The sequence below is a fragment of the Rhinatrema bivittatum genome, chromosome 6, assembly GCF_901001135.1.
Source record: "Rhinatrema bivittatum chromosome 6, aRhiBiv1.1, whole genome shotgun sequence".
Classification (NCBI taxonomy): Eukaryota; Metazoa; Chordata; class Amphibia; order Gymnophiona; family Rhinatrematidae; genus Rhinatrema; species Rhinatrema bivittatum.
Genome location: NC_042620.1, coordinates 276,060,152 through 276,916,010, shown reverse-complemented (window position 1 = coordinate 276,916,010; position 855,859 = coordinate 276,060,152). Strand labels below are relative to the sequence as shown.

General features: G+C 45.0%; 3 protein-coding genes across 5 annotated transcripts; 2 read left to right on the top strand and 1 right to left on the bottom strand.

Moving 5' to 3' along the window:
* Positions 1-34,825: 34,825 nt before the first annotated feature.
* Positions 34,826-55,862, bottom strand: PDZD11 (PDZ domain containing 11). The gene is made up of 7 exons (XM_029607253.1): positions 55,670-55,862; positions 53,995-54,168; positions 37,508-37,591; positions 37,329-37,385; positions 36,454-36,552; positions 36,305-36,365; positions 34,826-36,223 (listed from the first exon to the last, which is right to left on the bottom strand). The coding sequence occupies exons 2-7, from the start codon at positions 54,097-54,099 to the stop codon at positions 36,189-36,191; spliced, it is 441 nt and encodes a 146-aa protein (XP_029463113.1). The 5' UTR covers positions 54,100-54,168; positions 55,670-55,862; the 3' UTR covers positions 34,826-36,188.
* A 30,673-nt stretch (positions 55,863-86,535) lies between these two features.
* GDPD2 (glycerophosphodiester phosphodiesterase domain containing 2) lies at positions 86,536-271,660 on the top strand. Its single transcript, XM_029607252.1, has 16 exons — positions 86,536-86,594; positions 140,190-140,340; positions 153,543-153,649; positions 156,149-156,242; positions 167,189-167,248; positions 167,772-167,870; positions 187,919-188,012; positions 207,043-207,188; positions 208,171-208,253; positions 233,234-233,384; positions 235,150-235,371; positions 241,545-241,696; positions 247,716-247,860; positions 250,275-250,357; positions 263,714-263,742; positions 269,183-271,660. Exons 2-16 carry the CDS (start codon positions 140,242-140,244, stop codon positions 269,230-269,232), a joined length of 1,614 nt encoding a protein of 537 aa, XP_029463112.1. The 5' UTR covers positions 86,536-86,594; positions 140,190-140,241; the 3' UTR covers positions 269,233-271,660.
* Positions 271,661-343,255: 71,595 nt separating this feature from the next.
* On the top strand, positions 343,256-850,487 carry DLG3 (discs large MAGUK scaffold protein 3). Of its 3 annotated transcripts, none has more exons than XM_029607251.1 (20): positions 343,256-343,300; positions 360,523-360,573; positions 366,436-366,560; positions 421,376-421,545; positions 428,015-428,151; positions 431,424-431,568; positions 463,168-463,324; positions 512,495-512,651; positions 516,980-517,082; positions 583,427-583,541; positions 615,175-615,351; positions 629,689-629,764; positions 690,131-690,176; positions 719,335-719,376; positions 731,206-731,256; positions 744,269-744,370; positions 758,038-758,210; positions 825,261-825,370; positions 826,568-826,659; positions 848,810-850,487. In XM_029607251.1, the coding sequence occupies exons 1-20, from the start codon at positions 343,268-343,270 to the stop codon at positions 848,914-848,916; spliced, it is 2,169 nt and encodes a 722-aa protein (XP_029463111.1). In that variant the 5' UTR covers positions 343,256-343,267; the 3' UTR covers positions 848,917-850,487. The 3 variants fall into 3 exon arrangements, with proteins under 3 accessions (XP_029463111.1, XP_029463109.1, XP_029463110.1); XM_029607249.1 differs by lacking the exon at positions 690,131-690,176 and adding an exon at positions 630,476-630,575; XM_029607250.1 differs by lacking the exons at positions 343,256-343,300; positions 360,523-360,573; positions 366,436-366,560; ... (5 more) ...; positions 516,980-517,082; positions 690,131-690,176 and adding exons at positions 536,972-537,267; positions 630,476-630,575.
* The last annotated feature ends 5,372 nt before the right edge of the window (positions 850,488-855,859 follow it).

The window sequence follows — 855,859 nt, the reverse complement described above, 5'->3', positions numbered from 1 at the left end:
CTTGGAGGTCTAGGCCTTGGTCCGGTGGCCGAATCGTGGCAGGGATCTAGCCCCCGAGCGAGAAGGGCTCGGGCCTGGCTGAGAGGCGCCTCGGTCCCGGCGTGGACTTAGCCCCGAGCGAGACGAGTTCGGCGGCTTAGAGGCAGCGGGTGCACCTCCTCGAGCGTGGCGGTGAAGGTATTTCCCCTCTCCCCCCGCAGCCGGAGACCGCCCGGGTTACAGCCGGGAAGCGCCGAGGATCAGGTAAGGCGTACATCTCTTACTTTTGGTCTCCGAGGTACGAGGATCGGCGGCGTTGCCGGTAGGCGACACACCGTGGAGGTCGCCATTTTGTCTGCCTTGTTAAGGTATTGAGCGAGGCGCCTGTGGATAGGCGCACAACGCAGCATATACATTACTAAGCGTATGTTATTGAGCGCATATTGTATATTCTTGAGCGCATACTGTATATTATAGAGCGTATAGTGCTGAACGCATATTCTTGAGTGCATATTGTATATTTGAGCGCATATTGTATATTGAGCGCAAAGTGCTGAATGCATATTCTGGAGCGCATATTGTATATTATTGAGCGCATATTGCTGAACGCATATTCTTGAGCGCATATTGTATATTTGAGCGCATATTGTGTATTATTGAGCGCATATTGCTGAATGCAAATTCTTGAGCGCATATTATATATTTGAGCGCATATTGTACTTATTGAGCGCATATTGCTGAACGCATATTAAGCGCATATTGGCATATCGTATAAGCCGGCGCCCTGCATTCGCAAGACGCAGGGCGTCTTGCGAATGCAGGGCTTGAACGCCCCGGCGTTTCCAGAGGCGGCACCTCCTGACTCCGGCATGAAAGCTCTTGGCCTGTGCTCAGCGTGCCAGCTTAGAGTCACACAGAGCGAGGAGCCAGACTCCCTTTGTGCCCAATGAGAGGAGGCCGTGGGAGCCTCGGGCCAGGACCAGTCTCAATCGAGGTTTACCGACAGTTCTCCTGGGGCCACCCCGGATTTAGCGGGGTGTCCTGAACAGCCAGGAATTCCGGGGGACTTGGTACCCCGACGGCTAGAGACCGCTTCCATTTCCTGGGTGGACTTATTTAAGGGGATTCACGCCTTTGTACAGATGCAGTCGGCTTCCTGTCCAGGCCCTGTTGCCCGGCTGACCCTGTCCCCGGACCCTCTCGCCTTTACCGCGGGCACCCGCTTCCGGGCAGTCCGGCTCCTGCGGACCCTGATGTCTCGGAGGACGAGTCCGAACCCCCCGAGGAGGGGGAACTTCCCTCGGGGATAGAGCCATATCGAACTATGAGGCGGTTCTTTCCCAAGGAGGATCTCTCCGACCTGGTCTCTCAGTGCCTGACTGAGTTGGCTATTTCAGGCCCCAGCACCATGGAGGCATCTACGCAGAACCCCCTGCTGGAGGGTCTTCGTCCCACAGCCCGCCATTTCCCCTTCCTGCATGCGGCACAACAGCTGATCGATTTGGAGTGGAATGCGCCAGAGGCCTCATTCAAAGGGGGTCAGGCCCTGTCCGGCATGTACCCCCTGGACCCGGCAATCAAGGATATGCTGGCGTGCCCTAAGGTGGACGCCTTGGTTAGCGCTGTGGTCAAGCGCACTACCATTCCAGTGGAGGGGGAGGGGGGGCGGTCCTCAAGGAGGCTCATGATCGACGCTTGGACGCCATCCTGAAACAAACTTTTGAGGTGGCAGCTCTGTCTCTGCGAATCGCAACCTGCTGCACAGTAGTAACGCATTCCTGTTTGTCACAGGTCAGGAACAATGCTCCGGCAGCAGACATGGAGTCAGCTCTATCGTTCCTTGCGGATGCCGCCTCCGACCTAGTCTGTACGACACCCAAGGGGGTCTCATCCTCAGTAGCAGCCAGGAGGCAGCTCTGGATACGGAACTGGTCAGCCGACGCTCCTTCTAAGACACGTCTCACTAGAATGCCGTTCAAGGGTTCTCTTCTGTTCGGCAGCGACCTAGATAAACTGGCCAGCACATGGGGTGCCTCTCCAGTACCTCGACTGCCGGAAGACAGGTCCAAGAGGAACCAGCGCACCTTTCCGAGGCCCTCCAGAGGTAGAAGCTCCCAAAGCTTCACTCCCTATAGGAGTCGCTACCAGGCACCTCGTCCTCAGGCCAGGAACCAGTCCTTTCGGACCAAGCAGCACAAGAGGGGAGCCAGCTCTGATCCCGGCCGCACCCCACAATGAGAATCAGCCGATCCATCCGGGGGACGGAGCCACACCTCCCCTTTTTCTGTCCTCTTTGTCCTTTCTTAATAAGTTATATCCTGGTATGGTAGTATCCCAATCATGTGAATCCGTGAACCACATCTCTGTGACAGCAACAATGTCCAAGTCCGCCTCCACCATTAGGGCTTGCAGGCCTGGGATTTTATTGCCCAAACTCCAAGCATTTGTGCACATAGCTTTCCAGCTGTTCTGGTACAGGTTAATGCTTTTCTTGGATTCTCTGTGTGACTTATTTAGCCGACTTTTGTTATCCACTTTGCCTTTTTTTATTGCATTTGTATTTGGGGGGTGACATTTTAATGTCCTACTGTCACTGACTGTTTGAATAGCATTTCTGCTGGCCGATGATCCTGGGAGGCTTTTAACTGTAGTATTTCCCTTGCTGAGAATTCCCAGATTAGTGCCTCTGACAGTCACCCAGAATAATGAGCTTTTTCTTTTGGTTATTGATTGTATTATGGAATGTCTGTATGAATTGGGTGGTTTCTTTCTTTTCAGATAACACTTCAATATCTTTCTCAAGAACTTCTTCGGTATTTAATACAGAGAAGGCGTTTTGTACTTGTGTCACTTGATACAGTGTGTGTCTCCGCATCACAGGTATAATTCTACCGGAGCCCACTATAATCCTGTTGTTTTTTGAGTTCCTTAATGCCCTGTGTGATTGGGGGGGGGGGGGTAGACTTGTGGGCTGCACTGCTGTCAACGGGTATCTGTGGGTCACAGGTCTTATCCTACCTGAACCCACTGTAAATCCATTTTTCCTTGACTTTTGGTTTTTCTGTGGTAATGGGGAATTAATTCCTGAATAATGTAAAGTGGGTTCTACCGCCTGGATGTCCAGGCCCGGGAGGACACAACCTTTGCAAGGGCAGTACTAAGTAGGTCACGGGCAGCCTCCCACCTTGTTCAGGAGTAGCTTTTGTACATCCCATTGGTCCTGAGTCCATCTGCTACATGCTAGCAAATGGAGAAATTACTTACCTGACAATTTTGTTTTCCTTACTGTAGACAGATGGACTCAGCAATCCCGCCCATGACTGTCCTAAAATCCAGAAATCTCAGGCGACATACCCCTATTTCAAGACACTCATAGTTGCAGGGTGTCGGCGTTTTTCGGTTGAGTGCACTGGTGGTCTCCAATTTGGAAACAGTTTAACCAGTCCTAGTTAATTAATTTAACCAAGTTAATCAAATTATTAAAACACACATATATCCACAATTACTTTTCCAGGAGAATACTGAAGAGCTAAGCTTCCTGCATGGGTATATGTAAGCTGACGTCAGCTTGAAATCTGACTATCAGGAGTACACTATACCCATTGGTCCTGAGTCCATCTGTCTACACCAGTTGTCCCCAAACCTGTCCTGGAGGGCCACCAGCCAGTCGGGTTTTTGGGATATCCTCAATGAATATGCATGAGAGAAAATTTACATGCATGTAAATTTTCTCTCATGCATATTCATTGAGGATATCCCAAAAACCCGACTGGCTGGTGGCCCTCCAGGACAGGTTTGGGGACCACTGCTCTACACTAAGGAAAATGAAATTATCAGGTAAGTAATTTCTCCATTTTTTTACAGCTACATTCTCTGTCCTCAGTGGGGCCATCAAACATAAGAACATGCCATACTGGGTCAGACCAAGGGTCCATCAAGCCCAGCATCCTGTTCCAAACAGTGGCCAATCCAGACCATAAAAACCTGGCAAGTACCCAAAAACTAAGTCTATTCCATGTTACCGTTGCTAGTAATAGCAGTGGCTATTTTATAAGTCAACTTAATAGCAGGTAATGGACGCCTCCTTTAAGAACTTATCCAATCCTTTTTTAAACACAGCTATACTAACTGCACTAACCACATCCTCTGGCAACAAATTCCAGAGTTTAATTGTGCGTTGAGTAAAAAACAACTTTCTCCGATTAGTTTTAAATGTGCCACACGCTAACTTCATGGAGTGCCCTCTAGTCTTTCTATTATCCGAAAGAGTAAATAACTGATTCACATCTACCCGTTCTAGACCTCTCATGATTTTAAACACCTCTATCATATCCCCCCTCAGCTGTCTCTTCTCCAAGCTGAAAAGTCCTAACCTCTTTAGTCTTTCCTCATAGGGGAGCTGTTCCATTCCTCTTATCATTTTGGTAGCCCTTCTCTGTACCTTCTCCATCGCAATTATATCTTTTTTGAGATGCGGCGACCAGAATTGTACACAGTATTCAAGGTGCGGTCTCACCATGGAGTGATACAGAGGCATTATGACATTTTCCGTTTTATTCACCATTCCCTTTCTAATAATTCCCAACATTGTTTGCTTTTTTGACTGCCGCAGCACACTGAACCGACGATTTCAATGTGTTATCCACTATGACGCCTAGATCTTTCTTGGGTTGCAGCACCTAATATGGAACCTAACATTGTGTAACTATAGCATGGGTTATTTTTCCCTATATGCATCACCTTGCATTTATCCACATTAAATTTCATCTGCCATTTTGATGCCCAATTTTCCAGTCTTACAAGGTCTTCCTGCAATTTATCTCAATCTTCTTGTGATTTAACTACTCTGAACAATTTTGTATCATCTGCAAATTTGATTCTCACTTGTCGTATTTCTTTCCAGATCATTTATAAATATATTGAAAAGTAAGGGTCCCAATACAGATCCCTGAGGCACTCCACTGCCCACTCCCTTCCACTGAGAAAATTGTCCATTTAATCCTACTCTCTGTTTCCTGTCTTTTAGCCAGTTTGTAATCCATGAAAGGACATCACCACCTATCCCATGACTTTTTACTTTTCCTAGAAGCCTCTCATGAGGAACTTTGTCAAACGCCTTCTGAAAATCCAAGTATACTATATCTACCGGTTCACCTTTATCCACATGTTTAACTCCTTCAAAAAAGTGAAGCAGATTTGTGAGACAAGACTTGCCTTGGGCAAAGCCATGCTGACTTTGTTCCATTAAACCATGTCTTTCTATATGTTCTGTGATTTTGATGTTTAGAACACTTTCCACTATTTTTCTTGGCACTGAAGTCAGGCTAACCGGTCTGTAGTTTCCCGGATCACCCCTGGAGCCCTTTTTAAATATTGGGGTTACATTTGCTATCCTCCAGTCTTTAGGTACAATGGATGATTTTAATGATAGGTTACAAATTTTTACTAATAGATCTGAAATTTCATTTTTTAGTTCCTTCAGAACTCTGGGGTGTATACCATCCGGTCCAGGTGATTTACTACTCTTCAGTTTGTCAATCAGGTCTACCACATCTTCTAGGTTCACCGTGATTTGATTCAGTCCATCCGAATCATTGCCCATGAAAACCTTCTCCAGTACGGGTACCTCCCCAACATCTTCAGTAAATACCGAAGCAAAGAAATCATTTAATCTTTCCGCGATGGTCTTATCTTCTCTAAGTACCCCTTTAACCCCTCGATCATCTAACAGTCCAACTGTCTCCCTCACAGGCTTTCTGCTTCGGATATATTTTTTAAAGTGTTTACTGTGAGTTTTTGCCTCTGCGGCCAACTTCTTTTCAAATTCTCTCTTAGCCTGTCTTATCAATGTCTTACATTTAACTTGCCAATGTTTATGTATTATCCTATTTTCTTCTGTTGGATCCTTCTTCCAATTTTTGAATGAAGATCTTTTGGCTAAAATAGCTTCTTTCACCTCCCCTTTTAACCATGATCATTTTGCCTTCTTTCCATCTTTCTTAATGTGTGGAATACATCTGGACTGTGCTTCTAGAATGGTATTTTTTAACAATGACCACGCCTCTTGGACATTTTTTACTTTTGTAGCTGCTCCTTTCAGTTTTTTTCTAACAATTTTTCTCATTTTATCAAAGTTTCCCTTTTGAAAGTTTAGCACAAGAGCCATGGATTTGCATACTGTTCCTCTTCCAGTCATTAATTCAAATTTGACCATATGCTCACTTTCAGGCCCAGCAGGGGAAGATGGAATCAGTTATTAGCCTAGAAGAAGAAGGGCTTACTGGGCTCTGGCAGGACTGGAGGACAAGAGCTATATACTACTGGGCCCAGTGGGCAAAAGTCTGCCTTGTGACCCATACAGCCTTACATACCCTCCCCTCTCAACACAATTAAAAATTATGCATTTATAATAGATTGTATATGAAAAATTATGTTAAAAGTAGAAACTGAGGTAAAAAAAAAATCACATGCATGTTATATTTACATGCACTGGTAGTGCTTACCAGAAAACTCTACAGCATTAGACCATGTTCCGTGTGGGCTTAGCACTCAGTCACGAGTAAAAGAATTCTAACAATATAGTAAAACCTCTATACTAAAACACTAACTACCAGGAAGCAAACAGTAACAATACTACTTATGAAAAGGTAGACATGCTAATATTACATCAAGCCCTAAAATACCAATACACTTCATATTAGGAAAATAGAACAAACCAGGCTGCTATAGTTCCCTACACAAAAACATAGTTAAAAAAACATATAAAAACATATACTAAATCAGTTAGCAAACATTGGAATTACAGGCACGGCTCTGTCCTGGTTCAAATCATTCCTGGGGAACAGAGGCTACAAGGTCAAAATACACAACAAAGAATCTCAACATTATCCCTCCTTTCTGGGAGTTCCGCGGGGCTCTTCCCTCTCACCCACGCTCTTTAACATTTACCTGCTCCCCCTCTGCCAACTGTTAACCAATCTGAACCTTAAACACTTTCTATATGCGGATGATGTCCAGATCGTCATCCCCCTCAAAGAATCTTGCACAAAAACTCTAGAATTCTGGGAAAATTGCTTTCGAGAAATCGACGGCCTCCTCTCCAACCTAAACCTAATACTAAATTCTTCAAAATGCGAACTCCTAATTTCCCCTGAAAACAGTAACATCTACACAAATCCACCAGCCAACTTACAAACTTCACAAGTAAGAGACCTAGGAGCTAAACAGGCTAAACCTAAAATCATTCATAAATCAAACTACCAAGGACTGCTTTCATAAACTCAATGTCTTAAAAAGAATAAAACCTCTTTTCCATACTCACAACTACAGAACAGTGCTGCAATCAATAAACTTCGCTAAATTAGATTATTGCAACTCTATTCTATTAGGTCTACCGTCATCTCACACTAAACCCCTTCAGATGGTTCAAAACTCGGCAGCCAGAATATTAACAAACACTAGGAGAAGAGACCACATTTCTCCAATCCTCAAAGACCTACATTGGCTGCCAATTCACTACAGAATCATATATAAGGCCATAACCACCATCTACAAAGCCATCCATCAATACTCTCTGCTTAACCTTCAAATCCCATTCAGAAAATATACCTTCTCCAGACCCATCAGAGAGTCCTACAGAGAATCCCTACAGGGTACCACACACCAAAACCACTCGACATATAACCTCTAGAGACAGGGCTTTCTCCACCGCAGGACCCCCATTATGGAACTCCATCCCACCGGATCTGCGACAGGAACCCTGCCTTCCTACATTTAGGAAAAGACTCAAAACGTGGTTATTTATGAAAGCCTTTCCAGACCCCATTTGAACCTTAATTCACCACTAACTGACGCTCAGAATTTTTCTTAAGAGAGTAATAACTGTATCTCAACATGGTAATTCAATAACTCTGCAAACTCCATTACTTTGTTCACACCATTAATTGGTAAATTTGTTCTCCCTGGTAAATTCCTATCTCCTTTTCACTGCTCCAAGTTGTGTAATTCCCTTGTTTTATTGTAACTGCAATCTTTTTTGAGCACCTGTTAATGTTTCTTATTAATTATCTTCCTTCACCTCTTGTTAATTGTAAACCGGCATGATGCGATTCTCATCGCGAATGCCGGTATAGAAAAACTCTAAATAAATAAATAAAATAAATATTCGCTGGCAGTATACCTCACCTCGGTCATACATGCAGAATACACAGACCCTCACCAAATACAGAAAGAGGCGTAGAGAGAGAGTCTCTGACGCCCAAGGGCCAATACATTTGTGTTCTCTCTCATGTGCTGCCCCTTTATCCCCTGCCATCACATCACTGCATGACACAACTCCGTGGGATCTCTTCATTGGGGAAGGGTGGAAACCCAGTCAGCACGTCACTACATGGTGCTGTCATGCAGGGTCAGTGCTATTTTTTTGCAGCCCTGTGTGAACAATTATATTGCTGACCTTTTCTCATTCTGAGTGGGGTGGGGTTTTTTACATTTTATCTGTATTTTTTCCAGTCAGGGTTCCTACAAGGGTATTAGGCATCTTAAGTGAATCTTACAGCTTTATGCCCAGACTTCCCCCAACCATGGCCCTCTACACACACAATTTCAAATTATGCATTTATAATAAAAGATTTTACATGAAAAAGGACACGCAAAGTACAGCCTTTTGAAATAAAAAATATCACAACAGCATTCTCCAAGGACAAGCAGGATGGTAGTCCTCACATGTGGGTGACATGATCCAATGGAGCCCAGCATGGAAAACGTTTGTCAAAGTTTCTAGAAGCTTTCACTAGCAGACTGAACATGCCCACCCTGCTATTATCCGCTCGTCCACGCAAGATTCCAATTCAGTGTCGTCTTTTCCACAATGCAGTCACCTTGAGGTTGGTGGAGATCTTCGATTTTCTTGTTTTCTTGATAGTTTCGAATGTTTTTCCCGAATAGGTCATTTCTGCCATTTTTTCCAACTTGCGATCAATTCCCAACTCCTCGCCTCGCAGTGACTGCTGGTCATCGACCGCACACCGGGTGTTTTTTATGGCATTGACCGGTTTTTGTCGGTGCCCCCAGTACCCATGGACCATGTCATCACGGATCCGTATGAGGTCTGCATCCCCTGCCTGGGGGCCTTGCACGACATCCGCGCCAAAGGGCATCAGGCGCACCTCGACAAGATAGAGAAACTTTTCAGGGCTCCGAAATCTAATCCCTCTACACCTGCATCGGTTCCATCGACACAGAGAGATCGCGGGGAACAGTCTGACTCGCTTCCCCTAGCGGTCCCTCTTGCCAGTACTTCAAAGGATCAGGGGGGATAGGGACAGATCTCTTTCCACTCTCCAGGACATTGTGATTGTCAGCTTCCTCGGCGCCAAGGAAAGACTGGACCAAGCACCGAAGAAGATCCCGGAAGCATAGACACCGGTCACCTTTTCACGGTTCTGGAGCAGCATTGGTGGCTGTCGAGTTGCCATCGGTGGCTTCATCCTCCAATGCCCCCAGTAGCCCTAGGCGTTCCCCACTGACACCAGTGCAGAGTACAATGCCACCTCAGAGGCCTGAGGAAGAGCCAGTGATGCCTCTTCCCCCTCATCAGTCCTGGCCACTCTGGACTTTCAGGAGGAGTTGGACCGCAAAGTGCAGTCCGTGATGCTCAAAGTGCTCCAAAGTGTTGAGCTGCCAGTGCCACTGGCCCCCATACCGGTGCCCTCGCCTCTGCCATCGATGCTAGCACCACTGCTGGTGCATCTGGGCGTCCTTCCAACACAGCTGGTGCCAGAGGGGCCTTTGGCTCCCCATCAGCCATCGATGCCCTCCACCGCAGTGATCCCGATTCTCAGGTCCTCAGAGGAGGAAGATACGGCTGGTACTGTGTTCCCTCGTCCACGGTTCCCCCAAGCCTTTGCTGGATCCCTCCGGCCCACCACGGTCTCTGGTCCTCTCGATGCCAGGTGAACCAGTGATGTCCTTGAGGCATCTGAAGCCCAGAGCCCAGGGTTGATAATCCTCATGATCTCGCCCACGATATGCCTGGTCCCAGTGAGGAGAAGGGGCCTTACAACCCCTGGGGTGACAACTCCACGGACTCATCCTTTGACTATTCGGCGACCCTCTTTTAGAGCCTTCCCCACCAGAGGAATGGCGCCAGTCGCCGCCCAAAGACTTGTCCTTCACAGTGTTTGCCAGGGCTATGGCTGAGGCCATTCCCTTTCAGCTCCTTACGGAGGAGGACCTAAGATGATGGAAGTACTCCAGTTCATTGACACTACTAAGGGAATCATGGCAGTTCCTATCCACAATATTTTTAAGGACCTCCTTCCTCTGCATGTGGGAGCACACCTTTTCTCTCTCCCCCTTTAACAAGAAGGCTGACGCTACCTACTTGGTGCAGCAGGCCATGGGGTTTGATAAGAGGTAGCTCCCCCACCAGTCGGTGGTCATGGAGTCTGCTCTAAAAAAAGAAAAAAAGGCCGGCGCTCCCATACCCATGCCTCAGCTTCTTCGAGAAGCGAGCACAGGGAGCTGGATGCCCTGGGAAGAAAAATCTTCCAAGGCACCATCCTAGTGCCTGCATCGATGCCTATCAACTTTACATGACCCAGTACAACTGCAATCTTTGGAAACGAGACCAGGATTTTGCGGAGGGCCTTCCCCAGCAACAGCAAGAGGCCCTCTCCACCATCACCCTGTTGGGTCTTGATGTGGGGAAACACAAGGTGCTTTCCTCCTACGATATTTTTGAGATAACGGCCCACTTAGCTGCCATGGGCATTGGCGCCAGAAGAAACGCATGCTCCAGGCATCTGATCTCCGGCCGGAGGTCTAAGACAGGCTTGCCGACATCCCCTACACAGGTGAAAACCTTTTCGGGGATAAGGTTTGGGATGCGGTGGTACAATTGAAGGACCATCATGATACCCTTCAGTAGCTGTCCACTAGTGCCTCAGAAGGCCCGTCCTCTGTCAGAAAATCCTCCAGGCAGAGCTCTCAGAAGCCCTTTTATCAGCAGAGGAAGTATCTTCCGGCCGCCTAGGCTCTTCCATCACGCACTGGTACCAGGGGCCATCCTCATCAATGGCGAGCACCCAGACATCAGCCGGCGCCCCAGCAAACCCCAGCCACAGGCTTTTGCAGCGGATCCCTCAGTCGGAGGCAAACTCATGAACTTTGCCCATCACTGGGAAGAGAACATTGGACTGCTGGGTCCTCTCTGTCGTTTTCCAAGGGTACCGTCTACATTTCAGCCGGCTCCTAGAGACCTCTCCCCCCATGTCCATCGTGGGGTTCATCCACCCTCCTGGTCCTTCTTCAGGCATAACTCTTTGCCCTTCTTACAGCAGGTGCGGTAGAACCGGTCCCTCCCCTTCAGCGGGGCTGAGGGTTTTACTTGAGGTATTTCCTCATTCCAAAGAGGAATGGTGGATTAGACCCCATTCTTGACCTCTGGGCGTTGAACAAGTTTCTTGTAAGAGAACCGTTCAAGATGGTCTCTCTGGGCCCGCTGATCCTGCTCCTCAGAAGAGGAGACTGGCTCTGCTCCCTCAATCTCAAGAAAGCTTATGCACACATTGCGATTATCTCCAGCCTCCAGAAGTACATCCACTTCGTGGTGGGGAAAGCACATTACCAGTACAAAGTGCTGCCCTTCGGGCTGGCATCGGCCCCCCCACATTTTCACCAAATGCTTTGGCGGTGGTGTCCGCCTACCTCAGGCCTCGCTCCGTTCATGTGTTCCCCGACCTAGATGACTGATTAGTGAGGAGCGATTCTCGCTTCAGAGCCTTACATGCTCTGGCCTTGACTGTGCAAACCCTGCAGGCTGTGGGGTTTGTTGTAAGCTTCCCCAAGTCACTTCTCTATCCGTCCCTTCAGCTGGTCTTCATAGGCACCAGACTGGACACGGCACAAGCGAAAGCTTTTATGCCCAGGGATCGGGCGATTGCCCTTGCCTTGCTGGCTACCCTAGTCTGCGACAGTTAGAGGGTACCAGCTCGCCTTCTGTTCCACCTGCTGGGCCACATGGTGGCCTCTGTTCATGTGACTCTGGCTCGCTTCTGCATGAGGTGTGCCCAGTGGACCTTGTGGTCCCAGTGGCAGCAGGCATCTCAGGATCTCGAGGTTCCAGTCACAATTATGGACCCTCTAAGAGCATCTCTGTCCTGGTGGGAAGATCTTTCCAACCTGGAAAAAGGACTTCCCTTCCAGCCCACTCCCCTCCAGGTGACCCTTACCACCAATGCTTCCCCCCAAGCTGGGGAACCCATGTGAATGGTCTCCACACGCAGGGCTTCTGGACCACCACTGAAGCGCGCTGTCAGATAAACTTTCTGGAGCTTCGGGCAATCCATTACGCCTTATGGGCATTCCAGGACCAGTTGTCATCCAAGGACCTTATTATCTGGACAGACAACCAGGTCACAATGTGGTACATCAACAAACAGGGAGGCACGGCCTCGTCCCTCCTCTGCCACGAAGCGGTGCAAGTGTGGACCTGGGCCCTGTCTCGGGATGTCTCTATGGGCTACCTACCTGCCAGGTCATCTCAACGTGCTGGCGGACCGCCTAAGCCGGTCCTTCCTTCCACACGAGTGGTCTCTCAACCTGGAGGTATTGGCTGAGCTTTTCCACCAGTGGGGTATGCCGGATGTGGATCTCTTCGCCTTCCCTCACAACCACAAGGTGAGCAGGTTCTGCTCCCTGGTAGTCGGTAATGGCCATCCAGCCTGCGATGTCTTTTCCCTTCACTGGGGGAAGGGCCTGCTGTATGCATACCCCCCCCCCCCCCCCAGCTCCTCTCGAAGACGCTGCTGAAGCTGCAGCAGGACAAAGGAACTATTAGCCTCAACAGGTCTGGTTCCCACTTCTGCAGGACCTGTCGGTGTGGGCGCCCATCCAGCTGGGGACAGCACCCGATCTCATCTCACAGAATCGGAGCACCTTGCTCATCCAAACGGCCGGGCACTGGCCCTCACAGCTTGGATATTGAGCAAGTAGTCCTCCAGCCTTTGCAGCTCTTGGACTGTTTCCCAAGTCCTGGTAGAAATTGGAAACTGTTTTCCACCTGATGTGTGGGGCAGGATTTAGATCCTTTCTCATGCCCCTTTCCCTGGCTATTGGACTACCTGTGGCATCTGTCCAAGTCTGAGCTTCAGACCTGCTCAGTTAGGGTACACCTCAGCATGTACTATCAAGGTGTCGCTGGCACACCTGTTTCGGTCCAGCCTTTAGTGCTCCAGCTGAAACTCCCTCTTTGGCTTTCGGTTGCATCCTGGGACCTCAGCGTAGTCCTGGTGCGGCTCATGCGCCCTTCCTTTCAACCGCTGCAGTCCTATGGACTGAAAGTCATTTTCCTGGTGGCAATCACTTCAGCTCGTAGGATCGGGTGGTCTTACATATGCATCCTAAGTTTCTATCCAAGGTCATGACTGATTTCTGCCTTAACCAGTCCATCGTTTTGCCCACCTTTTTTCCAATGCCTCATTCCCACCCAGGGGAATGGGCACTTCATATCTTGGACTGTAAAAGGGTCTTGGCTTTCTACCTGGATCACACTGCAGGCCACAGACAGTCCACCCAGCTCTTCGTGTCTTTTGACAGCAACAGATTAGGAGGGGTGGTGGGAAAGCAGACCTTATCGAACTGGCTGGCGAATTGCATTGCCTTCTGCTACGCACAGGCAGGCCTTCAGCTAGCCAGCAGAGTTAAGGCTCACTCTGTGCGGGCTATGACAAAATTGGTGGCTCATTTGTGTGCAGTCCCTTTCATCAAAATTTGCCAGGCCGCAACCTGGAGACCTCTTCACACGTTTGCGGCTCATTACTTCCTGAATAGGGATGGACATCAGGACAGTCCCTTTGTTCAGTCCTTTCTGCTAATCTGTTCCAGACCTGAATCCAACTCTTCCTGCTTCTTGTGGGACCCAGACCACCCCCTGTTTATCTACAGTGCCACAGTTGTGTTGTGCCTGTTGGCACCTTGTTCGGCCGCTGTTGGTCTCTCCAGTTGTATGGGGCAGTCGAACTTGGTATTCACCCACATGTGAGGATTAACATCCTGCTGTCCTAGGAGAACAGGTAAGCAACTGTGCTTTATATTTACATGCACAGCTATGGTGTCAACCAGAAAACCCTGTATAAAAGCCAAAAAGACCTTTAGAACACATATATTAGGACTATTGTAAATGCATGTTGGGTGTAGGCTTGGTCCTCAAAGCCATGAGGAAACTAAGTTACAATTACAATATAATAAACCTCCCATTCCAAAACAGCACTAACTGCCAGCACTCAGTTACCACCCTATGAAAAGATGACACTGCAAACATTACACCAGGCCCTAAAACACCAATATACCAACAAATCAAGCTTCTATAGATCCCTACATAGAAATGACACATTAGCAGAATACTTAACCTCAATTACAAATGCAGAACACAGACAAACCCAAGCCAAATATAGAATAAAGTGCCCATAAAGTATAAAAGGAAAAGTACAGACATAAACTGAACTGGAAACCGCAACAAGTCAGACTCAGAATGTAGTGAACGTATGGAAAAATTAAAGCATCATCCTTCCTCAGAAAACATTAAACAATAAAATAAAAAAAATAATAAAGCAATCATAGTGAAACCATAGTATTAGATTATTTCAAAACAGCAGATGAACGGAATAACATCCAATTAAAAACTTTTATTTTTTTAAATTTCCCAAACACCAATACACTATTTCAAAATTGCACACACATCAAATAACACCCTATTAATTAAAATCAATAAGGATTTTTTTAAAAATCACTTTCCATACCTGGGAACTTTTGACCTCCGCTCAATCTGAGATTGTCTGAGTAGTAGGATGGAGAAGGTATAGAGAAGGGCGACCAAAATGATAAAAGGAATGGAACAGCTCCCCTATGAGGAAAGACTAAAGAGGTTAGGACTTTTCAGCTTGGAGAAGAGACAGCTGAGGGGGGATATGATAGAGGTGTTTAAAATCATGAGAGGTATAGAATGGGTAGATGTGAATCAGTTATTTACTCTTTCGGTTAATAGAAAGACTAGGGGGCACTCCATGAAGTTAGCATGTGGCACATTTAAAACTAATCGGAGAAAGTTCTTTTTCACTCAACACACAATTAAACTCTGGAATTTGTTGCCAGAAGATGTGGTTAGTGCAGTTAGTATAGCTGTGTTTAAAAAAGGATTGGATAAGTTCTTAGAGGAGAAGTCCATTACCTGCTATTAATTAAGTTGACTTAGATAATAACCACCGCTATTACTAGCAAGGGTAGCATGGAATAGACTTAGTTTTTGGGTACTTGCCAGGTTCTTATGGCCTGGATTGGCCACTGTTGGAAACAGGATGCTGGGCTTGATGGACCCTTGGTCTGACCCAGTATGGCATGTTCTTATTCATCCTCATGCTCAAACTGACCCACAAATACTCTTTCAAAACTCAGACATACAAGCTGGCTGGCTCCTTCCATCTCAGGCTTAGACACATGCACGCTGGCTCTATCCCTTTCCTTTATTCACACACCCACACTCGCTGGCTCCACTCCCTTTCTATTACACACGCTGGCTCAACTCCCTCTCTTTCACACACACATCTACACACGTTGGCTCCACTCCCTTTCCATAACACGCACACCTACACACGCTGGCTCTACTCCCTCTCTTTCACACACGCTCCTTCTGGGGCCGGGCGGGATGGACTCCCCCGGCAGCCATGAGCCTCATCCACTTCTGCCGCTGGACGGCATTGGTGGCTGTAGAGCCTATTCTTTGCACCGCATGGGATCCCGTGCCCCCCTACAGCCTGGGGGCTTTGCCCCCCCCCCCCTTGCTACACTACTGAATACAGAATAAAAATCATACTGTAAGTATGAATAGAAATATACAGACAAAAACTGAACTGGAAACCATATCAATACGATGTAAAAACAAATTACCATTTCTCCTAAAAAACCAAATATGAAATCAATAGTAAAATCATACTAATAAAAGAAAATGCATATTTTATAACAGCTGAAGAACAGAATAACATCCAATTAAGTCATAAAAATGATCCAAACACCACTAAAACATTTCAAAACAGCAGACACAAACATCCATTCCTGTTCATACCCCAGATCACTCCAGACATGTGGGTTTTGTATCCCTACCCTCAGATGGAGATAGAGAATAAAAACCTTTCAGGTACTGCTACTTAACCAAGAGTGCCACTTGCAGTCCTTCACAATTTGTCTCCAGCAGATGGTAGAAGTGCAAACCTGCAGTCCTGAAGTTTTGTTTAAAAAAAAAAAAGAGAAAAGGAAAGGAGGAAATAAATGAATGTTGGTACTCCCTGAGTTGTTCCTTCATGGTCTATTCTATTCCTCGGGTTGAGCAGGGCGGGGGGAGGTAGGTAATCCTTCACCAAACTCAACTCTTGATTTCCATGGGGAGGGAAAACTAAGGGTCTTGGTTCCCTTGCTCCCCTCAAGGCCTTCTCACCTTCCTGCCACTTGGAGTATCCAGAAGCCAGAAAGTATATCTTCCTTTTTTTCTCCCTGGGCTGCTCGTTGGCTGTCACTTTAAAAAAAAAAAAAAAAAAATTTTTTTTTTTTAATATAGCATTTTTGTAGGGTTTCAGAAGGCTGTGTTGGTGTAGTAAGCTTCCTTTGGGGGTGAAAAGGGGGTGTATGTGTGTGGTTTGGCTGCAGCACCTGGGGTCGGGACAGCACTTGAAGCAGCGTCGCTCATGTTCAGTGATTTTTGCTGTGGGCTGCGACAGAATCATGGTGCCTCCTGAGGAGCGCAAGAAAGTTTGGGCCTATGGTGTGAGGCAATTGCACCTCAATGGGATCTCAAGCATCTGCTGTGCCTCTAGGGGGAAGAGGCCTCAGTGGAAAGCTCAGTCAGGTGGGCACTGCACGCATTCATCAGGGCCCTGTCCAGGAGGGCCTGTGGGGGGTCTGAGGAGATGGCCATGTTGCCTCCACGTGGCAGGAGGCCTGCAGTTGTTAGGGAGTTCAGAAACCCCCCTCCCTCACTATCTCCACTGCAACAAGGGCCTGTAGAGGACAGAGAAGGTGCAGGGGAGTTAGGAGAGGATGCGGTAAAGAAGGAAGCCAGTGGGTCTGACTACTTTTACACTGATTTTGTCTTCCTGCTTCACGAGGCCTATCTCGCTAAGAGGGAAGCAGCAAGTAAACAGTCAGCCACCTAGAAGTCCCAGTACTCGGCCAAGAGGCCTAGAGCAGAGGCATAGCCCAGGTAGGGGGCATTCTTCAGCTATTGCGCCTGGGATGCCTGTCAGGAGTGGAGGAAGACTCTGAGTTGGAAGCTGCACAGGAGGACCTGACAGCTGACGTGGGAGCTGATCCTGCAAGTGCTCTGGCAGGTAGTGACCCTGCTGCAGAGGAGGTTCCTACCACGGAAGGGGGATGACCCTTACACACAAATTATGAGATTGTTCTGTAAGGAGGAGTTGCGGCATCTCATTCCCCAGGTATTGGAAGAACTGGGGATCAAGGTCATGCAGGAGAACTCTGACAATGAGGGTGTGCACCCAGTATTAGATGGGCTGTGTGGACTGCCAAAGGCTTTCCCTTTGCCGAAGATGGTGAAGCTTATTGACCGGGAGTGGGATTTCCCTGAGCTAGGTCTGAAAGTGGCCAAATCTATGGCCAGGTTATATCCCTTGCCAGAGGAAACTTTGGAGGTTTGGAAGCTCCCAAAGGTAGTTGCAGCAGTGACTACTATAACCAAGAAGACAACCATTCTCATGACAAGGTCGGCGGCACTAAAGGATGTCCAAGATCGAAAACTAGAGTTCTCCCAGGACAAGCAGATGGTAGTTCTTACATATGAGTGACGGCACTAGATGGAGCCCTATCACGGAAAACGTTTCTGTCAAAGTTTCTAGAAAGCTTTGACTGGCACACTGAGTGCGCAGAGCATGCCCAGCATGCCATGATCCCTGTCTCCACAGGGGTCTCCTTTCAGTCTTTTTTTCCGGGCTGCAGTTTGCCTTGCGTTCAGGAGCTCTGTGAGAGATTTATCACAACTTTTCCTCACAGAAACACGTGAAGTTTTACTTCACAAATAATTTCATTGATGCTCGGTGAGTACTATGCCCTGTTTTTTGGTCGGTTCCTGTCACCTCACAAACTGTTTCCCCAGCTTACCAACTGAATTGCGGCCTTATTTCTCCCTATGTTTATCATCCTCTGTCAGCCCCATGCTGCTTGCGAGTGTCCTTCCTGCAATCCTCCTCCGGGTTATTGGGGCTAGAGGGATAGGGACGTCCATGGTTACCATTGCCGCAAGGGCCGCCATCAATGCTCTCATCAATCCCATCCATGCCTCCATCGATTCCCTTGGTGCCCTCATCCATGCCATTGATGCCTCCTTCGATGCTGTTGATGCTCATGACTATGCCCTCGACGATTTTGTCGATGCCATCAGTGCTTCTGTTGATGGCATGGGCGGAGCACTGATGACATCGATTCTACCTTCAATGCCGCCATCAATACCGTCGATACTACTTGAGCACCTAAACTCAATGTCCTTGACTCAACAAAACGCTCCATACTTCAGGTTCTTAACCAAAGCCCTGTGTAATCCTTAGGCGCTAAACAGTGCCAGGAGCAGTGAAAACACGGTGACAGTCTGTCACCAATCGCCAACCGCGACAGCGAGGGCATCTAGCTCGGCGCTGGGGAATGACCGGGCTGAGCACCATGGGAAACCGTCACTGGTACGGTGACCGTTTGCCACTGACGCCATCCAGGACATCGGTGGCATCTTACCCTATGCTGGAGAATGACTGGGCCAAGTGCTGAGGGAAACATCACTACTGCCACCGACACTGTTCCAGACATCGGTGGCAATTCCTCGGTGCTGGAGAATGACTGGGCTGAGCGCCGAGGAATACAGCCAGCACTGACGTGGTTCCATGTTCAGTGCCGGCACTTATTCCGCACTGGCATCAATGTCCATTGAGTCAGTTGCGAAGCAGGCCTGAGTACACGAGTCCTGTGCTCCAAGGCACTGAGGTGTTCCCCCCCCCCCCCCCCCCCCCCACCAACAATGGTGCCGGGTACTAAGCCACCATACCAGCTTACAGAGTGGAGCCGGCCATTTAAGTCCCTCATGCTGTTCCCAATGCCTCCCGAAATCTACTAATACCGGAGCCATCAATATTCGCACCACTGTGGCACCGCCTCATTGAGATACCTACCAACTACAGCCTAAGTCATCGCCGACTTGTCCTTCTGCGCTCCACCACGAAGGACGGTAAGTACTCTAATCCCGCTTCAGCAACAATCCCATTGAGACCTGGTCACTAAAACGGACCAGATGGTTTCAGAGGGATCTAGGTCGTGTTATCTTCCACGAACCATATTAGTGTCACATATTGCTATTATCAGCTATTTTTGACACAATGCCAAGGGAACATCTCTGCCAGCAATGGGACGCCATACTTGATAATATGGATCCTATTTATGGCCCGAAGTCCCAGATACGGATCTGCTAGACACAAGATCCAGCAGACACTGCCTCAATTGCAAGCCCACCTCGAGACCTGGCGATCTCTCTGTTTTCTTGCACAGCAGAGAGAAATGTGGGAAGGACTTTTACCGCATATTGTTTAGCAACAGTGAAATCTGTTTTCAACAAGAAGCACCGTCTTTAAAGAATTTTCCGCTTCAATAGCAGTGAAAAATCACTAAGCTACAAGACTATTTTCAAACTGGTGAATTATCTAAGTGAGATACTGGCAAACGTTCAGCCTGAGAGGGCTTTTTCTCTCTCAGATGCTCAGTCTCATAGACACACACATACTGGCTGTCTCACTTGCTCAGTCTCACAGGCACATGTACTCACACTATCTCACTCTCTCATGCTCAGTCTAACAGAGACTGTCTCTCTTTTGCTCCATCTCACACAGGCTCTCACTCATATACTCAGCCTCACACAGGCAAATACTCCCACAAGCTGTCTCTCATGATCACATGCTTAGTCTCACAGGCTGTATTTTACTTCCATGCTCTCACCCAGGCACACACAGGCTGTCTCACACTCACAGGCTGTCTCACTCAGGCATACACTCAGGCTGCCTTTCACTCATGTGCTGTCTCAGGCACACACACAGGTTGCTTTTCACTCTCATGCTCCATCACACAAATACACAGAGTCTTTCACTCATTTTATTTTTCATAATCTACTTGAGAGACCTCACGTGGATAGTGGCATGCTGGGCATATTCAGTGTGCCAGTCAAAGTTTCTAGAAAATTTGACAAAGTTTTCCAGGCCGGGCTCCATCAGATGATGTCACCCACATCTGAGGATTAACATCCTGCTATCCTAGAACACCTCTGTTACAAGTAAGCAACTTTGCTTTCCTGAGTGTCCCCCAGATCAGTCCCGATGCATGGGTTTTTGTCCCCCTACCAGCAGATGGCGACAGAAGAAAACCTTTACTGAGACCATGTTAATTCAGTGTGCCACCTGCAGACCTTCAGTGTTTCCAGTGGAGGACAGAGGTGCAAAACCTTCAGGCTGGAGATTTCCAAAAAAAAACCCCTGCTTCCTGGGGTGCTTGGTGCTATGTAGGGCCATCTTACTTGTGGAGCACAGTGAGCACGGAGATTGGTGACCCTCTTTTGACTCTGCCCATGGTTGGAGAGGAGATTGATAGCCAGTGATCTGGTTCCCTTTTTCCACACAGAGATCACATTCCCCCTCTTAGCCAATGGAGGATCAGGGAAGTATTCCCATTTTAAAAATTTCTTGTTTTTAAATGCTTTGGTCATTAAAAAGAAAAAAAACACAAATTGGCTGGAAGGATGACTTTGCTCAGCAAAGCCAAAGGTAGATGTGTGTGAGAGCTTTTTTGGCTGTGGGGCAGGCCAGGATATAGTTCCTTGCTACTGCGAGCGGTTTTGGGAGAAGCCCATGTAGTGCATGCAAATTAGACATACAAACTGGGGTCTGGCTCATCAATGTGGGGGAATCCTTCTCAGCCGATGTAGAATGTGCATCTTTAAAACAATACAGGAGACAGTCTATAAGAGCCAGAAAGCAAGTAAAAGATGTAGACCAGTCATTTTTAGTTTCAAAAATGTATTAGGGAGATATGGATGAAACAATAATATAAATATTATAAATTCCAACATAGGTCATATTGCGCATGGAGGGGAAGGCAGCCCCAAGTCTACCGGGACAACTGTCATGGACAGGAGATCAGCAGAAGCAGTTCTTTCCAGCATTGTGGGAATGGCAACCATTTTAGAACCGGCTCCCACATTGCAGGACAGGTCAGGGGAGGGGATTTTTTGGCCTCTGCCATTATCTCCTGCCGTGAAGAGTCTTGAAGGTGCTTCATCAGAGTTGGGGGATTCTTGTGGTCCAGATTCTGACTCTGGGGAGGCTTTTTGACTGAGTCTGTTTTTAATACACAACGCCTATTTGGCCAGGAAAGGGATGGGGAAACCACCCCCACTCTACTAGTCTCCCATGCCCAAATAAGGCACAAGTTATGCCCTCAGGAATGGGGGGGGGGGGGGGGGGGGCGGCAAAAGATCTTTCAAACCACTAGCCAAAAGAGCAGGACTGCAGATCAGAGGGCTCAAGCGGGATGGTGAGGCAGATCACTTGCCAGAGCCTCTGCTGGATAATGAATAGGACTATGATCCCTCAGGAAAGGGAGAGATCCCAGTAGTGGAGGGAAATGACCCCAGGGTGGTTCGTCTTTTTCGGAAGGGGGAGTTATTTTGTCTGATTCCCTAGATGTTAACGTTTCTGGGTATTAAGGAGGTCCAGGAAGTGTCTGAGCATGAGGGAGTTGATCCATGATGGATGGGCTCCAGTGAAGGCCTTTTCCTTTCATTGGACCATGAAGCTACTGGTTAGGGAGTGGGATACTCCTGAAGCTGGGCTGAAAGTGAGTAGAGTGATAGCAAAGCTTTATCCACTGCCAGAGGACGCATTGGAGCACTTGAAGCTGCCTAAAGTAGATATATCTGTCTCGACAGTCACTAAGATTATCATTTTGAAGCGAGAGTTAGCAGTACTGAAGGATGCTCAAGGCCGAAAGATGGAGATACATCTTAAGAAGATGTTCGAAGTTTTGGCAGTGGTCATATGTGCAATAGCTTTGTGGCACAGTCTTGCTTGTACTAGGTTCAACAAATTCAGGTAAAGGGGTCAGGGACCTACCTCCCGGCCAAGCAGGTGGAGTAGTTGGAGGCTGGGGTAGCCTATACTGTGCATTCACTTTGTATTGCTTGCTGCGCACGTCTGCCTGGAATATGTCACCAGCTGTCACTCAGATGAGGCTCCTGTGGTAGTGCCATTGGTTAGCCAATGCCTGGTCCAAGCCGCAGTTGGGAAATCTTCCTTTTAAAGGCAAGCTCTTGTTTGGCAAGGACCTGAAGCAGTTGGTGAAGCACATGGGACTGCTAAAGGGACAGAAGTTGCCTGAGGATATTCCCAAAGGGAATAAGAAAAACTTCCCAAGCAGGCAAAGGTACAGAGGCGTGAGGCAATACTGCTGCAGTAGGGAAGCCTAGTCACAGAGGGGATAGGCAGAATGAAGTCCTTTTGAGGAGTGCGTCAACCCGCCAGGGAGAACACCAGCCAAGGAGCTGGGGGAGGTAATGTTGTACAATGAAGTGTGGCTAGTCCACTTCTCCCAGGGGAAGGCAGATGGCTCGTTTACAAGGAGTGGACCAGCATTACAATGGACTAGTGCAGGGGTGGGCAATTCCAGTCCTTGAGGGCCACACACCTGTCGAGGTTTTAGGATATCCTAATGAATATGCATGACAGATTTGCATACAACTGAGGCAGAGTGCATGCAAATCTCTCTCATGCATATTCATTAGGGATATCCTGAAAACCAGACTGGTTTGTGGCCCTCGAGGACTGGAACTGCCCACCCCTGGACTAGTGGGTCCTAAGAGAGGGCTATGCCTTAGAATTTTCTCATCTGATGCACAAAGCCTACATGGTCTCTCCTCAAACGAGGAGTCCAGTCCGCAGTGGAACAGTTTTGAAAGCTGGAAGCAATAATCTTGGTTCCCCAAGGAGAGCAGGGTTGTGGGCACTAGTCTATCTGCTTTGTGGTTCCAAAGAAAGCAGGAACCTATTGTCCCATTCTAGACCTAAAGTAGATGTATTGTGGTTCTCTGAAAATAGATGCTTAGAACAAAAACTTTAGAGAACCATCTTTTATTAAAATGCTACAAAATACCGGGGGAAAGCAAGATGGCTGACTAGTGGACGCTACTGACCACTGCTCCAAATCTGTGTTGCTTAAGAAACTTTTTTCCCCTTGGAATACACGAATGCTGCACAAAAGGAAAGGCAAAATTAGGGTCTTCCCTCCCGCCCCTAATAGCCTTTCGGAACAGCGATTGATATCGTAGTATGCAGTCCCAACCTCCGGATTCGCGGCATCTAGCCTCACAGGCGCGTCAGAGAAGGGAGCTCTGTTCTCGCCAGGGGAAACATCTTTAAGCCCGCCAGAACCCAGATTACCTCAGAGTTTCTCCCCTGTTCTAGCCCAGCAGAGCTGCGTTTCTGGCAGAGGAAACTCTGGAACAAAGCCAGCGGGAAGGATTTGCTGAGACTGAGATGGCAGGGTTCTCTACATTGGTGCAGTCAGTACAGTTGGGAGCCCCAGACGAAGGAGGTCAGAGTGGAGTTCCCAGGACCCCAAGAACATCGGGGGAAGGGACACTGCCATTGCCGGTAGAAGAGAGGCGAGACAACTTGGAACCCCAGGAGATTAAAAAAACAGAGATAATAACTCTCGAGTCTTTATGGGACTTGATGGCAAGCATGGCTCAGACTTTTGGAAAACAGGCCAGACGTCTGGGAGAGGTTGAAAATAAGATGGCTAAAGTTGAAGAGGAGTTTATACCCATGCTGCAGGATCATTCAAAACAATTGCAAGAAATCTCTATGGATATAAAAGAGCTAAAGGACTCCAATAGAAATATTGTGAGTGAAAGAATGTCTTCATTAAGAAGACTTGAATCTGAGGGAGGAAGTGACGTCACCTCAGCGGATGGCAGCTTAAAACTGGGACTCCTTCGACAGCAATAATAATCTCTGAATATCATAATCATCCGAGGTCAAATTTTTCTGTCAGCATTTTATTTGTCAACAATAAGAATACCTGATGGCAACAAGATGGAAATCTATAGACTTTAGGAAGTTTTCATACCAAAAACTGGGCACAGAAGTAGAACCTCCTAACACTGAAATGGCAGAGCCTGAAATGGACACAGATGACACGGCCGATACTGAAGTGGGCACACTCTCAGAAGACACTGATCTCCCGACCCGAGCGGAGATGAAGGTCTGGTTCGCAGATCTTAAAAAAGAAATATTAAATAATTCACAGGAGATTATGAGTTCGATTGAAAAGCTCAAGGGCGACATCGCAAAAAATGGCCGACGCATATACGAAGTTGAAACGAGAGCTGAAGCTAATAGTGAGGACATCAAAACGAGCCAAGAAAGCCATGCTTCATTACCAAACAGAGGTTGAGTGGCTCAACAAAAAGGTAGAGGATTTGGAGAACTGCTCTCATCGGCAAAATTAACAATTCCGAGGAGTACCCGAGACTCCTGAATATCAGGACTGTGCGGCGGTACTGGCTCAGATCAGTGCCATGTTGCTAGCAGATGGCGAAGCCTCACCAACATCAGACCAAATCCTGGCAGTAAAAATAGATCATGCACACCGGGTTTTGGGGCCGGGATTAAACAATAAGCCAAAGGATATCGTCACCTGCTATCATGAGTTTGCACTAAAAGATAAAATCGCAGCGACAGCCAGAAAAGGAAAATTAGTTTCTTACCTGATAATTTTCGTTCCTGTAGTACCAAGGATCAGTCCAGGACACCTGGGTTGTGACTCCGCACCAGTAGATGGAGACAGACTAAAACTTGTGGGCGGAGCATATATGCCCCTGTGCCAGTCACAGCCCCTCAGTCATACGTAATGTCAAAGTAGACAAAAGCCAAAAGGCAACCATAGCTAACCATACAACTTGGTAGGGAAAAGAAAACCAACACCCCTACAGGAACCAGACTCCCCAACCGGGAGAGCGAATGGATCAGCGTACTGAAAAACACAATAATGAGCGGACTCTCCGTTACTATAACGCAACACTGCGGGCGGGATCCTGGACTGATCCTTGGTACTACAGGAACGAAAATTATCAGGTAAGAAACTAATTTTCCTTTCCCTGTACGTACCAGGATCAGTCCAGGACACCTGGGATGTACCAGAGCTAACTTACCGAGGGTGGGAAGCAGAGAGTCCCGCTCGGAGTACCCTCTCTCCAAAACCCCCAGCTTCAGTAGCCTGAACATCCAACCGGCAATGTTTAATGAAGGTATGCAACGACTTCCAGGTATCCGCCCTGCAAAGCGTGTCGAATGAGCCCGAAGACCCACCGGCGGCGATTTTCCGCGCAGAATGTACGCAGAACCAATGGCTTCCTTGAGCCAACGGGCAATTGTCGTGCGGGACGCCGCAGCACCTTTCTTTGGACCCGAAGTTAACACAAACAGATGATCCGTCACCCGAAACGGATTAGTAACCTCCAGATAGCGAAGCCGGGACCTCCGCACATCTAGTTTTCTCAAGTCTTTTGTTTTCGGGTCCGAAGACTCCGCAACCGAGAAAGCGGGAAGTTCAATTGATTGATTCAAATGGAACGACGACACGACCTTAGGAAGGAAGGAGGTAACCGTCCGCAAGGAGACCACCGAATCGGAGATGCGCAAGAAGGTCTCCCTACAGGACAACGCCTGTAATTCTGAAAACACGACGGGCCGATGCAATCGCCAGTAGGAATACGGTCTTCAAGGTGAAATCCTTGAGCGTAGAACGTTTCAGGGGCTCAAAACGGCACTGAGCATAAGGCTGAGAGTACCCAGTTGAGGTTCCAAGACGGGCAAGGGGGCCGCAACGGAGGACGGAGGTGCTTAGCCCCCCTAAGAAAGCGGGAGATATCCGGGTGGAGAGCCAGAGAGATCCCCCGGACCTTACCACGCAAACAGCCAAGCGCCGCCACTTGAACCCGAAGGGAATTACACGCTAAACCTTCGGCGAGCCCCGCCTGGAAAAAAAGCCAGAATATCGGGAATAGAAGCGGAAGTGGGGTCTAGGCCCCACTCCATGCACCATTCCTCAAAAACTACCCAGACCCGAACATAAGCTAGGGACGTAGACTGTTTTCTGGATCTCAGCAACGTAGCAATGACCGCATCCGAATAGCCTTTTCTCTTCAACCGATACCTCTCAAAAACCATGCTGCGAGACAAAAGTGAGCCACATCCTCCAAACAGACGGGGCCCTGACAAAGGAACCCCGGGAATCCCTGTAGACGAAGGGGTGCGGCCACTGACAGCTGGACCAGGTCCGCAAACCACGGACGGCGTGGCCACTCCGGCGCCACCATGATCACATTGGATGGATGCAATTCTATGCGCCGTAGGATCTTTCCGATCATGGGCCACGGTGGGAACACATAGAGAAGCACATCCACCGGCCAGGGAAGCACCAACGCGTCGACTCCTTCTGCTCCCCTTTCGCGACGTCGACTGTAAAATCGCGGAGCCTTCGCGTCGTGCCAGGTGGCCATCAGATCCATGTGGGGCATTCCCCAAGTCCGGCGAATGAAGAGAAACGCCTCGTCCGCCAACTCCCACTCTCCGGGATCCAAGCGGTGACGACTGAGAAAATCCGCCTGGACGTTGTCGATTCCCACTATGTGGGAAGCCACGAGATGGCTGAGATGCCGTTCTGCCCAGAGCATCAAGAGCCGCGCCTCCTCCGCCACTAGAGGACTTCTTGTCCCTCCCTGGCGATTGATGTAAGCCACGGTGGTAGCGTTGTCCGACCATACCCGGACCGCCTGTCCGCGCACGAGGGGTAGAAAAGCTTGCAGCGCCAGACGGACCGCTCTGGTCTCCAGCCGGATGATAGACCACCGGGTCTGCGACTCTGACCACAGACCCTGAACCGACTTCCAGCTCAGGCTGAATCGCGCCTGCCCCTCGAGAGGTAGAGGTAGATAGAAATCCTCGGAAACCGGTTTCCAGCGGGAAAGCAATGAGGACTGCAGCGGCCATAGATGAGCGAACGCCCAAGGGACTAACGCCAGCTTGGATGCCATAGACCCCAGAACCGTCAGGTAATCGCAGACCCGTGGCCGGTGTAGCAACAAAAAACGTAGCACCTGAGACTGCAGTTTGCATATCCGGTCCTGCGAGAGAATCACACTGCCTCGCTACGTGTCGAACAGGGCTCCAAGATATTCCAAGGACTGAGAGGGTTCGAGATAACTCTTGTTGAAGTTGACCACCCAGCCCAGGGACTGCAAGAGCTGTAACACCCTGGCCACCGCCTGCCGACACAGACTCTGATACTTCGCCCGGCTCAGCCAATCGTTGAGGTAAGGGTGAACCAGCAGGCCTTCCCGCCGCAACTGCGCCGCCACGACCACCATCACTTTCGTGAATGTCCGAGGCGCTGTCGCCAGGCCGAACGGAAGCGCCCGGAACTGGAAGTGCCTGCCCAGAATGCCAAACCTCAGAAACCGCTGAAACGCTGGTTGAATTTCCACATGAAGGTATGCTTCTGTGAGATCTAGGGACGCCAGGAATTCGCCGGGACGCACTGACGCGATCACTGACCGAATGGTCTCCATTTTGAAGTGAGGGACTCGAAGGCATCTGTTGACTCCTTACAGATCCAGAATTGGGCGGAAAGTGCCGTCTCTCTTGGGGACTAAGAAGTAAATGGAGTACCGGCCCTTGCCGTACTGAGCGGTCGGAACCGGTGAGATGGCTCCCAGTCTTTCTAGTCTTTGGATGGTATCTAGCACCGCCGCCTTCTTCTTGGGATCCTTGCAGGGTGAGACCAGGAATTTGTCCGTTGGGATGCGAGCCAAATCTAACTCGTAGCCATGTTTTATCACGTCGAGGACCCATTGATCCGATGTCACGCTGGCCCAGTCCTCGAGGAATAAGGATAGACGCGTCCCCACGTTTGGAACAGCGTGCCGAGGACGCGACGAGGGATGGGCCGGCCGAACTTCATTGCGAAGGCTTGGACCCCGCACCCGACGGGGCCCCTCCTTGCCGGCCAAAACGTTTGCCCCGAAAGGACTGCTGCCACTGGGTGTACCGAGAGGAAGACGGCCTAGGGTCCAGAGGATCTTTGTGGCCTAGACTTCCTGGGCCCCCTGAACCGGGCTCTGCCTGAAAAGGAAAATCTCGACCGGGTCCTATCCTCCGGCAGCTTAAACGCTCGGTTCTCCCCCAGGTAAACCATCAAATCGTCCAACTCCTTGCCGAACAGCAATGTCCCCTTAAAAGGCAAAGCCCCGAGGTGAGCCTTGGAAGAGCCATCCGCTGCCCAATTGCGCAGCCAAAGGAGACGACGTGCCGACACCGCTGCCACCATGGACCTAGCTGAGGTGCGCAAAAGATCATGGAATGCATCCGCGCCTTTTTTTTTTTTTTTTTTAAATAAGAAAAAAAACGCTGTCCCAGGTGCTGAAAAGCCCTATGTCCTGCAGGGGTGAGTGAACCGGGCTCCCCGGTGTCACCCCTGACGCTGCTACTAGTCCAGCCGGGTCCTCAACCCTAGCAGCGGCCTCAACCTGGGGAGGGTAGTCCCCTCAGGACCTCTCAACTCCCCAGGGAGGCAGGGCAACTGGGACTAGAATTAAACAAGATTAAATAAAACCCAATTTGAAGAAAAAAAACCAAGTTAGGCCTAATAAAATCAACCACAAAAGCGAACCTGACTAACCACACAGAATCAGGCCCGACAGGGCTGTGACCAGACCTGCACCACCTACTGGAGACAGAGTAAGACTGAGGGGCTGTGACTGGCACAGGGGCATATATGCTCCGCCCACAAGTTTTAGTCTGTCTCCATCTACTGGTGCGGAGTCACAACCCAGGTGTCCTGGACTGATCCTGGTACGTACAGGGAAACAAGGGTTCGACATAATGATATTCGCAGATCTCTCTCCTGTCACCATAAGGAAAAGGCAGGAGTTGAAAACGGTTACAGTTACACTTCACAAAGACAATATACGCTATCGCTGGCTCTTACCCTTCGGGCTGAGCTTCTCCCTGAAGGGAGAAAATTATCACATCAAAACACTACTGGCAGCCTCTCAAGTACTAAAGGCTGCAGGCTACCCAGTTCTGAAGAGTTGTAGATGCCAGTAAAACCCAACAGCCGCTGGCAGAGGGTGACTAAAGGAGACAAAAGGTTGCGACACAATTCTGATAATAGTCATACTGGACGGGACCCTACCTGAGAACTTTGGCAAAGACACATTTTCTCTGATACCAAAGAGGACATGGGACTGTTTTGATAAGTATCTGGAGAGCTTAATACTGTCAGGTTGTCGGTAACCTTATTGCTGATTTCTGGTAAACAGTGTACTGGTTTTTTAGGTTGCATTATACCTTCGGGATGGTTAAATTGAGACTTCATCGGTTAACTTGTTTAAAAAGGAGATTGCATGACATATCCTTATACAGTTTGTTTTAATTGCTGCTGAGATGAATAATTCCTCTTATAAAAAGGCAGCATTGCCCCTTGACGGGGTTCATGCTGTGCTGGGTAAGGGAAAGCGGGGGGGAATCCAGGGGTTAAGAAGACACAAAGCCATAACGGGAGGGTGGAACTCATTTCTGGAATATACCAGCAACTTCTAGTAGGCAAAATGAAGGAACACAAACAGCGGGGAGAGATGGATAGGGATGACTACTACGGTCTATATACCATGGCTATAGTGCACAGGATCCTTATTATGCTTACTCATGACAACACTGAACTTCCTTTCCCTTAATGTTAAGGGATTGAATTCCCCTTTTAAGCGTCATTGTCTTTATTCTGAGCTGTCCAGACATCAAACCACCATAGCTTTTATCCAGGAAACACACCTTAAAAGGAGGTATGAATGGTTACTTAAGCATAATTCATACCCTGCTCAATTCTGGGCAGCAAGACCTATGGCTCAAATATTTGGGAGTAGGAATCCTGATAAATAAAGACTTGATCTTTGAGGAGGTAGCTTGTTACCCAGACCCAGTGGGTCTACTTATCATTGCTATAGGAGGAGAGAAATATACTCTTCTAAATATTTATGCACCAAATACCGCCCAGGGTACATTTCTAGAGAAAATATCCCAGCTTATAGACCAATGCGCAGATGCCCATCTAATCCTCGGGGGAGACTTTAACCTTACAATTAATCCAAGTTTAGATAACTGCCAGGGACATGTGCAAGCTGCAGGGAAGGACCGCATGCTTTTAAAAACATTCTTTATAGACAGGGCCTCCTGGCCACTTGGAGAGTTTGGCACCCCAAATCTAGACATTTTACTTTCTATTCTAGAGCTCACCAGTCCTACTCTAGGATAGATTTCTTCCTTGTAGCAGAGTTGTGTTAATCAGATAAAGCGCCCTACTATTGAACCGATTACCTGGTCTGACCACGCTGCAATTAGATATATCCTCCTTTGATGAGGGTCAACAATTCTGGAAGCTCAATGATAGCTTATTCGAGGATATTGAATTTTTGCACGCAGATTCAGGCTGACATTAACGAATATTTACAGCTAAATGACAAGGACAGGGTATCTCCCATGCTATTATGGGATTGTCTCAAAGCGGTCATTTGGGGTAAATTAATAGCCCGAGGGTCGTATCTGAAAAAGCAGCATAATAAAGATTAGATGGAGACTATACTTCAACTCCAACGTTTGGGACATATTGATGCCGCTACGGGGGATAATACTATCTTAGCTCAAATGGACACGCTCAGGTTATATTTGGAAGAGCTGGAGGCAGCATAGATAGCTCACAAACTAGAGCTTAGCAAGCAAACATACTATGAAGGAGGGAACAAGGCTGGCAGGCTGCTGGCATGTAAATTGAAAGTAAGGCACACACAAAATAATATTGTAAAGTTGAAGGATGAAGCTGGTACAATGTTGACCACCAACTCTGAAATTAGACAATGGTTTCTCCGCTTTTACTCTGACCTGTATGCAGCTGCCCCTGACATAAGTCAGGTGGAGATAGATAATTACTTAATGCATGCAATGCACCCTTACCACAGCTACAACCAGGAGATAAAGAAGTCCTTGATAGAGACATCACAGGTGCAGAAGTAATCTGGGCGATAAAAACTTTGAAACCAGGAAAATCCCCGTGCCTAGATGGGTACGCAGCCTCCTTTTATAAAACGTTTGCTGACATCATTTCACCTATATTGGTCAATCTCTTTAACTCCTTACAAGGCCAGATGTCTCTCTCACGAACCGCTAGCCTAGCAGGGGTGACTCTCTCATTGAAAAGCCCGGATGGGACCCCATGGTGTGTGGTTCTTACCGGCCAATCTCGTTAATAAATTTAGACATGAAACTCCTAGCCAAAATATTGGCCAACTGACTAAAAATCTTATTCCCGGAGCTGATACACCCAGACCAATCTGGTTTTATACCCGGAAGGATGGCCTCCGACAATGTCCGAAAAACAGTTGATTCTATGAGGTGGACCCAGACCCAGGACGTACCCATGCTGCTCTTGGCGGTGGATGCTGAAAAGGCTTTTGATTATGTTCATTGACCTTTTCTTTTCCAGACCATGCGAGCTTCCTAATTTGGGGAGAAATTCATTAGGTGGCTCCAAAAGCTTTATGAAGCACCATCTGCTTGTTTAAAAATTAATGGGGGATACTCTCAGCCTTTCACAGTGGGCTGTGGGACAAGGCAAAAATGTCCACTATCCCCTTTACTTTTTGCCATTTTCTTAGAGCCATTCAGTTACCGAATTTGGAACAACAGAATTAAAGGTGTCCAGGCTGGTAACTTTTCCTCCAAATTATCCTTATTTGCAGTTAACATTTTATTTACAATTACTGATCCCACTCAATTGTTGGTAGCAATCTCAGAGGAGATAACGGATTTTAGCTCCATTTCAGGATTTAAAATTAATTGGGAGAAATCTGAACTCTTAAATGTATCGGTCCCACAAGATTTGGTGGATCGACTTATGAAATCTCACCCTTTTAAATGGGCCAAAACTAAAATAAAATACCTCTGAATATATATAGGTTATAAGAATGACTTATTTCAACTTACCGGTAATTATCCTCCATTATTGACCAGACTTTACAAAGATATGGATGAGTGGGATCGCTATCATATCTTCTGGTTAGGATGCTTGGCAGTCATAAAAATGAATATAATGCCATGGATCCTATATCTTTTACAAACTGATTAGACTGATTAAATTCCTATGGAAGGGAAAATGACTCCACATTGCAAAAAAGACGCTATTTTTACCTAAGACCCAGGGAGGAATGGGGATGCTGTGTCTACATTATCAAGGGGCAGCCCAACTCAAGGCAGCAGTGGCATGGCATAAAACTAAAAGACAGAAGCCATGGGTGCTCTTAGAACAGGCGCTGTTAGGCTCTCTTCCTATAACTGTGCTACTATGGCAAAAACAAGCCACCTGGAGACCAGTAGTGCACCTTCCTGACTCTGTGCAGGCTACTGTAATGGTTTGGGAGAAATGGTAGAAGCTGCTTGTAGGACGCAGAACCTTCTTCTTAAGTACACATCTCTTTCACCATCTCTCTTTTAGTCCAGTGGCTAGCCCGCAGGCCTTTAAAAGCTGGATAACAAAAGATATTACACACTTCACCCATGTCTGGGAACCAGGGATGATATCTTTTCACACCCGCAGTGATAGATTCCAACTAGACCAGTCTGACATATTCAAAGACTTACAAATAAGACATTTTCTAATACAACACAAAGTGGCAAGGGATCTTGCAGGGGGTATATCCCCTTTTGAACTCGTGTAGACATGCTGATAAAATGTGCAAACAAATATCCAAATTATATGTATTACTTATTTATTTATTTAGGATTTTTATATACCGACCTTCTTAATACAAGTATCAAATCAGGTCGGTTTCCAAAGAACAAAACTGTCGCGGTTAAGGCGTTACAATAAACAGAGTTTCTGAACATAGGAACATCAATAAATATTACATAGGCAACAGTAACTCGACAAAGTAACGTGGATAAATATGGGTACTAGCTAAATAGGGGTAGTGTAACTTGGGATATACATTTAATAGAAAAATGTGTAGATGGGCGCAAACATGAGTAGTGCAAGAGCTCGACGAACTAATGCATCAACAGAAGAGTGTATTCAATACAGGTGGACTGTCCAAATCGTGGGTGGTCAAGGAGCTTGAGGAGGACTATTTTGTTCTTTGACCGGTGTCAGAATGTTCTTGTGATTCTGGATAGGCTTGCAGAAAGAGCCATGTTTTTAGGTTTTTCTTAAAAGTTAGATGGCAAGTCTCTTGGCGTAGATCCGGCGGTAATGAGTTCCAGAGGGTGGGTCCGGCTGTGGAGAGTGCTCGTTTTGTAAGTGAGGTTTTCATCGGGGGAGCATATAAAGAACCTTTGTAGTTGTATCTGATGGGTCTTTGTGATGTATGAGGGCGGAGTTGCGTGTTTAGATTTAGATGTGCGATGCCCATAATATCCTTGTGAATCATTGATAGTGTCTTGAAGGTGATTCTGGCTTTTATAGGAAGCCAGTGAAGGCTGTGAAGAATAGGTGTGATGTGGGCTCTTTTGTTTGTGTTGGTGAGTAGCCTTGCTGCAGCGTTCTGCACCATCTGTAAGGGTTTTGTAGATAAGAGCGGGAGACCTAGCAGTAAAGAGTTGCAATAGTCTAACTTAGACAGAATTATAGATTGGAGTACTAGACGGAAGTCACTGAAGTGGAGGAGTGGTTTCAGATTTTTTAGCACTTGCAATTTGAAATTACTTGCTGGTAGCTTTACGGTACAAGCGTCCCACATCACAGTTTGGGAGCGTGATCTCCAGTGTGGATGGACGGCAGAAGATTGTTAACAGATATTCCAGCAATTAAAGAAGGGACTGATTTCAATGCTTCATATTGAAAATAATTACAAATTGAGGCGGATTTTAAATGCCCTGCGCGCGTAAATCTGGCCGGCTTTACGCGCGCAGGGCCCTCATGCGCTGGCGCGCCTATTGTGCATAGGCCGCTGGCACGCGCAGAGCCCCGGGACGTGTGTAAGTCCCGGGGCTTCGTAAAAGGGGCGGGGAGGGGGCGTGTCAGGGGCGTTCCTGAAATGACGTGGCGTTTCGGGGGTGGGCCCGGGGGCGTGGTTGAGGCCTCCGGACCAGCCCCCGGGTCGGGTGATGGCGCGCCAGCAGCCCGCTGGCGCGCACAGATTTAAGTCTGCTTTTAGCAGGCGAAAATCTGCCAACAAAGGTAAGGGGGGGGTTTAGATAGGGCCGGGGGGGTGGGTTAGGTAAGGTAAGGGAGGGCGAGGGAACAGGCAGCGCGCGCTGGGCTCGGCGCGCACAGGTTGCACAAATGTGCACCCCCTTGCGCGCGCCGACCCCGGATTTTATAAGATACGCGCGTATCTTATAAAATCCAGCGTACTTTTGTTCGAGCCTGATGTGCGAACAAAAGTACTCGATCACGCAAATTTTTAAAATCTACCCCATTGTTTTTTAGGTGGTACATGACACCCCACCAACTATGCCACATTTTTCCTGGAACTTCCGGACTGTGTTGGAAGCTATGTCAAGAATGGGGCAATTTCTTTCACCTATGGTGCTCATGTTCTAAAATCCAATATTTATGGCAAGAGGTATCGAATTGGCTGACCATAGTTCTAGGAGCTACAGTATCTCTTACCCCTCCTCAAGCTTTATTAAACAAAGAACTTCCAGATTGGTCAAAATGTCACAATTATTTTATTAAATATGTAGTAGCAGCGACTAAATGCTCCATAGCACAATTATGGAAAGACCCTGCGGTTCCTACAATACAAGAGGTTCAGAAGCATGTCCTGAACATGCACACTTTAGGGAAAATTACAGCTTATAAACAGAAGACTACTTCCAAATTTTAAAAAATGTAGTCGTGCTACAAGACCTGGCTGTCACCCATCCCTTCATAACCTGGACTGTTCTGTATCCACCCAGCTGCTTACCTATAGGTGTTCCCGATCCATACATACTGTTTGGGAATGATTGATCCTGGTATTTCACCCATGTGGCCTTAATATTATGTACTGCCATGTTATGTGCTACTTTATATTATGTGTTCTAATATGTGTTGTAATGTCAATTTCATAATGGGGGTGGGGAGGAGGGGTGGGTTGGGAGTAAGCCTCAATATATGAAACTGTGGCAATGTTAAATTTAGTTACTATAACTGGCTTGGCAGAGAGTATAACAGATTTCTTTGTATTGTTGGCTGTGGATCTGTATTGATTTGTAGATGACTATTGCCAATAAAAATTTACAAATTTAAAAAAAAAAAAAAAAAGACTTGAATCAATAGAGAACTATTTAAGTCACTTGAATTTGAGACTTTTAAGTTTCCCTAAAGTTCTAGGAAAGTTACCATTAATTATGTTTAAAAAATATATAAAAGAGGTACTTAAAATTCCAGAGGAATCTATCCGTGTTAAAAAAAACAATGTTTCTTCCAAATAAAAGGTCTGCAGTAGAAACAGCTAATAATGCAGGGCTTGATTTGGCAAATCTTACAGATTACCTTGAGAATTCAAGCATAGTTGTGAGTTTATTAATGAAAAATTAATTATTTTAAGAATTTAAATGTCTCTTTTTTGGGTGCCCAAATTCGTATGTATGTATCCTGATCTATCAAGATCTATGCAACTTAGACGTAAACAATTTCTTGTATTAAGATCAGAAGTTGTGGCACTTGGCTGTGTTCTGTCTTCTAGCAAAGAAATCCAACCCTAAATACAGCAGTGGTGTCCCAAGGGAAAGAAAGAGTACCTTTCAATAGGCCATGTTAGGGCCTCTTTTCCTACTTATCTTCTGCATGGACCAATCACAGCCAGTGGCTGGAAATGGCGTCCAACTGTCAGTAAAAAGCTGCATCAAACCCTCCAATTTAGGCTACAAAAAGCACTAATTGCCTTTGCCCTTCATGAATGTGAAAATAAAAGATAAAGGAGAACATTGCCACCACCACTGCAGAAAAGGCCATTTTGTTAAATCAGCACACAGTAGCAGTAATTCCCTCCTAGAATCAGTACAGAGCACGACTGGTGCCACCAACTCCTAATGAACTGTTCTCTCCTTCTGCCGCTGGTAATCTAAAGGGAAGAGACAACAACATCTGATTACAGAATGGTAGAATAAGCAGCAGCAGAAGAGGAGGTAGAAATCTTACTTACTGTATGGGAAATACCGCACACGCATTAAAATCTCTCGAGCTGTTTTCAGGATCTCCACAGCCTAGAAGTAAAGGAATACTGGGTTATAGACCAGAGCCTGGTAGAAGTCTATGAGGAAAGTGAGCAAGTATCACTGCTGGGCCTCTCACCTTACTGTGCTCAATGTCTTGAAAATCCACATCATTCACAGCCAACACCTGGTCCCCCTCCTGTAGGCCAGCCCGGTGTGCATCTGATTCTGGGATCACCTACGGGCAGGAGGTGCAGGTTACACACACTAACCCAGACACAAGAATTGGGTGGGGAGAGTCAGGGATCACTTACGGTTAGGAGGAGCAAGTTACATGCACTGACCCAGAGAAAAGCACCGGGTGGGATCACCTATGGGTAGGAAGTGCAGGTTACATGCACCAAACCCAGACACGAGAATCGGGTTGGATCACCTACAAGCAGGACGTGCATTGGGTAGGGAGAGGCCGGGGACACCTACCAACAGAAATAAACAGATTACAGGCATAGAGCAGGGAGGCTAGGTGAAAAGCCTCCATCATACTGCTTTCACAGGTTGTCTCTCCTGTATACTACCCATAAGCCCCTTCCTGTCTTTTGCAGGCCTCAGTGTACTAACTGGGTCAACCTACACCTTCCACTTTTAACAGAAAAGGAGAAGCTGTGGGTGGATTCTTTTTGCCCTATTTTAAAATTGTGAAGTTACGTTTGTACTTTCTCAAGGATTGCAGCAAATTGTGCATTAATGGAGTGTGCAATGTTCACGACCCAGACTGCATGGGCGCTTCCTAAAGAGAACGCTAGAATGAAGTGCTGCTGACAGCGTGGCTACATGCGAGAGTCTTGCACATAGTGAGATCTTTCTAAGGTTAGACAGCTAATTATCTTTTTATTAAAAATATTTATCTTCTGTCTATATCTAACAAATTATGCTAGGCTTGTCTGCAGCTGCTCACAATATCAACAAAAAAAAAAAGACTACTCATGGGGAAGGGAAGGGAGGAGAAGAGCAGACCTTAGAAATGAAAATGCCAAGCTGTGAAGCCTTTCCTCCTCGGATGTTAAATCCCAGCTGCAGAAACATACAAAGAAAGAGATTACCACTGTCCATCCTTGCCTTAAGAAATGCTCCTAATAACGGGCAACTCCCAGCCCACACAGCCACTTGCCCTGACAATAGAGAATACGTCACACCTGCGCGCCTGGGGGCTTCTTCAGCAGGATTGTCCGAGGCAGGAATTGTGTCAGTTCGTTGTTGTAGTCTGTGTGATGAACTCTCTACAAGATACAAAGAGTTGTAGGGTCAGTTACTAAGTTGTATGGTAAGGACTATTCAGCTCATCACTGTGAGACAGCAGTGAAATAACTCATCACACTGATGCAGGAATCAATGTGCAATGGGAGCACTGAGAGGAGAGGATCACCTTGTTGGTATTTGAAGAGAATTGGTAAGTATTGCTTAGGGAAATTTTAGAACTTAATTTTGGGAAGAGGTAAACTATTGGGTATACTGTTTACTGTGCATATGTGCTTGTTATACAAATCTAGCCAAAAAGGTACAAAAAAAAAGCTTAGTTTGTGTTTTTGTCTTTCCCTTCTTCCCACCCTTAGTTCATACTTTGATTTACAGGCAAGAGACACTTTAAAATTAAAAATCAAACAGCCTTTTATCTATAACACAGGATTGCCCCAGGCTTTATCAAAAGTTTATCCCATTGCAGGTACCTACCAGATTAATAGTGAATATACTAATAAATTTAAAAGACTCTAATTGTCTGCATTCCTAACCCCCAGAGCAACCTAAACTTAAGTAGGAGCTCAACAATAATTAAATGAAAGCAGCAGTCCAACAGCAAAAGGGGAAGGGGTGCTCTTCCAATCTTTTGCATCGAGTGTCACATGCATGATTTTTTATCCACCGATGAGAGGTTGTATGTGTGCACCCGGTGCAAAGGGCTCCTGGCTCTCAGAAAATGAGTCTAATCTCTAGAGGCTAGAATGGCAGACCTGGAAGAGCTGAGGCAGATAGAGAGGTATATAGATGAGACTTTCAGTGAAATAGTAGCCAAGTCCTAACTCCAGCCTGGCAGTCCTGGTGCTGCCTTGGGGGAGGAAGGTCTCCTAGTTGGAAAGCATCAACCTGGTGCAGCAGGAAGTGATCCTGTAGCAAGGACTTGCTCTCCAGGTGATGAATTCTCATCTTGCAGAGGATGTATTTCCCAGGGCTACTGCCCAGTAGGGAAGGGTGAGGTCGATCATCATAATTAGTGATTTATTAGGAATATAGAAATAGTTGTGTGGCTGGTGGATGTGAGTATCACCTGGTAACATGCCTGCCTCGTGAAAAGGTGGCAGACCTTGCACATCACCTAGATAAGATTTTAGACAGTGCTGGGGAGGAGCCGGCTGTTGTGGTACATGTGGGCACCAACAACATAGGAAAATGTGGAAGGGTGGTTCTGAAAACCAGAACCTCCAGGGTAGCATTTTCTGAAATGCTCCACGTTCCATGTGCAGGTCTCCAGAGGCAGGCAGAGCTCCGCAGTCTCAATGCAAGGATGAGACAATGGGGAAAGGAAGAGGGATTCAGTTTTGTAAGGAACTGGGGAACCTTTTGGGGAAAGGGAAGTCTTTTCCAAAGGGACAGACTCCACCTTAACCAGGATGGAACCAGGCTGCCAGAGCTAACCTTAACAAAGGAGACAGCAGCTTTTAAACTAGAACAAAAGGGAAAGCAGTTGCTCAGCAGTGCGTGGTTCAAAAGGAGTTATATTTAAAGGATACTAATGAAGCAGGAGAGTTAGGGCATCCCAACAGAGAAGTTCCAATAATAGCAAAAAGTAGTCCATGTGCCTATAAATAATCACCTGAGCTAAAAGATTCCGATTTATCCCTGTCAATTGAAATGCAGACTGTTAATACAAACAAAAAACATACTTTGAAATGTCTGTGTGCCAATGCCAGAAGACTAAGAAGTAAGATGGGAGAGTTAGAAAGTGTATAGCAGTGGATGAGATAGACTTAATTGGCATATCAGAGACATGGTGGAAGGAGAATAACCAATGGGATAGTGCCATACCAGGGTATAAACTATACTGCAATGATAGGGAGGAGCAACTTGATGGGGGAGTGGCGCTTTATGTCCAGGAGTCCATCAGGATAAAGATCCTGCATGAGACTAAATGCACAATAGAAACTTTATGGGTGGAAATCCCATGTGTGTTGGAGAAGAGTATAGCTTTAGGAGTATATAACATCCACCTGTCCAAAATGATGAGACGAATGATGAAATACTAAGAGAAATTAGAGAAGCTAACCAAATTGGTAGTGCAGTAATAATGGGAGATTTCAATTACCTCAGTATTGATTGGGTAATTGTAACATCAAGACGTTCTAGAGAGATAAAGTTCCTGGATAAACTTCCTTCAATATAATGCTAAACCTCTAGTAGAGGGGTTAGTGTGTGTTTTGAAATATACGAATGTGACAGATAAAATTAAGAAGATTATCCAGCGTAATTGGCATGTTTTAAGTACACATAACATTTTCTCACACCACTGATGTTTGCTTATTCCAGAGGACCCAATATAAGACAGCGTATCATTCAGCTGGCTATAGTTGAAGATCCTCAAAGTATGGTCTTGTATCCTTGCCATACCCTTGATGAGACTGCGATTTTTGTGATTTAACAATATCATACACACAATGGAGCGAACCTAATACTGGCTGTATAATTAAGCTCAGATACAATACTGACTGTATACTAGTCATGTGATTTATAGTTTATTCTGTCCCTGTCAGAAGCTTTTCATTGGATGGACATCGCACACAATCAGGAAACGTCTCATAGAACATCGTGGTCGGATTTCTACAAAAGATGAAAAAACTCCGATAGTTTTCTCACTGTGTTTTAAAGGGTCATTATTTGAGACTTCCTGTTGGATGATCTTATTTATTTATTTATGAACTTTTAATATACCGACATTCGTAGAACACATCACGCCGGTTTACAATTAACTCAAGGAAAGGAAAGTGACATTGAACAAGGAGCGGGGAGAGTGGAGCAGGTAAGAACAGGGGAAGGAGATATGGGCCGGGAGCTAAGAATGGGAGGGAAGGAAAAATGGGTCAAAAGTAAGAGGGAAGATCGGATAGTAACCAAAGTAACTATAGGAAAGAAGAAATAGCGGATAGTAACCAAAAATAACTAAATACGCTAACTAATAACACAACATGGGAGGAGCACATAAAATAGCTGGAGGTACAACTATATAGTGCACGGAGAGTTCTGTGAGGGCAAAGGGGCACTGTCTAGGTCTGGTAGGCTTCCGGGTAGGCATGGCACTGTCTAGGTTTGGTTAGCATAACATATTCCCCCAACTCCTCAAGGGGGTGATCACAGATCCAGATTGAATTTGAGAAACCTTTTGGATTTATACTTTGAATTTAGATGAACCATTTGGGTTAAATGAGAAAATGAATTTGTACACTATCTTATGATTTTGGACAGTAAAACGATGTTCCCTGTATGTACCCGGATCAGTCCAGACTGTAGGTTGGGCCTCCTGTCCAGCAGATGGAGACAGAGCCTACCTTGCAGCCCTTCAGTATTTGTTTGTCTCCAGCAGATGCTGGCAGCTCACCCTGCGGTTCCCTTTCCTTCTTAGCTTGCCTTCCTTCGCTTTCTTTCTTTCTTGTGGGGCAACCTCAAGCAAGTATTCGATTTATATTAACTTACAGTACCAAAAAAAAAAAGGGAATTTAGTTCCTCTGTGTTTAGTGAGACAGTTCTGTCTTCCTTGCTCTTGGGGGGCCTAGGGGGGCTTGCCCCTTGAATTATTTCAGCCTAGGTTCTCTACCCGGTGACCGTTATAGCTTGGGGCAATACTGGTGATCCAGTCACTCCCCCTGACTACACTGCCTTGCCCCGAGATGCCTAATTCCTTGGGGCACTGACAGGGATGTTTTACTCCCCTGCTTAAACAAAAAAAAAAAAGAAGAAGAATTTTGTCAGCGAGTTAAATTTCATACTTTTGGAAGGCAGTTGTGTTGGTTTGAAGTCTTGTCCTGCCAGTATCGGGAGAGTGCAGGGCTCGATTGCCTGCACTTTCTCCCCGGGAGATCTCAGCTCAGCTGATTTCTGACTCGCGGTGGCTCCTTCTGTCTCCTGATGCCGCGTTCTAACCTTTGTTTGGCTTACGGAGAGCCGGCCTCCTGGCTCTCCCGCAATGGACTGTGTTCCAGCTGCTTGCTGGGTGGGGAGGGCCCCTCCTCGGCAGTGCCGAAGACTATGACCTGGGGGCACGTTCCCCGCCGCATGGCCAGGCCGTTCCCAACTCGGCAAACCGCGAGAACGGCGGCCATCTTGGGGATTAGTGCAGCTGCCGATTCAGAGCTGCAGGAGGTAGAAGAGGCTGATTTATAGGTATCTCCCCCCGATTTGAGTCCGATGCGTTCTCAGGGGGATGTCCCTGACCCCCCCCTCTCCTCCTCTTATCCCTCCCCCCCAGGAAAATCTTCTCAGCCACGTTTTTCATCAGATTTTGTGCTTTTAATGCACAAATCTTATTTGGCCAGTCTGCAGGAGGAGGATGACCCCCCCCCCCACCAGGCCCTCCTCCCTCAAAGGTTCCTCGGATGCCCGCTCCGCTACCTCCCGCTGTGCCAGATGTGCAAGGCTCCGTTCGGGTTCGCGTGGTGCCGGGGGCCCCCTTCCCCCTCGGATCCACTGAAACCTCCCGTGTATCCAGCACAGGACCTGGATGCGGATTTCTCTTTACTGGCCCCTCCCCTCGCGGGAGATGACCCCAGAGTGCTTCGCTTGTTCCAACGGGAAGAGATGGAACCGCTCATTCCCTTCATCCTTCAGGAGCTGGAGATCGATGTCCCTCCGGAGCATACGGTGACAGCCGCGATGCCGGCCAATGCGGACCCGGTCTTGGCGGGGCTCAGGGCACTTCTGTGCATGTTCCCTTTCCATCCCATGCACAAGCTACTAATCTTATGGGAATGGGAAGTTCCCAAGACGGGTCTACAAGTAGGCAGAGCTATGGACAAGCTCTATCCACTCCCCGAGGATTATCTGGAAATGCTAAAGATTTCCAAAGTGGATTCTTCAGTATCTGCGGTTACCAAGCATACCACGATTCCAGTGGTGGAAGCCACGGCTTTGACGGATGTCCAGGACCGCAAACTAGAATTTTATCTCAAGCGGATCTTCGAGGTCTTGGCCTTGGGGGTCCGGGCGACAATCTGCAGCAGTCTCATGCAGCGGGCAAGTCTTAGGTGGGTCCAACAATTGCTCAGCACCCAGGATCTCCCGTCTGCAGAGGCGGAGCAGGCTGAGCGTTTAGAGGGCGCCATTGCGTATGGAGCGGATGCCATCTATGATTTGCTCCGCGTGCAGGCCAAGGCAATGGTCTCCGCAGTTTCAGCCAGACGTCTCCTCTGGCTGCGCAATTGGTCCGTGGACTCTTCTTCCAAGGCTCAGCTAGGCACACTTCCTTTCAAGGGTAAATTGCTTTTTGGAGGGGACCTAGAACAGTTTATTAAATCCTTGGGTGAAAACAAGGTCCATGAGCTGCCAGAGGACCTTTCGCCCTAAACAGTCTAATTCTTTTTTCCAACATGTACCCGCTTCCGGAGTCAACGCCGGTACAACAACAGGGCGCGAGGTTCTTTCCTGAGGGGAGCCACTTCCAGGTCACAGTCCTGGTCTCATTCCTTTCGGGGCCATCGTGCCTTCCGAGATGGTAATCCACAACATTCGGCCACCAAGTCCACTCCCTAATGAGATCCGACCGGTCCATTCCTCCGTACCAAACTTAGGTGGACGTCTCTCTCTGTTTTGTGAGGAATGGGCCAAAATTACGTCAGATCAGTGGGTTCTCAGCGGGACCTACCGGATCTCTATCTAGTGTCTCCCTGCAGATGCATCAAGCGGCCCGCTGTCTGCCAGACTCTCGCCAGACTCCAGGAGCTTGGAGCCATAGTCCCGGTGCCAGTGGAGGAGCAAGGCGCCGGCCAGTATTCCATCTACTTCGTCGTGTCCAAGAAGGACAATTCTTTCCATCCAATTCTGGATCTCAAGAGGGTCAACCGAGCCCTCAGGGTACCCCATTTCCAGATGGAGACCCTGAGGGCGGTGATAGCGGCGGTTCGCCCAGGTGAATATCTGGCCTCCCTCAACTTGACAGAGGCTTATCTCCACATACCGATTTGACGCGAGCATCAGAAGTATCTCTGCTTCAGCATCCTGGGCCAACACTTTCAGTTCCAAGCTCTACCCTTCGGTCTCGCCACCGCTCCCTGCACTTTTACCAAGGTCATGGTGGTAGTGGCGGCAGCTCTTTGCCGAGAAGGAATCTTAGTCCATCCTTACCTGGACAATTGGCTCATGCGGGCAAAGTCGCTGACTCTCTGCAACTTTGCAGTTGACCAGGTCCTTGCTCTCCTCACCTCACTCGGGTGGATAGTCAACTTCCCCAAGAGCAACCTCCAGCCCTTCCAGGTCCTGGAATTTCTGGGAGCTCACTTCGATACCAGAGTCGGAAAAGTATTTCTCCCGGACGCTCGAGCGCTCAAACTCATCGATCAAGTGTGCAGCCTTCTTTCCCTTCCGCTTCCCACGGTGTGGGACTACCTGCAGGTTCTGGGGATCATGGCCTCCACTATCGACCTGGTTCCCTGGGCTTTTGCACATATGTGACCATTACAGAAAGCATTGTTATCCCGCTGGAAGCCAGTGTCCGAGCAGTTTCCGATGACTCTACCACTCTCTGACTCTACCATTGCAGATGTACAATGGTGGCTGTCGCTAGCGCATCGCTTGAAGGGAATGCCTTTATTGACTCCTCAGTGGGTCATAGTCACGACGGATGCCAGCCTCTCCGGGTGGGGAGCAGTCTGTCAATCCCAGACAATGCAGGGACACTGGTCCCCAGTCCAGTCCCGTTGGCACATCAATCGACTGGAAGCACATGCGGTGCGCCTGGCTCTCAAGGCCTTTCTTCCGCTGATCCACCGCAAAGCGGTGCGCGTCCTCTCGGACAATTCCACCACAGTAGCCTATATCAATCGACAGGGGGGCACCCGGAGCCATCTGGTGGCTCTAGAAGCCAGCAAGCTCTTCACCTGGGCAGAACGACACCTGGATAGCCTGGCGGCCTCCCACATACCAGGCAAGGAGAATGTGCAAGCCGATTTTCTCAGCTGTCAACATTTCGATCCTGGCGAGTGGCAGTTATCAGATGGAGCGATTGATCTGATCATCAGCAGGTGGGGTCTGCCTCATCTGGACCTGATGGCGACCCTGAGCAATGCCAAAGCTCCCAGGTTCTTCAGCCGCTGGAGGGAGCACTGTTCGGAAGGAGTGGATGCTCAAGTCCTTCCCTGGCCCCACAACATCCTTCTATACGTGTTTCCTCCTTGGCCTCTGGTGGGAAAGGTCCTACGAATAATAGAACTTCACAGGGGACCGGTCAATCCGCAGACCGTGGTTCACGGATCTGGTAAACCTGGCGACGGCCGGTCCTCTTCGCTTCGGTCATTTTCCTCGCCTGCTCCTACAGGGTCCCATATTTTTCGACCAGGTGGATCGCTTCTGTCTAGAGGCCTGGCTTTTGAACAGCGAAGGTTAAGAAAGAAGGGATATAAAGAGGAAGTTATATCCACTCTGCTTTGAGCCCGTAAGCCTTCTACTTCTCTGGCCTATGTCTGCGTTTGGAAAGTTTTTGAAAATGTCTGCGCGGAATCGGGTGTCTCGGCTCGTTCACCTCCGGTTTCTATGATTCTTTCCTTCCTCCAGAAGGGCCTCTCCAAGGGTCTTTCCTTCAGCTCGTTGCGCGTCCAAGTGTCTGCTCTCTGCTTCTTTTCCTCAAGGGCACCAAGCATTCGAAGCTGTCCGTCCGGGGCTCTTGTCCTTCGTGGAGTCCAAGAGGTGTGGTCATTGTTAAAAAAATACCATTCTAGAAGCACAGTCTAGATGTATTCCACACATTAAGAAAGGTGGAAAGAAGGCAAAACGATTACAGGCATGGTTAAAAGGGAAGGTGAAAGAAGCTATTTTAGCCAAAAGATCTTCATTCAAAAATTGGAAGAAGGATCCAACAGAAGAAAATAGGATAAAGCATAAACGTTGGCAAGTTAAATGTAAGACATTGATAAGACAGGCTAAGAGAGAATTTGAAAAGAAGTTGGCTGTAGAGGCAAAACCTCACAGTAAAAACTTTTAAAAATATATCCGAAGCAGAAAGCCTGTGAGGGAGTCAGTTGGACCATTAGATGATCGAGGGGTTAAAGGGGCACTTAGAGAAGATAAGGCCATCGCGGAAAGATTAAATGATTTCTTTGCTTCGGTGTTTACTGAAGAGGATGTTGGGAAGGTACCCGTAATGGAGAAGTTTTCATGGGTAATGATTCAGATGGACTGAATCAAATCACGGTGAACCTAGAAGATGTGGTAGGCCTGATTAACAAACTGAAGAGTAGTAAATCACCTGGACCAGATGGTATACACCCCAGAGTTCTGAAGGAACTAAAAAATGAAATTTCAGACCTATTATCATTAAAATCATTAAAATCATCCATTGTACCTGAAGACTGGAGGATAGCAAATGTAACCCCAATATTTAAAAAGGGCTCCAGGGGCGATCCGGGAAACCACAGACCGGTTAGCCTGACTTCAGTGCCAGGACAAATAGTGGAAAGTGTTCTAAACATCAAAATCACAGAACATATAGAAAGACATGGTTTAATGGAACAAAGTCAGCATGGCTTTACCCAAGGCAAGTCTTGCCTCAAATCTGCTTCACTTTTTTGAAGGAGTTAATAAACATGTGGATAAAGGTGAACCGGTAGATATAGTATACTTGGATTTTCAGAAGGCGTTTGACAAAGCTCCTCATGAGAGGCTTCTAGGAAAAGTAAAAAGTCATGGGATAGGTGGCGATGTCCTTTCATGGATTGCAAACTGGCTAAAAGACAGGAAACAGAGAGTAGGATTAAATGGGCAATTTTCTCAGTGGAAGGGAGTGGACAGTGGAGTGCCTCAGGGATCTGTATTGGGACCCTTACTTTTCAATATATTTATAAATGATCTGGAAAGAAATAAGACAAGTGAGATAATAAAATTTGCAGATGACACAAAATTGTTCAGAGTAGTTAAATCACAAGCAGATTGTGATAAATTGCAGGAAGACCTTGTGAGACTGGAAAATTGGGCATCCAAATGGCAGATGAAATTTAATGTGGATAAGTGCAAGGTGATGCATATAGGGAAAAATAACCCATGCTATAATTACACAATGTTGGGTTCCATATTAGGTGCTACAACCCAAGAAAGAGATCTAGGTGTCATAGTGGATAACACATTGAAATCGTCGGTGCAGTGTGCTGCGGCAGTCAAAAAAGCAAACAGAATGTTGGGAATTATTAGAAAAGGAATGGTGAATAAAACGGAAAATGTCATAATGCCTCTGTATCGCTCCATGGTGAGACCGCACCTTGAATACTGTGTACAATTTTGGTCGCCGCATCTCAAAAAAGATATAATTGCGATGGAGAAGGTACAGAGAAGGGCTACCAAAATGATAAGGGGAATGGAACAACTCCCCTATGAGGAAAGACTAAAGAGGTTAGGACTTTTCAGCTTGGAGAAGAGACGACTGAGGGGGGATATGATAGAGGTGTTTAAAATCATGAGAGGTCTAGAACGGGTAGATGTGAATCGGTTATTTACTCTTTCGGATAGTAGAAAGACTAGGGGGCACTCCATGAAGTTAGCATGGGGCACATTTAAAACTAATCGGAGAAAGTTCTTTTTTTACTCAACGCACAATTAAACTCTGGAATTTGTTGCCAGAGAATGTGATTAGTGCAGTTAGTATAGCTGTGTTTAAAAAAGGATTGGATAAGTTCTTGGAGGAGAAGTCCATTACCTGCTATTAAGTTCACTTAGAGAATAGCCACTGCCATTAGCAATGGTAACATGGAATAGACTTAGTTTTTGGGTACTTGCCAGGTTCTTATGGCCTGGATTGGCCACTGTTGGAAACAGGATGCTGGGCTTGATGGACCCTTGGTCTGACCCAGTATGGCATTTTCTTATGTTCTTATCTTCTTAGTCCTTCAGGCTCTTTGTGAACCACCTTTCGAACCTCTCCGTTGGGCTACTCTCATGGATTTGACGCTCAAGAGCGTCTTCCTGGTTTCTATCTGCTCCGCCAGGAGGGTGTCGGAGATTCAAGCGTTGTCCTGTCGGGAGCCCTTTCTGCGGTTTTTGGATTCGGGAGTTTCTCTTAAGACCATACCTTCTTTCTTGCCGAAGGTTGTTTCTTTCTTTCATGTCAATCAGTCAGTGGAGCTTCCCGCTTTCTCTCCTGAGCATATAGCGGGTCCAGTTGGGAATGATCTTCGCAGCCTTGATATAAAACGCGTTTTACTGCGTTACCCTCAGATTACCAATGACTTCCGGATCTCAGATCATCTTTTTGTTCTGTGGAGTGGTCCAAATAGGGGCAACCAAGCATCTAAGACTACGATCGCTCGGTGGTTGAAGGAGGCGATTTCCTCGGCCTATATCTGTCAAGGCCGGGTGGTTCCAGAGGGCCTAAAGGCTCATTCCTTGCGTTTCAGGCTACTTCTTGAGCGGAGAGTCAATCGGTCTCTCCACAGGAAATGTGCAGGGCTGCTAAGTGGAAATCCCTGCATACCTTTGCTCAACATTACCGCCTTGACATACAGGCGCCAGTGTTTGGTTCCTTCAGTCAGCAGGTGCTTCGAGCAAGACTGTCTCGGTCCCACCCTTTGTAGGGAAGCTTTGGTATATCCCACAGTCTGGACTGATCCGGGTACATACAGGGAAAGGAAAATTAGTTCTTACCTGTTAATTTTCATTCCTGTAGTACCAGGGAGCAGTCCAGACACTCTCCCATGTTTTTTCGGTCTGTCCGCTCAAAGTCTTTTCTTTTTCTCCTTATCACAGGAGTGTCTCTACATGGCTCTCATAGATTCTCATTGAAGGCACCGAAAGCATCTCTTACGATGATCTGGGGTAGTCATGCAAGAGCGATTAGTTACACAGTTTATTCAATTGTTCTATTGTTAGATTGTTCAACAACTTTAATAGTTATCTTGTTACTTGCTTGACCTTTTGCTGCTTTGACAATGGTAATACTGAAGGGCTGCAGGGTAGGCTCTGTCCTGATATAGAATACCCTTTCAGTTTTGGTCTGTCTCCATCTACTGGACAGAAGGCTCAAACCACAGTCTGGACTAATCTGTGGTACTACAGGAACGAAAATTAACAGGTAAGAACTAATTTTCCTTTTCATAATTTGTATTTGATATTTGCATTATAAATATAATTCTGTGTGGATCTTTCATTTTTGTTTTAATGATGTAGTCAACGGTCATTATACAGGCAGTTTTTCCACCATTTATGATTTATATAAGGTAACCATTGAGCCTCTTGTTCCTTTAAATAACTTTTTTGGTTCTATTTCCCTTCCACCCCCGCCATCGTAGATAGCAGTGCTGAAGCTGCATCTAAGTGAAGTATCCAGCTAATTGGTTGGGGGTAGTAACCGCCATAATAAGCAAGCTACTCCCACGCTTGTTTACCCAGCCTGTGCAACTCAGTCCTTGTTGGTTGTTTGAATACAAATCTTTTCTTCATATCCCCTGCCGTTGAAGCAGTGAGCTGCGCTGTATATGTATTCTAAGTGAAGTATCAGGCTTGATTCGGGGTAGTAACCACCATAATAAGCAAGCTACACCCACGCTTATTTGTTTTACCCAGACTATGTAATTCAGACCTTGTTGGTAGTTGTCTGAATATAAAGCATCTTTTCTTCATTCGCTTTCCGAGGTTCTCCTTCTCTGGGGCAGCCGTGGGCGGGATGATGAGTCCATCTGTCTACACTAAGGAAAACAAAATTATCACGTAAGTAATTTCTCCATTTCCTAGTGTGTAGCCAGATGGACTCCGGACCAGTGGGATGTACAAAAGCTACTCCAGGACAGGGTGGGAGGCTGCCCGTGGCCCACTTAGTACTGCCCTTACGAAGGCTGATTCTTCTCGGGCCTGAACATCCAGGCAGTAGAACCTGGAGAAGGTGTGTATGGAGGACCACGTTGCCCGTGTTCACGACCCATCCGAGTTCCTGCAGTGGGCTCTTGACTCTACTGATCACCTGCCAGCTTTCTTCCGAAGACTTTGCCCTGATCAGCCAGTCATCCAGGTAAGGGTGTACTAAGATCCCTTCCTTCCTCAGTGTTGCCGCCACGACTACCATAATTTTGGAGAATGTTTTGGGGGCGGTTGCTAGGCCGAAAGGTAGCGCTCGGAACTGGCAATGGTGACCCAATATCGCAAAGTGTAGAAAACACTGGTGATCCTGATGGACTGGAATGTGAAGGTAGGCTTCAGAGAGGTCCATCTCGACCCATCTTTTGGTAGAAGAGGGCAAGTCGACCCCCTATCTCCTCTTCCTGTGGATGGGTCGGCCCATTCTCATTGTGGAGCACGGCTGGAGCCTGCCCCTGGGCCTGCTCCTCTCTTTGTCTGTCGGTTCTGAAAGGGCTAGAACCTTCCGGATGGATGAGGTGCCTGGAACTGTGAGTTCCTGTAGGATCTAAAGCGTTGCGAGCCTCTGCCCTTGGTTCTTCTGAAGGAGGGACGCTGAGATCTTTTACTCCTATCTTCCGGTAGCCAAGGCACTGAGGATTCGCCCCATTTGCTTGCTAACTTCTCCAATTCACTTCTGAACAAGAGAGATCCTTTAAAGGGTATTCTTGTGAGATTCGCTTTAGATGTCACGTCAGCAGACCAATTCCGTAGCCATAGTTGTCTTCTGGCTGCCACTACTGAGGCTACGCCTCTGGCTGAGGTACGCACCAGGTCTGAGCTTGCGTCCATCAGGAAGGCTGCTGCAGATTCCATCATCTCACCGGTATACGTTCCGGAGTTATTTGCCTCTATCAAGAGGAGCAAGCAGGAACGTGCCACCAGTGCGCAGCAGGAAGCAATCTGCAGTGTCATTGCTGTTGCGTTGAAGGCCTGCTTGAGGATGGATTCCAATCGTCTATCCCAGTATCCTTCAATGCAGCCCCTCCCTCAACTGGAATCGTTGTTTGCTTTGGGATGGCACAGACCATAGCATCCACTTTCAGGAAACGCAGGCATTCCTTGGTCGCTGGCTCTAGAGGGTATAGGGCTTCCAAGGCCCAGCCCCCTCTCAAGCTGGCCTCCAGGGCATCCCACTCCAGGTCAATCAGTTCCTGGATGGCTTCCATTGTTGGAAAGTAGCATGAGGTTTTACGAAGGGACACCAGGATGGGGTTCTTCTTTAGTTCTGTGCCTGGAATACCCAGCGTCTTCAGAGTCTGGGAAACAAGGGCCGGTAATTCATCCTTGTAGAAGAAACGAAGCATGGTTCTGTATGGTTCCATTTTTGGAGGGATTTCTCTTTCTTCCAGAGAATCACCATCATCATCTGAGGTATCTGGGCCCCTGTCAGGGAAGTTCTTGGTTAGGCGAGGCATGTCTCGAGGCATCCTAGCACGGCTGGAAGGATCTTGTGCTTCTGGCAGGGGTTGAGCCCGGGCTGACTGCGCCTGAATGAAGGCTTGCAGCCCTTGGAAAACGTCTAACCAGGAGAAGGTCCCTGGGTCCATGTTAATCCCAGGGGAGTAGGGGCCCCAGAGGTGCCCTCTTGTGGAGAAGCCATCTCGGAGATGCATAGATCCAGGGAACTATTGTTGATAGTAGTTCCAGACCCATCCCCCCGACAGTAAGGGGCCAGGTTTGGTTCCCTCTGGGCTTCTTTGCAATGCTGACACAGTTCAGGCTGATCAAAGTGTTATATTATGGTATGTTTATAGACCCTGGATCGAGGTGAGAGCTGACTCCACTCACAGGGAGGAGCCCTATGGGGACTCACCACGATAGGCATGGCCTTAGCTGAGACGGACACAACAGCAATAGACTTTATTATACTGGAAATGTAGAAGATCCCACCAAGTGGGATAGGTAGGCACAGTCCAGAGGTATGGGTGGCTCATAGCAAAGCCAAGTCAGAGAAGAGTGCCAGAATTCCAGGTATCTCAAGAAAAAATCAGTATGCAGTCTCTAATAAAGGCAGTCTTATAACAACCAGCATGCTCAAGTTGTCTACTCTGATGTAGGAATTGAGTTCCTAAATGCTGCAGTATCGGCTTATGACACTAGAGCATTTTTGAAGTCCTTGGAGAAGAAATACAAGAGGAAGTAGCCCCTGAGGCAACTCCTGTGTGAGTTAAACTCGGCCAGAGTCGGGCAAGTTCTAATAAAAGTCCTTTGATACACTGATCTTCTTTGTTTTTTTCGCTATACAGCAGTATTGGATTGGCTTCCGCTTTGTTTTTTGGGACCTTTGCTGAAACGGACACAACAGCAATAAACTTTATTGTGCTGGAAATGTAGAGGATCCCACCAAGTGGGATAGGTAGGCACAGTCCAGAGGTATGGGTGGCTCGTAGATGATATCCCTGGTAGTGGTCCGCGGAGCGGGGTACGCCAGGGCATTCCTCCTTCACTGGAACTTACTGTATTGATCCGGTAGTGGCCTGCAGCATGGGGTACGCCGAGGATCAGGAATATGTTAAAAGTAGAGCAGGAAGTCAGCGGAGCTGAAGAGCAGATGGTGCTCACTCTGAAGTGTGCAAGGAAGGTTGCTGAGGGGATCACGGTAGTGGGCCAAGGCACGGGGGTACACCGGAGGTTCCGTCAGCAGAGGGTAGCGAAGTCACAAGGCTGAACCAGGCTAGCCCGGAATAGGAGTAGAGAGATTCCAGGCAGGAGGGCCCTCTGAGGAGCGGATAGCCAGAACGCGACAAGGCCCCCGAGGAGCGGGTACCTAAAGCGTTCGAGTCTCTGGTCAGGAATGAGTTCAGCGTAGCAAAACAAGCATCACCGAAGGAGTGGAATTCAGCAGGAAGGAAGTCCTTGTTAACTCGTAGGTAGCTCAGACCAGCTGGCTCAAATACACGCAGGCAGATGACGTCATGCGGAGGGGACGCCCCCGAGGTTCCCGCCATGATGTGTATAAGATGGGGCCTGATGAGCGTGCCTTGGGTAATGCCCGATTCAAGATGGTGGACAGGATTGCCCACGCTGTCCCAGGAACGCTGAGGAGAGCGGCATGGAGAGGCAGAGGTCGCCAATTGTCCAAGAATTACTGGTGCAGGCAAAAAGGAGGTGAGCAACAGAGGTCGCAGCCGTCTGCAACCGATGGGCACAACACAAAGAGAGTGCCTTTTGGCCTTCTTGGGCGCCGGTGCATTTGTCTCTATGTGTATGCGTACGTGTAGTTATGCGCACGTACCGCTGGTTGAGAAGGGACGATGGCGCCGACGACCCCCGCGCGTAAGATGGTGCCCGCCGCCCCCCCCCCTCCCCCCCGAGGGTCTCCACGTGTGTGGACCCTTGCACCAGATCGGGGCCTAGCCCAACCAAGGCTGCTCAACCCAATCAGTGCTCCCTTTTTCTAACCTCGCCGGAAGAAGGAATCGGTACGGCAATCCGAGCTCTGGAGACCGGCGACCTGAATTTAAAGATTTCTGCTTACCTGGTCTCGGCGCTTACCAATCGTGTGTTGGACGGTCTCCAGCTGCGGGGGGAGAGGGAATTACCTTCACACCGCGCTCTGTTCTGCACCCGCTACCTTTCAGTCACTCTGGGGGCTAAGACCACGCCGGGAACCGGCTACCGGACCAAGGCACACCTCTGAGGGATATCGGAGATCACCTCAGGAATACTTGACTCGGGGAGGGACCCTTAGGTATCACCGCAGGAGAGCGGGGCTTGATCTTCTTTAAGGGAATTTTGTCTTCTTGCTGTAATTTTCCTAACACTGTGTAGTGTGTGGGATAGTGTCCGCATCTGCTAGGAGACGGAGAGATACTGGAGCTGAGGTTACTGCAGGGGTATATCTAGAGTGACGTCAGCTTTGAAATCTGACTCCATCTCCCATCTGCTAGCTGAAGAGCACAATACCCATTGGTCGTGAGTCATCTGGCTACACGCTAGGAAACTGCCTTTTTAAAAAGATTCATCCATGGTGGCGTATAGCTAGTTAGAATTGGAAATAAGCAAAAATCCATTTTAACAGTAATATAATAACAACCACAATGGTATAATGCTCATAATAACCATTAATTATCCATTAAGACAGCATCAATCAAAGAAGCAGAACATACAAACATAAATGTATAGGACATATAATAAATCATATACAAATGACTGGATAAGTTACTTTGGTTTTCTGATTGAAGTTAGTCCACTGCATCACCCACAGGGCCTGGCAGAACAGCTAGATTTTCAACTGCTTCCTGCTCTAAAAAGTTGGTTTTAACAAACTTATGGATCAAAGAATACAGTTTAGCTGCAGGAAAGATAATGAAGTTCCAGGATTTACACTTCTCAGGGACCACCCAATCAGTTTAGCTTTCAGGATGTTCACGAATTGACCTGAGAAATTTGCATGCAAACATTTCATGTCTACCTCCTGTGGATATCCTGAAAAGCAGATCATCTAGATGGTCCCTGAGGAACAGGCTAAGAACCACTGCTCTAAAGCACAGCCCGCAGCAGATGTCATGCTAGGTGGGCACACACATTTTTCCAAATCTGTGGTACCCACCTCTTGAGGGGGAATCCAGGTAGGTGGGTTTTCATAGGCAGGGAGGAAAACAACAGGGTATGGATAGTCCTCGTAGGGGATTCTGTTGTCCATCCTAGAATCCATTGTCCCCTCCCAAAGAATGCCAAATGCCCAAGTATCTCAGAGTAATGTAAGCACAAAGCAGGCGGGTACCTGTTGAGCCAGAAAGCAAAGAATAGGGAAAATATTTAAAGCACATTTTATTAATGGCATCATTCTGTAATTCATTAAACTGTCTTTCTATAAAACTATCCTATTCCTCCTGCATATTATCGGTACATCTAATTAATCTGTATCGGCTCTGATGTCATGAGTCATCACACAGCAAGATGAGTGAGCTAATCTACGACTCCTGCCAACTTGGCTACTCCTGGAGAAACAAAGCAGCAGAACACATTTTTACTTTTAAAACTACACCCTTTGTTTGAAAAATGTCCTTCCTGAGTCACTTTTTCTGTTGCTTTCCGTGTATCAGTATGATTTCTGCATGCATTTCTAACTCTGCATACCATCCTCCAGTGTATCTGAGACAGCATTCGAGTAAGCTTTGAACGGTAAGAGGGGATCTTATTAACTGGCAACAAACTAACTCAAATCACTTTTTGCTAGTATTTTTACACTTTGTAGGTCAGCACGCCAGCGAGCCATGTGTAGCTAGCTCACTATATTCTTTGCATTCTGTGTGGATTGTTCCCGTTTGTAATTGCATTTGTATGTCTATTTGTCTTTACTTGCCTGTAGAGGAAGGCATAGGAACTTCCTAACCCTACTTGACGACTGGTTAGACTGTTTGGGTCTTTGTTTTAGCGTAATAAGGGATTGCTAAAAAATGATTTGTCTTGTTTGTGTATCTCAGATTGTAAGTTCCATGGAGCAGGGTATTTCTCTTTTATGTTTCTGTACAGCATTACATACACTGAGTAGCACTATAAAAATGTTGTGTTTATTTTGTAGCTATTTTAGGGTTCTATGTAAATACATAAATATTAGTGTATTGCATTTAGTAGATTGAAATATATCATTATGGTCACTTCCTTCTACTCTTTCCCTTTTCAGTGGTAATTAGATAAACGCTCAAATTTTTGTATGAGGGGAGGGTTTAATCGGTTTAAACCAAAAAAACAGAAGTCTTAGGTTCTTAAACTTGGGTGAATGATCCTATAACCAGTAAGGTTTTCAGGATAGTAATAATGAAGGCTTGATAGTAAAACAGGGGAGGGGGATCGGGTACTGTACTAAATATATGGGAGCTGTAGAACCAAAGAGAAAGATGACAAGGTACAAAATAGGTGTACAAAAGGAGGTGAGGGTGCCTACCACTCTAACAGAATTTAACTAAGCTTGGAACAGATAAAGGACAGTGCAATTGTAACAGGTACAAGACATGGAGTGGAGGAGCAGCAGAGAACCAGGGAAGCCAGCGTTTACTTCACCCTCCATTGCCTTGTTTCAAATCGAGATTGTGAGCCCTCTTAGGGAGAGGGAATAGGGGTGATGGGGTTGGTATTGGTTTAAGTATAGGAATTTATATATTAATCTAGTCACAGGTAAGACACCCGGGCAACTAGACTGGGCGAGCCAATTGCTCATTATCTGCTGTCATCTACTATTTTACTGTATTAGCATGCATGACAGAAGAGACCGAATAACTCACCTCCCACTCACGCGCCGTGTCTCATCCCCAGCTCCCCCGCTCCAGCTTCATCTTGCCCTCACCAGCTCCATTGCCTCCGTTTTGGATCAGGCCCCTACTTCCAGCAGATCAGATAGCTTTCGTCACATGACCGGTGAGCGAAGTTTTCCTGAAGATCACGTGCCGGAGGAGCAAGCGCGTCACCAGATGAAAATCTACTGCCCTTCCCTCCGTCGGCGCCTGCTTGGTGGCGCAGGGAATGCTGCGCGCATGCACGCTCCCGGTGCAAGTCGGCGTTTCATTGGCTGGTTTAAAGCTGACGGCGCATTTAAAAGGTGGCTATGGCGGGCAGGGCTCTTATAGCGGGTCTGAGAAGTGGGGAACGAGCGATCGGTGGGGGTGAGCGGGGTGAGAGTGTGGTGTCTTTGCTAGGGGTACCACAAATCCTAAAGAGGTGTAGCAGTAGAAGTCGGCTCCCGAGCACCTGGCCACATCTCTTGTGTAGACACTAATTAGCAAGCAGGTCCGGTCCCTCGCGCCCTCTTGTAGAGGGCGAGGTGGCTTAGAGCCTTTGTTACCCGCCGCAGCCTGGAACTGGGAGGAAGGGGAACTTATGCTCTAATATTGGTCAATGATAGCATGTAAAAAGCAAAATGGCCCATCCAGTCCACCCAGTAAGGTTTTTAGGAGTAGTACTGCCCCCTCTGTGCAGGTTACCCTGCGGAGATGGGGCCCCATCCCAGCCGTAAGAGCACGTGATGGTTAATCACCCACCTCCCCCCAGCTTTTATTCAGCCTTTCTTGCTGTGCACAGAGGGTCTTCCCTGGCCCAAGGAGCACACGAGTAGACTGCCCATGCTACACCACCATCATGAGTTTGCTGTAACTTCATGGTCTATAGCAGGGGTTCTCATACTTTTTTCTGTCCGGCCACATGTGAGACACACTAAACACACGACAGTCACAGGGCTAACCCCACCCTGATCCTCAGTAATGGGTATAAAGCAGAACTAGAACATTCCAGGTATAACTCCCCTTACAAAAATATATTCTGGTGTTATCTCAATAACAGCAACACAAACTCCCTCTACTACCAGGTGCAATAGCCCTACTTATAAAAAGACAGTAGTTCACCACCAATGCATGTCCAATTGAGAAAACAAATTAACAGCTCGATACTGTAAGGCCGCGGTAGAAACAGTGCGGCAGTGTCAGGCGCACCCTTCCTCCCCGCATGCACAGTTCTCTTCACTTAGCGCCCGATACTCTCTTCTAATTGCATGCAAATGCATGCCGCGGCTGCGAAGCCTTAGGCAAGCGTTAGGCCCGCGCAACCCATTTTACTGTATAGAGCACCTATACAGTATCCTGTGTTCGCGGGCCTAACACTTCACGGCCGCGCTGGTATCTGTTATTTCAAATGTCATTTCAAATGACATTTGAAATGACAGGTACCAGATGTTCCCCGATGCTCAGCAAACTTTCCCCCAGCCCCCGCTTACCTGCCCTGGCCCCGTCCGGTCTCCCGTCCAGCCCGTCCGGTCTCCGGTGCAGCCCGTCCGGTCTCCTGCAGCCCCGTCCAGTCCCCTCCTCCCGAAGCAAAAAAAAAACCGAAAAAGTAGCAAGGCTCGGGCCTGCTACGGTAGTCCCTTCTCCTCTCCGTGCGATTCTCCTCCGTGCGATCCTCCCCTCCCCTCCTCTCCGTGTGATTCTCCCCTCCGTCCCTTCTCCCCTCTCCTCTCCGTGCGATTTCAGCGCTCAAGGCAGTCACATGCCGTGACTGCCTTGAGCGCTGAAATCGCACGGCCATTCATCCAGGCAGAGGGAGCCGGCCTGCCTGGATGAATGCACGGCAGTGAAGGAATGGCCGTGCGATTTCAGCGCTCAAGGCAGTGAGCGCTGAAATCGCACGGCCATTCATCCAGGCAGAGGGAGCCTCTGCCTGGTTGAATGCACGGCCCCCGCCGGAATGGATGCCCGTGCGATTTCGGTAGTCACGTGACGGGCATCCATTCCGGCGGGGGCCGTGCATTCAACCAGGCAGAGGCTCCCTCTGCCTGGATGAATGGCCGTGCGATTTCAGCGCTCAAGGCAGTCACGGCATGTGACTGCCTTGAGCGCTGAAATCGCACGGCCATTCCTTCACTGCCGTGCATTCATCCAGGCAGAGGGAGCCGGAGGCCGTTTTCGCCGCTGGCTCCCTCTGCCCGGATCCCGCCGCCCGTCTGAGACTATCGCGCGTCCACCCGCCCCTGCCGCCGCCGCCGCTTGGAACAGGCGCCCACCCGCCTGCGGCCTAGATTTTACACGCGACCACTCGCTCCCCGGCTCCCGCCGCCGCCCGCCTGGACCCACACGGCCCTCCGACAGGTATTTAAAAATTTTTATTTTTTTTTCTGACAGGTTTTTATGTGTCCCACAGCATTACATTTTCTCGATCATCTCTGTATCGCTTTTTTTTTTGTGTTTCAGTATTTTAAGTGGTGTCGATGGGTTTGCTACAAGACTCACAGTCCTAACACCTACTAGGGGGAGGCGGTAAACTAACACGTTAAGGCCGCGGCAAAACAGCGGGTTACTAAGGAGATAATATCAGCGCCCGTTACAGTATCGGAGGGGAATAGCTAATTCCTTCATTATACAGCTAATTCGTTCATTTACACATCATCTACATGCTGGGTGCGGAAAGGGTTATGTGTCTATTTTAGGAAGCGCTAAGGACGCGTGAAACTGGAGACTGTATCGCTGGATGGCCTTACTCGTCTGTATTGTGCGCTCCCAGCACGTTACAGACGGGAAATCTTCAACCGCACGTTACTGTATCGACCTGTAAATGAGGTATTTTATTACCTACATGCTAGTTAAATATCTCAACTCAGTCATACAAGATTGACCTTCAAGTACAGAAAGACCACAAATTACAAATGTGGAGACAAACTGTAATGAAACCCCCAAAAAGCCACTCTGCATGCAGAGCAAACCTGGAGAAATGGAAACAGAAATATAGCACCTAACAAAGACCCAGGATCTGCAATAATGCACACAAACTAATCTGCATGTAGTATGGCATGCACTCAAATGGAACAACCCTACCTATAAAAAGGCAACACTACAAATATTAAACCAGGCCCTAAACACCAATACACCTCCCTCCTTTTGCCGCTGACGCCAGGACCTGAGCTCTGCGCTTTTCGGCGCTGACCCGCCGGGGTCACTGAGCTTACCGCGACTCGTGTAGGCCCCCCCGGTTCCATCTCCGCTGCTCTCCCCTAGCCGAAGGCACCGCCCCGATGACATCACCAGCGGCACCGGGAGGATTTTAAAAGCAGCGTGGGCAGCAGGCACCGCGTGCCAAAGGAGCGGGGCCTGCCCCTTAGTGCACCCCTTCGTGCGTCCACTTTGGGCTTCACTCCTAACTTTCAGGCGGCTGCTTTCCACCAACATCAACTCAAGCTAAGACTCTGGTTCCTACCCAGGGTCTCCCACAAGGAGGTGAGCCGTGCAGAGTGAGGCGCTAACGGGAGGAGAAAAAAGAAGAGAGAGAGAGAAGGAAATAACAATAAAGGGAAACAAAGGACACCATGCGGTGAGTTAGCCGCACCCCCTATAGGCACCAGGCCTATCAGAGGGCGGCTAGAAACCCTTTAAATTATCGCACTTCCCAGCGGCGTTGCGCATCCGAAGGAGCACTAGGACCTAGGACCGCAGCCTCTCCCATCCGTTGGCAACCTCACCCCAGCGCTGCTACAAGCATTCCAATACCAGCATTCATCCAGCCTCCTCCACCACTCGTCCAACCTCTTCCAGCATTCATCCAATCTCTTCCACCACCCGTCTAGCCTCCTCCAGCATTCATCCAACCTCTTCCACCACCCGTCTAGCCTCCTCCCACATTCATCCAACCTCTTCCAGCATTCATCCAGCCTCTTCCAGCATTCAACCCCATCCTCTCCTTCACAACAAGATCATGATGCCTCCGGGTCTCCCAATCCCTATTCATCACAGTTTCCTCACCCCAGGAAAAGCAACAATGCAATCTCAACCTCGCTCCACCAAGACTCTCATCCCAATCATGATTTCACCTCTTACTCAACTCTTAGGCCTCGCTCTATTCTCACTTACACTATTCAATGCACAATCCCTCACTAAGAAATCACTGATCCTCAACGACTATCTCCTAGACTCAAAACCGGATATCTGCGCCATAACAGAAACCAACAGATATAGCACTAATAAATCAACTCCCCACGCAACTTTACGATTTCTTTTCCCTCCCCCAACAAAAGAAAAAAGGCGGGGGCATTCTTCTAGCAGCCAAAAAAGAGCTGAGATTCTCCCAACTCCCAGCAAAATCTGATTCAAAATTAGAAATAGGTCTCTTCAAAACAGACCAACTCCAAATCCTCCTCGTTTACGCCCCGCCAGGACTTCTTGAATCAGATGCCTCCTTCATCGTAGAAATTATTGCAAAACACATAAATCTGAACTCCCCTGCTATGATCCTAGGAGATTTCAACTTCCATGTCGACAACACCACACTCACAACCAACTGTGAGGCTTTTCTCACCACCCTCTCAGCTATGGGCTTCAAGCAGATCATCAATAAGCCCACCCACAAAGCTGGCCACACTCTGGACCTTATTTTCATAAACTCTGACATTACACACTCATCCCCCCTGTATGCACGCAGGTCCCCTGGTCAGATCACTTATTAATCTCCGCCACCTTCACAATGACAGAAACCCGTAACACTCACCCCATTCAATCTTCGTTTCTCTACAGAAGATCCTGCTCCTCCGAAGACCTCAGCAACCTTTTGGCTAAAGAACTTCTGCACATTGACCTTTCAGATCCCAACTCAGCCGTACTATCCTGGAGCAACATCACAGAGTCAGTAGCAAATAAATTATGTCCACTATCAACAAAAAAACTCAACCCCAACTCCCCAAAAAGACAATCGTGGTTCACCAATGATCTCCGAAAACTCAAACAAAATCTCAGACAGAAAGAAAGCAAATGGCGCAAAGCCCCTTGCCCCAGCACACTATCTGCATACAAATTTGCTCTCCACCACTAGAGGAACTCTACCCTAAGGTCTAAAAGGAATTTCTACGCTCACAAGATCCACAACCTTATCTTCGACTCTAAAGCATTATTTTCTTATGTATCCGAATTAACACAAACTAACGCCCCAACGATCCCTAATGACCAAGCACAATCCAAAGCTGACGAACTGGCACTTTTCTTCCAAAACAAAATCTCCAACCTCTTAACTCTTCTGCCCACTAGCCCCTCCTCTACTACTAGTTCCTACCATCTCCTAAACAAAAAAATCTCTCTTGAATCATTTGAACCCACCACTGCTTCAGAGATCCAATTTCTGTTAAAGAAAATGAAACCTTCCTCCCATCCTTTCAACCAAATCCCTACAAAACTACTCCTGCTAGTACCGGACACCATTTCCAAACCCTTGGCTGATATCATAAACTGTTCGTTATCTCGGGGGATCTTCCCAGATGCCCTAAAACTGGCATCTCTTAAACCTCTCCTAAAGAAACCGAATTTGGATCCAAAGGATCCCAACAACTTCCGCCCTATTTCCAACCTTCCTTTTGTAGCCAAGATAATGGAAAAATTAGTCAACTCACAACTTTCCGATTACCTAGAAGATCATAAAATACTGCACCCTACCCAATACGGGTTCCGTAAGGCATTAAGTACCGAAACCCTTCTCATATCTCTGACAGACCACCTCATCATGAGCCTGGACAAAGGACAATCCTTTTTACTAATTCTCCTTGACCTGTCTGTGGCTTTCGACACCGTCAACCATTCCATCCTCCTTAACTGACTGTCGGACATCGGAATAACAGGAACGGCATTTACATGGTTCAAAACTTTCCTCAGTAACAGAGGTTATAAGGTTAGAATCAACAATAAAGAATCCCCTCGCTGCAATTCCTCACTAGGAGTTCCTCAAGGTTCCTCCCTTTCCCCCACTCTCTTCAACATATACATACTTCCACTATGCCAGCTGTTAACTAACCTTAAACTAAAACACTTCCTTTATGCCGACAACGTGCAAATATTGATCCCCATTAAAGAATCCATTACTAAAACACTCGAGCACTGGGAAAGCTGCCGACAAGAGATTAACCTTGTCCTCTCTAGTTTAAACCTGATACAAAATTCAGCGAAGACCGAACTCCTCCTCATCTCCCCAGAAAAAAATAATACCACATAAAGTGCACCATCTAACATCTTTGTCACCCAAGCAAGAGACCTAGGAGTTTTAATTGACAATCGCTTGAATTTAAAAACATTCATCAACCGCACTACCAAGGACGGCTTCTATAAAAAGAATTAAACCACTCCTTCACTTTCAAGACTTCAGAACGGTCCTCCAAGCCGTAATATTCTCCAAGATAGACTAGTGCAACTCTATCTTGCTAGGTCTCCCTTCCTCCTCCATTAAACCTCTTCAGATGCTCCAAAACGCGGCAGCCAGAATTCTGACAAACACCAGAAGAAGAGACCACATCTCTCCCATTCTCAAAAATTTACACTGGCTACCAATACATTTCAGAATTCTTCACAAGTCCATTACCATCATCCATAAAACCATCCATTCCCAAGCCCCTCTTAGTCTTCAAATCCCACTCAGACTACACTCTTCATCCAGACCCATCAGAGAAGCCTACAGAGGATCACTACATGTCCCCCAAACCAAAGGTACACACCATCTATCCTTCAGAGAACGGGACTTCTCCACAGCGGGACCATCTATATGGAATGCCATTCCCCCTGACCTCAGACAGGAACCATGCTTATTAACATTTAGAAAAAGGCTTAAGACATGGTTGTTAAGACAAGCCTTTCCCGAACCTAACTGACCCACCTAACTGACCCAACAGACTGACCGCAACAACCATTAAGATACCTTTCAGCACTATGTAAATAATTATTCTTCTTAATGTTAAATTACTCCTGCTTCTCTTCTTCTTCCCCCAGTTCCAGCTTCCCCTGCTTTATTGTAACTTTTTTGCTTTTCTCCACTAGTTAAATGTTCAAGGTTATCACACCCCCTGTTACCTGTAAACCAGCATGATGTGATTGTATCATGAATGCCGGTATAGAAAAGCTTTAAATAATTAAATAAATTAGGAAAACAGAAAAAGCCAAGCTGCTATAGATCCCCCACATAGTTTTACAGCTGTAAAACTATATGAATAAATGTTTCAAGAGAGCTGATGAACAGAACTACTAACAAATTAAAAACTCCTAAAAATTATTTAAAATTCTTCAAACGCCAATAAAATATTTCAAAAAGGCAGACATATCACATAATACCCAATAATTAAAATGGCAGTCAATCAAGAAAAATGAACTTAAAAAGCCACCTTTAATTACCCTCCTGAGCAGTTCTCCTACTCCTTTCCCTTGCAGGCCACACCAGAAGCAGCAATAGCTGCTGAAGCTGTCCTTATGTTCCTCTTCCTTAGGGACCACAACTAGTCTCTTCTCTCTCTCACACACACACACCTGTCATACTCACAGGACCAGTTTCTGTCTCACACACCAATCATTTATTTATTTTATTATTTTTATATACTGACATTTGATCTCAATTGAGATATCACACTGGTTTACATTCAGGTACTGTAGGTATTTTCCTATCCCCAGAGGGCTTACAATCTAAGTTTGTACTTGAGGCAATGGAGGGTAAAGTGACTTGCCCAAGGTCACAAGGAGTGACAACAGGACTTGAACCCTGGTCTCCTGGTTCATAGTCCACTGCTCTAACCACTAGGCTATTCCTCCTCCCTATCATCTCCCCAACCAGTCTTTCGCTCACACCCGCACACACATACCAGTCATCTCCCTGATCAGTCTTTCTCACACATACACACGTCACCTCTCTGACCAGTCTCTCAATCACGCAATGCTCTTGCTCTCTTACTTATACACAGGCTTTCAATCACATGTATGTTCTCTCTATCTCATTTACAAAAGGCTCAATCACACACATGCCCCCTCTCTCACAGCCAGCCAACAACATTGCCTCTCTCCCACACACACTTTTGACACACAGGCACCCTCCCTGTCTCATATACACACCACACACACAAGCACCCTCCCTGTCTCACATACACATCACACAGACACAGAAGCACTCTCCCTGTCTCACATACACACACAGAAGCATCCTCCCTGTCTGATACACACCAGACACACACAAAGAAGCACCATTCCTTTCTCACATACCACACACACAGAAGCACCCTGTCTGCCTCACATACACACCACACACACACAGAAGCAGCCTGTCTGCCTCACATATACACCACACACAGAAGCACCCTGTCTGCCTCACATACACGCCACACACACATAGAAGCAACCTGTCTGCCTCACATACACACCACACACTCACACACACACACACAGAAGCACCCAGTCTGCCTCACATATACACCACACACACACAGAACCCTGTCTGCCTCACATACACAGAATCACCCTCTCTGCCTCACATACACACCACACACAGAAGCACCCTCTCTGCTTCACATACACACACACACACAGAAGCACCCTCTCTGCTTCACATACACACCACACACACACACACACAGAAGCACCCTCTCTGCCCCACATACACACCACACACGCACAGAAGCACACTCTCTGCCTTACATACACACCACACACACACACACAGAAGCACCCTCTCTGCCTCACATACACACCACACACACACACACACAGAAGCACCCTCTCTGCTTCACATATACACCACACACACACACACACAGAAGCACCCTCTTTGCCTCACATGCACACCCCCCCCCACACACACACACAGAAGCACCCTCTCTGCCTCACATACATACCACACAGACACACACACAGAAGCACCCTCTCTGCCTCACATACACACCACACACACACAGAAGCATACTCTCTGCCTCACATACCCCACATACAAACACAGAAGCACCCTCTCTGCCTCATACACATAACACACACGCAGAAGCACCCTCTCTGCCTCACATACACACTACACACACACACACACAGAAGCACCCTCTCTGCCTCACATACACACCACACACACACACACACACACACAGAAGCACCCTCTCTGCCTCACATACACACCCCCACACACAGAAGCACCCTCTCTGCCTCACATACACATCCCACACACACACACGCACAGAAGCACCCTCTCTGCCTTACATACACACCACACACACACACACAGAAGCACCCTCTCTGCCTCACATACACACCACACACACACACACAGAAGCACCCTCTCTGCTTCACATATACACCACACACACACACAGAAGCACCCTCTCTGCCTCAGATACATACCACACAGACACACACACAGAAGCACCCTCTCTGCCTCACATACACACCACACACACACAGAAGCATACTCTCTGCCTCATACACATAACACACACGCAGAAGCACCCTCTCTGCCTCACATACACACTACACACACACACACACACACACAGAAGCACCCTCTCTGCCTCACATACACACTACACACACACACACACACACAGAAGCACCCTCTCTGCCTCACATACACACCCCCACACACAGAAGCACCCTCTCTGCCTCACATACACATCCCACACACACACACACAGAAGCACCCTCTCTGCCTCACATACACACCACACACACACATACACAGAAGCACCCTCTCTGCTTCACATAACACAACACACACACAGAAGCACCCTCTCTGCCTCACATACACACCACACACACACACACACACAGAAGCACCTTCTCTGCCTCACATACACACCACACACACACACAGAAGCACCCTCTCTGCCTCACATACACCCCCCACACACACACAAGCACCCTCTGCTTCACATACACACACCACCCACACACACACACACAGAAGTACCCTCTCTGCCTCATACACACCACACACACACACAGAAGCACCCTCTCTGCCTCACATACACACCACACACACACAGAAGCACCCTCTCTGATTCACATACACACCACACACACACACAGAAGCACCCTCTCTGCCTCACATACACACCACACACACACACACACACACACACAGAAGCACCCTCTCTGCCTCACATTCACGACACACACACACACACACACACAGAGAAGCACCCTCTCTGCCTCACATACACATCACACACACACACAGAAGCACCCTCTGTGCCTCACATACACACCACACACACACACACACACACAGAAGCACCCTCTCTGCCTCACATTCACGACACACACACACACACAGAAGCACCCTCTCTGCCTCACATTCACACCCCCACACACACACACACACAGAAGCACCCTCTCTGCCTCACATACACACACAGAAGCACCCTCTGTGCCTCACATACACACCACACACATACACACACACAGAAGCACCCTCTCTGCAAAAGTTCTGTGATTCTTCAGCCACAGAAGAGATCCAAAGTTATTGGCGGGTTGATGCGCTGGTGCAGGAGTGGCCAGAAGACAAGTTGCTGTATGCTTTTCCCTCAGAAGGTGCATGGCCTGGACTAGGGGGTTTCCAATTTGGGCTAGTGGCTAGTCTTATTCCCCCCTCCTCTCGTTTCTCCTATTCCCTTTACTTACAAGATACATAAGTAAAGGGGCAGAAGAGCAGCTGGCTGTACAATTAGTTTGACAAAAGGAAAAGCACAACAAAAACCAGAGAGACTGGGTTGTGGTGATTTGTCCTGTTCTCCCTCCTTTCCCCTGACCACGTTGGTGTAGCATGGTGAGACGAGATGGCAGCAGCTGCAGAGTGCTCTACATTGCCTGTGGGATGCATCAGCTGTCAGCAGGAGAATTGAGGTTTACTGTTTGGAGAAGGGCCATTGAGCAGCAAATGAGAACTCCCAGACCACTTAATCAGTGGGACTGATGGGGCAGCCAGTTCCTGCCAGGGAAGTCAGCAACAGGGCTGGCAGCCATTATGGGAGTGTGGCTCTTTGAAGTAGAGCTAGAGCCTCAATTTTTCACTTGGTGAAATAGGAGGCTAGCATAGCAGTGTCCTTGGTAGCTGATCAAGGCGGCTGTTCCTGATTCTTCCTTAGCATGGTCCTCCATGTCTAAGGTGTTTGAACTGTAACAAGGCTGTATCCATTTGCTGACAGGAGGTAAAACCTTAACCTGTTTCATAAGGAGGAGCTTCTGGACTTGATTACTTAAGCATTGATACTCTGCATATCAGAAGAGAGAAGAGGATGCTTCCATATCTGCTTAGGACCCTATTATAGTCCATATAAGGAAATCCTCTTAAACGTCACTTGCATAAGGTGGTTTTGGATTGGGTTTACCTAGAAGCAGATTTTAAAGGGGTAAACTTATCAAAACTACATCTCTTGCATTCAGGAGCAGGAAACATTTAGATTTCCTAAGGTGAGTTCCCCTGGTATGTGGAATCACCAAGAGGACCATCATTCCAGTGGAAGGGATGTAGCCTTGAAGGAGGTGCAGGATAGAAATATTGAATCTGCATTGAAGCAGGCATTTGAGGCTGCTAGTATAGCACTGCAGATAGTATCTTGCAGCTGCATTATAGCTCAATCTGATCTTCGTTTAACATAGTGGATTTAGGAAGTGATATTGAGCTTTGAAGTTATGGAGGACATTTCTTCCTTGGAGCCTGGGGTGGATTATCGAGCTGCTGCTTCCTTTGAATCTGTAAATACTACTGCAATGTATATGGCCTCAATAGTGGTTGGCAGGAAGCTGCTGTTTGTGTAACTGGTCAGCAGATTCTATTTCTAACCAAATTGACAAAACACCCATTTAAAAGGGAGCTGTCTGGAGAGGACCTTGAAAAAATGGCCAAGATTTGGGGTAATGCCAAAGTTCCAAAACTTCCATTGGATAGGCCACTTTGCAAGGCTTGTAATCTGTTTCAGGACTCTTGTGGATGTAAGTAGAGCAGGAATAGCTTGGTGCAAATGTAGCCAGCCCCTGTCTTGTGCTGCAGACACTATTCAGGGTTGCCATGGGTCCAGGTCAGAGTCCAGATGGGAGGAATAAGTAAATCTCCAGGGCCTCTGGCACAGTCTCCAAAATAAAGCAAGGAGACCAAAAGTGGTCAAAATAGTATTTGCTTAATTCAAACAAAAGTATCCAAACCAACATTCCAAAAATGATTGACATTAAATCACAGCAATGAAAAATGTGGTATCCTTGTCCATCTCTTGCACCATTATCTGCAAGGCAAACACTCCCATGCTTGGAAGGTTGAATGACTGGAATGGGTCCCAGCACTTTGCTAGCAGAAACATAAAACAAAAACCTCCAATGTGGGTCAAAAACTTTCAATTTGTAATCCAAATCCAAATGTCTCCAATACAAGAGTCCAAACTCACACTCCCGTAACTGAATATAGTCAATGTGGTAGCGATTAGAAGAACTCATGGGCTTTGTCAGAATTTGCAAGTAGCCCAGACTGACTAAAAGAACTGGTATGATTGTAAAGCACAAAGCAGAGGGTTTTGAGAGTCTGCAGGTACTCGTCTTATTTCCAATATGTCAGAATAAACTTCATATCCACTGGGTGGGACCTTACAAGGTTATAATATCTGAATGACACCAACTGTTATATCTATGAACTCTCAAGATAGAAAGTAGTGTAGCTTTCATGTAAATATGATAAAGGCTTATGCTGATTGCACAGCAATGGAGCTGGCTATATGTAGCCCAACCAGAGGAATGTCAGGGTAGTGAGTCCTTACCTGATCTCCTAGAAGAGGCACTAACTGAAGGATCTATACTACAAGTGTTGGGAGAACATTTAACTCCTACACAGAAACAGCTGAAAGTAGTATGGCAGACATATTTTCTACTAAACCAGGACTTACTTTACTATTCATAATGTAGATACTGGTAGCCATGAACTACTGAAGAAGAGTGCTTATTGAGTATCTGCTGAAGTTGAGAAGCACATGTGGTAGAAGACTAAGGTGCTAGCTTGAGGTGTTATAAAGAAATCCCATTGTCCCTGGGCTTCTGTAGTTATTCAAAGAAGGTACAGCCAGCTTCTGTGTGGATTACAGGAAACTTAATAAATGTACTACATCTGCATATCCAATACCCCAGATGGATGAATTGCTAGACCACTTAGTTGGGGCACAGTAACTAAACCACTATGGACCTTAGCCATGGGTATTGGGAGATTCCTGTAACTGCTGCTCAGGAACGGTCTGCATTAACTACACCATTTGGCTTCTGAATTCACTGTAATGCCTTTTGGAATTTAAAAATGCCCCTAATATGTATCAGCACTTGATAAACCGAGTATAGACAGGCCATAGCATGTTCCTGGAGTCCATCTTGATGACATTGCTGTGTACAGTCAGACATGGGATGACAATTCAACCCATTTAACTGGTGTATTAGATCGGATCTGGGAAGCCAGCCTGACCATTAAGTCCAGCAAGTGTAAGGTGGGAATGGCAGATGTTCAGTACTTAGGACAGAATAGGAGGCCATTAAGGAACTTAAAAAGTATTACAGTGGGCTCTGGTAGAATAAGACCTGTGTTCCGGAGACACACACTGTATCAAGTGCAACAAGTACAAAATGCCTTCTCTGTATTAAATTCTGAAGAAGTCCTTGAGAAAAAGATTGAAGTATTATCGGAAAAGAGAGAAAAAGCCCAATGCATACAGAAATTCCAGATCAGAAACCAAAGAAAAAAGCTCACGGTGTTGGATGACTCTGTCATCAGAGGCACTAATCTCTTCCCTTGCACAAATACAAAGAGAAAAGTGGATAACAAAACTCAACTAAATAGGTCACAAAAGGAGTCCAGGAACAGCAGTAACCTGAACGAAGAAAGCTGGAAAGCTATGAGCACAAATGCTCGTAGTTTGGGTAATAAAATCCCAGATCTGCAAGCCCTAATGGTGGAGGCGGACTTGGACATTGTTGCTGTCACGGAAACGTGGTTTACGGAATCTCATGACTGGGATACGGCAATACCAGGCTATAACTTGTTAAGGAAGGACAGAGAGGATAGGAAAGGGGGAGGAGTGGCTCTTTATGTCAGAAACAATATCCAAGCATCTGAGCTGCAAGGAAGATGGGGCAATGAAGAAGCACTATGGGCCGACTTAAAAAAAGATGGGGCATCCATTTTTATTGGAGTGGTTTACAGGCCTCCAAACCAAAAGGAAGAGCTGGACAGAGATCTGGTTGAAGATATCCAAAGGATAGGAAAGAAAGGAGAAGTGGTGATCGTTGGAGACTTTAATATGCCAGATGTAGACTGGAGAATCCCATCTGCAGAATCTAATAATAGTAGAGAAATAGTAGATGCCCTGCAAGTAGCTTTGTTCAAACAAATGGTAATGGAACCCACGAGAGAAGGAGCTATACTCGACTTAGTGCTCACTAATGGAGATAATGTCTCAGACGTCCAGGTGGGTGCCCACCTCAGCACCAGTGATCATCAAATGGTATGGTTTAATATCACAAAAAGGACACGGAAAAGAAGCACAAAAACCCAAGTTTTGCTGTTCAAAAACACAGACTTTGATGAAATAGGGAAGTACCTGGAGGAAGAACTAAAAGGCTGGGAGAAAGAGAGAGATGTGGATCAACATCTCTGCTTCAACGGCAGGGGAGAAGAAAAAAGGATTCGCACTCACAAAGCGGGGAGTAGCTGGCTTGTTACGGCGGTTACTACCCCAAACCAAATAAGCCTGATACTTCACTTTCAATGCATATCCTGCTTCAACCGCAAGGGAGAAGAAAAACTGATACTTCACGCATATCCAGCATAGCTCTCTGCTTCAACGGCAGGGGAGAAGAAAAACTGATACTACACGCATATCCAGCATAGCTCCCTGCTTCAACGGCAGGGGAGAAGAAAAACAACCAATAAGGGCTGAATAACACAGTCTGGGTAAAACAAATAAACATGGGTGTAGCTTGCTTATTGCGGCGGTTACTACCCCTACTACCCCTAACTAATCAAGCTTGATATTTCACTTGGTTGCAGCTCCATCACTGCTCTCTACATTCATGGTGGGGGTGGAAGAGAAATAGAACCAAAGAGCTAAGAGAAACAGATAAGTATGAGAAAAAAATGTGAAGCTTGCTGGGCAGACTGGATGGGCCGTTTGGTCTTCTTCTGCCGTCATTTCTATGTTTCTATGTTTCTATGTTTCTATGTAACAGTGGACCAATCTAAAAGGAGCAATTACCAAGGCAACTAATCTATATGTTAGAAAAGTAAAGAAAAGCAAAAGAAAAATGAAACCTATCTGGTTCTCAAAGGAGGTGGCTGACAAAATAAAGGCTAAAAGAACAGCGTTCAAGAAATATAAAAGATCCCAAAAGGAGGAGCACAAAGAAGAATATCTGGTAGAACTGAGGGAGACAAAGAAATTAATCAAGATGGCAAAAAGTCAAGCAGAAGAGAGGATTGCCAAGGAGGTAAAGAGTGGTAACAAAACATTTTTCAGATCATCAGTGAAAAGAGAAAAGTTCAAAGTGGTATATTGAAATTGAAAGGTGGAGAGGATCAATGTGTGGAGGGAGACGAAGAAATGGCAGAAATATTAAATGAATACTTCAGTTCTGTGTTCACTAAAGAGACCCTGGAGAAGGACCGTCACTAGTTAACAAGAAACTGGAGGGGAATGGAGTAGATGTAACTCCATTTACAGTAGAAAATGTATGGGAAGAGCTGGTGAAACTGAAAGTGGACAAAGCCATGGGGCCTGATGAAGTTCATCCCAGAATACTGAGGGAGCTCAGAGATGTGCTGGCAGGTCCGCTGTGTGACCTGTTCAATAGATCCCTAGAAACGGGAGTGGTGCCGAGTGATTGGAGGAGAGCGGTGGTGGTCCCGCTTCACAAGAGTGGGAACAGAGAAGAGGCTAGTAACTACAGACCGGTTAGCCTCACTTCGGTGGTGGGAAAAGTAATGGAGTCACTGTTGAAAGAGAGAATAGTGAACTATCTACAGACGGGAGAATTGCTGGACCAGAGGCAGCATGGATTCACCATTGGAAGATTCTGTCAGACAAATCTGATTGACTTTTTTTACTGGGTAACCAAGGAATTGGATCAAGGAAGAGCACTCGATGTCATCTACTTGGATTTCAGCAAAGCTTTTGACACTGTCCCGCACAGGAGACTGGTGAATAAAATGAGAAGCTTAGGAGTGAGTGCCGAGGTGGTGGCCTGGATTGCAAACTGGTTGATGGACAGAAGACAATGTGTGATGGTAAATGGAACTCTCTCTGAAGAGAGAGCGGTTTCAAGCGGTGTACCGCAGGGATCGGTGTTGGGACCGGTCCTTTTCAATATCTTTGTGAGCGACATGGCGGAAGGGATAGAAGGTAAGGTATGTCTTTTTGTGGATGACACTAAGATCTGCAACAGAGTGGACATGCCGGAAGGAGTGGAGAGAATGAGATGGGATTTAAGGAAGCTGGAAGAGTGGTCGAAGATATGGCAGCTGTGATTCAATGCCAAGAAGTGCAGAGTCATGCATATGGGGAGTGGAAATCCGAATGAACTGTATTCGATGGGGGGAGAAAGGCTGATGTGCACGGAGCAGGAGAGAGACCTTGGGGTGATGGTGTCTAATGATCTGAAGTCGGCAAAACAATGTGACAAGGCGATAGCTAAAGCCAGAAGAATGCTAGGCTGCATAGAGAGAGGAATATCGAGTAAGAAAAGGGAAGTGATTATCCCCTTGTACAGGTCCTTGGTGAGACCTCACCTGGAGTATTGTGTTCAGTTCTGGAGACCGTATCTCCAAAGAGACAGAGACAAGATGGAGGCGGTCCAGAGAAGGGCGACCAAAAAGGTGGAAGGTCTTCATCAAATGACTTATGAGGAGAGATTGAAGAATCTAAATATGTACACCTGGAAGAAAGGAGGTGCAGAGGTGATATGATACAGACTTTCAGATACTTGAAAGGTTTTAATGATCCAAAGACAACAACAAACCTTTTCCGTAGGAAAAAAATCAGCAGAACCAGGGGTCATGATTTGAAGCTCCAGGGAGGAAGATTCAGAACCAATGTCAGGAAGTATTTCTTCACGGAGAGGGTGGTAGATGCCTGGAATGCCCTTCCGGAGGAAGTAGTGAAGACCAGAACTGTGAAGGACTTCAAAGGGGCGGGGATCCATAAAGTCAAGAGGCCGTCAATGAAGAGTGGGTGGCTCGCCAGAATGACGGCTACTGCCTGGAGATAATACCCTTATTCAAAAAACATACACATGGTTACTGTGACTCCAACATCGCTCTAAGCTTCAACAGCAAGAGGAAATGTGGAAAAAAGGATTTGCACTCACAAAGCGGGGAGTAGCTGGCTTGTTACGGTGGTTACTACCCCAAACCAAATAAGCCTGATACTTCACTTTCAATGCATATCCAGCATAGCTCTCTGCTTCAACGGCAGGGGAGAAGAAAAACTGATACTTCACGCATATCCAGCATAGCTCTCTGCTTCAACGGCAGGGGAGAAGAAAAACTGATACTTCACGCATATCCAGCATAGCTCTCTGCTTCAACGGCAGGGGAGAAGAAAAACTGCTACTTCACGCATATCCAGCATAGCTCTCTGCTTCAATGGCAGGGGAGAAGAAAAACTGATACTTCACGCATATCCAGCATAGCTCTCTGCTTCAACGGCAGGGGAGAAGTAAAACTGATACTTCACGCATATCCAGCATAGCTCTCTGCATCAACGGCAGGGGAGAAGAAAAACTGATACTTCACGCATATCCAGCATAGCTCTCTGCTTCAACGGCAGGGGAGAAGAAAAACAACCAATAAGGGCTGAATAACATAGTCTGGGTAAAACAAATAAGCATGGGTGTAGCTTGCTTATTGCGGCGGTTACTACCCCTACTACCCCTAACTAATCAAGCTTGATATTTCACTTGGATGCAGCTCCATCACTGCTCTCTACATTAATGGTGGGGGTGGAAGGGAAATAGAACCAAAGAGCTAAGAGAATCAGATAAGTATGAGAAAAAAATGTGTGAAGCTTGCTGGGCAGACTGGATGGGCCGTTTGGTCTTCTTCTGCCGTCATTTCTATGTTTCTATGTTTCTATGAGGCAGGGAGAGCAGGCCCTCAAGGAGCGAGTACCTGTTTCCGTGTAAGGCACCTGAAAGAAAGCAGAGGGCCCCCGAGGAGTGGGTACCCAGGTTAGCGGTTTCCCCGAAGGGCAGAGAGAGAGCTTCCTGCGACAGCACGGAAGCGGCAAAGTAGCGTAGACAAGAACAGATTCGAGTCCTTGCTAACTGAACGAGCTAGCAAATTATTGAAGGTAATATACCCAGATAGTGTGATGTCAGCATGAGGGAACGCCCTCGAAGTTTGCGCCAAGGGTGGTACAAAGATGTGGGTTGGCATGCGAGCACCCTAGTAGGTACCTGGGAGGAGCAATGGCGGGAGGCTGCACCATAGCCGTTCTGGGGACACCGGAGAGGTCGGCTTGTAGACACGGTGGTAGCCATCTTTCCCAGGTAAGCGGGAGGAGCCGTGAATAAGGTGAGGCAAATGGGGCAAAGCCATCTAGGACCAAGGACGCAACACTTCCCTCACGTGTGAACTTGAGGTTAATGTTGTAAAACTTTCTATTTTTGAGGTTTCTCTCAATTTCTTTAATTTTTAAACTGTATTTCCTTTATAACTTAATATTCTTGTTGTATAATGCTCTGATTCTGTAAAACTTCTAAAAATATAAAAAGTAATCTATTCCTCAGTCAAGAAATATAAATCAAACATAACAATGAGGAAACCATACTAATAAGCATATATGAAAACAGATGACAAATAGAACACAACCTAATTAAGAATAAGGATACAAAAACTTTAAAACATTTCCTCAGTCATTCAAATATTTCAGAACAGTTTTTAAAACAATTATTAAAACTAAGGATGATAAAAAAAATAAATTCCCCCCTCTCCTCTACTTTAGATTGTAGAGAATTAGTAGGGGGAAGGAGAGGAGGATACACTCTCTTCTCTCATATACACACATTCATTCACACACTCATGCACCCTTCCCGCTTCTCACTCTTTTACTTCTTCCTTCCCTCCCCCTCCCTTTTCACTTTCCTCTTACCTTCAGACATTCACCCTCCTTACCTCTTTCTCAACTCCCTTACTTCTACTCACCCCTTTCCCTTGCTTCATTACTCTGTCACTGACCTCATTCCCTCTCTCTCCTCAATCACACCCTCCCATCCACTGCCTTCATTTCCCTCCCCTTCCCTCTTAGTCACTTACTCACTCCCATTCTCTCTTCTGTCACTCACCCTCCCACTGAATCCTCACCCCTTTCCCACTCAGTCACTTGCTCCTCTCACCCACCCACCCCTGTCTCCCCCCTACCCACTACTAATCTCTTTTTAAAACCACTCACTGCGGCAGAGCAAAGACAGGTTGCTCTCCTCTTCAGCTGAAGTGCAATCCTTCCTTTACCCACATCCACCTCCAACCCACAGGATCCCACTTGCCGCCACTGCTGCTGGCTCGGTAGCTCTCCGCCCTAGGGCTGGGCTCTGTTCCTGCAGTCCCAGCAGGTATGACGGGGAGTGCTGGGTGTTGCCGCTTCCCTGGAATACAGTAAGAGCAACAGACTAAGGATGGCACATGTCTGAGTTTCACTTACTCTCCTGTCCAAAACCCTGCTGGGTCTCTGCTACCCTGCACCAAAAGCTGCACGTTTATTTTGCAGTGCTCCCCACCTTTAAGCAAAGCTGCTTGGTGCTAGTGGCATCTGGGTGGGAGGAGAGGCAGGTGCTGTCGCAACTTGGCAGCAAAGGGCCAAATCATATCTGAGTCATTTATACTGATTTTCATTCTTTTTAAACATTTTTAAAATTGCGTTAGATGCAAGGCTTCACCATATCTAGTAGCTTGCAAAACTGAAATAGTATTGCAGTATCCCCTGCCAGCGCTGACGAATGGGGTTTCTCGCCACTGGCAGGGGCAAGAACCTTGCCAGTGCTGATGCGCCAATCTGCCTGCTCAAGCATCAAGCTTCAAAGGTGATAACTTAGCCTTTGACGGCAGATTGCGACATTGGCAGGCTGCACTTAATGGAGTGTCTCAGAGGTAGGCAGGCTGGACTAAATGTTTACAGCCCGCAGGCCAAATCCAGCCCTTAGTTTGCTCACCATTGGTGTAATAGATGTTACCTGATTAAGAAATGTAGGATGTCTGTTCTATTTCTTGTTTTCTGTTTGTTCTCCATTGGAAACCCACTGGCCTTTTCATAGCGGCTGAAGGAAAAGCTTAGTATATCATTTTCCCATCGATAGCAGGGCTAAATTAGCCATGCTGTCATGGGAATGTCCTCTGGATAGTGTGAGGCAGTGCTTCTAGTAGCTGTTAAAGAGCTTAGCTCTGTGTGGCTGTGCATGTCTTCCTGCATGGTAGAGCGCCCTCTCCCTCAGTCTGTTTGTTCCGTGAGCCAGGACACACGGGGAGCGACTTGTCTCTCTTTCAGAACGAAAAAACACCAGAAAGGCTAAGACTCAAACCAAAAGAACAAGCAAACAGCAAGTATGCCCAGGCCATTGGGCTTCAAACCCTGTGCCTTCAGAAAGATTATGACTGTTACGGATGGCCATGCTACCTGCTATATCTGCCTGGGCCCAAATCACGACCAAGCAGCCTGCAAGCACTGCAGCTTTATGTCACCCTGGGCCCAACGCCAGAGAACCCAAAAAATTGAGAGGCTGTGTCAGGCTAACCAGGGATCCTATTCCCCCCCCCCCCCAGGCTTACTCCTCACTGGGCCTGGCCCCCAAATATCCACTGAAGGAGAAAAGGGTATTGTCCCTGGGACCATCGAGGCTCAAGAAAGGGAAATCCACGGCGTTGTATCCCAAACATGGGCACCATGACCAGTCCTGAACCAAAGAGCGCACTCTAGCGCCGAAGCATCAGCCACCTGACACATCCGCCTTGGCGTCAAAATCATCAGTGTCCAAACAGACTGCCACCCAACCGCGTGCATCATCGATGCATGCCCAGGTGCCCTTGTTGCCAACGCATCCACCGATACATGCATCTCCAGAGCATGCGTTGGGAGACCAACGCATCGACCGACGCAAGGAGGAGACCAAATACTGAAGCACCTGTGTGTCTGCGTCCGGTTGGAGCTGGAAGGATAACAATCATGCAAAGAAGGCGGCAGCACCGGCAGAAAAGGAACCAGTGCAACTCCCTTGTGCCCATACAGTTCAACGCCAGTACACAGTGGGCTGGGAGTCAAGTAAGGACAGCTTGGATTCTCCATGGGTTTTCTCCACATCAGAGATGCAGGGCATGGATTTTGTGGATGTCCCCTCACATTCGGATGTCCAAGACTCGGACTCTTCCTCTTCATCTTTGTCCCTACAGGTCTTCTCTGACCTTTCGTCCGTCTCAAAAAGGAAATTAGATTCCTCACACTTGCAAGAACCTCTGCACCAGAAAAGGACATCTAGTGATGAAGGTCCTCAGACTCAATGGCCAAAGGGCCCTGACTCTGACATTTTACAGGCGGCAGTGGGCAGAAAGTCGCAAACATGGTCAGCCACCTTCCACGCCTGCCCGCATGCCAGACATTGCAGAAAAGGCTATCTCCCAAATCTCTGCCACCCTCACTGGCCTATTTACTTCCTTGCAGTCAGTGAACCCCCATTCGCTTCCGGGCCCACGCTCACCATGGATGCCTTTATTGGAAGCACCACCTCCATCACCACATTCCCCACGTCTGTCCCTAAGAGGAGAGCTGCCTCCACCTGCGGACACCCCAGCGGAAGGCGAGACGTCCCCCTCGCTACAATTCTCACCTCAGTTGTTGCAGATGCATGACACACTGCCCTTGTCCTCTGTTGTCCACTGGCATTCCCTCCTACCCACCAGACAACCCCCCGGAGCCTTACTCCCCTCTAGAGGATCTAGTCTACACAAAATTCAATGAGAAAGTCGGGGCTGTGCTGAATGTTGAAACCCACAAACTTCAAGACCCAAGGGCAGAGACACTAGCATCCTGAAGATTTTCGAAATGCCTGCGGAGCCTACAGCTCTCCCGCCACACCGGGTGTTGGACTCAGTTTTGGAGAAGTCCTGGGAAACACCCTTCGCATTAACACTGGCCTCAAGGAAGATTGATCTAAAATTTCGGATGTGGCAGTCACCTTACTACACTCCACCGCAACTGCTGCACGCGTCCATAATGGTGGAATCAGCCATGAAGCAAGCTAAGAAGACGCATCTTCAGTCCAACACTCTGCCTTGTCCGGCAAGGATAACCAATATCTTGACAAGGATAACCAATATCCGGCAAGGATAAGCAATATCTTGACAAGTTTGCAAAAAGATCCTTTCAATCGGCAATGTTGGGTGCGAGGATCCACCAACACCAGTTCTACATAACTCAATATCTGAGTCCCTATAGACCTTAAAGGGCCTACTTCCAGACACTCATACTTCCATGGGCTCCCCACAGCCCATCCAGGACATGGAGGAAGGTCTGTGCCACCTCTTGAGGACAATCTATGAGGCCTTTGAAACGTCATCTCTGGCATCAGCATTCACAATAGCAGCAAGACATTTGGCCTGGCTATGGGCCAGTGCAATATGGGAGGACGTCCATGAAAACCTGGTGAACCTTCCCTGTAAAGGGGACAACCTATTTGATAATTGCTTACAGGAGACTCTCACAATTAAAAGAACAGAGTGTTGTACTCCAATCTCTAACTTCCCTGTCTGAGCCATCTGCATTTAATCGCCGCTTCTGGCAGGACTATCAATGGAGACCATACCGCCTGTACCCTCAGTCCAGGCCTCCCTTCCTCCTGTTGTGTCTGTCGGTCTCAGACGGCTTCGCCTGACACGCCTCACTTCTATTTCAGCCTTCTCCACCAGCCTCCGGAGAATGGCGTCTGTAGCGTCTCCTTGCCACACCCTCCGGCGTCCCCGGAGTGGCTTTGGCACGACGTCCCGCCATGTTGACCTGAGGCCTCCTAATAATTCGTAGCATTCTGTTTTCTTTTTTGGCTGCTGCAGCACACTGAGCCGACGATTTTAAAGTATTATCCACTATGATGCCTAGATCATCAGGAGGTAAGAGCCTCTCGGCCCTCTGCCGTAAGCCCAGCTCGTGCTACCAGTCCCCAGTTAAAGGGGACACCTCATGTCTCACGTCTCACGTGCACGCCTCACGTCTTGTAGCAGTATTGGCGCGAACCTCGGGGGTGTCCCCCTCAAGTGATTCACTGCTTCTGACTACAAAAGGTGCTTCAGTATTTGGTCTCCTCCTTGCATCGGTCGATGCGTTGGTCTCCCAACGCATGCTCTGGAGATGCGTGTATCGGTGGATGCATTGGCGACAAGGGTGCCTGGGCATGCGTCGATGACGCACGTGGTTGGGTGGCAGTCTGGACACTGATGGTTTTGACGCCGAGGCTGATGTGTCAGGTGGCTGATGCTTCGGCGCTGGAGTGCACTCTTTGGTTCGGGACTGGTCATGGCGCCCATGTTTGGGATACAACGCCGTGGATTTCCCTTTCTTGGGCCTCGATGGTCCCAGAGACAATACCCTTTTCTCCTTTTCTGCCTCTCACCGAGTTAGCAACGGATTGGATTTATTCCGGTCTGAAGCTGCTCTGCTGCTGCTGGAAGCTATCTTCACCCTCCGGGGTTCTATTAACTTGGGTACCCGCTCCTCGGTGGCCCTTTGCTTATTTCCAAGTGCCTATCCTGAATCCAGGTACTCGCTTCTTGAGGGCCTGTGTGTCTATCCTGGTGCCTGCTACCAATTCTTCTACCTGCTGGAACACCACCTATCAGCTACAGAGAGTGAGTACTACTTCTTCCAGTCTGTTCATCTACAGCTCCTCGTCTACCTGCATCGGGCCCTACACCACCATTGTGGAATGGGATTCCTTTGTAGAGGATCACAGACTGTTGCTACCTATCCTCTCTCTACTGCTTATTGGGAACTCTACTCAGCTATAAGGGAGTGTTTAATAACATCTGCCAGTCTGTCTCTCCTACAGCGTCTCACTGGATATCTGCATCGGGGGCCTTATACCACCATTGTGGGACGGGTCTCCTCCACCGAGGATCACAGACTGTTGTTATCTAATCCACTCTCTACTGCTACCTCTGGTGAACCATACAAGCTGCATAATAGATATGTTCTCTGTGTTTGTGCATCTGAGTCTAGCCTGGTGCTACAGTTCCCTACGAGGCTCCTCCCCGTGGGAGACACTATCACTGTTGCCCCTAAGAATCCACCAAACACCTCGATATCATAACACCTCCCTCCCACAGCTAAGACAACAATCACAACAGCAGTGGGGCAGGCCCTGAACCCAATGCCAGCAAAGACAGCAGCCTCCAACCAACCCCAAGGCCCCACAGAGTTTTTGAACATTGCAGGGCTTCCACCACCATGCACCATTGGGGGCAGGATATCATTTTTCTACCAATCTTTGTCCAAGATCACAACAGATCGATGGGTATTACAAATTGTCCGGAACAGTTATTAGTTAAAGTTCAAGTCCCTACCACCTCTTCCTATGCGCCCAGCCACTCGGATAGCCCAGGACGACCTCCTGCAGCTGGATGCTGAAATCTTAGCTCTACAGGCTCAGGGAGCTGTTCAGAAAGTGGACAAAACCAGCTGGAATACGGGGTTCTATTCCCCCTAATTCCCAAGAAGTTGGGAGGACTGCGTCCTATTCTAGATCTTCGGGAACTGAACAAATTCCTCATGAAAGAGAAATTCAAGATGGTTTCTCTCAAAACAATCCTTCCCTTCCCACAACTCAATGATTGGATGTGCTTCCTGGACCTCAAGGATGCCTAGTCTCACATCCCAATGTATTGTATATCATGGCGATACCTCTGCTTCCAAGCCAATGGGAAGCACTACCAGTACAATGTGCTCCCCTTCTGCCTGTCTGCGGCCCCCAGAGTATTCACAAAGTGCTTGGCGGTGGTGGTGGCCCACCTCAGGAAAAAAGGAATCCAACTATTCCCCTAGCTGGACGACTGGCTAATAGTGGCCTCGGATGCGCAAACCCTCTGGGACCACCTCTCCATGACGATTACCTGCCTCCAAGACCTCAGTCTGGTCATAAATTACAAAAAGTCAGGCTCCAGCCATCATGAACTGTTCAATTCATTGGTGCATGCCTTATTACCTTGAAAGGGAGGGCCTTCTTACCCAAGGAATGGACGCTAGAGTTCCACAGGCTTGCAACCGAACTTTGGCGCACCCAGCCTCCCTTGGCCCGTCAGGTCTTGATTGTGCTGGGCCACATGGCAGCAGCGATACACACTGTGACTCACACCTGGCAGTTCCATCACCCCTTGGCGCGAACTGTTTCATTCACGAGAGATATGAGAAGGGATCTAGCATGGTGGCTGAAACCACAAACCCTAAGCAAGAATGCTTTATTCCGCCCATTACCCGACAACACAATTCTCACTATGGATGCCTCCCACAAAGGATAGGGGGCGCACTTGGGCCACCACCAAACACAGGACAAATGGTCACTGCTGGATCAGTCCTACCAAATCAACCTGCTAGAACTGCGAGTGATACGGAATGCCCTCCAGACCTTTGCCCAACATTTCACAGGCAAAAGAGTCATGGTACTCACAGACAACCAAGTAACGATGTTCTATATAAACAGGGAAACGGTGCTCATTCTGGAATGGGCGAACCTCCATTCTGTCATGCTACAGGCTACTTACCTACTGGGAGTGGAGAACACACGGGCGGACAGACTGAGCTGAGTGTTCCTCCCATATGAATGGTCATTCAACCAACTTAGTGGCCAACAACATCTTCGCCCAGTGGGGAACTCCGATCATGGATCTTTTTGCCACAGAGCAGAACAGAAAGTTCCCAAATTCTGTTCAGTATTTCCGAGCGCAGTAAGAAAGGTGCAGGATGCCTTTCTAGTCCCCTGGTCAACCTGACTACTGTATGCATATCCTCCAGTTCCACTATTCACACGGACCATACAGAAATGCATACAAGACTTAGCCAACTTAATACTTACTGCCCCGGCCTGGCCCAGACAGCCCTGGTATGCTTACCTACTCCGCCTGTCACTCAGACCACACCCATTCCTCTGGGTCAGCAGGTGGACCTGCCTGGTTGCCTCCAGGAAGCCTTCCACCAGACTATCTCTTTAAGTGGAAGAAGTACTGAACCTAGTGTACAGAATGTCACCTAGACCCATTCGCTTGCCCATCAGAAAGTCTGCTTGACTATTTGCATACGCTTTACCGGGCAAGTCTAGTGACAGCCTCAGGTCAAGTTCACATTAGTGCCATAGCGGCCTATTGCAGGCCACACCAAGGACATCCCATCTCGAGCCACCCATTAGTCACTTGCTTCATCAGTGGTCTGTGGCATCTCTGGCCCTCAACGTCGAAACCACCAGTAGCATGGGATCTTAATTTAGTTTGGAACAACTCATATTACCTTCATTTGAACCAATGGATTCCTTGCACATAAAATACCTAACTTGGAAAGTGGTTTTTGCAGTGGCTATCACGTCCATTAGACGAGTCAGTGAACTTCAGGTGTTAGAATTGCAGGTATGGAGCATAATGCACTGACACCACAAAGTGTCCTTAAGAACTCACCCATCCTTAATGCCAAAGGTGATATCGGCTTTCCATATCAATCAGTCTATTGACTTGCCAATATTTTTTTCAAAGCCTCACCTGTTATGAAGTCTCAGTTTAGTGGACCCTTGGGCCGACCTGCAAGAGACTGGGAAAGGATTTCAAAAAGTCTCTAGTGCACCACAGGCTGGGAAGCAGATGTTCAGGCTGGACATAGAGGTGCTCTTCACCCTGGAAGCTGGTGCTCCCCCGGGAGAAGCCTGTAGGAGCCCAGCCACTGGGACTTAGGCAGGTTGATGATCTTGAGACTGAAGCTGGCAGGCTGATGAGCAGGACTGGGAACTGGAACCATACTAGAACAGTAGACAGGAACTGTAGCAAGACACGGGTACTGGAACCAGGCAGGAACTGTAGCAGGCAAGCAGGAACTAAGCAAGTACTGTAGCAGGTAAGCAGGAACCGAGCGAGTTCCAAAGGCAGCTCACTCCGGGGCCCGAAGCAACAGGGATCCGGTAGGTAAGCCCATTGCAAGGCAAAGACTGAGTGTCCGCGGCTGGCTTATCAAGGCCGAGGCGTCTGACATCCGGAATTGGGCAGAGTCACCATTGGTGGGAAACGGTCTAGAAAAGTGCCCAAGCAGCACGCACATGTGCGCCTAGGGGCAAGGCGTCCATGGGAGGCTTCCCATGGACGCCTCCCATGGACGCGTCCATGGGAGGCGTCCATGGGAAGCCTCCCATGGACGCCTTGCCCCTAGGCGCGCATGTGCGTGCCTAGGGGCAAGGCGTCCATGGGAGGCTTGCCCCTAGGCAAGCCTCCCATGGAGGCTTAGCCCTCGCGGCTGCGCCTCCATGGGAGGCGCAGCCTCGTGGGCGAGTGCTTCTGTAGCCATGGCAACCCTAGCACCACAGGGTGGACAGCCTTATCCAACACTAGGAAGGCTATCTCCTCCGAATGGATCGCCCCAGTGCGGACAGTAATGGGTGCCGTGGACATCACGATAGGTCCTGGAAGGAGCGTCCCCTGGATGGAGGTAATTCGTAACGGGACCTCCCGTCTATGCGTAGGAATTCGCAACTGGGAGACTAAGTCCTGCAGGATGAAATTACCCCCAGCTCCAGAATCCAGGAACACGTTCGTCTCAACGGAACCTCCAGGGTATTCCAGGGTAACAAGCATGGTACATTGAGGAGCTGAAGCACAGCCTAGGAGGAGCTCCTCCTGACCTCCTAGGCTTTGGCGTTTTCCGCACGCTCCTGGCAGCGAGCCAAGAAATGGCCCTTCTGGCCACAATACAAGCACAATTTCAACGAACGGCAACCTTGCCTCTCTTCAGCAGAGAGCGGGGCCCATCCCAGCTGCACGGGTTCACAGGTGGGAGCGTCTGGACGAGAAGTCTTAGGAGAAGACGTGGATCTCGCCGACCCCGAAGCAGGACTGTGGCGGGAGGAGTGCTGCTCTTTGGCCCGTTGTTGTAGGCGGCGGTCAATGTGGGCAGCCATCTCTATCAAGGCATTGAGGTCCTCCGGCAGATCTCGGGCTGCAATCTTATCCTTTATGCGTCCAGAAAGGCCCTCCAAGAAATGGCCTTAAGACTACCATCCTGCCAACCTACTTCTTGGGCTAACGTCCGAAAGTCCATAGCATAATCTGCCAAGGAGCGAGCCCCCTGACGGAGCTGTAGCAGTTCAGATGTAGCCGTAGCTACTTGGGCTGGCTCATCAAAAGCCTGTTGGAAGTTCGAGATGAACTGGTGTAAGACCATTAGCGAGGGATCATTGTGTTCCCAAAGGGGAGAGGCCCATATCAGGGCTTTCCCATCAAGCAGGGACAGGATATAAGCTACTTTCACCGCATCCAAGGAGAACTGCTGAGGCAACAGGGAGAACCGTATGAAACACTGGTTCAGAAAGCCGTGGCAGGTCCTTAAATCTCCAGCGTAACGAGAGGGTGCCGGTAGCTAGGTCACAGAAGAACTGTGTCCCTCGGGGACCACTCCAGCATGAGGCAAGGACTCCAGGCGAGAGGACAGCCGTTCCACCGTAGCTGCCAGGGTATCGATGCAGCTCTGGTGCTGTAGCATCTGCTGGGCCATCCCAGGCAGGTCCGAGGGACCAGGCGTATCCGCCGAGTCCATGGCCTTGCAATCTATTATGAAGTCTCAGTTTAGTGGACACTTGGGCTGACCTGCAGGAGACTGGGAAAGGAATTCAAAAAGTCTCTAGTGCACCACAGGCCGGGAGGCAGATGTTAGGCAGGACGTAGAGATGCTCTTCACCCTGGAAGCTGGTGCTCCCCCGGGAGAAGCCCGTAGGAGCCCAGCTGCTGGGACTTAGGTGAGGCTTCACCCTTGAAAGCCGAAGCTCCCCCGGGAGGAGCCCGTAGGAGCCCGGCCGCTGGGACTTAGGCAGGTTGATGATCTTGAGACTGAAGCTGGCAGGCTGATGAGCAGGACTGGGAACTGGAACCAGACTAGAACAGTAGACAGGAACTGTAGCAAGACTCGGGTACTGGAACCAGGCAGGAACTGTAGCAAGACTCGGGTACTGGAACCAGGCAGGAACTGTAGCAAGGCTCGGGTACTGGAACCAGGCAGGAACTGTAGCAGGCAAGCAGGAACCAAGCAAGTACTGTAGCAGGCAAGCAGGAAAGGAGCGAGTTCCAAAGGCAGCTCACTCCGGGGCACGAAGCAACAGGGATCCGGTAGGTAAGCCCGTTGCAAGGCAAAGACTGAGTGTCCGCGGCCGGCTTATCAGGGCCGCGGCGTCTGACGTCAGGAATTGGGTGGAATCACCACTGGCGGGAAACGGCCTAGAAAAGCGCCCAAGCGGCGCGCGCATGTGCCTAGGGGCAGAGCATCCATGGGAGGTTTTCTGGCGGCGCCAGCAGTCAGTCAATGAGTGCTTCCCCGGGACAGGGCCATTAGGTCCTGTCCCGGTTGGCCCCCTCCCCACCCTCCGGCCCGCCCCTTTTCGATCTGCCGGCACTTCTGTGTGTACCGGCAGATTTGTGCATGGCCGGGCCGTTTCTACAATGCGCTCGGCGCACGCATGGCCCGGCCACGCGCGTATCTGCCGGATTTTACGCTCACACTTGTTTTAAAATTCAGCTGTTAGATTGTGAGCCCTCTGAGAACAGGAAATACCTCCAGTACCTGAATGTAATCTGCTTTGAAAGTACCTGAAAAAGCAGAATATAAAATCGATAAAAATACATAAGTTTAAAAAATTCAGACTTCCATAGCAAACCTCCACAATTTGAAGAAACCCATCAATAATGACCTATCCTCCTTCTCCCCAACAGCAAAAATTCCCAGGTTCCCCATTACACCCGTTCTCCCCAACAACCAGCTTTGTGATTCTGGACAGTAGCCTGTGCCTGGCCCAGAATATACATAGACAAAAGAAAAACAATGCAAAAAATACAAGAGTCTCCTTTCAGTTCTGCTACTTATTTGCACCTTTTTAAAGCAGGTTGGGCTGAATGCAAAATAGCAGAACATTACATTTCATGCTTTTAATTTTTAATGACTTTTTAAATGAAGAAATCTGGCATGGGAAAAGAAATTAAAGGATTTTATGAAAACTTAAGGGAAAATTTGAAATGGACATTGTTGGGGCTGTGGAGTTAGTCATGGAGTAGGTATTTTTGGATTCCAGGAAGAGTAAATGCGGGGTATTGACCCTTGCAGACAGAGTTGAGGGTGACACTGGCTGATTAATACATTTTTTCAAGCCATTGCTAAACATTTATTTCCCATCTGAATATTTATATTATATTATTACCAGTGATATTTGGCAAAATCCAAATATCTGCTATAATATGGATTTGAGTGGCTATTAGTGTGGGTGGGTTTAAAAAAGGTTTAGATAAGTTCCTGGAAGAAAAGTCCATAAACCATTAATAAAATGGACTTGGGGAAATCCACTGCTTAACCCTAGGATAAGCAGCAAGGACACTCTACTTTTTGGGATCCTGCCAGGTACTTGACCACTGTTGGAAAAGAATATTGGACTTTATATTCCTTTGGCCTAACCCAATACGACAAATCTTATGTTCTTAATATTGAGAGTGCTCAAACAATCACTGCATCCACAGAGCTGGCACCTATGGTTGGGGGTTTCTGCTGCCAGGACATTTCCACCTCACTGCAGTGCCAGCTGCTGTCCTGTAGATGGCATCTGGAGGCTCGCATGGTCCCTACCAGGAAGCGAGTGCCAGAGCCACAGAGAGACGTTCAGCGCTGGACGGAGGAAAAAAAGTTGCAAGGTACTGAGACGGCTTCTGTGTGTGTTCAGGGAGGCAGGAGCTCACTTACATGCAGGTCCTGCTCTTAATCACCTGAATGATTAGCTGCACCTAGTGCTTTATATATCTTGCACATTTAAAACGCTATAATGCTGCAACTGGAGTCAGCTGAAGGCTCGTTTCGTGGGACAGGCTGAGGTGGGAGAAGCTCCCAGCACACCAACCACCTGCCGTAACAGTAATCGCTCCCTGTGCAAGTGATTGCTGGGCGGGGGGACGCAAACTGTAAAAGGGTTAAATGTCACCCCCCCAACCTGTGCTGTATTCGTGTCGTTTTTAGTTGTATCGGTGGGGTGAAGATCTGCTTTTTGGCTATCTGTGCTGTATCCATACTTTGTGTATCAGTGTGACACATGCATGGGGCTCTAATGAAGATCTCGTCAGCTCTCTGCTGTATTCATGCTGTACGTGTCTCAGTTTGATATCACGACCTTCTCTCAAGTACCACTTAGCCTGAGCAGCAGCAGCAGCAGCAGCGTTCCATCAGACCCACTCCTTCAAAAGGGGGTGGGGGCAAGGCTAGTAGCGTACAAGCCCCTGTGCCTTTGAGAGGGTGAGTCTGACAGGAACTGCAGCTCCAGGGATGGAGGAAAAGGGTGTTCCTTTCATCACCTACTCCACCTAGTTACAAATCCAGGGCTGCCTGTCTGACAGGTTTTTCTAATCTGTTGTTCTGACTGGTTTACTTGTCCAGGGCCATGCCAGCATCCTGCTGTGTTAGCATTTACTGATTTCAATAGCTAAGTAAATAATTTGTATACTTGAGGAAAAAAAAAAAAAAAAGAAATGTGTATGTGTCAATAACTGGGTATAATTTTTAATCTGTTCAGTTCTGGAAGAGCCTGAATCTCTAAAATCTCTCTCCAGAGTCTCTGAACTGTCCACAAGCTGCATCCTTGGCTCTGTTGATCTTGGAGGTCTTACTTTCAGGTTCTAATTGATTTTGTTTGATTTTTTTCACAAATTTTCATAGCAATAGGCCATGTTTTGTCTTTAAGCGTCTCCTTGCCCAAGTCTTCCCTTCTGTTGTCCATGCTGAATTCAAGTTTTACATGTAACATACATGTTAATGTGATATCTGCATGGAGCTGTGCTGATGAACAGAACAGCAGCATCTGATTTACTGAGTTTCATAATGATGCTAGTGACTTAAGCAGGAGTGGCTTTCAAAACCTGCAAACCCCAATATGTAAATCAGTATCTCCTAGAGAAGAGGGAGGGGACAGAGATACTCAAATACTGCAGAGGTATAGATTTAAGACAAGATTGAAAGTGGATAAGGTCAAATGTCTCCCGAGATCCTTAGCTGGGATACAAAATGCATTCTTTTTGTGGTTGGAGTAGGAAGAGAAAGCAAAGCTGATGTCACAGTCCGCTTGGGGATAAATGACTTAGCTGGAAACCAAGTCAGTGCAGTACAGGGGTAGTTCAGTAAATTGGGAAAAGTTCTTAGGAAACTGTGAGGGATAATGACACTTTCTGAGGTATTACCTGCCTATGAGGGGCGGGGGAGGGGGGCAGATAGGTTGCATCGGACCAGGACCTCTTATGCATGACTGAATAGCTGGGGGTAAAGAAAATTTTGGATTTCCATGAAAGGACCTAGACTTTAGACAGCCTACACATCAGTTTGAGAAGGGATCTGAGGTCCTAAATGGAGGTGGTGGAGAGAAAGACAGTATCTGGACTCAAGACAGCATGGGGTAAACCCAGAGGGGGATCTCTGAGGCAGCAATGAGAATTGTAAAATTCAATTACTTGGCTGGATGGGCCTTACGGTCTCTTGCTGCTGTCATGTTTCTATGAACAATTCACATCATTTCTGGCCAAGATTTTAAACTAGATGTGGGTGTGACAGAGACAATCTGACTGAATTTGGGATATTGCCAAAGGAGATAAGTGGAGAAATGCACAGAGGCAACTGTCTCCCAACGCTTACCTGTGAACAGAGGGCTGGAGGAATAACTGCCATGCTGGCTAATAAAACCCCAGACTTGCTCTGAGAAACGCTTAGGAGTCCCATGGATTGACCACTGTTAGAAACAGGATGCTGGGCTTGATGGACCCTTGGTCTGACCCAGTATGGCAATGTCTTATGTTCTTATGCATTTGATATAATCAGTTCATGAAGGACAAAGTCAGAGAGAAGGGGGGAGGAGTAGCACTTTGGAGGCAATTTTGTAACTTCCTGTCCAGATTTTAAGGGAATTATCTGCAGACTTTGCACCAGTGATCAAAGGGAAAATCTGTTTGTAAACCTTTATCATTGAAAATGATTTCACCAAATCGCACTTACACCTGCCGGTGTCTGCAGTCACGTGCAAACCATGCCCCCAGGAATGCCTCTGCTCGCTGCAGGTGAATTTATGCATTTACAGAGCATAAGCAATAGGCTAAGTCAGACCAAGGTCCATGGAGGCTGGCATCCTGTCTCTGACAGTGGCTAGTCTGACAGTTGATCTATTTCTTGTATCTCACTCCCAGGGATAAGCACTGGGTTTCCCAAGTCTATCTGGATAATAACTGTTTATGGACTTTTCCTTCAGGAACTTGTCCAAGCCTCTTTTAAACCCCCACTATGCTACTCACCTTGATCACATCCTCTGGCAACAGATTCCACAGCTTGATAACTGCAATGAGTGAAAAAGTACTTTCTACTGTTTCACATCTGCTGGTTGTTTGATGGCATGTCCCTTTCTTGTAGTAGTACTTGAAAGGATAAATAACTATATCTGGACTTTTAAAATTTCCAGTCACCCTGAGATTGTCCAGGTGGGGACAGTAGGAGCGTGCAAACAAACTTTCTCACACAACTCGCATATTCATTCACACACACACATATATACATCCTTAATCTCACACACATGCTCACTCTCACTTTTGCCCTCCTACATACACATACATACTCGCTTCTCTTCCTCTTCCACATACATACATACACATGCACTCTCACATCTCTCCCTCTTTCACACACACACAAACGCATGCACCTAATCCTAACCTCGATCCTCCTCAGCCACAGCAGCATCCAAGTTTCCTGGGTCTGTAGGACCTCCTCCTGCAGCATCAGGCCCCAATGCTGCCCTTGTTTCATTTTCTCTGTGTGGGCCCCAGCCTGGTCTTTCAGAGGGGCTGATAGTAGCTGTTTCTTCCTCCTGTGGTATGCAAAGGCAATGCTGCTTCTTCTCTTCCTTCTGCTGTGGGGGCCACCGCTCTTCCTTGTTCTCCTCTTACTGTGCGGGGCCTCTGCTGCTCCACCTGCTGTGTCTTCTTCGCTTTCTCCAGCATTAGGGCACCCGGAGTTTTCAGGTGTTGACTCAGAGAACCAGCAATTAGAGATGTGCATTCGTTTTTGCCGAATTGGAAAATTGCAACGAAATTGTCCAATTCGGCATGTTTCAGGGAGCCCGAAAAAAATCAGGATTTTCCCATTTTTTCTCAAAAATTCGTTTTTCTGATTAGTGCGCACTAACGGGAGTCAGTGCGCGCTAACTCCCCGTTAGTGCGTGCTAACTCCCGTTAGCGCGCACTAACAAAAACTAATAAAAGTAACAAAAAGTAACAAAATCTAACGGGGAGTTAGCGCGCACTAATGGGGAGTTAGTGCGCACTAACTAAAAATCGATTTTTCGCGAAAAAAAAGACCCGAACCGAAAAAAAATGACATTTTCCATGGCGGCCAAAAAACGAAGAACGACACAAACACAAAAAACGATGCACATCTCTACGCAATTCATTCAAAATTCCACTATCTCCGGGCCAAATTGGGAGAGTTCCCAGGTATATAAATAACCGTCCTTTATTTATCCATTCCATCCCACTCAAGATTTTATAAATTTCTATCACGTCCCCTCTCAGCTGTCTCTTTTCCAAGCTGAAGAGCCCGAGCTGCGTAGCCTCTCATCATAGGAGAGATGTCCCATCCCCTTTATCATTTGTGTCGCTCTCCTCTGCAGCTTTTCCAGTTCTGCTGGGTCTTTCTTGAGATGGGGTGACCAGAACTGCACAGTACTTAAGATGCAGTCGCACCATGGCTCGATACAGAGGCAATATATTTTCTGTTTTACTCTCCATTCCTTTTCAGATCATTCCTAACATCTAAGCATTTGCATTTCTGACCACTGCCATGCACTGAGTCGAGGATTTCAATGTATTGTCCACAAGGACTCCAAGGTCCTTTTCCTGGGTGGTGACTCCCAATCCAGAACTCAGCATCGTGTACCTGCAGTTGGGATGATTTTTCCCTCTGTGCAGCACTTTGCACTTTTCCATATTAAATGTCATCTGCCATTAAGTTGCCCAGTTTACCTCTCATAAGGTCCTTCTGCAGTTCCTTGCATTCTGCTGCTGTTTTAACAAATTTTATTTTTTTTAATAAATTTTAAAATTTTTTAAAATTTGTATTCCGCTGTTTCTCAATAATTGTTGTCCAACATGGATTACATTAAAAATTAACAATACATTACCACACAATCATTAAAAATAAACCACAAATAAAACATTGAATGCACCCTTCTTCATCTTTAAACACCTGCCCTTCATATCATATCTCCAATATCCCACCACTGTCTCCCAGTATAGGCTCCTTAAACAACATTGTTGTCAGTCCCTTATGGAATTTTAATAAATCTTTCTCAAGCTTGAGTTTAGTCGGTAATTTATTCCAAAGCTTTGGTCCAATGACTGAAAAGGCCCTAACCACTGTAGCTGACAACTTTTCACTGAAGGTACCATTAAAAGCACTTGATTCTGTAATCGCAATGACCAACAGGGTATGTATGGAACAACTAACTCCCGTAAGTATCCCGGAGCAGTTTCCTGGCGTGCTTCATTAAATATTTAAATTTCATTTTAATGGCAAGCATTGTAATCTCATCAGGACAGATGTACTATGTGCCTTCAATGATACTCCCATTTGTGCAACGTACAGCATTCTTAAGTACTTCTTTGCAGCCCAGTGCAGATAAACAACCATCAACAAGACCAATCCTTGAGCTACTATCCAAAAGTCAGTTTGGCACAGCAAGAACCTTGGCTATCTTATCCTTAATTTGAAAAATGCAGGTTTTAAAACTTTTCTTATCTGAGGCTTAAACAACAATTTTCTATCAGAATCCTGAGGTCCCTAACTTCTAATTGCAAAGGAGATGTCTTTCCCTCGATTTGAAATGCAGGCACACTTTCTGCAAATTTGATCATCTCCCTTATTACATTTTCTAGGTCATTTCTAATATATATTTGCATTTGTAACCCTTGGGTGCCTTACCAAAAGGAGTGAACCACATTTCTAGAGATTAAGCAGCAAAGATTTGGGTGTTGTTTCCCATATGGAAGAAATAGATGGTGTGCTCAGAGCCTTTATAAACCTCTGCCACTATCTCAGGAGCTTGGATGCTTTTAAGTTAACCTTCCTAAGGACAGCATGAGTTAGGCCTCTGGAGGCTCTCTAAACATAGATTTGGGGGAAAGGAGACAGAATACCTCATCCCTGTAGTGTCTGTTCATGTTTTGGTAACATTTTTAGTTGCCAAGGTAGGAAGTTCTTTCTCCACCCTGCCTGCTTCTTGTTTGCTTGATTTTTGGGGTTCAGGGCCATCGAACACCAGAAGACGACTGAAGAATGGCTGCTGCAGATCCCCTCATTGTGGCAGCTGGAGGAGAGGGCCTGCTACAGCAAGGCCATCACAGATCCCATTGATGCAGCAACAGAGTGGAGGGCCTAGTGCAGCAAGGCCGCTGCAGGATCCTGCAGTGGAGGGCCTGCTTCAGCAAGGCCACCGCAGATCCCATCCTGCAGTGGCAGAAGAAGAGCCCTGTATGTGTGAGAACAGGAGCCTGGGTGGAGATGTGTTGGAGGGAGAAAATGTGTGTGTGTGTGGGAGAACATGTGAGAGTAAGAGCCTGTGCGTGTGTATGAGAACACGTGAGAGTGAGAGCTTGTGTATATGGGAGAACATGTGAGAGTGAGAGCCTGTGTGAGTGTGTATGGGAACACGTGAGAGTGAGAGCTTGTGTGTATGGGAGAACATGTGAGAGTGAGAGCTTGTGTGTGTGGGAGAGCATGTGAAAGTGAGAGCTTGTATTTGTAAGGGAGTCTGTGGGAGAAAGAATGAGCCTGTGTGTGTGAGGGAGGAAGGGAAGAAGATAGGAGAGAAGATAAACTCTGAAAAAGGAATTAAGAAAAGACAAAGTAGAAAAGAGAGACTGGGACTAACAAATTAGAAATATAAAAAGATCGGACAACAAAGATTTAAAAAAAAAATATATTTTTTTAGCTTTTAGTGATTGGAATATGCCATCTTTGGGTATATACATTTCTTCTATTTTTGTGTTTTGCTCTTTCTTCAGTATTCCACTGTTCAGAGTCTGGTTTCTTGAGCTTTCTGTTTCTAATTTTTTGGCTCTTATTCTGAATTAAGTAAGGCTCATTCTATGTTCCGCATGTGTAAATTAGGGGGCAGTATTTGTTAGCATCCATTTTCTCTATAAGGATTTTTAGCAGTCTGGCTTGTTCAGTTACCCCAGGAAGTGGTGTATTAGTGTTCTAGGGTCTGGTATAGTATTTGCATTGCAAATTGTTTCATAAATAAGGTTGTTGCTGTTTGAGTCATGAAAGTCAGTGCTGTGAAGGTATGGTATGGATGGTTCTAGGTATCTTTTTTTCTTTTTTGCAGGGTTTTGTGTTACTTCACAAATTGTTTAGCAGTGTAGGGATTTTGTTTTGCCAAGGTAACACCAGAATTTGAATATATAGATTTTTTTGCATATTGGTTTTTAATGTGAACTCTCTTAGTTCTGTTTTAAGAATTATTGATGATTAATATTTTATTGTAGTTATGATCTCTGCCTTTCTGGAAAGAAGACTAATGAAAGAATGTTTATTTATTGCATAATTGATTGGATCTGTTTGTGTTCTTTGCTTTTTACATGATATTTATAAACAGATTACAGATTAATAAGGCATTTTTAATGTTAATGCTTGAAATGATTAAGTTAAAATATTTCACTCATGAATCATGATGGCCTTTGTAGACTACTTAGAAACCCATTGTAGGATGAATGCTAAGGCATATTTATTGATGAGTGCAACTAGTAGAGCTCAGACATGTAAGCCTAAGTTCCAGCCATGTTAACTTGGGCCCACCCAAAAACTTCAGTTCTGGCTACACCAGTGTTCAGGGCTTCCAAAATTGTGGGTCATGACCCCAAATGGGGTCTCCCAACCTCTAACTGGGGTCATAAATGCCTCAAAGGAAAGTGCTCTTCATATACTACCAGCAGCAATAGTAGTGGAAGTCAACATGGGGCCTGTGAACCAGCACACACTCACAGGTCTTTACAGTGGTCCCGTCCTTGCACAAGTTTCCAAGGTAATAGGAAGCCCTGCACAAGGAGGGACTGGGGCCTTCTCAGGGCCTGTGAGCTTGCACTGACTCATAGATCCTATGCTGACTTTCATTGCTTATGCTGTTGCCACTTGCAGATCACCATTGGATTTTGGACCAGCCATGAGGGGAAGGGTGGGCTGTGTACTCAGACCAGTGGAGATTGTCACTGCTCCTCCATCCTCACCCACCACTGAACCTACCTAAGAGAAAAATGTTGCCCCGTCATCAACCTACCCCCTCTTGCTGCTGACTCTGGCTAAGGGGATGTTTGGAGGAGGGGCTGTTTGGAGGGAGATATTTAGATGCAAGAAGGATTTGAGGGTTGGATCAGCAGGAAAGGAACTGACTGTGAAAAGTAACGGGGGAGTGATGGAAGATCCTAGGGGATACAAAAAAGGAAGTAGGGTGAAAGGGTATCAATTGGAAAGGTGTGAGAGGGGATGTCAGAAAATCAATTGGGTGTTGTAAAAATGGCTTGGAGGTTAGAGAGGTTCAGCAGGGAGGATGTGAAAAGGACTGGAGCGGGTAAGAGAGAGGATTGGCTAGGAAGGTGAGAGGAGCTGGAGGATATAAGAGGGGATCAGCTGGGGAGGGTTGGAGGTTGAGAGAGGTGGTCTTCTGGAGAGGAGTGAAGGTTGAGATAAAGGATCATACTGGAGAGGGGGAGGGGTTGAGATAAGGGGGGGACAAGTTGGAGTGTGAGGAGGGTGAGAGTGGAGTGATTGTTGGAGGTGAACCCACACCCCCACTAATTTAGTTTGGTCATCTTCTGGGGTCATGTGAATTTCCAAGTGCTAAAATGGGGTCAAATTGGCTAAATGTTTGGGAAGCCTTAACTTTGAAAGGACTAGGAGACGAAGAGTTGTCATCAAGGAAGAATTAACTCATCCATTTTCAAGGAAAAGTTTAGGTATTGTGTAAGAATTTTGTATGGGCTCCAGCAGGGGCGGATTGAGGGAAAATAGTGGCCCGGGGGATTTTTCTCCATACTGGCCCATGGGTACCCAATTACATATACAAAATAATTTACATATATAATTTACATATTTAATTTACATATATATGTACACACCCCTATATTTCAGCATGGTCCTCCCGTATCAACACAGTACTATTTGCCAAAACTCAAAGAATAACAACCCCCACCTATGAAAAAGAATACTACAAATATTATACCAGAATCTAAAATATCAATACACCTCCTATCAGGAAAACAGAACAGGCCAAGCTACTACAGATCCCTACAGAGAAACCACATGCTAAAAGAATGCTTCCTCTCAGTCTTTGCATGCAGAACACAAACTCTCAACAAATACAGAATAAAGCCACATAAAGTATAAATAGAAATGTGCAGACAAAAACTAAACTGTAAAACGTATCATGCCAGACTCTATACAGTGCAACAATGAAAAACAAAAATGTCACCATTCCTCATGAAACAATCAATAAAATCAAGATATATAAATCATGAATCATAATTATAAAATCATACTAATAAAATAATTTCAGAACAGCTGATGAACAGAATATCCAATAATTAAAGACTCAAGGAAATTTTGAAACCTTTACCAAACACCAATAAAATATTTCAAACAGCAGTTCCCTGTACGTACCTGGATCAGTCCAGACAGTGGGTTATGTCCCCAATCCAGCAGATGGAGTCAGCACAAGCTTTGAGGGGGCGTATCCATATATACTACTACCCCCTCTGCAGGAGTTCAGTATCTTCTGACTCCAGCAGATGCGAGTAGGGGAATCAGGCTTCCCCTCCTTTTTCTTCACTTTCTTGCTTGATTATGGCTTGTTGTTGTCTTTTTCTGTGGATCAAGTTTGTATCAATTTTGTATTAAGTTTAAAAAAAAAAAAAAAAAAGTAAGGCAGAGTTCTTTCAACTTCTGGGGAGTGGCTTATCTTCCTTGTCTCTTCTCTGCGGCCTTGCTGTTTATTTCTCGTTGCAGCCAGGGGTAAGTTTGTTTTTCCTTTGCAGTTTTTCCCTTCACAGCTCAGCCCCCGGTGCCCGCGAAAGCCGGTGGAGCCAGCCTCTTCGCTCTTTACTCCCTCACCCCGCGGCCATTTTACAGCTCCTCATGGGCTGCTGAGCCATTTAGGGAAAGATGTCTGGGGCGGGTCGTGTGGCCGGGAAGGCCCCCCCGCGGCACCCTCCTCTATTTTCGGACAGCGGGCAGTGCGGGCCGACCGGGCCCCCCCGCAGCGGCGCTTTTGTGCGCATGGCCCCCCCCCCCCCCCCCCCCCGTGGCTTTTTCTTTTCTCCTACAGCGATCCCGATGCTGCGGCCGTCCCGCTGTGCGGCCTGCGGAGACCCGGGGTCCCGGATTTCCCGGGAGGGCATCTGTGCACGATGCCTTCCCGGAGGGAAAAGGTACCTCACAGTCCCTGACTGATTTCTCTTTTTTGCCCGGGCGGCGCGGGCCGGCCACTCCGCCATTTTTGGCGGGAACGGCAGCCATTTTACATTCTGAGCGCCCTGAGGCGCAGGCCACGAGAGGGAACGGATCCCTGGAGGCCACGAGGGAGAACGGATCCCTGGAGGACTCTACCAGCGGGGGTGTTCCCCCGATTTTGGTGCAGGAACCAAGCACCCAGAGCCAGGGAGCAGGAACCACGCCGCCCCCGAAGCGCATCCAAGCAGGCCGGGGTTCTCTCCGGAGTTTATCCTGCTCATGCATACCACTTATCTGCAGGGGCTGGAAGCACCTGTGGGACCCCCCCTCCTAAGATCCCTCGGATGTCGCCCTCGACGCCGGCCCCCCCCGACCTTCCGGGAGTGGGGGCCTCCTGCCTTCCTACCCGGGTCCGATCCACGCCCGCGGCAGTGGGGGCGGTGCCAGACCCAGCGGGACATGGACTTGACCTCCCGGACGGGGGACAAGGGGACGGCACGCAGGAGGGGGATGGTCCGCGTACCCTACGCCTCTTCCAGAGGGAAGAGCTGGACGACCTCATCCCGCAGATCATCCAAGCATTAGATTTGGACCCGCCTGCCCCAGTAGCTCCCGCTGTCGTCACTTCTTCAAGGAAGGGAGATCCTGTCCTGGCGGCACTCCGGCCGAGGGCTCGGGCTTTTCCTATTCATGACTCGTTTTTACAACTTCTCACCAGGGAATGGGACACCCCGGAGGCCTCCCTGAAGAGCAGCCGGGCTATGGAAAAGCTGTACCCGCTCCCCAAAGATTTTCTGGACCTCATCAAGGTCCCAAAGGTGGACTCCGCAGTGCGGCGGTCACGAAGAGGACGACTATCCCGGTGACGGGAGGTGCGGCGTTGCGGGACACACAGGATCGTAAGTTGGAAGTTTTCCTTAAGCGGGTTTTTCGAGGTCTCCGCTCTGGGTATGCAGGCGGTGATGTGCAGTTCGCTTGCCCAGCGGGCTAGTCTCTTTTGGGTGCAACAACTCCTCACGTCTCAGAACCTGCCGTCCGATGAGGCTGCCCAGGCAGATCGGCTAGAAGCCGCAGTGGCGTATGGGGCGGACGCCTCGTACGACCTTTTTCGGGTCCTCACAAGATCCATGGTTTCGGTAGTGGCAGCACGACGACTACTGTGGCTACGCAATTGGGCGGCTGATACGTCCTCTAAGTCGAGTCTGGGCTCTCTTCCCTTCAGGGGCAAGTTCCTCTTCGGGGAGGATTTGGACCAGATCATCAAGTCCCTGGGGGAGAACGCTGTTCATCGGCTGCCGGAGGATAGTTTTCGACCATCCAGAGCATTTTTCTTCTTCTCGGACCAGAGCCAGAGCGCAACGGCGCTACAGGGGATACAGACAGGCGGGCTCCCGGTCATCCGCCCCCAGGTCTCAGCCCTGGTCGCGCTCCTTTCGCGGGCGTCGGCCCGCACGCACTACTCCCGGAACCGGGAACCCCTATACCAAGTCTTCACAATGATGCCAGTCTCGCCCACTCCCCTGTCCCCAGGATTGGGGACCGACTAACTTATTTCTATGTGGAGTGGGCACGGATCACCTCGGACCAGTGGGTCCTGGATATCATAAAACACGGCTACGCATTGGAATTTGTCCGCCCCCCGCAGGGAAGGTTCATCTTTTCCCCCTGTGGCTCGGACCTCAAGAGAGGAGCGGTGCAGCTGACTCTGGACAGACTCCGGGAGATAGGCGCTATTGCGCCCGTGCCCTTTGGAGAGGTGGGCTCGGGCCACTATTCCATCTATTTCGTCGTACCAAAGAAGGACGGTTCCTTCCGGCCTATCCTAGATCTCAAGGAAGTCAACAAATCCCTTCGAGTCGTTCGGTTCCGCATGGAAACGCTCCGATCAGTGATTGCGGCGGTGCATCGGGGGGAGTTCCTCGCCTCCCTGGACTTAACGGAGGCCTACCTGCACATTCCCATCCGCCCGGACCACCACCATTTCCTTCGTTTCAAAATTCTGGACCAGCATTTTCAGGTCACGGCTCTCCCGTTCGGATTGGCGACGGCGCCGCGCACCTTCACCAAGATCATGGTAGTCGTGGCGGCAGCTCTCCGGAAGGAGGGCATCCTGGTTCATCCTTATCTGGACGATTGGCTCTCCGGGCGAGGTCATTCGATCATGGACGGTCAGCGGTGACTCGAGTAGTACGGTTTCTACATTGCCTGGGATGGGTAGTGAACTTCTCCAAGAGCTCCCTCATGCCCTCGCAACGCTTGGGTTTTTTTTGGGGGCGACCTTCGACACCCTACTGGGCAAAGTTTTTCTGCGCCAGGACAAAGCTCAATCCTTGCGGGATCACACACGACGGTTCTCTGCGTTACCAGAGCCCACCTCCTGGGACTACCTGCAACTCCTGGGAGTGATGGGGTCCACCATCGACCTTGTACCTTGGGCTTTCGCGCACCTCAGGACCTTACAGTGGGCGCTCCTCTCCCATTGGAAACCAGTATCGCAGGACTACCAGATGATTCTCCCGCTCCCGCAGAATGCCAGGGACAGTCTGGGCTGGTGGTTGGATCCGCCGAACCTGGCCCGTGGCGTGTCCCTCGATCTGCCAAATTGGGTGGTGGTGACCACCGATGCCAGTCTAGCAGGCTGGGGTGCAGTCTGTGATCGAAGCGCCACGCAGGGGACATGGTCCACGGTGGAGGCGAAGTGGTCAATCAACCGTCTGGAAACCAGAGCGGTCCGGCTAGCTCTGCGACATTTCCTCCCGCTTCTTCGGAACCGGGAAGTCAGAATCCTATCGGACAACGCTACCACCGTGGCCTACATCAACCGACAAGGAGGCACGCGCAGCCCGCAGGTCGCGCTCGAGGCGGCGCTGCTGATGCAATGGGCGGAGCATCATCTCGTCCGGCTAGCGGCCTCGCACATCGCCGGTGTGGACAACGTCCAGGCGGACTTCCTCAGTCGTCAACTGCTGGACCCCGGAGAGTGGTCTCTCTCCGACAAAGCGATGCAACGTCCATCGGTGGGGGGGCCCCCCACTTGGATCTGATGGCGTCCGCTCTCAACGCCAAGGCTCCACGCTTCTTCAGTCGCCGGAGAGAGCGCGGCGCGGAGGGAGTGGATGCCCTGGTCCTCCCGTGGCTGCCACATCTTCTGCTCTACGCTTTTCCACCATGGCCCCTGGTGGGCAGGATGCTCCGCAGAATAGAAAGCCATCAGGGGACCGTGGTTTTCGTCGCCCCAGAATGGCCCCGGCGACCCTGGTTTGCGGACCTGCTACTGCTGGTGATCGACGGGCCAATCAGGCTGGGGCACCTCCCCCAGCTCCTACATCAGGGCCCGGTATATTTCGAGCAGGCAGAACTCTTCTGTCTTGCGGCCTGGCTTTTGAGAGGCGCCGCCTCCGGCGTCGGGGCTACCCGGAGTCGGTAGTATCCACGCTATTGCAGGCACGAAAGACATCGACGTCGGCGGCCTATGTTCGAGTCTGGAAGGTGTTCGAGCTGTGGTGTACCAGCCAGGCCACGAGACACGCTAAGGCTTCTCTACCTCAGATCCTTCAGTTTCTACAGGCGGGGGTGGAAAAAGGGCTTGCCTATAATTCACTACGGCTTCAGGTGGCCGCCCTTGGTTCGCTGTTGAGCGATGGGGGCTCTCTTCTACAGCATCCTGACATTGCTCGTTTTCTCAAGGGTGTCAAGCATATGCGTCCTCCGTTACGGGACCCTTGTCCCTCCTGGAGTCTTAACCTTGTGCTTCGCTCCCTGTCGGGACCACCGTTCGAGCCGCTGCGCAGCGCAACGATAAAGGATCTCACTCTCAAGACTGTATTTCTTGTGGCCATCTGTTCCGCTCGACGCATCTCGGAGCTGCAGGCTCTGTCGTGTAGAGAGCCCTATCTCCGTTTCTCCGACTCTGGAGTTTCGCTTCGCACCGTTCCCTCCTTCCTTCCGAAGGTGGTTTCTGCATTCCATGTGGACCAGACGGTGGAGCTGCCATCCTTCTCTTCCTCAGAGCCGAAGTCTCTCCGTCTCTTGAATGTCAAGCGCACTCTGCGCCTCTATCTGGAGGCTACAAATGAGTTCCGGCCTCTGACCATCTCTTCGTACTCTGGGCCGGTCCTAAGAAGGGGTCTCAGGCCTCGAAGACTACCATTGCCAGATGGCTGAAGGCCGGCATTGCTGCTTCCTACATTGGGGTGGGTCGGACTCCCCCACCCGGAATCGTAGCGCATTCTACACGTTCTCAGGCGGCTTCCTGGGCGGAGGTTCGCTCGGTATCCTCGCAGGAAATTTGTAGAGCAGCCACCTGGAAATCGTTACACACGTTCTCGAGGCACTATCGTCTACACCTCGCCTCTTCGGTCTCTGGACACTTTGGCGAGCAGGTTCTCCGAGCAGGCCTCGCAGGACCCCACCCGATTTAGGGAAGCTTGGGTACATCCCACTGTCTGGACTGATCCAGGTACGTACAGGGAAAAGAAAATTATTACTTACCTGCTAATTTTCGTTCCTGTAGTACCATGGATCAGTCCAGACGCCCACCGCGTTTGGGTTCTTGATCCTGCTCAGCTCTGCACTACTTCTTGCTCGCAGTGTTCTGTGTCTTCACAGTCGTTTCTTTTCGCTGTTTTTCACAGCTTCCTACAAGTTGGTAGGATGTTTGCAGTTACTTGTTGCGGTTACAATTGTTTTCATTATCTGTTTCCACAAACTTGATCCTTCGGGGGTTTCTACTCTGGCTTTGATATACTCGATACTGAACTCCTGCAGAGGGGGTAGTAGTATATATGGATACGCCCCCTCAAAGCTTGTGCTGACTCCATCTGCTGGATTGGGGACATAACCCACTGTCTGGACTGATCCATGGTACTACAGGAACGAAAATTAGCAGGTAAGTAATAATTTTCTTACACATCACATACTACCCAATAATTAAAATGGTAATCAAGAAAAATGAACTTAAAAAGCCACCTTTACTTACCCTCTCCAGTTCTCCTACTCCTTTCCCTTGCAGGCGACGCCAGAAGCAGCAGTAGCTGCTGAAGCTGTCCTCATAGTCCTCTTCCTTAGGGACCACAACCAATCTCTTCTCTCTCTCTCACACACACACCAGTCATACCCTCAAGACCAGTTTCTGTCTCTCACACACCAATCATCTCCCCAACCAGTCTCTCTCACTCACACTCACACACACACACACACACAAGCACACACATACCAGTCATCTCCCTGATCAGTCTCACACATACACATGTCACCTCTCTGGCTAGTCTCTCTCAATCACACAATGCTCTGCTCTCTCTTACTTACACAAAGGCTTTCAATCACACACATGCTCTCTCTATTTCACTTACACACAAGCTCTCAATTACACACATGTTCTTCTCACAGCCACAAGCCAGCCAAAAACATGCTCCATCTCTCTTGCACACACACACAGAAGCACCCTCCCTGTTTCACATACACATTACACTCACAGAAGCACCTTGCTTTCAGACTTGCAGCATTTTTCACTTTTACTAAAAGTGAAAGTGATGATCCCAACCATTAAATAAGAAAACCACATTCCTATCAGAAGGCAAAATGACACCCTTCCTTCAGGTTCTGTCCTCCCAAGGGACAGCCACCCACACCGTACAGCTTCTCTTGTTTTAAGCTTCCAGGCAATAAAGCAAGTGTCTTTCTTCATACTATCAGTCGTATGATTATTCATGTGGGAGATATGGAACCGAAAGACATCCTTAGTCAACTTCCCTTTTAAATGGGAAGATTCCAGTCTTAGTCATTTAAAAATATACATTTTCTAACTTTAATCTTTCATCCAACTTTTCAAAAGTTGCACTACCAGCACAAAAGTTTTTTTTAAAACTGGCAGATTCCTCTCTCACATACATACCGTATACACACACACAGAAGCCCCATTCCTTTCTCACATACACATACACACCGTTCCTTTCTCACATATACAAAGAAGCACCCTTCCGATCCAAGGTTGAACAGCTGGTCTCCGGCGGTTAGCAGTACCGGTGTTCACTTCTTCGGCCCCCGCCAGCCTCGATTTTAATTTCTTTGGCCTCCGCCGGAGACAGCCGGCCCCCGAAGGTCGGCGGGGGCCGAAGAAATTAAAATCGAGGCCGGCGGGGGCCGAAGAAAAGAAGATAGGCGCTGCCCAGCCAGCCCTCGCTTGAGGCTGGCTGGGAGGCGCCCATCTTCTTTTCTTTGGCCTCCACCGCCGCCACCGGCCTCGATTTTAATTTATTCAGCCCCTGCCGGCCTCGATTTTAATTTCTTTGCCCCCCGCCGACCTTCGGGGGCCGGCTGTCTCCGGCGGAGGCCGAAGAAAGTAAAATCAAAGCCGGCGGAGGCCGAAGAAAAGAAGATGGGCACCGCACAGTCAGCCCCCACTTGAGGCTGGCTGGGAGGCGCCCATCTTCTTTTCTTCGGCTGTTGCCGGCCTCGATTTTAATTTCTCCGGCGGGTGCCTGGCTGGGAGGTTCCCATCTTCATTTCTTCGGCCCCCGCCGGCCTCGATTTGTATTTCTTCGGCCCCTGCCGGCTTGGCCTCCGGCAAGGGCTGGCTGAAAGGCGCTGAGGCTGGGCTGAAGAAGAGCCACGCGGTCGAGACCACGTGACCAGGTAGACCGGCCCACCGGGGGATGCCCGATCCCCCAATAGGTCAATCCGCCCCTGGTGTTTATACTAGTCTAAGTGTATGTGTGCCCACATGTGTATGTGACAGGGCTTTGCAGACAGAGCATATTGTCTTTGCACAGTTCACCTTCCACTGTTCACGGTGCCACCTGGGGCCACAGATAGACACAACAGTGTGACCGCAGCAAGCCTTTGTGTGAGAATGCAGTATGTGAGTGTGAGCCCCTATGGTGCGATGCAACTGACACAAACCTGGACCTGGCCTTTGTCCATGCCACTGGTGGGTGAGCATATCCAGGCATGGGCTAGGCTGAAGATAAAGACTGGAGACTTGGGACAGATTGAAGGCTCAAACGGAGCTTGGAACAGGAACACTTGAAGGCTTGGAACAGGAACAGACAAACCAGGAACTAGGAAACCTCGGATGAGAACCAGCAACCCATGCGGGTCCCTAGGGTAGCCCTCTGGCCACTCCAAAAGCCCTTTCAGACTATCATTTATAAATGGCTTGAGCATAGGACAGATGAAGGCTGAGGACTTTAGACACTCATGACAAGACAAAGGCTGAAGACTCTGGATTCATGACAAGGCGAAGGCTCTGAAGACTTGGAACAGGCTGAAGGCTGGAACAAGAATTCTGGAGACCAGGAACAGGACTCAGAAACTTGGAACTCACACTCAGGAACTTGGACTCTAAAACCAAGGAAGAGACTGAAGACTTGAACCAGCAGTGAATACTCGGACAGGACTTGGATAGGACTCTGGAGCCAAGACTCAGAAGACTCAGGAACATGGAGGACTACAAGAAACAGGAGACCTTGAAGGACCTTGTGAAGGCAATGTGGAAGCAGAGAAATGGCCTTTTAAAGGCCCAAGGCAATGACGTCATCAGGAGGGGCCAGGGCTTTTTCCACTGTGTTCCCTTTATATTCCAGACAGAGGTGCGCCGCGTCAGAGATTGCTGGCGGTGTTGCAGGGCCACAAAGAACAGGTGGCTTCTCTCCTGCCACAGGAAGCGGCAGCAAGGGTCAGGTGGTGACTGGGGTCGGCGGTGCGGAGGTGGCATCCGCTGGCAACTGGTGTCAGTGGCGTGCGAAAGGCCGATTGCGGCACCCTCCCGCGAGCGGTATCACAACAGCCTTTCATATGTATGTATATATATTTTAGGTGAACACAAAAGGAATAGATGCCGTTATCTTTTCCAAATACTTTATTGATGCAGAGACGTTCCAGATAAATTGCCCGACTCTGGCCGAGTTTCGCGGCCTTCTAGCCGCTGCCTCAGGGGCTCCAAAATTCAAATCATTAATAATGTTTGATCCACTCAAATCAGATAATGTGCCAACGATGATAAAACAACTTCACAACGATGGGTCCAAACACAGATTTGTGTGTAAACCGCAGTCTCTGCTATGCGGAAACTCGGCCAGAGTCGGGCAATTTATCTGGAACGTCTCTGCATCAATAAAGTATTTGGAAAAGATAACGGCATCTATTCCTTTTGTGTTCACCTGACGGTATCATAGATCGCCTACCTCTTTGTATATATATTTTATACATATATCTATATCTATAGATAGATATATCTATATATCTACATCTATATTATATATATGTATATATAGAGAGAGATATATATCTAATCTATAGATAGATAATATAAATGTAGATATAAAATCACCTTCCCTGCCCTAATTTTCAAAGTGAACTTGCGTGTGTTAGTCTGTTTTGAAATTTTACTGGACCACACATACCTTTGCACATCAAAAGCACACATTTACATCTGCGAGAGAACTGGGGTAAATGTCCATGTGAACATTTATGCACTCTTATTTTCAAAAATTAAAAGCATGTGCATGAATGATTTCCCTGTCCCAACTCTGCTCCGGGAATACCTCTTTGCAGAACATGCAAAATCGCTTCCATGCATACTTTTATGCATAAATCTCTCAGGTTGTTTTCGACAGCAAAATCCCCATTGATGTGCCCTCGAATGCCGGTATAAAATTAATAAATAAAATAAAACGTATAATTGCATCTTATAAATCCTTTTGAAAATTACCCCATACCGTGTGTGAGAGAAAAAGTTTAATATTTAAAAGTATGATGCCTAATTGTATGTTTACAAGATTGTTCTGGGTGGGATGATCCTGACAGATTGAATGTATGGTTAAACAATTTTTATTGGTTTTACAAAATAACTACAAACATCTAGGAGTCAGTGGTTTCTGCGACCTCTCCCAGCCAATACAGAAAAGAACAAACAAACAAACAAGACCTCACCCACCAACCCTCCCCACCCCACCCTCCCCCTCCCTCCTCTGAGTCCCCATTAATAATGCACATTCCATTCCTCCATAACATAAGCAGTCCAGGTGGTTGACGGTTATGTCGTCAACACAGGAAAGTCAAGCATTCAGTATTCTGCTCTGTGCCTTGTGCGGAAGTGATTGGATGTATGGTTCCCATACCGCAAGAAACTGTGTCTGCCTCTGAGGAGATCCTTGAGAGGAAAGAGACTCCATACGCATTAGGGAATAAAAGAGATTTCTCCACACCCAAAAGGAGGGTGGATCCACCTCTCGCCAGCCTATTAATATGACTCTTTTCCCAACTAAACACGCTTTTTGAATGAATAGGCGGGTGCCAGGATCTCGAAACCGCACGGAGGGAATATAGCCAAACAATAACCAGGAATTGGTTATTGTTTGGCTATATTGGCAATTGGTATGGATATCCCTAAGATACTGGCCAAATATTTTGCAATGTGGGTCCAAAACCCCCGGATAGTGGGACATGACCAAAAAGCATGGGCCAAAGTGCCCAAGGTTCCCGGGCACTGAATACAAAATGCGGAAGTAGCAAACCGTTGCCGAAATGCCATCTGTGGGGAGATGTAGGCCCGTCCCAAAAATTTATATTGTAATTCTCGATAATAGCTGTTACACGAGATCCTGGCCACACCCCCATAGCATATACAAATCATTGATTCCGTCACTACAAAGTCGCCATCCCCGGTCCAACGATCAGCCAGTATTTCAAAGATCTCCATTCGCCGCTCTGCTCGTAGGTGTCTATAATAATAGGATAAAGACGGTACCGTGTTACCTGACAGGCGCAGAGCCTCTTCTAGTTTCTGGAATGTACGACATTGCAAAAAGGCTGGTGGAATGGATTTCAAATAATGAGCAACTTGGAGATAAGGAAAAGTGGCGGCATTGCCCAATTGATATGTCTCGCACAATTCCGCAAAGGGAAGCGGATGGCAATCTTGATTTAATAAATGTCCCAAGTGAGTAATGCCCAGGGTCTGCTAAGTCCGAAAAGCTTGATAGTGAGATCCCGGGGAGAACTCAGGATTGCCTACCACTGGCAATAAAGAAGCACACACTCGGGGGATTTGCAATCTCTTAGTAAGAAAGATCCAGGCCTGCCCTATCGGGCGAATATTGACAGATTGGGCACAAAAGGTCGGCAGTTTTGTCTGTTCCACCTGCATTGCATAGGTAAGTGAAATCGGGGCAGAAAGGGCCTGGTCAGCTTCCAAATTGGTGTACGCAGCTTTGCCCAATATCCAGTCTCTAATGATACGCATACTGCTGGCCAAATTATACAACCGCAAATTAGGCACTCCTAGACCACCCACACTCCACTGCTCCTGCAGCCAATCTAAGGGTAGACGCGCTTTCCCTCCCTTCCAAAGAAATTGGCGCACAAGACGATCTAGCACCAACATATCCTGATGCTTAAGCTGAAGCGGTAAATTCTGAATGAGGAAGAGCCACTTCGGTAGCACCACCATTTTATATAAGTGTACCCTACTGCTCAGGGTTAAAGGGAGTGGTTGCCATCGATGTAGCATATACTGGGTCTGTCGTAAAAGCTGGGGTACATTCAATTGGTATACCTGAGTGGGATCTGCTGAAAGATTGACCCCTAAGTAACGAATCGCATTGTCCGTCCACTGCAATGGAAAGGAGTCGTCCCATCTCTCTCGCAGGGCATCAGAGAAAGCCAACGCCGCTGATTTACCCCTATTCAGCCGAAAACCTGAAAAGCTTCCGAAATTGTCTATTAGCTCCAATAGGGGAAAAAAAGATGCATATGGGTTTGTGAGAAAAACTAATAGATCTGCAAAAGCAGCGCATTTAAATATCATATTTTGAAAACGGATTCCCCGAATGCCAGGTTCCCTCTGTATTGCCAAAAGTAGAGGTTCTAACTGTAAAAGAAAAAGTAACGGAGAAAGGGGACAGCCTTGACGCGTGCCCTGCAAAATGGAAAAGGGAGCAGACTGCTCTCCATTTACAATAATCGTGGCCTGGGGATATGTGTAGAGCAGTTGCACTGCCTCGAAAAAGAACCCGTCGAATCCCATAATCCGTAATATATAAAATAAATAGGGCCATTCCACCCTATCAAACGCTTTTTCTGCATCGAAACTGATAGTAAGATAGGGGGTTTGAGTATACCGACACATTTCCATGGCAGCGAGCACCCGCCTAATATTGGAAAGAACATATCGTTTGCGCACGAAGCCTACTTGATGCTGGCCCACCAATGACGGCAGAACCAGCACCAGGCGATCTGCTAATATTTTAGCCAATAATTTATGATCATAGTTTAGCAAGGAGATCAGTCAATACGAATCTGGGGTCTGTGAGTCCTTTCCTTGCTTTGGGATAAGAGTGATATGGGCGTGATTCTTCCGTGGCAGGAAGCTGCCGGTCTTAATAAGATCCAAGAATAAGGCCCCCAGCGGTTCGCACACTTTATCTAACACACAATGATAGAATTCCGCTGAGAACCCATCTGAGCCTGGTGCTTTTAATCGTTTAGAAAGAGAAATGCTTAATTTAATTTCAGCAGCTGAAATGGGGGCATTAAGGGCCTGCTGTTGTTCCGACGTGAGAGAAAGTATGGCTAAAGGATTGCAAAACTGGGCACATTGTTCCTCCGACCAACTCTCTGCCCTGTAGAGTCCCATATAATATTCCCGAAAGAGTCTCAAGATAGTTCTTGTGTGAGTTTCAACCTGCCCCGTTGCATTCCTCAGGCCATTCACATATCGGGCTCCCCGAGAGGATCGAATCAGTTGGGACATCAATTTCCCTGCTTTATTACTATACTGATGTAATTTAAATTGATAGTAAAGTATGCTTTTTTTTTTGCTCGATTATGTAGTACCGTATTGAGTGTACACTGTATGGAGTGATATTGATCCCACAAAGGCCCAGTATTATGGTGAAGAAGGCGGAACTTCACCCTGCGCAGTTGATCAGCAAGCTGAAGAACTTGATTATTTAAGACTTTACGACGATGCGCTACGTAAGGGATGATATCCCCCCTTAGTACTGCCTTCGCCATGTACCAATACAAAGTGGGATTATCTTTATGTTCCTTGTTTAGGGCCTCATAATTGGACCACCGTTCCAACAAATATTTCTGAAATGCCTGATCTTCTGCCAGATAGTAGGGAAATCGCCATATCCTTTCACCTGTGCCAGGGAGTGTGAGTTGTAAATCAAGCCACACAGGTGCATGATCAGAGATGAAAATATTTTCAATGCCAGCCTCACTCACCCTATGGAAAACATGGCCACTAATAAGGAAATAATCCAGGCGGGCGTAGGTAGCATGAGCCCGGGAAAGGTGAGTAAACTCCCTCTCCCCTGGATGAAGCATGTGCCAGGCATCAACTAAGTGTAATGTGTTTTCCAGGAAAGTGGGCCCCTTTCCCATCCCGGGTACTCGATGCCTGGACTGCGATGCATCAACTTGAGGGTCGCAGATGGTATTGAAGTCGCCCCCGACTATGATGGTATCTGCTAAATATGGGAGTAAATGTTGGTAAAGCACCTGGAAGTACTGTGTGTTAAAAGTATTTGGGGCATAGAGATTGCAAAAGACCACCATCTTATGGTACAACTCAGTAACTACAATAATAAAGCGACCATCCGGGTCCTTGATTTCCATACGCACTTGAATCGGCAGATTTTTATGAAACAAAATCGCCACTCCCACCGAGCGCATATTTGCCGAAGCGTATGAGACATTGCCTACCCAATACTTGCATAATTTAGAATGTTCACGGTCAGAAAGATGCGTTTCTTGTAAAAAGTCAACAACTGCACCTTTCCATTTTAAATGAGTTAGAATTTTTTTACATTTTACAGGTGAATGAATGCCACATACATTCCAAGAAACTATGCGCGTGGTATTACTAGAGGCATCCACGAGACCAAAACATGCAAAGCTGATCTTTCACCAGTATTCGGGTCTGAGCCCTCCCAGCCGGGGTCCAGCTCGAAATTGAGAATGTCTGTAATAAAGAGGACGATACTGAACCATCACGGAGGAAATGAAAAGCATAAAGATCCACATATTGGGGACTCCTTTACCCCCCAAACCCCCCCCCCCCGAAGTTGAAGATAAGAGGAGATCACGAGGCCCCCACCCACACAACTAGTAGGTGTAACCCTCCCCACCCACCCTCTCTCCCACCCAGCCCCAACCCCTGAATGTTGGTGATAAAACATTTTAAACATGTAAATAGAAAACTTCTCCGCAATACAATATAGTAAGAGAACCACATATAATATAGCCATGCAAACTGTTGGTGTAGTCTCAGAGCAAATTAGCAAAAGAGCAACATAAAACAACAACAAAGAGAATCAGTCTCTGCAGGTTATTCGATCGTCCCATCCCCTCTCCCCCCCATCTCCAACGATCACCCCTGCAGACATCCATTCACGGTTATTATGCAGGTCTAGCTAGTCATGGAGGTTCGACATGTTTGCGAGAGCCAGTAACAAAGTTAGACGTGAGCTGATAAAAAATGGTGGTATATGTTAAAAAAAACTGCGATAAACCAGAGTCCTCCTGCTGAGTCCCACGACTATCCAATCAGAATAGTGGCCGGCTAGTGCATGATCGAGGACACCAGGGCCAAAAGTGAAAGTGAGCTGGTATGTTGAAATCCAAAGTATAGGACAAGGTCCGTAGCCATCCCCAAGACTACCGGTATCTCGGCCAGCAGGGGTCCGCCGCACAAGGGGCAGCACAGCAGGCACCATAGTCGGGAGGAGATGAATCACCGGGTCCCCCGGCTCTGAGACTGAGGAGTCACGAAGGCTATTCATAGCCAATTACTCGAAGCAATCAGGCGGCCTGAGGCAAGAGCAGCAGCAGACAAAGATAGTCTCGCAACAGGCAGTCAGAAAACGAAAGGACAAAACAAAAAAAATAGACCCCAAGAGGGTCCCTTCAAAGCTCCAGAGATGTACCGCTGGAGGCGACTATGACCTCCCACGTGTGCGAATTGGCAGAGAATTCGTTGGGATGAAATTGACAGACAATGAGACGATCAGAGAATTATCAGGCCATATGAAAGTGTATCCAATATAAAGATTTCCTCCCGATCTGTGTGAGAGAAAGCAGGGATTTAGGAGGTGCCAGATCCCCGGGTCTTATAGTCCGCAATGAAGGATTGAGCGGTTTCCGGGGTATCTAGCCATTTCACCCCCTCGGGGGTTGCCACTCGCAACCGGGCCGGATAGATGAGTGTTGTCCGGAGGCCCAGATTTATCAGTTGCGAACAGTGAGGAGCCATCGCACGGCGCTGCGCAGATACTCCCGCCGAGAAATCTTGGAACAGTAAGACTTTCTATCCATCATAGCTTAAAGTGCATCCTCCCCGAAGCGCCCTGAGTATGTCTATTTTATGGGCATAATTCAGTAGTTTAGCTATAACGGGCCTCAGTCTAGTTGTGTTAGACTTCCTCTGACCTAATCGATGAGCCCGTTCCACCCGCAATGGCCCATTGCTAGTCGGGAGATTTAATTGTTCTGATAACCATTTTTCTAACAGTGCCAGCAACTCCGGGTCCCGAATATTCTCTGGCAATCCAATCAAGCAAATATTTGAGCGGCAGGAACGATTCTCCAGGTCCTTGACCCACCGTGTTGTGCCATCGAGGCCTGGAGAGTCACGATATCCCGCCGCGCTGCCACGAGGTCATCCTGTACCTCCGACACTCGGGTTTCTACCTCAACAAACCTGGATTCATAGCCACTAAGGGTCTGCTTGAGTTCAGCAAGTTGCTCAGCGATGGCTTTTAATTCCGGCCCTATCGTGGTGGCCACCGCCATTTTAATATGTTCTAAGTTGGACCCCGCAGGAGCTGCCCCTGTCGGCAGTGCATCAGGAGAAGATGGAGGGTCCTGGCCTCGGGTTTTTTTTGCGCTCCTTCTTCTTAACTTTCTGGATCATGCGTGTTGCCATAATTTTATGGTTAGGGATTCTTGTGTTGCGGCAATAGTTCTACGATTGATGAAATTTAGAAATGGGCGAGATTGTGTGGAGGATGAGGCTGGATAGGAGAGTGAGGCCCGGAGCTAAGGCACCCACATCCGCCTCCCCTGCCGGCTCATGTGATCTCTCCTACAGATTGAATTTAATTATCAAAATCTCAGGTGGGTCTTAAAGGTAATTGGGAGATGGAGAAATAGAGGACTGGTGATGGTTCACTGAAGGTGTCTTATACCCTTGCACAGGCCCTGTGTGGCCATCCATGAAGTAGAAATTTCTCTGTTTTGGGGTCATCTGCTTTCCTGCCCTGTCATTGTGCTGCTGGACCTGAAGTCCTTAGGGGGTGGTGTGGGAATTAAAACCCAAGCAGTGAGAGAGATGATCCCTATTGCTAGAGAGGCCAGATAATGGCAGAATCTTAGTAAATGCTGTGGAAATGGTTAGACCTTAGTATATCAGTCTGAGCTTTGATGTGTAATGCAAGCAGCACTGCTTTTTCACCTTATCTGGGAACTCGGTTGTAACTCATCTAATACACTGCTATCAAAGTTGTGAGCAGGAAGAGATGGGACAGAACTACATATTTTCTACATCAGTAGCATGGGATAGACTTCGTTTTTGGGTACTTGCCAGGTGCTTGTAGCTTGGATTAGTCACTGTTGGAAACAGGATGCTGGTCTTAATGGACCCTTGGTCTGACCAGGGCCGGCGCGTCCATTAGGTGAACTTCAGCGGTTGCCTAGGGCGCCGAGCCGTAGGGGTCGCCGAAGAGCAGCCACGTGGTGCCGCAAGTGGGGCCTATCCCGTTTGCGGCCCTGAGAAGCACACAGTGTCGCGTCCCCCCCCCCCCCCCACCTGCTTGCGGCCCTGAGAAGCACACAGTCTCTATTTCTCTTTGCCGCGAGCAGGATAGGCCCCGCTTGCGGCACCACGTGGCTGCTCTTCGGCGACCCCTACGGCTCGGCGCGCTGAGAAGCACACAGTCTGCGCCAAAACAGGTAGGGGGGTGTGATGGGGGGGGGGGGGGGGCGGCGGCAGTGCAATGGTCGCCTAGGGCGCCCAATACCCTTGCACCGGCCCTGGTTCTGACCCGGTATGGCATGTTCTTATATTCTTATGTACCCATTAAATTGCATGTTCATTTCAAAATCCTTACTATTAGTTTTAGGGTTTAAGTGGCTGCCTGGTTATGTAGCATGCTGTGTGCCTCAATATTTTCCCTCCCATCCCCTATGCTCTAGTCAGCAATGTCGGCTGGCTCTGTCCAATAATGTAAACTTGTTAGTTCAAGGTTAAGCACCAGAGCTGTGCAATACTCTGCCAACTGACCTGAGATTAGAAATTAACTACCTTTATTTTCAAAAGACTCTTCAGATCTGGTTATTCAGTAACTTTTTGAAACCTAGGTTAACTGATCCTGCAGAAATAAGATGTATTTATTTATTTCTTTAAGCATTTTATATACTATAATTCCAAAAGATCACGATGGTTTACAAAAGCAACACTCTTAATATAGGTTAACATGATACTTAAAACATATTAACTCAAGGGTTTATAAAGTAATTTGTGCTACACAATTTCCTTATCAGAAGTCTTCATGCATTAGTCAGAGAGTTGTATTAGGACACTGTATATCACATATTCCTTGTAGTTAATTCTTCAAGCATTGTGTAGTGATATATTATGTTAGATCTATGCATTTCTGAAGAGTCATGTTTTCAGCTCACATTTAAACCTATTTCTTTCTGTTAACTCTGGTAGCGAATTCCATAGTTTGGGACCTGCTATGGAAAACATTCTGTCTCTTATTTGCATTAGATGTGTATTTTGCATTTTGTATTTTTTTTTTCATCTGGAGGTCATAGCTAATAGCCTCATCCACATGAATTTACATGTGATGAACGATATTACTTCGCAGGGTGTGTGTGTCTGGACGTGCGTTTTGGACACGCTAATTCCCTTATAGCATAAGGGGATGTGGATATGCATCCAACCACAGGTTAACCAGTGCGCTCGGCTAAGCGCACTGTATTGCATCGGCCCGTTTGTGTCATGAACATATTTGATCACCTCACTCATTGTTTCCCTTTCCAGATCATTTATAAATATATTAAAAAGCAGTGGTCCAAGCACAGATCGCTGAAGCACTCCACTGTTTACCTCTCTTCACTGACAAAACACCATTTAGTCCTGCTCTGTTTCCTGTCTTTTAACCAGTTTGCAATCCACAAAAGGTCATTGCCAGTACCAACCCACATTCCCCGCAGGTTGAGCCTTTGGGTGCCGGGGCCAGCTGGAATTAGGTGGGCCTTTGCATGGCTGGTCCCGGAGATATGGCCAGGAGAACCAGGGAGGTCCAGTCAGAGATCGAGGGCAGGTGGCAAGAAGCAAAGGTCAAGTCCAGTCCGAGGTCGTGGTGCCCTCGAGGAGAGAGTGAAGCAGGCACTGAGGAGTGGGAATGCTGCAGTAGTCCCCAGGGTGCTAGAGTGCTGAAGTAGTCTCCGTGGAGAAGGAGCGCAGTAGCAGGATCCCGTGATGTAGAAGCGTTGTGGCAGGCCCCGTGGGGCAGGAGCGCAGTAGCAGGATCCAGAGATGTATAAACGCTGAGGCAGGCCCTGAGTAGCAGGAGCATGGTAGCAGGATCCCCTTGGAGTAGGAGCACAGTAGAAGGATTCCCTTGAGTGGAAAGCTGAAGCAGAAACCTGTAGAGCTGGAACAGCAGATCAGGAACACTAAGGCAAAACCACTGAAGCAGGAACCAGGGAACTCGTTGCCAAGTCAGTTAGTGAAGGAGGGAAGCCGTCCTTAAATATCCCGGGGGTCCGATGTCATCAGCTGGGGATGGCCCTGAGGTTCCCGCCATTGGCCCTTTAAAAGGAGGGCTGGTGGTGCGCATGCGCGCCTAGGGAGGGCCCAAGTTGGAGCGCCAGTCGGCATCCTGGACGCCACGTGGAGTCCCGGAGGCGTGTCGGGGGCACGTCGGCAGTGGCTGACTGCAGCCGCGAGAGCACCAGGAGCAAGGAACAAAGCAAGGCACGGGGTGGGTTGTGCTGGCCGTGGATTGCTGCGGCCGGTGGATGTAACAGCCTATGGTAATGCATGTTAAGTTTAGGCTTGGCCCTCAGAAAACCATGAGTAAACTGAATTACAATCAAAGTTTAACTTCTGGAGGAACTTGTTGGAACACAGTTCCAGCACTTCTTTTCAGTTTTAAGAGGCAGATTAATAGGTATGTTGTGCTCTAGCCCTTCCTCTCCAAGTAGCCTGTAGGGAAGAGAAAAGAAGGGGTATAGCCTGAAGCACACAGCCCCTTCTCACCATTTCTCCTGTAGTGCAGGAAACTGAAGGAGAAGGGGTAATACTGAAGAAGACACTGCAGAGCAAAGAACAAACACAAAACAAGCTTTGAATTAGCACAAGTTTGAAGTTGGTGAGCAGTAATGCCAATTGTTAAGCCTTCAACCCTGGTCTTGATGAATAGCACTACTACTCACAAGTTTCAAACTTAAACTAATTCATCCCCTTTTTGTCTCTATTAATTTTTGGCAGAACGGTGTTCTGCCACCTTTTGACTGAGACCTGAGAAAGTGGTGCAGGTCTGGGACCTGAGAAAGTGGTTCAGAGTTGGCATTATATATCAGCTCTGACTTCCCTCTAAATCTAAAGTTTCAAAAGGGTAACTTTGATAAAATGAGTAAGAAAGAAAAAAACTGAAAGGTGCAGCTGCAAAGGTTAAAAGTATACAAAAGGCATGGACATTGTTTAAAAATAAAATCTTAAATGCGCAGTCCAGATGTATTCCATGCATTAAAAAAGGTGGGAGGAAGGCAAAACGATTACCGGCATGGATAAAAGATGAAGTGAAAGAGGCTATTTTAGCAAAAAAAAAAAATCCTTCAAAAATTGGAAGAAGGATCTATCTGAAGAAAATAGGAAAAAGAAGCATTGTCAAGTTATGTAAAACACTGAAAAGAGAGGCTAAAAAAATTTGAAATGAAGTTGGCTGTAGAGGAAAAACTCATAAAACCTTTTAAAAATATATCTGAATCAAGAAACCCGTGAGGGGGTTAGTTGGACCATTGAATGACCTAGGGGTAAAGGGGCTGTTAGGGAAGAAAAGGCCATTGCAGAAAGACTAAATTAATTCCTTGCTTCTGTGTTTACTAATGGGGATTTTCGGAAGTTACCGGTTCCAGAGATGGTTTTCAAGGGTCAGAAGTCATATGAACTGAACCAAATCACTGTGATCTTGGAAAATGTGGTAGGCCAGATTGACAAATTAAAGAGTAGCAAATCACCTGGACTGGATGGTATGCACCCCAGGATTCTGAATGAATTAAAAAATTAAATTTCAGATCTAGTAGTTAAAATTTGTAACCTATTGTTAAAATCATTCATTGTACCTGAAGACTGGATGGTGGCCAATGTAACCCCAATATTTAAAATGGTCTCTAGGGGCGATCCAGGAAAATATAGACCAATGAGCCTGACTTCAGTGCAGGAATAAATAGTGGAAACTATTCTAAAGATCAAAATCACAGAGCAAATAGAAAGACATGGCTTATTGGAACACAGTCAGCATGGATTTCCCAAGGCAAGTTTTGTCTCACAAATCTGCTTCATTTTTTTTGAAGGGGTTAAACATGTGGATAAAGGTGAACCAGTAGAGGTAGTGTATTTGGATTTTCAGAAGGCGTTTGACAGTCCCTCATGAGAGGGCTTCTAAGAAAACTAAAAAGTCATGGGATAGGAGGCAGTGTCCTTTCATGGTTTACAAACTGGTTAAAAGACAGAGTAGGATTAAATGGTCAATTTTCTCAGTGGAAAAGGGTAAACAGTGGAGTGCCTCAGGGATCTGTACTTGGATTGGTGCTTTTCAATATATTTATAAATGGTCTGGAAAGGAATATAATCAGCAAGGTAATCAAATTTGCATATTATACAAAATTATTCAGAGAATTTAAATCACAAGCAGAATGTGATAAATTGCAGGAGGACCTGGCGAAACTGGAAGATTGGGCATCCAAATGGCAGATAAAATTTTAATATGGACATGTGCAAGGTGATGCATATAGGGAAAAATAATCCATGCTGTATTTACATGGTATTAGGTTCCATATTAGGAGCAACCACCTAGGAAAAAGATCTAGGCATCATAGTAGATAATCCATTGAAATCATCAGCTCAGTGTGCTGCAGCAGTCAAAAAAAGCAAATAGAATGTTAGGAATTATTAGGAAGGGAATGGTGACTAAAACGGATAATGTCATAATGCCTCTGTATTGCTCCATGGTGAGGCCGCACCTTGAGTACCGTGTACAATTCTGGCCGCCGCATCTCAAAAAAGATGTAGTTGCGATGGAAAAGATACAGAGAAGAGTGACCAAAATGATAAAAGGGATGGAACAGCTCCCCTATGAGGAAAGGCTGAAAAGGTTAGGACTGTTCAGCCTGGAGAAGAGACGGCTGAGGGGGGATATGATAGAGGTCTTTAAAATCATGAGATGTCTAGAACGGGTAAATGTGAATCAGTTATTTACTATTTTGGATAATAGAAGGACTAGGGGGCACTCCATGAAGTTAGCAAGTAGAACATTTAAAACTAATTTTTAAATTAGTTCACTCAATCACTAAACAGACAATTAAGCTCTGGAATTTGTTGCCAGAGGATGTGGTTAGTGCAGTTAGTGTAGCTGGGTTTAAAAAAGGTTTGGATATGTTCTTGGAGGAGAGGTCCATTGACTGCTATTAATCAAGTTGTCTTAGAGAATAGCCACTGCTATTACTGGCATCACTAGCATGGGATCTACTTAGTGTTTGGCTAAACAGCATGCTGGGCATGAATGACCCTTGGTCTGATTCAGTATGGCAATTTATTATGTTCCCCGAGGAAACAGAGCAGAGTTAGTAGTTGTGTGCGACATTCATTGCCCCCTGGCCCTTGGAGGAAGTAGAGAATCGAGAGTGTTGGTGCTGCTTACCCTGAAGCAAGAACACCCACATGACTTTGATCCAGATATGATTCCAGAGCTTAATTGTGCATTAAGTGAAAAAGAACTTTCTCTATTTAGTTTTAATTGTGTTAATTGCTAACTTCATGGAGTGCCCCCCTAGTTCTTCTATTATCGAAAGAGTAAATAACCGATTCACATCTATTTAAAATGTACAGTATATTCTGCACATTACCATAATAGTTCAAGGCAGATTACAGTGGAGATACATACACAATTAATGACAAATCAAGAACACTCTAAAACAATATAAAATTACTCATTTTTGCTCATAGTCTGCTTTATGAGGTGTTAAAGGCCAATGAGAATAGATAAGTCTTCAAATCATTTTGGAAAGATTTTAAAGTTGGCGTGGGATGGAGTTCCATAGACATGGTCTGGCAATTGATATGGCTGTATTCCTGGTAATGTCCAGTCTTGCAACTTTAACAGCTGGAACTTCTGGTAAGCGTTTATTTGCTGATTGCACATGTCTGGCAGGCTTGTATAGATGAAGGTTTGCAGTAAGCCAAGCAGATGCGTCCTTTTCAATGATATGGCAAATAAGGATTAGCACTTTACCAATTCTACAGTGGATTCAATAGAGTCAGAGTAACATTGATAATATGGCTGAAATAGGGTCTCTAAGCCCTGAGACAGTTAATATACATGCAGCAGAATTTTGTACAATTTGTAATGGACAGATGGTATTTGTGGGAAGGCTGAGGTATAAGAGTTGCAGTAATGAAGAGAGTTTAGTATGAGAGATTGTAATACATACTTGAAATCATGAGGTTCTAAAAATGGTTTTAAATGTTATAACAAGTGTAATTTGTAAAAGTGATTTAACTACAGCTGAAATATGGCTTTTCATTGAGAGTGGAGCCATGATAATACCCAGGTTTTTGGCTGTTTTACCAATAATCAATGGCTGATTCATAAAGGTTAAGGTGTTTGTAATGGGAAAAGATGGAGATGCAATTGCAGATAAAATAATTTCAGTTTTTGTAATGTTTAATTGTAACTGTGGTGTTCAAGTCAAAATTCTACTGAGTTTATTATGCATAGCGTAACCAGATCAAAAGTAGAAGACCAAGAATGTGTATATAGAACATAGAATTGGATGTCATCTGCATAAATAAGAGTTGATGCCTAAACAGGCAAGAATTTTGCATAGTGGGCTAAGTACAAATTGAATAGAATAGCAAATAACGCTGATCCTTGGGGGGACACTTGAGGTGATATTAAACCATTCTGAGCTTACTGATCCAATTTTTATGTTGTGTACGATTTTCCAGGTAGGAAGTGAACCATAATAAAACAGTACCAGAAATGTCAATGGATTAAAGCTTGGATAATATGGAATAAATAGTATTGAGCGCGCTGCAGATATGTGTAATAAGATCATAACATAATCAGTGTTAACTGAAGCTTCGAAGAATTGTGATAGGATGAAAGCAGAAGTGTTTCTGTACTAAATCCTTTACAGAAACTGTGTTAGTGAGAGTCTAAAATATTGTAATCAATGAAATCGGTAAGTTGCTTTAGGACTACAGATTCAAGGATTTTGGTTAAATTTGTATTGTCAGTGGGAGCAAAATTGGATTATTCAGTGTTGGCGTCATAAAATATACCTTGTTTCTCTCTCGGCCCCTGCTTGCTATTACCAGGTTTCACTTCTGATCCGCCCAGCATCTGCGCTGCAGCTTCTAAAGAGATAAGGCATTCTTGTTTTGCATGTTTCTCAAATGAATACTACTAAACTGTTTATTTTGGAACTTAAGTGACGTGCGTATTCTTTCTGCAGGACTGCATTGAACACAAAGGTTGAGGCACAGCCTCCAGCACTCCCTGACAGAGGGTGAGCTGCTGCTGGAATTGTTGGAAATGGTTCTGGTTACAGGGAATGTGTCCCTGGCTCTTGCCAAATTACATTGGTTACCTGGCTCAGATCGTGCACCTGACATGTACGGTCTTTTGGGGCCGGAGTACAGCTTCTTTACAAAAGCCAGCTTGCATTTTATACTCCTCCACGTTTAGTTTGTTCACCATAGAGGAGCCCTCTTTTAAAAAGTCCAGCTGCAATGGACCAGGAAATGTGCTTTTTCTTGTACTGTTCCTCCTGGCCATTTGCCTCTTGAAGCACATCTGGCCACCAATTATTTGCTCTTTAGGAAACTGCTTATGGCATTCTTTTTTTTCTGAGCCCTTTCTGTAGATTTGGCTTGTTTCTGCTTGTTTTATCACTGTGAGTTAGTTCTTTATAATAGATTTAATTATTTCTTTTCTTCATTGTTGTTATTGTTGTCACATATTGCTGATGTTACTTTGTACCTCACCCAGGGTGTCTTCGTCCAAACTTGCTGTGTGCTAATTGAAATAAATACATCAATCATTTCAGTAGCTTTGAGCCTCCTGTACACTGCTGTACTGTGATTTTAGGATCTAGGAGATCTGCTGTTAGTTACCTCCCTGATTGGCCGCATTGCATAAAGTTTATTCTCATAATTAACCAATTTCCTGCGATGGTCTATTATTTTGTTACAGATCTCTATAAGACACCTGGTACATAAAATGGCCATTCTGTTAATCACTGTATAAGACACCTGGGACAAGCTTTGGACTGACAAAGGAGTTAAAGTATGTATGGGGATGAGAGGCTCCTTCTTCCTCCCTTAACATCCATCACTTCAGGAAACAAACGCATTGAAAAATGTGTAACTGACTGTTGTAGCTGAGTGGTTCCCCTGGCTACTCCACAGGACCGTGTCCCAGAAAGGCCATGCAAAACAAACAGCACAGAGGATGTCAGCAAAGAAAGACCAACTGACCCATCCAGTTTGCCAAATTATTCCTGTTATGGCAAAAAAGGTTGAGGCTGGCTTTGACCTGAGAGAGGGGAGGGCTGCACTGTTTGGGGCTGGTGTGATGGCTGAGGGGCGATATGATAGAGGTCTTTAAAATCATGAGAGGTCTAGAACAGGTAAATATGAATCCCTTATTTACTATAGAGCAACCGGCACAGTGTCACGTATCAGTAGCCAAGCAGTTAAGAAAGTTCTCCCATATAACAAAATATTGAAACAACTCTTATGCCAGTTGTCTTCATGAACGAGAATAAGAAATTGTCATAAGACAAATCTATAATTGACTCACAATTTATTTCCAAAGTGACTAAATGTATAAGAGAAGTTAGAGAGATATTTATAACAACAATGTTCAATTGTTCCAATTGAAAACAGGGAAGAGGGATTCAGTTTTGTAAGGAACTGGGGAAACTTTTGGGGAAGAGGGAGACTTTTCCGAAAGGATGGGCTCCACCTTAACCAGAGTGGAACCAGACTGCTGGCACTAACTTTCAAAAAGGAGATAGAGCAGCTTTTAAACTAGAACAAGGGGGAAAGCCGACAGTCACTCAGCAGTGCATGGTTCAGAAAAATGTATCCTTGAAGGCTACTAATGAAACAGGAGAGTTAGGGCATCCCAACAGAGAGGTTCCAATAAAAGCAAACGTAGTCCATGTGCCTATATGTAAAAAATCACCGAAGCTAATGATTTCTGAATTATCCCTAACAACTGAAAAGCAGGTTGTTAATACAAACAAAAAACACACTTTGAAATGTCTGTATGCCAATGCCAGAAGTCTAAGAAGTAAGATGGGAGAGTTAGAGTGTATAGCAGCAAATGATGAGATTGACATAATTGGAATCACAGAGACTTGGTGGAAAGAGGATAACCAATGGGACAGTGCTATATCAGGGTACAAATTATATCGCAATGATAGGGAGGATCAACTTGGTGGGGGTGTGGCACTTTATGTCCGGGAAGGTATAGAGTCCAACAGGATAAAGATCATACAAGAGACTAAATGCTCAGTAGTATCTATATGGGTAGAAATCCCATGTGTGTTGAGTAAGAGTATAGTGATAGGAGTATACTACCGTCCACCTGGACAAAACAGTCAGACAAATGATGAAATGCTAAGAGAAATCAGGGAAGCTAACAAATTTGGCAGTGCAATAAGAATGGGAGATTTCAATTACCCCAATATTGACTGGGTAAATGTAATATCAGAACTTGCTAGAGACATAAAGTACCTGGATGTAATAAATGACTGCTTAATGGAGCAATTGGTTCAGGAACCAACAAGAGAGGAAGCTATTTTAGATTTAATTCTTAGTGGAACGCAGGATTTGGTGAAAGTGGTAATGGTGGTGAGGCCATTGGCAACAGTGATCATAACATGATCAAATTTAAACTAATAACTGGAAGGGTGACAATAGGTAAATCTACAGCTCTAACACTAAACTTTCAAAAGGGAAACTTTGATAAAATGAGGAAAATAGAAAAAAACTGAAAGGTGCAGCTGCAAAGGTTAAAAGTGTTCAACAGGCATGGACATTGTTTAAAAATACAATCCTAGAGGTACAGTCCATATGTATTCCACACATTAAAAAAGGTGGAAGGAAGGCAAAATGATTACTGTCATGGTTAAAAGGTGAGGTGAAAGAGGCTATTTTAGCCAAAAAAACATCCTTCAAAAATTGGAAGAAGGATCCATCTGAAGAAAATAGGATAAAACATAAGCATTGTCAAGTTAAGTGTAAAACATTGATAAGACAGGCGAAGAGAGAATTTGAAATGAAGTTGGCCATAGAGGCAAAAACTCATAATAAAAACTTTTAAAAATATATCCAAAGCAAGAAACCTGTGAGGGAGTTGGTTGGACCATTAGATGACCGAGGGGTTAAAGGGGCTCTTAGGGAAGAAGGCCATTGCAGAAAGACTAAATTAATTCTTTGCTTCCGTGTTTACTAATGAGGATGTTGGGGAGATACCAGTTCTGAAGATGGTTTTCATGGGTGATGAGTCAGATGAACTGAACAAAATCACTGTGAACCTGGAAGATGTAATAGGCCAGATTGACAAACTAAAGAGTAGCAAATCACCTGGACCAGATGATATGTATCCTAGGGTACTGAAGGAACTCAAAAATGAAATTTCTGATCTATTAGTTAAAATTTGTAACCTACCATTAAAATCATCCATATTACCTGAAGACTGGAGAGTGGCCAATGTAACCCCAATATTTACAATAAGGCTCCAGGGGTGATCTGGGTAGCTACTTAGAGATGTGAATCGTTTTTTGTGTTCGTGTCATTCTTCATTTTTCGCCTGCCGCTGGAAATGTCGTTTTTTTGCAGTTCGGGAGGTTTTTTCGCGGAAAATCATTTTTTGGGTTAGTGCGCACTACTCCTAAAAACAAATTTTCGCAAGAAAATGGGAAAATTCCGATCGTTTTTCGGGCTCCCTGAAACATGCTGAATTGGACAATTTCATTGAAACTTTCCAATTCGGCAAAAACGAATGCACATCTCTAGTAACTATAGACCAGTGAGCCTGACTTCAGTGCCGGGAAAAATAGTGGAAACTATTCTCAAGATCAAAATCGTAGAGCATATAGAAAGACATGGTTTAATGGAACACAGTCAACATGGATTTACCCAAGGGAAGTCTTACCTAACAAATCTGCTTCATTTTTTTGAAGGGGTTAATAATCATGTGGATAAAGGTGAATCAGTAGATGTAGTGTATTTGGATTTTCAGAAGGCATTTGACAAAGTCCCTCATGAGAGGATTCTAAGAAAACTAAAAAGTCATGGGACAGGAAGTGAAGTCCTTTTGTGGATTACAAACTAGTTAAAAGACAGGAAACAGAGAGTAGGATTAAATGGTCAATTTTCTCAGTGGAAAAGGGTAAACAGTGGAGTGTGCCTCAGGGATCTGTACTTGGACCGGTGCTTTTCAATATATATATATATATATATATATATATATATATATAAATGATCTGGAAAGGAATACGATGAGTGAGGTTATCAAATTTGCGGATGATACAAAATGATTCAGAGTAGTTAAATCACAAGAGGATTGTGATACATTACAGGAGTACCTTGCAAGACGGGAAGATTGGGCGTCCAAATGGCAGATGAAATTTAATGTGAACAAGTGCAAGGTGTTGCATATAGGGAAAAATAAACCTTGCTGTGGTTACACAATGTTAGGTTCCATATTAGGAGCTACCACCCAGGAAAAAGATCTAGGCATCATAGTGGATAATACTTTAAAATCGTCGGCTCAGTGTGCTGCAGCAGCCAATAAAGCAAACAGAATGTTAGGAATTATTAGGAAGGGAATGGTTAATAAAACAGAAAATGTCATAATGCCTCTATATCGCTCCATGGTGAGACCGCACCTTAAATTCTGTTTACAATTCTGGTCGCCACATATAAAAAAGTATATAGTTGCGATGGAGAAGGTACAGAGAAGGGCAACCAAAATGATAAAGGGAATGGAATCTCCTATGAGGAAAGGGTGAAGAGATTAGGGCTGTTCAGGTTGGAGAAGAGAAGGCTGAGGGGGGATATGATAGAGGTCTTTAAGATCATGAGAGGTCTTGTATGAGTAGATGTGAATCGGTTATTTACACTTTTGAATAATAGAAGGACTAGGGGGCATTGCATGAAGTTAGCAAGTAGCACATTTAAGACTAATTGGAGAAAATTCTTTTTCACTCAACGCACAATAAAGCTCTGGAATTTGTTGCCAGAAGATGTGGTTAGCGTAGTTAGTGTAGCTGGGTTCAAAAAAGGTTTGGATAAGTTTTTGGAGGAGAAATCCATTAATGGCTATTAATCAAGTTTACTATAGGCCAGATTTTTAAACATACGCGAGCGGGGCACATTTGTGCACGCTACCTGGCGCGCAAAATGTACGCCCGATTTTATAACATGTGCGCGCAGCCGCACATGTTATAAAATCCGGGGTCGGCGCACGCAAGGGGGTGCACGCTAGTGCACCTTGCGCGCGCCGAGCCCTAGAGAAGCCCCGATAGCTTTCCATGTTCCCTCTGAGGCCGCTCCGAAATCGGAGCAGCCTTGTAGGGAACTTTCCTTCGGCCCCCCCCCCACACCTTCCCCTATCTAACCCACCCCCAGCCCTACCTAAATCCCTCCACTACCTTTATTTTGTAAGTTACGCCTGCCAGCCAGCTGCTGGCGCGCGATCCCCCAGCACATCCGCTGTGCTGGAGGCCTTGGTCCCGCCCCGGACCGCCCCACCCCTTTCAAAAAGCCCCGGGACATATTCGTGTCCCGGGGCTTTGCGCGCGTTGCCGGGCCTATGCAAAATAGGCTCGGCGCTCACAGGAGCGGTTACGCATGTAAATTCTGAGGATTTATGCGCGTAACCTTTTTAAAATTCGCCCCTTAGAGAATAGCCACTTGGTCTGACTCAGCATGGCAATTTCTTATGTTCTTAAGTGACAATAAAATTTTCTTTCAGGAATTATCGAGCAATATTTATACACATTTATTCATCCTAACTTTAACTCTTGACTCATATACTGGAATACACTAAGCATGAACATAGATTAACATGACATATATTTCATAAGAACATAAGAAATTTCCATGCTGGGTCAGATCAAGCCCAGCATCCTGTTTGCAACAGAGCCAAACCAGGCCACAAGAACCTGGCAAGTACCCAAACACTAAGAAGATCCCATGCTACTGATGCCAGTAATAGCATAGGCCATTCCCTAACTCACCAATGGTAAAATATAATACATACCTGGTATCTAGGTATTCTATATCTCAAATAGAAATATATATATTATTAACAGACTATTATAATTGAACTAGTATGTAGTTTGGTACCAAACTTGCATTAAGCTTGCAAGCGTACTGATGTAATATCTTATGTCTCATTATAGTGAAGCTTTAATCTTCAGTGGATGTTTGAGTTCGATGCTTGTTACCGCAGCAGGCTAGCATGGATTAACCTTTTATCATAGGCTGATGGGGAGCTTTAGATGCTCATGACAAGATGCTGGCTTGCGATGCTACCTAGCGCAGGCTGGAACTCTCTACCCATACGATTTTTAACTCTGGTACTCCTTTTTGGTCTAGCACCTCTTGAGCTCATAGTCTCTTTTACATACTATCCTTGCTTATTAAACCAATAAAGGAAAACCTAACTCCCTATTTCAGTTCTTCTTTTCCGATTACTAAAGTCTTGCTACATTTATGCAAATCAGGAACCTTAGTGTACTGGAAATCTATTTATTGCAAAATAAAAATAAACATTTTCCTCGCTCTCAGTGACTTAACCTATCTATCTTAGGCCTGGATTCATCATTCATCGCAGAATGATGAATCCAGTGAAAATGGGGGGGGGGGGCGGGCCTGCAAAAGCCCACAGCCTTCGCACCACTGCGGTGTCTTCGCTGCCGGCTTTCGCACCGAATAGCGCCACTGTGAAAGGTGGTGCTATTCGGCGTGCTACTGCTGACGATAACGTTGGTAACGTTATCGCCAGCAGCGAAGACCCCGCCAACTCCGCCCCGACTCGAATTTGCATGCTATTGCAAGCGGAAAGGGCAATACGCGATACGGCCTTTTCACATACGATAAGCCTTTAGAAAATAACCCAGTTAGTGTGTTTTTGTTGATTGAAGATCTTTTTCTTTCTCAGGAATCAATAGTATCAGAGCTGCCAGGAACCCACTCACTCAAACACACATACCAAGAAATCCATTATATAACTATTCAGGGTATCAGATATTTACCATTACTCTTGGGCAAAAGTTTTAAAATAATTTTCAGTGACAACTAGTAAAGGTACGAATTTATGTACTTTAGGTTTATCCTTTTTGTGACAATTGAGGAAACTGGTTTATCTACACCAGATATATTTCTCAATATTATAATAAAATGATTAAGAACTGGTTTATCTATACCAGATTCATCTCTCAAATAAATGTTACCACACATTCTCATAAACATTCCATGTGTTTGCCTAACTAGCTTCAATTATAATGTTTTTCTACTAGGCCTCAAAGAATCAGTAGCCACGACACAGGTCTCTCTCTCGTGACTGTCAGCTCAGGAATCTCCTCAATCTTCTAAACTGTAACTACTATTAGCTTTAAGAGATTATTACTCTAGATGAGATCACTAAACAAAATAGTTGCTTGCTTCTTCATTTAAGATAAATAAGGACATGTATGTAATAATTCCATTAGTAAACAATGATGTCGAAGAAATTTTCAGTATTTTACTTTTATTTATCATCACAAATAAAAATATTTTAAAAGTGCTTTGTCTTTAAAATAGTAACATTACTCTGCATTTTCACTTCAAGGATTTTTGATAAGAGTCTGTTGTCAAGGAAATTCCATAGCAACAGCTTCCTCTGCCACAGCTGTTCTGAGATTTGAACTAATGGAACTCAACCCCTTCAAGTGACAAAGACTAAACTTTTAAACAAAATTAAAATCTATAGTTTCTAAATAAAATGTCATCTTTCCCAAAATACAAAATAAACACATCAAATCCACTCTCTCATCATTCACAACATTACCACAGCACCCATATACTCAAAATCCCATGAAAAACCCCCTTTCAATTCAATATCTGAATTTAAAACTCTTCAGAACTACTTCAAAAGCAGCTAAAAGCCTTTTCGTAACACTTCTTAGATATCTATCAATACGGAGCAAATTTTTCTCATGAATCTGTATTTTATCTGGACTCCAGAACTATTTACTGTATAAATATACCTTTTTAAATAAACTTTTCCAAAGTCTCATTTTCACATGAATTTTTTAATCATTGAAGTGCTGTTGCAGTATATGGAGAGGAGTGGTTTGTTTATCGCATTGAAATTTACATGCATACGTCAGTGTGTAATAAATGATTTATGGAAGGTTTGGACGTATTAGGTACGGATGGTAGCAGACTTTTTAAGTTTGAATGCTGGTTTTTGAAAGTAGAACTGTTTTATATGGTAATAATTGACTTTTTTGTGACTTTTTCCTGAAGTTGGTGGTGATTAAGGTTCTGAGCTAACATCATAAGATAGCAATTTTTTGGCCATCGTGAAGAGAATAAAGATATGTGTTATCTATCAATGAGAGAGGTTTGGCTGGGTGTAGCCATTGGTATCAGGTAAGAAAACAGTATTGTTTTATTAAAGACTGTATTAGATATAAAGAGAGATTTGTAGAGATAACAGACTGTGGAGGTTTATATGGGATGGAAATTTGTAATAGTAAAAAATTAAAGTGTAAGAAATTCAATTTTTTGTTGGTTTAATATGATATAAATAACTTCTGTTTATTTTGTACAATATTCAATATTTATGTATATGTGGTAATGTCGTGTTTTCGGTGATTGTTTTTCAGATATTATGTAAAAGTCTTATGTTTCATGCACATGTGAGAGTGTGGTTTTAATTGGATGTCCCCTGAAGAAGACGAGTGGGCTCGTCGAAACTAGGTCCTAGTTAGGGTAGATAGGATATTTTTTAAGGTTGTGACTGATGTATAGTGGTGTGATATTTCATGTTATGTGATGTATATTGTAATAAAATAATTAATATTGTAAACACCATTTTTTAAAGTTGTATCTTAGTATTGATTCGTGAATGGTATAATATTTTGTTGCCCCTTGGTCAGTGCCAGTAATTGAAATCACCCATTATTACTGTGCTGCTGATTTTGTTAGCTTCCCTAGTTTCTGCTGGCGTTTCATCATCTGCCTGATCATTCTACCTTTAGGAGCATGCTACGAATGCTGATAAGTCACTGCTTATTACAAGCATCAGTAGCATGGGATCTGTTTACTGTTTGGGATCCTGCCAGGTACTTGTGACTTGGATTTGGCCACTGTTGGAAGCAGGATACTGGGCTTGATGGACCCTCAGTCTGACCCAGTATGGCAAGTCTTATGTTCTTATGAGGTCCATATTTAAAGAGCTGGTGAGCAGGTAAGTTATCCAGATCACTTTTTCTGGATATTCAGTTGGATTTATCAAGATACGTCTGCTGCTAAATATATCAGAATAAAGTTATCTGATAATTTTAGGACAACCTTTCTCCCAACCAGCTTTACCAGGTAAAGTCTAACCATGCCACAGGAATGCCTTCAGCACCACCTCTTCTTATGCAGGTACATTTTGTGTAGGCAACGGTTTGGCCGGACAAAATTTACCTGTCAATGGGGCAGTGGCATACTAAGTGGGGGTGCGGTCCGCCCCGGGTGACAGCCGGGAATCGGCCGCCATGAGCAGAGACTATCCCGCTCAAGCTAGAAGAAGAGGGAGGCCTCCGGGCTGCGAGCGATGGGAGTACTGGGTGGTCACCTAGGGTGCCACGGGTCTGGAGCCAGCAACTGCATAGCCTTTTCTTCTTCCAACCCCCCCGTGGCCCAGAAGAGGAAGTAGTGGGTCCACGTGGGCTGGAAAAAGGAAAGGTCATGTAGTCGCGGCCCGAAGCAGGAGGAAGAGGAACAGCACTGCCCTCCACCCTTCCCACCGCAGATGCAGGAAGTAGAGCTGCACCAGTCCCCGTGCTGCTTCAAGAAAAATGAAGAGTCCCCGTCTGTCGGGGGGGGGGGGGGGGCAGAAGGAGGAAACTGCTGCTGTGCTTCTGATGGGGAGCAGGGTAGGAAGTGAGGAGAGAGTGTTTGTGTCTATGTGTGTTAGAGTATGTGTGTGTGTGTGAGTGTATGGGCGTGAGGCGGCAAGTTTGTGTGTGAGAGAGAGCTGTGTGAATGGGGGTGTGTATGTATGAGAGAGAAATGGAGGGAGCCTGTGTTGCAGGGGTGTTTGAAAGTGTGTGCAAGAGAGAGAGGGAGCCTGTGTGAGGGAGAGGGAAACCGGAGATCACTGGTGGGGGGAGGGGAGGAGGGACAGAGAAGTGAATCTGGGGGTGGGGGTTGGGAACCAAAGGAAGTATCCACCCCGGGTACCAAATACTTTAGGTATGCCACTGCAATGGGGGCTGGAGGGATTTGTCCAACTGATTCCCAAAGTTAGCTGCACAAATCTTTTGAATTTGACTTTCTGCGTTTTGTGTTCAATCCATCTGTCTGGGGGCGATTTCCTGAGGTTCACGTGTTAACTTGCAGGGAAGTTTCTCTACCCTGGAACCACTTCTACAACTGATGCTGGCCTTAAGGCTTTTTCCTTTGTAATATCTTTCTTCCTCTGGTTTTTTTATCTTTCTTATCCTGAATTATGAATTTTTCTTTGGTCCTGGCAGTCTCCTCCTTTTTCTTCCAGCCCAGTCTGAAGCAGGGCTGGGACCTAGTGCCCTGGAGGTTTCCTCATATTTTCTCAGCTCATCCTTTAATTTATAGGCAGGTGCCACTTTCACACTAAAAAAAACCAAAAAAACAAATCAGCCTTTTAACTTCACGAATTCCCCACACCTTATTGAGAGTTTGAGCATTCCCCTGTAGGTCACTACTCCTACTTAACTAGGAACAGTCAAATTTGAGACTAAGGCAGCAGTCCAGCAGCAAGGGGGGGGGGGGGGGGGCGCTCCCTGTCTTTTGCATCGAGTGTCTCATGTATTATTTTTTACCCACTGGTGAGAAGTTGTATGTGTGCACTCAGTGCAAAGAGCTCCTGTGTCTCAGAGAACGAATCTGATCTCTGGAGGCTAAAGTGGCAGACCTGGAGGAGCTGAGGCAGACAGAGAGGTATATAGATGAGACTTTCAGGGACATAGTAGCCAAGTCCCAACTTCAGACTGGCAGCCCTGGTGCTGCCTTGGAGGAAGAAGGTCTCAAGATCAGAGAGCATCAACCTGGTGCAGCAGGAAAGGATCCTGTAGCAAAGACCTGCACTCCAGGTGGTGCATTGTCCTTTTGCACCAAGGATGTGTCTCCAAGGACTACTGCCCAGGAGGAAAGGGTTAGGTCGGCCATCATAGCTGGTGATTCGATTATTAGGGATATAGACAGCTGGGTGGCTGGTGATGTGAGGATCGCCTGGTAACCTGCCTATCTGATGCGAAGGTAGTGGACCTCACCCGTCACCTATATAGGATTTTAGACAGTGCTGGGGAGGAGCCGGCTGTCGTGGTACATGTGGGCACCAACAACATAGGAAAATGTGGGAGGGAGGTTCTGGAAGCCAAATTTAGGCTCTTAGGTAGAAAGCTTAAATCCAGAACCTCCAGGGTAGCATTCTCTGAAATGCTCCCTGTTCCACGCACAGGTCCTCAGAGGCAGGCAGAGCTCTGGAGTCTCAATACCTGGATGAGACGATGGTGCAAGGAAGAGGGATTCAGTTTTGTAAGCAACTGGGGAACCTTTTGGGGATGGAGGAGCCTCTTCCAAAGGGATGGGCTCCACCTTAACCAGGGTGAAACCAGACTGCTGGCGCTAACCTTTAAAAAGGAGATAGAGCAGCTTTTAAACGAAAACAAAGGGGAAAGCCGACAGTCACTCAGCAGCGCATGGTTCGGAGGGAGGTATCTTCAAAGGATACTAATGATGCATTAGAATTAGGGCATCCCAACAGTGAGGTTCCAATAATAAGAAAAGTAGTCCAAGTGCCTGTACCTCAAAACTCACCTGAGCTAAAAAAAAATTCTAACTTATCACTATCAATTAAAAAGCAGAATGAAAATACAAACAAAAAACACACTTTGAAATGTTTGTATGCTAATGCCAGAAGTCTAAGAAGTAAGATGGAAGAATTAGAATGTATAGCAGTAAATAACGACATAGACTTAATTGGCATCTCAGAGACATGGTGAAAGGATGATAACCAATGGGACAGTGCTATACCGAGGTACAAATTATATCGCAATGACAGAGAGAATCATCCAGGAGGCAGTGTGGCACTTTATGTCCGGGATGGCATAGAGTCCAACAGGATAAACATTCTGCATGAGACTAAATGCTCAATCGAATCTTTATGGGTAGAATCCCTTTTGTGTTGGGGAAGAGTATAGTGATAGGAGTATACTAACATCTACCTGGCCAAGATGGTGAAATAGTGAAATGCTATGAGAAATTATGGAAGGTAACCAAATTGGTAGTGCAGTAATAATGGGAGATTTCAATTACCCCAGTATTGACTGGGTAAATGTATCATCAGGACATGCTAGAGAGATAAAGTTCCTGGATGGAATAAATGACTGTTTTATGGAGCAATTGGTTCAGCAACCGATGAGAGAGGAATCAATTTTAGATTTAATTCTTAGTGGAACGCAGGATTTGGTGAGAGAGGTAATGGTGGTGGGGCCATTGGCAACAGTGATCATAATATGATCAAATTTGAATTAATGACTGGAAGGGGGACAGTAAGCAAATCCACGGTTCTAGTGCTAAACTTTCAAAAGGGAAACTTTGATAAAATGAGAAAAATAGTTAGAAAAAAACTGAAAGGAGCAGCTACAAAGGTAAAAAGTGTGCAAGAAGCGTGGATATTGTTAAAAAAAATGCCATCCTAGAAGGAAGACTAAACGATTATTGGCATGGTTAAAAGGTGAGGGTGAGGTGAAACATCTTCATTCAAAAATTGGAAGAAGGATCCATCAGAAGAAAATAGGATAAAGCATAAGCGTTGGCAAGTTAAATGTTAGACATTGATAAGACAGGCTAAGACAGAATTTGAAAAGAAGTTGGTCGTAGAGGCGAAAACTCACACACTCGAACTAAGGCTGCAGAGTAATTTCAAAATATTCAAAACCAATCTGAAAACCTGGCTTTTTAAACAAGCTTTTTATAAAGATAAAGAGAAGGAAAAAAACAGTTGACTGATAAGGACGCACCAAACTAAAAGTAGTTACTTGTAAGCTACAAATGCACATTAATGTTAAATTCAAACTGCCTAATATGATCCCAACAGACAAGCCTAATTTACACACATTTTTTTTTTAAATGAATTGTTACCGCACTATGATGGCACATGATTAATTTGTAATCTATACCACTCACATTTTCATTAGCGTGCCTTGCTGTAAACCGTTGTGATGGTTATCTAACTTAACGACGGTATAGAAAAGTTTTAAAATAAATAAATAAAACAGTAAAAACTTTTTAAAATATATCTGAAGCAGAAAGCCTGTGAGGGAGTCAGTTGGACCTTTAGATGATCGAGGGGAAAAGGAGCACTTAGGGGTAGATTTACAAAAAATGCGCGTTCGCGTACTTTTGTTGGCCCACCAGTCGCAAACAAAAGTACGCTGGATTTTAGTAGATACGCGCGTATCTGCTAAAATCCAGGATCGGCGCGCGCAAGGCTGCCGATTTTGTGCAGCCGGCGCGCGCCAAGCCGCGCAGCCTGCCTCCGTTCCCTCCAAGGCCGCTCCGAAATCGGAGCGGCCTCGGAGGGAACTCGCTTTCGCCCTCTCCTCACCTTCCCCTCCCTTCCTCTATCTAACCCACCCCCCCGGCCCTATCTAAACACCCCCCCTACCTTTGTCCGGGGATTTACGCCTCCTGGAGGGAGAAGTAAATCCCCGCGCGCCAGCAGGCCGCTAGTGCGCCGAGACGCAACCTGGGGGCGGTTCTGGAGGGTGCAGCCATGCCCCTGGACTGCCCCAGGCTGAAACCACGCCCCCGGGCCTGCCCCCGAAATGCCGCGTCCCGCCCCCGAAATGCCGCGCCGATCGGCTCCGCCCCTGACACGCCCCCGACACGCCCCCCTCGAAAAACCCCAGGACTTACGCGAGTCCCGGGGCTCTGCGCGCGCCAGCAGGCCTATGGAAAATAGGCGCGCCGGTGCGCAAGGCCCTGCTCGCGTAAATCCGGGCGGATTTACGCGAGCAGGGCTCTTAAAATCCGCCCCTTAGAGAAGATAAGGCCATCACGGAAAGATTAAGTGATTTCTTTGCTTCGGTGTTTACTAAAGAAGATGTTGGGGAGATATCCATTCCAGAGAAGGTTTTCATGGGTAATGATTCAGATGGACTGAACCAAATCATGGTGAACCTAGTTCCTTCAGAACCCCAGGGTTCTGAAGGAATTAAAAAAATGATAAAGGGGATGCAACAGCTCCCCTATGAGGAAAGACTAAAGGGATTAGAACTGTTCAGCTTGGAGAAGAGATGGCTGAGGGGGGATATGATAGAGATGTTTAAAATTGTGAGAGGTCTAGAACAGGTAAATGTGAATCGGTTATTTACTCTTTCAGATAATAGAAGGACTAGGGGGCACTCCATGATGTTAGCATGTGGCACATTTGAAACTAATCGGAGAAAGTTCTTTTTCACTCAACGCACAATTAAACTCTGGAATTTGTTGCCAAGGGATGTGGTTAGTGCAGTTAGTGTTTAGTGTAGTTGGGTTTAAAATATGATTGGATAAGTTCTTGGAGGAGAAGTTGATTAGCTGCTACTAATTAAGTTGACTTAGAAAATAGCCACTTGCTACTAGCAACTGTAACATGGGATAGACTTAGGTTTGGGGTATTTGCCAGGTTCTTATGGCCTGGATTGGCCACTGTTGGAAACAGGATGCTGGGCTTAATGGACTCTTGATCTGACCCAGTATGGCATGTTCTTATGTTCTTATCTCCACCCCCCATATATCTAGCCTGGTCATTGCAGTGACATTTCTGGGTTGGGGTCATGCACCGAGGCTCCCTCCAGAACCTTGCAATCATGGACCCTGAATCCAGCCAGTAGGATTTACCAATTATTAAGTCTTCCATGGCAAAGGCCCTTACCACCCTCACCCGAAATGGTCCCCTGAAATCATAGAGGCATTCAGAGAACTTAAGGATGCCTTCTTGAAGAAGTCTTGTCTCTGTTTTCCAGATCCCTTGCGTCCCTTCATCCTTGAAGTAGACACTTCTACACTGGGATGTAGGCACAGTTCTAAGCCAACACTCTCCAAAAGGTGTTCTCCATCCCTATTAGTTCTTTTCAAAGAAATTTTCTCCCATGGAACATAACTGTCATTGGCGACAGAGAACTCTTAGCCATTAAATTAGCTCTTTAAGAGTGGCATCATCTACTCAAAGGAGCCCAACACCATATCACTATATATGGATCGCAAAACTTTTGAACATCTGCACCATGCTCAGTAATCGAATGCAAGATAAGCTCATTGGTCCCTGTTCTTTTCTTGCTTTAACTTTGGATTGCGGTATCGTCCAGCTCTTAAAAACCTATGGGCATGCTCCTTTCAAATCAAGGATGTTCATGAGCCTCCTGGGCACATCAGTCACCCTGCTAAGGTTCTATTGGCCACCTCCATTATAGTCCCTCCAGGGAAGACGGGCATACCTTTCTGACTACATGAAAAGGTATTGAAATGGGCCCATGACTCCTATGTCACAGGTCACCCTGGACGGGCTCAAATCCTTGCACTGCTTCAGCAATACTACTGGTGGCTCCAAATGAAGGAAGATGTCAAGGCCTATGTTGACTCATGCCCTACCTGTGCACAGAAATAAATGCTGCATGGCTGACCCTGGGGATTGTTACAGCTGTTGCCATCCCCTAGGGAAACCTGGTCCAACTTGTCTATAGATTTCATTGTGGACCTCTCCATCTTAGACTGTGCCACCATGATCTGGGTTGTTGTAGATAGTTTCTCAAAGATGCTCACTTTGTCTACTTCTGGGTAGTCCTTCTGTCCCAGAATTAGTGTGGCTCTTTACAATCCATGTATTTTATCTACATGGATTTCCAAAGCACATCCTGTCAGAACGAGGAGTACAATTCATCACAAAACACTGGCATTTCCTCTGTACAAAATTTGACATCATGCTGGATTTCACTACAGCATATCACCCCCATGAAAATGGGCAGACAGAATGCACAAATGCACATTCAAAACCTTCTCTATACCTATGTCAACGAGCGCCAGGACAATTGAGCCGCTCTCCTACCTTGGGTCGAATTCTCACATAATACCCACTTCAGTGCCACCATCGAGTCTTCCTCATTTCAACTAGTCTATGGCAGACAGCCATTAGCATCTCTGCTGCTCCCCGTAGCAGTATTTTCAACAGCAACCCAACTGTCTGCCCGGGAACCAGAAGAGCTTTGGATATCAACAAACACCTTCACTCAGAAAGCTGCTGATAAGACCAAAAAGGCTATTGATGTCTATAGAAGGCCAGGTTCTCAATTTAATGTGGGTTGGAAGGTGTGGCTGAGCACACAACATATATGCCTGAGAGTGTCTTCCATGTGCTTGTCCCCCCCGCTATATTGGTCCCTTTTCTATACTTCAGCAAGTGAGACTCGTGACATATCAGCTGAGGCTGTCACCAGCATTGAAGATACATGGGTCTCTACTTAAATCCCTGATATTCACCTGTCCCCCTAGGGCACCCCCAGAGCTGCAAGAAGTGGCCAGCGACGATAACACGATTTATGAGGTTGAAGAGGTCTTAAAATCACATTGGAGGGGTAAAAAGGTTGTGTAACTCCTTTCTTGGAAGGGATATGGCCTGGAGGAGAACATTTGGTAGCCAGCCTCCAACATTCTAGACCATGATCTTTTGAAGGATTTCCACTTAGGCTACCTGGGGAAACCTTGAGCCTCAGGAAGGGGCTCCTCCCACAGACCGCTACACTCACCACAGGGTCCAGGCCTCTTCAGGACACAGCCAGCTCTTCCCTTCTCCTGTCCTCATGGTGAGATGCTGTCACCTTCCTGTCAGGCTTCTCAAGGTGCCATTCCATTCCACCTTTTCTTAGATGTATACTTGCCTCAGCTTGCCTATTGGACCTTCCTTGAATGCCTCTTGCCACTGACCACTGCTTGACTACTGGACCTTCCTTGAAAACCACCTGCCACTGACCACTGCTTGCCTACTGGACTTTTCTTGTACACTTCCTGCCTATGACCCAAGCTTGCCTTCATCTCTACTTGCATGCCCTTGTCTCTTTTACAGATCTTCTGACCATCAACAGAGGTCCCCACCTAAGACCTGCCAGCCCCAGCACCCAAAGGCTCAACCTGAGGAGAACGTGGGCTGGTATAGGTGAAACTCCACTTGAGCCTCTGCCTTATCTGACTCCACTAGCTGATGGTGGGGACCTGCAGGGCTCAACCCTGCAGGATGTGTCAACTCCACCTCTGTCCAAGGTTCCATGCCCACAATGAAATCAGGGCTGCATTTCATTCAGTGCTCAGTTTCAAGGAGTTTCTCTAAATGCTTCTTACTGGATCAGCCTTAACAAACAGCCTTCTAGGCATCTTAATTCACTTCAGAAAAGAGCCTGTTGCTGTAATTGTTCACATCCAGCAGATGTTCTATTTTGTGGTCCGAGAAAATAATAGGAATTACTTAAGATTCCTATGGTACAGTGACAATAACATCAGCAGTGACATCATCTAGTACCATATGAGAGTGCATGTCTTTGGCAGCAGACCATCACCAGCCATGGGCACTTATGGACTCCAAAGAACAGCACAAGAAGGAGAAATGGAGTATGGTACAGATGCCAGATTGTTTGTAGAAATTGACTTTTATGTGGATGATGGAGTCAAGTCTCTGCCTTCAGAGTACGAGAGCTTTAACCTGCTAAAAAGGACATAACATATGTTAGCCATTGCTAACCTGAGACTGCATAAAACAGCTTCCAACAGAGCAAAAGCAATGGAGGTGCTCTCATCGAAGGACCATGCAAAGGATCTAAAAGATCAACCTAAGAGTCAACACCATCAATTCAGTGCAGCCTTGGTCTCAGCTGGGATCTCAAGAAAGAGACATTCACCTTTCAGAACATAAGACATGTCATACTGAATCAGACCAAGGGTCCATCAAGCCCAGTATCCTGTTTCCTAGCAAGTACCCAAACATTAAATAGATCCCTTGCTACGAATGCTGGCAACAAGCAGCGGCTATTCCCTATTGACTAATGGCAGTTTATGGACTTCTGTAAAGCTGAAATATAGACTGCCAGGCAAGGGACTGTAAAGAACTTTTAGACCCATCATTGAAACAGTGCTTCTCTTGGCTCGTGGAGAAGCATGAGTGCTTTGGACTCCTTACATTAATTAGAATTTAATAAAAAAAAATTAATATTGAAATCTTATTTCAGACAGGAAGTATTCTGTATCCTCAGATGTTTTCCTGTTTGTTCACTGTTGATAAATTGCAGGAAGACCTTGTGAGACTGGAAAATTGGGCATCCAAATGGCAGATGAAATTTAATGTGGATAAGTGCAAGGTGATGCATATAGGGAAAAATAACCAATGCTATAATTACACAATGTTGGGTTCCATATTAGGTGCTACAACCCAAGAAAGAGATCTAGGTGTCATAGTGGATAACACATTGAAATCGTCGGTTCAGTGTGCTGCGGCAGTCAAAAAAGCAAACAGAATGTTGGGAATTATTAGAAAGGGAATGGTGAATAAAACGGAAAATGTCATAATGCCTCTGTATCGCTCCATGGTGAGACCGCACCTTGAATACTGTGTACAATTCTGGTCGCCGCATCTCAAAAAAGATATAATTGCGATGGAGAAGGTACAGAGAAGGGCTACCAAAATAAGGGGAATGGAACAACTCCCCTATGAGGAAAGACTAAAGAGGTTAGGACTTTTCAGCTTGGAGAAGAGACGACTGAGGGCGGATATGATAGAGGTGTTTAAAATCATGAGAGGTCTAGAACGGGTAGATGTGAATCGGTTATTTACTCTTTCGGATAGTAGAAAGACTAGGGGACACTCCATGAAGTTAGCATGGGGCACATTTAAAACTAATCGGAGAAAGTTCTTTTTTTACTCAACGCACAATTAAACTCTGGAATTTGCAGCCAGAGGATGTGGTTAGTGCAGTTAGTATAGCTGTGTTTAAAAAAGGATTGGATAAGTTCTTGGAGGAGAAGTCCATTACCTGCTATTAAGTTCACCTAGAGAATAGCCACTGCCATTAGCAATGGTAACATGGAATAGATTTAGTTTTTGGGTACTTGGCAGGTTCTTGTGGCCTGGATTGGCCACTGTTGGAAGCAGGATGCTGGGCTTGATGGACCCTTGGTCTGACCCAGTATGGCATTTTCTTATGTTCTTATGTCCTGTTTTCACAGTGTCCTGCTTCCACAGCAGTTTTTCTATTTCTGTTTCTAATGCTGCTGCGTTCATGCTTTACTTTGCATAATTTCTTTGGTTGCTATTATACTGCGTCTGATGGTCAGCATGCACCTTCATAGCTTCTGCTGTATTCAGTGCACTGGCTCTAAATGATTAACCTCTGACTGAAAGCCGAAGTGCCAGGGAGTTTTCTTGCCTCATGTTTTGGCAGTTTTCTTTGATCATTACTGGTTAGGTTTATGTGAATCAGCAGTTAACCTGGCCAATCCTGCACAATTATTTTTATTTTACTTGTCTTTATTTCAGTGTCCCAGACTATGCTGGTTGCTGCAATCAGTTTATGCACAGTAAGACTCTGTTAATTGTTTTACCTGTTAATAAAGATGGAGTTGAAGAAGCAGCCGCCTCTGCCTTCGAGTAAGGACAGAGTCAAGCTATCTGTTAAAGCTCTGCATAGGAAACGCAGAGAGGAGATGCAATGATCTTTAAAGAGGAAAACATTTATTTAATATTTTGTTGCAAGTAAAAATTGTCCAGATACTACTCCAAAACTTATAATGTACCATGGGATCTATTTAATGTTTGGGTACTTATAGCCTGGATTGGCCACTGTTGGAAACAGGATGCTGGACTTGATGGACCCTCGGTCTGACTCAGTATGGCAAATTCTTATAGTCTTATTATAGAATCCAAACTGCTCAGGATAATAGGGATACAAGATAAGATATGTAGCAGAAGTGCAGCGGTCTTTAGGTGAAGATGCAGTCTGTCTTCAGAATAAAGCTGCTTTAGTGGCCAGAAATGAATCGAGCAATGCCAAGTTCCAGCAACACAGGAATGAAGCCCCTATACACCAATGGTGTTTCTGCACATAGCAGATGCCTATTACAGGGGTCCAAATCTTTTCATTTACCTGCCAAGAAGTTAAAAACAAAATTTCACCACACTACATAAAGAATAACATTACATGAAAAATGAAAAATGTTATTCTAATAATGATATCCATGATACACTCATTCTTCTCCATTGCAAAGGAATAGAGGTTGTGCACTTTTTACAACACCTCTAGATAAGACTTGGGACCAAACACCAGAATTTAAACGAATGCGGTCTCTCATTGTGAACAGCCAACATGATATTGAAAAATGAACGAACTCTAAGCCACCTCCGCCATTCACCTGTGACGCAATGTTTAGAAAAGCAAGTAATAATAACAGATGAGAAAAAGGGGGCCTCCTCTGAAATATTGGGATAAGATATTACCCAGTGAGAGCATGCTGACCAAAATATGACTCTAAAACAGTGCACTGAAAGCCAACAGATTTTAACACCAACCAATGTAGCTTAAGAAAATGATGACCGACTGATTTCTTTATTCAAACTGAGCAGTACCGAAGTATTTAGTGTAAAAATCTAGTTTTGCTCACACTGTCCCACCATTAAGGGGGACTTTGTCTCTCGTGTTTTGCCATCATAGCACTATTTTATCATTCCTTTTCTATGTCTATGGTAACGAATCATTGTCGTCCTCCCGAGTCTGGCATGGTTGTCTTTGCAGCCTTCTCATTCTTTTGGTAACAAGGTAGAAGCTCAAGGGTCAGGATCACTCCTCCTGAGGAAGCGTTACCTGCTGATTCCCCATACAGAACGGCGAGTCGAGACTTTACACAGGTGGTTTTGTAACTGCTGTACATGAAAGTGAAAATAAAAGGACGGCAGTTATTGTGTTCCCCCATCCCACTCTGATACGGTGACAGAGTCCTGGAAAGCTGCCCACGGATCACTCGCACTGACCTTTGGACTGCACGCCCCCAGCATCAGGACTAAGCTTTTCCACACGTGGCTCTTTCCACTCTGTGATTGGCTTCACTTTCATACAGGAAGGAGAGCTACACACTGCCGAGGTGCCTCAGCTACTCAGCTCTTACTCTCTCCCCTCTTCTCTCGTTCTAGGTCTCGAGCATCTGAGCTCAGCACAGCCGCAGGGTCCCACCTACTGCTTGCGATGGAGGATGGTTGTGATTGTGGCCAGTTCTGTGTCGGCTGCCTGATGGGATCCCACAGCTGCAACTGGAGAGACAGAAAGAAACAAAGAGGAAGCAAGGTATGAAACTAAACGGGGTCACAGCACAGGCAGCCCGCACACCCCCTCAGCACACCCAGGCACTGACGCAATAAGTCGTTTGGAAAAACATGTGTCCAAACTGGGTGCCTATTTTTTTAAATGCGCGTACAGCCACGTCTCCTGGGCGCCTGATGCAGTATGGTAATGAGGTGCTGCGCTCCAAAGGATGCGCTAGGGATCAATTGTGTGTCCCTAGCACGCCCTTGGCACCGGGCGCCAGGTTAGGAAAACGGACGCTGGTAAATTGAGCATCCGTTTCCCTAAGCTGGTCGCCATCAAGACTTTTTTTTTTTTCCATGTTGCTGCTTTCTGTGGTTCCTCCTATTTAGTAGCACAGTGATACTAAAAGTAGGAAGAGCCACAGAAAGCAGGATTTTTTCTTTTTAGTGAAGCCTTGATGCGTGGCAACACTTAACGCCAGTTCCGGGGTTGGCGTTAAATTTGCCGTGTTAAAAGGTGCGCGTTGGGTGCACAGCAATGTTTTGCATCGGGAGCTAATAGCCTGATCTACATGGCATTTACATGTGATGAGCGCTGTTAGCTACATGCGAGTTTACACACGCGCGTTGTGGGCACACTAACCCCCTTTTTGCATCAAGTGTAAGGCTAGCACGTACCAAAACGCACATCCAGTTCTTGGTTATGCTGTGTGCTAGCCTGAGCGCATGATACTGCATCAGCCCCCGGCCTGCTAATGCAGGCAGGCTGTACAAATCCTTAGCAGCTCCATCATCAGGGCTGGATTTAAGATTATGGTGCCCGTAGGCAGAGGACCGGGTTGGGAGATTTTGCCCCCAGAAATCAGACAGCAGTAGAGGGAGTCCCAGTTCATGGGTGCTTTCAAATTGTGGTACCCAAGGGCATATGCCTATATTGGTTTTGCCTAAATCAGGCCCTGTCCTTCCTACAGATGGGCAGATTTAATCCCTCTCTCGCCTATCCTTATAAATTTGAACATCAGACGATCCCCACCCACAAAGTCATAGCCAGGATGGGGTAAAGGAAGAGCAGCCATCTCTACATAGGGCTGCCAACGTTTTGAAAGGAAAAAAACATCACCTGCCCACTCCTGGCCTTCCCTCACCATAACCCCCTGCCCCTCCCCCTTTATAACTGTAACACCTGGGCTAATTAGTCCCAGATAGAGGTTGCAGAGAGCACATTTCAAATGTGGTAAATTTCCCTTAATGTTAAATTACATTAATCTCCAGAATTCCCTGAGCAGGGGAAACAAGTCATCTAGGCCCTTTTTGCAATTGTAGTGAAATAAATCCCATCTAGTAATTGTATACAGCAGTGAGGAGTGCTCAGTTCATTAAACAGTAAAGAGCACATTGGAAGCTGTGAAATGATGAAATGTTTATTATGATGTCTTCAGCTGAGAAGTTACAATCAGGGTTTTGGAATAAATTTGTGACATCAATTCTTTATTCATGGATGTCAAGCTAATTATCCCGGTACTTTAAAATGTATCTTTTCCCTCCTTTCCTATGGTAAGGGGCAGATGTAGATCCCCCCGTGCAGATAGTGAATAGAATGTTATACAAAGTCTCGTCTCCTACTTCTCCGATTCTGAACTCCTGTTCCCTTTAACGCGCCAGACTGATATTCTCCCGTAATCTTCATGGGCCTTTGTGTCGTCCATCCAACTCCTTGCTCCCCTCTCTCCTTCCCTCCTATGGATGCAGATGATCCCAGGTTCCTTCTCAGGGAAGAGACCCTTTCCCTTGGTGATGTTATAACAAAGGACTGACCTCCTAATTAAGGGGAAGCCAGAAAAAGTGAAATAAAAGGCCTTTTAAGAAAAGTTGGGAACTCATGAGTCAAGGCTGGAAAATCTCCCAGCTCACTGAAAGGAAGTGCTCTTAAAATGAATAAGTAAATGAGGAGTCAGACAGCCTTCTTTTGTCTATTCAGGGGGATGGTGCCCTCCAGAAGGGTAATTAAACTTTCCTGAAAGTAGAATGCTGGTCTGAGTATTTATGTCAGAGGAACTCGCCATGTGCTCTCCTACATGGGGGTGCTGTTTCCTTTCCACCCAAAAAAATGGGTTTAATCCTGACCCGGTAGAGAAGCAAGGGGTTTCTATACAACCAATATCTCTTCCTCCCCCAAACATCTGATTCCTGTTTCCCAGAGCCCCCCCCCAACACAGTAGTGAGAGAAGAGGTGTCAGCAGGGGATTGGGGACTGGGGTCTAAGGTTTCCAGCTCCAGTGGCTCACATTGGGAGTGGGGGGGGGGGGGAGGAGGGGGGAGACAGGTGATTGCACTCTTCAGCCCCCTCCTCAGAGCTCCCAATACAAATGATCTCATTACACATGAAGTATCCCCCAGACCTGCCCATGCATAAGATCCCACAAATGCAGAACTTTTCAGTACAGCGCACGCACACACCCACACTCACCCGCACACACCCACCCCCTGCAGCCTGCACAGAAGCACCATTCTCAGCCCCCCCCCCTCCCCCCCGCCCCCAGGCTTGCCAACTCACCCAAACAGGCTGATGCAATTCTAGGTTTGCTACTTTGGAGTCATGAATTTTTAGCTCTGATTATCTAAGAGAAATCAATGGAACAATTAAGACTAGAAATCCTCATGGGATGGGGAAAAGCACCCCATTCAATCCCAGGTGCTCACCAATTCTCACTCCCCCCAATAGATAATTAGAAGTAAGTTGTATTTTCTTCCAGCAATTCTTCTCCTAGATTCCCCGGCACTATTTCCAGCCTGCTGAGGTAGGGTCAGGGGGTGAATTAATGGAGGCTTCCTCACTTCAGCAGCCTACTATTCTTGGGGGTGATTGAGGGAGCCTGAATCAACACTGGCAGTCTAGCCTGCTGGCTCTCCTCCTGAGAGTCTTCACTGGCCTGTGTTGTGCTTCCCTGGGAGTAGGAAACTCATCCTACCCTGCACTCCTTCTCTGACCAGGGCTGGTGGGGCAAATTGTTCTCTCCTGTGGCTGGAGGGAGCAGGGGATGGTCAGCCTGAATTGGCCTGTGTGGCTGTTCTCTCCTGTGACTTTCTCCTTTTCTGATGGTGGTGGATGAATCGACCTGTTCCAGATTCTCCTGCAGTACCTGGTTTAGATCAGCCTGTTGTTCCCTGCACTCCTTTGTTCTCAGTGGGCCAGTCTAAATTGGCCTTCGGAATTACCATCTCCTGTTGCCCTGGGCTGGGGGGAATCAGTTTGCTTTTGACCTGTCTGGCAGTGACAAGGTGCACATTTCTGAGAGAGTGGCTGCAGCAGGATCAGCTTCTGAAGATGAGGGGACAGAACAGGATCAGCTTGCAGGCCCTGCCTCCTACCAAGAGGTGATGGAGCATGAGGATAATGCCCTGATTCTGTCCCATCCCAATATGCCTTCAGAAATGGGTTCTCCTGTGGGATGCTACCTCTACTGCCACAATCAGACACAGAATGACCCTGGATTAAAATAAAGTCTGCCAAACAGAACAGATGGAGCAGAGGAGTCCCGGCCACTTTGAAGGCTGGCAGTCAACAGAAAACTAGCACTTAGAATGGCTGGTTTCCTTGCTGGCATCCGCCAGCCTCCCTTTAAGAAAACAAGCCAGAGTTAGTCAAAATTCTGGCCAGTTGGCATCCCTTTCTCTATGGAATGATGCACCCGCTGGACTGTATGTAACCCTTTCAACGGTTGCAGGCTACACACCAATGGGGTTAGAGGAAAGTTTCATACATAATGTAGGTATGTATGTACCTACATTATGTATGAAACTTTCCTCTAACTCCTTTAACATTTTATCAAACATAACATAGTTTATATTAAATAAGTACGTTCCACATTATGTAGGTGCAATAAGTATATTTTATTTACTATAAAAAAATCTCATCAGCATCCGAAAAAATGTCATTAATATCAGCGATAGAGGTCTTTGCCTATGATTTTTTGTATTGTTGTTTAGATCGCTGAAATAGTGGTGTATCACATTGATATATCTTGGTTTGTTACACACCAATGGGGCCATAAAAGAATTTCTCAGAGGACAAGCAGGATGGCAGTCCTCACACATGGGTGACATCTGATAGCCCAGCACAGAAAACTTATGTTAAAGTTTCTAGAACTTTTGATTGAGCCTCATTGAACATGCTCATGCATGCCGTATACCATGCATTCACACGGCGTCCTCTCAGTCTCTTCTGCAAAACCGTGCATCTCGCGGTTGGGTGAGTCTCACTTTCTGCGCAAGTTTCTTGTACTTTTCAAATACTGCTTCTCTTTCAAAGTATTCCTTGCACGTTTGACATGGGGTCCATTAAGTTCTTCAGTTAGTGTCTTAGTTAGATTCTTCGTTTTTCAGTGTTTCTTTTCATTGTCAATACCCCTAAGGCACCACTGCACTCAGTGCCCACTGATCATCAAAGGCCACCACCATCAATTTCGTTCTCAAGTCCCTTTTGTTTTTCAACATGTCTACTTCGGGTTTCAAGCAGTGCCCCAGGTATATGAGGATCATGACTATCATGGACCCCCATGACAGATGTGTCCTTTGCCTTGGGGCACTGCACGACATCCTGGGTTGTAGCAAGTATATCAGGATGACACCAAAGGGACGTTGGATATGACTTGACAAGATAGAGTGCCTCTTTGGGCCAGAAATGACATTCTATTGACATCGGAGGCATTTGCACCTAGGGACCTCAGAGCTGCATTGATGGACACTAAGCCATCAACATGGGCATGGCCACCGGTTCCGTTGAGGGTATCAGCTGAGAGGAATGTGGAGACCGACCTTTGTCAAGCTCCTCCAGGTCGAGGATGTCTGGTTCGTAATCCTTGACCTCTGCACTGAGGAATGACCATTCCGAGCATTGAGGGAAGCTGAGGAAGCATCGGCATTGGCCCCCATCGATGGACAGTGCCAGGCACGGGGATATATCATTTCTGAGTTCATTGTAAACCGGCATGATGTGCTTCACGAATATCGGTAAATAAAAGTTAACAAATAAATAAATAAATAAATAAATATCAGATTCTGCTGTGATGCTTCTGAAGTGATCTCGTGGCAAGGAAAGCCAGTCCTCCATTGAGGCCAGGGTTGCACCACTGTCTCTGTCCCAATGCCAGCCACCAATCCTTCTCTTTGGTTAAACTTCCTGCATCCTAGCCTGTTCTGGAACTGGCAATGTTCAAGGAAGAATTAGAGAAGCATGTGCTGTTGGCTCAGGAGAAGACAATGCATGGCCTCAGTGTCTGAGCATTGACTGCACTGACACCAGCACTATGGCTCCTTGAGCCACTGCTGGAATTCCTGCACACACTTATCATCATGTTACCAACAAAGCTGGTGTCGGTTCCCGGATGGATTTCATGCCTGGTGGTGCACTATCACCGCCACTAGCTGATCCGGTTGTCGTTCCCATTTCCTCAGAGGAGGAAGCTACTCCCTCCCCCAATAGCAGAGACTGCAACGCTACCTGGGCCAAAATGGCCAGCTCCATTGGGTGGAGGCTGAGCACCAAGGTCTCCTTTACCAGCTGATGATAGCAGAGACGAGGGCACCTATGACCCCTGGGGGGATGATTCCTGTGGCTTCTGATATCGCTTTGGATGGTCTTCCTTTGGAACCATCTCTTCCGATGATTGAAGGAAGTCCCTGCTGGAGGATCTCTCCTTCACAGGCTTTGTTTGGGTGATGGCATAGGCCATCCCAATTCAGTTGATGACTGAAGAGGATACAGGCACAAAATGCTAGATACCCCTCCAGTATATGAAAGCTCCCAAGGAGATTGTGAAAGTCCCAGTGCATGAGATCCTTGTGGAGTTACTGATGAGGATGTGGGAACACCCCATCACAGTGCTTCCCAAGAATAGGAAGGTGGATGAGATTTAGCTTATCCAAAAGGGTCTTGAATTTACTAATTGGTGGCCGCCTAATCTGCTCTCAAGAAGGCCAAGCACACTCAGACCCATTCCTTGGCACCCTTGTGAAAGGATAAGAGTTATGGATGCTCTTGGGAGGTGTTAAGAACATAAGAAATGCCATACTGGGTCAGACCAAGGGTCCATCAAGCCCAGCATCCTGTTTTCCAGCAGTGGCCAATCCAGGTCACAAATACCTGGCAAGTACCTAAACATTAAATAGATCCCAAGCAACTATTGCTTATTAATTAATAGCAGTTTATGGATTTTTCCTCTAGGAACTTATTCAAACCTTTTTTAAACCCAGTTACCCTAACTTCTGTAACCACATCCTCTGCCAATGATTTTCAGAGCTTAACTATGCGCTGAGTGTTTACCCTTTTGATCCCAGACTTTTCCTAACAGGCATATTTTTTGGCAATTTCATTGAACCATCTCTGCCATTGATGATGCATAGCTACCTAATGCATGGTAGATTTCATAAGTGCACACAGAGCTTAATGTGTAGACTAAAAGAAAGTGGAAGGTGCTGGGGCCAGGAGTGAGCTCTCTCCTGCATGCACGCACTCCCTCTCTCTCACGTATACACATGATCGCACCCTGCAACAGCACTAGCAATAGGGCTGACAGACATTCAGCTCCTGATTCTTCTCCCTTTCCCATGGCCAGGAAATTATGCAAAAATCAAGGCTATATGGCTGCTCTCATCTCAGCCTAAGTAGCTCCAACACTCACCTCTGCTTTATTTGTGGCCTGGAGAGGGCCACAATGTCTTCCCCATGAAACTGATTTACACCATCAGCTCTGCTCTGTTCTGTGATTTACCACCAACTCTAGTCTTCTTTTTGGGTCCTGGAAAAAAGGAGATAGAACATTGTTTGTGGTTGTTCCCCCAGTAATTAAGTGACACACAAAGGGGTTGATGTAGCACAAGTTTGAAACTTCTGAGCTGTAGTGTTTATAAAGGCCAGCATTGAAGCCTTCATGAATGGCATTGCACAGAAATTGAAAACTTGTTAATTCAGTCCCCTTTTTGTGTCTGCTCTTTGCTCTATAGCAGATGCTTCAGTATCATCCCTTCCCCTCCTCTTCTTTGCTTACTGCTTGCATAATGGCCTACTAGCTCTACATGAGCTAGTATATGCGGGACATCCTGAAGCAGGTGCAAGAAGTTGACAAACTGCCTCAACAGCAAAACATCCTACAGTTGCAGGTGCATAAAGACATGGAGTGTGAGAAACACAGGTCCATGCGACCTACAGTGTTTTTGAAATGGCATCTAATGTCTCTGAAGTGAGAATTGGCACCTGCAGGCTTGCATGGATGCGGGCCTCAGATCTCAGACTGGAGGTGCAGGAGTGACTCACTGTACCTACAACATCTCTCCATTGGCACCTACCCTCCTCAGCTAGGAGGTCATTGAAATTTGGGCCTAGGAAGTCTTCCTTCCACCCGAAAAGGTACTACCCTCTGCCCCCTTGTTTCCATCAGCAACATCAAGGCTCTTGTGGCTGTCCCAGGCAGCAGAGAGCCCCAAAGTCCCAGATGGCGCCTCAGTCAACTCCTGGGATAGGGTTTTGACTGAATCACAAGGGACATAGCAAGTCACTTGTACCTTGGACAGTGGTCCTGCCAGTTGGGGGAAGGTTTCAGTTGTTTGCAAACTGGTGGCCCAGTGTAATCTCAGACCAGTGGGTGATTTCCATTGTTCGTGAGAGGTACAAATTTAACTTATTGGGTACCCTGCCAAAGGGAGGGGCTGTACCGCATGGTGCCTCCCCTAAACTCCAACCTACACTGTCTCTAGCTAAAGGAATAGACTAAGAGCACAATTAGTAATGAACCCCAGTGAGTCATTGCATGTACTTCTGGCACCAGAGCAGCCACCATTGCTACGCCCTGGCAGTTGCCTACTGAAGTCCGCTCATGGGCACGCTAACAAAAACAGGCTGTACCATGCCCCCTCTCCCTCTGCCCCAGCAGATATACGGACCGATACAGTAAGGGGTGATAGAAAGAGGTGCGGTAGTGCCCGGTGCACCCGCGTTTGCCACACGCACAGTTCGGATCACCTACCGCTCGATACTGTATTTAAATGGCATGCAAATGCAAGCCGCGTCCAATGCGCGTCCATGAAGCGCAATCCATTTTACTGTATAGGTGCTATACAGCGCCTATACAGTATCCTGGGTGCGCTGGTACCTGTCATTTCAAACATCATTTCAAATGACGTTTGAAATGACAGGTACCAGGAAGTGGATGGCTCTCCTACAGTCCCAAACCAACCCAATCCAAGCCCCAGCAGAGAGAGACGACATTTAGCCGCCCAGTCCCAAACCAACCCAATCCACAGAAAAAAAATGCTTCTCGCACTTAGCCGTCCAGTCCCAAACCAACCCAATCCACAGAAAAAAAATGCTTCTCGCACTTAGCTGCCAAGTCCCAAACCAAACCAACCCAATCCAAGCCCCAGCAGAGAGAGACGAAATTTCACAGTCCCAAACTTTCCCCCAGCCCCCGCTCACCTGCCCTGGCTGCGGCCACGCAAGCCCCCAGCAGCAGCAGTAGAAGTAGAAGGGCGGCAAGAGAGAGCGGCTTCAGCAGCCCCGCCAGCAAAGATGAATACGTGCACGCCTGTAGGTCCAATATGGACGCTCAAGGCAGTGAAGGCGCATGCGCACACGCTGTGATCGGCTGGACGTCGGAGGTCACGGCGTGTGTGCATGCGCCTTTGCTGCCTTGAGCGCCTATATTGGATCTACAGGCGTGCACGTATTCATCTTCGCCGGCGGGGCTGCTGAAGCCGCTCTCTCTCGCCGCCCTTCTACTTCTACTGCTGCTGCTGGGGGCTTGCGTGGCGGCGACCAGGGCAGGTGAGCGGGAGCTGGGAAAGTTTGGGACTGTGAAATTTCATCTCTCTCTGCTTAGGCTTGGATTGGATTGGGTTGGTTTGGTTTGGGACTGGGCGGCTAAGTGCGAGAAGTATTTTTTTTTCTGTGGATTGGGTTGATTTGGGACTGGGCGGCTAAGTGCGAGAAGCATTTTTTTTCTGTGGATTGGGTTGGTTTGGGACTGGGCGGTTAAGTGCAAGAAGCATTTTTTTTTCTGTGGATTGGGTTGGTTTGGGACTGGGCGGTTAAGTGCGAGAAGCATTTTTTTTTCTGTGGATTGGGTTGGTTTGGGACTGGGCGGCTAAGTGCGAGAAGCATTTTTTTTTCTGTGGATTGGGTTGGTTTGGGACTGGGCGGCTAAGTGCGAGAAGCATTTTTTTCTGTGGATTGGGTTGGTTTGGGACTGGGCGGCTTTTGGTGGTAGAATCAGATAATTACATTCTTGTGAATACAGTGCAATGGAATGTATGGGATCATGCTGAGCCTTAAATACCAAGGTTAAAGCTTTAAATTGAATATGCTGAGCAACCAGTGAACCACACTAACGCAAGGGTCAGGGTAGGCGGTAAATTAGTAGGTTAAAGACGCGGCAAGATAGCAGGTTAAAAAGGCGATAGTCGGGGCGCAATTTACTGTATGGGAGGGAATAGCTAATCGGATCGTTTACATACATATACATGCCGCGGGCGGAAAGGGATACGCGTCGAGTTAAAGAAGCGGTAAGGATCGGTAAAAACAGATAGTGAATCGCGGGTTAGACTTACGTGGCGAAATTGTGAATACACAGTGGGTTAGAAACGGGGTAACTGCGGCTGCGCTTTACTGTATCGGCCTGTTTATTTTTATTTTATTTAACTTCTTTTACTATACCGATACTCAAGACCAGGTCTTATCGTACCGTTTACAATAGAACAGGGGGAAACCAATTAATATCTAGGTAGAAGGTAAAGTTACATTAAACAGGGAGCATAAAAACATGGGAGATGGAAGACAGGACAGATTTTAAACTATAACAACTGGAGAGTGATAAATATAATCAACAAAAAAACAATAAACAATATGATTAGTGATACATAAACAGAGATTTATCCTAGGTGATTATTAACATGGTATTTCCAGTGGGAGGAGGAGAGGAGGGGAGGTGAGTAGGGGGGAAGAGGGAAATGGGGAGGGGGGAGGGATTAGGGAGAGGTCGAAGGGTGAGAGTCAGTGTTGGTTGAAAGAGGTTCCTTCAATGGTAGGCTTGTGTGAACAGCCAGGTTTTCAGTTTCTTTCTGAATGTTAGATGGCATTGTTCCTGGCATAAGTCTTGGGGAAGCGAATTCCAATGTAGCGGAACTGCTGTCGAAAGTGCTCGCTTGTGAATAGAGTTGTGGACCGAGGATTTGTTGGGGGGGGGCCTTGAGCGAACCTTTGTAGGCAGTTCTGATCGGCCTTGCGGAAGTATGTAATTTGAGAGGGAAGGTGTGTTGGAGTGTGGATTGCTGGTAGACGGATTTGTGGATGATGGTGAGAGCCTTGAAAAGTATTCTATATTGGATGGGAAGCCAGTGTAAGATTTTTAGGATTGGTGTGATATGGTCCTTGCGACGTGTGTTTGTAAGGATCCTGGCCGCTGCGTTTTGCAGCATCTGTAGAGGTTTGGTAGAAGAAGTGGGGAGACCGAGTAGTAGAGCATTACAATAGTCAATCTTTGAAAACAGTATGGCTTGAAGCACTGAACGGAAATCCTGGAAGTGTAAGAGCGGTCTTAGTTGCTTCAGGACCTGTAGCTTGAAGAAGCATTCTTTGGTTGTAGCGTTAATGAATTTTTTGAAATTCATTCTAGAGTCAAGGGTGGCCCCAAGGTCTCTGACCTGGCTTGCTAGTGGGATAAATGCATTATTGGCGAAGGGGTTGTTATCGCTAGGGGAGATTACCAGGAGTTCCGTTTTGGACGTATTTAGGACCAGGTTGAGACTCGAGAGAAGAAGGTTGATGGCGTGTAAGCAGTTGTTCCAAAAATTTAGAGTAGAGGAGATGGGGTCCGAGATGGGGATTATGATTTGCACATCGTCCGCGTATAGAAAATGGGTGCGGTTGAGGCTATTGAGTAGCTGGCATAAAGGGAGTAGATATATATTGAACAGGGTAGGGGAAAATGAAGAACCCTGAGGTACTCCTTGGTTTGACGGAATGGGGTGGGATTCTTTGTCATTTATTTTAAATTTGTAGTGCCTGTTGTTCAGAAAGGATTTGAACCAGAGCAGTGCAGAGCCAGATATGCCTATTTCCATTAAACGGTTGATGAGGATAGAATGGTTTACCGTGTCGAACGCCGCAGAAATGTCGAGTAGGGCTAGAAGGTATGATTGCCCCTTGTCAAGGCCCATCAGGATGTTGTCTGTTAGAGAAAGAAGGAGGGATTCTGTGTTTAGGCATTTCCTGAATCCTAATTGAGAAGGATAGAGAATATTGTAGGAGTCAAGGTAGTCTGAGAGTCAGATGTTGACAAGCTTTTCCATTAGATTGGCTATAAAAGGTAGGTTTGCAATGGGGCGGAAATTTACAGGGTTGGCTGGATCCAAGTTGGGTTTTTTTAGTAAGGGTTTCAGCGAAGCAATTTTTAAGGAGTCAGGGACAGATCCTTGATTGAGGGAGCAATTTATGATGTCTGCCAGGGGTTTAGCAATGGTGTTAGGGATGGTGAGAAGGAGTTTGGTCGGTATTTGGTCCAATGGATGTGACGAAGGTTTCATTTTCTTGATTATCGATTCTATTTCCAGGGAAGATGTCGGTTCTTATCCTTTTCCTAGGAAAAGGATAAGAACCGACATCTTATCCTTTCTAGGAAAAGGATACTGTTTATTTGTTGTGTTTTCTCAATTGGACATGCATTGGTAGTAAACTGCTGTGTTTTTATAAGTAGGGCCCTTGTGTTAGTGTTGTTCACTGTTTGCTCAGCATATTCAATTTAAAGCTTTAACCTTGGTATTTAAGGCTCAACATGATCCCATACATTCCATTGCACTGTATTCACAAGAATGTAATTATCTGATTCTACCACCAAAAGCTGCCCAGTCCCAAACCAACCCAATCCACAGAAAAAAAAATGCTTCTCGCACTTAGCCGCCCAGTCCCAAACCAACCCTATCCACAGAAAAAAAAATGCTTCTCGCACTTAGCCGCCGAGTCCCAAACCAATCCAATCCACAGAAAAAAAAAATGCTTCTCGCACTTAGCCGCCCAGATACTTTTATTTAGGAGCCTTCCTGGACACCTGGGCCTGACTTGCACGTAGGGATTAGGGAACCTTGCGTGTGAACCACCCAGGGATAGGGAAGATACACCCCTGAAGTGGTGGTGACCTGCAGTGAGGAGGGGTCACCGCTGTTAGTTTCTATTCCTTTTTGAAGAAAGAATCAGTTTTGTTAGAAGATCCAGGAGGAAAGTTTTGGCTGCCCCTTCCTTCCTGCTAGAAGAAAGAGAACTGCTTGTTTCAAAGACGGTCTCATTCATCAAGCATCGGAGGGAGAGAGTACTAAAGAGACTGCGTAAGATTAAGGAGGTCCTGAAGATCTGCTAACCGTGAATAAAGGAAAAAAATCACTGGGGTCACCCATCCAGTGTTCACCACCCTGGAGAGAGAGAGAGAGAGAATTTACTCCCTGTGCCACAGAATTTATTTTTGGGGGTTTGACCCAGCTCATCTGGGAGCTCCACTTCATTTTAAACCAAGAAGAGTGGGTGTCTCCCTTGCCCTGATATAAGTGAATACTGCACAGATATAGGGAAGAGGCTGTAAAGGAACTGAAGAGGGATTTCTGTAGTGCTGCATTCACCATCAGTATTTAACAGTAAAGCCTTTTATTTTGGACACTAACCAAGTGGCTCCAGAGTATTTATTTCTGCACTCGCTGCATTCACAACAGAGACCACATCCTCCCCAGGGGAAACACAAGGGAATGTGTAAGAAAACCACCCCGTCACATCAGGACCTGAGAGGACTCCTTTCTTCCCCCAGTCCAATGAATCCACGCCTTGGGAAGTAAAGGAGGTGCAAAAGCTAGTCAAGGTCCCTGCCCTGAAGAGTATAAATAACTTTAAAGTTTCACCTGTGCAAGACCGGCACACCGGGGTGGGGTTACACATGTAATCAGCTTGTTCCATGTTGTGAAAATGTGTATTCTTTTCCTGTGTAACTAGTTTGCTCTCATGATGTATATGCTGGTGTGTCCCCACACTCTCCTGGGTCAGTGTCCCTGAGCGAGAATGTCCTGTAGCTGTAATGTGAACTTTAAGTCCTTAGTTCTTTGGTGCCCCTGCGGGAAGTTGTGACTGCTCCCATGCCCATGCCCACAACTTGCAGGATGCTTTCTAGGTTTCCTCTGAAAGGACAAAACTGCTCATTCTTTCTTCTCTTACAGTGTTGTGACAGCATCTGGTTCATCCTTACTCTCTGCACCTTCCTTTTCACCCTCGTCTGGTTTTACGTCCTGCTCATCGCACTGAATGACTTCCACAACTTCAATGAGTGAGTAAACCCACCCATCCCGGTCCTGCTTTGACCCACCCTCTCCCTTTTCCTTCTATCTCTTTCCCTCTCCGCTCTTCTCCTCCATGCACACCCTACACTTCTCCAAGCCCCATCCTGACCTCCTTACCCTTTTCCTCACCTCTCCTCCTCTTTCTGTCTTTCTTGACTTTTATAACCACCATACCTATCCACTCCCCTTTGCCCTGATCCACCTTACCTTTTCCTCCTCTCTGTCTTTCTCTTCCCCAACCACTCTATTTCCCCCTTTCTCTGACCCTCCTTACTCTTCTCCTCCTCCAACCCACTTCTCTCTTCTGCATACCCACCCCCTACCCTTCACTTACTCTCTTCTCCCCTATCCACCCTGTCATGTTATAGATGGTTCGGATTTAGATAACTTTAATGGCATAACAATTTTACATGTTGCCAAAGTAATACATAAAGTTTTAAAATAAAAAGTGAAAAACTTTACAAAACAGTAATAATAGTAAAAATAAAATTACAGGGTACCGAAAGGACAATTCTTAGTTTATGGTGTTGGTCCATAATGTCTCAGTTTACTTTTCTGGCCTGGTGACAGACTTTCATGGATTTTGCTGCTATATCTGCTGTTTCTCCTTTTTCCTCAGGATTATAAAGAAATTTGTATGCTTATTCCTTTGTGGGAAGGCTTTGATTTTCACGGTCAGTTTTATGGAAATGTGCCTCTCTTTATTCTTTACATTTTGCACAGTTCAGTAAGAAAAATCATTTCTCTTTCTCTGGTGTTACATTCTGTTGCGGGTGTGGACGCTTAGTCCGAGGTGGAATTGGTGTAACCTGCAGGGAGAAGCCCTGTAGGTCCCCACTGTTGGCAGGTGGAGCTGGCTGATGCAGAGGTCCAAAAGAAGTTTCACCAATACCAGCTCTCGTTCCCCTTAGGTTGAGCCCTCAGGCGCCGGGGCCAGCTGGACTTAGGCATGGGCCTCTGCGGAGGTGAAGATCCATCAATTTCAAGATATTGCAGGCTAGCACTAAGAAGAGAAGCAAAGTCTGAATCTAGCAGCGGTCAGGGCAGGCGTTCAAGCTCAAGTTCAGGCTGTGGTCAGAGACAGCGGAGTTCAGTCTGAAATGGTAAACAAGCAGTGGTCAATAGCAGGCAGAGGTCAAGCAGAGTCAATGTCCAGTACGAAGTCAAAGCCAGAAATTCATCCGAAGAGACGAGTATAGCTATGGTTGCCAATTGTACCAAAAACTCATTTGGAACTCTGTTCTTTGAGCCTCTTTGTTGCAACGTACCCTATAATATCTTTAAAGCTTGTGCTGGGGCAATAAGGTTGTAAGCTCTTGGCACATAAGTTGAAAAAATATATCTCCTAAAAACCAAATTACTAAGATTAAAACTGTGGATGGTTCCATATTGACCTCTACTGCTGATATTTGCAGTAGATTCTTACAATTTTATGGGAAACTTTATGACAGGGACTCTTCCATTATTGAGAGTCAGATAGATGATTACTTATAGTCTATTGAACTTTCGAGCATCACTGAAGAGGAGAAGCAATTTTTTGATAGAGATAACATCTTTTGAAATTATGTAGGTTATAAAGGAGCTCAAATTAAAGTGCTGGGGCTGGATGGTTTCATAGCTAGATTTTACAAAAGTTTCTCCTCCGAGTTGATGAAAAAGTGAAAGTATCTGAATAATTTCTGAAGGCCTTGTGAGCCACAGCAATTCTTGCACTGAATCTTCTCTGACCTACATGCCCCTCTTCCCCTTCTTACCCAAATGTTTTCCGTTTCCTCATCTGCTCACCTTGCTCCACTCTTTTCCTCATGCTCTCCTCCTCTCTCCTTTTCCCACTTCACCCATTCTCACTTTCTCCTCTCCTCCCAACCCTGACCTTCTCCCATCCCACTTTTTCTTCCCCACTCCACCCTCCCCTGCCTCCCTCCAACATGCTTCCTTTCTTCTCCCAACCCTGCCATTCTTCTCCCCAGCACATTTCCCTCTGCTCTTCTTCTTGCACTGCCCTTTACCTATCCTTCCTTTCTCCTCTCCTCTCTTCCACCCTTCTCCTCCTCAATCTGCCTTCTCCTCTCCTCTTCACAATGACCTTTGCTCTTCCTACTGCTATACTATCCTTGTCATTTTCTTCCTTCCTTTTTCTTAGTCTTTTCCAATCCCCCCTCTTCCCACTCTACTCCTCTCCTCATGTTATGCCCAGCCTTTTCCTCTTTTCCTGTCCCATCTGTCCTCTTCTCCTTTTGCTCCATCCTGCCTTTCTTCTCTTGTCTCCCTACATGATCTTTTCCTATCTATTCATCTCGCTTCTTCTCCCTTCTCTTCCTTAACCATCTCTTTTCTACTCTGACTTGCCCTTCCCCTGTCCTCAAATTGGTCTGTGACGTGTGTTTCTCCATATATCCAACCTTTTGCCTCAGGCTATTTCCTCCCCCCCCCCCCCCCCCCCCCCGAAGCATGGCTCCATTTTGACTGACTTTTTGTACAAATAGGGAAATATTTAGGAACCAAGGAGTGTGGATGGACTGGTCTGTTATCTTTCTCATATTGACTTCCATACTGGTGACCTACTCATCTCTGCTCCTGGTAAGTATGCCTCAAGAGTGCTTCATTCCTCTCTTTCAACAGAGCTATAAACACATTGTACCCACAAGATGCTAATGTGTAGGTATTCCTTACACGTGTAGCCTCCCTTCTTAAATTCTCTATCGGAAGAAGGGAATTAGGGGGCTTTTCTTGTCTGGGATGTGGGCATGGGAAGAGAGATACTTCAGGGCCCTACTGGTGTGGGTAATACATTTTTAAATAAATTTGGATTTCAGTAAGGCCTTTAACATAGTTCCGCATAGGCAACTTATAAATAAATTGAGTTCCCTTGGTATGGATCCTAAAGTGAGTGACTGAGTTAGAAACTGGCTGGTAACAAAGGATAGTGGCAAATGGCATTTACTCTGAGATGGCGGAAGGAGGGGGAGGGGTGCTGCTGCAGGGATTGGTCCTTGGACAGGTTCTTTTAAACATTTTTTATGAGTGACATTGTGGAAGGATTGTTAGGAAAGATTTGTCTTTTTGCTAATACCAAAATCTGCAATAAGGTAGAGAACCAGGAAGATATGGAAAACATGAGGAGGGATGGTCTAGGATCTAGAAGCTAAGATTTAATGCTAAAAAAAAAATATGCAGTGTTATGCATTTAGTATGCAAAAACCCAAGGGAGAGGTAGAGTATAAGGAATGAAATTCTAAGCATAAAAGAAGAGTGGGATCTGGGGATGATTGTATCTGATGACCTTAAAGTAGTCTAATAGCTGGATAAGGCAATGGCAAAAGCCAGAAGGATACTTGGGTTCATAGGGAGAGGAATGGTCAATAGAAAAAGGGAGGTGATATTGCTTCTGTGAGACCTCACTTGGAATACTGTGTACAATTCTGCAGACTGCACCTTCAAAAGAATATAAAAGGATGGAGTTGGTCCAGAAAGCTTCTAAAATAGTTAGTGGTCTTTGTTCTAAAGCATATGGGGATAGACTTAAAGATCTAAACACGTATACCCTAGAGCAGTGGTTCTCAACCCTGTCCTGGGGACCCCCCCAGCCAGTCGGGTTTTCAGGATATCCACAATGAATATGCATGAGAGAAAATTTGCATGTTATGGAGGCAGTGTATGCAAATTTTCTCTCATGCATATTCATTGTGGATATCCTGAAAACCCGACTGGCTGGGGGGGTCCCCAGGACAGGGTTGAGAACCACTGCCCTAGAGGAAAGGTGAGATAGGGGAGATATGATAGAGACTGATAAATACCTCTAAGGTTTCCATGCAGAGCAGGCAGGCTTTATTCAAAGGAAAAGATGCTCTAGAACGAGGTCATGGGATGAGGGTGAAGGGAGACTCAGGAGTAATTTATGGAAATATTTCTTTGCAGGGAGTGTAATGGATAGAACCATCCCATAGAGATGGTAGAATAAGGACAATATCTGAATTCAAGAAACACAGGAAAAACTCTGAGAGGGTGGTAGGAACCATAAAACTGAGTAGCTGTTGTTGATGGGCAGACTGGATAGGACATAATCAAACTCACCCGTGGTGGCCCCCAAGGCTCCTCCCTTTCATCCACACTATTCAACATTTACATGTTGCCCCTCTGCCGTCTCCTATCCGACCTTGGTCTCACCCATTTCATTTATGCGGACAAAATCCAAATTCTCATTCCTATCACCGAATCCATCCCCAAATCCCTCCAAACCTGGCAATTCTGCCTCTCATCTATTAGTCATCTCCTATCAAACTTAATCCTTGCTCTCAACACCTCAAAAACTGAACTACTCATCTCTCATAACCAACCCTCCAGTCCTCCGTTCCCATCCCATCTCCCCACATACTAACTCATGTAAGAGACCTTGGCATCACCCTAGACTGCAACCTCAACTTCACTACATGTCCTCAAAAAACTACAACCGCTCCTTCACCTTAACGATTTCCGCACTGCCCTCCAAGCAGTAATCTTCTCCAAACTCGATTACTGTAACTCTCTTCTACTTGGCCTCCTCACTGTTTCCCTCAAACCCCTTCAAATGCTCCAAAATGCCACCACCCATATTCTCACAAACTTTCGCAAATGCGATCACATTACCCCTATCCTAAAAGACCTCCATTGGCTCCCCATCTCCTTCAGAATACTATTTAAAACCCTCACTATAATTCACAAAACCCTCTACAATCCAAACATGCACTGGCTAAACAACTCTCTATACTTCCATACCCCACCAGACTCACCAGATCAGCTAACACTGGCACCTTATTCATTCCCCCTGCTAAACTCATTCACTTCATCTCCACCAAAGAGCACTGTCCATTACTGGCCCCTCCCTCTGAAACGCAATGCCCACCGACATACGACTTGAGCTCTGCACTCAAACATTCAAAAAGAAACTAAAGACCTGGCTCTTTAAACAGGCCTTCTCTTAACCCCGCACCACACCCCTTGCCAACATGTGTCCCCTGTTTCCTGCATTCTTCCTAACATGTCTATCCAAATCTCCTGTAAATACTCCCTCTCAGAGTTTATTATTATCATGTTGATCAAGTAACTATGTTACTATTGTTCTACCTCTTCTCTGCCTATCCTTCCTACACTATCCTCTTAACCTTCTATTATTATAACCTTTCTATTATTACTGCCTTCCATTGTTCAACTAGTTATTTTGTTTAATGTAACTTCTCTTCCATTTCCTCTTCTCTATCCGTTCCTTGTAAACCGATGCGATGTACATACGAACTTCTGTATATAAAAGTGTTAAATAAATAAATAATAAATGAATAATGGTCTTTCTGCCATCATGTTTCCCCCAATGTTCCTGCCATCATTCACCCCCAATGTTCCCCCAGGCCAGTTATCAGGATGACATTGTTCTGATAAAAATGCTAAAAGCAAAAGCAACTTAGTAGATAACATAGAAGCACTGACCATTGCAGGATTTTGGTCTGGCTAAGTGCCAAACTTAGCCAGACAAACTGGCTGAATATGGACCTCAGTAATATATAAAATATTAAAATATATATATATAAAATATGTTTTTGAACAGTATTCCTGAAGGATATAAAGGCAGATGATTGAGATATTATGTGCCTTTTGATGTATGTGAATGGTCACCTATAGATAAGGCTGAACATTCCTACTCTGATTCCCCTGTTCCTCCATTCAGAGTCCTTGTATTATTTCCTCAAGAATTTTTAAATGATTTTTAAATATGTACTTGAAACCTTTAATAGATGTTGTTAAAAATTGTGGTCTGCACTTCCATATTGATAGTATGTTAAATGTAGCTGGTTAGGTTTAATGTTATCCAGGTACTGTTATGAGTATATTCAGCTGGAGACTTGTCCCACTGAATATTTGACTTAAAGTTATCCACGTAACATTACTCTGATAGCTTTTCTGCTCACCAGCCTACTGAATATGGACTTTGATGAGTCTAGTGAATTAAGATATGGAGGAAATTCACAAATGATCAGGAACAAACGTCTGTTAAATCCCACCAAAACTGAAGATTCCACTACAGAAAAGATATTTCTGTATCTTTAGGTGGTGTGATATTGCTGGTTCGGAGTCTTGGGGTGATTCTAGATTCCAGACTAAACCCTGAGGAGCATATTTGAAATGTGGCCAGGACCACATTTTTCCATCTTTGATCCATTTGCCAATTGCATCCTTTATTCAAATAATGCAGAATGAGCTATACCAATCAAGGCTTTTATTGCCTCCCAGCAGCCTCTAAAAACTATATGTAGGCTGCAACCAATTAAAACATTGGCTGCTGAAGTTCTATCCAGTTGCAGACTTAGCAACCAAAGAAATCCTGTTTTGGAGGGTTTACATTAATTGTCAATGCTGAACAGTGTTCACTTTAAAGTTTCAGAATTGTCCTGCTTACCTGCTATGCATTTCCCATCTTGCCTGCTTTAATCAGCCCATTGAGGCTTTCCTCTACATCCCTTCAATAAAAGTGGCGATGCTCTCTAGAAGCCACCAAAGAGCCTTCTCTTGCTCTATTCCCCCCTCTGTGCAATTCCCTCCCTAAGGAAACCTGGCCTACATTGGATGTCCTACTTTTAAATGAATGGAAAAAATGGCTTTTTTCACCAGACATTGGTGTTATATTTCATCTTCTAATGATTCTGTTGATGAGATTTTATTTTGGATGTTCACGGAGGGTATGCATTTATAGGCATTTGTCATTCCGCCTTTTACCAAGAATGACCTCAAGGCAGATTAGAATCCAATTTAGGAACAGATACAATTACAGTTCAGCCACTTTACAGCAGTGGTCAAATTTACAATTGGAAAAGCATTTGGAGTGCAGGGTATACGACTTCCAGTCCTTAACTGGAGCAAGGAGTTAGATCAGGGGGAATGGGATATCAGCAGGGAAGACCTGGCTGAGGAGTCACGCCTTGGCTTTTTTTTTTTTCCCTGAAAGTGAGGTAGCAAGGCTCTGTTACCTTGTCCCAAATTTTTGGTGCATAACAGCGGAAAGCACAAAATCTAGTGCAGGACAATCTGGCAGGGGTCAGAGAAAGAAAGGAAAAAAGAGCCATTTGGGGAAGACCAGAGAACTCCTGAAGGGCGTGTAGGAGGAGAGGTACTCAAGGGCTTGCTTATTCACTCACTTGTAAACAAAGCAGAGAATTTTGAATAGTATCCTGCTTTCAACTGGGCGCCAGTGCAATTGATGGGAGTATAGGTTTTAAATGGTCGACTGATCTGATTCCTACCAGAATTCTGGCGGCAGTATTTTGAAGGAGCTGGAGACGCTTCATACTGTATTAAAGAGGGAGTTGCAGTAGTCAATTTGGCTGGTAATTACTGCACGGATTACCGTAGCGAGAGTGTGTTTATCGAGGTAGCAGTGCAGTTGGCAGATCTGACGCAGGGTACATAAAGGAAGTCCTTACCATTTTCCTGATGTGAGATTCCATTGTAAGGTTTTGGTTGAGCTGGGCCCCCTAGGCTATGTGTACTGCTTCCCTTATCTGTAGCAAGATATCTGACTGGGAAGGCAATGATCCTAGGGATGAGCTTCTCAGCTGAGCCAGAGGAGTTCCAGTTTGGGAGGGGGTTTAGCTTGAGTTTGTGGTCACTAAGCCGTTGGGCTGCTGCTATAAGACAATCATTGAAGTTTGCATTTCATGCCGTTTTTGTTCTGACCCATGATTCTGATGCATAGTTGGATGCCAACAGCAAATTCGTGACATTCAACATTGCAAAACTGAATCGGGTCACAAATAGGACCGATGTAAATATGGAAAAAGATTGGGGGAAAGGACCGAGCCCTGAGAGAGTATTATAGCTTTTGGTGGTATTTTATTTTTTTGTTTTTATCTGTTGTATATGTAACCCCTCCATACACAGAAACCTATGGGAGGGGCCACATAAATACTTCACCTCTTAGCTGTGTAATTTAAAATGGGCACGTGCAACTCTCCCACACAACTAAAGTTCTCCCAGGGATGGGAGGAGAGCCTGGAGCTGAAAGTAAAATAAACAATAATACTTTTGCAAGTAATGGCCTGGATCCATCATTCATCGCTGAATCCAGAGAAAACAGGGGGCGGGACTGTGAAAGGCCACAGTCTTCGCTGCCGGCTTTCGCACCGAATAGCGCCACCGTGAAAAGTGGTGATATTCAGCGCGCTACTGCCGATGATAGTGTTGGTAACCTTATCGCCGGCAGCGAAGACACTGCCGACTCCTCCCTCCCCCCACCCGACTCCTCCCCTCCCCCTAATTAGATGATATTGCATGTGAAAAGGCGCTTTTCGCATACGATATGGTCTTATCGCGAGCATTAGGGCCCTAATGCACACAATAAAGCTTTAGTGAATGACTCCCAATGTAAGCAAAATCAGCACATTTATACAAATCATTTAGATTCTTATAGAAAACAAAAGCACATAGCATTATGAGAAAGGAAGAATTTATTAGCATTTGGAAAATTAAGAACATTAACTTTTGTAATTTAATAGAAAACCACCAACCCTGCCTTACATCTCAGTTCAAGCAAATTTAAAAAATGAATTTTCAAAATGCCCATCTAAATTCTGGCCAGAGTATTAGTGTATTTCAGTTTATGTGATTGCTGTATACTTTAGAAAAACTCCTCTGACGTCCCGATGACTAATGAATGCAGTTGAGATGTTTGGGGAATATTTCCAACACTCAAATGCGAATCTGGGGATCTTCTTCAAAATAAAAATTCCCTCTTTATTCTGAATAAACTCACGGCAAATCTTCTGAAAATTCCTTCAATGAAGTTATGCATGTAAAAGTAGCAAATATCTGGGCAATTTTCAAAAGTCCATTTAGGTTCATAAAATATATGTATGTAAAACTGAAAATTCAGCCGTATGGAGTGAATTTTCAAAGGAGTAATGCACATAAAAGTAGCAATTTTCAAAAGACCATTTATATATGTGACACCCAGTTTTAAATGTGCAGCACCCTCATACGTACCTTCTACCTCATAGAGGAACAGCCAGAACACTGGTGATTAACTGCTCCAGGTTTTGTCAACATGGGTGCTTTAATGTGTCATTGCAACATTTTACTGCAGCAGGCCTCAGAGAACCTGACTCTGAGCCAGTGGAGGAAGGGAAAAATTTTCAAACAGCCTGGCTTGCTGGGCCGAAGTCAGTTGGCGAGAGGGACTGAAAGACAGCAGACTCAGGTTTTGCAGCTGAGTTTTGTTTCCTAGAGTCCCCTTGCTTGGATAAGTAGCTGAAGATGGCAAGCAGTTGAACCAGGCTGCCTTTATCTGCGCTGGGAGATATCTGCTCCACTCTACAAGGAATCTTGATAGTGGGTTTCCTGCCCAAGTTGAGCAGGTAAACAAAAGGGAAGCAGACAGACAGCTGTGGGTCAGCTGAAAAAGAATAGCTGCATTCCTGAGAGCTGTCTTTGTTAAATCTCCCATCAGAAGGAGCTGAATAAAGCTTCCAGGATTCTAGTAAATGGGATGTGTGAGTTCTGATTCAGATACAAGGGAAAAGACTATCACAGGGCCCTGGACTACTGTCTGGCCAGGGACGAATTTAGGATTTTACTGCTTCTAGAAACCTTTGGTGCTTTCACTTCCCCTACCTCCTATAAGGGTCTGTTACAGGGTACGGAGGACTGTTCTCTGCCAAATGAGATTTATCAGCGCTGGAAGGCAGCAAATCTTACACAGCATGTAGCCCATAAATGTTTGCTGCCCTAGGCACAAAAAAAAAAAAGGGTGCCGATTGAGAAGTCCAGGGCTGTTTCTGAGTTCTGCCTTTCCTATTGTAACTTTTCTCCTTAAGTAAAAGAAAGCTAAATGTCTGCAGCACCTATAAACTGTTGGATTACAGCAAATGCAAGTCTGAGTTATTTAACTGTTAACTTTTTATTCCCTGGCCCCATCACCGTACCTCGGAGTGAAGGGACACTTCCTTTCTCCACATCCCATTTGTAGCAGCATTATGTTACAATATTGCCTGCCGCTCCCAGAAGTCAAGGACCCTTGACATGGCTGCTAACTCCTGATGTCAAGGAACATTACATATATTGGCATAGTAATATACTCCCAGGAGGGATATAGCGAGCTTGCTGTTAATTCGAAAGTATGCCAGGCCTGGGTACTAGTAAGCATAAAGATGTACAAAGTCCATGGTTAATTATTTGAAGTGAAGAATATTTCTCTCATACTGTATTGTTTATGGTAGCTCGTGTTTATATCTGTGGTATAACCTTTTTCTTATTTATGCAGTTTTTTTTAAGTTCTTTATTTTACATTTTTTACGTAGAACTTACACAGTTGACAACGATTACTACTGAACAAATTTACACAGGTTACAAACCCCTGGTGTGAATTTATGCCGCTTTTAATGCTATTTGTTCCTGCAATAATAAAAACAGAATTACTTATTTCACTATTTGCTGGTACACAGGGACAATCTATTCACAGAGGGGGAATCCAGTATTACACAAGCCACTCCTTTGGGTGGGCTATACATTTATAAATCCTTTTGAATATATAGCCCATTGTGTGCAGGTACAATTCTTAATACTGTTGATCTAGCTTGAAATAAAACAAAATCAGGAAATATCTAAAAATTCTTACTTGCCCTTGCTACAAAATAACTATATGTCTCAGTACTACTGGATAAGTAGTGTTCAGGGTAATACATAAAAGAAAACTCACAGCTACTTCAAACTTTTTTTCTTTGTTAGCTATAGGAAGCTACAATTAGTTTCACTTCATGATTACATCCCTGTATCTTTCCCTTTCTCTGTCTGAAGACAAAACCTATACTTTTATACATAATTAGTTGTCTTATTAGTATTTCATTCTTTGCTCCTTATTGGCTACTAGAATAATATGTAATGCATCACTTATTTAAGCACTGATGCAAAGGTATATCATTTGTCAGTTCAAATATAACTAGTATTTTTTAAACTAACAGTTAATTATAATAAATTGTAGTATCCCTCTTTTCTAGTATACCATATTTGGGTCTAGTTAACTAAGATATGTAAAAAGGGGCATCAGGAAATAATTCCTTCAATGATAATTCCTTCAATAATTCCTTCAATGAGCAGGTTAATGGCAGGTTAATGGCCTTTTCTTGGTATTCCTGACCTCAAAAACTATTGCAAATAAAACTTTGTTAAATGTCCATTTGTGCTTTAAAGACAGCTTTTCTGAGCAAAGGAAGCAACAATTTGGATTTTTGAATGCTTCTAAAATGTAAATTAAATAAGGAATTTTTAAAAATGTTTTTATAATGTGTAATGCATAAGTGCAGGAAAATGTACATAATGCATGGAACTTCCAAGTTCTGTGTTTCCAGCCCCAAAAGTCAGGTGCAGCATGGGTATGGAAAAACATACAAAGTAGCTTATTTCAGTGGCAATGAGTAGCACACTCTGTGAAAGATCTTTACATGCTGTGCTACTCCTGAAAAATTAGCTACATTCATCTCCCCCTCCCTCATTAAATAACTATTACTCATTATCATTATCACAAAGAAATATGACAGCAGAAAAAGACCGTATGACCCTTCTAGTCTGTCCATCTGCCATTCAATTTAGCATTCCTATCACTTTCTTAGAGATCCCCTTTATTTATCCAATGCTTACTTGAATCCAGATACTGTTTTTGTCTCTACCACCTTCATTGGGAAGCTGTTCCATGTAACTATCACCCTCTTTGTAAAAAAAAATATTTCCTAATATTACTCCTGAGTCTACCATCTTTCAGCCTCATTGCATGACCTCTCGACCTGGATCCTCCTTTCCATTAAAAGAGGCTCACATCCTGTGCATGGAAACCATTGAGAAATTTGAATGTCTCTATCATATCTCCCCATCTCGCCTTTCCTCTAGGATGCACTTGTTTGGATCTTTACGATTATCTCCATAAGCTTTAGAACAAAGACCACTGACCATTTTAGTAGCCATCAACTGGACTGACTCCATCCTGTTTATATCCTTTGAAAGATGCTGTCTTCATGACTGTTCACAGTATTTCAAATGACATTCTCACTTTTATTCTTGAAAATTTTTGTTCCTTAGGTGACTACCTAGTTTGCCTAAAGGATGAACTGGCCTTGGCTCCCCTAGGAGGTGCTTGCCTTTTAACTGGCTATCAGCCCACAATAGGATACTGTTGCGCCAGAGGTGGACCCTTGGCCTGAGGTGGGGTTGATGCTACCTGCAGGGAAAGCCCTAAGGGTCTCCATCGGTAGGCGGAGCTGGCTGATTGACGGAGGCCAACTGAAGCTTCGCCAATACCAGCCCTCATTCCCCAAAGGTTGAGCCCTTGGTACTGGGGCCGGCTGGTCTTAGGTGGGCCTCCATCCGAGGTTTTCCTGGATGTGGTGAAGGCCAGCAGCAGTAGCTTGGATAGGTTGATGCTCTCTGACCAGAACTTCCTCCTCTAAGACAGCACCAGGGCTGCCAGTCTGGAGTTGGGACTTGGCTACTATGTCCCTGAAGGTCTCATCTATAAATCTCTGTCTGCCTCAGCTACTCCGGGTCTGCCATTCCATTTCCCCCTCTTCTCCCTTAGATTCACAGTTTTGTAGGGCACAGAGAGCAAGTGAGATGGACATGGACTGGCCTTGTATACAAAGTTATGGGGCGGATTTTCATACTCCGCGAATAGGCCTACTTTTGTTTGCGCTCCAGGCGCAAACAAAAGTACACTGGATTTTAGTAGATACGCGCGGAGCCGCGCGTATCTGCTAAAAACCTGGATCGGCGCGCGCAAGGCTATCGATTTTGTATAGCCGGCGCGCGCCGAGCCGCGCAGCCTACCCTCGTTCCCTCCGAGGCCGCTCCGAAATCGGAGCGGCCTCGGAGGGAACTTCCTTTTGCCCTCCCCTCACCTTCCCCTCCCTTCCCCTACCTAACCCACCCACCAGGCCCTGTCTAAGCCCCCCCCTTACCTTTGTCGGGGGATTTACGCCTCCCAGAGGCGTAAATCCCCGCGCGTCAGCGGGCCTCCTGCGCGACCTGGGGGCGGGTCCGGAGGGCGCGGCCACGCCCCCGGGCCGTAGCCACGCCCCCGGGCCCGCCCCCGGAACGCTCCCGACACGCCCCGAAAACGCCGCGCGGTTCGGGCCCGCCCCCCCGACACGCCCCCTCCGAAAACGCCGGGACTTACGCGAGTCTAATCTGCAGATATTTCTGAGGATAGAAATTGCTCTGTCCCTCCCCATTACCCATGCTACTGATATTCCTGAAGGTGGAAGTTTTCCTGTCCCACCCACATCCCCAAGCTTCTGATATTCCTGGGGGTGAAAGTTTTCATTTCCTCCCTGATACCCCACTATATAGATAGATATACCACCATATATATATGAGTTGTATATATATATACACACACACACACACCCTGGGGATGAAAGTTTTCATTTCCTCCCTGACACACCCACACCCACACCCACCCACACACAACACACTCACCCCTATTTGGCCACTGATGTCTTCTCTCCTTCCTTTCACAGCTTCTCTCTCTTGCACTGATATGCTGCGGAAAGCCCCTGGACTTACATTGGTTCCACAAGGTAAAACTGAACATTCACTTCATCATCTGGCTAGACTCTGCTCATAGATGCTGTATCCATTAACATAACATAAACATACTTAAACTAACCATAGAATGTACACTGCACCAGCATACATGCACACACACTACACATACATGTATAAACCTAGAGATACACCAGCAACTGTACATGTAAACAAACAAGGAGGATATACTATATATGTATATACAATCTGCACATATGTAATATTCACATAACTGAACATATACACATCTTTCCTTTCTTGAATATTCTCGCACATTCCTCTCTTCTCTCTCATACATATGCACACACATTCACTTCTCCCTGAACTCTCTCATACACCTCCCTTCTGATACTCACCCACACCTACACATATGCATACATTTTTCCTTGCTTGTATACACACAGCTCTATCTATGTCTGCAGACATTTACCTCCTAGATATACACAGACTGATTCCAGGACATCTTCTTGTATGCACTTAGAGATTTCCTCATGCGAGACCTATGTTTCTCCCCAGATTCTCTTGGTGTTTACGGTTCTGATTGTAGTTGCCTGCATCGTGGGTTTGGATTTGAAGTGGAAGGAAGAGTGGGCAGCAGCCTACATCTCTCTTCAGGTAAGTCTGAATTCGCTCAGGTTTATCCCACACACCTGTGGCCTCTATATTCACAGCTTTGCCCCTCACCTCAATTGCCTCAGTGTCTGTGCCTCCAACCACCCTGCAGGACCACTGGGCGCCCCTCAACATTTTTGGCCCCGACAGTGGGAGTAATTTTTTCTTGTGATCCACCAGTTACCTCCTCCATCTGGGAGCAGTAGCCCCACCCACCCCTCCATCCTGGTGATGTCACCTGCATGGAGGGGGGGAGGGGGGTCAAGCGCCGGAAGTAGACACTGGAGGCGCCATGTGTCATGGTAATATGGGCTCCATCGCATACATGAAGGTGCACAACAAAAGAGCTACTTTGGTGCACTGAGTGGAGCCAAGGGCCAATTCTTTCACCGGTTTTTCCTGGCCATGCTCTTCATCTGTGACCCTTGATGAAATGCTTCATTCAATCCCAATGAGGTCCAAAAGAGGCAGGTTTGGTGAATTTGCTACTGTAACTAGATTTAAATGGTTATTGTTTGTCAGTCAGCAAGTTGTGCACAATTTCCTCAAAACTAAAGATCATGTTAATGGCCAAACTATTAAGATAAAGATACCACTTCTATTTGACCACCTATGTTCGCAGAAACCTGATTTCCTATGTGTGACTGAGACTTGGCTGCTGGACTCTGACATTCTGAAAATCAGATTTGTCCAGCAGACTATTTTGTAGTTTCTCAACCCAGAAAAAAAGCGAGATGGCAGCCTGTTGATAATTTATAATTTATATAGCGGAAATAGTGCCCGAGATTTAAAAAAAAAAAAAAAAAAAGGCGTGGTTAGGCTAATTTCCTATCTACCGCATAGACAAGTAACACCATGTGTTGCATTATCGCGTTCCATGTTGTGTCAGCGTGTGCTGAATTGCATCAGCGTGTACTGTCTTGTGTCAGCGCGTCGTGCATCATTTTACGTGGCTAGCATTGATTAGTGCATGGCGCATTATTTTTCCAGTTTATATTTCCTGGCTTCTGCAGCTGCCTCTTTGAGGGTGTGTCAGGTGTGGGAGAAAAGAGAGAGGAGGTGAGTTCTTGGATAGTGGTTGGATTAGGAATTTAGCTAGTGATTTGAGTGCTGTGTCCTTTATTTTGTGTTTTTCATCTTTTTCCCTGATCCTTTGTCTTTTGCCTTTTTCTGTGTGTGAAAGTGTTTGTTAGTTTGTCACATTTGTCAGTCTTTTTTTGTGGAGGAGTGACGAGGTCTGGTGGTTGTGGTGAGGAGGAGTGAGGAGGATGGAGCATGAGAGGTGTGGGGAGAGAGGAGAGGCATGAGGAGAAGAGGAGGAGGAGGAGGGAGAAGAAGTGAGAGGACAAGGGCAGGAGTGGTAGGAAGAGGAGCAGGGGCAGGGACTGGAGTAGAGATGATCGGAGGGAAGGGATAGCAGGAGGCGGGAGGGAAAAGGGAATAGGCAGGCAAGGACAGAGGGAGGAGTACAGCAGGCCAGGGATAGAGAGACAGAAAAGAAGGGAAAGGAGTTTGGAGGGCGAGGGGAGGGGGCGGAGGAAGTGAGACGGAGAGGGGAGAGGGAAGTGGGAGGGAGAGTGAGGAAAGAGAGGACACCTCTCTGGAAGTGGCATCCCCTTCCGGCAACCAGGCAGCAGGGCACTCTCATCTCAGGGATCTCAAGTTCAGTGCACAGGACAATGAGACAGTGATTTTGCAGGAGTCCTGGAGCAGTACCAGGATATCAAGGAGCAGGTACGGGGATATCAAGGAGCAGTTGAAGGCAAAGGTGGCGAGCCAAAATAAATTCATATGCCAGACCGGAGGAGGAGCCCCTTGTCCCAACATCCTCACCCCCATGGAGAAGCTCCTCGTGCAATGGCTGGGACCGGATGTGTTTGAGGGCATGGCTGAGTAGCTGGACACCAGGCAAGCCGCAGTCAGTAAGTTCACCTCAGCTGTAAATGGCCAGGCTGCAACAGTTGTACACATCGTTCGGCATAAGATGCTCACAATGCTTTAGATGCAAAGTGCGCCTCTGTGATGCCAAATGAAAAATGGATTCTTCCTGCCATTGGTACTTATGTCTTATTCTTTGTTTCCACAAAGCTGATGGTCCTAGCCATCAAGCCCCAGGAACCAGCAGTTCAGCCCTTTTGCAGAGGGGTTTGCTTTTGGATGCCCAGACCCAGGTGAGTGAGGAGGAGGAGCAGCAACAATAGCCTCAGGAGGCTTGCAGATTCTTGAACCCTTGGGCTCATCTTGCCCACTGAATGTGTCCCTGAACTTCTCCGGCTTCATGGAGGAACCCAGCTTGGACTGGAAGTCAGTTGATGCAACACAATCTCAAGCCAGCACACCACGGTGCCAGCTTGAAGCACCAGGCACTTGGGAGGAGAAACCCAGCAGTCCCCTCATGCCACATTTAGAGGCCCAAATTTCATCACGCCACACCACCAGCACAGCACTGCCGGCAGCCCCAGCACCAACATCATCCCTGCCAACAACAGAGGAGTCAACGCAAGAGCAGCTGGAAAGGAGTCATGGGGTACATCTCTGCCAAATATGTGCTGAGCTAGTGCGCCTCAGGAGGGCTGTGAACAGGCAGAGCCGGGCCTTGCGAGATCAGACTGCTGCACACACACAAGATGTAACAATGCTAGCCACTTCAATCAACAGTATGACCAATGCCCTCACACAAATCCTTCAAAGGATGCCTGAGCCTCCACCCATGTCTTCCCCAGCATTACAGGACTCCACGCTCCACAGCAGTCCCCGGCCTGATAGATGCCCAAGGATAGGCCCCCAAAAGACATGCCTCCCCCCCCAAGTGGCAAACCATGCCATGCCAAGGGGCCATGAGGCAGCAGAGGTGGTGGCATCAATTGCCAAATAAGAGCTGTACCAACAAGCCTGGCCAGATCTTTACAGAGTTCCTGTGCCAGCTAGATGGAAGAAGCCTACTGGGCCCATCCTCATTACAGAGTTCCTGTGCTGGCTAGCAGAAGGTATGGTCTACTGTTTGCCACTCTGGTCCTGCTGCCTAGCTCTAAAGCCCTCTTTGAATTTCTGCCGATATTCCAGCCTTCTTGATGTGGCCTCCAGTCACAGTCCAGCTGCTGCCTCTTCTCATCATGTCTCACCTCCTGCTACTGATGCTGGTGTCTCATCTCACCTCAGCTCATGCTGCTGCTGCCTCCATGCTACTGTTTTTCATTTCAGCTCAGCTCCTGTTTCTGCTTCCATGCTGCTGTTTCTAATCTCAGCTCCTGCTGCTGCTGCTGCTGTTGCCTCCATTTTGCTGTTTCTCATCTCATCTCTGCTCATGCCACTGCTACCTCCAAGCTGCTGTATCTTCTCCTGGGGCACCTGCCTCCTTGCTGCTGTGTTTTTGCCTGATCCTTGGCCTCCATGCTGCGCACTCCAGTTCTGGTCCTACAACTTAAACTCTGCTGCCTTGGCCCTTAGCCTGTCCCCCCTTTCTTGCCATCATCATAGTAAGGCAGTTATCAGCTCTAACATTAGAGCTGTACTGTAGCTATTGGGGGTGCCACTTCTGCTTTCTGTGTTCTTTGCTGTAATCAGAATTGTGCCAAAAGGATAAGATGCTAAGCCTGTATAAATAATGATGCCATTTCAAACTCAGAATGTGCTGTTCAGTTCATTTACAATGGTATGTGCTATTTTCTATCTTGTCCTTGCAGAATATGATTAGCAAAGATGTTGATTTTATTTGAAACAGTTGACTACATTTGTTCACTAATAAAGTGGTCACTGGCTTGAAAAATACACTTTCTGGTTGGCTCATTTCATTGTGTGGTTTTTGTCTTAACGGTTCACTAGATACAAGGTGTGCCCTCCACATGACCTTGCATGCTAGAATGCCTTTTCACATTCCAACTGGCCACTTATCTAGCAGGCAAGACCATATTGGCTAGGCCATACAACTGAACGCAGAGTGTATGCTCCTAATGAAGACAGCAAGAGTGAAACAAGAAATTCCTCGCTGTGAAGTTTCAGTATTGGCTCCTTTTGCCTTCTTCACAAGGCATACTGTTAGCTAACTCTTGGTTACATGGGCCTGAATGTGAGATGGACACTAGCTAGCTAATGTTCAGCTCCATATGCTGTCCAGTACAATAGGTGTGGAAATGCTTGGCTCTTGGTGCAGTAGCTATATCTTCACTCTGTGGGGGCCCAGTTGGATGTACAGCTATGCACCAGTCAAAGTGGTGTGATAACCCATTAGCCTTCTTCCATAGTGAAGATATATCACCTCTGACCATCCAATGGCCCTTCTCTCTGCCTATGGCACCAAATGCTCTCATTACATCACTCTTTTGCCAGAGAGCTACTTGAAAAGTGACTCAGGACCATCTGTAGGGAGCTGAAATGTGCAGCTGCAGGTGCCTAACCCACAGAGTACATTGTATACATGTAGAGCATGTGTGGTATTAAGAGGAAGTTACAGTCATCACAACACAAGACTTTACCTTGGGCCCCCTTACTTATGTCATTATTCCACTTCAAAGACTATCTGTACCCAACCTTTTTAGGTTTCACACTAAACAAAATGTCATTTACTTGCTGACTGCTGGAATAGGGTGTCAGCTGCTGTGTGACAAACGAGGAAGAGGAGGAGGAGTGTGGGAGTAATGTCATGTACAGAATGCTTACATGCCAAGAGCAGAGGGCCTAGAAGGCTGCTGCTACTGCTTGGGACCAGGCAGACTTCCACAGACTGGCTTTCACACCTTTGGTGGCCTGGCTTGGGGATCTGAATAATATGTGTAATGATCTTACAGGTAGTATCCATATCCCGAAGGCAGGCCACTACAGGAGTGGGACATCTGTCAGAGGCATATATGAAACATACTTTGTCTGAGGTACTGATATGGGTCCCTCAAGGCCTCAGGTGGCACTAAATGTGTGTCTTGCAAGAGACCAACACAGAAAAGACCATAAGCCATCATGCAAACCACATGAGACCTCTGGGAGCAGAAGGCCTATACATTCAGCACTGTGGCTGGTTTACTATGGAGGCTGCTTGTAGGCTCCTGAGCTGACATCTTCTCTAGCCTTTATGCTACACACAGAGCTGATTGGTGAGTCTATCAGCACATCTGCCCTGCTCACCACTAACTGTAAAAGTCACAAACCCCACAAGAGACAACCTATAGGACAGCTACTCTTCCAGCTTGCCCACAAGTCCTGCCAGCCTTGTGGTTTAGCAAGGGCCTTCAACCATAAAACCACAGAAATGTGGGGAGTGACCTTGGAAATGGACCAATCTTTAAGTTGTCTGCCCCAGGAGTGCTCAGTCTATGTGCTTTAAGCGTGGCCACAGATAGCATTAGGACTGAACTGATACTAGCTATTGCTACAATAGAACTACTCTGCAAATTTTCTGGGTACGTACATATATACCTACATACATACAGTAGCAGTACATGACTATTCATGAGCTACAACGGCCAAGGGCCTTGCAGCACTATGACATCTCCATATATGACTAAGGCTACCGGTGATGGGTCAGTCGACACAAAGAGCTTCTGACACAACTTAGCATTGGGTTCTATGACTTGAACCTTTTCTTAAGAGAGATATGGGAGCTTTTAGAGTCATTACAAACTATACTGTGATGGTGACGTTTCAGAGGTGATTGGAAAGAACAAGTGAAGGCAGGACACCATCTGATTCCCAATCCTGCTTTCAGAGAGTTGGATCTGTTTCCTGGTGTAGCCTCCCCAAGAAGCTAACCAAACCAAAATGACATCCCAGCAGCCAAGGCCCTCACCTTCTGCACATGATAATTGACAAAAAGCTTAGGTAGGTGTAGCAGATTGATTTGGGTGTGCTAGCTTGGAAGGACCTGTGGACATTGTGGGAATGGCACTATGTAGCACAGGCACTTTACCCAAGGCTGTAAGTGAAGGCCTGCTAAATCAGCACTCTGATGTCAGTAATAGGGTTGCCAACTGCCTCCCACTTTTCAGGACAGGTTGATCCAGTCCTGATTTTAACCCATTACATGCTGGGACTTGTTCTGATTTCCCTAGTGCATTTCCTAGGAAATGCAAGACAATAAATACCTGCATGCAGGAGAGTAAAACCAGGACTCGATCAACATGTCCTGTAAATCTGGAGCCAGTTGGTAACCCTAGTTAGCAGTGGCTCTGAAACTGTAGAGGCAAAAGTGCTGTCAGTGGTGTCTTTGCATGCCCATGTGACACCAAGCATCCCCAGTATAGGTGTATAACTTCACATGCACACATTTCTCAGCTATGGGATGAGGCTGTAAAAAGAGAACTCTGTCATTGATTCCTTAAACTGTCTACCTGTACCTTTAGGCTGTGCTTTAAGCTTCAGAGCTAATTGTGATTTATAGCATTTCTAGAGCAGTTGCTCTCCAAGCTTGAGGGCCAGCTGGAGTCCCATCCCACCTATGGTACTAACTCATCCACATGTGAGGGCTAGGACAGGGTCCAATGGGGAGGCCCTCCAAGCCAAACACCGCTAGCTAGGCCAAACTATGTACACTGTGTTGGCATTCGTACACAAACTCTCTTGGGGCACATGCTTCTCTTAGTCTCACTATCATGCAGAAAACATAATGCCAGCCACATGAATTTGATATTATCTTTACTTGGGCTATGGTTTTTCAAGTACAGTCTACTGCTCCATTTTCAAGAGGAATCCTAAGTAGGCATAATGTTTTCTGTTACACACTGACCCAGACAGAGGAGCAGTGAGTGAAAGAAAGATGATAGCGAGGAGAGCAGCAGCAAACACTCTATTGGCCTCTCTTCCCTAGAAGGGGATGGGGTAGGTGAGGCCTAACAGGCAAAAAGTAGCATTGTATAAGGTTTTGACGAAGCTGGCTGTCACTCAGCATGGTGTCCTCTGCTTGCGCGGGTACACTTGGGGGATCCGAGGGTAGATCCAGAAGTATCTCCATTGGTATGCCGTGGTGTGGAACGAGATTATGGAAGACACAGCACAGCAGCACTATATCTCCTACTTTGGGTGGGGAATACCTTAAAGCTCCACCCGTTTTGTCCAGTGAAATCTACTATTGAGAACTCCAAAGGTGCATTTGAGAACACAGCAGGTAGAAGATAAGGCCTTGTAGTACTTTGTCTCCGCCGGCATATTGGGAATGGCAATGGGGGTGAGAAGCCAGGTCCTGCAACCGTACCCAGAATCTCCTGCAGAAAAGACAGATTTAGGGCATAAATCGCAGCACAGTCACTTGCAGCTCTGGCTGGCAAACCACAGCATGCTATATGACAGTAGAAGTTAGCCTGTAGCTTAGCCTTAGCCTTATCAGCCTATTTCCCTACCCTAAGGGTATGCCACATTGTTCTGGGACAGTATATGTCCGGGATAGCAGTAGCCGAATCCAGCACAGATCTTCCAGACTACTCAATTGCATCTGAGCATGCCAGGCCTTCACATCCAAGCTAAGCTACTCGTTCGTAGCAGTCATCCAACCATGAAGCAATACATAAGAGCTGCCACACCTGTCCTAGCAGAAAAACCGCTACCTCATGGTCTGATTAGGCAAGTCCCTGCCTGCTCTGCAGTATGTCCTCCAGAGATACCAATTTATGAGCCCTGACAAGGGGATATGCCTGGCCCCCAAAATGCACAGGCCACTGCTTCTGGTTTAGCTGTGAAATGGTTAAGACAAACTGTGCCCGGCATAGAAATATAGAAATGATGGCAGAAAAGGACCAAACGGCCCATCCAGTCTGCCCAGCAGGCTCCCATACTTATCAGTCTCCCAGACTGCCAAGGTCAGGGCTCTTGTTTGTTACTGTTTGAGTCCAATTTTCGCTCCATCCACTGTCGCTGAAGCAGAGAGCAATGTTGGAGTTGCATCAGAAGTGTAGTAACCACTGTATCAAGCAAGTTACCCCCATGCTTATTTGTTATCACAGTGGATGAACCAAAACTGGAAGCTGGGCACCAAGGGTAAGTGGGCCTGGATGCGGGCCTGCTGCGGACGGGACACCCAACATCAAGCCCAGCATCCTGTTTCCAACAGAGGCCAAACCAGGCCACAAGAACCTGGCAAGTACCCAAACATTAAGAATAGTAATAGTCAGTAATAGCAGAGGCCGTTCCCTAACTCAGCTTGTTTAATAGCATTTAATGGACTTCTCCTCCAATAACTTATCCAAACCTTTTTTAAACCCAGCTACACTAACTGCACTAACCACATCCTCAGGCAACAAATTCCAGAGCTTAATTGTGCATTTTATCATGTGCCTGACCATTTTGTCCAGGTGGACGGTAGTATACTCCTATCACTTTACTCTTACCCAACACACATGGGATTTCTACCCATATAGATTCTTCTGAGCATTTAGTCTCTTGTATGATCTTTATCCTGTTGGACTCTATACCCTCCCGGACATAAAGTGCCACACCCCCAAGTTGATCCTCCCTATCATTGCGATATAATTTGTACCCTGATTTAGCACTGTCCCCTTGGTTATCCTCCTTCCACCAGGTCTCTGTGATGATAATTATGTCAATCTCATCATTTGCTGCTATACACTAACTCTCCCATCTTACAATATTCTTTCAATTTAGAGAGCTCTAAATTAGAGGGGACGAAAAGAAGAAGGCCAAAATTGAGTGGGTTCAGTCCTGCAGATTCTAACCTGCAGAGTTAGAAACACACTTGAACTGCAGGGAGGAGCAGCACTTTGAAATATTAAAGAGCCCACTACTAGAGGACACACAGGGAGGGGCAGGGTGGCAGTGCATAGCCAGTCCCTCTTCACTGAAATTTTAAATTAGAACAGAGAGCTCGTTGAGATTTTGGTTTAATTACAATCAGGTCGATCCAGTAAAGTGTGCTCCGTCGGAGCGCACTGTCACCCTGCTCTGGACGCGTGTTTTCCCTTACCCCTTATTCAGTAAGGGGAGGAAAACACGCGGCCCACCCGCGGCACCTAATGGCGCCCTCAACATGCAAATGCATGTTGATGGCCCTATTAGGTATTCCCGAGCGATCCAGTAAGTAAAATGTGCAGCCAAGCCGCACATTTTACTCTAAGAAATTAGCGCCGCCCAAAGGTCGGCGCTAATTTCTTCCGGCGCCAGGGAAGTGCACAGAAAAGCAGTAAAAACTGCTTTTCTGTGCACCCTCCGACTTAATATCATAGCGATATTAAGTCGGAGGTCCCCAAAAGTAAAAAAAAAAGGAAAAAAAAAAAAAAAAAAAAAATTTTGAATTCGGCCCGCGGCTGTCGGGCCGAAAACCGGACGCTCAATTTGCCGGCGTCCGGTTTCCGAGCCCGTGGCTGTCAGCGGGCTCGAGAACCGACGCCGGCAAAATTGAGCGTCGGCTGTCAAACCCGCTGACAGCCGCCGCTCCAGGCCAAAAGGAGGCGCTAGGGACGCGCTAGTGTCCCTAGCGCCTCCTTTTCCTCGTTTGCACCGCGTCGCCTAATTTAAATACTGGATTGCGCGCACCGGCGAGGGGCCGGTGCGCGCGCCGGGAGAGCGGGCGTTAGTCCGCTCTCCCACGGACTTTACTGGATCGGGCTGTTAATGTAAGTTACATCAATATTTTTGCTTTAAATCCAGGACCAGGGTAACACAGAGGAGCAGATTGCAGGAAAGTATCTGTCAGGGAGATTTTTTCAAAACCACTGTCTGCCTCCCTTGTGTGCTTTACCTGCAACATATGCTTCAACAGTTCCCAAACAAGCCAAACTGACCCTTGAGAAGTACATTATGTGATCTGGAGTCTTTACCCCCTGTCGTTGAAGCAGAGAGCAAAGATGGAGTTTCATCATCAGTATGAAGGTTTATTGGTTAAGGGTAGTAACCGCCACACTAGCAAGCCACTCCCATGCCATTTACTTCATTTCCCTCCTCCAGCCTTTAGGGATCCACAGTGTTTATCCCATGCCCTTTTGAAATCTTTAACCATTTTTGTCTTCACCACTTCCTCTGGAAGGGCATTCCAGGCATCCACCACCCTCTCCATGAAGAAATATTTCCTGACATTGATTCTGAGTCCTCCTTCCTGGAGTTTCATCTTATGGACCCTAGTTCTACTGAGCTCCTTCCTATGGAAAAGGTTTGTTGTTGATTGTGCATCATTAAAACCCTTCAAGTATCTGAAAGTCTGTATCATATCTGCCCTGCTCCTCCTCTCCTCCAGTGTATACATATTTAGGTCCTTCAATTTCTCCTCATAAATTATTTGATGGAGACCTCCTACCATTTTGGTCGCCCTTTACTGGACCACCTCAATCCTGTCTCTGTCCCTTTTGAGATACGGTCTCCAGAACTGAACACAGTTCTCCAGGTGAGGCCCCACCAAGAACCTGTACAATGGGATTATCACTTCCTTTGTCTTACTAGATGTTTATTTATTTATTTATTTATTTAATATTTATTTAATAGCTTTTATATACCGAAGTATAGCTCGCTGCCTTCACTCTGGTTTACAGGATAACAACTTATTACATTTAATAACAGTAGAACCATGTAACATATTAGAACTGATCACTTTAAAACAGTTTGTTAAACAATAGTACTGAGCAAGGTATTACACTGGACAATCAGGTAGTGATTAACATGTCGTATAAAAACTTGTGAACTTCATCGATTGCTGGGAGAGTTTAAATTTTTCTTACTTGGGTACTTCATCAATCACTGGGAGAGTTTAAATTTCTCTTACTTGGGTAAAGTTGGAATTGAATGGAAGAATCTTATCACGGAGAGTGGTGAGATGCAAAACAATTGATTAAATAAGAGTAACTAATTTAGGAGTCTGTGGATAGGCATGTAGTGTCACGAGAAGTGTTCTCTCTAGAGGTTTAGTATGTGCATAACGGAGAGTGTTTATGTGTAAGAGCAGTTGCGAGCAAATTAACCATCGCCATCTTTGAATGTTTGATTGAATATCCATGTTTTGAGTTCCTTTTTGAAAGATTTGATGTCGCTGAGTGAGCTTAGGTAATCTGGTAAGGAGTTCCATAATTTCGGTCCCGCAATGGAGAAGGCTCTGTTCCTAGTGTTGGAAAGCTTTGCTAAAGGAAGAGATGGTATGACTAGATGCAGTTTACTGGCGGATCTTGTCGTGCGTTGTGATTTGTGTTTCTGGATCATGTTATTTAGGGCGGTGTTGTCTGCTTTGTATATTGCATTGTGTAAGATTGTTAAAGATTTGAATTTGATTCTTTTTTTGACCGGCAGCCAGTGAAGACTTCTCAGAACGGGGGTGATATGGTCTGATTTGCCGGTTAGTACTCTCGCTGCGACATTCTGTAGTAATTGTAGTGGTTTTAAGGCAGTTTTTGGGAGGCCAATCAAGAGTGAGTTGCAGTAGTCGAGGCTGGTGAAGATAAGGGATTGTAGGACGGTTCTGAATTCTTGTTGGTGTAGAAGCGGTTTTAGATGTTTGAGTATGTGAAGTTTATGAAAGCCTTTTGTTTTCATTGCAATGTTCTTTTTGTAGTTTAGTTCGTTGTCGATCCAAATGCCGAGGTCTTTACATTGTTCTTTAGTTGGATGCTAATGTTGTCAATTTGTAAGGAAGGCATGAGGGTTATTTGACCTGCGTTTTTTCTTTCTATGAGGATGCATTCTGTTTGTTCATGTTGAGGCATAACTTTAGGTGGTTCAGCATGTTTCTAATTGAGACAAGGTGGTTGGCTGTTAGTCTCAGTGCATCTTCGATAGTGGGGGTTATTGGAATGAGGAGTTTAATATCGTCGGCGTACATATAATATGTTACGCCTAGACTTGAGATGAGTTGGCAGAGTGGGAGTAGGTAGATATTAAAGAGGGTGGCCGAGAGGGCGGACCCTTGAGGTACCCCAGTTTCAAGGGGGATGGCATTGGAGGAGTTGTTGTTGAGGGTGACTTTGAAGTATCTGTCTTTTAGGAATGAAGAGAACCAGTCTAAGGTTTTGCCTGACAGGCCTATGTCGAATGCAGCAGAGAGGTCGAGTAGGATGAGTAAGTGGCTTAGTTTGTTGTCGAGGCCTCTTAATATGTTGTTTGATAAGTTGAGTAGCAGGGTTTCTGTGCTTCGGTTTTTCCTGAAACCATGCTGGGTGGGATGTAGTATTTTGTTGTTTTCTAGGTGTTCATTAAGCTGTATCAGTGCCGCTTTCTCTGTCAGCTTGGCAAGTAGGGGAAGGTTTGAGATAGGATGGTAATTATTCAGATCATCTGGATCTAGGTTCTTCTTCTTCAATATTGGTTTGAATGTTGCAGTTTTTAATTTTATTGGTAGCTCACCTTCTTCGAGTGATTTGTTTATAATTGCTGCTATGGTTGGGGCAATTATGTGTGCCATTTACTTTAGCTCTTGTGTTGGGATTATGTCTAGATCATGTCGAGCTGGGTTAATTTTTCTTAGCATTTTTTCGGTTTCAGTGTTTGATATTGGTTCGAAATTCAACTGTGGTGTTATAGTTGTTGTGGATATTTTGTCTTCTGTGATCGATGATTTGTTGATGGTGCCAGTTATTTTGCTTATTTTGTTCTTAAAGAACATGGCCAGGACTTGGCTTAAATTTTTTGTCTCGGTTATGGCGGTGTTGTTATTATTTTCGACTATGAGGTTTATTACGATGTTGAATAGGGAATTGGAGTTATTTGTGGAGTTTTTTATCTTCTGATTGTAGTAGTCACGTTTGGTGTTCAGAATCATTTTTTTATAGGCGGCGAGATGCGTTCGGTATCTTTGCAGGGTTACAGGGCATTTGGATTTTTGCCATTCCTTTTCCATTTTCTTAAGGTTGGATTTCAATGTTCTAAGTTGAGAGTTGAACCATGGGTTGTTTTTTTTCTCTGTTTTTTTTAATCTGTTTCGATTTCTCGGGGTTTATGTTATTAGCAGTTAGTTCTGTGAGATGAAACCAAGATTGAATAGTGTTATTTATATTGGAGAGGTCTAGATTTGCTAGTTGTTTTCCGAGCTCTTGTTTGAGAAGGTTGGGTTGGAATGGAGGTCGGTATTAGAATGATAGTAGTTCATTTGTATTTGTCATGTTGTTGGTTTTTACTTGTATCCTGCATTGTAAGAGGTAGTGATCAGACCAAGGGACTGGACTGGATGATAATGATGTGTCTGAGAAATAGTGATTAGTGAAGATCAGGTCCAGTGTGTGACCCGCTTTATGAGTGGGGTTGTTTACTTGTTGGTTCAGGTTTAGGCTGGATAGCATGTCAAGCATGGTTTGGCAGTTTTGTGATCTGGGGTTGGCATCTGTGTGAAGATTGAAGTTGCCGAGTATGATCGTAGGTTTTTCATACTGATGTTTGTTATTAGGAATTCTAGGAGTGGGGAAATATCGTTATCTAGAAGTTTGGGAGGGCAGTAAATTAGGCATAATTGTAGGTTTTCTGAGTCGAATAGGGCAATTTCATATTTCTTTGGGAGGCTGTGAAGGGTCAGTTTCATTGAGAGATGCTTTTTTATAATCAGGAGTAGACCTCCTCCTCTGCGAGTCTTGCATGGGATTGAAAATATGTCGTAAGCATTGTTGGTTAGATGGTTCATTAGTACTTGATCTGTATTTTTAAACCAGGTTTCGGTTATGGCGATGAAGTTGGGGTTCTTTTCTTGGATTATGTCTGCAATGAAAATGGAGCTGACTCATCTGAGAGAGGAATTGTCCAGGTTTCAGTTAACATCCCCTTCCTTGAACCATCCAGTATCTCTCACTCATCTCCCACAGACGTTTCAGAAAACCAGGAAAAAGTGGTTTACAGTGGGCTCTGGTAGAACAAGACACGTGAGAAAGACATCCAATTTCCCCAACTTTGCAGCATCCTGTGCATCAATGCCCACTCCCACAGATATATCAGACATCCAGGATTCAGAAACCCAGGAATAACTAGGTAACAGTTGGCTCTGGCAGAATAAGGCCTGTGATGAATAAGCACCCACTCTTCCCACTGATAGGCTTACATAATTCCTTTTCTGCATTCAAGAATGAAGAAACCCCAGCAACAGAATTTAAAGTGATGTCTGAAAGACACCCAATGCACTCAGAAGCCTTTCAAGAGGATCAAATGTCATAAAAGAAAGTCATCAGAGGAACCAATTTGGAAGTGCATTTTGATGATGACACAAATAGTTAAATGACTTCCAGGATCCTCAGCTAGTAGAAATGCAAACCAGATAGTCAAACTCATTGTAGAAAAAAGTAGGAATTTTGACATCAATGTTATCATCCATCTGGGAACCAATGATCTCAATAGAAATTGTAACCATGACATACAGAAAAATTTCCAAATTCTAGGGAAGAAGATAAAATACATGGCAAAGACTGCTGCTTTTTCAGAAGTATTACCTTTTCATGGAAAGGGAAAAGAGAAGCAATGCCATATAGTTAATTTTAATTCCTGGCTCAAAACCTGGTGTACAGAAAGCAGTTTTGTATACATTGGAGGCTGGGGTCATGTATGGAGCAGTAAAAGGCTATATGGTAAGGATGACCTACATTTTCCTGTAGCAGGAAGGAGGATGCTAAGTGAGAAATTCAGATCATATATTATCAGACATTTAAACTAAAAAATTGGAGTGGCAGGAGATGGCCAATGAAATTTGCATGTCACTCCTAAGCAATACAGGAAGTGGGAGGAGAAAATAAAACCAATTAGCTAAAAAAAAGCAGAAAATGTGACTAGAAAGTGCAGTAAATCAAGGGAGAAAAATTGGAAAGCTGTGATCACAAATGCTTGTAGTTTGTGCAATAAAATCCCAGACCTGCAGGCCCAAATGGTGGAGATAGACTTGAACATTGTTGCTGTTATGGAGACATGGTTCACGGATCCTCATGATTGGGATACAGCCATACCAAGCTATCACTTGTTAAGGAAGGATAGAGAGGACAGAAAAGGAGGAGGAGTAGCTCTTTATGTCAAAAACAATATCCAATCAACTGAACTGCAAGGAATGTAGGGTAGAGAAGAAGCATTATGGGCCATTCTAAAAAAAAAAAATGTTGCATTCATTTTTACAGGAGTGGTTTACAGGCCTCCAACTCAAATGGAAGAACTAGACAGAGATCTGATTGAAGACATTCAAAAATTGGGAAAGAAGGGAGAGATGTTTGCTTGCTGGAGATTTTAATCTGCTGGAAGTAGACTGGAGAATCCCTTCTGCAGAATATACCAGAAGTAGAAAGATAGTGGATGCCTTGCTAGGGGTTCTGTTCAAACAAATGGTAATGGAATCCACAAGGGAGGGATGTTTACTCGATCTAGTGCTTACTAACGGGGATAATGTCTCTAATGCCTATCTGAGCACCAGTGATCATCAGATGGTGTGGTTCAATTTTGCAAATAGGATACAGAGAAGTCACATGAAGACCCGAGTTTAATGAATTTAAAAAATATGGACTTTGTCAAAATGGGGCCATACCTAGAGGAAGAACTGGAAGAAAATGGGTGAGGTGGAACCAACAGTGGGCAAAGTTAAAAGGAGCTATTACAAAAGCAACAAATCTATATGTTAGAAAAGTAAACAAGAGTAAGAGGAAAGCAAAAGGTCAAGCGGATGAAAAGATGGCCAAAGAGGTAAAGAGAAGAAACAATACATTTTTCAGATATATCAGTGAAAGGAGGGAGGTCAGAAGTGGTGTAGTGAAATTCAAAGGTGATGAGGAGCAATGTTTAGAGAGTACCAAAAAAATGGTAGAAATATTAAATACTTCAGTTCGGTATTCACTAAAGAAGACCCTGGAGAAGGACCATTGCTGGTTAACAAAACCATAGATGGGGATGAAGTAGACGAAACTCTGTTTACAGAAGAGAATGTATGGGAGAAGCTAGGCAAACTGAAAGCAGACAAGGCCATGGGGCTGGATAAGATACACCCCAGGATACTGAGAAAGCTCAGAGATGTGCTAGCAAGTCCGCTAAAAGACCTGTTCAATAGTTCCTGGAAATGGGTGTGGTGCCGTGGGATTGGAGAAGAGCATGGGTGTTCCCACTTCACAAGAGTGGTAGCAGAGAGGAGGCCAGAAACTATAAGCCAGTTAACCTCACCTCAGTGCTTGAATTATTAATGGAGACTCTGCAGAAAGAAAGAATAGTGAACTATCTGCAATCCTGTGGGTTGCTGGACTCAGGGCAGCATGGAATCACCAGAGGAAGAGCCAATCAGACAAATCTGATTGATTTTTTTGATTGGGTGACTAGAGAATTGGATTGAGGAAGAGCGCTCAATGTGATCTACTTGGAATTAAGCAAAGTTTTTGATACTATCCCGCCAAATATTATCAGCATTAAATGTTCAATTTAAAGTTTACACAGACGATATACAGATTTTCATTCCGTACAAATCCTCATGGACTGATACCCTCTCTTTGATCCAGATTTACACCAAAACTATAGAACAATGGCGTGCTCATAGCAGGTTAAAACTAAACACAAAAACACCTGAAATCTTATTTCTAAATGTTATTGAAAATCCAACCAACAGTCCGCCATCTCACATTACAATAGGAAATGAGAAGATTCTAATTAAAAAAGTGGCTCGTAACTTAGGAATCCTATTGGACACAAATATATCACTAACTCAGCATATCTCCAAAACCGTTAAAAACTCATTCTTTAAGTTACATGTGCTGAAACGGCTGCGGCCATTACTATTTTTGTCTGACTTCCAAACAGTGCTCCAATCCCTAATTTTCTCTGGTTTAGACTACTGTAATGGTCTATATTTAGGTCTACCTAAACAACTCCACGATTAAACCTCTACAACTGATTCAGAATGCAGCAGCCCATGTACTAACTGGTACACCAATGAAGCAACATTACTTAGGGAATAGCCACTGCTATTAATTGCATCAGTAGCATGGGATCTTCTTAGTGTTTGGGTAATTGCCAGGTTCTTCTGGCCTGGTTTGGCCTCTGTTGGAAACAGGATGCTGGGCTTGATGGACCCTTGGTCTGACCCAGCATGGCAATTTCTTATGTTCTTATAATTCTTATATCACCCCTATATTATACAAATTACACTGGTTACCAATCAAATATAGAATTAAGTATAAAATGTTCTCCTAAATAACCAGGATTCCATATGGTTGTGTACCTCCTTGCACCTCTACAAACCAACGAGAAACCTTAGATCCTTCAGTAAGAACCTGCTTGAAGTTCCCACAATACGACTAGCCAGATTGAACATAACAAGAGAAAGGGCTTTTTCTATAGCAGGTCCCATATTATGGAACTCTCTTCCAAATGCCTTGAGACAAATTTCCAATAGCAAAGAATTCAAAAAGTCATTAAAAACACATCTCTTCAAAGAAGCATTTGCAATTACAGACCATTAAAAAATACTGCCAACTAGTGAAGGTTTATAAGTTTGTAATCCTTCTTTTAGGTTTTCCTGTTCTTCGTTTTCTCTCTGTTCTTGATTTCTGTAAAGCATAGTAGGGAGTTCATAGTTCTATGATATATCAAGTTGCTAGAGAAGTATAGGGATTTAACAAGTAAATTGTATTTTTCTCTAACTTTTATTATGTTTATTTCTTTTGATTTTTAGACATTTATTTTATGTTTAGGCAGAGATTTAAACTGTGAAATCTATGCAATTTTTATTTTATTTTACTATATTTTATTATTATTTCTAATTACTTTTGTAAACCATTTTGGTCAATTACATATTGCTAAGACGGTATAGAAATATTTTAAATAAATAAATAAATAGGAGGCTTGTGAATAAAATGAGAAGCTTTGGGAGTGAGTGCCAAGGTGCTGGCATGGGTTACAAACTGTTTGACTGAAAGGAGACAGAGTGTAATGGTAAATGGAACCTACTCCGAAGAGAAAACTATGTTAAGTGGAGTACCACAGGGTTCAGTATTGTGGCCAGTTCTGTTCAATATCTTTGTGAGTGACATTGCAGAAGGGACAGAAGGTAAAATTTGTCTATTTGCAAATGATACTAAAATCCGCAATAGTGGACACACCTGAAGGAGTAGAGAGAATAAGAATTGATTTAAGAAAGCTTGAAGAATGGTCGAAGACTTGTCAGCCAAGATTCAATGCCAAGAAGTGCACAGTCATGCACCTGGGGTGCGGTAATCCAAAGGAGCTGTATGTGATGGGGAAGTAAAGACTGATGTGCATGGACCAAAAAAGGGATCTTGGGGTAATAGTTTCTGGAGATCTGAAGATGGTGAAGCAATGTGACAAGTCGATAGTAACAGCCAGAAGAATGCTGGGCTGCATAGAGAGAAAGGAGGTGATAATGCCCTTGTACAGGTCCTTGGGGAGGCCTCACTTGGAGTACTGTATTCAGTTCTGGAGCCCATATCTCAAAAGGGACAAAGACAGGATAGAGGCGGTCTAGAGAAGAGCAACCAAAATGGTGTGAGGTCTGTATAAGAAGACCTATCAGGAGAGGCTGAAGGATCTGAATATGTATACACTTGAAGAGAGGAGGTGCAGGGGAGATATGATACAGACCTTCAGATACCTGAAAGGTTTTAATGATGTACAAATGTCAAGCCTTTTCCGTTGGAAAGAAATCAGTAGAACTAGGGGTCATGAAATGAAACTCCAGGGAGGAAGACTCAGAACCAATGTCAGGAAATATTTCTTCAGGGAGAGGGTGGTGGATGCCTGGAATGCCTTTCTGGAAGAGGTCGTGAAGACAAAAACAATGAAAGATTTCAAAGGGGCATGGGATAAACAGTGTGGATCCCTAAAGACTACGGGATGGAAATGAAGAAATCAGAGTATGGGCATGGAGGTAATTTGCTGGTGTGGCACTTACTACCCTTAAACAATAAGGGGTACATTTTAAAACAAAGCGCGTGCGCCTACTTTTGTTTGCACACCAGGTGCGAACAAAAGTACGCCAGATTTTATAAGATTTGCACGTAGCCACGCATATCTTATAAAATCCGGGGTCGGTGCGCACAAGGGGGTGCACATTTGTGCAACTTGCGCACGCCGAGCCCTGCGCGCGCTACCCATTCCCTCTGAGGCCGCTCCGAAATCGAAATCGGAGCAGCCTCGGAGGGAACTTTCCTTCTGCCTCCCCCCACCTTCCCCTCCCTTCCCCTACCTAACCCATCCCCCCGGCCCTATCTAAATCCCCCCCTACCTTTGTCGCAGAAGTTACGCCTGCTCGAAGCAGGCGTAACTTTGCGCGCACCGAGCTGGCTGCCGCGCACCATGTTCCAGTCCGGGGGCTGGTCTGGAGGCCGCGGCCACACCCCTGGGCCGAAACCACGCCCACGGCACCGCCCCTGGATGATGCGCCGACCGCGTCACGCCCCCCGATACGCCTACCCCAAGAATGCTCCGGGACTTACGCGCATCCCGGGGCTTTGCACGCGCTGGAAGCGTTTTAAAAGAGTTACGAGTGTACCTTATGCGCGTAACCCTTTTAAAATCCGGCCCTAAGCCTTCATACTGTTGATGCAACTCCATTATTGCTCTCTTCTTCTATGGCAGGGGAAAAGGGGAATTGGATTTAGTCAGTAACCAACGAGGGCTCAGACTTCTGGTAAAACAAATAAGCATGGGGGTAATTTGCTAGTGCGGCAGTTACTATCCTTAACCAATAAGCCTGATATTTTTGATGCAACTCAACATTGCCCTCTGTTTCAACGCCAAGGGGTAATGGGGAATTGGATTCAAACAGAAACTAATGAGGGCCCGGCTTTTGCAGTTTGGGAATGTGTTAAGCATGGAGATAACCTGCACAGCGTAACGGAAACTACTATAAGCTTGCTGGGCAGACTGGATGGATAGGTCCTTTTCTGCCATCATTTCTATGTTTCAGGTTCAAGTGGCTGTGAGTAATTTATACCAGTATTAAAAGCAGGTGCAAATGACACAGTTTTGCTCTTTAACCATTATTGGGGTGGTTCTGTGGACATGGAATGTCTGTTTGCAGACCTAGAGGTGCAGGGTTTCTATTGGGGCTCTATCCTATTTATATAGTTTTAGGTCATTCTCACATCACAAAAGCATCTTTTCCTTGCAGCCTTATGATTCTGAACCTCTCTTTTTCTCTCTCATTGTTTCCTGATGCTTTATGACCCTTTTCCTTCTGTTCCCAGGCGACTGCTCCTTTCCTGCATATTGGTGCGGTAGCTGGCGTGACGTTTCTTGCCTGGGTTATTTCTGGATTCTTCTACCACACCAAGCAAAAAGGTATTGATGAAGGACAGAATGAGTCTCCTGGAGGTTTGTTGTGGACTGCACTTGGTGCTGCAGCCAAATGTACGCTGACCATTTCTCTGTCTCTTTTTAGCTAATATCCAAGCACAGGGTCTGAGCCAGGAGATGAAGACTGTCCCTTTGTGGCCTTTTCATAGAGACTGTGAATCGTACAGTATTTGGGGGGGGAGAGTAGAGTAAGTTCCTGACACCGGATCCCACGGGGGACATTATTATTATTTATTTAATTTCTTTTACTATACCGATGCTCAAGACTAGGTCTTATCGTACCGGTTTACAATGTAACTGAGGGGAAACCAATTAACATCAAGGTAGAAAGTAAAGTTACATTAAACAGGGAGCGTAAAACCTGGGCAATGGAAGACAGTACAGAATTTAAACTAAGAAACAATTAGAGAGAGATAAATATATATATATAATCAACAAAAACTATAAGATACGTAAACATAGATTTATCCTAGGCAGTTATTAGCTTGGTATGTCCAGTGGGAGAAGGAAAGGGTGAGGTTGGGTGGGGGGGGAAGGGGAGAGGGAAAAGAGGGGGGGGGGGGTAGGGATTAAGGAGGGGTGGGAGAATGAGAGACAGTGATGGTTGAGGAGATCCTTCAGCGGTAGGCTTCTGCGAACAGCCAGGTTTTCAATTTCTTTCTGAATGTTGAATGGCATTGTTCTTGGCGTAAGTCTTGGGGAAGTGAATTCCAATGTAGTGGACCTGCTGTTGAAAGAGCACGCTTGTGAATAGAGTTGTGGACAGATGATTTGTTGGGGGGGGGCCTTGAGCGAACCTTTGTAGGCAGTTCTGATCGGTCTTGCTGAAGTATGTAATTCGAGTGGGAAGGTGAGTTGGAGAGTGGATTGCTGGTAGACGGATTTGTGGATGATGGTGAGAGCCTTGAAAAGTATTCTATATTGGATGGGCAGCCAGTGTAGGATTTTAGGATTGGTGTGATATGGTCCTTGCGACGAGTGTTTGTAAGGATCCTAGCCGCTGCGTTTTGCAGCATCTGAAGAGGTTTGGTGGACGAAGCGGGGAGACCAAGTAATAGAGCGTTACAATAGTCGATCTTTGAAAACAGTATGGCTTGAAGCACCGAACGGAAATCCTTGAAGTGTAAGAGCGGTCTAAGTTGCTTCAGGACCTGTAGCTTGAAGAAGCATTCTTTGGTTGTGGCGTTAATGAATTTTTTGAAATTCATTCTAGAGTCAAGGGTGGCCCCAAGATCTCTGACCTGGTTTGCTAATGGGGTGCTAGCATTATTTGCGAGGGGGTTGTTGTCACTAGGGGAGATAACCAGTAGTTCCGTTTTGGAAGTATTTAGGACCAGGTTGAGACTAGAGAGCAGAAGGTTGATGGCTTGTAAGCAGTTGTTCCAGAAATTTAGAGTAGAGATGGGGTCCGAGATGGGGATTATGATTTGAACATCGTCCGCGTATATAAAGTAGGTGAGATTGAGACTATTGAGTAGCTGGCATAAAGGGAGTAGATATATATTGAACAGGGTAGGGGAAAGTGACGAACCCTGAGGTACGCCTTGGTTTGATGGAATGGAGTGAGATTCTTTGTCATTTATTTTGACCTTTGTAGTGTCTGTTGTTCAGAAAGGATGTGAACCAGAGCAGTGCAGAGCCGGATATGCCTATTTCCATTAAACGGTTTAAGAGGATAGTGTGGTTTACCGTGTCGAACGCGGCAGAGATGTCGAGAAGGGCTAGCAGGTAAGATTGTCCCTTGTCAAGGCCCATCAGGATGTTGTCCGTTAGAGAAAGAAGGAGGGATTCTGTGTTTAGGCGTTTCCTGAATCCGAATTGAGAGGGGTAGAGAATATTGTGGGAGTCAAGGTAGTCTGTGAGTCGGATGTTGACAAGCTTTTCCATTAGCTTGGCTATAAAAGGTAGGTTTGCAATGGGGCGGAAGTTTGCAGGGTTGGCTGGGTCCAGGTTGGGTTTTTTAAGTAAGGGTTTAAGTGAAGCAATTTTTAAGGAGTCCGGGACCGATCCTTGATTGAGGGAGCAATTTATGATGTCTGCCAGCGGTTTAGCAATGGTGTTAGGGATGGTGAGAAGTAGTTTGGTTGGTATTTGGTCCAATGGATGAGTGGAAGGTTTCATTTTCTTGATTATTGATTCAATTTCCAGGGAGGATGTCTGTTCAAGAATTTCTAGTGACGGTCTGTAGATAGTTGGTGGAGGGTTATTGGTTGCGAGGCTTAATGGTTGCGAAGGGTTTGGGGAAGTGTTAGTTGATGCCAGGGGGGCAAGTAGGTTTTTGATTTTGTTATCAAAAAAGATAGCCAACTCTGTGGATTTGTTCTGGGCTTCTTCTTCTGGGATGGTGAGGGGCATAGGTGTGGTAAGGGCAGCTACATATGAGAACAGAGTTTTTGGGTCATATAAGAAGCCGTGTATTTTTTTGGCGTAGAAATCTCGTTTGGTGCGGGTAATGGATGTCCTATAGTAGCTCATTGCAGTTTTGTATGAAGCAAGTGAGGAAGGGGAGGAATCTTTCCGCCAGCGTTGTTCTTTGTGTTGTAGATCCTGTTTGAGTTTCCTTAGTTCGGTTGAGAACCAGGGTTTCTTGTTCGTGCGGGCTGGGTTGATAACTTTTGTTGTTACAGGGCAAATTCTGTTAGCTACTGAGTGTGTAATAGTTTGCCAGGAGTTCATAGCGGTATCCGCATCTGAGAAGTCCAGTTTAATTAGTTCTTCGGCCAGGCTGTTGTTGAGAGTGTCCATGGGACAGGGTTTCCTGAACTGGATCGAGGATTTAGTAACAATAGGGGTCAATTTTTGTTTTATAGATAATTTTGTAGTTATCATCGAGTGATCTGACCAGGGGATGGGGGTGCAGGAAGGAGGGGTGATGGGCGAGATGGTTTCGTTAGTGAATATTAGGTCAAGCGTGTGGCCTGCCTTGTGTGTGGGATTGTTTATAATTTGTTTGAATCCCATAGCCTGGAGAGAAGAGAGAAGGGCTTCGCAGTTAGAAGATAGGGTAGGGGAGTCAACATGGATGTTGAAATCTCCTAAAATAATTGCTGGTGAGTTAGTGTTGATGTGTTTGGCTATGGTTTCGATGAGTGGAGAAGGGTCGGATTCTAGGAGCCCCGGGGGGGCGTAAATAAGGCAGACTTGAAGCTGGGAGGATTTGAATAGTCCGATTTCTAATTTGGTCGTCGATTTGAAGGCTTGCTGGGACAGTCTCAGTTCTTTTTTTGCTATTAACATTATTCCACCCCCTCTTTTTTTAGGTCTGGGGATACAGAAGATGTCATATTGTTGTGTTGGCAATTGGTTAATTATGGCGGTGTCTGTGTTTTTTAGCCATGTTTCGGTAATGGCACAGATGTCCGGTTGGGTGTCCAGGAGGTGGTCGTTGAGCAAATGAGATTTTTTTGAGAGCGACTGCGAGTTGAAAAGGGTTAAGGTGATTAGAGATAATCCTAGGAATTGTGTTAGAGGGGAGATCATGATTGGAATCAGGGATCTCTTTGATCGTAGATTGAGCACGGGGGTATTCGCTCTGTTGGAGAGTAGGTGAGGGATGATCTGAATGGGGAAAGTTTGTAGCATGCTGTCTTTTAAGAAGAAATTGCTGGTGGAGAAGATTGTTGGATGACTACTGGGTGTTGGAGTGGCTTGATGAGTGCTAGATGCTGGAGTGCCTGGACGAATGCTGGATGCTGGAGTGCCTGGACGAATGCTGGATGCTGGAGTGACTGGACGAGTGCTGGTTGCTGGAGTGACTGGACGAATGCTGGATGCTGGAGTGACTGGACGAGTGCTGGTTGCTGGAGTGACTGGACGAATGCTGGATGCTGGAGTGCCTGGACGAATGCTGGATGCTGGAGTGCCTGGACGAATGCTGGATGCTGGAGTGACTGGACGAATGCTGGTTGCTGGAGTGCCTGGACGAATGCTGGATGCTGGAGTGCCTGGACGAATGCTGGATGCTGGAGTGCCTGGACGAATGCTGGATGTTGGAGTGACTGGACGAATGCTGGATGTTGGAGTGAGTGGACGAATGCTGGTTGCTGGAGTGACTGGACGAATGCTGGATGCTGGAGTGACTAGAAGATTGCTAGAAGAATGCTGGATGTTGGAGTGAGTGGAAGCATACTGGATGCTGGAGTGGATGCTTGATTGACTGTACGAATGCTGGAGTATTGTTGAGTGTGGGAGTGGGTGGACGACTGCTAGGGGAGAGCTAAGGTGGATCGCTTGGGAGTAAGAACGGTTGGAGTAATAGAGGGAGGTAGCGAGTGTATCGTCTGGTATAGTCTGGAACCGTGTGCTGAAGCGCACGAAGGAGCGCACAAAGGGGCAGGCCCCTTTGTCGCGCTCCTTAGGCGCTCGACGCCAGGCGCGCGATGCCTCGAGCCGTTTCAGCCCTTTAAAGGGCTCTGGGGAGGCGTCAGGGCTTCCGGGGAGGGCTTACCGGTGGCTGCTTCCTTCTGCCGTCGATTTTGACGCCGCTGGGTTTTTTAAATTTTTTTAAATTTTGTGTTGCCTCGAGGCCTCGCGAGAGGCTTGTCTCCGGTCCACCTCCCCTGGCCCCGATAGGCCGACGCCGACCGCGTGGGGAGAGCCGACCGAGCCGAGGGGAAGAGCGGGTTTTTTTAATTTTTTAAATTGTGTTGCCTCGAGGCCTCGCGAGAGGCTTGTCTCCGGTCCACCTCCCCTGGCCCCGATAGGCCGACGCCGACCGCGTGGGGAGGGCCGACCGAGCCGAGGGGAAGAGTGGCGAAGCAGCAGGTAAAAGGGTGCGCCTCGAGCCGTTTCAGCCCTTTAAAGGGCTCTGGGGAGGCGTCAGGGCTTCCGGGGAGGGCTTACCGGTGGCTGCTTCCTTCTGCCGTCGATTTTGACGCCGCTGGGTTTTTTAAATTTTTTTAAATTTTGTGTTGCCTCGAGGCCTCGCGAGAGGCTTGTCTCCGGTCCACCTCCCCTGGCCCCGATAGGCCGACGCCGACCGCGTGGGGAGGGCCGACCGAGCCGAGGGGAAGTTCCTGACACCGGATCCCACGGGGGGACATGATGACATAAGCCCCCTGCTTCGGATATTGTAGCATAAAATAGTGAATACTCAGTTCCAGGTCTAATTCTCAGTTCACAGTCCCCAGTCCTTTCTACCCCAGGACGTGGATTCTCCACAAGGGGGGGAGGCTTAACCTCCAGGCTGCCTCTTCTCTCTTGGGTGTACTCAGTTTGATTTGCGCTATCCACCCATTGTCTACACCACTACCAAAAGACTCAAAGGACACTCAAGTATTCCCAAACAAAACTTTACTGTAACCAATCTTCATAATCAATCCCAGGAATCTTCTCAATTGACCTTCAAACCCGAATCCACGTTTATGGCAGGGTGTCTCATCCCTCCACGTAAGTGTCCCTTAAGTTGTTAGACATGTAGAGAACCCCCTTCCTTCAAGATATTGATTTTGTACTTTGCACTTTCATGTATATAGTTATAGTTATATTCCATAGCATCTACCCATTGATGCCTGTTATATGTAAGGGCTCCTCCCAAAAATTTATTTATATGTTGCCTAGTTCATCATATTATATTATGTTATCTGTTATATGTTATATGTACGGGCACTGCCCAATGGTTTTTTGTTCACTGTGAACCGATACGATGTGCGAACGGATATCGGTATAAAAGAAATGTTAAATAAATAAATAAATAAATAAGATATGAAAACCAGGCTCCTAGCAGGGGTACTGGGTCTCGTGTCTATCCTCTGGTGGAAAGGCCCACCAGCAGCAAAACTGCTCTTCAGTTCAATCGCCCGGGCAGGAATGGTGGTTTAACATTCTCCCAAACAAAAAGGAACAAAATCTCCTTCAAAATCAGCAAGCTCCTTTGATAACAATACACTGCTGTGTTGTAGGCAGGGAAGCATAACTCTTTCCCTGACCTCCTCCAGGTAGGAGGAAATAAATTTAACAGAGTTAGCAGAGATTCTCCACAAAAAAAAAAAATAATTCTCCACTGACATAAACCCTTCCGACGGTTGGGTACTGGATAGGAATGTGCTACTTCCCAACTCTGCTCTGCCTCCCTGACTTAACCCCACCCTTGCAAACTCTGAGCTGTGCACCTGCTGATGTAGTTTTTACATATTGATAATTGTCTTCTCTATTAGAAAAACAGAAAACATCGGAGAATATAATTAATAAATTAAATAGTTTAAAATGACTTCCAAATTGCTGCATTATAGAGGTAATTTATATATAGCCAGCCTCCTGCAAATTATGTGGGTGCTTTGAATGTACAAACTTTATTCACATTGTCAAAGAGAAGTTACCGCAGGGTTTGTCATTGAAAATCAGCAGGTACAAAGTGCATTGAACCTGCCTGCATGCTCTGCTCTTGCTCATGGGGGAAGGAGGGGTGAAAGAACAGTAAAGCTGCCTGCATGTTCTGCATCTGTTCGTGGGGGGGGGGGGGGAGGAAGGGGTGAAAGTGCATTAAAGCTGCCTGCATGTTCTGCATCTGTTCGTGGGGGAGGGGGGGAGGAAGGGGTGAAAGTGCATTAAAGCTGCCTGCATGCTTTGTTCCTGCTTGTGGGGTGGTGGAGGAGAGCAAAATAGTGCACCTGCTTTGGCAAATCTAATGTCCGTGCACAGTGTTCCTCCTCTGACCTAAAGACGCCCTCGGAACGCCTCTGTTAGTGGCTGAACGGAGCAGCCCCAACTTTCTGCCGCAGGTCACTTCTCTAATTATTTAACCCAGACTGAGTATGCAGCAACAGTGCTTAATGTCAAACACATTTATACTCTGAACACTGAATTTAATTCTCATGGCTAAGAATACTTTCAAAAACAACAAGTGTCCTGGTACACATTGGTGTGTACTGGAATACACCGTTGGTGTGTGTGGGTTTTTTTGGTGTGATTGATAAGAATACTTTCAAACATTTCCAGTCCAGTTATTCTCCCACATTATCAGCAGGAGGTGACGTACTGGAGTCTTCTCCTCCTACCTCTCATTATAGGGTACATTAAAGCATTTCAAATAAACTCAAGAAAAACCATTAAAACAATGCCAAAAGCAATGAACAATCTTTCTTTGGGAACAGAAAGAACATTTATCTGTAGCCTCTGCACTGGTTGGATTTACAAAACAATTAAACAGCAAAAGCCCCAAGCTGTAATCTGCACTTATATCAGTCCCTGTTAAGGAACAGATTTGTATACAGTTCTCCTTTTGGGTCCAGCTTTTTATGCACCTTGCCCATAGGTCATTTATTTTATTTATTTAGTTAGATTTAGTTAGATTTTTATATTCCGCTTTTCAGCACTTCGAAGTGTACATTCAAGTGGATTACGTTCAGTTGTTCCTGATGATATCACTTCTTGAGCATGGCCATACATTTCTTCCACCCAATTCAAGATATTGCTGACACATCAGAACAATTTTGCATGTCTGAACAGGAGTCATGAACCTTATACATATTTAAGTCAGGCAGATAATGCATTCAGCCCTAAGGAGAGGGGCATGTCTCTTCTCTTTCTCCCCCTCCTCTGTCCACCAGAGTCCCCACTTTGGCACCGGTGCCCGTCTTTAGCAGGTGGGGACCCTATTACCCTAAAGTCTTGCTGTTTATGCTCCTTGTTGTTTGGCTGGTAGGGCCCAAGATCCCCCTCCAGCTATGCCATCTTCACCTCAGGTTGCTCTGCACTCCTTCCTGTTTGACTGGTGGGTTCTTGGCTTGCTTCCAGCTATGCAGCTGATTGCTACTGTGTGTGTTGTGGACGCTACAGGCAGGCTGCACATATGTAGTCCCACCTACTGCCAACAGACACCAAGCACACAAACAATTGCCTATTGTAGTCCACCTCTGTGTTAGCTCCTGAGGAACCTTGTTAGAAGATATTCACCCGATCCAGATAGCCTCAGCTCTCCCTCCTTGCTGTCCTCTAAATAGGTGAATGGATTCCCCTTCAAACATTTCAAATGTAATTTCTAATAAGCTGCCTAGTACTAAAGTAAATTGCCTGCAGATTGTTAAGGCCAGGTACTGTAAATCCACAAGGAACTCGGTAGCTGGATGGTTGGGTTGTGGCCTCAACAGATTTGGTAACTGTGGTAACCAGCTTGTTTTTGTTATGTTTGGAGGGTGGACCCCTTGCCCAAGATGGAGTTGGCGCTACCTGTGGGGGAAACCCCCACAGGTCCCCACTGCTGGTAGGCGAGGCCGGGATGGTGCAGAGACCCTGCAGGAGCTTCACCACTACCAGCCCGTGTTCCCCTCAGGTTGAGCCTTTGGGTATGAGGGCCGGCTGGACTTACATAGGGTCTCTGAAAGAAGAGGAGATGAAACCGGGTGGAGCCTTGAGTCGGGTCGGGTCCGGGAGCAGGCATGAGGACACAAGAGTAGAGTCGTAGGTGAGAGTCAGGACAGGCAGCCGTGCTCGTAGTCGAGGTCCCAGATGTAGGTCATGGCAGGCGGAAATACTCGTGGTCGTGGTTCCAGGCGTAGGTCGGGTCAAGCAGCAATAGTCGTAGTCTGGGTTCCAAGCGAGGGTCGAATACCAGAAGAACGTCAACAGACCAGGAACGCAGGAGAGATCCTCCTTGGAAGGAGCAGAACCTAGAAAGCCAGAAGCCAAGGCAAGGTCTGCGAGCCAGGCCTTGCCTTAAATAGGAAAAGGAAAGGAGGAGCCGACAGGAGGGGGCCGCAGCAATTTCCTATCGTTGTCCCTTTAAATCCAAAGAGGACATGCGCATGTGCACCTAGAGGGACCCAGCGGGGGAGGGGCCTGCACTGGGAATGGCCCGCACGTCAGGGAGGCCCTGGTCGCAGCAGCAGCAGAGGAGACCGCAGGGAAGAGCCCCGGAAGTGGCTGGCCGCTGCAACCAGTGTGCCCAGGCCTGAAGCAGCAATGAAGAGGCGGTGAGTGGCGGTCACCAGTAGCGGGATGCTGCGGCCGGCAGATACAACAGTTTTACTTATGTTTGCTTGTAAGCAATAGTCTCTGTAAGGGACTGCTGGAGTCCAGACTAATTTCTCCTCCAGCAAAATTACAAATGCTTGTGTTGTGCCACATTATGTTGTCTGCGCTAAGTGACTGCACAAGCATGAACCCAAATCTCCAAAGAAGAAAAAGAGAGAGTATTTTTTTCACTTTTTGGAAACCCGTTTGCTCTAAAACAGTTGCACAGAGCAGAAACTAGTGTTACAGGAAATTCTGAGCTATATAGCAGCACAGAACAGATCCTCAAGTCGAAAAAAGAAGAAAACGGAATTTCTCTGAGTTGAGAGAATCTGGGCCTAAGTAGGATACAGACCAACTCTCCTGGAAGGACAGAGGCAACCTCAAGAGAGCTTTGTAAGGAGCTAGATATCATGGCTTTATGCCTGGAAAGAGCTGGAAGTAGAGTTTGCACTTGTAACTGCCAGCATGCCAAATGAAAGGCCAGGGAAGATCTTACAGCACCTGCAAGCAGAGGAAGCACAGCAGCAGCCCTATGTCTCACCTGACTGATGGCCTACTGTCCAGAGGGATGAAAACTCAGAGATACAAGAGGAGAATAATAACACGAATGCTCAACATTAGAGCTCTGAGATTGGGAAAGGTCTGAACTGAGCCAAGGCCAATGGTGATTGTCCCAGAGAAAGGAGTATAGAAAGCCCTGCAGAAGGTCCTAGTGAAGAGCCAAAAGAGCTGGTGAATGCACCACTGGAGCAGACAGTGGAAGTAAATCCAGAGTTGTAAGAACAGGCAAGACTGAGTGCAGAAAAAGAGAATTGGAGCTATGTAAACGATCCTACTGTAAACGCAGCTCGTTTTCAAGGAAGCCTGAGGTGGGGCCTGTTTTCTCTCGCTTCTCCCACTGCTGAACCTACCCAAGAGAAAAATAGTGCCCCTTTCATCAGCCTACCTTCTCTTCCCACCTTTGGCCCAAGTGGGTTGCTGGGGATTGTAAAAGAAGGGTTGAAATGGAAAAGGTGAGGCTGGAAGGTGAGAGAGAGAGGGGATCAGTTGTTGGGATTCAAAAATGGCTGGAGGGGATGAGTTAGGGAGGTCGGAGGAACTGGGGATATATAAGAGGGGGGGGGAGGGTCCTCTGAAGGGGAGCAGGTTAAGAGAGGAGGTCCTCTAGAGGGGATAGAGGTTGAGAGAGGGAATCGGCTGGATTGCAGGGATGGTGAGAGTGGAGATTGTTGGAGGGGAACCACACCCCTGCTAATTTGGTTTGGTTGTTCTCTGGGGATATGTGAATTTTCAAGTGCTAAAAGTTTGGGAAGCCCAGCTTTATATATTACTTTGCCAACGCAGGTACAAATTGTCCTACTAGTAAAACATCCTGAATCTGAGAGACAAACAAATACATAGGCGGAAAGAAGGGAATACAGTGAATGCTATACATGACTTTCCATAAAACTGCATCCCCAAATGACTTGTAGAGATTAAAAGGGGGGAGATAGAAGTGGAGGAGGAGGGATTAAGGATTGTGATGGATATGAATATTAAAGGACATCTCGAACGTTATATACTGAGTGTGCAGCTCAGACTTGGCCTTCCCTGTCTGGTCCTGGGGGAATCACTGGCAGTACTTAGGAAAGGAATTTCAGATGCTGATCACTATGGTGGGGGGTGTCAGGCTGTAATCACTGTCAGTGCTGAGCTGGGGGCTGTCAGGCACTGATCTGATTCAGATAACTTTATTGGCATGACAACTGTTCATGTGTTGACAAAGTAATATAATGATTAAATTACAGAGAAAGATAAAACATTACTACAAAATGAATGGAGTAGAATTACAGATTACAGAAAGTACAACAGGGACAAAACTCTGATTTTGGTGCTGGTCCCTATTGTCCCTGGTCAGCTTTAATTTCTAGCTTTGTGACAGGATATGTGTTTAGTGTTCACAAAAGAAAACCCTAGAGGAGGCCCATTACTGGTTGACAAGAATATAGATGGGAGTGGGATACATACATTGCCATTTACAGAGGAGTGTTCTGAACGTGGACAAGGCCATGGGTCTGGATGAGATACATCCCAGGTTATTAACGGAGCTAAGAGAGGTGTTAGCAGGTCTGCTGAAGGACCTACTCAACAGATCCTTGAAGACAAGCATAGTGCCGCAAGATTGGAGAAGGGAGGTTGTGGTTCCGCTTCACGAAAGTAGGAGCAGAGAAGAGGCTAGAAACTACAGGCTCGTTAGCCTTACCTTGGTGGCAGGAAAATTAAGAACATGCCATGCTGAATCAGACCATCCATCGAGCCCAGCATCCTGTCTCTAACAGGTTGCAAGTATCTGGCAGATCCCATAAAGTAGATCTAGTTCCTTATTCCTAGGGATAGTAATAGCCTTCCCAAGTCTACCTGGCTAATGTGTTATGGATTTTTCTTCCAAGAACTTGTCCAAACCTCTTTTAAACCCTCAATCTGTCACCTTGATCACATCCTCTGACAACAGATTCCAAATCTTGATAGTGCAATGAGTGACAAAGTACTTTCTATAATTTGTTATGAATCTGTTGGTTGTTAGTTTCATGGAGTTTCAGTATTATTTGAAAGGGTAAATAACTGTTCTTTATGTACCCATTCTATCCCATTCATGATATATAAACTTCTATCATGTCCCCTCTCAGCCATCTCTTTTCCAAGTTGTAGAGTCCTTACCTGTGTAGTTTCTCATCATATTAGAGATATTCCATATCATTTATCATTTTTGTTACCCTCCTCTGCACCATTTCAAGTTCCGCTGTGTCTTCCTCAAGATGGGGCGACCTAAACCACGCATTTGTACTCAAGATGTAGTCACAATTTGATATATTTTTTTAAGATTTTAAATTTTTATTGAGTTTTAACAGTAAGAATTATATAATTGTCATTTTAATTTACAATCACAGTTTAACAAAGTACTTCTTCTGTTATATTATTCAAGATGTTGTATCAATCTTTCTTCTGTCTTATAATAATCCTCATATTAAATTTTTAAAGACAAACGCTATGCATTATGGTACCAGGTATACTTCAAGACAGGGCCAGTCAAAGATACATATTAAACTGTATCTGTAAATAAAGTAATTATTAGCTGAAATCCTTGCCAAGTATGCATTTCTGTAAGAAACTGATCTACCTTAAGAATAAAAAGTTCCCAGATTTTTGGAACATTAGAATAAAAATCCCATAGTTGGAAAATAATTGATTCCATAATGTATATCCTCCAAAGTAGCCGTATCCACTCTTCCATGGTGGGAGCAGAAGGAGATCACCAGAAAAAAATTACCATGTGGCAATTCTAAAAGAATCACAAGAGGATCTAAGGGTAATTGAATGTTTGTGAATTTGAACATCCAGAAAAGGACTTCCATTCAGTATACCTGAATTTTGTGGCAGTTCCCCCAAATGTGAAAGAAGGTGCCAATTCCACCATAGTCCAGCCAACAAGTGTCATATTCCACCAGTCCCAACTTTTTCAACCTTTGGAGGGTATAGTACCAGTAATACAAAATGTTATAGCCAGCACAAATGGAACTATCTTTTGATATTCGACAAAAAATATGTTCCCATTATTCATCCCACTTTAATTTAATCCTCTGCAGTGCATCACTCTTTTCAGATATCAATAAATTATGTATCTTAGAGACTAGACCTTGGTCTGGATGAGGAGCAGCAACCAGCTGCTCAAACGCAGTCAATTTTTGACCACAGAGGCTTTTAATTGCTGGACGGGTCAATAAGCCTTTTATCTGTAAGTACTGGAAAATGGAAAGAGCATCTCCTCCCCCAGGACCCTCCAGTTGACCTATAGTCTTGATCTCCCCATTATCAAAAAATTTGCCTACCATATTGATTTGTAAATTAATCCATTTGGAGAAATGTGTCAAGTTAAAGTGGTTTGGGAAATCTGGAATATTCCAAAAGGGTGCTACACGTGATGGAGATGATGAAATATCAGTAGTGGCTAACGTTTTATACCAATAATTCAAAATAGGCCCAATAATAGGATGGGACTCTCAGTTATGTGACAAAACCTTATTGGATATCTAAGATGACAACTTCCAGCCCTACACTTTAACCCAAGCTATTTCTATTGATACTCATTGTTTATCTAATTGATTTAAGTGCCATAACAAAATATGTTTTAGCTGTATTGCACTTTGATAAGATTTAAAATCCAGTAAACTCAGGCCCCCTGTGATTCTTTGGTACAAACAATATATTATGAAATACTCTTGGGGGTAGATTTTTAAAAAAAGCGCGTTCGCGTACTTTTGTTTGCGCACCAGGCGCAAACAAAAGTACGCTGGATTTTATAAGATACGAGCGTAGCCGTGCGTATCTTCTAAAATCCTGGATCGGTGCGCACAAGGCTGCCGATTTTGGGCAGCCGGCGCGCGCCGAGCCGCGCAGCCTGTCACCGTTCCCTCCGAGGCCGCTCCGAAATCGGAGCGGCCTCGGAGGGAACTCTCTTTCGCCCTCCCCTCACCTTCCCCTCCCTTCCTCTACCTAACCCACCCCCCGGCCCTATCTAAACCCCCCCCCCTTACCTTTGTCCGTAGATTTACGCCTGCGAGAAGCAGACGTAAATCTACGCGCGCCAGTGGACTGCTGGCGTGCCGTGCTCCGACCCGGGGGCTGGTCCGAAGGCCTGGACCACGCCCCCGGGCCGACGCCATGCTCCCGGGCCCGCCCCCGAAACGCCCCGCCCCCGAAACGCCGCGTCATCGGGTCCCACCCCCGACACGCCCCCTTCCAAAAACCCCGGGACCTATGCGCGTCCCGGGGCTCTGCGCGCGCCGACAGCCTATGGAAAATAGGCGCGCGAGGCCCTGCTCGCGTAAATCCGCCCGGATTTACGCGAGCAGGGCTTTTAAAATCCGCCCGTATGCCTCTTCCCCTTCCAAATAAAGTTTGATAGCATACCATTTAGGGGAAAAAAGTATTTGGAATTTTGATAGGCAGCATCTCTAATAAGAATAGAACTCTGGGCAAGACATTCATTTTGATTGAAGCTATCCGACCCAGCCAAGAAATGGAGCATAAGGACCACCTGGTTAGATTTTGTCTGAGCTTTTTCAAAAAAAGGGTCAAAATTAAGATTAAACAAATTTTCTGAATTCCTAGAAATATTAATACCTAATTGCTTCAGTTGTCCATCGGAAAGGATAGCTTTGCATTTAAGATTTCTTGGCTTCACTCTGAACATTTACTTCATTGTTTGATAGGTTAAGTTTATATCCTTAAATTTTACTAAAATAATTAATAGATTGTAAAAAAACTAGAAGGAAGTACAATTTTGTGCTCTCTCCCTTCTAAAGAAGAAAAACCTTTAATAACTATATCGGTCCTAATTTTAGCAGCTAAGATTTCTAAATCTAATGCAAAATGGAGTGTAGAAAGTGGGCAACCTCGTCTAGTGCCCTTTTCTTAAAAAAAAAAAGTGGTAGAAACACACCCGTTGATTCTAACTTGCTCCTCTGGATAAAAATATAAACTTTTAACCCAGGTTATAAAGTGATCCCCAAAACCAAACTTAGAGAAAACATAAAATAGGTAGCCCCATTCAACAAGATCAAAAGCTTTTTCTGCATCTAGGGTCAGAAGAATGGAATCCCCAGATATTCTCTTACTCAAATGAATTAAATTAAGTGTCCTCTGTACATTATCCACTCCTTGTCTGTTAGATATAAAATCTGTTTGATTAGGATGAATCACCACAGGCATAATATCTTTAAGTCTACGGGCCACAATTTTTGCCAAAATCTGTAGATTGATCTGTAAGAAGAACAGAGTTGAGGATCCTTCCCTTCCTTAGGTGTCACCATAATATTGGCCAACCACACAGAGCTGGTACTTAATTGCTCACAATAACTCTTGAGTAGAGATTTGGGGATCCAATCATATCTTATTACGCTCAGATAGAACTCTCATCAGAACCCCAGGCAAAACATTATCCACCATTTCTGGTTGATACAAAACCTTAGTGTTACGAATCTGCTAGTGGACCCAAAAGTAGAGGGTTGATCTGGATACAGGAGGATGTGCACCCAGGGCCAGTCCAGACAATCCAAATCAAGGGGCCAGCAGAGAGTAAGTAAATCCAAGTCACAATCCGGGTCGGGGCAGGCAGCAAGCAAACAAGTCCAAAAGGCAGTCCCAGTCAGGGCAGGCAGCAGACAAAGGTTCCAGACAAGAAGATCCTCCAAAGTTCCAGCACAAGCAAGCCTGTAGCCGAGGCAGTGCTGTGCTGGAAAGATCTCTTTAAATAATAGTTTTTCCCACGCTATCGTGAGAACTTCCGGCTGGGCTGCTGACGACATAGGGGGTGAGTCATGCCACGCGTCGCGTGGTGCTGCACCGAGCCGAGCAATGCAGTGGAGCTGCAACACCGCGGGAGTCTGCTGGAGCTTGCTGAACGATAACACTTAGAAGTATAAAGGGACTTATAGAAATCTGAAAATAACCACATATTTCCGCATTATCAGTTGCTGTTTTTGCAGAGTTCTTGAGGAATTTCACCTGCTGCTGCACAACCATCTTTAATCTGCATGCTAAGAGCTTATTAGCCTTATTACCAGAGGCATAATACCTTTGTTTTGTATGTAATAAGCTATAAGCTATTTTTCCCTCTAAATAATGCTGCGATTGCTCCCAAGCTTGAAAAGGTCTAGCCCTACTGAGCCTCGATGGCCTATTTTTGTCTAGATCCTTTCTCTCTCTTTTAACTTTTTCCTCAAATCAGTTTCTTTCACTAGGTTTGCTCTCTTGCGAGCACACTTAAGGGAAATACAAATATCCCTAATAAAAGCCTTCATGGTGTTCCATGAGTTTCATTAGTTGTAAAAAAAAATCCCATTAAGTCCTATTGCATAGTGTTAGCCAATGTTGCGCTCCTCGACTTCAGGGCCCATGGTCGAGGGCGCTTTCTCACTTCTGTGGCGGTCTGATTGTGCCGAGACAAGGAGGGACGGTGTGCTCACTTCCCTGGAGGCCTGTCACGAGGCCGAGAGACCTTCTTTCATGGCAGGAATGCTGCCGAAGCCTCGCCCCTTGACGTCAGCTAGACGCGCGCGGAGATGTCGTCCCTTTCTTTAAAGGGACCAGCGCGGGAATACCCGGGCCAGCCCCGAAAGTTAAACACCCCTGTAGGGGTATTTAAGCTGCAAATTTTCTTCCTTCAGCGAGTTAGCAAGGATTGGAACCTTCCGGTCTAAGCTACTTTGCTGCTTCTTGATTCTTCTTGAAGCTCTTTCTGCCCTTCAGGGTATTTTCTCTAACCTGGGTACCCGCTCCTTGGGGGCCCTTTGCTTTCTTACAGGTGCCTATTTGGGATCAGATATTTGCTCCTCGCTGAAGCAATAGCAAAGGTTAAAGTACACCAAAAAGTCCAGATTTGGTTAAAAATAAATAAATAAAAGATTCCTTTAGAATAATCTGATTCTGTCTCAGCTCCAGAGATGGCTGCAAATCCATTGGATCCAGTTATTAAGGGGGACTTAGCAGCCCTGATACATGAATTCCAACTTCTACACACAGAAATTTCTGGATCTAATACTACTTTGCAAAGTGAAGCCTAGGTCATCAAGGAAAAAACGGAAATTAAGGAGATCCATCTTGGTGAACAGATTAACCATTCAGTGCACACACGTGTGCACCTTAAATCTTTGGGGAATATGATATTTTCCATTTTATTCTCCATTCCTTTTCAGATCATTCCTAACATTCTATTTGCTTTTTTGACCACTGTCATGCACTGAGCCAAGGATTTCAAAGCATCGAGGACTCCAAGGTACAGAGCCCAACATTGTGCATCACTTTGCACTTTTCTATATTACATTTCATCTGCCATTCACTTGCACAATCTCCTAGTCTAACAATGTCCTGCAGTACCTCACAATCCACTACTGTTTTAATAAATTTCAATAATTTTGTGTCTTCTGCAAAATGGATCACCTCCGTCATCATTCCCTTGTCCAGATAATTTGAATATGTTAAACAGCAAGGTCCCAGTACTGATCCCTGTGGTACTCTACTACTGACCTTTTTCAATTTTGAAAACTAACCATTTAGTCCTACCCTCTGTTTCCAGCCTTTTAACCAGTTCTCAATCCATAATAGAGCACTGCCTCCTATCTTATGACTCTATAATTTCCTGAGGAATCTCTGTTTTCTGAAAATTCAAATACACTATATCAAAAGGCTCCTCTTTATCTACATGTTTGTTTACACCTTCAAAAATATCTAAAAGATTGATAAGACCAGATTTCTCCTTGCTAAAACCATGTTGACTCTTCCCCATTAAGCCATGTCTATCCATATGGCCAGTGATATTGTTTTAAGAATGGCTTCTAACATTTTGCCTGGCATCAACATCAGGCTCACCAGTCTATAGGTTTTTGGATCACCCAGGAGCCCTTTTTTAAAAATCAATATCACTTTTATCACCTTCAAGTCTTCAGGAATCGTGGCTGTTTTAAATGATAGGGTACAGATAACCAAGCACGTGTTAGCAGTTTCATGTTTTAGTTCTTTTAAAACTCTGGAGTGGATACCATCCAGTTCCAGTGATTTGTTATTCTTCAGTTTGTCAATCTGATCTAATATATTCTCCATATTTTAGTTGCTCAGAATCTCTACCATTAAAGAATGGAGACTGCTAAATAAAAGGATGATGAACTATCTACAATCTGGTGTGTTGCAAGATCCAGAATAACATGGTTTTATGAGAAGGAATTGTCAAATGAATCTGATTGGGTGACTATAGAATTAGGTCAAGGAAGAGCTCTCAGTGTGGTTTATTTGGATTTCAACAAGGCTTTTGATTCGGTTCCACATAGGAAGTTCTGAAATAAAATGAAAAGCCAGGGAGTGGGTTCCAAGTTGGTGGAATGGATTACAGATTGGTTGAGTTACAGATAACAGCAAGTAGTTGTAAATGGAACCTACTCTGAAGAGAGAAGAGTGATTAGTGTAGTTCCTCAAGGATCAGTTCTCTCGCTATTTCTGTTCAATATATTTCTGAGCAATATTGTGGATGGATTAGAGGGTAAAGTTTATTTTGTGGATGATACTACGATCTGCAACACACCAGAAGGAGCAGAGAAAATGACAAGTGATCTAAGAAAGTTCAAGAATTGGTCAAAGGTTTGGCAGCTGGGATTCAATGTCACAAAGTGCAGGGTCATGCATTTGGGATATGGCAAGCCAAAGGAGCTGCAAGTGATGGGGTGGGGGGTGAGAGATTGATGTGCACAGCCTGAGAGACTTTGGGGTGATAGTATTTGGTGGCTATGGCCAGAGGGATTCTGGGCTGCATAGAGAGGCATAATAAATCAGCAGAAAAAATAATAACCCTGTGCAGGTCCTTGGTGAGGCCTCACCTGGAGTACTGTGTTCACTTCTGGAGACCTTATCTCAAAAATAAGGACAGTATGGATGTGGTTCAGAGAGAGGTAACCAAAATGATGTGAAGTCTACCCTGTGAAAGACTTATGAGATGAGACTGGAGGACCTAAATATGTATACCCTGAAGGAGAGGGAGAGACAGGGGGAGATATGATATAGACTTTCAAATACCTGAAAGGAATTAATGATGCACAAAAATCAAACCTTTTCCAATGGAAAAAACTTTGTGACATGATATGAAACTCCAAGGAGGTAGACTTAAGAACAATGTTAGGAAATATTTCTTCATGGAAAGGGTGGGAGATGATTGGCATGCCATCCCGGAAGAGGTGGTAAAGACAAGCTAGTAACAGAATTCAAAAGGGAGTGGAACAAACATGGAGGATCTCTAATGACCAGAGAATGTAAATGAAACTTCGGTGGTAGGGGGGTCCTCAGATGTTGATAACTGTCTATACTGTAGTGGAGTGGTCTTTGGTTCTGAATTTATTACCTCACCAGGTCCTAGGGGAATATTGGGGTGTTGTATATTGCTTTGAGTGAGGGGCTTGGGGAAAGGCTGACAATGTCTATCTGTCTGTGTGTTAGCCTGCAGTGTTCTTGTGCCTGATAATGTCTTTCTCTCTGTCTGCAGCACTGAGAGTGTCTGTTCTGCTCCTCTACCTATGTGTGGTTATAACTTTGTATCTGTTGCCTCTGCTTATCCGCTCCCCCTGCATCATGGAGCCAATCCTCCTGCCCCCGAAGCCTCACCTCATGGGACACCGTGGAGCCCCTATGGTGAGTACCCAGGGGTAGTACACAGGCAGAAGAGGCAGTTACACATGGCTCCCTATTGGCGCTTTTCAGACAAGAAATGTCCAGCCAGCAATCTTACCACCTCTGACCAGACATAAACAAGTAGATATTATCCTGTGCAGAACCTGCAGTCCACAGGCCCACTCTCAAACTCACCATGTACTGGGATTGCTCACTCGAGGGTCCTGGGGATTCACTTCTGGGACACTTGACTGATGCCACCAAGCATCGGACTGTCTCAAGGTCCTGTAGTGTCCCAGTCAGAATTCCTCACTCCCACTCCTAATGTGGGAACTAGAATGAGACAGGACTTCAGATTAGAGAAGGCCATATAGAGACAGGCTAGGGATTACTACAAGGATCCAAACAAGTCCAGGTCTGGCTGTTTATTAAATCTGTACAACATGGAACAGCTTCACTTCTCATTGCCTTTAGGAAATGTCACTCTCTCTCCTGGACCTCTGAGTGCAGCAACACCTCCCCACAACCCCTCTCCAGACACATGCTGTCTGCCCTCCACCTTCACCTCCACCACATGTTGCACCAGAGCACAGAGAGAAACTCCTATGTACCTCTCAGCATAGCGAGACCCCCTGTGCAGTTTCCAGTATAGTGAGACGCCCCACCATATTGTTTCTAAATACAGTGAGATCTCCTATATCCCCTCCACCACATGCTGCTCCTCAACATGGCAAGCCCCCCCCCCCCACATGCTGCTACTGAGTACAGCAAGAGCTTCTCCTAAGCTGCCCCTGAGCACAGAGACCCCTGTGCTATCTATAGCACTTTTGATTTCTAGAGGTCTCTTTATTTTGCAGATTTTTGCCTTTGTTACAGCTCCTCCAGAATTTTTTTTGCTTGCCTTACATTGATCTACAGCAGGACCCTGTGCTGAGCTGCGACACAGGATACAGCTGTTCCAAGAATGTAGATAATGTTAACTCTGCATTCCTTTCTTATGCAGGTGGCACCGGAGAACACCATGATGTCATTTAAAAGGACAGTAGCTTGTGATGCATACGCATTTGAAAGTGATGTCACAGTGAGGTAAGGACACACATTTTTTATAAGGTTCCTAAATACAAAGATGCATGGGTATTCTTAAGCTCTCACAAAACAAGCTGATTTTCAAACACAAGGTTCCTAGCATACATCGTGTTTGAATATCAGCTTGTTATGCAGCTAAAAGCCTCTGTGAAAATTTATGTAGCATTAAATGATGACATAAAGTCAGCATGTACCCTTATACAGTATTAAACTATGGTATAAAGGCTATGGTATCCTTACGCAGTGTTAAGCAATCGCATAATGTATGCACATACACATATAAAGTGTTAAATGAAGGTGTAAAGTCCACATATTCCCTTACATGATGTTAAACAATAGCTTAAAGTCCATGTATACCATTTCACATTGAGTGTTCTGCCTCCACAGTATATATATGTTTTTTTATTATGCTGCCACCTAGTATCTTTTGATATTGCACAGCTTAGATTTTCTGTAGGTTTTAAGTTCCCTGCCCTGACTGGTTATTGTTTATTACTGAATTTCCTTTTGAATCTGTTCCTGTTTACTCTATCTGCCCTTCTATACCTTTCTCATCTTCCTATTGGTCTCTTCAGTGGGATAGTTTATTTACAGCAGAAACTTTGTTGAAAGAAGGCTCTTGGCAGACTGACATCTTGTTCTCATCCAATTTTGGGCTCTGAGGGGCATCATCTTTTCACCTCTTATTTACTATTAACCCTCAGCTACTGTCAGCTTTCAGAGAAACCTATTATGTATATATTGGTCTCATCAACCTGTTCAGCTGTTCTTGGGACCTTCTCACCTACTGTGAGTGTTGAACTGTTCTTCATTCAAATAAACGTTTTTGTTAACCAAGAAACCTATTATATATATATTGGTCTCATCAACCTGTTCAGCTGCTCTTGGGACCTTCTCACCTACTGTGAGTGTTGAACTGTTCTTCATTTAAATAAATGTTTTTGTTAACCAAGAACTCTGCTTCAACGGCAGGGGAGCTCTCTGCTTCAACGGCAGGGGAGAAGAAAAACTGATACTTCACGCATATCCAGCATAGCTCTCTGCTTCAACGGCAGGGGAGAAGAAAAAAGGATTCACGCCGTTGAAGCTCTCTGCTTCAACGGCAGGGGAGAAGAAAAACTGATACTTCACACATATCCAGCATAGCTCCCTGCTTCAACGGCAGGGGAGAAGAAAAACTGATACTTCACGCATATCCAGCATAGCTCCCTGCTTCAACGGCAGGGGAGAAGAAAAACTGATACTTCACGCATATCCAGCATAGCTCTCTGCTTCAACGGCAGGGGAGAAGAAAAAAGGATTCGCACTCACAAAGCGGGGAGTAGCTGGCTTGTTACGGCGGTTACTACCCCAAACCAAATAAGCCTGATACTTCACTTTCAATGCATATCCAGCATAGCTCTCTGCTTCAACGGCAGGGGAGAAGAAAAACTGATACTTCACGCATATCCAGCATAGCTCCCTGCTTCAACGGCAGGGGAGAAGAAAAACAACCAATAAGGGCTGAATAACATAGTCTGGGTAAAACAAATAAGCATGGGTGTAGCTTGCTTATTGCGGCGGTTACTTCCCCTACTACCCCTAACTAACCAAGCTTGATATTTCACTTGGATGCAGCTCCATCACTGCTCTCTACATTAATGGTGGGGGTGGAAGGGAAATAGCTCTTTGGTTCTAAGAGAAACAGATAAGTATGAGAAAAAAATGTGTGAAGCTTGCTGGGCAGACTGGATGGGCCGTTTGGTCTTCTTCTGCCGTCGTTTCTATGTTTCTATAACTAAGTTTATCTGATATTTGCAGCTGGGGTGGAGGTTTAACTGACTGCCTAGGGCAGGGATGGCTAACTCTGATCCACAGGAGCCACAAATAGACCAGGTTTTCAACATATCATTAATTAATATGCATGAAATAGATTTGCATGCACTGCCTTCATTGTATGCAGATCAATTTCATGCATATTAATTGTGAGTATCCTGAAATCCTGGCCTGTTTGTGGCTCTTGAGGACTGGAGTTGGCCATCCCTGGTCTAGGGATTCAAGCTAGACATCAAACACTATAAGCAGTACAGTGAAAAAATATGGAAAATTTAAAGTAACTCACTCAGAGGTCTAGCTGTAATGACATTTCAGAAAAGCAAATTTAGAGGATTCCTCTGTCAATTTGGGCATGGACTGTGGTTTCTACTTCCATCTCTCCAATAACTTTCAGCTCTACAAATCTTTTATTCAGCCAGGGAGCAAAATTTCAGATCCTAGCTCCCCCTCCCAACAGTGATTACAACAGTAGCTTGAGATCAGTGCTTGGTTATTCAAAGCTGTAATTTGATCTGTCTGTACTTACTACTGTCACAGTAGCAGAAGATGTTCCTTCTGTAAACATGGTGCTCAGTGAACAAGCAAATGAGGCTTCACTCTCAGCCACAACTGCTGCTTGTTAGCGAAAGCACATTTTAACAACCAAAACCTCAGAGAATTATGAATCTAAAAAGGCTGGTTACCTAAAGAAGATTAATAGAAAGTAGGAAGAGTCAGAATCTCATAGACATAAGCTTGCCAGCACTACAGGTATAGAAGAAATTCAGCAAGCCATGAGGAAATTCTTTTATAGCTATAAATTATATTGATATGGATCAATGAATAAATGCTTAGAGCCAACAGCTGTGGAGAAAAACATTTTTTATTAAATGCTACAAATAATATAATATAATACATAACTTATGGAGAAAGACAGAGTGCTATGCAAAGTGCCAGTATAAAACTCTCTCTCAAATGATTTTACTGATAAGACATTATATAGGATTCACATTTGTTAATTTTCATCCCCCAAACTAGGTTATACAATAGTCAAAATTTCTATGATTGGTGTTTTACTATAAACAATTAACCTGAATGGCTATATGTTAATTTGCTTTCACTCTGCATGTAAATTAATCCTCACTTTGTATGCAAATATTATATATGGACCTACAACTAGCTACAGTGCTAGCATGACCTTGGTAGGTTTCTAAACATAAATTCTTTAATACTGTTGCCCAGTACTTTTCAGCTAATACAGCATTTTCCCTTTCTGTGGCATCAGCCTGTCTAAGAAAAACAAAGCACAAAACTGAAGCAAAGATGTTATAGAATACTTGTTAATAATTATAAAGCTACTTAGTACCAAAAATAAAAAAGTACTTTGTAGAACATGAATAATGACTTTTTGTATGACATATCAAAAAGTATTTCACTGCCTCTTTACCGCTCTTTATCAGAAGTCATGCCTGCAATAGGTAAGCACCCACAACAGTATCAACTCCAGATAGATACCTCACATTCTTAAACAGAATCAGTATACAGGGAAGATTTGAGAACAGAGATCTGCACAAGGACATTGATTGAGAACATGACAATATGTGCAAGGCCCTACTATACAAGCACAGCAAAGAATTGAAAGTTTAAAAGATATTGTCTCCTAGTACTCCAGTCTTTCCAGATGCTTCCCAAGGTCTTCAAGGTCACTGATATCAGTCTGTTCAAACCTTTCTTCAGCAGTGCAGTTGCCACCAGGTTATGTGCAGAATCTGCATGAACATAAACTTCCTTCAGTAAACAAGAAGCTGCTATAAAGCTAGCCAGAGCTAGAATTAAGGCGAAAGAATGCACCAGAGTTGCTGCTGCAGCTGCATACAAGAAAGCTGAGTTAGAGGCAGAAGAATAGAAAGCTGTCATGGTTGCCTCAGCAGCAGCCACACACAGGAAGGCCAAGTTAAATGCTAAGCTAGAAATATGACATCAAGCAAGGGAGGCCACAGCTGTGGAAGCCCAGGCTAAGAACCACAAAGCCACTGTGGATCAGGATTGTGGGAGGTCCAGATTGATCAGGTTCTTTCAGAGGATTCTGTTCAGTGTACAAAAAACTATGTCCTGGTGATTGCCTCTGAGCCTGGTGGCTCACTCTTACACCCTCAGCCAGGAGAGATAACAGATGCTAAGAGAAACCAGCCTGTCCATGAGGTCGACTCTATATCTTACAGAGATTAACTCAATGCACGCTCTACTATGGATGCTAATTGCCACCACAGCAATCCATATGCTCATTCACTTACAGATGCATTACAACCAGCCTCCTTGCTACTATCCCACCTCCCCCTACAGCCTGTTGGATAACTGTGGAATATCTGACCAATGGGCGGTTTCCCAGCTACTGCTCCCAACTCCATCTGTAGCCTATTGACTGGCTGTGGAATGTCTGATCAATAGCAGATAGCAGCAGTGTAGGACAGACAGGCTCTTCTCAAGGTGCACAGGAGGTGAGAGTAGCTACTGATAGAGGGACTGAGACCACTGCTAGGAAGATGACATGAGAGGGAAGATTTGTTGTAAGTAGCAGGAGGGGGTGAGACTAGGAGGTGGTGAGAAGATAATGAGCTATGGAGAGACAGCCAGGGATAGGAAGAGATGTGCACATGGATAAAATAACAAATAATAAAGAAATGAGAGGAATACCAAAAATAAGCTTTAAAAGAAAAAGGAATGAGACAGAGAGGAAGAACAAGCCAAATGCAAGCAGAGACAGAGGATGAATGGAAAATTGTTTATTCAAAGTTTGCAGATTTCTGTGCAAGCTGGGAATGGTCAAGTTGGGGGCAGATGGTATCTGCCTTTTTCTTGTATTTCTGCAACCACCAGGATAAATGAGTTATTTTACTGGAAATATGGGGAAGAGATTGTGGTGGTAGTGACATCATAGACTCAAAATCTCTATCTTAAAAATTAACATTTTCAATATTGAGAGGGGCTGTGGTCAGGGCTTGAGTTGAAGGGGAATTGAGGTGAGCATTGTTCCCCTCATTCACAAAAGTAAATAAAGCATTTCCCTATTCTGTCCCACAGGAGACCGCAAATATCTCTAGGGTTTCCAGATCGAGGTCAGGAAGCACTGCATACAGCTGTGGCCAGGGGCTGGGGATATACTGACTGCCAAGCTGCCAAGGCTTAGGACATGCAGTGGTGCCATAGAGAATCTTATATGGATTCTGAAAACATGGGACTGGCTCTGGCCTGGAATCTGTGAGAGCCAGGAGAAGTGCTAGTGGGAGGCAAGACCAGTTCTAGAAAAAAATGTCTGGGCTTAGGGAGTACACAGCAGGGAAGTGATCCAAGCTTATGGAGGAGGAGAATAACAAATGTATTTATTTAAAATTATTTATATACTATCTAACAATAAAGTATTGATCAAAATGGTGTACAATTTACATAAACAAACAAAAATAAAAGCAGAAAAAAGATGCAATCATTAAATGATATTAAAATTATAAAAACAAATATTTTAAAATAAAGAAGTATCTAACTTTAAAAAACAAGAGATAGGAAAAGAAAGACAATTTAAATTGGATATGGAGTACATGATGAAAAATGCTGTATATAATGTAGTTATGAAATATTTGTATCTGGGGTGACAAATGCTTTTGTGAAAAGATAGGTTTTTAGTGATTTCTTAAATTCTTTTGGATTTGAGATTTGATGAAGGGGAGTAGGTAATGAGTTCCATATTTGCAGACCAGGTACTGAGAATTCTCTTTTTCTAGTAATGTTTAGATGTGCTAAGCATACCGATGGAATGTCTAGTAAGTTTTTGTTCAAAGATCTTAGGTGTCTAGATGGTTTGTAGATTCGAAGAATAGTGCAAAGCCAGATTGTGGATGGATTATGTAGTAGTGAATGTACAATGGACAAGATATTATACTGTATTCTGAATTTAATTGGCAGCCAATACAGAGTAAATAATGTGAGGGAGATGTGATTTTTGATAGATGAACCGGTTAGGATACAGGCAGCTGAGTTTTGAATCAGTTGTAAAGGTTTGATTGCCGATTTGGGAAGTCCCAGATAAAGGCCATTACAATAGTCTAGTCCTAAGGATTGAAGTACAGAACAGAAATCCCGGTAGAATAGAAGTGGACGTAAGCGTTTAAGAGATGTAATTTATAAAAGGAGTTTTTAACTGTTAGAGAAATGTGCTGAGATAGTGACAAGTTGGTGTTTAGTAAAATTCCTAAACTACGGGCTTTGGTAAGTATTGGTATAGAAATACCGTTTAATAGGAAGTGTGAAGGGGGACCATTGGAGGGGTTAGTAATTAAGCTGAGGAATAGAATTTCAGTTTTGTTGGAATTTAGTTTTAAGTGGCTGAGAGATAACCACAGTGAGCTGACCCTACTAATGAAGGGAAAGACTAAATGCTGATGAGGTGTGGGAGTCAGTGGACAGGTGAACCAAGCCTGAAGAGGAGAGAAGCTGACTAAGGACGGGTGAGGAGGAACTTTCTGGGGAGTTAAGGGATGGGGAGGAGAACAGAGGAGGACAAGTCAGTGGGAATTGGGGAGCAGAGCAGGCTAAGGAGATGTAGGGACTGGAGCAGGAAGAGGGGTATTAAACCCTTTCCCCCTAAATATAAAATTCAAAAGTATGTCCATGCAGAGGGACTAAGGAAGAGAGGGGGAAAAGAGGAGAAGAGGAGGAAGAGAGAACATTAGGAGAATGAATGAAACAAAGGGGAGGGGGTTTCAGAGAGAATGATTGTGATGGGGAAGCTGGGGAAAGTGGATAGGCTGTTGCAGGAGAATGGAGCAACAGAGAGGAGAGTGATGGAGATGAGCTTGGGTTGGGGAGAAGAATGGCTGGTGGGACATTGGGTGCTTTCTTGGCTTTTGGTCTGGACACTTTTCCCAATGGCCACATTACCTGCCCCTCTCTGGACATTTAAATACAGGCTGCCCGGTCACACTCATGACCCACTGGGGTAGATTTTCACAAAGCGCGCCTTAGCGTACTTTTGTTGGCGCATCAGGCGCAAACAAAAGTACGCTGGATTTTAGTAGATACGCGCGTAGCCGCTAAAATCCTGGATCGGCGCGTGCAAGGCTGCCGATTTCGTGTAGCCGGCGTGCGCTGAGCCGCGCAGCCTGCTGCCGTTCCCTCCGAGGCCGCTCCAAAATCGGAGCGGCCTCGGAGGGAACTTGCTTTCGCCCTCCCCTCACCTTCCCCTCCCTTCCTCTATCTAAGCCACCCCCCGGCCCTATCTAGACTCCCCCTTACCTTTGTCGGGAGATTTACACCTCCCGGAGGGAGAAGTAAATCCCCGCGCGCCAGCGGGCCTCCAGCGCGCCGAGATGAGACCTGGGGGCAGTTTCGGAAGGCGCGGCCACGCCCCCGGACCGCCCCAGCCCGAAACCATGCCCCTGGGCCCGCCCCCAAAATGCCGCCTCCCGCCCCGAAAACGCCGCACCGATCGGCCCCGCCCTCGACACGCCCCCCTCGAAAAAACCCGGGACTTACGCGAGTCCCGGGGCTCTGTGCGCGCCGGTAGGCCTATGTAAAATAGGCGCACCGGCGCGCAAGGCCCTGCTCGCGTAAATCCGGGCGGATTTACGCGAGCAGGGCTCTTAAAATCCGCCCCACTGTGTTTTCTTTTATCTTTTTTGGCTGGGGGTGCTGTTCGGCACCCCTAATCATTTTCAAAGGTAGGCTCCTATGGCTACCATTGGCATCTGTCCACGAAGAAATGCACAGTTAATGAACGCTCTCATTTAGAGAGAGTCATCCTGTGTTGTGTGCAGCAAGAGGCTTAAGTTAAAGCAATCAAGACAACAAAACAGGAATCAGTGAAGATGTTTATTGGACCAGTCACTGAGTCAGTGTTCCTTATGTCTCTTGAAAAGACTTGAACGTTATGGACCATTGCATCTTTTTGACAATTCTTTGATTGCATAATATTTAAAATAGTGATATCTGTGTTACTTACGGGCAGATTTTTTAAACAGTGCGCGCAGGGTACATTAGTGCGCGCTACCCAGTGCGCACAAATGTACACCCGATTTTATAACATGTGCGCGCTGCCACAAGCATGTTATAAAATCCGGGGTCGGCGCGCACAAGGGGGTGCACACTTGTGCACCTTGCGCATGCCGAGCACTAGGGGAGCCCCGATGGTTTTCCCCGTTCCCTCCAAGGCCGCTCCGTAACTTGCGTGCACTGGCCCGCTGCCGGTGCGCCATCTTCCTGGCACGGCCGCTGTGCCAGAGGACTCGAGACCGCCCCTGGACCGCCGTCCCGCCCCCTTTCCATCACTTTTTCAAAGCCCCGGGACATATGTGCGTCCAGGGACTTGTGTGCGCCGCCGAGCCTATGCAAAATAGGCTCGGCGCGTGCAGGGGCAGGTTTTCAAGGTTACGTGTGTAAGTTACGCGCATAACCCTTTGAAAATCTACCCCTAAGTGAGAAGTATTCTGCCTTCGCAGTGTATGTATGTTTCTTTATTATGCTATTACCTGGTGTCTTTATTTTTATTTATTGGTATTTATAAACCACCTAAAGCAAGAAAACTAGGCAATGTACAGGTAGTACAATCATAAAATAATAAGGACCAACATATCACATAATATAGGGCACAACTTGATATTGCACAACTTAGATTTTCTGCAAACATTCGGTTTGAATGTTCCTGAACTTCATTTTTGATCTGTTCCTGTTTGCTTTCTCCCTATCTCTCTCTCTCTGCCTTTCTCCTCTTCCTATTGGTTACTTCACCCAAGAAATGACTGGCACAGTTTATTTCCTGCAGAGACTTCCAGTTGAAAGAAGGCTCTTGGCAGGCTAAAAGCTTGCTCTCATCCTCCTTCAGGCTCTGAGGGGCATCATCTTTTCACCTCTTATTTCCTATTAACCCACAGCTACTCTCAGCTTTCAGAGAAACCTATTACTGCTGTATTAGTCTCATCAACCTGTTCAGCTACTCTTGGGACCTTCTTATCTACTGTGAGTGTGAATTGTTCTTTGTTCAAATAAATGTTTTTGTTAACCAAGAACTAAGTTTATCTGATATCTGCAGCTGGGGAAAAGGTTTAACTGACTGTCTAGGGTTCAAGCTAGTTATCGAATGCTGTGGGCAGTACATTGAAGGATGGTGTAAAGTCCACGCACACCCTTACGCATTGTTGAATAATGGTATAAAGTCCGCATATGTCCTTACACATTGTTAAATGATGCTATAAGGTCTGCATGTATTCACACACATTGTTGAACGATGGCGTAAAATTCACGCACACCCATACGCATTGTTGAATGACAGCGAAAAGTCTAAACGTGTCCTTAGACAGTGATAAACAATGGCATAAAGTCCAAGCATACCCTTATAATAGATTGATATGTAGCTAAAACTGTGTGAACATTTACACAGTGTTATATGATGATGTAAAGTACATGTCATATTAATGTACACTTTGTAAATAGCCCGCTACAAAACCTGTTGTGTTACCTGTTCGAATTTCTCTTTGTTACCTTTATTATTAACCTTCACTTTGTTACTTGTTCACTGTAAAGCTTGTTGCTATTTTTAGTTATCTGTGAACTGAGATGATGTTCCCAACGTATCCCGGTATACAAAACCACTCAAATAAATAAATAAATAAAATAAATGTCTTAATGGCATGACTAAAAAGCACCCATTTTCCAAATGCTTCTCCTCCCCTCATTCCCTCATGTAACGGCTCTTTTCTATGAGACTGAAAGTTCATGCATTATGGAAATGCACATGTACTCTCTGAAGGATAAAAATCCAATTACTTGGACACGGTTTCCTTAGGCAGGTTAACTCACAATTTGGCCTTTAGGAAGGGCTGTAAACTTGATTTATTAAGGGAGGTTAAGGTTGATTACAAAGGACAGAATAGTTACTGTGTTGTTGGGATTATAGGTGGAAGGGGATGATTTTAAGGCTATTTAGTATATTGAGGATCTATTTTATTTTATTGTTGTTGTATGGGGAGAGTTAATTATTGGAGTATTAAATTGTGTAGTATTAAGAACATAAGATCATGCCATATTGGGTCAGACAAAGGGTCCATCAAGCCCAGTATCCTATTTACAACAGTGGCCAATCCAGGCTATAAGTACCTGGCAAGTACCCAAAAGCTAAGTCTATCCTATGCTACTGATGCTAGTAATAGCAGTGGCTATTAGTAGGGATGTGAATCGTTTTTTGACGATTTAAAATATCGTCTGATATATTTTAAATCGTCAAAAATCGTTAAAGGCGATATATAATAGGAATTCCCCCGATTTATCGTCAAAAATCGTAAATCGGGGGAAGGGGGAGGGGAAGGGGGAGGGCGGGAAAACCGGCACACTAAAACAACCCTAAAACCCACCCCGACCCTTTAAAATAAATCCCCCACCCTCCCGAACCCCCCCCAAATGTCTTAAATTACCTGGGGTCCAGCGGGGGGGTCCCGGTGTGATGTTCCACTCTCGGGCCACGGGTTGATAGAAATGGCGCCGGCGCCATTTTGTTCCTGTCCCCCGACGTCACGAGCGTAGGAGATCGCTCCCGGACCCTCGCTGGACCCCCAGGGACTTTTGGCCAGCTTGGGGGGGCCTCCTGACCCCCACAAGACTTGCCAAAAGTCCAGAAGGGGTCTGGGAATGACCTTCTGCACTCGAATCGTGTTGCCGTAATGCAAAATGGCGCCGGCCGTATGGCCATATTGCCGTACTGCAAAATGGCGCCGGCCATATGGCAACACGATTCGACTGCAGGAGGTCGTTCCGGACCCCCGCTGGACTTTTGGCAAGTCTTGTGGGGGTCAGGAGGCCCCCCAAGCTGGCCAAAAGTCCCTGGGGGTCCAGCGGGGGTCCGGGAGCGATCTCCTACGCTCCTGACGTCGGGGGACAAAAAAACAAAATGGCGCCGGCGCTACCTTTGACCTGTCAGGTCAAAGGTAGCGCCGGCGCCATTTCTACAATGCACGGAGGACCGAGAGTAAAAGATCACACCGGGACCCTTCCTCTGGACCCCAGGTAATTTAAGGCATTTTGGGGGGGTTTGGGAGGGTGGGGGATTTATTTTAAAGGGTTGGGGTGGGTTTTAGGGTTGTTTTAGTGTGCCGGTTTTCCCGCCCTCCCCCCCACTGGACCCCAGGTAATTTATGGCATTTTGGGGGGGTTCGGGAGGGTGGGAGATTTATTTTAAAGGGTCGGGGTGGGTTTTAGGGATGTTTTAGTGTGCCGGTTTTCGATTTACATGATTTACACGATATTTAAAAAACCCAAACTGCGACGATCTGATTCCCTCCCCCTCCCAGCCGAAATCGATCGTTAAGACGATCGATCACTCAATTCACATCTCTAGCAGTGGGTAGTTAAACAGACTGAACTTTATTATTGGGACGGTCTGTGCAGTGAAATCCCCAGCCTGCCTCTTTTGTGCTTACAAGCAAGCTGCATGTGTGCACACGCCACACACGTTACATTAGTGCACAGCAAGGCACCGTGACAGTGGGCGGTGGGTAGTTTAACAGACTGAACTTATTATTGGGACGGTCTGTGCAGTGAAATCCCCAGTCTGCCTCTTTTGTGCTTACAAGCAAGCTGCATGTGTGGGCACACCACACATGTTACATTAGTGCATAACAAGGCACCGTGACAGTGGGCAGCCGGTAGGCACTAGGCAGTGACATTAAATCCTTAATGTCAGGGAAAGCTAGATGTAGTCAAGTGACTGGGACTGGCAGAGGAGGCACTTCAAAAGACACTAGTGCCACTCCCCCATTAAAGTTAAAAAGGCACTTGTCGCAATCTAAACTCTTTTTAGAGGCAGGCAGTTCCATCCAGAAAAAAATGAAATCTGACCATGATGCATCGCCATCGCCACCACCTGTTTCTGGTCCTGTAGTTTTGGAGGTGGGGGAAGGGGAGGCTAAGTCATGCCAGACAAAATGTCGACACCCAAAAGCAGCAAGGGGACAGAAGTCTCGACTAACACTTAACGTTGACAATGTAGCGCAGTCACTGTTTGCTTCTGATTCAGATGAAGAATCATCTTGTGTGGGATTCTCATCTGAAACGGAAGAAGTAATAGCTGACGAAGCTTTGGGAGAATCAGTTAGTCCTGTCTTAGCCTCCACTTCAGTGCAGCAGAGGAGAGATGAAACTGATGAGGAGGAAGAGCAGCTAGCGCAGGCACAGAGGGTGACTGAGGCCCCTGGCATTGCTTCTCAGGGTGCACCCACTACTTCAGCTCCAGTGCCAGCATCCACCCCCAAGGCTTTAGAGAAGGGAGGATCACGAAAGACATCTGCGATCTGGAGCCACTTTAAAGTGACGGATGACCTGTGTTTTGCTCGGTGTAATTACTGTGCCAGGGATATTAGCAGAGGAAAGCAAATGGGACATCTATCTAATTTTGGCATGACGCATCATATGAAGAGGCAACACCCAACAAGATTCTGCCATCTGGGGATGGTGGCAGTACCAGTCAGGGAACCCCTTCCAAGCAACATAAAGTGGTTCAAAAGCAGCAGAGTCAGCCCATGCCCTCATCCCCTTCTAGCAGTCAGGTGGCAGGCCAGCAACCCCCTGACATGTGGCAGAAGCGACAACCCACCATGGAGGAAATGGGGTGGAGTGCGGTAACGCTATCCTGGGGTAGGAGGCAGGCAGCCTCAAAAGTTGTAACAAGGAGCATTGGGGAAATGATTGCCCTTGATGACCAGCCCTTGCGGTTAGTGGAGAATGTGGGTTTCAAGCGTTTTCTGAAGGTCGTAGTTCCATATTACAAAGTCCCCTCCAGAACCACATTTAGCAGAAAGGTCATTCCCAGCCTGTATAAGCAGTATCGCAGTCGCATGCAAGCGCTGCTAGCTAAGGCAGAGGGGAGAGTTCATTTCACCTGTGATATATGGACCGCCATGAATGCTGCACACTCTTACCTCTCCCTGACAGCACACTGGTGGGACCTGGCTGAGGCAGGGGCAGCCAGCAGCTCTATTACTGAACAAGTATCAGGGTGGAGGTGGGCTTTACTGCACACCCACCTGACTGACCAGGCCCATACTGCAGCCAATATTCTAGCATGCATCAGACAGTTGCTGGAGGGCTGGCAACTATACCAGTGAGACAGGAATCCTCAGGCAGGGTTCTTTGTCACAGACAATGGGTGCAAACATGGTTAAGGCAATACATGAAGGGCGCTATAAGAACATCCGATGTTTTGCACACACTCTGCACCTGGTAGTAAAGTCAGCTCTGGGGTTGGATTCCAATGACAAAGAGAATGAATACCTGCATAGGTTAACACAGAAGTGCAGGAACATAGCAGCGCACTTCCACAAAAGTGTGAAGGCGGGGCAGGTTCTCCGACAAAAGCAGACTGATTTGGAGATGCCTCACAAGCGTCTCATTCAAGACATTGCCACCCGGTAGAATTCCACCTTTATGATGCTGGAGAGGTTAGTGGAGCTGCAGACACCCCTTCATTAACTTTCTGGTACAATGGACATAGGTGTGCAGAATCCCCTAGGGCATCATGATTGCGTAGTCATGAGTCAGCTAGTAAAAATCCTGCAGCCCTTCAAGGATGTCACGGAGGAGCTGAGTTCAGGAAGTGCCAGCTTGGCTGACATCATCCCTATAGTTAATCTCCTGGATGAACATTTGGAGGCCTTTAAACAGGAAGAGGGAATGACAGTTGAGGTGCTGCATTGTCTGGACGTTTTGCAGCAGCAGGTGAAAGAGAGATTAAGGCCTTTAACAGAAGGCCTAGAGTACAATTGTCTCTTATTGGTGAAGGACCTGCTGTTAGCAAAAGTCCATGAACAGGAGCGCCATAGGCAGAGACAGATTAGGCGTGAAGCAGAGGTGGAAACAGTGGGCACTTCAGAGAGTTGTGCTGCTAGCCCAAGCAGGAGCAGCACTGTGTCAGTGATAGTACCTCCTCCTCCACTTCAGAACACCAAAGGCATGTTACCCATAAAGATTCATCTGTTGTGCAACAGGCGAGAAAGCAGCTGGCATGAGTGACTCTCAGCCCGCCCAAGCAAAGGAGACACCAGCACAGCTGTCAGTGACACGGTATCTCTCAGAGCTGATAGAGAACATGCAGACAGATCCGCTGGCATATTGGGCACACAAGTCCACTGTCTGGCCACACCTAGCCAAAGTGGCTCAGCGATATCTGTCATGTCCACCAACCAGTGTGCCCAGTGAACATGTCTTTTCAATGACAGGGGATATCATGAGCCCTCACCGCTCAAGGCTGGCACCAGAGTTGATGGAAAAGCTAGTGTTTTTGAAAGTAAACCTGCCTTTGCTTGGGTTTCCAAATTTTCCCTGTGAATGGCAAGATGAATAAAAGCAATTGAAAGCCTTGCAGCAGCTCCAACTGCCTCCTATGCTCCAGATAATATAAGCACTGCAACACATGTACCTGACCTGAAACGCTGTGCCTGACCGTCCACTGTCCAGGCCGTATGTCCCTACAAGGGCCTGCCCTCAAATGCTGTGCCTGTCTATTCACTGTCCAGGCCATATGTCCCTACAATGGCCTGCCCTCTAACGCTGTGCCTGCCCGTCCACATTTGGAATGTAAGAACATAAAAAGCTGACTTAAGATGTTTGGACCTTGCATATTTCATATGCTCAATATTTTTCATGACCTTGCCAGCAGTAATGTTTCAAGTACTATTGAACACTGGTGGTAGTTGCACTCTGGTTCATCCTCTGTGTTCCCATTGTTTACAGAGGCACTGTGTAAACCACAAAGTCAACATAGGTTGATATTGTAGATTTTGACTTGAGTAGCTGTTTTCTTATTTCTGAGAGCTCTTCATGTTCCTTTGTCATCAGCTGAAGTGCATATTTAAGTACAGTTCATAGCTTCTGGGTATTCAAAAATAAACTCCAGCTCAGTTTTTGCTTCACAAATGGCAGTCTCCATTGCTCTAAAAGCATCCTCTTTGAATTATCTTTCAGAAATGAAAAAGATGAAATTTTCTTCTGGCAGTGAACCAGTTCAGGAAGAAGTGACAGGTCAAACCACAATATACCTGCACAAAGGAAATTCTCTATTGCTGTGCCTGTTTGTCCAGGCCTTATGTCCCTAGATGGGATACACCTCTGTCCTCAAATGCTGTGCCTGTCTGTCCAGGCCTTATGTTCCTACAAGTGTTTGACCTTGATTGCTTTGCCTGTTTGTCCAGGCTTTATGTCCCTATGTGGGATTGACTCTGTCCTCAACTGCTGTGCCTGTCCATCCAGGCCTTATGTCCCTAGGTGGGATTGACTCTGTCCCGGATTGCTTTGCCTGTTTGTCCAGGCCTTATGTTTCTACAAGTGTTTGACCTCGATTGCTTTGCCTGTTCGTCCAGGCCTTATGTTCCTACAAGGGTTTGACCTCAATTTCTTTGCCTGTTTGCCTAGACCTTATGTCCCTACAAGGGTTTGACCTCGATTGCTTTGCCTGTTCGTCCAGGCCTTATGTCCCTACGTGGGATTGACTCTGTCCTCGATTGCTGTGCATGTCAGTCTAGGCCTTATGTCCCTATATGGGATTGACTCTGTCCTCGATTGCTGTGCCCTTGATGACCAGCCCTTGCAGTTAGTGGAGAATGTGGGTGTCAAGCGTTTTCTGAAGGTTGTAGTTCCAAATTACAAAGTCCCCTCCAGAAACACATTTAGCAGAAAGGTCATCCGCAGCCTGCACAAGCAGTGTCGCAATCGCATGCAAGGGCTGCTAGCTAAGGCAGAGGTGAGAGTGTATTTCACCTGCGATATCTGGACCGCCATGAATGCTGCACACTCTTACCTCTCCCTGAGAGCACACTGGTGGGACCTGGCTGAGGCAGGGGCAGCCAGCAGCTCTATTACTGAACATGTATCAGGGTGGAGGTGGGATTTACTGCACACCCACCTGAAGGACCACGCCCATACCACAGCCAATATTCTAGCATGCATCAGACAGATGCTGGAGGGCTGGCAACTACTTATGTCCCTACGTGGGATTGACTCTGTCCTCGATTGCTGTGCCTGTTCGTCCTGGCCTTATGTCCCTAGGTGGGATTCACCTCTGTCCTCGAATGCTGTGCCTGTCTGTCCAGGCCTTATGTTCCTACAAGGGTTTGACCTCGATTGAGGTGCCTGTCAGTCCAGACCTTATGTCCCTACGTGGGCTTGACTCTGTCCTGTATTGCTGTGTCTGTCCGTCCAGGCCTTATGTCCCTACGTGGGATTGATCTCTGTCCTCGACTGCTTTGCCTGTTCGTCCAGGCCTTATGTCCCTACAAGAGTTTGACCTCGATTGCTGTGCCTGTCTGTCCAGGCCTTATGTTCCTACAAGTGTTTAACCTCGATTGCTGTGCCTGTCAGTCCAGACCTTATGTCCCTATGTGGGCTTGACTCTGTCCTGTATTGCTGTGTCTGTCCGTTCAGACCTTATGTCCCTACGTGGGATTGATCTCTGTTCTCGACTGCTTTGTCTGTTCGTCCAGGCCTTATGTCCCTACAAGAGTTTGACCTCGATTGCTGTGCCTGTCTGTCCAGGCCTTATGTTCCTACAAGTGTTTAACCTCGATTGCTGTGCCTGTCAGTCCACGCCTTATGTCCCTATGTGGGCTTGACTCTGTCCTGTATTGCTGTGCTTGTTGGCCAGGCCTTATGTCCCTACAAGGGTTTGACCTTGATTGCTGTGCCTGTCTATCCAGGCCTTATGTTCCTACAAGTGTTTGACCTCAATTGCTGTGCCTGTCTGTCCAGGCCTTATGTTCCTACAAGTGTTTGACCTAAATTACTGTACCTGTCAGTCCAGGCCTTATGTCCTTACTTGGGATTGACCTCTGTCCTCGACTGCTTTGCCTGCTTGTCCAAGCCTTATGTCCCTACAAGTGTTTGACCTCGAATGCTGTGCCTGTCTGTCTAGGCCTTATGTTTCTACAAGGGTTTGACCTCGATTGCTGTGCCTGTCTGTCCAGGCCTTATGTTCCTACAAGTGTTTGACCTCAATTACTGTACCTTTCAGTCCAGGCCTTATGTCCTTACTTGGGATTGACCTCTGTCCTCGACTGCTTTGCCTGCTTGTCCAGGCCTTATGTCCCTACAAGTGTTTGACCTTGATTGCTGTGCCTGTCAGTCCAGGCCTTATGTCCCTACATGGGATTGACCTCGATTGCTGTGCCTGTCTGTCCAAGCCTTCTGTTCCTACAAGTGTTTGACCTCAATTGCTGTGCCTGTCAGTCCAGGCCTTATGTCCTTATGTGGGCTTGACTCTGTCCTGTATTGCTGTGCCTGTTTGTCCAGGCCTTATGTCCCTACAAGGATTTGACCTTGATTGCTGTGCCTGTCTGTCCAGGCCTTATGTTCCTACAAGTGTTTAACCTCGATTGCTGTGCCTGTCAGTCCAGACCTTATGTCCCTATGTGGGCTTGACTCTGTCCTGTATTGCTGTGTCTGTCCGTTCAGACCTTATGTCCCTACGTGGGATTGATCTCTGTTCTCGACTGCTTTGTCTGTTCGTCCAGGCCTTATGTCCCTACAAGAGTTTGACCTCGATTGCTGTGCCTGTCTGTCCAGGCCTTATGTTCCTACAAGTGTTTAACCTCGATTGCTGTGCCTGTCAGTCCACGCCTTATGTCCCTATGTGGGCTTGACTCTGTCCTGTATTGCTGTGCTTGTTGGCCAGGCCTTATGTCCCTACAAGGGTTTGACCTTGATTGCTGTGCCTGTCTATCCAGGCCTTATGTTCCTACAAGTGTTTGACCTCAATTGCTGTGCCTGTCTGTCCAGGCCTTATGTTCCTACAAGTGTTTGACCTAAATTACTGTACCTGTCAGTCCAGGCCTTATGTCCTTACTTGGGATTGACCTCTGTCCTCGACTGCTTTGCCTGCTTGTCCAAGCCTTATGTCCCTACAAGTGTTTGACCTCGAATGCTGTGCCTGTCTGTCTAGGCCTTATGTTTCTACAAGGGTTTGACCTCGATTGCTGTGCCTGTCTGTCCAGGCCTTATGTTCCTACAAGTGTTTGACCTCAATTACTGTACCTTTCAGTCCAGGCCTTATGTCCTTACTTGGGATTGACCTCTGTCCTCGACTGCTTTGCCTGCTTGTCCAGGCCTTATGTCCCTACAAGTGTTTGACCTTGATTGCTGTGCCTGTCAGTCCAGGCCTTATGTCCCTACATGGGATTGACCTCGATTGCTGTGCCTGTCTGTCCAAGCCTTCTGTTCCTACAAGTGTTTGACCTCAATTGCTGTGCCTGTCAGTCCAGGCCTTATGTCCTTATGTGGGCTTGACTCTGTCCTGTATTGCTGTGCCTGTTTGTCCAGGCCTTATGTCCCTACAAGGATTTGACCTTGATTGCTGTGCCTGTCTGTCCAGGCCTTATGTTCCTACAAGTGTTTGACCTCAATTACTGTACCTGTCAGTCCAGGCCTTATGTCCTTACTTGGGATTGACCTCTGTCCTCGACTGCTTTGCCTGCTTGTCCAGGCCTTATGTCCCTACAAGTGTTTGACCTTGATTGCTGTGCCTGTTTGTCCAGGCCTTATGTCCCTACAAGGATTTGACCTCGATTGCTGTGCCTGTCAGTCCAGGCCTTATGTCCCTACGTGGGCTTGACCTCTGTCCTCGACTGCTTTGCCTGTTCATCCAGGCCTTATGTTCCTACAAGGGTTTGACCTTGATTGCTGTGCCTATCTGTCCAGGCCTTATGTTCCTACAAGTGTTTGACCTCAATTGCTGTGCCTGTCCGTCCAGGGCTTATGTCCCTACATGGGCTTGACTCTGTCCTGTATTGCTGTGCCTGTTTGTCCAGGCCTTATGTCCCTACAAATGTTTGACCTCGATTGCTGTGCCTGTCAGTCCAGGCCTTATGTCCCTATGTGGGCTTGACCTCTGCCTCGACTGCTTCGCCTGTTCATCCAGGCCTTATGTCCCTACAAGGATTTGACCTCGATTGCTGTGCCTGTCAGTCCAGGCCTTATGTCCCTACATGGGCTTGACTCTGTCCTGTATTGCTGTGCCTGTTTGTCCAGGCCTTATGTCCTTACAAGTGTTTGACCTTGATTGCTGTGCCTGTCCATCCAGGCCTTATGTCCCTACATGGGATTAACTCTGTCCTCAACTGCTGTGCCTGTCCGTCCAGGCCTTATGTCCCTAGGTAGGATTGACTCTGTCCTGTATTGCTGTGCCTGTCCGTCCAAGCCTTATGTCCCTACATGGGCTTGACCTCTGTCCTTGACTGCTGTGCCTCTTTGTCCATGCCTTATGTCCAGTCCTAATGGCTGAATCCTCATTGCAAAGGGAAACCTCAGTCTCTGGCAATTCAAACTAGTAATCCTTCACAGCATGGATCCTTAAGTAAAACAAACAGTTTTCTTTAGTTTCAGGGCAGAGAAGAGAACTTCCTCCGGGTTGCTTATGAAGTCATGATCTGTTTGCAAATGCTTAAATCCTAATAATTTGTACCATTATACACTTTATGGGCCAACCCATTCCAGGGAGCCTTTTCCTGCTCAAAAGAACGGGAAGTCTCCCCATTGTTGCAACCTATCTCTTACAGAGGCGGATTGGCCTATCGGGGGATCGGGCTTCCCCCAGTGGGCCGGTCTAGCTGGTCACGTGGTCTTGACCGCGTGGCTCTTCCTCAGCCCAGCCTCACGCCTCCCAGCCAGCCCCCGCCGGAGACCAAGCCAGCGGGGGCTGAAGAAATTAAAATCAAGGCCAGTGGAGGCCGAAGAAAAGAAGATGGGCGCCGCCCAGGCAGCCCCCACTTGAGGCTGGCTGGGAGACACCGATCTTCTTTTCTTCGGCCTTTAATTTATTCGGCCCCCGCCAGCCTTCTTTTCTTCTGCCTCTGCCGGCCTCGATTTTTATCTCTTCGGCCCCTGCCAGCTGTCACCGTCTCTGGCGGGGGCTGGCTGGGAGGCTCCCATCTTCATTTCTTCGGCCCCCGCCAGCTTGGTCTCCCATGGGGGCTGGCTGATCTTCTTTTCTTCGGCCCCCGCCAGCTGTCACTGTCTCCGGCGGGGACAGAAGAAATTAAAATCAAGGCCAGTGGAGGCCGAAGAAAAGAGGATGGGTGCCGCCCAGCCATCCCCCACTTGAAGCTGGCTGGGAGGTGCCCATCTTCTTTTCTTCGGCCGCCGCCACCGCCGCCGGCCTTGATTTTAATTTATTCGGCCCCCGCCGGATCAAGGCCGGCGGGGGCCTGTTCAGCTGGGGGCCTTAGATCGGAAGGGTGCTTCTGTGTGTATGTGAGAAAGGAACAGTGCTTCTGTGTGTGTTGTGTGTGTGTGTGTGTGTGTGTGTGTGATGTGTGAGAAAGGAATGGTGCTTCTGTGTGTGTGTGTGTGTTATGTATGTGAGAAAGGAAGCTGCTAGTTTAAAAAAAAATGAAGTGTGATCATACATATACCTCAACTTTTGTGCTGGTAGCACAACTTTTGAAAAGTTGGATGAAAGATGAAATTACTGAATTTTAAGCATCCCTCTTCTGGAAAATAAAATTTAGCAAAGTGGGTAGAGACAAATACTAAAGCAAAAAAAATTATATATATATATATTTAAAATGTTCATCTCAGCAAAATCACAAATTTAGGATACTGATGCCAGGTGGGGTTTGTTTGGTTTTTTTTAAAGCATAATTTAAGCATGAAGACTAGAATAGTTCCAATCTGAAATGGTTTTGCTATTTTTTTAAGCCTTTAGAAAATGTATATTTTTAAATGACTAAGACTGGAATCTTCCTATTTAAAAGGGAAGTTGACTAAGGATGTCTTTTGGTTCCATATCTCCCACATGAATAATCATGACTGATAATTTGAAGAAAGACACTTGCTTTATTGCCTGAAAGCGTAAAACAAGAGAAGCTGTACGGTGTGGGTGGCTGTCCCTTGGGGGATCATCACTTTCACTTTTAGTAAAAGTGAAAAATGCTGCAAGTCTGAAAGCAAGGTGCTTCTGTGAGAGTGTAATGTGTATGAGACAGGGAGGGTGCTTCTGTATGTGTGTGTGGTGTATATGTGAGTTAGGGAGGGTGCTTGTGTGTCAATGTGTGTGTGCAAGAGAGATGGAGCATGTTTTTGGCTGGCTTGTGGCTGTGAGAGAGGGCATGTCTGTGATTGAGAGCTTGTGTGTAAGTGAAATAGAGTATGTGTGTGATTGAAATCCTGTGTGTAAGAGGGAGCGAGAGCATTGTGTGATTGAGAGAGACTAGCCAGAGAGGTGACGTGTGTATGTGTGAGACTGATCAGGGAGATGATTGGTGTGTGTGTGTGAGAGAGAGACTGGTTGGGAAGATGATTGGTGTGTGAGAGACAGAAACTGGTCTTGAGGGTATGTGTGTGAGAGAGAGAGAGAAGAGACTGGTTGTGATCCCTAAGGAAGAGGTCTGTGAGGACAGCTTCAGCAGCTACTGCTGCTTCTGGTGTGTGCTATTGGCCTACAAGGGAAAGGAGTAGGAGAGTTACTGGAGAGGGTAAGTAAAGGTGGCTTTTTAAATGTATCTTTCTTGATTGACTGCCATTTTAATTATTAGGTTTTATGTGATGTGTCTACTGTTAGAAATATTTTATTGGTGTTTGGAGAATTTATAATAATTTTGAAAATTTTTAATAATGGGATGTTATTCCATTTATCAGTTGTTTTGAAACATTTATTATATTCTAGTTTTAGAATTATTTTATATTTTTCGAGGAATGTATAAATAGAAATGTGGAGACAAAAACTGAACTGGAAACAGCAAGAAGCCAAACTGTATTCAGTGCAACAACGCAAAAACAAAAACATTAGCTTTATGGTCATTTTGTTCTGTTTTTGGTGAGAGTCTGTCTGTGTTCTGTGTGTGTGACCCAGCTAAGGGTGTTCTGCAAGCTTGTAGTTTCTTGGTAGGGATCTATAACAGTTTGGCTTGCTCTGTTTTCCTAATAGGAGGTGTATTGGTGTTTAGGGCCTGGTGTAATTTTTGCAGTGCTGCCTTTTCATAGGTAGGGTTGTTACTGTTTGAGTTCCATAATGCAGGTGTAACTTTGTGCACATTAGTTTGTGTACATTATTGCAAATCCTGGAAATCTGTTAGGTGCTATATTTCTGTTTTATACAGAATGCAGAGTGGCTTTTTTGGGTTTCCATTCCAGTTTCTGTTTCCATATTTGTAATTTGTGGTCTTTCTGTACTTGGTGAAGGTCGATTCTAGGTGTGTGACCGAGGGGAAGTATTTTACTAGCATGTAGGCATTTGTACCTATCTTATTTATTGTGTTTTCTCAATAGAACATGCAGTGGTGGTAAATTACTGTCTTTTCATAAGGAGGGCTATTGCGCCTGGTAGGAGAGAGTGTTTATGTTGCTGTTACTGAGATGACACCAGAAATATCTTTTTTGTATGGTAATTTGAATGGGGAATGTCCTAGTTCTGTTCTGCACCCATTGTTGGGGGGTTGGGGCAGTTCCTGTAGATACAGAGTATATGTTTACATTTAGCCCCGTGATGATCATGTGTTCAGTGTGTCACACATGTGAGAACCATCTGTCAGGTATGTCCTGACAGATAAAAGGTTGAGAACCACTGCCTTAGACCATTCCTCGAGCTTTGCTATATTCCTCCTCATGTTTTCCATTCCATCCTGGCTGCCACCCTGATTATCATCTCGAAAAATAGAAACCTATACAGACAACCCTTCTGTTATGTCGCTCACAAAAATGTTGAAAAGAACTAGTCCAAGGACTGATCCATAGGCCACACTGCTAGTAACAATCCCTTCCTCAGAGAAAACTCAATTTACCATTACCTTTTGTCGCCTCCCATCAGCCAGTTTCTAACCCAGTCAGTCAGTCTAGGATCCACACCAAGGGTCATCTCCTCCTACTGGTCTCCAGATATCTGGATCCATTGTTCTTATTCCCCAACTGTAGCATCCTTTCTCACTCTATCATCTCCCTCCATCCCCAAACCGACTCTCAAACAATCCCACTTCAAGATCTCCTATGCCCATCTTTTTATCTCTCTCTCTCCTTGTCATTTCTCCACATCGTTGGTTTTGCAGGTTTCCTCGCCTCTACCCCACCTCTCTATATATTATCCCATTGTCCTTCCCAGTCCTCACAATCTTCCTATTTTCATCCCTCACCTACTTACCAGTATTCTATCTTCCAATGTCACACTCCTCCTTAGCTCTCCTTCCCTTCTTTCTCCCACCATTTCCATTCCTCATTCTCATTCCTTCCTCAATCTCTTGTTTCACCCTCTGTCTTTCACACACTCCGTAGTCCCTTCACACACTCCCTATTTACACCCTCTGCACTCACCTCATCTCCATCCCTTATGTCCTTTTTTATGCTTATAATTCCTTCGCCAACTCAAATTCCTTCCCTATTGTTATCACTCTCCCATGGCTCCAGTCTCTTTCTTCTGACATCTGCCATCTCTCGCCCTCCTCATTGACCCCCTCTCCAGCTCCCTCTGATCCCATGTCCTTGCGTTTCTCTTTGCCCCCTTTCCTCTCCAGAATTGGTCTGCCCTACCACCAATCCCCTGTATACTTTGTCACCCCTCCACCCAAATGTGGTTCTCTCTCCCTCTGTATTACATCAGTCCCAGTCCCTCTGACTGCGATCCTCTCTCTTTCCCTCTTCCTCCCCCATCCTAGGTCCAATTTCTCTATCGAGGATCCTTTTTCCTACATCATGCCCCCATCCTTGAGTCCATCCTCCCCTCTCCCTCATCCTGCCCCATGCACAATTTCCATCTCCATCCTATTATCCCATAAGATGTAGGTCTTCTGCTCTCTACTCTCAGTTTCTGGTTCTCTCCCCTTCCCCTAACCTCCCCCCTGAATCAGCAGTTCTTTGGGTTACTCACATCCATCAGGAGTGACAGTTATTAGCACATCAGTTTCCTCTGCTGCTTGGTGTTCATTTCACAGTTTGTGTTGTGAGATCCTATAATCTTATGGCACATATTGTGCAGCATTATTCTGCCAGCTGTGCTTATAGCAGGAGGTAATACTCACTGAGGGCTACTAACTATACAAGTTCTCCGTAACTACTAAACGACAACCAAACTAGAGAACATAATATATTATATCATATCACCCAACAAACTTGTGCAAACAATTTTATTGAAACCAATTTTTTAAGATACCTATCTAAACAATAAATACTAACACATCCACTCAATCACATCCATACCATTCATTCAATAAAAAAATGCACAAATGTTTTTTTTCAGACGATAACGCAGCGGCCAATGTTACATCGCCAATATGGTTAATCTTGTGTTCATCACATAATGACATTATGCATACAATGATTTAACATAAAATTTCATTAAACAAGCATTCATTATTCATATTTTCAGCAGTTCTTATACAGATTATATTGCAGCGTGCCGTGTCAACGCACGCTGGGCCAAAGCAATCCAATAGCTTTTACTCTTGAATACCCGCTGTATTTAAATTATGTTATAGCGTGCCGTGTCAACGCATGCTGGGCCAAAGCAATCTAATAGCCTTTACTCTTGAAAACCTGCTGTGTTTAAATATGTAGAATCGACACCGTCCAATGGACTCTTCCAACAAAAGATCCTTGTTTCACCCCGAAAAACCGGGCTTCATCAGGGATTAATTTTCGCCGAAATTCTACTCGCCAGCAACAAACAAACAATCCAAGTTTAACTTCCACTTAAAACATCATTAACATACAAATCCTATTATATCTCAAAAAATATCTTAAAAAATTGGTTTCAATAAAATTGTTTGCACAAGTTAGTTGTGTGATATGATATAATATATTATGTTCTCTAGTTTGGTTTTCTTTAGCAGGAGGGGCATTGAGAGAGACCTGGTCCACAGGCTTTGGTGAAGCTTTGCTGCCTCAAATCTCATCTTTTGCTGGGTATCTATGATCACCACTGCTGCCTGGCCCATCAGCTGACAGCACCTGAGGTACTCCTCATCTCACAGTGCCCCAGGCAATCGCTCATCTCATCCTGCTCAAAGGCTGGCCCTATGCATGCTGATGGTAAATTACATATCAGGACCAGCAGAGGAATGATATTTATTCATGAGTTGTTTGCTGGCCTGAAGCTCTAGGGCTATGAAGTGAATCCACACCAGATGGTGTCTTGTTGAATATGAAGCGTATTACCTGTAATCACATTCCTCTGCCTCCAGCTTGGATGGGGTTCCATTCCTTATGCATGACAAGACATTGGACCGGACCACTGATGTGGCCACAGTGTTTCCTGGTCGAGAGCGGGAGGAGAGCTGCTGGTTCACCTGGACAGAGCTCCAGCAGCTTGATGCTGGCAGCTGGTTTTTGCAGGTAAAAGACTATAACCCAGTACTGACCACTCTAAGCTCTGTGAAGCAGATGGGTTTTCTTCCCACTCGGTACTGGGAAAGGAGGCTGCTCTGAAAGGGGTGTTAGTGGAATGATGGATTCTAGTGAGTGTGGAGGAAGACAATGATGGCTTTCAGTGTGTATGTGTGGTGGAGTGATGAATTATGGTGTTGGGAAGTGATGGCTTCTGGTGTGTGTATGGGAAGTGTGGCAGTGGATTCTAATGTTGGGGGGTGATGGATTCTAGGGTGTGTGTTGGTTTTGAGGTTTAATAGATCCTGGTGTGTGTTGAGAGTGATGGATACTGATGGGGTGATAGATTCTAGTGTATTTGTGTTTGGTGAGGTAGATGGATTCTGGTGTGTGTAGTTGGAGGGCGATGTATTCTGGTGTGCGTTGGGGGTCTGACATATTCTGATGTTGAGGGGTGATGGATTCTAGGGATGTGAATCGTGTCCTCGATCGTCTTAACGATCGATTTCGGCTGGGAGGGGGAGGGAATCGTATTGTTGCCGTTTGGGGGGGTAAAATATCGTGAAAAATCGTTAAAAATCGTTAAAAATCGAAAAATCGAAAAACCGGCACATTAAAACCCCCTAAAACCCACCCCCGACCCTTTAAATTAAATCCCCCACCCTCCCGAACCCCCCCCCAAATAACTTAAATAACCTGCGGGTCCAGCGGCGGTCCGGAACGGGCTCCTGCTCCTGAATCTTGTCGTCTTCAGCCGGCGCCATTTTCCAAAATGGCGCCGAAAAATGGCGGCGGCCATAGACGAAAAAGATTGGACGGCAGGAGGTCCTTCCGGACCCCCGCTGGACTTTTGGCAAGTCTCGTGGGGGTCAGGAGGCCCCCCACAAGCTGGCCAAAAGTTCCTGGAGGTCCAGCGGGGGTCAGGGAGCGATTTCCCGCCGCGAATCGTTTTCGTACGGAAAATGGCGCCGGCCATACGCGTATGGCCGGCGCCATTTTCCATACGGAAAATGGCGCCGGCAGGAGATCGACTGCAGGAGGTCGTTCAGCGAGGCGCCGGAACCCTCGCTGAACGACCTCCTGCAGTCGATCTCCTGCCGGCGCCATTTTCCGTACGAAAACGATTCGCGGCGGGAAATCGCTCCCTGACCCCCGCTGGACCTCCAGGAACTTTTGGCCAGCTTGTGGGGGGCCTCCTGACCCCCACAAGACTTGCCAAAAGTCCAGCGGGGGTCCGGAAGGACCTCCTGCCGTCCAATCTTTTTCGTCTATGGCCGCCGCCATTTTTCGGCGCCATTTTGGAAAATGGCGCCGGCTGAAGACGACAAGATTCAGGAGCAGGAGCCCGTTCCGGACCGCTGCCGTTCCGGACCGCTGCTGGACCCGCAGGTTATTTAAGTTATTGGGTGGGGGATTTAATTTAAAGGGTCGGGGGTGGGTTTTAGGGGGTTTTAGTGTGCCGGCTCACGATTCTAACGATTTATAACGATAAATCGTTAGAATCTGTATTGTATTGTGTTCCATAACGGTTTAAGACGATATTAAAATTATCGGACGATAATTTTAATCGTCCTAAAACGATTCACATCCCTAATGGATTCTGGTGTGTGTATGTTGGAAGGTGACGGATTCTGGTATGTGTTGGGGGGCTGATGGATTCTGATGTGTGTATGTTGAGGGGTGATGGATTCTGCCCTTGGATAGGTTATGACTTCTGTTTCAAGTGGGGAGGGTTTGTACTAGTTCTCTGTTTTTTCTTTGCTCTCATTACCAGAAGCATCCATTCCCTGCAGCGAGGACCCTCTCAAGGGAAGATGAGGAAGAAGTGAAGAAGCAGAAGATTCCTGCCCTGCAGGAGCTACTGGAAATTGCTGGGACTCATAACATGTCTGTCATCTTTGACCTTCGTCCCCCACCAAACAATCATACCTACAATAAAAGCTTTGTCAATGTAACTGTGGAGACTATTCTCAAGACCAACATCAGCCAGGAACTGGTGAGTTGCGGTTATCGCTATGTCTGAAATAATTACAACTCCCCAGCAAGCTCTGTGGATTACAGCACAGCACAGTGACAAAACCCACTCATCTCCCATGACATAACCTCAACTCAACTCGTATAGTCCAAGGGGTGGAAACAATTACACAATAAAAAAACAATACTCCCTTTCAACTCAGACTCCCAGGCTTAACTATAATCCTACACATAGGTTTGTAATCTTAGGGTGTCACACAGCTCTATATTATTGTCACACAAATTTATAAATGATATGGAAAGGGATACGATGAATGAGGTGATCAAATTTGCAGATGATGCAAACTTATTCAGTAGTTAAATCACATGGAGATTGTGATAAATCACAGGAGGGACAAGTACAAGGTGATGCATATAGGGAAATATAACCCATGCTGTAGTTACATGATGTTAAATTCACGAATCCACATTAGGAGTTACCACCGAGGAAAAAGATCTAGGTGACATAGTAGATAATACATTGAAATTGTTGGTTCAGTGTGCTGCGACAGTCAAAGAAGCAAACAGAATGTTAAGAATTATTAGGAAGGAAATAGTGAGTTAAATGGAGAATGTCATAATGCCTCTGTATCGCTCCATGGTGAGACCGCACCTTGAAAACTGTGTGCAATTCTGGTTGCCGCATCTCAAAACAGATGTAGTATCACTGGAGAAGGTACAGAGAAGGGCAACCAAAATGATAACGGGGCTGGAACAGCTCTCTTATGAGGAAAGGCTAAAAAGGTTAGAGCTGTTCTCAAAAATGGCTCACTTCGTACCACTTTCTGAACTTCCCTCTGCCCCCAGACTGGCGCGTCCTTTCTTTCAACATATTTTTCGATCACAACTTGCTGGAATATGTATTCTCCAATCGTGGGGTGCAAATAAATTTTGACAGAACCTTTGCCGAAAATTCAAGGTTTCTTTGAACTTTTCAATTTACCACCCATAAACTAAGGAATAAACCAATCAAATTCTCAAGAGTTTCCTAAGAGCCTTTGTGAATGATTTGCAGGATGACTGGGCTTCTCTTCTACCGTGAGCAGAATTATGCCACAACAATCACACTGGGGAAGCCATGAGTTCTTCACGTTTTAAAATAGTCTATAGCAGACACCCATGGACTTCTCTCCGTGTACTCTAGCAGTCCTGTGCCCCACAGCTAAGGCTATGGCTCAAAGCCTTGACGATCATTGGCAAAGGACTCATCAATTCATTATTTTGGCTGCAGAAAAATACAGAGAAAGGCAAATAAGAAATACTGTCTAGCACCTCAGTTCAAGCTGGTGAATATAGTGTGGTTAAACATCTGCAATCTTCGCTTAAAGATGTCCTCCATGATGTTTGTGCCATGATTTATCGGGCCGTGTTCCCCATTGTCTGCCAGATAAGATCAGTCTGTTACCAACTCATACTAACTCCCACACTCAAAGTATGAGGTATAGGACATCCTGAACTAACATTATCAAGGGCAAGTTGTTACTTCATATCTTAGAAGGGATTTGATACCAAGGAGAACACGTGGGAACCAGCCAAGAATGTCCATGCCCCTCAATTAATCAGGAGGTCCCACAGCCTCTTTTCTCATAAGCCTAAGCCCAAAGGGCTTAGGGAAGGGACTTAGAAGGGGGGGTGCTGTCACATTTGACCAACTGCAAGGCCATTCCATAGCCAGCCTCACTCACCCCAGATGCCACCATGCTTCCTCCTTTTCCCAGACACTCCACAGATGTGCTGAATCTTAAAGGGCCCACGCTGGGAAATGCTCCGTTGAACCCTTCAATGACATCACATCCTGGCACCTCTTAAGCACCACTGAGACAGCAGCTCTTTCTTGCCGCAATACATTGCTTGTCCTGCCTTCAATGCAGCCTGCCTTGCCTCATTCCTCCTTTGTCTCATTCTAGCCTTGCCTCCTGCCTGCCTTCTTCCTCCTTGGACTGAATTCTTGTATTCTGACCTTTGCCTAGACCTGACACCACTTGATTTCCACCTGCCCTAACCACTGCTTGGATCTAACATCCCTTGATTTCTGCCTGTCCTGACCACTGCTTGTACCTGACACTGCTTAGACCGGACTCCACTTGATCTCCACATGCCCAGACCACTGTCTGGACTCTTATTTCTTCTTGCCTGCTGCCTTCCCTGAACATAACCTGTTTTATGACCCTGTCTGCTCGCAAAACCCAAGGGTTCAATCTGCAGGGGGCTGGTACAGGTGAAGTCCAGATTTGGTCACCATCTGAGCAACTCCACCTTCTGTCAGTGAGAACCCGGCTGCATCACCAGTTGGGCATAGCCAATCTCACCGCAGCACAGGGGCTCACACACCATGACAAAAAGGGCTCTCAATTTATAGGTTGACTGTGTGGAACTGTGACAAATACCTTACTGAAATCTAAGAACACTACATCTAGCACTCTTCCTTGATTCAACACTCTGGTCACCCAATCAAAGAAACTGATCAGATTCTTCTGACAAGATTTACCTCTGGTAAAACTATGCTGCCTCGGATCTTGCAGTCCATTGGATTCCAAAAATTACACTATCCTGTTTTAGCAGTGATTCCAATAATTTGCTCACCATAGAGGTCAAACTAATTGGCCTCCTCCTTACTTCCACCTTATGAATAAAAACCACACCCACCTGTCTCCAATCTCTGGGAACTACTCCAGAGACTTAAGAAGCATTGAAAAGGTCAGCCAGCATTGTTTCCAGGACATCTCTAAGTTGCCTTAATAGCTTCGGATATATGCCATCCGTCCCCATCACTTTGATATAGTAACATAGCATAGTAACTTAGTAATGATGGCAGAAAAGGACCAAATGGTCCATTCAATCTGCCCAACAAGTTCCTATGGTAACATCTCTCATGCCACGTTAAGTCACCCCTAGGTTTCTCTTAAGGGTAGTCTGTGCAGTTACCCCCAATCCTTATGACAAGGATAGTAACATTTACAATCGGAAGCCAAGCAACTGTCAAACCCATAAAAAAAAAAAAAATCACTGTTAGCAACATTTTTACAGGGTGAGGAGCCTTCCTGAAAATTTCCAGCAATGCTGACTTACTTTGCTTTTGGGATGTGGCTGTGGAAGCAGTCTTGTGCTTTTTCCCTTATGTCTGCATAGCAGTACCCCCAGACCGTAAAATCTGGGGCTGGGCTGGTTGAATCCAATTCCCCTTTCTTTCGGCCACCCCCCCCCCCCCCCCCCCCCCCCCCCCCCCCCCCCCCCGCTGTCAAAGTGGAGCGTGTTATCCAGGCATTATTGGTTGAGGGTAGTAATCCCTGTGCTTCTGCTAAGGGCAGTAACTGTCGCACCGAGTGGGTTACCCCCACACATTCTTTTCTTCATTTCCGTCCTCTAGCCTTTAGGGACCCACGGTGTTTATCCCATTCCCCTGTGAATTCTTTGACTGTTTTCGTCTTCATTACCACTGGAAAGGCATTCCAGGCATCCACCACCCTCTATGTGAAGAAATACCTAATTTTAGATTTGCTATTTGCTCATGAACACAATCTTCTGAAACTGATTGTCTACCTCTCTTCCATTTATAGTTGTGGCAGTTTTCTGTGGTGCTATTCCAATCCCTTCCTTTGTGAATCCTGAACAGTCTTGTTTGTTAAGTGATTCAGCTTCTGCTTGTCAGCTCCTACATATTTCATAACGTGCCCTCTGAGTTTTACAATATTTTGTCACTAACATCTGCCCCTTTGCCACTACAAGGCCAGTTTAATTGCTTTTCCTAGTCTGAGTGCAACTTTAGCCCACGTTTTGCACAATTTTGTGTGTGTAAATTTACTCATCGTTTAATAAGGATTTTAGAATACCAAAAAATGTGTGCATAAACATGAGTAAAAATTAGCACATCTCCATGCAAATCCCATGTTAAAGAAGGCATTAGCTCTTACTCCTGATGCAAGGAGCTGTGTTAAAGCCCTGAAGGCTTAACTTATGTTTTTTTTATAATACTGGAAATTTTACTCCTGCATCAGAGGTGGAATGAAGTTAAATCTCAGTGTCAGTCTAGAATGCTGTTCCTCAATGTGATCCTGGACCTTGAAGTTTCTGGGTCTAGGGTTCAATCTCTGATCCAGGAGTTAAATGTACAACCCTAAAAAAATGGACTAAGCATTGGGGTACATAAGTGCTTGCTGTCACTCATGCTTCTCTCCATTTTACATAAGACCTGGCAGAACAGCTGGCAGCAGGACTGTTGGCTTGGTAGGAGCTGCATGACAGCAGCGTGACGGAAGGATGATGGGTCTCCTGCAGGAAACTGGAGAAACATGAGGCAACGGCGATACTTGTATATAAAATGAGTGCTGTATGATGGTGACAACTGTGTGACTAAAGGTGCCTACCCAAAAGGGCTTACCTAACGATAAACAGTTGCATACAATGCAGTTCTGCTGCAAAATGTGCCTTCCCCAGAGAGCTTGCATCAATTCTGAGCGCCAGTTGCTAAGTACCTACCCAGAATGAAGCATTTTTCTCACTTTATGTCTGTCTAGTGTGCCTTTTCAGTTTCATGCACACAGCTCATGTGTTTGTGACCATTTTATGTTAGTAAACTTACTGGAATGCTGCATTAGTGTACTGCATCAGGAATGAATTGTTTTTTCAGCTCTCTCAGGCTGCTGCAATACCAACTTGCTAAAAACGTGCACAGCCACGAGTTAGGAAAATAGACACTCATAAATTGAGCGTCCTTTTTCCTAACCTGACCACCGGCAAGACTTTTTTTTAATGTTTTTTCACATTGCTGCTTTCTGTGGTTCCTCAGACTTAATTTTGCCATGATATTAAGTTGGAGAAACCATAGAAAAGCAGTATTTTCTGCTTTACTGTAAACTTTTGGGGCTCCTCAAGACTTAACACCAGCTCTGGGACTGATGTTCTTTTTACTCTCAAACATTTGCATGTCAGAAGCACATTTATTTTTTACATAAGGGGATACTAGCTAATAGCCTCATCAAAATGGTATTTACATGTGATGAGCACTATTAGCTATGCACTGGTTTACATGTGCATTTTGGATGCATTGATCCTTTTATTGCATGAGGGGTTATGGACACGCATCCAACCGTGGGTTAACCTGTGCGCTAGCCTGAGCGCACAGTAAGGCATCGGCCTGTCTGTGTGCTATGTCTCTATGAGAGTCAGCCTCTTCCAGTACTGCCTCTAGATCTGAAACTTTGCTACCCAATGTGTATTGCAATGGACTACAAAAAAATCCAATAAACAAACTACAGGCTCTCCATAATGCCAGTGCCAGAGCAATCCTGGGAACATGCTTCCCACCTCATAGTCACTCTACAATGGCTCCACATTTCACTGCGTATCAAGATCCTGTTACTTGAATTGAAGCAGTGAAAAACACTGCCCCCCCCTCCCCCATCTCTGACCAAAAAGATGAAAGGATATTCCCCAACAAGAAACCTGTGCTAAAGTTGAGAAAAGCAGCTAACCACACACCCCTGAAAACAGTCTGACAGAAAAAAATCTAGATCCAGAACCTTCAGAGGTGCCACACCAGTAGAAGATACTTACCCTCTACCTGGTGCCAACTAGAAATGGACTGATGCCCTCCATAACTTACCCCCTCCCCCCCCCCCCAATGCTGCAAACTGTGATACTCAAAAACTACGCAGAGAGACTTGGAAAAACTGACCTATGATATCACTGTAAGCAAATTTGCTAGTAATGTCATGCATTCACCTTGTATAATACCTTTTACATATTATACCCTAACTCTTCACCTAATCTACCTCACTATAATGTAACCTCTAACCTTCCACACTGTAACCCACCTTGAAACCTTGTAAACCTAGTGTACCACACTATAATCCACAGCGGCAGCTGACCAGCTGCAGGAGGTGAAATAGATTAAAAAAAACACAAAACAAAGCATTCTAGATAGTGACCTCTTTTTCCACGTCTCTTACCTTCCCTGAGTGTTTTGTCCACTGATTGCTGAGGATCCTAGTTTAAAGCTCTTCTTGAGACATTGTGACAGCACACACCTGTCAGGGGTGTTACACAGCTGTGTTTGTGGAGTGTCACATAAGTGTGTATTCTGAGAGTATCATACACATATGTATATCTAACAGGAGTATATTCTCCGGGTGTCAAGCAGTTGTGTTTTCTCTGCAGATTCTTTGGTTACCTGATGACTTCAGAGAAGAAGTCATACGCCAGGCTCCAGGATTTCAGCAGATTTATGGCCGTAAGCGAAGCATCAGCGACACTGAGCCTCTGAAGAAGGTGAATTTGTCCTTCAAAAACCTGAGTACAGAAGAAATTCGGTAAGATCATAAGCAGCAGGGAGTGGAGGGAATGGGGGCATGGCAAAGGCATTCAGACCCCTCAGTGGCAGGGCTGCAACCTGAGAGATCCCCGCCGCACCTGTGTACCTGTGCTTTCAATTATTCTAGGAGAGGTAAATGCAGTGGGGCCAGACCCAACCTGGGGGGGGGGGGGGGGGTTTGGCCCCAAGCCAGAGGTGACGTGGTTGAAATGGCTCAGACTGGATTGGAAACTGGTTGAGTGATGGGTAACAGAGGCTAATGAGAAGTGGAATCCACTCTGAGGCGAGAAAGGTGATCAGTGGAGTGCCTCGGGGATGGATCCTGGGGCTGATCCTGCTCAATATCGCGGAGGGATTAGAAGGAAAAGGTTGCCTCTTTCCGGGTGGTACTAGCTCTGCAATAGGCTGGGGACCCCTAAGGGCACTGACAGAATGAGAAGTGATCTAAGAAAACTAGAGGAGTGGTCAAATGTTTGGCAGTAAACATATATCGCAACACAGTACATGTTGGTAGAAAAAGATCAGCTTGGCACATCCAGTTTGCCCAACGGAGATTCTTCCACTTTGAGTAAATGAGCATTCAGATTCCTAAGCTCAACCCAACATCAGCCTCCCCTGCTACCCATCTTGTTTCTAATCTGACATCTCAACTCCTTTCCTACCACTGTGCTCCATGTTTGAGTCAAGCACACCCAAAATGTGTCAGAAGTGCTGGTCAGCCATTTCAGGTCTTTTCGGGACCGGTGCTAGCATTTTTGCTGCCTTGTGTGAAAACTTGCTGTGCTTTTTCCCCATTCTGTTTTTTCTTAACACAAAAGTTTTGTTGTTTTCCTCAATAACCAACACACAATGCATCTGACGAAGTGGACTATCCTCGAAAGCTCATGCTTTAATAAATTGATTAGTCTATAAGGCGCCATCCGACTCCTGTCATTTCAGCACACAATAGAAACTGTCAGTCTTATGCTCTGTCCCAATCCCCCTTCCACTGCCAAAAGAAAGTCCTGCTTCCTCTGGCAATCAAAACAATGAAAATTAACACACTCCCCCAAACCTATTTTACCCCATCCACAGGTCCAAAATTTCTAAATTGTGAAGGAATGATCCCCAGGTGCTCCTTCCCCCATCTACCGGTGCATAAAACTGATGCTGGCTGGGCCCTGTAGCCAGCACCAGTTTATTGTATAGAAAAACATGCACTGCTGTGGTGCCAATGAGAAAACCTTGCAAAAAATGACACTTTGAACCCATATAGTACTAAGCCTATTGTGATGTATCATAGGTGTGGGTTGGGCCCTTGGACAGCCAACAATATAGAAAAAAATCCCATACCAAACAGTACTAACTGCAAGCACTCAAACAGGAACAACCGTATCTGTGAAAAGGCAAATATTACACCAGGCCCTAACACCTCCTATTAAGAAAGCAGAACAAACTAATGTGCTAAATTCCTACACAGGAACTATACATACTAGCAAAATACCTCATCTCAGTTACACATGCAGAGCACAGGCAAAACCTGACCAAACAGAGAATAAAGAGACCATAAAATATAAACAGAAATGTGTAAACAGAAACTGAACTGGAAACTCCAACATTACGAAGCAATGGGAAAACAGAAATCACCAATCCTCATAAATCAAACAATAAAATCAAGAAATATAAATCAATCATAATAAGCCATACTAATAAAAAAATACTGCCAAAAAGATGACAAATAGAATGACATCCAATAATTAAGAACTCATGTATAAACTTTTAAAAATTTCTAAACAGCAATTAAATATTTCAGAATAGCAAACACATCAAACACCTAATAATTAAAACAAGAAGGGAAAAATACCTCACTTCCCATACCTGAAACTGGATTTTCAATCACCCTGAGCTTGTCGTGGATTAGTGGGGGTGGCAAAAAATGTTCACCCCCCCTCCCGAGGCAGGCTCCCATTCACACAAAAACACACCCATCCCCCCCAGGCAGACATTCACATCCACCTATCTAAGAAAGGCTCCCATTCAGATCCAACCACCCTCTCACCTCAGGCAGACTCCCATTCACTCATCCATCCCAGGCAGTCTCCCATTCACAACCACTCATTCCAGGCAGGTTCCCATTCTCATACATATACACCCATCCCCTCAGGCAGGCTTCAGTCTCACACACATACAAACCCATCCTCCACCCAGGCAGGATTCATTCACAAACATACACACCCATCTCCCCCCCTGCAGGCAAGCTTCATTCTCGTACATATACACACCCATTCCCCCCTCCAAGCAGGCTTCATTCAAACCCATACACACTCATCTCCCCCTCCAGGCAGACTTGAGAAGCACAGAGGATCCTTGGCTGTGGGGGAGTGAGGGATAAGCACAGAGGAACCTTAGCTGAGTGGAAGTGAGGGGTAAAGCCTGGGATAAGCACAGAGGATCCTTAGCTGTGGGGGAGTGAGGGGGTAAAGCATGGGATAAGCACAGAGGATCCTTAGCTGTGGGGGGAGTGAGGGGTAATCCCTGGGATAAGAACAGAGGATCCTTAACTGGGGGGTGGGGGAGTGAGGGGTAAAGCCTGAGATAAGCACAGAGGATCCTTAGCTGTGGGGGAGTGAGGGGTAAAGCCTGGGATAAGCACAGAGGATCCTTAACTAGGGGGTGGGGGAGTGAGGGGTAAAGCCTGAGATAAGCACAGAGGATCCTTAGCTGTGGGGGAGTGAGGGGTAAAGCCTGGGATAAGTACAGAGGATCCTTAGCTGTGGGGGAGTGAGGGGTAAAGTCTGGGATAAGTACAGAGGATCCTTAGCTGTGGGGGAGTGAGGGGTAAAGCCTGGGATAAGCACAGAGAATCCTTAGCTGTGGGGGAGTGAGGGGTAAAGCCTGGGATAAGCACAGAGGATCCTTAGCTGTGAGGGGTAAAGCCTGGGATAAGCACAGAGAATCCTTAGCTGTGGGGGAGTGAGGGGTAAAGTCTGGGATAAGTACAGAGGATCCTTAGCTGTGGGGGAGTGAGGGGGTAAAGCCTGGGATAAGCACAGAGGATCCTTAGCTGTGGGGGAGTGAGGGGGTAAAGCCTGGGATAAGCACAGAGGATCCTTAGCTGTGGGGGAGTGAGGGGTAAAGCCTGGGATAAGCACAGAGGATCCTTAGCTGTGGGGGAATGAGGGGGTAAAGCCTGGGATAAGCACAGAGGATCCTTAGCTGTGGGGGAGTGAGGGGTAAAGCCTGGGATAAGCACAGAGGATCCTTAGCTGTGGGGGAATGAGGGGGTAAAGCCTGGGATAAGCACAGAGGATCCTTAGCTGTGGGGGAGTGAGGGGGTAAAGCCTGGGATAAGCACAGAGGATCCTTAGCTGTGGGGGAGTGAGGGGGTAAAGCCTGGGATAAGCACAGAGGATCCTTAGCTGTGGGGGAGTGAGGGGTAAAGCCTGGGATAAGCACAGAAGATCCTTAGCTGTGGGGGAGTGAGGGGGTAAAGCTTGAGATAAGCACAGAGGATCCTTAGCTGTGGGGGAGTGAGGGGTAAAGCCTGGGATAAGCACAGAGGATCCTTAGCTGTGGGGGAGTGAGGGGTAAAGCCTGGGATAAGCACAGAGTATCCTTAGCTGTGAGGGGTAAAGCCTGGGATAAGCACAGAGAATCCTTAGCTGTGGGGGAGTGAGGGGTAAAGTCTGGGATAAGTACAGAGGATCCTTAGCTGTGGGGGAGTGAGGGGGTAAAGCCTGGGATAAGCACAGAGGATCCTTAGCTGTGGGGGAGTGAGGGGGTAAAGCCTGGGATAAGCACAGAGGATCCTTAGCTGTGGGGGAGTGAGGGGGTAAAGCCTGGGATAAGCACAGAGGATCCTTAGCTGTGGGGGAGTGAGGGGTAAAGCCTGGGATAAGCACAGAAGATCCTTAGCTGTGGGGGAGTGAGGGGGTAAAGCTTGAGATAAGCACAGAGGATCCTTAGCTGTGGGGGAGTGAGGGGGTAAAGCCTGGGATAAGCACAGAGGATCCTTAGCTGTGGGGGAGTGAGGGGTAAAGCCTGGGATAAGCACAGAAGATCCTTAGCTGTGGGGGAGTGAGGGGGTAAAGCTTGAGATAAGCACAGAGTATTCTTAGCTGTGGGGGAGTGAGGGTAAAGCCTGGGATAAGCAGAGAGAAACTCTAGTTTTTGGGATAGCAGGGGGTAAAGCTAGACACAGGGTAGAATCTGTAGTATTCAGGCAGGAAGAAAGTGACAGGATGGACTTGGAGGTCTTTACCTGCCCTCAGGTTGTTTCTCTGTGATCTTTGCCTTGGGCAGTAGGAAGGACAATGACCTCCACAATGAGCTGAGTGATGGCTGCTTCCTCGCTCTCTCTTTATCCTGGTGGGAGTGTGATGGGTTCTGAAACATAGGATTGCGTGGGTGTGAGGGTAGGGCTGAAGATGGAAAGATCATAACCTAATGCAAGGGCCTTATTCTAAGTCAGGAGTTGGGACTGAAAGGCTATTGATGTGACAATTGTTCTCTTTGGATGTTTTATATCATTCTCGCACCCTCTAATAGGGATGTGAATCGTTTTTTGACGATTTAAAATATCGTCCGATATATTTTAAATCGTCAAAAAATCGTTAGGGCCACGATACAATACCAATTCCCCCGATTTATCTTTAAAAAATCGTAAATCGGGGGAAGGGGGAGGGCAGGAAAACCGGCACACTAAAACCCCCTAAAACCCACCCCGACCCTTTAAATTAAATCCCCCACCCTCCCGAACCCCCCCCCCCCCCAATGCTTTAAATTACCTGGGGATCCGGCGGTGGTCCAGAATGGTGGCGGTCCGGAACGGCCCCCTCAATAGAATCGTGTTGTCTTCAGCCGGCGCCATTTTTCAAAATGGCCGCCGCAAAATGGCGGCGGCCATAGACAAAAACGATTCGACGGAGGAGGTCGTTCCGGACCCCCGCTGGACTTTTGGCAAGTCTTGTGGGGGTCAGGAGGCCCCCCCAAGCTGGCCAAAAGTTTCCTGGGAGTCCAGCGGGTTCCGGGAGCGATTTCTTGCCGCGAATCGTTTTCGTACGGAAAATGGCGCCGGCAGGAGATCGACTGCAGGAGGTCGTTCAGCGGGGGTTCCGGACCGCCGCTGAACGACCTCCTGCACTCGATCTCCTGCCGGCGCCATTTTCCATACGAAAACGATTTGCGGCAAGAAATCGCTCCCGGAACCCCGCTGGACTCCCAGGAAACTTTTGGCCAGCTTGGGGGGGCCTCCTGACCCCCACAAGACTTGCCAAAAGTCCAGCGGGGGTCCGGAACGACCTCCTCCGTCGAATCGTTTTTGTCTATGGCTGCCGCCATTTTGCGGCGGCCATTTTGAAAAATGGCGCCGGCTGAAGACAACACGATTCTATTGAGGGGACCGTTCCGGACCGCCGCCGTTCTGGACCACCGCCGGATCCCCAGGTAATTTAAAGCATTTGGGGGGGTTCGGGAGGGTGGGGGATTTAATTTAAAGGGTCGGGGTGGGTTTTAGGGGGGTTTAGTGTGCCGGCTCACGATTTTAACGATTTTTCACGATAGTTTACACACCCAAACGGCAACAATACGATTCCCTCCCCCTCCCAGCCGAAATCGATCGTTAAGACGATCGAGGACACGATTCACATCTCTACCCTCTAATTCTATGACACCCTCAAACCCAAAGGCCAGTTTAGACAGATTGGGAGTGAAGCATCTAGTAAGAGTTTCTAATCTTCTGCTCTTCTGTCCAGTTTGCACTCATCTTTTCAATCTTCATCCTCACCGCCAGTTGTCATTCTCTCCTCTTCTTTTCCCCCCTCTATCTCTCTTCCCTCTCTATGATATCTCATGTCTCTGTCCTCCCTCTCCTGCCCTTTCCTTTCCTTCCTTGCAACCACTTGTGTTGTCTTCCTCTCCTCCTCTACACCCTCATGGGTCCCCCCCTCCTTTCTCTTTTGTTGTGCCCTGCAACCCTCTCCCCCGTTGCATCTTGTGTTTTCCTCCTCCTCTACCACTTCTCTCTGCTCTCTCCGCAGGGCTTATCAAAAGGACGGCCAGGTGAATCTGTATGTGGTGGACAAGCCATGGCTCTTCTCCGTGCTCTGGTGTGCAGGTGTCAGCTCCGTCACCACCAACGCCTGCCACGTTCTCCAGCATTTGAAGCAGCCCAGCTGGCTCATAGTAAGAAGCAGCCCGCCGTCTGGGATCAGGGATCAGCGTCCAAAAGATTTATGCTGTTAAAATGGGCTTTTAGCTGCACCGGTTAAAAATCTCCCCAGCGGTCTGCACAGATTAAGCCAGACTGAAAAGGTGACAGACTGGGGCATGCCAGGGCAGGGTTTCCAGTTTTAGCTGCCTAGTGTGATATTTAGCACTAACCGGCTAGGGGGGCCGATGCAATAATTTTCGTGGAAAGCGGGCGCTGACTTTTCAGCGCCCGCTTTCTTAGCACAGGCATGGCGCCCGCAAGGGGGGTGCCATGCAATATGTAAATTAGGGGGTCGCACTAGGAAGGAGGCGCTAGGGTTGCTTGCGCGACCTTAGCGCCTCCTTGCTAACGCGACCTGCCGCGGCTGCCGGTTAAACTCGGCGGCCGTTTTCATTACTGGCAGACAGGCAGGTTATGAAAACCGACACCGAGTTTACCGGCGTCGGTCTTCATAACTCGGCGGTCTGCCAAGTTATCTTTTTTTTTTTAAATTTTAAAAAAGAAGTACAGAAAAGCAGGAGTCTCCTTGCGTACTGTGCCGTCTTTTTTACCAAAGGTGGTCTCGTCCTTTCACGTCAATCAGACGGTGGAGTTGCCATCATTTGGTCAGGTGCAGTCTTCGGATCCCTTGGCTAGGGACCTGCGGAAGCTGGATGTTTGGCGCGCCTTGTTGCACTATTTGGAGATCACTAATGTGTTCAGAGTCTCCGATCATCTGTTCGTCCTCTATGGTGGTCCCAGGCGAGGTAAAGCGGCCTCCAAGACTACAATTGCTCGTTGGTTGAAGGAAACCATTCGCTCTGCATATTTGTTGGCGGGGAGACCATTACCGGTGGGGCTGAAAGCCCACTCTACTCGCGCCCAGGCTGCATCCTGGGCGGAATGCCAACATATCCCTACGGAGGAGATCTGTAGGGCGGCCACTTGGAAGTCAGTCCATACTTTTGCCCGGCACTATCGTTTGGATGTGAAGGCGCCAGGGTCGTCGGGGTTTGGAGAAGGGGTGCTTAGAGCAGGCCTCTCCGGCTCCCACCCTCAGTAAGGTAAGCTCTGGTACATCCCAGGAGTCTGGACTGATCCTGGTACGTACAGGGAAAAGAAAATTAGGTTCTTACCTTTTGCTAATTTTCGTTCCTGTAGTACCGAGGATCAGTCCAGAGTCCCACCCAGTATTGCGGTTGCGGTTGTATGCCGGAAGAGGATGTGTGGGCTGTGTGTGCTGTTTCTGGAATATGTTTTTTGTTTGTTGGTTGCCTCGAGTTCGGTACCCAGTTGGGTGGAGTTAAGCTTCAGTTTGGCTTAGTTTGGAGGTAATCTTCAGTGTTCTTTGGGTTATTTGTTGCGGGTTATCCTGCTACTTTGACATTCAGTAATACTGCCAGACTGTAGGTGGCACCAGCCTATATGTAGGCGGAGTTTTTTGTTTATAAACTTCTGTCTCCATCTGCTAGAGGGGGGGCAAAACCCAGGAGTCTGGACTGATCCTCGGTACTACAGGAACGAAAATTAGCAAAAGGTAAGAACCTAATTTTCTTTTTTTTCTGCTTTTCTGTACTTCTTTTACCTGTGCTCAGCTGTTAACGCCTGCTCCAGATGCACTCTCATTCATATGCATTTGCATGTGATGAGCGCTAACTCATTCACTCCGCGTCAGACGCGCGTTAAATAGGCGCTAATCCCCCTTTTGCATTAAGGGGTGGATTAGCGCCTATTTAACCCGCGTCCGACAGCGGGTTAAACAGTGCGCTCAGCTGAGCTCACTGTATTGCATCAGCCCCACAGTGCGCTCGGCTGAGCGCACTGTATTGCATCGGTCCCTGTGTTTGCCTCCCTGAGTGCGTCTGTCCTAAATCTAACCACATATTTATGTGTTTTGATTTAAGCAGATAGCAGGTTAGTTGCAGCCAAATATCTGGTCCAGGTTAACTGGTTAAAATGAAGTAAAGTGATTTCACTGCTCAGTAGCTCTTTGAATATCTGGCCCAAACGTTCATTTGCAGTGAGACAGCACATTTCATTTGAATAGCACCCCAAAGTCTCTATGCAAGCAATTTATACTGCTCCTCTATAGATATAGAAAACCTTGCATGGATAATGGAACTTCTGATTGGTTCAGGGAGATCATGAGATGAAAAAGAACAGTGTCTGACAGCATGGTGACATCATCCCGGTAATGGCACCTGCAGTTTGACTGGATAAAACAGGGTGTAGCATGGCAGAGAGCTCAGCATTGGGGTCGGGGGGGGGGGCCTTCTGCTGTTCACCTGCACATTCCCCCAGAAACCTCCTCATTCTCTCTATACAATGCCATAGACATTGTTCCATGCTGGGAGGGGCTGGGGCAGATTCTCTCCCTAACCCAAGCTTTTCTGTTCGCTCCTTGCAGCCCCCCGACACATACCAGATGATCTGGATCGTCACAGACTGTGTCTCCTTCGTACTCATCCTCTGGGCCTTCATTCTGCAGCGGTAGGTTCTGTTTTTCAGGGTAAAGAGTTGGAAGGGGGCTGTGCACCCAAGCCAGGGTACCGAATCTTTACAGGAAATGGTTAATAAGCACCAGGTCCAGAGAGTATTCAGTACAGAAGGGGGAACAGCATACAGAATTTTCACCCCAGAAAAACTGTGTGTATATTATGATGTGAGAGCTGATATCATAAATTTCTTTTGCCAGCAACATTTATTTATTTATTTATTTAACATTTTTTTTATATACCGAGGTTCTGGTAACAATGTTACCAATCACTTTGGTTTACATATAACATTAGGATGACTAAACATATGAGTCTTACATAGAACAGGAGATTGAACTTGGAAAAAATTGAATTAAAATAAAGGCATAATAATACAACAAATAAGGCATAATAATACAACAAATACATAACAACAATCTTTTTATAGGCAGGCATTTAGAATGAATCAATCGAGTATCTAGTATTTGTAACTTGTCTAGATGGATAAGCCATTGGCTATAGTATTATTGAACCTTGAACAACACCACAGGCATAGTAAGATAGTATTGTTGAATATTAAACAACACCACAGCTGCTGGCTATTGTATTATTGAATCATGTGGTATGAAATGAAATTGACCCGGAAAAGGGGGAATTGAGAAGATCAGCTCAGGCGTATGCTTGAGTGAAAAGCCAAGTTTTAAGTCTTTTTTTGAAAGTGATGGGGCATTGTTCAAGTCTAAGATCTGATGGTAGAGAGTTCCAGTGGACAGGGCCCGCTGTAGATAGGGCTCTTTTGTTAGACGAGATTTTGAGTGGAGGGGTTTTTAGAGAGCCTTTCTGCGCTGATCTCAATGGACGAGAAGACGAATGTAGCTGGAATGGGATCTTGAGGTCGAGGTGTGAGACTTTGTAAATGGATTTATGGATGGATGAGATGGTTTTGTAGAGGATCCTATATTTTATAGGGAGCCAGTGAAGATTCTTCAAGATTGGAGTTATGTGGTCCCTTTTTTTTGCTTTAGTTAAGATCCTGGCAGTGGCATTTTGGAGCATTTGCAGGGGTTTTAGGGAGATAGCTGGGAGCCCAAGTAACAGAGAGTTGCAGTAATCAATTTTGGAGAATATGATTGCTTGCAAGACAGATCTGAAATCCTGGGAGTGTAATAAAGGTCTGATTCTTTTTAAAACCTGGAGTTTGAAGAAGCATTCTTTTACTGTATTACTGATAAAGCCTTTGAAATTCAGATGGTTATCCATAGTGACTCCTAGGTTTCTGACCTGGGTAGATAGAGTAAGTGATGCCAAAGGATGAGTGTTAGCGAGTTGGTAGTTTCCTTCTTGGGTGATTAGGAGGAATTCAGTTTTGTTGGTATTGAGAATTAGGCAGAGATCAGCAAGGAGATTTGAAATGGAGAGGAAGCATGAATTCTGTCAATAATTTCTGGACTCAAAGCCAGGGCAACAAGAACACTTCAAATCAGTGCCGTTTCATGGGTATTATTATATTGTGCAGAAGAGCCGGTGACTATCTTTACTGATTCGCATTATATATTTTCATCTGTTAATGAACATTTGAGAAAATGGAATAGGAGAGGATTTATTTCAGCTTCTGGAGAACCTCTTTCACATGTGCAGTTATGGGAATTAATTTTATCACGTTTACAGGAAAGGGGAGAGAAAGGATTATTAACAGCTATTTGTTGGGTGAAAGCTCACCATGCTGTTGATACGTGGATTTATAGAGGAAATGAATTGGCAGATTATGCAGCACAAGAGGTTGCACAGACAGCTTGTCAGCCAGCAGTGAAGGAATTAGTGCAGACAAGAGCACAAAAAGATACAGGTTTAAGAACAGTCCAGCAATTACAGGAGTCAGCAACTAGTGATGAGAGAGCAAAATGGTAAGCGGCTGGTTGTATAGTCATTAAAAATTTAGGTTGGATTCATCCAGCAGGAACTTTGTGTTGTGCTTTGAATGTCTTAAATCTGATGTTACATGAAGCTCATTGGCCGCTACATAATAGTTCTAATACAATGTATTTGAATTTGTCTCAAACCTCTTACTGATTTGAAGTGTTCTTGTTGCCCTGGCTTTGAGTCCAGAAATTATTAACAATTCCAAAAGTGAAGAGTTTCTTGCAAGGATTTGGTGATGGGGATGAGAATTTGGACATCGTCGGCGTAAAGGTAATGGATTAGGTTTAGCTTAGAAAGTAGGTTACAGAGAGGGAGCAAATAAATGTTAAATAAGGTCGGAGACCATGAGGATCCTTGAGGGATGCCAAGGTCCGAAATGATTGGTTGAGATTCATAGTTGTTGATCTTAACTTTATAGGACCTGTCTTGTAAGAAGGATTTAAACCAATTGAATGCGGTGTTTTTGATTCCAATCTCTGCTAGTCGGTCTAAGAGGATCTTGTGGTTTACAGTATCAAATGCCTTTGATAGATCAAGGAGGATCAAAAGGCAAGGTTGTTTTTTCTCTAGGTTGAAAAGAATGTTGTCGGTTAGCGAAATGAGAAGGGATTCAGTGCTTCGGGATTTACGGAAGCCAAATTGTCCTGTGGCGAGAATGTTGTTATCATCTAAGAATTCGCAGAGTTGATGGTTGACTAATCTTTCAAGGATTTTAGCTATAAAAGAGAGGTTGGCTATTGGCCGAAAGTTGGCTGGATTTGACATGAGTTGACATGGCATCAAGATCTAAAGATCTAAAGCAGTCCTTGATGTTGGGTTGATAGATTTTACAGGCATTAGGGCACCAAGCCTCAAGTGACCCAATATAATTTTTTAAGCATTCTTGAAGAAAAGTAAAGATGGTTTCATGTTGCACAGATGAATGTGACATCAGGACACACGATTGAAACTCTCACTCTGATGATGTTGAGCATGTTCCACAGCTTCTTTTCACCTGCAGTCTTTTTACCAATTTTCAAAGAGAGATTGTGCATGTATGCAGGTACAAAGTATCCACGAAGGTTTGCAAATGCGTTCTCCGCAGGTGAATTTTCTATGAAAAATAATGCATGTACTATAAGACTGAAAATACAGTCTATGCATATGATTTTTCTGGCTATTGTAAATGTGGTTAAAAGCATGCACATTGTTAGACTTTAGACACATGGAGAGAGGGAAGTTTCCAGACAGCCAGTTTACGTGACTAAATTGCTATTTACTTACATAAATGGTTTTAGAAATCTGTCCTCCCATACAGAATGGAAAACTTATTTTATAAGGTAGAAAGGGTAATTTTATGACTCTGTGGATAGGGCTAAATTCTGCCTATAATTTGTACATACAGATTCGAGCAAACATTTTTAAAGCTAACTTATGCACATAAATTCACTTTGAAAATGCTAAGATAATTGACCCAGTCCTGTACAGATTAATTTGCTCAAAGTTACACCACCTTTTTGGAGGGCATAACTTATTACATGCATATTATTTAAAATCAAAAAGTATGTATACAAGTTCCAACTTCACCCTAACTCTGTGAACCTGGACAGAAAAGGGAGAGAAGTAGCTCTTTATGTCAAAAACAATATTCAAGCAACTGAAATCAAGGGGAATGGGGCAGGGAAGAAGTGTTATGGGCTGTCTTAAAAAAAAAAAAAAAGAAGATGGTGCTTCCATTTACGCTGGAATGGTCTACAGGCCCCCAACTCAAACACAAGAACTGGATAGAGATCTGGTCAAAAGTGAGAATGAAAGAAGAAGTATTGCTGTTGGCAATTTCAATCTGCTAGATGTGGATTGGAGTTCCTGTACTACAGAGTCTGCAAGAAGTAGAAAAAGAGAGTGGATGCCCTTCAAGGAGTCTACTCCGACAAATTGTGATGGAAACCATGAGGGAGAAAATGATACTTGACATGGTACTCACAAATGGGGATATGTCTCTATCCGAGCAGGTGCTCACCTGAGCACTAGTGATCATCAGAATGATTGGTTCAATATAGCAGCTGGGATGGAGAGAAATCACATGAAGAAATTTTGGATTTCAAAAATATGGACTTTGGTAAAAAGGGGACTACCTTGAGGAAGAACTAGAAGACTGAGAGAAGATGGGTAAGGTAGAATAACAATGGGCCAAATTAAAAGGGACTCTAATAAAGGCAACAAAACTTTATTTAAAAAAAGTAAGCAAAAGTAAGTGGAAAAAAAATGATCTGATTCTCAAAGGAGGTAATTAAAAAAAATAAAGGCAAAACGAACAGCGTTCAAGAAGTACAAAGCTTCCCTAAAACCAGAACATAGGGAACATAGGGAAGAATATATGGTGTAACTCAAGGAAACAAGGAATAAAATCAGGAAAACAATAGGTCAAGCAGATGAAAGGCTCAATAAAAAGGTCAAGCAAGATGACAAAACATTTTTCAGATCTATGTGTGTAGAAAGATGAGGAAAAACCAGAAATTTTAAATAAATACTCAGTTCAGTTAAATAAATAAGACCCTCGAAGAGTACTGATGCTAGTTGAAAAGAGCATGGATGGCAATGAGGCAGTTAGAAACAAAACAGAAAGATGCAGCTACAAAAGTTAAGAGTTTACATCAGGCATGGTCATTGTTTAAAAATACCATTTGGAAGCCCAGTGCAGATGTATTCCACACATTAAAAAAAAGTGAAAGGAAGGCCAAATCACTGTCAAAATGGTTCAAAGGTGAGGTGAAAAAGGCTATTTTAGTCAAAAGAACTTCTTTCAAAAATTGAAAAAAGAATCCATTTGAAGAAAATAGAAAAAAAATAAGCATTGGCACATTAATTGTAAAAGATTGATAACGCGGGCTAAAAGAGAATTTGAAAAGAAGCTGGACGTAGATGCAAGAACTCATAATAAAAACTTTATAAAATAAATCTGAAGCAGGAATGATGTGAGGGAGTCAGTTGAACCATTAGATGATCAAGGGATTAAAGGGGCACTTAGAAAAGATAAGGCCATCACGGAAAGACTAAATGAATTTCTTGCTTCGGAATTTATTGAAGAGGATGTTGGGGAGATATCCATCAAACGAAAAAAACAAAGGTGGTTCCTTTTTTTCCTTGACTTTGATAATCAGGATTTATTCAGGGCTCTGTTTGTTGGGGAGATATCCATGCCAGAAACTGTATTCAGTGGTGGTGATTCAGAAGTACTGAAATGGTGAAGCTGGATAATGGTGTACTGGTGGAAGTAGTGTATGGTTTTTCAGAAGGCATTTGACAAAGTGCTGCATGAGACTCCTGAGAAAATTAAAAAGTTATAGAATAGGAGGCAATGTCCTTTTTTGGATTGCAAACTGGTTAAAAGAGAGTAGGACTAAATGGTCATTTTTCTCAGAGGAGAAAGGCAAACAGTGGAGCACCTCAGTGATTTGTACTGGAACTGGTGCTTTTTAATATATTTATAAATGATGTCGAAAAGGGAACAAGTGAAGTGATCAAATTTGCAGTTGACATAAAATCTTTCCGAGTTGTTAAATCACAAATGGATTATGAAAATTTGTAGGAAGACCTAGCAAGATTGAAAGACTGCTGGATGAAATTTAATGTAGACAAGTGTAAAGTGATGCACATAGGGAAAGTAACAAACACTGTAGTTACATGAGGTTAGGTTCCATATTAGGAATTATTATCCAGGAAAAGGATCTGAGCATCATAGTGGACAGTACTTTGAAATCCTCGGTCTCAGTTTGTGGTAGCAGTCAAAAAAGCAAACAGCGTTAGGAATTATTAGGAAAGGAATGGAGAATAAAATCGCAAATGTCATAATGCCTCTGTATCACGCCACGGTGAGGCTGCACCTTAATATTGTGTGCAGTTCTGATCACCGCATCTCAAAAAAGATAGTTGCAGTGGAAAAGGTATAGAGAAGGGCGACCAAAATGATAAATTGGATGGAACGGCTCCCCTGTGAGGAAAGGCTAAAGAGATTTGGGCTGCTCAGCCTGGAGAACAGACCGCTGAGATCTATAAGATCATGACTGGACTAAAACAGTTAAATATGAATCGGATATTTATTCTTTCAAATAATACAAAAACTAGGGAACACTATTAAATTAGTAATTAGCACATTTAAAACAAATCAGAGAAAATTCTTTTTCACTCAAGGCACAATTAAGCTCTAAAATTAATTGCTGGAGGATGTGGTAAAGGCAGCTTAGCTGGGTTTAAAAATGGTTTGGACAAGTTCTCGGAGAAGTCTATAAACTGTTATTAACCAGATAGAATTAGGAAAAGCCACTACTTATCCCTGGGTATTAGCAGCTTGGGATCTATCTATTGTTTGGGATCCTACAAGGTACTTGTGGCCTGGATTGGCCACTGTTAGAAACAGGACATTGGGCTTGATAGACCCTCTGTCTGACCCAGTATGGCAATTCTTATGTACAGAACAGAATATATGGGAAGAGCTAGGAGCCGGATGAGGTTCATCCCAGGATACTGAGGGAACTCAGAGATGTGCTGGCAGGTCTGCTGAAAGACCTGTTCAAAAGATCAATGGAAACGGCAGTGGTGCTGCAAAACTGGAGAAAAGCGGTTTTGGTCCCACTTCACAAAGATGGCAGCAGAGAGGAAACTGGAAACTACAGGCTGGTTAGCCTAACCTTGGTGGGGGAAATTTAATGGAGACTTTGCTAAAGAAAAGGATAGAAAACTAGCTGCAATCTGGTGGGTTGCTGGCAGGGCCGGTGCAAGGGTATTAGGTGCCTTAGGTGAACCTTCTGCCTTGTGCCCCACTCCCACCCCCAAGACCAAGCCCCGGCCCAAACACACAAGAAAAACGTATGCAACAATAAAATGAAGAAATATAAAACATCAATAATAGTAAAACCATACTAGTAAAAGGAATATTTCAAAATAGCAGACAAAAAGTGTCATCCAATAATTAAAAACTAAAAAAAAAAAAAAAGTTCCAGCTCCAAAACAAACATTGAAAAACAGCACACACACATCAAATATTAACATCCAATGATTAAAACTAATAAAACTACCTGGGAACTTTTGATTTCCAGATGCCCTGAGATTGTCATGGATTAGCTGATGGGCTGGGGAGCGGGGAATTTTGTGCACAAACTTTCTCCTTTCGCTCATATACAAACATATAATTATACACGTTTGTTCTTTCTCACACACAAATGCACACAGGCTCTCCCACACATGTACACTCTACTAGATACTTACACACACATGCTCTCTTGCTCTCACACCCGTTCTCCTTCATATACACATGCCCTTATTCACTCAGACAGGCCCCTTCTTTCACACACATACACACACTTAGGTTCCTTTTTTCATTCACACAAATACTCTTACATAGGCTCCCTCCCTCTCACTAATACCATCACTCTCTCATACACATACAATCCCTCTCACCCACACACACACCTCATCCAAGCTCCCTCTTTCTCTTTCTCTCTCACACTCACATACGCATTCCTTCATCAAAGCTCCCTCTCTCTCTCTCTCTCTCACATACTCTCTTACACACACACACACACACACACACACACACCTTCCCTTTGTCTCTCTCTCATACATCCCCTCATACAGATACTCTCTGTCTCTTGCATCCCCCTTCACACAGGGTCCTTCTCTCTCTGGTACACATACCCTTACACAGGATCCCTTTCTCACTCTCACACACACACACACACACACACACATTTTCACTTTCTCACAAAGACCCTCTCTCTATCTCATACAAACAAGAGGCCCACTGAGCCTGCTTCTCTCGGCCGTGAGCAGGATGGGTGCTACTTGCAGTTGCCAAGCCTTCTCTCGGCCACAAACAGGATGGTCTCTGTTCACAGCCCGCCAAGTCTGCTTCTCTCGGCTGTGAGTGGGAAGGACTGTTATTATTTAGGAGAGTTGTGGGTGGATCCTTGGGCCGGTGGCAGATGACCACGCCCCCGGGGAAAGATCCCGAGAGGGACCATTGGTCTGGCTCAGAGTTAGGAGACAGACACACACTAGTTCTTTTATTAAACAGTATACTGAACCACCAGAGGTGGCAGTAGTGAGCTGGAATGCTCAGCTGGGCTGTAGTCCCTCAGATACTGGAACAGCGATCCCTGGAGGCTGAGCTGTAGAGAAACTGAAATATAGTGAGTAGGCAGGGTATGCAGAGTTCATGGACAGAACCTGATGCTAACACTCACACAATGTCTCATAGAAGCCCAGGAGCTGGAATGAAGTAGGCGCTCGAGGAGCAAGTACCTGATTCCAGGGAAAGCTCTGAGAGAGCGATGGTAACTCACAGATGTAGTAGGCAGCGATGACTTCCAGGCAGAAGTGAATTCCGAAGAAGTCCAGGAACGAGGGCCCTCAAGGAGCGAATACCGGTTCCAGACTGCAACCTACAAATTAAGTGAGAACGAGGCCCCCGAGGAGCGGGTACCCCTGGTTAGTCCGAGGAGGCAGAGTAGCATAGATAGAACGAATCCTTATCCTTGCTAACTCGAGTTGTTAGCAGTTCAGAGACCTTTAAATATCTGAAGTGGATGACGTCATCTCAGGGGGACGCCCCTGAGGTTCGCGCCACTTCTGGTACTTGAGGTCAACATGGTGGATTGTAGCATCGGGCCGGTCCGGGGACGCCAGACGAGGACGGCCGAAAGACGCCGCGGCAGCCAGCCTTTCATCAACCCCAGAGGGAGTCGCCAATGCGTCCTTGTTGCGACTGTCAGGCAGCGACAGTCGCAACAAGGACTCTGCTCTCCCAGCCCCATATGGCTGCTCTTTGCCATGTCCTACTGTTTGGCACCCTAGGCGACCGCCTAGTTCACCTAGTGGATGGAGAACCCTGCTTGCTGGAACCAAGGCAACTTGATTTCACCAGTGAAAGGTCCTGTCAGACAAATGTGATAGATTTTTTTGATTGGGTGACTAGAGAATTGGATTAAGGAAGAGCTCTCAATGTGATTAACCTGGATTTCAGCAAAGCTTTTGATAAGGTCTCACACAAGAGGCTCTGTCTCTCTCTCTCTCTCTCTCTCATACACCCCTTCATACAGACACTCTCTGTCTCTTGCATTCCCCCCCCCCCCCCGGGAGTGGGTGCCAAGATGGTGGAATAGATTGCAAATTGGTTAACTGACTGGAGACAGTGTGTAATGGTAAATGGAATCTACTCTGTAGAGAGAAGTGTTAAGTGGAGTGCCACAAGAATCAGTTTTAGGACTGATTCTGTTCAATATCTGGTGACATTGAAAAGGGGATAGAAGAAAAAAATTGTATTTTTGCAGATACTGAGACCTGCAACAGAATGGACACCCCCCGAAGGAGTAAAGAAAATGAAAAGTGATTTAAAGAAACTTGAAGAGTGGTTGAAGGTTTGACAGTTGGGTTTCAATACCAAGAAGTGTAGAGTCATACACCTAGGGTGCAGTAATTCAAAAGAGCTGTATGTGATGGGGGGGGGGGGGGGGAAAGACTAATGTGCATGGACCAGAAGAGGGACCTTAGGTCGAAGTAAGATGGGAGAATTAGAATGTATAGCAGTAAATGATGACATAGACTTAATTGGCATCTCAGAGACATGGTGGAAAGAGGATAACCAATGGGACAGTGCTATACCGGGGTACAAATTATATCGCAATGACAGAGAGGAGCAGTCGGGAGGAGGTGTGGCGCTTTATGTCCGGGATGGCATAGAGTCCAACAGGATAAACATCCTGCATGAGACTAAATACAAAATTGAATCTTTATGGGTAGAAATCCCTTGTGTATCAGGGAAGACTACAGTGATAGGGGTATACTACCATCCACCTGGTCAAGATGGTGAGATGGACAGTGAAATGCTAAGAGAAATTAGGGAAGCTAACCAAATTGGTAGTGCAGTAATAATGGGAGACTTCAATTACCCCAATATAGACTGGGTAAATGTATCATCGGGTCACGCTAGAGAGATAACGTTCCTGGATGGAATAAATGATAGCTTTATGGAGCAATTGGTTCAGGAACCGACGAGAGAGGGAGCAATTTTAGATCTAATTCTCAGTGGAGCACAGGACTTGGTGAGAGAGGTAACGGTGGTGGGGCCGCTTGGTAATAGTGATCATAATATGATCAAATTTGATTTAATGACTGGAAAAGGAACAGTGTGCAAATCCAAGGCTCTCGTGCTAAACTTTCAAAAGGGAAACTTTGATAAAATGAGAAAAATTGTTAGAAAAAAACTGAAAGGAGCGGCTACAAAAGTAAAAAATGTCCAAGAGGCGTGGTCATTGTTAAAAAATACCATTCTAGAAGCACAGTCCAGATGTATTCCACACATTAAGAAAGGTGGAAAGAAGGCAAAATGATTACCGGCATGGTTAAAAGGGGAGGTGAAAGAAGCTATTTTAGCCAAAAGATCTTCATTCAAAAATTGGAAGAAGGATCCAACAGAAGAAAATAGGATAAAGCATAAACATTGGCAAGTTAAATGTAAGACATTGATAAGACAGGCTAAGAGAGAATTTGAAAAGAAGTTGGCTGTAGAGGCAAAAACTCACAGTAAAAACTTTTTTAAATATATCCGAAGCAGAAAGCCTGTGAGGGAGTCAGTTGGACCGTTAGATGATCGAGGGGTTAAAGGGGCACTTAGAGAAGATAAGGCCATTGCGGAAAGATTAAATGATTTCTTTGCATCGGTGTTTACTGAAGAGGATATTGGGGAGGTACCCATAATGGAAAAGGTTTTCATGGGTAATGATTCAGATGGACTGAATCAAATCACGGTGAACCTAGAAGATGTGGTAGGCCTGATTGACAAACTGAAGAGTAGTAAATCACCTGGACCGGATGGTATACACCCCAGAGTTCTGAAGGAACTAAAAAATGAAATTTCAGACCTATTAGTAAAAATTTGTAACTTATCATTAAAATCATCCATTGTACCTGAAGACTGGAGGATAGCAAATGTAACCCCAATATTTAAAAAGGGCTCCAGGGGCGATCTGGGAAACTACAGACCGGTTAGCCTGACTTCAGTGCCAGGAAAAATAGTGGAAAGTGTTCTAAACATCAAAATCACAGAACATATAGAAAGACATGGTTTAATGGAACAAAGTCAGCATGGCTTTACCCAGGGCAAGTCTTGCTTCACAAATCTGCTTCACTTTTTTGAAGGACTTAATAAACATGTGGATAAAGGTGAACCGGTAGATATAGTATACTTGGATTTTCAGAAGGCGTTTGACAAAGTTCCTCATGAGAGGCTTCTAGGAAAAGTAAAAAGTCATGGGATAGGTGGTGATGTCCTTTCGTGGATTGCAAACTGGCTAAAAGACAGGAAACAGAGAGTAGGATTAAATGGGCAATTTTCTCAGTGGAAGGGAGTGGACAGTGGAGTGCCTCAGGGATCTGTATTGGGACCCTTACTGTTCAATATATTTATAAATGATCTGGAAAGAAATACGACGAGTGAGATAATCAAATTTGCAGATGACACAAAATTGTTCAGAGTAGTTAAATCACAAGCAGATTGTGATAAATTGCAGGAAGACCTTGTGAGACTGGAAAATTGGGCATCCAAATGGCAGATGAAATTTAATGTGGATAAGTGCAAGGTGATGCATATAAGGAAAAATAACCCATGCTATAATTACACGATGTTGGGTTCCATATTAGGTGCTACAACCCAAGAAAGAGATCTAGGTGTCATAGTGGATAACACATTGAAAACGTCGGTTCAGTGTGCTGCGGCAGTCAAAAAAGCAAACAGAATGTTGGGAATTATTAGAAAAGGAATGATGAATAAAACGGAAAATGTCATAATGCCTCTGTATCGCTCCATGGTGAGACCGCACCTTGAATACTGTGTACAATTCTGGTCGCCGCATCTCAAAAAAGATATAATTGCGATGGAGAAGGTACAGAGAAGGGCTACCAAAATGATAAGGGGAATGGAACAACTCCCCTATGAGGAAAGACTAAAGAGGTTAGGACTTTTCAGCTTGGAGAAGAGACGACTGAGGGGGGATATGATAGAAGTGTTTAAAATCATGAGAGGTCTAGAACGGGTAGATGTGAATCGGTTATTTACTCTTTCGGATAGTAGAAAGACTAGGGGGCACTCCATGAAGTTAGCATGGGGCACATTTAAAACTAATCGGAGAAAGTTCTTTTTTACTCAACGCACAATTAAACTCTGGAATTTGTTGCCAGAGAATGTGGTTCGTGCAGTTAGTATAGCTGTGTTTAAAAAAGGATTGGATAAGTTCTTGGAGGAGAAGTCCATTACCTGCTATTAAGTTCACTTAGAGAATAGCCACTGCCATTAGCAATGGTTACATGGAATAGACTTAGTTTTTGGGTACTTGCCAGGTTCTTATGGCCTGGATTGGCCACTGTTGGAAACAGAATGCTGGGCTTGATGGACCCTTGGTCTGACCCAGTATGGCATTTTCTTATGTTCTTATGTTCTTATGATTATGTCTGATGATATGAAGGCAGTGAAGAACTGCAACAAGGTGGTCATACCAGAAAGATACTGGGATGTATAGAAAGAGGAATAACCAGCAGGAAGAAGGAGGTGAGGCCTCACCTGGAGTACTGTGTCCAGTTCTGGAGACCATATCTCAAAAAGGATAAGGACAGGATGGAAGCAGTCCAGAGAAAGTTGACCAAAATGATGTGGGGACTGCATCAAAAGCCATATGAGATGAGACTGAAGGACTTAAATATGTATACCCTGGAAGAGAGGAGGTGCAAGGGAGATGTGATACAGACCTTCAGATATCTGAAAGGTTTTAAAGATCCATAAACATCAATTCTTTTACACTGGAAATGAAACTGCAGAACTAGGGGTCATGATATGAAACTTCAAGGGGGATGACTCAGAACCAACATCAGGAAATATTTCTTCACAGAGAGGGTGGTGGATACATGGAATGTGGTGAAGATGAGAATGGTAATGGATTTCAAAATGGCCTAGGATAAATACTGTGGATCTCTACAGGCTAGAGGATGGAAATGAAAAATAGTATAACCTATGTTAACTTTAGGTGTAAAATGTCTTCATAGAGGCAACTTGCATGGAGTGGCAGTTCATACCCAAAACAGAAGGCGTGGGAGTAACCTGCACCATAAGCAACTGGCTGGACAGACTGGATGAACATTTGGTCTTTATCTGCCATCATTTATTATACTACGAGATATCTCTTATAAATTGACAGAAAATGACTCCTATATATGGACAATGCATAACTCCGATTTAGAGATAGTGATTAACTCCTATGTACAGACAATAAAATAAATCCTGTGTAGACACGGTGAATAACTCCTATATACAGTAATAAATAAATCCTATATATAGACAGTGAATTCTATATAGGGACAGTGAATAACTCCTATATGTAGACAATCTGATCAGATGTGCTGATTCCACTTAATGTTTTCATTGCAGAAAATGTACCAGGAAAAGAGACATTTCAGGTAAGCTAAGATGAAGCTGTTATAATCTCCACCTCTCTCTCTCTCTCTCTCTCTCCTCCAAGGCCCTATTGCCTTTCTCTCTTTCCTCCCAGCTCCTATTCCCTGTTTCTTTCACCTCCCAGATCCTGTTGCTCTCCCTCTCTCCTCCCAGAACCCATCACTCACTCTCTCTCTTCCTGGAACCTAGTGCCTTTAGCTCTTACCTCCTAGGCTCTAGTGAATTCCCTGTAGCCTGCTGGCTCTATTGCCTCTACCTCTCTCCTTTTGGGCCTTAGTATCTCTTCCTCTGTCTTCCTGAACCCTCGTGCTTTTCCGTCTTGCCTCCCAGGCTGTAGAACTGGGCTTTCCAAACTGTGGGTCAGGACCCCAAAAAGGGGTCACAAACCTTCAGCTGGGGGTCACATGTTCCTCAAATGGCACACTCTGCAGGCACCAGCGGCAGCATTAGTAGTGGAACTGTGAGCCAGCTTGCACTCACAGGTCATGCAGTTTCTGTGGTAACAGGAAGCCCTGTATGAGGAAGAAAAGGGACCATTGCAGGGCCTGTGAGCTTGCACTGGTTCTGAGGCTTCACACTGACTTTCAATACCAATGCTGCTACCTCTTGCAGATCTGCCATGAGGGGACAGGTGGGGAGGGCTCAGAATGTGTGAGCTAGTGGAAATTGCACTGCTTCTCTCCCCTCACCCACCACTGAACATATCCTAAAGAAAAATGTGACTGCTATCAGCCTATTTTTTCTTCCCACCAGTTGTCATCCACTTTTGACCCAGGACCAAAGGGAAAATGGTACCACTGCCAAAGAGATTTTTTTGTAGGGGCTGCTTGAAGGGAAGGATCAGATGTAGAAGGAGTTTGAGTGTTGGATCAGGTGGAAAGAGATTGGCTGTGAATGGTGAAAGAGGGGGAATGTAAGAGAGGAGCTAGGGGTGAGAGGGGATCAGCTAGTAGGATGTGAAAGAAGAGGTGGAGGGAAAGAAATGAGACTGGGAAGTGAGGGAGAGGGAATGGAGATGAGGGAATGGGGGATAGGGTGAGGTAGATGGGCTGACAAAGGATCAGTTGGGGATTATAGGGAGAGCTTGGGGGTGAGAGAGGATCAGCTGCGGGATGCGAAAAGGGCTGGAGGAGGGTAGAATAAGGGATAGGTCGGAGAGGTGACAGCAGCTGTGGGAATGAGGGGGGCCACTGGAAGAGAGAAGGTTTAGTGAAGAGGGTCTCTGGAGGGGATGGAGGTTGAGAGAGGATTGGCTGCAGATGATAGAGACTGAAAGAAGCAATAAGCTGGAGAACAGGGAGAGGCAGAACGAAGTGATTGTTGTTTTGGTCATCTGGGATCATGTGAATTTGCAAGTGCTAACATGGGGTCACATTGGCTAAAAGTTCAGGATGCTCTGCTTTAGCATGCTCCCAGGCCCTAGCAATATCCCTTTCTCCTCCCAGGACCTGGTGCCTCACTCCTTTTCCTCCTGAGCCTTAGTGTCTGTCCCTCTTGTCTCTCAGGCTCTAGCACTCATCCTCTCTCCTCCTGTGATCTAGTGCCTCTCCCTATCTCTTCCCTGGCACAAGTGCCTTTCTCTGTGCCTCCCAAGCTATAGCACTGTCCCTTTCTGCTGAGGGGTATCTTAACACCAGGAGAGCTCCCTATGCCAGCCCTGTGGAGTGAAGGATGTCTCTGCCAGATCTGCAAAGTGAGGAATTTCTCTGCTTGGGGATTGTCCTTTCTGCCATGTGTTAAAAGCTGAGGTGTAGCCCAGGTGGATTTAAATATAGAACAGACAAATATGAATGGGGCTAATATTCAATTACTGGCTGTCTTGCAAGGTTTACTGGATATACTTATCCAGCTAAGAACATGCCATAGTGGGTCAGACCAAGGGTCCAATCCAGGCCATAAGATCCTGGCAAAGGTTTTTCACCACATTTATTTTTGCCAGAAGGAAAGGTAATTTGCCTTTAGTAATCCCTGAGTGGGAACTGAACCCTGGCTTCCCTGGTTCAGGGCCCATTGCTCTGACCACTAGGCTGCTACTCCACTCCAGAACCTAACCTTGACTCCTATCAGCCTTCCTCATAAGCTTCACACATACAACTGTAAGGGCTTGTCTGGGAGTTGAACCCTGCTGGCTCTATTGCCTCTACCTCTCTCCTTTTGGGCCTTAGTATCTCTTCCTCTGTCTTCCTGAACCCTAGTGCTTTTCCGTCTTGCCTCCCAGGCAAGGCCCGAAGCGAGAATCATACCTCTAGACCAACGAGCCAATGAACTTTGCTTGGATATTCAGCAGAACAGCTGCATCACTGACTATTTCAAACTATCTTAAAGTTAGCTGGATTAATTTGTCTTGCTAACTTTAGGATTACTCTATGGCATGACCAGAATTAGTCAGATAAGTTGTCCAGCTAAATGTGAATATGTGAGGTAACCAGATAACTTAGCCAGCTAACTTAATTCTGCCCCAGATCACCCCTTTGTAATTCAGCTAAATTTGAGCTGGATGAGTTATCCGGCTAAACTTTAGCCAGATTCGTGGGGAAAATATCCAAAAGTCAGCATTTAGCTGGATAACTTGCAAGGAGTATAGTAGTGTGTAGCGGGTAAGTGAGCCCTTTGTACCGCGTCTTAGTTGACGCAGCCTCAAGGATGAACCCGTGAAGCCTACATCGGCAGTTGGCAAACATGCCTTGTAGCAGGATAGTCTGGAGCTTCACCTATACTACCTGCCTCCCCCGCAAGTTGAGCCCTTGAGTTCTGGCGGCTGGCAGGACTTAGGTGGGTCCATAGGCCAGTGAAGAGAACTAGTGTCCAAAGGCACACCGGGATCAGAGCAGGCAGCAGACTAATGGGGTCAGAAACAGGCTAAGGTCAGGGTAGGTGGCTAGCAAGAGTGGTCAGATCCAGGCGGCAGGCAACTGTGGTCAGGTCCAAGCAAGAGGTCAAGATCTGGAGAGTCAGGCCAACACAGAAGACACGGACAAGATGGACAGTATGAGGCGAGATGGTGGGCTGGACGAGGAGAGATGGACAAGGCAAGGCTGGAAGGCAAGACTGGATTCAGGAATGCAAGAGAACAGGAACCAGGGACACACAAGGAACACGTACTGCAAGGCAGGAGACCCATTGCTGAGGTGAGACAATGCTGCGAGGTCCTTGTTTAAATAGGCTAATTGGCCTGACATCATTGGAGGATGCCGCTCAGCATTTCCTGCCAAAGGGGCCCATATAATGTGTACATATGCATGCATGCATGCATGCGCGCCTAAGGAGGTTCTGGGACAGGAGCAGCACAGCGGCATTTGAGGTCACGCTCGGCAGTGTCCTAGCCACAGAAGCATGTTAAAACAGCATCCTAGACTGCTCTTGGCAACGTAGGGGTGAGTACAGCAGCTTGAGGGCCATCCCACAAGCCATGTTCCTAACAAAACGTGTGAGATTACTGTTGTCCACCTGACCAGAATGGTGAAACAGACTGTGAAATGCTAACAGAGGTTAGACAGGCTACCAAGAATGGAAACACAGTAATAAAGGGAGATTTCAATTTACCCAGTATCAAAAGGGGGAATGTCTCCTCAGGGCAAGTCAGGGAGGTTAAGCTCCTAGACACCATAAATGATTGCTTCTTGGAGCAATCATGTCAAACGTATCAGTACTTCATGATCGATCATGTCAAATGCGCTTTTCTGGTATTTATTTGTAATCCCTAGATACACTCCTGTAATACTGTTCTTGTAAACCTGTGAGCGCGGCTTGTGCGGTGGAGTTTTTTTTTTTTTTTTTAATGTTTAAGCTATTTATATTTGTTATTGCCTGTTTCTTGTCCTTCTCTGTTGTTGTTTCTGTTTATAGATTGGTCCCTCCCGACACAGTCTACGAAACACGGTCCGTGTCGGGGGACCATGTCTGTGATTAGAAAAGCCGAATACCTGGCTCTTTACAGTCCTTACTAAATGCTTGTTATTGGAAAACTCATAACTATTTGGACAATAAAGTCTTTACCAAATCTTTCACTGCTGATCCATTATTGACTTGGTGATTTGGTTTTCCACCCTTATCGTATGTTAATGGGGAAGAGCTGGAATGGATTTAGAAAAGGGAAGTTCTGTTTGGAATTCTTTGAAGGTGTTAAGAAACAGTGCAGTGTATTTGGATTTTCAGAAGGCATTTGATAAACTCTCTCATGAGACTCCTCAGGAAATTAAGTCAAGAGATTGGAGGCAGTCTTGATAACTGTTAAAAGAAAGGAAACACAGCTGGACTAGTTTTCTGGCTGGAGAGAGGTGAATAGGGTGTGGTTCCTCGGATTCATACAGGGACCAGGGGTGTTTAACTAATCCATTAATGATCCGGAAAAGGGAACAACCGGTGAATTGATAGAATTTGCAGAAGACACAAAATTATTCCAAGATGTTAATACAACAGAGGATTGTGAGATACTGCAGAGGGACCTTGCAAAACTGGGCAACTGAATGGCTGCTGAAATTTAAGGTGGACAAGTGCAAAGTGATGCGCACAGGTAAAAAATATTCCAAATTTCACATACACAATGCTGGGTTCTTACTTAGGACTCAGACCACCAGGAAAAGAATCTTGTCATTGTGGACAATATGTTGAAATATTTGTCTCAGTATCTGGCAGGCTGAAAAAGCTAAATAGTATGTTAGGAATTATTCGGAAAGGAATAGAGAATATCATTTTACCTCTGGTATCAAGCCTACTATGACTGCACCTTGAGTATTATTTGCAGTTCTGGTTGCCCCCCTCTCACAAAAGTCATAGCAGAACTAGAAAAAGTACAGCGAAGGGCAACAAAAATGATAAAGGGGATAGAGCAGGGACTCTTGTGTATTTTTCTTTGTACAGTGCTGTGTACATTGAGTAGCGTGATAGAACTGTTAAGTAGTATTAGTCAGGCTGCTCAGATTAGTCTTCTAGCTTGTGAAAGAGATGGCTGGGAGGGGACATGATAGTTATAAAATCATGAGAGAGTGGAACAGGTTAATCCAGAATACTAAGACTAGGGGACCCTCCATGAAACTAACTGATAGCAGATTTAAAACAAAATTGAGGAAGTTATTTTTTTTTGTAATAAATGAACAATTAAGCTATAGAATTTGTTGCTGTAGGATATACCGTAGTCAAAGTTAATAGCATAGCTAGGTTTAAAAAATGGTTTGGGCATCTCCATTAACAACTATTAGCCAGACAGGGATGGGGATCGTCACCTCCTATATCTAGGACTTAGAAACAAAGAGGTGATCGAGGTTCTTCCGGGACACCCAGACTGGCCACTGTCGGATACAGTATACGGGGTTTGACAGACCTTGGTCTGACCTGGCATGGCATTTCTTATGTTCTTAAGCCAGCCGTTGAGAGTGAGAGACGTTTAGTACCAGGCGAGCAGTCTAACAGATAATTGTGTGATTTCTTTGCGTTTCTTTCCAGATGCAGAGACAGCTGTCCTCCTAACACAGATCCAGAGTATTCTGGAGTAAGTCTCCTTCGGGCATCAGGGAGGCTCCTGCACAGACCTCGGCAGTGGCAGGGTGCCTGGAACAGCGATACCTACATTAAAACATCACTGCTGTGCCCTCTGCTGAGACACGAAGGCATTACCCATTGTGATACTGATTTCCACATAGGGTTTTCTGAATCACTAATACCAGATACCATCTGGATTCTCAGCCATACACCCTGAGCACCCACACTGTCAGTGCTGAACGAAGGTAACCCCGAGCCCCGTCACACCCAATGGTGAATGCGTCTGAGAGAGTGGGGGCTTCAGGGTTACCGACATTCAGCCCTGAAAGTGTGGGGGTGCGGGGTTCTCAACGTTTAGCGCTGAGAGTGTGGGGGCTCAGGGTTACCCTTGTTCGGTGCTATTTTGGCCTTTCTTCCCCCATGTTTTTACCCTAATTTTGAATGGGATACCACCTGTCTTGTTTCTCTGGAAATTAGCATAAAGTGTGCTTGTTATTTCACAATCACCCCCCAGAATTTTGTAACTTTGGAAATCCGAGATGTCTTGATGATGATTCTTTCTCTACAGTTATTTTCTAGGTCTCCCTCCCCCCCACACACACTTTTATTCATGTAGATTTAATTACCAAAGTGGAAAAAGTCCTCAGTGCTTATAAAAATCCATCCAATATCTCACCCACTTCTGACAAATTCAATGTAATACCGTGCCATGTTGTATATATCCTGTGCTAGGAGAACCCTGAGACAGCCAGAATATGAATACAGCACGGACATCTGAAGAGAGACTTCAGGAGAAGAGACAGTGCCCTGGGCTACATGCAGTACAAATACAGCATAGACAGCTGAAAAGAAACCTTACAGGAGCAGACAGCAGTGTCCTAGGACACTCCAGAGTATGAATACAGCACAGATAGCTGAAGAGAGACTTTGGAGGAGGAGATAACACCCTGGGAGAGCCACAGTATGAATGCAGCACAGACAGCTGAAGAGAGATCTTGGAGGAGGGCACAGCAGCACCCTGGATAGCCAGAGTATGAATACAGCATGGACAGCTGAAGAAGACCTCGAGAGGAGACAGCACTGCCATGAGAAATGCAGAGTATGAATACAGCACAAATAGCTGAAGAGACTCCTCAGCGAGAGGAGACAGCAGCACCCTGGGATGCCCAGCATGTGAATACAGTATGGATAGCTAAAGAGAGACCTCAGAGGAGTAGACAGGAGTGCCTTGGGACCTTCAGAGTATGAAGTATGCCTATAAGCATAAGAAATGTACATTCACTTCCAAAAATGTTAAAATGCTGCACAAGAAAATGATTTTGGAGAGAGAAAAAGAAAAGCAGGAATAAGAGGCAGAGGGGACTGATCAAAGCTAGGTTTGGGGCAAACTGATAGCACTGGCTCCAGAAGTTCTGTGCTGATGGGTTGGTTGATCAATCTGATTTTGTATCAGAGACAAATATCCCTTCATCCATTCACAATTTGCGTTCTGTAAAGGACATAATATGGAATCAGTTTTGCAGGCTGATGATAGTAAGGACGCACTTTTGATTCTTTTAGATATGAGTGTGGCTTGTAACACTATCAGCCATGAACTACTGCTCAGCCTCCTGCAGGGAACTGGGATTTCTGATGTCCCGGTAACCTGGTTCCAATCTTACCTGCAGGACTGCTCCTTCCTGGTGGAATGGAGCCAGCATCAATCAACTCCAAGCTCGCTCCCTGTAGGTGTTCCACGAGGTTCTACCTTCTCTCCCCCTTCTCTTTAACATCTGTCTGTCTCCATTAACTATGCTGATTCAGAGCTGCGGATTTATGCCTCTTTTAGGTGTTGGTGATCTCATACAGCTAGTACATGCTTTTGTCATCTCAGGATTCGATTACTGTAGTTCTCTTCTCATGGGCTTACCACATTATCAGTTAAAACGTTTGCAGCTGCAATGATCATTTATGGCCTAAAGAAGTCAGATCATGTAACTCCAATACTTCGGTCCCTTCGTTGGCTTCCTATTTAGTGTCGGAGTAAGTTCAAAGTTCTTTGGTTGGCATTCCGCTCGTTACATTCTAGCTACCCGCTTTATCTGTCAAAACTTTCGGTCCTATACTGTCCTGTAAGAACTTTGCGGTCTTCTCAAAAGGGTCTCCATCATCTCCCCCCGTCATTAGAGTGGAAGCCACAAGAGAAAGCACTTTTTCTTATCAAGGATCACTACTTTGGAATGCTTTACCAATGGACATAAAAGCAGAATCTAATTTGAAATTTCGGAAAGTGATAAAATCCTGGCTATTTTCACAGGCTTTTGATGGTCAACGCTTGCAGATGAACCTTTAAGAATATGGAGTTAGCTCTTACACCACTGCTAACTAGTCAGCAATGTACAGTCTGTATTTTACCATTGTATATTATGCAAATTATTAATGATTTGATGTTTTAACTTTATGCTGCAAAACAAAAACAGAACGTTACAACTTGAGGTACTGCAAAATAGCAGATGTGTCCTTCTATTGCTTTTAATGTGTAATTAAAAAGACTTACCAGAGAGAGTGGTATCAGAAAGGTGTCAGTGTGTTCGCAGTCTCATGAGCTCTTGCCCTTACAGGGCTACAGCCCCTCTCTTGACTTCACCACTTATTAATCACGTCATTTACCTACTCTCTTCAGGTTTGTCAATTAATGTTATATTTTTATAAAGTGCAAATATGCCTCCCTTAAAATCCCTAAAACCACCCGTATTTAACCATCTAACATGCCACAACTAGTCATTAGAACATTATGTGTTTCGATTTATGCTTATCTCTCAACAGTGTTTCTACTATATTTCTTCGCCGTATTTCTTCACTGCTTCAGATAAATGAGACTGCGAACACACTGACACCTTTCTGATACCACTCTCTCTGGTAAGTCTTTTTAATTACACATTAAAAGCAATAGAAGGACACATCTGCTATTTTGCAGTACCTCAAGTTGTAACGTTCTGTTTTTGTTTTGTAGTTATACATTTGAGGTTTTTTGAGCCAGTGTATATCATTAACTTTATGCTGAACATTTTAAATCTGCCACTTTTTTTTTTTTGTATTTGACTATTATGTATGTTTTATTTTGTAAACTGGCTGGGTAACTTGCTTAACAAGTGGTATGTAAAATGCAATAAATGAAATGAATGGTTGGGGAGGCATGCTGGTGGGGTTGCTTTACAGGTATCATGGCGTGCTGGGCTGTGAGGTGCAGAAATGCAAGGCTGGACAAAGGCCAGCCTTTTGCCTAGCCAGCCCCTCCCCCTGCAGGTTGAGCCCTTGTGTTCTGAGGGCCAGAAGGGCTTGTTTGTGACAGTACATCATGGCTGGAAGCTGGGCTGGCTGGATGAGGTTGGGCAAGACTGGACCTGTGGACAAGATACTAGGGTAGGAGATAATGAGCAAGGGCTGAGGCTGGTACAGACATGGCAGGACACAGAGCAGGACCTGGGACTAGATAGACTGGGGCAAGACAAGGCAAAGGCAGGGCAGGGAGTGGGTAATAGGGATTGGGATGGGCAAAGCAGGACAGGACTAGACAAGGATAGGACCGGACAAGGACAACACAGAACAGAGAACATTGAGGTCTGAAGGCAGCAATACAGAAGGCCCACCGTCCACTAGGTGAGGAGAGGCCACAGAGCAAGGTGAAAGGTAAGAGCAGGCCAAGAGGCTACAAGGCAAGGTCTGAGTAGGCCACATAGCAAGGTGCAAGGAAAGAGCAGGCCCGGAGGCCACAAGACAAGATCTAAATAGGCTACATAGCATGATGTAAGGTAAAAACAGGCCTGGAGGCCATAAGGCAAGGTAAGACCTGAGAGGCCGCAGAGAAAGGAACAACGTAACAGAAGGCCTGGAGGTTAGGTCAGAGAGCCAAGAGTGAATCCATGAAGAAGCATTGAAGTTCTGGCAAGGCAGGGTTAAATGGGACTGGAGTTTGGGTGTGATGTGAGCAGTGTGGAGGAGCTTGCAAGGCTGGAGGTAAGGCTCACTGAGGACCCCTGGTAGAAGGAAGGCTGCACAACAGGCTGAACCTGTGAAACAGGCAAAACCATGACAATAGGAAAAAAACAAAAAACAGGCCAGTGACCACAAGAACCAATAATAATTAAAAAAACAAACAAACGAACAGTGGTGTACCACAAGTAGTAGAGGGGTAAACAAGAACAGAAACTGAACAATACTAAAAAAAAAATCTAACTTAGGTCATCACAAACAGATACTATCAGATAAGTACAACAGTAAAGTAGAACACAATTATGGTTAAAAACATCATATTTAAACATAGAAATATTAATCAATATTAATGAAGTTGATGTAGGGAATAGCCACTGCTATTAATTGCATCAGTAGCATGGGATCTTCTTAGTGTTTGAGTAATTGCCAGGTTCTTGTGGCCTGGTTTGGCCTCTGTTGGAAACAGGATGCTGGACTTGATGGGCCCTTGGTCTGACCCAGCATGGCAATTTCTTATGTTCTTATGATGGCAGAAAAAAACCAAACGGTCCATCCAATCTGCGCAGCAAGTATCTTAAGGTAGTAAGTGCACCTCTTTGCAGGTTACTCCAATGTTTCTCCTAAGGGTAGTAACTGCCACTCTGTGCAGTTATCCCCAGGTCTTATGATAACACACAAAAATTGCAGCTAGCAACATTTTTTATTGGGTGATGAGCTTTCTTGAAAATTCAGACAGTGCTGCTTGACATGCTTTGCTAATGGACTTGGCCATCGAAGGAGTCCTGTGCTTTTCCCCTTATGTCTGTGTATCAGTAACCCAGACCATAGAAGTCTGGGCCCTCTTGGTCTGAATTCAATTCCCCTGCCGACTCAGTTGCATTAAAAGCATCAGGGCTTATTGGTTAAGGTCAGTAATCTCCATGCCTTCTGCTAGGGGTAGTAACTGCTGCACCAGCAAGTTATCCACACACACACATTTTTCATTTCCTTTAGGACTTGGCCATAGAAGCAGGCCTGTGCTTTTTCCCTTATGTCTGGGTATCAGTATCCAGGGCCCTCTGTCATCTAGATTCAGACAACCGAGGGCCCTGACTTCTATGGTCTAGGATAAGCAGCAAAATATAAAAACAATAATCAAATAAAAGCTCAACATGATCATGTTTCAGCAATTGCACGCTTCAGGGGATACATGATTTTAAAATCAGAAACAGTAGTGATAAGCTGGAAGTTGCCTAAAAAGATATAAAAGTATGCATTATCCAGTAACATAAAGTGCTAAGAAAAAAGAAATACTAGTCCAAAGTAGAACATTTTCTGGCCACAGAGTGTAAGTAAGGTTTGAGAAGGGTGCAAATCAGGCATCTTTTTGCCCTGCCCTCTGAGCTGTCAGTCTACCTTGGCATTAAAAAGTTCATAGAACCAGTTCATCTCAGCACAGTGTGCTATTCCTTTATGAACTGGGCAGCTCTCCATCCAGTAAAGTGAGGATGGAGATGAGGCTTGCATAGCTTTGTAAAGACTACAGCACATCTCCAGGCACTGATGGGAATATTGGTCCAGTAATAAGAATTTTCTTTACATGGGGATAATGTCTCCACAATGACAAGAGTGAACTTCACTTTGTATTTTTTTTTTTTTTTGCCACATTGCTTGGCCTTGGATTGCATTTCTTGATACTTATGGATCTTCTTTCTCTCCATTATGTTCCACAAAATAGTTTCTTGGTACTAATTAATGCTTATTAGTAATGGTATTCTTGTGTTTTTCTCCTTTATTTTCCATCAAGCTTTTTATTGGTTGGAATAGAAATGTCTCAGGTGATCAGAACGTCTTCATTCTCCACAATTCCGTTAGGGTCATGATCCCAGTGCTTTTCTGGTTCAGCGATGTTAGAGTGTTTACACAGCTTCCAGTGGATGAACCGAGCCACCTTATTATCCCTTTCTGTATACAGGCCTTCTGACAGCATGTCTCACCCAGTGCTACAAATGTGTAACTATTGCCAGCTCTGTTTTACAGAATCTACATTTATCTATTTTACTATTTTTTCCTAACCAGCTTGTCCTGTGCTGCAGTTATCAATCGTTCAGCTTTAAATCCAAGTTCACTTCTCCTTATCCATTCCTGTGTCAGATTTTGATCCATATGTAGTTTCTGAAGTAACTCTGTATTTTTCACACTCAGGGCTGGTAGAAGCACTAGGTGGACATGGCGGCCGTCTAAGACACCACCAGTCTGGGGGTGGCAAAGGCATGACTTCTCCTTCCCACCCACATGGCCCGGAAGAGGAAGTGGTGGGTCTGTGTAGGTGGGAAGAAGAGGCTATGCAGGAGAAAGAACAGCGCACCCCCCCCATGCAGTTGCAGGAAGAGGCAGCATTGGCCCCAGGTTCACGTGGCATTCGAGCACAGGAGGAGCAGCAGCAGCAACAGCTCCCCCTACCTCCATGCAGGAGCATTGCCCGGACTGTTGCAGGAAGAGGCATCATTGGCCCCAGGTTCAAGTGCAGGAGAAACAGTAGCATTCCCTCTCCCCGCAAGAAATAGAGCAACATCAGCCCCTGCAGCCTCAAGAAAAATGAAGAGTCCATCTGCCATGGGTGCCGAAAGAGGAGGCTGCCGCGGTACTTGTTCTTCTATTGGAGAGGGGAGGAGAAAGTGAATGCGTGAGAGCATGTGTCTGTGTGTATGTCTGTGAGAGCATCCGTGTGTCTGTGACTGTGAGAGCATGTCTGAGTGTATCTGTGAGGGCATTTGAGTGGGTAAGAGAAGCATGTCTGTGTGTGTGTGTATAAATGTATCTGTGAGAGTATGTCTGCGTGTCTGAGAGCATGTCTGTGTGTGTGTGTATAAATGTATCTGTGAGAGTATGTCTGCGTGTCTGAGAGCATGTCTGTGTGTGTGTGTGTATAAATGTATCTGTGAGAGTATGTCTGCGTGTCTGAGAGCATGTCTGTGTGTGTGTGTGTATAAATGTATCTGTGAGAGTATGTCTGCGTGTCTGAGAGCATGTCTGTGTGTGTGTGTGTATAAATGTATCTGTGAGAGTATGTCTGCGTGTCTGAGAGCATGTCTGTGTATGACAGCATGTTCTATGACTGAACATGTGTGATATATGAGAGAGAAAAATTGTGAGGAACAACCCCTCAACTCTTCCCTGCTAATCCACGTCAGTCTAAGGGCATCTGGAAATCAAAGACCCCAAGTATGAACGGTCGGGGATTTTTTATCCTTTTTAAGTTTTAAGTATTGGATGATGTTTGAAATATTTTATTGGTCTTTAGAAAATGTATGTTTTTCTATTTGTCAGCTGTTTCTAAATATTCTTTTTATTAGTATGGTTTTACTTCTATTGATGATTTATATTTCCTGATTTTAGTGTTTGATGTTTTCTGAGGAATTGTAAATATTTCTGTTTTTCCATTGTTGCATTGCATAATAGTCTGACCTGTTGAGGTTAACAGTTCAGTTTTTGCCTGTATGTTTTTAATAATACATTATGGTTACTTTATTCTGCATTTTTTGAGGGTCTGTTTGTATTTTGCATGTGTGACTGAGTTGACATATTCTGATAGTGTGCAGGTTCTATGTAAGGATCTGTTAGCAGCTTTGCTTTTTCTGTTTTCCTAATAGTAGGTGTATTGGCTTTTTAGGGTCTGGTGTAATAATCATAGTGTTGCCTTTTCATAAGTAGGGTTGTTAATGTTTGAGTGTTGTCATTTATTGCAGTTTTGATATGGGAGACTTACTATATTGAAATTGTAATTCAGTTTACTTGTGGCTTTCTGAGGGCAAAGCCCATACCCAACACACATTAAAATAGACCAAGAGTCTTTTTTACTTTTTTGTAGGGTTTTACAGCACTGCATATAAATATAATATATATATTGTAAGTGATATTTGTATCTCAGAAGACTAATTAAATGTGCTTGTTCATGTGAAATCTATTATAAATTATAATCTATTATAAATGCATAATGTTTAATTGTGTGTGGAGAGGGTGCTTTGACGCGTGCATGTTATAAAATACGTTTCCCATGCACACATGCGTGTAGATTTTAAGATCAGCGCGCTCATGTGTGAGCAGGTCGCAACGCGCGGGGGAGGGGGAATTTTAAAAATCAATGCGAGGCGACATGAGTAGGCCTACCCAATTTCCCTCCAAGTCTGCTCCAATTAAGGATTTCCCTATTACCCCTACCTACCCTTCCTCCCTTTTCCCCTCTTCTCCCTGACCCCTAAACTAGCCTTATCTATCCTAGAATTTTTTGTTTTAAAACTTTCCTGCTTCCTCGAGCAGGTGTAAGTTTTACGTGCTGGCTTCCACAGGACAAGACCTAATGGCCACTGCACCGGCCTGCCTCCGTCCTGGCCCACTCCTTTCATCGAGTCCAGCACATCTGTATGTATCGGGAGATATGGGCGTGGCCAGGCCATTTTTAAAATGTGCTCGGTGCGCGCAAAGACGAGCCATGCATATCCCCCAGTTTTAGCTCACACAGCACTTTGAAATGTTGGGCGGCTGTATTTATGCTTCTGCCAGCTGTTTTTTTTCCTTGTTAACTGGTTGGATTCTTTAACACGGGGTTTTCCAAACTTGTCCTTGGGACCCAGCAGCCAGTTGGGTTTTCAGGATATCCATAATGAATATGCATGAGATAAGTTTGTATATCATGAAGACTCAGTATATGCAAATTTATCTCGTGCATATCCCGCAAACCCAACTGTCTGTGGGACAGTTTTGAGAAGCTCTGCTTTAAATAGTATTTTTCTCTTGTTTTGCAATTCTGTTGCTTCTTTCCCCTGGTAGGATCATACCCATTCCTTCTACTTGCCAAATGCTTGTCCATGCTTCAACATGGAGACTGATTTTGAGTGTTCATTTTCGTACTTCAGTACATTTTGAGTATTGGGATCTGTCAATGCTGTTAGACATGCTTGAAGTCCTGTAATAAAAGTGCTATGTATAATCTATTTCTATAAAGCCCAAACAGCTTTCAGCTCTTGGAATGTAGTCTTGATATGTATTTTATTACATATTATTCAATGTCTATTGCCTTTGTTGAGATATACAGTATATTGCTTTGAAAGGTTTATTAAAATCTGTAGGGTGATTCATAAATACTCTTAAATAAATATCAAGCTTACACTGATTATTATAAATTACTTGATGTTCTTACATCCAACTATTTGAAAACTTTGAGGCCAGTCGACTATTCCAAAAGAGTGTAAGGATTTCAAGTTGATTGATAGCTTGTGTAATCCCCTCCTTAAGAAGGGGTTCATACTTTCAGTCCCTACTGAGTACTGGCTCACTCATTGCACAATTAGGGACATGGATTCTCTGACTAAGAGAGGATGTACCTTTAGGGCCCTAAGAGGATCACAGTCAAAATAAACAGTCCACCATCAAGGTGATGTGTTCCAAACATAAAGCTTACTGATCAAATCAGTGTTCAGCAGATACAAAACTAGGCACAGTCCAAGCAACCAAAATCCAAGGCAAAAACAGTTCTTCACAGTCAAGATGGTGTCCTAAACTGACACGTGAACTTTGAGCTCCAGCGTCCTTCCCCTTTACCGATTTCCTTTCTCCTCTTTGGCATTATGGGGAAGAGGAAAGGGGTTGTAAGATCTTATCTCACTGCTGGAACCACGAGGCAGACTACCTTGCCCAAATTCGCTGCCTCCTCTTCACCCTCGTTGCCGACCATTGACATGGCTGGTGGGGCAGCCGGCCTGTCACTTGCAAAGGTTTCCCTCAGTCTGGTCGCCCTATCATCGCCGAGTCCTCCTGATTTCACTGTTCGTGCAGGGCAGGAGCACTTCCTTTTTTCTGGCGCTCCTTCCGCTTCTTTCAGTGGCGTTTGTGCTCCTGCTACAGCCGAGAGATTGCAGCAGTCTGTCTCAGAGCAGCTTTCACCATCTCAGGAGGTTAGTGGTTTGTTTGATGGAGTAGCCTAGGGTGCTTTGCCAGTAGGTTCACAGAAGATCCAAGATGCCTTCAACAACCTTAGGTCAGAATTGCTTTAGTTAAACCTCCTCAAGTGAATTTGGATAGTCTTTGGGGTGTTTTGGCTTCAGTCGAGAAGTCTGTGTCATCTTTGGTCACCTTAACATGTATACATCCGTTGCTCTTTATACAAATATTTAGAACGGATGTATACATGTGAAGGCTCCATTTCCACCCTCTAAACCTCTGTTTCTGAGATTAAAGAACTTCAAGCCTCACAAATAGTGGAATCTACAGATATCACGTAAACTGGAAAATTTGGAGAATGTTTCGAAAAATTTAAATTTGCATATTCTGAACTTTCCCCATTACCGTCTCCACTTGAAATGTTTAAGCTTTACCTTAAAGAAGTTTTGCAAATTCTAGAATCAGCTTATCCACCTATTCAAAAAGTTTTCTATTTACCATCTAATAAGAAAATTCTGGATATAACATAATTAGAGACTTCTTTAAATTTAACTCAATTTCTTGAGACCTCTGTTTTGCCTTCTCATAACAGAGCCACCCTATTAGTTTCTTTTGTGTTTTTGCATGCTAGAGATAACATTCTCCATTTATTTTTTCGTAATCATGAATTACTATTCAAGGGGGAGAAGATTTGGATCTATCCTCATTTAGCTAGGTCTACCCAGGACCAGAGGTATTAGCTCTTGGGGCCTCTTGTACTCTTAAATATCCATGTAAATGTATAGTGGTTATGAATGCTCAAAGAGTTGCCTTTTTTGATCCTGTTAAACTGAGGGCCTTTATTCAGTCTAGAAGTACTGCTCCTCCTCATTCTATTTAAGATGAAGTCTTTTGACTGGATGAAGTTCTTTTAGAACGTCGTCTTTCCTTTCTTTTTTTGTTGTTGTAACTGGTCCAATTGCTCAATAAAAATAAAGTTGAAAAAAAAACAGTTCTTCACATTCCACAGATGTTAAAATGTATTAGCACAAATCATTATGTTGCTTAGGTACTGTTCCCCGACAATAGGACCCTGGAACTTCCCAAAGAGACCTTTATTTTTTCAGCCTTGGAAGAAAAAAACTGAATTATTCACTAGTGGCAGGTTTGTTAAATTCTGCCCAATTTCTGGGTTAGATTCCTCTTCCTTTCCATCTTTCACTACTCATTCAGAAGAGACCCTCTCCTGTGGATCCAATAGACCCCAGAGCAGAGCCCAGCCCTTGGCTGCTCTCCCTGGAACCCTTCAACATGTCGCCCAATCTTCAGCTCTCTTAGCAACTCCTGAAATCACTATACTCCCATCCTGTTGACTCACCCTTTGGGGAGATGGACCTCCCTGTCACTCCTAAGTAACCAATATTCCCCTTCATCTTCCCATTGCAAAAACGTTCCAAGACATAGTGAAGCCTCTCTGGCGTTATACTTGTATCTTATTCTATGTGTTAAAGCACTTTTCAGTCTCCATTTCAGTCTTTTATACTTTTCTTTGCTGATCTTTTCTCTCATTAACTTATGCTAGATTGTTTCATTTTTATCTACTCCTAGATGTTTATAAACACCTTCTTGCTGATATTCTTGTGTTACATTCTTCAGTCAGAGAGTTGTTTTCAGTCTTAATTTTCCTTTAAGGAAGGTTGCTTTAGCATGTTTGTTCAGGCCGAATGTCATCCTGATGTCATCTGAGAAGCTCTTCATTTCTTGGAGTTGTTCACAGAACATAAGACATGTCAGAGGCCAGTCTCGGTCACAAATACCCAGAAGATCTTAAATAGCTGATCTACAGTAGAGGTGGGCAAGTTATGGCCTATGGGCCAAATCCGGCCCATCACCATCTTTCCTCTGGCCTGCCTAGCTCTCCTAAAATATTATGTGTGGCCTGCACAACTAATATCATGTAGGCAAGAAGGTCATAGTCTGCATCAGCGATGCTATTCAATGATACTCTGGCAAGAAGAAGGCCAGGACCATGACGGAACAAGTGACGTGCTGGTGGGAGGTCTGAACCCCGCCAGCAAGAAGAAGACCAGGACCGTTGCACAACAAATGAGGTGCTGGCGGGGGGTCCCATTTCCCAGGCAGCAAGATGAGATCCTGCACAGCGGTGCGCCTGAAATTGACCCAGCTGGCAGGAAGAAGATGACATGAAGCTGGCAGGAAGGGTGAGCCATTAAATGGTAGGTTGGGAAGAGGAGCGGTATACATCAGGCAAGGAAACTGGATGAGGGGATTAGCGACTAAGAGGGGAGGGGAGGAGGAGTGTGTGTGACATAGGGAAGGGGGGTGGGAAAGTGACTAAAAGGGAAGAGTGAGTAGGAAGAAAGGGGCAAGTGAGAGAGGGAAGGGAGTGAGTGACAAGGAGGGGTTGAGTGAATGGGAAGAAGGGATTCAGGGAGTGAGTGAGGGGGTGAGTAACAGAGGGAAGAGAGTGCGTGGGAAGAAAGGGTGAGTGACACAAAGGAAAGAGAGTGTGTGGGAGTGAGGGAGTGAGTGACAGAGGGAAGAGGTCTGAGTGGGAGGTGAATGACTGAGGTGGTGTAAAAGACTGAGATGTGAGTGGAAGAGAGGGGTAAATGAAAGGTTAATGAGTGGGAAGGGGAGGGAATGGACGAGGGGAATTAGAAGAGAAGGTAGAAGTATTTGTGAGTGTGGCAGCGTGCTTGTAAGCATGCCTGCGAAAGAGAGAGATTGGGAGCCTGCTTGTGGGTGTGCCTGTGAAAGAGAGAATCTACAATCTCAGGTTAGAAGGGTGTTGTGGAGCGCTAGGAGAGCGATCCCACTCCTGGGTGATGTGTGTCCTTGGGCCACGGCTCGACCCCAGAGGGCTCTGAAGAGGTGCCGCGGGAGGCGTGGCATGCCCGAGCATGGGCTGGACGGGAGCAGGGCTGGAGTGAAGACAGGCTGACAGGCCCTCCTCTGGACCTGCGCGCTTCGGAAGACCCAACAACGCAATGTTGGTCTTGTGAACAGTCCTCCGACCGTTCCCAGCCCTTTCGGACCTGCCGCAGGGTACGGCACGAAGCGGCAGGCCAGATGGAGGCCAGGGCAGCGAAGACTGGAACATGGATTCAGACGAGACTCAGGAACGACGTAGACTCAGGCATAGACGTGGACTCAGGAATGAGGTGCAGGATCCATAGACATGGACTCAGGACGAGGTGCTGGATGCATAGACGTGGACAGGCACAGGCAAGGACTCAGGACTGGATGCACAGAGGTAGAATCAGGAACGAGGGCTGAAGGTAAACATGGGCACTGACCCTCAGGGCGCCCTACTCAGGCCACCCGCGGGACTGAGTCGCGGACCACCCTGTCCCATGCGCGCCCTACACAGCCCTGGAAGGCTGGTCACGGACCACGCTGAGAGCGGGAGAATGCAGGAGAGATCCAGGCGAAGCAAACTCCGATGCTGGGATACTGACATCCGAAGTGCCATCGGCTGGCAGGAACGGAAGCTCCAGAGCACAGGGACGAATCCCACCTGTTGGCCACTCCAGGGCCCAACAGGCCAGAAGGCTCAGGAGTCAGACGAGACGAAGGGCAGAACATATGGACTGGATTAGGAACAGGGTCTGGCACCGACATCTAGGTAACAGGAAAGAAGCTGGTTGCTGCACACCGGCAGCCAAAGCAGGATTCGCTGCACTCCTGGCAGCTCAAGGCAGGTAGAAGCATCAGGATCAGGAACAAGGATATCTGGAACAGCAGGAACATCAGGACTGGAACACATATACTGGAATAGGAGACACACCTCTGGGCTGGAACATGGACATCAGGAACGGATCAAGAGACAGACCTTGGGACTGGAACGGCAGGCAGACATCAGGACTGGAACACTGAAGACATCAGGACTGGAACAAGTTGACAAGAAGCTTCAACAGGAAACATGGAACACAGGACCTTGCAGAAGGCTGGAATACAAGGCAACTCCTGGAACGAGGATCTCGGAGTGACCAACTCCTTGCAAAGGCCAAGACACAGTGAAAGCTGAGCCCTTTAGTAGAGCTGAGGTGGACAACGCCCAGGGAGGGGTCAGCAGGGGGCCACACCTGGCTGGCCCTTGAAGAGAAGCAAAGAGGCGCGCGCTCGCGCCCTAGGAGGCTGGAGAGAAGAGCTGGAAGCTGGTGGCATCCTCAGCCACGTGGAGGGCCCAAGGAGGCCGCGGAGCAGCCCTGGACTGGAGCTGGGTGAATGCAGGTTGCTGGAGCGGCTCCCAGCCACCAGGACTGAAGCAGAGAGAGAGAAGTGCTGGCTGCATGACGAGCAGGGAGCTGTAGCAGGCTGCAGGCAGAGAAGTAAGACTGCTGCAGAGGAAGCGGGGGAAGGGCTGAATGCAGGAACGGCTCCATGCCGTGCAGACAGCCCCAGAAGCAGAGGTAAGAGTGCAGGCACTGGCAGGGACGGCCTCCCAGCCAGGCAAGGACCCGGGCTGAAGCAGGCACTGAGAGAGACGGTCTCGCTGCTGGCTGGAGGTGTCGGGGGAAGGCAGGAACAGTAGCAGAGAAGCAGACCACATGGCAGCAGCTGTGGGAACGGCCCCAGCTGATTCAGGGAGAAAGAAGCAGCCCGGCTGGCTGTGGCTGTAACAAGGTAAGAGTCTGCACACGCTTCTTGTGGGCAGGAGCATAACAAAGGGTGGGGGGAAAAGTAAATGAAAAACTGATGAAGGAACAATGCTACTGAGGGATCTCTTGTTCTGCATTTGTATTGTTGAGGTTGTTCTATCTAGTGGATGACTGTTACTTTTCTGATTTACTTCTGATCCCTGAGTATGTAAGTCATTCTCTTTGCAATAAAAATTATTTTGAAAAAAAATTAAATCCTTTAAATTTATGTGGTGTATTTAATGTTAATTTGTAAGGGCTGATTTCTCCCTTGTTTTAGATAAATCCCTGGTTGATTTTTGATGTGAAATTGTCTCTTGCCCTCTTTTATGGGATAAGAGCCTATAAATCAAAGAATGAGCCTAGGGAAGGTTGGAAGGAAACAAAAGACACTAAATATTTTTATTTCCTTGTCCTAAATGTTGCTTTTTTCCCCAAGGCATATGCACTAAAGATTAATTCACCCCACAATTTCCCCTCTCCCCCAAACTTTTGTCCCAAAATTACCTAGCAAGCAATACTGACCAATTCTCTTCAGCCACCAGCAAAATCTTCTCTATGATACTGCTTTGTATTGTTTATTTTGACTTTTCAGTTTTTCAACTGGCATTTTAGTGCATTTTATTCAATAAAAAAAAAAGGCCACACTGCAATTCCAGTCACCCTGAGATTGTCATGGATTAGTGGGAGGAGAAGAAGAAGGCAAACTTTCATGTACACAGACTCTCTAATGCACATTCATTCATTCTTTCACATGCATACTGGCTTCTCATCCTGTTCCTCTGGCTGCTGGTGGAAAGGGCTCCATCCGTAACTCCCATGGGCCTCTCACATGTTTTTTGGGCTGGTGGTAGACAGGGGCTCATGCTAGGAATTTTGACACCCCGCTTTCAGTGGCAAAATGCATGAGAGGAGGGGCTCACAGCATGAGAGCATGAGACTACTTCCTGTTGCATAAGACTTGGCATGTCTGCCTGGGAGCCCCTTTATTTCATAGCACTCTGGGTGACCAGCTAGCTTGTATACTCAAAGGCTGGAACTAAATTAACAACTCCTAGGGGAATTCTGTGCAAAAAAATTTAAAATTCCTTACAAAAAACTTAAAATTCTGCAAAAATCTGCATTCTTTATATTGGTCTTTAAGTAATTGATTTAAAATATAATAAGAAAAAATGTATGCAGAGTTTTAAATATTTTGAGCAGAATTTCCCTAGAAGTTCATTGTAAGAGTGTCTTTTCCATCCTCTCTCCCTACTCCCCTAGCCTGTCTCCTTTCACGTTGCCCTCTCAGGCTCCAACTCCTTCACCTGCCACTATCTCTCCCCTCCATCTCTAGGCTCAACCCATTCCACTCTCTCCCAAAGTTTGACCACTCTCTTAGTACTGCTCCTCACACAGGCTCCCTCTGTCCATATCTCTCACATACACACACACACACACACACACACACACGATCCTTCTCTCTAATGCACAGCCCCCATACATGCTCCCTCTCTCTCTTTTACACACACACATTCCTTCAGACAGGCTCTCTCTCTCTCTTGCACACACACATACCCCCACATACAGGTTCCCTCTCTCTCTTGCACACACACCCACACAGGGTCCCTTTTCCTCTCACGCATACATGCTCACACAGGCTACCTATGTCTCTCATACACCCTTGCACATTGGCTCCCTCTCTCTCACACACACACACACACACACACATTCCTTCACACAGGCACTTTTTCACACACACACACACATATCCCTTTACACAGACTCTCTTTCTTACACACACACACACACCCTCCACAGGCTCCTTCTCTCACAATCAAGCATCCTCACATACACACAATCCCTTTTTCACACACACCAGCTCCCAATCTCTCACACACATACACACTCCTTCACAATCTCCTCACATAGGTTCCTTCTCCCTGGCACCCTCATCCACGCATTCTCACACATGTTCTCTCTCTCACCCTCCAGGCTCGCAGTCTTATACTCACACCGGGATGGCCTCCACTAGCAGCACACCTGGTCCTGCTTCATCTTCACCGTGAGCGGGACTAGCTCCACTTGTGGCATGCTGGGGTCTGCTTTATTCTTGCCAAAATCTGCACAGAAAATGCAATTTCTGCACTGCTGCGCAGGAGGGGATTTCTGCGCAAATTCTGCGCTTCTCCCAGGACTATAAATGTAAGGGGCTCACTCATTGAGGTGTCTGGAAAAAGCATTGATTCATGCTGTAGATAGCAAGATTCACCTGTGGAGTCCAGGGGTTTACCAGAAACAAAAGCAGTCCACACAAGTTTCGTATTCCAAACAAAAGTAATTTACTAAAGACAAAAAATAATTATAGCAAGACCAAAGTTAGAAAAAAAATCAGTTTTTCTCAAACCATTAGATAGCACAATAAATCAGATACTGTTCTTAGACACTCATTGAAGCTATGCCATGAGCTTCACAGGCGTACTCTGTCAACTGGTAATCGGGGATGGGTGAAGAAAAATCCATATTGGAGACCCCTTCAGAGGAAAAGGAGATCACCAAGGCAACTAGAGCCTGAACAGGACTGGATGCTCAGATTATATTTTTCCATTGGGAGAAATTATTTCTAGATCAGAGGATATGAATTTACCCTGACGTCTGCAAATCACTTCTTGCAAATGTCTCAGGAAGTTTTGGACCTTGTGGCTTGCTCCTTTCTATGTGAGTACCTTGTCAGATGTAATTTTTTTCACCCTGGTCAACTAAATTTATTTTTGAGTGAAAAGGTAGTGCTGACCAAGGGGCCAGTGCTGCTTTGTTTAAGTTCTGGGTTTTTTTCGAGGGAGGGTTGACGTATTTGCTAGAATATGACCGTTGAAATGTACCGTTGCTGTATAATTTTGTTAGAAGATCGCTTTAAAAGTGGCTTTAGGAAATGAAAAAAATATTCCAGACATGCTCAGGTATTGTCATTTGATGAGAACCCTATATTGAACTGTAAAACAACTCCACTGCAGCAGTCAACAGAAAGCAAATTACAGAGCAGCATCCTGAAGCCTTATTTAGAATTTGAAGGAAAAAAAGGCTCAGAGATGGTTACTAAGCAATAGCAGTGACAGAGCTGCAAGTTCAAGGCTCTCAGTGTCAGCCGCATGCCGAGGCCTACACCCAGTGAAAACAGCATAGCGCCAGGCCTCCTAGTATTCACATGAGAAGAGCCCCAGGCCATGCAGGGCAAGCAGCAGCATCATAGGTGTTGCTATGGTTTGGCAAGTGCCAACCAAAAAAGAGGTTTGTCACCCCCAGTTGTAGGCATTGGATAACTTAAATCTCTGCTCGATCCAATGTGGTACGCTGACACTCTGAACCTCCCCTCCCCCTTCCCCATTTGATCTGGCAGCAAGAGCAATGTTTGCATGAACGTAATCTGCGGCTGCCGCCGTGGGGTCAGTTTTGCAATAGAATAGGTGCAATCTCACAGCTCCCACCACATGACTGGCCCTGCAGCAGCAAGAGATGGCATAACTGAAATGCTGCTCCTAGTGCTGGCTTGCATGGGGAGGAGGGTGAATCCAGAGTGCCTTTGCCTTCCAATATCACTCCGCTGCAGCCCTCAACCAACAAGTTGCATGAACAAATGGACCTTTACCAGCAATGCTGTCTTTAAACCCCCTAGAATCGATCCAGATCATTGAGAGTGGGCCATGGTCTGGGATGAGGCCATCTCAGTTTATCACTCTATTGCCTCCCCAGCAGGACATTAGCCCTTCACCAAGCAGACCATGACTCAAGGCTGCCAAATGCATTTTTTGACCTGAAACAGGTTGAGCAGCAGTACAGCACTGGGCCTCCCAAGGTGAGCAGCCGCAAAGCACCGGGCCTCCCAAGGTGAGCAGCAGCACAGCACCGGGCCTCCCAAAGTGAGCAGCCGCAAAGCACTGGGCCTCCCAAGGTGAGCAGCCACAAAGCACCGGGCATCCCAAGGTGAGCAGCCACAAAGCACCGGGCCTCCCAAGGTGAGCAGCCACAAAGCACCGGGCATCCTAAGGTGAGCAGCCACAAAGCACCGGGCATCCCAAGGTGAGCAGCCACAAAGCACCGGGCATCCCAAAGTGAGCAGCTGCACAGCACCGGGCCTCCCAAGGTGAGCAGCCACAAAGCACCGGGCATCCCAAAGTGAGCAGCTGCACAGCACCGGGCCTCCCAAGGTGAGCAGCCGCAAAACACCGGATCTCCCAAGGCGGGCACTGCACAGCACCAGGCCTCCCAAAGTGAGCAGCCGCAAAGCACCGGGCATCCCAAGGTGGGCAGCTGCACAGCACCAGGCCTCCCAAAGTGAGCAGCCGCAAAGCACCGGGCATCCCAAGGTGGGCAGCTGCACAGCACCGGGCCTCCCAAGGTGAGCAGCTGCACAGCACCGGGCCTCCCAAGGTGAGCAGCTGCACAGCACCGGGCATCCTAAGGTGAGCAGCTGCACAGCACCGGGCATCCCAAGGTGGGCAGCTGCACAGCACCGGGCCTCCCAAGGTGAGCAGCTGCACAGCACCGGGCATCCTAAGGTGAGCAGCTGCACAGCACCGGGCATCCCAAGGTGAGCAGCTGCACAGCACCGGGCATCCCAAGGTGAGCAGCTGCACAGCACCGGGCATCCCAAGGCGGGCAGCTGCACAGCACTGGGCCTCCCAATTTGAGCAGCTGCACAGCACCGGGCATCCCAAGGTGAGCATCTGCACAGCACCGGGCCTCCCAAGGTGAGCAGCTGCACAGCACTGGGCCTCCCAATTTGAGCAGCTGCACAGCACCGGGCATCCCAAGGCGGGCAGCTGCACAGCACTGGGCCTCCCAATTTGAGCAGCTGCACAGCACCGGGCCTCCCAAGGTGGGCATCTGCAAAGCACTGGGCCTCCCAAGGTGGGCATCTGCAAAGCACTGGGCATCCCAAGGTGAGCAGCCGCAAAGCACTGGGCCTCCCAATTTGAGCAGCTGCACAGCACCGGGCCTCCCAAGGTGGGCATCTGCAAAGCACTGGGCCTCCCAAGGTGGGCATCTGCAAAGCACTGGGCATCCCAAGGTGGGCATCTGCACAGCACCGGGCATCCCAAGGTGAGCAGCCGCAAAGCACCGGGCATCCCAAGGTGAGCATCTGCAAAGCACCGGGCATCCCAAGGTGAGCAGCCGCAAAGCACTGGGCATCCCAAGGTGAGCTGCATTACACCCTAGCACAGGCAGCCCAAGTTTGCATCACTGAGTTCAGGGAGATGAGAATATTGTGGGTACATTCCCATTACTCCTGTTTGTAAAAATGAAACAGAACAGCACATTGCAGGCATAAGGTCCTGGATACGATATGCAGAACAGAAGGATAAATCAGATGTCAAGACTTACACTTAGGGTACTAATTTTATAAAAGCCCATATTGGGCTAAGGTCTGCATGTAGAATATACACACAGACTTTAGCAGGTGTGAATGTCTGCATAAAGATTTATGCTCATACTTTAAAAAATCAAAAAATGTGTGCATAAAAGGTTTCTCTCAAGCTGACTTAGGGAATAACTGCTGCTTATTACTGGCATCAGTAACATGGGATCTATTTATGTTTGAGTACTTGCCAGGTACTTGTGACTTGGATTGGTCACCGTTGGAAACAGGATACTGGGCTTGATGGACCTTTGGTCTAACTCCAGTATAGCATATTTTATGTTCGTAAAACCCTCAATTCTAAACCCTTAAAATAAATTTAATATAGACTAGAACAGTTTCATATCTCCAAAAGTCACACATTCTAGTGTATACACTGAAATTAAAATGTTATTTTTTTTCCAGCTCAATTGTTGGGAGTTTTTCCCCTCTTAGTGATTTTATCTTTTAGCAATTCAATATCATATATTATAGCAATTTTCAAAGGCCTTTGGAAATTGCAACAAAATGTGCTATTGAATTGTCAATATGTTTTTCTGCATTAAGTGCACAACACAGGAAATTGGTTTTTTGAAAATTGCTATGATAATATGTTTCATTTTCATTTCCTTTTGAAAATTACTTCCAAAAGTTTTATTACAAATGTTGGACTTTGAAGAGCAGTCACATTTTATAAAGTCTTAAAGGCACCGCTTTGATCAGGATTCACAGGTTTGTACAGCAGGACAAGACGAGCAGACAACCACAAAACTTTATCTTCAACCCTTTGTCCTAATTTTCTCCCCTTCCCTTTTCTTCAGTAACATGTTTCTTTTTGGATTTAGCTCCAACCTTCTCGTTGGTACTTCAATGCAAGTTACATTCAAGCACTGCAGGTATTTCTTTTTCCCAGAGGGTTTATAATATGTTTGTTTATTAAAGGTTTCCTCCCATTTTGTGGGCTATGCTTTGTAAATAGGGTCCTAAATTTGTACCTGAAGCAATGGAGAATGAAATGACTTGGCCAAGGTGACAAGAAGGGAGCAGCACTGGGATCTGAACTGTGACTTCCCTGCTTCTCAGCCTTCTGCTGCTGCTCTAACCACTGGGGCACTCCTCCATTCACTTTCCGCCCACACTGCTCATTAAGCATAATCACTTCATTACCTATCTCTTAGGTGCAGCATAGAAACAACATCACTAAAACAAGGGGGAAAGCTGACAGTGGCTCAGCAGCGCATGGTTTGCAGGCAGGTAACTCCAAAGGATACTAATGAAACAGGAGAGTTAGGGCATCCCGACAGAGAGGTTCCAATAAGTAAAGAACCACCTGAGCTAAAAGATTCCAACAAGTTTTGCTCTGTCTCCACCTGCTGGTGCGGAGTCACAACCCAGGTGTCTGGACTGATCCGGGTACGTACAGGGAATGGGAAATTTAAGGGGTAGATTTTAAAAAGGTGTGCATGGATGTACATGTGCGCGCACTACCCGACGCACGCACATGTACACCCGATTTTATAACTTGCGTGCGCAGGCGCGCGCAAGTTATCAAATCAGGGGTCGGCGCGCACAAGGGGGTTCACAATTGTGCAGCTTGCACGCGCCGAGCCGCGCTGCCTTCCCCCGTTCCCTTCCCCCTAACCTGACCTTCCCACCCCTTCTCCTAACCTTTCCTCCTCCTAGCCCTACTCTAACCCCCCCAAAAAGTTTTTGTTTTACCTTTTGCGCCTGCCTCCGGACAGGTGCAAGTTGCACGCGCCGGCAGCCTGCTGGCACGCGATCCTTCGACACAGCGGCAACGGTCGCTGTGTCGGAGTCCCCTGGCCCTACCCACCCACGGACTGCCCCTTTAGTAAAGCCGCGGGACTTACAAGCGTCCCGGGGCTTTATGTGCGTCGCTGGATCTTTTTAAAATAGGCCCAGCGAGTGTAACCCCCCCTACGCGCATAAAACCTCCTGATTTACGCACGTAGGGCTTTTAAAATCTGGCCCTAAGAGTGTATATAGCCCTGAATGAAGAGGTAGATGTAATTTGCATCTGGTGGAAGGATGTTAAACAATGGGACACTGTGATACCAGGGTACAAATTATATTGCAATGATAGCAAGGATCAATTTGGGAGGCACTTTAACCTCTGGATGGCACAGAGTCCAACAGGTTAAAGATATTGCAAGAGACGGTCCAGAGAAGGGCGACAAAAAATAGTGGGATCCTCCATCAAATGACTTATGAGAAGAGGTTGAAGGACCTAAATATATATACTCTGGAGGAGAGGAGGCGCAGGGGGGATATGATACAGGCCTTCAGATACCTGAAAGTTTTTGAATGATGCGCAATCAATGACAAACCTTTTCCGCTGGAAAGAAATCAGTAGAACTAGGGGTCAAGAAATGGAACTCCAAGGAGGATGACTCTGAACCATCAGGAAATATTTCTTCATGGTGTGTGTGTGTGTGTGTGTGTGTGTGTCTGTATGTATGAGAGCCTGTGTGCATATGTGTGTCTGTGTGGGAGCCTGTGTGCGTAACAGCCTGTTTGAATGTTTGTTTGCCTGAGAAAGCTTATGCGTCACATATAGGCTCTCATAGGCACATACACACACACACAATGTGTCTGTGTGAAAGAGTGTGTAAGAGAATGAATGTGGTATTGTGTGTGGTGAGAGATAGAGAAGATAGTTTGTCCAGCCCTACCTCTTATAATCCATGACAATCTCAGGGTGACTGGAAATCAAAAGATCCCAAGTATGGAGAGCAGGAGATTTGTAAATCTTTATTTTTTCAATTATTTATTTATTTATCTATTTATCGAGTTTATATACCGTCATTCGGTAATGCCATCACAATAGGTATAATTTGATGTTGCTGCTGTTTCGAAATATTTTATTGGTGTTTGGGAAATATTAGAACACATTTATGCAAGTATTTTTAAATTATTGGACGTTTGGCTATTTTGATATTTATTCTTTTTATTAGTATGGCTTTAATATTATGAATGATGTTTTATCTCTGTTGATTTTCTTGCCTGATGCATAATTTGTGTGTGTCTGTGTGTTTGTGCATAGCTATAAGGTTTGTCTAAGGTACCTAATACCCTTCCCTTCACTATGGGTTCGTGGGTAGGAGGGTGTAATTTAAAAAAAATATAGATTGCTAGAGCGAGCTGGGGGGAGGGGTTTCTGACTTGCCGGGGACAGAGTCTATATGAATCAAGGCAGGGCCGGTACATGGGCAGCACAGTAATTGCTCACACAGGGCAGCAAAAAAGCTAGCATTGGCCCTAGTCACATCCTCATCAGGCATCTAATGGCACTTTGGCTATAAACCCTGCCCTTCCAATTGTCTATTGCTGCCTGCCCTTTCTGCAAATAGGTGTGCCGAGTGTAAATGATTACAGTTCCATCTATGTGAATGCATACCCGGCACATAATCTCAACCATTTAACTACTGCTGAAGCACAGCCAGGAGACCTGCATAAAGGCAGCCTAGTGTGGAAAAGGCCATTGGAAGACTCTAGTAGAGAAATCTGGCACCCGGTATTTGTCAGCTCATCCACTTTGTAAATGGAGGGTACAGCTGTGCTGATCATCATCAGCACCCTGCGACATGTAAAGTTAAGATGCAGCATGCACAGTTGAAGAGTGAAACCACAGAAGGAGATTTCTAAAACAGGATCATATGAGCCACAGAAGAACTTGCAGACATTTTGTTTTTTTTATGAGGCAATTTCCTCCTGCTCTTTTGGGCTCCCAGTTCAATCGAACTCAGCCATTTTCTTTTCTTCTCCTGTTATTTTAATCATTACATATATTACTTTAGCAACATGTAAAATTGTCACACCAATAAAATAATCTGACTCTGTGTGCTGAGAGGCAGGAATGAGGTGTATTGGCAGAGCTGTGTATGGGTCTGGTGAGGTCTCAGTATTAGAAGAGCAAGGGGTGCTGTAGGGCAGGAATGAGGTGTACTGGGAGAGCTGTGTGTGTGTGTGTGTGTGTGTGGGAGGGGGGTCTCAGTACTTGAATAAGAGGAGGTGCTGCAGGGCAAGAATGAGGTGTACTGGCAGAGCTCTGTGGGAGGATCTCAGTATTGTGATAACTGTCCTTACTGGAGAAGGGAGGTCTTAGCAATACTTGGCATTATTAGGACCAGAATGCGTTTGAATGGATGTTTTGATGACAGATTGAGTTCAACTGACAGTTGACACTCCCCCTCCCCCCTCCCCCCCCCCCCCCCCCTCCACACACACACACACACACTCTGCCTTCTTGAGCTCTTGACCCTGAGCGCTGTGCTACAGCAGGGGAGGTGGGGGACCTTCCCTAGGCAATGAACTGAACGATGTGTCTCTGTCTCTTTAAGAGCAGAGAGCCCACCTGCTCAGTGCTGCTGCTGCTGCTGCTGCTGCTGCTGAGGCTGCTACCACTGCTGTGCTGTGATTGGCTGGGGCTGGGAGTGCAGTGATGCAGGAGAGAGCAGGGATGCTTGGGCTTTCTTTCGGCTCATCACAGGGACTGGAAGCAGCAGAAGCCTGGAGCCCCTCTGGCTCTCCCCCACACTGAAGAAAAGCGCCTCAGCCCCTGCCCAGCAAGATCGAGAAACAACGGCAGACGGGGAGAGAGAATCCTGCAACCTGGCCAGGGCTGACGGAGAAAAGAAAAGAGACACAATCCAGGATTTTTTTACATTTTTTTCATACCCTTTGGAATTAATTGTTGATTAAAAAAAAAAATCTATACCTAGAGCTATAGTTTTTGTATAGCAAAGCCTGGACCATATTGGCAATAAAGGGAAAGAGAAGTGAATAGAGGAGGGGGGAGCGTCCACAGTGTGGGGAAGGGTGTCTGCTGTTTCTCTGGGGGCTGGGGGACTCTGAACAGGAATATGCACAAACACCACCATTGCTGCAAGTGTCCTGAGTGCTATGAAGTGTCGAGGCTGAACGCGCTGCGACGCATGGAGCCCCCAACCTACGCGGAGTGGCAGCAGGAGCCGTATGGAGTGGGCTATGGAGGCTACAGCTCGCAGACCCTGCCATCTCAGGCCGCGGCAGCATCCACCCCTAGGAGTAAAACCAAAATCATTCCCGCGGCCCGGGAAAGTGGGCCCACCCCATCCAAGACTCCTGCCAAGTGTGGCACCCCCAAAATGAATGGAAACAGCACAAACTGGTGGCCTGAATGCACGTGCTCAAACCGTGACTGGTATGAACAGGTATGGGACTCCTATGATTCCCCTGAACCTCCAGCTGCCCATACTTGATTGAAACCGCTTTCAAGCCTTTTCCCGAAGCTTCTCTTGCCTTCCTACCCTCTCCTAAATCCCCCCCTCTGTCCTTTTTCTGAACCCCTTCCAGCTCTCTCCCACAGCCTCCCTTGCACTCTCCCCATCTCCTGAGCCTCTTCCTGCCCTCTGCGCACCTGAGCAAGCTATGGATAGGCACCTTGCATGTACGTTTTGCAGAAATTCTAGTGAAACACTGGTGTCGATCAGAATGTCAAAGCATAGAGAGAAGGAAGGTGCATACAGGTTCTCTGTATCTCTGCATCTGTGAGAATAGAAGCATAGACACATGCGTACAGCCACAGAGCGGACACCCAAATGTGTTCAGCATTTACTGTTCTAAACTGCTTTCAGCTTTTCATGAACTAGTACAAAATGGAAGTAAATACAGCCCTTCATTCAGATGTACATACATGTATGGGCACATGTATAATATATACATGCATATATACATTTATTTTTTAGACATACCCACACAAATACTGTGTTTTGTAATATTCAAAAAAGTATATGCAGTGGTTTGGTGCATAGATTGAATTATATCCAGCCTGGCATTGTGCTGGTTCCAGAGATGATGGAGGAGCAGAGAGAAGGAGAGATGGACAGACAGATTGACTGCATGGGTGGCAGTGCACAGATGCTGCATGGCAATAGACGGATAGATGGATAGACAGAAATGCATAGATGGCGGAAGACGGAGGGATTGACACAGAAATGCATGGATGATAAGGCGATGAAGGGATAGGCAGATCGAGGAATGCATAGACGGCAGCAGATAGATGGCCAGACAGAAAAGGCCAAAGAACGGCTGCTTCAGTGACTCATGGCAGTACTGCCCGGTTTTCATGCAGGAGCTCTAGCCTAGGCTGGGGTCCTGGATGCTATAAACTGAGTATTCCCAGGCCCTGGGGGGAGATGTCCCTGGTACTGAACTATGCTGACATCTAGTGGTCAGACTCACTTTACACGTTTACTAGGTTGTTGAGGGAATTGTCTGCGGTCTCTGGTTGAGAACTCACTGTGTTGGCTGGGTTAGACAGGAGAGGGGCATAAAAATGGGTGCCCCCCCCCTCACCTGGGGAGTTGAAATGAAGGATCATGTGCCACAGCCCCAGTAGAGGTTGGATACATTAGAACTGGAAACTCAAAGGCACAGAAGATTTCAAGGCCAAAAATGTAGAAAGCATGGAGGCAGGGTATGATGGACAGACAGATGGAGTAATGCATGATTGCAGCGGATAGATGGATGGTAGTCAATGCAGAAATAGACAAATACATGGAAGAATCTATGGATCTCAGCAAACTCTTCTGGTTTGACTTGCTCTGCTTTGTGTTGTACTAGAAAGTCTTAGCAGGGCACTGCTGATAGGGTGTGCATTGATGTGAGGGCACTGGTGTGTTGGGGTGTGAGGGTGATGATGATATGACTGTGCAGTGATGTGCGAGGACACGAGTCTGATGGTGTGGGAGGGTGGTGCTGTGACTGTGCATTTGTGAGAGGGCACTGCTGTGTTGGTGTGTGAGGATGATGCTGTAACAGTGTGTGCTGATATGTGAGGGTGCTAATGTGATGCTGTGGGAGGGCGATGCTGTGACAGTGTGTGTGCTGATGTGCGAGGACACTAGTGTGATGTGTGCGAGGGTGGTGCTGTGACAGTGTGCGTTGGTGTGAGGGCACTGCTGTGTTGGCTTGTGAGAGTGATGCTGTGACAGTGTGTGCTGATATGCAAGGGCGCTAGCGTGAGGGTGTAGGAGGGCGATGCTATGACAGTCACTGAGGGCAATTTGTTGATCTGGTGTATTTTCTGCAACCTGGTACACTAGCATGACTACTAAAAAAAAAAATTGCAAGTTGATTTCACTATATATTTAAGAACTGGCATATATAAGGGGTGGATAGCTTCATTCAATGTGTTGAAAGTCCACCTTTGATGCCATCCATTTAAATATTTGCATTGATTAGAGTGTGCTTAGCCAAATAAAATAGATATAAAATATATGCCCACTTTATTTGCTATTATGAGGGCACTAGAGTGACTGTGTGCAAGGACAACAGTGTGACGGTGTGGTAGGATGATATTGGTACAATATCATGGGTCACTGGTGTGAATGTGTGGTTGGGTGGTGCTGTGACAGTGTGTGAGAATACCGGTGTGGTAGGGTGAATCTGTGACATGAGAGGACACCAGTGTGACGGTGTGGTAGGATGAATCTGTGACAATGCGTGAAGTATCCAGTGTAAAGGTGTGGTAGGGTGGTGCTGTGACAGTAGGTGAGGACACCAGTTTGACTGTGTGATAGGATGATATTGTGACAGTGTGTGAAAACACTAGTGTGATGGTGTGGAAGGGTGAATCTGTGACAGTGTGCGAGGACACCAGTGTGATGGTGTAGTAGGGTGGTGCTGTGACAATGTGTGAGGACACCAGTGTGACGGTATGGTAGGGTGAATCTGTGACAGTGTGTAAGACAGTGCTGCGACACACTGTTCCTTCTGCTATAAGGATAAGGTATCACCGATTTTACACTGCCTGATTTCTTCCAGCTCTTAGTTTTGTGCATAGCATAAGAGGAGTGAACCTCTGAGATGTGCTGGCAGTGCTTCGGCCTTAGAAAATGGATGAGCCTGGCTGTTTACAAAGCCATAAAATGGAGGCTGGCTGACTGCAGTTAGGAATGCTCTCTCTCTCTCTCTCTCTCCGTTGCAGAGCGAGAGATTCTCCCTCCCTTTCCTCCCTTCAGCAGATCTGCACAGCTCTTCATCACAGGTGTACATGTGATTTCTTGAATGATAGGATCCCTATGATCTCTGAGCAAGCCTGCACACGAATGCAGAAATCCAGAACGTGCTTCTGCTGCTGCTCCACCTTGCCTCTGCTCAGATTTCTGTTCTTGGCCTGGTCACTGATCCTCTGTGTGTGTTTCCCTCGCCCTCCCCTTTTTTTTCAAGCATCCATCGTCTTACCCCCGGTAAGTGCTTAGGTCCTGGCTCTAATCTCTCACTGAATGCGTTGTGCTTGGTTGGGAGCCGGTGGCTCAGGGATGCATCATCCCCCCCCCCAAGGCCAGGGCAGAGAGGAGAGGGGTGGTGCTTGGTGCATCCACTCCTTCTGTTCCCTGGCAGCTCGGCTCTTAGCCGGGTCATGTTCAGAACAGCCTGCATCAGAGCTAACACAAAATGGATGCCAGCAGAAGGAGCAGCAGCAGCCTCCCTCTCATTGCTTAATATCAGGGTGTCCTTAACATAGGGGGAAGCAGGCAAGGCTGAGCCAGGTGCATGAACACACAGTCCTGGAGGAAACGGAGTGGTAGCAGGAGGGGTCAGGCTCTCCCTCTGAAGAGGCCATGTGGATAATTCCTGTCTGAGCCTGATGTAAGGTAGTGCAGGCTTTCATATAGACAAAACATCCATCCGGACTAAGGTTCATGTGCGTTGTAAAGGCTGAGCACCAGGGAGAAATATTCAGCTATACCAGTGCTTGTCCATATTTGTAGGTCTTCAGTGTATTTTTATGTTCTATGTGGTGTCCTGCACTTTGCAGGATACACATTTTGTTTCTTTTAATAATTTACTCCTTTTAATGGTTGTCAGCACAGAAAAGCATTTACTGTCTGCCTGGCCTCTGAGTGGAGCAGCCAAGGCCAGATTTGGGACAGTGGCCCTCCAGGGGCCTGGCCTGCGGGGGTTCTACTTAACCTCCTCCTCCTCTGCTCCTCTTCTGTTTCAGCGCTTCCCTCCTGCTCGTCTCCCTTTCCACCTCTGTTGGGCAATAGCACCCCAAGCTCAGCTTTTTTTGGGGGGGAGGGGGGAGGAGACTTCCCCTATTTTGTTATCTCCCCTCCCAACACAGGCTGCCCTAGGGCAGTCAGACAGCCCTCTGCCACAGACTCTGACTCCCTCAGCAACCTGGCCTCTGAATGCAGCCTCTACGTGTCACCCTCCAGAGGCTCTAAGCACTACTTCCACAGCATCCCCAGCTGAACATGGAGCCTAGGACCCTGGTCCCTTTGCATAACCGCGCACAGCTCCCTCTCATTTCCCATTTTGAAGAGAGAATTCCTAACATTTGGAATGAGTTTTATCATCCACTTTTCTCCCTGTCCAGAAATAGTTGCAATTTTTCTGAGGCCAGTGTGGAGATTCCAGTGCTTGCTGGCAGATTGGCACAGGGTTGGGAAAACTGCTACGAGGTACTGGAACTGCTACAGCCTCCTGAGACCCTGTACCCACAGACCTGTACAAGCAGCAGGAACGGGGTCTTTATCCTTTTATGTTCGATATCGTTAATGCCAGCCTATTTTTCATCTTCTTTAAAGTAGGCAAGGGTTTATGCCATCCTGAACAACGAGGGACTTAATGCCATAAATCTGAACATTTATAGACTGATTTCAATTCTCTCATTTATTTCAAAAGTGATTGAGGGAAACAGTCTATTTCCAGATTCAAGGTTTCCTTAGGAAGACTAATGTCTTCCATGCCAGACGGTCTGCTTTTCAGTGAGATCATAGCACAAAACCTGTCTAATGAAATCAGACTTGGAGTTGATGGTGGAAGGGATGGCTTGTTCTTTTGATTTGATGGACCATACAATGCTTATTCATCAACCCCATGAGTTGCTATTTGACGGTATAGTGTTAAAATGCTCTTATTTATTTCTTGATGGGTGTACTTTTCAAGTATGCTGGAACTCTGTCCTTTCTGCTTCAAAAGCTTTGACCTGTAATGTGCCCGATTCACTTGAATGTGTACATTAACCCCCCCCCCCCCTCCCTTGGGGTATGTTTTTCTGATGATACACAACTTGTTGCCTTTGTTGATTTGTTATGATCTATTGATTTGAGTAATCTGAATAGGTTTCTAGATGCCATTTCTTTATGACTTGAGTCACACAAACTCAGGCTGAATCCTCTTCAATCTGAGGCATTATGGATCAGAAGGTTGAATTGGCAGCTGAGGTTTCCTTCTTCCATTGCATGTCTTGGATAGGCTTATGACTCGAGTCTGACATAGACCCTTTACAAACATAGCGAAAGTCGTTAGATAAAGACCAAAATGGTCCATCCAGTCTGTCCAGCAAGCTTTACTAAGGGTAATAGCAACTGCCACTCCATGCAGGCTACCCCAAGCAAAAATGTAAACTTTGGGTGTAATAGAAAAGTTACCCAGTTTGTTCATTTCTGTTCTCTAGCCAGCAGGGATTCTCTGTGTTTAAACCATGCTCGTTTGAATTCCATTACTATTTGACTTCACCACCTCTTCCGGGAAGGCATTCCGTGCATCTACCATCTTCATGAAGAAATATTTCCTGATGATGTTCCTGAGTCTTTCCTCTTGGAGTTTCATATCGTGACCTCTAGTTTACAGCTTCCTTTCCATCAGGAAAAAATTAGATTTTTGCACATCATTAATTCCTTTCTGGTATTTGAAGGTCTGTATCATAGCTCCCCTGTCTCTCCTCTCTTCCAGGGTATACATATTAAGCTTCTTCAATCTCATATCATATGGCTTTCCATATAGACCCCAAATAATTTTGGTTGCCTTTCTCTGGACCACTTCCATTCTGTTGACATCCTTTGTGAGAAGAAGTCTCCAGAAAAGAACACAGTACTCTAGGTGAGGCCTCTCCAAGGATCTGTACAGTGGCGTCATCAGCATATTTTTCTTGATGGTTATGCCTCTTTCAATGCAGCCCAGCATTCATTTGGCCTTAGCCACCTTCAGATCATCAGATCTATCTTTTAGTTTGCGCACATCAGTCTTTCACCACCAATGCATACAATTCATTTGGATTGCTGTATCCCAAATGCATGACTACATCTTGGAGCGTAATTCCAGCTGCCAAACCTTCAGCTACTTCTCAAGATTTCCTAGGTGACTTCTCATTCTCTCTACTTCTTCAGGTGTGTTTATTTTGATGCAGATCTTTGTGTCATCCACAAAAAGACAAACTTTTTCTTCCAACCCTTCTGCAATATCACTCACAAAGATATTAAACAGTACCAATCCCAAAATCAATCCATGAGGACCTCCACTTATCACTCTTCTTTCTTCAGAATAGCTCCATTTACCACTACTCTGACATCTGTCAGTCAGCCAATTTGTAGTCCATTCCACCACCTTGGGACCCATGCCCAGGCTTCTCATTTTATTTATGAGCCTCCTATACAGGACCATATCAAAAGCCTTGCTGAAATCCAAGCAAACCACATTGAGCGTTCTTCCCTGATTCTATTCTCTAGTTACCCAAATCAAAAAAATCATTAAGGTTTATATGACAAAACCTTCCTCTAGTAAAACCATGTTGTCTTGGATTCTGTAATACATTAGATTGCAGATAGTTATTCTTTCCTCTAGCAATTTCTCCATTAATTTTCCCATAAGTGAGGTAAGGCTAACCAGCCTGTAGTTTTCAACCTCCTCCCTACTACCAATCTTGTGAAGCGGGACCACAACCTCCCTTCTCCAGTCCTGTGGCACTGTTCCCATCTCCAAGGATCTATTGAACAGGTCCTTCAGCAGACACACCAGTACTTCTCTGAGTTCCCTCAGTACCTCATCCAGCCCCATGGCTTTGTCCACTTTCAGGATTCCTATTTCCACCAAAACACTCTCCTCTGTAAATGGAGATGTATCTATCCCACTATCAACCGTACTCTTTTTAGCTAATAGTCTTCCTCCAATGCCTTCTTTCGTGAAAACTGAAATATTTGTTTAATATTTCATCTATTCCGTCTTCTTTCTCTACACCTTGCTCCTTGTCTCCTCTCAATTTTACAATGCCACTTCTGGTCCTCCTCCTTTCTTTGCTATATCTGAAAAATGTTTTGTCGCCTCGCTTCACCTCTTTGGCAATGTTTTCTTCTACTTGAGCTTTTGCCGTTCTGATTTCTTTTCTTGACTATTTCAGCTTCACCACATATTCTTCCCTCTGCTTTTGCCTTTATTTTCTTAGCCACTACCTTGGAGAACCAGATTGGTTTCCTTTTTTCCTTACTTTTATTTCCTTTTTTTGTATACAGTTTGTCACCTTTGTTATAGCTCCTTTTAATTTGGTCCATTGTTGTTTGACTTCACCCATCTCTTCAAGGTACATTGCCGTTTTGCCAACGTCTGGTGTTTTTGGAATCTAGGATCTTGATCTTCATATGATTTCCCTCTTTCTTGGCTAAGCCCAGAAACAAAATGGCAATAAGATTTTTGAGAGCATGAAGCTGTTAAACCTAGTACTGCTCAGCTTCACACTGCTTTCTAATTCAATACATAAATAATTTACATTGCAAATGTCGTGTTCGGGTGGATTTTAGTGTGCCCTTGGGCCTCAGCCCGGGCCCAGACCTTCCAGGCTGAGCCGAGGGTTGACGGTGGCTCCGCATGGCTGACGGGCTGACCCTCTGCCAGGCCTGCAAGCTCCCAAGGCCAACATCCAAGGCTGTTGGAAGTTGAATGGTCCTCCGACCATTCCGAGCCCTTTCAGACCTGCTGAGAGCAGCATGGAGCAGCAGGCCTGGCCTGAGGTTGAGGGCAGATGGGAGGCCTTGATACAAAGACAGGACTATGGTCGATGCGAGGGCATCGCTGACAAGACACTTGGATGATGTGACGACATCCTGACGAAGACACTGGGTTGATGCGACGGCATCCATAACGAAGACACTTGGCTGATGCGACGGCATCACCGACAAAACACTTAGTTGATGCGACGGCATCCATGACGGAGACACTTGGCTGATGCGACGGCATCACGGGCATGACGAAGAACTTGACATCCAAATAGGCAAAACACGAGGCATGGACATTGGCACTGTCTCTCAGGGCGCCCTACTCGGGCCACCCGCGGGATTGAGTCGCGGACCACCCTGTCCCACTGCTCGCCCTACACAGCCCATACAGGCTGGTCACGGACCACGAGGAGAATGGGACAACACAGGGAAGACCCAGGCAAAGAGGGACTCCAATGACGAAGCCGGTGTCACCCGAAGCTCCCTCTAAGGCTGGCGGGAACGGAGGCTCCGGAGCGCAGGGACACTTCCCACCTGCAAGCCACCTCATTCTCGGGCATACACCATCCGAGAGCACCGGCTTACAGGAACAGAAGGCTCAGGAGCACCAGACGAAGACACAGGGAAGAACATCCTGACAGGAAGACACATCAGGACGTGGAGGAAGACGATCATGACGAGACATCAAACATGGACTGGGACCTCAGGCGGAACACCAAGACATGAAGATGTGGAAGAAGGCAGACGAGACGAGGAGCTCCAAGAAGAACAGAAGATCTTACAAGCTCTGGCAGGCAGGAGCCTCCAGAGGGAAGTCACGATGATGCAAGGTGAAGAACAGACTGATGAAGCAGCCCTTTATAGGGCTAGAGCAGGAAGTCCACTTGAAGGTGGGGCCAGCACACTTCCTGTGCCTGGCCCTTTAAATCTGGCAGAGAGGCGAGGGCCGGCGCCTAAGGAACAGGAAACAGGAGCTGTGCAGGACCATGGCCAGCAGCCTGCACAGTGTCTGTGTGTCAGACGCATGCAGGACCTGAGGAGCAGGCCCTGACGTCGGCAGCGGCTCCAGCCGCTGTGGGGAGCCCCGGGGGCGACTCCAGCCACCGGATGGCACCGGGGCTTGTGGCCTAGCACCGCGAAGATGGAAGAAGCGTCGGGGGCGGTCCCAGCCCCGTAGGAAGGCCGCGGCTCCGGCTGTGGAGCAGAGGACATTCCAGGGCGGCCGCGAGGCACAAGCGAGATCGCGGCTCCAGCTGCGCCGAAGGCCCGACGAAGGCGTCCTGCCGCGTTGGGTGAAGAAGCAGCGTGGAGAGGTAAGTCTGCTCGCGGGGAAACCCGCGGGCAGCGCGGTTCATGACAGTAGACTCTTCTGGTATATCTTGATATGGAAAATATCACATTTCTTGACATAAGAAGAGAAAGGCAAAACGTACGTTTTAGATTTATAAGAACATAACATAAGACTTGCCATGCTGGGTAAGACCAAGGGTCCATCAAGCTCAGTATCCTGTTTCCAACAGTGACCAAGCCAGGTCACAAGTACCTGGCAGGATCCCAAGGGGTAGTTAGATTCCAAGCTGCTTATCCCAATAATAAACAGTGAATTTATGCAACTCTACCTTAATGGTTAATGGACTTTTCCTTCAGGAAATTGTCCAAACCTTTTATAAACACAGCTACACATAGCTTTCACCACATCCTCTGGCAATGAAATCCAGAGCTTAATTATGCTTTGAGTATAAAAATATTTTCTCTTATTAGTTTTATGCTTCAAACTTTTTATTGAGTTTTCTTTTTCAACCATAGTAACATAGTAGCTGACACTGGTGAGTTCTGCACAGAGTAAACTATAGAATAGCAGGTACAATATCTCAAACATGATAACACTTGAAACCCCCCCCAACCACCCCCCTAAGCACTCCCCCCCTTACGACTCCCCTCCCCTGCATTCACTAGAAATCGCAGATAACAAAGGCCTCTCCTGCTTAGATATACAAAAATCATTCAGTATCTGACTTCTTATCCTTGGTGGAAGGGACTACATATAGTTATCCCAGGTCAACAAATAGGTTCTACGTCTTTCAGCAGGTCCAGAGTTTCCATATATTTTTCATTAATGCATTCTCTTATTAGTTTTAAATGTATTACCTAGTAACTTCATTGTATGTCCCCTGGTCTTTGCATTTTTTGAAAGAGTAAACAACTCATTAACGTTTACTCGTTCTATTCCACTCATCAGTTTATATACCTCTATCATATCTCCTCTCAGTCGTCTCTTCTCCAAGCTGAAGAGTCCTAACCTCTTTAGCCTTTCTTCATAGGAGAATTGTTCCATCACTTTATCATTTTGGTTGCCCTTCTCTGTACCTTTTCTAATTCTGCTACATCTTTTTTGAGATATTGTGACCAGAACGGCACACAATATTCAAGATGAGGTCGCTCCATAGAGTTACAAAGGCATTATGATATTCTCCATTCCTTTCCTAATAATCCCTAGCATTCTATTTGCTTTTTAGGATGCTGCTGCACATTGAACAGATTTCAACATATTTTCGATGATGACACCTAGATCCTTTTCCTGAGTGGTGATTCCTATTAATTAATTAATTCATTTAAAATATTTATATACCGTTTTACCAAGCAAAATTGATCAAAGCGGTTTACAATAGTGAAACATTAAAAATTGAAAATAAAATACTGACTAACAGTAATGAAATAAAAATACTAATAAAAAATAAACACAGAAGAAAAATACAATCCAGATCATGATCAATATAAAATAATAGAATTTAAAACTATATCATAAATAAGAATACTATAAATTAATTACCATTATTTTAACAAAAACTAGGACAGTTGGGAAATCCTAACAATCGAGGTAATAAAGATAATCCTGACATTTAAGAATACCCTCATTTATAAATTAATAACTACTGTGAGAGACCATTGTTTCTGAACCTTGCATTATGTAGTTATAATTTGGGTTACTCTTCCCTAAGTGCATCACTTTGTACTTGTCCACATTTAATTTCAATTGCCATTTGCATGCCCAGTCTCCCAGTTTTGCAATGTCCTCTTGCAATTTCTCACAATCCTCATGAGATTTAACAACTTTGAATAATTTTGTGTCAATTGGCAAAGTTGCTTACCTCACTTGTTGTTCCCATTTCCAGGTCATTTATAAATATATTAAAATGCAGTGGTCCTAGAACAGATCCCTGGGGCGCTCCACTATTCACCGTTTTCCACTGGGAAAATTTACCATTTAGCCCTACTCTCTGTTTTCTATCTTTTAACCAGTTGGCAATCCACAATAGGACACTGTCCCCTATCCCATGGCTTTTTAATTTCCTAAGATATAGTGTATCTGGAAATCCAGATACACAATATCATCTGGCTCACCTTTATCCACATGTTTATTTATGCCTCCAAGAAATGTATCAAATTTGTGAGGCAAGATTTCCCTTAGCTAAATCCATGTTGGCTTTGTCCCATTAAACTATGCTATCCATTTGTTCAGCAATTTTGTTCTTTATGATAGTCTCTACCATTTTGCCTAACACAGACATCAGACCTGCTGGTCTGTAGTTTCCCGGATCACCTATTGATCCCTTTTTAAAAATTGGCGTTACATTGGCAACCCTCCAGTCTTCAGGCACCATAGATGTTAATGAGAGTTTACAAATTTCCAATAGCAGTTCCACAATTTAATTTCTCAGTTCTTTCAGCACTCTGGGATGTATACCATCTGGTCCATGTGATTTGCTACTCTTTAGTTGTCAGTTTGCCTTAATACATCTTCCAGGTTGACTGAGATTTGTTTCAGCTCTTCTAAATCGACACCTTTGAATATCTTGTCTAGCTTGGGTGTATCACTTACATCTTCCTCAGGGAATACCGAACCAAAGAATTCATTTAGTCTCTCTGCTATGTCTTTGTCATCCCTAAGTGCCCCTTTTACCCCTTGAACATCTAATGGTCCAACTGACTCCCTCACAGACTTTTTACCTCCAATGTACCTGAAAATTGTTTATTATGAGTTTTTGCTTCTATGGCAAGCTCTTTTCAAATTCTGTCTTTGCCTTCCTTATCAATGCTTTGCATCTGACTTGCCAGTGCTTATGCCGTTTCATGTTTTCTTCATTTGGATCCCTTTTACATTTCTTGAAAGATGTTCTTTTAGATATTATAGCCTCTCTCACCTCACCTTTCAACCATGCCAGTAGTCATTTAGCCTTCCTTCTACCTTTTCTAATGCATGGAATACATCTGTTCTTTGCTTCCAAGATGGTATTTTTAAACAACATCCATACCTGAGCTAAACTCTTAACCTTTGCAGTTGCTCCTTTTACTTTTCCCTAACCATTTTCCTCATTTCAGCATAGTCACCTTTTTGAAAGTTAAATGCTCTGTAAAGCAGTCTCAGCCTTGTAAATGCAGCCGATACTGCTTTACAGAGAAAGGGCTGGGAGGTCTCAGCACTACAGGTTCCAGCAATTAGGTTTCTTCTTAAGGAATATTTTAATTGACATTGGTTAGAAAAGGCTTTAAAGCTACATTGATTGAGAACTAAGTAGACAAAATAGTCACAGTTTCCCACACTCACCCTCAGATTGATAGTGACCCGTATGGGAGGCACATTTAAAATGCAGGCTAGCACTTTAATTCCAGATATAGCTCTACTGCTCCCACATGGTGTAAGGCTGGCTTTCCAGGGTCCCTCTCCACATAGCCATAGATGCCATGGCTTGGAACATGCAGGCTTCAGTAACCCTGCTCAACCTGCAGATCAGCTGGCGAAGCACAACAGTTACAAGAAGTGAAGTAGCAGAAGGATGAATAGAGTTAATCTGTCTTTCCACTAGGACCAGCTTCTGTGGCCCTTCAGTATCCCAGCTGTTCCCAGGCATTCTGGCAGGGTGACCCTTAATCCTCCTGACACTAGAGAGGAACTCTTCTTCCCTCTAGTGCTTCACCTGTTCCCTCTCCCCACGTAGGCACTAATCCCAGGGAACAGAAGGATAGCCAAATCCACTCTATGCCCAGGGGATCAGTAGGGAGCTTCATTTTCAGGGTTTTAGTGTATTTTTTCCTGAAATGTATCCATGTTTAGTACACTGACCAAACGTGGGAGAAGCTATATAGAACATAAGACTTGACATATTGGGTCAGACCAAAGGTCCATCAAGCCCAGTATCCTGTTTCCAATAGTGGCCAATCCAGGTAAGGAAGAAATGAACCTTTTTCTCCTGTGTTTGTTTGTCATTCTAAATAATAATAATAAAACAAAACCTAAAAACAAAGATCCCTAGGGATAAAGTACATCCTATCAAGGTGCTTTGTAAGGATTTATGATGGATAGCGGAAGTGTAAATGTACTCATTAAACACACACCAGTAAGGTGCAGTATGGTGTATGATATTAACGATTGTCACTGATGATGATCCTCTGCATCTGATCCCCAGGTCTGTCATACTGTATGATGATGATGACTGTCACTGATGATCCTCTACACCTGTTCCCCAGGTCCATCAGAGTATGATAATGACTATCCCTGATGAGGATCCTCTGCACCTGTTCCCCAGGTGCATCACAATGTATGACAATGACAACTGTCACTGATGACGATCCTCTGTGCCTGATCCCCAAGTCCATCGCAGTGTGTGATAATGACGACTGTCATTGCTGACAATCCTTTGAGCCTGTTCCCCAGAAGCAGTGTATGATAATGACTGTCACTGACAGTCCTCTGCACCTATTCCCCAAATTTAGTGTATGATAATGACTGTTACTGATGACTATCTCTGCACCTGTTCCCCAGGTGCAGCACAGTATATGATAATGACTCTATATGCCTGTTTCCCAGGAGTAATGTATGATAATAACGGTAATGACGTCACTGACGATGATCCTCTGCTCCTATTCCCAAGGTGTAGCACAGTGTATGATGACTGTCACTGATGACAATACTCTCTCCCTGTTCCCTGGGTTTAGCTCAGTGTATGATAATAACAACTGTCGCTGATGTGCCTGTTCCCCCAGAAGCAGTGTATGATGATGACTGTCAGTGATGATGACTCTATTTAGTAGTTCAACATGACGTCTGTCACGGATAATGATCCTCTGCGCTTATTCCCTAGGTTTAGCACAGTGTATAATGATGACTGTCACTGATGATGACTCTTCCTGTTCCCCAGAAGCAGTGAATGATGATGACTGTTACTGATGATGACTCTGCCTGTTCCCCAGAAGCAGTGTATTATGATGATGACTGTCACTGATGATGACTCTGTTCGTCATGTTCCCCATGACGAATGTCACAGATGATGATCCTCTGTGCTTATTCCCCAGGTTTAGCACAGTGTATAATGATGACTGTCACTGATGATGACTCTTCCTGTTCCCCAGAAGCAGTGAATGATGATGACTGTTACTGATGATGACTCTGCCTGTTCCCCAGAAGCAGTGTATTATGATGATGACTGTCACTGATGATGACTCTGTTCGTCATGTTCCCCATGACGACTGTCACAGATGATGATCCTCTGTGCTTATTCCCCAGGTTTAGCACAGTGTATAATGATGACTGTCACTGATGATGACAACTCTTCCTGTTCCCCAGAAGCAGTGAATGATGATGACTGTTACTGATGATGACTCTGCCTGTTCCCCAGAAGTAGTGTATTATGATGATGACTGTCACTGATGATGACTCTGTTCGTCATGTTCCCCATGACGACTGTCATAGATGATGATCCTCTGTGCTTATTCCCCAGGTTTAGCACAGTGTATAATGATGACTGTCACTGATGATGACTCTGTTCGTCATGTTCCCCATGACGACTGTCATAGATGATGATCTTCTGTGCTTATTCCCCAGGTTTAGCACAGTATATGATGATAACTGTCACTGATGACAATCCTCTGTTCCTATTCCTCAGGTATAGCATAATGTTGATAATGACTGTCACTGATGACTATTCTCTACACCTGTTCCCTACGTTTAGCACAGTGTATGATAATGACGACTGTCACTGATTAAGACTCTATGGGGTAGATTTTAAAAGGTTGTGCGCGAGCATACATGTGCGCGTGGCCCGGCGCGCACACTTGTACACCCAATTTTATAACTTGTGAGCGCAATTGTGCACCCCCTTGCGCGTGCTGAGCCGTGCAGCCTTCCCCGTTCCCCCCCCCCCCCCCCCCCAAATTTTTGTTTTATCTTTATCACCTGCCGGCCAACTGCCGGCATGCAATCCCCGGCACAGCGGCAAATGGCCGCTGTGTCTGGAGCCGCTGACCCTGCCCCGGACCGCCCCCACCCTGCCCCCTTTTGCAAGCCCCAGGACTTACGCGCATCCCAGGGCTTTACGCACGCCACCGGGCCTTTTCAAAATCCGGCCCTATGTGCCTGTTTCCCAGAAGCAGTGTATTATGATGATGGCTGTCACCGATGATGACTCTGTTTGGCTGTTCCCCATGACGACTGTCACAGATGACGATCCTCTGCGCTTCTGCCCCAGGTTTAGCACAGTGTATGATGATGACTGTCACTTATGACAATCCTCTGCACCTGTTTCCCGGGTGCAGCACAGTGTATGATAATGAGGGCCAGGGCATCACTGATGACGATCCTATACACCTGCTCCCCGAGTGCTTCACAGTATATGATAATGAGACTATATGCCTGGTCCCCAGGAGGAGTATATGATGACAACTGTCACAGATTATGATCTTAGTGCCTGTTCCCCAGGTATAGCACAGTGTATGATAATGATGACTGTCATGTCACTTCAGCTCTGAGATGTACCATCCTTCCTCTCTCTCTCTTAGGCGGGCTACACGCTAGTGCTTTTATGCTGTTTAAATTACAGATTCCTTTCAGCTGTCCAAGCTTGCCAGGCTGACACACCAGAACACTCATCATCCTCTTCCCTGGGGTCTGCCCCAAAGGAACATAATACACAAATGCTCTCTTGCCAGTATATTCAGACATGAACTGCTCCTTGGGCCTTTTCATTAATAACTTGTGCAGGGTCCATGCTGCCGGTCGCAGATTCAGAATCAAAATATTTCTTGGAAAGACACTTTGTATGTGTTACCAAATCAATGCTTAAGATACACGTTTTAATGGCCTGCACAGGCCTAAAAAATCTACAGATACTTTTTACCCGCAGATTTTATGTGCCTAAATCCATTTTGAAAATTCATGCATATGAGCAGACCCAGTGCCAACATACACAGCTACACCTGCTTGAAAATCAAAAGTATGTGCATAAAATTATAAAATTATAAAACAAGAAAATTGGCTAAGCCCCTCTATAAAACTGCATACCCCAAACAGAAATCTTATTTCGGCAAATAAGGGACTTCTAAAAACACCACCTACGCGTTCCAATCAACTCACCTCAACCCAAAAGAGAGCAATCTCCCTAGGTAGCCCAAAACTCTGGAACTCACTCCCAACTGAACTCAGAACTCAAGAAAACCTAAAAACCTTCAAAAAAGATCTAAAAACATGGATGTTCAACAAAGCATACCAACTCACCCAATGAACAACACAACAACATCACCCTCCACTCCAACCTGAAGAATAAATGAAACTTAGCACAACTATGTATTATAACTAAGAAGTGAAATGTAAAACTGAACAGTAACTAACTTGCATATGATACCCCTATGTTTAACAACAGTTTGAACCTTTTTGAAACCCTGTTTATCCCCCTTAACCTTGTAACCTTGAATTTTTGTAAACCGTTATGATGGCGTTATGACGAAACCGAATGACGGTATATAAAACTCGATAAATAAATAATAAATAAATAAAATGTATCCCCACTCCAACCTGGGGTTTATGCATGTACACCCTTTTGAAAATTCCCCTCAAATGAGGGCAATTATCAAAGGTATTTACCCAGGTAATATGTCCTAACTGGAAATCATCTTGAAATATAGCTGACCGGGTTTCATAGTTCCATTAAAAAGACGTTCCTGGGACATTTAGGTCAAGGGAATAAGACAGCACACATACCCTCCCCCCACTCCGCACAGATACCAGGTGCAAAGTATGCGTACGGTTTTAGTGTAGGTTCTGTGTAAGGATTATAGGGATCAGTCACACTTCAGATTGCTGTATTTTTCCATTTATATATCTCCCATCAGGAGGCATATTGGTCTTTTAGGTTCTGATGCAATATTTGCAGTCATTTCATCGATAGGTTGTTGCTGTTTCTATACTGGCAGTTAATGCTGTTTTGATATGGGAGGTTTTCTACATAGGTGCTGAGTGTGTTTTTTGTAGCGCTTTATTTCTTAGACAGGAGCAGAGAATAAGATACAGAGATTCATATACCCCTAAAGGCACAACTAATGCACGGGAAGAAAACATTTTTTCAATATAACACAGTAGATGATGGCTGAAAAAGACCAGCTGACCCATCCAGTCTGCCCAGTTATTCCTGCTCACACTGTAAGGATATGTACTAGCTACCAGGCATAGCGTGTGTCTACTTCTCAGTGAATTCTCCTTATGGAAGATAGTTTTTGTAGTCTCTCATTTGTACTGCACTGTCTTGGGTAAATGGGGATACAAGATCCCTTTTTATAGAAACATAGAACATGAGGAGAAATAAAGACTATATGGTCCATCCAGTCTTCTCATCTTCATCTATAGTTCATCTTAGTTCAGTCCCTTCTTCTCCCTCAGAGAGCCTCTGTTTGTCCCATGCTTTCTTGAATTCGGATACTGGCTTTGTCTCCACCACCTCCACTGGGAGGCTGTTCCATGCATCCACTCTCCTCTCTGTAAAGAAATATTTCCTTAGATTACTCCTGAGTCTACCCCCTTCACCCTCATCCCATGACCCCTTTGTTCCAGTATTTTCTTTCTGTTAAAAGGCCCGCACTTTGGGACAGATTTTATAACCTGCGCGCGCGGCCTACATTTGTGCGCGCTACCCGGCGATCACAAATGTACGCCCGATTTTATAACATGCGTGCGCAGCCAGGATCAGCGCGCGCAAGGGGGTGCACACTTGTGCACCTTGCGTGCGCCGAGCACTAGGGGAGCCCTGATGGCTTTCCCCATTCCCTCCGAGGCCGCTTCGAAATCGGAGTGGCCTCGGAGGGAACTTTCCTTCTGCTTCCCCTCCCTTCCCCATCTAACCCACCCCCCAGCCCTACCTAAATCCCCCCTACCTTTATTTCAGGAGTTACACCTGCCTCTGGCACGGCCACTGTGCCGGAGGACTCTGTACCGCCCCCGGCCCCGCCCCTTTTTCAAAGCCCCGGGACATACGCGCATCCCGGGGCTTGCGCACGTTGCCGAGCCTATGCAAAATAGGCTTGGTGCGCACAGGAGCAGGTTTTCAGGGTTACGTGCTGCTGCCATCTCTCTTCACTCCAGTCCTGCCAACGTCTCTGTCGCGGGAGACAGGAAGCAGACTGCCCGCTGCTTCCTATCAACCAGCTGAAGGTCTATCCTTAATCTTTGCCGCCTGCCAGCCTCACTTTATGTTGGGACCGTGAAAAAATTATAACCCTTCCCCTGCCACTCCTGCGTCAGGGCCTTCCTGACCACATCTTCCAACACTAGTAGATATCCCTGTCTGGATTCCCCTGACCACCAATATAATTACAAATATTTTTTAATATATTCAGAGGAAGCAGGGGAAAAGTGTGAGTGAGAATGGGAGTATGTCAGTGAGAGTGTGAGAGCCATATGCTCAAGGAAGCATGCATATTTCAGTGTGTCAGCATGTGCGAGGGAGTGTGCGTGTATGTGTGTGTGCCAGCAAGAGTGCATAGGAGCAGGTATGTGTGTAAGCAGGCATGTATGTGGGAACATGCAAGCATGTGTGTGTTTGTCAGGGAGTGAGTGTGTGTCAGAGACCATGAAGGAACATATGTGTTCAGAGAGTGTATGTGTGTTAGAGACCTTGAGGGAGTTTGTGTGGGTGTATGTCAGGGAGCATGAGAATTTGGTTGTCAAAGAATGTATGTAAGAGGAGAAAATGTGTGCATCCCACCATGACTAATCCACAACAATCTCTGGATGACTAGTAGAAATTAAAAGTTCCCAAGTTTAAAAAGTAGCGGATTTATTAATTCTTATTGGTTTTAATTATTGGGTGTTATCTGATGTATCTGCTGTTTTAAAATATTTATTGGTGTTTGAGAAATTTAAAAAAATGTTTAAATGAGTTTTTAATTATTGGATGCTCTGTCTTCAGCTGTTTTGAAGTATTTATTCTTTTCATTAGTATGGCTTTTCTATTACTGATGTATATTTCTTGATTTCATTGTTTGATATTTTATGAGGAATGGTGATATTTCTATTTTTCCCTTGTTCCACTGCATACAGAGTGGCTTCCTGTGGTTTCCAGTTCAGATTTTGTCTGCACATTTCTATTTATACTTTATGGTCTCATTAATCTGTATTTGTTGAGGGTCTGTCTATGTATTGCATGTGTCTCCAAGTTGCAGTATTCTGCCAGCATGTAGATTTTTGTGTGGGGATTTGTAATAGCCTGGTTTGTTCTGTTTCCTAATAGAAGGTGTATTGGTGTTTTAGGGTATGGTGTAATATTTGCAGTGTTGCTTTTATATAAGTAGGCTTATCATTGTTTGAGTGCTGGCATTTAGTGCTGTTTTGGTATGGGAGGTTTACTATTTAGTAATTATAACTCAGTTTACCCAAGGCTTTCTAGAGCCGAGCCCACAGTCAACGTGTGTTAGAACAGGCCAAATGCAATATGGGATCCAAGTGTCTTTTTACTTTTTTTTTGCAGAGTTTTCTGGTTAGCATTATACCAGTGCATGAAAAGTATAATGTACTTGTTGATATTTTTTACCACAAAAGACTGTACTTACAGTATGTCCTTTTGATGTAAACGTTGTTGTCATAAATGGGGAGGGAGGGACTAGGAAGTACAAGGCTGTAAGGTTCACCTATGGCACCCAATACCCTTGCACCAGCCCTGTGTGCACTGGCACCACATGGGAAACCAGAATTGTGGAGCTGTGCTGCTTTGGGTCCTGTGACTCTCCCCAGTCTTGGTCAGGACTTAATTTGTCTTTTTATAAGGCCTGGAGGAACAACATAGAAGGACTAGAGGGCATTCCATGAAGTCAGGAGGTAGCTCATTTAAAACAAATCAAAGAATTCTTTTTCACTCAGCACATAGTTAAGCTCTGGAATTCATTGCCAGAGGATGTGGTTATGGCAGCTAATGTAACTGGGTTTAAAAAAGGTTTGGATAAGTTCTTAGAGGAAAAATCCATAAACTGCTGTTTAATCACCAAGGAATAGTAGTTTGAGATCTATTTAATATTTGGGTACATGCCAGGTATTTGTGACTTGGATTGGCCACTGTTGGAAACAGGATGCTGGGCTTGATGGACCCTTGGTCTGACCCAGTATGGCATATCTTATGTTCTTATGTTCACTTCTTGTCGTCCCCCCCCCCCCCCCCAAGAGTAAGGAGGCAGTCCAGAACGCGAGGAACCATAAAAGCAGTGACTCTGTAGCACACAGTCAATGGGAATGCAATGAAGTGGTGGTGGGGGCAAGGAGAAATGGAGGTAAACTACAATTACAGAAAGGGATGGGGTGAGCCAAGAGGAAGTGCTTGTACAGTGTTGGGGAGGCTACTGTCTGCTGGCCTCACCTTTGAAAGGCTGTGGAATCAATGAGTCTTCTGGAGAGTAGGGGTGCCAAGAAGGGCAGACTAAGAAAGGGCTGGCAGTAAACAAAAAAACTTCCCATGATGATGTGGTAGTACTAGAGCAGTGTCACTTACTATGGGGCAGATTTTCAAAGGGGTACGCGCGTAAGATGCGCGTAAGATACGCGCGTACCCCCCGAAAACCTGCCCCAAGTTCCCCCTGCGCGCACCGAGCCTATGTTGAATAGGCTCGGCGGCGCGCGCAAGCCCCGGGATGTGCGTAAGTCCTGGGGCTTTCCTGGGGAGGATGTGTCAGGGGCGTGCCGTGACGGCGCATCATTTGGGGCGGGTCCGCCGGCGTGGTTACGGCCTGGGGGCATTTCGGGGGTGTGGCCGAGGCCTCCGAAACAGCTCCCGGGCCAGGGAATTGGCGCGCAAGTTATGCCTGCCTCTGGCAGGCGTAACTTTTAAAACAAAGGTGGGGGGGTTTAGATAGGGCTGGGGGGGGGTTAGGTAGGGGAAGGGAGGGGAAGATGCGGGGGGGTGGAAGGAAAGTTCCCTCCGAGGCCGCTCCAATTTCGGGCAGCCTTGCACGCGCCGACCATGGATTTTAAAGGATACATGTGGCTACGCACGTATCTATTAAAATCCGGCGTACTTTTGTTTGCGCCTCGTGTGCAAACAAAACTACACGTGGGCGTACTTTTATAAAATCTACCCCTATGTGAGCACATGAGCAGCAGCACAACGACAGAATATGTGTGTCAAGGAGAGTGCATGTAGAGGCATCTTTCTGTGTTAAAGAGAGAGACATACACACACACTTTGGGGTAGATATTTAAATCTATTCATTTTTCTAAGTTAGCCAGATAGATAACAATTCAGTGGCCACTACATAGCTATATAACACTAAACACGCTTTGAATATCCATCCCTTCGTGTCTGAGTGGGTGTGTGGGTGTCTTTTTTTTCACTGACACAGAAAGACATCCACACATATACTCTGTGACACAGAGTATATGTGTGGCGCGCCTATTTTCCATAGGCCGCCGGCGCGCGCAGAGCCCCGGGATGCGCGTAGGTCCCGGGGTTTTTGGAAGGGGGCATGTTGGGGGGCGGGACCCGATGACGCGGTGTTTCGGGGGCGGGACCGGGGGCGTGGTTTCGGCCCGGGGCGTTTCGGGGGCGTGGCCGCGCCCTCTGGAACCGCCCCCGGGTCGAGTCTCGGCGCGCCGGCAGCCCGCTGGCGCGCGTGGATTTACATCTCCCTCCGGGAGGCGTAAATCCGTGGATAAAGGTAGGGGGGGGGGGTTTAGATAGGGCTGGGGGGGTGGGTTAGGTAGGGGAGGGGAAGGTGAGGGGAGGGCGAAAGAAAGTTCCCTCCGAGGCCGCTCCGATTTCGGAGCGGCCTCGGAGGGAACGGAGACAGGCTGCGCGGCTCGGCGCGCGCCGATCCAGGATTTTAGAAGATACGCGCGACTACGCGCGTATCTTCTAAAATCCAGCGTACTTTTGTTTGCGCTTGCTGCGCAAACAAAAGTACGTGATTGCGCTGTTTTTAAAAATCTACCCCAAAGTGGGTGTCCAAAAGAGTGTGGTGGGTGTTATTTTTCTGAGAGACTGTGACTGATTGTGCTGACACTGGCTGGCAGTGTGGTTGTCTCATTACTTGGCAACTAGTTCAAGAGCTGATTGGTAGGCAAGAGACTTTAATATGCTATGTTTCCTACAACTCTAGGAGCAGAGGGGTCTATATTCTGCTAAACATCTCCCTTTAGAAGTGAAGAGTTCATTGACAGGTCCTTGGAATGCATCCTAAACTCCAGCTCGTTTACCTTGGTAAATGTGTATTGGCTGAATTCAAATCAGTTGGAATTCTACAAATCCTTTAAAAATTCCTTGACTGGGTTTAATACCTTTCGGCTTTATATTGTGGGAGATCGGAAAGTATGTCATAACACCTTAATTGATAAATTCTTATCAGCTAGGGGACTAGTAATGTTTTTTCCTGACATCAATGACCTAATTAAAACATTCAGCCTAATGGAGGTCTGGAGAAACATCCTAATTGTAGGGACTACACCTTTTACTCCCCAAGACATAGAGGGCTATGCTGCTGAATATCCATGTGCAAACTGCTACTTAGGTGGGTAAGTTAAATCTGGCTAAGTTAGACCTGCACGAGGGCAGGTCTGACTTATCTGATTAACTTAACCGGATAAGTCTGAATTTTGGCACTTATCCAGTTAAGATAACCGTATAAGTAGCACTGCCCTGATCCACCCATTGCCTGCTCCCAAGATATCCAGCTATCTACTTAGCCGGATAAATTGAACATAGCTGGATCTTTAGCAGCCGCCACTTAGCTGGATAAGTCTCGCTAAACATAGCGAGAATGTATAGCAGGAAAACAGTATTATTAGGCAAGCATTTGATCATTAATGGTAGTAAAATACCTTATTTATGAAAATAGAATTTGGCTGGGTGATTATCATCTTACATCAGGGTTGCCATAAGTCTCCTGACTACTGAATAGTGACATTTTGTATAATTGTCTATTAAAATTTGTACTGCATATTTTATGAATGCAAATCTGTAAACCTCTGAGAACAGATCATATGGGTATAATTTTTTAAAATAAATAATAGGCTACATCAGCCACTTGCGGACAGAATATAGGCAAGTTTTGTTGGAAGCCGGAATTTAAGATCTAAAAGCCAACCATAAGATTGACTGTTCAATTAAAACGTTGCAGTCTCTTCAGATAGCGAGGGAAAAGATGATATCATTGGAAGCTGACAGGACTGAGAAAGCTCTGAAGTTTACTAAACTCATATTTTATGAACAATAGTAACAAACCTGGGGCCTTTCTAGTCAGAGCTGTTAAAAATACAGCTGGGTATTCTTCTATTGTGAGTATCAGAGATGGAGCAGATACTACTATCCACAATCTTTCTGAAATTGAAAAACTGTTTGCAAGTTATTTTATTAAATTATATGCTGCTCCAGCTGGGATGAGTGTGGATAAAATTTAAAAAAATTCTGGTTTCTTTAAAACTGCCAGCAGCCTTCCCGTGTCAAATAAAGAAACTTTATTTCATTGTGAGAAATACAGACTTCAGTCAAAGCTCTCCCTAGCGGTAAGTGCCCCAGTCATGATGGTTATCAAGTTAATCTGTACAAAACGTTATCATCGGAGCTGGCTTCATTTCTGCTCGCTTTGTTCCTAAAACATTGTCTGGAGACTTAGTGGATGGATGCTACTATTTCCCTGATATACAAGAGAGGAAATGACAGGATGGAGTGTAGTTCATCTCGACCCCTCTCTCTGAGTAATTCTAACATTAAAGTGCTTGCTAAGGATTTACAATTTAAGATTGGAAGAGGTTATGTCCTGCTTGGTCCATGGTGACCAGATGGGCTTTATTAAAGGCCAGGTTTGTACTTCTAGCATCAGAAAATGATTCAATATTTTGCATGTATCCAGAAGAAAAAGGTATTACTACAGGGCTGATCACCTCCTTAGATGGAGTTAAAGGCTTTGATAGGCTATATTGGCCCTTTCTGTTTGAGGTGCTTCACAAATTTGTCTTGCCCAAGAGATTAATTGCATGTATTGCTGCAATGTATGAAAGACCTAGAGCTCCTTTTTCATAAGAACATAAGAAATTGCCATTCTGGGTCAGACCAAGGGTCCATCAAGCCCAGCATCCTGTTTCCAACAGTGGCCTTTTCAGGCTAGACGTACCTGGCAAGTACCCAAAAACTAAGTATATCCCATGCTACTAATGGTAGTAATAATAGCAGTGTCTATTCTCTAAGTCAACTTGATTAATAGCAGTTAATGGACTTCTTCTCCAAGAACTTATCCAAACCTTTTTAAAACCCAGCTCCACTAACTGCACTAACCACATCCCCTGGCAACAAATTTCAAGGTTAATTGTGTGTTGAATGAAAAAGAATTTTCTCCAATTAGTTTTAAATGTGCTACTTGCTAACTTCATTTAGTGCCCCCTAGTTCTTCTGTTATCCAAAAGAGTAAATAACTGATTCACATTTACCCATTCTAGACCTCTCATGATCTTAAACACCTCTATCATATCCCCCTCATCCGTCTCTTCTCCAAGCTGAACAGTCCTAACCTCTTTAGCCTTTAAATATAGAATAAATATAGCCAGAGTAATGAGACAAGGTTGTCCGCTCTCCCTGATATTATTTGATTTGGCAATTGAGCCATTGGTGGCAGCTGTTTCGAAATCAGGACATCAGTGGCATGCAAATAAGGGGCAGGGAACATAAGCTATTGTTATAAGCGGATGATGTTCTGGTTTTCCTCACTAATCCAGAGTTGTCTGGACCCATGATTATGGACTGCTCAGAGTATACTGGCGCCTCTTTGATTATAAAATCAATTATTCTAAGTTGGAGGTATTTCCAGTGGCCTCTAAAATCACCATGTCTGATAGTCTCTCTGCATTCCAGATAGTAAGGATGGGTTTAATTATTTGAGGATTTACGTGGCCAGCAATCATAGAGATTTGTTTAAAGGTAATTATGGCCAATCATTAGAAAAAAATTAAAAAATATCTTCAACATTGGAAGGATCTTGTTGTTTTCTGGCAGGGTAGGATTATCGTGCTAAAAATGATTCCAACATGTACCTTGCAGTGTCCTGACTTCAGTATTCACTAAGTTACACAGTGCCATGTCCAAATTTATTTGGTATAACAGAAAAGCTAGCATTAGATTCAGTACTCTCTGGCTGATCACAAAGCAAATTTAAGAATGTATTATTGGTCCACTAGACTTACTTGTCTTAAGATCTGGTTTAATAATGATAATAAAGATTCCATTTAGCTTTTGTTGGAAAAAGTACAAACCTACAATGTTGATCTGTCAACCTTCTATTTCAGCCTGCATCCTTTCATATAAATAGGTTATTGTGTGGAAATAGTCTCTTCCTGGCACATGCTCTTCAGGTTTATTGATGAATTAATACATTTTTAGATCTTCATGGAAGAAATTCTATCAGCAGTATCTCCAGTTTTCAAGTTGTACTTTTGCACCGGAAATGAAGAATTGGTGGAAGAAAGGTCTTTCTCTGACTGTTCATCTATAGGGTCTGGAAGGTTTCAAAACATTTCCGTCATTAAAACAGGAATTTGACATTGATTAAATCCCACATCTCAAAGGTGGTGATAGCCTCCTTTATGTACCTCTACCAGTTTCAGCAGCTATGCAACTACCTTGATCAGCATAACCTGCCTTCTGTTACTCATGTACTAACCACCAGATTAGATTATTGTAATTCAAAACCGAACGGTGTCTCCCTGACCAGCTTGAAGTGCCTACAATTCATGCAAAGCACACTGGCCAGAATCTTGGTAAGGGCCAAAGCGCTGCATCACACAAGGCTCATCCTACACAGCCTTGGCTCCTGCTTGAAACCAGAATAAAATTCAAACCCTTCTGCTTCATCTTCAAATGTGTGAACAAACTGGCCCCAGAGTATCTCTCCCATCTCCTTGCCGCCTACATCCCTTTTAGAGAATTCTGATCCTCACAAAAGCCTTTCTTTCCTCCCTTCCCCCTGGATTACAGCAAAACTGAGCTGCACAAGGCTGAGGGCCTGCAGCTGCCCTGCTCCCAAGATCTGTAATGAGGTTCCACTACTCATTTGCATGGATCTATGCTACCTTACGTTCCAGAAAAATGCAAAAGCATGGCTGTTCTACCAGGCTTTCCCTCAGTCTGTTCGCTCGGAATGAGCTAGGTTCCTCTACCTCTCCACACTCTGCTATGGCTATTTTCTGCTAATGTACCTGTTAGTCTACTAAAATTGATTGTAATCAGCTATCAGACCATTCCAGGAAAAAAGTGGGATATAAAATGTTTGTAAATAAAGAAATATTTCCAGTTGTAGATGGGCTTTGAGGGAATAACCGGATTTACACAGGCCATTGTGTGCACTCACTGACATGGAGTGCTTTTTGAATGATAGTGATGCCTTTTCAAAGAGTACATCAATAACATAATGGGGAATTATGTTGGCAAAATTTGGAACTGATTCTCCACAACATTTAATAAATAAATGGAATGACGACCTAGACGTTTCTTTAACCGAAGTTGAACAAAGAGTTTTATATGAACTGCTGTCCATTGAATTTCAATTTGCACTAGAAGGGTTAAATTAATGATCAAGTTGCTGTATAGAACATATTGTACACCATGTTTCTTCTCTATAGTGTCCCTGGAGAATGATCCTGGTTACTAGAGGGGATGCAGAGAGATTGGATAATATTTTCGCATGTGGTAGAAGTATCAAGGGGTAAAGCAATTTTTGGGCTGATGCACTCAAGAGATTGCTGACATTATAGAAATCCCTGTACACATCATGCTAGTTGGGAACTCCTGGATAGATGGGGTGGATCGCTGGTTCCCAGGCAGCATAGAGAATTGATTTCTCAATTGTTACTTGCTGCCCATTTTACAATTGCTACTTTCTGGAAGTTTAATCTATGCCTAGAACTCTGGCATCAACAATAGCATGAAATTGCAGATATTGAAAAATTCTAAATTGGATTACTTGGGGAAAGATGTAAATTTGACCGGATATGGGGTTACTATAGAAAATACTATGGATCAGGTTGATATCGCTGAGCGTGACAGGTCATAAGAACATAAGAAATACCATACTGGGTCAGACCAAGGGTCCATCAAGCCCAGCATCCTGTTTCCAACAGTGGCCAATCTAAGTCACAAGTACCTGCTAAGTACCCAAACATTAGATAGATCACAAACTACTATTGCTTATTAATTATAGTCATAGCAGTTTATGAATTTAAACTCTAGGTATTTACAGATTTAACCTCTGGGTATTGATATAGTGATGATTAGAAAAAGATCTTTGTTTTCCTGTTAATTCTTAAATCTATTTTATTAAACAAAACATGAAACAGTAGAAAACAAGTCTGAGGATAGGTTGGCTCTGCATCTGCCAGACTCACACACAGAAAGATATGAAACACATTTATCCTCCCCATAACAATCCCTCCCGTCCCCCTAGCGTCATCTACAGCTAGTAATAGGGCATAATTGACCAGTGTGACCACAGTATCGCTTCTTTTCCAGAATCAATTCTTAATCAACAAGAATAGACATATTGTTTAAGATCAAACTTCTGGCTCCCGAAGATAAGGACTATAGATAAGTGTCCCAAATCAGCAAAACTAACTTGTTTCAAGTCCACTTGCTCTAAATATTTTTCCATCACACACGTACTGTGTACCAGGTTATGAAATTGTCCCATCTCTGGTGCAACGTGAGACAGCCAATTATGCAATGTACACTTTTTAGCCAGAAGTAAGATTTTTCATACCCAAATTTTGGTGTATCTGGATCTAAAAGTGTAACCTTTCAAATCATCAGACAAAAGAGGTTGTACAGCAAAAGCTATGATTACATCAGTAATCTTAGTAACATACAATTCTATCCCTTTCCAAAATCGTTGTATATCGACACAAAACCAGAAGTTGTGTTCTAAAGTTCCAGGTGCTTGACAACATTTTAAACACATATCAGATTCTGACAATCTGCTTCAAAATGCCTGTACTTGAGTAATAAGCCCATATTTAGAATTTAAAGTGAGTTTCCCTCAATAATATATTTGGGGTAAGCGTACAGGCTCTTAGAAGGTATGCAGAGACATATTTATCTGAAAAATCCACATCAAGCTCCAGATTTCACCCCTTCTTAACCGTTAAGTATCCCAGGGCCCTTTGATTTCTCTGCAACAATTTATACAGAAAGGATATAGCGTGCCTACTGGGATCTTCTATGTCAGAGATCTAGTTGCTCACCCTGCAGCAACTCTAGATCTATCGAGTGAAGATAATGGTGCAATGGCAGGTAAGCAAAACTGTGCAAAGACAAAATGCTATAATGTTGACATATGTCCTGAAAAGTTCATACACAACCCACTTCAGAGAGAATATGAAAAATCAAGTTTACACCCTTATTGTGAAATCTGAAATCTGAAATCCAGGAGTGAAATTTACATTGCCCATAATATGTAAGTAATAGGATACCCTACATTCCAGATTTAAATATCTACAAAACCACTGCCAAGTTTTAAGTATGGACTAACCACCACACTATGCTGCAAGTTCTCAGGCAGGCTCCTATAAGATCTATGAATGATATAGCGTAAGTTTAAAGGGGCTACCAATTTATTTTCCCAGTCTGTGGGGCTGTAATAAGTAGTATACAAAAGCCAATCTCCCTCATGCCGTAAACTATACACCATATTATATAGTTCTATGTTTGCCAGCCCCAAGCCCCCTTCTTTCCGGCTACGCATTAAAACAAGCAAGTGAACTCTCGATTTCACTTTGCGCCAAATAAACTGCCTAATTTGTCTTTCTATCCCCTTAATTTCCCACCTGGTCAAAAAGATTGGTGTGATTTGCAACATAAATAGCCATTTGGGAAAGATCATCATCTGATATAAATTAATTCTGCCAATTAAATAAATACAGGGGATAGTCCATCCATGTTTTTAGCATTTTGGTGATATCAAGTAGTACCTTATAGTTGATGCTTTGAATTCTACCTGGGTCTTTACATAAGTGTATTCCCAAATATTTAAAGGAATCTGGAGACCACTAGATAGGAAATGTACACCCACATAGGCCTCACACTTCATCTGACATGGGTAACGCTTCCGTTTTGTCTAAATTCAATTTGAAACCCGCCAATCTCCCATAGGTATCAAATTCTTCCAATAGTACTGGTAGGGAGATCTGTACCTGTTATATGTGCACCAAATGTCATCCACAAATGCTGAAATTTTAAAAATTAGCGGATTCCAGGACCTAAAGGAGATACCAACTATGACATCATTCTTGATTCGCTTCAAGAGTGGCTCCAGCACAAGTAAGAATAATAAAGGGGACAGCGGACACCCCTGCCTAGTACCCTTTTGTAGGGTGAACACCCCTGACATTTATCCATTCGCCAAGATCGAGGCCTGTGGCCCACTATATAGCAGAGTGATCACTTTAAGAAAATAACCCTCTATGCCTACCAACTTCAAAACTGCAAACATAAATTGCCAAGCCACCTTCTCAAATGCTTTTTCAGCATCGAAGCTTAAAAGTAAAGAAGATAGCTGCAGTTTATGACTAATTTCTATAGAAGCAACAATGACCTTACACATGTTTGAGACCATGTTCCTTCCCTTAACGAACCCCACCTGCTCTTTTCCAATTAGATCTGGCAAATATCAGGCCAATCTGCCATAATTTTTCCTAGCAATTTTATCTCAAAGTTTAAGAGTGAAATTGGTCTGTAAGATCCTGCTAATTAGAGATCTTGCCCTGCTTTAGGTAAAACTGTCACAAATGCCATATTCAGAGAGTATGGATAATTACCTCTTTCAATCAGCTCCCCATACATTTCTCTCAAGGGAAGCAAGACACAGTCTCCCATTATCTTAAAAAACTCTTTGGAATTATCCATCCAGGCCTAGGGCTTTTAACAGTTGTGCCTGCTGAACTCCCACCTGAATTTCCTCCAATTGAATAGGTGGAATCAGAAAAGCCTTTTGTATTTGGATAAGACTAAGCAGGCCGACTGTTGCTAAGTGTTCTTCAACTTGTGAGAGACTAACTGGCCGCTGTTTATAAACTTTTGTAATAGGTCATAAGAACATGCCATACTGGGTCAGACCAAGGGTCAGATCAAGCCCAGCATCCTGTTTCCAACAGTGGCCAATCCAGGCCATAAGAACCTGGCAAATAGTATACCCCAAAACTAAGTCTATTCCATGCTACTGTTGCTAAAAATGCCCTAAAAATGTTGCAAATATCTGCGGTAGACTTTTTTTTTTATCCAGCCCTGATCAACCATTAAATCCTTAATAAATTGAGACCCACCCTAGTTGCGAGTCAGATTGGCCAACATCCTGCCAAATTTGTTACCAATATGGTAAAATTTTGTTTTATAGTGTAACATAGTTTTTTTGTGCCCATTTATGCAATAAGGAATTAAGTGATGTCTGGATTGCTTTCTTTGTTAGTAGTGGTGGGGTTATTTATTATTATTTTATTTAGGCACTTTTATATACCGAACATTCGTGTTAGCTTCATGTCAGTTTACAAACTCAATATTTATTTATTTATTTATTTAAAATTTTTATATACCGACGTTCATCCGGGATATCACATCGGTTTACAGTGTAACTGAAACAGGCGCCTGGGATGGCGGTTTACATCGAACAGATATAACGAATTTAACATAAGAACAAATGAGGAGGGGGGAAAGAGGAGTGGAGATAATTAAACAAAACTTATGAGCAAAATTTACAAATATATATAGAGTATCACTATGTACAAAGTATTCATAAATACAGCAATGCCATGGAAATACAATGTGTAGAGTTATACGGGAGGAGGGGGGAATGGGGGAGGGGTGGGGGGTGTTAGGTGGGGAGGAGGGGTGGATGGGGTAAAAGGAGAGGGCGAGCTGAGAAATCAGGAGAATGTAAGAGGACTGAACAGGAAGGGGGGCGAAGGAGGAATTTAGAGGTGGGAGTGAGGAATGGGGGAGAGGGAGGAGAGTATGGGTGTGAGGGTGAAAGGTGGGGGAATTAGGTGTATGCTTTGGTGAAGAGCCAGGTCTTTAGCTTACGTTTGAATGTTTTTGTGCATTCTTCTTGTCGTAGTTCGACAGGCATTGCGTTTCCAAAGGGTGGGCCGGCGATAGAGAGCGCTCGGGCTCTCGTGGAGGTAAGTTTGTAATGTTTGGGGAGAAGGTGTAGGCATGGAGGCGAGGTGTTGGTGTCTGATGGGCCTGTTGGATTGGTGGAGGCGGAAGGATTCGTTGAACCAAGTTCATTTCAGGGTTGTATAAAGCCTTGTGGACAAGGGAGAGAGTCTTATATTGGGATGCGTGATGCAATTGGGAGCCAGTGTAGGTCTTTTAATACCGGTGTGGATATGGTCATTTCTGCGTGAGTTAGTCAGGATCCGGGCTGTTGTGTTTTGTAATATTTGAATGGGTTGAATGGCATTGTTTCGGTAGGCCAAGGAGAAGAGGCATTACAATAGTCGGTTTTGGCAAAGATGGTGGTTTGAAGAACTGTGCGGAAGTCGGGGGGATGTAGTAGGGGTTTAGTTTTTTTAGGGAGTGGTAGTTTAAAAAAGCCCTCTTTTAGTATATTGCTGATGAATTTCTTAAGCGTGAGATGGTCGTCAAGGATGACACCCAGATCACGGACTTGCTGGGGCGAATGGTGTATGAATAGGAGGGGGGTTAGGATGATTTTGGGGGTGAGATGAGCATGATTTCAGTTTTAGTAGTGTTAAGAGCTAAATGGATGGAAGCTAAAAGCTTGTTTATGGATTGGAGCGTATCATTCCAGATATCCATAGCTTTTGGTAGGGAGTCAGTGATGGGTATGAGCAGCTGAACATCATCAGCGTAGACAAAGTGAGGCAGCTTGAGACTAGAGAGGAGGTCACAGAGGGGTAGCATGTAAATATTGAAGAGAGTTGAGGACAGAGCTGAGCCTTGTGGTACACCCTGATTGAGGTGGATAGTTTTGGATTCGTGATTTCCTAGTTGGATTTTGAAGTTTCTGTTACTGAGGTAGGAATTGAACCAGTTATGGGCAATACCTGTGACGCCAATTTCAGTTAAGCGTTGTAGGAGAATTGAGTGGCTGATGGTATCAAAAGCGGAGGAGATGTCAAGGAAGGCGAGAATAAAGGATTGCCCTTTGTCAAATCCTTTAAGAATATGGTCTGACAGGGAAAGTAGAAGTGTCTCAGTGCTGTGGGATTTCCGGAAACCGTATTGAGCAGGTGCAAGGATACGGTTATCTTCGAGGTATTCTGAGAGTTGTTTGTTGACAGTTTTTTCGAGGAGTTTGGAGATGAAGGGGAGATTAGAGATGGGGCGGTAGTTGGCGAGGTCAGAGGGGTCAAGTTTAGGTTTTTTTAGGATAGGTTTGACGATTGCCTGTTTAAGGGGAACAGGTACTTGCCCCGAGTTGATGGACAGATTAATGATGTTTGTTAAGGGTTTAGCGATAAGGTTAGGGATGGAAAGTAGATGTTTGGTAGGGATTGTGTCCGAGGGATGGGAAGAGGGCTTGGCTTTCTTGATGAATGATTCTATTTCAAGTACTGAGGTGCAGTCTAATGAGGAGAGAAGTTTAGTGTTGTTACTAGTGATGGTGTGGTTGAGGTTATGATTGGAGAGGCTGAGGGGAGTGGTAGGTGTAGTATAGAAGGTGGACAGCAATTTGTCTATTTTGGTTTGGAAGAACGTGGCAAGTTCTTCACATTTGGATGTGGCTACTTCATCTGGAATGTCGGGAGCTGCTGGCTTGGTGAGTGAAGCTACGTAATCAAAAAGTATTCTAGGGTTGAATTGGAATTGATGTATTTTATTAGCGAAAAAGTCGCGTTTTGTCTTATTGATTTTTTCGCTGTACAGATGTAAGGAGGACTTAAATTGGGCAAGGTGTGTAGGAGAGGGATCGTTACGCCAGATCTTTTCAGATTTTCGAAGGCATTGTTTTAGGTTCTTTAATTCTTGGGAATACCAAGGTTTCCTTTTTTCATTGTGTAGAGGAGAGATGAGTTTTGATTGCAAGGGGCAGATAGTGTTGGCTATATTATTGGTAATATTGTGCCAGGAAGCGAGTGCTGTGTCTGCATTGGTGAGATCTAGTTGGTCGAGTTTGTTAGAGATAGCTGAGATGAGGTCATCTCTAGTGCAGTTTTTCCTGTAGTGGATAGTTTTGTTAGTGTTATTATGTCGGGAGGGTGTCTTGTATGAGAGAGAGGCTTCGATGAGGTAGTGGTCTGACCAGGGAATAGGTGTGTGGGAGGGGGGGTCAACCTGAATGAGAGCATTAGTGAAGAGGAGGTCAAGGGTGTGACCCGCCTTGTGAGTGGGGAAGTGGATGGTCTGTCTGTATCCTAGTGCGTTCAGTGAATCTAGGAATGCATCACAAGTGGGGGAACGGGGAGAAATGTCGACGTGGAGATTAAAATCTCCTAGAATGATTGCTGGTGTGTCAATGGATAAGTTCTTTGCAATGTATTCTATGAGGGTTGAAGGGTTACTGTGGAGGGTTCCTGGGGGGGCATAGATAAGACATATTTGCAGAGTGGGAGATTTGAAAAGGCCTATTTCAATTTTTGGGGGGGAGGGGATAGGGTAGAGAATCATGTTAAATTTTTTCTTTATGGCTAAGAGTAAACCTCCTCCTTTCTTTTTTGGTCTGGGGATAGTGAAGATATCATATGTTTTGGATGGTAACTGGTTTATGAGCACGGAATCGGAATCCTTAAGCCAGGTCTCTGTTATAGCACAGATGTCTGGGTCTTGGTCTGTAAGGAGGTCAGTGAGTAGAGGGATTTTTTTGTTTAATGATTGTGCATTAAGGAGGATGAGAGAGAGTGCAGTGAGACCGATTACTTGGGTCAGGGGGGGGGAGATCATGGAGGGGAGGAGGGTTTTGAGGTGTGAGTGGAGACGTGGGTAAGGAGGAACATAGGGCCTTTGGTTGTTATGTTTAAGAATGGTGATGTGATGTTGATACATGATGAGAGTGTAGTGTGTTGGCAGTTGAAGTTTTTGGTGTGTCTGGCTTGGGGGGGAGCACAATGCGGGGAGAGTATTGCAGTTTTGTACAACTTAGAGCAGGATAATGCAGATTGGACAGTTCAGATTAACAAACAAATGCAGTTAAAAACCGAGCAAATTGAAATAGATATACAAGTTTGGATTAAACAGAATACATAGGTTATGTAGTGCTAGGATTATATTGATTATACAGTAAGGATAGAGAGCAGGTTGTAGAATATTGCTTAAGAATTGGAATTCGGGTGTTAGGTTGACTAGTAGGGCTGAGGGGGGATAAGTCCAGATCTGGGAGAGCTAACGAAGTCCAGTGTGGTGACGGAAAATGTTTTATGTAAAGGTGCCTACTCACTCTGAAGATCCTGGATCTAGCTGGGTCTTGGCTGAGGGTTAGAAGGTAGACAACGTAACTTCGGAACCTCGGAACAGGTGACTGCTGATATGGATGTCCGGGTGGTGCCTCAGTGGCCGTCCGAAGGGGCTGCCCGAAGGGGTGCACAAAGGGGCGGGCCCCTTTGTCGCGCGCCTTCGGCGCGCGACGCCAGTGGGACAGACGAATTTAAAGAGCCTCTGGGCCCTTCCTGATTGGCTGCTGGGGAAGCCTCCGCTGGTTGGCTGTTCCCCGGTAGCTGGAGGGAGGGCGGGACGCAGGAGTCGGCGGCAGATCGGCGCTGTGGGCCACGCGGTCGGGCGCAGTCCCACCGAGGGTAAAGGTGAGTTTTTTTAGGCCTTACCCCGATGGGTCTGTTGCGCCGATCGCGCAGGCCTCCCTCGAGCCGGACGCAGCGCTGCCGAGATGAATCGCTGTGAAGAGGAGGATCGCCGTGGGAAAGACGAATTTAAAGAGCCTCTGGCCCTTCCTGATTGGCTGCTGGGGAAGCCTCCGCTGGTTGGCTGTTCCCCGGTAGCTGGAGGGAGGGCGGGACGCAGGAGTCGGCGGCAGATCGGCGCTGTGGGCCACGCGGTCGGGCGCAGTCCCACCGAGGGTAAAGGTGAGTTTTTTTTAGGCCTTACCCCGATGGGTCTGTTGCGCCGATCGCGCAGGCCTCCCTCGAGCCGGACGCAGCGCTGCCGAGATGAATCGCTGTGAAGAGGAGGATCGCCGTGGGAAAGACGAATTTAAAGAGCCTCTGGGCCCTTCCTGATTGGCTGCTGGGGAAGCCTCCGCTGGTTGGCTGTTCCCCGGTAGCTGGAGGGAGGGCGGGACGCAGGAGTCGGCGGCAGATCGGCGCTGTGGGCCACGCGGTCGGGCGCAGTCCCACCGAGGGTAAAGGTGAGTTTTTTAGGCCTTACCCCGATGGGTCTGTTGCGCCGTTGAAATACAATAAAAACATTAAATAAGCCTAAAATAAACTAAAATTATCATATAAATTTGTAAAGTAATTATTCCAAAAAACTGTAAAAAACATTGCCCTAGGAAATATAAAATAAAATAATTGTTAAAAGACAATATCACTAGTAACAAAAGATTCCAAATTACAATATAAAACAATAGAACTAAAATAAAATAAAATAGCAAATAAAAATAAATAACAGTGTAATGGCAGGGATAGAATCACAAAACAAGGGATTAGCCTGGTTGGGTAAAAGCCTGTTCAAACAACCGTGTCTTCGGTTTTGTTTTTTTTTGGTGTATGTTTGACTCTAATCGGATATCAAAAGGGAGTGAGTTCCAAAGTTTTGGTCCTACCAATAAAAGGGCCCTTTCACTGACTGCATTCAGATGGGCTGATTTAGGTGATGGGATTGTTAGCAGTACTTTACCTAAAGATCTTAAGTTAATTGTAGAGTATGTATGTGAAGGGATGCATTTAAACTGATTTATGAATTAGTGACAGACATTTGTATGGAATTCAAAACTGAATTGGCAGCCAATGAAGATCAATCAAAATGGGGTGATATAGTCATATTTTCTGGTGCTAGTCAGAAGAAGTGCTGCCGCATTTTGCAGGAGTTGCAAAAGACGAGTGGATGAGGTGGGAAGGCCCAAAAGGAGGTCATTACAATAACTGAGTTTAGATAATAGAAGAGCCTGCAGGATAGTACGAAAGTCATTGTTATGAAGCAAGGGTTATGATCATATTGGCATTTAATGGCTTATAACTGCTTTTCCAACTGTAGAATTTCCTTGGCTATAGCTTTCCTTCTCTCCACTACAAAGGATATTATTTCACCGTGGAGGACCGCCTTCACCGTTTCCCAAAACAACGTAGGCTGCTCCTTATGGGCCTCATTAAACCCTGAAAACTTCTCTCATTTTTTAAACAGAAAATTACAAAAAGTAAGGTCTCTATACAAATACCTAGGGAATTTCCACAGCTTTGCAGTATCCAGAGGGCAAAAACCCTCCATGTCTACCCAAACCATTGTGTGATCTGAAATCTCAATGGGGCCCATGCCCACTTTAACCACTCTAGAGAAATTTTGACTATCTATAAGCATGTAGTCCAAGCGGGAAATGGGCAAAGTGTTCTCCAACCATCAACCAGGTCCAAATGTTTACAAACATAGGAGACTCCCCTAATTCTGTGATCCCCTGGTAAACTTTTACCAGCAGATCTGTCCAAAGCCAGGTCCAAGACACAAAGTCCCCTCCCACAATCAGGAGACCCTGGGCAGTGTCAGCCCAAAGTTTCACCAATTTCATATAAAAGGAATGGGTGTAATTAATAGATCCATATACACTACAAATCATAATTAATTGACCAAATATAGTACCACGAACCAAGAGAAACCTCCTTTCTGGGTCCATCACAACTCCAGCTGCCCAAATATTAGATTGGGAAAAATACACTTCTCCAACCCAAGCTTGTTGTTGCTTCTGATGCTCAATTTCAGTCAAACGAGTTTCTTGTGTTAGTGCTATTTGCACCTTCTGGTGCTGCAAAGCTTGCAAGATTTTATAACGCTTATATACAGATCCTATTCCTGATACATTTCAGGAAGAATATAATGTATGGCGTTATGTGTCATTGACTAATTGTCTCCCAATGAGCTCTCTAAAACTCCACCTTAGATTTTCCTGTAATCGACCCGAGCCCCCCAGTTTAGGCTCAAAGCTGCATCTCTGAGTCTCCAAATCCAGTACACCCTATGTGAAATGACACTCTAAGCTACCCACTACAAACTCTACCACCCTCCCCTCCCTCTCTCTAATCCCAGCCCCTCCTATCCATACAAGTTGCTTTTCATCTAAACTCCCCATCTTCCTACCCCATCCAACCATTCCACTATCTCCCCAACTCGTTTGTCTCAACCCCATTTTCATGGGTCAAGGGACTGACATCTATGTGAATGAACCCCTCCTCTCAACTGATAATACAAGAGGTACACAAGAACAAACAAACAAAAAAAGGTCAAGAGTCATTCATTATAGTTCTGTGACCAAGTCTCTAAAAAGGTAGCCGAGATCATTATTGCAATCCAGGAAGTGTTTAATCCACGTCTGCTCTCACTCCTCCTTGGTGTCCATGGTCTTGATTCCTGGCATCATTGTTTCTTGACTCAAGAGCCCACTGGAACCACTGGTACTCTATCAAGGTCTAAAACCAAAATTCTCCACAGGACACCCAAGAGAGAAAATAGCTTCCTCTGGGTGTATCCAGTCCCCAGAATAGCAATTCAAGTCCAGCATAAAAATAACTTGTAATTCAAGAAATGGGGACCCAAGCAAAAGAAAACAAAAATCCTGGGCAGACTGATAATCCTCCAGGTTGGGTTGCACTAGAGAAGGCTTTTTTCCATAAAAGTTGAACTAAATCGTTCATCCTGAGCCCTCAAATTGCAAAGAATTCAAAAAAATCAGTAGCACCTTCCACTGTGTCATATATACTCACTTTATTAGCATGAGTGATCCGCAATTTCACTGGATATTGCAGCGTGAATGCTATTTTCTTTTCTGCTAGCCTTGCACAGGCAGGTGCAAAAGCTTTCCACTGGGCTGCAAATATCAGAATAGTCTGAAAAACATTAATACCGGCTCTCCCTCATAGGCCACTTTGCAATTTTTACGATGGTCCTGCAAGATTTCCATTTTATGCACAAAATTTAAAAACCTGGCAATGATGGGATGGGGTCTGGATCTCTGAAGGAGTTGGGCCCCTAAACGGTGAGCTCGCTCAATATGAAGGGAACCATATTTATTACTCAATGGAAGCACTCATGGTAACCACTCTTCTAACACTTCTGCAAGGTCAGTATCACGAATGCTCTCCAGCAGGCCGATAAACCTCAAATTCCCACGACGGGATCTGTTTTCCAGGTTGTCCAGCTTAAGGCTTGCTGATATCAATCTTTCTTTAACGATTCAATCTCTGTCTCTAAGGTGGGCACTCAATCATCCAAATCGGATACCCATGCTTCAATGTCCTGGATGCGCTTTGTCGAGTCCGCAAGAAGCACGACAATTTTGTAGAATTTTGTATACATTTTTTCGAATTTAGTATCGAGTGCAGTAACGACTGACGCTGCTACAACAGCCTCTTTCAAATGTGAAGGGAGCAGCCATCTTAGCACTCACTGATTTGGGCCAATCTCTGCGGTTGAGATGCTATAAAATGCTGGGATCACTGTCACCACCACTAACAGAGAAGAAACTCCCACTTAAAATGGTACGTGGAAGGGCTTTTAAAGAAAATATTAACCCAAATTAAGAACAAAGTTGGGAGGAGGGGACCGAGAGCTGTATAGGCACATGTCCTATTTCTCCATCATATCACATGGTCTTCTGTAATGCCCATTAATACTTTTATAACTCATCCTATAGTCACTATAATGTTATCTTGTGGAATATATAATCTAGATTTTGTGTTTGCCAAAAAGTTAAATAAAAAGTTATAAAAAAAACCCAAAAAACAAGTTGATCAGATTTGTCTGAGACTTACCTCTGATAAAACCATTCTTCCTTGGATCTTGTAGTTCATTGGATTCTAAAACTGCACCATCCTCTGTTTTAGCAGCAATTTCATTAATTTACTCACCACAGTGCTCAGACTAATAAGCCTGTAGTTCTCAGCCTTCTCCTTCCACTTTTGTGAATTGGAACAAAATCCACCTATCTCCAGTCTTCCAGAATTACACCCAACTCTAAAGAAGCATTAAAAAGATCAGCCTACATAACTGACAGAATCTCTCTTATGTTTCCTTAATACCCTCGGATGTATCTTGTCCTGCCCGATTGTTTTACCTCTTTTTAGTTTTGCTACCTCCTCACAGAGTCTTATTTATTTATTATTTAGCATTTTTATATACTGAAATTCTTGTAGCAAAGCTACAAATCAATTCGGTTTACATTTTAACATTAACAGGCATGTAAGAATGCGTTTACATAGAACAAGGACAATTAAACTAGGATCAGCAAGCGAGAGGTATTACCATAAACAAATAGTATGATATTTATGTGTAACAAGCTCGAAAATAGCTCTGAAAATTGTATGAGGCCTAACTCACTTCCATTCCTATGTGTCCATTTTCTGTGGTGCTGTTCCAGGCCCTTCCTCAATGAACACTGATCAGAAATATTTATTAAGCAAGTCTGTTTTTTCCTTGTAAGCTTCTACATATTCTTCTCCTTCACTTCTGAGTCACATAATGCCATTTTTGTACTTTCTCCTGTCACTAATACATCTAAAAAAATCTTGTTCCTCTGCTTATTATATTAACTATTTTTTTCTTCCACTTGTGCCTTCAGTTTCCTGACTACTTTCTCAGTTTTTCCAGATATTGTCGCCTGTCTTCCTCTTTCTGCAGTCTCTTAAAGTTTATGATTGCTAACCTTGTCTTCCTTACCTTTTCAGCTACTTCTTTAGAAAACCATAGTGGCCTCTTTTTCAACGTAACTTTCTTTACCTTTCTAGCAAAAATGTTAGTTGCCCTTACAATACCTCCTTTTACTGTTGTGGAGGTGGACCCTTAGCCCGAGGTGGAGTTGGCGCTACCCATGGGGAAGCCCCAACGGGTCCCCACCATTGGGAGGCGGAGCAGAATGAGAGGTGGAGGCCGACTGGAGCTTTGCCAATACCAGCCCTCGTTCCCCGCAGGTTGAGCCCTTGGGTACTGGGGCCGGATGGTCTTAGGCGGGCCTCCACATGGTTGATCCTGTGGAGGGTGTTCGAGGCAAGGAGCCAGGAAGCATGAGAGACACAGGGTCCAATGAAGCTGTGCTCAAGACAGGGCCTGGATCCAGACGCCCGGACAGGCTAAAGCAGGCTAAGAGTCAGGAACACGTTAGGTCTGGGCTTGTAAGAAGGCAAGAGCCTAAGAAAGGCCAAGTCCAAGTAGTCAGCTGGAGGCAGAGTCAGGTTCAAGCTGGAGGCAGAGCAGGCAGCTGGAGACAAGGTCAGGTTCGAGCAAGGGTCAAAGCCAGGGAATCCATCCAAAGGGTTGTCAGGAAACAAGAAGCTGGAACTGAAGCACAAGGACTGGAACTAGGTCAGGTACAGGAACAGAAGCAGGAACAGGAACACAAATGAGCAGCAGCTTGAAGTAACTAACGAAAGTTTTAGTATATAAAAAGGTTAAATAAATAAAAATAACTAAGCAAACTACTGGAAGTGTGGAGACCTGTTGCCAAGGCAAAGACCAAATTGCAGAGCCTGCCTTAAGTGGCAAGGCCCGGAGATGTCATCATCCAGGGCCGCGGGAAGGTTTCCCGCCGCGGCCCCTTTAAGGTCAGGAAGGGTGCGTGCGCCTAAGGCAGACAGACTGGAATTAGGTGATGGCGGCGGCTCTGCCGCGCCCCGAGGCACAGCAGTGGCTGTGAAGAGGTGAGCCGCACCGGAGACACCCCCTCCCCTCCACTGGAGAGCCAGGCCTGCCCCTGCCACAGCAGCAGCAGCTGAGAAAGGCCGGTTGCGAGCTCCGCAACCAGCCGACACAACATATACTTTTGCCTACTGCTCTTCTACTTCCCCTAGATTTTCTCATCAAACTAATGACACATTAAAGTATTCCCCCATCTTAATAAAGTTAGTTTTCCTGAAGTCCAGGACCCTCGCCTTTGAATGAACCTTCATCTCCTGCGTTCTAATATTGAACCACACCATCCAGTGGTCACTGGATGCTAGATGATCATCCACTAACAACATCAGAAATTTTGTCTCCATTGGTAAGCATCAGGTCCAGTATCACTTCCTTCTCCCATGTGGGTTCCATTACCAGTTGATGGAACAGTTTTCCCTGTAAAGAATCCAGGATCTGGATGTATCATTCAATATCTAGCAGATTGAAATCACCTAGCAATAGCACCTTCCCTTTTATTTATTTAGGTGTTTTATATACCATCATCCCAAAAGCAGATTACAATGGTTTACAAAGTCAGCTTTAAAATTCTTGGTCAGCATTCACAACTTTGTCAGCTTTCATAATTAATTAATTAATCAATTTATTTATTTATTTTTAACTTTTCTATACCGACATTCCTGTAAAAGATACAAATCACATTGGTTTACAATGCAACTGCAAAATTCGCTCTGGGGCGATACAAAGAACAGGGGTGACAATTAACAGTGGTACGGGGTCATAATAGTTTTACAAAAACAAATGAGTAGATAACTGATAACTGAAAAAAACAACAGGAACAATGAGCTGGACTGTAGTGTCCGACTGGAATGTCAGCTTGAAAGTGTCAGGCTGAAAGTGAGGAAATATTAAGTGTCCGGGAAGGCTTGGCTGAATAGCCATGTTTTAAGTTTTTTTGAATGCAGATGGGCAAGGCTAGGTCAACATTACAGCAAAAGCATATTCTCGTTCATATCCATACATATTCTCATTCATATCCATTCATATTCTAGGTCAATGCATCGGCAGATATATAATCTAATACATATTCATACATTTCTTTTATATCAATTTTAGGAATATCCACTATTAAATTTCTGTCCACTTTTTCTGTTTGCAGTGGAGGTCTCTATTTACACCAATATAAATAGATGTTCCATTCCCGCTTTCCAGATTAACCCACAGTACTTCCTTATCTCGTAAACCCTACAGTCTTTTGCTTTAAGATCATTATTTTTTATATATATAGCACTATTCCTCCTCCCTTTCTTCCTACCCTGTCTTTTCTGAATAGATTGTAGCCTAGTATAATTATATCCCAGTCATGGTTTCTCGTATACCATGTCTCCATGACAGCCACTACATCTAACTCAGCTTCTTCCATGGCTGCCTCTAGATCCAGGTCTTTATTTCCAATATTATGAACATTATTATACATAGCTTTCTAAATATTGTCCTTTTCCTCCATTTCTACACAAGTATTTAGGGGTAGATTTTAATAAAATATGCCTGTGCGTACTTTTGTTCGCGCAGCTGCGCATATCATTTAAAATTCGGGGTCATCGCGCGCAAGGCTGTGCAAAATCGGCAGCCTATGCGTGCCGAGCCGCGCAGCCTGCCTCCGTTCCCTCTGAGGCCGCTCCAAATAGCTGCACTATTTCCTGGCTCAGGAGCAGTTTTGGAGGCCTCGGCCACGCCCCTGAAATGCCCCCGGGCCGGAACCATGCCAATGGCCCCACCCCGGATGACACGCCACCACGACACGCCCCCCCAACACACCCCCCTTTGAAAATCTGCCCCTCAATGTTTTACTTACCTTAAGGTTTTTTGCCCGGCCCCAATGATCCTAGTTTAATGCCTCAGTAGGTTTGCTAAACTGTGTTGTAAGACACTGAGCCCCTTTTTTGATAGGTGGAACTCCATTTCTGTTCAGTAGTCCTTGAAACATCCCATGATCCAGAAAAACAAAATGTTCTCATTGACACCATCTATGCAGCTTTTCATTTATCTCCAGAATGCAAACTTCCCTGCCTGGACTTTTATCCTTGACTAGGAGGATGGAGGAGAATACTATCTATACACCTATCTACTTTACCCTCCTTCCCAGAGTCATGAAGTCACTTTTGATATTATCTGTATGGTATGAGGCAGTTTGGAATGGTTATACCCGGCCTCCCATCTGAGTGAGGTCCCCAGTGGAATTGGACGATCAACAGAAAGCTGAAAGAGATAGACGTGCAATTTTTGTTTAGGCCATGTTGGGATAATGAGGATCATATCTATTTGCCTGTATTGCCTTTTTAATTGTCCTGGCTATCAGTTATCGGTGGAAATGCATTCAGAAGGCTGGCATCCCAATGCAGCAGAAACATATCCTGAGCTAATTTGAAATCGCTTGGAAGAATGGAGCAAAATTCTGAATCTTTTATTGACTTCTGAAGCAAACAGGTCCATTTATTGTCAGACCCACTTGGGGACTAGATTGTCCGCAACTGTCTGATCCAATGACCATTTGTAGGATTGGAAGATCTGACTGAGGCAATCCGCCAGCATGTTGGATATTCCTGGAAGGTACGATGCTTGAAGATTGGCTTCATGTATGAGGGCCCATGCCCAAATCTGTTGGGCATCCCATCAAAGGATCCAGGAGCCTATTCTTCCTTGCTTGTTCATGTAATACATTGCTACCTGAGTGTTTGTTTGTATTAGAACTCTTCTCCCTTATAGTAGGTGAGTGAATGCTCACAGAGCATACAGAACTGCTCAGAGTTCAAGGAGGTTTATTTGATACTGGTGCTCTGGCACTGACTATGTCCCTGGACTGTGGTAGATGCCACAGTCACTAGAATTACTTGATGGGGCAGAATCAGTAGCAGAGAGCCGTCGGTGAGAACTCCTGGCTTTCATCCTCTGAGTTCCTTTAGTAGGCTGGTATAGAGGTTGTCAAAGTGGATCCCATTGTGACGGAAGGTACCAATGAAGATAACTCATGTGAAGGCATACAAACCATACCACATGGACTGAGGCAGCCATGTAACTGAAGATGGCCAGCACTGAATGGGCCATGGAATGGCTCCGACTCATCATGTTTTGCACTAGTGCTCAAACACGGACTGCCCTATGCCCTGGCAGGAAAGCTCGTTCTTTGATCAAGTCTGTCCAGGCTCCAATGAACTGGATTCTCTGAGTTGGAAATAGATTTGACTTGGCGAAGTTAATAACAAACCATAGAGACTGCAGCAGTTGTATTGTTTGGTTTAGGGAATCCAAAACCCTGGCCTTAGAGAATCTTGTCACCATAAGCACCAGCTTTGTAGATGCTGTAGGTGCTTAAGCACTCCCAATATTGTCTCCAGCACTTCTGAAGATTGGGAGCTGAGAGCTCCGTGCTGCAGGGCTTTTGGGGAGGGCAGTAAGAAAGAGTTTTTGACTCTTTGATTCATCTGCCGCTTCCCTCTGCAGCCTTTTGCTAACTGTGGGACATCTGTCCAAAGGACTACAGGAGAAGACAGGTAAGAAGTGTCGGTCTCTCCTCTCTTACTGCTCCTACTTCCTACTGCCACCTATTGGCCGGCTATGGAATGTCTGACCAATGGGCTGCAGTGGGACTAGCAAGTGACGGCAGATGTAGGACCGACAGGCTTTCAGAGGTGCAGTGGATGAGGAGGGCTGCTGATTAAGAGACTTAGGAAAGGGGAAGAGGGACAGAAGAGCTATAGGGAGGGTGGGAGGAGATTGACAGCACTGCCTGGGAAATGGTTTAAAAGGAGATACTGGAAGGGAGAATGACTACTTCTGTGAGAGAGGAACTGAAAGTAGAATTCTGGCTGGAAGAAGAGGTGATGAACTGTGAAGAGAGAGAGGAAGTGGGAGAAGAGCTGTCAGAGAAGGAGAGGAGTATGCACAGTCTGTGGGGGCATAAAGAGCAGAGACAGGAGACCTGTGCTATGAGAAGGGGCAAGTAGTTGAGAGAAGGGAAAGGGGATACAAGTTGGTAGAGAAGATATTGGCATTGATAAGAAGAGGAGCAGTGGTGAGTGGTTAGGTAAAGGGACCTTAAGAGAATGAGAGAGTTGAAAAAGTTCTGGAAAAGGAGCTGTGTGGACAGGAGGGAGGGCAGGCCCTGATAGGGGAGGTAAAGCATATGAGGAGAGGAGAACATGGTGGAAGGAAGAGGAGGAAGGGGTGAGATTAGGAGGAAGTGAGAGAAGATAATGAGCTGTGGAGAGCCAGTGGGCAGAAAGACATACACATGGAGGAAAAATAATTGATAAAGAAATGAGAGGAAGACCAGAAAAGAAGTTTAAAAAGAAAAGAAAATGCCTGGGCTCAGGTAATGCAGAGCAGGGAAGTGATCGAAGCCTGTGAAGGAGGGGAATTGCAAAATGAGCCTGCCAATGAAGGAAAACAAAACATAGCTACTGATGAGGAGTAGGGATCAGTGAAGGGATGGGTGAACCAAGCCTGCAGAGGAGAGCAGCTGCCTAAGTAGGCTGGCTGAGGAAGAACTTGACACCTGATGCAAGCAATCTTGCTAAAACATGGTCATCTCAGGCCCTGTTCTTTAGTATGTATATACTGATTGTTTAAAAAAGCATACATTTTCATCCTTTTATTTAGTATTAATTTTTAACTATTATTATTGATTATTTTGTATTGTGTATTCTTTATCATACCTGCCTTTACCACTGGTATCTATCATACTGTGAAGTAACACAAAACCCTGGAAAACCCATTCTCCACCTATGTAGCAAACTTGCCATACAAACCCAGTACTGACACACGGAACTCAACCAACCACATGCTTTCCTATGAAAAGACAGCAATGTAAATATTGCAGCATGCCCCAGAACACCAGTGCATCTCCTAGAGCTCAATGGAAAACAGAACAAGCTACAGATCCCTACACAGAAAATACATGCTAGCAGAATACCTCAGCTCAGTCCCACATGTACTACACAGATGACCCTCACCAAATAAAGAATAACTGATCACAGACTGGAAATAGAAAGACGCAGACAAAAACTAAACTGGGCCCCCAAGAAGCCCAACTCTGTATGCAGGGCAACACTGGGAAAGGCAAAAAAGAAAAGCTGTGCAGAATACAAATAGATCAGAAACTCTTCTAACCCCTGGGTAGGAAAGACCTGGATAAAGGAGACAAGGGCACACAATAATAGTTCAGACACTATTTGCAAAGTTATCCAAGGTGTTCAATAAATCTGTGGGGGGGGGGGAGCCTTTAAGGCTCCTTTTTGTAGTTCAACAATTATGTATATTATGCAGAGTAGTTAAATCTCAAGCAGATTTTGATGAATTGCAGGAGGACCTTGTGAGACTGGAAGATTGGGCATCCAAATGGCAGAAGAAATGTAATGTGGGCAAGTGCAAAGTGATGCATATAGGGAAAAATAACCCTTGCTGTAGTTACACAAAGTTAGGTTCTATCTTAGGAGTTACCACCCAGGAAAGAGATCTAGGTGTCATAGTGGATAATATATTGAAATTGTCGGCCCAGTGTGCTGTGGCGATCAAAAAAGCAAACAATGTTAGGAATTATTAAGAAGGGAATGGAAAATAAAACGATGGATGTCATAAAGCCTCTGTATCGCTCCATGGTGAGACCGCACCTTGAATACTGTGTGCAATTCTGGTCACTGCATCTCAAACAGGATATACTGCACTGGAGAACATGCAGAGAAGGGAGATCAAAATGATAAGGGGCATGAAATGGCTGCCCTATGAGGAAAGGCTATATAAGTTAGGGCTGTTCAGTTTGGAGAAGAGACGACTGAGGGGGGATATGATAGAAGTCTACAGAATCATGAAAGGATGTGAACAAGTTAATGTAAATCGGTTATTTTCTCTCTCAGATAATAGAAGGACCAGGGGGCACTCCATGAAGTTAGCAAGTAGCTCATTTAAAACAAATCGAAGAAAATTCTTTTTCACTCAGCTCATAGTTACGCTCTGGAATTCATTGCCAGAGGATTTGGTTTCAGCAGTTAGTGTAACTGGGTTTAAAAAAGGTCTGGATAAGTTCCTAGAGGAAAAATCCATAAACTGCTATAATTAATAAGCAATAGTAGCTTGGGATCTATCTAATGTTTAGGTACTTGCCAGGTATTTGTGTCTTGGATTGGCCACTGTTGGAAACAGGATGCTGGGCTTGATGGACTCTTGGTCTGACCCAGTATGGCATATCTTAATTTCTTATGTAAGTACATTATAAACAGCACTGATAATCTCTCACAGCCCATAGAAGTAATCATGCTGGAAGCAAAGTGGTTTCCATCTTAACTTTACTGATACTTGATAAAGAACATTAGATATGCCATATTGGGTCCATCAAGCTCAGTAGAGTTCTTTACAGCTCTTTGATGTTAAATCTAATTGATTACTCACTTCACTACCTTTTGAGATGGTATCCAGTTTTGAACACTGGGACACAGACACTGGGGCAGCGGTGTCAGGAAGATGAAGCCTCAGTAACAGATACTGGGGAGGCTGTGCCAGGGAGATGAGTCCTCGGTGATATACTGGAGCAGCAGTGTCAGGGAGATGAAACCTTGGTAACAGACACTGGGCCAGCGATGTCAGGGAGATGAAGCCTCGGAGATACACTGGGACAGTGATGTCAGGGAGATGAAACCTCGGTGATACACTGGGACAGTGATGTCAGGGAGATGAGGTCTCAGTCACAGACTTTGGGACAGCAGAGATGAGTCCTGATTGTATCTCACAGCTTTGGATCTTTGCATGGAAGATGTAGAAAGTGATTAATAAATGCATATATAGCATAGTAATGAGGCCCTTACTGCAGCTCATGACATTTAATTACAATCTCACTTGCACCAATTCATTCTTGATATCAAGATGCTAAAATAAGCTTTAGTCCTCCCACCAGGACTGCTGTAACCCTGCATTTGGTAATGCTGTAACCCAATATTTACAGAGACCTTTTGCCTGTCAGTGCTGTAGCCTAGGAGATTATGACCCCTCTACGCTGTACCTTTCATACTGTAGTCTTGGAGATGCAGAGATCCTCATGTGCCTGTCACTGCTATAGTCTTGGGCATGTAGAGAGACCCCCATTTTCCTGTCAGTGCTGTAGTCCTGCAGATACAGAGACCCCGCTATATGCCTATCAGTTTTGAAACCCTGGAGATACAGAGACACTCATTTGCCTGTCAATGTTGTTGTCCTGGAGATAAAGAGACTCCCATGTGCCTGTCGGTGCTGTACATTCAGAGAACCCCATGTGCTGTCAGGGCTGTAGTCTTGGAGATACTGACACCCCCATGTATCTGTCAGTGCTGTAGCCTGGAGATAACAGAGGCCCTCCTGCCTGTCAGTGCTGTACATACAGAGACCCCATGTGCCTGTCAGTGCTGTAATCTTGGAGATAAAGAGACTCCCATGTGCCTGTCGGTGCTGTACATACAGAGACCCCATGTGCCTGTCAGTGCTGTAGTCTTGGAGATAAAGAGATTCCCATGTGCCTGTCGGTGCTGTACATACAGAGACCCCGTGCCTGTCAGTGCTGTAGTCTTGGAGATATTGAGAACCCCATGTGCCTGTCAGTGTTGTAGTCTTGGAGATACTGACACCCCCAAGTATCTGTCAGTGCTGTAGCCTGGAGATAAGAGGCCCTCCTGCCTGTCAGTGGTGTAGTGCTGCAAATACAGAGACCCCTATGTGCCTGTCTGTGCTGTATTCCTAGAGATACAGAGACCATCCTGTGCCTGTCAGTGCTGTATTCTTGGAGAAGCAGAGACCCCCCCCCCCCCCCATATACCTGTCAGTGCTGTAGTCCTGAACATGCAAAGACTCCCATGTGCCTGTCAGTGTTATAGTTTGGAGGTAAAGAAATCCCTCCATGTGTCTGTCAGAGTTATAGCTCAGGAGATATCCTCCCCACACACCTTTTGTTGCTGTAGCCATGGAAAGACAGAGACCCCCGGCATCTGTCACTGCTATAGCCCAGGACAGAGATCCCTGCATTTGTCAGTGATGTAGTTCAGGAGATACGGAGTCCTACAGTTCCAGTGACTCAGTTATGAGGTTTGAGAATAATTCAGTGTTGCTTTTTTTTTTCTGCACTCTTAATGGGTATAATTCTGCTTTAATCTGGGCTGGGCGTTCTTGTGTTGATCTGCTGAGGCTGTGACATGATTATGATTTTCCTGCACCATTGTCTTTGGGGGGATTCCCTCATCTCATTTCTGTGTCTGTTACAGGCAAGTCCTGCCCCCATCCTTATGAATACAGACTGCTTGGATGCAGGACCCTCGGTAAGTGACAGCTTCTCTTCTTCGAGTGTGTGTGTGTGTGTGTGAGAGAGATGTGTGTGCATGCGGATTGTCTGTTTGCCTCTGTGTCTTTGCCTGCATGTGGAGGGGGAGGAAGGGCAGGTACAGTGAGCAGGGCGGTTGCCTGTCCCTTTGGATCTGTGTGTGGATTGCTGTACGTCTGTCTTCAGAGTACATGGCCAGGAATCCTTTTGTTCCACGACATAAAGGATCTGTGAATGCCTACGCTTTCTGGATCATTCTATGACGGTGCGCAGGGGTGCAGGAGCCATGCATGGTCTGGCAGGGAATGAGTGCAAAGCTTCTTAGCCTTAAGCTGTAAGCAGAGTCTGTGCTGAGGCAGAAGGCCCGATAGGTGTTTGTGTTCTGCCGGAGAAGCAGAAGGGCTTGCTGGCTTCACTCCACCAGAGAGAGGAAGCCGGAAGGTCTCTGCTTCCCACAGCTTACAGAAGAGGTGCCTGCTATGGAAAGGTTTGGGTGCTTACTGAGAGAAGCTAACCCATTTTGCTATAAGGGTTGGGGAAAGCGCAGCAAATGAGTCACCTTGCTATAGACTTTGCATGCAGGTTGGAGCTCCTGTGAAACTCCTGGAGTCTGACTTACAGTACATAAGAGGTTCCAGGATGGGTCAGAGCAAGGTCCATCGAGCCCAGCATCCTGCCTCCAACAAGTAACCAGCAGATCCCATAAAGTAGATCTAATTCCTGTTACTCCTATGGATAGCAATAGCTTTCTTTAGTCTACCTTGGCTAATCATGGGTTATGGACCAGGAAGTTATCCAAACCTCTTTTAAACCCCACAATGCTCGTTGCCTTCATCACATCCTCTGGCAACAAATTCCACAGTTTGATTGTGCAATGAGTTAAGTACTTTCTACAATTTGTTTACATCTGCTGGTTCTTAGTTTCATGGACTGTCCCCTTGTTTTAGTATTATTTGACAGGGTAAATAACCGTCCTTTACTTACCCGTTCCACCTCACTCATGTCTAGCCCCCTTCCCAGGGCAATAGTTAGCTGGGAGGGCGCACTCAGTATCAGGGCTTGGTTCTGACTTAATCCTGTAGCCTGGTATGAATTTTTTTAATGGGGAGGGAGGAGAGTGTTTAACGTACAGGGCCCAAGGTGTTTAGCTGGTGAGGCACTGGACATGAGGTATGGTGTACCAAATCTTACGTCTTTACTGAAAGAATCAGAAATCAGGAAAGTGCAATTTAAGTCTTTGTGCATTTATAACAGCCCAAGTAGGGCTAAAGTCTGAGGATACTTGGTGCATAAGCCCGCTTTGAAAATCTGTAGATTGTCCCAAGCAGGTGTAACTTTCTGCATGTACCTTTCTGTGCATATTTTCAAAAATCAAAAGCATGCAGATAAATGCTTTCCCTGCCCCAACTCTATCTCCTGGAATGCCTCTCCCTTGAGTTGGTAAAAAGTAAGACATGCACTTTTACACGCATAACCATGTAAAGGATTTCTAAGATGCCACTTATGCATGTGTAGCCCCTACCCCGTTCTGCTTCAGGACACAAGTGCATAGGGGGAGGCGGCCAGGGACCATGCAAAGCCCCTTGACCTCCCGGGTTCCCTTAGGGTTTTCCATGCTCACACAGGGGCTCTTCCTGCTCGCCAGTACAATCACACCAAAAAACCCCAGGCTGCATTCCCAGGCTGTTGTTCAAAACCAAAAACCTCTACTGTAATTGATGACCAGACAAACAAAGTTTAAAAATTCTGACAACCCGTAGCAGAATGCACCAGTTCTGAAACTCAGCATCGCATAGTAACAGAGCAACATTTTCACTGGGTGATGAGCCTTCTTGAAAATGCAGACAGTACTGACGTGTTTTACTTATGGACTTGGCCTTAGAAGCAGTCCTGCGCTTTTTCCACATGTCTGCGTATTTTCACTTATGTTTTTGTAAGGTTCCAACAGATTAAACACAATGGGGTAGATTTTAAAAGCCCTGCGCCAGCGTGCCTATTTTGCATAGGCCGCTGGCATGCACAAAGCCCCGGAACGCGCGTAAGTCCCGGGGCTTCGTAAAAGGGGCGGGAGGGGGCGTGTCTGGGGCGTGTTGGCAGGCCGGGGGGGGGGGGGGGTTCCGGGGGCGTGTCCGGGGGCAGGGGGGGGGCTGGGGCGGGTCCGGGGGTGTGGTGACGGTTCGGGGCCAAGCCGGGAGGGCAGTCCCGAGTCCCCCGGCACTTGCAAAAAGTTGTAATTCTGCTGTTGACTCTCTTCCTTTGTACTTTGCATATTACCCAGTTAGCCCCTCCCTTGTTCATTGTAATTTCCCTTCTCAGTTACTTGTAAACCGACATGATGTGTCCTACGAATGCCGGTATAAAAAAAGTGTTAAATAAAAAAAAAAAATAAAACTGCGGCCTGTGCCGGGGGATGCCGAGGTGGCGCGCGCAAGTTACGCCTGCCTCAAGCAGGCATAACTTGCACAACAAAGGTAGGGCTGGGGGGGTGGGTTAGATAGGGGAAGGGAGAGGAAGGTGGGGGGACGCGGAAGGAAAGTTCCCTCCAAGGTCGCTCCGAAAGGGAACGGAGGCAGGCTGTGCGGCTCGGCAAGTGCAGGCTGCCGATTTTGTGCAGCCTTGCGCGTGCCGACCCCTGATGAGCCGCGCGTATCTTATAAAATCCGGCGTACTTTTGTTTGCGCCGGTTGCGCGAACAAAAGTACGTGCGCGCGTACTATTTTAAGATCTACCTCAATCTCTTCCACACTCTTCTCCCACTGCTTCCCCACTACAGATCAGCTCATTGGAACAGGTTCCCCTTCCACCCTGGGCCCTCCCAGCATCCGCTGAGTACTGAAATCCTTTCCTTAAGTGTTACTAATCTCTCTCTCTCTCTCTCTCTCTCTCTCTCTCTCGCTCCCCCTTGAGTTTCTGTAGAGTAAAGAGAACCAGGCTTTGACTCTGGTGGACTTTCCCAGGCTGGATGTCTCTCCTCTGGCACCTGCCAATACACTCCCTTTCTCCTCAGGACTCCTCAGGAACCTTTGATCTTCAGGACCCTTTCCTTTTCACTCTTCCTGGACTCTCAGGAATTTCATTCCTGGAAACCTTCTTCTTAAACTCCTGAACTTTCTTTGTGAAGAAGGAGGCCCAGTGTTGCCACTCTGAAGGCAGAGCTCCAAGCACACGCAACCCACAGCTGAACCCCAGATCTTGGAATTCCTCTCTTTATTTCCAGCTTCTTCCTAGCTTCTCCATTGTACCAGTTCAAGGGTTTTATACCTTCCCAGAACTCCTCCTTATATATTGACACTACACTGACATCACATGAAGGCAAGGTCTAGTAGTGAGTCATCTGTCACTCTGAGGGCACTCAGACCCGCTAAAGCCACTGTTAACATATTTATTTATTTTATTTTTGGTTTTTATATACCGCGGTTCCTGTATGAGATACAGATCACCTAGGTTTACAGTAAACAGTAAAACTTCGCTCAAAGGCAGTACATGGAACAGTGGCAAAAAATAGTAGAAACAAACTATAAACTGGTACAACTGGAGAAGCTGGTGAAACAAGTGCAACTGGTACAGTGAAGTATTAGAAGTGTAACAAAAGGAGTATAAACAAGTGGGAACCAAGTTGGGAGCAGGCATAATGGTAGGATATAATGAACAGTGGACAATTGAAAAACCAACCGCAAGGGGCGCCTCGAAGCCTAGATAGGCGGGAATATATAATCAACAAGCAGCAGACCGCCTCGAAGCATAGATAGGCGGGAATATATAAACAATCAATGAGTAACAGACATATGCAAGTGAAATAGGTATGTTTTTGGAGTAGGAGGGGAATGGCGTTAAGGAATAGGAAGGGATGGGCGTTAAGGGCACAAGGAGAACTTAGGGAACACTGGGGAAGGGCGAGATTGTAAATTGAGACCAGGGAAGGTATTAAGTGTCAGTGAAAGCTTGGATGAAGAGCCAAGTCTTAAGTTTTTTTTTTAACGTGAAGGGCAGAGGAAAAATGGGCACCCCCATCACATACATAAAAGAGGATTTTATGCCTTTAACTTGCTTTGAAAATAACGCTCTTAGAATCCAGAACAGGTGTAACCCCTGGCTGGTCATACCCAGAGTGTGATACCAGGGGCCATATCTCAAATCATTTTCCGGTGGTAAACTCCTCAGTGTTAAAACATCTAAAACTTCAGGCTTCCCTGACTTGGGAGAAAGATTAATTTCAAGGCCCTTGCATTGCAGTCCCTTAATTCCCAGTTCAATGCCTTGTATACAGCAGTGATAATGTTACGCTTGGCAGTCCACAGGCCATTGCCGCAGACTGCCATGCTCACCCTCAAGCCGGTCAAGCGGGAGCACCATGCCTCGGCATTGCTGTTGCCTGTGGCAGAAGCACGGTCGGCTCTGGGCCTGATGAGGCACTTCCCATCAGTGGGGGAGGTCTTCTGCTCCAGGGTACCTGGTGTGCCAGGCGCTGCCGGCGTCAGCTGTTCCTGCTGAAGCAGGCAGCCTGCTTCTGTTCTGCTCCCCAGGCCTCCACTATATGTGTGCGCACCGACTGTTTTTTTGTCTTTTATTTGTTTTTATGTTTTTATGAGTATCATTTTACTGTAAATCGCTTAGACCATTTTGTGTTAAGCGATTAATACATTTTAATAAATGAAAAAAATGCAAATGAAAAATGGTGGAATCTTGCAGAGCTGCCCTCTGATGATGTCATGGGGCCTCTGGTATTAAAGCATGCCTGGACCTGCCTTAGATACCTCAGCCCAAGGGTCCACAAATGCAACAGATTGCCGAGGCCATGGACCCAGCGGACGTAGCTGTCTTGAAAGCTATTCCTGGCCTAGCCCAGAAACTGCAAACCCTCCAGTCAGCTTTAGAACTTGTTGTGGCAGACATGAACTGCCTTGCTGCATGCCTGGACTCCTTGACCCTGCTCACTGCCCTGCCGCTGCCTACTGAAGTTCCAGTGTTAGCTCCTGACACCTGGTGGGCAACAATTCCCTTGCCGGCACCGCCCTGTTATGCAGGGGACCTTAAGCAATGTCAGTGATTTCTGAATCAAAGCCATATGCATTTTTCCCTCTAGTCAGCACTCTTCCCGAATGACTCAGTTAAGCCGACATTCATCCTCTCCCTTCTCAATGGTAAAGCTCTGGCCTGGGCTTCCTCCCTGTGGGAGTGCTCGGATCCCCTTCTCATGAACCTCCAACAATTTGTCTCAGCCTTTAAACATATCTTTAATGAGCCTGGCCAGTTGCCCACGATGGGCTTGGATCTCTTGCACCTGGGCCAAGGAAGTCAGTCAAATTTCAATCCCTGACCACAGAACTAAACTGGTAGGGAGACAATCTACATGCAATATTCTTGGAAGGACTATCTCCCAAGATTAAGGATGAGCTTGCAGCACGAGAACTTCCCACCTCTCTCAAAGGTCTCATTGATCTCACAGGGAAGATTGACAAACGCCTCTAGGAACGAGCCCGGGAGACCTGCTCAGTTCAAAAGGGTCTCTCCAGAGTATCGCTTCCATCTATGGGTGACACCGTCACGCCCTCAGGGGATTTGCTAGAGGAGAGCATGCAAGTGGGCCATTCCCATCTCATGAATGAAGAGAAGACTTGTCATCGTCAACAGGGCCTCTGTTTGTATTGTGAAACATCTGGTCACCTATTGACTCAGTGCCCAGAGAGAAGGGGAACCGTCCTATGCCATGAAGCACCAGAACAAGTGACCCTCGTCCTAGCTACTTCATCGTCCCAGTTTCTATTGCCTGTCTCCCTGGGACAGCCCTCTGCTTGTTTCATCACCCATGCCTTGGTGGAATCCGGTGCCAGGAGGAATTTCATGCAACAGGAGCTTGTTGACCAGTACCAAATTCCCACAATTCCCTTGACACCACCTCTGGCACTTTCCTCCATCCATGGGGACCTCCTTCCCAGTTTGGTGACCCATACCATCCTATTGCTTACACATGAGTAGGACCTGCATACATGGAACTCATCGCCTTCCACATTCTTCCACGAGCCATAAATCCAGTCATTTTGGGCCTGCCATGGTTGAAAAAGCACCAACCACAATTTGACTGGTCCATGACGGAACTTACCCAGTGGGAACCAGGGTGCAGGGAATCTTGTTTGAAGTCGGAGGATCTTCCCCACTCGCTGATCATGGCTACCACCCTTCCGAACTTTCTCACCCCTGGTGAGAAATCTCAAGAAACTCAAACCGTCCCATGCTCGATCTGGGAGAATATTCTTAAGGTAGTCTTTGTACAACTAAGAGATCAGTTAGGTCAAGAAAGATCAGAACACGAAGATCTGATAAAGGAACACAACTGGGCTATCAAAGAATTTGCGTCCTTTGTGACCAAGAAAGAGGAAGAAATACAAACCCTGCATGCTCTTCTGCAATAGGAGAGGGAGAGGAAACTTCCACTTCTATTTTATCCTGCCTGACTGGACCCTGGGAATGGCAAAATTAGCCTTACCCCAATAATGGACCTTGTTCTCTGTCAAAGTAACCCAGAGGTGACCATTCTTCTGTCCATGGCAAGGATTCAGTCCCTGGAATTGCACAAACTAGGGGACAAATCCAATCATTCAGTTATAGAACCTACTGCCTGAACCAGGAAGCCCGTTGGGATCCAAAGGATTTCTGTAGTCGGTATCCCCGCAAACTCAAGGCCTCTAGAGTGGGGCTTAAGAGGGGAGGTGCTGTTATGCTCGGCAGTCCGCAGACCACCACGCTCACCCTCAAGATGGCCGGGCAGGAGCACCATATCCTGGCATGGGGGCAAAATGCTGTGTGCCGCACCACCACTTGCAGTGGAAGCATGGTCGACTCTGGGCCTGACAAGGCACTTCCCAGCAGTGGAGGAGGGCTTCTGCTCCAGGATGCCAGCGTCAGCTGTTCCTGCTGAAGCAGGCAGCCTGCTTCCATTCTGCTCCCCGGCCTCCCCTACATGCACACATGCCGACTGAGCCCTCTTATAGGGCCAATGGTGGAATCCTGAAGAGGCGCCCTCTGATGATGTCATGAGGCCGCTGGTATTAAAGCCTGCCTGGACCTGCCTTATATGTTTTGGCCAAAGGGTCCACAAACACAACAGATAACAACACTGACAAGCATTACTATGCAGTAAAAATACACTGAAAGCTGATTTGGTTTCCATAATACTTTTTGTGAAATGATGAAAATGTACTTTACAGCATTTCAGTTCACGTTCGATGGTACAAATGCTTCAAATACATTTGTGACTTATTACAGTCTTGCCTAAGTTTAAGATATTAAAGTCAATTGATTAATCTGATGTTTCTCCTATCCCATTTGCATAGGGAAAGTTAGTGCTTCCCTTCCAATGCTGGTAATATCCATTTTACACAGTCATTTATCTCCGACCTCTCCACGAAGTTTTCTTATACTCTTTGAATGGCACTAATCATTCTCCTCTCCCTTTCTGTATCAGAACGATACATAGAAACATAGAAATGATGGAAGAAAAGGACCAAATGAGCCATCCAGTCTGCCCAGCAAGCTTATGGTAGTATCTGCCGCACCATACAAGTCACCCCCATACCTATCAATCCACCAGATCGCCAAAGACAGGGCCCCACTGGCACTGCCTGAATCCAACTCCCTACCACCTCTTGCCACTGAAGCAGAGAGCAATGTTGGAGTTGCGTCAAAAGTATCAGGCTTATTAGTTAAGGGTAGAATCAGCCACATCAGCAAGTTACCCCCATGCTTATTTGTTTTTCCAGACTATAAATTTCAATGTCCTTGTTGGTTGCTGTCTGAATCTAATTCCCCTTTTCCTCTTTTCCCCCTGCCGTTGAAGCAGAGAGCAATGATGGAGTTGCATCAATAGTATGAAGGCTTATTGGTTATGGGTAGTAACCGCCACACCAGCAAGTTAACCCCATGTGCTCTTTCTTCATTTCCATCCTCTAGCCTTTTTTTATCCCCTGCCCCTTTGAAATCTTTCACTTTTTTTGTCTTCATCACCTCCTCTGGATGGGCTTCCAGGCATCCACCACTCTCTCTGTGAAGAAATATTTCCTGACGTTAGTTCTGTCATCCTCCCTGAAGTTTCATTTTGTGACCTCTAGTTCTATTGATTTCTTTCCAATAGAAAAGGTTTGTTGTTTATTGTGCATCATTACAACCTGTTACTCCTCTTCTCTGCAAAGTCTAGGAGCCAGTCCATCGCTTCTCACCCAGGAGGAAGGTCTGCTCCTTCACCCCTTGCAACCTTCCTTCAATCTCACAGCATGGAAATTGAGTGCATAACTCTAGCGTGCTTCCACATCTTCAGAGATTGAAGGCATCTTAGTATTGGCACGAAAGCCATCCACGCAATGTAACTATGCCTTCAAATGGGCCACTATACCACATGGTGTTTTGAGCACTCCTTGGATCCATTAAAATGCAAATCACATCTACTACTTGACTACATCCATCACCTTTCCAGCAATGGCCTTGCAACCTCCTCCATATGCGTCCACTTAAGTGCTATAGCAGCTTACCACACCTTGGCGGATGGAAACGGCCCCCCCCCCCCCCCCCCGTATCACAATACCCGCTCATACCACGATTCATGAAAGGCTTGCTACACAGGCAACCACCTGTGAAAAAGCCTCCAATACCATGGGACGTAAATATAGTTCTGAAAGGGTTAATGCACATTCCATTTAAACCCTTAGAAAAAGGCAAACTAAAATTCTTAACATGGAAAGTAATTTCCTTGGTGGTTATCACTTCAGCAAGGACGGTTAGTGAACTGCAAGCTTTTGTGCATTTTTCACCATATTTGCAATTCTTTCATAACAAAGTAATCCTGTGAACTCATCTGAAGTTCTTGCTGAAAGTGGTCTCTGCCTTCCAGTTAAATCAGTTGGATTGAAAAAGAGCCTTTGCCTATGGTTCTGCATTCTTCATTTGTAATAGGCTATCTTCTCAGCTTTTCGTGTCCTACGACCCTAATAGATTGAGAGTGGCAGTCATGAAGAGAACTCTATCAAATTGGATTACTTCCTGCATACAGCATTGTTATATGGCACAAACTAATCAGAGAAAGTTCTTTTTCACTTAACGCACAATTAAACTCTGGAATTTGTTGCCAGAGGATGTAGTTACTGCAGCTAGTGTAGCTGTGTTTAAAAAAGGATTGGATAAGTTCTTGGAGAAGTCCATTACCTGCTATTAATTAAGTTGACTTAGAAAATAGCCACTGCTATTACTAACAACAGTAACATGGAATAGACTTGGGTACTTGCCAGGTTCTTATGGCCTGAATTGGCCACTGTTGGAAACAGGATGCTGGGCTTGATGGACCCTTGGTCTGACCCAGTATGGCATGTTCTTATGTTCTCCAAATCTTCAGTAGATATTCACTGGCCCTATAAGAGGTCCATCACCTTTCTCCCTTCTCTCCTTCCTCTCCTCTGGATGGCTGTTCAGTATCCAGAGGAGGGATGACTTAAGATCCACGGGTTCCTTCTCAGGGAAGCAATCTCTACCTTTGATGTTAAATAAGCAAAGAAAATAACCGAGTCCCTAGCTAATGGGTACTCAGAACTCAAATAAATAATCCTAAAAATATAAAAGAGAGGGTGAACAGAAACTCCCATATCCAAAATAAAAGGCTCCATAGAAAAGTTAAGTCAAACAACAGAAAGTAGCAGAGGTCATCTAAGACATGCTGCCTCTGGAAAAAGAAACTAAAATCCACATCCTAATATGTTGATCTGGCTTTATATACCAGAGGAACTAACCAAACACTCTCATCCACACGGGGGAGCTCTACACCTTCACTATTGTCTATTTATTTATTTATTTGTTGAGTTTTATATACCGTCATTCGGTAGAGCCATCATAACGGTTTACAAACATATACATTTTTCTTAGCAGTTGTGTAACAGAAAAAACAATGTGAACGTTATACATTTTCTTAACAGTTATGCAACAATAAAAAACAATCTGAACAATATCAGAAATATTGTTATTAGGTTTCCACCCAGCAAAGAAGTGGTTTGCTCCAACACTGTTCCTAGTAGGGATCCAAGGGATCTTTACATAGGTACTGAAGTATATCAGAGGTTACACCCTTCTGAAGTTTGAGGCTCTCTGACCCCAAGGACTCCTCTTAGTCTTCTTCAATGCTTGACTCTCTCATTTACGCATTTCTTCTTTTCCCATTCTGGACTCCTTGATTCTGGATCATTGCATTGGATGGACAGTTCCCTCCTCTCCTCTTTGTCTCACACACAGTAGGTCACCTCCGGACAGGCACCCCACCCCCACTTCACCATTTTTTTGGTTTGACCTGGGAGAGTGACTGAACCAGTTGAACCTCTTCTGAGGAATGAGGAGCTTGGGAACGGAGTGGGAACGGACAACATGGCACCCTAGCCAGAAGAGATCTCCATGCCTGGGAGCTTATGATTTCCAGTCATCCTGATATTGCTGTGGATTAGCGAGTGCGGTCACACCATGGCTTGACACAAAGGCAATGTGATATTTTCCATTTTCTCCATGTCTTTTCAGATCATTCCTAACATTCTATTTGTTTATTTGACCACTGCCATCACTGAGCCAAGGATTTCAATGTATTGTCCACAAGAACTCCAAGGTCCTTTTCCTGGGTGGTGTCTGCTATTATGGAATCCAGCATCAAGCACTTGTAGTTTGGATTATTTTTCCTCTATATGCATCACTTTGCACTTGTCCAAATTAAATGTCATCTGTTGCTTAGAAGCCAGGTTCCTCAATCAACAGTTCCTCACAGTTCCGTTGTGTTTTAACAACTTTAAATACTTTTGTATCATCTGAAGATTTGATCACTTCACTCATTGCTTCTTTTTCTAAATCAGTTAATACTGTATATTAAGCAAACTGTTATCAGTACAGATCCCTGAGACACTCCACTATTTATCTCTCTCATTGGGAAATGTTCTGTGCAGTGCTATGTACAGTGACAGAGCTTTATAACTAATAATAAATCTAAATAATAATCACTGCTTTATGGCTGTACAGTGCTGTGCATGCTGACAGTGCTTTATAAAAAATATCACTGTTCTGAGACTGTACAGTGCTGTGCATGCTGACATTGCATTATAAATAATCTTTGCTCTAAGATTGTACAGTGCTGTGCATGCTGATTGTGCTTTATAAGTAATCACTGCTCTGAGACTGTACAGTGCTGTGCATGCTGACAGTGCTTTACAAATAATAATCACTGCTCTGAAACTGTACAGTGCTGTGCATGCTGACATTGCATTATAAATAATCTTTGCTCTAAGATTGTACAGTGCTGTGCATGCTGATTGTGCTTTATAAGTAATCACTGCTCTGAGACTGTACAGTGCTGTGCATGCTGACAGTGCTTTACAAATAATAATCACTGCTCTGAAACTGTACAGTGCTGTGCATGCTGACATTGCATTATAAATAATCTCTGCTCTAAGATTGTACAGTGCTGTGCATGCTGATTGTGCTTTATAAGTAATCACTGCTCTGAGACTGTACAGTGCTGTGCATGTTGATGGTGCTTTATAAATTACTGCTGTGAGACTGTACAATGTTGTGTACAATGATGGTGCTTTATAAATATTCGTTACTCTGAGACTGTACGGTGCTGTGTATGTTGTCTATGTTTTATGAATACTAATCTTCAATGTATGACTTTATGCTGCTGTGTACACTGACAGCACTTTATAAGTAATCACTGTTCTATAACTGTACAGTGCTGTGTATACTGACGGAGCTTTATAAATAATAATCACTGCTCTGTTACTGTACAGGGCTGAGAATGCTAATTGTAGGGGTAGACTGACAATCCAGCTAAATAGCAACATTTAGCCTTAGCTGGATATGTGGGTAAGTTATACCTGCAAACAAGCAAGTTTAACTTAGCTGGATATAACTTATCCAACTAAGTAGCAGCTTATATACATAGCCATGCCACTGAATATCCCTTGTAATTTAGCTGGATTTGTCATATCTGGCTAAGTTACTTAAACAGCCAGTTTTCAATTTTCATCCCATAATCTTCACCGCTCTGTGAATGTTTGATGCTGTGTACACTGACAGTGCTTCACAAATAATCATCCATGCTCTGTGATTGTACGAATACGAATAGTATGAATACTATTCCTGCTCTGTGACTGTCCAGCACTGTGTACACTGATAGCATTATAAATAATAATCACCGCTCCATGATTGCACAGTGCTTTGTACACTCAGTGCTTTACAAATAATAATCACTGCTCTGTGATTATACAGTGCAGTGTACACTGAAGAAGCTTTCTGCGACTGTACAGGGCTATATCTGCTGTTAGTGCTTTATGAATACTAATCCCTGCTCTGTGACTGTACAGGGCTGTGTACATTGATGGCACTTTATAAATAATACTTCTCTGTGACTATAGAGTGTATTGTATATTGTCAGTGCTTTACAAATAATCACAGATATATGATTTACAGTGCTGTGTACACTGATGGAGGGTTATAAATAATAATCACTCTGTGACTGAACAGAGCTATGTATGCTGTTAGTGCTTTATAAATATTAATCCTTATTCTATGACTGTACCGTGCTGTGCACACTGATGGCATTTTATAAATAATAATAATAATCACTGCCCTGCTTTATGTACACTAGTTGCTTATTAAATTGTTCTTTTCCCTGCCTAGCTAGGATAAGTTAAATTACAATGGAGATAGCCTCTGGCCATTTTCTTTTGAACTCAAGAAATGCCCAACCTTAGAAAAGCAAATGTTCCTTTTGAATTCAATAGGGCCATTAACACTTCTATGTGGTGTTTATTACATTCTTGATGCCTCTTGGAAGAGTATGTGGTCCTGTGGCAAAAGGTATCCACTGGCCAACAGTGACACCAAGTGGACATTACTGGCCAGGGGAAGATAGTCTAATTCATTATAATTAACTTTCCATAAAATATTAATTTATATTTAACTGACAAATGAGATATCTTCCCAACAGAACTTGGGTTGGCAATACTGCCTGGAGCCAATGAAGGTCAAGAATTGAAAACTAATGAGCCTTTTTAATTAAGGATAAAAAAAGTGGCTATTTTTCTTGATATGCACACAGGTGAAATCATGAAATTAGTCCTAAATTGTAGCTGCCAGCTGGCTGCTTATAATAAAGGAAAAGCAGCCCCAGAAGCTGGAAGTTCTCCTGTAGTTAGTATCCTGAAAAAAAGTACTGTTTTTCAGTAAGGCCAAGAAATTTGATTTTAGATATTTCCTGATTTTGTTTTATTTCAAACTAGATGAACAGTGCACACTATTAGTATTAATGTAACTGATTGAGATGGAATTTTCAAAAGATTTATTTCATTTTTGAGAGTTTGGACATTTTTTAAGTAAACTGAGCTGAGATATAGGGCAAGGTTAGTGGTTTTCTGTTATAATTTACAAAAAGCTAAGGGGTAGATTTTAAAACCCCTGCAAGTTACACCTGCTTCAAGCAGGCGTAACTTGCCCAACAAAGGTAGGGGGGGGATTTAGGTAGGGGTGGGGTAGATAGGGGAAGGGAGGGGAAGGTGGGGGGATGCGCCGGTGGCGCGAACAAAAGTATGCGCGCGCGTATGTTTTGAAGATCTACCTCTAATTCTCTTAATTTTCTTAATAGAATAACATTTTCTTTTGCTATTATGCCATGTGCTTTTGTTTCCTAGAGTATAACGATGTAATGAGATATGTAGATGTGCATGCACAGATTTTGCTTGCATTACTTGCAATAGTAATACACAAGCTGTCAGTCCAGGTGTGACGGAGGGCAGTGTGAAACTATCAATGTTGGATGTGTGTGCTGCTGGGGAGTAGTGAGAAGCAGACACTGTGTGTGTGTAGAGCTGGAGGGTAGTGAGAGGCTGTGAGTGTGGGCATGTGAAGCTGGAGAGCAATGAAAAGCTGTCACTGTGTGTGTGTGTATGTGTGTGGTGCAGGAGGGCAGTGAGAAGCTGTCAGTGTGGGTGAATGGAGCTGGAGGGCAGTGAGAAGCTGTCAGTGTGGGTGAATGGAGCAGGAGGGCAGTGAGAAGCTGTCGGTGTGTGTGTTGGCGTGGGTGAATGGAGCAGGAGGGCAGTGAGAAGCTGTGTGTGTGTGTGTGTGTGTGTGTGTGTGTGTGGGTGAATGCAGCAGGAGGGCAGTGAGGAGCTGTCAGTGTGAGTGAATGGAGCAGGAGGGCAGTGAGAAGCTGTCAGTGTGGGTGAATGGAGCTGGAGGGCAGTGAGAAGCTGTCAGTGTGGGTGAATGGAGCAGGAGGAGAGTGCGAAGCTGTCAGTGAGAGTGAATGGAGCAGGAGGGAAGTGAGAGGCTGTCAGTGTGTGTGTATGTGGAGCAGGAGGACAGTGAGAAGCTGTCAGTGTGGGTGAATGGAGCAGGAGGGCAGTGAGAGGCTGTCAGTGTGTGTGTATGTGGAGCAGGAGGACTGTGAGAAGCTGTCAGTGTGGGTGAATGGAGCAGGAGGGCAGTGAGAGGCTGTCAGTGTGGCTGAATGGAGCAGGAGGGCAGTGAGAGGCTGTCAGTGTGTGTGTATGTGGAGCAGGAGGAGAGTGAGAAGCTGTCAGTGGAGTGAATGGAGCAGGAGGAGAGGGAGAAGCTGTCAGTGTGGGTGAATGGAGCAGGAGAGCAGTGAGAAGCTGTCAGTGTGGGTGAATGGAGCAGGAGGGAAGTGAGAAGCTGTCAGTGTGGGTGAATGGAGCAGGAGGAGAGGGAGAAGCTGTCAGTGTGGGTGAATGGAGCAGGAGGAGAGTGAGAAGCTGTCAGTGTGAGTGAATGGAGCAGGAGGAGAGGGAGAAGCTGTCAGTGTGGGTGAATGGAGCAGGAGAGCAGTGAGAAGCTGTCAGTGTGGGTGAATGGAGCAGGAGGGAAGTGAGAAGCTGTCAGTGTGGGTGAATGGAGCAGGAGGACAGTTTGAAGCTGTCAGTGTGGGTGAATGGAGCAGGAGGACAGTTTGAAGCTGTCAGTGTGGGTGAATGAGCAGGAGGACAGTGAAAAGCTGTCAGTGTGAGTGAATGGAGCAGGAGGGCAGTGAGAAGCTTTCAGTGAGGGTGAATGGAGCAGGAGGGCAGTGAGAGGCTGTCAGTGTGAGTGAATGGAGCAGGAGGGCAGAGAGAGGCTGTCAGTGTGGGTGAATGGAGCAGGAGGAGAGTAAGAAGCTGTCAGTGTGGTTGAATGGAGCAGGAGGGGAGTGCTTTGTAATTGTACAGGACAGTGTATACTATCGGTGTTTTACAAATAGTCATCGCTCTGTGACTGTATAATGCTGTATACACTGATGGAGCTTTTTAAGTAATAATTACTGATGCGTGGCTGTACAGTGCTTTGTGTATAGATGGAGCTTTTATTAATCTTTGCTGATACTTGTATGTATGCAGTGTGATATGCCAGTGACATTGTACAGCACAACCTTACAGAAAAAAGCACTCAGACAGATGCACAGTGTTCTGGGCCAGTGAGAAGCTGTCAGTGTGGGTGTGTGGTGCTGAAGGACAGTGAGAAGCTGTCAGTGTGGGTCTGTGTGTGGAGCTGGAGAGCACTGAGAAACTGTCAGTGTGGATGTGTGTGGAGTTAGAGGGCAGTGAGAAGCTGTCACTGTGGTTGTGTGGAGCTGGAGGGCAGAGAGAAGCTATCAATGTTGGGTGTGTGTGTTGCTGGGGAGTAGTGAGAAGCAGACAGTGTGGGTATGTAGAGCTGAAGAGCAGTGAGAGGCTGTGAGTGTGGGCATATGAAGCTGGAGGGCAATGAGAAGCTGTCAGTGTGAATGAATGGAGTAGGAGGGCAGTGAGCGGCTGTCAGTGTGGGTGAATGGAGCAGGAGGGCAGTGGGAAGCTTGAGGGCAGTGAGAGGCTGTCAGTGTGTGTGAATGGAGCAGGAGAGCAGTGGGAAGCTGTCAGTGTGGGTGAATGGAGCAGGAAGGCAGTGAGAAGCTGTCAGTGTGAGTGAATGGAGCAGGAGGGCAGTGAGAAGCTGTCAGTGTGGGTGAATGGAGCTGGAGGGCAGTGAGAAGTTGTCAGTGTGGGTGAATGGAGCTGGAGGAGAGTGAGAAGCTGTCAGTGAGGGTGAATGGAGCAGGAGAAGAGTGAAGCTGTCAGTGTGAGTGAATGGAGCAGGAGGAGAGTGAGAAGCTGTCAGTGTGGGTGAATGGAGCTGGAGGGCAGTGAGAAGCTGTCAGTGTGATTGAATGGAGCAGGAGGGCAGTGAGAAGCTGTCAGTGTGAGTGAATGGAGCTGGAGGGCAGTGAGAAGCTGTCAGTGTGGGTGAATGGAGCTGGAGGGCAGTGAGAAGCTGTCAGTGTGGGTGAATGGAGCAGGAGGAGAGTGCGAAGCTGTCAGTGAGAGTGAATGGAGCAGGAGGGAAGTGAGAGGCTGTCAGTGTGTGTGTATGTGGAGCAGGAGGACAGTGAGAAGCTGTCAGTGTGGGTGAATGGAGCAGGAGGGCAGTGAGAGGCTGTCAGTGTGTGTGTATGTGGAGCAGGAGGACTGTGAGAAGCTGTCAGTGTGGGTGAATGGAGCAGGAGGGCAGTGAGAGGCTGTCAGTGTGGCTGAATGGAGCAGGAGGGCAGTGAGAGGCTGTCAGTGTGTGTGTATGTGGAGCAGGAGGAGAGTGAGAAGCTGTCAGTGTGAGTGAATGGAGCAGGAGGAGAGGGAGAAGCTGTCAGTGTGGGTGAATGGAGCAGGAGAGCAGTGAGAAGCTGTCAGTGTGGGTGAATGGAGCAGGAGGGAAGTGAGAAGCTGTCAGTGTGGGTGAATGGAATGGAGCAGGAGGGCAGTGAGAGGCTGTCAGTGAGGTTGAATGGAGCAGGAGGGCAGTGAGAAGCTGTCAGTGTGGGTGAATGGAGCAGGAGGAGAGTGAGAAGCTGTCAGTGAGGGTGAATGGAGCAGGAGAAGAGTGAAGCTGTCAGTGTGAGTGAATGGAGCAGGAGGGAAGTGAGAAGCTGTCAGTGTGAGTGAATGGAGCAGGAGGAGAGTGAGAAGCTGTCAGTGTGGGTGAATGGAGCTGGAGGGCAGTGAGAGGCTGTCAGTGAGATTGAATGGAGCAGCAGGGCAGTGAGAGGCTGTCAGTGTGGTTGAATGGAGCTGGAGGGCAGTGAGAAGCTGTCAGTGTGATTGAATGGAGCAGGAGGGCAGTGAGAAGCTGTCAGTGTGTGCGCTCAATGGGATAAGTTAACTCCCTTCTCCCTCTTTCTTTTAGGTGAATGGCAGTGATGGCTTATACAAATATGAGGAGATTGTGCTTGAAAGGGTAAGGTTACTGATTTACGTATCATTGCTATAGACACACATTACATAGAACCAGGTGGGTACAAGGAATGGCTGATCTCTGATGAACATTTTACATGGGATTGAATGGGAACAGGGAGTCATTATATAGGTCTGATCTCATATGCAGTTGAATAACCTGTTCTTAACTGGCTGTACTAAAAAGGATTTCAGAGCCCGGTAAGTAACCCACAATAATGACTATCAAAATTGAAGGGAAACCAAACACAAATTAGATAACAAGGGCTTGACTAGAAAGGTGTTAGAAAGCTAGACTGCGTGTCCAAGAACTTACTGCCCAGTCTGTTCAATCATCCACTTTGTGATTAGGTGAACAAGAATAGTGCTGTAATTAACAAATTAAATTAAATAATTTCCTCAAATCAATGTGTTCAACAAGTTAACAGGCCGATTCAGTAAAGTCCGCGGGAGCTTGATACAGTATTTAGATGAGGCCCGGCGGTAGGAACGGGCAAAAGGAGACGCTAGGGACAGGAGCGGCGGCTGTCAGCAGGTTTGACAGCCGACGCTCAATTTTGCCGGCATCGGTTCTCGAGCCCGCTGACAGCCACGGGCTCAGAAACCGGACACCGGCAAAATTGAGCGTCCGGTTTTCGACCCGACAGCCACTGGCTGACTTCCATTTTTTTTTTTTTAACTTTTTTTACTCTTCGGGACCTCCGACTTAATATCGCCATGATACTAAGTCGGAGGGTGCACAGAAAAGCAGTTTTTACTGCTTTTCTGTGCACTTTCCCAGTGCCGGAAGAAATTAGCGCCTACCTTTGGGTAGGCGCTAATTTCTGAAAGTAAAATGTGCGGCTTGGCCGCACATTTTACTTTCTGAATCACGCGCGAATACCTAATAGGGCCATCAACATGCATTTGCATGTTGAGGGCACTATTAGGTTTGGCGGGTTGGACGCGCATTTTCCACCCCTTACTGAATAAGGGGTAAGGGAAAACGCGCGTCTAATCGTGGGTTAACAGTGTGCTCCGGCTATCGGCCTGTAAGTGTATAAATCCTGATGATGAAATTCCAAAGGAAGCCCAACACAGCCAATATTTCGCTTGAAAAAGCTTCATCAGGGCTCAAATCAATAATCCACTTTGAAACATTAGAAACTGTAAGAAATGAAAAATAAATGTCACCATTTTAATAAAATCCTCCAAATACTTACCGTATCTTTGCAGCCCAATAGTGAGTATTGTCTGATCGGACCAAACAGGTCTCAGCAATTTTTAAGACAAAATGAAACCGGAAATAAGTTGACACTCCTTAAATATATTCATGATACATGATGTAATACATATGAGGACCTGAAAGAGAACTTAGATAAATATTGCATACTGTCAAATCAAAGACATGAAAGAGAACTTAAAATAAACTGATTAATTAAAAAAAATCATCATTTAAACCAAAAGGCACAATTGAATGCAATTTATGAATCCACTGCTGTTCTGATCACAAAAGTTGTGAATTCAAATCACCACCCCGCCACCCCATCTGAGAATGATCGATTGCATAAAAATGTAAATCATCAAAGGTATTTGAAAATTCATCGCAATGGGCAACCAAAGGAGCATTTTCTTTGTGATGAAGAAGCGCCGATCGATGTTCAATCATCCGAATCTTAAGCATCCGGGAAGTTTTGCCAATGTAAATCTTCTTACAAGGACATTCAATCAAATAAATTACTGATGTCAAAATTCAAGTGGTGATGTATTTAAGCTTAATTATGAAATCTGTTGCCTGAATTTTAATTAAAAATGTGTTCATGGAAGTGTGGCAAAGTGAACAGTTGCCACATGGACTATGAAAACCTGAAGATGGATTTTGAACAGAGATTCACGAAAAACCCGAATGCCCCAATAAATCATGTAGATTTGAACCTCTGGTATAAGCAATGCAGAGTGGATCTTTAAAGATATCATGTATCTGCAAAACATGCCAATCGCACATGTTTGGTGCCCGTATATGATGAACAACTGGTGAGAAGAGTAAAATGCATGTGGACCGTGAAGATGATGTACTAGATGGTGGTAAAAACAATTACTCACGATGTCAGAATTTGGCTCTTAAAAAAAGCTTTACATGCCACTTTTTTGGGATAACCACGATTTAAAAATCTTATCATCTTCAATTGTGCTTGGGATTGAAAATCAGTAATGTTAGAACAAATTTGGCGTAATCACAAAAATTGACTGATTGGGAGGCTTTCCTTAAAGGGTTGAGGATGTGCACTAGAGAAGTGCAATAATGTATTATAAGAAACAAATTTTCGATATAAAGTAGTGGAAAAACCAAACTGTGAATTTTTAATCAAAATGTCCAAAAAAGCAATCTCAAGCGACTTTATATTGGCAGTAAAGCAAAGATGACAATTTAATGAGTTAAGTCATTGTAAAAAAGTGTTAAAAAATGGGATAGAGCCCTTCCACAATAAGAATATGTCATCTATGTAATGTTTCAACTCAACAACATTGGCAGAAAAAGGATGGTCTTTTAAAAAACGATCTTCAAACATTCCAACATATAAGTGTTACGCCCGTCATTCGCAGATGGCTGCGACCACTCATGCTCAACTCTTTTTTCCCTGCACCGTCAATTCTGGGAAGAATGGTGGCCTCTGCTAACCACCGCCAGCCTCCTTGGCGTTCCCGGGATGGCATGGACGTTGCCAACCGCCATCTTGCATCCAGAATCACTTAGGCTTGCGCGCGCAAGGGCCTCCTTTGTACACGTCATGGCGAGAACCTGGGGGGTGTCCCCTCCCAATGACGTCTAACCGCTGTTGTACTTAAGCCGACCAACCCTTGCCTTCGAGTTAGCAAGGAGTTCCCTCATTGCTGAATCCGCTCCATTCTTGGACTTCCATTCCTGACTCTCACCTGAGAGAAACGAATGTAAGATGGCATCAAGGGAACAAAAAGTGCAAGAAAAAAAATCAAGAAGCAAGCCCCTACTGGAGACAATAGGTGATTGTACTAAAAAAAAAAAACATTAGCCGGTTAAGTGGCTTTATTGTGCCTGAGAAATAAAAAAAAGTGCAGTGGGGCCCATGGCACAATTCTCCGATCCCCACTTATTATAAACTAAAAGGTCCTGCCGGGCCGAGCTCCCCAACCTTGAACCCTTCCAAGGAATAGCTGAAAACCTCTGTCCAGCTGCCAGCCTCCCCTCCCCCTCCTCCTCCTCCTCTCAACTCCTCCCCAACTTGTGAAATTTGATGTGAAAACCTTTCCTCTCTCTTCCTTGCTCCTCCACTCCAGCCCTAACCGCCCACCACTAGGTACCTTTGTCATCCTAGACCAGCAGCTGGGATTGCAATACACTATGACTGCTCCCATCAGCTTCTGGTTTTGCTCTGACTTTAATACCAGAAGCAGGAACTCTGAGGCAGGCCTAAAGTTATCTGGCTGACTTAGCTGGATATGGCTTACATCAGCTAAGTTAGCTGGACAACAAGCTTTGCTCCAGAATGACCCCAAAATGCCTCTTATTTTTATCCGGCTATATTTTAGCCAGATAATGACTGATCTGGATAACATCTAGCTGGACAAGTGCCCTAATATACAGAATTGATGAGGAATACCGATCGATGAGAACTTCACAAAGAAAAAACATATCAACAAATTAATTAAAACAGGATACTCCAAGCTGAGAATATTAGGTTGAAACCATTTCTAACAATTCAGGACTTCCGCGCTGTCTTACAAACCTTAATACTCTTGAACTTAGATTACTGCAACTCCCTATTACTAGGCCTACCCACAGGACTATTAAAACTACTACAATTACTTCAAAATGCCTCTGCTAGACTATTACTAGGAACAAGGAAGTATGACCACATCACCCCCTCGCTGACAGCACTGCACCGGCTTCCTGTACAGTCCAGAATTCACTATAAAATATTAACTCTAATTTTTAATATCATCAATAACATTAACCCATGCTTAACAGGAGTGACACATCAACTGTACACACCACAGAGAGCCCTAAGATCCCAAAGCAAAGGACTTCTAAAGGTACCTTCATCACGGGGGACACACCTAACGTAAATAAGAGACCAAATGTTTTTCAAAGCGGGCCCCAAGTTGATTCTTCCAGAATCATTACGTCTGATAAAAAAAAGAAAGAGAGTTTCAAACGTGGACTGAAAACATGGCTCTTTAGAATCACATATGATTTAACATAAAATACCAATAGGCCGATAACTTCACTGACAGTAACATAGTCAATATTAGTAAAGTGAGCAATAAGTACTGAACAACATAGTGGAGTGGAGGAGTAGCCTAGTGGTTAGGGCAGTGGGCTATGATCCAGGGAAACCAGGATCATATGATTATGAATATGACCTAGAATGCATAGTTGCTGTTGTGTTGACCTAAATTGTGAATGTTGTCCAAGCAAATGAATGATGACTTTGTAAACCATTATGATCTTCTTTTGGAACAACGATATATAAAACACCCAAATAATTAAATAAATAAATATTCAAAAAGTCAGCATTTAGCTGGCTAACTTGCTAAATGCTTTTGAATATTGACCCCTATACATTTATAATAACAGATTTTACATGAAAAAAGGACATTCAAAGTACTGTTCTAAGGTAAAAATATCAGACGTTAGCTGGCTAAATATTTGGGCACTTATCTGGCTAAATTCGAGCTGGCTAGCTGGCTAGCAAGATAGCCAGCTAGAAGTTAGCCAACTAAGGGGGTCATTTTCAAAGGCTTGTCATTTGTTACTATGGCCCTTTGGGGCAGGTACACTGACAAAACAGGTTGAATTCATTGGATAGATGTTCAAAATAAAGTTTACTGTGATTGATCGCAAAAGAATTAATATGAGTAAATAATGAAATGTCCAGTTACGTCCAAGTTCTTTAGCCATATGGGAGTACAGTTTTAAAGTGTTTCTATTTCTCTGGAGGTGTCCCTCAGTATAGGGGCCTTGGACTTGCTTATCCTCCATGGAGTAGAATGATAACTATTCCAAGTTGGCTGGGGTGTTCTAGGTGTGGATAAGTCCCCTTCCCCACAGTACTTGAGATCCACGGGAACTCCTGATCTTCAATATGGTAGTGTCCTGTGTCCCCAGTGTGGAAACTCCTTTGGGGCTCTCCAGATGTCCTTCTCTTCTTCTCTTCCTTGAATTCCTCTTCAAATCACATTGATGCAGACCTTCCATGAGGAAAGACCTCTCACTGGAAACAGTTCGTAAAGCTTACAGTTCTGGGACAAGGAAGGGTGGTAGGAAAATCTTCCTTCTCAAACTCAAACAGGCAAAATAGGAAAAAAACTTCTCTCTTCATCTTGATGGTCATTGCAAACCCCTCTTGGCTTGAGTGAAGAAGTATACAGCTCCATCCTGAGCAGGGGATACAACTTCCCAGGTCTTGCAGGAATAAGACTAAAAAAAAAAAACTCAGAAAAAAGAGAAAAAAAATCTCCTAAAAAACAAACTCAGAAAAAGAGCTGGGACCTTAGGCCCATCTGGTAGAGACACTAAGGTTCTACAGACATAACATTATTTTTTTGAAATGTTGTATTGCTGTATGATTTGTTTTAAAGATTTTTTTGAATTGTATTAATTTGTATATTTGACTTATTTTGATAGTGTAGTTTTGATTTTTTTTTATTATTGATTGCATTATTCTCATGTGTCTAGGAAGGTGGTATTCAAATATAAAATTCTCTATGTGCCCTTGTGATCTCCCTGACCTGAAAGCTTGCACTCTGGACAATCCCTCTTGCTAATTCTCTACATCTTTGTCCTCCAGTCTTTGAATTCTCAGAATCTTGTCCAAGGCTCAGAGTCTGATGTTCTGTTTTTCTGCAGGGTAATTCTGGGCTTGGTTTCAGTATTGCTGGAGGAAGTGATAACCCTCATATCCTGGATGATCCTGGCATCTTTATCACCAAAATTATCCCCGGTGGGGCTGCAGCCATGGATGGGCGGCTGGGGTGAGTACCTGTCATGGCAGCATGCCAACTGTTCAGTACTGCAAATGGAGAATCGCTAACCCCAGTACATTGCTTTGGTGGACAGGTGCCATCCATTCTACCCAACAAATGCTTTCACTATAGGAAAGAGACAGCCTGTAGCAGCTATTCTTCTCACTGCTTAGGAAGGGGAACATACATAATGCAAGAATGGAGACAAAACCACAATCATCCAGGGCAAAATTCCACCTTCATGTTTGCCTTCTACAGCCACATGCTTGGTCTTATTGTGAGGTTGCTTTCCTCATATCACCAGGAAACGATCTTCTTAAATAAGTGGGCATTTATCAGTTACAGCAAAATAACAGAAGGAAGAAAAGAGAGAATAACAGCATTTCGAACTGTTTTGATGACTTTCTCTTTGAGACCACATTATAAAGGAATAAACCAAAAATTTACATGTCATTCATGATTATTCATGTAATGTAGCCCCTCTTCTCACATTTTCTAAAGAGACAGGTGTGCAAGCCTAGGTGCTGCTGAGCCCTGGCAAGCTCATCACAGCCTTGGTGGTTTGTCTGGTTGTAGGGAAACTAGGCTTAGGGCCCTTGAGGATAACAATAACAGTCCAAACAGTGAAACTCCTCACACACCAAAATGTTCTAATCAAATTAACATTTGCTGAGACAATATGCAAAGCTGATTGAGTTGACAAAAATTTCTTCTTCCAGAATTATAGTCCAGTACAAAACATAAACAGTAACAAATACAGCTTCTTGCAGTCTTGTCAGCTGCTAATGGCTTGAAGACTACCCTAGAAATAGATATGGAATCCTCAGTTGCTCCAGCAGTCTTTGCACCTTTCAGGGTGACTCTCTTCTTCTCAGCTTATGATGGCAGAACTCCTTGGGTTGCAATCACTTTGCTTCTTAGTAGATTCAGGCAGTTGATGTACTTCACTGGTCTAGGCGACTCTCCTTCCAGAGAATAGGCCTGACTCATGCTGTCTTTCTTTCCTCTCTTCACTCTTACTTCGCCTTTCTTCTTCTAAACTGCTTACATAGCATGCTCTATGTGAGGGGAACTTAGGGGTCTCTACATCAACCCATTTAGTTCTGCCCTGATATTCCTATTTATATTGGAAGGATATATCCCAGCTGCCAGCCAAGGAATGTGACTAATTGTAGGATATCATTCTTTACCACCTTTTCTACCACTGATTCTGTATGATGCTGGGTGTGCCTCAGTTCTAATCCTGGCTATGCCACTGACACTTTGTATGACTTTAGCTGGCTCGCTTTACATATCAGCATGTGAGTGGAGATATGCTGGAATTTTAAATCATGCACGCGCACGTATGATTTTAAATATGCCAACCACGCATAAGTATGCTTCTGATTTTAAGAGGTTACTTAAGCAGATCCACTAAACGTATCTTCCATAGGATTTTGCTGGCTTTAATGCACGTATGTAAATGGATTTTAAAAACTGCTTGCGTGAGGGACATCCCTAGTTTTTCCAATTAGTCCACCAGTTTGCCCAGTCCATATCAAGGTTTTCCAGACCCCTCTGATTCTTCATCCTACATGCCCCCAGTTGACTCAGACCCTTCACCTGTCCTGTAAGCCTTACAGACTTGCTCCGCTTTTAAAATCGACCTCTCTGTGTGACCCTGTGTGCATCACTGTATCTCCCGGTTCCTCGACTCTAATCCTGGATCTGCCACTGACTCTGTGTGGCTTTGGGTGAGTCACTTTATCTCGCTGTACTTCATTTTATTCAGCTGGACAACCAGAATGCTAGTGTAACAAGTTCAAGTCTGAGTCTGGATTATTTTAATTTTCCCTTTGATAGCCACGTACCAGCTTCTCAGCAAAAACCAGAGAGAAAGGAGAAAGCAATATTTGTTTTAACTAAAGATATAACTTTATCCATGTAACTTACACTTAAAAAAGAAAGTTGCTTTTCCATCGATAAGCAGGCTGCATTAGCCATGCTTTCTTGGGGTGACGTCTCCTGACGGCACAGTTCAGAATCTTCTCCAAGTAGCAGAGCTGTGGTGCTCTGCTCATGTGTGGCAGTTCCCGCGCAAATCTCCCGCTCGGGTCTCCTCAGTCTTTTTCATTTGCATCAGAGTGCAGTCGCAAGTCTTCTCCACTCCTCAGTTTTTCGATTTTTTTCTCATACTGTGATACCCCAAACAGCACTTTTCAGTGCTAAACAAGTCGGAAAGGAAAGCACTGGGATTCAGTTATTGTCAATGTGGACATATAATGTCTGGCACTGACATGCATAATTATTGTTATTTGTGCCTTGGCCCTAATAACAACCAGGCAGCCTGCTCCCATTGTGGACAGATGTCTCCGAGAATCCAGCGACAGAGAGCCATGAAGATTGCCATGTTGCGTGAAATGGAGGTAAGATAATCATTGGGCAACTATGCGCCATCACCACAACACTCTGTACACTCTGCCAGGCCCAGAGAAACACCATAAGGAAAAACACAGAAGAACATCATCATTGACCCAGATACTGCCTAGTCTATACAGGCTAAATGCTTGAAGCCAAAGGCCTATACACCTAAGGGCAATGCTTTAGAGCCAAGGCAGAAACACGCCAAGCCGACGCATGCATTATCGGTCCCAACTATGACGTCACCATCAGGCGAGCCATCGGTACCAATAAAATCTGCGTCGCACAGCCGAGCGCCCGATACGAATCAAAGCGATGCACCAGAAAGTGACACATCACAAAGCGAAGCACCTCACAGTGACACATCACAGAGCGGCACACCCCAGAACAATGCATGTCACAGCGATGTAGTGCCTTGGAGAGATGCTCCTCAATGCGACGCAGCAAGGACAGTCGCAACACCATACGATGCACCTCATGCTACAGCACCATGGCATGACACCAGTCTGTCCAATGCATGAATCTCAGCTCATGCAGCCTTGCATGAAGCAACATCAAAACACAATAAACAGGTGGAAAAGCCGGCTCTAAAACAGCTTAAGCCCACCACTTCCTCTCACAAGCATCAGGCTCCCAGCGAGTCATATTTGTCCCATGAGCCATCACACAAACAAAAACAAGTGCAGCAAGCAGACAGAGATGAACTTGAACTAATCTTGCAGATGTTTTCCCATGAGCCAGAGTCCTTGCCTGCCAGATTCCCTTGGTGATTTCTTCAGGGTCACCACAGAATGACCTGGAAGTCTGCTCCGGCTTGTCCCAAATCTCAGCCGGGAAACAGAGAGAACCATACTACCAGGAGGAGAGCTATCCTCAGGATAGGACCCCAATAGAAAAGCCGCCACAATTCTGGCCACTCTGCTCTCCACCAGCAAAATATCCAGAGAGCATCTGTCCCTCTTCCAAGAAGGCAAGCGCTACCCAGGGATTCCCCAATTCACTACAGGATTCCCCTGCCGACAGATCCATCAGTGTCTCCGCACATGAAATTAAAACAGGCTATGGCACAGATTGCATCAATAATAACATGTCTATTCTCTAAGCTACATCCCAGGGTGCAGCCTCCAGAGTTCAGCAATCATCCTGACACGTATTCAGAAGAACCACGTCCAAGGTCTCCACTGAAGGCACACAGCCCAGAGTCTTCAGTATCAAGCATAAATTCTCTAATCATTGTTGATGATCCAAACATTCCACCCTCCCTGCACATGGACCGCTCACCACCATTATTGCGGTCCTCATCTATGGGACTACCCTCTGATGAACCTCAAGAGCCACCAGAACACTCATCTTCACCAGAGGACTTATTCCAAGTTCATGGAGAAAATAGGGAATACACTAAATGGGAGGTGAGAAAGATGCCAGAGGTATTCAGCATCCTAAAGATCTTAGAGATCCCATCTGAGCCCACCTCACTACCTTCCCATGTGGTCCTAAACAAGGTGCTGCTGAAATCCTGGGACTCCCCACACTCTAACCTTCTGGTGGCAAGGAAACTTGATCTGAAGTTTCGCCTAAAAAAATTAGAGAGCCAAGGAATGGTCCTTCTCCTACACACTGTTAGGAGTTGCTATCTGTTGGGAGTATCAATCAGATAGGAGTTAGCAATCTGTTATTATTTAGGAGAGTTGTGGGTGGATCCTTGGACCAGTGGTAGATGACCACGCCCCCGGGGTGAAGATCCCGAGAGGGATCACCGGTCAGGCTCAGAGTTAGGAGACAGACACACACTAGTTCTTTTATTAGACAGTATACTGAACTACCAGAGTGGCAGTAGTGAGCTGGAATGCCCGGCTGGGCTGTAGTCCCTCAGATACTGGAACAGCGATCCCTGGAGGCTGAGCTGTAGAGAAACTGAAATATAGTGAGTAGGCAGGGTATGCAGAGTTCAAGTACTGAACCTGATGGTAACATTCACACAATGTCTCATAGAAGCCCAGGAGCTGGAATGTATAGGCCCTGGAGGAGCGAGTACCTGGTTCCAGGGAAAGCTCTGACAAAGCGATGGTAACTCACTAATGCAGTTGGCAGTGATGACTTCCAAGCAGAAGAGAATACGGAGCAAGTCTGGGAACAAGGGCCCTCAAGGAGCGAGTGCCGGTTCCAGACTGACACCTGAAAAACAAAGGAGAGAGTGAGGCCCCCGAGGAGCGGGTACCCCTGGTAAGTCCGAGGAGGCAGAGTAGCTTAGGTAGAGTAACCCGAATCCTTGCTAACTCGATCTGTTAGCAAATTCTAAGACCTTATATATCCGTCGCGGGTGACGTAATCTCAGGGGGACACCCCTGAGGTTTGCACCATCGCCGGTACTTCAGTTGGGGCCGCGCCACACGTGCGCCCCTAGGCCTCCAGGAAACATGGTGGGTTGCAGCGTCTAGTCGGTCTGGGGATGCCGGAGGTCATCAGCAGGAGGACACTGCGGCAGCCAATCTTCCCGCGGTCGAAGAGGGAGGCGCCAAAGAGGTAAGGAGGGCAGAGAGAGGGCATCGGGAACCGACAGACACAACACATACATCAGTTGTAGTCGAATCGACCATGAAGAAAGCAAAGAAGACCAAGCTTCATGCCAACACTCCACCTGGGAAAGATGATAAAATCTTAGATGATTTTGGACAAAATGTTTTTCACAGCTCAATGTTAACATCTCGTATTGAGCAACATCAGTTCTACATGGTACAGTAACTGAATGAGTGTGTCCAGCAGTTGAAGCCCTTCATTTGTTCAGAGTCAGGCAACAGATATTGCCACAGCCTCTTCAAGACCTGGAGGAAGGTAGGAGACACCTATTGATGTCGGTATATGAAGCATTCGAGACATCATGGACATTGGCAACCTCAATAGCGGCATACCACATAGCATGGCTAAGGGCGAGCATGATAAGAGAGGATGTCCATGAAAAACTAGCAGACCTCCCCTGTTTAGGAGACAACCTGTTTGGCGATAAGTTAAAGGAAAGAGTCACACAAATCAAGGAACAAAATGTGGTGGTACAGTCCTTGAAACTACCAACAGACCAGCCACCTACTTACAGGTGATATTACTCCCAATATAAAAAACAATATTTTCCAAAGAGATCCTACAAGCAGTATGGGCAGTACCGCCCAAGCATGTACCAACAACCGTGCCCACAACAACAATAACCTCCACAAAGAGGGTGCCAACGAGAGAGGAGGCCTCAAAAATAACAGCAGCATAAGAACATAAGAAATTGCCATGCTGGGTCAGACCAAGGGTCCATCAAGCCCAGCATCCTATTTCCAACAGAGGCCAAACCAGGCCACAAGAACCTGGCAGTTACCCAAACACTAAGAAGATCCCATGCTACTGATGCAATTAATAGCAGTAGCTATTCCCTAAGTAAACTTGATTAATAGCCGTTAATGGACTTCTCCTCCAAGAACTTATCCAAACCTTTTTTGAACCCAGCTACACTAACTGCACTAACCACATCCTCTGGCAACAAATTCCAGAGCTTTATTGTGCGTTGAGTGAAAAAGAATTTTCTCCAATTAGTCTTAAATGTGCTACTTGCTAACTTCATGGAATGCCCCCTAGTCCTTCTATTATTTGAAAGTGTAAATAACTGATTCACATCTACTCATTCAAGACCTCTCATGATCTTAAAGACCTCTATCATATCCCCACTCAGCTGTCTCTTCTCCAAGCTGAACAGCCCTAACCTCTTCAGACTTTCCTCATAGGGGAGCTGTTCCATCCCCTTTATCATTTTGGTTGCCCTTCTCTGTACCTTCTCCATCGCAACTATATCTTTTTTGAGATGCGGCGACAAGAATTGTGCACAGTATTCAAGGTGCGATCTCACCGTGGAGCGATATAGAGGCATTATGACTTTTTCCGTGTTATTAACCATTCCCTTCCTAATAATTCCTAACATTCTGTTTGCTTTTTTGACTGCTGCAGCACACTGAGCCGACGATTTTAAATTATTATCCACTATGATGCCTAGATCTTTTTCCTGGGTGGTAGCTCCAAATATGGAACCAAACATCGTGTAATTACAGCAAGGGTTATTTTTCCCTATATGCAACACCTTGAATTCCACCATCTATGCAGACAGCAGTGCTGGAGCTGCATCTATAAAGTATCTAGCTAATTGGTTTGGGGTAGTAACCGCCATAATAAGCAAGCTACTCCCACACTTGTTTACCCTGCCTGTGCAATTCAGTCCTTGTTGGTTGTCTGAATATAAATCCTCTTTACTTCATTCCCCCTGCTGTTGACGCAGTGAGCTGCGCTGGATATGTATTCCAAGTGAAGTATCAGACTTAATTGAATCGGGGTAGTAACCGCCATAACAAGCAAGCTACACCCATGCTTATTTGTTTACCCAGACTATGTAATTCATTCCTTGTTGTTTGTTTTCTGAATATAAATCCTCTTTTCTTTATTCTCCCTGCTGTTGAAGCAGAGAGCTATGCTGGATATGCATTTGAAAGTGAAGTATCAGGCTTATTTGGTTTGGGGTAGTAACAGCCGTAACAAGCAAGCTACTCCCCTGCTTTTTTGTGGATGCAAATCCTTTTTTCCACATTTCCTCTTGCCGTTGAAGCCTAGAGCAATGATAGAGTCGCATTAACTGTGTGTGTGTTTATTGAATAAGGATATTAATCTCCAAGTAGTAGCTGTCATTCCCGCAAGCAAGCCACCTCCATGCTTCTTCTCTTCATTCACGCCCTCTACACTTGATGGATCCACAGTGTTTATCCCTCGCCCCTTTGAAATCCTTCACAGTTTTGGTCTTCACCACTTCCTCTGGAAGGGCGTTCCAGGCATCCACCACCCTCTCCGTGAAGAAATACTTCCTGACATTGGTTCTGAGTCTTCCTCCCTGGAGTTTTAAATAGTGACCCCTGGTTCTGCTGATTTTTTTGCAACAGAAAAGGTTTGTCGTTGTCTTTGGATCATTAAAACCTTTCAAGTATCTGAAAGTGTGAATCATATCACCCCTGCTCCTCCTTTCTTTCAGGGTGTACATATTTAGATTCTTCAATCTCGCCTCATAAGTCATTCGATGAAGACCCTCTACCTTTTTGGTTGCCCTTCTCTGGACCGCCTCCATCCTGTCTCTGTCCCTTCGGAGATACGGTCTCCAGAACTGAAAACAGTACTCCAGGCGAGGCCTCACCAAGGACCTGTATAAGGGGATTATCACTTCCCTTTTCTTACTCGATATTCCTCTCTCTATGCAACCCAGCATTCTTCTGGCTTTAGCTATCGCCTTGTCACATTATTTCGCCGACTTCAGATCATTAGAGACTATCACCCCAAGGTCTCTCTCCTGGTCCGTACATATCAGCCCTTCTCCCCCCATCGAATATAGTTCTTTCGGATTTCCACACCCCATATGCATGACTCTGCACTACTTGACACTGAATCTCAGCTGCCATATCTTTGACCACTCTTCCAGCTTCCTTAAATCCCGTCTCATTCTCTCTATGTCTTCCGGCATGTCCACTCTGATGCAGATCTTAGTGTCATCTGCAAAAAGGCAAACCTTACCATCTATCCTGTCCGCAATGTCGCTCACAAAGATATTGAACAGGACCGGTCCCAACACCGATCCCTGTGGCACTCTGCTTAACACTGCGCTCTCTTCAGAGTAAGTTCCATTTACCATCACACATTGTTTTCTGTCCGTCAACCAGTTTGCAATTCAGGCCATCACCTCTGCACTCACTCCTAAGCTTCTCATTTTATTCACCAATCTCCTGGGTAAATCCATGTTGACTGTGTTCCATTAAACCATGTCTTTCTATATGCTCTACGATTTTGATCTTGAGAATAGTTTCCACTATTTTTCCCAGCACTGAAGTCAGGCTCACTGGTCTATAGTTACCCGGATCACCCCTGGTGCCTTTTTTAAATATTGGGGTTACATTGGCCACCCTCCAGTCTTCAGGTACAATGGCTGATTTTAATGACAGGTTACAAATTTTAACTAATAGATCAGAAATTTAATTTTTTAGTTCCTTCAGTACCTTAGGATGCATACCATCTGGTCCAGGTGATTTGCTACTCTTTAGTTTGTCAATCTGGCCTACTACATCTTCCAGGTTCACAGTGATTTTGTTCAGTTCATCTGACTCATCACCCCTGAAAACCATCTCCGGAACTGGTACCTCCCCAACTTACTCATTAGTAAATACGGAAGCAAAGAATTCATTTAGTCTTTCTGCAATGGCTTTATCTTCCCTAAGAGCCCCTTTAACTCCGCGGTCATCTAATGGTCCAACCAACTCCCTCACAAGTTTTTTGCTTCGGATATATTTAAAAAAGTTTTTATTATGAGTTTTTGCCTTTATGGCCAACTTCATTTCAAATTCTCTCTTTGCCTGTCTTATCAATGTTTTACATTTAACTTGACAATGCTTATGTTGTATCCTATTTTCTTCAGATGGATCCTTCTTCCAATTTTTGAAGGATTTTTTTTGGCTAAAATAGCCTCTTTTACCTCACCTTTTAACCATGAATTGTTTTGCCTTCCTTCCACCTTTCTTAATGTGTGGAATACATATGGACCTCGCCTCTAGGATTGTATTTTTAAACAATGTCCATGCCGGTTGAACACTTTTAACCTTTGCAACTGCAACTTTCAGTTTTTTTCTAACTATTTTCCTCATTTTATCAAAGTTTCCCTTTTGAAAATTTAGTGTTAGAGCTGCAGATTTACTTATTGTCCCCCTTCCAGTTATTAGTTTAAATTTGATCATGTTATGATCACTGTTGCCAAGTGACCCCACCACCATTACCTCTCTCACCAAATCCTGCGTTCCACTAAGAATTAAATCTAAAATAGCTCCCTCTCTTGTTGGTTCCTGAACCAATTGCTCCATAAAGCAGTCATTTATTACATCCAGGAACTTTATGTCTCTAGCAAGTCCTGATGTTACATTTACCCAGTCAATATTGGGGTAATTTAAATCTCCCATTATTATTGCACTGCCAAATTGGTTAGCTTCCCTGATTTCTCTTAGCATTTCATCAACTGTCTGACCATTTTGTCCAAGTGGACGGTAGTATACTCCTATCACTATACTCTTACCCAACACACATGAAATTTCTACCCATATAGATTCTGCTGAGCATTTAGTCTCTTGTTTGATCTTTATCCTGTTGGACTCTATACCCTCCCGGACATAAAGTGCCACACCCCCACCAAGTTCATCCTCCCTATCATTGCGATATAATTTGTACCCTGATATAGCACTGTCCCATTGGTTATCCTCCTTCCACCAAGTCTGTGATACCAATTATGTCAATCTCATTTGCTGCTATACACTCTAACTCTCCCATCTTACTTCTTAGACTTCTGGCATTGGCATACAGACATTTCAAAGTGTGTTTTTTGTTTGTATTAACAACCTGCTTTTCAGTTGTTAGGGATAATTCGGAAATCATTAGCTTCGGTGATTTTTTACATATAGGCACATGGACAATCTTTGCTTTTAATGGAAACTCTCTGTTGGGGTGCCCTAACTCTCCTGTTTTATTAGTATCCTTCAAGGATACATTTCTCCAAACCATGCACTGCTGAGTGACTGTCAGCTTTCCCCCTTGTTCTAGTTTAAAAGCTGCTCTATCTCCTTTTTGAACGTTAGTGTCAGCAGCTTGGCTCCACTCTGGTTAAGGTGGAGCCTATCCTTTTGGGAAAAGTCTCCCCTTTCCCCAAAAGTTTCCCCAGTTCCTTACAAAGCTGAATCCCTCTTCCCTGCACCATCATTTCATCCACGCATTGAAACTCTGGAGCTCTGCCTGCCTCTGGGGACCTGCACGTGGAACAGGAAGCATTTCAGAGAATGCCACCCTGGAGGTTCTGGATTTCAGCTTCCTTCCTAAAATCCTAAATTTTGCTTCCAGGACCTCTCTCCCACATTTTCCTATGTCAACTCCTAAGAACCAACAGGGTTTTTAGAGTCAGTCAGGCCACAGTTCCGATTCCAGTCGGGGGCAGAGTTTCGGCACATCTTTCAGCATGGTCCAGGATAACATCAGACCGCTGGGTGTTAAACATCATCTGATTCGGATACCATCTAAATTTCATAACTTTTCCGGATCTCCCTTACTTAGCCCCTCCTGTTTGGGATCTTTCTCATTTCACACAGTTACAGCAAGAGGCAAGGAAATTGTTAGCATAGAAAGCCATACAGCATGTTCTTCCAGTGCTTGCATGCAAGGGATTCTTCCCAATACTTCCTCATCCCGAAATGGACAGGGGATATTCACCCAATCTTAGACCTCTGCCCATTCAACAGGATGTTATGAAGGAAGAAATTCAAAATGGTAACTCTCAAGTCCATACTGCCCTTAATACAACCAAATGATTGGATGTGCTCACTCTCTCTCAAGGACGCTTATGCACACATTCCAATGCACACTTCATGCTGGCAGTATCTGTGCTTTCAGATAGGATGTGAGCACTACTAGTACAAAGTGCTCCCCTTTGGACTCTCATCTACCCCGAGAGTCTTTACCAAGTGCTTGGTGGCAGCTGTGGACCATCTTCACAGCAAAGGACTACAGATTTTTCCATATCTTGACAACTGGCTAATAGTGTCCCCATCAAAGGAAGTTTATGGGGGAATCTATATACAGTGTTAAGCTGCCTGGAAGAATTTTGTTTCATAATCAACTACAAGATGTTAGTCCTTCAACCAACTCGTTCCATTACAGTTCACTGGAGCAACCATAGATTCCACTTCCATGAGAGCATTTCTTCCCAGGGACAGGCAGCAATGCTTGCAACTATTAGCTCTTCAACTAAAACACCGCACCAGAATGAGGATGCGCAAGCTTCTCGTTCTGCTCAGTCATATGGCAGCAGCCATCCATGTAGTGTCACTAACCAGACTACAAATGAGAAGACTGAGGTGGGGCGTAGAGGTGCAATGGCCACAAAGAAGTCAACCAATGTCTACTATAGTGACACTACCGAACTCCATGAAGCAGGACTTAAAAGAGGGCGCACACCTGAGACCATGCCCTCACCAACTGATTCTTGTGTATGATGCCTCCACCTGAGGTTGGGGAAAACACTTGCTTCATTACCAACCTCAGGGACAATGGACAGCTCAAGAATCCAATTACCAAATCAACCTTTTAGAGCTCAGAGTGATTCACAATGCACTAGTAATATTCGAGCGTTTTCTGAGGGGAAAAACAGTAATAATCAACACAGAAAATCAGGTCCCCATGTTATATAAACAAGCAAGGAGGCTCAGGTTCCTTAACCTTTTGCAAAGGGGCAACCCTAATATGGAACTGGGCGACCGAATGTTCAATCATGCTTCAAGCAACTTACTTACTATGTATAGTGAATGTACAAGTGGACAAGTTAAGCAGGATATTTCACACCCACAAATGAGAACTAGATCAGGATGTGGCTGATGACATCTTCACTCAGTGGGGTCACCCAGACATAGATCTGTTTGCAGCGGAGCTCAACAAAAGCTGCAGAGGTTCTGCTCACTTCTGCCCAGCTCAAGACGAGAATCGCAAGACGTGTTTCTCCTGTTATGGTCCACAGGACTGTTATATGTTTTTCCTTCAATTCCACTCATTACTTGAACGGTACAGAAATGTTTGCAATTCAGGGCAGACATGATTCTCATAGCACCGGCGTAGTCATGCTTATTTCGTACAACTCTCTATTCAGCAACCAAGATGGATGGGAACTCACCCAAATCTGCTCACTCAGGAAGATGGGGTGCTCCATCTGCTTCTCCAGTTCCTTCATCTAATGTCATGGAGATTGAGCACCAGGTTTTAGCACCATAACTACTCCCAGAGCATATACAGCAAGTGCTCCTTTTCTCTCGGAAACCTTCCACATATCGCAACTATGCCTTTAAGTGGAGACTTTACATAGAATGGTGCAAAATACATTCAGTAGACCCTCTTAATTGTGCACCAGAGAACTTACTGGGCTGGTTGTACCGTCTATCCCATACAAATCTTCAGATGTCATCTGTAAAGGTCTATCTCAGTGCTATTGCAGCTTCTCACCATAAAATTGGCAATCTCTCCATATCTACACATCTGTTGATAGTCCATTTCATAAAGGGTTTGCTCTATCTGCGCCCTCCAATGAGGAAACCAGCAATCCTTTGGGACATCAACATAGTGCTAAGGGCTCTTAAGGGAGGACCATCTGAGTCCATGCGAACTGCTCCACTAAAGAATTTCACATGGAACGTTCTCTTCCTCGTGGCAGTTACCTCTGTGAGGAGAATCAGTGAACTACAAGCCCTATTGGTTATCCCACTGTACCCTCAATTCTTTCATGACAAAGTGGTACTTGGGCCACATCCAAAGTTCTTACCAAAAGTAGTTACAGCCTTTCACCTTAATGAGTCAATCTCCCTTCCTAATTTCTTTCTGAGACCACATCAGAATGAGAAAGAAAAAGCATTACACACCTTAGACTGTAAAAGAGCTTTGGCATATTACAAGGAAAGGATGCAGAGCTACAGATGAGATCAACAACTGTTTGTCTCCTCTGACTCCAAAAAATCAGGGGAAGCAGTAACAAAGAGAACGCTCTCCAACCGATTAACAAGTTGCATTCAACACTGTTACTGAACAATCTACCTACCTCTTTCCGGACAGGTTAAAGCTCATCAAATACAGGCAACAGCATCATCCTTGGCACATTTGAAAAACATGCCCATCGCGGACATTTGCAAAGCTGCAACGTGGTCTTTAGAAAGAACGCTGTTTCCAACAAATAAAATTTTACTGAATCCAAACTTGCTCAAGCATGATGTTTTCACAAAGTAGATATTTTCTGGGTGAAGAATCCATATTTTAGCAAAGTTACAAGTCTCCAGTTTATACTTCAAGGAAATCCTTGCCTCTTTGTCAACAGATTCCTATGGGGATGGGCTCTAGCGATTCCTAGACCCTTTAAGATACCCTTTGAACTTGATTTTCCAAAGTTCAGAATTGCTTGAATCTCCTACTTCAGGGGTGGCCAACATTTCATGCAACAAGAGCCAAGGAATCAGAATGCACAGTTCCAAATAGCTTCATATCTTCAAAAGATGAGGGGATGGAGCGGATACTCTTCCAACAGTATCTCTCTCTCTAAATCTTTCTATCCTGTCCCCATCATCTTTCTCTCAATCCCATCGTGTTCCCATCAATCACTCTCTCTCTCAATCTTGTCTTGTTCCCATCAGTTTCTCTCTCAATTACCCCACAAGTCTCTCAATTCCTTCACCCTATTTCTATCAGTCTCTCCCTTAATTTCCCACCCTTTCCTCACCAGTCTCTTTCTAATCCCCCACCCTGTCCCCACATCTCTCTCAATCCTCTCACCTTATCCCCATTAGAATCTCTCTGTTCTCCCATCCTGTTCCCAATTGTGTCTGACCAGCATCTACCTCTCTCTCCCTCTCCCTCTCCCATGCTCTACTCAATGTCTGTCTTTTGTTCCTCTCTGTCTCCATCAGTCTCTCACAATCCCCAACCCTGTCACTACTAGTCTCTTTCTTAGCAGCCCCAGCATAACATTTTGCAACCATTTCAAGAATGACAGGGGCTCAGTGGTCCCAACATTAACATATTCCACCCTACACCTTGTTCCTGCCCTCTCCCTTAACCCTCTGCCCAACACCAGTATGTCCTTGGCCCCCGCCCCCTCTTATCTCTTTCCGACCCCACCCCTCTAGTGTCCTTTCTGGCTCTCTCATATACACCCTATGCCATCACCTCTTTGGACTCTCACACACATATCACCTCTCTCCCAATATTTACCACTTTTCAATTTATTCCCCCCAGAAGCATTCAACCCCTTTTGCATTGCCCCACTGGACTCTCTCTCTCAAACCCTTCCCCATCCCCATCCCAATCACTATCTCTGACTCCTCCACTCCATCATACCTTTGATTTCTATTCTTCCCCTTTCACTCCATCACCTCTTCTGGCTCCATTATCCTCTCTGTCCCCTTTCACCACCTCTAGCTGTCTCTCTCAACTTCCCTCCCCCTTTTCCCCCTCTGGCTGTTTCATACACACACACACAACCTCATTACCAACTCTGTGTCATTCTGAAACCATTTGTTTTTTCAACCTAATCCTCCACACCTCAAATCACTATTGATGGTTTTCTTGCACACATATCCTCCCACCTGGCTTTCTTACACATCTATACTGATTTTCTCCATTCTATCAAAACCTTACTGCCTCCATCCCTGCCTCTCTCATACCCCCTCCACACCCCTTACATGGCTATCATACAACTGCCTATCCCACCCATTGTAGAACAGGTGGTAGCATGGACCTTGGGAAGGAAGAAGATGCCAGAGAGTCCAATTTGCATTGCTGACTTCAGGAAAATGGGGAGCAAACAATATTCATCCCCTTCTCATCTCCCCCACAGAATCCCCCATGTGCTGTTCCCCCAGCTCCTACAACATTCACCCTTTTTCACATCACTGCCCCTAGGAGCATTCACCCCTTCTTGCCTCACTTTTCCTTCAAGCTTTCACAGCACTCACCTCTGCCTACATTCTTGTCATGCACTACCCACCCCCCAAGTATTCATCAACTACATTCACCCCCTTCTTCCTTTACTCACTTTCAGTATATTTACCCCCCTTTCCCTTGTCACAAATCTTTCTAGCCTGCTGTAGCTCTGGGTGTTGTCAGCTGAATCCCAAATCTTGGGAGTAGAATGACCTGCTGGGCCCTCCAGCTCCTCCTTTCCAGACAGCAGACCAGAGAAGAACCCTCTACTCAAGGCAGCAAGTGGAATGAAGGGTTGTTCAGGATGGGAAGAGCTAAAGTGGGGAGCTGATTGGCTCTTCTTTGCTGGTTTGTCAGCTTCAGCCTTACCCTTTCCCTCTCCTCCATTCTCTACTGCTACTGGTTGTGGGTGGGAGACAGGGAGGAGTAGAACAGGGCTGGAGCAGATCAGCAGGAAAGGAGATGAAGCAGGGGGCAGAATGGCTCTTCTCTATTCTATTGTATGCACTTAGGAACATAAGAAATTGCAATGCTGGGTCAGGCCAAGGGTCCATCAAGCCCAGCATCCTGTTTCCAACAGAAGCCAAACCAGGCCACAAGAACCTGGCAATTACCCAAACACCAAGAAGATCCCATGCTACTGATGCAGTTAATAGCAGTGGTTATTCCCTAAGGGGCAGATTTTTAATCTTACGCACGTGGGGTACATTTGTGTGCACTACCCGGTGCACATGTTATAAAATCCGGGGTCGGCGCACGCAAGGGGGTGCACACTTGTGCACCTTGTGTGCGCTAAGCCCTAGGGGAGGCCCGATGGCTTTTCCCATTCCCTCTGAGGCCACTCTGAAATTGGAGCGGCCTCGGAGGGAACTTTCCTTTCGCTCCCCCACCTTCCCCTCCCTTCCCCTATCTAACCCACCCCCCTGCCCTATCTAAATCCCACCCCTACCTTTATTGCTGCGCTGCTGCTGCCGGCGCGCCAACCCCTGGCACAGCCGCTGTGCTGGAGGACTCGGGACCGCCCCCAGCACCGCCCCCAGACCGCCCCTTTTTCAAAGCCCCGGGGCTTGCGTGCGCCACCGAGCCTATGCAAAATAGGCTCGGCGCGTGCAGGGGTAGGTTTTAAGGGGTATTACGAGCATAACCCTTTGAAAATCTACCAGGAAGGATGGAGGGCTGCTATCTCCAAAAAAAAACAAACAAAAAAATAAAAACAGGGGTGGGTAAGAGTATGGGGTAAGGGTGTGGCCTGCTTGTTACAGCGGTTGCTACCCCTATTGGAGCTGGACGTTCACTTGGATGCAGATACAGCGCTGCTCTCTAAGGGGGTAATTTTCAAAAGGAGTTATGCGCATAAATGTAACTACTATTGTAGCAATTTTCAAATGCTATTTACTCACGTAAAGTGCATTTATGTGAGTAAATCCTATGGACAATTCAATGGCATATATTGTAGCAATTTTCAAAAACCCACTTACTCGAGTAAAGTGCATTTACTCGACTAAAGCCCAGTTTTACTCAAGTAAATGCTTTTAAAAATCAGGCCCTAAATTGGTGGTAGGGTGGAGGGGAATTAGGGCTGGAGGGTACTGGAAGCCAATAGTAACAGGTGGGAGAGAATAAAAGGGGAAAAAATGGATAAAGTGCGTAGCTTGCTGGGCAGACTGGATGGGCCGTTTGGTCTTCTTCTGCCGTCATTTCTATGTTTCTATGTAAGAAAACTTGATTAATAGCAGTTAATGGACTTCTCCTCCAAGAACTTTACCAAACCTTTTCTGAACCCAGCTACACTAATTGCACTAACCACATCCTCTGGCAACAAATTCCAGAGCTTAATTCCTGCTCCAGTCCCTCCCCTCCTGTCCTTTACAGTGCTGCTCAGTTGCCATGGCCATGTGGCCAGGAGGACAAGAGCCACATTTTGCACATGAAACAGCCAGGTTGGTCACCCCTCTCCTACTCTTTCTCTTCTCCACCAGTAGTACTGGATGCGTATTTACTGCCTACTTCTTATTCAATTACATTTACTAATTGAGGGGACTGATATGCCAATGAAAATAGATGATGGAAACAAACTCCTTCTTCACAAAAATAAGGCAGAAGGTTCCCAGAACACTTCCAGGACACCAAATGCTAGGAAAAATACAATAGAATGGGTTTCTACCGCTGGAAACAAACCAAGGAGGGCTGAGCTATCTTCCCTTGGGAAGGGGAAAATTCTCCATTCTAGAAAGGGGGAAAGAAACCTACAATACCTTATCCCTTAAGACGAACCTTTCTAAGGCACCCAAACACTGAGGTTCCCATTCCTGCAGTCCACTGCAGAAGAGAGCACTGCCTCTCCCTCAAACTCCCAACTTCTATGCATCATACTTCCTGCTTCTAGAACTCTCTAAGGACCACTGCATCAAACCATCGGAATAAATCATTGCGGCACCTCCAATAGGCAAATGCTTAGCAAATGATTCATTCCACATCATCCTGTGCTGTCCAATCACATCATCCTATTTGTGAGACACATTCTCCTGGTACGGATTGCATGGGTCTTACACCTGTAATCATTGTTTCTGGAAGGTAGTATTTTTCCCACTTATAGGTAATATGAGTTCTAAGCTTTGAATCTGATAGCCAGTTCCCCTTCTGCTAGAGGCTAAAGTTAAGAGAACTGAGTGTAGAACTTTTCCATGTTGTGTGAATCCTAGAAAATACTGGGGCCAATTTTCAATGGGGTTTAAACTCCTAATTTTTGAAGTTTAGGCTCCTAAATTGTCCATTTTGAAAATTTACTATTTATTTATTAGAACATAAATAGGCGGTATTAACCACAATTCTAAGCAGATTAAAAAAACATACATAGGAAACAGAGGTAAAACATTTACCTAAGCCACATTGAAAGCTTAAGAGAAACATAGAAACGACGGCAGAAAAAGACCAATTGGCCCATCCAGTCTGCCCAGCAAGCTCCCATACTTATTTTCCCATACGTATCTGTTTCACCAACCACCAAGTTCAGGGCCCTTGTTGATAACTGTTTGATTCAAATTTCCTGCCATCCTCTGCCATTGATGCAGAGTAATGTTGGAGTTGCATCAAAGGTGAGCATAAGGCTTAATGGTTAAGGGTAGTAACTAGGGATGTGTATTCGTTTGCAACAAAATAGGAAATAAAGACGATATTTCCTATTTCGTTACATTGTAGGGGGCTGCTGAAACGATAGGAAAACCCACGAAATTTTGTGTGGTTTTTTTATCGTTTTTTTTTGGGGGGGAGAAAAGGCACATTAAAAAAAACACCCAAACCTACCCCAACCCTTCAAACCCAATCAATCGCAACTGAATGTTAAAACTTTTCCTAAACTGTATTAAAAGCTTGATTAAAATAAGAAGAAATTAAAAAAAAAAAATCTTTGTAATCAAGCTTTTTTTGTAATCATTCAGGTAAATTATTCCATGCAGATGGCCCTGCTACTGCAAATAGCGTCTCCCGTTACTCAGCAAGCCTCACCGTATTAATTGATGGAATATCCAAAACACAATACCCAACAGATAGTAAATTACTGGCAAGCCTATACAGATTCAGTACAGAGCTGAAGCAGGGGGAAGCATCATTGCTCAGTGTTTTGAGAATCATAGACAATATCTTCAATAAAATTCTCCATTTAATAGGTAACCAATGAAGATTATACAATACCAGAGTTATATGATCATAGCGCATTTTACTTCTCGTTAAACTGTTTATCTTTCCTCTAACTCTAATCCCAGTTAGAATGACCCCCGTTTTACTTTTTAATGTATACTCTTATGTTATTAGTTATTTACGTTATAATGTATTTCTCACCCCTTGTTTTATGTAAACCGACATGATACGAACTCCATGAATGCCGGTATAGAAAAATACAAATAAAATAAATATCCAAGCCTCCAAATTCTGAATTATCTGCAAGGCTCTCAGCACTGAAGCAGGGATGCCCACGTAAATGGAGTTGTAGTAATCTAACCCAATATAACTAATACCTAACAAACCGTTTTAAAGTCACTGGGTTGTAAAAAAAAAAAAAAAGGTTTTAAATGCCGACACATATGAAGTTTAAAAAATGAACTTATTAGCAACTTTATATTGTGTTTTAAAAGTTGAATTCTGGCCAAAATTAATTCCTAAATTACAGACGTCATTTAAAATTGGAAATGAACAACTTTCAAACTGCACACTGCCAGAACAATCTGAATGCAAAGATCTGCTTAGTCTAATAATTTTGGTCTTCCATGTATTCAGGGCCAAATTATTACTAATCAACCAGGCTGTAATAGGAAAAAAGTTAATCAGAATGAAGCCCAGAGTAGTTTTCATATCAGATGTTATTGGGACAAAGAATTGAATGTCATTTGCATATATTTAGTAATGTAGACCAAGGCCTGACAGCAGTTTACAAAGTAGGTGAATATAAATGTTGAAAAGAATTACAGATAGAGACGATCCTTGTGGGATACCAATAGCCAATGGAAACCAGAGATTGAAGAGTTAAACAATACCTGTTGTGACCGGTCAGTTAAATAATAGTTGAACCATGCTAAAACCGTTTCACCAATCCCAGTCGCTCACAGGTGAGCCAGTAGAATGTTTGATCCAAGATGTTGAAAGTGGCTGAAATGTCAAGTAAAACCAGAGTAAAATTAGTGCCAGAATCAAAGCCACGATGGAAAATGTGGAGACTAGATAAAAGTAAATATTCTGGCTGCATTTCAGAAGGAAATCAAATTGAAACATGTCCAAAATATTCGAAGGCTAATTTTAAAATGAGCACATGGGTGCCCATATACGCACGTATCAGTGCGCAAACGGCAATATGCTGGAATTTTAAATCATGCGCACACATGCGCGCATTTCATTTAAAATATGCCTACTGTGCATAAGTATGCTCCTAATTTTAAGCGGTTACTAGAGCAAATCTACCTCATGTATCTTCCATAGGACTTTGCCAGCTGTAACATGCATATGTAAGTGGATTTTAAAACATGCTCTCCTGAGGGATATTCCAAGTTTTTCAAACTAGTCCACCAGTTTGCCCAGTCAATATCGAGGCTTTCCAGACCCCTCTGGTTCTTCAACCTACACCTCCCCCCTGTCGACCTGGAGTCCTCACCCTGTCCTGTAAGCCCTAAAACATGAGACTTACAGACTTGCTCCTCATCGGCAGTAGAGTTCCTTGGCTAACTGCACGCTGCAGCCTCCAGGTCTTAAATTACTGAGTTATGCGCGTAAGTGTTGGCCCTGGCCCAGAACACCCATGCCCCACCCCTTATTTTTGGCACATGCAAGGGTATATATGCTTGTAAATATGCGTATGTGGGCATTTTTTTGCCTGAGCAATGCTTTTAAAATTGACCTCTTAATCTGTCCCAAAACATCGTGCAACTATTTAAACACCTACCATCTCTGAGACCTTGGCAGTGATGGAGGAAATTGAACAGTAGCTACATGGGTCAGACGGATCAAGTTGAGGCTCCTTCAAAAGAGGACAAGGTGAAGCCCTCTTCAGCACCTTTGATAAGAAATCCTCAGTAAGGGATCATTGACCATATGGACCAGAGGAGGAGTGATAATATCAACTAAATATTTCAGCACATAAGTGTCACATAGATTAAGCGGGCAGTTTGCAAGGTTCATAGCTTTTACATAATTGCAAGTCTTCTTTGAGACAAATTCAAACTCATCCCATTTGAACTCAGATCCACAAATCTTCACATCTAAGGTACTAATGCAGATTTCAGATTGGCGCCAAGCTCAGAGATCTTCTTTTGAAAAAAAAACTAGCAAAGGCATTGGGATGCAATAAGGCAGGGAGACATAAAGGTGAATTTAAAAAGCTTGACACACGCATCAATAGGGGATATGTGAATATGTCGGGCCAGTGCACACCAAGTGGATTTTAAAAAGATACCTGGATATGTGCAAAAATGCCACTGCATGCACTAATTAAAAGTTTTGAAAAGGGGCAGGGCATGGTCTGGATGGGATATGAGCATTTTAAGCTAAATCTGCACATAAATACTTACACGCAATGGCACACGCCTGGGTCGCCATGTAACTTTACTTCTGCTATGGATGATGTATAAGTGATAAAGAAAACAGGCAGATTAGTGGGATTTTAAAGGTTGGGGCTAACGGGGGGAGAAAGGCTATTAAACTAGAAGGGTTTAGAAAACCTATCCCTTAACTGGATGAATTGGGAATGAACTGGTTTTAATGGCAATGGTGTTGGCATGTGTGCCTTTCAAAATCCCCCCACTTACATGGTAGAAGGGAGATTTCCACACACATGCATGCACCCACCTAAAATTGAGCGCACGTGTTCACGGCTACTCTATTTTATAACATGCACACATATACACGCGTGTGCTATAAAATAGCAATGTGCCTGGGCATGGGCCGATGAACACGTGCACATGTGCGCCAGTTTAAAAGTTATTGTCCCTGAGTTGAAGCAATAGAATTAACAGAGCGACTAGTTAGTCTAGAAACAATGTTAAATAGCTCACAGAAACTACTTCCAGCTTTTTGAATCCTTTTATAATTACATGCTTTCTTAGCATCCATGATCTTACACTTATAATGGATACACTGAGTATGCCTCAGGAGTTTGATTTTTACACCAGCAGTGCTCCAGCTGATGCACAAAAGCTTTTGAGGCACGAATTTCAGCAGAGAACCATGGCACTCTATTCACTTTCCTAACTTAATGAAGCATACAGAAGCAATTGAATTGACTACATCCAATAATGAGTCATTCCATAAGCTCACTGCCTCATTGACATTCATCCCTGCTTAGTGGGATAGTTGAGGAATCCAGTTAATGTGCAGCAGGTCAGGATCAATATGACAATGCTTAAATAATCCCTGATTAGATGACAGATTGCCTTGGGCCAAAAAAATAAAATGTTTCCAACATTACCAAAAAATGGTCACTCCAAGGCACTTCCAAGTGCTGAATCTTAGGAGAAGAAACTGAAGAAAACTTCTCACTTAAAAAAATCAAGTCAATGATATGGCCCTTGTGATGAGTTGGCACATGAACATATTGACTCCACCCCAAAGCTGACATAGTATTCCAAAAATTGCACATACAGGTGAAAGAGTGGATTCATCCAGATGAAAACAAAGGACGATGATTATATTCAATTCCTCCTTGATTTTCATGAGATATTTAAATACTGGAGCATAGTTAGAAGACAGAATACCAGGAGGGCAATAGAAAACACAAACTCCCAAGTCCTTGTTACAAACAGGACATCAGAAGTCCCAAAAATACCAATATCGACCAAAGACATAAAGAGTAGCCCTTTATGTAGTATTAGCAAATTACCACCCCATCTAGCTGAATGAGAAAAATAGAGCAATTATTATGACACAGTAGAGATAACAACAGATGATCTGTGTCAGGCAGCCAGGTTTCTGTAATACAGAAAATATTGAATTCTTTATCTACTATCAAATCAAAATAGATCTCAATCCAGCTTTTGATCGATTTTGCATTAATCATATATACTGAAAGACAAATTACACAGGGCAAAAGCACTCTTACAAGAGATGCGCAAAAGATTTGTTCTGAGCTTGAAAGTTCTCCACAATCAATTTTGGCAAATCCCATTGTATCGACGCTGGCCCAATATTACCGATAGTGGAAGATACTATCTCATCAGCTGGCATCAACGCCATTCTAAAAATAGCAGTTCCACAATCGGTAAAGAAACAAAGAAAAAAAAACAGAGAAGAAAAAAAGGAAGATCTGCAGATACTGAAACGCTGAGATGCACTTAACGTGTGCATAAAACAGCACACAAAGTGGCAAGCTCCTTTGTAGCACTCCTTCGTGCATGTAACAAAGGTAGGCGCCCCTCCGGCATGCAGCACCTTTGCAAAAAAACCCCACACATTGATAACGTTGGTGGGCACTGGGCAGGGTAGAATAGTATGGATCCTGGTGGCAGATGACAGGGAAGCAGATCAATAGTCAGGTAGGCAGAAAGAGCTGATACAGTTGTCAGCACAGCTGTGGAATCCGACGTCCTCTCTGTCACAAAAACGCCTCACACGTTGATGACATTGGTGGGCATGGCTAATTCTGATCCAGGATGGGAGAAGGGGGGAATAGCACGGACTGTGGTGGCAGGTGACAGAGAAGCATATTATCACAGACATGTAGGCAGAAAGGGCTAATACAACTGTCAGCAAGGGTAAGTGCCTAAATTTAGCTCCCCCCTCACTAGTTTTACTAGACACCTAAATTTAGGGTCCTAAAAATTGGGTGACTGCAGAGGTAGAGTTAGCTCAGGGAAACAAAGTTAGGAGTATAGCACTGATTTTCTGAACTAGGCACCTAATTTAGGGGCCTAAATCTAGAAAAATGAATAGCTAGCTAAGGTTTTTGAGTCCTAAATTTATGTGAATTTTCAGCTGAAAACTTAGAGTTCTAAACTAGGATGAAAATACAGTTGTGCTCAAGTTTACACACCCCTGGTCGAATTTGTAAGATGTGCAGCAATTTCAGAAAACATGAGTGATCAGTCAAAACACGTCTGTTATTTTTAATGTTTCAAATTAAAACTATTATGCATCACAGAATTGCACAATCATTAAACAAACCATAGCAATAAGGGAAATAATAAAATGGTCCTGTTCTGAAGTTTGCACAGCCTTTAGTTCTTAATATCATGTATTGCCTCCTTTTGCAGACTTTTGTGATGGTTATGAATGAGACTCTTTATTTTCTCATGTGGTAAAGCTGCCCATTCCTCTTGGCAAAAAGCCTCCAGATCCTGTAAATTCTGTGGTTGTCGAGCATGAACTGCATGTTTGAGTTTCCCCCCAAAGTGGCTCAATGATGTTGTACATAACTTAGGTGCTTAATATTAGCTTCTCAGCTTTTTTTAAAATATCAGCCTCACTGCTATTAGAGAACAATTATTAAGGATAAGTCATTTTATTCTCTGAGGGTACATATTTTGTATGGATTCAGTCATAGGGATTAGCAAGCTATCCTACAGGCAGGGCCCATGGAAGTACCTGGCAGCCTAGTCACTCCCCCCTAGAGCACCACAGATTTTGGGGCAGTGCTACAATGTCATCTCCTTCTTTCTGCCCATGTGAGCTCAGAAGAGGCCCCACACAGGTAAGAAGGAGATGCCAACATGGTGCCAGGAGGAGCAGGGATAGGCTGCAGCACCCACTGCACAGCCAGAAGAAGGAGGAGGAGGAGGCAAAGCAGCATTGCATCGGCCCGTGCAGCTGAAGAACAGAGGAGCAGGAGGCAGAGCAGAAACATCGCCCACCCCATCGGCCTGAAGAAAGAACTCCTGTCGCTCAGGATATTTAGAGGGATAGCCGTGTTAGTCCGGTGTAGCAAAAATGACACAAGGTGGGTGGCACCTTTATAGACTAAATAATTTATCGAGGCATGAGCTTTCGAGGACAGAGGCCACTTCATCGGATGCAGGCATGGGGACTGAAGGAAGAGGCTGCTGCTGTTGCTGCCACTTGTGCTTCCAGAGAGAGAGAGAGAGAAGAGTGAGCAAACAAGCAAGGGAATGTGTGTGAGTAAGAGAGCATGTACGTATGATTGAGTATGTTTGTGCGCGACAGAGAGAGAGCATGTGTGTGTTATATGAGTGAGAGAGAGAGAGGAGAGTGAGAAAATAAGCAAGGGAATGTGTGTGAGTGAGAGAGCATGTACGTATGATCGAATTGTGCATGACGGAGAGAGAGCATGTGTGTGTTATATGAGTGAGAGGAGAGTGAGCAAACAAGCAAGGGAATGTGTGTGAGTAAGAGAGCATGTACGTATGATCGAGTATGTTTGTGCGCGACAGATAGAGAGCATGTGTGTGTTATATGAGTGAGAGAGAGAGAGGAGAGTGAGCAAATAAGCAAGGGAATGTGTGTGAGTGAGAGAGCATGTACGTATGATCGAGTATGTTTGTGCGCGACGGAGAGAGAGCATGTGTGTGTTATATGAGTGAGAGAGAGAGAGGAGAGTGAGAAAATAAGCAAGGGAATGTGTGTGAGTGAGAGAGCATGTACGTATGATCGAGTATGTTTGTGTGTGACGGAGAGAGAGCATGTGTGTGTTATATGAGTGAGAGAGAGAGAGTGGGCAAACAAGCAAGGGAATGTGTGTGAGTGAGAGAGCATGTACGTATGATCGAGTATGTTTGTGCGTGACGGAGAGAGAGCATGTGTGTGTTATATGAGTGAGAGAGGAGAGTGAGCAAACAAGCAAGGGAATGTGTGTGAGTAAGAGAGCATGTACGTATGATTGAGTATGTTTGTGCGCGACGGAGAGAGAGCATGTGTGTGTGTTATATGAGTGAGAGAGAGAGAGGAGATTTTTTGATACTTATTATTTTCAATTTTGAGATGTTATTTGGATGTGTCTGCTGTTTTGAAATATTTTGTGTTTGGAAAATTTTTAAAAATGTTATATGGGTTTTTAATTATTGGATGTTCTGTTCATCAGCTGTGTAAATCTGTGGACCCTTGCTGCTGTGACGAGGTTGGCTTAGCCTACGGGGTCAGCCCCGTAGGCCCTCACTGACAGCTTGCAGAACTACGCTGGAGAGAGACTGAATAGGAGCTTCACCTATACCAACCCCTTTCCCCTTGGATTAAGCCCTTGAGTTCCGGGTGTCGGCAGGTCTTAGGCAAGAATCTCTGTGGGAATGGTGTAGGCACTTATCAAGGGCCAGATTAGGGCAGAGCAGGCGATACACAAGAATGGTCAATATCCAGGCAAGGGTCAGAGGCAGGTGGCAATAAGAATGGTCAATGTCCAAGCAAGGGTCAGATCTAGAAGTCAGTCTGAAGAAAGGCAGAAATGAGGACCAGGGTTGACACAGCAGGGATGAAGGGGAAGCAGGAGGCGTAGGATAAGACGAGGCTGAGCAAGCAAGGCAAGGCTGGCCTGGAGAGATGAGACAAGACAGCAGGAACAGGAAGCAGTAACCCATATTAAGATGTGCTGCAAATCTGAGGCCTATATAGGTCCAATTCGAAGATGTCATCAGAGAGCACCATTCCTAGTTTCCTGCCACTGAGCGCTGCTTATGTGCATACAGACACGCGCACACCTATGGGGAAGCTGAGCCTTGGTAGCATGGCAGTCATGGAGGTTGGAGCTGGCGGTATTCCAGAAACACTGAGGTTGTAGGTATGGTGGCATGGAAGAGGGGCTCCAGCGGCTTCCTGGCATGTGTTGGCTGAGCAGCATTGGGAACTGAGTCCAGTGGCTTGCAAGCCATCAAACAGAACAGTACTCCCCCTTAAGCCCCCTCCTCAAGGTCCTGGGCTTTGGCTTCTGGGGAAATTTATGGTGGAACTCCTTACTAACAACGGTGCATTGAAATTGACCGTTGGCTCCCAGGAGTTCTCTTCTGGTCCATAATCTTTCCATGCAATGAGATATTCCAGCTTATAGCGACGTCTGAGTTTAGATTTCCTGTACCTTATAGTGAGATTTTTTGTCTAAAGAAATCTCTGCAGGTTTGGGAGGCTGGTGGGAAGGCCAGAAAAGGACCTGTGGTTTCAACAAGGAAATGTGGAACACTTTGGGGTAGATTTTAAAAGGTACGCCCAATTTTATAACATGCGCGTACTTATGTGCGCATGTTATAAAATTGAAGGTCGGTGCGCGCGCAAGGGGGTGCACAGTTGTGCACCTTGCACGCGCCGAGCCTCGCTGCCTTTCCCCGTTCCCTCCCAGGCCGCTCCAAGCCTGACATTCCCACCCCTTCCCCTAACCTTTCCCCCCCCTCAGCCCTACTCTAACCCCCCCGACCTTTGTCTTACCTTTTGTTGCGAACAGAAAGGTGGACCCTTGGGCCGGCCTGGCAGAGTGCGCTGAAAGGAAGAACGAACTCCGTGGAGATGGCACAGGCCGGGAGGTGGAACCAAGATAGAGATGAAAGTGGAGTCTTCACCCTGGAAGCCCAAGATCCCCCTGAGAGGAGCTCGTGAGGACCCGGACTGCTGGGACTTAGGTGACGACAGCGAGCCTTGAAGAGAAGATGGAGTCTTCACCCTGGAAGTCCGAGGTCCCCCCGGGAGGAGCCCGTGAGGACCCAGACCACTGGGACTTAGGTGACGGCAGCGAGTCGAGACGAGAAGGCAGGCCAGAAGTCGAGGCAGGCAGCAGACATGGAGAATCGGAAGCAGAGCAAAGCCAGGAACCAGAGAAACTAACCGAGGAGGATCCGGAAGCGGAGCAGGATCAGGGCCAGCAGGAACAGGATCAGGAGCAGCAAGACCAGGATCAGGAACAGCAGGATCAGGAACAACAGGATCAGCAACTAGACACTCAGGAACTGAGGAACCTCGTTGCAAGGCAATTTCCACAGGGCAGACGCCGGCCTTAAGTATTCGCCAGCGTCTGACGTCATCAAAGGGGGCGGGCCGGAGTTCCCCGGGGCTGGACTTTTAAAAGGTCCCCCTTCGTGCACGTGCGTGTGCCCCGAGGAGGGGCGGAGTCTAGCTTGGGGCTCGGCGGCATCTCCCTCGTAAAGACGCCGCCGCGAAGAGGCTCGGTAGGCCTGGGAGGCGCCGTGCCCCATCGCAGGTCCTTACCTGCTACCTCCCATAGCGGGAGGTAGCAGGTAAGGACCCGGTCGCTAGTCTAGCGACCGGGACCGCAACACCTTTTGCCCACGCCGGCAGCCTGCCAGCACGTGATCCTTCGACACAGCGGCAATGGCCGCTGTATCAGAGGCATCTGGCCCCACCCCCAGACCACCCCATTTTGCGCGTCCCAGAACTTTCTGCGTGTCGCTGGGCCTTTTTTAAATAGGCCCGTGCGCGTAACCCCCCCTATGCGCATAAATCCTCTGGCCCATTATGTATTGTTAACATGTTTGGAAGTTTGAGTTGATATGTTACAGGCTTCATTTGACACATGATCAGAAAACGATCTAAAAATCTGGGTGCCAGATGAAGAGAAGGAACTTGGAGGTACTTGTGCTTAACCACACTAAGTCTCCTATCTAAAATTGTGGAACTGGTCTGCATCTCTTATAAGCTTGCCTCTTAACCTGAGCTGCTGCCTTGATGAGGTTGGTTTGCAGCCAGAGTTCCTGGAGCTCTTGGGTTGTGAGCCATGCTGCCAGAGAGAGGCAACAGTAAAGGAACCCCTGGGTGTTTGCTGTAAACAGCATGGAATGAAGAAGAGCTGGTGGCACTACTGACATGATTATTGTGTGAAAATTTAGCCCAGGATAAGAGAATAGACCAATTGTCTTGCCTCTCGGTGACATATAGGTGAAGGAAGGGCTTGAGGACCTGATTAATTCTCTGAGTTTGGCCATTCCCTTAAGAATGGTAGGCAGTGGTGAGATCCAAGGTAATGTCACTTTTTTTTTTTTTTTTTTTTACAAAGACTCTTCCAATACTGGGCCATGAACTGGATGCCTCTGTCAGAGAGGATGTAAGAGGGTAGTCCATGTAGTGAAAAGACATGCTGGATGAAGAGGCAGGCTTACTCTGGAGCAGAAGACAAGCCTGGCAGAGGAACAAAATGTGCCATCTTGGAGAATCTATCCACTACGACCCATATTGTGGTGTAGCCATGTGTGAGAGAGAGAGAGGTCCATGATAAAATCAGTGGACAGGTGGGTCCAGGGTTCCTTGGGGGCTGGCAAAGGCTATAACAGCCCCCAAGATCAGGCACAAGCAGGATACAGGGCAGAATTCTATGTAGTTATTCACATTCATCTTTACTTGGGGCTACCAGTAGTGGCACTGAAGGAGCTCAAGAGTGCATGCTACCTCAGGATGCCCTGCCAAGCAGGAGTCGTGAGCCCATTTTAACACTTTTTCTCAGAGACATTTGGGTACTATCTTCTTCCCAAGAGATACTAGAGTACAAGCAACGACAATGACCTTTGCAGAGTCGATGGTGTATTGGAAAGTCTCTGTTAGATCTTCTGTTTAAAAGGAGTGGGAGAGAGCTGATTTTTGGCTGCTGGGTGGTAGTGGAGCTCAAAATTGAACCACTTGAAGAAAAGGGACCACTGGGCTTGTCTAGGATTAAGTTGCTGAGTCTGTTGGAGATACTCCAGATCCTTGTGGTCAGTATAAATTGTGGTCCAGTGTTTGGTCCCCTGTAGGAGGTGCTGCCATTCTTCCAGCGCCAATTTCACCACAAGGAGTTTGCGGTCTCCAGTTGTGTAATTCCTCTTTGCTGGAGAGAACATTCTAAAGAAAAAGGAACAGGGCAGGAGGTTCTCTTGGTCACTTGTTGACAGAGGACATCCCCTACACCCAAGGGTAGAGGCATCTACCTCCAGAATGAAGGGACGATTAGAATCTGGATGCCATAGGCAAGGTCCTTGGGAGAAGGCTTGCTTGAGAACCTGGAAGGCATCAATGACTTCTGTAGACCAACAGCGACTATCCACACCCTTCTTGGTCAAAGCTGTGAGATGTTCTGCAAGGGTTGAATATCCAGAAATAAATTGGTAATTGTAGTTAGCGAATCCTAGAAAATGCTGTAGCGCCTGAAGGCTGACCAGCTGGGGCATTCCAGAATGTTTTTTTGCTTTACAGGATCCATAAGAAGCTGGTTCGAGAAATGATGTGTCATTGCTCTTGCTCAAAGAGACGTTTCTCAAGTTTTGTTCTAGTCTAACATGCTCCGGGTGCAAAGCCATAGATTTAGAGCAGTTGAGTACGTCATCTAGGTACACGACTATGCAGGAGTATAGAAGATCTCTGAAGATTTCATTTACCATGTTTTGAAATACTGCTGGGGCAATGCAGAGTCCGAAGGACCTGACTAATTACTCATAAAATCCATCTGGAATATTGAATTCAGTTTTCCACTCATCTCCTTCCTGAATGCAAATAAGATTGTAAGCTTCCCATAGATCTAGTTTAGTAAAGATATTGGCACCTCACAGGCGATCAAATTGCTCAGAGATGAGTGGTAGGGGATACCTGTTCTTTTTTGTGATGATGTTGAGGCCCCTGTAATCAATACAGAGCCTGAGAGAGCCATCCCATGAAGAAATAAACCCCACTCTAGTGGGGTAGGAGGATGACTGAATGAAGCACTTTGCCAAGTTCTCCTTGATATACTGACTCATGGCCTCGGTTTCAGGGAGAGATAATAGGTAGACCCTTCCCCCTAGTGGTATTTTGTCTGGCAGTAGATCTATGCCACAATCATAGGAGTGATGCGGAGGCAAGGCTCCTGTGAGTTGTTTAGGGAGCACATTGGAGAAGTCAGGATACTGTGGTGGTAGCCCTGCTGGAGTAGCTAGTGTCAGGCGGGGCGGTGAAGGAACAGAGGTGAGACAAGTAGTGAAACAGGTGAGACCCCACTGAGCCAATTGCAAAGAGTTCCACTCAATAACTGGCTGGTGTTGTTGAAGCCAGGGCAAATCCAGGATAACCAGATTCATGGCTCGAGGGATTACATGAAAAGACATGGCTTCCTTGTGGAGAAGACCGGTGCAAAGAGTCAGTGGAACTGTTACCTCAGTGATCTGGCCTGGAAGAGGGTCCCAATAGACAGAAGAAATGGTTATGGATGTTCCAGGATGATGGTAGGAATCGGATGCTGATGGACCAAGGCTTGACCAAAGTTCCTGCCTGATCCTGAATCTAGGAATACCTCTTTCTCAAACTGGCCATGTTTGGTGGAGATAGAGATGGGAATCAGTAATTGGGGGGAGAGAGTGTCTGGCTTAGGATTGCCTCTCCGGTCAACCCTAGGCATGAGAATTTCCTGATTTCCTCTGGGCACTGGAATGCCACATGCCATGACGTGTACAGTATATAAACACAGGCCCAACTGCCTTCTTCGAAGCTTCTCCTTTGTAGAAAGCTTTACGTGGCCCAGCTGGCATAGGTTCCTCCAGAGTCTTGGGTTTTGGGAAAGAAGCCTGGACAAGAGGGTGCTGGAAACAGGGAGCCAATCTTACTGGATGCTGGATAACTTCATTCTCCAGAGCTCTTTCTTGGAAGTGACAATCAGTGCAATCAGCCAGCGAGTTCAAGGCATCCAATGAGGTGGGAACGTCTCGGACAGCTAACTCATCTTTTATTCTGCTTGAATGGCCTTGCCAAGATATGGCGGTTAGACTGTCTTATCCCTTATGCAGTTCAGATGCAATGATGCAAAACTGGATGTATATTATCTGAGATTTTGGATCTGAAGCAGCTTGGCTGCCAAGGAGGACATATGACCTGGTTCCTCAAAAATGAGCCAGAACTGGGAGGGGGAAAGAACCGGGTTGCTGTTTACTGCTCTCCATTTTTAGAAGAATATCTACTAAAATGCCTCCTAAAAGAAAAGGGAAAGTTCGAGTTTACCCCCCCACCCCCAACTCAGCTCTCCCTATGGGGCAGCATTTGAGTACCACCTATGCACCTGGCAAAGCAACCGATAAGGGGGTGAGTGCCCCTGCTTCGATAACTGATGAGGGAACATCAGTTTCATTGGGGGAAGTTACCTTGAGCTCTCTGGATCCTCACTGCTTGCTGGTATCAACTCGCCCCAACCTCTCTCTCTCTGCCACGAAGCAGAGTGATGATGCAATCTCTGCGACTCCAGCGGGTGGGGGACAGAGTGGAGGAATGCCGCTGGCCCTTTCGCTCCCTGCATTTTCTTTGGAGACTCCTGGTCTGTTCGAACCGGAGTGTTCCCGACTACATCACTCCAGTGGAAGTGCTGGAAGCCAGCGAGAGAGGCACAGCTGATTCGGGGAGAGCCCAACCAGTGGAGGTTTCTTCATCTGGGAATGTGGGTGAGTTTTTCCAGTTTCAACTGCCACCCAAGCCAGCAATAGTCACACTGGATGCACTATGGGACCTAGTAGCTGGATTTGGCTGCTCTCTGTGAGACCATAATACTAGATTGGAGAATCTTAATACTAAATTTGAATAATTTGAGGCTCAATTAAATGAGTTTAAACCCCGAGTGGAAGCTGTCGAGACATCTGTGCAGAAAACAAGATTATAATGTGAAATTGATTAAAGATCTTACTAGTGTCTCTTGTAGGCTAGAAAATTTGGAGAACTATACAAGGCTTCTGAATCTATGGTTTCTGAATTTTCCCAAAGTAGTGGGGGAGGTCCCCTAAGTTACCTTAAAAAAATATTTCCTTGAAATACTTAAATTTGAAGATGAAAAATCTCCTTGTGTAAGCAAGATGTTTTTTCTTCCTGTTTCTTCTAAAGTTTTTTCGGAAAACCATCCTGAGACGCTAGAAAACGACTCAACTTCTGGAAAACTCTACGGCTGAGATTTATGAGCATGCTACGCTTCTAGTTTCATTTGTTTCTGAGCAAGAACTAAGTGAAGTTATGAGAAAATACTTTAAGAACATAATGGCGCCATTTTATGGATCCTTAGTTCGAATTTATCCAGATTTTGCTCATGCTACTCAAGAAAGAAGAAGAGATTTCCTTGCCTTGAGGGCACAGACAATTTCTCTTGGATTTTCCTTTATACTAAGATATCCATGTAAATGTATTATTAGGTCCCAGAATGAATGCTATGTTTTTTCCTGCCTGAACAACTCAAATCCTTTAGTAATTCCAGGAGAATTATAACATAATATCTAGGTTCTAGGATCCATATAGTAGAGAGTTGTGTTGTGTGTGCAAGCCGCAGCAGGCCCGCAGCCCGGCCCTCTCACCTTCCATTGGCAAATCCAGTGTCGAGTTCCATGTCTCTGGCAGCGGTGGGCCGCTGGCTCCGTCCTCGGGCCACCCCCGGTGCTCCAGCTACTGCAACAGGCCTCTGTGCTCTGCGATGGGTCTTTCCGCGTGGCCTGTGGAGAGGCGCCGCCGTTCAGCACCGCACCCCTCCCTAGACACGCAGACATCACTACTGCTTATTAATGGCCCACGGCGGGAACTTGGCCGTGGCCCCGGATGATGACATCGCTGAAGCTCCGGTATATAAGGCCGGGCTCAGCTCCTGATAGTCGACTTTGCAACAGGTCTCCACACTGGTCGTGTACTTCATTTCCTTCTGGCGATTCTCCTGCTTTCCTGGTTCCTGATCCCTTCAAGTTCCTGTTCCTGTTTTCCTTCATTCCTACATTCCTGATTCCTTGCCTTCCTTCGGATTGACTTCCTGGACACGACCTCTACTTCATCTGACCATGCCTTTGATCTTCTCCTGGAACCGACCTCTGCTTCGTCTGACCACGCTACTGATCTTCTCCAAGCCCAGACCTCTGCTTTGTCTGACCACGCCATTGATCTCCTAGCTCTGACCTCTGCTTTGCCTGACTACACTACTGATCTTCTCCTTGCCCAGACCTCTGCTTTGCCTTGCCACCACTCCTTGATTGCCGTCGGCCCTGACTCCAGCTTGATCTTTGACACCTCTACAGTCTACATCCTGGCCTTAGCCTATTCAGGCTTCGGTCTGTTCTTGCTCGGGTGTCCCCTGTCTGACTTTGGTTCTAGTGGCACCCGGGTCTCTGGGACTCTGCCTCATTCAGTACAGACTTCCCAGTTTTGCTGTTACTGCCTATGGGCTGACCTCTCTACCCTTCCATCGACAATGACATACGGAGGCCCACCTAAGCCCAGCCGGCTCCTGTACCCAAAGGCTCAACCCACGGGGAACAAGGGCTGGTATTGGTGAAGCTCCAACTGGCCTCCATCCATCAGCCCACTCCACTTGCCGACAGTGGGGACCCGTAGGATCCCTCCTATGGGTAGCGCCAACCCCACCTTGGTCCAAGGGTCCACCTATGACACAGCAAGTTGCTTTTGCACATTTAGCTTGTTTCTTTCTATGTATTACTGCATATTTCCCTTAAGTCTGCCCCTTTCTATAATGTTTCTTGATGGAAAAATGTATATTTCCTGGATAATTTATTTTCTTTTATTTATTTTCTTTATTTATGATTTTTATATACTGACGTTCAATGAGATATCACATTGGTTTACAATAAGGTACAGAAGATATTTCCCTATCCCCTAAAGGGCTTACAATCTAAGTTTTTGTACCTGAGGCTGAGTGATTACAAAATAATAAAACTATCATAATCAAAAATTCTTAACAATCTTAAGAGATATGTCATTTTTATTTTCTAATAGTAAGGTTTATCCTGCTTGTATCTGCTGAAAAGTAATAAAAATAAAATAAAATTTAAAAAATGAGCCAGAACTGTTGAAGAAAATCTGTGAGGGTCTGGAGCAGAGGGTTGCCATGCTCCCATAAGGAAGATGCCCAGGCCAGTGTGGTGCCACCCAGCAGTGACAAGATGTGGGTCACTTTGGAATGGTCAGCGGGGAAGAGAGTGGACTGCAGCTCAAAATGTATGTTATATTATTTGATGAATCCGCATCATTCTGTTACGCCCATCAGTCACAGACGGCTGCGACCGCTTTTGCTCACCTCTTTCTTCACATCACCGACTCAATTGGGAAGACTTGCGGCCTCAGCCAGCCGTCGCGGGCCTGCCTACCGCTCCCAGGCCTCCCAGGGCGGCATGGACGCTGCTGACCGCCATCTTGCTTTCGTAATCACTTAGGCGTGCACGCGCCAGTCTTAAGCACATCATGGTGGGAACCTTGGGGGCGTCCTCTCAGGATGACATCAATCCTCCTGCTTATTTAAGCCGGCTGGCCCTGCCTACCTACAACTTGGCAACAAGTTCCCTCTTGCTAATTCCACTTCGCTCACTGAAGGACCCTTCATTCCAGCTTCTACTTCCGTGGCGTGAGACTCCAGGGTAACTGCTCCTCGGGGGACTCTCCTTCGTCTCTGGCTATCCACTCCTCGGAGGGCCTAATGCCTTGGACCTCAGCCTCTCTCGGGGCTTCCCTGGAACCATCTCTACTCCAGCCATAAGTACTCCGCTCTGCGGACCATTACCATCTCTACTGAGGACCTCAGTAGAGATGGTAATGGTCCACAGAGCCGAAGGAGAGGCCCGCAAGGAGCGGATATCCTGGACGTGATAACATGGAGGTACTGGAAGCTGTGAAGCCAGCCTGTGAGGAGAAGCAGGGTTAGAAGAAGGCAGAACCATTGGAAGTGGAGCCAGTGTAGGCGTCGGGCATTCATATGGAGTGCAAGTCTTTCAAGTAGAGTAGCCACCTGGTTAAGATCCCCCTGGTGCTCATGAACATGTTGGGTCAAGCCTGGTATAGCCTGGAGCAAGGTCAGGTCTGCCGAGTCCAAGGCCTCAGTAATCTGTAAGATCTGTGGACCTTTGCTGCTGTGGTGAGGTTGGCTCAGCCTATGGGGTCAGGCTTTAGGCCCTCACTGATTGCTGGTGGAGTACACTGGAAAGAGTCTGAATAGGAGTTTCACCTATCCAACCCTTTTCCCCTTGGGTTGAGCTCTTGGGCTCCTGGTGCCAGCAGGTCTTAGGCAAGAGTCTCTGTGGGAGTGGCTTAGGCGCATATCCAGGGGCCAGGCTAGGGTCAGGGCAGGCAGCACACAAGAATGGCCAATTTCCAGACAAGGGTCAGAGGCAGGTGGCAATAAGAATGGTCAAAAGGGTCAGATCCAGAAGTCAACACAAGGAAAGGCAGAGAGTCTAGGAGCAGGGCTGACATCGCAGGAAAGTACGTGAGGCAGGAGACATAGAACGAGGCTGGACAAGCGAGGCAAGGCTGGGCTGGAGAGAAGAGGCAAGACAGAGGGAACAGGAAGAAGCACCCATATTACAACCCATATTACACCCTCTGCCCGTTGCTGAGGCAGAGAAGTGTTGCAAGACTGAGGCTTATATAGGTCTGAGATGATCCTGCTTTCCCGTCACTGAGCGTATATTGTGTGAGCACAGGCGCGCAGCATGTGTGCCTATGGGGATACTGAGCCTTGGCAGCATGGAGGTTCTAGCCAGTGGTGTTCCAGACAAGCTTAGGATGGCCATCAAGGTTGTAAGCATGGCGACATGGGAAAGGGGCTCCAGCAGCTTCTTGGCATATGGAGGCTGAGCGGCATCGGAAAGTGAGTGTGGCAGCTTACAAGCAGCCAAACATAACAAGCTGTTTTACTATTATGATTGATATTTTATATTTCTTGATTTTATTGTTTGTTTAGTAAGGAATGGTATTGATTATGTTTTTCTATTGCATTTCATAGAGTTTTGCTTGTTGCAGTTTCCAGTTCAGTTTTTGTCTGCACGCTTCTATATATTTTTTATGGTCTCATGATTCTGTATTTGGCAAGGGTCTGAGTTCTGCATGTGTGATTGAGGTGAGGTATTCTGTTAGCGTATAGTTTCTGTGTATAAATCTATAACAGCCTGACTTGTTCTGTTTTCCTAATAGGAGGTGTTTTTAGTTCTGGTGTAATATTTGTTGTGTTGTCTTTTCGTAGGTAGGATTGCTACGGTCTGAGTACTGGTAGTTAGTGTTATTTTGGTATGGGAGGTTTTCTATATTGTAATTGTAATTCAATTTACTCTTTGTAATTCAATTTACTCTGAGGACCAAGCTGACAGCAACACTCATTACAGGGTTCCAAGTGTCTCTTTTGCTTTTTTACAGTTTTCTGGGTGGGACCACAGCAGTGCATGTAAATATAATAGTTACACTGTTCTAAGTAATATTTTTACCTCAGAAGACTATACTTTGTCATGTTTCATGTAAAATTTATTAATTTGGGCAGCTGCTACCAGTTCATTGCAATGGTGTGGGGGGTAATGACCATGTGCACTATAGACCTTAAACAACAACTGAAATAGCATGAACTTGGTGAAAATAGGCCACAGCTTTATTATACAACGTTACAACAATGTCCTAGGAAGCCAAGCCATAACAGAGTGCTATAAAATTACATCACGTGTTTGTTTACTCTTGTTACCCCCAAAAACACCACCTTGCAATCATAGCAACTCAAACAAGTACCAGTAACTAAGGAGGCAGCCAATGGAATGCAGAACCATACCCCTAGCTAAAAAATTCCTCCCAAATTGGTACTTTTTGATTGGTAACATTTTCAGTTAGTGTGCACTAAATCCCAAAGTAGGAAGACACGAAATAAATACCTCCCAAACCATTTTAAAAATGAAATCTAACAGATAACGACTCGAAACAAAAATGACACGAAAAAAAATCAGTGCACATCCCTAGTGTTCAATTCTGGAGCCCTTATCTCAAAAGGGATAGAGACTAAACAAAAGGGATAGAGGCAGGATGGAGGCGGTCCAGAGAAGGGCTACCAAAATTGTGTGGGTTCAGTATCAGAAAACCTATAAAGAGATGCTGAAGGATCTGAATATGTATACCCTGAAGAGAGGAGGTGCGGGAAAGATATGATACAGACCTTCAGATACCTGAAAGGTTTTAATTTTATTTATTTATTTATTTATTGTTTTTGTTATACCGAGTTTCATGACAGGCATCACATCAACCCGGTTTACAATTAACAAAGTGTGAAAAGCATAACGTAGCGTAATAAACAATATTCTCAATAAGAACCTTGAGCTTTTAAATACAGGGAATCAGAAAAAGGATGTGAGAAAGTTACAATAAAACAGGGAAAAATTAACTTGGAACTGGAAGAGGGGAGAGAAAGAACAGAGCAAACGTCAAATCTTTTCCATTGGAAAGAAATCAGTAGAACTAAAGGTCATGAAATGAAACTCTAGGGAAGATGTCTCAGAACCAATGTCAGAAAATATTTCTTCATGGAAAGGGTGGTGGATGCCTGGAATGCCCTTCTGAAGGAGGTGGTGAAGACCAAAACAGTGAAAGAACTCAAAGGGCATGGGATAAACACTGTGGATCCCTAAAGACTAAAGGATGGTAATGAAGAAAAGAGTGCATAGGGGTAACTTGCTCTCTGCTTCAACAGCAGGGGGAAAAGGAGAATTGAATTCAGACAGCAGCCAATGAGGACCCCAACTTTTGCGGTCTGAGGAACTGATAAGCATGGGAGTAACTTGTTGGTGCGGCAGTTACTACTCTCAATCAATAAGCCTTGATACTGTTGATGCAAGTATCCATCATTGCTCTCTGTTTCAACGGCAGGGGGGAAAAGGGCATTGGATTCAGACAGCAACCAATGAGGGTCCCAACGTTTACAGTCTGGGGAACTGATGTGCAGACATAAGGGAAAAAAAATACAAGACTGCTTTTACAACCGAGTCCTTAAGCAAAGCACGTGAAGCAGCACTGTCTGAATTTTCAAGGAGGCTCATCACCCAGTAAAAATGTTGCTAACAGTAAAGTTTTATGCGTTATCATAAGTCTCAGGGATAACGGCACAGAGCGACCCTTAAGAGAAACATGGGGTAACCTGCACGGCGTGGCAGATACTACCATAAGCTTGCTGGGCCAACTGGATGGACCATTTTGATCCTTTTCTGTCATCATTTCTATGTTTCTATATTAATGGTCTGTTATAAAATTGCTCACTCATGAGTGAACTTGTGTGTGAGTAGCCTGCATGCATGTATGTTACCCCCAGTGTGCAGAGCAGTTCTCAGCAGCAGGGCTGGGAAAGGGTAGGCATTTTCAAAAATATGTGAGTAAATTTGTCCCCAAAAAAAACCTGTGCACACATTAGCAGGTGTAATTGTGTGTGAGTATTTTGGCACACTTTTTCCATCCTGAAAACTGGTTTAAATGCATGTGAAATTTATTTTACATGTATGGGGGATGTTACAAAATTACACCTTAAGGTCAATTTTCAAAAAATTGCAGAACTTCGCCAGTCAAAATATGTCCGGTTAAGTTAAGGTGATTTTCAGCTGAAAATCATTCTAAATCTAACAAACTAGAACTTTGTTGGCTAGGATTAGGGCGCTCAGATTGGCTTTCTAATGTAAACTCCCATCTATGGGAGGGACCACATAAATAACTCCGCTTTTAACCTCTGAGATTTAGAATGAGCATATGTGGTACAACCACACAACTAAAGGTTCTCCCAGGGCTGGGAGGAGAGGCTGGAGCAGAAAGTAAAAACAACATAAAATAAACACCCAATGTATTACTATTGCCAAGTAATGCAGACAAAATCAGTACATGCACATTTACATAACATATTTGGATTCTTTTACTCTGTAGGATACAGAAGCACATGATATAGTAAAAGAAACATTTATTAGCAGTTCAAGAAAATTCCCACCTAAATTCTGGCCAGAATATTAGCAGTCATTCTCAGTTTAATCTCACGTGATGACTGAAATCTTTTAAATGAACTTTTCTACAGTCCAGCTGGGTGAAGAAGCAGTTGCAGATGCATGGGGTCCCGTGTTTCATGTAGCTATAGGACAAGCTTACTTCATGGAGATGAATGTACAAAATTTCTCACAAAGAGAAATAATATTCCCTCTCTATTCTAAATAAATTTGCAACAAATCTGATGAAAATTCTCTCTCACTTATACTGATACTAATAATTTGCACTATTCATCTAGCTCAAAATAAACCCAAAACAGGAAATATCTAAAAAACAAAAAAATTACTTTCCTTTCCCTCACTACAAAATAACAAACTATCTGTTTCAGTACTACTGGATAAGTACTTTTCTTCAGAAAATGTCTATAAGAAAACTTCCAGCTACCTGAAATTGCTTTTTCCTTTTTTTTTTTTTTTTATAAGTAAAGCAGCCAGATGGAAGCTGCAATTAAAGCCTCACCTCTTGGCTACATCCTTCTCTCTCTCTCTCCTTTAAATAAAAGTATCATGACCTGTTATACTTAATTAAAAAGGCTCATTAGTATTCAATCCTTAGTCCCTCATTGGCTCCAGGCTGGTATCACCCACCCAAGTACTGATGCAAAAGCCTGCAGTATGTCAGTGTAAATATAAATAATATTTCATGGGAATTATATTATAAGTTCTAATATTTTCCCCTGTCCAGTAATGTCCACTTGGTATCTTCTGTATAGTCTAGAAAATGATACAGCACTGGCTTCCAGGCAAAGTGACTCCCTTGGAACATCAGAGATGATGATAACCATCATAATGAAGTGATAATGACTCTTCTGTTGGCTTTCAAAGAAACATTTGCTGTTCTACCCTGTCAATTTTGACTTTGAAAGGGGAGTGACCTGGGCTATTTCCTTTATAATTTAACTTACTCTAGCTAGGCAGAGAAAAGAACAATTTAATAAACCACTAATTTACATTCTCTGCGCAAAGAATTATTGTCAACCCTGACATTATCAAGTTGCATACCACCATTCCTTGTGTAATATTAGGTTAACATGTAACTGAAAACTTAATTTCTCAGAGTCGTTAAACAGAGTCGACCAGTTTTCAAATAGCCTTTCTAAATCTTGCAAGATGTTCATGCCCAAGATTCCTGGGATCTCATTGCTGACTTTTGGTTGGAATATCATTTCTCACAATGAAAATACTTATGGACTTCAGTCTCTGCCCAAAGCATTCCACATCAGCCTCGATGCAGCCAACGATGGGCAATTCCATACTATTGGCTACAGTTATCTTAGCATAGGAGGTAATTTTTAAAGGAGTTTCAAATGTAAATGTAACATACTATCATAGCAATTTTAAAAAGCCATTTACGTGCATAAAGTGCACTTACACATGTATAATCTATGATCAATTCAATGGCATATATTGTAGAATTTTTCAAAAGCTCACTTACATGGATAAAATGCATTTACATGTGTAAATCCCAATTTGAAACATGTCTATGCTTTTTAAAATCAGGCCTTAGTGAGCATCTTCCATTCCAGCTTCTCCAAAATTTCTGTAGAGATAACTTGCAATGATGGTTGTGACATCTGAACCAGTGTCCAAACAGTATTTAGTACCCACATTATTTATCTTCACTACAAGGATGGGATCTTGCCAAAGGTCTTAAAAGTGAAATTTAAAAACAGGACAGGCGGCAAAATTGGGAGATGGGTGTGCACCTAGCACATACACGTGTTCACCCAATTTTATAAGCCACCCATTTGCACTCATAAGTACCGATATGCAAATTTCTTGCATAGGGAAAAAAAGGGCTGGAATTGGGGCAGGGAATGGGCGCTCTAGAATGGGGCCAAGAGATATGCACAAAAATAGCCACAAACCTGGGCATGAACTCAGGTATATTTCAGCGCAAAGTTACTTCTGCTATGGATGAAGTGTAAGTCCTAATAAAACTATTTCCAGGCATCTATGAAGTATTTGAGGGGTCTGGGTTAACTGGGGGGAGTGCAGGCTAAAAAATCAGGGGGATTTGGAGGACCTAGCTCTAGACTGGGCAAACTGGTGAAACTGGTCATGGTCTGGACGTGTGTCTGTTATAAAATCCCTCACTTCTGAGTCCCAAAGCCAACTTACACTGCTGTACACAAACAAGTTTAAAATTAAGAGCACACATATACGTGCCAGGGCTATTTTATAACGTGTGCGTATGTGCGTGCAGGATATAAAATTGCTGCATATATGGCCATGCATCCATATGCACATGTATATGTGCACCCGCACACCCATTTTAAGTAACTGTTCCTATCTTTTTCTTCTCCTTTCTTCTTCTCCTTTTCTTCTTACTCTTGCAGTCTGCTTTTGTACTCCAAGCATGGATGTTGCAAATTCTGGTGCAGTAGCCTGGAGTCCATACTCCTAGGAAGTCCACGGCCTAGCTCCACCAGAACAACAATTCCAGTTCTCTGATTAGTCACCTCTTCATCTTCCCCTCAATTGCTTCATTCAGCTTCCTGATTTGTCTCTACTCTTCATTTACTTTTGCAGTCTCAGCTGTAGTGAACTGGCCTATAGTAATGATAGCAATTCAATTCTGGCAGATCAGTTCTTCCAGAGGAGGTCCTAGGATCTGCTTTTCCTCCAGCCCCTATGACTGGATACCTCCTGTAGGGATCTTGAGTTGACCTTTCCAGCTGCAACTTCCTATACAACTCCTGTTGCTGGAAGCTCAATGTCTCTTGTTTCTGTTCCTTTCCTTCCTGTTGTTATCCTAATTTCTCTTGTTAATGGCCTAGTTTCTCAAACATCCTGGTGAGATTCATGATTGTTGCCACTGTGGGATTAACATCAGTAACCATGGCTCTCACTGAGGCCTCCACCCACTCTCTTTGTGCAACTTGTGGTGGAGTTCTGTATTTCATAGGTAATAGGATCTGGTTCTCTTCTGCCCAATCAATCGCCTCTTGCATTATTTCTTGGAATGGGATGTGAGGGTTTGCCTTTTATATATTTTCACTTCTCTTTGAAGATATGCATCATTACGCCCTGCCACAAACTGTTCCTTAAGAATGAATTCTGGCTCCCTGATGCAGGTTCCACCATGAGTTACCAACCTGGCCAATAGAACCTGGATATTATAGATGAAGCTTTGAACACTTTCATTTATGGACTGTCTACCTTAAAACTCTTTCAATCGTAAACCAATGGGTATTGTGTCACCATACCTATCTTTCAATAACATAAATGTTTTCTTTGTTGCTTTCATCTGACTTTGCCAGCACTCTTACTGTGTCCTTTGCTTGACCCTTGAGGTGGTCTTTCAGAATCTCCATCCAAAGGACTTGAAGAACCTGGAAAACCCATAGCATATTCTGGTTTTGCGTCAGATCATCATCAGATGACTGAGTTCTTTAACATAAGCTCAGATAGAGCATGGCACAAATCTCAATGAAAACCAGTTTAAAAACCACATTCTAGACTGCTCTAGGTATACTATGGACTATATTCTAGATCCTTTTCTAGAGCCATGTTCTAGACTGGAGTTCTAAAATGTTGCTCCTAGCAATGACATAGAATCTGCTTCTAAATCCAGTTCCGTGAATCTAAATACTCCCCATCTTTGGGAGGGCCCATATAAAGAATTCCATTTTTCAGCTGTGTGATTTAGAATGACCATATAATATCCTGCCTACACGACTAAAGGTTCTCCCAGTGGTAGGGAAGTAAGGCTGGACCAGAAAGTAAAAACAACATAAAAGAAAATAAACATATTGATGATGGTAACTTTCAAAGTGGTCCAAGAAAACAAACCGGTAACCGATCCAATATGGCTAGCAGCCATAGTACGTAGAGGCAAAGGTGCCAGTATTCAGTACACACATGTACCCCCCCCCCCCAAAAAAAAAAAAAAAAAAGAAAGAAAGCCCTGATCAGTGGATTGCCAGTGGGGTTTTGTTTATTTAATACAGTCAGGAAGAAGGGAGGGAAGGGGAATCAAACTGCTTCACACAGACAAAGCGACACATTTCATATTTATCACTGTTCATAAGAACATAAGATTTGCAATACTGGGTCAGACCAAAGGTCCATCAAGCCCAGCATCCTGTTTCCAACAGAGGCCAATTCAAGTCACAAGTACCTGGCAGGATCCCAAAAGGTAGATAGATTCCATACTGCTTATCTAAGGGATATGCAGTGATTTTCCCAAGTCCATCTTAATAATGGTTTATGGATTTCTCCTCCAGGAACTTAAGAACATAGGAACATAAGAAGTTGCCATACTGGGTCAGAACAAGGGTCCATCAAGCCCAGTATCCTGTTTCCAACAGTGGCCAATCCAAGTCACAAGTACCTGGCAAGTACCCAAAACATTAAATAAATCTCAAGCTACCATTGCATAATAATTAATAACAGTTTATGGATTTTTCCTCTAGGAACCTATCCAAACCTTTCTTAAACCCAGCCATGCCAACTGCCATAACCACATCCTCTGACAATAAATTCCAAAGCTTAAATATGTGCTGAGTGAAAAAGAATTGTTTTTGATTTGTTTTAAATGAGCTACTTGCTAACTTCATGGAGTGCCCCTTAGTCTTTTTATTATCTGAGAAAGTAAATAAATGATTTACTTTAACTTGTTCGTGCTTTCATGATTTTGTAGACCTCTATCATATCTCCCCTCAATTGTCTCTTCTCCAAACTGAACAGCCCTAACTTCTTTAGCCTTTCCTCATAGGGCAGCCATTCCATGCCACTTATCATTTTGGTCACCCTTTTCTGCACTTTCTCCAGTGCAGCTATATCCTTTTTGAGATGCGGCAACCAGAATTGCACAAGTATTCAAGATGTGATCTCACCATGAGGCGGTACAGAGGCATTATGACATCCATTGTTTTATAATTCCTAACATTCTGTTTGCTTTTTTGATTGCCACAGCACATTGAATTGACAATTTCAATGTATTATCCACTATGACACCTAGATCTCTTTCCTGGGTTGTAACTCCTAAGATAGAACCTAACATTGTGTAACTACAGCAAGAGTTATTTTTCCCTATATGCATCACTTTGCACTTGTCCACGTTAAATTTCATCTGCCATCTGGAAGACCAATCTTCCAGTCTCACACGGTTCTCCTGCAATTCATCACAATCCGCTCGAGATTTAACTACTCAGCATAATATACATAATTGTTGAACTACAAAAAAGAGCCTTGAAAGCTTCCTCCTCAGAGAGCCCTGTACACTCAGATTTATTGAACACCTTGGATACTAGTAACTTCATTGCATGACCCCCCTAGTTTTTGTACTTTTTGAAAGAGTAAATAACTGATTCGTGTTTACCCAGTCTACTCATTATTTTATAGATTTCTATCATATCTCTTGACAGTTGTGTCTTCTCTAAGCTGAAGAGCCCTAATCTCTTTAGCCTTTCCTCATAGACGACTCGTTCCATCCTGTTTATCATTTGGGTCACCCTTCTCTGTACCTTTTCTAATTCTGCTATATCTTTTTGAGATTCGGTGACCAGAATTGCACACAGTAGTCAATGTATGATTGCACCATGGAACAATACATAAGCATTATGATATTCTCTGTTTTATTCTCAATTCCTTTCCTAATAATTCCTAGCATTCAATTTGCTTTCTTGGCCACCACCACACACTGAGCAGAGGATTTCCACATTATTATCCACAATAATGCTTAGATCCTTTTCCTGAGTGGTGATTCCTAATGTGGAGCTTTGTATTGTGTAACTGTAATTTGGGTTGCTCTTCCCTATGTGCATCACTTTGCACTTGTCCAAGTTAAATTTCATTTGCCAGTTGGATGCCCAGTCTCGAAATGTCCTCTTGCAATGTCTCCCAATCCTCTTGGGGTTTAAAAACTTTGAATAATTTTGTGTCATCTGTAAATCTGACCATCTCAGTCATTATTCCTACTTACAGGTAATTTATAAATGTGTTAAAAAGCAGTGTTCTTAGTACAGATCCCAAGATACTCCACTATTCACCTTTCTCCATTGAGAAAATAGACCATTGAGTCCTATTCTCTGTTTTCTATCCTTTAACCATTTCCCAATCCATAATAGGAAATTACCTCCTATCCCATGGAGTTTTCATTTCCCCAGTAGTCTCTCATGAGGTACTTTTGTTAAATGCTTTCTGAAAATCCAAATACACTAGGGGACGGATTTTAAAAGCCCTGCTCGCGTAAATCCGCCCGGATTTACGCGAGCAGGGCCTTGCGTGCCGGTGCGCCTATGTTCCATAGGCCTACCGGCGCGCGCAGAGCCCCGGGACTCGCGTAAGTCCCGGGGTTTTTCGAGGGGGGCGTGCCGGGGGCGTGTCGGATCGGCGCAATGTTTCGGGGGCGTGCCGGGGGCGTGGTTTCGGCCCGGGGTGGTCCGGGGGCGTGGCCGCGCCCTCCGGAACCGCCCCCAGGTCGCGTCTCGGCGCGCTAGCGGCCCGCTGGCGCGCGGGGATTTACTTCTCCCTCCGGGAGGCGTAAATCCCCCGACAAAGGTAGGGGGGTGGTTCTAGATAGGGCCGGGGGGGGTGGGTTAGATAGAGGAAGGGAGGGGAAGGTGAGGGGAGGGCGAGAAAGCAAGTTCCCTCTGAGGCCGCTCTGATTTCGGAGCGGCCTTGGAGGGAACGGCGGCAGGCTGCGCGGCTCGGCGCGCGCCGGCTATACGAAACCGGCAGCCTTGCGCGCGCCGATCCAGGATTTTAGTGGATACGCGTGGCTACGCGCGTATCTACTAAAATCCAGCGTACTTTTGTTGGCGCCTGATGCGCCAACAAAAGTACGCGAAGGCGCGCTTTTTGAAAATCTACCCCACTATTAACTGGCTCACCTTTATCCACATGTTTATTTATGCCCTTCAAAAAAATGTAACAGATTGATGAGGCGAGACTTTCCTTGGCTAAATCTACATTGGCTTTGTCCCATTCTGCCCTATCTATCTATGGGCAGAATCTTAAAAGTGTTGCTTGCGCTAAAAGACTCATATATGCGAGTATGTGGACCGCATGTGAGCAACGTGGATTTTAAAAAGCTGTTAATGACATGGGCATATGCGCATGCATGAGCTAAAAAGAAAGGGAGGGTGGAAAAGGGACAGGGTATGGGCATTCCAGGGCAGGACTAACAGTTATGCTTGTATATCCGCATTTTAAAACCGGAGGCCACAGCACACAGCAGCTTGTTAGCCGCGTATATTTACTGCTGCTGCTGATGATGATGAATAAGTCTGCGGAAACTGCGTTTTAGGCCTAACACGACGGGGCGAGAGGTCTGGATCAACAAAGGGGAGTGCAGGATGAAGAACCAGAGGGATCTGGATGACCTCGAGATTGACAGGGGCAATTTGGTAGAATAACTGGAAAAACTGGGAATGTCCTTGGTGGGAGCATGTTTTAAAATCCACTTACCTATATGTGTTAAAGTCGGCAAAGTCCCAAGGAAGATACATGAAGTACATTTGCTTGAGTAACCACTTAAAATTAGGAGCATACTTATGCCTGGTAGGTGTATTTTAAATCATAGGTGTGCAAGTCCCACATGATTTAAAATGCCAGTGTACGTTCACTTGTGTGTACATATGTGCTTGTAAGGACGTCCGCTCGCTCGTTTTAAAATCAGCCTACATATGGTCAGTAATTTTGTACTTTATAATAGTTTCCACTTTCTTCCATTTTGCCTGGCACTGACGTCAGGCTCACCAGTCTGTAGTTTCCTGGATTGCCCCAGAACACTTTTTAAAACATTGGAGTTCCATTAGTCACTCTCCAATCTTCAGGTAGTGTAGATGATTTTAATAATGGTTTACAATTTACTCACAGTAGGCTGCAATTTCGTTTTTCAGTTCTTTCAACACTCTCCGATTTATATCATCCTGTCCAGGTGATCTGTTTTGCTTTAGTTTGTCAATTTGCCGTATTGCATCTTCCAATTTCATGGAGATTTGTTTCAGTTTTTCTGAATAATTACCTTTAGATATAATTTCGTCATCTGTTTCTCCCTTACATCTTCCTCAGTAAAGACTGAAGCAAAGAATTCATGTAAAGGTTCATTTTAAAAGAGATGAATGCCAAAACACACATATGTGTGTGTGTGTGCATCTAGCACATGCGCATGTCCGACCTGTTTTATAAACCTTGCACATATTTGTACAAGTACCGATGCACGAATATCTTGCATCGAGTAAAAGAAGGTGAGAAATGGGGATGGATCCAATAGAAATGCACGTATGAGGCAAGGAGAATGTGGCGCACATCCAGTTCATTTCTACACGAGCTTACTCCTGCTATTGATCAGGGGTAAGTCTGAATAAATCTATTTTTAGTCACATATGAAGGGCTTGAGGGGTCTGGGTAAACTGGGTGGGAGTGCAGACTAAAGAACCAAGGGGTCTTGATGACCTAGATATAGACTAGACAAACTGGTGAAGGAATTGGTTAAACTGGTCATTTTCTTCATGCGCGCATATTATAAAATTTACTCACTTGTGCATGTAAATGCTGACACTTCGCAGCTATTCGCATAAATGCTTAAAATTAGGGGCACACATGCATACGCAAGGCTTATTTTATAACACGTGTGCGTACGTGTGTGCATCATATAAGATTTCAGAATATGTGTGTTCTCGTTTTAAAGTTACCGTTCCTGTCTCTCTGCTATGACTTTATCCTCCCTTACTGCCTGTTTTACCTCGCAATCATCTAATGGTCTAACTGACTCTCTCATGAGCTTTTTCCTTTGAATGTACCTGAAAAAGTTTTTATTATGTTTTTGCTTCCATGGACTCTCTTCCTGGGTAACATCAAGCTAGGTTGAGAGAACATTGCACAAATATCATACTTTGGGTGAATTTTCTCACTCTGAAGGTCATCAAATCTTCACAAGAGAGCACTGTTCTGTTCGTATGTCTCACTCTGAAAGTCAAAGTGGCCTCTAACCCCTACACTCCTACCTAAACCTCACCTCGAGTAACTAGGTGGGCCTCATATAGAGGTATAAATACCTACCTAGTATGAGGGCATTACAGCTAGGCATTCTCTCTCTCTCTCTTCCCCTTCCCCCCCCCCCCCCCCAGTGGCTGTAAGTAGGGATTACAATAATTCTGGCACTTAGGCCTGGATTTTCTAAGGTTGCAGACCGATCACACCTCCGCGGTGCTATCACTGTGTTATAGTTAGTGAGGTTTTGGGTGGACACTGTGGCAGCTGACCACACCCACAGGGGGAAGTCCCGTGAGGGGCCACAGGTCAGGCTCAGCTCTAGACACAGATAGTTCTTTATTTAGACAGTTTGAGAAGCCACCAGAGGTGGCAGTAGTGCATAGAAGATGTAGCCCGGTTGGGCTAGTATTCCCCAGGGCATTGGAACAGCGGTTTCTCCGGTAGCAGTTCTGAAATGGAGAGAAATGAGAAAGTGAGTACAATAGAACATTCACAGAGTCCCAAGTATGGAAAAGCCCCGAGATAGGGAGAGCTGGCCCTCGAGGAGCGAGTACCAGATCCCTGGAGGTAGAGAGACTTGTTGGCAAAGTACTCACACAGCAGTTCCACGTAAGAGATGGCACTGGAACAGGGGCAGGCACTCGAGGAGCGAGTACCTGGTTCCAGGGAGACAGCTCTGAGGAGTAGATGATAGTGGTGTCTGTAGCGAATTCTTCCAAGTAGAAGAGGAGATAGATGCAGGCAGCGGGTCAGGGAACATGGGCCCTCGAGGAGCAAGTACCGGTTACCTGACAGCGACCTGAAAGAAGCAAAGAGGCCCCCGAGGAGCGGGTACCCCATTAGCCAAAAGAGTCCAAGGTAGTTGGAAGGCAGAGTAGCTGGGTACGGAGAACGAATCCCATCCGTAAGATTCCCCTTGCTAACTCAACGGCTAGCAATAAACAGTAGGCTTAAATATCCGGGCAGCGTGACGTCATCACAGGGGACGCCCCTGAGGAACGCGCCAATGAGGAAATAAGAATGAGGGCAGCGCGGCGCATGCGCCCTAAGGTACCGGGAGAGCATGGCGGGAGGCAGCGCCCAAGCCAGTTCAGGGACGCCGGAGAGGACAGCAGGCGGACGCCGTGGCAGGCTGGAGTCCATGAGGAGCAGGAGGAGGCGCAGAAGAGGAAAGGTAGGCGGAGTGAAGCCGTCGGGCAGCGACGGTCGCAACACACTGCCAGCTTTTGCACCCAATAGCGCCATTGTAAAAGGTGGTGCTACTGGCAGCGAAAAGGGTTCTTACCTTTTCGCCACCAGCGAAGTTTCCGCCGCGTCCAGGCCTAAGTAAGATAGTTGGATAAGCCCAAAATCTGCTACATAGACTGATAATTAAGATAGCAGTATAAATAGTGTTTTAAGACTTATTTGGCTTAGGCCTAGATTCATCATTTTGCCTTAATTGCACCTTGTGATATTCACATTGCATTTTGGACTGCTCCTGGTGAGAGAGAGAGAGAGAAAGGGAGACTCTTTATAAGGCTCTCATATAAGTAAACTATACCACTGTAAGAGGAGCAACTTGGGGTGAGGTTTTGATGGTGGGCTAGGTTTTGGGGGGCAGTTTTACATGCACAGTCAGAGGAACGAACAGCACAGTTACCATCAGTGAAGATTTTATGTGATTTGGAGTGATGAAAGGTACACAAAGGCGAGATTTGTACATTAAACTCTTGACCTAGCTTCATAGCTGCTAGGTAGAGAGTGCATCAAGGTGAAGTTATTTTTGGCATTAAATCACGCAATAGCATGCATTACGCTATCGCATGCAACGTTAAGCTCCCCTAATTTTCATAAACTCTGCCCAAACTCCTCCCACTTGATGACATTTTTTAAATTTGCATACGCATGGTGAGATGCGTTAACACATGCGTTATGGTATTATCACGGGCATTAGGGCCATAATACGATTTTAAAAAATGACCCCCTTACTTAGCTGGCTAAGTAGTGCTTTTTGAGACTTTTTCGGATAAGTAGTGTAAATCTGCTATAGGCATGTGTTTGTGCCCTAATTTTAAACATTTACACTGGAGATTTCACAGGCTTATTTTCCATAGCATTTGTCAGCTTTTAATGTTCTAAGCCCTCAAATTTTGTAACATGTGCACATGAAGAAAATTACCAGTTTTACCAATGAGTCCACCAGTTTGCCCAGTCCTATCTCCAGTCATTAAAACCCTCCTGGGTCTGCAGCCTGAACTTTCCCCAGCTTACTCAGATCCCTCCTCCAGTCAGAACTTGGTAATAAAGATTTTTTATTCTTACTCACACCGCATAATTAGCAGGTGTAAATATATGCAGATAACAGACGTCATTTTGGTAGGTTCTTAAATAGCAACTTACATGTGTAACTGTTGGCCCACAGCCCTGGATAGCCCCATTTTGCTCATGCATGCTTACTTGCACATGTATGTTTTGATTAATGACATAGGATATACGCGAGCACATGCTATTTTATATGTACATGTGCTAATTTTACAAACACAACCTTTTGAAACTTCACCTTTAATTTGGGAGTGGGGCTGCAAGGCTGAAGGTCATGTAGGCTGTCTAACACTCTTGTGCTGGCCCTATTCGGATGTATTCAGGGACAGGAATTTTCAGACAGTCAAACATTATTTACCTTTTCAATATTATACTGAATAACCCTGTCTCCTCATGAAACAAGAACTACATCCAAGACAAGGTCCCTATTTTTGTTCACCCAATAACATTGTACTCATCTAATACTTGTAATTATTCACCAATGTATTTCATCCTTATATTATGTCTTATATACTGTATAAATATACCTTTAATCAATATCATTCATATTTAAAAACACCCAAACATCCATCTAGATTCATACTAATCCACATGCAAACCACATACCTAAAACCCCGTATAAACCACTAATCCCCTATTGCTTATTTTAAATACAACTTTTGTTACCAGAGCAAAAAGCCCTTACTCAAATGGTCCTCTAATCAGTCACTTGAATATATCCTCTTGCTTTAACATTGTAAACATATTACTGCATCAATATAGCATAATCATTTTAGAGTAATTGTCTCTTCCAATCACAACGTCCATCAAATAATAGAGCAATTCGATACTTTGTTATCATGAGACCTTCAAAGTCCACTGTGATCTCTTTTCGGGTGTTGAAAATCACCGTCAGTACTTCAGCTCCACCCGTATCACCTGTGTCAAAAGGCAATGCAATCCTTCCTTGTGAGGTGTATCTCCACCTTAACTTCAACAAACATGAACTGTCCTTATTCAAAAATACCCGACGCCATGGCGTTTCGGCGGATCTGTTACCACCTGCATCAGGGGAAACCTATATATCAAATTCGTGTTTAGACTGGCTCACAGGACCATCAATCAATGTCGCAATTCTCAAGCGCCCCTCGGCTGAATACTAGTCTCCATCTTGTGGAAGCTGGTTCTCATGTAAATCTGGAAATAGACAATACTAAAATAATCTCTATTCAACACATCCCCAAACCGCCCATATAAATGTAACACATTCACGCTTACCAAACCGCATTCAGTACAAATCTCCAGACAACGTACACTTCAATGTCTCAGCGGCTGTGAGCTTTGCCGCTAAACCTCAGCTTTAAAATGCCAAAGCCCCACCACCCTCCCTCCCCTTACGTTGTGACATCTCGGACGCCATTTTATCATAGCACATCTCAAACCTACTGCTATTAAATCTTTACATTTTTGTGCCAACTGACAACTAATTCGCTTATCCAAATGCAATTAATTATTAATAAAGATTCTATCTATGATGAAAACCACCATCCCTCTCAGGTCCCTTTATCCAAGTACTCATTTTCAAGGGTAGCCTACAGGTCTGAGACATTGAAGTGTACGTTGTCTGGAGATGGGTGGGGGTGGGCTGGGTGAGGCATGGGCATTTCGGGGCATGGCCAAGAGATGTGTGCGTAAGATGAGATTTCTACAATGTACTCTCACCCTATAGTTGACTTATATGAGAGCTTTATAAAGAGGTGCTCTCTCTCTCAAAACATGGAAATGCCTGTCTGGGCACTTCTCCACTTACAAAGTAGCCTATGCAAAGTGCTAAAATAGTATGTGTTGCAGTAACTCAAAAACTTACCCTAACCATGCCCTTTTGTTTTTTTTATCATGGGCACTATTCATGCGAAAATTATAGCAAAATGATGAATCTAGGCCTTGGATGGGATATTCAGCAGCATGGCTATGCAGCTGAATATCCCTGAATTTGACACTACTTAGCTGGATAAGTTATATTTGGCTAAGTTAAACTTGCTGTATGGCAGATCTAACTTATCTGATTAACTTAACCAGAAGAGTCTGAATATCAGCACTTATCCGTAGATAAGCAGAGATGTGCTTCATTAAGCCCTATCGTCTCGGGCTTCGTTTCGGGGCTCCCCGCAGGAAATTGTTTTTTTTGGGGGGGGGGGGGCCCGATTTTCATGTCAGTGAGCACTATCGGGAGTTAGTGCGTGCTAACTCCCGATAGTGCACACTAATTCTCGATAGTGCGCAATAACGAGGCAAAGTTAGCTTGCACTAACACGAAAACGAATTTTTCTGAAATTTCGGAAAAGTTTCTTTCGTTTTTCAGTTCCCCCGAACCATACCGAATTAGGCAATTTCGTTTAAATTGCCTAATTTGGGAAAAACGAATGCATATCACTATGTCCCGATCCGCCCATTCCCCACCCCTGAGTTATCTGGCTAACTACTTTTGCCAGATAAATGAATTATCTGACATAGAGGGCAACTTTAAAATGAGCGCACGCGTGGCAAGTTACGCTGATATTTTATATCCTGCGCGCACGTACTCACACATGTTATAAAACAGACCTTGCACGTGTTTGAGTGCTCCTACTTTTAAGCATGGACTCAAATAGCTGGGAATAGTTGGCATTTACATGCACAAGTTAGTACATTTTAAAACATGCGCACATGGAGGAAATGACCAGTTTAACAAGTTCATCCCCCTGGTTCTTTTGCTTCCATGCCCTCTAGTTTACCCAGACCCCACAAGCACTTCATATGTATCTAAAAATAGTTTTATTCAGACTTACCCCTGATAAATAGCAGAAATACATTTGTACGGCGCCACATCACGGTAACTTTCAAACCAGCGCGTGGGCGCACATTTACGCACATGCATCGGCCCACGCCCAAGGATACCGACATTTTATAACATATTATGCGCACAAGTTATAAAATAGCCTGGCTACGCACACACATGCATCAAATTTTAAGTGGGTGCGCATATCCGTGCATGCGCGCAGATCCCGTTTCTACCGCGTAAGCTGGGGGATTTTAAAAGCGGTGCGCACCATCACCATTGCCAGTTAAACCAATTTGTCCTCATTTGCCCAGTTAAGGGATAGGTCCTCCAAAACCCCCTAGGTTAATAGCCTTCACCCCCCCATCCCCCCAGTTAGCTCTGACCTTTAAAACCCCAGCAGATCTGCCTAGTTTTCCTTATTTTATAACTTACACCTCCTCCATAGCAGATGTAAACTTACGCGGCAGGGGATCTGGGCGCACGCCCAGGCGCGTAGGTATTTGCATACACGTCTCTGGCTCACGCCCCCCCCCCCCCCGCCCCTTTTTGAAAACATTAGAGATGTGCGCGTTGTGGCAGATACGCGTGCACTTGGGCGGCTTTTAAAATCTGCTTGGCGTGAGCGAACCGACTTCTTCGCGCACCTCCTGAGTAACGCATGAACCGGGCTTTTAAAAAAATTCGCCTTTTGATGCGCAAAAGCTCTTGGACCCATCCCAGAATTCCCATGCCTGCCCCACTTCTGCCTCTTTTCTTACTCGATGCGAAATATTCGCACGTCGGTACCTGGGGATGCGCAGATGTGGCAGGTTTATGAAATCGGGCGGACCTGCGCTAGACGCGTGCACACCTGTGCTTTTTCGCCGCACGCATCTCTCTTAAAATTCACCTTAAAGTGGCAACCGCTGAACGTAGCTGGATATTTAACGGCTGCCACTTAGTCCGATAAGTCCTACTCATCCGCCTCTTGAATATCGGGCTCTTCATGTTTGCCATGTTAAACATGAGCTTGGACTGGCAGCATCCATCAACCCTTCTCCTACTGGGAGATTACTGGTAAGGAGGAGTGAGACTCCTGAAAGAAAATTGAAAAAAAGATTTAGAAAAGATATTAAAACAAGTAATTTTACAGTGGAAGGGAAAGACCATGCCTCGCCACATCTCTAGAGAAAATGAACTGATAATTGGAGCAAAGTGCTGGCCACTGGATTCAAAACTTAGAGCTTCCAGTTCCAAGAAGCTGCTTCCAGGTAGCATGTGACAGATCTCACCATTTCTGACTGTGAATTCACCCAAAATGTTGACTTTGAAAATAAATTAAAAGGTGATCTGTCATTCTCTGTAGCAGGGCCCACATTAGGGATTTCAGTGCCTGAATATTTAAAGTTGATGCAGGAGCCAAAGGCCTTCAAAAAACCCTTAAAGACGCAGCTCTCAACATGCTTTTGGGATAGTGAATAATGAAGGAACAAAGCTTTAATGGAGAGTCGTACAGAAAGCAGGTGATAGTTCTTACATAATATGATTCTGTGCCATATATGTAATCTGTTCTTGTCTTGCTCATAATCTCTGTTTATTATGTATGTGTCAAACTTGTGAACCGCCACGATTGCGAGAGGACACATCAGTGTGACTCTGGAAGTTGGAGCGAAGGGAGATTAACCGCATCTCATTTGCAGGGTGAACGACTGTGTACTGAGGGTGAACGAGGTGGATGTTTCTGAAGTCGTGCACAGTAAGGCAGTGGAGGCACTGAAGGAGGCTGGGCCCGTGGTGCGACTCCTGGTGCGACGGAGGCAATCTCCCCCAGAGACCATAGTGGAGGTTAATCTTATGAAAGGGCCAAAAGGTGAGCCTCATACCATGAAAACATCTCAGTACCTGCCTGGCACATTGACACCCCCCCCCCCCCCCCCCGTCTTGGCAAAGGGCACAGGTCGTCTATAGCACCAGGGGTGGGCATGAGGGCAGATGCAGTATCTGAGGACACAGGGGATCTAGAACACAGGACTGTACAACATCAGAGGGCACAGAGTAACTATGGATCAGGACTTCTATAACACAAGGGAAGGTGAAGTATCAGAGGGCACAGTACATTCTTCAGCCCAGATCTGGGTGGCAGCCCGACCGTGAGCCAGGCCTGGTGCTTCTGCTCTCGCTAGGAGGTACACTGAAATCTTAGACTTCCAGTGTAGCTATCTAAAAGCCATATGCTGGAAGGATGCTTCCTAGTGACAGCAGAAGTGCTGCTGCTGCGATCGGGGGGCTGAAGAAAATACTGATTGAAGGTGGGAAAGCTGGGAAAGTTAGGGGTGGGATGAGAGGGTGGAGGGGGCACTGGAGTCTTCCTCTGTTACATATTTGTTTGATGGGTCCCAGGAACAGGGAGGAGACCTGCACCAGCCCTGGCCCTTTTATTTCTCTATTTCTGAGATGGAAGGGATTGGGGGGGGGGGGAGGCTGCAGGCTCGACCCAGCAGGGCTGAGCATTTGGAGCTCAGGTGAGAGTGGGGAGATGGGCTAGCATAGTGCTAGTAGGCCCATGATCTTTTTATTTAAGCCCCGCAACTCAGCACTTAACAGACTATATTTTTTTGAATATAGCCAGTTTAGGATAAACTTATCTAGCTAACTGTAGCCATGTAATGTTATATCTAACCAATAATATTCAAAATATATCTGGTTAGGTTTAAACTTATCTGGCTACAACATTGTGCAGTCATATAATGCTGTCTTTTGTTTTATAGTGGGTTATTTTCATGATTTTATTGTATTTTGTGTATTATGTATTTTGTTGATGATCGCGAACTATTCTGGTCAGCTTTTGCTGAGTGTACGGTATATAAAAGCTGGGAAACAAATAAATAAATAAGTTAGCTGGATAACTTTAATCAGGGATATTTCATGGGATGTTTATCCCACTGAATATTCCATATATTTGTGATAAGTTAACTGTAGCTGTGTAGGTTATCCATTTTCTGTGGTTTTGAATTTTAGCTTCATTGTGTTTTTAGTTTCATTGAGTTTTTGGGTACTTGCCAGGTTCTTGTGGCCTGGTTTGGCCACTTTTGGAAACAGGGTGCTGGGCTTGATGGACCCTTGGTCTGACCCAGCAATTTCTTATGTTCTTATGTTCCTATTTTATTTTATTTTCGGGGCCTGAGAAAATAGGAAGGTAGTTGATGCTTCTATTTAAATAGGGTTGGGGTTTTTTTTTTCAGAATTGCCTGGCTAAACATAATCCTTACATGAATCTTCATCCAGACAGTAGTGTTTTCTGAATTGACCAAATAGAAGCCCTGCATATATCTTTGATCAAGGCGGATTGAACATTCTCCATAGTAGCTGCAGATGCTCACATAGTTGCTAAGAATCTGCTTGTTGTAAAACATCACTACTTGATTGTCTGTATCTGAATGGATGATTGTATTTGTGATGACCCTTTGGGATCATCACGAGAAGGTCCTAATCTTGAACCCTGTGAGCTAGGATAGGAAAGATGGTGGAGGGAGGGGGTGGTCCTTTTCTGACCAGCTCCTCCACTGAGGTTGCTGGAATGGCCATCCCCTGCTGCTTAAAACAGCAGACTGCAGCAGTTCTTGGTGAGGCATTTTGGTTAAGAGAGAGTAGGAGTGTTTTCCTTGAGTTGTTCCCCCTGCTTGGGTACTGGGTTCCCCAGCATGGGCCAGTACTCTAGTGGGAAGAGGATCATTGCCTGCCTGGGTGCTGGTTCTGTGTTTTGATTAAGATTTTTGGATGTTTTTTGCCTTTTTGGGTTTTCTCCCGTGAGAGCTTTGGTATCCCTGGCTGGAGGAATACGGGATCTCTGCCAGTTAAGATAGATCAGGAGGTAGGGAAGATTCCTCATGATGACCTGCTGCAGGAGGATTCCAGATTTTTCAACCTTTGTGTGAAGATTTTTTTCTGGGTTCCCAGGAGGAGGTTTTTGGCCTCTCTTCCTGCCTGAAGAGGGAATCTCTGTAGAGAGCTGCTGTGTTCCCTGCTACTGGACTTTTCCTAAGAAAACCTTATTGAGACAAACTGAAGAAGAGAACTGTGAGTAAAACTTAAATTTCTAGTCTGAGGATACCCAATGGAGTCTTCACCTTAGTAAAGAGACACTTAGGGATGCTGTGCAGAGACTGAATTCTTTGGCCAATCAGTATTTTTGGAAGAGGTTTTCCATTCCTTCTAAGGATACCCTGCCTGATTGGGAACCTTGCTTGTCTAAACCATAGAGGGTGAGAGTTCCCTGTCTAATACTGAGAAATGCTGTACAGTGGATGCCATCTGACCCAACATTCTCAGAAAAGATCTGGCTGTGATCCAGCAATGACAACAAAAAATTTGAACCTGGGCTATTAACTTGTCCATCCTGTGTTCCAGTAGAAATGCTTTGCCTTCTTGAGTATTTAGGTTTGCTCCTATAAATTCTGTTGTATCAGAGTCAGTTGAGACTTTTCAAAGTTTATGACAAGTCCTAGGTACTGTAAAATCTGAATTGCAAATGCAGTATTTCTTCTGGAATCATTGTAGAATTTGTTTGACATTAGCCAGTCATTCAGATATGGAAAAATCATAACATTGTTCTTTCTTAAGTGCACAGCTACTACTGCCAAACATTTTGTAAATACTCTTGGAGCTGCTGCCAGACTGAAAGGAAGAATTTTGTACTCATAATGGTGTTCTTTCAGTGAGAATGTTAGGTACTTTTTGTGTAATTGACATATTGGAATGTGGGTGTAAACATCTTTGAGATCTAGAATAGCAAGCTACTCTCCCATTTGTAAATGTGGTAGAATGGTGCCCGGAGAATTCATTTTGGATTTTTCCTTCTTGAGAAATGCATTTAGATTTTTGAAATCTAGCATAGGCCACAGTTCTTCAGACTTCTTTGGAATGAGGAATAGAACCCCATTCCTTTCTGTGCTGGGAGAACAGGTTCTATTGCATGAGCTGTCAACAGGGATTTTATTTCATTCTTTAACATCTGCAACTGTTCTTGAGATTGTCTTTGAATGCATGGGGCAGCTGCAAGTGGTAGGGACTGAACATTTAAGTGGCAACCCTGTTTGACTATTATGAGAACCCATTTGTCTGTCGTAATTAGTAACCATTGGTCACCCCACTGGAAATCTGTGAGATGAGAGAATGTGATGTATCTGACAGTAAACCAAAATTCATGCCAGGTTTTTGAGGAAATGGTTGAGTTGTGCAATGTGTTTCGTCCCTAGGTTGAGATCTTGATTGTCATTGCAATTTTTTAGGTTGACTTTGCTGTTGAAGAGGTAATGTATGCTGTCTCTAAAATTAATATGTTATATCCTCTTTTTGAGTAATAATAATATGGTTTCTAAAAGGATTGTTGATATCTCTTCTGATATGTTAGATAACTAGTAGATGTTAGACTGAAGAGCAGTGGACTGCTCTTTGATAATATTTACTGCTTCTTTTACCTTTTAATTGAAAAGGTTGTGTCCCAGACATGGTGCATCAGGTTAATTTTTCATGAACAATCCTCTCTTAGTCCAGAGGCTCTAAACTAAGCTAACCTCCTATAGCAACTGCTGATGATCTGGAAGCTGTGTCAGATGATATACTGACCTGGTTACAGTTTTGATCATTCTTCTACCTCCGTTACAAGAGGCGCAGTTTTTTCCTGGACTTGTGACTCACTTTGTAAGGCGCCCTCTTTAATATTCTATAAAGTGTTGTATGTATAATGATCCATTTGCATCTGGTGAGCTGTGATTCTGGACTGCAAGGTTGCTGATTGTTAGACAATTTTGAAAGGAAAATGTTTCAGTCTTGCATCCTTCCCCAGAGAAGTGCTAGAGTAATTTTTTTACTTTCTCGCTCTTTTCATGGCAGCTAGTATAACCTAGGAATCGTGCAGTAGCTGCACCTTGTTGAAACCTGGCACAGCTGTACCCTATATTTAAATCTATATTTTTTGCCATGGGTGATATAGATATAGGCGTTTTCCATATTCTTAATCATAGATCTTATAATGCTTTATCAATTGGTATCATGACATTTTTATCTGTTTAGGAGGCTGAATAAATTTTAACACTCCCTGGAATTCCTCCTGTTGGCAGAATTCTTCTTCTGATTTGAAAGGTATAGTTTCTGCCATCTTTTGTGGAAAGGCTGGCTATGTTAGATTGGCTATTAGCATAGTACTTCTTGCTGGTCCTGGGGATGAATTCAATGGTAGCTGAGCGATGAGTGAAAAGAACCCTAAGAATATGTTGCATTAGAATATAAAGATTCCTCTGAATCTGGAAGAAGAATAGGAGATTCTCTGTGTGGAGATATACTCTGTGAACTGCTTGTCTTGGTTGAGCACACTCCCAATTTTACTTGAGATTTGGATTGAAGCCATTCTGCTAGCTTCTCTAAAATAGACTCAGAGGCTGGTGCTCCTACAGATGTAGTGTAAGGGGGGCCAGGAAATTGAAACACCAGCCATAGTGATGGTGGATGGAAGCACTTTATGTTTGCTATGCTGCTTGTGGAGAACTGGAAGCAGCTAACACTTTTAGTTCCCCAGGAATGATGGGCTGGGTCATGCCCAGCCAGATACTCATTGGTCAAAGGTAGACCCACCCTGGTTACTCAGCTATTAGCCAGTAAGGACTTTCCTACTGGTACAACGTCTTTCAAGCTTGAAGTTGGGGTCTAAACAGAGCTGCGCTGGACTATTTTTAAATCTTGTTACATAAAAACAAAAACTATGCCATACTGGGTCAGACCAAGGGTCCACAAGCTCAGTATCCTGTGTCCAACAGTTGCCAACCAAGTCACAAGTACCTGGCAGGTACCCAAACATGAAATGAATAAAACCCAAGCTACTAATTCTTATTGATTAATAGCAGTTTAAGGACTTCTGCTCTAGGAACTTATCCAAACCTTTTTTAAACCCAGTTACACTAACTGCCAAAACTACATCCTCTGGATCTCTCTCTCCTTTGTGACCAGGAAAAGGAAACCATATCTTTGATTCACATTAATTATTCTCCTGCATTTGTAAGCCAGGAATGCACAGTGTGAACAGCATAGCCACTGAGTATTGCGTTTTTACTGAAACCCTGACATGTAGATGGAATATTAGTCACATATGTACAAATGAGTGGCATTCTGCATTTGGTGGCAATGGTAGGAGTGATACCATGTTAGCTGACACGTCAGACTCGACACCAAAATAGGGGAAGGCTGCTTCATTGATTTTCTGTATTGAGGGGGAATGATCAGCGTTGACAATCTTCCTGCACTGTGGTGATTCTGTACCATGTACATGATGGCACTGTTGAGAATGGTTGGTGCCATGGAACTCCGGTGCCACAACTTTCAGTGCCGATGATGATGACATTTGCTGCACCATTGGTATATCTGCACCAGAGTCTGACAGCACCAAGCTTCAGCATAGCCTTTGCTCGGCATGATACATTTCTGAACTTAGCTCCCAACTTCTTGGCGGTGTCATGTCTGTGAGAGACCTCATCCTTTCCTTTCTTGGGCTCAGACCTATGAGGTTCTGGCCCTTTATGGGTTCTTTTCTTACACTCCGCAGATGACAATAGTCAAATTGAAGCCTTATCTTCCTGAAGCTGCGAGTTCTCTGAGACACGCGTCTGCATGGATTGCAAGAGAATGTGAAATGTTTTGTACATTTGACATCTAAAACAAATGTTATGTAGATCTTGTGTTGCCATCTTGTGATGGCATTTTGCTCAGCATCTGGGGACTTCCCTACTTCTGATAATTTTTCTGCCATGACTATAACTGGCTAAGTTCCTTTTTTTTTTTTGTCACCAACCAAAGAGAGCTAAACAAAAAAAAAGATGAGGATAAAATAAGAAATAGAGTAAAACCCACCTCAAAAATCATAGTGACACGAAGCAGTCAAAAAAAGTCTGAGGGACTTGCGTGGCGACACCAGCATGGAATTCTCATGCTTGCTCAGAAAGTTTTTTTATTCTGAGCTTGAGAGAGAACATTTTGACTTGGCACCATAGGATGATGCCACTCACTTGTGTGGCTGTCGCTGACGTTGTTGCTGCTTGTCCATGGAGAAAGCGAATGTGGGTATGCAGCAGTGGAGGAGGTATCTGAAGGTTATGGGGAAGGGAGAGAACTGCAGGGTGTGGGTATGCAGGTATATGGGTTTATAGAGGGAGGGAGGGGAGAAATAATTATGCTTATGCAGTGGGGAAGTTTATGGAGAGGAGGATATGTAGGGTGTGGTTATATAGGTGGGTAGATGGCAGCTCTGAGCTGCCAGGTTTTATCCTCACTTTCCAGGCCTTGTTTTGCAGGACTTGGCTTCAGCATCGCTGGTGGAATCGGTAACCAACACATCCCAGGAGAGAACAGCATTTATATCACAAAGATCATTGAGGGTGGAGCAGCCCAGAAGGACGGGAGGCTAGTGGTTGGAGACCGGCTCCTCGCTGTGAGTGCACTACATCTACCTCGCCACATGGAGACAAAAAGGAGAGAAAGGGAAAGGAGCCACACCACAGAGAGAGAGAGAGAGAGAAGGAGAAGAGATAGAGCAAGGAAAGGAGGGTTAGAGAGAGAAGGGAGATGAGAGACAGATAGAGGGCGCATTTGTACAAGGCACCATTGTTACAGCAAGAATGGTCACCCCGTACCTTTCCATAACTTATCCTTGGTCACTGGCAGCTGGAGTCACAGGACTGGCAGGGTTCCCCAGATCCCACCAACCAAAGAAATTAGGCAGGAACCTGCAGCTGGAGGCAGGGGGTAAGACAGGAAGGAGAAAGAGGTGGGAGAAATATGATCAGAGGAAGGGGTGAGAGAAAGGGAGGGACCAGAAGGACTAATGGGGTCTTGGAAGAGAACAATGGCAGATAAAAGCCCTTTGTGGGGAAAATTATGGGGCAGGATGGGGGAAAGAGGAGAAGGGCCTGAGGAGGACCCAAGAGAGAAACAGCACTGACCTGTACAGAGCCAGGAAAGAGGACCAGTAGTGGACTTTAAGAAGAGGAAAAAATACAGGAGAGTTTGGAGACAGCAAGATGAAGAGAGGGAAAGAAAAGATGGGAGGAGGTGAAAAAATAAGAGGAGAAGATGAAGAAGATAAGAGGTATTCATTAATTATTTTAACAATTTTATCTTTCAGGTTTGCGGTACCTTTTGCTCCTTAATTGCTGCTTAATATTAAGTTTATTTGTCCGATTTTATTTTGTATGTTTTTTGTACTCCACTGAGATTTGTGGATAAGTGAAACAGAAGTTTGTATAAATTCATAGATTTCTCACTGAGGAACAGGCCTCATGGATTCCTCACAGGGGCACAGTTAGCTGGATCACACTCATGGACTCTCCCACCTGGAGACCACTATCCTGCCCTCTGCCCTCCACCTCCTGTGCCACCACTCTCTCCCTTCATTCCTTTCTTCCTCCTTCCTGTTGTGCCTTAAAAAGTTGGTGGCAGTCATAAAGAATGAGATCTGTGAACTTGCGAGCATTCACAGATCCCTCATTGATCTTGTCCCCTCTGGTGGTAATCTGGCAGTCACTGAACGTGGGACCTGTGAGACAGCATGCACTGACAGATCCCTCAATTGTCCTCTCTGGTGGTAACGTGTCAGTCACAGAGTGTGGGACCAATGAGCAAGTGCACACTCACAGGTCCTTCAGGGATCCTACCCCCTCTGTTGGTAACATGGTAGTCATGAAGAGTGACCACCAGCATGTATTTGCAGGTCCATCAATGGTTCTGTCCCCTGTGATGGAAACATGGTAGTTACAGAGGGTGGAGCCTGTAAGCCAGCATGCACTCACAGGTCCTTCAAGGTCCCCATCCCTTCTGGTGGTAACATGGCAGTCACAGAATGTGAGACCTGTGAGCCAGCTGGCACTCACAGAAACTTCAAGGGCCCCACCCTTTCTGGTGGTAAGATGACAGTCATAGAGTATAGAACCTGTGAGCCAGCATGCACTCATAGGTCTATCAATAGAGTGGTAACGTGGCAGTCACAGAGCATGGGACCTGTGAGTCATCTTGCACTCACAAACCCTTCACAGAATCCTGTGCAAAAGGTAATTCCACTGTGGAGCCTGAGGTAAGGCCTTCCACACTGTGACTTTTGTCACTAGCCACCAATACCAATGGAAGGGAAGAGAAAGTAAGCATTGAGAGAGGGTAGAAAAGCAAATCATACCAGCCCTAGTGGGGTGAGGAGAGACAGGCTAGAGAGAGGAATGAGAAACAGGGATTAGAGAGATGAAGGAGTGAAAGTGGGGAGAGGATGTACATGGGCTAGAGAGTGAAGACATATGAGTTGGAGAGAGGAAAAGGAGAAATATGGAGTTAGACAAGAGGAGAAAAATGTGGAGAAAGAGCAGTGAACAATAAAGCAGAGAGATACAGATAGATGAGGACAAAGTTGGGGGTGGTGTCATAGTGGTAATAGAGAAAAGAGGGGACAGCTTCTGTCACAGACATAGAGGGAAGGAGGAAAATCAAAGCATGGGGTACAAAGCTGAGTGGTACCTGATGCGGTATAAGATGTATTATATGAATATCACAAGAGGCAGGTGGCACCTTATAGACTAGCCAATTTATTGAGGCATGAGCGTTCGAGGACAGAGTCTACTTCATCAGATGCATCTTACAAAGTGGACTCTGTCCTTGAAAGAGCATGCCTCAATAACTTGGTTAGTCTATAAGGTACCACCCACATCTTGTTATTTTCGCTACACCAGACCAACACAGCTATCCCTCTGAAGATTATATGAAGATATGTATCATATTCTAAATACATCCAGATACTTATCTAGTACACATTATACACAGCTTGACACGATGCAGCATCTGGTGTACACTGTACTTGGTATATAATGTACACTGTACATATCCCAAGACCAGATACTGCATCTGATGTACATGTTATGAATTCTGAGAGCAGAGTATGTATCTAGAGGTTCATATTCAGCTGCTTACTATACCTGCTATCTTAGGGGGTCATTTTCAAAGGCTTATGTGCGATAGCATGCTGGGGGCGGAGTTGGGGAGGCGAGGGGGTGGACTTGCGATTTTTTCGCTGGCGGCGATAAGGTTAGTAACCTTATCGTCGCCAGTAGCACGCCCAATAGCGCCACCTTTCACGGTGGCGCTATTGGGTGCAAAAGCCAGCAGCGAAAACACCACGGTGGTGCGAAGGCTGCCGGCTTTCGCAGGCCTGCCCCCCCGTTTTCGCTGGATTCACCATTCTGCAATAGAATGGTGAATCCAGGCCTAAGTTAGCCGGTTATGTTTAGCTGGCTAACTTTAGGACAGCCCTATGGCCCAACCAGAATTAGCTGCAGAAGGTTAGCTTAAGCTGCTAACTCCTCTCCTCCCCAGAACACCTCCTGCCTGCCTCTGGAACGCCCCATCTTATTTGGCTAAATTCTAGCCTGGGAACTAGAATTTAGCCAGATTAGGGCTGAATATAGCCGGGTAAACCATTTAGATGCATAACTATTATGTTATCAGTCTAAATGGCTTTTGAATATAGAACTTCTGCATGCATCCCAAGACTAGAAGCAGCATCGGTGTACACTGTGTGCGTGCTGAGACAAGAGACAGAATTGGTATACACGATATGCATCCCGAGACCAGGAACAGTATCAAGTGTTCACTATACTCATACTTGGACCAGTGCCAGCATCTGATTTACACTGTATACTATTCCTTCTCTCCCCCTTTCCTCAGGTAAATAACACTAACCTTCAGGATGTGCGTCATGAGGAAGCTGTAGCCGCCTTAAAGAACACCTCAGACATGGTGTACCTGAAGGTGGCAAAACCTGGCACTGTTCATCTCAATGAAATGTATGCCCCACCCGACTATGCCAGCAGTAAGTATACCCTTATTATATGCCTCACCAGATTATGCCCTTTCTGACTCTACCAGCGGTACATATATCCTTAATATCTAGCCCTCTCAACTATACCAGTGCCCATCCCACTATACCAGCAGTACATGCACCCTTAAAATGCTGTTTTACGTGTGGAAATGGCTTGATTATTGCCCTTGCCATGTATGCCCTTCCTGATTATACCAGCGATACATACCCCAGGAGGGCAATATTCAGAGCCATTTCCATGGGTTAAACAATGCTTTACCAGTAGAAAAGGGGTTGTTGAAAATTGCCCAGCCTATGTGCAGGTACTAACATGCATGTAGTGCCAATGCATGCAAACGTTTCTCTGCAGTGAAAGCAGAGAGGCTTGCAAGCATGAGCATATTTTAACATTTCCAATGTATATGTCGACCTTTGCCTGGAAAAAGGATTCATACAAAAAAGGAGGTGCAAAGTTGTGCAGGTGGAAATGTTTTCCAAGTGCATGGGTAAAAGGTGCCTGCAGATTTTGCTCTTCTAGGGCAAGTTGGAAATTTCCCTCTGAATGTACCAGCAGTACGGATCCCTGCAGGCAGCAATTTCCCAACTTCCCGTGTTACCTGCAGACTGTGCACATGTGCCTGCACTTTCCATTTGAAAATTGGCATGCGGAAAAAAAAGTGCCAGCAAAGATTATTCTCTGCTTTTCTGTGCGTGGATTTAAAAATCGTACAAGGGGTTAAAAAAATACTGAAGTGTGCAGTGAAAGTGGCTCTACTTCTTGGATCTCTGGTTTGAAGTTTGTAGGGATGTACACAAGGGACAGATTCATCCAATTCAGTATTCGTATTCGTTGGGATCCAAATAGGTTGCATTCATTCAATGGCGGCCCCGATCCGTTGATAAGTTTTATTCGTTTTCCGACTCCCATTAAAGTCAATGGGGGAAGTATTTGCAGCCTATTTTTGGCTGCAGAATTGGGGTATTCTTATCAATTTTGATGAAACTTCTGGGGAGCAATCATCAGAACAAAGAGCTCCAAGGAACTTAGACTGTGGCAAAGTGGCACCAAAGTGGCATGAATAACCTAAGGTACTTTAAAGGGGTACCAGGAGTGGCAAGAGTGCTTTAATAGAGGTTCAAAGCAGCAGCGAGAGTGTCAAAAACACACCACAGCTTCAAAAAAGAGCACCGATAACATATACATGAACCCTCGAAGGCAGCACGACAGGCAAAGCGGCAAGACAAGTGGCATCAACATCCTACAGCACAATGAAGGGGGAACATAGCAAGCAGAAAGACTAGCATCCACACACTGAGCAACCATGACAGTGGCAAGAACACCACAAGGAGTTGAGTGAGTCATCTGGTGTATGGCAGCAAGGCAGAGTAGCAGAGGGTAGATACAGGCTGGCTACACCCGGGGAGAGTTCCCTTTCCTTTGCGCAGGAAAGGGCTCCCTAGAATGGGTTCGCCCCTAGAGTGGGGTGTTTCCGTTGGCGTCTAGTGAGCTCTCGCTGGGCTTTTAAAATCTGGTGGAGTTAGCAGATGTACAAATGAGAATTTTCAAGGCTAAGGCGGAGGAGATTTCCATGTAAACAGCGGTTCAACATGGGTCAGAGGGTAGATACAGGCTGGCTACACCCGGGGAGAGTTCCCTTTCCTTTGAGCAGGAAAGGGCTTGCTTGGAATGGGTTGGCCCCTAGAGTGGAGCACAAGCCTTCAAAGCGTGGGGACATGGAGCATGGTCTCACTGTGAAGATGGTCGCACTGTGTTTGCCACAGTCTAAGTACCTTGGAGCTCTTTTCTCATTCTGAACATGGGTCAACAGGTGCTAAGAGATTGGATGCAACATCCGGGGAGAGTTCCCTTTCCTTTGAGCAGGAAAGGGCTCCCTGGAATGGGTTGGCCCCTAGAGTGTATAATGGTACAAATTGTTAGGATTTAAGCATTTGCAAACAGATTAAGACTTCATGAACAAGACAGAGGAAGTTCTCTTCTCTGCCCTGAAACTAAACATAGAAACATAGAAATGACGGCAGAAGAAGACCAAACGGCCCATCCAGTCTGCCCAGCAAGCTTCACATTTTTTTCTCATACTTATCTGTTTCTCTTAGCTCTTTGGTTCTATTTCCCTTCCACCCCCACCATTAATGTAGAGAGCAGTGATGGAGCTGCAACCAAGTGAAATATCAAGCTTGATTAGTTATGGGTAGTAGGGGAAGTAACCGCCGCAATAAGCAAGCTACACCCATGCTTATTTGTTTTACCCAGACTGTGTTATTCAGCCCTTATTGGTTGTTTTTCTTCTCCCCTGCCGTTGAAGCAGGGAACTATGCTGGATATGCGTGTAGTATCAGTTTTTCTTCTCCCCTGCCGTTGAAGCAGTTGTTTGTTTTATTTAAGGATCCATGCTGTGAAGGATTAGTAGTTTGAATTGCCAGAGACTGAGGTTTCCCTTTGCAACCAAGGTTCAGCCTTTAGGACCAAAAGAAGTGCTGACATCATCTCCCGCTCAAATCTACAATATCAACCTATGTTGACTTTGCACCCTACAGTGCCTGTGTAAACTATGGGAACACAGAGGATGAACTGGAGTGCCATTATCACCAGTTTTCGATAGTACTAGAAGAAACATTAATGTTGACACCTAGAAAAGATTTAGGGAACAAGGCCCATATTATGAAGGTTATGAAAACTATTGAGCATATGAAATATGCAAGCTCCAAACATCTTAAGTCAGCTTTTTATGTTCATACATTCCAAATGTGGACAGATAGGCACAGTGTTTGAGGTCAAGCCCTCATAGGGAATAAGGCCTGGACGAACAGGCAGGCAGAGCATTCGAGGACAGAGGTCAAGCCCACGTAGGGACATAAGGCCTGGACAGACAGGCACAGCATTCAAGAATAGAGGTCAAGCCCAGGTAGGGACATAAGGCCTGGACGAACAGGTACAGCATATGAGGATAGAGGTCAAGCCCACGTAGGGACATAAGGCCTGGACGGACAGGCACAGCATTCGAGGACAGTGGTTAAGCCCACATAGACATAAGGCCTGGATGGACAGGCACAGCATTCGAGGATAGAGGTCAGGCCCTTGTAGGGACATAAGGCCTGGATGAACAGGCAGGCATAGCATTTGAGGACAGAGGTCAAGCCCACGTAGGGACATAAGCCCTGGACGGACAGGCACAGCATTCGAGGACAGAACTCAAGCCCACGTAGGGACATAAGGCCTGGACGAACAGGCACAGCATTCGAGGATAGAGGTCAAGCCCACGTAGGGACATAAGGCCTGGACAGACAGGCACAGCATTCGAAGATAGAGGTCAAGCCCACATAGGGACATAAGGCCTGGACAGACAGGCATAGCATTCGAGGACAGAGGTCAAGCCCATGTAGGGACACAAGGCCTGGATGGACAGGCAGGCACAGCATTCAAGGACAGAGGTCAAGCTCACATAGCGACATAAGGCCTGGATGGACAGGCACAGTATTCAAGGACAGAGGTCAAGCCCACGTAGGGATATAAGGCCTGGACAGACAGGCACAGCATTCAAGGATAGAGGTCAGGCTCTCGTAGGGGCGTAAATCCTGGACGGACAGGCACAGCATTCAAGGATTTCCTTTGTGCAGGTATGTTGTGGTTTGATCTGTCACTTCTTCTTGAACTTTTTCACTGCCAGAATAAAATGGCATCTTTTTCATTTCTGAAAGATAATTCAACAGAGGATGCTTTTAGAGCAATAGAGACTGACATTTGTGAAGCAAGAACTGAGCTGGAGATTATTTGTGAATACCCAGAAGCTATTAACTGTACTTATGCACTTCAGCACTGAAATTAGAAATACCAGAACAAAATTCAGACAGGCACAGTGTTTGAGGTCAGGCCCTTGTAGGGACGTATGGCCTGGACAGTGGATGGACAGGCACAGCGTTTTATTCATCTTGCCATTCACAGGGAAAATTTGGAAAACCAAGCAAAGGCAGGTTTATTTTCAAAAACACTAGCATTTCCATCAACTCTGGTGCCAGCCTTGAGCGGTGAGGGCTCATGATATCCCCTGTCAATGAAAATACACATTCACTGGGCACACTGGTTGGTGGACAGGACAGATATCACTGAGCACTTTGGCTAGGTGTGGCCAGACAGTGGACTTGTGTGCCCAATATGCCAGCGGATCTGTCTGCATGTCCTCTGTGGGCTCTGAGAGATATCATGTCACTGACAGCTGTGCTGGTGTCTCCTTTGCTTGGGTGGACTGTCACTCATGCCAGCTGCTTTCTCTCTAGCCCGTAGCACAAAAGATGAATCTTTATGGGCAACATGCCTTTGGTGTACTGAAGTGGAGGAGAAGGAGGTACTAGCTGTTGCTGACAGAGTGCTGCTCATGCTTGGGCTACCACTACTCTCTGAAGTGCCCACTGTTTCCTCCTCTGCTTTATGCCTAATCTGTCTCTGCCTATGGCGCTCCTGTTCACGGACATTTACTAACCGCAGGTCCTTCACCAATAAGTGACAATCATACTGTAGGGCGAGATTCCCTTTCACACGGGGATCACAGACTGTGGCGAGCATGTATGTGTGCTCTTCTGTTAAAGGCCTTAATCTCTCTTGCACCTGCTGCTGCAAAACGTCCAGACAATGCTGCACCTCAGCTGTCATTCCCTGTTTAAAGGCCTCCAAATTTTCATCCAGGAAATTAACAATAGGGATGATGTCAGCCAAGGTGGCACTTCTGGAACTCAGCTCCTCCGTGGCATCCTTGAAGGGCTTCAGGATCTTTACCAGCTGACTCATGACTAATCAATCATGATGCCCTAGGGAATTCTGCACACCTATGTCCATTGAACCAGAAAGTTCATGAAGGGGTGTCTGCAGCTCCACTAACCTCTGCAGCATCATATAGGTGGAATTCCACCGGTGGCAATGTCTTGAATGAGACGCTTGTGAGGCATCTTCAAATCAGTCTGCTTTTGTTGGAGAACCTGCCCCGCCTTCACACTTCTGTGGAAGTGTGCTGCTATGTTCCTGCACTTGTGTATTAAGTCCTTCAGGTATCCATTCTCTTGGTGCTTGGACTCCACCCCAGAGCTGACTTCACTACCAGGTGCAGAGTGTGTGCAAAACATTGGATGTTCTTAAAGCGCCCCTCGGTTATTGCCTTAACCATGTTTGCACCATTATCTGTGACAAAGAACCCTGCCTGAGTATTCCTGTCTCGCTGGTGTAGTTGCCAGCCCTCCAGCATCTGTCTGATGCATGCTAGAATATTGGCTGCGGTATGGGCCTGGTCCGTCAGGTGGGTGTGCAGTAAAGCCCACCTCCACCCTGATACTTGTTCACTAATAGAGCTGCTGCCTGCCCCTGCCTCAGCCAGGTCTCACCAGTGTGCTGTCAGGGAGAGGTAAGAGTGTGCAGCATTCATGGCGGTCCAGATATCGCAGGTGAAATGCACACTCCCCATGTGCCTTAGCTAGCAGCGCTTGGATGTGACTGTGACACTGCTTGTACAGGCTGGGGAGGACCTTTCTGCTAAATGTGGTTCTGGAGGGGACTTTGTAATTTGGAACTACGACGACATGCTTGAAACCCACATTCTTCACTATCTGCAAGGGCTGGTCATCAAGGGCAATCATTTCCCCAATGCTCCTGGTTACAACTTTTAAGGCTGCCTGCCTCCTACCCCGGGATAGCGTTACCGCACTCCACCCCATTTCCTCCATGGTGGGTTGTCGCGTCTGCTACATGTCAGGGGGTTGCTGGCCTGCCACCTGACTGCTAGAAGGGGCTGAGGGTGTGGTGTGACTCTGCTCCTTTTCAACCACTTTATGCTGCTTGGAAGGGGTCCCCTGACTGGTACTGCCACTATCCCCAGATGGCAGTACTGTTGTTGGGTGTTGCCTCTTCATATGATGCATCATGCCAAAATTAGATAGATTTCTCATTTGCTTGCCTCTGCTAATAGCCCTGCCACAGTAATTACACCAAACAAAACACGGGTCCTCCGTCACTTTAAAGTTGCTCCAGATCACAGATGTCTTTTGTGATCCTCCCTTCTGTATAGCCTTGGGGGTGGATGCTGACACTGGAGCTGAAGTAGTGGATGCACCCTCAGAAGCAATGCGAGGGGCATCAGTCACACTCTGTGCCTGTGCTGACTGCTCTTCCTCCTCCTCTTCATCAGTTTATCTCTCCCCTGCTGCACTGAAGAAGAGGCTAAGACAGGACTAACGAATCCTCCTAAAAGTTCGTCAGCTATTACTGCTTCCATTTCTGATGAGAATCCCACATAAGATGATTCTTCATCTGAATCAGAAGCAAACAGTGCTTGCGCTACATTGTCAACGCTAAGTCGAGACTGCTGTGCCACTGCTGCTTTTGGGTGTCACATTTTGTCTGACATGACTCAGCCTCCCCTTCCCTCACCTCCAAAACTACAGGGTCAGAAACAGGTGGTGGCGATGCATCATGTTTCGATTTCATTTTTTTCTGGATGGAACTGCCTGCCCCTCCAAAGAGTTTAGATTGCAACAGGTCCCTTTTTAACTTTAATGGGGGACTGGAGTGCCTCCTCTGCCAGTCTCATCACTCAACCACATCTAGCTTTCCCTGACATTATGGATTTAATGTCACTGCCTTCTAGGGATTTCGATTAAAAGAATTATTTCCAAAAGAGGCCCAATGGGGATTTGGCTTCACAGACACACACTGTCCCAATATACTTGAGTCTGCAAAACTGGCTGCCCAAGGGCACAGTGCCTTGATGTGCACTAATGTAATGTGTGTGCACACAAGAAAGTGGTAACTACAAAAGAGGCCCACTGGGGATTTGGCCTCACAGAACACTGTTGTCCCAATGTACTTGAGTTTGCAAAACTGGCTGCCCACGGGCACAGTGCCTTGATGTGCAGTAATGTAATGTGTGTGCACACAACAAAGTGGTAACTATAAAAGAGGCCCACTGGGGATTTGGTTTCACAGACACCCACTGTCCCAATATACTTGAGTCTACAAAACTACCCAGTGCCCACTGGCACTGATGCCCAGTGCACAGAGAGACTGAGTGAGCTCAATTAAAAAAAATGCAATTAACAAAAAAGCTGGAATTGTTGGCAAAGCAGGAAAATCAATGAAATATATTTTTCAATGGAAATTCTAGCAAACTATCTAGCAATTGAATATATCTCTCCCACCCACAAATAGTGCTTGCAACCTACCCCAGGGGGTGAATTAAACAACAAAATGCCACTGTTAGCAGCTTCTCTCCGTGGCACAGAGAGACCGTCTCAGATCAACTAAAAAAAGTGATTTAAAAAAAACCAAGGTTAGCTGGCACTGCAGCCAAAAGCAGAACAAATATCGTTTTCTATCTAAGTAGCTAGCCTAGCTAGCAAGTGAAAACAGATTTGAGAACTCAGACTAGCTCTGAGTACAGCCACCTTCCGCAGAGAGACCACCTCCCACACCACCCACCCCTGCAAAGAAAGTGCGTGGCACGCCGCGTGCTTAAGTATATATAGTGCTGGGTCATCAGGAAAAGCGTCACCGACCACTGAGTGAGAGCGCGATTGGCTGCATTGCAAAGATTCTTATCGTTGATATGTTGCATTCTGGTCTCCTTGCCAACCTGTCCGACCCACTCTGACAGGGCTGTGAGATCACTGATGACTCACAGGAAAGGGCTGGTTTTTGGCTATGGATACACCCAAATGGTGTTCTCCAATTTCAAATGGCTGCTAAGAAAAGCATGCGGTGCTAAACGTATGGAACGGATGATATGTTATATTCATGGGGAATTGCGATATGTTTCACGATCCCACAAATACAATGAATATGGACATATACATTGCGGATTGCCAATACGTTGCAAACGAATGCACACCCCTAGAAGTTTGTCTCAGAAGTTCACTCACCCCTGAAGCAGAACTAGAAACATTGCCGGTGTCGGGTGCTTCTTTTGAGATAAGTGACCCGTTTTTACACACAGACTTTATCAGCAAGGATACAAAACTTCTCAAAAAAAACCAAAAACGTTTAAAGTTTCAATGAAGATGCATAACACAGTTTGACCTATGATTATAACAACACGCCTTGTATTTACAAGGCAATTTTGAACTTGCAACTGGCATTTGTATGATGGTCACAATCTATTATTTATTACAGCATTTTACTGTGTGGGATTATGGAGTTACATTATAGAATTTTCCACAACAGAGGTTATATTGCTTTATTCTATTATTATGATGACATTGCAGCCAATGTTCAGTTAAAGGAGCCTCTATGTGTTGTGTGCAAATCCCACCACAGTGTTCCTAGTTTTTACCAGTCCATAGTTTTACCCACATAGATCATGTTACACAGGCACAGTATAATGTAAACAACTTGAGTGGATTCAAAATTTGTAGACACCTTCAAATGGTATTCTTTCAAGGATTGTGGATGTACAAAAACCTTTAGTAATAAAGGACATACTGCAAACCTTGCAGTGCCCACAGGGTAGATGACCAGAAAAGGTGTAATAGACTGCTAGAAAAACGTGCTAGAAATGTTCTTGTAAATTCAAAGCTCTTTTACAAGCAAAAAATGGTGGTGGGGGGGCGGGGGGGTCTTTAAAGATGGATGAACCTGCAAAAGAGGCCAATGTTATTTAATAATATGAACCACCTGCCTAGTAAAAATGGTGCAAGGTAATACACACACCACCTGATCAGTACACAACACATCATGTGATTTGAAAAGAAGATCATAGTTTATGAATAACGCTCGTTTGTATGCATATTATATTACCCAAATGGGATACCTGTTCTAAAAAGCGTGCCTTTAAAATTAATGCAGGTTGCTTAACTTCTGAAATTGATGAACAGACACAATGTAGGCAAAGATTTGGCCAACTGGTAGGTTATCTCTAAGATGTTGGGGATGGAAACTCCGGTAATGTAAGAGGCTATACCTGTTAGTGGGCTTTCTAAATAATGTAGTTGTCAAAAGCCCATCAGAGCAACATACCCACATGACCAGAAAAGAAACTCTTTCCTTATGCATAATATATATAAATTTCAAATGAGGATTACTAGTATTCAAAAGATTAAAAAACTCAAAAAAGACCATCTATGTACCTTTCCAAATCAAAAACATTTCATCAATGTAACATAGCCATAAGATGACATAGGGGAAAAGGATGATGTATATACCACCTTGTCCTCGAAATCAGAAACAAAAACAGGCTAAATCGGGGGCCATCATGGCTCCCATAGCTGCTCCTTTAATCTGTTTATAAAAGACTGCATCAAATTCAAAGTAATTCTCTGTCAGAGCCAATTGTGTAGGTCAGCCAGAAACTGGGTAGGTATTCATGCTGGTAGAGTAGGTTTATCTAAGGCCAAATGTATCACTGCTAAGGCTTCTTGCTGGGGAGTGTTTGAAGATAAAGACTCCATAAATCAGATATATAAAATACATATCCAAATGCCATTCACACGTGTTATTTTCTTCCCCCGATCTAAACTGTCCCCTTAAATGCTTCCAGTTTATGTGGGTAAAAATATACATTATGTAGAACACTGTGTATATTTTTAAATTGCCCTTCTCTACATGGCTTTTATCCATGTAAATCAGTATGTACCTAAAGAAATGGCTTTTGAAGATTGTCCTCTTGAGGCCTCGCAGGGTCTCCTAGAGAGAAAGTTCAAGGGAGTGCCCACCACGAACAAGGGTGCGTGGTCGGTATGCAGACAGGGAAGTCCAGAGGTAGCAGGAGGCCAGAAGAGAGTGTCCGAGTGTATAGCGAGGATCAAGGCCAGAGTATCAGTCCAGAATGATCAGCCAAAGCAGGGTCGGTAACAGAAGTCAATCCAGGCGTAGTCAGGTCAGGCAGAGGTCAAGTTCCAGGCGGCGATCAAGAGTAGTCAAGTTCCAGGCAAAGGTCAGGTCAGGCAGCAATCAAGAGTAGTCGGAATTCAGGCAGAGGTCAGGTCAGGCAGCAAGCAAGAGAATAGGCAAAGGTCTGTACCGTGAGACCACTCTGAAGGGTACTACCAGGAATGGAGAGACGAAGGAACAGGAGAAGCTGGAACAGGAGACACAGGAGATGCTGGAACAGGAGACACAGGAGACACTGGAACAGGACGCTGGAACAGGTGACGCTGGAACAGAGGAACTAGAACAGAAGACACAGGAGCAAGACACTGGAACGCAGGAAGTCAAACTAAAGACACTGGAGTGTACGACCTGATTGCCAGGGTCAGGGGAACGGGCCTTGCCATATATTCAGAGGGAGTGTAATGTCATTGGGGAGCGCCGAGTTCGGGTTTCCCACGCTTGGCCCTTCAAGTAGAGTGATGTCAGCCGCGTGTGCGCCTAGGGGCGGGGCCGAGGAGCAGGAAGACACGGAACCCTGTGAGACCAGCGTGGGAGATGGTGAGCGGAGGAGCCGGGGACGCTGCGAACTTGCTGCATCGGCCGAGGATATGAGGACAGAGCTGGTAGACGGACAGGAGAGGAGAGCAGGACCGGCCATGGAGCAGCAGTGGCCGGGAAGCGCAACACTCCCCTTCTACTTTCATCATATGAAAGAAATAGTTGTAGTTTCCAAACAGAATAAAAGAGCTCTTCTGCAATCTAGAATATGCAGGGATTGTTCTTCTGGAGAAGAATGAGGCTTTGGAAAAAAAATGGCAGCACAAGCAACTAGTTTAAATTTATATATTTATATATAAATTTATATATTTATATATAAATTGAGTTCTTTGGAAAGAACTCGGGATGGGTTCTTAAAACTATTTTATCCTTGTAAATCTTCATATAAGGAGCAGAAATTATTAAAGCTTGTTCATTTACTCTGTGAACTGATGTGATGACTATAAGGAATAATATCTTCCAGCTTAGAAACTTTAAATCCACTGTTTCCAAAAGTTCAAAAGGGGGTTTCATTTAATTGAGAAACAACTATATTTAAGTCCCATTGAGGAGGCAGTTCTTTGAAGGGTGGTTTCAGGCTGTATTATCCTTCGTTCCTGTTCATAAGCCAGATCAATCCAGACAAGTGGTTTTTGCATCCCTACCAGCAGATGGAGGCAGAGAATAAAAACATTTCAGGCACTGCTGCATAACCAAAAGTGCCACCTGTAGTCCCTCAGTATTTCTCTGTCTCCATCAGATGACAGAGGTGCTAAACCTGCAGTCTGGAGTTTTGTAAAAAAATGAAAGTAGAAAAGGAAAGAAAGACAGAACAAGGAGAAGAAAAAAGTAGCACGAGGATTCATGGAAGCTTTCTGAGGTGTTAGATTCCTTCGTGGTCCATCCCTCAGGTAGAGCAGGGCGAGCAGTGGGGTGGAGATCCCAGAATTGGCTTGACCCTCAGCATCTGGAGGGGGGGGACAGCCATGGGTCCTGGTTCCCTCGTCCTCTCTGACGCCTTCTCTACCCCACTCAGCAGCCAGAAGCACTGGAAGCAGGAAAATAGGAAAGTATTTATTTTCTTGTCTTCTTTTGGGGGCGCTGTCGCTTTAAAAAAAAAAAAAAAAAAGAGGAGAGAGGTAGTGCAGTGCAGAGCAGGGCTGTGTGAGTGGCTGAATCTGTGCATCCAAGAACGGATCAGGGTAAGAGAGGGAGCCTGCAGTTCCACAGCAGTACTTCAGGTCTGCTTGGTGGTTGAGGGGCTATTTGGCTGTTTTGGCAAGAAGCAACTGGTATTGCGGCACACTTTTTTAGTGAGCCAACTGCGGCAAGCTGTAGAGTGATGGCACCTCCCACGGTGCGTGGAAAAGTGTCAGAGCCTGTGGTTCACGCCGATTGTGCCTAAATTTGACCTCGTTGTGTGCTTCCTGTATCTCCCGAAGTGAGGAACCTCCATAGAAATTGCAGGCAGCAAATGCTGCATCCACTCAGCAGCACCTGTTTTGGAGGCCCCTGGGGAGAGAAAGGGGCAGCGGCCATATCTTCTGCACGTGGAGCAAGGCAGGCAATGACTAGGGAGCCCAGGGATTCCCTACCACCTCTCTCTCTGGTGTGTCAGGATGTAGAAGAGGACCAAGAGGGGGCAGGGGAGCTGTGTAAGGAGGATGTAGATAGTCTAGTGACTCTGAAAATTTTTCCATAGGTTTTGTCCTGCTACTCCATAAGGCCTATCTGGCAAAATGGAGAGCAGGAAATAAGCACTCGTCCACCCAGAAGTCTCAACACCCGGAAAAGAAGCCTAGATCATCTGCGCAGACTAAGCCAGGGGTTCTGTGTCATCTCTTGGGGCTGAGACATCCATCGGGTGGAGATGAGGAGTCTTCAGAGGATTTGGAGGGTGCAGACAATCTTCAGGAAAATCTGGGGAATGACCCTGGAGAGAATCTGGTGGATGATCCTGGAGGTGATCCGGCGGATGATCTTGGAGTTGCGCCTGTGGATACTGTGCCTGCTGCAGATAAGGATGAGGAGGTGATTCCTATCGTGGAAGGAAATGATCCAAGGGTAGTTAGAATGTTCTGCAAGGAGGAGCTGCGTCCTATTATCCCCCATATGCTAGAGGTACTGGGAATCAAGGTCACTCAGGAAGAGTCAGCCAACAAGAGGGTGGATCCAGTCCTAAATGGACTGCGTGGGCCTCTGAAGACTTTTCCTTTACCAAAGAAGGTAAAGTAATTGGTGGTCCATGAATGGGATACTCCTGAAGCAGGACTTAAAGTAGCCAGGGCTACTTTGCTGGAAGAGATGTTAGAGCTTTTGAGACTTCCAAAGATGGATGCAGTAGTGTCTGCAGTGACCAAGAAGATGACCATCCCAGTGGAAGGATCTGCCACATTGAAGGATGTTCAGGACCAAAGGCTAGAGATTCAGTTGAAGAGGATGTTTGAAGTCTCAGCTTTGAGCCTTCGGGCAGCAGTCTGTAGGAGCCTGATGCAGAGGACCTGTTTACATTGGGTGTAGAAGGCGCAGGAGAAGAATTCAGGTATGGCCACCGTCTCCAAGCAGGCCACCCGGTTGGAAGCTGGGGTGGCCTATATGGTAGATGTGGTTTACAACTTGGTCAGGATGTCCACTAGAAACATGGTTTCTATGGTGGTGGTGCAGAGACTGCTGAGGTTGCGTAAATGGGCTGCGGATGGGTGGTTCAAGTTGCAGCTGTCTAATCTTCCTTTTAAAGGAAAGCTGTTATTTGGAGAGGATTTGGAGCAGTTAGTGAATTAGTTGGCTGAGTCAAAAGGGAATAAGTTGCCTGAGGATAGGAAGGTTGGAAGGAAAACTTTGCCTCTGAGATCTCATTTTCGAGAAGTGAAAAGATTTCACTCCAACAGGAGTTCGGAAACTTTGGGGTAGAAGCTGGGCTCAGGGATACAGCAATCCTTTTGGGGGCACATAGACCCTCCTAGGACAGTTCTAGTCAAGGGATTGTAGGGAGTAAGGCCTCTCAATGAGGTCAGGCTGGTCCACTCTTCCTTGGAAATCAGGGGGAGACTAGCCATCTTTTACAAGGAGTGGACCAAGATTACGTTGGATCAATGGTTCTGGAGGTGATAAAAGATGGCTATGCTTTAGAATTTTCTCACCTTGTCAAGGAAGCCTGTATGGTATCCCACTGCACCTCCCGTGTCAAGCGAGAGGAGGTTCAAGAAACATTGCAGAAATTGAGGTGCCTGGATGCGATTGTTCCAGTACCTCCAGAGCCAGGAAAAGGAAGGTATTTGGTGTACTTCATAGTTCCCAAAAAGGAGAGCATTTTTTGGTCCATTCTCGATCTGCAGAAGGTCAATGCAGTGTTATGGGTCCTGTGTTTTCGAATGGAAATGCTGCATACTGTAATAGTAGTGGTTCACAAAGGAGAGTTTCTGGTGTCGTTGGATTTAATGGAAGCCTCGCTTCACATCCTGATATATTCAGTACATCAGAAGTTTCTGTGGTTCACGGTACTGGGGGAGCAGTTTCAGGCTCTTCCTTTCAAGTTAGTGATGGTGCCACAAACTTTCACTAAAGTGATGGTGGTGGTAGCTGTAGCATTCAGGAGGGAAGGGATTCTAGCTCACCCATACCTAGACTGGCTAATCCAGATGAATTCGGAAGGGGAATGTCGTCACTCGATTCGGCGGGTCTTGGAGTTATTGCAGTCTCTGAGCTGGGTGGTGAACTTTGCAAAAAGCCACCTGGAGCCGTCCCAGTTATTGGAATATCTGGGGGCGTGTTTCAATACCCAAATAGGAAAGGTGTTCCTTACCTTGGATAGGATTTCAAAGTTACAGTCTCAGGTGCTTCGACTGCTGTGATTGGCCATTCCCAGGGTCTGGGATTATTTGCAGGTCCTGGGTTCTAGGTGTCTGTGCTGGAGTTATTTCCATGGGCATTTTTTCACATGAGGCCTCTGAAGAGGGCACTCTAGTCCCATTGGAATCTGCTACCATTTCAGGGGGTTCCAGGTCCAATCTCTTGTGGTGGCTGTCGCATCCCAATTTGGAGAGAGGAGTGCTGCTTGAGGTTCCCTACTGGGTGGTGGTGACCATGGATGCCAGCCTTAAGGGCTGGGGAGTGGTGTGTCAAGAAAAAATGGCTCAAGGTCAGTGGTTGGTAATGGAAGTGTCCTGGTTGATTAATCGTTTGGAAACAAGGACGGTTTGCAGGGCATTGGTGGCTTTTCTTCCGAGGTTTATAAGCCAGGCTGAATGGGTTTTCTCAGACAATGTAATGACGGTGGTGTACATCAATCATCAGGGCAAGATGAAGAGTTGTCTGGTATCTCTGGAGGCCCAAGAGCTTTTTGTCTGCTGGAGAAACATCTCGAGGACCTAGCGGTGTCACACATGCCTAGAGTTGGCAACATGCAAGCAAATTCTCAGCAGGTGACAGCTGGATCCGGGGGAATGAAAGTTGTCAGTAGAGGCATTTACCCTGATTGGTGCCAGGTGGGGCACTCCCCAGCTGGATCTCATGGCATCCAGAGGCAATGCCAAGGAAGAATGGTTCTTGAGTTGCAGGAGATCAGTTCAGAGAAGATTGATGCCCTGGTTCAGCCTTGGCCGACAAAGCTTTTGCTGATTGTGTTTCCCCCATAGCTTCTTATAGACACTTGCTGCGTTGCATAGAGTAACATCCAGGAAAGGTGATTTTCATGGCGCAGAGTGGCCACACCATCCATGGTTTGCGGATCTGGTGCATATCCCAGCGGATGGTCTGGTTGGCTCATCTGCAGGGATGGCTGCAACAGGGGCCCATCTTTTCAGTGTTACGTTCTGTGCGTCTTGAACTAATAGTGAGCCCTTGGGTCATGGCGAGTGAAGACTCCGCCCACATGGAGAAGCCCTGTGGCCCTTATTACAACAGGCAAGGTCTCAGCAGTGATGGACAACAGAGGAAACAACTTTATTATACAGCCAATGGTGATCCGAGAAGCAGATCAATAGAGTCAGTTCAGAGAGAGTGACCTGCAGCTGGTCAGTCCGATAGTAATCTGCAGCATGGAGTAGTCCGGTGAATACCTTCTCTAGGCGTAACTTGTGCTGGCAACTCTGGTAGTGGTCCGCAGCGCGGGGTAGGCCAGAAGCCAATGGGAAGTGCACAAGACTAGAGGGATCCGGTAGTGGCCCGCAAGCGGGGTAACCTGAGAATCCGTGCCACAAGGTAGAAGAGCAGGTTCTGTACTCACGCCGGTACTGTGGAAGTAAATGGAAGATCAGGCACTGAGGAGGTCCGGAACAGGAACAGCAAGGGTCGTCCGAGGATGATGCAGGAACTCACTGGAACAAAGAAACAGATAGTAATGGCTCTCCGAGGAGAGGATAGCCCTGAGTGCAGCAAGGCCCCCGAGGAGCGGGTACCTAGGTCACCCAGTAGGATAGCGAGACGAAGTCCCAGTGTGGTGGAAATAGTAGGACAGGAATCCTTGCTAACTCGTATTGCAAGAAGTCCGCTGGGCTTAAGTATGGTAAGCGGATGACGTCATGCGCTGGGGATGCCCCCGAGGTTCCCGCCATGATGCGTTTAAGATGGGGGCAGGCATGCGTGCGCGTGCCTTAGGTAACCCCGGAAGTAAGATGGCTGCCGGGAGAATCCATGCTGTCTCGGGTAAGCCATGAGGGTCGGCGTGTGGAAGCGGAGGCCACCATTCTCCCCAGACTCGGAGCTGCATAGAGAAAGAAGGTGAGCAGCCAAGATTGCAGCTACCTGCGACTGATGGGCGCAACAGTACCCCCCCTTCTTAGGGCCCCTCCCAGGGGGGTTTGGCTTCCTAGGATGAGCAAGGTGAAAGCAATGTAGCATCTCTTTGTCCAGTATGTTGGCAGCAGGTTCCCAGCTGTTTTCTTCTGGTCCGTATTCTTCCTAGGAAATTAGGTACTCCCAGTGCTTTCCTCTTTTATGGACATCCAATATGTCATCCACCTTGTACATGATGTCATCTTCAGCATCAAGGGATTATGGATCAGGAGTCTTATGAGAAAACTCTGAGAGGATAAGTGGTTTCAGGAGTGAAACATGGAAAATGCTGTGTATTTTCATTGAGGGTGGCAACCTCAAACTGTAAGTCAAAGGTCCCAAATGTCGGAGGATGGTGAAGGGTCCAATGTATCGCAGAGAGAATAGAACCGAAGGTAGCTGGAGCCGGATATATTTGGTATTGAGCCATACCTTATCTCCTGGCTTAAACTGGGGAGCCGCTTAATGATGAGCATCATAGAATCTTTTTTGTCCAGCCTTATGTAGAAGCTCCTTGGTCTGAGTCCAGAGTTGGTGTATCTCGTCAGCAGTAGCTTGGGCAGCCGGTGATGTACCAGTCAATGATATGGGAAGCAGTGGAAGTGGCTGACGACCATACACAATCTGAAATGGTGTGGATCCTGTGGCAGTTGCCGGATGCGAATTCAAGGCGAACTCAGCCCAGGGTAGTAACTCTGCCCAATCATTCTGCCTACAGTTGACATAGGCACGGATGAACTGTTTAAGGGTCCTGTTCATTCTCTCCATTTGTCCATTAGATTGGGGGTGATATGCAGAAGTCAAATCCAGAGAAATATCTAACTTTCGACATAGTGCCCTTCAGAACTTGGCGGTGAACTGGACTCCTCTGTTCAATACAATGTGTTTCGGCATCCCATGTAAGCGAAAACTATGCCGCACAAATAGTTTGGCTAATTCTGGGGCAGATGGCAGTCCTGGTAGAACAACGAAGTACGCCATTTTTGAGAACCGGTCCATGGTAATCCATATCGTATTGTTCCCACTAAAGGTGGTAGATCGACCAAGAAGTTGGTTGCAATATGCATCCAGGGTTCATCAGGAATGGACAAAGGTTGGAGCAGACCCTAAGGGCAACCAGCAGGAGGCTTTTGCCTGGCGCAGGAGGTGCAGGATTCCATGTACGCGTGCACGTCTTTTCTCATAGACGGCCACCAATAGTATTGCTATAGGGTAGCAAGGGTACAGGCTTGTCCTGGGTGGCCTGCTAACTTAGAGTAGTGAGCCCAATTCAAAAGCTTCTTCCTTAGAGACAGTGGAACCACTGTTTTACCTGTGGGAACCGAATGGGTAGCGGCCAGCATTAACTTCTCAGGGTCAATAATGTGACATGGTTCATCTGGAACATCATCAGGAGTGAAGGACCGGGAGAGAACATCTGCCTGAACATTCTTCTCAGCAGGACGATATTTGAGCAGGAAGTTGAACCTGTTAAAAAACAGTGACCATCTAGCTTGGTGATGATTGAGCCTCTGAGCATGGCAAAGATATTCCAGATTCTTGTGGTCAGTGAACACGGTTATCTGATGTTGGGCAACTTCTAACCAGGGACGCCACTCTTCGAACGCAAGCTTGATGGCAAGCAGTTCCTTATCGCCGATGCTGTAATTCCTCTCTGCTGGTGATAAGCGTCTCAAGAAGAAGGAGCAGGGTTGTAAAATGAGTGTATCACTGTGCTAGCTAAGTACGGCCGCAACGCCGACATCTGAGGCATCCACCTTGACAAAGAATGGCTTGTGAGGATCAGGGTGGTGTAAGCAGGGTTTCTGGAGGAAGGCTCTTTTGAGCACTTGGAATGCAGAGATGGCCTCTGGAGACCAGTTTGAAGTCAAGGAAGAGTAGTCCTTGATAGAGGTGCGATAATAATTTGTAAAGCCAAGGAAGTGGCATAGAGTCTTGATACAGTGGGTTGAGGCCAGTCTTGTATGCTTTTTGTCTTCTGGGAGTCCATCTGAAATCCCTTAGTGGACACAATGTACCCAAGGAATGGAATAGACTCTGTTACCACTGCCGCGAACTTACCAGCGGGGACCCGCGCGGGAGACGGCGTTTCTGGGCTCGTTGGCGGCAGGGCTGGCTCGGCAGCGTCGGCAACACGGTCCCGTGCCCATCGGGGCGTTCCCTCCGGCGGCGTCGGCAGGGTTTCCGCGTTGACGTCGGCACTCAGGTCCCGCGGGATTCGGAGCCAAGACACGCCCCCATGACGTCAGACGCCGACGGTGGAGCAGTTTGCGCGGGAACCCGGGCTATTTAAGGAGAGCTTTTTCCTTTGCTCTCTGCTTCGGCCACGAGTGTTTTCTGAGTGCTCGCTTTTGGATTCTGCTGTGTTCCGTCTGATCTGACCTGGACTGTCTTCTGGAATTCCCTGTTTGCCGCCTGCCTGTTGGATTATCTGCTTTGGTTCCTGTTTGCCTGCTGCCTGCCCTGACCTGGACTGTCTTCTGGAATTCCCTGTTTGCCGCCTGCCTGTTGGATTATCTGCTTTGGTTCCTGTTTGCCTGCTGCCTGCCCTGACCTGGACTGTCTACTGGATTACCCTGCTTGCCGCCTGCCTGTTGGATTATCTGCTTTGGTTCCTGATTGCCTGCTGCCTGCCCTGACCTGGACTGTCTACTGGATTACCCTGCTTGCCGCCTGCCTGTTGGATTATCTGCTTTGGTTTCTGATTGCCTGCTGCCTGCCCTGACCAGGACTGTCTTTCGGATTTCGCTGTCATTCTCCAGCTCCGGCTCCCGTCTCCTAAGGTAAGCGGTCTCCAACTGTGGTTCCACTAAATCTGAGCAGCAGTCGTAACAGACTCTTGATGAAAGGCACACTTTTTCGAGCTTGATGTACAGGCGGTTATCCCGAAGCCGCTGTAAGACAGTAATGACATCAGTTTGGTAGGTTTGCACATCACAGGAAAAAATGAGGATGTCATCTAGGTAAACAACCACACACTGATACAGTAGGTCATACAAAATGTCGTTCATCAAATTTTGAAATACGGCCGGGGCATTAAAGAGGCCAAAAGGCATTACCAAATATTTGAAGTGGCCATCGCGGGTATTAAAAGCCATTTTCCACTCATCACCATGATGGATATGAACGAGATTGTAGGCGCTTTTTAGATCCAATTTTGTGAAAATCTTCGCCCCCTGGAGCCGATCAAATAATTCTGAAATTAACGGTAAGGGGTACCGGTCTTTGATGGTGATCTCGAACAGACCTCTGTAGTCAATGCAAGGGCGAAGGGATCCATCCTTCTTGCTGGCGAAAAAGAATCCGGCTCCTGCTGGAGATTTGGAGGGTCTAATAAACCCTTTCTGCAGATTTTCTTGGATATAAGCCGACATGGCCTCAGTTTCTGATAGGGAGAGTAGATAAACTCTTCCTCTGGGTGGCTCGGAATTGGGCTTTAAATTGATTGCACAGTCAAAGGTTCTATGTGGTGGAAGTACATCTGCAGCTTGCTTTGAGAATACATCTTGAGGAAGCATACTGTGGTGGTAGGCCAGGAGGAGCGGACGTAGTAGCCATACATGGCAGTGGAGTTATTTTTTTTAGACATCTGTTATGGCAGTCAGGGCCCCATTGAGATAGCTCCATAGATGACCAATTAAATTGAGGAGAGTGATCTTGTAGCCAGGGTATGCCAAGCACTATAGGGTGGATGGCCTTTTCGAGAACCAGGAACGTGATGGTCTCTGTATGCAAGGATCCTGTGCGGAAACAAACAGGCTGTGTCGTGATCGTAACTTCTCCAGGCAAGGGCTCGCCAAGAATGGAAAAGAGGAGCAGCAGTGTGGGTACTGGCTCAGTAGGAAGTCATAGGTGTTCTAACAATCTTTTGAGAATAAAATTCCTACCTGCACCCGAGTCGACCAGAGCTTGAGTGGCGAATTCGAGAGGCCCAGAGATGATGGAGACAGGAAGAGTCAGTGGAGGAGAAGGAGCAGTTAGACCTAGGAAGAGTCCTCCAGTGGATCCTAGGTCTGCATGTTTTCTGGACAGATAGGGCAGGTTTGAATTGCATGGCCAGTCTTCCCGCAATACATGCACAGGCCCATCTTTTTATGAAAGTGCCTTTCCTTGGCGGTCAGATGACTACGGCCTAATTGCATAGGTTCATCTTCTTCTTCAGGGCTAGGTGCAGCCTGGATCGGAGTGGGCGGCAGATTCCGTGAATGGATACCACTGGATATGTGCTTCTTCAGAGGTTTTTCCTCAGCCGAGCGTTCGCGTATAAGGTGGTCAATTCGCCCAGCAAGGTCCATCAGAGAGCTTAAAGTGTCAGATAACTCCTGGGCGGCAAGTTCATCTTTTATGCAGGAATTGAGTCCCCATAGAAATGTAGCTCTTAGGCAACCTGAATCCCATAGGATTTCAGAAGACAGGGTCTTGAATTCAATCACATAGTCCGGGAGTGGTTTGGTTCCATGATGTAAGTCTAGGAGTGCTGAACCAGCAATGGACTGGCGAGCGGGGTCATCAAAAAACTGACTTAAAGAGAGCCAGAAATTCAGGCAAGTCATTTAGGATTGGGTCATTGTGTTCCCAAAGGGGTGAAGCCCTGGCCAGGGCTTTCCCATCCAACAGGGACAAAATGTAAGTAATCTTGGTAGTAGCAGTAGGAAAGTAAGCTGATTGTAGAGAGAAATGCATACAGCATTGATTGAGGAAGCCCCTACACAACAGGGAGTCTCCTGTGAAACGCATGGGGGCTGGTAGAGGAACTGTAGTTCGCCCGGTAACCACCGGGGGTGATGCATTCTCGCTGGAAATAGAAGAATCCTTCAGTCTGGAATTCAGCAGGTTAAAGGCGGTAGCCAACGTGTCGAGAGACCTCTGTTGCTCGGTGATCCGTTGGGCCAGGCCAGGAATGGCCTGCAAGGCTGAGAACTGAGCCGGGTCCATGGGGTTAGAAATCTGTTACGTTCTGTGTGCCTTGAACTAATAGTGGGCCCTTGGGTCGTGGCGAGTGAAGACCCCGCCCAGAGGGAGAGCCCTGTGGCCCTTACTACAACAGACAAGGTCTCAGCAGTGATGGACAACATGGTGAAAGAACGAGAGAGTGCCGGCTGGTATCATAGGAAACTGAACCGAGTAAAAAAGAGAGACCAGCGGGCCTGCCTGTAATTCAGGCATTGAGCATGGTGCAGGTACTCGAGGTTCTTGTGGTCAGTATATACCATAATCTGGTGCTGCGCTCCCTCGAGCCAGGGTATCACTCCTTGAAGGCCAGTTTAATCGCGAGTAAATCCTTGTCCCCGATTCCATAATTACGTTCAGCCGGGGAGAAGCGTAGAGCATATAGAAAGACATGATTTAATGGAACACAGTCTGTTAACGGTGCCATACCACCAGGCGTCGGCACTTAGGGAGGCCACCCTCCACCACCACCGGGCACCCTGAAATAACTTCACAGCCATAAGAAAAAAAATGAGAAGGGCAGAGAATTCATCTTGAAATGACAGGGAAGCGCGAGGAGAGAGTCCCGATCGCTAGACAAGCCCCCCTGACATCGCTGAGGATGCCGATGGTCCATTAACGGCGCCATACCACCAGGCGTCGCGCACTGTATGTTGAGCGCCGAAGGGGCGCGACAAAGGGGCACTCCCCTTTGTGCACCCCTTCGTGCAATCCATAGGTCTCTCTATTACTAGTAACATGTCTGTAAACTCTAACATGTTTGTAAACCGTTATGATGGCTTTATAATGAAGCCGAATGACGGTATATAAAACCTGTTAAATAAATAAATAAATAAATAAATAAATAAATAACACGAATTTACCCAAGGTAAGTCTTGCCTAACAAATCTGTTTCATTTTTTTGAAGGGGTTAATAAACATGTGGATAAAGGTGAACCGGTAGATGTAGTGTATTTGGATTTTCAGAAGGCATTTGACAAAGTCCCTCATGAGAGGCTTCTACGAAAACTAAAAAGTCATGGGATAGGAGGCGATGTCCTTTCGTGGATTACAAACTGGTTAAAAGACAGGAAACAGAGAATAGGATTAAATGGTCAATTTTCTCAGTGGAAAAGGGTAAACAGTGGAGTGCCTCAGGGATCTGTACTTGGACTGGTGCTTTTCAATATATATATAAATGATCTGGAAAGGAATACGATGAGTGAGGTTATCAATTTTGCGGATGATACATAATTATTCAGAGTAGTTAAATCACAAGCAGACTGTGATACATTACAGGAGGACCTTGCAAGACTGGAAGATTGGGCATCCAAATGGTAGATGAAATTTAATGTGGACAAGTGCAAGGTGTTGCATATAGGGAAAAATAACCCTTGCTGTAGTTACACGATGTTAGGTTCCATATTAGGAGCTACCACCCAGGAAAAAGATCTAGGCATCATAGTGGATAATACTTTAAAATCATCGGCTCAGTGTGCTGCAGCAGTCAAAATGCTGCAGCAGTCAAAATGTCATAATGCCTCTATATCGCTCCATGGTGAGACCACACCTTGAATACTGTGTACAATTCTGGTCACTGCATCTCAAAAAAGATATAGTGCAATGGAGAAGGTACAGAGAAGGGCAACCAAAATGATAAAGGGGATGGAACAGCTCCCCTATGAGGAAAGGCTGAAGAGGTTAGGGCTGTTCAGCTTGGAGAAGAGACGGCTGAGGGGGGATATGATAGAGGTCTTTAAGATCATGAGAGGTCTTGAAAGAGTAGATGTGACTCGGTTATTTTCACTTTTGAATCATAGAAGGACTAGGGGGCATTCCATGAAGTTAGCAAGTAGCACATTTAAGACTAATCGGAGAAAATATCTTTTTTTACTCAACGCACAATAAAGCTCTGGAACTTGTTGCCAGAGGATGTGGTTAGTGCAGTTAGTGTAGCTGGGTTCAAAAAAGGTTTGGATAAGTTCTTGGAGGAGAAGTCCATTAACGGCTATTAATCAAGTTTACTTAGGGAATAGCCACTGCTATTAATTGCATCAGTAGCATTGGATCTTCTTAGTGTTTGGATAATTGCCAGGTTCTTGTGGCCTGATTTGGCCTCTGTTGGAAACAGGATGCTGGGCTTGATGATCTCTTGGTCTGACCCAGCATGGCAAATTCTTATGTTCTTATGTTATTTTAAGGAGCATGGGTGCAAGGTGTGATTGGCTGAATGCTGGCTGAGAACTGCACCAACACCGACGTCTGAAGCGTCTACTTCGATGATGAAGGGTCGTCAGGGGTCGGGATGACGCAAGTATGGTTCTCGTAGGAACACCTCCTTGAACTCCTGTAAGGTGGTCACGGCCTCGGGTGACCACTGAGATGGGTTGGCTCCCTTACGAGTCATGGCTGTGAGTGGGGTGGTCAGTGTTGAATAATGATGGATGAACGACCTGTAGTAGTTCATAAAACCAAGAAATCTTTGGAGCGCTTTAAGGCCCGTTGGTTGAGGCCAATTGCGAATACTCTTGGTCTTCTGAGGATCCATCTGGAAACCCAGGCTCAAGACCACATAGCCTAGAAAAGGGACAGACTCCTGTTCGAAAGAGCATTTCTCCAGCTTGGCATATAACTAGTTGTCCCTTAGGCGTTGCAGGACATTGGCGATGTCCTGGTGATGGCTCTGGAGGTGTTGAGAAAAAACCAGGATGTCGTCCAGGTAGACCACGACGCAACTGTAGGTCATGTCTCTGAAGATCTCGTTCATCATATTCTGAAACACCGCTGGAGTGTTGCAGAGGCCAAATGGCATTACCAGTTATTCAAAATGGCCATCACAGGTGTTAAATGCGTTTTTCCATTCATCGCCCTGTCGTATCCTGACCAAATTGTAAGCTCCTCTGAGGTCCAGTTTGGTAAATATCTTGGCCCGATGAGGATTCCTCAGTAGAGATGATACAGTAGTGGTCCACAAGCAGAGTACTCACTGTAGAAGTAGCGATGGTTCCAGAGGAAGCCTCGGGGAACAGGGCAGGCAACGGTCCTAGGCAGAAGGCCCTCTGAGGAGTGGATAGCCAGAGATGAGGAAAGGGCCCCAGAGGAGCGGGTACCCGAGACATCTCACGCCGAGGAAGCAGGAGCTGGAACGGGAAGTCCATAGTAGCGAAGCAGATTCAGCAATGAGGGTACCAGTTGCCAAGTCATAGGCAGACAGGGCCAGCCGGCTTAAGAGGCCACGATGAATGACGTCATCCGGGGGGAACGCCCCCGAGGTTCCCGCAATGACGTGCATAAGACTGGCCCGAGAGTGCCGTGCGCGCGCCTAAGGAACTCCAAGGGCAAGATGGCGGTCAGCAGCGTCCACGCCATCCAGGGAGGCCCGGGAACAGGGGCAAGCTGTCCGGCGATAGCTGGCGGAGGCCGCAAGTCTACCCAACGGAGTCAATGCAGTGAGGCAAGAGGTGAGCAACAGCGGTCGCAGCCATCTGTGACCGACGAGCATAACACTTTTGAGCTGTTAAGGAAAGCATCTGTGAAGGAACTCACCCTGAAGACCATCTTTTTTTTGTGGCGATGTATTCAGCTAGACAGATTTTGGAGTTGCAGGCCGTTGTCATGCAGGGATCCCTTTCCGCGGATTTCAAACAATAGAGTATTGTTGCGCACAGTGCCTTCTTTTCTACCAATGGTCATCTCAGCATTTCATCTCAACCTTATGGTGGAGTTGCTGGCTTTCCCTCACTTGACATCGGATACGCTGCATGCGAGGGAGCTGCACTTGCTGGATGTTCGTCGGACTCTGTTATTTTCCCTTAATATCAGTTTTCAACTTCTGATCATCTGTTTGTCTTGTTCAGTGGTTCAATGAAGGGAAGTAAGGCTTCCGAGGCCATATTGCGCAATGGTTAAAGGAAGCAATTTTCTCCTCCTATCTCTATAGAGGTTGAACCATTCCAGAGGGGTTGCAGGCACATTCGAGTAGGACACAGGCAGTCTCTTGAGCGGAGTGTCAGCTAGTATTGCTGCAAGACATTTGTTGGGTAGCAACATGGTCTTCTCTACACACTTTTACCAAACATTACCGATTAGATGTTCGGGGCCGGAGGAGGCTGTATTTGGGGAGAGTGTGTTGTTGTGGGTCTTTTGGGTCTCCTTCCAGTGTAGGGGAGCTTGGGTACATCCCACTTGTCTGACCACAATTCAGTCTAGAAACCCACCCCTTGCGAAAGACTGTTCTTGTTTCTGGCTGCTGAAGCTGCAGATGCTGATGCTGCAGAATTTACAATGATTATAAATATAAAGTTTGTTCTTTTCCTCGTTTGAGGAGAGGACTCCAGTTAAAAAGGTTCCAACTTTGGTTCCCTGCTCGCCCTAGTTGGGAAGTGAAGTTAAGTTTTGAGGTTAACAATCTTGACTTGGGTACAGGTCAATATTGAGGGACTGCAGGTTGCACTCTCGGTTATATGGCAGTACCTGAAAATTTTTTATTCTCTGCCTCCATCTGCTAGTAGGGATGCAAAACCCACTTGTCTGGAATGATCTGTGGTATTCCAGGAATGAAAATTAGCAGGTAAGAACCAATTTTCCTATACATTTTTGTACCATTGCATATTTCAATAGTGGGGTATCCCATAAATAATGGTGGTATGCTACTTTGTTACTGAAGTGTACTCTCACAGAATTTGATTTCAATCCAGACTGTGAGAGATGGAGAGGATATTTAAGGAATAAGGCAAAACAACATGAAAAAAGGTTTTGATTCTGCGATAAACACCAAAGGGAAAATCTTTTCCATTTGAAGTTATGTGATCTTCTGGTAGGAGGTTTTTTAGCTGATAGAATCAGCTAGAATCACCTATCTGTCTTCAGTAGAAAAAGATAAATTGCACACTACTTCACTCTCAATATCCAAGCTATGAGTGATAGAAATGGAAGATTAGAGTTAATTAAAGTGCCATTGAATTGTGTTATGAGATCTGAAATTCTTCGTAAGCAGAATGGGAGAGCTATAGCCATTCTTTTTAACTATGGGAAACATACTTGTCAAAGCCAAAATTGGGCTAGAAGAATCATCTCTCTCTTGTCCTTTCTTAACTTGAGTAATGTTTTTGAAATTAAAGGAATTGTAGGAAATGTATACATCAACATTTTACTCCATGGGATGGATAATGTATCATTGATAAGGCGCTGCTTGTTGGCCTCTTTGAGAAGTTGAATAGTAGCTTGAAGTTATCTAGAGATGCATTCCCAAATGTTGGAATAAAAAGTTTGGGATAAACCCACAATGAAGTGTGGAACAATGGGAATGAAAAGTTCACCATATTGGAATGCAGAGACCATTTGTATGGTAGTAATGATGACTTAAGGAGTCTGTAAATATATTATGTTTGCCCGGAAGATATATTGTTGTTGTTAAAATATTTCTGGATATTGCCCAATTCCAAATCTTCACTACATTTTTGCACTGTCTTCATGAACTTGTACACTCTTACTTGTTTATGTAAAACATTACAACTTGTTTATCCAATAGTATCTGAACTACCTTATTTTTTAGGCATGGCTTGAAAACCTGAAGAGCTTTGAAGATAGTTCTAAGCATTAGGAGACTGATATAGAGATATATTTCTGGATGGGACTGTGACAGAGTGACCCTGTTTTCCCCCTTTAAACTTGTGTGGGACCAGGCATCCCACAGAGGGAGAGAGCTCCATGGGCGGGATCCAGCTCGGGCAGGAATGAGTGTAAGCCCAGTTGTGTTCAGGAGGCCCCTATGCCTCCAGGAGGAAGGCAGCTCCTGTAAAGTGCTGCATCCGTCGGTTCTAGACGGCTTCGCCCCGTTTGCCTCACCTTGTTCACGGCTTCTCCCGCTTACCTTGGGAAAATGGCTACTGCCACGTCTGCAAGCCACCCTCTCTGGCATCCCCAGAATGGCTAAGGTGCTGCCTCCTGCCATGTTCCTCCCAAGGGTCTACTAGGGTGCGCGTGCGCGTTTCCCACATCTTTATTCCAACATTGGCGCGAACCTCGGGGGCGTCCCCCTCTATTGACGTCACACCATCCGGATATATAGCCTGTATTTGATTGCTAGCTCACTGAGTTAGCACAAGATTGGATTCGTCCGGTCTAAGCTACTCTGCTGCTTCCGTGCTGCCGCTGGAAGCTCTTCCTCTACCCTTCGGGGTATTGACTAACCTGGGTACCTCGGGGGCCCTCTGCTGTATTTCAGGTGCCTTACAGGGATCAGGTACTCACTCCTCGAGGGCCTGCTCTCCCTGCCTCGATGCCAGTACCATCTACTTCAGCCTGGTGGAATCGCATACCTACAGCTACCATCTAGTGAGTAATCTAACTCTGTCTGTCTCATCTACAGCATTGCCTTGCTGGAAAACCTACATCGGAATTCCCCTATACCAACGGGGTGAGAAGGGTCCCCTCTGCCGAGGGTCCCGAGACTGCTACATCCAGACTATCTCACTACTGCCACCTCTGGTGGTATACATCAAGCTGTAGAATAAAAGATCTAATTCTGTGTTTGTGCGTCCTGAATCTAGCCCTGTACTGTGGCTCCCCACGGGGGTCCTCTCCATGGGCATGGTCACCTGCCACATGTTGTGTTCGTGCCTGCTCTTACCCTCGATCCACCCTCTCTACCTCTAAGGCGACTCCCTTCGGGTCTGATGGACAGTTGCTGCCGCGGCTTCTCCTTGCCGTTTCTTCCAGGAGTCCCCAGGCTGGCCTGACGCTGCAGATACGCGATGTTCCTGATGACGTAGGGCGTGCGCGCGCCCTACGTCATGAAGTTTGTACCAGCAAGGGCGCAAAACTCGGGGGCGTCCCTCCGTATTGACGTCATCCGCTTCCAACATAAAAGGTCTTTGCTTACGCTTAGGAATTGAGTTAGCAAGGGATTGATTGCGGGGATCATCTCGACCCGCTTCATTCTCCGCTGCTCTGCCTCCTCGAACTTACCAGGAGTACCCGCACCTTGGGGGCCCCGCTCTCTCCTCTTGTTTTCAGTTTGTTAAGACGGGATCTGGTACTCGCTCCTTGAGGGCCTATGTCCCTGAATGCTCAGAAGACTCCCTATTGCCTGGAAGCGATCGCAGACATGAACATTGTGAGTTTCTATTCCAGTTGCATATAGGAACCGGTACTTGCTCCTCGAGCGCCCATGTTCCTAGAACTCTGAAGATTCTCTTCTGTCTAAGACGCTATCGCAGGTACTGAGATCGTGAGTTATTATTACAGATTGCAGATAGGAACCGGTACTCGCTCCTTTAGGGCCCATGTTCCTAAAACCCTCCGAAGACTGTCTTCTATTTCAGAAGCTATTTCATATACAGATATTGTGAGTTCTCATTTCAGTTTGCATATAGGAATCAGTACTCGCCTAGAGGCTCCTGTTCCTGAATATACTATTCTCTATTGCCTAGAAACCATTACAGAGATAGATAACTGTGAGTTACCATTGCTCTCTCAGAGCTGTCCCTGGAACCAGGTACTCGCTCCTCGAGGGCCTAACTCTCTCCAGCTACTGAACCCTCTTAATAATCTATGTGAGTGTATCATCTACTTCTGGTTATGTATCCAGCATACCCTGTCTACTCACTATCTATGAGTCTCTCTCTACAGCTCAGCAAAACCGGAGATAGCAGTTCCAGTATCTGAGGGACTTCAGCCCTGCCGGGCACATCAGCTCACTACTGCCACCTCTGGTGGTTCTACTACCTGTCTAATAAAGAACTATCTGTGTCTGTCTCCATACTCCAGCCTAGTCGGTGGTCCCTCTCATGATATCCTCCGGAGGGCGCTGTCATCTGCCATTGGCCCAAGGATTCACCATTCTACATTAAAGTGCTCATCTCTCACACTTCAAGAGCTGAGTACAATAAACTGCTACCTTGCAGTCTAACCCTCAACTGTTGCTAACATCTCCTTCCTCAGGAACTGTATCATAACCAATTGCTACTTCTTAGCAGGAACCATACAGATGGCCAACACCTCCCTTCAGGAGAACTCTCGTATATCAGGTTGCCACTCTGTGCGGAGATCCATAACAGATACTAACCCCTCCCATCTGGAAGAACAGATCTTATATGGTTGCTGACCTCTCCCCTCTGGGGAGCACCTCCATAACAGTTTGCCAACAGATTGTTAACCCTAGCAGAGTCGCTAACAGATTGCTAGCTCCTCCCCTCTGGGGGAGCAAAGCTCAACAGGATTGCTAACTCCTCCCCTTTGGAGGAGCAAACCCTAACAGACTGCTAATTCCTAGCGGCTCCGTCAACAGATTTCTAACTCCGCAGTCTAACTCATAACAGATTGCTAACTCCGAGCAACAACTCTAACACCACAGTACCCAAGAATCCACCCAAACACCACTTAACCATAACAGATTGCTAACTCCATGGATTCGGCTCAGCTCACCGCATTGCAGGCTATTCCAGGCCTGGCCCAGCGAATCTCCGAACAGAAGAATGCGCTGGAGAATTTGACTGCTGCATTCAACCAGCTGTACGCACAGACGAACTTACCCACCACCACAGGTAAAGAAGGTACACCGCCAGAAGTGACGGTCAAGACTATTGTACCTCTATCTGCTCCAACATGCTTCTCGGGGGAGGTTTGGAGATGTAGAGGTTTTATTAACCAGTGTTGCATGCACTTTTCCCTGCAACCTAGCCATTTTCCTACAGCTTATGCCAAGACCACCTATATCTTGTCTTATGTGGACAGAAGAGCGTTGGCTTGGGCCTCTTCGCTGTGGGAGCGTGAGGATCCTATTCTACATGATCTTGATGGATTCTTTGAGCTGATCAAATCAGTTTTTGATCACCCTACCCGGTATACCACTGCAGGATCTTCATTGGTTCACCTGAAGCAAGGTACTAAACCTTTAGCTGACTTCGCTATCGAATTCAAGACACTGGCGTCTGAATTACATTGGGACCCTAAATGCCTGAGGACCCTCTTCTTTGAAGGACTGAACTCTCGTTTGAAAGATGAGCTCGCTGCTCGTGAGATGCTTGAGACCTTGACTGAACTGGTGAAGTTGGCAACAAGGATTGATCACTGACTTCGTGACAAGGTTCAAGAGACCAAGACTCCCAGAAGACCCTTTCAGGGTGAAGCTTGAGTTAAGTCCACACCCAGGCCTGTTCCCTCGGGTCCAGTTGATGGCCACTACCATCTCTACCAAGACCACTTCGATGTACCCCGCCTTGCGGGCCATTACCATCTCTACAGGAGACCTCTTCGATGTACCCGCTCATCGGACTTCTACCAACGCTACGGAGGTATTCCCTTTGGGCACTTCCTATTCCATTGACCCTGTGTCTCTGGGTCTGTGTGACCTCCTCTCTGGCATCCCTGCTCCTCAGGTAGTGCTTCTATCTCTTTAATAAAGACTTTATATTGCTTCCGTGTCTATTCCCAGCTGAGACTGAGCTTCCTGACAGTGAAGCTCACGGGGCTCCTCCCCTTGGGCGCTACCACCTCTCACTTACTGCCGGGTAATGCACGCACATATACGCCCGCGCGTAGGTATGAAAATTCACCTCAAATGGTTTTGAATTTTGCCCTATTTATACTCTGCCTCACCATACTGCAGAATATTATACTTAATGTACTTCCTGCCTGGTTATACCATAGTATGTTATACTTAGTGTACACCCCACCTGATTATACTGCAGTATGTCATTCTTAGGGGTAGATTTTATAAGGTGCGCATCCATGTGCACGCGGTTCCCGGCATGCACACATGTCCGCGCTGATTTTATAACATGCGAGCGCTGGCCACGCACATATGCGTGCCGGATTTTATAATCCACGCATGTATGTGTGAGCGGCATGTGCAAGGTGGGGAGAATTTATGCAAACTCCGCGTGACGACGCATTCGGGCCTTCCCCAGTTTCCTCCCAGTCCGACCCAAAAATGATCAGACTGGGAGGGAACTTCCCTACCCCCTTACCTAAACTCCCTCCCTCTTCCACTCTTCTCCCCACCCCCTAAACCCTACCTTTCCTTTTTGTTTTATAACTTACTTCAGATCCCGAGCTGAAGTAAGTTGCAAGTGCTGACTGGCTGCCGGCACACGAGTTTTCAGGACAGCGTTCAATGGTGCTGTCCCAGCCTGACCCCGCCCCACCCCTCCACGCCCAGACCCCACCCTCAGCTCACCCCTTTGAAGAGGCCCAGAACTTGTGCACGTGGCCATGCCTCTTTGAAAATTCGCACAGTGCATGCAAGACCCAGCCACGCGTAAACCCTGGATTTTACACTCGCAGGTCTTTTAAAATCTGGCCGCTAATGTACACTTTGCTTGACAATACTGCAGTTTGTATACTTAATGCATGCCTTGCCTGTGTATACCAGTGTTACATAAAATGGGTTGAGTATCTCTTATTGTATGCCCTGTTGTTACCCTTCAGCTCTTGCAGCAGGATCAGGCGTTATTGCTCCTGTTCATGCCTTTCTGCAGACTCATCGCCTCTTTTTTTGCCCTTCACAGCATTCTCAGCACTGGGTGACAATCATATAAGCCATAATTCCAGTCTGGGGTACCCGGGCGCTGTGGAGAGCAAACCCAGCTACATTCCTGCACAGGTGACGCCTGCCAGGTACTCCCCTGTGCCTCGGCACCTTATCGGAGAGGAGGAGTTCAGCAGGTGAGTGAGAGGTGCTAAAATTTACACCTACTGAGAAGTGAAAAGGCTGCCACATAATCTATAAAATCTTAAACTAAAACAATCTGTTCCCAAATAATGCCTTTCTCTAATCATCCTGTTTGATCTGTCAGCAAATTTCCCTAGAGGGGGCCTATGTAGTGCCTGCACACACTTGCCCTCAGTTGATGTATCAGCAGAGGTCCCCGATGTGATGTAGATCTGGCACCATCTATATATCTGCAATGATTCCCCCTCCCCCATATCAGATGTACCAGAAGAATCGGTGATGTGGTGTGAGGTGGCACCATATATATATATCTGCTATGGATGCCCCCCCCCCCTCTCGCCCCCTAGCTGATGATCCAGAAGAGCTCATAGCAAATGATGACAGATAACAACCAAATGTCCCACCCAGTCTGCTCAGTTGAGATTTGTCCACTTTGGATAGATGTACATATAAAAATTTGAAAAGGAAAACCAATACATTCTCTCCCCATGTCTTTTACCTGACCACTCAAACTTTTCCCCACCACTGTCTTCCATATCCATCACAAGCATACCCAAAATCTTTTACAGTGATGGTCTCCACTACCTCTATTAGTGGTCTTTTTCAGGCCTTGCCATCTTCAACTTTGATTCTTACAAGACGAATACTAGGTTTTATAAATATCTACATAGCTACCAAGGTTCATGAGGCTGTTGTAAAAATCTGACCATCCCATGCTTATTAAAGTTTGGGCTTTAACCATGGTCCCTCCATGCAGGTGTACCCCCAGTCTTCCTGAGAACCTGATGCTGTTGTATCACCGTTGTTTAGGGTTGTAACTGCCACTCCATGCAAGTTATCCCAATGCCTTCTTAGAAGCGCAGTGAATCATTGTGCTGCTGTTTTGGGCTTTAACTGCTGCTCCATGCAGCTTACCCCAGTATTTCCTTACCATCCTCTAACCTCTAGGGATCCTCTGTATTATCTCATGCTGTTTTAAATTCCATTACTGTTTTTGTCTCCATTACCTTATCCATGAAAAATATTTCCTGATGATGTTTCTGATTCTACATCCTTGGAGCTTCATATCATGATCCCTAGTTCTACAACTTCCTTTCCATTTATAAACCTGCTATGGGTCTTTCTCACCACATCTGCCTGATGTACCAGTGGAACTCTCTGATGTGGTGTGTGTCTGACACCTTCACAATAGATGCCGAGCTAATCCCAGTGAGCTCCTCAATGTGCCTGTGCTGGTGTATAGAAATGAGGCTCTGTCCTCTCTTCCCAGCTCTCAAGATTTTAGAATGATCTTGATAAGGACCTTTGGAATAGCAGGTACACAATGAAAGTCTAACAAACCAATTCAGTCCTTGGGTATACAGAGTCAGAGGGAGGAGGAAGTGTCTGCCACTAGTTGCTGCTTCCCAAGCTCCTAACTGCTCTTTCTGAGATCTCCATGATAGCCAATGTTATTGTTATGTAATTTCTATGCTGGACTGTACCAATGGTTTCCTGTAGCTTCTGCACACTACTGCCGTGCTTCCTTGGCTGCATCTTCTAGCTCAGCCATACTGCTGCCCTGAACCTGAGGACTGGATGGTAGCCAATGGAACACTAGCTAGTTTTTGAAATCAGCTCTAGGATGATCTAGGAACAACAAGCTTGACGTCCAACAAGCTTGACATCAGTGCTGGATACAATGGTAGCAGCTCTAATTAAGAACAGAATTACTGGTCATATGGATAGTCATGTCTTATTGGGGAAGAACCAACATGAATTTAGGAATCATGAGCGACTTCTCAGGAAATTTTAAAAAGTCATTGGATAGGTGGCAGTATCCTATTGTGGGATGATAGCCAGTTAAAAGACAAGCACCTCATAGGGGAGCCAAGGCCAGTTCATCCTTTAGGCGAACTAGGTGGTCGCCTAAGGAACCAAAATTTTCAGGAATAAAAGTGAGAATTGTTGCATCGGAGGTGGACCCTTGGGCCTAGGTGGGGTTGACACAACCAATAGGTAGGGACCTTTGGGTGCTGGAGCCAGCAGGATGTAGATGGGCCTCGAGGTTGGTTAGCAAGAGTGGTTGATTCAGCCCAGAGACAGCAGACGATAGATGGCATAGTCCTACTCTGGACTGGGTAAGGTAATGGAACTCGGGCGCCAATGGAACTGAGGTTGGCTGAGGGCGCTCGAGCAAAGGTAGGCCAGATCCTAATAAGTCCACGTCCAGGGAGTAGGCTAGGAGAGGCGTCAATGACAGGCTTGGATCAGGGCTGGCAGCAAAGCGGAGGTCATGGCAAGCAATGCTTAGATCTGAACATGGATAAGTCAATTGCGAGAGTCAATAAAAGCAATGATCAAGGTCTGGAGATAGACTGTAGCGTAGTCAGGCATAGCATAGGTCTGGGTCTGGAGATAGACAGTAGCGTAGTCAGGCATAACAGAGGTCTGGGTCTGGAGATAGGCAGTAGCATAGTCAGGCATAGCAGAGGTCTGGGTCTGGAGATAGGCAGAAGCATGGTCAGGCATAGTAGAGGTCTGGTTCTGAAGATAGGCAGAAGCGTGGTCAGGCATAGCTGAGGTCTGGAACTAGAGATAGGCAGAAGCAAAGCTCAGGCAGAAGATAGGGAGATAGGCAGAAGCTCAGGCAAAGCAAAGTCAATATCAGTGCAGTCAATCCAAAACATAGATAGGACAGGAACGAGGAGAACAGGAACCGGGAACAACGAGGTTCAGGAACAAGTGTAGAGTCGATTCTCTATCAACAACTAGTACTCGAGTAGTAAGGAGACCTGTTGCAAAGGCAACACAATGGAGCGAGGCCTGAGCTTAAATACACTGAAGAGTTTGACGTCATCATCTGGGGCTACGTCCAGGTTCCTGCCGCGGGCCCTTCAAAAGGATCAGTGAAGCGTGCGCGCCTAGGGAGGGGCGCGGCGCAGGCAATGGCATCCTGAGCTGAGTCGCTGGGAACTGTGGCGGAGCCGGAGGCACCAGGGGCGGCCCGAGGTTGGACGCACACAGCAGGAAGATCGGTGGGGCCATGGTGGAGCTCATTTCACCATGGCCCGAAGAAAAAGGCTATATCCAAACCTGCAGGTGCTCCTCCTCCTTCATGCCTGCATGGCCCCAGAAGAAAAACGTTGCCAGAGCCGCAAGGGCAGGAAGGAGGAGAAGCATTGGCTGCATGCAGAAGAGGAGAAGCATTTATGGACCACCGCAGAGCCCATCCCGTGGTGAACTGCAAAGAGGAGGCCCATAAGTGAGAGAGAGGCTGAGTGCCTGTAGAGTGTGTGTTTGTGTGTGTGTGTGTGTGTGTGTGTGAGTGAGATGAGGGATTGTGTGTGTGAGAGAGTGAGTTGAGGGATTGTGTTTATATGTGTATGTGTCTGTGTATGAGAGTAAGTTGAGAGACTGTGTGTGTATGTGTTTGTGTATGAGAGTGAACTGAGAGATTGTGTGTATGAGAGTGAATTGAGAGATTGTGTATGTAAGACAATGAGTAGATTGTGTGTGTGTGTGTGTGTGTCTGTGTCTGTGTCTGTGTATGAGAATGAGTTGAGAGATTGTGAATGTGTGAAAGTGAGTTGAGAGATTGTGTGTGGGAGAGAAAGCCTGAAATTTTGGAGAGACAGCATGTGACAGTGAGAGCCTGTGCTTGAGCAAGACAGCATGAGGGATTGAGAGAGCCTGTGTGCGTTGGAAAAAAAAAAGCCTGTGGCCAACCGATTAGAAAACTAAGATCAGACAGCAAAGATAAAAAAAAAAAATTAATGTGCAAAGGTAGCACTTTCTCTATGCCAATCTCGCAATGTACAAGATCAGCATGGAGGAACTAGTAGCCCACAAATATTTAATACCGTGGGACCTGCACAGAGGAGGCAGCAGAACAGGTTTCAGTGCCAGTAGCAGCAATCGGTGCCTCCCCAATATACTTGCAGTGACAATGGTAGCATAGGAATGAGAGAGGCTCCAAGGTTGCTGCCTTCAGTGTGTGCATGTTTATGAATGGGAGTCTGCCTGGGGGTGTATGTGTGTGAATGTATGGGTGCCTGCCTGAGGGTGTGTCTGTGTATGAAAATGAATGGGTGTCTTCCTGGGGTCTATCTGCGTGAGAATAAGTGCCTGCCTCTGTGTATGTAATTATATGTGTGTGAGAATGAATGTTTGCATGCCTGGGGGGTGGGGAGGGAGCAGTGAGAGAATGGGAGCCTTCCTGAGGGTCAGTGTGTGTGTGTGTGCATGAGCCTACCTGGGGTGTGTGTGTGTGTGTGTGTCTGTGAGAATGACTGGGAGCTTGCCTAAGTGTGTGTGTTTGTGTGTATGTGAGGTAGCCAGTGAGAGTGAGAGAGTGTGTGTGTGTGTGTGTATGAGAGAATCCAGGGGAGTAAGAGCTTGTGTATGGGGGTGGGGGGAGGGAGGGTCTTAGAGCCTGAGAGTGTGTCTATGTCTGTGAGAGAGAGAGGTTATGGTGGGTATAAGAGCATATATGTATGTGTGTGTGTGTATGTGACAGGGTATGTGTAAGATGGAATGGAAATGTGAGTGTGTGAGAGCGAGAGGACAAAGTTTGTGCGCTCCCCTAACCTCCTAATCCTCTACAATCTCAGGGTGACTAGAAATCAAGAGCTCCCACGTATGGACAGCAGGGTTTTTTTTTTTTTTAATCCTTATGAGTTTTAATTATTGGGTATTATTTAATATATGTGCTGTTTTGAAATATTATACTGGTGCTTGGGAAGTTTTTTTAAATGTATATTATTTTAATTAATATAAATTATTCTATTTATCAGTAGTTTTAAAATATTCTTTTATTAATATGGTTTTACTATTATAATTGATGCTTTGTTTCTTGATTTTATTTATTTTATGAGGAATAGTGGTTCTGTTTTTCCATTGTTACACAGAGAGTCTGGCTTCTTGGGGTTTCCATTTCAGTTTTCATCTAATTTGTGATCCTTTATTCTGTATTTGGTGAGGGTCTGACTGCTTTTTGCCTGTGACCAAGGGGAGAGTTTCTGCTAGCGTGTAGTGTCTGTGTAGAGATCTATAGCAAGCGGGTTTGTTTTGTTCCCCAGTAGGTGGTGTATTGGTGTTCTGGGACCCAGTATAATATTTACCTTTGCTTTTTCACCGGTAGGGTTCTTGTTGATTGAGTCCTTGGTGTTACTACTGTTATGTTATGATAGATTTGCTATATAGATTTTGAGTGCGTTTTTGCGTGGTTTTGTGTTAGTTCACAATGTGCCTGGCAGTGGAAGATGTTTGCGCTGCTATTACTGTGAGGTGACACCAGAATTTTAAAATATCTTTTTGTATGATGAGCTGTGAGGGACACATCCAAGCTCCATTGCTGGGGAATTTCTGTGGATGCACAGAGAGTTACAGGACTGGAGGTGCAGGATTTATATTAACATTCTGTCCCTTCCTGTATACATTCCAAAAGTCACTCTCATAGCCATGTAGAATCAGTTGAATTAAGTGATCAAATAATTTTAATAGTAGTTTTAGTGGAAGAGTGAAACTAGCCAGCTTTTTTAAATTACACAGAAGACAGTTTGGACTTTCTTATTAAGACTTTTTTTTTATAGCCAATTTTAAAGCAGGGGCTATGCTATGGAGGTGGATGTGATTAGGAAATGTCATTTTGGCTCTCCCTTCCCAATTCTTCTGTCCAGAGACGCCACTGATTTTCTGTGGCCTTAAGCAATAGTACAAGAATGATTGGGGGGGTGCTGGAGAGGCACAAACATTGATTGGCTCTCAGGCGCCAGAGACCCTTGGTATGACAATGGTCTCAGCAGTTGCCTTCTCTTGGCTTGGTGACACTAGGAGAGCCCTCGCCCTTGCTCTAAACAGGATAATTACCCCTTTCCAAAATCCATTGCAATCTTATCTGTGGCATACAAGGGCCACACATGCAAAGTTTCCACAGTTGGTGAATTGGCAGCATGTGTCAACATAGTTCAAGAGCAGCTGGTGAAGCTAGAAAATTCAGTGATGGTAGCTTGCCAATAACTCAAATGCCTCAAATGTCATCATTAAAGAAACATGATGACTTAGAAAACACAAGTTGTTAGAACAACATACATTTGATCAGTCTTGTGGAAAAAGATGGAATTAGATCCTGCTACATTTCTCACTGAGTGGCCTTCTTCGCATTGAGCCAGAAAAATAGATGGGGCAGGTTACGAGTAGCTTTCAAACTACAAAACATGAATCCTAGAAGCTATGTGGCAATTAGGCAAAATTATTTGTCAAACAGTTGTTAACATATCTTCTTGGACTTTTCAGCAGACTTGCAGAGAAAGGGACGAGGATTCCTAGATATAAAGAGAAAGTTAATGGGATACGTGATGCTATGTGAGAAAGGAGAGGTGCTTCTGATCTTGCCGAAGGTGGTGGTGGCTTTTTTCCGTTAATCTCGACAGTGCTGCAGACACCTTCAGAGTGTTTTCAGGTGATTTTTCTTTTCACATGATGGTGTCTAAAAATCCATGGAAAGATAAAGACAAGGCTAAACCTACTGAACCTAAAATGGCCGATGGCCCTGATGACAACTCGGCAAATTCAGGCTCAGACTCCCAAATGGCAGACTTGGTAACAGATGTAGCTGTGATTTTGGAGAAGAAGCTAAGCTCTATTTCACAGCAATTACAACAGCTTAATTCTTGTTTTGATGATTTTCAAACACAACTTCGAGATATGCAGGGGAGAATTTCTTCTACAGAGGATTGTGTTTCTAAATTAGAGTCTGTGCATGCTGAAAGCTTGAATGTGAAGCATAAACTCTCCAAAGTTGAAGACCTGAAAATCGCTCTTAGCCAAACAATTTGAAGTTTGTGGGGTTTCCAGAATCTCTTTCAGATTCCTCCCTTCATACCATTCTGGAAAGATGACTGGTGGTGTCAGATCTTGAGATAAGATCTTGAGATTTCAGAGGATGCAAGAACCCTACATTTATTTATTTAAGAGTTTTTTATATACCGGGGCACGTTAAAAACATCACCCCGGTTCACAGTGTAACGTAACGTAGCAACGGGCTTTACAATAATTTAGAGTAGATAAACATAGGTAATGTAGCAACAGGCTTTACAATAATTTAGAGTAGATAAACATAGGTAAACATTATTTAGATTTACAGCTATTCACAAGGTGTCAGGTCTTTAACTATTCACAAAGGTGTCAGGTATATGGTATTGTAGGGGAGAAGGAGGATGGGGGTGTTGGGTTGGGAGGAGGAGGAGGAGGAGGGTGGGAGGGGGGGGTACAGTGATGTGGGGGGGAAGAGGGGGGTAATGGTTGTTAAGTTCAGAGGGGCGTGTACATATTGAGTGAGTGCACCGGCTGGGACCTAAGGTAGATTCTGAGTGATCATTGCAAAAATCCTGAACTTTATTCATAAGATTGAAATTCTTCAAGCCTATAGTAAAACTTCTACTCTCAATTATGAGGGCCATAAAATTTTAATCTTTCAAGATTATTTGGCAGCGGTCTCAGCAAATAGAAGAGCACTTGCACTGATGTGCACACAGCTCTTTAAAAAAAAATTCCAATAATCTTGCAGTACCTACTAAATTGAGAGTTACACATCAAGGTAAATCTCTGGTTTTGGAGTCGGTTGAAGCTGCCACTACATTTATTTATTTATTTTATTTCACATTTTTCTATACCGAGCTTCATGGTTGAATACCATATCAGATCGGTTTACATCGAACGAGGGATAGAAACTTGTAACAAAAAACGGAACAATAAGTTATAATCAGAAAGAGAGCAAGAAAGTTACATTGAACAAGGACTATAAACTTGGAGGCTTTACAGCTTGGAAGTAAATAGAGTAAAAAAGGCCCGAGCAGGGCAGTAACTTAAAACTCAAAAGTCATAATGAGCTCAGTTCGAGCAAGAAAGTTTAATTGCGGAGGTATTGGGTAAGAGGCATCTCACGGAGAGGCATGGTTCCATGGCTCGTGAGTAGGATGGTAGATTATTGTGAGTCTGAAGGATCTGAGAAGGCTAATCGGAACAGCCAAGTCTTAAGTTTTTTTTTAAAAGTTAGTAGGCATGGTTCCAACCTGAGTTCTGTGGGAAGGCTATTCCAAATGTTTGGACCTGCTAGAGAAAAAGCTCGGACCCTGGTCGAAACTAGGCGAATGGTTTTGGTTGGAGGGGATTGTAACTCTCCTTTGTGGATTTCTCTAATTGGTCTGTTGGATGTATGGAGTTTGAGGGGAAATTCAAGGTCAAGATGAAAATAGTTATGGATGGACTTGTGTATCAGGGTGAGAGATTTGTGAAGGACTCTGTAGTAGACTGGTAACCAGTGAAGGTTTTGGAGAGTGGGTGTAATATGATCTCTTCGGTTGGTACTGGTTAAGATTCTGGCATTTCTAGAAATATGGACACTTGAAGACTCATTTTTCAGATTTTATTTTTCTTCAAGAGGTGGTTATCCTCTTGAGTGAGCTGCAGATATTTGTGTTTAATTTATATCCTTGCTTGTCAATTTTGAGAAAGATTTATCAGTGGATTTCTGAGTATTTCAATTGTGATGCAATTTGGGAACTATCTGTTTTTTGTTTTGGGGTTTTTTTTGTTTGTTTTTTCTTCTCTCTTCCTTCTCTTTATTTTTCAATGAAGGATTTTTCATATCTGATCCACATTTTTTTTCTCTTTTCTTTTGACCTGATATATGGGGTTACTTTCTTTCTTTTTTTTTTTTTGTAATGTATTTTTATTTATTTTGGAACTCTGAACAATATAAACAGTATAAAGTATTATCATTATCATCAGTAAACCGATGTGATATCTCGATCGAATGTCGGTATATAAAAACAAACAAACAAATAAATAAATAAATTACATCTGTGAGACAAAAGAAGCTCAAACAATTGATTCAATACATTCTAGACAGAGTAAGAATTGCCCATGCCGATTGGTATCAGAGTTTCCTATAAGTGTCCCCACTGTCCCGTCCCCCCCTTCCTTCCCTACTTCCCACCCATCCCTCGTGTGTCAATTCCTTAGGTCCATAATACGCCCTCTATTGTGTTATAGGATTCAAGTAGTCATTGAAGGGTTTCCATATCCTTTCCATTTCCATCCTACGCTTGTCTGAAGCGGCTTGCCCACTGCTATATTCTAACGTATACAGCTTAATCAGGAATCTGAACCAATGCTCGTGGTGAGGGGGTACCTCTGATACCCAGCATCCGATATCCAATACCCAATACTCCGATACCCGATACCCAGCCTTCCCCACAAGGCTCGCTTTCTGTTCAAGTTTTAAACCATATGTATCTACTCCCTCTATAGGAGTATGGGCTACACCAAAAAGCCATAGCATGGGATCATCTGGGAGTATTACATCTAGTAAGTGGCTACATGTGGTATTGATCGCATGCCAAAAGGTCCAGAAACTAGTGAAAGGAGCCAACCTCCTGCCTGCATTTAGTACATAGTGGGGAGTCAATTACTCGGGCCTTATAAGCTTCATCAGGAGCCATATAAAACTGTCTCAAAAATTTAAATTGCAGTTCCCTGTATAATACACTTTCAGAACAATCAGGGAGATCCCGGAAAAAGTGCATATAGTCCTGGCAGGTTAGTGTAAATGCCGACCACTGTTGCCACTTCATCATCTCTATGGTCATGGTATCTTTCTCCATGCTAGATTGCAGAATTTTACTATAAGCCACTATGGTTGGTTTTTGTAGTTTAGTGGCCATCACTATATTATATAGGGACCAGAATTGGTGAGAAACTTGAAGCGTATTCCCCTGCAAATGAAGAAAAATTCTCAACTGCAGGTATGCAAAAGAGTCTTTGTCAGAGAGTGAATAGTTTAGTTGAAGTTCTGGGAAAGTAAGCAATTGGCCAGTGTCTTTAGAGAAACATTGATAAACCCATATCAGCTCTTTATTCTTCCACTTATGAAATACCGAATTAGTGGTAGCTGGCAGGAAGAGCTGGTGGTCACAGATGGTTATAAATGGCGAGAGCCGCGTAGGAAGCTGTACCTGTGTGCAAAGAAAAGCCCATGCCTTACAGCATGCTTGTATTAGAGGCTGTGGAGCAGCTATCGACGGAAGTATATCATTTGGGACTTGAATCAAAGGGTTAAGTGAAGGAGTTTCCCACCACAATTTTAGAGAATTCTGTGGAGTATAATAAGAGGTTCCTCCTATTATATCTCTCAAATGGCGCAGTAAACACGACAAGTTATAGAGGCGAAGATTCGGACAGTTCAAGCCCCCTTTGGATATCAGTTGCATTAACACTGGGAGAGCAATACGTGCCCTTCGACCATTCCATATAAATTTTCTAAACAAGGTACCCACTTCCCTACAGTCTTTATTGGTAAGCCACAGAGGTGTCATTTGCAGAACATATAACCACTTGGGTAATATCATCATTTTAATTAGTTGAATCCGGCCGGAAATAGAGAGGGGCAGACCCTGCCACTTTTTTAACAGCTGGGCAGTGGATTGGATCAAGGGACCTATGTTAACTCTGTGAAGGTCTGTCACCTCCGTAGGAATTTTGATACCAAGATATTTCATTGTATTGTCCACCCATTTTAACAGAAATGAACCTTGCCACGCCATTTAAACTCTACCGCCCACATCTAGGGCTTCAGACTTGTCATGATTGATTTGCAGTCCCTCAAACTTACCATACTCAGCTTGAATGGATAAGAGGGGACCGAATGACTGCTGCGGATTAGTGAGGTAGATCAATATGTCGTCCGCGAAAGCTGCAATTTTAAACATCTGGGGATCCTCCCCAAAGCACCTAATTTCCAGTGTTTGGGCTTTTTTCCACAGGAGGGAGTCAATGGCCAATATATATAATAGGGGAGAAAGGGGGTAACCTTGCCTGACTCCTCTTCCTATGTGTATAGCGTCTGATTTGAAACCATTGGCTAGTATATGGGAAATTGGGTCAGCATAAAGATTTATAAGCCAAAACACTTCCACTTATGCCATATCTTTGCAATACTGAGAAAAGGTAAGGCCATGACACCCAATCAAATGCCTTCTCTGAGTCAAAGCCTATTACTAATGCTGGAGTTTTTAAATAGAGAGAAGATAACATGGCCGTCAGTTGCTTAATGAGGTGGACACATGCAGGCCTATTTTTTACAAACCTTACTTGATGTTCAGAGATAACATGCGCAATTAAGGAGAGAGATAGGTCTATATGATGCAGGATATAAAGGGTCCTTCCCGTTTGAGTTTGGACCGTGATGTTGAAAAAATTAGTGAGAGGGGTGGCCAAACGTTGCTGTAATATCTTGTAGAAATCAAAAGAAAACCCATCTGGCCCTGGAGCTTTTCCCGCTTTACTAGTAGAAATAGCATTAGTGACCTCTAGAAGGATAAGTGGTCGGTTCAGAAAGGAAAGCTGTGTTGCAGAAAGGGTAGGTAGGAGTAGGCCTGAAAAAACATTTTCCTCATCTTTAACATCTCCCAAGCGTCATCAGTATATAAGGCTTTGTAAAAAATTCTGAACATTTCACAGATGTCCTTGCGTGAGGTTACAACATGTCCCAAAGTATTTTTCATTGAAGGGATAAAGGTTTTCCCCCTATGGGAGTGAACTATGTTGGCTAAATGTTTACCCGCTTTATTACCAAAGCAGAAGAAATCCCTTTCTGTGGCTTGGAAAACTCTTTGGACTCTCTGATGTAAGAGACAGTTAAGATCTCGCAAGATACTGAAATATTCTTTCTGGTGGGCTTGGGTAGGAAGGGATATCATGGTCTGTTTAATTTTTCCTAACTGAGTCTCCAGGTTTAGAATATTTTGATTGAGTTATCTCTTAGGAGCAGCCACAAACGAGATAATCTCCCCCCGTAATACTGCCTTAGCTGTCTCCCAATATAATTGGGGATTGGATAAGTGCTGGTGATTATGAGTATCATAAGAACATAAGAACATGCCATACTGGGTCAGACCAAGGGTCCATCAAGCCCAGCATCCTGTTTCTAACAGTGGCCAATCCAGGCCATAAGAACCTGGCAAGTACCCAAAAACTAAGTCTATTTCATGTTACTGTTGCTAGTAATTGCAGTGGCTATTTTCTAATTCAACTTAATTAATAGCAGGTAATGGACTTCTCCTCCAAGAACTTATCCATTCCTTTTTTAAACACAGCTATACTAACTGCACTAACCACATCCTCTGGCAACAAATTCCAGAGTTTAATTGTGCGTTGAGTGAAAAAGAACTTTCTCCGATTAGTTTTAAATGTGCCACATGCTAACTTCATGGAGTGCCCCCTAGTCTTTCTAATATCCGAAAGACTAAATAACCGATTCACATCTACCCAATTTAGACCTCTCATGATTTTAAACACCTCTATCATATCCCCCCTCAGCCGTCTCTTCTCCAAGCTGAAAAGTCCTAACCTCTTTAGTCTTTCCTCATAGGGGAGCTGCTCCATGCCCCTTGGTCGCCCATCTCTGTACCTTCTCCCTCACAATTATATCTTTTTTGAGATGCGGCAACCAGAATTGTACACAGTATTCAAGGTGCGGTCTCACCATGGAGCGATACAGAGGCATTATGACATTTTCCATTTTATTCACCATTCCATCTCTTTTGGAGGAAATGCTTGAACTCCATATCTGTGCAAAGATAGCTGGGGAACCTCCAAAACCTTTCACTAGGCTCCTTTGTCTCAAATTGCAAGTCCACCCAGATTATCACATGATCTGAGACAGCCTGGGGACCGATAACAGCTTTGGTTAGTGCACGGAAACCATCCCTGGGGACCAAGATGTAATCTATTTGGGATAGTGATACATGGGCTCTTGATACATGAGTATAGTCCCTCTCTGTGGGGTATAGGGTATGCCAAGAATCAAGAAGGGAGAACTCCGAGCAAAGAAAGGGGACTCCCTTCCCCTCACTATTGGGATGATATTGTCCAGAAGGGGACTTATCTATTTTTGGGTCAGCTGTAAAATTGAAGTCCCCAGCGACTACCACATAGCCTTTTGCGTAAGACACCAATTGTGAGAGAACATAAGTATAGAATGTATGGGAGTGTGCATTAGGAGCATATAGACAGCAAATCGTGACTTCTCTACCATTGAGGTTGCCTATGACCATTACCAGTCTGCCATCTAGGTCCTGAATGGTATTGGAGACAATGAACAAGGCAGCTTTATTAACCAAGATTGCCACACCTCCTTTTTTCCCCTTAGCCGGCGTAAAGTGACAGGAACCCACCCAATTTCTCTTTAGTTTTTGACTTTTCAGGGCAGTGAGATGGGTCTCCTGAATGCAGGCAACCGTGGGATTGCATTTTTTTAAATGTTGTAGGCCTTGGTATCTCTTAATAGGAGATCCCAGGCCATTCACATTCCAGGATATGATTCTAGTGCTATCTCCCATACTGAAATCTATATATTGTGAAAGAGTGTGCAGAGACTATCATATACCATGGATAGACAACTATTTTAGGCCAAGATCACGTGATGTGGTGCGCGAGGAAGGATGTGCTCAGGAGGGCTCCGGGTGCTGCGCTCCATTTTTAAAAATACCTCGGCATTGAATCTGCATAAAATTCCTCCAAAAGAACAGAGAACTAAAGGTACATGTCCATTACCTCCTATATGCAACGATCACCCCTTGGAATGCCTATTAAGTCTGGGAAAAAAGAAAAAGAAAAAACGAAATCGGCTGCACCCAAAATGGCTGCGAATCAAGCCCCGAATAGCGTTACTGACCTCTCCCCTGCTGCGACAGAACATTTTAAAGCTATACTAATGGAAGCACTAGACCTGAAAGTAGTGACCATTCCCACCCAGATATCTGAGGTCCGTATGGCATTAGATGACATTAATCCACGATTTGAAATGATAGAGGGGAGGGTCGGACTTTTGGAAGATGATAATCTTGCCCTCACTGCCAAGATCCAGGTTCTGGAGAAACAGGTTGAGGCACATTCTTCCAAGCTAGATGACCTGGAAAATCGGGCCCACAGGTCGAATATCCGCCTTCTGGGTCTGCCGGAGTCGCTGACAGAATGAAACCTGGGGTCTTTTTTAGAAAGTTAGCTGCCAGATGCACTTTACTTACCGGAGATTGCCTCATCTTTTCGCATAGAAAGAGCACATAGGCTGGGGCAGAGAAAAGACGGGGACTCCCGGCCGAGGCTTGTTATCGCGAAGGTCTTAAATTTTGCACATATGCAAGCCATATTACAAGCGTTTAGGAGGACACCGGAGCTGACCTATGATACTAAACGAGTTCAGATATTCCAGGATTATTCGGCTAAAGTTTCTGTTTTGAGGAGCGGCTTCTCCCCTATTTGGGGTTACTTTCTTTCTACACATGACTGTTCAAGCATGGCACTGTTTGGACCATTTACCATTAGATACTGTCACATATTTTACAAAATTTACCTCTGCTATTATTCAGCGATGAGATCTTTTTATGTTAACTGACAGCATTCATGAGAAATAATTGTGGCATTTTTGTTTCATATTGCTGGACATTCGATCTGTTTCTTATTTTTTTTTTTTCTTCTTTTGTTTTAAAGTGCAGATCAAGTGTTTTTTATACATCAAAGGCATCCTGTGTTTGACTACAGAAACATGGATTATTTAGTTTTTCTTCATTTTACTTTTTTTTGTTGCGCACTTTAACCTTCCTTGACAGAGGGGGCGGAGGTGAGAGGGAGAGAAAAGCACTCCTTTTTTTCTTTTTTTTAGCTGGAAATCTTGCAACAGTTTTTACTTTGGTGAATTTTTCTTCTCTCTTTTAGATTTTTTTTCTGACTTATTATTGCATCCTGGTGATAGTTTCCTAAAGAGACTTTTTTTGGTGGGGAAGTAAGGAGGCAGCCTTAGTAGTGTAAATTGTGTTCTTCCACCATTGTGGCTGTGATAACTCTAACCATGGGGGAGGGAGGATTTGTTTCTGAAAGATGTTTTTGGTATCTCTGGCCTGGATTTATCAAAATGCACTAAATATCGCATGTGATAGGAAAAGGGGTGTGTTTTATGGTAATAGGCAGTTTATTGCAAAGTGTGCTATCTTAGTGCTTTGCATAGGTATTAGCACAAACTGAGAGAGAGAGAGAGAGAGAGAGAGAGAGAGAGAGAGACTAGCCATAATGCCCTCAATCAAGGTAGGTATTTATACCTCTATATGAGGCCTACCTAGTCACGCGAGGTGAGGGTTAGGTATTAGTGTAGGGGTTAGGGGCCACTTTGACATTCCAAATGATACGTATGAACAGAACAGTGCTCTCTTGTGAAGATTTGATGACCTACGGAGTGAGGAAACTCACACAAATATGAGATTTTTGTAATGTTCTCTCAATCTAGCTTGATGTTACCCAGGTAGAGCGTCCATCAAGCTAGGTTGAGAGAACATTTGCTGTTTGCTGTTCGGTTTGTTTAACTTGAACATATTGTGGGGTTTGGTGGATTTGGTTCTTTTAGAACCATAATGGTGTCTGCATGTTTTCAAAATATTTTCTCTTACTTATTTTCATGGTTTCTGGGAGTTTAGGCTGGGAAACACCTGCATTTTTCTGTTTCATTTCATATCTTGCTGTTCCTCTATTAATGGGTTATGGCTCCTGCCCTGAATTGCTCTACTTGGAATGCTTCAGGTATTGGTTCTGTAACAAAATGCTTTAAAATTTTACAATACTTAAGACATCAGTGTATACATATTGCTATGCTTCAGGAAACCAATTTATCTGGTGGAGAGCATCTTAATTTAAAGCGTCAGTTGGTGGGTAAAGTTTATTCTGCCTCTTTTGGGACTCATAAGGCTGGGGTAGCAATTTTAATTGACAGGTATCTTTTCAGGAGACAAGAGTTATTTATTTATTTATTTATAGTTTTTTATATACCGATGTTCATCAGAGATATCACCTCGGTTTACAGTATAACAGGAAAACATACGCTTGGAAGCGTTTTACATAGAACGAAAGTTAGTAACTTAATAATAATAGTTGTGCGTGGGAGGGGGGAAGAGTAAAAAGAATTGAAATAGTAAATATGTTCAAACAATTTTTATTAGATTTTCCAAACAACAAACAAATGTGGAGGAGGGTGGTTTCAGATCCCTCCCCCACCACAATGTTGAACAAATACCACAGTCCCCCCCCCACCCCTACCTCCCCCCCCCTCTACAGTGTATGAACACCACAATAAGATGAAAAAAAAAGGAGAATGGTCAGTCCAACGAAATAGCAAGGGCCGCCTAGCCCGGTAGGTCCTTCGGCCTGTCACTCGTTCAGCACTAGACTCCGCGCCCTCGGGGACAGTTGTTGAAGATACGGAGTCCAGATAGCGAGGAAGTGTCGTCGTCGCTGAGGGGAGCCACGTGCAGCCATGCCTTCCATCGTCATCAAAGCATGCAGCTGGTTCCTCCAAACCCAGAACGACGGGGCATCTGAGGATCGCCAAACCAGCAATATGGATTTCTTCCCCACTAGGCTCGCTTTCTGCAACAACAGGCGTGAACCCGGATCTCGAACTCGGATTGGGGAGATGCAGCTAAATAAAAACCACATGGGAGAAATCGGTAACACCACGTCAAGTAAATCTTCCATGTAGGCAATCACCTTACGCCAAAATCTGTGAACTGTGGGGCACGCCCAAAATACGTGGGAAAGAGTGCCCACCGCACCCTGACAACGGGTGCACAGTGGCGATGTGGCAATGGTTAGTTGAAAAGCCACTTGGGGAGACACGTAGGCCCGACTCAAAAACTTAAGCTGCATCTCCCGAAAATATTGATTAGTCGAGATCCTAGTAATACGCCTAAAACACCTACGTAAGATAAGAACTGTTAAGCAAAAATCCCCATCTCTATTCCATCGAGCCACAAGACAGGCGTGGACGTCCACCTCCGTCAAGCGTCGCAAAGCTCTATGGTAACTGGAAAGGGAGGGAGCGCGAGCACTGGCGAAGTGGAATATGCTGTCCAACGCCTGAAACTGAGTTATACTCTTAGAGGCCTCCGGTAAAGTTTGCATATAGTGGCGCACTTGCAGGTACGGGAAAACCTGATTACCCCCTAAGTGATAAAGGTTCCTAAATTCAGAGAACGGCATAAAGGTCCCCTCCCGAGTCCACAAGTGGCCCACATGAGTGACCCCCTCGTCCTCCCATCTCCGAAACATGACCGATTGAGAGCCCGACGGGAAGTCATCGTTCCCCCGAAGGGGAAGCAGATAAGCACAGAGTGGAGGTATCTGTAATAATTTCGCGAGACGCGCCCAAGTCTGACGCAAGGGTTTAATAAGAGCTGTTTGAGTGAGAAACGAAGGAAGGTGACTGGAGGCTGCCTGCACCACGTAGGAAGGAGTCCGAGGAAACATGAGAGCCCGGTCTACTGATAGCGGAGTATAGTGTGAGGTATTTAAAAGCCAATTACGTAAAAGCCGCATATTACAAGCCAGGTTGTAGCGAGCCAGGTCCGGAACTCCCAGGCCCCCCGACCTCCAGTCATTTTGCAACCACTTTAAGGGAAGACGAGCTCTCCCGCCCTTCCACAAAAAGCGACGCAGTGCGCTGTTCAGCGTTGCAAGGTCGCTCCGTTTGAGCGATAAAGGGAGGTTTTGCAAAAGGTATAGCCATTTGGGCAACAAAATCATCTTAAATAGCGCAACCCGCCCTGCCACCAAAAGCGGCAAAGACCGCCAACGAGCCATGGTCTCCTGAGTCTGACGCAGTACGTGGGGAATATTGGCCTGGTATACATCCTCCGGGTTGACTGGGATATTCACCCCCAAATATCGAAAACAGTCGCCCGCCCATTTTAAAGGGAACGGGTTTGGCCAGGAGTCTCGCAAATCCGGCGGATGGGCCAGTACCGAGGATTTGGATTCGTTCAATTTCAGCCCAGAGAATGCCCCAAAGGACCCAATTAGGCGGAGGAGCGGGGGCAAGGAGGAATGGGGGTTAGTAATAAAAACTAACAAATCGTCCGCAAAGGCAACATATTTAAAGATGCCGGGATCCATACGAACCCCCCGAATCTCCCGGGTGGCAGTTATGGCATGCAATAGAGGTTCCAACTGTAGTAGGAACAATAGGGGGGAAAGAGGACAGCCTTGGCGAGTACCTCGTTCCACAAGGAAGGAATCGGATAGGGCTCCGTTAGCAACAATGCGCGCCTGTGGGGCAGAATAAAGGAGTTGAATAGCCCGGAGAAAGAAACCCTCGAAACCCATACGTCGTAACACGAAGAAAAGGTAACCCCACTCCACCCGGTCAAACGCTTTCTCCGCGTCGAAACTAATGGCCAAGTAAGATTGGGACATCAGCCGGCTCATAGTCATGGCTGCCAGAATTTTGCGGATGTTGGCGAGCGCATATCGCCGACGCATAAAACCAGCCTGGTGGGGCCCAATCAGTGTCGGCAACTGAGCCGCCAACCTGTCTGCCAGTATTTTAGCCAGCAGCTTATGATCATAGTTAAGAAGAGAAATAGGGCGGTAGGATTCGGGCATGAGAGGGTCCTTATCAACCTTGGGAATGAGAATAATGTGTGCCAAATTAGAATGAGCGGGAAAGGACCCCTGGAGCACCATCGCCGAGAACATAGAGACCAGGGGCTGAGTCACCTGGTCCACCAGTGATTTGAAGAATTCCGCGGTGAAGCCGTCAGGGCCCGGGGCCTTATAGTTCTTAGAGTGGCGAATGGCAAAGCGCACTTCTGCTTCCGAAATAGGAGCATTTAGCGTGTCTCTCTGGTCTTGTGTTAAACAGGGGAGGGACAGGGACTCACAAAAACTCTGGCAGCTCGCAGGATCCCACCCCCCGGACGCATAGAGCGAGGAGTAATACTCCCGAAACCTCTTAAGAATAGATGGCGTGTCCGTAACCACTGCCGTATTAGACCCACGCACCGCTGGAATAAACCGACTGGACTGGGAAGATTTAATTAGGTTGGACAGCATTTTCCCCGCTTTGTTGCTGTGTTGATACAGTTTGAACTTGTAATAAAGATAGCTTTTTTTTGCTCTTTGATGTATGAGAGAATTAAGAGCGTGTTGAAAAGACATGTAAGAGACTCGTGCTTCCTTTGTGTGCAAACGAGAGAGGCGGGCGCGGGCCTGAGTCATCTGGGAACTCAGCGAGAGGATCCGGCGGTCCAAAGCCTTCCGCCTGTGGGCGACGTAGGAAATTATCTCGCCTCGTAGGACCGCCTTCGCAGTGTTCCAGAATAGAATCGGTTGGGAAACGTGGGACTGGTTGTTTAACACATATTCTTTCCATTTTACCAAGAGAAACTCTTTAAATTTTTCATCTTGGACCAAAAAATATGGATAACGCCAGATTTTGGGGGTAGAAATGGGGGGGGACAACCCCATGTCCAACCACACCGGAGCGTGGTCGGAGATGACAATGTTGTCTATACCCGCATCCAAAACTTGGGAAAAAGCCTGGATACTTACAAGAAAGTAATCAATCCGTGAAAAGGAAGCATGAGCCCTAGAGAGATGGGTGAAATCACGCTCTGTGGGGTGCAAGGTCCTCCATACATCTAATAAGTGGAGTTGTGTTTCCAACATGGATGGACCCTTGCCCCTGCCCCCCTCCCAACTACGGCTGTGGGAGGCGTCCAAGTTCTGGTCCCGGATAGTGTTAAAGTCACCTCCCACAATTAAAATATCCGACAGGTAAGGCAACAAGTGGGAATACAAACTGCGATAAAAGCGAGGGTTATAGACATTCGGGGCGTACACATTACAAAACACCACTGTTTGATTAAACAATGAGGTAACCAAGATTAAATACCGCCCCTGCGGGTCTTTGATTTCCTGGTTTACAGTGATAGGAAGTTGTTTACGTAGCAAAATCGCCACCCCCGCCGACTTAGAGTTCGCTGACGCGTACCGTACATCTCCCACCCAGGTACGCCTAAGCTTCTCATGTTCTCTATCAGTAAGGTGTGTTTCCTGCAAGAATGCCACAGAAGGCGATTGCTTATTCAGGAAGGAAAGCACTTTAGCGCGTTTAATGGGAGAGTTAAGGCCGCAAACATTCCATGACACAAGCCGTGTGGGATTACTCATAACCTATGAAAAAGCCGGACTTAGTGTCACAGATGAGACTGATGCTGGTAGTGGTGACCCTCCCAGCTGAGGCCCCCCCTACCCACCCCCGTTCCCAAACCAAGCGTCCCCTACTTAAACAATCTACGTCTAGCCTGGTCCATTCATCCATCCACTGCTGTCTCATACACTCGCTCACCCTCCCTCCCACCTGTCCCCATCCCCCCCTCCCCCCCCCCCCCTCCTCCCCCCACCCCCCCTTCTCCCTGAAACTTATTAACTGTTCCGTCCCCCAAACATTCCACCCACCTCTCAGTCAACTGACTAGGTCCTCCGACTAAGGAGGCCATGGGGATCCAGTATTGATGTGTCAAGGATCCCACTCTAAAATAAAACATAACAGATGCGTTAGCAAAAAGAACCCCATAACGGGGTGTGACCCAGTTTCGGGAAGTACAGATAGCTAGCTTTACAAACCAACAAACGGTAAGGTCCCCCCCGCAGGTAGACAGGAGGTCCATTTATTCGGCCACGTGTGGCAAACCTGAGCAATAACCGGGAAGGCAAAGGAAAAAAAAAAAAAAAAAAAAAACTTGGCTGTGATTGCTCTTCCCACCAGTGCACCGTCCCGCGTTGCCTGTTCTCTCTGCGGCACACGCGTTTCCCTCGAAGAGAACAACCAAGTCCCAGGATCTGACCCAAAGGGGGTCTGCATCTCCCTGGCAAACCCAACACTGACAGCCCGGATTCAACACTGGGAACAGTCCCGCCGTCAGCTGTCGCCACTCAAAATTGGCAACTCAGTTCAACATTTATATAGAAGGCCTAGAGTAGCGCCAAAAAACACAGTCACAGCGCTTGCAAGAGCACTCACTTGTCCATCTTGTCCATAAAGGCCCGCGCCAGGTCCGGAGACTCAAAAATATGGGACCTGTCCCCCTGCCAGATTCGCAGGCGAGCCGGAAACAATAGGGAGAATTTTACCCCCTTATTGTGCAGGGTGGTGCAGAGGGGGGCAAAGCTTCGTCGGGCGGTTGAAACAGCGGCAGAAAAATCTTGAAAGACCCGTATGGGTTTACCCTGGTACTGCAGGTCGGATTTGTTCCGTGAGGCGCGCCAAATTTCTGCCTTGTGCGCCGAGTTGAGGACCTTGGCTATCACAAGCCTGGGACGCCCCGATCCCGCGCTCCGAGCCCCAAGCCGGTGGGCCCTTTCAACCACGAGCGTGCCCTGCAGGTGAGGGAGGGCCAATGCCTCAGGGAGCCATTCGGACAGCAAGCGGCAAAGCGACTGATCAGCAATATCCTCGGGGAACCCCATAAAGCGCAGATTGTCCCTACGGGCACGATTTTCAAGTTCGTCTACTTTATTTTGTAGAGCCTGAATGCTCTTATCTCGGGCAGCCATGCTAGTCACGCACGCGGCCGCGCCATCTTCCAGCCCCGAAATGCGTTCCTCTGCCTGTTCAAGCCGGGGCTGCAGAGAAGAAAGGTGCTCCCTCACCTCCCCTAGTTGCTCGGTGATGAGCGCTAGCTTCTCGTCCAGTGCCTCATGAATCACTGCCTTGATGTCTGCTAGTGTGGCCGCCGTTGGGGAGGCAGGGGCTCCAGTCTCGCCGGCAGCCGCCATTTTGGAATCGGGAGCTCTGATTTTTTCCTTTTCCCTCCTGCCGCCCCGCACGGACATCCCCACGCTCGTTCCCTGCAGCGATCGGGTGCCCAACATAAACAGCGTCTCGGGCTGGGTCCCAAACCCCAGGAAACTGGTTAGACGCAGTAAAAATTAGCGCGGTAAGTAGAGTGGGTCCCGGAGCTGGCAAGAACCCGTCTTACCCGCTCAGCACATCACGTGATCCCCCCTGAAATAGTAAATATTAACAAAAATTAACAGTAATATGATAATAACAGATATTAACAATTATATACATTATGGTAAAAAATACAGTATAACATTAAGGACAATAGAAATGGCATGGTGTTTTATGTGATTTCCTGAGGGTTATTGCAGTTTGTGTTATAATAGTGCAAGGCCAACTTTATCATACTTCCATTGTATTATGCAATACATATATGCCCCAAATGTTTATTCTCACAAATCCTTTCAAAATTTATCTAATTGGTTACAGCCTTTTTCACAATCTCTATTGTTTATAGGTGGAGATTATAATTGTGTCAATGATCCTCTTTAGATAAATCTTCTCCTGTGCTTCCTCCTGTTGGATAACTGAAAGGAATATCCTATCTATGCAAATCCTTAGATTTAATAGATTCCTGGTAAACTTTATATTCATTAGAGCCTGTCTACACTCATAATTCTAGGGTGCATGGCTCTCAATTCAGATTGGATTATTTATTACTTTCATATTCTCTTTTTAATAAGATATCAGAAGTGCAACATTCAATCTCAATTGAGATATCACACCGGTTTACATTTAGGTACTTCTCTGTCCCCAGAGGGCTTACAATCTAAGTTTTTGTACCTGAGGCAATGGAGGGTAAAGTGACTTCCCCAAGGTCATAAGGAGTAACAGTAGGACTTGAACCATGGTCTCCTGGTTCATAGGCCACTGTTCTAACCACTAGGCTATTCCTCCTCCCATAGCACCCATAATGATTACTGATCATACCTTGGTAATCATAGAGGGATTAAGGGATACACCCACTTGTTCTACATGGCCACTTATATAAAGATCCTGATTTCCATTGCCTTTTACAGAAAAAATGTATTTATTTAAATATTTCTAGATAGCTTATCAGCAATTCTAAGCGGTTTACAGCTTTACATTCATAATATTCAAATATGCTACATCTATGACTAAAACATAATTGTAGACACGACAAACTTAAAATGAAATATTTAAAACAAAAAATACATAGATGCATGTAAATGTATAACCCCCCTTTTAAAATGCAGTGGTAGCCTCTCAATGCTGTTATCACATTGTACAGGATATTCTAGACATAATCATAATCATCTGCAACTCAGTTTAAAAACCAGGATAATCAAGGAAATACAATAATAAATAAAACAGGTTAAATGGCATAAAAAAGAATTAATAAATAAAAAGACTGTTGAATTATGATGTAATCTTGTGTCAATTATTTAAAACAACATCATATTATACCATCAGTATTTTCCGTAGCCTGTTAGTTTGATGAATAAATGAGACCTCATATATACTATGGCAGGGTACTGGTGAATTAGTCCCTAAATGCCAATAGTTCAATAGTGCGGTGATAAGCTTTGCGTGCACCGTCTCAAAGTTATAATCATAGGTCTCACTCGTCAGTTACAAAGAATTATAGGCAGTAGAAAGGATAAACACTTATCGTAGCATGTTTTGCTGTTTTGCAGTCAGGGACTCGATACTGGCGTGTTGGCCCGACATGGCTCGTGTTTCTGGGGAACCTTCTTCAGGGGCCGCAGTGTGCCAGTGCTGCAATTTGATAAAGCAGAGTTAACATATCCCATGTTCAAGACAGACTCAATGCAAGCTGTAGGTTGCCATAACTTACTATTTTCCAGACTGCCCGCTTCTTCTGCTACTCGGCTGCAGCGATATTTTGGCAGCAGGATCCGCCATTTTAAAGTGCTGATTATATACCTACCGCTGTGGGCGGGAACAAGTGATAGTGACGTCAAACCAATTTAGCTAGATCAGGAACTAAATGAGCGAAGCCCATTCAACTGAGTCATTAAGACCGAAAGGTGTTGCGGACATTAAAGTAAAAATCCACCACTGTTCACGAAAGTTGAGTGTTTGTTTAATGTCTCCTCCACGTGGACTGGGTAAAATTTGTTCAAGGATGGTCCATCGTAATTGGTCAAAAGTGTGGCCCGTTGCAATACAGTGATCTACCATCGGTGCTTCCAGGTTCTCTGTGTTTAAGCGGCTGCGGTGTTCAAAAAGCCGCGTTTTGATTTTTCTACTCGTGCGTCCAACATATGTTAATTGACAGGGACATTCTATTAGGTATACCACGGACGTGGAATTACAAGATGTCTCTGAATTTTTGAAGATTCTGAAGGAAGCGGATCGAATGAATCCGATGAGGGGGAGACCGTTAGATATGTGAAGAAAGGCCCACAATCACAGCCTTTTTTAGGACGAGGTTGTCGAGGGAGGTGGCAGCGCTCGACCCAGCGCAAACCTTACCGGACAGACCCAGTCACACAAGCATACACACACCGAGACCATCGCAACGAGACATCAGCTTACCCGCAGGAGGGGCCCCAAACACGATCGAGGACCCGGTACGATCCGCAATTATAAATATATCTCAGCATAGCCTGACTGAAGCACAAGAACGAGTGCTCAATCTGGGGCTATCCTTTGTTCCATATCAGCGACACGATCCTTTTCAAAGTCGGATCATGTTAACAAAATTCATTAGGAAACTCCAAATTAAACTTTACTGCACAACTAATGAAATCCCTAGTGACAATTTGTCTATAGTCAGAGGCAAGTCCAAATGGACACCTCCGGGTCCCTTGGATCATCACATTAGCACATTTCGAGACCTCATTTTAAAGGATATTGAAGTTTTTGAAAACATCAGAACCCATCCCTATATCAATTTTTCCCACCATGATCGGCAAGCATTACGATCTTTAGCCTCAGATCCGGAGACTATTATTAAACCCGCGGATAAGGGGGGCAGCATTGTCATGATGAATCGGGACCAAATAATTATTTTTCTTTCAATACCCAATTTTACCATCAAATCCATGGCATAGCAATGGGGTCGTCGGCAGCCCCCTCTATTGCCAATTTAGTCATGGATAGACTTGAAAGATTACATATTTATAGTTCAGGCTGGTTTAGTGCTGTTGCACTCTGGATCCGTTATATAGATGACCTCCTTATTTTCTGGGACCAAGACTTAGCATTGCTTCAGGAATTCATCTCTTGGATAAATACAGTGGACCAGGACCTTAAATTCACTACACAGTACAGTGACACACATATATCATTTTTGGATATATTAATTACTGTTCAGAATCAGCAATTACACACTTCCATTCATCGTAAGGAAACTGAAAGAAACAATTTACTTAGATACCATAGCTTTCACCCAACAGCGTTTAAACAAGGTCTTCCGGTCAGTCAATTTTTCAGACTCAGACGTTTGTGTTCATCGGACAGAGACTTTAAACTACAAGCAGGTAGACTTGCGGAAAGGTTTTTCTCGAGAGGATACCCTTATAGTGCAGTATATAAAGCTTTTAAAAGGGCATGGCATTCACCGAGGACAGCCCTATTGCAGTACAAAACACGGCCCCCTGTCACAACTGATATCTGTGTACTCACACACACGGATAAATCTTATTTGATTATGCAAAGTATAAAAAAACACTGGCACATCTTACAATTGCATCCTATCTTTTCTGAACATCCACTCTTTGCATACCAACGCAGCAAGAACCTAAAGGACTCTGTTGTGCATGCAGCTGTCACTTTACAGAACCCCATAAGACAGCAAGGCAGCCATCGTTGCTGTGGAAACTGCGAAATGTGTTCCATCACTATAGAGGGATCTTCATGGAAACATCCACGTACAGGTCATATCTATTATAAAAATTCAGAGACATCTTGTAATTCCACGTCCGTGGTATACCTAATAGAATGTCCCTGTCAATTAACATATGTTGGACGCACGAGTAGAAAAATCAAAACGCGGCTTTTTGAACACCGCAGCCGCTTAAACACAGAGAACCTGGAAGCACCGATGGTAGATCACTGTATTGCAACGGGCCACACTTTTGACCAATTACGATGGACCATCCTTGAACAAATTTTACCCAGCCCACGTGGAGGAGACATTAAACAAACACTCAACTTTCGTGAACAGTGGTGGATTTTTACTTTAATGTCCGCAACACCTTTCGGTCTTAATGACTCAGTTGAATGGGCTTCGCTCATTTAGTTCCTGATCTAGCTAAATTGGTTTGACGTCACTATCACTTGTTCCCGCCCACAGCGGTAGGTATATAATCAGCACTTTAACATGGCGGATCCTGCTGCCAAAATATCGCTGCAGCCGAGTAGCAGAAGAAGCGGGCAGTCTGGAAAATAGTAAGTTATGGCAACCTACAGCTTGCATTGAGTCTGTCTTGAACATGGGATATGTTAACTCTGCTTTATCAAATTGCAGCACTGGCACACTGCGGCCCCTGAAGAAGGTTCCCCAGAAACACGAGCCGTGTCGGGCCAACACGCCAGTATCGAGTCCCTGACTGCAAAACAGCAAAACATGCTACGATAAGTGTTTATCCTTTCTACTGCCTATAATTCTTTGTAACTGACGAGTGAGACCTATGATTATAACTTTGAGACGGTGCACGCAAAGCTTATCACCGCACTATTGAACTATTGGCATTTAGGGACTAATTCACCAGTACCCTGCCATAGTATATATGAGGTCTCATTTATTCATCAAACTAACAGGCTACGGCAAATACTGATGGTATAATATGATGTTGTTTTAAATAATTGATAAAAAAGAATTAAACATAGGAAAAATAATATATCCTTCATATGTTATTTACTGTTAACTATTGTTTGCTCCCCCCCCCCCAACACACACACACAGAGCTTACGATGAAATAAAAATGCATAAACCTCCTCATTTGTTAAATCTTATTATTATGAACCCTTTACTTGGTTTTTTGTTTTTTTTTTACATTATCAAAATATATGTCTGTCATCATACTGTGATGGCAAAACAAATTACCATTGCATGCATTCTTCAAATTTCACTGTGGCCATCTAATCATATATTAGTTCATTCTTCAAAATATCTTAGGAAAGGCTTGTTGAAATTAATATTTTTACCTGCTTTGTAAATTTTACGAAGGACGCTTCAGATTTTATGTACATATAATAAGCGCTTCCTCGATTCATCTAGCCTAAATTTGTATGAACGACGGAATGCAAAGTACATTTTGAGCCTCGGAGTGAAGGCTACATATTGGCTGATACAGTTTTAAGGCTGCATTGAAAGAAGCAGGAGCTAGTCCATGAAATCCTTTAAAAACAAGGTTAAAATCTTGAAATTAATATGCCATATTATAGGTAGCCAGTTCAGTGAAACTTGGCCAAGGATGGGATGATATGGTCTCACAGCGAGATTCCGGTATTGATGCCAACAGCCACATTTTGTACTAATTTTATTGGGTGTAAGGTAGCATTCGGTAGCCCTACATACAATGATTTACATTAATCAAATGAAGAAATCCCAAGCATATGCATAACGACTTTAAGATCAACCTCCTCATGATATGGACGCAACATACTCAAGAGTTATAGTTTTAAAATGCACTCCACACAATGTTTGCAATTTGGAGTTTCATTGACAACTTAGGCCTAGATTTACCAATGTCGCAGGGCTACCTGAGTCACGTGCTAACAGGGGCGGAGAGGCGAAGCCGGGGGCAGGCCTGCGAAAGCCGGCAGCGATCGTACCTCTGCGGTGCGATCGTTGCCAGCTTTCGCACCCAATAGCGCCATCATAAAAGGTGGCGCTATTGGGCGCAAAATGGGCAGCGAAAAGGGTTCTTACCTTTTTGCTGTCCGCGATGTCCTCACAGCGTCCGCCCCGACTCCTCCTCTTCCGGGGCAGATGCCGCCCCGACTCCACCCCTTCTCCTAACTTCCCCCCCAGCACTACTTTAAACCCCCCCCCCCCCCCGACCTTTGTCTTAACTTTTTCGCCTGCCTCTGCCCCTTTTTTGCGTGTGCTAGCTTTAGTAAATAACCCCCTTAGAGGGAGGAATATCTTCGTTTTAATCATTATGATCGGGAATCTCCTTTCTTGTTTTTGGAAGCAGTGAGGGCAGTACTTCATGCTCATACTATGTAGCCCAGAAATGGAAACAATTAAATAGAGCCATTATTCTTCATTGGAGAGACAGGTGCACAGTGACAGTGCCCCAATTGGCCAAACTGTTTTTTCGGCATGTGTTTCGTCTCCACAGTCTCCCCAAACATATTCTCTCTGATCGTGGTGTTCCTGCTTAAGTAGAGTGGTTCAGGTATCCTGAACCACTCTACTTAAGCAGGAAAGTTAAAATCCACGGATCATGTGATTGTTTATTATTATGTTTCAAAGTTCTAAAGTGCCATTGTTCTTTAGGACCCCCTTTATGCTATACTAGCATCTGTCCATATGTTTGCATATTTATACTCTTTTAGACACTATGGTTCATGTTATGCCTTAGCAGCGATTGTTCGGTTGTATTATATGTTATTAGACGCTATGTTTTTATGTTTCAATGTAACGCTTCTGCCGCGATTGTTCTGTTGTATTGTAAACCGATATGATTTGTATATTATACAAGAATGTCAGTATATAAGAATCCAAAATAAATAAATAAATTTACTGCACGTTTCTGGAAATCTCTTTACAAGAAGTTGGATATTTCCTTAGACTTCATGTTGGCCTACCACCCTCAAGCCAACGTTTTACAGTGACTGCCAGGGCTTCCCCATTCCTTGGGATAGTGCCCTCCAGCTTGTCTGGGACTTTGCACCCTTCCCCGCTCTTCGGGGTTGCGCCTACGTACTATATCGAGACTGCCAACATTTCCTCGCTCCTCGAGCGGTGCTACGTCATCACCAGAGGATCAGCTTGGGCTTCCCTGTCCTGTGGGTTGGCCTACGGCATTACGCCATCATCCTATGCTGTGCAGCTCTTCCCCTCAGGGTTGCCCTCCGGAGTTCCTCTGATTGGCCAAGCCTCAGGCCCCCCGCTCTACAGTCTATCTAGCACTCCTCCCCTCGGGGTCCCTGCCCAGGTATTGCCTCCAGTCTACTCTCCACGGGGGTCCTCTCCTGGTACCGCGGGACCTCTCCATTGCCTCATCCAGAGCTCTCTGCTGTCTCTGACATTGTCTCCCGACTGTGCAGACCTATGGGGTTCCTTCCCACAGGTAGTAACAACTTGCATCTCGGGCCAAGGGCCCACATACCCACAAATCATAACAGTGTGGAAAAGATTTGATCTGGGCATACAAAATAGTATTTTTAAACAAGATATTTTTAAACAACATCCATGCCTGATATAAACCATAACCTTTTCAATTGCTGTTTTGTCTTTCCTAACTATTTTTCTCATTTTCTCAAAGTTTCCCTTTTGAAAACAAATAAGCATGGGTGTAGCTTGCTTGTTACGGTGGTTACTACCCCAAATCAAGCCTGATACTTCACTTAGAATACATATCCAGCGCAGCTCACTGCTTCAACGGCAGGTGGAATGAAGAAAAGAGGATTTGTATTCAAGCAACCAACAAGGACTGAGTTGCACAGGCTGGGTAAACAAGCGTGGGAGTAGCTTGCTTATTACGGCGGTTACTACCCCAAACCAATTAGCTAGATACTTCACTTAGATGCAGCTCCAGCACTGCTATTTACGATGGTGGGGGTGGAAGGGAAATAGAACCAAAAAGTTATTTAAAGGGACAAGAGTAACAGAAAAGTATGAAAAAAAAAAATAAGTGTGAAAGCTTGCTGGATAGACTGGATGGACCGTTTGGTCGTCTTCTGCCGTCGTTTCTATGAAAGTTAAATATTATCTCAATAGATTTCTTTAGTGTACTCTCTCCAGTTATTAAATCAAATTTGATAATATTATGATCACTAATACCAAGTAGCTTCAACCCCGTTACCTCTCATACCAAATCATGCATACCATTAAGGATTAGGTCTAAAATAGCACCCCCTCTTGTTAGTTCTTTTATCAGCTGCTCCATGAAGCAGGCATTTATTTCATCTAGAATCTTTATCTCCTTAGCATGACCTGATGTGATATTTACTCAGTCAATACCAGGATAATTGAAATCACCCTATATTATTGTGTTGCTAATTTTGTTAGCATCTCTAATTTCTGTTAGCATTTAATCGTCTGTCTGTTCATTCTGGCCAGGTGGACAGTAGTATACCACCTTTACTTTTCTATTCCCCTTCTCACATGGAATCTCTATCCATAAAGATTCTACAGTGCATTTTGTTTTCCCGCAGAACACTTATCCTGTTTGATTCTATGCCCTCTGACATATACACCACCCCTCAACCAATTTGTTCCATCCTATCATTGCGATGTAATTTGTACGCTGCTATCACAGTGTCCCATTGGTTATCCTCCTTCCATCAATTCTATCTCCCTCTTCATTCAGTGCTATACACTCTAACCCTCCCATCTTATTTTTTAGACTTCTAGCTCTTGTATACAGACATTTCAAAGGATATTTTTGTTTGTATTAACAACCTGTTTATCAATTGACAGAGGTAATTTGAAATCTTTCTGCTCTGTCTATTCTTTTTAAAGGCACCTGGGCTACTTTATCATTTATTGCAACCCACTATCAGGATGCTCTAACTTCCCTGTTTTGTTAGTATTCTTCAAAGATACATGATTTCAAACCAAGCTCTTCTGAGCATCTGTCTGCTTTCCCTTGTCATCTAGTTTAAACTCTTCTCTATCTCCCTTTTAAAAGGTTTAGTGCCAACAGCCTGGTTCCACTTGGGTTAAGGTAGAGCCTATCCTGTTGGAATAGGCTCCCCCTTCTCCAGAAGTTTTCCCAATTCCTAACAAATCTGAAATTCTCTTCCCTGCACCATCATCTCATCCATGTATTGAGTCTCTGGATCTCAGCCTGCTTCTGGGGTCCTGCACTTGGAATAGGGAGCATTTCTGAAAATTCAACTCTTGAGATTCTGGATTTCAGTTTCCTACCTAAGAGCCTAAATGTATCCTAAAGAACCCCTCTCCTGCACCTTCCTATGTCATTGGTACCCACGCCCATCACAACAGTTGGCTCCCCCCTGCATTCTCTAAAATCTTATCTAGGTAGTGCCTGAGGTCCGTTATCTTCACACCAAGCAGACAAATTATCAAGCAATCCTCACACTCACCAGCTATCTACATTTCTAATGATTGAATCACCCACTACATCGGCTGTCCTAACCCTTCCCTCCTGGGCACATGGCCCTGGAGACACATCTTCTCTTTTCTCACTCTCCCGATCTGTTTCTGGACTACCTGAAGTCCCACCCACCAGTGACATCACAGTGTTGCCATGGACAAGATAAAGGGGGAAGCCCGTAAGCACTGTGAATCACTGTATCAGTGCAAGAGGATAAGGCTTCATTGGAAGGCAGGCCCTAGCTTCAGGATCATTTCCTGCCACACTAAGGTGATGGTCTCCTGCCAGGTGACCTTGCACCTTCAAAGCAGCGCAAGAGCTGATAGACTGGAGCTGGGACCGCTGTACTATGTTCCTGAAGGTCTCCTCTATTTATTTATTTCAAATTCTTTTTTTATACCGTATACTCACAAGATGGTCGCAGCAGTTTACAGGAAAAGAGGCTACATACATAATTTAAAAATGGATAATCACTAGACTAATAAGGACTGCACAAATATCATCACTTCTGCATTGACTATCCTGTTACACCCTACAGTTCCATGCTACCTGTAGGAATCTGCACCCATCGAAAAACAACTAAACATTAGCTCTCAGCCAGCACATGTCTAAATTCACGCAGGAATAACCAGGTTTGTAGGGCACGAAGACATTTGTTTTTGTGTCAATTAAGTTTCTTAGATACTCTGGCATTTTGTTCCAGAGGATGGGCCTGGCACTTGAGAATGCTCATTTCCTCACCTCTCACAAATGTGCTTGCTGTATAGAAGGAATTTCCAACAGACCTTTATCCTGGGAGCGGAATGAACGGAATGGAGTATAAATTCTTCAAATAGCACAGAGCCAAGGACTTTTCATGTTGATAATAAGTTTATGAATTAGCATCAGTATTTTATAGTCAATACCCCTCTCTGTTTGCCTCAGCTTCTCCAGGTCTGCCACTCTGGCCTCCAGAGATTGGACTTGTTCACTGAGAGCCAGGAGCTTTTTGCATCAGGTGCTCATGTACAACACCTCACCAACAGGTAGATAATCATATATGTGGCGCTTGGTGCAAAAGACTGGTTAGCCCCCAATTCGCTGCTGGATTTCTGTCTGCATCATAATTTTATTAAGTTGCTTAATTTTTAAATCTGGTTATGGAGTAGGTATGTCTCTCAGTTTAAGGGGATTTAAATTATTTCATGTCTTTTAAAATCTAAAAGGGTCACTTTAAAATGAGTTACATGTGTAAATGTGACATACTATCATAGCAATTTCAAAAAGCCATTTAAGTGTGTAAGGTGCACGTACACATGAATATCCTATGGAAAATTCAATGGCATATATTGTAGCAATTTTCAAAGCCCATTTACACCGGTAAAGTGTATTTATATGTACAAAATCCAATTTTAAGCATGTAAATGCTTTTTAAAAATGGGCCCTTCGTTTCTTAATTTGATAACAAGGTGACTTATGTTAGTTTGTCTTTAAAAATCATAAAGGGTAACTTTCAAAATAATTTACACTCGTAAAACTGGGTTTTACATGTGTAAATTCACTTTACAAATATAAGTGGGCTTTTGAAAACTTCTACAATATATGCCATAAAGTTGTCAATAAATTTTATATGCACAAGTACACTTTAAGGTCAATTTTAAAAAGAGCATGCATGCGCAGAAATGCATGTATGTGGGCGTACGTGGCAAACCTAAAGTATTTTGAATTGTTCGTGCACATACACGTGTACCAAGTAAAATACACATATGTTTGGTCCGCCCAGTACATGCTTATATTCACGCGCGTGCATGCAAATGTGAGGGTGGGACTTCCTGTCCCTTGTTGAGAATTTACAAATTGCCAGCAAGAGCAAGGCAACCTAATTTCACTTTCAAGGATGTCGCCCATCTTGGGGACCCTGGTGGTGGCTGAGGAGGAAAAGCTGTTCCCAGTGCCAGGCCAGAGGAGAAATCTGTGGCAGATGAGAAGGGCATGGAGGAAGCTGCAGCTGAGCTTTAACCAGTGGGCCTCTTACCATCGGGGGGGGTAAGTTGAATATGGTTACTGTGATTATCTAAGCTAGTACATAAGGGGCCACTGGGGGGTGTCAAGTTATGCTTATGCCTGGGGGGGTGCAAGTGGCCACCATATACTGTTATATTAAATGGGTATGTATGGTGACTGCAATGGTTAAACAAGACTTTATTAGCATGGATGTTCATTGCTTTACTAGGTCATACTAGGTAACAGACATATAGCAGGCCTGATTTACATGGAATGATTGAAGCCATAGAGGCACAAGTATACTAATGCTGTAAGGAAGAGATGGTGCTAACTTACCCAGGGAATATAAAATGATTTCATGCTGATATCTCAAGCAATACTTTGCAGGCTAGTCCTCAGGGGATACCTAGATACCTAGGCAGTCAGGTTTTCAGGATAGTCATGATTACTATGCATGAGACAGTCTGACATGCCCAGCTGCTATTCTCTCCTACTCATGAACATGCATGCTCCTAGAGGATATCTAGAAAACCAGTCTGCCTAGGTGTGCCCCAAAGACTGATTTGAGAAGCACTGAGCTATAGGAGAGCAAAGCATTAGGAATACATTGAGAAAGCATAGATGTGGACTGGTTGCAGGGTTCTTGGTACTTCACAAGGACATTCCCACTAGTTGCACTGCACAGCTACCTGACTAGTAAACTAGGGTATCATGGTCCTTCATGGAGGCTATATGTTCATGAATACTGCAGGTGCATGTGCCAGCACATCACATCTATGTGCATTAATGGATAGGCAAGAGCAACAACTGAAAACACCTAGTAGTAGCAATCATTGTCAGATACCAGTATGGAGATCCCATAACCAGCTACAGAGCACACTCAATATTGTCTTCCTATTTCTTTCCTATAGATTGAGGACCTGATGAAGGCGGCCTAGTGGCTGCGCCTCAGAAGAGGTGGTGGCTCGATCGGCAGCGTGCTGAGCGGGATGGGGCTGGTGGTTAGTGATTCTTCCAGCCAACTGGCCAATGTCCACATATACACAACATGTACCTCTCCATTTAACTGGACATCATTCTCACACATGCTTTTGTTTTAAGGTGCTGTGAAGAGGCTGAACCTCAGGAAGAAGTGGAAGAGGAAGCCCCAGCCCCATCTGCAGCAGCCACCGCTGGGGGGGAGCAGGCTGCTCCTCCCCCACCCCCATCTCCAACTAGGGAAGAAGCAGCGGCAATCGAGCCACCCTTCGAGCAGGAGGCGTTCCTCGGACCTACAGCCGGCTCACATGCCATTCCCTTTCCTGGAGGGCCTCCTCCCTGGTTTGCCCAGGGAGTTAGGGACGTAGAGACCCAGACTGGGCAGCCTTTGCTGGCCGACATAGGCATGCATGGCCCTCTGCTTCCTCTGCCACCCCCCTCCCAGCTCAGCAGCCAAGAGGTGAGAATTTCATGCTTACCTGAGAGGGATGGCAGCGGAGCAGAGAGCTTTGCATGCCTTCCAAAGTAGGATGCTCGGGATGTTAAACGCACACCTATTGGCCCTACAGCTGTTGGGGGCAGCTGTAAGGGTCCTAGGTAGCAGAATGCCACCACCCTGAGTACCTTCCTACCTGCCTCCCTAACTCCCTGGGAATTTTGTTTTCCTTTTTTGTATACTATTCTGGCCCCTAGATAACCCTTCCCCATTTCCTTTTTATTTTGGGCTGATAATGTACATAGTTCATTAGCACATTTTGATAAAATAGATTTTTATACAGCATTCACCTGTTTATTGGGGGGAGTGGGGGTGAGGTTGGAAGGAGTTTTGGGGAAAGGGAGTACAAAGTGAGAAAGAAAGAACTTCCAAAGGAAAAACTGACTGCCAAATTAGATACTCCACACATGTAGTATGAGTTCAGGTAGTTTATTTCACCTTCAAGAAATGTGCTAACAGCCAAGGAGGGAAAGCCATCCGCCAGGGGAAGAGGTGAGTAGGTATGAGAAGCATCTGCATTGGAAGGAAGTCCTGGATCTCAATCACTATCACTGCATACAGCAGCGATGAGCAAAGACAAGGACATGCACCTGAAAAAAATAAACATTAAATACATGAGCATTGCCATCTTCATTTACACATTTCTGCATCCCTCAGGGGACCCAGAAAACATGCCACCACTTCAGATGTGGAATACAGCTGCTCATGTATAGAGATGAGTGAAGTAGGATGATGGGACAGGCTATGGAGGAGTTCAGGAGGGAGGGAGAAGCATCTGCCAGAGACCAAGTGTGCATGTGTTGCTATCCTTTCTTTAGTACAAGAGATTCAGCTCAAAGAAAGCAAGGGAATATTTGGGTAAACTCTGGGGAAACCTCATATAGTGCCACTGGAGGCTACAAACTGATATGAGCAGCTCTAGAAGCGCTGAGGCTTTTTAATCATTGGAATCCCAGAGTGGATGATTCTTGTGAAGCTATCATATGCACAGGTGTAGAGAGCCCACTTAGGACCTTAATATTTTCTATATTACCAGTCCTATAGAATTACAGTCAGGTCATGCTGGGTTTTTTTTCATAGAATAAACTTATGTGATCTGCACGCAGTCTGACATTGCAATGTTTCTACAGGACTGGTAATATAGAAAATATTAAGGTCCTAAGTGGGCTCTCTACACCTGTGCATATGATAGCTTCGCAAGAATCATCCACTCTGGGATTCCAATGATTAAAAAGCCCTAGCATTTCTAGAGCTGCTCATATTAGTTTGTAGCCTCCAGTGGCACTATATGAGGTTTCCCCAGTTTACACAAATATTCCCTTGCTTTCTTTGAGCTGAATCTCACTTTTGATATTTCATTATTTTCAGCTATTTTGGATCTCTTAGTTTTATCCTTTCTTTAGTGGCAACTAGCGCCTATTTAGTGGGCAAATGGGAGGTACAGCAGGCTTAAGAAGTCAACCTGCAGGGCTGTGCATCTCGAGGCTATCAAATCTTCATCCCCGTTCCCCCTTGCTCTCACCCTGTATTGCTGATAGAAGAACAGAAAGGGGTCATAGTGTGGCTTACACTGCACAACACAGCACACACACACACACACACACACACACACACACAAAAGTGAGGGATTTAGTAGTAGTCTGAAATAGTAGAGCTCCTGAATGGCACTGTAGCCCATTGCTTTACACACTCCTGGCTGTGTTGCCTTCCATCTTCTCTGGCTTTCACACCTGCCCTTGCTGTCTCTGTGAATGTTCACAAAACATAGTAATTCAGGGTATGGGGGAAGGGGAAAGAAGGTGGAGGCTCTGACTAACCAGTGCAGAGAAAACCAGGCCTTATGAAGAGAGAAAGCCCCAATCTCCTCTCCAGCCCTATGATCCAGCTTTGCCATCACCCTGCTACCCTTCTTCTACTAGTGTTCATGTAACATGTATAGAGTGTACCTAAGATATAAAAAACAAAAACAGAAATAAGGGTAGAGCTATGACTACCTGTCCTAAAAAAAATCTATATTCATTATTATCTGTACCTTACCTAATCTACTCCATGCTCACAACTGTTAGATGGTAAACCCATGCAAATCATCCAAAGGATGACCTAAGGTAATCTCTTCCAAGACCACCCAAAAAAGTAGCTCTGTAACACCTATCCATGTCCAGCCCACAGCTCATGTGCTTATGTCTTCAGCAGACACCTAAGCTCCCAGCAGAAGGGAATCATGCACTCTACCGCTCCCTTTTCCATATATGGTTAATGAGAAGGACCAGCAGAGTGACCTGATAGAAGGTCATCCTGAGAGCTAGCCTCACATCTGGATGTTGATGTGGTGTAATTGTCAGCAGCAGTAATAGCACACCCTAAATTAGTAATGTATGTAATTCATACCTATTTATGCGCATACTAATGGACGCATGTAAATATGCTATCAACTTTAATTATCTACACGCATATGTTGTACACATGTAAGTCCCACCCACTTATGCGCAATTCTACATGATTTACACTTCTATGTGCATATCTGTATGCACACTACATCCCTTTCCAACCATATAAATGTGTCCTGGTTGGCCCTTTTTTCTTCATGTAGTAACAGGTAGGTGAAAGCACAAAATGGAAAACCAAAATCAAAAAAAGACTTTCACAAAAAAATGTTAAAATTTTACAAATTAACCAACGTGAGTTTAAGAACACTTTACATAAGGAGGAAAAAGACCTCAGAACCACATATGCAAAGTTCTCTATGGAACACAATACGCATAGTATAAAAAGGAAAAAAAAATGAAAACAGAATATATAGATTTTTGAAGTCTTTTGAAGTGAAATAAAAGAATCAAACATGGAGTTTTTTTTAAGACTTATGATTGAATTACTTATTGATATGCGTTTTGTGTTCCACAGAGAACTTTTCATATGTGGCTCAGAGGTATTTTTCCTTCTTATGTCAACTGTTCTTAAACTCAGGTTGGTTAATTTGTAAAATTTTACAAATTTTTGTGAAAGTCCTTTTTTGATTTTGGTTTTTCTTTTTTCTTCATGCTCCATGACTCAAGGACAACGAAGACACATTCAGAAGCCCAACTTTCTCCCAAGGGAGGTGGATATGCTTGTAAAGGAGGTAATGAAGAACTACAGGGTTCTATATGGCTCTGCTTCCAAATGAGTGGGATCCGACCAAAGGAACAAGTCTGGGAGAAAATCAAGGCCCAGATAAATTCTGTATTTAAAAACAGCCAAAGTGTGGGGGGAACTGCCACAAGTGACATGACCTTCAGCATTTGGTCAAGAGGAAGCAAGCCAGAGCTGAAGTAGAGGGGCCGGACCCCCACATAAGCTTCATGGCAGCAGAGTGACTGGTGTTATCCACCATTGCAGAATCCACCGTGAGTGAGGTGGAGGATCTGGACACCTCCCAGCAACAGCAGCAAAAGGGTAAGCACTGTCTCTAAGATATGTTGTCCTACTGTATGGCAAAAGAAAACTTTCACAAACCACCAAAAAGAGAGGGAAATAGAATATAATTCTATTACTCAAAAATCATATACAAATGAGAGATAGCTTTCTACAAGGTATATAGGTTGGGCTACACCCGTTGACTACAGCAACCCAGGGCTGTTGTCTCAGGCTCTGCAATATAGGATTGGTGGATATGTATACTATATTTGGCCCTTTATTGCATACTGATCTGTATGGCCACATGACCTAGTGATGTTGACTTTTCTCTCTACTCGCAGACTGGCTATTTGTATAGTTCCTAAATCCTGTTTGTACTCCACCCTATTCTTTGCATGTGAGATATGAGGCTGCAGGGCTGCATATCTGTAGGCAAGAAGCCACACTTGAAAAGAGTGGCTGCAGATAGTTGCTATACTCAGCAGCTAGACAGAATTAGTAAATGTGTACGTTGAAAGGGAAGCTAGATTTGGAAGAGAAACATGTAATATATTTTCATTCTAGTATTTGAAGTGGGCCTCTATACTGCTTATGCACATGGAAATTCCAGATATACACACACACCTATGATGTGCAACTAAACCTGGTACTGTTTTCCCTCTTGCAGTGAGTCGCCAGGAGGACCAGCCAGAGCCAAGCAGGCTGCAACATCCTTGACGCCACATCCACCAGCTTCGGGACTCTTCTGAGGAGGAGGAGGTGGCGCCAGATGCCACAACCATTGTCGAACATTTGGAGGAGCTACATGAAGAGCCAGAGGAGGAGCCAGAGGAGAAGGGAGAACTGGAAGGGGTGATGGAAGCCACAACAGAGGAGGAAGGTGGGGACCAGGAATAGGTGGAGCTCCGCCTAGCCGAGCACCTCCTCATCTTCTTGAATATCCATCTCTTGAAGGAGGTGCGGGCCCTGCGGCCAGAACACCATAGCTTCAGGGTGACAATGCAGGAGGAGGCAGAAGGGCTACGCCATGAATTGCATGGTATCTGAGAGGAGCTGCATGAGCTGACAGCTGTCTGGAGAGAGGTGCTGCCAAGACTGGGCCCCTGCCAGCCACAGCCACCATCAACTGCATCATCCAGACCTGGTATACCCTCCAACAGTCAGCTTCTCAGGAGCCTGGACTTGCGCCTTCAGAGGGACCAATACTCAGAAGAAGGGTGCCCAGAGAGGCCTAGCCCCAAGCTCCTGCAAAACCACACATTCGCAAAGAAGGCCAAAAGAGATATTAACTTTATTTGTTTTTGCACAAAAGAGAAATCACTGTAAATATAAGCTCTTAATCACCAATAAAAAAATCTTTGTATCATAGTGTTCCTTTCCTGTATAGCCTGTCCTTGACTGTGATGTTGTATAATTTGCAATTCCTCCTGACTGAGCTGTTATTCTTCCTCCTCATCTGTATTCTCTGGCTGTCCCTCTGGAAGAGGCACACGTCTGGTTTTGGCCAAGTTATATAGCATACAGGCTAGGAAGATCTGACAGACTTTAGGTGGGTTGTGGAGGAAGCATCCCCCAGATCTGTCCAGACAGCAGAAGTGTGTTTTGAGTAAGCCGAAGGTTCTATCGATGACTGCTTTGGTCATCTTTTGAGCCTTGTTTTATTGCACCTCTGCTGCACTCTGTGGTGTTGCCATGGGGATCATGAGCTAGGTTTTGAGGGGATAGCCTCTGTCACCTGTAAGGGAGAAACCACAGTAGAACAATTATATAGCCTTTAAGTTGAGACTGGACATTATGGGATTAGGCTGAGTTGGAGATTAACTCCGGGTCTGCCTGGCCACAAAGCAATGTGGCTGCACCAGGATCAAAACTTGGAACATCAGGAACTGGAACAAGGCAGGCTCAGCCCTCCACTGGACTTGCACCCACCGGTGAGACCCAGCAACGCAATGCTGGTTTCAAGAGTAGCCCTCTGGCCACTTGGTAGCCTTTCCAGACCCTCCGCTTGGGAACAACAAGTGCGTGAGGCCAGACGGAAGCTGAGGGCTGGAACAAGCTGAGACATGGAAGACAGGAACTTGGAAGACTCAGACGAAGACTTAAGGAACTTGGAAGACTCGGACAAGGTCTAAAGGAACTTGGAAGTCTCAGACGAGGTTACATGGAACTTAGAAGACTTGGACAAGGATCCAGGATACTTGGAAGACTCAGGCGAAGATTCAGGGTTCAGGCACTAGTACAGGGTGAGTACTGTACTGCAGTGTGCCCCACACAGCCGCCTATGGCTGGTCGCAGACTACGCCGAAAGCGAAGCAGACTCCAGGCGAGAAAGTGAAGACTTGGAACCGGAAGCATGTCAAAGATTTAGGAGAGGCCTGCACCGAGGAGCGCCCTCCATAGCCGCCCATGGCTGGTCACGGATCACACTGAAGCAGAGCAGGTTCTGGCTTGAGTCTTGGGCATGGACGGAAGTAGGCACAAGGTACTCCGAAGACTGGGAACAGGATGCAAGACTCAGGGTTCAAGACTCAGAACTTGGATTCAGGAACAGAATTAAAAATGAGGCCTTCCGGAGACTTGCACTGCAGACATGAAGACAGGCCTTGTGCCACAAAGTGCCCTACACAGCCCCCATGGGCTGGTCATGGATCACGACAGTGGCATGCCAGGAATGGTGGACAAGCAGGAAACCTGGAAGCAGGACTAGGGAAAATCCGGGCAGTGCAGGAACAGGATCCAGTCGGTACGGTGCTCCAATGACCGGGAACAGGAACCAGATCAATACGGATTTACTCTCAGGATGGTCATCTGGAGACGGAATCCGGCAGGCGAGGCTAAGCAGGAATACCCGGAGCCAGGAACTGGAGAAACCAGGGATGTGAGAGAAAACAAAAACAAGACCGATGCCTTGGAAAAAAACTTTTCTTCAATGTAAGTATACCCACCCGACTCTGGTCGTGTTTCGCCCTTTGGGCTACGTCAGGGGCTCTAGAAAATATACAATAAACATTTACTTTAATATTAATATAAGACAACCCAATAAAAATAATAAGAAAAAACAGTAAAATAGAAATAAAATTTACATATACAAGAATACATGAACAGAGGAGACGAACTATCAAGTATTAAATTCAAGAACAGAGAAAATCAACACCAAAGATATAGATAAATATATGTGCTTCAAAAAAAAAAAATATAAGGGCAAATGTTACCTTAAGATTAAATACTTTATAGCCTGTGGGCTGGATTTTAAATGCCCTGCGCGCGTAAATCCGGCCGGATTTACGCGCGCAGGGCCCTCGCATGCCAGTGCGCCTATTTTGCATAGGCCGCCGGCACGCGCACAGCCCAGGGACGCGTGTAAGTCCCGGGGCTTCGTAAAAGGAGCGGGGGAGGGGGCGTGCCCGGGGTCAGGGGGCGGTTCGGGGTGGGACTGGAGGCGTGGCGCCGGCCTGGGGGCATGGCCGAGGCCTCCGGACCAGCCCCCGGGTCAGGTGATGGCGCGCCAGCAGGCTGCTGGCGCGCACAGATTTACGCCTGCTGAAAGCAGGCGTAAATCTGCCAACAAAAGGTAGGGGGGGTTTAGATAGGACCGGGGGGGGGGGGGGGGGGTGGGTTAGGTAGGGGAAGGGAGGGGAAGGTGCGGGGGGTGGTGGAAAGAAAGCTCCTTCCGAGCTCAGTGCGCGCAGGTTGCACAAATATGCACCCCCTTGCGCGCGCCGACCCCGGATTTTATAAGATACGAGCGGCTACGTGCATATCTTATAAAATCCAGCGCACTTTTGTTCGCGCCTGGTGCGCGAACAAAAGTACGCACTCGCGCAAATTTATAAAATCTGCCTCTATGTGCTCAGGCATAAACTGTAGTATCCAATTTGTCCAATGAAAATAGTTAAGAAAAAGATATATATATTAGATCCTGACTGGATAAATAGGGCAAAATCATCAAGTTGAAAAAATAAAACGATAAAAGAAATAAAAAACATAAAAGTATAAAAATAAATAAATAAAATTACCTGATTACCGTATATTGTTTATGGAAGTGATTATTGTATCATGTCTTGACTGGTAGTCCTATAATGTGGACAGATCATAGAAAATCCCTATTATTTTCATAGTCATTCAATTTGATAGAACCCTTAGATAATAAAACTTTTTGTATAATGCATATCTGATATTGTAAAAATTCTTTTCAATTGGTAATTTCTTATGAAAAACCAAAAATTTATTGTCCATATCTATTTCTTGTCAGAAAAATAGGTAAGAATACTAATTACTTCAGACTCTATTCATTTCCACTGTTCAAAACAGAGTGCTGCAATTTCTTTATCCACGGTTTATAGTGTTGCAGTCGTGCTGTATACGAATCCTCATTGCACCAAAAAGAACTGTCATGAAAATACATCTGGATATATCCAAATTTTTTGCCCCAGGTAGAGGGAGGTTCTATTTAACATAAATGCTTTTAAAACTTTGTCTCTGTCCGAAGGCAGGGCAAATTTAACCATAAGAGTGCCTCTCATCTCTCATCTCTACCTGGGAGCTAAAAGATGTTTCAATTAACTCAGTCACAAATCTCATCCCAATACCACTGTACTCCAGTCACCCTGATATGTATATCCACAATTCAAACAACAATGGTTCAACTGGTCAATCTCAATTTCTTACACTGTCAAAGCCAACTCAAAATTTCATATGTAGGCCCCTTACTCTCAGAGGTTGTGTGTGGACACATATGATATTTAACCATGAAGGTCGGTATAGAAAAATGTTAAATAAATAAATAAATAAATATGCTCAAAAGCGATTTTGCACATACTTTTATGCACACTACAAAGAGGTGTTGCAGGGGGTGGAGTTGGAACAGAGACATTATTTTCATGCATACTTTTACAGGCTTTTGTAAATTAAGATCATTACATCATCTAAAATTTATTGTAAATATGGGTGATTTTCATACTGATGTACAGTCGTTTGTTTTATCTGTAATTGATTATGGGGCTCCCAGCTTCATCTGTTTGGCCATTACAGGTATTGACCACTGCGGCCCTTTTGATTTCTGGTGGTCATAGATAGGACCACATTTCCCCACTACTGTGCGATCTGCATTGGTTGTCCATTTCTAAGCATACTGAATTTAAAATTCTGACTTTAATCTTTAAAGTCTTAAAATTTAGAGAACCAATCTATTTAACCTTATTAAAAAGATATTCACCCAGTCAGAAGTAGTTTAAGAAAGAATTTCTTTAGAGAAAGAATGGTGGATGCATGAAACAGCCTCTCAGAAGAGAACAATATCTGAATTCAAGAAAGCATGGGACAAGCACAAGAGAGCTCTGAGGGTGTAGTAGGGACTATAGAGCTGACCACAGGGCTGGTGCTAGATTTTTTGTTGCCCTGTGTGAATAATTACTGTACTGCCCCCCCCCCCCCCCCAATCCATTCATTTTCTGTCCTGGGCCCACCAAAACAAAGCCCAGTTCTCTTCAGTGATACAAACTTTAAAAACTGACACCACCCCCCCCCCCTACCCACTGAACCCATGGCTGGTGCAAAGGGTATTAGGTGCCCTAGGCGAACCTTATAGCCTTGCACAACGCCCCTGCCCCATTCCACACACACAGTTAAGAGTTATGCATTTTTATTTTTCATGAAAAATATCAAAGTACAGTATTCTAAGGTAAAAATATCACTTACATTATATTTACATGCACTACCTTGAAGCCAACCAGAAATCCCTGCAAAAAAAGACACTTGCAACCCATATGGTATTAGGCCTATTGTGATGTGCACTGGGTGTGGGCTTGACCCTCTGAAAGCCCAAATACACTAATACATAAAGTAGAAATACAAACGAGCAGACAAAATCGAAACCACAAGAAGCCAGACTCTCTATGCAGTACAACAATGAAAAAACAAAACCATCACCATTCCTCAAACATCAGACATCAAAATCAAGAAATAAATACATAATCCTAATACTAAAACATACTAATAATATTATTTCAAAAAAAGCTGATGAATAAAAGATCAAATAATTAAAAACTCATATACAAGTTATTTTTAAATGTCCCAAATACCAATAACATATTTCAGAACAGCAGACACATCAAATAACACCTGAAAAATAAAATTAAAAAGGATTTAAAAAATTCATGCTCTCAATACCTGGGAACTTTTAATTTCCAGTCACCCTGAGATTGTTGAGCATTTGTGGGAGTGGGATTCACAAACTTTCTCCTCTTTCTTAAATAAACACACACAAGCTCATACACACATACGCTCCTTCTCAGACAAACCCACAGGCATCTCCAGCTCTTCTTTGGTTGGGATCTGCCAACAGCCCCAGGTCCTCATCTTCAGTTCACTGCTGGCAGATTAGAATCCAACTGCAGCCTCCATTCTCTCTTTCTCACACACACACACACACACACACACACACACACACACACACACACACACACACACATATATACATACAACCCCCATTCTCTCTCATACACACACACCTCAGACAAGCTCCCATTTACACCCACACATGCTAGGCAGGCTCCCATTCACATCCACCCAAATCCCAGACAGGCTCCTATTCTCACACACACACTCTGCCCATCCCAGGAAGGCTCTTATGCATGCACCCCACTCATCCCAGTAGGGTCTCATTCACATACATCCACCCATCCATCCCAGGCAGGCTCCCATTCACACACCCACACATCCCAGGCAGCCTCCCATTCACAAACCTACTCATCCCAGGCAGCATCCTATTCACTCACCCACTCATCCCAGGCAGCCTCCCATTCATAGACACACACACACACACATACATACATGCAGACCAGGTAGTCAGGGCCTGGTCATTCTTCTTCCACTGCTACTGCCATCCTATACCTTCTCCTTTATTTATTTATTTATTTATTTATTTATTTATTTATATTCATTTATATACCGATGAACGTTGGGAACATCTCATCAGTTCACAGTAAACAAAATGAGCTTTACAGAGAACAATGAACATCATTAAACAGTAAACTAGTTTAAAAGAGAACAAGTGATAATATGGACTTTGTTTTACAGAGAACTATAAACAATCAATAGCAGGGGGAAAAAAGAGGTAGGGAATGTGGGGATGGTAACTTTACAGAGAACAATCAATAATAGGAACTCAGTTATATAGAGAACTATAACATTCAATAAAAATGGGGGAGAAGAGGGCAGAGAGGGGGGGCTGGGAGTTAGGGGGGGGATTAAGCCGTGAGTAGAAAGAATGGGATGAAGATGCACAGGAAATATAGTGCATTGCAATATGAAGGTGTACTAAATATGAAGGAGGAGAGGGTAGCAATAAGATGGGAAAAGGCACTTATGAGTAGGCTTGGGTGAAGAGGGCAGTTTTTAGGTTCTGCTTAAATTTCTTGTGGCAGGGTTCCTGACGCAGGAAGGCGGGGAGTTTGTTCCATAAGATGGGTCCTGCCACAGAAATTGCCCGGGTTCTGGTGGAGCAGAGTTTATACTGCCTAGGGGACGGTATGGGAAGTGTTGCTCTGTGTTGCTGTCTAATGGGTCTGTTAGAATTGTGAAAGGTAAGGTACTCAGGGAACCAGTGCATGTCTTGGTTATGGAGAGCTTTGTGGATAAGTGTGAGGGTTTTGTATGTTATTCTTTCTGCAACAGGTAGCCAGTGAAGGTGTTTTAGCACTGGGGAGATGTGATCATTACGGTGTGTGTTGGTGAGGATGCGTGCAGCGGCATTTTGGAGTAGTTTAAGTGGTTGGATTGAGCTTTTGGGTAGACCTAGGAGAAGGGCATTGCAATAATCAATTTTAGAAAGTATGAATGCTTGTAGGATTGTGCGAAAATCGCTGAGGTGTAGTAAGGGTTTGATTTTTTTGAGGGTATGCAGTTTGAAATAACATGCCTTGAGGGTGTTGTTAATGTATTTATTGAAGGCCAGATGGTTGTCAATGATGACACCAAGGCTGCGTACTTGTTCGCTGTGAGTCACGGGGGGGGAGGGGGGTTGTAGACTAGGTGCAAGGGGGGGTTAATGCCAGGGGGCGTGATGTGTAGTATCTCTGTTTTGGCAGTGTTTAGTGCTAGGAAGTTATTTGTCAATAGAGTGTTAATCAGCAAAAGGGTGGAATTCCAGGTCTCAATGGCTTTTTGTAGGGTGTCATTTATAGGAATGAGAATTTGCACATCATCAGCGTAAATGAAGTGCGGGAGACCTAGATTGGATAGAAGGTTGCAGAGCGGGAGGAGGTAAATGTTAAACAAAGTGGAGGACAGAGAGGAGCCTTGTGGTACACCTTGTGGTAAAGGGAAGGTTTTGGATGTGTGGTTGCCTAATTGTACACTGTATTGCCTGTCTTGTAAGTAGGATTGGAACCATTGCAGGGCTGGACCTGAAATGCCAATGTCTGCGAGGCGATGGGAAAGTATTTTATGATTGACAGTGTCAAAAGCAGCAGATATATCCAGGAGGATCAAAATATGAGAAACTCCTTTGTCCAGGCTTTTGAGTATGTGATTGGAGAGAGCAGTTAGAAGTGTCTCAGTGCTGTGGTACTTCCGAAAGCCGAATTGCGATTGAAAAAGGATGTTGTGTTCATCTAAGTAATCAGTTTGTGGAGAGCAGCCTTTGTGGAGAGCAGCCGGTCTGAGGCTCCTCTTCATGTGCTGTCCCCATGGTAATTCAACACTTGTGGTGCAAGCACATCCTGAATTCTCATATCGTGCATCGTGAGAATAGAATTGGTTTTTTTTTCATAAAATGAATATTTGGATAAACGAATCTTAAAATATAAAATCCTCAAAAAATTTTCAGCATCAATCCTGAATTGCAGAGGATCATGTAAACAAAGGATAGACCTTTTGACAATACTGGTAACTGCTCTTCAGAAAACTGTACCTGAGAAAGATTAATTATTAAGGATTGAATTTGCTCTGCAAGCAGGTCCAATAATGTTCCCCTTTGCAGTGTAAAAAATTTTCTCTCGATCCTCTTATCTGGATTTCTCTCTTTTTGATGTCCCTCCTCTTTCTAAAAAACAGAGAATGATATCATGGTATGGATGATGATGTCATCCAAAATTAGATTGTAAGCCCTGTGGGGATAGGGAAATGCCTAAATACCTGAATGCAGTTCGCTTTGATATACAATTTGAAGTCAAACAATCAACCAAAATACGGGGAATGTAAATTTTTATGAATAAACTCTAGTGTCTGGTTTCTTTATTATGGGTAACGACCAAAAAATACCGTTTTTATTTTTAATTTTATATATGAACACAGTGAACAGAGACTAAGTTCATATTTATTTATTTATTTATTTATTTATTTATTTATTTATTTAAGGGTTTCTTATATACCGAGGCACGTTTGCAAAACATCACCTCGGTTCACAATGTAACATAACTTAGCAGCAAGCTTTACAATAATAATAATAATAATAATATTAATATTAATAACTTATTAATAAAATAACAATATTAATATAAAATAACAATATTAATATAAAATTTAAAGTAAAAAAGGTATATATTAGCATTGAGGTATTTCCTATTTTTGGTCGTTACCCATAATAAAGAAACCAGACACTTGAGTTTATTCATAAAAATTTACATTCCCCGTATTTTGGTTGATTTTTTTATAAAAGAAAGGGGGAATTTCATTTTGAGGTTGACGGGTAGTTTTGGCTAACAGTACAATTTGAAGTGCCAAAAAGCAAAATATAAGAACGAAAGAAAAAATACCTGAGCAATCTTCAGATGAACTATCAAATGTGACTTTTTTCTTTGAAACTTTTTTTTTATATTGATTTGGATTACCCCAAGGATAATCACTTTTGTCACGCTTAAATTTCAAGAGTCCAACTTGCAAAACTATCTATGGTGCACCATTTGAGCACGTAAATGGGCATGCAGAAATTATGCTAGTATTTTTTGAATTGTGTGGGAGGAGCCCAAAAATATGCACATATGTTTCAGTACGTGCATATATTTGTAATGCAGGAACACATATAATTTTTATACCCATTTTATAAAAATATGCACACCATAATTGTAACAATTTGCATGTAATAACCCAAAATTAAATGCAGAGGCAGGCATTTTATAAAGTATGCATGTATTCCGCTCCTAACAATACTTACTTGCACATGTACTTGGACTCACCAGTTCACTTGGACCTTCACTAGCTCATCTAGACTTTCTAGCATTTCACCCTGAACCCCCACTAGTTCACCCAGATCTCCCACCCAAAACCGCAGCCAAGTCTGATTTCAATTATGTGAGTCAATTAGCAGATTTAAAAGTGTACAGACATGTTTAGTAATGTATGCATGTATATCACTTATAAATTAGTGACTTGCATGCATACTTCGAACCCTGCGCAGAATGCCCATAAACTGCCCATTTTTTCCCATTTATCATCTACACGTGATACTACAAGTAAGCGCATAAGGTTTATAAAATAGCATATATATTTGCATATATGCTACATATGAGCATATATGCTAGTTTGATGCACCCACCTCATGCACAACTCTTCGAAAATTACCTTCCAAAACTTTATCAATTCAATTTAAAATATCTCCACTTTTTTTTTAGTAAATTCAGAGAAATGTGTATCAAAAGTTTCCACAATTTGTATTTTGGTCCTGGCAGTTTCCTCCTGCTCCTTTGTACTTTCAGCTCAGTTGGAACCAGGGCTGGGATCTGGTGCCAGGAGACTTTATTCACAGGAATAAAGGAATGTTTTTCCCTCTCTTCTATCCCCACCAAAATTATGTTTAGTCCAATCATTACAGTGATAATCCTGGCATCCGGCGGGCTCCTTCTAGAAACCTGCAATCATGGACCCTGAATGCAGCCTCTGGGTATCATCCTTTTTTGGATTAATAATGTTTCATAATTAAAAATTAGATTGAATAAATTGATTTCAATTCTAAAAATAAATTTCTGGCAAAGTTTTTTCTGACTGAATTTTGGTTTCAAAACCTTGCATTTTTTTTTTTAATCTTTTTGTTTGAACTGTTTGGAAATGACAGGAAGTGTTTTATCACCCAGGCCATCTCCTCCCTGGCTATGTCTCCCGGAAGCTGAAATCAGCTGTTCTCTTGTACATATGCCCAGATGGTGTCCTGAATGCTCCAGGTTGTCCAATGTTGCAATCCCAGGAACACCTCACCTGAAGTTCGTCAGCTTCTTAATTGGCAGATGCTTAATTTGTTTGCAACCAGTTGAACAGGCTGAGCAGCTTTAGGTGGAGGGCGGTCCTGGCAGATTCTGGCAGCCTCACATTAGGAGCTGCAGTTCTGTTGCACTGGATTCTTTTTTTCTACCTCTGACATGTCTTTCCGTCGGGTTTCTAGGGAACCTCGCAAGATCATTCTCCACAAGGGCTCTACAGGACTCGGCTTCAACATTGTAGGGGGAGAAGATGGTGAAGGCATTTTCGTCTCCTTCATTTTGGCTGGTGGGCCTGCGGACTTGAGTGGAGAGCTGAGGAGGGGGGATCGCATCCTCTCGGTATGTTGTTCTGATTTGTATCTAAGCTGTGTCTTAGGGAGGTGTGTCAGTTTCCCCACAACTTGCTTCTCATTATTTTACATTATACATTAGTTCAGTATGCATGACACAAAAACCAAGAGGATGGATGACAGTCAGGTACCACAGACAACTCTTCTTACATATTGGGTTAGGTTGAAAGAAGACTAGAGCTCCATCAAATCCAGCCTTCAATTCACTGATCACTAAGACCTCTGTTTTGGGCATTCTCTGAGATGTCCTGGATTTTACTATAAGGACACAACTCCTCCTCACTATCTAATTTCCCTTCAGACCTGAGCCAACTCTGGAGCACAGGAACTGGAAGTCTGTGACTCCTCCATTCACCCACTGTGCCAGTGAGCCCCTGAATCTTTAGGGTTATATGTATCTAGTCTCCATAGGGTTTTCAGCAGTGCCATCCTACAAAAGAACCAGTGTCAGGCATACTCTGCAAATTCTATCAGTGCTCGAACTGGTAACATATATCTCCATATGTTCTTTACTACCCTCCAGTCCTCCCAATTCATTCATCCTTTTCTGCTCCGACCCCACACATTCTTCTATTTCAGCTCCTACACATATTATCTAACCGTTCTTGTTCCCATTCTCAATTCATCCATCCTTTTCTCTCTCATCCCCTCAAATCTATCTATTCCGGCCCCTGCTTATTTTACCCATCCTTTCCTGATCCCATTTCCTATTCATCCTTTCTTGCCCTGCTGCCCTTTGTGTCCATTCACTGCCAATGTAGTCACTGACTAGGTCTCAATTTCTATGGGTTCTAATCCACAAGACTAGTTTTTCTAACTTGGGTAATATCTCTAGTCCTTGTCATTTATCCCCTTTGGGAATAGTCATTGCATGCCCTGGACTGATGAAGTGGCTGCATGACTCCTTTCACAGTGCTAAGATTATAAAACATGTCATGACCTTATTTGGATGAAAGCTGCTCTATAATTCCAAATTATCCCTATTGAAATGGAGGAAGCAGGGAGGGTATAGCCTAGTTTCAGCACTGCCCTGCCCTGCTACAGAAACCAACTTGTTAGATGATGAAATAAACAAATAGTGTTCTTAACTACAGAGAGTTGAAGCCCAGCTGTCTTTCTAGACTCAAGAACCTTTCCTGTTCTCCATAAAGCATTGCTTGTAGACCCAGCACAGTACAGGAGACATTGCATATACTGAAGGGCCCACAGTGATAGGTAGAGAAAGGACTAGAACTTGGTGATTATGTTATGACTTTGGATTCACCAGGGTAGATTTTCCAAAGGACCTACTTCGTTAACTTCAGAAGATAACTGAATAGACTCAAAAACTTTTGAATAATTTCTCCTGTAGAGCAACTAAATACTGTACAACTTCGGTTTACCAGATAGCTGAATATAGCAGCTGGATGGGGAGAATAGCTGGTAAGCCTGGATTTTGAGCACACATTGACTAAGTTAGGCCAATTTTAAGCTGCAGTCTAGCCAGCTAGTGTACAACTGAAACTTAGCCAAACAATAACCAGGTAAAACACAGCTTTAAGATAGCCACTAAGTAGCTTAATGAATATTCACCGCAAAGTGTAAGGTTTTACTGTCAATCCATTTTAGGCATAATGTATATGAGGAAGCAACCTAGAAATATAAATCAGAAGTAAAACTGAAAAAAGGCAACAAGTTAACGAAGGAGGGCTCCTGTCCTGGGCAATTTATTGTGCCCAGCCTCTGCTCCAGCCCTAGGCAGCTTGTTTTGCTTAGCCTTGCCTCTTATCCTGGAGAGCTTGTGTTGCTCACTGTGTACTTCTGTTGCTGGATTCTTGTATTTCTGTCTTTGTGTCTTTCTATGGATTTTGTGAGAGCTCAGTGAGTACTAAAAAGCTTTCCATATATGTCATTTTTCTCTTGGCTGATGAGTCACTGAATGCATATCAGACCTTAGACTAATGCCTCTATGTTCTTGCTTTGTGGCTCCTGCTTCACATCTCTGTTCACATCCCAACTTTTTTTTCGCCAGTATTGCACTGTGAATACAGAGCTAAGGATGTTTTCTTTCCTGAAATGACATCATTAGAGTGACAGCTCCAAGGTGTGACGCTCATCCTGAGTACTGCATTCCTTCCTAGTGACTTCATTCCCCACTACTGCACCGTGAATATAGAGCTGAGGATGTATTCTTTCCTGAAATGACATTATCAGAGAGCGATGGCTCTAAGGTGTAATGCTTATCCTGAGCGCTGCATTCCATCCTAGTGGCTTCATTAAGTAGGCTTTGCAAGCTGTAGTCTCACATTCTGGCCATCTTGGATTCCCTTATATGTGCTCAGATATTTGATAGAAAAAGATAGAGAGGCAGACAGGCTACACTGAGTAGCTACTGCAGTGCTCTGTGCCTGGAAGACAGGTAAACTGGAAGGCAGGCACTTACTGAGTAACATCCACTGTGTTTGCAGTGCACTTTACTCAACCGGCCCAGTTCTTGGTTTCTAATCTATACTGTCATCACTCTTCTTCATCTTCACTCACACCGTTAAAGATCTTCATTCACACTGTTTGCAGATCAGATATTAGTGGTCTGGTATTGTCAAAATTAAAACCTGTTTGATAAAATATTAATGTTTACAAGTCACCGGTTATTGGCCAAAGAGGCAATGAAGTCAAGCAAGTGCTGAATAGATAAGACAGAGGAAAAGAAAGAGGGAAATAGTATTAAGATACCGGGAGAAGGGGCAGACCTGATGGTTCAGTGGCAGCGCTGCACCCTGTCATGCAAAGCACTAGGGGTAATCCCAGGACTGGGGATGCTGCAGAGATAGCATTCACAACTTATGGGGGCAGAAGGGAGTCCCAGCCATTGCACAATGGTGACAGTTAGGGCCCCACATTACAGGGGTCTGCAAGAACCATAGGTGTGCAGTCCCTGACTGAGAAATGTTGCTGCAATGACTGGGCTAAGTTAGGAGCAAAACTCCTAGTAGTTATGAATGAAGGATGATGGTTCCATAGTTCAAATAGAGGCGGGTTTCGCTGGAAACCTAAAGAAGGAAAAGCTGGGAAAGCTCCAGGATTCCTACATGGGGCAGATGCAGCTGTATTCTGGATGTAGAAAGAGGGGCTATATCCCCTGTAATTTCTCAGTAATAAAGTTGTGGCTCCATGGGAGTGGGCTTCAGAACTAAGGCATATGTATCCTATGCATGCTTTGTACATGTTACCAGGTGCCCTAGATATTGTGCGATCTCTGTACATGTTATCATGTGTGCTCAGGCCTGATGAGACAGGGGTGAAGAAGGTGGTTTTACCAAGGCCTTAAGCTTGGAGGTAGGGGTGCAGTCGAGGGGATGACCCAAAATTACAAAAATATATTTAGAAAATAAATAACATGTGGAAATAATTGTCTATACAACTTATCTGCTGTCATATTCTCTGTTTCTGCATTCAATAACATGCTAGAAAAGGCAGTTTGATGATGTGATATTGAATATGAGCTACTTATCCATAAAAATGGAGATCTATATTTCAAATGCAAGTATCCCATTAAAAAATGGCACTTGATGTTAAATTGTCTCAAATTTCACACTGCACCCTACTTAGACAGAAAAGTATTTTATTCTCTTTAGATGGACCATCATAACACCCATGCTGAGATTACTTAACAAATTTGTCACCTTTCAGCACATTTGGTTCCTGTCTAATCATTGGTTCATCTTAGCCCTTTTCGTTAATTTTTATATTGCATATAAAAGCAAGAATAATGAACTTCCCTGTATTCTTTAAAGGGAGCTAGATGTACCTGATGTGGTATCACGTTGCATGAGCACTGCACCAAGGGCTCGTAAAGACGCTATTCTGATGAACCTACAAGATGGAATAATTCGAGCCCCTGATGCACCGCTCACGAAACATTACATTGGGTACATCTAGCTCCCTTTAAGGAATACAGGGAAGTTCATTATTCTTGCTTTTATATGCAATATAAAAATTAACGAAAAGGGCTATAATGAAACAATGATTAGACAGGAACCAAACGTGCTGATAGGTGTCAAAAATATAAAGTAATCTCAGCATGGGTGCTATGATGGTACATTTAAAGAGAATAAAATTATTTTCTGCTTAAGCAGTGTGAAATTTGAGACATAATTTAACATCAAGTGCCATTTTTGAATTTGAGCTACTCCCATGGCAATAGCTGGATTAGGTATTATGACCTTGTCAGAACCCATAGGAATGCTCTGCTAAATATAAGAACAGAAGTGTCTTCAAGAAAAGTGTGCATATGCCATGCAGAGAAGGATCTGGAATAAATTAGTGTTTCTTTCTCAGGTGAATGGTGTAAACCTGCGGAATGCGACTCATGAACAGGCAGCAGCAGCGTTGAAACGGGCAGGACAGACAGTAACCATCTTGGCACAGTATAGACCTGAAGGTAGGCAACAGAAGCTTCAAGTCACACCATGCAGCATATCTATCCCACCATGGCTGACCTACTACTACAACTACTACTACTATTTCTTTTATGCTTTTAGTAACAGTCTCAAAAAAGGCCACTCTACCCTGTTGCTAATAGTAAGGATTCTTCCTCACAGCCTTTTGTGTATTAAATTAAATCACTCTCCTTATATTGCCTACTTTTGACAAATCCTACCTGATCACCATTTATCAAAGCAGGTAAAATATGTTCCAGTCCCCTTGTAAGTACTTTAGCAAAAATATTTTTCTCACTATTCAGAAGGGAGATAGGACAGTGCAAACTACAATCCTTGCGTTCCTTAGCATAGAGTCCAGAAAGGAGGCATTTCTCAGTATTTTGGTAAACAAGAATTTCGTTCTTGGCACTGATTTACATAAAAATTGATTGAGAAGCCATCCTCACCAGAGCTGTTGCCAGAGCAAAGTGTCATCATGGTGTCATGTATCTCTTGACAAGTTATTTCTCTGTCTAATGAAATCTTTCCCTCCTCGCAGTCGTCTCAACTTAATCTTAGCCAGAAAGCTATCAATTGCCCCCTGATATATTCTGTTATATAACCCACAAAATATTCTGTGCGAATCAGAAACAACTTCACCTAGGCCAGTTTATTGAGCCAATGATTTGCTGGGTATATTGAACCCTTCATTTTGAGACTAACAGTTTGTCAGTTTTGCTACCTTTATCATAAAACCAGTTAGGTGTGCAGTAGATTCTTCCTGTATCTAGCATTTATGAGAGAGTTAATTATAGTTCTCTTGTGAGTATAACAGCTCATGCAGATTGTAATGTACCATCTTTCCTATCCAGAGCCCTAATTTCTTGAATCAGTCTTCTTGCCTCCTTCCTTTTTATATTGCTGTTATATGCATCCAAAGAAATCTGTTCCCTTCTTATAACTGCTTTAAAGGGATCCCAAACCATTTTTTTGGTATCTCTCTATCAACATTCAATATAAAGTAGTTTGCTAGCATTTTAGCAATTTTTCCTTCAACCCTCTCTTCCTAAGAAAGCTAGACCTAAGTTTCCAGCATCTTTGAGGTGAGAAATTCCACCAACCTACCAGTTCTACTATTACTCGTGTGTGGTTGGATCCTTGCCAATCTTTGCCCTTTTTCACCTTGTTAAGAATTCCTTTGGCTACAAAGAGCATGTCAGTTCTGGAATGGGCCTAAAGTTGAGTCAAATAAAAGGTATATTCTCTGCTTTCCTAATTCATTTTTCTCCACACATTCATCAGTTGTGCCTCTCCCATGACCCCTCTTGCAGTCTGATACATGATTAAAGTTGCTCCCCATTGGAATTTCTCCCTCTGCAAATGCCAAGAAGTCCGATAAGGCTTTAGCTAGGAAAGCTGCTTGGGATTTGTTGGAGCAATATATTGAGGCAATAGTAATATAGAACCCAACTGTGCCCTTATTAAAAATCTCTCACACATTTTTGTATTTCTGTTGGGAAGCTCTTAGTAATTAAAATCCACACCCCTTTTTGTCTTTGACACTGCAGAGACTAGATAGGTTTCCAGAATGAACATGCTCACAAGAGAGAATTCTCTACATTATTAGAGATTTTTTTTTTTCTACTAGAAACACATCTACCCCCAGGACATTAAATTCTTGGTAAAGTTTCACTTGACTTGCTGTCAAATTGAGGCCTTTGACATTTAAAGCTGAGCATAATAAATCTTTTGATAAACTCATGTTGATGTTGTATGTATAATATAGTCAGAACTACCATCAACCTGGCAACCAGACAGATTCAACTCATCTACCAGTTGTTCCCTCGGCAGAACAGGACCTGACATCTCAAACCAAAGTGAGCAAAAAATATACATCTCAGAAGAAAATAGTAAAGAAACACAAAAAAATCTTTTAGATAAAACCCTATCCCTCCATCATTCTTGAGCATATTAATATCTCCCACCAATACGGTAAACCAAGGACCTTCTCCTCCAAGAGCCCTAAATCTAAAAACCTCTCCCCTGGTTCTGTCCACAGTGCTCTTCAACTCACCCCTTTCTCATACTATTAATGCCCTTCTTCTTAAAACTCTTCTCCATGTCCTTCCTCACTCCAGTATCCTTTTCTCTGTCCTTCCTTCCCCATTCTCCTCCTCCGTCCCCATTCCTCTACTTAGCCCAGTACTCCCCTCCTTGTCCTTCCTTCTCCTACCCAGTACTTTCCTTATTGTCCTTCCCCAGTATTCTTCTCCTTTATCCTACCGAAAATCTCCTTCCCTCCAGTACTCTTCTCCTCGACCCTCCATGTTTTCCTTTCTCTTCCCCAGTTTTCTCCCCTCAGTACTCTCCTCCCTGTTCTTCCATTGCTCCTCTTCTCTTCTCACACCCAATACTCTTTTTTTAAATTCCCGCCCCACTTAAACCTTAAGTGATTGCAACATATACACATTGACATTATATTCAGAACTACCCACCCATTCCTGTCTACAAATATTAGTTTCAAAATGAAAAAACTATGATGAAAGATAACCCCAAATAAAAGATTAACAGATTTTCCCCTTTTTAACTGTCATCCTTTACAAACAAATTGAACAGCTTAGTAACTAAGAATACATGGGATTCTGTCATAACTATCTCAAATTCCTACAAGATAGCTCATGCATTCCCTGACTTGAAAAACAGAGAACTAGAAGATGAAATATAATAGTGATAAGACACTCATATATTGCCAGGAATATCTTAGCCAATAGCCTAATTGTTAACTTTATCCCTCAGTGCCCTGTCATTCAAAAGGAACATTAGAACCAATCCTCTTTACAGATACTTCAAGGATGTTCCTTGATTAAGGGCCTCCCTTCATTTCATGAAGATAATGCCTATTCAGTTGTTGCCAAACTCCCTGGGGCGCTGCCCTAGTCATCATCTAGAAAAATAAAAAGAACAGACAAACCCCAACAAACAGAAGAATGCCAATATCAGCAGCTATTTTACAGAAAGCTGGTCTTTCAGATTTACTGTCTGTGTTCTTTTTAAAACTTGCATTATGCAGAACATAAGATTTGCCAAACTGAGTTATACCAAAGGTCCATCAAGCCCACTATCCTGTTTCCAAAAGTGCCAATTCAGGACATAAATACCTGGCAGGCTCCTAAAAGGTTAATAGATTCCATGTTGCTTATCCCAGGAATAAGCACTGGATTTCCCCAAATCCACATTAATACTGGTTTATGGACTTTTCTTCCAGGAACTTGTCTAAATCTTTTTTAAGCTCAGCTGCACTAACTCTTTCACCACATTCTCTGGTAATGAATTCCAGAGTTTAACTCTGTTCAGTAAAAAAAATAATTCTCCTATTTATCTTAAATGTATCACCTAGTACAGGGCTTCCCAAACCTGTCTTGAGGACCCCACAGCCAGCTGGGTTTTCAGGATATCCACAATGAATACGCATGAGGTAAATTTGCATGCACTGTCTCCACGATATGCCAGTTTATCTCATGCATATTCATTGTGGATATCCTGAAAACCAGACTGGCTATGGAGTCCTTAGGTCAGGTTTGGGAAGCCCTGGCCTACTAACTTCATTGAATGTCCCCCTAGTCTTTGTACTTTTTAAAAGAGTAAACAAATGATTTGCATTTACTGGTTCCACTTCACTCATTTTATATATCTCTATCATATATTCCCTCAGCCACCTCTGCTCCAAGCTGATGAGCCCTAACCTCTTTAGCTTTTCCTCATAGGTGATTTGTTCCATCCCTTTTATCATTTTGTTTGCCCTTCTCTGTACCTTTTCTAAATTCCACTATATCTTTTTTGAGATGCAGTGACCAGAAATGTACACAATACTCAAAATGAGGTTGCACCATGGAGCGAAACAGAGGCATTATGATATTCTTTGTTTTATTCTCCATTCCTTTCCTAATAATTCAAAGCATTCTATTTGTTTTCTTGGTTGCTACCACATACTGAGCAGAAGATTTAAATCTATTACCATCGATGATGCCTAGATCCTTTTCCTAGGTAGTGGCTCCCAATGTGGAACTCCCATTGTGTAGCTTTAATTTGGATTGCTCTTCCCTACATGCATCATTTTGTACTTGTTCACATTAAATGTCATCTGCCATTTGAGTGCCCAATTTCCCATGTTCTTCTTGCAATTTCTCACAATGACTCCTATTCCATGATTTTTTTATTTCCTCATGAAGTACTTTGTTAAATGCTTTCCATAAATCCAGATACACTGTGTCAACTGGCTCACCTTTATTCATGTTTATTCACGCTTTCAAAAAAAATGAGGCAAGACTTCCCTTGGCTAAATGTTTGTTTTGTTCCATTAAACTATGTCTATCTATATTTTACAGATTACTAACAGTAGGTCTGCAATTTCATTTTTCAGTTTCAGCACTCTGGGATGTATTCCATGTGGTCCAGGTGATCTGCTACTCTGTAATTTATTAATTTGCCCTAGTACATCTTCCAGGTTCACTGAGATTTGTTTCGGTTCCTGTGAATCATCACCTTTAAATATAACTTCTGGCATGGGTATCTGCCTTACATTTTCCTTAATAAAGAGAAAGGAAATAATTAATGTAATCTCTCTACTATGGCCTTGTCCTCCCTTAGTGCCCCTTTTACCTCTCGATCATCTAAATTTCCAACAGACTACCTTGCAGGCTTTTTGCTTCAAATGTACTTGAAAACATTTTTTATTATTAGTTTTTGATTCTACAGCAAGCTTATTTTCAAATTCTGTCTTTGCCTTCCTTAACAATACTTTGCATCTAACTTGCCAGTGTTTATGCTGTTTCTTCCTTTGGGTTTCTTTTCCATTTTTTGAAAGATGTTCTATTGGCTAGAATAGCCTCTCTAACCTCATTTTTTAACCATGCTAGCAGTTGTTTGGCCTTCCTTCCATCATTTCTAATGTGTGGAATACATCTGGTCTGGGCTTCCAATTACACAACGTCCATGTCTGATGTAAACTCTTGAATTTTACAGCTGCTCCTTTCATTTTTTTTCCTGATCATTTTTCTACTTTTATCATAGTATTTAACTTTTAAAAAAGAGACTATCACAGTAGACTTCCTTAGTGTCCTCCTTTCAGTTATCAAGAGCTTCCTCCTGGAATTCATAGGATGTGAAATGTACAGGCAACATATCAATGTGCACTTGGAAGTTCCTTTTAATCAGGATGGTGGCTGCCAATACAATTGAAACATTTCTGTATCTCTCTACCACATTTTGTTGATCTCTGCAGAAGTTGGTTCTTGAGGATCTTTTCTTTCTCCATATGTTATATGGAATAGTTGCTTGGTATTGACATTTCTATTAGTTGTGCTATTCTAGTGCTTTCCTACTTTATTACAATGTCTAGAGTTATGTTCAGCAGTCCACACGCTAATCCCGCGAACCACTGCCCTCACCTCACTGGCCAGGCCCTAGCCATAGCAAGATGCTCCTGCTGTTGTGCTCAGTGAGGTGGATCCTTGGTCTGACCGGACAGAGGTTGGATGGAGGGGATCTCCGCTGATGGAAGTAGGTCGGAAGGCGTATCTGCAGCCGAAGACTGAAGAAAACTTCACCCTGGAAGCCCGTGATCCCTCCAGGAGGAGCCTGTGAGGACCCGGGCCGCTGGGATTTAGGCTTCACCCTAGAAGCCAAGATCCCCCCCGGGAGGAGCCTGTGAGGATTCAGCCGCTGGGACTTAGGAGAGTCGGCGTGGATGCGGAGACGAGGAGACGGACCAGGATCAGGACAGATGGAGAACAGCACACGAGGAGCCAGACCAGAGTCAAGACCAGAAGACAATCTGAAAGACGATAGCCCAGGACCAGGGGCTGCGGACCAGACCTCAGCGAGGCAGTGGCAGAGCAGGACCAGAGGAACTGGAGAACCGCAGGACCAACAGCAGGGACAAGGAAGACCAGGAACTGGAACTGAGGCAGGCACAAGCAGGAACAGGCTGGAACAGGCTGGAACAAGCAGGAACAGCAACTCTTCACTCACTAGGAGTCGACCGCGTTGCAAGGCAGGGATCCTCGGTCAGACGCCGGGTTTAAATCCCCGCCGGTGTCTGACGTCACAAAAAGGGGCCGGTCGCGCTTTCGCGCCAGAGGCCCTTTAAAAGGGTTCCCTCTGCGTGTGCGCGAGCCTAGGGGGGCGGGGCTACGGCAGCGTTCGGCGGCGTCTCCCTCGTGGAGACCCCGCTGTGTAGGCCCGAGCAGGCCCCAAGGACCCGCGGCTTTTGCTGGCCTCCCTCCCAACCGAAAAGGTAAGGATCCGGTCGCGAGCGTTGCGACCGGAACTGCAACACTTGCGGCGGGACGCTGCTCCATCCCATGCCTGGCTCCGCTCCTCAGCAACGTGTCACTAGCCTGCCCTGCAGCTGGATGCTGCTGACTTCCTGTCGCTGTGTCTCCCCTAGGCGTACATGTGGTAGATGGTGCATGATTTAAAGGGCCCAGGGAGGGAAAAGTCTCATGGTGCGGATGATGACCTCTCACAGCCTTCCAAACCTTCACCTCCTCACCTTGTCAACAGGTCTTCCTACTTGCGAGTAGTGCATGTTGTCACAGCTGTTTCTGTCTTCGTTCTCCAGTTCCCAAGTTCTACATCTTTTCTTCTCTCCCTCCTGTGTTGTCCACCTGGTATCTCCTTACCTTCCGGTCCTGCCTATCCGTCCTTCTAGTCTCTTCGGACAGATACCTGGTATTGACCTCAGCCTGACTCCTGGACAACTCTTGACCACCACCTGCTTGACATCTGGATATTCTTGAATGCTGGCTGCCAACCCCTGCCTGACTTGAATGCAGCCTGCCACTGAACTTTGCCTGCCACCAGATACGCCTCACCCATGCCTACTCCGAATCAGCTACCTTGACGGATCTCACCATCATCAGCAGAGGCCCCCACATAAGACTTGCTAGCCCCAGCACCCAAAGGCTCAACCTGAGAGGAACATGGGCTGGTAAAGGTGAAGCTCCACTTAGGTCTCTGCTACCTCCTGCCAATGGTGGGGATCTGCAAGGCTGCTCCTTGCAGGTTGTGGCAACCCTGCCTCGATCTAAGGGTCCATGAATTCAACAGATTGCCAAGGCTATGGATCCAGCGGACTTGACATCTCTGCAGGTCATCCCAGGTCTTGCCCATAAACTGCAAGACCAGCAGAAAATCCTCGCGATCCTGGCGGCTACTATGGACCGACTGTCCAAACAACTGGATGCACTTTCTATCCTGGCGGCTCCACTACCTCCAGCGCTTGAGCTGCTACCACCTGCAGCCTCCAGTCACCCCATAACCCAGCTGCTGGCTCCGCCCCGGTATGCCAGGGACCCCAAGCAGTACCACGGTTTCCTGAACCAGTACTGCATTACTTTTTCTTACAAGCATCACTGTTTCCGGATGATTTGACTAAGACAACTTACATCCTCCTACTATTGGACAGACGGCCCTAGCCTGGGCCTCCCCACTGTGGGAGCATGCAGATCCACTTCTGCACAATTTGCAACAGCTTACTGAGCTATTCAAAACAGTTGTTGAAGAACCCGGCCGCACAGCTACCATATTATCCAACCTATTCCACCTCCGACAAGGCTCCAGGACCCTGGCAGAGTATGCCATAGAATTCATGGCCTTGGCTACAGAGCTCAACTGGCAGGAGGACTGAATCATTGCAATCTTCCTGGAGGGCGTCTTTTCGAAGATTAAGGACAAGCTTGCTGCTCAGGTCCTCCCAGCCTCCTTAGAAGAACTTATCACACTCACCAGGAAGACTGAGTGCCAACTCCAACAGAGGGCTCAAGATGTTCGCCATATTCGAAATAATATTACCCTTGGCACCCTGGTTCCAACAGCCACTTTCACCTCTGGTACCTGCTTCCCCAACCTCTACCGCTCTGGAAGAGCCCATGCAGATGGGTTGCAGCTGATTAGCCTCTGAGGAGAGGCTCTGCTGGAAACAGCAGGGCCTCTCTATATTGTGCTGGTTGGGGAACACCTGTTGGCCCAATGCCCATTGAAATCAGGAAATTCCAGCACCTAAGATCCGGTGGGGAGATGATTCTAGGCCTTTCTATTCCTGCTCCCCAACTACTACTTCCTGTGACCTTAGAGTTGGGCTCCACAAGATTCACCATATAGGCATTTGTGGACTCAGGTTTCAGTGGGAACTTTATCATGAAGGAACTGGTGGATCAACTCCTCATTCCCCCCTGATAATCTTTTCCATTCACAGAGATCTTCTTCCTGGCCAGATCACCTTGACTACAACACCGGTGACCTTATGCACTGGCCTTCTCCACCAGGAAAGACTCAGTTTACATGTGATCTCCAAGGCCATTCATCCCATTGTCCTCCGATTACCCTGGCTCCAAATGCATCATCCTCAATTTGATTGGGCTACTATACAACTCACCAAGAGGGGTCAAGAGTGCAGGGACTCTTGTCTGGAGCATTTGGAACCCCCTTTCTACCTAACAATAGCTGCAACCCTTCTGGGTCTTCCTCTACAGTATGCAGACTTCAAAGACTTCTTTTCGAAGAAAAAGGACAAAACCCTATCGCATCACCACTCATAAGACTGTGGAATCAAGCTCATCCCGGATTCCAAGCCTCCAATGAGAAGGGTTTACTGCTTGTCATCTCCCGAGACTTGAGCCATGTCAGACTATATCCGGGAAAACTTGGAACATGGCTTTATCAGACTACCTTCCTCCCCAGTAGGAGCTGGAATTTAATTTGTGGCAAAGAAATACGGCTCTTTCAGGCCATGTGCATTGATTACCAGGGCTTGAACGTCTTCACTAAAAAGTACCATTATCCCTTACCATTAATATCAGAGCTCTTTGACACCTCCAAAGCACAAAGATTTTCACCTAACTAGATCTCAAAGGGGCATATAATCTCAACCGAATCAAGGCCGGCAACGAGTGGAAAACAGCTTTAAACACTTGAGACAAATACTACGAGTATCTAGTTATGCCTTTGGGCTTTGCAATGCATCAGCAGTTATCCAAAAGATGGTCAATGAAATTTTTCATGACCTATTCTGTACTTGTGTAGTCATGTACCTAGACGACATACTGATCTTCTCTCAAACCCTCAGCACCCTCCGACACGTCTGCAGCACCTACCAGAGAACAACCTATTCGCCAAGCTAGAAAAATGCTTTTTTGAAGGAACTCCACTTCCTGGAGTATATCATCTCTAGTGACGGATTTCACATGGACCTTGCCAAAGTAAAGGCCAACCGGGATTAGTCTCGACCAGTAGGACTTCATGCTCTACAGAGATTCCTGGGATGTGCTAATTATCGGCAGTTTATCCCAAACTACTCCTCTGCAGCAGCCCCCTTTACCACTCTTATCCACAAGGGTACCAAAACAAGGGACTAGCCACCTGAAGCCATAGAGGCATTCCAGAAGCTTAAGAATGCCTTTTTAGATGGTCCCTGTCGGCATCATCCAGGGCCCTCAAGACCCTTCATCCTAGAAGTTGATGCCTCTACCCTATAGCTCCGTCTGCCTGCTGCCATAATGTTTGTATTTTGGAGCAATCCCACCACATGTGAATAAATGTACCTCGGGAGGAACAGCCCTGCCAGCACAGGTCACTTATCTGACAGCTAAAACTATGTAATCTAGTTGGCGTATAATACCATCTGAATAGTAGCTTGTAACTGTTTTCTGTTAAGGCTGAAGAGATAGAGGATGACTTAAGCGATTGAAAAATAAAAAGCCTGTCTTCTTTGGGGAGGGAATAGCCTAGATCTTGTTCCCAATTTCTTATATTGGCAGTTATGTTCCTCAGAGTAATGTTCAATATCACATACAATTTGGAAATCATCCCCTTCATTAGGTTAGCATGCATACAATAACCTTCAAACATGGATCTCTCCCTAGAAAGTAAAGATTTTCCCTGAATGTCCAAAATGAAATGTCTAAATTGCATGTAGTGGAGGAATTCATATGGGGGAAGACCGTATTTGGTCTGAAGAGTATTAAATGGCAAAATACTATTGTTGGTATAAATATTTTATTTATTTATTTAAAACTTTTATATACTGACATTCATTTGCATATCACATCGGTTTACATTTAACAGTGTTAATACACCATGATTTAGAAAGTGAAAAAATAAAGTTACATGAAACAGGGAGGCGACGGAAAAAGATGGGAATGTAGTGGAAGAATAAAGGGTCCAGAGGGCGATTAGATAGATTGAAATGAAATGAAATAAAATAAAATGGAATGAAATGGAATAACTATTTACAAGATTCTGTATTGAGGCTATAGTTCAAGAAATTAACTAAAAGTAAAAAAGATAAGCATGTGAGGATTTCTTTGGAGGGGAGGAGTGGGGAGGAAGATTTTAAGGGAGAGGATGGTGGGGGGTGTTATTATGAATTGGCTCTTTTAAATAGCCAAGTTTTTAGTTTGTTTTTTTTAAGTTTTTGTGCAGTGTTCTTGGCGTAGTTCAGGCAGCATTGAGTTCCATAGTGTAGGTCCCACTATGGAAAAGGCGCGATCTTTAGTGAGAAATGGTGAGTGAGTTTGTGAGAGGGTAAAGATAGGGATCCTTTGTAGGCAGCTCTGGTTGGTCTATTGGAAGTGTGATAGTGCAGGGAGTCTTTAAACCAATGGATATTTTGGTTATGTAACGTTTTATGGATAATTGTGAGGGTCTTGTGATGTATTCTGGCGGGGATAGGAAGCCAGTGGAGGTCTCTGAGGATTGGCGTAATATGATCTATTCTGCAGGAGTTGATGAGGATTCTAGCTGCTGAGTTTTGCAGCATTTGGAGGGGTTTGATGGAAATTACGGGAAGGCCTAAAAGTAAGGAATTGCAATAATCAATCTTGCTGAATAAAGTGGCTTGGAGGACAGTTCAGAAATCATGGTGGTGGAGGAGGGGTCTAAGTTTCTTGAGGACCTGCAATTTGTAGAAGCAGTCTTTAGTAGTGTTATTGATAATTTTTTTAAGTTCAAGTGGCTGTCCAGAGAGACACCTAAATCTCTGATGTGCTGGGGAAAGGGAGAGGGTTGGTCAGAGGGGAGGAAGTTGTGGTGGTCTGGGGAAATGAGAAGTAGCTCTGTTTTTGTGGTGTTTAGGGCTAGATTGAGGTAAGTTAAGAGTTTGTTGATGGAGGTGAGACAGTTGTCCCAGGTCTTGAGAACTTTAGGTAGGGATTCCGTGATGGGGATGAGTATTTGGACATCATCGGCGTAGATGTAGTGCATTAGACTGAGTTTAGCGAGGAGTTGGCACAGGGGTAGTAGGTAAACATTGAAGAGTGTTGGGGAGAGGGAGGAGCCTTGGGGGACCCCACGGGTCAGGTTGATGGGGGTTAGATTCATGTTTGCCAATTTTAACCTTGTAGTGTCTGTTACTGAGGAAGGATTTAAACCAGCTGAGGGCAATTCCGGATTTACCTATTTCGGAGAGGCGGTCAATTAGTATGTTATGATTGACCGTGTCAAATGCAGCGAAAATGTCTAGCATGGCTAGAAGGTATGACTGGCCCTTGTCAAGTCCCTTGAGAAGGGTATCTGTGAGAGATATTAAGAGGCTCTATACAAGTGATCCCCTTAGCTTTCCAATTTTTGAATGCGCCGGCGGGCAAGCAAGGAGTGAAATGGGAGTTATAGAATAAGTATGAAGATTGAAAATAATGGGAGTTCCCTACCAGATTATTTTTCCCAAGTATGCCAAACAGTTAAGGTATGTTGGGTGGTAGGGGCCCATTCTGTCGGGTGTCGCCATGTGTGGCAAGGTTGCCAATGAGTGGCAGGTAAAGGCATGTCAGGCACCCAATACTGCTCTATCTGCAACCACTGCTTGATGACTGTTGAATTGTGCTATTCCACAATGGGTTGTAACTGGGCTGCAGCGTAGTACCATACCAGGTTAGGAACACTTTGACCTCCATTTAGTTTAGACTGATACAGAACTGAGTGGGCCACCCTGGGGGTCGTTGCTTCCAGGTAAATCTAGAAAGTTTTTTTGCCATGATTTTAGGAGAGTGGCAGATATTGGAATGGGGAGGGTTTGAAAGAAATATAAAACCTAGGTAAGATATTCATCTTGATCATGGCAATCTTACCCAACTAGGAAAGGGAGAGGCGATCCCAGGTAGTGAGGATCATCCTTTCTTATCCCGCTATTTCTTTAAAAAAGAAGCTTGTGAGATAAACACCCCCCGATGTAGGCCTTAAAATTATCTCATACTATGACTGGGGAATAAACTGAGCTCTCAATGTGATGGAAAAATTCTTTAATGAGAGTGTTATTATTGTAATCTAAGTCTTGCAACAATGAGTCATTGAGATGCCAAAAGTTTTTTCTCCTGGTCATAGTAGTCGAAAATAATATCTATAGAGATAGGGGAATGGTCTGACTATGTAATTATGCCTATTTCTGCACCCAACACATTGTCTAATAAGGATTTATTAACTAAAAAATAGTCAATTCTTGAATAAGAATCATGGACTGCTGAGTTGAAGGTATACATGCGAGAAGCTGGGAAGCGGTGGCGCCATAGGTCTAATAATTGGAAGTCCTCTATAATGGCCCTCAACTTAGTTACATGAAGTTTAGCTAAAGTTGAAGTACCTTTTGATGTATCAAGGTTAGGAGATAAAGTTATGTTAAAATTACCACCTATTAATAAATGTCCTTTATGGTGTTGTAGTATCAGTTGGTGACGTTTCTGGAAAAAGGTGGCTTGTTCTTTATTAGGGGCATATATGTTAACTATGGTATAGGTTATGCCGTTCACTAAGGGGTAGATTTTTAAAGTTATGCGCGGGCGTAGATTTGTTCGCGCAACCCGGCGCGAACAAATCTACGCCTGATTTTCTAACATGCACGTGCTGCCGCGCGCATGTTATAAAATCCAGGGTCGGCGCGCGCAGGGGGATGCACAATTTTGCAACCTGCGCACGCCAAGCCGAGCAGCCTGCCTCCGTTCCCTCCCTTCCCCTACCTAACCCACCCCCCAGCCCTAACTAAATCCCCCGTACCTTTGTTAAGAAAGTTACGCCTGCCCGAGGCAGGTGTAATTTGCGTGCACTGGCGGGCTGCCGGCATGCCATTCCCCGGCCCAGGGGCTGGTTTGGAGGCCTCAGCCCCGCTCCTGGGCCGGCACCACGCCCACAGCCCCGCCCACGGAACGCCCCCGAATGCCGCACCGCCCCGACATGCCCCCCAAGGAAAGCCCCGGGACTTGCGCGCGACGGCGACCTATGCAACATAGGCGGCCAGTCCCCTGCGCGTGTACATCCGGCTGGATTTATGCGCGCAGGGCTTTTAAAATCTGCCCCTAAGTGTCCATCTCCCGGAGCATAAGTTTTCGTTTGTATGGGGAATTTAAACCCTTAACAATAATGGATGTAATACGAAGGGGTGGCATTGTGGCATCTAGGTGTTAAAAAATTGGCAAGATAATTCTTCTGTTTTACTCATATGGGGTTCCCCTTAAATCTCTAAACATCCCCATGGGATATGGAACACACACTCGTGCTTGATTGGCCCGCAATATTCAGGAGGCACATAGAAACATGGTGAATCACCTGATATACCCATGCACATAAAAGCAAAGAAAATGTGTTGCAAAAATGAGAAGCAAGAAAAACTACATTGAAGGCAGCTAAACCCCCAGATGACAAGACCCCCAGCCCAAGTAACTTGGCCTGCATATCCCCTTTGCAGGCCCACACTACAGCCAGAACAGGGAGAGCGGTTATCAACATCGGGATGGAGCCCGACCGCGCCCAGACATCTAAATAGCATGATAGGCATCAGAAACCGAAAATAAAAATAAGCCATTTTGTTGGCTGGTTATAAATTAAGGTGCTTAAGACAATAGAGGCAGGTGGCTGAAAGTTCAGTCTACTAAAATTAGATTGACCTCGCTAAGAAAATGAACCAAAGTAACTCACTTAACAGTCCACAAGAAACAAACAGTTATGTTCTGCCCTTAGCAGCTGATGAGGCTCCAGAGTGGCGGCAAAGGAGACTGTTGCACTTACCCACGCGCAGCCAACATGGCTGCGCGGTTCTGGATGAAGTGAGTTTAGGAAGTTTGGCAGTCGTTGCTGTGGTCGAGAAGCCATGTGAAGCCAAAATAGATAGGGCATCGGCTGGCGTATATATTTTATGCGTAGTTCCATATAAGTTAAGAGACAAACCAAATGGATGCAGCCAGCGGTATCTGATGTTATCTTTTATCAAAAAGGATGTAACTTCTTTTAGCACCTGTCGATTTTGTAAGTTTGCTTGAGATAAGTCAGAGAAAACAGCAATCTCCTGATCCTCCCATTGCCAAGTGGCCTGTTTTTTGGCTGCCTGTGCAACCTTCTCTTTAATTGTGAAGCTATGGAAGCAAACAACAATATTGCGGCTTCGATTCACCATGGAGGCACAGAGAGCTCTATGAGCTCTGTCTAGCACAATGTCCGGTAGTTCTGAGGTCTCGTTGGTTTGGGTGGAGGAGAGAAGATGTTTGCAGAATCAAATTATTAGGACATTACAGTCCTCTTTATCTGGTGATTCTTTGAACCCCCTGAAGCGCAAGTTACTCCGTCGTGCACGATTTTCCAGATCAGCTAGTTTGACTTTCAGGTTCTGGTTGTCTTCCTGCAGGTCTAAGCAGATTGCCTTTACATTATTAGATGCCTTCATCTGAGAGTCCAGGCGGCAGTCCAAATCATCTATTCTGTGTCCCATTGAGGCCATTTCCTCGTGAATCTCCTCCATATGTTCAAGCATCTCTTGACAATAGGACTTAATATCTTTGCGGAGATTTGTGAACCACTTTCTAAATTCTGCTCTGGTGGGAACATCGGTGTGTTAAAGAGGTCAGTATGCGATTGTTGGTCCTCTGGGCCTTGCTGATCAGCGCTATCTTGGCCTTCATCGCCGCTCCCTTCCATAATTGTCTTGTCTCTCATGCAGGAAAAGCAGCGACAATCAAAATTTAAGCTTAAAAAGCGCTGCGATGTAGATGGATGGTTTGAGCGGGGTCGGGAGCTCCGAGTTTAAGCTGCCATCCCGGTTGGTGATGTCACTTCCCCCCGTCCAGCACCCCATTTTAAGGTGGGAGAGAGAGTGAAGCTAAGCACTCTGTATCCACACCTGCAGGTTCCTTCATGCATTTGGCCCCACGCGACATTGGACCTTTCTCTATATTCTGACAACTGGAGCCCATCACCTATCAGCTGAAACTACCACATATGCTTAAGATACATAACATCTTTCATGTTTCATTACTTAAGCCACTGGCCCTCTAGGGGCCTACCCAAACCACAGGACACAATAATCAACTGAGAAATTGCATATGAAATCAAAGAGATCTTAGACTCCTGTAATGGAGCAGAAAAATCGAATATCTCATCTCTTAGAAGGACTATGGTCCAGAATAAAATTTCTGGAAGCCAGACTCCAATATCCTGAACCACAATCTTTTAAAGGAGTTCCAAAAGCATTACTCAAAGAAACTTAGAGCCTCAGGGAGGAGCTTTAAGAAGGGAGGCACTTTCGTTCAGTGGTCGTGGGCTAATCCTGTGAACCGCCACCCTCACTTCACTGGATGGGCCCTGGCCGCAAGACGCTCCTGTGGTGGACACTGCTCTCTCCCATGCCTGGCTTTGCTCCTCTTCACGGTAACATGCCATCAGCCTGCCCCATGGCTGAATACTGCAGACTTCCTGCCGCTGCACCTCCCATAGGCACGTGTGCGGCTGATGCTGCAACATTTAAAGGACCCAGGGTGGGAAAGGTCCCACAGCATGGATCCATGACCTCACACAGCTAGGCCTATAAAAGGCCTATCAGACCTTTAACTTCACGCCTTTGCAACAAGTCTTTCTATTTACTAGTAGTACATGTTGTCACAGAGTTTCCTGTCTTTGGTCCAAGCGCTCCCTGTTTTCATTCTCCAGTTCCAGTATTTTCGTTCTCCAGTTCCCATGTCTTCAGTTCTTCTCTGCCTCCCATGTTGCCTGCCTGATATCTCCTTACCTTCCTGCCCTGCCTATCAGTCCCGCCATTTTCTTCGGTCAGATACCCGGTATTTTCCTCAGCCTGACTCCTGGACAATTCTTGAATGCTGCCTGCCGACCACTGCCTGACTCCTGGATACTCTTACACACCATCTGCCACCGGATATGCCTCACCCTTGCTTACTCCAAACCAGCTACCTCGATGGATCTTGCCATCATTAGCAAAGGCGCCAGAACCGAAAGGTTCAACCAGAGGGGGGAACATGGGCTGGAAAAGGCGAAGCTCCAGTTGGGCCTCTGCTATCTTTGGGCTCTTCCTTGCAGGTTGCGTCAACCCTGCCTTGGTTCAAGGGTCAACAAACTCAATATCTAGTTTTCTTGCATCAAGCTTTTTATTGGTTGGAATTCCTCAAGAGTGGTGATGTATTACTTTATTGATCTAAATTGGAAGTTCAAAGAAAAAGGGATGCTTAATCAGAACTTGATCTTCTTAAATTTTTCAAACAAGTAGTTAGATGTTTAAAACTCTATCTTCTTAGTCAAGTATACAGACAGGGCCAGTGCTAGGGCATTTGCCACCCTAGGCAACCTTCATTATTGCCCCCCCCCCCCCCCCCCCCCCAGTTTTATCTAGTGATGGCAGCTCCTGCATTCTTCAGCTGCTAGTGTAATGGGTTCTGTCAGTGGCCCCAGGCCTTCTCCTGTGAATTTCCTCCATCCCCATGATGAAGCGCTCTAGGTGATTGCCTAGTTTGCCTAATCTGCAAATATTCATGCCATCTCACTTTAATTATCAGCTCTTTGTGACCTTGGGCAAGCCACTTCACCTTCCATCGCCTCATGTACAAAAAACTTAGCTTGTGAGACCTCTGGAGACAGGGAAAAACCTACAATACCTGCAAGTAATCCTCATTTGAAGTGCTTGAAAAACATAAATATAATAAATGAAAAAAAAATGCAAAATGATCTTGTTTTTCTTGAAAATTGTGGAAGCATACAATAATTGCTCTGCTGGCATTTTGATCTGTTCCTTCCCTTCTCGAGTGCTTGTTTTTGGGGAGGGAAGGGGAAAGGGCAATTGCCTGGGGCCCCAGTAGTAAACCTGAATAATGTCATTGGCTAGTCCTTACTTCTCATTCTGCCCTGGGCCCCAGTGTGTATGAAATTAGCCCTTATAAAAACAAAAATATAGGTGAAATATGCTGATTTTTAAATCAGCTTTTAAAATTTGCTCTTTGTACATTGCCCTGTATGCTCCGCTGGAAAGATGATTTAAAAAAACCCATTTGGTTAAATAAATAAACTTATAAAATGAAATATTATCCAGCAGTAGTAGTAGTCATTTTATTTTGCATTGACTTTTTTTTTGCATCGAGTGTCACGTGCATGATTTTTTACCCACCGGTGAGAAATTGTACATATGCATGCGATGCAAAGAGCTCCTGGCTCTCAGAGAACGAGTCCGATCTTTGGAGGCTAGAGTGGCAGACCTGGAGGAGCTGAGGCAGACAGAGAGGTATATAGATGAGACCTTCAGGGACATAGTAGCCAACTCCCAACTTCAGACTGGCAGCCCTGGTGCTGCCTTGGAGGAAGAAGGTCTCATGATTGGAAATCATCAACCTGATGCAGCAGGAAAGGATCCTGTAGCAAGGACCTGCTCTCCAGGTGATGCATTGTCCAAAATCGGCAGCCTTGCGCACGCCGATCCAGGATTTTATAAGATACGCGCGGCTATGCGCGTATCTTATAAAATCTAGCGTACTTTTGTTCGCGCCTGCTGCGCGAACAAAAGTACGCGATCGCGCTCTTTTTTAAAATCTACCCCTTAGGTTTGGCGGGTTGGACGCGCGTTTTCCGCCCCTTACTGAATAAGGGGTAAGGGAAAACGCGCGTCCATTGGCAGGTTTGTGATCTACAAACAAAAATCCCCCTTCCAACTCCCACCCCAAGCACTCCCCTCCTCAGTACTTTTTTGCCTCAGCCCTCTTCCGTGCTATCCTTACGGTCCTTCCTAATACATTTTTTCCATCCTTCCTTTCCCACTACTGTACTTGTTTCTCCTCCTTACTTTTCTCCATGTTCCCCCTTCCCATTCCTCCTCAGCCCACTACTCTCCTCCCTGTTCTTCCTTCCTTTCCCCTACTACTCTCCTCCCACACATTACTCTCCTGTCCTTCCCCACTACCCTCCTCCTTGTACTCCTACTGTCCTTTCTCCCCAGTACTCTGCTCCATGTTCCTCCACTCTCCTTCTCCCAAAGGTCTCCTTACCGTCCTTCCCCTGCAGTAATCTCCTCCCTGTTCTTCCCCCATTTTCTCCCCTTTCCTCCCAATCCTTCCTTCTCACCCACTGTTTTCTTTCCTTGTTCACTCGCTTCCCTGTCCTTCATAAGAACATAAGAAATTGCCATGGACCAAGGGTCCATCAAGCCCAGCAACCTGTTTCCAACAGAGGCCAAACCAGGCCATAAGAACCTGGCAAGTACCCAAACACTAAGAAGATCCCATGCTATTGATGCAATTAATAGCAGTGGCTATTCCCTAAGTAAACTTGATTAATAGCCGTTAATGGACTTCTCCTCCAATAACTTATCCAAACGTTTTTTTGAACCCAGCTACATTAATTGCACTAACCACATCCTCTGGCAACAAAGTCCAGAGCTTAATTGTGCAGAGTGAAAAAGAATTTTCTCTGATTAGTCTTAAATGTGCTACTTGCTAACTTCATGGAATGCCCCCTAGTCATTCTATTATTCGAAAGTGTAAATAACCGATTCACATCTACTTGTTCAAGACCTCTCATGATCTTAAAGATCTCTATCATATCCCACCTTGGCCGTCTCTTCTCCAAGCTGAACAGCCCTAACCTCTTCAGCCTTTCCTCATAGGGGAGCTGTTCCATCTCCTTTATCATTTTGGTTGCCCTTCTCTATACCTTCTCCATCTCAACTCTATTTTTTTTTTAGATGGGGCGACCCTAATTGTACACAAAATCCAAGGTGCGGTCTCAACCTGGAGCATTATGACATTTTCCATTTTATTAACCATTCCCTTGCTAATAATTCCTAACATTGTTTGCTTTTGTTGACTGCTGCAGCACACTGAGCCGACGATTTTAAAGTATTATCCACTATGATGTCTAGATCTTTTTCCTGGGTGGTAGCTCCTAATATGGAACCTAACATCGTGTAACTACAGCAAGGGTTATTTTTCCCTATATGCAACACCTTGCACGTGTCCACTTCCTTTTCCTCTGCACTCTCTCTCCTCCTCACCTCCTTTATCTTCCTCCCTAGCAGTACTAACCTCTTCCTCACCAGTTTTCTCATTCTTCTCACTATTCTTTACCTTTCTCCCCTAGTGCACGCCTCACTGTGCTCTCTCCTCAGTGTCCTCTTTTCCTCTTCACTATTCTTTACCTTTCTCCTCGGCAGTACTCCCGTCACACTCTTCTCCCCAGCTGCCTCAGAACTTTCCTTACTATTTTTCACCTTCCTCCCCCAGTGCACGAGTCGCTATCCTCCTCCTTCAGTACTCTCCTCACTGTCTTTTACTTTCCTGCATGGCCCTACTCTCCTCACTATTCTTCACCTTCCTCCCCGGCAATCCTCTCTCATTCCCGCTCCCAGGATTGGAATGAGGAAGCGGCTGTGTCTCCAGAGGGCGCGTTAGGGGCGTGATTCACTATGCCGAATGCTCCCAGGAAAAAGGAGCCGGAGGTGTGGCAATATAAGTCGTGCACGCGCTCTGCTCTTGGCTGGGGGAAACAGGTTCCAATAGTGTCCCTTGCTGTGATTGGAGACCGCCAGAAGTACGGGCTTTAAGCCCCGCCTTCTCGCACTTTGGCAGTTGCACGCGCTCATGTGTTTGATTTAGGGGCGTAAACTACTCCGAGACACTACTTTGGAGAGAATGGCCCAGTCGCCCGTCTCCCTGTGTACCATCCACTCCTCCCGCTACACCGCCAGTGCCGGACTCCACCCCCCTTCCCTCTGGCGCGCGCGTGCGCCGTGCTCCTCCCCCTCACACACCTGGCGGCGCGCGCACCCGAGGCCGGCCGGCGGCGGTTTCGCTTTGTGCTCTGGAGGAGGGAAGGTGGCATCCGGGTGAGAGAGCAGCTCGCTGAGCTGGGGAGGAGATTGCTCTCACCTTGAAGAAGACCCGGGAGAAACCCTGGAATGTGAGTTGCGTGCTCAGGGTCCTGTTTTGTTTTAAAGAAATGTCCAATGTCCTGGCTAAACGGAATGCACAATCTGGCCATGCACGGAAAAAGAAATTCTGCTATATTTTCTGTAGGACACAAATGGATAGATATGGGGGAGGGGAGAGAGTGCAGAGAGCACGGTCAATTCCCTACCATTCTTTCCTTCTGCTCCTCTCCTTTTCCTTCTGTTACTTTTCACATAGCCTTTTCCATTTCCCTTTGTCTTCCCCCAGGTTTTTCCCCATTTTGGCTTCCCCGACAAGGCTCCTCCCCATTTTGGCCTCCCCCACAAGGCTCCTCCCCATTTTGGCCTCCCCCACAAGGCTCCTCCCCATCTTGGCCTCTAACCTTACCCCTCAACAAACTTCCTGCTCATCTATTCCTCCTTCCTCCCACAAGGTTCCTGCCCAGCTTGTCCTACCCCCCTTCAAGGATCCTCACTACTTTCTCCTCATCTGTTTCCTTTTCATTCCCCCCCCCCCCCCTCTTTGGATTGCTCTCAGTCCCTTTGATTCTTCTTCATCTTCCCTTTCAGTTTCCTCTAAATTGTCCCCTTTCTCTTAATTTCCTTTTTATCATCCCCCCTAGTTTCTTGGAGCAGAATAAGTGGCAGGCCGTCAGGATAGGGCCATGGTGAAATGTGTGCTTCTAGGACAGGGAGGAGGGGAGGAATAGCAGCTGCAGAGGTTGGGATTGTGGATTTACTGTGGCCTCTTGCTGTTGGCCTGATTGCCAAAGAGGAGGTTGCTCTTTTAAATGTGGTAATGTTTGATATATATATATATATATATATATATTTTATTTTATTTTATTTTTTTTTTTTTACCAAGGAAGTATCCTGTATTCTAGTGATGTCAATAGCCACCCTAGTTGTTATGGAAAGGCGTGAGAAGCAGCTTTCCCTGCTGTAATCCTTTTTCTGAGGGGTGTACTTAACAGGAATTGAGATCACCTAGAAACATAGAAATGACGGCAGAAAAAAGACCAAATGATCCACCCAGTCTGCCCAGCAAGTTTATGCCAGTATCTGCTGCACTGTGCATTTTACCTGGTGAATATGGGATCTGTGAATTTCATGTGTATAGTTATCCTATGTAATATAATAATGATGGCTGAAAAAGACCAAATGGTTCATTCAGTCTGCCCAGCAAGTTTCTTATGGTAGTAACTGCTGCTGTGTGCAGGTTACCCCAAGGTTTCTATTAATAATTAAAATCAAAACCAAACAGGTGTTAAACCTATATTAAAATTACTGTTAGCAACATTTTTATGGGGCAAGCAGCTTTCTTGATAATTCAGAAAATTCTGCTTGAACGTGCTTTGCTTTTGGACTTGGTTGTAAAAGCACGCCTGTGCTTTTTCCTTAATGTCTGTGTATCAGTACTTTGGATTGTAAAAGTCAAGGCCCAGCATTGGTTGTCGTCTTAATTAAATTCCCCTTCCACGCCCCCCCTCCCCTGCTTGCCCATCAAAGCAGAGAGGGATGTTGCAGTAGTGTCAAAAGCATCAAAGCTATTAAGGGTAGTAATCTCCATGCCTTCTGTTAGGGGTTGTAACTGCTGCTGCTCTATGCAGGTTACCCCCATGTACTCTTTACTTCCTTTCCAGCCTCTAGCGATCTGCAGTGTTTATCCTATGCCCTTTTGAATTCATTTATTGTTTTTGTCCACACCGCCTCTTCCAGAAGGGTATTCCAAGCATCTCTGTGAAGAAATATTCCCTGATGTTGGTTCTGAGACATCCCCCCCCCAATAAAGGCTCCAAAAAGATTTTCTAGTTGAGAGTTGACTTTGGTATGGAAAGGTCTTGGGGAGAGATAAGACCAGATTGCTGTAGTGAGGTGTATGCTGTGAACACACAGATTTTTGATTAATCGTCCAACTTGTGTAACTGTACTCATTCTCCTGTCCTGGGCTAGTAATATGTTTGCAAACCTCTATCTGGAACTGGATTATCTTGCTGTCCCACAACTAATTTATCTGTTCAGCGCTCTGACTCCTGTCCTTACTCTAGGTGCTTTAACCATCTCGATTCCCCATCCAAACACTACTTTCCCAATCATCAGTATTGTGTCATGCCAGTTGGCCTAGTTTGGCACCCTCTGCTCATTCAGGCTCTGTGGTAGAACTGACTAAAAGCTGGGTCTATCTGGCAGACTAAGTACAGCAATAACTAGAAATCTTGGCAGAAATGCAGGTGCTTATTTAGCAGTAGTATCTGCCATTTATTATAGGGGCTCTAGAAGGCTCATTAGTAATGGTAGCTATTTTACTCCTGGGGGAATTCTGCGCAAAAAAAATAAAAAAATTCTGCAAACTTTATATTGGTCAAATAACACAATTTACATGACAGTCTTTTAAGTAATTACATTTTAAATTAATACAGAAAAAAGTTATTACTTAGAGATGCAGAATTTCCCTAGAAATTCACTGTAAGAGTGACACTTCCACTCGCTCTCCCTACTCCCCTGGCCACTTTGCCCTCTCAGGCTCCAACTCTTCTACCTGTCAGTATCTCTCCCCTTCACCTCTAGGCTCAACCCCTTCCACTCTATCGCCAGTCCCAGAGTTTGACCCCATTCTCAGTTCTGCCCCTCACACATGCTCCCTCTCTCTAATACACATTCACACACCCTCATACAGGCTTCTTCACTTTCTCGCGCACACACATCCCCTCATACAGGGTCCCTCTCTCTTGCATACACACCCACACAAGCTCCCTTTCTCTCTAACACATACATCCTCACACAGGCTACCTATGTCTCTCTCATGCACCCCTTCCCACAGGCTCTCTCTCATACATACACAATGCCATCACACAGGCTAGTACCCTCACATACACACAATCCCTTTTTCATATACACCAGCTCCCAGTCTCTCACACACATACACACTCCTTCACAATCTCCTGATATGGGCTCTCTCTCTCTCTCTCTCTCTCTCTGGCACCCACACTCAAGCATCCCCCCCCTCACCTCCCATGCTCTCTCTCACTCCCTCTGCTCTCACGCCCCTCTCCCTCTCCTCTCACACACACACACATTCACTCTCACCGGGACCTTCATCTTTGCTGTGAATGGAGCATACTCTGTTCGCAGCACATGGCGCGTGTCCCGCGACACCGGGGGCCTTCATTTTCACTGCGAATGTCGCACATCCTGCGGCACCGGGGGCCTTCATTTTTGCTGCGAACGGCACACCGGGCCTTCATCTTCGCGTGTTCTGTTCATGGCATGCTAGGGTCTCCTCTGCCATTTTCTGTGCAGAATTGCCAAATTCTGTGAAGAAAATGGGAATTCTGTGCAAATTCTGCACTCCACAATAGCACAGAATTCCCGCAGGACTACTATTTAAATCACACTGTGATCATAGAATTTAACTTCTTTTTTTTTTTTAACTTAATTAAAAAAATGTATATTCTGCTTTTCATGACACTTCAAACTGGATTACATTCAGGTACTGTAGGTATTTCCCTATCCCTAGAGGGCTCACAAATCTAAGGGCTGATGTAATAAGATGTGTTCGGCAGTTTAATTCTCTGTTGTGTGCACGTTTTTCTTTTGCACAAATGTTATAGCCCATGCAGCAAGGAGTTTTGTGTACAAATATGCTCACACAATAATGTATGTTTAACCCATTATGTCCTAGGTTTCTGAAATGCCAGTTATATCTACCTCTTTATTCAGTGCTAACACTCTTAACTCTCAAATTTACTACTTAGACTTCTGGCTTTGGCATATAGACATTTCAAAGTATGTTTTTTGTATTAACAACCTGCTTATCAGTTGACAGGGATAATTTGGAATCTTTTAACTCGGATATCTTTTTTACTTATAGACACATGGACTACTTTTGCTTTTATTTGAACCTCTCTTTTGGGCTGCCGTAACTCCTGTTTCATTTGTATATTTCAAAGATACTGCCCTCCAAACCATGCACTGCTGAGCGATGATCGACTTTCCCCCTTGCTCTAATTTAAAAGTTGCTCTATCTCCTTTTTAAAGGTGAGCACTAGCAGCCTGGTCCACCCTGGTTAAAGTGGAGCCTGTTCTTTCAGGAAAGATTCCCCTGTTGCCCAGTTCCTTGCAAAACTGAATTCCTCTTCCTTGCACCATTCTCTTCCATGTATTGAGACTCCAGAACTTTGCCTGCCTCTGCAGACCTGCGCATGGAACAGGGAGCCTTTCAGAGAATGCTACCCTGGAGGTTCTGGATTTTTACTTTCTACCTAAAATCCTAAGTTTGGCTTCCAGAGCTTCCCTCCCACTCCGACCTATGATGGTGCCCACATGTACCATGACAGCTGGCTCCTCCCTAACACTGTCTAAAATTCTTTCTAGGTGATACATGAGATCCGCCACCTTCACACCAGGCAGGCAAGTTACCAAGCAATCCTCATGTCCACCAGCCACTTAGCTAGCTATCTTCATTTCTAACAGTCAAATCACCAATTATGTTGGCTACCCTAGCCCTTCCCTTCTGGGCAGTAGCCCTGGGAGTCTGATCCTCCGTGCGAGAGTATAATGCATCACCTGAAGAGCAGGTCTTTGCTACAGGATCATGTCCTGCTACACCAGGGTGATGCTTTCTGACCCTGTGACCTACCTGTTCCAAGGCAACACCAGGGCTGCCAGACTGGCCTGCTATGTCCCTTAAGGTTTCCTCTATATACTTCGCTGTCTGCCTAAACTTCTCCAGGTCTGCCACTTTAGCCTCTAAAGATCGGACTCTGGGTGCACACATACAACTTCTCACCAGCTGATAAAAAATCATACATGTGACACTGTGCAAAAGACTGGAAGGCCCCTATCTCACTGCTGGACTGTTGCCTTCATCTTAATATTTTTTATTTCTTAGCCAAGTTTAGGTTGCTAAGGGATTAGGGATGAGTAAATTAGAATCCTTTAAATTTATGTGGTGCACTTGCTGTTAATCTGGTAGTACTTGTAAGGGGATAATTAAACTCCTGATGAGGGCTGGTGCAATCCTGTGTTTTAGATAAAATCCTGATTGATTTTTAATGTGATAGTCTCTCTTGCCTGTAAAATCAAAGAATGAGCTCAAGGAGGGAGGGAAAGTAAGACACTAGAATTACCTACCTTATGATAGCTTTTTATTTTAGGAACACATACTAAAGAATATACCCCAATATTTCACCTTTCCCTACCTTTCCTAAAATTTCCCAAAGCAATACTCGCCAAGCCTCTTCAGCCAACAGCACAATCTTCTTCTCTTCTCAATATTCCCATAGGAGTACATTATCCTGTAAGGTTATCCTTTTACAGATATAAGTGTTTTTCTTGGGTTGGTATCGTTAAATGGTTTTGTTTTATGCTAAGTACTGGAAAAGAGGCAAATATCAAGTGAAGTATGAATAACATGTTAAGCAAAAGCAATCACGTGCAGATTTCAAGCAATGTAAATATATTATGGTGGATGATTGTAAATTAATAAAGACCATCAGAATTATGCTACAGACAGCAAACATAATTTCCTGTGCTTTTATGTCTGGTTCATGGCAAATTTTAATCACTTGGTTTTGATGAATATACAACATCTAGGTATATGTTTCTTTGATAATTTTCACTGTTGCATGTACATGTGCACTGTCTTGGTATTTGAGAATTTTTCACTATTGCATGTAAAATGGTAGTGGAATCTTTGGAGAAACACAATAGTTGGACTTGAGAAATATATTTAATTACTTAACTTATATCGCTTATGGTACAGTGTTTCAAAATAACATTTCTTCATCGGAGTAACTTGGATTATATAAGATGTCCAGTGGTTACATATGTACTTATAATAAAGTCCCAAATAATGTCTCTTGGTTGTATACATTAAATGTTCTCTTTATTGCTGCAGGTCTGCTACAACCCAATGGTGTTGTTGAACTGTTGTGTCCTTGCTGATTACTTCTGTCAAACTGTAAACTGACATAAGTCCTGTTTTGGCATATTAGCTCTGAAGGCAAGGCTTGCTTGTGCTGGTGTCTACTCTTTGCTGTTAAGCGAAGAAGTAAAGGTGATTGGTGTAAAAGTAGCCTTTATTGGAATAAGCCCGACTCTGGCCGAGTTTCGCTCCCACAGGAGCTCCCTCAGGGGCTGTTGAGAACAAAAAATCTCTCTTAACACTTAAAATAAAATACACATACATATGTCACATAAGTGTAAATAAAGCAAAAATGACTATGTGCATATGTAATGAAACAAAGGTTATGTACACAATGACAAAAATGTGAGTGATACAACTGTACATATATAATGAATCAGATAAATCAAATGGTGTGCATATATTTTAATGACATGCATAACCCACTGGTTGTGGATTAACCTGCTGAACACTGAGATTTTTTGTTCTCAACAGCCCCTGAGGCAGCTCCTGTGGGAGCGAAACTCGGCCAGAGTCGGGCTTATTCCAATAAAGGCTAATTTTACACCAATCACCTTTGTTTCTTCGCTTATCAGCAATTTGGATCGGCTTCCGCTTTGTTTCTTGGGTCCTACTCTTTGCTGTTGTCATTGTTGTTAACAGGGCATCTCAAAAAGACAGAGGAAGCATGTAGATGCCGACAAGCAAGCCTTCTCTAAGGAGCTAATATGCCGAAACAGCCTTGATGTCAGTCTAACATTTGACAGAAGGAATCTGCAAAGACACAACTGCTCAACAATGTTTTTGAGTTTTAGCAAACCTGCAGCAAAAAAGAGGAGAACTCTGGAGAACAACTAAGAAATATTCTATTCCTATAGGAGTCATCATTCGGAACTTTATACTAGGTGTGTGTATATATATATATATATATATATATATATAGTAACCATTGGACATCTTAGATAATCAGTGTTCAGCAGATTAATCCACAACCAGTGGGTTATGCACCTCTACCAGCAGATGGAGCAAAGCTGATGCCACGGTATATATACCCCTGCTCTGACAGTCCGCCACTATTCTCAGTCTCCAGCAGTGGTGGATGTGCATTTCCCTACTGGGATTGCTTGTTTAAAAAAAAAATGAGAAAAGGAGAGAGAGGATTTTCCGTCGATAAGCAGGCTGAATTAGCCATGCTGTTTGGGTGATGTCATCTGGTGCTCTTGCAGACTTTCCTCCTCAAGGCAAAGCTTCGATCTGCTGTGCCTGTGCGGCTCTTCCCATGCGCAGTTCGTCATTGGTCTCTGTGCTTTGTTTTTTCCCACGCTCGAGCATGGACGTGTATGTTTTTCCTCCTCATTGTTTCCTCACATCAAGGGATTTTTCTGTTTTTTTTTTTCTTTTTTTCAATCTTGTTTCACGCAAGCGATCCTACAACAGCATTTTTCAGTGCTACTGGAATGTCCAAAAAGCTTGGCTTCAAGTATTGTGAGTGCGGACACGAAATGTCTGTCACTGACAATCACAGCTATTGCTGTCTGTGCCTTGGCCTGGACCACGACCAGGCATCGTGCAGGGACTGCAGCCGAATGCTCTCCCGGGCATGCAGACAGTGAGCAGAGAAGATAGCCTTTCTCCGGGACAAAGGAGTCCTGCTCTGAGACTTACGCATCCTCTCTGTGGCGCTCGACTCATTCTTCACCTGGACCTAAATCTATGTCCCATGAGATCCACTGGAGAGCGTCCTCCATGGAGCCACAGGCGAGGCCTATTTCCAAACATAAGCTTTTGGGTGAAAAGGTTGCTTCTGCACTGCCCAAGGCCAAATCGAGATCTGCAGGGTCAGCTCATTTCTGATGTGGGCACCAGGGTGTCTATGGCACTGGCGAAAGCCTCGTAGTGTCATACTGACCAGCCTTCTGCGTCGGACTCTCATCGCCTTTGTGACGCAGCCACGCTGGTGTTGAAGGAGTCGTTCCGTAAAAGAGATCATACCACAGCGCATCGGCGTGGACGTTGAAGCCGGTGCTGGGCAACGGAGGATTTAACACAACTCACTGCACACTCCAAAGCATATGGCGCATCGATGCACACCATGCGTTCTACCACGCATGATGTCCTCATGACGCACAATCCAGTTTCCTCTGTGCATGCATCGTCCAAGAGCACCGGTAAGAGGAAGTCTACTTCTCATAGGCGGAGAGAATCCCAGGACACCCAAAGTCCTCATACCAAGAAAAAGAGATTGGAACCGGTATTCCTGTCTCCCACAAGTCATGTGGACCCAATCTTGGACATATTGTCACAACCCCCTTGGGTTTCTCCTTCTAAGCCATTGTCACTTAGTTCCAGGTCATCGTCCATCCAAGGAGACCATACAGTGTATTCAGGCTTATCCAATCGTTCCCATCTACAGTGTTTCATTCTTCAGGAAGAACTATCTCCATGGGACAAGATGGCTCTTCTGGGAAAGGGCTCCTGGATCCTGGCTCAGCATTTCTCAGACATCTTGTCTGTAGCTGTTTGCCCTAGTGGGAAACATTCTCCAGTTATAGCACAAAAGAATCAGTGGCATCTTTCAAACACACCTCTAAGCCAACATCGGATTTCTAAGAACATAGGGAATCTATTCTCTTCTTGGTATCCTGGACTCCTGCTACCACATATTCTGGGTCCCAGTGGTGAAGGGCTTCCTGACCGTGCCTGACTTTTCCGGAAGCACCAGTGTCCCGCACTCCAGATGGGCAGAATTGACCCTCAGCTGTCCCCTCAGTCGATTCAGCCTGAATCTCCACCAAATATTTTGCCTTCCAGCTCGATGGGTATTCCTTCTGACCTGCCAGAAGAACCAACTGATCACTCTTCTCCCCCAGAGGATTTAACCTATTTGGAGTTTGTTGAAAAGCTGGGTACAGTGCTGGAGGAGGAAGTCTGGAAATTCCCGGACCCTCTGGAAGAAGTCTTCGGGATTCTGAAGTTCTGGTTGAACCATCGGCTCTGCCTTCTCATAAGGTTCTCGAGGCAAGTCTTTATTATCAAAGGAGGTGTTTCAAACAGTTTCAACCCTTCAGGACTCAGCTTTATCAGCAGTTCCAACAACTTTGTATGCAGCTTCAGTTGTCTCAACCAAGAGCAAGCAGGAGGAACCGTAACCAGAAGCCCTTCAACCATCAGTTCAAAAGCCTCCTCAGTCTTTTTTGAGGATAACCCAGCCACAGCCTCACTTGTCAGGCAGGATACATTTTTCCTCAGAGTGGGGTTGAATCTCCTCAGATCAGTGGGTCCTAAAGATTGTAAGTGAGGGGTATTGTCTGGACTTTAGTGTCACGCCCTCTCTTCCCTACCGTGCCGGCCACTTGAGGGATGTTTCTCAACTGTCTGCTGGAGCAGGAGATTCAAACTCTGCTCCATCAACAAACCATCTGACCAGTGCCCAAACATCGGCTATCACTCCCAGTATTTCCTTATTCCGAAGTAGTTGGGGGGGATTTTGACCTATTCTGGACCTACGTTTGCTCAACAAGCACATTCAGAAAGAGAAATTCAAGATGACTTCCCTCAAGCTAGTCCTTCCGTTCATTCAGGAGAACGATTGGAAGTGCTCTCTGGATCTCAAAAGATGGTTGCACACACATTCTGATACACCCCTTCTGTTAGCAATTTCTATTTTTCCAGGTGGCCTTGACCCACTATCAATACAAGGTCCTACCCTTTGGCCTTTCCTCAGCTCTGAGAGTTTTCACCAAGTGTTTGGCTGTGGTAGTGGCTCATCTAAGACAACAGGGAATCCAAGCTTTTCTCTATCTAGATGACTGGCTAATAGTTTTCCCCAACAGGTCTTCACTACAGGCACACTTAAAGACAACTATCATGTGCCTGGAGTCTCATAAGAACATAAGAAATTGCCATACTAGGTAAGACCAAGGGTCCATCAAGCCCAGCCTCCTGTTTCCAACAGTGGACAATCCAGACTGCAAGTACCCAAAAACTAAGTATATCCCATGCTAGTAACAGCAGTGGCTATTTTCTAAGTCAACTTGATTAATAGCAGGTAATGGAGTTCTTCTCCAAGAACGTATCTAAAGCTTTTTTAATCCCAGTTATACTAACTGCAGTACCACATCCCCTGGCAACAAATTCCAGAGTTTAATTGTGCATTGAGTGAAAAAGAACTTTCTCCGATTATTTTTAAATGTTCTACATGCTAACTTCATGGAGTGCCCCCTTGTCCTTCTATTATCTGAAAGAGTAAATAACCGATTCACATTTACTCATTCTAGACCTCTCATGACTTTAAACACCTCTATTATATCCCCCCCTCAGCTGTCTCTTCTCTGAGATTCCTCATCAACTACGAGAAGTTGGTACTCAAACTGACCCAAATACTGCAATTCATTGGAGCAAGGATAGAATCAATCCGTTCTTGTGCCTTCCTCCCACGAGAAAGATTTGAAAGAATTTGTCTTCTCTGTACAGAACTGCTTTTCAGATCGGTGATCACAGTGCTCCAGTTGCTTGTACTCCTGGGACACCTGGCATTGGGCATTCATATAGTTTCTCACACACAGGGGCAGATTTTCAAAGCCCTACGCATGCCGGGCTTATTTTCAAAAGGTCCCGGGATGCGTGTAAATCCCGGGGCTTGAAAAAAGGGGCTGGGTGGTCTGGGGATGGGCCGGAGCCTCCAGGCACAGCGGCCATTTGCTGCTGTGCCCGAGATCACAGGCCGGCCATTGGTCGGCAGGCGTAACTGGGTAAGTTACATTTTTTAGGGGGGTTTAGCTTAGCGATTGGGGGCGGGAGAGTTAAGGGAAGTGAAGGTGGGGTGGGGGGTAGGGGACGGAGGAAGGCAGTGTGGCTTGACGCGCATGCAAATGCACAATTGTGCACCCCCTTGCGCGCGCTGACCCCTGATTTTATAACATGCACGTGGCTGCGCAAGCATGTTATATAATCGGGCGTACGTTTGTACGCCGCATGTGTATGTTTTAAAATCTGCCCCAGTCGATAGTCGCCAAGATCTTCCTACAATGGAGTCAGTCGTGCTTGGACTTCTTTGCCACCGAGGAAAACCGCAAAGTGGTGGACTTCTGTTCAATCCGTCCCGGCCGCTTCAGGAAGATGCAGGATGCCTTTCTCCTCTCGTGGTCGACTGGCCAACTGTACGCTTTTCCGCTGATTCCTTTGATCTCCAGAACAGTTCAAAAGTTGCTTCAAGATAGGGCTCAAATGATTCTATTAGCCCCAGTTTGGCCAAGACAGCCTTGGTTTGCGTATCTGGTGCAGTATTCAGAGGACCACCTCATCTTTCTCGTTCGAGAACCAGATTTAACGCAAGAAGGGGGCTCTTTTTTTCACCCTCTCCACGCTTCTCTCCACCTAACAGCCTGGTTGTTGAACACAAGATCTTGCAAGAGTTAGCTTTCTCACCAAGCATTCAGTGCATTATTGTAGCAGCAAGGAAACCTTCAATTAGATGGAGTTATTCCTTCAAATGGAAAAGATATGCCCAGTGATTTCAAGATAAGAACATTAGCCCCTTTTCTTCGTCACTGAGGGGACTTCTTAGTTACCTTCTTCATCTCTCAGAATCGGGTCTGGCCATGTTGTTGGTAAGGGTCCATTTAAGTGCTATAATCACTTACCATGAGAGGGACAAGGATTCCTCGGTTGGTTTCCCATTCATTAGTGCCTTGCTTCATGAGAGGTCGTCTTAACCTTCATCCTTCCATCAGGAAACCTCCACTACCTGAGATTTGAACATTGGTTTTGTCTGCTATCATGAAGGATCCCTTCAAGCCCCTACAAATCCGTCCCTCTGAAATTCCTCACTTGGAAGGTGGAATTCCTTATGGCTATCACCTTGGCTCGACGAGTGAGCGAACGCCAAGCCTTGGTGCACTTCTAACTCTACTTGCAATTTTATCATGACAAAGTGGTGCTCAGAACACACCCTAAATTCCTTCTGAAAGCGGTATCAGCTTTTCACATCAATCAAGTTGTATCCCTTCCTATCTTTTTTCTAAACCACACAGTAATAAGAGAGAGAGAATCTGCTACACTCTTTGGACTGTAAAAGAACTTTAGCTTACTATGAACAAAGAACACAGCCTCTCTGGCGTTCATAGTTTGTCTCGTTTAATCCCAGCTCACTGGGTGTGGTAGTCTCCAAGGGACAATTTCCATCTGGATCAGAGAGAGCGCTCAGTTCTGCCATAAGTCTGCACATTCACCATTGACAGGATCCGTCAAAGAGCATCAGGTGCGAGCTACAGCGTCCTCCATGGCTCATCTTCGGAATGTACCAATTGAGGATATCTGTAGAGCGGCTACATGGTCATCTATCTGTACCTTCACCTCTCACTACTGCCTGGACCAACTGGCAGCTTCAGATAGTGGAGTAGGTCATGCAGTGTTTGTCAAGTGTGTTTGGCCAGAAAGAGATGCCCACCGGGGAACCTGGGTAAAAGGAAAAAAAAAAAAAGATACATTCACAAAAGTCAGGCAAAGAACGGGAAGGTGGCTTGTTAACACAGATTATCCACCCCTCGTCCTTTCGCCCTTCCATTCAGTTTTTCTTTTATCGGAATTTGGGACTCCCAAACAGCATAGCTAATTCAGCCTGCTTATCGACGAAAAAAAGCAAGTTTGCTTACCGTAAATGGTGTTTTCCCTAGGTAGGGTGAATTAGCCATGCGTACCCTCCCTCCTCCATGGATATGTCTGTTCTAGCCTTTCCAATCACGGTGCTCCTGTCTAGCTTTCGTAAGCACCGAGAAGACCGATGATGTGCTGCACACAGAGCCACGCAGGCACAGCAGATCGAAGCTTTGCCTTCAGGGGAAACATTTGCGAGAGCACTATTGGATGACGTTGCCCAAACAGCATGGCTATTTCATCCTGATTGGCCTGTGGTCTGACCCAGCATGGCAATTTCTTATGTTCTTATTTGGAGGTTTCTAGACCTCTTAGGAAGACCGACCGGCTGTTTGTGCTCCATGGTGGGAGTACAAGTTGAGCTGGCGTCATGGGCTACAATAGCCCTCGGGATTAAGGAAGTTATCATGGCTGTGAATGCAGCTGCTGAGCAGCCGTTACCTAAGCAGGTTAGGGCTCATTCCACTAAGGCTCAGTGTCATGAGTAGAGCTTCTATTGTTGTCTCCCATCAAAATTTGCCGAGCGGCAACAGGGTCTTCCTTACATTTTCCAGGTATTACCGAATGGATGTGCAGGCCTGGGAGGATCAGCCTTTGTGTGTGGGGTGTAGGTCGGACTGCGGGCAGCCTCCCACCCTTTTTGGGAGTAGCTTGGGTTCATCCCACTGGTTGTGGATTAACCTGTCTGAATGCTGAGAAATTACTATTTACCTGATAATTTCCTTTTCTCTAATGAAGACAGGTTAATCCATCTTCCCATCCTTGGCTGCCAGTTTGTGGTTCTCTTGTCTTCCTGAGTGGCTGTATTCCGGGGATAACTGATGTTGTTTCAGTCCCCAGATTAGTGTTTTTACACTAATTTGACTGAGCTCTGTGTTTCCTGTTACTGAGTGCTTGAGTGGTTGTCTGTTAATGGTTATAATTAAGTATTGTTAGTTTGTCCACAATTGGCTTTTGCAGAGAATACTGGTGGGCTGATGTCAGAGCAGGGATATATAACGTGATGTCAGCTTTGCTCTGTCTCCATCTGCTGGTAGAGGTGCGTAACCCACTGGTTGTGGATTAACCTGTCTTCATTAGAGAAAAGGAAATGATCAGGTAAGTAGTAATTTCTCATTACTCCTGATGAAGAAATGGTTATTTCAAAACACTGGACCAGTGTTGGGGATGGTCAGCTCTGATATAAGTTAAGTAATTAAATATATTTCTCAAGTCCAACTGTTGTGTGTGTTCATGGATTCCCTAAGATTTTACATGCAATAGTGAAAAATTCTCAAATAAATACCACTCCTTCGCTCTGGTAATGGACAGGAATCCATTCCACCTGGATGAAACTTCCACTCTTCATGCTCTCTTCCTAGGTGAAAGGCACCACCTCTTGTTTACTGGAAACTAGGGTCCTGGTACCAGAGGGCACCCAGTTCCAAAAGAACAAAAACTGACTTTGATTCAAAAAAGGGGAAAAAACAAACAAGAGAGGAAGGGTGGAAAAACTTCCTTGTCTCCCAAATGAGTAGATAGGCATTGAGGAAAAGCAACTCAAAAGTGAAACTCCTCTGTATTGGGTCACTGACTGATCTATCCACTGAAGGGTGAGAGAGAAAGCAGCAGGATCTTCCCTAGCCCTTGATCTGACTTTACACAGAGACTCCCCAATTCTTCATTGAAGGGGGAACCAAGGCTCTCAAAAAATGGATTTAAAAAGAGTAAATAAGCCAAAATAGGTCAGATAAAAAGGCTGACCTACAAGAGGACAATTCAGAAACCTGTTTTAATAAGTTAGCAAAAATAATTAACAGGAGGCAGGGTCATCCTGGCTTCTGAAAGATTAAGCAAAATTCCACATCTTAAGTGACGGCAGGAGTTAATGTACAGCTATAGCAGACCATCTTCATGGGGGAGTCACACCCCAAAACTCTCCACTAAATCTCTCTGAACCTCTCCAGCCAGATAATAAATTCCTTTTAGTAAATAAACCAAAGATTCCTTTCATCTATGAGAAGCCTGGGGCTGTGCCGAGAGAGACTGTGAAGCCATGGTCTGGAGGTTAGGATCACTAGTTTTGAAATGCAGTTATTGGGCATATGCATGTTGGAGACATGAATTCTGTGATCCATTTTCAAGTGTCTGAGCTGGAATGTTGCTTTCTTTATGTAGTCCTTTCATGGACCAAAGTTTTCTACTGCAAAATATTTCAGCCAGGAGTGGCTAAAGAGAAATGGAGGTGCTATAAGTAAGCAATGAAACCTTTATACATACAAATTACAGATTTTTAAAATAATGGACTTATTTTAATCCCTTTACAAAGTTGCTATGGGCCACTCTGCTAGCACAGTGCCATTCTGGACAGTTACTGTTTTCTAGATAGCTTGATCCCAAGACTGCCTTCCTTTAATGCAGTGTTAGGAAGCTGAATGCTTGATTGCTTTCCAGAACAGAGGCAAGCTGTTAATGATCTTCTTCCTTTTTCAACAGGTGAACACTTCTAGCGCATTTTTTGTTAGATAATTCAATAAGCAATTAAAGGAAGCAAACTTAAGGACCCATCTTTGTTTATAAACATAAATACATTTGATATTGAATCTTTACAAACTAATTTCGAGTTGGATTACCATCAAATTTAAATTCCTGTTACATTAACATTTTAGTTTACAATAAGCGTAGGGAAACACGAAAGGAGAGGGCATATTAAGGAAAGGGGTATAAGAAGAATTAGAAATTAGAGGCGGCTTATAATGGTAGTCTATGGAGTAGCATAAGGTATGGTACAATACAGATCTAGACGGCTTAGAGAGCCAGAATAACTGAAGATTTTCTAGTGCAGTGGTTGTCAACAGGTATATCGGGACACACTGGTGTGATGCAAGATCCTGGGAGGTGTTATCACAGAAGCATCCATTCTCTCAGTATTGTCAGTTTTTGTGACATGAATAGGTCCTTTATTCTGCAGGTTCTACAATATGGAATGGTTTGCCATCAGAAGCTAGGACTTGCCAGGATTATTTGCATTTTTGGAAAATTGTAAAATTGGTTGCTTAAGAAAGCTTTTGTTCATTTGATGCTTTTTCTCTTTATGGGCCATTAGTAGCCTTGATTTTATTTGACTGTTCTGACTTTTAAATAATTGTATAAGTTTGAGTGCTGAATTTGTTTATGATGATATGGCTGTTTAATATTGATGCATGTTACTTTATTTTTGGTTTTGGTTTTATTTGTTGTAATTTTGTATTATGTTTTGTAATTGATTTTATTTATTGTACTATATTTCAGCAATTGTAATTGCATTTTTTGTTACTCTCCGTGTTTTAAGATTTTTAATATATTAATCTTCTGATTTTATTACTTCATAGACATTTTACACTTTTTAAGTTAATTGATCTGCCTTGTCTGTTCAGTATGTTTATATCTTTGTTCAACCTCCCTACGTAGTCCCTGAGAACCCAGAAACTTATGATTGAACCATTGCAGTCCTTACTTTCTTATTACTCAATTCTTGCTGTAAATGTAAAATGCTTTTTAGTATGAAAATGCTAAAAAGGAGAGGTTCTATGAGAGAGCAGGTTCTTTATGCATTGTGGAAAATGATTGGCCTTGTTTACAGATGTTTAGTGACTTGTGAGATTTTCTGTTGAAAAACAGCAGGTTGCAGGGTATTCTCAGTTGTATATCAGTTCTTTGCTTTCTAATGGAGGAAAGCTGTGCCTCATTGCTTCTTAAACTGCTGTCTTGCTGGTAACAACTTGTATGGTACTGTGAGTTTTATTGATTTATTTACTTGAATTATTGCATGCTTTTATTACTGTTTTCTCAGAATTCCTTACTGATTGCTCTTTCTTAGAAGCATATTTTTAACTTATCCTTCAGTTATGGATAATTATGACTAGTTTGCAAATAAATTGTCAGCTCTGCCTTTGTACTGGCTTTTTATAAGTTGGCTTTTCAGAGCCAACTGCCTTCATGAAGTCAGTAGCGGATTTAGCCCAGATAAAAGTAGGCAGTAAACTAATTTGGTTTACTCTTAGGATCCAAGGAGGCTCTATACTACTACCTCTACTACTATTCCTACTACAGTTAGTTCTAGTAGATGTATGCAGCACTATACAGATACATATAGAAGACAGTCCCTGTTTATAAAGCTTACAATTTAGTCAAGTTAAATATACATTTATTTATTTGTTGAGTTTTATATACCGTCATTCGGTAAAGCCATCATAACGGTTTACAAAATTTAAATTGTAATTCTCTTAACAATTGTGGAAAAAGTAGAACAATGTGCATATTAAACAGAGGTTAAACATTTCAAGTCCAGAAAGTATCATTATGTGGGAGGAGGATGGATTGATTGTTCTGGTTGGAGAGAAGTTATTTTGAGGTTTTTGGATGAAAGTTCGATTGGGAGTTAGGATGTTCAGAAGTATGAAGGTCAGTGTAGAATTTGTGAAACAGTGTTTTTAGGTCTTTTTTGAACATTTTGAGGTTGGGTTGAGTTCTCAGATCTTTAGATAGGGAGCTCCAAAATTTAGGGGAGGCAATGGAAAAGGCTCTTTCTCTTGTTGTTACTAGATGCACATCTCTGATGGAGGGGATGTTTAAGCATCCTGAGTTGTTTGAACGTAGGTTTCTTTGAGGATTCTGGGGGGATTATGTTTAAGCCATTTAGTCCTTGATGATCATTGTTTAGAATTTTATGAATGATGGTCATTGATTTGTGTTCGATGCATGCTTTAATTGGGAGCCAATGAAGTGAGATCAATATGGGCGTCATGAGCTCATTTCTTTTTGTTCCTGACAGAACTCTGGCTGCTTGAGTTCTGCAGAATCTGGAGCGGTTTGAGGTTTGAATAAGGTATTCCAATTAGAAAGGAGGTGCAGTAGTCGAAGGTGGAGAAGATGAGTAGTTGTAAGACCGTTCTGAAATCATAAGGGTTAAGAAATGGTTTTAAGTGTCTTAGGGTTTAGAAGTCTGTGATATCTTTCTTTAGTTTTATTTGATATGTGGTTTTTAAATGAAAGTTCTTTATCGATGATAATTCCAAGGTTCCTGGTGTGGGTGGTGGGGAGTATAGAGTTCATTTGTTTGTCAAGTAAAGGCAGGAGTGGCAGAGTTGGATTGGGTTTTTTGTCCATGAGTATTATTTCAGTTTTGTCTATGTTGATTATGAGCTTCAGAGAATTTAGGAGATATTTAATTGAGATAAGTAGAATCAAGATTTTCTTGTAGGTGTCTTCGATCGAATTTTGGATGGGAATTAGAAGTTGAATGTCGTCGGCGTAGAGGAAGTGGGTGATTCCATTATCTTTAAGTAATTGGCAGATGGGAAGAAGGTATATGTTAAATAGGGTGGCGGATAACTCTGATCCCTGGGGAACTCCATTGTTGAGGTTCATTTTTTTTGGATGGGTTGTTATTGATTAAAACTTGACAAATGAGTCTATGGAAAGTGTATTTTTTAAATATGTGGTAGGATTTTGATGTAAATCTGCTGTTAGACTGCAGAGACAGTAATCTGTTATTATTGGCTCCTAAGGAAGGAGGAGTCAGCAATCTTGTAGTGTCTCAGATATAGTCTTGCTAATGAGTAGCAATTTGTAATGAATCTGATATAGTTGTGGGTGGATCCCTGGGCCAGTGGCAGATGACCACGCCCCCGGGAGCATATCCCGAGAGGGACCACCGGCTAGGCTTGAGTATGGAGACAGACACACATTAGTTCTTTTATTAAACAGGTTTTTGAAACCACCAGAGGTGGCAGTAGTGAGCTGATATGCCCGGCAGGGCTGTGGTCCCTCAGGAACAGCGATCCAGTATGGTTGAGCAGTTGAGAAACTGTAGAAAGTGAGTAGGCAGAGTTCATGAACAGAACTAGATGACAAAACTCACATAAGGTCTCAAGGAAGCTCAGGAGCTGGAAAGGTTTAGGCCCTCGAGGAGCGAGTACCTGGTTCCAGGGAAAGCGCAGAGAGCGATGGTAACTCACGAATGTTTGTAGCAGCGATAGCTTCCAGGCAGTAGAGAATCTTCAGAGTGTCCAGGAACATGGGCCCTCGAGGAGCGAGTACCAGTTCCTATCTGTAATCTGAAAGTAAAGAAAAAGAGCGAGGCCCCTGAGGAGCGGGTACCTCTGGTAAGTCCGAGGAGGCAGAATAGCTTGTGAAACATAGCCGAAGCAATCCCCTTGCTAACTCATTAGATAGTGAAATAGAGACCTTTAAATATTGGAAGCGGATGACGTCATCTCAGGGGGATGCCCCTGAGGTTCGCGCTCTTGCTGGTACTTCAATCAGAGCGCGCGCCCTAGGTCTTCAGGCAACATGTCGGATCTGCAACGTCGAGCCGGTCTGAGGACGCCAGAGACAGACAGCATGGAGACGCCGTTTCAGCCAGCTGTCCATCAGACCCGGAGGGGGTCGCCACAGAGGTAAAGAGGGCGGAGTGAGGACGTTGAGCAGCGACGGTCGCAACAGATTTAAAAACAGCCTAAAAAGATAAGATTTTAAATTGGGATTTGAATATGGCTAGAGAAATTTTATTCCAGGGATGCAGCAGAGAAAGTTGGAGAGCATAGAATAGGGAGTTGTTAGTGGAGAAGAAGGGCACAGATAAGAGCAACTTGTCCAATGAATAGAGTTCACGAGGAAGGTTGAAGGTAGAGAGCGGAAGAAGATAGGTAAAGAGGAACTGCAGAATGAATGCATTTGTAGGTGAGAAAAGCTTGAACTGTATGCCAAAGTGGATAGGGAGACAATTTAGCGACTTGAGAAGAGGGGTTACTTGGTCATAACAATGTTGATGGAAGGTAAGTTGTATGACCTAATTTTGAATAGATTGTAGTGGAGAAAGATGATTTATTTAGTTTGAGAACCCCGAAGAGTAAATTGCAATATACTAAGCAGCAGGTGATAAGATAGTGGATGAGCATTTTGGTAACATGCTCAGAAAGGAAGGGATGGATTTTAGCAATGTTATTCAGAGAAAATACACGCTTTAGCAGTGTTTTGGATATGAATAGAGAAAAGAGATCATTGTCATACAGCACTTTAATTCCAGGGTTATCCCTATATCTATTCCAGTGGAAAATGTACAGCTGACAGTTATCCCTCAAGCAAAGAGTTTTGGTGTGGTAATTTATTCCAATCTAATTTTTCATCAGATTTTGTTTTTAAACTGCTGTTCTTCCGTGAAAAAGCCTCTATTGTACCATTTTGATTTCTGTTTGATAGTACAAGTTTTGATTCTTCCTTTAATTCATTATTGCAGTTCCATTTATGTAGGGATTCTGGCTTATCTGACAGCTTTGCAGCTTTACAAAACTCAGCTGTACGGCTTATCTCAGGAAAGAATATGAGAGATCATAAAACCCCGTTTTTATATAATCTCCAATAGCATGTTAAATATAAAACTGCAATGTTGGTCCACAATATGCTGGGGTTAGATTGCTTTGGGTGTATAATCCAACATGTACCCTGCAATCATCTAGAGGCTTGCTTGACATTCTCTCTTCTAAGTTAGTGCATCTCACTGAGACCAGGGAAAGAGCTTTCTCAATGGCTGCTCTGATTTCCTGGAATCTTTTGCTGGAAAATTTGTATCTGACATTGTGCTCTAAAACTTTGTCTTTGCTAAAAGCTTTTTAGATTTAGGCAGGCATTTTTTATATTTTTGCAGGCTGTACTGTATTATTTGTGATGTTCTTAAGAATGTTTTGCTATGTTCTGTTTATAATTTTGTTTTATGTTAGTACCAGTTCTTTAGTGTACAAGTCTGATTGTACGCTGCCTAGAATCTTAACAGTAGGTGACTTTATAAATGCCTAATAGAGTTTAAAGGAGGAGAGAGAGGCATCAGAGATGACCCCAAGATTACAGGCTGAGGGAATTCGGAGGATGAAAGTGCCATCCACAGAGACAGAAAAAGAGGAAAGAGAGGAAGTGAATTTGGGTGGAAAGACAAGAAGTTTTGTCTTGGCCATGTTAAGGTGGTGGAGGAACAGCCAGGTGGCAATGTCAGAGAAACAGGCTGAGATATGTGACTGGATTCTTGGTGAAATATGTCATTTAGAGAGGAGTCTGGGAGTTACCAGCATTAAGTAGTGAGCATTGAGAGAAGTGTAGCGAGAAAAGCATTGAGAGAAGTATAGAGAGAAAAGCGAAGAGGACCCAGGTCAGAGCCTAAGGCACACCGACTGATAGCGGAATAGTGGTGAAGGAAGAACCACCAGAGATACAGTAGAAATATGATGGGAGAAGTAAGAAGAAAAAGATAAACAGAGCCCTGAAATCCACCGTAGTTCACAGTATCAAGGAGTAGATGATGATCAACGGTATCAAAAGCAGTGGATAGGTCAAGTGAGAAGATACCTGTTAGGTGGATAAATCACCCTAGAGACTGTTGCTGCTGGAGAAAGGACATGTGTTTTTTTTCTAAGCAGAAAAGAGCGGAATCTGGGGATGATCGTATATGATGATCTTAAGATGGCCAAACCAGTGGATAAAGCAATGGCAAGAGCCAGAAATATGCTTGGCTGCATAAGGAGAGGAATGGTCAACAGATAAAGGGAGGTGATATTGCCCCTGTATAGGTCCCTGGTGAGACCTCATTTGGAATACTATATACAATTCTGTAGACTGTACCTTCAAAAGGATATAAACAGGATGGAGTCTGTCCAGAGGCTGGCTATTAAAATGGTCATTGGTCTTTGTCTAAAGCATATGGGGATAGGCTCAAAGATCTAAACATGTATACCCTAGAGCAGTGGTTCTCAACCCTGTCCTGGGGACCCCCCCAGCCAGTCGGGTTTTCAGGATATCCACAATGAATATGCATGAGAGAAAATTTGCATACACTGCCTCCATAACATGCACATTTTCTCTCATGCATATTCATTGTGGATATCCTGAAAACCCGACTGGCTGAGGGGGTCCCCAGGACAGGGTTGAGAACAACTGCCCTAGAGGAAAGGAAGGATAGGGTAGAGATTAAAATATTTCAAAGGTTTCCATGCACAGGAGATGCACCTTTCAATGGAAAGGAGGCTGTAAAATGAGGGGTGAAAGGGGGTAGATTCAGGAGTAATCAAAGGAAATATTTCTTTACAGAGAGGGAAATGGATGCATGGTATGGCCTCCCAGTGGAAGTGGTAGAGACAAAAGCAATATGAATAACTACAGGAGATTTCTGAAGGAGTAATGGGAATTGTAAAGCTAAATTAGTTGGGCAGATGGGCAGACTAGATAGGCCATGTGGTTTTTCTGCTGTCATGTTTCTATTTTTCTGTTACTTTGTAGATAGTGAACAATATCAACAATGCTCTGTTTAGTCTATTCACTGTTAGTGTTTTCAGGAAGTAGTGTGAGCGAGCAGTCATATTTGTACATCTGATGTCAGCCTAATTATAGCAACTCCATTGAGGTATGCTGAATAAATGTTGAAGTATTGTTTCAAACTGCCAGAGGGATTTAATGGGGAAATGGTGCAGTGTGAACTATCATGGAAACTACCGTCCATTTTAGGAAGTATAAACTAGAAGGGTCCTGTATACTTTTTTAGAATAGTTATTCCTGGTTGGGACCTTCTTGTAATATTTAGTAAGTTGAAACATCTACTTGTGGGAGAGCCAAAAATTTCTCCCTCTCATCATCAAGGAAAATTACTCCATGCTGGTTCTTGACTTGCACAAATCACACACCCCCAAAGCCCACCCTGCGGCCAACCAGACATGTTGGAGAAGATCAAGGAACCTCAGCTTTGTCATCCAGATGTTTAGGCAATAGCACACCATTACTCACTAGCTGCAGGCAGCAGAATTCACCAAGGTGCATCTTGCTGCATCCCCTGGTCTTGGGCCCTCCTTCCCTGCTGTTGCTGTCCTGTGCCGAATCTGTGCCCCAAATCATCTCCTCTCTGCTGTTGCTCTGCTGGGCTGTAGTACCATGCTGATTTGGGTGGGAGTGAGGGGTGGAGGCAAACTCCAATCCCATGCTTTTACCCTGACCACCTGTGTGTCGTTAACTTTTTCTGTGGATAAGCAGGCTTATTTAGCCATGCTGTTTAGGTGATGTCATCCGGGTGTCATGGGGTGGAGTGCTCTCTCTAAGCTTGCAAAGCTTTCGCCTCTATGGCTGCGCGGCTCTTACCATGCATCTTGTGCATGTCTCCTCAGTTCTTTTTTTTTCCGTGCTCTGCATGGACATATGGATCAAGTCTCTCAATTTTTTCTCTGATCAGAGATTCTTCATTTTTTTCATTTTTTTTTTGAAACCACTTTTAAGTGTTGTGATGCCTAAATCCCCTGATTTTAAGTATACCCAGCGTGAGAAAATCATGTCTGTGACCAATGGGCACAACTATTGCTATCTGTGTCTCTGTCCCAACCACGATCAAGCGGCTTGCAGGGATTATGGGAGAATGTCCCTCTGAGCCCAGCGACAAACAGCTGCAAAAATCCCGAGTCTCCGCAAACACTCGTCGGGATCTTATGCACCTTCTCCATGTGAGGGCAGATCCACACAATCGTCTGAGGGCCGAAATACCGTTGTCCAGACCTGGTAAGACTATTGTCCTCGGTAGGATCCAGAGGTGCCAAAAGTAGCTAGAAGGTAAAAGTCCCAAAGAGCTACTGCCATTAAAAAAAAGAAGGAACCACCTCAAAGCATCATTAAAACTGGTGCCATGTATGTAAGAACACCAAAAACCACTAAAGTGAGCAAAGCATAAAAAGGTCACCGGGAACGGTCACAGATTAAGCTGTCAGACCAATTAACACAGACTCCGGCATGGGAAACATTGATGCAAGTCAAGGCGTCGCAGACCTTGATGCAGGGAAGGGTGTTAGAGAAGCTGCTGCATGTGAAAGTGTCCACCTGCTCGAAGCAAAAAAGAGCGCCAGCTTCGATGCATGTCAAAACGGAGAAATCGACGCAGGCAAACTGCTCGATGCAGAAAGAAACATCGAGTTCAACTTCTTTCCAACCATCGAAGCACTGCTCGACACAAGACAAAGCATTGTGACAGTCAATACATGTTAAATATCAGACAAATCACTCCAAACAGTATGCATGTCATCGAAAGTGACACGGCCAGCACCATCGCTTCGTAATGCACTAATGAACCTTGAAGCTCTGACCAAGTACATTGTCAGAGCGGAGAAGGGAGTGCATCCTCCAAAGCCATCTCCCTCGCCTAGATTTATTTATTTATTTATTTAAAAGTATTTATATACCATTTTTAAAATGTACGTTTTATCAAAACGGTTTACAAAAAGTAATATAAAATAAGAGATTAGAAAATAAATTAAAAAGGAATAAAAGTTACACAAATAGATCTTTTCTTTATCTCTCAGGTGTAGAAAAAGAAGATGAATTCATGATTCATATATTGTCCTCTCCTTTCCAGATTCAGAGGGCTCTCATTTAAGGACCTTAAATGTCGATGCTCCCCTTCTCTGCAGGAACCTCTACATAGTAGACTTCAACTTCCCATAAAGGAATCTCCAGTGCCCAGACCTAGAGTCACGGACGCCAGCATTCTTTTGGCACTTTGCAAACCTCCCTGCAGAACAACCTCAAGACTCCTTCACCTCCATCAAAGGATCTTCCATCTCCTACAGGCGAAGACATCAGCCCATGACCTCTAAAGAGTCTACATCTGTCCCCGAAACGGTCGACCATTCTCTACAGTCACCTCCATCTTCACTGGGGAGCTCTACAGAGATCTCCTTGGATCCCCCTGAGGAGCTCGCTGAGCCTTCTTTGCCATCTGAAGACCTTACGTATTCCAAGTTCCTGGAAAAGGTGGGCACTCTCTTGAAGGTGGAAACCCAAGGAGACAATGGGCAGTTTAAAGATTTTAGTCGTCCAATGAGAGCCAGTGGTGCTCCTCTCACATATACTTTTTTGATTCAGTCATGAATGCTGAGGATATCCAGAAAATTAGATCTTAAATTCAGAATGTGGAAATCTAAACATTATAGCATGGTTCAGATTCCACATGTGTCTGTGGTAGTCGAATTGGCTATGAAACGAGCAAAAAAGACAAGATTGCACTCCAAAACACCTCCTGGCAAGGACAACAGGCTTCTGAATGAGTTTGGTTGCAAGATATTCCAAGATTCCATGCTAAATGTGTGCATTCAACAGCAGTTTTACATTACACAATATCTGTATGAATGTGTCCAAAACTGGAAACCCTTGGTCTCTAGGGAACATGGTGACCAGGGAACACCACAGCCGTTAATGGTCCTGGAAGAAGGTTTACGTCATCTCTTGATAAGTCTGAGACCTTTAATACATCGGCTCCTCAGTGGTTTCCATCTCGGCCAGACATATGGCTTGGCTACGCTCCAGCACAATTTGCAACGATGTACATGACAAACTAGCCAATTTGCCATGTAAAGGAGCAAAACATAGCAGTACAGTCATTAATGTCACCTATTGATAACCAATCTGCCACCAGAAAGTATTATTTCCCATACAAGAAGCCCTTTTTCCAGCGCAAGCCATGTAGGCAATACCATCCATATTGATTGCTGATAAGTAGGCAATCTGTTTCTCAAACACCATAACCTCAACAGAGCAACCAACAAAGAGGCTAGACAAGCCAGAAACCACAAGAGACTCAACCCCTAAAGCAGCAGCAGGGTTTTTGAGGCAGGATTGGTCGCAATACCCGTCGCAGTTTGGTGGCAGGATAATTCTCTCTTCTTGAGCTTGGTCTGAGTATAGTCTCGGTATAAACTCCCAGGGATACAAACTGGAAGTTACTAAACTTCCATTGACTCCTCTTCTAGTGGCACCCACGAGATCACTCCCAGATTCCCTTGTTACATCAGGAAGCTCAGACTCTGCTATGTCAACAAGCGATCCACTCTCTCACATCAACAAGGGCTACTATTCCCAATACTTCCTCATTCCCAAAAAATCTGGAAGTCTCTGCCAAATTTTAGACCTGCGTGCTCTCAAGTTATCAAGAAGCAAAGGTTCAAAATGACTTCCCTGAAATCAATTCTACTATTCATACAACCCAACGATTGGATGTGCTCTCTGGATCTGAAGGATACATATACTCACATTCCCATTCACTGCCCATTACCAATACAAAGTTCTCCACTTTGGACTGTCTTCTGCCCCGAGAGTCTTCACAAAATGTCTGTCGGTGGTTGTGGCCTATTTACAGAAACAAGGAATCAGGATTTCCCCCCGTATCTTGATGACTGGCTCATTGTCCCTCTGAATTCATAAACTCTTCAGAGTCACTTGCTCGTGACAATTCAATGCCTGAAATAACTGGGGTTTATTACAAATTATGAAAAATCCCTTCTCGATCCTTGTCATATTCTTCAGTTTATAGGAGCATTGAGTCACATGCCTTTATGCAAGGTGTTCCTGCCCAATGACAGGGCGCAAATGTTACATTCTTTGTGCCAAACTCTTCAGGGGCAGACCTACATGACAGCATGCCATGAATTCTAGTCTTGCTAGGATACATGGCAGCAGTAATACATGTCGTCCCTTGGACCCATCTTCAAATGAGGCGATTACAATGGGGCTTAAAATCACAATGGAATCAATGCAGAAAGCCCATGTCAGAGGATTCGTATTACGGCCTCAATGAAAAGGGACATATCTTGGTGGCTAATGCCTTCAGTATTGACAATAGGGGCACCCTTCAGGAATCCCAATCACCAGTTGATACTCACTAAGGTCACCTCAATGAAGAATTGGGGAGCCCATCTTCATCTGAAAACACAGGGCACATGGACCCTAATGGAACACCAGTTCCAAATAAACCTATTAGAATTGAGAGCAATAAGGAACACAATCAATACCTTCACTCCAGCATTCCACAGGAAATATGTAATAATTCACACGGACAATCAAGTAGCCATGTTCTTTATAAACAAAGAAGGGGGGGTCAGGTTCCAGGATGTTGTGCAAGGAAGCAGTGCAGATTTGGGAATGGGCAGAGCTAAAACAAGCAATCCTACAAGCATCCTATCTACCGGGGCTAGCAATTTCAGAAGCAGACAGACTCAGCAGAATCTTTCACCCTCAAGAATGGTCCTTAGACCAAGTGGTAGCAGAGGAACATTTCAGCTGCTGGGGAACTCCATGCATAGATCTAATTTTGTATCATCTGCAAATTTGATTACCTCACTCGTAGTAATATACAAAACTGGACAACCTTTGCTCAATTCTTCCCAGCAAATGGAGAGTTTCTCAGGATGCATTTTTAATCCCTTGGCAAGGGGACTCGTATGTGTATCCTCCTCCAGTTCTTCTAATATCCCGGATGATATAGAAGTGAATATCAGACAGGGCAGACATGATACTCATTGCTTCAACATGGCCAAGGCAGCTGAGGTATGCTTATCTAATTCAACTTTCCAGTAAACCTCCAATATTTTGTGGCAACAGCACACAATTACTAATGCAGGCGAAGGAGACTCTCATTCACCCAATGCATTCCTTCCTCCAGATGCAGCTTAGAAGTTGAGCGGCAGGTCCTAAGGCATTTCCAACTCCTATCTCATATTACCGACATTCTAATAGCGGCTAGAAAACCCTCCCCCAGGAATAATTACGCTTTCAACATAAGAACATGCCATACTGGGTCAGACCAAGGGTCCATCAAGCCCAGCATCCTGTTTCTCACAGTGGCCAATCCAGGCCATAAGAACTTAGCAAGTACCCAAAAACTAATGCTAGTAAAAGCAGTGGCTATTTTCTAAGTCAGCTTAATAGATAATGGACTTCTCCTCCAAGAACTTATCCAATCCTTTTTTAAACACAGCTACACTAACTGCGCTAACCACATCCTCTGGCAACAAATTCCAGAGTTTGTGCGTTGAGTGAAAAAGAACTTTCTCCAATTAGTTTTAAATGTGCCATATGCTAACTTCATGGAGTGCCCCCCCCCCCCCTGGTCTTTCGACGAGTGAGGTAATCAAATTTGCAGATACAAAATTATTCAGAGTAGTTAAATCACAAGTGGATTGTGATAAATTGCAGGAAGACCTTGTGAGACTGGGCATCGAAATGGCAGATGAAATTTAATGTGGATAAGTGCAAGGTGATTAATATAGGGAAAAATAACCCATGCTATAGTTATACAATGTTAGGTTCCACATTAGGAGCTACCACCCAAGAAAGACATCTAAGCGTTATAGTGGATAACACATTGAAATCGTCGGTTCAGTGTCCTGCGGCAGTCAAAACAGCAAACAGAATATTGGGAATTATTAGAAAGGGAATGGTGAATAAAACAGAAAATATCATAATGCCTCTGTATCGCTCCATGGTGAGACCGCACCTTGAATACTGTGTACAATTCTGGTCGCCGCATCTCAAAAAAGATATAGTTGCAATAGAGAAGGTACAGAGAAGGGGGACCAAAATGATAAAGGGGATGGAACAGCTCCCCTATGAGGAAAGACTAAAGAGGTTAGGACTTTTCAGCTTGGAGAAGAGACGGTTGAAGGGGGATATGATAGAAGTGTTTAAAGTCATGAGGTGAGGTCTAGAACAGGTTAATGTGAATCAGTTATTTACTCTTTTGGATAATAGAAAGACTAGGGGGCACTCCATGAAGTTAGCATGTGGCACATTTAAGACTAATTGGAGAAAGTTCTTTTTTACTTAACGCACAATTAAACCCTGGAATTTGTTGCCAGGAGATGTGGTTAGTGCAATTAATATAGTTGTGTTTTAAAAAGGGATTGGATAAGTTCTTGGAGAAAAAGTCATTACCTGCTATTAATTAAGTTGACTTAGAAAATAGCCACTGCTATTACTAGCAGCAGTAACATGGGATAGACTTGGGTACTTGCCAGGTTCTTATGGTCTGTATTGGCCACTGTTGGAAACAGGATGCTGGGCTTGATGGACCCTTGGTCTGACCCAGTATGGCATGTTCTTATGTTAAAGCTTAGATCTCAGAATAAAGGCCTACTTGAAATCCCAACTGTAAGAGATTCTCATTTCTCTCAAACTAGAGACAGATCGATATCACTTGCTGGCCCAAAGCTTTGGAACTCCATTCCAGAGTTTCTTTGAGCAACAACAGACATTAAGAAATTTAAAAAAAGAACTGAAAACTTGGCTATTTGAATTTTCCCAGGGTCTGACTGGTACATCCAACTTGCCATAACTTTGATGACCAAAATATGTCCTGAACTTTATCCCCTTATTCTCATCCCTCCCTATAATCTGGTTCATCCATTCCATTAGAATCCGTTGACCCAAATATATCCTGAGTCTTAGCCCCTACTCTCAACCCTTCCCATATTCTAGTTATGCTTGCACAGTATCTATCTCTATAGTATTTCTCTTGTTCTAATTGTTTCGCCGGGTTATCACTAGAGATGTGAATCGGAACCAGAATTGGTTCGGATTTCACTTCCGATTCACATCTCTAGTTATCACTGGTGTTTTTTGCTGGGTTTATCACCGGTGTGTTTGCCTACCTCTGTAACCTTCTGAGAGTGTCAAAGCTGTACACTGTTGTGAGCTAGTGATTCTCACATGGAATGACTGTATATAAACACTCAAATCAGGTCAGAGCAACGGCAATCTCATTGGTATACCTGTATAATATGTCAGTTCAGGACATCTGTGGCGCAGCGATGTGATCATCGATTCATATTTTCACATCCCACTACTGTTTTGATCAACAATCAATGGTTGACAGTGCATTTGGATCAGCAGTGTTACATCACGTCCAAAAAGCTTAAGGGCCGACCACAGCATGCTGGGTTGCTAATCAGAGACTGCAAATAGTTGATTAACACAACCCTCAGCTTAGGAGTCCCAGACATCATGGCTAAATAAACCTGCTTATCGACGAAAAAAGCAAGTTTGCTTACCGTAAACTGTGTTTTCCGTAGATAACAGGATGATTTAGCCATGTGAACCCTCTCGCCTCCCTGTACAGCCGTTGAAGTGTACTCTTTTTTTTTTTTTTTATATAGATGAGCTTTATCATGAGCCAAGGAGACTCGCACAAAATGCATAGGAAGAGCCGCACAGCCGCAGACATTGCCCAGACAGCATGACTAAATCATCCTGCTATCTACGGAAAACACAGTTTACAGTAAGCAAACTTGCTTTTCTGGTAGATGCAGAAAGTGGCTAAACCCTTCAGTCATAGCTCCCATGCGGGGAGGGACTCGGCCTGTGCACTTTCCATAATTCCTGCACATCTCTACCCACAGTTCATCTGTAAAGTTCACTGCATAAGGGATCCCATCAGGGAAGGAAAGGCAATTCCTAAGATCGGGACTGCTGTGCTGTGTAGTGGTGCCAAATCTGTACTCTTCAGCTGAGCCTTCATCTGCAGTCCCAGTATAGCTTGTGTGACTGCAGTGATAATACCGAATCTGGGTTGCCGGATCCTCATCTAGCTCAAGCATAGAGTTGGATCTTGCTGGTTGCAGCACAGGCTGCAGGATTCTGATCGGCATGCCTTACAGTCCTCAATTCCTGCCAGGAAGAGTCCAGATGTAAGCCCTTTCTCAACTGAGAATCTCGACTGAGAGCTGCTGATTGGTCATTATTTTGACACTGTCAAATCTAATTACCTTTGGTCTGTATGATATATCCACACCCCACCTAACTTAATAATCTTCTTGCTTTCTGCCCTGTCATATACTAACTGGAAAGGCAGCTGTAAAGAAGAGGGGGGAAATGGCGCCTGGCAGGTGGGAGAGGGCCCTTTGGACTGGAAGATAGAAGAGGCTGCCGTTTCTGGTGCTTCCTCAGGTTCCCAGCACTAAAAGAGGCCTCAGTATGGTTTGTATGTCCCAGAAGCCAGACTTGGGAGACGAGTAGAGACTTCATATGATATTCTTTTATAGCTGTGTATGCTTTCTGTTCTTTCACCACCAGGAAGGTGGTTGGGCATTATTTATTTCTGTGCAAGGTTGGGCTAGGGACTCTGTAAGGAAAGTGCATTTTGTTTTACTGGTCTCTCTTTAGGTTCTGTTCCCCTTCCTCCAAACAGACAAACTCCATTTGCAAATAATGAAACAGACCAGTTCTTCCAGTCTGTCTGATGTGCTGCTGTGCCAAGTTGGCTCAAGTCATGAGCAGTTTAAATAAATGGAAATCCTTTTCCTCCCCCAATACAGCGCCGCTCACCTTTACAGCCTGCCAAGGTCAGGTCTGCTCTCCTGATGCAGCTGGTGCATAGCAGATCCCGTGATGTATCTGGGGAGTGGAAATGCCAGCTCTCTCCAGCCACTTTGGAGTGCACTGGTTAATGCTTTCCAGGCTCTGACTATGTTTCATATCGTCCAGTCAGAAATTCTGGTTTCCTCGTAGTTGTATTTGAATTGGTGTTTACCTTTGTGGAGGAACCTCTTTCACAACTGTTCTAAAGCTGTTGTCGGAGATCAACTGACTTCAGGTTGGATACAGAATGCTTTCAGTGCACTGTTTTTTTTTTTTTTTGCTGTCGCTTAATCTTTTTTGTAAAGTATTCTAGAAGTGCAAACAGGAATATCCTATTGAGGTAACAACTTCCTTCCTAGTACAGTTTAGGTAGCATCTTTTTTTATATTGCCAAGGCAAATAAGCATCATTGCAGTGCAAACACTGAGGGGGCCATAAGGTGGGAAAGGGTTCCTTATCTTTTCCCCCAAACCAACCTCCCCTCTTCCTCCTTTTTCTGTCTGTGGATAACACTGTCCTCCTCTTGGTCCCCTCAGCCCATATCCTAGTAGACATATTCAACTAATCTCTCTCTCCTTTTTCTATGCATATCTAAAACTCTGCTAAAACAATGCCATTTCTTTCTCTCTAACATCGCCAAAAACGGTCCTTTTCTTTCTGAACACACTACCAGAGCTCTTATCTACTCTCTCATCTCCTCCCGCTTAAACTATTGCAAGCTGCTTCTCATAGGTCTTCTGGCAAGCCATATCTCTCTACTGCAGTTTCTCTTAAATTCAGCTGCACGATTTATCTTTCACCAAAGTTGCTACATTCACATAACCCCTCTTCTGAAGTCACTGCATTGGCTTCCTATCCGCTCCCGCACACAGTTTAAGCTCCTCTCACCTACAAATGCCTTCACTTTTCAGCATCTCTCCTCTTTTATCTCTCTCTATACCCCTCCTCGTGCATTCCACTCATTGGACAAATCACTCCTTTCTGTGGCCTTCTCCTCTACCGCCAATTCTCGACTCCATGCTTTTCTCCTGGCTGCACCATGTGCTTGCAATAGTCTTTCTGAACTGGTGTGTTATGCTCCCTCTCTCACCCTGTTTAAATCCCATCTAAAGATCCATCTTTTTTAGGCTGCGTTTAAATCTTAGGCCTGATTGCTTTTATCCTCATTAACTAATTTTCTTTTCTTTAACTATTGTCTTGCCCCAAGCCTCTTGTCCTATATATTTGTCTTATTAGATTGTAGATTAGATTGTAGATTGTGTGTTTGTACAACGTTGTATATGTTTAGCATTATAGAAATATTAAGCAGTAGTTATAAAGCAACATGGGTGTCAGTTTAGGTTTAGAGTATAGTACATGGGGGTTGTTACTTGGACTGATCAGGTTTCCCCTAAGCTCTTTATTTTTATTGCAAAAATACTAAAGATCATAAGCATGTTGATTAGCAGAGCATATCTGGCAATCAGCAGATAAAATTCAGCACATATGTATTAATGAGGACTGGGGAAGGTGGGGGATAGAAACTTGGGCACCATCTAAAATTTCTTAGGAGCTAGGGCAAAAGTTAATTTTCTTTGTAATCTTTATTTATGCTCACTGTTTTTGTTTCCTGCCTTTGGGATTTTGTTTCTTTTCTGCTCTTTTTCTTGGTTAGACTATACTTATTTTTTTGCATTATTTTGCATTCTCTGGTTTTCTTGCTTTTGGCTCCTCTTCCATTCTGGGCCTGCTCCAATGTCCAGACCATGCACAGTCCAGTTGCAATGGCAGTGGTTTTGCCTGGGCCAGCTGTAAGGTGACCTTTCACCCAGAAATTTTCCATACCTCCAAGGTATTTCTTTTTAAGACTGTGCATACAATTTTTAAGCAGACATTTGATAAGGGTTATTTACATAGGGGCCAATGTAATAAGGTGTGCTGAAGCTGCCGCAGGATTGTGTGCGGCTATATGTGCATTTGTAGTTTATAGTTTATTACATTTTATATACAGACGTATCAGAAATCCATCACATCGGTTTACAATAATAAAAATAAACAACATAAGACATTCAATAAATATCAAACACTGTTGAGAACAATGCAAAACCCTATATAAACATGTAATAAGGATTTTGTGCGCTGGGACAAACGCGCTTACTGACCAGCATTTTTTTCTGCACTAGTGCATGCGAAGCAGGCGATTATTTATTCATGGGCAATGCAGGGAGTCGCGCTAGAAGATTGAAATGCTAGTGTGGGTTTTTTTTAATACGGATTTTTTAGCGCCGTGGTCAGGGCACAAGTTAAGTGAAAGAGCCGACTCAGGAGCCATTTTATTTCATTGCTTGCATTTGGTGTGGTGAGGTTGTGTGTGATTTAGATGATGGAGATTTCTGATTGTGGCCAGCTGTTCCTGATAATGTGGTATGTCCTGTGGGTTCGCCAAAGGATGGCAGCAGTAGAAGGTTTGGCAGGTGACAGAGGTCGTGGCAGGAGGGAGCAGGCTGTTGGAACAGGACACAGAAGGGTACGGAGGCAGCAGATATTTCGCTTCAGGACCACGCTGCTGGGGATGCCGGAGTCTGATATGGTGAGGACCTACAGACTGAGCTCCAGGGCTATTATGGGCCTGTATGAAGAGCTCAGGGAGGACATTGATCCTCTGAAAGATCGTGGATATGCCATCCCAGGCCTGGTGAAGCTGCTCTGAGCCCTTCATTTTCTTGCCACCGGTTCTTTCCAGAACACAGTGGCTGTGGTGGCTGCCATGGAGCAATCCACATTCTCCTGTCACTTCACCCAGGTAGTGAGGGCCATGCTGAAGAGGGTGAAGCAGTACATCAGATACGGCAGCTTCAGGAGTGGCAACAAATGGAGAGCTTTTTTTAATAAAGCCGGTCTGCCATATGTGATGGGCACTATCGATTGTACCCATGTGGATCTCATCCCTCATGGAAGAGAGATGGCATACTGGAATCGGAAACACTATCACTCCCTTAATGTTCAAGTGGTGTGCAATGCAGATCTGAAGGTTCTCAGCACTGTGACAAAATTCCCTCTTAGCGGCCATGATTCTATCATCCTGGCGCAGTCAGCACTGGCTCAGCAGTTCACAGAAGGGAAAGATGGTGAAGGCTGGTTGCTGGGTAAGTTAAGGCAGCTTTTTAATTATTTGCAATGTGGGGATGGGGGTTGGAGTTTTTAGTTGTAAATTTTAGTCAAAAGCAAGTGTGCAGAGGAGGGAATAAAAGGCTAGTTTGTATGTGCTTTCTGGTACATGTGTGCCCAAAGTGTCTACTAAATTGGTTATTCACCTGCGAGCTCACATCATACTCTTTACTTTGCATTTTTTGCACACATGCATGAGAGAGATTATATTATACCCTGGGAGCCTTCAAGCTGACATGTTTAACTGATTAGTAGTTATCGGAGCAAACGTATCAGAAAGAAGGTACTAATATGCCTTTAGTCAAGTTTAATTAAGGCATCATTGTACATGCTGTCTGCTACATAGATGCTATCATGCCTAATATGCCACGCATCAGCATGTAGTGCTGAGCATCTAAGGCAGAATAGAAAGGATTTATAGGGTGATGGGTAGCCAGGGTGATCAAAAAATATTTTAGTGGTTAGCTTGCAGGTGTGGGTAAAGATGGCAGGGAGCTTTCAGGAAGAAAAATCATATTTTGTTTTGGAAAATATATAATTGTATTTTTTTGTGTTCTACAGGTGATGCTGGCTATGGATGCAAATCATGGCTGCTGACGCCATTGGCATTACCTTGAAATGCTGCTGAAAGAAAATATCAGAAAGCACACATCAAAACCAGGGGGTTAATAGAGTGCACATTTGGTTTCCTTCAAAGTAGATTCCTGTGCCTGGGCCTCTCAGGAAGGACTCTACTCAACTGAAAAAGTAGCAGATATTGTGGTAGCATGCTGTATGCTCCACAATATAGTCCTTCAGCATGGCATCGAGCAGGAGCTGAACCTAGACCTAGAAACAGAGCCAGAGATGTGTGCCCCAGCTCCAGAAGGCAACAACATAGTGAGAGGGAATGAAATAAGGCGATAACAGACTATCTTGGATGAGCAGAACAATTCCCTTTTGGACTGTGCCAGAAAGTTCTGGAATTGTGTTGAAGGCTGTGATATCTGTTCGGGTACATTCTGTTTACTGTATTGATAATAAATGTTTATTTCTTTAAGAATTCCTTGTGTTTTTTTTAATGTTCTCTATCTGCGTTGGATCCTGACCTTGGTATGGGTGGACTTTGGGGGGGTTGCCAGCCTAGTGTTCAGGGTCCCACTGGCTTACAGAGCTGGGCAGGCAATACACATGGGGCACCTTTGCCAAGCTCAGCAACCATGTTGCAGTTAATGTCTCTCCACACTGGGGTGGAAGTCTCTGGGCTAATGGACTCCAGTACTCTGATGCTAGGTATCCTGGGAATTTGAAATTTCCACGCTGTACTTGTCCTAGGTGACTGGGCAGGGTAGGGGACACTGGATTGAAATAGGGGAAGGAAATTATGAAAAAGGTGGGAGAGATTGGTGGAGTTACTTGTGGTAAGGGGGGTTGTTAGTTGGGGAGGGGGAGGGACATTGGGGAAGATTTTATGAACAACCTATTATTTGGTGGGGGGGGGAAGTAGGGGGAATGGTGGAGTGTTGGGAAAGGCAGGTGGATGGAAAAAGGGGATGGAATAAGGGGTGGGAGAGGGGATGTTAGAGGTAATAGTGGGAAGGGGGTTGTGGGGGGGGGGGGGGGAGGGACATTGGGGAAGGTGTTAGGAGCAACCCATTATTTGGGAGGGAGAGAGAGTAGTGGGGTTAGTGGATTTTCAGGAAGGGAGCGGGAGGGATTGGAAAGGGAAATAGAAATGTGGGGGTGGTTGGTGGAGTTGTGGGAGAGGTGGAAGGGGATGTTTTTAGGAGAAAACCATGCACAGTTTACCTCTTCTTCATAGCGTACTTGCCTACCACAGTAAACAATGCTTACCATAGATTAGCTACTGAGAATAGCAAAGGATTCGGTAGGTGGCGTTAGTGGGCAGAGAACATGTGAGGATCTGGACTCCCTTTTGAAAGGAAGGGGGAGTGGTTGGAAGGCGTGGGGGGGTGGAGGCAAAGATGTTAAGAGCAACTCATGCTTGGGAATGGAAGAAGAGAGTAGTGGGTTTAGTTGAGTTCCAGGAAGGGACTGGGGGAATGGGAATGGAAATAAAAAGTTAATAATGGGAAGGTTGCGCCTACATCCTGTTTTGTGCACATCTATGCATCCTGTTTTGCGTATAACTGTACACATATGTGCGCGCTTATACTCACTTCTGCGTGAGAGGTACTTCTGTTTTTCTAGGGTGCGACGCCACAGTGCCCCTCACCAGCGCGCCAGCCAAATTTCACCACCAGGTACATCACCCGTTTGGCATCCCTACTGAAGAAACCCTTTTTGTCCTCTATCTCGGAGATTCCTTTTGTCCTCTATCTCAGAGATTCCTTGCTGGACCCCGGAGAGGTCTGAGTGGATCCTCGAGATGGCTCTGCAACATAGGATCCTGGCGCTGCCTCCTTCCAGCTTCTCTATGTTAGCTATCCGCTGCCTACGTGCTCTTGGGGATTTGCAGCCGCAGTCCCTGCAGCTGGATGGGTCGTGGTCGGGCCCCAGGCAAATATAACAGAGCACATGGTCATCTGTTACTGACATCACCTTTCCGCACTGGCAGAACTTAAAGCCAGGCAGCCAAAAACGTAGGTATGGCAGCGGCTGGGGCTTGCCCTGTCTGCGGTTGAGGTCTTTCCTTATTTACAGTTACAACATTATGTGGGCTCTTTCCTCCTCCATTAGACAGGCATCCCATTTTCAATCTCTTGATACTATTTTTTCCTTTGAAAAAGAGAAGGTGCCTTCGCTATCACATTATTATAAGCTTCTCAAACAGTTAACGGTAGTAGACACGTTTCCATCTTGGTGGTATGGGGTCTGTATCAGAAGACTTGTGAGGAGAGGCTGAAGGATCCGAATATGTATACCCTGGAAGAGGAAGTGCAGGGGAGATATGATACAGACCTTCAAACCTTTTCTGAAGGAAAGCAAACAGTAGAACTAGGGGTCATGATATTAAACTTCAGGGGAGACTACTCAGAATCAACATCAGGAAACATTTCTTCATGGAGAGTGGGGTGGATGTCTGGCATGCCCTTCTGGAAAAGGTAGTGACAACAAAAAAGTAAACAAATTAAAAAAGGAATGAGATAAACACTATGGATCCCTAAAAGCTAGATTTGGAAATTAAGAAAAGGGTGCATGGTGGGTAACCAGTATGGAGCAGTAGCGACTTCTCCTAACAGAAAGCATGGGGATTACTACCCTTAACCAATTAGCTTACTTGATTTTTTGACGCAACTGCAGCAGTGCTCTCTGCTTTGGCTGCGGGGAAAAAGGGGAATTGGATTCAGATGACAACCAGCATTGGGCCCTGACTTTTATGGTCCAGGGTACTGTTAATGCAGACATTAGGGAAAAAGTGCAGGATTGCTTCTACAGTCATGTTCAAGCAGTAGCATTGTATGAATAACCAGGAAGACTGCTCACCCTGTAAAAATGTTGCTAGCAGTAATTTTGTTATGGGTTTGACAGTTGCTTGATTGTTAATATTACTACCCTTAACATATGGCTTGGGGGTAACCTGCAAGAAGCTTTCTGGGCAGACTTGATGGATCATTTGGTCTTTTTTCTGCCGTCATTCCTGTGTTACCATATTAAAGGTATCCAGGTAGCTGCACATTCGGATGTGCGCTTTTTAAAAGGGGTGACGCATATATGACTACCCTTAGACCAACTTTTCCTCAGTGGCATCATAACCTAGCCCTTAGAACCACTGATATCAGCAACCTTAGAAACAAGCCTCCATTAAGGATCTGGCATTAAAAATTACCTTTTTGGTAGCAATCTGCTCCACCAGATACATTTCAGAATTGCAGGAGAAAGCCCTATGTAGCCATGTTTTTCCTACAGATAAGCAGGATGAATTAGCCATGACATCTGGGGTTGTCCCTCCGATCCTCTAGGTGGCGGAGCTCCAAAGAGCACACAGTTGAGCTCTGTGTGCCTGCCTGTGCATATCACCATGTGGCTTCCATCTTGCCACAGTCTTGCTCTTCCGTCGTGCAGGTTGCACGCGGAGCTCTGTATCTCTCAGTGCAACATTGTTTGGAACTTTCTGGTTAATTCCTTGTGGGATTCAAACAAGCAGTGAAGATGCCAAGACCCTCTGGTTTCAAAGCTTGCTGGTGTGGCAAGATCATGTCGATGATGGATGGACACACCTTCTGCTATGTTTTCCTGGGGCCAGACCATGACCAGGCCAACTGCAGAGACTGTGGCCGCATGACCCCGAGAGGCAAAGGCACCGAGGCAAAGAGCAACAAAGATCCAGATGCTTAAGGAGACAACAGTGGCAGAACCTCAGTCTGCCCAAGGATCCACTCAGTCCTCTCCAGGGTGCAGCAGGGAACCCCTGAGAGGTAAAGGGAAGAGGGTCTGCTCAGTCGGCCCTTCAGGCGATGAAAGGGCCTCGCGGAAGTGCACCCTACTGCCTTGACGCAGGGAACGCCGGAGGAAAAGCGACGCCATAAGTCCAGGCAAGTTGCGGTTGATGCATCCGGCGCATCGAAGCATGGATGCGAAGCATTGACGTGAAGAGAAACGCCAGAGTTATGTACGGGGGTCGAAGCACACCCACCATGATGAAAAATCGAAGCGCCGAAGAGAATTGGTGGAGGAGTCGGTGCACTGGCACTCACCGAGGGCACCATGCGAAGTCTCCAAGACAAGGGAGGCCGGCAGATCACTGGATCCCACATGTGGCAGAAATGGGCTTGTCACCTTCAGCCCGACCGCCATCTGGACATGGAGCCCTGTCCCAGAATGGGAGGGGCTGTCTGATGTGGAGCTGGTGTTAGCTCAGGGTTCGTCTGGGTCCTCCCAGTCTTACAGAATCTTTTCAGACCTGTCAGGGGCGAAAGACTGAGATGAGAAGGTTCACATCTACAAGAACATCTACAAGAGCCTCATGGAGGCCGAGAACTGGTATGTCCAAGGGGCCTGGATTTGGATATACTGCTGGCAGCAGTACCTCCCAGAGGGGGCCCAAGGGAATCCACCTCAGACAAGCAGGGCTCCCTGGCTGCCCAGGCGATGTCACAGATATTCCAGGTGCTGACGCTCTTCCTCCAGTGGGGGAATGGATCGAGGTTGTTCCTCCAGAGGGTCTGATTGGGTACCCCATTGAGGAGTCTGGCGACAAGGCCGGCAAGTCATATGGGGATGGCTCCTGTGGCTGATCCGGTTCCAGGAGATGTGCCCCGTCAGTCCGCCTCTTCTCCACTCAGGAGCGGTGCTGTACGTGGAGCACTTCCTGGGAGTGGAAGATCTGCAGCCAACGCATCAGTGGGCAATACTACTACTCCCAGCTCAGGGACTATGGTTTTCAGCGCAGTTCAAAACAGTTCTTAGCACCACAGCTGGTCTTTTCAGTGTACAGTCTTTCCTCTGTTTATGCATCGGTATCTTACTATCAGAGCAGGGAAATACTTACCCTCCAAGGGAATAGATTAAATGAGGTTCCCAAGTGGAAAGGATATCAAAATGATAAAGCAGATGGAACAGCTCCTCTATGAGGAAAGGCTGAAGAGGTTAGGGCTATTCAGCTTGGGGAAGTGATGGCTAAGGGGGGATATGATCGAGGTCTTTAAAATAATGAGAGGTCTTGAATGAGTAGATGTGAATTGGTTATTTACACTTTCGGATAATAGAAGGACTAGGGGACACTCCATGATGTTAGCAAGTAGCACATTTAAGACTAATCGGAGAAAATTCTTTTTCACTCTGTGCACAATTAAGCTCTGGAATTTGTTGCCAGAGGATGTGGTTAGTGCAGTTGGTGTAGCTGGGTTCAAAAAAGGTTTGGATAAGTTCTTGGAAGAGAAGTCCATTAACTATTATTAATCAAGTTTACTTAGGGAATAGCCACTGCTATTAATTGCACCAGTAACATGGGATCTTCTTAGTGATTGGGTAATTGCCAGGTTCTTGTGGCCTGGTTTGGCCTCTGTTGGAAACAGGATGCTGTGCTTGATAGACCCTTGGTCTGACCCAGCATGGCAATTTCTTATGTTTTTATGTTCTCTCTTCATTGGAACAACGCCGAGGTCAGGAGGCGCGTGCTCCACGTACAGCACCGCTCCTGAGCAGAGAAGAGGCGGACTGACAGGGCACATCTCCTGGAACCGGTTCAGCCAAAGGAGTCATCCCCATATGACTTGCCGGCTTCGTCGCCAGACTCCTCAATGGGGTACCCAATCAGACCCTCCGGAGGAACAACCTCGATCCATTTCCCCACTGGAGGACTTGTCCTATTCCAAGTTTGTGGAAAAGGTGGGAAACACCCTTAAGGTGGAGACCAGGAAGGTACCGGACCCGAGAGCAGAGGTCCTGGGTATTCTTAAGGTGTTTGAGGCACCAGTGGAGCTAACCACATTACCTTCCCATGCGGTCTTACATGAGATGATGACCAGAGCGTGGCAGCTTCCTTTTTCGGGAGCATCAACCTCGCTCAAGACCAATCTTAAGTTCAGAATGTGCAACTCACCTTTCTACAGCATGGTACATCAAAATCACAGAACATATAGAAAGACATGGTTTAATGGAACAAAGTCAGCATGGCTTTACCCAAGGCAAGTCTTGCCTCACAAATCTGCTTCACTTTTTTGAAGGAGTTAATAAACATGTGGATAAAGGTGAGCCTGTAGATGTAGTGTACTTGTTGGATTTTCAGAAGGCATTTGACGAAGTTCCTCATGAGAGGCTTCTAGGAAAAATAAAAAGTCATGGGATAGGCGGCGATGTCCTTTCGTGGATTACAAACTGGCTAAAAGAAAGGAAACAGAGAGTAGGATTAAATGGACAATTTTCTCAGTGGAAGGGTGTGGGCAGTGGAGTGCCTCAGGGATCTGTATTTGGACCCTTACTTTTCAATATATTTATAAATGATCTGGAAAGAAATACGACAAGTGAGGTAATTAAATTTGCAGATGATACAAAATTGTTCAGAGTAGTTAAATCACAAGCAGATTGTGATAAATTGCAGGAAGACCATGTGAGACTGGAAAATTGGGCATCCAAATGGCAGATGAAATTTAATGTGGACAAGTGCAAGGTGATGCATATAGGGAAAAATAACCCATGCATAATTGCACAATGTTAGGTTCCATATTAGGTGCTACTACCCAAGAAAGAGATCTAGGCATCATAGTGGATAACACATTGAAATCGTCTGTTCAGTGTGCTGCGGCAGTCAAAAAAGCAAACAGAATGTTGGGAATTATTAGAAAGGGAATGGTAAATAAAATGGAAAATGTCATAATGCCTCTGTATCGCTCCATGGTGAGACCGCACCTTGAATACTGTGTACAATTCTGGTCGCCGCATCTCAAAAAAGATATAATTGCGATGGAGAAGGTACAGAGAAGGGCGACCAAAATGATAAAGAGAATGGAACAGCCCCCCTATGAGGAAAGACTAAAGAGGTTAGGACTTTTCAGCTTGGAGAAGAGATGGCTGAGGGGGGATATGATAGAGGTGTTTAAAATCATGAGAGGTCTAGAACGGGTAGATGTGAATCGGTTTTTTACTCTTTCTAATAATAGAAAGACTAGGGGGCACTCCATGAAGTTAGCATGTGGCACATTTAAAATTAATCGGAGAAAGTTCTTTTTCACTCAACGCACAATTAAACTCTGGAATTTGTTGCCAGAAGATGTGGTTAGTGCAGTTAGTATAGCTGTGTTTAAAAAAGGATTGGATAAGTTCTTGGAGGAGAAGTCCATTACCTGCTATTAATTAAGTTGACTTAGATAATAACCACCGCTATTACTAGCAATGGTAACATGGCATAGACTTTTGGGTACTTGCCAGGTTCTTATGGCCTGGATTGGCCACTGTTGGAAACAGGATGCTGGGCTTGATGGACCCTTGGTCTGACCCAGTATGGCATGTTCTTATGTTTAGTTGCCTCTATTGTTGTGGAGTCAGCCATGAAGGAGAGCCAGGAAGCGCCAGCTACATGCGAACACTCCCCCGGCGAAGGACAGCAAGTACCTGGATAGCTTTGGCAAGTGCATGTTCCAAGCCGTGATGCTGAATGCAAAGATCCAGCTACATCAATTTACATCACTTAGTACTTGTACGAGTGCCTGAAATCACTGAAACCCCTGGTGATGTGCTGACCCAGATGGCAGTCCCCAGCTGCATGAGATGGAGGAGGGATTATGTCACCTGCTTCGTACAGTCTATAAAGCCTTTGACACCTCAGCGAGGATCATCGCTTGGTTATGGTTGAGTGCCATCAGGGAGGACGTTCATGAGAAACTAGCTGACTTGCCCTGCTTTCTGGACAACCTGTTCGGGGACAAGCTGTGAGAGACCGTGACGCAGCTGAAGGAACAAAGTGTAGCAGTACAGTCACTGACGTCTCAGGGAGAACAACAACCTAAAAGGAGATTCTGTCAGACGACTCAGAGGATGCAGGCCCCAAACCACAGGGACAGGTCTTACCCTCCCTTTCACCTGCAGCCGTATCAGCTGCCCAGGGAGCTGCAACAGCAACAACCCCAGAATCGCACCCGGCAACGCAACCCGAGCGGCTCAAAGCCCCAACAAGGATTTTAGGAGCGACAGTGCCACTGGCCCCAATGCCGAAGTCAGGGGCAATCCCCCAGGTTTACCAACATGGGGGGGAGTCAGTGATCCAAACAGGAAAGATCCACAGACTGTTCTGCTAGAACACCAATTTCCATTGGTAGGCCTTCCAGTGGGACGAGGGTGCTGGTTTCCATGTTGCCCCTCTTTCGCGAGGCTGGGAGAAGGTGGTACTTCCTGGGAGTGGAAGATCTGCAGCCAACGCGTCAGTGGGCAATACTACTACTCCCAGCTCAGGGACTATGGTTTTCAGCGCAGGATGTTCCTGCCCATGCTGGGGCCACATCAGAATTTGGTCATCAAGTGATGGCTGGCGAGGGAGGACGACCCGTGACGACAGTCTCCACAACCAATGGTGCTTAGTAGTGGCTCCCGCAGCCGGGAGGGAGGCAAGACCAGCCAAATCCTGGTTAGTTGCCTTGTCAGAGCAAGGGCCACATGGCCATAGAAGTAGAGAGAACAGCCCTAACATGCCTAGACCTGTCGCGGCCAATTCAAGATGTGCTAGTCTCATCCAGGAAACCTTCCATCAGAATGAACTACCAAGCTAAGTGGGCCAGGTACTCTAGGTGGTGCACAGACCCGGGGCTGGATCCTTTCTCGTGCCCCCCAGAATGTCTGCTGTACTATCTCCACTCCTTGTATCAAGCGGGACTGGCGACAGCATCAGTTAGAATGCATATAAGCGCTATCACAGCCTACCACCTTCTGCAGGATAGCGCTCCAGTGTCGTGCCACCTGCTGGTATCCAGATTTATGAAGTGTGTTCTTCAGCTGTGCCCGCCAGTAAAGAAGCCACCAATGCTGTGGGATCTAAATCAGGTCATGGAGCAGTTGATGCTGCCATCCTTCAAACCCATGGACAGTAGTCACATCAGATATCTCTCATGGAAGGTCCTTTTTCTATTAGCTCTCACCTTAGCAAAGAGACTCAGTGAGCTGCAGGCATTGGTTCACTATTCACCGTACATGGAGTTTTACCATGACAAAGTGACGCTGAGGACTCACCGGTCATTCCTCCCTAAGGTGGTATCGACCTTCCACCTTAATCAGACAATTACATTACCAACCTTTTTCCCAAAACCACATCAATCAGAGTCAGAGACTTCACACATTGGATTGTAAACGTGCCCTAGCCTACCTCAAGCGTCGTACACAATCAAATTCCAGAGCTTCACAACTGTTTGTCTCTTTGAACCCGAATGCTCCAGGTCGCCCTGTCACTAAGAGGACGCTGTCATCATGGATCTCTCAATATATCAAGTTCTGTTACAATAAGAGAGCGGAAACCTTGTCTGGCACTCCGAAGACTCACCAGGTCAGAGCAATGGCAGCCTCAATGGCACATCTAAGCGACGTGACTATTCAGGATATCTGCAATGCTGCCATGTGGTCGTCACTGCACACATTTACATTACATTACTGCCTGAACCAGCAAGCAGCTGCGGATGTGACAGTGGGGCGAGCTATCCTACAAGCAGGTACAATAAAAGAGACTGCCCGCAGGGGGAAGCCAAGTTGAGAACACCTCTTCAGATCTGGATCGGACTACAGGTCACCTCCATCACCAGGGGGTACTCATCTGCCTAGCTTGGGACTCCCCAGATGTCATGGCTAATTCAACCTGCTTATCTGTGGGGGGGGGGGGGGGGGAAGCAAGTTTGCTTACCGTAAACGGTGTTTTCCGCGGATAACAGGATGAATTAGCCATGCTAACCCGCCTACCTCCCCGGACAGTCTCCGGACAGTGAAATTACAGGCTCGGATAACAGTCGGAGACAAGCTGGGAGCCACGTGGTGATATGCACAGGTAGGCACACAGAGCACAACTCTGTCTGCTCTTTGGAGCTCTGCCATCTAGAGGATCGGAGGGATGACCCCAGATGTCATGGCTAATTCACCCTGCTATCCACGGAAAACACCGTTTACAATAAGCAAACTTGCTTTTCCTGATTTAGTCACTTTCTGGCCTGTGCTCTCATTCCTTCCAAAGGTAGTGTCTCCCTTTCACCTGAATCAGTGTCGATACTAGCATTCAGGAGAGAGGAATATAAGGGAAAGGATGACAGCCTTTCACCTACTGGATGGTATGCTGCATGATATTCAGATTTTTAAAGGTAGCAAACCCTTTCAGGGTGTTGTTTGGAGCACTGTGAAAGGGAGAGGCAGCCTCCAAGGCCATGATAGCCAGATGGATTAAAGAAGCAATATCTTCAGCCTACATGCTCTGTTAGGCAAGCACCAGTGGTGCTCCATGCACACATATTAGGGGCACAAGCATCATTCTTGGCAAAAGCGTCATTTGTCTCCCCAGGAGAAATCTGCAGAGCTGTCACCTGGTCTTCCCAGCACTTGTTTTCCAATCACTTTGGGCTCAAATGTACAGGCTAAGGAGGAAGCAATATTCTGGTCAGGAGTCCTGAAGGCAGCACTGTGTTACTCCCACCAAGCCTAGGGGTAGCTTTTATTTCTCTCTAATGTAAGAACTGGTTTAGCAGGAGAAAAAGGAAGGTAAAATTGTTGTTACCTGATAATTTTCTTGAGTCCTGCTAGACCAGTCCAGGCTCCATCCAGGACACAAGTGCCACAGAGATATGTGAGATAATCTGGCTCGCGCTCTCTTCCCCTTTTTTTCTCCTCTCTTTGCGACAACTTTGAAGGCTAAAAAATAAATATATATGTAAAGGAGAAGAGAGAGATGATTAGGGTTATTGCCTGGTTACTTTGAGAGTAGGCTACTAGTGAGAACCTTTGGCCACACCTCTCATAGCTGAGAATGAGGTCATGAATGGGGTGTGCCCTTTATCTCCAGCAGGGAAATCCCAAATGTAAGGACTGGTCTAGCAGGACTCAAGGAAAGAAAATTATCAGGTAAAAACTATTGCAAATGTTATTGTTAGTTTGTCATTGACCTGCAATAGGGCTGATATTAATCAATTGGTAAGTTCAGGGTTTATTACTTGTTGATGTAAATCCATAATTGACTCTTACTGGGAAAAACTTCCGTCCTAACCTTCTAATTGTGGTGATGGTGGGAAAATCAAGCACCACTTGTCACTAATCCTACAGGAAATAGATCTTAAACCTTACCACATCAAAAACAATACACTTTTGCAAAAACTTTTATACACACACAATTCACCCAGCCCTATTCTTTTTCAAAATTGTAAACACTCAAATTCCCCAGCAAAAACAATACTTTTGTAAACTTAAGACAAACAGTGGTCTTTTCCCTTGCATACCAGCAGATCTAGCCTCTGCTGTCAGCCTCCATCAAGGCTGAATAGATGCTGAGCCTTTAAAATCAAATGACTGTGATCAGATTTTGTCAATCTGCATTCTTTAGAAATAAAGGTTTGAGTATAATAACTATTAATAGATTCATAATGTGTTTTTCAATAGTTTTTCAATAGTTAGTAAAAGAAATGTTCCATCCCTTCTGCAGGGGTGGGGATATGGGAGTACCTCTGAAATTACAGCTTTATGGCAGCAGTTCTATGTGTGACTGCTGCCAATATTGATCTTTCATTTCTTGATGGATAGTGGAAAGAGCTGTTCAGACTAACTCCATCTCAGGCCTACTTTGGAGTCCTTGAAGTAAAATTCTGTATGGGATTGCATCAGAATGGAACCATAGCAGGAGATTTTGTGGGGAGTTGAAAGTTTCCTTTTCTCCTACTGTGCAATAATTTCTTCTCTATCCTTAGAGTACAGCCGCTTTGAATCCAAGATTCACGACCTGAGAGAACAAATGATGAACAGCAGCATGAGCTCAGGATCTGGATCACTTCGCACAAGTGAGAAGAGGTCTCTGTTTGTCAGGTAAGGTTGATCTAGCAAATGGGCAGAACTTTTTCAAGTCCTGACTGTCTCCTCTCAAACTCAGAAATAGATTGGGGATAGTGTAACTTCTGCCAATTATTGGATAATAATTTATCACTAAAGGAAATGGATGGGCATTGGCTTCTGTTACGCAATAACCTACATTTTCCTAGCATTCTCCTAGCATTCTCATGGGTTATGCACCTCTACCAGCAGATGGAGATGAACAAAACTGACGTCATAGTATATATATCCCTGCACAGACATCTCGCCAGTATTCTCAGTCCCCAGCAGATGTGTTCGTGCATCTCCCTACTGGCGATCGCTTTAAAAGTTTTGTATAGAAGGAGAAAAGAAGAAAGAAATTATTGCCCTGCTCTCCTGTGGTGATACCTTATGGTCCCATCTGCAGTCAAGTTTTTTGAGGTGATTTCATCAAATTCTTCCCTCAGATTAGTGCCTTGGTCCAGTAGCTGTTTTTTTGCTGGCATGGAGTTAGCTAGAACCCCCCCCCCCCCCCCAGCAAAACCCAAAAACACCAGCTGAAAGGCAGCTGAGTGTGGCGGTGAGGGTATATGCCCGCCCTCTCCGTAGCCAGAGACCAACTCTGTACTCAGCCAGGATGGGCTGAGCTCAGGTAAAGAGTATTAAAACATTTTAAATAAAAAGAGGGGGAAATAATTTTAGGGATTCCTTCCCCTCCGGTCTCCGTGCTCGGTGTGCCAATCCGACGTCCGTTCCCGCTTCCGGGGGAGCTTGGGGGAGTTGAGCAGCCTTCTGGGCTAGGCCCCGCTCTCAGGCTTAGATTTTTCGCCACGTTGTAGGCCGTGGCAATGTTCGCATGCCTCCTCTTTGCTTATAAGGCTGCCCTCTTCAGATACGACAGCTCGCAATTGCACACCAAGCTATGTGAATATTTGTGTGCCTTGCAGGGCGCTCAGTTGGGCGCATAAGGACGTCTAGCAGGGTGTTCACTTGTGTGCATAAGGGTGCCTAGTTGGACGCACAGTGGTGTGCTTCAGGTTGTCTAGACGGGCGCCCAAATTGGGCATCTGTCTGAATTGTATATTAGTCGCCTAATTTTTAGAACCCTTTTTTTTTTTTTTTTTTTTTACAAGCGCCTATTGTGAGCACAGCTGGCGCACATTTCTCAGATGCCTAATTAGAGCATGCTGTTGAACTATGGCACCAATAGCAAAGACGTCTAAGCACCTTACCCTTTATGCCGCTTGCCATATTCGGGCAGTTCAGCTTGGCGTTCCCTCTAACTTGTGTCAGCACGGTTTGGAGGCTCAGGGAGACTTGTCTCCGGCTGATTTTTCTAAACCCAGTCCTTTCCAGGATGATGTGGGAATGGACTTGTCAGATGTTTTACCTGGAATTGGGGCTCCCCTCCTCTCTCGCTGACTCCCTCACATTCGCACACACTCACATGCACTTAATCTGTCTCTCTCACACACACACATGCACTCTCTCACTGGCGCCCTGACACTCGTTCTTATTGGCTCCCTCACTTACACATGTACTCACTCTTACTGGCTCCCTCACACAGCAAACCACCCATTCATTCTTTCACACACTCAGGCAAGTTCCCATTCATTCTCACGCTCGCATACACACGGCAGCCTCAGAGCTCCTCTTACTCCTCTGCTGTTGCTGTCACCACCATCGCATGTCTGTTGGGGAGGAGCTGATCAGTTGTTCCAGAAGCCCTCTCTGCAGGTCCCCATGGTATTAAAAATTTATGGTGTAGCACTTCCTCCATACTACTTATGCATCTCGAGGTCAGCACAAAGAAAGTTCTGCTCTCATGAGCTTTTAACAAGAGGAGGCCTGAACAAACAAAACTACTCAATTCTCACAGGACAAGCAGGATGGTAGTCCTCACATATGGCACCTACTGGGCATGCCCAGCATGGCACTAACCCTGCATCCAGCAAGGGTCTCCCTTCAGTCTTTTTTTTTTTTTCCACACAGCTTTTGCCACGCGGATTTGGAGCTCTTTTCACCGGTTCCTGACAAGAAATTTCTCTCAGGAATTTTTTGCAAATTTGCAAAAGTTTATACCCCCTTGGAGTCTCCCTTCTTCGCAGTCGATAGCCGTGTCCGTACGGTAAGTTTTTGCCTGTTTTTCGGTTGGTTCCCATCGGGGACTTGTATAGGCCTCAGCGGCACCTACCGCAACTGGCCTAAATTTTCAACTGCAACGATGGCAGCGGGTTTTTGTCTATGCCCTGATTGCCCCAGGACAATGTCTATCACTAACCCCCATTGCGCCCAAATGACTCCGAAGGGCCACCGGTTGCATCTGGAGAAAATGGCACTCTTATTCCACACAAAACATCGCCCACCATCTCAGACTTCATCGATGCCGTCACCGGCTAAACCGCGCATTCGATCCGATACTGATGACTCTGTCGGTGTCTAAGTATTCGGCGTCCCCGTCCTCGGTGCCAGATACAAGTAAGGCCGAGCACTGGGAAAAGCACAGGCATAGACATCGAAAATCTATGCCATCGACATCGGGGACACCGGTGGCTTCAACGTCTGGGATCGAGCCACCGAGGGAGAAGCCCCAGTCTGAGGAGCCTGAACCCTCCTATAAACCGGATGCACCGAGATGTTCTCTGCCTTCGGTGTGCGCGGCAGCCGAGACTCCACCTGGACCGGTGGACCCTCTGGTGCTGCCCGCCATGTTTCCTACTCCGGACCTTGGGTTCACCGCTCCAGCGTTCCGTGAGGAATTGCACCGGATGTTGCAAGAGGCAGTGGTACAAGCCATCCAGAGCCTTCCAAGGCCATCAACACTGGCACCGGTTCCCGTGCTGGCTCCAGCACCGGTGCCACCGGTGCTTGTTCCTCTTCTTGACAAACTGGACATCCTCGTCGGTGCACTGCCAGTGGCACCGGGGAAATCACCGATTCCCCTTGCTCCATCGACGCCCATTCCTCTCTCCTTGGATGAAGAGGGGTCATCGATGCCGGAGCCCGTTCAGGACCGTCTGGAACGGGTGCACTGAGGCGCCCGTCGAAGTCACCGATGCCGCGCCCAAGGCCATCGATGCCGGTACAGATACCCTCTGTGCCAAAGCCTCCTCCGGCCGGGGGAGGTCCTTCTTTACCGGCGGAACCACCATTGGATGCTGGAGATCAGCCTTATAATCCGTGGATGGATGACTCCTCCGATTCCCAGGAATCTGTCAATGTCCCATCGGAACCTTCACCACCTGAGGCGAAGCGTAAGTGTCCACAGGAGGACCTCTTCTTTATTAATTTCATTAGGGAGATGGAGACTATTCCATTCACGCTGCAAACTGAAGAAGACTCTTGGCATAAAATGCTGGAGGTGCTTCAATTTCTGGATCCACCGAAGGAAATAATTTCCATCCCAGTACATGATGTTCTACTGGATCTTCTGCAGCGCAACTGGGAACATCCTGGAATGGTCCCTCCTTTTAACCACAAGACTGATGTAACTTATTTGGTGCAGCCATCTCTTGGTTTCCAAAAGATGCAGTTGGCGCATCACACAGTAGTGGTGGAGTCTGCCCAGAAGAGGGCCAAACGTCCAAAACCTCATTCTTCAGCACCTCCCGGGAAGGAGCAAAAGTTCCTGAATGCTTTTGGGTGCAGAGTTTTCCATGGCTCTATGCTCATCTCTCGTATTGCGGCATATCAGCTGTACATGATCTAATACAATAGGAATCTGTTCAAGCAATTACAGGAATTTGGGGAATCTCTCCTGGAGCAGCTTCAAGATCAACTGAATTCCATTATCAAAAAAGACTTCGATGCAGGCAAGCATGAAGTCCGGTCAGCTTATGACGTTTTTGATACAGCGTCCAGGTTGTCAACAGCGGGAATAAGTGTGAGACATTGGGCTTGGCTGAAATCCTCCGATTTACGCCCGGAAGTTCAAGATCGCTTAGCGGATCTCCCCTGTACAGGAGATAATCTCTTTTGAGAGAAGATCCAGGAAACTGTAGCACAGTTGAAGGATCACAATGAAACGCTGCGACAGCTCTCCGCTGCTCATGCTGATTTTTCTGCCTCTTCTAAACGGCTGTTTAGGAGAGAGGTGCAGAGACAGGCATTCAAGACCTGAAGATACTATCCTCCACCTGCCCAATCTCGTCCATCCAGACCTTTCCAGAAGCCTCCACTACGACAACCCAGGTCTCAGAAGCCACAGCCACCTGCACAACCTGGTCCTGCCTCAGTTTTTTGACTCCCTGCTAGAGAGCGACTGTCATCTTCCCCCTCTGCCATCTCTGCCGATTGGCAGCCGACTCTGCCACTTTACCACCAGGTGGTTAGACATCACTACAGTCCGCTGGGTCCAGTCTGTCGAAGCTCAAGGTTACCATCTAAACTTCCTCTCCATTCCATCGGACTCACCACCTCGGCCGGGGTGGACTTCCTCCGACCATTCTCATCTCCTGCAAGGGGACATAGCTTCCCTGCTGCAAGCCAGTGCCATAGAGCCAGTTCCTCCTTTACAAAGGGGAAAGGGCTTCTACTCCCGATACTTCTTAATACCAAAAAAGATGGGAGGCATTCGCCCCATATTAGACCTTCGTGCCCTAAACAAACATCTTCGGAAAGAGAAGTTTCGGATGGTTAACCTTAGGCTCCTTACTACCGCTGCTCCAACAGGGGGATTGGCTCTGCTCTCTAGATCTCAAAAACACGTACATGCACATAGCAATTACTCCGTCTCACAGAAAGTACCTCCGGTTCTTCGTCGGAAACCAGCACTTCCAGTACCGAGTACTTCGTTTGGCCTGGCATCTGCCCCTCGTGTCCTCATGAAATGCCTGGCAGTAGAGCCGCATACTTAATAGGACTAGGCACTCACTTCTGTCCTTATCTAGACGACTGGTTACTGAGTGCTCAGACTCCGGAGGCGGTTTTTCACTCCCTCCATCTTACGCTGTGGCTCCTACTGCCTGTGGGATTTCTAATCAATTATCAGAAATCCCATCTGATTCCATCTCAATTCCTCTCCTTTATTGGAGCGGATCTTGACACTATCCAAGCGAACGCTTTTCTTCCCAGGGACCAAGCTCATACGTTGGCAGTGCTGGCTCGCACTCTACAATCTCGCCGAACCACAACTGCTCGTCATGTCCTCGTCTTGCTGGGACATATGGCGTCCTTGGTCCATGTTACCCCAATGGCTCGACTTGCCATGCAAGTAACGCAGTGGACATTAAAATCCCAGTGGTCACAAGCACATCATTCAATGTCCAACATTGTCCATGTCACCAGGCAACTTCGTCTCTCACTGGCGTGGTGGATCCAAGAGTCCCACCTGCTCAAAGGGCTGCCATTTCAAGCTCCAGAACCTGAGATAATCCTAATGACCGATGCTTCCACTCTAGGTTGGGGAGCACATATCAACCATCTGCAGACTCAGGGAACCTGGTCTGCAGCGGAGGCACAACATCAAATAAACTTTCTGGAGCTCCGAGCGATCAGATATGCCCTTTGCGCCTTCAAGGATTGCTTATCCAACAAAACAATCCTAATCCAAATGGACAATCAGGTAGTGATGTGGTACATCAACAAGCAGGGAGGGTCCGGTTCCTACCTCCTATGTCAGGAGGTAGCACAAATTTAGGCCTTAGCTCTCTCTCATGCCATGCTGCTGAGAGCGACCTACCTGGCGGGTGTGGACAATGTTCTAGCGGACACGCTTAGTCGTATATTTCAGCCCCACAAGTGGTCTCTCAACCCTGCGGTGGTGGATTGGATATTTCAGAAGTGGGTGTATCCGAGCATCAACCTCTTTGCGTTGGTTCACGATTGCAAGGTGGAGAACTTCTGCTCCCTAACTCGCAGTCACAAAACTCCACCTTTCTTGGGCGACAGGCCTCCTCTATGCCTACCCACCACTTCCTTTCATCAGCAAGACTCTCGTGAAGCTACGCCAAGACTGGGGCCTAATGGTTCTAATAGCCCCCTACTGGCCACGACAGGTATGGTTCCCATCCTTCGCAACCTCTCAGTGCGTCCACAAATTCGTTTAGGCACGGACCCGTCTCTGATATCTCAGAAGAGCAGTCACCTGCGCCATCCCAACCTTCAGGCCTTGTTGCTGACAGCTTGGATGTTGAAAGGCTAATCTTGCGGCCTCTCAATCTTTTGGACTCTGTATCCCAGGTCCTGATAGCTTCACGAAAGCCTTCTACTAGAAAATGTTATCATTCTAAGTGGAAAAGATTTTCATTGTGGTGCACTTCAAAGGCGTTAGACCCTTTTACCTGCCCCACAACTCAGTTTTTAGACTACCTCTGGCACCTCTCGGAGTCGGGTCTACAGACTTCCTCCATTAGAGTAAATGTTACTGCGGTGGCCGCCTTTCATCGGGGTACAGGGGATGTCTCTATTTTGACACAGCCCTTAGTAGTCCGCTTTATTAAAGGCTTGTTGCACCTCAAGCCACCTCTCTGTCCTCCGGCCCCGGCTTGGGACCTTAATGTGGTTTTAGCAAGACTCATGAAACCTCCGTTTGAGCCTCTGCGTTCCTGCGACTTACTTGGAAAGTCCTTTTCCTTTTAGCTTTGATGTCTGCCCGCAGGATCAGTGAGCTACAGGCGCTGGTAGCATACCCCCCTTACACAAAATTTCTTCATGATCGGGTGGTCCTCTGCACTCATCCTAAATTTCTGCCGAAAGTAATCTCTGAGTTCCATTTAAATCAATCTATAGTTTTGCCTACTTTATTTTCAAAATCCCACTCACATACAGGTGAGCGGGCTCTGCATTCCTTGGACTGCAAACATGCGTTAGCATTTTATTTAGAACGCACTTCAGACCATAGGAAGTCCACCCAGCTATTTGTCTCTTTTGATAAAATTAAACTGGGTAAGTTTGGGTGATGGGTAAGCAGATCCTGTCCTCCTGGTTGGCGGACTGTGTTTCCTTCTGTTACCAACAAGCAGGCCTTCCGCTACAGGGACGCGTTAAAGCGCACTCCATTAGAGCAATGGCAACGTCGGTAGCAAACCTTCAGTCTGTACCTCTTGCTGACATCTGCAGGGCTGCTACTTGGAGTTCTCTCCATACCTTCGTAGCCCATTATTGCCTGGACAAAGCTGGCGCACAAGATTCTCTTTTTGGCCAGTTGGCTCTGCGCAATTTGTTCTCAGTTTAATACCCAACTTCCTTCAACAACCTGCTGGGAATTTCAGGCTGCCCGTTCTCCAAAATCGCCCCAGTTGTTGTACCTGTTGCACGTCTTTGGGTGCTTTTGGTACATGCGTGGGTATCCTCAGCTCATTATTCACCCATATGTGTGGACTACCATCCTGCTTGTCCTGTGAGAAAGCAGAGTTGCTTACCTGTAACAGGTGTTCTCACAGGACAGCAGGATGTTAGTCCTCATGAAACCCACCTGCCACCCTGCAAAGTTGGGTACAGTTGCGATTTGTTGTTTTATTTTTCGCACGCTCTCTTTACTATATGAAACTGAAGGGAGACCCCCTGCTGGATGCAGGGTTAGTGCCATGCTGGGCATGCCCAATAGGTGCCAGTCAAAGTTCTAGAAACTTTGACAAAATTATTCCGTGATTGGGCTCCATCCTGATGATGTCACCCATATGTGAGGACTAACATCCTGCTGTCGTGTGAGAACACCTGTTACAGGTAAGCAACTCTGCTTTCGCCCAGTGATGCTGATGGGTGGCTTCATTTCTTCAGCCAACAGTGGGATGGGGGTCCACCAGCTGCTGCACGGGCCTCTGTTTTTTTGCTGTCTGTGGCATGGGATCTACCAGTAGTCGCACAGGCCTTTTTGTCTGCTGTCAGCACACAGCTGATTCTGATTGGGCAATGGTCCTCCTCTTCTTGCCCTGCCGCTCCTCTCTTAATTGGCAGATGCTGGGGCCCCGCTGCTTTCCATATGCTGCTTCTGAGGGGAATGTCACCACTGGCCGCTGACACCTAGGTTGACATCGTCAAAGGCTTGCAATGTCAGACCATTGCTGATAGTGGAATCTTTGTGCAAACTAAGACAATGCAAATCACTTATTAAATGATATTGAATGCTTTGCTTAAGGTGACCACAGTACTCAGTCTTTAACCTCACTTTGCATACCAAAAAATGTTTCTCAAAAGTATACTTGGGACCCTCAGTAACAGGTTTCATCCTGAACTGATGATTATAAATAACTTGTCATGTTCTCATTTTAAGACATAAGACATCTAACTAAATGGTGCAGTCAAAGTACCTATTTGTATGCGGTCACCTTAAGCAAAGCATTCAGTATCATTTAATGAGTGATTTGCATTGTCTAAGTGAAATCTTTGTATGTACTATTTTCACTTCGCAGGTTTTTTTTTAATATAGTCTTGTGTTGTCAAGACCATTGTTGATGACATCATTGCAAGATAATGTGGCCAATTGAGGAGGAGGGCGGAAAAAGTCTGGCCGGGTTTGGCCCACAAGCCATAGTTTGCTCATCCCTGCTCTACAGCACAACCAGAGTTAACCAGATAAGTTATCTAGCTAACTCTGAATATCGGAGTTACCATATAACTTTTTGGCTAACTTAACTCTACCCTTCTATTAGTCGTCTAAATTTTTGCCAAATAAGAAATTAGCTAGATAGGTGGTAGAAATATTCAGAAGTTGGTATTTAACTGGATAACTCACTAGATATCCAACTAAATGCTTCTGGAGATGGACCCCATAATGTTTAAAGAAACCTTAACATTGGAAAGAGTAAAGTACAAGTTTAATTTAACAGTAGACATTATTTTAATTGTTTTTTTAAAATGGACTGTATTTAGTTTATCATCCCCCCATGCCAATCAGATTTTACATCTAGCTGAAGAATTAATTGTCCTACAGTTTCTCTCTATGATATAAGAAAATTCTGGGCTTTGGATAATCATTGCAGTGTGTCCTTATGTGTGTGCACACAATGCTAAGCAGCTGGGAGTGGGGCTGTCATGGACATGGAGAGAGGCAGGAGCAGTGGAGCCACACCATGGGCTTAGAGGGAAGGAAAAAAAAAAGATTTGGCGGCTGCAGGGCTGGTGAAGTTCCCCCAGCCCCACCAGCGTAAGAAAAGAAAAAAAAAAAAAAAGAGCAGCAATGGTGGCATTAGGGCTGGTGGAGGTCACCAGGCTCCATCAGCAGGGGAAAGAAAAAAAAAAACCAAAACAAAGCTGCAAGGCTGGTGGGGTTTCCTGGCCCTACCAACGGAAGAAAGAAAGAAAGCAGTTATGGCAGTAGCATCAGGGCTAGTGGGATTCCCCACACCCCACCAGCAGAACATTAAAAAAAAAAAAAAAAGTAGCAACTGCGGATAGCGTTTGGACTCGGGGGGGGAGGGGGCTGGTTTTTCTTGTTGCACAAGCGGCAGAAAGTGAGCAAAGTGCAAGAGGAAAGGGGAATAGGAGAGCAAACGGAGCGGAGTTGCAGTCTACTATTGCCATGCCTCAGAAGGGCTGGTGGGGTTTTCCAGGCCTCACCAGCCACAGGAAGCAGCCAGGAGAGGAGGAGAGAGCGCTGTTGGATTGAGAGGGAGGAAGGGGAGGAGCAAAGTTACTAAAGAGTACCAGACTAAGAGGAGAGGGCTAAGTGAGAGTAGGGGAGAGGAAAGACTGAAATGCTAAGGGAGAAGGGAAGAGAGGGTAGTCACCCCCACCCACACATTCCCACGTCCCCTACAAACAACACAACTCCTCCACCCTGCACACACCATCACCCAGCCTCATGGACACATCCCACACACACTACCAGCCAGCCTCACAGACAAATTCCACACATTACTACTCCCCTCCACGCATAACATCCTACAAACAAAACCACCACATGCACACACATCCTTTTCCCCATTCCCCACACGCCACCACTACCACCCCCGCACCCATTCGACACACACCATCACCGCCCCATCCCCACCATCCCCATTCCCCACATACACCAACACTCCCACACACTCGCATCCCTCACACACCACAACGCACATACATGCATCTGTCACACGTACCGCCACCCCATTCATACACACAGATGTCTCACAAACACGGCCATCGTCATACATACGCACTGCAGCATTCAATTTTCTTTTTCATTTTTTATTCAAATTTAAATATATTAGGATTCAAATTTAAATATATTAGGATTTGTGACCCTCGCCCGCTTTCACGTGGCAGGAATGCCACCGGATCCAGCCGCCATGCTACCGTGCCCAGCCTCCTTATAGGAATGGGCACATAATATGCGCACAGTGATGGGAAAATCCTGAATGGCGTCTCTTGATGATGTCACTTGCCTGTCCTACTTAAGCCCTGGCCCCGCAGTAGTTTCTCACCTCAGCAACAAGTCTCCTGATGTGCCTTGCTTGTCAGTGTGTGTTGCTTTGTTACTATGTTCCTGTCCGTTCTGTGTTCTGGTGTTCCAGCGTTCTAATCCTGTCTTTCTTTTGCCCTGCTCCTGAATCCTGTCCTTGCCTTACCGGGTCTACAGGCCATTCCAGGCTTGGTCCAGAAGATTTTGGAACAGAAAGTTTTGGAAATTCTAGCGGCCTCCATGGAGCGCCTTAGCGCTCATCTAGACTCCACGATCCCAGCAGGCTCACTGATTCTACCATGCCAGTCTCTTTGCCACCCGCGCACTCCATCGTACCGCTTGCAGCTCCTCATATATCTTTTTTGAGATATGGCGACCAGAATTGTACACAGTGTTCAAGGTGCAGTCTCACCATGGAGCGATACAGAGGCATTATGATACTTTCCGTTTTATTCACATTCCGTTCCTAATAATTCCTAACATTGTTTGCTTTTTTTCAATGTGTTATCCACTATGACACCTAGATCTCTTTCCTGGGTGGTAGCTCCTAATATGGAACCTAACATCATGTAACTATAGCATGGGTTATTTTTCTCTGTATGCATCACCTTGCACTTATCCATATTAAATTTCATCTCCCATTTGGATGCCAAATTTTCCAGTCTCACAAGGTCCTCCTGCAATTTATCACAATCCACTTGTATACTTAGATGACATCTTAGTCTTCTCCAGGAACCTGCAGACTCATCGCCAAGACTTCTCTAGGGTTCTCCAATGTCTCCGGGATAACCGCTTGTATGCAAAACTGGAGAAATGTCTTCGAGAGAGAGAGTCTCCCATTCCTGGGCTACATTGTCTCCAAGCGAGGGTTCCAAATGGACCCTGAGAAGCTCAAGAGCATATAGGATTGGCCACAGCCTAGTGGTCTGCGAGCCTTACAGAGGTTCCTTCGCTTCACCAATTACTACCGCAACGTCATTAAAAACTATTCCAAGCAGACAGCCCTGCTCACGGCTCTGACTCGCAAGGGGGCTAACACTAAGGTGTGGCTTCCTAAGGTCATAACAGCCTTTCAAGACCTCAAGGTGGCTTTTCTCCAAGAACCCTGTCTCCAGCACCTGGATCCTCAATGTCCTTTGATTGTGGAGGTAGACTCCTCTTCTGAAGGAGTAGCAGCTGTCTTGAACCAACACTCACCTTCAGAGACCCTACGCCCCTGCTCATTTTCTCAAGGAAGTTTTCTCCTGCCGAGCAGAATTATGCTATTGGTGACAAGGAGCTTTTAGCCATCAAGCTCATGTTGGAAGAGTGGTGCCAGTGGCTAGAGGGTGCCCAGCATTGTATCACTGTCTACACTGACCATAAAAATCTTGAGCACCTGCGACAGGCCCGTTGGGCTCTCTTTTTCACCCACTTTGATTTCAAACTCCGATACAGGTCTGCAGCAAAAAACATGCGAGCAGATGCTCTTTCTCGTTCCATTGCAACTGAGGGTTCTGTTGAACCGCTCCGGCAAGTCATTGACCCCGCATGCATTTTCACAGCCACCATGACCGTCCCTCCAGGGAAGACGGTTGTCCCACAAAAACTGTTCAAAAAAAAAAAAAAAGTGTTAAGTGGGTTTCTCGACTCCCATGTAGGCCACCCTGGACAAGTCAGACCTTTGCTTTGCTCCAGCAGTTCTACTAGTGGCTTGACATGCAGAAATATGTCCGGGCTTATGTGACCTTGTGTCCCATCTGCGCTTAGCAGAAACCTCTTGTGGGACGACCTTGGGGGCTGTTCCCAGCCCCCAAGAAACCCTGGACTTGCATCTCCACAGACTTTGTCATAGATCTCCCGCTCTCAAACAGCAACACAGTCATCTGGGTGGTGGTTGACCGTTTCTCAAAGATGTCATATTTCATCTCTCTGCCCGGCCTTTCATCTGCTCCACAACTAGCACAGCTTTTTGTCTAGCACGTGTTTCGCCTCCATGGACTTCCCAAGCACATTATCTCCAATCGTGGCACTCAATTTACAGCAAGGTATTGGAAGGCCCGCTGCAAAATATTCAGTATCACCCTAGATTTCACAACCGCCTACCATCCGCAAGCGAATGGTCAGGCAGAGAGGACCAGTTACACCCTGGAACATTTCCTTCGAGCTTACATCAACACTCGTCAGGAGTGACTGGGCTAATTTACTCCCCTGGGCAGAGTTCTCGCATTCTTTTCAACCTTGCGCCACCACAGGCACTTCTCCTCCTCTGCTGCTTCAGTTAAAGGTTCCTTCACCGGCAGCTCAGATGACCGCGGATGAGCTAACCCCCCCCCCCCCCAAAAAAAACCCCCAAAAAAAGCTATGGACCCAAACGCAACTGTTGCAAAAAGCAGGATTTAAAGTGAAAAGATTCGCCGACCTCCATTGGAGTCTCGCACCCCGGTTCAAACAGGGAGAAACGGTGTGGCTCAGTACGTGCCATATTCAGCTGAGAATCCCCTCGATGCGGCTTGCTCCCTGATACATTGGTCCATTTTTGGTACTCTGTCAGCTGGGTCTGGTGATTTACCAGCTCTGGCTACCCGCTTCGCTTAGGGAAACATAACTCCTTCCACGACTTTCTGTTGAAGCCGTTAGTCTTATCCTGGTCCTCTCAAAAAAAACTCCAGAACCTCAAGAATTAGCCTCAGCGAGTGACAACACATATCAAGTGTGTGAAATCTTGGACGTGAGGAGATGTGATTGGAGATGGGAATACCTCCTCTCCTGGGAAGGGGTGTGGTCCAAAAGAAAACACCTGGGAACCTGCCTCCAACATTCTGGATAAGAATCTGATCAAGCAGTTCCATGCCTCTCACCCAGGAAGACGAAACCCTCAGGAGGTGGGTTTGGAGGGGGGGGGGGTACTATTACACTTGCCTACCATGGGAACCTACGGCTGGCCTCACTCACCCTGGATCTCCTGGTAATGGCGGGGAGCCACCGCCACCCTCCACGGCCCTGAGCCGCAGGCTGCTGCTGCCATCCGCGGCCCCATGCCGCCGGCTCCTTGCCACAGTCTCTCCCTCCTTCGTGGCTGAATGCTGCTGATGCCGCCACGCTGCCTCGCAGCCAGGACGCCACCAATTCTCCTGCTCCCTGGCTTCCCCTAGGGGTGCGCGCATGTCTCTTTGCTCAATTTAAAGGATTTGCAGTGGAAAAAGTCCTGCGACCCTTATTGATGTTATCATTGCTCAGGGGCTAAGTAAGGCAAGCCCCTGCATGCAGGACCTGCCTTGGCAATAGGTCGTCTTGTTCCAGAGACGTGCATTGCCAGTTCCTGAGTTCCTTCCTCATCCCTGGGTTGACCTTGGCTTTGACTTCAGACCAGACTTAGACTATGAGCTATGCTGCCTGCCATGACCCATGCTTCGATACCGACTATGAGCTTCGCCACCGGTTCACGACTTGGCCTGCGCTACTGCTGCTTGTCCCTCTCTTGGACTTCCATCTCTGCAGAGGCCCCTCATAAGTTCAGCCATCCCTAGCACCTGAGGGCTCAACCTAATGGGATCGTGAGCTGGTAGTGGTGAAGCTCCAGCGGGTGAATGGTCCTGGTAGTGGTGAAGCTCCAGTGGTGAATGCTCCTTGTCTGCCTCATCTACCAATGGTGGTTGCCTGTGGGACTCCTCCCCACAGGCAGCGCCAACTTCCCCTTGGTCCAAGGGTCCACCATCATAACAAAGATTTATCGTTTGCATCATTCATTTTGCTCATCTTTCCAAATGTTGTTTGACATAGTCTATTAAATTTATTTGACTTGCTGAATCTTACAAGCGTATGTTTGGGGTTGCTGGCCTTCTCCTCTGGAATGTGTACTCAGAGGGAATTAAGATGGAAACATTTTTCGTCTACTTTAGGAAGCAACTTGGGCATTTAGCTTACTTATATAAAGGTCCATGATGAGGCCAGCAGGGTGTTGATGAGGATAAATCTCTAGTACAGGACATCTTATGAGCAAATGTTCTTTTGGCTATGTAACTTTATTTTTGTATTAGTAGATATTACTTGTTTGTCATATTTTATTTATGAATATATCTTATATTTGTTTTTATGAATGTTCACTTGTTACTTGCCTTTAACCGTGTATTGAATGAGATATAAATATTTTAAATTAAATTAGAGAATCATTTAGAGGAGTGTAATAATATTGACTCATTTCAGTTCGGGAAAGGAAACGATACCACTATGCTGCTAGTTTTAATGTTAGAATTGTTACATTACCAAGTAATTATCAATAATTCTGTTGTCAAGCTGGATATTTCTGCAGCATTCAATATAATTTGTCATCAAAAGTTCATACGGTTTGGAGAGGTGGGCTTGACATGGTTAGACTCCTTTCTAGCAGGTAGAAGGAAACATCCATGTGTGGGGAAAAGTGTTCATCCTGGGAAAATAAATTATGGTGTGCCCCAGGGATTGGCTCTTTTCAGCCAAGTTATTTAATATCTGCCTGTAGTATCTGGGCAAGTTTTTCACTGAGCTGGGAATGTTTTATAGTTAAGGTCCTGATTTTCGATTAAAACAAAAAAACCCTCTAATAAAACACCTCCCATGAAGAAGTTGTTTTTGTGTTTAACCAGAAAAACCTGAAAAATAGACTTACCATGGAGATTCTGACGATGTCATCTGATTGCTGCAGTATCTCTTCTTGACTGTAGTGGCTAGTTGACATAAAGTAGACCTAAAGAGAGGCCCGGTGGGACCATGGCAAACCTCATCTCATCGTGGCCTGAAGGGAGGCCTGATGGGGCCGGGAATCACTCCTTTATGCCACAGCCCAAAGGGGGGAGACCTGGCATAGTGGACTTCTTCCTTCTGAGGCGCAAAGGGAGTTGCAACAGGACCGTGGTGGACCCCATCCAATAACAGCCCAAAAGGGAGTCCTGCAGGACCCAGCCCCAGCATGGCATGAAGAAAGGGGAAGGCCCTGAGTGCGCGTGCATATGTGTATGTGTGTGCAAGCCGGTTCTGTTCAATATCTTTGTGAGCAACATTATGGAAGGGATAGAAGGTAAAGTTTGTCTGTTTTTGGATGATACTAAGATCTGCAACAGAGTGTACATGCCTGAAGGAATAGAGAGAATAAATGATTTAAGAAATCTTGGAGTGGTTGAAGATTTGGCAGCTGGGATTCAATGCCAAGAAGTGCAGTCGTGCATCTGGAATGCGGTAATCCAAAAGAGCTGTATGATGGGGGGTGAAAGACTGTGTATGGACCATGAGAGGGATGTTGGAGTAAATAGTATCTGGCTATCTGAAAATGGCAAGCAATATGACAAGGAGATAACTAAAGAAAGAAGAATGCTGGGCTGCATAAAAAGAGGAATAACCAGTAAGAAAAAGGTGATAATGCCCTTGTTCAAATCCTTATAGGTCTATCCAGTAACGAGCGGTAGGAAGAGCTGCGTTAGTGCCCGGCGCACCCGCGGTTGCCACACGCACAGTGCAGCTCACCTACCGCTCGATCCTGTATGTAAATAGCTTGCAAATGCAAGCTGCGTCTAAGAAGTGTCCATGAAGCATTAAGCCCGCGCAACCCATTTTACTGTATAGAGCGCCTATACAGTATCCTGGGTGCGCGGGCCTAACGCTTCACGGCCACGCTGGTATCTGTCATTTCAAATGTCATTTGAAATGACAGATACCAGGAAGTCGGGATTGCTGGCGAAGCGACTTACTTTTTGCACCCCCCCTCCGGACATCGGACGACCTCTCCTGCCTCCAGCTGCTCGCGAAGATGGACGCCTGCACGGCCGCTGAAGACGTGACGTCACAACGTTTGGCGTCACGGCATGTGATGTCACGTCTTCAGCGGCCGTGCAGGCGTCCATCTTCGCGAGCAGCTGGAGGCAGGAGAGGTCGTCCGATGTCCGGAGGGGAGCTGCAAAAGTAAGTCGCCGAGTGTAGGATTGCCCGTCCTCTCCCTTCTCTCTCTTGCAATTTTTTTTTTTCGCTTTTTTTTTGCTTCGGGAGGAGGGGAGAGGACTGGGGCTGCCCCGGAGACCAGCATCCATGGACGCGGCCAGGGCAGGTGAGCGGGGGCTGGGGGAAAGCTTGCTGCCTACCCTTACCCCTGCCTCTAACACAGGGGTAAGGGTAGGCGGTAAGTTAGCAGGTTAAACGCGCGGCAAAACGGCAGGGTAAAATAGCGATAGTCGGGGCGCGGGTTACTGGATGCTAGGGAATAGCTAATTCACTCGTTTGCATGCAATATACATGCCGCGTGCGGAAGGGGTTGCCCGGGGATTTTAGGACGCGGTAAGGGTAGATTAAAGGGGGTTGTGGATCGCAGGAAGGGCTAACGCGGCCGGAAAGTGAGTAGAACACGGGTTAGGAGCGGGGTAAACGCGGCCGCACTTTACTGGATAGACCTGTTAGTGAGGTCTCACTTGGAGTACTGAGTTTAGTTCTGAAGCCCATTTCTCAAAAAGGATAGAGACAGGATGGAGGTGGCTTAGAGAAGGACGACCAAAATGGGGTCTGTATTAGAAGACTTATGAGGAGAGGCTAAAGAATCTAAATATGTATACCCTGGAAGAGAGCAGGTGCAGGGGCAATATGATACAGACCTTCAGATACCCTGAAAGGTTTTAATGATGTACCAACTTCATATCTTTTCTGATGGAAAGGAAAAAGTAGAACTAGGGCTCAAGAAATTAAACCCTAAGGAGGACGACTCATAGAAACATAGAAGTGATGGCAGAAGAAGACCAACGGCCCATCCAGTCTGCCCAGCAAGCTACGCAGTTTATCCATTTTTTTTTCCCCCTTTTTCTCCCTCCCACCCGTCTCTATTGGCTTCCAGCACCCTCCGGCCCCAATTCCCTTCCACCCCTCCACCAATGCAGAGAGCAGCGCCATCCTAGTGAACATCCAGCTCAATCAGGGGTAGCAACTGCCGCAACCAGCAGGCCACACCCCTGCCTCTTACCCACCCCTGTTTTGTTTGCTTGTTTGGTTTTTTTTTTTGTTTTTTGAGATGGCAGCCCTCTATCCTTCCGCTCCGTGAAGGTGAAACACCAACCACTGGCCACTGGCATCCCGCTCCGTGAATGCCTGAGTGGCTACTGCCGCTCCGTGGAGTGTTTTGCTGCCTGAAGGTGGAACACAAACTACTGGCCACTGGCATCCCGCTCCGTGAATGCCTCAGTGGCTACTGCCGCTCCGTACAGTGTTTGCTGCCTCCTCTCTATTTATGCCCACTAGACTTGATGGATCCACAGTGTTTATCCCACGCCCCTTTGAAGTCCTTCACAGTTTTAGACTTCACCACTTCCTCCGGAAGGGCATTCCAGGCATCCACCACCCTTTCCGTGAAGAAATACTTCCTGACATTGGTTCTTAGTCTTCCTCCCCGGAGCCTCAGCTCGTGACCTCTGGTTCTGCTGATTTTTTTCCTACGGAAAAGGTTTGTCGTTGTCTTTGGATCATTAAAGTTTTTCAAGTATCTGAAAGTCTGAATCATATCACCCCTGCTCCTCCTTTCCTCCAGGGTGTACATATTTAGATTCTTCAATCTCTCCTCGTATGTCATCCGATGATGATCCTCCACCTTCCTGGTCGCCCTTCTCTGTACCGCTTCCATCTTGTCGTTGTCTCTTTGTAGATACGGTCTCCAGAACTGAACACAGTACTCCAGGTGAGGCCTCACCAAGGACCTGTACAAGGGGATAATCACTTCCCTTTTCTTACTCGATATTCCTCTCTCTATGCAGCCCAGCATTCTTCTGGCTTTTGCTATCGCCTTGTCGCATTGTTTCAGAACCAACATCAGGAAATATTTCTTCACGAAGAGTGTGGTGGATGCCTGGAATGCCCTTCCGGAGGGGGGTTATAAGGCTCGGGGTAACTGCACGGAGCGGCAGTTGCTATCCTTAAGAGAAAAATGGGAATAATCTACATGGCATAGCAGATACTATCATAAGAAGCTTGCTGGGCAGACTATATGGATTATTTGGTCCTTTTCTGCCATTATTACTATGTTAGCAATCATAAACTCCTAGTATCAGAAGCTCTGTCTATAGTAGTATACGCTGATTACATTCAGTTTGTAATTCCCTGTAAACCAGATGGTAGACCCCCAGCTGGAAAATTGGTAGAAAGTTTAGCGTTATGTTTTTATGTTCTTATGCAAAAAATATATAATGGAGAAAATCAAACCTCACAGCAAACCTCACAGCAAAGCATAAAAAATATGGAGTGAGGGGGTAACAGAATCAAAATATAGGGAGACTGATATTTAGCGCTACTTAGCCTGATAAATAAGGACTAGCAACTGTACCCATTCTACGCCCGGGCGGCGAGCCTTTTTATTGGCACATCTGCTCTTGTTTTGAGCAGAATTTCCCTAGAAATTCACTGTAAGTGTCCCTTCCACATACACATGCCCTCATACAGACTCCCTCACTCTCTGGCATGCACACACATCCCTTCATATAGGCTCCCTCTCTGAAACCCATACTCAAGCATCCCGCGCACTCCCCCTCTTACCAACCGAGCTGTCTCTCGCACTCCCCCACACCCCCTCTCCTCTCTCACACACACATTCTCTCTCACCGGCATCCCCCTCCCCTCATATAGGCTCCCTCTCTCTGAAAACCACACTCAAGCATCCCCCCACCCACCCTCTCTTACCTCCCATGCTCTCTCTCACCCTCCCCACCCCCTCTCACCAACCATGCTCTCTGTCACCCCCCTCTCTCACACACACAATCTCTCTCACCGGCATCCCCCCCCTCCAATGCTCTCACACCCTCCTGCTCTCTCTCACCCTCCTCTCCCCGACATACATTCTCTCTCACCAGCATGCTGTGGGATATGCACAGTTCGTGGCGAAGATGAAGGCCCGGCACGCCGTTTGTGGCACACGGGGGCCTTCCGTTTTTGCCTTGAGCAGAAAATAGCAGCGGAGACCCCAGCATGCCGCGAACGGAGCGTGTCCCATGGCACACGCTCCATTCGCGGCGAAGATGAAGGCCCGAGTGTGCCGATCACTGCACAAGGGGGCCTTCCCTTTTCACTGCGAACGGTGCGCCGGGCCTTCATCGTCGCCGCGAATGGAGCATGTGCCGTGGGACGCGCTCCGTTCGCGGCATGCCAGGGTCTCCTCTGCTATATTCTGCCTGGCCCACGATGGCCGCTGTCCTTCGTACCTCTGGCGTGTTTGAGCCTCCAAGGCGGCCAGGGAGCTGCCTGCTCCATCTATTGGCAGGCTGCGGAACATGCGCGAGCACTGACGGACACACTACCAAGCCCAATATATTATGGATTTATCCAGTTAAGTGATAGCCGCTGAATATTTGGCTAAGAATATTGCCAGTTATCTTGGGGGCTGGCAGTGGGTGGATCGAGGTGGGCCAACGTATTAATTTAATTATTTATGAATTGCCTTTTCCAGATTTAAAAAATTGCTCAGAGCCTGTATTTTGCCTTATCTGGTTAACTGAATAAGCTAGACTCTCAAAGTTATTCGGATAACTAGAACTTATCAGGTTATATTCAGCAGCATATCTTTGAATATTGGACCCATAATGTCCCAAAGTTAAAGAATAAGCCAATTTCTTTATTCAGTCCAAAACAATCAAAGCATTCAGAATAAATTTTTGAGAAACATGAGTCCCCAGATACGTGTATTTTGCTGTTAAAAAAAGAAATATCCGACTGGCCATCTTTTGAGGAAGTCTCCTCTATAGAAATGGAAACTGTTATAAAAAAATTAAATCCAACGAATCATCCATTAGATTCTATTCCTTCGGTTGCTCTAAAACCAATTGCACATATAATAGCTCCCATTTTTGCAAAAATTGTTAATCTTTCGTTATCTGAAGGATATCTGCCAGAAGTGATGAAGCTGGCCACGATTAAACCCATTCTAAAAAAAACCTACTCTAAATCCCGATCTATTGAGTAACTATAGACCAATATCAAATCTTTCCTGTTTAGCAAAAATTATCGAGAAAATTGTTCACAAACAATTAGTAGAACACTTAGAATCTAACAATATTTTATATTCTAATCAATTTGGCTTTCGTCAACACTTGAATACTGAAACACTCTTATTATCATTAACGGATACAGTATTAAGAGGTTTTGATTCTGGACAAAAATATATCCTTGTATTACTGGATCTGTCGGCGGCATTTGACACGATAGACCATGATATTTTAATATAAAGACTAGAAGAGATTGGTCTTACAAATAAGACCCTTGAATAGATAGCTTCTTTTTTTTACAACAAAGATCCTTTCAAGTGAAAATAGGTAATACCTTTTCTGATAAAATTCAACTTCAAACTGGGGTCCCACAGGGGTCCGCATTATCGGCAACCCTATTTATTATTTATTTACTTCCAGTGTGTCATCTGTTAGCAGGCTTAGGTCTAAATTTCTATATTTATGCTGATGATATTCAGCTTTTTATACCCATAGTAGACACAATTGAACAAACATTTAAATTAATAAATATTTACCTTAGAGCCATTAATCAGCTACTATGCCATATGAAATTAGCCCTAAATATGGAAAAAATGGAAATTATTCTTCTGGATAGGAAATCAAAAGATAATATTAATAATACTAACAATACCCTGGTATGAAATAATATCAAATTAGCACTTTCTGACTCAGTCAAAGATCTGGGGATTACTATTGACTGCCAACTAAACTTTAAAAAACATATCTCTCAAGTTACGAGAAGGATACTATAAACTGTTGGTGTTGTGAAAATTGAAACCGCTATTAGATGTTAGTGACTTCCGATTGGTATTGCAAGCTTTGATCTTTTCATCTTTGGATTATTGTAACTCTCTCCTCTTGGGCCTCCCACAATCTACTTTGTGCCTCTTACATATATTGCCTCTTGCTGCACAGTGCTTCAGCACTGTGCAGCAAGAGTATTAACAGATTGTAAGAAACGTGAACATATTAGTCCTGTGTTAATTAATCTGCCTTGGCTCCCAATAACACAGAAGAGAATACAGTATAAAGAGTGTTGTATATTACATAAAGCGATATATGGACAAAAAATGGACTGGTTGAACTTTTTAATTCATTTACACGTTCTACAGAGATCTTTGAGATCAGCGAATAAAGGATTGCTGCAAATCCCATCTGTGAACTCAGCTCATCTTGTACTAGTCCGAGATAGGTCCATCTCAATTGTAGGTCCATGTATCAGGAATACGATGGCGATTGAATTGCGTTTAGAATCAGAGTTTAAAGCTTTTAAGAAAGCCTTAAAGACATGGCTCTTCGAGCAGACTTATGCTGATCACCTTGAAAAAAGGACTAGCTAGTATGAAGAAACGCTATTTTACTTTTTGTTTTTATGTTGATTTTTTAATAATTGTATTTGTTATTAGTCATTTTAATGTATTTTAGATACTGTTATTATTGATTTTATGGTTTTGTAAGATGTAAACCGTCGTCGGTATACAAAACATTTTAAATAAATAAAATAAAAGCTTCTTTGGTAAAGACAGATCGCTATAGTAAAAAGGCTGAAAGAAATCTAAGTTTTGCTTGGCAAATTTTTTTTTTCAAGTATTGGGGAGAAGTAAACTATTGGGGTATATTATTTAGTGTGTTTGAGTGTTTGCTTTTAATAATCAGGCAGATAATAAGCAGAAGTTAGTGTGTTTGTATTTCCTCTCTCACCCACCCCTAGCTCATCCTGTAATTTATAGGCAGGTGCCAGTTTCACACTAAAAAAACCCCCCAAAAACAAAATCAGCCTTTTAACTTCACAAATTCCCCATACCTTATTGAGAGTTTGATCATTCCCCTATAGGCCACTACCAGACATATAGTGAATTCACTAATACATTTAAAGGATGCTAATTAGACACATTCCTACTCCCATAGCAGCCTAAAACTTAACTAGAAACTGAACAGATTTGAGATGAAGGCAGCAGTCCAGCAGCAAGAGGGGGGCCTCCCAGTCTTTTGAATTGAGTGTCACATGTTTGATTGCTTTTTTACCTTCTGGTGAGAAGTTGTACATGTGCATCCGATGCAAAGAGCTCCTATCTCTCAGAGAAACGAGTCTGATCTCTGGAGGAGCTGAGGCAGACAGAGAGGTATATAGATGAGACCTTCAGGGACATAGCCAAGTCCCAACTTCAGACTGGCAGTCCTGGTGCTGCCTTGGAGGAAGAAGGTCTCATGATCGGAGAGCATCAACCTGGTGCAGCAGGAAAGGATCCTGTAGCAAGGACCTGCTCTCCAGGTGGTGCATTGTCCTTTTGCACTGAGGATGTTTCCTAGGGCTACTGCCCAGGAGGGAAGGGTTAAGTTGACCATCATAGTTGGTGATTTGATTATTAGGAATTTAGTCAGCCGGGTGGCTGGTGGGAGTGAGGATCACCTGGTAACCTGGCTACCTGGTGCAAAGGTGGTGGACCTCGCGCGTCACCTAGATAGGATTTTAGACAGTACTGGGGAGGAGCCGGCTGTCGTGGTCCATGTGGGTACCAACAACATAAGAAAATGTGGGAGGGAGGTTCTGGAAGCCAAATTTAGGCTCTTAGGTAGAATGCTGAAATCCAGAACCTCCAGGGTAGCATTCTCTGAAATGCTCCCTGTTCCACGCGCAGGTCCCCAGAGGCAGGCAGAGCTCTGGAGTCTCAATGCGTAGATTCAGTTTTGCAAGGAACTGGGGAACCTTTTGGGGAAGGGGAGTCTTTTCCAAAGGGATGGGCTCCACCTTAATCAGTGTGGTACAAGTCTGCTGGCGATAACCTTTAAAAAGGAGAGCAGCTTTTACACTAGAATAAAGGGGAAGCCAACAGTCGCTCAGCAGCTCATGGTTTGGAGGGCGGTATCTTCAAAGGATACTAATGATGCATTAGAATTAGGGCATCCAGACAGTGAGGTTCCAATAATAAGAAAAGTAGTCCAAGTACCTAACTAAAAACTCACCTGAGCTAAAAAAAATTTCTAACTTATCCCTATCAATTAAAAATCAGAATGAAAATACAAACAAAAAACAAACTTTGAAACGTTTGTATGCTAATGCCAGAAGTCTAAGAAGTAAGATGGGAGAATTAGAATGTATAGCAGTGAATGATGACAGACTTAATTGGCATCTCAGAGACATGGTGGAAGGAGGAAAACCAATGGGACGGTCCAGAATATTGTTGCTAGATTTATAGGATTCTATTACACCTGTATTGTATAAATTGTACTCATTATCAGTTTATTGCTGTATATAATTTACAATGGTTTATTTAAAATATGACATAGCTTGGTCCCTTCATATTTAGTCCACCAATTTACTCTGTATGTGTCAACTAGGGATTTAAGATACACTCAGATGGATTTGCTTACTGTTCCAGATTATTGTGCTGTTAAACTGTAGAGAAACTGTGCTAGAATGTGGCAGTGCTGAAACTTTGTGTTATGCTTGCCGACCACGGGAACCCGGGCCGCTTGGTAATGGCGGGAAGTCACCGGTGCTCTCCCTCATGGCCCTGAGCGGCCATTCGCTGCTGCCATCCGAGGTACCATGCCTCCGGCTCCTCCTCTTCTTTCACGTCCAAACGCTGCTGCTGCCTCCTCCCGGCCGGCATGCCACCAAGCCTCCTGCATGCTAGTTTCCCATAGGGACACGCGCAAGCCTCTCTACTCTACTTAAAGGGCCCGTGGCGGGAAAAGTCCCGCGGCCCTTATGGATGACATCACCGCGCAGGGGCTGCTTAAGACCAGCCCCTGCATGCAGGCAGCGCCTTGGCAACAGGTCTCCTCGCTTCCTGTAATCTGCATGTTGCTCCTGAGTTCCTTGTTCTTTTGGATCACTTCAGCTTTGATTCTGGACCGTGCACTTGACCACAGGATATGCCGACCACGAGAGACGCCGCTTGCCCCGACCCTTGCCTGGAACCTGCTCCCTCACTCCACTGCCTGTTCTTGGACCTGGTCTACTCTCCAGCACCTCTCCTCCTCCTGGACTTCCATCATACAGAGACCCCACCACGTAAGTCCAACTGGCCCCGGCACCCAAGGTCTCAACCTAGGGCAATGTGGGCTGGTAGTGGTGAAGTAGCGGGGTCTCTGTTCCTCATCAGCCTCGCCTACTGATGGTGGGGGCCTGTGGGGCTCCTCCCCACAGGTAGCGTCAACTCTTCCTCAGTCCAAGGGTCCACCAGCGCAACACTTTGGAATTCCCTTGCTGTTCAGAGAAGACTACTGATCTTTGTATTTTTTGCAGATGAAACAAATGAAGGCTTTGCTTTTTCAGAAATATTTTATTTAAATGTTATATATAATGAAATTTTGTTTTAATTTTAGATTTCATTGTGTATTAGGTTTTTATTGTAGATTTATATCTGTGCTGTATTCTATTTTCTGTATTTTTATGTTGTATTGTATTATAAATCGCATTTGGCTATTTTGTAAATATGATCCATAAATCAAAATTGAAGGTAGACCTATCTCTGAATAGCCTTTGATTGTCTGATTTATGTGGGGCTTGCTTCATCTGAAACCTCCCATCAGGCCTCTTGCTGAGTCATGGGACTGTAATGTGGTCCTGTCCCAGCTAATAAAAGCTCTGTTTGAGCCTCTGCACTCATAACCTGAAGTACTTGACCAGAAAGGTCATATTTTTGGTGGTAGTGACTTCAGTGCACAGAATCAATGAGTGCAGTCTTTAGTAACTTATCTGCCTTATATGAAGTTTTATCAGGGTGATTCTGCTCATCCATATTAAGTTTCTGCCGAAGGTGGTGTCTGAATTCCATCTTATCCAGTCAATTGTCCTTCCAACATTTTTTCCCAGGCCATATGTCCAGCAAGGTGAACAAGGACTACAAGAGACCCTTGACCTTCTATTTGGAGCAGCTGAAGCCCATAGAACGTCCATCCAGCTCTTTGTTTCCTTTGACACCAACAAACTGAGGACTGCTGATGCCAGACACACTTTATCCAGTTGGCTAGCAGGTTTCATCTCCTTCTGTTATATCCAGGGAGGCCTAGATCTGGTGGGTTATTTCAAGACGGTGTGTCTGAGCCAAGGTAGTGCCAGTAGCCAACGAGGAGGTCTGCAAAGCTGTGATGTGGAGTTCTCTCCACACAATCACTTTACACTATTGTTTGGATAGGTAGGACTGAGATTAGGAAGTTGGATTATTGTGAGCAACCCACTCTTCACTCCCTTGATAGCATAGGCAAGGGGAATAGTAATTGGGAGAAAACAAGACGCAGATAGAGAAAGCATGAGCTAATGATGCTGCAGGCCATGGAACAATAGAGTGGAAAGCAGCAAGCTACGACTCCCCATAAACCAACCATTAGTTTGGTTTTTTTGGATTATTACAAACATTGGTGGTAAGACATGGTGAGGGAGAGGAGGGCTTGGATGTTGGATTATGTAGGAAACTTGTATCCTCATCTACATAGGAGGTTGGAAAGACATCAAAATCTGACTTGGATAAGCAATAATATACTACAAGTGGTCAAACTTATACCAAGGATGTGCAGTCCCAAAATTTTGGGTTTGGTTCATTTTTTTCAGTGTGTGCATTTTTATTTCATTTTTTTGGTTCATTTTATGAATTAGAAACATGGTCAGAGAAAGTCTTTCTACCTCCAGAGGAAATACTATCCTCTGGCCCCTCACTTCCATTCGCAGTGATTGTGCCGCCAAATTGCCCCCCCTGCCCATTTTATAGTAACATAGTAAGGACGGCAGAAAAAGACCAAAATGGTCCATCTAGTCTGCCCAGCAAGCTTCCCAAGGTGTAGTAACTGTTTTATAGTAAGCGCCATGCAGGTTACCCCCATGTTTCTCTTGAGGGTAGTAACTGCCGCTCCGTGCAGGTTAAGCATTTTTATTTATTCCCATCCTCTAGCCTTTTAGGGATCCACAGTGTTTATCCCATCCTTCACAGTTTTAGTCTTCATCACTTCCTCCGGAAGGGCATTCCAGGCATCCACCACTCTCTCAGTGGAGAAATATTTCCTGACATTGGTTCTAAGTCTTCCTCCCTGGAGTTTCAAATCTTGACCCCTAGTTCCTAATACATTGTTTCCAATGGAAAAGGTTTGTTGATGACCATCGATCATTAAAACCTTTCAAGTATCTGAAGGTCTGTATCATATCACCCCTGTTCCTCCTCTCCTCCAGGGTATACATATTCAGGTTCTTCAACCTCTCCTCATAAGTCATTCGATGGAGACCACCCACCATTTTGGTTGCCCTTCTCTGGACTGCCTCTATCCTGTCTCTTTTGAGATATGGTCTCCAGAACTGAACACAGTACTCCAGGTGAGGCCTCACCAAGGACCTGTTTTAGGGGGATTATCACTTCCCTTTTCTTACTAGATATTCCTCTCTCTATGCAGCCCAGCATTCTTCTGGCTTTGGCTATCGCTGTGTCACACTGCTTCGTCGACTTCAGGTTGTTAGACACTATCACCCAAAGGTCTCTCTTCTGCTCCATGCACATCAGCCCTTCACCTCCCAACGCATTTTGGGGGCCAATAGTGCATCAGGAGGTACTATATTGGGACCTCTCTGCCCTCTTAACGGCCAAAGCGGGCAAGCCTGTGCCTCCAGGGTAAAGAGGGTAGAGAGTCATTTCCCTGTACTTCCTGATTCCTAAGAGAACAGGGGGACTCTGTCCCATCCTAGACCTAAGGACCTTGAACAAGTTTCTAAAAAAAGAAAAATTCAAGATTGTTTCCCTGTGCACCCTGATTCCCCTCCTGCTAAAAGGGGACTGGCTATGCTCCCTCGGTTTAAAGGATGCATACACACACATCGAGATCTTTCTGAGTCACAGGAAGTATCTCAGATTTGAAGTGGGAAACCAGAACGTCTAATACAGAGTGTTGCCGTTTGGGCTAGCGTCTGCCCCATGTGTCTTTATAAAATGTCTGGCCATGGTCGGAGAGCACCTCTGCAGACTAGGAGTGCATGTTTCCCTTATTTGGACGATTGACTGGTCAAGAGCACCTCCCAGGCTGGGGCAGTTTGGCCCTTGCGCTTGACCATCCAGGTGTTGGAGTCAACTACTCAAAAGTCCCATTTCAGCCCTTCACCTCAATTGGACTTTATAAGAGACTTGCTAGATAAGGCCTAGGCAAAAGCCTTCCTGCCATAATCCAGCAGGGAAGCATGGGATTGTACCTCCTGTGTCGTGATACAGTCCACATTTGGTCCTGGGCCCTGTCTCACAGGATGGTGCTCAGGGCCATGTATCTAGCTGGAATGGAGAATTTGATAGTGGACAGGCTGAGTCGTGCTTTCAGAACCCATGAGTGGTCTCAGGACAGAGTGTAGCGAATCGGATCTTCCGCCTCTGGGAAAGCTCAGAGGTGGACTTGTTTGCGTCCCCCTGCAATAAGAAGGTGACTCAGTTCTGCTCCCTGTACAGATTGGACAGCAAACCAGACTCGGACACCTTTACCCGACATTGGGGCGGGGGTCTTCTGTATTTATATCCTCCAATTCCTCTAGGTATGAAGCTTCACGAGGAACCAGGGACTGTGATCCTCATAGCTCCTTATTTGCTGTGGCAGGTTTGTTTTCCACTCTTTCAGGAGTTGTCCATCCGGAAACCTATCAGTCTGGGGACTTCCCCAGACCTCAGCACGCAAGATCAGGGCAGGCTGTGGCATCCCAGCCTCCAGGCCCTGTCTCTCACAGCCTGGATGTTGAGAGGTTGATCCTGCAGCCGCTTGATCTTTGAGGATGTGTCTCTGGTCTTGGTAGCTTCCAGAAAGCCTTCCACTAGAAAGTCCTGTGGTCTGAAGTGGAGGAAGTTTTCTGTGTGGTATGAGCAGGAGCCCTAGATCTGTTTTCCTGCCCTGTGCAAAAACTGCTTGACTACCTTCTACACCTATAGGAAGCTTGCTTGAAAACCAGTTCTGTTAGAGTTCATCTCAGTGTAGCTGGTATGCCCATCTCTTTACAGTGGGGCATTCTTCAATTGAAGCTTCCCCTAAGGCCTCCTGCTGTGTCTTGGGATCTCAATGTGGTGTTAGCTCAGCTGATTAAAGCTCCTTTTGAGCTGCTGTGCTCCTGTGACCTTAACTGGAAGGTTTAAAGGATGCATACACACACATCGAGATCTTTCTGGGTCACAGGAAGTATCTCAGATTTGAAGTGGGAAACCAGAACGTCTAATACAGAGTGTTGCCGTTTGGGCTAGCGTCTGCCCCATGTGTCTTTATAAAATGTCTGGCCGTGGTCGGGGAGCACCTCTGCAGACTAGGAGTGCATGTTTTTTGTGACAGTCACTTCAGCGGGCAGGGACAGCAAGCTCCAGGCATTAGTGACTTATCTACTTTATACTAAATTTAATCATGACAGTGGTCTTGCGTACGCAACCTATGTTCCTGCCTAGGGTGGTGACAGATTTCCATCTTAACCAGTCAATCGTCCTGTCAATATTGCAAGAGAGCCTTAGCCTTCTGTCTGGAGCGGACAGAAGCCCATAGACAGTCCACCCAACTTTTCATTTCCTTTGATAGGAGTAGATTGGGAGTTGCCGTTGCCAAACAGACATTACCCAATTGCTAGCAGACTGCATCGCCTTCTGTTATGCTCAGGTGGGACTGCATCTTGGGGATCATGTCAAGAATCATTCTGTCAGAGCCATGGCAATGTCAGTTACCCACTTGCAAACAGTTCCAATGGAGGCGATCTGCAAGGCTGCGATGTGGAGTTCTCTCCACACATTCGCTTTCCACTACTGTCTGGATAAGGATGGCTGACGTGACAGTAGGCTCAGCCAGTCTGTCCTCAGGAATCTCTTTGAGGTATAGAACCCAACTCTCCCTGCCTAGGGCCCATTGTTAGAGTTCAGGCTGTCTCCCCTTCTGTTCTTAACAGCACGGTGGTGGTTGTTGTGTCCATTGGCACTTGGTTGGTCCTTGTTGGTCCCCTTTTGTGTTGCGGAGCAGCTTTTAGCTATGGATTCACCCTTGTGTGAGGACTACCATCCTGCTTGTCCTAGGAGAAAGCAGAGTTGCTTACCTGTAACAGGTGTTCTCCTAGGACAGCAGGATGTTAGTCCTCACGAAACCTGCCCGCCACCCCCCAGGAGTTGGGTTTCTCCTATTTTTAATTTTTAACATAAATGTTAAGTGCTAAACACACTTAAGGCGCTTTTCCACAGACGCAAGGATACCATACCAAAATATCAATTTTTAAATTGCATATCAGTAAGCAATACAGGTACCCTTGGGAGGTGCAGAGTCGCAGCGGTTCTCTGGCTAAATGCCCAGGAGAAGCACTACTCTATCTCAGTTTGTACATTAGCTGCTTCATTTTTTTGAAGTTGTTAAACATTGGATAAAGGTGAACCAGTAGATGTAGTATACTTGGATTTTCAGAAGGCGTTTGACAAAGTTCCTCATGAGAGGCTTCTAGGAAAAGTAAAAAGTCATGGGATAGGTGGCAATGTCCTTTCGTGGATTGCAAACTGGCTAAAAGACAGGAAACAGAGAGTAAGATTAAATGGACAATTTTCTCAGGGAAAGGGAGTGGGCAGTGGAGTGCCTCAGGGATCTGTATTGGGACCCTTACTTTTCAATATATTTATATATTGAAAAGTAAGGGTGAGTGAGATTATCAAATTTGCAGATGACACAAAATTGTTCAGAGTAGTTAAATCACAAGCAGATTGTGATAAATTGCAGGAAGACCTTGTGAGACTGGAAAATTGGGCATCAAAATGGCAGATGAAATTTAATATGGATAAGTGCAAGGTGATGCATATAGGGAAAAATAACCCATGCTATAGTTACACAATGTTAGGTTCCATATTAGGTGCTACAACCCAAGAAAGAGATCTAGGCGTCATAGTGGATAGCACATCGAAATCGTCGGTTCAGTGTGCTGCGGCAGTCAAAAAAGCAAACAGAATGTTGGGAATTATTAGAAAGGGAATGGTGAATACAACGGAAAACATCATAATGCCTCTGTATCGCTCCATGGTGAGACCGCACCTTGAATACTGTGTACAATTCTGGTCGCTGCATCTCAAAAAAGATATAATTGCGATGGAGAAGGTACAGAGAAGGGCGACCAAAATAAGGGGAATGGAACAGCTCCCCTATGAGGAAAGACTAAAGAGGTTAGGACTTTTCATCTTGGAGAAGAGACGGCTGAGGGGGGGGATATGATAGAGGTGTTTAAAATCATGAGAGGTCTAGAATGGGTAATAGAAAGACTAGGGTCATTCCATGAAAGTTAGCATATAGCACATTTAAAACTAATCTTTTTTTTTACTCAACGCACAATTAAACTCTGGAATTTGTTGCCAGAGGATGTGGTTAGTGCAGTTAATATAGCTGTGTTTAAAAAAGGATTGGAGGAGAAGTCCATTACCTGCTATTAATTATGTTGACTTAGAAAATAGCCACTGCTATTACTAGAAATGGTAACATGGAACAGGCTTGCTGTGGACCCTTGGTCTGACCCAGTATGGCATGTTCTTAATGTATGTCTCCATCTCCTGTCTTTCATTCTTTCTGGTCCCCTACTCAATCTGTCTTCAACCCCTATATTTTGTTCTGTGTCTGGTCCCCCAGCCTTCCTCACACACAATTACGCACATACACTCTCCCTGGTTCCCCTTCTCACTCCCATTTTGTACTTATTGAAAAGAAATCTTTTCTAAATTGGGCATGCTGTTCAGAGCATAATATTTGTTTCTGTGTCTTGCACTTTGTGTTTTAATTTGTTGGTGTAAAAAAAAAAAAGTCTGAATGCTGCTGCATTTCTTTATTGTGGTATTAAATAGGAGAGAGAAAAACTGTGCAAACTGCTTAAACTGCATATAAATAAAAGACAACAAAACTGGAAAGGACACAAAATGTCCAAAGTCATTTACCTCCATAAACACACTTTACTTACTTTTGTCATCAGTGTTTCTTTTTAGCATTTTTCAAACTGAACTGAAAGCACTGCAGCAGTGATTCCATCCATTGTCTGGGGGCATGATAATGTCTATAAAAGAAGACCAATTAAGTCCACACTTGTGGGGAAGGTGGAGCATGTGCCTGGCACCTACCCTATTGAAAATGACCCTGATTCAATATGGCTGAGAGAATTTTCAGTGGAATCAAAGTTGAAAACTAGAAAATCCCCTGCATAAGCATGTTTTTCAATATCTTAATTTATTAAACCTTCATCAGTGTTTCACCATAGGAGTCTGCCATGGACTGACTGTAAATTGGAGACCTAAGTGTGTGTTCTATCTTTTCCTATGAACTTTATGAGCAAGTATATTGGGGACAGTACCCCATGACAGCCACCCAAATTAAGAGATGATTCTTTTTTTTTGTTCTCTTTTAGAGCCCTATTTGACTATGACCGGACACGGGATAGCTGCCTGCCAAGCCAGGGCCTGAGCTTCTCATATGGGGATATTCTGCATGTTATTAATGCCTCAGATGATGAGTGGTGGCAAGCAAGAGTAGTCACGCCTCATGGTGAGAGTGAACAGATCGGCGTCATTCCTAGCAAGAAACGGTGAGTGCTGCACATTGTCTTTTATATTCACCCCTTATACACAATTTTCCAGTGGTCCTTCATTCTTCCATATGTACCCTCACACATCCAGAATTCTTTAAAGATCAGCACTTCACATGGGTTGCATGACCTTTCTAGGTACTGAACAGACAGAAGATTCCAGAGCTCTCTGGAAAGGCAAAAGCCTTTCACTGCTCATATGCAGTTTCTGCAATGGGAACAGTCTTGAGGCTTCCTTCAGTTCCTTTTCATTTGAGATCGTCAGATGTGTCTTCCTATCCTGAGACCCCACAGAGCTTCTGCAAAAAATGTTTCTTGTGTTTTTTCTGCTAAAATCCTTGTAGTTTTTGCTTTAGTCAGATTTTATGGCTGCTTCATGTTCTTGCTGAGCTAGCCTGAGGTTTTCTTTGGTGTGGCCAGTGCCAGTAGGCCTCCTGGCCAAATTTATTTTCTTAACTTCAGAATAAATTTTCTTCACTTTGGATAAAGTGATGTGGCTGCCATGATAGTCCATTTGAATGCAGGGAAATGAAAGGATGAAAAGAAAAATTTCCCTATCCACAGAGAGCTTACATTCTGTTTGTACCTGAGGCAATGGAGGGTAAAGTGACTTGCCCAAGGTCAGAAGCGGAAGCAATGGGATTTAAACCCTGGTTTCTCTGATTCATAGCCCACTGCTCTAACCACTAGGCTACTCCTCCACTTTCAAGAGCTAATGTATTCAAGTATGTTCACTTATATTTTCAGGCAATATCATATTTTCTCTGTGGACAAGCAGGACAAATCTATCCACACAAGTGGGTGTTGTCATTAACAGTGCAGACATGGAAAACGCTCTCTCCCAAAGCTCAAAACAAAAAAAAAAAAAGCTTTTGAACTATGCAAGCCTCCTCAGTCATCTTTCAGCAAAGTGACAAAATGTGTTTTCTGTCTCTTAGCTGCTAATCCTACAATTTTTTTCCATTTACATTTTATTGAGAAGCCAAAACAAGAACAATATAGACAATCTCAACAGCTCAACAATGAATACAATTTAGGGTTATCCCATGTCCCCCATATATGTCACATACATTATTGATGTCTATAAAAAAACCTTTTTTTTTCCCCAATTACCCCCCACCCCCCCTCCCCCATGTTGGACCACCACAGCTTGTAAGGATTCCAAGTGTCCCGAAATTTACTCAAGCCTATTCCTTCTAATTGCCGTAACCTGCTCCATCTTGTATACCATTTCCAATCTGATCTGTGATACACTTGAGCTAAGGTTGGAGCATCCTCTTTCTTCCAGTTAACAGTGATGGTACATCGGGCTGCAATAAGTACTTGAGAAATCAGCTAATACATTTCATATGGTACACCCCCAGATGCCACACTAAATAAAAATATTAAAGGATCCCATCTTATTTGCCTCCCCATTAGAGAATGAATAAACCTTTCAACCTTCTTCCAAAGACGCACTATTATCCCACGCCCCCACCAAATATGTCCCATTGTGCACTCCTTCCTACATCACCTCCAGCAGCACACTAGTGTGCATTTCATGTAACCTGTGAGGGGTAAGATAGTTATAGTACACCTTCATGCTGTACTTTATTACATGCTCAAATAGGGAAGTTTTTACCACTGAATCCCTTATATCTTCTCATTTGTTAATGCTCAATTCTACTTTTAAATCTTTCCCAACCCTGTTCATGTCATAATTTAGTCTTAGGTTTACCGAGAAGTATTTTATGCACCTTGGAAGTCAAACCCTTTAAACTAGTATTCTTTCAACAGAGCATTTCCATTTCTGTAGTCCTGTTTCCTAGATGAATTTGCCCAACATTATGAAGAAGGTAATGCTGAACTTGAAAAAACACATACAAATCTGTATTGGTGATGCAAAACCTTTTCTTCAAGTTTTCAATGTTTATCATGATGCCTTTTGAAACCAGCTGTCCAAGAACAACCAGCCCCAAATGTTCCCATTTTGGAAAATCCCCCCCCCGTATACTTGACACAAATCCTCTGTTTTAGTGAATAGGCGGTAAAGGTGAGGCCTTCCTCCAAGGCAACCATTATTGAGAATATCTGTCCCATATCCTTAAAGTATGTCTAACATAAGGGTTATAAATCACTCCTGGCATCCAAAATTTTTTTCTACCCAGGGTATACTTTCAGAGGCGCCCCATGCACTAATTCTTGCTCTGTGTTCACTCATTGCTTGGCAACCTTGCTCTGTTGCCACTCCACATAAGCTCACATTTGAAATGCTGGATAATACTTTTCCATTGAGGTACATGCAAACCCCTATTCCCTTGGGCCAGTATAAAATATGACTAACTCTAGGAGGTCTTTGCCTCCAAACGAATCCCAGGAATTTCTTCTGAATTTGATTAAGCATCACCTTTGGCACCTCAATTGGGAGTGTCTGAAACAAATATGAGACAAGCTAGCATATTCATTTTCAGTACCGTGACTCGGCCTAACCATGAGATGGGTTCATTATTCCAGAGCAACAGATCTCTATAGGTTTTTTTCAATGAGGGACAATAATTTAACCTCAACAATTGATGCCTATACACTGAAAGATTAATGCCCAAGTACCTGAGGGCTTGAGCCACCCACGTGAAAGGGAATTGCCATCAAATTAATTCTATCTCCCAGCCGGGACTGTTTTGTTCAGAATATCAGACTTAGTATGGTTTACCTTGAAACCTGAAACTCTCCCATATCTATATATTTCCTGCATTAAAGCATGCAATGACTATAGGGTTAGCATAAACAACACATCGTCTGCATAAAGCAATATCTGATACTCCTGAGAATCCCACCTGAATTCCTGAAAGGGACTGAGAACCCCTAATATTTGATGCAAATGATTCCATAGCAAGTGTGAAGAGCAACGGGGACAGTGGGCAATTGTGTCTTGTCCCTTTTCCCAAAATGAGTGAAGCAGAATACCCGCCATTTACATGCAGCTTTGCTGTAGGTGCATTATAAAGCTGTCTCACCCATCTGTAATAATTATCCCCCAACGCTGCCACCTGCATAACTGCCCACAGATAGTCTCAATGCACCCTAATGAATGCCTTTTCAGCATCAATAGTTGAAAAGACAGCTGGAATTTTATCCTTTTACGCTGCCCATATTAAATTTAACACTCTTCTAATATTATCTGCTGTATGCCTCCCTGAAATAAATAAAACCCAACTGATCAGTACTAACCCAGGGATCACACTGGCTAACCTGGTAGCTAAGATTTTTTGCTAACAGCTTTACATCGATATTCAGCAATGATATGGACCTATATGATCCACAATTTTTTATCTTTTCCCTCTTTAGGCAAGAGCATGATACTACTCTTTCATAGATGGAGTTAATTCATCCGCTCCCAGTAAAGCATTGAACATCTCCCTTAAGGGATCTGCCAGCATATCTCCAAATGTTTTGTAAAAGCTAGCTGTAAAGCCGTCTAGGCCTGGGGTCTTGTCTATTTTCAGTGATTTATTAGCCTGCATCACCTCTAGCCTGGAGAGTCCTCCCTCCAAGATCGAGAGATGGAAGCCGGACCCCTATCAGATACCCATCAATGTCCTTCTTTTTTATAGAGCTGTCATTCGAATAAAGCGCCTGATAGAATTGCCTAAAACACTCCCTTACCATCCTAGGAGCATAAACCAGCTGCCCTTGACAAATACTAATACTCGTAATTTGGGTCTGTGACATTTTCTTCTTTAACTTGCTCTCTAACAGTCTAGAGAACTTAATACTAAATTCAAAATTCTCTTGTTTAACAGCATGAGTTTGAGAGTATTAATCCAATAACTCTCCAGCTCCCCTCTCGCTCTGTCCAATTGTTGCCAATCCCTCTGTTAACCAGTTGTCTTATGTTGCGACTCAAGTTGTTGGATCTGGACAAGTAGTTCCTCCACTTTCTTTCCTCTCTCTTTTTCCAAGAGGCCCATGATATCAGCTTACCTCGAATAACTGCCTTCAGCCAATCCCACACCATATGTGGCTAGACTTTCCCATTTTTGTTATCCTTTAAGTATTCATTTAGAGCTACCACCATATTTCTAGCAATTGTCTCATCTCATATAAGCACATAATTAAGTCTCCAGAGTTTTTGTTATCCTGCAGGGACTCCCTCACCAGACGTACACATGCTGGGCTGTTGGCAGCCTCCCTCACTTTTTGGGATTAGCTTTGATACATCCCACTCATTGGGATTGACCTACCCAAACACTAAGGAAGGAGAAATTACTACTTACCTGATAATTTCCTTTCTTTTAGTAAATGGTAAGTCAAACCTAGACCTGCCCTCGGCTACCAGAGTTTGATTTTTTTGGTTAGCCTTCTTAGCTATGCAGAGTATGATTCCTTTTCCCGTAGATAAGCAGCATGAATTAGCTATGCTCTCTGGGGACGTCCTCTGGAGCTCTCTTAGAACATAGAGTCTTTCAGTGTAGTGTACCTGCTTGGATCCTCCCCCGCTTCCCCCATCCTCCTCAGTCTGTTTTTTTTCGCCCGCCTGACTGCACCTGAAGCTCTTCTCCTCCTCAGCGGAACACTTCTCTGAAGTAAAAAAAAAAATTAAAAAGTGTTAAAAACAGAAAATCTATGAAAAAGGTGGTGTTATATCTTCGCCTCATCACTTTTTTCTACTTTCTTCGACATGCTGCGGCCACCAGACTTCAAATTTTGTCAGTCTGGCAAAATCATGTCTGTGACAGACGGCCACACGAAATGTTACATATGCCTGGGACCAAACCATGACCAGGTGGCCTGTAGGGACTGCGGACGCATGTCCCCCCAAGCCAAGCGGCAGAGGGTTGCCAAAATAAAACTGTGAGAAGCGGCATTGGGCTGGTATGCCCCTTCTGAAGAGGCCACTTGATCCTCCCTGGGCCTCCAAGGAGTCGATGCAGCGCAGAGCCTCCTTGGTAGGGCCTCCTGGTTCGTCCGGGCTGATGCCGAAGCAAGTGACCAGTGCCGATGCACGACGCAGGAGCAGCATTGAGGGCATCGTAGGCACCGAAGACATCTGTGCCGAGTGGCGTCGGGGCCCTGACGCTTCCAACGCAGGAAGCCAACCGCATGATTCGGGATCAAAGCATAAGCACAAAACATCCACGCATTGAAGCAAGTTGATGCCAACGCCATCGACACAAACATCGGCAAAGACCCCCCCAAGAAGCATTCTTCAGGACACAAAAGACCCAGAGAGCCTTCCTCTCTCTTGGTCGTGGATTCAGACGTGGCACCCTCTTCACCAGCTGCCTCTCATTCTTCCTTGACTTCATCCTGGCCTGTCCACTGCCTCCCAACACAAAAGGAGATCAGGCCTTAAAGAGCCTTTACAAAAGAGACACAAGGGGCCCCCCACGATTCCCCCCTTCACCCAGAGGTCTGAACACTGATATACTACTGGCTGTGATACCCCCTAGTGGTCCTCCCAGGGATCCTGGACCACTACCCACTGATCCACACAGACAGCCTCCACCAACCCCTCAAGACACATTGGCCTCGCAGGAGATGTTCCAGATTTCCCTTATCCTGTTGCTGTTGTTTACCACTGTGGAGCAGCAGGGGAGACACCCAGCAAACACAGCTGGAAGCCCCATCATCACTGCAAGACAGCCTCAGTTCAGTGCCTTCCCCTGGCCAATCTCTACCAACTCCTACTCCTGGGGATTTTTCCCCCCAGCCGTCTGTCACCAGGATCCTCCACAGTGTACCCCTCTGATCCGGCGGAGGAACAACCTGAGATGGTCTCTCCTCTGGAAGACTTGTCCTATTCTTTCTGGAGAAGGTGGGGCAACGCCTCAACGTCGAAATGAGGAAAATTCCTGACCCAAGAGCAGACGTTCCAGGCATCCTCAGGGTATTTGAGTCACCAGCGGAGCCCACAGCTTTGCCCTCTCATGAAGTCCTAGATGTGGTCATGAGCAGAGCCTGGGAAACTCCTTTTGTGGGACCATCAACTTCTCACAAGACGGACCTTAAATTTCATATGAGGCAAGCCCTGTACTATTCTGTGGTACAGCTTCCTCATGCCTCTGTAGTCGTGGAGTTCGCCATGCAGAGGGCTAAAAAGTCTCACCTTCACTCGAACACTTCTCCTGGGATAGATTCAAAGTATTTAGATGACTTTGGGAAGAAAGCTTTCCAATCTGGGATGTTGAATGCGAAGCTCCAGCAACATCAATTTTATATTACGCAATATTTGTATGAGTGCCTGCAGTCGTTGAAGCCCGTGCTTCAGGAAGCATCCCCAGACCATCGACGACCTAGGCAATTTCATAATTTGAAGGAGGGATTGAGGCATCTCTTGCGAGAACAGTATATGAGGGTTTCGAGACTTCGGCCAAGTCCACAGTCAATGCCATTGCAACCCGACGTCTCGCATGGCACTGGGTCAGCGCCATCCGTGAAGATGTTCATGAGAAGCTCGCTGACCTACTCTGTCTCCCAGATAACCTTTTCGGGGACATATTTAGAGAAACAGAAGCCCAGCTCAAAGTGCAGAAGGAAGCCCTAATGTCCTTGGCTTCTTCTGCAGATGCGGCTTCCTTGAAGCGATACTTCACCTCATATAAAAGACCATATTACCAGCGCAGACCTTGCAAGTCATACCCGTCCTACTGGCCTCTTCCATATACTCCAGCTTGTCACCAGTCTTCCCAGCAACAGGGGGCTTGACAACGTCAATTTGCTCCTCGGCAGCTTCATCCACCTCAGGATCCCAACCCCCCTAAACCCTCCCAGGGTTTCTAGGGCGAATAAACCCATTGCTACCGCTCCTAGTTGGGAGCAGGCTCTCACACTTTCTTCAGGTATGGAAGGACATCACATCTGACCTCTGGGTTCTGTGTATCATACAGGAGGGCTACTCCCTCAATTTTCACTCCATTCTTTCCACTCCACTCCTGGTGCACCAGAAACACCTGTCTGAGCATTGAGGTCAACTGCACCTAGCGATCAGCAGTTTACTTCAGCAACAGTGCATCCGTGAATTGCCTGCAGCGCAGTCCCACCTGGGCTTCTATTACAATACTTCCTCATACCCAAGAAGTCGGGAGGGTTACGTCCCATCCTAGACCTTCGAGCTCTCAACAGATACTTGACGAAGGAAAAATTCAGAATAACGACACTCTAATCCATCCTGTCCTTCCTTCAACCCAGCGATTGGATGTGTTCACTGGACCTCAAAGATGCCTATTTGCATATACCGATGCACCCTGCTTCCTGGCGGTTCCTATGCTTTATGGCCACTGGCCGCCATTTTCAGTACAAGGTGCTCCCATTTGACCTCTCCTCAGCCCCCAGAGTTTTTACCAAATGCCTAGCGGTAGCTGTGGCTCACCTCCGACAACAGGGGATTCAAATATTCCCCTATCTGGACGATTGGCTGCTGGTGGCTCCCAACCCAAGCCTCCTGCAGACCAATCTGCTCACAACCATACGCTGCCTGGACAACCTAGGGCTGCTAGTGAACTACGAAAAGTCAAATCTGCAACCTACTCAAGTCTTACAGTTCATTGGAGCCCATATCGACACCACACGGGACAGAGCCTTCCTTCCGGAAACCTGAGCTCTTGCCCTGACATCGCTCGCCAGACATATCCAGAAGGCCACCACTGCTCCTGCTCGTCAAGTCCTGACAATCCTCGACCACATGGCGGCAGTTCCCCACTCTCGACTCCACATATGGTGTATGCAATGGGGCCTGAAGACCCAATGGAACCAATTTTCCAACCAACTCTCCACTCCTGTCACCCTCATGCCCAGCATGAAATGGGATTTGGAGTGGTGGCTTACACCAGCAGCTCTCAGGGAGGTATCCCCCCTGCGAGCTCCAGCACATCACACCATCCTTACCACAGACGCTTCCACCAAGGGATGGGGTGCTCACCTAGTCCCACCTTCAAACTCAAGGCCTGTGGTCAGCCTAGGAGCGTTCACAACAGATCAACATGCTAGAGCTACGAGCCATTCGAAACATTCTTTGAGCCTTTGAACCAGCACTCCGAGGGAAGACAGTCATGGTCCACACGGACAATCCAGGTGGCCATGTTCTACATCAACAAGGAAGGAGGCTCCGGTTCCTGGAACCTCTGCAAAGAGGTGGTGGGGATCCTGGAATGAGCAGAGAGCAAATCCATTACCCTGCAGGCAACGTACCTGCCCGGCATCAACAACGCCAGGGCGGACAGATTGAACAGAATTTTTCACCCTCACGAGTGGGACCTCCATCAGGATGTGGTAGACACTTTCAGATCTGGGGCCTGCCACGCATTGATCTCTTTGCTACAGAACTCAATTGCAAAGTGCAGATCTTCTGCTCGGAATAACCCAGCTCCCAGAGACTAGCGCAGAACGTGTTCCTCATTGACTGGATGGAGGGTCTGCTGTACACCGTCCCCCCTAAACCTCTGATCTCTCGCACAGTCCAAAAATGGATCACGGACAACGCAGCCCTCAATCTTATCGCTCCAGCAAGGCCCAGACAACCGTGGTACGCGTATCTAGTTCGACTATCGGTGGACCAATCGATCCCCCTAGGCAACAGCTCATACCGCTTCACCCAAGAAGGAGGCTCCCTGCTCCATCCGCTCCACTTATCTCTCAATCTCACTGCATGGAAATTGAAAGGCTGGTACTCCACCACCTGAACTTCCCACCCCAGCTTCAGGATATCTTAGTTTCCTCTAGGAAGCACTCCACAAAGACAAATTATCAGAGAAAATGGCACGTTATGCCTCCTAGTGCTCTGAAATCGGGACAGACCCACTTACCTGTCCACCTGAGGATTACTGGATTACCTCCATCTACTATACCAGAAATGACTGGCTACGCCCTCAGTCAAAGTTTACCTCAGTGCCATAGCAGCTTATCACTCTCTGCAATAAGAAACCCCAATCTCTTGTCACCCGCTCATCTCCAGATTCATGAAAGGGATTTTACGTCTCTGGCCTCCCATCCGGAGCCTCCAGTCCCATGGGATTTGAATGTGGTGCTAGAGCAACTGATGCTACTGCCCTTTGAACCACTGGACACTTGCCATTCCAAGTTCCTCTCCAGGAAGGTGCTGTTTCTGGTCGCACTCACCCCCGCAAGACGCGTCAGTGAGCTGCAGGCCCTAGTGCACTACTCGCCATATCTGGAGTTCTATCACAACAAGTTTACGCTGCGTACACATCCCGCCTTCCTTCCTAAAGTGGTATCAGTTTTCCACCTTAATCAAACTATTACCCTTCCAACCTTTTACCCAAAGCAACATAGTAATGAGGCAGAGCATAAGCTACTCACGTTGGATTGCAAGCGGGCACTCGCTTAATAGAAACGCCGCACACACGCTGTACACAGAGCCTCCCAGCTCTTTGTATCATTCAACCCCAACACATCAGGACTTCCGGTTTCCAAAAGGACCCTTTCCTCTTTGATATCAAACTGCATACAATTCTGCTATCAGAAACTCGCGGAGACCTTGCCGGCCTTCCCTAAGGCTCACCAGGTCCGTGCCATGGCTGCTTCTATAGCTCACCTGCATGAGGTGCCCCTTCCAGACATTTGCAGAGCTGCCACATGGTCCTCGCTGCACACGTTCACGGCCCACTACTGCTTGGACAAGCACACTGCAGCTGACGCAGATATGGGCAAAATAATTCTCAAAGCGGGCACGTCTTAATGCTGCAAAGTCAAGAGATGGGCTGTCCGCCTAACTTCTTTACTGTCTTGAGTGCACTACCTCAGCTCATCATTGAGACATGATCAGGGACTTGCGCTCAGTACATCAGCTGGGGACTTCCAGATAGCATGGCTAATTCATGCTTCTTATCTATGGGAAAAGAGCAGGTTTGCTTACCGTAAACGGTGTTTTCCGTAGATAGCAGGTGAATTAGCCATGCTGACCCTCCTGCCTCCCTGGACAGTTGGTTACTACTTTCAGTTGCTTGGATATAGACTGAGGATGATGGGGGAAGCAGGGGAGGATCCAAGTAGGCACACTACACTGAAAGACTCTGTGTTCTAAGAGAGCTCCGCCACCTAGCCGCCCGGAGGATGTCCCCAGATAACATGGCTAATTCATCTGCTATCTACGGAAAACACCGTTTATGGTAAGCAAATTTGCTCTTCTCTTCATTGATAACTGATAAATGGCTTCTCTGGCCCTTAGTTTGCTAGATATGTTCCTTCTTTCGGCTGAGCTCAGTATTCCCTGTTGGTTGAGAAACATAAATGGTTGCCTGTTGCTAATAATGTTCAAATATTATCAGAGTTGTCCACAGTTTGGCTTTTTCAGAGAATACTGGCGGGCTGATGTCTGGGCGGGATTATAAAGCCATGATGTCACTTTTGCTCTCTCTCCATCTGATGGCAGAGGTTCATAACCACTCATTGGGATTGCCCTACTCTTCACTAAAGGAAAGGAAATTATCAGTAAGTAGTAATTTCTTCTTCCTTTCCTAATAATTTTCTAGCATTCTATTTGCTTTCTGGCTGCTGCCGCACACTGAGCAGAGGATTTCAACAATTTATCCACGATGATGCCTAGATCCTTTTCCTGGGTGGTGACTCCCAATGTGGAACCTTGCATTGTGTACCTTTAATTTGGCCATGTGACATGTGCAAAGTGATGCATATAGGGAAAAATAATCCAAACTATAGTTACATGATGTTAGCTTCCATATTAATAATCACCATCCAGGAGAAGTATCTAGGCATCATCATGGACAATATGTTGAAACCTTTACCTTAGTGTGTGATGGATGCGGTTAAAAAAGCAAACAGAATATTAGAAATTATTTGGAAAGGAACGGAGAATAAATGGAGAATATCATTCACCTCTGTATTGCTTCATGGTGTGACCACATCTAAGGTACTGTGTACAATTCTTATCACTGTATTTCAAAAAAGATATAGCAGAACTAGCAAAGGTACAGAGAGAGGCTACCAAAATGATAAAGGGGATAGAGTGGCTCTCCTATGAGGAATAGTTAAAGTGATTGGGGCTTTGTAGCTTGAAGAAGAGACAGCCGAGGGGAGATATGTTGGAGATCTATAAAATCATGAGCATAAGTAGCATGGAATCTACCTACTAGTTGGGATTTTGCCAGGTACTTGTGACCTGGATTGACCACTTTTGGAAACAGGATACTGGGCTTGATTGGTCTGACCTAATATGGAAATTCTTGTGCTTGTATGGACAATTGACTTAAGGATTTTGGCAATGGAAAAAGTTCTCATTTGGCGAACCATTCACAAGTTCAGAAATAAAATCTTTATCAAAGTAGAGATATGAGACTGAATTGAGAGGTCTGAATCTAACTGTAAAGCTAAATTCAATACTGCACGTGAAAAAGCCAACCCTTGACCATTCATCACCACTCTGAAATCCTTAGGCAAGTCACCCTTCCCTATTTATGTATTTAAAAGGCTTCTAGCCCACCAGTCCACAGTTCTAAGCAGATTACAGTGAAATGTTCAAAGATGCAAACCTAAATAGAACACATAAAACAGATACAAAATGTAAATAAAGCACATAAACCAGGGTACACAGACAATAAAATAATAAACTACATAAACCCACTTTAGCAATTACAACATGTGTTTTCCTTAATGAGATGGACAATAAAGCCTGCTGAATAGTGGCCCAGCCTTAACAAAATATGAAGAATAATAAATGAAAAATAAAATCACTTAAAATAGTGGTAGGTAGTGCAGAATCTTCTAAGCATAAAACAATTCATACTGACACTTGCTCTGGTACAAACTTCAGCCTGCCAAAGGCCTAAGTAAGATAGTTGTTGAAAGCAAGTGAAAAAAGGTGTGTCTTAAGTAATTTCCTAAGCTGAGGAAGGTTAGGTTCTGACCTGAGCACCTCGGGGGGAAAATCATTCCAAAAAATAATGGACCGGCCGTTCCTCATGTTCGCTTGTGGGATTTAGCGACATGCACCTGCTTTAAAGAAGAGTCTTCAAGCAAATTCCAAAAAGAAGATCAGAGAGTTAGTGTGGGTTGATACATTTTTAGAACAAATTTAAAATCATCGAAGAGGAGATGTTAGGAATGAGCTTGAAAATCCAAATTAATAGCAATAAATTCAGATGCTGAGCTTGGGGTAGAAGACTCCGTTGCAGTATAAAGATGTCTTGTTTATTCAGTATTCAGTAATATAATTTTATATTATCACTGCCATGTACGAACTTCAAACATTATGGTCCCCGGACACAGCCATGTTTCGTCTTAAGGCTTCTTCGGGAGGGACTAGAGCTGAGAAAGCTTAAATCAGCATACCCCATGGTGATATATATCACTCAGTGATAACATGAGATTATATTATTGAATATTGAGTAAACAATAAATCTTTATACTGTAACGGAGTCTTCTACCCTGAGCTCAGCATCTGTATTTATTGCTGTTAATTTGGAATTTCAAACTCATCCTCACATCTCCTCTTTGATTCACACCCCATGTGAGATTTTTATATTCAATTTGACTTTACCACTCGTAGAACAGATTTAAAATAACATGGAGCAAGGCCATTGACTGCCTTAAAAATCAAAGTTAAAATCTTGAATTTTGTCTTCCAAATCACAGGGAACCAGTACAGACTAATTAAAACTGGTGTAATATGCTCCTGTAAGGAAGATCCAGACACTAAATGAGCATCTGCCTTCTGGATTAATCGCAGTTCCCTCACAATTCTCTGAGGGGAGACCCAGATACAAGGCATTACAGTAATCAAGAGATAAGACCAGTGCCTGAGTAACTGTATGAAAATCTTGATCAGAAAGAAACTGCTTCAGAAAATGTAAAAGATGTGGCTTGGACTTGATGTGCAGGCGCAATGAGAGCGAATAATCCAGTAAGACACCTAGATTTCAAGCTTGACAATTAAAAGGATGCGAGAGGCTAATAAACAAGAGATTGGATTGGATGTCAGGAACCAGAAGGCGAGAAAGTAGCTTAAAGACTTTTTTTTAATCTTCAGGGCAAGATTGTCATTGAGCCATTCCTTAATAACTGCTAGTCGATGGCAGAGGAAATTGGAATAAAAAACTCACTATCATCAGCATAGAGGGGTCTATATTCAAAACCTATTTCGACTCACAAGTTATCTGTCTAAATAGCAAATGTGGCATATTCAACCACTTATCTGGCTAAATTATAGCTGGATAAAAAAAGAAACATTCCCGGGGCATTCCAGGGAAGGGCTGAGATATCTGGCCAACCTAAACGAATATCGGGTATATCTGGCTAAGTTATCCAACCTTGTATGGCTGGTTAACTTGCTGCTTATCTGGATATCTTTAAAACTATAAGGTTTATTTATTTATTTAATTAATGATTCTTATTATCCGCTGTTCCAACAATGTTCTTTCATTGCAGAGAAAAAACATAGCAGTAATTCTCACAGCATCAAATATATATCTCTTAAAACATAATGTTGATAGCAATATTGCATCTGCCGGCAACCCCAACAGATCGTCAATCACCTTGGAATCCCAGGCAGGTGAGCAATAAATCAAGAGAATGCCTGTTTGTTGTATATCACCTAAAACAGCAAACACAAGTTCAGCCTCCACAACTTGATGAAGATCGTGCTGTTTTAATTGAAGGCACTCTTGATACACTAATACTACCCCTCCTTATTTTTTCCCTATTTGTGGCACAACAAATAGGGAAAACCTTTAGGACATAGATGATTAAGCAAAACAACATCTTTATCATGTAGCCAAGATTTGGTTTATATTCCACTTTTCACACTTTTTTCAGTGCTTCAAAGTGGATTACATTCAGAATACTGTAGGTATTTCCCTCTCGGGCTTACAATCTAAGTTTGTTCCTGAGGCAATGGAGGGTAAAGTGGACTTGCCCAAGGTCACAAGGAGTGACGGTGGGACTTGAACCCTGGTCTCCTGGTTTATAGCCCACTGCTCTAACCACTAGGCTACTCTTCCACTCCTCCATCGGATGATGTTGCCCACTTGTGTGGCTGATTATTCTGCTGCCTATGGAGAATACTCATTACAGGTAAGCAACTTATGTTCAAATAAGGACATTCCAGCGTAGTGTTATAATATTCACTTTGTCTGTATAGTGCAGCTTGAATGAGAGAGCACTACAAATCCTTTGGAGAAAAAAAGCTTCCCTGATGCTGGCTCTGCTCATTTAGCACAGGCCCTGACAGGACTCGGCGAAGATCCTGTCTTACTCTGCTCTGAGAATAAGAGTAGTGACTTCACCCATGGCAGCAGGGTCAGCGCACACCTCTATTTGTTTGAACTTTAGCTTCAATTCCAGGATTTTGATCATAATGAGAAATCTTTTTTTTAAATTTCCCATCAGGGTGGAAAAGAAAGAGAGGGCACGATTGAAAACTGTGAAATTCCACGCTCGCACTGGAATGATAGAGTCAAACCGCGTAAGTGTGTCAGGAGCTCTCTTTTTTGGGGGGGAGTTCTAGAAGTGTCTGAGAGAATGTTGCAGCAGTTATGAATGTGTTGGGTCATGGTGTGAACTATAGATTTCACAGTGAGGACTTAGTTCCTGTTCATCCATCTATTCTCGTAAATTAACTTTGAACAAGTTTATTTTGTTCATTGATGCATGTATACATTAGTTGGCTGGAGTTTTAGCATGTGAAAAAAATGTGAGCACACACTACGTAACTAAACAATTGCACATTACATAATATGAACATGGAAACTGCAGTGTAAGATTCTGCAAACAATTTCTAGCCATTAAAATATCCACAAGAATTAAAAATAATTAAGTACCCGTTTCTCTTGAAATAACCTTGTCTGCCAATTGTCAATTACTCTAAAGAGAAAATGGAGGTATTTCCATGGCTCTTTGAAGTGAGAGATCTCAAGATCAGGTCGCATGAGTATTTTGAAATGTCCAAGCTATGGAGCCAGGTTTTTTGACAGTTTTCTGAAATCATTTTTGCTGCAAATTGAGGTTTTTATTCTTACATTATTTTCATTTACTCTCTGTGACTTTCATTTTACAAGTTATTACCATTACCATAGCACATCCTTTATCTTCATTTTAATTTTTCTTGCATGCTTTTAAAGTCCCTTCTTCTTTTTTTCCATGTCCTCCCCTTCCATCTCCATGTTCTCCTTCACAGTCCATCAGATCGAAACATAAAAAGAGTTTCCGCCTCTCTCGAAAGTTTCCATTTTACAAGAGCAAAGACAACCTTCTCCAGGAGGGCAGTGGACAGGACCGTAAGTAGCAGCTGAACAGAAAGAGAAGGAGAAGTTTGCTGCCGCTAATAGTGTGCAACAGCAAGTCACTGGACAGAAAGATGCAGCGGTGTGCTCCCTCTCATAGCGTATAACAGCAGGTCCTTGGGCAGGAATAGACTCAGTGCTGTGTAATAGCAAGTCACTGGACAGAAACGTGCAGTGGTGTGCGCTTTCTCACATAGTGTTGCAGCAGGTCCTTGGGCAGAAATAAACTCCATGCTGTGTAATAGAAAGTCACTGGATAGAAAGATGCAGCGGTGTGCTCCCTCTCATAGTGTGTAGCAGCAGGTCCTTGGGCAGGAATAGACTCAGTGCTGTGTAATAGAAAGTCACTGGATAGAAAGATGCAGCAGTGTGCTCCCTCTCATAGTGTGTAGCAGCAGGTCCTTGGGCAGGAATAGACTCAGTGCTGTGTAATAGAAAGTCACTGGATAGAAAGATGCAGCGGTGTGCTCCCTCTCATAGTGTGTAGCAGCAGGTCCTTGGGCAGGAATAGACTCAATGCTGTGTAATAGAAAGTCACTGGATAGAAAGATGCAGCGGTGTGCTCCCTCTCATAGTGTGTAGCAGCAGGTCCTTGGGCAGGAATAGACTCAGTGCTGTGTAATAGAAAGTCACTGGATAGAAAGATGCAGCAGTGTGCTCCCTCTCATAGTGTGTAGCAGCAAGTCCTTGGGCAGGAATAGACTCAGTGCTGTGTAATAGAAAGTCACTGGATAGAAAGATGCAGCAGTGTGCTCCCTCTCATAGTGTGTAGCAGCAAGTCCTTGGGCAGGAATAGACTCAGTGATGTGTAATAGAAAGTCACTGGATAGAAAGATGCAGCGGTGTGCTCCCTCTCATAGTGTGTAGCAGCAGGTCCTTGGGCAGGAATAGACTCAGTGCTGTGTAATAGAAAGTCACTGGATAGAAAGATGCAGCGGTGTGCTCCCTCTCATAGTGTGTAGCAGCAGGTCCTTGGGCAGGAATAGACTCAGTGCTGTGTAATAGAAAGTCACTGGATAGAAAGATGCAGCAGTGTGCTCCCTCTCATAGTGTGTAGCAGCAGGTCCTTGGGCAGGAATAGACTCAGTGATGTGTAATAGAAAGTCACTGGATAGAAAGATGCAGCAGTGTGCTCCCTCTCATAGTGTGTAGCAGCAAGTCCTTGGGCAGGAATAGACTCAGTGATGTGTAATAGAAAGTCACTGGATAGAAAGATGCAGCAGTGTGCTCCCTCTCATAGTGTGTAGCAGCAGGTCCTTGGGCAGGAATAGACTCAGTGCTGTGTAACAGCAAGTCACTGGACAGAAAGATGCAGTGGTGTGCTCCTTCATAGCAAGTCACTGGATCAGCCCATTGTTTGTACTCTGCTTTCCAGTAGGTAAATTGGTTGCCAAGAAACAATTTTCAGCAAAAAAAAAAATCAAAAAAGACTAAAACTTGGGGTTCATTAAAGTTTGTTTTGTGGGTAGTTTGAAATGGAAAACAAAAATATTTTTAGAAGTGGATAAAAAGTCCACATTCGTTTCATAGCTGTTTGGCAGTGTGGTCTGGATAACTCATCCAACTAGTTTAAAAAAAAATTATGAAGGAGAGATTAAAATGAATAGCATATAGATTATGAGCGGGTGTATTAGGCTGAAGGGGAACATCCTGATAAAATCCCACAAGTTCAGAAAACTGAATGTTATGGATAAACTTAGTTGGCTTGCTATGCATCTGTAAGGATGGTCCATATAGGCAACTGCTTTGGTCTGCCTGCGAGTGCCTGGGCTTTGAGCTTGCAAGTTCCTGAACTGCTGATGACATATGACTATTCGTGTTTCTTTCGTTTCAAGGCCAATGTGATGCAGATGATAGAGATCTGAAAGATGATGGGCGAGTGCCCAAGTGTTTTGGAGGGGCTGTATTCTGCTGACCACTCCAAAGAGTTTGCTCAAATTTTCATTTGTGAGAGAGACATGTTCTGCTGATATTGCAGAGATGGTGAAGTTTTCTTCTGTGATACTTCTGAGCTGCCTGAATCCTATTGGATGATGGGGCAATATTGACTGTGGGTGATTTTCTCTGATGCAAGATAGGGTTGGGTCATATTGCCTATGGAAATTATCTCCATCCACTGAGATGCCTTTTTTGTGGCAGAATCTGGTTTGCATTACCCAGGAACGGGTAAAAAAAAATAAATGTTAAATTAAATAAGGCACCGGTATCAGATGAAATTCATTCATATGTACTGCAGAAATTAAATGAAAAGTTTGCTCAACTATCATACCTAATAGGTTCCTTAAGACTGTAGTGCTAAGACTGGCAACTATAGACCGACTAGTCTAACATCAGTTCCAGGGGAAATACTGGAAATTATCATGAAGAAGATAACTGTACACTTGCAGGCCAGTGCAATAAGATGCACGCAAAATACGGGCGGTCATATTGAGTGCCCGTTTTCCTAAAGCGCAACCATCCACGGTCCCTGTGTACTCGATGCAGTATTCTTATGAGAGAGAAATTGAAGCAGTGTACTAAAAGGGCACACTAGGGAGAAATGTGCATTTCTGGCGCTCCAAAGTTTATTGCATTGGGAGCACGGATGTCTAAATTGTGTTCCTAACAAAAGTGTATTGTTTACATGAAGTTACAGAAATCTGCAGTGCCTGTTTAAAAAATCGTGGGTGATTCCTTTTCTTTTGGTAAAGTGTCCTTCAGCTAATCATTATGCTCCATGCCACTAATCCCTATATATACATTTTTTTTTTGTTCTAACCTCAAATAACTAAATCTTATACTAATCTCTCTAAACAATCTTACCCTACAAGGGGCACATTTATTGCAACACGGAGATCCATGTTTCTGATGAGCCCTTGACTTGCAAGTAAATTTTATTCCACCTCAAGAGCTGGAATTAATTTTCTGGCATAAAAAAATGTGCGTTGGTGCTTGGCCTTTGGGCGTGCTTTCCTGCATTGGGCAGTAATAGCTAATGTCTTTATTTATTTACATGCAAGCCGATTCTGTAAAGTGCACTCGGCCGTGCGCACTGTTTAACATGTTTGGCCGCGTGTTTTGACGCGCGTCTATTACCCCTTATACTGTAAGGGGGTTTAGCGTGTCGAAAACGCGCGGCCAAACCCCTGGAAACCAGTAGCGCTCATCACATGCAACTGCATGTTGATGAGGCTATTAGTCACCCGGGATACTGAAAGTAAAATGTGCGGCCAGTTCGCACATTTTACGCTCATAAATTAACGAAAAAGGGTACAGAAAAGCAGAAAATACTGTTTTAAGTCAGAGGAACCAAAAAGGTAAAAAAAAAAAAAAGTGCTGGCTAGTCCGGTTAGGTGAGCATGTGCTCAATTTTAACGTCGTCCGTTTTCCTAACCGATGGCTGTCAGCAGGTTCGGAAAACCGATGTTCGTAAAATTGAGCATCTGTTTCCTGAACCCGCTGACAGAGCCACCTCTCCTGGGCTAAGGAGCTGCTAGGGGCGGTAATCATCCCTAGCGCCTCCTTTTAGCGCGACCCCTCATTTAAATATAGGATCAGGCGTCTGTTGTAAGAGTAGATGCTCAACAAGGAGCGTCCATTCTCCCGCTATTCTTACCGAATGGCCTGATGGAATTTAAATGCGATGGGCGTTATTTGGTACACGTTTCTTAGGACGTGCGTTTTAGATGTGCAGATCTCCTTGCTGCATCAGACGCAATTATTGTGCGCACAAAATGTGTGCTCAACCGTGAGAGAACCTGTGCCCTAGACTGGATGCATGTTATTGCTTTGGCCTGTCAGTGAGGAGGAGAATGGTTAGCAAAAAGCAGCACACGGTCAGGAGCTAAAAGTCCTGTCTGTTCAACCTTAAGGCTTTCTGAGAATAATAGTTGCCAGTTTGATATGGGAAACATGATTGATTGTTTATTGGAATTTCACCAAAGCTTTTAATGTGGTACCATACAAAAGGCTGAATGTTAAATTAAGTTGGGGAAGAGGTGTTAAGGATAACATTTGTAAGTGAGTTAGAACCTGGTGAAGGGGAGACTACAGAGGGCCACAATAATGGCATGTAATTCTAATTGTAATAAAGGGGCAAGTGGGGTTCTTAAGGAGTCTGGATGGGACCACCTTGCTAATAGAGAAGAAATAAGCAGCAGTATTGCAATTTCTGCAGATCACATAAAACTGTCATATTGTAAATACACAGCAGGACTGACTGATTTTACAGAAGGACTTAGATGCTTTCAGCAAATGAATAGACACCGGGCAGACGAGATTTAATGTGGCCAAATGTAGATTAATGCATTTGGAATGTAAATATTGGCAGATGCAATATTTGATAAACACTATAGAAGAATAAGCCCTGAATGTATTAGTCGATAATAAATAGGGAATGAGTGTCCAAAACTAAGCAGCAGCCAAAGCTGGAGGTATGTTGATGTCTATTAAATAAGGAAGAAGCAAATAATGAAGAAATCTAATCCTACCATGGTATGAGGTGTTTGGAGTGCTGAGTTCACTTTTGAGCACCTGTCCTAAAAGGATATCTGAATGTTAGCAGAAGAGTAAGTAAGCTAATAATGGGGACTTTATTTAAAACATTTATTACTCCTTTATTTCTTGAAATAAAGATAAACTTTCACTCAAAGCAGTGTACAATGGTGCTTAACATGGGGTTACATCCACTTGTATGACTTTTATACTTGGTGTGTCATGGACTGGCAGGTTAAAGTCAGGGAGCACCATAGGATTACAAGGTAGGGCTAGAGCTGGTCTTCTACCTAACCAAGCCCCTCTTCTGCAGGTTGAGCCCTTAGGTTCTGGGGGTCAATAGGACTTGTCTCCTGCTGAACATCATGACTACTTAAAATAAAGAACCCAAACTATATAACATGTGACAAAATCCAATTAATATATGACCTGTTATATGAGGAATGTCTGTATGAAACCAAGTGTACCTTCATACGAAGCTAAAAATAATTTAGCTATCGTGTCTGTGAGCCATTGATTTGGACTTCAAAAATCATTAGGTACCTGGATCTCTTGTAACTCTGTATTGCTTAATGTCCACTTCCACAGAGATCCAGGTACCTAATGATTTTTGAAGTCCAAATCAATGGCTCACAGGCACGATAGCTAAATTATTTTTAGCATCGTATGAAGGTACACTTGGTTTCATACAGACATTCCTCATATAACAGGTCATATATTAATTGAACATCATGACTAGGCATAGACTGGGAGCTGTGGGCAGGAACTGGCTGAGAGCTGGATATAGAGCACAGGCTGGGGCTATATCTAAGGCAATGGACAAGGGCAAGGCCTGGGAAGTAGACAAGGGAATGAACTGGTCTGGGCAGGGCAAGGGCCAGACAAGATCAGGACTAGACGGGCAGCAGGAAACAAGAAATCCCAACTGGGCGCAAGGCTGTCAAGGCAATCCTAGTAGGCCCAGAGGCTGTAAGGTAGAAAAGCCCGGGAGGCACAGAACCTGGCAGGGAGGTCTGAGATGCTCCAGAACAAGGCCAGAAGGTTTGGAAGGTCCTAGAGCAAGGCTAGTAGGCCCGAAGGCAAAGTAGAGGGCCCAAGTAAGTCGCAAGGCAAAGCAAAGGTCCCAGATAGGCCGCAAGGTAAGGCAGAAGGCCCGGAAGTCACAAGGCAAGGCAGAGTAGAGAGGAAAGAGTAGCCAAGCCAGAAAGCAGAGTTAATTCAATGAAGACATACTGAGGTACTTTTCAGAGTGGGTTAAGTAGGGCTGAGTCTTGGGTGTGAAATCAGTGAGGAGGTAACTGGCAAGTCAGTGAGCAAAATTTGCTGAGGACCCCTGTGATGGGAAGACTGCGCAGCAAGCCGAACCTTGGCACCAGGAGACTGCACAGCAGGCGAAACTGTAACGGGTGTAAGAACTAACATTGACACAGCTAAATAAATAGAGGGGATGATTTACACATACAGAAAAAATGTAAATGATACCTAAAGTAAATAACATTGGTGTGCTAAGTTTACAGATTATAACAATAAGCTAAAAGCCAGATATAGTCAAATAGCATTCAAATAACATACATAAAATAAATTTGGCATATAGGGGTCAATTTTCAAAAGGATTTATGAACATATGCCCTGGTTTTATGCATGTTAATGTCCTTTAAAAAATTACCCAGGTGGGGGAAGGGTTAGTGCATGTAAAAGAATGTGGAAGTGATTTCACATGTGCTTTTACATACACTACAAAGAGGCATTCTAGAGGACAGAGTTGAAAGTGTGCATGTAAATATCCGGGGTGTTGCATAAACCTTTGCTTTCTCTATTGCAGCAGCAACCAGAAATCTGATAGAAACATACAATATACCATTTTAATCAGCATCCAAAATGGAATTAAACAACATATAATTAATAGTCGGTATGCCCACCATTAGCTTGCAAAACGGCTTTAAAAGGAGCAGGGTATAAGCATGAAAAATTTTGAAATTAGTATCATTTTCCAAATTTAACATCAATTCTAAATTTTGATGCAAAGTTTCAGTGGAATAATGTCCCTAACCACTTTCCTTCGACATTAAACTCTCCACCTCATCTTTAATAATGGCACTTATGTTTTTGGCAGCATTGAAGTCTGGAGAGTTCCCTGGCCAAACATCGTTACCCCAAAAATCGATGCGTTTTTCTTTAAGCAGCTGTTGCTTGGCATTGATTCGCATGCATGGTGCCTTACATTGGACAAATGTAGCTTCTCCTACTACCAAAATGTTTTCGAGATCACTCAAATATGGGATAACATTTTCAGCTAAAAACGTATTTTGAAAATAGAAGCATCCGAAAATTCCTCATGTTCTTTGATTACCTACAAAATTTTCTTTGCTGTGTATATGACAAGACCAATGCAAGGAGGGTTTCTGACAATTTGGTGATAACGTTCCTCTTTACTAATTTCATTCAAAGTTTTTGATCTAACTCGATCAATTTGAAAAGTTTGGTTTTAGAATTGTCCAAATGAAAAATTCGTCATTAGGCGCTAGATGAAGGAAATCTTCATCTCAATTTTGTAATCATTTCGCCAGCCAGAACCTGTCTTGGATATGGGTTTTGGTTTTCATTGGTTTTGAAATAACATGAAATGCCTGGATACCAGTCCTGACTTAACGATAAACTGTTTCTCTATCAACTTTAATCCTCCTCTCATCCAAAATCGTTTGTGCCACCTAATAGTTTTTTTTTCTGCTTGTTGCTGGAATTTTCAATTTTTTTTTGGTTTTCTTGAAACTATTTTTAGTGGTCGACCATCATCAAATTCTGTAAAACACTTGTCGGCAGTCTTGCCCCATGTCCTCTGAACCCAGCTTTTGCTTTGACCTAATTTTTCGGCAATCCGTTTTTTCATAATAAAGGTTGCTCCAGCATCACATGTCTCACAAAATGCAATAATCTTAATACAGTCAATCTGATGCGGTTTTTCACTATCATACGTTCCGGCCATAAACCGGCATGATGTGCTTCACGAATGTCGGTAAATAAAAGTTAATAAATAAATAAATAAATAAGTAATAAATTTAAGTAATGTGTAAAGTACTGTTAAATTCCAAATTGAATGGTCTACAAAATGGTACAAAAATCGTATTAGCAGGATAATCCAGTGCGGTGCTGGGAGAGGGGAGGCAAAGGTTATACAACACCCGGTACTTGCACAAAAATAGACTTGCTCCTGAGCAGGTGTAACTGTGAGTATGTTGGCATTAGTTTCGCACACTGAATTTTCAAAGCAGATTTATGCACACAAAATCTGAGGGCAAAAAGAACTTATAGACGTTTTAGCCTGTGTGGGCTGTTTGAAAATGACCCTCTTAATTATGCAAATTTATAAAAATCAATCCAGTGATCCCAATAACTGAGTGACCAGTAATCTCCCTACCGAGGTCCTGCCCCGATGGGATCAATCAACAGCAATCTATTAGAATAAAAACCCAATTCAGTAAGCATGAAAACAGGCAAAAGGGTGAGAAGAATCAAAAGCAATTGTTGTTGAACACTATTAGGGCAATATCTCCATTGCTTGATGAGCTGATCTTTGTGGGTTCTAGTTGCAGTCCCCCTTTATTTAAATAATTTATAACCATACTGAAAGATTGTCCAAACTGGGCTGATTTACATCAGGACAAAAAATATTTAGGGGGTGATTTTCAAGCCATCCAGATTGGGTATAAGACCATGCATGCTTTTTACCTGTGAACTTTGCACAAGTTCTCAAAGCGAAAGTGTGTGTTTCATTTGTGTGAATTTTACGTGTGAATGTTTGCACCTGCTTTTTGTATGGATAGAATTTTATTTGAAAAATATGCATGATGTGAAAATGCAATCTGACCTAAATAAGCTCCCAGGAATGCTTTCTCTTAGTGAGGCTATAGTCAGTGTGCTTTGAAACAAAGCTTCAGAGAAGGGTAAGTTTTAAACAACTGATTAGTGCAGGTAAAATATATTTGAAAATTACACTAGGCAAATATATCAGAGGGGACCCTTCAGGGTTCTTGCAGGAAATCTCTTTATAAAAGCAGCTATAAAAAAGGCAAAGAGGTGTTTCCTAGCGTGTAGTAGATGGACTCAGGACCAATGGGTATAGTGTACTCCAGATAGCAGTTGGAGACGGATCAGATTTCAATCTGACGTCAGCCCTAGTACATATACCCCTGCAGGAAGTGCAGCTCTTCAGTATTTTCCGTCTCCATAGCAGTTAGGGACTCTATGCACGCTAGCACAACGTTAGAGTAAATTTTACCAAAGAAATCCAAATTAAGAAGAAATCTTACTACAGACGAGCCCCGCTCTCCTGTGGTGACACCATTGGGTCCCTCCCCCAGTCGAGATTCCCGAGGTGATTTCCGCGATCCCTCAGAGGTAAGCCTCGGTCCGGCGGCCGACCCTCGGCGGGGACCTAGCCCCCGACATCGGGTGAGGCTGAGAGGCAGCGGGTGCAACCTCGAGCGCGGCGGTGAAGGTATTTTCCCTCTCCCCCTGCAGCCGGAGACCGCCTGGAACGAAATCGGGAAGCGCCGAGACAAGGTAAGGTAGAAATCTATTTAAAAGTCTACGGTCTCCAAAGCTCGAGGAGATGCACAGGTCGCCAGCCAGGACCAGTGGCACCGGGTTGATCTGCCCTAGCAGGGCTAGACCTCGGTCAGATCAGAGGGTCCTCCCACGTGGAGACCCTCCGATGTGGTCGCCATATTGTCCGCGTGGTCGCTGTCACCATTGTGGCCCTGTTCGCCGCCCTGTCTGGCGTCTCGATCTGTGAGTACAGAGGCGAGCCATGCGCACAAATACCTTGTGCGCATAGCCACGCGCTCACTGTGCCGGGCGCATAATTTCAACCTGTGTGCACAACAGCGCGCACATCTCTCTGCACGCGCGCACCAACCTACGCACGGAACTTCGCACACTGGAGCGCACAACTATATTGTATGCGCACAAGCCATGGCACCACCTGAAAATAAGCTCAAAGCTCAGGGCCTTTGCCCAGCATGCCACATTAGAGCTGCACAGCATGAGGAGGCCACGGCCCTGTGTGTACAGTGCGAAGAGGCCCTAGGGGACCTAATTCATGGCCCTTCCCAGCCGGTACCAGACCCCAGCCTCTCGAGCGCTATGCCGGACCTAGCATCACACAGCGGGATCCCCCCCTCAAACGGGGCTCCCCAGGGACACAGTGCCCCCTAGTCTAGACCCAGCTTCTATCTCCTGGGTGGAATTCTTCAAAGGTCTGCATACCTTCGTCCATATGCAATCGGGGCCTCCTAAAATGCGGTCACAGGCTCCACCAGAGGAACTCAACATGCCAGGACCCTCCATGCCCAGGGAAGTGATCCCACTGCCCAGAAGCCCCACCTTCGGGGACACAGACATCTCAGATGAGGAGTCAGAACTCCTGGAGGAAGGGGAACTCCCTCCAGGGACAGAACCCTACCGAACCATGAGACGCTTCTTCACCAAGGACGAGCTTCCAGACCTGGTCACACACAGCTTAAAAGAGCTTGCCATCCCGGGCACAAGTGCCTCGGGTGAACCTAAGACCAACCCACTTTTGGAGAGACTTCATCAGACCTCCTGCCATTTCCCACTATTACAAGCCGTCCAGCAACTAATTGACCTGGAATGGGATGCCCCAGAAACCACATTCAAAGGGGGCCGGGCTCTGGCAGCCATGTACCCTCTGGATCCAGCCGCCAAAGATCTCCTGGCATGTCCGAAAGTGGATGCCATGGTCTGTGCGGTCTCGAAGCACACTACTATCCCGGTGGAGGGGAGGAGCAGCACTCAAGGATGCTCAAGACAGATGTCTGGAATCTATCCTCAAACAGTCCTTTGACATCTCCACTATGTCTTTACAGATCGCGGACTGCTGTGCCATGGTGACACGCGCCTGCTTAGCACAGACCAGGAACAACACTCCTGGGGAAGCCCTGGAACCAGCTGTATCATTCCTCGCGGACGTCGCTTTGGATCTGGTATGCACAGCAGCTAGAGGAGTCTCATCTGCCGTGGCGGCCAGAAGACAAATCTGGCTCCAAAACTGGTCAGCCGATGCATTCTCCAAAACGAGACTCACAAGGATGCTTTTCAAAGGAACACTTCTGTTCGGAAGTGAACTAGAGAAACTAGCCAACAAGTGTGGCGAGTCCCCACTGCCGCGGCTACCGGACGACAGGAATAAGAGAAACCAGCGATCCTTCCCCGACCTCCAGGGGCAAAGGATCACAGTGCTTCAACCCATATAGTAGTTCATATCAAGCGGCCCGCCCCACAGGCCGGAGCCAGTCCTTTCGGAACAAGCACAATAAAAGGGGAGCCAGTTCGGCCTCAGCCGCACCCCACAATGAAAATCAGCCGACCCATCCAAAGGAAGAAGCCATAGGGGGCAGACTGGCCCTATTCTACCAAAGATGGGTCGAGATAACTTTGGACAAGTGGGTTCTATCCATCATTCGAGAGGGATATTACCTGGATTTCCACCACCTCTCTCCAGCAAGTTTGTGGAATCTCCCTGTCACGACCCTTCCAAGAGAATGGCAGTGGAAGCTACACTGACCAGATTACTAGCCTTAGAGGCTATAACACCGGTGCCTCCACAACAAATAAATACTGGCCATTATTCCATCTATTTTTTCGTTCCCAAGAAGGAAGGAACGTTCAGACCTATCCTGGACTTCAAGGCGGTCAACCGTCACCTGAAGATTCCTCGCTTCCGCAATGAAACCCTACACTCGGTAATAAGGGCGATACAACCGGGAGAGTTCCTTACCTCCCTGGATCTGTCGGAAGTCTACCTACACATTCTGATCCATCAAGAGCATCAGCATTTTCTACGCTTCCCGATCCTGGACAGTCACTACCAGTTCCGGGCACTACCTTTTGGGTTTAGCCACTGCACCCCAGACGCTCACCAAGATCATTGTGGTGGTGGCAGCAACACTGAGGAAGGAAGGAATCCGCATTCACCCTTATCTAGACGATTGGCTGATCAGAGCGAAATCCCCAGAGGAAAGCCACCAGGCAACCAACAGAGTCAAAACTCTACTGGAGAGCCTCGGGTGGGTGGTCAACACAAACAAGAGCTGCTTGCAGCCTTCCCAATCTCTAGAATGCTTGGGAGTCCGGTTCGACACCAGACAAGACAAGGTCATCCTGACACCGACAAGGAGATCAAAACTGATGACCCAGTTACGAACCCTATTGAGCGAACTTCGCCCCACAGCATGGGATTACGTACAAGTTCTTGGCCTCATGGCATCCACACTGGAAGTAGTCCCATGGGCACGAGCTCACATGAGACCCCTACAATGCTCACTACTATCACGATGGAATCCACTGTCCCAGAACTACACCGTACGGCTTCAGCTCCCAGACAGAGTTTGGGCCCAACTACAATGGTGGCTACAAGAAGCCCCACCTGAGCCAGGGAATGAGACTATCCTCCCCAACCTGGATCCTACTCACTACGGATGCCAGCCTATGAGGATGGGGAGCACACTGCCAGGAGCTAACCGCCCAAGGGCAATGGAACGAAGAAGAGTCGGGATGGAATATCAATCGCCTAGAAGCCCGGGCAGTCAGACTAGCCTGCCTAAGGTTCAGTCACAGACTCCGAGGCAAAGCGGTCAGAGTAATGTCGGACAACGCCACAACAGTGGCCTACATCAACCGCCAGGGAAGAACCAGAAGCCAACAGGTGTTTCTGGAAATAGACCCCCTAATGTAATGGGCGGAAGTGAATCTTCAAAAGATCTCAGCCGTCCGCATTGCCGGCAAAGACAATGTCGCAGCGGACTACCCCAGCAGAGAAAGTCTAGATCCAGGAGAATGGAAACTGTCAACCACAGCATTCCAATTGATAGTAAACCGTTGGGGAACACCAACCATGGACTTCTGGCAAACCAGTCCAATGCCCAGGTACCCAGTTTCTTCAGCCGCAGGCGGGAACCCCAGTCTCAGGGAATCGATGCCCTGGTACAGACCTGGCCACAGGAGACTCTGTTATACGCCTTCCCGCTGTGGCCCCTATTGGGTGTGATCATCCACAAGATAGAAACCACAGGGGGCCAGTACTTCTAGTGGCCCCGGACTGGCCAAGAAGACCGTGGTACGCAGACATGTGAAGACTGCTGGCAGGGAACCCCCTGCCGCTACCTCCACACAGAGACCTGCTCCAACAGGGATCTATCCTCCACGAGGATCCAGCTTGATTCTCTCTTACGGTCTGGCCATTGAGAGTGCTCGCCTTAGGAGGAGAGGATACTCTGGGGCAGTAATTGACATCCTACTCCGAGCACACAAGTTCTCCACATCCCTAACATACATAAGGATTTGGAGAGTATTTGAAGCCTGGTGCGAGGACCACGACATCATACCACGCTCAGTCAAAATTCCTGAGATTTTGGAATTGCTACAGAAGGGATTGTCCCTCAACTCTAGCAATGTACAAGTGGCTGCCTTGTCATGCTACGGAATCAAGAGCGAGAGCGGCAGCATAGCCTCTCACCCGGATGTCTCCCACTTCCTGAAAGGAGTCAAGCACATCCGACCACCCCTAAAGTGGCTGGTGCCTCTTCAGAACCTTAACCTGGTCCTAGATTTCCTAGCAGGGACCTCCTTCAGACCTCTCTGCGGCCTGTCTCTCCGACTATCAACATTGAAGACAGCCTTCCTGCTGGCAGTCTTTTCAGCCCGTCGTATATCCGAGCTACAAGCACTGTCCTGCCGAGAGCCGTTCCTCAGACTCACCCCAGGAACCATCCAGTTGCGCACAGTTCCGTCGTTCCTCCCCAAAGTGGTGTCTCGCTACCATCTCGCTATGATGAGCATAAGATGAGAATAAGAATTCGGAAGAGGCTCGAAGTCTATGCCAACTCAACGTCGGCAGACTCCTAGTCCGATACCTGGAAAGGTTGGAATCCATACGAAAGATGGACCATCTATTCGTCCTTCACAGCGGGAAGAAGCAGGGGGAAGTGGTCTCACGAGCAACCATAGCCCGCTGGATCAAAGAAGTCATCGAGGCAGCTTTCGTGTAAGCAGGCAAGCCACCGCCTTTACAAGTCAAGGCCCATTCTACTAGAGCCCAGGCAGTGTCCTGGGTGGAAACCAAGATGCTGTCACCCGCCGAGATCTGCAGGGCGGCGACATGGTCCTCCATCCACACCTTCTCCAGGTTTTACCGCCTGGATGTTCAGGCTCAGGAGGACACAGCATTTGCAAGGGCAGTACTAAGTGGGTCACGGGCAGCCTCCCACCCGTTTCAGGAGTAGTTTTTATACATCCCATTATTCCTGAGTCCTTCTGCTACATGCTAGGAAATGGAGAAATTACTTACCTGATAATTTCGTTTTCCTTAGTATAGACAGATGGACTCAGCATCCCACCCACGGCTGCCGTTACTAATGGAATTCTCGGGGGACATCCCCGGGAGCGAGTGATTCAAGGGTAAGCCATGCTTTCCTTCATCTAGGACACCCATCCTACCGGATGTCGACGTTTCTCGGTTGAGGGCACTGGCGGTCTCCAGTTATAGCCAATTCAACCAGTTCAAATTAGTCAACCAAGTTATAAAGTTAATCAAGTTATTCAGTCAAAAATATATCCACAATGCTTTTCAAAGAGAATACTGAAGAACTGCACTTCCTGCAGGAGTATACGTACTAGGGCTGACGTCAGATTGAAATCTGATCCGTCTCCATCTGCTATCAGGAGTATACTATACCGTTGGTCCTGAGTCCATCTGTCTACACTAAGGAAAACGAAATTATCAGGTAAGTAATTTCTCCATTTCCTAAATTGAATAGAGTTTTAGTGGAAAAATGATATTAGTGGGTATGATTATAGCTACATGCTAGGAAAAATTGCTAATCCAAGTAATTCTCAGCTAATAGCCATAAGTGGGGAAAAGAAGGAATTCTTTTCACTGCTGCAAAATTGGTTATAATTGCAGAGTGACTTTTCATCTTTCCCCAGATTACTACTTGGAAAGAGTGCTTTTAAAAGAAGGTTGAACTTGATGGGACCTGGGCGCCTTTCAGCTCTGTATGTAACTGTGTAAGACAGATGGAAAGATGCTACTTATTTTTATTTCTCAATCAGCATCCTCCCCTCCTGCCACAGTGAATAAAGTTGCTGTGTTTACCTATATAGATAAGAGATAAAGCCAACACATTGTGAATGAGTCTCTTATTCAGCTAATGTCTTTAAAAAAAAAAAAAAAATGTTATTTTTGGCCTAGCAGTTTTTTCCTGCACCTTTGAGCTTCCAGCACAATAAGAACTGACCACTGCTGTGATTTAATCTATCATTTCTTTCTTCTACATTTTCCCATTGAAGTGCCAGCCTGGAGCAGCACAGTAAAAGAAATAAGTAATATAACAGGTAAAGCATAAATACAATAAATGGACTTAACACTTTACTTCATGCACATATAAGTTAATAAAAACTAAATCATATTATATAATGTCGTCATACTACCTCAAGGTTTAAAAGTACAATAACCACACTGAAAAACAAAATCCCCCTAAAAGCAAATAATAAAGAAGGTAAAATTCAGAATACAATCTTCACATACATAGCTAATGAAGTAAGTAAGGTTATAATAGAAACAAAACCAATGTTAGCTCCCAAAGACTTGGAGGAATAGACAGATCTCTAGCTGGGGCTTAAAAGTTCAGAGCTGTTGCAAGGTATATTTCTTTCTTTAATATTTCCATGTGCTGGAGTACAAGAGAAATCCCATTGATAGGTTCTGTTTAATCTGGTGGTGTTTAATTTCATTTCATCTATTGATTTGTAAACAGTCTGTTGATTCTAAATGAGTACAAGTCTTTCCCTCCAACAAGGTTGCTCAATTGGGGTACAAAAAGTACTAAAGCTTTCAACAGGAAGCAATGTAAAGCAAACTATATTAAAATAATTACAAATATAGTTAAGATAAGTTTATTTTTTATTTAAAAGATTTTTATCCTGTACAATCCAACATACTTGGCAGGTAACATACAGTATGTACATTCATAACAGAATCCAGTATCAAACAATGCCATTATTTTACATTACATACAAATAAAGACTCTGCACAAACTGAAATAACTGAGAGACAAAGAACAAATATCTCACGCATCGTGCTTAACTAAAAATACAACACTTTCAAAACACATTCAGTTACCAAAATCACTGTAAACTTGTTTTAAAAAATGCTTTCACCCGCTTTCTGAAAAATAAAAAGCATTCGATCTCTCTAATCTCATCAGGAAGAGTGTTCCACAATTGTGAACCAGCAACAAAAAATGTGCTTGCCAAGTCTTAGCCAAACAAACTAGATGAAATGATGTTACATCGTCAAGATTTTATTCCACTGATCTTAATGCGTTTGAGGGCTTATAAGTTTTTAATAGAGACTTGATACAGACCGATATCCTCACTCAGGGCACTGCACGGTGGATCAAGGATCAATCTTAAATTGGATCCTCCTATATATGGGCAGCTAATGCAATGATCACAAAAACAGGGGTAATTTGATCTTAAAGTTTGGATCCTGTCATAAGTCTTGCAACTGCATTCTACACGTCATGCAGGCTTTTCAAGACAATTGCTGGCAATCCAGCATAATGTGAATTACAGAAATCTAGCATTGACACAATACCAAAGTGCAGTACCATGTGGAAATCATGAAAATATAAATATAGCTTTAGCTTTCATAATAGACATAGTTTTAAAAAGGTGCCTTTCACTACTGTTTTTATTTGTAACTATAAAGACAGGTCAGGTTCCAATAAAAACTCCTAGGTTTCTGACCTGACGAAAAACTGAAATGGCCCAGTCTTCAAATTGAAAAGAAGAGGGAAGATTATTCGGAGGAAATCTCAGTACCATCAACTGCATCTGTACAGTATTACAGTGCAGTCGGAAAGTATTCAGACCCCTTCACTTTGTGCACATTTTGTTACATTACAGCCTTATTCTAAAATAGGTAATATGCATTATTTCTCTCCTCAATTTATTTTATTTATTTGTATTTATTTATGAGTTTTGTATACCGTCATTCAAAGAGGGGTACCATCACAACGGTTTACATCAAAACATAAATCACTAATACAAAGTTTGTTCCTAACACTTAAATTACCATCACTAAAATATTACAATATATTAAAATATATCAAAATCAATCTGCACACAAATTGAAATCAAGTTTGTAGAACTGTGTGTAAATTTATAAATTTTAAAAATCCTGAAATATCACATTTACATAAGTATTCAGACTCTTTACATAGTACTTTATTGAGGTACCTTTTGCAGCGATTACAGCCTTGAGTCTTCTTGGGTATGATGCTATGATCTTAGCATACCTGGATTTGGTGATTTTCTCTCATATTTCTCTGCAGCTCCTCTCAAGCTCTGTCAGGTTAGATGGGGAGCATTGATGTCTCTCCAGAGATGTTCGATCGGGTTCAAGTCCAAGTTGTGGCTGGACTACTCAAGGACATTCACAGACTTATGCCGAAAACACCCAAGCGTTGTGTTGGCTGTGTGCTTAGGATCGTAGTCCTGTTGGAAGGTGAAAAGTTGCCCCAGTCTGAGGGTCCAGAGTGTTCTGGAGAAGGTTTTCAACAAGGATATCTCTGAACTTTACTCCATTTATCTTTCACTCGATCCTGATCCTGCTGCCATCACCATGCTTCACCCTAGGCATGCTATTTACTAGGTGGTGAGTGGTGCCTGGTTTGCTCCAGACATGACACTTGGCATTCAGGCCATAGAGTTCAATCTTGGTTTCATCAGACCAGAGAATTTTTGTTTCTCATGCTCTGAGAGGTCTTTAAGTACCTTTTGGCAATCTCCAAGCAGGCTGTCGTGCTTTTTACTGAGGAGTTGCTTCCGTCTGGCCACTCTGTTATAAAGGCCTGATTGGTGGAGTGCTGCAGAGATCGTTGTGCTTCTGGAAGGCTTTCACATCTCCCAGCAGAACTCTGTCAGAGTGACCTTCGAGTTCTTGGTCCAGTCCCTGACCAAGGCCCGTTTGGCGGGCAGCTAGCTGTAGGAAGAGTCCTGGTGGTTCTGAATTTCTTCCGTTTTAGACCTTCGGGACCTTCAATGCTGCAGCAAATTTTTTGTACCCTTCCCCAGATCTATGCCTCAACAGAATCCTGTCCCAAAGGTCTACAGACAATCCCTTACAAGTGATGTCCAAACCATTGACTTTGCCACAGGTGAACTCCAATCCAGTTGGAGAAACATCTCAAGATGATTAAATGTGATATTTGGGGGGTTTTTTTTGTTTCTTTTTAATTAATTTGCACAAATTTCTACAAACCTGATTTTGCTTTGCCATTGTGGGGTATTGTGTGAAGATTGAGGCAGGAAAATGCATATTCATTTTAGAATAAGGCTGTATTGTAACAAAATGTGGAAAAAGTGAAGTGTTCTGAATACTTTCTGAATGCACTGTAAGTGTTTGTCTATTTGCAGCCATCCACAATTTGATAGTACCTAAGCAATCTGCAACAATTAACACTGAATTCTTAATGTAGTAAGCACAGGCACAAAGAGCTGGATATCATTTGCGTATAGTCTGTAGCCAACTTCCATATTAATGAATGGGCTACAGAATTACCACAGGTAAACAAACAAAAGCGCTAACAATGCAGAGCCTTGTGGATTCCAGTTTCAACATGGTACTAGCCGATGTCTGATTATTCATTCACCTGCCACATATGAGCTGATAGAAAACAAACCATTTTAATACTGTTCCTGTGTTCCTTAGACAACAGTTATAATAATTCACTTTGTCAAATGTTTCAAAGTTTCTTGAGTAAAAGTCCATAAAGCATTATTAGTCATGTGGACTTGGGAAAACCACTGCTTGTCCCTGGTTATGAGCTAGAAGGACTGAATCTATTCTTTGGGATCCTCCCAGGTACGTGTGACCTGGGTTGGCCACTGTTTGGGCCAGGATGTGGGGGTTTGATGGATCTTTGGTCTGACTCAGTCTGGCATTTCTCATGTTTCAATACATCAAAACAGTACATAAAGTCATATTTGTCCCAATGATATTTTTCTTTGTTCTTGCTTGATAGTGGATTTAATCCAAAGTATGTATTTATTCTTGTAGTTAGGGCATGATTTTCCTGTTTTGTCTCTTGTTTCATATGGTCCAAGAAAACAAACCGGTAGCCGATCCAAGATGGCTGTCAGCAATAAAACACGTAGATGGATTGGTGAAATCAAGATTTTATTGAAGCTTGCCCGACTCTGGCCGAGTTATATGTACACACCACTGAGATCATATCTCCATTTCAAGTGTAGGCCTATGTAACCAGTACACACACACATAATTACTATTCAGTATAGCTATGATACAACATATAATACTTGACCTTTATAGTTTAGTTTTAACATTGATATTAAGATTTACTCTGTTTTATATTTGTGTTACATGCTTTTTTATTATTTATATTTTTCATGTATACTTTTTACAAAGGTCAGATGTACATTTTATTCGTGGTTTCAATTTTATATGTATGTGTGTCATTTTATATGTTTTTATTAGCCCCTGAGGCAGCTCTTTGAGCGAAGCTTGGCCAGAGTTGGGCAAGCTTCAATAAAATCTTGATTTCACCGATCCATCTACGTGTTTTCTTGTTTCATATGTACTGTTTTCTTTTTCATATATTATATATTTGAATTGTTAAAATTTAAATTGAATGCTAAAAGGATACATCAAGCAATAATAACCACAGTAAAACCTTGATGTTCATATATATTCAAAAGGCACATTATAGATAAAGTTCTGCTAAAGCAGAGTCCATGTTACCCCCTAAAAGTCAGGACAAGTAAATAACTTTAATACATTTCTCAATACCTTAACATATCTATTGTAAACATCTTCCTTCTTTTCTGTTCCATTTTTGTATACTGTCTTTGTGAAAAAAAAATGACCAAAAGTAGTTTACAACATAATCATACAATACAGCAAAAATATAAAGAACATATAAGACAAAAAGGTGGATGTGATAAAACTGTTAGCAGCACCTCGATGATATAGAAATCCAGAGGGTAAATTTCAAAGGGACTTCTGCGAGTGAAATAGTGTTTTATGTGCAGAAATAGCCTTTTACAAAGTTACCTGCCCAGTGTATGGGTAAACTTATGTTGCATACGTCATGTTCACGTGAAAGTTACCTGGACTGACTGGTGGTGTCACCAGGGGAATAGTATGTGTATAAAGTTTCTAGGAAAAATTCTGTGCACATTTTAGTGGTTGTTAAGTAAGCATAGGTACATTTGATGGGATAACTTTCAAGTGGTCTTAGGCACGTAAGTCACTTTTTAAAAATTGATGTAATTTATGCACATTTGCTGGCTTACTTATGTGTGATGTTGCAAAATTACTGCCAAAGCCACTTTTCTTAAGAAAATATGCTAAAGGTTTCATGTACAGGTTAAATTAAAGTGTTATGGAACACTGCAACTTAAAATGAAGGGCGATGAAAAGAACTCATCTAAATCGACTGATTGTGAGCTGCCCTCTTTTAAAAAAAAAAAAAAAAAAAAGTCAGGAATATTCTTCTCTCTGATTCAGTTCCACTAAACACGCTTCCAGGATATTGTGGTCTTTGGTGTCAAAGGCCACACTTAGGGATTGGGGTACTATGAACTTTCATTCCCTGTACGTACCAGGATCAGTCCAGACTCCTGGGTTTTGCCCCCCCTCTAGCAGATGGAGACAGAAGTTTATAAACAAAAAACTCCGCCTACATATAGGCTGGTGCCACCTACAGTCTGGCAGTATTCTTCTGTCTCCTAGCAGGTGGAGAGGGTGCAAAACCTACAGTCTGTGTTAGGCCTACGTTGGTTAGGTGGTTTTTTTTTGTAAAAAAAAAAAAAAAAAAAAAAGGTAGGAAAGGTTGGTGTTTTTTTTTTTCTTCTCTCTCTGCCTCCGTTCGCCTCCTTTTCGCCGCGGCAGTGTGAAGATGCCTCGGCAGGCATCGTGCAGGGCCTGCGGGTCCGCGGCAGGGAGGCTGTCGCGCGACAGCCTCTGTTCCGCGTGCGTGGGCGGCGGAGAAGGAGGGTCGGCGGTGACTTCGGCGTCTCGGCGGGGTAGACAGGACCGCGAGGTAGCAGCGTTCCCGGAGCGGACGGCGGCGAGTTCGTCAGGGACGGCGGCCATTTTACCAGCGTTTTCGGCGGGAACGGCGGCCATTTTCGCAGCGCGGGCAGCACAGGTGAGCGCGGGCCGGCAGACCAGCGCTCAGGTGCGGGACCCACCGCGTTTGTCCCCCCAGAGGGTGTCTGGAGGCGAAGAAGGGCCGTTAGGGTCCAGGTCTCCTGCGGATGATTCCCCCGAGGATGGGGAAGAGGAGGAGGGGTCATCGGACTCCTCCTTTAACTCGCGGTTCGTGTTACTGATGCATAAGGCGTTTAAAGCTCGCCGCCTGGCTCGGAAGAGAGGTCCCGGGGTCCCGGCTTCTGAGAGCGGAGCGCCAGCGGTCAAGGCCCCAAAATCCAGTACGGGGGGAGGGGGGCTGTCTAGGCCCCGGCCCAGACCAAGGCCTCTTCGTTCCAGGGGGGCGGAGGGGCCTTCGCTCTCCTCGTCAGAGTCAGAGGCGCTGGCGGATCCGGAGGAGGATCTCGACTGCCCATCCCAGCCCCCGAGGGGGGTTGAGGGGGATGAAGAGCTGGAGCCTAAGGATGCAGGGACTCTGCACGCTGCGGATGGGGACGATCCGAAGGTAGTTCGGTTGTTCCATAGGGATGAGCTAGGGCCCCTCATCCCGGAAATCCTGGGGGAACTGGGAATCCCACTTCCCCAGGTAGAATCTCGTCTGGGTCAGACGGATCCGGTTGTCTTGGGCCTCAGGGGTCCCTCGTCGGCGTTTCCACTACATTTCTCGGCATCGGATTTGATGTTAAAGGAGTGGGATACTCCGGATTTGGGACTCAAGGTAGCTAAGGCTATGGATAAATTATATCCACTGCCGGAGGACGTTTTGGAACTTTTGCGCCTGCCAAAACTTGATTCGGCGGTGGCGGCGGTTACCAAAAAGACCACCATCCCGGTAACGGGTGGTACGGCTCTCAAAGATATACAGGATAGGAAGTTAGAGGTTCAACTGAAGCGTATCTTTGAGGTCTCGGCGTTGGGTATCCGGGCCGCGGTTTGTAGTAATTTTTCGTTGCGAGCCGGTTTACGCTGGGCACAGCAGCTGTTGGCGAATGAGTCTCTATCGACAGAGGAGGCGAGACAGGCGAGTCGTTTGGAGGCGGTCATCGCGTATAGTGCGGACGCTTTTTATGATCTTCTGCGCACTTCGGCACGGACCATGGTCTCTGCAGTAGCGGCGCGGCGACTATTGTGGCTTCGCCATTGGGCGGCGGATGGTACCTCCAAGGCTAGGTTAGGCTCTCTTCCCTTTAAGGGGAAGTTGCTCTTTGGTAAGGAGTTGGAGGATATCCTAGAATCCTTGGGGGAGAATAAAGCGCACCGTTTACCGGAGGATAGATACCGCTTCCGGGGTGCTCCAGCCGCTCGGTCGCGTTTTCGTGGGGGCCGTAGAACTCGTGCGGCGAGAGGATCGAACTCTTCGTTCCGTCACGGTGCGGCCCGCCAACAATCGTACTCGCAGTCCTTTCGTGGGCGTCGCTTCGGCCGTCCGGGTGCCGGTCAGGCTGTACAGGGCAGTAAGCCAGCACAATGAAGTGAGGCCGGTCCGTTCCTCGGTTCCTCCGGTTGGCGGCAGGTTAAGCCGGTTTTACGAGGAATGGACCAAGATTACGTCGGATCAGTGGGTCCTAGAGGTGATAAAACACGGCTACGCGTTAGATTTTTCACGCCGTCCGGCTCCGGCTTTTCTGGTGTCCCCTTGTGGGTTTTCAGAAAAGCGCCGGGCGGTGCGGGAGACTCTGGCGCGGTTGCGCGACCTCGGGGCCGTCGTTCCGGTTCCGTCCGGCGAACTCCGACAGGGCCGGTATTCCATTTATTTCGTGGTACCCAAGAAGGAGGGGACGTTTCGTCCCATCCTCGACTTGAAGAGTGTCAACAAGTGTCTAAGGGTTCCGCGTTTTCGAATGGAAACTTTGCGGTCCGTGATCGCGTCGGTCAGAAAAGGAGAGTTTATGGCCTCTCTGGACCTCACAGAGGCGTACCTGCACATTGGGATTCGACGGGAGCACCAACGGTTTCTCCGTTTTGCGGTACTGGGACAACATTACCAGTTTCAAGCGTTGCCATTTGGCCTCGCAACGGCTCCGCGCACGTTCACCAAGATTATGGTGGTGGTGGCGGCGAGACTCCGCCAGGAGGGGCTGTTGGTGCATCCATACTTGGACGATTGGCTGATTCGGGCCAAGTCGAGGACTCTTTGTCAGCTGGCGATTCAGCGGGTGCTGCACCTGTTACGCTCACTGGGCTGGGTGGTCAACCTGGCCAAGAGTCATCTGGTGCCGTCGCAATCCCTGGAGTATTTGGGGGCGGTGTTCAACACGTGTCAAGGCACGGTGGCCCTAACGCAAGAGCGTATCCTCAAGCTACAGAGACAAATTTGCAGGTTGTTGAACAAACCGGTCCCAGTGGTCTGGGACTATCTGCAGGTCTTGGGCTCTATGAACTCCACGCTAGAGTTAGTTCCATGGGCGTTTGCACATATGCGTCCCTTGCAGTCCGCGTTGCTCTCCCGGTGGAGCCCGGTTTCGGAGGAATTTTTCCTCAGCCTGCCGTTGACCCAGGAAGCCAGAGACAGCTTGCCATGGTGGCTCTGCCAGGAAAACTTGAGTTGCGGGGTTTCGTTGGAAACTCCGTCGTGGACGGTGGTTACCACGGATGCCAGTCTGCTCGGTTGGGGAGCAGTCTGTCTCGGTCGAGCGGTTCAGGGAACATGGTCGGCTCGGGAGGCGTCGTGGTCCATCAATCGGTTGGAAACTCGAGCGGTGCGATTGGCTCTGGTGAAGTTCCTCCCGCTTCTCCGCGGGCGTTCCGTCAGGATTCTGTCGGACAATGCGACTACGGTGGCTTATATCAATCGTCAGGGGGGAACCCGGAGTCAGCCGGTAGCGGCAGAAGCTCGGTCGTTGATGATATGGGCGGAGGCCCATCTGAGCAGTATCGCGGCTTCCCACATAGCCGGGGTGGAAAATGTCCAGGCGGATTTTCTCAGTCGGCATTGGTTGGATCCCGGGGAGTGGGAGCTCGCGGAGGCCGCCTTCAGGCTCATTTGCAATCGGTGGGGCACACCAGCGGTGGACCTGATGGCCACATTCCGCAATGCAAAGGCTCCTCGATTTTTCTCTCGTCGCCGGGAGACGTTGGCGGAAGGAGTGGATGCACTGGTAGTTCAGTGGCCGAGGGATGTGTTACTTTACGTGTTTCCTCCGTGGCCGCTTATCGGACGGGTGCTGCGTCGCATAGAGCAGCATCCGGCGGAGGTGATCGTGGTGGCTCCAGAATGGCCAAGAAGGCCCTGGTTCGCGGATCTGGTAAATCTAGCGGTCGAGGGGCCACTTCGGTTTCCGTTTCTGCCGGATCTCCTCCATCAAGGGCCCGTTTGTTTCGACCTGGTGCATCGCTTTTGTCTAGCGGCATGGCTTTTGAGAGGCAGCGGTTGAGCTCTAAAGGATACGCGCCTTCCGTGGTGTCCACGCTGTTGCATTCCCGAAAGAAGTCTACGTCTCTGGCGTACATGCGCGTGTGGCGACTGTTTGAGACTTGGTGTGTGCATCGCGGCACAGCGCCTACCCGGACGACTATTCCGGATATTCTGCTGTTTCTCCAGGAGGGGCTGGCTAAGGGCCTGTCCTGTAGTACTTTGCGGGTGCAAGTGGCAGCGCTAGGATCTTTTCGGGGGAGAGTGCACGGAGTTTCGGTAGCGCAGCATCCGGATGTGGTGCGTTTCCTTCGGGGGGCAAAACAGTTACGCCCTCCGTTTCGTCCTCCGTGTCCGTCTTGGGATTTGAATGTGGTTCTTAAAGCGCTGTGTAAGGCACCGTTTGAGCCTCTGCGACACGTCACTCTTAAGGACTTGACGCTCAAGGTGGTATTTTTGGTGGCTATGGCATCGGCGCGGCGGATTTCTGAGCTGCAGGCTCTGTCGTGTCGAGAGCCTTTTCTGAGGATTTCGGATTCGGGAGTCTCCTTGCGTACTGTGCCATCCTTTCTACCAAAAGTGGTTTCGTCCTTTCACGTCAATCAGACGGTGGAGTTGCCATCGTTCGGTCAGGGACAGTCTTCGGATCCCTTAGCTAGGGACCTGCGGAAGCTGGATGTTCGGCGCGTCTTGTTACACTATTTGGAGAGTACTAATGTGTTCAGGGTCTCCGATCATCTGTTCGTCCTCCATGGTGGTCCCCGGCGAGGTAAAGCGGCTTCCAAGACTACAATTGCTCGTTGGTTGAAGGAAACCATTCGCTCAGCGTATCTGGCGGGGAAGCCGTTGCCGGTGGGTCTGAAAGCCCACTCGACTCGCGCCCAGGCGGCATCCTGGGCGGAATGCCAACATATTCCTACAGAGGAGATCTGTAGGGCGGCCACTTGGAAGTCAGTCCATACTTTTGCCCGGCACTATCGTTTGGATGTGAAGGCGCCAGGGCCGTCGGGATTTGGAGAAGGGGTGCTTAGAGCAGGCCTCTCCGGCTCCCACCCTCAGTAAGGGAAGCTCTGGTACATCCCAGGAGTCTGGACTGATCCTGGTACGTACAGGGAAAAGAAAATTAGGTTCTTACCTTTTGCTAATTTTCGTTCCTGTAGTACCGAGGATCAGTCCAGAGTCCCGCCCAGTATTGCGATTGTTTGCCGGGAGAGGATGTGTGGTCTGTGTGCTGTTTTTTGCTGAAATATGTTTGTTTGTTGGTTACCTCGAGTTCGGTACCCAGTTGGGTGGAGTTAAGCGTCAGTTTGGCTTAGTTTGGAGGTAATCTTCAGTGTTCTTTGGGTTATTGTTGCGGGTTATCCTGCTACTTTGACATTCAGTAATACTGCCAGACTGTAGGTGGCACCAGCCTATATGTAGGCGGAGTTTTTTGTTTATAAACTTCTGTCTCCATCTGCTAGAGGGGGGGCAAAACCCAGGAGTCTGGACTGATCCTCGGTACTACAGGAACGAAAATTAGCAAAAGGTAAGAACCTAATTTTCTTTTTACAATTACCTGAGATTTCTCACCTATTTTTAGCATCCTCCTACATAGCTCAGCTATTGCCACGATCTATTGACCTTTTGGCTAGGAATGCAGATTGCATATCCCACTGAAAACTGATGTGTGCACCATGAGTTTGACCTTTAGACATCACCATTATGCAATGGATGGAACGTCTTTCCACCCCTTCACCCGCAGGCAGTGAGTACTGCTTCTGCAGCATTGGACTAACACACTACATTTGTGACTAGCATTTGAAGGTTTTGCTTCCTTCATCACATCTGTGCAAAATGAGCTTAAGGATGGTTCTTTTACAGCAAACAGTTTACCTTAATTGCACACATTTATTTATTTAAAAAGTATTTGTATACCGTTTTTTTAAAAAAGGAATTTTATCAAAAACGGTTCACAGATTTAAAATAAAATAAAATAAAAATGGAATTTTTAAACTTTACATAAAAATAGGCAATAACTAGACAGGATGCATCTTTATGGTGCAACTCGAATGCAATTTCCAGAACTTTCTAGGAAAATCCTATAACTCTGAGTATGCGCAGCAGTTCCCACAAATATGTAGCTTGCCTCAGTGTGTTAGTCCTCCTTGGTAAGTGTCATGTTTTGTCTGTAGTCCGATTCTGTGGTGTTCTCTATTTTGCTTAAGTGAGCATTTTAAGAACATAAGAATTTCCATGCTGGCTTAGACCATGGTCCATCAAGTTCAGCATCCTATTTCTAACCGTGGTCAATCCAGGTTGCAAGTACCTGGCAGATCTCATAAAGTACATCTAATTCCTGTTCGTACCCCGGATCAGTCCAGACAAGTGGGTTTATGCATCCCTACCAGTAGAAGGAGGCAGAGAACAAAACTTTGAGGCACTGCTACTTAACCGAGACTGCCACCTGTAGTCCCTCAGTATTTCTGTCTCAGCAGATGGTAGGGGTGCAAACCTGCAGTCTGGAGTTATAAAAAAAAAAAATATATATATATACACAGAGAGAAGAGAGAGAGAGAGATAGGATTAGAGTAAGAAGATGATTCGGCTCCCGAGTTGTTAGGTTTCTTCAAGGGCGAGCAGGGGCGTTGGTGACCCCTCTCTGTACTCAGTCCTTCTTGGTAGATAGCCAGGGGGCCTGGTTCCCTCTCCCCCTCTGGGCCCTTCACTCCTTCGATGTGTCTGGCTCCTCAGTGTGTGGCCCCCAGAAGCAGGGAATTAGTTCTTTCCCCTTTTCTTTTGGTTCTGTTTCTTTATTTAAAAAAAAAAAAAAAAAAAAGCGGTGAAACAGCGTGTGTGAACAGACTGAGGAGCGGGTAAGTGTTGATTTTCTGCCAGTAGGCAGGAGGGAGCGGGCCAAATTGCTTGCCTTTGTTGGGGCCAGGTGCTGGGCGACTTCAGCACCGGAAAGCAATGGGAGCAGCAGCGTCGGCATGGTTTATTTTTATGTCTCACTGAGTGTGCAGGCCCGACCACCCAGGCATGCCGACTCCCGCGCAGTGCAGCAAACTTTGTCGTGGCTGCGGTTTGAAGCGAACTTGCCTCGATTCGGCCTCGTTTTGCCGCAACTCTGCCTTGGGGGTGTGACTGTGCCCCCGGGGGGGCAGAAGGAATGTGAAGGCAGCTGGGCTGGTTCTGGAGGCCTGGGGGAGCGGGTGGCCATTTTGGCAGAACATGCTGAAACTGCCATTTCAGGGCCTCAGGACTCCCCTCCCATCCTGTTTCTGGTGGAGAAGGACCCTGCTAGTAGCAGGGGACGAGCAGAGGCTATAGATGTTGCTGCTCAGAGCTATTCCTCCTCAGATACGGAGGCATTTTCTATGTATTTTGTACTGTTCCTTTATAAGGCTTATCTAGCCAGGAAGGATTTATTTATTTATTTATAACTTTTTTTATACCGAAGTTCAGGTAACAATTACTTATCACTCCGGTTTACATTATAACAAGTAGAAAACAATGACAACATATGTCTTACAATGAACAAGGGAGTGAACAACTTGGATAATATAACATAACTAGGAACAGTAGCAGTATGCACTATTAGAGCGAGACTAGCACATGGGGAGGGAGGTTTGCTAATGGGGGGGAGGGGGAAGGAAGGTTGTTCGTGGAGGGGGGGAGGAGGGAGAAATTTCTTATTGATGAGTAAAAACATGAGCATAGGTTCTGGACGTCAACAGTATGAAAACAGTCTATGGGAGCTGTGGAAGACTAAGTAAGTTAAGGGAATGCTTGACCGAATAGCCATGTCTTGAGTCTTTTTTTTTTTTTTGGGGGATGTAAAAGACCCTGTCCCAGGAAGTCCTGGCCGGTCAAGAAGGCTAGGAGACCTGTGAAGTCAGGAGGGATCCTGAGCATGCCGGGACTCAGGCGGTCCACAGTGGAGGAAAAACCATTGGAAGGAATGGATGATTCGGATCAGTTGCAAGGGGGTTCAGTGAATCCGGACAAGGACCCTGCTGATGTTATGGGGGATCTGCTCCAGGACACAGTGGACATGTTGGGGGATCAAATGCAGGATCCGACCATGGAGGGTGACTACCCACGAGTGGTCCGCCTGTTTCGCAAGGAGGAGCATTGATTCCCCAAGTAATACAGGAGCTGGGGATTAAAGTCATCCAGGAGGACTCTGATAATAAGGGGGTGAATCCGTTCCCAGAGGGATTAAGGAGAACCCCTAAAGCCTTTCCATTGCTGAAGACAGTGAAGAAGCTGGTAGATCGGGAGTGGGAGTCTCCCGAGGCAGGCCTTAAGGTGGCGAGAGCTATGGCAAAGCTATACCTTTTGTTGGAGCAGATCTGGGAGTCTTGGAGAATTCCCAAGGTGGATGCAACTGTGTCAGCAGTCACTAAGAAAAGACAACCATTCCGGTAGTCAGAGCGGCAGTTCTAAAAGAAGTCCAGGATTGGAAACTGGAGATCCTGCTCAAAGGATTGAAGTTTCAATTTGAGTCTTCATGCGACGGTGTGCGGAAGTTTGATGCAGAGAGCGTTTGTACTGGGTGTAGAAGGAACATGACCAGCAGTTAGGGACTGTGGCTAAGGCAGCACAGGTGGCTTGGAGGTGGGAGTGGCCTATGTGACCGATGCTCTGTACAACATGTTCCAGATCTCAACCAGGAGTGTGGTCTCTGCTGTGACGGTGCGGAAACTCCTATGGCTGTGAAATTGGTCGGCGGATGTGTGGTCTAAGACGCACAATGGTCAAATTTCCCCTTCAAGGGAAAGCAGCTCTTTGAGAAGGATCTGGAGCAGCTCATGAAGCAATTTGGGAGAGTAGAAGGGTAATAATTTGCCTGAGGATAGAAAGGGCCCTAAGAAGTCTTTTCTGCCACAAACTCGTTTTCAAGAAGCAAGGCAGGTTTCGTGCAGGTAGGAGCCCTGCATCAGCATCGCAGAAGCAGATTTCTAGCAGGCAGCAACCTTTTCGGAGCCAGCACAGACCCCAGATGGACAATGGTTCTCAAGGGGGTGATGGAAGCAAAATTGGGCAATTAAGTGTATTGGTCCGCTTCTCTCTGGTGGCCATTGGAGGGCAGCTGTCCCTCTTTTACAAGGAGTGGACTAAAATCACATCGGACTGGTGGGTCCTGGAGGTGGTAAGAAATGGCTATGCCTTAGAATTTTCTCATCCGCTCAGGGACGCCTTTGTGGTCTCCCGCTGCGCCTCCTGGTGCAAGCGAGAGATAGTGCGAGATACTCTGAATCAATTGCAACTCCTACGGGCCATTGGACCGGTGCCCTCTCAAGAGAAGGGGCAGGGTCAGTATTTCCTGGTAGCTATCTGATCAGCCAGGCGAATTTCTGAGCTACAGGCATTATCGTTTAGGGATTCTTTTCTGTGTTTTTCAGAGGATGGTGTTTCCATATGTACGATGCCTTCCTTTTTGCCTAAGGTGGTATCCTCTTTTCACCTTATCCAGGTTGTCGAGTTACTGGCCTTTATGAATGTCAGCGGAGGCTCCAATGGCAAGGGAGCTTCATTTTTTTAGATGTCCGCCATATTCTTTTGCGCTAACGTAACGTAACAAATGCCTTTCTGAGATCTGATCATCTGTTTGTCCTCTTCAGTTTGGAAAAGAAGTAGGTAAGGCTTCCAAGGGCACTCTTGCAAGATGGTGGAAAGAAACGATAGCTTTGGCTTACATCTGTAAAGGCCAGCCGGTGCTGGAGGGCTTGAGACGGCATTCTACAAGAACGCAAGAGACCTCATGGGCGGAGTGTCAAGTACTTTCTTCACAGGAGATCCGTCATGCGGCAAATTGTCTTTTCTACACAATTTTATCAGACATTACCACTTGTATGTGAGAGCTCCAGATGAGGCTTAATTTGGGGAAAGTGTGCTGCGTTAGGTCTTTTGACTTCCTGCCCAGAATAGAGGAGCTTGGGTACATCCCACTTGTCTGGACTGATCCGGGGTATGAACAGGAAAAGAAAATTGGTTCTTACCTGCTAATTTTCGTTCCTGAAGTACCACAGATCAGTCCAAAGACCCGTCCCCATCTTTCAAAGACTTCCTTGCTTCTGGATGTTGCTGAGCTGATGCTTGATATAGTTAGAGTGATGAGCAGTGTATATTGTTTGTTATATGTTTTATGTTAAATCAAGAGGGCCTAGTTTCAGGGGCTCCAACTTTGTCTCTTTTTGCCTTAGTGTGGGTGAAGGTTTGGCTTGGGTACATGTCAAGACTGAGTGACTGCAGGTGGCACTCTCGGTTAAGTAGCAATGCCTCAAAGTTTTGTTCTCTGCCTCCATCTGCTGGTAGGAATGCATAAACCCACTTGTCTGGACTGATTCATGGTACTTCAGGAACGAAAATTAGCAGGTAAGAACCAAGTTTCCTTTACTCACTCCCAAACGGGCCGATTCAGTATTTAAATGAGGCCTGTGCACGCGATTCAGTATTTAAATGAGGCCCGGCAGTAGAAACGGGCAAAAGGAGGCGCTAGGGACACTAGCGTGTCCCTAGCGCCTCCTTTTGGCCCAGAGCAGCGGCTGTCAGCGGGTTTGACAGCCGACGCTCAATTTTGCCGGCGTCTGTTCTTGAGCCCGCTGACAGCCATGGGCTCGGAAACCGGACGCCGGTAAAATTGAGCGTCCGGTTTTCAACCCGACAGCCGCTGGCCGACTTCAAAAATGTTTTTTCTTTTTTTACTTTTTTTTACCCTTCGGGACCTCCGACTTAATATCGCCATGATATTAAGTCGGAGGGTGCACAGAAAAGCAGTTGTTACTGCTTCTCTGTGCACTTTCCCTGTGCCCGAAGAAATTAGCGCCTACCTTTGGGTAGGCGCTAATTTCTGAAAGTAAAATGTGCGGCTTGGCTGCACATTTTACTTACTGAATCGCGAGCAAATACCTAATAGGGCCATCAACATGCATTTAACCCTCAACATGTTGAGGGCGCTATTAGGTTCGGCGGTTTGGACGCGTGTTTTCCACCCCTTACTGAATAAGGGGTAAGGGAAAACGCCCGCCCAACGGCAGGTTAACAGTGCGCTCTGTCGGAGCGCACTGTACTATATCGGCCCGAAAGATAGCAATGGCTTTTTTTTAGTCTACCTGGCTAGAAATGTTATGGATTTTTCTTCCAAAAATTTGTCCAAATCTCTTATAAACCCTGCTATACTAGTCACCTTGATCACTTTCTCTGGCATTAGATTCCACATCTTGATAGTGCGCCAAGTCAAAAATACCTTTTACTGTTTTGAAGCTTCTGGTTGTTAGTTTCATAGAGTGTTCCCTTGTTTAGTATTATTTGAAAAGATACATAATTTTTCTTTATTTACCCCTTCCACCTCATTCATGATTTTATAAACTTCTATCATGCCCCCTCTCAGCAGTCTCTTTTCCAAGCTGAAGAGCTCTAGCTTGCATAGCCTTTCATCATAAGAGAGATGTTCCATCCCTTTTATCCTCTGCACCTTTTCTAAATCCTCAGTCTTTTATTAGATGGGGTGACCAGTACTGCACACAATACTCAAGGTGCAGTCACATCAAGGCACGATACAGAGGCAATATATTAGGGATGTGTATTCGTTTCATCCGTTTCCTATACAAGCATGTAATATGAAACACATGAAATGAATGCACATCTAATTGACATGTAATGGGAAACATATGAAACAAATGCACATCCCTACAATATATTATGTTTAATTTTATTCTCCATTTTTTTCTGATCATTCCTAACATTCTATTTGTGTTTTTTTTCTAACTATTGAAGTTTATATAAATTCAAATATATGTGTGTATATATATATATATATATATATATATATATATATATATATATATATAATTTATTTAAAATAGGATATGCAATCCAAAGGAGAAAAACAAAGATAAAAGAAAATGCCACATAGCTGCATTAGAAGACCTTGCCCATATTTCTATTTGATGTCATGAAGGAGTATACAGGAGAAATCCCAAAACACCTTAAAGGACTGGATCCAGAGATCTGCCCGGTTCACCTTAAACATAATATAGCAGGGAATTCTGTTCCAGGTGGAGGTCCCTGGCAAGGTGTATAACTAGCTAGGCCAGGGGCGGATTGAGGGAAAATAGTGGCCCGGGGGATTTTTCTCCATACTGGCCCATGGGTACCCAATTACATATACAATATATTTTACATATATAATTTACATATATATGTACACACCCCTATATTTCGGCATGGTCCTTCCGTATCAACACAGTACTATTTGCCAAAACCCAAAGAATAACAACCCCACCTATGAAAAAGAATACCACAACTATTACACCAGAATCTAAAATATCAATACACCTCCTATCAGGAAAACAGAACAGGCCAAGCTACTACAGATCCCTACAGAGAAACCACATGCTAAAAGAATGTTTCATCTCAGTCTTTGCATGCAGAACACAAACTCTCATCAAATACAGAATAAAGCCACATAAAGTATAAATAGAAATGTACAGACAAAATCTAAACTGTAAAACGTATCATGCCAGACTCTATACAGTGCAACAATGGAAAAACAAAAATGTTACTAATCCTCATGAAACAATCAATAAAATCAAGATATATAAATCATGAATCATAATTATAAAATCATACTAATAAAATAATTTCAAAACAGCTGATGAATAGAATATCCAATAATTAAAGACTCGAGCAAATTTTGAAACCTTTACCAAACATCAATAAAATATTTCAAACAGCAGACACATCACATACTTACCCGATAATTAAAATGGTAGTCAATCAAGAAAAATGAACTTAAAAAGCCACTTTTACTTACCCTCTCCAGCAGTTCTCCTACTCCTTTCCCTTGCAGGCCACACCAGAAGCAGCAGTAACTGCTGAAGCTGTCCTCATGGTCCTCTTCCTTAGGGACCACAACCAATCTCTTCTCTCTCTCTCTCTCTCTCTCTCACTCACACACCCACCAGTCATACCCTCAAGACCAATTTCTGTCTCTCTCACACCAATCATCTCCCCAACCAGTCTCTCTCTCTCTCTCTCTCTCTCTGACACACACACAAGCACACACATACCAGTCATCTCCCTGATCAGTCTCACACATATACACGTCACCTCTCTGGCCAGTCTCTCTCAATCACACAATGCTCTCGCTCTCTCTTACACACAAGCTCTCAATCACACACATGCTCTCTCTATTTCACTTCCACACAAGCTCTCAATCACACACACGTTCTATCTCACAAACAGGCTGAATCATACACATGCCCTCTCTCACAGCCACAAGCGAGCCAAAAAATTGCTCCATCTCTCTTGCACACACACATCAACACACAGAAGCACCCTCCCTGTCTCACATACACATTACACTCTTACAGAAGCACCTTGCTTTCAGACTTGCAGCATTTTTTACTTTTACTAAAAGTGAAAGTGATGATCCCAACCATTAAATAAGAAAACCACATTCCTATCAGAAGACGAAATGACATCCTTCCTTCAGGTTCTGTCCTCCCAAGGGACAGCCACCCACACCGTACAGCTTCTCTTGTTTTGCGCTTTCAGGCAATAAAGCGTCTTTCTTCAAACTATCAGTCATATGATTATTCATGTGGGAGATATGGCACCGAAAGACATCCTTAGTCAACTTCCCTTTTAAATGGGAAGATTCCAGTCTTAGTCATTTAAAAATATACGTTTTCTAAAGGCTTAAAAAAAATGGCAAAACAGTTTCAGATTGGAACTATTCTAATCTTCATGCTTAAATTATGCTTTAAAAAAAACAAACCAACCCCACCTGGCATCAGTATCTTAAATTTGTGATTTTGCTGAGATGAACATTTTAAATAGTTTAATTATTTTTGCTTTAGTATTTGTCTCTACCCACTTTGCTAAATTTTATTTTCCAGAGAGGGATGCTTAACATTCAGTAATTTAATCTTTCATCCAACTTTTCAAAAGTTGCACTACCAGCACAAAAGTTGAGGTATATGTACTATCACATTTCATTTTTTTTTAAACTGGCAGATTCCTTTCTCACATTCACATACATACACACAGAAACTCCATTCCTTTCTCACATTCATACACACACACACAAGCACCCTTCCGATCCAAGGCCCCCGCTGAACAGCTGGTCTCCGGCGGTGGTTAGCAGCACCGGTGTTCACTTCTCCGGCCCCCGCCGACCTTAGTTTTAATTTCTTCGGCCCTCTTGGTCTCCGGCGGGGACCAAAGAAATTAAAATCGAGGCCAGCAGGGGCCGAAGAAATTAAAATAGAGGCCGGCGGAGACAGAAAAAAAGAAGATAGGTGCTGCCCAGCCAGCCCCTGCTTGAGGCTGGCTGGGAAGCGCCCAACTTCTTTTCTTCGGCTGCCGCTGCCACCGTCGGCCTCGATTTTAATTTAGTCGGCCCCCTGATGGCTTGGTCTCTGGCGGGGGCTGGCTGGGAGGCTCCCATCTTCATCTCTTCGGCCCCTGCCGGCTTGGTCTTCCGCGGGGGCTCGCTGATCTTCTTTTCTTTGGCCTCCGCCGGCCTCTATTTTTATTTCTTCGGCCCATGCTGACTTGGTCTAATGGCGGGGGCTGGCTGGGAGGCACTGAGGCTGGGCTGAGGAAGAGCCACGCGGTCGAGACTACGTGACCAGCTAGACCAGCCCACCGGGGGATGCCCGATCCCCCGATAGGTCAATCCGCCCCTGAGCTAGGCCCAGGGGGGAAAAGGAAGCATAGAGAGAGAACACTGCTATACTGTAAGTTGTGATACTACCTTTGTGGTGTTGAACTGCGAAGAATAGCAGAGCTGCTTTTGTTTGTTTTCTTGTCACTAATAAAGAAGTTTATACAACATTTCTGCCAGAGTCCAGCCTGAATCTGTTCTCTGGCTATTCAGACCGCTTATGGTGCCACAGACTCAGAACATCAAAGCAGTGACTAACCTTGATTTTCTCACTTTGGAATCTAAAAAGGTTCTTAAATGCACAGGATCCAAAAATACATATTTCAAAGCATGGTAGCACAAAATATATGTAGCTCTTAAAAACAAAGCCTCGGGTCACATGGCTAAAAACTTCCTTCTGTGTTCCTGCGTGGACTAGACAAGTCAGGAAACACCTAAACTTTCTATCCTTTAAATAATGTTTGATTACAAAAATAGAGCCGAAGAATATTATTATGATCTTGAGGGAAGATGAATTTAACAAGTAAGGTAGCTCTTGAAAGTACCTCGTCCTCTGATTTCTCAAGGAGACCTGAGACATCTAGACTACCCGAAGAGAAATTGCAGAGATATCTATCTTTCCCTCCCCCTCCCTAATTTTCTTTGGCGAGGAGAGAGAAAATATCTTATTAATGGGAGGGAAACCAGACTCACAGCAGGGAAAATGTTTAATTCTAGAAAAGTTCGATATTCAGAGGTTTAAGAATCTATCTGAATTTTCCAAATTCCTCTACTCTTGGATCTAACAGCAACTGATCTTTAATTATAGTTACTTCTACGTCTATAACTGGTTTAGTCTTAGTCTCAACAGAAGCCAATTTATTTTCCTAAGTAATCACTTTTCATCCTGGACCTGATGCTTAGAATTTATGTCCATAGTAAAGAGCAAACTGATTTCTCCAAAACAGACCAGAGACTGTCCAAAGTCACTACCACAGTTCTATCCAAGGAAGGGCTCATCTGCAAAGCAGCCAAAGTCTCTGAAATCTCTAGTGAACCCAGAACAGTCACCTCAGAGGGTTTAAAACTTTCATTTCCTAGCATGTGGGCAGATGGGTTCAGGACCAATGGGATATGCTCCCCTGCCAGCAGATGGAGACAGAAGCTCCAAGCTGATGTCACAGTATATATTCTCCTGCAGTGACCCCAGCCTACCAATATTCTCCATCTCCAGCAAATGGTGGATGTGCATCTCCCTATGGGTATTGCTTCGGGTTTTTTGGAAGGAGAAATTTGAATTATGGAAAAGAAAGCCCCACTCTCCTGCGGGGAGAGTGGGGCTCCCTCCCTCAGTTGAGAATTCCTGAGGTGATTTCCGTGGTCCCTCAGAGGTGTGCCTTGGTCCGATAGCTGGGTTTCTCGGTATGGACTTAGCTGCTCGTTCAGCTGAAGGGTGCAGGAGGCTAAGTGTGGCAGTGACAGCAGATACCCTCTTCCCCCCCCCCCCCCCCCCCCCCCCCAACCGGAGACAGTCTTTGTACTCAGCCGGTAAGTGCTGAGCTCAGGTAAGATTTAAAAAAAAAAAAAAAAAAGTTTTACCTTCGGAAACAGAGACAGTCAGAGGAGTTTTAGGACTTCCTTCGGTCTCCGTGCTCAGCACACCGTCCCAACATTTGTTCCCGCTCCCGTTGGGGTTGGGGGACTGGGCAGCCTGGTTGGTTGAGCAGCCCTGGTGGGCTAGGCCCCGCAAATAGATTTTTGCTTGCATGCCGTGTGGTAGGGCGCGGCAGCGTTTTTGAGCACTCCTGTGCGTGTTTTGCTGCCCTTTACAGGCCGTCTGTGTGCACAGTGTGCTCAGTTTTTGGCACACCTTTAGCACGCACAAATTTTGAACTGTTTCAAATGCTTTAGCTTGGCATACAAGTTGTGCGTGTGCCTTGCTGCGCTTACTTCTCTGGTGCTTAATTTTTGTGCGCATACATTTTTGTGCTTGAGTCATTCAGACATACATTTATCGCCTTGATGGCGCCGGTAAACAAGCTTAAGCGCCTTTCTCTTTGTATTGCATGCCATATTAGGGCTTCTCAGCCTGACCTGTCTTCTAACATGTCAGCGCTGTTTGCATGCTCAGGGAGAGTTGTCTTCCTCGGATTTTGGTAAGCCTAGCGCTTCCCATTCTGATGATAGGTTAGTTACGGCCTTGGCTGGAGGGATGCCAGACCTTTATTGTCCCTTGACTGGCTCCTCCGCAGGAGAGGGCAGTTCTATGGGCTCCGCTCCAGTTCCTTCTGGGCTTGGTTTGGACCCGGCTGCTTTTTCTTGTGTGGAATTTATTTCAAGGCTTACAAACTTTTGATCAGGTGCAGTCCTCCGCTTCACCTAATCCTGTCAGCCACCTCAGCTGGTGGCTCCTCCCTCTTCCAGTACCTAAAGTACCGGGGCTCGCCTCAGCTCTCTGCAGGTATTCCCAACAGGAACCCGGATGGCACTGATTAGGCAGATCCTGATTCCCTGGAGGATGGAGAAATTCCTCCGGGTCTGGAAACACATTGAACCATGTTGTGGTTCTTTTAAAGATATGAACTGCCGGCCCTGATTTCCAAGACTTTGAAACAGCTGGGTGTACCTGGTATGGCTGCCATGTCTGAGATGAAGAATCCCATTATGGATTCCTTGCGTAAAGCCTCTTGTTTTTTTGCCTGTGATGGACGCCATTCAGGAATTGATTGATTTTGAATAGATGCCCCAGAGGCAAATTTTAAGAGGTCAGACATTAGAAGACCTGTACCCCCTTGATCCAGGTGTGAGAGAGTGTTTGTGGTTTCCCAAGGCGGATGCACTGGTATGTGCTGTCTCTAAGCAGGCGACTATCCTGTGGAGGGAGGAGTAACCTGGAAGGATGTGCATGATGGGAGGATTGTGGCTATTCTTAAGCAAGCTTTTGAGGCAGTGGCGATGACATTACAGATTGCTTCCTATTGCGCCCTAGTGGCATGATCTTGTCTGCTTCTCTCTCTCCCATCTGATTGGCACACTGTTTTCTGCGTTTTGTGGTATTGAGGAGCCACATCAGTTTTGGGCACTGCCTTTTGGTCTGGCCATTGCTCCCAGAACTTTTTCCAAAGTTATGGTAGTGGTGGTGGCAGAGTTGAGAAGGTATGGAATCCTAGTACACAAAAAAATACTTAAGGAACCACCAGTGTATGTAAACCAATGAACTAGAAAATGGCTGGGGTATAATGATGTATTGACTGTGTGAATATAATTTCATAAATAGAGGAAAAGACCTCAGCACTGGTATGTCTCTGAATTGGTTAATCAGAATGTAAACCAGTTGATGCAATCATCGGTCATAAAAACCTCTTTTATATTTTTATTGAGAAACTACTTTTTTTGTTATTTATAAATTTTCTTAAAATGCTGTTAGACACATAATGAAAACTTTTTTTCTGTTTTAGCTCTGGTATCAATTAAGTTTTTCTGGTTTTGAACCGGTGATTAACTTTATTCAACAGTTCAACAATTCAAATCAGCCGGTACTGCTATGTGTCTTTCATTCATACTTGCAGTCTATAAAATAACATATGCCGGTGAGAAATCTCAGTGGCACTTAAGCTGCCGGTGAAGCAATTCTAAATTCAATTGTAACAATTTCATTGGCACTGTATCAGTTGCCTGAATAGCGTCAAAAGTACTTATCTTAGAGAAGTAATTTCCTTCTTATAAATATAGGCACTAAAGGTTGCCTGTAGACGCCAAGATACCAGAAATGCCGACATTGGCAATGTTTCGTGATATGCTGCGTCAGGGCTGTGTCATGTCTAAAGAGAATCTTTAACAGTAAAAGAAAATTGGGGGGGTGGAGCCAAGATGGCGGTGGGACTCTTGCACTGCTCTGCTCGGCGTCTTGTTTCTTCTAAAATTTATCTTGTAAACTTTTGCCATGCCGGCGAAAAGGAAGGGGAAAACAAAGATCTACTCTTCGGACCCCCCTATCCTTACCGGGCAGCAAACTATCCAGCAGTGTTTGGAGACGGCTACAATGAAGGGGCCAGGAGGTCCGGCTGTCGAAGGGAGCGGAGGAGAGTTACCTTCGACCTCGGAAGATGTTTCCCTGAGCCCAGATATCAGACCCCCACCGCAGGAGCGAGAACACCAGCAGAAGCTGACCAGCCAGAGCCCCGGAACGGTAGCTTCTGTTATGGTATCCGAGGGAGTGACTGCAGGGATTGAACTCGCCCCAGGAACGCTGGAATCCTCAACCGGAGAGAGGGACAGGAGCCCGGGTGAGGAAATATCTGCTGTTGGAGGTGAAGGTGAGACGCTGAATAATCTTCAGCCAACCTTTATTATGATTCCTAAACCAGCGACAATTACCCTTGAGTCTATTTGGGATTTATTAAAGAATATGGGAAACGCTGTGAATGACTGTTTAAGGAAAATATCAACTTTATCTCAGCAAATGGAAATAATTTCAAATAACAATAATGATCAAATTAAAGAAAATCAGGAAAAATTCTTTAAAATGGAAGAAGACTTAAAGGCAATTAAAAATGTGCAAAGTTCCCTTATTCAGGATGGAGACTTCTTGAGTAGAAGGGTTGAATATGTGGAGAACAGATTGAAACACTTGAACTTGCGCTTTTTAAACTTTCCCAAAGTGGTGGGGGAATTACTTCGTGTTACTTTGAGGAGATACCTCTTGGAAATTTTAGAATATACCTCTGATCAAACCCCACCTATGGATAAGGTTTATTTTTTGCCAACTGGCGCAATGCCTCAAGTGCAAATACAACCTATGGATCTTGAAAACCTCACAGATTACCTTGAGTCATCTCATTATGAAATTATAGAAAGAGCTACATTATTGATTACTTTTTTGACTGAAACTGATCTCAGTGCAGTCATGAAGAAATATTTTAGAAAAGCAAATAACCCATTTATGGAACAGCCAATAAGAATATTTCCTGATCTATCTAAGATCACTCAGGAAAGAAGAAAAGGCTTTCTAGCCTTAAGACAAGAAACCCTGAATATTGGGGCTTCTTTTTATTTAAGATATCCTGCTAAATGTTTAGTGAAAATAAGAGGAGATAATTTTGTGTTTACAGCACCAGAACAGTTGAGAAAATTTATTGACTCAAGGAAACAGGGAACAGCAGGTGGAATCATTGAAATGACATAAATAAGTGAAAGTAGCTGTAAAGTTAATCCTGCTAGGTTGTTTCCTATATGTGTTTCTTGTTAGTATCTCCTCGATAGTCTCCACCCCCAAAGTTTGGGGTCTAACGGATACTTAGGATGAATGCTATTATGTTTCTTTTTGGAAATTTGTGGTTTCTTGTTATGTTATGAAATTGTATCATGTTTCTTAAGCAAGGTGTATATTTGTGAAAATATCTGAAATTTAATAAAATATAAATTAAAAAAAAAAAAGATAATTAATGACCAAAACAATTGCATTCTTATATATTCGCATTGGTCAAAGATCTACTTACAATTGCTCTCATGCCATGTCTTTTTACTTGTCAGGCTTTAAATCGAAATGGCAAACAGTGCATGTTGAATTTCTATTTTTATTGGCTAATCACAAGTGTCATGAGGACACATGTGGTGTTGATTGGACTGCGGGCAACCTCCCACCCTATTCGGGAGTAGCTTGGGACATACCACTGGCTCTGAAACCATCTATCCACATGCTAGGAAATGCGAAATTACTACTTACCTGACAATTTCTTTTTCCTTAAGGTGGATAGATGGATTCAGCTTCTCGCTCTTGGCTGCCAAATGATTGTGTGATGGTCCTCCAGTATGGCTATGTGTTCCAGGGGATTACTGGTAAGTGTTCATCCCTAGACTAGTTTAATGTGCTTCTTGTCTGAGCTCAGTTTTTCATATTGGCTGAGTATTGAAATGGTTATATATTTTTTAATCAAGATTTTTGCTAGTCTGTCCACAGTTACTTTTGAAGAGAATACTGGCAGGCTGATGTCACTGCAGGGGTATATATACTGTGACGTCAGTTTGCTCAGTCTCAATCTGCTGGTAGAGGTGCATAACCCACTGATTCTGAATCCATTTATATACCTTAAGGAAAAGGAAATTATCAAGTAGTATTTTCTCATTAAGCAATTTGTTTTTTCCTCTTCAACCTCTACCTATTCTTCTTCTTTACCTTTGGGGAGAGATAAGGAAAAGCTTATATTAGTAGCCAAATCTGCGGGAGGGTCTGTTCAAAATCAGTAGCAGATAGTGTCCAGTGAACAGCTCTGGCCACGTGTTAACTGTTTAACTCCCTCCCACCCTGCCCCTCTACCCACCCACCCCTAGGTTTGTTTTCCTGATATAGTCTGCCTGAATACATAATTGGCAACTAGATAAATTAGTAATTTGGTAATCCCTTAGGTGTTATCCATCAAATACATTTACCAAAATGAGGACTATCCAATGTAACTATTGTGGAACCTTTATTCTGAGGGAAATCATCTGGAAACTAAGGGCTTGCCCCATTTGCTCAGAACTCTCTTCCTTGAAAAAGGAGTTGGCTCAAGTTAAAGCTAAATTAACTTCAATGAAGAAAGTCTCACCACTCTACATTATTCAGGAATTAATTCCCCATTACCACAGAAAAACCAAAAGTCAAGCAAAAAGAGATTTACAGTGGGCTGAGGTAGGATAAGACCTGTGACCCACAGACACCCATTCTTGACAGCTGTGCAGCATACAACTGCACTCACTACCACTACTACTCACACAGGCATTAATGAACTCAAAAAAAAACCAACAGGATTACAGTGGGCTCTGGTAGAATTAGACCTGTGATGCTGAGACACACACTGTATCAAGTGCAGCAAGTATAAAATGCCTTCTCTATTAAATACTGAAGAAGTTCTTGAGAAAAAGATTGAAGTGTTGTCTGAAAAGAGAGAAGAAACCCAATGCATACAGAAATTCCAGATCAGTAACCAAAGGAAAAAGCTCATTGTGCTGGATGAATCTGACATCAGAGGCACTAATCTTGCAAAGGGAAAGGGTGAAGTGGATAACAAAACTCAACTAAAGTCACAAAAGGAGTCCAGGAACAACAGTAACCTGAATGATGAAATCTGGAAAGCTATGTGCACAAATGCTCATAGTTTGGGCTATAAAATCCCAGATCTGCAAGTCCTAATAGAGGAGGCGGACTTGGACGTTATTGCTATCACAGAGACATGGTTCACGGAATCGCATGATTGGGATACAGGAATACCGGGCTATAACTTGTTAAGGAAGGACAGAGAGGGTAGGAAAGGGGGAGGAGTGGCTCTTTATGTCAGAAACAATATCCAAGCATCTGAGCTGCAAGGAAGATGGGGCAATGAAGAAGCTTTATGGGCCAACCTAAAAAAAGATGGGGCATCCATTTTTATTGGAGTGGTTTACAGGCCTCCAAACCAGAAGGAAGAGCTGGACAGAGATCTGGTTGAAGACATCCAAAAGATGGGAAAGAAGGGAGAAGTGGTGATCGTTGAAGACTTTAATTTGCCGGATGTAGACTGGAGAATTCCATCTGCAGAATCTAACAATAGTAAAGAAATAGTGGATGCCCTGCAAGGAGCTTTGTTCAAACAAATGGTAATGGATCCCACAAGAGAGGGGGGCTATACTCGATTTAGTGCTCACTAATGGAGATAATGTCTCTGATGTCCAGGTGGGTGCCCGCCTCAGTACCAGTGATCATCATACGGTATGGTTTAATATCACAAAAAGGATACGGAAAAGAAGCACAAAGACCAGAGTTTTGCAGTTCAAAAACACAGACTTTGATGAAATGGGGAAGTATCTGGAGGAAGAACTAGTAGGCTGGGAGCACGAGAGAGACGTGGAACAGTGGACCAAACTAAAAGGAGCAATTACCAAGGCAACTAATCTATATGTTAGGTTTTTCTTTTGCTTTTCTTTTCTTTTCTATCTGGTTCTCAAAGGAGGTGGCTGACAAAATAAAAGCTAAAAGAACAGCATTCAAGAAATATAAAAGATCCCAAAGGGGAGGAGCACAAGGAAGAATATCTGGTAGAACTGAGGGAGACAAAGAAAGTAATCAAGACGGCAAAAAGTCAAGCGGAAGAAAGGATTGCCAAGTTGGTAAAGAGAGGTGACAAAACATTTTTCAGATACATCAGTGAAAGGAGAAAAGTCCAAAGTGGTATAGTGAAAACTGAAAGATGAAAAGGATCAGTGTGGAGAGAGATGAAGAAATGGCAGAAATATTAAACAAATACTTCAGTTCAGTGTTCATTAAAGAGGACCCTGGAGAAGGACCATCGCTAGTTAACAAGAAACTGGAGGGGAATGGAGTAGATGTAACTCCATTTACAGTAGAGAATGTATGGGAAGAGCTGGGGAAACTGAAAGTGGACAAAGTTATTTCTGTTTTTGATGTATTTATTGCACCCCTGTTTATTTGTAAACCAGCATGATGTGATCATTTCATGAATGCCGGTATATAAAAACCTTAAATAAATAAAGCCATGGGGCCTGATGAGGTTCATCCCAGGATACTGAGGGAGCTTAGAGATGTGCTGGCGGGTCCGCTGTGTGACCTGTTCAATAGATCCTTAGAAACAGGAGTGGTGCCGAGTGATTGGAGAAGAGCGGTGGTGGTCCCGCTTCACAAGAGTGGGAACAGAGAAGAGGCTGGTAACTACAGACCGGTCAGCCTCACCTCAGTGGTGGGAAAAGTAATGGAATCACTGTTGAAAGAAAGAATAGTGAACTATCTACAGTCGCGAGAATTGCTGGACCAGAGGCAGCATGGATTCACTGGGGGAAGATCCTGTCAGACAAATCTGATTTGACTTTTTTGACTGGGTAACCAAGGAATTGGATCAAGGAAGAGCACTCAATGTCATCTACTTGGATTTCAGCAAGGCTTTTGATACGGTCCCACACAGGAGACTGGTGAATAAAATGAGAAGCTAGGAGGAGTGCCGAGGTGGTGAACTGGATTGCAAACTGGTTGACGGACAGAAAACAATGTGTGATGGTAAATGGAACTTACTCTGAAGAGAGAGCGGTGTTAAGCGGAGTGCCCAGGGATCGGTGTTGGGACCGGTCCTGTTCAATATCTTTGTGAGCGACATTGCGGACGGGATAGAAGGTAAGGTTTGTCTTTTTGCGGATGACACTAAGATCTGCAACAGAGTGGACACGCCGGAAGGAGTGGAGAGAATGAGATGGGATTTAAGGAAGCTGGAAGAATGGTCGAAGATATGGCAGCTGAGATTCAATGCCAAGAAGTGCAGAGTCATACACATGGGGTGTGGAAATCTGAAAGAACTGTATTCGATGGGGGGAGAAGGGCTGATATGTACGGAGCAGGAGAGAGACCTTGGGGTGATAGTCTTTAATGATGTGTAGTCGGCGAAACAATGTGACAAGGCCTTAGTGACATCCACCTTATACTAAGTTTTCTCATGATATGGTGGTCTTGCGTACGCATCCTAAGTTCCTGCCTAAGATGGTGACGGATTTCCATCTTAACCAGTCAATCGCCTGCTAACATCCTTTTCCAGGCCCCATTCGCACTAAGGAGAATGAGCACTGCACAGTTTGGACAGCAAGCGACCCTTAGCCTTGTATTTGGAGCAGACTACCAAGGACAAGGACTACCAAGGACAAGAAGGACTACCAAGCTTTCTCCAAGGACAAGAAGGACTGCCATCCTTCTTGTCCTTGGAGAAAGCAGAGTTGCTTACCAGTAGCAGGTTTTCTCAGAGGACAGCAGGATGTCAATCTCATGAAATCCATCTGCCACCCCCCGTAGTTGGGTTTCTTCTATTTTTTTATTTTATCGTAATTCTATGATACAAGACTGAAGAGGTACCCTGCATGAACACGTGGTATAGGGCATGCTGGGCATGCTCAGTGTGCCTAGTCAAAGTTCTAGAAACTTTGACATAAGTTTTCCACATCAGGCTCTGTCTGATGTCACCCATGTGTAAGGACTGACATCTTGCTGTCCTCTTAGAACATCTGTTACAGGTAAGCAACTCTGCTTTATCCCATGCCCCTTTGAATTCATTGATTGGTTTTTTTTTCACCACCACCACCTCAGGAAGGGCATTGCAAGCATCTACCACCTGCTCTGTGAAGAATCATTTCCTGATGTTGGTTCTCAATTGTCCCCCTTGGAGTTTCATTTTGTGACTCTAATTCTACTGTTTCCTTTTAGATGGAAAAGGAAACAGCAGAAATATCATTAAAACCTTTCAGGTTTCTGAAGGTCTGTATCATATCTCCCCAGCAGCTCCTCTCTTCCAGGGTATACATACTTAGATCCTTCAGCCTTTCCTCATAAGTCTTCCAATACAGACTCCACATCATTTTGGTCACCCTTTTCTGGACCACCTCCATCATGTCCCTATCTTTTTTGAGATACAGTCTTCGTAGCCTCTTCCTTCTAGTGTCACCAATTCAAGTTCTGTCAATTTGATAGTAGCTTACCTTTAATAGGTGTTCTCAGAAGATCTCTCTTGTACCCATCACTCCCCCTCCATGCCCCTCCATTCCCTCACTTCTCCCATTTACTTCCTTTCAATCATCCCCTCGCACTCACATCCCTGCCAAGTATTCCTGACTCTGCCCCCATCCCTGATATCCTCTTCTCTGTGCTCAATCTGTCCCCTGCTCAACTCTCCCTGTCCCCTTCTTCCCCTGTCCTTCCCGCACAACTACTGTCGACCCCCTGTTTTCCATCCTTTCCTTCTCAGCATCCCCCATACTCCCTCTCTTCCACCTCTCCCTGCCCAGCATACTCAACCTCCTCCGCAGCCCTCCCCCCCCCCCCCCGGCAACAGAGTGAAGAGAGCAACAGTAGCATCACTTCCAGGCCTAGTTGGGGAAGGTAAAGTTGGTGTCCCATGGGGCCCTGAAGAACAGGAGTTGGAGTTGTCTCGCTCTGATCTGAGTGAGGGAGAAAACAGCCTTCCATCAGGCTCAGAAAGAGGAGAAGGAAGTGAGAGTAGGCTTCGGTCAGCCCGGATAAAGGAGAAGTCACCCTTCTTTCACCTGGACTGATGAGCCTCCTATTGGCCCTGAGATACACCTCCCAGGTCCTCATGACACACTAGTGTGTCCTGACACATTGTTGAGGACCATTGCTGCACTGATCTAATGGGAACTTCTGAGGAAATGTCTAACTATCTGGCAACCAGAAGGTAAATATCCACAGGCCTTTCCATGACTATATCTTCTGTGGCTCCTCTGCAGCTTCTTAGCCTCTTCCTTCTAAAGTCACCGGTTCAAGTCCTATCAATTTGACACTAGCTTACCTGTAATAGGTGTTCTTGGAAGATAGCAATTCACCAGTCAAGCAAACTCTCCCTCATCCACTTCTGGAGCTGAGTTCATTAGCTTAATTATAGAACTGAAGCACACTGTGGATGTGTAGGAACTGCTCTGCGTACTCTGAAGAACTCTGGGACTTTTCTAGAAAGCTATGGAAATTGTATTCTGGTCAGAGCCATCTGGATGATGTCACCCATGTGAGTGACTGATGAACTGCTATTTTCAGAGAATATCAGTTACAGGTAAACAACTTTACTGAATATCAATTACATTGTAAATGCCATTTATCCTTAACTAAAGGGGATGGCAAAAGTGAATAGAATAAGTATCTTAGTTCAGTTTTTGCAAACTGAGCTTTAGCATCTCTCTCCTCCTTTGCCACTCTAGGATTATGCACTGCAGTGCCATGCCATAGACTCTTCAGGATCATATATATTTATTAAAGTGTATTGATCACCTCCCTGATTTAATCTAAATCACTCAAAGCGATATACAAAATCTTAGACGAGTTCTGTGAAATCTGCTTTTAGTAGAACATATAAAGTACTCTGGGAACAGAGTAGCCCTCCCCTTCTGGTTTACAGCAGTGCCTCAGGGCTTGTTTAGCAAATCTTGGCTTGGATATGTATACTACCCAAAAATAAAGGTGTAGGTGTGTTTGTGTATGTACAGGTTGTGTGTGTGTAGCATTGTGATTTAATACAAACTATGCTGGGGTAGGGAGGGGCAGGACCTTGCGACAGGTTTATATGAGTGAGGGGGCATTCAGCTTTTAGCATATTGGATTCAGCTGCTGAAGTAGTCAGTACTGTACAGAAAGTAATAGAATCTGCCTTCGGGGTTCCTGCTCTCCAGTGACAGCAGATTATTCTTGCTGTATATGATATAATTGACATATTCAGCTTCCAGCTCAGGAGCATTTTGGAGATGCTGTGCTTTGCCTTCTGTTCTTTATCCTGGGCTAGATTTCATTTCCTTCTTGTTGCTCACCATTGTGTTTAATGTCTTATGACATACATTTGTGTCTTGTCTGCGAGAAGTGCAAGTTACTGCAGGGATCTTTCTGATTCAGGGAACTGAAATTTCTTCCCTGAGAGCATCAAGAGATTGACAGCAATTTTTAAAGAACTGGATGGGCCATTGATGTTTTGCTTTTATTTATTTATAAAGCTTATATACCACTTATCAATTTCTAAGTTGTTTACAATGACAATATTCATAATTACAATAAAAAACAATTAACATTTGATACAAACATAAGTAGACAATAGAAATCTAGATCATAAAAAGTCAATATTCCCTAGATGTCTACAGCTGTAAATTTCTGCTATTTAACACCACATTCATTTTACAATCTGCGATGATTGTAAAGATTAGCCCTAAGAAATGGGTATAATAAAGGCTTGATTGAAAAAGATTTTATCAATTTTCTGAATTTTGTGATCAAGATTTTTTTTTTTTTATTTCTAAGGATAAAAGATTCCATAAAATTGGGCCCTATGTCATGAAAAGGTGCTCTTGAGATTCGTCAAGGCGAGTTTGCCTTAATGAAGGGACTTCTAAAAGTGACTGACTACCTGACCTTCATGATCTTGTAGGTCGATTATAATTTCAAATCTACAATAAATACGTCAGAAACAAGCCCATTAATCCCTTTAAAAAGAAAGATTGGAGAGACTTTTCTCCCAGATTAGAAAGTTCTTTGGTAGGGTTTGTATGCATTAGGATTTCTAATCTAGTTTTTTCCTTATAAAGGCCAACCCACAACTCTTGCCATGTGAATCTCAACCCTTGTTGCTTCCCCTTCTTTTCCTCCCTTCAGCTGTGATGAGAAGCAGCTTGGGATCTACTGAAATCCGCAACAATAGCTAAAGTCACAGAGGATTGGGAACTGTGAACTGGTGCACACTTTCACAGTCCCTATGGTGCCTCATTCCGGCAAGGTTTGCTTTTAGTGCCTCCTTCCCTTTTCAGCACCTGGACTCGTGGATTCACAGATTGATTCAAAAGGGTAATGTTCCTCTCTCCTCTGGCTTGGCTACTAGAGCTGTACCCAGGCCAAGTGGCACCTATGGCCAAGTGAAAGTGCACCCTCACCCTGATCATCCTAATGAATGGAACACCCCCAACTTGTCCCTCCTTGGATGGTACTACATAGCAAATTACTGCCCTCACCTCTGGCCACGAACTTAATAATGTACCCACTAACTAATTATTTGTCTCTCCCCCATCCTGAAGAATCATGTTTTTCCCCTTCTTCATATGATTGATTGCATCATCTTGTTCTATCCGTTCACTTGACTGTGTGTTCTTATTGTACCCTGCTCTGAATGTAGGAAGGGCAGGCAATAAAAGTTTTAAATAAAAAAATATATCATGAGGCGGGAACCTTTGTTAAAATGTAGGGGACTTTAATTTTTATTTTTATTTTGACCCAGCAGTTTCCTCCCGCTCCTTTAGGCTTCCAGCTCATTTGGAACCAGTATGGGGATCTTGGCACCATGAGCCTTATGTATTTATAAAATGGTATAACCTGTGCTATCTAAAATTCTAGGCAGAGTACAAAATTATATACATATTAAAACTTATAACCATCAAAAGGTTCACAAACATGGCAAACAAAAATATTTATACATCTTGCATAAAATATTCACCAAATTTAAATAAAGTTTTTATAATATTAAAAATATTATCCATGCTCATTATTTCATCTGTATCTTATGGATAGATCAGAGGATTTAGTATCATCAGACATCATGGCAAAGAAGTTTTATTTTAATTATTGTAATTTGTTTTACTAAGATTTATTGTAATTTTAATTTAATTTTGATTTATTGATTTTATTTTATTTCTTGTAAACCACTGTGATTAGATACAGAATGACGATATTCAAAAGCAATAAATAAATCCAATGTACTTAATGTAAGCGGCTGGGAAACTTCCCATAAAGTTTCTCTTTGAAAATCTGGGGGCCAGTTGGACCCGTGGGTACTTGCACACCCACAGACATTGTTCCTGCTTTGTAGCAGATACAAAGTCAACACCATAAAGGACATGCAGGAATTTCAAAATGAAATACCAGATTGTTGTTGGCCAGCTCCACCCTCCCCCCTTAAAGCCTTGGGCTCCCTGACCTCACCAGTCACACCTTCCCCACTCAAAAATTATGCATTCAGAATACATGAAAAGAAACTTTCAAAGTACTGTCTTTTGAGGTAAAAGTATCACCAAGAGCATGTATATTTAACTTATATGCTGTGCTGTGGTGCCAACCAGAAAAGCAAAAAAAAATGCTTGGAACCCTTATGGTATTATGCCTATGGTAATGCATACTAGGTATGGGCTTGGCCCTGAGAAAGCAATGAGTAAATTGAATTACAATTACTCTTGCACCAGAGTAGAACAAAACTAGCGCAAACTATAACAACCCTACCTATGAAAAACACTGTGAATATTACACCAGGTCTTAGAACACCAATATACCTCTTATTAGAAAAACAGAGCAAACCAGTTATTAGATACCCTATGCAGAAATTACAAACTAGCAGAATCCCTCACCTCTGTCATAGTCTGTATTTTGAGGGTCATGAAGGACCCAGATCCTCAAATACAGACCCTCTGTAAGTCCCATGGTATTCTGGGAAAAATACTGCAGCTTAATTAATGACCCCCCTTAGTTTATACCTGAGGCAGTGTAGGGTGAAGTGGCTTGCCCAAGGTCACAAGGAGTGTCAGTAGGATTTGAACCCTGGCTTGCAGCCTACTGCAGTAACCACTAGGCCACTCCTTAGTGTAGTACCACTCATTTTCAAAACAGACTTACAAACTAGCTGTTATAAAATTGGGCTGTAAAAGGGTAAAATTGTATCCCTAACCCCTCCATAAAGTAAAAATAGAAATGTGTTGACAAAAAATCAACTGGAAACTGCAACAAACTGACTCTCTGGGTCCTTCGTCAAAATGTGTTATGGCGTTAATGTGCGCAGTAACATGTTAACGCATGTGATAAGAACAGTAATGCACAGTGCAAATGCAAATTTTTGGGAGGGGCGGGATCAGGGAGGAGTTTGGGTGGGATTTAGTAAAATGAGGGGTAATATCGCACCGTGCGATAGCAAATATGCATTTCATTGCATGGTTTTAATGCCAGAAATAACTACATCTTTTTTCCTGGCGTTTGGCTATGCGATATGCCCAAAATGGCCATAACGCAATTCGTGATACATTTTTAGAATTGCATTTTGGCAATTTCTGGGCTTGGGAGAGGGAAGAAAGAGTGGAGTAGAGAGAGAGAGAGAACGCCTCTGGGGAGGGCCTCAATGTGCAGCTATTTATATCTCTATAGGAGGACCATCTAATAGGATGAGGTGAGGTGGTGGTGGTGCTTTAGGGTTTAGGGGCCAGTTTCTCATGTAGAATGAGACGTACGAACAGCACAGTACACCTCGGTGAAGATTTGACATCATTTGGAGTGAGGAAAGTCTCACAAAGATGAAATTTTGTACTATGCTACCTCACCCTAGCTTGATGGTACCCATACTGTCCCATACTCAGTCATACACACACACATGCTTTCTGCCATGTTCAGTCACACTCATTCTCTGCCATGCTTATTCACATCCGTACTCATTCTCTGCCATGCTCATTTACACCCACGCCCTCTGCCGTGCTCAATCACACCTCTGCACACGCTGTCTGTCATGCTCAATCTTACACACACGTACACACTCTCTCTCACTTGTCCCCCTCCCTCCCCCCCTTTGGATGCACAAGGAGCAGGAAAAGCAAAAGTGACAGCAGCAGCCTCCTCTTCAGCCTCCTAGTCCCACCAGACTCCTCCTCCTCAGCATCGGGGCTGCGTTGCTCTTGCTCCTGCTCCGTAGTGAATGAAGGCTGATGCTGCATCTTCTGGCGAGTGTGTAGTGCTGCTCCTACTGTTCCTGACTGTGGGAGGGAGATGATTTATTGTTGTCACAGCCCCATGGGCTGTGCTGCTCTTGAATACCCAGGGCGAAGGAGGCTGATGTTTCTTGCAGCCCTATAGGTGGCGCTGCTCTCACTGCATTTAGGGGGCAGACCAAGGCGTCGGCTTCAAGCTGGTGGGTAGTTTGCTTTTCCTACATCCGCTTGATGCAGCGGAGGCCAATTCATCTCACGGCATTGCGGACCATACTGCTCTAGACTGCACTGCAGAGGGAGGGAATCCTGCGCAGGTTGCCTCTGCTGTTGCGGCAGCGTTGGTATTTTTGTCGCGATCCTCCCTGCCTTCAGGGATGGCCCTGAGGGGAGGGAGGGACACCAAGAGCAGGTGCAGCAGTTCATTTCTCCTCCCCTTGGTGGCAGACCTCAACACTGTATTGGAAGGAAGGGAGGCGGATTTTCGTAACATTGTGCGAGAGATGGCGCCTAGGGATAGATGGTGCCAATGACCGTGGCCATATTGACCATATGCTAGCTATGGCTCTGTTGGCTACCTCGTGTGATAATCATGGCACTATCTCTCTCCTCTTTGGTGTAATTTTCCTTGGCAGACAAAGGAGGAGGCAGGGTGTCAATGAGACTGTGAGAGATTGCCTGCTGCCTCCTGGTATTCCTGGTGTTAATCCTGTAGTATGAGTGACCACCTGATTCGTGCAGATTCCCCCCGTACCTTCAGGTAATCCTGCCTTAATTCTGTTGGTATTTTCTCCCATTAATCCTGCACCGCAAGACTGGAAATTGTATGTAAAAAGAAAAATTCTTGTGAATTCAATAGAAATATTTGAACACCAATCTTGCATTGTAAAAAAGAGATTGCTTGACTGCTCCATGTGTTCCCCCTGGTAATCCTGTACTGTAAATGAGGCTGCCTGACTGCTGCAGGTGTTCACCTGGTAATCCTGTACTATAAATGAGGCTGCCTGACTGCTGTAGGTGTTCCCCCTGGTAATCCTGTACGTAAATGAGGCTGCCTGGCTGCTGCAGGTGTTCCTCCAGATACTGCCTTACTAACAGGATGGGCAGTAATGAAAGACATTTCCATAGATAAAATGCTGTTTGATTATTGTTCATCCTCTAATGCTGGTTGAAATGCTTCCTTAGCATTCGGGTAGGTCAATCCCAACAAGTGGGTTATGCAATTCTGCCAGCAGATGGAGCAAACATTGACATCGTGGCCATATAGTCCCACCCTGACATCAGCCTGCCAGTATTCTCCATCTCCAGCAGATGGTGGACATGTATTTCCTTTCGGGGGATTGCATGCTAATAAAAAAAAAAAAAAAAAAGGGAATCGAAGATAATAGAAAGACGAGTCATCTATATAGCACCACTTGCCTCCTGAGGTGATATGTGCGGTCCCTCCCTCAGTAGAGTGCCCTCAGTTCGATAGCCTTGATGCCATGGACCAGAAATTCCAATAGCTGCAGGCAGAGAGAGGCTCGGTGGTGAGGGTTTAGCTGTCTCCCTGTAGCTAGGACCAATTCCTGCTTTCAGCCACGGAGGCAGTCCAGACATAGCGGGTTGAGCAGCCATTTGGCTAGGCCAAGCTCAGAGGCTTCACCCTTTTTGAGTGCATGATAGGCCGCGAGGTCTTGTGCATGTTTTTTGTGCCGTGGGACAATCAGCACACACTTGTGCACCTTTTTATGGGTTCTTCTTAAGTGCCTTGGTTTATTGGGTGCCTAGTTTGGCACGCACACTTTTTGGGTGCCCATTTTGGGCATGGATTTTATGCGTGCATATTCCAGGCGTGAGCTTTCACAGTTCTGTGCGCTTACAACTATGGCTTCCGCGGCGAGGAAGCCTAAGCCCTTATCTGTTGTGCTGCATGCCACTTCAGGGTCATTCAGCTGCAGCTTTCTTTAGGCCTGTGTCAGTGCTGCCTTGAATGCTCGGGGCGATTTACCCCCTTATGATTTTGCCAGTGATGGACCATCTCCGCAGTCTGTGGAGACTAGAATCGATGGTGACATAAGGGTATTCCCTCCTTTGGTTGATCCATGGGTCAAGTTGCCAAGAGCTGCTAGCTCTCAGAATGATAGATTCGAGCCTGTGGGCCTGGAATGGGCTCATCCTCTCTTCCTGGGTAAACTTTCCAGGGTTGGAAGATGTTTCTACAGGGTCGGTCTTCTGAATCACCCCTCCTTTGGTTGATCCACGGGCTGAGTCATTACGAGCTGCTAGCTCTCAGGACAACAGGTTCAAGCCTGTGGGGCCTGGAATCCTCTCCTCCTGGGGAGAATTTTTCTCAGAGTTGGTAGACATTTCTAGAGAGCCGGTCTTCTAAATCACCAGTGCCTACTAAGATTGGTTCATGCGTTCCAAGTGATCCTCTGCCTGGCTCTGCAGCCAAGCGCCATGGCACAATGCAGCCTGACTAAACTCAAATGCAGGTGAATCAAAATGATACCAATGATGTTGATGGTGAGGGGAACATTTCCCCAACTTTGGAGCCATGTTGAACTCTACTCTGTTTCTTTCTTAGAGATGAGTTGCCAAGTTTGGTCTCTCAGGCATTGAAGACCCTTGGAGCGACTGGGACTGACTTTTTGGGAGGGCAGAAGATAAACATAAGAACATAAGAAATTGCCATGTTGGGTCAGACCAAGAGTCCATCAAGCCCAGCATCCTGTTTCCAACAGAGGCCAACCCAGGCCACAAGAACCTGGCAATTACCCAAACACCAAGAAGATCCCATACTACTGATGCAATTAATAGCAGTGGCTGTTCCATAAGTAAACTTGATTAATGGCCGTTAATGGACTTCTCCTCCAAGAACTTATCCAAACCTTTTTTGAACCCAGCTACACTAACTGCACTAACCACATCTTCTGGCAACAAATTCCAGAGCTTAATTGTGCATTGAGTGAAAGAATTTTCTCAGATTAGTCTTAAATGTGCTACTTGCTAACTTCATGGAATGCCCCCGTAGTCCTTCTATTATCTGACAGTGTAAATAACCGATTCACATCTACTCGTTCAAGACCTCTCATGATCTTAAAGACCTCTACCATATCCCCCCTCGGCCTTTCCTCATAGGGGAGCTGTTCCATCCCCTTTATCATTTTGGTTGCCCTTCTCTGTACCTTCTCTATCGCAACTATATCTTTTTTGAGTTGCGGCAACCAGAATTGTACACAGTATTCAAGGTGCGGTCTCACCATGGAGCAATATAGAGGCATTATGACATTTTCCGTTATATTAACCATTCCCTTCCTAATAATCCCTAACATTCTGTTTGCTTTTTTGACTGCTGCTGCACACTGAGCCGACGATTTTAAAGTATTATCCACTATGATGCCTAGATCTTTTTTCCTGGGTAGTAGCTTCTAATATAGAACATGACATCATGTAACTACAGCAACGGTTATTATTCTCTATATGCAACACCTTGCACTTGTCCACATTAAATTTCATTTGCCATTTGAATGCCCAATCTTCCAGTCTTGCAAGGTGGTCCTGTAATGTATCACATTCCGCTTGTGATTTAACTACTCTGAATAATTTTGTATCATCCGCAAATTTGATAACCTCACTCGTCGTATTCCTTTCCAGATCATTTATATATATATATTGAAAAGCACTGGTCCAAGTACAGAAACCTGAGGCTCTCTACTGTTTACCCTTTTCCACTGAGAAAATTGACCATTTAATCCTACTCTCTGTTTCCTGTCTTTTAACCAGTTTGTAATCCATGAAAGGACATCGCCTCCTATCCCAATGCATTTTAGTTTTCTTAGAAGCCTCTAATGAGGGACTTTGTCAAATGCCTTCTGAAAATCCAAATACACTACATCTACCGGTTCACCTTTATCCACATGTTTATTAACCCCTTCAAAAAAATGAAGCAGATTAGGCAAGACTTCCCTTGGGTAAATCCATGTTGACTGTGTTCCATTAAGCATGTCTTTCTATATGCTATACGATTTTGATCTTTAGAATAGTTTCCACTATTTTTTCCGGCACTGAAGTCAGGCTCACTGGTCTATAATTTCCCGGATTACCCCTGGAGCCCTTTTTAAATATTGGGGTTACATTGGCCAGTCACCAATCTCTAGTCACCCTACACAAGGTTTCTTATTTCTTTCCCCTCTGGGTTGCACTCCAGGAGTGGACTTCTGGAATGGAGTGTGCCAGAGGCATCTTTTAAAGGAGGACGTGTCTTGGTGAGTTTATACCCCTTGGATCCCCAGACCAGAGAGTGGTTGCAATTCCCTAGATTGGATGCCTTGGTGTGTTCTGTCACAAACCGTACCACCATCCTGGTAGAGGGAGGTGCGGCACTGAAGGATGCTCAGGATTGGAGGATTGAGACTATCCTAAAACAAAGCATTTGAGGCATTTTTGGCCTTATAGGGGAGGTTCATTCCAGACGTTCTTTCCCTTCCAAAGATCTTAGTCCTTTCGCCCCTGAGGACCTCGAAAGGATATGGACTCCGGAGGTGGAGCCCCTCAGTCTGCCAATGAAGATTAGCAGGTTCACCTGTTGGTTCAGGAGATAGGTAGCATCTGTCCCGTTTTTACCACAGGTGGGTTCAGATTACTTTTGATCAATGTGTTCTCAAAGCTTTTTGGGATGGGTATGCTCTAGAATTTCTTTGCATTCCTCCAGATGCCTTCATGGTCTCTCTAACTCCCCTCAGCAGAGGGTAGAATTGGAAGCGACATTTCAACGGAGGTGGAACCTGAAAGCGGTGATTCCTGTTACCAAATCACAGAGATATACAGCCTGTTATTCCATTTATTTGGTCATGTCCAAGAAAGAAGAGTCGTTTTGGCCCATACTTAATGCGTATTCCCATCCGTTGGGAACTTCAGCGGTCCATTTTGCTGTTCTGGATCGTCCTTACCAGTTTCAGACCTGCCCTTCAAGCTAGCCGCGGTGCCCAGGTCCTTTTTTTTTTTTTAGTAGATCATGTTGGCGGTAGTGGCGGCTCTCCACAAGGAGGGCATTCTAGTTCACTACTATCTGGACCATTGGTTGATTTGAACCAAAACAGTGGAAGAGAGTCTTCTCATGTCCCACAGAGTGATTCCTTGCTATAGGAACTAGGCTCGGGGGTGGGGGGTGGGGGGCGGTGTGACTCTAGCCTACAGTGATTTGCAACTGTCTCAGACTCTGGGGTATCCCGAAGCTCGGTTCGAGACAAGGTGGGCAGAGTATTGCTACCGCAGACTCGTTTCCACAAGTTGATGCTACGAATTTGATCCTTGTGGAATCCTGTTTGACTGTGCGTCTTATCTACAGGTCCAGGGGTTGCTGACTGCCGCATGAGAAGTGTTTTCCTGGGAGAGGGCTTGCATGCGCCACCTTTAGTGTCCGTTGATCTCCTGTTGGAGTCCGCAGTCGAAGAACTATGTGGTGAGGCTGCTCCTCCCATTAGAGGTGAGATCCCAGTTGGACTGATGGTTACAGGCAGGTCATTTTAGGAAAGAAATTTCCCTGATAACACCAGATTGGTTGGTACTCAAGACAGATGCGAGCCTCTGGGATTGGGAGGGCTCACTGTCAGGAGTTGGTGCTGCAAGCGCACTGGAATGTAGCAGAGCATCAGTGGAACATCAATAAACTGAAAGCACGAGCAGTTTGGTGACATCCTGGCGTTTCACCGAGCAGCTTCTTCTAAGTATATCCACTTTCCCATAGCTGGATAGAATAACTTCAGAGCCAATTTCCTCATCAGGAGAAAATTGGACCTAGGAGAATGGGAGCTGGCAGATGAGGCCTTTTTGCTCCTGGTGAACCGCTGGGGGCCTATCTGATCTAGACCTGTTGGCGAGCTGCACTATGCAAAGGTTCCACGCTTATTCAGTCACAGGCGGGACCCAAAAGTGATGGGCATCGATGCTCTTTTTTCAGTGTGGCTACGTGGTGCCCTGCTGTATGCATTTCCTCCTCTGATAGGCAGTCTGGTCCAGAAGATTTACAAGTCAAACCAACACCGTCCTTTTACTGGTTGCAGATTGGGTTTGAAGGCCATGGTTTGCCGATCTCCAGAGATGTCTGATGGATATTCCCCTTGGGCTACAGTCTCGGGCGGACCTTTACATCAGAGGCTCATTCTGCAAGAGGGTCTGGATCAATTCTTTCTTATGGTTTTGCCATTGAAAGGGTTCAGTTGTTGAAGCAGAGTTTATTGCCTTTTGTAATTTCCACTTTTCTTAAGGCCCAGAAATTTTCTACTTCTCTAGTCTAGGTTAGAGTTTGGAGGGTCTTTGAGGCCTGGTGTTCTGAGTGAAGTACTTAACTGCTCAAGATGGATATTCCTTTGACTTTGGAATTTTTACAGGACGGCTTAGGCCTTAGCACGAAGTTTCAAGTCGTAGCCCTGGGTTGTTATAGGGGATGAGTTATGGGAGGACCTTTGTCTTCCCATCCAGACGTGTCCTGTTTCTAACAGGGAGTTAAACATCTTCACTCCCCGTTGCGGTTTCCGGGCCTCTGTGGAACCTTAACTTGATCCTCGGGTTTTTGGGGGTCTGACTTTTCTATTGCTGCATATGCTTTCCTTGCGGCTGCTTACCTTGGACAGGTTTTTTGGTAGTAATCTAATTGGCATGTCAGATCTCTGAGCTGCAGGCTCTTTCCTGCCATGAGCCTTCTCCATATGACTCTGGCTGTGGTTCAACTTCAGATGGTGCCCTCTTTTTTGCCTAAAGTGGTTTTGGAGTTTCATTTGAATCAGTCCATTTATCTGCCTGCCTTGGACAGGGACAGAGATGAAAATGAGTACTGCCTTTTGCGTTCCTTTTTCATCAAGCAACCTTTACAGCGGTGTTAGGAGGTGGCTAAGGCTGTTTGGAAGTCTGTTCGCCTATTCATGCTCCAGGTGGAGGTAAGTAAGGAGCTCCAGCAGCGCGGGTATTGATTGCCTGCTGGGTTAAGGAAGATGTTATGACAGCCTAGGTGACTGCTGAGTTGCCTTACCGACACAGATTAGACTGCATTTCACGTGGATTCAGGCGGTATCATGGGTGATGCTTTTTTTGTTGTCGCCTGTTGAAATTGGCTAAGGGGCGACATGGTCGTCTTTGCTCTCCTTCTCCAAGCATTACTGCTTGGATATCAGGGTTTGGAGGACGCTGCCTTTTTGCGGGTGGTATTGTCTGGATTGCTGGCAGCCTCCCACTCTTTTCGAGATTAGCTTTGGTACATCCCACTTGTTGGGATTGGACCTACCTGAATGCTAAGGAAGGAGAAATTACTACTTACCTAATAATTTCCATTCCTTTAGAAAAAGATAGGTCAATCCTAGACCTGCCCTCAGCTGCAAGTGTTTGAATTTGTGGTTAGCCTTTCTTAGGGCGAGCTGTGCAGAGAATGATTCCTGTTTTTCATTGTCAACTGATAAGGGACTTCTCTAGCCCTTAGTTTGCTAGATATGTTCCTTTCTCTGACTGAGTTCAGTGTTCCTGTTGGTTGAGAAACATGAAAGTTTGCCTGTTAATAATGTTTAGTATAATCAGTTTCCCTGGCTTTTCCAGGGAATACTGGCGGACTGATTTCGAGGTGGGACTATATGGCCATGACATCAGCTTTTGCTCTGTCTCCATCTACTGGCAGAGGTGCATAACCCCTCATTAAGATTGACCTATTCTTCACTAAAGGAAAGGAAATTATCAGGTACGGTAAGTAGTAATTTCTCCATGGATGTGAACATTCATTCTTTACAACACATTTTTTGTAGGAGTTCTAAAGATAGGGTGAGGTTGAAGGAAGCAGCTACATATGTAGTTTTGGATGTTTATAATTAAGTGCATTGTTTTATCCTAAAAATGTATCCACACCAAAAGCAGGTGCAAATTTGTGCAGGCACCTTTGAGGGGCATTAATGAAAGCAAAACTACTTGTGTAATTTTGCATTTATTATTGCAATAAACCCCACAGATAAAAGCACCCATGGGATTTGCAAGATTGCAGGTAGTTTGATTACCCGTCTCATATGTACTGTATATACATATGTATACATATACAAGTATTACAGAGATTGCCACTGATATTTCAACAAGGATCCACTGGACTTGGAGCCCAGAATGCTAATCATTATAACATGGTACCAGGAGCTCCACTATCTGCATTGGGAGGTTTCATTGCTTATACTGTGGTAGGCTTCCTTGGTACTGGTATCCACACTGTCTGTGCTGTGAGTGATATTGTTGTAAGAAATACAGAAGTTCAGTGATATAAAAGTAAACCTGTGGTTGGTTTTCTTTGTTTCCCCTGCTGGTGATGGAGTAAATATATGATCTCCACATTTTACCAAAATGTAAAATACTGCAGTAGCAGCTTGTGTACAAAGTGATGCATAATTTATGCGCAGATGCATGCATTGTTTGCTGATTAGTTTTGGGGTGGGCAGAAAGATGAGAGCTCCCCAGAATCTGAGGCTTTCCAGCCTGATTTTATAACCTTACTTCCAATTGCAGTTCTGTACAATTATTTTCTAATGCTCACCTTGCTCTGTATTCTTTCTTCACCCTTCCCTCTTCTGCTTCTGTCCCTTTGCTGTCTGTGATATCAGGACTTCCCTGGGTTAAGTGACGATTATTATGGATCAAAGAGCCTGAGTAAGTCTACTTGAAAAGCAATGTGACTCTTGTACAGTTGTCTGCTGTTAATATTGTGCATGGAGAAGCAGCCAGCACTGCAATTGCCTGCAGAAACCTGCAATTCATTCACTTTTTGATGCTTTCTGGCTCTGCAGATGGTTGTAGGCATTAACAGATATGAAAATAAAGCGCTTGCAAAGTTTTTCTAGATAATTTAATTGGCAGTTAAGGTCATGAATATTTTCCTTTTACATTATGATTCATTTCATTCTTCAGATAGTAATACCGGTAAAGCTTTTGATTACGTTCCATTATTCTGAATATGAGTAAATCTTTGGTTACTGGGCAAATCTTTATTGGAAGTCCAAATAGTCATATCAGTGAGATGTGTAAAGTATGAATATAGGACAGACAACTAAAAGCATACTTGTATGCTTTTCTTCCCCTAAAAGTCTAAAAATGTTAACTATACCAGGATAAAAAAGGGTCAACTAGCGGAAAGCTTCAAGTGGAAATCATCAGAGAAGGGGGTAAACTGATACTTTAATCTGCTGTAATATTGCAAAGCCCTGTGTTCCCAGGAGACAGGCTTCAGATCTAGAGAAATATTTCTGCTAATTACTGCTTCAGAGGTCATTTCAGTGGGGCAACATCTGTGAACCACAAAGGCAATATTCAGTTATAGCATACATGAACAGCAGTTTTCAAAAGCAAAAAAAAAAGATAAAGAAATGTGTGTTTTTTGGCCCAGCATTTCTCCATTGTCAAGCAGGGCTGAATTAGCCATGACGTGGATGATATCATCCAGTGATGCCAAACAGACCCATCTCTGAACTCAGTAAAAGTTTACTGAGCATGTGTAGTAGTTCCTAAATGCATGCTGCCCCATGAGCCTCTCATCTCTTGAAAATTTTGTCTAGCGTAAGACATTGCCATAGTGGGTCAGACCAAGGGGCCATCAAGCCCAGCATCCTGTTTCCAACAGTGGCCAATCCAATACAAGTATCTGGCAAGTACGCAAACATTAAATAAATCCCATGCTGCTAATGCTGGTAATAAGCAGTAGCTATTTCGCAAGTCAACTTCACTAATACCAGTTTATGGACTTCTCCAGGAAATTGTCCAAACCTTTTTTTTAAACCCAGGTAGGCTAACTTCCATAACCACATCCTTTGGTAACATATTTCAGAGCTTAATTGTGCATTGAGTGAAAAAGAATTTTCTTTGATTCATTTTAAACGTGCTACTTGCTTCCTTCATGGAGTTCCTCCTTGTCCTATTCTCCGAGGTCAAGCATGATGGTAGTCCTCACACATGGGTGACATCATCAGATGGAGCCTAATGTGTAAAACTTATGTCAAAGTTTCTAGAAATCGGAGCTGGTGCTGTCCATCCTTGACCCGCTTCTGGAGAAACTCGTGCTTATCAGTGGTTACCAACCCAGCTGGTGTCTGTTTCCAGGGCAGCACAGGTGCCCAGCGGGGCACTGAGGCCTCCCACTACTAATACAGTGGTCATCTCTGGTTCCCGTGGCTGAGATCTGCAAGGCTGCATTGTGGAGTTCTCTCCATACATTGACTTCACTTTATTGTCTGAATAGGGATGTCCGACGCGACAGTAGGTTCGGCCAGTCTGTCCTCAAGAACCTATTTGAGGTGTAAAACTCAACTCTCCCAACTTTGGGCCTGTTTGGGTTCAGGCTGTCTCCCCACTGTTACCAACAGCAACGATGTTTTTGTGCCCTTTGGCACTTGGTTAGGTGTTTGTTGGTCCCATTTTATGTTGTGGAGCAGCCTGTAGCTAGGGATTCACCCATGTGTGAGGTCCACCAAGCTGCTTGTCCTTGGAGAAAGCAGAGTTGCTTACCTGTAACAGGTGTTCTCCGAGGGCAGCAGGATGTTTGTCCTCATGAAACCCGCCCGCCACACCGTGGAGTTGGGTTTCTCCTGTTTTTTTATTTTTCCTCATAACTCTGTTACGAGACTGAAGAGGGGACCCCACATGGATGTTTGGATAGTGTCATGCAGGGATTGCTCAGTGTGCCAGTCAAAGGAACTTTGACATAAGTTTTCCATGCCAGGCTCCATCAGATGATGTCACCCACGTGTGAGGACTACCATCCTGCTGTCCTAGGAGAACACCTGTTACAGGTAAGCAACTCTGATTTCTAATTGGTTGGTCCCAGGCTTTTTTTTCCCACATTCCTTTTCTCGGTCTTTTACTAATTCCTTTAACAGGGTCTCTCTCTTTTCCTGTTTCTTTTCTCTCCACCTGTCTTCTTCACTTCCTCTCTCAAGCTCACTGCCTCTCTCTCTCACACTTTCACATGCTCTTTCATACATATGCTCTCACTTTCATATGCTCTCTCTTACACACACACACACACAGGCTCTTGCTGCTCTCTCTCTCACATACGCTTGCACCCACTTTCACATGCTGTTTCTTTCTCATACATACACTCTGGCTCTATCTCACTTGTCTCACTCACACACACACACACGCTCTCACTTTCACATGCTGTCTCTTTTCTCATACATACACTCCCTGCTCTCTCTTACATGCTGTCTCACTAACACACACACACTCTCGTGAAAATGAGAGCTTACATGCTGTCTGACATATGCATACAGGCTCTCTCTCACACAAACACTCATGCTGTCTCACACTCACATTTTCACATGCTGTTTCTCTCTCATACATACATTTTGGCTCTCTTCCATGTGCTGTTTCACTCCCACACACACAGTCTCTCAACTCTCTCTGTTTATGGCATCCCTGCCACAGACACTGCTCTTTTTCTGCACATAGGCTGACACTCCTCCTTCCTGCCTGCAAAGCTCTGTCAACTTTTTTCTTCTGGGCCTCATGGGCAGGAAGAAAGAGGAGCACTGGAGTTTTTGGGTTTCTTCATTCCATAGTGGTGTGGTCTCCACCACAGCAACCCCCTCATCTCTCACTTAAGGCCGTAGTGGGATGGACTCTACCATGGCCCTGCTGGTCTTCCTGTGCCGGGGGAGATAGAGCCATGGTGACTTCAGTGGCATAGTTAAGTGTCACCTCGATTGAAGACATCTGCAAAGTTGGAACTTGGTTGTCTGTGCAGAACTTCACATGCTGCTACTACTGTTTGGGCAACATGTCGAGGGACAACAGTGGTTTTGGACAAGCAGTTTTGCGCACCAATCAGTTTACCCTTCACTGGTGGGGCAGGATTGCTTTTTCTGTAATTGTTCCGCTGTACAACTCTCAGCTTCGAACTGCCCCATGTGTCATGGCTAATTCAGCCTTGCTTGTTGATAGAGAAAGCAACTTTGCTTACCTGTAAACAGGGTTCTCTGTAGAAAACAGGATGAATTAGCTATGCTTAATTCCTGTCCTCCTCCCTGGAGAGTCAGTTACCTCACTAATAAAGCTTGCTAAGCCCTGAAATTGGCTGAGAAGTTCATGAGGCATGTGCACAGGAAGCCTCACGCATGCTCAGTAAACTTTTACTAAGTTCAGAGAGAGATGGGCATGTTCGGTGCTACAAAATGATATAACTCACATGTCATGGCTAATTCATCAACCATGTTTACAGGTAAGTAAATTTGCTTTTCTTCTTGCTTCTTTGGGTTTTCAGCTCAATAAGAACCAGCCTTTGTTGGACTATGGCACCAAAAGCAGCTATCTGGGCTTTTTTGGCCTATTATATCCCTCACAAATGCAGCACAGCCCTCATACACACACAGAAATTTGTAATGTAAAGCAAGTTTTATCATACTAGGCATTACTGGCTGTCATGGCCTTGACTGCCTTTTTTTTTAATAATCATTGGTCACTTCAATTATCCTAACTTTTTATAGGATTTTATATTGCAAATAAAAATGTGCACTTATCTGCATCCACTAAAGGGTACCCTTGGCAGAAATGAGTTTTGGAATGCTGTTCTGAGCATTCCTGAACAAGCAAAAAGATGAGAAAAAAAAACAGAAGACAGAGGCTGCTGTGATTGAAAGATCTCTTTATTAAATGAGCCCACTGGGGTTTATCTTGCCATGTAGGATACAAGCTTTAGTAGATGCAGATAAATGCACACTTTTATTTGCAATATAAAATCCTATAAAAAGTTAGGATAATTGAAGTGACCATTGATTATAAAAAAAAAAAAAAAAGTTACCAGTAATCAAGGCCAAGACGGTCGGTGGTGTCTAGTATGATAGGCCATGATTAAACTTACTTTACATTACAAATTTCTGTGTGGATGAGGGTTGTGCTGCATTTGTTAGTTACTATTTTTCCTCTTGTTTTTTTTGGCACAGCTGTTTTGAGTCTGTTATCCCTTCCAGACTTGCCTAACCCAGTCATTACAGCAACAGTCTTTGGCTGTCGGCCATGTACCTGTGCTCCTTCCAGAACCTTGCAAGCATGGACCCTGTATCTGGCCATTATGTATCACTGTCGGGCAATGACAGGGATGCTATGCTCTCTCCCTGACTGTGACCACTGCCTCTGCAGCATTCCCTACCTCTGTCATCCCAGGGAGAAAAAGTCTTGATCCGGGAATCGAACCCATGTCCTTTGTGTGGCAGTATACAGCTTTGCTGCATACGACAGCCAAAACAAATCTTTATCAGTTCTGTGCATGAGGTCAAAGCAAAAACTAAAAAACGAGTTTAATCGCCTGTCAGTCATTTATGTACATAGCTGCTCCCAGGTCTCATGCCCCATTTCTGTACTGCAGAAAAGCAACACATGTTCTTTTCACAGCAGGTAAAAGTATATACACAGTACTTCACTGTAACAGATCCTAAATCCATATACAAAATTGCTGTCTTTACATGTCCTGTGGGAAACACATTTTAATTGAATTTTGAGTGCAGCAGCTCCAACACTTCCCTCCCAACCTCTTGAGCTGCTCTGTCCCCAACCCCGCACCTCATCCTCTGTCTTCCGTAAGTATCTCCCCTGACCCCCCATCCCCTTTATCCCTCTGACCTCTTCCCTCAGTATCCTCTCTGGTTCTCTCGCATAAACCTTTCACCATTACCCCTTCTGGCACTCGCACACCCCCACCATCTCTCTCTCCCAAAATTCACCCTTTTCAACTCACTCTCCCCAGAAGTATTCATCCCTTCTTGCACATATCTCTCTAAAATCCTTCTCCCTCCAAGCACCATTCCTGGCTCTTTCAGCCCTCCACCCCATCATACCTCTAGATTCAATTCTACCCCCATTCCATAACCACTTTTGGCTCTGTTAACCCTCCCCCCACACACACACACACACACACTTCCATCCTCTGTAGTTCTCTTACTTTCCCTTCACTTTCACTATCTATGATTGTGTCAGATCCTCACCTACCCACACACACACACACACACACCCACCCTCACCCCCTGGCTCTCTCATGCCACCTCTTCTCCTCCTCCCACATGGCTCTCATATAACACCCTATCCTGGCCTTTTCTCTCTTTCACGCCACTTCTTCCACCCAAGCCCTGGTCTCCGCACACCTGTTGCAGAACATGATAACATGGACCTTGGGGAGGAATAAAAGTGCCAGACGGTTCAGTTTCATTGCTTACTTCAAGTGAGATGTGGAGGAAACAATATTCACTCCCCCATTTTCCCCCAAGCTAAGCTCCTTCCTGAGCTGCCCCCCCCCCCCCCCACCCCAACTTTTACAACATTCATCCCTTTTCATGTCACTGCCCTGAAAAGCATTAACCCGCTTTCGCACCACTTCTCTTTTAAGCATTTACTTGATGCACTGTTCCTCCAAGTATTCATCAACTAAATTTAATCCCTTCTCCCCTCGCTCCTTTTCAGCATTCACCCCCTTTCCCTTCCAAAAATTATTATGGCATGACTCCCTCCTCCCTTCTGCTGTCAGCTGAGTCCCAAGTGGTGGGATGACTTGAGCTGCTGGGCTTTAGGGCTGTGTACAGTTCAGCCCTTCCCCTCTAGACAGCAGACCAGAGAAGAGCTCTCTACTCCAGGCAGCAGATGGAGTGGGAATTTAGACAGGATGGGGAGGGTTGGAGCAGAGCGCTGACTGGCTCATATTTGCTGTCCTGTCAGCTCCAACCTCACCCCCTTTTGTTCTCCACTGTTGCTGATTGCAAATGAGGGAGAAGAAGAGCAGAGATAAGCAGGGAAAACCCACTGATCCCTGCTCCAGTCCCTTTCTTTTGTCGTTGCAGTAACCAGCAGCACTGTCAGGTGAGGAGGGGGAGAAGAGGCGGGAGCAGGATAGGTCTTCCCTGCTCCTTTCTATTGCATGTGCTTCCTGCTCCAGTCCCTCCCCTCTGGCCTCTACAGTGTTACTTAGTTGCCAGAGGGCAAGAGCCACATTTTTTTTAACATGAAAAAGCCACAGGATGGCCACCCCTGCCCTAGGTGGGTATAGGTCTCCCAGCACAATAATCTCTCTCCCATCCCTGCATAATCATCTCTCTCTCATCCCCTCAATCCATGCATCTCCCCCGCCATCCGACATAATCATCTTTCTCCCACCCCTCCTTCCCGGGCACAAACATATCTCTCCCAGACTTTCCCACCCTCAGCACAATAATCTCCCCCTTTTCCTAATCCTGTGCAATCATCGTATCTCCTCCCCATGCTGGACACAAGTATCATATTTCTCTGAGCTCCAGCACAAGCATCAATTTTCCCTTCCCTCCCAATTCTCTTTCTCTTCATTCCCCCTCAGTGCTCTCATCATCTTTCCTATGACAGCACAACCATAATCTCTGTTTCACTCTGGTGTGATTCCATTTCTCTGGTAGGAGGAGTTGGAGAGCAGCACTTCGCTTACTTACAGCTGTCTCATCCTCTGCTGGATTCAATCTGAAATTTGAATTGCATGGTGCTGGCAGTTCCCATGAAGACTGAAAGGTTTCCCCACACATTCAGACTTCAAATCATTGCCAGTAGAGGAGGAAGTATCTGCAGATGATAAAAACTACTCTCCAACGCAGCAGCTGGCTCAAATAGGTCGCGCTGTGGGTTAGGGGAAGGATTGCCGGGAGTTGCTGAAATGTGGTGCGCGCCCCCCCCCCCCCCCCCCCCCCCCCCCCCCATAGTGCACAATTCACAAACTTTTCCAAGGGATGGTATTGAAGAGAAGTTGTTTTGTGGAAAATATTAGAATCTCCTGCTGCTCGTTTCATAAATAGCAGTATGTTTGCTTCTCTGAATACAAACAATTCACCATAGTCACACACTCAGTGCTGAATGGCCATCTGTTCAAGAGCTTTCTGGAAAGATCTAAAGGCTTTTAACATACATATTCAGATATTACCATGCTGCTGCAGCCCTCCCTTTAGTTGTATTTTGCTCACCAAAGATGTCTGATGCATCAGCTTTAGCAGCCCTTCTATGCAGTTTTCTTCAACTCTCTAAAAATAAATAAATAAATAAAACAAGCCACCATTTAATTTCCTTAGTCAAGTTTTTGAGCACTCATTTGAATTTTGGTGCTTATTTGTCAATGCTGCTAGACTGAATAAGATATTTTTCTTGTTGCAGTCATTTATGTTCTTATGTTCTTATTTAACTCTTTCAACCTTTTTATCAAGTTCTCTGGTCATCTTTTTGTTAGATTTCTTTGACTTTGCTGTATGTTTTTTTTTTTTTTTTTCTTCTAGGATAAGCAGGATGGTAGTCCTCACACATGGGTGACATCCGATGGAGCCAGGCACAGAAAACCTGTGCCCAGCATGCCACTATCCACGTGTCTATATGGGGTCCCTCTTCAGTCTCTTCTTTTCCACAAAGCTATCGTGTCACAGTTGTGGAGCTCCTCTCTTTTTCTGTTTTTTCAAGTGATTTCCCGGTCTGTTCCGACATTTCCTGCGCCGGGACCTCTCTTATTCCTACCGGCTTAGTCAGTAGGGCGGTACGGTAAGTTTTCTCCCTTCTGTGTGGTCAGTTCCCGGTGTGTTGTGTTCTTGGCTGCTGAGCACCGACCGCTTGCTGGGTCTTTTTTTGTAATGGTGGCATCGGGTTTTCGTCAGTGTCGGCGGACCATGTCCCTCATGGATCCACATGAGGTTTGTATCCTCTGCCTGGTGGCATCACACACAGTCAGTGTCATTTTTGCGACACATGACCCCCAAAGGCCGTCGTGCCCATCTATAGATAAAATGGAGAAGCTCTTCGGTTCCAAGAAATCTTCACCTTCAATTTCGGTGTCGGGGACATCGACTCCAAAAGGCTGCAGGGAATTGATGTACACCAAGCCTTCACTGTCCACTCCCCCACCAGGGCCCCCTCTGGAGAGAGGGGCTGAAGATCAGCTGTCATCTGTGTCTTCATGCTCCAGGACGTTGGATCATCTCCATCCTCCTCGATACTGGGGAAAAACCAGGCAGAGCACCAAGGGAAGTCCAGAAAGCATCGCTAGGGGTTGCCATCTTTGTATGACACCGGCTCGGGTTAGCACTGGCACCAGCTGTGATGCCCCCGAAGCGACCCCATGGAGAGGAGGCACCATTCTCCATTGAACCTGGGAGTACCAGGTGTTCCCCACCAATGCCGGTGCTGGGCACCAGTCTCCCCTCAGGGCTCTGAGGGAGATCTAGTGACACCTCCCCCTCCTCTGGTTGTCTTGTCCTTGGTGGACTTTCATGAGGTGTTGGACCGCAGGGTGCAATTGGCAGTGGTCTGAGGCTGCAGGTCATCGAGCTGCCGGTGCTTCCACCGGTGCCAGAACCTGCACGCTCGATGTTGGCACTGCTGCTGGAGCACCTCTATATCCTCCTTGGTGTCCTTCCCATGCAGCTGCTGCTGATGCCCGGGGGTCCATCGATACCGCAGCGGCTACCATTGCCTGCTCCATCCGGTGCGATTTTCATTGAGGGTTCCTCCATGGAGGAAGCACCAGCAGAGCCCATGACACCGCTGAGGCCCTTGGTTCTTCGACCAGCATTCCCTGGTCCAGTTCTGGGTCCTTCGGGGGCCTTGGTAGAGGCTCCCCACTGATGTCTGAGTGATCTTAGAGAGGAAGATGCACCTTATGACCCGTGGGGGGATGATACCTCCGAATCCTCGTCCAAAGATTCGGGGGATCTTCCCTCAGACCCATCTCCTCTGGTGGAGTGGCATCAGTCCCCGCCTGAGGACTTGACCTTTGCGGGGTTTGTCCAGGCCATGGAGGGAAACCATTCCATTTCAGCTTCTGACAGAAGAGGATGCCAGGCATAAAATGCTGGAGGTTCTCCAGTTTCTCAATGCCCCAAAGGAAGTGGTAGCTGTTCCAGTGCATGAGATCTTCAAGGAGTTACTCCTTAGAATTTGGGAACTCCCCATCTCTGTGCCTCCAGTAAATAGGAAGGCTGATGCTGTCTGTCTGGTATTGCAGGCCTTGGGTAGGAGAGGCATCAACACCCACATCAGTCTGTTGTGATGGAGTCCGCATTCAAGAAGGCTAAGCATTCCTGTACCCATGCTTCCTCCCATTCGGGTCAAGAACACAGAACTGGATGCGCTGGGCAGGAAAGTGTTTCAGGGCGCCATGTTGATCGCCCAAATTGCTTTCTACCAGTTGTATATGATGCAGTACTCTTGGAACCTCTGGAAACAAGCGTCTGCCCCAGCAGCAACAGGACGCTTTTATGGCTCTTGTCCATCAAGTCTTGGAATGTGGCAGCACAAAGTGCGCTCCACCTATGACTTGTTCAAAACATCTACTAGGATTGCAGTGGCTGGTATTGGTGCCTGCAGGATGGCCTGGCTCTGAACCTCAGATCTCCGCCCGGAGGTCAAGGAGAAGCTTGCAGACCTCCCATGTATTGTTGAGAACCTTTTTGGTAAGGTGAGGGATACTGTGGCTTAGTTGAAGGATCACCATGAGATCCTCCACCATCTTTCGGCTAATACATTGGACTCTCTATGCCAGGAATTCCTCGTGGCAGGGCTTGCAGGGGTCTTTTTTAATAGCCAGAGGAAATATTATCCTCTGGCCTCTCATGCCCATGCTCAACATGTGAGCTCTAGGAGCCGCCCCAGACAGCAGCGGACCCCCAGGCCTCAGCCGGTGCCCCAGTCAAGCCCCACTACAGGATTTAGACTGGCTACGGGGGAGCATAAGCCAATCGGCCATACATTTGACGCCGGGCCCTCTGATTGGAGGCCTGCTACGATTCTTCAAGGACCGGTGGATCCTGGCCATCGTTCATCAAGGGTATTGACTCAACTTTCTAGGTATTCCTGTGGACATTCCCCCATGCCCCTCGTGGGGTCGGTCCTCGCATCAAGAAATACTCTTGACGGAGCTCTCCACCCTCATAACATCCAGAGCAGGGGTTTCTGTTCTCGCTATTTCCTGAATCCAAAGAGAACAGGTGGACTCTGCTCTATTTTGGACCTGAGAGCTTTGAACCAGTTTCTAAAAAGAGAAAAGTTCAAAATGGTCTCTCTGGGCACCCTGATTCCTCTTTTGCAGGGAGGGGACTGGCTTTGCTCCCTTGATCTCAAGGATGCATATGCCCACATCGAAATCTTCTCCAGCCACAGGAAGTATCTTCAGTTTATATTGGGGAGAGGCATTTCCATATACAGGGTGTTGCCATTCAGCTTCGCCTCGGCCCCCTTGTCTTCAAGTGCCTGGCAGCGGTGGGAGCGCACCTTTTCCGTCTAGGGGTGCAGGTGTTCCACTACTTGGACGACTGGCTGGTCAAGAGTGCCACTCAGGAGGGGGTGCTTCAATCTCTGCATTTGACCATTCGGGTGTTGGAATCCCTCGGGTTTGTCATCAACTACCCGAAGTCTCATCTAACCCCATCACCGCAGTTGAGCTGGACACAGTTCAGGCCAGAGCCTAACTGTCCCGTGATCTGGCGCTTGCACTGGTATTTATTTATTTATTTATTTATTTATTTATTTATTTAAACAGTTTTTTATATACCGTTGCACGGACAAATCCATCTCAACGGTTTACAATTACTCATAGTATTTGGAATAGGCAGGAAAAAGAAAAATATAATTATATTATAAACATATACCATATTTTTCGCTCCATAAGACGCACCTGACCATAAGATGCACCTAGGATTCAGAGGGGGAAAATTGAAAAAAAAAAAAAAAAAATTTGTGCTAAACCGGCTCTGTCCCCAGGCATCCGTGGGTGTTATGGAGCAAATTAGGGGAGTGCATAACATTTTTTTTCTCCCTATTTTGTTTTCGGGTCTGGGGAGGGCCATTTCGGTCCACTCCCCAGATCAGAAAACTTTTATCTTTCTCTTTCTGTGGGAACCCCCCCCCTCCCAAAAAAAAACAACCCATCCCAACCATTTAAATTAATTAACAACCCCCCACCCTCCTGACCCCCCCCAAGACCTGCCAAAAGTCCCTGGTGGTCCAGTGGGGGTCCAGGAGTGGTCCGGGAGCGATGTTGGCCCCAGTGACATAGTAAGGGCAAAGGGCTGTCGGTGCCATTTGATTACTGGCAGCCGATGGCCCTTTGCCCTTACTATGTCACTGGGGCTACCGCTGCCATTGGTCGGCCCCAGTGACATAGTAAGGGCAAGGGGCCGTTGGCGCCATTTTGATTACTGGCAGCCAACTGTCCAAGTCCAGGAGATCGCACCCGGACCGCTCCTGGACCACCAGGGACTTTTGGCAGGTCTTGGGGGGGTCAGGAGGGTGGGGGGTTGTAGTAAATTAATTTTGGCAGGTATTGGGGGGGGTCAGGAGGGTGGGGGGGATTTTGTTAGATTTTTAGTTGTTGGGTTTTTTTTATATTCGCTCCATAAGGCGCACAGACATTTCCCCTCCATTTTTGGGGGAAAAAAAGTGCATCTTATGGAGCGAAAAATATGGTATCTAAATAGCTCTAAAATCTAAAACTATTAATTAAATACAAAAGTTAAAAAGTAAAAGCAATAAAAAGTAGAAGTTAAAAAGACCTCATTAAAATATAGCAGTTCCTGTGCTTATTTCTCATTTGCATGCACTTCCTGGAACAGCCATGTTTAGTTGTAATATTATTACAAAATGGTAGTGCGTTTCACTGAATGTCAGTACGTGAGTGCGTAGTGCATGCCATTGCGTATCAAATGTTAGTACATTCAATATGGCTGTGCGTTTCAATGCTGGCGTTATTAATTAGAAGTTTTCAGTTTTCTCATTCATTTCATTCAACGATTGTTCATACATGTTCATACAACGATTGTTCATAGGATTGAGCTCCTACATTCCCCACTTTGATACTTCAACTTCTTTAGAAGGCGTAAGTATCAAAGGGGGGAATGTAGGAGCTCAATCCTATGAACAATCGTTGTATGAACATGTATGAACAATCGTTGAATGAAATGAATGAGAAAACTGAAAACTTCTAATTAATAACGCCAGCATTGAAACGCACAGCCATATTGAATGTACTAACATTTGATACGCAATGGCATGCACTACGCACTCACATACTGACATTCAGTGAAACGCACTACCATTTTGTAATAATATTTTGTATTGTATTAATACGATTGCTGCTATAAAATGTCTAACATATCATGTCTATTAAATGACGTGTGCAATGGTCTGATTATAAGCTACACCTACTTGAAAGAATGTATAAAAGTTCACTCCCCACGGGGAGTGGCATGCAGTTTGTACTAAGCCTTTGTCTTAGCTGCATCTTGCTGGCAATAAAAGTTTATCTTTGCGGATCAGTTGCCTGGACCTCTTTCCTGACTTTTTACTGACTGTTACACTTTCCGAAATTGTCTCTTATTTGGTTGTAGCTTAAGTTCCAGTGGTAAGTTGTTCCAATATTTTGGGCCTGGTATCCCTTGCGGGACTGGTTCAGAGGAACCGGCAGGTCTCGGCCCGCCTCATGCTGCATATTCTGGGTCACATGAAGGCCACTGTCCGTGTTATACCCTTAGCTCGCTTGCATATGCGCAGGGCCTAATGGACCCTGTGGACCCAGTGGCAGCAGGCCTTCCAGGACCTCCACTTGCGCATCCGCATTACTTCGCCTCTCCAGGCCTCCTTGTCTTGGTGGGAGAGCCTGTCCAATTTGGAGCAAGGGGTTCCTTTCCAGTTTCCCCCTTCCCAGGTTGTACTCATTACGGATGCGTCGACCCTGAGGTGGGTGCCTATGTGGAGGGCCTACAGACGCAGGGCCTGTGGTCTGCTCGAGAAGCTCAGTGCCAGATCAACTTGCTGGAATTTCAGTCTCGGGGCATGCTGCTCTGAGCCGTGTACCTCGCAGGGGTGGAGAATATGGTGGTGGATCACCTGAGTCCGGCCTTCTGACCCCACAAGTGGGCTCTGAATCCAGCAGTGGTGGACCAGGTCTTCCGCCTTTGGGGAATTCCAGATGTGGATCTCTTCACCTCCCCCTGCAAATAGCAAGGTAAGAGACTTCTGCTCCCTGTACAGGAAGGGACAGCAAACCAGCCCCAGACACCTTTGCCTGCCACTGGGGCAGGGGCCTTCTGTACCCGTACCTCCAAATCATCTGGTGATGAAGACCCTCCTGAAGCTCTAGCAGGACAAGGGAACTATGATCCTCATAGCCCAGATTGACCGAGGCAGATCTGGTTTCTTCTCCTGCGGGATCTCTCTATCAGGGACCCGATCGGTCTGGGGACTTCCCCAGACCTTGTCACACAGGATCAGGGCAGGCTACGCCATCCCAACCTCAGGGCATTGTTCCTAACGACCTGGATGTTGAGAGGCTAATTCTGCAGCCCCTTGACCTGTCGGATTATGTGTCTCTGGTCCTGGTAGCTTCCAGGAAGCCTTCCACTAGGAAGTCCAATGGCCTGAAGTTGAGGAGGTTTGCCATGTGGTGTGAGCATCACGGGTTAGATCCGTTCTCCTGCTCTACATTGAAACTGCTTGACTACCTTCTGCATCTGTCAGATGCTGGCTTGAAGACCAACTCCATCAGAGTAGATCTGAGTGCCATCGAGGTCCTACCACCAGGGGTTGGATGGTTCGCCTATCTCTATGCATCCCTTGGTGGGGTGTTCATGTGAGGTCTGCTTCAATTAAAGCCTCCTCTGCATCCTCCTGCTGTGTCCTGGGACCTTAATGTGGTGTTGGCTCAAATCATGAAGGATCCTTTTGAGCCACTGAGCACCTGTGATCTGAAATACCTGACCTGGAAGGTCCTGTTTATGGTCACAGTCATTTTGGCGTGCAGGGTTAGTGAGCTTCAAGTGTTGATGACGTACCCATCATACACAAAGTTATTTCGTGATAGAGTGGTTCTGCGTACGCACCCTAAATTCCTGCCTAAGGTGGTGACTGATGTCCATCTCAACAGGTCAATCGTCCTACCCACACCAGGGCGAACGGGCTTTGCACAGCTTGGATTGCAAGAGAGCCTTGGCCTTCTACCTGGAGTGGACAGCAGGCCACAGGCAGTCCATGCAACTCTTCATCTCATTTGATAAGAACAGATTGGGAGTTGCGGTTGCCAAGCAGACCCTGTGTAACTGGCTGGAAGATTGCATCTCCTCCTGCTATATGCAAGCGGGACTTCAGCTTGGGGGCCATATCAAGGTTCATTCTGTCAGTCATGGCGGCTTCGGTGGCCCACTTGAGAGCGGTCCCTGTATAGAGATATGCAAGGCTGCGACGTGGAGCTCCTTCCACACTTTTGCTGTTCACTACTGTTTGGACAGGAATGACCAACATGATAGCAGCTTTGGCCAGTCTGTCCTCCGAAATCTCTTCCAGCTGTAGAACCCAACTCTTCCTGCCTGGGGCCCTTTTTTTGGGTTCAGGCTGTTTTCCGCTGTTCCCAACAGCACCCGTGTTGTTGTGCCATTGGCACATGGTTCAGTGCCTATTGGTCTTGCTTGTGTTCGGAAACAGCTTGTAGCTAGGGATTCACCCATGTGTGAGGACTATCATCCTGCTTGTCCTAGGAGAAAGCAGAGTGCTTACCTGTAACTGCTGTTCTCCTAGGACAGTAGGATGTTAGTCCTCATGAATCCCACCTGCCACTGCACAGAGTTGGGTTTCTCCTATGTTTATTTTATTTTTTTGTAATTCTATGTTACGAGACTGTAGAGGGACCCCACGTGGATGTGTGGATAGTGGCAAGCTCAGTGTGCCAGTCATAGTTTCTTGAAATTTTGACATGTTTTCCGTGCCAGGCTCCATCGGATGATGTCACCCATGTGCGAGGACTAATATCCTGCTGTCCTAGGAGAATACCTGTTACAGGTAAGCAACTCTGCTTTACCATGTTAGAGAAGCAGACTGGTAGCTTCTAGTTCTGCACCAAGTGCAAAGAGAAAATGTCCATTGCTGGCCATGATGAGTTTTCGTACAAATGTTTGGGGCAAGCTGCAATGCCTTGTGCTGCAGTATTTATGCTAGAATGTTGCCCTGAGTGGTTTAGACCTGGAAAGTCAGACTCCTCGACTACCTTGCCAAGAAAAAGAAGACCACCTCTACAATGCTGGAACCAAAGGCTCGATGCACAGGTTGCGAAGCCATATTGAGCACGTGTGCCAAGGCTAAACCTATGAAGCCCTCGACTTGCTCCTCAGTCTGAATGTAGGTCCAGAAGCCAAGATGGTTCCCCTCATTGAACTGAGAGAACACTGGATGCTTAAGCAGAGAGCCTGAGAAGGCTAGTGACCTTTGTCGAGTTACTTCACCGTCTATTACTTCAGGTACAAACTTAGACTGTAAGCCCTCTGTGGACAGGGAAATACCTATGGTACCTGAATGTAATTCGCTTTGAAGCAGCTGACCAGTCATAAAAGGCAGAATATTAACCTTGGCTCAGAGTGCATCATCATCCAACGTCGCTATGCCTGGAAGTGAGCTCAGACTCCCATGCTATAGCATCTCCAGAAGTCCAATCAGTAGCCTTCAGTTCTGATCTCCAAAGAACTATGGAAGACATTATCTCTCCTACTAGGCTGATCTTGATGCTGATATTCAGTCTTTGAGGCAGAGTTGGACAGGAGAGTTGAAGCACTTGTTTGGCACATCAAGTGTGTTACAGCTCAAGTGTCAGAGACTTAAATGCCTCTTGGTGTTATGACTGATGTACCCCATTGGAAGCATCCCCTCTATGCATAGTGAGTTGATGCAAGTGTGCTTCTTGGAGCCTTTTTCAATGCCGTATGCACTAATTCAAAGCCATGAAGTTTTAGGGTGGGAAGCCTCTGCTGCTGCTATGTGCCAACCATTTGTGGTATTCCAGGAGACAACTTTTAAGTCTTATAGCTCTCTGTCCATGATCTGTGTTCTCCCAGACTTTATTCAATATATTCTTTCTGAATCAGTCTGAAGAGTCCCATGGTTCCTGCTTACATATGTGAAGAGTTCTGTGCTGAAGAATACTCTTCTGACCTCCTCTGTGGACCATCCCCACAATAAGCAGGGAACAGATCTTCCCCTGAAGAGTCCTTCCCTCCTGTTTGTAAGGAAATATCTAAGGTTATTTCTTTTGAGTCATAGAACCAGGCATATCTTATTGGCCTCTCAATTGCCTGGACACACCATAAGATCTCTCCGCAGCATTCGACACTGTAAATCACAAAATACTAATCAATAGACTGAAAGAAATAGGACTCACTAACAAAACAATAAACTGGTTTGAATCTTACTTAAACAACAGATATTTCCAAGTCCAAATCAATAATACACTTTCGGACAAAGTCACACTGCTAACAGGGGTCCCACAGGGATCAGCCCTGTCTGCAGCACTCTTTAATATTTACTTACTACCAATATGTCATCTACTAGCAGGACTTGGAATCATACGTTACATATATGCAGATGATATACAACTACTGTTACCCATTGTAAACACCATTGAAGAAACAATGAAGCTAGCCAACATGTATCTTGAAATAATCAAACCGCTCCTAAACCAAATGGAATTGGTTATTAACATCGACAAAACTGAATTCTACACCTTGAACACAAAAATATACATCCTATACAACCTACAATCAAAATAAAAAATAATCAAGCCGTGGAATTAGCAATAAAAGTACGGAATCTAGGGGTAATAATTGACCCTGAATTAAACATGAAACAGCACATCTCTCAGAAATTAAAAGAAGGATACGGTAAACTAATGACCCTGAGAAGACTGAAACCCCTGCTAACGATAAAACATTTTCGCACAGTTCTACAGGCAATGATATTTGCAAGCACAGACTATTGCAACTCTCTGCTATTAGGGCTACTACAATCAACGATTAGGCCACTGCAAATATTGCAAAATTCCGCTGCTAGAATTTTGACTGGCAAAAAAAAGAAGTGACCACATTACAGGAACACTTGCCGAACTACACTGGCTTCCGATTGAACAAAGAATTCAATACAAGGCATTATGTATAATTCACAAGCTAATCCATGATGAAAAAGCCGACTGGCTTAATACAGCACTGCGCGTACATGTCCCGCACAGAAACCTGAGATCTGCTAATAAGGCTCTACTAACTGTCCCTTCTGTTAAATCAGCACACCTCACTCAAGGAAGAGAGAGAGCACTGTCACTGGCTGGTCCTGTGCTGTGGAACCCCATGCCACTCGAGATAAGGCTACAGAGAGATTTTAAAATATTCACAACCAACTTGAAAACCTGGCTCTTTAAACAAGCTTTTTGTAAAGAAAAAGAGAAGGAGAAATACAGTTGATTGAAAAAGTCGCACCAAGCAAACAGTTGATGTTTTTAACTTATAAATGTATCTTAATGTTAAATTTGAACCGCCTAATATTTCCTAACATACAGATAGGCTCATCTTATACACACAGTTTATTATTCGAAAATGTTACCGTACTTTGTTGGCACATGTTTAACTTGTAAATCTATACCACTCATATTTTACTTTATCATGCCTCTATATAAACCGTTGTGATGGTTACCTAACTTAACGACAGTATAGAAGAGTTTTGAAATAAATAAATAAAATAAATTTATAGTAGTGCCCTTCAGGCTGTATGGAAGAGGCTGAGGGAAATGCCAGACACCATTCTTACTGTTGGTAACAGGGATTTCCAAATTCCTCGGATGCCTGGATATAGTATTTGGTATCTACTCTAACTGTTGCACAGAGAGTAGTGGTTCAATATGCACTCTGTAAATAGCCAGAAAATCAAGAACTTATGCCTTGTTTCCTCAGGATTTAAGAATCCCACTCCAGGACCTTTTTGGGAAGAAGCATTAACAAAATGCTGTGTTCTGGTCCCTCGTGGAATTCTACCAGATCTATATGATGTGGTGTTTGAACACCATTTTAGAGGGGGCCCAGAAATTCACCCACTTTCTCCCTCAAGAGAAGCAAGTGGAATTTCTTAACTTAACAGAGACTGGTGAGGAGTGTGAAAAGCAGTTGGTCTGTACATGCTATAGGGAGTGAAGGAGTAGCCTAAAGATTAGAGCAATGTGCTGAGAACCAGGGAAACTTGGGTTCAAATCCCACTAATGCTCCTTATGACTTTGGACAAATCACTTCACCCTCTATTGCCTCAGGTTCAGACATAGATTATAAGCCTTCTTGGGCAGGTAATTACTTTCTATACCTGATTGTAACTTGCCTTGAGGTTAGATTTGGAAAGGTGAGTAATTAAATCTAAAATCCAAATCAACATTCTGTGGTGCTTTTGAGCTTCTGCAGTAAGCATGGATGCCTGCAGACTTTCATGGTTGTGGGTTTTAGGAAAGATGAACAGGAAAGGCTTATATATAAGGACCTTCATTTTTGTTTTTTATTTTATTTTTTCCCAGGAATTTATCAGGGTTTATCTTGACAACAAAAACAGGAGAACATCAGTGCAAAAATGTGATTCATTTTTTCTGGGTAAATATCAGAGTTTATTTTGGTAGACAAAAGCCAGTACAATAAAACAATATTAAGCTGATTTTCCCACTTGCCAACTCAGCAGCATCCTTCTCTCTACTCCTACCCCTAGCATGTTCCTTTCTCTCCCCACATCTGAGAATCTCCCTCTCTTCTTCTCCCCCCCCCCCCCATTGCAACAGCATTCCTGCTTACTAGTGGTGGTTCCAGATTTCTCTCTTCTTCAGCAGCATGCTTACTGAAGCTGCCATGATCTGCAACACTTTTGTGTGGGGCCTGGGAGCCCGCCGGGGAATGCTTCTTATGGGCATGGCCTTCTTCAAATGCTGCATTAGTGGCACCAAGCAGCAGGCACTTTGTCTGCTTAGAGAGGGAGGCAGGGACTCGCTCTTCAGTGCAACATCAGTGAAACTGGAAAGTCAGCATTTTCTCTGGCAAGGGGCAGGACTTGAAATACTGCAGGTACTTGGTCCACATTGGCTTCCAGCAACTGCTGGAAGCTTTGAGACACTGCTTCTGCAGCTCTGGAGCTGCTCTTTAATCAGTCTAAAATTAGGGTGAAAATCGGTTTAAACAGATTATCACTTTTGGGTCAAAATTGGTTTAAACTGAAAATGAAGGACCTTATTTACATAGTAACATAGTAAATAATGGCAGAAAAAAACCAAATCAGCCCATCAAGTCTGGCCAGTTAAGACTCTTGCACTTTAGGTAGATGAGCATTCAAGTTTCCACACCTGCTCCTTACGTCCCATATCTGTTACCTGAACGTGCAACCCTTTTCCTACCACTGTTCTCCATATCTGTTCTAAGCATGCCTAAAATTTAAGTACTAACCTCTGCTATTTCCATTGGTAGGCCATTTCAGGCTTTATCATCTTCCTCTATGATTCTTACAATGCCAACACTAAATCCAATATCCATATCCCCTTCCATGTCTTATCAAGTTTTCCAATAATCCATGCAGTCACCAAAATTAGTGAAGCCATTGTCGAAAACCTCTTGCCTACCATGCTTACTGAAGTTTAGGTTTTAACCATGGCCACTCCATGCAAGTTACCACAGTGCTACCTTCGAAGCCCAGTGTAGCATTACCATTTAAGTTAAGATTGTAACCTCTGCTTTGTGTAAGTTAATCCATTTGCCATGTATTGGGGGTAATTTCTTTGGAAGTCAGTTCACGGAGTTGTTGGATCTTATCAAGGACTATTACATCATGCTTCAGATCCTACCACTGTCACTTTCGGATGATTTTTCACATCTAGGTGGTTCTGCAGTGGATAACTTCAAAAGAGATGTTTCCCAGGCCCTGCTCAGTCTAGACAACATGGCTCATGGCCTCGCCAACATGAGCAGAGGAGCTCTGTCCTCCACAATCATCCAGTCAAAATAACCCGTTGTCCAGTCTCTGTTCTGGAGGACCTCCCAGTAGACTGATGTTTTTCATAAACCTTCACCTGATGTAACCTCAGATAAATCAGTCCTTTGGATTATAAAGGATGTATTCTGATCCCTTCAGATTGCCCTTCTAGTAGAGCTTTAATGCTCAATCAGCATCAGGATCTGTTTAGGTTAGAATTCCGCTCCTTCTTACAGACCAGTCCCACCACAAAAAGAGAGAGTGGGGATTTTATTCCATATACTTCTAGTTCCCAAGGAGGATTCTGTCTCTTAGGAAAAATGTATGATGTAATTGTATTATCATGGATTTAATATGTTGATTTTGTAAGCGGCCTAGAACCATTTTGTATGATAATTGACATAGAAATATAAAATTTAAATTAATTTCTTTAGGCACTGTCATTCACCTTCTAAACAAAGGAGACTGACTATGTTTTCTGGATTTACAGGAGGCATATACAGAGAGAGAGAGAGAGTTCCTGTGAGCCAAATGTATCTCAGATTTGTAGTAGGGAAACACCTCATCAAAGTAGTGCTTATTGCCATTTGGTCTAGCATCAGCTTTGTCAGTGTTTTGAATTTCTAGCTGTCGTTGCATTTCTATGTCAACTGGGGGGTTCATATTCCCCTAGAATAGATTCTGGAAATAGACGAAATACAAAATATTGCAAATATAAATGTTTCCCTGCTTGGAAGCTGAGCTGGCAAGTGCACATCTGACGGGGCAGTTGAATCTATGCAGTACACTGTCTATGGAATCACAAGGGTTTTTCATAAGTTATCCTAAATCCCATTTGACCCCCACTGCCATTGGAATCTGTAGGGGGCTCTGCTAATCACCACTGCTTACATGACCTTTCTCTTCACCTAAAGGTTTCATGATATTGTAGCTGCAGGGGAAGGATTACCGGTAATTCTGAGAATGCTAGAGAATTTGAAAAGAAGCTTGCCATGGAAGCAAAAACTCATAATAAAAACATTTTCAGGTACATTTGAAGTAAAAAGCCTGTGAAGGAGTCAGTTTGACCATTAGATGATCAAGGGCTAAAAGGGGCACTTAGGGATGACAAAGCCATAGCAAAGAGACTAAATAAATTCTTTGCTTCAGTATTTACTGAGTAAGATGTAAGAGATATACCTATCACAAACAATAAGCCCAGTTTCCAAAAACCAGGAGTACGCATACACAACAATATAGAATGGTTTTTGGACCTATTTTTTCACACCATAAGTCAAAGACACATTCTTAAGTTCATTATTATAGTTTGTAGGACCACTACCAAAGGGATCTGTATAGCAATCAGACCCAGTACAGGAGAGGTCACTTTACTTTATTATTAATATCAAATTTTCAAAAACTTCTTCAAAAGTACTATTTGCCACGGGAAAATGTATTCATAGATACAAGCAAAAATTATAGGAGCTTTCGTCTCAAAAAATAATCATTTAGCACAAACATTGCAGTACTTAGCTTCAAGCCGAGAAACCACGATGAAGTCCCGACGTGATCACGTTTCGGACCACCCAGGGTCCTGCTTCAGGGGTCAATTCTTGATAATCCTTTAAATGCGGTTACTAAAACTCATTCCCAAAACGGCAAGACCTGGCGTGTTTCATCTCAAATCTTCATTGGCGGTCCGTCTTCGAACCCGCTTAATTTAAAATGGCGAACTGCCAGGGTATTTATACACATTTCCTGCGGAGGTGACGTCACTCAGATGTCAATCAATATTGCGGGTAAATGGAAAGTCCTCTATCAGGTCGTCTGCTCAGTGTCTTCTACCAGGTTGTCTGCTCCATGTTGAGTAAATGAAAAGTCCTCTATCAGGTCGTCTGCTCCGTGTCTTCCACCAGGTCGTCTGCTCCATGTCTTCCACCTATACTATCAGGTAGTCCTTTAATTAAATATTACCCTTCTCCATAAAAAACCACGTCTTAAATCTATCATATAATCCCGTCAGTTGACACGGGTGACAGTACCTCTAAAAAGCCATTCAATGTATTCTTACACGTTCGAGTATCCTATCAGGTCATTACAATGCTTTTTTCTGACAAAGTCCACAACCTCTGACGGATAATATGTTTATGCCTTCTCTATAATCAAACTCATCCTCAATACACCATACAATCCCACAGATTAACACCCTGCTGTCTTTTATGCCATGAAGATTTTTTAAGTTAAAGTATACCAATTAATTTTCTCGTTCAATCCTCCTGGATCTACTGTCTGCAGAGTAAAGATCCAATATTGTTCCCGCTGATTGAGGCGCTGTTGTATATCACCCCCTCTTGTGCCCAGATGTAGTTGCTCAATGATAGACCATTTAAGATCTACAAAATCGTGTTTGGCTGTCATACAATGTTGTACCACAGGAGCTGTGATCTTGGCATTTTTAATGCAGCTACGATGTTCTATAAGCCTCGTTCTTATTTTTCTTTTTGTTCGGCCCACATATACAAGGTCACAAGGACATTGTAGAACATATATCACCCCTTCAGACTCACACGAAGTCGTAGCTGTTAATTTAATGATGGTTTGTGAGGAGGGGGATGTCCATTGTTGGTCCGTAAGAGTTTGCAGAAATCACATTTCCCACACGTTTGGTGGCCTCCTCCCTTTGAAATCGGAGGAGACGAATTGAAGGCAGATTTTACTACCATATCTCTAATGTTCTGGGCTCGAGAAAACGCAAATTTAGGCAAGGCATCAAAAACCTGATGTAATGTTAAGACATGCCATGTGTCTTTGACTTATGGTGTGAAAAAATTGAAAAAATAGGTCCAAAAACCATTCTATATTGTTGTGTAGAGATATACCTATGCCAGAAATGATATTCAAAGGTGATGATTCAGAGGAACTGAAACAAATCTCAGTGAACCTGGAAGATGTACTAAAGAGTAGCAAATCACCTGGACCAGATGGCATACATCCCAGAGTGCTGAAAGAACTGAGAAATGAAATTGTAGACCTGCTATTGGAAATTTGTAAACTATCAGTAACAACATCAATGATACCTAAAGACTGGAGGATTGCCAATGTAATGCCAGTTTTTAAAAAGGGATCAAGGGGTGATCCAAGAAACTACAGACCAGCAGGTCTGATGTCTGTGCCAGGCAAAATGGTAGAAACTATAATAAAGAACAAAATTGCTGAATATATAAATAAGCATAGTTTAATGGGACAAAGACAACATGGATTTAACGAAGGGAATTCTTACCTAACAAATTTGCTACATTTTTTTTGAAGGTGTAAAAAAAAAAAAACATGGATGAAGGTGAGATAAAGTATATCTGGATTTCCAGAAAGCATTTAACAAAGTCCCTTACGAGAGACTTCTTAGGAAATCAAATAGTCATGGGATAGGGGGCAGGGTCCTATTGTGGATTGCCACTGGTTAAAAGATAGAAAACAGAGAGCAGGGCTAAATGGTAAATTTTCCCAATGGAAAAAGGTGAATAGTAGAATGCCCCAGGGATATGTTCTGGGACCACTGCTTTTTAATATATTTATAAATGACCTGGAAATGGGAACAGCAAGTGAGGTGATCAGATTTTTCGATGACACAAAATTATTCAAAGTTGTTAAATCGCAAGAGGATTGTGAGAAATTGCAAGAGGACATTGCAAAACTGGGAGACTGGGCATGCAAATGGAAAAAGAAATTTAATTTGGACAAGTGCAAAGTGGTGCACTTAAGGAAGAGTAACCCAAATTATTGCTACATAATGCAAGGCTCCACATTAGGAGGAGTCACTCAGGAAAAGGATCTAGGTGCCATCGTTGATAATACGTTGAAATCTTGTGCTTAGTGTGCAGCAGCAGCCAAGAAAGCGAATAGAATGCTAGGTATTAGGGAAAAAAATGGAGAACAAAACAGACTATCATAATGCCTCTGTATTGCTCCATGGTGCAATCTTATCTTGAGATAAGTGTGCAATACTGATGATCACATCTCAAAAAAGATATAACAGAATTAGAAAAGGTACAGAGAAGGGCAACCATAATGATAAAGGGAATGGAACGATTCCCCTATGAAGAAAGGCTAAAGAGGTTAGGACTCTTCAGCTTGGAGAAGAGACGGCTGATGGGAGATATGATAAAGGTCTGTAAAATAATGAATGGAATGGAACAAGCAAATGTTAAGCAGTGGTTTACTCTTTCGAAAGTACAAAGACCAGGGAACACAAAATGAAGTTACTAGGTAATACATTTAAAACTAATAAGAGAAAATATTTTTTTACTCAACGCATAATTAAGCTCTGGAATTTGTTGCCAAAAGATATGGTGAAAGCTATTAGTGTAGCTGCTTTTAAAAAAGGTCTGAATAAGTTCCTGGAGGAAAAGACTATTTACCATTATTAAGGTAGAGTTTCAGAAATCCGCTGCTTTTCTTGGGATAAGCAGCCTGGAATCTATCTACCTCTTAGGATCCTGCCAGGTACTCATCACCTGACTTTGACCACTGTTGGAAACAGAGTACTGGGCTTGATGGACCTTTGGTCTGACCCAGTATGGTAAGTCTTATATTCTTATATTTACATGGTTTCCACAGTCCAGGCCACTCCTATGGCATGTTTCTATTTGAGGGTCCACTGGACCAAATCCAGTAGACTCAAATTCCAATGAAATCAAGCCATTCAGGGACTACAGAAGAGCATGTGCATGATGGAAGATCTTAGAGTTTTTGACTCTGAGTTTGCCCTTCTAAATTCCTCTTCACCAAATTTGTTCTAACTACAGACACCTGCAACCTCTGCATTTGGTCTCTCTAAATGAAAAGATTGCATATCAACTTTATCGAGGGTCTGGTCAGTACTTCACATCCTGAAGTACTGACCAGTACTTCACATCCTGAAGTACTTTATCGAGGGTCTGGTCAGTGCTTCACATCCTGAAGAAACTCAGACCCCTCCTCCACTATCATGACTTCCGCACCGTCGTCCAAGCCACCCTTTCCTCAAAGCTGGACTACTGTAATGCCCTCTTCCTTGGCCTACCCTCCTCCACCACCAAGCCCTTACAAATGCTCCAGAATGCCATCGCCAGGGTCATCACCAACTCAAGGAAAGCTGATCACATTACCCCAATACTCAAAGAACTCCACTGGCTCCCCATCGCATCCCGAATTCTCTTCAAAATTCTAACCATAGTGCACAAGTCCATCCACTCGCACAATTCCAATTGGTTGGATGAACCCTTTCGTCCTATACGCACTGAACGACCCACTCGCACTGTCAACAAAGGCACCCTCTCCATTCCCCCTTTGAAAAAAGCCCACCTCTCCTCTACTAGGGACCGTGCACTATCCATTGCAGGCCCTAAACAATGGAACACCCTCCCTACCACTCTCAGGCTAGAGCCATGTTACGCCAAGTTCAGAAAAAAACTTAAAACATGGCTCTTCCGACAAGCCTACCCTGATTAAGTACACCGACTTCTGCAAGTATCTTGCCTACGCCTTGTATATTCCTGTAAATAGTCCGTTGCAGTTTTTATTTATTGCTTTAATTCCTCCACCTCCTGCTCTTTGTATACTCCTCCTTGTTCGCCCTCCCTGTTCATTGTAATTTCTACCTTTAAAGTTACATTGTAAACCGGTATGATGTATGCATACTAATACCGGTATATAAAAGTTTTTAAATAAAATAAATACTGAATGTGCTAAAGGCTTTCAGAAAACAGGTACATAACAAAATTGACTTTATACAGAAAGACCATCACTTACAGACAGATAAGCAGAGAGGAACAAACTCCGTTCACCAGTGTTAGGGCATTATGAAGTTGTATAACTGAGTCACATACTTGGCCAGAAAAGAACATCCTGATAAACACTCAGTCATCACCTGGACTTACATGAGTGATCTCTAGAACAGGGTGTGGAAAACCAGATCTTTCTTGAGTGGGGTATGCACGGGACAGATCTGTTTGAGATAATTCGTACTTTCCTATCCACAACTTCCTGCTTGAGGAAATCAGAAAGCATACAAGCAACAGGCACTTTCTTCCTTTGGGGGACAGGTGTGTATGCATATCCTCCCTTACCACTGGTGACTAAGACCTTCATAATACTCAGAAGAGTCAAGGGCAGTTGGATACTGGCCAAAACAGATTTGGTTTGTGCTTCTATAGCTCTAGTCCCTGAATAACTGACCAAGTTGGGATCTTGCTTAGCTCAAATCACTCAGAACATCCAGTTTTTTTCTGTAGGGGTTTTTTTTTTTTTTTTGTTTTTTTTTTATAACTTTCATGGCTTCGATCGGTAGTTCCCAAACTGTGAGTCATGCCCCCAGACAGGATCACAAGAAACAGGTCCCCTCCCACGCCCTCCAGAAATCCACTCTGAAATGCATTTGGGAGGCAATGCAGGGTGTGTGAGCCTGTGTGTATTCAGAGGCCTCAGACCCTCCTGATAGATCCTGCACTGACTGCTGCTATTGTTGCCACCTCTGCTGCTTTCCTACTTTGGATGAGAGGTGGGGGATAGAAAGAAGAGGTCTGATATTTTGTCATTGTCAGAGGTCACATGAATTTTCATATGTTAAAATTAGATCATGCTTGATAAAATTTTAGGAAGTGCTGGCCTGGATGTTGAGACAGATATTAGAAGTCGTTGGTCTGTCTGAAAAGATGTCTGAGGTCCTTTTGGCATCTTGGAAGGAGTTTACCAGAAGATCTTCCAATTTTAAATGGGAGTGGTTTTCAGTCTGGTGTGAGGATAAGACCCTTTTGTCCCATACAACTGCTTGAGTACCTTGTATATCTTTCAGTTTGACCTTAAGATCAGTCCTGTTAGGATTCCTCTCAGTGGATACGATGCTTATCACCAGCATGTAGAAGGAAGCCCCTCTCTGAACAGCTTTTAGTTTTTGGATTCATGTGTGGCTTGCTTCAGTTGAAGTCTCTCATCAAATTTCTTGCAGTGTGTCTCGCAGTGTGAGTCTTAACCAGCTGATGAGGCCTCTGACTTTAGGGGACTCAAGTATCTGATTTGGAAGTTTGCTGTTTTGAAGATGTTATTTCAGCCCACGTAGTCGGTGAGATACAGATCTGTAATGACTTGTTCATGTTATACCAGATATCATCACAGTATGATGGTGCGCCATACAACATTCCAAGTTCATGCCTGTCAGAATTCCACCTTAATCAGTCAGCCGGAATGCCAATATTTTTCAGGCCAAATAAAATGAATAGGAACTTTCTCTTTTTGGACTGCATGCTGAAGCGCATGGAAAGTCCGTTCAGCTCTGGAATAGGGAGCATACACAATGTGATTCCCTTCCAAGGCTTAGGATTAGAGCATGTAGATCCCACCATTCTCCCAGGCCTCAGGACTGGCTGGGACATGAACAATCCACTACCCTCCCACCTCCTTGGGCTCAGGACTAAGGAGGACATAGAAAATTGCTATCTCATCTTTCCGGGCACAGGACTGACTGGGACATGCACAACCCTCTGCCTTCCCACCTATCTGGGCTCTGGAATTGCATGCACCATCTATTGACCTTCCATCTTTCGAGGCTCAGGACTAGTTGGAGCATGTTCAGCCTGCAACATCCCACCTCTGGGGCTCCACCTCTGTGGTTGTACTCTTATAGTTCATATGTCCATTTTCTCCCAAATCTGAGCCTCCATTCTTCAACCCTATCCTTGGGCGATATAGAAGAATGGTTTACTGTTGTCTAGAGAGGAAATGCCATTGTTGTTTTATTTATAACTATAAATATATATATCTAGAGAGAGAGAGTTTGTGTATATATATTCCCAATGATGAATGTATATGTTCGTAAGTTCATTGCAATATTTGGAGTATTGATATGCAATGAACTTATGCACATATACATTCAACATTCATGCAGTCAAATATAACGCGTAACTGTTATTGATATGACTATCCATTTGATATACCACATGTATTTGTTTCTGTTTCTTGCAATACATTATTTCCTGCCCATGTCTGTAATTTTATTATGTAGTGGTCCATTGTTGTGTCAGAACTTATTAATGTTGTAGTATAACTAGGCTATATCTGATTGTTTAGAGTCAAGTGTAGCAGGCATTACTCACTTATTTTAATATGGATAATTTTTGAATAAAATTTTTTAATACCTTCGTATCAGTGTGTTTTTTTCCATTTTGGAAACTTTTTTGTAAATAACATAAGCACTTGATACATTAGATTTATTGCCCAATTTCTGTCATTATTTATATATAATGTCACGATTTCATATATATAATATATGAAATCGTGATAGCCGTGCACACACATCAGTACTGTAGTATTTATTCTTACAATTCTAGAAGAAACCCCAAGCAGTATTGGGAGTAAACTGGAAATGCATTCATATGCTTAATATAATGTCTGGATTTTAGTGCTATCAGGCTGATCCAGGTGCTGCAATGCTCAGGCTGGGGGTACGAGAGCTCTGTATTTCTCCTCATTCTGTACATTTATGAAAATGATTTGTCCATAAATCCTGTATCTCCTGTATTGACCTTGTGTATGTGGAGCCTGTGATGTGGAGCCTGAATCTTTTTTTCTTGTACCTTTCCCATGAGCCACTAGGGCTTTGCATGTTTGAAAATATACTTTGCCTGGCTTGGTCAATTTTCAAAGGGGTAATAGATACCTGGGACTGAAAATTGTACTCCTCTGCCCCAGAAGCTAAATCTAAGAACTGAGTTGCACAAGGCAGATAGATTTACTGCAGGACAAGGGGAGGTCAGGGTAAGGCAAATCCTAGTACATATTTTCCACTGAGACTTTGCCCTTGGGCGAAGCAGGGGTAAAATCCATGGATTCTTTAGTATTTGTGCACTTTTTGAAAGCTAGTTTTGAAAGAAAAACTGCATGGATAATTTCCGCTCATATACAAGCATATATAGATTTTCAGCCTAGCTGGGGTTTTGGAAATTGCCCCCAGAATGCTTTGTATCTGTGTTTTTGTTGTTCGGGAGTTCGTAATTGGTGAGATTTTCTGAATGGTCTTTTTCTTATTGCTTTTCAGAAGGCGTCACATCCAACACTAGTGACAGCGAGAGCAGTTCCAGTAAGTTTTTCTTACTTGTTTTGTCTCTTGTCTTTGCTTGTTAAAATTGTTAATATTCTCTTCTGATCACTGTTAACTTGCCTGAGCATCAGTGCTTCTCCTGAGCTTTAATTCTAGCAAAGTCCATGCTCTGTAGCTCACTAGGGTGCTGAGGAGTGTGGGAGGTGGGATGTTGGAGAAGTGCAGGTGCATGGACCAGCCTTCCCCAGATACTTTTCTGGATTGATAGTCTCCTGTCTGCATTTCCATCCTGCTCAAGCTAGGCTCCCTGATTTGCCATTGTGCAATTTTTATCTCTAAACAGTAGTCATGTGTAGGATCAGTCCAGAGAAGTGGGTTGTGTATCCCTACCAGCAGGTGGAGCCAGAGAACAATTAGAACTTTAGGCACTGCTACATAACGAAAGTGCCACCTGCAGTCCCTCAGTATTTCTCTGACTCCAGCAGCTGGAAGAGGCACCTGCAGTCTTAGTTAATTTTTCAGTTTAGTTAGTTAGATTTTTTTCTCCAGGTTTTTTCTTCAGGATTGCTCCCTGAGGTGTTAGGCACCTTCGTGGGCCATCCCTCAGTCGAAGCTGGACGTCCAGGGGTTTGGTTACCTCCGTCTGGGTTTCATCCATCACCATTCGGAGTGTGAAGACCAGGGGATCCTGGTTACTCACCTCCGTGGCTGCTCCCCCAAAGCTGCTGCTTTGACTACCTGACTCAGTAAAGTTTAAAAACAAAAAAAAAACTGAGTGAGACTTCCTCTGTGGTTTCGAGCTGAGGTAAGGAGTCAGGTCGGGACAGCCAGCCTTGCAGGCACTCCGGGGTGTTTGGCAGCCCTCCGGACCCCTTTCCCTCTACTCCTGGGGCTCCGGGTTGCTCTGAAGGGATGGGGTAAGTGTTTTCTTCGCCGGCCAGTTTTTGGTGCAGCTCACCTCACTCGGCATTTTTTTCTCCCACCTCAGTTTTGGCGCGCATTTTTTTCTTCAGCGCTGGTGGGGGAAGTTATCGCGGCCTTGCTCCTTCCCGATATTGGACCGCCGGCAGTGTGCCATTTTTTTCTATTTTTTTCATTCCTCCTCTCAGCTCCTGGGCCGCGTGGCTGCACAGTTTTTTTCAAGGGGCCCTCGCTTTCTCTCCGCGCTCTCTCAGGCGTGTGGGCGCGAAGGCAGAATTTAGTTTAGTTTTTTCCCTCACTTATCCTTCCTAGGGATGGAGAGTTCATCGGGCCCTGAGCCCTTTCCCCGGGACAGGGGGTCTTCATGCCGAGGCTCAAGGGAGGAGGGATCCCCTCCAGTCTTAGCCCTTGTGGTGGAGGACAGCGCTGGGGGACTGGGTGAACCGGCTCCTCAGGATCCCATTCCGGCAGATGGAGATCCGGAGGGGTTTTTGCCAGAGTTTGTCTTGTTAATGCACCAAGCTTTCCTGGCCAGAAAGCAGGCGGGCTTCAGGAGGCAAATTCAGTTAGTGGGTCTTTCCAAGCCGCTGCTCAAGAAGGGTCGACTCGAGGAACAACAGGCCCATGGGGGAAGTGATGGTCCCCAGGGGCCGCAGACCCCATCCCCACCCTCCGGAGATCCGGGTTCGGCTCAGGTTCTGGATTTGGTTCCTGATCTTGGGGACCCTGATCAAGATGCTGCAGATGATGATGATGATTTGCAACCCACAGACGGGGATGATCCCAGCGTGGTCCGCCTTTTTAAGCGGGAGGAACTTCGACCCCTTATTCCCCAGGTGTTGGAAGTTCTGGGGCTTAAGATCTCTCAGGAAGAATCAGACAGTGATCGGGTTAATCCGGTTCTTGACGGAATATGGGGGCCCACTTCGTCCTTTTCACTGCCTAAAAAGGTTCGCAAGCTGGTGACCCGTGAGTGGGACGCACCTGATGCGGGGTTCAAGGTGGGCAGAGCTATGGCCAAGCTCTATCCTCTTTCAACAGATGTCTTGAATCTTCTGAAAATTCCGAAGGTGGATGCAGCGGTTTCGGCCGTGACAAAGAAGACCACTATTCCGGTAGCGGGTGCTGCTGCTTTAAAAGATATGCAGGACCGTAAGCTGGAGATCCAGTTGAAGCGAGTCTTTGAAGTGGCTGCATTGAGTCTTCGGGCCACGATCTGCGCCAGCCTCATGCAGAGGGCATGTTTGTGCTGGGTTCAGGCCTCTAACGCCACTACCGGAGCTAGCAGCTACTCGGAGAATCTAAGGGACATAAGTTGCCAGAAGATGAAAGGCCCACCAGAAAAGTGTTTCCTTCACTGCCGCGTTTTTGGGATTCACGCCGATTTCGTTCCGGCAGGTATTCCTCGCCTTCCACGTCTAAGCAGACCTCAGGACGGCAACAGTCCTTTCGAGGGGGTCGTCCCCCCGGCTGGGATTCTGGACACCTCGGGACAGGAGGTAGTAAACCCTCCCAATGAAGCAACGAGTCCCCATTCCATCGTCTAAGCTGTCGGGGGCAGATTGTCCAGCTTTTACACGGAATGGGCAAGGATCACCTCAGACCGTTGGGTCCTGGAGGTGATCAAAGAAGGCTACGCTCACATCCCATGCAGGAGGTATTCGTGGAGTCCCGCGTGACTTTGCGCAGCAAGCAGGAAGCAGTACGGGAGACTCTGCAATGCCTGATCCAGCTACAGGCTATTGTCCCGGTTCCAGAGGCAGAAGAGGGTCAGGGACATTACTCAGTTTACTTTGTGGTTCCCAAAAAGGAGGGCATGTTTCGTCCCATCCTAGACCTACAGAAGGTGAACCGTTGTCTCCGAATCTCTCGTTTTCACATGGAAACCCTGTGGACGGTACTGGCTGCCGTTCAGACGGGGGAGTTCCTTGCGTCCCTGAATCTTATGGAGGCTTATCTGCATATTCCGATACGGCTATGTCACCAGCGGTTTCTATGCTTCAAGGTCTTGGGACAGCACTTCCAGTTTCAGACCCTTCCATTTGGTCTGGTGACGGCTCCTTGAACATTCACCAAAGTCATGGTGGTGGTAGCATCCTTCTTTCGCAAGCAGGGGATCCTGGTCCATCCATACCTGGATGACTGGGTGATTCGCACCAAGATCAGGGAGGATTGTGAAAGATTGGTTCGCATGGTGATGTTCACCTTGAGATCGCTCGGATGGGTCATCAATCTTCAGAAGAGTCACCTGGAACCCACCCAAGAGCTGACCTATTTGGGAGCCCGTTTCAATACCTTGCAAGGCAGAGTCTTTCTGGCGTCGGACTGGGTAGCCAGGTTGTTGAGCCAGATACAGGCGCTTCTTCTCAAACACCCACTGTATGGCATCATCTGCAAGTGCTGGGATCCATGGTGTCCACCTTAGACTTTGTTCCATGGGCGTTCGCCCACTTACGTCCACTACGTCTTCGGGTCCAGGTAGCGGCCTTGGGAGCCTTGTGGGGAAAGTTTGCCGGTGGTTCGCTTGAAGCACACCCTGACATTGTTCTATTTCTTAAGGGGGTCAAACAATTACGACCTCCCATCCGTGCAGTGTGTCCAGATTGGAGTTTAAATCTTGTATTGCGTGTGCTCTGTGGCGCTCCTTTCGAACCTGTTCGCACCGCTTCCCTGAAAGATCTATCCTTGAAGATGGTGTTCTTGGTGGCCATTTGCTCGGCGCGTCGGATTTCTGAATTGCAGGCCCTGTTATGCCGTGACCCTTTTTTGCGGATTCACGACGATAGGGTGACGTTGCGCACGGTTCCTTCCTTTGTTCCTAAGGTGGTTTCGGCCTTTCATGTTAATCAGACAGTGGAGCTTCCAGGGTTCCTGCAGGGCTCCAGGGGGGTCGCCTCAGGACAAGGATCTTCTTCTTTTGGATGTGCGTCGGGTCTTATTGCGTTATCTAAAGGTTACCAATGACTTCAGACGCTCCGATCATTTGTTCATTCTTTTCGGGGGTGCAAAGAAAGGGGACAAGGTGTCTAAAGTGACCATTTCTTGATGGATTAAAGAGACTATTACTTCAGCATACTTGGTCCGCAGCCGCCAAGTGCCTTTGGGTCTCCGAGCTCATTCCACCAGGGCTCAGGCTACTTCCTGGGCGGAGGGTCAGTTGCTATCACCTCAGGAGATCTGCCGGGCGGCGGTGTGGTCCTCTTTGCACACATTTACTAAGCATTATCGCTTGGACGTTAAGGCCTCTGATGAGGCGTCCTTCGGCGCAAGTGTTCTACGTGCAGGTCTTTCGGGTTCCTGCCCAGTGTAGGGTGGCTTGGGTATATCCCACTTCTCTGGACTGAACCTTGTACGTATAGGGAAAAGAAAATTGGTTCTTACCTGCTAATTTTCATTCCTATAGTACCAAGGATCAGTCCAGAGGCCCACCCCTTACTTCAGTTACCGAAAGACTGTGTTGGCTACAATTTGCCTAGTTTATTCATAGAGCTCCTTTTTTGCAGAATACGATTGTTGGAGCAGTTTTTTTCTAACTGTTTATTTACTCATGTTTCCTTGGGGCGAAGTGGGGGACAGTGGTTTTTGGTCGCCCCTTCGCCCGTTAGTATTGGTTGTTTGGCTTGGGTACAGGTCAATACTGAGGGACTGCAGGTGGCACTCTCGTTATTTATTTATTTATTTATTTATTTCCGATTTTTATATACCGGCATTCGAGACAGCAGTCACATCATGCTGGTTCACATAGAACAGGGGTGCATAGTAAACATAACTATAACAATGGTGCTGAAAAGGCAGTTACATATAACAGGGTGATAAGAACTTGGCTGAGAAGGAAGAGAAAGGACAGGTTATTAATTCACACAGGTAAACGATAGAGGATATGGTTAAACAAGGTGTAGTTGGAGATTAGTTGACCATGTTGGCGTCCGGGAAAGCTTGAAAGAATATCCAGGTCTTTAGTCTTTTTTTGAAGGTTGAGATGCATGGTTCTGTTCTGAGATTTGAGGGGATGGAGTTCCATAACGGTGGAATGGCTGTAGAGAAAGCCCGGTCTCTTAGAGTGCAGTGTCTAGTAGTAGAGTGCAGTGTCTTAGAGTGCAGAGTCTAGTTATGTAGCAGTGCCCAAAGTTCTAATTGTTCTCTGACTCCACCTGATGGTAGGGATACACAACCCACTTCTCTGGACTGATCCGTGGTACTATAGAAACGAAAATTAGCAGGTAAGAACCAATTTTCTTATACTGGATGAGAACCTGTTGCACATGTAGTGGGCAATTTTAAGTAGCCTGTGTAGTTGCACAGTACATAGGTACTTTGACTGTGTGTACTTATATAAAATATGTATGAGCTAAAAGTGCCTATATACTTTGCACCTGCAATTTGTGTGCATGGCAGAGTGGGAAGAACAACATACTTTTGAAAATGCCATCTACAAAACCCTGAAGAAATCCCCCCCCCCACACACACACCTTGTAATGTGGCTAAAAATGTGTGCGTTCTAAGCTCTTTTTTTTTTTTTTAGCAATTCCTGATTGTGGCAGTTTTCAGACAGACCAAATTACAAGGGTACATATTTTTGGAAAATGCTCTTATGGCGACCAGGGTCCCAGTTGTTTCAACTTCATTGGATTACGCTGTCATCACATATGGTGTTTTCATGTTCATTCTGAACACTTCTATGATTCCTGCCTCACTTAGATCCCATATCCCTATGCAGTGTATGGAAGATGTATGATGCATTCCTGCCTCACTCGAGTGCTGTGTCTCCGGAAGTTGCCTGCCACTCCTGCCTCACTCTCGTCTCATATCCCTGGAAGATGTATATCTGCTCTTGTTTCACTTGGGTCCTTTGACCCTGGGCAGTATATGGATGTTGCATGATGTGTTCCCACCTCACTCTGGTCCTGTGACTGCGCAGTGTATGGAGGTGTATAACATGTCCTTGCATGTCTCTGGGCAGTATATGAAAGGTGTATAACATGCTCTTGTTTGTCTCTGGGAAGAGTTTGGAAGGTGCATAGCATGCTCTTTCCTGTCTCTGGGCATTGTATGGGAGGCAGGAGCGGCTCTGTCATTAGGCAAGGTGAGGCATCTGCCTCAGGTGGAAAAAACATGTCTCCCAAAAACACCTGTGTGGAAGTTGCCTCTCCTTTTACCCAGAATAGACAGACAGAACCCACCAGTGGCTTGGAGGGATCCAAAAAATATGGCAGTGGTGCAGATTTAATGATGTACCCACGGGGATCCCAGGCCCCACAGGTAGGAAAAAGGTGCTGGCAAGGATCTATGACATGAACGCAAGAATCCCAGCCCCTCAGAGCAGGGAAAAGACAGCATCAGCAGCAGCGGCACAGATTTATGAAGTGCATGCAGGGATCCCAACCCCTGCAATCAGGAAGAAGACAGTGGTGTGGATTTGATGTTACCTGCGGGGGTCCCAGACCCCATGGACAGAAAGACACAACCCTAGCCAGCGTTGGCCTATGACGTGACTGCCTGGTTCCCACACCCCACTGGCAGGAAATAAATTAAGAGACCCGGTGGATGGGGTTTTAGGGAAGGGTGAATGAGAGAGAATAGCATGGGGGTGGGGGGAGGATAAGAGGTAATGGCATGGGAGGGTGTAAGTGTGTGAGAGGGGAAAGAATATAAATAGGGTGAGGGAGAAGGGAGGAAAGGAGCTAAGAGTGTGTGAGAGGGGAGGGAAGGAAAGCAAAGGGAGTGACGGGATGAAAGGGAAGAGAAGGGGCTGACCACAAAGGAAGGGAAAGGGAGGGAGCGAAAGGGAGCATGTGAGTGAGCATGTATGTGAGCATATGTGTGTTGGAGAGAGTGTGAGAGTAAGCATGTGTGTATGTGAGCACGTGTTTGAGAAAATGTGAGCATGTGAGCGCATATGGAAGTGCGAGCAAACTTATATGTGTGAGAACATGTGAAAGTTCATGTGCGTGTGTGTGTGTGAAAATGAGTATTTGTGTGTTAGAACATTTTTGTATCTGAGAGAGAGTGGACGAAGTCTGTGTGTAGTCCTGCCTTCCCCCACTAATCCTGGACAATTTCATGGTGCCTGAAAATAAAAAAAATTCTCAGGTTTAGAAAGCAGATTTTTTTGTATCCTTATTAGTATTAACTATTATTGGATATTGTTAGCTGTATCTACTGTTTTGACACATTTTATTGGTTTTTGGAAACATTTTTATATGAATTTAATTTTAGAATGTTGTCCTATTCGCCAGTTGTCTGGAAATTTTTTTTATTAGTATGATTTTAGTATTATGACTGTTTTATATTTCCTGATTTTATTGTTTATGAAGAATGGTGATTGTTTTTCTATTATTGCACTTCCTACAGAGTCTAGTTTTTTGGTTTTTTTTTAAACTCTAGCCGCCGTGACTATATTGTCATCCTGTCTACCTCCCTCCTAATCCCATCCCCCAATGCCCCCATCACCTTTAAATAACTCACTGCCATCCATTATATACATTTTTTAATACAATGCAATAAAAACAAACACAGATATTGGATAAACAGGGTGCAGCTTTATTGAACTATGTGTATTAGGCAGTATGTAGTACTAACTGGTGCTTGTAATATACAAAGAAAAAACAGTCCAAAGGGAGTGGGGGAAAAAAGTACCTACGGAATTACACAAAATCTAATTACAATGTGGTCATTTACTACAATACTTTATTCAAATCTAATCACATGTACAAAAATGAATAAATATAAACCACTTAATCCCAATACAAAATTGTTCTAACATTCCTTTCTAGAGCATTAGAAACAATGTCACACATAACTATTGGATATGTGTTTTATAGTTAAACAATTGTAAATCTAACAACATGGGATAGCTGATCTAAAAAGCTGCTAATCAATGACTACCACAAATTGATGAAGCAAATATACAGAAGTTTTAACACGGCGTTTATACAAATGAATTTAAATTTATAACATCACACATGATTATAGTATACTAACAGAGAATCACATATAGATATGATGAGCTGACAAAAACAGCTCTGGAAAATAGCGTTCCTTTAGGTATGGTGTTATATGGGATATTATATCCTTATATGGGGATTAATTCCAGGAATGTGATGTTCCTCATCAAGCCAACTTCGACCTACTCTGCTGGCCAAGGCTCAGCGCACCATGTCCCTTGACAGAATACCCTGAAGGCCCAGGCCTCTGAGGCATCAGACTGTATATCCAGATCTCTGTTCGAGTGTAGAGTCCCTGCCATATGGACCCACCATTAAATTCATTCAGGAATGATGCCCATATGGAGATGTCCACACACATAGCCTTCGACACCCTCACAAACTGATGTGGTTTAGTGATGCTGACTCGCCCGATGGAAATTACTCCACTGGCAAAGTTCAGTGTCCCCAAGATGGCTTGGATCGATCGCGGTGTGAGTTTCTTTGCTGTCAGTGCCTGTCGCAATATTACATGCAGTTTCACCACTTTGTCATCTGGAAGCCTAGAAACCATGTTGATCGAATCCAATTCTATGCCAAGAAAACAAATGACTGCAAAAGGACCTTTGGTTTTCTTGTGGACCAGGGGCACACCAAAGTCGTCAGCAACGGATTAGAATTCCTATAATATGCGTGCACATGTGTTAGATTCCTTCGGCCAGGTGACTTAAAAAAAAAAAATCGTCATGGAAATGTATAATGTTGCTTGATCCTGCCTGCTGTGATGTCACCTAAGAAGAAAAGAGCTGAAGAGCTTGAAGTAGGCACATGAAACTGAACATCCCATTGGCGTGCATTTATCAAAGTAGTATTAGTCTCTGAACCAAATGCCCAGCAACGTGAAGCTACTTGGATGAACAGGCTGCAACCTGAACGCTGACTCTATATTGGCTATTAAAGCACCTGTACTGCACCTCCTGAGCAATGTGATAGCCAGGTCAAATGAAGTGTATTGCATTGAGCACTCTTCGGGGGGAAGTTGTTTGTTCTCCGACAAGCCTGGAGGGTAGGAGAGGTTCTGGAAAGAAGGAACTTTCTGGTCTCCACCTTAGGGAACACTGCCAGAGGTGATAGGTACATTTTTTTGCAAAGGCTAATGTGAAAATGGGCCTGCCATATGTCCCAGTGCAAAATCCATGTCCAATTTCGCTTGTACGATGGCAGCGTGTTGCACCGCAGCTGGAGCATTGGAGGTAGTTAATCCCCTCCAGGTGACCCTGGAATGGAATGGGGAATCCATAACTGAAACCTTGTACAATCTGTTTTGCCTCTCTGCGCTTGGGGTATTGATCGAGCCAAGAGATCATAGCCAAAAAGTCAGTGGGTGATGGTGCTTTGCCAAATTGTTGGTACCTATCTCCCTTTTCCATTATTCCCTCCCATTGATTTCTTGGAGCATTTCTTGACTGGGTGAGGAGCGGCGCAAGATGAACAAACATGCTTGAACTTGCAGTCCTGGAAGATGCCTGTCGATCTGTTGTAACACCAACATATGTAATCTTGTGCCTGTGTTGCCCCTGTGGCCTGCGTGGCTGATGCTGACTTCCTCGATGCCCTTATGTGTGCTCCTGCATCGCTTGCCTTGCATGTCATCTGCTTCACCCATCAGCTGACATCCTGCATTCCCCAGGACATGAAACGATTTTCTTCCATCTTGTCCTGGAATTTCTTGTCATAATTCAGCCTCGCCCAGCTTTCGTGTTCCTTATACTCTTCGAGGATGTTGTCTGCGTAGCTTAGCATGGGGCTATGTTGGGAGAGGTCATCGTGCCCCATCATACTTATCATATGCAGGAGGGCACTGGTCCAGTTGATGGTGTTCCTGGGGACTCTTCTGTCAGCACCTCCTTTGTCTTCCTCCTTTTGTCCCTCTGACACCTTTCCTCCATGATACGAAATACATTGATGTAAGATCGCTTTTGAATCTTCCTGTGAAGGGATCTGGGTAAGCTCTTCCACAATTCGGATAGAGTGGTGAGTGCTGGAGGCCCTCTGGATGCATAGCCTGCTCCTGCTGCCAGGAGCTGAGGGCTATTAACGTCCATGAAGTCCAGGTCAGATATCTCTGAGGAGCTACCACTTGATTAGAGTTGGATCTACGCTTGCGTTTAGCCTTATGTCTTTTGTCGCTTGTTGTTTTCCCACCTTCCACACCTTCCCTCCGTTTGCATTTTGAACGGAAAACATCCTTAATGATGAACTATACGAATGACCACATTGCTTCTTGTTGCAGCATTACTTATTGAATAATGGTTTAATTCCTGGTTACTGTCTGCACAATCCTGGATTCCACTTTGTCATCATATAAGTTAGATGACCCAAAAAGAGAGTTCACTTAACAGTCTAGGACTTTTGATTAGGATTTATTCCGCTTCTTGACAGCTTATATATGGTACCGCATTTGTTTTTTTGTTGGGTATACTTTTTAAATGTTCAGGATTGTTCTGTATCTCTTTAATTTTTGTCTGTTTTTTCCACTTTTTTTTTTGTCTGTGTTTGTCTTTTGTCCTTGGGTTTTTGTTTTAAGTGTTTTATGTATGACATCTTTGTGTATGGGCTGAGCAAGGTTTTGTTTACATTTTAGCGACATGGAATTGAGCAGATTACATTATTTGTATTTTTGTATTATACCACACTTATTTTGTATTGAAAATTTGTAATAAAAATCTGTAGTTAAATGGATAAATGTAATTTTTGAGACAATGCTTCTTTAGTGAGATTTTTGTATTTTTGCTGTTCTAGGTGAGAATAGTTTAGTCGTTCGTCTAGATAGAACAGTGATAGCAGTCCTTTTCGTACATAATAGTGTAAATGATATTTTTATATCTGGAGACTGTACATTGAATGTCCTTTTTCATATAAAATCTGTTAATACATAATTTTGAATTGTTTGTGGTGAGAGCTGGAGGTGCAAAGGTTATAGGGTTCACTAGGTGCTTAATACCATTGCACTAGCTCTGAGAGAATGCACCACACACAACCTCAACATTCACGCATCTCCCACTTCCCAAGGATGCAAATGCTGGGGAAGGGTGGGAAGCAGATTGTAGGGTTCTGAGGAGTGTGGCAGGATTGCCAGCTTCTTTGAAAAATCACTGACACTCTTAGCTGCCACATCTCTGGGAACTCTTGATAACCTTCTTCCTCACTTCCCTAGCATTTCAAATCATCGAAAGGTCCAGACTCCAAGGGGGACATCACCGCCTTTCCATCTCAGTGATTTGAACAGTGCTGTGCCTTGGGGGAAGGATGAACACCATCTCTTCCCTCACCTCAGGCAGCAGATTGCCTTGAGCCACCCCTGATAGGAGGGGTATAACCCACTCTTGCCTGTCTCTGGGCAGTGCATGGAAGGTGTCTTTTTGTCTGTTTATACAGTGCTAGATATGTCGTGTAGCGCCATAGAAGTAAACTAGTAGTTAAGTAGAAGTAGTAGTGTATGACATGCTCTTGCCTCACCTTGGTCCCGTGTCTCTGGGCAGTGTATGAAAGATTTATTTCACACTCTGGCCCAGACACATGGGATTCTGCTGGACATAAGGCTGCACAATTAAGAATGTTGGAAAAATGTTGAGTAATGAACCAAAACCTTAGACATCCTTTCCCTGTACCCCATTAAATTCATTTTTGCAAGGTTTTACATCCAGAAATGATTTTTAAAATAGAAAAAAACAGCCTATTGCAGACCATAAAAATGCATCCATTAAAAAGGTTTCATATGTAAAGTTATGTCCAGCATAGCTGCAGTGTTCCAGAGCTGAGGTATGCTGAGAGTAGAGTAACATAAAAAATATTAATGTGTATTCTCTGTTTTTTCTCAAATGTAATACAGGGCCCTCCTTCCAACCCTCTTCTGTATCATAAGCTAATCAGAGAACTCTAATTTTAGCCAGAGATGGCATCTGTGTACCAAAAGACAAATAAGTCTTTACTTCTAAAGTATTATTCTCTTCTGTATTTATAGAAGGACAAGAAGATGCCATTTTGTCTTATGAACCAGTGACACGGCAAGAAAGTAAGTCACTTACCTGCCATGTGATCCTTTGTGTTAATGGCAATATGTCACCCTTCCTCTCTTGTTTATAAGAGCTACAATATGAGATTCACTCTGCTGATGTCAGTTTTACCCTCCCATTGCTGTGTTCAATCTCTGGAATATTGTGATCCATTCCTTTTTTACTGTTTCCTTGTTCTTTGTTGCCTTGCGGTTTGTCCACTGATCCAATCAGAATTGACTGGCCTTCTGTAGTCTTTAAATGTACATTCTGAATAAATGCTCATCCAGAAAAAGACTTATGGACCCAGGAGTGGAGAGCATATCACTCCAGTATCAATTTTATGATAACTTTCATGATGGTATTTTATTGAATGGTGGTATATCAAATCATAATAATTTGGTAAGCTGCCGAGGCTTCCTATATCTTGGCAATGCTTTGAAGAGCTTGGCTCCACAGTGTTTGCAATCTTGTTTTTTGCCTGTTGGTCTGCTTATTGGTTCCTTCTCTTAAGGTGCTTCCTTTTATTTTTGACACACAATACTTTCCTGAGCAGTGGCCATGCTTTGGAATTCAATGCCCTTGGAATGCTATTTAGAACATTACTTCCTCAAGTTCAGAAAATTGACAAAATCATGGAATGAAGACTATTAAGTGTTAAATGTGCAGCTTAGGAATATTAACTTTGTGGAATATTTTAGTTATTTTAAACTATTCATATGTTTTTCTCTCTGGGTCAAGATTATGAGCATCTTCTGATGTATTTAAAATATTGGATATCAGTGAATGGTCCTATACTTAAAATATTAGATACAAATATGGTCGATTACTGATAATCCTTTTAGTGATTTGTTGGTATACTTTTTTCCTCTGTTAATTCATCAGCAACATGAATTTTTCCTGACAAATTTATAATTTTATTTGCCTATTAACAAGAATGCATGAATTAACCATTATACATGGGTGATATCATCTGACAGCATGGACCACAGAGCCAACTCTCAACGCTGAATAAAGCTTTATTGAGCATGCACAAGAGTCCCTGTGCATATTTGCTGCCTTGTGAGCGCCTCAGTCTTTTGTTCCAAACCACTGCATGGACATGCCCCACTCTCTCTTGAAATTTTTTTGTTTTTTGGGGCTTTGTTCCTCTATTTTGCTTAGTTCCTTAAAATAATTTCACTGCTTTCTCAGCAGCCCCTCCAACAGAACTTAAAAAAAAAAAAAAAAAAAAAGTCAAAATCAGAGAAGCCTAAAACCAAGAAACTAGCAATAAGATTTAAGGTCTGCATATATAGGTGCCATATGTCCATCACAGATACCCACTTTGTTCAGTGCATGGACCCACACCATGACTAATCAAACTGCTACAGCTGTAGTCACTTGTCCACTAGGGCACAGCAGTACTATGCCTAGAAGATGCCAGTGGGTAAGAGCATTAAGTCTCGGCATGACACCAAGTGGTGGAGTCACTCTTCTTCAAGTAGGGGAGCATGTTTGGGCTCCTGGCGCAAGGAGTTAAGGCAAGAAGTTTCTTCCTTATTCCCCAGCAACACTGGTTTCCAGATCTGTCTCATGTCAGTGGTTGAGCATGCGCAGAAGCTATTGATCTGAGCTGAAAAAAAGATTAGTGCTATCAGCAAGCAGCACCTTTCTGTACTGAGGTTAGATGGAGCGTCTTTGGTATAGGTATTGCCTTCATGCTTGGTGCCAAGTCACTTGCTCCTCACAAATCCAGGGCTGACAAGAACATAGTCTGTGTCATGAATGCAGAGTTTGCACTCTAAGGTGTGCCATCTGTGCACTCACCGTGGCAGGCTGAGTTGCTGTCTGTAACACCAGAGTCTAGTGCTTTGGCATATAAGTTCAAGCAGGGTTTAATAAACATGTGAATGATGGTGATTTGGTAGATATAGTATATTTGGATTTTCAGACTCCTGAAAAAAGTCATGCAGTAGGGGGCCAATGTCCTACTGTGGATTGCAAACTTGGTTAAAAGATAGGAAACAGAGTTGAATAAATTATCAGTTTTCTCCTTGGAGAAAGGTAAACAGTTGAGTGCCTCAAAGGATCTATACTGGGACCGGTGCTTTTTAGTGTGTTTATAAATGATCTGGAAAAGGCAACGATGAGCGAGGTGATCAGATTTACGGATGACAAAATTATTCCAAGTAGTGGCTCAAAACATGGTGTAAAGAAATTGGTTTTGGATACAATGGAGGCTGGGGCCATGTAGGAAGCAATAAAAGGTTATTTGGTAAGGATGGCCTACATTTGCCTGTGGTAGGAAAGAGGAGGATGCTATGCGACAAATTTAAAGTAAAGATTAGGCATTTAAACTGGTGGCAGGAGGTGGCCAATGAAATTGGCATGTTACCCCCAAGCAATTTAGGAAGTGAGAGTTGAAAATAACCAAATCATTCACGGCAAAAAAGATAACTAGAAAGAGCAGCAAACCAAGGGAGAAAAGTTGGAAAACTATGCCCACAAATGCTTGTAATCTTGGCAGTATAAATCTCAGAGCTGCAGTCCTTAATGGTGGAGGTGGACTTGGACATTGTTGCTGATATGGAGACATGGCTCACTGAGTCTCATGATTGGGATACAGCCACCCTGGGCTATAACTTAAGGAAGGTTAGAGAGGACAGAAAGGGGGGGAGGAGTAGCTCTTTATATCAAAAACAATAACCAGGCAACTGAAATGCAAGAGAAGTGGGGTAGGGAAGAAGCATAATGGGCTGCCCTTAAAAAGTTTTTTTTTAAATGGTGCTTCCATTTACACTGGTATGGTCCACAGGCCTCAGACTCAAACAGAATAACTGGAAAGTGATCCGATCAAAGACATCCAAAGTGGAAAGAAGTGTTGTTTCTTGTTGGAGATTTTCATCTGTCTGATGTGGACTATAGTATCCCTTCTGCGGAATCTACAAAGGGCTCTGCTCAAACAAATGGTAATGAAGCCCACGAAAGAAGTTGTGATACTCTGCCTGGTGCTCACTAATGGGGGTAAAGTCTCTAATGTCCGGATAGGTGCTCAGACGGTATGGTTTGATATAGCAAATATGATATAGAGAAGGTGCACAAAGATCTGAGTTTTGAAATAAAAAATATGGACTTTGTCAAAATGGGAATGTACCTGGGGAAAGAACTAGAAGACTAGGAGAAAATGGGTGAGGTAGAACAACAGTGGGCCAAATCTCTGCTAGAAATGCAAAAAAAAATAAGAGGAAGGAGAAACTGATCTGGTTCTCAAAAGAATTGCCTTTTAAATAAAAGCAAAAAGAACAGCATTCAAGAAGTACAAAGGATCCCAAAAAGAGGAAGACAGGGAAGAGTGCTTAGTGAAAGAGACAAAAAGAAATCAGGAAACCAAAAGGTCAGGTGGAAGAAAGGATTGCCAAAGAGGTAAAGAGAGATGACAAAATTGTTATGATTAGTGTATATGTGGACCCTTGGCCCGAGGTGCGAGTTGATACAGCCTGTGGGGAGGAGCCCCACAGGTCCGCACCGTCAGGAGGCGAGGTGTTGGAGTGTAGGGAAGCTCTGTGCACAGTCGAGGGGAGAGCCCCAGAGACCAGGAGATGTCCCCCGTAGGGTAGCAGTTTATAGATGGCACTTGGAGAGACTGAAGAGAGAGGGCACCAGGCAGATCACGGGATGATGGGCACCCGAACAGCCAAGCAGGATATTCTCCAATGGTGCAACCTGAGGGGCGGAACCACAGCGCAGTGGGCATGGAGGAAGAGTGTAGGCAAATCCCCCGGGACAGAGAGCCCAAGTCCAGTAGCTCACATAGACAGGTACCTGGAAATTGGAGGGTAGCTGGCTGAGTAATGGAGAAACAGGCCCATGGAGCGGGACAGCTGTCAATTGTAGAATCACAAGGAGCAAGCCCCAAGGAGTGGGAAAGCTCAGGGTGGTCTTGGAGTAGGTGAGCGCGGCCCGAGGAATGGGAAGGCGCAAACAGTCTTTGAAGGATACGGCGCAACCCCGAGGAGTAGGGAAGGCTGGCTGAGAACTCACAATTTGCTGCAGTAGTTCCCAAGGAGAGCCGAGGTAGAGCAGGAAGCCAGATGGAGCCCAAGAGGCGCGGGGCCAGCCCTAGGAACGGGGTAGGCCAGGGAACAGGTCCCAGTAGAGCGCACACTGATCCCTGAGGAGCGGGTGCCAGACAGGGTCCACAATACAAGCGAGAGCGGCATCTCAGGAACAAGACTGGCGTAGAATTCGTACGGACATTGTTGCCAAGTCGGCTTGCTGGGGGCAAAGCAGGAGCTTAAATACAGGAGTCTGATGACATCATTAACAGGGGACGCCCCCAAGGTTCCCGCCAAAGTGGCTTCAAAGGCGGGACGTGTGAAGTGCGTGCCTAGGGGGACCTGACAACGGAGCCGAAAGTAATGGCGTCCATGCCTCCGCGAGGAGGCCCATGGAACGCGGCGATGCAGAGAGGAGACCCGAGAGGGTAGGAAAGCAGAACAAGCTGTGAGTACTCACGGTCGCAGCCGTCTGCAACTGACAGGCATAACAAAAATATTTTTCAGATATATCAAAGAAAGGAGGAAAGCCCAACGTGGTATAGTGAAATCGAAAGATGACAAAGAGCAATAATGGTAATTTTCAAAGCAGCATATGGACTCTCATGTTCATCAGCCTGAGCCAAGGGATGCAGCTATTTTATAATATGCACATGTTATAAAATTGCCTGGCCACTCGTAGAAGTGTGCTTAATTTTAAGTGCACATGTGCCTGTGCTCACAAAAGCCGTTTCTGCCCTGTGAGTGGGGAAATTTTAAAAGGGACACGTGTAGATGCATTTTCCAGTTGTACCAGTTAGTTCCAAGTTTGCCCAGTTAACAGATCCTCCAAACACCCCCTGGTTTGATAGCCTGTATACCACCTAGTTACCCAAGATCCTTTACACCCCTCAAATATGGTTCATTAGTTTGATGTTTTATTTTATTAAAACCTACATGCCATCCATAGCAGAAGTAAAGTTACGCACCAGGGGACCACGGCACACATCAAATCATGTAAGTATTTATGTGCAAATATCTGGTTCAAGTTTTGAAATGTTCATGCACTGCCCATGCCCCACCCAGACCACACCCAGCCTCCAACCCTTTTTGAGAAGTTCCGAGTTGTGTGTGTAGTAGCATATGCACGTACGTATTCAGGTAGCTTTTAAAATATGCTCACCACATGCAAGCCCAACTTATTCGAGCATCCCCTAATTAATGCGCTCAACTGGCTTTTAAAATTCACCTTAATGTGTGGAGAAAGATGAGGAAATAGCAGAACTGTTAAATAAATACTTCAGTTTGGTGTTCACTAAAGAAGGCCCTGAAGATGGATCATTGCTGGTTGACAAAATCATGGATGGCAGTGGGGTAGTTGAGATCCCCTTTACAGAAGAGAATGATATGGGAAGAGCTCGAAAAACTGAAAATGGACAAGGTCATGGGGCTGGATGAGGTACATCCCAGGTTACTGAGGAAACAGATCCACCAGCACATCTTTATGTGCTGGTGGGTCCGTTGAAAGATCTGTTCAATAGATCCTGGAAATGGGAGTGATGCCGTAAAATAGGAAAAGAGTGGTTGTGGTCCCGCTTCACAAGAGTGGTAGCAGAGAGGAGGCTGGAAACTACAGGCCAGTTAGTCGTACCTCGATGGTGAGAAAATTAATGGAGACTCTGCTGAAGGAAAGGACAGTCTGGTGGGTTGCTGGACCCAAGGAAGCATGGATTCTCCCTGGGAAGATCCTGTCAGACTAAAAGGTCCTGGGTGACTAGAGAATTAGATCAAAGAAGAGCGCTTGATGTGATTTATTGGATTTCAGCAAAGCTTTTGATATGATCCTTCAAAGGAGGCTCATGAATAAAATAAGAAACTTGGGAATGGGTGCCAAGGTGTTTGAGTGGATTGCAAACTGGTTGACTGACAGAAGACCGTGGAGAGAAAATGGTGTTAAGTGGATTGCCAGAGGGATCTGTTCAATATCTTTGTGAGTGATATTGTGGAAGAGATAGAAGGTAAAGTTTGTGTACTTCCAAATGATACTAAGATCTGCAACAGAGTGGACATGCCTAAGAGAGTGGAGAGAATGAATGAAAAGTGATTTAAGAAAGCTTTGAGTGGTCGAAGACTTGGCAGCTGGGATTCAATGCCAAGAAGTGCTGAGCCATACATTTGAGATGAGGTAATCCAAAAGAGCTCCATGTGATGGGAGGTGAACAACTAATTTGCACGAACTGGTAGAGAGAGACCTTGGGGTTAATCATTTCTGGCAATCTGAGGTAGCAAAGCAATGCGACAAAGCGATAGCTAAAGCCAGAAGAATGCTGGACTGCATAGAGAGGAATAACTAGCAGGAAAAAGAAGGTGGTAATGCTCTTGTATAGGTTCATGGTGAGACCTCACCTGGAGTACTTTATTCAGTTCTGGAGCCCTCATCTCGAAAAGGATAAGGACAAGATGGAGGAGGTCTAGAGAAGGGCGATCAAAATGGTGTGTGGTTTGTATCAGAAGACTTGTGAGGAGAGGCTGAAGGATCTAAATATGTAAATCCTGGAAGAGAGTCGGTGCAAGGGAGATATGATACAGACCTTCAAATATGTGAAAGGTTTTAATGATGCATGATCTTTGAATCTATCCATTGGAAAGGAAATTGTAGAATTAGGAGTCATGAAATGAAACTCAAGGAGGAACGATTCAGAACAAACATCGGGAAGTACTTCTTCAGAGAGAAGTTGGTGAATACCTGGAATACCCTTCCAGAAGAGGTGGTAAGGACAAAATCAGTAAACAAATTCAAAAGGGCAAGGGATAAACACTGTAGATCCCTAAATACTAGAGGTTGGAAATTAAGAAAAGGGTGCATGGGAGTAGTCTGCATGGAGCGGCAGGCTAGTCCCCAGAAGGAACGGGTATTACTACCCTTAACCATTTAGATTTGCTTGTGACACAACTGCAACATCGCTCTGCTTTGATGGAAGATGGAAAAAGGGAATTGGATTCAGACTATAGCCAAGTTGGGCCCTGACTTTTACAATCCGGGGTACTGATATGCAGACATTAGGGACAAAGTACAGGACTGCTTCTACGTCTAAGTCCAAATGGAAAGCTCATTCAAGAGGCACTGTCTGAATTATCATGAAGGCTGCTCATCCTGTAAAAAAACGTTGCTAGCAATAATTTTGTAACGGGTTTGACAGTTGCTTGATTTGTTTTGTAAATATTGCTACCCTTAACATAAGCCTTGGGGGTAACCTGCACGGAGTGGCATTTACTATCATAAGAAACTTGCTAGGCAGACTGGATGGACCATTTGGTCTTTTACTGTTGTCATTACGTTAGTGAAATCAATGTGGATTGTGAGAAATTGCAGCATGACTTTGCAAGACTGGGAGATTAGGCATCCAAATAGATGAAATTTTATGTGGACAAGTACAAAGTGATGCACATAAGAAAAAGTTATATACACTGTACTTACATATTAGGTTCCATATTAGGAGTTACCACTCAGTAAAAGCATCTAGGCATCATCTTTAACAATACTTCGAAATCCTTGTCTCAGCATGCAGTGACGATAAAAAAAAAAGCAAACAATGTTAAGAATTATTAGGAAAGGAATGGCGAATAAAATGGAGAATGTCATAACAGCTTTGTATTGTTCTATGGTGAGAGGGTACCTAGAGTATTGTGTGCAGTTCTGGTTGCTGCATCTCATAAAAGAAGTAGCTGAATTGAAAAAGGTATGGAGAAGGGCAAACAAAATGATAAATGGGGATGGAAGTGCTCCCCTATGAGGAAAGGCCAAAGAGGCTAGGACTGTTCAGCTTGGAGAAGAGATGGTTAGGGGAGATATGATAGAGGTCTAGAAAATCACGAGTGGACTATAACAGGTAAATATGAATAGGTTATTTATGCTTTCAAAATATACAAAACTTAGGGGTAGATTTTCAAACAGGGCGCCCTCGCGTACTTTTGTAGGCGCATTAGGCGCAAACAAAAGTACGCTAGATTTTAGTAGATACGCGCGGAGCCGCGCGTATCTGCTAAAATCCTGGATCAGCGCGCGCAAGGCTACCGATTTCGTGTAGCCGGTGCGCGCCGAGCCGCGCAGCCTACCTCCGTTTCCTCCGAGGCCGCTCCGAAATCAGAGCGGCCTCGGAGGGAATTCGCTAACGCCCTCCCCTCACCTTTCCCTCCCTTCCTCTACCTAACCCACCCCCCCCCGGCCCTGTCTAAACCCCCCCCTACCTTTGTTGAGGGATTTACGCCTCCCAGAGGGAGAAGTAAATCCCCGCGCGCCAGTGGGCCGCTGGCGCGCCTAGACGCAACCCAGGGCGGTTCCGGAGGGCGCGGCCATGCCCCCGGACCGAAACCACGCCGCAGACACACCCCAAAAACGCTGTGCCGATCGGCCCCGCCCCCGACACGCCCCCCTCGGAAAACCCCGGGACTTACGCGAGTCCCAGGGCTCTGTGCGCGCTGGCAGGCTCACCGGCTCACAAGCCCTGCTCGCGTAAATCCGGGCGGATTTACGCGAGCAGGGCTCTTAAAATCCGCCCCTTAGTGGATATGCCATGAAGTTAGTAAGCAGTAATTTCAAAACAAATCAGAGAAAATTCATTTTCCCTCATTGCTGAAAAATGTGGTAAAGGAGACTAGCTTAGATGGGTTTAAAAATGGTTTGGACAAGTTCTTGGAGGAGTCCATAAACTATCAACCAGATAGGCTTGGGGAAGTCACTACTTACCCCTGTGTTAGCAGCATGGATCTATCTAGTCTAGAAACCTACCAGGTACTATTGACCTGAATTGGCCACTGTTATAATTTCTCTAGATGGGAGTCCCTCTCTGAGGGATCAGAACAGATGCGATTGTACCATAGGGCTTGGCTGTAGACAATAGACTTGGTGGTGGGGGGTGAGAGGGATTCACATCTGGGGAAATTAAAACAGACACTTTTGGAATTACAGTACCCACCCAATGAGCTAAGAAAACAAATCAACAGAGCCAGACAAATACAAGGAACAATCTGCTACAGGATCATTTCAAAAAAGAAAATAACAGAACACTTCTGATTATTACCTATAGATCCAAGTTGAAACCACAGAAATATATCATCAAGGATCTAGAAACCATCCTGGACAATGATGCCACCCTCTCACAGGGCTTACCGGCAGCCTCCCCAAACTCAAAGGTACTCATCATAAGAACATAAGAAACTGCCATGCTGGGTCAGACCAAGGTTCCATTTCCAACAGAGGCCAAACCAGGCCACAAGAACCTGGCAATTACCCAAAAACTAAGAAGATCCCATGCTACTGATGCAATTAATAGCAGTGGCTATTCCCTAAGTAAACTTGATTAATAGCCATTAATGGACTTCTCCTCCAAGAACTTATCCAAACCTTTTTTGAACCCAGCTACACTAACTGCACTAACCACATCCTCTGGCAACAAATTCCAGAGCTTTATTGTGCGTTGAGTGAAAAAGAATTTTCTCCGATTAGTCTTAAATGTGCTACTTGCTAACTTCATGGAATGCCCCCTAGTCCTTTTATTATTCGAAAGTGTAAATAACCGATTCACATCTACTCGTTCAAAACCTCTCATGATCTTAAAGACCTCTATCATAGCCCCCTTAGTCGTCTCTTAATGCTGTTCTTTTAAATGATTTCTTTTCTTCGATGTTTACTGCAGAGGATGTTGGGGAGGTACCCGTACTGGAGAAGGTTTTCATGGGTAATGATTCAGATGAACGGTGAACCTAGAAGATGTGGTAAACCTGATTGACAAACTTAAGAGTAGTAAATCACCTGGACCGGATGGTATACACCCCAGAGTTCTGAAGGAACTAAAAAATGAAATTTCAGACCTATTAGTAAAAATTTGTAACCTGTCATTAAAATCATCCATTGTACCTGAAGACTGGAGGATAGCTAATGTAACCCCCATATTTAAAAAGGGCTCCAGGGGCGATCCGGGAACTACAGACCGGTTAGCCTGACTTCAGTGCCAGGAAAAATAGTGGAAAATGTTCTAAACATCAAAATCTCAGAACATATAGAAAGACATGGTTTAATGGAACAAAGTCAGCATGGCTTTACCCAAGGCAAGTCTTGCCTCACAAATCTGCTTCACTTTTTCGAAGGAGTTAATAAACATATGGATAAAGGTGAACCTGTAGATGTAGTGTACTTGGATTTTCAGAAGGCATTTGACAAAGTTCCTCATGAGAGGCTTCTAGGAAAAATAAAACGTCATGGGATAGGTGGCGATGTCCTTTCGTGGATTGCAAACTGGCTAAAAGACAGGAAACAGAGAGTAGGATTAAATGGACAATTTTCTCAGTGGAAGGGAGTGGGCAGTGGAGTGCCTCCGGGATCTGTATTGGGACCCTTACTTTTCAATATATTTATAAATGATCTGGAGAGAAATACGATGAATGTGGTAATCAAATTTGCAGATGATACAAAATTGTTCAGAGTAGTTAAATCACAAGCAGATTGTGATAAATTGCAGGAAGAACTTGTGAGGCTGGAAAATTGGGCATCAAAATGGCAGATGAAATTTAATGTGGATAAGTGCAAGGTGATGCATATAGGAAAAAATAACTCATGCTATAGTTACACAATGTTAGGTTCCATATTAGGTGCTACTACCCAAGAAAGAGATCTAGGCGTCATAGTGGATAACACATTGAAATCGTCGGTTCAGTGTGCTACGGCAGTCAAAAAAGCAAACAGAATGTTGGGAATTATTAGAAAGGGAATGGTGAATAAAACGGAAAATGCTATAATGCCTCTGTATCGCTCCATGGTGAGACTGCACCTTGAATACTGTGTACAGTTCTGGTCGCCGCATCTCAAAAAAGATATAATTGCGATGGAGAAGGTACAGAGAAGGGCGACCAAAATGATAAAGGGAATGGAACAGCTCCCCTATGAGGAAAGACTAAAGAGGTTAGGACTTTTCAGCACAATTAAACTCTGGAATTTGTTGCCAGGGGAATGTGGTTAGTGCAGTTAGTGTAGCTGTGTTTAAAAAAGGATTGGATAAGTTCTTGGAGAAGTCCATTACCTGCTATTAATTAAGTTGACTTAGATAATAGCCAGCGCTATTACTAGCAACGGTAACATGGAATAGACTTAGTTTTTGGGTACTTGCCAGGTTCTTATGGCCTGGATTGGCCACTGTTGGAAACAGGATGCTGGGCTTGATGGACCCTTGGTCTGACTCAGTATGGCATGTTCTTATGTTCTAGCTACCTTAACTGGGCAAGAACTCTATGACTTGCAGCAAAAAACCAAACACCTGTTGGACAAATTGGCTGAATGCTTCAAGGCTCAGGCTGATAAGACTATGCCTGCATCTCCTCTTCATCCTGCAACACTTGCCTGGTTGAGTACCAGAAATCTGTGACTAAGAATGCCCTCCTTAAAAATTGCACTGTGATTCATTGGACCTTGTCCGGAGATACGTCAGCTGGGTCATGTAGCCCAGAGTTCTCCAATCCTGTCCTGGGGGCCCACCAGCCAGTCGGGTTTTCAGATCATCTGCAGAGCTGCAACGTGGCGTTCTCTCCATCCGTTGGCAGCTCACTATTGCTTGGACAGAGACGACTGCCAGGATAGTAGCTTTGGCCACTTTGTAACCTTTTTCGGGTCTAAATCCACTCTTCCGCCTAGGGCCCTGTTTTTCGGGTTCAGGCTGTCTTCCTCTCTTACCAGTAGCACCTAGGTTGTTGTACCCATTGGCACCTGTTTGGTGTCTGTTGGTTCACTCCATTCAGAAGCAGCCTGCAGCTAGGTATTCACCCATATGTGAGGACTACCATCCTGCTTGTCCTAGGAGAAAGCAGAGGTGCTTACCTGTAATAGGTGTTCTCCTAGGACAGCAGGATGTTAGTCCTCATGAAATCCACCTGCCACCCCGCAGAGTTGGGTTTCCTTTAAGTTATTTATTTTATTCTTGTAATTCTCTGAACGAGACTGAAGGGGGACCCTGCATGGCTGCACGGATAGCGGCATGCCGGGCATGCTCGGTGTGCCAGTCAAAGTTCTAGAAACCTTGACAGAAGTTTTCCGTGCCAGGCTCCATCTGATGATGTCACCCATATGTAAGGACTAACATCCTGCTGTATACCATTGAGGCAGTGCGTGCAAATTTATCTCATGCATACTCATTGTGGATATCCTGAAAACTAGGCCTGTTTGTCGCTCTCGAGAGCCGAAGTTGAACACCCCTGTAACACATCAATAAAATACTATAAAAGATTAAAACTTAGATAAAACTTAGATTGTAAGTCTGGAAATAAATACAGAACCTGAATTGTAATTTAATATGAGTAATTTAATCTACAATCCAAATCCCAAATCTGAAATACATCACTAACATTTGAAGTGTTGAAAAGTGGAATATAAATCAAATAAATAAATAACAGCAAAATCAGATCAGCAGCTGTTTAGGAGATATTTTCCTTTTGTATCGTATTGATTTATGCATTCACATCTTATCAGTCTTTAAAAATATTTTTGGATCCATTTTTACTTGGAGGTAACATCATTTGGTACTCATTTTGCTGGCTGTTACAGTCTTGTTTTCTGTGTGGGTTTTTACTTTTGTCATACTGTATAAATGCCAATGCAAATATAAAACAATGAGCATTGTAATAGTACAGAAATTCCCCAACAACATTAAATGAGGATCTTTGTTTTTAATAAAGGTATAATACTAAACGCTCTTCTCTTTAAAAATTCTGTAACGTAAAAGTCATACTAAGGAGGTAATTTTCAAAAGGATTTATGCATGTAAAATGGCTTTTGAAAATTGCTTCTTTTATGTGCATAACTCCTTTGAAAATTCACTCCTAAGGGCTTAATTTTCAAAAGGCTTTACATAGGTAAAAAGGCGTTTGAAAATTACTGCAATATATGCGACTTTATGCATATAACTCATTTGAAAATTCACTCCTAAGATTCATACCATGTATTGACTGATATTGGTTGCTTTTTCCATAGTTCATTATGCTAGACCAGTCATCATCTTGGGACCTACGAAGGACAGAGTCAATGATGATCTCATCTCTGAGTTTCCACATAAGTTTGGATCCTGCGTGCCACGTAAGTCTTCAAAGTGATCCAGTACCTTATGACAAGAAAGTGTCTGGGAATTATTAGAAAGGGAACGGTGAATAAAACGGAAAATGTCATAATGCCTCTGTGTCGCTCCATGGTGAGACCGCACCTTAAAAACTGTACTGAAATGCTCCCTGTTCCACGCGCAGGTCACCAGAGGCAGGCAGAGCTCTGGAGTCTCAATGCGTGGATGAGACGATGGTGCAAGGAAGAGGGATTCAGTTTTGTTAGGAACTGGGGAACCTTTTGGAGAAGGGGGGAGTCTCTTCCGAAGGGATGGGCTCCACCTGAACCAGACTGCTGGTGCTAACCTTTAAAAAGGAGATAGAGCAGCTTTTAAACTAGAAGAAAGGGGAAAGCTGACAGTCGCTCAGCAGCGCATGGTTCGGAGAGAAGTATCTTCAAAGGATACTAATGATGCATTAGAATTAGGGCATCCCGACAGTGAGGTTCCAATAATAAGAAAAGTAGTCCAAGTGCCTGTAACTAAAAACTCACCTGAGCTAAAAAGTTCTAACTTATCCCTATCAATTAAAAAGCAGAATGAAAATACAAACAAAAAGCAAACTTTGAAATGTTTGTATGCTAATGCCAGAAGTCTAAGAAGTAAGATGGGAGAATTAGAATGTATAGCAGTGAATGATGACATAGACTTAATTGGCATCTCAGAGACATGGTGGAAGGAGGACAACCAATGGGACAGTGCTATATCGGGGTAAAATTATATCGCAATGACAGAGATGAGCACCCTGGAGGCGGTGTGGCGCTTTATGTCCGGGATGGCATAGAGTCCAACAAGATAAACATCCTGCACGAGACTAAATGTTGGAATCTTTATGGGTAGAAATCCCTTGTGTGTCGGGGAAGACTATAGTGGTCAAGATGGTGAGACTGACAGTGAAATGCTAAGAGAAATTAGGGAAGCTAACCAAATTGGTAGTGCGGTAATAATGGCAGACTTCAATTACCTCAATATTGAATGGGTAAATGTATCATCGGGACACGCTAGAGATAAAGTTCCTGGATGGAATAAATGATAGCTTTATGGAGCAATTGGTTCAGGAACCGACGAGAGAGGGAGCAATTTTAGACCTAATTCTCAGTGGAGCACAGGACTTGGTGAGCGAGGTAACGGTGGTGGGGCCGCTTGGCAATAGTGATCATAATATGATCAAATTTGAATTAATGACTGGCAGGGGGACAGTAAGCAAATCCACGGCTCTCGTGCTAAACTTTCAAAATGGAAACTTTGATAAAATGAGAAAAATAGAAAAAAACTGAAAGGAGCAGCTACAAAAGTAAAAAGTGTGTAAGAGGTGTGGTCATTGTTAAAAAATACCATCCTAGAAGCACAATCCAGATGTATTCCACACATTAAGAAAGGTGGAAAACAGGCAAAATGATTACCGGCATGGTTAAAAGGGGAGGTGAAAGAAGCTATTTTAGCCAAAAGATCTTCATTCAAAAATTGGAAGAAGGATCCAACAGAAGAAAATAGGATAATGAATAAACGTTGGCAAGTTAAATGTAAGACATTGATAAGACAGGCTAAGAGAGAATTTGAAAAGAAGTTGGTCGTAGAGGCAAAAACTCACAGTAAAAACTTTTAAAATATATCTGAAGCAGAAAGCCTGTGAGGGAGTCAGTTGGATCGTTAGATGATCGAGGGGTAAAAGGGGCACTTTGAGAAGATAAGGCCAACGTGGAAAGATTAAATGATTTTTCTTCAGTGTTTATTGAAGAGGATGTTGGGGAGGTACCCGTACTGGAGAAGGTTTTCATGGGTAATGATTCAGATGGACTGAACCAAATTACGGTGAATCTAGAAGATGTGGTAGACCTGATTGATAAACTGAAGAGTAGTAAATCACCTGGACCAGATGGTATACACCCCAGAGTTCTGAAGGAACTAAAAAATGAAATTTCAGACCTATTAGTAAAAATTTGTAACCTATCATTAAAATCATCCATTGTACCTGAAGACTGGAGGATAGCTAATGTAACCCCAATATTTAAAAAGGGCTCCAGAGTAGATCCGGGAAATTACAGACCAGTTAGCCTGACTTCAGTGCCAGGTAAAATAGTGGAAAGTGTTCTAAATATCAAAATCACAGAACATATAGAAAGACATGGTTTAATGGAGCAAAGTCAGCATGGCTTTACCCAAGGCGTCTTGCCTCACAAATCTGCTTCACATTTTTGAAGGAGTTAATAAACATATGGATAAAGGTGAACCGGTAGATGTAGTGTACTTGGATTTTCAGAAGGCATTTGACAAAGTTCCTCATGAGAGGCTTCTAGGAAAAGTAAAAAGTCATGGGATAGGTGGCGATGTCCTTTCGTGGATTACAAACTGGCTAAAAGACAGGAAACAGAGAGTAGGATTAAATGGACAATTTTCTCAGTGGAAAGGAGTGGGCAGTGGCGTGCCTCAGGGATCTGTACTGGGACTCTTACTTTTCAATATATTTATAAATGATCTGGAAAGAAATACGACGAGTGAGGTAATCAAATTTGCAGATGATACAAAATTGTTCAGAGTAGTTAAATCACAAGCAGATTGTGATAAATTGCAGGAAGACCTTGTGAGGCTGGAAAATTGGGCATCTAAGTGGCAGATGAAATTTAATGTGGACAAGTGCAAGGTGATGCATATAGGGAAAAATAACCCATGCTATAGTTACACAATGTTAGGTTCCATATTAGGTGCTACTACCCAAGAAAGAGATCTAGGCGTCATAGTGGATAACACATTGAAATCTTCGGTTCAGTGTGCTGCGGCAGTCAAAAAAGCAAACAGAATGTTGGGAATTATTAGAAAGGTAATGGTGAATAAAACGGAAAATGCCATAATGCCTCTGTATCGCTCCATGGTGAGACCGCACCTTGAATATTGTGTACAATTCTGGTTGCTGCATCTCAAAAAAGATATAATTGCGATGGAGAAGGTACAGAGAAGGGCTACCAAAATGATAAAGGGAATGGAACAGCTCCCCTATGAGGAAAGACTAAAGAGGTTAGGACTTTTCAGCTTGGAGAAGAGACGGCTGAGGGGGGGATATGATAGAGGTTTTTAAAATCATGAGAGGTCTAGATCGGGTAGATGTGAATCGGTTATTTACTCTTTCAGATAATAGAAAGACTAGGGGGCCCTCCATGATGCTAGCACGTGGCACATTTAAAACTAATCGGAGAAAGTTCTTTTTCACTCAACGCACAATTAAACCCTGGAATTTGTTGCCAAAGGATGTGGTTAGTGCAGTTAGTGTAGCTGGGTTTAAAAAAGGATTGGATAAGTTCTTGGAGGAGAAGTCCATTACCTGTTATTAATTAAGTTGACTTATATAATAACCACCGCTATTATTAGCAACGGTAACATGGAATAGACTTAGTTTTTGGGTACTTGCCAGGTTCTTATGGCCTGGATTGGCCACTGTTGGAAACAGAATGCTGGGCTTGATGGACCCTTGGTCTGACCCAGTATGGCATGTTCTTATGCCCTACTATAGAAAGAGGGCAGCACAAGTATTATCCAGTTTTTATGATTACTGTTTTCTGCACTCCAAAGAAACAGACTATTATTATTATTTCATAACACCAAAAGTGAATCTGCTGGATCCAACTGATTATATCAAAAAGAAAATCTCACAGAAAATAAGGACCAAAAGCCCATCCAGTCTGTCCAATTTACTTCTGGTGCGATGCCAGAGACTCAAATTAATCTCTGGCTTTCCCCTCACATCTTCACACCTGCTGATCCCCCTATATTTATCCAGGCTGTCTTAAATTCGATTACTGTTTTTGCTTCCATATCTGTACTGGAATGCTGTTCCATGTACCCACCATGATTTATGACTTTTACTGCAAAACTGGGCTTTGCATAAGAGAGCTGGAGGGCACCTACCTGCAAGCAGGATCCCCTATAGCTGAACCATCCCAGATAAATGTTTGTCTAACTTGCTCTTAAAAATCTCTGTAACCCCCACTTTGCCAGGGGTCACCTTCTCAGCCTTGGCATCATTGTGGTTACTGTCCCCGAGGTGGGGAAATAAGTCTCCAGTGCTGTGAGCTGGGAGCAGGATAATCTGAAGGGCCAGTGTCAGCCTGAGAACACTCCACATAAATAGACAAGCTCCAAATAAATTTACTGCAGAATCTTCATGATCAAACATAATGACCGTGACAGTTCAGGTAGATGCAGAAATCAAACAGAATCACAATTTCAGAAATCTTAACTCTTCTCCTGACTCCTCTTCTTAAGTAACAGTTTCTCCTTACAGCAACACAGTAGACCTGGTTACTTTTTCTCCTTATTATTTGCACAAGCTAGCGTGGTACTTTCTTTAGTTTCCTTGCGGGCCGATACAGTAAAAAAAAAATGTGGGAGAGCGGGCACTCCGTGCTGAGCGCCCGCTTTCCCGTCCAGCGCCCAGGAACCTCTCCTGGATGCGCGATTCTGTATTTAAATGAGGTGGCATGCTAATAAGGAGGCGCTAGGGACAATAGTGCGTCCCTGGCGCCTCCTTATTAGCGATAGAGGTAGATGTCAGCGGGTCTGACAACCGACACTTTTTTTTTTTTATTTAATCATTTTTATTGTAGCAAATATAGCATTTGTTATACAACAAGAACAATGTCATAATAGTGTGCCTAACAATCAGCAAAAAGATAAACATTTCACATAAGAATAAATATTTGCTATTTTTTTCTATGGAAATATTTCCCCCAGTCCCCTCTCTTCCCTTCCCGGCAACTGATAACTAACAACAGATAACAAAAAGGTAGAATTGATGTAAGGAATGTGTTTAGTAGGTAACGGATGCATGATGATGACGTCTTTAAAGGGTTAGGATAGCAGATAGTTAACCCATGGAACACATGGTTCAAAGCTGACTGATGGCTGCAACCATTTAGGAGGAGAATATGGAGTAAGTCTTAAGATCTCTCCTACATCTGCTCCTCCAACCATTGATTACACGGGCCCCGGATCTTATAAAAGATGTCTAAACGGTCATGGTGTATTGCTGTAAGACGCCCTAGGTGGTAGTAACTATGAAGTCTGTGCTGGACTTTGGGAAGTCTGGGTGGAAAATCTTTTTTCCAATAAGCTGCAAGCTCGGTTCTGGTTGCAATAAAAACTTGCTGTACAAAGTGTTGTGCCTCTTTATTTAACCCCTCCAAGGGTAGGTTCAGTAGTACATGCCACGGTTGTGCCTCCACGGAAACCTTAAGAACCTGGGATATCCAAGTGATTACGGGAGGCCAATAGTGGATTAACTTCGAACATTGCCACCTTTCTGCCAGGAGTAGATTTGAAAACATTTCAGAGTAGGGAGAGGGAGGAACTTTGTAGATTTGAACAGGTTTGTGAAAATCTGAGTCTGCTAGATTTTGATACTCTAATGAATAAATGCCAGCTATCCTTTAAGGTTCATTCCTGTTATTTCCAGTTAATGTATTATATGAATTTAGCTTTGGTTCTTTTGAAAGGAAGAATGCTGTTTGAGAATTATTCCACCAGAATTATCTGCTATTAAATTAGGACTTTTCTGCTAAGACCAAGCATATATTGGCATGGGAGAAAGATTTAGGGGAGAACCTAGATGAGATTGTCTGGAACCTTTGCTTTATGTCAGTAAGGTGTAGTTCTGTTTCGAACAACCTTTTTGAAAATGAATTCAAAATACTTTTCCATTGTTATCTTGTCTCTTAATGCTTGCGAAACGTGTGCTATGCAAGTGGGCTATGCTGGTGACAATACAATGAAGTGGGTACTTTTTATCATATTTGGTGGCAGTGTCCTTCCGTTTGGTGGCAGTGTGGCATATTTGGTGGCAGTGTCCTTCCGTTTAATTATACCACTCAGCTTTACCACTCAGCTTATACCACTCAGCTTTACCATTGAGACTGCTGAAATTGTGGAGGTCAGTATTCAAAGCCATTTAAATGGATAACTCACAAGTTGTCAATCTAACTCCATTAGCCATTTAAATGTTTAGTTCTGAATGTTGACCTCATGGTGTCTCAGTTATTTCCAATTTGATCATTGATTTTACATTCAGTGTCTCTTATTATTGCTCTTTGATCTTGCTATCGAGCCCCTAACTGCCCTCCTGAGGTTACACCTGGATATTACAGGCCTTCAGTTTGGTTCTACCATGCATACCATCTCCCTCTTATGTATGATGATCTACTTTTCTTATCTAACCCATGAACCTCGGGTCTGGTTGTAATGGAAAATCTGGGGGGTTTTAGTGCTATTTCAGGATATATATGGTTAACTACACTAAGTCAGAAATCTTTCCTGTAGTCCCCCGCATGGTTATCCCCCCATGTATGGTTGAGTTGCATGTAGTTCAAGAGGGGTTCTCTTACTTGGGGATTTTTATTCCAAAAAATTGGAGTGATCTTTTCTCTAAAAACTATGATAGTTTATTAGCCCAGACTAAATCTAAATTGCAACAGTGGACGGATTTGCCTCTTTCCTGGGCTGGGCGTATTAACCTTGTTAAAATGGTGATATTGCTGAAATTTTTGTATCTGTTCCAGCATGTCCCTTGTAAAATCCCTGCCAAGGGTTTTGACTCTCCAAGGTATGAAATCCCAATTTATCTGGAGCTCACATCAGTCACGCATTCGCCTTAACTAGTTGTGGCTTCCTAAGACAGAGGGAGGGATGGCACGCCCCAACTTCATAATGTATTTCTGGGCTGCTCGGCTTTTAGTACTCAAAGTGTGGTTTAGGCACATGGAGGCAGTCTGGCGCCCTCTTGAACAATTACAGTCTGATATTTCCTAGTGTGTAGCAGATGGACTCAGGTCCAGTGGGTATAGTGTACTCCTGATGGCAGTTGGAGACTGATCAGATTTCAATCTGACGTCAGCCCTAGTACATATACCCCTGCAGGAAGTGCAGCTCTTCAGTATTTTCTGTCTCCATAGCAGTTAGGGACCCTATGCACGCTAGCACAGCGTTAGAGTAATTTTACCAAAGAAAACCAAATTAAGAAGAAATCTTACCTCTACAGACGAGCCCCGCTCTCCTGCGGTGACACCCGTTGGGTCCCTCCCCCAGTTGAGAGATTTCCCAAGGTGATTTCCGCGATCGCTCGGAGGTAAGCCTCGGACTGGCGGCCGACCCTCGGTGGGGACCTAGCCCCCGACATTGGGTGAGGCTGAGAGGCAGCGGGTGCAACCTCGAGCACGGCAGTGAAGGTATTTTCCCTCTTCCCCCGCAGCCGGAGACCACCCGGAACGAAACCGAGAAGTGCCGAGACAAGGTAAGATAGAAATCTATTTAAAAGTCTCCGGTCTCCTAGTTCCTGTCTGAGATCAGGGGGAATGGAGTTCCATATAGATGGTCCCGCTGTAGAGAAGGCCCGGTCTCTGAATGCTAGATGATGTGTAGATTTGGTTTGGGGGACATGCAGTGATCCTCTGTAGGCTTCTCTGATGGGTCTGGATGAGGTGTGTAGTCTGAGCGGGAATTGAAGGTTAAGATGAGCATGGTGATGGATGGATTTATGGATGATGGTGATGGTGATGGACTTGTGAATAATTCTGAAATGAATTGGCAGCCAGTGTAAATTTTTGAGAATGGGAGAGATGTGGTCTCTTCTTCTAGTGTTTGTCAGTATTCTGGCTGCCGCGTTTTGGAGCATCTGAAGAGGTTTGGGGAGGAGGCAGGGAGACCTAGCAAGATAGTTACAATAGTCTATCTTGGAGAAATTTACGGCTTGGAGGACAGTTCTGAAGTCTTGAAAGTGAAGGAGTGGTTTTATTCTTTTTAGTACCTGCAGTTTATAAAAGCAGTCTTTGGTTGTGTGGTTGATGAATGTTTTTAAATTCAGGCAGTTGTCGATTATTACTCCTAGGTCTCTTGCTTGGATGATGAGTATATTAGCTGGTGAACTTTGTGTGGTATTATTATTTTCTGGGGAGATGAGGAGGAGTTCAATCTTAGCTGAATTTAGTATCAGGTTTAAACTAGCGAGGAGGAGGTTAATCTCTCGGAGGCAATTTTCCCAGTGTTCGAGTGTTTTAGTGATGGATTCTTTAATGGGGATCAAGATTTGCACATCGGCGTATAGGAAGTGTTTTAGTTTAAGGCTGGTTAACAGCTGACATAGTGGAAGAAGGTACATGTTGAAGAGAGTGGGGGATAGGGAGGAACCTTGAGGAACTCCTAATGAGGAGTTGCAGCGGGGGGATTCTTTATTGTTGATTCTGACCTTGTAGCCTCTGTTACTGAGGAATGTTTTGAACCATGTAAATGCAGTTCCTGTTATTCCAGTGTCTGACAACTGGTTGAGGAGAATGGAATGGTTAATGGTGTCGAATACTGCCGAAAGGTCAAGGAGGATCAGTAAGAAGGATTGTCCTTTGTCCAGGCCCATGATGAGATGGTCTGTCAGAGATATGAGTAGGGTTTCAGTGCTTAATGCCTTACGAACCCATATTGGGTGGGGCACAGTATTTTGTGATCTTCAATGTAATCAGAGAGTTGCGCGTTGACTAATTTTTCCATAATCTTGGCTATAAAAGGAAGATTGGAAATAGGGCGGAAGTTGTTGGGATCTTTTGGATCCAAATTCAGTTCCTTTAGGAGAGGTTTAAGAGAGGCCAGTTTAAGGGCTTCTGGAAAGATTCCCCGAGATAAAGAACAGTTTATGATATCAGCCAGTGGTTTGGAAATGGTGTCTGGTACTAGCAGGAGAAGTTTAGTTGGGATCTGGTCGAAGGGATGGGAGGAAGGTTTCATTTTCTTTAGTAGCGATTGGATCTCTAAAGCAGTGATGGGTTCAAACGATTCAAGAGAGATTCCTTTGTTTAGAAGAAGATGATATGAACTAGTAGGAGAGGTGGGACTAGGGGGCAAGCGCGTTAAGAGGTTAGAGATTTTGCTTTGGAAGAAAAGAGCCAGTTCGTCGGCTTTGGATTGTGCTTGGTAGTCATCATCATACCACGGCGTCATCATACTACGCTCAGTCAAAATTCCTACGATTTTGGAATTCCTGCAGAATGGCCTACAGAAGGGATTGTCGCTCAACTCCATCAAGGTACAGGTGGCCACATTGTCATGCTACGGAACCAAGAGCGGGAGTGGCAGCATAGCCTCTCACCCGGATATCTCCTGCTTCCTGAAAGGAGTCAAGTACATCCGACCACCCCTAAAGTGGCCGATACCTCTTTGGAACCTCAACCTGGTCCTGGATTTCCTAGCAGGAACCTCCTTCAGACCTCTCCGTGGCCTGTCTCTCCGACTATTAACATTGAAGACAGCCTTCTTACTGGCAGTCTGTTCAGCCCGTCGTATATCCGAGCTACAAGCTCTGTCCTGCCAAGAGCCGTTCCTCAGACTCACCCCGGGAACCATCCAGTTACGCACAGTTCCATTGTACCTCCCCAAAGTGGTGTCTCACTTCCATCTCAACCAAACCATCTCTCTACCAGCGCCAGATGAGCATAAGAATTTGGAAGAGGCTCGAAGTCTACGCCACCTCAATGTCTGCAGACTCCTAGTCCGATACCTGGAAAGGTTGGAATCCGTACGATAGACGGACCATCTATTCGTCCTTCACAGCGGGAAGAAGCAAGGGGAAAGCGGCCTCGCAAGCAACTATAGCCCGCTGGATCAAAGAAGTCATCAAGGTGGCCTATGTAGAAGCAGGCAAGCCACCGCCTTTACAAGTCAAGGCCCATTCTACTAGAGCCCAAGCAGTGTCCTGGGCGGAAACCAAGATGCTGTCACCCGCTGAGATATGCAGGGTGGCGACATGGTCTCCATACACACCTTCTCCAGGTTTTACCACCTGGATGTTCAGGCTCGGGAAGACACAGCATTTGCAAGGGCAGTACTAAGTGGGTCATGGGCAGTCTCCCACCCGGTTCGGGAGTAGCTTTTATACATCCCATTGGTCCTGAGTCCATCTGCTACACGCTAGGAAATGGAGAAATTACTTACCTGATAATTTCGTTTTCCTTAGTGTAGACAGATGGGTTCAGCATCCCACCCACGGTTGCCGTTACTCATGGAATTCTCGGGAGACATCACTGGGAGCGAGTGATTCACAGGTAAGCCACGCTTTCCTTCATCTAGGATACCCATCCTACCGGGTGTCGACATTTCTCGGTTGAGGGCACTGGCGGTCTCCAGCTATAGCCAATTCAATCAGTTCAAGTAAATCAAGCTAACCAAGTTATAAAGTTAATCAAGTTATTCAAATTATTCAGTCATACATATATCCACAATGCTTTTCGAGGAGAATACTGAAGAGCTGCACTTCCTGCAGGGGTATATGTACTAGGGCTGATGTCAGATTGAAATCTGATCCGTCTCCAACTGCTATCAGGAGTACACTATACCCATTGGTCCTGAGTCCATCTGTCTACACTAAGGAAAACAAAATTATCAGGTTATTAATTTCTCCATTGTGAACGTAGCAATGTTACCTTTGTTACCACCTACTACTTTGTTACGCCACAAGCTCTCTCGGTCTAGCCCAATCCTTGCTTATAAGCTTAAAGTTTGCCTGCAAGTTTGGCGCTATTTGCGGCTAGATGCTGAACCGCTCTCTCTTTTGGCCCCTATTTATGGGAAAACACTTGTCTCTGGCATTATGTTTGCTCCGGCATTTAGAGAGTGGGGGGGATAATGGCCTCTGTCACTTGACAGAGTTATGGGAAGACAGGAAATTTCAATCTTTTGAGGCACTTAGCTCTGAATTTGACCTTCCAGCTTCCACTCATGCGAACTATCTCCAACTTAGGGCAGTTCTTTCCACACTCTTTGATCTACAAGCTCTGCCTGCAGAGCCTGCTGGGCTACAGAAATATCTCTGATCCAGATGCGTGTGCAAATGGTACTACACTTCATTTGGACATCCTTCAAGGAAGGACAGATATTGCCACCCCACAAGGTTCATTTGATTGCTGGAACCAAGACTTGGGGGGTCTCTTTCACTGCCCAAACCTGGAAACATATTTCGCCTAATGCCCATGGCAGCCCTATTTGTCAGCATAGGGTAGAGTTTATGATATGTCTGTATTTACTGTCTTGCACTGTGAAATGTTACGAACAGACAAGAGTGTTTAGTTATTCCACTAAGTCTATAATGAGAAAACTAGCAATTAATTTATACTAAAGCCTGAGAGAGAGAATGCAGGCCGCATAGCTGTTTCTGAAATCTGATAAGAACTCTAAGGGAACACGGCTGCTTTCTCAAGCGTTTGTAGTGTACAAGGGAAGAAAGCAAGAAAGAGAGCCCTGGACATGATGGTACAGTTAATCCTTTGGAAATGCAAGCTTTTTATATCTATGTAGAAATTGTTACTATCTGCCATTACTTTTTCTATATGATCTGATTTTATTTGTTCTATCCTCCTATTGCTTAAATAAACTTACTTTCTTACCTGGAACCGTGATGTGCTTGATGACCCCTTCCGCCTTACATGCCCTAATCGATCCACCAGAACCTCCAACAAAGCCACCCTCCATGTTCCCTCACTAAAAAAGACACACCTCACATTCACGAGAGAGCGGGCCCTCTCCATTGCTGGACCTATGCATTGGAACTCTTTACCGACCAACCTCGGACTAGAGTCTTGCACTGCAAAATTCAGATCCCTATTAAAGATGTGGTTGTTCAAACAAGCCTTCCCCCAAAATCCTTAGCAGTCCCTACCTAATCACCACCTTCTACTCCTCCAGTAATTCCCCTATCCTGTACACAATTATGCCAGCACTGTACATAGTTATGTTAGTTATTTAGCACTGCACTTGCACGTGCTTTGCCCGTTGCGATTTTGCCCCTTTCTTTGCTTATCTTTGGTTTAATGTATCCCCTCCCCACTACCTGTTTTTTGTAATTTCCATTCTATAGTTTCGCTGTAAACAGATATGATGTCTCTACGAATATCGGTATAAAAGACTCTGCAAGTAAATAAATAAATGTGCTGAATCAAAGTTTGCGTGTGGCTCTTTGTGTTGGGGATAAGCTCCTGGGTTCAAGACCCCAGGTATAATCCCAGTAATTGTGTGTGTTTATGTGAGATTAGCCCCCCCAAATCAGAGCCCCTGGGCAGGATACCAATGTGCATGGTCTGAACCGTAGCAATATGTTACATAGAACTTATCGCATGCCAGCTTTCTTCTTGACTACCCTTCCTACAGTTTACAATGTTGGCAGGGTTGTGGTGAATGTGGTACATATCTGCACATGTGGCAATGTGTGGGGGTCCAATTTTTCTGGCGTAGAGTTTCTGCGGAAATTGCAGATATAAATGTGGCAATCTACTTTTCCCCTTCGCTAGGTTTGCTGGGGCGTTGGGAAGGCTCGTTAGTGCCCAGGAAATCTAGACATCTAGTGGATCATTTACTGTTAGCTGCCCGCTTCACTATCGCCACCTTTTGTAAAAGAAACCCATGTTTTGAGTATTGGAAGAAGCAAGTTAGAATTATTGCTAACCTTGAGAAAACCCAGGTAAACTTGAGGCACAATTGTTTAATTATTACGTGATCTGGGGTCCTTATTGTAAGTTTTTAGCTGATAACGTGCCTCTGACTTAAAATTATTTAGAACATAAGAAAATGCCATACTGGGTCAGACCAAGGGTCCATCAAGCCCAGCATCCTGTTTCCAACAGTGGCCAATCCAGGCCATAAGAACCTGGCAAGTACCCAAAAACTAAGTCTATTCCATGTAACCATTGCTAATGGCAGTGGCTATTCTCTAAGTGAACTTAATAGCAGGTAATGGACTTCTCCAAGTATGGACTTCTCCTGATAAGTATGCTCTTTTATGTTTGTTTCTCTATACTATTTCTTGATTGTTGAGGGTTTTATGCAATGCTTCTTATTATGCTGCATTATGGTTGCATTATGATTTATATACTATTGGTATATTTTTTTAAGCTGTACTGTGCCATGAAAAGTTATAAATAGTTTAAAAAATAAAAAGAATTGAAGGTTAGCTTACTATAAAGACTGAGATTTGTGTGGTGGCAGGTGTGCGAGAACTCCCACGCATGTTCAGAAAGACTTAGCTTGGTTTTTCTAAACTCTGAGAGTTTTTCCGTCACTCTGCTATCGTATGATGCCACCCCACTTGTGTGTGGATTTTTCTGCTGTCTACTGAGAAGCCTGTTACAGGTAAGCAACTTTGCTTTTCTCTTGATGTAAGTTTCTGCATATCCTTCTTGCCACTTGGGGCGCAAAAAGGCTTTACCAATGTTTAGTAGGATTTGGGAAGTATTATTTCTGAAGTTATAACCATGCTACTGCATCCTAGTTCAGTGTTTGCTTTCTTACATTGTTGACTCAGTGTGTGATTATAATCATCTCTGAATCCCTTTCTGTGTAACTGTTCCATAGCCAATTGCACCCCATTTTATATTTATGCATTTGAAATGTTCTTGCCTAACTACATTTGTCTTTGTTAAATTTTGACCTATTTATCTAGTTATTCCTCTAATTTATCAAGATCATTTTTAATTCCAATACTGTACTCAAGATCCTTCGTTCTCTTCCCAAATGTGGTATGAATTGAGAGTTCTGTAAATATGCTTGTGACTGTGACAGCAAGCAGGCTATTTCTGATATTAGTATGTACTTGTTCGCTTACTGCTGATGTGCTGCTTTCCTCTCCTTGCAGACACAACCAGGCCTCGGCGTGACACAGAGGTGGATGGGCAGGACTATCATTTTGTTTCTTCCCGAGAGCAGATGGAGAAAGATATTCAGGATAACAAATTCATTGAGGCCGGGCAGTTCAATGACAATCTGTATGGGACAAGTATCCAGTCCGTGCGAGCAGTAGCAGAGAGAGTGAGTACCAGCCAGATAATTGTCATCAGTATATGCTACTCTGACTTCCATAGTAACATAGAAGTCGGTTTTCTTCAAAGGGTTTAGGTACCTAACATTGGGAGTTAAGCTCCCTAAATATAGGCCATTTGAAAATTTACTAGTGCTGAGTCCCTAAATTAGGGACCTTTCTTTCACTAAATTCCTAAATATAGGATCCTAAAAATTGTGTGGCTATGGGAGCAGAGTTAGAGCAGTGCACTGATTTTCAGCACTAGCCACCTAACTTAGGTGCTTAAATCTAGGCAAACAAATAGCAAGCCTAAATTTTAGGTGAATTTTCAGCTGAAAACATAGGCTTAGACTTCAAAGCTTGGCTGAAAATAGGCACCAAAATTTAGTAGCTCAGCATTTTTTTGAATATCGACCTTAATACATAATAGCTAATGATAGATAAAAATTTTGAAAATTGTCTTTGAACCTCTGGCAATTTCACGTCCTTAACACACCCCCTGACCTTTTTATTCAGAGACAAGAACCACACCCATGTATCCCTGGTGACGTTTCAGTTTATCATCTTATGAATAAGAGAGAAAGCACTAAAGCAGTAATGGCAGAGAAAGACCAAATGGTCCATCCAATCTGCCCAGCAATTTGCCACTTTGTGCAAGTTACCCCCATGCAGAAATGTTACACCACCCCTTTTATTCATTTTCAATCTCAAGCCTTTAGGGATCCGCAATGTTTGTCCCATGCCCTTTTGAAGCCATTTACTGTTCTCAACTTCCCCTCTTCTGGGAAGACATTCTAGGAATCCACCACACTCTACATGAAGAAATATTTCCTAATATTGGTTCTGAGTTTTGTCCCCCTTGGAGTTTCATGTCATGACCTGTAGTTCTACCTTTTTTTTCCTTCACAAAAAGGTTAGAAGTTTGTGCATCATTAATACCTGTCAAGTATCTGAAAGTCTAAATCATATCTCTCCTGTACCTCCTCTTCTCCAGGAAATACATATTTAGATCCTTCAGCCTCTCCTCGAAGGTCTTCTGATATAGACCGCACACCATTTTGGTCACCTTCCTCTGTACCGTCTTATCCTGTTTTTATCTTTTTTGAGATATGGTCTCCAGAACTGTACTTGGTGAGGCCTTGCCAAGAACCTGTACAAGGGCATTATCAATGCTCTTTTCCTGCTGGTTATTCCTTTCTCCATGTAGCCCAGAATCTTTCTGGCTTTAGCTACCACCTTGTCACATTGCTTTGCTGCCTTCATATCATCAGACACACTTCTTGGCATTGAATTGCCAAATTATTGACCACTCTTCAATTTTTCTTAAATCACTTTTCTTCCCTGTACGTACCAGGATCATTCCAGACAGTGGGTTATGTTCCCTGTCCAGCAGATGGAGTTAGAACCAAAAATTCCCAGGGGAGGACCTATATAGCCACGCCTCCCTTGCCTCAATCCTCAGTATAGTTCTAACTCCAGCAGATTGAGCAGGGGACACGGTGGTCCCCAGCACTTTTCTAGTTTTATTTTCTCTTGGAGGGATCAATTAAATAATATTAGATAAAGGTTTTCTTCTAAGGGATAGGTTCTGTAGTGTTCTGACAGGACCACTCCGATCAAAGAGAGACACTGTTTTCCAGTCAGGAACTTGCTGACAGGCTGTGTTTTTTGCCTGTCACTTTATTTTTCTCTTTGTTTTTCCTCTTCTTTGCCCGGCTACAGTGTGGTAAGTGTTGTTTTTATTTTATTTTCAGTCGTCGGGAGGAACAGGAATTTGTGAGGGGTGAAGTTGGTAGTGCCGACCGCTCCCCCCTAGCCCCGGAGTTTGTACTTTTCCCCTCCTCCCCTTCGGGGAGTGATTGGAGTCCCGCCCTGCAGCTCTGCGACGACACATTCCCTAGAGCTGCTTACCGTCGGGACGGCGCTTTCCCCGACGGTCTCTTGGGGACGGTGAGGGGTCCGGAGGCCGGATAGCTCTATTGCTTCGCTGCTTCAGTTATTGCCGCGCGCCGCAGCCACCCCTCCCCCTCCCTCCCGCCGCGATGCAGAGATCGCCTAACGGCTCCGGAGCTCGGCAAGGGGTTCAGCAGCCCTCGGAGGGATTTTCTTCGGCTTTTCCTGAGGGGGAGTATGGCTTACCTGGTAGGCAGCTTGGAGGAGAGTCGGACCACGCCGGCAGGAAGCGGCATGCCCCGTTTCCCCTCAGCGCGGGAACGGCGGCCATTTTGTTAGCTGACTCGGAGGCAGCTCTCTCTGAGGAGGACGTCGACGCTCCGCTCCAGGTTTCCTCTCACAGTATGGGGTTTCTGAGCGCAACGAACCAGGGCAGGCAAGGGGACGACACCTCGGGGGGCCCTTCCTCAGCACTTCCTGCTTTTTCGCCAGAATTCGTCGTTTTAATGCACAAGGCATTTTTACAGAGCAGGGATCCGAATCTTGGAAATTGGGGTCCCCCTCCTCCCAAACTGACTTGCTTGACCCAGCTTTCGACGGCGGACCCTCCCTTAGGGAAGGCTTCTTGGCCCACAGGGAGTGCGGGGTCGGCTCGGCCCCCTCCCGTGGTCCCTACACCGCTGCAGCAACCGTCGGGGGATTCATGGCAGGACCCAGATGCGGATGATCCCTCCCTGGCGGCCCAGGTAGAGGGTGTCGACCCGAGGGTTCTCCGCATTTTTCAAGCAGCGGAGTTGGATGATCTCATTCCCCACATCCTGCAGGAAATGGACATCGACCCTCCTTTGGATCCTGTGGCTCAGGATCCGGAGATTAAGAAAGGGGACCCTCTGCTAGCGGGCTTGCGACCCCTAGCGAAAGCTTTTCCCACGCATCACAATATCTTGCAATTGATTTCAAGGGAGTGGGATACTGGCGATATCCGCGGTCACGAAGCATACCACCATCCTGGTCACGGGTGGGACGGCGTTGAAGGATGTCCAGGATCGCAAGCTCGAGGTGTACCTCAAGTGAATCTTCGAGGTCTCAGCATTGGGGATGAGGGCTGCTATCTGCAGTTCCCTAGCACAGCGAGCAGCTCTGCGTTGGGTACAGCAGCTTCTCACATCCCAATCTTTGCCACAGGCAGAGACTATTCAGGCTGATAGACTTGAAGCGGTGGTTGCCTATGGAGCTGATACTTTTTATGATCTGTTAAGGGTTCTCGCTTGATCCATGATGGCGGCGGTGTTCGCTCGCCGTCTTTTGTGGCTTCGCAACTGGGCGGCAGATACTTCGTCCAAGACGCGCCTGAGTTCTCTTCCTTTCAAGGGCAGATGCCTGTTTGGGGAAGATTTGGATCAGATCATCAAATCTCTTAATGAGAATGCGGTGCACAAGCTACCAGAAGATCATCCACGTTCTTCTAGATCTTTTTATTCCTCCAGGAACAGGTACCGGAATCAACGGAGGTCGCGTCCTGCCAGACAGCAAACACCTTGAGCGCCTTCTACATGATCACACACCTGGAATCGGTCCTTTCGTGGACGCCGCCACGGTAAGGATACTCAAGGGGCAGGTGTCTCCTCAAAAGCTTCACAATGATGCCAGAGGGTCCCACGAGGGGATCCCCCACCTGGGGGGTCGCCTTACTCTCTTCTACAAAGAGTAGGTCCAAATTACGTCAGATCAATGGGTGCTGGACATCTTAAGTCAAGGCTACGTATTAGATTTTGTACACGAACCCCGAGACCGTTTTCTGTTTTCTCCTTGCGGTTCCCGCCTCAAACAATTAGCAGTTCGACAGACTCTCGATCGTCTGCTACAGCTGGGGACGATAGTCCCGGTAGCGGCCTCCGAACTGGGAAGAGGACATTATTCGGTCTACTTTGTGGTTCCCAAAAAGGAGGGCACGTTTCGACCTATCCTGGATCTCAAGTCTGTCAACAAGTGTCTCAGAGTTCCTCGTTTTCGTATGGAAATGCTCCGGTCAGTGTTAGCAGCTGTGCATCCGGGAGAATTCTTGGCCTCGTTGGACCTTACAGAAGCATACCTTCACATCCCGATCCATCACCATCATCAGCGCTTCTTACGCTTCAAGATTTTGGGACAACATTTTCAGTTTCGTGCTCTCCCCTTTGGCCTGGCGACAGCTCCGTGAGTCTTCACCAAGATCATGGTGGGGGTAGCGGCGGCGCTCCGCAGGGAGGGTATCCTAGTACATCCCTATCTAGACGACTGGCTCATTCGAGCGAAGTCGAGGGCGCAGGGCTACCATGCTGTCGACAGAGTGGTACAGCTTCTTCAATCTCTGGGATGGATCGTCAATTTCTCAAAGAGCAAACTGATACCGTCCCAATCGCTGGATTTTCTGGGAGCACACTTCGACACCAACCAGGCCAGGGTGTTTCTGCACCCGGACAGAGCTCAGGCTCTACGCGCTCAAGTAACCGGTTTTATGGCTCTCGTCACTCCCACGGCATGGGACTATCTTCAGGTACTGGGAACCATGGCTTCAACCATCGATTTGGTACCATGGGCCTTTGCTCATTTCTGACCTCTCCAGAGGTCCCTACTTTCGCGATGGAACCCGGTGTCGAGAGATTTTCAGGCAGTGCTGCCCATTCCGAGTGTTGTCTTGAGCAGTCTACAGTGGTGGCTGAACCCTCAACGATTAGCTCAGGGAGTGTCTCTGCAGAACCCGAATTGGGTGGTCGTCACCACGGATGCCAGCCTCACCGGCTGGGGGCGGTTTGTCAAGACAGGTCTCTCCAAGGCCGATGGACGGTAGATCAGTCCACTTGACCCATCAATCGGCTGGAGACCAGGGCAGTCCTTCTAGCGCTGCAGGGGTTCTACCCACTGGTACGCAGTCGAGCGGTTCGGATTTTCTCGGACAATGCGACCACCGTGGCGTATATCAATCACCAAGGGGACACCAGAAGCCATCTAGTCTCCTTGGAGACCGACGACTTGATGGTGTGGGCGGATCTATACTTGCAGCGTCTAGCGGCTTCGCACATAGCGGGCGTGGACAACGTGCAGGCAGATTTTCTCAGCCGGCAACACCTGAATCCAGGAGAGTGGGAACTCTCAGAAGACGCAATGTGAAGGATAATACAGCGTTGGGGGATACCCCATGTGGATCTAATGGCAACCGCGACAAATGCAAAGGCCGCCCGTTTCTTCAGCCGCAGGCGAGAGCACAGCGCGGAAGGAGTCGACGCACTAGTTCCTCCCTAGCCTCGACAGTGTCTTCTGTATGTCTTTCCTCCGTGGCCTCTAGTGGGCAAGGTCATCTGACGGATAGAGACGTATCAAGGTCCAGTGATCCTAGTTGCGCCAGAGTGGCCTCGACGTCCATGGTTTGCAGATCTTCTCAATCTGGCAGTGGAAGGCCCGCTTCGACTCAGTCACCTATCACGTCTCCTTCGCCAAGGGCCAATATTTTTCAGAAGGCAGATCACTTTTGTCTTGCGGCCTGGCTTTTGAGAGGCGCCAATTAAGAAGGCGCGGATATCCAGAGTCTGTCATCTCGACGCTCCTGAAAGCTAGGAAGACTTCCACGTCCATTACCTATGTCAGAGTATGGAAGGTTTTTGAGGAATGATGAGAGTCAAAGACGATTCTGCCAACGCAGGCCTCAGTAGCGCATGTGCTTTCCTTCCTACAGGCGGGTCTGGATTTGGGCCTGGCCTATAATTCTCTTCGTGTTCAGGTAGCGGCTTTGGGAGCTTTCCTACGGGGTAATGACAGGGAGCTCCTGGCCTCACATCCGGATATTCTACGTTTTCTAAAGGGGGTAAAACACTTGAAACCTCCCATTAGACCGCCTTGTCCTTCATGGAATCTCAATTTTGTACTCCGGGCTCTATGTGCACCGCCTTTTGAGCCTCTGAGTTCGGCCACACTCAAGGATGTCACCCTTAAGACCATTTTCCTGGTGGCGATCAGCTCAGCACGTCGGATCTCTGAACTACAAGCTCTATCATGTCGGGAGCCATACCTTCGTTTCACGCCAGGGGGAGTATCCCTGCGGACAGTTCCATCTTTTCTGCCGAAGGTGGTCTCGACTTTCCATCTCAACCAATCGATAGAGCTTCCGTCATTTGTATCCTCTGATTCTTCTGACCTGCGTCGGTTGGATGTCCGACATTCTTTGATACATTATTTGGAGGTCACTAATGAATTTCGACTCTCCGATCATTTGTTTGTCCTTTGGTCGGGACCCAGGAAGGGTTGCATGGCATCCAAACAATCAATTGCTCGCTGGCTGAAAGGAGCGATTATAGCCGCATACATCGGAGTGAGTAAGTCTCCACCTTTAGCTGTTAAAGCGCATTCTCTACGCGCTTAAGCGACGTCGTAGGCGGAAAGTTCTGCAGTTTCTTCTCAAGAAATTTGTAGGGCGGCCACATGGAAGTCTCTCCACACTTTCGCAAGACATTATCGTCTAGACATTCGCGCGCCGTCTCACGGTCAGCTTGGAGACAGGGTCATACGGGCAGGGCTGTCCGCGACCCACCCATGATGGGGAAGGTTTGGTACATCCCACCGTCTGGAATGATCCTGGTATGTACAGGGAAAAGAAAATTATTCCTTACCTGCTAATTTTCGTTCCTGTAGTACCATGGATCATTCCAGACCCCTCCCTGGTTTTGGGGGTTCTTTGTGGGCCATCCCTGCTTTCCTGTCTTCACAATATTTTCACTCTGTATCTCTAGTTATTGCGAGCTGTGTCTTTGAACACAGTGCTGTTTGCAAGTTCTCAGTTACAGTTTTTTGAGTACAAGTTACTTGCTGTCACTTACAGCTGTTTTTTTCTCTATATTTTTTAGATTAATTGATCCCTCTGGTTCTGTCTCTTCTCGTCTTGGCTTTGCTAGTCCAGTTACTGAGGATTGAGGCAAGGGAGGCGTGGCTACATAGGTCCTCCCCTGGGAATTTTTGGTTCTAACTCCATCTGCTGGACAGGGAACATAACCCACCGTCTGGAATGATCCATGGTACTACAGGAACGAAAATTAGCAGGTAAAGAATAATTTTCTTATTCTCTCTACTCCTTCAGGCATGTCCACTCTGTTGTACATTTAGGTATCATCTGCAAAAAGGCAAACTTCCTTCTAACCCCCCTCTGCTGTGTCGCTAATGAAGATATTGAACAGAACCGGTTCAAAACAGATCCTTGAGGCACTCCACTTAACACTGTTCTCTCATCAGAGCAGGTTTCATTTACCTTTACACGTTGTCTCCTGTCAGTCAACAAATTTGTAATCCACCTGTACCTTGGTGCCCATACTCAAGCTTCTCATTTTATCCTATGCGGGACCATATCAAAAGCTTCGCTGAAATCTAGATAAAACCACAAAGCCTTCTTCCTTGATCCAATTCTCTAGTTATCCACTCGAAAAAAATCAATCAGGTTTGTTTGACAGGATCTTCCCCTGGTGAATCCATTCTGTTTTGGGTTCAGAAACCCACTTGATCGAAGATAGATTTTCCCACCACTGAAGTGACGCTAACCAGTCTAGTTTCCAGCCTCCTCTCTGCTTCCATCTTTGTGAAACGGGATCACAACTGCTCGTCTCCAATCTTGTAGCCCCATTCCTATTTCAGGGATCTATTGAGCAGGTTTTTCAGCAGATCCACCAGCACATCTGATTTTCCTTAGTATTCTGGTAATTACTCTGTCCAGCCTCATGGTCTTCTCTAATTTCTGATTTATTAGCTACTCCCATACGTTCTCTTCTGTAAACAGGGTTTTGTCTGCCCCACTCCCATCCGTGCTCTTGTCAACGAGCAACTGTCCTTCTCCAGGGTCGTCTTTAGTAAACACAGAGCTGAATTATTTCTTTATTTCTGCTCCTTGTATTTTCTCTTTATTATACCACCTTGGGTCTTCCTGCTTTCACTAATATATATATGAAAAATGAGATGAGACCTTTAGGGACATAGTAGCCAAGTCCCAACTCCAATGTGGCAGCCCTGATGCTGCCTTGGAGGAGGAAGGTCTCGTGAGCTGAGAGCATGAACCCGGTGGAGCTGGAAATGATTCTGTAGCAAGGACTTGCTCTCCAGGTGGTTCATTATCCTCTCGCACCAAGGATGTGTCTCCCAGGGCTACTGCCCAGGAGGGAAGGGTTAGGTCGGCCATCATAGTTGGTGATACGATTATTAGGAATGTAGACAGCTAGGTGGCTGGTGGGCGTGAAGATTGTCTGGTAACATGCCTATCTGGTGTGAAGGTGGCAGACCTCACGTGTCACCTAGATAGGATTTTAGAGAGTGCTGGGGAGTAGCTGGCTGTTGTGGTACATGTGAGCACCAATGATGTAGGAAAATGTGGGAGGGAGGTTCTGGAAGCCAAATTTAGGCTCTTAGATAGAAGACTGAAATCCAGAACCTCCAGGGTAGCATTCTCTGAAATGCTTCCTGTTCCATGCACAGTTCCCCAGAGGCAGGCAGAGCTCCAGAGTCTCAATGCATGGATGAGACGATGGTACGAGGAAGAAGGATTCAGTTTTGTAAGGAACTGGGGAACCTTTTGGGGAAGGGGGAGTCTTTTCCAAAGGGATGGGCTCCACCTTAACCAGGGTGGAACCAGGCTGCTAATGCCCTTTAAAAAGGAGAGAGAGCAGTTTTAAAACTAGAACAAAGGGGAAAGCCAACAGTCGCTCAGCAGCGCATGGTTTGGAAGGAGGTATCTTCAAAGGATACTAATGAAGCATTAGAATTAGGGCATCCTAACAGAGAGGTTCCAATAATAAGAAAAATAGTCCAAGTGCCTATAATTAAAAACTCACCTGAGCTAAAAGATTTCAATTTATCCTTGCCAACTAAAAAGCAGAATCTAAATACAAACAAAAAACACACTTTGAAATGTTTGTATACTAATGCAATAAGTCTAAGAAGTAAGATGGGAGAATTAGAGTGTATAGCAGTGAATGATGACATAGTCTTAATTGGCATTGCAAGAGGCATGGTGGAAAGAGGATAACCAATGGGATAGTGCTATACTGGGGTACAAATTATATCGCAATGACAGAGAGGAGCATCTTGCTGGCGGGTGACGCTTTGTCCAAGATGGCACAGAGTCCAACAGGATAAAGATCCTACATGAGACTAAATGCACAATCAAAACTTTATGGGTAGAAGTCCCTTGTCTGTTGGGGAAGAGTAAGGTGATAGGTGTATACTACTATCTACCTGCCCAAAATGGTGAGACGGACAGTGAAATGCTATGAAAAATTAGGGAAGCTAACCAAACTGGTAGTGCAGTAATAATGGAGATTTCAGTTACCCCAATATTGACTGGGTAAGTGAAACAGGGCATGCTAGAGAGAGAAAAGTTCCTGGATGGAATACATTAAGTTTTATGGAGCAATTTGTTCAGGAACCAATGAGAGAGGGAGCAATTTTAGATCTAATTCTCAGTGAAGCGCAAGATTTGGTGAGAGAGGTAACTGTGGTGGGGCTGCTTGGCAATAGTGATCATACTATGATCAAATTTGAATGAATGACTGGAAAGGGGACAGTGAATAGATCCACAGCTCTAGTGCTAAACTTTCAAAAGGAAAACTTTGATAAAATGAGAAAAATAGAAAAAAACTGAAAGGTGCAGCTACAAAGGTAAAAAGTGTGAAAAAGCCATGGAAGTTGTTAAAAAAAAAAATACCATCCTAGAAGCACAGTCCAGATGTATTCCATGCATTAAGAAAGGTGGAAGGGAAGGCAAAATGATTACCAGCATGGTTAAAAGGTTAGGTGAAAGAGGCTATTTTAGCCAAAAGATCTTCATTAAAAAATTGGAAGAAGGATCCATCAGAAGAAAATAGAATAAAGCAAAAGCATTGGTAAGTTAAATGTAAGACATTGATAAGACAGGCTAAGAGAGAATTTGAAAAGAAGTCGGCCATAGAGGCAAAATCTCACAATAAAAACTTTTTAAAATATATCCAAAGCAGAAAGCCTGTGAGGGAGTTGGTTGGATAGTTGGATGATCAAGGGATTAAAGGGGCGCTTAGAGAAGATAAGATCATCCCAGAAAGGTTAAACAATTTCTTTGCTTCGGTGTTTACTGAAGAGGATGTTGGAGTGATACCTGTCCCAGAGAAGGTTTTCATGGGTGATGATTCAGATCAACTGAACCAAATCACGGTGAACTGTGGATGTGGTAGGCCTGATTGACAAATTGAAGAGTAGTAAATCACCTGTACCAGATGGTATACACACCAGGGTTCTGAAAGAACTAAAACATGAAATTTCATACCTGTTTCAGTTAATTTGTAACCTATCATTAAAATCTTCTAGTATACCTTAAGATTGGAAGATAGCCAATGTGTAACCCCTATATTCAAAAAGGAATCCGGAGTGATCCAGGAAACTATAGACTGGTGAGCCTGACTTCACTGCCGGGAAAAATTGTGGAAACTGTTATAAAGAATAAAATCACAAAACATGGTTTGATGAGACACAGCCAACATGGATTTACCCAAGGGAAGTCTTGCCTCTCAAATCTCCTACATTTTTTTGAAGGGGTAAATAAACATGTAGACAAAGGTGAACTGGTAGATGTGGTGTATTTTGGATTTTCAGAAGGCATTCAACAAAGTCCTGCATGAAAGGCTTCTAAGAAAACTAAAAAGTCATGGGATAGGAGGCGATGTCCTTTTGTGGATTGCAAGCTGGTTAAAAGACAGGAAACAGAGTAGGATTAAATGGTCAGTTTTCACAGTGGAAAAAGGTAAACGGAGTGCCTCAGGGATCTGTACTTGGACCGGCACTTTTTGATATATTTATAAACGATCCGGGAAGAGGTACAACCAGTGAGGTGTTCAAATTTGTGGATGACACAAAATTATATAGAGTAGTTAAATCGTAAGCGGATTGTGATGAATTTCAGGAGGACCTTGCGAGACTGGCAGATTGGGCTTCCAAATGGCAGATGAAATTTAATGTGGACAAGTGCAAAGTGATGCATATAAGGAACAATAACCCTTGTTGTAGTTACACAGTTAGGTTCTGTCTTAGGAGTTACCACCCAGGAAAGAAATCTAGGTATCATAGTAGTTAATACATTGAAATTGTCGGCTCAATGTGTTGTGGCGATCAAAAAAGCAAGCAGAATGTTAGGAATTATTAGGAAGGGAATGGCAAATAAAACGGGGGATGAAATAATGCCTCTGTATCGCTCCATGGTGAGACCGCAGCTTGAATACTGTATGCAGTTCTGGTCACCGCATCTCAAAAAGGATATAGCTGCAATGGAGAAAGTGCAGAGAAGGGCCACCAAAATAAGGGGCTTGGAACAGTTTCCCTATAAGGAAAGGCTAAAGAAGTTAGGGCTATTCAGTTTGGAGAAAAGACGACTGAGCGGGAATATAAGTCTACAAAATCATGAAAGGACCTGAAATTAATGTAAATCGGTTATTTACTCTCTCAGATAATAGAAGGATCAGGGGGCACCCCATGAAGTTAGCAAGTAGCTCATTTAAAACAAATCAAAGACATTTCTTTTTCACTCAGTGCATAGTTAAGCTCAGGAATTCATTGCCAGAGGGTATGGTTACAGCAGTTAGTGTAACTGGGTTTAAAAAAAGTTTTCATAAGTTCCTAGCGGAAAAATCCATAAACTGCTATTACAGTAATTAACCAGCAGTATAGCTTGGGTTTTATCTAATATTTGGGTACTTGCCGGGTACTTGTGACTTGGATTGGCCACTGTTGGAAACAGGATAGGGCTTGATGGACCCTTGGTCTGACCCAGGATGGCATATCTTATGTTCCTCTTTTGCTTTCCTGATTGCTTTCCTTGTTTCCCTCATCTTCACCAGATATTCTTCCCTGTGTTCCTCTTTTTGGGAATCTTTGTACTTCTTGAATGCCATTCTTTTTGCCTTTGTTAGCCAACTCCTTTGAGAACCAGATCTGTTTCTTTTTTCTCTAACTTTTGTTTAATTTTCTAACACATAGATTTGTTGCCTTGGTAATAGCTTCTTTTAATTTGGCCCCTTGTAGTTCCACTTCACTCATCTCTCAGGTTTCTAATTCCTCCTCAAGGTACTTTCCCATTTTATCAAAGTCTGTATTTTTGAAATTCAAAACTTGGATCTTTGTATGACTTCTCTCAATCCTGGCTGTCATATCAAACCATACGGTCCGTTGATAGCTAATGATCAAGTGCGCATCTACTCTGACATTAGAGACATTTTCCCCGTTTGTGAGTAGTAGGTCGAGTATCACTCCCTCCCTCGTGGGTTTCATCACCATCTGTGTTAACAGAGCCCCGTGAAGGGTATTCGGTATCTCTCTGTTTCTTAAGGATTCAGCTGTAGTAATACTCCAGTCCATATCTTGCATATTAAAATCTCCAACAAGTAACTCTTCATCCTTCCTTCCCACCTTTTGGATATTTATGACTAGATCTTGGTCTAGGTCTTCAGTTTGGGTTGGAGGCCTGTAGACCAAAGTGAAATGGAAGAATCATCTTTTTTTAGGATAGCCCATAATGCTCCTTCCCTACCCCTCTTCCCTTGCACTTCTGTTATGTTGATATTGTTTTTTTTATATAAAGTGCTACTCATCCCCCTTTTCTGTCCTCTGTCCTTTCTTAAGAAGTTATATCCTGGATGGTAGTATCCCAGTCATGAAACTCTGTGAACCAAGTCTCCATAATAGCAACAGTATCCAAGTCCACCTCTACCATTAGGGCCTGCAGATCTGGGATTTTGTTGCCCAGACTATGAGCAGTTCTGGTCATAACTTTCCAGCTATCCTGTCATGGTTTGCTGTTCTTCATAGTCCACCTTTTCTGCTCTTTTGCTTAAGCATTGCATGATGAGCTGATTGATTTGATTATCTCCTGTCACTTCCTGTATTGCATGGGGGTAACATTCCAATTTCACTTCTGTCACTCCCATCCTTTAGTTTAAATGCCTGATGATGTATGGCTGGAATTTCTCACTTAGGATCTTCTTTCTGCCACTGTCAAATGTAGGCTATCCTTATTGTATAGTCTTTTACTGCTCCATACATGACCCTAGCCTGCATCCAAATACTTTTTTTACACCATGTTTTAAGCCATGTATTGAAATTTTCTATCTGGCTTATCCTTTCCTTTCTCTTTCTGTGAACAGATAATATTTCAGAAAAAGGCAATATTCTTTACCATAGGTTTAATCTCCTTCCCAAGACACTGGAAATCTTTCTGTACTGCTTGGATAACTGTTTCTAGCGAGGTTGATGTCGCCAAATGGATGGTAACATTGAAATTAGAGTCCTTACATTCCTCTTTAATTGCATTGATCATTTGGTTGGCATTTCTATCAGCTGAGGATCCTGGAAGGCATTTAATTATTGTGTCCCCTTTAAAATTAGATCCAAATTAGTTCCTCTAATGACTGAGTCTTCTAGCAGAAGAAGCTTTCTTTTATGAGATTTGATAATGTTAGAGGGTTTTTGGTTGCATTGGGTGTCGTCTTCCTTTTCAGACATCACTTCATTGTCTATTGCAGGAGCAGCTTTAGTTTCCAAATGCAGAAAAGGCATTATGTAAGAGTATCAACATGGACAGTGGATATCTCTTCACCATAAACTTTATTTTACCACAGCCCACTGAAATCCATTTATTCGTGGATACTTGAGTCCTCTATAGGAATGAGAGTGGATATCCTGGATGTTTCTCAGTTGAGGAAACTGGGTGTCTCAGGGTCACAAGTATTGTTCTACCAGACTCCACTGTAATCCACTGGTTCCTGGATTTCAGAATTCTCTGTGGAGGTTAGGGTAATAATCTGGATGCTGTGAAGAGGATTTGCGAAGCCTAGATAATTCCTCTTCCAGATGAGTTAGTTATTTTTCATTGCAAACAGTTGGAGGCAAATTGGACAACTCTTAAGTCACCAAAGGTAATACCTTGTGACATAAGCACACAATTGTTAAAATGAATAAAAGACATTCTGATAATAAGGGTCAGGGAGGAGACTTGAGTAATGTTTTAATTAATGTACAAGTTGTTGGATTGTTACTTAGGTCACCATTATTCACTTACTTGAAGTTCTTGGAAGAACTGTTTAAGAAGAAAACATCCTAGGGGTTGATGGGAGGGTATAATAACTTGTAGGCATGAGCCCTTAATTTTTCCCTTCAAAGCAAAAGAGAATATTGATTTAAAGAATAGCCAAAAAATAAACTTTTTACAGTTATATAAGTTAAATTTTTCACTTGCAAAGCCTATTACAAACAAGGTAGCACAGAGAGCTATTAATAAAAGCAAAATCAGCGGGAGAGTTCTGGTCTACAAGCAAGTTTACTGTGAAACTATATAAATGGGATAGGCCAGGTTATATTTAATAGATAAGGTAATAAATTACTATGTGTCAGGAAAGAAATTTACAGCATAAAAATTACCTTCTAAAAATACACACTGAGGAAAATAATATTAAACTATTATGCAGGAGGAAAAATTTTTCAGCAGAAATTAAAAAAAAAAAAAACAAAAAAGGTTCTAAAGTGCACACTAGCAGGCCAATGTAATATCATTGTGGGAAAAACATGCATCCTTTCTGTGGTTCCTCGTACTTAGTATCGCAACAATACTAATAGGAGAGATCACAGAAAGCAGGATTTATTTTTTTTTTTGGTGAGCTCTTGAGCACAGATTGCTTTAACGCCAGCTCGCAGGCAGGCGTTAAATTTGCCGCATTACAATGGGCACCTTGGCAACATTGCAATTTTTGGCTTCGCGGGGTAAAAGCTAATAGCCTCATCTACATGGAATTTGCATGTGATGAGTGCTATTAGCTATGCGTTCGATTGGACGTGCTAATCCCCATATTACATTGGGAGTTATTTTAGAGCATCCAATAGTGTTGCCCGGTGTACTACCCTGAGCACACTATATTGCATTGGCCTGTAAGATAGGAAAAAATATAAATATATTTTTTAAAAAATCACTTAGATTGGATTGCTGTATTATCCCAGGACAAACAGGATGCTAGTCCTCACATATGGGTGACGTCAGTAACTGAGCCCTAGAGCGGGAAACTTCTGTCAAAGTTTCTAGAAACTTTTGACTGGCCCTGTGAGGCCACTGAGCATGTCCAGCATGCTATGATATTCTCTGCCACAGGGGTCTCACTCTAGTCTTCGTTTTTCCGCGCTGCTATTAGCATCACGGTCACCAGAGCCCTCTGAGATTCCTCTCAGTGTTTTGACTAAAAAGTCAGTTTTCTCATTAAAAAAATCTCCCTCACGGGTCTCACTCATTCTCATACTTCATCGGCTAGTGAGTAATCGAGCGTGAAAGTTTTCTAAAAACGCTTTCGAATTCTCTTCAGCATCGACGGCCGTCGGTGCCACTATGGCATCGGGATTCAAAAAATGCCCGACTTGTAATCGTACAATGTCGATTACTGATCCGCATTTAGAATGTGTTCGCTGCTTGGGTGAACAGCATGATATCTCCTCTTGTGAAAAATGCCAGGAGATGACACCCAAGGGAAGAAAACTGCATCAAGAAAAAATACAACAACTTTTCGGTCTGCAGTTGATTCCTTCACCATCGACTTCATCAAAGTCATCACTGGTAGGAGCTCCTAAAAAGGTTTTACTCAAAAGCCGACCGGACAGCTCGGGCGACAGAGCTTCACCTACACCATCGACGGCATCGATATGTTCTGCTATTGAGGTAAGGCCTAAACACAAACACCGTCACTGAAATGCCTCGGCCTCTCCATCCACATCTACCCACAGGGAACCGAGCGAAAAGCGGCCTAAAAACAAAGACACTCCGATGCCCGCAAGGCCTATTGCGGCAGAGCCACTCACACCGCAAAGTGTCTCGTCTCCGTATCCATCGGAGCCGATTACTTCCCCGATACCGTACGACATCGCATCGCTTATAAAGGAAGCGGTTTTGTAGGCTATGAAAGATCACCTACCGGTGCCTCCACCGATGCCGGCAACATCGCCGATGCCGGTGACGTCTTCATCGTCTATGATGTCACCGATGCAGGCACAACTAGTGCCGATATCTGATGTACAGCCGACGGCGACAACAATACCGGGCACCGGCCCGATGCCGAGCACCGCCTCCATGCCGGGAACCGGCCCGATGCCGGGCGCCAGCCCGATGCCAGGAATCAGCCAGATGACGACAACCTTCCTGAAACCAGGATCCTTCATGATGCTGCAAGAAACAACTATTTCTCTGATACCAACATCGATGCCTCCCCCTTCCTCGCAGATATCAATGCTAACTACAGTTTCAGGTCATTTTTCAATGCCTATCACTACCACTGCTCCATCATTTGGAAAGACTACAATATCGACGCTACCATCGATGCCAGCACTAAAATCCTCGATGCCATCAATATCACACACAATGCCAACGATGCCACTTCCTTCTGGACACCTAGTGTCATCAGAAGCAGCATTGTATTCAGTGATCCAAAAGACTTAATAGATTCCTTGCCTTCAAATCCAAATAGATTCCTTGCCTTCGAATCCAAAAGACTTAATAGATTCCTTGCCTTCGAATCCACAGCAAGAGGACTCTTCTTCTCAGGAACCCATACCAGGACCATCTGGATTGGTTCCTCCACTAACAACAGGGAAGACAGTTCTAGACACTCCAAACTATGACACATGGAGTGACACTCAGTCAGACACTTCTGAAACCTTCATGTCTGACCCTTCACCACCACACCCTAGGAAGCAATCTCCACCAGAGGATCTTACTTTCTCTACTTTTATTCAAGACATGGCTGACTCTATCCCTTTTAAATTAGAGTCTGAACAAGATCTCCACCACCAGACACTTGAGGTGCTACAATTTGTCAACCCCCCTAAACAAATTATAGCAATTCCCATTCATGAGGTACTCCTCCAACTACAGCAACGATTGTGGGAACATCCCTGTTCTGTTCCCCCAATCAACAAAAGGATGGACACCACATACTTGGTACAAGCTGCACCTGGTTTTCAGAAATCACAACTACCACATAATTCAGTAGTTGTGGAATCTGCCCAGAAAAAAGCTAAGAGGACAAGAGTTCACTCTTCCAATCCTCCTGGGAAGGACAACAGGTTTCTGGATTCTCCAGGCCGCAAGGTATTCCAAGGTGCAATGCTAAATTCAAGGATAGCCTCCTATCAATTATACATCACCCAATACCAGAGAAACCTCTGGAAGCAAATGGAGGCCTTCATCTCATCTCTTCCACAGGAATGTAGAGAATCTGCTCAAAACCTCATAAACAAAGCTTTTGAAGCTGGCAAACATGAGGTAAGAGCTGCATATGACTCATTTGAAACATCATCAAGAGTAGCAGCTTCGGGTATTAGTGCCAGAAGTTGGGCCTGGCTTAAGGCCTCCGACCTACGAACGGAAGTCCAAGACAAATTGGTGGACCTCCCCTGCACAGGAGAAAATTTATTTGGCACAAAAGTTCAAGAAGCAGTGTCTCAATTAAAAGAATACAATGAGACATTACGACAGCTTTCCTCACTTCCTCAGGACCCCACTGCACATACTACCCGGAGAACTCAAAGGAGGCACGTGAAAAGACCATATTATCGTAGAAACGATTTTATCCTCCTCCAAGTAGACCTAGACAATCCAGAACTCAGCATAGAACACAAACTCGTCAGCAGAGAGCACATAGGCCTCAGCCTACGACACAACCAGGTCCTGCTGCGGGCTTTTGAAAAGATCTCCAGAGAGCTAAGCCTTTCCATGAACCCTCGACCACAACTCCCAGTAGGAGGCAGATTATCCAAATTTTACAACAATTGGATAACAATAACCACAGACCAATGGGTTCTGTCTATGTTTAAACAATTTTATTGCGTTTCACAAATTACAATTATACAAAACATCCAGGACCGGGTTTGTTCTGCACCCGGTCCCAGCAAACTGACAACAAACAACGGGTTCTGTCTATAATATCTCGAGGATACCAACTCAGTTTCCTCTCAATTTCCACAGAGTTTCCACCATCTCAGATTCATCTCAACTCGCATCACATGCCTCGGCTCCAACTAGAATTATCCACCCTTCTGAAATCCAGGGCTGTAGAACCGGTGCCCCGGTCTCAGCAGGGCAGAGGATTCTACTCCCGTTATTTCCTCATCCCAAAGAAAACCGGAGGCCTACGTCCCATCCTAGACCTCAGAAATCTCAACAAATTTCTAAAAAAAGAAAAGTTCAGGATGGTTTCTCTAGGCACCATGCTTCCACTTCTTCAAAAAGGGGATTGGCTTTGTTCTCTGGATCTCCAGGATGCTTATGCTCACATTCCAATATTCCCTCCTCATCGCAAGTACCTACGCTTCATGGTAGGCCACCAACAATTCCAATACAGAGTTCTGCCATTCGGACTAGCCTCTGCTCCAAGAGTATTCACCAAATGCATGGCAGTAATAGCAGGACACTTACACAAACAAGGTGTTCATGTCTTCCCATATCTCGACGACTGGCTCATAAGAAGTCAATCTCATCAAAGAGCAATAGCTTCCCTCAACCAGACGATTGCTCTACTTCGCTCCATGGGTTTTCTCATCAATTATCAAAAATCCCATCTCACACCGTCACATCTGCTTCAATTCATAGGAGCAGAATTGAACACCATCCTCTCAAAAGCCTTTCTAACAGAAGATCGAGCAGAAACGCTTTCCTTCCTGGCAAACTCACTTCACTCACAAACACAAGCAACGGCTCATCAATTTCTAACCTTACTAGGCCATATGGCCTCCACAGTTCATGTCACTCCTATGGCAAGGCTTGCCATGAGGGTAACTCAATGGACTTTAAGATCACAATGGATCCAAGCCATTCAACCACTCCATTCTACAATTCAAGTAACCCACCAGCTGCGTTCCTCTCTACTTTGGTGGGCGAACACGGACATTTTGCGCAAGGGCCTACCCTTCTAACAGCCAGTCCCACAAATAACTTTAACTACAGATGCATCCACCTTGGGTTGGGGAGCTCACATAGACAATCTCCAAACTCAAGGGACTTGGACAAAGCTAGAAGCAACATTTCAAATCAATTTCCTAGAGCTTCGAGCTATACGTTATGCGCTACTGCATTCAAGGATTGTCTTTCACACAAGACTGTTCTAATACAAAAGGACAACACAGTTGCCATGTGGTACATCAACAAACAAGGAGGTACGGGCTCATATCTCCTTTGTCAAGAAGCTGCACAGATTTGGGGCTGGGCACTGAACCACTCAATGTTTCTCTGGGCCACTTATCTGGCAGGCATTCACAATGTGGTGGCGGATCGACTCAGTCGTCAGTTCCAACCACACGAGTGGTCCCTGAATCCTTCCGTAGCAGCCAGGATTTTTCAACGTTGGGGACAACCAATGATAGACCTCTTTGCGTCACATCTGAATCACAAAGTGGACAATTTCTGTTCTCTACACAAACAGAAGAACCAACCAGCCAAGGACGCCTTTGCTCGCCCTTGGAACTTAGGCCTACTATACGCGTATCCTCCGATACCGCTCATAACCAGAACTCTAGTGAAGCTACAACAGGACAAGGGGTCCATGATACTCATAGCCCCATATTGGCCTCGACAAGTATGGTTTCCTACACTTCTAGACCTCTCAGTCAGGGATCCAATTCGTCTGGAAGCAGCTCCCAATCTCATAACTCAGGATCAGGGTCGGTTGCGCCACCCCAACCTCCAATCCCTAGCCCTGACAACTTGGATGTTGAAAGCTTAATCTTACAACCCCTCAATCTTTCAACCCATATCTCTCAAGTGCTTATAGCTTCACGTAAACCTTCCACACGAAAGAACTACTCTTCCAAATGGAAAAGATTCACTTTGTGGTGCAGGCAAAAGAATATTGATCCGTTCACCTGCTCCACCATATCTCTGCTAAATTACTTATACCATCTTTTAGAATCTGGTCTCCAGACTTCATCTGTAAGGGTACACTTAAGTGCAATTTCTGCCTACCATAACAAGATAGCAGATGCACCGATCTCCACACAACCTCTTGTCAGCAGGTTTATGAGAGGCTTAACTCATCTCAAACCGCCAATTCGGCCCCCTGTCACACAGTGGGACCTGAATTTGGTATTGACAAGGCTCATGCGTTCTCCCTTTGAACCTATTGATACCTGTGATCTTAAATTTCTCACCAAGGAGAAACAGCCTTACACACCTTGGACTTTTTACTTTAAACAGCACTGCATCCCACAGGAAATCAATCAACTTTTTGTTTCCTATGATCCAAATAAACTGGGTAAAGCAGTGGGTAAACATACTCTCTCCAATTGGCTAGCGGATTGCATACAGTTTTGCTATGAAAAAGCAGGCCGGCAGCTGTACTTACGCGAAGGAGCCCCTGGTGAGCTGTTTCTACAATTTGGATTTCCCCGCTTGCTGTACCATCGGTGGGAGGAGCCGAATCAGGATGCCTTTAAGTTCGGCGTCAGGAAGGCTCTCAAGCGCAGCTGTACTTTATGCGAAGGAGCCCCTGGTGAGCTGTTTCTACAATTTGGATTTCCCCGCTTGCTGTACCATCGGTGGGAGGAGCCGAATCAGGACGCCTTTAAGTTCGGCGTCAGGAAGGCTCTCAAGCGCAGCTGTACTTATGCGAAGGAGCCCCTGGTGAGCTGTTTCTACAATTTGGATTTCCCCGCTTGCTGTACCATCGGTGGGAGGAGCCAGATCAGGACGCCTTTAAGTTCTGCGTCCTTAGGCGCGCCACTGCCACCGGCGCACCGCCAAAGCCGCACACGCCCAAGGGGCGCGCGGCTTTGATCGTATAAGAGAGGATGTGAGAGGGGAACCCTTGGATCATGGGGTACAGCTACCACAGAGGTTGAATAAATCGCACTGATTGACATAAACAGACTGCCTGCAGGTGTGTATAATTTTCTATCTACCATGCCACCAAAACGAAAGGGAAAAGTTAGGGTTTTTCCCTCTCTTCCCCCACCTATATTAACACAGCAGGAAATTGTTCGATTTATGTCTCTGCCTGCCCAAAAACCAACAGCCAAAGAATCTGCTGATTCAGGCAAATTGGGAGGTCGTTCTGAATCTTTGGAGGAGGCTTCGTTGAGCCCCAATCTTGGATTACCACCGGAGTGGAGAGATGTAGAGGGGACTCCGGGAGGCTCACAAGTGCAGCCCAATATCAGCGGATCTCAGGCACCATGTGGAAGTGGTGCAGGAGTTTCAGCTGGAGAAAGACCTAATTTGAGCTTGATTAAAGATCTAAGGGCACAGTCTACTCAAGAAATTGAGATAGACAAAGAAAATCAAGCTATAGCCAGTGAGGATATCCCAGAGACTCTGACACATCCCACAGTGGTCACGCTGGAGTTATTATGGGATATGATGGCATTGATGACATCCAATTTAAAGGGACTAGAAAAGAAAATGGACTCATTTGTAAGGAAAAATACTCAAGAAATATCAGTTATTCAAATTGCATTAGATAACTCAGAAGTTAGAATTAAGTCTTTAGAGGAGATGGGGAAAAGGAATGTTGAATTTCAAGCTGCAGTTGTAAAAGACAGAGATTTCTTATTGAGACATATGGAAATGTTTGAAAATAACACTAAGCGATTGAATCTTCGTCTGCTTAATTTTCCTCGAATAGCAGGCGAGGTTCCAATCGAGACCTTACAGAGGTTTCTTAAAGAAGTATTGAATTTCCTTGAAAATGAATTGCCTGAAATAAGTTACTGTTATTTCTTACCAAAGAAAAATCCTAATGAAAACATAGAGGAGTCTCCCTTTCAAGGGGATCTCACAAATTTCCTAGAAAGTACAAGTAATCAGATAATTGATCGGGGTTTACTTTTGGTTTCATTTTTTAATTTAAGAGACTTGAATAAAGTAATGAAACAGTATTTTAGTAAATATCCCATCTCCTTTCATGATTCCATGGTTAAGATCTTCCCTGATCTATCAGATCTTACACAATTAAGAAGAAAGAGCTTCTTGGAGTTTCGTCAAGAAGCAATTATAATGGGATATTCGTATACTCTGCGTTATCCTTGTAAATGCATAATTAAAAAACAACAAGATACTTACATTTTTTCATACCCGATCATTTAAAAAACTTTATTGAACAAAGAAGATCTGCCACATTATCCCCAATACCCAGCGAATAAAGTATTATACTGCAGGTATTACAGTGCAATTTCCTGGGAAAATTATTTCTGTTTGATTATCTCCCTTTAGTTTTCAATACCTCTGTTTTTTCTCAAGATGATTAATAGACAATTGCCATTGATTGATTATAATATAATTGTGGATAGGATTTATTTTTAAGTTTGTGTAATTGAAAATATCGATTATGAATGGTGTTCTGTAAAATTATTGGAAAATCAATAAAATATAAATAAAAAAAAAGAAATAAAAAAGAAAAAGCAGGCCTTCCTCTCCAAGAGCGAGTAAAGGTGCATTCAGTAAGAACTATGCAACATCAGTAGCACACTATCGCTCAGTTCCAATTCTTGACATTTGTAAAGCAGCAACATGGAGTTCTCTTCACACCTTTGCAGCTCATTACTGTTTGGACAAAGAAGGACGACAAGATTCAGCCTATGGACAATCTGTCTTAAAGAACTTGTTTCCAGTTTAATCCCAACTCCTTCCACATCCATCCTGCTGTGATCTTCGGCTGATTCATTTTCAACAACAATGCTTCAGTGTTACTTCACTGCAAAATGAGTCAGCCTCTAGCTTGCTAATCACCCATATGTGAGAACTAGCATCCTGCTTGTCCTGGGATAAAGCAAAATTGCTTACCTTGTAATAGGTGTTATCCCAGGACAGCAGGATGTAGTCCTCACAGAACCCACCCGCCTCCCCGCGGAGTTGGGTATGTTACCTTTTATTATTTTATTTTGCTAAAGTTTATTGCTACATACGAGACTAGAGTGAGACCCCTGTGGCAGAGAATATCATAGCATGCTGGGCATGCTCAATGGCCTCACAGGGCCAGTCAAAAGTTTCTAGAAACTTTGACAGAAGTTTTCCCGCACTAGGGCTCCGTTACTGACGTCACCCATATGTGAGGACTACATCCTGCTGTCCTGGGATAACACCTATTACAAGGTAAGCAATTTTGCTTTCTTTTGATTCAGGCTACACATTGAAAATGTGCCTAGATCTGGTTGTGACTGGTTTTACTTTTTTTTTTTCCTCCCTTCTAATACGTTTGGTTCATTGTCTCCTCCCCTATAGAGGCAGGTTTGTCCAGAGGACTAGATAGGAAAGGTAAATCTAATCTTTACATCAAACAGCAGGTTCACCAAGCAAAGTTCCTCTTAAAATAAAGAACAGCCCTTGTATATTTCTTATTGGAAATAACATTCTATGGGTAAGCAAAGGAAAAAGTTTTAAAAAATCCAGTAGGTAATAAAATCAACGATACAGTCAAATTAAAAACTAGGCTATATGCAACAACTTTTACAGTCAGATTAGCAAGTAGTACATTTAAAACAAATTGAAGAAAATTTGTTTTCACTCAATGCACAATTAAGCTCTGGAATTTGTTACTAGAGGATGTAGCTAAGGAAGTTAGTATAACTGGGTTTAAAAAAGGTTTGGACAAGTTGCTGGTGGAGAAGTCCATAAACTGCTATTAATCAAGCTGACTTATGGAATAGCCACAGCTTATTACCAGCATTAGTAGCATGGGATCTATTTTAATGTTTGGGTACTTGCCAGATACTTGTATCCTGTATTGGCCACTATTAAAGAAAAAATCACCCTAGGTGTGGGTGAGAGGGTATAAATAACTTGTAGATATAAGCACTTAATTTCTTCCTTTAAAGCAAAAGATAATATAGATATAAAGACTAGCCAGAAAATAAGCTTTTTACAGTTACAGAAGAAACAGTTTTCATTTGGAAAAGCCTATTACAAGGTAGCACAGAGAGCTATTAATGAAAGCAAATCAGATCAACTGGAGAGTTCTGGTCTATAAGGAAATTCACAGTGAAACTATATATATGGAATAGTCCAGGTTATATTTAATAGTTAAATCCTTTCCTCCAGCAAAGTAATTTATTAACTTAACAGCAAAAAAAAATATTCTAAAAGTTCACACTGAGAGGAAAATAAATTAAGCTATTATGCAGGAGGAAAGGATATAACGTCGGAAATTAAAAAAAAAATCGGGAAAGGGTTACGATGAGTGAGGTGATCAAATTTGCAGCTGACACACAGTTATTCAGAGTAGTTAAAACACAAGCGGATTGTGATAAAATACAGGAAGACCTTGCAAGACTGGAAGATTGGGCAGCCATATGGCAAATGAAATATAATGTGGACAAGTGCAAGGTGATGCATATAGAGAAAAATAAACCATGCTATAGTTACACTATGTTAGGTTCCATATTAGGAGCTACCATCCAGGAAATTGATCTAGGCATCATAGTGGATAATACATTGAAATTGTTGTTTGCTTTCTTGACTGCTATAGCAGTCAAGAAAGCAAACAAGATATTAGAAATTATTAGGAAAGGAATGGTGAATAAAACAGTGAATGTCATAGTGTTCAATTCTGGTAGCCACATCTCAAAAAAGATATAGTTACACTGGAGAAAATACAGAGAAGGGCGACCAAAATGATAAAGGGCATGGAACTGCTCCCTTATGAGAAAAGGCTAAAGAGGTTAGAGCTGTTCAACTGGGAGAAAAAACGGCTGAGGGGGGATATGATAGAGGTCTACAAAATCTTGACAGGACCTGAATGGGTAAATGTGAATCTGTTATTTACTCTTTCAGTTAATACAAGGTCTAGGGGGCACATTTAAAAAGGGGAAAAATATTTTTCTCTCAACGCACAATTAAGCTCTGGAAATCATTGCCAGAGGATGTAGTTAAGGTAGTTAGAGTAGCTGGGTTTAAAAAAAGGATTTGGATAAGTTCCCGGAGGAGAAGTCAATAACCTGATATTACTCAATAGAGAATAGCCACTGCTTGTTGCCAGCATTAACATAGAAACTTTGAAATGATGGCAGAAAAAGGACCAAATGGTCAATCCAGTCTGCCCATTAAGTTTATGGAGGTATCTGCTGTGCCATGTAGGTTACCCCATGCTTATCAGTTTCCCAGATCATAAAAGTCAGGGCCCTCATTTGTTGCTGTTTGAATCCAATTCCCCGAGACACCTTGCTGTTGAAACAGAGCAATATTTGAGTTGCATTAAAAGTATCAGGCTTATTGGTTTAGGGTAGTAACCACCACATCCGCAAGTTACCTCCATACTTATTTGATTCCCCAGACCGTAAAAGTCGGGGCCCTCATTGCTTGCTGCATGAATCCAATTCTCCTTTTCCCCTGCCATTGAAGCAGAGAAGCCAATGTTTGAGTTGCATCAAAGAATCGGGCTTATTGGTTTAGATTAGTAACCACCGAATCAGCAAGTTACCCCCATGCACTCTCTTCTTCGTTTTCCATCCTTTAGCCTTTAGGGATCCACAGTATTTATCCCACGACCTTTTGAATTCTTTCACTGTCTTGGTTTTCACTACCTCCTCCGGAAGGGCATTCCAGGCATCTACCAACCCTCTCTGTGAAGAAATATTTTCTGACGTTGGTTCTGAGATGTCCTCCCTGGAGTTTCATTTCGTGACCCCTAGTTCTACTGATTTCTTTCCAGTGGAAAAGGCTTGACGTTTGTACATCATTAAAACTTTTCAGGTATCAGAAGGATTGTATCAGATCACCCCTGCTCCTCCTTTCTTCAGATCCTTCAGTCTCTCCTCACAGGTTTTTGATACTGACCCCACACCATTTTGGTAGGCCTTCTCTGGACCACCTCCATCCTGTCTTTGTCCTTTTGAGATAAGGGCTTCAGAACTGAACACAGTACTCCAGGTGAGGCCTCTCCAAGGACCTGTATAAGGGTATCACCACCTCCATTTTCTTACTGGCTATTCCTTTCTCTATGCAGCCCAGCATTCTTCTGGCTTTAGCTATCACCTTGTGACATTGGTTCACCATCTTCAAATCACCAGACACTATTATCCCAAGATCCCACTCTTGGTTTGAGCACATCAGCCTCCCCCCCCCATCACGTACAGTAGCTTTGGATTTATTTAATGTTTGGGTGCTTGCCAGGTTCTTGTGAATTGGATTGGCCACTGTTGAAAAAGGATACTGGGCTTGATGGACCCTTGTTCTGACCCAGTATGGCATTTCTTATGTTCTTAAGTAAAAAAAATGTTTTCTAAAGTGTACACGGAGAGGTATATATTTAAACAAATCACTTATCAGATTGGAGTGCTATATACTTTTGAATCGGCCTGCTCACTTAGTTTCCCTTTATCTGATTGTGACAATTTTACTTTTTTTTTTACTTTTTGCCACTTTCAGGAAATACAAAGCATTATATAATTTCAGTTCATTCATTAATAATCAGTCATGGATTTTAATTAATATACAATTTCTCATTTGTTGCTTCTACTTTAGGGTGTTATGTTATTCTCCTAGGACAAGCAGGATGGTAGTCCTCACACATGGGTGACATCTTCGGATGGAGCCCAGCACAGATCTTTGATCTCAAAGAATCTAGAGCTTTCAGCATGCTCTACTGAGCATGTGCAGCTGTAGCCATCACCCTGCCCCCTAGGCAGAGTCCCTCAGTCTCTTTTTTTTTCCCCCGCAGAGCCATGTGGTAGCGGAAGCTGTGTGTTCACAGTATTCAGCATTGCTTTCTTCTCACAGTTTTTGTAAGTGATTTTTTTCTAGAGCTGCAGTTGTTTCCTTCCCTTTTCTGTTAAGGTAGTTTTATTCTTCTTTCCAACTGTCTGCTGGCCGCATGTTGGGTTTTCCCCTGTGCAGCTTGGCAGAGTCTGTTACTTAAAAAAAAAAAAAAAAAAAACTGCTCCTGCAGTTTTTGTATGTCTCCTCTCCTTGCTCTCTCTGTTTTTTCTTTTTCCACGGTGCTGACAGGACTGACTTATGCAGTCCAGCAGTGATCCATGTAGGCCGCTGTGCCTGGGGACTCGCCTGAGTTCTCACCGGTTTGGAGTCCATGGCAGTTCACAGATTGATCGGCATTGATAGATTCAGACGGTGGAAGGATCAAAGACCATGCCTTTCTGGGGTGGGGAAGAGAGCTCAGCCTCCCCACATCTCAAGGAACTAGTCTCCAGAAGCGGGAACCCTAGATGACGTTGCCTCCCCTTCTGCTTGCCAGCTTTGGCAATGCAGTCTCCCTGGAAGAGAGAGTGAGCGGAGCCTGGGCTAGAAGCTTGCAGCCATATCTCAGTGCCATGCCCATGAACAGTTGCTCGTGCACAGCTGTGACCAATGCATCGTCTGGGACCGGGCCTATCTTTGGGTACTATGGTCACCCTCATTCCATTGTAAGAAACAAGCTAATTCCTCTCTGGGAATGATTAGTTATTGAACACACAAAAAAATCAGTGAAACATCTCTTAGAAGTTTATTTTCACAAGCTCGCAAGCACGGGTGTCATACAAAAGTAGGCGCATCTTTACATCATTCTGGGGTTGATTATACATCTTTAGTCCTTGTTTCATTTCCCCATTTCAGTACCCCTGCGGTAAGCTCCTTGCTCTATTCCTTTTTTTTTTTTTGTTCCCTGTTTCTTGCCACCTCTGGCAGGTTTGTTTACTTACCGTTACTAGATTGCGGTTTTCTCTGTTTCTCTGTATTTTGCAAAAAGCTTGTGCAAAAGCTGGGGAGAGGGTATGGGGAGATGACCTCTTGATACAGTGCTCTGTGGTCCATGAAGCAAGGGGAGGGGGAGAGGGGTGACGGTTTTGCAGTGAGACCTTCTAACGACTTTTATTTTGCAAAAGGTTTGCATAAAAGCTGGTTGGGGAGGCCTACTTTTCACCTTTGCTTTGCCAGGAAGAGATATGCGCCCCTTCCTCTTTGGCTTTAGCTATCTGTTCTTAGCAGATGCATTATGTGGTTTACTAAACATAAGAACATAAGAAATTGCCATGCTGGGTCAGACCAAGGGTCCATCAAGCCCAGCATCCTGTTTCCAACAGAGGCCAAAACCAGGCCACAAGAACCTGGCAATTACCCAAACACTAAGAAGATCCCATGCTACTGATGCAATTAATAGCAGTGGCTATTCCCTAAGTAAAATTGATTAATAGCCATTAATGGACTTCTCCTCCAAGAACTTATCCAAACCTTTTTTTAACCCAGCTACACTAACTGCACTAACCACATCCTCTGGCAACAAATTCCAGAGCTTTATTGTGCGTTGAGTGAAAAAGAATTTTCTCCGATTAGTCTTAAATGTGCTACTTGCTAACTTCATGGAATGCCCCCTAGTCCTTCTATTATTCGAAAGTGAAAATAACCGAGTCACATCTACTCGTTCAAGACCTCTCATGATCTTAAAGACCTCTATCATATCCCCCCTCAGCCGTCTCTTCTCCAAGCTCAACAGCCCTAATCTCTTCAGCCTTTCCTCATAGGGAAGCTGTTCCATCCCCTTTATCATTTTGGTTGCCCTTCTCTGTACCTTCTCTATCGCAACTATATCTTTTTTGAGATGCGGCGACCAGAATTGTACACAGTATTCAAGGTGTGGTCTCACCATGGAGTGATATAGAGGCATTATGACATTTTCCGTTCTATTAACCATTCCCTTCCTAATAATTCCTAACATTCTATTTGCTTTTTTGACTGCTGCAGCACACTGAGCTGACGATTTTAAAGTATTATCCACTATGATGCCTAGATCTTTTTCCTGGGTGGTAGCTGCTAATATGGAACCTAACATCGTGTAACTACAGCAACGGTTATTTTTCCCTATATGCAACACCTTGCACTTGTCCACATTAAATTTCATCTGCCATTTGGATGCCCAATCTTCAAGTCTTGCAAGGTCCTCCTGCAAAGTATCACAGTCTGCTTGTGATTTAACTACTCTAAATAATTTTGTATCATCCGCAAATTTGATAACCTCACTCGTCGTATTCCTTTCCAGATCATTTATATATATATTGAAAAGCACCGGTCCAAGTACAGATCCCTGAGGCACTCCACTGTTTACCCTTTTCCACTGAGAAAATTGACCATTTAATCCTACTCTGTTTCCTGTCTCTTTTAACCAGCTTGTAATCCACGAAAGGACATCGCCTCCTATCCCATGACTTTTTAGTTTACGTAGAAGCCTCTCATGAGGGACTTTGTCAAACGCCTTCTGAAAATCCAAATACACTACATCTACCGGTTCACCTTTATCCACATGTTTATTAACCCCTTCAAAAAAGAAGCAGATTTGTTAGGCAAGACTTCCCTTGGGTAAATCCATGTTGACTATGTTCCATTAAATCATGTCTTTCTATATGCTTTACAATTTTGTTCTTGAGAATAGTTTCCACTATTTTTCCCGGCACTGAAGTCAGGCTCACTGGTCTATAGTTACCTGGATCGCCCCTGGAGCCTTTTTTAAATATTGGGGTTACATTGGCCACCCTCCAGTCTTCAGGTACAATGGATGATTTTAATGATAGGTTACAAATTTTAACTAATAGATCAGAAATTTCATTTTTGAGTTCCTTCAGAATCCTAGGATGCATACCATCCGGTCCAGGTGATTTGCTACTCTTTAGGAAAGAGGGAATGGCTCAAGCTCTCTTTTTAGCATCAGCTTAATAGAATAGCAGCATGAATAAAATCATTAAGATTATATTTTATTCTCCCACTATATTACTGAAATAGCAACACCTGGAGTCATTTCTCACAACTTCCCCCTTTTTCTTTTTATTACTTCTGTTGCTATTTCATTCATACCTTTCAGGACATATTTCTAGAGTCCCAAGCATTTCTTCATAGATTTTGTTCTTCCGCTTCTCCCATTAGTTTCATCGCATCAGTGTATGAGGGTGGTCCCAGGGGCATTTTCTTTGCAATTGCTGTTTCTATTAGCCTCTGTGTCAACCCTCGTACACAGGGGATAATACAACACCCTAAGGCTACTAGAATTCCAGCTACAATTGCTAAAGAGGTCAATACTAAGGCTGCCAGGTGTTTCCATTTCCCAAACCAGTCTTCTAACCATCCTGTGATTGAAATATCAACTCCAGAGTTTCCTGCCATTTCCTCTGCTTAGGGTAGTGAGACCCTGTAAGGCCCTGGTGATCGTGCCATCTGGGGCAGTGTTATTGGGGATATAAGTGCAAAATTCTTCCCCTAACATTAAACACGCTCCACCTTTATCAGCTAACATCATGTCCAGGGCCAATCTATTTTCCCAGGTCATTCTACTGGTGTCCTCTAACTCTTCTGCAATCCCTCTCACTGCGTTCCATGTATAGTTAATAAATCTTTGCTGATTATAGTAAATGTAATTGATCCAATCTACATTCTTATTTATTGTTGCCCACCAAAAGAGGGCAGACTCAAACCCTGCTGCTATCTGGTTCCGGGCCTTGTATTCATCTGGGACTCCTCTTAGGACCCCTATGGAATCTAAATATATCCTGTCATGAAAGGACCCCTTTATCTTGGTATCCCTTTCCTGGCTTAGGAGATCTCTCCGCTCTCTCTTGGACTTCTCTCCTTTCTTAAATGCCAGGGTGAAGGGAATTGCCAATAGTGCAATCGCACAAGTGCCAGACCAATTGGAGGGCAGTGTAGATCATCTTATTCTTCCTCCGCAGTACCAGTCTGCTCTGGCTACTTGCAAATTGGAATAATTTCCAACCTCCTTCAACCCTGTTACATTCAATGTGGCTGTACAGGTACCCATTTCTCTTATTTGTTGGGTATACATTGACCCCTGCCGTGAGAGGCAAGGCAGTGTGTTCCCCAGAACTTGGGGAGAATACTGGAGGTGCCTGTTGCCCATGTTTCGTTTCAGGGAAGAGGAGGGCCAGAGACTTACAAGTGGCATTATTCCAGGCCGACTCATCCTGATAAAGCAAGGATACATTCCATTTCTTCTGGGTTGTCGTCCCAACCAAAAGGAAAAGGCACTATCTATACTGTGGGTTTCCCAGAAGCACAAGCGTAACAGTTGCTTTTGTTCAGGGTTTTCACTGTATATTTTACCCACTCCATCCAGGCATTTATTTCTCCATATCCTGTCTCTATCTCTGTGGTTTTTCTTAAATCATTAGCAGTCATAGTTTTTACTACCTTGGGTTCATTTAGGGGTGGTTCAAATGGCTTAACCTCAGGCATGTTCCCCCATGATTGGTTTCTTATTGGTTCCACTAGGATAACTCTGAATCTCCCTAGTGGGTCAGTCCCTGTTACATATGCTCCCAACCCATATGTTCTCTCTACCCAATCGTTGAGTAAGCCATATGTATCTATTCTCTTCCAGATTTCCGGTTTTATGGTTAATATTAGAAGGTTGCACTTTTCTCACAGTCATGACTGACTCTTCCACTTATTGCCTTTCTTAATGGTTTTTCTCGTGCATATAGGGCTGTCCAACTATTAAATCCTGTCATTCACCAACATTGCACTCCAGCCTTCGCATGGTGGTCCCCTGGTTAGAAGGGTTAAACGCCTCGGCATTGCTTCTTCTGGCACATATATATCTCAGAACTAATCATTGCCTCTGGTTCTGTAAGGAACCACAATTTATTATTATTATTTTTTATTTATACTTTATTGAATTTTGTCAGCAAAACACTCCACAGCAGTCAAACAGTGCTACCGATCAGGGCGCCATCTTCAGGAACCACAATTTAATATCTGGCAGGCATCAAAGATTAGGGTGTATAGTTCATTTCCCTTGGTTACATTGATCCATCATTTTACTAGATAATCACCACTCTCAAGGTATTTGTCCTGTTTCTGATTACTCTCCAGATCCTTGCGATTGTAATATGCCTGTGTGGGTATCCAGCAAAACAGTGGAACAAGTATCCATATCATCATCATCCCCTTTTTCCTGTTTACACCACCCCTGTTTACACACACACCAGAGGACAGCTGGTCCTATTATTGTTAATAAAGCTAGCACCCCTATTTCCAGTCCTTCCACCCACATGGGGCTAGAAAATAGTCTGTGGATTTTCTTAAGAAAAAGGTTGCCCAATTGCCCCTATAATAGGAAACAATTCGTCCACATAAATCAGCTCAAAGAATTCAACAGCCCCCTCCTCCCTTTTTCTTAGAAAATACCATGGGTGCCTTCTACCTTCTAGGTCCTCATAAGTGATATACCAGAATGTTACCAGTTCCCTAGTGTTGGGTCTAATCAATGGCACTTCCCTTGTTCTATTCTTAATCTTTTCACTTCACAAACTCCCCCCTCCCACAATGTAAATGTCTCTGGCCCAGTTGTCCATGTATCAATTAAGGGTGCACACAGAATATCAAACCTAGTCACTGGGTCCCAGGCAGGGTCATTGTCTAGGCCTGGATCCCAGCCCCAAGTAATATTCGGCTGATTATTGTTCATGTAAAACTCTTTAGTCTTTTCTAGTAATCTTTATCCTGAGTGGATCGACTGTGTTCTTTACTGTCCATTGAGGAGGGCTTGCAGGCGATTCCACAGGTCCCTTGACTCGAGATGGTGGGTCCACCCTCTCTCGGCTGTCCGCACAGCAATTTCTGTGGTCAAAAGGATCTGGAATGGACCTTCCCACTTTGGCTGTAACTTGGACTCTTTCCACACCTTTATCAGCGCCCAGTCTCCAGGTTGAAACTGGTGCACAGTAAAGTCCAGTGGAAGGGTCTGTGCCAATAGGCCCTTTTTCCTTAAATAAGACAGAGAAAAGAAGATAGTGCCAGTATATAATTTTTAAAAACAAGTCTTTGGTTTCAAAGACTTGGTTTCAAAGACTTTGGTTTCAAAAACTTAAGAGACAGAAACCATCCAGCCACCCGGCAGACAACATCCCATCTAAACTTCTGCTACTTATCCCACACACTATCTCTAAACCTCTGGCCAACATTATCAACTGCTTGCTAACTCAAGGTATTTATTTATTTATTTATTTGTTATTTATTTAGAATTTTTATATACCGGCATTCTTGATAAAAAAATATCAAATCATATCGGTTTCCAATGAACAGAACAGTCGCAGTTGTGGAGTTCATAGAACAAGTCGTCAAAACATTAAAAACCTTAAATACATTTAAAAAAACATTATATAACAGGTGGAAGTAGATAAATTATAAGTAAGTAATTATAAGTAAGCAATTCAAAATACATCACTGTAACTGTTATAACTAACAGTTAATTAAAAGTAATAAAATAAATTACCCAGACAGACTAAAACTGCTTCTCTTAAGCCCCTCCTCAAGAAACATAATTTAGACCCCCAAAGAATTAGCTAACTTCCGTCCCATCTCTAATCTCCCATTCTTAGCCAAACTCACAGAGAAGCTGGTCAACACCCAGCTCTCAGAATATTTAGAAGAACACAATATCCTATATCCATCCCAATATGTCTTTCGCAAATCACGCAACTCGGAAACCCTCCTCATCTCCCTAACAGAGACCATATATCATGGGACTAGACAAAGGCCACTCTTTTCTTCTAGTCCTTCTAGACATCTCGGCGGCATTCGACACTGTCAAAAAGGTTTATCTAAGGAGGGCCAAGGCTAAAACTGGGCAGAGATTAAATCGTTCTTTAGATTTTCTAGTATCTGCTCTTCCTCTCTTGTCCACTGTAACCTAGTTCCCCTCTCCTATTAATTTATCAATAAAGGGGCTTATGAATCTATCCACAACCTACAGTATCCTATATTAGTCCTAGGAATTTTCTCAATCCTTTCTTGGTTTTTGGTATTGGCTGTTCTATTTTTCCCTGTATCCGTTCAGGGTTTATTCTTCTCTTCCTTCACTGATTAATTGTCCTAAACACTTTACTTCCCTTTCCACATACTGTAATTTAGCCTTAGATACTCTCAAACCTTGTTCACCCTAAGAAATTCAACAATTGATTAGTAGCTTTTTCTTACACACTCTTGCTTTTTCCCTAAGACTAAAATCATCTACATACTGCAATAAGAATCTCCCCAAAACCTATTCCAGGATTTGTCCGAACAGGTTTGGGGATTCTGTAAACCCCTGGGGAAGAACCTTCCACCGGTACTGCTGTTTCCTCCCGGTATAAGGGTCCTCCCATTCAAATGCAAATAGGTCTCGGCTTTCCTCAGCTAAGGGGCACGCCCAAAGGCATCATTCAGATCTATTTCACTGACCACTTATGCTCTCGGGGAGTTTTACTTAATAGGGTGTACGGGTTTGTAACTACTAAGTGTCTAATTTGTACTATTTTATTTAACTCCCTCAGGTTTTGAACTAACCTATAAGTCCCATTTGGTTTTCGTACTGGGAGGATTGGGGTATTATATGATGACATGCAGGATTCAATCAGCCCATCCTGTAATAGCTCATTTATTAGCGCCTGCAGAGACCCTTCCTTCCCTCAAGGGAAACAGGATACTGTCTTTGACATACTATCCTCTCCCCTTGTTTCAACTTAGTTCTTAAAGGTGCAATGTCTATTCCACCCCTGTTGCCATCCCATAGCCAGAATTCTGAATCTATCTCTTCCTCATCTTGGGATCTAAGGGGATTCATATGGACAGTCAATTGAATCACTTGAATCTGTACTCCTAACCGGACTAGGAGATCTCTACCTCAACCTCTCCCTCTCTGCCAGCTTCCCCTAATTTTCCCTCTGCCACGTTCTTTTCTCTATCTTGTGTCTCCTGCTTAATTATCTCATTCACTGTATTTATCATTATTTTAGCCTTTTGCTTCTGCTTCTCTTCCTCCCACCTTACAAACACTTTCTGAGCTTCTTTTAATAAGTCCTTCATTGGTTTCTCATTCCACCCCCTCTTTTTTCTGTAACTTCTTTTGAATATCTGGCCATAATTTTGTAACAAAATAGATTTTTAACAATTCCTGGCTTATGGGGTCATCTAGTGGCAAGCCAGAGTATTGTCTCATCCTAGCTCGAACGCGTTCCAGAAACTCCAAAGGGATTTTTTCACGCTCCTGCTGTATTTCAAAAACCTTTGCTACATTCTGGCTCCTGGGCACTGCCTCCTTAATTCCCCTTACAATTAGATTTTGCAGATCGCTCATATGACCTCTTACTACTGGCTCATTATGGTCCATTCCTGGGTCCCTGACGGGGGTACTTTTGTTCTGTGGGGATCTCTCCTCCTCCCGGATGCTCTCCCATATTTTCATGCCGGCTACTCTAATCATGGCCCTTTCTTCTGCTGTAAATAGGATGCCTATAATTGACATTAATTCTGCCAAGGTAAAGATGTTGGGACCTAGGAACTGTTCCACTTGCTCTGCTAATCCCTCTGGATCATCTAATAGTGATTTCATTTCCTTCTGAAAAATTCTAACCTCTGCATTAGTGAGTGGACTACTTATGTATCCAATATTACCCCCTCCCCCCCCCATCATGGGTAATTCTCTCAATGGATATAGGGGTTCTGGTTTCTCTAAAATTCCCAGTCCCTTATCTTTTCTCCTAGTTCCAGATCCCAGTGTATCTGGGATTGGATATTGTTCTATATCTTTTCTTAATTGTTTTACCTCCTTATCTAATCCCGGGGGACCCTGCCGCTGTCTCTTTTTGCCTCGCTTCTCCCTTTCCTCCTCTTCTTCCTGCGCTTTAGCTGCCTCTCCATCTATTTTACCCCAATCTATCGTGGTCATCGGGTCCTCCCAGCTTTGCTTCTACCTCCCCCCTTCCGGGTTCCACCACTAATCTCTGGACATCGTTCCCTTCATATGGGGGAGGGGCATTAGGTGGTGGGTTCCCCTCAGATATCGGATCAAATGGTGGTAGGTAATCTAAAGGGTCCCATCTTTTTCGGGTTCCAGTATTTTTTATTTCCCAGGAAGAGTCATATTTGACCCCGTCTCAGATCCCGCTACCCGAACTGGCAACATTGCTTCCCTGTTACCTGTCCAGCAAGCAGAATACTCTGCCTCTTCCTGGGAAAATGGTACTTTCCCATTCACAAACATATTTAAAATCTGACACAACCAATTTTCATCTGCTCTATACTTCGTCCAAAAGACAGCTGGTGGCTTTATACTCTGCCTAGGCCATTCAAAACAACAGTATTAATAATTTTCTTTTAATCTTTTACTTTTGTGCATGACCTCAACATCCTCCCTAACGGACTATCTGGAGGAATTCTATTGGGATCTTTCCCATCCTCTTTCTTACTCTTAGGTACCTTATTTCCCATTGTGAATGATCTGGAATTTGTCTCTCTCACTCAAGTGCCTTACGCTCCGACCACTTCCCTCGCATGAAAAATGGAAATGCGAATCGGGACTCTGCACTTCGCTTCATGTCAGGAGACACAACTCATTCACCCTTCACTCCTTCCAGATTCACAATCCCAACCACCAAGGTAATACTTAATAGTTACTTTTCTTACCTTGAAGCCCTGCACAAGTTTGTCTGGCTACAGTTGTGCCTACTTCATTTGCCTGAGACCATTTCACTGAGTTTACTTATCTCAGGATCTGTCAGTCAAGACACCGACCGGTGGTAAGTCACGGACTGTTGAAATCAACAGGACGCGTCTTCCTTCTTCAGTCACCAGTCTCCGTGTCCTCGATGGCACTGTGATCCCGGGCCGAACCCCAAATCTGTAAGAAACAAGCAAATTCCTCTCTGGGAATGCTTAGTTAGTGAATACTCAAAAAGTCAGGGAAATGTCTCTTAGAAGTTTATTTTCACGAGCTTGCAAGCAAGGGTGTCATACAAGAGTAGGCACATCTTTACATCATTCTGCAGTTGATTATATATCTTTAGACCCTGTTTCATTTCCCCGTTTCAGTTCCCCTGCAACAGGCTCCTTGCTCTATTCATTTTTTTTTGTTCCCTGTTTCTTGCCACCTCTGGCAGGTCTGTTTACTTGCCATTACTAGATTGCGGTTTTCTCTGTTTATCTGTATTATGCAAAAAGCTTGTGCAAAAGCTGGGGAGGGGGTATGGGGAGATGACCTCTTGACACTGTGGTCATGAAGCAAGGGGAGGGGGAGAGGGGTGACTGGGTTTTGTAACGAGGCCTTCTAACAACTTTTATTTTGCAAAAGGTTTGTATAAAAGATGGTTGGGGAAGGGGTTGGGGGGGTGGAACCTACTTTCCATCTTTGCTCTGCCAGGAAGAGATATGCGCCCCTTCCTCTTTAGCTCTAGCTATCTGATCTTAGCAGATGCATTCTGTGGTTTGAAAAAGGGAAGGGGAGGGAACAGCTCAAGCTGTGTCAGCGTTTTATACTCTCTTTTTAGCATCAGCTTAATAGAATAGCAGAATGAATAAAATCATTACGATTATATTTTATTCTCCTACTATATTACTGAAATAGCTACACCTGGAGTCATTTCTCACACCATCGAGATACGTGACCGCCCATGATACTGTAGTGGCCTTCTGTGCTATTGGCATCGGTGGAATTGGAGTCTCACCTCCCCAGCTTCGGCATTGAGGGGACGGAGTACTGCGCAAGTCGACACCCTTGATACCGCGATGCCATCGATGCCGTGGTGCAGCACACTCAGTGCCATGTGCCTTCGATGCCATTGATGTCACAGTGCCTTCTGTGCAGTTGCCTCTGTGCACTCAATGCCTCGGTGCCCTTGCGGCTCTCAATGCCATGGTGACCACAGTATCATCAGTGGCGCAGTGCCTCCTATGCCCGTGGTATTCTCGATGTCCACAGGGCCCTCTATGCCATAGACACCCTTGATCCATCAAGGTACATGCATGGCCACCCTCGGGGCTGTCGAGATCGAAGCGGTGGCAGGCCGTTGATGCTGTCAAGGTGCAAAGCATCGATGCTGTGGCAGACCTTGATGCCATTGAAGCACATACTCTTGAAGCTGCAGCCCCCCACTAAGTCGCTGAGGTGCGCGGCCTCAGTGCCATCGGGATGCGGTGCTGCCCGAATACCACTGACACTCTTGAGCTCATCGAGGTGAGAGGCCACCATAGAGGCCTTCAGACCACCGATGCCTCTCTGATTTTGGAGATGGGATCTTCTTGAACCAGAGCCTTGCTGAATCTGAGTGCAATTTCGTTTTTTTTTTATTTTATTTATTTATTTAAAGGTTTTTTATATACCGCGGAACGTTTCAAACATCACCTCTGTTTACAATGAACAATAATTTAGCAACAGGCTTTACAATCAATTTAGAGAGAACAAGCAAATATAAATCAACAATGCAATGAATCAGCATATGGTACAATTAAATCCCATCTCATCTTATGGGAGAAACTATGTATATTTACCAATGGTATATACTTCAGTAAATAATGTACAAATCAAATATACAATATATGTATAATTAGATACATTTTCTTATTTACCTGTGCTTAACATGCTAGGGCATTATAGTTGCCAAAGATTGTGGCCTGTCTGTTACAAAGGGGCAGAATTTAAATTGAAACCTGAGAGAGCCATTTAGTCTGCTTTCAAAGGGCCAACTATTAAATCAGATCAGATAGTTCCTTAGCCAGTGTTTGTGAGGGTGGGACTAATTGGATTTGGTTTGCCACAGTCTCAGTGCTGGGGAACTGAATCATTTTGGAGCTGGGATCTTCTTGAACCAGAGTCTTGCTGAAGCTGAGTACAATTTTGTTTTGTTATTTACCTGTGCTTAATATACTAGGGCATTATAGTTGCCAAAGATTGTGGCCTGTCTGTTACAAAGGGGAAGAATTTAAATTGAAACCTGAGAGAGCCATTTAGTCTGCTTTCTAGCTAAACAGATTTTGGCAGTTGACTCAGTGCATTGCAGGGGGCAGTCAAGTCCTCAGTCTACTTTGAATTTGAAGGAGACAGCCAGAAGTACAAATTCTTGGGGAGAGCTAAGGAAAAAGCTTAAATTAGCTAGCCAAATCTGGGGGAGGGTCTGTTCAAAATCAATAGCAGATAGTGTCCAGTGAACAGGCTTGGCCAAGTGTTAACTGTGTAGCCCCCACCTACCCCTAAGTTTGTTTTTCTGATATAGTCTGCCCAAATTCATAATTGGCAACAAGATAAATTAGTAATTTGGTACTTCCTTAGGTGTTGTCCATCAAATAAATTTACCAAAATGAGGACTATCCAATGTAACTATTGTGGAGCTTTTATTCTGAGGGAAATCATCTGGAAAGTTAGGGCTTGCCCCATTTGTTCAGAACTCTCTTCCTTGAAAAAGGAGCTGGCTGAAATTAAAGCTGAATTAGCTGCAATAAAGAAAGTTTCACACACTTTTATTCAGGAATTAATTCCCCATTACCACAGAAAAACCAAAAGTCAAGGAAAAAGGGGTTTACAGTAGGCTCAGGAAGGATAAGACCTGTGACCCACAGACACCCGTTCTTGACAGCTGTGCAGCCCACAAGTCTACCCCGCCCCCCCCCCCCCCCCCCACACACACACACACAGGGCATTAAGGAACTCAAAAAACAATAGGATTACAGTGGGCTCTGGTAGAATTAGACCTGTGATGCGGAGACACGCTAAATCGTGTCACAAGTACAAAACGCCTTCTCTGTATTAGATATTGAAGTTCTTGCGAAAGAGATTGAAGTGTTATCTGAAAAGAAAGAAGAAACCCAATGCATACAGAAATGACATAATTCAATCAGTAATAAAAGGAAAAAGCTCATTATGTTGGGTGACTCTGTCATCAGAGGCACTAATCTGGGAGCACTTAGCATTGGAAACACTACAGTTAAAAGCCTCCCAGGATCATTGGCTAGCAGAAATGCTATTCAGATAGTCAAAGTGATCAAAGAAGAAAGCAAAGACTAAAGTTGATGATATCATCCATCTGGGAACCAACGACCTTGCTAGAAACAGCATCCAAGTGGTACAGAGAGATTTCCAGTCTCTAGGGAAGCAGATTAGTCACATGGCGACAACCATTGCCTTTTCAGAAGTGTTACCTGTTCATGGAAAGGGGAAGGAGAGGCTAAGCCATATTAATAACTCAATGTATGTGTAAGGAACAAAGTTTTGAATTTATTGGGGGCTGGGGCCGTGTATGGAACAGTAAAAAGCTCTTTGTTAAAGATGGCTTACATCTGTCTGTGGCAGGAAAAAAGATCCTAAGAGATAAATTCAAATCCTATGTCATAAGGCATTTAAACTAGATGCCGGGGGTAGCAGTAAGAAATTAGAATGTCAACCCCCCCCCCCCCCCAAATACAAATGCAATGGAAAAGAGTGAAGTGGATAACAAAACTCAACTAAATAAGTCACAAAAGGAGTCCAAGAAAAGTATTAACCTGAACGAAAAAAGCTGGAAAGCTATGAGCACAAATGCTTGTAGTTTGGGCAATAAAATCCCAGATCTGCAAGCCCTAATGGTAGAGGCGGACTTGGACGTTGTTGCTATCACGGAGACGTGGTTCACGGAATCTCATGATTGGGATACGGCAATACCAGGCTATAACTTGTTAAGGAAGGACGGAGAGGACAGGAAAGGGGGAGGAGTGGCTCTTTATGTCAGAAACAATATCCAAGCATCTGAGCTGCAAGGAAGATGGGGCAAAGAAGAAGCACTATAGGCCGACCTAAAAAAAGATGATGGGGCATCCATTTTTATTGGAGTGGTTTACAGGCCTCCTAATCAAATGGAAGAACTAGACAGAGATCTGGTTGAAGACATCCAAAAGATGGGAAAGAAGGGAGAAGTGATTGTTGGAGATTTTAATCTGCCAGATGTAGACTGGAGAATCTCTTCTGCAGAGAGACGGATGCCCTGCAAGGGGCTCTGTTCAAACAAATGGTAATGGAACTCATGAGGGAGGGAGCTATACTTGATTTAGTGCTCATAATGGAGATAATGTCTCTAATATCCAAGTGGGTGCCCACCTCAGCACCAGTGATCATCAAATGGTATGGTTTCATATCACAAATAGGATACGGAGAAGAAACACGAAGATCCGAGTTTTGCAGTTCAAAACACAGACTTTGATGAAATTGGGAAGTACCTGAAGGAAGAACTAGAAGGCTGGGAGAACAAGAGAGGCGTGGAACAACAATGGACCAAACTAAAAGGAGCAATTACCAAGGCAACTAATCTATATGTTAGGTTTCATTTTTCTTTTGCTTTTCTTTACTTTTCTATCTGGTTCTCAAAGGAGGTGGCTGACAAAATAAAAGCTAAAAGAACAGCATTCAAGAAATATAAAGGATCCCAAAGGGAGGACCACAAGGAAGAATATCTGGTGGAACTAAGGGAGACAAAGAAAGTAATCAAGACGGCAAAAAGTCAAGCGGAAAAACGGATTGCCAAAGAAGTAAAGCGAGGTAACAAAACATTTTTCAGATACATCAGAGAAGGGAGAAAAGTTCAAAGTGGTATAGTGAAATTGAAAGGTGAAAAGGATCAATGTGTGGAGAGAGAAGAAGAAATGGCAGAAATATTAAATAAATACTTCTGTTTGGTGTTCACTAAAGAGGACCCTGGAGAAGGACTGTCGCTAGTTAACAAGAAACTGGAGGGGAGTAGATGTAACTCCGTTTACAGAAGAGAATATATGGGAAGAGCTAGGAAAACTAAAAGTGGACAAAGCCAAGGGGCCTGATGAGGTTCATCCCAGGATACTGAGGGAGCTCAGAGATGTGCTGGCGGGCCCGCTGCATGACCTGTTCAATAGATCCCTAGAAACGGGAGTGGTGCCGAGTGATTGGAGAAGAGCGGTGGTGGTCCCGCTCCACAAGAGTTGGAGCAGAGAGGAGGCTGGAAACTACAGGCTAGTTAGCCTCACCTCGGTGGTGGGAAAAGTAATGGAGTCGCTGCTGAAAGAAAGAATAGTGAACTATCTAGTCAGAAGAATTGCTGGACCAGAGGCAGCTTGGATTCACCAGGGGAAGATTCTGTCAGACAAATCTGATTGACATTTTTGACTGGGAGACTAGGGAATTGGAACGAGGAAGAGCGCTCGATGTCATCTACTTGGATTTCAGCAAAGCTTTTGATACGGTCCCGCACAGGAGGTTGGTGAATAAAATGAGAAGCTTAGGAGTGAGTGCCAAGGTGGTGGCCTGGATTGCAAACTGGTTGACGGACAGAAGACGATGTGTGATGGTAAATGGAACTTACTCTGAAGAGAGAGCGGTGTTAAGCAGAGTTCTGCAAGGATCAGTGTTGGGGACTGGTCCTGTTCAATATCTTTGTGAGCGACATTGTGGACAGGATACAAGGTAAGGTTTGTCTCTTTGTGGATGATACTAAGATCTGCAACAGAGTGGACACGCCAGAAGGAGTGGAGAGAATGAGACGGGATTTAAGGAAGCTGGAAGAGTGGTCGAAGATATGGCAGCTGAGATTCAATGCCAAGAAGTACAGAGTCATGCATATGGGGTGTGGAAATCCGAAAGAACTGTATTTGATGGGGGATGAAAGGCTGATGTGCACGGAGCAGGAGAGAGACCTTGGGGTGATAATGTCTAACAATCTGAAGTCGGCGAAACAATGTGACAAGGCGATGGCTAAAGACAGAAGAATGCTGGGCTGCATAGAGAGAGGAATATCTAGTAAGAGAGAGGAATATCTAGTAAGAGAAAGGAAGTGATGATCCCCTTTTACAGGGCTTTGGTGAAGCCGCACCAGGAGTACTGTGTTCAGTTCCGGAGACCGTATCTCCAAAGGGACAGAGACAGGATGGAAGCAGTCCAGAGAAGGGCGACCAAAAAGGTGGATGGTCTACATAAAATGACTTATGAGGAGAGGTTGAAGAACCTACATATTTACATCCTGGAGGAGAAGAGGAGCAGGGGTGATATGATACAGACTTTCAGATACTTGAAATGTTTTAATGATCCATGGTCAACAACAAACCTTTTACGTTGGGGGAAAAAATCAGTAGAACTAGGGGCCATGATTTGAAGCTCCATGGAGGAAGACTCAGAACCAATGCCAGGAAGTATTTCTTCACGGAAAGGGTGGTGGATGCCTGGAATGCCCTTCCGGAGGAAGTGGTGAAGACTAAAACTGTGAAGGATTTCAAAGGGACATGGGATAAACACTGTGGATCCATAAAGGCTAGAGGATGGGAATGAAGAGTAGAGCCATGGGGGTGGCTTGCTGGAATGGTGGCTACTGCCTGGTGATTACTAGCCTTACTCAATAAGCCTTCGCACAGTTAATGCAACCCCAACCTTGCTTTCTGCTTCAACAGCAAGGGGAAATGTGGAAAAGAGGATATGCATTCAGATAACAGCCAACAAGGACTAAACTTCACAATCTGGGTAAACAAATAAGCGTGGAGGTAGCTTGCTTATTACAGCGGTTACTACTCTAAACCAATTAAGCCTGATACATCACTTTGAATGCATATAAAGCGTTGCTCTCTGCTTCTACGGCAGGGGGAAATGTGGAAAACAGGATTTACATTCAGACAACACCCAACAAGGCATTGATCTGTGCAGTCTGGGTAAACAAGCATCGGGGTAACTTGCTAGATGCGGCGGTTACTACCCTTAACCATTAAGCCTTATGCTCACCTTTGATGCAACTCCAACATTACTGTCTGCATCAATGACAGGGGATGGCAGGAAATTTGAATCAGTTACCAATAAGGGCCCTGAACTTGGTGGTTGAAACAAATAAGGATGGGAAAATAAGTGTGGAAGCTTGCTGGGCAGACTAGATGGGCCGATTGGTCTTTTTCTGCCGTCATTTCTGTTTCTATATTAATTTTCTCACAGGACAAGCAGAATGGTAGTCCTCACATATGGGTGACATCAGCAGGATGGAGACCAATCACGGAAAACTTCTGTCAAAGTTTCCAGAACTTTGACTGGCCCCTACTAGGCATGCCCAGCATGGCACTACCCCTGCAGCCATCAGGGGTCCCCCTTCAGCCTTCTTTTTTCCGCACAGCAGTAGCCTCACGGTTTAGGAGCTGTGAAGAGATTCCTGACAGGAATTTTCCTCACGGAGTTAATTAAACTTAAATTGCCCCACAGGGGTCCCTCCTCTAACTTTTCTTAGGCCGCAGTACTTCGGTAAGTTTTTTGACCGTCCTTCGTCGATTACAGTCGAGTTTGGCCCTCGTCGACCATACCGCGGCTCGATTTTTTTCGATGGCCATGGTGTCGGGGTTTCGTCGGTGCCCAGACTGTACTCGTACCATGTCTATCACAGACCATCATGGGGTCTGTGTAATGTGTTTAGGCCGTGAGCATGATGTCCTGACTTGCACCAAATGTGCCCTCATGACACCAAAAGGTCGCAAAGCCAGAATGGAGAAGATGGGACTTCTCTTCCATGCTCACACCCCGACGCCGTCCATCGCATCGACGTCATCGGAACCGGTACCGTCGAAGTCGCACCAGCATCGACCACCATCCGGTGACCGTCTGCCATCAACATCTTCACGGCCATCGACTCCCATTTCTCTCCCTCAAGATCGAGGGGATCGTAGGGAGAAACATCGCCATCGGCATCGTAAGTCTCGGACCATCGAGGGAGCGAAATCATCGACCTCGCCACCATCTAAGCAGCCCCGTCCAGGAATGGCACCGACCATTCCTGCGACCGGGACATCGAGGCCACCCTCACCCGATCTGGGTTTGGGAGTCCATCTGATCATTTTGGCTAGATAAACGGTAGTATATCCCCAGGCTATACTCTTCCCCATTAAACATTGGATTTCTAGCCATAAAGATTCTACTGTGCATTTAGTCTTCTGCAGGATCTTTATTCTGTTAGACTCTATGCTATCCCTAACATAGTGCCACCCTCCACACCAGTTTGATCCACCCTATCATTGCAGTATATGTACCCTGGTATAGCACTGTCCCATTTATTATCCTCTTTTTACCGGGTCTCTGAGATACTAATTGTCTACCTCTTCATTCAGTGCTATACATGCTAACTCTCCTATCTTATTTCTTAGACTTCTGGCATTGGAATATAGACATTTCAAAGTTTGGGTTTTTTTGTTTGTAATAACAACCTGCTTATCAGTTGACAGGGTGGTTCTTTACTTATAGGCACATTGATTATTTTTCTTTTATTTCTGTTTTGGATGCTCTTATTCTCTCATCCCAATGTTCTAATTGTTAGATCAGTTTTGAAGCATGAGGCTTTCCTTGCAAACAGATACTCAAGGTATAGTCCAATATCTAATCTTTCATCTTTAACAAAGGTGATTGAAGATTCATTTCATCAACAATTGCTTTCATTTTTAAATAAGACCTCTTTTTTGAGCCCTCAGCAATGCGGGTTTAGAACTAAACATAGTACTGAAAGTTTGCTTGTTTCTGCTTCTGATTTTTACTTCATAAACTGGATACCAAGCAAAGGGTTGTAGTTTTGTTTCTCATCATTTCATTGGTGTTTGATACAGTAAGTCATAATTTGTCATTACATTGGCTAATTGACTTGGGCATTAGTGGTAGGGTTGCCAACTTTCAACTGTGAAAATTCCCAACACTTGTCCTTCTACGCAACTTTAACAAAAAAAAAAAAGTATTACTTGCCTTATTACTAGAAAACTGTGTACAAAGTAAGGTGCAACCAAATGATCCCAATATAAAAATGCCAATAAAGTTCTATTAGAACTGCGAAGAAAATTCTTACTTAACAACTGCAACCCCCATCATTAGGAAAAGGTGCACTTGATTTGAAGAAGAATCTCAAATACTTGTCATTTATCAGGTCACATCAACTTTCTAATAACTCATTAAATCTATTTTGCCCCATTGCTGTTGCTTATCCCTTGAGCCAGTGATCAGTCTCATTGTAAGATACAGATGATGGCAGATAAAGCCCAAACTGGTGCATCTGGTTTGCCTAGTTAAGATTCTTCTGCTTTGGGTAGATGAGCATAACATATTCCCACATGCATCCCAATACCAACTTCCCCCCCACTATCTTGTTTTTCTCACCTATCACACCATTTATCCACACTGCCATCACAGGGCTGGTGCAAGGTCATTAGGTACCCTAGGTTAGGACACATCTGGCAGATAATGCTCACATGAATGACACTCTAAGCACATACCTCCGTGGAGCTAAATGTAAGCATATACTCTGCATCCACCGGAACCCCCAACCAAAACAATGGGTGCTTAGCAGAGCTAGAATATTTCCCATACAACTTTGCCATACAAAAATATATTCTGATTTTTAGTGTCATCTCAATAACAGGGACACAAACTCCTCTCCTACCAGGTTCATTGTAAAATACAAAATCTGGAAAAAAAACACACAGCTCAGTACATGTATAACCAACTATAACCATACCATAGCAGCACTAAGTCTAAGAACTCAAACAGCAATAGCCCCTACCTATGAAAAGAAGCAGCAGTGCACCACAATGCATGTCCTATTGAGAATTGAGAAAATGCAACAAAGATTGATACAAATCCCTACCTGCTAGTAAAATACCTCACCTTGGTCACACACAAAACCAACCTTCCCCAAATATAGAAAAAAAGACAACAAATTACAAATGTGGAGACAAAAAACGGGAAAGGGAATCCCAAAAAGCCACTAGAAACAGAAATAACATTTCTTCCTGCACTAAGCAAAGTACAAAGAAATGCCACATCCCAAAACTGAAATGACTTTGACCCCTGTCACTCTCCTTCCTTGCCCCATCATCCCTCACTTCTCCCAATTACTCCCTTTTAATCATCCCCTTACACTTTCATCCCCTGCCAGCATTCCAACATCTCTTCCCTGTATCCTCTTCCCTGTACCCCTGCTCGACTGTCCCGCCCCTTCCTACCCCCCCCCTTTCTCCTCAGCTACCCCTGACTCACTTCTTCCTAACCCTTCCTATTCAGCAGCCACAACACTCCCTCTCTCATCCACTCTCCCCGCCCCACTTCCTCCCACAGCAGCATCACTCCCAGACTCAGCAGGGGAAGAGAGTTTTGTGTCCATCAGGCCCAGAACCATCAGGAGTTGGCAATGACTTTGCTCTGATCTGGGTGAAGGAGGAAATAACCTCCCACTGGGCCAGAAAGAGAAGAAGGAAGCAAGAGTAGCCATGTCAGGCTCAATAAAGGAAAAGTCAGCTGACTCCCACCCAGGCTGTTGAGAAGACAAAAGCCTCTTTTGCCCCAGCAACATCAACCAGGACCTCGGAACACATCAGTGTGTGCTGACACACCTATGGAGAGCCACTTTCCTAGGCAAAGCTTGCAACCTTGGGTGGCCCCCACCCCACACACAATTAAAAAAATATGCAGTTATAGCAGTTTTTACATGGAAAAGGACATTCAAAGTACAATCTTCTGAGGGTAAAACTGGAACATACAAAACATATATAATATATTTACATGAACTGCTATGGTACCTAAGAAAAATCAGCAAAAAAAGGCACTTGGATCCATTTGGCATTAAGCCTATTGTCACGTGTTGGGAGTGGACTTGGCTACCAGAAAACCATGAGTACAGTGAATTTCTTAGCGTCCAGTCAGATGAATCCAGAACAAGTGGGATATGCACTTCTACCAGCATATGGAGATGGAGCCAGCTGATGTCACAGTATATATACCCCTGCAGTGACCTCAACCTGCCAGTATTCTCCGTCTCCAGCAGATGGTGGATGTGCATCTCCCCAATTGCTTCAATTTTAAGAAGGAGAATTCAGGAAAGAAAAGAATGAAATGTCCCGCTCTACTGTGTTTGATGCCAGATGGTCCCACCTCCAGTTGAGATTTCCCTGAGATGATTTCCATGGCCTTCAGAAGTGTGCCTTGTCAGGTAGCTAGTTTTGCTGACGTGGACTTAGCTGCTTGAGCAGCTGAAAGGCAGCAGGTGCAGGAAGCCGAGCATGAAAGAGATGACACATGCTCTCTCCTCCTGCAGACAGAGACCATCTCTGTGTTCAGCCAGGTAAGACTGAGCTCTGGTAAGTTTTTATAAAAAAAAAAAAAAAGAGACTTATCGGGAGGTTTTTACAGTGCAAGGCTTCCTCCGGTCTCCAAGGTCGGCACACCGTTCCGACATTCGTCCCACTCCGTAGTAGGTCAGGGGACGTGGACAGCCTAACAGGTTGAGCAACCTAGGCCCTGCTCTGAGGCTTTGCACTGCGCACCGGGTGGTAGGCCACAACGTCTTTTCATGTGTTTTTTAGGCTTGTCGGTCCAGCGTGTGTCTCTCACTGTGCGTCCATTTGTGCACCCTGTTTTTCGGTGCACAGTAACGCCTTCAACTCTGAGCACCCACATTAAGTGCCATCTAATGGTTGCGTGCTTATGTCAGCGCACAAGTAGCATTGTGCACTTACATTTTTTGTGTGCTTTTTGGCCGCCTAGGTGAGCACCTAGGTGTGCGCTTATAAGTGAATGAATACATTTTTTGGGCACCTAGTTGAGCGCCAATATAAAAGAAAAAAAAATCAGCCGCTCTGCGCATTGTCGGCCATTATGATGCCTGTGCCTATAAGAAACCTCAGTGTTTCTCTTTGCACTGCTTGTCGTATTCAGGCATCTTAGCCAGGAGTGCCCACTGAATTGTGCCAGCACTGTTTGGAGGCTCAGAGTGAATTTTCTTCTGATTTCACTAAGCCTGGTCCTTTCCAGCCGGATGTGGGTCTGGATAAAGATATCTCAGGTGGGACACCTGAATTTGGAATTCCTCTAACTGCTTCCTCAGCAGGGGAAGGTAGCTCAGTGAGTACTCCTCAGGTACCTCCCAGTCTGGTTGATTCTACTTTTTCTTGGGTAACTTTTTTCCAGTGATTAACAATCTTTTCTTCAGGTGCAGTTTTCAGCTCTGTCCCATGCTCCTAGAGCAGAGGCACAGGTGGGCACAATGCCTGGCCCTTCTGTTCTGCACCGGAGTTTTCCTCAAGTGACAGCGTTTCTTCTGGCTGGAGATCTGGATGGCACGGATGATGACACTGATCCTTCCTCTCTTGAAGATGGGGAAATCCCCCCCCCCCCCCCCCCCGGATTGGAACCATATAGGACTATGTTGCGGTTCTTTCACTGAGATAAACTGCCAACCTTGATTTCCCATACCTTGGCCATGTTTGGAGTTCCTGAAGCAGATCCCATTTCTGAGCCAAAGAGAAATCCTATTTTGGTTTCCTTGTGTAAAGCCTCTTGTTTTTTCCCTTTGATGGAGGCCATTCAAGAATTGATTGATCTTGAGTGGGGTGCCCCAGAGGCTAATTTCAAAGGGGGGTCGGATTTTGGAAGGCCTTTACCCTCTGGATCCAGTGATGAGAGAGTGCTTACATTTTCCAAAGGTAGATGCACTGGTGTGTGCAGTCTCCAAGCGGACCACTATTCCTGTAGAAGGAGGAGCAGCCTTGAAGGATCCTCATGATAGAAAGATTGAGACTATCCTTAAGCAGACATTTGAAGCTGTGGCAATGACCTTGCAGATCGCTTCTTGTTGTTCCTTGGTGGCTCACTCTTGTTTGCTTTTCTCCCAGCAGTTTGATGACTGTGGAGTAAATCCCAGGTCAGTTATAGAACCAGCTACTAACCTTTTTGGCTGATGCAGATTGTGATTTGGTCCGTACTTCAGCCAGGAGGGTAGCTTCGATTGTGGCGGCCAGGGGCCAGTTACGGTTGAGAAATTGGTCAGCTGATGCAACCTCATGGCTAATCTCACCAAATTGCCTTTTCACGGCTTGCTCTTATTTGGCAGTGAGTTGGGAGGTGAGACATTGTGGCTTCGCAGGGGCTTTTTCTTGTTGGCGCAGACAGGAGAAGTGCTGAGCGCCACGCCGAACCTCTGTTTGTTGTGCCGTGAGTGAGAGAAAAAATGCCAGCAGCTCTGCATTTTTTTGTTAGTTGGCGAGCGTTTGGGTAGATGCCAGCGGTCCCGTTGAGCTTCTTATTGAACTTGGGCCTGGGTGGGAGGATATGTGGCGGTGGCAGAGATTATAAACAAGGAGAGGGGGGTGTTCATGCATATGCAGGCAACTTTCCTGACCTGTAGCGCCACCATTGGGCTGTGGAGTAACCACAGCATCTTCAGATTGTTAGGAGATGTGATTGTGAAAATATCTGCGCTTGATGGAGGGTTAAAAAGCTGCACAATTTCTGGACATTTTAGCCTTCCTTCTAGCTTCCAGACAATTACCTTGAAATTCCGTACTGGCCAGAGAAAATTCATTAATTTGATGGGCAGGTTACATGCCTGGTTTGTTTCATATTTTGCAGGGTATAGAATGTTTCCAAGTTGAAAATAGAATTGGTAGTTCTGTTGTATAAGTTGAAAGTGGGTGTGCCAGGGAAGCTTGTTGTCACCTACTTTGTTTAGTATTTATCTCTCACCATTATGTCATGTTTTGGACAAGGTAGTCCCATTTTTTAAAGTTTATGCTGATGATATTCAGATTGAGTTTCCTGTGGAATTAGATACAGCTCCAGACGCTACAGAAGATTGTTGATTACACTTAGATAATACAAGCTTGGAAGAATGCAAATGATTTATTTTTAAATACAAAAAAGACTGAAGCTACGATTATTTCTAAGGATCTTATGATTTGCTCTTGTCCAGGAATCATATTTAATAATGTGATTCCATTTAGAGATAAGTTTAATGGATGGCCAGCTCAAATATTCAGAAGGCTATATACATTCTCTGTGGGCTTGTTTGATAAAAATGAGGAAAACCATGATAATGCAACTCAAACTTTGCCTATTTCTCTCAGCCTGTCTAACACCAATGTTCCTATCTGACATGATTTATTTCTCCCCCTCCCAGTTTATTGAACCCTGTTATATGTACTACTGTTTTAAGTTTCTATGTAAACCGATATGATGTTCACACGGAATACCGGTCTAAAAGCTTTTAAATAAATAGAGATAAGATCCGTAACTTGGGTTTTGAAATGGAATTCCAACTCTTAACATATTATTGAGCAGTTTATAACAAAAAAAAAAACAAAAAAAGTAACATCAGCTATGGACTTTTAAGGCACCGTAGTTTTATTTTGGATTTCACAGAACTTAGAAACATTGTACAGGCATTTTTATTAACAACTATAGATTATTGTGATGGCAGTTGGTTTACCAAAGTATCATATTAAGGGCCATTCAGATACTGCAGAAATCTGCTGCACGTATGTTTTTACGTAGCACCTTCAGAGATTCTTGCTTTTCCAGAGATTACATTGGTTACCAATAGGATATAGAATTAAATTGAAGATTTCTAGGGATGTGCAGCCGGAAAGTAAAAGTTGGATTCGGGATACGTATTCGTCGGGGCCCAGATACATTGCATTCGAACAAGGGGGGAAAGCCTGATCCATTAATATGTTGAATTTGGCATTCGTTCCTTTTAAATTTAATTAACTACAACCCCCTACTCTTCTGACCCCCCCCCCCCAAAACTTGCCTAAAGTCCCTGGTGGTCCAGCAGGGGTCCTGGATCATCTCCTGCACTTGCACCGTTGGCTGCCGGTATTCAAATGGCGCTGATAGCCTTTGACCTTACTATGTCATAGGGGCTACCGGTGCCATTGGTCGGCCCCTGTCACATGGTAGGAGCAATGGACGGCCAGTGCCATCTTGTGGTCCTACCATGTGACAGGGGCCGATCAATGGCACTGGCAGCCCCTGTGACATACTAAGGGCAAAGGCTATCAGCATCATTTTGAATACTGGCAGCCGATGGCCGGAGTGCAGGAGATCGCTCCAGGACCCTCGCTGGACCACCAGGGACTTTTGGCAAGACTTGGGGGGGGGGTCAGGAGGGTGGGGGGTTTATTCATTCAGGATTCATTGCATTCATGGGGGTTCGCCATACATTTTGCGAACCCACAAATGCAACAAATAGGGACCTATATGTTGCGGATTGCGCATTCGTTCACAACAAATGCACATCCCTAGAAGATTCTACTATTGGTATTCAAAGCACTGAAGAATACCAGTCTATCTTACTTGTCAACGTTGTTAAATATGTTTCAAGATAAGTTTTATGCTCAGAAGCTGATTGTGCCTGCCTTCTCTGAAGGAATATCACTTGTCTGAGACACATAAGTGTTCATTCTCTTATATTGGGCCACAGTTATGGAATGCCCTACCACAGTCTTTGAGATTGATTAATTGTGTGACAATTTTTCAAAAGCAGTAAAGACCTATTTGTTTATTGAAGCTTTTGGTAACTAATAATGACTGCATTAAATATATTTGTTTGCAATATGTCTTAGTGTAATTTCTGTAATTTTTTAAATTTTTGTTTTAATATTTGTTTATGTAAATGGTATATTAGTATCTTTCAAAGATACTTCCCTCTGCACTATGCACTGCTGAACAACTGTTGGCTTTCCCCTTTGTTCTAATTTAAAAGCTGCTCTATCTTTTTTTTAGCTGCCTAATTCCACCCTGGTTAAGGTTGAACCTTTCCTTTTTTTAGCTGCCTAATTCCACCCTGGTTAAGGTTGAACCTGTCCTTTTCCCAAATGATTGCCCAGTTCCTTACAAAATGATTACCAAATGATTCCCAAATGATTGCCCAGTTCCTTACAAAACTAAAACCCTCTTCCTTGCAGTGGAAGAGGGTTTTAGTTTTGTAAGGATCCTCTCCTCTCAGTGGGAACACTGAGAGGAGAGGATCACCTTGCTGGTGGCTGAAAGGAATCAGTAAGTTTTTGCTTGGGACGTCTTTTTTAAAAGTATTGGGGCAAAGTTAACTATTTGGGAATATTATTTAGCGTGTTTGTGTGCTTGTGCTTTTAATAGTCAGGCAGTGAATAAATAAGTTAGACTGTTTGTATTTTTAAATAGTCAGTCAATAAGGTAGCTAGTAAGCAGTAGGTAGTGTGTTTATTTTTAAAAGTCTGCAGAACTGAGTGTTTGTATTTAATACAAACTGAGTGTTTGTATTTAATACAAACTGAGTGTATTAAAAAAAAAAAAAAAACCCCACAAAAAGTAGCCAGAAGCTAGAAATAAGCTAGGAGCAGTGTATACCTAAGTAAAAAGGTTGAATAGTTCAGCTCAGTTGCTCACCTTGGAAAGGTGTTGAGGTAGTGTGATTGGGTTTGAATAGGTACCAACATTTGTTAATCAAGAGAGCAGTGAGTCACTCTGGCTGACTAACTGAAGTTAGACTGTTTGTATTTCAAAACCCACCCCTAGCTCATCCCTTAATTTATAGGCAGGTGCCACTTTCACAAAAAAAAAACCAAAAACCTATCAACAAAAACTTTATTGAGAATTCGATCAGATCCCGGTAGGCCACTACCAGACACATAGGGGTAGATTTTCAGAGCCCTGCTCGCCTAAATCCGCCCAAAACCGGGCGGATTTAGGCGAGCAGGGCCCTGCGCGCCGGGAAGCCTATTTTACATAGGCCTCCCGGCGCGCGCAGAGCCCCGGGACTCGCGTAAGTCCCGGGGTTCTCGGAGGGGGGGCGTGTCGGGGGGCGGGCCCGGTCGTCGCGGCGTTCCGGGGGCGTGTCGGCAGCGTTTGGGGGCGGGTACGGGGCGTGGCCGCGCCCTCCGTACCCGCCCCCAGGTCGCGGCCCGGCGCGCAGCAGGCCCGCTGGCGCGCGGGGATTTACGTCTCCCTCCGGGAGGCGTAAATCCCCCGACAAAGGTAAGGGGGGGGTGTAGACAGGGCCGGGCGGGTGGGTTAGGTAGGGGAAGGGAGGGAAGGTGAGGGGGAGGGCAAAGGAAAGTTCCCTCCAAGGCCGCTCCGATTTCGGAGCGGCCCTTGGAGGGAACGGGGGGAGGCAGCGCGGCTCGGCGCGCGCAGGCTATACAAAATCGATAGCCTTGCGCGCGCCGATCCAGGATTTTAGTGGATACGCGCGGCTCCGCGCGTATCTACTAAAATCCAGCGTACTTTTGCTTGAGTCTGATGCGCAAGCAAAAGTAGGCTGATCGCGCTTCTTTTAAAATCTACCCCATAGTGAATTCACTAATACATTTAAAGGACGTTAGACACATTCCTACTCCCATAGCAACCTAAAACTTAACTAGGAACTGATCAAAATTGAGATGAAGGCAGCAGTCCAGCAGCAAGAGGGGGGCTTCCCAGTCTTTTGCATAGAGTGTCACATGTATGATTTTTTAATCACCGGTGAGAAGTTGTACATGTGCTTGCGATGCAAAGAGCTCCTAGCTCTCAGAGAACGAGTCCGATCTCTGGAGGCTAGAGTGGCAGACCTGGAGGAGCTAAGGCAGACAGAGAGGTATATAGATGAGACCTTCAGGGACATAGTAGTCAAGTCCCAACTTCAGACTGGCAGCCCTGGTGCTGCCTTGGAGGAAGAAGGTCTCATGATGGGAGAGCATCAACCAGGTGCAGCAGGAAAGGATCCTGTAGCAAGGACCTGCTCTACAGGTGATGCATTGTCCTTTCACACGGAGGATATCTCCCCAAGGCCTACTGCCCAGGAGGGAAGGGTTAGGTCGGCCATCATAGTTGGTGATTTGATTATTAGGAATGTAGATAGCTGGGTGGCTGGTGGGCATGAGGATCACGTGGTAACATGCCTCCCTGGTGCGAAGGTGGCGGATCTCCCGCATCACCTAGATAGGATTTTAGACAGTGCTGGGGAGGAGCCGGCTGTCGTGGTACATGTGGGCACCAACGACATAGGAAAATGTGGGAGGGAGGTTCTGGAAGCCAAATTTAGGCTCTTAGGTAGAAAGCTTATATCCTGAACCTCCAGGGTAGCTTTCTCTGAAATGCTCCCTGTTCCACGCGCAGGTCACCAGAGGCAGGCAGAGCTCCGGAGTCTCAATGCGTGGATGAGACGATGGTGCAAGGAAGAGGGATTCAGTTTTGTTAGGAACTGGGTAACCTTTTGGGGAAGGGGGGAGTCTCTTCCGAAGGGATGGGCTCCACCTTAACCAGGGTGGAACCAGACTGCTGGCACTAACCTTTAAAAAGGAGACAGAGCAGCTTTTAAACTAGAACAAAGGGGAAAGCCGATAGTCACTCAGCAGCGCATGGTTCGGAGAGAGGTATCTTCAAAGGATACTAATGATGCATTAAAATTAGGGCATCCCAAAAGTGAGGTTCCAATAATTAGAAAAATAGTCCAAGTGCCTGTAACTAAAAACTCACCTGAGCTAAAGAAATTCTAACTTATCCCTATCAATTAAAAAGCAGAATGAAAATACAAACAAAAAACAAACTTTGAAATGTTTGTATGCTAATGCCAGAAGTCTAAGAAGTAAGATGGGAGAATTAGAATGTATAGCAGCGAATGATGACATAGACTTAATTGGCATCTCAGAGACATGGTGGAAAGAGGATAACCAATGGGACAGTGCTATACCGGGGTACAAATTATATCGCAATGACAGTGAGGAGCACCCGGGAGGAGGTGTAGCGCTTTATGTCCAGGATGGCATAGAGTCCAACAGGATAAACATCCTGCACGAGACTAAATGCACAATTGAATCTTTATGGGTAGAAATCCCTTGTATGTCGGGGAAGACCATAGTGATAGGAGTGTACTATGTTCATCTGTCAAGATGGTGAGACAGACAGTGAAATGCTAAGAGAAATTAGGGAAGCTAACCAAATTGGTAGTGAAGTAATAATGGGAGACTTCAATTACCCCAATATTGACTGGGTAAATGTATCATCGGGACACGCTAGAGAGAACGTTCCTGGATGGAATAAATGATAGCTTTATGAAGCAATTGGTTCAGGAACCAACGAGAGAGGGAGCAATTTTAGATCTAATTCTCAGTGGAGCACAGGGCTTGGTGAGAGAGGTAACGGTGGTGGGGCCGCTTGGCAATAGTGATCATAATATGATTCAAATGTGATTTAATGGACTGGAAGAGGAACAGTGTGCAAATCCACGGCTCTCGTGCTAAACTTTCAAAGGGAAACTTTGATAAAATGAGAAAAATTGTTAGAAAAAACTGAAAGGAGCAGCTACAAAAGTAAAAAATGTCCAAGAGGCGTGGTCATTGTTAAAAAATACCATTCTAGAAGCACAGTCCAGATGTATTCCACACGTTAAGAAAGGTGGAAAGAAGGCAAAACGATTACCAGCATGGTTAAAAGGGGAGGTGAAAGAAGCTATTTTAGCCAAAAGATCTTCATTCAAAAATTGGAAGAAGGATCCAATAGAAGAAAATAGGATAAAGCATAAACATTGGCAAGTTAAATGTAAGACATTGATGAGACAGGCTAAGAGAGAATTTGAAAAGAAGTTGGCTGTACGGGCAAAAACTCACAGTTAAATCTTTTTTAAATATATCCAAAGCAGAAAGCCTGTGAGGGAGTCAGTTGGACCGTTAAATGATCGAGGGGTTAAAGGGGCACTTAGAGAAGATAAGGCCATCGCGGAAAGATTAAATGATTTCTTTGCTTCGGTGTTTACTGAAGAGGATGTTGGGGAGGTACCCGTAATGGAGAAGGTTTTCATGGGTAATGATTCAGATGGACTGAATCAAATCACGGTGAACCTAGAAGATGTGGTAGACCTGATTGACAAACTGAAGAGTATTAAATCACCTGGACCGGATGGTATACACCCCAGAGTTCTGAAGGAACTAAAAAATGAAATTTCAGACCTATTAGTAAAAATTTGTAACTTATCATTAAAATCATCTGTTGTACCTGAAGGCTAGAGGATAGCAAATGTAACCCCAATATTTAAAAAGGGCTCCAGGGGCGATACGGGAAACTACAGACCGGTTAGCCTGACTTCAGTGCCAGGAAAAATAGTGGAAAGTGTTCTAAACATCAAAATCACAGAACATATAGAAAGACATGGTTTAATGGAACAAAGTCAGCATGGCTTTACCCAGGGCAAGTCTTGCCTCACAAATCTGCTTCACTTTTTTGAAGGAGTTAATAAACATGTGGATACTTGGATTTTCAGAAGGCGTTTGATAAAGTTCCTCATGAGAGGCTTCTAGGAAAAGTAAAAAATCATGGGATAGGTGGCGATGTCCTTTCGTGGATTGCAAACTGGCTAAAAGACAGGAAACAGAGTAGGATTAAATGGACAATTTTCTCAGTGGAAGGGAGTGGACAGTGGAGTGCCTCAGGGATCTGTATTGGGACCCTTTCTTTTCAATATATTTATAAATGATCTGGAAAGAAATACGACGAGTGAGATAATCACATTTGCAGATGATACAAAATTCTTCAGAGTAGTTAAATCACAAGCAGATTGTGATAAATTGCAGGAAGACCTTGTAAGACTGGAAAATTGGGCATCCAAATGGCAGATGAAATTTAATGTGGATAGTGCAAGGTGATGCATATAGGGAAAAATAACCCATGCTTTAATTACACAATGTTGGTTCCATATTAGGTGCTACAACCCAAGAAAGACATCTAGGCGTCATAGTGGATAACACATTGAAGTCGTTGGTTCAGTGTGCTGCAGCAGTCAAAAAGGCAAACAGAATGTTGGGAATTATTAGAAAGGGAATGGTGAATAAAACGGAAAGTATCATAATGCCTCTGTATAGCTCCATGGTGAGACCGCACCTTGAATACTGTGTACAATTCTGGTCACCGCATCTCAAAAAAGATATAATTGCGATGGAGAAGGTACAGAGAAGGGCTACCAAAATGATAAGGGGAATGGAACAGCTCCCCTATAAGGAAAGTCTAAAGAGGTTAGGACTTTTCAGCTTGGAGAAGAGATGGCTGAGGGGGGATATGATAGAGATGTTTAAAATCATGAGAGGTATAGAATGGGTAGATGCGAATCTACCCATTTACTCTTTCGGATAATAGAAAGACTAGAGGCATTCCATGAAGTTAGCATGAGGCACATTTAAAACTAATCAGAGAAAGTTCTTTTTTACTCAGCGCACAATTAAACTCTGGAATGTGGTTAGTACAGTTAGTATAGCTGTGTTTAAAAAAGGATTGGATAAGTTCTTGGAGGAGAAGTCCATTACCTGCTATTAAGTTCACTTAGAGAATAGCCACTGCCATTAGCAATGGTAACATGGAATAGACTTAGTTTTTGGGTACTTGCCAGGTTCTTATGGCCTGGATTGGCCACTGTTGGAACAGATGCTGGCTTGATGGACCCTTGGTCTACCCAGTATGGCATTTTCTTATGTTCTTATATCATCTATGCATCAAGACTCCGGAGCTTTACCTGCCTCTGGGATCCTGCATGTGGAACCGAGAGCAATTCAGAGAATGCCTCTCTGAAGATTCTGGATTTTAACTTTCTATCTAAAAGCTTATTTGGCTTCCAGAACCTCTTTCCCTTACTGTCCTATGACATTGCCACCCACATATACCACAATAGTTGGTTCTTCCCCAGCACTGTCTAAAATCTTATTTAGGTGACACATGAGATCTGGCACCTTCACATCAGGCATGCAAGTTACCAAGCGATCCTCATGCCCCCAGCTATCTACATTCCTAATAATCGAATCTTCAACTATGATGGCGAACCTAATTCTTCCCTCCTGGGCAGTAGCCCTTGAAGACTCATCCTCAGTGTGAGAGGAAAGTGCATCACCTGGAGAACAGGTCCTTGCTACAGGATCACTTCTTGCTACTCCAGGGTTATTCTGTCTGACCAGGTGATCTTGCTCCTCCAAGGCAGCACAAGACCCAAATCCAGCCAGACTGGATTTGGGTCTTGGCTACTGTGTCCCTTAATGTCTTCTCTATATACTTCTCTATCAGCTTCAGCTCGTCCAGGTCTGCCACTCTTACCTCCAGAGATCGGACTCGTTCTCAGAGAGCCAGGAGCTGTTTGCACCAGGTGCACACATACAACCTCTCACCAACTGGCACTCAGTATAAAAGACTAAAAGACCACCATCTCACTGCTGGACTACTGCCTTCTTAAAATTGAGTTCTTAGTTAAGTTTAGGTTGCTAAGGGTGTAGTGATACGTAAATTAGAGTTCTTTAAATTTATGTGGTATATTCACTGTTAATCTGGTAGTGATCTGCAAGGGAATAATTAGACAATTGATATGAACTGGGGCAATCCTTTGTTTTAGGTAAAATCCTGATTGATTTTTAATGAGAAAGTGTCTTTCCTATAAATCAAAGAATGAGCTTGTGGGTGGGAGGGGAAGACACACACTAGATTTGCCTACCTTCTGTTTGCTTTTTATTCAGGTACACACACAAACTCTAAACAATTACCTACCTTGTGCTTGCTTTTAATTTAGACACACACATACTCTTAAAAAAAAAAAACTTTCAGAAAAGCATCCTGTGCTCCAAATAGACAGGGCTATCCAGCTAAAGAATAAAGTCTTTCTTCCTGGCTTTCTGAATATATTTCCCACTGCTATGAATGTCTGGAGCCTTGTTTTCCTTGTAAAGTGAAAGCTTATCAGATTTGAGCAACTTCAACTTCTTGTAGCTCACCTTCATTTAGGAGCAATGGAAGACATTTTATAAAGCAGCCACATGGTCCTGAATTCACACTTTTACTAAGCATTACTATCTGGTTGTAACATAGTAACTAAAAGAAGAAAGTTCTAGTGCAACTATCAGCTAGGGAATCCACACTTGTGTGGCTGAATTAGTCCTTCTTGTCTACAGAGAAAGCAAAGTTGCTTATCTGCAACAGGTGTTCTCCATAGACAGCAGGACAAATCAACCACACAATAACACCTTCCTCTTCACAGAGTTGATTTAGCTTGTTAAATGAGTGAGAGGACTCGCACTGCAGCGGATGCACAGGCACACCCACGCATTCTCAGGAAGTCTTCTTGGACTTTCTGAGCTCTGAGAGAGCATGTTTCCACAATGGTGATGTTGCCTACTTGTGTGTTTGATTTATTGTGCTGTCTATGGAGAACACCTGTTACCGGTAAGCAGTTTTGCCTTTTTTCTACTGGTTATATCTCTCCCTATGCACTTTAGCTTCCCTCTATTTCTGATCAGTGCTTTATCATGCTTTTGGAATACCTTTAGATCATCTGTGCAACTCTAAGTTGGGCTGCCCCAAAATCTCAGTAATCATCTTCAGCTAATACAAAACTTGGCAGCATGAATCTTGCTAAATTCCAGTAAGTTTGGCTAAACCAGCCCACTTCTGAGAAGCCAATGTAGGGCTATACACACCATACCCTATTCAAAATCCTGGTCTGGCCCACCACCATCGTACCTCAAAAACAGGCTCATTCCTTACACACCTGCACACACTGCTCATTATTGCAGGCATGTCTAGTGGTACCCTGAAGGCTGAGTTCTCTCTGGAACTCTCTACTGCTAGAAGTCTGGCTCACACCTGACCTCATCACCTTCAAGAAAAATTTGAAATCCTGGCTATTTGGCTTCATGATTCTATTTTTTCCTGTTAAGGGTTTTTGCGGTAATGGGGTTATGATAAAAGATTTCATGGCTATTTGGGATATTGATCCTTTTTCTTATATACATTTCATTGGTTCCTTATTCCACCTTGGAATTAAATGGGCTAGATACAGTCTTGGGACTTTTCCAGACTAGACCCCAGCAATCTCAGTCTGGGTGTCTCATAACCCAGCTGAGCTGAATAACAACACTCTCACTAACCATCGTTCTCTTAAGCTTCACCAATTGACTTACTGATGTGCCTTTTGCCTGTTGTATAATCTTCTTTTATCAACCCAAACTGTATGGAAACCTATACCTGTGTGTCTGCCCTGGAACAAATTAATTTGGACACCAAAACCTTTGTTTGCAGAATTTCACTATATCACTTGCTTTATTAATTTATACTGCAAATTAAACTTATACCTTTATGCTAGAACACATAAATTTGTAACCTAAAATTGCTAAATTGTGTCTGTCACTGTAAAATCCTTTGCTGCTGTACCATGCTTTGAATCTGTGGTTGGAAAAGCCTTATTCTAAATAAACGATGATAATGACAAGACATGATCATTTCAAAGTCCTTTTCTTTGTCAGTACACATTCATTTCTCAAACCTCACCCCATTGTTCATATACCAAGCCTTTGCATTTTTGCACTGCAAATGCATGACTTTGCACTTTTCTAGTACTGACAACAGCCAATCATTTGATCTGATTTTCAAGCCATTTATTTGCATAAAATGGGGATTACTATCCTTAACCAATAAGTCTTGAAGCTTTGATGCAACTGCAGCATTGTTTTCTACTTTGGCAGGCGGGGGGTAGTGGACTTAGATTCAGACGACAACCATCACTGGCCCAGATTTCTAGGGTCTGGGGTTCTGTAAGGGAACAAGCACATGACTGCTTCTACAGTCAAGTCCATAAGCAAAGCACATCAAGCAGCACTGTCTGAATACCTAGAGCAACAGTTACTACCCTTAAGAGAATCATAGTTCTATGGTTCTGTCGTTTCTTTATTTATATGCCACCTATGTACAAAACCCTAGGTGGCTCACAATAATGCATACACAGTAAAATATTTAATATGAAACAAGATAAAATGAAATAAAATTCCAATAATAAGTAAAAATCGCCGGTAGCAATAATGATAAAAATATCTTCTAAAATAGGCATAACATTTAAAAATGAAAAGCCCACAAGAGGAGACCACATGATGCCGTAACAGGAGAGGTCGTGTTTCTTTCCCCCTCCGCTATCCGGCTCTCCATCTCGGCGCAATTACGGCCCCCAAAGCGAAAATTTTCATTTTCCCCATGGAGCTCACTTCCTCCGAAGACCGACTGTTTTTGATTCAGTATCTTTCATTTGGGTGCGATGGCAGCCCACAGCGCAAAATGGGAGAGAGAGAGAGAGAAGGCCAGGCCGCCGGATGCCGCAGCAGGGGAGGAGGAGCAGGGCCTGGCCGACTTACCACAGCTTGCTGCAATCGAGGACATTAAGGCAGCTGTCCAGGAAGCCCTGCGACCCAATCTCCAATCCATCCTGGCGCACCTCTCAGATCTCGCTGCTAAATTTGAAGGACTCGAGCCGAGATTTGCAGCCCTGGAACAAAGGGTGTCAGACCAGCAAGATGGCCACTGCACCCACGAGGCAGAGCTAGCTGGCTTAAAGGTACAGCTCACTAAGCAGGAGGAATGTATCGAGGACCTAGAAAATAGGTCCCAGTGCTCGAACCTTAGATTCGTTGGCCTCCCGGAATCCATCTCAGACCGGGACTTGTCCCCCTCTCTAGAAACCTGGCTGACCAGGGAGCTCCAACTTCCAGCAGCACTGGACCCGCTGCATGTGGAGCGGGCACACTGCATGGGGCCCGGCGGGGAGACTACAACAGACCGCAGGTGACTATTGCAAAAATTCACAACTTTTCGCTCTTTATGTACATCATTAAAAAGTGCTCTTTTTAGTGATGTACATCTTTTTAATGATGTACATAAGGAGGACCCTGAACTCTTCTGGTATACTGCCAAAGCTGTTCTTAGGGGAGATATTATTTCTTATCTGGCTAGACATAGGAAACTGAGGGATAAGCAAATTTTGGTTCTTGAGTCTGAACTTCGCCGAGCGAGGGACTCCCCTTCTCGTATCAATTCCCCAGTTAATCGTGATAATTTCAGGTCCATACAGGGAGCCCTTAATACATTGTTTCATCAACGCGTGAAAAAAAGCTTAACGCCCTACCAGCATAAGCTATTTCACTATGGCAATTATCCGGGTAAACTTATGGCTAACCTTATCAAGATCCATCAGGGATGGATCTTGATAAGGAATGGAGTAGGCCCACCCACCTCAGACTCCGCAGAAATTCTTCGTGCTTTTCAAACTTTTTACACGGATCTACATAAAGCTGGCCATTGGGACCCAGAGGGTTGTGACAGGTTCCTTTCTATACTTACTTTGCCCCGGTTCACAAGAGAACAGGTCGAAGGACTCAATAGACCCATAACAGAGGATGAAGTCCGCCAGACCATATGTGCACTTAAGCGCTTTAAAGCCCCTGGCCCGGGCGGCTATACGGCCGAGTTTTACAAAACCCTAATAGACTTAGTAGCCACGCCCTTGACCAAGACTTTTAATGCTTTCATTGTGCATTCTAATCTGGCGCACATCACCCTTATACCAAAACCAGGGAAGGACCCCATGGAAGCTGCTTCTTATAGTCCCATCTCCCTCTTCAATCAGGATCAAAAACTATTAGCTAAAATACTGGCTGATTGCTTGGGCCCTTTACTCCCCACTTTGGTACAGTCCAGACAGGTGGGGTTTGTCCAGAGGTATGCCTTTGCCAACATCCGAAAGACCTTGGTGGCAATGGCAGTATGCCATCAGACGGATATGCCCTATCTAGCCGTCAGCTGTGATGCAGAAAATACTTTTGACAAGGTGGACTGGATGTATCTGTCCCGAATACTTGACCTTATGGGGTTTCAGGGCTATTTTCACGAGGCCATAAAACTTTTATACACAGACCCCATAGCGAAAATTTTGGCTAATGGTGGAACATCGGAGGCATTCCAGGTGGGTAGGGGCACTAGACAGGGGTGCCCCCTTTCTCCATTATTATTTCTTTTGCAATTAGAGCCTCTTTTGTTGGCCATTCAAAGGAGCAGAGCAGTGAAGGGAGTACGATTCCAAGCAGAGACCTTTAAATACACCGCATTTGTGGATGACATTTTGTTTTTCCTTACGAATCCTGCCCCGTCTCTTTCCTCACTACTAGAACTTTTTGATCAGTTTGGTTCTTTTTCAGGGCTTTACCTGAATAAGAATAAATCGGAAGCCCTAGCATTCCCTGTAGCCCTTCGGGAAGAATGGAGGGGGACCCTTCCCCTTGCGGTGGGCTCAGAGTAAAATTAAGTACCTAGGCGTGGTTATACCTTCCCAACTCTCCCAGTTCCATACCTTTAATGTTAAACGCCTTATGTCCGATACACAAGAAAAGTTGCAACTTTGGATGTCGTTGCCTCTCTCGTTGAGTGGGCAGATCAATTTATTCAAAATGATTATTTTACCCAAATGGCTTTATCTCTTTCAAAATATCCCTATTATTTTGAAGCATACGGACTTAGGTAATTTGGAGTGGTCCGAGAGGGCCTTTTTGTGGAGAGGGAAAAAGGCAAGAATTCCACTCAGCTATTTAAAACTCAAATGGGGGAGGGGGGGGGGCATGAGTGTCCCAGACCTTGGAGTGTATAATGTAGCTAGTAATCTTCGAATAGTGCAGGACTGGGTGCTGGGGAGCTCTTCATGGGTGAACCTGGCGGCGGAGCACACCTTATTGGATTTGCTTGGTTTGCACTTTGTATGTTGATAGCTCCCATCCGGCGCGCATGGTTGTCTCTCACCCGCTACCTAGAGATTCCGCAGCTGTGCGCATATTTACTGCCGCTTAGGGGGAACCCTGAGTTTACCCCCGGCTCTCCGGCGATAGGGTTTAAAGCTTGGGAGTCAGTGGGGATTACCGACTTGGGCCATGTCTTGGATGCACAGGGGGCGCTACTGCCATGGCCGGAATTAAAAGCTCTCTATGATCTGTCCGGTGTACATATATATTCATATTTAAAACTTATCCACTATGTACACTTACTGCCAGGTGAGAGCGTACAGGCTGCAGTATTCCATAAAATAGAAGAGTTCTTGTCTTTTGGCCAACCCCGCCCACCTTCCCTCTCTAAATACTATAAACAACTGAGGGGTCCGACGTGAACAGGATCCTAGCCTATTACTGCAGGGTAGATGGGAGAATGAACGGACCTCCAACTTAACTGGAGCTTTGATTAAGTCCAGTTTCCATTCCATTGCAAAGGTCACCACTAATCTATACTATCGAGAAATGCAATTTAAATTTTTGTGGAGGGCATATGTCTCTACTACCGTAGCCTGCCGCTCTCAACTGCTGCTCTCTACGTTGTGTGGGAAGTGTCATGTGTGGGAGGGATCGTTGTTTCATTTATTTTGGGACTGTGTTCCCATCAAGAAATTCTGGGCACAGGTCCTAAATCACCTTAATGCCTTCTTAGATCTCTCTATGCTGCTTTCTCCAAAGGTTATGTTATTTGATTCTTTTCCTCCTAACGCTGTTCGAAGTGTGCATACCCGTATCTTTTTTAGGAAGGTGTGCTATTTGGGGAAAAAATTGATTTTTGCTGCAGTGGAAAGACGCCTCCCCACCGTCCTTCTGGCAATGGCGCAACCATCTTCACCGCCTGCTGCACATGGAGGCTCTATCTGCGAAGGTTTCCCCACGTCACAAACAGAACTTTTTGAAGGTCTGGGAGCCATTTCTTCAACACTTGCCATACAAAGCAAGAAGTCTGATCCTCAATAACATTTGATGTGATTTACCTTCCGCGTGCCCTGATGGAGAAGCTTAACCCTATGCGGATTTCGGATTATTTGCAGTTCTTTTGACCATTTTGGGACTCTCGGAGGGGGGAGGGTTGGGGTGGGGGGAGATAGACAGACCTTTGCTTGTATTCTGTGGGTCTTGACCCGGTGGGTACTGCAGAGCACCCGTGCCCACTGTGGTAGTTGTACATGTAATTTTTTAAATCAATAAAAAGCACTTCTACTAAAAAGAAAAAAAAAAGAAAATCATTACAAGTTATGTTAAAGCTCTTACAAATAATAATGCTTTTAATTGTTTTTTAAAATATTTTATATATTGTGCTATTCTTAACTCGTAGGGTAGTAGGTTCCAAAATTCAGGGGCAGAAACCAAAAATGAGCTCTTATGAATCATGGATAAGTAGACCATACAAGGTAAAGGAATGTCAAGAAGTGCCAGCTGCGAAGAGCATAAGGCTCTCATGGGCCAGCACATTTTTTTTTTTTTTTTTTTACATGTCTGAGATCCAAGGAGCTGCTGCTAAAGCTAACAGATTTCTAGTTAGAAACACGATTTTAAATTTAATATGGTACTAAAATGGAAGCCAGTGCAGCTGTGCTAGCACTGGTGTAATATTTTCCCAAATCGATAGTCCTGATATTAACCACGCAGCACCGTTCTGCCACATGGGGGTAACCTGCATGGAACGGCAATTACTACTCTTAATAGTAACATGGGGTAACCTGCACCTAGTGACAGTTACTACCCTTATCATAAGGCTTGGGGGTATTCTGCACGGAGCAGCAGTTACTACCTTAAGCTTGCTGGGCAGACTGGATGGACCATTTGGTCCTTTTTTGCTGTCATTACTGTGTTACTATGTGAAACCAATTTTTATGCATGTAACTGGCAATTATAGTGTAGCCCAGGGCTCAGTGCAAATAAAAGTACTGTGTTCAGGGGAACAGAGTTGAAACTTACATGCATACCACCAAAAATGCCAGTTATTCTCTGCATGGTTGGGTATTTATGTGTACATACTTTACCTCACCATGTACAGTTATGAAATTATCCTCCCTATACATTTTTTTGCATTGAATCTTAATTGTCAAGCAGTAGATCACTCCTCAAGCTTTTTTAGATAATTTTTTATTCCAACTATATCCTTGGGGTGTAAAAAGACAAACTTTTCCTCCTAACCCATTTACAGTATTCACAAAGACGTTGAAAAGAACCGTCCCCAGGATCAATTCCTGAAGCACTCCACTTACTAATCATCTTTATTTCCTCACAATGGATTCCATTTACCACTATCTTCTGTTGTCAACCAATTTCAAATCCAGTCCACCATCTTCGTAGTCATCCCCAGGCTGCTCAGTTTATTTGTGAGCCTCCTATGCAGGACACTGGGAGTGGAATCAAAAGGCATGGAGAAAGAGCCAAGATCAACTACAAGCATGCAGTGCAACTTTGCCAAGACAGCCTGGTGTCTGATGTTTCCTTTCATGGCATTTCATATTTGGGTTGCCATTCTGTGTTAATCATTCTGTTGAGAATTTGCTGAGGAGTTGGGGAGAGCATTCAAGACATTCTTTTGTCACGCTGGTGTGATTCTCGCCATATCACTTAGACAATGACGTGTGCTATGATGGATTAATTGGTATCTTAACAAGCAGAAAATAAAAATGAGGGTTTCTTGGCACCACTAAACAGAATAAGTCAATGTTACAACTTTTCTGTTCCACAAGGCCTCTGGTTGAATGCCCACAGACAATAATGCTATTCAGCAGGGCTGGCATGGCTTTATGCATTGTTCTTCATTTTTATGTTATTTGGTAAATATTATTCTGTGTTTTATTATGCATGTTACCTTGTACATCATTTAGGGCTATGGTGTAAGCTATAAATAAATACATGAATAAATATAGGATTTTGATGAGCAGGATAAGGAGCAATCAACAGAAATTTGTTACAGAATGAATGGCACCATCCAAGCATGTGTATGTATAATGGATGCACTGTCTGTTCAGAAAGTGTGCATTTATGGCACTGTTGATTTGCTGACCTCTGATCCGTCTTACAGGGGAAGCACTGCATCCTGGATGTGTCTGGTAATGCTATTAAGAGACTGCAGCAAGCACAACTTTTCCCAGTTGCCATCTTCATCAAGCCAAAATCCATCGAAGCACTCATGTAAGTGATGACACCATAGTGCATGATCTCATTATGTGTGGAATGGTGTAGCAGCACCATCCTGGATCTTGGCATCTATTGGCATGGCAATGCAACACTGTATCTCATTGAATCATACAGTGGTATAGCACTGAACTGCCAACTTACTACATCTTATATGATGTTGTTGCAGAGCTCAGTTTGTTTTTGCTATGATGCTTGCTATAGTGCTGAACAGCCAACCCTCTTGCTATGTCATATGCGATGGTTCTGCAGAGCTGCCCTTATTCCTATAATGCATGCGATGGTGCCACAGCACTGGCGTTCTTGCTATGTCGCGTACAATGATGCGGCAGAGCTGCCTTTTTTTTTTTTGCTATGTTGCATGCAATGATGCTGTGGAGCTGCCTTTCTTGCTGTGTTGCATGCGATGTTTCTGCAAAGCTGGCCTTCTTGCTGCATCACATGCGATGGTGTCATAGAGTGGGATCTTTTGCTACATTACATTGTGGACGCAAAACAGATACTGTTGGTCTTGCCCATTGCAACAGTAAACTGAGGCTGGATGGGAAGGAGTGATGTGGCAGCCAGGGAGAGGTAAGTGGAAGAAGAGAGCAGTACAGCAGCCCAGACAGGAATCGAAAAGACCGAGGTTAAGTTGAGAAAAGAAGAAGGTGTGTGGTGACTCAGTGGGGGAGGAGGGAGAAAGAGTATGAGTACAGCAAGCCCAGTGGTGGTTGAGGCGAGGAACAAAGGGTCTAGTGCCCTATGGAAGATTGTTTTATAGTGACTAACACCAGCAATGCCCCTGATTTTTGTAATTCTGAGGCAGATCCTACAGAATGACAGGAAACCAGGAGCTTTAATCATAGTTTTCAAATGCATTTCCTTTATTAGATGTGGTCATCTTGCAGCATATATTCAGTCACATGGTAAGGTTTGGGGAACTGTTAGCTGCCATCTAATTTTTTTTCATAATCTGGGCATTGTGTGTATATTGGCACCAGCTGATACCAAAGAGTTACAAAAGTTCTATACCATACAGCACATTTTTGTCCTTCAGGTGCACAGTCTCAGATTTGTCTTGTTGACCCTGCTAGATTCAGAAGAATACATAAGTAGAAAACCTGACTGCCCCTCTCCCATTCTTTTATAATATCAAATAAATTCGACATCCAGAACCCAATCATTTGGAATTGTTTTTCTTTGTCCTGGCAGGGAAATGAATCGGAGACAAACATATGAACAAGCAAATAAAATGTATGACAAAGCCATGAAACTGGAGCAGGAGTTTGGAGAATTTTTCACAGGTAAGTGACCTGGATCCCATCACTGTTCGAGAAGGCTGAATAGTGGCACTTGCTTTCTAACATAAGAATTGCAGACAACAGAAATGAGCAGCAGTACCTGGAGAGAGTCTGTGCAACGAGCCATGCAGATGGGTCAGGTGACTCCATTTTGTGCCAGTTCGATGGATGTCTTCCAAGCATACACAGGGCATGCCCACATGCTCTTCAGTTTTCTGGGAGTTTTGTTACTTTATTTTTTTTTTCAATTTTGAAACATAAAATCAAGAACCCTTGATTACAGAAGTATTGCAGGAAGTGAGAAAACAGTTAAATATAAATAAAAATAAAACAAAAAAGACTTCCATCAATCTTAGATCAAAATATGAGGGTAAACAAATAGGAAAATTTACAAGGAAAAGTGAATTCAAAACTAGTAAACACAATTTAACAGTACTAGGTAACTTAGGTTATATATTGGTTGCCTGATCTTGAAATTAAAAGGAACTTCTGAAATAACTCTCTTCTGCAAAACCCTTTTTTAGTTGTTCTGGGTTGAAAAAAAGCATATCAAGCAGTTCACAATCTAATCAGGCACGTGCAGGGAAATTGAAGAAGAGCTAGTACCCTTTGTTTTCTTAGCAAAAAGGCCTAACGTCTCAGCTGGTAGCTCTGGCAACATCTGGAAAAAGAGCAATTTTATCACCAAGAAAAATACTGGTTTTAAACTTAAAAAAACAAACATTTAGTCTAATTTCTATCCAGTTCAAGAACATAGGTCACAAGTATTGGTATATTTGGATTTTCAGAAGGCATTTGACAAAGGCCCTCATGAGAGGCTTCTGAGAAAACTGAAAAGGCATGGGATAGGAGGTGATATCCTTATGTACTTACACTTGTATTTTTATCACTATTCTTTCTCTTCATGTACTTACTTTTTGTACTCATATATGTTCTCGTTCTTATATGTTGTATTGTTCTTCCTCTTCTCTGACCCCTTGTCAACTCGTTCTGTAGTTGTTTATCCCGGTTAAAATCTCCCTGTTTTTTATAATTCTAACTTCAGTTATATGTAAACCGATGCGATATGATTTCCATGAACATCGGTATATAAAAAGCTTATAAATAAATAAATGTGGATTGCAAACTGGTTCAAAGATAGGAAACAAACAGAATAGGATTAAATGGTCTATTTTCACAGAGGAGTGCCTCAGCGATCTATACTAGAACTGGTGCTTTTTAATATATTTATAAATGATCTGGAAAGGGGAATGACAAGTAAGGTGCTTATGTTTTGTGGATGTGACAAAATTATACAGAGTAGTTGCATAGAAACAGGGGCAGATTGGCCTATCGGGGAATCAGGCTTCCCCTGGTGGGCCGGTCGCTCCCATCAAGTGATTTTTTTTTTTTTTTTAAACTTCCCGGCCAAAGACAAGAAGAGGGTCTGCTGGTGCTGCGGCCCGAAGAGAAACCTGCGGGCAGGGCCAGTGGAAGCTCTAGGCCTGGGGCGTCACGAGCAGTGGTATCCCGAGGGGATCCAATGCCCCCGGGCGCAGGGAGGCTCATGCGGTGCTGCGACAGGCAGATCGGCAGGGCCGTGGTGAGGCTCACGTCACCACGGCCCGAAGAAAAAGATTGTGTTTAAATGCGCTGATGCTCCTCCTCCTTCCTGCATGTGCGGCCCTGGAAGTAAACGTTGCCGGAGCCGCGTGGGCAGGAAGGAGGAGGAGCATCAGCGCGTGCAGAAGAGGAGCTGCGCTTACGGGCCACCGCAAATCCCAAGTCGTAATGGCCCGAGAAGAGGAAGAGGCCCGAGAAGATCAGGGCCGCTCAGAGCCCATCCTGCAGCGACCCGCGAAGAGGAGGCCCAGAAGTGAGAGAGAGGCTGAGGGTCTGTAGAGTGTGTGTGTGTGTGTGTGCACGTGTATGAGATGAGTTGAGAGACTGTGTGTGGGAGTGAGGATCTGAATGTTTGCAGAGACAGCATGTGAGAGCCTCTGTGTGTGTGAGAGAGACAGCATGTGACAGTGAGAGCCTGTGCTTGAGCAAGACAGCATGTGGGAGTGAAAGAGAGCCTGTGTGTGTGTGTGAGTCTGACAGCATGTGCCAGTGAGAGACTGTGAGTATGAATGATTGTGTGAGAGAGAGCATGTGACAGAGCCTGTGTGTGTGTGTGTGAGAGAAAATTGCATGTGAGAATGAGAACCTGACTGTGTGTTTGAGGGAAGAAGATGGAGAGAAAAGAAATAGAAAAAAAGACAATATAAAAGGAATTGGCAAAAAAAAATAAGAAAAGGAAAGTGGAAAAAAAAAGCCTGTGACCAACCAATTAGAAAACTAAGATCAGACAACAAAGGTAAAAAAAATAAATAAATTACTTTTTAGTGATTGGCACATGTAATCTTTGGGAATGTGCAAGAATAGGACTTTCTCTATGCGGATCTCACAATGTACAAGATCAACATGGAGGAAGTGGAAACCCACGGGGCCTGCACAGAGGAGGCAGCAGAATGGGCTTCAGTGTCAGTAGCAGCAGTCGGCGGCTCCCCAATAGCCATGCGGCATCACAGTGGCAGCAGAGGAATGAGAGAGGCTCCGAGGTTGCTGGCAAAAGAGGCGGGGGGGGGGGGTCTGCCTTCAGTGTGTGCATGTGTATGAATGGGACTCTGCCTGGGGTTTGTATGTGTGAGAATAGGTGCTGGCCTGTGTGTGGTGTATGTGTGTGTGTGAATGCATGGGTGCCTGCCTGGGGGTCTGTGTGTGTGAGAATGAATGTGTGCATGCCTGGGGGATTGGGAGGGAGTGGTGTGAAAATGAATGGGTGCCTGCCTGGGGATCAGTGTGTGTGTGAGAATGATTGGGAGCTTGCCTGGGTGTGTGTGTTTGTGTGTATGTGAGGGAGCCAGTGAGTGTGAGAGCATGAGTGTGTATGAGAAAATCCAAGGGAGTAAGAGTTTGTGTGTGGAGGGGGAGAGAGTGTCTTAGAGCCTGAGAGTGTGTCAGTATCTGTGAGAGCGAGAGGTTATGGTGGTTATAAGAGCATGAATGTGTATGTATGTGACAGTATATGTGTGAGAGAGAATGGAAATGTGAGTATATGTGAGAGAGAGAGGATAACCTCCTAATCCTCGACAATATCAGGGTGACTGGAAATCAAGAGCTCCCACAGAAGGGGACAGCAGGGGCTTTTTAAAATCCTTTATTAATTTTAATTATTGAGTATTATTTGATGTCTGCTCCTTTTGAAATATTTTATTGGTGTTATATACACATTTTTGAAAATTTCCCCGAGTTAAATTACCGGAGGTTCTATTCATCTGCAGTTTTGAAATATATATTTTTAGTATGATTTTCCTATTGTGATGTTTTATAGTTCTTGATTTTATTGTTTGATGTTTTATGAGGAATGATGGTATTTTCTGTTTTTCCTTTGCTGCATTACATACAGTCTAACTTGTTGTGATTTCCAGTTCAGTTTGTCTGTGCATTTCTGTGTATATTTTATGGTCCCTTTATTCTGTATTTGGTGACTCACCAAATTGTATGTGTAATTGGGTACCCATGGGCCAATATGGAGAAAAATCCCCCAGGCCACTATTTTCCCACAATCTGCCCCTGCATAGAAACATAGAAATGATGGCAGAAAAGGACCAAATGGCCCAGTAAGCCCATGGTAGCACCAGCCACACCATACAGGTCCCCCCCATAAAGGTCTCAGGGGGGGGTGGCAACTGCCTTGTCATACAAGTTTCCCAAACTGTTAAATTCAGGGCCCTGATTGGTTCCTGTCTGAGTCCAATCCCTCGTCATCTCCTGCCATTTGAAGCAGAGAGCAATGCTTGGAGCTATATGACAAGTATAAGGCTTATCAGTTAAGGCTAGTAACAGCCAAATCAACAAGTTACCCCCATGCATATTTGTTTTCCCAGACCGTAGAATTCATGTCCTTGTGATTGCTGTCCAAAACTAATTTCCCCTTTTCCTCTTTTTCCCCCTTCAATTAAAGCACAGAGCAATACGAGTTGCATCAACAGTATGCAGGCTTGTTGGTTAAGGGGAGTAACCGCCACACCAGCAAGTTACCCCCATGTGCTCTTTTCCTCATTTCTATCCCCTAACCTTTAGGGACCCACGGAGTTTATCCCATGCCTCTTTGAAATCTTTCACTGTTTTTGTCTTCACCACCTCCTCTGGAAGGGCATTCCAGGCATCCACCACCCTCTCCATGAAGAAATATTTCCTGACATTGGTTCTGAGTCGTCCTCCCTGGAGTTCCGTTTTGTGACCTCCTGGTTCTACTGATTTCTTTCCAACAGAGAAGGTTTGTGAATGTGCATCATTAAAACCTTTCAGGTATCTGAAGGCCTGTATCGTATCTTCCCTGCACCTCCTCTCCTCCAGAGTATACATATTTAGGTCCTTCAACCTCTCCTCATAAGTCATTTGATGGAGGCCCCCTCCACAATTTGGTCACCCTTTTCTGGACCATCTTCATCCTGTGTCTGCCCCTTTTGAGATACAGTCACCAGAACTGAACACAATACTCCAAGTGAGGCCTCACCAAGGACATGTACAAGGGGATTATCACCTCATTTTTCTTACGGGTCATTCCTCTATGCAGCCCAGCATTCTTCTGGCTTTAGCTATCGCCTTGTCACATTGCTTCACAATCATCAGATTGCTAGACACTATCACCCCAAGGTTTCTCTCTTGCTCCGTGCACAACAGCCCTTCTCCCCTCCATCACAGACAGCTCTTTTGGATTACCACACCCCAGATGCATGACTCTGCACTTCTTGGTATTGAATCCCAACTACCATATCTTCGACCACCGTTCAAGCTTCCTTAAATTCTGTCTCATTCCCTCTCTACTCCTTCCGGCGTGGCCACTCTGTTGCAGATCTTAGTTTCATCCGCAAAAAGACAAACTTTAAATTATATCCCTTCCACAATGTCGCTCACAAAACAGGACCAGATCCACACCGATCCTTGCGGCACTCCGCTTAACATCGTTCTCTCTTCAGAGTAGGTTCCATTTACCGTCACAAGCTGTCTTCTATCCGTAAACCAGTTTGTAATCCAGGCCACCACTTTGGCGCTCACACCTAAGCTTCTCATTTTATTCAAAGCCGCCTATGTGGGACCATATCAAAAGCTTTGCTGAAATCCAAGTAAATCACATTAAGCGCTCTTCCTTGATCCAGTTCTTTAGTCACCCAATCAAAAAATCAATCAGATTTGTCTGACAGGACCTTCCCCTGGTGAATCCATACTGCCTTGGGTCATTCAATCCTCCTCACTGAAGATAATTCACTATCCTTTCCTTCAGCAGAGTTTCTATTACCTTTTTCCCACCACCAAGGTGAGGCTCACCGGCCTGTAGTTTCAGCCTCCTCTCTGCTCCCACTCTTGTGAAGCGGGACCACCACTTCTCTTTTCCAGTCACTCAGCACCACTCCTGTTTCCAGGGAACTATTGAACAGGTTATGCAGCGGACCTGCCAGCACATCTTTGGGCTCCCTCAATATCCTGGGATGAACCTCATTCAGCTCCAAGGTTTTAGTTTTCCTAGCTCTTCCCATATATTCTCTTTGTTGAATCTAGCTGTGAGTGAAGCTGAAATATTCAACCTCCACATGCTCATTGATGATTGGATTTTAACCATGTGCACTCTGTGCAGGTTACCCCAGCCTTCTTGGAAGCCTGATTTTATTTAATTAATCTATTTATAGTTGTCCAAAATTTGCTCAAAATGGAGAACAATTGTAACATCAAACAATCTTAAAACCTAAAGGCTTGATTTTCAAAAGCATTTACACACTTAAAACTGGGTTTTACAAGTGTAAATGCACTTTACCCATGTGAGAGGAGTTTTGAAAATTGCTTACAGTATGTCATTGAATTGTTCATAGGTTTTACCCGCATTAAGAGCCAGATTTTAAAAGGGTTACGCGCGCTGGGCCTATTTTTAAAAGGCCCGGTGATGCGCGTAAAGCTCCAGGACTTGTGTAAGTCCTGGGGCTTTACAAGGGGCAGTCCAGGGGCGGGGCGTGGGCGGGCCGGGGCCAGAGGCCTCCAACATAGCAGCCATTGCCGCTGTGTCAGAGGATCGCATGCCAGCAGGCTCAAAAGGTAAGACAAAAGTCAGGGGGGGGCTGGGGGGGAAGGGGTGGGAAGGCTAGGTTAGGGGGCTGGGGGGGGGAAGGGGCTGGGGGGAGGGGCAGAAAGGTTAGGTTAGGGGGGAGGGAACAGAGGAAGGCAGCATGGCTCAGCGCTCTCAAGATGCACAACTGTGCACCCCCTTGCGTGTGCCAATCCCGGATTTTATAACATGTGCGCGCATGTTATAAAATTGGGTGTACATTTGCACGCGAAGGGTAGCATGCGCACACCTTTTTAAAATCTACCCCTAAGTGCATTTACATGGCTTTTGAAAATTGCTACGATAGTATGTTACATTTTTCCATAGATAAGCAGCTGAATTAGCCATGCTGTCTGGATACATCCTCCGTGCCACTAGGTGGCGGAGCTCTCCAAGATCACCCAAAGTCTTTTGGTGAGGTGTTCCTTCCTGTATATTCCCCTGCCTCCTCGAGGCTCCTCAGACCGCTTTTTTCCGCATGACTGACTGCACGCGGAGCTCTTCTCTCTTTTGAGGAAAAAGGTTTGTGAGAAAAAAATCTGACAAATTTGACAAAAAATTGGCAGAATTACTACAAGGAACGCTTTTTAACTTATGATGCCTCGTCCAGGCTTTAAGTTTTGCAATTGTGGAAAGATTATGTCTGTAACTGACAGACATCAATTCTGTTACCTCTGCCTCGGTCCCAGACATGACCAGGTGAATTGCAGGGACTGCAGACGCATGTCCCCACGGGCGCAGCGCCAAAGAGCCGCACGTATTGCCCAACTCAGAGGAAGCCTCGGGCTCATATGCCCCCTCTGAGGCTTCAGCTAGGTCGTCCCCGGGACCGAAGACGATGCCTAAGGTCCAAGCCCATCGAAGGGCCACTTCTGCGGACCCTCTAAGTCCAAAACAGACAAAAATATCGAGAATCCCATCGACGCAGAGAACAGGAGAAATGCAGCAGACGCAACCTGCGTCAAACGTCAGGACATCGTGGCGTCAACGCATCGAGACTAAACCAACGCTCTGATGCATCAGATGAGCGTCTACGCATCAGATAAGCAACGATGCTCCGAATCATAGGCACAATCCGGCGCACAGCTTTTTCAACCAACGTTGCCGACGCAGCCTGTGAAGAAACATTAAAAACATCCAACAGGTCACAAAAGACGTAGTAGTCCTTCACCATTGCTAGTGGTAGACTTAGGGGATAGTCCGTCCCCTCCATGGCTATCAGAATCCTCTTCTCTATCTTCCGAAGTTTTCTCTGGACTATCTGCGGCCTCTCATCACTGCAGCAGTTCAGGATTACAGGAGCCACTTCGTCCCAAAATTGTCTGCCCACCGAGGGACGTTGGCCACCCGAGAGGACCAGACACCAACATCCTCAGGGCGGCTCTATTGCCGTCGGGCCACCAACCGGATTCAGAACCATCTACTTCAACATCGGCCTCTGACACTATTCTGCAAATTACGAATATCTTGTCACAATTTTTGAAATCAGTAGAGGAGTGAATCCAACCACTCCCTACTGAACCAGAGGACATGCCTTCATCGCCTAAACCTGGACCAGCGCAAAAAGCTCAACCTAGGAGACCCTCGCCTCCTCCGAGGGATTCCCCTAGCTCATCATCTTCCCCAGGGTCATCAACCGGTCATCTGATCCACAAGAACTATCACTGGAGCCAGTTTCCCCACCGGAGGATCTCATGTACTCCCAATTTTTAGAAAAAGTGGGTCAACGATTGGGCGTAGAAACTAAAAAGATACCAGACCCTAGACAGGAAATGTTTGGAATCCTAAAGATTTTCGACACTCCAGCTGAACCCACAGCACTTCCTTCTCATCCAGTGCTGGACTCAGTAATGGAGAAGGCCTGGGACTCTCTGTTCTCCACAACACCAACCTTGCGGAAAACTGACTTAAAGTATAGAATGCGAGATTCAGTTTTCTACACAAACATCCAACTCCCACATGCATCAGTTGTCGTTGAGTCAGCCATGCAAAAGGCTAGGAAATCCAGACTATATTCAAATAACCCACCAGGAAGAGACAACAAGTCTCTAGACGACTTCACGAAGAGGACTTTCCAATCAGGAGTTCTAAACGCGAAAATTCAAAACCACCAATTTTATGTGGCTCAATATCTGCTCGAGTGTTTACAGGCCTTAAAACCTATTCTGCAACAAGGTTCTGACAACAACACTCCTCCACAAGAATTTCACGACATGGAGGAAGGCCTTCGGCACCTTGTCTGTTCTATTTATGAGGGGTTTGAAACCTCTGCAAAAACCATGGCTAATGCCATAGCAGCGTGACAACTGGCATGGTTAAGGGCAAGAGCAATAAGAGATGATGTACATAAGCTTGCCAACCTTCCCTGTCAACCAGACAACCTGTTCGGGGACAGACTCGCAGAAGTTGCGAAATTGAAGGAACAAAAGGTGGCAGTGTTATCATTAACACAGCATGACACATCATCCTCTTGGTGGCAATTCGGTTTGTATAAAAAAATATTACCCTAGACTACCATATCACCCTTACATACTTACAGGCCCCAGCAATACCAAACAAATCACCAGCATCCTAACCAGCTTCATGCCAGCACCCATGCGCTCCTCATCAGCCACGCCAATCTGCAGACCCTCAATCACTCAAAAACCAGCAAAGTTTTTAGAACTAACCCAACCACCACTACCCACCCAGAAAGTAGGAGGATGTCTGTCCCACTTTCTTCCACAATGGAGCACCATAACATCAGATTCATGGGTCCTCACTATAATACGAGACGGATTCTCTCTCAACTTCACATCCACTCCATCTCTCCCACATCCAGTGGTCACCAAACATCAAGGTGTTCATCGGGAAATTCTTCTTTGAGAAGTAAACCACCTACTTCAGCAACACTGTATACAGGAGTTACCTCAATCCCAATATCAGAAGGGATTCTATTCACAATACTTCCTCATTCCCAAGAAATCTGGAGGACTTCGACCAATTCTGGACCTACGTTCCCTCAGCAAGCACATACAGAAAGAGAAATTCAAGATGACTTCTCTGAAATGCATTCTTCCCTTTCTACAGCCCAAGGACTGGATGTGATCCCTAGATTTAAAAGATGCATATGCCCACATACCAATGCATCCCAAATCTTAGAATTACCTCTGTTTTCAAGCGGAAAAGACATTTTCATACAAAGATCTCTCGTTCGGTCTCTCTTCCGCCCCCAGAGTGTTCACAAAATGACTAGCGGTAATGGTGGCACACCTCCGTCGACAGGATGTTCAGATATTTCCTTATCTCAACAATTGGCTGTTAGTGGCCTCCAATCCCACTCTCCTCCAGGACAATTTAGTTCACACAGTCACTTGCCTGGACAATCCAGGACTTCTAATAAACTACGAAAAATCTTACTTCCAACCTACTCAGACGTTAGACTTCATCGAAGCCTTTTTCCTGCCGCAACCTCGAGCACTAGCTCTCACTACACTAACTCATCGTCTATTGAACCTTATGACAGCTTCAGCCCGTCAAATTTTAACCATACTAGGTCATATGGCAGCGTGTACCTACATGGTTCCACACACGAGACTACACATCCATCGCCTACAGTGGGGCCTGAAGGATCAATGGTCTCAGTTCCTAAGTCCATTGTCAGCTCCACTGAGGCTGACAACAAACAAGGAACACCGCAACTGTTCTTAGATCTGCAGGAAGGATTGTGCCATCTTTTAAGAACAGTGTATGAAGCATTTGATACTTCAGCTCGGTCCTCTGTCCTCAGCGTCTGTGTTCGCAGCAAGAAGAATGGCTTGGCTGCACACCAGCACTGTCAGAGATGATGTCCGTGACAAATTGGCTAATCTGCCTTGTAAAGGGGATAATCCTTTTGGTGAGAAACTAAGAGAAACAGCTTTGTGCATAAAGGAACAAACCATAGCAGTACAATCAATTATATCTTGCATGAATGTTCCATACCTAGCCAAGAAATACTATCCCCAGTACAAAAGGTCTTTTTACCAGCAAAGACAGTTTAAGCAGTGCCATCCTTATAGATTGTCGCAATATCAACAGACAAGACCTCAGGCGCAAAACCCTCAACAGAGAAACCAGCAAAGAGGCCAAAAGCCCCAGCCGCAGCAAAAAACGCAACCTCAAAATCAACAGAATTTTTTAGTTAGGATCAATCACAACAACTGTTACAGATTGCGGGCAGACTCTGCTTCAGCAAGGAGAAATTTGTGTCCTCTTGCAGCCCCTCATCAACAAAGTGTACTGCTCCCAATACTTCCTAATCCCCAAAAAGTCTGGAGGTCTCTGACCAATACTGGATCTCTGTTGTCTCAATAAATCGATCAAGAGATGGAAATTCAAAATGACATCTCTGAAATCATTTCTACCCTTTCTCCAGCCCAACAATTGGATGTGCTCCCTGGACCTAAAGGATGTATACACTCACATCCCCATTCACAATTCGTATTGGCAATACCTCTGTTTTCAGGTAGGAAATCAACATTACATACAAGGTTACCCCTATTTAGACTCTCTTCTGCACTGAGAGTCTTCACAAAATGTCTGGCAGTAGTTGTGGCCCTATGAAAACAAGGAATCAAGATTTTCCCATTTCTCGATGATTGGTTCATAGTGTCTTCAGATCCACAGTCTCTTTGTCAACACTTACTCCAGACAATCCAAATCCTGGAAAGTCTAGGGTTTATTATAAATACGAAAAATCTCACCTCTATCCTTGTCAGGTTCTCCAATTTTATAGGAGCAAAGATTCACATGCCATTATGCAAGGTGTTTCTCCTTGAGGATGGGGCACAGACACTGCATGTCCTCTGCACAACACTCCTTCATCGTACCTTTACAAGTGTTCACCGTGTTCTAGTATTACTGGGACATATGGCAGTGACAATTCACGTAACCCCTCTCACTCATTTACACATACGACGGTTGCAATGGGACTTGAAGTTGTAGTGGAATTAGCGCAAACAACCCATGTCAAAGAGAATTTGAATCACAGCCTCTATGAAAAAGGACATAGCCTGGTGGCTAAGGCCCTTAATACAAGTGGAGCACCTTTCAGATACCCCAATCACCAATTAATTCTAACAACCGATGCCTCCAAGAAGGGCTGGGGAGTCCATCTTCTTCACCAAAAAACACAAGGCATTTGGCACAGGAAAGAAGCTCAATCCCCAATAAATCTTTTGGAGTTAAGGGCAATAAGAAGCACAGTAGTCACCTTTGCCCCAACCCTTCGGGGGAAGTTTGTAATAATCCATATGGACAATCAAGTAGCCATGTTTTATATAAACAAGGAAGGAGGGTCCGGTTCCAGGATATTATGCAAGGAAGTGGTACGGATATGGGAATGGACATAAAAGAACAACACGTTCTTTCAAGCATCCTGTCTTCCAGGTCTGGCAAACACAGAAACAGATAGACTCAGCAGAAGTTTTCACCCACATGAATAGTCCCTAGACCACATGGTGGCGAAAGACCTCTTCAGCCACTGAGGGAGCACCATGCATAGATCTGTTTGCATCAGAACACAACACAAAACTGATCAATTTCTACTCTATTCTTCCTGGCGATCATTGAATAGCACAGGATGTATTTCTGATCCTTTAGTCAGAAGAACTCAGATATATGTATCCCCTGATTCCGCTAGTTTCTCGAACAATTCAGAAGTGTATCTCAGATAAAGCAAACATGACTCTCATTGCTCCAGCGTGGCCACGACAACAGTAGTATGACTGTCTGATACAACTCTCTACATAGACTCTGATAAGACTGGGCAACTGTTCTTACATACTAACCCAGGGGAATGGAACCCTTGTTCATCCGATACATTCGTCCCTACAACTAACTGCTTGGAGGTTGAGCGAGAAGTTCTAAAATATCTTCAACTTCCACCTAATATCACAGATATTCTGATAGCGTCTAGAAAACCTTCTACAAGAAGGAAGTATATTTTTAAGTGGAAAAGGAATCTGGTGCAGCCAGCGGGCTCTAGACCCCTTTACTAGCTCCATGGCTGACTTAATACAGTACTTACATTCTCTTTCTACATCAGGCCTTTCAGTCACATCTATAGTAGTGCACCTGAGTGCAATAGCAACGTATCACACTTCAAAGCAGAATAAAGGAAAATTAGTTTCTTACCTGATAATTTTCGTTCCTGTAGTACCAAGGATCAGTCCAGGACACCTGGGTTGTGACTCCGCACCAGTAGATGGAGACAGACTAAAACTTGTGGGCGGAGCCATATATGCCCCTGTGCCAGTCACAGCCCCTCAGTCTTACAGAATGTCAAAGTAGAACACAACCAGAGAAGTAAACAAAACTAGATACCGCTAACTAACGGGGAAGAAACACCCCCTCTGGAACCGGACTCTCCAACCGAGAGAGCGAACAAGCGAAACAGAACAAATCAAAAAACACAGAGCGGACTCTCCATTACTTCAGCGCAGCACTGCGGGCGGGATCCTGGACTGATCCTTGGTACTACAGGAACGAAAATTATCAGGTAAGAAACTAATTTTCCTTTCCCTGTACGTACCAGGATCAGTCCAGGACACCTGGGATGTACCAGAGCAACCTACTGAGGGTGGGAAGCAGAGAGTCCCGCTCGGAGAACCCTCTCTCCAAAACCCCCGGAATCGGTAGCCCGAACATCCAGCCGGTAATGCCGGATAAAAGTATGCAACGACTTCCAGGTGGCCGCCCTACAAATCTCTTGAGGCGACACCTGAGAAGCTTCCGCCCAAGACGCTGCTTGAGATCGAGTCGAGTGAGCCCGCAGCCCCACAGGAAGAGGTTTTCCCCGCACCAAGTACGCCGAACCAATGGCCTGCTTGAGCCAACGAGCGATCGTTGTGCGGGACGCTGCAGCTCCTTTCTTTGGTCCAGAGAACAGGACAAACAGATGATCTGTGACCCGAAACGGATTAGTGACCTCCAGATATCGGAGAAGGGATCTCCGCACGTCAAGCTTCCGTAACTCCCTCTCTTCTGTAACAGAGGAGTCTCCGCACGCAAAAGCGGGCAACTCCACCGATTGATTCACGTGAAACGACGAGACCACTTTCGGAAGAAAGGAAGGAACCGTCCGTAAGGAAACCCCCGAATCGGAGATACGCAAGAAAGGTTCCCTACAGGACAGGGCCTGTAACTCGGAAACACGCCGTGCCGAGGCAATCGCCACCAAGAATGCCGTTTTTAAAGTGAGATCCTTAAGAGTTGCGCGTTTCAAGAGCTCAAACGGCGCCGTGCATAGAGCGGAGAGAACCCAATTGAGGTTCCAAGCCGGACAAGGAAGACGTAACGGGGGGCGAAGGTGCTTAGCACCCCGAAGGAAACGAGCAATATCCGGGTGAAGTGCCAGAGACTTACCTCGCAAACACCCAAGCGCTGCCACTTGGACCCGTAGGGAACTGCACGCCAGACCTTTGGCCAGACCCGCCTGGAGGAACGCCAGAACATCAGAGACGGAAGCCGAAGTGGGGTCCACCCCGCGCTGCACGCACCAGTCCTCAAAGACCACCCAGACACGGACGTAAGCCAAGGACGTCGACTGCTTCCTGGAACGCAGTAGCGTGGCCACCACCGCATCTGAATAACCTTTTCTCTTCAGTCGATTCCTCTCAAAAGCCATGCCGCGAGACAGAAGTGATCCGCATCCTCCAAACAGACGGGGCCCTGATGGAGTAGGGCCGCCATTCCCTGGAACCGAAGGGGTGCCGCTACTGCCAGTTGTACGAGGTCTGCGAACCACGGCCGGCGAGGCCACTCCGGTGCCACCAAGATCACGTTGGCCGGGTGCAACTCTATGCGCCGTAGAATCTTGCCGATCATCGGCCACGGGGGAAACACGTAGAGCAGCACATCCGTCGGCCAGGGAAGCACCAACGCATCGACGCCTTCTGCCCCCCGCTCTCGACGTCGACTGTAAAATCGCGGGGCCTTCGCGTTGTGCCACGTGGCCATCAGATCCATGTGGGGCACCCCCCACGTTTCGCAAATGAGAAGAAACGCTTCGTCCCCCAGCTCCCACTCTCCGGGATCCAGACGATGACGGCTGAGATAGTCCGCCTGCACGTTGTCGACTCCCGCAATGTGAGACGCTGCGAGGTTGCTGAGATGTAGCTCCGACCAGGCCATCAAGCGCTGAGCTTCTTCTGCCACCTGGGGGCTCCGTGTCCCCCCCTGCCGGTTGATGTATGCCACGGTGGTCGCATTGTCCGACAACACTCGGACTGCCTTTCCCCGCAGCAATGGTAGAAAAGCCTGCAGGGCCAGACGGACCGCCCTGGTCTCTAGGCGATTGATAGACCACTGGGCTTGCGATACTGACCATAGGCCTTGAACTGAGCTCCCTAGGCAGACCGCTCCCCAACCGGAGAGGCTGGCATCCGTGGTCACCACTGTCCAACTGGGCACCAGGAGAGAGACTCCGGCGGAAAGATGACTGGGGTCCAGCCACCACCGCAGGCTGGACCTCGCGTGTCCCGCTAGAGGAAGCGGTAAATGGAAGTCCTCCGAGACCGGCTTCCAGCGGGAAAGCAAGGATGACTGTAAGGGTCGCAGATGAGCGAACGCCCAGGGAACCAGCGCCAGCGTGGAAGCCATAGACCCTAGGACCGTAAGGTAGTCGCAGACCCGCGGCTGGCGAAGAGACAACAAGCGGTGCACCTGAGTTTGCAGTTTGCCCCTCCGTTCGAGCGACAGAAACACCTTGCCCTGCTTCGTGTCGAAAAGAGCTCCCAGATATTCCAAGGACTGCGTGGGTGTCAGATGACTCTTGCTGAAGTTGACCACCCATCCCAGGGACTGCAACAGATGGAGGACCCTGGCCACCGCCATCCGACACTGATCCTCGGACTTCGCCCGAATCAACCAATCGTCCAGGTAGGGATGGACCAGGAGACCTTCTCGGCGCAGTTGCGCCGCCACCACGACCATCACCTTCGTGAATGTACGAGGGGCCGTTGCGAGCCCAAACGGGAGCGCCCGAAACTGGTAATGCCGGCCCAGAATGCAGAATCTGAGGAAGCGTTGGAACGACGGCTGAATGCCTATGTGAAGATACGCCTCCGTGAGGTCCAGGGAGGCCAGGAACTCGCCTGGCCGGACCGCGGCGATGACCGACCGAATCGTCTCCATTTTGAAGCGAGGAACGCGAAGGCATCGGTTCACCCCTTTGAGATCCAGAATTGGTCGGGACGTGCCGTCCTTCTTTGGTACGATGAAGTAAATGGAGTAACGGCCTTTGCCGTGCTGGCTGACCGGAACGGGGGAGATAGCTCCCAAGTCCTCTAGGCGGCGGATGGTGTCTAGCACCGCCGCCTTCTTCTCGGGAGCCTTGCAGGGTGACACAAGGAACTTGTCCACTGGAGTGCGAGCAAAATCTAACGCGTAGCCGTGTCTTATCACGGTGAGGACCCACTGGTCCGACGTTATTCCGGCCCATCTCTCGTAGAATGACAGCAACCGCGCCCCGACGTTGGGAACGGCGTGCTGAGGCTGCGGCGGGAGAAGGGCCGACCCCCTTTCATTGTGAAGATTTGGGCGCCATGATGGCCAGGGCACCCCCTGGTCTACCATAGCGCCTCCCACGAAAGGACTGCTGGTGAAAAGACTGCTGCTGCTGCCGCCACTGTGGGGTACGGGAGGAGGAAGACCTGTACGATTGCCCCGACGACCTTTGAGGGCGCGACTTCCTGGGCCCACGAAAGCGGGACCTGGATGCAAAGGAAGACCGCGACCTGGATCTATCTTCAGGCAACCTGAAAGCCCTATTTTCCCCCAGGGAAGCCATTAAATCATCTAATTCCTTGCCAAACAGTAACTTACCCTTGAATGGCAGCGCCCCGAGGTGAGCCTTAGAAGAGCCATCCGCCGCCCAGTTGCGGAGCCACAGGAGGCGGCGCGCCGAGACAGCCGCCACCAGGGATCTAGACGAAGTGCGCAGCAGATCGTGGAGTGCATCTGCGCCATATGCTATTGCCGCTTCCAACTTATCCGCTTGCGCTGCCTCGTCCGCCGAAAGATCCGCATTGGCTTGGAGGACCTGAGCCCAGCGCAAGCTAGCTCTCAAAACGAAATTCGTACACATGGCGGCCCGAATTCCTAGCGCTGAAACCTCAAAAATCTTCTTGAGCTGTACTTCTAGCTTCCTGTCCTGAAGGTCCCGAAGGGCTGTCGCTCCCGTAACTGGAATAGTAGATCTCTTCGTTACCGCCGAAACCGCTGAATCCACCTTGGGGAGCTTGAGAAGGTCCAGCGCATCCTCCGGGAGCGGGTAAAGCTTGTCCATGGCCTTGCTGACCTTCAAACCTAACTCCGGAGTGTCCCATTCCCGGAACATGATGTCCGTTGAAGAAAAATGGAACGGAAAAGCAACTGCCGGACCCGTGAGGCCTAACAGGACCGGATCCATGTTCGCTTCTTGACGAACCACCGCCGGAGGGGGGTCTATTCCCAGTTCCTGGAGAATGGCTGGAATTAGAGGTGGCAATTCTTCCCTACGGAATAGCCGGACCACCTTGGGATCGTCGCCCTCCGCTGCCTGTGACGCCTTTCCTGCTGCAGCTGGAGCGGATCCGTCCCCTGCCACGTCATCGGCCCCTTTTTGTGGCTCTTCAGAGGCATCAGTGTCCGCCCCCGTGGAGGAATCCGGGTCCGCCTCCTGTGGGACGCCACGCGGAGGACGTTTCCCCCTGGAAGCACTCGGGGGCCCACTGTTGGACTTCTTCGCGGTGGAGCCCTGCAGGACTCCCTCCGGCCGCGCTTGCCCTTACTTTTCCTACATTTCAGGACTTTGCGCAGCAAAAGCGCAAAGTCCTCTGAAAACGAGCTGGAATCCGAATCAGCCTCATCTGGGCTCCCCGGGGACCCCGGGTCCCCCGAGGGACTCCCCCCCGCCGGGTCCCGCTGAGGAGACAGCGCAGGAGGCAAGGCCGCAGGCCCTGCCGCTTCCCGCGCCATTTCGCGGCCCGTGGCTAAAATGGCCGCCACTCCCGCGCTGAGCGGGAACAAATCCTGGGGCTTCTCCAACGCTCCCCCCCCGCTCGGCGGTGGTCGCGCGCGCCGCACACGAGTCCCCCGAGACGCCCCGGACGACCCTTCATCGCCCGGGATGCAGGAAGCGCATAGACCGTCGCGAGAGAGACGCGCGCGCGCCGAGCCACAGGCTCGGCAAGCGGAGCCACGAGGCATGCCGGTGAAACGGCGCGAAGAGGGCCGCAACAGAAATCAAAATGAAGAAAAGGAAAAAAAAAAATTTCGCGCGAACGGCCTCCCCCCTGTCAGCGGCGCCCCCCCCCCGAGAGCGGCGACGCAAGGAGCAGCCTCCCCCCCTGTCAGCGGCGCCCCCCCCGAGAGCGGCGACGCAAGGAACAGAGAGCCGAATAAAAACAGACAAAACTTTTTTTTTTTTTTTTTTTACAAAAACAAGGCCTGTCGCTGTCCGCGGTCCTGGAGCCCTAGTCCAGCAGGGGTGAGTGAACCGGGCTCCCCGGTGTCACCCCTGACACTGCTAATTAGCAAAGCTGGGTCCTCGACCCTAGCAGTGGCCTCAACCGGGGGGGGGGTAGTCCCCTCAGGACCTCTCAACCCCCCTGGGAGGCAGGGCAGACGGACGTCAGTGACAATTTAGCAAAAATTCCAATTAAAGAACCAAAAGCCTAACCTGGCCTAACCCAAAAGAAAAGAAAACCAACCCTGACGGAGTACCAGAATCAGGGCAGGGAGGAGCTGTGACCGGACCTGCACCATCTACTGGAGACAGAGTAAGACTGAGGGGCTGTGACTGGCACAGGGGCATATATGGCTCCGCCCACAAGTTTTAGTCTGTCTCCATCTACTGGTGCGGAGTCACAACCCAGGTGTCCTGGACTGATCCTGGTACGTACAGGGAACCCCATTTCATCACAACTCCTCATATCACATTTTATAAGGGGTTTATTACGCATCCACCCATCGGTAAGAAAACCTCCTGTACTGTGGAATATAAATATTGTCTTGGTAAAGCTAATGGAAGCTCCATTTGAGCCTATGGAATACCTTACTTGGAAGGTGCTTTTTCTAGACGCCATGACCTCCGCTAGGAGAGTAAGTGAACTTCAAGCACTAGTTAACTATTCTCCCTACTTGCAGTTTCACCATGACACAGGGTCTTGCTGCGTACTCACCCAACCTTCCTACAGAAGGTAGTGCAGCATTCCACTTGAACCAAGCAATCTCACTTCCTATTTTCTATCTGAAACTTCATGCGAATAAAAGGGAAAAACTTCTTCACACGTTGGACTGCAAAAGAGCTCTCACCTACTACTACCTAGCTAAGACTCAAGAGGACAGGCAACCTTCCCAGCTTTTCATCTCGTTTAATCTGAATAATCCAGGGAAAGCAGTATCTAAAAGAACTCTAACCAACTGGATAACGCCGTGCATTCATTTTTGCTACACCGAACACGCTTCAATGCTAATGGATACAGTGACAGTTCACCAGGTAAGAGCGACCACAAGCTTGTTAGCGCATCTACACAATGTGCCAATCCAGGACATCTGTAAAGCAGATTCACATCTCACTACTGTCTAGATCAACAATCGGTGGCAGACTGTGCCTTTGGGATCAGCAGTTTTACATCACTTCCAAAGAACTTAATAGCTGTCCACCAAACGCTTGGGTTGATAGCATAATATTTTTAACAAAGACTAACTTGAAGCAACCCTCAGCTTGGGACTCCCAGGACAGCATGGCTAAATAAACCTGCTTATCGACAGAAAAAAGCAAGTTTGCTTACCGTAAATGGTGTTTTCTGTTGATAGGATGATTTAGCCATGCAACCCCTCCCACCTCTCTGTGCAGCCTGTTCTAGTTGTTTTATTCAACACTACATTGATCAGATTTATCAAGACCTGAGGAGACTTGCATGAGGCGCCTGGAAAGAGCCGTGCAACTGCACAAGCAGAAAGCTCTGTGAACTTGGAGAGACAGCTCCGCCCCGTGACTCCAGATGATGTCACCCAGGACAGCATGGCTAAATCATCCTGCTATCTATGGAAAACACTATTTACAGGAAGCAAACTTGCTTTTAACTGCCTTTTTCACCTTACCGTTAAATCATGCCAGCAATCATTTGGGCTTCCTTTGTCCTTTTTAATGAAACATAGAAATGAAACATAGAAATGACGGCAGAAGAAGACCAAATGGCCCATCCAGTCTGCCCAGCAAGCTACGCACTTTATCCATTTTTTTCCCCTTTTTTTCTCTCCCACCTGTCACTATTGGCTTCCAGTACCCTCCAGCCCTAATCCCCCTCCACCCCACCACCAATCCAGAGAGCAGCGCTGTATCTGCATCCAAGTGAACGTCCAGCTCAATTAGGGGTAGCAACTGCTTTAACAAGCAGGCCACACCCTTACCCCATACTCTTACCCACCCCTGTTTTTATTTTTTTTTTGTAATGCTTTGTATTCGTGTTATATGGGCTTCCAAGAAAGTATTTTTAAACAATGTCCATGCCGCATGCAAATTTTTTAGCTTGGCAACTGCTTCTTTTAATTTTTCAAAATAATTTTCTCATTCTGTCTTAGTCTCCTTTTATATGCTACTGCAGTAGTTTTACTAAATGTCCTTCCTCTAGTGAAAATGTCAAATTTGATTGCATTATGATCATTATTGCTTAGCAGCTCTACCATAGTAACCCCCTGCCTCAGGTCATGCATTCCACTGAGAACAAGAGCTCCACTTCTGGTTGATTCTAGGATCAGCTGCTCCATGAAACAGTCATTTATGGTACCTAGATATATATAACTTCTCTTGTATGTCCTGATGAGACATACCAATACTGGAATAATTGAAATCTATTATTACTGTGTTGCCAATTTTATTTGTCTTTCTCGTTCTTGCCAGTTTGTTTCTTCATCTTGGCTAAGTGGACGGCAGTATGCACATATTGCTATACTTTTACCCCTCATACATGGAATTTCTATCCATAAGGATTCACAGTGCATTTGGTTTCTTGCAGGACTTATTCTGCTTGATTCTATGCCATCGTTTACATATAGTGCCACTCCTTCTCTAGTTTGATCAGCCCTGCCATGTCAATATAATGTATACCCTGATATCACTGTGTCCCATTGGTTATCTTCCTTCCACCGCAACTCTGATATGCCCGTTGTGTTTATATCCTTATATAATGCTATATAGTCTAACTTGCTAGTTTTATTTTTCAAATTTCTGGCATTCACATTTTAAAGTATGGGTTTTTTTGTGTTTTTAATTTTATTTGTATTCAAAATCTGCTTATTAGCAAATAATGCTTGCAGTTTAAAGTTATCTATGTACTCTTTATTTAAATCAATCTGGGCTACTTCAGCCTTTATAACAGCCTCTCTCTTGGGATATTCTAACTTACCTTTTTGCAAGTATGCTTGGAAGATGCATCCTTCTGAACCATGTGCTCCTGAGCGACTCTTTGCTTTTCCTCATGGTCTAGTATAAGCTGCTCTATCTCTTATAGAGTAATAACTATAAGTCCTAGCAGAAATGCAGGCACTTATGTAGCTGATCTGTCTGTTGGGCTGTGCAGCAGATCTAGGTAGAATGTTTGAGCAACAGACATGCTAGTATTGATAGCTATTTAGATTATTTCAAAGCTTTGTACTTAGCCATGGGAATGAAGGGGTGTAGGTGTGACGTAAGTGGGACATCTAGTATGTTCCTCTACCCAAAATGGAGGTGTACAAGGGAGGAAGATGACAAACGTGTCCTGGATAAGGAGAGATACAATACAAGCATTTATGCCCTATGTTTGGCAGCTGGGACATATCCTTGCAGTGTGGTCAATAATTGGGAAGAATGGATGGGTTATTTGTATTTTTAATGCTTTCATCTACTGTGTTACTATGTAAGTAGCAATAATAGTATACATCAAAAGTAGAGTATATATCTGCTCCTTTGTTTTCAGTTTTTATTTTATTTTTCCAGATAATTTCTGTGTTTATTATAATGAACAAAAATGGGAGAAAATCAGTGAGGACAAATAACTTTTATTGCCGCTGAATTTTCTCCCATTTTTATTCTTTATTCTAAATACTGATAATTCCTTGGAAAAATAATATAAAACTGAAAATGAAAGTCCCTAAGTTAGCTCTGCTCCAACTGCCTCAGAGCATCCGCATGAATGACAACCTCTTTTCTGGCCACTAAATGATACCGCAGTACTGACTGTGTGCCCAGATTCAATGTCCTCCCTTACCTAAGTACCTTCCTTGACTATGCTGATTGGTGCTTTCCCATTGTTGGGGCTTTGATTGGATAAGAGAGAGTCACCATCTTGCAGCACAGTATTGCTGCCAGCACAGCAGGGCAGAAGGGAGCAGCTGTTTTCTGCACAATGCTGGCAGGAAAACAGCTGGTATATGTATTCTGTGGCAGAATACTAATTGTGTGACCTGAGTCATGGAATAATAGGAAATGGGTAAGCAATTTCACTATATCAGATAATTACTTGGCCCTCACCTGTGTCCTAGTGCCAGGTTCACTAATCAGTTTCACCCAAGTTTGATAGATTTTCCAAAGCAGAACAATTAACACACAGGCTGGATCTTAAAATTTGCATTTCTGAGTGAAGAAAAGTAATGGACTCTAGCTAGTTTAAGGTAAAGAGAGAATTGTGCCCTTTTTACAAATGGAGAACGCTAAATTTCTCCTCATGTACCCAAGCAGAGCTGCATGACGAAAAATCAATGTGGAGTTTTAAACTTAAAGTACATCAACAGCTCCTGTTCTTTTCCCCACTTCTAAACAAGCGTTCCATTGCAGTGTGGTGAGGGCCTCCTACCCCAGTGGTACGCTGCTATCCAGAACAGAGTTGGATTGTCCTTTGCAGTGATCCTTTCAGTAGACAGTTTTGTTATTACTTGTACACCACTTTGGGCAGCATGTTTTGGTTTGGAAAATGGTATAAAATGCTTTTAGATAAATAGGTAGTTAGGCATGATAATCCTATTCTTTTTCCTTGATTTTAGCCATTGTACAGGGAGACTCGTTGGAGGAGATATACAACAAAATCAAACAAATCATTGAGGATCATTCGGGGCACTACATCTGGGTCCCATCTGCTGAGAAACTCTGAAGAAGTCCCCTTCCTGTCTACAGAGGAGACTGTCAGTTCCTCCCTCCCCTCACCTCATGATGGAAGTCACCAGGTGTCTCTTCCTGCCCTCTTTCTAGAGCTGTCACAGATTGAGTTTTCTAGTCCCTGGGTTTCATATTTAGTTTTGATTTTTATGGTTCCAATGAAGTGTGACTGTGTCCGTTCCTGCATGGACTTTTCTGCAGTTCCATTAGACATTTTAAAATCCCATTGGAGATTTTTTTTTTTTTGTTATAACAACAATCAACCAACAAATAAATAGAATTTATTAAGATGGTGAGGAAGAGGAAACCATAAAGGATGGAATGTATCCAGGACCTGCGTAACAAAAGGGTCAGGCGTTTACAGGATCCTCAGAAGACCTGGATACAAGCAAGGCAGCACTGTTATACAGCTAAAACACTTTATTTATGTCTATACATGTTTAGTATATATATAATTTTTATATAATGTATATGCGTGTTATATATATTATATACATTTTATATATATATATGGACTAAGGGGACTTTGTAATGAGACTGGTTTATTTGCAAGAATCTTTTAAATTATACTTGTGTTCCTGTCACTCTGGAGCTATTGGTGTATGAGCAGGGATGGTAATAAGCCTCTATGGACATTGGCAGTGAAGTTTGCTACTCCCAGCATCAAATGTTCAGTCCTCTAGCAAGGGACAAATGCTAAAGAAAAAGAGTGACCGAGAAAGCTATTCAGAACCATCCTTGCAGCTGTGGCAGAAGAATGCGTGAAGGTAGTATGAGGAGAAAGCCAAGGAACACTTTTCACATTTCTCTCCCTTGTCTGCAAGAGGATCTTGGATTTCTTTTGTAATTTATTTTTAATCTAATGTAACACCTACCCTGCTGCAGTTTTAATATTTGAACTTCATTTTAATAGTAATATGAACGGGTACAAAATCCATTTTTAAACACTTATTTTCAAAGAGTTTCATTATAACTACTTTAGACTAAGGCTTTCATAGCCTGAAAATCTCCTGCAGAACAACTGAATGCAACACCTGATTTGTCTGCTGCCTTTTCTTCTGATGGGGGTGGGGGGGACTGGGTTGGCATGCAGATTTGTGAGAAAGTCAGGAATTCCTCTCACTGCCCAGCAGTGATCTTGGTCTTGGCCTCCTGGGGGGGGGGGGGGGGAATCTTCTTTTCCATACTAGTCCAATTCTTTGTAAATGGAGCAGAAATGGCCAGACTCCCCAAGGGCTGCTGCTGGAATGGAATTTAAATTGCATATCTGTGTGCCATAAAATCAAGTCAGAAAGTTGCAGGTTGAGTTCAGTGATGACTGTAGGAAGGAGGTTCACATGTTAACCCTAGTCCCCTCTCTGTACCTCTTACTGGTGGGCATTATGTTGGTGGCAGAGGTTACTGGACTGAAAGAGGACAATTGCCATCACAATTTGTGAGCTTTACTTTCCCTCCCTAAAATGTCCATGAAACCTGTGTGGTTATGTTTTTAAAAAAAAAAAAAAAAAAGACAATGTAAAATTTTAAATAAATTTTTATCAGGGAGGCAAATGGTTCAGAACTAAAGGTGTGTTTGTCTTCCATAGTATCATGTGTCTTTTGAGTTTCAAGTGGCAACTGTTGTTGTCCATATGTGAGGTTATTTGGCTCTGAGTTGTATTTATATGAGAATTTTTCATTGAGCTCTAGCCAATGTGGAAATGAAGCAAACCCAAAGTGGCAGTGTGGGGGCTTAGTGCAAGGGAACTTAATCTTTTTCATTCCTGAAGAGGGGAGAAATGATCTTTATTGTGACTGGCTCAAGGAGAACAGAGCCAGCCCACATCTTAGGCTGCACTGGTATCTGGTGCAGTGTTCATTCCATTCAGACCCTTCCACTACAAGACAGTGTACTCATTAAACATGGCTGGGGAATATCAGCTGTTCTCTTAAGACTGGAATGAAAACACAGTGTCTGCCATGGAGATGGAGCATACATAAGCTGGAAAGATTCCAGAACCAGATGGGTCTGAATGTCTGTGGAATGCTCAGATCCTCCAATAAGACTGGCAAGTGATTTATGTTAACCACTGACAAATGACAGGGCTAAATGTGGATCTAAGGAAAGCTTAGGGAAACTGTGCAATAGAAGGTCTTCAGACCTGAGGTGGGTGTTTTCTAAGCTTTGGAAAGAGCAGGAGTTGAGTATGTATATCCTTACAGGTTCCTTTTACATGTACCTCATGATAGGTGAAAGTTTAAAATAAACATGGCTACATTAGTTGAAAGAAACACTCATAAACCAAGGAGACATATATTTTTTAATAAACCAAGCGTTACAATGAATTTGTGTGGCTATTCTTTGTTCTTGATTTTAAAAATGCCCTGTGTTATGACAATCTGTGCCCTGTATGAAAATGACTGGAGAAAACATTTTTTAATGTGAAACAGTATCAAAAACATTACTAAAGTCAAGATAGACCCTTCCCTAATCCTCCACTTTTGTCATGAGTAAAACTAAGTTCTCCAGGGGTGACAGGATAAATCAGTCACACAAGGGGGTGATGTTATTTGATGACATTGAGATGGAAAAGCTCTCGGAGCTCAGAAAAACAAAAGTGGTTTTACTAAGCATGCATATGTCTTCCTGTGCCTGCTATGTGTGTGTCCTCAATCTTTATACCAAGCTAATCTTCAATTTGGAAGGCAGGAAGGGACTGTGTGGCTGATTTATCTTATCTACGAAAAACACCTGTTACAGGTGAGCAACTTTCTCTGTGAACAGGTAGGATGATGTCAGCCACACAAGTGGTGACTCCCAAGCTGAGGGTTGCCAATAATTCATTTGAGAAATTAAATGCATGCAATCCAGATTTATTGCATGAGGCTGGAGGGAAGTCCACACATGTGGGTTATGCACTCCAGCAGATGGCAACTGAGGTGAACTGACTCGCTGATGTCACACTCATATAGCACTGTCCTGACAGCCTGCCAGTATTCTCTGTGAACTGAGGCCTAGATAGGCCGAATCTGTTAAGGATTGGCTTCTGAGGTGAAAGTTTTCACTGTCTCCCTCAGTTGAGCAAGATCCTGGATCAGCATTCCCTTTTCTTCTCTCTTTGGTAGAAGTGAAGGATGTCAGCAGCTCCTGAGGTGATAGTTTTCGCTTCCTCCCTCGATGGAGCAGTTCCAGGACTGAGGGAACTTACAGCTGGGATTTAGGGTAAGGTTTCTCTCTTGCCCTGGCCCCCCCTCCCCCCTTTCTCCTCCCATCCTGCTGGCCCCCCTCCTTGTGGCCCTAGAGAGACACCCTTAAAGAGGGTTTTTCAGCTGGGATGGTGAGCCGTGCAAGCCACCAGCAGAGCTGGTCATGGGGGGAAACTGCTTGGAGGGAGTGTGTGCTGCATTTTGTGCCTGAAGTTATTAATGAATTCCCATGGAGAGATGCTGGCTTCTTCTGCAAACGGGGGAGGAAGCCTGAACACGGCAGCAGTAGCATCTTTTGAATTGGAAAATAGTGGAGTTGCTGAGCCTGTTTGGAGCAGTGGGGAGTGCACCACATAAGCGAATGGGTAGTATGACTGGCTGTGGCAGAAGACTCAGTTCCATTTTGCCAGAGGAAGGAGAGGTGACTGGGCGATATAGCTCCGGAGTCTGAGCAGAAGGCCCATTCAGCTCTGTTGGTTCATGGCAGAAGGCAGCCATGGTGCATTGAAAGTGATCGCTGAGGCAGACCAATTGGAGATTCTGTTTAGGCAGTTGGAGATTTGCTGGAAGGCAGATCCCTGTGGCAGTTCAGCCGCACTTCTGTTCCCACTGGAAATTTCACAGTAGGACCAACAGCCATATTTGTTTAGTAGATGGCAAGAAAAAAAACCCCTTTCTCCCACTCTGTGTTCAGCTTGTTCCCTGAGCACAGATGATTGCTGTTCCCATTTTGGGATATCCAGCTCCTGCACGGCCTTAAACTTGTTCTGTTTTCATAGTTTATATCTCCTTCAAGCATTGTGTTGGAACTGTTCCAGGCTCCTCTCCAACAATTTCTCTCGGCTCAGGATGCTGGAATGGTAGTCTCCCCCAAGCACTAGATATAGGTGCTGCTCTTTCCAGCCTGCCATGTTATGCCGACATCACAAGGCTGTTGAGGGAGGCCATAAGCATTAGATCAGGGGCAAAGTACAGACCCATGGGTCTATTCAGTGTTAGTCTTTGTTTGGGAGGACTAGTCATTTTATGCTCTGGTTGTGAAATACCTACTTGATGGTAGGTATGCATCACTTTCTTGTAGGCAAAAGTCTCAAGGAGTCTGCTTCGGCATTACTTCCCCACTGAGTTCAGGAGGCAGGAGAGGGTCATGGGGGGATTGCTTGGTAATGGCAATAGCAAAGTGAAAGGTTCCATCTAGTCTGCCCAACAGCCCCATGCCTTCTGTTAAGGGTAGTACCTCCTATACCATGCAGGCTATTCCATGCATTTTGTTAGGGGTAGTAGATGCCACTACATGTAGGTTACTCCCAAGCCTTTGGATAAGGGTAGCGGCTGCTGCTCTGAGCAGGTTACTCTCGTGCCTTCTGTTAGTAGCAGTAACTACTGCATCTGAGCAGTTTGCCCACAGGCCTTCTGTTAAAGGTTGTAACTGCTCAACTGTGCAGTTTATGCTGTTGCCTTCTTTGAAATAGGTATTGGGCATAGCTGTGGTCCATGAACCATAGTTTTAAGGGTCTACAGTTTATGGGCTTGGAGATGGTCTGGATGAGCATGAAGGGCCCTGGGAGTCTTGGCTGCCGGCTCTGATGCTCTTGTGGACAGGAGTGTGAAACTTGAGGTTGCACATCTTTTCCTGTTATCATGACTTTCATTTCAAAAAGAATAAGGTGGATCACCCTCTTCCAGATCAGCATTATCCAGCTGCGTACAGACACTTTTATGGTTTCCCCCATGCACCTCTGTAGAGAAAAGAGCTACCATGCAAGCCACATTGCAGCACCTAATCTCATTAAAGGCCCTAGTCCCAGTTTTTCACCCCATTTTGGATCTGAAGAGAGGCAATTTTTACGACTGACCCTCTTCAGGATGGAAACTTAGCAATCAATAATCACAGTAGTGCAGAAGAGAGAGTTTCTCACTTCGCTCATTTTGACAGAGACCTATTTGAATATCCTGATCTGGAAGAAACAGCAGGTTTTGCGTTGCGCAGTGCTAGGCCAGCATTACCAGTTTCAGGCCTTACTGTTCAGATTGGCTATGACACCCAGAACCTTTTCCAAGGTAATGATGATGGTAGCAGTTGCACTTCACAAGGAAGACATCTTTGTCCATCAGCATCTGGATGATTGGTTAATCAGGGCTAATTCAGCGGAGGATAATCATATCTTGTCTCACAGGGTAGTCTAGCTGCTGAAGGAGCTAGGTTGAGTAGTAAATCTAACCAAGAGCAGTTTACAGCCCATCCAGAATCTGGAGTATTTGAGGTCTGGTTCAGTTCTGCACAAGGTAAAGTGTTTTTCCTGGAGCAGTGTAGCCAGAAGCTTTGGGGGCAATTACAAGTCCTGAGGGTGACGGACCGTCCAACAGTATGGGCTTGCAGACATTGGGATCCATGGTGGCAACGGAAAATGTCTATGGATGAGAGTGCACATGCGCCCACTTCAGAGGACATTGCTGTCACGGTGAAGTCCTCAGTCTCAGGAACACATGATACGATTGTCTCTTCCATCATAGGCAAAGCAGAAGTTGCCCTGGTAGATGCAGGGAGATCATCTCTCCAAGGAGGGGGGGGGGGTGATCTTGGAGTTTCCCGACTGAATAGTGATCACTATGGATGTGAGTCTCCAGAGCTGAGGAACCCACTGCCAGGAACTATTGGAATGGGGGTGGTGGTCCACCAAGGAGATGGAGTGGTCCATCAATCGGTTGGAGGTTCATGTGATTTGGTTGGCATTCTTAAGTTTGCAAACCAGTTGAGTGGAAGAGCAGTGAGAGTAATGTTGGATAACACCACGGTGGTTATCTTCATAAATTGTCAAGGGGGAACCTGAAGTAAAGAGGTTTCTTTGGAAAAAGAAGATATGCTGCCATGGGTTGAACAGCATCTTCAGCACTGTCTACCTCTCTGTGGTAGGCAGTGTTCGGGCAGATTATCTAAGCCATCACACCTTGGACCCATAAGAATTGGAACTAACGCACAAGGCCTTTAGTGCACCACAGTGCACCTTTAGTGCACCACAGTTTTAGTTTGATGTATTTAATGTACCCCGTTTCATGTAAACCAGCAAGATATGTCCTAATGATTGCCGGTATATAAAAACCTTAAATAAATAAATAAATAAATAAATAATCACTTGGTAAGGTCGGCCTTTTTGGCTTTGATGCTGAGCTGTGGGAATGCGAAGGTGCATCAGTTTTACAGTTATAGACGGGACTCTCAAGTGCTCAAACTTGATATTCTTATTTAGATATTGTCACAGGTCAAGTTGCTCCACATTTTCCCTCGTGCTCCACGTTTGGCAGATTGCTACAGAAGATAATTGGCATTCAGGCTTGGTTCTTCTGGTGGCCCAGAATTGGTCATAAAGACCTTGAAATGCGGATCTTCATTGTCTGATAGCAGGCAGGCTATTGCAATTGCATTGCAAAAGGACCTGCTGCATCAGGGACCCGATTCTTCACAAAAATCCAGATCCGTTTTGTCTTACAGTTTGGCCCTTGAGAGGTCACTACTGTTGAAGCATGGTTATTTCTCTGCAGTGGTGAGCACCTTGTTACGAGCTCAAACATTTTCTACTTCATTGGCTTTCATATGAGTCTGGAGAATTTTTGAGAATTGATGAGAGTGAAAGTGTCTCCCCTGGAGGGCAACGATTTCCTTAATCTTGGAGTTTTAACAGAAAGGTTTGGTTAAGGGGTTGGCCCTTAATATGCTAAAGTTGCAGGTGGCAGCTTTGGCTTGTTATAGGAGG

What these genes read in the sequence shown, in the direction of transcription:
- DLG3 (XM_029607249.1), top strand. Translation starts at nt 343,268, where the DNA reads ATGAATACAGACTGCTTGGATGCAGGACCCTCG. An exon ending in CCCACCCGACTATGCCAGCA is followed by an intron (nt 431,569 to 463,167) that starts GTAAGTATACCC and finishes TGCCCTTCACAG; the next exon opens with CATTCTCAGCACTGGGTGAC. An exon ending in AAGAGGTCTCTGTTTGTCAG is followed by an intron (nt 583,542 to 615,174) that starts GTAAGGTTGATC and finishes GTTCTCTTTTAG; the next exon opens with AGCCCTATTTGACTATGACC.
- PDZD11 (XM_029607253.1), bottom strand. Translation starts at nt 54,099, where the DNA reads ATGGATTCTAGGATGGACAACAGAATCCCCTACGAGGACTATCCATAC. An exon ending in AGAAGCCCCCAGGCGCGCAG is followed by an intron (nt 37,386 to 37,507) that starts GTGTGACGTATT and finishes ATGTTTCTGCAG; the next exon opens with CTGGGATTTAACATCCGAGG. An exon ending in AAGACATTGAGCACAGTAAG is followed by an intron (nt 36,366 to 36,453) that starts GTGAGAGGCCCA and finishes CTTTACTTCTAG; the next exon opens with GCTGTGGAGATCCTGAAAAC.
- GDPD2 (XM_029607252.1), top strand. Translation starts at nt 140,242, where the DNA reads ATGGAGGATGGTTGTGATTGTGGCCAGTTCTGTGTCGGCTGCCTGATG. An exon ending in GACACCGTGGAGCCCCTATG is followed by an intron (nt 207,189 to 208,170) that starts GTGAGTACCCAG and finishes TTTCTTATGCAG; the next exon opens with GTGGCACCGGAGAACACCAT. An exon ending in AGCAGCCCAGCTGGCTCATA is followed by an intron (nt 247,861 to 250,274) that starts GTAAGAAGCAGC and finishes CGCTCCTTGCAG; the next exon opens with CCCCCCGACACATACCAGAT.